General features: G+C 42.8%; 3 protein-coding genes and 6 pseudogenes across 4 annotated transcripts; 4 read left to right on the top strand and 5 right to left on the bottom strand.

Moving 5' to 3' along the window:
- Nucleotides 1–40,777: 40,777 nt before the first annotated feature.
- Nucleotides 40,778–84,365, top strand: COMMD8 (COMM domain containing 8). Its single transcript, XM_088450556.1, has 5 exons — nt 40,778–40,966; nt 43,085–43,240; nt 44,495–44,647; nt 80,401–80,556; nt 83,584–84,365. The coding sequence occupies exons 1-5, from the start codon at nt 40,895–40,897 to the stop codon at nt 83,602–83,604; spliced, it is 558 nt and encodes a 185-aa protein (XP_088306682.1). The 5' UTR covers nt 40,778–40,894; the 3' UTR covers nt 83,605–84,365.
- Nucleotides 84,366–217,238: 132,873 nt separating this feature from the next.
- GABRB1 (gamma-aminobutyric acid type A receptor subunit beta1) lies at nt 217,239–811,589 on the bottom strand. 2 transcript variants are annotated; one of them, XM_088450554.1, is made up of 9 exons: nt 811,444–811,589; nt 811,172–811,263; nt 810,910–810,977; nt 593,922–594,142; nt 371,979–372,061; nt 244,848–244,985; nt 244,611–244,763; nt 241,211–241,461; nt 217,239–217,608 (listed from the first exon to the last, which is right to left on the bottom strand). In XM_088450554.1, exons 1-9 carry the CDS (start codon nt 811,521–811,523, stop codon nt 217,261–217,263), a joined length of 1,434 nt encoding a protein of 477 aa, XP_088306680.1. In that variant the 5' UTR covers nt 811,524–811,589; the 3' UTR covers nt 217,239–217,260. The 2 variants fall into 2 exon arrangements, with proteins under 2 accessions (XP_088306680.1, XP_088306681.1); XM_088450555.1 differs by having other exon boundaries at nt 241,217–241,461.
- Nucleotides 253,311–257,077, top strand: LOC148501412 (ATP-dependent RNA helicase TDRD9 pseudogene; annotated as a pseudogene).
- On the bottom strand, nt 561,401–561,519 carry LOC148501411 (5S ribosomal RNA; annotated as a pseudogene).
- On the bottom strand, nt 617,239–618,486 carry LOC148501410 (uncharacterized). The gene has a single exon (XM_088450553.1). The coding sequence runs from the start codon at nt 618,484–618,486 to the stop codon at nt 617,239–617,241; it is 1,248 nt and encodes a 415-aa protein (XP_088306679.1).
- On the top strand, nt 620,391–621,637 carry LOC148501409 (uncharacterized; annotated as a pseudogene).
- A 302,224-nt stretch (nt 811,590–1,113,813) lies between the features above and the next one.
- LOC148501407 (5S ribosomal RNA) lies at nt 1,113,814–1,113,932 on the bottom strand (annotated as a pseudogene).
- A 4,431-nt stretch (nt 1,113,933–1,118,363) lies between these two features.
- LOC148501406 (5S ribosomal RNA) lies at nt 1,118,364–1,118,482 on the top strand (annotated as a pseudogene).
- Nucleotides 1,118,483–1,138,856: 20,374 nt separating this feature from the next.
- LOC148501405 (5S ribosomal RNA) lies at nt 1,138,857–1,138,974 on the bottom strand (annotated as a pseudogene).
- Nucleotides 1,138,975–1,153,433: the final 14,459 nt, after the last annotated feature.

Raw genomic sequence — 1,153,433 nt, 5'->3', positions numbered from 1 at the left:
GTTCTTGAAAAGCTCAATAGGCACGTCCATCATATAGCTGTGTTTAGTAACATGGGTCCTGATTCACTACCGTACGCATCTGCGAATGCAATAGCAATTACGCACGCAGTTCAGCTGCGATAGTATGCTAATCCATTGCAATCGCAGTGCCCTCGCAGCATAACATAAGGACGCCCACTTTACTCACCACACATCCGTAATGTTTAGCAAGACTGCTAAACCATCGGTACAATCGAGTACCATCGCAGCCACATGCACACTTGCACAAGCCCTGACCTTACTCAGGAATTGCTAACAATCACACACGCTATCAGGCCTCAGGTTGCGTAGGGCATCGCAGTGGATAATTTATACACGCCCCTGCAACGGCGTTGAAACACACTAGCACTCCTGCGTTCGCCCAACTACCCCCCTGTTACCACCCATAAACGGCACTTCCTGTCAATCACTCTGCAATGGGTCTGCGTAGTCATTGCGATGGCAGTCCCGAACGTAATGGTTAGTTTGTGCACATGCACTGCGATATGCATACGCATGTACAGTACGCAACAATAGGCCGTTTGTGTGCGTAATCGCAGTTGCGTATGGTAGTGAATCAGCCCATGGTACCTGAGATAGTCCCCACAGCCTAATTTTCTGCAGTGTAGGGATGGTTTCCTCCCAAGCGCGAGGTCTAATGATAAAAGCCTATTGCTTTTCGTATTCAGCATGCGCGTCCGCAGTCTCCATCAATTTGCAGTGCACATGCGCTGCCTGCCAGTGGCATGTGCCGACTGAAAATGATTATTACTGGTCATGTTGGTAGATGCAAAGATGACCACAACTGACCACACCAGACAGTGCTGTGGGAGTGACCTAGTGATTTCATATTTGGTCACTGTGCCGTCCATGTGGAAGCTGGTTATCTGGTCACCATCATGCTGTCATGAAGATGGACCTATTTTTATGCAGAAGGCGGAAATTGCAGTCCCATCCATCCCATTGTTAATCTGGCCGATTGTGTTCCGGTATCTCACCTGTGATCTGCACAGTTAACTTGTTTTCAGCATTGTGAATCAAGATGGAGTCAAATGCTGGCGGACCCATGAGTGCTAACAAAACTCCATGTACTATGGACAGAGGTGTGTATGCACGCTGCTCCTGAATGGATTAGTCACAGAATCATAGATAAATTTGGATTTAAACCATGATAGATACGAAATCTCGGCGGTAAGGATGCCAACGGTCAGAATACCGTCAGCATCACCCCAACAGTCAGAATCCAGACACACTTCTGTAAGTATTATAGCCCTTACCCTAACCCTCCCCCCAACCCACCCCTCCCGCAGTCTAACTATCCCGTCCCGCAACCCACTGCTGGCCTAACACGGGACGATTTTTAACACGATTTTGGCATTCTCTACAGGTTCGTCAGACCAATCGTTTGCGATATAGTTGTATTTTGAGTCTTCTGCGACCCGGATGCGCGTCCCCGCCGTCGTCTAGTTGGATCGCAGATAACATGGTTTTGCAGAGAGATCTCAACTGATCGTGTACGATGTGATACACTTCTATGCATCTTATCCTATGATCTTAATGATCAATCGTACACCATTTGACCACATCTTATGAAGAATTTCAAGGGAAATCGTACAACTGATCTTACCAACTTTGAATCTCACTGTGTATGGGGGCCTTAAGCCTCTCCATAAGTCTAATCTAACCCTAATATATACATCCCCAATCTGTCAGTATTCTGACAGTCGGGTTGCCGACTACTATAAAGAGTATATATTTTAAGCAACACCTCAGTCTGTACTCTATTGCCACCCAGAGGACACTTCAAGATAGAAATATTTAAAAGTGCCCACATAGAAGATGCCTGGGAAAATGAGAATGGAGTATTTGGTATTTGGTACATGCAAACTCTAAAGTGCCGATTCAGAGTTTTGCGACTAAATCTTGCAGTTTTTTGCACTGCGCATGTCCCGTAACTGAGCATATGCAAATTGTATGGTTGCACATCAGCTAAGTGTTTTCAGGGCCAGTAGTTTAAGCTGCACTGCGGGCCAATCAGTATATTTGTAGCTCTGCAATTCCATTTGTTCTTGCTTTATATATATATATATATATATATATATATATATATACAGTATATACAGTATATTATATACAGTATATTATTTTATTTATATATTTTTTTGGGGGGGGAAAGGTCTGGCTTTTGTAGCTACTTAAGCTAAGACCCTCCACATACTCAGCGTTAAAGGAATTTTTTTTCTGAAATCAAAGACTTCCAAGCCATTGGGCCTGATTCAGAGCCGGACGCAATTAGCGCTCGCTCGTCCAGAAAATAGGGGTGGCTATTCAAATGAACCGTTCGCTGTTTGCGGTCTGTTCACGCCTCTAGGTCTGAACGAGAGAACAAAACTTGCGGTCGTTTTTTGGGAAACTACGCCCCCTGGCCACTCGCATCCTACATCATGTCCGCTATTTATTAGATTAATCGAGTACATCGACCAGGGTATGAGCTGCTCGCTATTCTTGTGGTTGGTTTTTGCTACCACAATTTTGCAAGCAGTTCTGGCTATTAAATAACCCAGTGACGTGGTCAATGACGCTGCTGTTTTAATTATGCACACCCCTAAAACGCCCGTTTTGACCTTTAAGCACGCCTGTGATCGGATCTCCACTCCCCGTTTTCAAGCACCTTCCCTTGTTACCACCCACATACGCCTCATTCTGTCACTCAAATTATCAGGCATTCGCTATTTTGCGAGCACATGAATTTCGGCCGCACTGACTGGTTCGCGCATGCGTATAACGATCCGTACGCATGCGCAGTAGGGCAAACATCGCTCGGAGCGAACGAGCTGCCGCTTACGAGTGGCTCTGAATCAGGCCCATTGTTTCCAACTGTGTTTTAGCTCTCCTCGCTGAAATCGTGTTAAATGCATTTTACCACTGGTATGTGGGTTATTTTGTATGAGAACTCAGTGAGTAACCCACTTTAGTTTCAGTTCCTTTTTATTTTTTGCTCATAATTATTAAATTAGTGTCACACAAGTTTTATTGACTGTACAGAATCCACTATCTGTCCTAACTTCTACGCACAGATGCAGACTTTCTGGCTGCCCCTTCCTGCTGCGGGGTATTCTCTTATTACCGCAGGTGTGTGTGTGGGAGGGGGGGGGGGCAGAGGGAGGCTTGCCTTTCTTTCCAGGGGTCCAGGAGCAGCCGAATTGGGACGGCAGGCAAGTATGCTTCTACATGTACTTATCTAACATATTAATTATATTGTATATGCTAATATATCAGGTCTCTTGGATTAATGGGGTCTATGTACTAAGCCTTGGAGAGAGATAAAGTGGATGGAGATAAAGTATCAACCAATCAGCTCCTGTCAGCTTACAGGCTGTGTTTGAAAAATAGTAGTTATGCTGGGTACATACTTGCCGATGTTTACCCGGACGATATGTTGGTCCGATGGGCAGACATATCGTATTGCAGGTACACATTGCATGATGTAATGAAAGACGATCCCTCATTCCGTCCTTCATTACCTGCACCGGCGCTGCATGCGATATCATCCGGTTGGTCGTGCCTCTATTCCTTTGATACCCCATAAGCCTTCCAGATATAATAAGTTGGCAGAAGCAATTTCGTTGTGGGTGAAGCTACAGGCAAAAGGCAGTTCATAATATTCTTTTTTCTTTTTCTACTAAATTCCCAGTTTCTATTAACTTTTCCCTCTTTATATAGTGTTATATTTGAAAACCACCAAAGGATTTGGCTTCATGGAGAAGTGAGGAGAGAGGGCAAAAAGGTCTCATTGACATTGGTATATGTGGGATAAAACCTGGAGCCTAATCTTACTCGATGGTGCAGTCATGGTACCAAATCCAATTCAAAGTGTGCTGAAAGCCGAGTGTTCCGATCACATGATGTGTGATTTCATTCCATATATAACTGCATGCATTACTGCTATTGGAATGGCTGAGATGTCTCGTGTGTGCCATTATCATGCCCTGGAAAATACACATCCTCTCATTCACAAACCATCACGTTGTCCTGTAGAGAGGAGCTAGTGCAATGAGTACTGGAATGATATGCTTCATATTAAACAGACCAATTATTATGTCTGTCCAGAATGTGTGTAAATTGCACATAAAAAAGCACTTATTGTCCTAGCGACACTTATTATAGAAACAGTCTGTCTATAAGACAGATACCCTTTATTCTATACTAGCTGGAGAATCCGGCGTTGCCTGTGTTGAAAACTGGACCCTGACGTACACCTGCAGCTTTCATTTTTTTACTCGCCTATAACATGGATAACTATGCGAATTAGGAGTAAATGACAGTGCAGGCAGCGTATTCTCACACCGTTTGTAATGGGGTATACCAGGAGCAGGCTGACTTACAGAACAGAAATCAGTATAGCTTCCAAAATCAGTTGAGTTTCAGAAATCCCTGCAGAACAGAGGGGATGATTTAGCTGTGGACTGTGCCACATTCTCTGAGACCTCTCTTTTATGCATGCGCAAACACCGGGAAAATGGCTGCCGTGTCATTTCCCCAGTGGGTTCTGCACTATTGCAGTGCAGACCGATGCTGTATTAGATAGTCTAATAGTAACTCCAGGAATACAGAACTTCTCATACATTCTTGTTGCAGTCATGCCAAACACCCTCTCATGGCACACCTGGTCCAGTGCAACTCTGCTAGCTCCTTGCGACTAAGACACATTTTGAGGTGAAAAAGGCGCGGCGTATTAGCAGAGTCTAATGGGGCCTGGCGGCTCACTCACGCCAGCAATACCGCACCACATGGCTTATTCAGGCTAGATGTCCGCTATAAGGTTGCAAATAAGAAGGACTCTATACAGTATATTTAGTGTGGAGTCATTCATTGATATGATACCAGGGATTTACCATCAATTATTGTGTTCATGTATACCCCAATAAGTCAGAAGTATATTATAATCATATCATTCATAACCAACTGTTGTAAATATATATATATATATATATATTATATATATATATATAGTACATTATCAAAGAAAAAATATGAGAGCTCTAGCTTTATATATAACCCGGAAAAACAAAAGAAGTAATATTTTTTATATATGCTCATTTACAGTATAACAATAGAAGATGTCATGAAGGCATACAGCTGATAATAATAGTTTATACTTTTTCAATACACATTTTGGTTATCTTGTACACTTTCTCTATACTATTTTTTTGTTAGAAACATTTATTTATTGGGTTTTACACGTGAAAAGGAAACAGCAATAAAACAACATTAAAAAATACGACATCAAGTAAGTACAGAAAATGACACAGCATACTGTAGGTCCTACAATCAGAAAGCATACAGCACTCTGCGGCTGATTAACGTGCAATGCTGAACGCAGATTCCCGATTATCAGGAATATGCAGAACGGGTCCTGCGTGATCGCACACAACCCCCGCTATGCCTCTGCCTGATTGAAAGGAAGCGGCATTTTCAGGGCAGTGCGGGGACAACTATTCTATATTTTGAAAAATGTTAAAGATTTTGGATTGCATAGCCTAGCCATTAATGGGTGCAGGGTGTGCGGGACACAGAGGCCACTGGATCCAGGTGGGCCCACATCGCACACCCTGCACCCATAATTACACTTACCCCTCCGAGTCCTGGCACTGTGCAACAGAGAAGTCTCCCGGAATGTGACATGGGCACCATATTCCCAGAGGCCTACTCAAGCACTGTAGCACTGACAGCTCAGTAGACGCTGGCTTTTGCCAGAGAGTAGGAGGCTCTTACGGATCCTATGGATCCCGCACACGGGCTTTCTCCTCTCTTAAACCGCATCTGAGTCCAGGGTTTTTATATTGTGATCCCATTAACTCATAAAACCTTATAACCCTTTTTAATACTGGGTAAAGATGGCCGTCCAAGTTTAGAGGGCCTGATTCTGCAGTGCAGATCGCAGATTCCTTATGTTCAGGAATCGACGCATTTGCAGGACCCACTCTGCGCATGGGCAGCACGGGTCTGCCATCCCGCATGCAGTCCGGCCGCAGCCTGTCAGTGATTGACAGTCTGTTGCCATTTCTGGACGGGGAGGGGGTGGCGACGGCCTCCATTTCTCGAATCGGAGGCGTGGCCCCGTTTTGCCTTTTGGCGGCAGGACATGACTGCTGGTACTGACAGTAGGTTTTGAAGAATATAATCTAATTGGTGTAAAGCTAATTCAGTAGAAGAAATAGCAGGACGGTCTGGGGACCATAGAGTATAAATACCTTTTTTTTATACGGTATAGAGGATATAAAGAATATTAGAGAAGTCAGCAAATCGTCAGAATCATTTCAGGTGTTCAATGCTTTAGGCAGTGTAGATGCATAATGCCGAAGTTAAATACATGGAAACATTTTTGTGACGTCAAATTTATCCCTCAAAGTTTCCAGATCAAAGAAATCTATAGAAAAGTTTTGTACACAAAGAAATATCTGCAGTTGACAATGAGCATCTGTATAGTACAGTATAAGATCATTTTGGAAAATTACTTTTTATGACTGCAGCCTGGCCTTGTAGAGATAAAGGCAGGGATTTTCATTCCAATTACCTAAAGTAAATGATATAGGCCCTCATTCAGAGCCGTACGCTCTGAGCAGAGCGCACGCTCTGAATGAGGGCCGGCCTCCATGAAAAAGGAGCGTACTCCTGGACGCTCGTATAGCTGTGAGTGACCACCCACAGGCTATACGAGTGTGCAGTTTGATGGCCGCGATGGTCTTGACCATCGCGACCATCGAAACTGCGAGCCGGAGCCTGCGGTTGAGGTTTTCAACTGCAAGCTCCGGAGTGATTTTGGCTCTATCAGAGCCAAAATCACTCCCACTGACATCACTAGTGATGTCAGTGGGCCGGCTTTTGACGGGAGGCGTTCCCGTGGGAACGCCCCCGTCAGGGAGGCACGCCCCCGGCACGCTTACCAAAGGGGGCGTGCTGTCAATCAACATTGACAGCACGCCCCCTTTGATCGGACACAACGAGCGAAGGACTTTCCTTCGCTCGTCGCGTCTGGCGCATGCGCACGACGGAGCTCCCTCCGTCGTGCGCATGCTCAGTCCAGAACATCGACCCACTTGCGAGCGGACAGCCGCTCGCGAGTGGGTCTGAATCAGGCCCATAGTTCGAATAAGAGAGGTAAAATTAGTCATATATAAATCACTCAATGTAGATGGAAAAAAAAATATCCAAATTTTTCAGTTGAGAGGAGGATCATTTAAATTGAGAAATGACAGGAAGCAGTGAGGGTCTCTAGGTTATCAGTGTTAAAGGGAGAAGTTCAGACTTAACTTAATCTTAAGTAGGGTTAATCTTGTAAAATATTTAAAAGTGTGTGCAATTCTTAGGCCCACATGCACATACTGTAGGTGGTAGGATTTGATATAAAATGAGGCATATCATCTGCGAACAAAGCTAATTTCAAGTAATTGGGGCCCACTGAAATTCTGGTGACCGAGGATGCGCAAATGGCAATGACAAGAAGTTTCAATAGTGATGGCAAAAAGGAGTGGAGAAAGTGAGCATCCGGGACAAGTGCCTCTTTGAGAGTCAATAAGTTCAGACAAAAATCCATGGCAGACTATGCAGCATCTGGGTGCGGAGTACAAACCGAGCTGTATCTCCTTCATTTTTCAAATAGGGACACAAGACGTGTGCCCCAAAAAGGTGTGTGGCCTCATGGGGAAGGGGGGTGACAACTCTGATTTGTCACATACGATGATGAAGGGGTACCGATCCTGTTGTACCACTGTTATCCAGGTGTCACTGCCAAATACAGTGTGAATCCAATGGCTGCAGTGATGATACATAATAATTACAGTATAACTCACCAGCTGCAGATGTAGGAGAGCGCTGGTGAGGCTGCATCTGCAGCAGGATTTGTCCATCAAAACAGCCATGCACAAGCCTGGAGCCAGCAGTGTAAATCACCAACTGAAGGTATAGAAAGCGTGCTACTCATAATGTATATGCAGTAAATATCAGCAGTGGGGAGATCCAGGTATGTACCCTGCGCTGCCAGCTGAACTTACTGGCAAAGGTACTTGAGGTGAGCTGGTAACACTTGGGCCGGGATGTATTAACCTTGCGGTGTACATCCCGCCAGTCACCGCTAAATTACTAATCGCATATGTACTGACAGTAGTATCGCAAAGTACAGCTCTTGCGATATCTGTCCTTTGTGAAGCTATCCGTGGGTCTTCTCCCCCTCCTAGCCCTGGGAGCTTCCTGCTGGTGACCTCTGCAGGAAGTCCCGGGCTCCTCCTCCTTCTCCCAGCACCCGGAAGAAGAATAGGAGAAGGAGGTGGGGGACCCAGGAGGTGCCCACAGGACGCTGAGGTGAGTGGGGACGGCAGTGAGAGGTGCTGGGCGACTGCGGGGTGGCAAGGAGGCGACAAAGCGTTGGGAAACGGAATGCGGTAAGAAGCCCATAGGCTTCCATAGGGTAACGCAAGAAAAATCTGGCATTACCCTCCGCATCGAAAATTGGGCAGCCGGGGTTTAGTACATTTGAAAATGCGGTAATAACTCAGAAAACGGGGTATATACCGCATTTTTCCTTTAGTACATCCGTCTGAGAATGGGTGGCTCTGTGGAAGGGCAGCCATCAGAAATGATGAGGCAGATAGCTATGAGTAAAACAAATGTTTTAAATTGTAAGGCACCATAAAACTGCAGCGCCAATCGGTCAGTTACAAGTCATACAAAATACTATGATAAATATACAAGAACAGATGAGAAACCAATGGAATAATACTTTCACCAAAAGGGAAAAAACTATGTTATTAAGAAAGTACAAATAAATGAAAATGACATAACTAGAGACAGTGTTACTGAGGGAAGATTATATATACCCGCTGGTCAGGGTGAGGTATTATTTACCGCCGGTTGCATCCGGCAGTTGGAATCCTGACAGCGGCTGCCCGTCATGGGTGAAAATCCCGATCATTCCTAAGGTAAGTATTCACTAACCTAATTCCCTCCCCTAACCCTCCTTAGGGGTGCCTAACCCTAACCTTCCCCCCAGTGCCTAACCCTAATCCCCCCTCTAAGTGCCTAAACCTAACCCTCCCTTCCCCGCCGCCTAACCCTAAGTCCCCTGGGGGGGTGCCTAACCCTAAGTCCCCCCCGGGGGTGCCTAACCCTAACCCTCCCTCCCCCTAGCCTAACCCTAACCTCCCGGGCGGTGCCTAACCCTAAGTCCCCCCCGGGAACCCTAACCCTAACCCTTCCCCCGCAGCTTTCCACGCTCGGCGCCCGGCATCACTTCGATCGGGATGCCGGGCGCTGGTCTCCCGGCTTCGGTAAAATGACAGGCGTCTAGATATAGACACCTGTCATTTAACCCTCGTCCGGGATAAAGCAGTCGGGAAGCCTGCTGTCGGGATTAGGTCCGCCGGCTTCCTGACTGCATACCGCTGGTCAATATCAACTCCGGTCTGCAGCTTCCAGTGCAGGAAGAAGGCTTGTCTCCCACATGCTGCCAGGTGTGCGGGGGTCTGTCCCAGGGTGTCCCTGGGAGAGTTCTCTGCACAGCTGGACTCCATCAGCTGGCTCAGGCTGTAACACTGTGGAGAGATAACAGGTGAAAGGGGTCAGCACATCAGTACAGTACATTACTATTACCCCCAGCACGCAGCGGCAGTATTAATACGGGTACTTTCATAACCCCACTGCTGCTGTCCTGCAGCTCCTCCATCCTTTCAGCAGTGTGTACAGTGCTATATGATAGTCATACACAGGATATTCAGACTCTCCAACAGGACCTGTTCCATCAGGTCCAAAATGCTCTACTCCTGGACTGCCCTCTTAATTTATGATTTCAGCCGCCTGTGGTGACACCATTCTCATTAATTATCTAGTTCAACACAGGTGACAGCGTCATAAATTAGCATTTTGTACCTGATGGAAAGGGTCATGTTGGAGGGTAGGGATACTGCGCTCTGCCTCTGTCTGAGAATCCAGCTTCCCAGCAGGAGTGAGCATCCTTGGACACAGGCTCTGCCCTAGGCATGTACTCAAACGTGGAGCACATGGAGTTTCCCCCCCATAGCCAGGCAGAGTCCCGCTCCATCTGACATGAGATTGGTGTAGGGGTTTGTGAAGGCATGTCCCGCTCATAGACAGTGTGTTCTGTGTTGTGGTCACGTACAGATGCAGAACTATGGGAGATAATGGAGGCGCCTGCCACCAGGCTCCAGCTCTGAAGGGGCACCTCCTCCATTGTCCACAACATATTCACCCCACTTAGGGCTGTAACTATGTACCCAGAGTGTACCGTCACAGCCGCCCAATACATGGCACCCCTCCCTGGCTCCTGAGAAGCCACCATACACTAGTGGAGAGCTCCATGTCAGACCATCAGCTGCAGCCTTCGTCTATCTATAGCCTGTCTGCATGCAAACTGCTACATTACAGTGTCAGCGGCTGTGACGGGGGGGTGGGGGGCACCAAATTATAACTTGCCTCCAGGCGTCTGGGATGAACTTACGCCACTGGTCACATAGGCACCAGCTGGGGTCGGGAATGCCTGGCTGACAATCATGCGAGCTGCAGTGAGCCGGCACATAGACCATTGTGTGCTCCTGGCTGTCAGTGGGAGGGAGAAGGGGGAAGGGGATACTGCCGCTGCTGCTCTGAGGCGGGCACAGTAATACCCATTTCACACTGTACCTTGGTCCTGGTTTATTCCCAAGTGGATCCCTTTCACACAGGATCCGTGTCAGCCCTGCCAAATGTGTGAGTCATTAGAAGTGGACGTTTTAGAATTTTAGAATAGAATAGAACAGGGCTGTCATTTAGAAACTGCTGCAAAACCGCCACCAAACCCCCGGGGTTTAGAATGGAATAGAAACCGACACCAATTCCCCGGGGCTTAGAATAGAATAGAAACCACCACCAAACCACCGGGGTTTAGAATAGAATAGAAACCGCCATCAAACCGCCGCTTAGTACATTTTGCCCCAATAGTTTTTATAAAAGTTTTGTTCCATTAACAATATGGAAAGGGAGGGATACAGAAAAAAGAAAACACAAGGACGGGCCGAGGATTCAGACATTACTGTCAATATAATAGACATCTTGGTTACAATATACCGTATATACTCGAGTATAAGCCGAGTTTTTCAGCACAAAAAATGTGCTGAAAAAGTACCCCCTCGGCTTATACTCGAGTCAAGTGTAGCGCTGACCGGACGGAGTTCGGTCAGCGCTACACACTGCCAAACACACAGCCGCCGGAGCCGGCAGCTGCGTGTTTGGTGTAATCAGCAGCCGCTGAGAGTCTGTCAGACTCTCAGCGGCTGCTGCTGCTCCCACTGCGGGAGCCATCTTCCGGCTCCCGCAGTGGGTGATGGGAGACACGTCGTCATGACGACGTCTCTCCCATGCAAAGCGGCCGGAGGAGCGGACAGCGGCGGGACCAGGAGCGGGAGTTTAAGGTAAGTGTTTATTTATTTTTTATTCTTTTCACATCTCTTTCTCTGGGGGGGGGGACTACAGGGGGCACTACCAGGGGGCGATGACTACAGGGGGCACTACCAGGGGGCATTATCAGGGGGCACTACCAGGGGGCGATTACTACAGGGGGCACTACCAAGGGGCATTATCAGGGGGCGATTACTACAGGGGGCACTAAAAGGGGGGATTACCACTGGGGGAACTACAAGGGGGGGATTACTACAGGGGGCACTACCAGGGGAGGATTACTACAGGGGGGGATTACTACAGGGGGCACTAAAAGGGGGGATTACTACTGGGGGAACTACCAGGGGAGGATTACTACAGGGGGCACTACCAGTGGGGGATTACTACAGGGGGCACTAAAAGGGGGGATTACTACTGGGGGTACTACCAGGGGGGGATTACTACTGGAGGCACTGAAAGGGGGGATTACCACTGGGGGCACTACCAGGAGGGATTACTACTGGGAGCACAACCAGGGGGAATTACTACTGGGGGCACTACCAGCTGCTGCCATTTCCCACACTAGGCTTATACTCGAGTCAGTAAGTTTTCCCAGTTTTTTTGGGTAAAAGTAGGTACCTCGGCTTATATTCGGGTCGACTTATACTCGAGTATATACGGTACTTGAGAAAAAAACATTTAACATGCTCACAATACCACATATATAGACATATAGAGATACAGCAGAAAAAATATAAAATCAAATAATAATAAAAGGGGCAGTGAGGCATTAAACCCCCAATACCAACACTTTACCCAGTATAGAAATAGTAATAACACACACAGCATAAAAAATAGAAACCAGCTCATACATAGAATTCAGTTAGCGTCAAGAAGCAGTATGGCACCCTCCCTATTCGTGACAAATTCCTGCCATTTGAACCATTTTACCAAGGGGAGGAGGCCACTGAGGAATATGAAATACCTAAAGTTTCCATTTGGAAAGCATATTGAATTTTACCTAAAAATTTTTGTAAGGATGGCAGAGACGGACTCTTCCAATTTTGTGCTATAGCTGCTCTAGTGGCAATCAATATATGCCCTAAAATATATTTGTCAGAATTAGACATCTCTGGGGGATATATATGAAAAAGAGCTATGGAAGGTGTCTCCTGAACCTGGGCATTTAGAACTTTATATGCTAATACAAATAGTTCATGCCAAAGATTACGGATGGTTGGACAATTCCAAAATATATGAAAGATATCTCCCTGCTCCGAGCAGTTCCGCCAACAAAATTTTGTTGTTAGGAGGGCCATATCTTGTGTAGCTTTTCAGGTGTAAAATACAATCTAGGTAATAGCTTAAATTGCATCTCTAAATGGTTAGAACATTTAGAGAACCTGTGGGCCATTAAATATATTTCTTCCCATTGTTGGATTGTGAATACAATTTATAAGTCTGTTTCCCACCGTAGTTGTGCAGACGATTTAGTGGAGGTCTTGTCAACTATATATAAGGAGTACCAAAATCTAATAGCACACCTAGCACTACCTGATGACATTCTGGCTAAGATAGTAGGGGGGGGGGGGGTAAAGCCAAAGAGCCCGTGATTCGAAGCACGTCAGAGACCCAGTGGCTAATACGTAAATAAGTAAAAGATTCACTTAAAGGAAGATTATACTGAGTCTGTAAATATGAAAAGGGACACATAGAATTATTACTTAGTACCTCGGCCATTGTATTTAGCCTCGACTTCTATGGCGCGCTAATCGACTGTAGGCAATTCGTGGCTTTTTACCCTTCCATATATACTGCAAAATAAGTCTATGAATTTGAGCTATGAAGTGCTGTGGTACCAAATAAGGAATTGTGCAGAACAGATACATTAACTTGGGTAGAACCATCATTTTGAACGCTGACAATCTACCCAGCCAGGAGACTTCAAAGCTCAACCAATTCTTTAGATGATCAGCAACATGTAATATAATAGGAGAAAAATTAATCTCAGCAGTACTGGTAACATTATTTGGAATATGTATACCAAGGTATAAAATGGATTCTTTCTTCCACTGATATTTATACTTATTTTGAAGATATGTAAGCGTCTTATTGGATATATAGAACGGTAATGCCTCTGTCTTGGTAGTATTTAATTTATATAAAGATGCCCTGCTATATCTATCTATAACCTCATGTAAAGACGGCAAAGAAGTCTCCGGGCTGGTAATAAATAATAATACGTCATCAGCAAATAAACAAAATTTGTGTGACGTGGAGGCCATTGGCAAACGCAGGGGGTGTTTCTGGCTGCCTGGAAACCCCCCTCCCCAGCCCACACCATGACCACAATAGAAATAGTAATATTTTACTAGTGCTGCATGTTCTTCTCAGTATCACAAAAATTAAATAATTAGCACCACCTGTGGATCTTTTAACATTTATCAGCCAGTAATAAATAACCTGTGCACCAACTAGGAGATCTGGAAAACATGCACTGTTAGAGATGCACTGCTATAGAGCCCAATATGTAGATATATGTCTAGGGCAGTGCTAGGTTCTTCTGCTGCTCCTCCAGGCTCCCGGACTTGCTCCAATAGTCTGGAATGGTGCCCACATTTAAAATAAATACATTCAACTCAGGCAGGATGGCCTACTGATGCATCTAATGGCTTACTATGATCACTGGTCCTGTATATGCTGGAATTATGACACACAATACACTTTGTATGACGCTTATTAAAGCTGGTTAAGTACTAATTCTGCCCTCTTCATGGACTGGCCACACTCACTCTAAAATTAAGCATTTGGAAACCCCCCTCTAGAATTCCTGCATTTGCCACTGGTGGAGGCTACAGCAATTCCTGGGAAACATGACATAGCTCGAATAGAGGTGGCAAAAGGCTTGATAGCTAATACATACATTAAAGGTGAGAGGGGGCAACCCTGTCTTGTACCAAGGCTTAGGGATAGTGATGATACGTGCTTCCAACATCTCAGTCGGGAGAGATCCTTGTTTAGTAGCTGAATTAGAAAATGAAGTAAGAACAGGGGCAACCTCAAGTGAAAAATGTTTATAAAAAGAGTTGGAAACTCCATCTGGACCAGGTGATTTATCCAGAGGGAGGGCCTTAATAACATCTACAAACTCTCTCTCTCTGACCAAGGTGGATTAAGGGATTCCAACTCATCATCCTTCAATTTGGGTAGATATAGTTTTTCTAAAAGCAAAGAAATAAGGTTGTGAGTGGGTTGGGGAGTGTTAGGATCATTATATAAATTATACAATTTTTCATAATATTTAGCAAATGCCTCAGCAATGGATGAGGGATTAAGCAATCTATGTCCATCTGGAGTATTAATGATTTTTATTCTATTTCTCGTTTGGCGTAGGCATAATTTACGCGCTAAGAATTTTCCCGCTTTGTTACCTAAGGTATAAAATTTCTGTGCAGTTTAGACAAGGCGCTTTTCATATGTTCCATAAATAATTTTTAGAGTTGATTTCTAATGGATATTAACTCTACTTTAAGGAGACGAGATGGGTAAGCCCGATTTAAGGAGTCTACTTGTGTCAGGCGGGTTTCCAAGTCAGTTTGTTGTTGTAAGTATTTTTTACGAAGTCTAGAACCCGTCTGAATAGCAACTCCCCTGAGGACTGCCTTTAGAGCACACCAATAAGTAGTTATAGACGTGTAATCTGGGGAGTTAGTAGAATTATATGACAAGAAAGTATCCAGTAGAGGAGTGGCTGCTTCGGGTGTGTGTAACAGATACTCAGGAAATCTCCATTGTCTAGGGGGAAATTGAGAGCCCTCGCTATCCCACAAACAGGTCACAGCTGCGTGGTCAGACCAAACCACAGGGACAATTTTGGCATGTCTAGTGTGATGTAGAGTCCATTTGTCTAAAATAATCAGATCTATCCGTGAATAGGAATTATGAACATGTGAGAAATATGTATAATCTCTCACCCTTGGGGAGTGAATTCGCCACACGTCATACAGATCAAACTCTTTCAGCAAACTGCTCAGCGTAGAGGATGAGTCTGTGCCAGTTCTGGAGGTACCCGCTACATTTGACTTGTCCACTTTAATATCTGGTGCTAGGTTGAAGTCCCCCATAATCACTAAACTACCTTTTTGGACTTTTCGATGGGCCCTAACATCTTTTTTAGAAAAGGAATTTGTCTCATATTAGGGGCATAAAGGGAAACTAAAGTAATTTCTCTATCATCTAGTTTCCCAACTAATATCAGATATCTGCCATCTCTGGCCCTCATTCAGAGCCGCTCGTTAACAGCAGTACGCTCGTTGCGTTCTGATGTTGACTAACCGCGCATGCGTCGGTGTAACACTGCGCATGTGCGTACGGCAGATTGCGAGCTTTTTTTGACTCGTTCCTAAAATAGCGTACAGGAAGTGACATGTCAAATGTGATTGACAGAACAGGGCGTTTTAGGGTGTTGACGGGGGTGGAGATGGAAAAAAGCAAGCGTGGCGAGGCGTTTTTGGGGCGTACATACATTAGCAGATGCGAGCGTAAAATGTGTTCGGACCGACTCTTACGTCACTGGATGATCCTCTTTCACTTCAAAATGCTCGCACAGCTTAGGGTCTGGATTGCTCGACCACATTGGCGATGGCCTTCTCCTCCGTCCCGGGACTCCACGATGTTGTTGCGATTAATCGCGGGAGGGCTGAAAAGCAATTAGTGTTGGATTGAAAACCGGCTTGGTATGTGTTTTGAAATCAGTTTTTGGGGATAGCACAAAACCGTACGCAGGTGGAACTCAGAGCTGCTAATGTCAGGATGACACAATCAATTTGCGTACATTTGTGGGGGTTTATTTTGCCCTCAATTTGGTGGTTAGGGCCTATTAAAACAATAATGTCATCATGTTTTAATTTTCGCACCATTTTATTTGTGCCTCTTGAATTTGCCTCGTTATATGAATTTTTAAACGTTCCTTAAAGAGACCATTTTTTTTTTTTTTTTTGGGCCAGTTTTTGCCTTTTGGTCCAGGATTAAATGTAACCCATTTGTACAATAATTTCACAATCCAATGTCAGATTTTTTGTTTCAATTTATTGCTCAAACAAAAAAAATAAAAAATAAAATATTGGGGACATCTTTTTTGGCCAAAGATATGTTCCAAAATCAAACAAATTGGCCCAACATAACTGTTGACATAAACATACAACAAAAAAATAAAAACATTTCACAAGAAAGGAGAGGGAAGTTTTGACCAGAAAGGAATATGAGCCAAGCACAGAAGGATTGTGGGAAAAGTCACCATTGCTGTCACCGTTTTTTCACCCGTTTGGATGGGGGAGGGAGGGCCTGTCCATAGGCAGATGTTGTGGCCTCTGGACTAGGCACAGGGCTAGGCACATTTGGAGGATTGGCTGATGTTGTGCCAGAGGTGGAGGATCCTGATGTTCCGGCAGGAGGGGAGGTCGGCTCCACCATGTGCTGGCGAACGAGCTGCTCCAGGGCATTGGCGATGCGGATGTTGGCCCTGGTATTTTCCGCCAGGGCCTGACCAATGGTCACGTTGGCCGCAGCATTTTGCTCCAGGGCCTCAGCCACCCGTACCAGACTGGCGTCCATCCTCTGCAGAATCTCCGTATGGAAATCCGATTTGAAATTGAGTTCTGTGAGGAGGGACACTGCCTGAGAGGGGGATTGCCCTGGACTGGCTTCTGCAGGGTCCTCAGCCGGATGTACTGGTTCCTCCCCTGCCGAGCCAGCAGAAATTCGGCGACCAAGGCTCCCCTCTGGAGCAGACTCATCCGCCTGTGTCTCTGTTAGGAAAAAAGAGAAAAGCCTCACATTAGAATCTACATATTGGCACAATAACATTTCAGAGTTGATGACATCAAAAGATTTACCTGGGACAACATGAGGAGCCGCAAAGTCTGGCATGTCCGTATCCATGTTGGACACGCCAAACACCTCCACAGGCTGCACACACCCCTGTGCCAGCTCTTCTAAATCCATCAACTCCAATGACACAGGGGTGGGACCCCCACCTGTCCCCCTTGCATGCCTAGCCCTGTCCGCGAGTTTTTGCTTTAGGCGATATTTGAAGTCGCCCCATCTGTGGGAAAAAATGGAAGCCATTATCCTTTGGTTTAAAATGGTGTTTGTTTTTAGGGGGGGCAAGGGTTTACTTACCGCCGTTTGACATCCCGGGCTAGACGGACATAATCACCCACCCTATTGACAGCAACGGCTACCTCTTCCCACATTCTCCACTTCTGGCTTAGACTCATATTCCTGTCTGCCTGTGGCAGGATGTCCACACACTTCTGGATCAAAACCTCCATCTCCTTTCTTGTGAAATGTGGCTGCCTTTTTTTTTTGGCCGCTTTGGCCGGAATACTGGGCCCAGCAGCCTCTTCCATTTCATCCTCCTCACCTATTTGTATAAATTTTCAGAATTCACAAAATCACAACTTGCCCAATCTTATGTTTCAAATTAATCATTGATACAAAATGCATGAAAGACTTACCGCCTGACTCTTGGGCATTGTTTCCCTGGTCTGTCGCCATGTCTGAGGTCCAAACAAGAAATACACCAGAATTTTAATGTGTTTTCGTGACGTATTTATACATGCATCCTTATTTTGCGCCCGCATCATTGATTGCGCGTCCCTATGATCCCTCCTTAATTTGTGCGGGAAACGAAACACTATTTATGGCTTGGTGTGTCTCTAGTCGAGGTGGCGTTTTTGGATTGTTGGAGGTTATCTTGGCTGGAGTTTATTGATTGCGTATAAAGGAGTTGGCGGTTGGAGATTCTTTTGTTGGTTAGATTTGCGTTTTGATTTTCCGTTCGCTTTGTTGGTTTATATTTTTGGGACCTCGTTTCTTGATTTGGTAAGTTTTGTGAAGTCTAACTTTTGATCAATTGTTGTTTCATTGTTTTTCTTCTATTTTTTAAATTTTGGATCCATAATTTCTTCTATTTTAGTTTTTGATTATTTTCGACCCAAAAGACCTTTTGATTTGGACTCTTATATATTTGCTCTTGGTAAGTCCATTTTTTATCTTGTATTTGCGAAATAATTAGCGCATTTTTACTACTTACTCTTGTGACTTGTATTTGCGAACTAATTAGCGCATTTTTACTACTTACTCTTGTGACTTGTATTTGCGAACTAATTAGCGCATTTTTACTACTTACTCTTGTGACTTGTATTTGCGAACTAATTAGCACATTTTAAAATGCTTATTAATCATTTTAACTTTTTTGAGGTTTCCCTTTCGCTTTTTGTGCAAACATTTCAACCCATTTTGATGTACTGTGTGAAATGTCGTTTTGCTGTTTTGCCAAATGTGTGTTTCGCATATTTTAAGTTTGGTCTAGCACAAAATTTAGAAACAAAAATGCACAGAGTGAAATGTGTCAAATAATTTTTGTGTTTAATTCCAGTTTGGACGTATCATGACAATACCGCGGCATGTAAGCAGCAATGGATGGTATCATGAAGCTAAGTTGTTTTAATTTACTTTTGGGGTGGGTCAAAAGCCTTACATTGAAATCTTTGAATTTCAGGTAGATCTGGGTCGGATTGTTCTGGCCATGCTCCCGGAAGCCGACCAACCTCAATCTCATCCCAGGCGTAGGCATCGTAGGCATGCAAGGCCCCAGATATTTCGAACACGTGTCACCCTTTTTGGAATGCCCGATGATGAGGTTTTAAGATGCTACCGTCTACCTCCCAAAATCATCATAGACACTCTCTCATTAATAGAAAGTGATCTTGAGCGGCAAATTGACAGTCCAACAGCAATACCACCACTTACGCAATTTAGGGCGGTGTTACATTTCTGTGCCTCAGGATCGTTTCAAACAACGGTGGGAATAGTGGCGGGCATCTCCCAATCCTCCTTTTCCCGGATCCTGAGGGCAGTGATGGAGGCACTTTTCAAGCACCTCCATCATTTTATTCAAATGCCTTTGGATATGGGTGCCCTTAGTGTGGCCAAGGCCAATTTTTACCAAATAGCTGGCTTCCCACACATCATAGGGGTTGTGGATGGTACTCACATACCACTTCAGCCTCCAGCACGGCTGGAGGCCATATTTCGAAACAGGAAACACTATCACTCCCTGAATGTAATGGTGGTTTGTGATGCCTCCCTCCAGATCCTGTCCCTGAATGCTAAATTACCCGGAAGTGCACATGACTCCTTCGTCATCCGGCAATCAGGGATATGGCACAAATTAAACAACCTACAAGCTGGTGATGCGTGGCTTCTGGGTAAGTGTAGACCTTTAGTACCTAACAATGTTAAGCTTGATACACAGTGTTCCTGATGTTGTCTATTCTTTTTCACAGGAGACAGTGGATATCCTTGCATGTCCTGGCTGCTCACTCCTTATTTGGCTCCCACACCAGGCCCACAAAGTGCGTATAATTCCGCACTTACAGCCACCAGGCAAGTGGTGGAGCGCTGTATCGGCCTTTTGAAAGGCCGATTCCGATGCCTCCACCGCTCTGGTGGCGAGCTCATGTATTTGCCGGATATGGTGTCGAAAATTGTGGTCCTGTGTGGGATATTTCACAACATCGCCATAAGGAGTGGTGTCCCAATGCAGCCAGAGGATGCCTTACCTGAGGATGGCCCCCCCGAGGTTGGTCGGAGGTCAGTATGTGGGGGGGCCATACGCGATGATGTGGTGGCCAGATTTTTTAGGTAAGTTTTTACAAAACAACAGTGTTTATACCTAATGTGTTTGGGTTTGTTTGCGAACCTCTAATTTTTTGTTGTTTTTTTCACCATCTTCTGTTTTATCACATAATCTTTGGCACTCCAACGCTCACTACTTCCTGCTACCCTTACCAAACCTGGATCTGGACATTTTGGGAATATATTATGGAACCCATATCGCAACGCCATGTTTGTGGAATCATGTTGGCATGGTCCTTCGTCAACCAGTTCTTGATTTGTTGTTTTTGGTTTGTTTTTGTTTGGTATGTGTTGTATTTGAGATTATCACTGTGTGTTTTTTTTGTGAGTGACCACTTTGATTTATCAGTTATGTTGTGAATAAATGTTTTTAGAGTGAAATGTTCTTCCTTTTTTTGGACGTTACCAGCAAGTGTAACCAGGTTCACACACGGTACATTTGACTAAGGGGTAATCCAGTACTGTCGCCAGTTGAGCTAAAATGAAATCTGTTTTCATGTTCAAAACCCACACCAAAAGGAAGCCTATACAATCATTTGGCTTTGTAAGATTGGCCTAAGCAGCTTGCACACCAACTAGGAACCTGTAAAATGTAGAAATATCTAATTGACACTACACCCAAAAAGGGAAATGACATTAAAAAAATGGAAATCCTTGCAGGAACAGTCTACTTATGTCAGGGTAAACAATCTTTGGGTTTCAAAAAACGAATTAGCCGGAACGTATGTTTGAAAAATACAATTTAATTGGAAACAAAACAACCAAAAAAATAACTATTGGCGAAGGATGCCAGACAGACGGTCAAGGGCCACGAGCACCCCAATTATATGTTGGCGCATCTGGGCCACACAGTCTTGGACTTCTTGACGACGCCTCTGTTCCTCTGTGGGTGAGAAAAGTGTGTGGATTAATACAACAATAGGGAAACCACATTAGAAATTTTAAAATACAACGAAATCACTCCCCAAAAAAAAAAAACCCACAATCAAAAAATTTGGGGGCTGCAAAAAAAAACAAGGCCTATGTACAAATTCCCCCAGGTGTGATATGTGTATGTTTAAATCAGCAGGAACAGGTAAAGGCAATCTGCTAAATCCACAAAAGTCGACCCAAAAACCCCGAATAAAGGAACGACACATGATTACAGTTTGTGCTTTAAAAAAAGGCGAAAGAAAAACATACCGGTTGACAAAACGGCAGCTCCGGAAGTCCCACCATCATCCTCCTCCTCGGACCCTCCATTCCCCAAAGATCGGGGCGGGGTTATTACGGACTCCGGGGAGGGGGTAATTGGAAGAGGGGTGGTTGGAGGAGAGGGGGAAGTGGGACGGAGGGGAAGGAGGCCCGACATTTCCGGGCGAGGGTCTTGGAAGGCTGGGGAGGAGTGGGGAATAGGGGAATTATTGGGGGTGGAGTGTTGGCTGGGGGTTGGGGAGAGTGGGCGTGACCGCCGTCTGGCCGGACGGGGACGGCGTAGTCTTGGCTGTCCCCCTAAAAGATGTCAAACAAATTGTGGTTAGTTTCAGCACAAATCCTGGTCAAAAACCAATTTAAAATCACCCCCCAACAACAAAAAACATGCAAATATGAGTAGAATGAATAATTATGAAATAGAGGGAAAACATGGCCATGCAAATATGAGTAGAATGAATAATTATGAAATAGAGGGAAAACATGGCCATGCAAATATGAGGAGAAGGAATAATTATGAAATAGAGGGAAAACATGGCCATGCAAATATGAGGAGAATGAATAATTATGAAATAGAGGGAAAACATGGCCATGCAAATATGAGGAGAAGGAATAATTATGAAATAGAGGGAAAACATGGCCATGCAAATATGAGGAGAAGGAATAATTATGAAATAGAGGGAAAACATGGCCATGCAAATATGAGGAGAAGGAATAATTATGAAATAGAGGGAAAACATGGCCATGCAAATATGAGGAGAAGGAATAATTAGGACAGACATGAAAACATGCACACGCAGTTTGGGCCACAAAGACAAACATGAAAAACAAAATACATAAAACTTACTTTCTGAAATCTGCATGCGAAAGCATGCCAGCAAGCGGGGCGTTCGCCGTTGCAGGTCCGACCACCTGCGCTCCAGCTGGCCGATGTTGCGGCGTGAGCCGAAGGAGCGCAGGCGGTGCCCGTGCCTCCGCATATGCGGAACGCTTCTGCCGGTTGCTGACGGGTGGAGGCTGGCTGGTGATACGCCTATCTATCACCTCCGTTAGCACCAGCAGCTCTCGCTTGGTGAATGCGGAGGCTCTCATGATGGCAATGGTGTTTTTCCTAAAATACATTTTTGATAAAGTGGCCAAAAAATTTCTGATTGGCTAATGTATTTGGGAAATTAACAGGAGCAATTCTATTGGTTAGTGTATGAGTCATGTGTTTGACAGGGCCAGAAATCTCTGGAGAGTTATGATAGGCTTGATGCAGTGACATGCGTAAGCAAATTTAAATAAAGAAATGAACCCCGGGAAATATGCGGGGATCCAAAGCAATAGAACAATTGTTTAATTGTGGGTAACATGTTTATTGAGCAATAAAAGCGAATGTTTAAGCCGTACGTATTCTGCGGGAAAACACAAACACGGACAAGAGTAAAGTTTCTTGCATTGTGTTGAAAAAAAAAAAACAATTAAGCTAATTGATACATTGATTGGCATGATACGATTGATGGAGGTAGGCAGAATAAAGGAGCAGGTAATCGACATCTGACAAGGCCACTTCCGGTTTATACTTGTGCGTGCGTTCCCTTCAAGCCATTTTGGGGATGTACGCTCGCTATTTCGCACGCTCGTTAGTTTGAGGAGGGGTCGTCTGAGTTTGAGAAGGATTTTTAGATGCGTTCGAAAATACGAGCGAGCCCTTGAATTTAAATATTTTTGTACGTACGCCTAACGTACATTCGCCCGCTTGCGAGTGGGTCTGAATCAGGCCCTCTGTCTGCAATCTTACAGGATAATTCAAATCGTAATGAGCAATGAAATAAAATAGCTACTCCATTGTGCTTAAAAGGACCATTAGCATAATGAGTTACTGGGTATCTAGCATCACAAATCACCGGAGCCGCCAATGAACAGAAATGTGTCTCCTGTAGATCCACCACCTTCGCCTTTTCCCTATGAAAAGTAGCCAGTGCTAAATGTCTCTTATTAGGGGAATTGAGCCCATGGGTATTCAGTGAATAAAATCTAACCATTAGGAGTTAGAGAAAGCCACACTGTTACAGAAAACATATATAGCAGCATATCTAGATTCCTAGCGGTTAACAAAAAGGGAAGGAGAAAGGGCAAAAAACAACAACAAAAAGACACCAAGGAAAACATACAGCAAAGGGGAATGAACTGAATTAGCCCAAAAATCAGGACCAGGATGTTTGCCGCAAGGAAAAAATTACGGCAAAACAAAAAACATCGGGGAAAAGTGGCCTAGCATGAAAACCATTCACCCATGCAGCTACTTAGATACCAAAAAAAAATAATTCTACAGAACTGGGTGTGAGAAGAATATTATACGAAACTCAGAAAACTCCAGTTTATAAAACCTTAAAATAATCACTACATCTTAAAGTAGAAATAGAACTAGTTTAGAGATAGCTTGGGATTAAGGTCCTGATTCAGAGGCGCTTGCTATTTGCGAGCTCTCGCTCTGAATCAGGACGGATTTTTTTTTGTAAAAAAATCTGCCTCCAGGCCGCTTGCATAGCTGTGGGTGACAACCCACAGCTTGTGTGGGTGGTTTGGCGATGGTCGCGATTATTGTGGTAGGGTCTCGTCCACCGCAAGCCCCAGTAAACTTCCTGCTTTAATAGAGCAGGAAGTTCACTTCTGACATCACGTGACATCGGGAACGCCTCCGTTTGTGCAGCCACCCCCCCGACCCACCTACAAAACGGGGCGAGAAGTCAATTAACATCGACAGCCGCCCCGTTTTGCTGCGAGCCCCGAGCGAATGAAGTTCTCACTCGCTCCGGGGCTCATGCACGCACTGTGAGCACGCCGTGAGTGCGCACTGCCCGACCAATGACCTGCTATGCGCTCGCGAGCGGGTCTGAATCAGGCCCTAAGAATCTTCCCTACCGCCTAGTGAACTATATAACAATGGGAGCCTCATAAAATCTTGCAAAAGAGAACAGATACACCATTATCAAAAAATATAACATGTAAACAGTAATTATAATATAAGAGTTACCTGAAAATTTCTTCAGACAACTGTGAATATAAACAATAAATGTAATACAGAAATTACATAGTGCAGATATTAGGAAAAATTCCACAAACCTAAAAAAAGCACTAATCTCAGCAGGGAAACTGTATCTATCAAGACTTCAAGAAAATATACACATAACCTCATGTGGATAAGATCAGTCGAGTACAGTGTTCTTTGAAGATCTAGATGTGCCTATGGTCATAGGTATGTCCCATTCCGCCAGTAATTTAATACCAGCTTCCACTGAACAAATAACATATGAAGAGGATTCATAGTGAACTAGCAGCTTAACCGGGAATCCACAACGGTAGGGTATCTCGGAATCCCGAAGTGCTGCCGTGATGGCATGAAACGAACGTCTCTTGGCCAATGTGTGGGCCGATAGATCCGTAAATATCTGTAGACCTCCCAGAGTGTCAGATCCTTCTGCTTGGCTGGCAGCTTTCAGGATAAGGTCTTTGATATGAAAGAAATGGATTCTCATCAGAGTGTCTCTAGGGAAACTGTTGGTACACACTCTTGACTTAGGTAGACAATGAACTCGGTCTATCAGTAAATCTTGCACAGAGGCCCTGATTCAGAGCCGGACGCTCTGACAGAGCGCTTGCTCTGAATCAGGACGTCTTTTATTTTTTATGGAGCGGCCTCCTGGCCGCTTGCATTGTTGTGGGTTGCCACCCACAGCTAATGCGAGCGGCCAGGATGATGGTCACGATGGTCAAGACCATCGCGACCATCGGGCTTGCGACGAGACCCTTGTGGTAGGGTCTTGTGGCCGCAAGCCCCAGGGAGCTTTCGGCTCATTGACATCCCATTGACATCACTTGTAAAAGCTCTCCCATTGACATCACTTGTGATGTCAGTGGGGCCGCCCCCAAATGGTAACGCCTCCATCTGGGCAGCCACCCCCCCGGCCCGCCCACCAAAGGGGGCATGCTGTCACTCAACATCGACAGCACACCCCCTTTGGTGCGAGACCCGGATCGACGGATTGCACTTCGCTATCCGGGTCTCGCGCATGCGCATGACGGAGCCGGCTCTGTCGTGCGCATGCGCTCTGGGCCACCATCGACCCGGTTGCGAGCGCTCAGCGCTTGCGTCTGGGTCTGAATCAGGCCCAGAGGCCGAAGGTAGGAGTTTTTGGAATAATTTGGTCACATATTCTTGTAGTTCTGTAGGAGCGACTGAATCAGGAATACCTCGTATTTTGACGTTGTTCTATCTCCATCTGTCCTCTAGATCAGCCAGTTTATTGCGGATATTTGATACTTCAGTTTGCAGCTCAGAATGAGCAGTAAGCAGGTCATTATGTGAGGAAACTAATTCGCTCATCTTCCCCTCTAAATGATCTGTACGGCCGCCCAAACTCATAAGCTCTGTTTTGAGCGATTGCATTGAGGATTCTACCCCAGCTAGGATATCTGTGCAGAATGCTGCAAACATTTTGGAACATCGATTGAGTAGCTAGAGGAGCCGAGGCATCTAAGTCCAGTCCCAAGTCGGCCGGTGTCATGAATCCCTTAGAGAGAGTAGCAACTGGGGTCAGGGCGGACTTCAGTGATGCAGGAGTGGATGTTTTCTGTTTATTCGAGGATGAGTTAGGAAATTGCACAGGAGATGGTAGTCGCTGTGTTTTCCCACCACGTTTAGGCGGCATTATAATTCAGAATATACCAATAGTAAATGTTACAGAAATGAACCAGAGATTTTTGTCACCTGGTAGTGATGTGATAAACAGTCTCAGAAGGTTACTGCATAGGTGAGGGTGTCTTCATCCCTAGAAGGGAAGCATGCTGTGAGAGGGCATTACAGCTCCAAGGACAGGTTTCTGCAGAGCTGTCACTATAATAACATAATATAGTGAGAGAAAACTTCCTCAGGTGATCATAAGCACTTGGTAGAGAAGGAGCATCAACTGTGGTAGATTATTTATCAATGCTCCAGAGAAAATGGTGCATGAAAGAGAGCAGCTCTGTGTAGGAACAGTGAAGGGTTGTATAGAATTTATTTTAACTGTAAAGGGTTACAGCTGGGATTCTCACCAGGGATTGAAAGAGGGGATCTCAAGGCTACTGAGGTCAAACTAGGCAGACCCTAATCTCATGAGGGACAGTGTAGCTGTATACCAAACCTCAGTGTCCCTGTAGTAATGAGATCTGGTGTAAAGGGATCTTTGCCTCTCAGCCAAGATGGCGGCCAGACGGGAGTGGCGCGAAAACGGTATCCCTGATCTCCCGAAGCTGTCAGCTGTAGCAGCGGTGGGATCCCACAGGTAAGTTGGTACTGGGAGGGTAGTAACCAGCGCTCTTGAGCCTTGGGTGAAGTACGGTAATCGCGCAGGCACCTCCGCGTATTGCCGTGACAGAGGTCTCGCACTCTAGCCCGCGGCTTCCTGTGGTGTGTAGGCCCGAGGTCTCTGAATCTCCACAACGGAGCTGTCTTCTGTCACAGTAATCCCTCCGGAAAGATGGGCGAGGTAGGTGAGAGGGAAGCAAGCCCACACAGGGTGCGAGTTGGGGGAGAAAGCTCCTCTAATTTACAGTCCAAAGCTGCGGTTCACCGGAGCTGAGGAGAAGCACATCTACCCACAGAGCTGTCCAGGCCACGCCCCTCCAGAGAGAGACACACTCTTGCAGAGACACACACTGCGTACACATGCTGACACTCACACTTAGAGAGGGACACGGAAGAGAGGTCTTCCTCTCACAAGACCACAAAGATGCAGCTACAAATGCCTGGGAAATGCTAAGTATCTGATAACATAGAAACTTACTAAGGACATAGCTTTGGTTAAAAATATGGTTGTGGCTTACATGGTGATGGTTATGATATAGTGTAACAATGTTTGTACAGTAGTTATCCTATATGGGTATTTGTAGCAAGTTTGTAGTTTGGTAAAGGAATTCATAAGTCTGTGTTAACATGGAATAATGTAGTGATTTGCTACTGTAGTTGGCTATATGTGTAAGTCTGTAATGTAGCATACACTGCTGTAGTGTACAATAGTCTGTTTATACTTGTTGAATTTGGTAAAGAAAGTATCGTTTAGTGTGCAGCATCCAGGAAATGAATTACATCTGGAATGACGGGACCTGGAACCAAGTGCTTCTCTGTTCCCCCATTCCCATGTGCTTGAACAATAGCACTGCCTGTGAAAGATAGGTTTGGTGTGTGTTGTATTATTGTGGTTTGGCTGCAAAATTGTGTATTTAGAATTAAGATGGAAACTGGTTGAAATTAGGGGTGTGCACCGCCCACTTTTCGTGTTTTGTGTTTTGGTTTTGGATCTGGATCTTTCTTCGTGTTTTGGATCTGGATTGGTTTTGCCAAAACCACCCTTCCGTGTTTTGGGTTCTGGGTTTTGGATCTGTATTTTTTTGAAAAAAAGCATAAAAACAGCTAAAATCACAGAATTTGTAGGTTTTTCTGCTCCTATGCTATTATTAACCTCAATAACCTTAATTTCCACTCATTTCCAGTCTATTCTGAACACCTCACACCTCACAATAGTGTTTTTATGTCCAAAAGGTTGCACCGAGGTAGCTGGATGACTATGCTAAGCGACACGAGTGGGCGGCACAAACACGTGACCCATCTAGGAGTGAAACTGCAGTGGCAGACAGGATGGCAGTTTGAAAAACTAGGCCCCAAACTGTACATAATGCAAAGAATAAAAAGAGGTTTATGTTGTATAAACAGGACATGCACACTTTAACAAACCAATCATTTCAGCGCCAGGGTCTGCCACACAACTGTGGCTGAAATGATTGGTTCGTTTGGGCCCCCACAAAACAAGCTGGCAATTAATCTGTCCCGGCACAAACTGGCTCTACGGAGGCAAGATGTCATCCTCATCCTCCTCATCCATCGATTCCTCACCCTCTTCAGTGTGTACATCCTCATCCTCACAGAGTATTAATTCGTCCCCGCTGGAATCCACAACCACAGGTCCCTCTGTACGTTCTGGATGCTGGTCTCCCTGGAAGAGTTGATAATTCATTTTTATGAACATCATCTTCTCCACATTTTGTGGAAGCAACCTCCTACGCCTTTCGCTGACAAGGTTCCCGGCTGCACTAAACACTCTTTCGGAGTACACACTGGAGGGGGGGCAACTCAGGTAAAATAGAGCCAGTTTGTACAGGGACCTCCAAATTGCTTCTTTTTCCTGCCAGTACAGGTACGGACTGTCTGACATGCCTACTTGGATGCTGTCACCGATGTAATCCTTTAACAGACAGACGCACGCTTGTCGCTGCTGCTTTGAGGATGCAAGTGCGGCTACAGCCCACACAATTCACAAAGACAGAAAAAAAAAGAAGAATATTTTTATTGTTTGTGGAGCGCACTTTGAGGGTTACACCACCCTTTAACAGACAGACGCACGCTTGTCGCTGCTGCTTTGAGGATGCAAGTGCGGCTACAGCCCACACAATTCACAAAGACAGAAAAAAGAAGAAGAATATTTTTATTGTTTGTGGAGCACACTTTGAGGGTGTCACCACCCTTTAACAGACAGACGCACGCTTGTCGCTGCTGCTTTGAAGATGCAAGTGCGGCTACATCGCACACAAGTCACAAACACATTAAAAAAAGTTTTTTATTTTTTGGAGCACTTTGAGAGTTACACCACCCTTTAACAGACAGACGCACGCTTGTCGCTGCTGCTTTGAGGATGCAAGTGCGGCTACAGCCCACACAATTCACAAAGACAGAAAAAAGAAGAATATTTTTATTGTTTGTGGAGCACACTTTGAGGGTGTCACCACCCTTTAACAGACAGACGCACGCTTGTCGCTGCTGCTTTGAAGATGCAAGTGCGGCTACATCGCACACAAGTCACAAACACATTAAAAAAAGTTTTTTATTTTTTGGAGCACTTTGAGAGTTACACCACCCTTTAACAGACAGACGCACGCTTGTCGCTGCTGCTTTGAGGATGCAAGTGCGGCTACAGCCCACACAATTCACAAAGACAGAAAAAAAAGAAGAATATTTTAATTGTTTGTGTAGCACACTTTGAGGGTGTCACCACCCTTTAACAGACAGACGCACGCTTGTCGCTGCTGCTTTGAAGATGCAGGTGGAATCTAGACGGGATTTGGAACCGGGGACACACTACCTCCATCAATTGTCTAAATCCCACTGCACTAATGGCGGATACCGGACGCACGTCTAACACCAACATAGCAGTCAAGGCCTCAGTTATATGTTTTGCTTCAGGATGAGTGCTGTCGTACATCATCCTCATCGCTAGGGACTGTTGGAGGGTCAATTGTTTAGTAAAAGTAGTGATGTTCCTACTTCCTCTCTGGGATGATGAACAACTCCCAGCAGCAGCAACAGCACTAGGAGGAAGTGGTTCTTGATCTTTCCCTATTTTATTTTTATCGGAGAAAGTTTGGTCCTCCATTTATGTTATATTGATATATACGTGCGGCTAAAGCGCACACAAACACAGAAAATATTTTTTTATTTTTGCTGGAGAGTAGTGCACTTTGTGGGTTACACCACCCTTTAAGAAATGAGCCAGCCGGCTCTTTACTTATGGGACACAGGCGCACGCTTCGCGCTGCTCCTTTGTTGATGCACGTGCAGCCACAGCGCACACAAGTCACAAACACAGAAAATATATATTTTTTTGGTTTGTACTGGAGTGTACTTTGGGGGTTACAGCACCCTTTAACGGTCAAGCCAGCCGGCCCTTTACTTATGACACAGGCGCATGCTTGGCACTACTTTGTTGATGCACGTGCGGCTACTGCGCACACAATTCACAAACACAGAAAATAATTTTTTTTTTGGTTTGGACTGGAGTGTACTTTGGAGGTTACAGCACCCTTTAACGGTCAAGCCAGCCGGCCCTTTACTTATGACACAGGCGCACGCTTGGCACTACTTTGTTGATGCACGTGCGGCTACTGCGCACACAATTCACAAACACAGAAAATATATATTTTTTTGGACTGGAGTGTACTTTGGGGGTTACAGCACCCTTTAACGGTCAAGCCAGCTGGCCCTTTACTTATGACACAGGCGCACGCTTGGCACTACTTTGTTGATGCACGTGCGGCTACTGCGCACACAATTCACAAACACAAAAAATAATTTTTTTTTGGTTTGGACTGGAGTGTAATTTGGGGGTTACAGCACCCTTTAATGGTCAAGCCAGCTGGCCCTTTACTGATGACACAGGCGCACGCTTGGCACTACTTTGTTGATGCACGTGCGGCTACTGCGCACACAATTCACAAACACAGAAAATAATTTTTTTTTTGGTTTGGACTGGAGTGTACTTTGGGGGTTACAGCACCCTTTAACGGTCAAGCCAGCCGGCCCTTTACTTATGACACAGGCGCACGCTTGGCACTACTTTGTTGATGCACGTGCGGCTACTGCGCACACAATTCACAAACACAAAAAATATTTTTTTTTGGTTTGGACTGGAGTGTACTTTGGGGGTTACAGCACCCTTTAACGGTCAAGCCAGCCGGCCCTTTACTTATGACACAGGTGCACGCTTGGCACTACTTTATTGATGCACGTGCGGCTACTGCGCACACAATTCACAAACACAGAAAATAATTTTTTTTTTGGTTTGGACTGGAGTGTACTTTGGGGGTTACAGCACCCTTTAACGGTCAAGCCAGCCGGCCCTTTACTTATGATACAGGCGCACGCTTGGCACTACTTTGTTGATGCAGGTTCGGCTACTGCGCACACAATTCACAAACACAGAAAATAATTTTTTTTTTGGTTTGGACTGGAGTGTACTTTGGGGGTTACAGCACCCTTTAATGGTCAAGCCAGCCGGCCCTTTACTTATGACACAGGCGCACGCTTGGCACTACTTTGTTGATGCACGTGCGGCTACTGCACACACAATTCACAAACACAGAAAATATATTATTTTTTTAGCACTTGGGGGGAGCACCCCTGATGGACAGAGCACCCCCTGGACAACACTACAGCACCCCTTTAGGACTGGGACACTGCACAGGACTTTGGAGTGGACACAGCCCCTATGGAGAACTGACTGCACAACACAGTCCAGCCAGCCCCTATGGACTTTGAAATAGTGGACACAGCCCCTATTAACAACAGCAGCACAGCACAACACAGCCAGCCCCTATGGACTTTGAAGTAGTGGACAACAGCAGCACTACACTACACTACACTACACAGCCCAGCCAGCCCTAACTCCCACCCTCCCTCTTCACTGTCCACAGCCGAGTGAGAAAATGGCACCGACGCGGGTACCTTATATAGGATCCAAAACCCGTGAGACTCGGAAGGCGGGATGATGACGTTTTGCCTCGATTTCAGATCCGAGTCAGGCGGGAAAAGTCGAGTCGGACTCGGATCGGGGGGGCTCGGGGGGGTTCGGATTTCAGAAATCCGAACCCGCTCACCCCTAGTTGAAATATTGCAATCTGCAGAATATATATTTCAGTTTGATATCAGCTGGGGATCTGTGCTAGGGCCTTGAAACATGTGCTCCCCCTTCCTCCATTGAACCATGTGCTTGATTCAATGGAAGTTGTGAATTACTGGTATTGTGATCATAGTTATAAAAGATTTGGTGTTGTATAGTTCAAATAGGTTTGTTATAGTTATTATAATTATGATCATTAATGGATATATAATTTACAGAGTTACAACATTATGTGAGTTTTCTTACATTCAAAGTGGAGTTTGTCTAGGGACCAATATTCAGTTTGCATATTCATAATAGTAGCAGGAATTACTGGATGCATTACGTGGATATTCCAGAGCTAGTTTTATGGGAGTTTTTCTCATTCAAAAATGGAGTAAACAATAGGAACATGTGGTCTAACATCCCCCACACAGAACATACAAATCCATCTCTCACCATGCTTTCATAGCATCTCTCTCTCTCATCGCTGATTGTATTTTGACTAGTATTGTAAAGTTTAAATACTGTTTTATGAACATCAATACATAAATTGGTTTAATTATAAATACATCTTTACTTTACTACATCTTGTGTGCATCGTTCTTATTGAAAGGAAATTATCCCAGTGATCCAAATGATTTAAAAGGTATATAATTCTGGTTAACACTTTGCGAGGTCATATATATATTACTTATAACCTGATGTTAGTTATATGATAAAAATAGCATATTTGCTTCAGAAATATGAGGTTTAAACTGGCAATTGCCTGCAACTGCCGTCAGGTACAAACAGAACAAAGCACAAGAGGAGGGAAAAGAACGTACCCCTCAACAGACACTAAAACAACGTAAGAGATAATTAAAAGTGGAAATAAAGGAGAAAAAGGAAGAATTAAAAGAACTCCAACGGCAGAAGAAGAAAATAAATAAGAGAATCCGTGAAAAGACTACATGGTTTGGGTGGATTACAAGAATAAGAACATCGGTGCAAAATATATTCCACATGCGCAACAGGGACTACGGCTAAAATGAAAGTAACTGGTTGCAAACTTTGGCCCTCATTCAGAGCCGTACGCTCTGAGCAGAGCGCACGCTCTGCATGAGGGCCGGGCTCCTTTTTCATGGAGCGTCCTCCTGGACGCTCGTATAGCTGTGGGTCACCACCCACAGGCTATACGAGCGTGCATTTTGATGGCCGCGATGGTCGTGACCATCGTGACCATCGAAATTGCGAGCCGGAGCCTGCGGTTGAGGTTTTCAACCGCAAGCTCCGGAGTGATTTTGGCTCTATCAGAGCCAAAATCACTCCCACTGACATCACTAGTGATGTCAGTGGGCCGGCTTCTGACGGGAGGCGTTCCCGTGGGAACGCCCCCGTCAGGGAGGCACGCCCCCGGCACGCCCACCAAAGGGGGCGTGCTGTCAATCAACATTGACAGCACGCCCCCTTTGATCGGACACAACGAGCGAAGGAAAGTCCTTCGCTCGTCGTGTCTGGCGCATGCGCACGACGGAGCTTCCTCCGTCGTGCGCATGCTCAGTGCAGACCATCGACCCACTTGCGAGCGTACAGCCGCTCGCGAGTGGGTCTGAATCAGGCCCTTTATCTTTTCCCAACAAGAAACATATGACTCTCAGACTCTATGATAATTATTTGCAGAAACAAGCATTAACTAGCATTAAGCATGTATGGACCCTGCAACAGAATCTTCCTCCATCTTATAGATCATGGCTCCAGCAGCCACACCTGTACAGCCAGCCATGATGATCTCTGATGGTTACATGGCCCATCAGATAGTAGATTATTCCTTACAGATAGACCCACCGGCATCCTGAGAACATCTGTGGTGAGTACAGCGCTGCTACCAGCACCTGTACATTTTCTCTTATTATATCTTGAGAATATGAGGCAAAAATGCCACATATGGGAACAGATGGATGAAATGTACTACAAATATATCTTTTTGAATAGCTGTATGGCCACCAGGCGAAATGTTCACTGATCTGTCTGCATGTGTCACAAGGACCTCTGTGGCACCGCTGGGAGCATGCGTGTATACCACACTCCAGAACCTTGTCACAGCTATCACCACAGGTAGGGACATCTTCTGTGCAGGGCAGGCTATACTCTGAAGACAAGAGAAGAACGTGTAATATGCATGTTACAATAACACTTCTGAATACATCAATCTTCATTATTTATTATACAAAGACAGAAATGTATTTCATGTACTGCCAGGACAGGCGTGTAATCTCGCCATCATGCTCTGATCTGTAGAATTACACCCGCTCTGAGGAGTTACACATGTCCCGTCCTGACACGCAGATCACATGGCTTCTGTTTTATTCTGTAGGTTTTGACTTTAAAACACAATTGTCACCTACAGGGGAAAAATCTGGAGGTCTGCAAGCTCGGGCCCCATTACATTCTCCTAATAAAGTTCTTGTTATTTAACCAACAATGTTAAAGTGTGTCTGCTCCATTTCACAGAGAAATTCTTGTCCTTACTGAGCTCAGGGGAAACAATTGAGTGCTTGATTCAGCAAGGAACTCAAGTGAGAGAACGCACGCACCCAGACACTGAGAAAATATGCTAATCAATGCATACGCACGGCAACCGCAGCACAAGATGTCGATGCCCAGCAATAAATAATGCCGCCCGCCTCCCTTTACTCACAGCCTGAGCAGGCCGCAAGATAGCGGAAACATTGGTAACATAGAGAACCATCGAACACCTTAGCATACTAGTGGTTGACCTAACCTCACTCAGGATTTGAGCAACTTCCTGCACGCAGTGATAGCTCAGTCTGCGTAGGACCTCGCAATGGCTAATTTATGCACACCCCTGCAACGGCATTCAAAAGCACTGCCTCGCCTGCGTTCAGCCGACCACCCCGTTACCACCCACAAATGGCACTTCCTGTCAATCAATATCGGATGGTCTGTGTACACAGTGTGTTTAGTCTGCGTACCCTTACCCGCTCTCACTGGCTAGTTCAGGCACGCACAGTGCGATGCATACGCATGCGCAGTGAAAACATCAGCCGAGCCAGGGGTCAAACAGAATCAGAGTCACGAACAAAGCCAAGGCCAGAACCGATAATCAGGATATGGTGGTGGCGTATGGTAATGGAGCCTCTACTATGGCACTGGAGTGCTCCCAGGAACTTCCTTTTATAGGTCAAAGTTCAAATTAGTCCTCAATCAGCACTTCCTATTATTGCACCTGTCTCTTTAAATCTTTCAGCAGAACAGCGCGCGCGCTCCAATGGAAGCCGCGGCCGCCTGCACACAGCCGCCGGAGAAGAGGGGAAACAGCTGACAGCAGGCACCGGGGATCTCCCGCACGCTGTCCCATGCCAGCCCAGACCCCAGCATCGCCGGACCAGGTAAGAGGGACCTGGATTCGGCAGCGCTGTGACATTACCCCCCCTTCCAGGGGTGGACACCGAACACCCCACAAATGACTTGCCAGGGAACTTTTAATTAAACTTTCGAAAGAGTTGATGAATATCTGAAGCCTTAACCCAACGTTCTTCCGGACCATATCCTTTCCAATCTACCAGAAATTAACTGAACCCCAGGACATTCTGGAGTCCAAAATCTGTTCAACCATACTCCTCTTGGTGATCTACTGCAATTGCAGAAGGAGGATTGCAATGTCTTGAATATCGATTGAACACCAGATGTTTGAGGAGAGAGATATGAAATATGTTGGGAATCTTGAGAGCACCAGGAAGTTTTAAACGAACTGCCACTGGATCGATTACCTGAAGAATCTGAAAAGGCCCAATGAATCTGGGAGGAAATTTCATGGTGGGGACTTTCAGTCGCAAGTGTTTAGTGGATAACCAAACTTTGTCACCCGGTTGCAAAACAGGACCCTTCCTTCTCTTCCTGTCTGCTACCTGTTTGTACCTGGCAGAGGTTTTACATAATTTCTTCTTCACCTCTTTCCAAATTTTGAGGAAGCGACTCACTGTGCCACCCACAGCTGGAAGGGATACTGACTAAAAAGCCGGCAACTCAGGTATCACAGGATGTAACCCATACTGAATGAAGAACGGAGAGTACCCCGATGTCTCATGGTACAAATTATTGTGAGCAAATTTAGCCCATGGTAACAAAGAAACCCAATCATCTTGATTGGCTGAGACGTACATCCGAATGATTTCTCTAGATCTTGGTTTACATGCTCCGTTTGACCATTGCTCTGAGGATGGTATACAGAAGAGAAACTCAGGTTGATATCAAAACTCTTGCACAAGGATCTCCAGAACCTAGAAGTAAATTGCACTCCACGGTCTGAGACAATGTCTTTGGGAAATCCATGAAGCTTGAAAATGTATCTTATAAATATATTGGCCAATTTTGGAGCCGATGGTAACCCTTTTAATGGCACAAAGTGAGCAACTTTGGAGGGGAAGCAGTCGGGAAGCCGATGGATGGAATCCTGACCGTCGGCTTCCCGACTGTCTAATCCCGACAAGGGTTAAATGACAAGCGTTGAAATCCTGATGCCTGTCATTTTCCCTAAGACGGGAGCCTGACACCCGGCTTACCGATCGAAGGTAAGCCGGGCGCCGGGCACGGACGCGGGGGGAGGATTAGGCTTAGGGTTCCCGGGGTGGACTTAGGGTTATCACCCCCCCGGGAGGTTAGGTTTAGGCTAGGGAAGGGAGGGTTAGGCACCCCCAAGGGGAGGTTAGGCACCCCCCCGAGGGACTTAGGTTTAGGTGGCATGGAAGGGGGGGTTAGGTTTAGACACTTTGAGGTAGGATTAGGGTTAGGCACTTGGGGAGGAGGTTAGGGTTAGGCACCTCTAAGGGAGGGATAGGGTGTAGAATAGGTTAGTCAATACTTACCTTTCGACTATTGGGATTTTCACTGCTGCCGGGATGCCGCTGTTGTGATTTGAACCATTGGCCATGCGGCCAGCGGTAAATCATACTGAATCCCTTTGGAGAACCTGTCCACTACTACCCAGGTTGTATTGAACTCCTGGCATAAAGGTAGGGCCGTTATGAAGTCCATAGAAATGTGAGACCAAGGATGATCAGGTTCCAAAAGTGGACATAAGGAACCCGAGGGAAGTTGAGGAAGCACCTTGTGTTGAGCACAGGTGACAATCGGGAATCTGTGTGAATAACCAAATCTGCGCCTTATGCTAATTCACGCCCAGAATCCGGTACCTACCACAGCTAAAACATTCAGTCTTAAACTAGGATTATATTGAGATATTCAAATAGTCCTGTATTTATTGGTATCAGCCAGATATGTTTTATATACTATATTAAGGGATTCCAAGACTGATGTATGCCTTATATGGTGTTTGGCTTGTGTTTAAACATTCAACAACAAACATGTTTTTATTTACTTTATAGAGATGACTCCATTCACCACAAATAGAGCAGACAATGTTAAGCTGGCACAAGTAACACAGCAAGTGGGTATAGAGTGATTAGATACTGGAAAAAAAGGGGTGGGGGGTTGGGACTGCGCTGAACCCTAGGTATTGGGCTGATAGCTGCTGCTAAATGAGGTGAGGGCACTACTAAACATCACTGGCTGTGCAAATGAGTCTAAAAAAAGGGGGGGAACGCTTAGCGCATCCTATAGCCTTAAACCATCATCAATCCCGGAACATGCCGCACAGCGCTGGATGCAGCCGAGACAGGCAATCTGCTGGCAGACACCCAGCCCAGTGGGACTCTAGTGGGAAGAGGACGATTATCCACGGAGGAATTACACCCAAGGATACATCTCATAAGTCCGCAAGACCTATATCACTTCCGGACCAAGCAGAAATACATTAAATCAAATCAAATCAATTTATTGTCACATCCACAAAAATGCGTCAGCGAAAGTGAAATGCAAGGTACTCACAAGCAACAATTACATAAAACAATTTAAAATGTTTAAATGAACTATAGCAGCAGGGAAAAAACTATTCTGCATCCTACTAGTACAACACCTGAGACATCTAAAACGCTTTCCAGAAGGTAAAAGAGAGAACAAATAGTGACAAGGATGGTTATGATCGGCAACCATTTTATTTGCTTTAGAAACACACCTTTCAATATAAATGTCTTCTAGCCTAGGTAAAGACTGACCAATAATTCTTTCAGCTGCCCTGATCACTCTAGACAACGATCTATACTCCAAACATGTGGAGTTCCCGTACCAAACAGTGATCGAATAAGTTAACAGGCTCTCAATTATACCCCGGTAGAAATTTACCAGCAACGGCCTTGATAATCCACTTACTTTTAATTATCTAAGAAAGTACAGGTGTTGCTGAGCCTTACCTACCACTGAAGAAACATGCGACGACCATGACAAGTCTTCCGAAAAATTGATACCAAGAAACTTAAAACCACCCACGCTCTCTACTTCAACACCGTTCAGAAATAAGGGACGGGGAGCACTTTTCCTAGACCTCCTAAAATCAACCACCACCGCTTTAGTTTTTTTGCTGTTTAACAGCAACTTATTATCCTCGCCCCAACTAATAAGTCGATCTACCTCCGCCCTATAACTGACCTCATCCTCATTAATAATCAGACTCACAATTGTGGTATCATCAGCGAATTTCACGATGAAATTAGACTCAGAACTGGAAACACAGGACCTCATTCAGAGTCGGTTGTTGCGGCCGCACGGTCGTAAGGGAAAAGGGGCCGGATATGCAAATGATGCACTCGCAAGTTGCGTCCTTAAGATCGGATCGTTAGCTGGCCGACCAAGGGGAGGATGCGGCCGTAAGACAAAAAATACGCCCCCTTCTCGTACGCATTACACGTCATCTCCGGCCATATAAGGATTAATCGAGACCATCGGTAACCATCGGAACTGGTCGTAGAGCTTAAGGTTGACCATACCCTCTCTTAAGCACTACGATCAGGTCAGTGTACAAACCACCCATGTCACGTGTGCCATGACACTACTTTGTTAATTATGCACTCCCATAAAACGCCGTTCGCATAATTAGGCACGCCTGCGTTCGGATCTCCACTCCCCCGTTTTCAAGCACCTTCCCCTGTTACCACCCACAAACGCCTCATTCTGTCACTCAAACTACCGACCTGGCTGTGTCCAAGGAGAGAGAAATTTCTGATCGTAGCAGCTAGTTTGCGCACGCGCATTGCAAACTTTACGCATGCGCAGTGTAGCGAACATCGGTTGCGTACGACCGTGCGGTTGCAACGACCGACTCTGAATGAGGTCCACAGTCTGAAGTATACAAAGAGTAAAGGAAGGGACTGCAGGCCTGATTCACAGCCGGACGCTCTGACCAGAGTGCTCGCTCGGAATCAGGGCCCTCCTACCTCAACTTGGAGCGGCCTTATGGACGCTCGCATAGCTGTGGGTTACCACCCACAGCTTATGCGAGTGTCCATGATGATGGTCGCGATGGTCAAGACCATCGGGCTTGCGACGGTGACCCTGCGGTAGGGTCTCGTTGCCGCAAGCCCTGGAGTGATTTTGGCTCTATCAGAGCCAAAATCACTCCCACTGACATCACTACTGATGTCAGTGGGGCCGGCTTCAGACGGTAGGCGTTCCCATGGGAACGCCTCCGTCTGGCAGCAACGCTCCCGGCACGCCCACCAAAGTGGGCGTGCTGTCAATCAACATCGACAGCACGCCCCCTTTGGTGCGAGACCCAGAGCGACAGCTTGGCTGTCGCTGTCCGGGTCTCGCGCATGCGCACGACGGAGCTCCCTCCATCGTGCGCATTTGGGTAACATCGACCCGCTTGCGAGCGTCCTGCGCTCGCGAGCGGGACTGAATGAGACACTGAGAACACAACCTTGAGGTACTCTTGTATTTACAGAAATTGGAGATGAAAACAGATCTCCCAGCCTAACTGACTGCGAACGGTCAGACAAAAAATCCAGCAACCAATTGCAGATGGACACGTCAAAACCGATTGCTAAGAGTTTTGCAATGAGTAAAGACGGTACTACAGTATTAAAAGCCGAACTGTAGTCTACAAACAACAGTCTGACATACGAATCTTTATTCTCTAGATGACACAATACCTTATGAAGAACCATAAGAGCAGCATCTTCAGTAGATCTATTAGATCTATATGCAATTGATAATTATCAAAAGCATCCGGGATGCCACCCTTAAGGTGTACTAAAATCAAACGCTCAAAACACTTCATGATTAATGAAGTAAGGGCAATAGGGCGAAAATCATTTAAACCATTAGATTAGGTTCCCTAATGGAGCATACACACGGTAAGATTTGTCAGATGAACGATTTTACCAAAGATTTGAACGATTTTTTACTGCATTAAAATGAATGGAATCATCCAAGTCTGACTGCAAACAGATCAGATATCATTATCTGACCATCGGGAACGTGCATCGTTCAAATCGTTCATCTGACAGATATGTCAGATTTTCCTTCAGATATGAACGATTTTTTAAATCGTTATCGTTCAGATCTGAAGAAAAATCTGACCATGTGTATGCTCCATTAAAGTTTGCACTTGCAATATGTCCATTATTGTTCTTTTTACTATTTAATAAATCAATGTTTTAACCAACATTGCCTTCTTTATTTTTAAATAGTTTAAGGCTATAGGATGCGCTAAGTGTTCCCCCACTTTCTATAGAGTCATTACAACCAAGGGGAGCCATTTCAGACCTCTTTACGTGTCTAATACAGACATTGAAAACACTTTTATACTGTAGGAATAAGTTCATACTATATAATGAATATGAATCATTTAGGACTTCAAACTACAACTCTACTGTGTCTCTGACACCCGGGACTGGACCAATAGGGAAACGAATCGCTGTGTGTGATGGGTAGATGCTACATATGGGGAAGAGCTCTCTGCTCCCTGTCCCTGGTGTACGCAGCAGGTTAACTGAGAACGCCTATAACCCAGCTAGTGCTACACTTCTACTACAGCAGGCAGCCCTCTGTCTGACGTCACTCGGCCTGGTCACATGACACCCCATCACTAGCACGCCGCTGATTGGCTGCCAGAGTGGGAAGTGAGGAATAGCGGTGTCGGCCATGTGATGTGAGCTGCGGTCATGTGATGTGATGTGAGCCGGGGCTGGCGGCTGCTGCCGGACATGGAGAGCATCTCGGAGCACGGAGTCGGTCTTGGGCTCATTGCTAAGCTGCCCTTAGCCCAGTGCCCGCAGGTAAGAGCCGACTGTCCACTCTCGCAGCGCTATGTAATTCACGCTGTTTGACAGCCTCCGTGAGAGACATGCAGTTTCCTAATGTTATGGAGCAGAATTCTCTTTAATGCAAATAAAATCATTTTGCTATTGACACTTCCAGAGTATATAATAAATACATCCCCACAGGCGGTCCCTAGTTGCGTTCTGCAGACGGTATGCTCATTGTATGAGGCTCCTGGTCCCCTTGTTACAGTGATACCGTCTTACCCTTTCCTTGGTATCATAATTAGGGGTTTTTGTACTAAGCCTTGGAGAGAGAGAGAGAAAGTACCAACCAGTCATAGTACCCCTTATGCGGCACACACTAAATGATATCTCGCCCGATTGGACGGGATATCTGGCACATCGTCTAGTGTGTACCCGGTATGTCGCTGACTATGCACCCCCCCCCCCCGTGCCTTGTCAGCGACATCGCCCGTTGGACCTGGGTGACATCGTTAGCGAGTTCCATGCTGCCGAATGCAACATGGTCACTGCCGGCATGGGCAAGTGTTTACGCAATTGCTGATGCCGGCACCCCGCCGGGTACCGTCGCTAACGAAGTCTGTACACACTAGACATTACACGTCTAGTGTGTACCGGCCGTTAGTCCTGTAGCTGTTTAAAGCTCACCATCTTATCTATTCTCACCTCACCAGTGTGTATTCTGCTCCACCCTCAGTGCCCCTGGGTGTGGTATAAAAGATATACTGATAAAAGGTCGACACCTGATATTGGACAGACAAAAGTTTGGCACACTGAAGGTCAAAGTGGAAGAAGGTTCAAAAGGTCGACACAAATGGTCAACACATTTTTTTTTAAACCTAATCTTTACCCTAACACTAACCTTCCCCTTGGTGTCTAACCCTCCCTCCTGGTGTCTAACCCTAAAGGTCAGGGTAAGTGCCTAAACCTAACTCTCCAGTTAGTGCCTAATCCTAAACTTTCCATATCTAGACATTGTTGACCTTTTAACTATCTATAGTCCAGATATCTATATCTATAGTCTGGAAACCAGTGCACTCTCATGTGCCTGTTACTAAATAGAAACAGGTGGTCATTGTAGAAAAATGTTCTAAAAGTAACTACCCTGTTTCCCCAATAATAAGACACTGTCTTATTTTTTTTTTGTCCAAAAAACTGCACAGGGCTTATTTTCGGGGTAGGGCTTATTTTAATTAACATTGACAGAAATTTCAATAATTCAATACAATTCTTTACTTACTTTTTACTTTTTTTTCCCTCTCTTTCTCTCCTCAGCGGCGCTGCTGTAAATGACGCTGTCACGTACGCCAGCTGCTGCGTGCTCACTCTGAGAGAGTGAGACGCTGCAGCTCTGATTGGATGCCACTGTTAAATCTTTAACAGGGGCATCCATTTCATGCAGGGGGCGGAGCTGGGGGCATTTTAGTGTAGTGCAGGCAGGGACTGGACAAAATGGTCTTATTTTTGGGGTAGGTCTTTATTATCCGGGAAACACAGTATTTAAAAAGGAGGTGAGGACTTGTCCATAGCAAACAATTGAGTTATTTTACTAATACACCATAGAGCAGGGCCTGGCAGCCTGATAGACTTCAAGGGCCACAGGGGTTGCACACTTACCTTCAAAGGGGTTGTGCCTTACCCTTAGGGGGAAGTGTATCAAGACTTCCAAAGAGTGGAGGAGTTGCCCATAGCAACCAACTAACTTTTAGCTAGCATTTGTCAAGAACCTACGATAAAAAGATACGTAGAAGCTGATTGGTTCCTATGGGCAACTTGTCCACCTCCTCTCTTTAGAAGTCTTGATACATCTCCTAAGTCTCAGTAATAAGTGGATCCAATAAAATTGAGGCTTTTTAGCTGACATAACAGAAGTCCACCATTTGTAGACCGTTAACACCCTGGAGTAAACGGTTTACAGCAATAATACAATGTGGTCAATTGCAAGTGTTGTTTTTCCTTATTTTATATGAAGTTTAGATTGCTTCTTTATTTTCTACTTGTGAAAAAAACACAATTGATGTATTACTGTATTTAGAGAATCTCTGTTCTGTCATTGGATAACCATTGGCAAAAAATAATTAAAGATGATTAGTAGTTTAATATGTTTTTCAGTTCCTGCACAGTGTTATTGATGGCGTTTGTGGCCGGGCGCATCCTCGATTTCAGGACTATGGCAGTATCTGGAATTTAAGGGAATGGTTGGAAGTCTTAGAAGATACAGCTGCCTTTGTTAAAACTACTGTTGGTAAAGATGGACCCCCAGCAGAGGTAAGTGGTTACCTTCTGTCTGTTCACTTTGAATCCCAATAGAAGAGATAATGTGTCTTGTTTGTAAGATTACTGCAGCTGCATCCACAGCGCTTTGTACTAACGGAGATTCTCATGGGTGAGATCTGCATATGCAATGTTACATTTGTTCAAGTAAGCGCCCCACAGTGCAATTGCTATAGGCCGTACTAAATTTGAGGCGAAAAGTCAGTTTTCGCCTGTTTTCGGCAAAAAGTTTTTGCCGATTACGTCATTGTCGCCTGTTTGGCTTTTACCCCGTATTCAATTTGGAAGACTTTCTGCCTAGGCGGAAAGTCAATGCATGTAATAGGCGAAAAAGTATCGCTTATGAATAGCAGGCGGAAAAAAGTGCAGAATTGGGGTTTAGGGGTGCAACGTTGCGGAAACCCCCGTGCAGCCTTCAGAGAGTTTCCCAAAAGTAAACTGTGTAAAAAAAAAAAAAAAAAAAAACAGTTAAGGACACCACAAAAAAATCACTTTGAATTTGGGGGCAAAAAAAAAAAAATGGGGGTGACATAGTTAAAAACTAGCGAACTTGACTCTGGGGGGGATTCCCAAATATGCCCCTGGTGTTTTTTGATTGCAGCTGCTTGTGGCAGGTGGGTTTTTCACGATTTGTTTCAACTCACTTTAGCAACTTTAAAATATGCTGAACCCCATTTTCATGTACCACAAATTTGATGGGATCACTTTAAAAAAAAAAAAAAAAAGAAGCTAAGTGCTCTTCTGCATCACTTCTTCAAAGTCGGCAAATAAAAAACCTGCCGCGCCTATTTAAAAACCTGACTTTCTTCTGCAGGCAAAAACGGGGGTACCCATAGTGATCCCCCTGGTCTGTACATCTTTGGGAGGGTCCTGCAATTATTTCCAGAAAAACCACGTTTTTTTTTCGCCGATCACAAGTTTCACCTGTTCCCGATTTCGCCTACTTTCAAATTGAATACGGGGATATAGCGGGCACGCGCGTGGAAAGTTTTCACCTCCAAACTGGCGATGTAGGCAAAAACGCCGCTTCAAATTGAATACGGGCCTATGTGGGAAAATAAAGGTAAAATTCAGTAATTGAGCTGCATGGATATGTTCACTTATGTCATTCTCTCCTGTAGTACGACTCCTCCAGCAGTAGTGGAATGATAGTATACAGATCCCACTTACACTGCATATAACTTTCATGCTTCTCTGTGAGGTTTGTGTTCAGAAATAAATTCATATTCTTTTTTTTCTACTTACAAGTCTGGTAATCCAATGAATGGGTTAAGTTCAGAGTATCAAGAGGTGATTCTAAAGTGTGTGAAAAGTAGAAGACCTGAAATAAAAGATGCCCTTACAGAGAAGGTGTGTGCCTTATCATCCGCATACTTGCAGGACTTTGACTGGCAGCTGAAGGTAAGTCCTTGTCCGTGTGTGTGTTCTCTCCTTTCCTCTCACTATTTGCTGTGTTATGAAAATGGTTCACATAAGCCCCAGAGTTGTTTCATAAAGGGCTATTCAGTGAAATGCGTTGTTGAATATCGCCGGCAATAAGTGCCTGGAACTTTTCAATTGTCCCCATCATACCCTGAACTTAAGTTAGAAGATGTAGGTTAAGGCTCATTAAGCCGGGCATAACCTGCATTCTACGTCTTAAGTGCCAGCCGTGATGCTGTTAGCGCATCCTCAGGAGTGTGCGAGCAGAAATCCTCTAGGCACGGCCAATTTAATAGCTCCAGTAACTCATTATTCAACATTCCATTTAACTGAATTGCCCCCTCAGATGGAGTAGACTAAAACATTTGACATGTAAGGCCATGGCACAGCATATAACTTGTCACACTATCCTAGATGTGTTGATACTATCCAATAAATATTGATTAACATACTTATGAATAGTACTTGTAAATAAAGACGATTAATTGGAGGACTAACTAAACTCCAGTATTCAAATTCTGATGGGAACTTTGGAGGTAAAATAAGCTGCTATTCAGTGTTACCCTGACTTTCCAATGCAGTTCTGTTAAAAAGGAAACTATTCCCTTCATACTCCACTGCAGATCACTGAGACGCTAATTACGTATTTGGGATATTCCATAGAGAGAGAGTCTACCTGTGTGTTGGTTCCATCTATCGTATAACTCCAAAGGTGCATACACACACAGTGATTTTGTAAATTAACGATTTTATTAAACGATCTTCGTTCATTTTTTCAAGGGAAAAATTAACGAAAATCGTTAACTAAAATCGTTCATTTACTAAATGTAATGAACGATTTTTTTGAACTGCAAACGATTTTTGCATATTCCCTTAATGAAAATCGTTAAGTTGGCCAGTCTGACTGGACTACAAACGTGAACAATAATCGTTCGTTGTTTTAACTTAGAAAGTGAACGATTTTTTGAAGGATAAATGATATAATTAACGATAATCTTTCAAAAAATCGTGTGTGTATGCACCTTTACTATTGAGAATATATGTTGAATATATGAATATTTAAAGAGAGGTGCTACCATATACGCTATGGAAATTAAAAGAGGAAAGAGTGGGATTATGGGGCACAATACGAAAACATAATTTATATAACCTAAATATGATATTTGTTTAATGTTCCATCCTGATAGGATCTCATACAACTGGAAAAGCTGATTCTGTGCGAAATTGACTTAGTGACATCACTTGTCCCACCCCTTTTTATCAGTCAACCAATTCACACTGCGCATTTCTTAATGACCTGGTTCCGCTAGACCAGAGGTTCTCAAACTCTGTCCTCAGGACCCCACACAGGTCATGTTTTGCAGGTAACCTAGCAGGTGCACAGGTGTATTCATTACTCACTGACACATTTTAAAAGATCCACAGGTGGAGCTAATCATTTCATCTGTGATACTGTGAGGAGACATGGAAAACGTGCACTCTTTTGGGGTCCTGAGGACCGAGTTTGAGAACCTGTGCGTTAGACCCAAAATTGTGGGCAAGTCCAGGTTAGGTGGTAAATGGTTATCTGCTTACACCATAAATGTATAATGTGGTTTAAATTTGGAAAGTCTTAGGAGGTGTTATGTAGAATTTGTAGCTAGGAGATATGATTGGGGTGGATAGAAGAGACCCTTTTAGACACTTCTAAATTGTTTCCACAGTCCTATGGGTCCTAGTTGTTACTAGAGATGAGCGGGTTCGGATTTCCACGCCAAGTTCGGATTTTTCCCCAAAAAAATTGGGACTCTGACAGAATCAAAATGTCACTTTTCATGGACAAACATCATCATTCCTAGACAAAAGTCCAGGAATAATGATGTTTGTTCATGAAAAATGACGTTTTACCTCTTTCGGAGTCCCGATTTTTGGCGGGAAAAATCCGAACTTGGCGTGGAAATCCGAACTAATCCGAACCCGCTCATCTCCACCTTGTACATGTCATGAAACAGAAGATGGGTTTTATAGAAGATTCAAATCCATTGGTTTATACATTGAGAAATGTCAGGAATGGATAAATCTGCTTTGGCGTGGTGTTTGTCTGAACTGGAGCAGCATGTGTCAGCTGTAGGTACCAGAAAAGCATGTGGCTAGCCATATCCCTCTTACAGTTGCTAAACCATTTTGAGCTTGTCCTCCAGTAGTTTCCCAAGATCTACAATACTATAATTGCTGCAAATTATGTAGTTGGCAATTGTGGGAGCCTCCTGCATAATATTTGTTTCATAATGCTGTATAATAGTCATACTGATCCTTTATGTACATCGAAGCTACATAATCCCACATTTTTATGAAATAATGTCACATGTCTGTTGATGCCAAGCCTTTATATCCACATTATACCCACATTGGCCCTGATTCAGAGCCGGACGCTCTGACCAGAGCGCTCGCTCTGAATCAGGGCCCACCTCCATTAAAATGGAGCGTCCTCCTGGACGCTCGTATAGCTGTGGGTCACCACCCACAGCATATACGAGCGTGCAGGATGATGGTCGCGATGGTCTTGATCATCGCCACTGCGAGCAGAAGCCTGCGGTTGAGTTTCTCAACTGCAAGGCCAGGAGTGATTTTGGCTCTATCAGAGCCAAAATCACTCCCACTGACATCACTAGTGATGTCAGTGGGGCCGGCTTCAGACGGGAACGCCTCCGTCTGGCAGGCACGCCCCCGGCACGCCCACCAAAGGAGGCGTGCTGTCAATCAACATCGACAGCACGCCCCCTTTGATCAGACACTACGAGCGAAGGAAAGTCCTTCGCTCGTCGCGTCTCGCGCATGCGCATGATGGAGCTCCCTCCGTCGTGCGCATGCGCAGTGCAGACCATCGACCCACTTGCGAGCGGACAGCCGCTCGCGAGTGGGTCTGTATCAGGGCCATTGTACAAAGTCTTGCAGCACAGGCATCTCCCCTAGGATTAATGATGGTTACTAAAATACAATATAGTTAAGTCTCGTGAATAGCAAGCCATTCGGCCCCCCGCACCCACACACTTCTATAGCACCCCCAGCTGTTTGGATTGTATATGATACTTGCTAGTAAAACACTTTTTCTTTTCCAAGATGATATTGTAGCTAAGGTATATAATGGATTGCAGGGAACCATATAGGATTTTGGTAGCAAGACCATCTTTATTAGATGAACTTGCACTATCGCTGACATAGTTTTGCTAATGTTGCGCACACCTACATTCTCTTCCCAGGCAAGCCATACTTACTGCAGTACAATTTTTTTTATTTTAATCACTATGGTTTTGCGGTGTCCGCCATCACTACTAAGGTTTGGAAACATCAAAGTCAGACGGCTGCACTGAAGAACCAGTGTAGTCCACGACAGACAGCACAACTGTGATAAATTAGGTAGGAATACTGGCTTAAAACTAGGCAACCCATCCTACCAATCGCAGAGCTGGATGTACAGGATGGAAAATGATGACAATTCTCCTACTCATTAGATGGCCGTAGTGGTGAGCGCAGCAGCAAGTTAGTGGGTGTGAGGTGTAGTTACATTGACAAAAAAGAAAAGCAGAAACAGAAATCAAATTAAGCTGCTGTCCTTTTCTTTCATGCAGTAAATATAGGTAGTAAGTGCACCAGGACATGCATACATTCAGCACTATAAATAATGTGAAATGTAATTTAAATTTAGGTTGTTAAAATATCATGGAATAATCATATATTAAATAGGATACAATGGCAATGAAATATCTGAAAACTGTGAACTGTGCTGCATTAAATTAAGAATATCCGGAGATAGTATTGATTTCGTGTTCCCTACCTTAGCTTTGGTTTGTGTGAATATTCTAAGCTAAATTGGTTAATTAAATTCGATGGTCACTATAGTGCATCCGGAAAGTATTCACAGCGCGTCACTTTTTCCACATTTTGTTATGTTACAGCCTTATTCCAAAATGGAATAATTACATTTTTGTCATCAAAATTCTACACACAATACCCCTTAATGACAACATGTAAAATGTTTTTTTGAGATTTTTGCAAATTTAAGATAAAAAAAAATACACTAAGAAATCACATGTATATTAGTATTCATGACCTTTGCCATGAAGAACAAAATTGGGCTCAGGTGCATCCTGTTTCCACTGATCATCCTTGAGATGTTAATATGGCTTTTATTGGAGTCCACCTGTGGTAAATTCAGTTGATGGTCAACCTGATGGTCACTCTGTCAGAGCTACAGCATTCCTCTGTGGAGAGAGAAGAATCTTCCAGAAGGACAACCATCTCTGCAGCAATCCACGTCAGGATAGAGGGAAAGATGAATGCAGCAATGTACAGAGACATCCTGTATGAAAATCTGCTCCAGAGCGCTCTTGACCTCAGACTGGGGCGACAGTTCATCTTTTAACAGGACAACGACCCTAAGCACACAGCCAAAATATCAAATGAGTGGATTCAGGACAACTCTGTGCATGTCCTTGAGTGGCCCAGCCAGAGCCCAGACTTGAATCCAACTGAACATCTCTGGAGAGATCTGAAAATGGCTGTGCCCAGACTCTTCCCATCCAACCTGATTGAGCTTGAGAGGTGCTGCAAAGAGGAATGGGCGAAACTGCCCAAAGATATGTGTGCCAAGCTTGTGGCATCATATTCAAAACGACTTGAGGCTGTAATTGCTGCCAAAGGTGCATCAACAAAGTATTAAGCAAGTATTACATGTGATTTCTTAGTAGTTTTTTTTTTTTCATTAAATTTGCAAAAATCTTAAAAAATTTTTTTTTACACGTTGTCATTATGGGGTATTGTGTGTAGAATTTTGAGGCCAAAACTGAATTTATTCCATTTTGGAATAAGGCTGTAACATAACCAAATGTGGAAAAAGTGAAGCGTTGTGAATACTTTCCGGATGCACTGTATATTAGTAATAAGTTTTTAGTACTGTGTCGGACCCTTCTTTCCCCAGAACAGCTTGAATTCTTCATGGCCTGGTTTCAACAAAGTGCTGGAGATAATGGTCAATGTTGACACGTCTCTACATGTCACTTTCCATCGATCACCTCACCATCTCTTCTTCTGTCTTAAAGTTATCCTTGACTGACCTCTACTTCAAACCCCTCACTCCAGTCTTGTTGCTTCCACCTTCCAAATATTTCCAAGACCAAACCCTTTCTTACTCTTGTCCAAATCCTCATACACTCACTGGTCATCTCTAGACTGGACTTCTGTAACCGCCTCCCTGACTCCTACCTCTCCACATCCAAACTGTTCCTCAGCTCATTTTCCTCTCCAACTGCATCTGCCTCCCCTCTCCATCAGACCTTACACTGGCTCCTCTTCTCCTTCAGAACCTAATAGAAACCCCTAAACCCTACATCTCTAACCTCATCTCTCTGAATACTCACCCCTGCCAATGACTGCTCTCCTCCTAACTGACCAAGATTTTGTCCATGTTGCTCCCCGCCACCCCACTACTAGAACTATTCCCTATTATACTCGCCATCTCTTTCCAAACTTCAAATGGGCTCTCAAAACTCACTTTATAAAAGCATTCCTACTCTCATTCTAACCCACAGCTCTATGCTCCATGCTCACTGTCTCTCCCCTCTGTGTCACCCCTGTCTGTCTGCCCCTCCCTTTTAGACTGTAAGCTCTTGTGAGCAAGACCCACTTCCCTCATGTACTTTTCCTTCCCTCAATTACACCATGATCTCCTCCCCATTGCCAACAATGGCAATGAACGTTCGGGTTCATCCGGCTCTTCTTTTGTGGGTATTATGACTGCATATGCAGCGGTGGTTTGCTTGTATCCCATGTTATGCAATGTTTCTTACAGTTGCAGTGTTTTCTTGTTTTGATAGTACATTAATGTAAGCAGAGCTATGTAAGAAACTGCTGACCCCTTGTGGCACTGTATATGTTAAGGATAAAAATAATGGCATTATTCAGGTATTGCAGATGCGCTATCTGCATTTTCGGACTGCAAATCTTTTGTTCCACCAAATAAGGTGCCCTGTTGTGTTAAGTTCTGGAGTACACTGACCTCATTGCTATGTTTGTGTAACCAGCTTTAGAAGATGTGCTTTGTGACATGGCACATTTTTACTGGAAGTAACCATTGGAAGATGGGCAGACTATGGCCATAAAGGGATGACACAGTCAGCAAGGATACTCTGGTCGGCTGTGGCATTTAAATAAGTGGTATTAAAGGGCATATTCTGTGCCAAGAAAGCATTATGCACTATTACAGCACCAGCCTGAACCTGTCTCTAAAGGCAGGATGGTTCCACAGATTAATATGTGTGCCAAAATATCACCCCGCTTTCTGCATAGTGCACACATCTGCAACGGATTGCTGCGATGCAGGGCTGCGATCGGAAATTTCCTAACGCCCACCATCGATGTTCTGCGATCCATCGCCGGATCTCCGACATTTGACATGTTAAATGTCCGCGATTTGACAATTGCGATAATTTTTTGATCACAATCGTCAAATCGCCGAAATCCGACATGTTGGATTTCTGCGATCCCAGGTTGCAGCATCGCGGGATTGCGGCAATACATCTCTGATGTATGGGGCCCATTAGATCACAGTACTTTCCCATTCTGGTGTTTGTTCTGAACAACAGCTGAACCTCTTGAACTTGTCATTCATTGAATTGCTGACACGTGATTGACTGATTAAATAATTTTCAGTTTGCAACAAGCAGGTGTACCTACTAGTGGTCGCTGAGTGTCTCTTGCTAATTATAGTACTTACACCCCAACATAAGACATCAGCAATCGATTGTGGCAATTCTGCAATTTGCAATCGATTGTGTATAAAAATCTGCAATGTATGGGCTTCGCAGATTGCAACCAAAAAGTGATTGTTCATCATGTTGGATTTCACAGATCGATTGGGGCTGTAGATTGCTAGTGTATGGCGATGATCAGCAGATTTGCAGACGGTTACTAGTAAAATGATAGGCCTTTCAAGACTGGCAGATCTGTGCTTTGCTGAAAATGATCTGCAATAAATCTTCAGATTGTTCAATTGTGGTTTTCAGATTGCTGATGTATGGGGGCCTATAGTCTAGTATTTGTTAGATATAAAGAAACACTTAGCGAATGTGTCAGCCTTTATAGTCCTACTGTAATTACTGGTGTTAGAACTGGTCACAGGCCAGAAATTCCAAACCTCTAATTTCAGGTATGAAGCATATCCCTCCAAGACTGTTCAGCAACACCTTAATTAATTACTTGTCAGTTCTCAGTCTGATCAAATACAGGACAGAGAAAGGTGTGTTTATGCAGTTCACATATTTAAATTAAAGTATAACTTTTATTGACTCATTAAAAAAAATGTATAGTTACAATTGAATAGTGAAGTATTTACTAAAATAGGATTAAAGTGTGTGCATAAGTTAAGAAAGCTGTGAAATAAAATTCAAATGTCAAGTGTGTGTGCTTTTGGTGTCATCTTTTTTTCGTAATAGCGTGTTTCGGTTGGCATTAATTTGGTAAGATTCCAACTATTCTATTTAGACCCGTCAATATATATGAAAGTTTGTTCTTTCATTCACCCTGCATATTCAAATTTCACCACAAGGGGACTGTAAGACCTTACTTATGAATTACATTCACCCCACACTAGAGCTAATTAGCAGCTGACCGTCCGTACACACAGCACAATGCACTAATATATCTGCAGATATATTTGGCATCGGCTGTGCTGCACAGCCGACGTGATATGTCTCTGAATGACGTCGTTCAGATCCATCATCAGTACACACTGGGCGACGCACACATGATATATCGGCCGTTCAATTGAACGTCCGGTATATCGGCCAGTGTGTGCACAGCACTCGATAATCATTTATAAAATACACATGACTTTAAATCACCGTTTTATATCCACAGCTCCCATATAGCACTATTCATATTGTTACAAATGACATAGATATTTCACTATAACTGGCCATATATAAAACATACTGTATGCATGCTTTTCATCTTATGTGAAATATAATCTACATGATCTGTATAGTTTTAAACTGTTAACCAGATTACACAAAAATTAAGCAAAAAATAAACAATAAAAATTAAGAATAATTCATTATTTTACTAAATGTAAACGCGTAATCCCATTATAAGTGCCAATTCACACTACTCGCAGCGAGGTTGCACAAATTTTGTACGAAAAGCGAACTGGAGGAAGAGCATGAAAAAGAGGGGAACTAGAATGCTGTTAGTGGCCATAACGCAAGGGTGGGCAATAAGCACCCCCCCTCCCCAACTGTTATAGAGCTACACATCCCAGCATGCTCTGCTACAGATTGCTATTTGGCCACTCTAAAGCTGTTGCAGGGCATGCTGGGATGTGTAGTTCAGCAGCTGCTTGAGGGCTGCTTATTGCCCCTCTATGCATAACAAAACTACCGGAGGCTCTTAAATGGTGTCATTTGGCTCACTCTTTGCACTTTTTAATAATGGGTGAAAAATGATAGTGTTTTTCATTAAATGAAAGTCTTTCTAGCATTTTGGGGTATAGGGTAATGCTTGTACAGTGATAAACATACATGTCCTACATTTAACCCATTGAGCTTTTTAGAGAAATAATTCACCATAAAACTGACATGTCTTTATTGGCCATATTATGCTATTTAAACTCCTCCTCCAAGTGCGTGATTATTCATTAGGTGGGGTGTACCAGGGGTTCTGTATTATGTCATGACATCTTTACCTTAAAATAAAGACTTTCCCTACCTTTTCACCTGCTTAGTGAGGTGCGTACAAAAAAAAACCATGTGAATTTGCAGTGGGAGTTCACGCCAAGTGCGGCTCACAGGACCCACTGACCCCTAATGGTGTTGGCAGAAAAAGCACACAAGGTAGTAGAGTCCTGCTTGTGAGAGCTTACAATATTGAAGGGATGGACAGTCTGACATCAGTGACACAAATAAGCGCTTCAGTGTGCCGGGACAACTGGGCGGATTAGGATGAGAGCTGATGGGCTTTGAAAAAGCTATTGGAGAGCCTGTTTGTGATTTGGAGTGAGGAGGAGAGTCTGAGAGGGAGTTAATAAGTTCTAGTAATGGGAGCAGCACAGGAGAAGTCCTGGAGGCACAATTGCCAGAAGATAATCCTTTGGGAAGAGATGCATCGGTCATTGGCAGAATGAAGTGGGTGGCCAGGTATGTGAAGGAAGAAAAGGTTAGACACATAGGGAAGGCCAGATATGAGGAGGTTTCAGTAGTCTAGTCTAGACATGACTAGAGTGTGGATGAGTGTCTAAATTGCATCTGCGGTACAGCTGTTGCAAAGATTGAAGCAGCATGAATGTGGGGTGTGAAAGAGAGGAGGAGTTGAGGATAACTCCTAGGTAGTGGGCTTGTAGGACAGAAGAGAGGGGAATGTTCATGTTCTCAGGTTGTAGTTAGAGTGGGGATTCGGGAGGGAGGTAAGACCTTAGCTAGCTAAGTTAAGAAAGCGCTGGGACATCCAGAAGGAAATGTCAGAAAGCAGTGTGAGAGGGGAGAGATCAGGGGAAGGGAGGTAGATCTGAGTATAATCAGTAAAGATGGTATTGGAGGCCAAAAGAGCTGATGGACTCACCAAGGAAGGAAGTGCATATACGGAGAAGGGGGTGACAAAATGAGTCTTGAGGGACATCAACAGGTACTGTAGCAGGAGAGGGGTGGTCATGAGAATAGATCTAGAAAGAGCAGTCGGAGAGGTAGGAGGTTAGCCAAGAGTGGGCATTTTATCACAGACCAGAGCAGTTAATAATTTGCAGATGGAGAAGATGGTTTGTAGTGTCAAAGGCGACAGAGAGGTCCAGCAGCATGTGTAATGTGTGACAGCACGAAGATCATTAGTGACTTTTTTGAAGGCAGTTTCAGTGAAGTGGAGAGGTTGAAAACCAGGCTGAAGTGGGTCAAGGAGGGTTTTGAGAAGAAAGAAAAGGGGTAAGGAGTTGTAGACAAACTGCTCACAGAGCTTGAAGGGGAGGAGAGAGAGGGGGCAGTAGTTGGAGAGAGAGTCAGTGTTTTTTTTTTTTTTTTTAAAGATGAGACTTGAAGGGACATTGGGCCTGATTCAGAGCCGCTCGTAAGCGGCCGCTCGTTCGTTCCGAGCGATGTTTGCACAACTGCGCATGCGTACGGATCGTAATATGCATGCGCGAACCAGTCAGTGCGGCCGAAAATCGTTTGTTCGCTAAATAGCGAATGCCTGCTATTTTGACTGACAGGAGGAGGCGTATGTGGGTGGTAACAGGGGAAGGAGCTTGAAAACGGGGAGTGGAGATCAGAACGCAGGCGTGCTTAAAGGTCAAACCGGGCGTTTTATGGGTGTGCATAATTAAAACAGCAGCGTCATTGACCACGTCACTGGGTTATTTTATAGTCCGAACTGCTCGCATGATTGCGGTAGGAAAAACCAACCACAAGAATAGCGAGCAGTTCATACGCTGGTCGATGTACTCGATTAATCTAATAAATAGCGGACATGACGTAGGATGCGAGCTGCCAGGGGGCATAGTTTTCAAAAAAAACGACCGCAAGTTTTGTTCGCTCGTTCAGTCCTAGAGGCATGAACAGACCGCAAAGAGCGAACGGTTCATTTGAATAGCCACCCCTTTTTTCTGAACGAGCGAGCGCAAATAGCGTCCGGCTCTGAATCAGGCCCATTGCCTGTTAAGAGAGAGAGTTTGAAGAGGTGGGAAAGATGGTAACAATGTGAGAAAGTGAGCAGAGGAGACAGGATGGCATAGTATCAAGTGGCTTGGGTACTATTAATAAAATTTTATATTTTCATTAAAGCTTGTCAAATAGGGGATACAATTGATACAAATGTTTCTTTTAGGTATCAATATTTTGATATTCTCAGCTGATATCGAGAATAAGAAATGCCTTGAAAACTCATAAACCAAATAAGTATAACAGACTGACCCTTAAATAATTTGCGCTGGTGTCCAGAAAACTCCAGTGAAAAACTGCTTTAAATGCAGTGCTGTTGGTTAACAATGTTGGAGGCTTGCATCTTTATGCCGGGTGCACAATGTACGACATATCGTTTGTACAGTCGACACACAATATATAGTTCAGAGTTCAGACCATCGGCCTGTGTGTGTACACAATGTCACGATCCTGATTAATTTTTGCAATATTCTTTCAATTTCTCCTATGTTTTACCTCTGCCATGTTTGTTCCAGCTGGGGCTGAGATCCGCTCACGCTGAGACCGCACATCACTTCCAGATTATGCAGAGGTCCGTCTGCACTGCACATTGTATCCAACTGGCTATGAGGTCTGTTCACACTGCTCCTGCTCTGTGCATTTACTCAGCATGCTAGCACTCAGGCTGCATGGCAAAGTTCCCTCCAAAACTCAGAATGGGCGGCAATGTTGGATTCAGTCACCTGACCCTCCGCCACCTGATTGCAGCATCCAATCCCTGGGGATCCACCCCTATAAATTCCATTTCCTGACTGGACCACATTGCTAGTACAACGTCGCTTCTGCTGAAGTTACAGCTCTGTTCTGAGCTCTCGGGTACTCTGTATCTGAACGGTTCCAGTCCATGTGATTCCAGTTCCAAGTCTGGTTGCAATTCCATTCCATTTGTGCTTCAGTCTGGGTTATCCACTGAGACTTGTTTCTATCGCCAACCATTGGTCCCAACCGATATCTCCAACCATCGGTGTCCTGTACTTCGATTCATTAACATCAGTCCAACCTGGCTGTCTCCAAACACCAGTTCCAATCCGATCCTGCGCCATCAATTCCATATAATCGATTCTATTGCATCGGTACCTATCTGATTCTACCACTACAGTTCCAATCTAATAAAGTTGTTCCCTACTGTCCTCTCCTTCGGGCTCATCATCTCCAGCAGTTCCACTGCCTCCTATCTTCCCTCATTGCATGAGGAAGTCCTGGCGCAAGCCACCCAAATTCAATCACACCTCCCTAGGCTCCACTGCAGCCTCCCACACCTGTTCCAACCAACTCTAAACCTCAGGCGTGCCACAATATATTTGTGAATAGCGTCGTTCAGATATAATGCATCAACCATGCAGCACGGCTAATGTGTTTTTTTGTTCAGATATACAGTATTGTGCAAAAGTTTTAGGCAGGTGTGGAAAAAATGCAAAGTAAGAATGTTTTCAAAAATAGAAGTGTTTAATAGTTTATTTGTATCAACTAAAATGCAAAGTGAATGGACAGAAAATAAATCAAATCAATATTTTCTGTGACCACCCTTTGCCTTCAAAACAGCATCAATTCTTCTAGGTACACATGCACACAGTTTTTGACGGAATTCGACAGGGAGGTTGTTCCAAACATCTTGGAGAACTAACCACAGATCTTCTGTGGATGTAAGCTTGCTCAAATCTTTGTCTCCATGTAATTTCAGACAAACTCGATGATGTTGAGATCAGGGCTCTGTGGGGGCCATATCATCACTTTCAAGTCTTGTTCTTCTTTACGCGAAGTTAGTTCTTAATGACATTGGCTGTATGTTTGGGGTCATTGTCCTGCTGCAGAATAAATTTGGAGCCAATCAGACACCTCCCTGATGGTATTGCATGATGGATAAGCACCTGCCTGTATTTCTCAGCATTGAGGACACCATTTATCCTGACCAAATTCCCAACTCCATTTGCTGAAATGCAATCCCAAACTTGCAAGTAACTATCCCTAACCCACCTTTAGGTGTGCCTAACCTCCCCCCCTAGTGCCTAAGTCTAAACCTAACCCTCCCGGGGGTGCCTAACCCTAAGCCCCCCCCGGGAGCCCCTAACCTAACGTCTGGACCTCATCAGTCCAGAGCACCTGCTGCCATTTTTCCTTGCCCCAATTCCTATGTTTTCGTGCCCAGTTGAGTCGCTTGGCCTTGTTTCCACGTCGAAGGTATGGCCTTTTGGCTGCAGTTTTTCCATGAAGACCACTTCTGGCCAGACTTCTCCGATCAGTAGATGGGTGTACCTGGGTCTCACTGGTTTCTGCCAGTTCTGAGCTGATGGAACTGCTGGACATCTTCCGATTTTCGAAATAAAGTAAGCACGATATTTCTTTCATCTAATTCACTAAGTTTCCTTGGCCAATCACTGCGTCTATGGCACTAAATGTTGCCCGTTTCTTTGTGCTTCTTCAAAAATGCTTGAACACCACATCTTGAAGCTCCTTTCTGCTTTGAAATCTTTGCCTGGGAGAGACCTTACTGGTGCAGTATAACTACCTTGTGTCTTGTTGCTGTGCTCAGTCTGGCCATGGTTTGACCTGTGACATGAAATGGTCTTCCACAACCTCACCTTTGTTGCAGAGTTTGGCTGTTCCTCACTCAGTTTTAAGCCTCCTATACAGCTGTCTCGGTTAATGGCGCTGTTTTTTCATACCTGCCTAAAACTTTTCACAGCACTGTATATCGTGCGCATCTTCCTGTGTGTACAGACGATTGACCAACCGACCCATATGCTGGCCGCAGGAACAGATCGGTTGGCCGTTTGGTAAGTGTGTGGGCACAGAAATGTACATAAGAAATCTGACATATATTGGATGGCCAGTCTGCAGGCCAAGTGTGTACCACATATTAGTTATGCTTTTATCATAGCTAAAATGCAGAGCCAACTAATCGTGTGGATTAATCCCACTAATGTGCTTATTTTGATTTAGATATATTATGATGTGTGCATCAATACAAGTAGGACCTTTATCTAAATCCTGAATTGGTCTTGCAATTGTGGTTTCCAGCTATTTCACAACACTGAGCACCTGGATTGTACAAAATGCTGCAAACATTTACTCTGAGAATTCTGCCTACAGACGTGGCTGTGATTCAGTATTGCTGACGTACATGCATATGACTTTATTCCAGACTCCTCTGCCTCCGTAATGGCCTCTGTAATTACACAGATGGCTAGGGTCATCTGTATTCTTAGAGGTCTTTACACCTGTGAAATGCAATTACAGCAAATGTGTTCCTACAAAGAGGATACTCATTAAGTTAAATTGAAAACAGCATGCACAAGCACCGAAACATACAGGGATGATCTTCTACATACCGCTCTACTTGAAAAGAAATGATTGGAACAGACACTTATTAACAGTGTGAAACTTTGTTGTGTTTTTTTTCCTTGTTTTTTTTAATAGACGGTAGTGGCTAGCTTGCAATCTGTTCCTCTTATGTGATGGTTCTACAGCCTTGTCTCTAGGAGAGCCCTATATTGTTCCTAATGAGGACGGAGCCTGAAAACTGATGAGCTCATGCAACCATTTTCTCACCTGACAACCAACTGACCCGACACATTGTAATACTTTGTTCCACTAGTCATTTATTTTTTCAACTACCGATTTGCCATTTGTCCAAAGCAGAAAAAGGGTCTGATATTGCTTATTTTGACAGCTCATTTAGCCCACTAGTTTTGTTTTTTTTTCACCCGTTTTTTTTTTATTTATTTATTTATTTTTTTTAAACACATGCCAACAAAATTAAATAACATTTCTGAATTGTTATTATTATTTATTTTTTTCTTTGCACTAAGGTGGCACCTTTTCATTTGTAATGGTATAATTCCATGTGTATAGTACAGGTTGATTTTCCCATATCCAAATATTCCGAAATACGGAATATTCTAAAATACGGAATAATTTTGGCATGACTGAGATAATGAAACCTTTTGATTTTTGATGGTTCAATGTACACTAACTTTGTCTAAGGCACAAATTATTAAAAATATTACATAAAATTACCTTCAGAATGTGTGTGTATATGAAACATAAATGATATTTCATTTCTGTACACAAACTTTGTTTGAGCCACAAAATTATTGAAAATATTGTATAAAATTACCTGCAGGCTGTGTGTATAAGGTGTATATAGCACATACATGCATTCTGGTGTCTTATTACCAAGATATTTCATTATGATATGCAAATATTCCAAAATCCGGAATATTCCGTTATCCAAAATACCCCTGGTCCGAAGCATTTTGGATATGGGAGACTCAACCTGTAGCTGAAGGCAGTATGATGATATGACTCTGTGATGTAGGCATTTGTGTGACTGGGCATCACTAACATTATGCTCTAGAGCAGGATTAATATCATTGGCTATGCAAAAAGCAGGGCATTGGGGAGGGGAAATGGGAAGGCTGCACAGGGGCAGTCAACTAACCCTTGAGACCATTCGAATGCTTTACTGTAGGTTTTTTTTTTTTTAGTCCACTTAAATGTTTTAGCTATATTAGCATAAACATGAGGTGCACCCATAAGCATAAACTAGTAGTACTCACTTTTCAGGGGCACGCTCTATAGCCGTCCATAATTAGTTAAAAGATTTATTTATTACGCTTTATAAACTTTTACCTGCTTTTCCTTGCAATAAAAAAGCTGCATTTTTTTCTTTGATACATTAATGCAGATGATTGTATGATGTTAAACATGCAAACTGCCAAAACAGGTGAATATTTGATATAGCCACTGTAAATATTAACATATGCCTAATGCAACAATAAATAATCTCCATATACGCAGGAAATGTTTGTTATGCTAATCAGTTATTACGCAGCATTCTGTATCTGTTACTTTGACACTACTTACTGTTCTACAGCACTAACATAATATCGCACTGTACATATACTATGCTGGTGCCAATGATATTACCAAAAAAATAAAGAAAGGTACTCACTTTTCAAGGGCACACTCTGTATCAGTCCATAAATAATTTGTTAAAACATAACTGAATACGCTTTAGAAAAACTCTTGGAGTATGTAGAACACCCCTATTCATTAACAGCATGGATTCTCTAGTAATTAGATGCCTGTGGAATCATATAATGTGCTTCCACTATATTAATGGAACATTTAATCAATATTAATCTATTTCAGACATTAATAAAAATGGCATCCATACCCACATTATGTGGGAAATAATCTCCTAATGATACTAAACAAACAACTAGTGAAACAATTGTCTTTTCACACTATTGGGTAGAAAAGATGTAAAAAACAAACATGGGGCCGAATTCAATTCAATGCGATGATGAATAGGCGCAGGAGGGAGCTCCCGGAGCTATTTTATACACAGTGCTCTTTGCCTGGTCGGGAATTTGTTAAGTCAGAGACTGCTGGTTCTCACGACTTAATCTGGGTGTTTAGTCGTGAGAACCGACATTCTCCGTCTAAAGTGCCGGCAGCGTGGCTGTTAGTGCCGCGCTAAGCTGGCGAACAGCTGCGCGCCCAGCACTTTTGTTGGATTTCTCCTCGCATCCCAAGGGGGTTGCGAGAAGAAGTCCTTTAGCCTGCCCAAACAGCACAGCGAATTGAATAGCTTCGGAAGCTCCCTCCCGGGGTTATTCAACATCGCTTTGAATTGAATTCGGCCCATGGTGTATATTGTAACAGTGATCAGGTAATTAGTGAGGCAAAATATGTGAAAACATAACAAGGTGCAATAAACACATATAATCTAGGACAGATTTAATAACAACACCGCAAAATACATAACATCAAAAATCTTCTGCAGTGATGCCGTACAATATCCCATTAGTCACACAACTGGCAATGCTAAAGTACTTCCAGAATGTAAAGGCAAAGTAAATACCATAAAGTTACACTTCAATTAGGATATTCAGATAGTAGAAAATCAGACCTGTGCAATTACTTGTGCTGTGATCTACTGTTCCCTGTTTGCCGCAAGCATTGGACAGGGGATGAGAGTCACAGCTTCACAAGCACAGAGAAATTAAGAGAATGCAGCATCTGCAGTCAGAGTACACCCTGTGAGTCAACCCTGTTGCAGAAGCAGCGAAAGGAGATGTCACTGGCATTAGGCATATGTTAATATTTACAGTGGCTATATAAAGTTTCACCCTTTTCGGCAGTTTGCATGTTCATCATCATATCATCAGAATTAATTTATGTAGGAATTCTTATCAATGGTGATCATCTGCAATAATGTGTAAAACAAAAAACTGGTAATAGTTGTTAGAGGTCGAAATTGATTTATTTTTGAATAATTAAAATGCTTTAATTTAAAAATATATAAACCAGTCAGTGAGAGGTCCCACAGTAGCTTTGCTTCATCATGAAGATCAAATAACATGCAGAGAAATGGTTTATTGAAAATTGGCAATTAGTGGAGGCTCTAAGAAGATTTGAAAGCGCTTGCTCTGAATCAGGGCCATCCTTCTGAATTTTTACAGCGGCCTCCTGGCCGCTCATATAGCTGTGGGTGACCACCCACAGCTATAGCGAGCGGCCAGGAAGATGGTCGCGATGGTCAAGACCATCGCGACCACCGGGCTTGCGACGAGACCCTTGTGGTAGGGTCTCGTTGCCGCATGCCCTGGAGTGTTTTCGGCTCTATCAGAGCCGAAAGCACTCCCACTGATATCACTTGTGATGTCCATGGGGCCGGCCCCAGACGGTAGGCGTCTGGCCAGCCACGCCCCTGGCACGCCCACCAAAGGGGGCGTGCTGTCACTCACCATCGACAGCACTCCCCCTTTGTAGCGAGACCCATAGCGACGGCTTGCCCGTCGCTATCCGGGTCTCGCGCATGCGCACGATGGAGCTGGGTCCGTCATGCGCACTGGGCCTACATCGACCCGCTTGCGAGCGCTCAGTGCTCGCGAGCGGGTCTGAATTAGGCCCTCTGTTCCATCATATAGAAATTGAGAGAAAATGGCTCAACTATAAATTTGTCAGCCCATTGCCCAGAAAAGAATATACTTGTGAGAATGGCACTTGTTACGAATGTTCCAAGAGTCTTATGTCAGCTGTGACAGACTTCCAGGGCAGAAATGGGAGTATCGGTCCATGAAACGACAATAAACTGAGCACTTGACAAGTTGTTTCTACATGAAAGAATATCTGAAGTAAACCCACATGATGTATCACTTGACCCTGCCAGTAAGCATGTGAGAGGTCAATGATTACATGATCTAACTAGACCACGTCAATTTTGGCATAAGCTTATAATACTCTGCAACGTCCTTAGAATCTGATTTTTACCATACAGTATCGTTATGGAAAAATATTACCATGGAGATGCTTCTCTGCTTCAGGGGAAAAAAAAAACATGTCCAATATAGGGCAAAATGGAATAAATAAAATGTAGACAAAAAATCATGGAGGAAAATCTTCTCTAATCTGCAAGAAACCAAGGATTTGGGAGATTTTTTTTGTTTTGTTTTAAAGAGTAAAAAAATTTGAAGGTCACTGTTTTGTACAAGTGAATTTAAGTCTATGCATGAAGTCGTTGTTAAATCTAAAGACTACTCTTTTTAAAAAAAAAAAAAAAATTTTTCTACCTGAATAATTTTCCAGCACCTAGCAGAGGACTTCTACGGAGTTCTGGCCAGCCTCATAATGAGGTGTGGGGTTTCACTGGAATATGTATTTTTTTTTTTTTTTTTTTAAATCTTCTTTCATTATTTATTTTAAGGAACTCTGGAAGTGGATGGTAAATGTAATATAGTTGCCAGCTCTTTGCTCTTCATGGTTCCTATTTTCACACATTTTTAGTAGAAGTTCTTTATCTCCATTTTATTCTTCTGAAAATTGGTTTTGAACAAATAGAACATTGCAAAGTGATGATTTTAAGTGAGTGTCTGACCTGAAATATTTCATGCAGGAATAACAGAAAACATCATGTTGTTCTGAGCCCATCTGCCGCTTGACATCGATTTATCTCCATGATTGAATTACAGTGGTGGTCTGAATGTAAAACGGAGTGTGTGAGAAACGGAGAACATTCCCCTCATTAAGGAGCTCAGTTTTAAGAGTCTTGCTGGTCTCATACATTTTATTCATTGATTTGTCAGTAAAATGAACCTTATGTGTGAACGGAGAGACTCGAATCTTGGTGCTTTCCTAAGATAATTACATGGGTATTGGAACATTGAATGTTAAATAGAATATTAAAATACTTTGTTTTTTTTATGTTTGGAATAACATGCAGGTGATAAGAATACAATACTTGATGGATTTGAAAAATTGTGTCATTTAAATATTAATATTAATCTTTTTGAAAGTTTTTTTTTTTTTTCTTTTTCTGTTTTTTAGCTACAGGTTTTTTTTTCTTCTAGTAAGATCATGTGTATTTAGGCGACGTGATATTTTATATGTGGATATTATACTATGATGCATTATTTTTAATAAATTGATTTATTATCATTCCTGTTAGGTGCACAGCGCTCTCTTTATTTTCTTTGTAAGGCAACTTCTTAGAAAGTTCATTATTTCCTTGTCCTATTACCATGTACTATCTGTTACTATTACCATAATGTAACAGACTGCTAATTTTAGTCGGGTCATATATTCTACAGTTACATAATGATCATAAACCTGCACGGTGATCTGTCATCTCTATGCCTAGGTCGTTTCAATTATTGGGATTAGAGATGAGCAACATTTTTTAAAAACTGTGGTGCAAATTTGACTTGGTGTAATCTGGACTTGAGTTCTGCCCTAAACACACCACGTGTTGAAATTTGACTGTCCTCATTCCACCTCTATTCATAGACCAGAAATTGTGCAGAAGGCAAATTTACAAATATTAGCGGCTGATGTAGAGTTGGTAGCAAAATGGGTGTATATAATATTAATACAATATGCAGAGCTCAAGATGCGCTTGGGTTGGCAACAGTATGCATATATGCGTCTGGTTTGCACCAAGCACACGTCACAGGGACTACATGACGCTTGCACTTATGTTGTAAGCCATTTATTTTATTTGCAACAAACGCATTTGCTGATGGGCATCAATCACACTACAAAATCTCTAATGCTGGGCATACAAGTCAGATAAAATGTCCGTCGGGGGGGCGTGGCTTAGCAGCTGGGGACAGCGGACGTGTCCTTCATTAGCTCCCGCAGCCGTGCCGATATTGAGGGGATTCCTGGGGGCCCTCCCTATCCCCAAACCCTTGTCATACTACCGGAGGTGTCCGCGGTCGGCTGGTCCTCTCCCGCCGCCCTCCGGCAGTCTCTGCGGCTCTCCTTTCAGCCGGGGCCTGCGACGAGGTGAAGCCGCGGCATCGATTTGACTGACCCGGCCGCCGCATCCCCGCTGCTTCACTACAGGCGGCTTCCAGCTCCTCCCTCCCGCACATCGTCAGGCACCGCTGACCGCTGCCCCTACCTTCTGGTCCCTCTATAAGACCGTCGAGAAGCTCTCCGGTTGCCCGGACGAGGGCATTATACCCGCGAGGTGGAGTGCCCCGGGTCCCGCCCGCCATCTTGGGACTCTGTTTAAGGGAACCAGCTCTGCTTTACTAGGCTGTCCAGAGCCTATGCCTTTACACCGCTCCAGGTTCTGCTGCCGAGGCTCCTCTTCAAGCTGCCACACGGGTACTCTCTTGGTTGAGGACTCCCCACTGACTCTCCCCCCTGCTGCTTGTGACAACAAGCCCCACTGCAGTCTCATTCCCCCTGTTTTGTATACCCTACCAGGTACCTAGGCTTGCCCTGCACAGTGTTCAGCTTCTGAATGATTCTCAGAGTTGCTCCACTATTAAAATGGGTGACATAAAAAAATTTCTGGACTCTCCTGTACTTGAATAACTTTAATACTTTAACTGGCTTGGAGCTCCCTCCTGTGGCTGATTGAAGACACTACAGCCCTATACCTATCTGGTTTTTCTATTGTGCTCTCTGCCACAGCCTGGTCGCGGTCCGGACTAACCCATTTAGGAGCATACTTCTCGTCCTCTCCACTGGCTGGCCTTTAATGTGACTTTAATTCCATTGTGTCCGGGGCCTCATGTAGGCACTCCCTGTCCGCTATGCCGTTCCACTAACGGGAATGTAATCCTCGTCATCCAATTTATCCGCAGTGCTCTCTTTCTATGTAACCTCAATCCTCTGTTCTGGTGGGCAGGACGGGGAAAGGGTCGCAGAGTAAGACTCCCCGAAATCCACGAGATTGTACCTCCCAACAGAATTTGCGCTCCTATTTGTCCATTTCCCACAGTACGGATCCCTCTGAAGCGCCGCAAGGTGCCATCTCCAGTCCCTCAAAGCCCATGACTGCTGCTCCTGCCCCAGGCGATATTCAAGATCATATGGCTCAACTACGGGGCGAAATCACTGAGATATTGTTTCATGTGAAGTCTCTCCCTTCCAAGCAGGATATGCAAGATCTCGAATCTTGGCTCCACGAATCTCTGCAAACACAGATTTCTCTAGTACAAGCCGATGTCACTCAACTAGGCTCCCGTGTGCTCACTACGGAAGAGGACAGAGACGACGTCCACTCGCAACTCTCCCTGCTTCATGAGACGATCACTCAACAGTCCTTGGACATGAGGGCCATGCAAAATAAGCTAGATGATTTGGACAATAGGGGCCGCAGAAATATTAGAATCCGTGGCCTTCCAGAAGATATTCCTCCATCAGGCCTCATAGACGTTCTTAATAAAATCTTCAGGGAAATCCTGGACTTGGACCCAAACGATTCCATTGAATTCAATAGAGCCCATAGAGCCCTCCGTCCGAAGGGTCCGGCGTTGGACCGTCCACGCGATGTGATCTGCCGGATTCATTACTTCTCGCAGAAAGAGGACATCCTTCGCAAGACCTGCAACTTGGAAGGGGTAGAATTTAATGGTACTCGTCTGTAGATATTTCAGGGTTTGTCGTGGCGCACGCTTCAGCAGCGTAGATTATTGAAGCCCCTTACAGAAGCGCTCCGCAAGAAGGACATTAAATATAGATGGGGATTTCCACTTTCCCTTCAGGTTTCACACAATGGCGGTCTCCTCAATCTCAAGTCTCCCTCGGATCTTCCTGATTTTTGTTCAACTTTGGGTCTAGAAGTTATAACTCTTCCCGACTGGCAGGCTCTTTCTCTTCCCAATACATCACCTCTCAGCTTTCCGAGAAGAGCCCGCTGGGAACAAGCTCAGCACAACAAGAAGAAGTCTAGAGGAGAAGCTTTATAGCTTTATTGCATCATCTTGTACTTTTGCATAATTTGATGTTATTACTGGGAGTCAAACTGTGTTTTTTTTTTTTAGAGTGTTTATCCCCAGGACTAGCCTACCTAGTATGCGTACTGATGTTTGCGGCAGTACTTTCTGGTCCTGCTGTCCCCTTATATAAGCTCCCACGTTGCTGCTTTGGTCATTTTCCCCTTTCACCCGTGTTGCCCTTCTGTTAGACTGTTGGGGCAATCTCTCCCTAGCGGAGGATTGTCCTCTTCTGGAGTTAAATTTAGTCTCAGATATTTAGCAGTTAGCACTGTTTTTTCATTTTCATTTTGCCAATTTGATATTGTTTAGGATGACGAGGTTATTACCCCCTAGTGTGCCCCCCACCGCAGAACTTTTTTCCGGGACATGGACACCCTGGTGGTCCCCTTTTTGTCCGGATGCGGTTTTTCTAGGTTTCTACTGTTTCTATGTATATTTCAAATTGTATTTTTTTTTTCTCTCATTTGTTTTTTTATATTTTTGTTTTTTGTCTCACCCTTTTTTTTCTTCTCCCTCTTTCTTTTTTTTAAATTTAGCTCCGGTCCCTTACAGCTTTCTATTGATGTCCTTTTTTTTTATTTATGGCTGCCTCCCTTAGAATAATTTCTATTAATGCCAGAGGGCTGAATGCTCCCGAAAAACGGGCTCAGGCCCTACGTTCCTTTCATGCCGAAGGAGCAGACATCGCTCTAGTACAAGAGACTCATTTCCGCCACCAAGATTCTGCCCCTAAACTTAGCAATCGTTTCTTCCCCACAGTTTATTATTGCAATTATACACAATCTAAATCTAAGGGAGTGGCAATCTTGTTTGCTAAACATCTTCCTGTGTCTAATGTAGTTGTCCATAGATTGGAGGAGGGGAGGTGTTTGCTAGTTAAATGCACCGTATTTACTCAAACATTTACCATTGTCAATATCTATGCCCCTAACCAGGGTCAGCCAGCCTTCCTCGAAAAGATATTTGATAGGGTCGCCTCTCTTCAAGAAGGTATCCTGGTGGTTGGAGGGGATTTAAATTGGGCCCTGGACCATCAAGTAGATATGTCTTCTGGTTCTGCTTCCTTCCCAGTTCGTACATCACGTAAGGTTAGGCGTCTTCTCCACACTCACCAGCTCTCCGATGTTTGGCGTATCCTTCACCCCACTGATAGAGACTTTACTCACTTCTCATACCCACATCAGTCCTATTCAAGGATAGATTATTTATTGCTAGGCCATAGATCTCTCCATTTAGTGCGTGATGCCTCCATAGGTCCGATGATTTGGTCAGACCATGCTCCAGTCCTGTTGGATCTCTCTCTAGGGATCTCTGACCCGTTTTGTAGATCTTGGTGTTTCAGTGAATCCCTACTGAATGATCCCTATTGTAAATCCCAACTTACAGAGGCTATAGATGGGTACATTGAGTGTAATGTAACCCCTGATGTGTCAGGGCTTACTATCTGGGAAGCACATAAATGTGTTATTAGGGGGAAATGCATTCAGCTGGGATCCTACTTGAAAAAACAAAGGGCTGGCCAGGTAGAGGATTTATTGCAGAAGATACAGACTTTGGAGTCTTCCCATAAGGTTTCTCTGTCTTCTGATATCTATGTAGAGCTTGTTGCTGCACGCGCGGCATTGAACAAGCTTCTCCTTGATAAAGTTAAATATTCCTTTAGGAAATGCCGTAGTAGATATTATAAATGGGGCAACAAACCCAGGAAAATGTTAGCTCGAGCGCTCCGTGCGCAGAGGGCTCTCTCTTTTATACCTTCTATTAAGGATAGAGGGGGTCTGGCTCTTCACGACACCAACAAAATTGCAGCAGCATTCTGTTCCTTTTACTCTTCCCTTTATAATCTCCCTACTTCAACATCTTACCCCGATACATTGGTAAGACAGAAGGCCATTAGTGATTATCTTGTTAGAGTAAAGTTCCCACAGCTGGCTGAGACTCAGTGTGAGGAGCTGGAGAGGCCTTTCACCATGCTTGAATTAGAGGAGGCTATCAAATCTACCCCTAATGGGAAGAGCCCAGGCCCTGATGGTTTTACTACAACCTATTACAAGGCCTTTAAGGATAGACTGCTCCCATTGCTTCTGGAGGCCTTTAACACGGTCTCTGAACAGTCTCCTTTCTCAAGCCAGTCCTTGGAGGCCCATATCACTGTGATCCCTAAGGAGGGCAAGGACCCCTCCCTTTGTCCCAGCTACCGGCCGATTTCCCTCAATGTTGATATCAAACTTTTTGCAAAACTTCTTGCAAACAGACTAAAAGTTTTCCTCCCGTCTATTATACACAGCGATCAGGTTGGATTTGTTCCGGGTCGAGAGGCTCGGGACAACACCTCTAAGATCCTGGCCCTTATTCATCATATCTCCACATTGAAGGTCCCAGCGATATTATTGTCCACTGATGCCGAGAAGGCGTTTGATCGTATTGACTGGGGTTTCATGGCCGGTGTGCTGGGGCATGTGGGATTGGGTCCTGCTTTCTTTCAACGTATCCTTTCCCTTTATCACTCCCCGTCAGCCAGGATTAGAGTCAATGGTTCCCTTTCTGAATCCTTTGTTATTAACAACTGTACTAGACAGGGCTGTCCGCTATCACCCTTGATTTTTATCCTCTGTATGGAGGCCTTGGCGCGGTCTATTAGACTAAACCCCAATATATCTGGTTTTACTCTACAGGATCAGGGATATAAATTGGCTCTTTTCGCCGATGACTTACTGGCCACTATCACTTCTCCGATTACTTCCCTACCCAATCTCTTAGAAGAGTTTCGGTTATTCGGTGACCTTTCTAATTTTAAGGTTAACTATACCAAATCAGTTGCCCTAAACATTACTGCTCCACCTCAAATGATTGCAGGACTTAAATCTGCTTTTCCTTTTGCCTGGCATGCCTCTCAATTAAAATATCTCGGAGTTGTCATTACTAGAGACCTTGGTCACTTGTTTGAAGCTAATTTCACTCCCCTTTTAGCCAAAATACGTTCAGATTTGCGATCTTGGAGAGCTAGACCCTTTTCATGGTTCGGGAGATTAGGCATTTTAAAAATGAACACTCTTCCAAAGATTCTGTATCTTCTGCAAACTCTGCCTATTAGGATACCCCAGCGATGGTTCTTGGATATTCAGGCCCTTATTAGGGACTTTGTGTGGGGAGGGATGAGACCCCGTCTTAAACTAGACCTGCTCTACAGGACAACGAATAGAGGTGGCCTCCGGCTTCCTAATGTTCAGGGGTATTACCACGCTTGCTTCCTGACTAGAATACTTGAATGGTCTAGAACTGATACTCTAAAGCAATGGGTTCACATAGAAAAACAGGCTTTAACAATCCCCATTTCTATAGTTCCATGGCTACCTTCCCCCCCCCCAACTCCTCCCATCCTACCATTGGACCTACGCTAGCTTGTTGGAGGTCTCTTCGTAAGAGTCCCTCCATCTCGTCTACGACTTCCCCGTATTTGTCTTTTTTATCGAATGTTCATTTTCTTCCTGGGTTGGATCTTAGAGCTTTTCATTGCTGGTTCAATGTAGGCCTCTTTCGAATCGGCCAGCTGGTGAGTGGGGGCAAGATTGCGTCATTTGCTGATTTGCAGAGCAAATGGAACCTACCTCAGGGAGAGTACTGGCGATATCTTCAGGTGCATCACTTTCTCCATTCTCTGGACTCCTCCAACGCCCCTCGTGCCACTCCAACGCCTTTCGAACTCCTATGTACTGGTCCCTCTGCTCCGTCTCATACTATTTCACTGATATACAATTTTCTCTCAGAAGATGCGAGTCTTCTTCTCCCACATTTCACTAGAACTTGGGATCTGGAGTTAGGTGGGGACGTGGGGGAAGCCAATTGGGCTAAAATATTTAATTTGGCACATGTCTGTTCACCCAGTGTTGGGGTTCGGGAGACCCAGTACAAGTTAATATCCCGTTGGTATAGGTTTCCGGACACTCTTTCCAGGATGGGGATTGGGGTGCCCAACATTTGTTGGCGGTGCTCTAACGCCCCTGGCAACCCATTTCACATATGGTGGCAATGTACCCTTCTCCACCCATTTTGGTCCGAGGTTCTTAGACTTTCCGCTATTATTATAGGTGAACCGGTTCCTTCTGACCCGTTGTTTTGGTTATTCCATCTCTCCCCTGTCCCCACTCCCAGATATAAAAAATCCTTGTTATGCCACCTAAACAACGCTGCCAAGTCAGTTATACCGGTAAGGTGGCGCTCCAAAATTGACTTTTACATGGACATGGAAGATATTGTATCTTCTGCGGATGGGAACTATCCAGCTTTCAGGGATACTTGGTTCCGCTGGTTGGATTTCAAGGACTCGGGGACCTATGGGGATATTATCGCATCTCACCCCTCATAATTAATAATTAATTACCTCCTTATGGTATGTGGATCCCTCTGGTCCTCGGCCAATGGGTTTGGGCACTGATTTGATTCTCTGGTACTTGGCGGACTGCATTTTCTTTCTCTATTTTCCTTCTCTTCTGTTCTTTGTGGGATTCGGAGCTGTTTTTCTTTTTTTTTCTCTTCCCCTTTTCTTTTTCCCCTTTTGTTGTTTTTTTGTTTTATATTTAGATGTTTTTATTTTTCTTTTTGTCTGCAGATTGATTGCGATATATGTATGTAAGTGTATATATACTGCTATAATTGTTTTTGTTAAACTTGTCTATTATAAACTAATAAAATATATTTGCACTAAAATGTCCGTCAGACTGACTGATATTTTATATGACAGGCTAACACTCATTTCAGTGTATGACCATGATACAGATGTGTCCTCTTGCATCTTTGCCGCTTGCGCTGCAAACGTGTGCACGCATTGCACCATGCGATTTGCCGTGGCTGCGTGCGCCACGGTACGCCATGCCGCGTGCTGCATTTTCACCATGCAATTCTATGGATCGCTGGTGCAAATGCAGCGCGTATACCAGCTTGGCGGCAAAGGTGCAAGTGGACATGTATGTATCGGCTTTCCTGCCCTGGGGAGGAAACATTTCTCAGTTCCTCCCCTATGAAGGAACGGGAAATGCCAGATGTGGCCGACCAATGAACAGACCAGTCGGCATGTTGGAAGATTTTTCATGCCCGACTGTCCAATTATCGCTTGTTGGCTACTAGGCAATCATTGGCCTGATCCGTCAGTAATCTGCAGATCTGGCCAATAATTGCACAATGTATGCCCGGCTTAACACAACAGAAACAATTCTCTGTCTGCCCATTTGTTTGTTAAATTAAATACATTCTTTCAATCTCCAAGATCTGAATTGTTTAACATTTTTGGATTTGCAAACCATTTAATAAATACATTAATAAATAATTTTACAGAAGAAAGCACATTTATCGAAATTAGTAGAACCACATGTATGTGTATTTATCTTATAGAGAGCTACTTTTTCAGCAAGCATATTTGAAGAGAAAATAAATGATGGTACAAATATGAAGCTGGAAAGCCCACCACCATCACCTCTTTGATATATATATTTTTTTATTTAATGAAAGAAGATTGCAGAAGATTACACTTCAGTTGCTGTCCAAAGTCTTTTGGGATAACCCGGTTATTTCCAGTATAATCTAATGTTCTGTATATTGCTGAGGCTGACTGCTTTTGCTTTCTGATTAGTGTGCAGTCTGTATAATCTAAAAAAACACAACGTTAAGGGATTCTATCTGTCTGATTGCTTAAAAAAAATAAAATATATATATATATATATATATATATATATATATATATATATATATATATATTGCAAATTTGGGCTAAAAATTACTAGAGTTTTTTTGCTTTTGTATGCTTTATATAGGCAATAACATTAAACCTACTACTGTATAGCATTTCAAAAGCTATAAATGATATAACCTTCTTCATCCAGCCTCCTATGGCTTATTGGGCCTGATTCAGAGCCGTTCGCTATTTGCGGTCGTTCGTTCAAAAACAAGGGGTGGCTATTCATATGATCCGTTCGCAAATTGCAGTCTGTTCACACCTCTAAGTCTGAACGAGCGAGCAAAACATACGCTTGTTTATTTGTTAAAAACGCCCCCTGGCTGCACGCACCATACGTCATGTCCGCTATTTATTAGATTAATCGAGTACATCGTACAGCGTATGAACTGCTCGCTATTCTTGTGGTTGGTGTTTTCAACCGCTATTTTGCGAGCAGTTCTGTGTTAAAAAAAACCAAGTGACGTGGTCAATGACGCTGCTATATTAATTATGCACTCCCTTAAAACGCCCGTTTTGACCTTTAAGCACGCCTGCGTTCGAATTCCACTCCCCTGTTTTCAAGCACCTTCCCCTGTTACCACCCACATACGCCTCATTCTGTCACTCAAAAAAGCAGGCACTCGCTATATAGCGTACAAACGATTTGCGGCCGCACTGACTGGTTCGCGCATGCGTACTAAAATCCGTACGCATGCGCAGATGTGCGAACATCGCTCGGAACGAGCGTACTGCCGCTAGCGAGCGGCTCTGAATGAGGGCCATTGTTCTAGAAATTCACAATTCACTGCTGAGAAATAGTTTTTATGATTGGGTCCTCATGAAAGTGAATGGCATATATGGTAATACACTTTTGAATGTTTTGAATTTGTTACATACTGTAGGCAGGTAGTAAAATTACCTCCTCAAAAGCCTACCCGCAATTCCTAAACTAATCTCTTCCAGTTACCTTAAAACAAATATAACGGTTTTCCGTTTGTAAGAAAGCCTTATGTATTGTGGCTGCTGTTTTTGTGGTTGCTTATTTGCAATGTCTTTTAAAAAAAATAAAAAGTTATACTTTTGTCCCAAAGTGAACAACTCGCAAAGAATTTTTTTTTCTCTCTTTTCATATCGCTACATAAAGTTCTTCGATCGATCAGACCCATGATCTGCAGACCTATGCATTATTTCTGTGTTAACAATATTGTGACTATAATTAATATACTGTTAGACCTGCTCCAATATGCTTCTAATTCATTAATGGCTCTTTATTGAATGAGAATCATTAACTTCCATGCAAGTGATGATGCACAAGAGATGGAGATGGAGGGGGCGTCTTAAGAAAATAAATATATGTATATGTGCTAAGTGTGCGTTGGTATTAGGCTTCACTCCGGTTCTACTAAACCAGACAAATGACATGTCTTTACATGTGCAGAGCAGAATAATCGATTTCAAGAAATCTTTCAGTTCACATGTGGAGGATGGGCATTAGTTGTGAATATATTTTTATAATATTTCCACAATGGGAGTAAAGTAATGCCTGATTAGTATTGTAACTAAAAGGACTTTTACAAAACAAAAATAGGGGTAACACTAGTAAATTATAATGCACAAAATAATAAACTTAAGGCGGTATCCAGTTAGCCCTGAAATTTTTTGGAGGGGCGAAATTTTGTTGGTTTTTTTGTTGATTTATTTTTATTAGGGGTGTGCACCGGCCACTTTTCGTGTTTTGGATCTGGATCTTTCTTCATGTTTTGGATCTGGATTGGTTTTGCCAAAACCACCCTTCCCTGTTTTGGGTTTTGTGTTTTGGATCTGTATTTTTTTGAAAAAAAAAAAAAAGCATAAAAACAGCTAAAATCACAGAATTTGTGGGTTTTTCTGCTCCTATGCTATTATTAACCTTAATTTCCACTCATTTCCAGTCTATTCTGAACACCTCACAATAGTGTTTTTATGTCCAAAAGGTTGCACCGAGGTAGCTGGATGACTATGCTAAGCGACACGAGTGGGCAGCACAAACACGTGGCCCATCTAGGAGTGACACTGCAGTGGCAGACAGGATGGCAGTTTGAAAAACTAGGCCCCAAACAGTACATAATGCAAAGAAAAAAAAAAAAGGTGCAAGATGGAATTGTCCTTGGGCCCTCCCACCCATCCTTATGTTGTATAAACAGGACATGCACACTTTAGCAAACCAATCATTTCAGTGCCAGGGTCTGCCACACGACTGTGGCTGAAATGATTGGTTCGTTTGGGCCCCCACAAGACAAGCTGGCAATTAATCTGGCCCTGCACAAACTGGCTCTACGGAGACAAGATGTCGTCCTCATCCACCGATTCCTCATCCTCTTCAGTGTTGTGTACATCCTCATCCTCTCAGAGTATTAATTCGTCCCTGCTGGAATCCACCACCACAGGTCCCTCTGTACGTTCTGGAGGCTGGTCTCCCTGGAAGAGTTGATAATACATTTTTCTGAACATCTCCACATTTTGTGGAAGCAACCTCCTAGGTCTTTCGCTGACAAGGTTCCCGGCTGCACTAAATACTCTTTCGGAGTACACACTGGAGGGGGGGGCAACTCAGGTAAAATAGAGCCAGTTTGTACAGGTGCCTCCAAATTGCCTCTTTTTCCTGCCAGTACAGGTACGGACTGTCTGACATGCCTACTTGGATGCTGTCACCGATGTAATCCTCCACCATTCTGTCAATGGTGACAGTATCATATGCAGTGACAGTAAACATGTCAGAAATTGTTGACAGGTCCTTCAGTCCGGACCAGATGTCCAAACTTGGTCCTGCCTGCCCTGCATAACCGCCAGCGGGTTGCTTAGGATACCTAAGTTTTTTCCTGGCAACCCCAGTTGCGGGAGACAATGAAGAAGGAACTGTTGACGTATCACGTTCCGCATCAGCTGACAGTGTTTTCACCAGCAGGTCTTTGCACCTCTGCAGGCTTGTGTCGGCCGGAAAGAGAGACACCACATAGGCTTTAAACCTAGGATCGAGCATGGTGGCCAAAATGTAGTTGTCTGATTTCAACAGATTGACCACCCTGGAATCCTGGCAAGCGAATGAAGGGCTTCATCCACAAGTCCCACATGCCGAGCGGAATCGCTTCGTCTTAGCTCCTCCATCACTTTCTCCAGCTGCTTCTGCAAAAGCCTGATGAGGGGAATGACCTGACTCAAGCTGGCAGTGTCTGAACTGACTTCACATGTGGCAAGTTCGAAGGGTTGGAGAACCTTGCACAACACGGAAATCATTCTCCACTGCGCTTGTCAGGTGCATACCCCCTCCTTTGCCTATGTCATAGGTGGATGTATAGGCTTGAATGGCCTTTTGCTGCTCCTCCATCCTCTGAAGCATATAGAGGGTTGAGTTCCACCGCGTCACAACCTCTTGCCTCAGGTGATGGCGGCGCAGGTTCAAGAGTGTTTGCTGGCGCTCCAGTCTTCGGCACGCAGTCGCTGAATGGTGAAAGTGGCCAGAAATTTTTCAGGCCACCCAAAGCGTCTCCTGCACAACCCTGTCGCTTTTCAGAAAATTCTGCACCACCAAGTTTATTGTGTGAGCAAAACATGGGACGTGCTGGAATTTGCCCCGATGTAATGCCCGCACAATATTGGTGGCGTTGTCAGATATCACAAATCCCCAGGAGAGTCTAAGTGGAGCGATTATTTCCCTCAGTTTCTCTAAGAGGTTGTCGGCGGTGTGCCTCTTACTGAAACCGGTGATACACAGCATAGCCTGCCTTGGAACGAGCTGGCGTTTCTGAGATGCTACTACTGGTGACGCTGCTGTTGTTGCTGCATAAGGTGATACATCTACCCAGTGGGCTGTCAGTCATATAGTCCTTAGTCTGCCCTGTTCCACTTGTCCACATGTCCGTGGTTAAGTGGACATTGGGTACAACCACATTTTTCAGGACACTGTACAGAAACGTCAGAAAAAGTGTCCTCAGTCTCGGTATCGCCTGCCTAGTGAAGTCGAATCTAGACGGGATTTGGAACCGGGGACACACTACCTCCATCAATTGTCTAAATCCCACTGCACTAATGGCGGATACCGGACACACGTCTAACACCAACATAGCAGTCAAGGCCTCAGTTATACGTTTTGCTTCAGGATGACTGCTGTCGTACTTCATCCTCCTCGCTAATGACTGTTGGAGGGTCAATTGTTTAATAAAAGTAGTGGTGTTTCTACTTCCTCTCTGGGATGATGAACAACTCCCAGCAGCAGCAACAGCAGCAGCGGCAGCAGTAGGCGTAGCAATGCAGGATCCTCCGGAGGAATCCCGGATAGGAGAGTCAGTCATGCCAGTGACATGGCCTGCAGGACTACTTCCGATCCTGACTAAGGAGGAAATTGACGAGGAGGGAGTTGATGGTGTGGTTTGCAGGTGCTTGGATACAACAGGACAACGGGATTTAGGTGTCCCTGGACTGCTTACGGTCTTAGCCAAAGTTTCTGAACTTGAGAGTAACTTTTTATGAACGCGCTGCAGGTGCCGTATAAGGGAGGATGTTCCTAGGTGGTTAACGTCCCTACCCCTACTTATTTCACCTTTACATATGGTACATATGGCAAGACAGTTGTTGTCCGGGTTTGGATAGAAATATTGCCAGACCAAAGAGGTGGAATGTTTGGTCTTCTGCCCAGGCATGACCGTGATGGACTTTTTCATCCCACTGACAACAACTGTCTCCCCCGGAGCCTGATTTAAACAAACCACATCACCATCAGAATCCTCCTCGCCAACTTCCTCCTCAGCGCCAGCTACACCAGTATCCTCATCCTGTTGTACTTCAACAGTGACATCTTCAATTTGCATATCAGCAAGTGGACTGTGGGTGCTCCTTTCAGCACTTGCAGGGGGCGTGCAAATGCTGGAAAGAGCCACCTCTTCCCGTCCAGTCAGGCATCGCAACCGCCACCACACTTGGACTCTCCTTGGGGATTTGTGATATCTTCTTCGAACGCACAGTTCTTCGCTGTGCTTTTGCCAGCTTAACTCGTTTGATTTTTTTAGCGGGAGGAGGGCTTCCATCGTCATGTGAAGCTGAACCACTAGTCATGAACATAGGGAAAGACCTTAGCCGTTCTTTGCCACTCCGTGTCGTAAATGGCATATTGGCAAGTTTACGTTTCTCCTCAGATGATTTAAATGTTTTTTTTAAGGTCATTTTCCTGAACTTTGTCATTTGGGATTGTATGTGCCCTCTACTATGACATTGGGCATCGGCCTTGGCAGACGACGTTGATGGCATGTTATCGTCTATGTCATGACTAGTGGCAGCAGCTTCAGCACTAGGAGGAAGTGGTTCTTGATCTCTCCCTATTTTATTTTTATCGGAGAAAGTTTGGTCCTCCATTTATGTTATATTGATATATACGTGCGGCTAAGGCGCACACAAACACAGAAAATAATTTTTTATTTTTGTTGGAGACTAGTGCACTTTGTGGGTTACACCACCCTTTAAGAAATGAGCCAGCCGGCCCTTTACTTATGGGACACAGGTGCACGCTTGGCGCTGCTCCTTTGAGGATGCAGGTGCGGCTATAGCCCACACAATTCACAAAGACAGAAAAAAAAGAAGAATTTTTTATTCTTTGTGGAGTGCACTTTGGGGGTTACACCACCCTTTAACAGACAGACGCACGCTTGTCGCTGCTGCTTTGAGGATACAGGTGCAGCTACAGCCCACACAATTCACAAAGACAGAAAAAAAAAGGAGAATTTTTTATTTTTTGTGGAGCGCACTTTGAGGGTTACACCACCCTTTAGTGGACAAGTCAGCCGGCCCTTTACTTATGACACAGGCGCACGCTTGGCGCTACTTTGTTGATGCACGTGCGGCTACTGCGCACACTATTCACAAACCCCCCCCAAAAATATATTTTTTGGAGTGCACTTTGGGGGTTAAAGCACCCTTTAACGGACAAGCCAGCCGGCCCTTTACTTATGACACAGGCGCACGCTTGGCACTACTCCTTTGTTGATGCACATGCAGCCACAATGCACACAATACACAAACACAGAAAAAATATTTAATTTTTTGCACTCTGGGGGAGCACCCCTGATTGACAGAGCACCCCCTGGACAACACTACAGCACCCCTTTAGGACTGGGACACTGCACAGGACTTTGGAGTGGACACAGCCCCTATGGACAACTGACTGCACAACACAGTACAGCCAGCCCCTATGGACTTTGGAGGAGTGGACACAGCCCCTATGGACAACAGCAGCACAACACAGCCAGCCCCTATGGACTTTGGAGGAGTGGACACAGCCCCTCTGGACAACAGCAGCACAGCACAACACAGCCAGCCCCTATGGACTTTGGAGGAGTGAACACAGCCCCTATGGACAACAGCAGCACAGCACAACACTACACTCCACTACACTACACAGCCCAGCCCAGCCAGCCCTAACTCCCACCCTCCCTCTTCACTGTCCACAGCTGAGTGAGAAAATGGCGCCGACGCGGGTACCTTATATAAAGTCCAAAACCCGCGAGACCCGGAAGGCGGGATGATAACGTTTTGCCTCGATTTCAGATCCAAGTCAGGCCGGAAAAGTCGAGCCTGACTCGGATCGGGGGGGTTCGGATTTCAGAAATACCCCTAATTTTTATTATCCTTTTTTTTAATTTTTTTTATTTTCTTCACCCTATCTTATGTTTTTCGTGCAAACAAATAGGATAAGTCGCACGAAAACACACAGGATCCATGATAAATTCACGGACTTATATTTTCACAATTACGCTTTTCACCACAGCACTTTTCGTGGATTATTTTTTGAGTCCCATCGGGTCCGGAAAACAAAAGTGCCGCCATCGTGCTGGATTTCGGGGCTAATTATATAGACCTGGGGGATCCATTAATGCCCGAATAATGTACAACCCATTAAATCTTCAGGACCTAAGAAGTATTGTAAATTAGATGTAGTTATAATTATATACCTACTTTATATTGTACATAATTTAAAAATGCTCCTGAAAACAATAAACCATGCACTATTACACGATCTTGTGATAATGAACCTGGTGTTAAGCAAACTATACATTGTGGTGGACTAAGATTAATATAGGACCACACAGTCCAGGTTCTCACAATACCACCATGACCTATAATGTCATATTCTCTATGGGTCTCGTCAATAATAAACCATGTTAAAAGCAAAATTAATCTGAATAAAACTCATCAAATTACTACAAAATAAGTATTGCACATTGTACACCTAGCTATGCCTGTATTTTGTTAATGGTTTTAATCATGGTGCAAATCCTGTATATGCTTAGATGTTATATATTTAGATGGTAAAGTTTTATGCCGATGTTGGAACAAGCAAATACTGAAAGTGTGTTACAAAGAAATGGCCTAAATGTAATCTTCCCAGACGCTGCAAGGCTGGGCTGTACACTTGCACCTTGTTAGGGAGTGATTCGAAGATTTCCCACATGATGCAATTGTTTTGGGGAATGGTGTTCTCTTGAACCCTCCTATCCATCTGTACAGAGCACTCCCTTCTCAGGTCTTATTGGGGAAATGCTCTCCCACCTATATCTGTGTGTGAAACCTTTATTTGATGTAACACTGCCATTTGAAGTTGTTGCGTGAACGGGTGAAGTGTAAGCCTGTCTGCTCGCTAGGGTGGTAACTCACATTTCACCAGCGCCTTTAGTGAAGTAACATTTTCCATATGACTAGCATATAAAATAGAGGACTCGTAGATTACCCAATAAAATCTCAAGGTTCTATTGCTTTGCAGTAGTATGTTTGGTGCAGGATCTTTTAAACAGCGCAACTATTACACAGCAGGCCTGACCATACTGTTAGCTGAACCTATTGTACAATTGTGAGAATGCAACATAAAACTAAGGCATAGATGTGCTCTCTCCTTAACCAGTCGTTGATCAATTTCTCTGTTCTTTATCTGTTTTCCTTTTTGCCTATTTTCTTGACTTGGGTAATTTGTTCTCTAATATATTATTATCTCTGCTAGATCAAATGTATTACCTCTATTTATATTCTCTGAACCTTATGTTGCAGCTCGCTATGTCCAGCGATAAGCTCTCAACATTACAGATGCCACTTGTGAATCTGGACCTGGACATTGCAGAAAATGGAGCAATTGCACCAGTCTCCATTGAGATGAACAAAGAGGAGCTACAGAATCTTATTAACTCTCTAGAGGCAGCTAACAAGGTATGAGCTGGACTCTCACCTATCGCCGGCTACTTATTCTTCCGGCTACACTACTGTTATGACCAGTTGCATTTAAATGCTCTGACGTCATCTGATGTTGTGGTCTTAGAATGTGTAAAGCCGGGGACACACCTGGAGATCCGATAAACGCTGTGACCTGACAGAGCGATTATTGGATTGGTGTACACGCTGAGCGATTTTTAGCTATATGTATGCTTTCTTCAGATGCGTTCAACGGGATTGAACGAGAGAGCGTGTGCAGCACACCAGACCCCAAGCTCCCGAGCTGACGGCTGCAGAAGCGTATCAAGCAGTTTATCGTCTGACGCTCCTGCATGCTAACGATACAATTATCGGGCAGATCATACAGTTATCAGCTGATATGCCAGATAATTGTATAGTTTGTCCCCGTCTTAATTCTGAGTACCTGATAAATAGAGCACCTCACCCTTAGTCTACAGGGATATAGCATAGTGTACTCAAAATACATGTGTGTCTGGCAGGTAAACCATTCCGAAATTTCAGCGCAAATATCTTTCCGCGTTCATAAAAAAAAATGCAGATTTTTGCGGTATTTAGACTGCACCTTCCCCGTCCATCCCCTTGGGAAGGAACGTCATCATCCGCTCTCGTGCACAGGACCTCTCCTTGGTGCTGAAGTCTGTAGTTCTGTCAGCACACCCATGGAACACTTATACTGTGTGCAGAAGCCCTGTTACCCCCAAGTAACACCCACTCAGTCGCAACTGGATATCCCCACGACTCTTATGGTGCATACACACAGTCAGATTTTTCCTTCAGATATGAACGATAACGATTTAAAAATCGTTCAGTCGTTCATATCTGAAGGAAAATCTGACATATCTGACATGCCTGAACGATGGACGATCAACGATGCGCGTTCCCGATGGTCAGATAACGATTTCTGACATCTGATGTGTTTGCAGTCAGACTTGGACGATTCCATTCATTTTAATGCAGTCAAAAATCATTCAATCGTTCAAATCGTTCAAATCGTTCAAAACTTTGGTAAAATCGTTCAAATCGTTCAAATCGTTTAATCGTTCAATCATTCATCTGACAAATCTGACAAGTCTGACAAATCTGACCGTGTGTATGCTCCATTAGATGACTATAATTGCCCTAGGCTGTGTATGCAGGCATCAGCCTATGCTCACACTGCCAAACGTAGTGCATCCTGTACTTAGATGGAATTGCGTGTAACTCAGAATCGGGCCCTTTGAGTCCTCTATTTCCCACCTACCTTCTTTCACTGTTTGTTTGGAAAAATAAACACACATTCCTGTCACCTGTACAAGTTATAGTATCAATGTGATAGATCCGTGGATTTGCACAAACTTTTTTTATTTTTCTGAAAAATACAAAAGAAAGATTTATCCTTATATGCTCCCGAAATATGTCCTACTGTATTTGTACCGCAAAAACAAAATTGAAAAAGTTATTACCTGTAAACTGGGGCAACTGGTCTTAAAGAAAATACACTGCCTGAGGCATTCTGTATCATCTGTAAGCAGGTGCATAATCGATAACCTAAATCTCTCTGGAGCATCGGTTTGCTTAAGCAGAGTCTGAATGCTGTATGCAGCTATATAACAGCTGGCAGAGCGAGGAATCTGTTTGGCAGCAACTATGCAAAAGCCATTTATTTCAGTAGGAAAACCGCTTTAAAAAGTGCAATTTATTCTTGGAGGAAAGAAAACAGACAAAAAGCAACTTGTGTGACAATGTACATAAAAAGAGAGCCAAATTTTTAATATGGTTTATTTAATCCTCACTGTAAATTAAAGCAACTGTGAACTAGGCCATTAGTACAAATTAGTTCTGATCTTAAGCAATTTCAATATTTCCCAAGTGCGTTAGAGCATTGAAATCAGCTAGGTATGCATAAACCCATCCCATTAATTGCATATTGATATATTCAGTGCCTTAAATAAAATTGTATCTGTATTGTCAACGGGTTTGGTACGGGATGCCGGCGGTCAGAATACCAACAGTCAGGATCCTGACACCCAAAGGTTAGTGGCCTAAGCCTTGCCTTCTAACTCACCTTTCCCGCAGCCTTACAGTCCCCACCCATCCCTCTCCCACACGCCCACAGCCTAACCCTCCCCCCCCCATAGTGCTTCACCCTAACCCTAATACTTACCTTTTGGATGCCTACGGCTGGGATATCGCATAAATACCTTACCAACATGTCATCTGATCAAAACTATTATCTAGTTTTACCAACTTATTGGGGTTTTTTAACATTTTTTTAATTTTTTTTTGTACCATGTAAGCAGCTACACTTGTCCTCATACACCTTTGCTCTAATTTGCGCCAAATAGCCCCATTCGGCACGCCGCGCACTTGGCTGCAACAATCATCTTTTTTTTTTTCTTAAAATATGTTTCTTATTCGCACCACGAAAGCAACAGAACTACATTTCAAGCGTTCACAGACCACTACATTACAAGCATACACTGGCCACTGGGGCTGGCTGTGCCAATACTTCTATGTACAACTAAATCACCATGCTTCGTTTAATCTGCAACCTTATACACATTTTATACCAATTTCTTTGCGACAAATCTAATGTCCCTGGTACTCTGTGTGCGGCTCTGTATGCGACTATAATGGAAAGAGTATGCTTCGCTACCCATGGCAGAGCATCTAAGTCGCGTGCCGTATGATGAAAAGATGTTCAGTACATGAGAACACAACTGTAGTAGACTTTTATCTTTGAACATCCATTATTAATACTTCAGTATTTGTCAAGGAATCGCAGTGGTGAACTTTCTTGTTTAGGTGAAGTTCTGAGTGTTTGGGTAAAACAGCAGAAATAAAACACCGCTTATTATTGGTAGTCAGACTGTAGATCTCCACGTTCTCCGTGTACATGTATTGGCATGGTGAAGTGACGCTGTATTAGCTGCACCAACTGTGTGTTTGTGACGTTGCTGATGCTCTTGTTACTTCTGTTGTATCTTTATAAACAACATGGTTTTTCTTTTTTTTGCTCCTCAGGTTGTCTCACAGCTGAAATGATTTATTTACTTTTTGTGGCGGACAAAGCAATCTCGCTGAGGCCCTGCTGACGCTACAAGGTCTTGTACTAAAACAACCATGGATGTACTAGGACAGCATTTTCTACAGTCTGCCCTTGAGATCAATGGACATTCAATAATGGAATTCCCAGGAATCTGTGCCATGGTTGGACGGTTGCCGCAGAATTTTGTAAAATATAGTCATGGGGAGGGGTGACCCCTTCCACCCCCGTACTCCCAACTCTATGTAACACTGTGTACAACAAGTCTTTAGTGGGTAATTCAGTTCTAAGTGATGGCTGTCAGGTGTGTCCTGGAAGGGTCAGGCCAAAGCACTTTGTGGCCAGTAACATTGCAAATTTCCTTTGCGCCCTATAGAGGTGTGCAAGAAATGTAGCCATGTTGGGTTATCACACTCCACTGTGATGTACGCACCAGAAGTGTTGTGGCAAAGGATTGACCCCTCCTTATTACTATTTTTCTTATGTTGTATTTTACATTTCAATATTTCTTTCTAAAATGTATATATATTTTTTTTATTGTCGTAAGTACATCAAAATATAAATTAGGTTTAATTAACTATCTTGCAATTCTGAGCAATCTTTATATGGATATTGAATGTAATATGTAGTTAACATACATTGTGTAATCATGGCAGTAGAATGATTAAATCTTCTATCATAACTCTGAAATAATTATTACAATATCCCTGTGTTGTGTATTGTAAGTGGGAATTAAATAAAATGAAGATTTTGAATGGTTTTGTGTCACCATGTTTGTAGTGTGTTTGGGGAGGGGGATATCGCACACTTTTTTTGAAACCGTTGTGGGTTTCTGTCCAGAAATTGCACATTACATGTATACAAAACAGCCATATGAAAAAAAAAACTTACACAGTAAATGATAAAGTACATAGCAGTTTATTCATGTGGTCCTTTAACTGCGCCAAATCTAGCACATATACATAGATTGATATATATAATCAATCTATAAGAATACCCTTTTATACAGCGGATTAATATGTAAATCGCTATTGTGTACAATAATATTTTCTGATGTGTGTTTCTGTCTCCCAGCGCTCTAGCGGTATGTGACCATTATGCAAGAAATCAAATTCACAATACAGAAAATAGATGGTTACCTACAACTGCTTTAACTAGAAATGGAAATTGCCACTAGGGTACAACAAAGGGAAATTGCATTCTGTCTGTGTTTTGTCTAATAGAGTTCCAATTATAAAGGTGTCAGAACTATTAAATTGAATGATTAAATGGCTAAGTGCATAGCATATGTTCAATAAATGTTAAATTAACTGAAATGTCATTGTGTGTAAAATGCCTATCAAATTCAGAAAAGTATTCACTAGGATATTAGCTATTTAGCCTTGTCAAAGCATGCCTCAGACTGATTTCTATAGAGCGTCACATATGCAAAGCAGTGTAACTGCACGCCGAAATTACAATATCACTCTTTTATTAGACAAAACAAAAAAGCCCATTTAATTATGGCATAATGTAGACCATACTTATTTGTTTAGTATTACGGTAGTTCAATTGCTATAACTGTCCAGAAATGTTTTTTGTAATGTTTCACTTTCATCATATGGGTCTCTGCATACGCTATACAGCAGACAGCAGCAATAATCAGCAATTCGCAACATAGACTTCGAAGAAAAACTTCAGTACCTTGTACAATAGAGAAGAGCAGAGGTGATATGACAGACAGACAAACTATAACCTATCCCTGGTATTAATCAAGGTTTAAAAAAAAAAAAAAAGCTTAAAAAGGGATAAGTTCTTGAAGAAATGGTAAAATACTGTGAAATGGAAGCGATAAGATTGAATTGAAGGGGGGGCGTGGCCTAGCTGGCAAACAGGACAGACGTGACACTGTGCAGCTCCTGTTTTATCTGCCTAATATAGAGAATAGCCTGCGTCCATTACATAGCCCAGACCATTCTCAGTGACCACTGAGTATACCTGGACCATCCTGGTTCCAGTTTCTGGGCTCCGGAGTTACTTTGAGCCCCATATCCAAGTGAGGCCTACATCCTCCTCTACAGCCGCGGCCCTGGGCTTGGGGCAGCGCGGACTTCCGGTGACGCTCCTGTCGCGGCTACTGCCGCTGAAACTAACAGACCTCCGGGACATGCCGCTGCCACCTCTACTCGTGGGAGTCCTCCTGCCACAGGCTTCCCTGTCACCACTAGCGGAGTCCTGGAAGTGGGTCTTTGACCAGCCGCACCTCCGTTGCGGCGGCTGCCGCCGCAGGTCTCTTCTACTCCTGCCGGCTCCTGCTGCCTCCTGAGGTGTGCCGCTGCCTCCATCCGGGGGGGCCCTTCTGGTGGAGACTGCCCTTCTATCACCTCTGGACTCCTGGAGCGGCTGTATAAGGTACCGCAATTCGCGCCAATCCACCATTTTGGAGATCAGTACACTGCCTTCAGCCACCATTACAATCCGTGGTCCACTGGCTCCTGTCACTCCTTATCAACAGTAGGGGACTATTATGGCTGCCTCCACTGAATAATCCCCTCCATATCTATATCTTGCCACAGAGGATATTCTGTACTGGAACAAATAGATATTACATCCCATTTTTATTAAATGTGTGCAGTTCTTTTGAAATACTGGTACTCCCCAATGTGGTCATAGCTGGGTGGTGCAAGACATAAAAGCACTTGATACTAGATGCTGGAGGGAGCAGATGAGGAGAACAGGAGCTCCGCTAAGCACCCCTAAACTAGCGAATCCCTTTTGCTTTACATTTCCCCCCAATAACTGGGCACTGACCCCCTCACTGAAGGGCATTCCTGACACTGACTAGGACCCTCCTGATTTATCTCTATTCACGGGACCCACCTAGCTCTCTACACTAGCAACGTGATTTGCACCAGCTGCATTAACTACGGGTGCCGCAATTTTACCGGCTTTCACTGCTCAGGGGGTCTAACTTTCTCCATTCGCTGGCAAAGCTCAACAGACACTACACGGGAAAACCTCCCAGGTCATAGGTGCCCACGAGGTCCACTACCCACTTAGAGGTTACAGCCCCCAACACTGCGCTGTCTGCATCGCTACCTGGATTCCCAGAGCGACTACCCGCTGCTTACTAACTGCAAGCATTCTACTTGGCTTTACGGACTTCCATTTCCACCTCACCTATGAAGTTTTGTATGGCCTCCCTGCTCTCCTGAAAGATGCAACTTGCCATATAGCTTGTCATTAGCGAAGGGGACCTCTCCTATGTAGAATATCCTCAACCACTATCTGACTCCTCGCGCTCACCATCAGTGATCTTTTCTACAATCCATCTTCAACTACTCATTCGACTCGATCCACTCCGATTACTCAATATGTCTAATCGCAACAAAAAATCTGTTACAAATGAGTCAACTGATTTCTTTCGTCTCAAAGATAAAAGCAAATCCAGTTCAACGTCAACTCACTCTCCGCGCTCCTCTGAAATGACCTCAGGATCTGTAGACGACAGCTCGACTGTGTCTCTTCTGAAATCACTAAAATGATACAGACAACGATACAAACTGAACTCCGCTCCTTGATTTCCTCTCTCAAAACAGAGATAGATTCTTTGGGCACAAGAACGGACTCCCTCGAGCGCAAGGTTGATGAGATCTGTCAGTTCCAAGACGTCACCAATCAAGAAATGTCAGAAATGCGCTCTGAAATTGACACTCTTAAGGAGCAGATGGAGGATGCAGAGAATAGATCCAGGCGCAATAACATCCGCTTCAGAAACATTCCTGAATCAATTGACTCTGATGCGCTCCCCGAATATTTGGAGGGATTGTTCCTTCAATGCCTACCAGATTCCCCCATAGACTCTTTACAATTGGACCGTGCCCACAGAGCTCTGCGTGCCAAACCTCCACCTGATCAACCTCCTCGAGATGTACTAGTCCGTTTTCATTATTACAAAACCAAGGACAAGCTTCTTTCTTCAGTCCGTTTCTCACCAACCATTTCATTCCGCGGTCATAATCTTCAGATGTTTCAAGATCTGGCTCCCTCCACCCTGAAGAAGCGTAGAGACCTCATAAATGTCACAAAAACACTCCGAAACCACAAAATCAAATATAGATGGGGGTTTCCCTTTCATCTTTCTGTGACTTATGATGGCCACTTCCATAAGATCAAGACGCCAGAAGAGGGACTTGCTCTGCTCTCCACTTTGAGTATCTCGCCCTCTCCACCTACTGCATCTACTAGCGGAGGATCTTCACAACGGTCTTCCCCATCTCCAGAATGGTCTAAAGCCTGAGGCTCCTACGCTAGTTTCAGATTTTCTTCTTTTTCTCTGACTTGCTTTCCCCCTTCTCCTTGGTCTGGGCTTCCTCGTCTTTCATCTTATGATGTTTTTGTCTTATGTTCATTGAGATGTTTTTCAAATAATGAGTTTTGTCCCTGGAGGTTGATCGAGATTGGACCATGCTGCACCTATTCTGGTGTTACCTATGAAGCTATTATTATGTACATGGTCCTCTCTTGCTATCTCCAGCCTCAACCTCATAGAGTTAATCTGTATTCCATTTAATTCGCTAAAGATGTCACTGTGTTATATTGTGATGTCTTTCATTTTAAATCTGTACCTCTTTAAATGTTTTAAATGTTTCAACTCTCTCTCTGTTCTCTTTCTTTTAGCCCCTAGGCCTACCGCCTTCTCTTACTATATTTTCAGATATCTCTTTCTCCTTTTTCTTTCACTGATGTGTTAGCGCGTGAGTTTTCTTTTTTATAATCTCAATTTGATAATTGCTATTCGAATCTTCTAAGTTCCCCACGCTAGTTCTGTTTGTCACAAGACTTTACTCATGTTTTGTGTCCTTTGCGCTACCACCCCCGAGCCCCAAGTGCACAGGATGTGCTGTTTCTATTGTATTACTGCTGCGTTCTGTGGAACAGACGCAGTTCCTACTATCTCTTTTTCCTATCCCATACTAACAACCCTTCCTTTTCCACACCTCTTTCACACGATTTCCCCGCTGGCGTTGAGCGTTTGTTGTGAGTGCTATTCAGGTTTAGGAGCTCCCCTAACAAAATCTCTATGTCGCTGAAACTAATCTCCCTCAATGTAAATGGTCTCAACTCCCCCCAAAAACGAACCATGACTCTCCAATATCTTAAGCGACGACAAATACACATAGCATTACTGCAAGAGACTCACTTTCTCAAAAATCATCCAAACTTAACCAACAAAACTTTCCCCCATGCTTACTATGCTTCAACTGACCATAAATCTAAAGGAGTTGCAATCCTCCTACACCAGTCCTCCCCGTTCATAGTTGACTCCTCTCATGTTGATCCTTTGGGTCGTTACCTTTTTCTTACAGGCTCAATTGGTAGTGTCCCGGTGACGATTACTAATATATACGCTCCTAATGTCTCTCAGGGTGCTTTTCTCTCTATGGTCTTCTCTAAATTGTCTAAGATCGCTAAAGGTAAAATTATAATCGGAGGAGACTTCAATGTGATTCCCTCCGTCGATATGGATCGTACTGGCCCTGCCAGGCTTTCTCCTATTCAGGTACGTGAATCTATTAAATTCACCTCTTTATTAAAACTATATAATTTATACGACGCATGGAGGGCCTTGTACCCGTCAGCTCGCGAATACTCCCACTACTCCCACTCACATAGAGTTTTCTCCAGAATAGACTTCTTCTTAGTTGACCATACCTCCACCCCCATCCTCCGGTCCTCGGAGATCTCCCCTGTGTCTTGGTCTGATCATTCTGCGGTCCTACTGGACCTATTTTTCCCCACTATCAGCCCTCATCGATATAAATGGAGATTAGATGACTTCCTTCTTTTGCGTGAGGAAGTACGTAACCAAATTCTGCACGCAATTTCCGACTTCAACCTGCATAACATCCCGGATCACACTTCGCATGCGATAAATTGGGAGGCTCTTAAAGCCTCGCTTCGCGGCCACTTTCTGCAGATCTCCTCCGCCCGTAAAAAAATTGAGAGGGAAGAGATATCAAAATTAGAGGATCAAATTGCCTCTCTGACAGAAAAGTGTCAACGATTCCCTAAAGACAAATTTTTTAGACAACTACGTCTATTTCGAGGTCAACTAAATCAACTTCTTTCATCCAAAGCCTCTCGTACCCTTAAATGGCTTCAGCAGAGATTCTATGAACAAGGAGACAAAGCGGACGCCATTCTTGCACGAAAACTTCAAACCAGACGAACTAAAAATAGAATTCTACATATTAAAGATTCATCTGGTGATCATTATGATCCGAAGTCCATAGCTAATAGCTTTAAAAAATTTTACTCCTCACTCTATGGACTTCGGAACCATGAGCTATCACCTTCCTCCCTTTTGGATGCAACGCGGACATATCTTTCCTCCTGTAAATTGCCCCACCTCTCTTCCTCACAACTATCCGCTCTTAACGAAGCAGTTACTGTCGAGGAACTTGAATGTGCTGTTAAGTCCATGAAATCCTCTTCTGCCCCCGGCCCAGATGGCTTTCCTGCAGCCTTCTATAAGAAATTTATCTCTCCTTTGTCTCCTCTGTTAATAAACCTTTTCAATTCAATTCTGTCTGGCCAGAAGTTTGATGAAGCCACCACCAGGGTGGAAATAGTGGTCATACACAAAAAAGTCAGAGAACCTAGTCTGTGCTCTAGTTACCGCCCGATCTCCCTTCTAAATGTGGACTTAAAAATTTTCGCTAAAATTCTTGCCTCCCGTCTGGCCCTAGTTATCCCTTCGTTAGTTCATTTAAATCAAGTGGGTTTTATACCGGCTCGACAGGCCTCCGATAACACACGTAAAATCATTGATCTCATCAATTTTGTTAACACTAAGTCACTCCCCGCCCTGTTGGTGGCCTTGGACGCGGAGAAGGCCTTTGACAGGGTCGATTGGACTTTCTTGAGGTCTACTCTACATGCATTCGGCTTTCATGGAAATTTTCTGAATGGAGTGGCTTCTCTATATTATAATCCCTCTGCCTTAGTCTTAGCCAATGGGTTTGCTTCCTCCTCCTTCAATATCCAAAATGGCACTCGACAAGGCTGCCCCTTATCCCCACTTCTTTTTGCTTTAATTATGGAACCCTTAGCAGCCAAACTCCGAGGTAATCCTGCTATTACAGGAATCCAAGTTGGTCACACAAATCACACTGTAGCCTTGTATGCAGATGATGTCCTGCTTACATTGACTCATCCCTTATCTTCTCTCCCTGCTGTCTTTGACGAAATCCAAATTTATGGCCGTTTATCGAATTTTAAAATTAACAGCGACAAAACTGAAATCCTACCTTTACTTCTGGATCCTGACACAATATCTCAACTGCGTAGCTCCTATGACTTTCGCTGGTGCTCCCGTTCCTTGAAATACCTAGGGATCCAACTAACTAAATCTTATGATAAATTATTTTCTGCAAATTTCCTACCTCTCTTTGATGAGATACGTCGTGATCTTAACTTGTGGGGGACACACTTTATTTCTTGGATAGGGCGCGTAAATGCTATCAAAATGAACGTACTTCCGAGATTTTTATATCTTTTTCAAACCCTTCCAGTCAGAGTTCCCTCCAACTTTTTAACCTCTCTTCAACGGCTGGTTTCCAGATTCATCTGGGCGAGCCGCAAACCCAGAGTTAGATTTCGTATTCTTTGCTATAATGTCAAAGAGGGAGGTTTGGGTTTGCCTAACTTTCATAAATATTACTTAGCAGTCCATTTATCCCAAGCTGTTCTAGCACACGCTGATACACATACTAGAGATTGGGTAGACCTAGAAGCTCAACTTCTTAATTTTCTTTCTCCATACTCCCTTTTTTGGATGGACCATAAACACAGACCACATTACTCCTGCATCCCCCCCACACTTCGATTCTCCCTGTCTATATGGGATTATTGCAAAAGAACCTTCTCCCTAATTCAAAATCAACTTCCTATGACCCCTCTTTGGAACAACAAGGGTTTTTTACCTGGATTAGATCATGGGACCTTTGCTCCTTGGATTTCCCATAACATTAAGTTTCTAAGAGACATCTCTCCCCTTTGTCCATTCCCAGAATTTTCTGAGTTACAAGACAGATTTAATTTACCGAGGAGATGCTTTCATCAGTATCTTCAAATACGCCATCTTTTTTCCTCAACTGTTGGCTTTAAGTCTCATCCTTCATACTCTCCTTTGGAGTCCCTCTGTTTACTTAGATCTTCTTCTAAAGGCCTTATATCCACCCTTTATAATTTACTAACTGTTCATAATCGTCCTCTTAAAGACCCACATGAACTAGCTTGGGAGAAGGATTTGGGGAAGTCCCTGGAACCTAGAGAGTGGTCCAGGATTCGTGAGCTGGCGGCGGGGGCTTCAATATGTGTCAGAATAAAAGAAAATACTTATAAGAGACTATATAGATGGTATCTAGTTCCTACGCATATCCGAGCCATGTTTCTACAGGCCTCCAGTGCATGTTGGAGGGGCTGTGGAGAGGAGGGAACGTTTGCACACATTTGGTGGCATTGTCCCAGGATTAAGATATTCTGGACAACAGTTCATCGACTCATCCTAGATGTCACAAATTTCTCTCTCCCCTCTTGCATGTCTTACTATTTACTCCTGAGACCTATCCATAATTGTGACAAATATACCCAAACGCTTATAAGACATATTACTAATGCAGCTAACTGTGCAATCGCGGCCTCTTGGAAGAAAACTGACCCCCCTTCTCACACCGCTCTGATCAATTCCATCTGGCAAGTGCACAGTTTGGAATATATTACTAGTCAAATACATGAAAACCATAATAAATTTTCGGAGGTTTGGTCCCCTTGGTTGACCTACCATCACTCTTGAATTTGGTTGGCCTCTCGGTAGACGCTCTTTTCGCCACCCTTACCTTCCTTGCACCCCTCCTTGCCCGTCTCCCCTTACTAACATTCCCTAATTTCCCTCCTATTGTGGACCTTCCTCCATTTCTAGTTGCATAGTTTTTTTTCCAACCCTCATAAAAATTACCGGGTTTTCGCTGCTTTTCTAAACAGAGGTTAAGTTGTCCAATGTTTATATTATCTGTATTTTTGGCTTCATGCCAACTCTTATGGATGTATTTATATTTGTCTAAAGACGTACCTTTTATATTATGTACCCGTTGAAAATTTTATAAAAACTTTTCTCAAAAAAAGATTGAATTGAAGCAAGCAAATACATACTGTAGCTAGTGGAGTATTCTCCTTGCACATATGACGGGGTCCCTGAAAGGCATATAGTACACAGTCTAGTCACTTTATTATGACCACCAGCTAATAGCCAGAGTAACCGCTGTGTGCAGCATGGACAGCAGCTAGGTGGGCTGGGAGTGACTCAATAAGGTGCTGGTAGGTTGGCACAGGTATTTGGAGCCATGCTAACTGCAGTGCATCCCACAGCTGTTGGAGGGTGGAGTATCCATAGATCGAACACAATGATCGAGGTGGTCCCACAGATGCTCAATTGGGTTCAAGTCCGGGGAATTAGGGGGCCAGGGAAGTACTTGGAAGTCTTGGTCATGCTCGTTCAACCACTGTTGGACATTTCTAGCCGTGTAACATGTTGCATTGTCTTGCTGGAAGATTCCATCCGCCTCAGGGAAGACAATCGGCATCTATGGGTGTACGTGCTCTGCAAGGATGTATTTATAACCAAATCGGTTGAGTGGTCCCAGAGAATGCCATGAAATATTCCCCAGACCATAGCGCTGCCACCACCAGCTTGTATTCTTCCAGCAATGGCTGTAGGGTGTTTGTTCTCCGATGTTTCTCGCCTGACATGGCAATGTCCATCCATTTGATGAAGCAGAAAATATAACTCATCGGAAAAGGCAACCCTTCGCCAATCAGCGAGCCAACGGGTCCCATTCCATTACAAGCGTGAAAATTTAAGCCTTATCTATATCTACACCTTCGTCAGCATAGGTGCAGTGACCATCCGTTTGCTTCGGAGCCACGTACACTTCAGGGTTTGCTGAACAGTCATTTTTAGACACGTCTGGTGGCCCCCAGGTTCATTTTGACGGGTTGTTCTATTGTAGCATGTTGGTCGGCCCTCACGCACCTTTGAAACCGACGTTCACCTCTCACGTCAATGAGGTGGTGCTCTGCAGTTTCCATGTTGGTTATTTGCAATGGTGCCGTTTGTCCAGTCATGATACACCTTCACCACAGCAGCACGCAAACCGTTCACAACTGCGCTGTTTCAGAAATACTGCCACCCTTGGCCCGAAAGCCAATAATCATCCATTATTGCAACTCTGATAAATCGCCCCTTTTACCCATGACTGCAACGAGTGATATGTGTGCAGACGGCCTATTGCACACCTTATATACCCACCAAGCCAGCGCACGGCAATTGACGTACTTCATGGGCAATGAGCTGCCGATGTCAAATGTAGGAGGTGGTCGTCATAATGTGACTCGACAGCATAACTATTCTAACTTAACAAATAATTTAATAGATGAGAATAACTTAAAATAAGGACCATAAAGAATGGTCTAAATGGGTGAATGGGTTTTAACGCAATGTCCATTTCTTCAGGGTCCATAGGGGATCCACAGGGATACCATGGGGTGTGTGGTCAGAGAGGTCCGGGCACCAAACAGTTAAGCTTTAGCAAACAGGATGCATCGGTCCTCCACATAAACCCTGTCCCCAGCCACAGGCAGACAGTTTTTCATTTGGTGAGGCAGGATACGGTTCTTCTATTTAACGAGGACTGCAGTCCCAAGCTTTTATTTTTATGAGTTATTTTATTTTACTTCAGAGCAAGCAGCGCAAGGCAGCCTGTGCTGCTGCTCCATCTACATCTGCTGGCGCCGCAACACCGGTAATTGGTCTGGTGATTTCGGCAGGGGCCAGCGGGGCTTAGCTAGCTGCTCCACTGGGGACCTAGGACTGCAGTCAGGCAGCGGAGATGCAGATAAGACTATTCCTTGCTTGCGGGTAATCCCGTATTCGCAGTCCTTACCTCCGGCGGAGATCTGCCGGCGGGCGCTGCAGTGGGGTGACTGGTTCATCCGTTTCCCCACTAGACCATTGGAGCAAGTTAGATCTGGCTTCGGGGACTGTGGCGGCGGCCACTTTTCATGAGGCCAGTGCACCCGGGGGTTAATGCAGCACAGGGAAGGTGGGCTCTCCCCCAGCCCAGACTGCGATCCCTCACTAAGGGCTTTCCGGCTTCTGAGCTGCTCTTCCTACCCTCCTCACTATATGAGACACTCCGTAACCATTATTCAGTGCTCTGCTGAAGCTGCTGGTCTCAGGAGGTTTGGGTCCAGTCTCCCTGTATACCTCTCCCCAGGGGCCAGGTTATACAGCGCTCAGATACTACCAACCTATGTGCTTGTGTACTGTAGTTGATTCAGAGCCCATCGTAATTATATTTATATGCATTGTATGTGACATGATAGCTCTGCTGTGGTGATACACTAACTTTCTGACTGTCAGTTATTCCTATCACTGCTATTTGTCCTCAACTACCAGGTGTGTAGGGGTTCAATACTACTTCACATTTATTTGTACATTGCATTGATAGCGTTACACTTATTGTGTGCTATTTACTGCCTAAGTCCTTTAGAGATTAGGATAAAAAGGAGGCTGATGCCCCGTGCTGGTTACATGCAAATCCTGTCTTGCGGGCTTGTTTCTTTAGGATTCCATACAGGATGGTTTGTGTACTAATTGTTCTAAATTTACTCACCAATCCAAATTACCAGCCTCTGTCCAGGAGCCACCTTGGGTGTCCTCCTTATCCCAGGATATGACGCAGCTAGTGGATCGTTTATCTACTCCCATGCTGCCTCCCACCATGCGATACCCACAGCTATTACAGCCTACTATGTTGGTACCCCTATGCATCCTCCTTGGATGGATGTTTATGCCCACTCAGCTCAGAATATGGCTCAAACATCTGCCCTTCTCTGCAAAAGTTACAGAAGGACAGACCATTATCCACCAAAGCACATAGGCAGACTATCATCCTTTCAGTCCACTCAGTTTTCGGATTCTAACGCATCATCTGAGGCAGATGACGCACTAGATTCTCTCTCCGAGTCGCATTAGGATGAGGAGCACCATCAATCAGCAGTGGATGTTCCTGCTCTAGTGGGGGCGGTTAAATCAATCCTGAATATAGAGGATGATAAACCAGCCCCTAAACCTAAAACCCTGATGTTTAAATGTCCGAAGGTGGTTAAGGCACAATTCCCTCAATCAGAACAGCTTACTGAGGTCCTGGGAGAAGCTTGGGTTACTCCTGGCAAGCGGTTCCAGGTCCCAAAAAGACTAGCGTCTTTTTACACTCTCTCTACTAAGGAGTGTACTAAGTGGGAAGTCCCTTCCACTGTCGAATCGCATGTGGCACGCTCAGTCAGAAGCTCTATGCTGGCGGTATCACTAGGCCAGCTATGGCTGCGGCCTGGGTAGCTAAGGCTATTGAAGGATGGGCAGAGGCACTGGTAGAGAGCCTGCCATCAGACGCTACTAACAACTAGCATTCATCTTCCATTGTCAGGAGGCGGCCCCTTATTTGGGAGAAGCTGCTGTGGATACTAGACTTCTTGCCTCTAGGGCATCTACGACTTCGGTAGTCGCCCGCCGTGTACTCTGGCTACGGTCCTGGAAGGCGGACACGGGATTCAAGAGGGCACTCGAATCATTAAATCTCTGGAGACAAGCTGTTCGGCGCAGAAATGGACAAGACTGTGGCTACTGTGGCAGCGTCAAAATCTGCTTTTTTGCTATCAGCGGCTGCCTCTAAGCCTAGGCTGTCCTCTTCTCTGTGTTTTCTCCCCCAGGGTAAGGCAGTCTAGTTCTCACAAGAGGCAACATTTATCTGAGCAAGGAACCAAAAAAAAAAGAAAAGACACAGGCCCGTATTCAATTAGGGAGCGAAAAGTCCGTACTGGAGTTTTCGCTCCACATCGGAGCTTTTCTGGGGATAAAGTATCGGGCGAGTGCCCGCTTTATCCCCGTATTCAATGTGAAGCCGGCGAAAACAGGAGCCTGCGGAAAGGTAAGTATCGGGAAAAATAGGGGATTTTTCGGACATGGGGGATCACTGTGGGTACTCCCGTGATGTTTTTTTCCCCGACATTGAAGAAGTGATGCAGAAGAGCACTTAGGTTTTTTTTTCGTTTTTTTAAGTGGTCCAATCAAATTTGAATGGGTACTAGCATATTTTTAAGTCCCTAAACTAATTTTTTAATAATTCTGCAAAATGCACCTGCAGCTAATAACCTATTCTAGAAAACACCTGCTGCATACCTACAGAACACCCCTGAACCTATTGCGCTATTTTTAAACACTGTTTTCACTTCTTTTGTTTTCACCCCAAATGTTTAATACATTTTTTGGGGGTTTCCCTATAAATTTTTTTTTTTTTTTTTACTTTTTTGACACAGTTCGTTTTTAGGGGCTATTCCCAGGGATGCAGGCTATTTTTTTTAAACCTGCATCCCTAAACCCCAATTCTGCACTTTTTTTCGCAATGTAAAACATGGTGAAAAGTTATCCCCGTTTTTTTTCAAAGGCTTTTCAAACCTGTGAAAAGTCTTTGAAATTGAATACGGGGATAATTGAAATAGGCGAAAATGACATCATTGGTGATAAATTATTGCCGATTCCAACTTTTTGCAGCCTAATTGAATACCCCCCATAGACTCCCAGACACCACAAGAAAAATCGTGGGAAAAGATAGGATACATTGACTTGATTTTTTGTTGTTTTTCTCATGTATAGAATGATTGCGAATTTAGAGTATCCATAAGCGCCTGTACACGTTTGTTTCTTTTCTTATATTTATTGCTCTGCAACTGGGCGCACCAGTGTGTCTACTCATCATATTTACCAAGGACTCATGCCACTTCACCCATCTTCTTCCCTCGGTCTGCACAAACTTCTGTTCCTCCGTAAATGGCGCCATAGTGCACATCTATGCAGTTTCAAAACAATTTGGGTGCGGTTACACAGATTGTCAGAGACTAAGCTGATTTTGCACTGTGTCTGAGCTGTTGTGCAGTTCTTAAATAATCCCCAATATTTAGGAAGTTGTATTCTAAAAGCAGAACTGTTATTTCACACAGTAACACTATTTAAAACCATGAGGTTGATGTATCAAGCAGTGGAGAAGTTCAACGTAGTAACCAATCAGCATCTAGCTAACATATCTCAAGTAAATTCTATAAATTCATAGGTAGAAGCTGATTGGTTCCCCAATTCCCCTGGGGTATTGGGTTATTTATCAAATCTTATAGAGCAATAAAGTGGAGAGAGATAAAGTGCTAACCAATCAGCTTTTAACTTTCATTTTACTGGCTGTGTTTTAAAATGACAGCTAGTAACTGATTGGTTAGTACTTTATCTCTTTTGGTAAATCTGCCCCTTAATTGTCTACTTTTGTAAATTCCAGGGTAGCCAATCATCTCTGAGATATGGACGTGGTTGGATTATTCAATGCGCATTGTGGCATCAAACCCATTTTCTAACTGATATTATAATGAATTTGGTCATTAACCACATAACTGGTATGGTCATATGTAATGCGACCAGAGCCTGCCGTGCTTCATCTGACAATTACATGCAACCACACCAGCCACTCTATCCCCCGGCTACTGCAGAGGAGACCCGTCCTGCATGAGTGGTGGTCTGTGACCGCTGATATCACTGCCACAATCGCCCCCCAGAATGCTATGCAAACGTAAGCTGGTCTCTGCGTGTGCAGAAATCAGCTGCACCACGCTCCGCTGCGCACTGCATCATGGAGATGCTGGACTAGGCACGGGGGAGGGGGGAGAACGGGGGAACATCTATTGGCACAAAGGGGGGGGATTACGATTAATGTTAAAATTTATATTTTTGGTCTGGGGGAAATATATATAAAATGTATAACTATAAATAGTGATACATAGGGAGAGGGGGTGATAAACTGGGGACCCATTGTCCCTGGGGGTAAGGTTGGAGGGTTTTTCCAGTGGATTTAATACCACTAGGGGGGTTTTATTGCTGGTGATTTTTTTTTATACTGGGGCGGCTATTTTACATGGTGGGTGGGAAGTGAAATTTTAATGGGGTCCTACGGACACAAGGGTTAGGGGGTGCAAGAAAAACACCCCCTTGGTAAATTTTGTTAAATAAACTATTTAAAAATAGTTTTAAAAATAGTTTTTAAACTTAATTAAATAATAAAAAAAGACAATTTTTGTGCGGTTTTGATGAAAAAAAATTGTCAGTTAAGTGGTTATCCTACCTGGATATCTTTGCAGTGTGGGATGAGACCCTTGTAACTACACAAGTTAGCACACATGAGCAATTGCAGAGTACAATGTAGTCCTGCCTGATGCTGGGACTGACTACTCAGAAGTATTTGCTTGCATGGAGCTATATACTGTGGGAGATAAATGTATGTATTTTTTGAACTACTAAATATACACATAATAAAACATGCACTAGATGGCGCTGATGTAACATGCAGTTCCCTACCTTTAGCAATCAAACATTTTTTTTTCCAGCTATTTCAAAATACAACCCCAAGTCCTAGGTTTCTTTAGCATGATGCTTTTCAGGTAATGTGCTACTGGTTCGCCTTCACACGGCATTGAGGACCTCATTCAGAGTCGGTCGTTGCGGCCGCTCAGTCGTATGCAGCCGATGTTCGCTAAACTGCGCATGCGTAAAATTCGCAATGCGCGTGCGCAAGCTACCTGTTACGATCAGAAATTTCTCTCCCCTTGAACACAGCCAGGTCGTTAGTTTGAGTGACAGAATGAACCGTTTGTGGGTGGTAACAGGGGAAGGTGCTTGAAAACGGAGGCGTGGGGATCCGAACGTAGGCGTGCCTGAATATGCGAACAGCGTTTAATGGGAGTGCATAATTAACAAAGTAGTGTCATGGCACACGTGACATGGGTTGTTATTACACTGACTAGATCGTAGTGCTTAAGAGAGGGTATGGTCAGCCTTAAGCACTGCGATCAGCTCCGATGGTCGCGATTAATCCTTATATCCCAGGAGATGATGTGTGTTGTGATCGAGAAGGGGGTGTGTTTTAGTCTTACGACCGCTTCTTACCCTCGGTCGTTCAGCTAACGATTTCATCTTAGCGACGCAACTTGCGAGTGCATCATTTGCATATCCGGACCCTTTTCCCTTACGACCGTGCGGCCGCAACGACCGACTCTGAATGCGGTCCTGAAAGTGGTGTTGTCTCTCAAGGTGTTTGTATTTTGTTTAATTGCTGCTAAGTTAGTGTTTTCATTTTTAGGATGTATAATATAACTTGTTTAAAAAAAGTATGATTTATTTTCACTGATAAAATAAAGATTTATTGTGAAAACATAAATTAAACTTTGCAGTTTTGCTTGTCAATCAAATCTGTAAAACACAATTATACACAATTATAGGGCATCATCACAGAATACGGACGAAAGAGCTTGTTGGTTGGTTCACCTGCAGATAGTTCTGCATGTATGTAATGCTAGCGTTTATGGTAATTGCATGGCACAGGCACTGAGTATTTGTACTTTTATTTGTTTTGTTAACAATTGTTTTGCTGTTTCTCTTGACCTAAGTAAATGGTGTCTAGTCTTAAATATGTCCCTGTGATCTGCAGCTATGTGTCTATCTAAAAGGCTGGATGTAATGGATGAAATAGAAAGGGGTCAGCTAATAAGCTGTGTTTGCATTACTGGAGTTGCATGAGTCACTAAACCACAATGTAGGGGCTGAGCGGAACAGGCATCTACACCCATCAGCCATAACATTAAAACCAACGACAGGTGTGGTGAATAACATTGATTATCTTGTTACTATGGCACCTGCCAAGGTGTGGGATATATTAGGCACAAAGGGCCTGATTCAGAGCTGAACGCTCTGACCAGAGCGCTCGCTCTGAATCAGGGCCCTCCTACCTTTTTTGGAGCGCCCTCAAAGACGCTCGCATAGCTGTGGGTGACCACCCACAGCTTATGCGAGCGTCCATGATGATGGTCGCGATGGTCTTGACCATCGCGACCATCGGGCTTTCGACGGAGACCCTGCGGTAGGGTCTCGCTGCCGCAAGCCCTGGAGTGATTTTGGCTCTATCAGAGCCAAAATCACTCCCACTGACATCACTAGTGATGTCAGTGGGGCCGGCTTGAGACGGTAGGCGTTCCCATGGGAACGCCTCCGTCTGGCAGGCACGCCCAAGGCACGCCCACCAAAGGGGGCGTGCTGTCAATCAACATCGACAGCACACCTCCTTTGGTGCGAGACCCGGAGCGATGGTGAGCCCGTCGCTCACCGGGTCTCGCGCATGCGCACGACGGAGCTCCCTCCGTCGTGCGCATGCGCAGTGGGGGAACATCGACACGCTTGCGAGCGTACTGCCGCTCACGAGAGGGTCTGAATGACCCCAAAGTGAAGTTGAAGTGTTGGAAGCAGGGAAAATGGACGCGCTTAAGGATCTGAGCGACTCTGACAAGGGCCAAATTGCAGCTGTAACTAGACTTTTTGGTGCCCTGGGCCAGAAAGAGCATTGGGGCCCCCCTATTTTTCATATAGTGATATAAGGTGCGTGCCCAAAAAAGGGTCTTGGCCTCATGGGGAAGGGGCTTGACAAATCTGATTTGTCCCAGTGTGAATCCAATGGCTGCAGTGTTGATACACAATAATTATACAGTATAACTCACCAGCTGTAGATGTAGGAGAGCGCTGGTTGAGCTGCACCTGCAGCAGGATTTGTCTATCAGAACAGTCGTTCACAAGCCTGGAGCCGGCAGTGTAGATCACCAGCTGTAGGTATAGAAAGAGTGTTGCTTGTAGTGTATAGGCAGCAAATAGCGGCAGGTTTGACAGTAAAATGTATTAATTGAATAAAGGATGATGTGACTGAAGGTGCATGGGGAGGTGGCCACATGGAGGGGGAGCCAGCCACATAAGAGATAGGGGCGGCCAGGAGATGCTGAGGCTCAAAGAAGAGGAAGCTAAAGGGAGAAAGATTATATGCAGAAAATTAATAGCACCCCCTGCCCTGTGCCGTGGCACATGTTGCACCACCTTAGTTACAGCCCTGCCAAATTGTGATGGCTAGATGACTGGGTCAGAGCATCTCTGAAACAGGAGGTCTTGTGGGGGTGTTCCCTGTATGCAGAAGTTAGTACCTACCAAAAGTGGTCCAAGGAAGGACAACCGGTATGAATGATGCACATGAGGAGTGAAGCCTAGCCTGTCTGGTCCAATCCCAGAAATTGCTAAAAACAAAGTTAATGTCGGGAAAGAGAGCGAGGTTTCAGAACACACACTACATTGCAGCTTGCTGTGTATGGGGCTGCGTAGTCACCCACTGGTGAGAGTGCCCATGCTGACCCCTGTCCACTACCAAAAGCATCTACAATGGCCACGTAAGCGTCAGAACTGGACCATGGAGCAATGGAAGAATGTGGCCTGGTCTGATGAATCGTGTTATCTTTTACATCATGTGGATGGCCGGATGCATGTGCGTTGTTTACCTGGGGAAGAGATGGCACAGGATGCACTGTGGTAAGAAGGCAAGCCGGCGGAGGCCGTGTGATATTCTGGGCAATGTTCTGCTGGGAAACATTGGGTCCTGGCATTCATGTGGATGTTACTTTACACGTACCACCTACCTAATTATTGTTGTAGACAAAGTACACCCCTTCATTGCAACAGTATTCCCTGATGGAAGTGGCCTCTTTCAGTAGGAATTTGTGCCCTGTCAGATTGCCATAGTTATTTAGGAATGGTTTGAGAAACAAGCTGTTGACTTGGCCTTCAAATTTCCCAGATCTCAATATAATCGAGGATCTGTGGAATGGAGGCCCCACCTCAAAACTTACAATATTAGGCAGGTAGTTTTACTGTTATGGCTAATGGGTGTATACCTCAGTATAATTAATACTTTTGTATCTTATTCTGCTTATATCTGACTGAGTCAAGGTTGCAGATACAAAGCATCTATCTGTTGCCTCCAGAGGTGGGGCTGCAGCTCAGTTCAAAATTCAAATAGGGGAGCCACACCAACTGCCATCCCAAAGACTGCCAAACATCGTCGGCCCGGACTCCCTGGCAGTTGGTGTGGCTCCCCTATTTGTATTTTGGACCGCACTGCAGCCCCAGCTCTGGAGCCGCCACTGGTTGCCTCCATTTAAAAGAGCTGTAACACATTTGGACATATATCTATTTGCGTAGCATAAAATACACAAATTGGTTCTTCTCCTGGCCAGGAAACCAAATGCGCACATCTGTGTATTTTCAGATTTGCAATAACCCAGGGCCAGCAATACCAATCCTAGGCACAGGGTGCAGGACACTTACAGGACAAAGCAGACTTCAGCTTTTTACATTGCCATATGCTGCTCCATGTCAGTGTTGCGCTGTCAGTATGGTGCTTGTCTATAATGTCACAGCCAAGTGCCACAGTTCAAGTGTGAGAAACCAAGGATGCTGTCCCCAGCGCCAATTCCGAGATGGACTGGACCAACTAGTGGATTCACCACTGAAGCTGTTAGGGTTTTTTTTGGGGGGGGAGGGGTTTGCGTGGCATATGTTATACTTTATATTTTACCAGATGTGTTTTTTATTATATAGGAGGAGAGTTTTACCTGCTGTAGTGAGGGGGGTTTGTTAGTGGTGGTGGGGATTTGAAACATTTTAGTCCAACCAAATGGTAAATGTTTATTTTGCTATCAAAACAATTAAAAAAAAAAAAAGGTGTAAATGTACCTATTGTATGACTGCTGTAAACCTGCCATAAACATTGTATTTGAGCATGTTTTTGTTTTTAGTGTAAATTTTTGGTAGAAATTCAACTCAGAATCAGGCCAGATGTATGTAAACTTAATTCAGTCTTCGTATCCCTGTTTTAAAACCCTTTTAGAGAAACTGCTCCTATTTCTAGATTTACCCTGCACACAGGGCCAGACTGGGACTAAATATAGGCCATGGCATTTAAAGCACACAGGCCCACCTCGCGTCAGCATCTGGCTCCTGGCATAGACTCCTCCCCTTACTATTCCTGTCTCCTCCCACATTTAGTCTATGCTCTTACAAATATAATTAATATTAGAACAACATACAACTATACAATATTCTCTGCATTAAAATACACAGAACAGGACTCATCCTACAGGGGATTCAAACATGTGCCATAGTCAAACATTTGGTATTTGGTTGGTTCTGTTAGGTAATTCTGGCACTTCATTGGTGGAGGTCACACACAAAGAAAAAGGAAGGCATTTTCCCAATGACCAAGCCCTAGTTTAGCAGTAGTACAGGATTAGATAGTGATCACTGTAGGAATTTTTTAGGGCAGGGGTGCTGAACACAGAGGATGACACATTTGTGCACACCAAAGTAGAACCGTAACTACATTATTTGGCTCCCTGTATACATTAAGAGCATTGGAACTGCCATCCACAACTGATGTAGAGAGAGCATGCACTGAAAAAAACAGATGTGGTCTCGCTGGGAAACAATAGTACCTCCAATTTAAATGATGCCAGGCAGTAGTGCCCCTTCATCACATTACACTGCACAGTAGTGTCCCTTAGTCACGTTACACCACTAAGAGCCCATTCACACTATGCCACACAGAGCCCATTCATGATATGCCACATAGTAGTACTTCTTATACATTATGCCACACAGTAATGCCCCTTACACATTATGCCACACACAGTAATGCCCCTTACACATTATGCCACACACAGTAATGCCCCTTATAAGACATGCCACACAGTAATGCCCTGTATAACACATTATGCCACACACTAATGCCCCTTATAACATAATATGCCATACACAGTAATGCCCCTTATAACATAATGCCACATAGTAATGCCCCTTACACATTATGCCACCCCACCAGCAACTCACATCCCCCTATGTCCTTCCAGCAACCTCTCACCCCCCTTATGTCTGTCCAGCAGCCTCTGTCCACCCCCTGTGTGCCATCAGCAGGTAAATCTGTTGCAGGTTACCAGTGTACCAGCAGGCAGCTGCAGCCATGGAGAGTTTAGTGTTGTCTATCTGTGCAAATTCCAATGATTATTAAAGAAATAGGTTGCAGCTTTGAATACCTAGGTACCTCTCCTAGATTATGGGTAAATATTAAGGTGAGATTTCCCAGCGCTTACTTCTATCTCTTGGGAGAAAAAAGAAGGATGGTGGGTTGGGACAGATAGAATATTGAGAGGGCACCCTCCCCTAGACCCAGCATCCAGGAGGACACTTACCTGTAGATATAGCAACAGGAGCACCCCCTCTCCCTAGACTCAGCATCCAGGATGTCCCTGCCCCATAGACCTAGCACCCAGGAGCACCCTCCCTCTAGACCCAGCACCCAGGAGGGCCTTCCCCCCTAGACCCAGCACCCAGGAGGGCACTCCCCTAGATCCAGCACCCAAGAGAGCACCACCCTAGACCTAGCAGCCAGGCGAGCACTCCCTTAGACACAGCACCCAGGAGAGCACTACCTAGACCTAGTACCCAAGAGAGCACCACCCTAGACCTAGCAGCCAGGAGAGCACCCCCATCAGACACAGCATCCAGGAGAGCACTACCTAGACCTAGTACCCAAGAGAGCACCCCCCTAGACCCATCACCCAAGAGAGCACTCTTCCAGACCTAGAACCCAGGAGAGCCCCTCCAAGACCTTCCTGTGCAGACACAGAGTCTCATTTCTCTGCAGGTACCCAGGCCAGTGGCCCTGCTTGGGGTGGGAGTGTAGCTGCTGGGGTGCTGGAAAGAAGACCTCCTCCGCTTCCGTATCCTGCATTGCTTACTCTGCTCACTGCATCGTGCTGTCCCTGCAGTGCTGCCACCTTCACCTCCCTGGTTGCGCTGCTGCCTCCACCCAGCTTGTTCTTCCTCTGCTTTGCCCCTCTCTTTGCGTCACCCGGGCTAATCTCTGAGCTATAGCAGCGCCTGTTCCGCCAGAGAGCTACACGCCGTGCTGCACTGGGGGCCAGGATGTGGGTGGTGTCAGACAGATCCACTGTCATTCAAATCTGGAGCCGGTAGCGAGCCAATCAGTGCTAGTGGACCATCAGCCATTGTTGATTTGCTGTTGGGCCACAAGCTCCAATTAGCTCATGGCTGGCATCAGATTTGAATGATAGCGGAAGCGGCTGTCTCTGAAGTGCTGCGGCTCACCTGCATGCTGGTGCGCCTGCGACCCGGCACTGGCCCATCTGGCCATCGGCCCTTCTGACATTTGCCAGACCTGACAGATGGCCAGTTTGGTCCTGCCTGCACATCAGTAGAGGTATATCTCCCGCAGGTGTTTTATGTGCTTTTTTTCTCTAATTAATACATTAGTTATAGCGCATAACAAATTGAAGTTTGATCACGAGTTTTATTGGTGCTTGTATGCATTCCAGTGTGTTGATATAGAACATAGGGCTTGATTCAGAGTTGTACGCAAACCCGATGATTAACTTACATCTTCCGATCCTGTGTCTTCAGGTGCAGGAATCAGATCTGAGAAGCCGGCAGGCGGCGTCTTTTGTCCCTCAGATGCCTCCTGTAGTCATATGTGTGCACAGCAGCTGCATCCAAAGACGCAGCTGCTGTACAAACCGTGCAACTATGAGTGAGGCCCATAGTTGGCTACTTATGAAAAAGCATTTCAGGGACAATGTAAGAGTAACACCTGAGTGTAGACACAAAGCAATTTGTTGGAATAAAAGTATTGGAGCAAGTGGCAACTTTTCCTTATACTGGCTGCAACGTGACTGATGTAGTGAGAACTCTCCCCCTGGCTGTGAATTATACTAATTTATGTTTTTAGGGAGCAATTCATTTTCGTGCATAGTGATCGATGTGCCATCGGAACAGGGCCGGATTAAGGTCTGTGGGGGCCCCTGGGCAACAAATATGTGGAGGCCCCTATTATGTGCCCTTTATGCAGTGCACCCAGTAGTAGTGCCCCCAGGAGTGTTGCCCCTTATGCAGTGCCCACTATGCAATGCCCCCTGTAGTTATACCCCCAGTAGTAGTGTTCCCAATAGTAATGCCCCCTGTATAAATACCCCCAGTAGTAATACCCCTGTAGTTGTGCCCCCAGTAGTCATGCCCCCTGTGTGCCCAATAGTAATGCCCTCAGTAGTAATACACCTGTAGTTGTGCCCCCTGTGGTAGTGGCACCAGTAGTAATGCCCCCTGTGGTAGTGGCACCAGTAGTAATGCCCCCCCCCCGAGTAATGTCGCCTGTAGTAATGTCCCCCCTGTGTAATGTCCCCTGTAGTAATGCCCTTCCCCGTGTAATGCCCCCAGTAGTAATGCCCCCCCCTGAGTAATGCCTCCAGTAGTAATGTCCCCCCGAGTAATGCCCCCCCGAGTAATGCCCCCCCAGCAGTGGAAAAGCCGCTTGCGCAAAAGAGAAAAAAAAAATCATACTTACCTTAAGCCCTGCTCCCGCTGCCTTCTGATCCGCTCGGCTGGCGCTGCTCCTCTGCACTATGGGAGAGACGCATGACGTCTCTCCCATAGTTCACTGCCTGAGCCGGAAGCTGGAGCTCACGAGTGAGCTCTAGTCTCTGGCTCTGGCTGCCACTGTGGGGAGGGAGCCTGGCACCCGCTGGTTACAATCTCAGCGGGCACCTGGTGTCTCCGTGCGGTACCGGGGTTAGGTATCCGGAGGAGGCAGAACTGGTTCCGTCTCCTCCGGTTCACTTTAACCCCGATGGCTGGGTGTGGGGGCCCTTCAGGTGTGGGTGCCCAGGGACTATCGCCCCTGTCGCCCCCCCCTTTAATCCGGCCCTGCATCGGAATACTTGTAACATCGTAACGACAACATCGCTCATTTATGGTGCGTACACACTGGGCGATTAAAGTGGACGACTGAACGATAACGATATCGTTATCATTCAGTCGTCCACTTTATCGCCCATTTTTATCACAAAAACGATGAACGATAATGACGACACGCGTTCCCGCGTGTTGTTCGTCATCATCGTTCATCGGGTCAACATGCAGGCCAACCTGACGATGTCGTCAGGTTGCTGCATGTTGGGGAATCAGGGAAGAGAGCCCGGCGCTGAACTATATCGTTAATGATATCGTTCAGCGGGTGTGCTCGATGTCATGAACGACATTGAGCACACCCTGCCGGGGACACACTAGACGATATCGCTCAGGGAGCATATTATCTAGTGTGTACGCACCATAAGCCTCACACCCCCATATAGGGTCACAGGAACAAGAGAGGTATTGCTCTATTGTAAATGTTGGTGGTGTGTGCACCCGTCTGCAGGTAGATGAGAATTGAGTTTCCCCCTTAAAATCATAAGTTGTTTTCAGTTGCAATTGATTTATAAAATCATGTTTTTATCATTTCATGCAGTGAAGCTTTGGTCATAAAGTCAAATTCTGTTTGGACTAAACCTTTCTCCATTCCCTTCCTGCGTCCCCTGCCCCATAGTGTACCTTACAGCAGATACTATTAGCGGTATCCAGTTAGCCCCGAACATTGTTCGGGCACTAATGGACAGCCGATATCAGCAGAAAACTGGGATTTTTCGCCAATTATCCCCATTTTTCCCCAATGTTATTTCTCACCCTATCCTATTATTTTGGTCGAAATAATAGGATATCTCTCCCGAAAATACATAGGATCCACGATAAGCTCGCAGAGCTATGTGTTTTCACCATTTTGGTGGTGAAAAAACAGCACTTATTGTGGATTATTTTGTAAAAAGAAAAATCAGGTTCCGAAAAATATCCACGATAGCCCCGCCGCGATCAATTATCAGCGCTGCTAATTGGATACCCCCCATGTATTAAAGCAGTGAATTGGATTGGGAGAACATGGTGACCATTTCTATTTAAGGACATAATAGTTGCAGAGGGAATAGGGCACCTTTGAAAAGAGGTTTGAGATTTCAAGGACATGTTGAAATATATTGTAAAACTCGTATAATGAACGGAGTGATCGGAGAGCAGATAGTCAAAAGAATGCAAAATGCCAGGGACTATGACAATATAAGAGAAGGCATTTATTTTTATAATTGCCTGAGTAACTACCACTCTCTTTATATCAACTTGCATTTGTTCATCCAAAGAGTCTATGGGTCACCTCCATTTTTTATAAAACGTCTTAACTCTATTTCTAACGATAGATACACACCTGACAGATTAGATGACCGAAATGATCAAATCATTGAGGTGACGTTTTTCATATGCATGATCGGGTTGAGACATGTGAAGAAGCTGGTGTTGTTGTCCCCCTTGCTATCGTGGGACATGATGGAGAACTCCTCCCAGTTATCCAGCACGTGCCTCACAATTAGTTCATGCACCTCCCTAGCCATTAGCTGAGTGTCATACATGAGAAAGGAGGGGGACCAGAACAGGCAGGCTCCGCCTCCTGAGATGGGGCCGCAGCACAGTCCAGTATTCAAATAGGGGAGCCAAACCAACTGCCACCCCAAATGCTGCCAAACAACACTGGCAGTTGGTCTGGCTTCCCTATTTGAATATTGGACCGCACTGCTGCCCATCTCTGGAGCCGCCACTCGATGAGCTTACAGTCCCACTGCACTGTTGTCTCCCAACCACCCTGGTCGAGAGGAAACATTCTCCCACTTTTCGTCCCCTTAAGGGGTCAAATTTCAAAAAATCCCTGCTTGGGCATTGATGAGTCAGTCATGCAGAACATTACACAGGAGGAGTAAACATTTTAGCCCTTTTCACCCCCTTAGGATTCGAATTTCAATAAACTCCCTGCTCAAGTGGGTGTCTACATCATGGAAGGCATATACTGCCCGAATTACATGCTTCTAAGTCCAGGGGTTTGGGCTGGGTGTTGATGAGTTAGTAAGTCAGCCAGGATATCTGATTTTATATATAGAGAGATTGGCAAAAACACTAACCCTGGTCATGACACGGGTAGAAGACCTGGGACACACAACCCGGGTCGAACTTTTCACACTATGACAGGACCCGGGTCACCCGGCAATATCCTAGGTTAGAGTCTCAGGCCCCTATTTACTACAATCTGCATTTCAAATGCGGATTATAATGTGATCATTTCACTCAAATTTGCATTGTGAATTTAGGAATTATCATGAAAATTCATCAACATTCTCAAGCAGGGACAGAGCTTGCGAGAGAGCTCTGTCCCTGCGAATCTTCATCGCACACTGGGCCTCATTCAGCAAGGATCGCTATTGCTAAAGCGTACGCAGATGACCGATTGTTGCATACTGCGCATGCATCGCAGTGTGTGTGCGCGAAGGCACCACTGCGATTACGAAGACCACGTAGAGCCATCATAGAATGATTGACAGGCAGTGAGCGTTTGGGGCTGGTGACGGGGGTGGGTGGTCGGATAAATTCAGGCGTGTGTGTCCGCTTGAACTCCATTGCATGGGAGTGTATAAATTAGCCTCTGAGATTGCATGCTCAGCTTGAGTACTCAATGCGTGCAACGAGGTAAGGTCGGGGCTGCTTTAATTCTGCGTGAGGGGTCAATGGTGACGCCGCATGCGTGGAGGCACTGTCGCAGTGTTTTTAGTGAAAAATACAGTGAACAGAGGACCTGATCCAGACCCGCTCGCGCTGAGCGCTCGCAAGCGGGTTGATGTTGGCCCAGTGAGCATACGCACGACGGACCCGGCTCGTGACAGCACGCCCCCTTTGGTGGGCATGCCGGGGGCGTGGCTGGCCAGACGGAGGTGTTCCCATGGGAACGCCTACAATCTGGGGCCGGCCCCACTGACATCACAAGTGATAGAGCCAAAAGCACTTCAGGGCTATGCGGCAACGAGACCCTAACACAAGGGTCTTGTCGCAAGCCTGATGGTTGCAATGGTCTTGACCATCACAACCATCTTCCTGGCCGCTCGCTATAGCTGTGGGTGATCAACCACAGCTATACGAGCGGCCAGGAGGCCACTCTAAAAAATCAGTAGGACGGCCCTGATTCAGAGCGAGCGCTCTGTCAGAGCGTCCGGCTCTGAATCAGGGCCAGTGTGCGATGAGGATTCTCAGGGACGGAGCTTTCTCGCAAGCTGACTATTTAGACCACAAAGCTGATCATAGTGGGCTCTGCCTGTCAGAGCAGAACACGAGTCGGGGAACCAGGGGGAACCCTACTTAACGCCATCTCCAGACAGCAGGGCTCCCACACGGTATTTTTTCAAAATTCTCCCTTAGTAAATTTCAGACAGATCACATTTCCCATTACAAGTATGGGAAATGCGATCTTGTTGCTATAGAAATGAGGGGGCTTGGAGTAGTTTTTCACAAAAACTACTACAATTGTCCTTTAATACATTTCAGTGAAACTAAAATAATGTGAAAAGGGTTGGAATACAAAACATCCCTTTTCACATTATTTTAATTAAAAAAAAGATTGATAAATAGCGCCGTCAGTGTGAAAGGGGAATTAGCATGAATGAGATCAAAACCGCTACATCCAGGTCTGACAATGTGTTACTTACATGTATCACTAACATTGTATAATGACAGAATTGTTGATACATGTAGAAATAGGGTAAATCAGCTCTTCTTGCAGCTGTTGAAAACCATATAATGTGCCACCAGTAGCTTCTGCCATATTTTCTGATTACATACAGCTAGATTCAAGCTCTGTAATTGTGAAAAATATTTTCTGTGTAGGAATAAGTGATCTGGGAAGATGCTGCAGTGAAGTGCAGAATATTGACATTGCCCAAATTGGGCGGAATTCAATTGTTTACGCAGTCCGGACCTCCCGTCTAAAGTGACAGGAGATCGCGGGCCGCTATTCAATTGCTGACATTTTTCGCGCTAATCGCGCCCAAAGTGGTCAGGTTTAGCCACGTAAAGCAGCTACCTCCGACCAAAGTGCTGGGCATGACCACGAAAAGTGATGTTTGGGCGCCCAAATAGGTCACTTTTCGCGCCTTTCAGCTGGTTACACTGCACAACAATGAAAATGTTTCCGATGTGAAAATAATTACTTCTAATTGATGTCAGCATGCAAAGAATGAATATGACATTTAAAACTCCCAGTTAGCTCTGAGTTCCGAGATATAGCCCATTTATGACGATGTAGGGGTATTCCTAGTGAAGTGGGCAGAATGGAGAGACTCTTACCAGCAATCTGCGTTCCGCGCAGAGGGGGCGGGGTCTAATGACCCAATTAAATGAATCAGTTATTTGTCCTCTCCCCTATTCAAATATATGCGATTCACGGGATTACCCACACAAGATAACTGTGGTGCACTGAGTGACAAGCATAGTGAGCGATTCCACCAAGACATTTCAGCAATGGAACAAAGATATCAGGGTAGGTGAATCACTACTGTTGGACAGTGACAAGAGATGCCCCAGAAGAAAGCGACAAGCAAAGAGAAAGCACCCCCATGAATAGGCCACTATATTAGATAATACTTTCGTATGCTGTATGTTTGTTACGTTTTGTGTTCTTATTTGTGATTGATTGAATTAAAACAACTGTTATTTATTTTCTATCAAGAAAATATCAGATTATTTTAAAATAGCTTTTCACTATGACTATATTACTAATGTACATACAGTATAGTGTAAGTAGTGTAGCTCAAAAAATAGAGCTAGTAAAAACATTCTGAAATCATTTTAGTTTTTCTTGACCTCAAATTAGTAATGTATGACTATTTTTAGAAAAGAAACAAATTAAAAGTATTAATTTGTTGTACAGTGTTATCGGAGTTTTCCCCAAGAGGGATCTAGTAGGCAGGGGTGCAGGAACTGGAGAGCAGAGGGGGAAGTTGAACAGTTGATTTCTGTTGGGTGGGCAAAGACTGTGTTTTGCCCCCCCCCATAAACTTCTACACAAAAGCAAATGGGGATGAATTAAATGAAAATGGAGATGTAGCGATAATGGCTTTATTTGAACTCGCCAACTGTTGTTGTTTCTGTTTACCAGAAGTTACGTTATCTTCATGTTTGTTCTGCGTACATTTTCTTCTTGCAAAAACTTTTTTTTATTCCTTAGAAGTCCCACTAATTTTCCTATGACAATTTGCAGTAAGCATAAGCAGACACGCGAGACCAGGAAGCTGCACTTCCCATTGTCTGTTCTTGTAAGTTGTACGATAATGGAACAGAGAGAGCGAATGATTGCGACCTGCGGACGGTTTAAAACGTTAGCAGCAATCTCACTGTCGCCTGATCGTAGCACATACCAGATATTATAGCACATACTATAACCAGTGAGGCAGTGATTACAGATTTAAAAATACTCGCAAACAAATGAAAATTAGGCTGTCCACAAATTCTGAATACAAACTAGGTTAATGACTGTGAAAAATTTATATTTTTAAGATGAACAATTGAATTTATCTACCTTTCTAACAGCTATTGTACTAATTGGTAGTTAATATTAATAATAATATTTATTCAATAATGTATAAATACATTTTTATAGTAAATTAAACAATGAAACTAGGGTTGGCCAACCCCAGAAACACTGTCGAAAATATCTACAGTCCCCGTTACAACTGTTGTAGAAAGAGATACCAAATGCAAGAAAAAGGTGCTCCAGGCCCAATAGTGGAATTTTACCCCCCCATGAAAATTTTCGTTCCTATGACCCTGCCAATAGGATACGTTCCAGGCAGTGGCGTAACTTCATCCCAGGTGCCCGGTGGCAAGATAAATGTTGGTGCCCCCCCACCAAATTAAAATTAACCCCCCTGCACCTAAGCCAAGACCTATGCCAGCCCCAGCTGCTGCTGCCCCCCCCTATGCAGTTCCTCTTATACAGTGCCCCAGTAGTGCCCCATATACAGTGCCCCCAGTAGTGGTAACCCTATGCAGTGCCCCCAGTAGTGCCCCATATACAGTGCCCTCAGTAGTGGTCCCCCTATACAGTGAGCCTTATACAGTGCCCGCCTATGTAGTGCCCCCCAGTAATGGTTCCCCTATGCAGTGCCTCCAGTAGTGCCCCCAGTAGTGGTCCCCCTATGCAGTGGCCCCAGTAGTGGTCCCCTTATGCAGTGCCCCTTATACAGTGCCCACCTATGTAGTGCCCCCCAGTAATGGTTTCCCTATGCAGTGCCTCCAGTAGTGCTCCTTATACATTGCCCTCAGTAGTGGTCCCCCTATGCAGTGCCCCCAGTAGTGCCCTTTATACAGTGCCCCCAGTAGTGGTCCCCATATGCAGTGCTCCCAGTAGTGGTCCCCCTATGCAGTGGCCCCAGTAGTGGTCCCCTTATGCAGTGCCCCTTATACAGTGCCCACCTATGTAGTGCCCCCCAGTAATGGTTTCCCTATGCAGTGCCCCCAGTAGTGCCCTTTATACAGTGCCCCCAGTAGTGGTCCCCATATGCAGTGCCTCCACTACTGAGTGCACCTTATACAGTGCACTCAGTAGTGGTCCCCCTTTGCAGTGCCACCAATAGTGCCATTTGTACAGTGCCATCAGTAGTGGTCCCCCTAAGCAGTGCCTCTAGTAGTGCCCCTTATACAGTGCCCCCAGTAGTGGTCCCCCTATGCAGTGCTCCCAGTAGTGGTCCCCCTATGCAGTGCTCCCAGTAGTGGTCCACCTATGCAATGCCCCCAGTAGTGGGCCCCATATGCAGTGCCCCCAGTAGTGGTCCCCCCTTTATACAGTGCCCTCAGTAGTGGTCCCCCTAAACAGTGCCCCCAGTAGTGCCCTTTATATAGTGCCCTCAGTAGTGGCTCTCCTATTCAGTGCCCCTTATACAGTGCACTGTTATATAATGCTCCCAGTAGTGGGTCCCCCCTATGCAGTGCCCCATTATGTAGTGCCCCCAGTAGTGGGTCCCCCTATGCAGTGCCCAGTTATGTAGTGACCCCAGTAGTGGGCCCCCCTATGCAGTGCCCCTTACAGATATAACATAACACACACAGATTACTTACCTGAATCCTGTTCCTGCTCCCGCCACCATCCACTCCTCTGTCCTCCCGCTCGGCACTATGGGAGAAACGTCATGATGTCTCTCCCATCACCACTGTGGGTGCCGGAAGGTGGAGCTTGGCTCAGCCCGGCTCCCTACGTGGATAAAGCAGCTTATGAGAGTCTATCTGACTCTCATTTCCTGCTAAAAGAAACACATCGCCGGCGGCGCCGCCGGTGATGTATTTGTTACTACTCGGCTGTCAGGGGGGGTTTTCTGTTTACTCAGAAAACTCCCCTGCATGCGCGTTGGGTGCTCAAGTGGGTCACGGCGGTCACACGCTAAGTGACGTCCGTGACCATAGAGCACTCCGGCAGCAGCAGGTCATGGGGGTGGAGCGCCAATCAGCGGCGCTCCTCCATGCAGCTCCTCAGCTGTGCCGGAACGGCTGGGTGACAATGGAGCCGGGTGTCCCCTTCAGGGATGGCGCCCGGCGGCAAATGACTCCATTGTCTCCGGGAGTTCCGCCACTGTTCCCATGATCCCTTGCGGCTCGCGCATGAGTTGGCTGACAGCCGCGCATGCGCAGATTGACTAGCGGGGCATAAACCTGGAAGTCCCCACACTGCAAAGGACAGTTGTTATCAGAAGAGCTGTCCTTTCCTTAAATCATCATGCATATGGCGTTAGTAAGTGCTGGTATGCATGCGGTCACTGGCAATTATTGGCGGGATGATCGTATCCAAAATGCAATGCTTGATGGACCCTGCCCACCTTATAAAACAAGGTCATAGCTTAATTGATAGTGTTATACAATAATTTCATATTAAAGGCCAAGTGTACTAAGCACTAAAAAGTGATAAACTGGAGAGTGATAAACCACCAGCCAATCAGGTCCTAACTGTCATTTTTCAAACACAGCCTGTAACATGACAGTTGGGAGCTGAGTGGCTGGTGGTTTATCACTCTGCACTGTATCACTTTTCAGAGCTTAGTACATCTCCCTCTATACATAGGGCCTGATTCAGTAAGGATCACTGTGAAGATATGTTTGCAATTCCATACTCTACCTTACACACATCCGTAGTACTTAGCAAGACTGCGTAACCATCGGTAACATTGAGTACAATCGCAGCCTCACACTCACTTCCACAAGGTTTGACCTTACTCAGAAATTGCTAACCTCATCGCACGCAGTGAAAGCCCATGCTGCATATGGCATTGCAATGGCTAATTTATGCACGCCCCTGTAACGGTGTTCAAACGCACTGGCACGCCTGCGTTTCGCCGACCAAACTTCCCGTCACCACCCAGAAACGGTACTTCCTGTCAATCACTCTGTGAGAGTCTGCGTAGTTACTGTGATCGCAATCCCGATCGCAGTGGAGTCTTTGCGTACGCGCACTGCGATGCATACACATGCGCAGTTTGCAACAATCGGCCGATTGCGTGCGTAATCGCAGTTGCGATCGGTAAAGAATCAGGCCCATAATCATGTATTGGAAAATACTGTGTATAAATGACTTGGAAGTGGATGTGGCTGGGACCAAACCTAGGGCTTTATTTACGAAGCAGTATTAGGTTGCAGGTGAAAATGTAAAATTGCGCCCACGTTTACGCCAAGCTTTACACTGAATGTAGGTGCAATTTTAAAATTTCACCTGCAACCCGTCGGGAAGCCACAGCTTACAAGAGCCCCTGCTTCGTAAATAAAACCCCTAATGTAGGACATTCATACCAGTCACATACTAGACGAACCTTTAGCTAATCAAGGCAAACAATAACGAAAATATGTTTATGTGAAGCATACTGACACTGAAATAATATTCATATTCATAAACTTGAGAATCACAGGAAATCTAGTTACAGCTCAACAAAAGCTGAATTGCTAAAGGTTGCCTTCATCAATGCAGCATAAGAGTAAAAAGCTTTTATTTTGATGGGATCCATGAAGCTTAGATAGTGTGTTGAAAATTGCTTGGAATTCATGGCCAGTTGTCGGAGAAATTGATTATATTATACATTCTGGTGCATTTCTTTAAAGTATGCAAAAGAGCTGGAGCAGAAATACTGTTCAGTTTGTGCCTGCCAGGGTGTAAAACAAAAAATTATTACCGGCAGTCACTGAGTCAAATGGATTTCAGCTTTGGAAGATATTGCTTTCAAAAATGTAATTATATAAAAATAAGCAGCTCACTTTTTTCTGTGATGTAAAAAGGACTACGCACTATGTCTATTGAAGTTTCTCGGAGGAAATATGATTCAGTAATTAACATCATCAAACTGGTTAACTACGGTATAAAGAGCCATCTGTCTCAGGCTTCAAACACTTTCTGGAACTATGGGAAACGGACTAATAAATAATCACGCTGTACCCGACGGCATTGTTAGACATAGATAAGACAGTGTTTGTAACTTTGTATGGAGGGTTTGTGCCCCGAACTTATATGTATTTTTATGTGATTTTATGATGAAATTGCTAGAAGTGCACATTTTACATATCTGCAAACAAATAAACTGTATGTCTCACCCTGTATACTGTATGCAGTCAGACTGAAACAATTTACAAGGGAGGCAGGTTGGAATCAATATGGCATAGCCCAGAACCTTACAATGGTTCTATGGTTCCTGATAACGCTTGTTACACCTATGGGAAATAGTGACTGGCAGGAGTAGAGGTCTCTGCTGCAGTATTACTTACAGTAAATGACAATGAAGCAGGGTCAGGGGTATATACTTCAGAACTACTTCATGCATCACCCACTCTGGCTGTTTCCACAACTTCTTGGGATTGGGCATGGGGTGATGGGCACTGCATGCCGGGCCACAAGTAGGGAGTACTGCGATTACAAATATTACAGAGCAGACACCGGGGAAAGGATACAGAACTCAGCGGTAGGGGGAGGAGGAAAGAGAACACCGAGAGGGGGGACGCAGCAGGGGCAGGTCAGAGGTCACCGGTGGAGAGGGGGATAGGTGGGGAACGTGATACAGCAGCAGGAGGAGGAGAGATGACACTTGCGGGGGCAGTGGAGTTAACAGGGGGCACATACGTTGGCGGCTGTGGTGAAATCTATATGGACACAGCAAGAGTAGTGAGAAAAGTATCACTTTCCTGAAAAGCTGACTCCACAAAAAGAGCAGCTTTTCGGAAGTGATACTTTAGTTAATGAGGCATGATAAATGAGGCATGATAAATGCCTCCGAACAGTTTTTTAAACTGGCAGCGAGTTTCAAACATAATTACCACAAGTGATAATTATGTAATGATGAATCGACCCCTGAAGATGAAAATAATTATAATGTTACGGTGGGCTTGTTGTTTCTCTGTTTAATGTATAATTGTGAATTTTGAAGCAGATATTGAAATGCTTTTCTTTTCTATCATTCTGTATATGCAAGGCTATTCAAAGCTCGTAGCAGCAATTTTATCCCTCCCTCATGCCAGTTTGCCTGTGAGAGGGAATTATAGAAAGTGCAGATAGGTTTTCAATACTATGTCTGTCATAAAGCAAAAAGAATAGGTTACATGTATGAAATGTTGACGTACCTGATCTCGGCCGGGTGATGCACAGAAGAGTATTCTCCTGGAGCTGGGCGGGTCCGTCCGCCACTGCCCACATCCTCGAGTTTGCGGTCTGGGTGGCCAATAACGCAATTCATGGTGAAATGCGTCATCCTAGCCGTGCCCCTCCCCCCTTTACAATGACAGTAATCTCAGCATTATATAGCGGGGGCGGGGCCATGACAATGCAATAGCGCCATCACGCCAGGAGGGGGCAGCCAGAATGTCAGTGAGTATGAAAATAAAATACATCATAAGCATTCGGAGAAATTCCATTGCTTCCTTCCACAAATTGTGGTCCCCCAGGTCCTCATGTCATAACTAAGCCCTCTTTGACCTGTAACTTGCTTGCGTTTGCTGGCCCTGGCCGGCCTTAACCACCCCTTTACCCTAAGATCTCACACCAGCTGACTCAGTGTGGTACCCCCACCCTTTCCATGTACATCCTCCACTTTGCCCCCATTTTATATGAAAACTGCTTTACAGGTTTCATCAACGTATTCCATTCGTTATTAACCGTCTATAGTCTTTCTCATGTTTGAACTGTATAGTTTGTATTTATTATGGTATTGTACTTCTGGATTTGTCATTTGTTTGGTACATTCAATAAACAAACTGGAAAAGAGGTGGTATTGTATCCAACAGCGGGCATTTCCTGGGGATTGGGGCAGGTATTGAGTGGGTCTGAGCTGCATTTTGTCCGAATGCCTGAGCTTATTTTGTCCTGATTTCACATTTGTTAGTGTTGGGAGGAATGATGAGAAGATCAATACATACTGCTTCATTATTGTCCACTAATGTCTACAGTATATAATGGCCACCTATCCCATGCCCGTGTTCTTATCTCTGCTTCTCTCGCCCCTAGGGCTGTTGACAGTAGCACTTACAATAGAGGCTTTCTAGTCCCTTATCTCTGATTGGCTATCAGAGTTCACTAAAGGAAATGCAATTGGTCTGCATCCATGGTCCACTACTACTGCATGTTACAGTGCCAGTGAGCACCACATAGAGGGTGGGATACATCAAGCATGGCATTTTAAATGCAATGCATCTCGTCACTGATTGCATGCAAAGCGACATTAGTAACGCTGTATGCATAAAGATTTAAGCAAAAGACAGGTCTTCTGATTGAAGATGTCCTTTGAGGTGTGAGAACTTCCTGGTTTATGACCCGGGAGTCCTTCTATGGATGCGTGGCCATTGGCGGGGGGAACCCTATCCCTCTTGGTTAAGTCTCCAAAAAGAAGTTCATAGGCTTCTATAAGGCACCTATCGGGAACAAGCTCAGGAAAGTTTTGCTTTCCAGAGCTTGATGCATATGGAGAATGCAGTCAAACCTATGGAAAAAGTATTTTTGTAGGTTTGACCACATTTTTGAGTATAGGGCATCCCGCCCATAATCTATTAAGATAGGTGCTTAGACCAGAGGTTCCCAAACATGGTCCTCAAGGCTCCCCAACAGTTCAGGTTTTAGAGATTTCCATGGTTGAGCACAGGTGACATAATTAGTATATCTGTCAATTTGATTTAACAGCTGTGCTCAACCATGGATATCTCTAAAACCCGAACTGTTGGGGAACCTTGAAGACCACGTTTGGGAACCTCTGGCTTAGACAAAAAATATTACAACAATTACTTGTAATGCACTAAAACTGACCTTGATGGTAGGCCACTGTGAATGAACAAGAGCTATAATTGTAATGGGGGCATATCACATATATGCTATACTATTTAACATCCTGTTCTGCGTAATTTCATTGGGTCAGTCAAAAGCTAAACACAAGATCATTTGTAACTTCCCCCAGCCTTGGGCTTAGTAAGGCCTTCATGGTGGTTACACTGTAGACTCTCCAAGAACCTGCTCAAAACTTCCACCGATTCCATAGTGGGATCTGCTGTATGTATCCACTTATTACTGCTTTGTAACTGTCATGACAATTGATCATTGTGCTTGAGATTCCTGAAGAGAGGTGATGTAAGGTCTGTAAATACTAGTTACAACATTGCTGCCATAGACTGTAACAGTAATTACAAGGACAGCTATTTCTCAGGCAGCGTGTGGAGGCATGGGACTCATCAGTCTTCACAAACCAATTAACCTAGAGCAAAAGCCTTGAACAGCAGGCTTATTGGGTTTGCTTACAAAAATATTTGCTTTCATACTAGATTGGTTGTTGTAATGATTTCTTGTTATAGAAACACACATTTATCAGGATTGCCAGCAAGAAATGTAGATATTGCTGAAGCAGAATTCATGTCTGTAGACAACAGTTTCTGAGTGTGTCTTGCTTAGTTTTCCTTAGGATTTACTTTTAAAGGGGAAGAATAAGCCAAAGTTTTCTTATATTCCCCACACTGGAGATTCCTGTTTTCTTTATCACAGTCAACTTAGACAAGTGTATGTAATCTAGTTGTCTAAGCAACCTACTAGATGGAATTATTTAGTTAAAGGGGTTGCATTATCTGGCTAAGACAGCAGCACATGGCCACTCGTGTTCCCAGCCCCATATGAGCTTCATTGGCTACCGTAGCTATACCATACTAAATTCCATAGTATAACACAATAACTAGGAACAGTTGTAAGTAAAATGCCACCATCACTATAGAGACCACTCAAGAGAGCAGGTAGCACACTTTTTATGTTAATTAATGAGCTGGGGATCAGGCCTCTCCATTAACAGCCTTCCTCCTCTTTGTCAGCATTGTCAATGCCCTCCACTGCCCTAGAATGCTGACATACTCTACAGCACAGTATTGCCCAGTTGAGTGATTTGCACACTAACTGTCCTCATTAGCATATTAGTCTTCCAACCTCCTGTTTTTCCATGGTGAATTAGTTTTAGAGAGATATGGGCTTGACAAGGGTTTCATTTCTGATTTGAAAAATATTGGTTCACTACACAAATAATTATTTACCTACAAAATCTGACTGGTTGGTGCATTTTTTGTAAGAAGCATTGGAAAGTTAGCCCTTCATGAGCCTTCTCATTAATTCTTTCCTTGTCCTATCCCTCAGGGATGTATGGAATTTGGGTCATCTGATAAATACACTGGCAAATTTATTTCAGAGTCACCTTAGTCAGCTAATGTTTGTGTTTTATTGTTTGGGTAGGCATGCTTTTGTTTAGTGTCTACTTTTATTGTACTACAATATCATACAATTTTCCCTAACCTATAGCAAAATTGGAACACTGCATTATTTGGAGGTGGGCTGAAATGAGAACATTTCCATAGGCCATTTCTGGTTTAAAATTGTACTGTAGGTCCTAACAATTAGGTTACAGCATTGACTCAACACTCAAAGCCCATAGAGGCTGAGAAGAGCCCTGCCTTTGAGCGGGAAGTTTGGTTAATTAACTGTAATACTAACTATTAAATATTTATTTTTCCATTTGCAAGGAGCCCCAGTGCTCTGCAGCACTCTGCAGGGGTAGGAGATCAGTCTTTTTAGTTGCAGTAGTTAAGGAGGGAGATGATACGATAGAGAAGAGTTTTGGTTGCATCTTGGGTAAGAAAGGTCAGGACTGCTTAGGACACAGAAAGTAATGGTGTTAAAGATGGTTATAGAGATAAGCTTTGTTTTGGCCATGTTAAGCTTTAGGTAGCATTGGTACAATTAAAATAAATTCTAAAGATAGCTTTATAAAAAATATGAAATAATTGTGGGTAAAATAGAGTTTGAGAATGCGAGTTAGTTTAATGAAACTCGTATATATTGCGTAAATGCGCCCACCCAAAAAACCCGCATTCCAATTACAAATACCAATTCGTTCTACTCGCGGCCACGTTGCATGAATGTTATACAAAAAACAGACTGGTAGAAGAGCATGAAAAAGTGGGGAAACCATCCTGAACCCCAAAAATGTGACAACTAAGATAGCAGGACCATATAGAGGGCTGTTACTGGCCATAAGGAAAGTACTGTAGACTCTTAAATGGTGTCAAATGGCTGATTTTTGCACTTTTTAATAATGCTTGAAAAATGATAGGTAGCAAGTGTTTTTCATCATTTTAAAGTATTTCTAGCATTTTGAGGTACAGGATAATGCTTGTACAGTGTTTTTATACAAGCTTGTAAAAAGTCACAATAAACACTTTTAGCTCCCATCCACATATCTGTCCCACATCATTTACACCTCCACAAACCTGTCCCACATAATTTACACCTCCACATATCTGTCCCACATCCTTTATACCACCACATATCTGTCCCACATCCTTTACACCTTCACATATCTGTCCCACATCCTTTACACCTTAACATACATGTCCCACATCATTTACACCCCCACATACCTGTCCCACATCATTTACACCTCCACATACCTGTCCCACATCATTTACACCTCCGCATACCTGTCCCACCTTCACATATCTGTCCCACATCATTTACACCTCAACATACCTGTTCCACATCATTTACACCTCCACATACCTGTCCCCCATAATTTACACCTCCACATACCTGTCCCACATCATTTACACCCCCACATATCTGTCCCACATCATTTACACCCCCACATATCGGTCACACATAATTTACACCTCCACATACCTGTCCTACATCATTTACACCTCCACATACATGTCCCCCATAATTTCCACTTCCACATACCTGTCCCGCACATTTACACCGCCACATACCTGTCCCACATCATTTACACCTCCATACCTGCCCCACATCATTTACACCTCCACATACCTGTCCTACATCATTTACACCTCCACATACCTACCCCACATCATTTACACCTCCACATACCTGTCCCACATCATTTACACCCCCACATATTGGTCACACATCATTTACACCTCCACATACCTGTCCCACATCATTTACACCCCCACATACCTGTCCCGCATCATTTACACCTCCACATATCGGTCACACAATTTACATCCCCACATACCTGTCCCACATCATTTACACCTCCACATACCTGTCCCACATCATTTAAACCCCCACATACCTGTCCCACATCATTTACACCTCCACATACCTGTCCCACATCATTTACACCCCCACATACCTGTCTCACATCATTTACACCCCCACATACCTGTCTCAAATCATTTACACCACCACATAACTGTACCGCGTCATTTACACCCCCACATATCGGTCACACATCATTTACACCCCCACATACCTGTCCCACATAATTTACACCCCCACATACCTGTCCCACATCAATTACACCCCAACATATCGGTCACACATAATTTACACCTCCACATACCTGTTTCGCATCATTTACACCTCCACATACCTGTACCACATCATTTACACCTCCACATACCTGTACCACATCATTTACACCTCCACATACATGTCCCACATCATTTACACCTCCACATACCTGTCCTACATCATTTACACCTCCACATACCTGTCCCACATCATTTACACCTCCACATACCTGTCCCACATCATTTACACCTCCACATACCTGTCCTACATCATTTACTCCTCCACATACCTGTCCCACATCATTTACACCTCCACATACCTGTCCCACATCATTTACACCTCCACATACATGTCCTAGCATTCCCGCTAGGCTGTTTTAGCGGGGTGCGGCGCCCTGCCCTCCTTATGGAGGGCAAAAAGCACCCTACCCTCCAGGAGGAGGGCAAAAAGAGCCCTGCCCTCACAGCCTGCGGGTGCCGTTCTCACCCGCGAGACGCATGCGCCTGGCATCTATTCTCCCTTTCTGCAGCGCTTGGGGGCTGCCCGGCATGTCCGTAAGCGCCGGGCACGCCCCCAAGTATGACGAAAAGGGGACGCATCATATAGATACGCCCCCTTTTCATGACCACGCCCCCTTTTTGGGTTTAAGGTTGCCCTCTCTAGCTCCGGTGCCCTGCCTGCCGCCGGAGCTAGAGTGAACACTGCATGTCCTATATCATTTACACCTCCACATACCTGTACCACATCAATTACACCTCCACATACCTGTCCTACATCATTTACACCTCCACATACTTACTGACCTTTGGCTTATTTGTGATCTGATTCCGTTTTATCCCTGGTACTGTACTTGGAAATCCGGTTTTGACCTTGGCTATGCTATTGACCCAATATTGTCTAATTCCTGGTACCACTTTGCCCATCTGGTTCAGACCCAGTTTGTTAACTCACGTATTGTGCATTTAACATCATCCGCCGCTATCCAGAGTACACCAGCACCCATACTAGGGAACTAAATCTGAGGGCCGTAAACTGCATGTCAGATGTCCAGACCACCTTGCGGTCTTCCCTGGTAAATACCGCCGACACGCTAGACTCCGCACCTCAGTACTGCGTCTCGCCAATCCCGAAGTATGGGCTAGTATCTACTATCTTTCCGTGAGTTGTGAGTGACACATAAGGAGCCATATGGAGTATTCACGTACTGAGCAGGACTTTAAATTTACTGCCTAATTCTGTCTGCCAGTGCTCTCCTCTTCCAGCTGACATCAGATAGTGATACCCAACGCTATTTCAGAGTATTTTTTTAGTAGATTTTAGAGAAAAAAGTATTATATGCTTTCCAATGCACCCAACCATAGCAAACACACAGAAATGGATCAAGTAGCATTCAGAAAACTGCTAGCAAAATGCAATTGAATGGAATACAATAAAAACACCAATGGGTGAGTTAACATAAAAATAAGGAGCAATATTTAAAGCATCGATGTTCAAATACATATTTTAGAATAAATCACATACCTATCGTCCACCTCCCCCCCCTTCAATCTATCCTTAAATCTATGACTCTCTTGATTTTCTCTCTCACCATTCCAGCTCTGCTGCCTCCTTCTGCCAATCGATCTACTGGCTCCCTCTTCTACTTAGGGGCATATTAAATTTGAGGCGAAAAGTCAGAGGTCGGACTATTTGCCATCATCGCCATTTTTGCAGGGGATAAAGTATCGGGCGCGTGCCCGCTTATCCCCGTATTCAATTAGGAATAAGTGAAAACGGAACCCGTCGGAAAGGTAAGTATCGAAAGTCCTGTCACTTTCTGGGAAATCAGCCTGTCACCCCCTAAAAGATGGTCTGACATGGGGGATCACTATGGGTACCCCCAATTTGGCCTGCTGAAGGTAAGTGGGGGTTTTAAACAGCCGCGGCAGGTGCATTAATGCGTCTTTGAAGAAGTGGTGAAGTGTAGCATTTTTTAAATAACTAGTCCCATCAAATTTGGGGTACATGAAAATGGGTGCAAGCAAATTTTTAAGTCCCTAAATTTCTTCAAAAATCCACCTGCCGCAACCACCCGCATTCTAGAAAACACCTGCCGCATACTTGGGGACCTCCCCTGAGTCTATTTTGCTAGTTTTGAAGCCTGTCTCCCAACTTTTTTTTTTGCCCCCAAAATGAAACCACTTTTTTTGGGGTGTCCTATGATTATTTTTTGAAACATTTTTTGACACAGATTTCTTTAAGGGGATGTTCCAAAGGCTGCAAGGTACTTTTTTTAATTCTACACCCCAAAACCCCAACTTTTTTTCTCCACCTATGGTGAAAACATATCCTCATTTTTTACAAAGACGGGGCTGAGGGGGCGGGGTTGCTGCTGTTCTTCCCGTCGCTGCACCCCCGCCCTCTCAGCATTATGTCACCTAAAACTCAAGCACTCCTCCCCTCCCTACATCTCCAGCCTCATTCCCACACACATTTGTTCCTACCCTCCCCGCTCTACCACTGTTTATTACCCTTCCTCCTCCCTCATCACCTGCTCCAATAGCCTGTCTCCAGGATTTCTGCAGTGCTGCTTCAAGCCTCTGGAGTTACCTCCTGCGCTCTATAAGAGACTTGCATCTCTTTACCCAAACCTAACACCCTTCCTCCAAAGACTCCAGCCTGTGCATTATCCAACTCTGTTCCATTTGGGATACAAACCTTAAGTCGGCAGACAAATAATATGCCGATGGGAGAATGTCGAAGGTATAATACCAAGAATGCTACTTAAAGAACTTTAACCTTGTCAGCAGTATCATGTTTAAAGTTATACTGCCGACACAGTTAAAATGTTTTAAGCAACGTTACAACCATGTTATGCCAATGACATTCTCCCATCAGCATAATCACTGTCGACATAGTGACTGTTGAGAATATGACTACTTACCTTTCCCTCTACATCTATAGGCCCACAATAGCGTCTCTAGAATGTAAGCTCTTGTGAGCCTCTCTTCCTCTGTGGCCTCATCATAATTATGTATTCTGCTGATTAGAATTGTATATACTTTTAAAGGTGGTAACTTGTATGTAACTGACATCAATGATCATCCATGTACTATGTAATTTTAATGTATCTGCCATTATTATTACTATTATTATTATTATTATTATTTAGTAATTCACTGATCATACCATCGCACTAAGATTATGAACAAAAATCAGAGTCCAGGGATATGGATATTAAACACTCGGCACCGTGTCTTGTAACGTCAGATCCATTTATATTAGGGGTGAGCGGGTTCGGATTTCTGAAATCCGAACCCCCCCGAGCCCCCCCGATCCGAGTCCGATCCGAGTCAGGCTCGACTTTTCCCGCCTGACTCGGATTCTGAAATCGAGGCAAAACGTCATCTTCCCGCCTTCCGAGTCTCGCGGGTTTTGGATCCTATATAAGGTACCCACGTCGGCGCCATTTTCTCACTCGGCTGTGAACAGTGAAGAGGGAGGGTGGGAGTTAGGGCTGTGTAGTGTAGTGTAGTGTAGTGCTGCTGTTGTCCACTACTTCAAAGTCCATAGGGGCTGGCTGTGTTGTGCTGTGCTGCTGTTGTTAATAGGGGCTGTGTCCACTACTTCAAAGTCCATAGGGGCTGGCTGGACTGTGTTGTGCAGTCAGTTCTCCATAGGGGCTGTGTCCACTCCAAAGTCCTGTGCAGTGGCCCAGTCCTAAAGAGGTGCTGTAGTGTTGTCCAGGGGGTGCTCTGTCCATCAGGGGTGCTCCCCCCAAGTGCTAAAAAAATTATATATTTTCTGTGTTTGTGAATTGTGTGCGCAGTAGCCGCACGTGCATCAACAAAGTAGTGCCAAGCGTGCGCCTGTGTCATAAGTAAAGGGCCGGCTGGCTTGACCGTTAAAGGGTGCTGTAACCCCCGAAAGTACACTCCAGTCCAAACCAAAAAAAAATTATTTTCTGTGTTTGTGAATTGTGTGCGCAGTAGCCGCACGTGCATCAACAAAGTAGTGCCAAGCGTGCGCCTGTGTCATAAGTAAAGGGCCGGCTGGCTTGACCGTTAAGGGTGCTGTAACCCCCGAAAGTACACTCCAGTCCAAACCAAAAAAAAAATTATTTTCTGTGTTTGTGAATTGTGTGCGCAGTAGCCGCACGTGCATCAACAAAGTAGTGCCAAGCGTGCGCCTGTGTCATAAGTAAAGGGCCGGCTGGCTTGACCGTTAAGGGTGCTGTAACCCCCGAAAGTACACTCCAGTCCAAACCAAAAAAAAAATTATTTTCTGTGTTTGTGAATTGTGTGCGCAGTAGCCGCACGTGCATCAACAAAGTAGTGCCAAGCGTGCGCCTGTGTCATAAGTAAAGGGCCGGCTGGCTTGACCGTTAAAGGGTGCTGTAACCCCCAAAGTACACTCCAGTCCAAACCAAAAAAAAAATTATTTTCTGTGTTTGTGAATTGTGTGCGCAGTAGCCGCACGTGCATCAACAAAGTAGTGCCAAGCGTGCGCCTGTGTCATAAGTAAAGGGCCGGCTGGCTTGACCGTTAAAGGGTGCTGTAACCCCCAAAGTACACTCCAGTCCAAACCAAAAAAAAAATTATTTTCTGTGTTTGTGAATTGTGTGCGCAGTAGCCGCACGTGCATCAACAAAGTAGTGCCAAGCGTGCGCCTGTGTCATAAGTAAAGGGCCGGCTGGCTTGACCGTTAAAGGGTGCTGTAACCCCCGAAAGTACACTCCAGTCCAAACCAAAAAAAAAATTATTTTCTGTGTTTGTGAATTGTGTGCGCAGTAGCCGCACGTGCATCAACAAAGTAGTGCCAAGCGTGCGCCTGTGTCATAAGTAAAGGGCCGGCTGGCTTTACCGTTAAAGGGTGCTGTAACCCACAAAGTACACTCCAGTCCAAACCAAAAAAAAAAATATTTTCTGTGTTTAGCCGCACGTATATATCAAATCGATATAACATAAATGGAGGACCAAACTTTCTCCGATAAAAATAAAATAGAGAAAGATCAAGAACCACTTCCTCCTAGTGCTGAAGCTGCTGCCACTAGTCATGACATAGACGATAACATGCCATCAACGTCGTCTGCCAAGGCCGATGCCCAATGTCATAGTAGAGGGCACATACAATCCCAAATGGCAAAGTTCAGGAAAATGACCTTGAAAAAGACATTTAAATCAGCTGAAGAGAAACGTAAACTTGCCAATATGCCATTTACGACACGGAGTGGCAAGGAACGGCTAAGGTCGATCCCTAGTATGTTCATGACTAGTGGTTCAGCTTCACATGACGATGGAAGCCCTCCTCCCACTAAAAAAATCAAAAGAGTTAAGCTGGCAAAAGCACAGCGAAGAACTGTGCTTTCTAAGAAGATATCACAAATCCCCAAGGAGAGTCCAAGTGTGGTGGTGGTTGCGATGCCTGACCTTCCCAGCACTGGACGGGAAGAGGTGGCTCTTTCCACCATTTGCACGCCCCCTGCAAGTGCTGAAAGGAGCACCCACAGTCCACTTGCTGATATGCAAATTGAAGATGTCACTGTTGAAGTACAACAGGATGAGGATACTGGTGTAGCTGGCGCTGAGGAGGAAGTTGGCGAGGAGGATTCTGATGGTGATGTGGTTTGTTTAAATCAGGCTCCGGGGGAGACAGTTGTTGTCCGTGGGATGAAAAAGCCCATCACGGTCATGCCTGGGCAGAAGACCAAACATTCCACCTCTTTGGTCTGGCAATATTTCTATCCAAATCCGGACAACAACTGTCTTGCCATATGTACCATATGTAAAGGTGAAATAAGTAGGGGTAGGGACGTCAACCACCTAGGAACATCCTCCCTTATACGGCACCTGCAGCGCGTTCATAAAAAGTTACTGTCAAGTTCAGAAACTTTGGCTAAGACCGTAAGCAGTCCAGGGACACCTAAATCCCGTTGTCCTGTTGTATCCAAGCGCCTGCAAACCACACCGTCAACTCCCTCCTCGTCAATTTCCTCCTTAGTCAGGATCGGAAGTAGTCCTGCAGGCCATGTCACTGGCATGACTGACTCTCCTATCCGGGATTCCTCTGGAGGATCCTGCATTGCTATGCCTACTGCTGCCGCTGCTGCTGTTGCTGCTGCTGGGAGTCGTTCATCATCCCAGAGAGGAAGTAGGAACACCACTACTTTTACTAAACAATTGACCCTCCAACAGTCCTTAGCGAGGAGGATGAAGTACGACAGCAGTCATCCTGAAGCAAAACGTATAACTGAGGCCTTGACTGCTATGTTGGTGTTAGACGTGCGTCCGGTATCCGCCATTAGTGCAGTGGGATTTAGACAATTGATGGAGGTAGTGTGTCCCCGGTTCCAAATCCCGTCTAGATTCCACTTCACTAGGCAGGCGATACCGAGACTGTACAGAAACGTCAGAAAAAGTGTCCTCAGTGTCCTGAAAAATGCCGTTGTACACAATGTCCACTTAACCACGGACATGTGGACAAGTGGAACAGGGCAGACTAAGGACTATATGACTGTGACAGCCCACTGGGTAGATGTATCACCTTACGCAGCAACAGCAGCAGCGTCACCAGTAGCAGCATCTCAGAAATGCCAGCTCATTACAAGGCAGGCTACGCTGTGTATCACCGGTTTCAGTAAGAGGCACACCGCCGACAACCTCTTAGAGAAACTGAGGGAAATCATCGCCCAGTGGCTTACCCCACTTAGACTCTCCTGGGGATTTGTGATATCTGACAACGCCACCAATATTGTGCGGGCATTACATCTGGGCAAATTCCAGCACGTCCCATGTTTTGCTCACACAATAAACTTGGTGGTGCAGAATTTTCTGAAAAGCGACAGGGGCGTGCAGGAGACGCTTTGGGTGGCCCGAAAAATTTCTGGCCACTTTCGCCATTCAGCGACTGCGTGCCGAAGACTGGAGCGCCAGCAAACACTCTTGAACCTGCCCCGCCATCACCTGAAGCAAGAGGTTGTGACGCGGTGGAACTCAACCCTCTATATGCTTCAGAGGATGGAGGAGCAGCAAAAGGCCATACAAGCCTATACATCCACCTATGACATAGGCAAAGGAGGGGGTATGCACCTGACTCAAGCGCAGTGGAGAATGATTTCCGTGTTGTGCAAGGTTCTCCAGCCCTTCGAACTTGCCACACGTGAAGTCAGTTCAGACACTGCCAGCTTGAGTCAGGTCATTCCCCTCATCAGGCTTTTGCAGAAGCAGCTGGAGAAAGTGAAGGAGGAGCTAAGACGGAGCGATTCCGCTCGGCATGTGGGACTTGTGGATGAAGCCCTTCATTCGCTTTGCCAGGATTCCAGGGTGGTCAATCTGTTGAAATCAGACCACTACGTTTTGGCCACTGTGCTCGATCCTAGGTTTAAAGCCTATGTGGTGTCTCTCTTTCCGGCCGACACAAGCCTGCAGAGGTGCAAAGACCTGCTGGTGAACACACTGTCAGCTGAAGCGGAACGTGACACGTCAACGGCTCCTTCTTCATTTTCTCCTGCAACTGGGGCTGCCAGGAAAAAACTTAGGTATCCTAAGCAACCCGCTGGCGGTGATGCAGGGCAGGCAGGACCAAGTTCGGACATCTGGTCCGGACTGAAGGACCTGGCAACAATTTCTGACATGTCTACTGTCACTGCATATGATACTGTCACCATTGACAGAATGGTGGAGGATTACATCGGTGACAGCATCCAAGTAGGCATGGCAGACAGTCCATACCTGTACTGGCAGGAAAAAGAGGCAATTTGGAGGCCCCTGTACAAACTGGCTCTATTTTACCTGAGTTGCCCCCCCTCCAGTGTGTACTCCGAAAGAGTGTTTAGTGCAGCCGGGAACCTTGTCAGCGAAAGGCGTAGGAGGTTGCTTCCACAGAATGTGGAGAAGATGATGTTCATCAAAATGAATTATCAGCTCTTCCAGGGAGACCAGCCTCCAGAAGGTACAGAGGGACCTGTGGTGGTGGATTCAAGTGGGGACGAGTTAATACTTTGTGAGGATGAGGATGTACACACTGAAGAGGGTGAGGAATCGGTGGATGAGGAGGATGAGGATGACATCTTGCCTCCATAGAGCCAGTTTGTGCAGGGACACATTAATTGCCAGCTTGTTTTGTGGGGGCCCAAACGAACCAATCATTTCAGCCACAGTTGTGTGGCAGACCCTGGCGCTGAAATGATTGGTTTGTTAAAGTGTGCATGTCCTGTTTATACAACATAAGGGTGGGTGGGAGGGCCCAAGGACAATTCCATCTTGCACCTCTTTTTTTTCTTTGCATTATGTACAGTTTGGGGCCTAGTTTTTCAAACTGCCATCCTGTCTGCCACTGCAGTTTCACGCCTAGATGGGTCACGTGTTTGTGCCGCCCACTCGTGTCGCTTAGCATAGTCATCCAGCTACCTCGGTGCAACGTTTTGGACATAAAAACACTATTGTGAGGTGTGAGGTGTTCAGAATAGACTGGAAATGAGTGGAAATTAAGGTTATTGAGGTTAATAATAGCATAGGAGCAGAAAAACCTACAAATTCTGTGATTTTAGCTGTTTTTATGCTTTTTAAAAAAAAAATACAGATCCAAAACACAAAACCCAGAACCCAAAACACGGAAGGGTGGTTTTGGCAAAACCAATCCAGATCCAAAACACGAAGAAAGATCCAGATCCAAAACCAAAACACAAAACACGAAAAGTGGCCGGTGCACACCCCTAATTTATATGCATTTGTATACAAACACCAGTGGGTGTGCAGCATTATACAGAATTAAGTCACTATAAAACACCCACTCATCTTTTTCACATAAATGATGAGATGCTTTTTACAAGCACTGCAATGTTTGGAGTTTAGTTCTTATTAAAATGTAATTAAAAAATAATGATATGCATGTAATTCAAAGCTACGTAATTAAAAGGAAATAAAAAGTTGTCAGCATAACTGGGCCCAATGTAATCGTTTGACAAAATAAAAAATGCATTGGCCTTAAAATGCCCATGATAGCCTGTGAGGCAGCGTGCTGCGCCTCTGTGTTTAACGCAATCATCATTATTGTTATCTGACTCTGCTGTGCAATGTAGAAACTCCCAGCATGCCAAAATACTTCTGTGAAGATACTTCCTACACTTCAATGTATTAATAAGTGATTACTTTAAAAGTCTCTTGTCCTGCCCCCTCAATGTTTTTTTATTTAACATTTTCACTCATTCACTAATTTTTTTGGGGATTCCTGAAGAATGTGGGTGAATGCTGTAATTATCTTTCCATCTTCCTGCTTTCAAAAATATTTTATTAGGTGTTCGTACTTTTAGATTTTTTTGACTCAAAAGTTCTAAATTAAGTGGCCAAATTATTATGACCACCAGGCAGGGCCAGCATCAGAAATTATGGGGCCTGGTACACCAATGTTTTGAGGGTCCCTGGCATGTACATACACATCGTTTGAGAGTTTGCCTTACCTGTATGTGGTTTCTCTGCAATGGGGAACCTCTGAAGAAATTGTTCCTCCCTAGGCAGATGATGACTTCACGCAGGAGATCACATGGTCCGGAAGACGCTTGTTTGCATAGGATTATCATTTATAACCAATGTCATTGTCATATAGCAGAGGTTAGGCCAGATAATACATAGTAACAGAAGTTTTGGTTCAGGGCATAATGTGAACTTCCATGATCAAACTATTTTATATTATTAAACTCTATTTACTCATTTGGTACCATTTGTATCAGTAATGTTTCTTTAGAATAAAGATTACTTTCACTGAGCCTTTTCCTTCTAATCCTGCCAGTTGTGGATAATCTCCAGCCACTTCTTCCCAGTTTTTTTCAGCCTCATCCCCCTTGTGTCTCTCTAGTTCCCTTCTGTCTCTCCAGCACTTGCCCCCTTCTGTCTCTCCATCCACAAACCCTTTCTGTCTCCCTAAATACTTCTGTCTCTTCAGCCCTAGCCCCCTTCTGTCTCTTCATCCACAGATTCCTTCTGTCTCTCCAGATCCCTTCTGTCTCTTCAGACCTAGCCTCCTTAGGTCTCTCCAACCACAGACCCCCGTTTGTCTCCCCAGTCCCCATAGTATCCCTCCAGCACACACAGTGTCCCTACAGCCCCCAGTGTATCTCTAGTCCAAAAGTGTTCTTCCAGCCCACAGTATCTCTCCAGTTCCCACAGTTTCTTTCCAGCTCCCAGTGTATCTTCAGTCCTCAGTGTCCCTATAGCACCCATTGTATCTCCAGTTCTTACACTTACCTTTTTTATGTCTTCTGAAGTTCTGGCTGCCTGCTACAGCTCCTCACTTCTAGTGGTGCTGCGCTGCGTGATGTCATGATGTTATACTCTGAAACAAAAAACCTTATTGCAATAAAGCAATGCTACAGCCAAGGGTGGCTTCCTGAATAGATCCCGTTGCCAGTGCTCTGCTGATCACTGCAGCAGCACAGGCAGCAGTGAGGGGTAGGTTCATCTCTAGAACCTTGGGGCCAGGTACAGCTGTGCTCCTAGTCCCATCCTGTCACCTGGTGATTTTATGCAAAGCAGTTATTCCGCAGATAATACTGATGTAGGCTATCTGTATAAGAACGGAAAGGCGACGGTATGCAGAGACTAATTAAGTGTATTACTCATGAAATAATGGGTAAATGACGTGATCTGACAGACTTTGAACATGGAATGTTGTTAGTGCTCGCAGCAGTGGTGCGAGCATTAGGAAAACGCCTGCACTGGTGAATTGTTCAAAGGCAGCAGTTGTTACAGTGTACAAAGAGTGGACCAGCAGACAAAAACTGGGTCTTGGCGCAAGGTCAGTGATCATAAACAGCTACTGGATGCTGGTACGGAACGGAGAGTGGGCACACTTGATCAGTCCCACAAACGGGTACAGTGCATAAAATTACGGATAATCTGAATCCGGGACCAATTCAGATGGCCTTTAAATGATCAGTATGCCGCACATTATATTGTATGGGCTACATGTCACGAATGGTGTCTGTGAGTTACCTGTCTCAGGTGATGAGTGGGATTCAGATTCAACGGAGACCAACATGACTGGAACCACAGATGACGTAGATAGCTCTATTGCAAGATTTATGTAGCAGTGAGAACTGCCTTTGATGATGAATGACAGGAACTTGGAGGAACCGGACTGGGACCGGCAGGAAGACTTGTTGAGTTGAAATGGTGAACTTGGAACTTGACATTGAAATGGAATAACGTGGATTAAACTGATGAACTTGGAACTTAACTCTGGACTGGAATAACATGGATTGAACTGAAGGGCAATCAGGTAATGCTGAGACGAGGGCTAAACAGGGTAATCCAGAAATGGTGTGACAAAGGCTGGAACTCAGGTGCAGGCTGGATAGGGTAATTGGGAATAACAGGTTCAGGAAGGAATGGGTAGGTTTGGGATTTTAGGTTCAGGGAGGGAGTGGGTAGGAGGAAGGAGCAGGAGTTGATCCACAACAGGAAGCACGATGCAGGTTTGCAAGGGTTCCAGGGACCAACCAGGAGTAGGGCTAGCAGAGCACAGGACTAAGGTCAGGAGCACAGGAACTCACTATTAGCTGATGCTAGCAGGACATCTGGATTGACAGGCATTGCTGTAGCAGGTTTTCTGGATGCATCGGGGGTTGCTGTAGCAGGTTTTCTGGATGCAGAACAGATCCTCCAGGCAAATTACACACACAGATCCATGGAGACAGCTGGCAGTGGTAAGTCAACAGGCAAAAGGTGAAACCTAGACATGGTCGTGACAGTACCCCCCTCTTTATGGGTGGACTCCGGATACCAAAAAAAAAATAAAAGAAAAATTTTCTTCAGACATCTTCCCAATTCTCAATTTGTTGGGGTACTTGGAGTGGAAAGACTACAAAGGAGATAGTTCAAGACCTTTGCCGATTCTTCTTTTTGCTGTGAGAACGTTTTGTGCCAACCAACGGACATGGGATCTCTGGTAACTCCTGTGGAAATATGTGACTGGGAAGGACAGGGTCAAACGACAGATAGTCTTCAGGGAATAGAGATTTATCGTTTGCATGATCTAATTCAGTTTCTGAGTCAGTATCTAAAGGTAAAATGGAAGGCTAATAGGACTTGAACATTGATAGGACTCCTGGGTGGAACTAAGTGAAACATGACCAATTTTGATGGTGTTTTGGGAGGTACCACAGTATGAAGAGGACAAGAAGGTGGGCGCACATCTCATGTTCAGGGATACAGATTCTATAGTGCCGTTTCCTTGGGATACCTGGAGTTCAGCACGCTGGCCCTTGAAAACTTAACCTTGTTCAGATTTCAGGGGAGTGGAGGACAAATTCTTGGTAGCACAAACAGACTGCTTGGACAATACTTTGGAACTGGGAACTTCACTGGAATCTTTTTTTACAGGGTTAGGACTAAACTCTTTGATAACAGCTTCACTGAAAGTCTTTATATTTAGAAGCATTGGATCATTGGACTCGATGATAGGATTGGCCCAGTCCATCGCTTTGCCACTAAAGGAAAGGAGAAGGAACCTAGAGATGTTGGTAGGAGTGATACCACTAGTTGGATCTGCTTCCATAATGGCGGAGTATTGCCTAATTAAAGCATAGTATTGAGATAAGTCCCCATCAAAATAGATGCATGGTGGAGTATCTGACGTATCCTGTGTGTTCGAGAATTGCAGAGCACATTCAGGTGCAGGGCTGGAGGAAACTTGAGGATGCTCCAATTGATAAGGAGTCAAAACAACTGAAGCTGACAGATGTTCGGTATTCGGACCAACTGATGGGACTGGGAGGGTCCAGAGGAGCTAGAGATAAGTAGCATCAACAATCAAAGCTGAGAATAGACTACAGAGATTGTCATTTTCTGGAATGATATTTGTAGGAGATGGTGAACAGGAACCATGATCAGGATTAGTAGTACACGACACTCCTCTCTGGGGACTGGAATTTGAAACCCCCTCCTGGGGCATGAGACTTGAGGCCCCCTTCTGGGGCATGAGACTTGAGACTCCCTCCTGGGGTGCCAGACTTGAGACCCGCTCCTGGGGTGCCAGACTTGAGACCCCTTGCTGGGGTACGAGGCTTGAAACCCCCTCCTGGGGTGCGAGGCTTGAAACCCCTTGCTGGGGTACGAGACTTGAAACCCCTCCTGGGGTTGCCAACTGGAGTCCCCTGCTGGGACAAGCAGAATCTGGGCTGGGACCGGAATGGGCAGAATCCGGGCTGAGGCCAGAACGGGCAGAATCCGAGCTGGGGCTGGAATGGGCAAAATCCGGGCTGGGGCCGGAACGGGCAGAATCTGACACTTGGAACCACTGCTGGAGTTGCAAAGGGAACAGTCTTTAATGAAGTGGTCAGAACCCCCACAATAGAGACAGAGCTGTAAGTCTTTGCGCCACTGGCGTTCAGCCACAGAGAGCTTGGGACATGGGTAACTATGATGATTGACATTATTTGTTTCTTAGGGATTCCAAGGCAGGGGCTTTAGTTGAAACAGGGGTAGCCCTAAAAAACTCAGGAATAATCTGAAAAATTTTGATGAGTAAAGTTTTTAGCTGCTCCAGCAGTTGAAGGAAGGTAGTTAGAGGTTCAGGTGTGATCTGAGTACCATCTAGCCGATTATTCAGGATTTGCAAAAGCTGTAGCACTTGATGCTGTACGGCCTCCTTTGAATCCAAGTGAGCGACCAGGTTACGGAAAGCATCTAATCCCTTAATAGGTGCTTGATCTGCCACCATCGTTGGGCCTGAACATTCTGTCACGAATGGTGTCTGTGAGTTACCTGTCTCAGGTGATGAGTGGGATTCAACGGAGACTGACATGACTGGAACCACAGATGATGTAGATAGCTCTATTGCAAGATTTATGTAGCAGTGAGAACTGCCTTTGATGATGAATGACAGGAACTTGGAGGAACCGGACTGGGACCGGCAGGAAGACTTGTTGAGTTGAACTGGTGAACTTGGAACTTGACTCTGAATTGGAAAAACGTGGATTGAACTGATGAACTTGGAATTTGACTCTGGACTGGAATAACATGGATTGAACTGAAGGTAATCAGGTAATGCTGAGATGAGGGCTAAACAGGGTAATCCGGAAATGGTGTGACAAAGGCTGGAACTCAGGTGCAGGCTGGATAGGGTAATTGGGAATAACAGGTTCAGGAAGGAATGGGTAGGTTTGGGATTTTAGGTTCAGGGAGGGAGTGGGTAGGAAGAAGGAGCAGGAGTTGATCCACAGCAGGAAGCACGATGCAGGTTTGCAAGGGTGCCAGGGACCAACCAGGAGTAGGGCTAGCAGAGCACAGGACTAAGGTCAGGAGCACAGGAACTCACTATTAGCTGATGCTAGCAGGACGTCTGGATTGACAGGTATTGCTGTAGCAGGTTTTCTGGATGCATCGGGGGTTGCTGTAGCAGGTTTTCTGGATGCAGCAAGGGTTGCTGTAGCAGGTTTTCTGGATGCACCAGGGGTTGCTGTCAGCAGGAGTCAGGGCTACACTAGAACACAGAACAGCATGAACCATACACCACGGAAGTAACGAGATGTTCAGGCCCAGAATGCTATCAGGGGTGGATGTATATACCCTGGGTCCGGCTGCAATTGGTGGATATGGACAGGTGGTCTGGTAGTAGCATTCTGAGTGGTGGAGGACACAACATGCAGAGGGAGTACTCATCTCTGCAGCACTGAGAATCAGAACTACACCTGTGATTCCAATCAGGGCTAGCAGTGTTCACAGACAGGAAAAGACCCAGGTTAAATAATCACTGTGGAAGGAATGCATAGAGGAGTGCTGCAGCAGCATGATCAGAACAGATCCTCCAGGCAAATTACACAAACAGATCCATGGAGACAGCTAGCAGTGGTAAGTCAACAGGCAAAAGGTGAAAACTAGACATGGTCGTGACACTACAGAAGCAGAAGGCCTGTCTTCACACCATTGCTGTCTGCTGCAAATAGGGTGCTTCATGTTTGCCTCATGTTTGTTCAGGAACACAGGAAATTAACAGTAAATGATTTCGGTATTTCGATGCCTATCTTAATTCCCTTGTCGGGATTTGAATGTCGGTATTGAGATCAGCGGCATCACGGCTGCCGGTCTCATAACTACATCCCCTTTTTGATAGGACAGATGTGCACATGGTGTACTTAGCATATGTAGTGCATACCTCCCAACTGCCCTGCATTCAGCGGGACAGTCCCGGGTTTTTGGGACTGTCCTGCTGTCCCAGCCACGGGCCGCTGTGTCCCGTGGTTGGGGGGGAGTTGGGGGGAGCATACACCGCTGCTCTGCATAGCTGAGCACCGGGTAAGCAGAAGGAGAATAGATGCCATGCGCATGCACACAGCCGGGAGTCTATTCTACTCAACACCCCAAAAGTGACTCAAGCAGGGATCCCAAAGTTCGGCTGTGTTCGGTTTTCAGCAAAACGGAACTGCACATTAGAGGTGGACGCAAATGGCTTCTCAGCTGTGATCCCGTATGCAGCGCACTTGTGAAAATATGCAAATGTCGCAGCCCTTTAGCTTTGTATTGAGACACCCACTGACTGCTTCTCATTTCTGCCTCTTGCGTAGAGGGACACAACCATCGGATGCACTTCAGTCAATAATTGACCATCTGGGTAAGACTATGGCCACGCACAATGGCTATGGGAACTGAGATGCAGAGCCACTTTTCCTGTGTACGGGATTGCAATTACAGTCTGTAGTGCCCTCTAAATGGTCGCAAGAAGCCTGCTTTTATTCCGCCACTCCCCCATTACCTCCCGCAAACGCTCTCTGACTGTCAATAACACTGCGTCCAAATCCTTGCTGCAAGCGCCATAGGTAATAAAACTTGACACATATCCATGCGCAGACAACTGATAATCACTCAACTGCAAAACATCAACATTGCATCCATCTCTGAATCAGGCCCATTGTGAGTTATGTTTTTCATTTGATGTTAAGTACATCTGCCTCACATTTACAGTAGGGCAGGTCATCTGAATGCTTTTGTTTGTAATGTTATAATTCTATCCACACAGATAAATAGGAAGTTTAATTTACCCTCAGGACACCTTAAAGTAATGCTCATCCTAATTTCATTAATATGCACATTCATTATGATCCTGTGAGCAATATACTGTAATTACTGGTACAGATCAAGTTCCCCTGGTAGAAGAGATTGGTAAACATACAGATATAAGGTTTGCTTATTGATTACTGTGAGAGGTGAAGCTGGCACCAAGAACAGCTGGAATAAACAGACAGCAGTCTACCAAAAGATGCCTTCAGACTGCAGAGAGAGACCAAAGACAAAACCATATCTGTTTTTTATATAAAATTCATATTTCTATAACTGATAGGAGCTTCCAAATTCATAGAAAAATATCTGAAGTCTATACGCAGGATAGATGTGACTTGTAAATCACTAGGACTTGTGATTTCGGAGGAATGAGATATCTAACCTCTCACAACCAATTGAATTTACATTCATATCATATTTTCTGTAGTTATTAGTATTACATGCAAAGTTATTTTCAATTATTTGTGTTTATAGTAAAAGTTACATGGCAAGTCCTGGAGGGTCCTTGATTTAATTAACTGGTCAGCCAGTCATTAGAGACTTTGGTGATATCATGCATGGGGTGGGGTGAACAAGTGATAAAAGGTATGGGCACATTTTGTTCAGGGTCAGACTTTGGCGATAAAATTGAGAGACTACACGTTTCTTTTTATTTAAAAAAAAAACCCACATATTTGTCTATGTTACCTGTAAACCTTTTTGTTCTTTATAACTTTTCTGTAGCTAAGTATTGTGTTTTTTAGTAAATAAAGTGTTCTTTATTAGTCTATGACACATATGCTTCATAGACCAGTTTTACAGTAGGTTACGCTGTATGTATTGGTATTGGTTGCTAGAAGCAGGGGGAGACCAAGCTAACTGCATGGGAGTTTGTATCACTGAGACTGCGCAATTGTGATAGAGTATTTGGGGACCTGTAGCTCCTTTATATTTACCGTGCGTGGCGGCAGCAAAGAGAGGTGTATAGTATAGTATAAGCCAGTGTGATAGAAAATTCAGTGTGAGTATTATATTCAGCTCTGCCCTCTCTGCATCAGGACTTGGGGATCTGCATGATACATATATCTATAGATCTGTACATCAGCTTGAGAGAGGAGTCAGCCCCTCCAAAACGTTCATATTCATATTTCAGGGAAACAACATGAAGGTGCACTAAATTTGTATTTGTATGACTTTAATTCCTGGACATGTTTCTGGGCAGCACTGGATACGCTCCATGGGTGGAGCTTGATGTGCTCTGTGGGTGGAGTCAGACCACCACCCACCCTCTCTTCAGTGCTTCACAGCGCTCCCTGAAATTATTTTTTAAAGGTAGATAAGCCTTCTTGGTGCCTCTATTCAGTTCATTGGCATTTAGCTCTAAGATACAGGATATTGAAATATGTCATACAGAGAATATGTCCAAAACGTTCAACACACTTCACTGGGGAACAGGCGGCCGCGGACAGCCTCTGGGAGACTTACTCACTTTCCCGGGTGTCCAGGAGAGCGAGCCGAGATTCGTTAAGGTGCCCATACACTGTGCAATATAGTAGCCGATTATTAGCAAAGTAACGTCATTGTACACGTCACCTGCATGTATTTCGGCCAGCACTGATCACTGTGCTTGCGGCAGGCTAAGGCAACTCCAAGGGCTGTGAGCAGCTCTGATGGCTCTCAATGGTCCCGATTAATCATTCATTTCCCGGAGATGACATGTGTTGCTAGTGGCAAGGGGGCGTCTTTAGATACTTGCGAGCGCACTTTGCCGTAGCTCACTAAAACATAGTGGGCATCCTTACGCGACGCAGTGCGAGCACTTCATTTAAATATCCGGCCCCTTTTTGCCAGCGAGCGACCACAACTTGTGAGCGGGTCTGAATGAGCTCCACAATCCAGTCATTGGAACTGTTCCTGAAAATCAATCTGCTTCTACATTTTTGTAGAGATGAGAAGGTTCGGATCTCAGAGATCAGAACCCACCCGAATTCGGGGATTCGGGGCAATCCGAGCCAAGCTCGGTTCTCCCTGCCTGCCCCGGATCCCTCACCTGAGGCAAAACCTTGCGATCCCGCTACCTGACCCATGGCTCTCAGCCAATCAGCGTTAAGCCAATTAAAATGCACAGTTGCACACAGTCAGGAAGCAAAAGAAGATGGCGCCCGTAATCCCCCTTGCCTGACACTGCCAGCAACCCCCGCTTCCGATACTGCCGGCACCCCTGCACTGCTGCCCCACGTGCTGAGAACACCGGCAGCGACCCACACACTGCCGACACTGCCAGCACTCCCACACTGAGGACATCACCAGCACCCCAGCACTGCCGACACTGTCAGCACACATACACCGAGGACACCGCTGGCACCCCTGCTCTGCCAACACCCTGCATTGAGAACACCCCTGCACTGCCGACAGTCAGCAAACCTGCACTAAATACACCACTGGCACTGCCGACATCGCCGGTACCCTTCACTGAGGACACTGCCAGCACCGCAGCACTGCCAATCCATGTACTGAGGACACCGTCAGCAACCCCTGCACTGCCGACACAGCCAGCAAACCTGCACTGAAGACACCACTGGCAGCCCCGCTCTGCTGACACCGCCGATACCCCGCACTGAGGACACTGCCAGCACCGCAGCACAGCACTGCCATTCTATGTACTGAGAACACCATCAGCAATCCCGCTCCGCCGACACTGCTATCACAGTAAGTGCACTTTTGGTGTATCCAACCCACACTGTATAACACACTGTATCTGTGTTCAAAATTTCAAGCTGAACTGCCACATGCTAGTGCTGCCCACTGTGTCACTTAGCTTAGTCAGCCAGCTAGCTGGATGCAACCTTTTGGTCTTAACTAGATGAAAAAAATAATATTGTGAGGTGGTCAAAATTGATTGGAAATGACTGGAAATAAATGTTATTGAGGTTATTAATACTGTAGGAACAAAAAAAGGCCCATTTTATGTGATTTTAGCTATTTTTTTGATTTTTTAAGAAAAAATCCAGATCCAAAACCAAAACCTAAAAACAAAACACGGAGGTGAGGTTTTGGCAAAACCAACCCAGATCAAAAACCAGGGGAGATCCAGATCCAAAACCAAAACACGGGGGTCGGCGCACATCCCTACTTTTTTGTTGGTGGCGTGTCCAAGTAGAAATATCCATAAGGCTACCTGTAGAAACATCAAAAGTCCTACCTATTTATACCCCCCCATGTTAATTTATTTTTTTCTAATTTTCTTCTAAAAAACAGCTAATTTTAGCCTCCATTACGTCTTACATCAATCAAGAGAATTAAGGGTATAATGACTCTATTACATGTTACTTTGTGTGAATATAGGTGCACAAGGAAATATGCAAATTAACAGTATAAGTTCAGACTCCGTTTCAAGAAACCTCCAAAAATGTGTAAAAATTCTGTCCTTTTTGCGGGATGAATAATCCTCTGATTCCCCCTCACTTGGCAGGGAGCACCCCCTTCTTTTTACACCTTTACTGTAATTTAAAATAATATAGGGTAGTGAGAGGCTGCGCTTTGATAGACTTGTGTTGATGTGACACCGTATGAGGTGTGAGATGTGCAGCTAGCGTATAGATGAAACTCTGCAACTCTACGCCCATTAGCCATAACATTAAAACTACCTGCCTAATACTGTGTAAGTTCCCCTTGTGCTGCCAGAACTGCTCTGACTCATCGAAGCAAGGACTCCACAAGACCTCTGAAGGTGTCCTATGGTATCTGGCACCAAGACGTTAGCAGCAGATCCTTTCAGTCCTGTAAGTTGCAAGGTGGGGCCTCCATGACTCGGACATGTTTTTCCAGCAAATCCCACAGACGCTCAATCAAATTGAGATCTGGGGAATTTGAAGTCAACACCTTGAACTTTTTGTCATGTTCCTCAAACCATGCCTGAACAATTTTTGCAGTGTTGCTGCAAAAATGGCCACTGCTATCAGTGAATACCGTTATCATAAAGGGGTGTACTTGGTCTGCAACAGTATTTACAAGACCCAAGGTATTCGGCAGAACATTGAACAGAGCATCACACTGCCTCCACTGGCTTGCCTTCCACTATGCTGTGTTGGTCATAGTCAGGAGTAACACCCCCAATGGTGGGATGTCAGTGAGTGGACCATACCCGCTTGCGACTGTATTGCCAGATGGATCAGGACTGTTCCTCTTCTAGGCTCCTACTACCACAGCAGAGAGACAGTAGACCCCCTAGAAACCCGCACAGTCAAGACACACTTTGAACGTGATGATAACTTTTATTGTGCTAGAGCACTTTGTCACGTTTATACTGTATTGAGGTTAGTTACACAGGTAGTGCAATAAAAGGTAAATACAGCATCTTGTATCAAATAAACTTAGAATACAGGACATGATTCAGACCCGTTCGCTAGGATGCGTTCGCACGCAGCCGGCCGATTGTTTGCATTCTGCGCATGCGTACGCATCGCAGTGCGCGAACCAGTGCGAGCGATCGGAAAGCCTTCGCTTGCTGCACATAGACTGCCCGGCAGAATGAGTGACAGGAGAAGCCGTTTGTGGGTGGTGACACGGGCTGGCTCCTAGAAACGGGGGAGTGGAGGTGCGAATGCAGGCGTGCCTGAGGGTCTTAACGCCGTTTCAGAGGCATGCATAATTAAAAGGCAGCGCCATTGTACACATCACTTGGTAGTATTCACTCTCAGTGCTTGCGGCAGGGTATTGTCAACCACAAGTGCTGCGATCGCATCCGATGGTACTCGATGTTACTGATGGTTGCATACACTTCCTGAAGATGACGTGCGCAGGTGGGCTTCTTAAGACAGGCTGGTGGGTGTCTGCATACACAATGCGATCGCACGCTAATACAAATGCCGAAAAATGGACAAAAACTGTTGTTTGAACAAATTGTTTAGATCAAACATTTAACAAACTTGTCTGAATGACCATTTTCATCTGTTTTCTGGCATTTAGGAGCAAATTGCTGATCATAAGGTACTCCCATACGTTACCAGATTTTCATTCCAACCAATCAACTAGTTGGATGGTTGGACAGAAAATCTTTATGTGTGTACCTAGCCTAAGCCCATGCCACAAAGTTAGTATCTGTTTTTGCATGTGGGTGCATCAATAGGTGTTATTTAAGAGCCGTGCCCATAGTTAGAGAGGTCCTGCCACTGTTGATGCCCCATTGTAAAATGCAGTGCTTTAGTTTTTATGTGGTGGTACTCAGGCTTACACAGTACTGGCACCTTTATCTTGATCTTTTTTTGAAGTCTTATAACTTTTTCCAGAAACGGGAAGAAATCACTGAAATAAGGACCTGATTCAGGTTGGATCGCAAGGCTGTAGACGCACGCAACCAGTTGATGTTTGCGTTCTGCGCATGCGTGTGCATTGCACTGCGCAAGCCGGCCACTGCGATCGGGTATGCGAACGCAACGTTCACACAGTGGCACAAAAAAGGATTGACAGGAAGTGCCGTTTGGGGGTGAAGAGGGGGTGTGGTCAAAGGAACGCAGGCGTGCCTGTGCATTTAAAAGATAAATAAATAACCTCCTGCGATCCAAACACTAAAAAGTGCAGCCGGTATAAATCTGGTGACCTACACACGTCACCTGGTATACAATGTAGAAAGCAAATGAAAATGCCAGCGCTCCCTTTAGGAGATATAGGGAATATGGTTACCGTAGCTAAAAAACACTTAAATAGAAAGTCACATAGATATCACATAAATGTCAATTTCCCAAAAACAGTGTAAACTGGTTTCTTAGATCCTTCAGTTTGAACGTTTCCTGGTTATCAGGATAACTTCTTAAAAAACTCCTTCAGTATATAACAGCACCATATATGTCTGGTAAAGTTGCAATAGAAGGCCGGAGTGGGTATCGCAGGTGGAAGGATGGCATTGATCGTTCACGCTAGACACCAATGCTGTGCTTTTTGTTTGATGGGGCACCGGCCTGGAGGATCCTGGTTGTTGCTTTAAGTGACTGGAGTGGTGCTCCCCAACCTGTTCAAAAGGAGAATTTGTCTCTTACTGGTGCCTGGAGTCGGCTCCTCTGTGCCTGTGCAGGGAGAGCTTGCATTTGAATGCTGTTACAGGGATGTGCATAATTAAGCCCCAGCGACAACATACACAGCCAGAACTCTGCATGGCAACAGGAAGCTTTGCAGGTTGTGAGTCATGTCATGCTCAACCACAACTCTGCTTAAAGGTCCGATGAAACTCGATGACTTGCGGATGTATATAATGGGAAGTGGGTGGCTTTTTGAGCTGGTGGGCGTCTTGGTATAGTGCGATCGCATTAATTTGCATATTTTCGCTACATGCGAATGCCTGTGATTGCAGACTTGCAATCTGTGCTGAATCAGACCCTAATTTCAGAAATGAATACAAAAAGTATCTTTATGCTTATCCAGAGTGTGGGAGGTGCTATTAATCTTGCATCAAATTATAACTTTAGGTGAGCACCGTCCCCTTTATCATAGTAAAAAATATATGCAGTATGCAGTACGTGTAAAATTAAATGTATGCATGTTGCATAAACTCAAGAACACAAGCCCAGAAACAGGTGAAAATTACGTTTGCACTGGGGAGGCATTTTTTTTTGTTTACTAATGACACTTAGGGGTATATTCAATTGGGGGCGAGAATAGCAAAAATCCTGCTATTCAATTAGGTGCAGGGTTTTTTCGGGTTTTGAGCGCCGGGAGGTATTTTTTGGGCACCTCCAGAGCAAGTCTGATTTTTCCTAAAATCGCTAATAATAAGTTTCCAATTAGCTTAATTAGTCCTTAATTACTTACCTTCTGCAGTGCTGTCTTCTGCATCCAGCGTCAGGACCCGTCTCCTGCAGCAGCGGTGAGTATGTCAGTGTGTGTGTGTTAGTTAGTGTTTGTAGGTGTGTATGAGTGTTGTTTGTGTGACCCCCGGTGTGTGTGACCCCAATGCCAATGTGCCCCCCCGTAACAGGCACTGGGAGAACTACATTTCCCAGCAGCCCTTGCTCCTCCCACCAGCCCCCGGGACTCTCAGCTGCCCCCTCCCCAGTGAGATGATGGAGGGGAGGCTAGCGGGAGCCGCGGAGACCACCGAAGACTCAGTGGCATTTTTTGTTTATGCGGCACAGGGATTTCAAAGCAGAAAACCCTGTGACTACTTTTTTTTATTGGATACCGCGTAATCCAAAATTGGGCGCAAGGTTTTTTTACCTTTCTAAACCTTGCACCAAATTGAATATGCCCCTTAGGCGATAAAAGCAATTCGACTGTAATTACACCGGCATTTCATGCATATAGAGAAAATTGCTGCTATTCGCTCGTATGGTGAGTTGTATGCCGAGGGGGGATGAAGGTGGACATTAGTTACCCAGACCTGGGCGTGATGGAGAGGCTCGTGAGGGCCCTGGTCCACCCCTCACCCCCCCTCCCTTACCTGTCAGTGGCAGCAGCCTGTGTCTCCCCAGTCCAGCACATGCTGCTGTGTGCTAAACAGTAGTGGGACCAGGAAGACTGCTGCTGCTGATCAGCAGTAGCAGTCTCCTCTGTCTCCTCTAGCTTTGCAGATGGGGAGGGGGGTGTAAGGGAGGAGCAATCACACTGATCATTAGATCATGCTCCCCCAAAAGTATCAGGGCACGGCACAGTTCTCTACAGCCCTGATTGTATGCATCTACAGACTGCACCATCCATATCCGGAACCATGATTACATAGCCGTCATCATTATCAGAGAGCACCTACACCAGCCCTCTCCTTGGAGAGATCTGAAAACAGAAAAATCTACAACTCTGTATAGCACAAAATTCTTCAACACGTCCTCGCTAAATGCCCTGTTATCACCCAGTTATGAATACTACAATTATGGTGTTGCGCTAATTAATATTGTAATTAATCATAAGGAGGTGGCCATTCAGAATGCAAGTGGCCGCCCTGATTCAGAGCGACCACTTGCATCTAACGACTGCCTCTGAATGAGGGCCACTGCACCTAACCAAATTTATCAGCCTGGCGCTAATAAAGCTAAAATTGAATGATATATCACAGCTGCAAACACCTATGGGTCTGTGTAAACTCAATTAAAAATCACCTTCTGATGATCACAAACAAAAACTACAATGATGGTGTTGCGCTAATTAATATTGTAATTAATCATAAGCAAATACTTAGCATGGCAGAAAATAAATTCAAGACACCAAATAAATATATCTGAAATAAATTTTATATATACACGGTAAACATGTCAATAAAATAATTAATATAACATATAAATTACAACCTATATAATTAAGAAGTCTGTACAGACTAATCTACATACATTACAAAAGAACCTAATGATTCCTAATAAAAAAACCTGCAATAGCAGATTCACTGAAGAAGAAAAGATCATGTAAATTGTGATCAATCTGAAAAACCGACAGTTCTCACCGGACCATAATCTACATATGAGTGTCCTTAGAACCTCCTTTATTCTGACCTACGGGTCTTAACGTGGGTTAGTGCTTAATTGATCTCCAGATGTATAATATGAGAAGGTGTTGAAACAACAGTCTCCGCGCTAATGGAGCGCACTTTCAATCCTACCTGTATATTGTCCAACAGGTATAGCAATTGATGATGTCTGTCTCCCAACCAGCAGACTGATGGATAAGGTTATCCTCCAACGGGGAAATCCTAATGCTATAATAAAGTCAGCATGTGACCGCTTTTTACCTTTTTCCGTCTTTAATCCAACCTGCGGGCATCATCACAGCATATTTGGATAGCGCTCGTGGCTCTCCATGGAAACAAAGTAAGGTCCAATGTCAATAGAGCAACTGTATCACTTAGTGGTAGTCCTGTAACGCATTTCCCTTCTGCTACATGAAGCTTTATCAAAGAGTATGAATAAGATAGAGCATAATCTCCTCCTTTATATCCAACTTCCTTTTTCCTGTTAGGATACATTGTTATTTAATTAGTTTCCACATTATATTTTCAGTGTTCTAATTGTCTTTCTTTACACATGTGAACCAATTTTAAAGACAAAGATAGAATCTGATCACAATTTGGTGTCTTGAAAACTCATATATGTATATATAGTTGGGCAGCACAGACGGTGTAATGGTTAGCGTTACTGCCTCACAGCACTGAGGTCATGGGTTCGATTCCCTATGGCCCTGACTGTGCGGAGTTTGTATATTCTCCCTGTGCTTGCGTGCGTTTCCTCCGGGTACTCCAGCTTCCTCCCACACACCAAAAATATACTGGAAGGTTAATTGGCTCCCCACAAAAAATGTACCATAGTGTGTATGTGTGTGTGCATGTCATAGGGAATATAGATTGTAAGCTCCACTGGGGCAGGGACTGATGTGAATGGTAAGATATTCTCTGTAAAGTGCTGCGGAATATGTGTGCGCTATATAAATAACTGGTAATAATAACAATATAGTTACTTCTAAACCAGTAACAATTATTCAATCATTGAAGCAACATAGCATATAAGAAAAAGCATACCAAAAGTTCTCTCTATATATAATAATGAAGATTATATAGTATATTGTTATAAAATGTAATTTAAACCAGAATCCCCATTCTGGCTATACCCTTGGGATTCGAACTTACATCATCTCTAGCTCTAATGTCCCAAGCCGTATCTCTATCCCAGCGCCACTGGTAACATTGATCTGACAGTTAACACTGGAAAAGGAAAAAGAGATCAATGATCCCTATAGAGCTCCTTCTAAATTTAAAACTGAACCAAAGAATTGGATGAAAACATGACCTCATGCAGTACACCTGTATCAATCCTACAATCTATAACTATAAAACTAGTCTAATTCTAATAACCTAAGGACCAAGAGAGAGTATACCTCATTACTCAGCCCTCTTCATTCTTAAACAAGAGACAAACAGAATACTTATGTGGATGCTGCTTGTGTCGATATTAACAATGCGGTCCATTCACTAAGCAGATAGAACATATAACCAACATGATGGATCTAACCTGGCCTCCCGTCATCATATGTAAAAAATTATGACTTGAACAATAACCTAATTCTATATTAACACAGAATAAAGTTCCCTCCTCTACTGAACCATCTATACATAAGTGGGTAAGTCTAAGTATTGGCAATCGTTTCAAACTCTATATTATCATTGAGCCCTGCAGGAAAAAGCCTCTATAATTTAAACATCCAGAGGGCTTCTTTGCTACATAGAGTTCTGAATCGGTCCCCACCTCTATTTGTGCATTTTATATGTTGAACCCCCATTACGGTTAATCCCATGGGATCACCACTGTGGGCAACTCTGAAATGCTGTGAAACACTATGACTACTAAACTTTTTTATAATATTGAGTCTGTGTTCCCTGAATCTAGTTTTTAAAGATCTTGTAGTCCTTCCCATGTATTGCAGGCCACAAGGACACCGCAATACGTAAATGCAATAAGTGGTATTAAGTGGTATTACAATTGATGAATTCTTGTACAGCAAATTTTTCTTTAGTAATAAAAGATACTATTTCAGTTGTTTTATTACTAATGTGCCCACATGTTAAACACCTTTTTTTCTCCACACCTAAAACATCCTCTAGGTAAGCTTGGGAGCCAATTGAGACTTTGTTCTATCAACATTGTTTTGTTCTTGTCTTAAGGAACTCGGGGCCAAAATACTTTTTAGATTCTTGTTTTTCCTAAAAATTACTTTTAGTCCAAGGTCAGCCGTTTGGTTAAGAATAGGATCCTGTCTAAGAATTTTGAAGTTCCTTTCTAGAGTCTTTCTAATATTACCAGATTGATTATTGAATTTGGAAGCATCCCTTAGATGTTTACTTTTAGGGATCAGGAGATTATTTCTATCCATCTTTAAAGTTTTAGTATATGCAGATTCAAGAAGGGTTTTTGGGTATCCCCTACTTAGGAAATCCTCAAACAGCTGATCGGCTTGTTTCCGAAAACTGTCAATATTCGAAAAGCTACGACGGAGACAATTAAACTGACTTTGGGGTACATTTTGGAGCCAATGTCTATAGTGCCCACTGGAGAAATGTAGAAAGTTGTTAGTATCAACTTCCTTATGATAATTCATCGTAATAAGAGTTGAGCCATCAGAGGAGATAGTGAGATCCAAAAAATTAACCACATGGTGATGAAAACAGTGTGTAAACTTTAAATTAAAATTATTATTATTAAGAAAAGAAACAAATTCAAGTGTAGTATGTGAATCCCCCTCCCAAATAATAAACAAATAATCTATATAATGGCCATATACACTAGGTTTGCTGCAAATGGACCACCCCATGCATATACCTGTTCAGAGGCGCCCATATATAAATTAGCAAAAATAGGAGCGAACCTAGTGCCCATGGCCGTTCCCAACACCTGTAAATAAAAACAATCCTCAAAAGTGAAATAATTGTGCTTAAGGATAAAAGTAATGGAATCCAACAAAAATCTCTTCAAACCTGACTTCATTTCAGAGTCATTATACAAGTACTTTTTCTATCGCCTGCACACCCATATCATGTGGTATATGGGTGTACAAGGCTTGCATGTCCAATGACAGAAATGCATAACTGGGTTTCCACACTATGGCCCTCATTCAGAGGCGCTCGCAAAATGTGAGCGCTCGCTCTGAATGAGGGCGGCCTCTTGTCTTTTGAAGTGCAGCATCCTGGTCACTAGCTAAGCTGTGGGTTACCATCCACAGCTTTAGAGAGCGACCAGGTTGATGGTTGCGATAGTCAAGACCATCGCGACCATTGGGGCTTGCGACGAGACCCTTGAGGTTGGGTCTCAGCAACCGCAAGCCCCATGGAGCTTTCTGCTCTGATCGAGCAGGAAGCTCCCCACTGACATCACTGCTGATGTCAGTGCGGCCGCCCACAAACGGCATGCGTTCCTTAAGGAACGCCTCCATTTGTGAAACCACCCCCTCCCCACCTACTAAATGGGGCCAGCTGTCAATCAACATCAACAGCCGCCCCGTTGGTAGTGAGCCCCGGAGCGAGAGAATTTCTCTCTCGCTCCGGGGCTTGCACACGTGCAGTGTGGCTGCTGCGCGTGTGCAGGGCCTAAACATCGGCCCGGTTGTGAGTGCTCAGCGCTTGCAAGCCATTCTGAATGAGGTCCTATAGCCTTAATAATATTTAATAAGTGCATTATGGGCCTGATTCAGAGCCGGACGCTCTGAAAGAGCGCTCGCTCTGAATCAGGGCATTTTCTTTTTTTTTTGGTGCAGCCTCCGGGCCACTCGCATAGCTGTGGGTGACAACCCACAGCTATTGCGAGCAGCCAGGTGATGGTCACGATGGTCTCGACCATCGTGACCATCGGGGCTTGCGATGAGAACCTTGCGGTAGGGTGTCGTTCCCGCAAGCCCCAGTGAGCTTCTGGCTCTTAATAGAGCAGGAAACTCACCACTGGCATCACTCATGTTGTCAGTGGGGCCGCCCCCAAATGGCAGGTGTTTCATCGGGAATGCCTCCGTTTGGCCAGCCACCCCCCCTGCCCGCCTCCAAAATGGTGCGAGCTGTCAATCAAAATCGACAGCCACCACCTTTTGGTGTGAGACCCGGAGTGAGAGAGCGCCCGTCACTAGCCAGGTCTCGCGCATGCGCATGTCGGAGCCGGCTCTGGCATGCACATGCGCAGTGACCAAACATCGACCCGCGGGTCTGAATCAGGCTCTGTGTCTCTTATGTGTGATTTTAATAAAACCACACATTTCTGTAAAAAATAATCAATAAATGGTGACAAATTAGATGTGAGGGACCCTATACCAGAAATAATTGGTCTCCCAGGAGGTGTTGTGAGTGACTTGTGAATTTTAGGGATGTGATAAAAAATGGGAGTGATGGGAAAATCAACAGTGAGAAAGTAAAATTCATCCTTGGACATCACATCTACCCTGAAGGCCCAATCAATTGAACTCTTGTGTACCAACCGGAACATTTTAGTAGGATTGGTTTGGATCCTCCTATAAAAATAAATATCTCCAAGCTGTTTGTGGGCTTCCTGCAAATAATAACTCCTATCTAAAAGTACTACCCCCACCCCTTTGTCTGCACATCTGATGACTATAGACAAATCCTGTTCCAGTTCTTTAAGAGCTCTTTTCTCTCCTTGATTAAGGTTGGACCATGAGGATTTTACTGCACAGATTTTGTGAAAATCATCAATAGTTTTTTTTATAAAAATATAAAATGGTACTAGATTTATGATTTGCATGAAAAAAAGTATATTTTTTTCTGAAACCACTTCTGGTTTCTTTAGCCTCAGAGAATTCATTAATATCAAATATTTTCTTCTCCTTTACAGTATTGTTTTCTTCCCATAAATTTTCCAATATGGAAAGAGTGTCACTATCAGTATTATCTAGAATAATTGGTAAATCCTCCTTGTCTTTTAATTTTTTTGCTGCAAAATATCTTTTCCTACATAAAGTACGGACAAATAAATTCAACTCAACAAATAGATCGAACATGTTGGGATTCTGACTGGGAATAAAATTCAGACCCTTTTTTAAAAGATGTATCTGAGACTCAGCTAAGGTTTTCCCAGTTAAGTTAAAGATCCCCTTACTATCTACTGGTGTCTTGGTCTTCTTACATTGTTTCCTCCCTCCCCTCATTCATCTGTATCCTGAAATCTTTTGGGTGTGCCCGGATTAAATGGGGCATAAGGGTTTGGATGCATAAATCTCCCGTTCGTCGCTTCTAAAAACACGTTATCATCAGTTTTGTTGAGTACATCCAATGAAGGGGACATAGGCCCTCATTCAGAGGCGCTCGCAAGAAGTGAGCGCTCGTTCTGAATGAGGGCGGACGCTTGTAATTTTAAGTGCGGCCTCCTGGTCGCTAGCTAAGCTGTGGGTTACCACACATAGCTTTAGCGACCAACCAGGTTGATGGTCACGATGGTCAAGACCATCGGGGCTTGCGACGAGACCCTAAGGTTGGGTCTCAGCAATCGCAAGCCCCAGGGAGCTTCCTGATCTGATCAAGCAGGAAGCTCCCTACTGACATCACTGCTGATGTCAGTGCGGCCGCCCACGAAACGGCAGGCGCCCCCGTTTGTGAAACCACCCCCCCTGCCACACCTACAAAAAGGGGCGAGCTGTTGATCAACATCGACAGCCACCCCTTTTGTAGAGAGCTCCAGAGCAAGAGAATTTCTCTCTCGCTCCAGGGCTTGCGCACACACAGTGCAGCTGCTGCGCGTGCACAGGCCCTAAGCATTGACCCAGTTGCGAGCGCTCAGCGCTTGTGACCGGGTCTGAATGAGGGCCATAGTGTCTTTATTACTCTTATCCTGTTCGTATCTCTGTTTGTAAGGAAATCTAATAATTTCTTGTCTGGGGGATTTGAATGATGTATTCCTGCCCCTAAATTGTGGACCCCTATAACCTGAACTGCTGGAAGGTCTCCTATTGTGATAATATCTTTGGGGAGGGTTAACTGGACCCCAATTTCCTTCATATATTACTTGTCTATTAATGTTGGGTATTAATTTTTTCCTATATGTCCGTACTTGGTCATCTTTGTAGTCTTTATCATCCCTTGCCAATTTTTATTTTTGGTATTAATGAGCTCTTTTTCAAATCCTTCTACTCTCTTGTTCGTGATCTGATCTTTAAATATGGCTGAGTTTTTGTATTTAGAAAGTGTATCCTTCATCTCCTCAATTTTAGTAACTGTCTCCTTTACCTTTTTATCTCTATAGTCTATCAATAACCTGATTAGTTGGAAAGAACAATTGTCTACTGCTTTATTCCAATTATCAGTTAATGTAGGGTCTTCTTGTATAGACAATGCTTTAAATATCCTCAAACCACGCGGTATCTGCTTATTACTTAAATATTTATTGAGGGACACACTGTCCCACCAATGGCGCATCTCGTCTTTTAAAAGTTGCTCCAATTTAAAAAAACTTGTTCACCAGCAGTGTTATAATCCGTCAAATCATTTGTTTGCATATATAACTCCCTCCTAGATAGTCTGTCTGTGAAACAAGTGAATTCTGCCATGTTCAGTCTGATAAAAAACAGCAGCCTACTGAAAAATCCACTGAAACACAGGACCTTAATCAGAGTCGGTCACGAGTGCCGATGCGCTGGTAACCGACTCAATGGTTAGGCCTGCGCACGCGCAGCGGCCGCACTGCGCATGCGCAAGCCCCGTAGCGACAGAGAAACTCTGTCGCTCCGGAGCTTGCTACCAAAGGGGCGGCTGTCGATGTTGATCGACAGCTGCCTCCGTCTGGTAGGCGGGCCGGGGGGGTGGTTTCCAAAATGGAGGCGTTCCTTTACGAACGCCTACCGTTTTGTGGGCGCACTGACATCATCAGTGATGTCAGTGGGGAGCTTCCTGCTCCATCAGAGCAGAAAGTTCTCTGGGGCTTACGAGTGCCCAGACCCATCCTTACGGTCTGGTCGTAAGCCCCGTTGGTCGAGATGGTCATCACCATTGCGACCATCAACCTGGTCGGTCGTTAAGCTGTGGGTGGTAACCCACAGCTTAATGATTGACAAGGAGGTGGCCATTCAGGATGCAAGTGGCCGCCCTGATTCAGAGCGACCACTTGCATCTAACGACTGCCTCTGAATGAGGGCCACTGCACCTAACCAAATTTATCAGCCTGGCGCTAATAAAGCTAAAATCGAATGATATATCACAGCTGCAAACACCTATGGGTCTGTGTAAACTCAATTAAAAATCACCTTCTGATGATCACAAACAAAAACTACAATGATGGTGTTGCGCTAATTAATATTGTAATTAATCATAAGCAAATACTTAGCATGGCAGAAAATAAATTCAAGACACCAAATAAATATATCTGACATAAATTTTATATATACACGGTAAACATGTCAATAAAATAATGAATATAACATATAAATTACAACCTATATAATTAAGAAGTCTGTACAGACTAATCTACATACATTACAAAAGAACCTAATGATTCCTAATAAAATACCTGCAATAGCAGATTCACTGAAGAAGAAAAGATCATGTAAATTGTGATCAATCTGAAAAACCGACAGTTCTCACCGGACCATAATCCACATATGAGTGTCCTTAGAACCTCCTTTATTCTGACCTCCTGGTCTTAACGTGGGGTAGTGCTTAATTGATCTCCAGATGTATAATATGAGAAGGTGTTGAAATAACAGTCTCTGCACTAATGGAGCGCACTTTCAATCCTACCTGTATTCTCCAACAGGTACTGTATAGAAATTGATGATGTCTCTCAACCAACAGGCTGATGGATAAGGTTATCCTCCAACGGGAAAATCATAAGGCTATAATAAAGTCAGCATGTGACCGTCTATTACTTTTCTCCATCTTTAATCCAACCTGCGGGCAACGTTACACCAGCATATTTGGATAGTGCTCGTGGCTCTCCATGGAAACAAAGTAACGTCCAATTTCAATAGAGCAACTGTATCACTTAGTGTAGTCCACAAACGCGTTTCAATTCTGCTACATGAAGCTTTATCAAAGAGTATGAATAAGGTAGAGCATTATCTCCCCCTTTATATCCAACTTCCTTTTTCCTGATAGGATACATTGTTATTTAATTAGTCTCCACATGATATTTTCAGTGTTTTAATTGCCTTTATTTACACATGTGAACCAATTTTAAAGACAAAGATAGAATCTGATCACAATTTGGTGTCTTGAAAACTCATATATGTATATATAGTTACTTCTAAACCAGTAACAATTATTTAATCATTGAAGCAACATAGCATATGAAAAAAAGCATACTAAAAGTTCTCTTTATATATAATAATGAAGATTATATAGTATATTGTTATACAATTTAATTTAAACCAGAATCCCCATTCTGGCTATACCCTTGGGATTTAAACTTACATCATCTCTAGCTCTAATGTCCCAAGCCGTATCTCTATCCCAGCGCCACTGGTAACCTCGATCTGACAGTTAACACAGTCAATATAAGACTCAAAGATTACAACATTATCTCTTACTATAGAAAGGAAAAAGAAATCAATGATCCCTATAGAGCTCCTTCTAAATCTAAAAATGATCCAAAGAATTGGATGAAAACAGTACCACATGACCCCATGTAGTACACCTGTATCAATCCTACAATCTATAACTATAAAACTAGTCTAATTCTAATAACCTAAGGACCAAGAGAGAGTATACCTCATTACTCACCCCTCTCCATTCCAGTTATGACCCAAGTGGAGATGCGACTCATTTGCATATAACTCGCCCGTAGTTGCATACACTCGCCTCCGGAGCATGCACAGAACAAAAACATGTATGATCCATCCTCAAACATGACTTGCGTTCAACTCTGCACAAACAATCTGTATTTGTGTGGCATGGATGAGGGATGCTCCGGTTGTTTCTACTAATATTCACACCACTCATAGAGCATCTGGAAGTCATATAATAAATATAGAAGCCTGTGTGTTGCCTGTATGCTCTTATGCGTTAAAGGGATCAGCAGGTATATAGATCAGTGCTTAAAGTGGTCCTAGAGAAGTGGTGGAACTCACCCATTTTTTTAAGAAAAGGGACAGCAAATAAGGGGCATTGCCTTTAAAAAAGGGGCATGGCCACCCAATAGTGGGCCCAAATCAAATTACGCCACACAGTAGCACAATCTTGATTCACCCCTGATTCACATTACACCACATAGTAGCGTGCCTTATTCATGTATGACACACAGCAGTGCCCCTTTTACACAATGCCCACATTTGTGCCCCTTATACACAATGCCCACAGTAGTAGTTCCCCTAATACACATAATGCCCACAGTAGCAGTGCCCCTCATACAATGCCCACAGCAGTAGTGCCCCTTATGCAATGCCCATTGTAGTGGTGCCCCTTATACAGTGCCCACAGTAGTGATAGTGGCCCTTATGCAGTGACCCCAGAAGTGGTGCCCCTTATGCAGTTCCCACAGTAGAGGTAGTGCCCCTTATGTAATGCCCCTTATGCAGTGACCCCAGTAGTGGTAGTGCCCCTTATGCAGTGCCCACAGTGGTAGTGTTCCTTATTCAGTGACCCCAGTAGTGGTGCCCCTTATTCAGTGCCCCCAGAAGTGGTGCCCTTATGCAGTGCCCCCAGGAGTGGTGCCCCTTATGCAGTGCCCCCAGGAGTGGTTCCCCCTGTAGTAATGCCCCCTGTAGAAGTAATGTCCCCAGTAGTAATGCCCCCAGTAGTAATGCCCCCTGAAGTAGTGCCCCATGTAGTAATGCCCCCAGTAGTAGTGCCCCCAATAGTAATGCCCCGAGTAAATGCCCCCAGTTGTAGTGCCCCAATAGTAATGCCCCCAGTAGTAGTACCAAGTAAATGCCCCAGTAGTAGTGCCCCAATAGTAATGCCCCAAGGAAATGCCCCCAGTAGTAGTGCCTCAAGAAGTTATGCACCAATATGAAGCCTCTTACACACACAAAAAAACCCCACAATACTTACCTTAAACCCTGCTCCCGCATCCGTTCGACTGGCTGCTACTTGGAACTATGGGAAAGACATCATAACGTCTCTCCCATAGTGCACCGCGGAAGCCGAAGCTCAGGTGTGAGCTCCAAACTCTGGCTGGCACTGTGGGGAGGAAGCCGGGCACCCGCTGGTAACAAACTTTCAGTGGGTGACCAGCAAATGGAGTCTCTCTGCGGCGCCGGGGTAAGGTGGGTCAGAGGAGGCGGAACTTGTTCCATCTCCAAATAGAACTGATGGAACGCAGTTCTGCCCCGTTCCAGCCCACTTTAACCCTTGATATAGATGTATGCATAATCAAATAATCATTAGTCTTGCTGAAAGCAGAGTTGAGCATAATTGTCAAAGCTATTCCATTCCAAATCTTGCACGTTTCTTGGGTGGAATTTGACCTTTATTTTCCATGTGTGACTCATCATTTTATTTCCATTTGTAATGCAAACACCACCACAGAGCACAATGGCAGGGCCGTAACTGGCGGTGTGCAACCGGTGCCACTGTAAAGAGGATTCTGTGGACGGCACCATCACCGCCCCACGGCCCTTACTACTGGGTAGTAGGTTACCTTGAATGGTACCTTGCAGCCCAGATTGCTTGGGCAGAGTACATTCACACTGCAATCTGTGCAGCCAATCAGGCGTCCCAAAGATGCCCGGTCAGCACCGCACCTACTGGTGCTGTCTGTCCCATCCCCTTTGCATGATGTCATGTGCACGACATTATAACGTTGCATGCTCAGGGGGCGGGGCCAGCACATGGTACATTTGTGACCTGTTATGGCCCTGCAGAATGGATTGACCATTGTTTTTCTAGCTCTGTTTATAGTCTATACTATCCATAAAATATGATCTGAATGTACTATACTCCTACTGAAGAAGCATCCAGTATGGAATGGACAATGGGCAGAGAGCTGAATCAACAGCAGAGTTGGTAGGTTGTATCGCCTTAGGTTGGCTTTTATGCAAACGGCCTGTTTCACTGCAAAATTTGCACATCTCTAGCAGAAAATTGCCTATGGTTCTGATACTGCTGCCATATATAACACAGAGGTGCTGTTATCAGCAGACATACCCAACGTGCTCTCAAAATAATGTACATGGTCATGCCAGACAATTTGTTAACCTCATATTGCTAATGGATTGCATTAGTAACCTATTGCTAGGTGTCATAGGAATGTATTAGATGGGGTGCAAATACAATATACCAGGCCAAATAGTAAAAAGTGAAGGAACACCAGCTCTACTGGTTTGACAAAACTTGTGTATAACCATATACAGGCAGTCAATATGTTTAAAATCAAGCATGGTTATTAATTATACTTATATTCATGTATTTATATGTAGTGGTACCAATTTTTCTAAAAAAAAATTTCTAATTATTCTCAATTTTAAAATGTTGTTGACATATTGATTTTGTTTCACTTGAGGTCATAGATTACTCTTGATTTTTCCTGGGTAACACACATTTAGCAACCTTAAGTAGAATATGGGGCCAAATGTAATAAGGTGAGAGTTTAGAGAATGTGAGAGTTTAGCAGTAACTGTCACACTTTTTAAACTGGGCCAGTGTAATAGAGTACGGGAACATGCATACTCGCATAATTTTAAACTAAATAAACTCTCACGATTTAAACTCTCATCCAGATGTTTTCCGATTTTAAAGATAAAGCTCGATCAATGTGAGAGGTTACTGCTAAACTCTCACATTTTCTAAACTCTCACCCTATTACATTTGGCCCATGTTGTCTGTTTACTGGCGTCCACAAACTGTACTGATGGTCGACAATCTGATTGTCGGCAAGACGTATGAATCTCATTGGAAATTGGCAGGAAAAGGTTGACACAAGGATATATATTTTGTAGCCATAGGATTGTACATGGGGGCATGAGACTGTTATGCTGGACTTATGGGCTGTATATAATGGTTATTTGGCTGCATGTTGGTGAACATAGTTGCTATTCTGGTCTCCGTGTATGGTCGAAGTGGGCCTAACTGGTATTTAATTTTTTTAATAATGCAGATACTGAGCTTTTACTTACTATTTGATTTTATGCTGTATATACAGTATGAGTGTGATACCGTAAGTATCGATTTTGTGGATTTGGCACATAGGAGCTCATTCAGACTTGCTAGGTGCGTTCGCTCGCACCCTGCGTATGCAAAACCAGTGCACGCCCAGCAAGGCAGGCGATTGCACGGCAAGGCATTAGCACGCCCACTATGTCTTGGCATGCGATCACTTAGTGTATGCTGTCGAAGCTGGATTAGTGGCTGAGACGGAATCAGCGTAAAAATTAGCGTGCACGACGCCATCTTGCGAATGGCAGCTAGACTCCATTTTAAAAACAAGAATCTGCAAGAAGCCATTTTGCGACCAGCGCCATTTTAAGTTACAACTCACAAGCTAAGTACAGATGGCAATGTTTTTGATAATCTTTTTAGACGTCACGACAGGCCCATTCTGGGGACAACCTTGCATAGAGAAATACCATAACAACTAGAAAAACAGCCTCCTGAGAAAAGTAAATAGAATAGACAATACACCAGAACACTGTGAGTGTTTTACATACAAATTGGGAATTCCTGTATATAGACAAGTATAGTTGTGGCAATTGTAATATAACCCAGACATTGATCTACACAATTGAATTTGTCTGAATCCTAAACAGGTTTTAGTCTCACTCCCAGACAGAATGGCCCCACCTGGGGGTCTCCAACTTGTTTGAGGAGTGAAGCTCACTGCCCATGACACATTTGCATTGCAGTTTGAAACTGTTAGTAAGGAATGAGATATGTATATATATATATATTAGGGGTGTGCACCGGCCACTTTTCGTGTTTTGTGTTTTGGTTTTGGATCTGGATCATTCTTCGTGTTTTGGATCTGGATTGGTTTTGCCAAAACCACCCTTCCGTGTTTTGGGTTCTGGGTTTTGTGTTTTGGATCTGTATTTTTTTGAAAAAAAGCATAAAAACAGCTAAAATCACAGATTTTGTAGGTTTTTCTGCTCCTATGCTATTATTAACCTCAATAACCTTAATTTCCACTAATTTCCAGTCTATTCTGAACACCTCACACCTCACAATAGTGTTTTTATGTCCAAAAGGTTGCACCGAGGTAGCTGGATGACTATGCTAAGCGACACGAGTGGGCGGCACAAACACGTAACCCATCTAGGCGTGATACTGCAGTGGCAGACAGGATGGCAGTTTGAAAAACTAGGCCCCAAACTGTACATAATGCAAAGAAAAAAAAGAGGTGCAAGATGGAATTGTCCTTGGGCCCTCCCACCCACCCTTATGTTGTATAAACAGGACATGCACACTTTAACAAACCAATCATTTCAGCGCCAGGGTCTGCCACACAACTGTGGCTGAAATGATTGGTTCGTTTGGGCCCCCACAAAACAAGCTGGCAATTAATGTGTCCCTGCTCAAACTGGCTCTACGGAGGCAAGATGTCATCCTCATCCTCCTCATCCACCGATTCCTCACCCTCTTCAGTGTGTACATCCTCATCCTCACAAAGTATTAACTCATCCCCACTTGAATCCACCACCACAGGTCTCTCTGTACGTTCTGGAGGCTGGTCTCCCTGGAAGAGCTGATAATTCATTTTGATGAACATCATCTTCTCCACATTCTGTGGAAGCAACCTCCTACGCCTTTCGCTGACAAGGTTCCCGGCTGCACTAAACACTCTTTTGGAGTACACACTGGAGGGGGGGCAACTCAGGTAAAATAGAGCCAGTTTGTACAGGGGCCTCCAAATTGCCTCTTTTTCCTGCCAGTACAGGTATGGACTGTCTGACATGCCTACTTGGATGCTGTCACCGATGTAATCCTCCACCATTCTGTCAATGGTGACAGTATCATATGCAGTGACAGTAGACATGTCAGAAATTGTTGCCAGGTCCTTCAGTCCGGACCAGATGTCCGAACTTGGTCCTGCCTGCCCTGCATCACCGCCAGCGGGTTGCTTAGGATACCTAAGTTTTTTCCTGGCAGCCCCAGTTGCGGGAGAAAATGAAGAAGGAGCTGTTGACATGTCACGTTCCACTTCAGCTGACAGTGTGTTCACCAGCAGGTCTTTGCACCTCTGCAGGCTTGTGTCGGCCGGAAAGAGAGACACCACATAGGCTTTAAACCTAGGATCGAGCACGGTGGCCAAAATGTAGTGGTCTGATTTCAACAGATTGACCACCCTGGAATCCTGGCAAAGTGAATGAAGGGCTTCATCCACAAGTCCCACATGCCGAGCGGAATCGCTCCGTCTTAGCTCCTCCTTCACTTTCTCCAGCTGCTTCTGCAAAAGCCTGATGAGGGGAATGACCTGACTCAAGCTGGCAGTGTCTGAACTGACTTCACATGTGGCAAGTTCGAAGGGCTGGAGAACCTTGCACAACACGGAAATCATTCTCCACTGCGCTTGAGTCAGGTGCATACCCCCTCCTTTGCCTATGTCATAGGTGGATGTATAGGCTTGAATGGCCTTTTGCTGCTCCTCCATCCTCTGAAGCATATAGAGGGTTGAGTTCCTCCGCGTCACAACCTCTTGCTTCAGGTGATGGCGGGGCAGGTTCAAGAGTGTTTGCTGGCGCTCCAGTCTTCGGCACGCAGTCGCTGAATGGCGAAAGTGGCCTGAAATTTTTCGGGCCACCCAAAGCGTCTCCTGCACGCCCCTGTCGCTTTTCAGAAAATTCTGCACCACCAAGTTTATTGTGTGAGCAAAACATGGGACGTGCTGGAATTTGCCCAGATGTAATGCCCGCACAATATTGGTGGCGTTGTCAGATATCACAAATCCCCAGGAGAGTCTAAGTGGGGTAAGCCACTGGGCGATGATTTCCCTCAGTTTCTCTAAGAGGTTGTCGGCGGTGTGCCTCTTACTGAAACCGGTGATACACAGCGTAGCCTGCCTTGGAACGAGCTGGCGTTTCTGAGATGCTGCGACTGGTGACGCTGCTGCTGTTGCTGCGTAAGGTGATACATCTACCCAGTGGGCTGTCACAGTCATATAGTCCTTAGTCTGCCCTGTTCCACTTGTCCACATGTCCGTGGTTAAGTGGACATTGGGTACAACGGCATTTTTCAGGACACTGAGGACACTTTTTCTGACGTTTCTGTACAGTCTCGGTATCGCCTGCCTAGTGAAGTGGAATCTAGACGGGATTTGAAACCGGGGACACACTACCTCCAGCAATTGTCTAAATCCCACTGCACTAATGGCGGATACCGGACGCACGTCTAACACCAACATAGCAGTCAAGGCCTCAGTTATACATTTTGCTTCAGGATGACTGCTGTCGTACTTCATCCTCCTCGCTAAGGACGGTTGGAGGGTCAATTGTTTAGTAAAAGTAGTGGTGTTCCTACTTCCTCTCTGGGATGATGAACGACTCCCAGCAGCAGCAACAGCAGCAGCGGCAGCAGGAGGCGTAGCAATGCAGGATCCTCCGGAGGAATCCCGCATAGGAGAGTCAGTCATGCCAGTGACATGGCCTGCAGGACTACTTCCGATCCTGACTAAGGAGGAAATTGACGAGGAGGGAGTTGACGGTGTGGTTTGCAGGCGCTTGGATACAACAGGACAACGGGATTTAGGTGTCCCTGGTCTGCTTACGGTCTTAGCCAAAGTTTCTGAACTTGACAGTAACTTTTTATGAACGCGCTGCAGGTGCCGTATAAGGGAGGATGTTCCTAGGTGGTTGACGTCCCTACCCCTACTTATTTCACCTTTACATATGGTACATATGGCAAGACAGTTGTTGTCCGGATTTGGATAGAAATATTGCCAGACGAAAGAGGTGGAATGTTTGGTCTTCTGCCCAGGCATGACCGTGATGGGCTTTTTCATCCCACGGACAACAACTGTCTCCCCCGGAGCCTGATTTAACAAACCACATCACCATCAGAATCCTCCTCGCCAACTTCCTCCTCAGCGCCAGCTACACCAGTATCCTCATCCTGTTGTACTTCAACAGTGACATCTTCAATTGGCATATCAGCAAGTGGACTGTGGGTGCTCCTTTCAGCACTTGCAGGGGGCGTGCAAATGGTGGAAAGAGCCACCTCTTCCCGTCCAGTGCTGGGAAGGTCAGGCATCGCAACCACCACCACACTTGGACTCTCCTTGGGGATTTGTGATATCTTCTTAGAAAGCACAGTTCTTCACTGTGCTTTTGCCAGCTTAACTCTTTTGATTTTTTTAGTGGGAGGAGGGCTTCCATCGTCATGTGAAGCTGAACCACTAGTCATGAACATACTAGGGATCGACCTTAGCCGTTCCTTGCCACTCCGTGTCGTAAATGGCATATTGGCAAGTTTACGTTTCTCTTCAGCTGATTTAAATGTTTTTTTCAAGGTCATTTTCCTGAACTTTGTCATTTGGGATTGTATGTGCCCTCTATTATGACATTGGGCATCGGCCTTGGCAGACGACGTTGATGGCATGTTATCGTCTATGTCATGACTAGTGGCAGCAGCTTCAGCACTAGGAGGAAGTGGTTCTTGATCTTTCTCTATTTTATTTTTATTGGAGAAAGTTTGGTCCTCCATTTATGTTATATCAATTTGATATATACGTGCGGCTAAACACAGAAAATATTTTTTTATTTTTGCTGGAGAGTAGTGCACTTTGTGGGTTACACCAGCCTTTAAGAAATGAGCCAGCCGGCTCTTTACTTATGGGACACAGGCGCACGCTTGGCACTACTTTGTTGATGCACTTGCGGCTACTGCGCACACAATTCACAAACACAGAAAATAATTTTTTTTTTGGTTTGGACTGGAGTGTACTTTGGGGGTTACAGCACCCTTTAACGGTTAAGCTAGCCGGCCCTTTACTTATGACACAGGCGCACGCTTGGCACTTCTTTGTTGATGCACGTGCGGCTACTGCGCACACAATTCACAAACACAGAAAATAATTTTTTTTTTCGTTTGGACTGGAGTGTACTTTGGGGGTTACAGCACCCTTTAACGGTCAAGCCAGCCGGCCCTTTACTTATGACACAGGCGCACGCTTGGCACTACTTTGTTGATGCACGTGCGGCTACTGCGCACACAATTCACAAACACAGAAAATACTTTTTTTTTCGGTTTGGACTGGAGTGTACTTTGGGGGTTACAGCACCCTTTAACGGTCAAGCCAGCCGGCCCTTTACTTATGACACAGGCGCACGCTTGGCACTTCTTTGTTGATGCACGTGCGGCTACTGCGCACACAATTCACAAACACAGAAAATCATTTTTTTTTTTCGTTTGGACTGGAGTGTACTTTGGGGGTTACAGCACCCTTTAACGGTCAAGCCAGCCGGCCCTTTACTTATGACACAGGCGCACGCTTGGCACTTCTTTGTTGATGCACGTGCGGCTACTGCGCACACAATTCACAAACACAGAAAATAATTTTTTTTTTCGTTTGGACTGGAGTGTACTTTGGGGGTTACAGCACCCTTTAACGGTCAAGCCAGCCGGCCCTTTACTTATGACACAGGCGCACGCTTGGCACTACTTTGTTGATGCACGTGCGGCTACTGCGCACACAATTCACAAACACAGAAAATACTTTTTTTTTTCGTTTGGACTGGAGTGTACTTTGGGGGTTACAGCACCCTTTAACGGTCAAGCCAGCCGGCCCTTTACTTATGACACAGGCGCACGCTTGGCACTACTTTGTTGATGCACGTGCGGCTACTGCGCACACAATTCACAAACACAGAAAATACTTTTTTTTTTGGTTTGGACTGGAGTGTACTTTGGGGGTTACAGCACCCTTTAACGGTCAAGCCAGCCGGCCCTTTACTTATGACACAGGCGCACACTTGGCACTTCTTTGTTGATGCACGTGCGGCTACTGCGCACACAATTCACAAACACAGAAAATAATTTTTTTTTTCGTTTGGACTGGAGTGTACTTTGGGGGTTACAGCACCCTTTAACGGTCAAGCCAGCCGGCCCTTTACTTATGACACAGGCGCACGCTTGGCACTTCTTTGTTGATGCACGTGCGGCTACTGCGCACACAATTCACAAACACAGAAAATATATTTTTTTTTCGTTTGGACTGGAATGTACTTTGGGGGTTACAGCACCCTTTAACGGTCAAGCCAGCCGGCCCTTTACTTATGACACAGGCGCACGCTTGGCACTACTTTGTTGATGCACGTGCGGCTACTGCGCACACAATTCACAAACACAGAAAATACTTTTTTTTTTGGTTTGGACTGGAGTGTACTTTGGGGCTTACAGCACCCTTTAACGGTCAAGCCAGCCGGCCCTTTACTTATGACACAGGCGCACGCTTGGCACTTCTTTGTTGATGCACGTGCGGCTACTGCGCACACAATTCACAAACACAGAAAATAATTTTTTTTTTCGTTTGGACTGGAGTGTACTTTGGGGGTTACAGCACCCTTTAACGGTCAAGCCAGCCGGCCCTTTACTTATGACACAGGCGCACGCTTGGCACTACTTTGTTGATGCACGTGCGGCTACTGCGCACACAATTCACAAACACAGAAAATACTTTTTTTTTTCGTTTGGACTGGAGTGTACTTTGGGGGTTACAGCACCCTTTAACGGTCAAGCCAGTCGGCCCTTTACTTATGACACAGGCGCACGCTTGGCACTTCTTTGTTGATGCACGTGCGGCTACTGCGCACACAATTCACAAACACAGAAAATATTTTTTTTTTTCGTTTGGACTGGAGTGTACTTTGGGGGTTACAGCACCCTTTAACGGTCAAGCCAGCCGGCCCTTTACTTATGACACAGGCGCACGCTTGGCACTTCTTTGTTGATGCACGTGCGGCTACTGCGCACACAATTCACAAACACAGAAAATCATTTTTTTTTTCGTTTGGACTGGAGTGTACTTTGGGGGTTACAGCACCCTTTAACGGTCAAGCCAGCCGGCCCTTTACTTATGACACAGGCGCACGCTTGGCACTACTTTGTTGATGCACGTGCGGCTACTGCGCACACAATTCACAAACACAGAAAATACTTTTTTTTTTGGTTTGGACTGGAGTGTACTTTGGGGGTTACAGCACCCTTTAACGGTCAAGCCAGCCGGCCCTTTACTTATGACACAGGCGCACGCTTGGCACTACTTTGTTGATGCACGTGCGGCTACTGCGCACACAATTCACAAACACAGAAAATAATTTTTTTTTTGGTTTGGACTGGAGTGTACTTTGGGGGTTACAGCACCCTTTAACGGTCAAGCCAGCCGGCCCTTTACTTATGACACAGGCGCACGCTTGGCACTACTTTGTTGATGCACGTGCGGCTACTGCGCACACAATTCACAAACACAAAAAAAATATTATTTTTTTAGCACTTGGGGGGAGCACCCCTGATGTACAGAGCACTCCCTGGACAACACTACAGCACCCCTTTAGGACCCCTTTAGGACTGGGACACTGCACAGGACTTTGGAGTGGACACAACTGACTGCACAACACAGTCCAGCCAGCCCCTATGGACTTTGAAGTAGTGGACACAGCCCCTATTAACAACAGCAGCACAGCACAACACAGCCAGCCCCTATGGACTTTGAAGTAGTGGACAACAGCAGCACTACACTACACTAGACTACACAGCCCAGCCAGCCCTAACTCCCACCCTCCCTCTTCACTGTCCACAGCCGAGTGAGAAAATGGCGCCGACACGGGTACCTTATATAGGATCCAAAACCCGCGAGACTCGGAAGGCGGGAAGATGACGTTTTGCCTCGATTTCAGAATCCGAGTCAGGCGGGAAAAGTCGAGCCTGACTCGGATCGGACTCGGATCGGGGGGGCTCGGGGGGGTTCGGATTTCAGAAATCCGAACCCGCTCACCCCTAATATATATATATATATCTATGATGTGCAGGCTCGGATTTACTCGGATTTACTCGGTTCTTATCGCCACTTTACCGCAAGTTCGGATTTATTATATTGGCTATCTAAAACACATGATAGGCGATAGCCAATAAAATGCTGTTTTGAGATCCGAGTAAATCCGAGCCTGCACATCCCTAATTATATATATATATATATATATGTTAAATCCATCATAAATAGAATCTCATGCATAAACACCGCACATTACGCACAGTTGCGCTGCTAACATGACGCACAGTAGCGAATGCACAATATCCTTCATGCGAGCACTGTTTATTAACTGCATGCGTGCACATCTGCCCCAAATCAGATAAACCTAATTAGCGTATTTTCTCATAATTACATAATGCACACTTACACAAAAGGTTCCATAGCTATAAAGTAAAAGATACAAGTTTTATTCATTTATTGCAAATGCTGTGAAATAAAGACTATTTGGTATCTAAGGTTTAATACATGATAAATAAACCGTGTTTGGTATTATACTGATCTGCACTTTATCCACAGCTTCCCGGAGGCAACCAGCTGTTGGAGGCTGGACTGTGGCCATTTGAATCAACCTGTTAAGTGCCTTGTAACAAACGCACCGTGAAGGAGAGCCAATGGAATCGCAACAAGACCTCTCTTTTGTTCAGCTTATTTCTGGGGGGGTATAAATATGTGTGCTCTGACCCTGGGTTTCTAGTCTATTCTGCTGATTGCTGATTGACGGAGGTCTCTTGCTGATGCCGGAATCTGGTCCCAGAGCGCTTGCATATGTATGACTGTATCTTGGATCTGTATAATTCTTTGCGCTAAATTGCACTTAGATCACAGCGTGTAACTGACTGTACTTTACTTGAATAATACTTTCTGCTTTGGAACACATGTTCAAGATCTAAAGTCTTTATTTTACTGTATGACTGCGTACGCAAATAGCGTCAATTTTAGAGGTTTATAGGCAGGGTTTAGAAGGTATAGGTAGGTGCGTATAGAGGTTGAAATCTAGTATCCTTAGATGGGGGCTCATAGTGTGAGGTCACTTACCTGTTCACATGATAAAATACGGTTATCGATATCTCACCAATGGGTGGATAGTGGCCACAAGCAGTTTTCCCTCACTCTATGCTAAGAGATCGCTATCCGTTATCGTGTGAGCCAAGGTACTCTGACTAGAATCCAGGGACAAGAAAGGAAAAAGTTTGTTTTCCTTTGTTGATAGTATTTTACGCTGAAAAGGGTACCGTAGTGCGCACGCGGCTGATTCGCATTTTTGCGCGCGTAATAGCAACGCACTTTTGCGTACGCAGTTAACGTTAAGTCATACGGTTGTGTACTAGTCGCATTATTGTGTATGCGACTAGTCGCACAAATAGCGTATACGTATTTCAGGTTGTGCTGTCAGGTGTTTAAACAAAGCCATTGAGTTTACATTATCAATTGTTGCTAATATCTGGGTTAACGTGAATTTTTCTGCGCAGGAAAAAAGTGTGTATCGGTGAGTATTTGTTTAGGGTGTAACATGGGACCTAAATGTTAAGGGTATGACTCGGTAGCAGCTTACCGTTTACTTTACACAAAGCAGGTGTATGGGTTGTTATTTTTGTTAGGGTTCGGCCCCCAGCGTGATTATAGCCCTCAGTAATCAATGTGTGTGATCTGTTAGGCTTATTTGAACATTATAATTGAACCGCATAATTTTGGTTAAATTGTGATTGTGAGCCGGTGGGAGGGTGGACGAAATCAACTGGAACACAAAGAGTACTTTGCTGCCCCCTAGCAGTTGAAAGGTAGTCAAAAAGGGATTGCTGAACGGAAGCGGCCTTTACTTCCGTAGGTGAGTGGAAAGGTCTAGAAGTCTTCCATACGGTTTGCGGTTACACCCTTTTTCAAAGGGGTCCACAGATAAGTGAAAGTATCTTAATTGTCTTTCACCAGTTTAAATTTTTATTGAAAAACGTAGGAGTTGTACCAAGATGGGAGCCACGCAAACAATAGAAATATTAGACAATGATGTGCTGCTAATGGACGCGCCGCTTGGATCGGCCCGTCGTATTTTGCATACTAAGTACGGTACTTATGCAATAAGGTATTGTGACGTATGGTTTAAAATAACGATGAAGAGTGTTAGACCGTTTCCCAGGATTGGTAGTTTTGATAAAGATGTATTGGATAATGTCCGGGATCACATCAGTCTGATGCGTTCTCGAGAGAAAAAAGTTAAATATTATGAATGTTTAAAATTGTGGCAGCATGAAGGGGATGCGTGGCTTAAAAATGTGCAAGCGACACAAACTAGCGTTGCGAGCGCATTGCCAGCAAATACACCCGCGGCGCTGGATTGCAATGCGTGCGAGCTGCAAAATGGCGTGCACATGCGGCAAAGTAGCGTTGCAGAAGGTACTGCCAGTAGTTCACGCGCACCACCGCCACCTTATGTGGATGGAGGGCAGATACAGTCATGAAAAAAAAACTCATAAAAATGTAACAAGCAACCTGTACCCTCTCTTAAGTAACCATAAAGAAAATGTTTATGATGTGGATGATGAGCCTATTGTTATGTCTGCCGTTTCCCATGCTGTGCACATGTTAAATGCAACACCACGACAAGCTCAAGTGGTGCCACCATCTCCATCTGTAACTCCTCTGCGCCCGTGGAGGAAGTTGTTAATACTATACGTTGCAGCAACAGACTAAACCCCCAGCCAGGTAATAAGGTCAAAGGTAGCACTGTGGCTGGTCTGCATCCCATTTGGACAATCACTGTTCCGAATGAGTTGTACCTACAAGGGATGTGGTAATGCATTGTCCTTGGACAAGAGCAGAGCTAAATTCTATCATAAATGATTTCCCCGATCCCAAAAAGGAATTAGCCAAATGTCAAAGATTTTTGAGAAATTTGGGTAGTTCTCTTGAGCCCACCAATAAAGATTGTCGGGTGGTGTTAAGGGCCTGTCTACCACGCAATATCGACGTGAAAATATTTATCACGGATTGTGTATTGGATGGTGACGTTCCCTTAAAAGATGAAGTGAACCAAGGTAACATTTCCCGTATTATAACTCAATTGGGTGTATATTTTCCAGTAGTAGTTAACTGGACCAAAATTTTCACCATAAAGCAAAAGGAGAGTGAATCTGCAGAAGATTATTGCAACCGGGCTCTGCAGGCTATCACCCAGTACACTGGGTTAGAGGTTATTAAAGATAGCATTCACCACAGGGGAATGATTGTCACCATACTCATGGATGGCCTTAAAGAGAACCTAAAAAACCCGGGTTCAGACCTCACAGCCTGGCTGGAGGGGAGTCACAATAGATACCCTCATAGAATCCGCCATAGAACATGATAAAAACATCTCAAAGAAGAGAGAGACACAGAGCGAGAAACTAATGGCTGTCAGTATTCAAGCTCTGGAAGGAATGACGGTAACATCACAGCCAGCAGACACACCTGCACCCACACCCACACCTGAACAGTTATACGCCCTCACTAATCATACACCACAGCAAACACAGCCTTATCCCACTAATCCTACACAACCACAAGTCCCATACTACCCACAAGCTCCATACCTCCCACAATATCCTTTTCCTCAATATCCTTACCCATACCCACCACCTTTCTCTCCTGCTCAACCCACACAACAATCCTGCCCTCGAAAGTGTTTTAATTGCAACCAGCCAGGACACATAAGTAAGAGCTGCACGGCAAAGAGGGTAGGACCCCCAAACCAGGGAGTACCTGGATATCCCGATAAGGGATATGCACAGAGACCAGCAAATGTCCAACAGGCACCAGCTCCAATTGTGGCCGTTAATGATTTATTGGAGAGTGGGAGCCAATGCTAGGAGTCGGGTCATACTTGTGGTCTGCAGATAGACAGGTTGACGGGAAGTACTAGAAAAAAAACTGGTAATGGTAATTGATGTAACTGATACCCAATCTCTGTTCTGCTTTCTTCCCTGTGCCCTAACACCCTGACTGTCAGTATTTAGGTCATGTTTAAATGATATTAAACTGTTGTGCTTTATCTCTCACACTCAGGACACAAGGTCGCTAAAGACAAACGGCAGCCATGCCAGGCTAAGGTCAAATACTCGGAATACTGTCCAACCCAGGGGCCCAGGCAATATTTAGAGAAGTAGATATTGATAACAGAATTTAAATTGCAGGAATTTGTGTACAAATACAGTATCCCTAGAATAATTGAATATAGGAGGGATACTCATTTCACAAGTAATGTCTTTTATAACCTGTGTAAGGTGATGGGTATTAATATCAAGATCATCCCAGACCATCTGTCTACCAGTCCCCCTTTGAGATACTGTTTAACAGGCAGCCTCATGTGAAAATATGATTACTGTGCAGTGTCTCACGAAGATGAGTAAGAACAACTGAAATTGAAAATGTTATTTTCCAACATGTCTGATGCAAACTGTCATGATGTCAAACCTGGAGAATTTGTTATGATCCAAATTTTTTTTAGCTCAAGTTGTTTGACTGATCGTTGGGAAGGTCCAAATCAGGTGTTGCTGAAGGTGGCCGAGAGAGATACCTGGGTACATTCCACTCACTGTAGAAAGGTCAACCAACCTGTGGAGATACGGGGCGGAGTCGAGGCATATAACATGAACCTGTCGATTGCGAGCCTGTTCCGGGAGGGTTACAAGGTGCGGTGAGATACCTGAGCTAAAGAAATGTGTAGATCAGTGCTTTCAGCAATGGAGTGGTCTGCTGTGGTCATCCTAGTTCTTTCTTCCAGAGGTTCTGTCGTGATGATCTGTTTGGGGATACCCAGTTTCTGTGATGGAGGACCGATAGAGGAGATGGGAGCTGATGGCAGTGCTGATGGAGTGGAGTCAGGAGGAGAAGTGCTATGCCAAATCAGGGGAGTGTCTGACCAATCTTAGTACCACGAAATGCTTGGTATTCATAAAAATACACCATCACCATATCTTCACACACAGTATGAACACAGAGACCAAAGAAATATGATACCTGGTGACGTGCATAAAGCCAATCAGTTAATTAGTGAGACAACTGGATTTCAAGTTTTAGTCGCATTGGATCCCACCAGGATCGCTCGGGGTATGCTAAATTTTAGATATATCCAAGATCTTGCTAAATTGATAAATAATATCACCGAGATGTATGATGACACCTTCAGGTATACAGGTAGCGAATTGCGAGCGTACAAGAAAGAACTGGTGCAACACAGACTAGTGCTAAATTATTTAACAACTGTCACTGGAGGGTATTGCGTAACTTTGGCCACCCAGTTTGGAGTAAAGTGCTGCACATATATTACTAATTACACCAGTGACCCCAAGGAGGTGATAGACCGGAAGATGAATGAAATTCTGCAGCTAAAATGGGAATTTCGGAAGAACCATAACGCTTCAGTGGCTGAAGTAGAGGAAAAGGTAGAGGAATGGGTGTCATGGTTGAACCCCGTGAAGTGGTTCTCAGGTCTACGGGAGTGGGTCCAGGAAATGATCGCAAGCATAGGTAAACTCCTGATCCTTATATTGGTTGTCATCATAGTAATTGGCATATGTGTCAAGTGTGTTCCTAATGTGTTGAAGTGTGGAAAATGTAAAAATAAGGTAAATCGGAAGAGCGAAATTATGATGGTGGTTAGTAGTACCCATATGAATACTGAGGTAAATGTAGAACTGCATTACAACCCTGAACTAGAAATACCATCATATAATGTATTATATTTAGATGTGCATAAAAAGTATTATCAAAATGTTATTTTAAAAACACCTCAAATTATGTAAGTCCCTAATTCCCCATCAAAACTTCCTTTATAGGACTGGTGCATCCCCACATCTTTCACATGATCTCCCAAGGTCCGCGGTGTGCGTATAATGGTAGTTTTATGTCCTCTCCTAGAGACACATTATTGATGGATTAAGAACCACCTTGTGCCATCCCCTAATAACATTAAGTAATATATGTATGTATGCCGAAAATTAATTTTAACATCAGGATGTGATAGCATGTTGTTCGCTATCAAAGGATGGACTGTCAAAGCTGGATTAGTGGCTGAGACGGAATCAGCGTAAAAATTAGCGTGCGCGATGCCATCTTGCGAATGGCAGCTAGACTCCATTTTAGAAACAAGAATCTGCAAGACGCCATTTTGCGACCAGCGCCATTTTAAGTTACAACTCACGAGCTAAGTACAGATGGCAATGTTTTTGATAATCTTTTTTGAAGCCATGACAGGCCCATTCTGGGGACAACCTTGCATAGAGAAATACCAAAACAACTAGAAAAACAGCCTCCTGATAAATGTAAATAGAACAGACAATACACCAGAATACTGTGAGTGTTTTACATACAAATTGGGAATCCCTGTATATAGACAAGTATAGTTGTGGCAATTGTAATAAAACCCAGACATTGATCTGCACAATTGAATTTGTCTGAATCCTAAACAGGTTTTAGTCTCACTCCCAGACAGAATGGCCCCAGCTGGGGGTCTCCACCTTGTTTGAGAAGTGAAGCTTACTGCATTTGCATTGCAGTTTGAAACTGTTAGTAAGGAATGAGATATGTGTATATATATATATATATATATATATATATATTATATCCATCAGAAATAGAATCCCATGCACATTACGCACAGTTGCGCTGCTAACATGATGCACAGTGGCGAATGCTCAATATCCTGCATGCGAACCCTGTTTATTAGCTGCATGCGTGCACATCTGCCCCAAATCAGATAAACCTAACTAGCGTCTTTTCTCATATCCCTAATACTTACATAATGCACACTTACACAAAAGGTTCCATAGCTATAAAGTAAAAGATACAAGTTTTATTCATTTATTACAAGTGCTGTGAAATAAAGACTATTTGGTATACTGATCTGTACTTTATCCACAGCTTCCCGGTATCATCGGTGTGAAGATCGCAACATGCATTCTCAACTTATGGACCATAGAGATATAAAGCACCAAAATGTATTTTGTGAAACCAACAGTCTAGATTTGCATGAGGTGGGAAAACGAAGGCAACCAGCTGTTGGAGGCTGGACTGTGGCCATTTGAATCAACCTGTTAAGTGCCTTGTAACAAACGCACCGTGAAGGAGAGCCAATGGAATCGCAACAAGACCTCTCTTTTGTTCAGCTTATTTCTGGGGGGGTATAAATATGTGTGCTCTGACCCTGGGTTTCTAGTCTATTCTGCTGATTGCTGATTGACGGAGGTCTCTTGCTGATGCCGGAATCTGGTCCCAGAGCGCTTGCATATGTATGACTGTATCTTGGATCTGTATAATTCTTTGCGCTAAATTGCACTTAGATCACAGCGTGTAACTGACTGTACTTTACTTGAATAATACTTTCTGCTTTGGAACACATGTTCAAGATCTAAAGTCTTTATTTTACTGTATGACTGCGTACGCAAATAGCGTCAATTTTAGAGGTTTATAGGCAGGGTTTTGAAGGTATAGGTAGGTGCGTAAAGAGGTTGAAATCCAGGATCCTTAATGCAGACACCCACCAGCCATTCTTAAGATGCCCACTTGCGCACGTCATCTCCTCGAGCACCATCGGATGAGATCGCAGCGCTTGAAGTTGACTATACCCTTCCGCAAGCACTGCGATCACTTCACAGTGAAATCCCACCAAGTGACGGGTACTATGATGCTGCCTGTTAATTATGCACACCTCTGAAACGGCATTGAGACACTCAGGCACGCCTGTGTTTGCAACTCAACTCCCCCATTTCCAGTGGCCAGCCCCTATCACCACCCACAAATGGCTTCTCCTGTCACTCACTCTGCTGGGCAGTCTATGCACAGCGAGCGAACGCATCCTGATCTCTCACTCTGGTTCATGGATACGCATGCGCAGATTGCAAATATCGGCCAGTTACGAGCTTTCGCATCTTATGCCTTCTTCAGATGGAAACAGTTGCCAGTCCCCAGCTCCTTCCTATCGGAAGGATGTTCGGGAGCAAAAAGAGACCCATTTTGATCCCTCCACTCCTCCATCCATCTGCAGCCCGCTGGGGATCTTTGTATGCATGGTGAGTCCAATTCAAATATGTGCACTAACATTGCAGAGTCAGACTCGGCAGTGTTAAGTTTCACTGCTACACAAGTAGCAGTGATAGGGATTGTGGGACAGCTGATTTTCAGATCGCTGACCCCGCACCAGAGCAATGTAGAATTACTTCAGTGTTTTAGTATCCACCACTGCCCCTTGCAGTAAGTTGGATAATAAATTAGCACTGTCGCACTGCAGTGCTTCATGAATAGACCCCCATGTTACCATTTGTAGATATCCCCCCCATGCATCACTTGAGCAGCAGGATTAACAATAACAATGGCAAACAGCAGAACCTGGTTTTGAGATGAGCGGTTCGGATTCTGTGGAATCCGAACCACTCCGCACATAGGGGATCTGAGTCCACCCGAACCCTGTTCGGGTGTTCCTCGCCTGACTCCTGTTTGGGGCCGAATGGCGGCCGCCTGATGTCGGATTCTCACTAGAGAATCCGACATCAGGGCTCCTCGAGTGTAGTGCAGACCGCTGTGATAGCGGTCTGCCCTACACAGTCACAAACACACAGCCGCCAGCAGCAGCTGTGTGTTTGTTACAGCAGCTAATGAGAGTCACACAGACTCTCATTGGCTGCTGCACGGAGGGAGCCGGCTGGAGCTCACTCATGAGCTCCGTCTTCTAGCTCCCTCCTCGTTGCGTGGTAGCAGAGCGGACGGCGGCTGGAGCGAGGATACAGGTAAGTTTTTTTTTTTTTTATGTGTGTATGGGGGCCTGCTAATGGAGGGGCATACTACTGGGGGGGCATACTACAGGAGGCCTGCTACTGGGGGGCCTACTACTGGAGGGGCATTCTAAAGGGGGCCTGCTACTGGGGGACCTACTACTGGGGGGGGCATACTACAGGGGGCCTGCTACTGGGGGGCCTACTACTGGGGGGGCATACTACAGGGCGAGCATACTACAGGGGGCCTGCTACTGGGGGGGCATAGTACAGGGGGCCTGCTACTGGGGGGTCTACTACTGGGGGAGCATACTACAGGGGGCCTGCTACGGGGGGACCTACTACTGGGGGGGCATACTACAGGGCGAGCATACTACAGGGGGCCTGCTACTGGGGGGCATAGTACACGGTGCCTGCTACTGGGGGGTCTACTACTGGGGGAGCATACTACAGGGGGGCATACTACAGGGGGCCTGCTACTGGGAGGCATACTACTGGGGACCTGCTAATGGGGGTGCATACTACTGGGGGGGCTGCTACCTGGGGGGCATACTACTGGGGGGGCATACTACTGGGGGCCTGCTTATGGGGGCATACTACTGGGGGGGCCTGCTAATGGGGGGCATACTACTGGGGAGGGCATACTACTGGGGGCCTGCTAATGGGGGGCATACTACTGGGGGGCATACTACTACTGGGGGCACTGCATAGGGGGCCCTACTACTAAGGGAACTGCATAGGGGGCACCACTACTGGGGGCATTGTGTAAGGGACACCACTGCTGGGGGCATTGTGTAAGGGACACTATTGCTGTGGGCATTGTATAAGTGGCACTACTACTGTGGGCATTGTATAAGGGGCATTACTACTGTGGGCTTTGTGTATAAGGGTCACTACTGTGGGCATTGTGTAAAAGGGTCACTACTGTGGGCATTGTTGAAAAGGGGTCACTACTGTGGGCATTGTGTAAAAGGGGCACTACTGTGTGTCGTAACATAAATAAGAGACACTACTTCATGGTGTAATGTGAATCAGGGGCACTATGTGCGGTGTAATGTGAATAAGATTGTGCACTGTGCGCCTGATTCAGACCCGCTTGCGAGTGCTGAGCGCTCGCAAGCGGTTCGATGTTGGCCAAGTGCGCATGCACACGACGGAGGCGGCGCCGTCGTGCGCATGCACGAGACCTGAATAACGACGGCCAAGCCGTCGCTATGGGTCTCGCACCAAAGGGGACGTACTGTCGGTGGTGTTTAAAAGGCAGCACGCCCCCTTTGGTGGGTGTGCCGGGGGCGAGGCTGCCCAGATGGAGGCGTTCCCATGGGAATGCTTACCGTCTGGGGCCGGCCCCACTGACATCACTAGTGATGTCAGTGGTAGTGCTTTTGGCTCTGATAGAGCCAAAAGTACTCTAGGGCTTGCGGCAGATGAGACCCTACCACAAGGGTCTCGTCGCAAGCCCGATGGTCGCGATGGTCTTGACCATCGCGACCATCATTTTGGCCGCTCACTATAGCTGTGGGTGGTCACCCACAGCTATGCGAGCGGCCAGGAGGCCGCTCTTAAATTCAGAGGGACGGCCCTGACTCAGAGCGAGCGTCCGGCTCTGAATCAGGGCCTGTGACTCCTAGGGCCGTAGCCCACTTTGTAAACAAGTACTGTGATTCTGCTGGCCGTACCCCACTGGGTGGGTGCACTACTTTTCATTTCTGCCACTGCTGTGTGGCAATGTGTCATAGATGTGCTTTATACTGTGGTGTCTGTGTCGTTGTGCCGCTGCTCTGTCGCTTAGTAACCAGTCAGCTCACTGCAACCTTCGGCCAATAATGTTGAAAACAATATTATAAGCTCTGAGGTGTTCTAAATTGACTGGAAATTAATGTTATTGAGGTTAATAATACTCTAGGAAGAAAAAAAAAGACCAATTTATGTGATTTTAGCTTTTTTTGTAAATTTTTGTAAAAAAATCCAAATCCAAATCCAAATCCAAAGCCAGTCACCGCAGTTTGGCAAATCCAAATCCAAAGCCGGACGACGAATTAGAACCAAATCCAAATCCGGCAAAAATGTTCCGGTGCACATCCCTAATAATAATGTGAGGAGATACGGGTAAGAGAAAATCTGATGCCTAATCTTGTCATCAGCGATTGACATCTCCTCCTCTGCTTCTCCTTCCTCCACTGCACAGGGCATACATAACATGATTAGGAGGTTCATATCATACACCAATTCCTACAGTATGTGTTCAGGCCCAGTACACTCTCATAGACTTCTACAATACGTATGAACATCCCTCTGTTGTCATTCACAATGATCTTTATAGTGAGCAGTGATTCTGTGCAAGGCAAAATTATTATATTGTTATCCCTGTATATAGTATATACTCTGTGATGATATATACAGTGGATGTACATAACTAGTCAAAACTATGCCTTATTATTCTTCATGTAGTGTACATTTAAAGGAAAAACAGGCAACTCAATATAAGTTATCAATTTGCTTCAAAGGGTTATTTATTTTAAAACATTTGAAGGCATTAGTGAAAACGGGTGCTTAGGTAAATGATGTTGTACCCCCAGGCAATCCAAGGCAACTAATGAGAATCTAATTTACACTCTAGTACTGTTCAAAAATGAAAACCTCTTTTACCTGTGCACCAATGTTCCCAGTGATATTTGCGTTACATGAGAGTGCTCCTACAGTGCTCTAAAACAAGCAAAATGGCCGCTGTCACATATATTTCTATATACTGAGGATTCCTATGCCATACTTGCCAACTCTCCCTCATTGTCAGGGAGACTCCCTGAAATAGCAGCAATCTCCCTGTCTCCCTGAAGAGTCTACCAATCTCCCTCATTCACCTTACCCCCATTATGACACTGTTATATAAAAGAAAAAACAGAGATATATACATTCAAAAGGAATGATTAATATTATTACCCTGCATTGGTTATAAGGCACAATGATCCCTATGGCTACATGTATTTTCTGAGAAGTATCAGTGTGTTTTCATCAACAAGTAGATCTCACTAATTGCTTTGGGGCTCATTTACATGTGGATGTAAATCAGTTTTATGACACGCCTCTCTGATGTAGCAGTACACGCCCACTTTACAGCCGCACTCATAGGTGCTGCTGTCACAATCTCCCTGAAATGCTTTTTCAAAAGTAGGCAAGTATGTCCTATGCTACATAAATAACCTATGTTAGAATAATGCATATGGGGTATATTTCTATCTGACTCGTTCTTACATTTGCTACATGGCTGCCTGTAGAATGTTTAGTATAAGATACTGCAATATTCTCCAATCTTGTGTCAGCAGCACTTGTGTAGCTCCCTGAGATGCATTCAGTATTATAAACTGCACCAGCTCACAGCTATCCAGAAACATCTCCTTATTTCAGTCATCACAGTCTGACTTTCCCTGACCTGCTCTATATCTACAGCACATCCTGTGTGCTTGTTTGTTTCAGAGCTTCTGTGTGCTTGTTAATGCATAATGTATGAAGGCACGCTGCATTTTCATAGAGATTGCACAGTTTTAGGATTTTTGAGATTGCAAATCAGCAGGGCCCCTGAAATGCCTTCCAGCAATCCTTGCAATAAGATTTAGCCATTCACTTCCAAGGCTATGCTCTGACAATTTGTATATATTAAATGCAACAGGTGGAAGACTTTGAAGTAAACATTTTAGTTACTTTTCAGCCCAAGCTTTATAGAACATGATGTAAATATAACATAGGTGTAGCAAGAGAAAATGTGCATACATTAGCTAGCAATTCCAAATACCAAGTTAATGTTGATTTTCTTTTTGTATTCCTGTATAACAGTCAGAACAGTACATTTTACATGACATGAAAAGCATATCTATCACAATAAAGCTCCTACTGTATCTTTTCTGTTTTCCAGATATAAAAAGTAATGGATATAACTTGGAATGGGGTATACGGTACTTGAAAGGGAGGGTTAGAGGAACCGATAGGCCGTTACCTTTGTTCTAGGCCTTCAGCTTTTCTCCCTCTACTGTACACCTCTTGGTGAACTAAGTCGTTTAAAAAAAATTTTCCCCCCAAAATTGCGCGGTCGTTTTCCGTCAAAGTGCGCAACGTACAAATTTTTTTTAGATAAATTATTATTAGGGGGGTGTCCAAAGGGTTCTGAAAGAAATCCCCACATTTTTAGCCAAAAATAGGGATTTTGCATTTTTTTTCGCCAGATCTGGGATGGAGAAAATTTGTCTCCAGTTTTTGGCGAAAATATTGCTGCTAATTGAATACGTCTCTTTAGTCACTATTGGACCAGCCTTACTATAGGATTATCAGGTCACGTTTGAATCATTTTATTAACAAATGGACATGTAAATGTCCGTGTTACGAGTTGCCCGGTATTGCAGCAGTAAAACACTTTGCTGCATCCGGATCCACAGTAATGCTTACTTTTAGGTAAGCGACTGTTAGCTAAGAAAACTATGAATGCTAATTAGTGACGTATAAATTTTATGTACACACACCATTTCCAGTCCTGTACTTCCGGTCCTGGGGGATATAAACCCTCCATTTTTGACTTTGCACTCCATCCTTGAAAAAGACACCAATGTGCCGAAACATGTCGGAGGGGTTTTAGGGGTGAAGCCTTCCATTTTCAATTACCAGTAGGATCAGAAACATTGACAGCATAAGAAACACCCGGGTGCCATCCATCTACTTATCCTGTACATGCAGATCCATTTCCATCTTCTGGTACGGAGGTTATCCTCTCTGTACTTATCTATTTTTTTAATTCATGTTATTATTAAATATTTTACTTACTTGAGATACTACAATATGAGAAGTGTCTTCTTTTATATAGCGGAGGTTATTTTGGGGTGGAATCTATCCAGGAAATGAAAAGATACCTTTATATGCCTGTATTAGATCATTCCATGTAAGCTGCAACGTGAGCATCCATTCTATGTATGTTTTTGAATACATCCACACTGGTGCTATGCTTAAAGATATCTTGATATGAATTTACTAAGCTTTTGAGTGTAAGTATTCGTGTGAGCATCCTATTACTCTATTGATTGTCACTGAGGTGCTTCTTACACATCAAACTTTCTCTTGGTTCCTATGGTTCTAACTAGGAGGACACATGTGGTGTGTCAATACATCTGAAATATCTTGGGAGTTTGGATTTGTTGGTTCCCTAGATCACATATGGTGTCTACCAGTTGATTGACATCAATACTGATATAGATAATATATTTTGTTTTCATTTGCATATTACCTATTGAGGATAACTCTGCAACGTGGAGTGGAACATCATCTAGTTGCAAGGACGTTCATATACAGACGTTTTTTATTTCTGGAACAAGTTTGGCGCAAGAACTTTATACTTTAGATATGTTTTCTGTTCATGGAAGACAACAGTGATGGATGATTGCAGGATACTTTCCATGGTAAAGAAAAACCCCTCTACAACATCCAGCCAAGTGAAGAACACTCTCCACGAGGTAGACATATCATTATCCATTTATCTGCCATAAAGAGAGGTCTTCACGAATACAGAGGCTTCACCTCTTTTACAAGACCAAGGGGTCTATGTACTAAGCAGTGATAAGAGACAGAGTGAAAAGTGATAAGTCTGTGATAAGGTGCCAGCCAATCAGCTCCCAACTGTCATTTTTCAAACACAGCCTGTGAGATGGCAGTTGGGAGCTGAATGGCTGGCACTTTATCACTTACCTATCACTTTTCACTCTGTCTCTTATCACTGCTTAGTACATAGACCCCCAAACCATTCATAAGCTTCAAGAATAAAAAAGGCCGGCCCCATTGACATCACTAGTGATGTCAGTGGGAGTGTTTTGGGCTCTGATAGAGCCAAAAGCACTCCTTGGCTTGCGGCAGCGAGACCCTACTGCAGGGTCTCGTCGCAAGCCCGATGGTCGCAATGGTCTTGACCATCGCGACCATCTTTTTGGGCGCTCGCATAAGCTGTGGGTGGTCACCCACAGCTATGCCAGCTGCCAGGAGGCCGCTCCATTTTAAGCTAGGCCAGCCCTGATTCAGAGCGAGTGCTCTGGTCAGAGCGTCCGGCTCTGAATCAGGCCCACAGTGCGGACAATGTGGTGGCCTGGGCATGCGTGGCTTCCAATGGCACTGGTCATTAATGTATATTGATGATAAGACAGAAGCAGCCGGATAAATTCTGAAGTGTATAGGGATATACTGTATGCTCAAATTAAGCCAAATTCAGCAAAATTGATTGGACAGTGCTTCACAGTACATATAGACAATGACCCAAAACATACTGTGAAAGCAACCCAGGAGTGGAATATTCTGTAATGGCTGAGTCAATCACCTGATCTCAACCTGGTCGAGCATCGGGACAAAGCTAAAAGCAGAAAGACCCACAAACAAACAACAACTGAAGACAGCTGCAGTAACGGCCTGCAAAGTACAACAAAGGAGGAGAGACAGCATTTGGAGATGTCCATGAGTTCCAGACTTCAGGCAGTCATTGTCTACAAAGGTTTCTCGACAAAATATTAAAAATGAATATTTTATTTGTTTATTTTAATTTGTTCAATTACATATGAGCCCCTGGAAATAGGGGTCTGTGTATAAAAATGGTTACATACATGGTAACTAATGTTACATACAATAACTTTGTTCAAACACTTGAATTAAAGCTAAAAGTCTGCACTTCAATTGCATCGCCATTGTTTAATTTCAAATCCATTGTGGTGGCGAGCAGAGACAAAATAATGACAATTGTGTCAGTGTCCAGATATATATGGACCTAACTGTATATGCCATATTTTCTCCAATGTTTGCAGAACATTGTGGCACCTTACTAATAAATGACAATAATACACTAATACTAATAATATTACTAATTGGTGTTGTACACATTTGTCTCTATGCTGCTATAATATTTCACAGTGCAGAATGGATGAGTAATAGATCATAGGTTACTAGGTTACCTGCAATCTTTTGCTGTACGGTAATTACTGCTTCCCAGGATTGACAAATCTTCTGGTATTCCCAGAAAATATAAAGCAATGGGCTACGGCTATAACCACATCACGTCACATTGTGGAGCATATGAGTTGTTCTATACCAGTGCGTATGTGAAACCCTAATGTCCTTTTTCTCAGTACTGTAGATTAGATCTTCTATGCTAAATAGAGCTCGTGTTGCACTAGATTTCATATTGCAGGATGAGATATAAGGAGATTTATCAAATCAGAAAATCAGCTTCTGGCTATCACTTACAGAATATACTAGATAGATGATAGCACTTATCTGATTGGTTGCTATGGGCAGCCCCCACCCCTAGTAAAATTGGAAGCTCTTTCTGCTGGACACGCAGTACCAGGGAGAGGTGTTTTCTCCCACTGGGACTGCCAGTCCGGACTACAATAAGCAGAAAGCATTTCCAATGCTATTACGCCAGCGTTGCTTGAGCTCCTAGAGGCAGCAGCCCATGTAGTTCCCAGAAGCCTGCAGCTCCCCCAAACAACTCCATAACAATGTGCCGGCCCACCCCCTTACCAACCCACCCCCTTAGTGCCTGACGGCATACTGACGGGTGCATGACACCACGTGGAGTTCCGGTAAGTGCAGTGCCGATTGGAGCATCCTGAGCCGTAACTACAGGTGTGCAACTAGTCCTGCTGAATAGAGAGCAGGGTTCTGTGGGTGGCACCATCGCCGCCTCACTGCCCTTGCTTCTGGCTAGCAGGGTGCCTGTAGCGGCACCTTGAAGTCAGGATCACTGCTGCGGTGCCACCAGAGAGTGCTTTAGATGCTCCTGGCAGGCACCATACAGTCTGTAAGGCTTCATATATCTCCCTTTTAATGAAATGCAAGCTGTACCGGAGCAGGACTTCATGCAGAGGGGGTGGGACAGCTGGCACCAGGAAGAAGTGCACTGTCTGGTGCATCCGATTCCTTAGGACGCTCTGGGAGGCTCAACAAGCTGCAGATCTTGTGTAGCACGCAATGCCGATCACTGAGTTGTGTGATTTGTTCTTAATGCGCGTGTGCAAAAATCCTGTATATTGCGTGCATCCCTGAGTCACAGATGTGTTGTGATTGAAAGGCAAGGTGTGCAAAATAATTTGGGTGTTCCTTGGTGGTGACTGTGAGGTGACTATTCAGACTCACGGAGATGTACCGTTTTATGCGTGTGTTATCGGAATGTCGTGAGCATGTCGCTGAACTGCTTGCGAAGATACTTAATCGCTAACATTAGAGGCCATACTCTGACGGCTGTTCTACACTTAGCAAGGGGCATATGAAGTTTTGGTGCTGCAAACAATGGTTGCATCTAAAGACGCACCAAGCAGTGTTGCTCTATATCACTGATTGAACAAATGTGTATGGAAGTTTTATGCGTTTATTGACGGCATTCCTTGCTAATTGTGGATAGGCCGCACAAGAACACCTGCAGTCATTTTGCAGGAATGGATTATTTAAATTAGATAATGTGGTGGAAAATGGTTATTACAGAGCATTTGCTGGATTGCAGGAAGATACTTAGCCATGCAAATGGCCTCAAATTCTCCACCACCTCTAAGGTTGCGCAGATAAGGTCTTGTCCCCATACTTATAATTAGGGATGTGCAGGCTCGGTTCTACTCAGTTCCGTTCGTTTTTTTTTACCAAATCTTATTGGCTATCCAAAACTCGTGACAGCTGAAACCCAATAAGTTTCGGGAAAAAAAAACGAACGGAACCGAGTAGAACCGAGCCTGCACATCCCTACTTATAATGCAACAGACTTTGCAGAGGGTTTATTCTCACAAAAGGACTTGGATTTTACACATCCCTAAAGGTGATGGAAACCAGGTGCTAGTCTCTACTTTCAGTAGGACTGCATTCGGCACATTCCGAGCATTATTTATTATTTATTACCAGTTATTTATATAGCGCACACATATTCCACAGTGCTTTACAGAGAATATTTGGCCATTCACATCAGTCTCTGGGCCTGATTCAGAGCCGGACGCTCTGACCAGAGCGTTCGCTCTGAATCAGTGCCCTCCTATCTAAAAATGGAGCGGCCTCCTGGCCGCTCGCATAGCTGTGGGTGACCACCCACAGCATATGCGAGCGGCCAAAAAGATGATCGCGATGGTCAAGACCATCGCAACCATCGGGCTTGCGACGAGACCCTGCGGTAGGGTCTCGGTGACCGCAAGCCCTGGAGTGATTTTGGCTCTATCAGAGCCAAAATCACTCCCACTGACATCACTTGGGGCTGGACCCAGACGGTAGGCGTTCCCATGGGAATGCCTCCGTCTTTCAGCCACGCCCCCGGCACGCCCACCGAAGGGGGCGTGCTGTCAGTCACCATCGACAGCACGTCCCCTTTGGTGCGAGACCCGGAGCGACAGCTTGGCTGTCGCTGTCCGGGTCTCGCGCATGCGCACGACGGAGCTCCCTCCGTCGTGCGCATGCGCATTGGGGTAACATCGACCCGCTTGCGAGCGTCCTGTGCTCGCGAGTGGTCTGAATGACCCCCTCTGTCCCAGGGGAGCTAACAATCTATATTCCCTACCACATGCTCACACACATACACACTAGGGTTAATTTTGTTGGGAGCCAATTAACCTACCAGTATATTTTTAGAGTGTGGGAGGAAACCAGAGCACCCGGAGGAAACCCACAGAAGCACAAGGAGAATATACAAACTCCACACAGTTAGGGCCTTAATGAGAATCAAACCGACTATCTCAGTATAGCGGGCCTTATGTAGAGTCATAAGCAAATCTAGATAACTGCTACAATTTTGCCATAATGCCACAAATTGCAGCAAATCGTTGGGGTTGCAAAGATGCGAACCGTAGCATCAAATCCCTCATCAAATAGCACCATACTGCCCACCAGGAACTCTCCATCAATGGAGCTCTTCCAGTGTAGTTTGGCAAGTATGGGTTAAAGTTACTCAGTATTTGTTTGGTATGGATGATTGACAGTTAAAATGTCAACAAGCAGAGCCAGCGGTATGCTGAACCTGACATGCCAGCATGCTAACACTGCGCTGTACAGCATCGTGACTACCTCGAGTTTAGAAGTTTAAACATGATGATAAAGCATCATGTTTAAGCTGAGAGGGCCACAATGCTGTACAGTGCTGTATTAGCATGCTAGAAAGACAGAACAGAGAATTCCAGTGTGTCTATATGTAGGCAACTGGGAGCAGCTATATGAACATCCAGCCAAGCACAGCATTTAAGTGGTAACAAAGTCCCAGAGTAGTGATGCATAGCTCCAAACATTTTAGGATTGGGACATGTGGCATGTTCATACCATAAAGTTGGGTGTGTCTTTCCTCCTTACTGTCTGGCCAATGAGTTCTGATTGCGACATCAGGACAGAATCGGGGAAAATGGGATGGTTGGAAGGTGTGGTCATATGAGCCCCCTGTCAAACTCATGTAGTAGGAAGCACCTCTGCATGCAATATAGTTCATACATGTAACTTGTTTAAATGTCAATAATTATCGTGCAGTTTATGTTTAGCTTAAGCGAAGAGCTCCACTTCTGGTCAGAGCTGTCTGGAAATGAATAATACTGTATATTGGTTGCTACTGACACTGCTGTGGTTATGGGTTCCATTTCCACTAGGGTACTATCAGTGTGGAGTTTCAATGTCCTTCCCACATTTGCATTGTTTTTTTCTTTGTGTTTTACATTCCTGGCAGAGTCCAAAAACATACTGTTAGTATAAAGTTAGTGTGTCGGGGTACGTGTCAGTACCAGATGTAAATGATCATTGTCCGTATGTTGGAGCTACATAAATAAAGGTTGTTGCTGTTAATAATATTAATATAGCATTAGTGCAAGCACCGCAACTCGCGCCCCTCGTGGCCCTCTCTCAGCCCAAATTCACTAAAATGTGCTCCCAGCCCCGCAGTTTTGTGCGAATTGAGGCTGCCACCGCACTGCCGTAAAGTGCCGCTGTTGCCGCGATGACCCATAACAGTGAGTGCATTGCGGATAATTGGATTGTCCCCTATATTTGGCTCTCTGACAAAATCATTCCTCTCCTACTGCACTACAACATTTTCAGCATATTTATTTATTTATTTATTTATCTATTTTTGTTAATGATTAGTTAATTATATTTCATTGCCAGAAACTGAAAGCATGCTGGTTTTTGTGTTTAGTGCCCTTTAAAAAACGAATTGTAGTTGACTTGAGTCTTCTGCAGTGCAATCATAACCACACAGGGGGGTATAACTAATATTATTACACTCCACATCTTCAGCAGCTGGAAACCTGCTGCTGACGCTCCACTATTGTTTTGACCTTCGTAAAACTAACATCACAGTGGTAGACAAATCATATCTCTGTTCATTGTGCTACATCTGTCCAAATGACACTTTCCTGAATTCATATTTCTCCCCTGTAACTGTATTCCCAGACATGATGAAGATAGACAAAGGATTTTAATAATTCATCAATGTTTTCCCAAGTGCAATTTCAAATAAAATACCTACACTGTTCTGTGTCATTTATATTAATGCAGCATTCAAAGTGCCCTCTCATGATGATTATTAAAACACGCTGTTTGCAATAGCTGTGATTTTATTTTATATTTTATCTCTCAGTCACATTTCTTATCTTCGGGGTATTTTTTTTTCTTCTTTCTTCTTATGACACATTGAAAATGTTCTCGTTGCTATGTTTTGCCTTGGTCACTGTCAGGTTGGTAGCTATGGTTACAACCGGTGACGTGAAGTGAATTAAGATTTTTTTAAAATGTTTTCCAGTTCGACTGCTTTAAACAAGCCTTGAAAAAAAAAGGCTTGCAACCGTGTCAAACATCTGTCCCCAGCAGGAAAATAAACTTTTCAGTTATCACAGCAAATTATACTTTAAGTAGACACGTACGGGGATTAGCGTGGACTTTGAAAAAGACACATTTGAACTTTTTTTTTATGGTCTATAATTGGGAGCGATGGGGAGTATACAGATTTCCATTGATTGACGATGATTACTTCATCTCTCAGAGTCTTCTGTATATGTTGAGAGATGCGTCGCTGGGTGAATGCAGCCTACTGCACACTTCCAGATCATTCATGAATGATGCGTTTAGAAGCAGCACAACAACCTGCATTATACATGGATTTTACCCTCCCTTGTCAAATGACAGCTCAGTTTTTATAATCAAGAAACCTTCTGTCTGCCTCAACCACCTGTCTGGCTTTTCATCAGTGAAATCTCCTACTTAGGATTCTGTAACAAAATATCCTCCTGTGCCTGCTGCCTCCTGACCCTTGACTGTTGGGTCAGATTTTCTATTTAATTTATAAACCGTGTTTCCATGGCTGTCTTTTGATTTTCATATATGGCGGAGGCAGCAATAATAAGAAAAGAAAATGAAATGGTTTCAACTAAGTACATGTTTGATTTCTTATTTTCCTTCTACAATAATTAGTTTAGATTGCATGTTTAAACCCTTGTATTATAGAAATCCCATTATGTTATGCATCCTTTAAGGTTACTCTCAGCAAGTTCAGTTATAACCAATTAAATATCACATAACTATTTTCTTCAAAGCGCAATGTTTTGAAATAGGCCAACAGCAACATTAGATATCACTAAACACTTCTTGTAAATGGAATTTGTATTGTTTCTGGTTGGCTAACATCAGCGTCCTTAGCCTCTTTCTTATTTAAATGCAAATTATATGCGATCGGCTGTTCTTGTATCTAAAACCAATTAGGTAGAATAAATCTGAGACTGCACCTTGGGAGCAAAAAAAATGCACAGATCTAGTAAGCAATCACAAAAATAAAAACATGCCAGAGAGTGATAATGATTTTATACAATAAGTTTTAAAACAAGCGCATAAAAAGCACCGGAGAAAATTAGATTTCAACATGTAAAAATGTATCTACAGAAGTTTGTACATCATGGAGAGACTGATAAATTTGACTCATAAAACTGTAGTTCAAATATGAAATAGGAAAGTTAATTTTAAAAGGACATTCTACCCTTGCACAGTTATTTAATGTTTTTTTTCCCTTGTTTGTAGCCCACCTCAGTTGAAAAATAAAAAAACAAACAAACAAAAATGTCAAGGATTTTCAGTAACACACAAACATCGCACTTTCTGACACAAACAACACAAGATAAATCATACAAGTTCATTACCCTGTTTTCTTTAAATGGCTGGCATCCAACAAAAGACATAACAGAAATACAGTAGATGATGAGTAATACACTTAGACAGCAAATCTTTAATTGAAAAATAGTCTTTACTGCGGATGGATTGGATTTATCAAGGCAGAAAAAAAACTAACCCAAACCAGATACATAAAAAGTTTTTCTCAAAATGTGTCTTAAGTCATCCTGAAATTTTGAGGCTCACATTTTTAACTAGTGTCCTGAGTTACTTTTTTAGGCAAGATACTGCATGGCGATGCAAGCGTACTCAGTAAATTCTAATGCAATTATCGGGCAACTTTTTGGGTTTATTTAGCCATCCTTAGGCATGTACAGTATTTCCACTGGATTTTTTTATTTTTTTTAAATGTTTTCAGTGTATATTTTGAACATTCATGATTTTACGATAAAAAAAAGTCTCAATAAAATAATTTTACTCAAATGTAGAACTTAATCTTGTATCACATTACCCTATTTGCCTCTACCTAGAACAGTGTTAAATCCACCAACATGTTTGGAAAATAATGGAACCAGCTAGCTATTTTTTATTTGAAACATATTTTATTTGTAATTTTATTTTATCTCCTATATTTAAAACTCAGGGCCCAACCACACCAGCTCTATCCCACCTACCTAGTTTCCAACTAAGATTTCTAGACATGAATCTTAATCTACATACAGTATTACTCCATGTAACAAAAACCCATGTGTAAGAAGCAGAGAAGTTCTGAGAACTCACGACAACTGTTCAAAGAAGAGCTTTCAACTGGACACCCTTAAAACAGAGCTGAGCTGTCAATTAGACACCCTTACAGCACCGCACCCTTACGTGTCGCCTAGTAGTTATGGGGTTTGTAACATCTAAGAGCTTCAGGATATATCTACATTAAATATCCTTGGTCTGATATACAATTTGCACTCTTGCAGCAGGGCGGAGCTGTCAACTGGACAACCTTACTAGGGATGGTACATCGAAAGGAAACATCGGCAGTACCAATGTTTTTAACATTTTTCAAAAAGCATTGTTTAGTCTTAAACATTGGTTTGGAAACACTTATGGTTCCAGATGTTAACCAATGGTTCTACTTGTTTGAAGTAAACCAGATACTTAATACTCCAAGCAAGGGATTTGAACACAAAGCTTCCTATTCCATATTCCTAAAGTACATTAACTTGTAAGCTATCAGACAATTACAACTAGCTTCATATACTTATAATTACTAGGCTTGCAACACAGGCACAAAAAATGCATGTGTTAGGTGTCTGACTGAAGTACATGAGGTAGAGAGTTCCAGCCCCAGATATAGCATGCTGAGAAATGTGTGTATTAAATACAGGGGGATTTAACTGAATGTGCACATATCTCCTGTACATGCACTGTAGTTAATCAGACAAGCATGCCCCTATCTCCCTTCCAATACACTTGTAGAACATCTGAAAAAAACTTGCGTTGGCGAACCAAACTATCGATGGTTTATATTAAACATAATTTGATTCTCATCCCTAACCCTTACAACGGGACTTTGGAGCAGAGATAGCAACCAGACAACAAGCAAAGAATTGAGATTGAAGATATAAAGACAAGAATCGAAAATCCAGAAAAGAATACAGGATCACAATTGATGTTGGAACCCAGGCCAGAGGAGAGCAGAAAACTTTTGAGGCAGAAAGAGGAAAACCAGACTTTTGAAGAGAAGTGATTACTAAAACCTAAATGTAAATTGAAGTTTGTGAACAGAACAATAACAAAACAGATACTATATGAACAAGATAACAAGACAAAGGGCTCTATTAATTAAAGAGTGAATTGCCCTATTGACCCATGTTCTCCTGAGATAGGGCTTCACTCTATTTATCATGGAGCTACCACCACCAGTGATAAGATTTGCAGATTTTCACCAGCCTATTGAAAACATGCTTTATTATTTAAATAAAACATGTTATAAATGGAAAATAAAATTCTTAAAAAAAATGCCCTATATTTTATCTATTTTCCTAAAAATTTTTTCATTAGTGGAACTAAGATCCCAGACTGGGCTCGCACTTGCCTGACACGGCTAATCGTGTACAGCAGTGGTGTCAAACTCGGGCCCTCCAGCAGCAGTGGAACTACACATAACAGTGCCACCGTTTTGCTATTAGGACATGCTAAACTGTGATAGGGCATGCTGGGATATGTAGTCCCACAAAAGCTGAAGTGCCCGAGTTTGACACCACTGATGTACAGTATGGTGATAGATGGTTTTATTTCATGCAATAAGTGTTCTTAGAAAACTAGCCATATTGCCATGTATTGATCAATAAGCCCTAAATAAATAAATTGATATAAAGGAACAATGAGGAACTGGTAGTAGGTAAAATGTTGGAACAAACCAGACAAATGTACTGAGTGGTTAGTGGTAATGAGTTCAAATTATATAGTATAATGTCCAAAAAATCTGATTATAGTGGAATTCAGAAAATGGAAAATAAGAACTCAGGAACAAACTGGAGCTATGATATGAACTTTATAGCAAAGTATTCCAAGGCTGGTGAGCAGAGAAACTATACCTACTGTACAGTAGGGGGTGATTCAGTTTTGCACGTCTGAAATCGCACGCACCCGCACTTTGTGAAAATATGCAAATTAATGCGATCGCCCATCAGTTTATAAAGCCGCCCACTTCCCATTACATACATCTGCAACTCAGCGAAACCATTCTGTAACATCGAGTAACAGCGGATCCATACGCAGAGTTGTGGTTGAGTTTGACCTGACTCACAACCTGCAAAGCTTTCAGTCGACATGTAGAGCTCTGGCTGCGTATTCCATTGCTAGGGCTTAATTATGCACGCCACTGTAACGGCGTTCAAACGCACAGGCACGCCTGTGTTCCTTCGACCACCCCTCTCCACCCCCAAACGCCACTTGCTATCAATCATTTCTCCATGCCACTGTGTATCCGTTGAGTTCGCATTCGCGCACTGCGGTGTATACGCATGCGCAGACAACAAACGTCAACCGGGTGTATGCGAACGCAGACCTGCGATCCAAGCTGAAGATCATAGACTGGTAAATGACAGCACATGTGCAACAATTATCATAGGTAGGTGTTGATGAGGTCCAGATTTTTGTGGAATATGTAGTTCCTTCTGGTACTGAATGTTAGGTCCGAATCTGATATTACTATCTTTAGTCGCTTCACTCAGTAGCTCTTTATCCAGGCTTTTCTCTCGTCTTATCGTCTACACTCACTTTTAGCCTTCTATCCATTTAGCTACAGTATGTATATGCCTACTTTCTTTATGTTACTCTACAGTATGTACTGTCCATGCCTTCTTTATGTTTTGTGTTTTGACTAATCTTAAAACTGAGCATTTTTCCTTAACACACAAGTGATATTTCTGATGCAAGACATGTCTGTAAATGCACCTGATTTGATGTCACTGTGGGTCATTATCCAGCACCAAGTGAAACCTGATAATTAAGTTTTCAACTCCCCCCCAACGTATCGGAGCAATTCTGTATTGCTCCTATTGCAGGAAAACTGCTCCAAAAAGCAGCTGTCCCGGGAGCCCTAACACTGACATTTTTGCTGCTACTATGTAGCAGGGGAAGTTTGCTCTGTCAGACAGTGGTAGTGCACATGCCTGAACTGAGTTCACGATGAGGGGTGGAAGGTTGTTCACAACCCGGACCTTCTTCCCATAGGAAGGAGCAAGTCTCCAGGAACCAACACCATCTCTTTGAGTTTATTGAACATGAGGCAGCCACATTGGGCCACTAATGATGAATAGGCATCACTTAAGACATGTGATGACTACTGTTTCCCTACAGTATGTGTAATGGTCCCGTCCAGCTTAATGAATACAGTAAACCCCTGTGTGTATAGAGAGAATAGTGCACTGTTGGGATGTAGTCAAAAGGTTGACATTGTCAACATTTGTGTCAACAGTTATGATGTTGACATTGTTAAAATGTCAACAAGCAACTGTTCCACATGTGAAATGTTGACATTGTCAGAATGTCAACATTAGGGTTAGACTGTGGGGCGGAGGATTAGGGTTAGGATGTGGGGGCAGTTTAGGGTTGGGCTATGGGTGGGATGGTTAGGGTTAGGCTGTGGGTGGGAGGGTTATGGTTAGGTTGTGGGTGGAGGTTAGGGTTAGGTTGCGGGTGGGAGGGATAGGCTGTGGGGGGAGGTTAGGGTTAGGCTGTAGGGGGAGGTTAGGGTTAGGCTGCGGGTGGGATGGTTAGGCTGTGGGTGGGAGGGTTAGGCTGTGGCGGAGGTTATGGTTAGGTTTTAGGATGTGGGTGGGAGGGTTAGGATTAGGCTGTGAGGGGAGGTTAGGGTTAGGATGTGGACAGGAGGGTTATGGTTAGGCTGTGGGGGGAGGTTAGGATTAAGCAGCAGGGGAAGGGAGGCCATGGTTAGGCTGTGGGTGGGATGGTTAGGGTTAGGCTGCAGGTGGGATGGTTAGGGTTAGGCTGTGGGTGGGAGGGTTAGGTTGTGGGGGGAGGTTAGGGTTAGGCTGTGGGTGGGAGAGTTAGGTTTAGGCTGTGGGTGTTAGGGATAGGCTGTGAGGGGAGGTTAGGGTTAGGCTGTGGGTGGGAGGGTCACGGTTAGGATGTGGGGGAGGATAGGATTAAGCAGTGGGGGTAGGGAAGTTAGGATTAGGCACTAGAGAAAAGGATAGGAGAAAAATACTCATCCGAACGCTGAAGGATCGGAGGTCTGAACCCAAAGTCACAGTTATATGACCACCAGGAAGACTCCGCTGGAGCCACTGCCATCGGGAGCAGATAAGTCACCACTGGGCCACTAAGGATGATATTTTGACATTCATATACATGATGAATGTTGACATTACGACCAAGTCAAAATTCTTGTGTTGACATGATAAATTTCGACATTACGACTGTCAGAATATCATACCCAACCCTGTAATGTCAGAGAAAGAGAATAGGAAGAAAGTGGTGGTACAGCATACCTTCTTGGACCACAAGTTACAAGCAACATACGATTATAGGTCATGCATCCGATGGTTGCGTCCTTGTACACAAGTGGCGACATTTGCATATTTTCACACAGTCGCTGTGTACAAAGATGCAGTCACGATGACAATTGCTCGTATCACTGAATCAGTCCCATAGGCTGAAACAGTGGCTCTGTAGACAAGTCAGACTCTGAAAGCAAAATTAGCGGAACACCAATATAAAACCTAAGAACATTTCTACACAATGATTATTATTCTACAGTAATCCAAAAACATTTACAAGAGACAAATACAAAGACAATATGCAAAAGTAGGCCTAGTGTGTCTGCTTTTAATTTTTTCTAATAAGAGATGTCCTCTATGACTGTCTATCCTTAGTCCTCTGTATATCAGTTACTATGTATCCAGATCAGTGCATTTGGTCTCCCTCACTTTTCTGCCTTAAAATCAAATTAGAAATTCATTTAACTCTATTAGGATACTCTTCTAAATTAATTTTCTATTGATACGAATCCCTTGTGAGGCTTGTAAATGCCAATTATTCAATTCTTTCTCTTCTCCATAGAGTAAGCTAAGCATAGATCCACTTAACGCTGGAACATAAAGAGATGGAAATCTGGCTTAACTCAATTTACAGATGTAGCTAAATATATTATCTGAAGGTACATATGAATATATGTATTTTATTGGCAGTTATTTTAGTTTTCTTATAAATTTGTTCAATGGTTCCTTATTTGAAATTAATCAATATAATATTAAATTATATTAAGTTTATATAGATATTTGGGAGCAAATTATATTGTTTCACAAATAAATTGTCATTGTCTGCATAAGTGGAACACAATTTGTCTACAGAGGTGGGGCACAGTTTACCTACAGAGGTGGGGCACAGTTTGTCTACAGAGATGGGATACAGTTTACCTACACAGGTGGGGCACAGTTTGTTTACAGAGATGGGATACAGTTTACCTACAGAGGTGGGGCACAGTTTATTTACAGAGATGGGGAATAGCTTTTTGCAGATATGGGGCACAGTTTGTCTATAGAGTTGGCACACAGTTTGTCTTCAGAGGTGCAGCACAGTTTGCCTGCAGAGGTGAGGCACAGTTTGTTTACAGAGGTGGCGAATAGCTTTTTGCAGAGGTGGGGCATACTTTAGTTTGTCTATAGAGTTGCGACACAGTTTGTCTGCAGAGGTGAGGCACAATTTGTCAACAGATGTGAGCACAATTTGTATAAAGAGGTGGAGCACAGTTTGTTAGTAGATGCTGGGTACAGTTTTGTCTTTAGAGGTGGGGCACAGTTTGTCCGTAGAGGCTGGGTACACTCTGTCTTTAGAGGTGGAGCACAGTTTGTCCGTAGAGGCTGGGTACAGTTTTGTCTTTAGAGGTGGGGCACAGTTTGTCTCCTAAAGTGGGGCAAACATTTATCTACACATTTTGGGAAAGAAAATCTACAGCCTTGGGGCACATTATGTCTTTAGAGGTGGGGCACAGTCTGTCTATAGCGGTGGGGCACATTTTGCCTATAGAGTTGGGTACAGTATGTCTTTAGAAGTTGGGCACAGTTAATCTACAGATTTGGAGCACAGTTTGTCTGTAGCGTTGGGGCACATTTTGTCTATAGAGTTAGGGCACAGTTTGTGTGCAGAGCTGGAGCACAGTTTGTCTGTAGCGGTGGGGCACATTTTGTCTATAGAGTTAGGGCAGTTTGTCTGCAGAGCTGGAGCACAGTTTGTATACAAAGATAAGGCATAGTTTGTCAGTAGAGGTGGCACAGTTTGTATAAAGAGGTGGGCAGTTTGTCAGTAGAGGTGGGGTACAATTTGTCTGTAGAGGTGGGGCAGTTTTTTCCCTAAATTTTATCTACACAGTTGGGGCACAGTATGTCTACAGATTTAGGACATAGTTTGTCTACAGAGGAGGGCACAGTTTGTGGTACAGTTTGTCTTCTAAAGTGATGCAAAAGTTTATCTACACAGTTGGGGCACAACTAAGATGTTCTACAATGATTACTTCCATCTTACAAATATCAGCAATGGGATAACTAAGGGCAATTTCAAATTAGTTAGCAAAGTTATAAACTACAGTATTTAAGAATGTACAATCAGGGTCACCACTAATATTAGGTAAACTAATGTAGATACCTAGAGTGACAATATTTTTGGGGCACCTAAAACACTGAATGAGTTTTACACTGAATAGTTTCCCAAAAGAGAATCCTGTTCTGAATGTTGAGGTACAGAAAGTCCAGTTCAGAAGTTGAGGGTGGGGATATGTATGTAGACATATCCACTTTAAGGAGTATGTGTTATGCACATTTATAATACACTGGCTGATGTACATAGTTTCACCTGGGTAGACCTTATATATTTAGTTTCCATTTCCATCTCACCACTCCAGTAACACATTAATCCTTCACCTCTATAGTAATGCATCATTGCTATAGAAAGATATTACCCTCCCTCACCTATGTACTAACACATTCCAATCCATCACCTTTGTAGTAACACTTTATCCTAGCTTACCTATGTAGTAATACATTCCCCTCCCTCACCCATTTTGTAAAACATTTAACATTCCCCTCCCTCACCTGTGTAGAAATACAACCCCTCCCTCACACCTGTAGTAACATATTACCCTCACTCACACCTGTTGTAACTTATTCCCCTCCCTCACCTCTAGAATAGCACATTACCCATGCTAACCCCTGTAGTAACATATTCCCCTTCCTAAACTGTGCTACAGCCACTATGAGTCAGTCAGGCAGGACATTGCACAGAGGGAGGAAACATTTTATCCCTTTTCATCCCAGGAGTCCAATATCGAAAAATCCCATCTTAGTGGGCACTTACGTTATGAAAGGAATATACTCCCCGATATTCATGTTTCTAAGTCCAGGGATTTGGGCTGGGCATAGATGAGTCAGTCAGTTAGTCAGTCAGTCAGTCAGTCAGTCAGGATATCTGATTTTATATATATATATATATATATATACATATATATATATATATACACTGTAGATTAAATACCTCCATAATACCTCATGGAAGTAAATATACAATGTAGATTTTTCTGTTCCAAGTCTTTATTAATACATTCTAAAACAATCTTATTTTGCAGCATATATTTATTTAGTCAGATTGCTATTTCTGTCAATAATGTATAACTAACAATGTACCTGCATTCTTCTGCTCATACATATGGATTCATTTTACACATTTTATTTAATTTTTGCCCGTAATTGTATAGAAGAGTATGGAAGACCAGCTGCCTTCATATTCTTCAGCTTAACTCTGGAGTTAATGAATTTGATTGTAAAAATCCAATTACTTGGTTTTGTTCAGGCACGGACTGGCCCACACATGTACAGGGAAAATCCCCACTGCCTGAGGTCCTCATCCACTCCTCTAAGGGTCAAATTCCAGAACCAGCTCTCAAATTATACACTGTTCCTCTATTAGAGGCTCAATAACTCAGTGGAGCAGGATCATGGTTTTGTTTGTTTCCAGCGAAACTACACCAAAATTAGTCCTCCTGTCAATGAAACTGGTGGTGCTGACACATCCCTGTCCCCTCCTTTATAAAGGGGCCCTGTTCTTTGAAGGTTGACTATGTCCTCTCTAATGGTTGGCCAAGTCCCTCTTTGGTGGATGGCCACACCCTCTCTGGTGGCTAGCCACACACTTAAGCTTGGGCCCCAGTCTCAATGTTAAATTGATACAAATTGGGTAAATCGGCGACAGAGATGCACAAAATGTTGGTGAAAGTGTACGGGCAGGATGCTGTGAGTAGAAAATGTGTGTACGATTGGTTTGCCCGCTTTCGCAGTGGCAAGGAATCGGTGGAAGACAAGCTCCATTGCTTTGTTGAAATGAATGCAACGGCAGTGCGGTGGTGGCCTTGGGCAAACCCCGACTGGGGGCAGGTCCAGACGTGTCCATGCATGTCAGCGGGCATGAGCGACCTTGTTGCAAGCGTTGCATACAGATATATGAGACGCCGGGGCTTTTGTGCGCATGCATGACCTGTAGGTCCCATAGGCACACTAGTTCACTGCTCCAAAAGGAGCAGTGAATAAACTTGTGGAGACAGCTGAATTTTGGATCAGCTGTCTCCGCACTGGAGCAGTGATGTATTGCTCTGGCGCTCACGTCGAGTAGGAATGTTAATTATCGGGATCCGTTAGGACCCTGATAAGTAACATGTTGAATAGAGCCCTAACACTTGATACATACCACCAGCAAGTTAAGTCATAAAAGAGATGGGGTAGTGGACACAGCAGAAAAGAAGCAGTTTTGACAGTATATAAAGACACGATAGTGGATAGATGTACAGGTAATAAGATGATGGAAGCTATTTGAATGATTTAGGTCATGAGTGAGATGATTGAATAGTGGAGAGTATGATGTCCCTAGTTTATGAGTTTATCATGGATATTAGAAGAACAAGGGGATAAGTTGATAAACAAGAATGATAATGACGGCCTTGGTGAGGACTTAGGTGGTGGCTGGGGATAGAAAACGACAGATTTTGGCAATGTTACAGAGGAAAAACTAACGTGACCATGGGGGAAGTTAGAACTGAGGAAGACGTTCTGATCCTACTATAAGATCCTGGGCTGGGTTTAATTGGGAAAAAAAACATTTTATTTGTGTTTTACAATTAAAAGATTAATTGTTCCTATTAAATTTGTCCCTGAAATCTGACCATATCGCCTGTAATTTTTTGAAAAACCTGAATATTATATAGGAAATGTTAGTTTCTGCACCTACACTGTGGCGTCCAAGCTCTGTGGATGGGGGGCAACCCATCTTACTTTACTTGTTTCACTGAGTAAGAATGCATACAGCCACAGCAGTATCTACAGTGTAAAGTAACAAAATAGGATGGGTTATAAATTGGCATTACAAGAACATTATGTTTCAGCCTGTTTCATTAATTAAAGCAGTTTTAATTTTTTCTTTTTTTTAATATATACAATATTAATACCCTATAGACAAAATGCATTTAAAATCTTTGAACAACCCCATAATAACAACAGTTTAGTGAAATATGTACAGAATTTACAAAAATGTATACACTTTTTGACTGCTTGTTCATCGTTTCAACAACCTATCAATGGCACAGTTGCCTGTAGTCCATAAATTGCAAGTTCCCCTGCGAATGACGGGGTTAATGCACAGCCACAGAACAATTTTCTTCCTTTGCAGAATGAGTCCTGTTACAAAGTTCCAGCAGACTTAGAATCCAATAAATGAACATTAAATGATTTAACATTTAGAGACTTAGCAGATATATATATATATATATATATATATATATTTACAAAGAAATTCAATAATAACCAAGTACAAATCAATAATTTTCAGTGGAATTTAAAAAAGCACATCGAATTTTGTTCCAGGATCTGTCTTTTTATTCTTTGAAACCCAATTAAGTGGCAATAATTCTCTAAATGATCTTTGTGTGTAGTTACCTCTCTTGGGTAGAATTTTCCCTTTACCCAGCAGGCACCTTACATTCCAGAGTGCTCGATACTTTCTCTTTCAGTCTACACTATGCTGAAAACAGTTATCTCAGCACTTTGTAGGAGTTCTTCCTTGCTCTAATCTCTAGTGAACTATAGAAAAGATGTACAGTATCAAACTTTCTAAAGAGCACTGGTGGAGAAGTTGCCCATAGCAACTAGAGATGAGCTGTTCGGTTTCGCTGAAAATGAAACACAATCGAATTTTGGGGTTCCGAGTTGAACAGAGTCCCAGCTCAAGTCTACCTGTAAGTCGGATCTTGGATCTAAAAACTGGATCTCACATGTTTTTGATTGCGTGTAAGTCCCTCAATTGTGATTTCAGGTTTCAAAATTGACTGGAATGACTTAAAAATTATTGTTGTTGATGTTATTAATACAAAAGGAACAAAAACAAGTCAAAGTTTCATAATTTTGGCTGTTTTTATCAATTTTTCAAGAAATCCAAAACCGAACCAGAACGCTTGAGGGTGGTTTTGCAAAAACTATAACATTTGAGGATGTTTTTGCCACCTAACATATTATAGAATGTACTTGATAAATGATAGCTAAAAACTGATTGGTTGCTAGTGCTACTTGTTATGGGGAACTGCTCCATTTGCCAAGTTTGATACATCTCTCCCAATGTGTTATAAACATTTGTACCTTACATGAGAAAAATATGCTTCAAGGTACACTTCCTCCTAGTGTTCTTCAATGTCAAAGTAGGCTTTAATGATTTGCTTAGCAACTTGGGATCCACAGGAGAACCATAAAAAAATGTAATGCTTAAGGTACTTTGTCCATCAACTATTCAGCCACTGATTGTTCCTGCATTGTTAGTCCACTGTTTGGCTTCACATATGTATTGGACAGGGTTCCATTTACTATGGAACCTTTTAATTAGTTTATAAAAAATAGTAACTTTTTTTTATTTTATTTTAAAATGCTGTTAGTCCAAACTTCTATCCATTTGGATAATACACAGTGATAATCAATATAAAATAATATGATCCTATGAAAACATTATTCCCCAGGTTCCAGAAAGGTAAATGCAGCAAGTTAGATACGCCTGAATGGCTTTACTAACCTTGAACATGGGAACACAGAAGCTACAGACAGAAGAGAACTGGCCTACGCTGCAGGCTGCCTACTGTACTTGTTCTTGTAAATGTGAGTTATGGGAGTTTAGTCTCATTCAAATGTGTGGTTTCTAAATATTCAGCAACCAAAATGATTTGATAAAAGTAAAGTGAAGACAGTGAACATTAATATCAGACACCATATATTATATCACTTCATGCTATCTTAAATGTGACAGATTATTAAATTCGTACTGTGAAGGACAAAATAATGTGTGAGCCTGGTACAAGATACAAGTATCCTAATATAGTATATATTATATACAAAGTGATAAATATATTTGTGGAAGATGAGTTAAAGTAAAAAGGTATTTAATGGGGGAGATGTATCAAAACTTCTAAAGATGATAAGTGTAGTAGTTACCCATAGCAACTCAGGGCCGTAACTAGGGGTGTGCAATGGGTGAGGCCGCACATAGTGCAAGGCTCTGTGGGCAGCACTGTCACTGTCCCACGGTCTCTGCGTCTGGCTAGCAGGGTGCCTGGAACAGCAACCTGCTGCCAGAACTGCTGAGGCGGTGCCACCCAGATTGTTCTCTGGACACTGCAGCTTATACAGCCACCCAGAGGGTCATCTGGACACTACAGACATGGACATCGCAGCCTATACAGCTGCCCGGAGGGTCCTATGGACACCACAGCCTATACAGCCACCCGGAGGGTCCTCTGGACACTACCAACATGGACACCACAGCCTATACAGCCACCCGGAGGGTCCTCTGGACACTACAGACATGGACACCACAGCCTATACATCCACCTGGAGGGTCTTCTGGACACTACAGACATGGACATCACAGCCTATACAGCCAATCGGAGGGTCCTCTGGACACTACAGACATAGACACCAAAGCCTATACAGCTGCCCGGAGGGTCCTCTGGACACTACAGACATGGACGTCGCAGCCTATACAGCCACCCGGAGGGTCCCCTGGATGATACAGACATGGACGTCGCAGCCTATGCAGCCGCCCGGAGCATACTTTGGATACTCCAGGAATGGACACCACAGCCTATGCAGCACCTTGAAGCATCCAAAGGATGCTCCGGGCACTGCTGTTCTTCTGGGTCCTGGCAGCCCCACCCACCTCGGCATGATGGCATGACGTAATGTGCTCGTTGATATAGCCGGCACAGGGCTTCGTAACACCCAGTTACGACACTGTAGCAACCAATGAGCTTCTAGCTAGTACATGCTTTAAAATGATAGCTAGCAGCTGATTAGCTGCTATGACAACTTCTCTACCTGTCCTCTTTAGTAGTTTCAATACATCTCCCCCAAAATATTTATGTGAAGCTATTAAAGTAAATCTAGCATCTAGTTATTTAATTATTAGACTGATAGCATGAGGTTATATCAATCTTTCTGGATAATGTGCAACAAATGCAATGCTGTTAAGTAAGTTTCTACCTAAACCATGCAGCTGTCCACCATCTTAACAGTAATCCTAAAAGCAGGCAATATTTACTCTAAGTGCATTCGTTTTATTCTCCGCTTAAATATCAGCTTTTTTCTTAGCAGTCAGTGAAACAACTGTTAGATTGTCATAGTCTGGTGTTGTGATGATATTGTAATAAAATGTTGCACACTGAGGCATTAAACACCGTCAGCACTGTGGTTACAACAGCACCGAACTTGCAAGTCCCAAAGTGATTTCTTGTACAAAACCAAATAAAATATCCGTGCAGTGTGACGCTCTAGAATAGAGACTGCCAAAGTCTCACTGGGAGGCGATCCTTTAAGGAGAGTGAAGATTGTTTTCCACTTGCCCCTGATTTACTTGGCAGATCCATTCCCACTGAATTTAGATTTGTAATATTAAGGCTTTAACGCTACACTTATGTTATGTTACGTATAGACAGCATTGAGCTGATTAAGCAAAACCTTAAAGAGACACTCTGGATAAACAGGACAGGCCTCATTTACCAAACAGTGGTCATTGTAAAGATGACAACCATTTTTTGTAATACAGATACAGGATCTATAATCTGGAACGCTTAGTAGGTGAGAGTTGTCATTGGATCCTTCTGTAATTTGGAGCACCATGCCTATAGAATACAAAATGTTGTTTAAAAATCGCCATCTTGCCCCACAGTGCCATTGGCATCCCCTTGTTTAGCAGTGCTCTTCACAGTGACGGCAGAAGGAAACTCAGGGACCATGTCCGTGTGTTTGTCATCCTTATTGAAAATTAGCAATTATTTACCTGTCTTTACCGTCTCATTTGTTTTTTCTAGATCACCGGTTTCCAGATAACAGATCCCATTCCATATAAGATTAACCACTGGGGGACATCTATGATAACTGATGTACAGGTAACTGAATGAAGTAATTTTATCCACAGCAACAAACAAGACATTTGCTTTTAAATTCCAAATTGTTCGAGAAAAATTACCGACTCTGATTAGTTGCCATGGAGACAGCACCTTCTAGGCACAGTTACCTATGCATGAGTCTGCATGAATGTCCAAATTTCTTCCTTGTTGGCTAAATATCTCTTCATTAATATGCAGCCTTCTGATATGAGCACAGTAGGTGAATATCAATTACATTGTTAGGCAAATGTGGCCATTTCAGCTGTTGCTGATTTATGGTTACCCTTTTGTGGCGATCATCTGATGTCCATGTTGGATCTAGTTCCCTGTGTAATGAAGACGGCCTATATCTAGTCTTGTGTATGCTGCCCAAGTATCCTTCTTTTAAAGGGGAAGTATCCATTTAGATTTGTTGCTATATTCGATAAGGAGACAGGACTGTAATTACCAGTATTAGTCTGCATGGGCCATCACTGCTTGCCCTGCGAGCCATCATGTGGCAGGGTTTCATACATTTAAATTAAAACAAAATGGCTGAAATACAAACAACAAAAGTAAAAAGGTGAAATAATAAAATTAAGATTAATCTGCCCGTATGTAAAAACTTTCGGCATGTGATGTGGAGTAAGTTACATGTGGCTAGGATGTCTTCCTCACATGAGGCTCATTTATCAACAAATTTTATCATACGCAACCAGTTTTAAAACTCCTTGCGAATTATAAATAGTGCTCCAGCCAATCAGCTCCTAACTGTTAAATGTTTAAAAAAATGACAGTTGGGAGCTGATTGGCTGGAGCACCATTTATAATGGGCAATGAGTTTTAAAACTCATTGCGTATGATAAAACTCGTTGATAAATGGGCCCCTTAGAATTTTTTGGGAAAAAAAGAGATACTTCCCTTTTAAACATGATACATGATAGGTAGGGCATGTTGTGTTATGCTGCTTATTATATCGCATCTTGAATAAGAGCATTTTGACAAAATAATTTAACCCATCCAGCACTGTAATAGCCCAACATTTCTACATAATATGCTGCAAATCTCGGTGTCATTGAAAGGTACATTGTACGTGGAAATCATACCTATGTAATACCACTGCTGGGTAAGGCACTATATTCAGCCATGATGTACAACATTGAGACTAGTTGATGTGTTAACTAGTGTATTGGAACAAGTTCTATGAATAGATTATTGTTGTTTTTTATTAAAACTACTGATTATGTCATTAAAGACTAAAATGAGCTGGTGCCGGTTTCAGATTTGTACAGGACAGGTTCTATCTAGATGACTCATTTATATGCAGGGAGCATGGTAAAAAAAAAGGAAAGAGATTTATTTTTCTCAAATGTCTGTGTAGCTTAGTAGAAGAGAGCGCATTTGCCTAATTATTACCCTCTCTATATCTATATGGCTATCTGATAGGAGTAAACACAATTAAAAAAAGAATTTTGTTTAAGAATCCTCGCTTAATGTGTTCAAAACAGAAAATAACATGTAGAGTTATAAATGTTAGTTATATCTGATCAATGAAGCCAGCAACATTGGTGAAAATGATGATCCAGGTGAATTAGCTTCTCTGAATGAACTGGATCTATTACATTACTACCAGATTTTGTATCTTTCCATCCAAAAAGAATGCACTGCATTTGCAGACTTACATGACATAGAAGGCTGTGTAGAATTGTGCCTAAAGCCTAAGGGGTCTATTTACTAAGCAGTGTTAGGAGGCAAAGTGAAAAGTAATAAGAAAGTGATAAGGTGCCAGCCAATCAGCTCCCAACTGTCATTTTTCAAACACAGCCTGTGAGATGACAGTTAGGAGTGTATTGGCTGGCACCTTATCACTTTTCACTCTGTCACCTAACGCTGCTTAGTAAATGGACCACTAAATCTGTTATCAGGACAGACACAGAATATGGGCCTGAGAATTGCTTTGCAGTTGCCACATGTTATCTGACTATTCTCACCAGCATTTCCGCTGTACAGTACAGACTCCTGTTCAGATCTATAGTCAGTGCTCTTATTAATGGGCAGATATTTTATACCATTGTCTTTTACATTTATGTAACACATTTACACAGTTAAACCTAAGGGGAGTAAACTTCATACCTTCAGCCCTACGGAATCTTGTCCCTGGTCTTTTCGCTAGTGTTTAGTACAAAAATATAAAATCTCCATGCTTTGTATTGAGATCTTTATAATGGGAAGGTAAAAATCTAGCACCTTGAATTACACTTTCAATATATGATCATCTGTGACTAATAATAGCATTTCTCTCAATGTTGGATATGGGTCACACCTTGGAGAGAGATAAAACTAACCAATCAGCTTTTAACTGTCATTTTACAGGCTGTGTTTGAAAAATACCAGTTAGAAGCTAATTGGTTAATACTTGATCTCTCTCCAAGGTTTGATGCATCTCCCCCAATGTCACTTCAAACCTGGACATACCCAATTAGCACACACTACCACCTACTAATAAGCTCTATCCCCTAAATTATAAAATGCCTCCAATTCCAGGCATGGAAATCAGGGCTTTCCCATAAAAAGTGGGTCTATTACAAGCTATGTAATAACGAGTTTTACCTTGTATCCATCCGAATGTTCTACACTCAATATTTGTTGTTACTGTAAAAATGTTTAGGGAAGTCAAAAATGGTGATTGGCTATTATAACAATACCGTTATACATTTCTTCTCATTTCCTATATGGATCTAGATGTATTTATCAGAGTTGCAGACCAGATGAAGAACATATGCAGCATATTACACCAATTTAACATTTTTCAAACTACATCACAAAGTACAACATGAATTACAGAACTTCAACAAACCATATCTATATAAACTTTTTGTGTTGCTTTATTAAATGTATACCCTTCCTACATTGTCACACTAATAAGCCTGTTTATGATTTTATATATTGCCAGACTGTAGAGTTAAAATTCATTGCTTCTACATAAAGGTCACCAGTTGTATGAATAGTTCAGCCACTATAATGCAGTTGGTCATGATCATGGTACCTATAATAGCCTTTTCCATAGAAATGTGTTTGTTAGTATTCATTTGCCTGTAAGTCTTGTACATGCAGATACAGTATTGGCCCTGTCTCGGATAGCAATTGCAATAGCGATTACGTATGCAGTTTCACTATAAAGATATGCTAATCATCTGCGATCGCTAATGCCATCGCAGCACAACATAAGGACGCCCACCATACCTTACACACATCCGTAATACTTAGCAAGACTGCGAAACCATCAGTAACATCGAGTACCATTGCAGCCTCACGCACACTGGCACAAGCTCTGACCTTACTCAGGACATGCTAGCCTCGTCTTCACAGTGAGTACATAGCTGCGCATGGCATCGCAGTGGATAATTTATGCAGCCCATGCAAAGGCGTTCAAATGCACTGGAATGCCTGCGTTTCGCCGACCAACCCCTCGTCACCACCCCAAAATGGTACTTCCTGTCACTCTGCATTAGGTCTGCGTAGCTACTGTAATCGCAGTCCTGATCGTAGTGCAGTGTACACGCACTGCAATGCATATGCATACGCAGAACGCAACATTCGGCCGATTGCGTGCATAATTTCAGTTGCGATCCTTGTTGAATCAGGACCATAGTCGCTAACCAATATAGCCACAACTAGTGAATAAATTGAAAGAGAGGTAAGGTAGGTCTAATTATAGTATACACAAACTCAAAGAGGTGTAAAATAAGAAGGTAAAATATCAAAGTCAAAACAAGCACAAACGTCAGAGTAGGCAGCAAGCAACAATGTCTACAGCTCAGAGGGGCATTCCAAAGCTTCTCTGCTCAATATGGGGGTGATTCAGAAATAGATACAAAGCTTACAGCAGCGACGACTTTTGTCGCAGCTACTCCTGCGAAATTATCCTAATACTGCAGCTAATGGACTGTCTATTGAGACGCCCCCACCAGCTGCAGCTCTGATCTTCCGTGGTGTGCACAAAGGCGCACAATTGAGTGGACATTGACCACACGATCAGACTTCTGAGCGACTCTATGGTTGTTCAGAATGTCTGTCAGAATTTGGCTGCCTTGGTCAGAGGAACTTTGTCTTCCGACACAGGTCCTGACACTGGCATGCCACTGACACATCTGCCGCCTTTACCGTATCATTGATCTCCATGCAGTACCGATCTGCATTTGCTGGTGGTGACCATAACTAATGTGCATAACTAATACATTGGGCACTTGCCCCTAATGGTTTACTTGTACCCTATATCAGTTGCCTTAATAGTCACATAATAATGGAAAATCTGCAGAATTATCAATTATTAATAGCAGTCTGAATTATTAACCCAAAGAGAAATGGTAAGCAATAAGTTTCTTCTTATAGGGGGGAATTCAATTAGCCCTGTTAATTTAATGGGTGTGAAAAAGGATGGTAGCTTCTGCTTTTTAACGCCTGGGTCTATTCAATTAGATTCCCTTTTTCTCGCCCATTAAATTGGTAATGGCCATTAACACATAGAATCCGTGTATGTGTTAACATAGTTGTGGCACCCGTTAACAGGCTATTTACTCGGGTCCCATTAACTGCAGACTGCGGGTTGCCTTCGGGCTAATTGACTTGTCCTGGGAGACTAATTAGCCCGCAGAAAGTTGCTACGGCTAATTGAATTTCTCCCCTTAGTCACTAATGGAGAAGAAAAAAAAAAAATCAACTTATTTTATCATGGGAATGAAGTCTGCTTTAAAACTTGAACCAAGGAATCATTAGTCTTTATACTCTGGCTATTGCTTTCAGTATCGGAAAAAAAATTATAAATCAACTACCAATAATGTGCAAAATTCATAAATTAGTATTCTCTGTCAGTTGTTGATGGGAATTCATGATACTTGAATAAATGATCTACAAATTTGAAGGGCAATTGCTTGGCAGAAGGTAAGCAGAACATATGAACAAAATATTCCGACCACCCACATGATGTTAAATCTTTCATAAAACACAAAAACCACAATGAAATTGATAAACATATGAGTCCATGGAGTAAATTTACTAAGCTTCGGTTTAGCTTTTTTGTCTGTTATGCTGTTGGTTTTGCAATCCGCTCATTTACTAAAGTTTTTTTTAGTTTTACCAAGATTTGGAGATGCTACATGGACTCCAAGAGGATGTGGACCCAACATTTTGTGAGTAATAAATGGTTCAACAAGGGCTGTGTGGGAGTGTTGTTATTTATTGAGATAATACAATATTCGATACTGGTTAATGATTTGGGGTGGACTTTACACTGAGGTGTTTTTTTTTACACCTTTTAATACCTTTGAAAACAACAAAGTCTGCACAGATCAAAGCTTCACGATCCGCTGACTGAAGTTAGAATAAGGCTTCTAAACTGATAGATATCGCCGGAGGCTTTTAAATGACAGTCAAAGCCAATGCTTACTAAATGCTGCATTTTTCAGGGCTAAACCACCTGCTATGCCCATCAGTTTGCAATTGAAGCACAATGCTCAGTAAATTCACCACCATGGTTCTTTAAGGTTGGACAACATTAAAGCATACTGTACTAATAAAAGACAGTAATTTACATTTTGGGGCACACCTCAAGAGTCTCAATTTACACCTGTATATTTTTCCTAGACATTGGCCACCAAAGTGTTCAAGAGAGTAACTGATATTGAAAATATTTTTAAGTAAATTATATCATTTAGAACAGCCATACTGTAGATTAGAAAGTTTATCAGATTTAATATTTTTCTGGGTTTGTCAATTTTAAAGGTATAGATCTAGACTCTGAGAAGCAAGTATTTGATCAGTAGGAACAATGGAAAATATTTCAGATGGATCTGTGTGTTTATACAAAATGCATCTGATAGAGCAATAACTTTGATATTTTTTCATTCCTGATCTATGAGGTGATGTGAAAAATGAATTACAACAAAAGCAATACCCATCTAATCAATCTAGAAGTCAATATTGTAGCTTATGTAATGCATTGAAAGTTTTTAGATCAGAATAGCGCTGTACAGTATATGCAGCCTCTTCCACCAATGACACCATGTTTCAAATGCCCATCAAAATAATTGCAGTTCTCATTTACACTGTACTAATTATATGGGTAAATAAGTAGGTATTCTGAAGTCATGAAAGAGATCTGCTTTAGCACCAACTTTAGAGCCATCGATATGCCACAATAAGGCATCAAAGAGACAAAACATAGATTGAGATAAACACTTTCTAGAGTGTATTATAAGCCATATCCAATTCTAAAGGCCAAACTCCTTGAACTGCATTTTTTAATAATGGGTTGAATTAATGAAGATAATTTTTTCATAAAACATCTATATTTATTGTCAAAGCACAAAAACCTCAGAATAGTTTCAAGTTCTTAGGTTGAGCCAATACCAAATCCAGAGCTATTAGTAATATATCCAAGAAATGGAACTTCAATAATTAAAAAAATAATAATTTCTCAAGTTTACTATGCAAGTAATGTTCTCTAAATGTCTTCAACAGTAAGCTGGTATAAATAATATGTTACTCCATGGAAGTAGAGAATTTTAGGATAACATTAAGATAAATGCCTAAAAACGCCATTAGCAAAAACCAGAGCATTACAAAGACCAAATGACATGGCTAAATATTCATAATAGACATCATTGATATTAATGGATATGTTCAATTTATCCTATTGTCTGATCTGTATGAAATTTAAGGCTCATTTTGGATCTAGCTTAGTAAAGATGTTTGCTTACCTTATTTGATTAAAATATAAATTGTAAGGGATATTGTTATTTTATTTAGCTGTAATTTTACAAGGGCAGAGACCAAATCTTTTTAGGAAGAAAGTAAAACCCTGTTCTGATAGTAGGAATAAAACTATGTTTAAGATTGTAATCTATATAGTCTGCATAACCTTCCTCTAAGGATCTTACAAGTCAAGACTTTTCCTCTAAGAGTCATGGTATCAGTCATCAAGTAACCGATCAATAGCATGGTTATAAGTCTGAAATGACATATTTCAGTAAAGTTTGTTTCCCAAAACTTATCAGCATATTGTAGACAACATAATGGGACACTGTGAAATAACAGAAGCCAAAGGTTTGTTTAAACAATTTTAAAAAGAAACCTGACCAATCTGCCAAACAATCGCCCAAGAAGACCCAACACTAACTGATAAGAGGAAGAATGGATAAAGACAAAGGATGTTTTTTTTCCAAAAGTAAACTAGTTCCAATCACACAGATCTAAGGAGATCCAAAATAAATCACAACATTCTTCAAATGTCTACTGTCTAAGCGAAAACATAATATATATTTTCAGGGAGAGAGAGAGCACTTTGGTGCAGGTGAGACAGAATTACCTACGACTGTTTTAGCTGTGGGATGGTCACTAAAGGGCCTATTCATCAATGAATAAAATGCTGTACTGCACGCAGAAACCTTAGTTTCCACATGGTTTTCCCAACTTATAGTAATGGACTAATTAATTAACTAGGGGACGCAGGAGATATTACAGGACTGAAGCATAACCCCCTCCCATAAACTAGGATGGGGATATAGTAATTTTTTGATTCAATAAGCTTCAAAAAGACATAGGGGGTAATTCAGCTTAGAACGGCATTGCAAAGCTTCGCGCAGGCAGCTTTGCATTTCCGTCCTTGCTAATATGCAAATGCAGCAGAAGGTGTATGACACCCCCTACTGCACTTGCGATCCAAGCACTGCAAGCAAGGTCGCAGGCTGGTATCACCCTCAGAACCATTGGCTTACTCAGGCTGGCCAACTTGCGAGGCCAGGAAACTGCGCCCCCATTTCCGGGAACGACGGGCGTCCCTGCCACTGTCAATCAGATGGAGGCATAGATGGGGCTGCATACGATCACGCAGAACCCATTCTGCACACCCATAGTTTTCTGAACTTGTCAGTGTAATTATTAAACGCCATCTCAGGATTGTGTAAGTAGCCTGGATGCTGAGCAAAACGCGTTAAATGCAAAACTGGCTCTGCCGCTACACATTTTTTCATGTATAGACCCCCAAATCCCCTACAAACAGACTAAGACAATTTTTTTCTTATAAAGAGCTGGACAAGCTGGGATTTGATTTATTCATTTATTTATCTACTTGTGACATAATCAATCTGGCTGCGGCTAGTTGTACTATAATACTGTATGTTTGTGCCATTTACTGGACGCTACACTATAAAGTGCCACAGCGTATCTGTTCCCATGACTATATATTACAATTATGTGAAAGTACCTGATTGTTTAGGTTTTTCTTTCGTAAGACCTTTTTCATCACTGTAAAGATATAGGTCTAAGTTTTGGTGACATAGCTTTTCTTTTGTGGATAATTTGGTACTATAGTTCTATGTGATCATCTGGTGATTGCCTGCTTTGTGCTGGGAGAGAACCATAGTTGGAATGAGTAGAATTAGAGGATCGGATCCTATTGTATTTCCAGCTTCTTCTCTCTCAGCCTACTGTCAATTCTAAAGATACTTTCCAAAGTGCCTGGAACTGAGTAGTGTGCCATTCTGTCTTTTATAAAATAAGAAAGCCCCCCCATGAAATTGACTAAACAAAAGTAGTATTGTGAGTCATTAGCCAAACATAAAACAGTGCAGGTGACCTACTAACCTGAAGAGCAGAGCTGTAACTGGATTTTTTGGTGCCCTGTGCCAGAAAGAGCATTGGTGCCTCCCATACCCCACAATTTTTCTAATAGGCACATAAGACACGCACCCGAAAAGGGCCATGGTCTCATGAGGAAGGGCCAGGGAAGAGATAGGGGAGGCCAGGAGATGCTGGTGATAAAAGAAGAGGAAGCTACAAGTGAGATTGATAATAAACAGAAAACTGACAGGCCCAAACAGCGCCCCCTGCCCTGTGCCATGGCACTGATCGCACCACCCTAGTTACGGCCCTGCTGAAGAATATATAATACCCTCTGTTGTAGTTGGTCAATCCTGGTTATTGTCTGGTCAGAGTATTTGATAGACTCCAAAGATCATGGTCTTAGTTTGAAATTCAATTTGAGATGTCTGAAATGTTTACAGGTACAGCAGGCCCCAGAGAATCTGCCATGAGGATTCAATTTAGGTTTAAGCGAAAGAATACAGGGTTTTTAACATTAAGATAAAAATTGAACACTTTCATCAGTAGAATAAGCACCAAACATCATCTCCAGACCAGGGTTGGATCCAGGAGGAAGGATGGTGGGCACTTCTTTCCTGTCCCCTACTACTGCTGGCCGCTATATAGCAGCATAGCTACTGCTGAACTGCAGCAGTCTCTGCTCTCTCCCTGTCTGATGTGCCGCTGCTCTGCTACATAGCGGCCAGCGGTAGTGGGCAGGAGATAAGTGTTGCGAGGTACGGGCATGGATCCACCACTGCTCTAGATCAACATAAGAGAGCTGACATTGCTTCAAAGAGGACTGGACAGGACATTCAAAATCTCTGTGGACTGAAATGAGGTCATTAATCTTTCACCTGACTCTACTAGAGCCACATTCACTCCACACCTCCTGTCCTAGCTTCCTGGTTCTCTAAGGCAGGTTCAGTTCTCCAGCACCCTCAAAGCCTGCCACCAATCAGCCCAGTCTGGTGGCCATTATCTGTTTCATATATTCACAAGACACATGCAAGCAAAAACGAGAACTAAGAAGAACGCTTGCTGATTTGGGGGGATCAGCAGAAATATAGCTACAACTTGCAAGAGACAAAAAGGCAAACAAGGTCATGTCAACTTGGTCAGGGCAGCAGCCAGGAAAGATGATCAGAAAAAGAAATGGTCAGTAATAGTAATTCAATAAGACAATAGCAGACAGGTCAGGAGGTAAAACTTTTAACAGACATGACAAGTGATCCCAGGCCTGGCTTTATATAGGAACTACCACTTAAGGCTCACGCGTAAGCACTTATGTGTAACTAGGCATGTGCAAGACTCAGTGTACACCATAAGAATCAAACAATTTATAGAGGGTGCTACTAAGAAGACAACAGCTACTGGGGGGTAGATATTAACACTAAAATGCGGTCAAAACTCCGTAATCTGGTGTTTTCAGAGGTTTGATCACATTTCCCATATGTATCCCGCTCCGGAAAGCGAAACTTTCCAGAGCTTGTACCCGATAGGCAATGCCATCTATAGATGGCATTGCCTAATGTTCTTCTTTTCAGATAGTTCCCTGAGAGGGGCCCAATAGGATCCTTCCAAGTGTCCAATGGCGGCGCATGCACAGAATGACCCCCAATTCAAAAATCAGAAGTCCTAACACCTGTCCTTTTCCGTTTTAAACGCATAACTACATGCATATGGTGTTAAAAAATGCAGCTATGAATGCGATAAGTGGCGAGATGTATCGCATTTAAAATGCGATGAATGATACATCCCGCCCCTTGCTTTGTGCTGTCATTGAAAAACAATTCCCAAAACATGGTGTCCGTTACTTAAGGAGCAAGTGTTTGGGTCAACTTGATGGGCAGACTTAGCTGGAGAAGTGCCTTCCATATGACATGTTGGATTGACACAATAATTTGCTTGTGTTTCTCACAAATGTAAAAACTAGGTTTAAATTAGGGATGTGCAGGCTTGGATTAGTTCTGATTTTCCCGCCAAATTCAGTTTTTTGTTCCCGCCAAAAATCGGGTCTCAGAAAGAGGCAAAACGTCATCTTTCATGGACAAACATCATCTTTCATGGACTTTTGTCAATTTGGCGGGAAAATCCGAACTGTCCGAGCCTGCACAACCCTAGTTTAAATATGCAGGCTGAATTATTTTAATACGGTTGAAGTACAGTAGTCGATATTCTGCTGAGACTTATTAGATGGCCAGAATCTGATATGATCCCTGAGCTGGTGGTAATTATTATTCATTTACTATTTTCAATCATCCAATAACACATCTGCTTCACTGAATGGTTGTTTTACAAACGTTTGAAGTTAACCTGTGAGCACCACCTCTCCACCACCTGTGGGATCAGGTAAGTCACAGCTTATATTTCAGTTTGGTCATACTGCAGACCCTACACAGTCTATCAGGACATTCAGTTGGTAAGGATCATTTGCACTACAGGTAGGCAGCCTAAGGGCTTGACACAACAGTTGGATAAAGAATATGCTAAATGAGCTTCTACTTAAATTCTTCCAGTCTGGCACATGTGTCCTTCCTTAGTGATTGGGTATCATCAATACAGAAAATAAATGCAGCTGAAAGGGAAATATATCTTCCATACCCAGTGCTGGCAATTATCTGCGCATAAACCTATGTATGAATCTATTTGCTCTTGATAATAACAGGAAATATAGGTAAAAGAGAAGCGTTCATTGTTTGCAAGACTACGGCAGGACATTATAGAGTCCAGAGAACCTTAATGCCAGATCCCCATAAATACGGCATCTTTTATGGCAGTCTGCTTCATGATTGTCTTTGATTTTCTTAGTCCAACAGTCCAGATACCTTGCAATAAAATATGGTTCTAGCTTCTTATTTGGACCAATATATCAATATATTATAAACATGTTATTTTATATTTTGAAAATATTAAGAAAGTGTATTAAAATTGTCATTAGGTCCACTGAATGAAAATATAAAATTATATTTTGATTTCAGGTGTAAATCTTGCACCAATGTAGTAAAAGACAATGCTGGTTTGCTTCATAGCGTTTTATATGATAGGCGGCAAAAAAAATTATTGTACAGTAGTTGTAGAAGATGGTTATGTTTAAATTATATTGGGGTCTGTGTACTAAGCCTTGGAGAGAGATACAGTATATGGAAATAAAGTACCAACCAATCACTTCTAATTGTAGTTTTTCAAATACAGCCTGTAAAGTAACAGTTAGGAGCTGATTGGTTGGTACTTCATCTCCATCCACTTTATCTGTCACCAAGGCTTAGTACATAGCCCCCATAATATGACATATCGGGATGGTGCATAAAGAGGAACCCGAATAAGTGCATAAAATGTCGCTCAACCAAATTATATTTTTGCGACTTATATTTACAACTCTGGCAAAACTGTAAAGTCTTCTGTAAAAAAGTTTATTTCTCCTGGCTATGTGTACATTTCATGTTCATGTCCCTAATGTATATTAAATACCCTTGTAGTTTATGTATATTAATAACTTTGCAAAATATCGACATGTAAATTATTAGCAACTGATTAAATTACTGCAAACCCCCCCGCCCCCAACCCTGGTTCAATTTTGCCCCAAAGGGCATATATTCTTCATTGATAGGGCAGCGATTAAAAAAAAGAATATGAAGTGGCCCCTAGTGTACATTTTTACAAATATATACATGTACATGATTCAATTATGTATCAAGACTATAAGTTGATAATAGTGGAAAATGGAATACAAGAACAATGCATTTCTAATCCTGCGTCTATACATAACATTTTTAGTTTAATGGGACAAGATGGAAATTGTTCATCTAAGTGAATCATGATGGTAATGGTGGAAACCAATTGGTTAGTCCGCATGGGCATATATCTGATAAACAAATCAAACAGGGACCATATCAGTGACATGAGGGGTCTGGTCAACTTCACTTGTGTCTTGTCAAAACTATTCCATTACTGTATTATCCAGGAAATTAGAATTTCACAGTTTTCCTTAAGAATAATAACTACAGCAAATACGATCAGTTGTCTATTTCTTTTACTATAAATGGCTTATAGTCAATGCCGGGATGAGGGAAAGGTAGAAGGCAGCTTTTTTAGACTCAACAAGGCTTTGAGGTGCAGGTCCAGCAAATGCTACAATCCGCTTCTTTTCTGCTTTGGAGCACAAGCAGGGAAACTGTGTCTACACCTGACCACCGTTAGCAAGCACGTTTCCATGCTCTTCCATGGCTTGTCAGATTCACTTAAGGCCACCAGAAATTACAGGAGGATACAATTACAGCCCCAGAACATTGCTATGCTGCAATTAAGGCTTGTGTATATTTCAAGGTCTCAAAGGACAGGCACAGTTTGGCATGTTTGGATTGGGTGCCAAAACAATTTGTCCCATTATCGGTTCTAGATGATACCCCCGACTACGCTCCTGTCTCTTCAATACAAAGCCAGCATGGAAGTTTGGTCCATATAACTGTTTCCTTCTGTAGTTTTCAGGCAGTTGCTAAGAATTCTGGCAGTGAACACTTTTGACCTTCGAATAAGTCTGAGTTTTTCAAGGTCAGTCTCTTAGATCAAAGGACATTATTCTACTTGGCACTTCTTCAAAGTTTAACATGTATGTTCTTAAATATCTTGATCCTGATGTCCTATTTCTCAATAAGGTTATGCCCTAGGTTGCCACTTGGCTCTTAATGATGATTATGAAAATGATGACACTCACTGCACGTCCATGTGTATGGTGTCAGATTACCAAAAGAGTTGATGTGTAACTGTAAACCTCAACTTGACTTTAATGGTAATTCTGTGTAGTAAAAATACAATGACTGGATGTGTAAAAAAGACATTACAGCTAAACCTATTTAATGTATAAAATATGTGCAGAATGTCGTTTTAACCCCTTCCCTGCAATGTGTTGCTGGGTTTTTTTATTTCTTGCAGCCAAGAGGTTAAGGCTGAAACACGATGTGAAATATATTTATAAAGCTTTTTCTTACCATAATGTATTGGAATCATTTTTATCTTCATTTAAGAAGACCGCAAACTTTTTTTTTTCAGCAAAAGTAAAGTTCTTTCTTTCTAAAGAACCTACTGTTTGAAAATTAAATGCAGTGTTCAAACACTAAAATCATTTTAATGGCTGAATATCTTACCTTGAATTTGCAGCACTATTGCTAATGCAGTTCCTTCAGGATCAGAAAAATAGAGCTAGTGTCTTCAAAAAGGTGATCTAACTGCATAAGTTAGTGTACATAATAAAGCCAATACACAACATTAAAGAAAGAAAATGCAACAGGGAATATCATCCTTGACCATCTGTCTATGCCATTCACATCAGTCAAATCAGGAATTTTAATTTTAATCTGAGAGGCACTTCTCCTTAAGCGCCCTTTTTTGTGAACGATGTGCCTATCCAAGGTACTTCTGCTGTACATATCTCTGTTGGAGATTGGCTTCCGGTACTGGATGCTCGCACTATCGTATGAGAACATGGTGGCTCGTGGATCGATGGTACTAGTTAAGACTTCTGATCCACTGACTTCATTTCGGATTTCCAGTGTTGTCAGCAGAATATTCCCATGTGCGTCAACCTGGAAAATGTGAAACATAAATGATAGTCAAATGGAAATAATTACAATAATAATCATAATCTATATAATAATGGGCTAAGGTGTGTCTCATCTTTGGCATGAGCAGTGGGTGCTGGAGGTACGTGCTCCTCCCCACTGGCTCTCACTGCTGCGATGGGATAGACCCTGCCTGAGTGGACAGAGATAAACTCTGCGCTGGGAGCAATGGGGTAAGTACACAACGGGGATAGAGCAGGGATGGTGCGTGACAGAGTGGAAAGGGCAAAGGATATAATTATTATCATTTATACTGTTGCACTTTACAATTGCAGTTAATTTTTGCCTTATGACTATGCAATTTTGCTGTTCATTGGTCCTTTGAAAATCTACCCCACATCCCTAGCCAGAGTCTTAGCTACCGTGGGTGCAGGGGGTGTGGTTGCAATGGGGCCTGCAGTGCCTCTCTGTCCTGCCTCCTCCGACACCCAGGTCACCTCAGCTGCATTAAAGTGAGAGAAGTGACTTCTGATACCTCCTGTGAACTGTTTCTAAGGCACAGGCACACTTCAGCCTGTGAATAGGAAGCAATTTGCTGCAGGGATCACTAACGCTGCGGACCCCCTGTCAGACTGACCAGCAGCAACTCCGGAACGCCCTCGTTTCCAATCTCTACTCTGAGATGACTCTCCTCTCTGATGCTGGGACATCCCCAGACCATGGCCACGCCTCCTCCCAGCATCAGTAAGTAGGGATGGGCAGATCGATTCACTGCACTGAGTTGAGCCTCATGGCTCAACTCAGTGAAGTGTCTCGAGACAGTGTCTCGAGACACGGCTCTTTAGATAGAGCAAGCGCTGGAGTCAGCAGGGGAGCCAGCGGGTCAGTGTGAGTCGCTGACAGCTCCGCCCCCCGCAGCCCAGCACTACAGCTCAGGGTTCTCACTGACTCTCCTGTGCACTGCCCTGAGCCCTGGCAGTAGCTGCACGACTCAGAGTGAGTCGCTGACAGCTCCGCCCCCTACACTGCCGATCTCATACAGTACAGAAGTATGATCAGGTCAGATCAGCAGTGTAGGGGGCGGAGCTGCCATTCACTAGCTACCACTGACAGAGAGGCTAGGGGAGGTGGGTGTCTCGGCTCACCAAACACTGACTGACTTGAATCATTCACTCATCTGAATGATTCAAGTCAGTGTGTTGAGACACTCACTCACTAGCCATCTCTATCAGTAAGGAGAGAGGTTCTGCTGGGCTCAGGAGGTGAGTAGTGTTTGCAGCGTGGGGGGGGGCATAGCTAAATCTATGGGGGTCCCATGGAAATTTTCCTACGGGGCTCCCATAGCTCTAGCTATCCTCTTGTCCCTAGCCCTTCATTTACATTTAAGAAAAAAAAAAAAAACAATGTTCTTTTACTATTCATGTAGGCTAAAGCAGTTTTCATTTTTACCTCACTTACTGTAGCATGCTTTTTGGAAACTAGCACAAGATGACAGTGTACAAATATTGTAGATCAGATTGACTGACACATTGATGAACATGGCTGATAAACACAAAAGTACACTGGGTATGTCTGGGGCAACAGAGGACAGCATAGCATGGTTCTACAATATATTCATTTTGTTTACATTGATCTCTTTAATTTTTTATCTTGTCATTACATGGAGGAGAGGGAGGGCAGAGGTGTGTGAGGGATACACAATTGCTTGTTTAGTAGATGCCCTTCTAGATATTGTGATTGCACTGTCACATTGCAGAAAACGATGAATAGTTTTGCACCCAATAACCACACAAACCTTGTTATAATAAATAATGATTTTCTCTGGGAAAGAAATAGTTGGTAAGAGCCAGGTAGCTAAAAAATAAACCACTCGCATTACAAAGCACACACAATATGAATAGTTTGGTGTATAACTACAGTAGAAGCCTCTTACATGGATATATTTATAAGAAGATTTAAATGATGTATTACTAATGATCTATGGCTATATATACTTATTCCAAACACTGATTTTACAACTGTATTATTTTTCTCTTCTGTGATGGGAATCATTTCAATGATATTTGATTGTATTTGTATACTACCAACATATAAAGTTGACCGGTTTAACATTTAGAAAAGTGCAGAATCCATCTCTCACTAAGAACATTGCCTGGTGCGACACCATATGTTATGTACTGTATACTTTGCCTATACAAGTTTGGGAAACAGAATTAAAGAAGACAGCACTAGGTACACATTTGCACTTCAGGACAGCACTGAGGATTTCTCTTTATTATCTCTTACATGGTTTCATTATATGCATGGGCGTAGCTATAGTGTGTGCAGGTGGGTCCATTGCTATGGGGCCCAGTGGTTTAGAGGGCCCAAGGCCAGGGCATATAGTTGTCTACCAAGTTCTCAGAAGTGCCTGCTAAGCAGTTGGGTGACATTCCATTTTCAGTGAGTGATGTGTGTAGTAGATGGTATAATCGAAAGGGGGCACTGTAATGTGGCATAATCATAACTGGGCACTGTAATGTTATATAATATGAGCAGGGGCACTGTAATGATGCACAGTATGAACTGTGCGCAATACAGTGTGGTATAATATGAATTGTGGGCACTACAATGTGGCATTAAATTAACAGGGAGCCCTACAACGTTGCATAATATGAATTGGGGCCAATACAATGTGGCATAATATGAACTGGGGCACTAAAATGTGGTATTAAATTAACTGTGGGCACCTCAGTGTGGCATAATATGTTTTGGGGACACTATGGCATGATGTGAATTAGGGGAACTGTGTGGTATAATGTGTACTGGCAGCACTACAAAATGTGGCATACTGTGAACTACAGCACTACTAAGGTTCATAAAATGAACAATTGCTGCAAAGAGAGGTGTCTCTCGCTAGAAGTATTAAGCTGGGTACACACTATATGATGTGTACCACACCGACGGAGCAACATATTGTAATGATTATCACGCCGTCTGTGTACACACTGCAGGATCTGGTGTACAACTGTGCGATGTATCGTTCCATGCTGCACGTAGCAGCTTTGCATCCTTCATTGCATCGTTCTATCGTGCAGCATAGCAGATGGAACAATGCGATGAATGACCGCCTTGCACGCGCAATCAGGCGTACAAACTATATATGATCCGTCAGGGTCAGAACTGTGGGAGATAATGGAGGCGCCTGCCGCCAGGCTCAAGCACTGAAGGGGCACCTCCTCCATTGCCCACAATATATTCACCCCACTTAGGGCTGTAGTGTACAGTCACGGCGGCCCAATACATGGCACCTCTTCCTGGCAAATGAGAGGCCTTTATACACTAGCGGAGAGCTCCATGTCAGACCATCAGCTGCCGCCTCCGTCTATCTATAGTCTGTCACTACTCATTGGTGTTGCTGCTCCTCAGTAGCTTCTTTTGTCAGTATGACAAGTCCTGCGCCCCTCACCCACAACGCTCTGTCTCACTCCTCCATACAGTGTAAGCGGCTGTGATGGAGGGGCACCAAATAAGAACTTGCCTCCGGGCATCTGAGATGAACTTACGTCACTGCGATCCATATAGTATATCGTTCCGATCCACGTTGGAATGATATATCTTATAATGTGTAACCAGTTTTATGTTGGGGGCCCCTGCAAAATGTCGCTGTGGGGCCCACAAATTTCTGGCCACCCCGATTATTTACTGTAGTTTTAGTTTGCCTAACTACAGCTCTGTCTGAGATCTGTTGTTTATTTCATATTTAATTTGAAATAAATGTTCCTTAAATATGTTTTTTTTTTTTTTTTTGCAACAACTTGCTCACTAGGAAACTTCAAAACAAGGAAGAATATAATGTTACATCGCCTGCTAGCTTATTTTGCTGGCGAGGTGGATATTTCAGTAGGTGAAGGTGAAATATTGCCTAATAAACACTACCTTGATTTTAAAATACTCAGCAGAAACATAATAGAGATGGATGGTTGGAAAATTAGTTGAAGGCTGTAAGTAAAGGCTAAATGTACAGCTGTGAGATAGACTTGCTAGTGTAAGTGATAACAGATTGGCTACAGAAATGCTGAATAGTCAGGGTAGGACAGTAAACTGTTAAGAAGGGAATTGGGAACAATGTTCTGTGGGCCTGATTCAGCAGTGGATGGAATTGCAAAGCCGCACACAAGAGGCTTTGCAATTCCGTCCTGCTAAAATTCAAATACTGCAGGAAGTGTGTGAAGTGAAGAGATGCCTCCTGTCAGCATCTGTGATCCCAGCGCAGCGACCGAGGTAACAGTCTGGGATCAACATCGTGACTATGGGTAACGCAGGCTGGCCAGCTGGCCAGTTTCCCTCCCGGAGCCGGCGATTTCAGGGAACACAGACTGTTCTCGCACCTGCACTGCCCCACAAACGCCTTTGCCTGTCAGTCAGGTAGAGGCACTGGGGAGCCTGCGTGCAATCTCACAGAACCTGTCCTGCACATGCGCAGAATGGGTCCTGCGCATGCAGATTCCCGATAATCAGGAACCTACGTGAAAACCCTTCATCCTCTGCTGAATCAGCCCCTGTGTCCTTATATATTTTAAAAGAATACCGTTTGGATAATCAGTTATTTACTTTTTACAGTATAGGGGCTCATTAGAAGTGGACACATTTTTCTGAATGTACAGTATAAAGGTAAAAAACGTACCTGAACAAAAAGGCATCTAGGTGCAAGCAATATCTTGAATTAGATGTATCTTAAGATGTGTCAAGCTCAAAAACAGTCTAATTTACACTAGATATATGTCAATAGCACAAGAGAAAATATTGTCTTGACAGTTATTAATAAATGCGAACGTCAAACTGTCAATTTCAGTAATTAAATACAACACAAATATCAAATAAAAATACAAATTAAATTGACTTAAATAAATTTAAATACAAATGTGTCAAAACACACAATAAACCTAAGCGCTGTCAGAGAGCTGCTTGTATATAAGGGATGTAAGCCCCTAATGCAAATATGAGAATGAAAAAGAAAGGAATACCAGCGATACTAAATAGGAAACTATTCGAACAAATACCAATGGACAGTTGATATCACAATTAAGAAAATTTTATAAATTGCAACAATCCTATGATGCATTGTAGGTACATAAAATATGTTACTAAAATTGCCACATACAGTATTAGTATAGATGAACCATATTGGTAATTCCTTAATGGATACTCCTTCCATATATTACACAGTCATGTGCTGGCTGAAATGGAGATATATGACTTTAAATGTCGCTTAGGCCATGAAATTACCGGTTATGCTCCTGAGGAAGCTGGATGCGATTTGAGCCAGTGAAACGCGTTGAGCCTTTAGACCTATAGAGCTACTCCAATCCACTCACTGGCTATACGGACCTTTGGACTTCATCAAATCCCTGTTTACTTTGCTGTTACAATAATTTTCCAGTGGAACACCACAGCCCTGAGAATTTCTGCATCGGCTACTGCATGCCACCAAGGACTGTGAATAATTCCATTATACATACCGGTAATTTCATTGCCAGTGAAATCAGACACCATCCTTTCCCATGGCCACAAGATGTAATAATTATCAAATGCATTTACAGGGGATCTCCCCTTCAGGAATTATATGGGCATTATTTAATGAGAAAACTTTTAAGCAGCCTTTTTGTCATCTGTGGTGGACATGCCTGGCCGGCCAGATCGCTGGTCATCTTGAACGTCTGTTCTGCCATTATCAAAGGCAGTGCACCAAACCCAAACCTGTTTCCATGACATGATGTTATTACTGGGTGTGGCATAAGAGATAGACAGTAATTAGATAGACAATGTCTAGGTAGACACAAAGGGCCAAATGTAATAGGGTGAGAGTTTAGAAAATGTGAGAGTTTAGCAGTAAAGCTCTCACACTAATACATTGATTGAGTTGTATTTTCAATTCAGGAAACATCTGGATGAGATTTTAAATCTTGAGAGTTTTGAGTCTGAAAAACATGCAAGTTTGCCTGTTCTATGACTTTATTACATTGGCTGAGTTTAAAAATCTGAGAGTTTTCTCTCACATTTTCTAAACTCTCACCCTATTACATTTGGCTCCAAATGTTAGACAGAAAAAAGTTTGACAGGGACAAAAGATCGAAACACACAAGCTCGACATGTAAGAAGGTCGACAGGTACAAATGGTTGACAGGGTAAAAAGGTTAATATCCCATAGAAGATGAAATCAAAGGCTGTGCATTTAGATGCACTGGGATCTGCTTTCACCAATCATGCTGTGCATCAGACTGGGGATGAGAGTCCCGTGCTAATGTTACAGTGAAAGATAGAGACAGGCTGCTTCTGATGCCAGTACCAAAAGAGTTTCCTTTGAAGAAGCGACGGCGAAGCGCATCAGGCATCGCTCATGGGTTTTCCCTGTGCGTACAGGGGACCCCAGCACCAACTGACCTTGAACCATTAGGGATCAGCCACTATCAACTACCAGGTACTTGTTCTTGTTGCTGCTCTCTCACCAGTCAAAGCGGTCAGCTCCATCCTGTGCTGCTAAGCAACTGGACCAGTGTCCCGCCTTTTGGTACTGGCAGCAGAAGCAGCCTGTCTCTAGCTTTCACTGTGCCATTAGCATGGGACTCTCATCCCCAGTCTGATGCACTGCATGACTGTCGAAAGAAGATCCCAGTGCATGTACTGTAAATGCACAGCTTTTGATTTTTTCTTCTGTGGGATATTGATCCAAATTACACTCTTTACAGGAACTGTGTTATTTAAATCTCAGGCCCTCATTCAGAGCCGGACGCTCTGAGCAGAGCGCACGCTCTGAATGAGGGCCGTCCTCCATAAAAATGGAGCGTCCTCCTGGACGCTCGTATAGCTGTGGGTCACCACCCACAGCCTATACGAGCGTGCAGGTTGATGGTCGCGATGGTCTTGACACTGCGAGCCGGAGCCTGCGGTTGAGTTTCTCAACCGCAAGGCCCGGAGTGATTTTGGCTCTATCAGAGCCAAAATCACTCCCACTGACATCACTAGTGATGTCAGTGGGCCGGCTTCTGACAGTAGGCGTTCCCTTGGGAACGCCCCCGTCTGGGAGGCACGCCCCCGGCACGCCCACCAAAGGGGGCGTGCTGTCAATCAACATCGACAGCACGCCCCCTTTGATCAGACACAACCAGCGAAGGAAAGTCCTTCGCTCGTCGCGTCTGGCGCATGCGCACGACGGAGCTCCCTCCGTCGTGCGCATGCTCAGTGCACACCATCGACCCACTTGCGAGCGGACAGCCGCTCGCGAGTGGGTCTGAATCAGGCCCTCAGTTCTCTGAGGAATTCCTCATGGATTTATGTACATATATATTTTTGTGGTCTAAGGTCGGTCTTTCTCTTGGCGCAATTCTAATCTGTATATATTTAACCATATATTTTTGTTTATTCTTTTAATATTTTCACCAATATTCACTTTTTAATGTGAATATTTACTATTTATCACTATACTGACACCTTTTCTGCACATTTTTTTCTTTATATGGGTTTTCCTACTCGTCTTATTAATTGTGATTTGTTTACCCTATGTCCAGCACTCATCAGAGTTTTTGGGGACATATATTCATTTATTTAATTAATTATAGTATGTCATTACAGTATGTTGTGCCTTTGATTGTTCTATTTTAATTAATTAATTAAAAGCTATGTTTTAGAATTCCAACAAGGTGTGCCCCTCACAATAGGAGCTCTGTTATTGTTGTATTAGTGTTGTATTTATCTACTCCTAGGGAGCACTATGAGGGGCCGTTCAAGTCAAAATTACAGCTTTCTGGATATGTCATATACCTAAATTATTGCTTTCTGGATATGACTTATGCTAAAATGGATATGATGTATACTGAAATGGATATGACTTATGCTGAAATGGATATGATGTATACTGAAATGGATATGACTTATGCTGAAATGGATATGACTTATGCTGAAATGGATATAACTTATGCTGAAATGGATATGACGTATGCTGAAATGGATATGACGTATGCTGAAATGGATATGACGTATGCTGAAATGGATATAACATATGATGTATGCCGAAATGGATATGACGTATGCCGAAATGGATATGACGTATGCTGAAATGGATATGACTTATGCTGAAATGGATATAACTTATGCTGAAATGGATATGACCTATACTGAAATGGATATGACTTATGCTGAAATGGATATGACCTATGCTGAAATGGATATGACCTATGCTGAAATGGATATGACCTATGCTGAAATGGATATGACCTATGCTAAAATGGATATGACATATGCTAAAATGAATATGACATATGCTAAAATGGATATGACATATAGTGAAATGAATATGACATATAGTGAAATGGATATGACATATAGTGAAATGGATATGACGTATGCTGAAATGGATATGACATATGCTAAAATGGATATGACATATAGTGAAATGAATATGACATATAGTGAAATGGATATGACATATAGTGAAATGGATATAACATATAGTGAAATGGATATGACATATAGTGAAATGGATATGACATATAGTGAAATGGATATGACGTATGCTGAAATGGATATGACATATGCTGAAATGGATATAACATATACTGAAAAGCACATGACAGTGCCAGCCAATCACGGCTCTCTTATATAAGCAGGGCTGCTGAGAAGGAAAAGCAGGAGTACAGTGTGGCATCCCGCACTGTCTCTAGGACTTATTTGACCTACCGGTAGCTGTGTAAGCGTAAGCTGTGGTCTCAGATGCTGGCCAGGTGTTGTGTTGCATCTCCACAAGCCCGCGGGGTGCCTGGCAGACGGGCACCCATTGATGTCCTGCTGTGGGCTGTAGAGTGATGTGGAGAGCTGCAGTGTGGTGCTGTACCACAGTCCCGTGGGGTCAGTCTACTGTGCTGTATGCACTGCCAGGGTGGCCTCGGGGCCTTTTTCAATGACTCCTTGAAAAAGGCCCTGAGGCCGAAATGCGTTGAAGATCAAGCCACCTACACTCACCACCACTACAAGAACTTTAATCAACCATTTATTGCTACACCGAATCCAGGCCACAGAGGATCCAGCACTGTACAACCCGGCAAACCTTGGGTCCCCCTTGCCCGCTCTGGCAGTGCATACAGCACAGTAGACTGACTCCACGGGACCATGGGGCAGCACCACACCGCGGCTCTCTGCATCACTCTACAGCCCACAGCAGGACATCGACGGGCGCCCATCTGCCAGGCACCCCGGGGGCTCACAGAGGTGCAACGCAACACCTGGCCAGCATCTGGGACCACAGCTTGTGCTGCACAGCACCACAGACATCACTCCACCTATCGGTAGGTCAAACAGGTCCCAGAGACAGTGCGGGATGCCGCCAACTGCACAAGCTACAGGACTTGAACAACACCCCATGCATCCCGGTTCCGGAAGACTGAGACCATAGGTCCAGCAGGGGAATGTGCAGGAGTAAGGACCGCTTGGATAGCAGCCCCCTCAAATGGTCTACCCACTCCCCAACCGAGGATCGCACAGAGCCATCTGCTCATCCCCACACCCCATAATGGAACCACATAGGGAAGCACTGTGTCTTACCGAATAAAACAGGTTAGATTCCACACTTACTGTCTGCCTCATTTTTTCTCACCCACACACCCACTAACATAGCTTCCATTTAGCCCCAATACACAAACCCCTCTCCTCTCCATCTCCCCTCCCCACATTCCCCTTGCCCCCCCCTCCCCAGCCAATTCCCCCATACCATCGTATCACACACACCCAGCAGGAGCGCACGTGTACCCCTTTTTCCTCATATTCTACCTGCAAGCATTGGTACTCCTGTTAATATCATGTTGCTGAACCTGCCCACTTCCCGTCAGTCCCCTATCCTCACCCCATCACTCCTCTACTTTCTCTCCCTCAGACCTTCCCTCTATTATCCTCGGTGACTTCAATATTCCTATTGATATCCCCACAGAATCTACCGCCTCCAAACTACTCACCCTCACTTCCTCATTTGGACTCTCCCAATGGACCTCCTCACCCTCCCATGCGAGTGAGCATTTGCTTGATCTGGTATTCACTCACTGTTGTGATATTTCTGCCTACTCCAATTCCCCATTCCGCCTCTCTGACCATCACCTCCTCTCAATTAACCTATCCCTCTCTCCCTCCCCTCCTCTACCTCCCAGAGCCACCATCACTAAGCGTAACATTGAAGCTATTGACACTGCTTTCTTTTCTTCCCTACTTGACTCACTTCTCTCCCCTATCCTCTCTTTCTCCTGCGCTGAACAAGCTGCTTCCCTATACAATGCCTCCCTTACTTCTGCTCTTGACTCTGTTGCTCTGGCGATCACTACTCACCCTCGCAAATCCACACCTCAACCCTGGCATTCCAAATGCACCAAAGACCTGCAAAAATATTCACGAACCGCCAAGTGACAGTGGAGAAGATCACGCTCTCAGGCAGATTTTCTCAATTTCAAATTCATGCTGTCATCCTACAGTGCTGCCCTTTCCCTCTCTAAACAGTCATATTTCAAGAATCTCATCTCCTCCCAGTCCTCATATCCCCAGCGTCTCTTTTCCACCTACAACTCCGTCCTCTGCCCACCCCCTCCTCCCCTCCTTGCTCTCTGCCACTGAGTTTGCTACATATTTCACATCTAAATTGATTCTGTACGTCAGGACATCATATCCAACCAGTCCCCCAGCTCTCCACCTCCTCCTTTCCTGGATCACCCCTCCCCATCCATTTTACCGACTCTGACATCCTTCTCCCCTGTGACTGGAGAGGAAGTTAAGGCCCTTATCCAGTCCTACCCCCCTTCCACCTTTCCCCTATCCCCTCCCACCTCCTCCGCTACCTCTCTCCTTCTGCCTGCTCCCATCTTGCCCACCTCCTTAATCTCTCCCTCTCTTCTTGCACTGTTCCTTCTGCATTCAAGCATGCCCTTGTCTCCACCATTCTTAAAAAACCTAACCTTGATCCTAACATTCTCTCTAACTACTGACCAATCTCTCTCCTCCCTTTTGCCTCCAAACTCCTTGAGCGTATTGTTTATAGCCGCCTCACCACATTTCTTTCCTCCCACTCCCTCCTTGACCCTTTTCAGTCTGGCTTCCGTTCTCTACACTCCACTGAAACTGTCCTCTGAAAAGTCTGCAACGACCTCCTTGCTGGAAAATCCAAGAGCCACTACTCCCTGCTCATTCTCGACCTCTCTGCTGCTTTTGACACTGTGGACCACCCTCTACTGCTGCATATTCTTCACTCCCTTGGTCTACGTGACACTGCTCTCTCCTGGCTGTCCTCCTACCTCTCTGAACGTTCCTTCTCTGTTTCCTCTCATGACGATTCCTCCCCCCCACAGCCTCTTACAGTAGGTGTTCCCCAAGGTTCTGTTCTTGGACCTCTCCTATTCTCTCTCTATACGTATTCTCTAGGTAAACTCATCAGCTCTTTTGACCTCCATTATCATCTCTATGCTGATGATACTCAGATCTACCTCTCCTCACCTGATCTGTCCCCCTCTCTACTGACTCATATCTCTAACTGTCTCTCTGCTATCTCTTCCTGGATGTCCCAGCGATTTCTCAAACTTAATATGTCTAAGACTGAGCTGATAGTCTTCCCACCCTCCCACATAACATCATGTCCCACTACTTCTTTATTAATAGATGGCATAACTATCTCATCTAGTCCCAAAGTGTGTTGTCTTGGAGTCATCCTGGACTCTTCCCTCTCCTTCAAGCCACACATTCAGAACCTCTCGCAGTCCTGTCATTTCCATCTCAAGAATATTTCCTAGATCAGACCCTTTCTCACCCAGGATGCTACCAAAACCCTTGTACATTCACTGGTCATGTCCAGATTGGACTACTGTAACCTTCTCCTAGCTGGCCTCCCCAAATCCCATCTCTCTCCTCTCCAGTCTGTGGTAAATGCTGTTGCTCGGCTCATCTTCCTCTCCAAAGGCTCTACATCTGCCTCCCCTCTCCTACAAGCCCTCCACTGGCTCCCCTTCCCTTTCAGAACCCAATTCAAGGCTCTCACACTCACTTACAAAGCCCTCACCCTATCTTCTCCCATTTACATCTCTGATCTCATCTCCCTTCACTCTTCTGTCAGTCCTCTTTGTTCACTTAGTACACGCCACTTTTCATGCCAATTGATTACTTCCTCCCACTCCCGCCTCCAAGATTTTGCCCATGCTGCTCCTCACCTTTGGAACTCCCTCCCTCTCCCCATCAGACTCTGAACCTCTCTACAATCTTTCAAATGAGCTCTTAAGACCCACTACTTCATTAAAGCCTTCCTGCTCTCATCCTAACTTGCTGCTACATCTTCCTTTCTCCCCGCCTACCCCATCTGTGTCACTCCTGTTTGTCATCCCCTCCCTTAAATAATGTTAGCTCTTTCGAGCAGGGCCCTCTACCTTCATGTGCTTCTCCCTACTGTAATTTAATTTATCTCTTACTCCCCACTAGGGTAACTAACACTTGGCTGCTTATGCGGGCATAAAGGTTGCTAATATAGCAATGTTTATCCATGTCCTGTATTGTATTGTAAGTCAATGGTTACTTATTTGTCTATGTACTGTGTAAGGCGCTGCGGAACACTTGTGGCACCATATAAATAAGCGCGGCCCACCCCTCTTACTTGTACAGTGTGGCAGAGCTGGAAAGTGGAGGTGAGTGCTAACACTATAGTCAGTGGTGTAATAACTTTGCTGTGCTGATGATGGTAATGTAACACATAACTACTACTGCATGTACTATTAGTTATAGCTGCAGATAGGAGACTGCCTCTTTTCAGCTTTTTTCTCCTGTGAGGATCGTGCTCCTGCTGCAGGCAGGTTATGTATTAATGTTACTTTCACTTCCTTTCTGTCCTCATTCTCTCTCATCTCAGCTCTTTCTTTACTCTCCTTTCTCTTCTTCTCTATGTCTGATTTCTTGCCAGTACCCCAGGTCCCTGCTCATGTTAGGGAGTGCCCTGACTCCCAGCAAGATGGCTCCTTCATAATCCAGCAGGTGGGGTAGGATTCCTCTATTGTCTGGCTAATGTACTGTTACTGTATGCAGGCTGCTGGGTCAGAGATTTATAGTCTGCCACAATCGGCAATAGGCTGTGGTTGTCACACCCCATACATGCACAGCATTATTATAACACTTACATGGCTTTGTGTGTTTATTTAGTGCATATACTGTATAGGTACTGTATGGGCATGTCTACATACAATTCTATGTCTAGGGCTTTATATTGTGTATGTATGTATGTATGTATACATGGGCAACGAGAGGGGGGGAGTGGGTACAGTTTACCCAGGCCTGGACTTGCTAGAGGAGCCCGGCGTGGCCCCCCCCTCCCTCACAGCAGCTCAGCACACAGCTTGTGCTGGGCTGCAGCAGCCGGAGCAGTCTCCTATGGCTGTGGGGGGGAGCGATCACACTGATCGCGCCCCCCCTGCTTAGCGCTGGGCTGATATATTTTTGTGTTTTTTCCAAGGGGTCGTGGCCACACGTCCAGCGATTAGGCCATGCCCCCTCCTTTACCCGGGACTGGCCAGGCTCTCTACGGCCCTGTATGTATGTATTTATTCTGCCACTCACAAGTAGCGGAAGAATAAATACATACATACATACACAATATAAAGTCCTAGACATAGAATTGCACGTAGACATGCACATACAGTACCTATACAGTATATGCACTAAATAAACACACAAAGCCATGTAAGTGTTATAACATACCTCCCAACTTTTGCAGAGTTCCACTCGGGACATCTACGCGGCGAAGCTTTCCTGAAAAGGGGTGTGACCTATGTGAAAAAAGGGCGTGACCTAGCGGCACGCCCTGTTTACATTGCTAAGGGGCGTGCCCAGCATCTCCGAGATGCTGGGCTGCCCCCGGACTTCCCCCCATACTGTGAATAATATGAGATATGGCAAGAACTTACCATTGTTATCTCTATTTCTACGAAGTCCATAGGGTTCCACAGGACTCCCGCCCTGTCGAACCTGTACTCCAGATGGGCTTTGATCTGGTCACCGTTTTTCTGTCTCCTTCTGGTGAGAATGTGATTCTTGTGTGTTCCAGACTTTCTTCTCTCTCTTTCTTCTCCTCCTCCAGCCTATGGCTTGTTATATAACTGGTTTGCCTTGGCTCTGGGGCGGGTTATAGAAGGGGGACCCCAGTCCATAGGGTTCCACAGGATATCTTGGGGTATAGGCGGATGATGTCAGACATAGGACACCACAGAGTTCAAGTTTTCAGCCTCCCAGGATGCACTGGGATCCCCCTTCTATACCCCGCCCCCAAGCCAAGGCAAACCAGTTATGTAACAAGCCATAGGCCGGAGGAGGAGAAAAAGTCTGGAACACACAGGAATCACATTCTCACCAGAAGGAGATGGAAAAACCGGTGACCAGAACAAAGCCCATCTGCAGTACAGGTGAGACAGGGCGGGAGTCCTGTGGAACCCTATGGACTTCGTAGAAATAGAGCTAACAAGGGTAAGTTCTTACCATATCTCATATTTTCTACTTCAGGGTCCATAGGGTATCCACAGGATACCTTGGGGATGTCCCAAAGCAGTATCCTTTAAGGGTGGGGATGCTCCTGTGCTGAAAGGGGAATCCACCACCCAAAGGAAGCATCCTGAGAGGCGAAGGTATCGAATGCATAATACCTTAAAAGGTATGGACAGAAGACCACGTGGCTGCCTTGCAAAGCTGAACAGCAGAGGCACCACATAGAGCTGCCCATGAAGGACCCACAGACCTAGTGGAATGAGCCCTAACAGAGGATGGAACAGGAAGGCCTTCATGAATATAAGACTTAGAAATAGCCATGCAAATCCATCCTGCCAAAGTTTGCTTAGTGGCAGGCCCTCCCTTCTTACGGAAGCTATAGAGGACAAACAAGGAGTCCGACTTCCTAAAAGAATTGGTACGGTCAACATAAATCCTTAGAGCCAGTACCACATCTAAGGTGGCCTCACCAACCGAGAGGTTTAAAGGCCGGCACTATGATTTCCTCGTTAATGTGGGAACTAGATACCACCTTTGGGAGAAAACCAGGGCGAGTGTCCCTATGAAAAATGAAAAAGGGAGGCCGACATGAGAGAGCCCCCAATTCTGAAACCCTTCTGGCTGAAGCAATGGCCAGAAGAAATACAGTCTTAGCTGTAAGCCATTTCAAATCCACTGAGCCCAGTGTTTCAAATTGCAGTCCTTGGAGAGCCCTCAGGACCACAGCAAGATCCCAAGGAGCCACTGGAGGAACAAAGGGAGGCTGAACACGAAGTACACCTTGCAGAAAGGTGCGGACATCAGGAAAAATAGCAATCCTACATTGAAACCACACTGACAGGGCAGAAACCTGCAGCTTCAGAGAAGCAAGGCGAAGACCGTGATCTAAGCCCACCTGCAGGAAAGCCAACACCCTGGATATCCGGAACACCTGAGGATCAAAGGCTCTAGGGTGACACCATTCAAAGAAAGTATGCCATACTCGATGGTAAATTCTTGCAGATGCAGGCTTCCGAGCTCTGAGCATGGTGTTAACTACAGACCTGGAAAAACCCCTGGACCTCAAGTCTCAACAGCCATGCCGTCAAAGACAAACGACCCAGGTCCGGGTAATGGCAAGGACCTTGAGACAACAGGTCCGGACATAGAGGCAACAGCATTGGAGTGTCTAAGGAGAGACTCTGAAGATCTGAGTACCAGTGCCATCTGGGCCAAGCTGGAGCTATCAGCAGCAGCATGCCACCTTCTTGCTTGAATTTGCGAATCACTTGAGGAAGAAGGGAGAACAGAGGGAAGTGGTACGCAAACTGGAAGGTCCACCGGACCAACAGAGCTTCTACCAGAAGTGCCTCTGCATCTCTTGTTCTTGACCCATACACAGGTAGCTTGTTGTTGTGTCGGGAGGCCATGAGGTCTATCTCTGGAAGGCCCCACTTGTTCACCAGGAGTTGAAACACCTCCTGGTGAAGAGACCATTCTCCTGGATGCACGTCTTGATGGCTGAAATAGTCTGTCTCCCAGTTGAGGACTCCTGGTATGAACACTGCCGAAATGGCAGGGAGATTGCCTTCTGCCCAAGCTAGAATGCGGGACACCTCCGTCAGGGCTGTCTGACTGCGGGTCCCTCCTTGGCGGTTTATGCAAGCCACTGTGGTGGCATTGTCTGACTACCCCTGCATGGGTTTTCCGTGCAGGACATGTCTTGCTTGCTGGAGAGCTTTGAATACTGCCTGAAGTTCCAAGATGTTTATCAGAAGCGCAGATTCTGCTGGCATCCACCTTCCCTGGAAGAAGTGCGGACCCATCACCGCTCCCCAGCCTCGGAGACTGGCGTTCATTGTCAGAAGGGCCCAGTCCGCAATCCAAAAGGGGTGCCCCTTGTTCAGGTGAGCAGTGTGCAGCCACCAGGCCAGAGACAGACGTACCTCTGGAGAAAGCACCATTGTCTGTGTCTTTATCCAATGGGGAAACCCATTCCATCTGGAGAGGATCAACTTCTGCAGAGGTCTGGAGTGAAACTGGGCATACTCCACCATGTCGAACATCGACACCATGGATCCCAGTAACCTCATCGCCGAATGATTAGACACCCGGCAACTCTGCAGGCAACTGCGTACTTTTGCCTGTAATGCAGAGATCTTTTCCTCTGTCACAAAGATCCTCTGTTGGGAGTCCAACAGGGCTCCGAGATGGAGCATCCTCTGTGAGGGAACCAGGGAGGACTTCTTCCAGTTTACCAGCCAGCTATGAGTCTGCAACACAGAGACTGTCAGTTGCAGATAGCACTGAAGTATCTCTGGAGACCCTGCCAACAACAGGTCGTCCAGATAGGGCAACAAGCGGATCCCCTGCATCTGCAAGTGGGCTGCCATAACTGCCATGACTTTGGTAAACACTCGAGGTGCCGTGGCCAGACCAAAGGGCAGTGCCTGAAACTGGAAGTGTTGGTCGGCCACTGCAAACCTGAGGAAACATTGGTGTGCTGAAACAATGGGGATATGCAGGTAAGCGTCCTGAATATCTAGCGACACCATAAAATCCCCAGGCTCCATCGCTAAAATGATGGAATGCAGGGTCTCCATCCAGAACAGAGGAACCCTCAAGAATTGTTGAGGGATTTGAGGTTGAGGATGGGCCGGTAAGACCATTGGGTTTCTGTACCAGAAAAAGATTGGAGTAATACCCCGATCCCCTCTGGGACAATGGAACCGCCACTATAACTCCAGCCTGGAGCAGAGAGTGTAACACCTTCCGGAATACCAGGGCCTTGTCTTGATCTGACTGACAGCCCGTGGTGAAAAATCGGCTGGGAGGCTCCGCCGGAAGGAGAGGGCATATGCCCGAGAGACCACTTCTTTTACCCAAGTGTCCATGGTGGTGAGACACCAGCACTGTGCGAACTGAAGAAGCCGGCCTCCCACTTTGGGGTCCCCCAAGGAGAGGCCCATCCTGTCAGGTGGAAGGCTTATCATCCGACTTGGAAGCAGGACATCTTGTACTCCAAGCCTGCTTCTTAGGCTTGGCAGATTTCTTGGCCCCTGACTGTCTCGGAAAGAACTGTACATTGGACTTACCCAGGGCCCTATAGGGCCAAAAGGACAAAGAACCCGACCCTGATGGGACTGTAGCCGATGGCAGACACGCAGACTTAGCTGCTGCCATAGTGGCCACAATTTTGTCCAGATCAGGGCCAAACAGGACCTGTCCATTAAAAGGCAAGCATTCCAAACCTTTTTGGAATTTGTGTCGGCTTTCCAAGAGCACAACCATAGGGTGCGGCGAGCCGCCACCGCTACCGAGGAGATTCTGGAAGTGAGGAGACCTATATCCGAGGCTGCCTCACTAATGTACGTGGCTGAGTTTCTGAGATTACCCACTAACTCCACCTGCTCAGGTGAAGAGTCAGTGTCCAGAGATGCCTCCAAGCTATCAGCCCAACACTCCATGGCTCTGGCCACCCAACACACAGCCATAGCCAGTCTGGACGCCCCCAGCAAGGGAATAAATGGATTTCAGGCATATTTTCACCTTGCGATCTGTAGCATCCTTTAAGGAGGACATGGAGGGCATGGGCAATGTATCACTCTTCACAAGGCATGTGACATGAGAGTCCACTTGCAGAGGAGTTTCCCACTTGAAAAAATAATTATCCGCAAAGGGGTATGCAAAGGCCAAATGTTTTTAAGGCTGGTACCGCTTACCCGGATTTTTCCACGCCTCCTCTAAATGATCCACTAACTGACCAGATAGAGGAAATACAGTGGCATCTCCCTTAACATCCTTAAAGAAGGTGTATTTAGATTTAGCCACGGGGGAATTATCATCCTCAATGACCAAGGCCGCACGGACTGCCCATATAAGGCCAGGTATATACACTTTAGACTTAGACTCCGCCTTATTAGTATGGAGGGGCTCCGGGTCTGAAAAGTCAGACATCTCATTGTCATCAGACAACATCATACTGAGCCATCTGAGACACTAAAGGCCGCTTAGGAGGCTGCAATGATGACTACCCCTGTAAAACATCCGACAGGTGTTGCACCGTATTGGACAATGAATTCACCCACGCAGGCTCCTGCGAGACCTGGGGGGGCGAAAGCGGGAGACACTGGGGTACCAGCAACTGCCTGGGGAAGCCCTGCATGGGTGACGACACAACCGACTGCTGTGATAACCCCATCTGGGGGAACGTAGGGGGAGTCGCTAGCTGGCCCACAAGGGTTGTAAGTGCCTTAGCAAAACAAGCCTAGGGCGGTTCCTGCACAGGTGCAGTGACAGAAATCGGGTGTGATATAAGATAACACGCCCTACATAACCCCTCAGTGTTTCCATCACTCTCCGCTAATGGTACATTACATGTGGTACACATTAGCTGAAGAGGAAAATCACGTTTACTCTCAGACATGATGAGTGTAATGTAGTGTGGAATCGGTATGAAATACCGCCGGCCGCATGGCTGGCAGTTCGATTCCCGGCATCGGCAGGCCGACAGATTAGCAGAGCCCGGCAGAGGAAGCTCGACAGCGCTGGAAATCCTGATCGTCCTAAAGGTAAGTATATTCTATACTAACCTAATCCCCTAACCCTATCCCTCCTTTAGGGTGCCTAACCCTAGCCTCCCCCCCCAAGTTCCTAACCCTAATCCCCCCTCTAAGTGCCTAACCCTAACCTCCCCTTCCCCGCTGCCTGAACCTAAGTCCCCCGGGGGCTGCCTAACCCTAAGTCCCCCCCGGGGGTGCCTAACCCTAACCCTCCCCGTAGCCTAACCTTAAACCTCCCAGGGGGGTGCCTAACCCAAAGTCCCCCTCGGGTACCCTAAACCTAACCCTCCCCTCCCGCGGCTGTCTGCTCATGGCGCTCCTGGCATCCCTTCGATTGGGATGCCGGGCGCCAGTCTCCCGGCATCGGGAAAATGACAGGCGTCTAGATATAGATGCCGGTCATTTATCCCATGCCGTGATAAAGCAGTCAGGAAGCCAGCTGTCAGGATTTCGGCAGCCGGCTTCCCGATTGTATACCCGCAGTGTATGTGACTCCCCTCACAGATAAATGCTTTTACAGTGAGGCAATGAACACCCTGCAACACCTCACCGCAAGGGCTTTAGCAGAGGAAGAACAGGGATAGTAAAATGTCTGAAAGTCAGAAGTGAAAGTACAGGCAGCAGCGTTAGCAGTTATGGAGCGTACACACGGTCAGATTTGTCAGACTTGTCAGATTTGTCAGATGAACGATTGAACGATTAAACGATTTGAACGATTTGAACGATTTTACCAAAGTTTTGAACGATTTGAACGATTGAACGATTTTTGACTGCATTAAAATGAATGGAATCGTCCAAGTCTGACTGCAAACACATCAGATATCAGAAATCGTTATCTGACCATCGGGAACGCGCATCGTTGATCGTCCATCGTTCAGGCATGTCAGATATGAACGATTTTCCTTCAGATATGAACGACTGAACGATTTTTAAATCGTTATCGTTCATATCTGAAGGAAAAATCTGATCGTGTGTATGCACCATTAGTCACATACAATACAGAAATAAATCACCTGCAGTACCAGCACGGAGATCAACTACACAGACACAGAGCCTGGTAGGAAACAGTGCTGCATACTCTGACCTTAATCGCAGGAGAGGTATGCGGGGGGACCCGGACCGCGATGCCACCTTGAATTCAGCGTCCAGCAGCGTTTGCACACTCTTAGAAAATGGCCGCCGAGGAGCAGAGAGGAGGTGGGCCAGGGGGGGGAGTGCTTACACAGCCCGCCAGACCGCTATGGGGAGCCACTGTGCAGCAGGGGAGGCGCCAGCTGTGAGACAGGGAAGGCAGCTCCCCTGACATGCAATTAACCCCTGGGATGCCAGACCTTTGCCGCTCAGCCGCGGCCCGCTGTCCCTGGTGGTCTAGTGGAAGCGCAAGTTAATACCTGGCTCCACGTGCAGACAGTCCCCAGGGAGCCCCCTGTCTGGGGACTTTGGACTGTGTTTCAGCGTGTACTATCCAAGGGACCCCGCCACTTACCTGCCCCCTTGAATCCGGCCACAGTCCGGGTAATTCGGGGTCACCGCTAGCTGTGACCCCAGACACCCACCAGCATCCCCGGATCAGTACCGGCATTCTGGTCTGGCGGGGTGAAGGAGGGACAGCATAGATGTCAGTACTGACTGACTGTACTGTGCAGCTCATCTTGAGCAGCCACAGCTGCCTTGAAGAACTTCAGGGGCCATTACAGCCCCCCTCTGTTATATGGTGATCCGACTCCGAGCTGTGCACCTACGAAACTAGTTTGTCTTGGCTCAGAGGCAGGGTATAGGAGGGAGATCCCAGTGGATCCTGGGAGGCTGAAAACTTTAACTCTGTGGTGCCCAATGTCTGACATCATCCGCCTACACCCCAAGGTATCCTGTGGATACCCTATGGACCCTGAAGTAGAAAGATACTGTGCGCATGCGCACATCTATTCTCGCTCTGCGTACATGCTGCTCTGCTATGCAGAGCAGCAGTGTATGCTTCCACAACTCCCCCCCAACTGCGGGACACTGCAGCCCATGGGTGGGACAGCGGGACAGTCCCAAAAAAACAGGACTGTCCCACTGAATGTGGGACAGTTGGGTGGTATGGTTATAATAATGCTTGGCACGTGTGGGGTGTGAAAACCACAGCCTACTGCCGATTGTCTGACCCAGCAGCCTGCATACAGTAACAGTACATCCAGCCAGACAACAGGGGAATCCTACCCCATCTGCTGGATTATGAAGGAGCCATCTTGCTGGGAGTCAGGGCACTCCCTAACATGAGCAGGGACCTGGGGCACTGTCAAGAAATCAGACATAGAGAAAGAAGAGAAAGGAGAGTAAAGAAAGAGCTGAGATGAGAGAGAATGAGGACAGAAAGGAAAGTGAAAGTACCATTTATACATAACCTGCCTGCAGCAGGAGCACAATCCTCACAGGAGAAAGAGCTGAAAAGAGGCAGTCTCCTATCTGCAGCTATAACTAATAGTACATGCAGTAGTAGTTATGTGTTACATTACCATCATCAGCACAGCAAAAGTTATTACACCACTGACTATAGTGTTAGCACTCACCTCCACTTTACAGCTCTGCCACACTGTTCTCCTGCTCTTCCTTCCAGGAGCCCTGCTTATATAGGAGAGCTGTGATTGGCTGGCACTGTCATGTGCTTTTCAGTGTATGTTATATTCATTTCAGTGTATGTCATATCCATTTCAGTGTATGTTATATCCATTTCATCATGTGTCATATCCATTTCAGCATACGTCATATACATTTCAGTATATGTTATATCCATTTCAGTATATGTTATATCCATTTCAGTATATGTCATAACCATTTCAGCATACGTCATATCCATTTCAGTATATGTTATATCCATTTTAGTATATGTTATATCCATTTCAGTATGTCATATCCATTTCAGCATACGTCATATCCATTTCAGCATACGTCATATACATTTCAGTATATGTTATATCCATTTCAGTATACGTTATATCCATTTCAGCATACGTCATATCCATTTCAGCATACGTCATATCCATTTCAGCATACGTCATATACATTTCAGCATACGTCATATCCAGAAAGCAATAATTTAGGTATATGACATATCCAGAAAGCTGTAATTTTGACTTGAACGGCCCCTCATAGAGCACCCTTGTTTCACATGTATATTTGTATACTTTAAGGCCAACAGATTTATCTACATGGCAATCCCTTATTGACAGAGCCTTGCTGACCTTGGTGCAGTGTTTTCTTCTTAGCCCCCCCTTAGCCTTCCCCTCTCGCCCCCCCTTTTTTCTTTCTACATATTACTGCAGGGTAAAAAGGTTGCAACAAAAATGGTTGACACATGCTTTTTTGTTTTCTAGTCGTAATATTCGCCCTAACCCTCCCCTTGGTGCCTAACCCTAAGCCTCCATCCAGGTGCCTAACCCTAACCGTCGGGGTAGGTGCCTGACCCTAACTGTCCCTTCTAGTGCCTAACCCCAACCCTCCGGTAAGTACCTAACCCTAACCCCAAACTTAACCCTAAAAAAAATAAATAAATCATGTGTCATCCAATTTTTTTCTGGCGACCTTTTGACCCTGTCGATCATTTGTACCTGTCGACTTTCTTACATGTCGACCTTTTGTGTGTTGACCTTTTGTCCCTGTCGAACTTTTGTCTGTCTAACATCTGGTGTCTACCTAGACATTGTCTATCTAATTACTGTCTATCTACAGTCCGGAACCTGTCATTACTGTACACCTTCACAAGTTGGTGATGAATTTCAGCTGCTGATGTGCCCTTTAGATGCAGAAACCTGACCACTATCTGCACCTTAATGTGTGACCATGTTTCCGCCAGCCCCTCCACCTCATGGGCCCCATCTATCTGCGATGGATTGCCGCAATCCTGTGATGCTGCAACGCGGGGTCGCAGAAATCCAACATGTTGGATTTTGCCGATTTGACAATCGCAATCAAAAAATAATCGTGATCGTCAAATTGCGGACATTTAACATGGCAAATGTCTGCGATCTGGCGACGGATCGCAGAACATAGATGGTGGGCGATCGGAAGTTTCCAATGGGCAATGGGAGATTTCCGATCGCATCCCTGCATTGCGACGATCCGTCGCAGCTGTATGGCCACCTTTACAACTGATGCTGGGACAGTATGGCTGATATGAAGCGCAGTCTAGTGGCCACGAGGGGAAGCAGTGATCTACGTGCTCTGGCCTGGTGGGAAATTAGAATGAAATAGAGAACATTACACATGTGAGAGGTCTTGTTACCTTACTTATTGACGTGCCCTCGTACAAATCCTGGAGGCTGCGACATTTGCATAGTTTCTCACAACCACTGCATACAAATGTGCAGCTGCAGTGGCATTAGCATACGTCTCTGAATCAGGCCCAGTACCCATTAGTCTAATAAAAGGAAAATGGGAAAATACTGTAGGCGTGCTTTTAAGAAATTTTGTTAAATGCAACTGTGCAGTATAAACTGGCTATTGGATTACCATGTGCCATTTACTACTTGTAGCTTAAGAACAGCATTCACACATGTGAGAGAGTATAGTATGTTTCCTATTACCTGGACTTTGTTCATTTCCAGTTTGTTTTTCTCATTACTTGCTTTCTCTGCCTTTTCTGCTGCCTTCTTCTGAAGCTGAGGACCTTTTCCAAAGAAGATGTAGTTCACAAAAGCATATTCCAGCAACGCCAAGAACACAAACACAAAACACCCCATTAAATAGATGTCTATAGCCTTCACATAAGGGATCTTTGGTAGGGTCTCTCTGAGATGGGTACTGATAGTAGTCATTGTCAGCACAGTGGTTATTCCTGTAAGATAAGTAGCAATAATAAGTATGTTTATATTTATAATATACTGTATACACATTTTGAGAATCTGCTCCTATTTTGCTTGCATAGAGTGTTCAATCTTAATAATATAGAAAATCATGGATCACATAAGAACTCATTTATGGCCAATAAACTTCTTGCAGTGCTTACAGTACATTGGTATGTGCATGACATGTTGCCTGTCTGTCCCCCCAATTCATGGATAGCGGACATAAATCTAGTGCTCCAACAGAGACAGCAAATTTTATTAATTCGAATAAACAACTACTTTACTCAACTAGAGGGGGGTTTATATTGGACTTAATAATAATAATAATTAGATTGACAGCTCTCACGAGCAGGGCCCTCTTCCCTCATGTGCTTTTTCCTCACTTATACCATCACATCCCTTCCCACTGTCCCACAAAGGCACCAAACATTTGGATTCAACAGCCTGAACTACTTCTGTGGGTGTTATGACTGCATAGGTAGCAATGGTTATGATCCCGTGTTCTGCAGCGTTTTGTACTGAAGGTCTTTTATATTTTTTGTCTTGTTTTGTTTAACACTGTTTGTGCTTATGTACTTTGGAGTGCACTGTGAGCCCCTTTGTGACGCCATATATAAAGGATAATAATAGCTAATTAAAACATGGTAACTATTGGTTTGTTTTTTTAATAAACATTTTTATGTATCAAAAGAAATGTGAATTATAAAAAGCCCAATTTTACACAATGCAGGCACATTAAAGCTGATTGGGATACTTTTCATTTACAGAAAAGAAGAAAAGCCAAATGGGACACTCTGAAAAACACTTTGTTGTGGGCAAATAACTCATGGCAACAAAAGTTTTAGAATGAAAAGGGGACCAATGTGGCTAAATAAAAAAGTAGTTGAGGTGATAAAGGAAAATATGCTACAGAATTCGGCAGCTCAAGGGATTCTCCAGGTTATGGAACACACTTTGTAAAAGCACTTATTGACTTCCCCCATTCAGCTCCCATTGGATTAATATGCAAACCTCACCCAGGACCCTAGTGATATCTCTTCCTCAGACGTCCAATCTGATTGGTTCTCCAAACCAAAGGAAAGAGTAGGGCAGGCAATGAAACTTTGGTAACAAGCTGCCTGAAGGTCACCTTGCAAAGTATGCTTGTATCTAGATATAGGGCACACCTTATATCGAGCTGGGAATGGGATTTTCATGATATGAAATTGGTGTGGCGACAAAACTCTTTAGTGAGTACTAAATTGATTTATATAATATATACACATGGGTTGCATTTAATCCTATTTAATGGTGTAAAGAGAGAGGGAAGCATACAATTGCACTGCACTAAGCACCTCCAAAATATTGCACCATCATAGGCGCAGTTCCAGGTTTAGAAGAGGGCAGCGCAAGCCAGCATGCCTAGAGACCATGCAGGATTGTGATTTAGACTAAATGAAGTACCTTCCATCTGTGTATAATTTATATAACAGTATATATACAGTACATATACAGTACTGTGCAAAAGTTTTAGGCAGGTGTGGAAAAAATGCTGCAAAGTAAGAATGCTTTCAGAAATAGAAGTGTTAATTTATAAAAATAAACTATTATAAACTATTAACAATATACAAAGTGAATGAACAGAAGAAAAATCTAAATCAAATCAGTATCTGGTGTAACCACCCTTTGTCTTCAAAACAACATCAATTATTCTAGGTACACTTGCACAAAGTCAGGGATTTTGGAAGATTATAGTCAGGTGTATGATTAACCAATCATACCAAACAGGTGATAATGATCATCATTTTCACATGTAGGTTGAAACACAGTCATTAGCTGAAACAGAAACAGCTGTGTAGGAGGCTTACAACTGGGTGAGGAACAGCCAAACTCTGCTACAAAGGTGAGGTGTGTAAGACAGTTTCATGTCACAGGTCATACACCATGGCAAGACTGAGCACAGGGTAGGTATACTGCATCAGCAAGGTCTCTCCCAGGCAAAGATTTCAAAGCAGACTGGGGTTGCAAGATGTGCTGTTTAAGCTCTTTTGAAGAAGCACAAAGAAACAGGCAACATTGAGGAAACTTAGTGCATCAGATGAAAGACACATCTTGCTTACTTCCCTTAGAAATCAGAAGATATCCAGCAGTGCCATCAGCTTAGAACTGGCAGAATCTAGTAGGACTCAGGTACACCAATCTACTGTTCGGAGAAGTCTGGCCAGAAGTGGTCTTCATGGAAGAATTGTGGCCAAAAAGCCATACAGTACCTTTGACGTGGAAACAAGGCCAAGCAACTCAACTATGCATGGAAACATAGGAACTGGGGTGCAGAAAAATGGCAGCAGGTGCTCTGGACTGATTGTCAAAATTTGAAAATATTTGGCTGTAACAGAAGGCAGTGTGTTCGCCAAAGGGTTGGAGTGTGGTACAATAATGAAGGCAACAGTGAAGCATGGAGTTGGGGATTTGGTCAGGATTAATAGTGTCCTCAAAGCTGAGAAATACAGACAGGTATTTATACATCATGCAATGCCATCAGGGAGACGTCTGATTGGGTCCAAATTAATTCTGCAGCAGGACAACGACCCCAAACATACAGCCAATGTCATTAAGAACTATCTTCAGCGTAAAGAAGAACAATGAGTCCTGGAAGTGCTGATATGACCCTCACATAGCCCTGATCTCAACATCATCGAGTCTGTCTGGGATTACATGAAGAGACAAAAGGATTTGAGCAAGCATACATCCACAGAAGATCTGTGCTTAGTTCTCCAAGATGTTTGGAACAACCTCCCTGCCGAGTTCCTTCAAAAACTGTGTGCAAGTGTACTAGAAGAATTGATGCTGTTTTGAAGGCAAAGGGTGGTGACCCTTTGCCTTCACCCTTATCTTGCAACCTGACGAAAATGCACAACCAATTACAGCATTGAAATGTTGGTAACCCACCCGGTGAGTCTGTTTTATTCCTGAGTGCCGCCAGCATGGATTTTAGATTTGTTGCTCTATTATGTATATAGCCTATTGGAGGACACCAGATTATTTGATTGTTTACAATATTGCTCAATCTTAAGGAGTGCAGCTTTCAACAAGTTTATTTATATATATATCTGCAAGTTTGTATATGTGTTTGTTTCATGTGAAATTCATATAAAATTACCTAGTGCAACTCTTGCAGCAGATGCATCATAGTTGATCCAGAAAGATACCCAGGACAAAATAGTGATGAGTGTAGAAGGCATGTATGTTTGTAAGATGAAGTATCCAATATTTCTTTTAAGACGAAAACTCAATGACAGTCGGGGATAAGAACCTGGGAAAAAACACACAGACAAAAGTAAACCAATGGTGCCAAAGCTTATGCCAAGACCACTATGTGTTGGGTTCAACTTCTTACCAGTGGAAAACACAACTTTCTTTGAAACCATTTTGTAATCAACAATTGAAAACTGCGGCAGCTCAATCTTCTCAACTCCTGTGATTGCTTTGTCTCCTCCATTCCAATAGAACTCTATGTCATCTGTTGTATAGCCATCTGCAATATAACGTCACACATTTACATCTGATATACTTGTACTAGGCAGTGAGGCTAGACAGTTTATTTTCTCTTAATCAACACTTGTCCAATGAAAGGGACGGCACTCTGGGATTTAATCCAAGTTGAATTCGAAATAAAGCATTTAATGCTGCAACATTACATATTATACCACCAATATAATTTTGCAGCATTAAATGTGCTTGGCTAAATGTAATACCCTGCCAGCTTCCGACGTTGCAGGGATTTATGCAAGACTACCCGTTTTTTTTAAAGTGGCAATAATTTAAAATTCGACACTAAGCTGGTTTAGCCTTTAAAATAATTGCCACTTTAAAAAAAAGGGGGAAACTCGCATAAATCCCTGCAGCATCGGAAGCGTGCAGGCTATTTCTTTTAGCCCTTTTTTTATCTGGAATTCAACTTGGATTACATCCCGGTGTGCCGTCCCCTTCACTGGACATATAATTTAGATGAGCTCTTTATGTTGAATAGGACACCACGGCATTAGATCAGCTTCGGACTGAGTGCTGGACTTTTATGATACATATGTGTGTTTCTATTAGGGATGTGCAGGCTCGGAAAGGTTCGAATTTTCCCACCAAGTTTGGATTTTTCCTGCCAAAAATTGGGTCGCAGAAATAGGCAAAACGTCATCTTTCATGGACAAACATCATCTTCCATGGACTTTTGTCCAGGAATGATGATGTTTGTCCATGAAAGATGATGTTTTGCCGCTTACTGAGACCCGATTTTTGGCGGGAAAATTTGGACCTATCTGAGCCTGCACATCCCTAATTTATATATATTTATATATATATATATATATATACATATATATTATTACATTTGTTCTTAATGCTTCTTTTCATCAGACTTTTTTTTTTTTTAAAAGAGGGCATATTTATTTCCCCAGATTCAAGTTCCCACTAGGTTTTCTCTTCATATAACAACATGGCTGAGATATATTGACGATATCTTCATGATTTGGCAGGGGAACCACAACGACCTACTTGTTTTCATCCAAGAACATAACAACAACTCCATCAATTTAAAACTGACACACACAATCAGTAAAGAGGAGGTCACGTTCTTAGATTTACATCTATTCCTAGATGAGGAGAAACATCTTTTAACAGAACTCTTCAGAAAGGAAACAGCTACAAATAGCCTTCTACACAGTAGTAGTGCACATTTTCCGCCGACCATCAAGAACTTACCCAAGGGCGAGTTTCTTAGACTCAGAAGGAATTGTACAACAGTAGAGACTTTCCTGGCAAAATCTGAAGATCTCACCACGCGCCTACTTAATAGGGGTTACAGTAAAAAGATGATCAAGACAGCCAGACATCTGGCTTTAAAAACTGACAGACAAAACCTGATCTTCTCTAATAACAGTAAACCTAAACAAGATTCAGATCAGGTACGGTTCATCACCAATTTCTGTAAGGAATGGAAGGATCTACAAGAAATTGTCACAAGACACTGGCATATCCTCTTGATGGATAATGACTTACAGAAATCTCTACAGGATAAACCTACCTTTAGTTGGCGGAGATCACAAAACCTACAAGATAGACTAGTAAAAAGTCACTATGTGGGCAATGCTAGGAGAAAACCCAAATTAAGAGGCACCTTCCCCTGTGGCAAATGCAAGGCCTGTCCATACATTACAAAGAAGGATTACGTCTTGGATAGGTATGGCTACAACATTGAATTAAAACAATTTATCAACTGCGATGCCATGGGGGTTGTATACTGCCTTGAATGTAGCTGTAACCTTAGATATATAGGTATGACCACTCGAATACTGAAACAGAGGATTCTGGAAGACGTAGGAAACATCAAAAATGCCCAAAACGACCTAATGAAGATGAAGAAACTAACTTCTGTCGCCCGACACTTTCTGAGATACCACAATGGGACCACCCAAAGTCTTAAGGCATTCGGTCTTGAGCATGTCAGATTAGGTGTTAGAGGGGGCAATCTTATGAGAGTACTTCTTCAGCGAGAAAGCCAATGGACATTTAGGCTTAACACGGTCAGTCCTTACGGACTCAATGAAATGATCAATTATTCTTCCTTTTTATAATAATATAAAATCATTACAGTATCATTTCCTGCACAGTTTGCAGTCCCATTTTGCCCTTTATCTTTTCTTTCGCAATATATTTCTTTTTTTTTTTTTTTTTTTATATATTCGAACAATTCTTCTTCAAAAATTTATTTTTCTCTTACGTCACCATTAAAGATTATATAATATTTTTATCCGGGCTAATATTATCACTACCTACCATCACTTATACATAATTCTTCTCATATATATTTTTAAATATATTTTTATTTATATGAATTAAACTAATCATGTCTCACTAACACCTTTCTACCATTTAATTTTATTTTATTATATTGTATTAATTTTTCGTTGCTCATTATTTATTTTTTATAATTTATTTATATTTATTTATCATTCACTATCTTATCTAATTCAATAGGTATTACAGCCACACCATTTCACATGCTTATCCCTAGGTTTATTCCCATTATCATCTACTCCCTTCCCGCCCCTCTCCCCCCCTCCTTCCCTCCCCCCCTTCTTTTCCCCTCCCCCCCTTCCCCCACATCCTATTCCTCTTCATCATCCTTATCCATTGATTAATTAATAATCACTACTTTCACTTACTTTTATTCCACTATTCACCTTTATTTTTTATTGTTTATCCCCATCAACTGCCTAACAGCTCACTCACATAAGAATACACAATATATTCATCTATTATTAAATATCACCAACTCCTTTTTAATTCTCATTCCCTTTCATATATATGTTCCTGATTCCATTTCCATTCACGCGATACACTCTACACATACCCCCCTTTCCCCCCCCTCCCTCCTTCTTGTTCACCACTTATTCACCTATACCTGTATATAAATATATTAAAATATTCTCTATTCGTATTGTTGGTCCACAAGTATACTAAGTATCCGCAGCTGGCTTTATTATTATTATTATTTTGTCACACAGCGTCAATTCCCATTTAGTTAGCCACGTGTAGTTGTTATTGTTTCTCTTCCTGGTTTCCCGGAACTGGGCCAATCAGGAGAGAGCTTAATACGACCTATCACTGGGTGTCTTACATACCGCACAGCAGGACCTGGCCCCCTGATTGGCTGACACATAGGCTAAAGATCAGCTTTCATGGACAAACATCATCTTCCATGGACTTTTGTCCAGGAATGATGATGTTTGTCCATGAAAGATGACGTTTTGCCGCTTTCTGAGACATGATTTTTGGCGGGAAAATTCGGACCTATCTGAGCCTGCACATCCCTAATTTATATATATATATATATATATATATATATATTTATATACATATATTATTACATTTGTTCTTAATGATTCTTTTCATCAGACTTTTTTTTTATTTTTTAAAAGAGGGCATATTTATTTCCCCAGATTCAAGTTCCCACTAGGTTTTCTCTTCTGAGCCCTGAAAGAGAGGGTAACCTGTATTTTAGGTGTCTATTAAACTACCAGAAGTTTTGCAGCAAGATTTAAAGAGGTCATTTTATTTTAAAGACAATACACGGCCATGTATTGCCTTTCAAAAATCTCCACTTTAAATCCTGTTGCAAATCCGCTGAAAGGTTAATGGATGAGCATGCACTGCGATTACGCATACAAACAGGAATCCATCGCAGAGTGACAAGCCGTGAGCGTTTGGGGGTGGTGACGGGGAGTGGTTGCAGAAACGCAGGTGCGCCTGTCCGTTAGAACGCAGTTGCATGGACGTGCATAAAATAGCCACTGTGATTGCATATGCAGCTTGAGTACTTACTGCGTGCGACGAGCCTTGAATTTCTGTGACGGGTCAGACCTGCTGTAACTGTGCATGACAGGCCGATGTGCTTCGATGTTACCGATGTACACGCAGGACTGTGAGGTATTATGGATGTGAGAGAGCAGTAGTGAGCGTCTCTATGCTGGCTGAGCTGTGGCAGACATTAGCATATTTTCACAGGAGCATTGCGTGTGATTAAGTTGATTAAGGTCTTAAGTTGTCGCTATCACTTACAGACAGGTTTAAACATGATAGAAAATCACTTTCCTATTCATGGTTTTTTTTTATCACTTAGTAAAATGTACAAGGTTTACTCATTGAATATGAATGATAATAATAGGAAAAGTGCCCGTTGCTCAGATGCGCTGCTAATTTGCTAGAGACATTATAGCTGTTTCTGTTTATAAATTTCATGTTGTCGTGTGTGGCGATGTGTGATGACATTCTGGACCACCAGAAGTGCTGTGTAAGCCATGAATGCCAATCTGTAACATTAGAGGCACAGATGGTCATCTTACATTCTGCTGTCCTCTCTGCCTCATGCCCTCCTTTGGGTGTAACAGAACATACCATTTGTGCATTTGCAAGTGCATGATACATAAATGCCTTCTGTTGTCTGATTCTTTATGTATTTATAACGGCAGTCATCTCCTTCTGTTTATACTGGGGTTTGCTGCATTATGAAGATTTGAGGACAGCATGGGCTATCTACTGAGTGATCCCTACCCCAACGTAGCTGGAAGTCCCCATCTATTTATCTTTTACCATACTGATGTCTCAGGATAGTGCTGTTTACTGTCAGTGACAATCTGTAGCTGAGAATAGCACTAGGGAACTATTACATATACTCTAGCTGTATTCTAAAGAATTGAACTGAATGAATTTTGTAATATATTTGATACATTTGCATTTGGAAAAGGAGAGAAGTTTGAGTATAGGAAAACATGTTTAAGGGAGTCTCAGTTTCCTCTTTATTTAAGAACAGGAGGCTTATTTCTCGCACATTCTGCAGTAATACGCCACGTCTCATTCTACCAATTTAGATGCAGTATCTGACTTTGATATCCCACCTACACCAAACTCCCACCAACTCTCCAAGCGAGGATCCATCCATCTTACCGTCAGTAACACAATCCCCCATAAACCTATTTTGATATCTTTGTAAATCCATATTCAGATCTGATAATACATTACCCAGTAAGTGATTCTGTAACGTATTCAATAATTTCCGTGTTCAATTTCTAATTGCCTAATTGTGAATCGCTCAGCACTCCTACTCTGCAGTGCAAGCGTCTTTGGGAAGCTTGTACAAGTTTATATGAATATTTGGTAATCATCCAACATTCACATTATCAGAGCTTTATGCACTCTCATTGTTACCAACATCATAAGATTTCAGAGTAGAATGGGAGAAGGTCGGACACCCTGTGGCCACTCCTAGCCCTGATGACTATGTAAAGTCACTTAATTAGATTATACAGTAGGTCAGGGAATTGTCTTAAATATTATATAAATGTGAAGGTGACCAAACATCTTGAAACAGTTTCTGCCAGTGACAGTCTATGAGAGGACAGAAGCCTATTTGTGCTGCCTATAATATCACGCAGTAACACTTCTTTGAGAATGTTTGTATTTACTTTTTTCTATTGATAATTTAAAGTATAATACAGAAGTGTTGTTAAAATATGTATATGTATATGTTACTAGCAGATGTACCCGGTTTTACTCCAGTAACACATTAATCCTTCACCTCTATAGTAATGCATCACTGCTATAGTAAGACATTACCATCCCTCACCTGTGTACTAACATATTCCACTCCCTCACCTATGTAGTAACACACTTCCCTCACTCGCCAGCATTGTAACACATTCGACATTGCCCTCCCTCACCTGTGTAGAAATACAACCCCTCCCTCACACATGTAACACATTACTCTCACTCATGCCTATAGTAACTTATTCCCCTCCCTCACCTCTGGAGTAACACACTCCCCTCCCTCACTTCTCTAGTAGCACATTACCCCCACTCACCCCTGTAGTAACACATTCCCCTCCCATATCTGTTTTGTAACACGTTCCCTTCCTTCACCCCGTAGTAGCACATTTGACATCCCTCTCCCTCACCTGTGTACTGTAGTAACACATTTTCCTCTCTCTCCTCTGTAGTAACATATTCCCTTCCCTCACTATTCAAATAGGGGAGCCACCCCAACTGCCAGTGATGTTTGGCAGCACCTGGCATGACAGTTGAAGTTTGAATATGAACTGTGCTACAGCCACTATGAGATATTCAGTCAGGACATTGCACAGGGAGAAGAAACATTTCTCCGGTGATGCTGGCCTGTCCCCGGAGTGATGTTATTGGGATCCCCAACAAGGCCACAACTATTTATTTAGGCCACATCCCCTTTTTGGCCTTCTGTGTGCCGGGGTATCCAGAGTGCACACCGGGTGTCACCTGACCCGATGATGCCTCTGCATGGAAGGAGTATACTCCCTGATCCTCATGTTTCTAGGTCCAGAGTTTGGGCTGGACGTTGATGAGTCAGTGAGTCAGTCAGGACATTTGATTTTATATATATATATTCTGTGGAATCCGAACTGCTCCGAACATTGGGGATCCCAGTCCACCCGAACCCTGTTCGGGTGTTCACCGCCTGACTCGGGTCCCCGTTCGGGGCCGAACGGCGGCCGCCTGATTTCGGATTCTCACTAGAGAATCCGACATCAGGGCTTCTATTGTGTAGGGCAGAGCTGTGATAGCGCTCTGCCCTACACAGACACAAACACACAGCCGCCAGCGGCAGCTGTGTGTTTGTTACAGCAGCCAATGAGAGTCACACAGACTCTCATTGGCTGCTGCACGGAGGGAGCCGGCTGGAGCTCACACATGAGCTCCGTCTTCCGGCTCCCTCCTCAGCGTGTGACAGCAGAGCGGACGGCGCGGGAGCGGGGATTCAGGTAAGTTTTTTTTTTTTTTTTTTACTTGTGCAAGGGCCGGGGGTGCTACTGGGGGGGGGTCTGCTACTGGGGGGGTCTGCTACTGGGGGTGAGGGGGGGCCATACTACTGGGGGGGCCTGCTACTGGGGGGGGGCCATACTACTGGGGGGGGTCTGCTACTGGGGGGGCTATACTACTGGGGGGGTCTGCTACTGGGGGGGTCTGCTACTGGGGAGGCCATACTACTGAGGGGCCTGCTACTGGGGGGGGCTATACTACTGGGGGGGTCTGCTACTGGGGGGGTCTGCTACTGGGGGGGCCATACTACTGAGGGGCCTGCTACTGGGGGGGCCATACTACTGGGGGGGGCATACTACTGGGGGGGCTTACTACTACTGGGGGGGCCTACTACTGGGGGGCCCTGCTACTGGGGCAGCCTACTACTGGGGGGGCCATACTACAGGGGGGCCATACTACAGGGGGGGCTACTACTGGGGCAGCCTACTACTGGGGGGGCTGCTACTGGGGCAGCCTACTACTGGGGGGGCCATACTACTGGGGGGGCCATACTACTGGGGGGGCTGCTAATGGGGGGCATACTACTGGGGGGGCCTGCTAATGGGGGGCATACTACTGGGTGGCATGCTAATGGGGGGCATACTACTGGGGGGGCCTGCTAATGGGGGGCATACTACTGGGGGGCATTCTACTGGGGGCACTGCATAGGGGACCCTACTACTAAAGGGACTGCATAGGGGGCACCACTGCTGGGGGCATTGTGTAAGGGACACCGCTACTGTGGGCATTGTGTAAAAGGGGCACTACTGTGGACATTGTGTAAAAGGGTCACTACTGTGGGCATTGTGTAAAAGGGGCACTACTGTGTGTCTTAACATAAATAAGAGACACTACTTTATGGTGTAATGTGAATCAGGCCCTATGTGCGGTGTAATGTGAATAAGATTGTGCACTGTGACTCCTTGGGCCATAGCCCACTATGTAAACAAGTGTAATGCCCTGCTATGTGAAATATTACACCTTACACTGTGCATCACTTCTGCACTGCATGTGCCTGTCATATTGGCAACCTCTGCAGCTGGTCAAGAGGACAGGAGCATGTCACATGATCAGGGTCAGGTGGTAGGGAAGTGACAGTTTGAGGCTAGTGGCAGTTAGTCCGGCCAGAGCGATGCTGTGAGGTGGTGCCGAGGACAGTTTTTTGGAGATGTACCTCAGGCGGAGGCATCTGTGTCCACAGCGCTCCTATCAGTTCTGCAGAGATCAGGACTTTGATACAGGCAACTGACCTGAGGGATACCAAAGCTGCCAAGGAACGGAGGGCTGAGGCTGACCCAAAGTCTAAGGTGGGAGTCTCCAGAGAATTGATCACAGGAGCCGCTCCACCCCTCATTGTATCTCAGGCTTCATCCTATTCTGTGAGAGTTGAGGTAAATTGCCCCATCCATACAGTGCAGTGACCCAGTGACTGGCAGTGGAAGAAGGCTGTAGTTTACAGTCAAAGTTTTCACCTCAATAGATGTCTATATGGCTGCCTCCACTGATTAAGGCGTTAAACTTCATGGTAGCTGCACGACTCCATTGCTCGCCACAAATTATTGACCTCGTCGATGGCCCAATATTGCAGATACAATCTCTCTTCAGACAGTGTGGGCAAGTGAAAGCTATATTATTTGATGGGTCAAGAGCTTTCGTAGAGTTTTCTCGCAACTCAACTGAGCGGTTCAAGACTCTTACAGCAGTCCACCTGGCACTCAAGACAGCACAGTTGAAAATCCCTCTGGCCCTCAATGCACATTCTGTGGAGACCATTGAAACACATTCTAATGAAGACGTCAGTCCTTTAAAATTAACCAGAGTTATTGTCGACTTCCACAAGCAGACTATCGAACCAGTACACATTTCTCAGACTGTTAAAGAACTGTCAGAAACCATATCTGGACTCATTTTGTCTGTTACAGTTACAGAGGTGGTTGAAGTTGGCCATTTCTGGGGTTACCGGTTTGATAAAAGAAACTTGGATGTTCTCTGACAACTAGCCGTAGAAATCAATCGCCATGTTATGGTGCCTTTATCTAGACGGCCTCATCCAGATCTAGTCTGCTTGGCACCATTTCACAATTTTGACTTGACAAAGTACAACAGAGCCCGGATACTGTATATTTCCGGAAAAGCAGCTGTGGTTTTCTTTGTGGATTATGGAAATCAGTCAAAAATTGATCTGAACCTTTTAAGGGAAATTCCCAGTCGTCTGCTGGATCTTCTGTTTCAGGCCCTGGAGTTCAAGATCTGCAAAATGCGGCCATCGACGAGGTCAATAATTTGTGGCGAGCAATGGAGTTGTGCAGCTACCATGAAGTTTAACGCCTTAATCAGTGGAGGCAGCCATATAGACATCTATCACAGTATCCTAGTGTTCCCGTGCTTGTTGATAGTGATCAATTTAAGAATATAGATGAGGAGTTAAACTCAGAGGTCGAGCAGTCTAGAGTAGAAGGCCTGGTGATTATCCCAGACATGGAATTAAATACGGTCAAGGAAGAGGTAGTTAACCCAGAGATGGAACAGTACCATGGAGTGACGTGTCAGCACTTACAGAGGACAGATCAATTATCTTCCTCTGAAGAGCCAATACCTCAGAGGCATCCACGAGGAGATGAAAACAATTACACAATGGATTCCTACCACAAGCAAGATGCATGTGAAGTTGGATACAAGCGAGATACAAGCAGAGTTTCAGACCCACCCATAGCAGAGAGGTTGAGGTTGGGGGAATCATGCAGTCTAGCCAAAAATATGCCATCATCTGTTCCATCAAAGTATAAATTCCCAGACCATGAGCATACTAAAATAAGTTCCAGTGAGATAGCATTGAATTATGCAGCAGGTTTTGGGAAAGTTTGGAAAGAGGACAAAAGGTACTAGACCTGTTCAGTATAGACATTAGCCTGTGAATTTAATGTGTGAAATAGTTAATGTTCTTATGAAATATGAATATAAGATGTTTTAAGTAATAGCGTGAGGACACGCATATTTTCAGCGAGGGAGTATGTAATACCCTGCTATGTGAAATATTACACCTTACACTGTGCATCACTTCTGCACTGCATGTGCCTGTCATATCGGCAACCTCTGCAGCTGGTCAAGAGGACAGGAGCATGTCACATGATCAGGGTCAGGTGGTAGGGAAGTGACAGTTTGAGGCTAGTGGCAGTTAGTCCGGCCAGAGCGATGCTGTGCGGTGGTGCTGAGGACGGTTTTTTTGAGATGTACCTCAGACGGAGGCATCTGTGTCCACAGCGCTCCTGTCAGGTCTGCAGAGATCAGGACTTTGATACAGGCAACTGACCTGAGGGATACCAAAGCTGCCAAGGAACGGAGGGCTGAGGCTGACCCAAAGTCTAAGGTGGGAGTGGCCAGAGAATTGATCACAGGAGCCGCTCCACCCCTCATTGTATCTGAGGCTTCATCCTATTCTGTGAGAGTTGAGGTAAATTGCCCCATCCATACAGTGCAGTGACCCAGTGACTGGCAGTGGGAGAAGGCTGTAGTTCACAGGCAAAGTTTTCACCTCAATATTAAAATTGGATAGTGACACAACTGTATCCCAACAGTGACTTTGTTTCTATAAGGAACTGCAGCAACTTGTGAATCACAGCCAGTTATCAGCTTGTGACAATAACAAGAAGTAAATGATACTAAAGTATGTGCACCACCGCATCAGCTATTTAGTTGCAGCTAATAGGACTATTGTGATAAATGGTGATATGGACTTTCAAGACAGCATATAAGCTTATAAGGATCTAAACAAAATGTATTGCTAGTATTGTTTTACATGTGCTATAAAGTGTTACTAATATAGTGAGTAAGTAAAGGTAAAAGGGAGCAGTTATAAATGTTAGCAGCCAAGGATATCAAAACCAATACATAGTAGTATAGTTAATTAATTTATACATTGTACTGCAGAACTGTGGAGGTAGTTTGTATATTTGTTTAACTGAAATACAACATTTAAAAAGAACAGGTATCCCAGCATTGCAGTCCTGGACTGGAGTTAAATAAACTTTTCTATTTGTTCATAACAATTGTCGGCACTGAGCTTGGGGTAATGGTGGGGTCCTTGCCTCTCTGCCAGGGTGTGGTCTTAGCTAAGAGTTGCCACAGAAGGAAGAAGTGAGGAGGTGTCTCCATTACAGAGGTAACTCCAGCTTACACCCACTCCATTAATTATCTTCAGCACATTTGTGGTAAAAGTTTTCTCCGTCATACACAGCATTCTGCATGTTGATGCTTTCCGATCCGATGGAGATGCTGAGGAACTCGGAATAAGAGACTTGCTCATTGCCGATGGTTATGCAGAGTCTGCTGAAGAGTCTTATGAATCAAAACAAAGCCACGATGTACTGACAGAGCTGTTCTCAGCCGATAACAGCCATATGCATGACATGCAAAGCTTTAAGATGACGAAGGAGAAGGCTCTAAAAGAACTGATTGACAAACTGCTGGAAAGCGCTCAGAATAATCAGTTTGGAAGTGCAAATAGTAAGGTTATGCTTCACGGTCCTTACCACCCCTATATGTTCAGATTTTATAGTATGATGAACATTGCCAAATTCAGATCCGTTTAGATTGAGAAAGAAAGCATCAATTCTGTATTGGTCAATGACACACCAGAAGCCCCTCATCAGAGAATGTTTGTTGCTGCATCACTGTCTGTAAACACATCCGGTTCTCAGCTGATGTTGCGGGAAACATCCCTGCTTCCATCCATTCCAGACTTACCAGCTCTCATCAGAATGTTGTTTGCTCCTGTAATAGAGTTGAGGGTGGATGACCTGAGAAGAGCGTATACCGGTGTCCTCTGTGGTTTGGGATGGCACTACAGCAATCTTGCGGTGTGGCCGGAGCATGACCTTGAACTGGCTTTCGATGTTCACATCAACGTTGAGGACCTAGTAAAGATCAATTTGATAAGGATGGCTATCAACAAGATAGTTGGCCACAGTCGTGAAGGTTCCATTAGTATTGGGCGTGAGAGGACAGCGTGGCTTCAGGAAGAGGTCCGTGAGCAGCTGATAAATTTAGGAGAAATCCAGAGAAGTGATACCTGAGAAGTGGTATAGTAAGCCGTACCAACGGAATGAGGTGGATCCAAAATACCTCATTGACCAGTCAGGAAAAACGGATGAGGCAAATTCATACATTTACCAGTTACACAAGTTTGTAATGCTGAACCCTTAAACATGATACCTGTTGGGAATACAGATTCAATCATCAGGGAAATAAAGTGACGGTCTAGCACTTAACACTTAAGTAAAAAAAAAAAAAGGGATGTTAACGTGTGATATCACTGGGTGAAATCAGGTTTATTCTATTGGTTTCTTGTCCTCTAGTTGTTATGTTACTGAAAAATTGCTTATTAACAGTTGCAAAGTGTGTTAGTGTTTGTGTTATTTCTTTGCAGTTTACTAGCAGGGATCAGGAATAAAAAGTTTCCAAATCAAAAAAATAAAAAATAAAAAAATTTAATACCCTGCTATGTGAAATATTACACCTTACACTGTGCATCACTTCTGCGCTGCATGTGCCTGTCATATCGGCAACCTCTGCAGCTGGTCAAGAGGACAGGAGCATGTCACATGATCAGGGTCAGGTGGTAGGGAAGTGACAGTTTGAGGCTAGTGGCAGTTAGTCCGGCCAGAGTGATCCTGTTCGTGACGCCAAATGTGGTACCCCGCCAAGGTGAAGATAATTAATGGAGTGGGTGTAAGCTGGAGTTACCTCTGTAATGGAGACACCTCCTCACTTCTTCCTTCTGTGGCAACTCTTAGCTAAGACCACACCCTGGCAGAGAGGCAAGGACCCCACCATTACCCCAAGCTCAGTGCCGACAATTGTTATGAACAAATAGAAAAGTTTATTTAACTCCAGTCCAGGACTGCAATGCTGGGATACCTGTTCTTTTTAAATGTTGTATTTCAGTTAAACAAATATACAAACTACCTCCACAGTTCTGCAGTACAATGTATAAATTAATTAACTATACTACTATCTATTGGTTTTGATATCCTTGGCTGCTAACATTTATAACTGCTCCCTTTTACCTTTACTTACTCACTATATTAGTAACACTTTATAGCACATGTAAAACAATACTAGCAATACATTTTGTTTAGATCCTTATAAGCTTATATGCTGTCTTGAAAGTCCATATCACCATTTATCACAATAGTCCTATTAGCTGCAACTAAATAGCTGATGCGGTGGTGCACATACTTTAGTATCATTTACTTCTTGTTATTGTCACAAGCTGATAACTGGCTGTGATTCACAAGTTGCTGCAGTTCCTTATAGAAACAAAGTCACTGTTGGGATACAGTTGTGTCACTATCCAATTTTAATATTGAGGTGAAAACTTTGCCTGTGAACTACAGCCTTCTCCCACTGCCAGTCACTGGGTCACTGCGCTGCATGGATGGGGCAATTTACCTCAACTCTCACAGAATAGGATGAAGCCTCAGATACAATGAGGGGTGGAGCGGCTCCTGTGATCAATTCTCTGGCGACTCCCACCTTAGACTTTGGGTCAGCCTCAGCCCTCCGTTCCTTGGCAGCTTTGGTATCCCTCAGGTCAGTTGCCTGTATCAAAGTCCTGATCTCTGCAGACCTGACAGGAGCGCTGTGGACACAGATGCCTCCGCCTGAGGTACATCTCCAAAAAGCCGTCCTCAGCACCACCGCACAGCATCGCTCTGGCCGGACTAACTGCCACTAGCCTCAAACTGTCACTTCCCTACCACCTGACCCTGATCATGTGACATGCTCCTGTCCTCTTGACCAGCTGCAGAGGTTGCCGATATGACAGGCACATGCAGTGCAGAAGTGATGCACAGTGTAAGGTGTAATATTTCACATAGCAGGGTATTACACAAGTACTGTGATTCTGCTGGCCGTACCCCACTGGGTGGGTGCACTACTTTTCATTTCTGCCACTGCTGTGTGGCAATGTGTCATAGATGTGCTTTATACTGTGGTGTCTGTGTCGTTGTGCCGCTGCTTTGTCGCTTAGTAACCAGTCAGCTCACTGTTGAAAACAATATTATAAGCTGTGATATGGTCTAAATTGACTGGAAATTAATGATATTGAGGTTAATAATACTCTAGGAACAAAAAAAAGACCAATTTATGTGATTTTAGCTTTTTTTGTCAATTTTTGTAAAAAAATCCAAATCCAAATCCAAATCCAAAGCCAAAGCCAGTCACCGCAGTTTGGCAAATCCAAATCCAAAGCCGGACGACGAATTAGAACCAAATCCAAATCCGGCAAAAATGGTCCGGCGCACATGCCTATTTATAATTGGTTACGTTCAAGAAATGTTAATAGTTGAAATTAGATGTTACACAGAGATCTGTGACTGATATAATAACACGCGGGGTATATTTACGAAGTGGATTCTTGCTTCTCTCCCGGCTTTACACTTAACATTAGTGCTGCTTTACATTTGAGTTCACTTTGTAAATATACCCCTTGGGCTGCAACTTCGTGCCTTTATAGAACACCTCATATATTATCCCACATACTGTATGTGAACCTTCAAATCTATCTAGAGATCTGCTGGACATGGAGTCATTCAGAATGTTGCAGATGAGGGCACCAGATTATTTCATTGTGAAAAACAGATGTGAAAAACACCCATTTATTCAAATACATGAAAATTACAGACGCACTGCTTAAAAAGGGACCCACTTTTTTCAGAAATAAATTACCTAGCAGGTTCACAGATGTATTCATTACTCATTGACAGATTTTAAAAGTTCCACAGGTGGAGTTAATTTTTTTACTTGTGATTCTGTGAGGAGACCTGGTAAACATGCACTGTTTGGGGTCCTGAGGACCGAGTTTTAGAACCTGTGCCCTAGACTGATTCATGCACAGTTGAGGAAGGGAAAGCCTGCATATTTATTTATAGGTGATGTAAAAAAAAAAGAAGTAATATTTGCTTGTGCAATTTAATTGCCCCAAGCTGCTTAGGTAATTATTAGCTGTACATTCTAGCCATTAGCTTCAGCATATTTTAGAGATCGCCATCGGTGGATTAACCATCAATGGTGCCATCACTGGTTATGGTCAGAAACTATCAACTGTGAACCATTAATGTTTCATCCACTGATGGTCATCCCTTTTTTAATATGGGCCAATCAGGGAGTGGGGGCGAGGCTTTGCAGGTCATGTCAGGGGCGGAGCTATGCTCAGCGTCACGGCACATGAAGGGGAAACAAATCATTGTTTGTCTCTGTCTATCGATGGCAGTAAACAACTGTATTACCACCATTGATGACAAAACCATCGGTGGTTAATCATCGATGAATGTTAATCATCTATGGTCGATGGCCATCCCTAGGATCCCTTGATGGTTTCACTCACCGATGGTCCACCTTGCACTACTACTCGCCATATAGATGAGGGGGCAGGGGTTCACAGGTCTCATCAGGATGGAGCTAAGGCCCTCATTCAGAGCCGCTCGCTATTTGCGGTCGTTCGTTCTAAAACAAGGGGTGGCTATTCAAATGAACCGTTCGCTAATTGCGGTCTGTTCACGCCTCTAAGTCTGAACGAGCGAGCAAAACTTGCGGTTGTAATTTTGAAAAATACGCTCCCTTGCCGCTTGCACCATACGTCATGTCCGCTATTTATTAGATTAATCGAGTACATCGAACAGCGTATGAACTGCTCGCTATTCTTGTGGCTGGTTTTTTCAACCGCTATTTTGTGAGCAGTTCTGAGTAAAAAAAACCCAAGTGACGTGGTCAATGACGCTGATGTATTAATTATGCACTCCCTTAAAACGCCCGTTTTGACCTTTAAGCACGCCTGCGTTCGAATTCCACACCCCCGTTTTCAAGCACCTTCCCCTGTTACCACCCACATACGTCTCCTTCTGTCACTCAAAATAGCAGGCATTCGCTATATAGCGAACAAACGTTTTTCGGCCGCACTGACTGGTTCGCGCATGCGTATTAAAATCCGTACGCATGCGCAGATGTGTGAACATCGGTCAGAACGAACGAGCGGCCGCTTACGAGCGGCTCTGAATCAGGGCCTAAGTTTCGTTTCCCGGTGCCAGTGAAAAATAAAAAAAAAACATTGCGGAGCTCTATGTCATTGACAGTGGAGAACCATTGGAATTCCTCCATCAATGGCAAAACTATCCATCATTGATTACTTTTTACTAATTGATAGTCGATGGACATTCCTATTATATTACCATTGTGTGCTGCGATTTTTAACATTTTCTTTGCTGTAAGTAAAGCCACACCTCCAGTCTCATCTCAGCCAGGTACGACAAGGGGATGGAGCCACAACTTGATATATGAGGATTTTTTTTTACACTGTTAAATTCCTGTTCTCTTTAATAAAATATCCATTGCGGTTACTGAATCATGCTACGGCAACTAAACATTGCAATTAAAAGAAGAGAGGTTTCTGATTGCAGAATCTGTTAACTTAAAGATCCAGAGCTAAAATCATTCACAGAAGCAAATAATATTCCAATATAACATGAGTAGTGCTGTGCATATGCATCAACCATTTACTACAGTACATCTGCAGTCAGTTGACCACACAAACCTACACACACACATTTACACACACACACACAAATATTAACACAAATACACAAATACTAACAAAGTTTCCTTGCCCATATGACTTTGTTGCAGTAAGTGTATCTATCTTGTTTTTCTATCATAAATATGTCCAACTCAGCATCAGCCCCAATGTGTAGATGACTCTACAGCTAGTGACATCACTATGACGCATCGGATGACATCATCTGAGCGGATGATACTGAAATAACAGAGCAGCTCTTCTATTTTGGTGTCAACCTCTCGGATGGTGTCACCGGTCAGCGCTGCAGCAGCAGTGATAGATAACGCGTGCATGCGTCCGTCATCCACACCCCCCTGTGTCCGGAGATGTTGGGGGGCTTTCCAGCAACTCCCGGAGCACTGGGCAAACCCTCAGTGTGATGAGAATGGGGGTGTGACACAGGGGCACGACCCCAAAATGACACATATGAAGGGGAGTTACCTCGCGGGCACGATACCACGCCCCCTTTCGCATGCAAGTATTAACTAAGTATAGCACTGGGTGTCACTGTCCACAGCACATGTGTCATTGATGCTGCTGTCTACAGCATATGTTTCATAACGGGAGACAACTCAAGTCAGAAAATCAGTAAACACAGTTTATATACAGTATATTCCTTTTTCAAAATTAAATCACCTGCCTCTTTTTTTATTCCTCTTATTTTAAAGCTGAGAAGTGTTAAGAACTAATTTATGACTCAGGAACAGCAAGCGGTACTGGAAACATTTATTGTTACACTGAACTAGGGGAAGATGGGCACACATAAGCCAGAAATTAAATTTAAAATGTTCTTTAAATTTACTGTGGCGCCTACCCAAATCGACAAATGACACACTGAAATAGTCATTAAAAAGGATAATTTGACTTGAAGTGCGAGTTGAAAATAGAGCAATATTATCTGTAATTATTTCTGGAACTTAAAATCTCACTATTAGTATGATAATCTAAATAAGCTAACCTCATCTCCCCTGCCACTATGCTGTGCTATTATTAAGCACCCAACCTCTCACTAAGCAGCAATGTGATTTTTTATGAAGACCTGCTACTGTACGTCACCTGCCATTAAGCATCCATTTCCTATGACTGTGTGTTCAGTACTATTACACCGGGGATTTAGCACTTAATATAGAATGTTTAAAATGGTTAAATATATTAAATATTTGCCCTGTACAAGTTTTGGAGGAACACTTTTCTGCTTATCATTGTGCTCGAGTCTGCGCTGATTAACATAAACATGACATCACAGACATATCACGCCGGCTGTGCTGCACAGCCGATGGACAGATATATCTGCAGATAAATCTGTCCATCGGCAAGTGTGTACGGACGGTCTGCAGACCGCCTGACATGCTGCGGCAGCCGCGAGGAGGGGGTGGACCCACCGACGACCCGCACCCAAGCCAGCGGGACCTGCAGCTGCCTAGAAGATGATGGTTGTACAGTGTATATGAACGACCATCATCCACAGATATGGATCACTCATTCTGCAGATATATGTGCTAGGTGTGTACCCAACTTAAGACTGAAATATTATACAGTAAATAAATCTTATATCACCTACATTTAATTTGGTGCTAGTGGATTTAACAATTCAGGTAAACTTTAATGCAATAAAAACATAAGTTGTTAAATACACTTTATTTGGACAAATTATGTATAAGCTGCACTACCGTCATTTAACTAACCTCTTGTAAAGATAAAACAATAAAAATGTATCACTCTCAGTTGTCTTATTGATTTTATGTAGTCCAAGAGCTAAATGCATTTCAACAACTGCAAACGTACCATGTTCGTAGCTGTATCCTCATAGCATAGTTTTATTTATTTTTTTTAAATTAGCAACTATACTTCACCGCAGGGTGACAATTTTCCGTGCATCTATACGTGTCATATCGGTTTTATAGAACTGTTTTGTAAGCTCCCGCTGGGTATAATGTAAAGCAGAGAACAAAATGAAAAACTTGGGATTTAGACTTCTGTGTTGATATTAATTATTTCTATGACATGATAGAGACAAGGTACCTAGTTTTCGTACGTTCACATAAACAGACGTGTACACACCTTGGGGTCTATTCAGCAATGATTTTATTACATAAAAAATGCGGAAATCATAATTTCCGCATTTTTTTATGTAAATCCACTATTCAGCAATTGGTTAATGGAGAAGATAACGCAATTATTAATTCCCATCTCGCTGAGTACCGCACTGTAGGGATCACCCATTGATCTCTACAGTGGTTTAACGCTTTTTGCTATTCAGCAAAGCAAAAAGCGTTAAATTACTCGAATAATCTTTACTTTATATAACGCCATCTCAGAATGGCATTATATGAAGAAAATACATTAAATGCCCCAAAAACTGCAGGGACAAAAGGAAATCTCCCATAAGTCCCTGCAGCAACTTGTAACTCTGCCCAGTCTCTGTCCATGCTTTGCGGTGATCATGGCCGCCATCAGAAATTGCTGGGTCTGGGACTGAAAAGAACAGGCAAGGCCCCCCCCCGTGTTTCTGCAACTACAGCCTCATATTGTCTCTCCAGTACCAGCCAGTCCCCCTTCCGTCTCTACCAGCCAGCCCCCTTCTGTCTCTGCAAGCCCCCCTTATGTCTTTGCCAGCCAGCCCCCTTATATCTCTGCCAGGCAACCCCCTTATATCTCTGCCAGCCTGTCCCCACTATGTCTCTGCCAGCCAACCCCCTTATGTCTTTATCAGGCAACCCCCTTATATATCTGCCAGCCAGTCCCCATTATGTCTCTGCCAGCAAGTCCCTCTTCAGTCTCTGCCAGCCAGCCCCCTTCTGTCTCTGCCAGTCAGCCCCCTTATGTCTCTGCCAGCCAGCACCCTTATGTATCTGCCAGGCAATCCCCTTATATCTCTGCCAGCCTGTCCCCATTATGTCTCTGCCAGCCAGCCCCCTTATGTCTCTATCAGACAACCCCCTTATATATCTGCCAGCCAGTCCCCATTATGTCTCTGCCAGCAAGTCCCCCTTCAGTCTCTGCCAGCCAGCCCCCTTCTGTCTCTGCCAGTCAGCCCCCTTATGTCTCTGCCAGCCAACACCCTTATGTATCTGCCAGGCAACCCCCTTATATATCTGCCAGCCAGTCCCCATTATGTCTCTGCCAGCAAGTCCCGCTTCAGTCTCTGCCAGCCAGCCCCCTTCTGTCTCTGCCAGTCAGCCAGCCCCCCTTATATCTCTACCAGCCAGTTCCCCTTCAGTCTCTGCCAGCCAGCCCCCTTCTGTCTCTGCAAGCCCCCCTTATGTCTCTGCCACTCAGCCAGCCCCCCCTTATGTCTCTGCCAGCCAGACCTTCTGTGTCTGCCAGTCAGCCCCCCCTTTTATCTCTGCCAACCAGCCCCCCTATAGTCTCTGCCAGCCAGCCCTCCTTCTATCTTTGCCAGACAGCCCCCTTCTATCTCAACCTGCCAGCCCCCACATGACATGGCACTTACCTTCTTCTCTTCTGGCTGGTATGAATGCTCCTCACACGGTGCAGGCTGCGCCACCCCCCCTGCTTTCAGCGGCATGACATCACACGCGCACTGGCCCGGCACGCCAAAAAAAAAACTTTATTGCTCAGCCATGGTGATAAAAGCGGACACCTTGTCACTTCAGTGCATGGGGGTACTAATGGCTGGTGAGCGGGCGGTAGAAACAAGAGGGCGAGTGGGCAGTACGAATGGGCCCCCCACCTTCTCTGTCTAAATGTCCGGGCTCCCCGTCTCTGTCTAAATGTCCGGGCTCAGGACTAGAGTCCCGGCAGTCCCCCACTGATGGCTATTATATAAATGTTAAATATAATAGCACATAATTATACATGTATTCAGGCTAATATAACCTGTGTACACATGTCAATCACTTTGGACAGGCTGTATTTGGACTTACCCGTCGGCGGTCACCTCAAAGCAGGGACGAAGACTTTTCCCGAGCGCATGACCAGTGCTGGCGCTAGGCTGTGCTGCGCCCAGCGCCGTATTGAGGCGTTTCCTGTGCCCTCCGGATACAGGGGCGCTTCGGGCAACGGACCGGCTTGCCCATGCCTGGAGCCGCTACTGCGCATGACTGAGTATGCGCAGAAGCAGAAACAGAAGGTATTGTATTCAGAAACCGATAACAATGCCTTCTGTAACATCGCAGGGACAGCATGTTACTGCACCGCTGTCCCTGCATAAAATATTGCTAAATAGCTTCCATAAATTTCAATAATTGATAAAAAATTGTGACGATGTTACCCGATAATATTCTGGGCAACATCGTCACTGTTGCTGAATAGACCCCTGTATAAAATAACAAACCATTATAAAAGCACTAGACATACAATACAGAACATATACAAATTAGATCATCTTGTAATCTGTATCAACAAATAACACTTCTTAAGCTGCCCATACACGGTGCGATTTTTTTCAGGATGTGTACAATTGCGATCAATCATAACGATCAATCGTGCACATCGTGTGTTGTTTATGTGTGTTTACGATGCCGATGCGCATCCCCGCCGTCGTAGAGCTGGATCGTAGATCTTACGGCAAAACCATAAGATTGCGATCTATCATGTACAATGTGATACATACGCATATGGGAATCGTATGATCGTAAAGATCAATCGTACACCATTTTGAAAACATCGTATGTAGAATTTCAAGGGCAATCGTACAACACATCTTAACAACAGAAAATTGCACCGTGTATGGCCGGCAATAGTTGTACTAGGTACTTTTACAATAAACCGAATTTTTCCGTTACACATCTATTGTAATAGTGACACGCTTGAACTATTATTGTCAGATATATAAACCAGATTCTATATTCAGCCTCTTTCTGCTGTATTGTAGTAACCCTACTGGATAACAGGTAATGGAATGGCATCTTCTTACTGTTTCCCTTGTTTGATGTATTCACTGTTGTTAGGTGTATCCTCTGTGATATATTCTTTAGGAATGATCAAACCAGTGATATGAGACCATGTCAAGTGATTATGTAATAACCCATCATGCTGTCTATAGGACATGGCTTATCTGAAATATTATTATTCCCACATGAGTAGGGGGGGGGGGGGCTCTGATATAAAAGATTCAGTGCTGCCAGATAACATAACGCAACTGTGGGAAGCATATTATTTCAATATGGTTGGCTATCATTTGCCAAGGTATTAATACACGTCTTCAGCATATCTTTTCTTGATTAAAGTGCTCATATTGGCAGTTGTAACATTGTCGTAACTTGTACATTGTTTCATATTCATACCACCAGCTTACACATAATTCACAGCTGACATTATAGGCAATATTTACTAAGATGGTGACTTATAATGAAATAAATACAATTTAATATACTTTTATTATATGCATGAACATATTTGGACAGCACGGTGGTGAAGAGGTTAACATTACCTGCCCTGAGGTCATGAGATCAATTCTCGATCAAGGCACTGTCTGTGTGGAGTTTCTCTGCCCCCCGGTGGTTGCGTAGATTTCCTCCAGGTGCATTCGCACATGCAGGTAGTCTAATCAGCTTCTGACAACAGGATAACCCAGGTTTGTATGCAGGGGCAGTTTAAAAGAGGAGGCAGCCCCGTATGGGCCCCTCCTCTCTGTCAGCGCAGTAGTCTATGGTATAGTTCCAGAGTCTTCGCATGAGCCTTCTCTCTTGGGCATGCTCAAGTCTCCGGGAAAATGGCTGGGTCATTTGTGTCTGCAGCGCCAGTCGATCTGTGACTCCGGAGAGGTTAGTATTATTATATGGATGCAGAGTGTATGGTTTGGGCACTGCACACCCTGCACCCAATATAGATATGTGAATGTGATAGGTTATATAGATTGTAAGCTCCACTAGGCAAGGACTGATGTAAATGAGTGAAATAGTCCCTGCAGAGCGCTATGTAATATTTGTGCTATATAAATAAGTGTTAATATATGAAAATAAATTAATATGCATATACCTTAGGTAAGCAAGAGTGCTAATATAAAGGAGGCATAATAAGGATGATACACATCATAATATACAGGATTATGCTATAGAGAGTGAGGTATCATTTGGATTGAACCCATCTCTAGGGTAAGCCTAACGTAGGTATCTGTTCATAACAATAACATGAAACATCTAAAATCATACAGCCTGAATATCCTACAATTGAAATGTTGCAAAAGAAACATGTAACAAATACAATACTTCACATATTTGCAGGCAGGAGAAATTGTATGCACTGCTAGTAATATGGACCATGGGCGGAAAACACCTGGCTGTATGAGTTGTGGAATTTACATGGCGTTTTCTTTGTTCTTTCAATTCTTTGGGTAGTCTCCCATATATAGAACTAGTAGATCTTGGGGCCCATTAATCAATGATCGCATTTGCAATACAATCGGGGTGCGATATCAGCACCTATGATCACATTGCAGGATACGATCCTACCGCTCGGATGTATGAAATAGCACCTGCAGGGTCAGCCCGTCCCTACGATGTGCTGGGAGTGAAGTGGGAGCGATGTGCAGATATCTCACTCCTTTGCTGGGACTCCAGTACATGCACGGTCTACTGGCCACGCATGCGCCGTGGCCATTGTCATGGGAGGGTCCCTGTGGGACCCTGTCCTGGTAATTTTTGCACTGTAGCCACAGGCTATGGTGCTCTACCACTGCGAGGGCCAATCTCCGCAATGCATCGCATTCCGGAAGTTGATAAATATGGCAGCATCGCATCCCCCATAGACACCTACGGGGCTGCGGCTGTCAGCGGGAATGGAGGGCTCGCAGCAGGTATCAGAGAGTCATACATTCAGTGGATATTACATATTTGCGGTTACCCCCTGAAAAAAGGTGTTTTCGGAGAATAAGCCGCAAATATAGTTTGATAAATGGGCCCTCTTGCCTCTAATTTATATGATATTAGGCTTCCAGTTCTATGAAGGTTAATAACTAGGCTAGGATTTTCTGATCTATAGGCCTGATTCAGAGATTGACGCTAATGCAACCGCAACTGCGATCTCTCACGGAAGATCTGTCATGGATCTCTCTGTCTCTGTCTGCACCTGGTAAGCGTAATCTCGAATCAATCGCTGCACGTGTGCCATGTGGCTTTCGTGCCTGCGCAATTGCAAACAATTGCTCAAACTGCGTAAATATTGCCATTGCGTAGATCTCTGAATCAGGCCCTATGAGAGCTTGGATATTGGGCATGTGGTTAAAATCGCTTATGGAGACTGAAATATTGGGAATGAAGATTGACGGTTTACGCAGACTAGACAATAAGATATTAGGCTGTGATCATAACATTGTGAGTTATAGCAAACTGTCTTATGGACAGTAGGAGACTGGAATTTGGTTGATCAGATAATTGCTTATTAGGTTCCAGTCTTAGGGGTACATTTACTAAAGGTCGATTATAATTGATTTTGATGAATTTAAAGTAGATGAAAATCGATTAAAAAAGACCTTTAGTAAGTATACCCCTTAGAATTCATGGCCCTCGAGAAAGATGGAGAAAATGAAGAAACAGTAAATCAATTCAGTTAAAACCCTTTAAATGGTACTGAAATGAGATTGTGGGTCATTATTAGTTCTCCAGATCACCTGCCACCAGGTTCAGCTAGGATTGTCCATTAATGGTTAATAATTGGTAACCAAGTTTTGTGCCCAATGTCAGTGTTTTTACCATTCAATGGCTAACTTTTAGGTCTCCTTTCATTTGCGCATGTGTAGACACCAATTATCAAAGGTTCAACCATCAATGGTTTTCAGCTGATGGCCGCCAGCCATCGATGGTGACCCCTATGATGGACAGCCCTAATTTTAATCCATATATACTTTTATAGAAGCGCTGCCAATTGGATAAATTACTCACACGAATCAATTACAATAAATTTAATTATTACGTAAAAATATAGCCAAATGAATAATAAATGTATTGTAATTGATGGTGTGAGTAATTTATCCAATTGGCAGCGCTTCCTATAAAAGTATATATCTCTTTTTCTAGTTTCAATAGGGGTGGCAATGACCTCTATTAGGAAGATGCAGTATTAATTGAAATTATTATTATTTTTCCACATTTGATTAGGCTCCAGGGTGTGTGTTTTTTACATTTCTTTCATTGCTAATTTGAATCCAGACTGTAAGAGTAAAGTGTAGCAGCTTTGCCCAGGGATGTGGGGAAGAACCGTCGTTAGGTGGTTCTGAAACTTTATATAAGAATTTAATTATTGTTATAATTTGGACTTTATTGTGCTTGTTTTGTCACATACCTTAATTACCGTATATACTCCAGTATAAGTCGACCCGAATATAAGCCGAGGTACCTACTTTTACCCAAAAAAACTGGGAAAACTTACTGACTCGAGTATAAGCCTAGTGTGGGAAATGGCAGCAGCTGGTAGTGCCCCCAGTAGTAATTCCCCCTGGTTGTGCCCAGAGTAGTAATCCCTCCTGGTAGTGCCCCCAGTGGTAATCCCCCCTTTCAGTGCCTCCAGTAGTAATCCCCCCCTGGTAGTACCCCCAGTAGTAATCCCCCCTTTTAGTGCCCCCTGTAGTAATCCCCCACTGGTAGTGCCCCCTGTAGTAATCCTCCCCTGGTAGTTCCCCCAGTGGTAATCCCCCCTTTTAGTGCCCCCTGTAGTAATCCCCCCCTGTAGTAATCCCCCCCTGGTAGTGCCCCCTGTAGTAATACCCCCCTTGTAGTTCCCCCAGTGGTAATCCCCCCTTTTAGTGCCCCCTGTAGTAATCGCCCCCTGATAATGCCCCTTGGTAGTGCCCCCTGTAGTAATCGCCCCCTGGTAGTGCCCCCTGATAATGCCCCCTGGTAGTGCCCCCTGTAGTCATCGCCCCCTGGTAGTGCCCCCTGTAGTCCCCCCCCCAGTAGAGAGAGACGTGAAAAGAATAAAAAATAAATAAACACTTACCTTAAACTCCCGCTCCTGGTCCCGCCGCTGTCCACTCCTCCGGCCGCTTTGCATGGGAGAGACGTCGTCATGACGACGTGTCTCCCATCACCCACTGCGGGAGCCGGAAGATGGCTCCCGCAGTGGGAGCAGCAGCAGCCGCTGAGAGTCTGACAGACTCTCAGCGGCTGCTGATTACACCAAACACGCAGCTGCCGGCTCCGGCGGCTGTGTGTTTGGCAGTGTGTAGCGCTGACCGAACTCCGTCCGGTCAGCGCTACACTTGACTCGAGTATAAGCCGAGGGGGTACTTTTTCCGCACATTTTTTGTGCTGAAAAACTCGGCTTATACTCGAGTATATACGGTATGTGTTTAATGTGCAGGGTTGGACTGGCCCACAGGGGTAGAGGGGAATTCCCCGGTGGGCCCCACTGTCTGGGGGACCCTCCTCCTCCTGTAGGTGTTAGGTTCCAGACTGTGCACTCAAATTATACATTGTTACTCTATTATAGGGTCAGTTACCTGGTGGAGCAGGACCATGGATAAACATGGGTGCTTGATGCACTTCTAAAGAAACTACACCATGATTTGCCTAATGGATAGATAAGCAGCTGTAGTGGCTGACCACACCCCCTCTGGTGGCTGACCACACCCCTTAAGCATGGGCCCCTGGCACTGCATACCCCGGGTGAGCCCTTCAAGCCCCAGTCCGACACTGTTAATGTGTATAGTGTTAAATTAAAGATCCAGTGCATTTCGTATGTGTATGCATTTTTACATAGGGCATTATTTGCACTATCGATAAAAAAACTTTATCAAGCACTTATTTATAACTTGGTAAAACATAATCAACATAATGATTCTGTAAGTTAAATGTCTGCACTGAAAAACAAGTCTTGCTAAGTGAAGATATTTTAAAAGCCATTAAAGTGAAACAATTATGTATAAAAATATTTGTTAATTCAAAAAAAGGGTCTAATTTTTCAGTACTGCCTATGATTGCTATGATTGCAACTCACAAGCAGAAATATAAGCTTTTATGTGTCATAAGTGAAATTTCTGGGCTTGCAGTTGATTTTGTGCCTATAATGTGTTTTCCAGTCGACTGCCAAAGCAGAGAGGAATACACAGGGTGTCATTAAATGTGATGTCCTGCCGGAAGTATTGTTAGTGGAACAGAAAATCAAAGCCCATTCCACTGTCTCTGTCTGATTGCTTGCCAGGACTGAATATATATTATTTTTCTCCTGATTTTAAACCATTCTTATATAGTACTCTTAAGAATATATACTGTATCTTGTACATGTAATACATGCCAGGGACATTGATGCACAAAGCTTTGATGTGAGTCCAGTACAAGATACAAATGATAAATTAAGTAAATGATGGATAAGAGGAGATTAACCATATATAAAATTATATTTCTATGATGATCTTAATAAATAGTGCACCACTGAGTGGGGGATGTTATACTAAGTGAACGCATTGTGATTGAATAGGGCCGTATATTACACTAATAGCCTCATATTACACTAATAGCCTCATATTATACTAGTAGTCTTATCTCTATATATAAAATAAAGTCCTCAGTTTAGGGGTCTGCCTGTTAATTCGGGCTAATCTCTTGAACCACTGGACGAATTTTGATGGGATTTTCACTATTCTATACAGCATTGGTCAATGAAGGTTTAGGTATATGAACCATCCATCTGTGCCAAAAGGGAGCAGAGCAGTGACAATTTTAATGAAGCAAGTCACAAAAAAAACTGTTGTGCTGGGTGAGTGACTGACTGCTGCTGCAGGGGCGAGGGATGCACTCTGATTGGCTTTTTGAGACAGTGAGAGCCAATCAGAGCAAGGCAAGCAATGTGCCCTGTTTCTTAGCAGCAGCCTTTGAGAGGGGAGGGAGTCAGGGACTGAGCATCGTCAGGTCTGAGGGAGACAGAGAGTGAGAGACAGCCTCCACCAAACCCGTGAAGATACCATGATGCAGACAAAGTTGCCAGGAAGAAGTCAGGGGAGGCATAGCTATCAGGAATTAAAATAAGAAACAACCATCAGAACACCATCAAATGATTTCCATTCGATGGTGGCAAACATCGGACTGCCACCATCAATTGGTAAAAACACTGCCGTCGGAACAAAAACATCGATAGTTGGTAACCATCGGATTCAAATGTCCATCCATACATTGAACCTGCAGACGGACTCCGGCTACCACTCCTCGGACAGGGGCACCATGGCGAGGAAGCTCAACAGAAAAAAACAGGAAATACAGGGTACATTGTGCATGGAGGACATTTCTCATCGCCATAGTCGGCGGGGAGGGGTGCGCATGGAGGCTACGGAAATATGCACAGGTGCCCCAGCCCTGAGGACATGCTGCAGATAATGCTTACGGCAGTTACAATACAAATCTCTCATCCATGATCTTCCTGCCCCTCCCAACACATTCCAGTGTCCGGGCCCCAGCCAGCTGCAGGGCAGCAGGAGAGGAGGTTGTGGTGACACTGGTATGATGCAGGGGGCAGGAGTGAGAAGCAGGGGGTTGTGGTGAGATGCAGAGGCCTGTGGTGAGATGCAGGGGGATGTAGTAATAACCAGTGGCAGGGACCAGTGGTAAGATGCAAGGGGCTTTGGTGAAATAGGATGCTGTGGTGAAATGCAGGGAGCATGAATGGGAAGCAGGAGTCTTTTGTAAAATGCAAGGGATAGAAGTAAGAAGCAGAAGGTTGTTATGAGATGCAGGGGACTGTGATGAGATGCAGGGGGACTGTGGTGACATGACATAGGTTGTTATGAGATGCAGGGGGCTGTGATGAGATGCAGGGGGGCTGTGGTGACATGGCATAGGTTGTTATGAGATGCAGGGGGACTGTGATGACATGACATAGGTTGTTATGAGATGCAGGGGGCTGTGATGAGATGCAGGGGGGCTGTGGTGACATGACATAGGTTGTTATGAGATGCAGGGGGCTGTGGTGAGATGAAATTGCTCCCATGCGAAGCCGGGGCGGGACGCTAGTATTACACTAATAGCCTCAGATTACACTAGTAGCCTCATATTACACTAATAGCATCATATTACACTAATAGCCTTACATTACACTAATAGACTCATATTACACTAATAGCATCATATTACACTAATAGCATTACATTACACTAATAGCCTCATATTACACTAGTAGCCTCATATTATACTAAAAGCCTCATATTACACTAGTAGCCTCATATTACATTAATAGCTTCATATTATACTAGTAGCCTCATATTACATTAATAGCTTCATATTATATTAGTAGCCTAATATTACACTGGCAGCCTCATATCACACTAATAGCCTCACATTACACTAGTAGTCTCGAGTTTTAAATATTGGTTGCTTGATGTATATTTGAATACAATAATTTTAAACATTTTATCAAATATTTGACGATACTTAGACTTTATTATATTATTATTATTATTATTATTTTTATATTTTTCAATGTAGCTAGATATTGTAGAATGCCTTAAGATTCTGGAAGGATCATGAAATTAGCTGATTATCAGTCACTATAGTTAGATAATAGGGTCCCCTAATTAGATGTTGGTGTAGCTATTTATTTTGAATTACTGTAGTGTGAAAATATTTGATCCCTGTTTAGCATACATATATGTAGTTTATAATTATTTTCAGAACATTTTTTGAGACAATTAATTTGATTTAATAAATATTTTTCATTTAAAAGTATAGTAATAGCCTATCAGCAAATTTACGGAGATTTAGTTAACAATGTAACTGTGCATTAACTGGGGAAAGCTAGGGAATTACAAACCATGGCAAATTGTTTGGCTCATCCTTAATTGCAGGTCTATCAAGTGATCTATCAGAAGTACTGCAGAGGACCACGGTAAATGAATCTGCTCTTCCGTGTGTTTCATATGCTAATGTTTAATTTCCTCTGGCAGATTAATACATGTCTCCATATACTTGAGTGAACATAATTGATGAGTAAATATTCCATTTGCCAAAAGTAGTGCTATAGGACTAGATCAGTGATTTCAGGGATTAATTATTTAGGTAAGAGCTCTGAAAGTACATTTTCAAATAGAGGTCTCCTGTCCTGCATCATATTATTGAACATAAATGATTCATTTAGTTTTATGTAGCAACCTGTGCAGTTGCAAGCAAGGTCCAATTTGTCCCTAAGAGAAAACTCGAAAGACCATTCTGACACCCAAGAGTGACTGTTAGGTTTTTCTCTAGTGTACACTTGCTTAATACTAGAGATGAGCGGTTCGGTTCTACTCGGTTACATTTGGATCTGAAAAACACCATCTTATTGGCTATCTGCCTCTCACATGTTTTGGATAACCAATAAGATAAAATTTGTAACATAACTACTCATCTCTACTTAATATACAGTCTGTTTGGCCATAAGGTCCTTCTGTTCTAAAGAATGCAGAGTCAAATCTTTTATTGAAATCAACCTTTTTATGGTCATCAAACACACCCAAATTCGTTTATAACAATGAAATATGTTGTAATCCATTTTTCTGTCCCCAAGATACTCTGAAGACTATACAGTACAATCACAAATGTGGCCATACAACGATTTGTGGTATTATAAATGTGAAAACATTTTGATCTAGGTCCACCAGTCCATAGCAAATATCCACTTTCTAGCCTTTAACAAATTTAAAAATGTAATGACTTTCTCCAGGTCTAAAGCGGCACATCCACTAGCAGATGGGTACACGACAGTACGATTATATAATCGTAATCATACCGTCGTTCCCCATCTCATGCAGTGCCTACACTGAACGATCAGTCATTCGGTGTAGGCACCCTCCATCATCCCCGAACATGGTCAATCTATCGTTATTGGCAGATTGATCAGCATGTTCGGGCGATGATCGTTGTAAAAAACGACCAGCGGGAGCGCACATCGCTAATCGTTTTTGACATTAAGCTGCACGATTAACAATCGGTTGAACGATAACAATGTCGTTATCGTTCATTCGCTCTGTTTAATTGGGTAGTGGATACCCGCCTTTAGATACACAATTATGAACAGTAAATTTTAAAGTATTAAATTAAAGCAATTAGTAAAATCTAAATACAGTAGACCTAATCAATTGTATAACATTGTTCTATAACCATATACAGGGCAAAATGGGAACTTAGGGCCTCACGAGTTTTATCATTCATGAGTGATAAACTTGTTGCGTATGATAAATGGTGCTCCAGCCAATCAGCTCCCAACTGTCATTTTTCAAACACATGACAGTTGGGAGCTGATTAGCTTGAGCACCATTTTCATACGCAAGTTTTATCACTCGTTGTGATAGATAAAACTAGTTGATAAATGAGGCCCTTAAAGTGGTCCTGGAATAAATTCTGAAAGTGGCCTCACATAGTTTGGACCAAATGAACTGTAGACAGTGCCATAAAAGCAGGGGAGACTAGCACACCCTTAATTTAGACACATTGGTGTTAGACATGCCATTTTTCAGTTATATGGGGGGGGGATAAACTGAGCCAACCCACTGATGTTAAAAAATTGGCTCCTATGGCACCAGCTTTCAGGCACCTGAAACAGATATGCATACTGTCCTGCTGGGACAGTTGCAGACATGTCCTAGCCACTGGGACAGTTACAGACATGGGTGCACCATGGTGGTATGTTAACATTCACCAGTGGTGTTACAGCGTGCAGAGACGCAGAAAGTGGGTGTCTCATTGCTTGCTGATTCAGATGCAGGCTACTACACCAGGGGAAGGCTGATACTAGCATTTGCATATTATTGCAGCCACGACTCAAGACGCAAGAGCGGACGCAGAAGCGCACACCTCTGAATCAGGTTCCATATGTGTTATATCATTAGCCTATGACTAGGCCGATGACGAAGTAGGGGAAGTAGACCACCATGCCCGCACAGGACAATAACCGTCAATATTACATTATCTCTGATAAAATGCCTAGTCAAAAATGATGGTACACTGAGGTTGTGGGTTAGACTCCCACCATGGCCCTAACTGTGTGGAGTTTGTATGTTCTCCCCGTGCTTGCGCGGGTTTCTTCTGTGAGCTCTGGTTTCCTCTCACACTCCAAAAATATACTGGCTCCAAAATGAAAAAGCTCCACTGAGGCAGGGACTGATGTGAATATATTCACTGTAAAACGCTGCAGCATATGTGTGCGTTATTACTTATTATACCTACTATTACAGCTATTATATGCTAAATAACTGATTATAATAATAATAGATCTACATAGATAGAAAGATTTATATTCACTTCAATCAAAGTAACTACAGTATGACAACATTATAACATGAAGTATAAACTTTATTATTTATTTTAAATGTGTGCATCATGTCTTGCCTGTTGTACAGTTATTCACCAGTAATGTACCGCTCTGCAGAGCCTTTTGCTGATGACTGTTACTATTTAATAGACAGCAAGCATTTAGCATTTAACCAGGACAGCTGCGCATGCAGCGTACTGATATAAAGCCCAAAAACCAGTGAGCATGAAAAAAAAATGAGACCTCTTCCCAGGAGAGGGTGTCCCCTTCCACTGAGTTGGCTTTCAGATAAGGTTAGAGAGCTCCAAGTTTCAGCTGCCATGCTGTTTCTGACTTACACAGACTCCACATCAGGATGCTGGCAGACAATTCTACCTCTAACAAACAGCACAGCAAAAAAATGGCTAACTAGAATCAAATGATGCCAGTAGCGCATGCAGCATAAACAGGAAATCAATAAAACTATCAGTGCTGTAAAATGTTCTTGCAGAACTTCTGTAATACTTTTTATGCTCTATTTGTCATATTAGTCCATTCATTGAGGGCAGTACTGTCTTGACATCTTGCAGGGTATTGTGATGGTTTAGGCAATTGCACAGTTCTTGGTCTGATTTGCAGATCATAAAGCTGGGGACACATAAAACAATATGTGTACCATGTCGTTTAATGGGTACCGACGGACGACTAAACAGGCGACGGGCCGACATATAGGGCGGCCGGTACACATTAGATGATCCGGTGCCCGATATGTCGGCCCTGCTGCACCCCGCTGCATGGGGTGTTCAGTAGCATCGTCATATTGAGCTGCATGTAGGGACAACTTGACGATGCAATTGACGACCAAATGAGAGCGTGCATGGCCCGACGTAGAGCATAAACATTAGACAATATTGACAATATATCAGAACAATTGGTCGGATTATCCGAAATATCGTCTAATGTGATAATGTGAACTCAGCTTTAGGGAGGTGCAATTATATTCTGTATTAAAGCAAGCATAGGTGCTTATTGTTGGTCTGTATGTGGTGGGCACTACCACACAGTAGTGCCCACCACATTATGCCACACTATAGTGCTCACAAACTATGCCACACTGTAGTACTGTACCCACACATTATACCACCTGTAGTACCCACACATTATACTACAATATAGTGCCCTCACACTATGCCACAATATAGTGCCCACACATTATGTCACACTATAGTGCCCACACATTATGTCACCTGTAGTGCCCATACATTATGCCACACTATAGTGCCCCATTATACCACAATGTAGTACCCCCGAATTATACCACACTGTAGTACCCACACATACCATATTGTAGTATCCCCATTATACCACACTGTAGTACCCCCACATTACACCACACTGTAGTACCCACAGATACCATACTGTAGTGTCCACACATTATGCCACCTCTAGTGCACACATATTATGCCTCACTGTAGTGCCCACACATAATGTCACCTGTAATGCCCATACGTTATGCCACCTGTAGCACCCACACATTATTCCATCTGAATGCCCACACATTATGCGCCACTGTAGTGCCAACACATTATTCCACCTGTAGTGCTCACACATTATGCCACACTGTAGTGCCCACGCATAATGCCACCTGTAGCACCCACAAATTATGCCACACTGTAGTTCCCACACATTGTCATACTGTAGTGCCCACACATGCCACCTGTAGTGCCCACACATTATGCCACCTTTAGTGCCCACACATAATGCTACACTGTAGTGCCAACACATTAGGCCACCTGTAGTGCCACCCACATGCCACACTGTAGTGCCCACACAGAGCACTCACTAGAAGCCACAGCATCCTCAGGCAGCAGCAATCAAAGCAGCAGTCAGAGCCTCACAATGAGTCACACCCATGAGGCTGCGCTGCTGCTGATCTCAATGGGTCAGAGGAGCATGTGATGGGCTCATCTAATCAAAGCTCAGCACATGCTCCTCTGACCTCCCTGTAGAGACTACTGGGATTTATTACCCAGTAGTGCACTGCGCTGCTGAGTATGACTGCAGTCAGTGCTCCAGTCCAGTGTGTAGCCGGATCAGTCACAGCATTGATTGGTGTCGTAGGCCATGCCCTCCCACGATAGAGGGCATGGATAAAAATCACAGGGGTCCATCGGGGATTCCACCAAATCCCTGGTGGCCCAGTCCGAGCCTGGCTATAAGTAGTATATAGATACATGCCTGTTTACAGTTATTGTATTATTTTCCCTGTATGGTGCCACAGACACGTTGTGGCGCTGTATGAAAAAAAGAAGATGATGATGATAATAATAATAATAATAATAATAATAATTTAGCAATACTGATATCCTGATATTTATTCACAAGATACATATTATTGTTGACAAAATTTTCTGAAAACAACAAAAAAAATATATATATAGTTTTTACTTCAACTTCACGTGTAAGGAAAATATACTTTCTTGAATTTTCTGAAGGATATTAGGCTCTTTCTGAATAGTCAGAAAATATATACATATAAAAATATATACAGTCAGGTGCATAAATATTGGGACATTGACAGAATTTTCATATTTTGGCCCCTATTCACCACCACAATGTCTTTGAAATGAAACAAACAAGATGTGCTTTAACTGCAGACCTTCAGATTTAATTTGAGGGTAATTACATCCAAATCAGGTGAACGGTGTAGGAATTACAACGGTTTCTATATGTGCCTCCCACTTTTTAAGGGGCCAAAAGTAATGGGACTATCAACTCAAAAGCTATTTCATGGACAGGTGTAGGCTATTCCCTCATTATTTCATTATCAATTAAGCAGGTAAAAAGGTTTGGAGTTTGGAGATGAGCGTCTGCAGTTAAAGCACATCTTGTTTGTTTAATTTCAAAGCCATTGTGGTGGTGAATAGAAGCCAAAATATGAAAATTCTGTCAATGTCCCAATATTTATGCACCTGACTGTATATATAGATCAGGCGGAAACAAGTTATCAAGACTTCTAAAATGATTCCCTTACTAACGTTTTACTTGCTGCTCCTACGGAATATTTCTGTAATATTCCCGAAATATATATGATAGGGTATTGTTTATAGAATTAACAAGGAGCGCACATAAATAATTTCAGCAATTTAATAAAAATTATAGTAATACATCAATAGAAAAATACTTTACAATGTATATTAACACAAGCACATACTCTAAATGCAATCAATTATCACTTTTCCATTACTCCAAAGAAATATATATAAGGTGCTGTAATGAAAAAGAAAGAATCTGCCTAATGAAAGCCCAATTCAGGGTAGCTATTCAATGTCCTTATTTAATTGAAGTTCAGCAGCTGATCATCTGTCAGCCCTTATCTCCAGAACAATGCCAGACAGAGCATCTTACTCAACCTCCTTTTTTTGGGATACAGTATCCAAACTCACAAGCCCATAGAGTATCGCAGTATTTATTGGAATATACTTTAGTGAGGAGTAATAATATCTCTCTCATTACAGTCTTACCACACCTTTATGCACAGTCAGTGTGGGCTAGTCTCTCCCCTGCTGGTTTTGACACTGCGAGGCAAGCTGGTGGTGTCCGGTAGAAACAGTCTCTCAGAGGAAGTATGCAGGTGGTCACACTTCTTCGGCTGGTAGAACAAAGGGTGATATGGACAGCTGTAACAAATCCGGTGGACAGTAGCTGATAGGCATAATTTCCTTTATTCCGTGACGCGTTTCTCCGCTGTCAGAAAGCGGCTTCTTCAGAAGGCAAAAAAGTACTATGTAGTTGCTGAGACACTGGTGAGTTATTTAAGGGTCACTTGGCCAATCCTGAATGTCTCAGTAATTGAAGCACCTGTGTTGGAAACCTGAGTGCATATACAGTAGCTGACATATGTATCTAAATAGTGGACTTTGCAAGATTTTTAATTGTAATTAAATTGGACTTAAGCAATTTCCTTAAATTTGTCAAAATAGCTGAAAGTTAGAGGTAATGAACCTTGCAAGAATCCAATTTCACAGCAGGACAGGCTGTTTTGCAGTCATGGAGGGAGGGGAACAATGTTCCTGTGCAACCAGGGAGGAAATATTTTATTAAAACTGGCTATAGTACCATGGGCAGGGTCAACTACATATCCCATCTGGGCCATTCTATTAATACTGAGATGTATAACATGCCAACACAGGAGTCTAATATTTGTGTAAAGAATCTGCCACTTTTTACATCATAATATCCACAAAAATTGTTACTGTCAATAAAATTATGCTTGACCTTATTTTAATTAGCAATTAAAAAACCAAATAGACAGCGCTCTAGCGTGGATGAATAGTAATACAATATTAAAAAAAAAATCTGCTATGGCAGTACTACTGTATATACTTATATGGGGATGACAGGCCAGATCGGGACTGAAAGGTAAGCAGGAAATATCTGTGATATATCTTGCATCACCTTTGTAGTGAATGGCCCGATACTTAATTTCTACAAAAGTGGGTGAAAAAAATGTTAATTTTAATTTTCTTTTGTAGAAATGAAGGGATAATAAATACTGTAGGTCCCTAAGTCACCACAATTAACAATTTCTGAGCTAAAATTTTATGAAACATGGCTGTATGCAAACGTAGCCATCAGCCACACAGCAGCACCACACCACTGAGGTCCCCCGGGGGCTGACATATTCTCAGGAGAGCCATATCACCGGCGTGGCAGCCAAGGTGATCGACCCCCACACTTAGGATCCCGTGGGCAGTATTTTCTTGCCTCCAGTCCTTCAGAGTGGCAAGACAGGTGCTCTATGAAGAGAGCATTCGCCGTATAGCTATGGACACCTCGCAAGATGCCGAATCATCATCTCGTGACACTTGTGTAATGCAGGTTGGCCAGTGAGTCTGGGACTCAGGAAGGAGCGTCACCTCAGGACTCAGGCTCAGGGACTGGCAGCATAAGGGAGCAGATTCAGTGGCTACACAGTGGGTTTGCTTCAGTCAGAGACAGACAGTACTCATACATCAGATCCCTGTTGTGGAGTAAGAAGTTTTGCATGTGAAAGGAGTCATCTGTTTGAACATTGTGCAGATAACAGCCTATTTAAACACAACCCAGGATTAGTAGTCAGATTTCTGTTGTGGAAGAAAGAGTTTTACATTTGAAAGGAGTCATCTGTTTGAACATTAAGCAAGCACCTCATTTTAAATTACTCCCCTGAAGAAAGTGGTTATATGACGAAACCCTTTGGGTAATATGGGTGACTACTTCATGCATGCAGCTGAAAGTATTAAGGAAATGCACATCCTGAAAGGGTTCTAGTGAACTTATGAGAACTCGGGCTGTTGCACAACTTCAGTATTTTGTTAAAGCATGTCAGTGCATATAAACTTTTTTTTAAGAATTGAATGAAAGAATTTGTATATTATTCAATGATTGGACGAGGGTCAATTATTGGCAGTGGAAAATATAGTCACATAAGCAACATTTAAAGTTTCAAAATGTAAACATAATACTTTTTGAAACATTATTAATGTTTTATTAAATTTACTACACCATAAGCATCCTCTAGGGGTTTGTTTGGGTATATGATTCATTATTGGTCCGAACTACCAGGTATCAAGAGGATCAGCTATTTTGTTGAAATTAAATCTACTTCCACAAACGGACAATTTTCAGGATGAAGGTTTATTTTTTGTGATGAGTACTCATACTTCCTCTAACTGAGACTGCTATTGTAAATACAATGTTTATATTATATTTATCAGTTATACTTATGTGCTATTGGTCATATAATATATATAATGTATAGCAAGGATTTTTTACACATCGCTTTTGATTATGTACTGTTTATCAATTTGCTGCTTTTTCAGAATAAATGGATAAAGGAAAACCGGCTTCATATTTAATAAATGAATGACAAGTAAATCTAAGAGACATGGTAGGACTTGAGCTGCTAAGATGCATGGGGGGCTGGAGCTGGAGAGACATGGGAACTGGAGCTGGAGAGACCCATGGGGACTTAAGCTGAGGAGACACAGGGGGCTGGAGCTGGAGAAATGCAGGGGTCCATAGCTGGAAAGATGCATGGGGCTGGAGCTGGAGAGATGCTGGGTGGCTGGAATTAGATAGACTCAGTGGAGGGTGGACCTGGAGAGAAGCAGGGGGTTGGGGCTGGTGAGATGCAGGGGACTGGAACTGTAAAAACATAGGGGAACTGGAGCTGGAGAGACAGGGGGTGGTCAGAGCTGGAAAGACACTGGATGGCTGCAGCTGGATTGACGCAGGGGGTTGGAACTGGAGAGATGCAGGTGGACTGAAGCTAGTGAGATGCAGGGGAACTGGAGAGATGCAGGTGGACTGGAGCTGGAGAGACACTGGGGGCTAGAGGTGGAGAGACAGGTGGGCTAGAGCTGGTGAGATGCAGGGGACTGGAGTTGGAGAGACACATGGGGGCTATAGCTGGAGAGACACAGCGGGGCTAGAGCTGGTGACATGCAGGGGGCTGGCGCTAGTGAGGTGCAGGGTAGCTGGAAAGATGCAGCACTACTGTGGGAACACCCTAACTGGGGCACTGCTGTGAGGTATTGTAACATTTCCCCTATATAGACGAAGGGGGGAACACTCCAAAAAATCTTGCACGGGTGCTAGTAGACCTGGGGCTGGCCCTGATTGCATTTTTTCATATATTATGGTCAATTTAATGGCATACCACAATTAAAACTTCAAACCACGCACTTTGTTTCCACAATTCAAAGGCTTGTTCACCTGGATGTATTCCCTGCATCCATGGTATGTGTAATCAGTGGGTTAAAAAATTAATTTCTACATAACATACAAGTATTATAACCTGTGCTGGACCCCATTGTGGTTTGAAAAGGAGACTGTGGCCCTGATTCAGAGCCGGACGCTTTGAAAGAGCACTCGCTCTGAATCAGGGTGTCTTTTTTTTATTTTTATGGAGCGGCCTCCTGGCCGCTCGCATAGCTGTGGGTTGCCACCCACAGCTATTGTGAGCGGCCAGGATGATGGTCGCGACGGTCAAGACCATCGCGACCATCGGGCTTGCGGCAAGACCCTTGTGGTAGGGTCTCGTGGCCGCAAGCCCCAGAGAGATTTTGGCTCTAACAGAGCCGGAATCTCTCCACTGACATCACTCGTGATGTCAGTGGGGCCGCCTCCAAATGGCAGGCATTCTCATGGGAACGCCTCCGTTTGGGCAGCCAGCCCCCCGGCCCGCCCACCAAAGGGGGCGAGCTGTCATTCAATGGATTTCCCGTTGCTAGTCGGCTCTGTCGTGCGCATGCGCTGTGGGCCACCATCGACCCGATTGCGAGCGCTCAGCGCTTGCGACCGGGTCTGAATCAGGCCCTGTATTCATACAGTTCTAGTCTATGCATACTTTCACAGCTTTCCCTTTGGGGTCAGAAAAGACATATATTGATTGGCCTACTTGTGCCTGACATTAGCAGATATGTATAATGGGCCCTTAAGACCTTATATGGTGTTAGCAGTAATAATAATAATAATTTTTATTTATATAGTGCTTTTCTCCTAAAGGACTCAAAGTGCTCAAAATACAAAATAAGCTTAAACAAGGGACATTAGTGAAATGCTTGGGTGAAGAGGGTCTTGAGTCTATTTTTGAAGGATTCTAGAGTGGAGGCATCTCGAACTGTGCGGGGAAGTGAGTACCATAATGTTGGAGCCACAAAACTGAAAGCTTGACCCCCAGTTGAATTCTGGTACTGTTAATAGTCCTTTGTAAACGGATCACAGTAATCGAGTGGGACGGTAATGAATCAGAAGCTGCTTCACATGGTCATGTAGCGCTTTGTAAGTCAGTAAGCCGATCTGCAAAACAATTCGCCATCTGACAGGCAGCCAGTGAAGGGAGTAGAGAATGGGTGTTATGTGGCTGGAACGGGGCTGGTTGGTTAATAGCCTGGCTGCTGCGTTTTGTACCATCTGCAAGTGGTGCAATTCTTTTGCTGGGAGACCAAGGTAGGGGGCGTTGCAGTAGTCTAGGCGTGATGATATAAATGCATGTATGACTTTAGGCAGATCTGAGGGAATTAAGTGCTTGATTTTGGCTATGTTCCTCAGATGAAAGAATGAGGATTTGATTGTGGCTGATACCTGATGTTTAAGTGTCAAGCCACTATCCAGGACAACACCAAGATTCTGCGCATGTTCAGTGTTTTGTAATTCTGATCCCCCAAGTATAAGTCCTGTTGGTTTGCTATGCTGTAGCCCTGTCCTGTGACCTATCATAAGGACCTCTGTTTTATCAGGGTTCAGTTGCAGCCAACTGGCACTCATCCACTCCTGAAGCTCAGCTAGGCAGCCATTTAGGGTTGTTATGGGGTCCAGTAGACAGTGAGCACATTCCAATATAATGACAATTGTAAGATGTGTAGAAATGCTAAGCATTATGGGTTAATGAAAGTGAAGCCCATATGCTAGACAAAGGGGAAGATAGTGTAACTCTAGACATCAAAGGACACATCATTACTATATTTCTTTGCCTGAGTATATGTTAGTGCTTACTGCACATGTTCAAGAGATAAGAATGGTCCATGCTATGTTGTACCAATCAGGGCTTGGTACCCAGTATGCAACTAATATCGGCTTACTACCCGGAAGCCAACAACCAGACTATGGCATATAATGCAAGACCTAGACAAAAGCCCTTCAGCTCGTGTCAGGACCTGAGACTGAAGTAAGGTGTCTACAATGTAAATTGAAAGACCTGGGCATTGTGAAACAAGGGTTCTCCAAATGAACTACGTCTTATGAAGAAAATGAATCACCGGTGTTGTCTGAAAACATACAGTAGACAAAAATTGAGTATATATTCTGTATGTTGTTTATTAATTGTTTGTATCTTGTAATAAAGTGGTTAATTTGGGAATCATTATGTAATGCCGCCGAAAGTATTGCCAGCAGACTAATTACAGACGCTAGAAGCCCGAACCATCAGGATTCCGACTGGGGCTGGTAAGTATCCTAACTCTCCCCTCTCCACCCCCCAACCCTCCCTTTGTGGTACCTAACCCTAACCTCCCCCCCGGTGGTGCCTAACCCTAACCTCCCCCCGGTGATGCCTGACCCTAACCCCCCCTTCCTGCACCCTATACCTGACCCCTCGGGGGGTGCCTGACCTTAACCTCCCCCCAGTGGCGCCTAACCCTAACCTCCGCTTCCCCTAGCCTAACCCTCCCCGGGTGGGTGCCTAACACTGAGTCCCCCTGGGGGTGCCTAAAATTAACTCTCCCCCCCACGGCTAACAGATAATACTCCCTGCTTACCTTTGTTCGGGATGCCGGGCGTCAGGATTTCGGTGTCTGGCTAAAGATAGGCGGCGGTATTTAGATGGCTATCTTTAGTACAGAGTAGGGATTCCAGCATCGGGATTCCGACGTCAGCATTCTGGACGGCGGTAAATGAACCGCATCCCGTTAATTTGTACTCACTCAATTGGTTACGTGTATAACTATTCACTTTGATCAGAAGAAAAACTCACTGTTATATAGTATATTTGCGCTGAGTTCAGAAGCAAAATGCCATTATCTGCGGAATAGTATCGCCAATTTTGGCTTTTCGCGTGGTCTGGACTAATCTCCGTATTCAATTTCAGCTGGGTTTCGCGTACGCAGAAAGTCAGTGCAATGTACCAGGCGAAATAGATTCACCTCTGAATAGCAGGTGAAAAGAAATGCAACATTTTTATTTTGGGTGCAAAGGTGGGAAAACCAACCAGAACCCTTGGATCAGCCCCCCAAAAGACTGCGTCAAAAAATCCCAGAAAAAAATTATGAACACCCCAAAAAAACGTACTTTCATTTTGAGGGCGAAAAGCACAAAGTGGGGGGGCAACGACAAAAACTAGCGAAATAAGGTTCTGGGGGTGCTCTAAGAAGGGGGCAAGTGTTTTTGGGATTGCAGGTGCAATTCACTTTAACTAAAACTTCACTTTAGAGACATAAAAATATGCTAGTACCCATTTTCAAGTACCCCAAATTTGATGGAACTACTAATTTTCTCCAAAAAACACTGCCTTATGCCATTCTTCACCACTTTTGCCAAGACGGTAATAGCAAGCAATTACCAACACTTACGTACCCTAACTAGTTAAATTAGGGATAATACTAAACTACCATAATGATTTCCTAGGTCACCCCATCCCTTTCTGGGGTTACAGAGTGATTCCCCCAATTCTGATAGTACTTTCCGCCTATTTTACATTTGCCGCTTGCCATTTTCTCCTGTTTTGGAATTGAATACGGCGAATAGCGGGGGCGCGCACAATAAGTTTTCGTGACTAAACCATGCGATGTAGGCAGAAAGTTCGGCAGGCGGAACTTTATCGCGGACGCAAAACTAATTGAATACTGCCCTTAGACTGTTTTCATATGGAGTGATTTGAAACATCTTGCTATTCTAATCAGAAATATGGAGCAACCTGAAGCTCCTTCTGTAGCTATTCAATACAGTCAATGGAAATCTCCCTATTGCACAGGAAGTAAATCACAGTTCATGACAAGTCAGGAAACCACGTTTCACCGATTGTGCATGGTGTCACCATGGGAGACTTCTAAAAAAACCATCCATTTGGAACCAGTAATTTTTCTGTACATTTTATATATTTAATCAGTAAATGTTTTTTTGGGAAATAAAATCTTAATGAGGTTTCTTTGCCTTACATAGACATGGCTGCCTGCTGACAAGATGACAAGAGAGACCTGCAGCTCACTGCAGAACATGGTTATCCATCGATTCTGCCTTTTCCCACTTACCAAAGGCACAACAGGCTTACAAACACACATCTCTTTACTCTTTGATGGAGGGTATATAATGCAGAAAACCTATAGCCTTGACTTTTCCTATGGTAACGTTATCGAGGGTCAATATGAAGATATGAAGATAAAAAAAAGCAATTTAAATAGTTTGGACATCAGAATTTGGATAGTTCTGAGGCCTTCACTTAAATATTGTAAATAAAACGTCAGGAAGATCAGTCACACATTGAGGTACAGGTTACTAAACAACGAGCTTTAACAGCTGAACTTAAAATGCAAAAGTCATAAATGCTAAATCAGGCTTTATCTGCTTAATAAAATCTAAAACTTTCATATTGGCATCTTCTAAGATGAAGAGATCGAATAATGAAACCCTAAGGGGTATATTTACTAATGTGCAAGTTTATAGAAGTGGAGATGTTGCCCATAGCAACCAATCAGAATCTAGGTATTATCTTCTATAAGGTGCTAGATAAATACTTAGTAGAATCTGATTGATTACTATGGGCAACATCTCCACTTCTAAAAACCTGCACCTTAATAAATATACCTCTAAGCGTCAATTTAATCTTTACCTCCTGTCACTATTGGCAGACCATTACAGTGCATTATTATAGGCAATTCCTTGAGGAGATAATACTATATACAGTATGTAAATGTCACACTACTGATTTTCTATGCAATACAATTCAGAGAATGAAGGGCAGAGTATATGTGTAGTTTCAAAATTGCATGACAATTACATTTAATGAACTATATATACTTTTTTTTATCAGGAATAACATATTCTTATACATATTCCTATATTGTAAAATGTAAGCTCTTTCGAGCAGGGCCCTCTACCCTCTTGTTTTTCTCCCTACTGTATTTTCATTTATCTCTTACTCCCCAGTAGGGCAACTAACACTTGGCTGCTTATGTGGGTGTAAAGGTCGCTAATATATAGCAATGTTTATTATCCTTGTCCTTGTCTTGCTTTGTATTGTATTGTTAGTCGCTGGTTACGTATTTGTTTATGTACTTTGTAAGGCGCTGCGCAACACTTGTGGCGCCATATAAATAAATTATACTAATAATAATATTCTTGAATTAATTTAATGAAAATAGGACTAATTACTGGCCAATATCGCAAATAGTTTGTTAAACCTAACTGGTTATTGATTACAAATTTTGACTAATAGTATAGTGGGGTTGATGTTACATTTACATTTGCCATATATTCAGAATGTAGACTTAATGTAGACATTGGAAAGGTGTGTGGGGGGTGGGGGCCTGAACTGCACACCCTAAATATACACATAATGAGGTGCTACCATGTTGAGACTTATAGTGCTATGCAGGAAAAAGAAAATGCATGTGCACACTCTAAGGAATAAGAAGGGATGAGTATGGGAGACCGGCAGTCGAGATGCCGGCTGTCAAAAGCACGACAGTGGCATCCCGATGCTCAGAATCCCAACATGAGGTAGGTAAGTATACTAACCCTCCCCCCGTCACCCAAAAACCCTTCCTTCCTGCATCCTAACCCTTCCCCCACACACCGTAACCCTTCCAGTTAGTGCTTAAACATAATCCCCACCCCTTAGGTTCCTAACCCCAACGGCCCAATGGTGGTGCCTAACCCTAACCCCTCCTCGTGGTGCCTAACCCTATTCCACCCCTGCGGGTGCCTAACTCTAACCTCCCACCCCCGCAGCCTAACCTTAACTCCCCCATGGTGCCTAAACCTAACCCCCCTTCCGTGGCTAACAGCTAACCCGAGCTGCTTAACTTACGATAGGAATGCCGGCTGTTGGGATTCCGATGTGGGGTTTACGGCACTGGTTTTGTGGCCGCAGGTCGGGATTTCGACCGCTGGCATCCTGATCGTAGGTAAAGTAACTACATTCCCAATAAGAATACAGATAGTAAAAACAATTATGATAAACTCTACAATAATCATGGAGTATAAAGAAGGTTCCTAGCACGTGTTTAACCAAAAATGCTTTCCCATTCACCACCTCACAGTGAACCCCATCAGGTGGGTCCATAACATCCGTAATACTGACACTGATGATATAAATTTATACAGGACTTACCTATAATAGTGTCCATGCAAATGCAAGGACTTGTACTAATTAAAATCACCTAAGGGCAAGTGAGAGGTATGCTAGTACCAGGCAGAAGGAGTCTCTACCTTCAAGTGTGCTTTATATACAAAAATACACAGGTAAGGATGGTGGGCCTTTACTGCACACCCTAATTTTAAACATAATAAGAGGTGCTACCATGCTGAGACCTGTACTGTCATGCAGGGCAAAGAAAATGCAGGTGCCCACTCTAAGCACTAAGGGCTCTAGTTACTACAATTCGCATTTGTAATGCAGATTGTAGTGTGATATTATCGACTGAATTTCGAATTGCGAATTCAGGCAATATCGCAGGGATTTACTACAAATCCCTTGCAGGGACAGAGCTTGCGATAAAGTTCTGTCCCTGCGAATCCCCTCCGCACACTAGTCACGGTATTTTCGCAAAAAATACAGTGACAAAGTGCCCGTACATGTGCCGACCAGCCGCAGCTGCTACCCCCCGGTGCTAAGCCCCGCCCCATAGTTAAGCCCCACCCCCCGTGATCACGGACCCCTGCGACCCCTGCCCCCGCAACCCCCCCTCACTTAATAGCACTTACCTGCAGTCATCGGTGCTTCGGTGATGTCTTCCATGCCTCCGGTCAGCTGATATCCCATACTGCACTGGGACCCGATCACCTGATGACCGGGCCCCAGTGCACCATGGGAGACCAGCTGACCAGAGGGGAGTCATCACCGGAGCCCCGATCACCGGTTCATGGAGTCAAGTTAATTTTTTTTTTTACTTTTTTTTTGCAGTGTATCAGCTTGCGGTCTGTTTAGATCACACAGCTGATCACTGGGACCGGCCTCCAGGTGGCGTTATTATCACAGGGCTTTCCCCGATATCTTTTTACAATTTATTTTTAGTAACTTTGGTCGGATCACATTTCCCACTATAATTATGGGAAATTCGATCTGATTACTAAAAATAAGTGATACTTAGGGGTTGGAGTAGAATTTTACGAATTCTACTCCAATTGCCCTATAATAACTACAGGTGATACTAAAATAATGTGAAAAGGGTGTGAAAACACACTTTTTCACTTTATTTTAGTAAAAATAATGTTAATAAATAGAGCCCTAAGAACACTGACAGTCAAAACAATTATGATAATTTCTACATGGAAACATGGAAGGACAGATGCAGCCAAGTTCCGTCTGTCTCAGAATGAGATGTACATATGAAAAATGCATACATTTGCTTTTGCTCACTCTGTGCCTGCAATAACTTGCCGTTTGAACACATATCCATGTGACTCAGAATCCATGTGACTCAGATTCAGTGGCGTAACTAGGGCAGGGCGAGCAGGGCATTTGCTCTGGGTGCCGTGGCAGGCCCAGCAGAGAGGGGTGCCGCTGGCCAGAGCATTGTACTCTGCCCACATCCCGCCATTGTGCCGGGACCGAAGAAGATGACTGTGCCTGCTGGGGATGACTGTAGGGGAAGCTGCAGCAGAAGCGCGCAGCCCCTCCCAGGCAGTCATTCCCATCCTGAGAGCTGCCGGGTGACTTCCTTCCCCGGCGCTCTCTCAGCTCCAGAGCACAAGATTTGTCTTTGGGTTTTTTTGTGAGGGGGGGGACCGGTCTGCCGCGGGTGGTGGTGGGGGCGGCCTGCCACAGATAGGGGGTGGGGGGACTTTTGTGTGAATTTTAAAGAGGTTTTTGTATCTTTGTCAGTGTGTATCTGTATCAGTATCTGTGTATCTGTGTCAGTGTATCCTTGTCAGTGTCTGTGTCAGTGTGTGTGTGTCAGTCTGTGTATCTGTGTCACTGTGTGTGTATCTGTGTCAGTGTGTGTGTATCTGTATCAGTGTCTGTGTGTGCGTCAGTATGTGTGTATCTGTGTCAGTGTGTGTGTATCTTTGACAGTGTCTGTGTCAGTGTGTTTGTGTCAGTCTATGTATCTGTGTCATTGTGTGTGCATCTGTGATGGTATGCTGAGACGAAACAGGGGGGGAGGCGATGGTGTGGCTGATAGATGACATGGGGGAGGTTATGGTGTGGCAGACAAACGACACGGGGGAAGCGATGGTGTGGCTGAGAGATGACAAAGGGGGAGGTGGTGTGGCTGAGAGATGATGAGAGGGTGAGGCAATGGTGTGACTGAGATGACATGGGGGGAGGCGATGGTGTGGCTGAGAGACGACACACTGGGGGAGGCAATGGTGTGGCTTAGAGATGAAGTGGGGGGGAGGTGATAGTGTGGCTGAGAGTCAACCAGGGGAGAAGGCAATGGTGTGCTGAGAGACAACATTGGGGCGGAGGCAATGGTGTGGCTGAGAGGCGATGCAGGGGGGAGGTGATGTTGTGCTGAGAGACAATGCAGGGGGAGGCAATGGTGTGGCTGAGATGATGCAGGTGGGGAGGTGATGGTGTCACTGAGAGATGATGCAGGGGGAAAGGCAATGGTTTGCTGAGAGACAATGCAGGGGGGAGGCGATGGTGTGGCTGAAAGACGATGCAGGGGGGAGGCCATTGTGTGGCTGAGAGACGATACATGGGGGAGGTGATGGTGTGCTGAGAGATGACACAGGGGGGAGGTGATGGTGTGCTGAGAGACAATGCAGGGGGGAGGCAATGGTGTGGCTGAGAGACGATGCAGGGGGAAGGAGATGGTGTTGCTGAGAGACGATGCAGGGGGAGAGGCGATGGTGTGGCTGAGAGATGACGCAGGGGGGGAGGTGATGGTGTGGCTGAGAGACAATGTGGGGGGGAGGTGATGGTGTGCTGAGAGACAATGCAGGAGGAGATGGTGTGGCTGAGAGACAATGCAGGAGGGGAGGCAATGGTGTGGCTGAGAGATGACGCAGGGGGGGAGGTGATGGTGTGGCTGAGAGACAATGCGGGGGGGAGGTGATGGTGTGCTGAGAGACGACGCAGGGGAAGATTGTGTGGCTGAGAGACGCAGGGGGCAAGAAATTACACACGGGGAATGAGTCTGGTTGAACCTGCTGTTGTATGGTAATGACCTTCTTAATATTCCTACACAAACAGGAATCTTCCGGACAATGTAACCTACATGAATAGTGAATACCGACTGAAGAAGCCGTCTTCCCAGGGAGGATACATTTCTTCAGAGGTTCCATGTTGTGAGAAACTACCATATAGGTAAGGTGCATATAGAATGAAAAGTAATGTTCCAAGAGTGATGAGAAATGGGTGGCGTGTCATGTTGGCACGCCACATATTCAGTGGCCACGTCCATTTTTTGTAATGCGCAAATATATTTTACTATGTGTTTGTGTGTGTGTGTGTGTGTGTGTGGGGGGGGGGGGGCGCCGTTTCTCAACTTCCCTGGGCTCCAAAGACCCTAGTTACGCCACTGCTCAGATTTACGGATTCAATGCCTCGATTCCAACCACAACCCTGTTGGGAATTTGAAGGTTTTTCCTGGGTTTCTGTCTGTTTCCCCCAGGTTCTCCAGTATCTTCTCAGAGCCCGAAAATATATGGGTAAGTTAATTAGCCACTGACAAAATGGACCTCCATAGGCTACGAACAGAGGGCCTGATTCAGAGCCGTTCGCTATGACAGAGCGTTCGCTCTGAATCAGGACCGGGCTTTTTTATTTTTGGAGCGGCCTCTCGGCCACTCGTATAGCTGTGGGTGACCACCCACAGCTATAGCGAGTGGCCATGATGATGACCATCGCGACCATCGGGCTTGCGACGAGACCCTTGTGGTAGGGTCTCATTCATCGCAAGCACCAGAGAGCTTTCGGCTCTAACAGAGACGGAAGTTCTCCACTGACATCACTTGTGATGTCAGTGGGGCCGCCCCCAAACGGCAGGTGTTCTCATGGGAACGCCTCTGTTTTGGCAGCCACCCCCCCGGCCCGCCCACCAAAGGGCGACGGAGTGCCCGCCGCTAGCCAGGTCTCGCGCATGCGCACGATGGAGTCGGCTCCATCGTACGCATGCGCTGTGGGCCACCATCGACCCAGTTGCGAGCACTCAGCTCTTGCGACCGGATCTGAATCAGGCCCAGAATCAGCCTTTCATGACAAAGTGTCCGAAGCTGTTACAGCAGCTTATTAGGCAAATGTTATCTACCCCATAGTTTGTGTAAACTCCACATGGGCAGGGATGATTGTAAGTGATTACATATTCCCTGTACAGTGTTGTGTAATAGGATTGGTGCTATATAAATAAACAATAAGAATTAATTTGTGTGATTAATATTTGTTGCGCAGTACAGTATTTGTAGTGGATTGAGTTCTTACATTTTTAGTTGAACATTATGCATCAATATTTGAGTCTCTGTTGTCGTGTTCTGTATTATCTTTGTTTCTCTGGCTAGCTTATAGTACATGCACCCTACTGAGATAATTAATATTTGACAACATATCTGAAATGAATGTCATAAAGAATAGACACTGCTGGATCCACAAACTGGCCATACGCAGCAAAAGAATTCACGCACAAAGACGTCATGGTACTGTAACCCATCGCATTGTTCTAGGAATATTTCCCAGCACTTCGCACACTTCTGCCATTGCTGCTGTGAAAATGTTTTGCTTATTATGGCTAGTTAATGGATCGTTTCATTATTAAAATTGAATCTTTATTTCTGTAGCATAGCTAGATTCTCGTACCTCTTTCCCTGTATCTTTGTCTGAGGCCGTAGGAGCCTTTATTATGTGAGACAGTACTATTTATGTATAATGCATGACTGGATTGTGAATTTGTAAAACACTTTCATTTTATTATTTTATAGGCTGCTGTGTGTGGGGAGATCTAGCTCTTGGCCAAAAGCTTTTTCATGGAACATTATACATCCTATATGAAGGTACTGCACTATTTTGAAAAAGTCATATTGGATGAGTAAATGTTATGTTCCAAATAAATAAATTACAAAACACAATTATATGTAATTTTATGGAAATTAGGGTCCCACTTATCAACGAGTTTTATCATACACAAACAATTTTAAAACTCATTGTTTATAATAATGGTCCTCCAGCCAATTAGCTCCTAACTGGCTCCTAATGGTGCATACACACTTTTGGCGATTTTACTGAGCGATTGCACGATTACGACATGGTAATTGTGCAATCGCTCAGTAATCGTGCACAAATCATGCACTTTTATTTTGGAAATGACCAGCGATGCGCCCTCCCGCTGGTCGTTCCCGACATTGTCCATCGCCTGAACATGCAGCCCAATCTGTCGATAACGACAGATTGGCCATGTTCTGGAATGATGGAGGGTGCCTACACTGAATGACTGATCGTTCAGAGTAGGCACTACAGGGGATCAGGAACGACTGAAAGATTATGATGTCGTAATCGTACAGTCTTTCCTAATCGTCCAGTGTGCACCTTAACTGTTTGAAAAATGACAGTTGGGAGCTGATTGGCTGGAGCACCATTTATCATGCACAATTCGTTTTAAAACTTGTTGTGTATGATAAAACTCATTAATAAATGGGCCCCATATTATTTAAAGTGACGTTAAATTACCACTTAAAGAAGAACTACACTTTTTGTTTATTTTGTAATAAACAAATAAAGCAATCTGTCTCCTTGAAATGTAAAGTATTGGTGCTATTGCTATTTGTTATATTCATAATCACTAACATAATTTGGAAAATCTTCCTCTCTATTTATTTGATTGTACAGCCTCGAACACTCTTTTCAGTAGATATAGGGGGTCATTCAGACCCGCTCGTGAGCGTCAGGACGCTTGCAAGCGGGTCGATGTTCCCCACTGCACATGCGCACGACGGAGGGAGCTCCGTCATGAGCATGCGCGAGACCTGGGGAGCGACGGGCTCTCCATCGCTCTGGGTCTTGCACCAAAGGAGGCGTGCTGTCAATGTTGATTGACAGCACGCCCCCTTAGGTGGGCGTGCCTGCCAGACGGAGGCATTCCCATGGGAACGCCTACCGTCTGAAGCCGGCCCCACTGACATCACTAGTCTATCAGAGCCAAAATAACTCCAGGGCTTGTGGCAAGGAGACCCTACTGCAGGGTCTCCGTCGCAAGACCGATGGTCGCGATGGTCAAGACCATCGCGACCATCTTTTTGGCCGCTCGCATATGCTGTGGGTGGTCACCCACAGCTATATGAGCGGCCAGGAGGCCACTCCATTTTCATGGAGGAGGGCCCTGATTCAGAGCGAGCGCTATGGTCAGAGCGTTCAGCTCTGAATCAGGCCCATAGACCCAAATTGAAGTCAGATCTTACATAATTTCAATTGGCTATAATATTTCAGGTTAAGGCTATACACATTGTGTATAGCTGTATTGAAGGTTTCATGACATTTTATTTAATTTGCTGCATACAATTTCAGAATTATTGTAGGTAGAAGTGGGGCGACAAACTGCATTTTAGTAAAGAGAGCATGTATGATGGTGGTTAGTTCATTCTGCTCCCTCATACAGTCTGGGTTGAAACTGGGAACACTTAAGGCCAAATTTCACAGGTGAGATAAGAAACAATTTTTGCAGCCCAATATAAATGGAATATTCCACAGAACGGTTTTGCTTATCTCTAGTTTTAGGGCTGAGCTACTCTACTTAATGTGAATGCACTGTTGCTACTTTTTGCCTCCACCAGTTACTGTTGGTCATCTAAAAGATGAGCTATTCTACATATCTGACTGTCAAGCTATATCTCTCCGACTGCTGGCAGACTGTGTAGTCGGTGCCTGTAACCAACAGTTTAAGGAGTTAGCAACAGTTGTCACAAGTGAATGATTGCAGGATACTGATACTGTATACAAGGCCAAAAAAGAAAAAATACTACCATGAACTGGAATACACTAGCTGAGAATCCCTGCTACTGAAAGAAGCACAGCAGAAATATTTAGTAATTATAACATTTATGGCATAGTTCAGTGGTTCCCAAACTGTGCGCCGTGGCACCCTGGGGTGCCTTGATACACTTGCAGGGGTGCCTCAGGTTGGTGGTCCAGCACCAATTCAAATTATTTATGGTCAATGTAATGTAAATATGTGGACAAACAGAGGTTCAAACCTGTCCCCACCACATAACTGACCCTAAGGATGACAGGTCAGCAAAATTTACTTCACTTTACTACTTTACTAAAATTTTTCTGAATTTCTCAATAACAAACTTTTGGCATAGGGGTGCCGTGAAAACAACGCTAATACTCTAGGGCGCCGTGGTTCAAGAAAGTTTGGGAACTACTGGCATAGTTGCTGCTTTTTCAGAGATTTCCCTCTGGAAGACAAACTGTGGGAAGTTGGGGCAGGATGCATTTAATGGAGCAGGTCTTACCATAATACAGTGGTGTACCGGTCACCACCTCACAGTCTGACCCAGACATCTCAAATCCCATCTCAAAATACTCTTTCTCTCACCCTCTTAGATCTACATCTGACCTCATCTTTTGTAACCACCTTTCAATCCCTTCTACAAGACTGCTACACACTTGTGGAATTTCCATCCGCGCCCAACCAAACTCTACCACAGCCGTCAAGTGTTTAAACACCCTCTGAAAACCCATCTCTTTATTAGTGTTTTTATATAAGTCCAAGCTATACTACATACACCAATGTACTCTCACAACTGTCCCAATCTGCACTCTGAGCTGTATTCACTCCTCTTATCCCAACTGTGCCCTCTTCTAATTAGAATGTAATCTTTTCCCTACAGTATCCATTTTTGTCATGTCTGCATTTATTTTGTCAACCTTGTGTGACCCTGTTTTTTGTTTTATGCTATCTTCTCCGATGTCTGTACCTTCAAATTAACATTAATAATAATTAGCAATTTATAGTTTATCCTTTCCTAATATACGCCAATTGTTCTGATTGGGTTCTCTTGCAGTACTGCTGATTATATATAATAATGCTTTCTGCAACATCCATAAGATATCATCTGAAAGAGAACCTGTATCTCTATTGTTAAAAAGTTGTTCACATAGTGCACTGTATGGAAATGCCTAGATGCTGCCATTTGAGCTGGGCTTTATGTTCTGTTTTCTTCATTCACTTCCCAGTAAAAAGAGCATAGAAAACCTGTTTTTGAACACATAAATGGCGCAAAATGCACTTAGGGGATATTGTATAAAAAGCGGTGTGTTCCAAAGTGCAACTAAAAATTAGTGGTGTGCGTGGTCCCTGTGTTTTGTTTTTAATTCATCATCATGTTTTGGTTTTGGTTCTGGATTTTTTTTTAAATAATTGATAAAACAGCTAAAAACATGTAATTTTAACCTGTTTTGTTCCTACAGTTTTATTAACCTCAATAATATTCATTTGCAGTCATTTACAATCAGTTTTGACCACCTCACAGCTCACAATATTGTTCACCAATATTGGCCATAGCCTACAGCGATCTGGCTGGCTAAACTAAGCGACAGAGCAGTGGCACAAACACATGGCAGTTTTAAAGAATACAGTACATCTATGAAATATTGCGGCACAACAGTGGCAGACAGGATGGCAGTTTAATAAACTATACAACCCCATTAAAAAATTGTTTTCATTAATCAAGAACTAGATTAGAGGCCCGAGGGCAGTAGAGGGAAATGTGGGTGGAATATGTAGTGGAAGGCAGGTAAAGGATTGATTGATGAATTGATTGAAATTTTAAATGTGGAGCAAATTATTAAATCAAAAGCATCCAAATGTGAGTTTTCATTCTGCAATTGCAAACTTATCCATGCAGCAAATCACAGACCTCAGGAGTCAGGACAATATAAGATATTCAAATGGCCTTGCAAGACCATCATCAATGCCCCCCCAAACATACAGCCCATAATGAAAATAAAAGTGGTGCACAATGGAATTTTCCTTGTACCCTCCCACCCCCTTATGTTTATTATGTATATTAAAAAGGACATGCACAATTAACAAACCAAGCACGTCAGCGACAGGGACAGCCACTTTTGTGGCTGAAGTGCTTGGTTTGTTTGGGCCCCTACAAAGCAAGCTAGCAATGGGTTTAAGGCAGCCAACAGTGTTGTTAACCATCTCTACAGTTGGAAGATGTCATTCTCATCCTCACCCTCATCTGTGTTAATATCGTCATCACACAATATAAGCTCATCCCCACTGGAATCTACCATTACAGAAGTCAGACAACTTTGATGTAATTGGCGGCTAAGGTCTTCCTTATGGAATTTGTAGTTCATTTTTATGAACATCAGTTTTTCCATATTTTTAGGAAGTAACCTCCTATGCTGATTGCTCACAAGGTTCCTGGTTTGCTAAACACTCTTTCCAAGTACACACCGGAGGCATTTTTTTAACACAGTCCCTGAACGCACAACACTCTGTCTCATAGCGCTTCTAATAATGACACCCTAATGACATTATTTTTTAACACAGTGCCTGAACACAGAACACAGTGCCTCACAACGCTCCTTGTAATGGCACCTTAATGATGTTATTTTTTAAAACAGTGCCTGAACACACAACACAGTGCCTCACTGTGTTCCTACTAATGGCACACTAATTGCTTTTTTATAACACAGTGCACACAACATTGTTTTATTTAAAAATGTTTTAATACATTACCTGAATAACACAGAGTTACAGTCCTCCTATGGCAGTGGCACCTTATGGCTTTTTTTTTACCACAGTGCCTATATGACCACACAACAGTGTTTTTGTTTTTTTAAACACAGTAGCTCAACACACAACACAGTGTTGTTTGTAACAGTGCCTGAAGCCCTGAACACAAAACATAGTGCCTCACAGTGGTCCTATGGCATTTTCTTTTTAATAACACAGTGCCCATTAACACATTGCCCATTAACACAGTGGCATTTTTTTCAATAACTTAGTGCTGCTTTAACACAGCATAGCATTTTTTAAGTGCCTGGCCCTGAATACACACAGTCCCCCACAGTGCTGCAGCCCACAGTCCACACCCTGTCCCTCCAATCTCCTGTGTGAAATGGTGCCCAATCACAAGGGAGGGACTTTTATATGAAATCCAAAACATGCGAGATCCGGCGCCAGAAAGATGACATTTTGCCTTGTTTTGGGGTACGAACTTGGTGGAAAGACCCGAATTGGGGCTATGTTCCACTGACCTAAGTTCGGGTGTGTTCGTATTCCTGGAATCTGAACCCACACATCTCTACTAAATGTCTTTTTGTGTGGATTCAGGGCCTGATTCACTACCATACGCAACTGCATATACAATAGCGATTACACAGGCACTTCAACTGCAATAATATGCTAATACATTGTGATCACAATCCCGTCGCAGCACTGCACAAGGACGCCCACTTTACTCAGCACACATACGTACTGTTTAGCAAAACTGCAAAACCATCGGTAACATCGAGTACCATCGCAGCCTCACGCACACTTACACAAGCTCTGACCTTACTCAGAAATTGCTAACACCCACGCAAGCTATAAGACCTCAGACTGCATAGGGCATCGCAGTGGATAATTTATGCATGCCCCTGCAATGGTGTTTAAAATGCACTGGCACGTCTGCGTTCGGCCGACCAGCCCCGTCACCTCCCAAAAATGGCTCTCCCTGTCAGTCACTCTGCGATGGGTCTGTGTAGTCTCTGCAGTCCCCATCGCAGTGGCCAGTTCACGCGCGGACGGGTACGCATGCACAGTGTGAAACAATCGGCAGATTGCGTGCATAATCGCAGTTGCTTATGGTAATGAATCAGGCCCTCAATCAAAAAAATTCACATCACCACATTTTTCAGAAACCATACAGTCATTTTTGGGATGTGGGATCCATACAAACATTGCAATGTGCCAAGCGGCAAGACTACACAGAAAAAAGAAAACATTATCTAGACATGGGGGTATATGTAATAGCCTGTGTACTGCAAGGATCGGGGGTCCTGTGCAAAGTCTGCACAATGGGGCTAATTCAGCAATGCACGCAATATAGTTCTGCCGGGTAGGGTGTGTGGTCCCACCCCCGGAGATGGCGTCCACGTGGTGTTGCTATGAACAGGTATAAGGTAGGACTCTGTTTGTTGTTTCCTTTAACCTAATGACGGTGCCTGTTGAGCACTGAAATGTTGCTTTACTATTTTTCTACTAGAATTTATATTGCATATGCCGATTGTAGTATTTTCTTAATTAGCCTTCTATGTGTCTGACATTATACATGGGTACACTCCGCTTAATGTAGTGAGTGTTTATATATCCCTTATAAGACATGCCTAATTATGTATTCCTACCATGCTTATGTCTGTATTTATATGTTTATATGTCAACTCTTAATATTTATTTATTCCTTACAGTTGTTTATTATTACCATGGTGATGGGCTTTCACTGATGATACATCGCATACAGCGATGTTGTCATTATAGCGCTGCCGGGTAGGGTGTGTGGTCCCACCCCCGGAGATGGCGTCCATGTGGTGTTGCTATGAACAGGTATAAGTTAGGACTCTGTTTGTTGTTTCTTTTAGCCAGATGACGGTGCCTGTTGAGCACTGAAACGTTGCTTTACTTTTTTGCCTTTATTAAACTACTTCTTATATTCATGACCTGAGTGCCGCATCGCCGGACTACTTTATACATTATATATACAGTATATATGTGTGTGACTGTATGTGTATGACTATGTACTGACTATGTATGCACACCCCCCACCCAACTATCCTGATTCTGGTGGGACAAATCTTCTTTTTAAGTACTGCTCACCCCCCTTGGGCTGCATTAGGGAGGAAGCGCTCTCACCTGCTGTGCACGCAAAGGAGGGGACTCGGTAGCTGAGGAAGCAATATTCACGCACCCTGCGTAACATTTTGCATGTACGCGCCGAAGGTTTGTGCACGATAACACGATTCCTGCGTTCAAAATGTTGTTCTTTAGTCTTAAGTGCCCCTGGCCCCCCCAAAGCCTAAATCCAGCTCTGCTGCATGTGCCGCTACAGTGAATACTGCAGGGGACAGGCGTGATGAGAGAGTCCTCAGTCCAGCCCCAGCAGTCAGTGTAATAAAGATTGCTTATTTTGTGGTGCTGCGCTAAATGTCATCATGTCACACCGCACCGCTGATTGGAAGAGGATTGGTGAAGCTGAGGCAGGAGCAGTCAAAGACACACAAGGTAGGTGTGCAGCCTGGGCCGGAGAGACACAGTGGGGTGCTTGTGCTTGAGCTGGAGATACACTGAGGGGGGAGGGCTGCTGTGTCAGAGAGAAAAGGATGTGTGTTCTGGTGCAAGAGAGCTATAGTTACAAGGGCAAAAGGCTGGGTGCTGGTGCCAGAGAGCCACAATGGCAGGGGAGCATTACTGGTGACAAAGAGATACAGTGTTGGGGGGGCTGGTAAACTACTGTACAGAGAGGGGTTGAGGCTGGGGATGGAGAGACAGAGATAGGGATGAGGCTGGAGAGACACATGAGGATGATTCTGAAGACACTAGGATGCTCTTGGAGAAACATGGGGGATAAGCCAATGGGCGACAGGCCTGTACCTTCAGGGGATGGATTGGAAGGCGAGCGGTCCCAAAGATTTCTGTTGTCGGCCTTGCACAGAGGGGGTGGAGATTAAGACTCACATTTGCACATGGGGTGAGAGCCGGCGGCGCATGTGTGGTTACACCGTCAGGGTTGCGAAAAATACCCTGAAAAGTGTGCGAAGAGGATTCGCAGGGACAGAGCTTTCTGCCAAGCTCTATCTCTATATGTGATATTTGAATCATCCTTGTGATCTGGGATGCAGATGTGATAAATATGGCCCTTTATGTGTATTTTTCTGAGTGATGCAGTTTTAATGATTGTATACTGCTATTTTTCTGTTCAGTGATGAAATATCCTCAGTGACAAATCTAGAAATCTTAAATACAACGGAGAAAAGTACTGCTTTTACCAGCATGAGTCATGGGATGCCCTTGGATTTAATAGTTATGGACTGGAAGTCGAAACCTTAGCAATTTTTCTCTGAAACAAAAATGGTTTAGGGCAGTAAGATAAAAATATAAAAGTACAGTAATGGTATACTGAGGTGATCTGTTTCAAGAAATTCAAAGAAGGTACCTGTCAGGAACATTGCGTATGAAAGGGCTGCACTTTTCAAATAGGATTTCAAAATATCTCCAAAGTACAATCAAATAACTGCAGAGCTCAAAATAAAACTCAAATGTCAGGACTCCGTATATGCAAGTAATGTCCAAGTTTGCACATATTATACTGGTTTCTCCCTCTATACTTATTATGTAACTGTGCCAGACATGGCATAGACTCCAAGGTGAACGTTTTATTAAAGTGTGGGTTTACAAAAGTAGAGATGTTACCCATAGCAACCAGTCAGATTCTGGCTATAATTTATCCAGAGCCATGTTGAGACACTGCCCAGGGAGCAGGGCCCCATGGACAGAACCTTTGATGCACCACAGCATCTTCATATGGTTTGCTGGGTGCCAAAGGATGTTCAAGGCATGCACCCTACAGGCTGTGGAGACGCCAGAACAATACAGGCAGTACTCTTCGTCCTGGTGCTGGTGGCCCTGCCCCTTTGTCAGAGATGGCACAGAGCGGAAAATTACCCTGTTATGGTGCTGCATTTAGAAAATAATAGCTACGGTACAATTTGATTGGTTGTAATGGACAACATTTCCACTTTTGTAGACCAGCACTTTTAGTAAATATTGGGTTTATGTACTTAGCCTTTGAAAGAGATAAAGTGAACGGAGATAAAGTACCAACCAATCAGCTCCTGTCATTTTTTAAACACAGCCTGTAAAGTGACAGATAGGAGCTGATTTTTCCCCAAGTTTTGGCAGTTGTAGAGAAAATATGAATGATATTATCTGGTGAAAGGCATCAACTGTCCACTCGGGTTGGGTATGGGATTCCGGCGCTCAAGATCCCAGCGGTCAGACTCTAAGCGCTGTCATCTCGACTGTCGGGATTATAACTACATCCCTACACTGATTATGTTAGTGAGGGCAGCTATTTGCATTGAACAATTCAAGTCAGCTAACAATGGCCTGATGATGGCATTATCCATCTGTCCCCAAGCCAGCTGGACTGTAGGATTTATTTATATCTTGTCTAATGTAATTAGGGGTGAGCGGGTTCGGATTTCTGAAATCCGAACCCCCCCGAGCCCCCCCGATCCGAGTCCGATCCGAGTCAGGCTCGACTTTTCCCGCCTGACTCGGATCTGAAATCGAGGCAAAACGTCATCATCCCGCCTTCCGAGTCTCGCGGGTTTTGGATCCTATATAAGGTACCCGCGTCGGCGCCATTTTCTCACTCGGCTGTAGACAGTGAAGAGGGAGGGTGGGAGTTAGGGCTGTGTAGTGTAGTGTAGTGTAGTGCTGCTGTTGTCCACTACTTCAAAGTCCATAGGGGCTGGCTGTGTTGTGCTGTGCTGCTGTTGTTAATAGGGGCTGTGTCCACTACTTCAAAGTCCATAGGGGCTGGCTGGACTGTGTTGTGCAGTCAGTTCTCCATAGGGGCTGTGTCCACTCCAAAGTCCTGTGCAGTGTCCCAGTCCCAAAGGGGTGCTGTAGTGTTGTCCAGGGGGAGCTCTGTCCATCAGGGGTGCTCCCCCCAAGTGCTAAAAAAATTATATATTTTCTGTGTTTGTGAATTGTGTGCGCAGTAGCCGCACGTGCATCAACAAAGTAGTGCCAAGCGTGCGCCTTTGTCATAAGTAAAGGGCCGGCTGGCTTGACCGTTAAGGGTGCTGTAACCCCCGAAAGTACACTCCAGTCCAAACCAAAAAAAAAATTATTTTCTGTGTTTGTGAATTGCGTGCGCAGTAGCCGCACGTGCATCAACAAAGTAGTGCCAAGCGTGCGCCTGTGTCATAAGTAAAGGGCCGGCTGGCTTGACCGTTAAGGGTGCTGTAACCCCCGAAAGTACACTCCAGTCCAAACCAAAAAAAAAATTATTTTCTGTGTTTGTGAATTGTGTGCGCAGTAGCCGCACGTGCATCAACAAAGTAGTGCCAAGCGTGCGCCTGTGTCATAAGTAAAGGGCCGGCTGGCTTGACCGTTAAGGGTGCTGTAACCCCCGAAAGTACACTCCAGTCCAAACCAAAAAAAAAATAATTTTCTGTGTTTGTGAATTGTGTGCGCAGTAGCCACACGTGCATCAACAAAGTAGTGCCAAGCGTGCGCCTGTGTCATAAGTAAAGGGCCGGCTGGCTTGACCGTTAAAGGGTGCTGTAACCCCCGAAAGTACACTCCAGTCCAAACCAAAAAAAAAATTATATATTTTCTGTGTTTGTGAATTGTGTGCGCAGTAGCCGCACGTGCATCAACAAAGTAGTGCCAAGCGTGCGCCTGTGTCATAAGTAAAGGGCCGGCTGGCTTGACCGTTAAGGGTGCTGTAACCCCCAAAAGTACACTCCAGTCCAAACCAAAAAAAAAATTATTTTCTGTGTTTGTGAATTGTGTGCGCAGTAGCCGCACGTGCATCAACAAAGTAGTGCCAAGCGTGCGCCTGTGTCATAAGTAAAGGGCCGGCTGGTTTGACCGTTAAGGGTGCTGTAACCCCCGAAAGTACACTCCAGTCCAAACCAAAAAAAAAATTATTTTCTGTGTTTGTGAATTGTGTGCGCAGTAGCCGCACGTGCATCAACAAAGTAGTGCCAAGCGTGCGCCTGTGTCATAAGTAAAGGGCCGGCTGGCTTGACCGTTAAGGGTGCTGTAACCCCCGAAAGTACACTCCAGTCCAAACCAAAAAAAAAAATATTTTCTGTGTTTGTGAATTGTGTGCGCAGTAGCCGCACGTGCATCAACAAAGTAGTGCCAAGCGTGCGCCTGTGTCATAAGTAAAGGGCCGGCTGGCTTGACCGTTAAGGGTGCTGTAACCCCCGAAAGTACACTCCAGTCCAAACCAAAAAAAAAATAATTTTCTGTGTTTGTGAATTGTGTGCGCAGTAGCCACACGTGCATCAACAAAGTAGTGCCAAGCGTGCGCCTGTGTCATAAGTAAAGGGCCGGCTGGCTTGACCGTTAAAGGGTGCTGTAACCCCCGAAAGTACACTCCAGTCCAAACCAAAAAAAAAATTATATATTTTCTGTGTTTGTGAATTGTGTGCGCAGTAGCCGCACGTGCATCAACAAAGTAGTGCCAAGCGTGCGCCTGTGTCATAAGTAAAGGGCCGGCTGGCTTGACCGTTAAGGGTGCTGTAACCCCCAAAAGTACACTCCAGTCCAAACCAAAAAAAAAATTATTTTCTGTGTTTGTGAATTGTGTGCGCAGTAGCCGCACGTGCATCAACAAAGTAGTGCCAAGCGTGCGCCTGTGTCATAAGTAAAGGGCCGGCTGGTTTGACCGTTAAGGGTGCTGTAACCCCCGAAAGTACACTCCAGTCCAAACCAAAAAAAAAATTATTTTCTGTGTTTGTGAATTGTGTGCGCAGTAGCCGCACGTGCATCAACAAAGTAGTGCCAAGCGTGCGCCTGTGTCATAAGTAAAGGGCCGGCTGGCTTGACCGTTAAGGGTGCTGTAACCCCCGAAAGTACACTCCAGTCCAAACCAAAAAAAAAATTATTTTCTGTGTTTGTGAATTGTGTGCGCAGTAGCCGCACGTGCATCAACAAAGTAGTGCCAAGCGTGCGCCTGTGTCATAAGTAAAGGGCCGGCTGGATTGACCGTTAAAGGGTGCTGTAACCCCCGAAAGTACACTCCAGTCCAAACCAAAAAAAAAAATATTTTCTGTGTTTGTGAATTGTGTGCGCAGTAGCCGCACGTGCATCAACAAAGTAGTGCCACGCGTGCGCCTGTGTCATAAGTAAAGGGCCGGCTGGCTTGACCGTTAAGGGTGCTGTAACCCCCGAAAGTACACTCCAGTCCAAACCAAAAAAAAAATTATTTTCTGTGTTTGTGAATTGTGTGCGCAGTAGCCGCACGTGCATCAACAAAGTAGTGCCAAGCGTGCGCCTGTGTCATAAGTAAAGGGCCGGCTGGCTGGACCGTTAAAGGGTTCTGTAACCCCCAAAGTACACTCCAAAACAAAAAAATATATATTTTCTGTGTTTGTGACTTGTGTGCACTGTGGCTGCACGTGCATCAACAAAGGAGCAGCGCCAAGCGTGCGCCTGTGTCCCATAAGTAAAGAGCCGGCTGGCTCATTTCTTAAAGGGTGGTGTATCCCACAAAGTGCACTACTCTCCGGCAAAAATAAAAAAAAATTTCTGTGTTTGTGTGCGCTTTAGCCGCACGTATATATCAATATAACATAAATGGAGGACCAAACTTTCTCCGATAAAAATAAAATAGGGAAAGATCAAGAACCACTTCCTCCTAGTGCTGTTGCTGCTGCTGGGAGTTGTTCATCATCCCAGAGAGGAAGTAGGAACATCACTACTTTTACTAAACAATTGACCCTCCAACAGTCCCTAGCGATGAGGATGAAGTACGACAGCAGTCATCCTGCAGGAAAACGTATAACTGAGGCCTTGACTGCTATATTGGTGTTAGACGTGCGTCCGGTATCCGCCATTAGTGCAGTGGGATTTAGACAATTGATGGAGGTAGTGTGTCCTCGGTTCCAAATCCCGTCTAGATTCCACCTGCATCCTCAAAGCAGCAGCGACAAGCGTGCGTCTGTCTGTTAAAGGGTGGTGACACCCTCAAAGTGTGCTACACAAACAATTAAAATATTGTTATTTTTTTTTCTGTCTTTGTGAAATGTGTGGGCTGTAGCTGCACCTGCATCCTTAAAGCAGCAGCGACAAGCGTGCGTCTGTCTGTTAAAGGGTGGTGACACCCTCAAAGTGTGCTACACAAACAATTAAAATATTGTTCTTTTTTTTTCGGTCTTTGTGAAATGTGTGGGCTGTAGCCGCACCTGCATCCTTAAAGCAGCAGCGACAAGCGTGCGTCTGTCTGTTAAAGGGTGGTGACACCCTCAAAGTGTGCTACACAAACAATAAAAATATTCTTCTTTTTTCTGTCTTTGTGAATTGTGTGGGCTGTAGCCGCACTTGCATCCTCAAAGCAGCAGCGACAAGCGTGCGTCTGTCTGTTAAAGGGTGGTGTAACCCTCAAAGTGCGCTCCACAAACAATAAAAATATTCTTTTTTTTTTTCTGTCTTTGTGAATTGTGTGGGCTGTAGCTGCACTTGCATCCTCAAAGCAGCAGCGACAAGCGTGCGTCTGTCTGTTAAAGGATTACATCGGTGACAGCTTCCAAGTAGGCATGTCAGACAGTCCGTACCTGTACTGGCAGGAAAAAGAAGCAATTTGGAGGTCCCTGTACAAACTGGCTCTATTTTACCTGAGTTGCCCCCCCCTCCAGTGTGTACTCCGAAAGAGTGTTTAGTGCAGCCGGGAACCTTGTCAGCGAAAGGCGTAGGAGGTTGCTTCCACAAAATGTGGAGAAGATGATGTTCATAAAATGAATTATCAACTCTTCCAGGGAGACCAGCCTCCAGAACGTACAGAGGGACCTGTGGTTCCAGCAGGGACGAATTAATACTCTGTGAGGATGAGGATGTATACACTGAAGAGGGTGAGGAATCGGTGGATGAGGAGGATGAGGATGACATCTTGCCTCCGTAGAGCCAGTTTGTGCAGGGACAGATTAATTGCCAGCTTGTTTTGTGGGGGCCCAAACGAACCAATCATTTCAGCCACAGTTGTGTGGCAGACCCTGGCGCTGAAATGATTGGTTTGTTAAAGTGTGCATGTCCTGTTTATACAACATAAGGGTGGGTGGGAGGGCCCAAGGACAATTCCATCTTGCACCTCTTTTTTTTCTTTGCATTATGTACAGTTTGGGGCCTAGTTTTTCAAACTGCCATCCTGTCTGCCACTGCAGTTTCACGCCTAGATGAGTCACGTGTTTGTGCCGCCCACTCGTGTCGCTTAGCATAGTCATCCAGCTACCTCGGTGCAACCTTTTGGACATAAAAACACTATTGTGAGGTGTGAGGTGTTCAGAATAGACTGGAAATGAGTGGAAATTAAGGTTATTGAGGTTAATAATAGCATAGGAGCAGAAAAACCTACAAATTCTGTGATTTTAGCTGTTTTTATGCTTTTTTTCAAAAAAATACAGATCCAAAACACAAAACCCAGAACCCAAAACACGGAAGGGTGGTTTTGGCAAAACCAATCCAGATCCAAAACACGAAGAAAGATCCAGATCCAAAACCAAAACACAAAACACGAAAAGTGGCCGTTGCACACCCCTAAATGTAATGTTAGATAAGCCATTGGCTGTAAATAAGTGCTTGGTTTAGGGACCTACTTATTGCAGAGAAGTAAACCACAAAACCTGACAAAGGGCCCCTGCTATTAGCTAATGCTACAGTGCCGGAGATATCACTGATAGCTCTAGCATTGAATACACTACCGTCAACCTCACAGACAACTGGGGCTAATTATTAAGCTCAGAAAGGCATATCTGAAGATAACCTTAGGTGGTTTTCCCGGGATCGGTATGATTTACCACCAGACAGAAGCTATGGTAAGTACTAACTAACCTAACCCCCCCTAATCCTTACCCTCCCTTAGGGGTGCCTAACCCTAACCTCCCCCCCAAGTGCCTAACCCTAACCCCCCTCTAAGTGCCTAAACCTTACCCCCCCTTCCCCGCAGCCTAAACCTAAATTTCCCGGGGGGGTGCCTAGCCCTAACCTCCCCCCGGAGGTGCCTAGCCCTAACTCTTCGGGGGTGCCTAACCCTAAGTCCCCCCCGGGAGCCACTAACCTAACCATCCCCCCTGCGGCTGTCCGCACACGATGCCCGGCTTACCTTCGATCGGGATACCGGGCGTCGGGCTCCCAGAGTAGGTAAAATTACAGGCGTCGGGATTTCGACGCCTATCATTAGGCCCTTGCCGGAATTAGACAGTCGGGATACCGACGGTCGGCATTGAGACCGTTGGCATCCCAACTACATACTGGTTTTCCCTATGGGCAGAGCAAACCGGAGAGGGATCTTCTAATCCAGCTTGAAAGATATTATCTTATTGGATGCGCTGTCCAGGCTGGTGTTTCTTACAAGTTGAAACGAAGCAGCATCACTTATCACCGCAAATAGTGTCAATATGAGCTTGGCTTTTATTTCCGGGCAAAACTGCAAATATGTCTGTAAACAAAAAGCAAAGACTCAATGGGGTTGTTTTCAGTTTGAGGTATAAAAATAAATGTGCCCACAAAGATGGGTGTACTGTATGCTTTAATGCCTGCCAGTTGCTTTGACATGACATCTTTACAGATGCCAGCAATGGACCTTGCAGTCACTGGATAGATTTCTTGAACTAATCCTGCACACTCCTGACACTGTATCAGTCTGCTAAATGCTCAGTTAATTAGTTGATGAGTCACAATCCATGGGATTTGATTAAGGTTTTCTTATTCATTCAGGAACAATCCATGGACAAATTATATATCTAGCATGTGCCACTAGCCAGCAATGTTCATTAAAATTCAATAAATGCATAATACATTATAAAAAGCATTATACTGAATTCATTAACCTTCTCTGTGTCCTTATTTGTAATGTGGCAATGCATTATACTTCATGGAGGGATGTTTATGTAACAGTTTGCAGTAATATACCCTCACACTGTTTTTGTAATACCAGGGGTAAGGGCGCAGGGCTGCTAGTTGTGCACTTCTTATATGGGAACGTGTAATGCACTGTGGTGCACATTATTTAGTGCTGAACAGACTGCGCCTCTGTTGTTACGTACACGCGGCTGTGACCCGCAGCTAAATAAGGGAAGCACAAGATGTTCCCTACCATTAGTTATTCTTTGTGACACTCTTTTGTTACTGATAAAGGATGCAGGAGATGTTCAGACCCATTAACTCTTCTTTCTAGTGGGCGTTTGTCACCAGGCTAGAAAAGATTGACAATTGTGGAGGTAGGAGTTCAATAACAATTTATTTCTATTTTTGTTTTTGTATGGAAAAAAAATAATAAAAAAAATTGAAAGACATCAAGTTGAGCTTATTTTAAATTTATATATTTTAGAGCTGTATTTGATCAATAAAATGATGGTAAGGCCGGACCCAAGAGATTCTGTTAAAAATGTATTGTGTAGCTTGTTGGAGCTAAACAAATAATTCATGTTCCGTGATAATTTGGACTTTCTTTGAAGTCTATTGAAGTCTGCCGATGTAATTACAGATTGGCTGGTTGGGGAAGCCGGCGGCCGCAATCCCGAACCGCCGGCTTCCCGAATCCTCTATCCCGCCTAAGGTTAAATGACAGGCGTCTAAAATCTAGACGATCGAAGGGATGCCGGGCACAGCGAGCGGACAGCCATAGGCAAACGCAGGGGGGGTTTCCGTCTGCCTGGAAACCCCCCTCCCTAGCACACACTATGACCACAATAGAAATAGTAATATAATAGAATGTTACTAGTGCTGCATGTTCAGGCCCCCATACATCAGCAATTGATTGCAGCAATCATGCAATTTGCAATCGATTGTGTATAAAAATCTTTCCCTTTTTCAATCGATTGTGGCAATTCTGCAATCTGCAATCGATTGAAAAAGGGAAAGATTTTTATACACAATCGATTGCAAATTGCTCGATTGCTGCAATCAATTGCTGATGTATGGGGGCTTTTCTTCTCAGTATCACAAATGAAATAACTAGCACCACCTGTGGATCTTTCAAAATGTGTCAGCCAGTAATAAATATACCTGTGCACCAACTAGGGGATGTGGAAAACATGCACTGTTAGGGGTGCACTGCTATAGACCATCAATAGGGTTAATTATTAATACTGTATAATAATACACTATCCAGTACATAAGGAGACCAATATATACATATATGTCCAGGGCAGTGCTAGGTTCTTCTGCTGCTCCCCCAGACTCCCAGACTTGCTCTAAAGTCCTGAAACCGTCCCCACATCTGAAAAAAAAACATTCTGCTCAGACAGGATGGCCCTACTGCCGCATCTAATGGCTTAGTGTGATCACTGGTCCTGTATATGCTGGAATTATGCAACACAATATACTTTGTATGTAACATATTAAAGCTGGATAAGTGCTAATTATACCCTCTTCATGGACTGGCCGCACTCGCTCTAAAATCAAGCATTTGGAAACCCCCCTCTAGATATCCTGCGTTTGCCACTGACAGCCGTGGGGGGGAGGGTTAGGTTTAGGGCATCCGGGGGGGAATTAGGGTTAGGCACCCTACCGGGAGGGTTAGGGTTAAGCTAGGGGGAGGGAGGGTTAGGGTCAGGCACCCCCAGGGGGTTAGGGTTAGGCACTAAGAGGGGAGAGGTTAGGGTTAGGCACCCCTAAGGAGGGTTAGGGTTAGGGGGGTTGGTTAGGTTAGTTTATACTTACCTTAGGGATGATCGGGATTTCCAGCGCTGTCAGGCTTCTGCTGCCGGGCTCTGCTCTTTTGTCGGGCAGCCGCAGCCGGGAATCGAACTGCTGGTCATGCGGCAGCCGGATTTTCATACCGAATGCGTGAAAAGCGCTGTTCCAAATTTTGTGACCTAACACCAGAAGTTTTCATCTCTGCACCAGTGTAACCTTTGCACCATGTAAAATTCAAATACATTTTTCATCTGCGCTGTGCATAGTAATCACTGTACCCACTACACAGCAAAACGTGGGTGTGGGTAAAAGCCGGAAACATAGTAAATGTACTGAAAAAGCTGGAAACCATAGCAAAGATATTGAAAAAGCTGAAAACCATAGCACATGTATTGAAAAAGCCGGAAACCATAGTAAATGTATTGAAAAAGCCGGAAACCATAGTAAATGTATTGAAAAAGCTGGAAACCATAGTAAATGTATAAAAGCCAGAAACCAAAGTAAAGATATTGAAAAAGCCGAAAACCATAGCACATGTATTGAAAAAGCCGGAAACCATAGTAAATGTATTGAAAAAGCCGGAAACCATTGTAAAGATGTTGAAAAAGCAGGAAACCATGTAAAGTCCATTGGAGAAGCCAGAAACCATATTACGTGCATTGACAAAGCTGGAAATCATAGTAAATGTACTGAAAAAGCCGGAAATCATGTTACATATTTTGAAAAAGCCAGCAACTATAGTAAATCTATTAAAAAAGCTGGAAACAATAGTAAGCAATAAACAGTCCCATAATAGCGCAAAAACGATGAACGAAAAATGTTCCTTTCCTTAATGAAACTCGTTATGTTGGACAGTCTGAAATGGACGATGAACGATAACTACAAACTACGAACGGGAGCGCGCTTGAAAATTATCGTTCATCGTTATGACTCAGAAACTGCATTATTTTTTGAACGATAACGATGTTGTTAACGACAAATCGTTCAAAAAGTCATTACGTGTGTATGCACCTTTAGCGGTAAATTTACTAAGATGGGAGTTATTTAAGAAGTGATGTTGCCCATAGCAACCAATCAGATTCTACTTCTCATTTATCTAGTACCTTCTAGAAGATAATACCTGGAATCTGATTGGTTCCTATGGGCAACATCACTTCTTAAAAGAACTCCCATCTTAGTAAATTTACCCCTTACTTTCTTTACATGAAGATTTCTGAACAGTCCAGGCTTATGCCTTGTGTCACTTTTTCTGTATTTTGGATATCACTTCACATAAATATTGAGATATTCATTTATGTGGACTGGAGTGATATCCAAAATACAGAAAAAGTGACACAAGGCATAAGCCTGGACTGTTCAGAAATCTTCATGTAAAGAAAGTAAGACTTACATCCACTACACAGAAATCTCTAAGAGACTGCTTTTTTGCGCCATTGTGGGACTGTTTTATTGCTTATAGTGTTTTCTTGGAGTATGTGAAGCGACCATCTCGTAGGCAGCCATTTACAGTGTGGTGCGCAAGGTTGATTTTCTATTTATGCTCTGGAAACAATAGTAAACTTATGGAAGTCTTTACTGTGGTTTCTGAATTTTTCAATACATGTAACATGATTTCTGGCTTTTTCAATGCATTTACTATGGTTTCTGTCTTTTTTAAATACATTTACGATGATTTTCGTATTTTTCAATACATGTAATATGATTTACAGCTTTTTCAATTCACTTTACATTGTTTCCAGCTTTTTCAATGCATTTACTATGTTTCCGGCTTTTACCCTTTTCCGCAAAATGTCAGGGTGTTCCCTGTGCATAGTGATCATTGTATCCACCACACGGCCAAACGTCAGAGTGTTCCCTGTGCATAGTTATCATTGTACCCACCACACAGCAAAACGTCAGAGTGTTCCCTGTGCATAGTGATCATTGTATCCACCACATAGCAAAATCTCAGGGTGTTCCCTATGCATAGTGATTATTGTATCCACCACATGGCAAAATCTCAGGGTGCTCCCTATGCATAGTGATCATTGTATCCACCACACGGCCAAACGTCAGAGTGTTCCCTGTGCATAGTTATCATTGTACCCACCATACTGCAAAATGTCAGGATGTCATGGTGTTCTCTGTGCATAGTTATCATTGTACCCACCATACGGCAAAATGTCAGGATGTCAAGGTGTTCCCTGTGCATAGGGATCATTGTACCCACCACACGGCCAAATGTCAGGGTGTTCCCTGTGCATAGTGATCATTGTACCCACTACACACAAAACATCAGGGTGACCCACTACACGGCAAAACGTCAGTGTGTTCCCTGTGCATAGTGATCATTGTATCCACCACATGGCAAAATCTCAGGGTGTTCCCTATGCATAGTGATCATTGTATCCACCACATGGCAAAATCTCAGGGTGTTCCCTATGCATAGTGATCATTGTATCCACCACACGGCCAAACGTCAGAGTGTTCCCTGTGCATAGTTATCATTGTACCCACCATACTGCAAAATGTCAGGATGTCAGGGTGTTCTCTGTGCATAGTTATCATTGTACCCACCATACGGCAAAATGTCAGGATGTCAAGGTGTTCCCTGTGCATAGTGATCATTGTACCCACCGCACGGAAAAAAGTCAGGGTGTTCTCTGTGCATAGTGATCATTGCACCCACTACACGGCAAAACGTCAGGGTGTTCCCTGTGCATAGTGATCATTTTTACCCACCACACGGCAAAACGTCAGGGTGTTCCCTGTGCATAGTGATCATTGTACCCACTACACGGTAAAACGTCAGGGTGTTCCCTGTACGTAGTGGTCGTACCCACCACACGGCAAAACGTCAGAGTGTTCCCTGTGCATAGTTATCATTGTACCCACTACACACAAAACATCAGGGTGACCCACTACACGGCAAAATGTCAGTGTGTTCCCTGTGCATAGTGATCATTGTATCCACCACACGGCAAAACGTCAGAGTGTTCCCTGTGCATAGTGATCATTGTATCCAACAGACGGCAAATGTCAGGATGTCAGGGTGTTCTCTGTGCATAGTTATCATTGTACCCACCACACGGCCAAATGTCAGGGTGTTCCCTGTGCATAGTGATCATTGTACCCACTACACACAAAACATCAGGGTGACCCACTACATGGCAAAATGTCAGTGTGTTCCCTGTGCATAGTGATCATTGTATCCACCACATGGCAAAACGTCAGGGTGTTCCCTGTACGTAGTGGTCGTACCCACCACACGGCAAAACGTCAGGGTGTTCCCTGTGCATAGTGATCATTGTATCCACCACACAGCCAAACGTCAGAGCGTTCCCTGTGCATAGTTATCATTGTACCCACCATACGGCAAAATGTCAGGATGTCAGGGTGTTCTCTGTGCATAGTTATCATTGTACCCACCATACGGCAAAATGTCAGGATGTCAGGGTGTTCCCTGTGCATAGTGATCATTGTACCCACCACACGGCAAAATGTCAGGGTGCTCCCTGTGCATAGTGATCATTGTACCCACTACACACAAAACATCAGGGTGACCCACTACATGGCAAAACGTCAGTGTGTTCCCTGTGCATAGTGATCATTGTATCCACCACACGGCAAAACGTCAGAGTGTTCCCTGTGCATAGTGATCATTGTATCCACCACACGGCACAATGTCATGGTGTTCCCTGTGCATAGTGATCATTGTACCCACCTTACGGCAAAATATCAGGGTTTTCCTTGTGCATAGTGATCATTGTATCCACCACACGGTAAAACGTCAGGGTGTTCCCTGTGAATAGTGATCATTGTATCCACCACACGGCAAAACATCAGAGAGTTCCCTGTGCATAGTGATCATTGTATCTACCACACTGTAAAACGTCAGGGTGTTCTCTGTGCACAGTGATCATTGTATCCACCACACGGCAAAACGTCAGAGTGTTCCCTGTACGTAGTGGTCATAGTACCCACCACACGGCAAAACGTCAGGGTGTTCCCTGTGCATAGTGATCATTGTATCCACCACACGGTAAAACGTTAGGGTGTTCCCTGTGCATAGTGATCATTGTACCCACCACACGGCACAATGTCACGGTGTTCCCTGTGCATAGTGATCATTGTACCCACCTTACGGCAAGATATCAGGGTTTTCCTTGTGCATAGTGATCATTTTACCCACCACACGGCAAAACATCAGGGTGTTCCCTATGCATAGTGATCATTGTACCCACCACATGGCAAAATGTCAGGGTGTTCCCTAGGCATAGTGATCATTGTACCCACCACATGGCAAAACGTCAGGGTGTTCCCTGTGCATAGTGATCATTGTACCCACCACATGGCAAAACGTCAGGGTGTTCCCTGTGCATAGTGATCATTGTACCCACTACACGGTAAAACGTCAGGGTGTTCCCTGTACGTAGTGGTCATTGTACCTACCATACGGCAAAATTTCAGGGTGTTCTCTGTGCATAGTGATCATTATATCCACCACACGGCAAAATGTCAGGGTTTTCCCTGTGCATAGTGATAATTGTACCTACCACACGGCAAAATTTCAGGGTGTTCTCTGTGCATAGTGATAATTGTACCCACCATACGGCAAACGTCATAGTGTTCCCTGTGCTTAGTGATCATTGTACCCACCACACGGCAAAAAGTCATGGTGTTCCCTGTGCATAGTGATCATTGTGACCACTACACGGCAAAACATCAGAGTGTTCCCTGTGCATAGTGATCATTGGACCCACCACACTGCAAAACGTCAGGGTGTTCCCTGTGCATAGTGATCATTGTACCCACTATACGGCAAAACGTCAGGGTGTTCCCTGTGCATAGTGATCATTGTACCCACTACACGGCAAAACCACAGGGCAGGAGTGTAACTACGGTAGGTATTTGAAGGTCCCAGAGCAAAAAGTTGTAGGGTTCCTATGTACCATCCAATGGAAAAAAATGTATGGAACACACAACTTTGACAGGGAAGATGGGCCCCTCTCAGCTCTGGGCCCCATAACAGCTGCACCTCTTGCACCAATGGTAGCTATGCCCATGTCACAGGTTTTCCTGTACATATTGATCACTGTACCCACCACATAACAAAACCACAGGATGTTCCCTGTACATACTGATCACTGTACCCACCACAGGATTTTTTCTGTGCATACTGATCATCAGGGCCGGACTGGGTTCACCTCTCACCGCGGCCGCATCATTGCATGATGATGTCATGACGCGGCCCCCATGTAATAAAAAATAAAAATACACTTACCTGAATTCACGCTCCGGCCACAGCTTCCGCCGCCGCACGTCAGTCCTCCCGGGCTGGCGCGCTCTGCATTATGGGAGAGATGTCATGACGTCTCTCCCATACCCATTGCAAGAGCCGGAAGGCGGAGGTCATGAGTGAGCTTCAGCCCGGCTCTTGCAGTGGGCGCAGCAGCCAATGAGAGTCCGTCTGACTCTCATTGGCTGCTGATTAACACACACATCACCGCCGCGCGGCGGCAATGTGTGTGCAGCAGCCATACTCAAACCCGGCCGCCGCTCGCGTAATGTGCCATGACGCGGCCGCGTCATGACATCATCACAAAATGACGCGGCCGCGGCGAAAGGTGAACCCAGTCAGGTAAGCCTGCGCTTGCCCACACCGGTCCATCTGGCCATCGTCCCTTCTGGCATTTGCCAGAAGTGCCCGATGGCCAGTCCGGCCCTGCTGGGGGCACTGAATAGGGGGATCACTACTGGGGGCCTGCATAAGGGGGACCACACCTGGGGGCATTGGATAAGGGGCACTGGATAGGGGGGATCACTACTGGGGGCCTGCATAAGGGGGACCACTATTGGAGGCACTGCATGGGGGGGACTACTACTGTGGGCACTATATAAAGGGCACTGCATAGGGGGTACCACTACTGGGGGCACTGCAATGGGGGAGACTACTACTGGGGACACTATATAAGGGGCACTGTATAAAGGGGACCACTACTGGGGGCACTGTATCAGGGGAACTAATGGGGGGCTGCATAAGGGGGACCACTCCTGGGGGCATTGCATATTGGGGGTACAGTATAAGGGGAACTAATGGGGGGCTGCATAAGGGGGACCACTGCTGGGGGTACTGTATAAGGGGCACTACTAGGGGCCTGCATAAGAAGGACCACAACTGGGGACAATGCATACTGGGAGTACTGTATAAGGGGCACTACTGGGGTTAAGTAGCATTCCCGCTAGGCTGTTTTAGCGGGGTGCGATGCCCTGCCCTCCTTCTGGAAGGCAAAAAAGCACCCTACCCTCCAGTGGAGGGCAAAAAGCTCCCTGCCCTCATAGCCTGCGGATGCCGTCTTCACCCGCGGGTCGCAGTGTCTCACGGGTGGGGGAATGTGCGGTGACCCAGTCACCGCTGGAGAATAGACTCTTGGAGCATGTGGGGCACTATATAAGGGGGCTGCACGGCATGTCCGTAAGCGCTGGGCACGACCCCAGGTTTGATGAAAAGGGGACGCGTCTTATAGACATGCCCCCTTTTCAATGGCCACGTCCCCTTTTCAATGGCCACGCTACCTTTTCGGGCCACAGAAGTGCCCTCTAGCTCCAGCGCCCTGCCTGCCGCCGGAGCTAGAGTGAACACTAGTTAAGGTGCATATAGAAAGGCATATTGAGAGTGAGGAGAAAGGGGTGTGTGTCATGTTGACACCCCCCATTTTTAAGTGACCACATCCATTTTTTTGACGCGCACATAGGGGGGTCTCCATTTTTTTATTTGCCCTGGGCTCTAAATACCCTTGTTATGCCACTGCTTGTATGTTGTTCTAATATTAATTATATTTGTATGAGCATAGACTAAGAAGTGGGAGGGGTCATGAATAGTAAGGGGAGGAGTCTTTGCAAGGAGCCAGATGCTGACGCGAGGTGGGCCTGTGTGCCTTTGAAATGCCAGGGCCTCTTTTTAGTCCCAGTCTGGCCCTGCTGATCATTATACCCACCAAAGGACAAAACACAGGTTTTCTCTATGCATGCTGATCAATGTATTCAGCACAGGGTATAGCTAAAACAAACTTTAGCTCTTATGTCATTTTCAAAGGACCAATAAAGGATGCAGAAAGAGCAAGTGTGATGACAAAAGTCCATCAAGTGCAAGACACAGGTGTTTGCAATCTACTGCAGTAATATCATTGGAGCTGATGCTGAGTTGGGCGTTTGCCAGTTTGCTTAATATAAAATATGCAAAATTGTACTGTGTATCCCACAAAAAGGTGCACGCCTATGACCATTTGCAGATCCAACACTTGAGCCTCCTTATGCTTAGATAGGTGGAACGGCAGAGGGAAGGGGTTGTCTAATGTATACGAATACATACTGTATATAACGAATAGAACCAGGACTGCAGGGAGATACATACAGTATATGCCTGTTAGCAGCCTTATCAATTACACTGCTCAAGGGCTGGTACAAATATGGGATGATGATGATGAAGAGGATGATGATGTCATTGTCAGCGATAGTAAAATATTGTGAGTGGCTAATTACAAAAACACTGCTAATGCTGACAGGTACTTTCTTCATTACTCAGTTATATACTATACAAGTGTTTTATTCATCCCCATACAGGAGACAGAGAGTTATTTCTGGCTAAAGGGGTTATTCATTGATGTCTAATAGCAAATTAGTATTTTGAACACAACATGGGTGCAAGCGTATGTGACAAACAGTATCAGGGCCGGATTAAGGTCTGTGGGGGCCCCTGGACAACAAACATGTGGGGGCCCCTTTTAAATGTGACGAACTGGGAGTATGCGCAATGGGGACCTTATGCAGAGTCCCCAGTAGTGTCAGTGCCCACAGTGGTAGTACCCCGTATGCAGAGCCCACAGTAGTGGTGCCCCAGGAGTGGTGCCCCTTATGCAGTGCCCCCTATGCAATACTCCCATTATTAGAGCCCCCTGTAGTTATGCCCCCAGTAGCAATGCCCCCTGTGGTTGTGTCCCCAATAGTAATACCCCCTGTATACAGTAAATGCCCCCAGTAGTAATACCCCTGTAGTTGTGCCCCCAATAATAAAATGCCCCCAGTAGTCATGCCCCGTGTGTGCCCGATAGTAATGCCCTAGTAGTGATGCCCCCAGTAGTAATACCTCTGTAGTTGTGCCCCCAGTAATAATGCGGCTAGCTGTCATGCCCCCTGTGGTAGTGGCCCCAGTAGTAATGTCCCCTGTAGTAGTACCCTCTGCATAAATGCCCACAATACTAATGCCCCTGTATTTGTGCCCCCAATAGTAATGCGCCCTCTGTAGTAGTGCCCCCTGAGTAGTAATGACATCTCTCCCATAGAGCACTGCGTGAGCTCTGAGCTCCAGTCTCTGGCTCCGGTTACCACCTTGGGGAGGGAGCCGGGTGCCCGCGGGCTACAATCTCACACGGGCACCTGGCAAATGGAGCCTCCCTGCAGGAGTTAGGTTGCCGAAGGAGGCGTAACTGGTTCCGTCTCCTCCAGCCCACTTTAACCCTGATGGGTGTGGGGGCCCTTCACGTGTGGGGGCCCAGGGATGACCGCCCTTGTCGCCCCCCAGTTAATCCGGCCCTGTACAGTATGCATGGCGTAAACCGGGTGTGTCCCTATAGACAAGTCAGCATATGGGCTAAAAATACTTTATACTAGTTTTATTTTATTGTAAATTACGCCCATTTTGCGACTAACTCCTTATCAGTCCCCATGTGTACTTATGGTTATTACAAAATAATTATATAGATTAAATGTTACAAATAAATGCTGTCATTGTGTTTAAAAAACCATATAAGATCTGATCAGGAAATGATCCATGCAGACAGTTATTAATACATACATTTCCCATACATTTCCCATACATTTTGTCAGAGTCTAATCACCCAATTTCTGACAAATTCTCAAAACTAATCAAAAGTTTCCCCTTATCCCTAATTATAACGAATAACGTTACTGCTCACAACAATGTATTTTGTAGTGGCCTATCACGTTGATAGCATTATTACATGTCAGACATTATTAGTGATTTATTAAATGTGTTTGTAATTCTGTGATGGTTTTTCCTGCAGTCTCGGTGCCTGAACCGTTCTGTCACCTCTGTGACCTACTGCAAATCAGCCATCAGTTGTAAGAGATGGATTTTACTCCAATCGCCCATCTCATCTGTGCTGCCAATTTCTCACTTGTCATTCACAATATTTTTTTGCTGTTGCGTGTAATCTAGTTCTACTGTAAGACAGTAAATGGCTACAGTAAAATAATAACATCTTTTTATTTATTTTGTCGGATTATGTTTTTCCTGTTCCACCATTATGCATCAAACAGTCTTATCAATCTGATGCGGTCAGCTTCCCAGCAGAAACACATATTGAGGCAAGTTATAATTTCTCAAGCCATTATTCCACTGTCAATGGGCTGTTCTGCCTTTACCTTTTGTTTGGTTATTGTATTGATTCCCATCTTGATTATACATATACGACGCATTTTTTTGAGATTTCTTTTCATGATTATTTTGATATTTTGAAATAGTAATAAAACACATTAGGGTCCATTCGTCACAGCAATTATCGAGGGCCAACTCACTGCGGCAGAAGGAGCCAGACAGGGGTGGAGAGATCCGAGAACACATCTGAAGATGGCTGCTGCAATCAAGCTCCGAAAATATAATATTTTCAGAGCTTGATAAATTTAGGTCCCCATACAAGAGTATGGGGTCAGCGGGACAGATCGGGGCTGAAAGGTAACCAGGAGATATCAGTGATATCTCCTGCATTGATAAAGCTTGCCCCGAACTTATCTTATCATCCTCCCAAAGACTCATGAAGATCTGGTCCTCCAGCGAGTTCGGGGCAAGCTTGGTTCTCTGGAAGCATTACATAGATGACGTGCTCTTTGTTTGGCAAGGCAGTGAATCATCACTCCAGAACTTTCTGACTTATATTAACGATAATCACCGCAATTTGGTGTTTACTACACAATATAGCAGAGACTGAGTCCAGTTCTTGGACTTAGACATATTTATCCTAACCATGAGATACCCACAAAAACACATTACAAGAAAGTTGATGTAAACAGCTACATCAGGGCGGATAGTAACCATCATCCCAATTGGATTAATAGCGTACCACCAAGTCAGTTCACACGAGTCAGGAGAAATTGCTCCAATATAGAGGATTTTGTAGAACAGGGTAATGACCTAAAAAACTTTTCAAAGAAAAAAATTACGATATGGCAAGGGTCGAGAAGGTATTCAACAAATCGCTAATAAACCCACAAGGCCCTCTTTAAGAATACAAAGATAAAAAGACACAGGAAGAGACAAACAAGGTGTATTTTATTACAAATTACACACAATCTGCCAATAGGATTAGAAACATCGTCAAGAAACATTGGCACATACTCCGTATGGATGAAAAATACAGACATTATTACCAACAGTACCAGACTTGGTTTTCAAAAAAGCGCCAGATTTGGGGAGAAAATTAGTGATCAGTCACATTAGAAAGAACAAGAAACACCACAAACAATCCACTTTGGATGGACAAACAGTTAAATCAGGGTTTTATCATTGTGGGCGATGCAAGGCGTGCAAACTACTTAAATATAACAGCACCACACCTACTCAGGAATTATTTACTTTAAGAACTGGGAGATCATATCAAATTAAGGATACCATCACATGTGATAGCCATAACATTATATATGTTCTGGAATGTCTGTGCCAACTTCAATATATAGGAAAAACAACAAGACATTTGAAAGTGAGGATAAATGAACACATTAACAACATTAAGAAGGGATTCACCGGCCACAGTGTTTCAGATCATTTCAGAAAAAAGCATAATGGCAAACCAGATGGACTAAAATTCACTGGACTAGAGAAAGTGGAACTGAATTGGAGGGGGGGAGTGGAGAGCTGATGGATTTTCGAGATGAAGACCCTCCAACCAGAGCGCCTAAATATAGACCCTTAAAAAACTGGGGAACAATACAGAGAGACATATTTAATAAAATCCTCCCGATTTACGACACCCCTAAGCAATATTACAATCTGAATGGAAGGTGACATTATGTTGCAGTAATTAAAACAACATACTCCTCAGAAGCCTATTAGACAGTATACAGCATATTGCATAGTGAACATAAAGCTCCCCCTCTCACGGCACTAGGACCACACCAGACCATTATAAGCAACAATGATCCACAGTAATCTACAAACTAGGATTACCATGTTACAAGATCCATATGAAGGGATGCACTACATATATTATATTTAATTTTAACACTGCATAACACAGATATAAAGACTCATCATAAAGGATCAGTCCAGGTAATCACTAATGGATAATTAATAGTGACAAGTATTAACCTTGGTGAACAGCGCTCCTAAATTCATAAAAAAACTAATAGAAGAGGAAACAGTGCAAAATATCATATCCAAAATGGCCGCCCGCGTAGTGGAGACCAATTCCATTTATCCATACCTCCGGAGATCAGGCCACTGTTAGTATCACAGCACAATATGTGAACACACCGCATTGATCGATTATGTCTGCGCAAAGCCTACAGAGCATGCGCAGTCACTCACATACACAGGAGAATACAGCAGACTCTAGCGGCTGCTGCAGAGCGCTCAGATGTACCGCGGCTACCGTAAGTAATGGGACCGGGTCAATTTGAACACATTTCACAAGGCATTTAAGACCCAAGACCTTGGTTAACCATTTACCTACTCTTGAAACAGTCTGTAACGGGACGAAACGCGTTGGGTCACACTGGCACACCATCCATTTACCATTCCAATCCTGACCTATATGTATGTTCTAATCTTTGGGCACATGCATTGTAGTTGTGTTGACTACTATCAATTTTATACTCCCTGTAACTACATCAGCCTAGACAGGCACGTGGGCAGAGAAATAAACAGAATCTTTTAATTCCTCCTTGCAGATAGTGTTATCTGTACCAATTGGACCACAGAGTCCACTGCCTTTTCCCCCCTCCCTTCCCTGCCCACACCCACACGCATCAACCAAGCCACAGGAAGACTTCAGGTGGACCAGCAAGAATTTATCGGAACCTGGATGAATTTACCTGCCCCAAGATATTGCCAGCCAGTGACTGATTACTATTGACTGCACTCTGTAACAAATGTTACTGACATAGTAGGACCTCCAAGCACTGACACTGTATTTTATTCTTTATCATTACGCAAGGAGGTTGGGATACCCTTCAAGTGTCTAGCAGCTAGAGGCTCTAATTTCTTAGCAAAACCTTTGAGTGCGAACCTTTTCATTAATCCTCCATATCCATTACTTTCATAATGAATAGCCCCATTCCTTAATTTCTACAAAAGTAGGTGAAAATGTTAAATTTCACCTGCTTTTGTAGAAATTAAGTGATGATAAAAGGTTCCCATTATCACTTTTCTGCAAAATGCAAACTCAATACTAGTATAAAATATAAACGTAAAACTTTTAGGGATCTATTCATTAGGCGCAAGGTTTACTCTGAAGCTAATTGAATATGCTGCCCGAGTCAATTAGCTGCTGAAACCGCCCGCGCGCTAAGCCCCGGAGGGTGGGTTTTTCTTCACAGCCTCAGGAGCTGCAAAAAAAATCTGCAGTAAATTAAGAGATGTGTGCCGACCACAGTGTTTGGTTTTGGTTTTCGATCTGTATCTCATCTTGTTTTGGATCTGGATTGGTTTTGCCAAAACCACTCTTGCGTGTATTGCTTTTTGGTTTTGGAGCTGTATTTTTTCTTAAAAAATCATAAAAACAGCTAAGTTGGGGTTGTTTTTGTTCCTACAGTATTTTTAACCTCAATAACATTTATTTGCAGTCATTTCCAATCAATTTTGACCACCTCACAATATTGATTTTTTCATCTAGTTTAGGACCAAAAGGTTGCATCCAGCAAGCTGGCTTACTAAGCTAAGCGACTGCAGTGGGCAGCACTACTATGTGGCAGTTCAGCTTCCAACACGGATACAGTGTGTTATACAGTGTGGGTTGGATACACCAATAGTGCACTTACTGTGACAGCAGTGTCGGCAGTGCGGAGTGCTGGCGGTGTCCTCAATGTGAAAGTGCCAGTGGTGTCCTCAATGTGGAAGTGCCGGCAGTGTTGGCAGTGGGGCGGTGTTGGCAGAGTGGGGGTCCTGGCAGTGTCCTGAATGCAGTGTCGGGGTGCCAGCAGTGTCCTCAGTGCAGGAGTGCTGACAGTGTCGGCTGTGCGGGAATGCTGTTGGTGTGGGAGTAGCGGCAGTGCAGGGTCGCTGACAGCATCAATACGTGGGGCAGTAGTGCGGGGGTGCTGGCAGTGTCCTTAGTGCAGGATGCCATTGATGTCGGCAAAGCGAGGGTGCCAGTGGTGTCCTCAGTGCATGTTTTCTGACAATGTCGGCAGTGAAGGGTTGCCAGTGATGTTCTCAGTGTGGGAGTGCTGGCAGTATGGGGTCGCTGTGTCCTCACGTGGGGCAGCAGTGCAGGGGCGCTGGCAGTGTCCTCAGTACCGGGTGCCGGCTGTGTTGTCAGGGGGTGGGTGCCAGCGTGTCCACAGTGTGGGGGTCCTGATAGTGTTGGCAGTGCATGAGTGCCAGTGGTGTCCTCAATGCAGGGTGCCAGCAGTGTCGGCAGTGGGCGATGCTGCCAGTGGGGGTCGGCAGAAGGGGGTGTCGACGATGTCGGCAGCGGGGGGTGCCGGCGGTGTCAGGCAAGGGGGATGGGCGGCATCTTCCTAACTTCCAGGCGTGAAACCGCACTCCTAATTGAATGCCCCTGTTAGTTGTTGTAGTCCCGAGCCAGCTACCATCACTCTCCTGCAACACTGACTGTGCAGAACTTGACAAATACTGTTATAGGAGTAGGATTATAATTCGTACAAAAATGATTTACCGTTACAGCTGTAACATGAAAGGGACAGTGTGTGCCACTGAGGATAACACAGTGCCACAATCCCCTGAGAAACCTAGCACATTAGTAATTTTAAAGGTTTACATTGCCCTATGTAGACTCAGCTGTTACTTACGATTCATAAAATAGTTTATCACTAGTTCACTTCTCTCTTTTTTTCTCAGCAAGCATAGATTTGGTAGTGTCACCCCAAGGATCATGGTGGCTTAACTACTATATCTCCAAACTTTTAAAAATACTTTTGAGAATGTCAAGTAATGTGAAACTAATCATCGGAGTAGATTCTGAGATTTAGTAATACTTTAAACTTCCTATGAGGCCTTCCTTCCTTATCCAGCTTTAATATATTAGCTATCTGGCTAAGCAACACAGTATTGTAGCAAGGGAACAAGGACTTATTGCTGGAAATAAAAGATTATGGGCTCTATTTACTACAATCCGCCTATTGAATGCAGATTGTAGTGTGATATTACTGAGTGAATTCGCATTGCGAATTCAGGCAATATCACAGGGATTTACTACAAATCCCTTACAGGGACAGAGCTTGCGATAAAGCTCTGTCCCTGCAAATCCCCTTCGGAACCTTATCACGGTATTTTTGCAAAAAATACAGTGATTAAGTGCCCGCGCATGCGCCGACCGGTCGCCGCTGCTACCCCCCGGTGCTATGCCCCGCCCCCGCTGCTAAGCCCCGCCCCTGTGATCATGGACCCCCCCGCGACCCCCCCCCCGTGACCCCCCTCTCCCTTAATTACACTTACCTGCATGTTCCGGGCCTCCGGTGATGTTCTCCATTCCTCCGGTCAGGTGATCTCCCATACTGCACTGTGGCCCGATCACCTGATGACCGGGCAGCAGTGCACTATGGGAGACCAGCTGACCAGAGGGGAGTCATCACCGGAGGCCCGATCACCGGTCCCTGGAGTCAGGTAAGTAATTTTTTGTTTTACTATTTTATTTTATTTTTTACAATAATCAGCTTGCGGTCTGTTTAGACCACACAGCTGATTACTGGGACCGACTCCCGGCTCTGCTCTCCCCATTAGAGCAGGGCAGGAGGCCAGTAACCGGGGGAGACCCTGGATAACGCCACCTCGAGGTGGCGTTATTATCACAGGGCTTTCCCCGATATTTTTTCACATTTTATTTTTAGTAACTCTGGTTGGATCACATTTCCCATTACAATTATGGGAAATGCGATCTGCTTTACTAAAAATAAGTGATACTTAGGGGTTGGAATAGAATTTTACGAATTCTACCCCAATTGCCCTGTAATAACTATAGGTTATACTAAAATAATGTGAAAAGGATGTAAAAACACCCTTTTTCACTTTATTTTAGTCAAAATAATGTTAATAAATAGAGCCCTATGTGCTAGATAAGCGCAAAATTCACAATTTAATAATGTTTCAGGAACATAGGAGGGAGACAGAGAGACAGAAAAAGAGAGAGAAGATGAGAATGAGGACAATGTTCCCATTACACATTTGTTTTCTTCTGTTTTCTTTACTAATAAAACCAATTCTATTCTATGTAGAAATTTTCATTTATCTGCATGCATTTGCAGTGTGGTGCAGGCAAATTTTGGATGCCTGCTAATTTCCATGTGCTCAAAATCAGTTCATCTCTTTGGGAGCTCATTGTGTAAATAATCACTAGGCCCCTTTGGTGTGTGCGCTTCCAGTGGATCTCCTGAAATATAGCCTACAACTACCTCAGATTTCACACAAGTCCTAAAAGTAGATAAAGAGAACCAAATCAAACAAATGAGACCAAAAAAAATTAAACCTGCTCAATTATTTATAGAGGAAAATTATCCAATATCACATATCTGTGTGGGGCAATAGTATGTGAACCTTTGCTTTCAGTATCTGGTATGACCCCCTTGTGTAGCAATCACTACTTCTAAACATTTCCGGTAATTGTTGAATAGTCCTGAACATCGGCTTGGAGGATTTTACCCCATTCCTCTGTACAAAACAGCTTCAACTCTGTTATGTTGATGGTGGGTTTCCTTCCATGAATTGTTCGCTTCAGGTCCTTCCACAACATTTCAATTGGATTAAGGTCAGGACTTTGACTTGGCCATTCAAAAACTTTCAATTTATTCTTCTTTAACCATTCTTTGGTCGAATAACTTGAGAGCTTTGGGTCATTGTCTTGCTGCATGATCCACGTTCTCTCGAGGTGCAGCTCATGGACAGATGTCCTGACATTTTCTTTTAGAATATACTGGTATAAATCAGAATTCAGTGTCCCATCAAAGATGGCAAGTCGTCCTGGGCCAAATGCAGCAAAACAGGTCCAAACCATGATACCACCACCGTGTTTCAAAGATGGTATTACGTTTTTATGCTGGAATGCAGTGTTCTCCTTTCTCCAAACATAATGCTTCTTGTGTAAACCAAAAAGCTCTATTTTGGACTCAGCTGTCCAAAAAACATTGTTCCAATAGTCTTCTAGCATGTCCAGGTGATCTTTAGCAATGTTCTCCTGATAGTGGACTCATGAACATTAACATTAGCTAATGTGAGAAAAGCCTTCAGTTGCTTAGAGATTACCTTGGGTTCATTTGTGACCTTGTGAACTATTAGACACCTTGCTCTTGGCTTGATCTTTGTTGGTCGGTCACTCCTGGGGAGGGTAATAATGGTCTGGAATTTCCTCCATTTGTATACAATCTGTCTGACTGTTGATTGGTGGTGTCCAAACTCTTTAGAGATGGTTTTGTAACCATTTCCAACCTAATGAGCATCAACAACTATTCTTCTGAGGTCCTCAGATATCTCCTTTGTTCGTGGCATGATACACTTCCACAAACATGTTTTGTGAACATCAGACTTTGATAGATCCCTGTTTTTTTAAAAAAAGACATTTTGTCCACTCCCACCTGATTGTCATCCCATAGATTGAAAATACCTGACTCTAATTTCACCTTCGAAATATCTGCTAAGCCTAAAGGTTCACATACTTTTGCCACTCACAGATATGTGATATTGGATCATTTTCCTCAAAACAAAAATGAGCATGTCTAATTTTTTTGTCTCGTTTGTTTGATTTGGCAAGTGCACCTGCCCTGTAATATGAATCGACGTTGGAAGACCGGCACTAGAAGATCCCGACAGGGTAAGTATTTCTACTATCCCTAACCCTCTCCCCCCCCTAACCCTCCTTTAGGGGTGCCTAACCCTAACCTCCCATCCTAGTGCCTAACTCTAACTTCCCCCCTCCTCGCACCCTGAAACTAACCCTCCCAGGGGTGCCTAGCTCTAACCTCCCCCTGAGGGTGCCTAACCCAAACTCCTCTTCCCATAGCCTGACCCTAACCCTCCCGGGGGGGTGACTAACCCTTAGTCCCCCCCAGGAGGCCGTAACCTAAACCTCCCCCCCGCAGCTGTCCGCATCCGCAGCCCGGCTTACCTTCATTCGGTATCCCGACATAGGCATGATAGGCATCGGGATAGGCGTCATTAGTCCCTTGTCTGGATATAACAGTCGGGAAGCCGGCGGTCAGCATTTTGACCGTCGGCTTCCTAATTACATACCCTGTAATAGCTGCAAAAGATACCACTCCAAAAAGGCATATACTAGTTTAGATCTACATCTGCACATTTGCATGTACATGCCTTCACTATACTTTGTCTACTTGAGAATGCTCCATCACAATCCAATTCCTCTTCTTCAGTCATAAGTACAAATGAAATGTACATGCCTCTGCAAGGCCCACACTTGTATGCCCTCATTTTCTGAGCATGCACATTGTGAATTTGCAATTGGGTATGCGTTCAACTGCATCTGGCCCCTACAATCTCATATTTGAAACATAATTCTAGATTAAATAGATCCTTGTGATTGTGTGCTAGTATGTGCACTTGCGTGGTAGAGAGTGAACACTGTAAGCTGGAATGGGTCAGGAACTGATGCGAATGATTACAAATATTCTCTGTACAGTGCTACGTAATTTTGTGCTACTGTACAAACAAAATACAGTAGCACAAAATTTACAAATAAAAGATAATATTAATAAAAGATAATATTAATATCTTTCAAATAGTATTAAGTGACAGTCCCAGAAAAGAGCTTACAGGGCAGTTGGTGGGTTATTGCTAGAAATAAGGTGAGAGTGGATGAAGTATAGAGGAATTTAGAAGGAAGGCAGTTTGCACAGGTCTGGGGTCGGGCTTATTTTGTCCAGATTTCGTCTGGATAAATGCTGGGAGGAATGAATAAAAAAACAAAATATAGAGATGTGCGCCGGCCCATTTTTGCTGGTTTTGGTTTTGGATCTGTATATCATTCGTGTTTTGGATCTGGATTTGGTTTTGCAAAACGGCCCTTGGTTTTGGATCTGGATTTTTTTCCAAAAAACCATAAAAACTGTTGAAATCATATAATTTGGGCTTGTTTTTGTTCCTACAGTATTATTAACCTCAACAACATTTATTTCCAGTCAGTTTTGACCACTTCACAGCTCACAATATTGATTCCATCCAGTTTAGGCCAAAAGGTTGCACCGAGCTAGCTGGCTCACCAAGCTAAGCGACAGCAGTCAGCGTCATAAAAATGTGGCAGTTCAGCTACCAACATGGCACATCTAGGAAACAGAGTGGCACTGCACCCCATATAGAAACCAAAAATGTTTTCATTAATCAAGAACTAAATCAGAGGCCTGAAGGAGATGGAGTATGTTTATGGAGTAGTTGAAGGCAGGGAAAGGGCCAGCAGCGTGACAGTACTTATATTGATACACTGGGGTACGGCCTGCAGCATCACAGTACTTGTATGGATACACTGGGGTATGGCTTGCAGCATCACAATACTTATATGTAATCTCGATACACTGGAGTACGGCCAGCAGCGTAACAGTACTTATATGGATACACTGGGGTATGGCCTGCAGCATCACAGTACTTATACGGAATCTTGATACACTGAGGTACGGCCAGTAGCGTCACAGTACTTGTATGGATACACTGGGGCACGGCCTGCAGCATCACAGTACTTGTATGGATACACTGGATTATGGCCTGCAGCTTCACAGTACTTATAGGGATACACTGGGGGTACAGCACAAAAAAACAACTTTTCATTAAATTTTTTTAAGTTTTTTATTTTTTAAAGTTTTTTACACCTTTTTTATTATTTATTTATTTTTAATACTGGAGCAGATTGGACACTAGGCAGGTGCGTCAGCAGGACTGGAGCGGATGGACACTAGATAGGTGCGTCAGCAGCACAGGAGTGGATGGACATAGAATAGAACTGAGCACAGGAGCAGCCACTGGAGTGTATGGACGGAGCACAGCACAGCCCCTGGATGAACTCAGCACAGCACCTGGACGGACAACATAGCCCCCAGATGGACAGCAAACTAAAGTATCAATACATTAAAAGCTATTTTTTGCTTTTCACTAGAGGCGAGTTGATTCTGGGAAAAGCACACCCAGAACATATATATATAGACCCATAATCAAATGTGTGCTTGTTAGTAACAAAACAAATTACTGTAGCTGCATTTAATTGGGGCCTAGCATTACCCTTATTTTACACAGCAAGAGAAGAAATAGGAAACAAATAATCTTTCATGTCAATGTCAAAGAATTTATTTTCCTACAAGGACACTTATTTAGAAAACAACATCCCTATTCACCATCTAGAGTGTATATTTTGTATGCCCACTGTTAAAATGTTGAATGCTTCCCGTATTCTACCTGCAGTGGCTCCTGTTTTTATTGCCACAATCTGACATGAATTTTGAGTTGGAAAAGAAAGATAGTTATCCTAAAGGTCAGATTACGTGTATAGCAAATTGAATGATGCAGAGGCTGAGATCGCTGGATACTCTCATACTCACACTAAAATGCACAGAGTAACGTCATGAAAAGATAATGCCTGAAGGTCTGCTCAGACGCTCAACTGCTGGGATGTGCATACTGTGAATAATCATAAACTAGATAAAATCAGCATTATCAGGGCTCCATTGAGTGATTGCAGTGGGTTTGTTCAATCTTTTATGACATCTATAAAATCAGATAATCCAAGACACTATTTAGGGTATAAGGAGCTCAAATTCTACCTCCCCAAAAGCCTAAAGAGCTGTCCATAATACTCAAACCTCCTACAATATTATTTATTATTTGTTTGCAGAAAACCCCAGAAAATTATTATTCCTTAACACTGAATATCCTAGAAATTCGGAATATATATTTTGTTGGGTATCTTTAATTGCAGATATGCCAGGCAGTGGCTTCCCTAGGGATGTGCGGGCCGCACCGGGTGTTATAATGTTCTGCTTAATGGGTAATCAGCAGCCATAATTAGTGAAATAGTTAGTTGGCAGCACTCTTCTTAATCGTGTGGATGTAGTTGATACCACCGATACGGGAGTCATGAGCACTAATCTTACAGGGTCCAGAGCTGAGTCAAAGAGAAAGGAGAGTGGCTAGAGCTGTCTTTCTGGTGGTTAAGTTTGCCACCAGTTTATTTTAATAAAGTTTCTCTTTTTTTGCCAAAATTCATGACTCCTGTATTTTAATCAATGATATTATTCTTGATGCTAATATATGACATTAGTATCCAGCTAATAGTGGGAGCCGAATATCTGCGGGTCAAGTGGCAGAGATAAAAGCCCCCAATTTACACCACTATGTGGGTGGATAAGGAGGTGGATACGATGGGGGTGACCATACAATATACTAGTGGCTAGGTTAGCTGAAAGGGGACAGCAGCTGCTTATATATAAGGTCAGTGCTGTTCTAGTTAACTCCCTCTCCAGGCAGTCGGACGCCTTTGAAGGTAGAGTACACCACAAGATGGTCCAGATGCATTTAGACCTGCAAACATGCCACCCCATGGGCAGCATTAAACGGTTGCACAGCCCTTGGTATGGCCTTGTTTAGCATGGTTAGCTTGGGGTACTAGGGATTAAGGAGAGCATTTTGGTCTTGTGAGCACTGATATTGAAGCACCGTATTGACAAGCTGCTAAGTTTAGGAACAATCAATCAAGTGCCCTAATAGAACAAGGTAAGTAATTTCGTAGTAGTACCAATGACTCTACTTAACAACCGGGGAGGCCAAGAGGAGTATGGTGGGGGGTTTAACTTGCATGGGTGTGTGTCTATATAGGGGCTCAAGAGTGCAGGGCAGGTGTAACCATACCTCCACAATTCTGCAACCATGACCCTTTGCACACATGGCACAATAAGAGGGAATATTTATGCCCCCTCCTGTGATCATGCACCCACCCAAGCCCACTCAAAGTCTCAGCGGCCCTGCTTACAAGCACTGCATTTCTGTTTGCTCTCTATATTAAAATGTCACATTCTGCCATGCAAAACATTTATTTTGATATGGACAACTATGTTACTGCATTCTTATAGGTTATTTTTAAACGAACATTAGAGAAACCTCAAAGTTATCTGCAAATTTTATTACATGTCACAAATGAGTCATTGTCCCACAAATTGGGAACCTGACTGAATCAATTTACTAACCTGTAATTGAGATCCCATGAGCACTAGGAATATTACCTGGACTTAAAAATATAAAGAGTGAGGTAACTAAAGTCAGTGTTCTATTTATATACTGTAAATGTAAAGGATTGGTATGAATTTCTGATATGAAATGTAATTGGGTCACTTCATAAATAACTACCTTTGAAACCTGCCATTCATTAGTCCTTTAATCATTTTTGTAAACTGATGCCGAATAGTAGTCCAGACTCCAGAATCTAGTATGTGATCACTTTAAAAAGTAATACGAATTAGGAAGTGTGGTGACACAGTTAGTAAGATGTATGCACTAATTCAAAGTTTGATTGCATGACTAAAATGTCCTTGTGTTTTAAAAACAAATGTTTATTGTAGAAGTAACAACAGGGACATATAAACCTACAGTATTTATCTATCCACTCAATGTAAACTGAATCACCTTATATTATATTTAGTTGTCAATATGTCTAATGGAGCATACACACGGTGTATTAAAATGAATGGAATCGTCCAAATCTGACTGCAAACACATCAGATGTCAGATATTGTTATCTGACCATCGGGAACGCGCATGGTTCATCGTTCAGACATGTCAGATATGTCAGATTTTCCTTCAGATATAAACGATTGAACGATTTTTTAAATCGTTATCGTTCAGATCTGAAGAAAAATCTGACCGTGTGTATGCTCCATAACTCCTCATTAAAGGACGACCAAACCTACAATTCCACTTACGTTATATGAATTATTACTGATGACAGAGAGAGATGAGAGATGAGAGAAAGAATCAATTATTGTATATATCTTTTAAAATTATTTTATTTATAAAAGTTTTAAAAGGATCTTAGATAGCAAATACAGAGTGATTTAGGTGGGCCCGCTGTAGTTACAGTTGATGTGTGAGCTCATATACACCAAGTTTCCACACCTTTCACTACTGCATTATCACCCAAAGCATTTCATCGAATTATCGACTTCCTCAGGGGTGTTCAAAGTTTAGACCAGCATCTCCAAAATGGTAATAATCCTTCTACTCTGGGATTTATACTATATCTATGCACAAAAATATCACTAGTAGAATAATCTTCCATTCATAAAATAGTTTCTTCTTAGTATCACTCTATCCAAATACTGCAGCTGTCTCCTGTGTGTGAGCTGTTTCTCATCATTTGACTGAGAAAACAGAACACACACAGGAGACAGCTGCAGTATTTGGATAGAGTGATCCAAATCTTGTAGGTTCCGTGGGCCTCTTCTACGAACTCTGATCTTTAGTGGATTCAAGTCAGGTGATTGGGCCATTCTAGCAGCTTTATTTTCTTTCTCTGAAACCAATTGAGAGTGTCCTTGGCTTTGTGTTTGGGATCATTGTCTTGCTGAAATGTCCACCCTCATTTCATTTTCAGCATCCTGGTAGATGGCAGCAAATTTTTTATCAAGAATGTCTCGGTACATTTTTACATTCATCCTTCCTTCACTAATATGCTGTATGCCAGTAACGTATGCTGAAAAACAGCCCCATACCATGATGGTCCCACCTTCAAACTTCACTGTTGGTATGGTGATTTTGGGGTGATGTGCAGTGCCATTTCTCCTCCAAACATTGGGTGCGCTATGGCATAAAAAGAGTTACATTTTGGTCTCATCTGACCAGACTATATTCTCCCAGTATTTCACAGGCTTGTCCAAATGTTGTGCAGCAAAGTTTAAATGAGCTTCAACATGCTTTTTCTTCAGCAATGAAGTCTTGCGTGGTGAGCGTGCATACAGCCCATGGCGGTTGAGTGCATTACTTATTGTTTTCTTTAAAACAATTGTACCTGACAAGTCCAGGTCTTTCTGAAGCTCTCCACAAGTGGTCCTTGGCTCTTGGACAACTCTTCTGATAATTATATTCACTCCTCTGTCAGAAATCTTGCAAGGAGCACCTGGTCGTGGCTGGTGTATGGTGAAATTATGTTCTTTCCACTTCCAGATTATGGCCCCAACAGTGCTCACTGGAACATTCAGAAGGTTAGAAACCATTCTGTAACCAATGCCATCAGTATGTTTTGCAACAATAAGGTTGTGAAGGTCTTGAGAGAGCTCTTTGCTTTTACCCATCATGAGATATCTCTTTTGTGACACCTTGGTAATGAGACACCTTTTTATACTGTAGGCCATCATTTGGGACTGAACCAGCTTATATTAATGTGCACTGACAAGGGCAGGATTGCTTTCTAATTACTGATAGATGTCCGCTGGTGCCTTGGCTTTCCATGCCTTTTTCACCTCCCTTTCTTCATGTGTTCAATACTTTTTCCATGTGTCATTTCACATTATTACACATAACTTAATATATGGACATCTATGGTTTGATTTCTTTGCATGTGTGGATTGCATGGGTTGTCGCTGACATTTGGTGAAAATGTCATTACAATAACCCCATTACAAATATATTAACTGAGAAAAATGTTGATGTGCACAATACTTATTTGATCCTCTGTATATATATCCTGGCCAGGTTTTAGGGGGGGTTAAGGTCCTGGTCAGACCTCCCGTCCTGTTGTATGCTGGGCAGAACTTTGACCCGGGGAGCCTGTTCTGAGCCTTCCACTTGATGGATTTGGATGAAAACTTCACAGAGTGGTAACATTGGATCCCATAAGAGATACTAGGGGGTTGTGGTCCTGGTTGGACCACCCGTTGGTGTACTCTGGGCAGAACTTTACCCGGGGATGCTGGGCTGAACTTTGACCCAGGGAGTCTGTTCTGGGCCTTCCACTGGATGGATTTGGATGAAGACTTCACAGAGGGGTGGCAATTGGTCTGGGATGCCTAATGGAGTGATTGGTGTTCCAGTCGAACCTCATGGCGGAGTGTGCTGGGCAGAACTTTGACCCAGGGAACCTGTTCTGGGTCTTCCACTGGATGGATTTGGATGACATCACATAATAAAACTTAATAAATTGAAAATTAAAACTCAGGCAACGCCTGGTACTTCAGCTAGTAAGTAAATAAAAACTAGAATCTTACATATAGTTGAATAGGTTGGAGAAAATACTGGTACTTTACTAAGTTATAGGTAGCATGTCGCCCTTTGGCCATGTGTGCTGAGTGGCGGAACTGCTCTGTATGGCCCTGCTTGGATGTTACAATAAATGGATACACTTGTCTATACACACAGTCTGAGTAACTTGAATTTTACAATGTACATAAGTGAAGCCCAAACCCTGCCTACTGTCGACTCACCAAACTTTGCCCATGCCAACCAGAAACACCCACTTCAAGGTCTGCAAATTTGGACTGTTCTACGAAAACTAGGCCAATGTTCAGGAAGAGTGCCTGATTCTACTGCCGTGCGCATAACTACAGACATAGATGGCCATGTCAGATGGAGAAACTACACCTGCCAAATGGCTGATGGTACGAATTAGTGGGGTGTCTAAGGACACACCAATCAGTATTATTGTGTGTACAGATTCTTAAAGTGGGCGTCTTAGTCCTTGCGCATTCAGCTGCAGCGATGTATGTACACAAGGGAAAGCATTTGTAGAAGTTGCACATGGCCGACCGTCAACTGACGCTGTTGCGTGCGTTTCTGCCTTCTCTGAATCAGGCCCATGATGAGCTAACTGCTAATATTAATTCCGTTTAGAATTGCTTTTTTTACGGTATTGGACTGTGGTTCTTGTTGATGTTACTTTTTATGATAAACATCCTAAATAATCAAAGGTTTTTGTTTTTGCATTTTCATCTCTTTTTGGGGCGTAAGCAATAAAAGATAATACATTTCAAAGCTTATCTAGGAAAGTAGTGCTAATATATGTGTTTGACTCCTGGAGTCTTTCCCAGAAATAAGACTAAATGGAAACACAAAGGCAACAAGATGTTAAGTCGTTTTTCCATCATTTCAAGACTTTCATGTGATCCAAAGATCATTCTTTATTGAAAAGATATTTAATCCTTTGTGATTGTTTATCCTAATTGAATCAGAACAGTTTCCAAGTAGCGGTAGCTTTACAAACAGAAAAACACCGGGGTTTTAAATTGGTTTGTAGTTATACAATGTGTAACTTCTGATCTGTATAATTTGTCCAGGAGGCAATTAGCATGTGATTTATTGGATGTGATTTATTGCGCTGTGTTGTAAATTTGGCGTGGAGTATTCTCAACCTTATTTTGTAGGTTTACACTAGAAACATATACAATAATAGATCTAATCTGTGAACCACTTAAATGCACATTGCCATATTATCTATGCTTTTACCTGAAATCTATAGCTTATAGCTCATAAGTATTTTGTTAGTTTTTCTCTATTGTAAATGACTAATTTCAGTGACTACCACACGGGATATGAGAGTCAGTTTACTCTCCCAGGTAGAGAAATCACAGAACATATTTTCATACTTCTTCAATTTACTTGGTGTTGAGATGTAAAAACAAATGTCATGGAAGCAATATATTCTAACAAATAAGCTTAACAAATACATTAGCCAACCTGAGGTACTAAAAGTATGCTTTGTTACTTAAGCACTTTTTTCATTTCAAGATGTATCTTCATACACTGCTCGTCTTTATGCCAGACGGTACGAGACACCCGGCGTGACTGAGATTCTCAGAGATGAGAAGACTGACGTATTTTTTTAAAAGTTTGCATCTTAGTCGCATTACAGACATAGCAAAAAGCCTCCACAGTGTACTAGAGACGCTGGGCTGCGACTTTAATCTGACAAGTATTGGATTTACTTACAAAGTACAACAGAACTTAGCATGAGGAAAAGCCATGGATGATCATATCGGACCACTTTTTACACAGATTCAGACCCAGACGCACATAAATGTACAAATGTTGAAAGCCCCAGAGGTCAGTGTAGGCTAGCAATGTAGTTTTGTCACTTCCAGTTTTATTTATGCGAAAAGACACACAGTTTGAGTGACACGGCCTAGCTGAGTCACATGGGACATGGCACCGAGAGGGGCTATTCGACATGACTGACGCCACTGTAAAATTGGACACATCTGTCTAAGGCCAGTTATAGCTATAGAGCCATGAGGGGTCTAGACCACAAGAGAGTTTGACCTAAGCATAAAGACGGGTTATCGTTTGCACCTAGTATAGGCTGGTGCAGTTGCACATTGATGATGATGTTGATGACTTATAGCAAGCCAAGCGTGCAGATAGTGGCTGGAGCACTGAAGAATGCATACAGCACGGGTACATGTATGCATTTATTTTCGTGCATGAAAGGAAGCAGCCCATACGGCTGAATTTCATACAACTCTGCATCAGGTCCATTGTATTCCTCCCCCCTGGGTATACTTGCCTACCTTGATGTTTTCCTTTCCAGTAGAAGTCCTGGGAGGAGAAGTCGGTGAGAGATGATGGGGGTGGTCCAGGAGATTTGCGTCACTAGGCAACGCCCTCTTCTTATGGACTGAACAATTCCAAGTACGTTTCTCCCCATTCTGCTCACTTCTGTAGGAAGTGAGCAGGATGCAGGTAGAGTGCCTACTCTTCCGGGGGTGCAGGGGGCTATCTGGAAAATTGGGAGCTTCCTGCAGGTACCTGCAAGTATACCTCTGAGGTAAGTGTGACTGTGATTTCTATCATTAAGGCCCGACCCCACTGGACAATGCAACAAACCATGGCATCATGCAGTTTGGGGAGGGGGAGGTGGGGGGTGTAATGGCACAATGCAACAGCAGTCACCTTATCACACCACTGTGACCAGCCACTTCTCCAGGGACCCAGTGTCACAACCCATGTTTGTTACTCCTGCCGCTGGGTCACTTACCACTCCTGTGGCCAGGAAGCTCTCTATCTGAACTCGGTTCGTGCATCCACTGTCATCCCAGTGAAACGCAGTCTTCATTGTTTCCAGCCTGCTAGGCCACTGCTCACATCCAGCCAGCCCCGGAGTACTGCTGTCCCGATCACCTGATCGATCCAGCCAATCTCTATTCAGTCTGAGTCACCCGGTATCATCTGACGCTACTCATCAATCCTGGCTAACCCTGGTTATATATTCTCACTGCTGGCTCTCAGTCATTGCCAGCACAATGTCTAGCTCAGTCCCTACTGAATGAAGCTCAACTGTGCCCCACTTACAGTCTGTGGTATCCTGCTGGTGCAGTTCTGTTGATTTTTGCTGCACTAACTTTCTATGCTATTCTACTCTCAAGTTGCACAGGTAATGCCGGTTTGTTCCTTTTGTATTAAATCTGTGCTACGCTTGTGCAAAGCATCCACCTGTCTGCTCAGGTATATTAGCCGTTCCTGCTTCTCTGGTTCGCTTCCAGATTATTACACAGCCGGTGTTCAGACTGTGTTCAGTCCTGTCATCATTAGAGTGCTCCCAGACTACAGAGAAAACCCAGTCCAAGCCTGGTAAATCCTTCTGCCAAGATCTGCCACTCAGGTGTCCTGGACTACAGAACCAAGTAAGAAGAGTGCTTTATTATTAAGTAACAACCCAGTTCAGCCTAGTTAATCTACTGCTACACTCTTCTCCGTTACATACATCATACCATCAACAACACCCAAGTCTCTGGTGGTCTAGTGGGTACGATCCAGCATCTCTCCGCCGAGACCCGGGTTCGATTCCCGGCCAGGGAAGCTTCTATTACATGTCAAGAGGTCTCCTCAGGCCTGCCAGCTTTGTATATACACCTCCCACTTCTCAAACAGACATCTACCTGACCCCAGTTCCACAAACAAATCCAAGCGTGACACCCAGGAGGTTGCAAGCAAATGTGTTGAAATGTTTCTGCTAGTGTCCCTTTACATCTGATTGGGTATGTAAGAAATTACTATAATTACTATTAGCCTTTTTTTATATAGTAGTTAACATACAACTGTAGCCGTTAAGTAGGAAAGTATGTACTAGTGCATAAAATTAAAAATATCCTGTAGAAAATAGTTTGATAACACAGTGTCAGTGTGGTTCCCTAGAGGACTACTTCTGTCCAGCAAATATGTATGCATTTATCCCCAGATAACTTTCAAACTGGATTTTAGTAGTTCAATTGATGTTATATAATGGTATTTTGCAAAAGCATACAATACTATTGCACATATACTCAGAGCAGATGATGCAAAATACTTTGTACAGTACATGAATAGTACTTTTTGAAGCATCGAAAGGGACTACTTATCAAGGCATTAAGACCTAAAATCCAACGTAAACTAGAACTTAAGCAGGATATCGGGCTTCAGCCTATTTAACCCCTTCTGATTAAGGCTACAGGGGCCTCTTGTGAAGCCCGGGCTTACAGACCCACCAGTGTGCATGTGGGAGCTAGTAAGTCAGCTCATACACAGACTACTGACGCCCTGAGGAGCTGGGCATTGGCCCCGACCTTGTTAATAATTTTACAAATAACACTAAGCCATGTAAGCTTGTTACACAGAGGAGTATAGTAACGTGGTATAGAAAGATATGGACAAAATATAAACTGGGCTGTGAAATGGCAGATGACACTAATATAGATAAATATAGAGTTATGCATTAGGACGTGGTAAACACTATGATAATTGTATTCCATTAAATTGAATACAATTGGGAAAAATGATTTGGAACATAATTTAGGAATAATAGTAAAATGCTAACAAGCTGAGTAGTAGCACATGGTGACAGGCAGCAGCTGCAAAGGCCGATAAATCCTCTGGCATAGATACAGTACATGCACATGAAGCACACATAATATTGCCATTGAATAAGTCACTCATTAAACCACATCTTGAATATAAGAGTTTTAGGCTCCAAGGGCTGGATTAACCGTTAAGCAAAATAAGCACATGTTTAGGATTCAAGGGAAGAGGGCACCACAGAAATTTTCCATTGCCGGGTTTACCATGCACCATATGGTGCAAGACTTCAGATGATTTAGAATTAGGTTTGTCAACTTTGGAAAAAAGGAGCCTGTTTTATTTTGCATCTGTATGTTAAAGGTCAATACAAAGCTTTGCCTAGTGAACATTTCATACCAAGTATGGAATAAGGATGATTTCACCATAAATGAGCACAATATAAGCTTCTTTTCTGTAAGAGTGGTTAAATTGTGTAATTCCTTACCATACTGTATGATTTAACAATGGTAATTGTAGCTATAATCACTGGAGGATATTATTAGGGGTTGATCCAGGGAATTTGTCAGATTGGTAATTTTAGAATCTGTAAGAATTTTTTTTTTTAAATTAGTAATTTAATAAATGTGTATCTTTTTTTAATTTTACTAACAGTGTAATTATATATAACTTTAGGGGGCATATTTATTAAAGAAATTTTGCGGGATATTCCCTGAAAATATTTGTCCTTGTTACTAACGCCATCTGAAGATGGTGATAGCCTATAGTAGCATATTGGCTATTGTTCCACAGACCCGACACTGAAGTCGGAAGCAGAGTGAAAGTGTATGCAATCCCTCTGCTTCCAGCTCTACACCAGGATGGGCTCTTATTGGAGCTCGTGTTCCGGCAAGAACTTGTTGCTAATTTCCAGAGAAAATATACATTTTTGATTTGCGAATCTAGTAAAAAATAATTTGTCTCATCATGAAAAATGCATATTGTGATAATTAGGACTGTAGGGCCGCTGACTGAGAATTTATATTTTTGAGGAGGCATAGGGCCTGATTCAGAGATGGACGTTAATGCAATCACAACTCCATTCTCTCACACATCGCAGTTGCTAAAATATGCTAATGCCCTCCAATGCACAGCCGAGCTTAGGGACGCCCTCCTCATATCCGTATGACGACGTGCAAGAGCATAAACATTGCTACCATTGACACACATCAAGCAGCCATACTGCATATGCGGCAAGTCTGACCAGCCGCAAAGACTGCAGCTCTCCTGACACACAAACAACCTGTCACTTACTTTGTAAATGGTTCTAGTATACGAACATAGTCACAAACCAAATCGCTATACATGCATGGTGTGTACGTATGCGCATTAGCAAAGAATCCCTTCATCTGCGAAAATATTAGCTTTTTTTGTAAATCTCTGAATCAGCCCCATAGTCTGTATGGTAAATGCTTCACCAGAAAAGGTTTTAATCATTGTAGTAGCTCTCGTTAGATGTTAGCACATAGCTCTTGTTGCATGTTAGCACATAGCTCTTGTTGCATGTTAGCATGTAGCTCTTGTGCATGTTAGCACATAGCTCTTGTCACATATTAGCATTGATGTATGTTACCATGTAGCTCTTGTCTGATGTTAGTATGTAGCTCTTGACAGATGTCACCATGTAACTCTTGTTAGGCATTAGCATGTAACTCTTGCTGGGTATTATCATGTAGCTTTTGTCTGATGTTAGTATGTAGCTCTTGTCTGATGTCACCATGTAACTCTTGCATGGAGCTCTTGTTGGGTATTAGCAGGGAGCTCTTTTTAGGTATTAGCAGGGAGCTCTTGGGTATTAGCAGGGAACTCTTGTTGGGTATTAGCATGGAGCTCTTGTTGGGTATTAGCATGGAGCTCTTGGGTATTAGCATGAAGCTCTTGTTGGGTATTAGCATGAGCTCTTGCTGGGTATTAGCATGGAGCTCTTGTTGGGTATTAGCATGGAGCTCTTGTTGGGTATTAGCAGGGAGCTCTTGTTGGGTATTAGCAGGGAGCTCTTGTCGGGTATTAGCAGGGAGCTCTTGTCGAGTATTAACCGGTAGTTCTTGTAGGGTTTTAGCAGGTAGCTGTTCTTGGGTATTAGCATGTAGCTCTTGTTGAGTATTTGCACGTAGCTCTTGTTGGGTATTAGCATGGAGCTCTTGTTGGGTATTAGCATGGAGCTCTTGTTGGGTATTAGCATGGAGCTCTTGGGTATTAGCAGGGAGCTCTTGTTGGGTATTAGCATGGAGCTATTGTTGGTATTAACCGGTAGTTCTTGTTGGGTTTTAGCAGGTAGCTATTCTTGGGTATTAGCATGTAGCTCTTGTTGAGTATTTGCACGTAGCTCTTGTTGGGTATTAGCATGGAGCTCTTGTTGGGTATTAGCATGGAGCTCTTGGGTATTAGCAGGGAGCTCTTATTGGGTATTAGCATGGAGCTCTTGTTGGGTATTAGCATGGAACTCTTGTTGGGTATTAGCATGGAGCTCTTGGGTATTAGCAGGGAGCTCTTGTTGGGTATTAGCAGGGAGCTCTTGTTGGGTATTAGCATGGAGCTCTTGTTGGGTATTATGGAGCTCTTGTTGGGTATTAACAGGTAGCTCTTGTTGGGTATTAGCAGGTAGCTCTTGTTGAGTATTTGCAGGTAGCTCTTGTTGGGTATAAGCAGGTAGCTATTGTTGGGAATTTGCAGGTAGCTCTTGTTGGGTATTTGCAGGTAGCTGTTGTTGGGTATTAGGATGTAGCTCTTGTTGTGTATTTGCAGGTAGCTTTTGTTGGGTATAAGCTAGGGGTGAGCGGGTTCGGATTTCTGAAATCCGAACCCCCCCGATCCGAGGCAGATCCGAGTCAGGCTCGACTTTTCCCGCCTGACTCGGATCTGAAATCGAGGCAAAACGTCATCATCCCGCCTTCCGGGTCTCGCGGGTTTTGGATCCTATATAAGGTACCCGCGTCGGCGCCATTTTCTCACTCGGCTGTGGACAGTGAAGAGGGAGGGTGGGAGTTAGGGCTGGCTGTGCTGTGTAGTGTAGTGTAGTGCAAAGTAGTGTTGTGCTGTGCTGTGCTGCTGTTAATAGGGGCTGTGTCCACTACTTCAAAGTCCATAGGGGCTGGCTGGACTGTGTTGTGCAGTCAGTTCTCCATAGGGGCTGTGTCCACTCCAAAGTCCTGTGCAGTGTCCCAGTCCTAAAGGGGTGCTGTAGTGTTGTCCAGGGGGTGCTCTGTCCATCAGGGGTGCTCCCCCCAAGTGCTAAAAAAATAATATTTTTTCTGTGTTTGTGAATTGTGTGCGCAGTAGCCGCACGTGCATCAACAAAGTAGTGCCAAGCGTGCGCCTGTGTCATAAGTAAAGGGCCGGCTGGCTTGACCGTTAAAGGGTGCTGTAACCCCCAAAGTACACTACAAACCAACTAACAAAATATTTTTTCTGTGTTTGTGAATTGTGTGCGCAGTAGCCGCACGTGCATCAACAAAGTAGTGCCAAGCGTGCGCCTGTGTCATAAGTAAAGGGCCGGCTGGCTTGACCGTTAAAGGGTGCTGTAACCCCCAAAGTACACTCCAGTCCAAACCAAAAAAAAAAATATTTTCTGTGTTTGTGAATTGTGTGCGCAGTAGCCGCACGTGCATCAACAAAGTAGTGCCAAGCGTGCGCCTGTGTCATAAGTAAAGGGCCGGCTGGCTTGACTGTTAAAGGGTGCTGTAACCCCCAAAGTACACTCCAAACCAAATAACAAAATATTTTTTCTGTGTTTGTGAATTGTGTGCGCAGTAGCCGCACGTGCATCAACAAAGGAGCAGCGCCAAGCGTGCGCCTGTGTCCCATAAGTAAAGAGCCGGCTGGCTCATTTCTTAAAGGGTGGTGTAACCCACAAAGTGCACTACTCTCCAGCAAAAATAAAAAAATATTTTCTGTGTTTAGCCGCACGTATATATCAAATCGATATAACATAAATGGAGGACCAAACTTTCTCCGATAAAAATAAAATAGAGAAAGATCAAGAACCACTTCCTCCTAGTGCTGAAGCTGCTGCCACTAGTCATGACATAGACGATAACATGCCATCAACGTCGTCTGCCAAGGCCGATGCCCAATGTCATAGTAGAGGGCACATACAATCCCAAATGACAAAGTTCAGGAAAATGACCTTGAAAAAAACATTTAAATCAGCTGAAGAGAAACGTAAACTTGCCAATATGCCATTTACGACACGGAGTGGCAAGGAACGGCTAAGGTCGATCGCTAGTATGTTCATGACTAGTGGTTCAGCTTCACATGACGATGGAAGCCCTCCTCCCACTAAAAAAATCAAAAGAGTTAAGCTCGCAAAAGCACAGCGAAGAACTGTGCTTTCTAAGAAGATATCACAAATCCCCAAGGAGAGTCCAAGTGTGGTGGTGGTTGCGATGCCTGACCTTCCCAGCACTGGACGGGAAGAGGTGGCTCTTTCCACCATTTGCACGCCCCCTGCAAGTGCTGAAAGGAGCACCCACAGTCCACTTGCTGATATGCAAATTGAAGATGTCACTGTTGAAGTACAACAGGATGAGGATACTGGTGTAGCTGGCGCTGAGGAGGAAGTTGGCGAGGATTCTGACGGTGATGTGGTTTGTTTAAATCAGGCTCCGGGGGAGACAGTTGTTGTCCGTGGGATGAAAAAGCCCATCACGGTCATGCCTGGGCAGAAGACCAAACATTCCACCTCTTTGGTCTGGAAATATTTCTATCCAAATCCGGACAACAACTGTCTTGCCATATGTACCATATGTAAAGGTGAAATAAGTAGGGGTAGGGACATCAACCACCTAGGAACATCCTCCCTTATACGGCACCTGCAGCGCGTTCATAAAAAGTTACTCTCAAGTTCAGAAACTTTGGCTAAGACCGTAAGCAGTCCAGGGACACCTAAATCCCGTTGTCCTGTTGTATCCAAGCGCCTGCAAACCACACCGTCAACTCCCTCCTTGTCAATTTCCTCCTTAGTCAGGATCGGAAGTAGTCCTGCAGGCCATGTCACTGGCATGACTGACTCTCCTATGCGGGATTCCTCCGGAGGATCCTGCATTGCTACGCCTACTGCTGCCGCTGCTGCTGTTGCTGCTGCTGGGAGTCGTTCATCATCCCAGAGAGGAAGTAGGAACACCACTACTTTTACTAAACAATTGACCCTCCAACAGTTCTTAGCGAGGAGGATGAAGTACGACAGCAGTCATCCTGAAGCAAAACGTATAACTGAGGCCTTGACTGCTATGTTGGTGTTAGACGTGCGTCCGGTATCTGCCATTAGTGCAGTGGGATTTAGACAATTGATGGAGGTAGTGTGTCACCGGTTCCAAATCCCGTCTAGATTCCACTTCACTAGGCAGGCGATACCGAGACTGTACAGAAACGTCAGAAAAAGTGTCCTCAGTGTCCTGAAAAATGCCGTTGTAACCAATGTCCACTTAACCACGGACATGTGGACAAGTGGAACAGGGCAGACTAAGGACTATATGACTGTGACAGCCCACTGGGTAGATGTATCACCTTACGCAGCAACAGCAGCAGCGTCACCAGTAGCAGCATCTCAGAAACGCCAGCTCGTTCCAAGGCAGGCTACGCTGTGTATCACCGGTTTCAGTAAGAGGCACACCGCCGACAACCTCTTAGAGAAACTGAGGGAAATCATCGCCCAGTGGCTTACCCCACTTAGACTCTCCTGGGGATTTGTGATATCTGACAACGCCACCAATATTGTGCGGGCATTACATCTGGGCAAATTCCAGCACGTCCCATGTTTTGCTCACACAATAAACTTGGTGGTGCAGAATTTTCTGAAAAGCGACAGGGGCGTGCAGGAAACGCTTTGGGTGGCCCGAAAAATTTCTGCCCACTTTCGCCATTCAGCGACTGCGTGCCGAAGACTGGAGCGCCAGCAAACACTCTTGAACCTGCCCCACCATCACCTGAAGCAAGAGCTTGTGATGCGGTGGAACTCAACCCTCTATATGCTTCAGAGGATGGAGGAGGAGCAAAAGGCCATACAAGCCTATACATCCACCTATGACATAGGCAAAGGAGGGGGTATGCACCTGACTCAAGCGCAGTGGAGAATGATTTCCGTGTTGTGCAAGGTTCTCCAGCCCTTCGAACTTGCCACACGTGAAGTCAGTTCAGACACTGCCAGCTTGAGTCAGGTCATTCCCCGCATCAGGCTTTTGCAGAAGCAGCTGGAGAAAGTGAAGGAGGAGCTAAGATGGAGCGATTCCGCTCGGCATGTGGGACTTGTGGATGAAGCCCTTCATTCGCTTTGCCAGGATTCCAGGGTGGTCAATCTGTTGAAATCAGACCACTACATTTTGGCCACCGTGCTCGATCCTAGGTTTAAAGCCTATGTGGTGTCTCTCTTTCCAGCCGACACAAGCCTGCAGAGGTGCAAAGACCTGCTGGTGAACACACTGTCAGCTGAAGCGGAACGTGACACGTCAACAGCTCCTTCTTCATTTTCTCCCGCAACTGGGGCTGCCAGGAAAAAACTTAGGTATCCTAAGCAACCCGCTGGCGGTGATGCAGGGCAGGCAGGACCAAGTTTGGACATCTGGTCCGGACTGAAGGACCTGGCAACAATTTCTGACATGTCTACTGTCACTACATATGATACTGTCACCATTGACAGAATGGTGGAGAATTACATCGGTGACAGCATCCAAGTAGGCATGTCAGACAGTCCATACCTGTACTGGCAGGAAAAAGAGGCAATTTGGAGGCCCCTGTACAAACTGGCTCTATTTTACCTGAGTTGCCCCCCCTCCAGTGTGTACTCCGAAAGAGTGTTTAGTGCAGCCGGGAACCTTGTCAGCGAAAGGCGTAGGAGGTTGCTTCCACAAAATGTGGAGAAGATGATGTTCATCAAAATGAATTATCAACTCTTCCAGGGAGACCAGCCTCCAGAACGTACAGAGGGACCTGTGGTGGTGGATTCCAGTGGGGATGAGTTAATACTCTGTGAGGATGAGGATGTACACAACACTGAAGAGGGTGAGGAATCGGTGGATGAGGAGGATGAGGACGACATCTTGCCTCCGTAGAGCCAGTTTGTGCAGGGACAGATTAATTGCCAACTTGTTTTGTGGGGGCCCAAACGAACCAATCATTTCAGCCACAGTCGTGTGGCAGACCCTGGCGCTGAAATGATTGCTTTGTTAAAGTGTGCATGTCCTGTTTATACAACATAAGGGTGGGTGGGAGGGCCCAAGGACAATTCCATCTTGCACCTCTTTTTTTTCTTAGCATTATGTACAGTTTGGGGCCTAGTTTTTCAAACTGCCATCCTGTCTGCCGCTGCAGTGTCACTCCTAGATGGGTCTCGTGTTTGTGCCGCCCACTCGTGTCGCTTAGCATAGTCATCCAGCTACCTCGGTGCAGCCTTTTGGACATAAAAACACTATTGTGAGGTGTGAGGTGTTCAGAATAGACTGGAAATTAGTGGAAATTAAGGTTATTGAGGTTAATAATAGCATAGGAGCAGAAAAACCAACACATTCTGTGATTTTAGCTGTTTTTATGCTTTTTAAAAAAAAAATACAGATCCAAAACACAAAACCCAGAACCCAAAACACGGAAGGGTGGTTTTGGCAAAACCAATCCAGATCCAAAACACGAAGAAAGATCCAGATCCAAAACCAAAACACGAAAAGTGGCCGGTGCACACCCCTAGTATAAGCAGGTAGCTCTTGTAGGGTATTTGCAGGTAGCTCGTGTTGCATGTTAGCATATAACTCTTGTCAGTTAGGTTTTTCTGAAAAACGTATATGCATGACATTAAAATAACACATCTGCTATCTACCTTTCTATTCTTTGCCTTCTGGGGTCTTTTTCAATGAGCGTCACCTTGAAATTATGCAGCAAAGTTAGTTTTTATTTATTGATCAGCAAATCTAAAATTCACTATTATGCAAATGCCACTGCTGTATACAGGTTTAAGATCATGAGGAAAATCTTAATACTACAATATGATGCATATAATAAGGGTAAGCTTTTATTGATTAACTTCATTGCTATCTAAAGTAGGTACACATTAGACGATTTTTTAAACAATTTGTCCAATTCCGACAGATCAGCATGACAAATTGTTCAAATCGTCTCGTGTGTTCACACTATGCGTGCTCCCCTGGCGTCATCCTTCAGGTGGCCCCTACATGCAGTTGAATCTGACAATCTCGTTAACGATAAACCAAGAATAAAAATCACAATGGCGTTATCAAATAAGCTGCTGGTTCAAGGAGTATGTCACTCTCCTAATAGTGTAGAATATACAAAAGAAATGGAGGAACCTGCGCTTGATGTCTAATCTCATAGATCTGATAGGATACTGATGAATCAAAAACCCATATAAAACATAAGTAGCATGATATATTAATCACTAAATAAAATTAGGATACATGTAATAATATAATGCAGTGATAATGACAATCATAAGGTATATGGATTGGATTGAAAAGTACCATTTAATAGTGCACATTGGACAACATTTAAATGCAATAAAAAATCGCAAAAGACATCAAAGTTAAAAATGAGTTCCAATAAAAAAGGGGGGAAGGGATCGTAAAATCCAAATACGATAATCAGGATGAAATGTTAGTCACTGATCCTTAACGGTAATCCGGATTAATGTCCAGCAATATAGTATCGAAGCTGAATAATTGGCTGAGACAAGTTCAGGTTGAAATTTAATCGCGGCGACGCCATCTTGCGACTGGCCGCAAGACGCCATCTTGAAAATGAGATCGCAAGATGCCATTTTGCGAATGGCTGCCTAAGCGCCATTTTAGGTAAACTCACATTTTAGTACATGTGGCGATAATACTAATAGCACCATGCGATTGCATTTTTCATCATTTGCCATACGCACATTAATACATACAATAGCGCTGTTAACTAGTCGCATATTAGCGAATGCATAGGACTTTGTATGAAACCGCTGTTTTATTAGCTTTATGCGCACGCATCTGCCCCAAGTTAACTAGCGTCCCATATCAAACCCTGGATACCCACACATTACATATTCACACATAAGGTTCAATAAGCTTTAAAGTGTATGATTTAAGTAGGTTCAGTTAGTTTAAATGCTGAGAAATAAAGATATTTGATAACTAAGGTATTATACATGCTAAACCAGTCGTGTTTGGAGTTGTACTGATGCGTACTCTTTTCACAGTATTCCGGTGTTATCAGTGGGGAGATCGCATCATGCATTCCCGAGTTATGGATCGCAGAGCCTACAAGCAACAAAATGTATATTTTAGAAACAACTGTTAGGATGCTGACGGAGGCGTAAAGAGGAAGACCCCCAGCTGTTAGAGGCAGGGAGAGTCTGTTTGAACCAGTCTGTTAAATGTGCTGTAACAGATGCTTCACCCCTGAGAACCAATGATATCAGCAACAGACTTCCCTTTTGTCCTGTTTATTTTGGGGGGAATAAATATGAGTGCACGAACGCTGATTCTCAGTCTTCGTGCTGAATGCTGAATGACGAGGGGTCTCTTGCTGAAGCCTATCTCTGGGTCCGGAAGTGCCTGCGTATGTATACTGTACTTGGGTCTGTATAATTTCCTTTTGCGCCTAAATTGTGTCTTGATCAATTGCGTGTAACTGTCTGAACTTTTACCTGAATATCACTTGTGCTTTGGAACCACAGATTCCACGTCTAAGTCTTTACTTATGGTGTGACTGCGTACGCAAATTAGCGTCATCCTTAGAAGGTATAGGCAGGACATTAGAAGGTATAGGAAGGTGTGTATAGAGGCTCTAATCCAGTATCGTTAGTTGGGGGCTCGTAGTAAAGTCACTTACCTGCTCACATGGTACATACGGTCATCGATATTTCAAAATGGGGGGCACGTGCGACAAGGTAGCGTCGTGGAGTATTGCCAGCAGTTCACGCTCATCTCCCCCACCTTATGTGGATGGAGGTACAAGTACAGTAACCAAAATACCCATAAAAATGTAACAAGCAACTTGTACCCTCTCTTAAGCAACTATAAAGAAAATGTTCATGATGTGGATGATGAGCCTATTGTAATGTCTGCCATTTCCCATGCTGTGCAGATGATAGATGCTGCATCACCACAATCACGGGTGGTGCCGCCATCTCCATCGGTAACAGCAAGGGAAGTGTTAGTGACCTCTACACCCATAGAGGAAGTTGTTCATACCATACGCAGCAGCAGCAGACTTAACCCCCAGCCAGGTAACCAGGTCAAAGGTAGCAGCGCTACCGGTCTGCATCCCATTCGGACAATAACTGTTCCAAATGGAAATGCAGACGCAAACGGTATAGTGCCCATGAGGTAAGTAGTAATGCATTGTCCTTGGACAAGAGCAGAACTAAATTCCATCATAAATGATTTCCCCGATCCCAAAAAGGAATTAGCCAAATGTCAAAGATTTTTGAGAAATTTGGGTAGTTCACATGAGCCCACTAATAAAGATTGGCGTGTGGTGTTAAGGGCCTGTCTGCCACGCAATACCGACGTGACAAAATTTATCACGGATTGTGTATTGGATGGTGACGTTCCCTTAACAGACCAAGTAAACCAAGGTAACATTTCCCGCATTGTAACTCAATTGGGTATATATTTTCCAGTAGTAGTTAACTGGAACAAAATTTTCACCATTAAACAAAAAGAGAGTGAGACTGCAGAAGATTACTGCGATCGGGCTCTGCAGGCTATCACCCAGTACACTGGGATAGAAGATATTAAAGATAGCACTCACCATCGGGGAATGATAGTTATGGTACTTGTGGACGGTCTGAAGGAGAGTTTAAAAACTCGGGTTCAGACCTCACAGCCTGGCTGGCGGGGACTTACAATAGATACCCTCATAGAAACCGCTATTGAACATGATAAAAACATCTCCAAAAAGAGAGAAGCCCAGAGTGAAAAACTAATGGCTGTCAGTATACAAGCTCTGGAGGGAATGACAGTAACACCACAGCCAACAGACACACTTGCACTTGCACACACACTCACTTCTGAACAAGTATGTGCTCTCACTAACCCCACTCAACAACAAACACAACTCTATCCCACTAACCCGATGCAACCACAGGTCCCAGGCTATCCACCAACCTCTTATCCCCCACAATACCCTTACCCTCCCTATCCTTACCCATATCCACCACCTTTACCCTCTGCGCAAACCCCACAACACCACATGTCTTCACCCGAAACACGAACATGTTTTAACTGTAAACAAACAGGACACTTAAGTAGAAACTGTACAGTAAAAGGAGTAGGGAAGACCTAGATATCCCCATAAGGGATATGCACAGAGGCCAGCAAATGTTCAGCAGGCACCAGCTTCAATTGTAGCCGTAAATGCTTTATTGGAGAATGGTAGCCAACGCTAGGGGTCAGGTCATACCTGTAGTCTACAGATGGTCAGGTTAACGGGAAGTACTAGGGAAGAACCGGTCATGATGGTTGATGTAGCTGGTACTGAATATCCTTTTCTTGTAGACACAGGGGCGACCAGGTCGGTGATAAAATCTCCCGTTATTTTGCAGGTGACCAACGAGACAGTACCAACAATGGGTGTAACAGGTAAAGTGGAACATTATCCTTTAACAAAGTCCACAGAGGTTACTATTGGGCCGTTGCATACCAGGCATTCTTTTCTCCTGGCTGCTGCGGCTCCTACTAACCTACTGGGCAGAGACTTATTATGTAAAATGGGATGTGTTATATATTGCACCCCTGATGGTGTATTTTTAGATATCCCAGAGAGAATGGTATACGAGGTGCGGGATATGTTAGATACTCCTCAAAGGATAATGTATCACTCTACCGTTTTAAATGAAACTCCATCACAAGTAGATGAAATGTTGTCCCTAATTCCAGATTCCCTTTGGACTAAAGATGGACAGGACACTGGATTAATGGCAAATGTAAGCCCAGTAATGGCACATTTAAAAAGCGGAAGGCAAGCTCCAAAAATTCCCCAGTACCCACTAAAGCAGGAGGTAGAACTAGGGGTTTTTCCAATAATTGAGCGATTATTGCAACAGGGAATTTTAGTTCATACAGCCAGTGTAGCCAACAGTCCCATCTTTCCAGTGAAGAAGAGTGGTGGGAGGGGTTATAGGCTGGTACAAGACCTTAGAGGTGTTAATAAGGTAGTAGAGAGCCAATTCCCCGTAGTGCCGAATCCAGCTGTCATTTTGATGCAAATCCCACCAAATGCAACCCATTTCACTGTCATTGACCTCTGTTCAGCTTTCTTCTCTGTGCCTCTCCATCCTGACTGTCAGTATCTATTCGCATTTACATACCGAGGTTTACAATACACATGGACACGATTACCCCAAGGTTTCATAGACAGCCCCAGTATCGTCTCCCAGACATTGCACGACTGTTTACAATCTTTTCAACATGCCAATGGATCTGTTCTAATTCAATATGTGGACAATTTATTGCTATGTTCTGACTCGTTTATGTCATGTTTGAATGATACTAAACTTTTGTTACTTCATCTCTCACAAACAGGACACAAGGTGGCTAAGGACAAACTACAGCCGTGCCAATCCAGAGTAAAATATTTGGGACACTGCCTAACCCAGGGGTTACGACACCTTACAACAGATAGAATCCAGGCCATACAAAACATGACACTGCTGCAGAATCAACAGCAAATTCATACCTTCTTGGGAATGTGTGGATACTGTAGAATGTGGATACCAGGGTTTTCTATTTTGGCCTTACCTTGACAGGAATTAGTCTCTTCCTCAAAGCCCGATCGTGTCATACACACAGAGGAATCAGAACAGGCTTTTCTCAATCTTAAGGATAGTCTGACAAGAGCTCCTGCATTGGGAATACCTGATTATGAAAAACCTTTTGATTTGTATTGTACGGAAGCCAATGGTTGTGCTGCAGGTGTCCTTACACAAAAACATGGTGATGCCAGTAGGCCCGTAGCATACTACAGTGCCCAATTGGACACGGTAGCAAGATCACTCCCTACCTGTTTGAGAAGTGTATCAGCTACCGCTTTATTGGTGAGTAAAAGTGAGGACGTAGTATTGGGCCATGATATGATTGTCTACACTCCCCATGCTGTATCTACTCTGTTGAACTCAGCTCAAACCAGACATGTCTCCTCTGCTAGGTTCACCAAATGGGAACTAGCTCTAGTCGCTCCTGCAAATATTACAGTTAAATGTTGCAGTACACTGAATCCAGCAACATACCTACCATATGTACAACATGATGTACAAAGGGTGGAAGGAGAGGAGTTGCTGGCGGTTGGTGAGTTCGGCAGACATAATGATACGCACGATTGAATGACATATCTGAATCAGACCTTTACTGCTAGACCTGACATACATGACACACCTTTAGAGAATGTGGATGTAACTTTTTATACAGATGGGAGTTGTCATAGACAAACAGACACAGGTGAATTATGTACAGGTTATGCTGTTGTAAATGACACAGACACCAAAGAAGCTAAACCTCTCGGTCCTCCTCACTCAGCCCAGGTGGCAGAGTTAGTAGCGCTGACTAGAGCATGTGAACTGGCAGCAGGCAAATCTGCTAACATTTACACTGACTCAAGGTACGCGTTCGGGGTGGTGCAAGATTTCGGGGCTCTATGACGTCTGAGAAATTTTATGACAGCAGCAGGCACACCAGTTGCACATTCCCGACACATAAAACATCTTTTAGAAGCAATCCAACTGCCCAAAGCAGTGGCAGTAATTAAATGCAAAGCCCACACATGTGAGGATGACCCAGTGTCACTGGGCAACAACAGAGCTGACGAAGCTGCAAAATGGGCAGCAGGGTTAAAAATGTTTCCTCCAACTGAAACAATTATGTCATTTCAAACTATTGATATGCTGAAATTAATTGAGATGCAAAATTTGTGTTCAATTCAGGAAAAATCCATTTGGAAGTCCAAGGGGTGTGGGCAAGAGTCCTCTGGGCTCTGGAGGGACGGACATGGTAAGCCAGTAGCCCCCAAGGCATATTACCCCAGCCTGGCTGAGGCAGCTCACGGTCTGACTCATCTGGGTAAACAGGGTATGTGCAAGTTGGTAAGGGCATACTGGTGCGCACCAGGTTTGTCTTCACAAGCAGAGAAGATAGCAATGTCCTGTCTGACCTGTTTGAGAAAGAACATAGGGAAAGCGATCCCTACCGAACCGTCCCACATTCCACCGACTGATGGACCTTTCCAGGTGATACAAATTGATTTCATCCAATTACCACCTTGCAGGAACCTTAAGTATGTATTAGTGTTTACAGACATATTTTCTAATTGGGTTGAGGCTTACCCAGCGGCCACTAATACTGCTGCGTTTATTGCTAAGAAAATAGTTCAGGAATTTGTATGCAGGTACGGTATCCCTAAAATCATCAAGAGTGACAGGGGAACCCATTTCACAGATGATGGTTTTCAAAATATGTGTAAGCTGATGGGTATTAATAGCCGACTTCACACCCCCTACCGACCGCAAGCCAGTGCCAAGGTAGAGAGGATGAACGGGACTATTAAAAATAAGTTAAGTAAAATCATGGCAGAGACTGGACCAGGATGGCCAGAAGCTTTACCTTTGGTCCTACATAGCATAAGGACCACTCCTAGACCTCCTCTGAATCTGTCCCCATTTGAAATATTGTTCGGTAGACAACCTCATTTGATTATAAGTCCACAGGAAGATCTAAAGGGTAACAACGAGGTAACTGTGAAGTATCTTATATCAATGAGTAAGCAGTTAAAGCAACAGCAGCAGAAACTGAAATTGTTGTCTAATGATATGCCTGAAACGAACTGTCATGATGTTGAACCAGGAGAATATGTAATGATCAGAAATTTCTTGCGTTCAGGTTGTTTGACTGATCGGTGGGAAGGTCCGTACCAGGTGCTGCTGACGGAGTACTACATCTTTGAAGGTGGCCGAGAGAGATACCTGAGTCCATTCCACTCACTGCAAAAAGGTCAATCAATCGGTGGAGAAACAAGTCGGAGACAAAGCTGATAGCGTGAATCTGTCGCTCGCGAGCTTGTTCCGGGAGGATTGAAAAGGTCATAGTAAGATACCTGAACTGAGAGAAATTTGCAGGTCTTGTTGTGACAATGGACGGGCCTGCTGTGTTCATTTTCATATTCTCTTTTAGAGTGTTCACCATCCTGGTCAGTCCGGGAATATCCAGTGTCTGTGATGGGGGACTGATTGAGGAAATGGGAGCTGATGGCAGTGCTGATGGAGTGGAATCAAGAGGAGTGCAATGCCAATCAGGGGAGTGCCTTTCCAATCTTAGTACTGTTATTGTTAAAAGAGCTGTCATTCCGGATACTCGGGAAAGGTGTGGAGGGTTATCGCCTGAAGATTCCTGTATTTGTGAGCTTTGTGGGTCCTTAGTTGATGAGAACTGTATCCAATGGTGCCAACCTAAATATAATCCGTACTGGGGTGGGTATCCTCTAGAGGATTATCATAGCATGGTAGGCAAAGTGTTAAACCAAACTGATTGCTGGATGCGGTCACATGTACCCCAGGGACAGCATAACGTAGGGTTGGTGCCATTTCCACTGAATATCACGGAAATTTTAGAATTACAAAAAGGGAAAACATTGGATGGAAAATTCCTCTCATCCAAACCACCTCATTTCAAACTCTATCAATTCCAAGTAGATAGATCACTTTTGTGTTTAAACATAACCAACCCCAATAAACTCGGGAGTTGGGAAGGGACGGGGAATAATCAGATGATGACCTTCTCACAAAGAGCTGATAATGAGTCCATAAACCATGATCTGCTGTGCTCCATTAAGTCTGGTGGGAAACATTTTAGGTATCGGTATACATTGAGTTCCACCAAAGAAATTATTGGTAAGGTGCCAAATGGTTATTGTGCTAAAATAATACAGCCAGAAACTTGTATGTACCAGATGGAAGAACCAGAAATAGGATTGTTTGCAAGGGAAATGTGCTTAATGATAATGATGCATACCATTCCTTATGTTCTCCCTGATAATGTATATTTCATCTGTGGAAGAAAAGCGTATAAATGGCTCTCCCCGAGTTCCGAAGGTTTGTGTTACCTGGGAAGAGTAGTCCCATAAGTTATGACCCTCACACATGTTGAAATGCTGGGTATACATAAAAACACACCATCACCATATCTTCACACACAATATGAACACAGAGGCAAAATAAATATGGTACCTGGTAATATACATAAAGCCACTCAGTTAATCAGTGAGACAACTGGCTTTCAAGTTCTGGTCGCATTGGACCTCACCAGGATCGCTCGGGGTACATTAAATTTTAGATATATCCAGGAACTTGCTAAATTAATAGATAATATCACCGAGATGTATGATGACACATTTAGGTATACAGGGAAAGAATTGCAAGCGTACAAGAAAGAACTGGTGCAACACAGGCTAGTGTTGAATTATTTAACTGCTGTTACTGGAGGGTATTGCATAACACTGGCCATCCAATTTGGAGTAAAATGTTGCAGCTATGTCACCAATGATACCAGCGACCCTAAGGAGGTGATAGACCGGAAGATGGATGAAATTCTGCAGCTAAAGTGGGAATTTTGCAAGAACCATAACGCTTAAGTGGCTGAAGTAGGGGAAAAGATAGAAGGATGGGTGTCATGGCTGAACCCAGTAAAATGGTTCTCAGGTCAAGGGGAATGGGTCCAGGAAGTGATCGCCAGCATAGGCAAATTCTTAATCCTTATACTGATTGTCATCATAATAATTGGCATATGCGTCCGGTGTGTTCCTATTGTGTTGAAGTGTGGAAAATGTAGAAACTATGATGGTGGTCAGTAATGACAATATGTATACTGAGGTAAATATAGAACTGCATTACAACCCTGAACTAGGAAATACAATTGTTTGATGTATTATATTTAGACATGCATAGAATGTATTATTGAAATGTTATTCATAGAACACCTCAGATGATGTAAAGTCTCAATTCCCCTTCAAGACTGCTATTATAAGACTGGTGCATTCCCACACCTTTCACATGATCTTCCAAGATCCGCGGTGTGCATATAATAGTAGTTTTATGTCCCCACCCAGAGACACATTATTGATGGATAAAGAACCACCTTGTGCCATCCCATAATAACACCAAATAATATGTAAATGTAAGCCTAAATTAAATTCTAATAGCAGATTGTGATAGCATGTTGTTTGCTATCAAAGGGTGGACTGTCAAAGCTGAATAATTGGCTGAGACAAGTTCAGGTTGAAATTTAATCGCGGCGACGCCATCTTGCGACTGGCCACAAGACGCCATCTTGAAAATGAGATCGCAAGATGCCATTTTGCGAATGGCCTCCTAAGCGCCATTTTAGGTAAACTCACATTTTAGTACATGTGGCGATAAATACTAATAGCACCATGCGATTGCATTTTTCATCATTTCCCATACGCACATTAATACATACAATAGCGCTGTTAACTAGTCGCATATTAGCGAATGCATAGGACTTTGTATGAAACTGCTGTTTTATTAGCATTATGCGCATGCATCTGCCCCAAGTTAACTACTGTCCCATATCAAACCCTGGATACCCACACATTACATATTCACACATAAGGTTCAATAAGCTTTAAAGTGTATGATTTAAGTAGGTTCAGTTAGTTTAAACGCTGAGAAATAAAGATATTTGATAACTAAGGTATTATACATGCTAAACCAGTCGTGTTTGGAGTTGTACTGATGCGTACTCTTTTCACAGTATTCCGGTGTTATCGGTGGGGAGATCGCATCATGCATTCCCGAGTTATGGATCGCAGAGCCTACAAGCAACAAAATGTATATTTTAGAAACAACTGTTAGGATGCTGACGGAGGCGTGAAGAGGAAGATCCACAGCTGTTAGAGGCAGGGAGAGTCTGTTTGAATCAGCCTGTTAAATGTTCTGTAACAGAAGCTTCACCCCTGAGAACCAATGATATCAGCAACAGACTTCCCTTTTGTCCTGTTTATTCTGGGAGGGTATAAATATGAGTGCACGAACGCTGATTCTCAGTCTTCGTGCTGAATGCTGAATGACGAGGGGTCTCTTGCTGAAGCCTATCTCTGGGTCCGGAAGCGCCTGCGTATGTTTACTGTACTTGGGTCTGTATAATTTCCTTTTGCGCCTAAATTGTGTCTTGATCAATTGCGTGTAACTGTCTGAACTTTTACCTGAATATCACTTGTGCTTTGGAACCACAGATTCCACATCTAAGTCTTTATTTATGGTGTGACTGCCTACGCAAATTAGCGTCATTCTTAGAAGGTATAGGCAGGACATTAGAAGGTATAGGCAGGACATTAGAAGGTATAGGAAGGTGTGTATAGAGGTTCTGATCCAGTATTGTTAGTAGTTACCAGCTTGTAGAGCAGCAAGCACATTCCACTGGGTAAATGTCCCAATTAGGTGGTAATGGAGCAATCACTGGAATTTCAGAGAAGTAATGCCAGTCCGGAGGTTCACAGTGAATTTCCCAAATGGGGCAAACGTAGTTGATCAGGTGCTAGACGCGTTTCGCTTTGTGGTGCTCACAGCTTCCTCAATAGCAAGTCCTTCCTTGTCCTGGACATTAATCCGGATTACCGTTAAGGATCAGTGACTAACATTTTATCCTGATTATCGTATTTGGATTTTACGATCCCTCCCCCCCTTTTTTATTGGAACTCATTTTTAACTTTGATGTCTTTTGCGATTTTTTATTGCATTTATATGTTGTCCAATGTGCACTATTAAATGGTACTTTTCAATCCAATCCATATACCTTATATGACTGTCATTATCACTGCATTATATTATTACATATATCCTAATTTTATTTAGTGATTAATATATCACGCTACTTATGTTTTATATGATTTTTTGATTCATCATTATCCTATCAGATCTACGAGATTAGACATCAAGCGCAGGTTCCTCCATTTCTTTTGTATAATCTCGTTAACGATGTCTGCAAATCGTGCAGTGTGTACACACTCCCGGACGACCAGCCGATACGTTAACTGTTAGAACCTGGGTCTGTTGTGGACCCGGGGAGGAAATAGGAGCAGACACCTGAACGGATTTAAATTAGAAAGTGGGTTTTTTAATAGGTGCAGTTGCAGACATGTATACAGATAAAATAAAGTCCAGAGTATAACGAGGAAGGTGATGGCTGGAAGCTGTTGTGTAGTATGAATAGGTAATGTCCAGGTAGTGGCAGAAATAATAAAAGTCTTTGTAATCCAAATGATAACTGCAGGGCTGCAGACAGTATAACAGTCACTGATTGATACTGGTGAGGTAAAATCCAGAGGGGCTATGGAGTAATTCGAATGGTAACAGCTGATTGAATTAAGTGGAGAGTAGAACTGTGATGGCTCAGAGTGGAATCAGAGAGCTAGGTAAATGGAGACAGGGTAGGTTCAGGGTTAACTGTAGACACAGGTCCTCTGGCAGGGAAAGGGTAAATAGCAGGTGCAGGCTGGTTCTGGCAGGAGACTGGGAGCGGGCAGAGCGGTGCAGGCTACTTGGAAGCTGGAAATCAGCAGGAGCACAGGCGAGCACTCAAACAGACAGATTATTCAAGGCACATAGACTCTCTCACAGCTACGCTGTGAAACACGTTGCACTGGCAACTATGGGAAGCTCTGAACTCCCTTAAGTACCCAGTGCAGAATCGTGATAGGTCAGAGAGAGCATGTGACACGCCAGGACTGGAGCAGCTAAGTCACATGACCAGAGGCAAGATGGCAGCGCCCATACCAGAGTGGAATGGAAACACCACCAGGCCTACCCTGGCCACAATGACACAGTGCCCGCAGAACACTTTGCACAGCCAATGCCAGCCGCCAGACACCAGCCCCTCCGCCGGAAGGACCACACCACAGCGCTCTCACAGGTAATACCCGTCGTCCCCTATGCCGGGAAACCCTGGTCGTGACATTAACATTATATAGTTAACAATCTAACCACCAAAACGATGCAAGATATATTGTTTGGTTGTTTGTAAGATTGCACAGTGTGTATGTACTATATTGTTTGTCAGGGAGTACAAGGGAAATCTGGACCACCAGATTGCTGATCGTCTAATGTGTACCCACCTTTATGCTGAAGGTCACTCTGGTTTATCTGACAGACATCCTGGCCAAGAATTACATTTTGTCTCCACAAGAAGCAATTCAGTAGTATAACTTGATTTTCTTCTTATCTATGGAGTTATCTGAAGGGTGCAGGAAGGGGGTGCTAGGTTTAGGCACCCCTGGGGGGGGGGGGGGGAGGTTAGGGTTAGGCACTAAAGAAGCAAAAAGAGGATCCCTTTGGAATTAAAAGATTAATAACATGGAGAACAAGGAAATAGATGAGTCTTATTTTAAATAAAGTTTTTTTTTTAACGGTGTGTGTTTTACAGTTTTATTCTATGTAGCATTGCAGGTACCATTGTGTCCTGGATGTAGGACATGTTTTTTCGTTATTTAAAAAATAAAAATGCATTGTGTTAATGTAATTTGGAATTGTTTACTAAAAACCTTACAATTCGTTTTTTTCTATTCTATATACATGGTAAAATCTCTATAAATAAGAGCTATTGCTTAGTGATTGTCACAATATCTAACAATTTTACAACCACTAAAATTCCTCAAACTTTCTGACCTTGAGTATACAGTACTGCTAGTTTAAGCCTTGCCATCACAGAGGGTTGGTGCTGTGCAGAGAACTACACTCAGTTATTTTCTGTCTGCTTTCTTCCTCTAGCAGGGCTCACCCCCAAGACAGATAAGAAGGTTGAAAAGTTATCACAGAAATACACAAAGACAACACACACACAGAGAAGAGAAACATCATCAGTCAGTCTCTGTACTTCTTCTGTACTGTAAATACTTTGTCCTAAAGCTAGATTTGACACATTGTAGAGAAGAAAATATTGGTGTCATTTTTAAACACTGTGTAGAGGATTTGCTAAATTGCTTAGATGTAATATATGTTGAGATTGTGGAAATGTATCACTCAACACAGGAAAGTATGCAGCAAAACTGCAAAGGAAATAGACAAACTAGGTTATGAATGATTGGTGAATACATTTAATATTATGATCCAGACATGAAAGGCTACAAAGACCTAGGTCTAGTGTAATTGCAATTATAGCAGACTGTCAATTAAAGGGTTTGTTCAATTTTGGACAACAGTTACCATCCTGCAGCACATGGGGTAAGAAGGAAAGGGATAGTATGCACTAAATAATAATTTATCAGGAAGTAGATTTACTAAGGTGCAGTTTGTTAAGCTGCAGATCAACAGTGATGTTGACAGTTTTACAACGGCGATAGAAATACATGAAAATGAGGCTGGTTTAGCATTTATTTCTCTTGCCATTTTAAAACTATTGATCAAAGACACCGATGTCTTGGCAAACCTTAATAAATTTCCCCTACAGATGTTCCCCCACAGGTAGTGATGAGACCGGCGGCTGCATGGCTGCCGGTCTCAATGCCGACAGCGGAATCCTGGCAAGGAATGTAACATAGGCGTCTAAATACCGACGTGTATGTTAATCCCGACGCCGGAACGCCGAGGACGCAAGCCCGAACGAAGGTAAGTCCGGGGCACTCTTAGCATTAGCCGCAGGGGGCAGGGGGGAAGGTTAGTATTAGGGAATCTAGAGGGGTTAGTTTTAGGTTTTTTGGGGGGGAGATTAGGGTTAGGCACTCCTAGGATGGAGGGTTAGGGTTAGTCACCACCGGGGGAGATTAGGTTTAGGCACCCCCCCGAGAGGGATAGGTTTAGGGTGCAGGAAGGGGGTGTTAGGCTTAGGCACCCCTGGGGGGGGGAGGTTAGGGTTAGGCACCACTAAGGGAGGGTTATAGAATTCTGACTTTTTGTCATATTTTTATTGGCAGCAGAAGCATTAGCCTGAGATATGGACTCTCATTGGCAGTGGTACTTATTGTACGCAGGGCTGGATTAAGCCTTCTAGCGGCCCTGCCCCTCTTGTCAGCATTAACCCCTGGCTGTGCCCACTGTGTGCTTCCTCCCCCTGCACCTCCATGAGGCAGCAGAGCAGGTCCTACCTGCATTCCTGCAGTGGGAGCAGACTCCGGAGCCTCCTCTCAGGCAGCAAAAGGACCGATTCTACTCATCTCCAGCCTCCATCACCAGCAAAATCGTTTCCTGAGTCCCTGAGAGAGTACTCACCCCTTGTTCTGGGTCCCTGAGAGAGTAACTCTTGCCCCCCCCCACCCCTCCTTAATCTGGCTCTAGCTGTAAGATACACAACCTGCAGTGCATTGTGGTGCTTTAAAAATTTATATATCTTGCCACTAGTCAAACTAATTCTACCAAAATCCCAGTGAATCACGATCAGGTGGAAGAACTGTAGAGCAATTTTGACATGCTTTCATCATTTTGCAACTTTTTTAGATCTTAGTACTGAATTTGCTGAGTTTCATTATTATTTAATTATGCATTATTAGTAGTATTACTTTTTTTCATTATTATGTTCATTACCAATGACACAATTTTATTTCCTTTGCTTTTTGCAGGTATGACTGAAGATTTTGTGGAGTTGTTTGGGCAATATACAAGCGTCGACTTCCTCGGGTGAAGCAAAAACAGGCCCATGGTGTTTTGTTCGTTTACAGCTCAGATCCAGCAGAGGTGCAATTATATAACTGTCTATTTTCTTTTTTTTTCTTGTTAATATATTCTTTCTTTTTCTTTCCTTGCTATTTACATAACACTTCTCATTCATACATACATAACAGTATAATGTGGACTATGGTGAATAATTCTCACCATTTAAAACCTAGGGGAATATTTATCAATTCATATTTTCTAAAAAAAAAAATATGGCACTCTCCGCATGTTTTTTGGGTGTTTTTAGTTTCGGACACATTTATTTAAGTGTCAATGCAGGAGGTGTGTTAAATATCTGCAGCATTACTTGACTATTGTGAGAAAATTGCATAACACTGTCGTTCCCATAGAACCCAGTGGCAACAGCAATGTTTACAGATGCATCATGCTCTAAAAAGCATTTATATTTTTTAGCTGGATTGCTGCAGTATACTGACACCATTTTGAGCTGATGTTTGGAGGTAGAATGCATGGCGCAGAAGAATCTTTGATGTTTCCCCTGTGTCTGTGCAGCTCCTTGTCTGTCAGCAAGAGCCGGAGGTTATTTTCTTTGATTCATATATCTAGTATTTAGCAGGAGCTACACTTTCTCTAGTATACCCCTTAAGTCCATGCTGTATTGTGCCTCTGACATGTTAGTAGAGATAGTGCAGATATAGTCTCCCCATGTGAGAGAGGAGAAGGTTCTGTGCCCGGGTCTCAGGATAAAAGTAGAAATAAAAAGGTGGACATAGGTGTTTTAACTCATATCTTCCGGTAACTTCTGTGCAGTGGGAACAGAGGGCCTGATTCAGAACCGGTCGCAATCGCTGAGCGCTCGCAACTGGGTCGTTGGTGGCCCACAGCGCATGCACACGACGGAGCCGGCTCGGTTGTGCGCATGTGCGAGACCCGGCTAGCGGCGGGCAATCTGTCGCTCCGGGTCTCGCACAAAAGGGGGCGAGCTGTCGACGTTGAGTGGTGGGCAGGCCGGGGAGGGGGCTGCCCAAACGAAGGCGTTCCTGTTAGAGCCGAAAGCTCTCTGGGGCTTGCGATGAACGAGACCCTACCACAAGGGTCTTGTCGCAAGCCCGATGGTCGCGATGGTCTTGACCATCGTGACCATCATCATGGCTGCTCGCTATAGCTGTGGGTGGTCACCCACAGCTATACGAGCGGCCAAGAGGCCGCTCCAAAAAAAAAAAAAGCCCGGCCCTGATTCAGAGCCGCTCGCTCTGTCAGAGCGAGCGGCTCTGAATCAGGCCCAGAGCCCGGGAACTGATTTCTATCCCATCTTTGAATAGTGTTCAGTAATAACAGAGTGTAGTCATACAGACACACACACACACATACAGACATACGGATGAAAGATGGCTGGTGGCACTCAGAGTCTTGGTAAAAAATTAAAGCTTTAATTGTATATGTATCCTTGATAACGGGCATGTGGCCCGAAAACGCAGTTGGATTAAAGCTTTAACATTTTTTTTTACCAAAACGCTGAGTGCCGTCATCCATCGTCCACCCATGCATTGGAATTTGCTACACTCCTAAGAAGGCACCGATTCAAGTAGAATTTACTCAATTGTGAGTGTCGGGAATCAGTGGGATTGTTTATATTTATATTAGAGATGAGCAGTTTGGTTCTGCTCAGTTCTATTTTGCCAAATTAGCACAAGTTCAGATTTATCTTCGCTTTCCAAAACATGTGAGAACCGCTCATCTCTAATATATATATTTATACACACATATATTTATTAGTTATTTATTACTAGTTATTTATATAGCGCACACATATTCCGCAGCGCTTTACAGAGAATATTTGGCCATTCACATCAGTCCCTGCCCCAGTGGAGCTTACAATCTATATTCCCTACCACACGCTCACACACGCACACACACACACACTAGGGTTAATTTTTTTTGTTGGGAGCCAATTAACCTACCAGTATATGTGTGGGAGGAAACCGGAGCACCTAGAGGAAACCCACGCAAGCACAGGAAGAATATACAAACTCCACACAGTTAGGGCCGTTGTGGGAATCAAATCCACGACCTCAGTGCTGTGAGACAGTACTGCTAACCATTACACCATCTGTGCTATACTGTATATTTATACACACACACGCACACACATTGTCACAATCAGCCAGTTCCCAGATACATGAATCTGGAACCCCTGTCAGTGATTATGGTTATGTACAATTCAAGATGTCACCACGAAGGGTTAAATTTGAAGCCCTTACAGTCTCCTGACGATTACAGTACCACAATGATTAATACTCAAATAATAAAATCACACATATATATAGCACAGACCTTAGCAATCCTACAAACATTTAGGTTAATGGAAGAACTTCAGAAATCACGCTAAGGATTTTTAATCTGAGTACAAAATACAATGCATAACAAATACAAAAATGACTCAATAAAGGACACACTAATATACACAAATATTTTTAAGTTATAAGGAACAAAACAGAGTCACTAACTTACAAGTATGAGTTATGAAACTTTTGTGAGAGGAGTTCACTTTAGAAATTAGACACTGCATCTCAGCCTTGGTCTCCCCACAGAAAATGAACAATACAGGTCTCCTGCCATTTTATCCCTGTATATGACTGCTCCTATCCCCACCTTTCTCCAGTGCTAATTAAGGGTCTTTTTACACATATTCTTTTGTTAAAAGTCCAATTTCTCAATCAAAAAAGAAGACGGAGGAGAGTGGGAGAAGCTGTGATGCTGTCTTTTTTGTAAAGAGGTCTCAAGTATGTTCTCAGTATTTTATAGAGGTCACTCAGCTGGTTTGTGTATTGTATTGGAGTCACTAGAATGCTTCCTGTATTGTATGGCAGTTACTAGTATGATCTCTGTATTGTATGGAATTCATTAGGATGCTCTCTGTATTGTATGGTGTCACAAATATGCTCTCAGTATTGAATGGCAGTCACTAGGATGATCTGTGTACATGGCCATTAGGTTGCTTTGTGGTTGTATGGGTTCACTAGGATGCTCTTTGTATTGTATGGTGGTCACTGGGATGTTCTCTGTATTGAATATCTGTCATTACAATTGCAGACAGAGGCAATGTGATTTCTTCTTTCTTTTACACTGCTTTTTCTGTTTCCCTGCTGTTAAATTGACTGGTACCATTCACTTAACCATGTGTGCACTTCACCCAGTGGTATGCTGACTCTGCTTAAATGTTTGCTCTACCTCCCAGTCCAGTGATTTTCCTACTGTTTCAAGTTTCCCAGCTATGATTCTGACCCATTGGGGCAAGGGCTAACAATTTATTATTAACAATTGATTTTCCAGGGCCACTTTAATTTCCTAACCTGTCCCTGGTCAATAACACTAAGGACAAGTATCAAAGAAAGTGTTTTGTGGTAGTCAGTGTGTTTCAAAAAGTGGACAACTTGATGTAGAACTTCTTTGGATGTCTAATTAAACGTTGTCTTCAAATTCGGGCACATTGGCATTATAAGAATATGAGATAGTTTAAACATATTTAGTTATAGCAGAAACAATTTAATTTAATAGCCTGATGCAGTAACCAACAAAGCTGGTGCAGCAACTTAACTCTCATGATCCATACAATGACTTTCACAAAAGGACGCTTGGTCACCTAGGGAATTAAATGTACTTGTGGCCAAAGGTAAATGTCTTTTTATACTCTAATATGACTCAGTGCAACTCAGTGCACAAGTTACATAACTGTTCCTGAGAAAAAAAGGCCTAAAGCAAAGATAAAAGAGAATGGATTTTCTAAAATATTTAATAAAACAGCTTTGAAACACATCTTGAATAAAAGAAAGGTTGGAAAACAAACATTACTTTTTACAATGACTTAACCCAAAAGAGCAAATGAAATACTGTTGGCCAGTGGAATATGGCTGGTTTATTTACTTTGCTCGGTCCAGATAAAATACATATTTAAGAACTATCTACCATTCTTCCATTGTTAAGATTAGCCTATGCAAAGCTCAATGTACAAAACAGTGTGGTGTGCACATATATATATATATATATATATATATATATATATCTGCGAGTCCAGTAGCACTGCAGCCCCCACTGCCAGACTCTAGGCAGTCACCGTGTCGACATTCAGAATGTCAACAGCATAATGTCAACATGATCTGAATGTCGAGATTCAGGCTATCGACACGCACAGAATGTAAACATACAACATGTTGACACTGATATAATGTCGTACATTGTCAGAATGATAGAATGTTAACAAACGAGTTAGGATTAGGCTACAATGAGGGATAGACTGATATAATGTCGTACATTGTCAGAATGATAGAATGTTGACAAACGAGTTAGGATTAGGCTACAATGAGGGATAGACTTAGTGTGACGCCTACTGCAAAATCCAACAGCCAGCATTCAAAATGCCAACATTATGTCAGTGTCAACATTATGTCAGTGCCGACATTGTGAATGTCAACTTGTCAAATGTAGATACTCTTAACATGTCAATATCCTGAATGTCAACTCAGACCATGTCGACAAAATGCTGTTACAACATTCTGAATTCGACATTGAGAATGTCAACATAATATTGACACAGGCTTGCCTACCCTCCAGATTTGGCCGGGAGCCTCCCGATTTTCGGGTGCCGCTCCCGGCCCCCCAGAAAGGCAGGCAAGCCTCCCGGAAGTCTCTGACCCTCCCTACCTCCCCCCTGAAACAACTAGAAACCCCTCCAGCGGGGGGGCCGGTGACGCGATTCGCGCTTAATCGCGTCATCGTGGCCCCGCCCCCTGCTTCACAACACCGAAAATAACGGCATTGTGAAGAGGGGGTGGGGCCACGATGACGCGATCATGCGGCCCGCCCCCTGCTCCACCCCCAATGAGAAACAACCTGACCGGCCCTGCCCCCGGCTCCGCCCCCAATGGTCGCCCCCGCTGTTAGCCGACAATCAGCTCCCTCCCGGAAAGGCTGGAGCTGATTGTCGGCAAGTATGTATTGACATCCATGTCAGGCAATAGCTATACTCTAGTGTTTATCACTGGTATAGAGCACTAACATAGAGAAAACTAGAGGTAGCAGTAAGCATGCTGGTACCATTACTATAGAAGCTTTCAGAGTATATTATCCTGCCAAACCAACTGATGTCAGCCATGGCAAACTGAAGGGCTTTAAAGGCCCTCAACTTTGCAAAATAGGCTAGGGGAAATTGGGGACAATGGGGTCTACTTATCAGCAGTGAAAAGTGTGGAGAAGTGGACCAGTGAAGAAGTTGCCCATAGCAACCAATCAGCTCCTACCTATTATTTTATAGACTGTACTTGATACATGCTACTTGAAATCTGATTGGTCACTGCTTGATATAACCCAATATAACAAGAGAAGCGGGTAATAAGGAGCGGATAATAACTGCTGTAGAGACTAATGGGTCTATTTACTAAGCAGTGTTAGGAGACAGAGTGAAAAGTGATAAGAAAGTGATAAGGTGCCAGCCAATCAGCTCCTGTTATCTCACAGGCTGTGTTTGAAAAATGACAGTTGGGAGCTGATTGGCTGGCACCTTATCACTTTCTTATCACTTTTCACTCTGTCTCCTAACACTGCTTAGTAAATAGACACCTAATTTGTACAGTAGAATCTTCTTATTTTAGCAAGTCTCAAGTATTTGGATTTTTGGTAGTAACACAGGACTAAACAATTTGAATTATAAACATAAGTAACTGTTTGTGTATTTGAAACAAGAGTTCTTAAATCAGAGCCAGTTCTACCAAATGGATTCACTTGAATTCATTCATTTGCTCCCTCTTGACCTTATACAGTGTCATCTGCAAGCACAATTGCACATGGCTATTTTGTATAAATTGCAACACTGCGACCTATTTTGCATGAGCAAGTCTGCAGCTGGGACTCCCTCCACTTGGTTGTGACTCCCTAACCTTGTGCTTGTATCTGAGTGAGATGAGACTGGATTGCGACCGGAGGCGTGGCTTCACTGTGAGTACAAAAATTGCTTCAAATCGTGCAAACAATGAAAATGTATTGATGTTAATGGCAAATAAGTGAAGTTAATAACTACCAAATTAGAAATAAAAGTGCAGGCTTCCCCTACCCCAGTTGTGCATAAACCAGTCTTCATTTCTGCAAAGTCCCTTGCAGTGTAAAGTGTATCTTGCTATTTTCATGCATTTGAATAAATGGGTGTTGCTATCACATCAGATGCAGTCATCATTAGCAGCTTTACTGTCATCATTATCAGCTTTACACTTACACCAGGGTAAGAGCTGGCGAACTCAGACCCCTTCGGAGGACGCGTTACCGACTTTTTAGCAGCCATGTTTCTTTTAATTTCAGAATGCACACCAAGAACACGTCCTTACTGTACTTTCATTGCAACCACACCCATTGTAGTTACATTCACACCCACTTCCCGGGATTCAACGCCAATTCCAGACCCTTTTTCATCCACCTGGTTACACAGTCTCAAGTCAGATATGAACAGACAAAAAGACTTGGATTGTGAGAAGACTCAGTAAAAGAAACAAACAAACATGTACATTGAGATAGAGGCTGTTTGCAAATATATGAATTGAATATATGTACTGAGATATCTGCAATTAATATTATTATATAGGATTCAAGGGGTATATTTACTAAAGGTCGATTTTATAAAATTTTTATTAAAATCAATCAACATCGATGTGTTTCTGGGGCTAAATCACACATTTACTAACAGATCATTTTTTATTAGTATTGGTAAATGTGTAATTTAGCCCCTGAAACTCAACATCGATGTTGATCGATTTTCATTGATTTTAAAGCTCTTAAAATCGACCTTTAGTAAATATACCTACAAATCTCTTTACTGGTCTATGGGCCTGATTCAGGTTGGATCACAACTGCGATCATGGCTGCGATTACGTACGCAGTCTCACTGCAATGATATGCTATTCCACTGCAATCACTATGCCGTCGCGGCACCACATAAGGATGCCCACCTTACCTTACACACATCCGTAATACTTTGCAAGACTGCGAAAACATTGGTAACATCGAGTACAATCGGAGCCTCACGCACACTTACACAAGGTCCGACCTTGCTCAGAAATTGCTAACCTTCCGGTACACAGTGAGAGCTCAAGCTGCATATAGCATTGCAGTGGATAATTTATGCACGCCCCTGTAACGGCATTCAAATGCACTGGCACGCCTGCGTTTTGCCGACCATCACCCCATCACTACCCCCAAATGGTACTTTCTGTCAATCACTCTGCGATGAGTCTGTGTAGTCACTGCGATTGCAATCCCGATGGCAGTGAGGTATTCGCGCACGCACACTGCATACGCATGCGTAATACGCAACAGTCGGCCGGCTGTGTACGCTGTTGCTGTTGCGATCCAACCAGAGTCAGGCCCTATGTGCAAATAAGTGCTGGGGGATTTTTTTGTCTGTTGTTTCTTGTCTAACCCCTCCCATACACCACCTGTAATGGGCTTATAAATTGATTTGAGCAACTACCATTCTGTGTGTTACTGTTTACAGTACATTGAGATAGAAGAAAGTCTCACTTTACACTTGCAACTTACAGTTCTCACATTTGTATAGCCATAATATTGGTAACCCTCAAGCAATGAGCATATACCTAGCAGTCCATCACTTAACAGTACAATCCAATTCTGCACTTAAGATGAACATTTTTAAAAAATTTTAAAGTAAGTAAAAATATTTTATTAATAAATGCAGTTTTAAGTCAGTTTTGCATTCTATATTTATACTAGTGTCATCATTAGGTTGTGTGATTTTCTTTTGAAGCCAGACCTAGTGATGACTCTGGTATATGCCTAGACCAGTGGTTCTCAAACTCGGTCCTCAATTATTTCACTTGTGATACTGTGTGGGGACCTGGAAAACATGCACTGTTTGGAGTCCTCAGGACCGAGTTTGAGAACCTGTGGCCTAGACTATATTTACCTTCACTACAAGACACCCAAGAAAGGAGATCAGCCTCGCAGATCATCCCATTTCCTCAGTGATGTGGGCAGTCAGGGGACTTGATGATGTGATTTGCGGTGAATGGCGTTATAATGGCCCTGCATTTCATGACCCATGACCCCTGCAACTCTCATCTTGGTTATCCCTCCTGCATCTCCCAGCCTAGACTTGCAATAAAACTGCAATAAACGGCATAGCATACACAGTACTGACTGGAACCAAGAGTAAAGCTGGCCAAGATTATCTGTCCAACCAGCCAACTAGTTGATTGGTTGGAATGAAAATCTGGTAACGTATGGGAGAAACTGATGATCAGCAATTTGTTCCTAAATGTCAGAAAACAGATGAAAATGGTCGTCAAACAAGTTTGTTAAATGTTTGATCTAAACAATTTGTTCTAAACTTGTCTGACCGACCATTTTCATCTGTTTTCTGGCATTTAGGAACAAATTGTTGATCATCTTTTAATCCCATTCCTTACCATATTTTCATTCCAACCAATCAACAAGTTGGCTGGTTGGATGTAACTTGGTCTAGTGTGTGGCCAGCTTAAGGCATTAAATAAGTGATGGGTATGTTTTAATATTATCACTGCATAACTAGAAGGTTTAATATTGTTTTTATGAAGATACAAAAGCTGAACCAAATAAAAATGCTCATACAGTATTTCTTTTAACATCAATTCAGAATTTAGTACAACATAGGAACTAAAATGTAAAGTACTTACAACTTTCAATTTCAAGTGTGCAGTTTTGCTCATCTAAGGGATATCGACGTAGATCCATCATACAAGCAGCTGTGGTTGTAATTCTATAAGAAATACATAAAAAAAAATCATAGTATATCACAGTTGCATATGGAAAACTATTCTTTTACATATAAACTCTACACAGATAGGGCTCTGCTCAGAATTAAACCTATGACCGGGTGCTGTGAGACAGCATTGCTAACCCCTGTGCCACCATGCTTCCCCCTTTTGTGGATGTGTATTAGTACAGTATATACAGTAGTTCAATAATACCTACTCTCCCTGAAGGTCCGGGAGACTCATGAAGAATGAGTGGATCTCCCACAATCCCACTCACTCCTAATGATATGGGCAGGATGGGGAGATAATTCTGGGAATCGCGGGTCTATAGGCAGAGAACGGGCCAATATGACACCATTTGCTTCATTTTAGCCCCTGCTCGAGGACTCTGTGATTTCCTGCATTTTGACAGGGACAGGGCCTAATGATGTGAAGAGCCAGACCCCACCCCAGGAATGGAGAAATGAAATATATGCAATAGTTACATACTTATAAAACCACTCATGAACATGTTGGAAATTGTACGACATGATACTGTAGCTGTCAGTTCTGGAGGCTCAAGAGTAATATTATAAAATTACTAGATGGAACTTCATGTGGATATAATTAGAAAACATGACCTGGATAGAAGAAAAAAGCATTGTCAACTTGAAATTAGAGATGAGCGGGTTCGGATTTCAGAGATACAAACCCACCCGAACTTAGGGGATCCGAGTCAGATCCAAGTTGGCTCGGTTTTTCCTGCCTGACTCGGATCTGAAAACGAGGCAAAACATCATCATCCCGCTGTCGGATTCTCGCGGGTTTTGTATTCTATAAAAGGTCCCGCGCTCGCCGCCATTTTTCATTCTGGCTGTGAAGATTGAAGAGCGAGGGAGCTGGGAGCTGTGCTGAGGGAGCTGGGAGCTGTGCTGTGCTGTTGTGTCAGGGGCTGGCTGCTTATTATGTCCATACGTGCATAGGGGCTGGCTAGGCTACTGTTGTGTCAGGGGCTGGCTGCTTATGTCCATAGGTGGCGGTACTGGTGCTGGCTTGCTGTTGTCCTGTCCACTCCATAGGGGCTGGCTGTTGTCCATAATATCCAATCCCTATATAGTAAGTTATATATTGGGGCTGGCTTGCTGTTGTCCTGTCCACTCCATAGGGGCTGGCTGTTGTTCATAATATCCATATACAGTTATATTATATCATACATGCCTACCCTCCCGGTTCTCACAGGAGGCTCATGATTTTTTGGGTAACCCCCCCGCACCCTCGGAAGGGTAGGCACTTATCCCACATTCTGCCCACTTCCTAGGGGATCGGCGGTTCTAATCATTGGGGGTGGGACCTAATGATGCGATTCTATGAGAATCGCGTAATTTAGCCCCGCCCCTAGTTGAAATATGCATAATTGTGATGAATTTCCACGATGGGCAGGGCTTAGCGGTGCGATTCCCACTAGGGGGTGGGGTTTGCCCTGTCCCCATCTCTGCCTACCTGCTTCACCTCCCTGGGCATTTCGTGAGGAGGAATATTAAATAGTTGGCAAGTATGTATTATATACTGGGGCTAGCTGTTGTCCTATCCACTCCATAGGGCTGGCTGTTGTCTATAGGGACTGGCTGTGCTGCTGTGTTGTCCAGGGAGTGCTCTGTCCATCAGGGGTGCTATTAACCCACATGTGAAAAAAATAGAGTAATAAAGTATTGTTATATTTATTTCTGTTTGTGTGTGTGCATGCCTGTTAGCCACACTTATCAGCAACGTAGGTACGCAGGGGTGCTGTGCTGCCTGTGTCTCATTTATCAAGGGGCTGCTGCCTCGTTCAGGGGTGCTCTTCACCCCCAGTGTGAAAAAAATAAAATAAATTTTTTTGTGTGTGCATGTTAGCCTGCCACACCTCCAGTGTTCAAATAAAAACAATTTTTTGTGTGTGTGTGTTAGCCTGCCACACCACCAGTGTTCAAATAAAAAATTTTTTTTGTGTGTGCGTGTTAGTCTACCACACACTACCAGTGTTCAAATAAAAACTTTTTTTTTTGTGCGTGTTAGGCTACCACACATAACATGTGTTCAAATAACAACAATTTTTTTTGTGTGTGTGTGTTAGCCTGCCACACAACCAGTGTTCAAATAAAAACATTTTTTTTGTGTGTGTGGTTAGTTGTGTGCGTTAGTCGCAACTTAGCTACACTATAATTGCTTGGTGACATTGCTGAAAGACCGCAGAGAGTATGAAGGACAGTCACATTACTGGAGAGCAGGATCTACATACCAGTATTGTAGTTGCCGGCTGCAGTCATGATGACGATGCAAGGCTATCAACGTCATCTATGAAGGCCGATGTACCAGGGCTTATGTCGGGCCAAAAAGTCAGGGTAAAAAAAACTACTTTTGCCCTGTTAAAGAAAAAAAAATCTATAGCTAAGTCAGCTTTAGAGAAACAAAAAATTGGGAATATGCCATTCACTACATGAAGTGGCAAGGAAAGGATAAGGCCTTGGCCTTTATTATTTATGACTGCTGGTTCTAGTGATGACTTAAGCCCCTCTGCTTGTAGGAGAGGTACCAAAAAAATTTAAATTGTTAAGAGGAGTAAGACACCGGAAAGAACTGTGTGTTCCGAAAAATAAGAAATCCCTGAGGAGGGTCCAAGTGTGTCTGCGGTTGCCATGTGTGAGCCTGACCTTTTGGATCCTCCTTCCACCATTTGTGAGCCCTCTGCAAATGTGGGGGATGAGTAGCACAAGTCAACATGCTGACATAGAAATCGAGAATGCTTCTGTTGAATTGCACGAGGAGGATGAGGAGGATATTTATGAAGTTGGTGATAACAAGGATGATGAGGATGTTGATGATGATGAGGATGTTGATGGCGAGGATGTTTGTGTAAAAACTGTAACTCAGGCAAAGGACCAAAAAATCCACATCTCATGTGTGGAATCATTTCCTCCCAATCCGGACAACTTTTGCCAAGTCATTTGTAACCATTGCTATGTAACAGAGAGTAGAGGTAAGGACCTTAACCATCTTGGAACCTCCTCCCTGTTACGTCACTTGCAGTGCGTTCATCAAATTGGAAAGGGTATAGAAACTTGTGGACAAAAAAGTGAACAACAATCAGTCCAGTGTCACCTAGCTGCACCCTTCTATCTGGATCCAAGCACCTGCAATCTCCACCACCAACACCTGTATCATCAACAACATCCTCATTCGTGATCAGAAGTAGTCCTGCAACCAATATCATAAGGACTGACTCCTCTCCTATCCGTTGTTCCTCAGAAGGATCCTTCAGTATTACGCCTGCTGCTGCTGCTGTTGCTATGACTGGATCTTCATCCCAGAAGGGGACCAGGAAAAAGACTACTTTTAGTAGTTCAAGTACAACCAAACAATTGACTATCACACAATCCATTCCATTGGCAAACAAGTATGACAGCAAACACCCAGTTGCACTGCGGATTACTGACGCCAATGCTGGTATTACATGTGCGTCCAGTATCTGCCATTAATGCAGTGGGCTTTAGACAGTTAATGGAGATCCAGTGTCCCCGCTACCATGTCCCTTCTAGATTCCACTTCTCTAGAATAGCAATTCCCAATCTGTACAAGGTCATTAAAAAAACCTTATTAATGTCCTCCGAAATGCCGTTGTGCCCACTGTCTACTTAACCACAGATATGTGGACAAGTGGGACAGGGCAAACTAATAAAATTACTGACACAGCCCACTGGGTAGGTGTGTTGCCTTCAACAGTGCAAACAGCAGCAGCATCTAATGAAAGCTAGCTCATTCAGAGGCAGGGTACTCTGTGTATCACAGGTTTCACTAAGAGGCATACCGCTGAGAACCTCTTGGACTCTCCTCTGGATTTATGATTTCTGACAATGACATAAATACTGTGCGAGCATTTCATGTGGGCAAATTTGAACACATCCCATGTTTTGCTCACACAATGAACTTGGTGGTGCAACATTTAAAAAAAAATTACAGGGGCGTGAGGAGATGCTCTCGGTTGCCCGAAAGATTTTGGGACATTTTTGACATTCAGCAACTGCGTGTCAAAGACTGCAGCACCAGCAAGAACTGTCGAATTTGCCCTGCCATCAGCTGAAGCAAGAGATAGTAACTAGGTGGAATTCTACCCTCTATATGCTTCAGCGGATGGAGGAGCAGAAAAAAGCCATCCAAGGCTACACTGCGGCCTATGACATAGGGAGAGGAATGGGAATGTACCTTAGTCAAGCGCAGTGGAGAATAATTTCCATGTTGTGCAAGGTTCTCAAACCCTTTGAACTTGCCACATGTGACGTTAGTTCAGACACTGCCAGCTTGAGTCAGGTCATTCCCCTAATCAGATTTTGCAAAAGCAGCTGGAGAAACTGAAGGAGGAGCTGAAACAGAGTGATTCTGCTAAGTATGTCGGACTTGTAGATTAAGCCCTTTATTTGCTTTGACAGGATCCAAGGGTCATCAATCTCTTGAAATCAGATCACTATATTTTGGTGACCATACATGATCCTAGGTTTAAGTCATACCTTGTGTCTTTCTTTCCAACGGACATAAATATGAAAAGATGCAAAGAGCTGGTGGTTAAAAAATTGTCAGCTCAAGCGGAACGTGACATTGCAGCATCTCCGCCTTCATTTTCTACAGCTGCCAGGAAAAAACTAAACTGCTGGTGGTGATGCAGATCAGTCAGCAAAACCTCATGACATCTGGTTCGGTCTGAAAGAACTGGCTACAATGAGGGACATGTCTACCATGACTTTGTCTGATACGTTCACCATTCAGAGAATGGTGGATGACTATTTTAGGGATAGCATAGGCATGTTAGACAGTCCGTTTCACTACTGGCAGGAAAATGAGGCAATTTGGAGTCCCTTACACAAACTGACTTTGCTGTACTTAATTTACCCACCCTCCAGTGTGTACTCTGAAAGAGTTTTCAGCACAGCCGGGAACCTTGTCAGTGATCATCATAGGAGGTTGCTTCCCCAAAATGTGGAAAAGATGATGTTAATCAAAATGAATTTCAAATTCCATGAGGAAGACATTTACCAGGACTTACATCCAAAAAATACAGAAGCGTCTGTACTGATGGATTCCAGCGGGGACGAATTAATACTGTGTGAAGAAGAGCAGGATGCACACACTGATGGGGATGACGATGACGAGATCTAATCTAATGTATTGTAAAGCCAGTTTGTGTATGAGATCATTGCCACCAATGTCCACTGCACATTGGCAGCTTGTTTTGTGGGGTGTCCAAACAAACCAATAATTTCAGCCACATGTGGCAGTCCCTGTCGCTGAAGTGATTGGTTTGTTAAACTGTTTCATATACACAACATAAAAGTGGGTTGGAGGGCCCAAGGACAAATCCATCTTGCACCTTTTTACTTTCCATTATGTGCTGGTTGGGGGATTGTTGCCTGACATTTTTAATGTTATAGTTTATGAATGTCCAGAAATGGTAATGGCCACGGACAGCATCTCCTGCATGCCCCTTTCATTTTTTTTGTAATGACAATCCTGAACCAATTGCTGCTTGTTGTGTCAACCCGAAGGCACAAGTCGCACAACAGTGACATTCAGCCAAGGGTTCTGAGCCCTTAAGGCTGCTACACGGTCCAAAGGCTGCATCCTGCTTCATGGCCCAAAGGCCACCTGTCGTCACTCCTCTCCAGCCTTCAAGGCTGTAACGGCTGCAATTTGCCAAGAGTTTCAGGCCTCAAGTCTGTTGCAGGACTGGTTCCTTCCTAATCATACTGTAGCTCTGAATTCCACTACTACTCAGCCCGGAGGCTGCATCAAAAATTAACTATCAACTATCAATTCCTCAGAAAGAGGCTGCTCCAAGTATCCAGTGTCAACTCTTCTTACTTCAGCCAGTGTCTGCGCCAACTATCAATTCTACAGCCAGGGGCTGCACCAATTATCAAGGGTCAACTATTCTTACTTCAGCCAGTGTCTGAACTAATTATCAATATTTCAGCCAAGGGCTGCATCAATTATCAATTCTTCAGCCAGTGGCTGCACCAATTATCCAGTGTCAACTCTTCTTACTTCAACCAGTGGCTGCACCAATTATCAATTCTCCAGCCAGGGGCTGCACCAATTAACAATTATTCAGCCAGTGGCTGCACCTATTATCCAGTGTCAACTCTTCTTACTTCAACCAGTGACTGCACCAATTATCAATTCTTCAGGCAGGGGCTGCACCAATTTATCAATATCAACTCTTCTGACTTCAGCCAGTGGCTGCACCAATTATCCAGTGTCAACTCTTCTTACTTCAGCCAGTGGCTGCACCAATTATCAATTCTCCAGCCAGGGGTTGCACCAATTATCAATTCTTCAGCCAGGGGATGCACCCATTATCCAGTGTCAACTCTTCTTACTTCAGCCAGTGGCTGCTCCGATTATCAATTCTTCAGCCAGGGGCTGCCCTAATTATCAATTATTCAGCCAGTGGCTGCACCAATTATCCAGTGTCAACTCTTCTGTTCAGCCAGGGGCTGCACCAATTATCAATTCTTCAGCCAGGGGCTGCACCAATTATCAATTCTTCAGCCAGGGGCTGCACCAATTATCAATTCTTCAGCCAGTGGCTGCACCAATTGTCCATTGTCAACTCTTCTTACTTCAGCCAGTGGCTGCACCAATTATCAATTCTTCAGCCAGGGGCTGACCAATTATCAATTCTTCAGCCAGGGGCTGCACCAATTTATTAATATCAACTCTTCTTACCTCAGCCAGTGGCTGCACCAACAATCAATTATTCAGCCAGGGGCTGCACCAATTATCCAGTGTCAACTCTTCTTACTTCAGCCAGAAGCTGCGCCAACTATCAATTCTTCAGCCATTGACTGCACCAATTATCAATTCTTCTGCCAGGGGCTGCACCAATTATCAATTCTACAGCCAGGGGCTGCACCAATTATCAATTCTTCAGCCAGGGGCTGCACCAATTATCAATTCTTCAGCTAGGGGCTGCACCAATTATCAATTCTTCAGCCAGGGGCTGCACCAATTATCAATTCTTCAGCTAGGGGCTGCACCAATTATCAATTCTTCAGCCAGGGGCTACACCAATTATCAATTCTTCAGCCAGGGGCTGCACCAATTATCAATTCTTCAGCTAGGGGCTGCACCAATTATCAATTCTTCAGCCAGGGGCTACACCAACTATCAATTCTTCAGCTAGTGGCTGCACCAATTATCAATTCTTCAGCCAGTGGCTGCACCAAATATCAATTCTTCAGCCAGGGGCTGCACCAATTATCAATTCTACAGCCAATGGCTGCACCAATTATCAATTCTTCAGCCAGGGGCTGCACCAATTTTCAATTCTTCAGCCAGGGGCTGCACCAATTATCAATTCTTCAGCCAGCGGCTGCACCAATTTATCAATATCAACTCTTCTGACTTCAGCCAGTGGCTGCACCAATTATCAATATCAACTCTTCTTACTTCAGCCAGTGGCTGCACCAACTATCAATTCTTCAGCCAGGGGCTGCACCAATTATCCAGTGTTAACTCTTCTTACTTCAGCAAGAGGCTGCTCCAACTATCAATTCTTCAGCCATGGGCTGCACCAATTATCAATTCTTCATCAAGGGGCTGCACCAATTATCAATTCTTCAGCCAGGGGCTGCACCAATTATCCACTGTCAACTCTTCTTTCTTCAGCCAGTCACTGCACCAATTATCAATTCTTCAGCCAGGGGATGCACCAATTATCAATTCTTCAGCCAGGGGCTGCACCAATTGATCAATATCAACTCTTCTGACTTCAGCCAGTGGCTGCACCAATTATCAATATCAACTCTTCTTACTTCAGCCAGTGGCTGCGCCAACTATCAATTCTTCAGCCAGGGGCTGCACCAATTATCCAGTGTTAACTCTTCTTACTTCAGCCAGAGGCTGCTCCAACTATCAATCCTTCAGCCATGGGCTGCACCAATTATCAATTCTTCAGCCAGGGGCTGCACCAATTATCAATTTTTCAACCAGGGGCTGCACCAATTATCAATTCTTCAGCCAGGGGCTGCACCAATTTATCAATATCAACTCTTCTTACTTCAGCCAATGGCTGCTCCAACTATCAATTCTTCAGCCAGGGGCTGCACCAATTTATCAAGTATCAACTCTTCTTACTTCAGCCAATGGCTGCGCCAACTATCAATTCTTCAGCCAGTGGCTGCACCAATTATCAAGTATCAACTCTTCTTACTTCAGCCAGGGGCTGGACCATTTATCAAGTATTAACTCTTCTTACTTCAGCCAGTGGCTGCGCCAACTTTCAATTCTTCAGCCAGTGGCTGCAGGAAATTATCAAGCATCAACTCTTCTTACTTCAGCCAGTGTCTGCGCCAACTATCAATTCTTTAGCCAGTGGCTGCACCATTTATCAAGTATTAACTCTTCTTACTTCAGCCAGTGGCTGAGCCAAATATCAATTCTTCAGCTAGTGGCTGCACCATTTATCAAGTATCAATTCTTCTTACTTCAGCCAGTGGCTGCGCCAACTATCAACTATCAATTCTTCAATCCTCAAGGGTTATCCCAACCATCATCTTTGCACAGTCCTCAACTCTATTTATCAATCAGTTTTGAGTCAGCTAGCTTTTGGCCTTAACTAGATGAAAAATGAATGCAGTAAGCTGTGAGGTGGTCAAAATTGACTGGAAATTAGTGGAAATAAATGTTATTGAGGTTTATAATACTGTAGGAACAAAAACAGGCCCATTTTATGTGATTTTAGCTGTTTTTATGATTTAAAAAAAAAATAATCCAAAACCAAAACCGAAAAACAAAACATGGAGGTAATATTTTGGTAAAACCAATCCAGATCCAAAACCAGGGGAGATCCAGATCCAAAACCAAAACACAGGGATCCGCGCACATCTCTACTTGAAATGCCTAAATGTAGTATACATGTTTAATCTAACTCAAGGGTAGGCAACATTTCTCTCATTGATTGACAAACATTCAACATTATAAGCCCCCTCAAATATGCCACAATTAATATATTGTACAATTAATAATAAAAGTAATATATGGGTAATAAAAATGTTTGTGGTTGCCCTGTCCTTCCTTGCTCTGGTTAGGCTGAGAAGGCATGTCAGTAATGGGGGGCGGGGGCACTGTTTGATTAGAATGTACAGGTCACTACTGGTAAGAGTTTTTGGTCTGCAGGTATGGATCTGTAATAGGGGGCGGTGTTGGGTTTTTTGAAACAGGTCAGTAATGGAGTCCAGTAATTGGTTTTAGGGAACAGGGCAGGAATGGTCCAGTGATTGGTTTGCAGGAACAAGTCAGTAATGGGGGGGCAGTGTTTGGTTAGTAGGTATGTGTCAGTAATTGTAGGTAGTGTTTGATTTATAGGTATGGGGCAGAGCCGGAAACATGAAAGATGTACGTTCATCATCGGATAAATGTACATATCTGAATCAGACCCTATGACAACCAGAGACTGGCATTCAGCGAGCAGTTAATTGCACTAATCATTTGTGCTAATAGTCACATACAGCCTCTGAAAACAGTGGGTCTCATTCAGACCCGGTCGCAGTGGGTTGATGTTAAGGCCCTGCGCAAGCCCCGGAGCGAAAGAGAAATTCTCTTGCTCCGGAGCTCACTACAAAAGGGTGGCTGTCGATGGTGATCGACAGCTCGCCCCGTTTTGTAGGCGGGACGGGGGGGGTGGTTTCCAAAACAGAGGCTTAAGGAACGCTTACCATTTTGTGGGCGGCCGCACTGACATCAGCAGTGATGTCAGTGGGGAGCTTCCTGCTCGATCAGAGCAGGAAGCTCCCTGTGGCTTGCGGCTGCCGAGACCCAACCGTAGGGTCTCGTCGCAAGCCCCGATGGTCGCGATGGTCAAGACATGGTCATCACCCTGGTCGGTTGCTGAAGCTGTGGGTGGTAACCCACAGCTTAGCTAGCGACCAGGAGGCCGCACTAAAACAAACAAGCGGCCGCCCTCATTCAGAACAAGCGCTCGCTTCTTGCGAACGCCTCTGAATGAGGGCCATTGTGTACTATTTCTTAGGTGCCCAACTACATGGATATATGGCTGTACAATTGCCAAGCAACTGAATATACAGAAGCAGGGTCCTATTAACAATGGGGAAGATTTGACTACACCCCTAGGCCCGCACATAAAAATAGGCTAATCATCGGGATAGCATGACGATGACCAGTCACCTTGCTAATAGTGTAGGGGGTACATGCCAATATGTCACTGGCCACAGCCACACAGCACTGATCACAGCTCCTCCCCTTCTCACAATGGATGATCATTTTCAGCCCCAGGCCCATGCGGCCCTCATGATTTGGTAGGAGCTGCACAGAACATACAGTGCACTAAGCTTACTCAGGCGCTCCAAATTGACATACTCACTAGACTGAGGGGCCGATTCAGCATGTATATTCATTCTGCGGACGGATCTTGTGATATTTGGTACTGCATATGCATAAGTTGTATGAGCGTGCACAGGTGGAATAGCAGGATATTCAGAACTCAGGATATGCAAAGATAGTGCAGCTGCCTATGTCCGCTGATAATGATGACAGGTACTTTCACAAGTGTATATACAAGGACAATGCGCCCGCAGAGATGCAGCTAAAGATCCCAATTATTCTCAAATGAACATTGTTCACTGGTACAGTACAGTATTTCCAATTTGCCGAAACATGCACTAAAGCTTGAACAGCTGGGTGCCCAAATGATTTTCCTAATGCCCCGATTCACATCTGATCACATTACATTATACAGTATGTTACATTATATTCAGCCCATGTAAATTGGATAGTCTATTATGGGTTGTTTCATTACACAATGTAGAGTATATAGAGTATATACTTTGAAATCTATCCGCACTTACAGTATGCAAGTCTTCTCATGTAAATGTACAAATGTAGATTGTGAATACCTACACGGTCAATATAAAATGCATTTTGTGTTTATATTATAGTGTTTATTAGCATGTTTAATGCAGGAAATATATTCTGTTTGTATGTTTTTAACTACTCAAAACCATGCACAACACTGTAACCAGAGAATATATCATCATACTTATGCTTGCACATAAAGCATGCAATATATAGTGTGCTTAGGTATGTGCTAGGATGGCCTGTGTTAAGGGACCTATCCATGTATAGACTTGAAGGTCTGAACGTCTAGCGTTCAGACCTTCAAGTTTCCGGGTGCTGAGCGGCACTGAAAAACGTTCACTGAACGTCTTTTCAGTGCTGCCACTGCTGCACGTCCAGCTTCCTATCTCCTAACATGCCGAACCTGACGACTGTCGTCAGGTTGACCGGCATGTTGGAGAGATAGTCGGGGTCGGCAAGGACCCAGCGTGCACACGCATCGCTGGTCCTTGCCGGCTAATCACTAGCAGACTTTCTGCACGTTCCGACCAAAACCTCCGGTTTCATCGTGCAGAAAGTCGGCAAATGGATAGGCCCCTTTATGTGCTGTAGGATATACTGTATATGATTGCACAATGTACCAAATGCAAAACTAAAAGAAGACCTAACATCCTCCAACCATACCAATGTGTTTACAATATATCTCTTGTACAGATGTGGACAAAGTTGTTGGTACCCTTCCAAAGAAGAAGTACCAATATTTTGCTATATAATAACTTGAAACTGACAAAAGCAATTGGCATCCATCACTGTTTATTCCATATTTAATAGAAATCAGGCTTAGCATTTTATTTTTGATTCAGCAGAATATTTTAAATAATAAAACAAATGAAAATGACATGGATTAAAATGATGGGACCCTTAACATAACGTTTTGTTGCATAACCTTTAGAGGCTGCAATTAAGTTATTTCTGTAGCTCTTAATGAGACTTCTGCACCTGCCAACAGGTAGTTTGGCCCATTCTTCCTGAACAAACTGCTCCCTGGTTTGATGGATGCCTTCTCCAGACTTATATTTTCATAGATGTTCAATAGGATTCAGATCAGGTATCATAAAAGGCCACTTCAGAATAGTCCAATGTCTTTTTCTCAGTCATTCTTGGGTGCTTTTAGTTGTTTGTTTTGGGTCATTATTCTGTTGGGGGACCTATGACTTGCGACTGAGACAGAGCTTTCTGACATTGGGCAGTATCTTTCGCTCCAGAATGTCTTGATAGTCTTGAGATTTCATTGTGACCTGCACAGAATTGAGACAGCCCTTGGCAGATGCAGCAAAGCAGACCCAAAACATAACCAAGCCTCCTCCATATGTCACTATAGGAATGATGGTCTTTTCTTTGAAAACTTAACTTTTTTTTTGTCTGTGAACATAGAGCTGATATATTTTGCCAAAAAGCTCCAGTTTTGACTCAACTGTCCAAAGGACATTATACCAAAAGCATTGTGACTTGTCAATAAGCATTTTTGCAAGTGCCAGTTTGGCTTTTTTATGTTTTTTATTTTTTACAAAGTGAAGTTCTCTTGGGTCTTCTTCCATGGAGCCTCAAAAAGCGCATCGACCTTCTTTGGAAGAATTCTTTGGCTCTTTTTCTAACATGCTCACTATCCATTTTTTTAATCTGCGGTAGTTTTTCTTCTTGCATCTGCATACAGGGGGGTTGATTACAGTCCCATGGTAACAGTAACATCAAACTGCTTGACAATGGTCTTATAAATTTTACCTTTAACATGCTTGTTTATTATTTTCTTTCTGATCTCCTTAGACTACTCTCTCCTTTGCTTTCTCTAGGCCATGGTCAGTGTGGTGGTGCACATGATGATACCAAACAGCAGAGTGACAACTTTTTTCCGTTTAAGTAGACTGAATGACTGATTGAAAGCTTGAAGATGTGTGATGCTAATTTAAGACAGCAATTCATTTGACATATCACTATAATCCTATTATTTATAATCTTGGGTACCAACAAATGTATCCAGTCGATTTTATAACATCGTTGGAGAATAAGCAATAACTTATCTCTTTTCACAGTTTCTTTACTTTATTCTGTGACATAACAATGGTACGAAGGAATACATGAGACAATAGCTTTTAATTTCATCACTTTTCAGGACGAAGAAAGCATTGTTTAATGAGTTGTAAGGGTAGCAACAGATTTGTCCACATCTATATATATACTAGGGGTGAGCGGGTTCGGATTTCTGAAATCCGAACCCCCCGAGCCCCCCCGATCCGAGGCCGATCCGAGTCAGGCTCGACTTTTCCCGCCTGACTTGGATCTGAAATCGAGGCAAAACGTCATCATCCCGCCATCCGGGTCTCGCGGGTTTTGGACTCTATATAAAGGTACCCGCGTCGACGCCATTTTCTCACTCGGCTTTGGACAGTGAAGAGGGAGGGTGGGAGTTAGGGCTGGCTGGGCTGTGTAGTGTAGTGTAGTGCAGTGTAGTGTTGTGCTGTGCTGCGCTGCTGTTGTCCATAGGGGCTGTGTCCACTCCTCCAAAGTCCATAGGGGCTGGCTGTGTTGTACTGTGCTGCTGTTGTCCATAGGGGCTGTGTCCACTCCTCCAAAGTCCATAGGGGCTGGCTGTGTTGTGCTGTGCTGCTATTGTCCATAGGGGCTGTGTCCACTCCTCCAAAGTCCACAGGGGCTGGCTGTGTTGTGCTGTGCTGCTGTTGTCCATAGGGGCTGTGTCCACTCCTCCAAAGTCCATAGGGGCTGGCTGTGTTGTGCTGCTATTGTCCATAGGGGCTGTGTCCACTCCTCCAAAGTCCATAGGGGCTGGCTGTGTTGTGCTGCTGTTGTCCATAAGGGCTGTGTCCACTCCTCTAAAGTCCATAGGGGCTGGCTGGACTGTGTTGTGCAGTCAGTTGTCCATAGGGGCTGTGTCCACTCCAAAGTCCTGTGCAGTGTCCCAGTCCTAAAGGGGTGCTGTAGTGTTGTCCAGGGGGTGCTCTGTCCATCAGGGGTGCTCCCCCCAAGTGCAAAAAAAATAAATATTTTTTCTGTTTGTGAATTGTGTGCGCAGTAGCCGCACGTGCATCAACAAAGTAGCACCAAGCGTGCGCCTGTGTCATAAGTAAAGGGCCAGCTGGCTTGACCGTTAAAGGGTGCTGTAACCCCCAAAGTGCACTCCAAACCAAATAAAAAAATATTTTCTGTGTTTGTGAATTGTGTGCACTGCGGCTGCACGTGCATCAACAAAGGAGCAGCGCCAAGCATGCGCCTGTGTCCCATAAGTAAAGGGTCGGCTGGCTTGTCCGTTAAAGGGTGCTGTAACCCCCAAAGTGCACTCCAAAAAAAATAAAAATATATATTTTTTTGTGTTTGTGAATTGTGTGCGCAGTAGCCGCACATGCATCAACAAAGTAGCGCCAAGCGTGCGCCTGTGTCATAAGTAAAGGGCCAGCTGGCTTGACTGTTAAAGGGTGCTGTAACCCCCAAAGTGCACTCCAAACAAAATAAAAAAATATTTTGTGTGTTTGTGAATTGTGTGCACCGTGGCTGCACGTGCATCAACAAAGGAGCAGCGTCAAGCGTGCGCCTGTATCCCATAAGTAAAGGGCCGGCTGGCTCATTTCTTAAAGGGTGGTGTAACCCACAAAGTGCACTAGTCTCCAACAAAATAAAAAATTATTTTCTGTGTTTGTGTGCGCCTTAGCCTCATGTATATATCAATATACCATAAATGGAGGACCAAACCTTCTCCGATAAAAATAAAATAGGGAAAGATCAAGAACCACTTCCTCCTAGTGCTGTTGCTGCTGCTGGGAGTTGTTCATCATCCCAGAGAGGAAGTAGGAACACCACTACTTTTACTAAACAATTGACCCTCCAACAGTCCTTAGCGAGGAGGATGAAGTATGACAGCAGTCATCCTGAAGCAAAACGTATAACTAAGGCCTTGACTGCTATGTTGGTGTTAGACGTGCGTCCAGTATCCACCATTAGTGCAGTGGGATTTAGACAATTGATGGAGGTAGTGTGTCCCCGGTTCCAAATCCCGTCTAGATTCCACCTGTATCCTCAAAGCAGCAGCGACAAGCGTGCGTCTGTCTGTTAAAGGGTGGTGTAACCCCCAAAGTGCGCTCCACAAAAAATAAAAAATTCTTCTTTTTTTACTGTCTTTGTGAATTGTGTGGGCTGTAGCCGCACCTGCATCCTCAAAGCAGCAGCGACAAGTGTGCGTCTGTCTGTTAAAGGGTGGTGTAACCCCCAAAGTGTGCTCCACAAACAATAAAAAATTCTTTTTTTTCTGTGTTTGTGTGTGAAATGTATGCGCAGTAGCCGCAGCTGCATCCTCAAAGCAGCAGCAACAAGCGTGCGTCTGTCTGTTAAAGGGTGGTGTAACCCCCAAAGTGCGCTCCAACCAAAATAAAATAATCTTTTTTTCTGTGTTTGTGTGTGAAATGTACGCGTAGTTGCCGCACCTGCACTCTCAAAGCAGCAGCGACAAGCGTGCGTCTGTCTGTTAAAGAGTGGTGTAACCCTCAAAGTGCGATCCACAAAAAATAAAAAATTCTTCTTCTTTTTTTTTCTGTCTTTGTGAATTGTGTGGGCTGTAGTCGCACCTGCATCCTCAAAGCAGCAGCGACAAGCGTGCGTCTGTCTGTTAAAGGATTACATCGGTGACAGCATCCAAGTAGGCATGTCAGACAGTCCGTACATGTACTGGCAGGAAAAAGAGGCAATTTGGAGGCCCCTGTACAAACTGGCTCTATTTTACCTGAGTTGCCCCCCCTCCAGTGTGTACTCCGAAAGAGTGTTTAGTGCAGCCGGGAACCTTGTCAGCGAAAGGCGTAGGAGGTTGCTTCCACAAAATGTGGAGAAGATGATAAAAATTAATTATCAACTCTTCCAGTGAGACCAGCCTCCATACCGTACAGAGGGACCTGTGGTGGTGGATTCCAGCGAGAACAAATGAATACTCTGTGAGGATGAGGATGTACACAACACTGAAGAGGGTGAGGAATCGGTGAATGAGGAGGATGAGGACAACATCTTGCCTCCGTAGAGCCAGTTTGTGCAGGGACAGATTAATTGCCAGCTTGTTTTGTGGAGGCCCAAACGAACCAATCATTTCAGCCACAGTTGTGTGGCAGACCCTGGCGCTGAAATGATTGGTTTGTTAAAGTGTGCATGTCCTGTTTATACAACATAAGGGTGGGTGGGAGGGCCCAATGACAATTCCATCTTGCACCTGTTTTATTTCTTTGCATTATGTACTGTTTGTGGCCTAGTTTTTCAAACTGCCACCCTGTCTGCCACTGCAGTTTCACTCCTAGATGGGCCACGTGTTTGCGCAGCCCACTCGTGTCGCTTAGCATAGTCATCCAGCTACCTCGGTGCAGCCTTTTGGACATAAAAACACTATTGTGAGGTGTGAGGTGTTCAGAATAGACTGGAAATTAGTGGAAATTAAGGTTATTGAGGTTAATAATAGCATAGGAGCAGAAAAACCCACAAATTCTGTGATTTTAGCTGTTTTTATGCTTTTAAAAAAAAAAAAATACAGATCCAAAACACAAAACCCAGAACAAAAAACACGGAAGGGTGGTTTTGGCAAAAACCAATCCAGATCCAAAACTTGAAGAAAGATCCAGATCCAAAACCAAAACACGAAAAGTGGCCGATGCACACCCCTAATATATATATATATATATATATATATATATATACACATATATACACACACACACACACATTAGGGATGAGCGGGTTCGGTTCCCTGAGAACCGAACCCACCCGAACTTCGGGGATCCGGGGCAATCCGAGCCCAAGCTTAGATCTCCCTCTCTGCCCCGGATCCCTTTCCCGAGGCCAAACCTCGAGATCTGCTGTTGGATCTCGAGGTTTTGCCTCGAGCGGCCATTTTATTCTTTATTTACATCACACCACACTATCAACCCGCCACCCACCACCACCAGGGGTGGCGGGGATAGCCCCGGGCTATCAGCCTAGGCCTGGGGTGCCCTGGAGAGGATGACCCCTTTATTGGGGGAGTCCCCAGCTCTCCAGGGATCCCCGGCCTGGGCTGACTAGCGGTCAGGGCTGATGCTGCGGCTGGGGGGCACGGTGAAAGGGCTCCCCTGGCTGTGGCATCAGCCCCCTGCTAGAAAAAGTCCAGTGCTGGTTCTGGAACATACAGGGGAACCCTAATAATTTTTTTCCCCAGTATTTCCAGAACTAGGACTGGATCAGAGCCCAGAGCTGGTTGCGCAGAATACGGGGGACCCCTATGTCGTTTGTCCCCCGTATTTTGGCCACCAGCGCTGCTTCTGACTAGCCCGGTGCTGGTTGTGCTTAAGTACAGGGGACCCTTATATCATTTGTCCCCTGTATTTAAGCACACCCAGCACTGGGTCACCAGTGCCCAGGACTGATTGATCTTTTTTTGGGGGGGGATACCATTTTTATCTTTTTTTACACAGGTTTTTTTTTTTACCACAGCAGCACAGATGGGTCTCACGGACCCGTCATTGCTCCCTTGCCAATCACACAGAGGCATGTAGCACGGATCTCCCGGGTCCGTGCTACATGCAAATGGGCACCATAACGCTGATTGGCTTCCTGTCTGTTACTGCAGTGCCACTCCTAGATGGGCCACGTGTTTGTGCCACCCACTTATGTCACTTAGCATAATCATCCAGCTACCTCGGTGCAACCTTTTGGCCTAAAAACAATATTGTGAGGTGTTCAGAATAGAGTGGAAATGAGTGGAAATTAATGTTATTGGGGTTATTAATAGGCCCATTTTATGTGATTTTAGCATTTTTTTTTATTTTTTAAGAAAAAATCTAGATCCAAAACACAAAACCCAGAACCCATAACACAGAAGGGTGGTTTTGCCAAAACCAATCCAGATCCAAAACACGAAGAAAGATCCAGATCCAAAACCAAAACACGATAAGTGGCCGGTGCACACCCCTAATATATATATATATATATATATATATATATACCCCCAGTCAGTGCCTACAGCTAACGCTAATACCTTGTTGAAAATTCAGCCTGGTCCGGACTCCATTGCTGGGTGGCGGGCCGGGCGGCTATTATGTGGTGTACGGAGGCAGAGACATCTCTGCTCCGCAAAGGCTCATGGTAGTAGTGGCCGCGGCTGGGCATGCCCTACCGTGGCCATCTTGTTGTGGCCTCCTGTAGCCTAGACAGAATGAGCTTCTATGCAGAAGCTCATTCTGACCTGGGCGGCTCACACTGCGCTGCCCGATCGGAGCTGAGCTCCGATCGCGGCAACGGCAGGAGAGGGGCAGCTGCCGCCGGCGGTGGGAGTGTTTAGGGGGGCAGGGACAGGCGGGTGGCCTGTGTAGCTGCAGAGCCCTGGATGCCCCCTAGGCATTCAAGTCGCCCCTATGCATTTGCTTATAATGCCTATGCCTAGGGCCGGCTCTGGGTCATTGTCCTGCTGGAAGGTGAACCTCCATCCCAGACTCAAATCACAGGCAGACTGAAACAGGTTTTGCTCAAGAATATCCCTGAATTTCGCACCATCCATCTTTCCCTTGACTCGAATCGGTTTCTCAGTCCCTGCTGCTGAAAAACATCCCCACAGCATGATGCTGCCACCACCATGTTTCACTGCGAGGATGGTGTTCTTGCAGTGATGGGATGTGTTGGGTTTGCACCAGACATAGCGTTTTCCTTGGTGGCTGAAAAGTTAAATTTTAGTCTCATCTGACTAGAGTACCTTCCTCCATACATCTGGGGAGTCATGGCTTTTTTCTGGTCACTCTTCCATAAAGTCCAGCTCTATGGAGTGTAAGGCTTATTGTGGTCACATGCACAGATATACCAGTCTCTGCTGTGGAACTCTGCAGCTCCTTCAGGGTTACCTTTGGTCTCTGTGCTGCCTCTCTGATTAATGCCCTCCTTGCCCGTCTGTGAGTTTTGGTGGGCGGCCCTCTCTTGGCAGGTTTGTTGTGGTACCATGTTCTTTCCATTTGATGATGATGGATTTGATGGTGCTCCGGGGGATCATCAAAGATTTGGATATGTTTTTATTAGGGATGAGCGGGTTCGGTTCCCTGAGAACCGAACCCACCCGAACTTCGGGGATCCGGGGCGATCCGAGCCCAAGCTCGGATCTCCCTGTCTGCCCCGGATCCCTCTCCCGAGGCAAAACCTCGAGATCTGCTGTCGGATCTCGAGGTTTTGCCTCGAGCGGCCATTTAAAAAAAAATGCCTTTGCCTTTAATGGGCAAAGTGCTGATTGGCTGACAGAGCCGTCTGTCACGGCTCTCAGCCAATCAGCATTATGGTGCTCATTTGCATGTAGCACGGACTCGTGAGATCCGTGCTACATGCATCTGTGTGATTGACAGTGACACAGAGCACAGATGGGTCAGTGAGACCCGTCTGTGCTGCTGTGTATTTCAATGACACAGATGCACGCACGGACCAGGAGATCCGTGCTACTTGCATCTGTGTCATTGACACAGAGCACTAACGGGTCCGTGAGACCCGTCTGTGCTGCTGTGGTAAATAAAAAAAAAAAAACCTGTGTAAAAAGAGAAAAAAATGGCGTGCCCCCCCCCCAAAAAAAGAGCAACCAGCCCCGGGCATTAGTGACCCAGTGCTGGGTGTGCTTAAATACAGGGGACAAACGACATAGGGGTCCCCTGTACTTAAACACAACCAGCACCGGGCTAGTCAGAACCAGAGCTGGTTGCCAAAATACGGGGGACAAACGACGTAGGGGTCCCCCGTATTCTGCGCAACCAGCTCTGGGCTCTGATCCGGTCCTGGTTCTGGAAATACAGGGGAAAAAAATGAGTAGGGTTCCCCTGTATGTTCCAGAACCAGCACTGGACTTTTTCTAGCGGGGGGCTGATGCCACAGCCAGGGGAGCCCTTTCACCGGGCCCCCCAGCCGCAGCATCAGCCCTGACCGCTAGTCAGCCCAGGCCGGGGATCCCTGGAGAGCTGGGGACCCCCCCAATAAAGGGGTCACCCTCTCCAGGGCACCCCAGGCCCAGGCTGATAGCCCGGGGCTATCCCCGCCACCCCTGGTGGCGGTGGGTGGCGGGTTGATTGTGTGGTGTGGTGTAAATAAAGAATATCAAACATTGTCTTTACAAGTAGAACTGCAAGTCCCAGCAAGCCTGCCCCGCATGCTGGTACTTGGAGAACCACAAGTACCAGCATGCAGGGCATTAAGGGCCCACTAGTACCTGTAGTTCACCTGTAAAAAAATGTTTAAAAAAAACACAGGACACACACACCGTGACAGTATAAGTTTATTAAACATACATACACACACACACACACACACACATGTACACATACTCACCTATGTAACCCTGTAGCATCGGTCCACTTGTCCGGTAAAGTATCCATAGGGGACCTGTGAAAAAAAACATACTCACCATCTCCTATGCGAGGTTCTGTCCTCTTCGTTCCAAAGTAGGCATCCCCGGACTTGGCAAAAAAAAAAAAACGAAAACGCGATCCACGAACTTAGTACCGTTCTATAGAACGGTACTTCCCGAATGAGAGCTTAGCGGCGGGGTATCACCATGGAAACCCCGCTGCTAAGCGTTCATTGGCTGAGAGAGGCCATCTCCCGTCTCTCTCAGCCAATGAACGGCTCCCTCCATTGTAGTCAATGCTGGGAGCCGCAAGGTTATTAAAGTTTACCCTGCGGTTCCCACCATTGACTACAATGGAGGGAGCCGTTCATTGGCTGAGAGACGGGAGATGACCTCTATCAGCCAATGAACGCTTAGCAGCGGGGTTTCCATGGTGATACCCCGCCGCTAAGCTCTCATTCGGGAAGTACCGTTCTATAGAACGGTACTAAGTTCGTGGATCGCGTTTTCGTTTTTTTTTTTTGCCAAGTCCGGGGATGCCTACTTTGGAACGAAGAGGACAGAACCTCGCATAGGAGATGGTGAGTATGTTTTTTTTCACAGGTCCCCTAGGGATACTTTACCGGACAAGTGGACCGATGCTACAGGTTACATAGGTGAGTATGTGTACATGTGTGTGTGTGTATGTATGTTTAATAAACTTATACTGTCACGGTGTGTGTGTCCTGTGTTTTTTTAAACATTTTTTTTACAGGTGAACTACAGGTACTAGTGGGCCCTTAATGCCCTGCATGCTGGTACTTGTGGTTCTCCAAGTACCAGCATGCGGGGCAGGCTAGCTGGGACTTGCAGTTCTACTTGTAAAGACAATGTTTGATATTCTTTATTTACACCACACCACACAATCAACCCGCCACCCACCGCCACCAGGGGTGGCGGGGATAGCCCCGGGCTATCAGCCTGGGCCTGGGGTGCCCTGGAGAGGGTGACCCCTTTATTGGGGGGGTCCCCAGCTCTCCAGGGATCCCCGGCCTGGGCTGACTAGCGGTCAGGGTTGATGCTGCGGCTGGGGGGCCCGGTGAAAGGGCTCCCCTGGCTGTGGCATCAGCCCCCCGCTAGAAAAAGTCCAGTGCTGGTTCTGGAACATACAGGGGAACCCTACTCATTTTTTGTCCCCTATATTTCCAGAACCAGGACCGGATCAGAGCCCAGAGCTGGTTGCGCAGAATACAGGGGACCCCTACGTCGTTTGTCCCCCGTATTTTGGCAACCAGCGCTGGTTCTGACTAGCCCGGTGCTGGTTGTGCTTAAGTACAGGGGACCCCTACGTCGTTTGTCCCCTGTATTTAAGCACACCCAGCACTGGGTTACTAATGCCCGGGGCTGGTTGCTCTTTTTTGGGGGGGGTGCAGGCCATTTTTTTCTTTTTTTACACAGGTTTTTTTTTTTTTTTTTACCACAGCAGCACAGACGGGTCTCACGGACCTGTCATTGCTCTGTGCCAATCACACAGATGCATGTAGCACGGATCTCCCGGGTTCGTGCTACATGCAAATGGGCACCATAACGCTGATTGGCTTCCTGTCTGCCACTGCAGTGCCACTCCTAGATGGGCCACGTGTTTGTGCCGCCCCCTTGTGTCGCTTAGCATAGTCATCCAGCTTCCTCGGTACAACCTTTTGGCCTAAAAACAATATTGTGAGGTGTGAGGTGTTCAGAATAGAGTGGAAATGAGTGGAAATTAATGTTATTGGGGTTATTAATAGCGTAGGAACAAAAAAAGGCCCATTTATGTGATTTTAGCGTTTTTTTTTTATTTTTTAAGAAAAAATCCAGATCCAAAACACAAAACCCAGAACCCAAAACACGGAAGGGTGGTTTTGGCAAAACCAATCCAGATCCAAAACACGAAGAAAGATCCAGATCCAAAACCAAAACACAAAACACGAAAAGTGTCCGGTGCACACCCCTAGTTTTTATAACCCAACCCAGAATTGTACTTCTCAACAGTGGGGCATTTCAGAAAAGGTGTTTATACTGACAGATCATGTGACAGTTAGATTTCACATAGGTGGACTTCATTTCACTAATTATGTGACTTTTGAAGGTAATTGGTTGCACCAGAACTTTTCAGGGGCTTCATAGCAAAGGGGGTGATTAAATATGCACATGCCAATTTTCTGAATTTTATTTATAAAGATTCTTTTTTATATATATTTTTCTCATTTCACTTCACCAAATTAGACTATTTTGTGCAGATCCATCACATAAAATTCAGATAAAAAAATAAATAAATTACAGATTGTAATGTAACAAAAAATCTAAAAAGCCAAGGGGGGTTGAATACTTTTGCAAGGCACTGTATATATTGATGCTAAGAAGATATCTTCAAGTATATTGTGTAAGCATAAATTACTCTCACACAAAAACAGCATATTTCCGTCCATACGCAGATGCACCTGCATATGTCTGTCTGTCTGTCTGTCTGTCTATCTAATGCTTGCCATTACACGGTACAATTATCGGGGCGATCTGCCCGATATCCGCGGATCACCCTGATATTTGTAGCGTGTGTGCAGGTGGCCGAGGGTTAAATATCACTTGATCGGGCGTGCCGGATTATCCAGCATGCCCGTCCGATGCAATATTTTTGTGTTATACTGTTGGCCACATTGGGCAGTGCCCAACCGCGGCCGACAGACAAACATTTCCTGTGTTCCTTCCCATGGAAGGAACAGGGAAATGACTCCTCCCCCGGGGGCGGAGCGCAGATGTCAGGGCTAATACACTGTGAGATATCTCAGGCTGGCAGGCTGGCAGATAAAATGTCTGTTAGTCTGACAGGCATTTTATCTGGACGTGTATGCTCAGCTTTATCTATCTATCTATACAGTCATACACACACACAGTAAATACGGTATACATTTAGGAAGCCGGGGGACACAATGCCGACCGCCGGCTTCCAGACTACTTAATCCCAGGCAAGGGTTAAATGACAGGCATCTAAATCTAGACGCCTGTCATTTTTACCGATGCTGGGAGACCGGCGCCCGGCATCCCAACCGAAGGAATGCCGGGCGCCAGCCGCGGACAGCCGCGGGGTGGGGTGGGGTTAGGGTTCCTGGGGGGGACTTAGGGTTAGGCACCCCCCCCGGGGAGGTTAGGGTCAGGCTAGGGGAAGGGGGGGTTAGAGTTAGGCACCCCCGGGGAGAGGTTAGGGTTAGGCACCCCCGGGGGACTTAGGTTTAGGCGGCGGGGAAGGGGGGATTAGGGTTAGGCACAGGGGGGAAGGTTAGGGTTAGGCACCCTAAAGGAGGGTTTGGGGGTAAAATTAGGTTAGTTTATACTTACCTGGGGATGATCGGAATTTCCTCCTCTGTCGGGCTGCCGCTGCCGGGATTTGAACCGCCAGCCATGCTGCCGGCGGTGAATCATACCGAATGCAGCAACTACATATTTAGATGTACAAGGAGATAGTTATACCTTCACCTCAGCACCTCTAGCCAAACATATATATCTAGTATTACTTCCCTTGATCACTTCTGTAATATATTCACAACATTTTAATATGGCATAAATATATCTAATGCAATTTTGTAAATCTTTTTTTTTAATCATAGCCTTTCACAATTGTCTTTTTCTTTTCACTGAAATCCGATAAGAGATTTGCAAAATATTAACATAAAGTAGACACTTACAGTACAAGTCCCTTGTGTCCTTCAATTTAAAATCCAGGAGGGTGTTGGAAGGTTTGCACCATATGTTCAGAATAATTAGATTATTTCAGTATTTTTAACCACAATTTTCCCTCTGTGCTCCTCCACCAGTTTTCCCTCCAGTACCAATAATGTAGAGGTTTTATACTGATTCACACATTTAAATTTTTATGTCCATAAATATGTTAAAATTAAAATATAACTGGAGGCCTTACTTACTTTAAGAAACAAAGTAAAAAGGTAGTAAAATCATGTAAAATTAAAATAAATTTACAACAAATAGATAGATGATAGATGTATCTAGTGTATATATATATATATATATATATATATATATATATATACTGTACATATATATAATGTCATCAGTAAGGGATCTATTTTTAAAAGAAACGAAACAACGGTTTACTAAACGCCATATGCAATAGACAGGAAAGAGATGCCTTTTAATTTTTTTTGTTATATTCCTGGAGCCCCCCATAGCTAGAAATGGGCTCTTCTCTCGTCTGTTCAAAGCATAATGCCATCTCTGGAACACGTTGTTTTTATGCAAAGCCATAACTAGGGTCATGCGACATGTGTCATGGCACAGGGCACCGAAGGGCTGGGGCACTGTATAGCGGCACCTGTTAAATTTTTGTTTTAAATTATTCTCACTTGTAGCTTCCTCAGCATCTCCTGGACACTCCTACCTCCTCCCTGGCCGACGCCCCCTCCCCAAGCTCCTTCAGAATTCACAGGCTTACTTTTCAGGAGCAGATAGCTGCATGTGTAAGGTGTCTGACTGCAAAGTGAGAGATGGGTTCGAGTCCAGGGTATGAGGGTTTTTAGAAAAGTGAATATTAAATAAACAATCGTGGTTCTGGCGTGAGATGCACAGTGGGAGCCGCAAGTGAACTTTCCACCTCTCAAACAGCTCCCACCAGACACGGGAAAAAGCAACTGTAGAATGGAGGAACACTGCACCTGCAACAGGGGCCAAGTATGGCGAGGATAAGGTGGAAGTGTGGGATGGGTGCAGAGCATGGGTGGGCTGAGTTGGCCTGACATATGCTGGTTCTATATTAGATTTTATATAATATGTTCACAATCAATAATTTGTGTTCTTTATAATGGGAATTTGCATTTATTAAGGTATTAAAAATGTAAATAAAAAAGAAAATTAAAGCGGAAACATCATTATTAATAGCTAGCGGATGGAAAGCTTGAGGTCTCATCACATATTTTTAATTGGATTAATGTGGGGACTGGGCCACCAAGGGACATCTATTTTCTTAATTTTACCAACATTTGTAATGCTTGTAATTGTTATAAAATGTTTAGGGGCTGCTATATATATATAAATGCAATAAATATGCTATATACTGTATGCTCTTTTTTAGTTCTCACTATGATGTCTAGATATGATATCTCACTATATGGAATATTTATTATTCAATCATGCCCTTAAAATTAGCTAAAACTGCTGTTTACGTATGTTTTAAGGGCGTTATTAAGTATCCCTCAGATGTACCAGAGAGGACAGCAGGAGATATCTCCAGCAGCCGGCTCCCTCGGATCTTACTTGCATGAGCTAATGCTATCTTCAGATCTGGTGGGATGCAGGATGTCCCAAAGTGCACTGAAGATTTTGCCAAAAGAGAAGAGCAAGAGATATCTCCTGCTTTCCATCCACCGGTTCCCACAGCATTCGTTCCAAAGGTCGTCTTAACAGCATTGTAGGCCCTGTTCAAAGCAATGCACTGGGACCCCTACCCACCCATTCACGGGAATAAAAATGTATACTGTCAATAAAATTGAACCTTTAGATGTATTGGTACTTTCAACAAAATCAATGTTTAAACATAAAAAGCATTATGTAAAAATAGGATTAAACACCAAAAACTTTAGAACATTAAGGGGCATATTCAATTTGAAGTGAAAAGTCAGTTGCCGGACTTTTCGCCGTCATCTGAGGTTTATAGGTCGAAAACTTATCGCGCTCGTCCCCGCTTATCCACCTATTCAATTCCAAAACAGCGAAAATGGGAGCCGGCGATAACAAAATCAGCGAAAAGTGCTGTCATTTTTTGGGAAATCAGCCTGACACCCCCCAAAAGATGCTCTGACAAGGGGGTTCACTATGGGTACCCCTGAATAGCCCTACTAAAGGTATTTGGGGTGTTTAAACAGTCTCAATAGCTTTAATTTTGCGTCTTTAAAAAAGTGGTGAAGAATAGCATTTTCAACGTTTTTTTGGGGAAAATAAGTAGTTCCATCAAATTTGGGGTACCTGAAAATGTGTGCAACCATATTTTAAAGTGGCTAATGGGAACTTTTAAAAATCGTGAATAATCCACCTGCCGCAACTACCTGCAATCAAAAAAACACCTGGCACATACTTGGGGACCCCCCTTGAGTCAATTTCGCTAGTTTTAAAGTTTGTCCCCCAACTTTTTTTTTTTCACCCCCAAAATGAAAGTACTTTTTTGGTGTGTCCAGTGATTTTTAAAAAATGTTTTTTTCACAGAGCTTAGGGGGACTGTCCAAGGGGTGCTGCGGGGTTTCCGCAATGTTGCACCCCAAAACCCCAAATCTGCAATTCTTTTCGCCACCTATTCATAGGTGATACTTTTTTGCAGGGTCTGATGCATTGACTTTTCGCACCGGTGAAAAGTCTGAAAAATTGAAAACGGGGATAAGTGAAAAATGCGGAAATGACGTCATCGGCGATAAAGTATCGTCAAAAACGGCTTTTTGCAGCCTATTTGAATATGGCCCTCTATTTATTATGGAGCATATACTGTAGAGCCCTAATATGAGGAATAATTTCAGAACAATTAAGGAAGAATAAAACGCTTTATTAAGGGGCACTTTATTTTTTCTTATTTACACTGAAAATTAGGGCTCAATATGCAACTGTGATAGTGAGTCTGCTATGATCTGTGCTTTCATGTTCCATACCAGAATAACAGTCCGATCCCCCATCTCCCTACCTTAGTTCATGTCGTATATAGGAGTATCTCATTGTGAGATACTATGGGAAGGCGGCAGGGGCGTATCTATAATGGGTGCAGGGTGTGCGGGGAGCACGGGCCCCTGGGTCCAGGGGGGCCCCGCACCGCACACCCTGCACCCATAATATTACTTATCTCTCTGGAGTCCCACGTCGGCGCGGGGGTCCGGCGCTGTAAAAAGCTTGAAAAATGGCCGCGGCGGCCATTTTACCATCGTTTGCGCATGCGCAGTACAGGGAAAATAGCCACCGTGGCCATTTTCCCGGTGACCTGTGCATACATTATAGACTCTGGGCACACTCTAGTCTATAGACTCTGGGCACAGTATAGTTTATAACTCTGGCGCTGGCCACGCACAGCTCAGTGCAGTGCCGGGTGGAGAGGAGGGGGCCCGTGTCGGGGACTGCACACGGGCCTCCTCCTCTCTAGAAACGCCCCTGGAAGGCGGGGATGTGTGAGGGCTGCCAGTTCCTGGGTTACTGCTGCTGCTGGGGTTATATCCAGGGATATATAAACTGAGGTATCAGTAAGAGATACAGCTCCTCCCAGCTCTGACACTTCATACACAATAAAAGTTAAATTTTAATTAGTCAATCTCCTTTCAATTGTTTATACATAGCACTTATGTATAGTCCATAAGATAAGTTTTATTTAAAAGTCCCTTTCGAACCCCCAGTAGCTCCACCCACAGTTCCTGAACCTATCTTTCCCGAAAAATAGCCCTGACTGTATGTACATATAATGAATGAGAAAGTGTGGCCACACTGATCTATGGGTGTGCTGGCTGTCATCATTACCAGTATTCCCGCAAATTGCTTCTGATGAACAGAACAAATTTGAAAAATGTTTGAAATTATCCATCCTTACTGTATATAATTCTTCTTGTCATTAGAACTCAAAGCACTGTACAGAATCTAATGAACAGATTTAGCCTTAGAGAACTAATGTTTTAAATATGACCAAAAGTTGGATTGGCATCAATGTTGCAGCACTATGATAAAAGGTCTGAGCATACGATGATGAGAAAGGAATTAGTGGCGAAATCACCGGTTCTTGTTTTCAAACTGGGTGTCCAATACTTTTAAACTCAGATAAGATGTGAAAATATGTAAAATATGTCCTTTTGTAGGCATACCTGTAGCCCCAAATAATAGGAAAGACCCCTAATGTGTCTTGTTGACCTTAACCATAGGACTCACAACAGGCATGATGTGTCCCTATAATACTAAGGGGTCTATTTACTAAGCAGTGTTAGGAGACAGAGTGAAAAGTGATAAGAAGGTGATAAGGTGCCAGCCAATCAGCTCCCAACTGTCATTTTTCAAACACAGCCTGTGAGATGGCAGTTAGAAGCTGATTGGCTGGTACCTTATCACTGACATCACTTTTCACTCTGTCCCCTAACACTGCTTAGTACATAGACCCCTTAGACAGACAAATGAACAAAACGAAAAGTGGTCAGGACACAGGGGTGGGGCAGTGGCGTACCAAAGACCCTGCTGCATGTTAGTGTCTAGGCTGCCTCCTCATCTACAGAAATCCCATGTTATTGCCGCACACAGCGATGTGACATCACGTATGATAGCTGCGTAGAACATGGGAATACCCACTACTCCCCCCCCCCCCCAACAAACCTATCACGGGGCAGTACCCTGCAATAGGGACTCTCCCGGTGGGGCAGTTGAGCAGCATTTATTACCAACTATTATTCATTTTTAGCTTTTTTTTTTACTTGCCACATACTACCTATACATTTAATATATTTTATTAGAAATGATATGTAACAAAGGTGGTCAGTACTTAAAATCACAATAAATGTAACACTGAGCCATAAGTTGCAATGCTGATTGTCTGCTCCAGTTTTAATTTGCAGTAAACAAATCATGACTTTCTTATATACATAAAGAAAAGCTTTGAAAGTTTAGCATTTGTCTGGTGCTAGCCCTGAGGATCAATTTTTTTTATGAACAAGTGAAAGTGACTAGAATAAAAAGCTGCAGGCTATAAAGCAAGGCAACGCTTTAATGTACAGACTACAGGAAAACAAAGCTGAAAAGGTTACCAGGGGTTGTGAAAGATCCATGGAGAAAGCAAACTTCCATCCGTAAAAAAATACCATATTCTCCTCCCTAATAAAATACAGCATTTATGTTTTTAATGTAATCAATTTTATTGCAATTAAAGTACTGTGAAATGTGATTTTTAATTTGCGGTACATGGCAAACCTGCTTCTAAATATTTTTATTTTTTGAAAATGACCAGTTACCAGATTTACAAAAGATTTCCAGGTATTGTTTTATTCTACAATACAGGATCATAGGTCAAACAATCCCATCTTAATAATGATAATCATACAAAATAAAGCTAATTAATCTTTATTTTTCATACTAATTCTTAGTACATAGGGGCCTATTCAATTATCTGTGAGTTGGATGAAAATTGCTTAACAGGGGTCAAAAACCCGTAGCCACAACTGTTTGCTATTCAATTAGAAGTCTGTGTTAAAGCCGGCCTCAATGGGAGTTAATGTAGATTTTAGTTTGCAGCTCCAGACTAGGTGAAATGTACTGTAGGAAGAAAATCCCTATTTTAAGGCAAAAATGTCAGAACAGTGCAGTACCCCTGGGACACCCCTCCCAATGAATAATAAGGTGTTTAGATGTTTTTAGTTAGGAAAATCCAGCCAATAAAGACATGTAATTTTTCAGGTGATTTTCCCTAAAAAGCAGAAAAATGGGTTAAATTATGTGGGCATGGGTGTAACTACTATAGGTACAAGGGGTGTAGCTGCTATGGGGCCCAGAGCTGAGAGGGCCCATCTTCCTTGTCAAACTTACATGTGTTATATGTATTTTTCACCATTGGGTGATACATAGGGAACCTCACCAACATTTGCTATGAGGCCTTCAAATCAGACTTGCCTAACCTCCCTATTTTAGCGGGAGGTGCCTGATGTTTAATGATGCCTCCCGCTGCCCCGCAAAGTGTACTGTACATCAACTTCCGGATTTCTTTTTTTTTAAATTTCGGACTGCGCATGCACTAGTCCGTGAATGCTGGGGGCGGGGGCTGCATGGGGACGTCATGATGCCACAACGCGTGACACCATGTTACTTAAATACCAGCCACCGCAGGGTTGTGGGTAGCAATGGCCGGCTAGCCAGCAGTGCGCATTGAGGCCGGCGGGCAGACTGTGCTTGGTGGTATCGGAGTCTAGAGAGGCATTCTCCCTGCCTGCTGCAGCTGAGTTTACTGATGCACTGAGGAGGGATGTACTGAGGAGGGCTGTACTGAGGGGGGCTATACTGAGGAAGCCTGTGATGTGTGGGACTGTCATTTGAAGGGCTGTGGTGTGAAGGGGGCTGTGCTGAAGGGGGATGTGATGTGAGGGGCTGTGCTGAGGGGGGCTATGATGTGAGGGGCTGTGCTGAGAGGGGCTGTGATGCAGGGGACTGTTGTGTGAGGGGCTGTGCTGAGAGGGGCTGTGATGTGAGGGACTGTCGTGTGAAGGGCTGAGATGTGAGGGGCTGTGCTGAAGGGAGCTATGATGTAAGGGGCTGTGCTGAGGGGGGCTGTCATATGAGGGACTGTCATGTGATGGGCTGTAATGGGAGGGGCTGTGCTGAAGGGGGCTGTGGTGTGAGGGGGGCTGTCATGAGGGACAGTCGTGTGATGGGCTGTGATGGGAGTGGCTGTGCTGAAGGGGGCTGTGATGTGAGGGGTTGTGCTGAAAGGGGGTGTGATGTGAGGGGCTGTGCTGAAGGGGGCTGTGATGTGAGGGGCTGTGGTGTGAGGGGCTGTGATATGAGGGACTGTCGTGTGAAGGGCTGTGATGTGGGGGTCTGTCTACATCAGTCCCTCCACCATAAACATAATGGGCTTCTGTGTGCAGGCTAGTCTAGTGTGCAGCACCCTGCCATGCAGACCCGTCAGAATGGAGAGGGTGCAGTAGGAGTCTGAGTGCAGCAGCAGTAGGCGCTGAGGAGGACCACCTGACAGTGGATAAAGCAGCTGCCGGCCTGACCCAGCACCTACTAGATCCACAGAGAGCTCTTAGGAGGTGAGAGGTTTTATTAGAAAAACAGTAATTGGGGACAATAATAGGGGTATTCGTTAAGGCATGAGGGGAGGGTCAGTGTGGTATTTGTTGTAAGGCGTGGAGGTCAAAGTTGCATGTGGTGATCTGAGTGACTTGTGGATGCATGTGCGGTGGTGGCACATGAAGTGGCATGTGGAGACACGTAAAGTGTCTAAGTGGTATCTGTTCTTGCCTATGTCAGTCTCTCAGCCCTTTTCTTGCCTATGCAAGCATACAGACTTTCTCCTCTCTGCACCAGCCTTTCTATCCATCCTCTGTCTGCACCAGCCTTTCTGTCCATCCTCTGTCTGCACCAGCCTTTCTGTCCATCCTCTGTCTGCACCAGCCTCTCTGCCCATCTGTTGTTTGCAACAGCCTCTCTTTCCACTGCCTCTCTCCATCACCCATCCTCTCCTGTCACCCACAGATTTCACCCATTGCCTCTCCCTGTAACTTCCTGCCTCTCACTGTCACTCTCTGCCCATCACCCACTGCCTCTTCACATCGCCCTCTCCATGTCACCCTCTGCCTCTTTGCTTCTCATCACCCACTCCCTCTCCATCATTCTCTAATCTCTTCCCAGTGTCACCTAGTACCTCTTCCCAGTGTCACCTTCTGCTTCTTCCCAGTGTCACCCACTGCCTCTTCCCAGTGTCACCCACTGCCTCTCACCAGTGTCACCTACTGCCTCTTCCCAGTGTCACCCAATGCCTCTCACCAGTGTCACCTACTGCCTCTCCCCAGTGTCACTCACTGCCTGTCACCTATTGACTGTCACCCACTGCCTCTTCCCAGTGTCACCCACTGCCTCTCCCAGTGTCACCCACTCCCAGCCTCCCTCTCTGACACCCACTGCCTCTCCCCATTGTCACCCACTGCCTCTCACCAGTGTCACCTACTGCCTCTTCCCAGTGTCACCCACTGCCTCTCACCAGTGTCACCTACTGCCTCTCCCCAGTGTCACTCACTGCCTGTCACCTATTGACTGTCACCCACTGCCTCTTCCCAGTGTCACCCACTGCCTCTCCCCAGTGTCACCCACTCCCAGCCTCCCTCTCTGACACCCACTGCCTCTCCCCATTGTCACCCACTGCCTCTCTCCAGTGTTACCCACTCCCTGTCTCCCTCTTTGACACCCACTGACTCTCCCCAGTGTCATCCACTGCCTGTCGCATTTGTAGGAGGGTGCAGATTTTTTTACACAAACTGTTTTTATTGAAAAGAAGATCAGACAATTTTAGATAGAACAAAATGGAAAAAAACATATAGATTCAGACAATTGACAATTGTTAATTCCACTTCGAATAATACAATCAAAATACTAATACATTGTAAATAAATCACATAGTAAATTATGCAGTAAAATAAAATCAACAATAGACAATAACAAACAATATAGGGGAAAGTTCAGGGAAGGAAGGTCTGAAGGGAAGGAGGAAACTAGGTGGGTGATGAAGGGGTGATCTATGGGGGCAAATTTCATAATCTCAAATGGATTATATCAGAATTAAGAAGAGACAGATACGGGAACAGAGTTGGAGCCATTAAACATGGAATATTGTGTAGATCCCTTGAACAGCAGCCAAGGAGACCATAAAACTGTAAAGTCGGTGGGACTACCTTTAGAGAAGGATATGATGTCCTCCATATCCATGTAATAATCGATCCTCTTGAACCAATCTTTAATAGAGGGAGGGGAGGTGGACTTCCATAACACAGGAATTATATCAGAATTAAGAAGAGACAGATACGGGAACAGAGTTGGAGCCATTAAACATGGAATATTGTGTAGATCCCTTGAACAGCAGCCAAGGAGACCATAAAACTGTAAAGTCGGTGGGACTACCTTTAGAGAAGGATATGATGTCCTCCATATCCATGTAATAATCGATCCTCTTGAACCAATCTTTAATAGAGGGAGGGGAGGTGGACTTCCATAACACAGGAATTACCGCTTTAGCTGCATTTTTTAAGTGCCTCAGTAAGGAATTCTTGTATGAAGACGTATGAGAAGAGGTAATGTTTAATAGCCAAAAGCCGGGATCTCTAGGGACCTCTCCCCCAAGAATTATCTTGGAACACTCAAACACGTTCAACCAAAAAGTAGTCAGGAATGGGGAGTCCAACCATATGTGGAGAAGGGAACCTGGTGCAGAGTTACATCTCCAGCAAACTTTGGGGACCTGCGGATACATTTTATTTAAAAGTACTGGATATCTATACCAATGTGTTAAGACTTTGTAGAGAGTTTCGAGAGTAGCTATACACGAAGAACTGGCAAAGGTGTTATTAAAAAACAATCTCCCAATCAATATCCTGAACTGTATCTTGGAGTTCCGTTTCCCACACTACAGTAAACTGAGGGAATGCTTTATACAAATTTCCAATGATTATTGAGTACAATTTGGATATAGTATGGGATGGGATTTGAGAGGAAGAACATAAGGATTCAAATGAGGTAAGTGTCCTGGTGAGATCTGGAAGCTTGCAAGAAGTGGTGTTTAAATGCCGTATTTTCCAAAATTTGAATTGGGAGAGATGCCATAATTCCTGAAGATTTGTAAAAGGACACACCCCCGACGAACAAACCATCTGACCCAGTCGAAAGTGACCATGGCTCAGCCAGTTTTTAAAGGACAGTGTGGAGAGTCCAGGAGGAAAGTCCAAATTTCCAAGAAAGGAAGAGAGAGGGGAAACATTAGATGAAATATAGGGGAGACGTTGCAATTTCTGCCAAGCGCGTAGTGTAGGTGTTATAGTGGGATGTCTAACAATTGGTAGTTTGGGAAGCCATGGAGCAATATCTATGGGCTGAGCCAGACTGCTTTCCTCCAACATGATCCACTGTTTGAAACCCTTCGCTCGAGTCCATTCAAGAACACGATTAAGCATCATGGCATGATAATAGCTAGTGATGTGGGGGAGCTGTAGACCTCCGTCTTGTTTACGGCGGTAAAGAATAACATGTTTAAAGCGTGGTGTAGTAATTGTTCCAGACAAACCTACGAATAAGGTGTTCCATTTCTGCAAACCATGTTGGAGGTATGTAGATTGAGAGGGTTTGCATTAAATATAAAATTTTGGGTAAGGAATTCATTTTGATCACATTGATCCTGCCGATCCAGGATAAATGAGTAGTATGCCATTTAGCCAAATCAGTGCATATAGTTTGTCATAATGGTAAAAAATTATTCGAGAATAGTTGGGATAGGTCTTTAGTCAGAAAGACTCTGAGATATTTAAGTCTAGAAGGATGCCATATAAAGGAGAAGGATTGTTTCAAAGAATTTACCGAGGAAGGAGGGGCAGTCAGACTCATAGCCACAGATTTAGAATAATTAATTTAAAAATTTGATAACATACCAAATTTTTGGAATTCTGAAACAAGGTTTGGAAGAGAGGAAGCTGGGTTAGAGAGCACTGCAAGAAGGTCATCTGCAAAGAGTGCTAGCTTATATTCCTTACTACCTATATGGATACCAGAAATGTTCACATTACTACGTATCGCCCTAGCTAGGGCCTCCATACATCGGACGAATAAAAGAGGAGAAAGAGGGCACCCCTGCCTCGTACCATTTGATATAGAAAATTAGTCAGAGAGGGATCCATTTATCCTAATTCTTGCTGTGGGAACAGTATATAATGCCAAAATTCTCTGCAGACAAGTAGGCCCTAATCCCAAATGACGTAAAAGACCTGACATGAACTCCCAGTCGACTTTGTCGAAAGCCTTTTCTGCGTCAGTTGATAAAATAATAGTCTGGGTAGATGGGAGAGAGGCTTGGTGTATTAAATTAATAACTTTTGTTGTATTATCTCTGGCCTCACAACCCAAGACAAAACCCACCTGATCATCATGAATCAATTTAGGTAGAAATGTCTTCAACCGGTTGGCCAGGAGCTTAGCAAAAATCTTCATATCAATGTTTAGGAGTGAAATAGGCCTATAACTAGGGCACAAGGTAGGGTCTTTACCCTCCTTAGGTAAGACAGTAATGTGTGCCTCCAGTGATTGTTTGGAGAAACCAGTACTATCTGAGATTGAATTAAAGGTGCGAGTCATAAGGGGTGCCAATTTATCTTTGAAAGCCTTATAGTAAGCTGTAGAAAATCCATCCGGTCCAGGACTTTTACCAGCTGGGGAGGAGGAGATTGCCCGATCTACCTCCTCAATGGAGAAAGGCACTTCAAGAGAATCAACCTCCTCTGGTGAGAGCTGGGGATAGTCAAGCGATCTTAAATAAGATGAAATCGCCTCTCGATGGGTAATTATGTCCGATTCTTGACTCAAGTTCTTAAGGTTGTAGAGTTTAGCGTAGTAAGACCGGAAGGATTCAGCGATTTGTATAGTTTCATTATGGGTCTGGCCATGCTCGTCCTTTATAGCTTGAATAAACGTGATAGCATGCTGTTCACGCAGCGCCCTAGCTAACATCTTACCTGGTCTATTTCCCCATTGGTAGAAGCGACTACGACATTTACGGTAGGACAGTTTAATATTATCCATGGAAAGTTTATGGAGGGCAGCTCTGGCTTCCTCCAATTTAGAATAGTAACGTGGGGATAAGGAAGCTTTGTGGGAGGTTTCCAAGGATTTGATCTCAGCCAAAAGGGCATCCCTTTGCTTCGTTTTCTGTTTTTTTAAATAGGAGCCTAGTTGGATGCAAGTGCCCCGGAGTATACATTTATGTGCCTCCCACACCGTGACCTTGGAAATGTCATCCTGGTCATTTTGTTCAATATAAGAGTCTATGGAAGACTCAATTTGGGATTTGCAATTGGCATCTTGTAATAGAAGATCGTTAAAATGCCATGACCAAGGCTTGAGCAAGTGTTGTGAAAGGGAAAGGGTAAGAAAAACCGGAGCATGGTCAGACCACGTGATAGATCCTATTGAAGTATTTGATATGAGATGTAGGTGTCGGTGACTTAAGAAAAGATAATTGATTCTCGAGTAGGTGTGATGAGGGCGAGAAAAAAAAGTAAAGTCAGATACAGGTGGATGAGCAATCCGCCAGGAGTCAACTAGCTGATGGTCGTGGAGGGTGCGTCTCATCCGCCTAAAACCCCTTCCCTGGCCTATGAGTCGTTTTATTGGAAGTGTCACGGAGAGAGTCAAGAGGCCAATTTAAATCACCTCCCACAACCGTAATTCCTTCCAGTAAAGTCTCAGCTTTGTCTAAAATCGCAGCAATAAAAGAGGGTTGACCAGAATTAGGTGTGTAAACATTCAAAAAGGAGAAGCGCTGATGATCTAGAGTACATTTAACCAAAATACCTCTACCTTCGACAAGGTTATGTATGGAAACATCAGATATCGGTAAATGTCGAGCAAACACAACGGCAACACCTAAAGTCTTACTGGCTGAATTATCACTAGAAAATGTTTGAGGATAATAGAAATTTTTTAAAGGAGGGGCGTGCCCTTTCCTGAAATGTGTTTCTTGTATAAGTGCTATATCTACTTTATCAGCACGAAAGGACCTTAGCATTTGGGATCTTTTTTCAGGAACATTCAGTCCTTTGGCATTAATGGTGACAATCCGCAACACAGGTTTACGACTGGACATAAATTAATAATGTAAAAATAGCATAACAATCTGCACCTCTTGATATAATGTTAGTTACCCAACCATATATGTCACCCTTGAAAAATAGGAGGGTAGTGGGAAGGGAAGAGGGATGGAAAAAGAGGGAGGGAAAGAGAAAAAAATAAAAGAAAAAACCTAATCGCATGTAATAATCATATATATGAAACATTGAGTATAGATAAGGATTGAAACCTTGAAATGCTGCATCTGGACAACCAAGAGATAAAAAAAAACTCCATGTCCCGGATGTGAAGAAAAAAATGCAGCATTGAGGGGGTTCGGAGGGACGGTAATAACAACCACCCAAACATACAAATATAAAGTTAAATCATCTTCCACTAGGCAAATCCCACAGTAAACTTTGCATTGTGAAACTTGTAGACATAATAAAGAGTAACGTCACAAATATTACTACAAAAATTAGGTAAAATATACTAAAAATGCAACAAAATGAACACTGGCATCATAACATTTAAGTATATGACTAAGACCGAAGTCTTTTGTAGATAGAAAGAAACTGAAACGGTCTCACCAATTATGTATATATAAAGTGAAATGGTCAAGTCTCTTCTACAGGTGTTTGGAGAGACAAACGTCTTCTCTTCCGTTTGGAGCTTGAAATACGATGTCAATTTTCTCCATCAGAAGGAAGGGAAGGAATCGCTAGAGGACTGTGAAGGTTCTCCCAATCTGGAAGTGCCACTGGACTTATACCTAAAGCCGAGAAGAAGGAAGGGAGATCGTCGGAAGAATTGAGAACAAAATTTTTCCCATTATGAGTTACTTGTAAATTAGATGGAAAACCCCAACGATATCTCAGGGAATGTTTGCGAAGTTGTTCTGTGAGTGGTCTCAGAGCCTTCCTTTACTGCAAGGTGTACCAAGATAGGTCGGGAAAGAGTTGGATTTTGTCCCCGTTAAAATCAACCTCTTCAAGTAGTCGGACCTTCTGTAAGATAGCTTCTTTTTGGGTATTGTAATGAAGGCGACATATTACTTCTCGGGGTTTGTCAGTGGGTAGACATCTCCGGCGGAAGGCCCGATGCGCCCTATCAAACAAGATTTCATTATTGGGGTCTAGACCAAGGATCTCCCCAAATATTTTTTTGAGGGCATCTGTGAGGTTAGGTTGCGTTACATCTTCAGGTAGACCACGTATCCTGATGTTATTGCGTCTACCACGATTATCAAGGTCGTCCATACGTGACTTAAGAGAGCGGATCTCAGATTGATGGTGAGAGAGAACTTCTGTGAATTGGTGGAAAACGCCCGCGGATACCTCTTTGTAACCTTCCAGGCCGTCAATCCTAGTTGCCAACTCAGCCATATCCGATTCAATAGAGCTACTTCCTGACGAATAGTAGACTGAAGTCTGGCCTCCAAAGACTGAAAGTCCTTTCGTAGGTAGTGATCTGACGTGGGAAAGAATTTCACTAATCTCGTCCCGAAAGGAAGGTGCTGAAGGGCTGGAACTAAGATTAGCTCCCGGAGATGTTCTGTCTGAAGAAGAAGAGGCAGCAGGCGAGGCCGGTGCATAGGCCTCATCCGCCACAGTGGCACCAGCAGGCTTTAAAAACTGATGCATATCTTGATGGGATCTGCTATCTGACCTAACACCAACTTCCGATCTGGACCTTTGTTTCTTATCCTTCCCCATTCTGAGTTCAAAAACTGTAAATTTGTGACATAAAATATGATCTGCTCACATTTCCTATGTGTGAAGGTGATTAGTGAAAAAACAGGGATTGGGTCAGCGCCAGGTACCGCCCCTCCTAAAGACCTAGACAGCCATCAGGAATACCGTCACATCATGGCATAGTGAGAACCATACTTGGTTTCATGTCATCGGAGAAGCACGAAATTTGTGTTGGTTTCGGTAGGTAAGGGGAGTACTTAGAATGAAATATGACAGTCTCTAGAGGATAATGAGAATTCCTTGTAGTGAGTTTCCAGAAGTCAGCCACAGGAGGGAGCCAAAAGAGCTGATATTGTTGATGAGAATTAAATCAGTGTAAGATACTTTAGGGAGACTTTTGTTAAGTAATATAGATAGATATAGGTATTAAATCCAAGTAGGATGTTTTGGGGAACGTATATGTTATAATTATCACAACCTCTTAATATTCCTATGGTGAAGCATAGAAGGTTTGAGAGCTCTATGTGGAATGAGTGGGGTCACTATAATGAAATCTTTAGTCCACTTGAGATGAACTCTGTGTGGCCCAAGCTCAGCACTCTGCAGGCAGAGGGAGATGATACAGGGATCACTGAAAATGTAGACAGCAGCAAGACAGTACCTGATGGCGTCTGCAGCCCTCCACAATGAGCCTGGCACACTCACCACACCTCAGTAGGACAAGAGGCCTGAGTCACTGCGTCTCAATGATCAGGGGGAGCCCACAGACTCCAGGCAGCAGTGTTTCATAGCCGGCAGCCGAGCCAGGTCTAAGGAAGCACTGTAAGGGGCCCACTTTCCGATCCTCTCACTTAATGGCGGGCGCTCCCGCAGGTCTGCGCCAGTCGTCCGCCGAGAGCCGGCCAGCGTGTCCGCAGGAACCAGGTAAGGCCCCTAGGAAATGTGTGGTCACGGCGGCGTCAGCGGGGGAGACTCCAGCGGGGATTGAGAGAAGACAGCCGCGTCTTAAAGCGGATCCGCAATCCGTCAGGCCCGCGGGTGGGAGCTGCAAATTTAGGTCCCAGCTTCAGGGGTGGAGAGTAGACCACAGTCTGCAGGAGGGTAGGAGACCCTCCCTGACTCTGCAGCCCCACCTCAGGGGTGCCCACCACTGCAGGGCACAATATGGGGTCTCACCAATGAAATTTAGACTGGGTGGTAGTCGGTAAACGTGCTGGATAATCTGCTAGGTCAGGAGCAGGAGAAATGCACATCTCCTCCAGATGGCTGCCAGGACACGCCCCCGAGGGTGCAGATTTATAGTTTGCAGGGGGGTGCCGAACACCCTAGCACCGGCCCTGCCAGGAACAGTGACTATCAGCGGCGCAGGTGGTTGGCCTTATCTCCCCCCACGGTGGCCTGAAATGTAAGGAGATTTAAAGTGAAGTGAACTGCGTCATAGACTCATATATTATACACCATGGTGGCTATGGGTGCTGAGTGTCACAGGCATTAACTGCACTCTGAAAGGGCACTCACTGAGCCATCCATTTAATCATTAAATGTTTGTGTGCCCTTTCAAAGTGCTGTTAATGTGTGTGTGGAGGGAATCTAGTAATGTGAATATGTGGAGGGAATCTAGTAATGTGAATGTGTGTGTGGAGGGCATTTAGTAATGCGAATGTGTGTGTGGAGGGCATTTAATAATGTGAATGTGTGTGTGGAGGGCATTTAGTAATGTGAATGTGTGTGTGGAGGGCATTTAGTAATGTGAATGTGTGTGTGAAGGGCATTTAGTAATGTGAATGTGTGTGTGGAGGGCATTTAGTAATGTGTATGTGTGTGTGGAGGCCATTTAGTAATGTGAATGTGTGTGTGGAGGGCATTTAGTAATGTGAATGTGTGTGTGGAGGGCATTTAGTAATGTGAATGTGTGTGTGGAGGGCATTTAGTAATGTGAATGTGTTTTGGAGGGCATTTAGTAATGCGAATGTGTGTGTGGAGAGCATCACAAGTTTAGCAGAGCAGACCCAGGTTCAGTGTGAACGGGGCTGACCTGAGAATAATCCAGATCGATGGTGCTGTGTAAACAGTGTCTGACCTGGGTTGGAACCATGTCTGAAAACCCAGGTCGGACCCAGGTTTTTTGTGGAAAAGAGGTATTAATTACTACTTTTTTTGGTACAAGATGATTTCCCCTCTCTGTCATGCACTTCAAACAGGTCGAACTAACATGCAACGTCTGCAATAAGTATTAATCGACTTAATTGCTGTCAATAGGAGGAACTCAATTCATTGTGTGTGCCTGATGTACAGGTGTGCATACTTTACCACTTAATATGGTAGTCAAACATTGCTAATTTTCCTACACTCCTCTATGGGGGGGGGTGAGGAAAAATTTGCAATGTTACTGGCCACAAAAGTGCATTTGCCCGGTCATTCTGGAGGCACTTTGCAGCCATCACCTTGAATTGAATCTTGCCTATAGTGTTTTTATTGTAAAGGCAATCGTAGAACACAATATTTCTTCGGTGCTGATATATAACAATGATGATTGGCAGACTCGTGTCTGTGTTATGTGATAATTTTGCTTGCAATCAAAACTTAGGTTGATGCTGACAATGTTTGACAAAATTAAATGTCAACATCTTAAAACTAACTTGACTCTGATGATTGCCCATGACATTTGATAATTCTCTAAACTGGAAAACCAGCTACTTTATATCCTCCTGGAAGATTCTCTCCTCTTTTATTTTATTTTTTGCTGCATCATACTACCAACCCAACATCACTATAATTGACAGGACCAGCTCTATTACCTGAAACTGTGCTGGAAGTATCAATCAAAGTGGAGTTGGTAGTTGATAAGTTTTCCTGCTTCAGGGAATGGCTTAATGACCTACAGCTGGTACTTATTTTCCAGCAGATGAGGCTTGTTTTAAGCCTAAGGGGCCTATTCATCATCATTTAATTTCTACAAAGCAGGTGAAAATGAACATTTTCACCTGCAATTGTAGAAATTAAGTCATCGGGCCATTCATCAAGAAGGTAAAGCAGGAGATATCACAGATATCTCCTACTTACCTTCCTCTCACGGAATGGCCCGCTGTCCCCATACACCAGTATCAGAGATATCTCCTACTTACCTTCCTCTTACGGAATGGCCCGCTGTCCCCATACACTAGTATCACAGATATCTCCTACTTACCTTCCTCTTACGGAATGGCTAGCTGTCCCCATACACCAGTATCAGAGATATCTCCTACTTACCTTCCTCTTACGGAATGGCCCGCTGTCCCCATACACTAATATCACAGATATCTCCTACTTACCTTCCTCTTACGGAATGGCCAGCTGTCATCATACACTAGTATAGGGACAGAATTCATCAAGCTCTTAAAATATAATATTATTTAAGCTTGACTGCGGGAGCATTCACCATCTTCAGATAGCATTTGCTTCCGCTTGCTGCGAGCAACCCATTCCTTCCCTATGGGAAGGAGGTCCGGGTTGTGAAGAGGGATCCTTTCGGAACCCTCCGCCCCTGTCCGGATCCTTCCTCTGGACATTGGGGCTCTTGTGTGCATGCGTGACCTGCAGGTCACACATGTGCACTTGTGTCAGTGAAAGCATTCAGGGAGACAACTGATTTTCGGATCAGCTGTCTATGCGCCAGAGCAACGATGAATTGCTCCAGCGCTCGCGGCAAGATTAAAAGTTAATTATCTGGGGCCGTTCGGACCCCGATAATTAACAGAATGAATAGACCCCCATATGAGCAGTCTCCTGAGCCACACATTGCCAGTTTGTTGCATTTTGTCTCTGCGAACCAGCTTAACTGAACCAGGGCTTCTGCTTCATTTGGAATCTTACAAGTATTTCGACCAGGTTGGGTACCCGACCCCGGTGCTGAAAATACCAACGGCCAGAATCCCGGCAGCGTAATCCCGATGGTGGAAATCCCAATGCATGCAGGTAAATATTCTAACCCTTCCCTTGACCCTACCCCTAACCCACCTTTCCTGCAGCCTAACCCTAACCCTCCCCTCCTGCAGTCTAACCCTAACTGCTCTCCCCCCCGCAGCCTTACACTAACCCTCCCCTCCCACAGCCTAACCCTAACCCTCCATCAAATGCCTAACCCTATTCTTAACCCTAACACTCACCGTTGGGATTGCAGACATTGGGATTCTGGAGCTGAGATTCTGACTGCTGTTAGGATTGCAGCGCCAGGATTCAGTAAACTGGCATTGTCTGCCCTGGGATGGTGACTACAGCTCGTTTTGGCCATGGCTTTGTTCAACTACAATTCTGGCTCTTCAGCCTTTTTTTTCAGGATGATTACCTTGCTGGCTCTTAGGTCTGCATGACTATCCTGCTGGCTCTTTTCACCTGGCAATCCCATGGATGCTTCTATGGAGATGAGGTCATAATCCCAGCAAGTGGGATGCCGGTGCTTAGATTACCGGCGCCGGAATCCCAACACCTGTCAGAACCCCAGTGCCGGCATCCCAAAGGTAAGTAGTGGGCTTAGGGGGAGGGTTAGGGTTAGGCACTAGGGGAGTGATTTTCAACCTTTTACAACTCGAGGCACACTAAACAATATTTTAAAATTGCCAAGGCACACCATCCAACGATGCAGCGTGTATTACCAATGAAAAAACATTGGCTCCCACATAAAAAAAATACACACACATTGGCCTCCACAGGATTAAAACACACTACATTGGTCTCCTCAGGAATAAAACTCACTACATTGGCCTCCACAAGAATAAAGCACACTACATTGGCCTCCACAGGAATAAAACTCACTACATTGGCCTCCTCAGGAATAAAACTCACTACATTGGCCTCCTCAGGAATAAAACTCACTACATTGGCCTCCTCAGGAATAAAACTCACTACATTGGCCTCCTCAGGAATAAAACTCACTACATTGGCCTCCTCAGGAATAAAACACACTACATTGGCCTCCTCAGGAATAAAACACTACAGTACAAGTGCGCTGAGCTGACCGCCACGGCACACTTGACAACTGCTTGTGGAACACTAGTGTGCCACGGCACAGTGGATGAAAAAGACTGCACTATGGGGTGGTTTAGGGTTAGGTAGTAGGGGGGACAGTTAGGCACTAGAGGGGAGGTTAGGCTTAGACACCTGGGAGGGAGAGTTAGGGATAGGTAGAGGAGAAGGGTTAGGACACCTACCGACAGGTGTCAGTATCCGAAATCTGATGGGATGCCGGCGTCGGGATTTTGACTGCCGGGATCCCCAGCGCTGTCATCCCGTACTCAATCCCTTCTATGAACTGATTTCCACTCTCCTATATGAAGAAACCATCTTGCTCACCAAGGACTGTACATTTCCTCAGCTATAGAAATCCACTAAAGTTACTCTAAAAAAAAAACCCTAACAAAGTACTTACATTTTGGTACCTTTTTTTTTTTTTATATGTAAACAATACAGAAAACTTTTTTTTTTCAAAATGTTAATTAGGTTTGATTACAGATTTTTTTTTCATCTCTTTTTAGTTCACCCATGCAAACAATTGTTATGTCATAGAGAAATAGCCAAGGACTATGTGACAGGAAAAAGCATCTGTTCTCACCTTCTTGAATAGAATACTCTGTTATAACAATACTGGTAAAAATGTTTTCTAGTCCTTTGAGCTTACTGTGGGAAGCAATATTTAACACAGCATGAATGATTAATATATGGCCTACACTGAATGATAGAAACCTTGTCAGGAAATGCCCAATCCCTTGTGGCAAAAAAGGAAATTAAACTTTAATCTGTCCTCGCCTTTTCCTAACTGACATGATAGAATATAAATTCTAACCATGTACTAGGTTCGGAATTGGGAATAAGCCAACCTTTAAGAAATCTTAAATACACAGAAAGCCTAATGCTACCAAAGTGAGTTTTCGAAATGCCACGGAAAGATTGCTTACTTAACTTTTTATAGACTTGCACAGATAATCCTGTTTTTGTTATTTACGTCTTATGGGGCCTCAGATGCACCAGTTTATGTTTGATGTGCTCTCTTTTCGCGATTTGTATCTTAGAAAATGGATTTGAAAAATGCATCATGGGAACATATTTATAAAATTGTAATTGCAGACTGAACAGGTATTTGCCATCAAAGAGTTATATATATATATATATATATATATATATATATACACATACACACAGTCAGGGGCATAAATATTGGGACATTGACAGAATTTTCATATTTTGGTCTCTATTCACCACCATAATGGCTTTGAAATGAAGCACACAAGATGTGCTTTAACTGCAGACTTTCAAATTTAATTTGAGGGTAATTACATCCAAATCAGGTGAACGGTGTAGGAATTACAACAGTTTCTATATGTGCCTCCCACTTTTTAAGGGGCCAAAAGTAATTGGACTATCAACTCAAAAGCTATTTCATGGACAGGTGTAGGCTATTCCCTCGTTATTTCATTATCAATTAAGCAGGTAAAAGGTGTGCCATTTGCATTTGGAATCAGTTGCTGTCGACTCTCAATATAAGATTAAAAGAGCTGTCACTATCAGTGAAGCAAGCCATCATTAGGCTGAAAAATCAAAACAAACCCATCAGAGAGATAGCAAAAACATTAGGTGTGGCCAAATCAACTGTTTGGAACATTCTTAAAAAGAAATAACGCACCGGAGAGCTCAGCAACACCAAAAGACCCGGAAGACCACGGAAAACAATTGTGGTGGATGACAGAAGAATTATTTCCCTGGTGAAGAAAAACCCCTTCACAACAGTTGGCCAAATCAAGAACACTCTCCAGGAGGTAGGTGTATATGTGTCAAAGTCAACAATCAAGAGAAGACTTCACAAGAGTGAATATAGTGGGTTCACCACAAGATGTAAACCATTGGTAGCCTCAAAAACAGGAAGACCAGATTAGAGTTTGCCAAACAACATCTAAAAAAGCCATTACAGTTCGGGAACAACATCCTATGGACAGATTAGACAAAGATCAACTTGTACCAGAGTGATGGGAAGAGAAGAGTATGGAGAAGGAAAGGAACTGCTCATGATCCAAAACATACCACCTCATCAGTGAAGCATGTTGGTGGTAGTGTCATGGCGTGGGCATGTATGGCTGCCAATGGAACTGGTTCCCTTGTATTTATTGATGACGTGACTGCTGACAAAAGCTGCAGAATGAATTCTGAAGTGTTTTGGGCAGTATTATATGCTCATATTCAGTCAAATGCTTCAGAACTCATTGGACGGCGCTTCACAGTGCAGCTGGACAATGACCCGAAGCATACTGCAAAAGCAACCAAAGAGTTTTTTAAGTTTAAAAAGTGGAATATTATGCAATGGCCAAGTCAATCCCCTGACCTGAATCCGAATTTTCCCCTAAATTCACATTGCAAATTTAGGAAATATCACTTGCAGGGACAGAGTAAGCGCTGTCCCTGCGACTCCCCTCGGCACAATTCTCACTGTATTTTTCTGAAAAAAATACAGTGAGAATGTGTCTGCGCATGTGACCCCCTCCCTCCTCTCTTGTCCCCTGGCCGGCACATTACTACATCTCAGCTAACTACACACAGAGGAGACCACTGATCAGCCGTCCGGAGCAGTAAGTTTCATTTTCTTTCTTTTCTATTCCTACACCACTGTCATCAGCCTGTGATCTATTTAGACACATGTGCTGATGACAGGCACCACTCCTGGTTCTGCACTGCATGTCAGGTGTCAGGCAGTGCAGAGAAGGAGTTGGGGAACCTGAAGATAGTGTTATTCAATGGCAGAAGTAGTGAGTTGTGCCCCCGGGTTCAACAATATGCATTGCTCCCCCTCCTCAACACACACACACACTGCAACTCAGGGAGTTTTTGTGCACGTAGTTGTGGTCTTGTGAGGAAGGGGGCGTGGCATCACAGCACACATGGTAACATCAGCCCCATATAATGCAGAGAGTGTCGCAGTGATCGCCATATAATATAGCGAGCATTGCTTTGACCACCATATAATACAGAGAACATCAGACTCACCACCATTTACAGTGCATCTGGAAAGTATTCACAACGCTTCACTTTTTCCACATTTTGTTATGTTACAGCCTTATTCCATAATGGAATAAATTCATTTTTGTCCTCAAAATTCTACACACAATACCCCATAATGTCAACGTGTAAAAAGTTTTTTTGAGATTTTTGCAAATTTTATAAAAAAAACCACTAAGAAATCACATGTACATAAGTATTCATGGCCTTTACCATGAAGCTCAAAATTGAGCTCAGGTGCATCCTGTTTCCACTGATCATCCTTGAGATGTTCCTATAGCTTAATTGGAGTCAACCCGTGGTAAATTCAGTTGACTGGACATCATTTTGAAAGGCATACACCTGTCTATATAAGGTCCCACACTTGAATGTGCATGTCAGAGCACAAACTAAGCATGAAGTCCAGGGAATTGTCTGTAGACCTCCGAGACAGGATTGTCTCGAGGCACAAATCTGGGCAAGAGTACAGAAAAATATCTGCTGCTTTGAAGGTCCCAATGAGCAGAGTGGCCTCCATCATCCGTAAATGGAAGAAGTTCAGAACCACCAGGACTCTTCCTAGAGTTGGCCGGCCGTCTAACTGAGCGATCGGGGGAGAAGGGCCCTAGTCAGGGATGTGACCAAGAACCCGATGGTCACTCTGTCAGAGCTACAGCATTCCTCTGTTGAGAGAGGAGAACCTTCCAGAAGGACAACCATCTCTGCAGCAATCCACCAATCAAGCCTGTATAGTAGCGTGGCCAGACTGTAGCCACTCCTTAGTAAAGAGCACATGGCTGCCCGCCTGGAGTTTGCCAAAATGCACCTGAAGGACTCTCAGACTATGAGAGACAAAGATTGAACTCTTTGGCGTCAATGCCAGGCGTTATGTTTGGAGGAAACCAGGCACCGCTCATCACCAGGCCAATACCATCCCTACAGTGAAGCATGGTGGTGACTGCATCATGCTGTGGGGATGTTTTTTAGTGGCAGGAACTGGGAAGCTAGTCAGGATAGAGGGAAAGATGAATGCAGCAATGTACAGAGACATCCTGGATGAAATCCTGCTCCAGAGCGCTCTTGACCTCAGACTGGGGCGACGGTTCATCTTCAGCAGGACAACGTTCCTAACCACACAGCCAAGATATGAAAGGAGTGGCTTCAGGACAACTCTGAATATCCTTGAGTGGCCCAACCAGAGCCCAGACTTGAATCCAATTGAACATCTCTGGGGAGATCTGAAAATGGCTGTGCATCGACGCTTCCCATCCAACCTGATGGAGCTTGAGAGGTGCTGCAAAGAGGAATGGGCAAAACTGCCCAAAGATAGGTGTGCCAAGCTTGTGGAATCATATTCAAAAAGACTTGAGGCTGTAATTGCTGCCAAAGGTGCATCAACAAAGTATTGAGCAAAGGTTGTGAATACTTATGTACATGTGATTTCTTATTTTTGTTTTATTTTTTATTCAATTTGCAAAAACCGCAAAAAAACTTTACACATTGTCATTATGGGGTATTGTGTGTAGAATTTTGAGGACAAAATTTAATTTATTCAATTTTGGAATAAGGCTGTAAAATAACAAAGTGTGGTAAAAGGGAAGCGTTGTGAATATTTTCTGGATGCACTGTAGTATAGTGACCATTGCATTGACCGCCAAATAATGCAGAGAACATTGAAGTAACCACCATATAAAGCAGAGAACACTGCAGTGACCACCCCATAATATAGAGTGTTGCAGTAAGCACCATATGACATACAGACCATCAGTGCCCGCCATACAATGCAGAAAGCATTGCAGTGACTGGCAGATAAAGCAGAGACCATTAGTTACCCACATATAAATTATACACCCCTCACATACACATACACACACATAAAATTAATACACACTCACACACTAACACTACATTATTACACCACCCCGCCACAGACAGAAATGAAAACACACACCAACACCCCTCCCCCCAGAAAAAAAAACAAATACACCCTCCCTATTGCATACATATACCACCTCCTTAGATAACACTGAAACATTTTAAAACCTCTACTGGTACTTTCCTTTCCAGAAGGAGGATTTCTGTGTTCTCTGTTGAGCTCCACACACAGGAAAGGAAAAACAGGGTCAGACTGGAAGGAAAGGTGCAGAGATTTGGGGTTAGGGGGCGGGGTTTCGTGCAAGGATAGGAGGGTGTAGAAGAATAGACAGAGGAGAGGACGGGGACTCCAGTAAAGGAGCTAAGGGAGACGGAGTATGTAGATAAATGGTCACTCTAGTCTAGAGTGACAGGTAGAGGATACGGAGGGGGTCCCCTCCTCTACTCTTGCCGGACCACTTCCTCCTTCGTTATGGCCTGTGGCCAGCCGCAACGTGCTGTAATGAGTCAGTTTGACTCATTATTAGTACTGTACTGGTCTCTGATAACGGCGCCGGCTCCAGGCCCCTTGAATGCTCCAGTGCAAGGCACCATCTGCCCTGCCGGTAGTTCCACCACTGCCGTTATTATCTCAGGGCTTCCTCCAGTATTTTTTTACATTTGAGCATTAGTAAATTTTAAGCAAATCGCATTTCACATAACAAGTATGGGAAATGTATGCTAACTTAAAAAAAAATTGGACTTTAAGAACTTGGGGGAGAATTTAGCAAATTCTCCTCCAAAAGCCCTTTCATACATTTAGGTGATACTTAAATAATGTCAAAACACCCATTTTCACATTATTTTAGTAAAAATAATATTTATAAATTTGCTCGTCAATACTAAATAGACCCCATATTAGCCCAATTTCACTTTTATGATGGTTTAGAGCTACATGAACAGTGTGTTCTAAGTAGGGGTGTGCACCGGCCACTTTTCGTGTTTTGTGTTTTGGTTTTGGATCTGGATCTTTCTTCGTGTTTTGGATCTGGATTGGTTTTGCCAAAACCACCCTTCCGTGTTTTGGGTTCTGGGTTTTGTGTTTTGGATCTGTATTTTTTTGAAAAAAAGCATAAAAACAGCTAAAATCACAGAATTTGTGGGGTTTTCTGCTCCTATGCTATTATTAACCTCAATAACCTTAATTTCCACTCATTTCCAGTCTATTCTGAACACCTCACACCTCACAATAGTGTTTTTATGTCCAAAAGGTTGCACCGAGGTAGCTGGATGACTATGCTAAGAGATACGAGTGGGCGGCACAAACACGTGGTCCATCTAGGAGTGGCACTGCAGTGGCAGACAGGATGGCAGTTTGAAAAACTAGGCCCCAAACTATACATAATGCAAAGAAAAAAAAGAGGTGCAAGATGGAATTGTCCTTGGGCCCTCCCACCCACCCTTATGTTGTATAAACAGGACATGCACACTTTAACAAACCAAACATTTCAGCGCCAGGGTCTGCCACACGACTGTGGCTGAAATGATTGGTTCGTTTGGGCCCCCACAAAACAAGCTGGCAATTAATCTGTCCCTGCACAAACTGGCTCTACGGAGGCAAGATGTCGTCCTCATCCTCCTCATCCACCGATTCCTCACCCTCTTCAGTGTTGTGTACATCCTCATCCTCACAGAGTATTAATTCGTCCCCGCTGGAATCCACAACCACAGGTCCCTCTGTACGTTCTGGAGGCTGGTCTCCCTGGAAGAGTTGATAATTCATTTTATGAACATCATCTCCACATTTTGTGGAAGCAACCTCCTACGCCTTTCGCTGACAAGGTTCCCGGCTGCACTAAACACTCTTTCGGAGTACACACTGGAGGGGGGGCAACTCAGGTAAAATAGAGCCAGTTTGTACAGGGACCTCCAAATTGCTTCTTTTTCCTACCAGTACAGGTACGGACTGTCTGACATGCCTACTTGGATGCTGTCACCGATGTAATCCTTTAACAGACAGACGCACGCTTGTCGCTGCTGCTTTGCCCACACAATTTACAAAGACAGAAAAAAAAAGAACAATATTTTTATTGTTTGTGTAGCACACTTTGAGGGTGTCACTACCCTTTAACAGACAGACGCACGCTTGTCACTGCTGCTTTGAGGACAGTATCATATGCAGTGACAGTAGACTTGTCAGAAATTGTTGGCACGTCCTTCAGTCCGGACCAGATGTCCGAACCAGCCCTTGACTTATGACACAGGCGCACGCTTGGCGCTGCTACTATGTTGATGCACGTGCAGCTACATCGCACACAAGTCACAAACACATTAAAAAAATAGTTTTTTATTTTTTGGAGCACTTTGAGGGTTACACCACCCTTTAACAGACAGACGCACGCTTGTCGCTGCTGCTTTGAGGATGCAAGTGCGACTACAGCCCACACAATTCACAAAGACAGAAAAAAGAAGAAGAATATTTTTATTGTTTGTGTAGCACACTTTGAGGGTGTCACCACCCTTTAACAGACAGACGCACGCTTGTCGCTGCTGCTTTGAGGATGCAAGTGCGGCTACAGCCCACACAATTCACAAAGAAAGAAAAAAAAGAATATTTTTATTGTTTGTGTAGCACACTTTGAGGGTGTCACCACCCTTTAACAGACAGACGCACGCTTGTCGCTGCTGCTTTAAGGATGCAGGTGCGGCTACAGCCCACACATTTCACAAAGACAGAAAAAAAAAGAAGAATATTTTTATTGTTTGTGGAGCGCACTTTGAGGGTTACACCACCCTTTAACAGACAGACGCACGCTTGTCGCTGCTGCTTTGAGGATGCAAGTGCGGCTACAGCCCACACAATTCACAAAGACAGAAAAAAGAAGAAGAATATTTTTATTGTTTGTGGAGCGCACTTTGAGGGTTACACCATCCTTTAACAGACAGACGCACGCTTGTCGCTGCTGCTTTGAGGATGCAGGTGGAATCTAGACGGGATTTGGAACCGGGAACACACTACCTCCATCAATTGTCTAAATCCCACTGCACTAATGGCGGATACCGGACGCACGTCTAATACCAACATAGCAGTCAAGGACTCAGTTATACGTTTTGCTTCAGGATGACTGCTGTCGTACTTCATCCTCATCGCTAGGGACTGTTGGAGGGTCAATTGTTTAGTAAAAGTAGTGATGTTCCTACTTCCTCTCTGGGATGATGAACAACTCCCAGCAGCAGCAATAGCACTAGGAGGAAGTGGTTCTTGATCTTTCCCTATTTTATTTTTATCGGAGAAAGTTTGGTCCTCCATTTATGTTATATTGATATATATACGTGCGGCTAAAGCGCACACAAACACAGAAAATATTTTTTTATTTTTGCTGGAGAGTAGTGCACTTTGTGGGTTACACCACCCTTTAAGAAATGAGCCAGCCGGCTCTTTACTTATGGGACACAGGCGCACGCTTGGCACTGCTCCTTTGTTGATGCATGTGCAGCCACAGTGCACACAAGTCACAAACACAGAAAATATATATTTTTTGGTTTGGAGTGTACTTTGGGGGTTACAGCACCCTTTAACGGTCAAGCCAGCCGGCCCTTTACTTATGACACAGGCGCATGCTTGGCACTACTTTGTTGATGCACGTGCGGCTACTGCGCACACAATTCACAAACACAGAAAATAATTTTTCTTTTGGTTTGGACTGGAGTGTACTTTGGGGGTTACAGCACCCTTTAATGGTCTAGCCAGCCGGCCCTTTACTTATGACACAGGCGCACGCTTGGCACTACTTTGTTGATGCACGTGCGGCTACTGCGCACACAATTCACAAACACAGAAAATATATATTTTTTTGGTTTGGACTGGAGTGTACTTTGGGGGTTACAGCACCCTTTAACGGTCAAGCCAGCCGGCCCTTTACTTATGACACAGGCGCACGCTTGGCACTACTTTGTTGATGCACGTGCGGCTACTGCACACACAATTCACAAACACAGAAAATATATATTTTTTTGGTTTGGACTGGAGTGTACTTTGGGGGTTACAGCACCCTTTAACGGTCAAGCCAGCCGGCCCTTTACTTATGACACAGGCGCACGCTTGGCACTACTTTGTTGATGCACGTGCGGCTACTGCGCACACAATTCACAAACACAGAAAATATATATTTTTTTGGTTTGGACTGGAGTGTACTTTGGGGGTTACAGCACCCTTTAATGGTCAAGCCAGCCGGCCCTTTACTTATGACACAGGCGCACACTTGGCACTACTTTGTTGATGCACGTGCGGCTACTGCGCACACAATTCACAAACACAGAAAATATATATTTTTTTGGTTTGGACTGGAGTGTACTTTGGGGGTTACAGCACCCTTTAACGGTCAAGCCAGCCGGCCCTTTACTTATGACACAGGCGCACGCTTGGCACTACTTTGTTGATGCACGTGCGGCTACTGCGCACACAATTCACAAACACAGAAAATATATATTTTTTTGGTTTGGACTGGAGTGTACTTTGGGGGTTACAGCACCCTTTAACGGTCAAGCCAGCCGGCCCTTTACTTATGACACAGGCGCACGCTTGGCACTACTTTGTTGATGCACGTGCGGCTACTGCGCACACAATTCACAAACACAGAAAATAATTTTTTTTTGGTTTGGACCGGAGTGTACTTTGGGGGTTACAGCACCCTTTAACGGTCAAGCCAGCCGGCCCTTTACTTATGACACAGGCGCACGCTTGGGACTACTTTGTTGATGCACGTGCGGCTACTGCGCACACAATTCACAAACACAGAAAATAATTTTTTTTTTGGTTTGGACTGGAGTGTACTTTGGGGTTTACAGCACCCTTTAACGGTCAAGCCAGCTGGCCCTTTACTTATGACACAGGCGCACGCTTGGCACTACTTTGTTGATGCACGTGCGGCTACTGCGCACACAATTCACAAACACAGAAAATATTTTTTTTTTGGTTTGGACTGGAGTGTACTTTGGGGGTTACAGCACCCTTTAACGGTCAAGCCAGCCGGCCCTTTACTTATGACACAGGCGCACGCTTGGCACTACTTTGTTGATGCACGTGCGGCTACTGCGCACACAATTCACAAACACAGAAAATATTTTTTTTTTTGGTTTGGACTGGAGTGTACTTTGGGGGTTACAGCACCCTTTAATGGTCAAGCCAGCCGGCCCTTTACTTATGACACAGGCGCACACTTGGCACTACTTTGTTGATGCACGTGCGGCTACTGCGCACACAATTCACAAACACAGAAAATATATATTTTTTTGGTTTGGACTGGAGTGTACTTTGGGGGTTACAGCACCCTTTAACGGTCAAGCCAGCCGGCCCTTTACTTATGACACAGGCGCACGCTTGGCACTACTTTGTTGATGCACGTGCGGCTACTGCGCACACAATTCACAAACACAGAAAATATATATTTTTTTGGTTTGGACTGGAGTGTACTTTGGGGGTTACAGCACCCTTTAACGGTCAAGCCAGCCGGCCCTTTACTTATGACACAGGCGCACGCTTGGCACTACTTTGTTGATGCACGTGCGGCTACTGCGCACACAATTCACAAACACAGAAAATAATTTTTTTTTTGGTTTGGACTGGAGTGTACTTTGGGGGTTACAGCACCCTTTAACGGTCAAGCCAGCCGGCCCTTTACTTATGACACAGGCGCACGCTTGGCACTACTTTGTTGATGCACGTGCGGCTACTGCGCACACAATTCACAAACACAGAAAATATTTTTTTTTTGGTTTGGACTGGAGTGTACTTTGGGGGTTACAGCACCCTTTAACGGTCAAGCCAGCCGGCCCTTTACTTATGACACAGGCGCACGCTTGGCACTACTTTGTTGATGCACGTGCGGCTACTGCGCACACAATTCACAAACACAGAAAATATTTTTTTTTTTGGTTTGGACTGGAGTGTACTTTGGGGGTTACAGCACCCTTTAATGGTCAAGCCAGCCGGCCCTTTACTTATGACACAGGCGCACGCTTGGCACTACTTTGTTGATGCACGTGCGCCTACTGCGCACACAATTCACAAACACAGAAAATATATTATTTTTTTAGCACTTGGGGGAGCACCCCTGATGGACAGAGCACCCCCTGGACAACACTACAGCACCCCTTTAGGACTGGGACACTGCACAGGACTTTGGAGTGGACACAGCCCCTATGGAGAACTGACTGCACAACACAGTCCAGCCAGCCCCTATGGACTTTGAAGTAGTGGACACAGCCCCTATTAACAACAGCAGCACAGCACAACACAGCCAGCCCCTATGGACTTTGAAGTAGTGGACAACAGCAGCACTACACTACACTACACTACACAGCCCAGCCAGCCCTAACTCCCACCCTCCCTCTTCACTGTCCACAGCCGAGTGAGAAAATGGCGCCGACGCAGGTACCTTATATAGGATCCAAAACCCGCGAGACTCGGGAGGTGGGATGATGACGTTTTGCCTCGATTTCAGATCCGAGTCAGGCGGGAAAAGTCGAGCCTGACTCGAATCGGACTTGGATCGGGGGGAGCTCGGGGGGGTTCGGATTTCAGAAATCCGAACCCGCTCACCCCTAGTTCTAAGCTACTGCTCAAGTGACAGGAAAACAATGTTTGCTATTTAATATATGCAGCACTATAAGAACTCCTCACAGTTGTGCAAGGTTATGTTGTGTTTCTATCTTTGTGACACTTATAGGGACATATATATTAATTATCGGGTCTTAAACTATTTGCTGCAATAAGAAATTATGATTCACCTGAATGTATTAAAGATAAGCTTGCAGGGAAAGGGACTCTGAAAGGAGCCCATCCCTGTGGTGTGTAAGTAGTAATTGGATGGCATTTGCGATCTCTTCAATAATTCTTTGGACACAAGGCGCATTGCTGCGCATGTGCGGTCTGATGACCACACGTGCTACTGGTGAGAGCCGGGGAGAAATCCTACAGACCCCTCTTCCGTTACTTTATGCAAACATAGCTCATATGCATAAGTTCATAGGCTTTAGATGGCATTAGCTACCGGAGTTTGGTAAATTCGGCTAAAGAGTAGCCCCCATAGAAACCTGCTTTTCTGAGTGAAAACGGGAGACTGCAGCAGATATTTCCAATATCTGTTGCGGACCCCGGCTACACACATTCGGGGGATACTTATTATTTGTTTGTACCCTCTGTTTCCAGGGGATATCCTGCAAATAATAATTGATAAATATGCCCCATAGTATAGTAGCTGTTGTTCCTGTCATTGACTGTCAGCTAAAGGCAAAACTCAAGGTATTCTTACAGTATGCTCATTTATTTCTATAATGTCGTACACATAGAGGTTATGGAGAGTTGAATGTGCAGCCGATTGCGGAGCACTGGCCCATTCTCTGAAAATGCTTGCACGTGAGTCATACACAATTTGGTTACATATGCCTTACAAGTTACAACGGGATGTAGTTATGAGACTGGCCGCCGGTCTCAATCCCAACAGCGGAATCCTAGCAAGAGATTTAACATAGGCGTGAAAATACCGATGCCTATGTTAATCCCAACCCCGGAACACCGAGGACGCCAGCCCGAACGAAGGTAAGTCTGGGACCCCTTAGCATTAGCCGCGGGGGGTGGGTTAGAATTAGGGCTCTTACGGGACTAACGTTAGGTTTGGGGGGGAGATTAGGGTTATTCACCCCTAGGGGGGAGGGTTAGGCAGCACCAAAGTGGAGGTTAGGGCTAGACACCCCCCGGGATGGTTAGGTTTAGGGTGCGGGGAGGGGGGTTAGGTTTAAGCAGCCCGGGGGGAATTTAGGGTTAGGCACCACCCTGGGAGTTTAGGGATAGGCACCCCTAAGAGAGGGTCGGGGGGTGGGTTAGGGGGGGGGTGGGGGTTGAGGATTTTATCCTCTTGGGCTGACGCTGTCAGGATTTGAACAGCCGCCGGCATTTCAATCCCAATCCCTTACAGTGGCCGAACTGGGTCATAATGGAGCTTAATCATGTAGGCAAAATTCAGTGAGAGGGTGTTCACACAAGTGCTGGCTATGTAGACCTGGACGTAAGTAATAATACACATATTTTTCCCACCTAGTATACAGCACATGCTGCTGCTGATGACTAGTAGCAAACTAGGTGCACTCGCAGATGCAGTATAAGTGCGTATAACTCTGAATATGGGCGAGTATATGTACTTGTTCCATGCACACTTCATCTGTGAGAAATAGGGGGAATTTATACAGTTTAAAAGGTAGATGTCACACCTGTTTGTGGACCCGTGCTGTAGTCATTGGTAGGCGAGGGTTCAGCTGTGCGGACAGTGAAACTGGCTTGATGTAGTTTTGACTCATGGAATGTTAACTGATTGATGAAGGAAAACAAGTATTTGGGAAGTTGACTGAGACCCAAGTCAGAGGCGTGGAATCTAACACGGCAGTGGTTTTTACCAGTGACGCCCGCAAGGGGTTTTGGGCTCAGCTGCGCCCGATGTGCAGGTCGCGGTCCACTGCTTGGGTTTCTCTATACTGGACTGAGACAAGAAGGAACACTCTGGAGAGGGATGTATATGTCTGGATCGGAATTGGACCAGATAGGATGCATCGGTATAGGACCGGACTGGGTACACCGAGATGGAACCGGACTTTATACACCGGAATGGAAGCGGACTGGATACACTGCAATGAAACCGTACTGGATACACTGGAATGGGACCAAACTGGATACACCAGGATAGGACCGGACTGGATACACTGTAATGGAACCGGACAGGACTACCGGAATGGAACCGAACAGGATTACCACAGTGGAAAAAGATTACCAGAATGGAGCTGGATAGCAACTGGAGCCAGCGGTGCAGTGAGATGGGAATCTGCACTGAGTAATAGAGAATTCTGCAGGAGCTCAAATGGCATCTCACAGCTAAGCTGAAGACAACATTGCACTGGCAACTTTCTCAGTGCTGGTAACTTTCCTAAATACCCTAGCCACAGATTGGGAATTAGGTGATGGAAGATTGGGATTCAATTGGCTGTGAGTTAGTCACCTGATTGGAAACAACATGGCTGCGCCCAGCATATGGAGCCAGCGGGAAAGAACCCACATGGGACGCTGGGTAAACTGTGACATGGCTGCCTGTGGAGTGAAGCAGGACGCTGTCAGTGGGAGAGTGGCGAGCAGTGCTCTGCCCTGCCGCCGCACTAGCTGCCGACCGCCAGTGTGTCAGAACAGCGTGACCCGCTGTGGCTGCGGATGATGAGTGGGGACGCCGAGAACCCCTGGCACGCCGGCATATGCTCCTAACAGGCAAGTGGCGGGGTCTGATACTGGGATCTCACTGTGACAGTGGATTTGTTGGTGTAGATGGGGCAATCAATGCTGGTCTAGGTGTCGTATAGAAGGTTTGCTTTCATAATGTTGACACCAGAATGTTGACATAATACATGTCAACACCTGGAAAATGTTGAAATATGAAATATTGACATTGTCAGAATGTCGACATTAGGGTTAGGTTTGAGGGTTGGGGTTATGTATAGCATTAGGGCTAGGTGCAGGGGTTAGAGTTATGATTAGGGTTAGGATTAGGGGTTAGGGATAGCATTAGCGTTAGGTGCAGGGGTTAGAGTTAGCATTAGGATTAGTTTTAATAATAGGGTTCGCATTAGGGTTAACCTCTGGATTAGCATTAGAGTTAGTTTTAGCATTAGGGTTAGGCTCTAGGGTTAGAGGATAGGTTTAGCAATTGGGTTAAGTTCAAGAGTAGATTTACCTTAAAGCCACATTGGCAACATTCTAACCATGCTGACATTTCATCAGTGTCGACATGCTGAATGTCGACATGGTCAACGTTGACATTATGGACATGCCGACACATGCACTACCAACATAATGACCATGTCAACATTCTCATGCAGACGTGATGAATGTCAACCTAATATATAAGGGAATGGAAAATTGTAGGGATCATCTGTGCAATTGTTTCTGTGATTTAGTGTTATTATGCATTGGAAATTCTAGATATAAACAGACAATCTGGATTTACAAAAGGCATTATCAGGGCAGTTTCAGAAGTATTGTTCTGGCATCGTCTATGGTACTGTATATTATATATGCTTTACTAAAAAAAAGGTTAAATAATAGTGTTTGTAGCGAGACCCATAGTGACGGCTTGCCTGTCGCTATCCGGGTCAAGCGCATGCGCACGACGGAGCTGCCTTCGTCGTGTGCATGCGCACTGGGCCAACATCGACCTGCTTGCTAGCGGGTCTGAATTAGGCCCACTATGTGCTATCGTGCTCCATTGACTGCAATTCATTAATCTCCATCTGTATGATACGGGTTCGTTATAGTATTTATAACCAGGGAACATTGGTCACATATGTGGCTTTTAACTGCTGTTATATTGTAAATTTACAAATTTCTATCTATATCAGTAATAAACTGAGCAGCTACTGTACTATTGCATTCATAAAAAAGGAACAAAATTATACGAATACAGAGAATTTCAGTTTTAAGAACATAAGTAGAAGATTGTTTACAAAGAAACACCTTATATAGCAATATATTACCCTCTACAACCAATATCAACAACAACAACAACGATATCCAAAATATCCAAGAAAGTACAGTGATTTATGAGATTTCATCGAAACAAAATCAAAAACCTCTTAAATGAGAAATATAATTTTATTTCACAAGTGCAGCATGGTGAGAATTTCCTCGACTCAACTTAAACGTTCTTCAAATTAAATTTTTTTTAATAATTTAAGGAAAGGAGTATTTAGGGTCATTTACAATACAGCAATGTAGCAGAGCCAAGAGCCATTGGGCCTGATTCAGACCCAGATGCTAAGCTGCGGACGCGCGCTATGGCCTATATTCGCCCGTTTGTGCATACGTTTGAGTCAATATGCGCATGCACGAGTCACTCACTGCTCTCGGGAATTGTGCGCTCTTAGTACACAGACTGGACGCTAATTTGAGTGACAGATAGAGCCGTTTGTGGGTGGTAACAGGGGAAGGTGCTTGTGAACGGGGGAGTGGATGTGCAAACGCAGGCGTGTCTGGGCGTCTAAATGGCATTTTATGGGTGTGCATAATTAGCAAAGAAGCGTCATTGTACACGTCACTTGGTTGTATTTTAGACAGCACTGATCGCAGTGCTTGCGGTGGGGTAGGGTCTACCTCAAGCGCTGCGTGCAGCTCATGCTGGCTCTCTTGATGTAACAGATTAATCACACTTTCCTGGAGATGGCGTGTGCTAAGAAAGAAAGGTGGGCGTCTTTATACTGGCGGGCGTTCACTCTGCCGTCGCTCTATAAGGCAAAGAGGGTGTCCTTAAACCAGACAGTGCGATCGCGGCATTTGCATACCCGGCCCCTTTTGGCTGCGTGAGAGCGCAGCTTAGCATCCGGGTCTGAATCGACCCCACTGTCCTCTGACATGTCATGAACTTGCCACTGGTCAGCAGCTGTAAGCAGGCTAAGAGTTAATTAAAATAATAATAATAATATAAATAAAAAAAAAGTTAAAAACTAGACAAAATATTATTCGAATACACAATTTTTTAAAAACTAATTAAGCATTGTTTTTTGTTTATCACAACTGCTGTTGCAACCATATGATAGCATAGAAGGATAGCCGCCTGTACACGGTCCACCGTTGCATACTTGCCTACTCTTTCGGGAGATGAGGGAGGATCACGATTTTTCGGGTAAACCCCGGCACACCTGGAATAGCAGGCAGATCTCCCGCGTCCTACCCACTTCCTAGATTTTATCGAGAAATTTTCGGGTCCGTAGGGAGGTGATGGGGCTAAATGATGCAAATTTGTGTCACTCAGCCCCGCCCCCTCCACACAGACCCGCGAATCGCGGAGTTTCCTGGTGAAGGGGCGGGGCCTAATGACGACTATAGTCTTGTCCCGCCCCCCCAAAGCTAAGAGCAGCAGGATTACAAAGAATTCGGTAAGTATGCCGTTGTCCTAACTTCCAGATGATTTGCATGGGAAAGCTACTGCTTGAGAGTCCCAATGATGGACACTGCTAACTGAGGGGATTGATAAATAAAGAATACAGAGAGGCCCTTAATCCATAGAAAAAAAGTTGATTATGTTAAATTTAGTACTCTTCTATTGTTAAATAGGACATGTAACATACTCCCCTACTCTACCAGAACGGCCGGGAGGCTGCTGAAAGGCAAGTGGAGCTCCCAGCCGCCCGGAAAAGTGGGCAAGTCCGCTGGCCGGCTGCCGGTTTTCAGGACTTTGCTTATGCACAGTAGCAAATAATTACTCAACTACACAAACATCTGCACTGTGTCCACCACTGCATCAGGCCCACAGACTTTCCAGATGCATTATCCATCAATGTCACCTCAGGAGCACACATTATACCAGGGCAATTTTATTAAAATGGTTTTAGTATTACAAACTTTGCAATTATGATATGTAAACTTAGCAGAGCCCTGTTAACTGGGTTGGGTACGGGATCTCGACAGTCAGGATGCCGGAGGTCAGAACACTGACAGATATTTGTAAGTATTATAACCCTCCCCCTATCCCACCCCTCCCGCAGCCTACCTCCTGTCCTGCAGCCTAACCCCCCTCTCCCTAATGCCTAACAACAACCTTAAGTCTCCCCCTGACCCTAAAACTAACCTCTGCAATCTGTTGGACTCAGGGGCGTTTCTAGAGAGGAGGGGGCCCGTGTGCAGTCTCCGACACGGGCCCCCTCCTCTCCGCCCGGCGGCCGGCAGTGCACTGAACTGTGCGCGGCCAGTGCTGCTGTTGTCCACTACTTCAAAGTCCATAGGGGCTGGCTGTGTTGTGCTGTGCTGCTGTTGTTAATAGGGGCTGTGTCCACTACTTCAAAGTCCATAGGGGCTGGCTGGACTGTGTTGTGCAGTCAGTTCTCCATAGGGGCTGTGTCCACTCCAAAGTCCTGTGCAGTGTCCCAGTCCTAAAGGGGTGCTGTAGTGTTGTCCAGGGGGTGCTCTGTCCATCAGGGGTGCTCCCCCCAAGGGATAAAAAAATAATATTTTTTGTGTGTTTGTGAATTGTGTGCGCAGTAGCCGCACGTGCATCAACAAAGTAGTGCCAAGCGTGCGCCTGTGTCATAAGTAAAGGGCCGGCTGGCTTGACCATTAAAGGGTGCTGTAACCCCCAAAGTACACTCCAGTCCAAACCAAAAAAAAAATTATTTTCTGTGTTTGTGAATTGTGTGCGCAGTAGCCGCACGTGCATCAACAAAGTAGTGGCAAGGGTGCGCCTGTGTCATAAGTAAAGGGCCGGCTGGCTTGACCGTTAAAGGGTGCTGTAACCCCCAAAGTACACTCCAGTCCAAACCAAAAAAAAAATTATTTTCTGTGTTTGTGAATTGTGTGCGCAGTAGCCGCACGTGCATCAACAAAGTAGTGCCAAGCGTGCGCCTGTGTCATAAGTAAAGGGCCGGCTTGCTTGACCATTAAAGGGTGCTGTAACCCCCAAAGTACACTCCAGTCCAAACCAAAAAAATATATATTTTCTGTGTTTGTGAATTGTGTGCGCAGTAGCCGCACGTGCATCAACAAAGTAGTGCCAAGCGTGCGCCTGTGTCATAAGTAAAGGGCCGGCTGGCTTGACCGTTAAAGGGTGCTGTAACCCCCAAAGTACACTCCAAACCAAATAACAAAATATTTTTTCTGTGTTTGTGAATTGTGTGCGCAGTAGCCGCACGTGCATCAACAAAGTAGTGCCAAGCGTGCGCCTGTGTCATAAGTAAAGGGCCGGCTGGCTTGACCGTTAAAGGGTGCTGTAACCCCCAAAGTACACTCCAGTCCAAACCAAAAAAAAAATTATTTTCTGTGTTTGTGAATTGTGTGCGCAGTAGCCGCACGTGCATCAACAAAGTAGTGCCAAGCGTGCGCCTGTGTCATAAGTAAAGGGCCAGCTGGCTTGACCTTTAAAGGGTGCTGTAACCCCCAAAGTACACTCCAAACCAAAAAAAAAATATTTTCTGTGTTTGTGAATTGTGTGCGCAGTAGCCGCACGTGCATCAACAAAGTAGTGCCAAGTGTGCGCCTGTGTCATAGGTATAGGGCCGGCTGGCTTGACCGTTAAAGGGTGCTGTAACCCCCAAAGTACACTCCAGTCCAAACCAAAAAAAAAAATATTTTCTGTGTTTGTGAATTGTGTGCGCAGTAGCCGCACATGCATCAACAAAGTAGTGCCAAGCGTGCGCCTGTGTCATAAGTAAAGGGCCGGCTGGCTTGACCGTTAAAGGGTGCTATAACCCCCAAAGTACACTCCAGTCCAAACAAAAAAAAAAATATTTTCTGTGTTTGTGAATTGTGTGCGCAGTAGCCGCACGTGCATCAACAAAGTAGTGGCAAGGGTGCGCCTGTGTCATAAGTAAAGGGCCGGCTTGCTTGACCATTAAAGGGTGCTGTAACCCTCAAAGTACACTCCAGTCCAAACCAAAAAAAAATATATTTTCTGTGTTTGTGAATTGTGTGCGCAGTAGCCGCACGTGCATCAACAAAGTAGTGGCAAGGGTGCGCCTGTGTCATAAGTAAAGGGCCGGCTTGCTTGACCATTAAAGGGTGCTGTAACCCTCAAAGTACACTCCAGTCCAAACCAAAAAAATATATATTTTCTGTGTTTGTGAATTGTGTGCGCAGTAGCCGCACGTGCATCAACAAAGTAGTGCCAAGCGTGCGCCTGTGTCATAAGTAAAGGGCCGGCTGGCTTGACCGTTAAAGGGTGCTGTAACCCCCAAAGTACACTCCAAACCAAATAACAAAATATTTTTTCTGTGTTTGTGAATTGTGTGCGCAGTAGCCGCACGTGCATCAACAAAGTAGTGCCAAGCGTGCGCCTGTGTCATAAGTAAAGGGCCGGCTGGCTTGACCGTTAAAGGGTGCTGTAACCCCCAAAGTACACTCCAGTCCAAACCAAAAAAAAAATTATTTTCTGTGTTTGTGAATTGTGTGCGCAGTAGCCGCACGTGCATCAACAAAGTAGTGCCAAGCGTGCGCCTGTGTCATAAGTAAAGGGCCAGCTGGCTTGACCTTTAAAGGGTGCTGTAACCCCCAAAGTACACTCCAAACCAAAAAAAAAATATTTTCTGTGTTTGTGAATTGTGTGCGCAGTAGCCGCACGTGCATCAACAAAGTAGTGCCAAGCGTGCGCCTGTGTCATAAGTAAAGGGCCGGCTGGCTTGACCGTTAAAGGGTGCTGTAACCCCCAAAGTACACTCCAAACCAAATAACAAAATATTTTTTCTGTGTTTGTGAATTATGTGCGCATTAGCCGCACGTGCATCAACAAAGTAGTGCCAAGTGTGCGCCTGTGTCATAGGTATAGGGCCGGCTGGCTTGACCGTTAAAGGGTGCTGTAACCCCCAAAGTACACTCCAGTCCAAACCAAAAAAAAAAATATTTTCTGTGTTTGTGAATTGTGTGCGCAGTAGCCGCACATGCATCAACAAAGTAGTGCCAAGCGTGCGCCTGTGTCATAAGTAAAGGGCCGGCTGGCTTGACCGTTAAAGGGTGCTATAACCCCCAAAGTACACTCCAGTCCAAACAAAAAAAAAATATTTTCTGTGTTTGTGAATTGTGTGCGCAGTAGCCGCACGTGCTTCAACAAAGTAGTGCCAAGCGTGCGCCTGTGTCATAAGAAAAGTGCCGGCTGGCTTGACCATTAAAGGGTGCTGTAACCCCCAAAGTACACTCCAGTCCAAACCCCCAAAAAAATATTTTCTGTGTTTGTGAATTGTGTGCGCAGTAGCTGCACGTGCATCAACAAAGTAGTGCCAAGCGTGCGCCTGTGTCATAAGTAAAGGGCCAGCTGGCTTGACCGTTAAAGGGTGCTGTAACCCCCAAAGTACACTCCTGTCCAAATAAAAAAAAAAAATATTTCTGTGTTTGTGAATTGTGTGCGCAGTAGCCGCACGTGCATCAACAAAGTAGTGCCAAGCGTGCGCCTGTGTCATAAGTAAAGGGCCGGCTGGCTTGACCATTAAAGGGTGCTGTAACCCCCAAAGTACACTCCAAACCAAAAAAATATATATTTTCTGTGTTTGTGAATTGTGTGCGCAGTAGCCGCACGTGCATCAACAAAGTAGTGCCAAGCGTGCGCCTGTGTCATAAGTAAAGGGCCGGCTGGCTTGACCATTAAAGGGTGCTGTAACCCCCAAAGTACACTCCAGTCCAAACCAAAAAAAAAAAATTTTTCTGTGTTTGTGAATTGTGTGCGCAGTAGCCGCACGTGCATCAACAAAGTAGTGCCAAGCGTGCGCCTGTGTCATAAGTAAAGAGCCGGCTGGCTTGACCGTTAAAGGGTGCTGTAACCCCCAAAGTACACTCCAGTCCAAACCAAAAAAAAAATTATTTTCTGTGTTTGTGAATTGTGTGCGCAGTAGCCGCACGTGCATCAACAAAGTAGTGCCAAGCGTGCGCCTGTGTCATAAGTAAAGGGCCGGCTGGCTTGACCGTTAAAGGGTGCTGTAACCCCCAAAGTACACTCCAGTCCAAACCAAAAAAAAAATTATTTTCTGTGTTTGTGAATTGTGTGCGCAGTAGCCGCACGTGCATCAACAAAGTAGTGCCAAGCGTGCGCCTGTGTCATAAGTAAAGGGCCGGCTGGCTTGACCGTTAAGGGTGCTGTAACCCCCGAAAGTACACTCCAGTCCAAACCAAAAAAAAAATGATTTTCTGTGTTTGTGAATTGTGTGCGCAGTAGCCGCACGTGCATCAACAAAGTAGTGCCAAGCGTGCGCCTGTGTCATAAGTAAAGGGCCGGCTGGCTTGACCATTAAAGGGTGCTGTAACCCCCAAAGTACACTCCAGTCCAAACCAAAAAAATATATATTTTCTGTGTTTGTGAATTGTGTGCGCAGTAGCCGCACGTGCATCAACAAAGTAGTGCCAAGCGTGCACCTGTGTCATAAGTAAAGGGCCGGCTGGCTTGACCGTTAAAGGGTGCTGTAACCCCCAAAGTACACTCCAGTCCAAACCAAAAAAAAAAAAATTTTCTGTGTTTGTGAATTGTGTGCGCAGTAGCCGCACGTGCATCAACAAAGTAGTGCCAAGCGTGCGCCTGTGTCATAAGTAAAGGGCCGGCTGGCTTGACCGTTAAAGGGTGCTGTAACCCCCAAAGTACACTCCAAACCAAAAAAAAAATTATTTTCTGTGTTTGTGAATTGTGTGCGCAGTAGCCGCACGTGCATCAACAAAGTAGTGCCAAGCGTGCGCCTGTGTCATAAGTAAAGGGCCAGCTGGCTTGACCGTTAAAGGGTGCTGTAACCCCCAAAGTACACTCCAGTCCAAACCAAAAAAAAAATTATTTTCTGTGTTTGTGAATTGTGTGCGCAGTAGCCGCACGTGCATCAACAAAGTAGTGCCAAGCGTGCGCCTGTGTCATAAGTAAAGGGCCAGCTGGCTTGACCGTTAAGGGTGCTGTAACCCCCGAAAGTACACTCCAAACCAAAAAAATATATATTTTCTGTGTTTGTGAATTGTGTGCGCAGTAGTCGCACGTGCATCAACAAAGTAGTGCCAAGCGTGCGCCTGTGTCATAAGTAAAGGGCCGGCTGGCTTGACCATTAAAGGGTGCTGTAACCCCCAAAGTACACTCCAGTCCAAACCAAAAAAATATATATTTTCTGTGTTTGTGAATTGTGTGCGCAGTAGCCGCACGTGCATCAACAAAGTAGTGCCAAGCGTGCACCTGTGTCATAAGTAAAGGGCCGGCTGGCTTGACCGTTAAAGGGTGCTGTAACCCCCAAAGTACACTCCAGTCCAAACCAAAAAAAAAAAAATTTTCTGTGTTTGTGAATTGTGTGCGCAGTAGCCGCACGTGCATCAACAAAGTAGTGCCAAGCGTGCGCCTGTGTCATAAGTAAAGGGCCGGCTGGCTTGACCGTTAAAGGGTGCTGTAACCCCCAAAGTACACTCCAAACCAAAAAAAAAATTATTTTCTGTGTTTGTGAATTGTGTGCGCAGTAGCCGCACGTGCATCAACAAAGTAGTGCCAAGCGTGCGCCTGTGTCATAAGTAAAGGGCCAGCTGGCTTGACCGTTAAAGGGTGCTGTAACCCCCAAAGTACACTCCAAACCAAAAAAATATATATTTTCTGTGTTTGTGAATTGTGTGTGCAGTAGCCGCACGTGCATCAACAAAGTAGTGCCAAGCGTGCGCCTGTGTCATAAGTAAAGGGCCGGCTGGCTTGACCGTTAAAGGGTGCTGTAACCCCCAAAGTACACTCCAAACCAAATAACAAAATATTTTTTCTGTGTTTGTGAATTGTGTGCGCAGTAGCCGCACGTGCATCAACAAAGTAGTGCCAAGCGTGCGCCTGTGTCATAAGTAAAGGGCCGGCTGGCTTGACCGTTAAAGGGTGCTGTAACCCCCAAAGTACATTCCAAACCAAAAAAAAAATATTTTCTGTGTTTGTGAATTGTGTGCGCAGTAGCCGCACGTGCATCAACAAAGGAGCAGCGCCAAGCGTGCGCCTGTGTCCCATAAGTAAAGAGCCGGCTGGCTCATTTCTTAAAGGGTGGTGTAACCCACAAAGTGCACTACTCTCCAGGAAAAATAAAAAAATATTTTCTGTGTTTAGCCGCACGTATATATCAAATCGATATAACATAAATGCAGGACCAAACTTTCTCCGATAAAAATAAAATAGAGAAAGATCAAGAACCACTTCCTCCTAGTGCTGAAGCTGCTGCCACTAGTCATGACATAGACGATAACATGCCATCAACGTCGTCTGCCAAGGCCGATGCCCAATGTCATAGTAGAGGGCACATACAATCCCAAATGACAAAGTTCAGGAAAATGACCTTGAAAAAAACATTTAAATCAGCTGAAGAGAAACGTAAACTTGCCAATATGCCATTTACGACACGGAGTGGCAAGGAACGGCTAAGGTCGATCCCTAGTATGTTCATGACTAGTGGTTCAGCTTCACATGATGATGGAAGCCCTCCTCCCACTAAAAAAATCAAAAGAGTTAAGCTGGCAAAAGCACAGCGAAGAACTGTGCTTTCTAAGAAGATATCACAAATCCCCAAGGAGAGTCCAAGTGTGGTGGTGGTTGCGATGCCTGACCTTCCCAGCACTGGACGGGAAGAGGTGGCTCTTTCCACCATTTGCACGCCCCCTGCAAGTGCTGAAAGGAGCACCCACAGTCCACTTGCTGATATGCAAATTGAAGATGTCACTGTTGAAGTACAACAGGATGAGGATACTGGTGTAGCTGGCGCTGAGGAGGAAGTTGGCGAGGAGGATTCTGATGGTGATGTGGTTTGTTTAAATCAGGCTCCGGGGGAGACAGTTGTTGTCCGTGGGATGAAAAAGCTCATCACGGTCATGCCTGGGCAGAAGACCAAACATTCCACCTCTTTGGTCTGGCAATATTTCTATCCAAATCCGGACAACAACTGTCTTGCCATATGTACCATATGTAAAGGTGAAATAAGTAGGGGTAGGGACGTCAACCACCTAGGAACATCCTCCCTTATACGGCACCTGCAGCGCGTTCATAAAAAGTTACTGTCAAGTTCAGAAACTTTGGCTAAGACCGTAAGCAGTCCAGGGACACCTAAATCCCGTTGTCCTGTTGTATCCAAGCGCCTGCAAACCACACCGTCAACTCCCTCCTCGTCAATTTCCTCCTTAGTCAGGATCGGAAGTAGTCCTGCAGGCCATGTCACTGGCATGACTGACTCTCCTATCTGGGATTCCTCTGGAGGATCCTGCATTGCTATGCCTCCTGCTGCCGCTGCTGCTGTTGCTGCTGCTGGGAGTCATTCATCATCCCAGAGAGGAAGTAGGAACACCACTACTTTTACTAAACAATTGACCCTCCAACAGTCCTTAGCGAGGAGGATGAAGTACGACAGCAGTCATCCTGAAGCAAAACGTATAACTGAGGCCTTGACTGCTATGTTGGTGTTAGACGTGCGTCCGGTATCCGCCATTAGTGCAGTGGGATTTAGACAATTGATGGAGGTAGTGTGTCCCCGGTTCCAAATCCCGTCTAGATTCCACTTCACTAGGCAGGCGATACCGAGACTGTACAGAAACGTCAGAAAAAGTGTCCTCAGTGTCCTGAAAAATGCCGTTGTACCCAATGTCCACTTAACCACGGACATGTGGACAAGTGGAACAGGGCAGACTAAGGACTATATGACTGTGACAGCCCACTGGGTAGATGTATCACCTTACGCAGCAACAGCAGCAGCGTCACCAGTAGCAGCATCTCAGAAACGCCAGCTCGTTCCAAGGCAGGCTACGCTGTGTATCACCGGTTTCAGTAAGAGGCACACCGCCGACAACCTCTTAGAGAAACTGAGGGAAATCATCGCCCAGTGGCTTACCCCACTTAGACTCTCCTGGGGATTTGTGATATCTGACAACGCCACCAATATTGTGCGGGCATTACATCTGGGCAAATTCCAGCACGTCCCATGTTTTGCTCACACAATAAACTTGGTGGTGCAGAATATTCTGAAAAGCGACAGGGGCGTGCAGGAGACGCTTTGGGTGGCCCGAAAAATTTCTGGCCACTTTCGCCATTCAGCGACTGCGTGCCGAAGACTGGAGCGCCAGCAAACACTCTTGAACCTGCCCCACCATCACCTGAAGCAAGAGGTTGTGACGCGGTGGAACTCAACCCTCTATATGCTTCAGAGGATGGAGGAGCAGCAAAAGGCCATACAAGCCTATACATCCTCCTATGACATAGGTAAAGGAGGGGGTATGCACCTGACTCAAGCGCAGTGGAGAATGATTTCCGTGTTGTGCAAGGTTCTCCAGCCCTTCGAACTTGCCAAACGTGAAGTCAGTTCAGACACTGCCAGCTTGAGTCAGGTCATTCCCCTCATCAGGCTTTTGCAGAAGCAGCTGGAGAAAGTGAAGGAGGAGCTAAGATGGGGCGATTCCGCTCGGCATGTGGGACTTGTGGATGAAGCTCTTCATTCGCTTTGCCAGGATTCCAGGGTGGTCAATCTGTTGAAATCAGACCACTACATTTTGGCCACCGTGCTCGATCCTAGGTTTAAAGCCTATGTGGTGTCTCTCTTTCCGGCCGACACAAGCCTGCAGAGGTGCAAAGACCTGCTGGTGAACACACTGTCAGCTGAAGCGGAACGTGACATGTCAACAGCTCCTTCTTCATTTTCTTCCGCAACTGGGGCTGCCAGGAAAAATCTTAGGTATCCTAAGCAACCCACTGGCGGTGATGCAGGGCAGGCAGGACCAAGTTTGGACATCTGGTCCGGACTGAAGGACCTGGCAACAATTTTTGACATGTCTACTGTCACTGCATATGATACTGTCACCATTGACAGAATGGGGGAGGATTACATCGGTGACAGCATCCAAGTAGGCATGTCAGACAGTCCATACCTGTACTGGCAGGAAAAAGAGGCAATTTGGAGGCCCCTGTACAAACTGGCTCTATTTTACCTGAGTGTGTACTCCGAAAGAGTGTTTAGTGCAGCCGGGAACCTTGTCAGCGAAAGGCGTAGGAGGTTGCTTCCACAAAATGTGGAGAAGATGATGTTCATCAAAATGAATTATCAACTCTTCCAGGGAGACCAGCCTCCAGAACGTACAGAGGGACCTGTGGTGGTGGATTCCAGTGGGGATGAGTTAATACTCTGTGAGGATGAGGATGTACACAACACTGAAGAGGGTGAGGAATCGGTGGATGAGGAGGATGAGGATGACATCTTGCCTCCGTAGAGCCAGTTTGTGCAGGGACAGATTAATTGCCAGCTTGTTTTGTGGGGGCCCAAACAAACCAATCATTTCAGCCACAGTTGTGTGGCAGACCCTGGCGCTGAAATGATTGGTTTGTTAAAGTGTGCATGTCCTGTTTATACAACATAAGGGTGGGTGGGAGGGCCCAATGACAATTCCATCTTGCACCTCTTTTTTTTCTTTGCATTATGTACAGTTTGGGGCCTAGTTTTTCAAACTGCCATCCTGTCTGCCACTGCAGTATCACGCCTAGATGGGTCACGTGTTTGTGCCGCCCACTCGTGTCGCTTAGCATAGTCATCCAGCTACCTCGGTGCAACCTTTTGGACATAAAAACACTATTGTGAGGTGTGAGGTGTTCAGAATAGACTGAAAATGAGTGGAAATTAAGGTTATTGAGGTTAATAATAGCATAGGAGCAGAAAAACCTACAAATTATGTGATTTTAGCTGTTTTTATGCTTTTTTTCAAAAAAATACAGATCCAAAACACAAAACCCAGAACCCAAAACACGGAAGGGTGGTTTTGGCAAAACCAATCCAGATCCAAAACACGAAGAAAGATCCAGATCCAAAACCAAAACACAAAACACGAAAAGTGGCCGGTGCACACCCCTAGTTTGACCCAATTCATTATGCCACATCTCCTCAAACTCCTACTGGAATTTGACAAATCGCACCTTTGTAATTCTTCCCCAAGATCTTTGCTTGCTGTATCCTCATTTAAAATACATACATATAACTATTGCAGTGGATGTGACAACACAACTTGTATCATCATAGCCCTGCCCATCGCTGCACAATGCCACCTTTAACATCATCGGGGGCAATTTATTATTGTCATTAAAGCCATAAGCCACGCCTCTGTACTTCACTACGGAAGTCTCCCAGAATGTAGGCAAATAAGCAACAAGTGGCATATGCTTGGAAGTTCTGTCTCCTCATTACTGACTCAGCAGTGCCTCCTACAGAAGCATAAAGGTATGATGTATTGATCAGGGTTACACTAGCACTCGATTTCAGCTATAATAGTACAAATTAATAGATTATTACCACTTGCCTTACGCACAGATAACCAAATCTTAATCCTACATCTTTAAGAAATACTCCCATGGGATCTGATATACTGTAGGTCAAAAAGATGACATTTCAGAAAAGTAACTTGTTGTGACATTACTGTCATTGGGGGCACAAGCTGTTAGGATTTGTTGCTGTGGAGACTAAAAACTATATGTGGCCTCATATTAAAATAATACAGAACTTGAAAAGAACCATCACAGTAAAAAGAAAAGCTCCATATTGCATGTCACATGACCTAAACAAAGTTAATATGTAATATATATGTTAGTAACATAAATAACAGCTGGTAAAAAGCAAAAATTGGCATGCTTATCACTATATTGCTAGTGTATATACTGTACAGTAGCTCAATATTATTATGCATTATAAAAGCCATGTAATCCATCTAAAACTAATGATTTAAAGTAACATAATCAGAAAGAATTCACATTGCTATCACCTACAGGATGCATTATCAACACAAATCTGTTTAAAACTTAACAATTAGGGCCTGATTCAGAGCCGTTCGCTATTTGCGCTCGCTCGTCCAGAAAATAGGGGTGGCTATTCAAATGAACCGTTCGCTGTTTGCGGTCTGTTCACGCCTCTAGGTCTGAACGACCGAACAAAACTTGCGGTCGTTTTTTGGGAAACTACGCCCCCTGGCCGCTCGCATCCTACGTCATGTCCGCTATTTATTAGATTAATCGAGTACATCGAACAGGGTATGAACTGCTCGCTATTCTTGTGGTTGGTTTTTGCTACCACAATTTTGCGAGCAGTTCTGGCGAAAAAAAACCCCAGTGACGTGGTCAATGATGCTGCTGTTTTAAATATGCACACCCATAAAACGCCCGTTTTGACCTTTAAGCACGCCTGCGACCGGATCTCCACTCCCCGTTTTCAAGCACCTTCCCCTGTTACCACCCACATACGCCTCATTCTGTCACTCAAAATAGCAGGCATTTGCTATTTTGCGAGCACATGAATTTCGGCCGCACTGACTGGTTCGCGCATGCGTATAACGATCCGTACGCATGCGCAGTTGGGCAAACATCGCTCGGAGCGAACGAGCTGCCGCTTACGAGTGGCTCTGAATCAGGCCCTTAATCTTTTGGAATATTCTGACTCAAATTGGTTGGATGAAACTGAGTATGATGTAAAACTCTATTCTTATATTAAGGTTTGCGGCAAATGGTTATAACTAAGGGCCTAATGTTTTAATTCTGCGTATGCTTCGGGGACGGTTACCGCTGGGGGACGCATATTGGAATTCCATAAAGGTCCATGCAATTTGGATAGTTCTCCCTGGGTGGCAACTGGCAGGTGTGTCTAATGGCAGTGGGCGTGTCAAAGACGCAGTTCCACTGGCACTGGCAACTATGTACTGAAGAACATTCTGAGCAACCATTGCTCTAATGTCCGATGGTGTGGCCGACATCCTATCCATGGTGCGTCTTGTGCACACATTGGTGGATTTGCACCGCGGCAGATGGATGTCCTATTAAGACGTGTTAGCAGCTGCTATTGCAAATGTGTCCACCTCGGAATCACCACTAAAGAAACTTAAAGACTTTAAAACCTTGGTTGCTGCAAACCATAAACCTCCAGCAGAACTTTTACAATGTTGTGAAACTTTTTATTTAGTTATTCAGCAATGCCCTACCACAACTACAACTTGTGATTGAGGATATCCTTTTATAAGGAAATGATCCTTGTCCAATTGTACAATGTATTGTTAAATGGTTTATATATGTCAATGACAGGGGCGAATTGGCAGTAATTTTCTGCGGGAAAAATCCTGGTAGGCCGATTGGTAGTGGGGTCACTTTGCCAATGAGGCCCCACCCCCTTATTCGCATTACCTGCCGGCTCCTGTACAGACTCAGGACCGCCATCAGGGGGGGACTGCTGGTACTCGAGTCCCGGGCCCGGACACTGGCAGTACAGGAGGGGGCCCAGGCCAGCTCCTACAACTGCTGCATAGTCCCCCGCACTACCCCCTTGAGTGAAAGGGGAGTGGGGCGCTGCTGCCGGCATGCACCACTTGATTAAGTAGACCTGCTCCAACCTGAGAAATCCCTCCCTCCCCCTTCCTTCCCGATTCCCTGATTCGGTCGTCTTGTAGTGGGGGTGGAGCCAATATGTCAAAGACCCCCCCACCCAGCATCATTCCTTAGGGGCGGGGCCTAATAATGCAAGGTACCCGCCAACCATTAGCAACTAGCTGGTGTGCAGAAGTGTAAGTAGTAAGTATGTTTGTGTTTGTATGTATATATGGTTATGTATGTCTATGTGTTAGTGTGTACTATATATATATATATATATGTGTATGTACTGTATATGTATGTGTTAGTGTGTATATATGTGTGTGTGTATATATGTGTACTGTATATGTATGTGTTAGTGTGTATATATGGGTAGGAATGTCTGTATGTGTTAGTGTGTATATATGTGTATGTACTGTATATGTGTTAGTGTACATATATGGGTATGTATATGTCTGTATGTGTTAGTGTGTATATATGTGTATGTATGTTTTAGTGTGGATGTATGCGTATGTATGTATGTTAGCGTGGATATATGTGTATATATGTGTTATATGCTGTACATATTATATGTGTGTGTTATATGCTGTATATATTATATGTGTGTGTTTAACATAACACACACACACACATATATATATATATTATTAGAAACCCCCCCCCCTTCCCCTCAGAAAATGCTGCGTTTGCCCCTGCATTTGTTTGATACATTTTTTTTTCCTTTGCAGTTGGGGTGCATGACTTCACGCCACTGAAAGGGAGAGGTCTGGTGAGCCGCAGCGCGTGAGGAGCAGCGCCAGCCAGCCCTGGAGGAGAAGCCAGAAGGAAGAAGCACAAGGCGATAAGGTAAGTCATAATTAATTAGACTTCGCAGTAGCAGGAGGGGGGGCCCAGGGGCCCTGCCCATTTTGTCATTTCTGGGCCTCACAATTTCTGATGACAGCCCTGTACAGACTCACTGTGTGTTTTTTCACAAGCACCCGGCTGCCTGTCAGTTCTGCCTTGCCGTGCCTGAGCCTCTCTCACGAGAGGAGAGGCCAGTGGCAGCCTATTTAAGCCTCGCCCAGCATGCCGTCGGCAGGAGTCAAGACAAGAAGACATGAAGTGGTTAAGCCCGTGGGTGACAGCAGCGGTTGCCGTGACCACGAAGAAGGTAAGTTGCAGCGGGGGTGGCCCAGGCAGTTTGTTAGCCCGATCGTCTCCTCTCTACTCATCGCTCCCCAGTCTGTGAAGTGTCAAGTTTAATTTCACAGCCTGGGGAGAGGGCAGAGCGGAGAGGAGACAAACTGGCTAGCTGCAGTGCAGGGCACTGGGGCTGGGAGATGGAGTCTGGAGAGACTCGGGATGTCTGTGGTGGGGGCCCTACTAAGGGAAGATCATCTGTCTAAGGGGGAGGAGAGATCTGCTGAACTAGGGGGAGATGGTCCTTCTGTGGGGGAGAGGGGGTCTTCTATACTAGGGGGAAGATGATCTGTCTGTGGGGTGGGGTTATTTTGTGCCAAGGGGAGAAGGTCTGCCTGTGTAGGAGGGGGGTCTGCTATATTAGGGGGTAGACGATCTGCCTGTGAGGCGGGGTTATTTTGTGTTAAGTGGAGATGGTCTTTCTTTGGGGAAGGGGGGTCTGCTGTACTAGGGGTGGGGGAGATGATGATCTGTCTGTGGGGGAGGGGGGTCTGCTATACTGGGGAGATGTTGATCTGTCTGTGGGGGAGGGGGAGTCTGCTATACTAGGGGCCAGGGAGGTGATGATCTGTCTGTGGGGAGGGGGGGTCTGCTATACATAGGGCGGGGGAGATGATGATCTGTCTGTGGCGACGGGGTTCTGCTATATTAGGGGCCGAGGAGGTGTTGATCTGTCTGGGGGCGGGGTGTCTGCTATACTAAGGGCAGGGGAGATGATCTGTCTGTGGGGAGGGGGAATTCTGTGCTAAGGGGAGATGATCTGTGTGTGAGAAAGAAGGGCTAGTCTGTGCTAGGGCAGGATGATGGCACTGGGGAGGCGCAGGATGATGGCGTTCGGGAGACACAGGAGGATGGCACTGTGGGGAGACACAGTGCCGGGGAGAATTGGGGGTGGCACTGGAGAGGCACAGGGACATAGCGCTGAAGAAACACATGAGAGGGGATAGGTTGGAGACACACCAAGGCGATGGTGCTGGAGACACAGATATAGGATGGTAGCAACGCTGGGACTATTAGAAGATAACACTAGGGCACAGTAATCTTCAGTAAGATAACAATTCTAATGAAACCATATTTTGGTGCAAATGGTACCAAATTCGTAAATACTTTATTAATATAAAATTGTTTGATATAGGAAACTCTCATTTTGTCCTGTCCCAAAACTTCTGTTACTATGTATTATCTGGTTGAACCTCTGTTGCATGTTAATGACATTGGCTTTATTGCTACACAAACAGACGCCATGTGATCTCAGCATGACCTCAGCATGAATAGTGAATACCAACTAAAGAAGCTGCCTGTCCAGAAAGGATCAATTTCTTTAGAAGTTTCCCGCTGCAGAAAAATCATAAAGGTAAGAAAATACTCCTTCACAAGCTTGCTGTGCTTATTCACTGGAGAGAGGGATTGGGGGCATGGCTATCATCTCCTGGAGCGGTGGGCATGCCCCCAGCATGAAAAAATGGTGGGAGTGGCTTGCGATTTCACACTAGGCCACACCCCTGGAATTAGGGCCTGTCCACTTTTCAGAGCGCGCGCCTGTGGCAGGTGCACATAGGGCCTCTTCCGTACTTTTTTCCAGGGCCACTTTAAATTCCCAATCTGCCCCTGGTCAATGACATTTTGTTATTGTGGTATTTTATATATGTATTAGCAGCAGCATCTGCCACTCAGTATAAACTGCAGACCTCATATACTTACAATGTTCAGCAGAAAAACATGTGCTTATCCATCAGTGGCGTATCTATAATGGGTGCAGCGTGTGCGGTGCACATGGGCCCCTGTGTCCACGGGGAGCCACACCGCACACCCTGCATCCATATTCTAAAATACTTACCTTTCCTTTGTCCTGCGTTGGCAACGCTGCACAAATCATGGGGAAAATGGTTCCCATATGCAGTAGAAAAATTGCTGTGAAAATGGCCATCACACCATTTGCATGAGCAGTAGGCCCAGGCACATCACCTGAGTCTACTCACATCACTGGCTAGAGAGGAGGGGGCTTGGAAGGAGACTGCACATGGGCGCCTTCCTCTCATAATATGCCCCTGTTAACCATAGTGCTGCAAGGAAAAGTTGAAGAGTAGAATGGTTGGTGCAATGGTTAACATTACTGCCTCATAGCACTGAGGCATACCTCCCAACCTAGTGGCCTAGTGGAATGAGGTTGCGCCCCTTATAGCATGTGCGTGCCCCCAACAAGCAGTATCAGGGCCGGCTCCAGGGGTTGGAGCACCCTGTGCCGGCCCTTGACAATGCGCCCCATACAACGCGTGCGATGAAATTTTGGGGCGTGGCCTAATTACCATAAGCCACACCCCATGTGCCGTTATTTGGAGGCGTGCCCGCATGGCACGCCTCCAAATGACGTCAAGCTGGGGGTAAAGCCCAGCACTCAGTCACTGGCTGGGTTTCCCCCAGCCCTCTCCCGCATCCATTCACACTTCGGGGTCCGGCACCGCCGCACAGTACCGTCCCGCTGAAATCGGGATGCTGGGGAGGGGTGCGCCCTCTTCGGGTGGCGCCCCTGTGCGACCGCACTGGTTGAACACCCCTAGAGCCGGCCCTGAGCAGTATAAAAGTATAAGAAAGTTGGGAGGTATGCTGAGGTCTTGGGTTCAATTCCCACCACAAGTTTGTATATTCTCCCTGCAATGGCATGGGTTTCCTCAGGGTACTCCGGTTTCCTCCCACAATCTAAAAATATACTAGTAGGATAATTGGCTCCCGACAAAAATGAACACTATTGTGTATGTGTATGTATTAAAGTGCACATGTGTTTGGGAAGGGAATATAGGGCCTATTCATTAACACTAAAATATCGATGGAGGTAATTAGGTCTAGAACTCGCATGGAGTTCTACCTAATTACCGAAGGAATTCATCATTCCTCCTCTCCATCAGTATCTATTCCGAAAAGCTGTCGTTTTTGCAATGACAACTTTTCAGGAAATAGATACTTTCCCTGCCTGCTCTAACTTACTGCAGCTGTAATCAGTGCTGTGCGTGCACTGTTACATTCACAGCATTGATTACAGCTGCGGTAACTCTGTGTCCGTCCGCCCCCCTCCACTCCTCTCCCCCATCTACCTGGCCACCTGGACCCCGACAGGCTTCAGCCGCGGATCCCGACCTCCTGCCCGGCTTGCTGAAGATTTTTTTATTTATTTTATTTACTTTTGGTTACTCACATTACATATTTGCTGTGTTGAGCATATAACAGGGAGACATTGATGAAGAAATGTTTTAGTATTCAACAAAGCCTTTTTTTATATATATATATATATATATATATATTTATTTATGTTTAATATATTTTTCAAAATTAATTCAGATGATTATTTCCTCTCCACAGAACTAGTAAGTTTTCTTACATTGAGATCTATAAGAAACAAGGAGAATATTTTTAAATGTAAAACCCTTGTGATCAAATGCAGATCTAGCAACAGGCCATAACTGTGCATTTAATTTTGATAATTTAAACATAATTATAATTGTTTGATCCTCTCATAGCACCAACTATGTAATAAAGATGAATGGAAGTTTTTTTTTTTTTCTGGTGCATTCAGTCCTGCCTGCATGAGCTCGGAGAAACATAAAATTACAGTCATTTGCTAAAAGTCACAAGTAGACAAAATGCTAATATACCTATTGTAAAAGTCGTCATGCACATGGCACCGCCGCTAATAAACCAAAGTTCGGTCACTTCAAGCTCACAGCAAGAATTTCATGAACAGCAGCAAGTCAGATTTGTACGGCAGAGAAGCTAAACAATACTGCTATTATCTTCTGTATGATTGGTGTTCAGATGAGAAGTTTGGGCCATACATAGGGAACACTATTATTTTAAAATAATGGAGCAGCTGAGTGGATAGTGACGCCCACATTTACAGTAACTGTGCTGCACTCTCATACCTATACTGTATACTTATACTGTGTACTGGGGAATGGTATGTGATATGATTCTAATTCAGAAGGTGATTACGCCATTGGTCTAAAATAATAATACTCAATCTGTACATTTCTACTGTGTATACTGTAATGTGTTTTTGCTGCAAAAATGTCATGAAAGAAGCGCATCTGTGTCCCCAACCCCTAACGTTAGGTAGCAATGTCCAGAGGCTGATATATTATGGGTGCAGGGTGTACGCTGCATAACGGTCCCTGATTCACAGCGAAAATGGGGCGAGCATAGGGGGTCATTCAGACCCGCTCGCGTGCGCAGGACGCTCGCAAGCGGGTCGATGTTCCCCCACTGGGCATGCGCATGACGGAGGGAGCTCCGTCGTGCGCATGCGCGAGACCCGGTGAGCGACGGGCTCTCCATCGCACCAAAGGGGGCGTGCTGTCGATGTTGATTGACAGCACGCCCCCTTTGGTGGGCATGCCGGGGGCGTGCCTGCCAGACAGAGGCGTTCCCATGGGAATGCCTACCATCTGAAGCCGGCCCCACTGACATCACTGTGATGTCAGTGGGAGTGATTTTGGCTCTGATAGAGCCAAAATCACTCCAGGGCTTGCGGCAGCGAGACCCTACCGCAGGGTCTCCGTCGCAAGCCCGATGGTCGCGATGGTCAAGACCATCGCGACCATCATCATGGACGCTCGCATATGCTGTGGGTGGTCATTTTCATGGAGGAGGGCACTGATTCAGAGCGAGCGCTCTGGTCAGAGCGTTCGGCTCTGAATCAGGCCCATAGTTTTCTCTGAGATATGCACATGCGCAGCAGCAGTGGCGTAAATTCAGCCCAGACCCCCGGAGACAAGTTATAATTTGGTGTCCCCCCTCACCCGTCACAGCCGCTGACACTGTAATGTAGCAATGCACATGCAGACATGCTATAGATAGACGAAGGCAGCAGCTGATGGTCTGACACGGAGCTCTCCACTAGTGTATGGTGGCTTCTCAGGTGCCGGGAAGAGGTGCCATGTATTGGGCAGCCGTGACGGTACACTCCAGGTACATAGTTACAGCCCTAAGTGGGATGAATATGTTGTGGACAATGGAGGAGGTGCCCCTTCAGAGCGGGGGCCCGGCGGCAGGCGCCTCCATTATCTCCCATAGTTCTCCCAATGCTGGAATCTTCACTGTATATGTAAGGGGGGTTTCCTGCAGAGAGATTGCACACAGACACTCTCTGCAGATAAACACTGCTGGCCTTGCCCACACGTTAGGACTCTTTAGGTGCCCTCTATACCAGGCTTGCCTACCCTCCCGATTTGGCCGGGAGCCTCCAGAATATCGTGTGCCGCTCCCGGCCCCCCATAAAGGCAGGCACGGCTCCCAGCAGCCGCAGTAATGATAGAAACCCCCGGAGAGGGGAGGCAGTGACAGGATTTGCATAGAATTGTGTCATCGTGGCCCTGTCCCCTGCTTCACAATGCTGTTAATTCTGGCATTGTGAAGAGGGGGCAGGGCCACGATGACGCGGTCATGCCTCTGGCCTGCCCCCAATACTTAATCATTGCCGGACACCCCCCCCCGCTTTATACAGACATTCAGCTGAATGTCGGAAAGTATGCTCTATACCAGCGCCCAACATATGTAGTGGTGGTCTATGTACCCACAATTCCATAGTGATGCAAGCTTGTTATTTCACACTGTAGAACTATTTGTCACTGAGATACTAATTTTTTACATGATTAACAACAATTTGCAACTGGGTCTGATGAATGGGGAAAATAAATCATAATAATAGTCTTGTCTAATACGTTCCAGGGGCGCATCATAAGTGTGACACAAATGCTATTGTTTTCCTTCTATTACGATAGGAATTCTGGGCTGGGCCGGCCCATATCAGAGAGGCTTGATGCAGGAAATTGTCAGTATTTATCTATTTTTATTGCAAATGAAGCAAGATTTGCATTTGTCTGAGCTAACTGAGGCACAATCTGCTGATTGGTGCATGATGCTAATGGGTCATCTTAACACCTCAGTGTGTCACATAGACAACTTGCTGAGTCCTTGCTCTGCCAATAAAATCTGGACTTCATTTGGTCTTACACTGGGACAGCTTGCGATAAAGCTCTGTCCCTGCTACAAGTGCCCGCGCAGCCGCTAAGCCCTGCCCCCCACGATCGTGCCCCCCCCCGTGACCCCCCCTCCCTTAATTACACTTACCTTTGGTGATCGGTGCTCCGGTGATGTCCTCCGTGGCTCCGGTCAGCTGACATCCCATCCTGCACTGGGACCCGGTCAGCTGATGTCCAGGTAACAGTGCAGGATGGGAGACCAGCTGACCGGAGGGAGGACATCACCAAAGCCCCGATCTCCGGTCCTTGGAGTCTGGTAAGATTTTTTTTTTACTCATTTTTTTTTCTTTTTTTTTACAGTGTATCAGCATGTGGTCTGTTTAGACAACACAGCTGATCACTGGGTCTGGCTCCAGGCTATGATCTGCCTTTTAGAGCAGAGCAGTAGTCTGGTAACGGGGGAAGAACCTGGAAAACGCCACCTCCAGGTGGCGTTATTATCACAGAGCTTTCCCCGGTATTTTTTTACAATTTATTTTTAGTAACTTTGGCCAAATCACATTTCCCATTACAATTATAGGAAATGCGATCTGCTTACTAAAAATAAGTGATAATTAGGGCTTGGAGTAGAATTTTACGAATTCTACTCCAATTGCGCTTTAGTAACTTTAAGTGATACTAAAATAATGTGAAAAGGGTGTGAAAACACCCTTTTTCATTTTATTTTACTAAAAATAATGTTAATAAATAGAGCCCACTGTGCATTACTACACAGTATTCTGTGACACTGTATACACCAACCTGCTCATTATTAATAAAGAAACATACAAATACATGAATTTAAATATGTAACCTGTTCGTTTATTATGTTATTATTAAAATGCTGCTATTTAAAATAGATTTATGAAGATGACATTTGTGAAGTTCTATTTTTTAGAGGAGGAAACCCAGAACGCCACAGAATGCCTACACATCAACAATTAGGCCCTACACCTCAGTCTGTCATGACTAAGTAGGCTAAGCATCCATCTTCAGGTGCTTAGACACTTTAGTGTTGTAAATACCCTGTAAAGCTAAAGTAATTACATGCTGTTACAGGCACCTGCGATGCAATCCAGGGGATGTAGCTTGGAATGCCAGCACCAGAATCCCGACACCAGTCAGAATCCCGGCACTGCCATCCTGACCGCCGGCATCCCGACGGTAAGTACTGGGGTTAGGGGGAGGGTCTGGGTTAGGAACTAGGGGGAGGGATAGGGTTAGACACTAGGGAGGGAGGGTTAGGGTTAGATCTAGGGAGGGAGGGTTAGGGTTAGGCACTAGGTGGGGAAAGTTAAATTTAGGGGCGTATGTTAGGTTTAGTGTGTGGAGAGGGAGGGTTAGGTTTAGGGGTAGGGGTAGAGTTAGGATACTTACTGACAAATGTTGGGATGCTGGCGGCGGGATTCTGACCACCAGAATCCCTAGTGCTGGCATCCCTTACCCAACCTGCAACATGACAGCTACATGAGAGACTAGAGAGGAAACATGACACAATTTGGACTCCTCCTATCTGACTACACCTAATGTATAGTAAGTTTTCTGCTGTTTAATGCAAAATGATGTTATTATTGGGCTATTACTGCCTGCTTACCATCTAGCAGTGATGTGAGGCAGGTGAGACAGAGCCTTTCCTGTCATACTTAGGTATACTCCAGAGTTCTGACTATAACAATTATAAGAAAAATGTAAAGAAAATATTATAAATATCTTCTTTGTATTATTCTAATAATTTTTATAATAAAAACTCTGGAGTAAAAAGTGTATGGCAGGTGATGCACTGCCTCCCCTGTCTACCTTTCAAAACACACCAAATTTCCAGCACTATATACTGCTGCAGCTTTGTATAATGCCCACATGAACCCTCAGGTTTATATATGTATCTGTAAATCTGGCTCTGATACTAGCCAGTACCTCCATTTACCTCACCGCATGTCACTGCCCTCTAGTTGCCTTTAGTATCAGAAGGGCCTATTCATCATACGATAAATGGACCGGTAACCATGCAGAAATGCTAGTTTCGGCAAATTTAGGTTACTGGGCCATTCACCATCAGGGGTCCGATAGGACCCCCTGATCTTCAGACAGCGCTTATTCTCTGATCCCCGCTCCTTCCTATGGGAAGAAGTTTCGGGGATGCGATAAGGGGTTCGAGCTGATGCCTCCACCGCCTCCTCACTAGCTCCCCGGCGGCTTTGTGCATGCGTGTCCCAAGGTTACGTATGTGTAGCTGGGATGACAGGGAGCAGGTAAGTAACGAAGCTACAGAAGTAGCTGCGATACTAACTATGGGGACAACTGCTTTTTGGAGCAGTTGTCCCCTCACCGGAGCAATGATGAATTGCTCTGGTGTCATGTTTCCCCTGCTGCGAGTTTGATACTTAAGTATCCCTCGCAGCGAGTTCAATACTTCATCATCAGAGGCCATACTGCCTTCGATGATGAATAGGCCCCAGAGAAACAAGTCTAGGTAGAAAAAAAAATAGTGCTTGGGAATTGACTTATGCCACATGTAAACCGATTACTTTTTCTTAGGTGCACTATAACATTTAAAGTTTCTACCAACTTTTTCACTGGGCCAGGATGATTAAGTGCGAGTGTTGGGAAAATGCTGGTCTTGTGGATTACATGGATTCTTTCAGATACAACACTGAGGTGCAGATACAGAATGAGAACTGTGACAGGTGGTGTAGTGTAATTGCCTGAATTTGTACTAGCACATGCCAAGAATAGTAGGTGCACACATATGTGCCCATGCCAATTTCTGTGATCCGGGACACGACCGAGTACTTTAAAGGTATGTTTACACAAAAACACATGCAGCCCAGGAGAATGATTGACTGGTTGTGAATGTGATGCTGAAATTGGTTTTTAACTTTCTCCATAGCTCAGGTAAGATGAGACCGCTGTGATCGTGTTGAAGCTATTTTTTTTTTTTTGAGAATATGGTATGTTAGGGAAGTTTTTGTATTTTAATTGATGCCTAATATTGATTGCATTTGTTAGACATAAAATAAATGATTTACAACATAGGGAGAAGAAGTGAGACGTGTTTATGACATGTAGGCCTAAACCTGATGCATATGTTAATGTTGCTGTCATCTTGAGCTCTGCACATGAGTGAAAACATGCTGATTATGGACTTTATGTGTATGTACATATATGCACTGCTAAACGCAGATTCCTGATTGTCAGGAATCGCCGCAGACGCTGGACCCGTACTGCGCATGTGCAGTATGGGCCCTGAATGATCACATGCAGAGCGGCAGCAGACTGTCAGTGATTGACAATCTGCTGTCATTTGTGGGCAGGAGGGGGCGGCGACTGCCTCTGTTTCCCGAAATGGATGCGTTTTGCCGCCGTTGGGGGGGGGGGAGGGAAGAGGCCAGGATCTCCGTCGGCCGACGGAAATTTCCTAGCCTCCTTGTTGTAACTGCAGCGGCCGGGTTGCGTGACCTCATGGGTCACTTAGCCAGCCGATGTTATCGCAGACCATCCAATGCTGCGTCCTTGGACGCAGCTTGGATAAGTAATGCATGCAGGAGGCATGACACCTACTCATAGGCGTCTTTATAATGGGTGCAAGTGTGCGGTGCACACGGGCCCCTGGGTCCAGGGAGACCCACACCGCACACCCTGCACGCATAGGTAATTATACTTACCTCTCCGCCGATTCCCGAAGTGCTGCTCTGAAGCGCCGGACTGGCGGTGCAGAGCAGCAAACACTCACTCGGAAAATGGCGGCAGCCATTTTCCCAGTAATCTGCGTATGCGCAGAAAAGATGTCCCCGGGAAAGTAGGCGCGGGTGCCATTTTCCTGGAGATCCGCACATGCGCTGTAGATTCTGGCATGAAGACAGAATCTACATCGCTCAGTGCCGCTGATCCGCCGACAGAAAGGAGGGGGCCCAAATGGAGGCTACATACAGTCCCTTCCTCTCTTATTAAGACGCCCCTGCATCTACTGCTGCATTACCATAATTGCAAGGAAGGAATTGCAAAAGTGCTTGATGCAGCTCTGCAATTCCATTCTGTGCTGAATCAGGCCCTATGTGTGCAACTTCTTTCAGTTGGAAGTAACGCTAATTTTTCAGCCAACTCTGCCTTAGCTCTTAAGACTGCACCCATTTTTTTTTTCATTTTAAATCACACAATAGTATAATAGGGCCTGATTCAGGTCCCGGCGGTGCAGCGTGTATTCTCGCAGTTTTCCGATTATCGGAAACCTGCGTATGTGCAGAACGGGTCCTGTGATCTCACTCACAGATCCCCCAAGCTGCACCATGATTGACATGCTGTGGCATTTGGGGCGGAGCGAGGGTGTGTCTGGGCATTGTTCTCGGAAATGGGGGCGTGTCATCTCCGTTTTCCTGGAGTGCCGAGGCCAGAGTCTGCGTCCATGGATGCAGATTTCCTGGTCTCGCAAGCTGCCAGCCTGAGTAAGCTGGTGCTGCCGCCATCATGACCGATGGTCGTAGTGGTGATCTGAAGCAGTGTCTGCAGACTGCACTCGGATTGCTATTGCTGTGAGGAGGTGTCTGCTTCCTAATTATGTCTCCTCCTTTAATATTTGCTGGACAGTATTGCACAGCCGCTTCCTTGCAGCTGTGCAATACCGTCCGGACCTGAATCAGACCCATAGCGCGGTTGAGATGCATAACTATCATCTGAGACAAAAGTACTGGTGCTAAATTATATATATTTGCAAACACAAATATAATTCTAAGTGTCATCATATGTATTTTGTGTTTCCGTATTAAACTCACATTTGTGCATGAGCTGCAGATGGTGCTGTGTGCATCCAAAAGTGTTAGTACTGCATTTTGTAACCTGACTAGTTTTTATACTTCTTATCTACAAAAGTTCTCTTATTATATAAAGGTCAAACACAAGAGTATAGCAGTGCCCAATGGTGCTGGCTTTATTTTCAAGCTTTTCAAAGGAAGTCATTTATTCAACCTAAACAAACATAAAACTATTTTAACTGAACCACATTGCAGTCTAATGGTTTCGATCATTTCATATGCCGGCATTACAATGTCTTCATTCAGTTATGAACAAGCAAAGGGAACAATGTACTGTCCAGAAATAGGACAAGGCTGTATACACACACATACAGTAATATGGTATAGTGAGCTATTGACATACTCATTGTACATTATGTGAACAGAGCACTGCTGTAAGATATTCACGTTCTGTTCCATAGGTGAGAAGAATTACTTCTTCAAGCAATAAAGTTTTTGCAAGCATATATGTTTTAGTTACCTTTGTATTTGCAGGGTTGTAATGACTACTTTTTAACACTATTTCCGCATTTGGGAATAAATGTTGCAGAATTTCTACTTAGTTTTACTTTAATTTCTCCACAAAGATAGAACAATCTGAGATGTATAAATCACAGATGCACAACTTGCCACCCACAGGATGCCCCAGTGCTGTGGAGAACTGGCTGTGCCTCTGGTGTGCAAAGCACTGCAGAGGGCACAATATCCACCAGCAGAAGAAGGCAGCACTTCTCGCTGCCCACAGATCCAGAGAGCACAACAATGCTGGAATGTTTTCAAGGAGGAGGATTGTAAGGTACGTAAATGAAGGAGGGGATGGAAAAGTAAGTAAATGCCTCTGAAGTGTCAGACACTTACCCCCGCAGACATAACACACTGTTGCATGGTCTAGTTAATGTCCATTATAATTGTAATACTAGAAGTGTGAAAAATGCAACAAAAATGTATACAGTAGAACTTCTTATGTACATCTTGTGGAAGCTTCTCTATTAAAAAATTGTGTTTGCTAGTGGTTTGAAACCAACGACTTAACCATCCTGGCAGTAGCATATTTTTGTGTTCCATGGACCACTGGCAAAGGGAAGGACATGACTAACTAAACCTTCCTAGCTGTATGGTGTCATCATGCTGTTGTGTGCACAGCACTTCTGGGCCACATCATCCGTGATGGAGCCCACAGTGAAGAGATTGGACTCTTTTGTTGGGTGGGTTCAGGTTATAATTTGTGGGTGGCTGTGTCGGGCAGCTCTCCTGGTGAGTGCCATCCACAGTACTGCATCTTAAGACCAGTGTTGCAATATGAAGCTGCAGGAATTGGGATGAGAACTGATATTGGATACTACTTATTGGATGTAATGAATCCATTCTGCATAAAAAAAGAGCTGCGGCCGCCGCATTGTAGCACTTCATATACAGATTCAGAGACTCAGTCACACACAGCTATACTAGTGTTGCATCTAAAATGAATCAGTACAGTCTCCTGGCGCGTCCTGGTTACATCGCGACTAGTACACATTTTTGGCAAAAAAAGGCGCAAAAGAGATGCTCGGTGCTAGCAGAGTCGCACTGGACCTGGCCTGCCGAGAGGGGCTGTTTGGTGCGATTGCAGCAATGATGTGTGTATTATTGCGCACATGTGCAGTACCATAATATGTCTCTTACATCCATAATTTGTACATATCTTAGACAGTAATTGTGAATAAACTTGTGTCTTTGGTTTCACACCCTTTAACCAGTTGCCTGGTGTGGTCACATCAGATGTATGCGACTGCGTCAGAGACATCTGCAGCGGCTGCAGGAAGGAAATCTTCTGGCAGACTCCGGGGGTCAGTCCACCTGGTCGGCCCCTCAGTTGCCATGGCAACTTCACTGCAGCCTGGGTTCAGAAAGAACAGGGAATCTAAGAATTCCCTCCTGTCCCCTAGTTACAGGTGCTGCCAGGGGTGGCTGCGATAGGCGATCCTGATAGGATCCTCACCAGCCTGGGCTGTCAACACTGCAGCTTGCCTCCCCCTGCTCCCTCTTATTCATCAAGCCAGCACTCATGGATGCTACTTACATTAGAGCTGTGTCTGATGTTCCCACTGACCACCATGGAAGTTTAATCCCTCTACACAGTAATTACCCATGAGGGAGGAATTGAAGAAATGAAAAGTAGGCTGATTAAGGGTCCTTACAATAGACCTCCTATTGAGTTTTTAATGTAGCCTTACTAAATGGTAATAATAACGAATAATCATTTCCAGTATGCTGATTGGTACTACATGCAGGATGCTGGGACTGCAATGGGTTCGAATTTGGATCCGGCAAAAGCAGTGGTGTCCTTCCCTGCGGTGACATCCGGTGCAGGGAGGCAGCAAGCTGGGAAAATGGGGCATGGCCTCATGGGTAGGGTGCATGTCCTTAGAGGTAGGTCGTGGCCTCACTGCCCGAACCCTGTTGTAATCCCTCCTAGGGACCCAGAGATGTGGACTAACCCCGGGGACCACTCTGTGTGTAGTGCCGGCTCCTGACACAGTGATGCTACAGTGCAGCACCCAGCTCCTGTCATTGAGTAATCGGCATTTTGGTGTCACCCCACGGCAGGTGACACCTGGATGTGGCCCACACCCCCCTTGTGATGCCACTGGGCATAAGCCAATTTATTTATGGTGGAATACAAGGAGCAGTATATATTCCCCAAATATGGTCTCAGCATCCTGCAGTATCCTGCAGTACTTTAGGTACATAGACAATGTTTTTTTGTTATGGAGGCCTTCAAGTCCATGGTTGTTGACTTGAACCAGTTGGTTACAAGTAGCCATTTTACCTGTCAAGTCCATAAGGAAAACATTGCTTTCTTGGATGTATGGGTGTACCATTTTGTTGCTGGTCTTGAAACAACCCTTTATCTAATAAAAAAATTATTGTAATATGATTTTAAGTGACAATAGCTTCCATATTCCTGCACTTAAGAATAGGTTACCAGTGTCACAATAAATGAGGGTGCTCAGAATAAATTCAGACATGAACATTGCAGAGCAAATATTAAATGAGATGACTAAAACTTTTTTATAAAAAGACTACTCACCTGAAATACTCAAGAAATGTTTATTTAGAGCACAATTAAAACACTCACATAAAAATCCAACACATCAAAAAAAGAAGGCAACGGATTTCGTCATAACAACAACCATTGACACCAATTCCAATATATTCCATCAATCTAATCTTAAACATTGGGATATAGTTAAAATGGAGAAGAAATTTAAATGGAAGAGTAATAAACCCCTCATCTTGTACCGAAGAGGCCCAAATTTGCGGGAATTACAGTAGTCATGAAACCAACGCTCAATTTTTACATACCCCAGAAGTCAACATAGCTACGTGGAGAAAACCTGGGATATTATTAATGTTCTGGCTGCACCACCTGTTCTTCCCTTTTATCTGGATCATTCTTTAGGCATTCCCATCAGGGTAAAAAGGTTAAAATTAAATATCCAGTAATGTGTTCAATGGATTTTGTGGTGTATGTATTGTACTGCCTATGCTGCCTTACTTATGTTAGGTTATTTAGTACATATTTATATAGCGCACACATATTCCGCAGCACAGAGAATATTTGGCCATTCACATCAGTCCTTGCCCCAGTGGAGCTTATGATCTATTTTCCCTACCACATGTACACACACATACACAATAGGGTTATTTTTGGTCGGGAGCCATTTATCCTACCAGTATATTTTTGGATTGTTGGAAGAAACCGGAGTACCCGGAGGAAATCCGCGTGAGTACAAAGAGAATATACAAACTCCACACAGGGTTGTGGTAGGAATCAAACCCATGACCTCAGTGTTGTGAGGCAGTAATGCTAACCACTACACCCTTATACCACCATAAAGGTTTTTTTTTAAACTGTATAAAACTATTTTTCCCAAAAAATTACCCCAAATTGTTGACTTTTCAAATTATATTAATAAGAGCTATTTAACCCTTATTTTGTATAAATCTGCATATTTGTTAATAAAATTATACTGAATTTGGTTTAAATAGCTATAATTTTTCATAATTTAATCATTTTAAAAAATTAGCAATTTTGGGGACATTTTTGGAAAACATATCAAGCAATAAGTAAGGAAAATGGCAAGAAAATAGGGACAACATAACTGAAACAGCAAAGCATTCAAAAGAGATCTAACAGCTTAAGACATACAGTGAGCACCAGAATTTCCATTATAGTTTATAGTAGCATTCATAACACAGAGGTTTTTATGCCCTTGAAATTTCGGAAAGAACAGAATGTTCCAGCCTGTGAAGCTGCTGCCTTGTTTCCAGGTGTATAGCTGATAGAGGACTAAACTGTAGAGTGAGGTTAACATTTTCATGTTGCTAATATATGTCTGTTTTATTTATATAATAGTGTGCACCAGGGCTATTTTTCTGGATGTGGAGCTATATAAATATATATATATATATATATATATATATATACACAAATATATAGTGTTTAGGAAAGAAGACACCCAAAAGGGACTTTAAAAGTAAAACGTATGTTATGGAAAATAGATTTTGGCCCAGGACATTATGTCATAGTTAATGAGAGGTTCTGGCTCAACTGAGTTCTGACCTGTCTAATTAAATGTAAAACAATTTAATAGACCTTCTTTTTTACATTCAAAGAGTCTTATAAATGAATAATCCATCAACATGGGTACTTAAAATTAAAAACTAAATGCAGAAAATACAGTATATATGGATACTGAAACAGCTCCCAGCAGTAGTCACTGATACTCATTTGTATAGACTGTCTCCACTGGAAGCTTGGGGTGAAATTTATTACAGGGTGTGTTTGCCCATGGTTTGTATCCGATGCCCATCGCCAATGGTTTTGATCTCCAAACTGACGGATTTACTATTCAGCGGTTTGGAGATTGTAAATCCACCGTCAATGTGTGACGTTTAAAATTGTCCAAACAGCCACAAAACAGTCAGACAGCAATAAGCAGATGAGAAGGATCAATACAGTACATTTACAGTATTATGGGTTAAATTATTTTGTATTGCATAAGAGGACAATAAACAATAACAATTATCTTATGAGGGCAATATTATTTAATGAGACGCTCCACACTGGTTAAGGCCCTATGGAGGATATCTTTTGGGGTAGGATAACAGAAATAAAGCTTCTGGGACTTCAAACATTGAGTATATTTCTCAAATATAGCAAATAACCTATTTTCTCTCAATTTATGCAATACTAAAGGTAAATGTTAACAGTATTTGGATAATGAGGATGAAAAGTTCAGAATGTACCGTAAACACTCTTTGATATTCTGGGAGAACATTATTAACAAGACCCTGAAAGAAGGCCTGAGCATTACATAACTCACACTAATAATTAGGTGCTCCTAATGCTAGTCTCTGGTTTTGAAAGCTGTCATCCATTCATCTCCTTGCTGGGAGCTTAAAAGGTTGCATATACCTCTAATATCTATGGTGGAAAATAGATTGACTTATTCTGTTTGTGCAACCAATGCTGGTATTAGTGAAGACATATGATCTTGATAAATATTTGAATAAGCCATGACAGTCAAAGCAAGGACAGAAACACTGGACACAAAGAAGACTCTGGTCCCTGCTAAAGACATAGATGTTTAGCTACTAAGCTCCATTTCTTAATAAATTCCTTGATTCTTTTGCTTTCAGATTTTGAAAATATATAAATCAGTCAAGTAATCTCTTATGTGCCAATTTATCTGTATATTTCTTACTAAACGCATAAAAAATAGCCTCAGTAATGTAAACACAAAGCTTCTAATTACAGTGAAGCCATTTAAAAAGGAAAACTAAGTAAATACGTCTATTAAATAAAAATACTTCTATCAAATAGAAATTAATTCAAAAACAAGGATATTGTCTTCTAAAGGAATTTATAGGTTTAGACAGAGGTCTACAATCTAAGGCTCAACTACTAAATAGAGTAACAGGTCTAGAGGACCAAATGGTATAAGAAAAAGAAAATGGTATAAGAAAAATAACATAAATTGGCTGCAGCATCAGAATTCAAACACGCAGAACAAGGTTTATTGAATTTACAGACGACCTCAGCTGGAAATAATAATTTGCACAGTTCAGGAATAAATTACTATTCACCTAGATAACTCATCCAGGCACTGAAGTTTCTCAATTCCTTTTGGTTGTTCATGCGATGGACCAGAACTGCTTATCTTTTCCGGTGTCCACTCTCCACTGCTCCTGTTGCAGCACTGCTAGATAGGCTTCTATATTGCACCTCCGAGTTCTTCTCCTGCCACCACTAGCTTTGCTACAAGAAAATATAGCAGCAAGTCTACACCAAGCTTTTAAAGATGTGGTCACATGTCGTCCACATTTAGTTATTTATTAACGGTTTCTTATATAGCACAGCATATTCCGTTGCACTTTACAATTTGAAACAACATTAATCAAACAAGACTGGGTTGTAAGAGACAGACATAAAGGTAAGAGGGCCCTGCTCGCAAGTTTTCAATCTATAGGGAAATAGGTGTTGATACACAGGATAGGTGCTACATATTGCAAATTGGTCCAGCCAGATTGCAGAGGTTCTTGGTGAGCTGTATGATCAAGTCACACTGGAAAGCTGGCCTAGGTACAGGAGGACGTGAAAAAAAGATGAGTTTGGTTATGTGTGGACTGTGAGAGGTGATGCAATTAGATATGGAAGCTATGAAGGTTATGTGGGCAATTCTGGAATCTGAGAAACTTGTCTGAAGAGGTGAGTTTTCAGAGAATGCTTGAATGTTTGGAGATTAGCGGAAAGTCTTATTGTGCTTGGGAGGGCATTCCACAGGGTGGGTGCAGCCTGAAAAAGGTCCTGTGACCGTGAATGGGAGCAAGTAATGCATGGGGATGAGAGACACAGATCTTGTGCTGAACTGAGATGTCGTGTTGGGAGATATTTTGAGATGAGTGAAGAGATGTATGTTGGTGTGGTTTTTATTTAATAGCTTTATGTGTGAGTGTAAGTATTTTATATTGAATACGGTAGAAGACTGGTAGCCAATGGAGGGACTGACAGAGTGGATCAGCAGGCAATGAATGTTTGGCTAGAAAGATCAGCCTCGCAGCTGCATTCATAATGGATTGTAGCGGCGAGAGTCTGTTTTTGGGAAGTCCAGTAAGGAGACTATTACAATAGTCAATGCAGGAAATAATGAGTGCATGGATTAGAGTTTTTGCAGTGTCTTGTGTAAAATATGGTCGAAATTTGGATTTGTTTTTTAGATATATGTAACAGGATTTTGAGATAGATTGAGATAGAGGGAAACAAAGGACAGTTCAAAGTCAAGGATGACACCTAGGCAGTGAACTTGTGGGGTGGGGTTGATTGTCGAGTTGTCAACAGTGATAGAGATATCCTATGGAAATTATTAATTCACACATGAGCGCAAAACAGAAACCTGCCTAATTCAACAAGAATATCAGGTGTCACCACACAACAAATAAAATCAGACAAAAGCAAAAAAGGATATTCTCAGATACAGGCGCTAATAATTTTGGGGTACCCCAAAAACAGATTATACATATAATTCAGGCAATGGAATACAGCAACTATGCGTTATAGTTATTATACCAGTCCTTCCTTTAGGTACTCCTGATTGTTCCTTATTTGCAAATCCTCGTGGTACCAGTCGAAAAGAGATATTTATAGGAAAAAAAAGGGGACACAAAGAAAAAATCAATGTGTAATTCCTGTGTTACAGTCTCCAATGTATGCATAAACAGGCGTGAAGTCAATCACTGTGTTTTGGTTGTATCCAGTTGGTAACTACTATTGGCTGGTGGAAATATAATTAATTCTGTTTTGGATATATTAAGTTTGAGTTGGTGAGATGCCATCCAAGATGAAATGGCAGAGAGACATATAGTGACACGGACCAGCACAGATGCTGACAAATCTGGGGAAGATAGGTAGATTTGAGTATCGTCCGTGTACAGATGATACTGAAAACCAAAAGAGCTGATTAGTTTGTCAAGAGAGGTGGTATAGATTGAAAAAAGCAGAGAACCTAAGACTGAGCCTTGTGGTACTCCAACTGATAGAGGTAGCGAAGAGGAGGTAGAATCAGAAAAGCGAACAGTGGAAGGGCAAAATTTACTAAGCGGCGGTTTCTATTCTATTCTAAACCCCGGCAGTTTGGTGGCGGTTTCTATTCTATTCTAAACCCCGGGGTTTGGTGGCGGTTTTGCAGTGGTTTCTAAATGACAGCCCTGTTCTATTATATTCAAAAATGTGTTTTGATGGCAGTTTTGCAGCGGTTTTGGCCTTAGTAAATCTGCAGATAGCAAAACCGCCGCCAAACCACAGTCAAAACACATTTTAGAACAGAATAGAACAGAGCTGTCATTTAGAAACCACTGCAAAACCACCAATCTACAGGCACCCAAGATGGCTGCCTCACCTTTTACATGCTCCTGAACATCTCCATAAAACAGCTTAAATTCTACAAAAGTGACATAGAAGCATAAGAAATGTCCAAGGACTTACTGTTAACTACATGGACATCTTTCCAAAATCAACGGATTGCATTCCTGTACTGAGATTCACATTGGATTGGATTGAAACCTCTGCCCTCTCCACCAGAACCAAGACTGGCATTACCTCTGCAGTGGACACCCCAGAGCAAGGTACTGTGGAATACAAATTATCTTTGGCTCCAGCTCCTCCCTAAGACATCATTCACCTCTGTTCTCTGCTCAGCAAATAACTCTGATTTCTTGCATTAATAATCTAAAATACAGTATCCCCAGTCTCTGAAATCTGAAAGTCTGGTCATTTTAAAACACAGGATCCCATTATTTTCATGGAGACATGTTATCTTTACCCTTGCACAGAATATCTACTTCAAAAGGAGTCTCACACTGGGATTTTCACACCTATACAATAGGAATGGCTTCTAACACCTTTCCACAAGCCTGCTTTGCCCTGGAATACTTTCTGTAACTAAATCATCAACTGAAAAGACAAGTTAGCTTGTTAGATACTCCTTATTCAAAATATACCTTTTGTACAAGAGAGAAGCAACTGGACATAGCAATGGCCAAATTAAATTAGTCTGCTCATGAATCCCATTATAACTTCTGGATCAGACACAGAGTTGAGAAAACAGAAAAATAAAAACTACTTGATCTTCTCTCATCATCAAATGCAATTCGTGCTCTCTAAAAGATGACCCAATGTATTTTTACACCTCTAGCTTTATGCTTTCACTCCACCCACCACGAGCAGCAGTTCCTATTGATCCAGCACAGGCTTCCATTCTTAAATCACTTGGCATTTTCAAAAAAACTCAACGGGGCAGTCGTGGGAAGCGAGGACGAAAATCTCTTATCCGCCGTAACCACGTAAGTTCCTTGCCTTCAGGTTCCCCAGTTTCACATAGGAGACAAATAGAAGTGGTACCTATCAAACGGCCCTGTGCTTGGAAGAACAGATCATTAAACTCCCGCTCTGTGACTGACATCCCCAGAGCTCCCACACTCAATATAAAGAAAACTACAGGCGCTCCGGTATGCCCAATCAGGTCTGTCCTTTGTAATGCCAGATCTATAAGAAACAAGACTGCCACAATTGCTGACCTTATTGAATCTGCAGATCTTGCCTGTATTACAGAGACTTGGCTAGATGAAAATGCAGCACCTATCTTGGAAGCTGCAGTTCCAACAAATTATTCTGTTATTCACAACCCAAGACTTAACTGCAGGGGAGGGGGAGTGGCCATCTGCTTTAGAAAAGCACTTAAACTTAGGGTCCACCCAATGGAAATGACTCACTCATTTGAGTGCATTGCTGCTCGGAGTTCTACAGAATTAGGATTCAGAGTACTTCTCATTTACCGCCCCCCTGGAGATGGAAAGATATTTCTACAAGAAATGCAGATATTGTTGCTGGACTAGTTCTGGAGCATCAAAGATGGCTGATCCTTGGGGATTTCAATGCATGGGTTGATGATGAGCTCTCACACCTTGGCCAAGATCTCCTGTGCACAATGAATGCTCTGGGCCTCACACAAGTAATTCCTTCGGCTACTCATATAAGTGGTCACACTCTTGATCTTGTTTTCCAGATTGGATTAGATGTCTCTGACCTTAATATAAAAACAGTCATGTGGTCAGACCACCACTCTATTCACTTCTCAGTTGCAACCCCTCAAAATAGAACTTTACCCATGGAGTTGACAAGGTATCGTCCAAGGAGGGGCATGACTCCCCAGGCTCTTGCAGCAAACCTGGATCTTTCTGCGGTAATGAGGGCCTGTGAAGATCCTTGTTCCCTTGTCCATTACTATATCAGGGATGTGACAGCTGCAATGGATATCAATGCCGCTGTGCGTATACGACCCCTCATACCACACCATCAAGCCCCTTGGTTTGACAATAGTGTTAGTGAACTCAAGAAAAGGGGGCATAGACTTGAAAGACGATGGAGGAAGATGAACCTGGTAGAGGATAAGTTAACACTAATCAAACATATAAGAGAATATCAATCAACAATCACCCGTAAGAAAACAGAGTTCCTTTCAAATGAGATCAAGGCAGCAAACAATAGGCCGGCTCAGCTTTTCCGTACAGTGGAGATGCTTTGCAAACCAGCATGCCTGCAGTATGATGAAACCCTCTCCCAGTCAAGATGCAATGAGTTTGCAAAATTCTTTGCAGATAAAGTATCCTCCATCCGGGCTGGAATCCCCACAGTGCCATCAAAGGAGTGCCAAACTACCAAGCCTGCCAAGGTAAGCCACCTGTCTCCCTGGAACAGCTTTGACATAATGGATGTAAAAGACATTGCTAAAATTATCAGAATGTTGCAACCCACCACCTGTGATCTGGACCCTGCCTCAACCAAGCTTCTCATAGGGTGTATAGACATTATTGGCCCTGTAATTGCAAAAATAGTTCAATGCTCTTTGCAAGCAGCCATTTTTCCAGAACCACTAAAGGAAACAATTGTTAGACGACTTCTTAAAAAACCTAATTTAGACCCCGACTGCATGACCAACTATAGACCAGTATCAAACCTTCCTTTTCTAGGAAAGGTAATTGAGAAAGTGGTGGCAATGCAACTGGAAACCCACCAGTCTACCCATGATATTTATGATCCATTCCAGTCAGGATTCAGGAGAAGACATAGCACTGAAACAGCCCTGGTATGTGTGCTTAATGATCTTCTGATGGCAAGAGACAGAGGTGATTGTTCTGGATCCTTCTGGATCTTTCAGCAGCATTTGATACTGTGGACCATGGGATTCTAATTGAGTGCCTGAAAAATTTCTGTGGACTGGATGGCACAGTCCTTAGATGGTTCAAATAATTTCTCACTGGCAGGTCACAGAGAGTTTCTTCTGGAGTAAACTCTTCATCACCAGTGTCACTTCCATGCGGTGTCCCACAGGGTTCTATACTATCTCCCATGCTTTTTGCAGTATACATGCTACCATTGGGTGAAATAATCAGACGTCATGGCCTGGTCTACCACTGCTATGCAGATGATACACAACTGTACCTGTCCTTCCAGGTACAAAGGACCCAATAACAACCCTAAATGGCTGCCTAGCTGAGCTTCAGGAGTGGACGAGTGCCAGTTGGCTGCGACTGAACCCTGATAAAACAGAGGTTCTTATGATAGGTCACAGGACAGGGCTACAGCATAGCCAACCAACAGGACTTACGCTTGGGGGTTCAGAATTACAAAACACTAACCATGTGCAGAATCTTGGTGTTGTCCTGGATAGTGGCTTGACACTTAAACATCAGGTATCAGCCACAATCAAATCCTCATTCTTTCATCTGGGGAACATAGTCAGAATCAAGCAATTAATTCCCTCAGAAGATCTGCCTAAAGTCATACATGCATTTATATCATCACGCCTAGTCTATTGCAACGCCCTCTACCTCGGTCTCCCAGCAAAAGAATTACACTGCTTGCAGATGGTACAAAATGCAGCTGCCAGACTATTAACCAACCAGCCCCGTTCCAGCCACATAACACCCATTCTCTACTCCCTTCACTGGCTGCCTGTCAGATGGCGAATTGTTTTCAAGATTGGATTAATAACTTACAAAGCCCTACATGACCATGGCCCAGGGTACCTGAAGCAGATTCTGATTCCTTACTATCCCACTCGATTACTGCGATCCGCTGACGAAGGACTATTAACAGTACCTAGAATCTCTCGGAATTTAGCCTTTTGTTACACAAAAACACCTAGTGATGGAGGTCTATGATTGTATCTTCCTGAGCTGCAGCTCTCATAGACATTTATTGTACCACATGTGAGGATTTGGAAATGCTACTTATACTTTTCACCTATAGCAGCTCCTCAACCTTATATATTCAGCCTGATATGCTCCCCAATATTCCCAGGACTTCTACACAGATCTATCGGAGATTATGAGAAATAAATCAGCCTTGACACTACTAAATCAGCAGGCAAGGTAACTGTTGTGTATCCCCACATATATAGGCAGATGCAGATATGAGCACAAGTCGGCCATAATTACTCCCGCATTATGTAAAAAATACTAATATTTGTCTGTATACCTAGTTATATGCATATATGCGACTGCACCACCACTATTTGTACTTTTGTTTTTCATAGTCATCAACCTTCATAAATGCACACTTGAACCAAACCTACAGTATCCCTGCTCAAGAGAACCATCTGAAAACATTTGTATCTATGTGTGCACACAATTCTTCATAGCCTTCAATTCCATCAACACATCCGTGAGTAAATGTGAATGTCCCATTACCTCCCAGTTACACCCCTTCAGCCTCAAGTGGTGATGCAACTGATCTGCATATGACTCAAAATACCTGTACTTGCATGTGCTTGGCATAGAGTTTAAGTTTGCTGCCACCACTTAAAGAGTTTTTCAGGATCTACTCACTCTAAAAGGAAACCTTAAGTCCTCTCTACAGTAACAATCAAGTCATAGTTAGCATTATTCAAATAATAAACTGTAGTACAGATATGTAGAATGGATCAGCGGAATCTACAGGTAAAATGGAACCGATAAGAATCACAGGGACCAATCTTATTAAATTAACCTTAATATAGAAAAAAGATTCAATGTTTAAAGTATATACAAAAACAGTTACTTTGAATGACATACAAAGATATTGTTATAATAAAAATAATGACCAGTTTCAATAAATGAATCTGTTTGCAGGGAGATGCAAGAAGATGGAGTAATTTAGATTGGCTCACAAGAATTGTACAGTGTTCTTCCTGTGGGATAGAGTTTTTTTTATTCCTATCTGGGTGTCAGGTTGCCTCCATTACCCCTTTTCCTTGACTTCTTGTGTTAATGCAAATTAGGTATTATAGTCCTTTGTCTTAAGCATGCTTAAACCAACTATCTGAAACAAGGGTACATTAGAGAAGGCGAATATGGGATTCAAATAATACAGCATTTCATCACCAACAAATAGACAGGAGATGTTGATATTTTATAGTTTTTTTTTTTACAAAAGTTATATACCTTGTTTATTCTAAATTGAATTTTGTAATGGCTGGAGGGGTCTTTGGTGTAGGATCAGGGTCAGGATCACTGTCAGTGATGTTTCACAGATCTTCAAGGAATTTGGGAAGTAAATTAACATGTCATGACATATTAGTAACAAACATCACCATACAAACCTTTATGACCTTCCAACTAATCATTATCTTTTCCGACAATTAATTAACCCTACAGCTCGACAGTACACCTCAAAAGGTCAATCGCAGGTCACCATGCTTATATTAAAAGAAACACACTTCATGAACATAAAGGGCTACATATTGCCTAATATCTCATGATCCATAACGTAATCACAACACGAGGTATGAGAAGAACATGATTTCTACACTATATAATTATTTCCTGATCCATGCAAGGGATATAGTCATTAGGACAACATTTACAATGTTGACATTCATAATTTTGACACCACAATGTTGATAGTTATGATGTTGACATTCTGACAATGTCAACATGTGAAATGCCCACATTGTCAGAATGTCGACATAAGGGTTAGGCTGCGGGGAAAGGTTAGGGTTAGACTGCGGGGAGGGGTGGTTAGAGCTAGGTAGTAGAGACAAATACTTACCAGAACCCTGAAGAATCACAGGTCTGACCTGGAAGTGACAGGCACATGACCACTGGGACACAGGAGCTGTGCTGGACACGCTGTAACCACCAGCAGCAGGTAAGTCATCGTTGGGCCACCAGGGATGATATGTCAACATTCTAACATGTCGACATTTCATCACTGTCTACATGATGAATGTTGTCATGGTCAATCAGTGTCGACATTATGATGTCAATATAATAGATGTCAACTAATTAATGTCGAAATTATGACTGTCGACATATCATACAACACCCCCATACAATAGTTTATTGTTATTATTTCCTGTCTTTTTACTAATAAAATCTCAGAGAATTTCTTTTTTTTTTAGCAATGCCTCAAATTACTTTTTTTGCTGATTAATTATAAGAGTACAAATTGTATAAATATTTGTAGACATACTGTACTACTGCTTTTTATCCTAATACTTTCCATTTGGTTTGCAACAGGTTTATAATTTGTGCAAATGAGAGAAAAGTAAATGAATGGTGGCAATGTACAAAGTAAACATAATTTATAGGTGATCAAAAATAGTAGCACATTATAGTCTGAATTATGAGTCAGCAACAAATAGCATGGTCTCCACCTGAGAGTTCTCCCACTGGAAATAATACATTATAATATCATGTAAATATACTGAACATCTGCTCACAATGAAATCATTCTTGTTTATTTTTAAGTCATCTCCTCTTAATGAAAAAAAAACAACAAAATCAACAAAAGATAAACACTAAGAAGCCTATTTATTACAAATTTCGATATGCCCCCAAATTAACATATTGCTGTAATAAGAAATATTTGTTTGGGGGCATTTTGTAGCTTGTTAAATAGGATGACGGTTGCAAGCCCTGTTGCTCACAGGAGATACAGTACCTCTGATATCTGCTGTTTACACCTTTTATAAATCTGAGCGAATCTTAATTCTGCTTTAAGGCCAGATTTAGTTTGATAAATAGACTCCTTAACCACTTAATGCCCCGAGCATTTAGAAGAGTCTATCACTGCAGAAAATCACTGGACAAAAGTAAGATGGCTTATATGATGTGTAAGACGTGGATCATGTAAATAGATTTAAAACCCATCGGAAAAAATATGAAAAATGTATCCAAAAATACTGTTTTGTTACTCAGATATTCACTATCCTCCTCAATTATTCTTCTAGTTGTAATTATTAAATTATTACTTAAATTAATCTAGATATTTTTCTAACAGTTGTTTTTTGAGAATGTATATATTGATAGGATTATGACAGAATGCATGCCATGTTTTCAGAGTTTATAACTATGATTTGTTCTGTACAAACGTGAAGCGGTTACTTCTGGAAGGTATCCAGCTGGTAGACAGATCAGGAGATGGCAGCAACATGAAAGGTTGGAGACAATTCACAGAATGACTAAATCATGCAGAATAGAATATACAGATAACAAGACAATGCCAGAATAGAAGATCCCAGATCCCCTAACTAAACATTAACAAGGGAATAGGGATAAAACAGCCTAATAGATTTCTAAAAGAAACCAACATCCCAATCATGTTTTGCTTTCCATTCTTATACAGGACTTAGGGGCCTATTCATTAAACCTAAAAATTCTCTAGAGATAATTAGGTTTAGAACTCGCACGGAGTTCTACCTAATTATAGGTGGAATTCATCATTCCACCTCTCCATAAGTATCTATTCCGAAAAGCTGTCATTTTTGCAATGACAGCTTTTCGGGAAATAGATACTTTTCCCTGCCTACACTACCTTATCGCATCTGGAAACAGTGCTGCGCATGCGCTGTTACATCTGTAAAACCAGCGCATGCGCAGCACTGCCTACAGATGCGGTAAGTTTGTGTACCCCCCCGACCCCCTCCGCTCACCTCCCCCCCCCGACTTACCTATCCGCGCAGCAGCCTCCGGTTCCATCCTGCTGGTCTGTCATGTGGTTTCCCAGCAGACCACATGACAGATTAGAGAAAAAAAAATAATATTTTTTTTCTAAACTTTTTTGTGCTCTGCTGGGGAGCACACATGTCCGAACAGCCTCTGGAGCCTGAGGACGGAGCAGAGCGCCGGAGGGACTCGTCGGGGGACCTGCACACGCGGATACAGGTAAGTCGATTCTGCTATTCGCCACCTCACAGTGGCGAATAGTAACTGCATCAAATTTAGTGTTCCTTCTAGCTCCGGCGGCAGGCAGGGCACCGGAGCTAGAGAGGACAATCTTGTGCGCGCGCCGAAGGCGAGCGCGCATCCGGAAAGGGGGCGTGGTTATGAAAAGGGGCGTGTCTTTAAGACACGTCCCCTTTTCATCATACTTGGGGGCGTGCCCGGCGCTTACGGACATGCCGGGCAGCCCCCAAGCACTGCAGAAAGGGAGAATAGACTATTCTATTCTCTGGCGGTGACTGGGTCACCGCATGTTTGTCCACCCGCAGGACACTGCGTCCCGCGGGTGAGAACGGCAGGGCGCTCTTTGCCCTCCTCCTGGAGGGCAGGGTGCTTTTTGCCCTCCAGAAGGAGGGCAGGGCGCCGCGCCCCGCTAAAACAGCGTAGCGGGAACGCTAAAATTCCGAAAATTCATAATTTTCGGAATTTGATGAATACCACAATTTCCACATCCCCATACTAATGTATGGGGAGTGTTAAAATTAACGCAGGGGAACTTAGCAAGGAGATATCTGTGATATCTCCTGTGCTAAGTCTGTTCATGAATACCAAAATAACGTTATTTAAGGAAAATGTCCTTAAAAACGTTATTTTAGTGTTGATGAATAGGCCCCTTAGGGGTTTATGTATCAAGCAATGAAAAGCATGCAGAAGTGGACTATTAGATAAGTTGCCCATAGCAACCAATCAGCTCCTACCTATTATTTTATAGACTGTTGCTACTTGGTTGCAACTTCTCCACTGGTCCACTTCTCCATGCTTTTCACTGCTTGATACATAAACCCCTCAGAAATAAATGAAACAATCTAGGTTTAGTTACCATTTAAGAATAAAAAACTAACCAGTTTGAATTTCCTCGAAAACAAAGAAATGAGAAAACATGGTGCACTTCTGTTGACTAAATAATATGCACATGTTTTATTCATATAGTATTAGTTACATTAATAACATAAATTTCCAGTCAATTTTGACCACCTCATAGCAAGTGGAAAGGTGGGACTTAAATGCAATCCAAAATACACGAGACCTGATTTTTAGATCCGAATTTAGAGCTTGGTGAGAAGACCCGAGTTGGGACTCGGTTCTAGTCAGAACCCGAAAGTGATCCGAGACGGGGCGCTGTTTGATTTAAAACCCCAAAGTTCAGGTGTGTTTGGTTTTCAGCAATATATATGTATTGATGCAACAGCTTTTCTTTTTATCTTTCCTGAAAATGGGTGATTCCCAGTTAATAACTTTATATAGGTAAGAAAATAAATAGCTAATACTGCCGTGTACTTTAAATATCTCATAGTTGTTTTTCCACTCAAATTATTTTCTGTGAAAAACTAAATAGAAGAGAAGATAATATGTACTGTGTTAACTTAGAAGTAAGGCCTTTATATTATCTATAGATTCTCCAATTATACAAGTGGAAATTGACAAATAATCTGCTCAGTTCATCATGCCTCTTAAAAATCTTGGAAATTTAAAGAGCATTATTTAGTGTTCCAGGGAGTGTTCCCAGAAACAAGTTAATCACTAGGATATATGGGCTCAGTTTTCACTTCATTTATTTGCAGTTATAGTAGGTAGCATCACATGCATCTTGTGCAGTCTATCCAGGCCGCTGTATATTGGCGTTAGTGTGGGAAATGCTGCAGAATTCCTCTGGGTATTCCAGTTTCCTCCTACAATCCACAAACATACTGGTAGGTACATTGGATTTAGACAAAAAATGAACCCTAGTGTGTATGTGCATCCATGTGATAGGGAATAAAGGGCCTGATTCAACATGGATCACAATTGCGATCACAGCTGCGTAATCGCACACAATTAACCTGCGAAAATATGGTAATGTCTGCCATAGCTCAACCAGCATAGAGACGCCCACTACTGCTTTCTCACATCCGTAATACTTCGCAGTCCTGCATATACATCAGTAACATCGGAGAACATCGTCCCCTCACGCACAGTTACAGCAGGTCTGACCTGTCTCAGAATTTGCAAGTCTCGTCGCACGCAGTAAGTACACAAGCTGCGTCGCAGTGGCTAATTTATGCATGCCTATGCAACGGCGTTCAAACGGACAGGCATGCCTGCGTTTCTGCAACCACTCCCCCATCACCACCCCCCAAATGCTCGCGACCTGTCACTCATTCTGCAATGGATGCCACAGTGCATCCATAATCACAGTGCATTCGACGCGCACTCGCAGTGCGGTGCATATGTATGCTCTGTATGCAACAATTGTCCGATCTACATACGCTGTTGCAATTGTGATCCATGCTGAATCAGGCCTAAAGATTGTAAGCTCCAATGGGTCAGGGGCTGTTATGAAGGAATCGGTATGAAATACTGCCGGCCGCATGGTTCGATTCCCGGCAGCGGCAGCCCAACAGATGCAGAGACAGATGCCGATCGTCCTTAGGTAAGTAATAACTAACTTAACCCCCCTAACCCTCCTTAGGGGTGCCTATCCCTAACCTCCCCCCAAGTGTCTAACCTTAATCCCCCCTATAAGTGCCTAGCCCCCCCCTTCCCCGCTGCCTAAACCTAAGTCCCCCAGGGGGGTGCCTAACCCGAAGTCCCCCCCGGGCGGGCCTAACCCTCCCTCCCCCTAGCCTAACCCTCCCGGGGGGTGCCTAACTCTAAGTCCCCCCCGGGTGCGCTAAACCTAACCGGGTGCGCTAAGTCCCCCCCGCGGCTGTCCGCTCGCGGCGCCCAGCATCCCTTCGATCGGGATGCCAGGCGCCTGTCTCCCGGCATCGGGAAAATGACAGATGTCTAGATATAGACGGCTGTCATTTAACCCACACCGGGATAAAGCAGTTGGGAAGCCGGCTGCCGGGATCACGTCAGCCGGTTTCCCAATTGCATCCCTTTATGAATAACTGAAATGTTCTCTGTAAAGTGCTGCGGAATATGTGTCCACTATATACTGTAAATATATACTAAAAAATAAATAATAGTAATAATCATTGCTGAAGATGCCTGCATATCATTGGGGGTACAGGCATAACAAGTATAAACTTCGGGGAACACTTTTTGGGGGCACAGTGTGAAAACACTGTCACAATGGAGGGTGGGGGGGACTGTGTGACAATACTGTTAATATAATTGTTGGGCACTGTTGCTATATAAATATAGGAGCCACCTAGCTGTGTGTATGCTCCTAGGTGTGGGCTTATTTAAATGCTGTTGTAACATGTTCATTTTTGTTTTGGACCATGGACTTTCCCACTGTGCACTTTGACTGTTGGTTCTGGGATGCTCTTCTCTGACACTTTTTAAACTCAGCCAATGTAATAGAGTCCGAGAACATGTTTTAAGACTCAAAAAACTGTCACGATTTAAACTCTCATCCAGATGTTTTCCCATTTTGAAGATAAAACTCGACCAATGTGAGAGTTTTATTGGCGTTTCTTTACTCTCACCCTATTACATTTGGCCCTTTGTGTCTGATTTCTTGGGTTTTAACCTTAACTTCTCTCTTGTCTACACTTGTCATTCGTGTGCCGTGGCCTTGGCCTCCTCTATCACTTGCCCCCATCACCATGTGCGTTGATGCTTATCACTGCCGCCTACCCCTGACGTTTAAACTGGTATCTGTATTTAGTTTGTCTTTTCATTTAATACTTCACTTGTCTGTAATGAACAGCCTTCTGTGCACCAAAGGTGCAATCACTAGGGGCAATAGGGTCCAAGGGGCCTTTTTATCAATTAATATTTGCGGGACATCCACCGTAAACACACATTTTCGGTATCAAACCTCTTAAAGAGATAAAGTGGAGAGAGCTAAATTACCAACCAATCAGCTTCTAATTTTACAGGCTGTGTTTGAAAACTGACAGTTAGAAGCTGATTGGCTAGTACAGTACTTTATCTCACTCCAAGGTTTGATACATCTCCCCCTACGTATCCTCTGAAATGTGTCCATGGGGAACTGCAGATGCCCCATTTACAATTGCAAAAGCAGCCCCAATAGAAACCTATAAAGGCTGCTTATTTGCCATGTGTATTTTTTTTTGCATTGCAAATCCTGGTCATGGTAGCTAATGCCAGATGATGTTAACCATTGTAGCCTCTATGCTACAGATTGCAAAAGGCACCAAAGAGCAGTCCGTAGGATCCCTCCCTAGCACTCAATACTCATGCTTGCATGGTCACCAGACTATGCATGCGAAGTAGTGGGCCCAGCAACCGAAGGAGAAGTGATCACGTAATACAGCACAGGGATGACCTCCTTTCAGAGCCCCTGTCTCAGCAGCTGTATTTTAATACATCTCGGCATTTATCTAGAACCCAAATTAATAAATACACCCCCAAATCCTAATGACTTTAACTGGACCCATTCCTCATTAACCCATCCAAGCTCAGTATTAGTGCTGTGCAGTGGCGGCTCCACATGTGGTGCTGCAGCGCAATCCAAATTTCAAATAGGGGAGGCACCAACTGCCAGTGAGTCCCGGCTGGCGATGTTTAGCAGTGGTTGGGGTGGCAGTTGGTGCGGCTCCTCGATTTGAATTTTGGACTGCGCTGCAGTCCCACCTCTGGCGCCACCACTGGTGTTGTGGTTTGGGAATTGAGATCAACCACTGAATTGGGTAGGCTAACAAATTATAGAATGTATCACTATTGTATAAGTACAGCATCCTCGGGGGCCTATTTACTATAGGTCAGTAGAGCTGCCATACATAATATTGATGTACAATACTGATAAGATGTTGCTCAGATCCCGGCACACACAATACCGGCGGTCGCAATACCGACGCTGGAATCCTGACAAGGGTCAGAAGCCCAGCTCAACAATCCCAATGTCTGCAATCCCAAAAGTAAGTTTTAGGGTTATGCACTAGGGGGAAGGTTAGGGTGAGGCTGCGGGAGGAGTGTTAGGGTTAGGCTGCAGTGGAAGGAGGGTTAGGTTGCAGGAAAGGTGGGTTAGGGGTAGGGTTAGTTTATTTACCTGCAGGCATTGTGACTGGTGCTCACTCTAATGTAGATGTGCAATGTACCAATGGTATCCCATAATAAACCCCTACGGCAATGGGGATAAAACAGTTGGTAAAAAGGGATAATTCAATATATTTATTGCTAGAAAAAAAGCACACAATATATATATAAAAACATTTCAAATCACTTAAAAAACATAAAAAAAACCCTTAAAATAAAGAACAGACCTTATGTAGACGTGTTTTGGAGATCCTCCTTCTTCAGTGCGTTACTGAAGGAGGAACTCCGAAACGCGTCTACATACGAATGAATGAATGATACCTTTGACGGGAGTACCTTTTCCTACCTCTGTCCCTGATAAACTTGACTGCGGTGGTGCCGAGCTCTGGCACGAGATTTTCCAAGCTATCATATAGGCAAGCCCACCGCAGCCTCTAAGAAGGGTGAGATAAAATAACTTTTTAAAGACTTGGTATTATTACCTAACAGTCTGTTCTTTATTTTAAGGATTTTTTAAAGTTTTTTAAGTGATTTTAAATATTTTTATATATATTGTGTGCTTTTTTTGTGGCAATAAATATATTATATTATCCCTTTCTACCCACTGTTATATCCCCATTGCCGTAGGAGTTTATTATGGGATACCATTGGTACATTTAACATCAACATTAGAGCGAGCGACAGTCACATAGTTAAATTTTTTCCTAGTCTATCTTATTTGAGAGGGGGGGTGGTGTTGTACTCCTCATTTTTTCCTTGTGAGGCAGCTGATCTATATTTTTATTGCTGGATTTGGTGTGTTTTTTGCTTCCCATTTCAATTATTACCTGCAGCAGTAAAAGCTAAGCTTGGCATATTGAGTTGACTAAGGCTATTGTCCACATAGAGGACTATAGAGGACTATAGTAATGACATTAAGTAGTACAAAATGAGTTACATCAGGAACAATCAGTAATTTCTCTTCAGTTAAGTTTCTGATAAAATGGAAGAAACTTTTATAAGCTTTTTAAACTGTGACAGAGTTTTTCTCTACAGATTTGTCTCATGTCCAGTTGTCCACTCAGGGGTAATGCTAGACTTTCTGTCACAGGTAGGGGAAGACTCACCTCATCTCCCCCCAACCTACCAGTAGATAGTAGTCACCTTCTACCTATATGACCACCATATAATCCAGAGAACATCACAGTGACCACCATACAATACATAGAGCATTGCAGGTAGCATCACAGTGACCGCCATATAATGCAGATGAGTCACTAATCTGAGTGAAAAAGCAAAATACAGAGGTTTGATATGCGCCACATATATTTATGATAAATCTGTGTCTTTAAACCAGTTAATTTTCATTCAAAAGAATTGAAGCCTTATGGGAAACATTCAGAGTGCTATGGGCACTTTGCTGATTTGCTGGTGCGGGCCAGCCTATCGTATCTACAGTAGATTTAGTAAACTGGGGTATGTTGTGAAGAGCTGGAGTAAAACTACACGTAAGAGGTAGTAATGTTTGCACAACTGCTGTAAACTGCTGAATGAGCAGAAAGATAGACCAGTTGCTCAGGAAACTGTGAAGGATGACATAATAACTTCCACTGCATTTCCACAGCTCTTAACATTTCAATACAATTTCCAGGGACACTTTGATATTTATTCTGTAATGATCTATATATACATAAGTACTTGTAGCTGAAATTGAATGTCTACTGACCCATTTCATTCCCGTACATCACAGTACATATTGTATTTGTAATATTGTACTTGTAAATATTCCTATAGCACTTTACTTCTTTCAGTATTGAAGTTTTTCTTCATGTGGGTGCTTTGAGGAAAATCACTTTGTACTTTGTATCCTAGATTATTTGTAGCCCCATAACTCAATTTTTGAGAATATTTAAAAACAGGTAAAACAAAAATGTATATTTCATATTTTAACTACAGCTGTCCACACATTCTACTTATTATTATTATTTTTTTAAATGCTGTTGTTAAGTAAATAATAAATAAATACATTATACTAAGGGCTCATTTCAATTAGCCACGATGGGTGCGAGTTGCCATTGCCATGGCGGCCCGCTCCGAACCCAAATTCGCACAATTTTGCTCGGAGTCCTATGGGGCTGCGAGCACCTTTCTGCGAGTTTGGGTTGCCGTAATGTGCGGCTTTTGCCACGATGCACCCACAAAATCATCGTCGTTAATTGTATTGGCCCCTAAGAATTGTTATAACTTAGTCTCCACAGATATCACTCAAGATGACACAGGGACTGAAAATATAAATCAAGATGATACGGGACTGAAAATGCAGTTTATTATGAAACAAGTACAGTATGCCTGTAACCTTGAAAGTTCCGGTAGAAGGACGAGAGTTGCTGGCAAGCTAGATGATTGATCCCTTTGAGCTGGTACATGCAGGTCTCTTCACTTAATATAAGGTGGGTGTAGAGACGGGAATAAAGGAAATATTTTGGTTTTGTCCTGCGTTAAGTGAAGACAGACTGATAATAATGCATGGCAACTCTCAGACTGATGACCAACCAGATTTATGCAATTGTTGCTTCTACGTGTGAAACCAAGTTGAATGAAATGATGGATTCCCAGCATGTAGATATGAGTATTGCACACTGCACACCAAAGGCACAATTTAGCTGGAGCAACACAATGTGGAATGAGTGGGATTACCTCAAAAATGTTCCTCATCTGTACATGCGATATACAGTACAATATTGGTTTAAGTTCGTCAATTGAGGCCCTTTCATTAATTTGTAATACACAGTTTTATTGGACGAGGGTATTTACAGCTGGTTAAGGGATTAAGTTGGAGCTGGCCACAGTTTTGCACATAGCACAGCATAGGAAAAGTCACATGCAAAAACAAATTATGCAAGATTATATGTATAGTTGGAGCTCATTATGCACTGTACAGTACATCAGGTGTACAACAGTATATACTTACACCTAACAATACTGCAGGGATGTGACTAGTGGTAGAAGTCGTACTACCATGTTTGTACATAATATAGTAATGTAACGGTGATCCATATACACCTGCAGCTTCTGCCCTCTTGGACGAGTAGGGCTGCCAATGGATCTGGCAGGCTTTGTGACCGGCGCATGTGCACTAACAGCGTCCACAGTTCTATCGCCTACGCAATGGATCCGGTAGGCTCCAGGACCGATGCATGTGCACAAGCAGCGCCCACAGTCGCAGCACCTAAGCAATATATCTGGCAGGCTCTGGAACCGACATATGCGCACAAGCAGCTCCCACAGTCCCATCACCCACGCAATGGATCTGGCAGGCTCTGGGACCGACGTATGTGCACAAGCAGCTCCCATAGTCCCATCGCCCATGCAATGGATCTGGCAGGCTCCGGGACCGACGTATACACACAAGCAGCTCCCACAGTCCCATCACCCACGCAATGGATCTGGAACCGACGTATGCGCACAAGCAGCTCCCACAGTCCCATCACCCACGCAATGGATCTGGCAGGCTCTGGAACCGACGTATGCGCACAAGCAGCTCCCACAGTCCCATCACCCACGCAATGGATCTGGCAGGCTCTGGGACCGATGTATGCGCACAAGCAGCTCCCACAGTCCCATCACCCACGCAATGGATCTGGCAGGCTCCGGGACCGACTTATGCGCACAAGCAGGTCCCACAGTCCCATCACCCACGCAATGGATCTAGCAGGCTCTGGGACCGACGTATGCGCACAAGCAGCTCCCACAGTCCCATCACCCACGCAATGGATCTGGCAGGCTCCAGGACCAATGTATACGCACAAGCAGGTCCCACAGTCCCAGCACCTACACAATGGATCTGGTAGGCTCCGGGACCGGCACAAGCTGCGTCCACACTTCTGGTGCCTTTGCAATAAGTCTGGCATGCTCTGGGACTGGGGCATGCGCACAAGCAACTTATGAAATAGCAGAGCCGTAGCCAGACATTTTGGTGCCCTGTGCGAGAAAGTTCATTGTATATACTTACACCTAACGATACTGCAGGGATGTGACTAGCAGTAAATGCAGAAGTCGTACTACCATGTTTGTTCGAATATAATAATGTAATGGTGAATCATATACAGCGGTAACTCCTATACAGGGCTGGATTAAAGCTTGTGGGCTTGTGATGCCCCTGGGGCAACTAAGTTGTGGGGGCTCCCTCCAATAAAATTGATAACCCACAGTGCCCCCCCCGTATGCTCCACAGTTGCTCCCCCAATATGCATCACAGTGCCCCCATTTGCTAAACAGCAATACCACCACCAAATACCATCAACTCCGTGGCATGTTAGGTCCTACTTGGAACCTTCCTGCTCTTCTGATTTCGGCAAGCACCTTCACTGTGAATTCAGTGCAGCGTGGCTCCCAAGTGAGTCTCCTCATCATCTCCCCTTAATCAGGCCCTGCTCCTACCTTCCAGTGCTGCATTCCACAGTCCCAGCGCCTGTGAAATGGATCTCCACTGGTTCTCCTAAACATATTTAATGGCCTGAGCCTGATTTAGAAATGAGCAGAAGTGGATTTTCAGCATGTAAAAATGCAACTCTGCCTGTGCATGAAATCAACCAGACTGATTTTAAAACTGAAAGTAGCCCTGTCCCAGAAAGTTGGTATGGGGATATACAAATTCCAATTCAGTAGGGTAAGGGCATGTAGACGTAAATGTAGTATAACCCCTGGAGGTGCAACCAAGTTATACCTGGCCGCATCTCTTGATACACCACATGGGGGGAGTGTTTGTAGCCCAAGATAAGGTTTGGTGTAGAGGTATGTCTGGTAATGACAGCATCAGCACGTATTTTTTTATGTGAAAAAATAATTAAATAAATACATTTAAAGAGTAGTATGCCCCCCCCATGTGAATAACTACAGTATTTCCAGTGTATAACAGGAGGACAAATCTGGGTCTCTAATGCAAATGAAGTAACCAGCACTAAGCTTTGGCTGGTTGTTCTGGTCACAACAGGGATAATAATGTGAGCAAGGAAATATTTTTCTGTTAATACACTGTATTATTTATACACTTATACCCTTAATAAGTTTTGTTATATTTGTTATTTACTTTGTTTTATGATATATGATGTTTAATACATTATTGCTCTGATGAATAAAATACATTTTAAATAAATAATAATGTGAGCAAGCCCCACTCTATAAGCATATTGGACCTCATTCATTGTTCAGAGGCGGACGCTCAGGAGCGATCGGTAGCACCTAAAGTGATCGAGAATATGCAAAACGAGAGCTCAGTCGCAACGCACATCGTAAGAGCGGAAACACCCACAACAATGAAAGCACACTTCCTTTCTCTATGGCCTAATTCAGAGTCGGTCGCAGGCGGCAACCTACGTCAGCACGATTAACACCTGTTACAGTATTAATTGCCTACAAACATCGGTTAAGGCAGAAACCATCGCCTGCACTCGCAATGCTAAAGGTAGACCCTGCGCTACCTTTAGCACTACGAGCAGTAGCATCGTTATTGCAACGAGATGACGTGTGTGATGACTCGCTCAGTAATATATGCATGCCCTTAAAACACCCTTTTTAAGGTCAACCACGCCTGCGTCCGCACCACCACACCCCCGTTCACAAGCACCTTCCCCTGTAACCACCCACAAACGGCACGAAATGTCTATCTCAGCTATGACCTCATAGTGACTAACGAACAAGAGGATTGCGGTCGGAAAGACAGGCTTGGGACACGCACTGCCATGTACACGCATGCGCAGTTGAAAAAACATCGCTCGCTACGACCAATCGCTCCATGCGACCGCCTCTGAATGAGGTCCATTGTCTCTGCTTTGGCTGTATCAAGCCGAGACTGTAGCACTAGCTGATAATGATGATGACTACTGTATCTTTACTATCCTGCCTATTTATTATAGCCTTTTCTCAGCTTCCCTAGTGGGGAAGACTACTGCTGGGTATCGTCAATGAAGCCTAAAAAGCCAATCGCCAGGTAAGGATGGCCATCGGAAGGTTATACATCTATGGCGCAATCGGTGCTCAGCATCGATGGCATGAAACCATCAACAGGAAATCCTCAATGGTTTGATCTATCAATGAACATTTCTGCTCTGTGACACTGCAGGCAGCAAGCCAATCAGGGAAGGTGGCAGAGCTGAGTGGTGTGATGGGGGACAGGGCTAAGCTCCATACCCCTGTACCAAGAAACCAAAAAAAATTGCTGCCACTGTGCCATCGATGGTGGAGAACCATTAGATCTCTGCCTTCAATGTCAAAGCCATCGACCACTGGTGGTAAACCATCAATGTTTGCTAGCCATCGGTGGTCGATGACAATCCCTATCGCAGGGTATCTCCAGGGAAGACTGTTTAACAAGAGCTGTGACAGAACACTGATTGATGAGATCTTCATTCCTAGGGCATATATAGTGCTGTAGTGTGCATTTTTTTTCTTCATACTCAAAATGGAGACATGTTTCTGCTGTACGTTAGAGGTTTTCACAGTTTTATTTGCTGCTTAATATTTTGTTTATTGCAAATAAAATAAATTAAAATATGGGCACAAGTGGGACATAAGCGTATAGTTACATGTACCCAAAGTAAACAAGGTACATATGCTACTGGCACTACCTGGCATCTTAATATAGTTGCCACTTTGCATAAGGGCGCAAATGTGTTTTTTTATTGAATGCAAATTGTGCTGTAACCTCTATATGTATAAACACAGAAGCCTGACATTTAATTACAGAAAGGAACTGAGGATGTGTCCTTTTACACTCATGTCTTAGGCGACTTGGCCGCACCAAGTGTCTTTCTCGCCCATAATGTGCATGTGTCTGAGCAGCACTGGTGTCTCAATGCCGTCCAGGCGGCTGTAACATTTGCATATTTTTGCACAGCCGCTGCGTATGGGTCCGCAGTCGGAACAGCATTTGCGTCCATCTCTGAATCAGGCCCTGAGTCTGAGTTTGTGCAAAAAGGACTCTGATGTGAGCTGCCACGGCTTTTCCATGCATCAAGTTCTGTAGTGCTTAATCTACGACTTAGTATGTGTGTAACATCAATTTCTGTATGTTTAATGTCGCAGCCTAGTGTCTCTAGTACACTCCGAGCAGCATTTTGCTGTGTCTGCCATACATATAAGACACATATTTTAAAGAAAAATATGGTACACTACTCGGAGCTTCTCGCTCCATATGGTGTATAGATGTATGAGGACACATCTGTGCATGTTCATCTAGTCTACCCTTTTTTGTGTGTCTTTGATTTTGGTTTATTTTATTTTTGTGGAGGGCGGTTTATGTTTTTTTTATCTTTTTTTTTTTTTTTTCCTTAATACTTTCTATCCAAGTTTTATATTTGTCTCACACATCCTTGAATTCTTTTACTGTATGAGTATCCACTATAATGTCTCAGAGACTGTTCCATGGATCAATCACCCTTTCTGTAGAACAATTGTTCCTTATGTTACCTTGTTATGTTACCTAGGTCTTCCTCCCTCCCACTGGGTTCCCCTGTGCTAGAAATCCTTTTTTTTTTAAAATCCTGTCTTTCTAAACTCTGGCAATATTTTGAATTATGTGAATGCTTCTATCAGATCACCTTTGTCCACTATCTAAATTATACATGTTCAGCTCTTGGAAGTCTTTTTCGGTGAATTTCATTATACAGCCCATGCACCGTTTTAGTAGTCCTTCTCTGGATTTATTCTACTTTATGAATGTCTTTTTGTAGCTATGGCCTCAGTACTTGAGGAGTACTGTATTCAGCATTAGTAGCCCTCTTCCTGCTGCTAATATATCTCTCATAACACCCAAGATATGTACAGACTCTTTCCCACTGCTTGGCTACACTGCTTGCTTACCTTCAACTCATGTGTGGTACACATCACATTCTGGCAATAAGACAATTTACAATATTTTTGTGAATGTTAAACAGTATGTCCCCTCCCCCCAAGGGTTATTGTCTGAGTGAGCTGTGTGGCTTCCTCATTAGAGGCCTAAGTTAGATAGATAAGCGTGCGTTCCATCTGAGATCAGAGGTGGTAAAAACTAGAACTAAAATTAGGTTAAGCCTACCCTCCTGGAATTTCCCGGTAGAGTAGCTTCCCCTTCCGGAGTCAGAACCCTTCCAAAGTGAAGTGGGTAGGATTTTCAACGAACTTCATCAATATATCATGTTTCCATGATAATAAGACACTGTCTTATTTTTTTTTTTGGTCAAAAAACTCCATAGGGCTTATTTTCGGGGTAAGGCTTATTTTAATTAACATTGACAGCAATTTCAATAAACAGGTAAGTGTGAACAAAAAAATCTACTTTTATTCAAAAATGGTCTTTACTCTCCTCTGCGGTGCTGCTGTAAATGACGCTGCCACGCACGCCAGCTGCCGCGTGCTCACTGTGAGAGAGTGAGACACTGCAGCTGTGATTGGATGTCACTGTTACATCTTTAACAGAGGCATCCATTTCATGCGGGGGGCGGAGCTCGGGGCATTTTAGAGTAGCGCAGGGACCGGACAAAATGGGGATTTTGTTAGGGCTTATTTTCGGGGTAGGGCTTATTTTGGACCGTTTTTCAAAAGTAAGGGTAGGGCTTATTTTCGGGGTAGGTTTTATTATTGGGGAAACATGGTAGCTCCACCCTCTGTTTTGTAATCTCACAAGTTGGGTATTCACACTCCCAAACATGCCCCCTGGACCTCCAGTAGGGGAGCAACAAATAAATAATAGAAAAAATATTGAAAATAATAATTTTTTGGTCCAGAAAGAAACACTAGTTGCCATATGTTTGAGAAGATCATTGTATTCCCTTTTAAATAACATCTATCCATTTAAAGTCAACTTGTTGCTTGTTACACTGTATTGGTGAGCTCTGGCCAAACTACAGTGACATACTGTAATCCATACACCCATAAGGGACAGCTCTAATAATGGAAGTGGCAAAATGAAGGCAGGAAAATGGAATTAAATAAAGTCCACTGTTTTTTTGTTTATGATGTCCATTCATGTTTTTGTTTTGAAACACAATGTGTCAGAATGTCTGATTGTATAGTTAACATATTTGCATAGTCTTAATGTTCTGTACTGTACATAATATATTCTGTGAATACCAGGCAGACATTCCCCTGGGGCGAGTACTTACATAAGAAAATGTAATTTTAGATAACAGGGTGGAATGGATTGAACTATTACACTGGACATGGGGGCTTTAGGGCGATTGTTCTGAGTGTTTCTTTATGCTTGGTTAATTTTTTTCCACCGTAAGGAGTTGAAAATGTTAAGAAAAACTCAAAATTACTATAAAGGATTCCAAAAAAAGAGAAACAATTTCCATTGTGCTAAGTCTTCCTTACTTGTCATTTGATAGAATGGTAATAGCCCTAGACAGAGACTATTAGAACAAGCTACAGACGAGTGGCGGAAACAATAATCTGACAGTCTGAATACATACAAGTATTTTCCAAAAAGGTAAAATTGACTCTGTGCGTTAACATGAGGCCAGCATGGAAAATACAATAGACAAAACCCACAGAGGAATAAGAAAAAAAACTTAATTCTGCTTGCAAATCTCAATCTGTGACTCAAAGCTTGCACAATTGTCCAGCTAAAGTTATTGCCATTCATTTTATCCACATCAGCCTTAAACATTCTTACCAATAATTCAGAATATGTAAGGGGAAATGTTCCAAGATTATACTGTCCTCCTATACATAGGAAAAGTACGGTACTGTATATAGGACCTGAATTCACAGAAACTACTAAATGCACTCAAGGTCTTTTATTTAAAAATAACATTTGTTTTTGTGTATTTTTGTTGTTGTTCTATAATAATGCACTTATGCATAAACTGTATTCCGGCACCGGGATTATTACAGGCATCGGTATCTTGACGCTTGTCGTAACTCCTTAGCCTGCGTTCTGGGTCAGGATTGTGACCGACAGCATAGAGATTATTATTCCTGTTATATCTGCATCATACTTGCCTGGACGGGATGTAGTTATGATGTAGGAGTTACGACAAGGGCTGAACCTGGACTACCTGAACAGTAGGGCATGTTACCGCATCCCATCCACTTACCTAGTGAGTGGACAGGGTCAGCGCTTGAGGCGGCATTCACGGTACATTTCACCTTTATGGCCATGCCCACCTGCAAATTTCAGCCCTGCACAGAGAGAGGAGGGGCCATGATGACACAAATAATTAGTTACCACCCACTTCTCTTGTTTTCTGAACCACCCTTCCAGGATATATCAGGTGGGAGGTCAGCAAGTATGAGATCTACAATACATGATGTAGAAGGAGTGGTATTTACTGTACTCAGGGCTGGATTAAGGGGGGGGGTGACAGGGGCGGTCATCCCTGGGCCCCCACACACAGAGGGGCCTCAACTACCGGGGCCCGCTGTCTGCACCCGCCGAATGCTGGATGCATGTCTTTTTTATGCACATCCAGGTCTCTTGTTCCTGCTTAAACAGGATCTCCCTGTCAAGTTAGTAGGGCCTTTTGTCATAATGATATGTGACTGGTATTGTATCTGACAGGAAATACTTTGGATTCAGTGATTTGAAACCTCCTGTACCTGGGTAATGTCACTTTGTCTCTAGCTTCAAAAAGGTTTGTCCAGTGTGCTCTCAAAGGGGATATAAGGATAAAAAGATACAGGTCACACTGGGGTAAATAAATAGACCCTCTGATGTCAATCCTGACTCAGTTCAATGGCTTGGACGGGTTGGGTATGCGATGTCGGTGCTCAGGATGCTGGCGCTTGGGATTTCAGTGGTCAGAATCCTGATGCTGGCATCGTGACAGGGTTAAGATACCAACAGCTGTCAGTAAGTATCTTAACCCTTATCCTACCCCTAAACCTAAAACTAACCCTCCCTCCTCGCACCGTAAACTTAACCTCACAATCACATGTTTTGCGATCAGATATTGTGAATGATCACAACACAGAGGTATTTAACTGCAGTATGAAGCAAATTTAGGGGATCATGCAGAGTTCAGTGTACAGCTGTTTACTTAACATAAAGGGCCCAATTCTGATTTGGATACAAGTCAAAATGCAGATGTCAGGATGCGGCCTGGGATCGGCCGCTACTCGCCTCTGCGCCGATGTCCTTAGGCTTAGGTGTTCAGTCGCTGGGAGTGGAGGTGAGTAGTGGCTGAGTATTCTCCCCGGGGTCTGTTAGGGCTTCTGTGCATGCGTCCTGATTCCCAGGGTGCCGGGCATGGGCACAGCCATGTTGGTCCATATCACCTGACTAGTTTCTCCCAATGGTAGTCCTGCGGTCACTCAGCTGATCCTCTGATCCAATGAAAAGCTACCCAGGGGTATTTAGTCTCACTCCAGGAACAGGAAATTGCTGTTCGACTTCGCTGTTCCAGTGACTGTGATTCTCGCCAGTGTTTCTACATGAAAAATACTAACTGTGTTGCTTCAGCCTTCTCGCTGTTCTCCAGTGTTATTTGTATCAGCTGCCATGCTGACTCCCAGCGTGTCATTTAAATTCTGTCACTAAACTCCAGTTCTTCATGTAATAGCTCTCCTGTTGTTTATTATTGTGCTGTTCAGTTCCCCAGCTGCCTCCCTGTGTTACAGGTATCAGCTTTCTTGCTGATTACTAGTTAGATCTCAGTTGAATTCCTGTGTTACAATTTCCTGTGTTTTTCAGTGTTAGCCTAGACTGGATTCCTAACAATTCTCAGTGAATTCCTGTGTTACACTTTCCTGTGTTCTTCAGGGCAAATCTGTGACTGGATCCATAACAATTCACTGTGCATTCATGTGTTACACTTTCCTGTGTTCTTCAAAGCAAACCTGCGACTGGATTCCTAACAAATTCTCAGTGTATTCCTGTGTTACACTTTCCTGTGTTCTTCAGAGGAAGTCTGCGACTGAATCATTAACAATTCTCTGTGCATTCCTGTGTCCACAGTTTCCTGTGTTTCTTAGAGCAAGCCTGTGACTGGATCTCTTTACAATCCTCAGTAATCCCTGTGTCTACATTCCCAGTGCTCCTTGGAGCAAGGCTGCAGCTGGATCATCTCCAGTAACCATCTCATGTCCTACTGTTAATACATTTCTCGGGTTCTCAGTGGTAACTCTCTTAAATATAGTTTCTAGTCTTCCTGCCACTCCCAGGTACCTGTCCAGAGAGCCGCAACCTGCTCACTTGGTGCAGCGACACCCATATACCAACTGTGGGGATCACTGGTGAAGACCACCAAGTGAGTTAGACTCCGCGCCTCTGGGCAGGTTTAGCCAAACCTAGGTTTGGCCGCAATAGCGAGACCTAGTCACTGTCACTCACCTAGGGTTCCCTGGCCACCCTAACTCCCGGGCTTTTGTCCTATCTTGAGGAACCTGCTGTACGGATCATGACAGCAGATGGATCTCATGGACAGAAGCAAACTACACATGCACAGTAGAAGTCGATCGCGGACTGCACAAGCATACACACGCGGTTGGAGATTGTAACTGCAGATGAATTGACCCATTGGTTGGTTTCTGGCATGGACCTATACCATTTCATGGAAGCGTCATGGACTTGTAAGTCGACTAGTTCATAGCGTGCGGTCGGAGATAGGACATGTTTCAGCAGAATGCCGTTACACCCAGCATGATATGGATGCAATTCCTAATACTAATGATGGCTGAGGCTCCGTACAGGAAAACAGTGGGTGTGCCAGGATTCCGCATGCAGATGCAGAGATACTCTGCATACCCAGATGGATACCTGCATTAGCATATGGTAGCACGCACTAATTATACCTTTTGAATTAATATTTCTCTGTTTTCATTTTTTCAGAAGTATATAACAGCTACATAATGGGGGTAAGATCATACAGGCCTGCTCTCACGATTTTTTAGTGGGATAATCCATCACCCCCCCAGAAGAGTAGATTTTATGGGGTATTCTCAGGACCCTGAGTAGGGGGCAGGGCTAAAATGATGTGAATTGCATAATTTAGCCCCGCCCCCACTCGTGAACCTACAAGTCGCCGCCTTTTCTGGTGGTGGGTGGGGTCTAATGATGTAAGCAGTCCGGCCCTGCCCCGCGAAGATATCAACAGTATTTCCTCCCTGGGCTTCTCCCTGGGAGGAGATTTATAAAGTCGGCAAGTATAGGTAAGATGCAATCAGGGAGATAGATAGGCTCCTCAGGGAGACAGGGAGATTGCTGCTATTTCAGGGAGTCTCCCCGACAATCAGAGAGCGTTGGCAAGTACAGTATCAGCTTTGTAGACCTATTTTTTTTATGAAAATATGTTCAACTCACCATGAGCCTTTTAAACAGCTACTCAGTGGTTACGGAAAACTAAGCAGAAATAGTCCTAAATCAAGATGGTGGCCCGCTCACACTAAACCGTCCCCTGAGGCGTCTGCTTCTTACTGATTTAAACTTTGCACTGCCGTACCATAAAGCATTGAAACTGCACTTAAAACTTTGCACTTCCATACCCTACTTTTTTAATGTACAGTCCATATGTAACTCACACTATGCTGCTAGGCTATTATGCTGGATAACCTGGGCAATCCTATATGTGTCAACCCTTGCCTGGTCCTGTTACCCCTTTCCAGGCACAGGAGGGACACAAGCCAGCACATTTCGGAAATGGGAATCTTTCAGAAAAAAATGAATAATTGCCAAACCGTTTAAGGTCTCTAAATGTTTTCTTAGGCATTTGAATTGGTTTTATACACCATGCAGAAAGAATAGACTTTACAATAAAGATGTCAGCAAGGAGCTACATAACAATTAGAGATGAACTAAGGTAAGAAATAAGAAAGGGATATGGAATGTGACATCTGTTTGTGTTGTGTTACACAAGTCATTAGGCTAAACCTTATCAAACTTTGCCTCCAGATCAACTGAGGCAAACCCGGAGCTTACACCTAAAGGACCTAATCCAACAGGCACTGATGGTAATATATACCTCAATTCAAACCTCATCTTCTGCTTGTATTATTAACCAGTATGGCTGTAAATTCCAAACTGAACAGCAATAAAGCACATACTATTCCTAATAAGGTGTCTTTCCACCAGAAAATTTAGCATTTTAAGGGGGAGATTTTATAAACCTTTGAGAGAGATGAAATTGGAGATAAATAGCACCAACCAATCAGTGCCTAACTGTCATTTTTCAAACACAGCCTGTAAAGTGACAGTTAGGAGCTGATTGGTTGGTGCTATTTACCTCCAATTTTATCTCCCTCCAAGCTTTATTAAATCTCCCCCTAAATGCTGAAATACAATGCCAAATGCAATTAAAGCAGTGAATACAAACCATGCAATAAAGGAACATTTTCTGCATAATAAGGTTAAAGTTTATAGTGTTTGCAATCTAATTTCTGGAGCATGAGGCTTAAGGAGAACATTTATTAATGAGGACAAAACACAGGAGTAAGATTAAGCTTTAGAATGTGGCTTATGGGCTTCATGCTGCCTGACTACTGCTTCTTTGCATAGCTTTCAAAGCCTACTATTCGGTAACAAAAATATAACTTTTAAAATAATTGTTAAAGTTACTATTCTGATATATAATATTATTTGACATTGGCTTTTGATTTGCCATTCGAACCTGTGGGCCTGATTTAGAGATGGATGGAGATGCGGACGCATCTATTGGCGTTCAACCATCTATGACTGTATCCACATGGCGCTACAAAGTCAGGTGTACATCCATGCGTTGGAATGTGCAAAGACGGAGACTCCCATTGCCAGCGTCCATAGGTGCTGATTGGTACGTCGTCCGTGAATATAATTATAATTGCTTCCATTGTGTTCATTTATTTGGTTAAAGAATACTGTACCTATCCGACAATCCATATTTTCAGTGTCCTATAACGTGTGGGCTTACTGACTTAGGACCATGGTCATGATATAATGGGACTGTAGCTAGACTGGGGCCATGTTGGCTCAGTGGCATGGTAACATTGCAGCCTTGGGGCCATAACATGAATTCAAAAGGGATACAGTTTGTGTGGAGCTTGTATGAGCTTACTTGGGTGTCAGAGAAATCTGAGGGTCATCATCATTTACACATATTTCGTACCAAAGTGTGTTTTTTAATACAGGTCCATGTATGCTCTGTAATTGGAGGTGATAAAATGTTTCTAAAGCTCTCACAAGTTTCCAAAACAATTTGTGTGCTGGTTTCCTTCAGAGAAAAAATATGAATTAGCTTTTGTCAGAATAGAGACATGGAAGAGGGAACAATTTGAATCCAAGTCTGGAGTGTTGATACATGTGTACTATTTGTGGTATACACAAAACGGTTAATAGTAGACACCAGTGGAATCAGCATATGAAGTGGGCCTTGCAGTTTATTGAAGTATAACAGTTGTACAGCCGTACTTACAGTATTAACAATAGTAGCGGAGGAACCAAAGTTTGTACAGAGGACCAGTCAGTGATGTACTGAAGCGTTAGCAGGTATTGGAATAGGTAACAGGTCCCTCTCCCCCTGGATCTAAGTAACGCACAGCCTTGTGCTACTGCAACGTTCAATACAGTAAAAAAATGGCTCAGTGCATGCACAATAGCACTGTCCATGGCCATCTTAGTAAATGTCCTAATGTCTCACTTCGGTAATATGGAGTTAGAGATGGAGCGCACTCCATTACAAACATGGAGTACACTGTTTAAAGCCACACTTGACACCGTCAATGTCTGCTGATACCGCCAATGTCAGCTTACATACCCTCTTGGGCAGGGCTGCCCTATTTAGAGCAAATAAATAAATATTCACTAGAAATTAAGTTTTCAGGGGTGTGGCTTAGCAAGTAGCCAAGTCGGATGTGGGTTTCCAGAGCTCCTGCCTGGAGTTTATTAAACCCACAGTTTTATCACCCACTGTGTGTTCCCCGACTCCTCGCAGCCACTATCCCTGTTGCTGACATCCTGGGTGGCCCCATAAACCGGTATCTCATTAAGTGCTTAATCCTAACTGTCCCAGTGCTTAACCCTAACTGTCCAGTAAGTGCCTAACCCTAACTGTCCCTCCTAGTGCTTAACCCTAACCATCGGGGTAAGTGCCTAACCATCCCTCCTAGAGCCTAACCCTAAACATCTGGTAAGTACCTAACATTAAGCCTAATAATAAAAAAAGTCGACCATTTTTGTGTCAACTATTTCAGTGTTGCCCTTTTGACACTGTCGACCTTTTGTATCTGTATATCTTTGTCCATGTTGACCTTTTCTATGTCGACCTTTTGTCCCTGTCGACCTATTGACTGTCTACTATGTGTTGTTTATCTAGACATAGTCTCTATTTTTAATGTAGCTCTATTGACTGGAACCCATGTAAAACATAGTTATCGAATCAGAGATCACTTTACTTTGCACTGCGGGACCACTGGCAGCCTACCGTGCAAGGGCGGTCATCAGACCATGCATATGTGAGTGGCTATTACCGGGGAGGGGAACCAGAGGATCCCTCTCCCAGTAAAAGCTGTGATATGTAGCCTATAGGCTACAATGGCTAACACCATTTCAACATGGTATCAGCTAACGGGGTCAAGATCCAAGATGCTTTCATTTACGGGGGATGTCCTGCAACATTTGTTTACTCAATATGCCCCTAACCTTTGGGCCTGAAGAAAAAAAACAATAAAGGTTTCAGTACACTAAATGATTGGGCACTGTATAGCGGATCGTCAGTGACAATTCTTACGCTGAAATCTATATATAAAATGAAAGATACCACAGATACAAGGTATATAAAAATGTATCAATTAAGGTTTATAAAATATATCAAGAAGTAGCCTACATACATAGCATACAGAAGATCAATATACCAATGATGACATTTACCAAAACAATGAAAGGAAAATAAATAGACATGATTGCTGTAAGTATAGTCACACAATTTCAAAGTTACAAATCACACAGAGAAGAGCCCAATCCCATAGCACACAACCTCCTTGAAGAATATTAAGAAGGCTGAAATAGAAGAGCAAAAAGAGAATGAGTTGGGAAGTGAGGTAGTAAGGGAGGTAATGGGAAACACAGCAGGAAGGGATGGCTGACAGAGAGAAAACAAGAAAAATATAAGGTGGGAGAGAGTGGGTTAAAAGTGCTGGAAGGCCAAGCATTAGTAAGCAGGTGCAGTGATTTGTCTGAAACAGTGAATTTGCAGCACATTTGAAGTTACTGAGGGCTGTGAGGAGAGAAACCAAAAGGACAGTTCCACAGCTTGAAAAAGTTGTAAATTCAATTGTCCAAGAAACTGTGACTCACAGTGTCTCTCAGGTAGGAAAGTATCATGGTTGCCAACCCGGGCAGTGACTGGTAACCACTGAGTGAAATATACCAACAACAGCTACTTGTGAGTGTCTCCACAGAATAGGTACAGATCACAAGTAAGCCCTCAGTCACTGATGTAAATTAGTATGGAGTAGTGCTCCGATAACATTGCCAAAGATAAAGTATGGCTTGCTGCAGATAAGCTTCTGAATAGCAGGTAGAAGAAACAAGCTGCATTGTGGTTGACAGTGCACCATCCCAATCAGCCACAAATCACAAGCTCAGTATCTAATGCCATAGTGGGATATTACTATATATCAGTGGTAGCATATTAAAGCAGTGAGTTAGCAAAGGTGATGACGGTTGGTAAGAGGATGTGCTGCTGGTGTCCACAGATAGCATAAAATAATATCTGGACTGAGTAATAGGATGTTTGCCTGATGGAGGAATTAGGGACACAAGTCCTGGGCTAAACTGGCAACAGGTATCACAGGATAGGTGGGATGCCCAGAAGAAGTGATGGACAGCCAATACACAGAAGCAGCTTGTCAATACTGAGATGTTGGTAGTAGCAGGTAACTTCACAGAAGAATGGTCCAACAGTTCTACGGGAAGGGCAGCCTGGGCTCCAGTTACTGACATAGCTCTCAAAAGCAAGTCCTGAAATTCTATATAGAGTGGCTAGTAAGGGTAAGAGGAAAGACAGCCACAGGTTACAAGTGAATCTCAACAATAGACTTGGTTGCAGTAATACAAAATGGCATTAGGTGATTGATGTTCAACAATGTATGTAGATAACTGTTTTGTCAAGTTCCAGCTTCACCCCGCCAGCTACCACTTGTTACATTGCATCCATAAAGCAGGTCCAACAGGGCAAGGGAGACAGTGTCTTCTAGTGACATGGAGGAGACTATGAAGATCAAGTTGGATTCTTTGTTGGTGTGTCCCAATATCATCCACTGGTAGCTGGGCAATAATAAGAGTCCTCAGTATAAAGAGGTACACACGGGAATGCATGCTAGGAAGAGACTAGCAGTGATAGATGTTTATACCACCACTCACTTCCACGCCCAGTGGAGAGATCTGTTGTAGGTGCCATTTTGCTGCAGGGGACAACGCTGCAGTGTAAACTCTTATGTCAGTCAGCACGGCTGCTTGTAGTCCAAGTTGGCATTCAGTCTCGCTCACAAATCGTGAGAGTTCAAAAGGTGGTCAGGGTGCCCAAATGAAGATATTGCATGTAAGGTTTCCATAGTATGGCTGTGGTGATAAAAGTCTACATAGTCGCCAAAGTTTGAGCCAGACTCCGGGGTGATAAAAATGGCTCCCATGTGCACAACTTACAAACAGGCATCAATGGTTTTAATTTCAATGTTATGGGCAAGAAAAACTGTCCAGATGCAGTGAAAGTGAAAGGATAGAAGGAGCTCAGTGATGAAGGGAGCAATTGTTTAAGAAGCATTCATTGCAGAAAAAAATTAAATATAATTATTGTCATTATCAGCCATAATATCAAAAATATGTTTGTTTGGCGTATGTCATTTTATGGCGCTATAGTACTTTTTCCAGCAATTAGCCCAATGTCATGAAATAGCAAACACCCCGGGCATGTGGTCACACATAAGCGAGACAATTAATGCACACTTGAATTTTAGAAACACAATCTGTCACAGCTTCTACAAATATGCCCTAAACTAAGAAACATGTAAGAGTAACTTTTGTACGCTCGGCATGTGATCATACGACAGCTCAGTGGAAATGGTATTGCCAGGAGCTGTAAATTGACTGATACAGTGATCATTGTTGTTTCATTTGGTTTGAACTTTATTTGTTTTTAGGCGATTGATTCAGCTTTCTGTTGTCTGACCGGGTCTCCTTAAATGTTTCATTAAGTGTACAGTATCTTCTAATTCTCCATTCATGATATTTCATATGTAGGTACAGTTTTGTTTCAGTGCTGAGGGTCTTACTCAGCTGCGGACGCGGTTGAATATTTTCCGCAGATTCCTGAATATTGGGAATCTGCATGAAATATTCAACTGGGTCTGCACCGCGGGACCCGTACTGCGCATGTGCAGTATGGGTCTGTGATATCACTCGCAGTTCAGCAGTAGACTGTCAGTGATTGACAGTCTGCTGCCATTTCGGGGCGGGGAGGGGGTGAGGAGTTGGTGGCGACGACCTCCGTTTCCCAAAATGGAGGTGTATCACCGCCGTTGTTGGGGAGTGACGAGGCCAGGATCTCTGTTGGCTGACAAAGATTTCCTGGCTTGTTCGCAGCATCTGCGACAGCAATCTTGCGTTACCCCATGGGTCTCTTAGTCGGCCGATGACGCCTCCTGCTGCATTACCATATTAGAGCTGTTGCAGCTGCGTTAGCTAAGCCATCCGCTGCTGAATCAGGCTCTGGGATTGATAAAGGGCTAATTCTATGCTGCACCCATAAAAGAACTCAACCCTTACCATTATAAACAGTGTCAGACAGGGGCGTGAGGGGCCCATCGGGGGAATAAGTGGTAGGGGTGCAAGCTTAAGGGATGTGGACATCCACCAGAAGGGGGTGTGGCTAGCCACCACAGATGCTTGACTAACCATTAGGCAAATCTTGGTGTCGTTTCTATAGAAGGGAACCAAGCCCCCATGTTGATCAGTGGTCCTGCTCCACCAGGTGACTGACTGTCTAATAGAGTAACAATCTTTAATTTGAGGTCTGAAACCTGACACCTAGAGGAGCGGGGTGGGCCCACAAGCAGTGGGGTCCACCGGGGATTTCCCCTGTACCCCTGGCCAGTCCAACCCATACTTGCCGACAATCAGCTCCAGCCTTCCAGGAGGGAGCTGAATGTCGGCTAACAGCGGTCATTGGGGGCGGAGCCGGGGGCGGGCCAGCCAGTTGGTGGTACATTTGGGGTGGAGCCAGGGGTGGAGCCACACGATCGCGTCATCGTGACTCTGCCCCTCTTCACAATGCCGTTATTTTCGGCAGTGTGAAGCAGGGGGCGGGGCCGCGATGACGCGATTCAGCACGAATCGCTTCACTGGCTCACCCACTGTGGGGGTTTCTAGTCTTTTCAGGGGGGAGGATGGGAGGGTCGGAGGCTTCCGGGAGGCTTGCCTGCCTTTCCGGGGGGCCGGGAGCGGCACCCGAAAATCGCGAGGCTCCCGGCCAAATCGGGAGGGTAGGCAAGCCTGGTCCAACCCTGATTATAAATGTTGTTTAATCAATCTCTGGGGTGTATTTAAAATGTGCAGAGCTAGTGAAAGATTACTGTCTCTGCTTCTCACAGCGATAGAAAGTCTTTTATTGCCACAATTAACCAAGAAAACTTGAAGATTATTACCACAGCAGAACACTTTCACCAGCAAGCAAACTAGAGGAAACACTGAGGCATAATAGCTTACCCTACTAAAATGTCTGGGAGAGTCGTGTAATATTGGGAGGCCTCCTGTAGTCACGGGAAGAAAGGCTAACCTCCCAGATCTGTGCAGTGCCTCCTAAACTGCCATAATATACAGCAACATCATTTATGTATTGCGATGTCCTAGCATTTCAGAGCGCTTGATGCTAATTGAATCACCCGTGTAGAAGAGGAACAGGAAGCGATATGGGTGAGACAAACAGAAAATAGGAGAGGAGAGGTGAGAGATGGCCCTGCATCTTCTCTCTCTCATGAACTATCTTTTGCAAAAGCAAACAAGTATGTATAAGCCTTTATTTTATGCATTATATAGCAAAAATGTGGCACATCCAGATGGTGACGAAATTGGTTGCTACAAAGGTTTGCTCCCTCTGATTGAAGTAAATGTTGAGATTGCAGGATTCCTACATTAGCTGAGAATTGTCTAGGCAGAGGCACACTTGCCTACTTATGAAAAAGTATTTCAGGGAGATTGTAAAAGCAACACCTATGTGCGCGGCGTTAAAGTGGGTATGTACAGCTACATCTGAGCATTGTTGCTCAGTATGATCTACTTGTTGACGAAAAACACTGATACCTCTGAGGACTTGTTCATGATTTGCGTTCTACTCAGGGCCGGATGAAGGTCTGTGGGGGCCCCTGGGCAAGAAACTTGTGGAGGCCTCTATTTAACCGCTATATATATATATATATATATATATATATATATATATATACGATCCACAGAGGCGGCACTCAGGAGACTTCTCAAAGAATATAACAGCTCTCTTTAATGCTGATACATCGACGTTTCGGGACAATACGTCCCTTCCTCAGGATGCAAAAGACAGAAATATATATATATATATATATATTTATATCTACACACAGCATATCTGTATATATAATTATACACACACACACACACACTCATATATAGGTGTTAGTGTGTATATACACACATATATACATATACTGTGTGTGTATGTGTGTATATATATATATATATATATATATAGAAGCACACTATATACATTATATATATATATATATATATATATATATATATCTCCTCCATAGACTCCAGAAAAACAGCAGAAGGTACTTGCCTGGGTGTCCTCCCCCCGGTATTGTACAGACAATCCGCGAATAATAGAAGGCTGGATAGGTGGCACTCACAGGACTTATAACCACAGCAAACTAAGGACCTGATTCAGAGCCGGACGCTCTGACCAGAGCGCTCGCTCTGAATCAGGGCCCACCTCCATAAATATGGAGCGTCCTCCTAGACGCTCGTATAGCTGTGGGTCACTACCCACAGCCTATACGAGCGTGCAGGATGATGGTCGCGATGGTCTTGACCATCGCGACCATCGCCAGTGTGACCAGAAGCCTGCGGTTGAGTTTCTCAACCGCAAGGCCAGGAGTGATTTTGGCTCTATCAGAGCCAAAATCACTCCCACTGACATCACTAGTGATGTCAGTGGGGCCGGCTTCTGACGGTAGGCGTTCCCTTGGGAACGCCTACGTCTGGCTGGCACGCCCCTGGCACGCCCACCAAAGGGGGCGTGCTGTCAATCAACATCGACAGCACGCCCCCTTTGATCAGACACAACGAGCGAAGGAAAGTCCTTCGCTCATCGCATCTCACGCATGCGCACGACGGAGCTCCCTCTGTCGTGCGCATGCGCAGTGCACACCATCGACCCACTTGCGAGCAGACAGCCGCTCGCGAGTGGGTCTGAATGAGGCCCTAATTACCAACAGGCCATTTAATGCCGACGTTTCAATCTCCCATCTTGGAGATTTTCCTCAGGGACCATAACAGAACTGAGGAAAATCTCCAAGATGGGAGATTGAAAGGTCGGCATTAAATGACCTGCTGGTAATTTGTTTGCTGTGGTCCTGTGAGTGCCACCTATCCAGCCTTCTATATAAATAAATAAATATATATATATATATATACATACAAGTCCACAAAAGGAACTGGCACTCAAATCCATAGGTGATAAACATCGCCCGGGTGCCCTCTGCAAATGTAGTAATAGGATAAGCAGAAAAACAGCGGCACTCCGGGACTTTGTAATCCAAATGAAAATGGTTTTTATTCGTTGCCACAATCACCAACGTTTCAGGATCGCATAGGACCCTTTTCTCAAGGCTGGCACATCAAATATATCAAAACACACAATCAAACACATATAATTGTTATCCTACCTTAAATAGCATCCATCCTTGAAGCTGGAGCAGGCCGGGTCGCGTCGGGAATCCCGCGCTGCCGCGAGGCGTCGGAGTCCCCGCCTGATGACGTCACTCCCGACTAAGCCAGTTGCTAAGCTACAGGTGTAAACATCGAGAGGCCGGGGAGACGAGCCTCTCGATGTTTACACTGGTAACTTAGCAACCGGCTTAGTCGGGAGTGACGTCATCAGGCGGGGACGCCGACGTCTCGCGGCAGCGCGGGATTCCCGACGAGACCCGGCCTGCTCTAGCTTCAAGGATGGATGCTATTTAAGGTAGGATAACAATTATATGTGTTTGTGTGTTTTGATATATTTGATGTGCCAGCCTTGAGAAAAGGGTCCTATGCGATCCTGAAACGTTGGTGATTGTGGCACCGAATAAAAGCCATTTTCATCTGGATTACAAAGTCCCGGAGTGCCGCTGTTTTTCTGCTCACCCTATATATATATATATATATTTATATTTAAAAGCACACACTATATATATATATATATATATTATATATATATATATATATATATATATCTATTAAAAGCACACACACTATATATATATATATATATATATATATATATGCACACATATAGTATATATGGCTATATATCTATATATTGCTATATATACTGTGGTGAGCAGAGTTCGGATTACTGATATCCGAGCACCCCCGATCCGAGGCCGATCCGAGTCAGGCTCGACTTTTCCCGCCTGACTCGGATCTGAAATCGAGGCAATACGTCATCATCCCGCCTTCCGGGTCTCGTGGGTTTTGGATTCTATATAAGGTACCCGCTTCGGCGCCATTTTCTCAATCAGCTGTGGACAGTGAAGAGGGAGGGTGGGAGTTAGGGTTGGCTGGGCTGTGTAGTGTAGTGCTGTGCTGTGCTGCGCTGTGCTGCTGTTGTCCATAGGGGCTGTGTCCACTCCTCCAAAGTCCATAGGGGCTGGCTGTGTTGTGCTGTGCTGCTGTTGTCCATAGGGGCTGTGTCCACTCCTCCAAAGTCCATAGGGACTGGCTGTGTTGTGCTGTGCTGCTGTTATCCATAGGGGCTGTGTCCACTCCTCCAAAGTCCATAGGGGCTGGCTGGACTGTGTTGTACAGTCAGTTGTCCATCAGGGCTGTGTCCACTCCAAAGTCCTGTGCAGTGTCCCAGTCCTAAAGGGGTGCTGTAGTGTTGTCCAGGGGGTGCTCTGTCCATCAGGGGTGCTCCCCCCAAGTGCAAAAAAATTAATATTTTTTCTGTGTTTGTGAATTGTGTGCGCAGTAGCCGCACGTGCATCAACAAAGTAGTGCCAAGCGTGCGCCTGTGTCATAAGTAAAGGGCCGGCTGGATTGACCGTTAAAGGGTGCTGTAACCCCCAAAGGGCACGCCAAACAAAATAAAAAAATATTTTCTGTGTTTGTGAATTGTGTGCACTGTGGCTACACGTGCATCAACAAAGGAGCAGCACCAAGCGTGTGCCTGTGTCCCATAAGTAAAGGGCTGGTTGGCTTGTCCGTTAAAGGGTGCTGTAACCCCCAAAGTGCACTCCAAAAAAATATATATATATTTTTTTTGTGTCTGTGAATGTGCGCAATAGCTGCACGTGCATCAACAAAGTAGCGCTAAGCATGCGCTTGTGTCATAGGTAAAGGGCTGGTTGGCTTGACCGTTAAAGGGTGCTGTAACCCCCAAAGTGCACTCCAAACCAAATAAAAAAATATTTTCTGTGTTTGTGAATTGTGTGCACTGTGGCTGCACATGCATCAACAAAGGAGCAGCGCCAAGCGTGCATCTGTGTCCCATAAGTAAAGTGTCGGCTGGCTTGTCCGTTAAAGGGTGGTGTAACCCTCAAAGTGCGCTCCACAAAAAAGAAAACATTCTCCTTTTTTTTTCTGTCTTTGTGAATTGTGTGGGCTGTAGCTGCACCTGCATCCTCAAAGCAGCAGCGACAAGCGTGCGTATGTCTGTTAAAGGGTGGTGTAACCCCCAAAGTGCACTCCAACAAAAATAAAACATTTTATTCTGTGTTTGTGAATTGTCTGCACTGTACGTGCATCCTCAAAGCAGCAGCAGCACCAAGCGTGTGTCTGTCTGTTAAAGGGTGGTGTAACCCCCAAAGTGCACTCCAACAAAAATAAAATATTTTCTTCTGTGTTTGTGAATTGTGTGCACTGTACGTGCATCCTCAAAGCAGCAGTGCCAAGCGTGCGTCTGTCTGTTAAAGGGTGGTGTAACCCTCAAAGTGCGCTCCACAAAGAATAAAAAATTCTTCTTTTTTTCTGTCTTTGTGAATTGTGTGGGCTATAGCTGCACGTGCATCCTCAAAGCAGCAGTGCCAAGCGTGCGTCTGTCTGTTAAAGGGTGGTGTAAACCTCAAAGTGCGCTCCACAAGGAATAAAAAATTCTTCTTTTTTTTTCTGTCTTTGTGAATTGTGTGCACTGTAGCTGCACGTGCATCAACAAAGGAGCAGCGCCAAGCGTGCGCCTGTGTCCCATAAGTAAAGGGCTGGTTGGCTTGTCCGTTAAAGGGTGCTGTAACCCCCAAAGTGCACTCCAAAAAAATAATTTTTTTTTTTTTTGAGTTTGTGAATGTGCGCAATAGCTGCACGTGCATCAACAAAGTAGCGCTAAGCATGCGCTTGTGTCATAGGTAAAGGGCTGGCTGGCTTGACCGTTAAAGGGAGCTGTAACCCCCAAAGTGCACTCCAAACCAAATAAAAAAATATTTTCTGTGTTTGTGAATTGTGTGCACTGTGGCTGCACATGCATCAACAAAGGAGCAGCGCCAAGCGTGCACCTGTGTCCCATAAGTAAAGTGTCGGCTGGCTTGTCCGTTAAAGGGTGGTGTAACCCACAAAGTGCACTAATCTTCAACAATAATAAAAAATTATTTTCTGTGTTTGTGTGTGCGCCTTAGCCACACGTATATATCAATATAACATAATTGGAGGACCAAACTTTCTCCGATAAAAATAAAATAGGGAAAGATCAAGAACCACTTCCTCCTAGTGCTGAAGCTGCTGCCACTAGTCATGACATAGACGATAACATCCCATCAACGTCGTCTGCCAAGGCCGATGCCCAATGTCATAGTAGAGGGCACATACAATCCCAAATGACAAAGTTCAGGAAAATGACCTTAAAAAAAACATTTAAATCATCTGAGGAGAAACGCAAACTTGCCAATATGCCATTTACGATACGTAGTGGCAAGGAACGGCTAAGGTCTTTCCCTATGTTCATGACTAGTGGTTCAGCTTCACATGATGATGGAAGCCCTCCTCCCGCTAAAAAAATCAAATGAGATAAGCTGGCAAAAGCACAGCGAAGAACTGTGCGTTCTAAGAAGATATCACAAATCCCCAAGGAGACCTTCCCAGCACTGGATGGGAAGAGGTGGCTCTTTCCACCATTTGCACGCCCCCTGCAAGTGCTGAAAGGAGCACCCACAGTCCACTTGCTGATATGCAAATTGAAGATGTCACTGTTGAAGTACAACAGGATGAGGATACTGGTGTAGCTGGCGCTGAGGAGGAAGTTGGCGAGGAGGATTCTGATGGTGATGTGGTTTGTTTAAATCAGGCTCCGGCGGAGACAGTTGCTGTCCGTGGGATGAAAAAGCCCATCACGGTCATGCCTGGGTAGAAGACCAAACATTCCACCTCTTTGGTCTGGCAATATTTCTATCCAAATCTGGACAACAACTGTCTTGCCATATGTACCATATGTAAAGGTGAAATAAGTAGGGGTAGGGACGTTAACCACCTAGGAACATCCTCCCTTATACGGCACCTGCAGCGCGTTCATAAAAAGTTACTGTCAAGTTCAGAAACTTTGGCTAAGACCGTAAGCAGTCCAGGGACACTTAAATCCCATTGTCCTGTTGTATCCAAGCGCCTGCAAACCACACTGTCAACTCCCTCCTCGTCAATTTCCTCCTTAGTCAGGATCGGAAGTAGTCCTGCAGGCCATGTCACTGGCATGACTGACTCCTATCCGGGATTCCTCCAGAGGATCCTGCATTGCAACGCCTACTGCTGCTGCTGTTGCTGCTGCTGGGAGTCGTTCATCATCCCAGAGAGGAAGTAGGAACACCACTACTTTTACTAAACAATTGACCATCCAACAGTCCTTAGCGAGGAGGATGAAGTACGACAGCAGTCATCCTGAAGCAAAACGTATAACTGAGGCCTTGACTGCTATGTTGGTGTTAGACGTGCGTCCGGTATCTGCCATTGGTGCAGTGGGATTTAGACAATTGATGGAGGTAGTGTGTCCCCGGTTCCAAATCCCGTCCAGATTCCACTTCACTAGGCAGGCGATACCGAGACTGTACAGAAACGTCAGAAAAAGTGTCCTCAGTGTCCTGAAAAATGCAGTTGTACCCAATGTCCACTTAACCACGGACACGTGGACAAGTGGAACAGGGCAGACTAAGGACTATATGACTGTGACAGCCCACTGGTTAGATGTATCACCTTATGCAGCAACAACAGCAGCGTCACCAGTAGCAGCATCTCAGAAACGCCAGCTCGTTCCAAGGCAGGCTACGCTGTGTATCACCGGTTTCAGTAAGAGGCACACCGTCGACAACCTCTTAGAGAAACTGAGGGAAATCATCGCCCAGTGGCTTACCCCACTTAGACTCTCCTGGGATTTTGTGATATCTGACAACGCCACCAATATTGTGCGGGCATTACATATGGGCAAATTCCAGCACGTCCCATGTTTTGCTCACACAATAAACTTGGTGGTGCAGAATTTTCTGAAAAGCGACAGGGGCATGCAAAAGACGCTTTGGGTGGCCCGAAAATTTTCTGTCCACTTTCGCCATTCAGCGACTGCGTGCCGAAGACTGGAGCGCCAGCAAACACTCTTGAACCTGCCCCATCATCACCTGAAGCAAGAGGTTGTGACGCGGTGGAACTCAACCCTCTATATGCTTCAGAGGATGGGGGAGCAGCAAAAGGCCATTCAAGCCTATACACCCACCTATGACATAGGCAAAGGAGGGGGTATGCACCTGACTCAAGCGTAGTGGAGAATGATTTCCATGTTGTGCAAGGTTCTCCAGCCCTTCGAACTTGCCACACGTGAAGTCAGTTCAGACACTGCCAGCTTGAGTCAGGTCATTCCCCTCATCAGGCTTTTGCAGAAGCAGCAGGAGAAAGTGAAGGAGGAGCAATTCCGCTCGGCATGTGGGACTTATGGATGAAGCCCTTCATTCGCTTTGCCAGGATTCCAGGCTGGTCAATCTGTTGAAATCAGACCACTACATTTTGGCTACCGTGCTCGATCCTAGGTTTAAAGCTTATGTGGTGTCTCTCTTTCCAGCCGACACAAGCCTGCAGAGGTGCAAAGACCTGCTGGTGAAAACACTGTCAGCTGAAGCGGAATGTGACACGTCAACAGCTCCTTCTTCATTTTCTCCCGCAACTGGGGCTGCCAGGAAAAATCTTAGGTATCCTAAGCAACCCGCTGGCGGTGATGAAGGGCTGGCAGGACCAAGTTTGGACATCTGGTCCGGACTGAAGGACCTGGCAACAATTTCTGACATGTCTACTGTCACTGCATATGATACTGTCACCATTGACAGAATGGTGGAGGATTACATCGGTGACAGCATCCAAGTAGGCATGTCAGACAGTCCGTACCTGTACTGGCAGGAAAAAGAGGCAATTTGGAGGCCCCTGTACAAACTGGCTCTATTTTACCTGAGTTGCCCCCCCTCCAGTGTGTACTCCGAAAGAGTGTTTAGTGCAGCCGGGAACCTTGTCAGCGAAAGGTGTAGGAGGTTGCTTCCACAAAATGTGGAGAAGATGATGTTCATAAAAATGAATTATCAATTCTTCCAGGGAGACCAGCCTCCAGAACGTACAGAGGGACCTGTGGTGGTGGATTCCAGCGGGGACAAATTAATACTCTGTGAGGATGAGGATATACACAACACTGAAGAGGGTGAGGAATCGGTGGATGAGGAGGATGAGGACGACATCTTGCCTCCGTAGAGCCAGTTTGTGCAGGGATAGATTAATTGCCAGCTTGTTTTGTGGGGGCCCAAAACGAAACAATCATTTCAGCCAGTCGTGTGGCAGACGCTGGCGCTGAAATGATTGGTTTGTTAAAGTGTGCATGTCCTGTTTATACAACATAAGGATGGGTGGGAGGGCCAAAGGACAATTCCATCTTGCACCTTTTTTTTTTCTTTGCATTATGTACTGTTTGGGGCCTAGTTTTTCAAACTGCCATCCTGTCTGCCACTGCAGTGTCACTCCTAGATGGGCCATGTGTTTGTGCCGCCCACTCGTGTCGCTTAGCATAGTCATCCAGCTACCTCGGTGCAACCTTTTGGACATAAAAACACTATTGTGAGGTGTGAGGTGTACAGAATAGACTGGAAATGAGTGGAAATGAAGGTTATTGAGGTTAATCATAGTGTAGGAGCAGAAAAACCCACAAATTCTGTGATTTTAGCTGTTTTTATGCTTTTTTTCAAAAAAATACAGATCCAAAACACAAAACCCAGAACCCAAAACACGGAAGGGTGGTTTTGGCAAAACCAATCCAGATCCAAAACACGAAGAAAGTTCCAGATCCAAAACCAAAACACAAAACACGAAAAGTGGCCGGTGCACACCCCTAATATATATATATATATATATATACACATACACACGTGTGTGTATATACACACAGTATATATACAGCTATATATAATGTATATATAGCCATATATACTGTATGTGTGTGTATATATATATATATATATACACACGTATATATTATACACACTAAGGGCTACAGTACCTGCCTGTCAGTGCTCTGCACCGCTGAGGTGCACCAAGAGGGAATCATGACTCAACACTTCTTTATATTGGAGCGGCGCCTCGGCTCCCTCTGACTGCGGCCATCGAGGAGCTCCCTACAGTCTCTGACTGTAGTAAGCTCCTCGGCGGCTGCTGTTAGGAAACAGCCGCCGACAAGGACAATAGCGGCGCCGGAGACAGCTAAATGCTGTTAATAGCAGCGGCGACTGTGTGGGGGGGCCCCTTATGTGTGGGGACCCCGGGACGACTGTCCCTTCGCCCTCTCTATAATCCGGCCCTGGTTCTACTCACATTCAATTCCATGTAAGTGGCCACAAGAAACCTTATTTGAAAATGCATGTAACCATAGGGATCACTGAGCCTTATAACCAATGAAGGGAAATGGCACTGATTATCCCATTTCAATGTATATATCTCTGATATTTTTGATTCCAAGTACCAAAAAGCTATATAATGTGGGTAAAGTGCAAACAGGGAGATTTCTAGACTCTTCAGGGCAGGGCCGGATTAAGGTCTGTGGGGGCCCCTGGGCAACAAACATGTGGGGGCCCCTATCAATAAAAGTAAAAAAAAAAAAATATATATATATATATATATATATATATATTTTAACACATGTATATGTAATAAAATATATATATATATATATATATATATATAAAAGACTGTGGTGCCAGCAATTGAAATTCCAATCAACACATATCATTATATATATATATATATATTAGGGGTGAGCGGGTTCGGATTTCTGAAATCCGAACCACCCCGAGCCCCCCCGATCCAAGTCCGATCCGAATCAGGCTCGACTTTTCCCGCCTGACTCGGATCTGAAATCGAGGCAAAACGTCATCATCCCGCCTTCCGAGTCTCGCGGGTTTTGGATCCTATATAAGGTACCCACGTCGGCGCCATTTTCTCACTCGGCTGTGGACAGTGAAGAGGGAGGGTGGGAGTTAGGGCTGTGTAGTGTAGTGTAGTGTAGTGCTGCTGTTGTCCACTACTTCAAAGTCCATAGGGGCTGGCTGTGTTGTGCTGTGCTGCTGTTGTTAATAGGGGCTGTGTCCACTACTTCAAAGTCCATAGGGGCTGTCTGGACTGTGTTGTGCAGTCAGTTCTCCATAGGGGCTGTGTCCACTCCAAAGTCCTGTGCAGTGTCCCAGTCCTAAAGAGGTGCTGTAGTGTTGTCCAGGGGGTGCTCTGTCCATCAGGGGTGCTCCCCCCAAGTGCTAAAAAAAGAATATATTTTCTGTGTTTGTGAATTGTGTGCGCAGTAGCCGCACGTGCATCAACAAAGTAGTGCCAAGCGTGCGCCTGTGTCATAAGTAAAGGGCCGGCTGGCTTGACCGTTAAAGGGTGCTGTAACCCCCGAAAGTACACTCCAGTCCAAACCAAAAAAAAATTATTTTCTGTGTTTGTGAATTGTGTGCGCAGTAGCCGCACGTGCATCAACAAAGTAGTGCCAAGCGTGCGCCTGTGTCATAAGTAAAGGGCCGGCTGGCTTGACCGTTAAGGGTGCTGTAACCCCCGAAAGTACACTCCAGTCCAAACCAAAAAAAAAATTATTTTCTGTGTTTGTGAATTGTGTGCGCAGTAGCCGCACGTGCATCAACAAAGTAGTGCCAAACGTGCGCCTGTGTCATAAGTAAAGGGCCGGCTGGCTTGACCGTTAAAGGGTGCTGTAACCCCCAAAGTACACTCCAGTCCAAACCAAAAAAAAAATTATTTTCTGTGTTTGTGAATTGTGTGCGCAGTAGCCGCACGTGCATCAACAAAGTAGTGCCAAGCGTGCGCCTGTGTCATAAGTAAAGGGCCGGCTGGCTTGACCGTTAAAGGGTGCTGTAACCCCCGAAAGTACACTCCAGTCCAAACCAAAAAAAAAATTATTTTCTGTGTTTGTGAATTGTGTGCGCAGTAGCCGCACGTGCATCAACAAAGTAGTGCCAAGCGTGCGCCTGTGTCATAAGTAAAGGGCCGGCTGGCTTGACCGTTAAAGGGTGCTGTAACCCCCAAAGTACACTCCAGTCCAAACCGAAAAAATATTATTTTCTGTGTTTGTGAATTGTGTGCGCAGTAGCCGCACGTGCATCAACAAAGTAGTGCCAAGTGTGCGCCTGTGTCATAAGTAAAGGGCCGGCTGGCTTGACCGTTAAAGGGTGCTGTAACCCCCGAAAGTACACTCCAGTCCAAACCAAAAAAAAAATTATTTTCTGTGTTTGTGAATTGTGTGCGCAGTAGCCGCACGTGCATCAACAAAGTAGTGCCAAGCGTGCGCCTGTGTCATAAGTAAAGGGCCGGCTGGCTTGACCGTTAAAGGGTTCTGTAACCCCCAAAGTACACTCCAAACCAAAAAAATATATATTTTCTGTGTTTGTGACTTGTGTGCACTGTGGCTGCACGTGCATCAACAAAGGAGCAGCGCCAAGCGTGCGCCTGTGTCCCATAAGTAAAGAGCCGGCTGGCTCATTTCTTAAAGGGTGGTGTAACCCACAAAGTGCACTACTCTCCAGCAAAAATAAAAAAATATTTTCTGTGTTTGTGTGCGCTTTAGCCGCACGTATATATATCAATATAACATAAATGGAGGACCAAACTTTCTCTGATAAAAATAAAATAGGGAAAGATCAAGAACCACTTCCTACTAGTGCTGTTGCTGCTGCTGGGAGTTGTTCATCATCCCAGAGAGGAAGTAGGAACATCACTACTTTTACTAAACAATTGACCATCCAACAGTCCCTAGCGATGAGGATGAAGTACGACAGCAGTCATCCTGAAGCAAAACGTATAACTGAGGCCTTGACTGCTATGTTGGTGTTAGACGTGCGTCCGGTATCCGACATTAGTGCAGTGGGATTTAGACAATTGATGGAGGTAGTGTGTCCTCGGTTCCAAATCCCGTCTAGATTCCACCTGCATCCTCAAAGCAGCAGCGACAAGCGTGCGTCTGTCTGTTAAAGGGTGGTGACACCCTCGAAGTGTGCTACACAAACAATTAAAATATTGTTCTTTTTTTTTCGGTCTTTGTGAAATGTGTGGGCTGTAGCCGCACCTGCATCCTTAAAGCAGCAGCGACAAGCGTGCATCTGTCTGTTAAAGGGTGGTGACACCCTCAAAGTGTTCTACACAAACAATTAAAATATTGTTCTTTTTTTTCGGTCTTTGTGAAATGTGTGGGCTGTAGCCGCACCTGCATCCTTAAAGCAGCAGCGACAAGCGTGCGTCTGTCTGTTAAAGGGTGGTGACACCCTCAAAGTGTGCTACACAAACAATAAAAATATTCTTCTTTTTTCTGTCTTTGTGAATTGTGTGGGCTGTAGCCGCACCTGCATCCTTAAAGCAGCAGCGACAAGCGTGCGTCTGTCTGTTAAAGGGTGGTGACACCCTCAAAGTGTGCTACACAAACAATTAAAATATTGTTCTTTTTTTTTCGGTCTTTGTGAAATGTGTGGGCTGTAGCCGCACCTGCATCCTTAAAGCAGCAGCGACAAGCGTGCGTCTGTCTGTTAAAGGGTGGTGACACCCTCAAAGTGTGCTACACAAAGAATAAAAATATTCTTCTTCTTTTTTCTGTCTTTGTGAATTGTGTGGGCTGTAGCTCTGTGAGGATGAGGATGTACATAACACTGAAGAGGGTGAGGAATCTGTGGATGAGGAGGATGAGGACGACTTCTTGCCTCCGTAGAGCCAGTTTGTGCAGGGACAGATTAATTGCCAGCTTGTTTTGTGGGGGCCCAAACGAACCAATCATTTCAGCCACAGTTGTGTGGCAGACCCTGGCGCTGAAATGATTGGTTTGTTAAAGTGTGCATGTCCTGTTTATACAACATAAGGGTGGGTGGGAGGGCCCAAGGACAATTCCATCTTGCACCTCTTTTTTTTCTTTGCATTATGTACAGTTTGGGGCCTAGTTTTTCAATGCCATCCTGTCTGCCACTGCAGTTTCACGCCTAGATGGGTCACGTGTTTGTGCCGCCCACTCGTGTCGCTTAGCATAGTCATCCAGCTACCTCGGTGCAACCTTTTGGACATAAAAACACTATTGTGAGGTGTGAGGTATTCAGAATAGACTGGAAATGAGTGGAAATTAAGGTTATTGAGGTTAATAATAGCATAGGAGCAGAAAAACCTACAAATTCTGTGATTTTAGCTGTGTTTATGCTTTTTTTCAAAAAAATATAGATCCAAAACACAAAACCCAGAACCCAAAACACGGAAGGGTGGTTTTGGCAAAACCAATCCAGATCCAAAACACGAAGAAAGATCCAGATCCAAAACCAAAACACAAAACACGAAAAGTGGCCGGTGCACACCCCTAATATATATATATATAATTATTACACACACATGCATATATATATATATATATATATATATATACACACACATATACACACACATGCATACTGTGTGTGTATGTATATATATATATATATATATATATATATATATATATATATATGTGTGTGTTATTTTTTTATTATTTTTTTTAACACACATACAGTATATACCCAGACACTCCCCTCATTTACCAATTACCTCCCTCCTCTGTCATGCACCAAGGACACCCCAGCAGCACCCAATCATACATTCATCACCAACACACAGTCCAGACACAACCCTCATCATTCACTATCAGCACCCACCGTCATATACTGCACTAAAAACACACAGACACCCCCCTCCTACATTAAAAAAAAACACAGACACCCCCTCCTACATTAAAATACAGACACCCCCCTCCTACACTAAAAACACAGAGACACTCCGCTCCTACACTACCAGCAACGAGGCACCCCCCTACCTTCCGGCTGCAGTGTGCTGCTTGTGCTCCCTCCATGGTGTCCACTGACCTGAGCAGAGGAAGCAGGTCCCGGGCCCCGACCACCTTGTGTGTGGGCGGAGAAGAAAGAAGCTGATAGCTAGCCCGGTCATTTTGAAAAGGGGGCGGGGCCAAATCGAGGGATGGGCGGGGCCTAATTGCGGGTCGCGGCACCGTTAATAAACCATTTTTTTAAAATGGTTTATGGGGATGTGGCTGGGGGCTGTGTGTGGGGGCCCCCTATGTGTGGGGGCCCCAGGACAACCGCCCCTGTCGCCCTGCCCTTAATCCGGCTCTGCTTCAGGGTGTCAGGGAGATTGCTACTATTTCAGGTAGTCTCCCTGACATTCAGGGACAGTTGTCAGGTATGGTCAGAGGCATGCAACTTTATTTAACCAATATGCATGGATTTGTCCTTATACCTACGCAAAAAGTATGTGTGCACCTATGTAGTTGAGGGTACACAAATAAATGTGTTTTTTTTATAAACATTGAGTAAATTATTTTATTGACTTACATAGTACACTTAGGATATATACAGTCTTCTAACAAAGTTGTGGAATAAACAAAGAGCCATCTGACTAACAGGGTATCCAGACTTCAAACAGGAACAGGACCAAAGACCAGAGCCATAACTATTTTGACGTAACATTGATATTTCTATGAAAACAAGGAGTTGCTAAAATCATAAAAATAAGCAATCACATCTCACAGCGATGTTGTATTTACTTTCATTTGATAGCTTGAATGATACTGATCATACCACATTTCTTGTAACTATTACACAGGGGAAGTTATGTACAGTTATTTGTACTTAAGGTAAAAGTTACATGGGCAGTCCAGTATGGATCCTGATTTAATTAACTGGTCATCCAGTCATTGGGTCATGACATGATCTATGGAGTGGGGGAACAGGTGATAAAAGGTATGGCAGTCTTTTGCTCTAGGTCAGACTTTGGGGATCAATCCAAATGCGAGACTGCACACTTATTTTCCAACTGTGCCCACAGCCAGAATAGACTGTTCATTACTATAATTGCAACATATTGTCTATGTAATCTGTAACCCTTTTTTACTTCTTATGTAAAGAAAGTATTCATTTTTCATTCTAATTCCTATATCCATAACCCAGTCTTCGAGGAAGCTATTAGATCGCTAAGGTTAAGCTATAGCTATTACGTATCGCTAGAAGCAGTGGGCTACCAACTACCTGCGTGGCTGGCACAAGGGGGCGTTGGCGTACAGATGACAGGCATTTGTGTAGCGGGGGCGGGCCCTCCCCCCGCTGCACAACGCCGATATCAGAGGCATTGTGAAGCAGGGGGTGGGGCCAAAATTACGCAATTCACTGCCCCCTCCCCCCTGCGGGGATTTCACAGGTAATTGCAGTGGTTGTGGTTGGGGACTGCGGCCGTTGAGAGGCTTGTCTGCCTTCCCGGGGCCGGGAGCGGCACCAGATTTTCGGGAGTCTCCCAGGAGGGTAGGCAAGTATGGTGTATGGGGACCTGTGGAAATATGTAATTTGTGACCTATGGTCCTTCTGTCTGGTGGCTAAAGAGAGGTGTATGGTATAACAGGCAGAGGGATAGAATATTCATTGAGGAGTATTATATTCAGCTCTGTCCTCACTACATCAGGACTCAGGGCAGGGGTGTATCTATAATGGGTGCAGGGTGTGCGGGGAACATGGCCCCTGGGTCCCGGGGGGCCCCGCACCGCACACCCTGCACCCATAGAATGACTTACCTCTCCGGAGTCCCACGTCGGCGCGGGGGTCCAGCGCTTTACAGGGAAAATGCCCACCGTGGCCATTTTAACGGTGACCAGCGCATCCTCTACAGACTCTGGGCACACTCTAGTGCCCAGAGTCTATAACTCTGCACGCTCAGTGCGCTGCCGGACAGAGAGTAGGGGGCCTGTGTCGGAGGCACACGGGCCCCCTCCTCTCTAGAAACGCCCCCTGACTCTGGGACTCCTACCTTTGTCTGTCAGGCAGGCTTTCCACGCAGCAGTCTGGTCAGCAAGGCCAGCTCCTGTCCTCTTCAGTGCTTGACAGGTGCATTGCACATGCACAAGTCTAGTCTAGGGACTACATCGGCTGCAGCCACTAGAAACTCTGTATTGCTGACAGCAAGGCAGAGAAGTGGCTTCCCATTGGAAGCATTTTCTCTTCTAATCATGGTCCAAACTGGCAGTCTTAGGGGGACAAAAACCCTATGACTGCTTGTCTGACTGTGAGTAGCACTTCTGATAGATTAGGAAGCCACTGCCAAAGCAAGGGAATACTCACTGGGGTGGCTGATTTTACTGGGGGGGGGGGCTGAAGCCTTCCAGCCCCTTTATAAAATCAGTCACTGGTCCTGACGCTACTTCACTGTTAGGGGTGCACTGCTGTAGACCATCAATAGGGTTAATGATTAATACTGTATAATACAATATCCAGTACATAAGCAGACCAATATGTACATCTGTGTCCAGCGCAGTTCCTCTGCTGCTCCCCCAGACTCCCGGACTTGCTGCAATGACCTGTAATGGTGCCCGCATGTGAAATAAAAACATACATCTCATGAAGGATGGCCCTACGACCGCATCTAATGGCATACTGTGGTTGCTGGACCTGTATATGCTGGAATTATGACACACAATACACTTTGTATGATGTATATTAATGCTGGTTAAGTGCTAATTATGCCCTCTTCATGGATTGACAACACTCTAAAATCAAGCATTTGGAAACCCCGTCTCAAAATCCTGCGTTTACCCCTGAAGGTGCTAGATAAATGTTAAGTAGAATATGATTGGTTGCTATGGTCAACACCTCCACTTCTAAAAACCCACAATTTAGTAAATATACCCCATAGGCTCTGACCATGGTCAAAGTGCAAACTCAGGGATACTTACTGGGGTCCCTGACAGATATGGTCCGTGTATCTAATTTAATTCAACAGCAGATGGGTTAATGCAAAAAGAAAAACTGGTTCTGAACAAATTCTTAATGCTAGTCATCTGTAAATAATTTTTCAGCTTACCAACTGTGAATAATTTCCAAACTCACCATGAAGTAGCAAAAAATATGAGAGAAAAGGAGATTAAATGAACAAAAGACATATTCGCATGTGAGTTATGTTAGTCTTGCTCGTGAAATGCCTACATAATTTTAATCAGTTTAACCTTTTCTGTTGTAACTATATTTAGAAGAGATGTTTATTGATGTGATAACTCATTTAAATGTCATGAATATTCCTTAGCTGTTTGTAGAAGAGGTAATGGACTGGGCATGTTTGACAACTGAATTTTAAAATGTTATTTTATTATTCTGGAAAACATTATTAATTAAGATGCTTGGTCTATTTAATATGTAGTAGGTAAGTCTTTGCACAATGATGTGGCTGATGCAGAGTGAGCACTAGGTCGGCTTTCAGTCGTGGTGTTTTTTGGCGTGAATTCGCAATGGACATGCTCAGAAAGTGAATTCATGCAAATAAGTAATTGCATAGTGGGACTCATTATTAAGGTATCAATAGTTACAACCAGAGAGGTGGCATGGGGGTGGGAAGACACACAGTAAGTAGAGTAAGGGGCATGTTCACACCAATGTGGCCATGTGCATCACCAGATTTACATATATATATACATGAAAGGAGGCATTCAATTTGCAGAAGCTCTAGACAGGTGCAAATACAACATGACGATGTTGAAGGATGGCAACATGTACTCATAAAAAGTATTTTTGATTTTGGAGCCTTTTGGGGACAATCATAGCTTAAGTTTTATTCTAAGTATTACCTTGTATGCGGCACAAATAAAACTTTGTGGGTCCCATAGTAAAATTTTGAAGAACCGCCACCCCAATACTTCTAAAGAGACAGTGGTTGTTCATTTTATTCCACATTGTAGGGCCTTAGTTTATCTTATGCCCAATAAAAGTGTTGTAGTTCATATAATGCCACATTTTAATGCCCCAATTTACATTTGCTTCTGACTCATATTATGCCACATTGTAGTGACCCCAGTTCACATCATACCATATTGTAGTGCCCCATTCACATTATGCCCTACTGTATTGCCCCAGTTCACATTATGCCACATTATTGTGCCCCCACTCACATTATGCCACATTGTAGTCCACTCAGTTCACAATATGCCACATTGTAGTGCCCCAAGTTTACATCATACCACATTGTAGTGCCCCCATTGACATTATGCCCTACTGCATTGCCCCCAGTTCACATTATGGCCACATTATTGTGCCCCCACTCACATTATGCCACATTGTTGTCCACTCAGTTCACATTATGCCACATTGTAGTCCACTCAGTTCACATTATGCCACATTGTAGAGCCCCACATTGTAGTGCCCCAAGTTACTGGGGTCCCTGACAGATACGGTCCGTGTATCTAATTTAATTCAACAGCAGATGGGTTAATGCAAAAAAAAAAAAAACTGGTTCTGAACAAATTCTTAATGCTAGTCATCTGTAAATAATTTTTCACATTGTAGTGCCCCAAGTTACTGGGGTCCCTGACACATACGGTCTGTATATCTAATTTAATTCAACAGCAGATGGGTTACTGCATACCACATTGTAGTGCCCCATTCACATCATACCACATTGTAGTGCCACATTGTAGTGCCACATTGTAGTGCCCCCATTCACATTATGCCGTACTGCATTGCCCCCAGTTCACATTATGGACACATTATTGTGCCCCCACTCACATTATGCCACATTGTTGTCCACTCAGTTCACATTATGCCACATTGTAGTCCACTCAGTTCACATTATGCCACATTGTATGCATTTCTTTGTGCCCCACTTCAGTGCAAACTCATTGTAGATATTTTGAAAATGTATTTACTGTACATCCACAGACACAGGTTTCTTGCAACGGTCACCTTTCCTCACCCTTTACAATTCACACAGGAACCAGACATAGTTGCCCTCTCTACCACTTTCTTTTTGAGGTTGCCTTAGAACCCTAAGCTATAGCCCTGAGCAATTTTAGCTCCTTCTGTGGAATTTGTATTGGTAATGTTGATTTTAAATTATCATTATTTGCAGATGACATGCTGCTATTTGTTTCTGATTCAGCTTCCTCACTTCAGGAGATCCTCAATATGATTACTGCATACTGTGTATTTTCCAGATCAAGTTTGATAAATCCAAATTCCCTCTCCTCTGAAACAATACCTTTCTTCCACCCCCATTCTCATGCCTTTTAAACCTGCTCCTCCCCACTTCAAGTATCTAGGAGTGCACATTCCTTCTGACCTTTCACAATTATATACTGTAAATTGAACTTTACTCCCATCATAACCAAAGTCACGACTTTACTGGATCGCTGGAAACTGCTTCCCCTTTCATTATTATTTGGCTGAGCTGCAGTCCTTAAAAGTATAATATTACCAAAGATTTTTTTATTCCAAGTATTTCTAAACTTGCTTATCCCGCCTAAAGTCACATTATCTGGCCAAATAAAAAAACTCAAATTTCAATCTCCAGATTAATGGCAACCGGCAAATCAGGAGACCTGGGAATCCCTGACCTAGCCTCTTATTCTTTATCTGTGTTTTATACATACATCAGCGATTGGCCACTCGAAAACAATACATACACTGACATTGAGTTAGACAAAGCTCTCTTTACTCCATTCTCACCTAGTGCCCTCTTGCATTCTAATCCCTCTGATATCTCCCACAGCTTGTTAGATCATATAATGTTTCATGATACATATCTCTCCTGGAACTCTATTAATAAAAAATTCTACAGAATCCCCTAAACACTGCATATATCCCATTATGTGGTTATCCCTCTTTCCTTCCCTCATTGCACAACACTAATTGCATGACCTAGCGAGACAAAGGTCTTCAATCCACGTCCAAAGTTTTTGATATTTGTGGTTCTTTGCTCTCATTCCCGACCCTACAACTACTATATAATTTACTACACTGCAATTTCTTTATATATCAACAAACCAGGCACTTTATCTTGTACCTACACACACCCCTTCAAACACCCTCACAACCTGACCAATTAATCTCCTTACTAACCTTCATCAATAACAACCCTTACAAGACTAGATACTTATACCCTGCTTTCAAAAAATTCTCCTTCCATGTCTCTGGGGAAAAAAGTGGAGACAAGGAGGAAGGACATCCCCATCATTTGTTCCATTGATGATCTATTTAAACATTATGACCCCACCATAAAAATACTACAATTCACTTACTTACAAGAAGTCAATTTTTGGATGATACATCCCTATCACACTATTATGCATACTATATGGTCTCTGCAGAGTATGGGGTCTGTGTCAATGCCACCACTCTAACGCAACATTTATTAATTGCATCTGGGAGTGTGACAGGATCAAAAAAATTTTTTATAAACTACTTGGGTTCATTCATACCACATTTTCACTTCAATTACAACTTGATCCCTTAGCTTGCCTATGCTCCAATTTTTCTAATTGGTCCTTAGGTTCTAATAAGAAACTGATTACTCCATTACGTATTGTTTTTTGTGCATGCATCCATAAAAATTATTCTGAACCACTGGAGCTCTCATACAACTCCATCTCTTAATGAAGTCAAGATAAAAATGTTACAATTGCTCTATTTTGATAGAATGGCTTCCAGCCCAGAAAAAGAAAAAGGGGCAGAAATATTCTATCTAAAATAGGGTTTCTACATATAATAGATGGATCCGAATACTCAGGAACACATTTTGGAAATGTTTGAAACCACGGAATGAATATTTACACCGGTAGCTGTTACTTGACCCATCATGGATGTTCAAACAGTACATAATGTGCCTCTTTCACTCTGTTACTCTCCCTGTACTCACGTATGTCATGATGGTTTTGGGTTACATGAATTAGCAAGCTTAAGTCACAGAACTCTAAGCAGGGCCAGCTCAAGGCATGTCCTGTCAGTGCGTGTGCATAATGGCGCCAGCACCGCAACCTAGCCGGCTCCATAAGAACCCCGCCATCCGCCCACACGCTGTAGTTAATTGTATATTACCTCAGGGGGAGAGAGAGCGGGGGAGGGAATGGGTGGAGGGGGAAGGCAGTGGGATTGTAGAACAGGGCGATGCTGGGTTCCCGAGAAACCTAGCGCTGGCCCTGATTCTGAGCCCTATTACATGACTATAATTCCATGTCCCCCCCACTTTATCTCTCTTCCTACCCGTCATTCCCTCTTGCTTTACCTTTTTATGTGGATGTATTTGACGCATTCTGTTATCCAGTACATTATTATTGTTGTGGCTGTTATGTCTTGGCACTGACCTTGCTAAATGATCGTTCAGTACTATTTCATCAATGTACCATCTCAGCTTAACATTCCATATCAATATATTTATATTAACTAGAGATGTGCGCAGGCCTCCATGTTTTGGTTTTGGTTCTAATTCATTATTGCATTTTGGTTTTGGCAAAACCATCCTCAAGCATTTTGGTTTGGATTTGGTTTTGGTTTCTGTTAAAAAAACAGCTAAAATCATGTCCTTTGAATCTGTTTACATGCAATCCAAAACCATAGTTTGGTTTTTAAATCCAAGTTCCAAACTTATAGCTAACCTGAGATGGCACTTGGTTCTACTCGTAGCCCCAAAGCGATTCCAAACTGCAACTCAATGTGACTCGGAACCCCTTGGAACCCTAAATGTGGGTGTGTTCATTTTTTTTAGGAAAACCGAACTGCATATCTGTAATATTAAAACATAATACAGATACAGTAGAGTACAGATGATTGAATACTTGTTTCTATGTAACGATTATCTAAAGATCAAAAACTCAATAAAACAGAATTATAAAAACAACAACAACCCATAGCTGTGGCTGCATTGTCACTGGACATGCAGTGCACAGCTGTGTCATATAAAATTAACAGTATCAGTATCCAATATATCACTTACTTATATCTTCCTAAGATCTACATATAATATTCTGTTCATTCCCATAAAAAAGTCTTGCAGATTTGCTAATGACCTTCAAGTTGCTAAATGTGAAGGTTACTTCTCCTGTCACATCCTAGTTGATCTCTCTACTGTTTTTGACACTGTTGACCGCTCTTTTCTCATTAATATTCTTCCCTCTCTAGGCATTTGGGAAAAAGCTGTTGCATGAATCTCACTCTTTTTACTGCAAATAAACACTGCTACTGAGATCTACTACCAAAATGTGCCCTTTTATCTACTGGATTTGGTGCTCTTCGGAAGTAATCTGCTTTTTTTTTTTAATTAGCCATATGGATTAGGTGGGACCACGAAAGATAGATTTTAGGTATTTAGTAGGGAAGTAACACTTTATAGTGGAGGCCATAATAATTTAATAATTTAAATAATTTCTTCATTAAGATGGCAAGAGTAAGATATTATTTGAAGCAGCTGCTTCTGATTGGCTGAATGTGTCTTGATCCCTCTAGATTGTGTCTATTGCGATCTATTTATATACAATCAGGTCCATAAATATTGGGACATTGACAGAATTTTCAGATTTTGTCCTCTATTTACCACCACAATGGCTTTGAAATGAAATAAACAAGATGTGATTTAAGTGCAGACTTTCAGATTTAATTTGAGGATAATTACATCCAAATCAGGTGAACGGTGTAGGAATTACAACGGTTTCTATATGTGCCTCCCACTTTTTAAGGGGCCAAAAGTAATGGGACAAACTAAACAATCCTAAATCTAACTTTCACTTTTTAATACTTTGTTGCAAATCCTTTGCAGGCAATTACAGCCTGAAGTCTGGAACGCATAGACATCACCAGACGCTGGGTTTCATCCCTGGTGATGCTCTGCCAGGCCTCTACTGTAAATTTCTTCAGTTCCTGCTTGTTCTTGGGGCATTTTCCCTTCAGTTTTGTCTTCATCAAGTGAAATGCATGCTCAATCAGATTCAGGTCAGGGGATTGACTTGGCCATTGCATAACATTCCACTTTTTAGCCTTAAAAAACTCTTTGGTTGCTTTTGCAGTATGCTTCGGGTCATTGTCCATCTGCATCTCCAATGAGTTCTGAAGCATTTGACTGAATATGAGCATATAATATTGCCCGAAACACTTCAGAATTAATTCTGCTGCTTTTGTCAGCAGTCACATCATCAATAAATACAAGGGAACCAGTTCCATTGGTAGCCATACATGCCCACGCCATGACACTACCACCACCATGCTTCACTGATGAGGTGGTATGTTTTGGATCATGAGCAGTTCCTTTCCTTCTCTTCTCTTCCCATCACTCTGGTACAAGTGGATCTTTGTCTCATCTGTCAATAGGATGTTGTTCCAGAACTGTAATGGCTTTTTTAGATGTTGTTTGGCAAACTCTAATCTGGTCTTCCTGTTTTTGTGGCTCACCAATGGTTTAATCTTGTGGTGAACCCTCTATATTCACTCTTGTGAAGTCTTCTCTTGATTGTTGACTTTTACACATATACATCTACCTCCTGGAGAGAGAGAGTGTTCTTGATTTGGCCAACTGTTGTGAAGGGGTTTTTCTTCACTAGGGAAATAATTCTTTTGTCATCCACCACAGTTGTTTTCCGTGGTCTTCCGGGTCTTTTGGTGTTGCTGAGCTCTCCGGTGCGTTCTTTCTTTTTAAGAATGTTCCAAACAGTTGATTTGGCCACACCTAATGTTTTTGCCATCTCTCTGATGGGTTTGTTTTGATTTTTCAGCCTAATGATGGCTTGCTTCACTGATAGTGACAGCTCTTTGGATCTCATATTGAGAGTTGACAGCAACTGATTCCAAATGCAAATGTCACACCTAGAATCAACTCCAGACCTCTTACCTGCTTAATTGATAATTAAATAACGCGGGAATAGCCCACACCTGTCCATGAAATAGCATTTGAGTTGACAGTCCCATTACTTTTGGCCCCTTAAAAAGTGGGAGGCACATATTGAAACTGTTGTAATTCCTACACCGTTCACCTGATTTAGATGTAATTACCCTCAAATTAAATCTGAAAGTCTGCAGTTAAAGCACATCTTGTTTGTTTCATTTCAAAACCATTGTGGTGGTGAATAGAGGCCAAAATCTGAAAATTCTGTCAATGTCCCAATATTTATGGACCTGACTGTATTTGGTGTTCGGCAGGAAAGCAAATACCGATTTAATTTTTTTTATAGTGAAAGACAACCAACGTTTGTATTCTATTAAATTTAATTATTAAGTTAAAGACCTGTATGCATCTGTAATTAAATGTATTTTACATGGTAAAAGCGACGTCATATTTGTTAATAAGACCTTTCATATAACCACGGTAACTTTAGCACTTTGTACTAACGATGGGAAGCCACATTTTGTGTAACCATGCATATCGGCTACTGGGGTCTACGGGCATCACTCTATAGATATGTCCAGCTATATTGTTGCAGCTGGTGCGGCGAATCGCTCCATGCATAGTGCGAGACTTGCATCTGCGAGCGTATACATGCACTGCATATGCGACTGCGCCTCAATAGGAATGCATGGTGCGATTGCAGTGCACACCATAGCGTAGCGTAGTATATGCAGGAGCGGGGAATCACATGCGCGATGCGTGCGCATGTTTGTGGCGCGATCAGCCACAATGTAACTGGGCGCATCTGTACCATATATAACTGTTCTTTCCTGGCATATACTGTAACTGGTGCATATTCTAGCCTTGCAGAGCTGGATCTTCAGATGCATTCAGCTATGCATTTTTAAGCATACTGTATTTTATACCCTGTGTTTTTGGCAGAAAATACAGGCAGGATTACATGATCTCCTCCTATTAAAACGTTTTAAACACCGGGTCTGATTCGTAGTCGCAGGCAAAGTGTGTGTAGGTGCAGGCCGCAGCAGAATCCAGATTCACTACCCTATGCTAATATGAGAATCTGTAGGGCTAATGCGAGGATTTGTGTGTGTGCAAGCTAGAGATTTGTGGGTCTGGATTTCTGAAATCCAAACACATCCGAATTTAAGGGATCCGAATAGAAGGGCCGGATTCACTTTTGTGACTCGGTTTGAACCGAGTCCCGCTTTGGATCTGTTGCTGGTTCGGTACTCGGAATTAAAATCCGAACTCAGGTTTTGGATTTGGACCTTTTGCTGTTTTTATTGATTTTTTTATGGATTTCTGATGGATTTTTATCGATATTTATCCGAATCCAAAACCAAAACATTTAAGGGTGGTTTTGCAAAACTAAAACATGAAGATGAATCCAGATCCAAAACCAAAACCAGGGGGTCCATGCACATCTCTAGTGCAAGCAGAACCCGTGTCTCCTATTGATTTTACACCAGCTTCCTCAATCATCATCAATAGCATCTGCACTTGCAACAGCCCTATGCTAGATGTAAGAGATCCGTCTGGAATAGGCTTCCAATCCCCATACACATAACTCAGAATCACACAGAGCTTTTAATACATGCCCACAACACTCCCATGATGCTCCTACAAGCCAGTGTGGTGATGTCATACTTACCTACTTTCTTATTTTCCTCTCCGGGAGAAGCCTATAGAGGAGATGAGGATGGTCGGGGATGGGGGGCAGCTCCAGGCTGTATGCGTCATTAGGCTCTCCCCCTCACGGTAAAGTGCAGTGAATCCCATATATTTAAGATTCTTATAGAATTGCGTAATTAGGCTCTGCCCTCTACTCACAGACAGCGGATCCCTGGGAAAATTCTTCCCATTCTGCCTTCTTCACTAGGAAGTGGGCGGGATGCGAGAGAAGTCTTCCGGGAATACTGGGGGTTGCCCGAAAAATTGTGAGCTTCCCGTAGGTTCTGGGAGAGTAGGCAAGTATGGGTTATGTATGATCGCATTGTCACAGCCCACTTCACACACCCAAACACCCTAGTTTACAGAAAAAGATCTGACCAATTTCCGTCCAACTCAGAATAGGGCGGACATATGCAGAAATGTGTAAAATCGCATCTGCGCATGTGCTGTATGACAAACTCACTATTTGCACCCATGCGCAGAGATCTGCATTTCACAATAAGCCCCTTATTTTGGTATTGGAACCTAATTCCTAATATTCTATTCTATTCTAATGTTTACGTGGAAATTCCCAAATTTTTTATTTACTGTAAGTCACCGCACAAATTGTGCCATCTCAAACAAAATAATCCAGAGCTACTGTAAATACAGGTCATGTCCCAAATCTCATTAGACATTTCTGCCTGCAGCATGCTCTTTTGTTTTTCAGGCTTCCCTATATGCATACTGTACATGCATCATTTGCATTTGGTACAAAATGGCACATTAATTACATTACCTTTCTATGGAAGATTCTTATTATATACGTACAAAGCCTGGTATAAAAAAAATGACAGCAATCCAGCATTGTTTTGTCAATTGTCATAATGCAGAGGAATGTGATAGAGTTACATCTGTGCCCCTGTTCGTATCATACTGTAGCTTGTACCTTAAGGCAGCTTCCCAGCAGGGGGCTCCCAGGATACACGGAGAGATTTTACATTCATTGATAAATATTTAACAGCAACTTCATTATCTTCTACCATTTGGGGATATATTTAAAACTTCATTGCATTTGCAGCATTGTACACTTGGCAGATCTTGAAAAATTAATTTTAGTTCTATCTGCTGGGAAGCAACTCATTCCGTTTCAGAACATTTTACAACAATCATTTCCATTTCTCTTTAAACTGTAATTTTCTCTTTCGACTGAAACTCTCTGAACATTAGTTCTATTCATTTGAATTGTATATAATGTGTATATGTATAAAGGGTATATGCATTATGTATGTATGCATGTAACGTGTGTGTGTATATTATATATATATATATATATATATATATAATGCAAATTGGATTTCAACAAGTGAATTGCAAGAGCGGTAAGTTACCATGCATGCATGGAAGATGGCAAATGAAGAGAATAAGAATATCATACACAGTCAGAATGAAATGTGTTTTAGTGTGCAGATCTTCTCTGAACGGGAAGAATTGTTACATTGGGTATAGGTTGGTCTACTGCATAGGTTCTCAAACTCTGTCCTCAGGACCAAAACAGTGCATGTTTTCCAGGTCTCCTCACAGAATCACAAGTGAATTAATTAGCTCCACCTGTGGATCTTTAAAATGTGTACTGTAAGTGAGTAATGACTACACCTGTGCACCTGCTGGGTGACCTGGAAAACGTGACCTGTGTGGGGTCCTGAGGACCGAGATTGAGAACCACTGGTCTACTGAATGGTTGTCCAATCTGTATCTTCTGTAAACCTCCTTACAGTGGGCAGGTCTAGTTCAACTGGGTATATCATCTATAAGACCAACAAAACTAACTGAAAAAAAATATATATTATGGAAGAATGTAGCCATCTACATTGTTTGAGTTTGAGAGGACAGACCCAAGTTTCAGTCATTTCAAAAGGTAAACTAATGAATTTAAAAGATTGGTCTTGGTAAAATGGGGCTATGGATGGGTGTAAAATGGGTCTAGCTAGGCCCATTTTATTCCCTTATTGTTTCCCTATTAGAGTTTTTGGAGGTATGGGCTACAGGGTGCTGCACACAGCTTGCACACTATACAATTATTAGTTTAGCATGCATTCATTCAGCACACTTTCAAAACTATTATTTCTAAAAGAATGACATTGACATGTTTGATAAATGTATATATAAAGCAAAAGAGTGATATAAATGATGTAATTGCTTTAGAATTTAACGACAGGTGGTGAGAATTCTGACCCCTCCCACTATCTACAGTCTCCTACCACTTTTGTTATTTTCAATATTTACTCATCACATACCGCCTCAAGGTAAAAACACAGAAACTCCTGATAATCACCCAATAACAATAATACAACATTATTCAAAACCAAAAATGTATAACAGTATAGAAGACAGGAAATTGACACACAAGGATGCACAGGCCACATGCAGAGAAGAAAAATGAGGACATCCCAAAAAGTACAATAATAAAGATGAAAAGATAAGAGGTAATCTGTAACCTTTTTTGTTCTTTATAACCTTTCTGTTACTAATCACTGTACATCTTTTATAAATAAAGTGTTTTTTGTTAGTCTATTAGCAAGTGTTCTTTATTAGCAACCCAGAACCCAGTCTTTGAGGAAGCTATTAGATTGCTAAGGTTACGCTATATCTATTTATTGATTGCTAGAAGCAGGGGGAGACCAGACTGACTGCGTAGTAGTTTCTGTCACCAAGTAGAGTGTTTGGGGACCTGTGGCCCTATATATTTACCACAGGTGGCGGCAGTAAAGAGAGGTGTATAGTATTACGGGCAGAGTGGTAGAATATTCATTGTATTATATTTGTCTCTGCTTTCAGTGCATCAGGAAGTGGGGATCTGTGCAATCACAGTCCTACAGCTAGTGTTATACAGTCAAGGTGCGTCAAATTACCGTATCTGGCCTTAGTCTGAGCACAAACATTAGGGATACCTATGGGAGTCCCTGACACATATCATAATACAATTAATTGCTATCCCAAAGTAGGCATAAACAACAGAGTGAAAATAATAATATTAATGATAAAATAAATTTAATAATTAAAATTATTTATAAAACATTTAAACAAAAAACTCCAAAATGTTCAAACGGTTATTCTAAATATTTAATAATATACAAAAGCATCAGGTAAAGAGTTACATTTAGAATAAAGAGAAAACAGCTAGCACAATAAATATGACATTCAAATACTTGTATTCATGTGAATTAATTAGTTCTAAAACCCCATACAGAATACTTGTATTGCTAATGTTCCATAAAACTCTCAAACCCCTAACACTAAAATTAATATTATGTATAAAAAGCAATTAAATTGGTGTCAACGGGTATTCTCTTGATATTAAGGTATTAAGTTAATAAATCCAATACCTCTCCCTCTGTTTAAGCCCTTGCAAATTCCCACCATGTCTGGATGCATATCTGTTGTATTCCATAAATAGTTCACTGCAGAAATCTTTCTGAGCTGCAAGCTAAATTTATTTTCCTGTTTTATGCTTAATGTTTCCTGTTTAGTGCAACACGCAAGAATTTTAAATTAATCAATATAAAATTATGTCAACCACGTAAGTGACAATGAAAGGGTTTTTTTTGCTTTATTGCTCTTGTCTGTGTAAATGGAGATATTGGCATGTAGTGTATTTCAAACGTACTAATATAAAGCTTCCATATATACTACTTTCATTTAAAAAATATATACTTAAGTAGTAAAATCTATAAATGAATTTTAAATTTAAAGCTAGAGGGTTAGAATTTTTAAAAATATTACCAATATCCTGTTTAAAAGTTGCAAAATAAATGTGTCTCATACCAGGTAATACAAAAAAGACCTCTCAACTAACAAATATGGTAAAATGCACAAAAGTTACCGATCCCTATAAGCACAAATGATTCCTCCTCTACATGAAACAATCAATAAAGTTGACTATCAATCAAATATGAAACTAATTCCACTCAGTGTACAGTATGTTAGAGCTACTCCAATTATTTAAGATAGTTCCAAATTGTATCAAACTGTTTTGGTGTGATGAGCTGCAATGTTTGGTCGAACCAATATCTAAAATGCAGAAATAAAATTTTATGTTAGCTATAGTACCAAGTTGTGTATTTTAAAGTTGTTAGGGGCATATTTATTAAAGAAAATGTACAGGTGTTTTTTGGGGTATTCATAAGTATTAAGGATCCCCAGGATTAAAGAAGGAGGGGCCGCAGTAGATATCTCCTATATCTACTCAGGGGAATTGGTATGAATGACCGGTGGATGGAATGCCAGCGATCAGAAGACCAACATTGGCATCCTGATGTGCAAAATACCAACAGGGGCCGGTAAGCAGACTTAAACCTCCCCCTCTCATCCCTAACCCTGACCCTCCCCTGGTGGTGCCTAACCCTAACCTCCCACCCTGGTGATGCCTAACCCTAACCTCCCCTCCTCATAGCCTAACTCTAACCCTCCCCGGTTGGTGCATAACCCTAACCCACCCCGGGAAGTCCCTAAACCTAACGCCCCCATCCCCGGGCTAACCCTAACACTAACTCGCATACTTATCTTCAGGATGCCGGTGGTCGGGATGCTGACGTCAGTATCTTGATTTTTTCGAGATAGCAGCATCGGCATTCCGGCGTCGGTATCCTGACATCTGGCATCCCATCCGTCGGCATCTTATCCGAATTTCCTACTCAAGTCCCACCGTTTCAGACTACAGATCAGCCCAAATAGGTTTCTATGGCTGCTAAAATGCTGGATTTACAAAGCTCTGGAGTCTGGAATGCAATGCAGAGCATAGTAACCTAAGGGCTACTGTAGTGTAGATTCTTTTGTTTTGTTCCTCCCCATCACAGTACAGGTGGCGACTAGAGATGTGCAGGCTCAGATTATTTCAAATTTTCCCACCAAATTCAGATTTTTCCCGACAAATTTCGGGTCTCAGAAAGAGGCAAAACATCATCTTCATGGACAAACATCATCTTTCAGGGACAAAAGTCTCAAGTTTTAAATCAAGTTTTAAGTTTATATTTTCATATTGCAGTTTGCCTTTTCTGTCTGTTTGATGTTAAATACTGTAGCTATATTTCCATAACTTGTATTTTTATATTTCAACAGGAATATTACTATATTTGAGTTTGACAATTGTCTTTCTGTAAAGACACCCAACTTGGTTCAATACACATGTACAGTACCTAGTTTAGTTTCTCTACTTTAACATTATATACAGTATCAACAAGGGCGTAACTAAGTATTTGAAGGCCCCATAGCAAAAGTTTGTAAGGGCCCCTATGTACCAACCAATGCTAAAAAATTTATATAATGCATGTAACTTTGACAAGGAAGATGGGCCCCCCTAAGCACTGGGCCCCATAGCAGCTGCACCCCTAGCATCTATGGTAGTCACGCCCATGAGTATCAACCTTCTGGGTTCAGTGTTATCACTCAGTAATTATCCTGCTTTGAATCTTGTTTTAATTTTTAGTAACATTTCTATGTTACTTTAGGCTGTGTCACAGACTGGTGGCGCAAATAGCATGGGGTGCATTGGGAAAGCATTGCAGGGTCTTGGTATTCCGCCTCACTGCAATAATCAAAACTGCTTGATTTAGCATGATGTCTTTGACACAAGAACATGATCATTTAAGACACAGGGGCATATTTATTTAAAAATATATTTAATAAATATGCCCCTAAATGTCTCAAATTATACTGTATTTATTATAGTTCCAGGATATTACCTGTTTTCAGGGAGGGGGGAGGTACCAGCAAATAAGGATCCCCAAGATGTAAGAATTAGGGACAGCAGCAGATATCTTTCTGACAGCAACTGCAGCCCCCAACTGTGCAGCCAGATTTACCAAGCAAACTATACCGGAGCATGGCCCAGGCCACTAACACCATCTCCAGATGGCACCTATTGGCTACCTTTTGCCTTTCTGTTTGTGCTTCCCTGATACTTCTGGCTTTATTCGTAGTTTATGAATTTTGGTGACTCCGGGCTAGTTTGGGAGTGAAAGTTAAGCAGAAGATATTCATGATATATCCTGAGTTACCGCTATAATGAATTGCCACGATCCATAAGTTCTACAAAAGTAGGTGAAAATGTTAAACTAAAGACCAGAATCTGCCCTGGTCTTTAGTTCGCTGGCTGCCACAGTCTCACAGTGTGGCCTGCTTCTTTGCAGGTAACATAGATCAGTCCCAGAGTTTGGTAGCCTCCCTGTCTCCCACAGGTCTAGGCTCAGGCCTCCTGGCCCTCAATGACTTGCTAGCACAGTGAGCTCTGCCTGACTGGTCTGCCTCAGTCCTCCTTGGACTGAATCCACTGGGCAGGCAATAGGTGAGCTAACACCCGGCTTTAATACCCTCCTGTGTGGGGGATCCCTCCAGCCCCACACAAAATCCAAGGCTCACTATTGACATCTCTGGGGATCCTGTCACACAGTATTAAAAAAAAACAAGAAAAATAAGCAGTCCTCCGGGAGGTCTAATCCACCTTCTCCTCCAGTTAATACTTCTTCAGGAGAATCTCCTGATGTAGATACTTCTGTAAGTCAACCCTCTATGTCTCAAATGGTTCAAGAACTCTCTAAGATTCTGATGTCTCAGATTGATAAAAAACTTGAGAACATACCATTAATATAGTAAGCTTGAACAAATACAGATACTTCTTGATACGACTCTCGCTAAAATTTAAACAAACTCCTCTAGAATTAATTCACTTGAACAAAGAGTGGTGACTCCGAGAATCAGGTACATGCAGTTCAACATTCTCAAGATGCTCAAGCAAAATCCATTAAAGCTTTACAAACCAAAGTAGAAGATTTAGAAAATAGAGATAAATAAAGTAATCTAAGAGTTATAGGTATGCCAGAAAATATTCGAGATGCACAATTGTCAGATTTTCTTACCACAGATATTTTGAGGCACTGGATATCTCGGTACCACACTATTACCCCATATTGAATGAGTACACTGTAGTGGCCCTGCTCATCCTGATACTGATACTAGACCCAGACCAGTCATAGCGAAATTCATGGATTTCCGCATGAAAGAGCAATTTTTTGAGAGCTTATCGTAAAATTCCCCAACTTGTAGTGAATGACAAGCACATAATCATTTTTCAAGATTTTTCTGCCTCAGTTGCGCAAAAACATAAGGAATTTTCAAATGTCTGTAAATTGCTCCATGACAACCATACACAGTTCGCTTTAATGTATCCGGCCAAACTGCGGATACAAGATAATGGCAGAACACTATTCTTCTCTGACCCTACTCAGACTAAAGCCCATGTTACACGAATGCTTGGTCCTGGTAGTCCTTCTAATCGCTGAATTATTACAGTTCACTGAGTTTCTTCTTTTTAGTCATGAACTGTTTTCTTAAAGATTGTGTGCTATTGTTTATCTTAGAGCCACTTAGACTAAGAATGTCTACAGTAATTGATGTTTCAAAATATATTGCATGTACTATTTTGTTGTATTGTACTTGCTGAGTTATTACTGTTTGGAAAATATAGAAAATGTTGTGTGAAGCAATGTGTGTTTTATAAGTTTTATTTAATTTTTTGTTTGTGTCTCGCTCCTCTCCCCTTGACCTATGACTTTTCTTTTGATATCAAAGGGGTTTTTTGCCCCCTGACTCTCCCTACTCGCTGAGATGGGATCTAAGATGTTTATCCTTTTCTTGTATATCTACCCCTGGCTAGGTATTGGCTGATATAGATGTGAACAGTCCCTTGATACCTAATTCCTCATCTGGATCAAATTTAAAATTCTTTCCTGGAACGTGGGCGGCCTTAATTTCCCTGAAACACACTGGGTGGCGGGACATGGTTCCTCTCTTAGAGCCCCTTGGTTAGACCAATGTGTCTTAGCTGACTTTCATAGAAAGGCTAGAGGGGTAGCGATACTGTTTGACAAAAGCATTCATTATACTCTCCTGAATTCAGTAGTGGATCCTAATGGCCGTTATTTAATTCTTGATGTGGAGTTGTGGGATTCCAAATACACATTGGTTAATGTTTATGCCCCCAACCTAGCTACTCCTGAATTCTTACAAGACTTAACAAATCTTTTATGACTACGTACTAATTTTCCACTTATCTTGGGGGGGGGGGATTTAAATTCGGTGGATGACCCCATTTTGGTCATACTGGCTCTACCACATGGAAACAAATCCAAACAAACAATGATCCGCTCTCCAGCTCACAGATATCTGGCGACTTCTGAATCCTACTGATAGGTCTTTTATATTTTATTCTGGAGTTCAAAAGTCCTGGTCCAGAATTGATACTATTTTGATAGCTGACTCCTTAGTAACTAGGGTTAAACATACTGATATTAATAATATATTGGTCTCTGACCATGCCCCAGTTTCCTTATTATTAGAAAGATCGCTACAAGCAGGCAATTTTAGAGCTTGGCGTTTTCACAGTTATCTTTATCAATCTGAGGACTTTCGTGGATTTTTGACAAACAGTTGGTCAAACTATCTAGATGACCACTTGCACTGCTGGGATAGACCAACCATATTTTGGGGTGCAGCTAAAACTGTTCTTCGTCAAATAATAGAGTATGTTACTAGACAGAAAAATAGATCGGCTGCGACGTACTGCTCCTTACATGATTCTTTAACCAATGCTCTCCAAACGCACTTGACCTCTCCTAGTGAGGAATGCTTGCAATTATATATCGAAGCTAAACAATTGTTGAATGATTACTTGTTATCGCAAGCCAAAAGAGAATTAACTTTCTCCTGATTTAAGTATTATAGATGGGGAATTAAGGCGGGCTGCCTTTTGGCAAATATGTCCATAAAATGAACAGCTCGTCGTTATTTTACAGCCATTAAACATCGTCATACGGGACAACTTATTACCAATTCTTCTGCCATGTTAAAACATTTTGAATCTTATTATATGGAATTATATTCTAATCTTCCCTTTGATGAAGCAACCCATGGCCAATTATTAGGGGCACGCTTATTTGCCTCCTATAACTCAGTCTCAATCTGAATCTTTAGCTAGAGTTATAACTCTTGAGGAAAATCAATACGGCCATTTCAAAACTTCATATAAATAAATCCCCAGGTCCGGATGGTTATTCTAATGAATTTTATAAAATTCTTCTGTCACATATTGCTCCCAACTTGTTGGAATTCTTTAATGACATCATACAACAGCATACCCCTTTTCAGCACTTTAACACCGCTCACACAATTTTAATCCCTAAGCCCAACCAGGATTCTCAGTTGGTAGGCTCTTATAGGCCTATTACTTTATTAAACACAGACATTAAATTACTAGCAAAAATTCTTGCTGATAGGCTTCAAGCCTTTCTTCCCCAGGTTCTGTCAGGGCACCAACTTGGATTTGTCCGCAACAAACATTCTGTTAAAGGGGTTAGAGCAGCAGTTGCTGCGGTCATTGCATTTTCTCATTTACATAATTCCCAAAACATAATATTGAGTGTTGACACTACCAAAGCGTTCAATGCTGTGCTTTGGCCACACTTATTTTCAGTATTGCAACATAGAAATTTCCATCCGGACTTTATTAAAATCATTCAATATTTATATTCGTCTCCTTCCACCTCCCTGCTACTTAATGGCTATTGCAGCAAACCCATTGCTATGCATCGAGAAACACGCCAGGGATGCCCCCTTTCCCCACTTTTATTTAATTTGGCTATTGACCCCCTTTTGCGTTTATTACAGGATGACTCACAGTTTCAAGGAATTAAGATTGGACGTAGAGAAATAAAATTGACAGCTTTCGCTGATATTTTATTGTATGTATCCAAACCTACTGACTCAATACCTCACATTGTTCAACTTTGACGTCTTTTGGCGCTGTTTCGGGTTTTTGTGTTAATTGGTCCAAATCAGAGGTTCTTCGACTGGGTACGGGAAATTTTCTTAGGGGAGGTATTGGTACTATACCATTGACTTGGAAATCTGACCATATTACATATTTGGGTATACGGATTCCTAGGAAGCCTGGACATTTATATAATCTTAATTTTACTACTATTATTCAGAAAATTGCTGTGGAGTTGGAGAGCTGGAAATCTCTCTCTTTATCCTATTTGGGGAGGGCCAGCTTGGTCAAGATGGTGGCATTCCCTCATCTTATGTATTTTATTCAGGCCTTGCCAGCGGTGCTTTCACCCAAAGACATCCAATATGTAAATTTTCTTTTTCGAAAATTTATATGGCAGGGAAAAAAGCTGCGCATAAGCTTGCGTAAGTTACAACAACCAGTATCTAACGGTGGTGTTAACTTTCCCTAACATTTTGTGGTATTCTCAAACTGCTCAAGGATTGGATACATAACCAAGAAAACAATGCTAATACTGATCTTGAGAGGGAATTTTTACAAGGTGAGGATTTAATCTAATTTTTATATCTTCACGATCAGGAGGTCCCTTCCCCGGTTAGGGAAAGTCCATTATTGAGGAGTATTAAGAAGTTATGGGTTTGGATGAGACATAAACAGGGTGTTAATATGCACAAGTCATTATTCCTTCCTTTTTTAACCAATCCAGATTTTCAAGAAGGAATAGCCCGTCACCCTTTTAATATTTGGAGGCTGAATGGGGTGCTTAATATAGGTAACTTGACCGCTGACCATGCTCAAATGCCGCTCACGTTCCAGGAGGCTACTGACTAATTTCCTGTTTTGGCGGCGTATCCAGTGGCATTACTCCTTGCACAACACTACACCAGCTCAGTATTATGATATTTATCCCCAATGGATTGGCAGAATCCAGTAGATGAGATGCTTAGGCAACTGCCGTCTGTTGTGAGGGCAATCTCTTTGGCATATAAACACTTTTCAAACTATTTTGGATCACTCCACTAGTCAACAGGGCCTAGCAAATTGGCTACAGCACCTACCTGATCTTCAGTTAGATGATCTATTGCAGGCTCATACTAGATCATGCAAAATGTTATCCTCTTCAATGTATAAAGAGATGTTTCTAAATGTGCTTCATAGAACATACATTTCCCCTCATATCTACCACTCATATTTGTTTTAAATGTGGTGAGTCATATGCAGACCTCTATCACTGCCTTTGGCTTTGTCCATTAGTTCGTAGGTTTTGGGTACAAGTGCATAGCTTCTCAACTGAACATTTAGTTAATTACCTGCCCTTAACCCCTTAATGGGCGCTCTTTGGTATTTCTCCAAGAGGTCAAAATATCTCCAGAGGTGGTAAAAAATTGCTACTTGCAATTAGTGCGGCAGCCCGTAAATCTATCTTACAAATTTGGATAAACCCTGAATCACATCTTTGTCGCTATTTAAAGCTAAACTATTTTATCATTTCCGGATGGAATGGGTGGGAGTGATGATGGAGAGCAACAGAAAAGTGGAACAATTTTTTGGTGTATGGGAGAGTTATATTACAATGTTATCTAGTGCTGTTAGAGCTCAACTTCACGGTTCATTATCCAATACTGTTTGGTATATGACACGAATGGCAGAGGGTGATCCACCCATTGTCCTCTAAATTTTCTGCCATTGATGTGGGATGGGGGGAGTGGGTAAGCACAATTCTTTTTCTTTTTATTTGTTTTGATTGATTTATTTAATTGAATATTGAGATGAGGGTGTTATTTGTTTGTTATGTCTACTATATATATTCCATATTATAAGATTACCTTTCTCTATTTGGATAATTTGTTTTCCAATATTTATATTATATGATAATTTGATATGGATGATGACTATATTTTAATATCTGGTTATTTTTGAATTATTTGTACCATTTTTCATCTTAATGTAATTTGTACTTTGATATTATGATTGTTATATTTTGTTGTATCATTCATTGCCTCAAAGAATAAAGAGAAAAAACAAACAAAAAAAAAGAAATTGTTATATACTAAAGGTGTATGTATGCAATCCTTGCAGTCAGAATGATAGTAACTACACTAATTTATTCTCTGCTTTTTTACATTCCCAACCATTTCTCAGTTTTCTGTCTGTACTTATCCTTTGCTCTTGCACCATTATTGCTGATTTCACTGCCCACTACTGCCTGTAGGTGTCTTTTACATTGAAAAAAGAGGATATAGGTATTGTTTATTGTAGGTTTAATAACCCTCAGGAACTCAGCCGTGTAGTGAACAAGCTAGGGCTGTGTGACATAAAGGGGTCTGAGTATTAAACCTTGGAGAGAGATAAAGTGGATGCAGATAAAGTACCAACCAATCAGCTCTTAACTGTAATTTTTCAAACACAGCCTGTAACGTGACAGTTAAGAACTGATTGGTTGGCACAAAGACCAGTATAGTGTCACCAGCCCAGACTGTCATAGCTTAGTGTTGGTAGCAAGTTTTGCCTGGAAATTTGACAAATGCCACAACAAGTCATTGCTAGTAGCTCTTGTGCTTAGATCCCTTTGTTTTATTTAATTTTTATTTAATACCTGTTTTATAAGTTGCAAGGGTCACTATGATGATCATCAGCAGCTGCACCAAAGATCAATGTACCATCCCTGCCAGTTTATGAGGTAGTGGCTTAATCTTAAACCGGCCGGGTACACATCAGAACGGTGCCAGAATGACGCGATGGTCATTCCAATTTCCCTTCATTCCAGAACAAACAATATTGAGTGTACACACTGTGCAATCCTTCAAGCGACGGATCAATGTAACGTGTTGTTTGAACATATACGATTTATAGTTGCTCCTGTACACACCAAAATAGTCATCTTTAAGAGATGACGTATTCAGAGGTCAAATCAGAACTACATATTACCTGGTCGTACGGTAGGCCATACACACTACACAATGTGCACCACATCGTTCACGATATCATATGATTGCAGCACGGTCAACCAGAAAATGTCATATACGATGCATGGGAGCGTGCAAATGAGCGTACACACTGTGCGATATGCACAATATGTCGTTCCAATTTTTGCCTCAAAACGACATATCGTGTCGATATTGCTCTAGTGTGTACCGGCCTCAGTCACAAGTGCATGAGCACAACTTCACTGTTCTTGGACTATGCTTCCAGCCTTTTTCCTCCCTTGGCCCACCTCTATAAGCAGATGGTGTCATCAGGGTAAGAAGTGTCTGAAGCAGCAAATGAACATAAGCATACTGTCTGTGTACATACACAATATGAACATTTGTATATAATGTTCAATTAATGTATGTAGGTCCAACTATTCCTCAAGCCCCATAGATCACAGACAATGTTGCAGCAAGATCTTTCAGGAAAGCCTTGCATCCAGTGTAGCTTGCAAATACAGGGCTGAGACATCATCACCAGAAGACATGGTAGCGGATAGATACCCTTCAGTAGATGTACCCGGACATCATCAGTTACTGTCCAACGTCATTAGTTAATATCCAAGTGGACAGGGAGGGGGGATATAAACCTGTGGCGAGTGAAGTGAGCCATCGTGCCCAAAGCGTGGCAAGTGAAGCGAGCCCGCGAGGGGACAACTTTCTTCTTTTATGGCCTTTATGGGCATGTAACCGTACTTCCACCCTCACTCCACGTCACTTCCAGGTACATCTACTGAAGGGGATCTATACACTACCCGGAAGACATGGCCTAATCGCCTTTTCATTAACCACTGGGCTTCACCTCAATGGTCACTTTGTGGTGATGGGACCTCACTAATGATCTGCATTAAAGCTTATAAGGTACAGAACTAGTCATAACCAGTAATAATACAAATACACACCATATACAGTTTATTAATTGCTTTCCTTTAGAAATAGCTGGGTAACAGACTTACTGACTTATGCACATATGGGAGATCGGGGCATTTTGTGCTTTTGGGGACATATTAAATCACTTCTCCATACTGTAGAAATTCAAGAGAGTCATGTAATTAGCCAGACAATTCGGCTGTTATGTGTAGTCTTATGTAAGAGACTTGCTGTCAGATGTATACGTTGTATAGACAGACCCAGGTTGTGCCCTGTAGGAGACCAGGTGATGGTGTATATATGTAATAGGTGCCATGTATCAGAGGGTCAGAGACTGTATGGGAGAATAATGCCTGACTTCCTGTCAGCTGGAGGGTTAATGATGTAGACAATTTGGAGAAACAGGAGGAGAACTATTACCATGCTGGACTGCACCTTCTACATGAGTATAACTAGAAATGCTAGGAAATTGTATTTACACAGCTACAACTATAGCAGTACTTGGGACTCACTGCTATTGTTCTACAGGTGGCATCAAATGTGCTTGTCTGGTGCAAGTAAAACTTTCAATGTTTTGTGTGTTAGTATGTCCCTACCCAACACACCTGCACACAACCTCATTCCCCCCCCTCAAGCATCTCAGTCACACAGACTGATGAATCACAAGGCACTTTAGTACTTACCTTCCCTCCTCCTGCAGTGCAGAGCAGACTCTTCCATTGCTTGGCTGTGTGCACCAGCTGACATACATTCACTGCACTGTCAGTCTGACTGGAACAAAGCTTCTCGGAGGCTGGCAGCAATACGGAAAGGGGGACTGACGGGATTGTTGCACTCAGAAACTAACTAGAGTTACTGGCCATGAACTGCAGGAACCAGTGAAATAAGAAGTGTGACAGTGGCTTATAAAATCAGTGGCCACTGTCATCATTAAGGAAAATATTAACTGTATAATGCTGAGCAGTGGTGCCCGAGGTCCCACCCCCCTCACATTAGAGGGCGGGGCTTAGAGTTAGTGGTGCCCTCCGGGGATTCCCCTGGCTTCCCGGCACCCCTTCTGAGCCTGGGGCCATAGCTATGGGTGTGCGACATTTACCATCGCACATGGCCCTGAGGGTGGCACCATCGCTGCCCCACGGGCCTTGCTATTGGATAGCAGGGTGCCACAGCCAGTATCGCTGCTGTAATGTCACCAGGAGTGTCCTTTGGATGCTCCAGGCAGGAATCCTGCAGTCTGTGCAGCTGCTCTGGGCAGTGCTGTACTTCCCGGTGCTGACAACCCTGCTCCTCTCAGTGCAACGTCATGCGTTCAGGTAGCGGGGCCAGCACTGGGCGTCCGACCAGCTTGTTATGGTGCTGATCTTACTGTACATTTGAATGCCTATCATGCACCTGTAGATCGGTATATTAATTTGGTTTTGTTTTATTCTACTATTAATATTGAGGGTAATACGTTTTTGAATATTAGAAGAATACCCACACTGAATCGCATAATCATAGCCCCGCCTCTTGCTGTACAATGCTGGTAATCTCATCATTGTATAGCGGGGGGTGGGACGCGATGAGGCAATCAAGCCACCATGCCCCTGCACCGCCCACCATTACCACCGCCACGGCTATAGTCTTCCATCAATTATCAGTATTGATTGAAGCAATAGACATCGCCAAGATAAATGTTTACTGTGCCACACTCATTTGCACTCCAGTACATACAAGCATCAGGTGAAACAAATAGTACCAATAGTACCATGAGTTAATATAAATCAAATCTAATTACTGAATTCTGTGCTCCCATTGTGGTCTGTTGTCTAATCCAGTGGTTCCCAAACTTTTTTTAATCACGGCGCCCTAGACTACCAGCAATGTTTTCAGGGCACCCCTAATCCAAATGTTTCTTATTGAGAAATTCGGAAAAAATTTAGGAAATTAGTAAAGTGAAGTGAATTGTGATTACCTATCATCCTTAGGGTCAGTTATGTGGTGGTGGACAGGTTTGTGCTTCTATTTGTCCACATATTTACGTTACATTGACCATAAAATGCTGGACAACCAACTTGAGACACCCCTGCAAGTGTCCCGAGGCACCCCAGGGTGCCATGGCGCACAGTTTGGGAACCACTGGCCTAATCCATTGTACTGTATGCCACAACTTGCAAAAAAAAAGAATTGGCTATCTCTAGGCAGAAATTTCCTGCTGTTGTGTAAAATCTTATTACAGTAACAACTGTAATAAATTTCTATAATTGACATATCACTTCTGCACAGAATTTAATGCTCAACAAATGACGTCCCACCTGGTAATTGCTTGTCATTTGTAATTGTTCTGATGCACAGAAAATAATGAGTAGGAGGGAACAGTGCATATTTTTAATAAATGCTAAGGATTTCTTTTTCTTTTTAAAATTATAAAATGTTGTGCATTTTATTTATTTACAATGGTATTTTTACTGAATGGATATAATATGTCTTATTTAATTACAGCATTATGCGAATGGTAAATTTCATGAAACTCTTTAAATCTATATAACGGTTACAGTATTTATTATTAGCCCGTTGTGTGGCCCAGCCACATGGAACATTAATGGGCTGTAATTACTATATTATAAAGGATGCAGAGTCTTCACAAAAATAAAGCCTGCTGTACTTTAATTTAATGTTTCAGTTATGGCATTTTTAGTACTTATATTTCAAAAAAATGATGTCTCATTATGTCTGTATGTTTATTTCCATAATGGTTTGTCCTGATATGAAGTCAAGTTGAAATGTCACATACAATACCACAGAGAGCCAAGATATACTGTAAACAGATGAATTTGCACACATTTTTTATTGGATACAAAGCTAATCAATATTTGTGTGTGTTTGTTAATGCTGCTATTTGAAAATAGAAAAGGAAGGGTGCTATCTATATTTTTTTTCATTTTTATTGAATTTTCACAACAAAAGAAAAACGTAAAACAGATAGGACAAAGGGGGGAGGGAACATAACAAAGCCATAAGGTAGGGGGGTATACAGGAAATCACACAAAAATAGGTTAGTACTACAATAGAAATAACTCCAAATACGCTTAGATTTCCCCAGAGACAGGAGGCCAATATTACTAATGGCATGGTGACAGCAGAGCACCCCCACTTAGTTGCCTGAGACAGAGCTGATGGGCTGACCTCTACCACCAGCTAACTGCTGATTGGTCCTATATTCATTCCACCAAATCCATTTAATACTCAAAATGTTTATGAACCTGGAAGTGCCCTATAATTTCCCTTTATTGGGCTGGTATCATGGGGTATATTTGCTTAAAGTCAATTTAGGTCGATCTTTGGGTGACAATTGGTCGAATTTGTGTTCCAGAGTCTAAATTATATGCTTACTAACATGATTTTAAACTATGTGAAAATCATATCTGAGTAAATGTGTGATTTAGACCCTAAAAAACACAAAATCGACCAAACATTGACCAAAAATCATCCAAATCGACTTTCACTAAATATACCCTAAATCACATATTTACTAACAGATGATTTTTTAAATTGTTTGAAAAAATTATGTAAAAAATCATCTGATAGCGAATGTATGATTTAGACCCTGAAATACAAAATCAACAAAAATGTACAAAACATCGACCAAAATCGACCTATAGTAAATATACCCCTAAGTCTCATTTGAACTTCAGTTACTCTGAGTCCCTGGACAGCCTTGTTAGAGCTATCGGTCTCCAGTTTCAATGCCTCTGCCAATAAGTTAGTTCTGAATGTTCTCCATGCTGCCAGGTGTGTGCTGGCTAAATGTTAGACGCAACCGTCTCCACCTCCCATTTTTATACAGAGGTTCTTTGCCAATATGGAGATGATTACCTCAGTCCTTCCTGAAAAAATGGATAAATTTGATCAGGTCTGGGAACAATGGTTCATATAGACTATGATCCATACACCCAGTGCCTGAGGTTCTTCTACAGAGATTTTGTGAATGGTTATGCTTACTCATGCTATAGGTATGGTAGTTTATGAGTCCTCTTTCTCAACTGTGGGTTTGTTTTCTGATTTATCCAGCCTACAACACTAGGGCCTGTGTAAATAAATCAAGGTTGCAGACCTATAGCTTAATCACATGCTCTGATCTATTTGGGTTTGCTCACCTTCTCCTCCTAACTGACATGGCATCAATGCTCCCATCCAGGGGTATGGTCTGCCCCCTTCTTTCCTTTTCTTTTTCCTTGCCCTCTTCACCCTCTCTTTCTTTTCTTCTTTCTACAGTTTTTTAGTTCATATGTGAAATTGTGTTGTATTCATTATTTATGCCCCCATATTGTTATTATACTATGGACTTCGATCCCTTTATTATACTTTTTGGATTTGTCTCTTTATACAGTATTTGTTGGTGCATTTTGATACTTGCAATAAAAATTCAATGTTTAAAAAAAACAAAATTATGAACATTTGCCTCAATAGATTCCAAACTAGGATTAATAGCTGTGTGCCAGTTATATGCAATCATTGCTTTAGTCGCTATCAAGATATCACATACTGATACCCAGAGGTAATATCACCTTGGTACACATGAAATAAGGCTAGAAGTGGATCAGAGACAATACTAAGACCAGTGATTCGAACAATAAATTTGTAAACCTGTTCCACAGAGGATGAAGAACTGGATATTCCTAGAACACATGGACTATATTCCCCACCTGACCACAGCTCCACCAACAGTATTTACAAAGAGAGGGACAGATTTTATGCAGTATATCAAGGGTCAAATATAATCTATGTAGAAGCTTAAAAATCATTTCAACATGATCAGTACACCGAGACATATTTCCTGAAAGCTCATGCCGACTACCCACATCTCTGATTTTCTCATAGATCCTATACACTGCTTTCCAAGACCTAAGATATGATACCCATATGCAGATCCATTATTTTCACATGTCGGATGCTATCCTTCAGGTTGCTCAACCTTCTGAGGCTTCGAAGTTGGCTTTGGGAGAACTCCAGGTCTTTGAAGACATTTCTTCAACCAAGTTAGCCAAGCAGAGATCTTTTCAGCAAGTCACAAGACCTTTGCGGACAGCAATTATCCCGTACATATGGGGATTTCTAACTAGAAGGATTGTGTCATGCAACTAATCTATTGTTATAGTTTTTTCTCCTAATGGAGGCCTTAAATTGCTTGACTTTTGGAACATTGCAGGTATCTCCCCATGGCTTGTGCTGTGCCTGGCACAGTGCTTCACCTAGATTTACTTAGTTAGCTTCAGGCTTTGCCCTCCCCACACCCTAAACCTAACCCTCCTGGGGGGGTGCCTAACCCTAACCTCCCCCCAGTGGTGCCTAGCCCTAACCTCCCCTTCCCCTAGCCTAACCCTCCCCGGGTCTTGCCTAACCCTAAGTCCCCCCGGGGGTGCCTAAAGCTAACCCCCACGCGCGGCTAAGAACTAATTGTCCCCGCTTACCTATGTTTGGGATGCCGTCCTGTCGGGATTCTGTCGTCGGGCTAAAGATAGGTGTCTAGATTTAGACGCCTGTCTTTAGTCCCATGTCGGTATTTAGACAGCGGGTTTCCGAAGGACGGCTTCTCCTCCGTCGGTATATATACTGTATCCCTTTTACTGTGACCTTTGTCGCACTACAGTAGCTCTAGACAAAATAAAATTACATTGTTGTGCAAAATATTCCTCATTCCACATTTGGCCTTCAGATTTTTCAAGTTTTGTTTGTGGAATATAGCCTCAAATGATCCTAGCCCAACAAACCACACAGGAGTAATGTGGGACTGTTGTCCTTTTAGCTCTATTCATTCCTTTAATTATGAGTTTACAAACACATTTATTATTGGCACACACAGTTTGTATACCCAAAACATAGGGCCTGATTCAGCATGGATCACTATAATATTTATATGCACGAAACTGCATCGCTAATATCAGCGGTGCTATTTAAATGTTTGCATTCACATTGCGTACGCAGCCTGACATAAGGACGTCCACTTCCCCTTACTCACATCCGTATACTAGGGCAGCATAGCGAAACAATCGGTAACATCGAGTAACATCGGACCCATGCGTACAGTTAGGGCAGGTCAGACCTCACTCAGGAATTGCTAGCTTCTGCACACGCTATGAGTCCTCAGGAGGCATCAGGTATCGCAGTGGCTAATTTATGCACAGCCATGCAACGGCGTTGAAACGCACTGGCACGCCTGTATTTGCCCTACCACCACCCGTCACCACCCACAAAAGGCACTTCTTGTCAATCACTCTGCTCTGGGTCTGTGTTGCCTCTGCAAACGCAGTTTCCATTGCAATTGCTAGTTCTCGCATATGCACTGCAGATGCGCACTGCGATGCATACGCATTCGTAGAAAGCAACAATCGACCGATTGCGAGCGTCTTTGCAACTGCGTTCCTTGCTGAATCAGGCCCATAGTTCCTCTGCAAATTGTTCTTGTGCCACAAAGCTAGATTTCTCTAATTTTGTACAGTACACACTCACTCACGCATGCCCGCAGACGCACACACGCACACACAAACACACACAATATTTGTATAATATACTGTTTTACACTCTGCAGATATATTTCATATCAGTTGGATTCTGTTTCACACATCAGTTTCATTATTAACAATGATGTTTACTATTTACTTATGTCTATGTGTTGATGTAATGCCTCCCATTGTTGTCATACATTTTACAGGAACATATAATTGAAAAATCTATCAGTTTAATATTATGGGCCAAATATAATAGAGTGAGAGTTTAGAAATGTGAGAGTTTAGCAGTAAACTCTCAAATTGGTCGAGTTTTATCTTCAAAATAGGAAAACATCTGGATTATAGAGTGGAGTATAAATCATTAGAGTTATTTGAGTTTAAAAATTAGTTTGCATGTTTTCGGGCTCTATTATATTGGCCGAGTTTAAAAAGTGTGAGAGTTTACTGCTAAACTCTCACATTTCTAAACACTCATCCTGGGCCAAGTGTAATAGGGTGTCAGTTTTAGTAACAGTACAAACTCGCACCTTTTCTCATTTTTTGAAGGTGTGAGTTGGTGCTGGGACTCGCAAATGTAATAGCCTGTGAACTTTTCAGCTCAAGGCTACTACACTATTCAAATCTGTGCGAGTATTTCCCTATGAAAACTTACACCTTTTAATGCGACTAACATTAAACGTTGCGAGTTATACAGAAGCCATCACAGATCAGTGAGATCCATGAAGTCTTCTGTCTGTGTGTTTACAAAAAATAAAAGTGCACCCCCTCCCCAAAAGCGTAACCCGCCCCGGGCTCTGTACAGCCTGTCCTGGTTCTAAAAATACAGGGTCCAAAATGCGTAGGGGACCCCTGTATATTAAGTACCAGCACAGGGCTTTGCTGAGTCAGTCCTTGTTGTGGAAAAACAGGGGACAAAATGAGTAGGGGTCCCCTGTAATTTCCATAACCAGCAACGGACTCTTTCTAGCGTGGGGCTAATGCCACAGCCAGGGAAAACCTTTCACCGGTTTCCCTGATGGCTAGTCAGCCCAGGCTTGGGATCCCTGGGGAGGTGGGGACCCCCCCAATAAAGGGGTTCCCCTCTCCTGGACACACCAGGCCTAGGCTGATAGCCCAGGGCTGTCCCCGGCACCCCTGGCCGTTGGGTCCCGGGTTGATAGTGTAGTGTTGTGTAAAAATTAGAAGTAAAAATATTGTCTATAGCTGTGTGCGGGGCATTACGGGCCCGCTGGTACCTGTAGTTCCACAGTCAAAGAAATACTTTAAAAAAAAACACACACCATCGTGTCAGTAAAAGTTTATAATAACATACATGCACATGCACACTCACACACATACCAAGTATCCCCGATGCCATCATGTCCCCTTGTCGTGTAGGATTCCATAGAGTACCTATAATAAAAAATCCATACTCACCTCTCCTATGCTATGTTCATGTCCTCTTCGGTCCTTGTAGGCATTCATGGGGTTAAAAAAACAAATGCAAAAAAACGAAACCATGCCGGACAGGAGGAAAGGTATGTGTTTACACATACCTTTCCTCCGCGTAAATGATTGGGGCACACGTGTGTCCAGTCATTGTAGGAGCCACCACACAATCAGTGGGCGTCTCTGTAGGAGCTGCTCACTGGTTGGCTGTGTGTGGTCAGCCAGTCTCCTCCATAGACTTCAATGGTGAGAAATCTCCATTGAAGTCTATGGTGGGAACCGCAACATTGTATCCAATGATGTAACCACAAGGTGAACCTAAACATATAGTTTATTAGCTAAGTAATCACTTGTTATGCAATATTTCAGTGAAGAAATGTTGTTAAAAATGATGGGTTGGGTATGGGATGCCGGCGCTCAAGATCTCGGTGGTCAGAATCCTGATGCCGGCATAACGATAGGGTTTGGTTACCGAAACCTGTCGGTAAGTACCCCAACCTTACCTCTAAACCTCACCCTTCCTCCCCACAGCATAAACCTAACCCTCCCCCCGCAGCCTAACCCTCCCTCTACTTACCGACTTACCAAAATTCCTCTCTGGGACCAGCCCGACAGCTTCGGGGGGTGGGCCAGACTGTAGATGTAATTAGACCCCGCCCCTTCACGGGAAAAAGCTGCGGTTCACAGTTTCGCGAGGAGGGGACGAGCCTAAATGAGGCAATTTACATCATTTTAGTTCCGCCCCCTCCCTACGGACCCGCAAATTCTCCCCATCCAGCCCACTTCACTACTGCCTACACTTCCGGGGGACTATCCAAAAAATGGCGACCCTACCTCAACTTCCGGGAGAGTTGGCAAGTATGGTCTAATCCTAACCCCTAATCCTCACCCTTCCCCTAACACCAATACTTACCATTGGGATGTCAGCGGTCGGGATGCTGGCGCCAGAATTCTGACTGGTTTCGGGATTATATCTATATCTATAACTATATCCCCAAATGATGATCTAGATAATATATTGCAATTTAGAGTACTATTAAAATGAGAGTTATACATGTACAGTAGCCAATAACTGCTCATACAGTATATGCGCATACAATATACAACAATCCTGGTATATAAATGATGTAAAAAGGTATTATTGAATTTAGTGAACAATAAACTAGTCACAAAATAAATATATAGCTCTACAACATTTGGTAAAAATATAAATCAGGAGTATACATATTGATCCCTAAGAATAACCAAAGCATAAGTGATTATTTTCAGCGTGTTGCTATTTGTAAACTAACAGCACCTCTATTATGACATTTAAAAGAAAGGTATCAGAAAAAGCATTCTGTGAACTGTAGTAGTTAGCATTATTTAAGATTTCCCACAGCAAGCTCAGTATGGCTCTGACTGCAAAGATTGATCTCTGCTCCAGCCAGATGAGAAACCAAATGATTGCTATAAGAATGAGGTATTTTATACCTCTAGGATGGGGGCTAGCATGAGGGCTGATCACTTGACAGCCTGCCTATGGTGTAGCAGGGGTGTGTCTATGTTAGAATTTATATAAAGGCTTGGGCTGTGGGCCAAAGCATCTTTGTTATAGTCTTTCCACCTCCCTCCCTTACAGTTTTGTTGGTTGGAGTTTCATTGTTGGCTATTTTGCGGCGGGGAAGGATGGCAGCTCACCGGTATGGGTGCAATAATTTATTTTGGGTGCTCTCCCTTCGATGACTGGTAGTTGGCTGTACCACCCTAATGGAGGGAAGTGTCATCCAGTTGGTAGGTTGAGTGGATACCCTTTGTTGTGTTATATTTGTGCTATAGTTGAGTTGTGCACCTTGGGCAGTACCCGGCTACAATGCATGTTCTTGGTTGTTATTAAACTTTGTGAATTGTGTTGATTCTGGGCGTCCTTTTTTTTCACCATACTTTTGTTTAAACATATAGGGATCTATGTACTAAGCCTAAGAGGGATAAAGTGGATGGAGATAAAGTACTAACCAATCAGCTCATAATCGGGCAGCACAGATGGTGTAATGGTTAGCATTGCTGCCTTACAGCACTGAGGTCATGGGTTTGTTTCCCACTGTGTCCCTAACTGTGTGGCGTTTGTATACTCTCCCTATGCTTGCATGGGTTTCCTCCGGGTTCTCTCCCTATGCTTGTATGGGTATTCCCATGGTAATTATTTATTGGACGGTTATTTTCAATCATTTACACTCATATGGTCTTGTGTATACCACAACACCAAGCACCGATTTTTATTAGAGATGAGTGGTTCAGATTTACACGGTTAGGTTCAGATCTCAAAAACGGCATCATATTGGCTATCCGGCTCTCACATGTTTTGGACAGCCAATTGGAACTAATCCGAACTTGTGCTATTTTGGCAAAAATAACAGAGACAAAACTGAACCGCTCATCTCTAATTCTTATACATTTTGTTAGATTTCTCTATTTCAGGCCACTAACACTCACTCAATTTTGTCATTTGCGCTAGTTGAATTCAGGATGTTATTTAATTACTGCTATGGAAAATGTGAGCACCCCACCCCTATGCAGCAATCCCCTCTTAACCGGAACCTTCAGCTTCAGGGCCCCTAACCCCGAAGGGGCCCTGAAGCTAATTTTTTTTTATGAATTAATTTTTCAACAAAATCAATACAGTTTTTTAAGTGTGTGTTATTAAAATAAGGTTATTTTAGTGATAGAATTATAAGCCAATGGGTTGAAGTACTTAATATTGACCTTAGAATATGCTGTACAGTAGTGCATGGTTTCTCAGGGCTGGTGCAAAGTTTCTCGGCACCCTAGGCATAGCTTCTGCCTAGGGCCCTCCACTACCCCAGTACTCAGCCTCCCATCAGTAATTACCAGACACCCCTCCCTTTTGGTAACAAACATATTTTGCTGTAGTCCCCCTCAGTCCCCAGCAGCATGTTTTTTTTTTTTAATATGCACCGATCCCCCTCACCTCTTCCGGTGGTTGTATGTTCTTCACAGTGATACTCAGCAGGGGTAGCACTGGCGCCTGAAGAGGAATGGCTGCAGAGTTGAAGCTGAACTCAGCGCAGAAGAGCCAGGAGGTGTCCGCGGCTCTGCTAAGTCTCCTCTCTCCTAGTCCCCAGTTTCGGTTTCCGGCCTTGCTCTCTATCGTTTGTAAAAGACAGTGCACTATGTAATGCTGTCTCCAGGTGCACGGGCCAGCCCAAAGCACTGACAATGATACTGGCCCGGGCGGCATCTGGCATCCCGTCCCCCTTGCTCTGGAGCAGGAGCTGTCTGGCTGCTCCACAAGCACAGGACTCTGCAGGCAGCCTCCAGCATTAACAGGGGTAAGTGGCTGGCACCCACAGGGGAGCTGCTGATGCCTCATTCCCGACACGGTGAAAGCAGGGGCGCTGAGAAATAAAGCAGGCTATATTTTCTTGGGGAGACTTAGTGAGTGCCGCCCTTAAGGTGCCGGCGCCCTTAGGCAGCTGCCTAATGGTAGCGCCGGCACCTGGGGTTTCTGGGTACCCAGAAACCCCCCCTGATCATTACTAACCGCAAGACACCAGAGCATGGCTCTTATGAGCCGCCCGGGCACAGAATAAAGAGCTGCTGTCAGTATCACTGCTGTACTGCAGGTGCCACTAGATGCTCCCATCTCCATTTGTGCTGTCCCATCTGCAAAAAGTCGGCCCTGCAGTGCTGACCACAAACTGAAAGCTGAACTGACTGAGGGATGGCATGCAGCTCAGAGGCGGGAGCACATAGCGTGTGGGAAAGACCTGACTATAGAGATCCCACTCAGGAGGATCAATAGCTGGGATCCTACAGAGGAAGTATTAGTTTTGTATGTGATCTATCTAGTCTATCTCTCTCTCTCTCTGGGAGGTTTCTACATCTACTGTATCTATCTATCTATCTATCTATCTATCTATCTATCTATCTACAGTCTTTCACTCTCTGAGAGGTTTCTACATCTATCAATCTACCTACAGTCTCTCACTCTCTGGGGGGTTTCTACATTTATCTATCACTCTACAGTATCTATCTACAGTCTCTCACTCTCTGTTTTTTTTTACATTTCCGCTATTTGGGCCTCATGGTCCTTGCAAGGGCAGCAAGGCCCTTTGGACCTTGTTGGATGTTGCCCTATTGTTGCTGGTTGCAGTTCAAGCTTCAGGGCCCTAAAAATGTAGATCCGCCACTGCTCTTGACCCAGGGGTCTACGTGCATGGCACACCCTGCGCCCATTATAAGTATACAACTATGTCTCACCCACTAATGTAGCTACTATCAGAAATTCTGAAAGCATTTTGCAATGTCACATTAAAACATTCTAAGCAGACAGCACCTACTGCCTTGCTCATATTCTTAGTGTTATGTGGTGTGTTGTGTGTGTGGAAGGGGGGAGGGGATTCTTGTCAGAGAAAACAGGTATTTATATTACAGACAATTTCCCATCTCTAAAAGAATAAAATCCATTCTTATTATCAGCTTTTATTTAACTGGAAAACAGGAAATTAAAACTCTGCATGGGCTTAACGACAAATCCAAGACAAAAATATGCTATTTTTACAATGTAATTACAATTAGAAAGATGTTTGTTGACATATATTATGTGTACAAACTCTGTGCAAACTGACAAATCTGTATAGTATGCACAGTAATTTATGTACAGTATCACAGGAGATATTTAATAGGAAGAGGTGTACAGGGGTCAGGAATCACTTCAGAGACACTAAGAGATGTTTCTCCTTACCTACAACCAGGAAATTTTGTATTAAATTGGCAGCATGACACTTAGGGGGAGATGTATTATCCGGCAATATGGGGAAGAAGTGATATCAGCACACGTTATGTGCGCTGATACCACTTTCTCCACATGTATTATTGAGAGGTCCGATGTGAAATGACAGAGGTGCTATGCGCTCCTTTCATTATGTGCAGGGCAATGTATGAACGGTCAGTGGCACTGACCTTTCTGACATCTGCAACTATAGATAACGACAGCTGCAGCTGCCCTATCACCAAAGCACGGACAGCACTGTCCCAGCTGCGGAGGCTGGCAGCTATTGGGGCAGCACGCAGGAACTTGTGATGCTTCGAGATCCCAAGCACGCACAGTGGAGCCAGCCAGGAGGTGAGACATGCTGTGTGCTCAGACAGGGATCGCCGGAGGGGGGAGGTTTCACTCCACCACTCCGGCAGATGAGATGTTCATACATCTCATCGGTAGTGTTTCCTGCTTCGTCTCGGTAAAGAGGTGAAGCAGGGAGAGTTATAGTGGCACGATGCGTGCCGCTATAATACATTTACCCCATAGAAGGTTATGGTCAAGTGGTAGTGGCTGCTGCATTGTGATTGGCTGCTTTCATTTGCTTGATAGCAATTGGTCTGTGTCAGGTTGCGGCCTAGGATCGTCCGTTACTCACCTCAGTGCCGGGTAACCCGTCTGAGGCCATTGAGTGTGTACTCAGGGCCTGATTCAGAGCCGGACGCTCTGACCAGAGCGCTCGCTCTGAATCAGGTCTCTCCTACATGAAAATGGAGCGGCCTCTTGGACGCTCGCATAGCTGTGGGTGACCACCCACAGCTATAGCGAGCGTCCATGATGATGGTCGCGATGGTCAAGACCATCGCGACCATCGGGCTTGCGACGGAGACCCTGCAGTAGGGTCTCGCTGCCGCAAGCCCTGGAGTGATTTTGGCTCTATCAGAGCCAAAATCACTCCCACTGACATCACTACTGATGTCAGTGGGGCCGGCTTCAGACGGTAGGCGTTCCCATGGGAACGCCTCCGTCTGGCAGCAACATCGACAGCACGCCCCCTTTGGTGCGAGACCCGGAGCGACGGCTACCCCGTCGCTAGGCGGGTCTCGCGCATGCGCACGATGGAGCTCCCTCCGTCGTGCGCATTCGCAGTAGGGCACCATCGACCCGCTTGCGAGCGTCCTGCGCTCGCGAGCGTGTCTGAATCAGGCCCTCAGTACATTATCCAAGTACTTGTGTACTCAATAAACCACTTCAGTACAAACCTCCAATATCTTTCTCCTGTGCTTTCCCTGTGGTAGTGTTTTTACATTTTCCCACTTGTGCCAGATACCTGACCAAAGGGCCGCAACCTGCTTGCTGGGTGCAGCTTAAGCCCAAATCCTGCTTGGAGGGGTCGCTGGTGAAGGCCTCCCAGTAAATTAGATTCCGCGCCTTTGGTCAGGTCTCGCCAACAACCGGTACTGGTGGATGAGGAAGTCATTAATCCAGGCCCCTCGCCTCCTGTTCCCTCCTCAACCTGGGTCCACGTGTTCTAACCCCGTGACAGAGAATCACCTTAGCCAGATCGTGACAGTCTGGTTTCGACAAATGGTATGTTTTATCTCCTTAATCTCAAATGAAGCAGGCCAGATACACAAATGTGTTACAGTTTATAAAATTTGTTAAACATTTCAACATTGAATATATTTATATGATACTCTTTAGTCAACAGGAATGAGTGGATTCTACGACAACCCTCCAATTAGCACTCTACACAAGACACCTTTTCACGATGAAATTCCTAATTCTCCTCCACCAGAAGAAGTCACTGTGGTGGAAACACTGGAAATTCACAAAGTTAAAAGGGCATTAGGCCCCCACTTGCAGCCAGTATGCATTGTATGCACCCTACTATCAAAACTATGAATGACTAGGATTGTGCAAATGGAATATAGCAAACTTAACTATCATGCTCCTCAAACCACTGGGTGACCACCCATGCTCAGTGGATGGGGGCACTGTGGTCCTGGAGGACACATCAGGAAAGAAATGATGCAACACAAAGGTGATCACTCAAACTATAAGGTAGCAGCTAGCAGTGACCTTGACTTCTTATGGAATGACTGCACCCAAACCATTTTTAGCTTTTAACATCAAAGTAAGGCACCGGACATCCAGATGCTTTGTCCTGTATATTAACCTAGTGTGCATTTACATACAAGACCAGGAGGCCAAATATCTGCAGCAATAAATGTTCTTCATTGGATGCAACTCCTTTGTTGACTTTTCTGTGTACTAACCATTTGGTTTACTGACCTCTTGTCTGCCCAGATTACAATGACTATTTGGAGTTCCAATTTAGATCTGTCTCCTTGTTCTCGACTTGGTCTTTGATTCTCATTTTCCTTTGGTTCAGGCCTCCAAGGCTGATCTATCAACTAGTTTCCTATGCTCTCAACTAGTAAAAAACACGGATTTATGCATAAGAGATGGGAGCATCTGAGTACTGGTGTAGTGTGCCTTAGGAAAATCTGGTCACTCTGCTTCAGTATATCCTCTAATTATTGTAATAAAAAAATAATTCCCATACCGCTGCTGATTCCGGGTTTCACTGAACACCAGTTCTGATTCCTGTTATTTCTTTCCTAGCCCCTGCTGTTTCTTCCTGGGATCCCATTCAAAACAGATCACACATTATCCTCTGAGCATGAAAACCCCACAACAACCAATCAGAATAGTATATTGAATAGTCTAGTACAGTGGTCGTCAACCCGTCGCTCGCGAGCTACCGGTAGCTCGTGGCCATAATTTTGGTAGCTCGCTTTACGGCGGTAGCTTGCGTTGCGACAATACGTGACAGACGCAGCCAGCAGCCTCGCCACTCCACCCTTACCGCTTCACAAGAGACCGAGCACTTTGGGGGGAGTGGCCGACTGTGAGCTCTCCTTTAGTGGCACTCCTGAGCCCACATAGGATGAGCCCTCCACTCACCATCTGGACCGGAACCCGCTCTGCTTGCGATACACCACCTGCTGATCTGTAGTTTGCTCCAGAATCTGGCGGCTGAAGGAACTAATGTGGCCACCTTCTTGAAACCCGGCTCCTGCACACTCCATTCTCTACTACTATACCTCCCTCCTGATACAGCCAGACACCGCATTAACCACTCAGTGAGTGCCCTGATGGCTGGACTGGGGTCACTCCATTGGATTTGATACACCTGGCTGGGGGTGAGTGACTTGAGGCTTTGGTTATTAGCCAGATTTTATTTTTCAAAAATAAAATGTAGCTCTTAAAGAGGTTTTATTTTTCTCAAGTAGCTCGCACCCCAGTTAAGGTTGGAGACCACTGGTCTAGTAGAAGTCAGGAAAAGAAAATGCATTATCCATTTTACTACAGAAAATGCAGTAATAAAGAGTGTGAAAACATATCTGCAGGTCAGCTGCATGGGGCCATTTTTATGTGAGTCAAATACCCAACCAGATATTTGAACAAAATGATAAATTACAAACAGTACAGATTAATTTTATTAAGTTTGGAAATGTTAGAAATGTATTTCGGTTCATATGAGTTTTTCATGCTGTATTTATTTATATATTGTTATCATTTTCCTGCAAATAAAAAAAAATATCAAACTGGAACTGGAGACAAAGACATATGCAGATTTTACAGATGGCAAGGAAAGAAAAAAACATGACGTTCAGCTTTTGGCAACTGAACATTGACTTGAAACATGGCCACAGCCAAATTAGTATGGTAGCTGTATTACCCATGACAAATGCAGATGGAAAAAAAAGCTCAACTACTAGATGTGAGCAAAGTTTTTAAACTGAGTGGTGTTATTATTATTATTATTATTATTATTATTATTATTAATAATAATAATAATAATATTAACTTTTATTTATACGATGGTAACATATTATACCATGGTAACATTATAAAAGGGTAACATATATTATATTTTGTAGTCATGTACATTGAGGGAATGATATAAATAAATAACATGCAATTATGAAGCAAAGGTAACTCACAATACATTATTGTAGAGATTTCCATGACACAATGATTAAGTTAAAGGTAAGCCAATGTGACACAATATTGTGAACACATCTACTGTACAGTATGTGGAATATATTTGCCATTTAGAGTAGCACCTGCTAAGAAATGTTTTATTCGTTAATTTCGTAGGAGCTTTTTTTTTTATACTTTATCCTGTTTTCTTTATTGTTACTCTGTTTTGGCTGCCTGGTTATTCAATAAACACTACAGAGCAAAGTCCAATACATTGGTGTATAATTACTAATACATAATATATTAATTAAACTTGCATAACCACTTCTATGATCTCCCTCATCGACAAACTCTTATTACTAGATACTACAAAACAGTACAATAAAAAACAGCTTTAAAAATGCAACAAAACTTGTTGGTTTTCTTTTGCCGCTGAACAAAATTTTTTTGTCACCTTGACTCCAGTAGCGGAATGTACATACAGTGCATCCAGAAAGTATTCACAGCGCTTCACTTTTTCCACATTTTGTTATGTTACAGCCTTTTTCCAAAATGGAATAAATTCATTTTTGTCCTCAAAATTCTACACACAATACCCCATAATGACAATGTGTAAAAAGTTTTTTTGAGATTTTTGCAAAGTTATTTAAAAATAAAACTAAGAAATCACATGTAAATAAGTATTCACAGCCTTTGCTCAATACTTTTGTTGATGCACCTTTGGCAGCAATTACAGCTTCAATTCAAGTCTTTTTGAATATGAAGCCACAAGCTTGGCACACCTATCTTTGGGCAGTTTCGCCCATTCCTCTTTGCAGCACCTCTCAAACTCCATTAGGTTGGATGGGAAGCGTCAGGGCACAGCCATTTTCAGATCTCTCCAGAGATGGTCAATCGGATTCAAGTCTGGGCTCCGGCTGGGCCACTCAAGGACATTCACAGAGTTGTCCTGAAGCCACTCCTTTGATATCTTGGCTGTGTACTTAGGGTCATTGTCCTGCTGAAAGATGAACCGTGGCCCCAATCTGAGGTCAAGAGCGCTCTGGAGCAGGTTTTTATCCAGGATGTCTCTGTACATTGCTGCATTCATCTTTCCCTCTATCCTGACTAGTCTCCCAGTTCCTGCTGCTGAAAAACATCCCAACAGCATGATGCTGCCACCACCATGTTTCACTGTAGGGATGGTATTTGCCTGGTGATGAGCGGTGGCTGGTTTCCTCCAAACATAACACCTGGCATTCACGCCAAAGAGTTCTTTGTCTCATCAGACCAGAGAATTTTGTTTCTCATGGTCTGAGAGTCATACAGGTGCATTTTGGCAAACTCCAGACGGCCTGCCATGTGATTTTTTACTAACGAGTGGCATCTGTCTGGCCACTCTACAGGCCTAATAGGTGGATTGCTGCAGAGATGGTTGTCTTTCTGGAAGGTTCTCTGCTCTCCACAGAGGAATGCTGTAGCTCTGACAGAGTGACCATCGGCTCTTGGTCACCTCCCTGACTAGGGCCCTTCTCCCCCGATCGCTCAGTTTAGATGGCTGGCCAACTCTAGGAAGAGTTCTGGTGATTCCGAACTTCTTCCATACAGGGATGATGGAGGCTACTGTGCTCATTGGGACCTTCAAAGGAGCAGATATTTTTCTGTACCCTTCCCCAGATTTGTGCCTCGAGACAATCCTGTCTTGGAGGTCTACAGACAATTCCTTGGACTTCATGCTTGGTTTGTGTTCTGACATGCACTGTCAAGTGTGGGACCTTATATAGACAGGTGTATCAGACACTGTTCTCTTGAAATTGAGAGCGCTTTTGACTTGTCCATCATGTCCAATCAACTGAATTTACCACAGGTGGACTACAATTAAGCTGTAGGAACATCTCCTGGATGATCAGTGGAAACAGGATGCACCTGAGCTCAATTTTGAGCTTCATGGTAAAGGCTGTGAATACTTATGTACATGCGATTTCTTAGTTTTTTTTAATTAAATTTGCAAAAATCTCAAAAAAACTTTTTACAAATTGTCATTATGGGGTATTATGTGTAGAATTGTGAAGTCAAAAATGAATTTATTCCATTTTGGAATAAGGCTGTAACATAACAAAATGTTGAAAAAGTGATGTGCTTTGAATACTTTCCGGATGCACTGTATATATGGATAAATATAAAGATGAAATATACAGACAACTCAGTAATTCCAAAGTATATGAGAAATTGGAGGGTGACCCTACTCATGTATTAAAAAAAGAGATTGACAGCATTTTACAGACTGCAGTTGAAGATGGGATTATTGATGATATTACCTCTGAGGCATTACATGTGGCATATCCCATCATGCCATTAATATATACACTACCTAAGGTACATGAAAACTTGGAGTGCCCTCCAGGACGACCCATTATAGTGGCGCATGACTCCTTATTTAATGTAATTGCTAAATATTTGGACCATTTTTTGTAACCAGTAATCCAATCTGAGGCTACATTCCTTAAAGACACCACTGTTTACTCTTAAACTGCAAGATATACAGGATCTAACAGAGAACTCTTTATTATGTTGTATTGACGTGACCAGTCTATACACAAATATGCCCCATGCGGGTGGATTAAAGGCGGTACGAGAACTCCTGACAGATCATCCTAAGTATACAGGCCCGAAGTTATCATTTTTCTTGAATCTATTGGAACAGACACTAACTAAGAATGTTTTTTACTTCAATGGTGAATATTTTATCCAAAAACTCGGTTGTGCGATGGGCTCGAATGTGGCACCTGCCTTCGCCAACGCTTATATGTTTCAAATTGAGAAACGCCTTTTTCTACAAAATGCTCTCTTCAATGATAAATTGAGATTTTTTTACACGCTACATTGATGATATTTTGTTAATTTGGGAGGGTACTAAGGAAGAATTTGAGGTGCAAATGCAGTGCATAAATGAAATGGATAGTACAATGAAATTCACCTACGAATGTAATATGACTTCTGTACATTATTTAGATGTACTTATTACAAGAAAGGAACAACATCTGGAGACTAGTATATATTATAAACCTACGGACAGAAACACCTTTTTACATGCTAACAGTCATCACCCAATTTCTATGAAGAAAGGTTTGCCATTTTCACAATTATTAAGAATAAGAAGAATAACTAGTTCAGAAGTGGTGACACTGAGACACATGGATAAGATGATACAAAAATGTCTCCAAAGAGGATACTCTCACCATGAATTGGAAGCTGCCAAGTCAAAAGTGCTCTCAATACAAGAGAACAGTGTCTGAGACCTAAAGTAGAAAGCAGTCAGGAGATGCTTCCCTTTGTGAGCCAGTTCTCTACAGCTAGTGATGCCATAGTTAAAACATCTAAACAACTATGGCCCATGATAACATCTGATCCCCAGTTATCAGTGCTTAGAAATACCCGAGTACTAAATTGTCATAAAAGAGGGAGGAACCTTAAGAATTGGCTCATACATAATGATGTGACTCCTAAAGGAATCCCTCGTCCACTTAATTTTTTATCAAAACCACCAGGATCCTACAAATGTGTAGGATGTATGACTTGTAGGCATCTGGAAACTGGGCCCTATGTGATGCACCCACACTCAGATGCCAGAAAACCTATTAAACATGTGCTGAGCTGAAGCAGTAAATTTGTTATTTATATTATCAAATGCCCCTGTGGGCTTGCGTACATCGGAAAGACTGCCTGTAGTTTCAAAGAATGTGCTGCTCAGCATAGGTCAGCAATTCGACTCGGACAGGATGGCAAAGAAATGGAACAGCCTGTGGCTAGGCACTTCAGGGATGCCCGACATGCACTGGTGACCCTGAAGTATAAATTAATAGATCATATTCCATGCCCTACTAGAGGGGGTGATTGGAATAGGATGTTACTCTAGAGAGAAGCACACTGGATTTTTAAATTGAATACAGTAGCCCCGAATGGTTTAATTGAACAACTGGGGCTGTCATGTTTTATATGATATCCTGTTGCATCCGTTACGTTGTTGCGACATGTGGCTATATGCTCTACTTGTGATAGATCCTAACTGAATGGGTATATGATGAGGTGGGATTGTGATGTATGCCAATAATTTTGGAGTTGACGATGTGTCTGTCTCTGCACCTCTTTAGTTTTTTTCAGTTTTGTTCAGTTTACTTTGTCTTTATTTTTTTTAATTTTTTTTGTTTCTTTATCTATTTTCTTTAATTTTTGTATTTATTTATTTATTTATTTTATTTGGATTATGGTTATAGCGAGATGACTTATTTTGGATTGTGTATAGTGAGTTTACTGGGTTTATTGGCCCGATATATGGTATGTACTGTTCCCTTATGGTGTTATAGTTTATTATTATTATTACTTGTGATCGCTTTTCCATTCTATGCATCTATATTATGCTTATGTTTTGTGCAGATCGATCAATAACTATGCCTGTTATTCTGTATATTGTTCATGTCTCGAGTGGCCCCTTGTAGGGTTTCTGATATTTGGATCCCGTTAGCTGACTCTTTTATGCATTTTTCTATTTTTTTTTGGTGTTGGTTGTCACTGGTAGAATAGGTTACCGAATGAACCACTTGACCTCAGTCGCGCAGTGTGCGTCACTGCACACACGACCGGAAGTTAGCTGGGTCCCGGGTTGGTCTGAGCACTGGGTGTATGGTATTTAAAGAGGTAATGTGTATGTTATCCCTGACGAAAACTGTAATTAAAACATTTGAAATGTTGTAATCTATATGCCACTTGTTTTGGTGATTCTTTGAAAAAACCGAGGAATGCTGCCCGCTTTGTTATCACTATATATAATAATCCAGCAAACTGCACTCACGTTTTCCAAGCAGCTAATTCAGGGTGCTCCATTAGAGACAAAATCAAGTACAAATGTAAACAGAATGGAATGGGCACTCACCAGTCGATAAAAAGATGCTTTTAATAAATCACAAGTCACATAATCGTAGTCGATGTTTCGGTCATATTCAGACCTTTGTCAGGACAGGAAAATCACCACAAAGCTAGCACCAGAGAGACCCATGTAGCTTTTTGGTGGTTTTCCTGTCCTAACAAAAGGTTTGAATATGACCGAAACGTCGACTACGATTATGTGACTTGTGATTTAAATATATATATGTATAGTACTGGAAAATACAAGGAGCTGGTATAGAGCGCTTACTGTGCTTATATAGCTTATTATAAAGTGCTAACAATATAAAGTGATATCGTGCAATTAAAGTGCTGATGCAAGGATAGTAATATCAAATTACCATTATCCTCAAATATCTATGCAATTTTTTATATACAGTGTATAACTTATAAAATATCAACGGTCTGTATGACTAAAGTGCTATTGCAGAGATCCTTCAAGGATCATAAACTGAATTAATAATCATAACATTCCATAAACGTGTGCAAAAAATGCATAAATAATTTAAAATGTGAATCAATAAAAGTGCAAAAAATTCATTTAAAATAACAAATTAATTTTAATCAGACACAACAATAGATATCCTCCTACATAAAGGATAAATGACATAAAAACACATAAAACCATGGACAAAAATGTGTATATATATAAAAAAGGACTATAAATTTATCAGAATAAATAGGAATAAAAATCGTAGCTTATCTGATAAAAATGGCAAGTTCATGAATGGAAAGATAATAGGAGCCTCCAACGCGTTTCGTCCGTATCCTGGACTTCTTCAAGGGATATTTTGGCTCCTGTGGGGTATCCAGTATTTATACCCCCTCTAATAAGGACAAACAAGAATTGACAGAGCTCCTTTGTGACATCACTTCCGGTTTTCTAAAAAGTTCCTCTCCATTAAAGTGGAGTAACCACTTAGAATTATATTAGGCCATTTCCTTTATTAATACATAGTTAAATTGGAAGTCTGTTTCCTAAATATAAATTATTTACTAGTGTATTACTCCTTCCTTTCTGTGTATCACGTCGCGTCACTTCCGCCCTTGTTATTCGTGCATCGCGGTCCTTCCGCCCTTACTTGAGCGGTTCATTACGTCACTTCCTCCTCCGTTGTCAATGTCCCCATTGCGCGCTATGCCTCCTCCTTCCTTGCACAGGATAGGACCATTTATCCACTCATTCGCCGTTCACGTGTGTCACGTCCAGCGTCAAAGCATCTCCAATTTCTGGCGGCCTCCATTTTTGTACTCCAAATGTCTCCTTTACCCGCGGCCATCTTGCTACTCTCATAAGTTCTGTTTTTGTTGCCATATTTATGCTCCCATCTGCATCATGTTATTTATAATCCTGGGGATAGCAGTTTAGTTATTATTTCCTATATGGAATAATGGATGACAATATTAGTATAAATGTATATAACCAGCCATATGCTTGGACTCTAAAAATAAAAAATGAAAAATGATGACAGTTTCTAATTATTCTCCACACCTACTCAGAACTGGAATTCAACCCACTCCACAAATAAATATCACAGATATTAATGTATAATATAGATTATATGTGGACACTAGTAAAAAATCCTAAAATCATACTATTGGAGACTAATACAGTACATCCTTAAAAAATAATAAATAATAAATAATGATATTAAAAATTCTTCTTAAAAAATGGATGGAAATCTTCTTTAGTCTTGCTTCTTTATGAATTTTATAGTTCATATGCATATATATATATTTATATATATATATAGTCTTTTCACTCTGTAGGGTCAGTTGATTCTTATATGAGTCTTGAGACATATAATCAATATTTTTGCGTTCTGGAAATTCTTGCTCCCATCTTCGGATTTATAGATCAGAGAATTCTTCTTAGGTCGTATGTCTTGGGGGATTCATACTTATATGTCACATAAAGATACTACCGTACCTGGTCTTCCATAGAGGTCTCCCATCCAAGTACTAACCAGGCCCAATGGTGCTTAGCTTCCAAGATCAGACGAGATTGGGCGCTCTAACCCAGGTATGACGGTAGGTTATATTAGGACATAACATGAAACCCCTTTTATCTTTTTCATCTTCATTAAAGAAATGGTGCTATCTCATAATTGTCGTTGAATCCTCTAGGAGTCATAGTGTCCAATTCGAAAATCCAGAACATCTCACGTCTAGATAATTTATTTGCAAGATCTCCTCCTCTCTCTCCCAATTCCACATGTTCTATAGCTTTGAACGTTAGGTCATCTGGATCCGATCTATGGTGTGAAATAAAGTGTCTTGACACCATATGAGTCTCCACCTTGTTCTTGACATTCCTTATATGTTCTTGTATACGAAGTTTTAGAGGTCGTTTGGTCTTTCCTACATATTTTGTTCCACATGAACATTCCAAGAGGTAGATGACTGAAGTTGAATTGCAATTGAGATGTTGTTTAATTTTATATTGCTTAGTATTCGCAGAATTACTGAAGTTTTTTCTCTGCCGATGTAAAAATTTGCATATATTGCACTTGCCACATTTGTAACTCCCTGGACAGTTATGGATGATGTTGGATTTTGAAATATTAATATCACTTAACATGCTAGGTGCTAGAGAATCTTTGAGATTCCTTGCCTTTCTGAATACAATGGGGGGTCTGGGTGGTAGAATTTCTTTTAAGACTGGATCCATTAGAAGGATCTTCCAATGCTTATTAAGGGAATTCTTGATTTCTTTCTCCTGTGCGTTATATGTTGTAATGAATGGGATAATATTCTTCTCTTCCTCTTCCACATTCTTATATTCCAATAACATATTCCTCTCCATGGTATCCATTTTCTCCTTTGCTTCCAATAATAACCTTGGAGGATATTCTTTCTCTAAAAATCGATTTGTGTATACTTGGATTTGCTCGTTACATGTTTGTGTTTCACTGCAATTTCTTTTTATTCTGTGAAATTGTGAGTACGGAATATTCTCTTTCCATCTTCTTAGATGTCCGCTCTTAAAATGAAGATAACTATTGGTATCTACTTCTTTTATGAAGTTCTTTGTAATGATCGTGTTTTCTTCTCCACGTAGAACCAAATCCAGAAATTCAATAGTACTCTTACTTATTTTCGATGTGAATTTCAAATTCATATTATTCTCTGAAATATGATTTAAAAACAATTGGAAATCTTCCTCCGACCCTTCCCATATTATCAGAATATCATCTATATATCTCTTAAAAAATATGATGTTATTTCTAAATGGATTATTTTCATAGATATAGTTCTTTTCCCAACATCCCATAAAAAGATTGGCAAAGCTAGGGGCAAAAGTTGTCCCCATAGCAGTGCCGCAGATTTGCCGATAAAATTGATGTAAAAATGTAAAATAATTATGATCCAGAATAAAAGACATTAAATCACATAAAAATTCTTTGTGTTGAGTGCTCATTGTTGAGTCCGCTTCAAAATATTCTCTACAAGCATTGATCCCTTTACCATGTTCAATACATGTGTATAAGGATTGGACATCAATTGTGACCCATGAATAAGTTGCTTTCCATTCCATCCCTTTTAAAATTTGTAATAAATTAGTAGTGTCTTTTAAATACGATTGAAGTTCTTTAACATATTTACATAAAAAAATGTCCACATATTCAGACAGGTGTGAAGTTAATGAATCTATCCCTGTGATGATGGGTCTTCCTGGGGGATTTTCCAAAGACTTATGAATTTTTGGAAGAAAATAAAATATGGGGGTTGTGGGATTGGTCAGTAGGAGATATTGGAACTCCTCCTTGGTTAAAATGCCATTATGTAGTCCATATACTAAGAGTCTCCTTAACTCATCCACATATTTCTCCAAAGGATCACAATCGAGTGGTACATAGGAATTAGTGTCACCTAATAACCTGTGAGATTCCTTAATATATTGTGATCTATCCATAATGACCAATCCCCCCCCTTGTCAGCTTGTTTGATGACAATATCCTTGTTCTTTTGTAAGTTTTTTAAGGCTTCTTTTTCTTTATTTTTTAGATCCTGTTTATTATTGTGTTTCAGATTGCCTTCACATAAGTCTTTCTTAACTAAGTCGTAAAAAACATTAAGATGATTTCCTTTCGATTCGAGTGGATAGTACTTCGATTTCCCCTTTAGTCCTGACTTGGAAGCATTCTCCTGAAAATTCTTAATCACTGCGTCATCTTTTCTTACAAAGTGTCTCTTTAATGTCAAGTTTCTTATAAATTTGTTGAGGTCAATGAAGGTCTGGAACCTATTCATATTACTTGATGGAGCAAATGTCAGCCCTTTGTTCAATAATGACACTTCATGTTTGGATAAGGTATGTTTAATAATGACACTTCATGTTTGGATAAGGTATGTTTAATAATGACACTTCATGTTTGGATAAGGTATGTATAGTACTGGCTGGAGTACCCGGCATAGCCCAGGTGTAAATCGTCAAGTTATTAAGTTTTATTATGTGATGTCATCCAAATCCATCCAGTGGAAGGCCCAGAACCCTGGGTGAAAGTTCTGACCGGCGCACTCTGCCGTGAGGGCCAACTGGGACCCCAACCACTCTATTAGGCATCCCAGACCAACTGCCACCCCTCTGTGAAGTTTTCATCCAAATCCATCTAGTGGAAGGCCCGGAACAGGCTCCCAAAGTCAAAGTTCTGCCCAGCGTCAACAAACACACACGGGAGGTCTGACCGGGACCTCAATCCTTTAGTATGCCTTCTGGGATCCAATGATACCACTCTGTGAAGTTTACATCCAAATCCATCCAGTGGAAGGCTCAGAACAGGTTCCCGGGTCCAAACTGGCTCACTAGGTCAAAGTTCTGCCTGGCGCACTCCGATTGTACTCGATGTTACTGATGGTTTTGCAGTTTTGCCAAGTATTACGGATGTGTGAAAGGTAAAGTGGGCGTCCTTACTGTATGTTAGGCTGCGTATGGCATTGCGATTGCAATCTTTAGCATATTTTCACAGTGAGACTGTGGGTAATCGCTATTGCAATCACAATAGCGCTCCTTACTGAATCGGGCCCACTATTACTAGTGTGTCTATTACAACTAACGGACACTCTTATTGTATTGCAAATCCAAAATATAAATTTATTGTATTGGCTGTAAATTACTTATAGAGAATAAGGAGTTGTATAAATAAAACGGCCCCAAACTACACTTTAGGTCACAGTGGTGATTTTCTAGGTAAGAGTCAAACATACGAAATTAATGACTGTCTAATCCGTATTTACAGCCCAAATAATAATGAAACTTGTGGCTACATATAATTAATTTTCATAAATAAATTAAAACTGGCGTATCATCATTTAATACCGTAGGTATTTATCTCTCTTGACCAATACTTAGTTGAACCATCTCTGGCGTATATTAAAGTTAGCAGTCATTTTACATGGAACAAGATTTGCTCATACCTTGCTGAAAAAATTCTGTAGTGGGCCAGGCTATTTGGGGGATGGCGATAGACAGAAAGTTTAAGGTTTTGGCGCAGACTTCTGATGGGATTAAAGTCAATACTCTGATAAGGCTTTTTAGCAACATTTATTCTCAAGTCACTGCAGTTGTCTAGGGTTTATATGTACTCATTGATCCAGACAAGATAGTTGATCTTGGCTACTGAAAAGCATCCCCAAAAGTTGATTTTATCACCTCAATATTTCATGGTGGGGATGGTGCAGAGCTGCATTAAGGCTTTGGGGGTCTGGGGCACATAAGACTGGGGGGTCCTAAAGAGCATCAATTGAGACACAGGGATCGTATTCTTGTGCGGAAGTCTTTGGTGTGCAAATGAAAAGGGGGCATGGCCAAACATCATGCCCCCATTTTATGTCACAGTGGAGGTGTGTAAATCGCTTCCCCATCCTCATCCTGAGAATGTTCCCTCCCTGCCTTTTCCGTCCAAAATGCAGGACAGTCCCACCAAAATTGGGGAGGTTGAGGGGGTATGCATACTTACATAGGGCGGGATGTATCACGCATGGTATTTTATATGTGATACATCCCGACACTTACCGTATGCAGTAGCGTTTATTAATGCCGCATGCATTAAGATTTGCAATTATTTCCACAAAGGACAGCTATTCCAGTAAGAGCTGACCTTTGCGATGTGAGGACCTCCGAGTTTATGACCCGGGGGTCCTACTGCACATGCACAGCCGCAGGGGACACTGGGAGGGATCCTATTAGATCCCTTTTGGAGACTTATGCAGAAAGAAGTCCATAGGCTTCTATAGGCAACTTCATATACAGAAAGCATTGCCTATCGGGTACAAGGCAGGGCTTATTTCTTACCCATTATGGCCCATTTTGTGGAAAGCCTTACAGCTATGTGGCCTAATGCAGCCAATTTGCCTGTAGTATTATTGACTTTCAACTTCTGTGCAATACAGTCCAATTAGGCCCAAGGACTGCTCAGTGCATTTGTAATGGTTTCAAACCCTTCCTCAAATGTATGCCTTTTATAATCACATCTATGAGCTGTATGATATGCTTCTTTTATTATTAACATTTATATAGCACAATCATATTCAGTTGTGCTTTTTTTTTCTTTTTAGAATGTTCTATCATGCTTATACAGCGGGAAGTAAATGGACAATTGCACCTGTATAAATGTTAGCTTGATATTAGCAGAGGTTTAAAAATGATTTGGCCTTTGACATACGCTTTTTATGGGCATACACAATACATATTTGCATATTTTAGGACAAGCAAATAAACACACACGCCCAACTCATGAGCCCCTTTGTGTCCTCTCTCCATTAGCTTATATATGTACTGTAGAAGCTGCATAGGAACCACTTTGTAAAAGGTATCTGAATATTAGCTTTTGACATAAGGTGTTTATTCACTCTCTTGCCTCTCTTGCAGCTAGCCAGCTTAGTTTTCAATAGATTTTCACTGAGTTTTTGTTTCCAATGATGAAGAAAAATTGACAAGAATTCCATACTGACCTAATTACCAGGGATTTATTGGTTAACTTGTCAGATATGTGAAAGCATATGGCATTGAGAAACCATGATTTATTGAGTCTATAGCTTTTTTTGTAATATTCTCTACAACCGTCTTAGCTTAATCCTTCCTAGGGCTTACATTATTTCTTGTTTTCAGATTTTTAATCAAAAGTGATTAGTTTAAAAAAATGTTTTTGGTTTAAGCACAAACAAATGAATAAATGTCAGTTTCCAGTATTTCACAGGCCCCTGCATTATGAACAGAATTAACTATGATGCTAAAGGACAAATCGTCAAAAGTAAACACAGTCTCAAAGACATCTGTCAGTTGGTGAGGCGCATGTGGGTGCCCGTATGTATTGCGCATGCCTGGCAGTGTGCTGTACGTGGTCAACATATTGTCACTAATAAACACTATAAGCTACTCTAAAATATAGGTAGATTGTCCTATTTCTGTTATACCATGCTGAAATGCAATTAAAACATTTGTTTACTAAGTGGTAATAGTCAGCAATAATGACAGTTATTAATTGCTAAGTTTTATTATTTCAAATAGAAAAAAAAAAAAAAGGATGAGATAATTGTAAAATATAACAATAAACCGAAGCGAAATTCAAACTGCTTTCAACAGAATACAATATTATTGTAACAGTGGAGAACATTCTTTAACTCTGTTTTTAGCTATATTATTTCTATCAATTTTGGCAATGATGGAGTAAGACCTGAAAATATTTTTTTGGGGGATAGACCTTACTTCCAATGCATTCTCTGCACCGTTCTTGGTTTTGCCCCAAAGTGCATAGATATTCTGTCTCTGCACACATCAAGGATCATGCCTAGTCTCCACTCTCTGCAAACTAGAAGTGCACCTAGATGTCACACCCCTGCACACATCAATGATCATGCCTAGTCTCCACTCTCTGCAAATTAAAAGTACACCTAGATGTCCCAACCCTGCACATATCAAGGATCACGTCTAGTCTCCAGTCTCTGAAAACTGAAAGTGCACCTAGATGTCCCACTCCAGCACACAACAAGGATCACATCTAGTCTCCACTCTCTGCAAACTAGAAGTGCACCTAGATGTTCCGACCCTGCACACCTCAATGATCATAGCTATTCTTCACTCTCTACAATCTAGAAGTGCCCCTAGATGTCCCACCCCTGCACACATCAAGGATCATGCCTAGTCTCCACTCTATGCAAACTAGAAGTGCACCTAGATGTCCCACCCCTGCGCACATCAATGATCATGCCTAGTCTCCACTCTCTGCAAATTAAAAGTACACCTAGATGTCCCAACCCTGCACATATCAAGGATCACATCTAGTCTCCACTCTCTGCAAACTAAAAGTGCACCTAGATGTCCCACTCCAGCACACATCAAGGATCAAGTCTAGTCTCCACTCTCTGCAATCTAGAAGTGCACCTAGATGTCCCACCCTTGCACACATCAAAGATCACACCTAGTCTCCACTCTCTGCAATCTAGAAGTGCCCCTAGATGTCCCACCCCTGCACACTTCAAGGATCATGCCTAGTCTCCACTCTCTGCAAACTAGAAGTGCACCTAGATGTCCCACCCCTGCACACATCAAGGAGCATGCCTAGTCTCCACTAAATGCAAACTAGAATGGCACCTAGATGTTCCAACCCTGCACACATCAATGATCATAGCTATTCTTCACTCTCTGCAAACTAGAAGTGCCCCTAGATGTTCCAACCCTGCACACATCAAGAATCATGCCTAGTCTCCACTATCTGCAAACTAGAAGTGCCCCTAGATGTCCCACCCCTGCACACATCAAACATCATGCCTAGTCTCCACTCTCTGCAAACTAAAAGTGCCCCTAGATGTCCAACCCCTGCACACATCAAGGATCATGCCTAGTCTCCACTCTCTGCAAATTAGAAGTGCACCTAGATGTCCCACCCCTGCACACATCAACGATCATAGATAATCTTCACTCTCTGCAATCTAGAAGTGCACCTAGATGTCCCACCCTTGCACACATTAATGATTATAGCTAATCTTCACTCTCCAGAAACTGGAAACATCTCAGGTGGTGCATTCTGCAATCATGAACATATATGAACAGCACATCGAATGGTGCAAGGTCTACACCACAAAACGTACCAGTAAAGACTAAAAGATCTTAATATGTAAAGTTTGGATCAGAAAAGGGAAAGGGGGGACATGATAGAAACGTTCAAATATAAAAAGGGTTTTAACAAGGTAAAGGAAGGAGACATTCTTCAAAGAAAGAGAAGTATTAGAACAAGAGGGCATGTTCTGAAACTGGAGGGTGGTAGGTTCAGGGGAAATTTGAGGAAAAAAAAGATAGTAGTGCATTTTAAACATGCATAGGATAGACATAAGTATATCATTCAGAAGTAGTAAGGATCAGATAGGGTTGAGGTAACAATATGTTTACAAATGGGGCAGACTAGATGGGCCAAGTGGTTCTTATCTGCCGTCAAATTCTATGTTTCTATGTTTCTATGAAAGTCCAACCATCTACCACTTTACAATTTTTCCATTCATAAAATTATTTTTCTACTATTTTTCTACTAATATATAGTTTAAATTAGCCTCAGATATTACTTATGAGAATAATGGGGACATCACAACTGTCTTTAACACGTATCACTTGAGTGTGAGGCTTTGTTTTACTTTGATAATAGTTTGTCTAAAAGTGCAAATTGCAATTGGAAGGTAGATGAGATGATCTGTCCTGTTGCATTTAGTATTTGTCACTGGTGATTATTACCCAGACTGTTTTTTCTGAGTGCTGCAAAGTAAAGCAATAGATGCTGAAATTCAGATGATTGAGCATGACTTAATGTACCAGGTAAATCAGGTTATTTGTTTTTTTGCACATTGGCTAGTGCTTAATACACCTCTGGTCAGTTTCCTAGACATTTCACAATAACCACTGTTTTGTATTTATTAATTGTGCGATATTGGTCAGTTCATTCGGGCGCTACAGGCAGCACTAAAGCAGCACGACTGGCCACAGGGTGCCATTACAGATCCCCTGCTAGCCAGATGCAGGGGGCATGGGGAAGTGACTGTGCCACCCCAAGGCCATGTGCACTGGGCAATGGCAGCGCTCGCACACCTCTCCCAATGGCCCTGAGTATGACGATCCCCTATATAGCGTCAGCTCTCCACATATGATATTGAGGTTCCTCCATTACCATTGTTCCTGCAGCAGGAGCTGGAATGTGTCACTTATTAGAATACAGTTGCTACTTATAACAATATATATAATTAGGTGTATGAAAACTCCTTTAAGAAAAACAGCCTTTTAAATAATAGTACATTACAGACAATTTTGCAATATCATAGATGACAAATTATCCCTATTAATTCTGCTTAGAGAAGTGATATCCTTTTAGGAAATATCATGTCTTTGGCCAACAGCAGCTGTTTAGCGACCATTATGCTACTTTGTCAAGGCGTCGCTTAATTGGAATCTAGCCCGCTGCCTTATTCTCCATTATTTACCACTTTATTCATAAACTGATGCTTTTTTCTTGTTGTTTGTTTTGTACCCCGAGAAGTATCAGCTTGTTTGATAGAATTGAAGATATTCTCTTTCATTCACACTTCAAATCAACATTGCAGTCTGTTTGCTATTCATTTTTCAGATGTTCTTCACACTTAGGGCTCTATTTACTACAATCCGCATTTTAAATGCAGATTGTAGTGTGATATTACCGACTGAATTCGCATTGCGAATTCAGCCAATATCACAGGGATTTACTAAAAATCCCTTGCAGGGACAGAGCTAGTGAAAAAGCTCTGTCCCTGCGAATCCCCTCCACACACTTATCACGTTATTTCTGCAAAAAATACCGTGGCAAGTGCCCGCGCATGGGCCGACCAGCCGCCGTCGCTAAGCCCCGCCTCCGGGCTCTGCTCTGCCTGTTAGAGCGGAACAGGAGTTCGGTAACCGGGGGAGACCCTGGATAACACCACCTCCAGGTGGCGTTATTATCACAGGGCATCCCCTGGTATTTTTTTCACAATTTATTTTTAGTAACTACCAGGCAGATCACATTTCCCATTACAATGTGGGAAAAGCGATCTGATTACTAAAAATATGTGATAATTAGGGGTTAGAGTAGAATTTTACGAATTCTACTCCAATTGCCCTTTTGTAACTTTAGATGAAACTAAAATAATATAAAAAGGGTGTGAAAACACCCTTTTTTCACTTTATTTTAGTAAAAATAATGATAATAAATAGACCCCTTAGTCCTTCACAATGTTATTGTATCACTATATTTACTTTCTCCTTTATTAGTGTCTGACAAAATATATTTATATCGATAAAAATGTGTCCTTAGAAATATATGATATAAACATACCACATTATACATACATACTACATTATGTTAAAGTTTATAATCTTACAGATGTTTTTAGTTATAAAGTTTATATAATTTGAATAATATACATATCTTGAACAATGATTGTTTTATGAATTCTGATCACATATGTGGCTTATTTAGAGATGTTAAGCTGTTCAGGAACTGGTAAATGTTGATTTTTTTTTGGTATTTGGTCTTACGTTTTTACTTAATTCTCTTTGATCTCCATCCTCCATCTCCATTATGAAAGCAACTGGTTTAACACAATCAATAACACGTGGAAGAACAATCAGCTTCCAGGCCTTAGATAAAAGCATTTCAGCCAAATTATTTAGGCAAGAACTGGGGAGTGCTAAATGTTGGGGCTCTACACCTATGAAGAATGTTACTTAACAATATTTTAATGAAAGCACAAAACTTAAGATATGGGAAAATATGATTTAATCTTTGCAAGATATCTTTGCTACTAATCATCAGGGCTGCCATCGGAAATTGTGGGGCCCGGGACTGACAAAATAGACAGCCCCCCCATCCAGTAGCACACCCAGATACCCCCGTGATGGGGCGACACTTTTTTTTTCAGAGACGGAGACAGCCTCACACTAACTGCCTCCTTCCCAAGTTGTTGCGCAGAAGACAGCCATTCAATCAGCTGCTCACATTGCCGGACTTTCCCAGCTCCCAGCCGTTCTCTCTGCTGCCCGGCTGGCTGGTAGATGCCGCCTGTCTCCTCCCCAGCCAACAGCCCCCCGGAGTGGATTGCCTTTGTGCTGTGTTCCCAGGTCTGTCCTGCATGCCCAGCCAGGTTCGGGAAGACCGCATTCATCTCTCCCTCTGGCCATAGGTGGGTGGCCCCTGGAGGGACAGACCCTGGAGCTGGCAGGAGCCTGTTGGGGGCTGTGCTGGAGACTGGAGTAGCACAAGATGCTGAACCTGAGCAACGGAGACCAGACCCACATGGTGACCAATGTGGAGGATTACTTGGACTCCATCGAGTCTCTCCTGTTTGACTTACAGAGAAATGTCTCCCTTTATTTGGGAAATTGACGCCAAATACAAGGTAGGCAGTCGGTGTCCTCTCAGCCAAAAAGCTTGGGCAACTTTACTGCAGTCCCCCTCTACTCCTTATGCATCCCTCACTCTCTGCCCTCTTCCCCCATATGTATCCCTCACTCTCTGCCCTCTTCCCCCATATGCATCCCTCACTCTCTGCCCTCTTATACATCATAAACATCCTCATTCTCTGCCTTCTTTCACATATGCATCCCTCACTCTCTGCCCTCTTCCCCCATATGCATCATTTACTCTCTGCCCTCTTCACCCATATGCATCCCTCACTCTCTGCCCTCTACCCCATATGCATCCCTCACTCTCTGCCCTCTACCCTCATATGCATCCCTCACTCTCTGCCCTCTTCCCCCATATACATCCCTCACTCTCTTCCTTCTTTCTCATATTCAACCCTCACTCTCTGCCCTCTTCCCCCATATGCATCCCTCACTCTCTGCCCTCTTCCCCCATATACATCCCTCACTCTCTTCCTTCTTTCTCATATTCAACCCTCACTCTCTGCCCTCTTCCACCATATGCATCCCTCACTCTCTGCCCTCTTCCCCCATATGCATCCCTCACTCTCTGCCCTCTTCCCCCATATGCATCCCTCACTCTCTGCCCTCTTCTCCCATATGCATCCCTCACTCTCTGCCCTCTTCCCCATATGCATCCCTCACTCTCTGCCCTCTTCCCCCATATGCATCCCTCACTCTGCCCTCTTCCCCATATGCATCCCTCACTCTCTGCCCTCTTTCCCCAAATGCATCCCTCACTCTCTGCCCTCTTCCCCATATGCATCCCTCACTCTCTGCCCTCTTCCCCCATATGCATCCCTCACTCTCTGCCCTCTTCCCCCATATGCATCCCTCACTCTCTGCCCTCTTCCCCCATATTCATCACTAACTCTCTGCCCTCTTCCCCATATGCATCACTCACTCTCTGCCCTCTTCCCCCATAAGCATCCCTCACTCTCTGCCCTCTTCCCCCATATGCATCCCTCACTCTCTGCCCTCTTCCCCCATATGCATCACTAACTCTCTGCCCTCTTCCCCCATATGCATCACTCACTCTCTGCCCTCTTCCCCCATATGCATCCTTCACTCTCTTCCTTCTTTCTCATATTCAACCCTCACTCTCTGCCCTCTTCCCCCATATGCATCCCTCACTCTCTGCCCTCTTCCCCCATATACATCCCTCACTCTCTTCCTTCTTTCTCATATTCAACCCTCACTCTCTGCCCTCTTCCCCCATATGCATCCCTCACTCTCTGCCCTCTTCCCCATATACATCCCTCACTCTCTTCCTTCTTTCTCATATTCAACCCTCACTCTCTGCCCTCTTCCACCATATGCATCCCTCACTCTCTGCCCTCTTCCCCCATATGCATCCCTCACTCTCTGCCCTCTTCCCCCATATGCATCCCTCACTCTCTGCCCTCTTCCCCATATGCATCCCTCACTCTCTGCCCTCTTCCCCATATGCATCCCTCACTCTCTGCCCTCTTTCCCCAAATTGATCCCTCACTCTCTGCCCTCTTCCCCATATGCATCCCTCACTCTCTGCCCTCTTCCCCCATATGCATCCCTCACTCTCTGCCCTCTTCTCCCATATGCATCCCTCACTCTCTGCCCTCTTCCCCCATATGCATCCCTCACTCTCTGCCCTCTTCCCCTATATTCATCACTAACTCTCTGCCCTCTTCCCCATATGCATCACTCACTCTCTGCCCTCTTCCCCCATATGCATCCCTCACTCTCTGCCCTCTTCCCCCATATGCATCCCTCACTCTCTGCCCTCTTCCCCCATATGCATCACTAACTCTCTGCCCTCTTCCCCCATATGCATCACTCACTCTCTGCCCTCTTCCCCCATATGCATCCTTCACTCTCTTCCTTCTTTCTCATATTCAACCCTCACTCTCTGCCCTCTTCCCCCATATGCATCCCTCACGCTCTGCCCTCTTCCCCCATATACATCCCTCACTCTCTTCCTTCTTTCTCATATTCAACCCTCACTCTCTGCCCTCTTCTCCCATATGCATCACTCACTCTCTGCCCTCTTCCCCCATATGCATCCCTCACTCTCTGCCCTCTTCCCCCATATGCATCCCTCACTCTCTGCCCTCTTCCCCCATATGCATCCCTCACTCTCTGCCCTCTTCCCCATATGCATCCCTCACTCTCTGCCCTCTTCCCCCATATGCATCCCTCACTCTCTGCCCTCTACCCCATATTCATCACTAACTCTTCCCTCTACCCCCATATTCATCACTAACTCTCTTCCCTCTACCCCCATATTCATCACTAACTCTCTGCCCTCTTCCCCCATATGCATCACTCACTCTATGACATTTTCCCCCATATGCATCACTCACTCTCTGCCCTTGCCCCATATGCAACCCTCACTCTCTGCCCTCTCCCCATATGCAGCACTCACTCTCTGCCCTCTTCCCCATATGCATTCCTCTCTCTGCCCTCTTCCCCCATATGCATCACTCAACTCTGCCCTCTCCCCATATGCAACCCTCAATCTCTGCCCTCTTCCCCATATGCAACCCTCACTCTCTTCCCTCTTTCCCCACATGCATTCCTCTCTTTGCCCTCTTCCCCATATGCATCCCTCACACTCTGCCCTCTACCCCTATGTGCCTGCATTGTGTCCCTATCCCTCACTTTCCTGCGTTTGCCACGGGGAAACCCCCCTCTAGAATTCCTGCATTTGCCCCTGCCCCCCACCGGTATTGAATCCAGTCTCTGCCATCTATTCTGTGCAGTTCACTTCCCCACTGGGGGGTGTCCTGTATGTTGGTGGAGGAGCGGCCAGAGCGGGCCCTGGTTTCCTCCTCCATTTAATTAATGGGGACCGGGTCGGCGGCGGGGTAGTGTGGGCTGCAGCAGGCTGGGCAGTGGTGGTAGGAGCTGGCGGGCTCCCTCCTGTTCAGCCAGGGTCCGGGCCCGGGACTCCAGTCCCGGCAGTCCCCCCTGATGGCGGCCCTGCTAATCATAAACAATTCATCAATTTATTGATCACAATATAACTATAACTAGAAGAAAGGCAAGGAGACAGCGAGCAGATCATACTACTACTCTGAGCAATCCTGCAGCGGCCAACTATACGCCGAAATGGGGGTTGGGTATGGGAGGCCAACAGTCAGGATGACGGCCGTCAAAACACTGGCAGCGACATCCTGATGCTTGGAATCCCAACAGGGGCTCCGTAAGTATTCTCACCCGCACCCTTCACCTCCTAACCCTAACCCTCCCTGTCTGCATCCTAACCCTACACATCCCGCACCCTAACCCTCCCCGTTAGTGCCTAAACCAAACTCTGCCCCCTTAGTACCTAAATCTTACCCTCCCCCCCAGTGGTGGCTAAACCTAACCATGCCTCACGCGGCGTAAAGATAACCCGGCCCGCTATACCTATGTTTGGAATTCCGGCACCGGTGTTCTGGCCATGGGTCGGGATTTCAACCACTGGTATCCCGTGAGGCAGCAAAATAACTATATCAACCCAAATGGTGTAAACAAATGTTTTTCACCTGCTCCCTCTAACGCTAATAGATGACTCCCCCGGTAAAGTGGTGTCAGTGACCCCTGGCTATTGTCCCTTATGAGGAGGAGAGTATACCACTGCTAGAACAACATTATTTTTGATGTGACAATCACTCTTGCCACATAGGACACAACAAAACAAGAAGATCGAGGGGATGCTTTGAAGAAGAGGTTTGGGACCTGGAAATAATCCTCAAAATAGAATCCTTAACTCAATACCACTCCCCCTCCCTGCTATCCCATTGGCTATCATTCTCTAGCAGTGCCCACTCTAATAGTACCCACTGTCTAACTCATACACCGCCACATATCTCACGCCAAATGTTCTTATGCCAACCTACTAGTAATCATTCGGTAATGGCTTTACATGGCAGGTAAATAACTGATAAGATCATCAGACATATGTACCTTAGAATGCATCAGGGTGCGGGCAGAGTCATGAATGATGTTATCACAGCAACAATCTCTGGATAGACTAATTATCCTGGTCTGCTGGAGCTGTCAGTATTTCTAACGGATACATTTAAACCAGTTTCTGATCACACATTAATATCCACTGTTATGTTTTTAGTATTGAAAATCTGGTTATTTCCAACCATGTGTTTGAAGTTAAAACATATCGGGAGGGATGCATGACGCATCGCATTTGGGATGCGATACGTCCCGCCACCCTCTGCATTCATGCCGGCGTTAGCAACACCAGTATGCATGACGAACACCACAAAGGACCGCTCTCTCGGTAAAAGCGTCCCTTTGCGATGGAGGGACTTCTGGGTCTATGACCCAGAAGCCCCTCCTTCGTCCTTCTGCGCATGCAAGTGGATCCAAGTGGATCCCTCTCACAGCACTCTCCCTATAGAAGCCCATAGGCTTCTATGGGGTAATGGCATCAGGAAGATGGCGTTACCCACCGCAACCACTTCGGGGCTTGACCAAATTTGACCGAATTTCTACCTTTGCTGCATCCCGACCATTATTTTATTGCTGTTTGTTTTAATAGATCCAAATGATTTGACTCATCTTTAAATACATTGGCATACAGGTTAGCATATAAAACATAGCTGCCTTTTTTATTTGGAATACAGAATAATTGTGGCTGGCGCTTTCATTATCTCTTCTTATTACTGATAGACCACCCACCTAAAGCTTAATAGTGTGTAACAACATAAACAAATACCTTGTTAAAAATACTCTTGTTAATGTTAATCTATCAATAAAGTTATATTATAAACTAAAAATACTGTTGTTAACTTTACGTAAACAGTCTTTGTTTAGGAGACTTTAAAATCTCATTAACCTTCAAAACGTAATCAAAAGACATATAAAAATAAGCTCCTTGTAATATTTTGCACCAAATGACAAAATGAGCACCTGCTTTCATACAGTATGTTCATAGCATTGTTGCTAAATAACCACATAGTCCCAGGTGGATGACTGCACATCTTAATTCTGGAAATATTCCAGGATCTATAGGAATCTTTATTACTGCTAAGGTGGAATGAGGCTTAATGAATGTTTTATTCTTCCCCCTGGATCACGACTTTCACTGAATGTGTGCTAATTTTCTACTGGCAGGATAATGCATGAAGTTGGAGCCACCATCTGCGTAAACAGCAATTTTTCAAGTTTTCATTAACTTTAGTCATATACGTTACTTGATGATAACTAAAGTCTTTTAATGAATTTGTTTTGGCATGTTAACTTAGAGTTAATGTTATTTACTAACCTAGAACACATGTGCAGTCGTCCATACTGCAGCAGTTACTAACGCTGTTTGTTCCAGTGCAAATAAGTAAATATTGTTGGCTTGATTATACGTCAGACGCAGCGGCGATGTTGGATGCAGTGGAGCAGTTTTCTTCTTCTGCGCCAAAGTTACACTTCTCATGCGTCCACAAAGCATGCGCACAGAGGGCCTGATTCAGAGATTTACGTAATGCTGATATTTATGCAGATCGAGCGATTGTTAGCCATTCCACATGCGTGAAAGTCATACTGCGCACATGCAGCAATAGGTTTGCGATTACACTCGCAAAGGGGATTCATTTACAAAGTGAGTGACGGGTAGTCAGTGTTTGGGGCCGGTAAAGGGGGTGGCTAGGAAAATGCAGGCGTGTAGGTAGCGTTTGAACGCCGTTTCATGGGAGTGCATAAATTAGGCTTTGTGATCTTTTGTGCAGCATGAGAGCTGTCTGCGTATCAGGAGAGCTGCAATGTTTGCGGCAGGTGAGACGTGACTTGCATGCTGCGTGACTGCCCAATGTGCGTCAATGTTCCCAATGTTTACGCTGAGGCACGTTGTCAGATGGATATGAGAAGGCAGCAGTGGGTGTCCCTATGCTCAGGGGAAGCTTTGAAGGCATTCGCAAATATATTAGCAATTACAGGCCGTGAGAGTCGCAACTTTGATTGCATTAGCGTAAATCTCTGTAACAGGCCCCGAGTCGGAGTTGCAATTGAGGCGCACAGGAGACGTACAATGTGTTGTAAACGTACTGGGCATTCCTGGGCGATGATTGGAAGGCGACTTAGTGGACGCACGGAGATGGTCCATTTTGTTGGAGTGTGGGGGAGAGGGCTGTCATGTATGGTGGTTGCATACAGAGAAGTAGAATTGTTCACATAGGAGGTCATATTCAGATGGAGAATCTGCACTTTCCATAGATAGAGCTGGTGCAAGTTTCGATGGTGCGGCCGATGGTGCACATATAGACGCACTAAGCAGTAGTTCAGTGTACTGTAAATAGACTCAGTTCTTGCACATTCAGAAGCATGAATAAAGCATTTGCATAAAGTTACAGACGTGCAACCGGCAAAAGCCGTAGACACTGATGCGACTGCGTCCTACGCAGAATCAGGAGTATGTTTATAACCCTGGATGCCTCATACCCATTAAAGAGGAATTTACTAATTGAAATATATACAAATGGAGTCACTCTAGACTGCTCACCCTAATGTCAAGAGAGGTGCTATCTTGCTGAGATTTATAGTACTACACATAGAATAAATGGAGGCAGATGCACTATGCAATCATTACTACTCAAAATTTAAATATATATTACAATTGAATATCAAGCCATCTTTATTGCTAGCTTTCTCTGGCTGGCCAATTGGGGGTTTTCATTAATTAGTGTCCACACTTGCTTGCATCTCTGTTTAAAGTGTCAGTAGTTTGGCTGGTATAGCCTTGGCTGGGTGCAGCTTTTCTAAGTGCAGTGTTTTTAAGTGCATAACTTGCGTTAGACCTGCGTTAAACCGAGGAAAAACAGAAGGAGAAAAAGGTCCATCACGCAACAAACCTCAATAATCTAAAGACTCAGACTACAACTGGACTCCCTGTACAATCACGGCAAGAACACTTCTATTGCTATTCATAATGCTGGCCTTCTGATTCTCGCATACAATTCAATGCTTATCGTACTTTTTGCCATGTCAGTTTACATCTATCTACTTTGAAACACTGTCCTTTATCTCAGCTCTCTTGCATAGCCTCACATCCTCTATCTGCTTACATTCTGCATTATTTTTCATATTCTGCACACATTTGAACCCCACTTTTAATCCTCCCTATAACAATCTTGTTAATCTGCATACATATTGATACACTGTTTTTTGATACATCACTGTTTTTTTTTTCACTTGCATTCCTACAAATCTCATACCTCATTTACATTTCCAGATTTCATTCCTCTTGTTTACTTATAAACACCATGACAAGGTTTTCGTCAACTCCCTCCTTCACTCAGTCTCTACCTAATCCTCTATTCTGCCCCCTGCTTCCACCTTTATCCTTTCCTCCTTATCTCTTCCACCTCCTCCTCCCCTTCTCCCCCCTCCTCTGTCTGCCTACTCTTCACTCCTCTCCCTTTACTCCACTTTCTTCCTGTTCTACCCCCCCTCTGTCCTACTACCCCACCACCAAACCCTCCTCCTACACTCCTCTCCCTGTCACTTCACCCCACTGCCATCCACATCTCTCTCCCTACCCACCTCCTACATATTCCCTTTCTAGCTCAGGTGCCCGCACCATCACAAACTCGCTTCATATCAGTCCTCCAAATTAAGCTTACCTCCACGTTACAGCAACCCGGATAATCTTATTCACATCTCTCCCTCAAATGCTATCTCTCTATCCTGTGCCCTCTGGAATGCCAGGTCAGTCTGTAATAAACTGGTCCCCACCCATGACCTTTTTATCTCCAACTCTCTGAATCTCCTAGCCATCACTGAAACTTGGATCTCACCCTCTGACACCACTTCTCCTGCTGCTCTATCCTCTGGGGGCCTCGCCTTCTCCCACACCCCCCGGCCTGGGGGTCGCCATGGTGGTGGTGTTGGGGTCCTTCTATCCACCAGTTACTCCTACCAGCTAATAGCCTCTGAACCATCCCTTACATTCCCCACATTTGAGGTTCATGCTATATGCCTCTTCCAACCAGTAAACCTCAGAGTAGCTGTCATTTACCGTCCCCCTGGCTCTCCCTCCAAATTCCTTGACAACTTCGCTTCCTGGCTCCCTCACTTTCTCTCCTCAGATCTTCCCTCCATTATCCTAGGTGATTTTAATATTCCTATTGACATTCCCACAGAATCCTCTGCAGCTAAACTACTTACCCTCACCTCTTCATTTGGTCTCGCCCAATGGACCTCCTCACCCTCCCATTTGAGTGGGCACTCACTTGACCTGGTCTTTACGCACCGTTGTGATATTTCTGATTACTCCAATTGCCCATTCCCCCTCTCTGACCATCACCTTCTCTCTTTTAACCTATCCCTCTCTCCTTCCCTTCCTCTAACTCCTAAAGCTACAATTACTAAGCGTAATATTGAGGCTATTGACACTGTTGCCTTTTCCTCCCTGCTGGACTCTCTTCTCTCCCCTATCATTTCTCTCTCCTGTCCTGAACAAGCTACTTCCCTGTACAATTCCTCCCTTACTTCTGCTCTTGATTCTGTTGCTCCAGCAATAACCACTCACCCTCACAGATCCACACCACAACCCTGGCATTCCAAATGCACCAGATACCTACAAAAGTGTTCAAGAATTGCAGAGCGTCAGTGGAGAAAGTCACGCTCTAAGGCTGACTTCCTCCATTTCAAATTTATTCTCTCTTCCTACAGTGCTGCCTTGTCTCTCTCCAAACAAACATATTTCAAGAACCTCATCTCCTCCCAGTCCTCAAACCCCCGGCATCTCTTTGCCACTTTCAACTCCCTACTCTGCCCTTCCCCTCCTTGCCTTCACTCCTCGCTATCTGCCCTCGACTTTGCCACCTACTTTACATCTAAAATTGACTCCATACGTGAGGACATCATATCCCATCAGACCCTCAGCACTCCTCCCCCTCCTTGCCCTTACCACCCCTCCCTTTCTGTCTCACCAACTCTGACATCCTTCTCCCCTGCTTCTGGAGAGGAAGTCATGGCCCTCATCCGGTCCTCCCCCCTTCCACCTCCCCTCTTGACCCTATCCCTTCCCGTCTCCTCTCCCACCTGTCTCCTTCTGCCTGTTCCCATCTGGCTCACCTCCTTAATCTCTCCCTATCATCTGGCACTGTCCCTTCTGCATTCAAACATGCTCTTGTCTCCTCCATTCTTAAAAAAACCTACCCTTGATCCTAACATACTTTCCAACTATCGACCCATCTCTCTTCTCCCTTTTGCTTCCAAACTCCTTGAGCGTATTGTCTACAACCGCCTTACCACCTTTCTTTCTTCCCACTCCCTCCTTGACTCATTTCAATCTGGCTTCTGATCTCTCCACTCCACTGAAACTGCCCTCACGAAAGTCAGCAACGACCTCCTTGCTGCCAAATCCAAGGGCCACTACTCTCTGCTCATTCTCCTTGACCTCTCTGCTGCATTTGACACTGTAGACCACCCTCTCCTCCTGCAAATCCTTTACTCTCTCGGTCTACGTGACACTGCCCTCTCCTGGCTTTCCTCCTACCTCTCTGATCGTTCCTTCACTGTGTCCTCTCATGACTCCTCTTCCCCTCCACTTCCACTAAAGGTAGGAGTTCCCCAAGGTTCTGTTCTTGGACCTCTCCTTTTCTCCCTATATACATCCTCTTTGGGTGAACTCATTAACTCCTTTGACCTCCAATATCATCTCTATGCAGATGATACTCAAATTTACCTTTCCACCCCTGAGCTCACCCCTGAGCTCCTTACCCGTATCTCCAACTGTCTCTCTGCTGTCTCTTTGTGGATGTCCCAGCGCTTTCTTAAACTTAACATGTCTAAGACTCAGCTGATCATCTTCCCACCCTCTTCCACTACATCACTTTCCACAATTTCATTATCTATTGATGGCACAACTATCTCCTCTAGCCCCAAAGTGCGCTGTCTTGGAGTTATCCTAGACTCCTCCCTCTCGTTTAAACCGCACATTCAGCACCTCTCGCAGTCCTGCCGTTTTCACCTAAAAAATATCTCCAGGATTAGACCCTTCCTCACCCAGGATGCCACTAAAACCCTCATCCACTCACTGGTCATATCCAGATTGGACTACTGTAACCTTCTCCTAGCTGGCCTCCCAGTCTCTCACCTCTCTCCACTACAATCGGTTCTTAATGCTGCTGCTCGGCTCATCTTCCTCTCCAGACGTTCTACATCTGCTTCCCCTCTCCTTCAAGCCCTACACTGGCTCCCCTTCCCCTTCAGATGCCAATTCAAGGTTCTTACATTTGCCTACAAAGCCCTCATCAAATCCTCTCCCGCATACATTTCTGACCTTCTCTCCCTTCACACTCCCGCCCGCCCACTTCGCTCAACTAATGCATGCCGCCTCTCTTGCCAACTGATTACTTCCTCCCACTCCCGCATCCGAGATTTTGCCCGTGCTGCTCCCTACCTCTGGAATGCTCTCCCTCTCCCCATCAGACTCTCCACCTCTCTACAAATCTTCAAACGGGCTCTCAAGACCCACTACTTCATCAAGGCCTTCCAGCACTCATCCTAACCCACCTCATGCTCTTTCCTTCCCATCTTCCCCTTCTGTGTCACGCCTGTCTGTCTGCCCCTCCCCTTAGAATGTAAGCTCTCACGAGCAGGGACCTCTTCCCTCATGTGCTTCTCTTTACATTTTCTTCTACTCTCTACTCCCCATTAGGGCACCTAACACGGGACCGCCAATTCCCGGCAGCTTATTGTGAGTGCTTTAATCACTATTTCAGCAATGTATATAAGTTGTGTCCTTGTCCTGTACTGTAATGTACTGTATGTTACTTGTTTCTTGTTCACCTATTAGTTCTATGTACTATGTAAGGCGCTGCGGAACACTTGTGGCGCCATATAAATAAGGGATAATAATAATAATAATAATAATAATAATAAGAGGTGTTTATCATATATTTGGCCAAAAAATATGGGCCTGCCTGCCACCGTTCAGGTCACCTCTTGTCGGGTAAGTCCCTAACACTTTGGGATTCGCATATGGGGTATAGGGTGCCCCCAGAGCCGTAACTAAACTTTTCGGTGCCCTGTGCCAGAAAGAGCATTGGCGCCCCCCTCATTTTTCAAAGGGACATAATGCACCCAAAAGGGAATGGCCTCATGGGGAAGGGCCAGGGAAGAGATAGGGGAGGCCAGGAAATGCTGGGGATGAAATAAGAGGAAGCTACAAGCGAGAATGATAATAAACAGAAATTTGACAGGCCCAAACAGCACCCCATGACCTGTGGTGCCCTGTGCGATGGCACCAGCCGCACTACCCTAGCTACGGCCCTGGGTGCCCCCAAACCAGCCTAATCAAAAAACACCCCAGGACATCACACTGGTGAAAATTAGCAGTGGAGTGTTACAAGCTAGCAGGTGTGTGAAGGCAGATACTCAGTGTTAAGAGTGTTACAAGAATAAAATGTGTGAAAATATACATAGATAAAAAAACGAACAAGGAAAGTGACATATAAATGTGAATATAAGTGTTAAGTGGTAATGCTCTGAAGTGGCCCAGCCAGAACCGCTCAGGGGACCCCACGCCCAAAGATCACCCCAAAAAACCTGACACTCTATAAATATGTATCTTTTCACACATTTTATTCTTGTAACACATGATAAACAATATGATATTCAATTGTAATATATATATTTAAATTTTAAGTAGTAATGATTGCATAGTGCATCTGCATCCATTTTTGCTAATTACAATATGAATACGTGTAGCGTATAATACTTGGGAATGGGGATGATGCAGAATTAAATGGAAGTTGATTTTTTTTTTATTGAGTTTTTAATCAGTGCATGCTACAGAACAGACGATGCTGAGTTATACCCAAACCAGTCGCATCTCCTCTAGTGGTTGTAGTGGCGTAATTGGGTACTTCGCATTCACATACAGGCTAAGGCTGTAATAGTCAGGTTCGCTTTGTAATTTCATTGGATTTTTGTGGAGAGTAGGAAAACTATACATTTCTGTAAACGTTATTGTATAAGCAATCAGAAAAACAATGTTTCCATTTGCCTTGATACATACATGGCCGCCATCTTGGAATTTACAAAATGGCTGCCGGAAACAATGTTTTCGTCTATAACTCGGCTTCTAACTAACATACTGTAGAAATTTGATTTTCACAGCTGAACTACCATTTTCAGGGTCAAAGAATCAAATGGTACAAAAGTAGATAAAGTAGATTCAACCACAAACCAATTAGACTGATATTTTCCATTTTATTCAATGTTCTACAAGCGATCATACATGAACATTGCACTAAGGAAGTGACCATTAAGTACCAAAACACTCTTCATGACAGAAATGGGTTTAATTTTGTATTATTATACTTAAATATATAATAATAAATGTACAGTCAGGTGCATAAATATTGGGACATTGACAGAATTTTCATATTTTGGCCTCTATTCACCACCACAATGGCTTTGAAATGAAACAAACAAGATATGCTTTAACTGCAGACCTTCAGATTTAATTTGAGGGTAATTACATCCAAAACAGGTGAACGGTGTAGGAATTACAACAGTTTCTATATGTGCCTCCCACTTTTTAAGGAAGCACTTTACTTAAATGTAAACTGCACCTTTTACACACACCTATTCATACCATATCATTTCATATTTTTCTGGATTGCATATGAATATATGTTCATGTATGCCCATACTTTGCCTACTGTTTGCAGCTCCCCTATGATGGATTCTGGAGGGGGAGGTCCAGGGGACAGGTGTGGAATGTGTGGAGATAAGATTCGTATCATCACTAGGAGTGTAGACAGCCGTGCCGGGCGCCGTAATCAGTGTGATCGATCCCCCCCACAGCCAAAGGCGACTGCTGCTGCTGCTGCTGCTGCTGCTTAGCAGACGCGAGCAGTCTCCCACTGCAGCCCAGCACACAACAGCATGTGCTGCTGGGCTGCTGTGAGATAAGAGGGAAGGGGCGGCACAGGCCCCTCCAGCAAGCCCGGGCCTGTGTAAATAGTACCCGGCCCCCGTCTCGGTGCTTCTGATCATCACAGCCCCACCCCCTGCTGCAAAGTGCCATGATTTACATCACGCAGTTGGGGACTGGGCTAGAGAAGCCATTCACCACAAATTGCATCAACACAACCCCTTCCCAACCATTTCAATGGATACTCTCCCGGGAAATGGGGGAAAACTCACTGTATGAGTCTCAGACATTCTGGGAGACCAGGCAAGTAAGTACAGTATATGGCCACATTTTTCCTTTTTTTTCTCAACACAAATTATACATATTTTTTTTTATAAATTCTTTATTTTCAGAGAAAACATCTTGTTTTATCAAGTAACAGTGGTACAAAATCTATACGTTTTCCTTTTTTCTCAACAATAGTGCATATAAACCTTGCAGATGAAAATCAGGAACAATAAAACAAGCATTGAATATCAGCAAGGAAAAATAAGAGAATTGTATCCAAACAATTAAGTCTTCTGCAGATAACTGCATGGACAGCAAAAACCCACAATTTCTCAAGTAAAACACAAATACAACAAATTAGACTGGAAGAATTAAAGAGAAGAAAAAAGAGAGAAAGAGAAAGAGAAAAGAGAATTTTATATATATATATATATATATATATATATATATAAATAAATAATAATTGAATAATAATTATACATATTTTAATATTTTGCTATTATCTCTTTACTAATTGCGGCGGCCATTTTCCCGGTGTTCTGAGCAGCGCTGACACCCGACGCAGGACCACTGACAGGTACATTTAAAATAATATGGGTGCAGAGTGTGCGGTGCGTGGCCCCCCTGGACCCGGGGACCGTGTACCCCGCACACACTGCACCCATTATACATACGCTACTGAGCCCAGACCTCACTCAGGAATTGCTTACTTCAGTGCACGCTATGAGGCCTCAGACAGCCTCTGGTATCGCAGTGGATAGTTTATGTACGCCCCTGTAACCCCGTACCAACGCACTGGCATGCATGCGTTTGCACGACAACCCCCCCGTCACCACCCACAAATGACACTTCCTGTCAATCACTCTGCCATGGGTAATGCATAGCCTCTGCAATCACAGTCCTGATCGCAGTTGCTAGTTCGCGCACTGTAATGCATGCGCAGTACGCAACAATCGACCGATTGCGTGCGTAAAAGCATTTGCATTCCTTGCAGAATCAGGCCCTGAAAAAACAGTGAGATGGGAAGGAAGGTCCTATTTGAGGCACCTACACAGAGTTTAGAGTCTGGCAAGAACCTGTATTTAAAATAAATGGAATATTATCTTTAAGGTTTGGCTTGGATATCTGGTGTACATATGGATATAAAAATAGAATGTAATGGCTTTTTATGCACACTGTTGTTATAATAACTATCAAGATATAAAAATAAATAAAAAAAGTCACAATAAAAATAGAACACTAAAGCTGCATACACACAACGATTTTTTGATCGATTATCGTTAAACGATATCATTTAACGATAATCATTTGAAAAAATCGTTCACTTCTGAGTCAATTGATGAACGATTTTCGTTCATGCGCGTTCACCTTTGTAGTTTGTAGTTTAGTCAGCCTTGTCAACTGAACGATTTTCATTAAGGGAATATGCAAAAATCGTTTGTAGTTCAAAAAAAATCGTTCATTACACTTTAAAAAATCTGACAGATAATCGTTTATAAAAAATCGTTCATAAAATCTTTGGTAACAAAATCGTGTGTGTATGCAGCTTAAGTAATAGATAAGGCAAACAACCCTTCGGATTTCCATATTTTAGCTTAAAAATTATAACATCATGTATGTGGTAAAAATAAAAAAAATGTGCAGATCATTTCTGTTAATTCTATTCTCTTGATTGGAGGAACTAAGATGAGCTGCAGGAGGGAATATGAGGACATGCTATATGGATAAGGAGAACATACACTGCCCTGCGTACAACAGTATTTGCCATTAGGGAAAGCTATGAATGTAAAACTCTACTGCAAACTGCCACAAGGGTAAAATAACACTTTTCTTGATTATGGCTCAGTGAATGCACTAGTTCTGTTCTGTGTCAATTTAATAATAACTCAGTACAGGAAAGTTAAAGCATAGCTTACATAATCCTACTTCTTGCATTTTCCCTTTCAACGCTGTGTGCCTCAAATTATTCTCACTGCCCTGCTGGCAACTGTGTCTGTTTACAAGATACAGCTCAGGAAAACAGAGCTTTTGTCTTGCCGTAATGAACTAATTTATTTATAGACTGGCAATTAATTTATGCATTCATGTTTGATTAATGCTTCCTGAAAAGTTTTAATAAAAGTTCAAATTCAACAGTAGGGTAAACAATTCAAATGGCAAATGCTTCACTATATTATGCTGGCTTTGCGGTTTCTGTCAATTCAATATATGTACTGTATGTAGAATTTTACCACAAGTACTGTATACTAAGCAATGCAAAAATAAGCTCTGCAGTAAAGAATGTTTAGCTGCCATATATGAACAAAACACTCAAGCTTGCAATGACCATTAAAGTTTAAAGAACAGTGGAGAGAAACCGGGGTTGCCATGCGCTGGCAGAGCCTCCCTGTCCTGACCATCATTCATTTTATTCTGTGGTCCTATTCTTAGTAACACTGAGGTAATTTGTCATGACTCTGGGGAAATTGGCCTCCAGTGATGGAGCAGGCTTTACTGGCAGTGATACCGGTAGCACAAACTGAGGAGCTCTTAGATATATTTTCCTCATATGACAGCACAGAACTGAAGAAACAAATAATAATGATATTTGATGAAGGCAGCCTATGTAATAACTTGAACTTGATACAAGGTAATGAGAATAAAGTTGCAGAACTTTAGTGAAGACAAATGATTGTAAATACTTAGAGATATATATGCTGGTAATGGCTGAGTATAAGTCCCAGTGTTAGACCAGCAGAAATTCGTAGTCAAAAGTATGAGGTGTAATTCACTTGACTCATGCAGGAACCTGTAGAACTGTGGATGATAATAAAGAATGAAGCCAAGTATGTAGGAGCACAGGGTAAACCCCAGGTAATGGTAGAGTCCTTACTGAGATGGCCTCAGTAATAGAAAACAAAGTTCTGAGTGCTGGATGATGGGCTATGCCCAGAAGACGATGGCTTGGAAATTAGTACTGTACTGAGTACTAGCAAGCAGTACACGATGATGCTCTAAGTCAGGAATAGACGTGGATCTGGCAGGAGCCAAACGGAAACCTTAAGGAGACGTTGCACAGACGCTGACTGAGTATCCTGGAGGTGTTTATATACCCAGTGTCAGTTGCTGGTTGGCCACACATTAACAGCTTATCCTAGGAGTGCATAGGATTGGTATTTGCAGGGTCACCTGATCAAACCAAGATGGCTCCGCCCATGGACAGATGACCTCCTCGTGGATACAGCAGATCAGCGCCCTAGCAGTTGAATGAGAACCACGGGGAAGCAGGACTAGACGCTAGGTTCCCAGGCAGTGTCAAACAGTACCACGCGGCAGACGCCGCGCACAGCTGCGGGGGAAACGAGTATGTAGGAGAGTGCACTGGTATATGGAATCTGGATAGCTGGAGCGCAGCTGACCAGGACTTCTGTTGCGGCCTAAGAGTACGAGTCCTGACAGTATTAAGGGAGAGATGTATCAAACCTGAGAGAGAGAGAAGGAGAAGAAGTTGCCCATAGCAACCAACCAGCTTGCAGCTATCATTTATTTAGAACAGTCTATAAAATGACTGTTAGTAGCTGATTGGTTGCTATGGGCAACTTCACTCTCTCTCTAAGGTTTGATGCATTCCCCTGAGTGATCCAATGCATTGACTAAGTCTATCTCACATGCTGGTCCATGACTGGTTGGTTATGACTTTTCACCAGCTTGACTAGCTAGCTATTGGTTGATTCCATATCGGGCTAGCCTATTCATTCTTTTCTTTCCAATCTCACAGTATGTAGAAAGACCTTGGAGGTGTAGTTAAAATTGAAATTTATTTACAGTATGTGAAAAATCTCAAATAAGCCACCAAATGACCCATTTTTGTGAAGCCTAAAAACTCCAAAGTGCCCAGCACTGTTCTAGAGAGATTAGTGGTAGACCTAAATCCCATGAAGGCCCAGTCATATGTTTGATTCAAAGAAACAAATATATAAAATTACTATTTCTTCTGCTAGCTGAAATATATTGACTAACAACGCTTTTATTATAGAATATTGTATATTTAGAGCATGAATCTACTCATGTTACCATAATCAAAACAGTTGTTATGCTCCACTTCTCTACCTCCCACCAGTACCCATTTAAAACATTAAACTAATTAGTCAATGCCTCATCAATAACTCTGGACCAAACCAGTGATCCACTAGGACATAAATATCTGGTAGTGGTTTATCAATTGCATTGATCTTGAGACAAAAATAAAATATCTGTGTCCATCTGGAATCACTGTGTAATGTCCAGGGGTGCAGAGAGGGGGGGGGGGGGCGTGCTGATTGCCTAGGCTGTGCCTGTATAAAGCTGCGGTGAGGGCCCAGGCAAGCAGCTGTGGGGGACGAATGTCGCCCTTTGCAGCACAAAGTGGCACCGCTCATAGTATTTTATATTTTTGGAGGTGTGTGGCCATACCTGTCAGATTTGGTCATGCCACCTTTAGTACCCAAGCCCTGCGGCTATCTCGATGGCCCTGGTTGAGTCCTATGCTCTTTGTGTGTTTTTTATTTCTGTGTTCCTGATTCCTGCTGATGATTGATGCCCTTAAATACCTCATGCATTTATGGTTTATTTTACATGTTTTCAAACTATTTATTTGCATTTATAACAATATACTGAGATGGTGGTTTATTTATAAACCAATTATACACAATACAGATGTAATGAATTGATCCCCAAAACAAACACCCCCATCATCGTACCCCCACAGCTCAACTCAATAAAACCACAAAGCACAGTACACCTTCACCCCATCTTCCCCCACCAACACCAAATCAGAGACTGAAATTAAACCCTCCCACCCCATAACATTACATATCATTCATTCGAACTGATAGTTAAAAAAAAAAACAGCCCTTACCTGAGTATCCTCTACTACACAGCACAAAGTGAGATTCACATTGCCACAAATGCTGACAGGTCAAGTCCAAGCAGGAGCTGGAGCCAGCTCTGTAGGTTTGTCAGGTCTGAGAGATGATCTATTTACTAAGCCTTGGATGGAGATAAAGAGAACAGAGCTAAGGTACCAGCCAATCAGTTCCTGTCTTTTTCAAACACAGCCTGTAACATGACAGTTAGGAGCTGATTGGCTGGTACCTTATCTCCAATCACTTTATCTCCATCCAAAGCTTAGTAAATAGACCCCTCAGTTTGCCTGAATAACTTGTAGTTAAACTGCCTATGAATTACTAAGGGGTACACGTACTTAAGCTGGGTACACACTTAGCGATGTGTACCCAGTGCCAATGTTGCATGTGGCTGGACCTGGCGGGGTGCCAGCATCGGCAAAGTGCATACACGCTTGCCAATGCTGGGAGCGACAGGGCAACAGTGGGGGCCATGCTACATTCAGCAGCATGGCCCCCGCTTGCCAATATCGCCCGTCGAACCTGCATGCAGGTCCTGCGGGTGATTCTCACTGACGACGTGCGGGAGCATGCATTATCAGCGACATAGCGGGTAAACACTGGCTGATGTGCCCAATATTTCGTCCAATCCGCTGGATAGGACAACATATTTTTTAGTGTGTACACAGCATTAGAGTACATATACCACAGTGTTAATGCTGCTTCTGCTTCGTCTATTTTTGTGGTGAATCAGGAAGCTGTTACCACGATGTGTACGTACTAAGAAGAGGCCTGCCAAAGAGGGAGACCGAAAAGTCACCCCCTCTATCTTTAGCTCAGATGCATAGCGCATCTGTAATGTTCCCAGCGCTTGCACAGTACTTGAAAGACGAGAATGCAGTACGGGAATTTATTTTTCAATAACTTTATTAACATTAGCACTATCAAGCAATGACGTGTGGCCAGGGGCGTTTTAAGAGAGGAGGGGGCCCATGTGCACTCCTCGTGCGGGGCCCCCTCCTCTCTCCCTGGTGGTTGGCAGCCGACTGACGCGGCTGACCAGCCACCGGAGCATCAGTAGACTGCGGGGACACAGCGGCCATTGTCCAGCATTCTGTAGACTCCGGGTACACTCTAGTGCCCGGAGTCTACTGCGCATGCGCAGAACACTGGAAAATGGCCGCGGTGGGAATTTTTCCGGTGTTCTGAGCAGCAGTGACACCCGACGCGGGACCTCGGGCAGGGAAGTATAAAAAAAATATGGGTGCAGTGTGAGTAGTGCGGGGCCCCCTGGACCCGTGGGCCCGTGTGCCCCGCACACACTGCACCTATTATAGATACGCCACTGCGTGTGGCGAGGTAAATGGTTGGGGAGGCACTGGCTAGTATCAGAGCCAGATTTACATATGTATACATGAACCCAAGGGTTCATGTGGGCATTATACAAAGGTGCAGAAGTAGTGTTGGAATTTTGGTGAGTTTTGATCAGGGATGCGCGGAAAAGGTAGACAGGGGAGGCAGTGCCTCACCTGCCATACACTTTTTACTCCAGAGTTTTGACTATACTAATGATTAGAATAACACAAAGAAGATATTCATATTTTCTTTCAATTTTTCTTATAATTTTTATAGTAAAAACTGTGGAGTATACCTAAGTATGACAGGAAAGGCTCCGCCTCACCTGCCTCACCTCACCACACATCACTGCTATCAAGCATAGGAGACTTCTCGGCATCCCACGCTTCACTGCTGGGGCGGCTAGATATCAGAAGCTTGAAGTGGCGATGATGGTGCTGGAGGAGATACCCAGCGCAAAATATCTGTGTCATCTACCGGCACCATAGGTGCCTATGGCAGATCAGAAAACCCTGCCTGCTTTATCACTTGCAGGCAGAAGAGAGTGAAAATCCCTTTGGTACATATTGAGAAGCATTATATACAGGGATTTTCTCTGTCTCTATCGTTTTTACCTCTTATCACCATTAGTACATGAGCCCCTAAGTTTGTCTGCCTTTCAAAAGCACCTGTTAACCACAAGATAAGGAACGAGCTGTGTGAGCACTTCCAAGTAAGGAGAGACAGACAGTATGTATCGTCCTTAATACTTGCACAGGTCCTGCCATAACAACAGAGGTGCTAGCAGTTTACTTATAGTCATAGCTTTCTGTTGCTAAGTAACCTTTCTTGAGATTCGCCTTGTCATCTGTCCCTGCCTATGAATTTTGTCATATTGGAGAAACATAGCAGCCTGCAATGACCAGAAAGCTAAAATTAATAAATTAAATAAGTTAATATCTACTTACAATAATCAGATGTTTGACCACAAACCAAACTATAAGTGGCTACATTATATAGATCCACCCAATAGGAGGCCATAGAGAATAATTAAACCCCATATGCCCCAATTAGTGTGGACCATTGACAACCACAGACACACAGCAGTAGTAATCTTTGGCTGATTTTCTGTTGGGAACGATTAAAAGTCCAATTTTATGATTCAAACCAATCAGCCAAACTGGGCTTATGCGATTGTCATACATGTAGACAAGATTAATTTCATATACCTTTGTGATAATGACTCCATCTGTAAGTGAGTACTACTGTAGCACAGCACGGACACATGTTTGCTCTCCATAACATAGACCGACATATTGGTACAAAACAAAACAGAGTCACTTCAGATAAAGGGGTCTATTTACTAAGCAGTGTTAGGAGACAGAGTGAAAAGTGATAAGGTGCCAGCCAATCAGCTCCCAACTGTCATTTTTCAAACACAGCCTATGAGATGACAGTTGGGAGCTGATTGGGTGGCACCTTATCACTTTCTTATCACTTTTCAGTCTGTCTCCTAACACTGCTTAGTAAATAGACCCCATAATCTTGGGATGGATCAATTTAATGAAGAAACATGCATATATTTCCATCTACAGACAAGAGATCCAACACTACTGATTTAGGTGACATTGTCAGCTGCTGCTTCTGTCTAGCATTCATACTGTAACTCTACCATTGCTTAAAGTAGGGATGTGCACTGACTCCCCTGTTTTGGTTTTGGATCTGGATTCATCTTCGTGCGTTTTTTTTTTTTTTTTTAATTCAGAAAAAGTTTTTAAAATCATGTAGTTTTTGCAACCCATAATTTGGATTAAAATTCTGAATTCCGAGAAGATCAGAACCATGACTTGGATCTGTCTGGATCTCCTGAGGAGAACAGAACCATGATGGATCTGTTCGGATTCATATAATGTATTTGGTATGAAGTTGTAATAACACTAGCTCACCAGGTAGATAACATTTTCTGGGTAAAAACAAAATCCATACACTCTGCTCGGTGTACTTGATGCTTGACAAAAGGCCAAAACATTTTGTAATATGTTTGAAAAGTTACTAATAAACTTTTAGGACAACTCGTAGGGCAGCGTTACAATGACAACACTTAACATCTCCACGCTCATTCACGTAAATTTTCATTATTTTGGTAAATATCAAGTACTCAACTCTGTGATAATTAAAAATCAGATACTTATCCACACTTAAGCGCAGCATATCCATCTTACAACGCCGTATGAAAATAATGTTAAATCACTTATATGATGCACCGTGCTGACAATTTTAATGTTACGAGAATTTGACTGATTAAGAGGACAAATTCATTGGTCTCATAGCAGACAGAAATATGTTCTTTTTTTAGCTAAGCACCTCTTGAAATTGCCAAGGAAAATTATGCCTAATGCTTTTTACATTTGATTTCCTCCTTTACTTCTCTATGCAAATTAGAATAAATTTGATTGCATTTATCTTTTGCAACTTCAGCTTGCACATAACTGAAATCCTAATTTGCATATTGCAGAAAGGTTACAGGACTCGTTATCAGTACTAGGAAAGATTTGGCTGTTTACCTTTACCTGGACATCTCGATATACTGTAGTTTTAGGGCCCTAATTCAGAAATTGGACAGCAACCTTTTCATCTCTTACACAGTTCCAATGTAAGAAAAATGAACAGCAAAGCAAAACATAACATATCCTACCTTAGTCCATACAGAACAGTTCCATCCGGATGTAGCCGTATCATTCTGTTCTTTACAGTAACCCCGTGAACAAATGATCTTTTATCATTAAGAAAGTATGTATCAGGCACCCAGAGCTGATCTGCGACTCTGTTGTCCAATGTAAGATTTAAAGGGATTCCTGAATAAGAAAGTCTCTTGTCCCTCCATGACTGCTGAAAGTACATCGTGAGGGTATAGTCCTGCAAAAAGAACACAGACAGTCGCCAAGTTAGTGTTAACTGAAATAACAGAATACTGATTCAAAAGGTTTCTCCCCATACATGACTTAAGGTGCGTATGCACTAGACGATAAAATGAACGATAACGATATCGTTCATTATATCGGTCAGTGGATATGCCGTCAACGACCACCGACGTGCGTTCCCGCTGGTCGTTGACAACGTCACTCATCGCCCGTACTTGCAGGGCTAGCTGACAATATTGTTATTTTCTGCAAGTACGGGGATGAGGGAGGGTGCCGGCACTGGACAATATATCATTCAGTGTGGGCTCAATGTCCACTGCACAATATAATGAACGATTGAACGATAACGATATAATTATCGTTGAAACATTTATTACATCGTCTAGTGGATACACACTTTTAGCTTGCAGATGCTCTTCTGCGCTATTTACTAATCACATGAGGGCTTTTTAGTACCAACACCAACCAATCAGCAATAGCTCTGATCTATTCTGTTAGTTATTCATCTATTTTTTGGATCTTGGAAAAAATAAATAAAACTCAACGTGCTCTGTGTATTTGACATAATTGTATGTACTGTACATAGCAACTTTGAGCATTTTACTAGAGTAATGGAAATAAATATCTCTGACTTTGATGAAATACAGACGTAAAAAACGAAAATATACAGTAAAGCAACATTTTAAAGAAGCTGTATAAGGGCAGACACAGCAAAAAAAATAAAAATAAAGTTACTTGAAGGTGGAAAAAAATAAAAATTAAATTAAAAAAATAGAAGAACTAAAGGAATCAGTCTATACAATTGTACAGTTTCATTCAAAACATCCCCCATTCACAGAATGCTACTTTTACTTTGTGTTCTAATCATTTGCATATTATTGATCTCTCTACGGATATAAAGAACATTCTGACACGGTTTAAATAGCCCCAATTATAATTTACAGAAGGAGGTGGGTTCATCTGGCTTACCAATTATCACCAATTAGAATGATCAATATCACACTTTTCCATATAAAATAAATGTAGTCCATATACAGCAATACTGTAACCCCTCTAGTAGTTCAGTTAGCAGACTCAGGGGTCTAGTTACTAAGCAGTGTTAGGAGACAGAGTGAAAAGTGATAAGTCTGTGATAAGTTCCAGCAAATCAGCTCCCAACTGCCATCTAACAGGCTGTGTTTGAAAAATGACAGTTGGGAGCTGATTGGCTGGCCCCTTATCACAGACTTTTCACTTTTCACTCCTAACACTGCTTAGTAACTAGACCACTCAGTGTAAACCCTAACATAAATATAAAGCGAGGTGAGGAACCTTTTATCTGCCAAGGGCCATTTTGATATATAGGACATTATTTGTTGGCATGGAGCAGGCCGCACCACTCTGTGTGATGTCACATGGGGCGGGACCACAATCGCATGTGATTACAGTAATGCCTGGAGGATGAGGATGCTCCGAGGAGCTGTAAGGGCAGTCCTAAGGACGCTCCAGGCGGTACTGCTGCATAGATCCTGGCTGCAGGGTGCAATTCTAGGCACCCTGATAGCCAAATGAGGCTAGTAGAAACAAGCTCAGAGGGCCAGAACTACTGATTCTGTGGGCCTTACATGGCCCCTGGGCCTGAGGTTCCCCATCCCTGATATAAAGAAAGGCAGACACCTTAAGGACAAACAATATAAGAAGCAAAATCATGATAAGCTATGAGTCTGTGTAAAACAGCAAAACATCTCAAAGCATTGCTTAAATACCTTCCAAAACAAAAGTAGATGTAATGATATGCAGGCTGATGTGCTATAGAGACCTTCAACAGAGCTTCTTACGCATGCCAAATACTCACCAAAAAAACAAATACATAAAATAAAACTAGAAAAAAAAGCAAAACAATTATTTCAATATAAGCATATAGGAAAAAAACTGCTTTATTTTAATAAAGAAGTATATATCTGTGTGTATTGATATCCTTATATAGTGATAAGAGAGCCATAGTTACATGGACTTCCAATGTCCTTGTTTGGGAAGCTGATGACCAGAGGTGGCTGTCGGTACCCAGCAATAGCCCCTGTAGGTTAAAAAGGGAAAAGCCATCCATCTCTGCACAATTTAGTGCTCTTACTACACTAAGCTATCATGTCCTTTTATTAAATTTTGCAGATTGGTCCTTTGATTGCATATTATTTAATTGTTTATTATTTTATTATTGTGGTTTCTTCATTTGCTTGTTACAGTATAACATCTTTGCTTTTTATTATATATTTTGTTTAATTTCTTGAAACTGCAACTGGAAGTCTGATCTGTCATTGTAGTGTGCATGTGCAACCGGGCAAAATAAAAATAGGTTATTGATACTGTAAATTCGCAATGCCAAAAAATTTCCTTACCAAAGCTATTCTTCTTGCCAAAGATACAGAGGACCTCTTATCAACACATATAATAGGTTGACAAAATTTTGCAATAATATGGCACTCGTTAAAGATAGATGTAATGTCCCTTCAAATTACACAATAATTGTGTTTAAGTGGATTCAAAAATTAATAGTTTCAAGGGTTCATAGAAGTCACTATATACTATTAATTAACAAAATAGCCAAATCATGAGTAACATAAGTATACAACAGAAGTTACATCACAAGACAACCTTGAAAACATCTTAGTGTAAAAGTCAAAACATGTCTGTTTTCCCAAAGGAAACCTTTCAGTTTGGTTTCCAAAGGTTTCAGGTAATTGTCCACTTCCACCTGTTCTCTGAGGTCTTCGAAGTAAGACGGGGAATATACGATTTTAATTAAACATCAGATGTAGGTTAACATTTTTTTCAAAGATTTGCAAGAACCAGAATTTAAACCCAAATCAAATGATATAACAATTTTGAATCGCATATAAAGAAAAATATCGGCAAAGGTCAAAATACATGTTGTGAAACCTTTCTGACTAACAAGTGCATTAATTTCAATAGGTTAATATACATTAAACACTACATTCAGATAAGCAAAAACATCCAACTGGGAACTTACATCGATAGTATTCTCCTTACTATATCACACACAGGCATCACCAGTATCAAAACTATGGTCTACTGTATCTTCTTTAGGGTAATAGATATAATAAAGTGCTGTACGTCAATATCATTCCTGATCAAGCCGATATATTATATAATAAGAATGCCTTTTTGACAAACCTTACAACTGGTCCATATTCCGAGTTTTAGAGGACAGAGGGCCTGATTCAGCAAGGAACGCAGTTGCTTATATGCACACAATCGGCCGATTGTTGCGCTCTGCGCAATGCGTATGCATCACAGTGCGCGTTCGCGATCTAGCCACTGGCAGAGGATATGCAGACCCATGGCAGAGTGACTGACAGGAAGTGCCGTTTGTGGGTGGTGACAGGGGGGTGGTCGGCCGAACGCAGACGTGCCTGTGCGTTCATACATTATCAACTGCAATACTAGACACCGCCTGAGGTCTCATAGCGTGCGCATAGGTTAGTAATTCCTGAGTGAGGTCTGACCTGCCTTAACTGTGCGTATGGGTCCGATGTTACTCGATGTTACCGATCGTTTTGCTATGTTGGCCAAGTATATGGATGTGAGTATGGGGAAGTGGGCGTCCTTATGTCAGGCTGTGATAGCAATGCGAATGCAAACATTTACATGTCACCGCTGGTATTAGCAACTGCGTTAAATGCGTATAAAGCAGAATAGCGATCCTTGCTGAATCAGGCCCACAGTAAGCACATTAATCTATTGTTTTAACTCTCTCTGGGCTGTTCTGTCCCAGAAGACATAGTTTACATCTAATCTTGCCTCTACTTGTTCAGACAGTTCTCCTTGCTGCAACACCTGGGCTGGACCATTGACACTGGATTTTAGGTTTACCAGTATTTGATCAGAAAATAAAAAATTAAACTGTATAAACCTGTAGGACAGGTTATGTGAATGTGTATTGAATGATCCACTGAACATGGATATTGCATCTGAACTGTCATAACTAAATCAATGGGATCCGGCCATATGGCCAACAGTTACAATGTTCACAGCCATAATGTAGACACCACAAGTTTGACACTAGGATGTCGACATGATTCAACAGGTCGACATGCACCATGTCGACATCCTCAGAATGTCAACATGTTTACAATGTCGACATCTGTCGCCATGTGATATGTCAACATTCTCAGAATGCTGCCGGTTAAGGTTAGGCACTTGGAGGTTAAGATTAGGCTGCGTGGGGAAGAGGTTAGAGTTAGGCTGCATGGGGGAGAGGTTAGAGTTAGGCTGCATGGGGGAGAGGTTACAGCTAGGCTGCGTGGGGGAGAGGTTAGAGTTAGGCTGCGTGGGGGAGAGGTTAGAGTTAGGCTGTGTGGAGGAGAGGTTAGAGTTAGGCTGCGTGAAGGAGAGGTTAGAGTTAGGCTGCGTGGGGGAGAGGTTAGAGCTATGCTGCGTGGGGGAGAGGTTAGAGATAGGCTGCATGGGGGAGAGGTTAGAGTTAGGCTGCGTGGGGGAGAGGTTAAAGTTAGGCTGCGTGGGGGAAAGGTTACAGTTAGGCTGCGTGGGGGAGAGGTTACAGTTAGGTTGCGTGGAGGAGAGGTTAGAGTTAGGCTGCGTGGTGGAGAGGTTAGAGATAGGCTGCATGGGGAAGAGTTAGAGTTAGGCTGGGAGGGAGGGTTAGGGATAGAGGGAAGATACTCCTTGTCAGATATGTGTTGGAAGTGCTGGTCACATGACCGCCGGCAGGGCCAGTTTAACAATGGGGCAGATGAAGCTCCAGCTCCAGGCCTCCACCTTAAATAGGCCCATTATAATGAGTATTACATTTGTATTTCTAGTTTTCTCACAAACGTATGCAATTTTTCCATTTTTATGTATTAGGGAGACATTGGGGCTGATAGTGTAGGGGTGTACACACCCACAAGGCACTGGCCAAACCCACACATCACTGGCCACACCCACACAGCACTGGTCACATATCTTACCCTTCTCAGTATAGGCCCTTGGACATTTTCAGCCCCTGGCCCATGTGGCCCTTAATCCGGCCCTGACCACCGGGACACATAAGACGATGCTGGAGACACTATAATGTCGAGATATCACCCGGGTAGACATGACAAATGTTGACAAGGTCACTGTTGATATGTTACATGTCAACATTTCAACCATGTTGACATGAGAATTGTCGACCTAACATGCAACATCCAAATGAATTTGGGAGATTTTTTGTTGTTGTGCTGGTTATAAACTTTATTCAGACAATAGTATTTTTGTTTGGCTTATAATTTTTCAGTTTACATAATACAATTTTCCAATTCAGCTATATTTATTTTCATTTTTCTTATTTAGATTATCAATCTCATTCAAAGATTGAAACAATGATTCTTGTGATACTTTAATTCGAACTCTTAGATCTAAGAGACATTTTTCATGTCTGATGATTATCAGCTGCATCAGTTTAATTGAGCAATCAGTCATGATCTAGTTCCACTCCAGGGTAAAATCCTCATTATAGACAGTAGTGGGAGTTTTCTTAATACATGGCTCATGCTTTGTTAAACATATTTCTTTAAACTAATTAAAATCACCCAGAGTCTAGTTTCTTTATTGAGGAATTTGTTTAAAACAAATATATCCTTTTTAATGTCACGTTGCACAATAATCAATTCTGGGTCTGTAGAAACCACAAGGCTGAGATCTGAGACTCAATGCGCCTGTGCCAAAGAAAGAAATCGGCTTGCGCATATGCACTGGATCAGGGATCTGCACACGGATGGAGATTGCTAGTGTGTATTGATTGATCCGTTCATTGACACTATCTGTGAAACAGTCTTTTCTGGACTGTAACTAGGTGGCTGCAATGCAATCGCACGGAACTCTTTCATCTCATGGGAGTGTCATGGGAAGGTCGTGGGCAATTCAGCCAACACTCCAGTTCAATTTGCAGTGTGCGGATGGAGATAGGACATCTGTTTCAGGTTAATTTTTTGCACCCAGATATGACTGGTGTAAGTCTAGACTCTAATGATGATGACTGCAGCGGGAGGCAATTGGGAAGCCGACTGCCTAAATACTGGCAGCCGGCTTCCCGACTGCCATTTCCCGGCAAGGGTGAAATGCCGGGCGTCTAGATGTAGACGCCTGCATTTCCCCGACGCCGGGAGACCGGCGCCCGGCATTCCAATCGTAGGGATGCCGGGCGCCGTGAGCGGACAGCCGCGCGGGGGGGGGGAGGGTTAGGTTTAGGGCTCCCGGGGAGGACTTAGGGTTAGGCACCCCCCGGGAGGGTTAGGCTAGGGGGAGTGAGGGTTAGGGTTAGGCACCCCCGGGGGGGACTTAGGCACCCCCCGGGGGACTTAGGTTTAGGCAGCGGGGAAGGGGGTGGTTAGGGTTAGGCACTTAGAGGGGGGATTAGGGTTAGGCACTTGGGGGGGAAGTTAGGGTTAGGCACCCCTAAGGAGGGTTAGGGGGGTTAGGTTAGTAAATACTTACCTATCCACGATCGGGATTTCCAGCGCTGTCGGGCTTCCGCTGCGTCGCACTCTGCTCCTGTCGGGCTGCCGCTGACGGGAATCGAAGCGCCGGCCATGTGGCCAGCGGTATTTCATACCAATTCCACTGCAGCAGCAAACATAAGAACTATGGGCGGGATAATCTTCTGCACGCAGTCACATAGATTCTTAGGGGTAAATTTACTAAGATGGGAGTTCTATTTAAGAAGTAATGTTGCCCATAGCAACCAATCAGATTCTACTTCTCATTTATCTAGCACCTTCTAGAAGATAATACCTGCAATCTGATTGGGGTTGCTATGGGCAACATCACGTCTTAATAGAACTCCCATCTTAGTAAATTTACCCCTTTACTATACAAGAGCACATTACCATAATGTAATAAGTAGACTGCCAAGGTGAATTTGTCCCAACATGTGCAGCTATGTTACTCTTCCAGTGCAATTATCAGGTGTCCCCCACATATGATCAATGACTCTATTACCCACAAAATAATAGTCAAACTGCAATTATCTGCTCCTTTCTCAGCTGCATTTGTATATACTACATTATAAAAATTAAAACAAGTATGCAAATGTTACGTGCACTTCAATTACAAAGTGCGGAATGAATCTATGCTGACTGATTTAGAAGCCCACAATTTTCTGATGACTTCTAAGTCACAATAAATTATAAATATAATACAGTCTCCTGCAATTCTGAGGGTGGACACCAAAGCTACTAGCAATGTACAGCAAGTTGCAAACATCACACAATAAAGGTAGTTTTGACAACCGTTTCTCACCATTAAAAAGTAAGTAAATTATACTATATAGTTGTGCCCCTTATAAAATTATATTTTTTATGCCCTTAGAATATAAAGAAACTAGTGCACCCTTTAAAAAAAAATTAACCCAATTAATAAAATAATTAACTATTGTCCCATAAAATCAAATTAAATATTGGCAACATTTTTTGGAAACTACAGGCGGTGAATTGAACCTTGCCAGAAAATCCACAGAAAACTGTCAGAAAAAAAACAGATATTATAGAATCAAAGGCTATTACATAACCCACTGCATGTCCATAATTTGGGGGCAAAGTATCAGGAACACTTGATCCAAACATATTGCAACAACTGAGTTCCACCAGCTTGCACCACTCACTGCAAGTCATATAGAAATCTAAAATTGGCACCCTGTAATTTTGAACCATTTTTCCTAGAATTGATGGGTTTGCAGTGGCCAGATGCTTATACGTTCTGTGTGTGCAGGAATATTAATTCTGTAATTCAGAATACACTCAGAAAATAATTGCTTAAGACTTAAAAATTGTGTTAAGATAAGGAAGGGTTGTTTCACGGGCACCAAGAACGGGCAACAGCAAGCATTTCCTGAACTTTTAATAATGTGTGCTACATTTAGATTATTATATTAAACCACCATTAACAAAGCATATAAAATCCACTATTTTCAACATACAGTATGTACAAGGCTAAATAATAGATAAATAATGCCCAGAAATTTGTAAAATTATTTTGTTTATATAATTGTTCAATTCTCTCAGAAAGGTCACTTATACATAATCTTCCAAACTCTCAAAATGTGTCATCTTAAAGTCATATACTGTAGTACAAAAGGACTCCTTACAATGTACTAAACGCTCCTCTGTCCCTGCCTGCAATATTTCATCATACTACTTTTGAAAAAGCATTTCAGGGAGATTGTGAAAGTAGCATCTATGAGTGCGGTGTTAAAGTGTGCGTGTACAGCTACATCTGAGAGGCCTGTTATTAAATTGACTTTCGTCCAAATGTATATGAGCCCCAAAGCAGTTAGTGAGATCTACTTATTGATGAAAACACACTGATACTTTTTCTGTAATGTGTCTGTTTCTGTGCCTGCAATAAGTCTGAACAGATAGCACCTCCCATTATATATATTCAGGGTGTGCAGTCCAGGAATCTTTCCTATACACTTTTTAGAAAATGCCTGTAGCCATAGGGACCATTGTGCATTATAACCAATGCAGGGAAATTTTACTAATGATCCCGTTTGAATGTATATATCTGTTTTTATTTGCACATAACAGCTTCATAATGGGGGTAAGGTGAAATCAGGGAGATTGCTAGACTTTTCAGGGAGTCAGGGAGATTGCTATTATTTCAGAGAGTCCCCTGACAATCAGGGAGAGTTGGCAAGTATGTATTTCATACATCCTTGTGATGTATTCAAATATCTCATTGCGATATTAGGCAAATTTACCACATCCCATCCGCATCTGAGAGTGAATTGAGATGTATAAGCCCCTTAGTGCACTCTTTTGGATATTTTTTTAAACTATATTTTTATATGAAGTTTAGCTTTGCATTTGTAACTCACTTGAACTTATATCTTGCTTAAAAGACTTGTGACATGTAAAAACGCCCCAGTTTATCCTGTTTTGGGGAACCAACATTTGCTTTAGCCCTATCTCCATCTCATGATAGAGATAAGAAGGGGTTCTAACGGGACAAAATGCTTTAGCATTTGATGAAGCTGGTACACGCGTGTGAATAGGGGAGCAGACAAGCCGACAAAGCAGTAACTTATCTCTCAGCTGTTCCGGCAAATTGTCTATCCACGCGATAAGCAGCAACAGAAAATCATCCTTATTACCTCAGGTTTGTAAAGGCCAAAGCAAGACTAATGTACAAAGTTATTCACATGTAAATGGGATTAAGCCAGTAATAATATGGAGGTGTACTGAATGTCCATGGTAATTATTAGTTGTTGGGCGTTAGAGGCATGTCTGGAAGAAAGTAGTTCGGTATTGATCAATTGTGTGAGTAGGAAGTGGCCTTTGCCATAGATGACTCTAATTGTTTCTTTGAAAAGCAGAGCTGGTGCTGGGTTGCTCGGTGCCCCTCTTTCTAGGAGTGGTGCATTCACCATAGAACACTTTACTGTACATGTGAAACATTGCTGCCTCACAGCCTTAAGATCATGAGCTCATTTCCTGACCAAGCTCTGTCTGTGTGGAGTTTGCATGTCCTCCTTGTGTTATCATGTTTTTTTTTCTAGGTGCTCCGGTTTCATCCCACACTCTGAAAAATTACTGGTAGGCTTTAGATAAAAAATAAATAAAAAATAACTATAGAGGTCAATCCAATTAGGTGGAAAGGGAGAAAAATGCTGTTGGAACGGCATAGAAATGCAGGCAACGGCACAGCAAGTCACCCCCCTCATGGCCTGATCTCACCCCAGACTTGCCTATGGGGCTGCGTGTCCGGAGCTACTGTAAGTGCGGCATACAGCCACACTTACTCGTGGGTGTGAGGAACTTGCAACTACTATAAATGGACTGACCCCATAGAGTGTGCATGATATGTGTGCTCTATGGGCCTGATGCAGAGTTGTATGCTTCTAGCATCGCTGTTGCCTCTTTGGACGTTACTAAAATATGCTAATGCTGCAGGAGGCTTCTTGTGTACTTAGACGTCTCCTGACGGCTTCTGGGATCCGCTGCTGCATCTGAGGACCCAGGTTCGGATCACTCTGCATGGCCATCGGTCATCTGAGTAACCTTCAGGTTAGTCGATATGTCCAGTGTTTTCACGCAGCTAAAGTCAGTGAAGCTGAGTTCAATGACAGAGCTGACACGCCCCCGTTTTCTGGGGCACTGCCTGACGACGCCCCTGTTCCTCCCCAAGTGGCCACAGCCTGTCTTTCAGTCTGCAGCTTCCGGGGGACTGACAGCGTGCTCGCAGACACTGATAGACACTAGCGGCCACCATTGGATTTGTATGCAAACCACTGGGTTTGTGTACAACTCTAATCAGGCCCTATATAAATAATTATTAATAAATAAATAATGTGAACGAGAGGTTCCACTGCGCATGCGCTTGCTCTGGCTCCAAAAGGTGCTGCCACGAATTCCACCAGCCTAACATGCTTACTGGGGATAGGACATGGAGAGCTTAAGAGGGAATTGAAAATTGAACATTAAACTAAAAAAATATATATTGTTTGCAAATCCTTAATGTGTTTCCCTGAACCAGCCTGCAAGTGACTCTGATAAAGGTGGTATTACAGGGGTGACAAAGTCAACTTAAATGTCTGATGTTTTACTAGTGTTCTACTCATAAATATATTTATAAAGGGCAAGACAAAACTTAGAAACAAACGGAGAACCACTTCCTACATAAAGAAGGTTGACAAGCATCACAATGGCATAGAATATTCTCAATGTTCTCCATTCTTACAGATCATTCTTATAGCAAAATATAAAAAAATAATTAGGAATATGCACAATGAAAATGGCAAAACAGCACACACCATAAATCCCCCCGTACGGCATGTATAATGTTTCTGTTAAGTTGACTGGATAATTAGAAGTGACATTGGAAAGACTTCTATAGGTGCTAAGGGCCATACAGCAGGTCTCCTGTCACTATGACAAGATGTTGAAGGATTAAATGAAGTGTTTTAATTTAAAATTCCATCAATAAAATGCAAGACTTTAACCTACAGGTCTAACGTACTGATTTATTCAAGAGAACAATGACTGAAGAAGAAACTAGGACATGTTGTACTACCCTCTAAATACTGTTTACAGTACTGGCAACAAGTAGCAGCCAATTGTACCATAAATGTATTTTTAAACAATTGACTTGTTTAGTAAATGCATTATTAAAAGGTACATTAAAATAATGTATGTTTCCTACCTTTTTTTTTTGTATGAGTATGATTTGGAAATCAATTGAATTGAAAATAATGTTGCAAAATTATTTCAGTCTAGTCGGTAACATACAGAATATTATACGTCTATTCCACATTTTATGTAATCTGCTGAATGGCCTTGTACTCATATCTTCTATATCTCATTTTGTTTATGCTTTTCACAGATAGATTCTTTAATAAAGTTATTTCCCCATCTAGAAAATGCCTGCAATTGCACAAAAGCAAAAGTTAATTTAAATGAGGTCTGCACGGAAGCAAAATGGCTGCCCCCTGTGAATTCACTAATAAGAATCTGCAAATGTTCTCATCGCGAGGATTGTCACCAGGAGGAACTACAGCCTTTAAAGGTAATTAAAACCTGCATTATCTTTTTTTGTTTTGCCAGTGGACCTCCTTAAAAGTATTATAACATTGTATCAGCAATACATACTGTGACAACATCTGCACATTTAGTTTTGTTACATCTTTAGTTTATTTGGACTTTATGTTTTATTACCCATTGTGTACAACTCAAGCTCAAACTGTTGTATTTTAGCAGGGTTATCACAATAAAATTCACAGGAAGGCTTAGTGGCCTATTTATCAATCACATTTTTCATAAAATTATGCAGAAACAGCAGTTTCTACATAATTGTATGTGTTCCCGCTGTGAACTAATAGCCTAAGGCTGCAAAAAGCTAATTAGTGCTGTAGACTACAGTTCCCATTATTCCCAATGGGTACTATGGTGTCTGTGAACCAAACTTAGTAGTTTTACGCAGGGCTGCAATGAGATGAGCTGGGCCCAGGTACTGGGGTCGTGACCAAATCTGGGAGACCACGCCCACTAAAAAATACTATGTGCCGCAGCACCTCAGCATCTGACCCGGCCCTGGTAACCAGTACCCGCCCCCTTCCCCTTAGTGCACCTAGGTTTACGCCATCCTCATATGGCGTAAACTGCTTTAAGCCTATGGAGGCAATTTTCCACAGCCTCCAGCCAACTCCCGAATCTGACACTGTGCGTATGCACAGCGTCAGATTCCCCAGAGCAGTCTTTCACAACTGTGAAAGACTTCTCCAATATCCAGGGGATGTAACTCGCAGGGACAGCGGTTAACGCTACCGCTGTCCCTGCGAGTTAACTTCAGTACACTGCCGGGATATTTTCTTTCAAAATTAAAATAGCCATCGTGACAGAGACTGGTAATAATCGCGACAGTGCAGTGATTATTAATATATAGGCCCCTTTGAAAGGAAAACAGTATGTTATATGACAGAGACACAAGAATTGGTCTGTAGTGCTTGGTAGATTTGGAAAGATGGCTTAATATTACTTCTATAGAGGCACAAAAGTTAAAATATTTATCAAATTTATAATTATCCATTAATATTTACATTTTACAAATACAACAGGAGAGCAACAATAAATTGGGTTGCAGAGGTGGGATAAGAAATCATAATGCTAAGAATCACCAGTATATGATTTTTATATCTAATTGTGTAATAATGATGATGATGGTGATAATAATATGAAAGTTTAATCCATGACTTTTGAAAGGGATGGGTACGGGATGCCGGCGTTTGGAATCACATTGGTCAGAATCCCGTCGTCAGCATCCAGACAGGGTTAGAATACCGATACTTTGTTGGTCGGTATGCTAACCCTTCCTCTCTCCCTTCCCTAAACCCCTCCCTGGGGCCTAACCCTAACCAGGGCCTAACCCTAACCTCCCCCCTTAGTGCCTAAACCTAACCTTCCCTTTCCCGCACCCTAAACCTAACCCTCCCCCCTTGGTGCCTAACCCTAACCCTCCCCCTAGTGACTAACCTTAACCCCTAATTCTAACCATCCCCCTAACCCCAGTACTTACCTTCGGGATTCTGGCGGTCGGGATGCTGGGGCAGGGATTCAGACAAGTGTCGGGATTCCGGCGCTGGCATTCTGACTGCCGGAATCCCCTCTGTTGGTATTTTAACCGCATCACTTTTGGAAGATGTCATCACAGTTTCCCATAGCTACCACTTAATATGACAGTATTAAAAATGCTAAAATCCATAATATTCTTTATGATGCTTGTCACTATTATATTTAATATTTGTTTGCATTTCTGTCACCTAAACAGCCACTAGCTAATCATCCCTGCTGTCTGGGCATCCACACAAGTATCTCTCTGCATAATATACTACCTAGACACAGCTGAAAATCACTTTGTTTTTAAAAACTAGCAATCCTACGATATGATAATGTGCTGCCTTCACTGACTCTTCTTCTGTCTGTCCTGACTCTATTATTGCCTTGTCCTATTTCTTCTAAGCTCCTGTCTAGTGGACTCAACTGGAGCCATGACCTGTGCTTATATTGCAGCAAAGCCTCTGGCATCCTTGCAGGGTCTCTGTAGGATACTAGAGTACTAATTGAACTGTGCTTCCTAGGAGAGCTAGTACAAATTATAAGTGGCAATATGGGTTGATTACAATTTATTCAAGCCATGGACACCTTTAATGAACAATTACCCATTGCAGTTTTTCTGCAAGTTCTTTCTATTCATGTAGATGTGTTGGAGGTGTCTATAGCTAATTTTGTTACAAGTGCCAATTTTTATATCCGTAACTACAGTATTATGCTCATTCCCACCTTGTACAATCATTCAACTACACATTATGATTGGGATCCACAAACTTGTAGGTGTTTTCTCAATTGATGTTCAAATACAGTTGTCTGGAAATGTTCTATCTAAATGTACCAACATTAGTTCTTTACAGGCTAATAAACTCTTGCGTGCCATTCCTTGCCAGAAACAAATGACTACTGCAGCACAATGTTATTGCCTTTATTTAAGCCTTCAATGGGTCTCTCTGGCTATTATTAGCCTCCTACATCTATGTCAGGCTACCCTGCCAATAGGTCAATACGCCATACAGCAGCGGTTTTCAACCGGTGTCCCGCGGCACACTAGTGTGCCGTGGGCAGTTGTGAAGTGTGCCGTGGCGGCGGTCAGAGCCGCCAGGCACATAATACAGTAATTTGTGATCCGGGCTGCTGCTGAGCTCCTCTGGCCCCATCACCTGCCTAGACGCGGCGGCGTGACATCACTTGTCACGCACGCCGTGTTGCCTCCTGCAAGCCCGTCTGTCTGCAGTAATGACCGAGCCATGGCTTCCTGCCCGCGCCAGTAACAGAGCCATGGCTTCCTGCCCGACCTGCGCCAGTGACCAGCCCGGTGATTCCTGCCTGCTCCGCACCAGTGAGAGAGCCAGCGCTTCCTGCCTGCCCTGTGCCAGAGCCAGCGCTTCCAGCCCACCGTGTGTTTGTGACCGAGCCAGTGTTACCAGCCCGGGGGGAGGTCAGCCAATCTGCTTTTTTTTTCAGCTGGGGAGCAATGTGTTTTTTTTCTCTGTGGTGGCCAATGTGATTGCTTTATTTCTGTGGGGGCCAATTTGATTGCTTTACTTTTGTGGGGGCCAATGTGATTGCTTTATTTCTTTGGGGGCCAGTGTGATTGTTTTAGTTATGTGGGGGCCAGTGTGATTGCTTTACTTTTGTGGGGGCCAATGTGATTGCTTTACTTTTGTGGGGGCCAATGTGATTGCTTTATTTCTGTGGGGGCCAATGTGATTGCTTTATTTCTGTGGGGCCCAAAAATGTGATTGTTTGTTTTATTCCTGCGGGGCCAATGTAGTGTGTTTTTTTCATAGGTCGTGCACGCCAAATCGCCGGATGGTGTGCCTTGGCAATTTTAATATCTTGTGTAGTGTGCCTTGTTTTAAAAAAGGTTGAAAATCACTGCCATACAGTTTAGAAATCTTACATCTGACCTCAATCTCATTTGTAGGCACAGTTTAGCATGACCTCTTTATAACAAGGATTAACTGAGAGCTAATTTTTTTTTTGTCTCTTGATGTTCTTTACTCTTTATGTAACAAATTAATATTCACTGGAGAAGTCTGATACAACAAACATTGCCCCTAATTTTCAGAATTATTTGGGCTTTTTTGTTGAAGAACCTATGTAACTTGGCTGCTTCCATCTTTATGAAAAGGACTAGTCCTATAGGCGCTTCTCTGATCTATATATATATATCTGCATCAGGAAGCAGGGAAATCCTAAAGCCCAGGTGATACTGGACAGGCCATGTTAGGCAATTCTCAGATTAATGAACTGGTCATTTAAGCCTGAATTTCTTAATCCTGACACATCCTTTCTACCGATGACGTCTTTGATTTGCAAGTTGCTAGTAATTTATTAAGCACGCTCTTGTCACAGAATTTTAAATTCTTATTCTCCACTTGGCTAAATCCTTGCCTATTACAGTGGAAGTGCTATTCCAAGAGGAGCCATTTATTCTAAAGTGATCACTCTAAGTTGGCTAATACTTGTTTTGCATTACAAGCAGATTTTGCTCTTCCAAGGCCTTTCATCTTGTACTCATTGCGAAAGTGATCTTCTGAGACTTCAGCAACTTCTTCTCCCAAAAGACAGGATATACAGATAAATTATTGCTTGGGATTCACCTTGTTTTGAAAAGGTTAGTAGTATTCCTACTGCTAAATTAGCTGTGTCTGTACTACAATTCTCTTTACCGTACAGTACATCTCCTTCTGTAAGCACAAACCTGACGTTCTTGCTCCCAGCAGACCATATTATTGTGCAATAATTTATTTCAGACATGACTCCACCTTGTGGCTGTGTATAGACCAAACTAAGGTTATGTTTCAGTAAACTAGGTGAACTATTATTTTAGGATTATTCATTTTCTGTATGTTATAGTGAATCCAGATTGTTTCCATAGTTTCCCATCACTTGCGTTTCACGATGCCTAAATAAAAATGGGCTAAAGGCCAAATTGGAAATGCATCCAAAACAATTCCAAGTACTCTTCTTTGGATACTGTGCTGAACTTGCCACAACCTACCGGCATGGGCGCTGAGAGGGGTACTACTTAACCGGGCCCGATCCAGTTGGAGGTGCCCAGGACAGCTGTCACTGTTCTTCTTTTCAGTGCTGCTGAGACACGGACAGATCCTGGGGAGGGGCAATCAGTCCCACCTGTAAAACTCTTGCCCACCCTGGAGAGCACCTCTGTACCCGGGTCCGCTGGAGCTGTGGAGGGCAAGTTTGCAGTAATCTTCAAGTACAGTTAGAGCCAGATACCTGAATATGAATATATATGTATATATATATATATATATATATATATATATAATCCAGAGAATAGGTTGGCACACACAAGTAAAAATAAACATCTGCCTCGGATGCTTCCCCAGTGCTCCATCCAGGGCAGCATCAAAATATATCCAATGTAATAAATAAGGTGCACTCACCAGGGACTTTCCAAAAGTATAAAGGCTTATTTATTCAATACCGCATAGTGGGAATGCCACAAGTTGTCACAAGTCGACGTTTCAGTTAACAAGTGTAACCTTCTTCAGGACAGACTCCCCAAACCACCAAGATAGGCCAAGTAAGGAATAAATAAGCCTTTACACTTTTGGAAAGTCCCTGGTAAGTGCACCTTATTTAACACCTTGGATATATCACAGGGGCTCTGCACTCACCATAATAACAACAATAACAATAATAATAATAATAAATAGTGGGGTTTTGGTTCATGAATTGATCAATGCATTTAAGCTTGCAGCCCCCACTTTACTGCAAGTCCCTACTCTACTGCTCAGAATTATAATATGGAAATAGCTATCACATTAGTGTTAAACTCAAGGTATGCTATCAAGATATATATATATATATATATATATATATTTATATATTTTATTCAGCGCCCCCAGGGATATGGTTGCACTTGCCCGAAAAGATTAAGGGGCCATGGCCTTGTGGGAGAAGCTGTATATATATATGGTGTATATATAGGTGTGTGGGCATCCTAGGAGAAGTGTTTTGGCACAGCTCCTTATTACTATAACATATTAATAAGTGTTGTATAGTGCTATAATAAGTTATAACAGTGAACACATACTGTACTGTATAAGATGGTTACACCTATATTGTAGAAGAGAGGTATTATTATTTAACCTAAACTTGAGACTTTATTTATCCACTGACCCCAATGTTTTATAATATAAGTTCATTATTTAATGCACAAAAAACCTTTAAATATGTATAGTGCTGTAATACAGTATAGAAAAAAAATAGAAATGATTTCTTCAAAGCAAGAGATATGAGGGGGTACACGTGTACACATACACTGTATGTAACCACACATACTAGAGAAAACCTACCTACCATTAAACTAAGTAATGGGGAGGCCGGGCGGGCCATTCTGTTGCCTCAGCCTGCAGCAGGAATATCGCTTCCGATCCATCCCAAACACAGGGTGCGGCTCCCAGTCTCCCCCACTGCAGTGTCCAGCCCTAGCCATGTTTGCGTGATGATGTCAAAGCGTAACATCGTTCCTTACAAGCAAGGGGCCTCCCATTACAGTAACACAGTCTACCTGGCAGTGGCCTGCCCGAGCTCAGCTGCCCGCCTGCATGTGTGATTGAAATACATGGTTGCGGCCAGAGTACCCTCCACTATGTGGCACCCTAATCGGCACTTAGAATGCCGGCGCCGGATTCCTGGTATGTCAGACTCCCGGCACTGGCATCCCAAAGGTAATTTGGGTTTAGGCATTAGGGGGAGGGTTAGGCACTAGGGGGGATGGTTAGTTTGAGGTTGCAGGGAGGGGGAAGTTAGGTTTAGGCACCAGGGGAAGGTTAGGTTCAGGCACCAAGAAGGGAGGGTTAGGGTAGGGGGAGGGTTAGAATACAGACCGACAGGTGTTGGTATCCTAACCCTGTTAAGATGCCAGCATCGGGGGGTCTGCTCCATGGGAAATTTTTGCCCTCCCTGAGCTCGACTTAGTACACCTGCGTTATGGTTTGATAGGTGTACTGCCCAAGTCATATATATATTTATGAACATATGCATAAATATATATATATATATATATATATACAATAGATATACAGTACAAACTTAAAAACTTGAAGATTTAAACCTGGGCAACACTGGGTACTTCAACTAGTATATATATATAACTATACAAGCTGGCGGCACTCAGGGCGTCTTGTATAAATAATTATAAGGACCCGAGTCCTGATATTTATTTATACAAGACGGCCTGAGTGCCGCCTGCTTGTATAGCTACATATTTGTCCCTCAATCAGTGAGAGGTAAAAAGGAAGGCACCGGATGCAGTTTTACATCAAAGTAACACAGGAGTGCCAGTCAATCATCTTTATATATATATATAGTGCGTATATATACTGTATATATATTTATATATATCTATCGGTGACCTTACATCCTGTTCCTGCAAATCTACTGATTAAGTGAAGAATCCTATTAAAGCATGACTCCATTTTGTGTTCAAATGCTAAGAAGAAATGATATTCTGTGTGAGACATTGTGCCTGAGAAGGGCTTCATTCCTTTTCTATCTATTCTAGCTCTTAGGAATGTATTCATATAGAAATAACTTATGTTAGCCAATTTTAGACCATAGTAGAGTGTATTCATCCTTTGTATTCAAGTCTGAATTATATGACAGGAAAGATAAGAGATTATATGGTCCTATTGAGAACAATGATGTATGTTGTCAAGAGACTGCCTTATACCAACGATGTATTGTCTCTGAGACTAGCCATAGCTAATAAATCCCTTGTGAGATGTCATATAGATTTATAGATATAGATAGTACTGATACACATTTATTGATAAGTTAGGCAATACTGCCATCAACTGACGATGTATGTAATCCTTGGAATATGCTAAATATATTGATATATATTTTAATTAGTTAGAGAAGAAAATTTGTTGCACATGTGCAGACTAGATTTCTTTGTCTCTATTTTAATTTGAGTGTTATAAAATAATCTGTCCAAAATAAAGTCAGAGTGGTTTTGGAAACACACAGGTTTTGTTGTTTCCCATCATTCTCCAGCCTTAAAATGCATTGTGTTAACTGGTAGCTGTGAGCTGTGGAGGATAAAGGGTTTATTAAGATTAGCGTTATCAATTTGGAGGTCCCACCGAGATCCCCAGACTGTACCTGTTGACGGACATCTAGATACGAGGACACGTGGATACAGACTCTAAAACTGTGCAGTGAGTAACTTTTGCTCTGACTCTGCTCTTCCGTGTCTTCCTATCTGCTCAGTCATCAGGTATGTATCTTGGGGTACTTATTATAAGCCTCAGTCATCAGTTTATCGCTATTGCTTTGTATGTGCTTTTGTGTATTTAAGGCGAATGATTGTGCAAATGAAATTGTGACTGAATAAGCTAAGTTGTTTTAAAAGTGTGTCAGTAATTCAATGGATGGTATAGAAACATATCCAGTGCTGCTGTTGTGACTGGGCAGCAAGACTAGGAAGCATGTCTATACATATTGTACTTGTTTAGCTGCTAGTATTCAGTCATGTTAGAGTTATGATATAGATCTGTTATAAGTGTATGATAATTGTCACTTTGGTCAGGCCAGGAGGTATTAGAGGATAGTTTCTTAATGATATAAGTCACGTAATGTGACATAATCTGTGATTATACCAAGATAACTCACAGTGCTGCATTCAGGCATAAGTATGAAGTATAACCTAAATGTATGTATTTTCATCAGTGTGTGTGTTCAGTTGTATTAGCAAGCAGACAAGGAGGTCCTTGTGTTGTCAAATGTATATATTTCAGAGAAGGAAGAGGTATTACATTTTTCAGTAGCAAAAGCAGTGTTATTGTCATTGTAGGTTGCTATTTTCCTTTCAGTAAACACCATGTGGTAGACTCTGATCAGAAGTAGTATCAGATCTAGTAAATTAACCTCACGGGGTCAGGTTTGTTCCAGGTTAAAAACATACTTAGAGGTACTTAGGTATGGGGAACACAAAAAGTCTTCCCTCGGGTGTGGAGATTCTTAGGACAGCCATGGACATAATAAAGTGTGTCATCGGTGAGGAATCTTTGAAGGGAATGCGGATATCATTTCAGTGAGCGGGTATCTTTAATAAGAGCACCCTTGACTCGGTAAGATGAATGATATAAATTATTTCAGTGAGCGGGTATCTCTAAAGAGGGCACCCTTGACTTGGTTAAGCTGAATAATTTAAATTAAAGCATCACGGGTATATGATCTGCAAAGGACTGACCCAGAGGCTTGATTTGTAGATTGATACAAGGAATTGCTAGAGTATGAGAAAGTTAGGAAAAAAATGGAAGAACAAAGATCAAGTACAGATTTTAATGTCACTAACAATACTGAGACTACCTTCAAAAGGAAAAGTAGGAACTCCTAATACCAACACTGGGCTTGAAAAAAAATTGCAGTCTCTGTAATTCACCAGATGATACTCTCTGTACAGTGTGCAAAGCCCCTTGGTCAGTAGAATGCCTGTAGATCACAGAGACTTAAAGGCTATTAATGATTGGAGATGTCTAAATTGCGTATTTTGTAATGCGTCAGGAGATACTATATATCTGAGTTGTAGTTTACCATGATCTGAGGTTTGTTCCTTTTGTAAAAGCAATGACTGCTCTAAGATAATTATAACAAAATAATTAGACAGACTTAGGGGGTTCCAACCACTTAAAATATATCTGAAGATGCAGGTGTAACAGCAAATCTGTGCACTGGTAAACTTGTTTTTTTATGAAAATGTATTACCATATTTCTTATAATAGGGGAATGTTGGGTTTCATATATGAAGTGTTTTCTTTTCAAATGTATTTTCAGAAGTATTGCCACTACTAAACCATTTGCATACTGTACATCTATTTACAATTTCATATTTTATAGTAGTATTGTATTAATTTGTTTTGGTTTTTGGAATGCATCTTGTACTTTTTTTGTTTTTAGAGTGGATAAATGCATTATTGATGGCTACAATAATTTTTTTTTATTCTGTTAAAAATATATAGAGAATTTCGATTAAGCTAATTTGTGTTTGCTGATAATAATGGAATGTCTGAAATGCCTAGTGTTACAAAGGCAACTAGCTGTAAGAATATGCATTTGTACTGAAGAAGAAAAAAAAATGATGTACTGTGTAATGGAATTGTTGTACGCATGTGAGAATGCTTATAATTGTGAAGAGTATGTTATGAAATGTAAGTTTAATCTGACATGTTTGGGAAGGTCTATACAAAGTTGTAATATGATGTTTTTAACCACTTAACTGACAAATTCTTTTTCCAAAAACCGCTCCAAAATGGTCGGTTTTGTTTTATGATTGAATTAGGTCAAGAACATAATTTTAAACTTATCCATCACTATTTTATTTAAAAAAAAAATGTTTTTTTAAAACCCAGTATACCATAAAAATAGCAATTTTTATGTTATACTGTAGTGATGGCCATTGACAGCTGTACCATTGATGGTTCAACCATCGTTAGAAGCCATCAATTGTTTAGCGATTGGGCAAGATCTGTGTAGACCACAACTGTTGATGTTTCCTAAACATCGATTGATGACTACCATCGATGGTGCAACATTGATGGCCACCAGCAATGGCAAACCACTTGTTTTCAGTCAGACCATCGATGTTTGCAAACCATCGATGGTTGTTTGCCATCCTTAAACAGAGGCTCTGCAATATCTATCGATTATATATATATATATACGTATATATATAGAACATATATGTATATATCTATTTATGTATATATATATATATATATATATAGCCATCACTCCGGCACTCACAGGTTCCACAGGTATCTGAGCCGGGTGCCTTCCACAGTCAGCCTCAAGAAACAGGGCAAACTGGATACATAGAACGCAAGGCGGCACTCCGTAATAAATGTGTTCACAACCAGAAGATCATTTTGCAACGTTTCAGCGCTTTATTCCGCGCGTTTTCGTCAAGCATACAAGTCAAACATATAATAGACACTTACCACATATAAATAGTAGTTAGACGCCATGCCTTGCGGAGACCTCACTTCCTGGAGCCGAAAACCGGAAGTCTCCGGACCCGGAAGTGACCTCACCACAGCACAACAGCAACAAACGGTTGCCATGGCTACAATAACACTAAACAAGATACACACACATAAAAACAATACAAACAATCATGTAAAATATATAGAAGTGCTTATTTACAAGCAGGGCAAAACATCACCATAAATGCATAACTACACTGGTGCACAATTGCGTGCACATCAAAGTAAGTAACAACTGATCATTACAAGAACCTAGTCATAGAATATGCTGCACAAAATTGAATAATTAGCAGATCCCTCCTATTAATATCAGACCATCAAAAGATACACAAAAAAAATTAATAACAAATGCGTGTCACATAAGAACTAGATAAAATAAAGGAACAAAGGCCCTCATTCAGAGCCGTACGCTCTGAGCAGAGCGCATGCTCTGCATGAGGGCCGGGCTCCATTTTCATGGAGCGTCCTCCTGGACTCTCGTATAGCTGTGGGTCACCACCCACAGGCTATACGAGCGTGCTTTTTGATGGCCGCGATGGTCTTGACCATCGCGACCATCGAAATTGCGAGCCGGAGCCTGCGGTTGAGGTTTTCAACCGCAAGCTCCGGAGTGATTTGGCTCTATCAGAGCCAAAATCACTCCCACTGACATCACTAGTGATGTCAGTGGGCCGGCTTCTGACGGGAGGCGTTCCCGTGGGAACGCCCCCATAAGGGAGGCACGCCCCCGGCACGCCCACCAAAGGGGGCATGCTGTCAATCAACATTGACAGCACGCCCCCTTTGATCGGACACAACGAGCGAAGGAAAGTCCTTCGCTCGTCGTGTCTGGCGCATGCGCACGATGGAGCTCCCTCCGTCGTGCGCATGCTCAGTGCAGACCATCGACCCACTTGCGAGTGGACAGCCGCTCGCGAGTGGGTCTGAATCAGGCCCAAAGAGTGGCCCCTATACACCTGAAATGGATACAAATAGTGACCTATTTAAACGAAACACTGAAGACCCAGTGTTTCATTTAACCCACGAGGGGAAAGGGAGTCTAAACGCATGATCCATTGTGACTCACACTGTAGCAACTTTCGTCCTCGATCACCACCTCTGATAAGAGGGGGGACGTGGTCGATAATTTTGTAGCGGAGTGCTGAAAGATTATGTCCTGTAATAACAAAATGTCGTGCCACTGGTTGATCACTAGTACCTACGGCAAGGGCAGCCCTAATAGCAGAACGGTGTTGGGCCATCCTTTCTTTCAAAGTACATTCCGTCTTGCCTACATAAATCTTCGAACAAGGGCATGTAATAACATAGACAATAAACTTGGTGGTACACGTTACATGATGTCTAATGGTAAATTTAATACCAGAATACGGGTGGAAAAAAAATGTCCCAGTTTGAAGAGAACGGCAAGTGATACAATTCGGACACCTAAAACACCCCACCTTCGGCGTACCCAAAAAAGACTTGATATTACTAGGCTTGCCCATCGATGAAACATCGTTCTTGACCAGATAATCTCTCAAATTTTTGCCTCTCTGATAACAAGACATCAATTTTTTATTATGTAGCATATTAAGATCCTTATCGGACGTTATAATAGGCCATAATAATTTTGCTTGTTTATTAATATCAGTGCTACGATGATTATATCGATTAATCCAAAGATGTCTATCAATGCTGCGGTCCTTGGTGGAATTTACATCGGTCAATAATTTATCGACAGGGATAGCCAAAGCTTTAGCTTTAGCCTGTTCTAAAACACTCTTCTGATACCCTCTCTGCAGAAACTTAGCATACATCATATCCACCTGTTGTAACGCTACAACACTGTCAAGTGCAATCCTTAAAGCTCTCAAAAATTGAGAGTAAGGCAAGGCATTTTTCAAAGGGACAGGGTGTGCACTGCTTGCCAATAGGATGTTATTTCTATCAGTCGGTTTTGCAAACAGGGAAGGCACTAGACGACCATTACTTTTAGTTATAGTAACGTCAAGAAAATTTACGCAATGCATGTCAATAGAATACGTGAATTTAACAGGATCTATGCGCCTATTGTGTGAGTCAATCAAATCAGCAAACGACTGTTGCGAACCTCGCCAGACTATAAAAAGGTCATCGATGTATCGATAATACGCTACGATGTTATTGGCCACACTCGGATCAGAAAAAAATACATCAAATTCAACCGCAAACATAAAGGCATTCGCGTACGATGGGGCCACATTGGACCCCATCGCACAGCCGGATACCTGCAAAAAAAATTGTCCATCGAACATGAAATAATTACGAGTTAATAAAAATTCCAACAACTGTAGAAAAAGCTCTACAGGAGGTCCCTTATATAATGGATTATTGGTAATGAGCAATTTAGTAGCCTGTAATCCTTGGTCGTGAGGAATACAAGTATACAAATTGCAAACGTCGACTGAGCATAAAACACAGTCAAAAGACAAATCCGGTAATGATTTCAAGGACACCAACAAACTATTCGTGTCCTTCAAAAAGGTGGGCCTAGCCTGTACACATGGTTGCAACAGAGCATCTAGATATGTGGAGATGGTCTGATATAATGATCCTCGGGCTGCAATAATAGGACGTCCCGGTGGCTTCACCGGGTCCTTATGTATTTTCGGAATTAAATAGAACAGAGGTCTGATGGGGAACCTAACCTCCAAGGCCTTCTTGATAGATGCTGAAATAAACCCTTGTGTGCAAAATACTGTCAATAAAGAATCTATTTCTTTTTTAAAATTACAAGTCGGATCTACTGACAACTTTCTATATGTATCTAAATCGCCAAGCTGTCTATATGCCTCTGCCTTGTAATCACATAGGTTAAGTACCACAATCGCCCCTCCCTTATCCGCCTGGCGGAACACCACATTGTCATACATGGATAACTGCTTAAGAGCCAATTGCTCATCTTTATTTAAATTCCTGAACTTGGGTTGAAAAGTATTCACATCATCACTAACAGCGTTCCTCGTACGTTTACCCAAGTGGATCAGGCAATATGGGTAAACGTACGAGGAATCGTTTTTTAGACCTGGGCCCCATCGTACCCGCAGAGGTCAGCAGAATAAAAGGGAGGGGAAGGCCTCCAAGCGGCCGCAGGACTTAATCTTCAATTTATCTGATAGGTCCTTTTCTGAGATTGAGCTCTCTGTTTTGAGTAGGGGCCTGTCGTTTGTACCTACAGTTTCGTTTGACAAAATTCAGTGGAAGAAGGAACTCTATAAGCTGAATAGGAGCATCAAAATTAAGGAACATTTTGCTTGCAGTCCGATTATCGAATCTGATGTTCCCGTGCAACTTTTGAAATTACAGGAGCGGTCATCCTTTGACCCTATTAGTTCTAAAGCATCCATTAAGACGTTCTCACGTTTGTTGGACCACGCTGTTAGTGATGATGTGAATACTTTTCAACCCAAGTTCAGGAATTTAAATAAAGATGAGCAATTGGCTCTTAAGCAGTTATCCATGTATGACGATGTGGTGTTCCGCCAGGCGGATAAGGGAGGGGCGATTGTGGTACTTAACCTATGTGATTACAAGGCAGAGGCATATAGACAGCTTGGCGATTTAGATACATATAGAAAGTTTTCAGTAGATCCGACTTGTAATTTTAAAAAAGAAATAGATTCTTTATTGACAGTATTTTGCACACAAGGGTTTATTTCAGCATCTATCAAGAAGGCCTTGGAGGTTAGGTTCCCCATCAGACCTCTGTTCTATTTAATTCTGAAAATACATAAGGACCCGGTGAAGCCACCGGGACGTCCTATTATTGCAGCCCGAGGATCATTATATCAGACCATCTCCACATATCTAGATGCTCTGTTGCAACCATGTGTACAGGCTAGGCCCACCTTTTTGAAGGACACGAATAGTTTGTTGGTGTCCTTGAAATCATTACCAGATTTGTCTTTGACTGTGTTTATGCTCAGTCGACGTTTGCAATTTGTATACTTGTATTCCTCACGACCAAGGATTACAGGCTACTAAATTGCTCATTACCAATAATCCATTATATAAGAGACCTCCTGTAGAGCTTTTTCTACAGTTGTTGGAATTGGTATTAACTCGTAATTATTTCATGTTCGATGGACAATTTTTTTTGCAGGTATCCGGTTGTGCGATGGGGTCCAATGTGGCCCCATCGTACGCGAATGCCTTTATGTTTGCGGTTGAATTTGATGTATTTTTTTCTGATCCGAGTGTGGCCAATAACATCGTAGCGTATTATCGATACATCGATGACCTTTTTATAGTCTGGCGAGGTTCGCAACAGTCGTTTGCTGATTTGATTGACTCATACAATAGGCGCATAGATCCTGTTAAATTCACGTATTCTATTGACATGCATTGCGTAAATTTTCTTGACGTTACTATAACTAAAAGTAATGGTCGTCTAGTGCCTTCCCTGTTGCAAAACCGACTGATAGAAATAACATCCTATTGGCAAGCAGTGCACACCCTGTCCCTTTGAAAAATGCCTTGCCTTACTCTCAATTTTTGCGAGCTTTAAGGATTGCACCTGACAGGGTTGTAGCGTTACAACAGGTGGATATGATGTATGCTAAGTTTCTGCAGAGAGGGTATCAGAAGAGTGTTTTAGAACAGGCTAAAGCTAAAGCTTTGGCTATCCCTGTCGATAAATTATTGACCGATGTAAATTCCACCAAGGACCGCAGCATTGATAGACATCTTTGGATTAATCGATATAATCATCGTAGCACTGATATTAATAAACAAGCAAAATTATTATGGCCTATTATAACGTCCGATAAGGATCTTAATATGCTACATAATAAAAAATTGATGTCTTGTTATCAGAGAGGCAAAAATTTGAGAGATTATCTGGTCAAGAACGATGTTTCATCGATGGGCAAGCCTAGTAATATCAAGTCTTTTTTGGGTACGCCGAAGGTGGGGTGTTTTAGGTGTCCGAATTGTATCACTTGCCGTTCTCTTCAAACTGGGACATTTTTTTTCCACCCGTATTCTGGTATTAAATTTACCATTAGACATCATGTAACGTGTACCACCAAGTTTATTGTCTATGTTATTACATGCCCTTGTTCGAAGATTTATGTAGGCAAGACGGAATGTACTTTGAAAGAAAGGATGGCCCAACACCGTTCTGCTATTAGGGCTGCCCTTGCCGTAGGTACTAGTGATCAACCAGTGGCACGACATTTTGTTATTACAGGACATAATCTTTCAGCACTCCGCTACAAAATTATCGACCACGTCCCCCCTCTTATCAGAGGTGGTGATCGAGGACGAAAGTTGCTACAGTGTGAGTCACAATGGATCATGCGTTTAGACTCCCTTTCCCCTCGTGGGTTAAATGAAACACTGGGTCTTCAGTGTTTCGTTTAAATAGGTCACTATTTGTATCCATTTCAGATGTATAGGGGCCACTCTTTGTTCCTTTATTTTATCTAGTTCTTATGTGACACGCATTTGTTATTAATTTTTTTTGTGTATCTTTTGATGGTCTGATATTAATAGGAGGGATCTGCTAATTATTCAATTTTGTGCAGCATATTCTATGACTAGGTTCTTGTAATGATCAGTTGTTACTTACTTTGATGTGCACGCAATTGTGCACCAGTGTAGTTATGCATTTATGGTGATGTTTTGCCCTGCTTGTAAATAAGCACTTCTATATATTTTACATGATTGTTTGTATTGTTTTTATGTGTGTGTATCTTGTTTAGTGTTATTGTAGCCATGGCAACCGTTTGTTGCTGTTGTGCTGTGGTGAGGTCACTTCCGGGTCCGGAGACTTCCGGTTTTCGGCTCCAGGAAGTGAGGTCTCCGCAAGGCATGGCGTCTAACTACTATTTATATGTGGTAAGTGTCTATTATATGTTTGACTTGTATGCTTGACGAAAGCGCGGAATAAAGCGCTGAAACGTTGCAAAATGATCTTCTGGTTGTGAACACATTTATTACGGAGTGCCGCCTTGCGTTCTATATATATATATATATATATATATATCGAACATATATATATATATATATATATATATATATATATATATATATATATTAGGGATGTGCAGGCTCGGATAGGTTCGAGTTTGCACGTTGAGTTCGGATTTTTCCCTCCAAAAAAACGGAACTCAGAAAGAGGCTAAACGTCATCTTACATGGATGAACATCATCATTCCTGGACTTTTGTCCAGGAATGATGATGTTTGTCCTTGTAAGATGACGTTCAGCCTCTTTCTGAGTTCCGTTTTTTGGAGGGAAAAATCCGAACTCAACGTGCAAACTCGAACCTATCCGAGCCTGCACATCCCTAATATATATATATATAGAACATATATATATATATATATATATATATATAGAACATATATATATATATATATCTATATATATATATATATATATACATACACACACATATGCATATATATATATATATGCATATATATACATATATGCATATCTATACATATATGTTATATATATATATATATAATATATATATATATACACATATTTTATTACTATTTTTATATTTTGCCCGATCACTGTGGCCAGCAGTGATCGGGACACATGGGGACTTGGGGAGGTGAAGCTGAGGCCGGACAGGAGTGGGAGGGGCTGCCGTGGTACATAGCAGCAGCGGCGGATACCAGAGCCACCGCTGCTGCTTCTCTCACACAGTGATTACACTGATCACTGTGATCCAGAGCCGCAGCGGGAGTGTGTCCTGCTAGCAGCCTGGCTACATAGCAGCAGCGGCGGCTACCAGAGCTGCCGCTACTGCCTATTACTGAAATGGCTGCCCGATCACTGCTGGCCACAGTGATCGGGTCACAGCAGCAGCGGCTACATGATCCGTGGCTGTTGCTTCTAGGGGGGTGCCGCCGGGGCCCGATCACTGTGGCCAGCAGTGATCGGGTAACAAAGGAGGAGGAGGCACAGGTGTAGAGGGACCGGCAGGTCCTTCTGAGATGGGCGGCTGCTGGAAGTTAACTTCCAGCAAGCCGCCCACTGTGTGTTTCTGACTGGTCGTATCAGATACGACCATGTCAGGGAAAGCCCAGTCTGTTATGGTCGTATCTGATACGACTGTGCCAGGCAAGTGGTTAAAGGCAATTGATTTTGAATCAGATGATGACATTTTTCTATTGTGTGTTTCTGAGAGTTCTACCAGTTTCACTTTAAGAAATTCTGAAGGGAGGGGGTACTGAGCTTTCACAAGTAAAAAGTTGAAATGTAAAGTGGTGATTTACAAATGTAGTCGGTAAAGAAATTAGTGAGCTTGAAATACAGAGAAGTGTGTGAAGTTACACAGATATAATTTGACACTGAGATTAAGCAATATAATCAAATTACAGAATATGTGTGTGATTGTGTGATGGAAATGTCTGATTGGGAAAAAAAAGGAGGAACATGTTGAAAAAACCCATGAATGCGGAGAATATATCCAGAAATTAAAGTAAAAACTGAATGCAAGTGGGGTTTCTGACAAAATGCCATTGGTTTTTATTACTCCTGAGTTGAATGATGGTATGTCTGAATTAGAATTACCAAGGATTGTCCAGCTTGCAATATGGGTAAAGTCTAAATCCCCTTCACCGAGAGGACCCTGACGTCATCAGCCAGTGTCCAGCGTCATTCCCTGCCAACCAAATGGGCATAGAGGGGGAACATAACCATGTGGCGAGCGCAGCGAACCACCGGTCCCGAAGCGTGGCGAGCGCAGCGAGCCCGCGTGGGGACAACAAACTTGTTTAAGTGGGGAAAAAGTACCTCTCTAGCTGGCTGTCATGGGCAGGAACTGCACTTCCGCCCTCACTCATGTCACTTCCAGGTCTCTAGCGCGAAGGGGAAATACAGCCCACCTTGCAATATGTAGTTGACTGAATAAAAAATCAGGAAGTATTTGGTACCCATTAGAAGGGGTGGAGTCAAGAGAAGGGGTTGAATTGATGCCTTTCTCATTGCTCAATGAGATATGAGAGTTGCCAAAGCCAGGGGTCGTAGGAAGGCAGGATTGCAGTCATAGACCATGCCCCTGAGACAGGAGATGATGCCTGTGAGAAAATTACATTTACATGGTGTGGGACAGAAGCTGTAATTGTAGATTTAATGTAACATAAGAAAAAAAAGGTGGAAGTGGTGATTTTCAGTTATCCAAAAGAGGGGTCAGTGAAAAGCACACTGACACTGATGAAAAACAATGGGTCATCACATATAGTGCTGTACAGTTTTACAAACTGACTAGTAATGTTTTTTTTTTAAGCAGTTGAAAGATGTACACTGAGATGTTAATTGCTGCAGCGATATCAGCAGAATAAAATGTCCCTGCATATATAGAACATAGGCAGGAGAAGGGTTAATCAGTACAGGTCTACTATGACTTAATACTCTGCTGACATAAAGATTTAGGGGTCTATTTACTAAGCAGAGTTAGGAGAAGTGAAAAGTGAAGATTGAAAAGTGATAAGGTGCCAGCCAATCAGCTCCTAACTGCCATCTCACAGGCTGTGTTTGAAAAATGACAGTTGGGAGCTGATTGGCTGGCACCTTATCACTTTTCACTCTTCACTTTTCACTTCTCCTAACACTGCTTAGTAAATAGACCCCTAAGGGTTTAAGTTAGTAGAGCCCAAAGCATACTTGCCAACCCTCCCTCACTGTGAGGGAGACTCCCTGAAATAGCAGCAATCTCCCTGTCTCCTTGAAGAGTCCAGCAATCTCCCTCATTTCACCTTACCCCACTATGATACTGTTCTATAAAAGAAAAAACAGAGATATATACTTTCAAATGGGATCATTAGTATAATTTTCCTGCATTGGTTATAAGGCACAATGATCCCTATGGTTACATGTATTTTCTGAGAAGAATCAGTATATTTTCATCATCAAGTAGATCTTACTAACTGCTTTGGGGCTCATTTACATGTGGATGTAAATCAATTTTATGGCACACCTCTCAGATGTAGCAGTACACGCCCACTTTACCGCCGCGCTCATAGGTGCTGCTCTCACAATCTCCCTGAAATGCTTTTTCAAAAGTAGGCAAGTATGGCCCAAAGAGATAAGATTTTTTAACAGTATTTATTGTTCTAAATTTACTCCTTAGTGTGTCTATGTTATACACACGGACAACAAAAACAATATAGAGACCACTTAGCTGCCAGTTTCACCAAGTATGGAGTAACATTAATTTAATATAGGCTTGAACACAGCTATTCTATTACAGCAGTGTACAAAAAGAGGTGAAAAATAATGATGCAGATGATAATGCAGGAGATGGCTATGGGATAGGAAAATAAAACAACCTTACTTTTTAATTTTTTTCACTCATGACCATGATTGTTTTCAATCTATGCAACCTTTTTTGATAGATCATGTTATTATGTAAAGGGTGAGTTGCATACAGATTATGCCGATTGTATTGCATTTTTGTTGCTGCTTTTCAATTGCCTAAAAATTTAGTTTTAAATAAGGTCGAAGCACACACCAGAAAAATGACTCCAGAAGTGAAAGGAAATGCCTTAGTACCAAGTCGCCAAGCAGGCCGCAGTAAAACCCCTACCTGATAATTTAATACTGGTGGCTATAAGACCACAGACATTGGACCTGGACCTTCTTAAAAAGTTGCAGGCTCAGGCTCCACGGACAGAAGTAGAAACTTGGAAAAGACTAGATGCACGACTTCAGGGTTACGAATGCATGGTTGAGCACCATCTCTGTCTGTTCCCAGTCTTAGCCCAAATACTTCTTGGAAACACTCACCAGTCTAGAGACGCTATGGTGAGAATAGCCAAGAAGCGCTAGATAGCCCCAGGCTTCAGTCAGGCTACACAGGCCTATGTTGCAGGGTGTGTAAACAGTGATTTGCACAAACCAGGAAAGGTGGTCAAGGTACCAGTAAGAAGGTACCCCACAGACATATTATCCCTTCAAGAGATTATAGATTGATTTCATCCAGTTACTTAAGTATTCTGGGTATGCGTATTTTCTGGCGTAAACGAACGTGTTTTCAAATAGACCATTGCCTTGTTGGGCAGCAAATGCTAAGATAATTTATAAAGAAACTGTTACAAGAAGTTGTATGCAGATTTGGGATACCAGAAGTAAATTTAAAATGACCAAGGTATCCTTTTCATAGGGGAGATACTAGGATGTACACTGTCAGACCTAGGGATTTTCAGTCAGACATAGTTCCATTCTAGTTAGAACAGAATGTTATTTTCCTCAGTAATTGCAGCATGAACTTGCAGGTTTCACACAGTATGTCATTCACTTGCAACAAGAACTAACCAAAATATACCACCAGGTGTCTACCTATATTCCAGATACCAGTTTCTTAGGAAAAACCTGTAATCTGGAGCCTGGAGACTGGGTGGTCATAAGGAAACACTGAGGAAAAGATTAGACCCATGATTCGAATTTCCTTACCAAGTCATGTTGACTACAGTGACCTCAGTAAAATTATCTGGCAAGGATACGTGGATTCACGCTTCCCATTTGCAAGAAAGTTACAAAGGAAGTATTATCCAGCAATCATTCATTATTATGTACAGTTATAACCTCTTAGGCCCAAATCCTGACAAAGGCCTTTGGGGATGCATAATGTATTTTGCTATACTAATGGTTGTTATTGTGACTTTTACTTGGTCACTGATAATTGATCCTATGAGATATGATGGGTGTCAAAATTGTACACGTGAGATAAATACTGACAGTAGAGCTAAGAGGGAGCTTACTTGAACCTTGGGCTAATTCTTTTGTACAGTCATATTACAAAGCAGCCCAAAGTCTAGGACAAAAGAACTGTTGGGTTTGCACATATTCACCAATAGCAGCAACATCCATGAATTGGGTAAGAGTCCCTCTTAATGACTGAATTTTTGGCCCTTGGTTTTGGAAAAGAAAAGTTCAGTAAGGCATATGCTCAGAAGTCTGTGCCTCTTATGATGATTACTATGGCACAAGATCCATACTTTTGTTTTGAAACACCCATAACTAAAAAGAGTTACATAATCACAGGGTGAGGTAATATAGATGAAGAGACTGTAAGTTTAAAAGCAACCCCCTTATGACTAGGACAAGTAAATTGTGCCCATACTAAGGTAAACCTTACTCGGACCCAAGGCTATAAAGTTTTTAGTTGTGATTATGATAATGATGGTAGTAGTATTTTCATCACTAACTGGGATGCGAATACAGATAGCAGAGACAGCCCAGGAATGGTGGAATTGGCTAAATTTAATGCACAAATGTGAATAATCTCTAGACCAAGCAGGTATAACCCCAGACCCACAAGTAGTGAAACATGCATTGATAAACTTTTAGGTAGCAGTGCATAATATTCCATACACGTTACCAGGAAGTATAAAGTATCTATATGAACGAAAGGTATATAAGTGGCTTCAATATGGTGGGTATGGTAACTGTACTTTAGGCCAGTTAATACCTACAGTAAAACCTTTTATACAGATTATATCACCTAATGATATACAGAAGCTACAACCAAGGAGAAGAAGAGCAGTCCCAAGGAACCTAATAGATATATCATGGGTCAATAGGTGTTGCATAAAAAGAAAAAAAAAGTATTTTCACTTGTTATAGATTTAGCCAAATTGTTAGATAACATTGCTCAATTGTATGATTGTAAAAGCCGCCTGTTGTAATTATATTAATGATACATATGAAGTGGATGAGGCCATTGAAGACCACTTATCCCAAGTTAAAGAGTTAAAGAATCAGTTTGACAAAGATAATCATGAAGATGAATAGTTCTATATGTGGTTCTCATGGCTGAAACCAGGGAACTGGTTTGAGGGCATAGGTGGCTGGTTTATGGGAATATTACAGTTAATTGGGAAAGGACTGTTATTGCTGTTATGTGATAATAAAAGTTTTAATTTGACTGATTAAGAAAATACTTACACTGAAATGTTGTTCTTAGATAAAAAGAAGACTCATAAAGAACCTGCGATAATTGGATTGGCTTTCAATCTTACTACCCCATTGTACCAGACAAAGACTTACTACTGTGAAAAGTGCCACACAAGACAACCAGAGGGAATTGGTTCATGTCTTGATTGCAATTAATCAGTATTGGAGTTTTAACACGAACTTTGAAACATATTTTGCTTCATTATGATTCATGCTTTTTATACTCTATAATTTATATATGATATTTTTTATATATACATATATAGGGATAAGGAAGGTTTCACCAGGTAGAGGGAATGCGAGGTAATGAAAATGCTTTGCATGCCCGCTAGTTGATGAAACTTGTGTTTATTATTTTTAAGTGAGGTTGAGCATTGATTCCCGTATGAAGATGTGAATGAATTTACAGAATTCCATGTATTGTGACTCTTATAGTGCAGATATGTGAAGTAGTGTCTTCTTAGGAACCAATGAATAGGAAAAGGAAGGAACTAGGGTGTAGATTTGAACAAAGAGAAGGGAATTGATAAAGTGAAGAATCATGTTAAAGCATGACTCCATTTTGTGTTCAAATGCTAAGAAGAAATGATATTCTGTGTGAGACAATGTGCCTGAGAAGGGCCTCATTCATTATCTATCTATTCTAGCTCTTAGGTATGTATTCATATAGAAATAACTTATGTTAGCCAATTTTAGACTATAGTAGAGTGTATTCATCCTTTGTATTCAAGTCTGAGTTATATGACAGGAAAGATAAGAGATTATATGGTCCTAATGAGAACAATGGTGTATGTTGTCAAGAGACTGCCTTATACCAACGATGTATTGTCTCTGAGACTAGCCATAGCTAATAAATCCCTTGAGAAATGTTATATAGATTTATAGATATAGATAGTACTGATATTCATTTATTGATAAGTTAGGCAATACTGCCATCTACTGACGATGTATGTAATGCTTAGAATATGCTAAATATATTCATATATATTTTAATTAGGTAGATAAGAAAATTTGTTACACATGTGCAGACTAGATTTATTTGTCTATGTTAATTTGAGTGCTATAAAATAATCTGTCTGTCCAAAATAAAGTCAGAGTAGCTTTGGAAACACACAGGTCTTGTCCTTGTGTTAACTGGTGGCTGACTGCTGTATGTGAGTTGTGGAGGATAAAGGGTCTATTAAGATCAGCATTATCACTACTATCATAACTACACAAGTTATATAAAAAATAAAACAGATACACAATCCACTGAATTCATAAGTCCTATACACCTAGCAAGATAATAGTGTTTAATCCGGTGGTGGGATGCGGGAGCCCCGCTCCGCTTTACTTCTGCCGAACTGGTTGATGGTCAGTCCATGTCACTTCCGCCTCAGAGATCTCCATTAACCCGGATGTCTAGCCTGGTTTCGTGGCAACAATTTAGATGTGTACAACTTCTGTAGTTACGTCTCAAAACCACTGCAGTTGTACTAAAGTGCTTGGTGCTTATTTTCATTCAATTCCACCAGATGTAACACATGGCGGCCATATTGTCTATGCTGGTGGAACGCACAGCGGCCATTTTCCTGGTCACCGATCTGGGCCACAGGTGTCATCCATCTTGTTTAGTATGCCTACTATAAATATGAGCGGTTCACTCAGCATGTCTATCCCCATGATGAAGTCATATGTCTAGAATGAAATGCGTTGGGACTGATGCTGTATCCTGATCTTCCTATATGGACTGATAAGCTATATATAATTTTTATTCTTGTATGTGTGATACCTATTTTTGTTTTTTTGTTGTAATAATTTGTCTGTGGATATTCAATTGTGGGAATGACTGGTTCCTTATTACCTGAAATATTTACTGTTGATATCCTAAATGTGCAGTATGTAAATCATACACATTATTTTGTATTTCTTCTTTAATTTTATATATCCTAAATATCGTATATGATGGTTATTGGACCAAAGAAACCCCTAAAAAAGATAAGTGTTGGATCTATATCCTAATCACTATTTATATAATATATACACTATTAGGCGCTATTTGTCACTCTCTATTTTTATTTCACATGCATGGTTCACCAACATGCATATCACTGATTGATGGGTTGCCACTCATATATTTTGGATGGGGAGGGCTTTTTGAATATGCTTTGTTTCATTTTTGAACACTTGTGTATTATACCGATACCTGTGCACACACATGCCTAAAACTGTTACACAGTACTGTATATATATATATATATATATATATATATATATACAGTACTGTGCAAAATTTTAAGGCAGGTGTGGAAAATGTTTTTTGAAGAAACACGGCAGGGAGGTTGTTCCAAACATCTTGGAGAACTAACAACAGATCTTCTGTTGATGTAGGCTTGTTCAAATCCTTCCGTCTCATCAAGTAATCCCAAACAGATTCAATGATGTTGCGATCAGGGCTCTGTGTGGGCCATGTCATCACTTCCAGGACTCCTTGTTTTTCTTTACGCTGAAGATAGTTCTTAATGATATTGGCTGTATGTTTTGGTTTGTTGTCCTGCTGCAGAATAAATTTGTGGTCAATCAGACGCCTCCCTGATGGTAGTGCATGATGGATAAGTATCTGCCTGTATTTCTCAGCATTAAGGACACAATTGATCCTGACCAAATCCCCAACTCTATTTGCTGAAATGCAGAACCTCCACCATGCTTCACTATTGCCTGCAGACACTCGTTATTGTACCACTCTCCAGCCCTTCGCCGAACAAACTGCCTTCTGTTACAGTCAAATATTTAAAATTTTGACTTATTAGTCCAGAGAACCTGCTGCCATTTTTCTGCACCCCAGTCTCTATGTTTTTGTGAATAGTTGAGTTGTTTGGCCTTGTTTCCACATCAAAGGCATGGCTTTTTGGACGCAATTCTTCCATGAAGACCACTTCTGGCCAGACTTATGCAAACAGTATATGGTTGTACCTGGGTCCCACTGGTTTCTGGCAGTTTTGAGCTGATGGCCCTGCTGGAAATCTTCTGATTTGGCAGGGAAGTAAACACGATGTGTCTTTAATCTGATGCACTAAGTTTCCTTGGCTGACCACTGCATCTACGGTCCTCAACATTGCCCGTTTCTTTGTGCTTCTTCAAAAGAGCTTGAACAGCACATCTTGAAACCCCAGTCTGCTTTGAAATCTTTGTCTGGGAGAGACCTTGCTGATGCAGTATAACTACCTTATGTCTTGTTGCTGTGCTCAGTCTTGCCATGGTGTATGACCTGTGACATGAACTGTCTTTCACAACCTCACCTTTGTAGCAGAGTTTGGCTGTTCCTCACCCAGATTTAAGCCTCCTACACAGCTGTTTCTGTGTCAGTTAATGACTGTTTTTCAACAATATAAAAAAATAATATAAAAAAATATAAAAGATTGTAGACACCTGAGGCGCAAAAGAGCACTTATGCAGCCAAACAGAAAAATAAGGGCCACCTCACCCTTATATAAGTGCATCTATAAATATGAAATTTCTGGGTAACGGCGCTCAGTGCAATCCAACATAAAATAAACAAGTCCAGTTATACTTAAAAGTCCATTCTGTGATGTCCAATGGTAGATTTCAAATCTTCCTTTCAGATGTCCTGTGTTCAGATGTATCTCGAAGAAGTAATGTGAATTGAAACAACAAAAAAATATATCATAGTGTAGTAGGTCTGATTAGTATATGAGATTATGCCGCAAAATCTTGGGACACTTTCTTAATCTATATACTGTAGATATGATGATGTGTGCTGAAGTTACAAGAAAGGTGCAAAAGGGCCACACATGAAGGTATCTTTAAACCGTAATATTTCCCCCATAAAATGAGATTCGAAAGGGCAATCATGCAATCACATGAACTTAAACAATGAGTACCATACTCACTCTCTAAGGAGCATAAATGCTCACATCTGTGTTTCTTTAAGGAGAATAAGGTAACTTAAACTCCCGACATCATGGTAAATGGTCACGGTGAAGATTAAACCATTTAATGAAATTAAATATAAAAACAAATACATAAAATGGAAGCTGGGGTGTACAGGCAGATGTAACAACAGGTCGAAAAACATATATATACTGTATATCTATAAGGTACTGATGTCGTACACCTCCACCTCACAGGATATATGTAAAATAGAAACCTGAAAGTGCCATGTACACATTCCCCATTTTTTTGCAGAACTGCACCTTTCCTGTTTGGAGTTAAAGCATCTGGGGGTAAATTTACTAAAGTTCGATTTTGCTTTAGTGTAATTTGACATTCGATTTGCATTGGAATTTCATTCCATTTTGCATTTGGATATTTACTAAAGGCCAAATCGAATGTAAAATCGAACTTAATACCGAATTTTACTCAAATCGCACTCAAAATTGAACATCGGTACTTTTATATAGACCAACACACAGATCCCTTATTTACTATTTTTCGATTTGAAATCGAACACAAAATCGAACTTCAAATCCCCAAATGAATAGACCTGCTTTATGCTTTCGATTTTAGCATGAGCAGGTCGGATTGACACAGATACATGCATACATCAGTGACAGGCATGCATGTATCTTACTTTAGAAGCTTAGAAAGAGTTACATTTAGAAAAAACATTATGTGGGGTCCCCCTAAAACAGAACCAGCCCGGACTTTTCATAGCCAGTCCTGGTTGTGTAAGTACAGGGAAAAAATTGCGTAGGGTAACGGGTTCCACTGTACTAAGCACAACCAGCATTGGGCTCTGAGCCGGTCTTGTTTCTGGAATTACAGGGGAAATAATACATAAGGTTCCCCTGTAATCTCCAGAACCAGCACCGGATCTTTCCTAGCGGGGGGCTGATGCCACAGCTAGGGGAGTCTTTTCACCGGGCCCCCCAGCCGCAGTATCAGCCCTGACTGCTAGTCAGCCCAGGGCAGGGATCCCTGGGGAGCTGGGGACCTGCCCGATAAAGGGGTCCCCCTCTCCAGGGCACCCCTGGCCTAGGCTGATAGCCCGGGGCTATCCCCGCCGCCAGTAGGTGGTGGGTTGATAGTGTAGGTGTTGAGTAAAAAAAAATAAGTGTATAAACATTGTCTTTACAGTAGTACTGCAGGTCCCAGCAAGCCTCCCCCGCATGCTGGTACTTGGAGAACCACAAGTACCAGCATGCGGGACATTAAGGGCCTGCTGGAACCTGTAGTTCACCTGTAAAGAAATGTTTAAATAAACACAATACACACACACACCATGATAGTAAAGTTTTAATACATACATACACACTCACACATACTCACCTATATTACCTGGACAGGTCCGCTTCTCCCCGTAGGCATCCATGGTCTTGGTAAAACAAGAAAAAAACAAATAAACATGAACCACGAACTAGGTAACAACCACGATGGTTGTTACCTCCCGAATGAAGAGTTCAGATGCAGCTCTACCCTTTGTAGAGCCGTATCTGAGTGTTCATTGGCTGAGAGAGGTCAGCCCCCGCCTCTCTCGGCCAATGAATGACTCCCTCCACTGAAGTCAATGGAGAGCCGCAGGGTTATTAAAGTTTATTCTGCGGTTCCCACCATTGACACAATTTATTCCCTGTACTTACACAACCAGGACTGGCTTTTGAAAAGTCCGGGGCTGGTCCTGTTTTAGGGGGGAACCCCACATCATTTTTTTTTTTACTTTTAACTCTTTCTAAGCTTTTTACAGTAAGATACATGCAGGCGTCTCACTAATGTATACATGCATCTGTGTCAAAATGAAGTGCTAGCAGTTCTAGTCAGTCGGTGATTTGCAGTTCGTTTTGAAGTGGGATTTGCTGTTCGATTTGTACATGAACATGCAAAATCGAACAGCAAATCACTGTTCCAAACTGAACCAAATCGAATTCGATTTAGAAAATGCTTCTAAAATCGAATTTTAGTAAGTGAGGGATTTGAAGAGGGATTTGTACTTTCGATTTGATTCCATTTGAGGTGAGCTAAATCGAAAATCAAATCGAAAGTAAAAACGAACTTTGATAAATATACCCCCTAGTCTCTGCAATATGTGATCATCATTTATGTGGCTATACGGCTGTTTTGAGTAGAATTTCTCTTTGAATCTGTCAATACATTGTTTTTATTATTCATGGGACACCTTTGATGCAGCATATATGGCAAGTATTTGAATATTCCTGTTTGTCTATCTATGTTAGCTATTATATTGTGTTTATTTATCAGTGTATACTGTTTTGGCTGATTTAATGTATATAGTGTACAGTATCTTCGGTATAGCAACGCCCCCTTTTTTTGGTGTTAGTATATGGACCATTTATTAGGGATTTCCCTGTATATCTAGCTGAATGTTCAGTATTTGATTATACAGTACCCTGATTGTGTCCTAGCAACATATTTACCAATCACTGCACTTGTAGGAGATCACATGTCTGGACCTCTGTGACGCCGATGATGTGACAACGTTTGCCGTGACCTGCCGGCCCTTCGGTGCCATGGACAGTACAGAGGGGATTTAAGCTGGTAAGTCTTGTTTATATATGTCTTGCACCCTGATGAAAGTGCCGCCGACTACTTGCTTCTGTCTATGTCTGCCGGCAGTGTGTCCGGCTGCCTTGGTGGGCACCTGCTGCATTGATATATGCATAATGATGTTGGAGGAGTGCTGGCCGTGCTATTTCTATCTATCTATCTATCTATCTATCTATCTATCTATCTATCTATCTCTATATATATATATATATATACAGTGCATCCAGAAAGTATTCACAGCGTGTCACTTTTTCCACATTTTGTTATGTTACAGCCTTATTTGAAAATGGAATAAATTCATTTTGTCCTCAAAATTCTACACACAGTACCCATAATGACAACGTGTAAAAAGTTTTTTTGAGATTTTTACAAATTTAATTAAAAAAACCACACTAAGAAATCACATGTACATAAGTATTCATGGCCTTTACCATGAAGCTCAAAATTGAGCTCAGGTGCATCCTGTTTCCACTGATCATCCTTGAGATGTTCCTACAGCTTAATTGGAGTCCACCTGTGGTAAATTCAGTTGATTGGATATGATTTTGAAAGGCATACACCTGTCTATATAAGGTCCCACACTTAACAGTGCATGTCAGAGCACAAACCAAGCATGAAGTCCAAGGAATTGTCTGTAGACCTCCGAGACAGGATTGTCTCGAGGCACAAATCTGGGGAAGGGTACAGAAAAATATCTGCTGCTTTGAAGGTCCCAATGAGCACAGTGGTCTCCATCATCCGTAAATGAAAGAAGTTCGGTCCCACCAGGACTCTTCCTACAGTTGGCTGTCCATCTAAACTGAGCAATTGGGGGAGAAGGACCCTAGTCAGGGAGGTGACCAAGAACCCGATGATCACTCTGTCAGAGCTACAGCATTCCTCTGTGGAGAGAGGAGAACCTTCCAGAAGGACAACCATCTCTGCAGCAATCCACCAATCAGGCCTGTATGGTAGAGTGACCAGAAGGAAGCCACTCCTTAGTAAAATGCACTTGGCAGCCCACCTGGAGTTTGCAAAAATGGACCTGAAGAACTCTCAGACCATGAGAGACAAAGATTGTACTCTTTGGCGTGAATGCCAGGCGTTCTGTTTGGAGGAAACCAGGCACCGCTCATCACCAGGCCAATATCATCCCTACAGTGAAGCATGGTGGTGGCAGTATCATGCTGTGGGGATGTTTTTCAGCGGCAGGAACTTGGAGACTAGTCAGGATAGAGGGAAAGATGAATGCAGCAATGTACAGAGAAATCCTGGATGAAAACCTGCTCCAGAGCGCTCTTGACCTTAGACTGGGGCGACGGTTAATCTTTCAGCAGTACAACGACCCTAAGCACACAGCCATGATATCAAAGGAGTGGCTTCAGGACAACTCTGTGAATGTCCTTGAGTGGCCCAGCCAGACTTTAATCCGATTGAACATCTCTGGAGAGATCTGAAAATGGCTGTGCATCAACGCTTCCCATCCAACCTGATGGAGCTTGAGAGGTGCTGCAAAATGGAATGGGCGAAACTGCCCAAAGATAGGTGTGCCAAGCTTGTGGCATCATATTCAAAAAGACTTGAGGCTGTAATTGTTGCCAAAAGTGCATCAACAAAGTATTGAGCAAAGGCTGTGAATACTTATGTACATGTGATTTCTTAAGTTTTTTTTTTTTTATTAAATTTGCAAAAATCTCGAAAAAACTTTTTACAGGTTGTCATTATGGGGTATTGTGTGTAGAATTTTGAGGAGAAAAATTAATTTATTCCATTTTGGAATAAGGCTGTAACATAACAAAATGTGGAAAAAGTGACGCGCTGTGAATACTTTCCGGATGCACTGTATATACAGTATATTTCAGCTTCAATATGATAATGAAGAATATTAATATTGATCCCATCTCGCCTAAGCCATTATAAAAATAACACATGGAAAGCAGTAAAATTGGTCCTGAATGCACTGTATGTGTCATTTCATTTTCTAACATTTGTCAAGAGCATAGCCACCTTCCTACTGGTGCAGGCAAGATGTTTAATATGAGCCTGAGGAGTATTTTGCACTTGATCTAGGCTGGCATGCCTGGGCACACCATAACTTGCTAGGCTGCTTGTTTGCTAAATAATCATGTATGCAAGAAGACAGAAAAAAGCTGATTGTAACTTTATGTTTTTGTATGTCAAATATGGGATGAAAGAAATTCTCAAACAAAACGACTGAACATAAAACTGGAAATGTACACATTATAAAACTGAACATGTATGCACACACTCAAATACTGTATGTATTGTGATTAGGCAAAACCATGTTTTCAATAGAAATAAAGAAACTGGTAGGTCATAAAGGATAGCTGCTCTAAGCCAAAGATTTAGAGGGAGTTAATTGATTTTCCCTCTTTTTAGAATAAGTTTATGCTTTACTATAACAGTGTTACGCTGACTATACCACAAGCACTCGTACCATCAAACAGAGGTATTACTAGGGGACTCTAGGCCTCATAGCAATGTTTTGGAGGGCACTGACTTTACCACTGTTCACCCAGTGGCGTATCTATAATGGGTGCAGTGTGTGCATGGCACATGGGCCCCCGGGTCCAGGGGGCCCCGCACCGCACACACTGCACCCATATTTTTTTTAAAACTTACCTGTCCGAGGTCCCGCGTCGGGTGTCACTGCTGCTCAGAACACCGGAAAAATGGCCACGGCGGCCATTTTGCAGGTGTTCTGAGCAGCAGTGACACCCGACGTGGGACCTCGGAGTGTGCAGTAGACTCCGTGCACACTCTAGTGCCCGGAGTCTACTAATGCTCCGGTGGCTGGCCAGCCACGTCAGTCGGCTGCCAGCCACCAGGGAGAGAGGAGGGGGCACCGCACGAGGAGTGCACACGGGCCCCCTCCTCTCTTAAAACTCCCCTGTGTTCACCCCTTGCACATACACATATAGCATACGGATTAATTATTTACCCGAGCCTAGATGTTTTGGGAACCAAGGTCTAAGCTTTGGAGAGAGATAAAGTGGAAATAGATAAGTACCAACCAATCAGCTCCTAACTGTCATGTTGCAGGCTGTTTGAAAAATTACAACAACGAGCTGGATGGTTGTTACTTTATCTACATCCACTTTATCTTTCTCCAAGCCTTAGTACATAGACCCCTTAGTGCTTATGATGGGATGTAGTCATGTGACTGGCGGCCACAAGGCCGCCAGTCACAATCCCGACAACGGAATGCCGGCTAGGGATTTATGATAGGCATCAAAATACCGACGCCTGTCATAATCCCGACGCCGGAATGCTGAGGACGCCATCCCGAACTAAGGTGAGTACAGAGGGCCCTTAGCGTTAGCCGCAGGGGGAGGGTTAGGATTAGGGAGTCTAGCGGGGTTAGGGTTAGGTTTGGGGGGGAAGTCTAGGGTTAGGCACCCCTAGGGGGCAGGGTTAGGGTTAGGCAGCCTCAGGGAAAGTTTAGGGTTAGACACCCCCCTGGGAGGGTTACGTTTAGGGAGCAGTAAGGGGGAGTTAGGGTTAGGCATCCCCTGGGGTAGGTTAGGGTTAGGCACTAAGGAGGGAGGTTAGGGTTAGGCACCAAAAAGGAATAGTTAGGGTTAGGGGGTGGACAGGGGAGGTTAGGGTACTTACCTGCCCCTGTCGGGATCTTGATCCTGTCGGGCATCCGCTGTCGGGATTTGAACCAGCTAAACAGCTGCTGGCATTTCAATCCCATTCCCTTATGATGATGACAGCGTTTATAGAGCAAATTGGTGTTCATGTGTCATGAACTAAGTGGTTTTGTTGAATTAGGAAAACACATTGCAGAAGCGTTGGAATTGTTAGGTTAAAGGAGAGAAGGTGCTGTAGACAGTTGCACAAGTTCAGCCACAGTGCATGGAGGCAGGATAATCAGATTTCACTTTGCACTTGGACAATTATGTGAATCCATGACACCCCCCCTTGTAAAAGACTAACCGCTGGTCTTGCTCTTGAACTGCATCTCAAAGATGGGTACGCAATGTGCAAACAGCCCAGGACCAGAGATGCAGGTATTACTCCACTCCCCCTTGCACACATGGTGGCAAGAGACAAATTCTTCTGCTGTCCCCAAGAGTTCCATCACTGGATGTAGCAAGTAAACATAGTGCCCAACGATAGGCAATAATACGACTCTTCCCACATCCTCCATGGGCATCCTGTCATTAACCATACTGAACTTATGCTCATAAACATTTGGTCTCTTATTTAACTTTTATAGTTATTTTCCATTTGCTTCTAAAATTTATGTTCGGGAAACTGTAGACAAATTGGCAATTTGTGTATACATGTTGCTTCCTAAATTTCTCTTTCGCTGGTCAAAATAGTCCCAGCACTGAAGGATCTAGCTAGCTGGCAAAAGTTTGGTCAAGCTCTTTATATGTTAGATGATGCTTAAGCATCCAAGCAGCAGGCATTTTGCAGGTAGGCACCATGCCGAGAAGGGAGGTCCAAGTGTAAAGGCAGGACACAATTCACATAATCGTGGGCCACTTCAGCTCTTGATGCCGTAAAGTGTGATATCATGTCACTAAAGTTGGGACCTCGACTGCATGACTTGCAGTGATTCAAGTCATCAAGCTCTCTCTCTGCCACCTTTACTGTGGAAGTGGAAAGGTTCAGGGAGAAAAGAATAGAATACCGTCACAAAATTCAGGAATCATGCTTACATTCTGGAAGAATGGGTAAGTATGATTTGAAGGTATGTTCAAAATAATACCTTGCATAGTCAGCAGTGGTGGATTTCCCACTAGTTACATGAGGTACATGCCTAGGGGTGCCACTTATTGGGGGCAGCACAGCAGGCCCCCTTGCACTTGTCTGATGGGACTGCTCGGAAGCCAAATAATTCCATTTTTGTCACTAGCTGGGATAGCTGGCGTTGCCCGGGATGAAGACTGGACCATGAGGCTCACCTGCAGCCTTTATTTGTTTACATTGTCCTCACCTTAAGATCTTGCTATGTGGCCCACAATGTTCTAGTTACTCCCCTGCATACAAATACAGAGGGCTGACTAATATATATGGTAACTTTAAAAGGACTAACTCTGGATTTAATATGTACTTGCATGAGTCTTAAAGTTTGCTCAGACTGTGAGGGTAAAAATATACATTTGTAGCTTTCACAGACTGCCGATATCCACTCGAGCCAGCCCCGGAACCTATGTAAGAGTGTCCCATTTTTAAGGATTGTATGACAGACATTAAATGAATAATGAAAATAATACAATTGAGGTGGCTTGATCACTATAGCTACCCCTGATAGTAAATACAGTAGTCTTGCATATTTCTATTCACATGGATATAAAATTTGTGATATGTGCAATGTACAATTTTATTTAACAAAACAAGTGCAGTGTGCATAAATATTACTAATTTACAAAGCTGCAAAATATGTATTGTGATTCCATGCACCTATTATTGTGCAAAGATATATATTTTTCAGGGAAGAGCATGGAATTACATTTTCCCATTGTAATGTCTAGAGAACTCCTGAAATTTGGGAAGTCCCCTCAGACCCCAGATAGAGTAAGTCACTATTTGCCCACTGCTTAGTGAAATGGGTGGACATGTGAAGTGGGCAGTTAGGTTCATTTACACAACATGACATGCCCTGAATGTATGCCTTGTGCTTCACAATTAATTGTTATTGACTTCTGAGTATGACTTGGCTCTCTACCAAGCTCACTGGAAGGACTGCAGATGAGGGATGAAATTGCAAACTTTCATTATATTCCCTTTGGGTAAAATAACGCAGCATTATAATAACAAAGATGAAATAGGACTGTGTAATAAAGTTTACTGTTCAATATTCATTTAAGAAAAAAATATTAATGTTAGTTTCAGACCTAAACTACTGTAGTGTCTGTGTGCTGCTAGAAGGCTGGAAAATGGATCTGAACAAAAGCTCATAGGAATATATGGATAATTGTGTGAAACTTTTACTCAAGAACCAATGACATCAGTGATTGTAGCCGCCTGTCCACAACTACAAAACGTAAAAAATCTGTAGTACAATAAAAAAAATGCAGTGTAGCAACATGAATTAATGATGAGAAATATTTTACACATTTAGATTAAGAAATCAATATATTTCAGCTTTTTCCCAGCATGCTGCAGAACCTTTGTATTTTGAACTCTGTAGGATCCAATTAAATCTTGACAGCTATTCAATGTTTAAAGGACTGATATAATATAGATATGTAATGTAATGATTGTTCAGCTTCGGCTAGTTGCAAAGCAGGGGGGATTCCTTTATCATGGTTATTAAATCACTGCCCTATAAGCTGATTAAATAAATCAGTTACACAGAACACTCAACAAGAGGTCCCTTGTTGAGTGTTCTAATCAATCTGTTGGGGCACTTGCAGAGGTGTCACGGGTTTGTGGTCCAGGACCAAATCAAATTATTTATGCTCAATGTGATAGGCAGAACCAGTGCTGGTGACTACCAATAATAATATCTGTGGACAGAGGTGTAGGTAAGCACAATTAACTTAATTTCATAGATTTGCTACATTTTTGAATAAGAAACTGTGGCCTAGGGGATCCATGAAAAAATGCTGATATACTCTAGGGACTGTGGGCCTGATTCAGAGCCGGACGCTCTGACCAGAGTGCTCGCTCTGAATCAGGGCGATCCTACATGAAAATGGAGCGTCCTCCTGGACACTCGCATAGCTGTGGGTGACCACCCATAGCTTATGCGAGCGTCCATGATGATGGTCGCGATGGTCAAGACCTTCGCGACCATCGGGCTTGCAACGGAGACCCTGCGGTAGGGTCTCGCTGCCGCAAGCCCTGGAGTGATTTTGGCTCTATCAGAGCCAAAATCACTCCCACTGACATCACTAGTGATGTCAGTGGGGCCGGCTTCAGACGGTAGGCGTTCCCATGGGAACGCCTCCGTCTGGCAGCCACGCCCCCGGCACGCCCACCAAAGCGGGCGTACTGTCAATCAACATCGACAGCACGCCCCCTTTGGTGCGAGACCCGAGCGACGGCTACCCCGTCGCTATCCGGGTTTCGTGCATGCGCACGACGGAGCTCCCTCCGTCGTGCGCATGCGCAGTGGGGCAACATCGATCCGCTTGCGAGCGTCCTGCGCTCGCGAGCGGGTCTGAATGACCCCCTAGTCTCACAGTGATTTGTGCACAGGGGCAATTTCAGCTACAGTACAATAAGAAATTAACCTACACATGTAATATCTGCAATGGTGCAAAGTAAGACATACAACAACACTATGACTGTGCAATCTAATTTTAAAATCCCTAAGTTGTTTATATGCACAACAGATTGCGGCGTGGGGTTTACAGCATTAAGGAATAAAAGAGCAGTTATATGTACACTGCACTATTATCAACATGTCTATAAACATTTAAGTTTCATTTAAAAAACAAACAAAAACAGTATATTAAAAGCCTGCAACTAGCTGCATGAAAAAGGTTTCAGCTAAAAAGGGCAATTGTTAAATTTTTACTAATCAAGACTAACTTATTTCCTTCTTCGTAACATGTTCATTGTTCTGTAATCAGTAAACAATATATACAGTATACTGTATTAGAAAATGTCCCCATCCCATTATAACAAGTGCCTACTCTGGAACAATAAGATATATACAGTATATACTTCTACGGCTGCTTCATGTCTTGAACTGTGAGAAAACACAGTGCAAAAAAACAAACAAATCCAGAAGGAATTTGAAAAGTCTAAAACACTATGACCTTCACAAGTAAAACTGAGACATATTCAGATGACCCAAGGCATCCGCTCTGGCATTTTTATTTAAAAAAGCACAGAAATTGTTAGCAAGGCACAGACATTGAAACATTATGTGACTGAATTAGCTACTGATTCCTCAGAACATTAGTTATTTCTTAATTTATTGAATTACATATTTGATTATGGATGTGCAAATTAAATTAGTTAAAAAAACATATTTAGAATGAAATACTTGCCAATAGAAAAGTATAATTTGCATATTGCATAATACTTTATTTCTCAGGATGTGTACTGTTTATCTGGCATGTAATGCACTTCAATTATTTGTACTCAATCTCATTTATGTTTTTTGTGATGGAGTATAGTTATTGCCTACAACTGTAGAGCAAATTGATTTATCTGAAGCTAAACTTTGTGAGAATTATGCAACACTGAACAATTTAATTAATCAAACCTCATTCAGATAAAATAAAAACGTAATGTAAATTACATTTAGCCAATCACAATGCAACAGTCGCTAACGCCTTAGCTTTAAGCATGTTATAATGGAATATGGCATATACAGTAGACAGTTTAATACTCATGATCTTAATTGTACTGTATGAAAGAAGAACTAGAAATGTCTCTTGGTATATTTTAAAGGAATATTGACACTTGCACAGTACAGTACCCAAATGGGTCAGCCAGGTTGGCCAAGACTGTAAGCCTACTGTGGGAATAGAGTTGTATGCAGTTGGAGATTTGCAAAGGTTAATTGGAATGGCATACAGAACAAATAACATGAGATTGGGAAACAGATTTTGAAATGGTGAGGAACATGAGGGAAGGAGGTGAGTGGCGAATGATCACCATGGATATGAAGATAGTTATAAGCAATTTGTCCACTCACTTCTTTTAAAAATAGAATACTCGGGTAGCAACACAAATGAACCCAAAGCCATAGCAGGGCGATAATGTGCCATGGATCGGCCGTGCTCCCCCATACAAGCAATGCTATGATATCACAAAAATGGGGATGGGCTGATGCCAGGACTAGGATGTTGAGCTCCCGAAGCATCCAAAAAGCTGCAGGGTCCCTCTACAGCCGATCTGCAGGCAACATGATGCCTTTACAGAAGTCAAATATACTGTAGATGCTATCCCTTGGCTTTGCATCCTGGGCAGCAGCACTACTCACATACCACTAACTTACCCTGGAATAAAGTAAAAGGATGTTTCTTGTAAAAGGTGTTCTTAGGACTCCAAGTGTACCACTAAAGTTGTGTAAATGGGACTAAAGGTGGCCCCATTGAGGGTGCTACCAGAGGTGTAGGTGAGCAGCTGTTTAAGGAAAGTGTCATCACTAATCACATATAAGAAAAACATTTAAATAAATACTTTACATACGGCTTGACTTAAAAGGCTAATATTTAATAGAACACTGTGCAAACATTATACAAAAATTCTAATAAGGAATACAGATTAAAAGGAACAAGTGTTCAAACATGCAAATCTAGCAATGGACTGATAACAGGATCCAAAGTTACTGAGGAAGGTGTGGGTACATTCTTCAGCAAAACCCATCAAAATCTGGACCATTACAATTTGGAATTTGTTTCATTTTAATGCCATTCCTCATTTGGGGTATATTAAAGTATCTGCTCAGGGATTTTAGATGGATCCAGAGAAGGTAAAAACCATTCTGGACTGTTGTCAACCTTCAGGCAACTATTAAAGAGAATTCATCAAGAGATACTCTTTTGTGGTAGCCATCATCAATGCTCTTACCTTTAAGGGAGCTAGCCCTACAACCTGTCCTAATGAGGCAGTTCAAGCGTTTAATACCCTAAAGAAAGCATTAATCTCTGACACTACTGAGCCCTACTTCCTTAAGGTTGACACTTCCTCTTTCAGGGTTGGAGTAGCCCTGTCCCAAAGAAAAGACTTTGGAAAACTTCACCCTTCATCCTTTCTAAAAAATTACTGGAAAAGAACTATAGAATTGGAGACAAGGAGCTTCTATTATCAAATAAGCACTGGGGGAGTGGCATCACGTGCTGGAGGATTCTATACATCCTGTGAATGTCTTTACTGATCACAAAAACCTGTCCTACTTGTAAAATGCTTAGTGACTAAATTCATGCCTTGCATGTGGGTCACTCTTTTTTGCCCATTTATCTTCTAAGTTATAATTACCTACTATCCTGGAGAGAAAAATAAGAAGGCGAACACTTTAGAGGATTGTAGACTTCCTCCAGGAAAATCCTTTGTGCCTCCGGATTAATGATCTACACTCATCTTGGGTCCACTGTCCTCATTTTTCAGGACATGCTAAGGTCACAAAAACCTACAAGCTGGTCTCCAGATGTTTTTGGTGGCCATCTCTTCTACAAGATGGTAAAAAAAAATTGTATCTCCTTACACTTCATAAATCTCCTATCCATTAGCAATACGGTCTTCTTTTGCCTCCTCCAGTACTAGACAAAGGGGCTGATTCAGATGGATCTCTATTAGCAGACACAATCTGCAAGTTTTTGTTTACAGCGGCTGTGCAAACGTGAATTTACATAATTTTGCGTATGTCAATCCTATATAGAGTCGTACAAAACTTGGCAGGATGTCTTCCGTTAAATTAGGCATTTCAGTTTGGCAACTGTGCAGAAAAAATACGAAGACACGGAAGTGTCATGGGTGTGTAACTAATTTTATTCTGTGTCATGCATACAGGGAAAGCAGGCTTGTTTCTGATGAATCTCTTGCACTTAGCATGGGTTTTGTGCAAGTACTGATACTAATGATGACAGTTGCGGCAGATGGTGTAGCACAGGTTACCACTTGCAGGTGCACAAACCTCCACTTTAGCACTACGGATTCTTGCATTAGCAATAGGGTATAAATTAAGGTCCCGTGGCTGCCCGCAACTACAGCCACTTTATATGCGACTCAGAATCAGCCCCAAACCGTGGACTCATCTCTCAATGGATTTTATATGTGAATTACTACCTTTGGAACAATGCAACGCTATTTGGGTGATTGTGAACTGCTTTTCATAAATGGCTCACTTCATTCCTTTGAAGAGTCTTCCCTCTTCCCTTTACTTTTCATTCAGCATGTTTTATGTTGCTATGGTTGACCACAAGAAAATGTTTCTAACCATGGCACTCAATTTACCTCCAAGTACTGGAAGGCTTTATGCTAAAACAAATGGCATTAAATTGTGTTAATCCATGGCATATCATCCACAATCTGATGGTCTGAGAGTGAACCTTTCCCTCCTGTGCCTGCACTCCATTTATTACAACTCCATTTACAAAGTGTATCGGTATATACCTATGCTATAGTTGGGATCAGGAGGAGGTCTGTAGTTACAGTACTTTCAATCGGCACATCAGAGAGAGTTCATGTACTTACAGGAAGCTCAGGGCCTGATTCAGCAAGGATTGCTATTGCGATCACAATAGCGATCACCCACGCAGTCTCATTGCCAAGATATGCTAATGCTTGAAATCGCAATGCCATATGCAGCCCAACATAAGGACGCCCACCTCACCTTACACACATCCGTAATATTTAGTAAGACTGTAAAACCACTGGTAACATCGAGTACAATCGCATCCTCAAGCACACTTGCACAAGGTCTGACCTTACTCTGGAATTTCTAACCTCATTGCACGCAGTGAAAGCCTGAGCTGCATATGGCATCGCAATGGCTAATTTATGCGTCCCCTTCCAACAGTGTTCAAATGCACAAGCAGCTTCTGCTAATTAAATTATATGCAGTAAGCATATGTTCTGTGTGCGATTGCTGGTGTATCTGCATGCGAAATGCTATGTTACAGTGTCAGTAGCTGTGACACTATAGCGTTTTGCATGCAGATTTACCTGCAATCCCACACAGAATATAGGCAATCCAGATATAATTTTAATCAGCAGAAGTTGAAGCGGTTTATTCACACCCTTGTGCGACTAGGACGCATTTGATGGTACAAAGTCGCACAAAAAGACGCTTGTAGCTACCAAGTTACACAACTCCATGGAGCAACTAGAAGGGCTGTTTAACCCGCAAGAAGGCTAGATGTATGAGGACACATCTGTATAACTTTATATAAGAAAGAAATTCATACTTACTGACGATAAGAATCTCCTCTCCAGATAAGGTTTAGAGAAAAGGTTGCAGGTGGCAACCGAAGGGGGTGGGGTAGGACTTTACATGTCATTAGGTCCCATACCCTAGTGGCAAAATGCCTTGAATTGCGTGGTTATAAAGTGTCTATGAAGACGGGGTGGGGCCAAAGTGACGTGAAAATCAGAGAATGACGTCATATTGGCCCGCGACCTGAACACGGACCACTATTCCCGGCATTATTCTACCCATCCTGCCCACTTTACTAGGAAATGGGGATGGCACACACTCTTCTGGGAGACGAAGGGACTCCCCAAAAATGTATGGGTCTCCCAGAGATTCCGGGAGAGTGGGTAAGTATGAGGAAATTATGTAAATGAAACAGAGCAAAACAATGATATTCTGGAAGCCTTGAAGCAAGGAAGACACATACAGTAGGTTAGGTTTTCCCATTGCTGCTGCCACCCAATCATCTACAGTCAACATGCGGAATTTGAGAGGGCAGGTGGGTACACTTTGAACATTTTTGTACAGTTGATAGGAAATTAAAATCGAATATTATACAGAGCATAATATTCTGTTCCATCATCAAATATACAATATCTCAATATTGTAATGTTCAAACTAGTTTAATGCTATTCTCTTAAAATGTAGCATATTTAATACTACATATGTTTAAAAGGAATTTTACAGAGAAAATTACTGACAATGTCATCTGTGAGCATCCTTTGTATCATTGCTAATCTCTTGTTAGAATATTGGTTACTATGGTTACCAACATAACGTTATTCCAGTGACGTGAGAGATTGGCTGTCATGGCAACATTAATAATATCTAAGAACTGATGTCTGTTAATTTCACCCAGAAATGATGTTACATTTTTGGGGGGAGATTTTATTTAAAGCTCTTCTTAACTATTTAGATGTCTGTTTAACTGTGCATCAGGTAAATAGCATTTACCACGTTGTTTTATAAACAGCAATGTAAATGTAAAACACCATATTACAGCATCTTTTCTAAGTAGGGGTGATTGGCTGGTTTCAGTACAGATGAAAGTCCTAAAATAAGTACTGAAGACGTAAAGTGACATCATATTCTGAAGTCCCGAGGGAGAAGCAAACACGGAAAACATTGAAATAATCCTGTAATGCTCAATTGACCAAGTTATGTTGACACTTAATTTTCACACTTCACCTCCTTAATTGTTTTTTTATTGAGTCTCTGACTATCTCTCATTGATCGAAAGATTTGATTGTGTGATTAGTGACAAACCTGAGAATCACTGATGTGTTTCTTTCCCTTTCTCAATCATTATCTCTTTGCTATAAACTAAAGACTAAACACCCCCTTACGGAGCTGTAGGTTTGCTCTCACATAAGTTCCTATCTGCCTTTCACTGGTGGGTAAGCACAGGCTTTGCAGAATTAATGAATGTTAGACAGCAAATAATTCTGTTAATTGCAATATTTTCTCTGTTTGTTGAATATTATTAAATCAACCACTTTCTCACTTCTCCAAAAATATCACTACTTATTATGTTCTCTTTTGAGACCTTGGGGCTCATTCAGAATTGGACAAACCTGTGGGGTTTTTTTTGGATGTAAGATTCGTATTGCGCCCATGTGCGCTAGCTCTGTCTGGTCCTAACCTGGAAGTAAAGTAATTGCATAAGCCATTACTAAACCTTTTACACTTCTATCAGAGCCTGTGTCCCTGCATCTGTTTTTTTTATACATGACCCTGTGCATAAATTCTAATTGCCACAATATGATGCAGTAAGAAATTACGATCATCGGGGCTAAAATTACGACTTTATAAACATGAGTACAAATGAATAGCTAAGAGAAACCTGAAATAAAATTTAACTTTTTTATTTTTTGTCTTTGAAAAAAATTAAAAAGAAACTGAACTAACGTGCCAGAGGAATTGCTCTCACAGATCCAATCTCACTCACAGTTTACTTACGACATTTAATGAAATTGCTGATGAGGGAATTATCCACATTTTCTGCTCTCTCAAGTACATTGCACACTTTTTTGATTTTGGAATTAAAATTTCAGATCAGTTGGTTCTTTTTCAGTTTTTACAAAGAGGAAAAATAAAAATTTGAAATGTACAGTAATTTAGGTTTCTCTTAGTTATTAATTTGTTCCCTATCGGCAGATTTAAAAACTAGTTTTGTTGACCAAGAAAATTAAAACTGATAATAATGAGCCATTACATTATTGAGTAGGAAAATATATTGTAGAAGATAAAGATAAAGCAGATAATACAATTTTACGGAATGTTTTTACAAAGGGGGCAAAATACACATAAATAGGTTTTCAGCAATAATCTGTGCACATGATTGACGCTTGGTATATGCAGGAAGGGATATGGATATACCAAATTAATATAGATAAAGCACCTAGTCTAAATTACATCCACCCACAGGTGCTAAAGGAATTTAGCTCAGTATTTGATTGTTCATTATTTCTATTTAGGGATCAGAAGGTTGGCGGAAAGCATACAGTATGTAGAATCTATCTTTGAAAAGTGAACAAAATCATAACCAGGAATTTTTAGACCTGTCAGTAAATTATTTGGAGAGCTTCTATGTAATGCAAATCTGACATATATTGGAGAAAATTATTTTAAAAGACAGTGTTAGCAAGATTTGAATGAAAAGCATTGCATACCTTTATACCAAATATGGTATATTTACCGTATGGAATAGATGACTAGCATCATATATATTGGAGTTTTTTTCTTATTATTAAAGTTATATTACTAAAAGTTGATTGCTAAATTGTCTGTTTTTTTGGTATTGCCCTGATATTTGTTTTGCTTATGATTGTTATTGTTGAGTTTTTAAATTTTCTTGGTCTCTTTTGCTTACTGTGATATACTCAATAAAATCTATTAAAAAAAGAAAACACATTGCATACAGTACCTACAAATATGATCAACTGTGCACTTTGGGATGTACTTAATGTGCCGGCGGACGGGATGCCGGCCATCGAAATACCGACGCTGGAATCCTGCCGTCCGGCAAAATGTCGACGCCGCTATCCCGAAGGAGATCAGGATACTGGTATCGGCATCCCGAACGCCAGAATCCCAAATGTTAGGACATGGGTAAGTATTACAGTTTCCCTGGGGACGGGGGGGTTAGGGTTAGGCTCGCCCCTAGGATGGTTAGGGTTAGGCTACAGGGAGGGGGGTTAGGGTTAGGCACCACCGAGGGGAGGTTAGGGTTAGGCACCACCAAGGGAGGGTTAGGGGGGGAGAAGGGGAGGGTTAGGATACTTACTGCCTCTGTTGGGATCTTCACTGATCGGGCTTCCGGTGTCGGGAATTTTGAACTGGCGGCTATTCAGCCATCTGCATTTCATACCCAACCCGTTCACTTCATACACCTGCATTAGCTAAAGCCCTATGTTACTTCCACATATAATCTTAGAAAGTCTTTAGAACAAAACGCGTCAGAGAAAGCAGCGGTGCAAGTTCTGGAACTCTGGTGCTGCTTTATGGGAGGAGGAATATGGACTATCAGTATATTGACTGATATCCAGACTCTGTGTCAAAGAAGCCATTTTACAGTTTTTATATTTTTAGTTTGTTACCTTCTTTATGTAATAAAATAAAATGCATATAAACAGTATCACGCTATGTGAATCATCTTCTTTTGGAAGTTATCTGAGGATTTTACATCTAATTGGAACTTTTTTGGAGGATTTATGCTACATTTGAAAGTTTCCAGATATGCCACGCTTAATCTTTGTATTTGGTACGAGGCTATATTATTTACTATATTGGGCCTGATTCAGAGATGTATGCCAACCCGATGGTTTATGAACATCTCCAATGTTTTTAGATCTGTGTATGCGCAGAAACGACATAGCGCATGAGCAGATGTGGGTTGTAATGTCGCTTGCAGTGCCCAAAATGCATGACTGACAGGCTGCATGCATTTGTGGGGTGACGACAGGCAGTGTTCCAAAAAACGGAGGTGGGTCGATCCCATTTTCTGCCCATGCTAAAGCCAGCGGCTTCATCCTTGGATGCAGCCTCACTGGCTTCAGCAGCAATTATCCTGATGGTTACTCAGATGTCCGTTGTTCACACAGAAGATCCGATGATGCGTCTACGGACACAACATCAGATCACAAAAATCTGCAGTGGGCGTCTTTTTATACCAGATATCTCCTGCTCACAAAGATACAGCGGCTGGGCATAAGTGTCCATCTCTAAACTCGGCCTATTGTTTGGAGCACACTGTTGGATAGCTGGAGATATTTTTCTGTGCACACGGGCCGTGTTCCTTTAAGAGGAACAGCCACATTGCTTGGGTAGCAGAGAGTTTCGGATTGATGGATGCCTTTAAAGTGAGGATGTATTACATATCCCAGTGGTTAATGACACTAAACAGTTTTGGATGATTCAACAAATGAAAACAACAGTTGACAAATATAAGCAACAGGTTACTCACACTAAACAAAACGGCTGTGACAACATATTCCCTGCTTCACTGGCACCATAAACATGAAAACACAATAACAATCATATGCAATCATATAAAACGTATGCGGTACACAAGACGTATTACTGATTCAATTATGACTTCAATCTCTCTGCCTTCTCATGGAAACTACTTCTTTTAAATAGTGCAATCAGTTTAAATTGTATTGTTTTGTCCTCGCATAAATGAGGATGCGGTAATGAATTTTTCCTACAAATTAAACTTGATCAATTTTCTTAGCTAATCAAATGACACAGAGTCTAGTTTTCATTTAAATGCTAATGAATGAATATTTAGCTTTGTTAAGGAGGTCTACCTAATACTTTATGTCTTACTGTCTCGTTTGGATTCCATCATTTGCCTATTATATTTTATCTAATATGACAAAACAGCCTGTGACAGGACAGCTAGGCAATACTAATCCTGGTCCATTAGCAAAATTTAGGTGACTGTATCATGTCATCTTTGGTTAAAAAAAAAAAAATAATAATAATAATAATACAAATAATAATAACTTAACATATAGGGGAGATTTACCAAGCAACCTAAAACATTTATCAAGAACATTCTATAAATGCTAGCTAGAAACCTATTAGTTGCTATGGTGTCTTCTCCACTTTTCCACGCTTGGCACATCTCCCCTTTAATCCTAAAGTACTATTATGTGTTTTATGGAGACTACTGTGGCGGTGATCCACAGCGGATATATCCAATATCTGCTGCAGACTATTTTAATACATATTGGGAACCATATTTATTGTGGTAAGCCTCCACAAACAGCAGTTTCCAGAGGTATGAGCACATTTTATTGCTTGATACATTTCTTAGGGGAAGATGTATCAAGCACTGGAGATAGAGTAGAGATGTTGCCCAAATGAACCAATCACATTCTAACTGTCAATTCAAATACTGTGCTAGATAAATGACAGTTTGAAGCTGATTGGCTGCTACTGGCCACTTCTCCACTTTATCTCTCTCCAAGGCGAGATGTATCATGCATTGTATATTGCCACTTAACGCATCTATAGCAATGTTTATTAATGCCGTATCCATGAATAAATGTGACTAAAATCGCAAAGGACAGCTTTTCCTATAAATGTTGTTCTCTGCATTTTGAGGTCTTCCAGATTTATGATCTGAGAGTCCTACTGCGCATGTGCGGCCGTCGGCCTGCCCATGTGCAAGCTGCGGGGGGCCAGAAAAGGGAGTTCTACTGTAAGAAGCCCATAGACTTCTATAGGTGACGCCATCGTATCGGGCACAAGCTCTGGAAAGCTTTGCTTTCCGGAGTTTGGTGCATAACGGCACATCACATCCCCATAGAATTCTATGGGGACTGCAGTTCTGGCAGGCCACAGCAGATACCTCTGATATACAGTCAGGTGCATAAATATTGGGACATTGACAGAATTTTCATATTTTGGCCTCAATTCACCACCACAATGGCTTTGAAATGAAACAAACAAGATGTGCTATAACTGCAGACTTTCAGATTTAATTTGAGGGTAATTACATCCAAATCAGATGAATGGTGTAGGAATTACAACGGTTTCTATATGTGTCTCCCACTTTTTAAGGGGCCAAAAGTAATGGTGCTATCAACTCAAAAGCTATTTCATGGACAGGAGTGGGCTATTCCCTCATTATTTCATTATCAATTAAGCAGGTAAAAGGTCTGGAGTTGATTCTAGGTTTGACATTTGCATTTGGAATCAGTTGCTCTCGACTCTCAATATGAGATCCAAAGAGCTGTCACTATCAGTGAAGCAAGCCATCATTAGGCTGAAAAATCAAAACAAACCCATCAGAGAGATAGCAAAAACATTAGGTGCGGCCAAATCACATGTTTGGAACATTCTTAAAAAGAAAGAACGCACCGGATAGCTCAGCAACACCAAAAGACCCGGAAGACCACGGAAAACAACTGTGGTGGATGACAGAAGAATTATTTCCCTGGTGAAGAAAAACCCCTTCACAACAGTTGGCCAAATCAAGAACACTCTCCAGGAGGTAGGTGTATATGTGTCAAAGTCAACAATCAAGAGAAGACTTCACAAGAGTGAATATAGAGGGTTCACCACAAGATGTAAACCATTGGTGAGCCTCAAAACCAGTAAGACTAGATTAGAGTTTGCCAAACAACATCTAAAAAACCCATTACAGTTCTGGAAAAACATCCTATGGACAGATGAGACAAAGATCAACTTGTACCAGAGTGATGGGAAGAGAAGAGTATGGAGAAGGAAAGGGACTGCTCATGATCCAAAACATACCACCTCATCAGTGAAGCATGGTGGTGGTAGTGTCATGGCGTGGGCATGTATGGCTGCCAATGGAACTGGTTCCCTTGTATTTATTGATGATGTGACTGCTGACAAAAGCAGCAGAATGAATTCTGAAGTGTTTCAGGCAATATTATATTCTCATATTCAGTCAAATGCTTCAGAACTCATTGGACGGCGCTTCACAGTGCAGATGGACAATGACCCGAAGCATACTGCAAAAACAACCAAAGAGTTTTTTAAGGCTAAAAAGTGGAATGTTATGCAATGGCCAAGTCAATCCCCTGACCTGAATCCGATTGAGCATGCATTTCACTTGATGAAGACAAAACTGAAGGGAAAATGCCCCAAGAACAAGCAGGAACTGAACAGATTTGCAGTAGAGGCCTGGCAGAGCATCACCAGGGATGAAACCCAGCGTCTGGTGTTGTCTATGCGTTCCAGACTTCAGGCTGTAATTGCAACAAAGTATTAAAAAGTGAAAGTTAGATTTAGGATTGTTTAGTTTGTCCCATTACTTTTGGCCCCTTAAAAAGTGGGAGGCACATATAGAAACCGTTGTAATTCCTACACCGTTCACCTGATTTGGATGTAATTACCCTCAAATTAAATCTGAAAGTCTGCAGTTAAAGCACATCTTGTTTGTTTCATTTAAAAGCCACTGTGGTGGTGGATAGAGGCCAAAATATGAAAATTCTGTCAATGTCCCAATATTTATGCACCTGACTGTATATTTGCTGTGGACCACTTTAATGCATACATAGTTGACCATATTTTTGGGGTTAATAGACCCCGAAACCCCAAAATTTGATACCTCCCCATAATCATATAAAAAAATTACACCCTCTTTTCTGGTTTTGGACCTTTCCCTGCTAAAGCTTTGTGCATTACCTTTTGCATATTTGCTCATCTGGCTGGAAAATACAGAAGGTAAAAATATCACATCCATCCTACTATCACTTTAGAAAACACAAATCATTATTACAACCTACTTTTTTAATTTAAGCCCCAAATTATCATTAGGAAGAGACACAGGTACTTTCTATCATTTGCATGCTTCACGATTTGTATTACACAGGTTGAAGTGCTGCCAGAAAATTGCCATTAAAAGTCTATCTGGGAGGAGCAAGTTGTCATACTTAAGTATAGACTGAGGCTTGGCTTCATGCTGCTCTAAAGCATACTTGCCTACTTTTGAAAACTACTTTCAGGGAGATTAAAGGCGATAGCAGAATGTGCTGCGCGAAGCGCATCATGCCGCTGAGGGGGCGCATCATGGTTGCCCAAAGGGCGTGTCTAGCTCCACCTATGGGTGCGTCTATTGTCAATCAGGGGTGTGTCCTGCAGTGGCAGGTGAAAACTGTAAATGCTGCTCCCTCTCAGCACTTTTCTACAAACACTAATCATTGCATACTATTGCCAGGACATTTTATGGTTAATATCAGGCTTGGCTACCCTCCCAACTTTAGCAGGAGGCTCCTGAAATTACAGATATATGTATATATAAGATATATAAAGATATATATATATATATATATATATATATGAGAGAGAGAGAGATATCAATATATATATATATATATATATATATATATATATATATATATATATATATCTCCATAAATTGTTCTCACACAATAGTAGTCACTCCTTGATATATCCACATATCCAGTCAGTCACAGGCATTAACTGCACTCTGAAAAGGCACTCACTGAAAGCCATCCATTTATTGGCTGTCAGTGAGTGCCCTTTCAAAGTGCAGTTAGGAGAAAAGGCAACTTCACATCACTCACTGATGTGCTGATGTTCCAAACAGCACACACAGTCAGTCATGATCATCTTGACTCCCTCATCTCCTACAACAAAATACAAAAACTGCACCTTGTTCTTGGATGGTGGATCCCATGTTAATTTGATTTAGTAGTTTTCATCAACATTATTCATTTATCATCAATCTGTTTTTAACGCTCTGTTCTCCATATTATTCACAGTAGTATTGCCACATCTCTCTAGGAGGCCTATTCAATATGGGGGGGTTGATTGGACCCCAATAATAAAGAATTTAACTCACTGTGAGTTGCCAGTTGATACTATAATACCAGAGCAATTCCATATTAAGTATAATATCCAAAAATCAGCCGCCCCCGAGATACATACCACTGAATATTCGGCCTCTAATTAGTAGCGTCAGGATTTTACACAGCCTGGACCAACTCAGCAGTGTTAGTGCACATGCATGAACTGGATTCACACATGTCCCCTGTTATAGCGGACACAGGAGCAGAGGGGTCACTCTTCTCAACCCGGACCTCTTTTCCATAGGAAGAAGCTGGACCCCGGGAACTTGAAGATGGTGTAGGGAGTTTGGGGAATACTGGGCAGCCACATCAGGCCCCAAATAATGAATGGGTCCAATAATGATCATGAATGTGTCACTAGGATATAAATAAAATTAAGCAAAAAATACTAATGGAATCCAATTTCAGTTAGGAAATTTGCAAATCCCTAAAGTGCCTGCATTTTAGGCCAAACTGCATGGTAAAATCAAATGAGAAAAATCTGGATTTGCCAATCTACTCAGAATCAAGCTCAGTCCCCTTGAGAATCCTGAACCTTGAGAGTACTATCCCAATTGCTGAATAGTGCTGGGCCCTTCTTGATACCAGTGATTGGTGTATACCAGGGGGAAAAAAAGCCCATGACATTTCCTGTATGCTGGTGCTTGTAGAACTACAAGTGCCAGCAGGCATATGGGTGATAGTACATATCAATTAACTACTCCAACAGAGAATAAAGAATGAAGCCCACTTTCATAGATATCAAGATATTAATGTCCAATTCATAAAAATATAAATATGAATATCCCCATAATATGTAAAATATTTTCAGATTATTTTAAACATAAATGCACACGTTAAATATTAATGTTTCATAAATAATAATACCATAATTTAAGGAACAGTTAAATAGATATAATAAAAAGTATAAACAGAGCTAGACATCATATAATCTTGCAATGTTAACATATAGAAAGATCCTTAAAAGCTTGTAAAATGTAAAATTGTAGAGATAACAGATCAATCATAACATGTCACAAGATTCAGACATAATTTATTTCTAAAAGAAGTAGTAGAACATGTTAGCTATTCATTAAGGCATTAATCGTAACTTGGAAAACAAGCTGGACCATTCATATGCCATATGAATCAATATTTCTATTATTATGTGACATTCAAATTAATGGTCAATCATATTTATTTATTTTGTATTAGAAGCATTATTACTAATTTAGGATTAATGGGAATACTGTGTAGTGTACACTTTGCACCTCAAGCGACTGCACACTTTTTTTTCCCTCTGGTACCCACTGGTCAGTGAATCCAGGAGGGGTACAATGCTATTCAGCATTGGGCTGGTAATCTAGATGTGGTGACCCAATTGTTTGTTTGGAACCCTACCTTGAGGATCAAGCCTGATGCTACTGTAAGTAGCAATTAGCCTCTGAAAAATTTACAGAAGGGCTTCTTTCTAGTCCTTATAGATTAAAGTATCTTAATTGAATGTGTTTTGAGCTATCTGATCTATGCAAAGTACTTTTTTTTTTTTTTTACAAAAAAGTTTATTTTGCCAACAATCTTCTTTCATCCCCAATGTGTACTATGGAGATGCAGATGTACAGTAATAACAGGGGTTCTGGCATTTTCATTTTTACACATGCCTATACTTACAATCTAGAATCTCTGTCATAATTCAGAAGGCCTACCATCACACATCTAACATTTAGAGATTATAAATAGGGACAAATTGAGCCCCATTCTCAATCCTCTAAATTTCTGCTTGTTCCGACCAAGTCCTGCTTTGATCCTTCCTGAATGCTCACGTTTTGAGTGAAACCGCCCTTAAAATATCTGCAAGTCAGTACTGTCCCCCCAAATCCGTCAGTTGCAGGTATGTAAAAAAACAGTGAATTGGCCTGAGTTCCCAAATTTTTCATAAAATTGACTTCACCTCAGTAAGTCTCCCAGACTTTTTTTTTTAACAAAATAGTTTCGTTGGTGTCCGGCCGGAGTCAGGTCACCGTTACGCAGGGGGATGCTTAGGCAGCCCTTAAGCTTATTATGTTAGTCTAATTTTACTTCACCTTGATCGTGCAGCAGCAGACTGTCCGAGGGACGTCTGTGCTTCCGCTCCGTCACCCCTCCGGGCTGCGATGCCAGTACCGATCTGGGGATCTCGGCAGGGTCAACGATAGCCAGGGCCCCCGGAAAGGACCCAGACTGCAACCGGACTTTAGAAGACAGGTAAGGTGGGTCGCCGCTGGCAGTCGATACCTCGGGTCTCAGGGGACAGACCGGAGGTGCTGAGTGTGAATGCAGGCACCAGCCATCGCTATCCACTAGACCACCAGGGACATTTTGGTGCGGGAAACCAGCGTCTCAGGTGTTAATAATCGGCATGGGGAGACAGCTTCCCTGTTTAAACGGCTCCTCCCCCAGCTCATGGCGCCTTTCCTCTGAGGTCTGGCTTCTCTGAGCTGCTCTCCTCCTCCGGCCACGCCCCCTCTGAGATTTCCGGCAGCCATTTTCTTCATGGTGCAGTCGCAGCTCTCCAAGGACAATGCGTGGTCTGGTCCCCCTACATACTTCTCCCCAGGGTCAGCGTATGTAGCACTATTTCCTACCAGACACTGAATCTGGGTAGTTGAGTATAGTGCTAATTTGCAGTAATTCCTGCATTGTATGTGACTTGTGCTTGCGCTGTCTGTCTGTGTTTCTTTACTGTCAGCATATGGCTATACCCTTTCTCTAATTAATGCCCTAATACAGGTGTTGTAAGGGTGGTTCATAAATAACCTCATTCATATAAACAATATTTGTGAGGTCGGTCACATACTGTTGCGTGTCGCACTGTGCCATATTTAGACAGCAGGTCCCTGCAGCTTACCCAAGCACAAGACAGGACCAGTATATTGCTTCCCTGCTAGTATTTATGCATAATTGTGGTTGCATTGTATCCAGTGCCATATTGTGTGTTATTTTACCCTGCAGAGATGTCCGACAAGAGTAATGAACACATTTCTGAACCCATTCTGCAATGTAGATTATGTAATGCAGTTTTCAGTGAGGAGGATTTGATTCGGGATGGGTTATGTGTGAGGTGTTATAACCCACCGGGTAGCTCAACCCCCCCCCGACATCGGTGCAGGAGCCTCCTTGGGGGGTCTTTTCACAGATGCTGGCCTCCATTGCAGGCTGCCTAGCGGTTCCAGCTGCTTTTCCTCCTATGGGGCTACATCAGCAGCCTGCCATTCCCTCACAGGGACTACCACTCATTATGCAGACCCCTCCTGTGTCACAGCAGGCTGTCATTCTCACTCCGGGATTACCCCAGGGTATACCTCCACCATGGGTGGATGTTTCTCTACTTCAGTGCAGAGACTGGCAGCTTCCTCTACAGCCATTCAGACCATGGAGAGAGAAGCAGGGGGTTGTGGTAAGATGCAGAGGACTGTGGTGTCATACAGGGGACTGTGGTAAGAAGTAGGGGTGAGAAGCAGGGGTCTGTGGTGAGATGCAAGGGGTCGTTGTGAAATACAGGATGCTGTTTTGAAATGAAGGTGACAGGATTAAGAAGCAGAAGGCATTTGTGAGATGCAGGGGACTGTGGTGACATGGCGTAGGTTTTTATGAGATACAGGGGACTGTGATGAGATGCAGAGGGCTGTGGTGAGATACAGGGGACTGTGATGAGATGCAGAGGGCTGTGGTGAGATACAGGGGACTGTGATGAGATGCAGAGGGCTGTGGTGAGATACAGGGGACTGTGATGAGATGCAGAGGGCTGTGGTGAGATACAGGGGACTGTGATGAGATGCAGAGGGCTGTGGTGAGATACAGGGGACTGTGATGAGATGCAGAGGGCTGTGGTGAGATACAGGGGACTGTGATGAGATGAAATTGCTCCCGTGCGAAGCCGAGGGGGAGTCGCTAGAATATATATATATATATTTTATTTCTTAAAAAGTAATTAGCTGCAAATGATCTTTGAAATAATGCTTTATTTAAAAATATATACGTCATAAATATAGCATTTTTTAATTAATATTATCTGATATTGACAGCCTAAAATGGATATGGTAAAAGGAAGTCTGTAGCGATACTTGCGGACCTTGTTAAATATGAATACCCATGCTTTGATGACAATACTTTTTTCCACCATGGACTTTTTAATACTGTAGGGGGTATAATTACTACAGTTCGGGTTTTTAGAAGTGGAGATGTTGCCCATAGCAACCAATCAGATTCTACTTAACACTTATTTAGCACCTTCTAGAAGATAATAGCTAGAATCTGATTGGTTACTATGGGCAACATCTCCACTTCTAAAAACCTTTAGTAAATATACCCCTAGGTCGGGAGAAGCCTTATCTCTAGTGCAAACATACATTTTTGTTGGAGAAAGGACTTTCATGAATAAATAGATGAATAGATGACAGATCCACTTTAATATTTCATACAAGAAGACAGATGACTCTTAACTAGATGTAAACAAATGGTGACACTCTAGTTAAATGGTGACACTCCAGTCATGAAAACCTGCTTTTGTAGAAATTAAGTTTTGGGGCCATTCATCAAAAACGTAATGTAGGTGGCAACCTTTCACTTCTGATGTGGCTCACTGTCCTCATACACTAGTGTGGGGATAAAAATTCATCAAGCTCCGAAAATACAATATTTTCGGAGCTTGACTGTGGGAGCATTCACCATCTTCAGGTAGCATTTGCTCCTGTGCTCGGCACTCACCTTGCTCCTTCCCTTTTGGATCCTTCCACTCCTGTCCGGTTCCTTGCGCTCGACGCCTGGGTTTGTTGAGCCTGTACTAGCACTGCCGAGTCCACTCAGCAGTGCAAAGTTTCACTCCTTAGAAAGGAGCAGTGAAGCTGCTTCTGGGAGACAGCTGATTTTCAGATCAGCTGTCTCTGTGCCTGAGCAATGATGAATTGCTCTGGCGCTCGCACCCACATCCCCTTTACATTGCAAGCTTTTGTAAGCAGCACCCTTAGTCCTGTTCTCTCCCTGCTTGCAGGTTGTAATTATTTATGTTTGCACATTTGTAAACTTATCTGTAACTGTCTAATGTACTTATAATATTGTAATAATGTATCATTATGTTGCATGTTCTATCCCCTATTTATTGTGCTACGGAACCCTGGTGGTACCATATAAATAAAAGTTAATTATAATCTACACTAGCCACATTAGTTCAGGTTTCATGCACATTAATGATTGCATTTGTTTATTAAAGGGTCACACAAGTACTCTTTTGCTACAATGCAACAGAAAATATTCGGACCAAGCAATGTCCAAATGCTGCATTAGTAGATTTCAATATTTAGCAATAGATTTAGCACTGATATAGCCATTTTCTACTAAACAGTAATGACCGCCATATAATCTCTATATTACCAGGGTGCTTATGAGTGTCATTTGGCATGCTACACTTCCTTCTGTATATTTGCATCTTCATTTTTGCATGTATTCATAGCTTAGAAACCTAATAAATATTTCAGTGCTTCTGGTTTATTATTATGACCCAGGAAATGAATTTTGTAGGAGCATCTGTGAATTTCAGTGAGAGGTTTTAGCTTTGTATCTTTTCAAAATACAAGTCCTGGTGTGGGAGGGGCAGTCTGCGATGATATCACTGCTCTGTGTGCAATGATTATTTATTATCCTCTTATATATGTTAATGTTAAAGACATTTTTAAACATGATATAGTTCCAATGTACAATTAGTACATTAATAAAAAACAAAACAAAACAATCATTGTAAAGCATACTTGCCTACATTTTTTTTTTTCATCTCCGCTTTTGAAATTCTCCCCATTCTGCCCACTTCACTAGGAAGTGGGCAGGAATGCGGGAGAAGTGCCTACTCTACCGGGGGTGGGTGCGGAGGGTTACCCGAAAAATCAGGAGCCTCCCGTGACTTCCAGGAGAGTAGGCATATATCTTGTAAAGTACTGCTTACATTACACTGCACTACCTAATACTGGTACAAACTGTACTGATGGATGGTTGAAGATTAATTACATCCAAACATTCGGTTCTTTTAAGCTTATAGAACCCAAACAATTCAAAAAAGCTATTGTGATGTGCAGGGCTATTTTTATGTAAAAATAGTTTCAGGAACTGTGTACTATTCTTTATATATATATATACATTATATATACACATATCATATATATATATATAGTGCACCATATGGATGGCACTCCCATCAATCAAGGTATATAGGTGTATATATGTATACAGTCTCAAGCATCTCACCTGAAAGACACCACTGCTTTGCTTAATAAGCTCAGCCTGCTGGAAGATCTAGCAGATGATGTTTGGATGTGTACACTGGATATCACCAGTTTGTACACTTGCATACCCCACGAGGCAGGAGTTGAAGCAACGAGAAGTCTGTTGGAAGACAACCCTGAGTATGGGGGGCCTGAACTTGACTTCTATTTGAGATTATTGGAGTTGACTCTTACCAGAAATTTCTTTTTGTTTAATGGGGATTTTTTTTTGCAGTGTATGGGGTGTGCGATGGGTTCGAACGTCGCACCCTCGTACGCGAATGCATATATGTTTCTCATTGAAAGCAAGTTATTTTTTTCTTCTGCACATACCAGTTCGATAATGTTCTATACTCGATACATCGACGATGTTCTACTTTTTTGGACTGGTACTGAAACCAATTTCAGAGGATGGATCGATGAGATCAATGGGATGAACTGTCCAATTAAATTTACGTATCAAATGAGTCAAGATAGCGCCCAATTCCTGGACGTTAATATTGTTAAATCTAGAGGTAGACTCAATACATCGATCTATCGCAAGCCTACGGATAGACATAACTTATTACTGGCACAGAGCCATCATCCAGAATCCCTCAAACAAGGATTGCCCTATTCACAACTTGTCAGGGCCAAGAGAATTACCAGCGATGAGTCAGTACTTAGCACTAGCATTGAACAGATGAAGGAACGTTTTCTGGAGAGAGGATATTCAAAAACAATCCTCAATGCAGCAGTAACTAAAGTGAATGACATCACACGATCCAGCACATTAAGTGTAAAAACTTCATTACCTCAACAAGAGTGCATCCATTGGATACGCAGATATAACACCAGGGACAAGACTAACAAAAAAACGGTCAAAAAGTTGTGGCCTATGATTCAACAAGACAAAGAGCTGAAGATATTTCAGAGTTATGTCTTGCTATAAGAGAGGGAAGAATCTGCGTGATTGGGTTGTGTGCACGGACATCTCACAATTGGAAATACCCAAAATTAGAACCAAGCCGGGTGGCTGCTATAGATGTTTGGGATGCACAACATGCAGCTATTTGATTAGTTCCAAACATTTTTTTCATCCACATTCTGGACGAAGGTATGACATCAGGAGCCCTGTGACGTGCACCAGCACCCACGTAGTATATATGATCAAGTGCCCTTGTGGGCTTTGCTACGTGGGTAAAACTATTAGACCCTTCAGGGACCGGATGGCTCTACATCGTTCTGCCATTGGCGGGGCGCTCAGTGGCAAGAACAATGATCAGCCTGTTGCCAAGCATTTCGTAGCAGCCAAACATAGCCTTGCAGCATTACGCTACATTATTATTGATCAGGTTCTGGATGATGTGCGTGGAGGAGATCGTGATAGAAAGCTTTTGCAGAGGGAGATGCACTGGATCCACCTTCTTGACACTGTCAGACCCAGGGGACTTAATGAACATGTCTCCTATGCTGTATTTTTGTAGTGCTGACATACACATTGCAGCATTGGTGTTGTTGCTTATGTGGTATGACAGGCACGTTCTTATGGCTGCTTTGATGCGGTCAGGGTTCCTCTAGGGATTGCATTTCTATCGTATGCCACCTATTTACTGTTTTAACAATAGATATTTGTAAGTGATATTGCATAGTCTATAGTATATATTTAATAGGGAGTCTGTATGAGTAGATCATGATATTTGATGCATTGTCGTATTCTTGCTTACTTTTGCCTTTTGCTTAGGGAAATTTTTGTATATCAGTTACACAGCTGAGTACTAACAATACTAACACATATCCTTAGTATCTGCCATTTGACTGTGTGCTCATTGGTGTTTTGTTTATGTCACTCGGTAGGGGGTGTGGTGATGACTCCCCGTGTACACTGTCTCCATGGCCACGGGACCGAGCATGACCACGCACGTACTTCCGGCTGGCAAAACCGGAAGTGACGCGAACCCGGAAGTGCGGTGGATGCCGATGACGTGCCGGAGGGACAGCTCATGGCGTGAGTCAGCATGTAGGCACTATATAGGTAAGTGTATTCGTATGTGTATGTTCCTTGTATTTGTCTGTTCCGTGAACAAGGAGTTATATCTGAAATGTTGGAATATCACTATTGTCTCCTGTAGTTTGTTTTCAGTCCAGAGGAGTGCCGCTCATTGGAGGATATATATATATATATATATATATATATATAATATATATATATATATATATATATATATATATATATATTAGGGATGTGCAGGCTCGGATAGGTTCGAGTTTGCACGTTGAGTTCGGATTTTTCCCTCCAAAAAAACGGAACTCAGAAAGAGGCTAAACGTCATCTTACATGGACGAACATCATCATTCCTGGACAAATTCCTAGGGGGATACTACTGGGGGCACTGCATTGGGGAGAGACCACTACTGGGGAACTACTACAGGGGGCACTACATCAAGGGAGACTCCTACTGGGGCACTATATAAGGGACTTACTACTGGGGGCACTGCACAGGGGGGACTCCTACTGGGACACTATATAAGGGTCTTACTACTGGGGGCACTGCACAGGAGGGACCACTACAGAGGACACTGAAAAGGGAGAACCACTACAGGGGGCACTGAAAAGGGAGAACCACTACAGGGGGCACTGAAAAGAGAGAACCACTACAGGGGGCACTGCATAGGGGGGATAACTACTGGGGGCCTGCATAAGGGGGGATCACTCCTCGGGTCACTGCATATGGGGGATCACTACTGGGGGGCTGCATAGGGGGGATCACTACTGGGGGCTTGCATAAGGGGGATCACTCCTGGGGGCACTGCACATGGGGGATCACTACTGGGGGCTGCATATGGGGGATCACTACTGGGGGCACTGTATAAGGGGAACTAATCGGTTGCTGCATAAGGGGGACCACTACTGGGGGTACTGTATAAGGGGCACTACTGGGGGCCTGCATAAGAGGGACCATTACTGGGGGCATTGTATACTGGGGGTACTGTATAAGTGGCACTACTGGGGGCACTGTTTAAGGGGAACTAATGGTGGGCTGCATAAGGGGGACTACTAGAGGGGGAACTGTGTAAGGGGCACTGCATATGGGGGATCACTACTGGGGGCCTGTAGAAGGGGAACTAATCGGGGGCTGCATAAGGGAGACCACTACTGGGGGTACTGTATAAGGGGCACTACTGGGGGCCTGCATAAGAGGGACCACTACTGGGGGCATTGTATACTGGGAGTACTATATAAGGGGTACAATTTTAATACGTAATTTTTTCTAAAAAGAAAATTAAACTTTTATTAAAGAGCCGGAACATACAGAACAGGAAAATAAACAAATACAAATCAAAATGTATCATATCTTCAAATTATTTTCAGAAGGTAACAGGGTATATAAAAAGGGTGGGTAGAGAAGGGGAAAAATTAAAGGTAAAATCACAGTGACCACATGGTAGAGAGCAGGCCGGTCAGCAAAATCACATAGTAGCAGGAATAAACAAAACACATGCCAAACATAGAAACATCAGGCATTATATTTGGGGGAATCAGCTCTACATGGCTGAAGACCCTGAAAAAAGGCAGCCAGTCTTCAGAGCTCTGTAACATTAAAAAGTAAAAATGCTGATTAAAAGCTAAAGGGGGTGAATGGTTGGTATCCTAGAAAGGTGCAACTTATGTCTACTTTGTGTAAAGAAACATGGGGCACATATCTCACCAAATTTGAGTTGTTTATCATGTAAGAAATATATGATCATCTAGATACATACGATATGCCAAACATAATTGTTAAATGCCACAATAAGAAGAGGTTCCTGTTGCTACCAGTTTTTCCCATCTGCTTTGGCAGCTGCACGAAGATGGGAAACCAGGTTTTGGGTAGGTTAGGAAAGAAAAAAGCACATGAGGTCTCTATGTATTCTGTATGATAACTATAAATATGAGATCCCCTCCTGCATGCCACAGTACTCAAAGCTCTGAAGCTGAGAGTGGTGAGAAAGGCAACCCTGGATAGATAGCTCTTTCCACCATCTATTACATGCTAATTACATTGTTACTGGGCACAGTTGTGTCGTTCCAGCACCACCTAACTACTGCCTATTTACCAAAGTAAATTTGAGGGATAACCCCACAAACATAAATTTTCGGGGGATATCTGAAAATTTACAGGGAGTAACTGCTGCAGTAGCTATCGGAGTCCCCAGTTTTCACTTGCAAAAGTAGCCCCCATAGGATTCTATAGAGGACTGCTTTTGTACCAAATTTACCAAACTCTGGAATGCCATGCATTCAGGAGCTAGGCCCCTGTTGTCATTAGGAACTATAGGTTACAGATCGCAAGAGTTACCGGGAGAGGGTTCTGTAGAATCCCTCCCATAGTGTGTATGCACTAGATCATTTGTCCATAAGTTGACAGCATTGCATCGTTTGCAAGTCATCTAGTGTGTACCTAGCTTAACTCTCGACCCATCCAATATGACCAAATCCTGACACTGATAAACCCAGAAGTGGAAGTATTAACTATTCTTGAATAAACTCCATTCCAAGGTTTACGATTTGGAACTGTCCCGTTTACATTGTTAAAGTTTCCTGCTTTCTTACTAACTAAGGTTCATTTTGTATTAAGCTATTTTCTAACTTGGGAAAGTAAGGTAATGTATTGGTTATTTGTATTTCTGCAGACAAGCTTTAATAATATATACGCCAGATTAGTTGTGTTATACTGCGTTCAAGATGTATCCTTTGTGCTTAGAATGCAAACAACACCCTATTTAGAATTATTACTATTATTATCCTTTATATAACATAATATGCAGTGCCTTACAGAGAATTTGGGTAATTAGTGCCAGCTCCCCATTTGTCTTATTTACAGTGGATCCGCTGGTAGTGGGAGTGGGGAGGGGGTTACTAACTAAGCTGTAAACAGTTTCTGCAAATGCAAAAAACTCCATTTGAACTAACCTATACATAAGAAGGGTCTCTTCACTTTTATTTACACACAGGGCCCATAACAATAATTGCCATCTATTTCCTTTAAAAGAAACAGTTTTATGGATTAAAATCTAATCTCCCTAAGTAATTTCCCTAAGGAACTCACAATATGGTATCTATGAGTATAATTAACAGATAGGAAGATACTCTTAATAATCAATCTCCATTCTCTCTAAATCTACATGCAATTATTGCCTTGACTTAGCAACCTGTCCATTTTTACTGCGATATATATGAAACACTGTATTATTTGCTTCTTCACTCATTTCTGAAATTAGCTGCTGGAAATAGGAAAATAGGAAAAAGAAAATGTTCTGAAGGCATTAGTGCAGGTGAATACTGACATCCACTCTCAATGTGTTATCTGCTGAACAATTCAATGAACCTTTCAACCCTTATGGAATTAGTTTTTGAGTGTTTGTGGAATTTCATTTGTAGAGAAGCTGATATGCAAGGCAGCAGTGCAAAGACATAAAAGATTGATCGCATGCTTTGAATATACAATTAGGCAACTTAGGCATGTCGGAAGGGAAGTCATTTGAACTGAAGGAAGGATAGTGATCTTGTATTAGATGGAGTAAAATAATTAGTTTCCAGGTCAAGGAATGCAGTCAAAAGATTAATTAATCTGTGACGCATCATATTTCAGACACTGTATTGCATTTACATATATAGAAGACGCCATCTCATCTACTATCCCCCCCACCCCAAAAAAATGATATGCCATTTTTGTGAAATTAAACTCTTAAATTGTCTCTGTTCCATGGGATGCCAACAGCATGAAAATAAAGCTAGAGAGAATTGTCAGTATGAATAGATTTGAATGTTCCCTTCTTTAATCTTGCTGCTTTGTTGGCTCTTTGTTGGTATATTTTGTAGCATTCAAGTCCTCCCTTGAAGAATCCATGACTTGACTTGCAAAGCAGCCATAAAAAGGAATGACAAAATTATACCAGAAGTGCCCATTTTAATGCATTATAATGAAATCAATATTCAGTCTCACCTTCTCAATGAGTCATTAGGTATACATTTATTGTCTAGAAAGAAAACAAAATAGCTACGACATTGATCAAATGACTTTGATGCATGCCCCTCCGTAGGCTATTTTAATTTGTTTTTGGCCTCTCTCCTCCATATGAAATAAAATCACTCTAGTCTAGACTAATAGTGTACACTGGGCGAGTCCTTTTCATCTTAGCATTCTCTTTCTATGGCACTCTTTTTCTTGTGGCTGTTAATATTATGCACCATTAATCCCTAAGTATGTACACTCAAAGGTGATCTATTTCTTACATGTTGTCACACATTCCCCTAGTATTGCTCTGAGAGCTAAATGCAAAGTAGGCTAAGTAATTATTGGTAATGCATTCTGCAGAATGTAAGATGCGTCCACTTACACCTATCCTCAGATCGTGCCAAATCGCCCAGTATGCCACGCCAATTAAAAATGTGCCACGGCTACTTCATGCAACTTTTTTTGCTCAATAAATGACTCAATTTGTGTCTTGTATGCACTGCTAATGTGATAAAAGGACAAGGTGCACACACCCTGTACACCACTAGTGCATATGAAAGCTATAGCAGTGCTAAAAAGATGCTAATCTGAGAAAAAAATGCAAGAGACCGGGGACATATATGAGTAGCGCCATGCGTCCTGCCACGCAGGTTCTTGCAAATTTATGCTGCCACAATTGCGACATAAGAACATTTTCTAAGCCCTTAGTATTCTACAATCCTGTTCATGTTGGGCAGTGATGCAGAAAAAAAACACTATATGATGCAAAAATGATGATAAAGTGCGAAAGTTCCAAACTCAGATTCCGTGGCGCTGCAACTAAGTCATGCCATGCAACTCGCACTACATAGTGCCAAAACACTAGGTGAACCGAGAGGGGGCGGGTACAGTCTACCCGGGCCCGGGCTTGCTAGAGGGGCCCGGCGGGGCCCGAATCCGGCATCGCCCCCCCCACCTCACAGTAGCTCAGCACACAGCTTGTGCTTGGCTGCAGTGCGAGACTGCTCGCGGCTGCTGCGGCAGCCGCAGCAGTCTCCTATGGCTGTGGGGGGCGAGCGATCACACTGATCGCGCCCCCACCCCCTGCTTAGAGCCGGGCTGGGAGGCTTACAGCGCCCCCCTCCCTAGCGCGCAAAAGTGATTTATTTAGTTATTTTTCTGTCAAGGGGGCGTGGCCACACCTCCCGCTATTAGGCCACGCTCCCTCCTTTACCTGGGCCCAGTCGGGCTCTCTACGGCCCTGATGAGGACACATCCATGTATACAAATTCATAATGAACAATTAGATACAGGGTTAACAGAATAATATGCTCCAGATTGAGCTTTATTCCCACGCAATCCACTTCTGAATATAATTAAAATTATGTCAATTTTTTAACTAACTGAATTGCCAAGTCTACCTACGTTGAATAGTATTTACAATTTTATAAATACATTTTCCATGAATAATGAGGATTTTGGAATTGTGGTTAGGTTAGGACTTGAAAGGTCTTATGATATGTTATGACTATGATATGCTATGCCTATAATAATATATATAAATACAGACTATGCTATGTGATTTTAGTAAAATCATCTAGTCTTCCTCTATATATCACCACTGGTCTTAAAGCATGTAAATCAACAGGGCTTGTAATTATCTACCTGTGTTTACTCACATATAGTCTGGTGTAAGCAAACCTTTATTCTTAAGTAACAGCAACAGCTCAATTTAAATGAGTATTGCCAAAAATTATAACCTTTCAGAAATATATCATAGATGACAAATACAGTATAATGATGCATACACACGGTCAGATTTGTCAGATCATTCATTTCGTTGAACGATAACAGTGAACGATTGAACGATTTCATCAACGATTTGAACGATTTTGTGAACGGTGAACGATTTCTGACAGTATTAAAATGAAATCGTCCAAATCTTACTGCAAACACAGTCGATGTCAGATATCGTTATCTGACATGCGGTAATGCGCATCGTTGGTCGATGCATGCCCAACATGTCAAAGATATAAATGATTGAACAAAATCTGACCGTGTGTATGCAGCTTAACAAGTATAATTCAAGACAACAATGTAATAAACTAAGTGACAGGAACACACTGCTTGTTTTGATATGATGTTGGCAAAGTTGCTTTATGGTTGAAAGACAACTTTTAAATGTACAGTACTAGTTTGTTTGCAGCTATGTGCAGTTTTGTACATTACAAATTGGTTGCCATAAAATCAAAAAAGTGTTCAGCAAATTGTTGAAATTATCATTCAAATTTTATTTGGTACAGATAAATAACTTGAAAAATTTACAACATTTTACTTGGGTATTTTTGTATATTTACAATGTATTTTTGTACATTAACTGTGTTTTTTTTTTTCAATAAATCAATTTAGAACTAACATTTCAATAGTTGCAATTAGTTCTAAATGTGTTTAATTGTCATGTGTTCAAGTGGATCAGTTTTGTGGTACTGCTTTGTTTCACTGCACAGAATTTACCAGGGAAAATGTTTTCTGTACAATCAAATTTGCAATCTAGTATTTAGTGAATTTGCTACATGTGAGGCATCACTACAATTGTACGTTTCGATTCTCATGTAAATATACTGATATAATGGTGTGCCCCGCAAGAAAGCTAATTGCTGGTATTCGGTGAGGTATGCAGTTGGGAAGCCGGCGGACCTAATCCCGACAGCCAGCTTCCCGACTGCTTTATCCCGGCAAGGGTTAAATGACAGGCATGTAAATCTAGACGCCTGTCATTTTACCGACGCTGGGAGACCGGTGCCGGCATCCCGATCAAAGAGATGCTGCGGGGGGGGGGAGGGTTAGGTTTAGGGATTCCGGGGTGGACTTAGGGTTAGGCACCCCTCGGGAGGTTAGGGTTAGGCTAGGGGGAGGGAGGGTTAGGGTTAGTCACCCCCGGGGGAGGACTTAGGGTTAGGCACCCCCCGGGGGACTTAGGTTTAGGCGGCGGGGAAGGGGGGGTTAGGTTTAGGCACTTAGAGGGGGGATTATGGTTAGGCACTGGGGGGAAGGTTAGGGTTAGGCACCCCTAAGGAGGGTTAGGGTTAGGGGAGGGAATTAGGTTAGTGTATACTTACCTTAGGGACAATCTGGATTTTCACCCATGTCGGGTAGCCGCTGTCGGGATTCCAACCGCCGGACTTGCGACTGGCGGTAAATCATACCGATTCCATTGGTGATCCTCCATTTTGAGGTCTGGAAATAACTAAAGGTGATGGTGCACAATTTTAGGCATAACTTGATGGACAGTCCCCATCTTATTAGAAAGAGATTTCTAAAGTTGGCTTCTGGTTACTAAACTCAACTTCATCATACCAGCCTTGTATTACTGTCCTGATGTGTTCATAGGTCTGACATAGTCTGTACATGTCTATAGAATTTGAGCACTATAAACATTTTGTTCTCCTGTGTCTGTTCATCCGGGGACTGTAAGTATTGGGTAGTAAATATGACTATGATGGAATAATCTATAAGCTATTGTACTTACAGTATATACATTGTATTAAGTATCCATAGCATTCCAAAAATAATTTCAAAATTACATGAACGCTTAGTTATGGTCATTTTAAAAATGCTTGCTGGACTAAAATTAGAGCACAGAGCTAGATGAAGAGAAAAGGCCCCAGCATCATTAAAATAATACATCTAAAAGCCATTAAAGTGAAAGATTCCACCTGCCATTCTGGTCAATGATGCTGATCTCAACCGTGTAGCAAAACAGATACCTCTAATTACTGTACTCTCATTAAAAGTAATTTTCTATTCTGAAACAAGTCTATTTCTTAATTTACTAGCACTAGAAACTTAATCAAATACATGTTACCTGTCAAAATGCAGGAAAATTTATGAGCCGAATCTAAAGGCATTAGTGCATACTTACTGCATCCTCTTTAGTTTAATAATCCATTAAGCAAATAAATAAAATGTTTTGTTATGAAGGCACATTTTAATGGGACTACAAAACATTTCCATTGCAGAGGTATATGAATAAATTATAGTCGCTTAATCAAAGCATTATTTTGTTCTGGCCAAATGTTTTTAATAAAAGTACTTAACAACCCAGGATGAAGTTAAACTTCCCCAAGGGATATCTTGACCTGTACTATGACCAGTAACTTAGCAACAGATCATGCCCGCCCCCTTCACATCAGTGCACTGCTTCTGCGTTCCAACCTTACAACTTGTCCCTGTATAGTTAATATTAGCATTGGTACTGTCACATAAAAATGTGCAAAAGTAGCAGGGTGATACTGAAAAATTTGGCTACAACTTTTCACTAGGTTGCTACTATTAGAGTCCTCTTTGGAAGAAAGTTCATGATTGCTTTCTACAGTACTGGCTAAAATACAGGCACTGTGTCACAAACGTGGAATTTGGGAGCTGTGTTCCCGGACTGGGCCTTGGATCTGTATTATTTGGCGCAGACGCTCGCTGGAGGAGGCTTGGCTTAATGAAGTTTCTCCGCATGAGAGGGTGCAGCGAACTGACAGGAGTTTGAGCAATGCGGCAGTAACGAGATAGCTAGGAAGCTACGTGGAGCGGCTGGATAGCCTAGGGTAGACGTTGGTAGCTGAGTGGCTATGTGGCGCGGCTGGTTAGCCGTGGGTAGACGTTGGTAGCTGAGTGGCTACGTGGAGCGGCTGGATAGCCGTGGGTAGACGTTGGTAGCTGAGTGGCTACGTGGAGCGGCTGGATAGCCGTGGGTAGACGTTGGTAGCTGAGTGGCTACGTGGAGCGGCTGGATAGCCGTGGGTAGACGTTGGTAGCTGAGAGGCTACGTGGAGCGGCTGGATAGCCGTGGGTAGACGTTGGTAGCTGAGAGGCTACATGGAGCGGCTGGATAGCCGTGGGTAGACGTTGGTAGCTGAGTGGCTACGTGGAGCGGCTGGATAGCCGTGTGTAGACGTTGGTAGCTGAGAGGCTACGTGGAGCGGCTGGATAGCCGTGGGTAGACGTTGGTAGCTGAGCGGCTACGTGGAGCGGCTGGATAGCCGTGGGTAGACGTTGCTAGCTGAGTGGCTACGTGGAGCGGCTGGATAGCCGTGTGTAGACGTTGGTAGCTGAGAGGCTACGTGGAGCGGCTGGATAGCCGTGGGTAGACGTTGGTAGCTGAGCGGCTACGTGGAGCGGCTGGAGCGCAGTGGGAAGGCTACTTAGCTAAACTAAGAAACTAGTTGCACTGGCAACTTGTGTGAGCATTGGGGATCTTTTTATAGTGGACACTGGGAGCTGACAGGCTGAGAGAGAAGGAGAAGGCTCCTCATTGGTGGAAGTGGGGTCACATGGGCAATCCAAGATGGCTGCGCCCATGGACCGGAGGACAGCGCTTCCTGGAGGTAGTCAGCGGGGACCAGTGGTGAGCAGGAGCCGGCGTGGGAGCAGCACAGCAGCGGGACCCTCCAGAGGACAACAGCGTACAGCGCGGGAGCCGGAAGATAGCGCGGGTCAGCGCCCGCACAGGTAAGCGACGGGGTCTGATTCTGGGGTCTCCAGGCCGGCGTGTGACAGTACCCCCTTCTTCAAGAGTGGCCACCGGACACTTCCTTGGTTTATGAGGAAATTTCACATGGAACGCTTTGACCAGACGGGGTGCATGGACATCGGTGGCATTTATCCAGATTCGTTCCTCCGGACCATAATTCTTCCAGTCGATAAGGTATTGAAGACGGTTGTATCGACAACGGGAATCTAAGATTCTGTCAACTTCGAACTCCTCTCCCTCCTGTGTTTGAACACTAGAAGCTTTAGGCAGGACCTTCTGAAATCGGTTTAAGACTAGTGGTTTTAAAAGAGAAATATGGAAGGAACTTGGAATGCGAAGAAATGGAGGAAGCTTTAACTTGTAAGCCACAGGATTCAGGACTTTGATGATTGGGAATGGACCAATGAATCGCGGAGCAAATTTCATCGAGGGTACTCGGAGTCTTAGGTTTCGGGTAGAGAGCCAGACCATATCCCCAGGTCGGAAATTTGGAATCGCTCGTCTTTGGCGGTCAGCAAATCTCTTGTACCGGGCTGACGTTTTAGTCAGAGAGGAACGAACCTTTTCCCAGATGTTGGAGAATCGTTGAAGGGACATTTTGGCCGCAGGCACATCTAATGTGGGAAGAAGAGGGAAATCTGGCACTCGAGGATGTTGACCAAAAACTGTAAAAAAAGGAGTTGAGCTGGTGGATGTGTGATAATGATTATTGTGGGCAAATTCAGCCCAAGGAAGAAGTTCAATCCAGTCATCTTGGGAGGAGGAGACAAAAGTGCGCAGGAACTGTACCAGGTCTTGATTGACCCTTTCGGTCTGACCGTTGGTCTGGGGATGATAAGCGGTAGAAAATTTGAGTTTTACCTGAAGGGCTGAGCAGAGTGACCTCCAGAACTTCGCTACGAACTGTACTCCCCTGTCGGAGATGATCTCTTGAGGAAGGCCGTGGAGCTTGAAGATCTCTTTTATAAAGCTCTGGGCGAGTAGAGGTGCAGACGGAAGCCCAGTAAGTGGTACGAAATGAGCCATTTTAGAAAAACGATCCACGATAACCCAAATTGTGTTGTGGCCCCGAGATGGAGGAAGATCAGAGATGAAATCCATAGATAGGTGAGTCCATGGCTTAGATGGAATTGCAAGAGGTTGGAGTTGACCGTGTGGAACCCGCCGAGGTATCTTGTGTTGGGCACATTTGATGCATGAAGACACATAAGACCTGACGTCCTTTTTCATCGAAGACCACCAATAGGACCGCTGGATAAATTCTAGGGTTTTATCCATACCCAGGTGACCAGAGAACCGGGAAGCATGAGCCCAATGCAGTAACCTCTTGCGGAGTTCCGGAGCGACGAAAGTCTTCCCAACCGGGGGTATAGAAGATAGTTGAGTAGAGGCAAAGGAAGCGGAATTCAAGATTGGTTGGGGCTGCTCCATGGGTAGATCAGGGTTGCTCGTCATGGAACGGGATAGTGCGTCGGCTTTGAGGTTTTGTGAACCGGGGCGATAGGAGACTTTGAAATTAAATCTGGAGAAAAGCATTGCCCACCGGGCTTGACGAGGGTTCAAGCAATTTGCAGATTTAAGATAAAGGAGGTTCTTATGGTCAGTAAAAATGGTAATGGGGTAATGAGCTCCTTCTAGAAGATATCGCCATTCTTCGAGGGCTAGTTTCATGGCGAGTAACTCTTGATCTCCAATGGTGTAGTTCTTCTCTGCAGGCAAAAACTTCCGGGAAAAGAAACCACAGGGATGAAGTTTTTCATCTTTAAATCGCTGGGAAAGCACTGCACCGACACCTTCAGAGGATGCGTCCACCTCCAGGATAAAGGGCCGGGTGGAGTCTGGTTGCTTTAAGATGGGAGCGGAGATGAAGGCTTGCTTAAGAAGTTGAAATGCAGAGGTAGCTTCGATGGGCCATATAGTTGGATCTGCTCCCTTGTGGGTGAGGGCTGTAATCGGAGCTACCAGAGTCGAGAAACCTTTTACAAACTTGCGATAGTAATTGGCAAATCCTAGGAATCTTTGTATTGATTTTAAGGAAGAAGGAAGAGACCATTCAAAAATGGCTTGTAGTTTTGACGAATCCATTTGAAGGCCTGTTCCGGAGATAATGTATCCCAGGAATGGTACACTTGAGACCTCAAACAGACACTTCTCTAATTTGCAAAACAGTTGATTGGACGGCAACCTCAGAAGGACTTGTTTGACCTGGTCTCGATGAGTTTGGAGGTCTTGAGAAAAAATCAAAATGTCGTCTAAGTAAACGACCACACACTTGTACAAGAGGTCCCGGAAGATTTCATTGACGAAAAACTGGAAGACGGCCGGAGCATTACAGAGGCCGAAGGGCATAACGAGATACTCGTAGTGCCCATCCCTGGTGTTGAAGGCCATTTTCCATTCATCGCCTGGACGGATACAAATTAAATTATAGGCTCCTCTTAGGTCGAGTTTGGAAAAAACTGTGGCTCCCTTGACTCTATCAGATAACTCTGTAATGAGAGGAAGAGGGTAGCGATTCTTAATAGTTATTTCATTAAGACCCCGGTAGTCAATACACGGGCGCAAGCCACCATCTTTTTTTTTTACGAAGAAAAATCCAGCCCCTGCTGGAGACGTGGAAGGTCGAATGAAGCCTTTATTTAAGTTTTCCGTTATGTACTCCGACATGGCCTGAGTCTCAGGGAGAGATAGAGGATAGGTTCGGCCCCTAGGAGGATTCTTCCTGGGAATCAGATCTATGGGACAGTCCCAATCACGATGGGGAGGTAACAGGTCTGCGCTCTGTTTGCAAAAGACGTCCTGAAACCCATCGTAGGCTTTGGGCAGGTCTGTAGAATCCCGTACAACGGAAGATCTGATAGGTATTACCCGCTGAAGGCAACCTTTGAAGCAATTGGAACCCCAGGAGATTATTTGCATGGTGGTCCAATTGATTTGAGGTGAATGTCTCTGTAGCCAGGGTAATCCGAGGACTAAAGAATGAGAGGCTTTGGGAATCACTAGGAAGGATAGTTGTTCGGAATGGAGCACCCCAATGGTAAGTTTAAGTGGTGTTGTACGATGGGTGATGGTTCCACTAGAAATGCGACTACCATCGATGGCGGTTAAAGTGATGACTCGAGGCAACGCTTCCATGGGGATTTGATGCCTCTGGACAAATTCAGTAGTGACAAAGTTCTCTGCCGCTCCGGAATCCAGGAGAGCTAATACAGCTTTGGAACCTCGAGGACACTTTAAATGAGCCTGGATGGTGGAATCAGACTTCCTTTGTGATTCAATGGCAACTCCTAACTTAACCTCTCTTTCATAAGTTAGGAGGAGGCGTTTCCCGGACGAATGGGACAAGTTTTAACTAAATGTTGAGGAGATCCGCAGTACATACAGAGGTTCTGCCTCCGCCTTTTCTGACGCTCCTCAGCCGATAAATGAGAGTGGTTGACCTGCATGGGTTCTTTGCCCAGAGGAGGAGAGGGTAAGCGGGAAACTGGACGTGGCCTTCCACGATCAAATCTGCCTCTTTCCAAGGCACGCTCCCTGTGACGGAGATCCTCCTTGCTGCAGAGGGAGATTAACCCATCCAAACTGGTTGGAAGGTCACGGGAAGCCAGGTCGTCTTTGAGCCTTTCAGAAAGGCCACTCCAGAAGGCAGCGATGAGGGCATCCTCATTCCAATTGAGTTCTGAAGCCAGAGTCTGGAACTGGACTACGTATTGGCCGACGGTCCTGCTGCCCTGACAGAGGCGTAGAATATCAGCTGATGAGGAGGTGGTTCTTCCGGGTTCATCCAAGATTTTGCGAAATGTAGCAACAAATTCGGGGTAGTTGGAGAGCAGGGGATCCGACTTCTCCCAAAGGGGCGAGACCCAATCGAGTGCTTGGCCAGAGAGTAGAGAGATGATATATGCCACCCTGGTTCTGGCCGTCGGAAAGTTGGCGGATTGTAGCTCGAATTGGATTTCGCATTGATTTAAAAAACCCCTGCATAATTTGGGGTTGCCATCGAACTTGCTCGGAGGGGAGAGCTGAAGACGAGCAGGAGGTAGAACCGGAGGAGCAGGTGACACCACAGGAGGAGAGGCGGCTTGGGAGCCAGCGGGAGCAGGATGAGCCAGTAAGGTCTGGATGTTGTCCAGGCGTGACGACATATCTTGGATAAATTGGATCAGATGAGCCTGAAAGGTCTCCTGTCTTTCCAGACGGGATAGTACATCCTGCGAGGCTTCTATCCCAGATCCTTGACCACTTGCCGAGTCCATCTGGCCAGTGCAAACTGTCACAAACGTGGAATTTGGGAGCTGTGTTCCCGGACTGGGCCTTGGATCTGTATTATTTGGCGCAGACGCTCGCTGGAGGAGGCTTGGCTTAATGAAGTTTCTCCGCATGAGAGGGTGCAGCGAACTGACAGGAGTTTGAGGAATGCGGCAGTAACGAGATAGCTAGGAAGCTACGTGGAGCGGCTGGATAGCCTAGGGTAGACGTTGGTAGCTGAGTGGCTATGTGGCGCGGCTGGTTAGCCGTGGGTAGACGTTGGTAGCTGAGTGGCTATGTGGAGCGGCTGGATAGCCGTGGGTAGACGTTGGTAGCTGAGTGGCTATGTGGCGCGGCTGGATAGCCGTGGGTAGACGTTGGTAGCTGAGTGGCTACGTGGAGCGGCTGGATAGCCGTGGGTAGACGTTGGTAGCTGAGAGGCTACGTGGAGCGGCTGGATAGCCGTGGGTAGACGTTGGTAGCTGAGAGGCTACGTGGAGCGGCTGGATAGCCGTGGGTAGACGTTGGTAGCTGAGCAGCTACGTGGAGCGGCTGGATAGCCGTGTGTAGACGTTGGTAGCTGAGAGGCTACGTGGAGCGGCTGGATAGCCGTAGGTAGACGTTGGTAGCTGAGCGGCTACGTGGAGCGGCTGGATAGCCGTGGGTAGACGTTGGTAGTTGAGTGGCTACGTGGAGCGGCTGGATAGCCGTGTGTAGACATTGGTAGCTGAGAGGCTACGTGGAGCGGCTGGATAGCCGTGGGTAGACGTTGGTAGCTGAGCGGCTACGTGGAGCGGCTGGATAGCCGTAGGTAGACGTTGGTAGCTGAGCGGCTACGTGGAGCGGCTGGATAGCCGTGGGTAGACATTGGTAGCTGAGCGGCTACGTGGAGCGGCTGGATAGCCGTGGGTAGACGTTGGTAGCTGAGCGGCTACGTGGAGCGGCTGGATAGCCGTGGGTAGACGTTGGTAGCTGAGCGGCTACGTGGAGCGGCTGGAGCGCAGTGGGAACGCTACTTAGCTAAACTAAGAAACTAGTTGCACTGGCAACTTGTGTGAGCATTGGGGATCCTTTTATAGTAGACACTGGGAGCTGACAGGCTGAGAGAGAAGGAGAAGGCTCCTCATTGGTGGAAGTGGGGTCACATGGGCAATCCAAGATGGCCGCGCCCATGGACCGGAGGACAGCGCTTCCTGGAGGTAGTCAGCGGGGACCAGCGGTGAGCAGGAGCCGGCGTGGGAGCAGCACAGCAGCGGGACCCTCCAGAGGACAACAGCGTACAGCGCGGGAGCCGGAAGACAGCGCGGGTCAGCGCCCGCACAGGTAAGCGACAGGGTCTGATTCTGGGGTCTCCAGGCCGGCGTGTGACACACTGGCTTTACTGATCGTAGATGTGGAAATTCAGTAGCCTTGTTGGCCTTCATTTGTTACTGTACAGTCATGTTAAACCAAGATATGGAATCCTGTAAAATATCAAACTAATATCTACCTTCCGGCTTCCCCCTCAGTGGGTGATGGGAGAGACGTCATGACGTTTCTCCCATCCCATAGTGCAGAGTGAGAGCAGCCCCAGAGGAATGGACAGAGGCTGTTGTCGTCAGGAACTGGGATCAGGTAAGTTGCTTTTTTGTGTGTGCGTGTGTAAGGGGGCACGGGGACTGGCAGAGTATAGTGGAGGCTGCTACTGAGGGCACTGTATGGGGGGGGTGGCTGCTACTGGGCGCACTGTATGGGGGGGACTACTACTGAGGGCAATGCATAGGGGGGACTAATACTGGGGCCACTGCATATGGGGGACTACTACTCCACCAATAGCATCCCATCCCCGGCAGAGGATTGTTTAATAGGGGCCCCAGTGCATTGCTTTGCCCAAGGGCCCGCACTGCTGTTAAGACAGGCCTGTGTCTATAAGGGTACTGATAATGTGTGGCATAATGTACAGTATTTAAGTGTTGCCATTATATTTTTTACTTAATTTTTTTCTTAACAGGACTTCTACGGCAGCAAGTGCAGGCAAGTCACCGGAACGTAAGTACAGTACTGTAGAGTACAGTACAGTACATTGTGATTGTGAGTGTGTGTGTTTTGGTGGGGGCGTGTGACTACAGTGTTATGTACTGTATAATACTGTTACTGTACTGTATGTGTTACTTAGGGCCTGATTAAGCAAGGAACGCAAGTGAAAAGACACACGCAGTCGGGGGGGTTGGTCGCGCGAACGCAGGCGTGTCAGTGAGTTTGAATGCCTCTGCAACCAATAGTGTGCGTATGGGTTCGATGGTATGTGAATGCTATATTGCTACAGTAAGTACAGTTTTGCGGCTGTGAGTAAAGGGAAGGGGGCGACTTTATGTAGTGCTGGGCATCTAAGTATTGAGCTGCGAACAGCGTGAGTATGTATTAATTTGCATATTTTCACAGTGGCTGGGTGTCTGCGTATGCAGACTTGCGATCCATAGTGAATCAGGTCCTTTGTACTGTTATGCTACTGTACTGGGGACATTACAGTGTGTGTGTAAATGGTGCTACTACTGCACTGCGGGGATTATCAGCCCGATTTATCATGCCTTGGACAGAGAGTGATAAAGTGCCTGGAGATAAAGTACCAGCCACTCATCTCCTAACTGCCATGTTTGAAAAATGGCAGTAGGAGCTGGTTGGTTGGTGCTTTATCTCCATCCACTTTATCACTCTCCAAGGCTTGATAAATCTCGGTCGGCCTCCAAGTGCTGTGTGTGTGTTTTTGTGTGTCAAAGGCTCTGCTACTGTGGCCATTTTCTGGGTACTGTAAATGTCAACTACTGTACAGTACATTTTTTTGTAAGCTCACATTTTTATTGCGGGGCTGAGGACTTTATAAAGCGATCGTGGTTCCTGGCATTGTGTGAGCGCACTGCAAAAAATACAGTACTGTATGTGTAATCATGGTAATCATCGGCAATACTGTACCATTAGTTTCCATTAGTGGCGCAGTCACCACCCAGCGGTGAAGCTACTGTATGTAAGTGCATGCATTGGATTCTCTTAGCGTGCCTTAGTACGCCTTATCGTGCTAACCTGCTCTATTTTTATGGCGCGACAAGGCTGCCTGTATGGATTGCAGCAACGATGGGCGTGGCTACATCTGTATGGTTTACACAGGGCATTTTTTTATTAGTGCTGTGCAGAGCCGGCCCTAGGCATAGGCATTGTAAGCAAATGCCTAGGGCGACTGGAATGCATTCCAGGGCTCTGTTGCTGCTCCTCTCCGTTAAACCAGCCTGTGCTGCTGTAGTCAGGAATATTTTTTTCCTGCTACACAGCCTGCCTCCGATGCCCCGCTGGAGGCCGTCCAAAGCTCCGCCCACTTATAAACCGGCGACGTCCCCCTGGCACCTCCCCCTCCACTAGACCTCCATGGTTGTGCTGCTGCTGCAAACAGGATTTTTTTCCTTGCTGAGGCCGTGCCCCCATCCACGGGATGCGACCCCCTCTTCCCCACCGAAGGCTTAACTGAATGGGCCCCAGTAATTACTGTAGTGACTACCAGTATTTTATTACTGGCTGGAAGGGACCAGTCAAAGCAGCGTCAGCACAACTCCACTTCCTGGAGCTCCTCGCTCCATTCCACTCAGCCCCTCCCCCATGTTGACTGTGCACTATGCAGTAGTAGTGTGCACAGAATGCAACCACTAATGATGATGGATGAACATGGGCAATGCGGGAGATTTCAACTCCTGACTTCTTCCCTTCTTACTTCTACAAAATGATCTGCAGTAAAGGAGTGATCCAGCTTCAGCAATCCAGATTCCAGGACTAATTAAATCAGGTGCATCTATATGTAGATGTGTGTGTATAAATGCCTGTATAGATATTTGTGTATATATGTATATATTTTGTGTGTATATATATATATATATATATATAAATATATAATGTTCTGCCCTCCCAATGTTCCTCCCATCTCCACCTGTGTACCTTCTCCTTCTGTCTTTCCATGTTGTTCCCCTTGTCTTCCTCCTGTCTCTCCCTGTTTTTCTCCCATCTCCCCTGTCGAAGCTGGATAATTGGCTGAGACAAGATCAGCTTAAACTTAAGATCGTAACAACGCCATCTTGCGAATGGCAGCTAGACTCCATCTTAAAAATAAGAATCTGCAAGACGCCATTTTGCGACCAGCGCCATTTTAAGCTAAGTACAGATGTCAATGTTTTTGATAATCTACCAAAAACAACTAGAACAGCCTCCTGAGAAAAGTAAATAGAATAGACAATACACCAGAATACTGTGAGTGTTTTACATACAATTTGGCAATCCCTGTATATAGACAAGTATAGTTGTGGTAATTGTAATATAACCCATACATTGATCTACACAATTGAATTTGTCTGAATCCTAAACAGGTTTTAGTCCCACTCCCAGACAGAATGGCCCCAGCTTCACAGCTGGGGGAACACATTTGCATTGCAGTTTGAAACTGTAAGTAGGGAATGAGATGTGAATGTGTATGTATATGTGTGTGTGTATGTATATGTATATATATATATATATATGTATATGTGCATATATATATATATATATATATATATATGTTAAGTCCATCATAGATAGAATCTCATGCATAAACACCGCACGTTACGCACAGTTGCGCTGCTAACATGACGCTCAGTAGCGAATGCACAATATCCTGCATGCGAATGCTGTTTATTAGCTGCATGCGTGCACATCTGCCCCAAATCAGATAAACCTAACTAGCGTCTTTTCCCATATCCCTAATACTTACATAATGCACACTTACACAAAAGGTTCCATAGCTATAAAGTAAAAGATCCAAGTTTTATTCATTTATTACAAATGCTGTAAAATAAAGACTATTTTGGTATCTAAGGTTTAATACATGATAAGTAAGCCGTGTTTGAAATTATACTGATCCGCACTTTATCCACAGCTTTCCGGTACCATCGGTGTGAAGATCGGAACATGCGTTCGCAAATTATGGACCGTAAAGACATAAAGAACCAAATGTGAAACCAACAGCCTAGATTTGCATGCAGGGGAAATAGAGGAGGCAACAAGCTGTTAGAGGCTTTTCTGTGTCCATTTGAACCAACCTGTTAAATGCCCTGTAACAAATGCACCCGCACTGGGAAACAATGGGATCAGCAACAAACTCCTCTATTGTGTTGTCTATTTCTGGGGGGGTATAAATATGTGTGCTCTGACCCTGGGTTTCTAGTCCTCTTGCTGAATGCTGATTGACGGAGGTTTCTTGCTGATGCCGGGATCTGGTCCAGAGCGCATGCGTATGTATAACTGTATCTTGGGTCTGTATAATTTCTTTGCGCTAAATTGTACTTAGATCATAGCGTGTAACTGACTGTACTTTTACTTGAATAATACTTTGTGCTTTGGAAACACAGGTTCAAGGTCTAGAGTCTTTATTTAATGTATGACTGCGTACGCAAATTGTGTCAACCTTAGAGGTTTATAGGCAGGATATTAGAAGGTATAGGCAGGAGTGTATAGATGTTCAAAGTCAATATCCTTACCCCTGTTCTAATCATTCTGGTGCTTAGTACATATTGGAAATGCAATAAAACCTCATTGAAAACGGCAACGCAATTTTCAGTGGTTTTACCTTATCCCGCCCTAGTGAGAGAATTGGTGTGGAGGGGGTGGGGGGCGTTGAAGAAGTGTGGAGGGTGATAGTAGCCAGTTAGAGGAATATGCTCTAACAACATTTTTAAGCTAGGTACACATTAGACAATTTTTGGCCTGACATTGTCAAAATTGTCTAATGTGTACCCACTATATGACGGCTATTGCGCGCTCCCGTGGGGTTGTCAGCTGCATCGTCAAGTCGGCCCTACATGCATCTCAACCTGACGATGCGACTGACGACCCCATGCAGCGGGATGCAACAGGGTCTGACATATTAGCCGGTTGGGCACCGGATCATCTAATGTGAACCGGCCGCCCGATATGTCGGCCCATCAGCAGGGGAGGTTGTCCATCGCATCGCTGGGTACACATCATTTAATGTGTACCCAGCTTTAAATTGAAGGTAGTCTAGATTATTAGCATCTTGTATTTAAAGTACTTTCCCACTATTAGTAGATTTCCCAAGACATCCTTAATCAAAAGACAGAGGCCTAATCAGAGGTGCACGCTATGGTGATGCCGCATGCAAGTGCCAGATATTTTCAGTCTGCTTATGCGTCCAAGTCACACTGCACATGCGTCCAGATGGTTACCATCGAGAGATGCAGAACGAATTTGGATGCAGAGAGAGGCAATTTCAATGGAGTTCCTGCGAGGTGACAGGGCGATAGCTAGCCAAATCCGGGTGTGTCACGGCCAGCAACCGAGTCTTTTGCCACAGTTGCACTGGCACCGGTGAGCATGTTCAGCTGGACATTCTGCACATCCATAGGGCCGGTGCAATGTCCGATGGTGCTGCGACCAGTGGTGTATCTTTGTATGCACAGCGGTGGTTTAGTGACACGGCCGGTGGGCATGTCAGTAAGAAGACCATTGACAGTGGCATTAACATAAAGATGCAGTCGGTCTGGGGTAAAAGACGCAGTGACAGCTGCAATAGTGTACACCTCTGAGTCAGGCCCTGAATATTCATACAGCACGTCTATATTATGTATACCAATTATGTCTGTGTATTAAGTGACTTATCTTTTAAACACATAGGGCTGGATTCAATTAGCTATGGCTAATTGATCTGCTGGAGCTATTCAATTATAGCCCACAATCTGCAGTTAACACAGATTTCAGCTCGAGCCTGAGGAGTAAGTGCCCTGATCAGAAGCTTTTATCCCATAGCTCCGGGAACTTATCCTGGATCCTATGGATAACGTGCAGTAGCAGGTAATTTACTGTGCAAGGGAAAGGGACTGTAATTGAATAGCTACCACCCTTTTCCCGGCGTGGTGATTAACAGCGGGGTATTGAATCCGGTCCATAGTGGCCGATTTAGTTCAGTGTAAAGTGCTGCTGTGCACATATCGACCAGTGCCAACGTTGCAAGTTTTCCCTTGCACCTCTTTTGGGTTAGTTTTGGAGTGATTGTGGTATAGTATTGGTGCATTGATATTGGGTGGGGATAGTAGTATTGCTGTAATGTGCAGGAAATGTGTGGTACTGCTGTAATGTGCAGGAAATGTGTGGTACTGCTGTAATGTGGAGCTGGTATTGCCGATTGCTGTGATGTGTAGAGTTGGTGGGCTATTGCTGTAATAGAGTTACGTGTGTGTGTATATATATATATATATATACAGTCAGGTGCATAAATATTGGGAAATTGACAGAATTTTCATATTTTGGCCTCTATTCACCACCACAATGGATTTGAAATGAAACAAACAAGATGTACTTTAACTGCAGACTTTCAGATTTAATTTGAGGGTAATTACATCCAAATCAGGTGAACGGTGTAGGAATTACAACGGTTTCTATATGTGCCGGACCATCTGGCAGCCACGCCCCCGGCACGCCCACCAAAGGGGGCGTGCTGTCAATCAACATTGACAGCACGCCCCCTTTGGTGCGAGATCTGGAGCGACGGCTTCCCCGTCGCTCCCCGGGTCTCACGCATGCGCACGACGGAGCTCCCTCCGTCGTGTGCATGCGCACTAGGGTACCATCGACCCGCTTGCGAGCGCTCAGCGCTCGTGAGCGGGTCTGAATCAGGCCCATAGATCCTTCTTTTCATTTGTTCAAGGAGCCTTATAAGTTCAAGATACTTTGGTCCAGCATTCTGACTATTTACTGACCATCTGGAGACTGAGCCTTGGAATACTGCTCTTTCTTTACTAAGTTCTTGGAGGAGGAGATCGGTAGTATTGGAAAACTCTATGAACTCTTCCAGATCACCCGATGTCTCTAAAGCAACAAATTCATCTTTTGTGCTGCAGCATTCCAAGTGGTGTTTACAATTCATCTTCTCAACCAAGCTGCATTCTCTGCTACAGATTTTTTTACACGAGGGTTGAAGTAATGGAAGCACAGTTGGTATCATCTGGAGACTTGACACACCTCTTAAGCATGAACCCCGGCCACTGTATTCTCCCTTCACGTCCCTGTCTGACACTGCTGGATGGAGAGGGGGTGCTCGTGTCCTGGTGTCCAGTTCCCTGATTCCAAGCTTTTGGTACTTACAGGTAATTTAATGGCAAATTACTACTAATGGGCTTATAACTGTGCGTATTAAAATGAAGCCACTGAATGCAGCAGAAAGACTAGACTCACCAGTAGCTTTTGTGATAATGTGATTCACCTTCCCCTAATTATAATGCTATTGTGTCCAGAAATTCTGAACATAAATGAGACATTTAGATTCAAATACTCAAAATATATTTGTTGCACAGACCAATATACTGTATAATGAGAATATGCATATTATAACTAGAACAAGCTACTCAATTAATTATCCTTTCTGTGAACCAGATTGAGATCCCCATTAATAATAATGAATTTTTGATGACTCTATAGCCTGTGTGATGGAGCACAATGCTATAACAGGTAAATTACTACTGTCATTTTCTGCTAATACATTTGACTGCATACAGTATAAGAGCACATAATACCATTTAATGTCTATATCTGTATTAATTATATATTTTTGGTCTGTAGGTATTTTAAGAAGTGGTAAAATATGATAAAATGATAGATGTTTTAGATTCCAGTGTTGTGTTCCAAGATCACACTGCTAATATTGATTTTTTTTTTCTTATTAATATTTACCATAAACTCTTTATATAATATACAGTATAATATACAGTATACATACTTACCTAATCCTGAATTTTGAGGCTTTCCCTGGACTCCTTATAGAGCAGGTCACCCACCCGCTTCCTATCCAGTTAAATGGGCGTTACAAGGGGCATGATGATCTGATTAGTAGCTAATCTTATCATCATTGACCTACGCAATGCCAAGATTTGTGGCATTGTGCCACTAGGGGGCAGGGTCATAATAACCCTTCCAGAGGATACAGGAAAAAAGTAGGTCGGTTTGGCTATATGGCATCCTGTTACTAAACTATGCTACAGTGGATAGATAATTCTGGACTAATAATCTCAGCACTTTTTAATAGTACAGATTCTGCTATTGCAGTTTGTAATCAACCCATAATGTAATGCAACTAAAAACAGTCAATTTATAAAGAAGTGGTATTCACTGGTGATGTACCTGGCACAACACAAAGACATGAGACATGACATGTTTCTTATGGGACTGCTGATGGAACAGTCCTAGCACTAGTGGCCATAGGGTTTTTCTCCTAAACTGTGCATAGGAAAGCAGCATTGGAGGCCTAGTGTAATAGCAGCACTGGCACCTAGAATGATGCACTATGCACAACATGCACTAGGCTGGTGCTACTGTATGCTAATGTGCCTCCTGTCTCCACCACCCAAAGGGGCCTTCAGATATTTTCCTGGAATCCCATTATGTTAGAAAGACCTTGGTAAGAGTTTCTTCATTAAAGAACTATTAAGTCCTGCTGTTGACCAGTATTACATAATTCATAATAGGCAACATTGCAGTTTTTTACCCTGAGCAACACTACTTGTTACCAGGGACGGCGTATTTATAACAGGTGCGTGGTGTGCAGTGCACACGGACCCCTGGGTCGCACACCTTGCACCCATATTATAATTATCACTCCGGAGTCCCACATTGGCGCCGGAGTTTTGCGCATGCGCAGTATGGAAAACACCAGGAAAATGGCTACCCCGCTATTTACCCGGTGACCTGCGCTTGCACACAGACTGGTGCCGATAGTCTAGCACTGCGGCTCTGTGCTCAGTGGGTTGCCGGCCGCTGGCGAGCGAGGAGTGGGCCCCGGATGGACTGCACAAAGGCCCTCTCCTCTCTTGAAACGCCCCTGCTTGTCACTGCACATTTTATTGCTCTTCATCAGTTACCGCCATAGCTGTAACTACCATGGGTGCAAGGGTTGCAGCTGCTATGGGGTCCAGAGCTTGTCAAAGCTACATGTTTTATATACATGCTACTGCTGTTAAAGAAACATCCTCTGGTGCTAATCAACGGTGGCGCATGATAGTGGTTCTCACCTAAAATGTGACACCTAAAATATGCAGTATTTCCACTAAAAATATTCTGATAAGGGTAAATACGCAGAAACAATGGTTCTGCAGGTGCATGGCAATTACTATTCAACTGTAGTTTTATATTCTGTCAATGGATAGTCATTTTTATATACTCGTGAAGAGCAACATACAACCCTTTGAGTCCTCCTGATCAGAGTGACGATAGCCCTTTATCCAGCTTTACAATAGCTCATGCCTAATTTCAGTTGGAAAGCGTTTGGACACTAGCACAAAACGTTGCTGTTGTTACATTTTGGAATTTAGAGCATTCCTGTGACGGCCTCTCCATATTACTAGAGATGTGCGCAGACACCCGTGTTTTGGTTTTGGCAAAACAACCCGCAAGTGCTTTGGTTGTTTTCTGTTTTGGATTTGTTGTTTTTTAATTTATAAAAACAGCTAAAATCATGTAATTTGGACCTGTTTACATGCAATCCAAACCCGAGATTCGGTTTTTAAATCAGAGTTCCGAACTTAGGGCAGACCATATCCGAGACTCTGTTCTACTCAGAGCCCCAAAAGTGATCCGAGCCCGGACTCGATTTGACTTGGAACCCCAAAGTTCGGGTGTTTTCGGTTTCAGGAGAACCGAACAGCACAATACTCATACAATAAATTATTTGAACTGGAAGCAGATGCTATGCTTTAAAAGCGGTCTTATAAACACCTATGTGATACCATTCTAAGGGAGCATTTCATTTAAATTCCATGCAAAGCGCACATTACTATATATTATGGAAGCCCAACATTGCTTATTTTCCTGTGCAAAATTGGTGACAAACAACTGCCCACTTCTGCCTGCCGCAACTAATAATGCAAACTTCTACAGGCACTGTCACCAACTATTCTCTGTGCAATGATACTGTATATTTTCCACATAAAACATCCTTTAAAGATTACATCTCTGCCAGTGACTGTAAGTAATTGTAATAATAAACCCATACATAAAAACAGCAAACACTGTTACGTCTCTGGCATGCACAGTGGACTATAGGAGAAACTTCACATTTTCAAACAACCCGTTCAAATAGTTCTCAATTTACCGCTTAGCCTAAGTTTTATTCTTCTTGAGTAATAACTGTAAAATACTTATTTAATATTAATATATGCTTGTTTACTGTTTTATTTAAAATAACCACCACTGTTTGCTAGCCACCTATATTGTATCTTTTTTAAAATATTATTTTCATAGTAATATAGGAACTAATAATTAAAATAATAAAAAATATTTTTGAAAAAAGTTTAACCGCGGCTAATTGAATATGTCCGTAAGGCCTGAATTCAATCAGCTGCGTTAACTGTTAACATGGCCAGATGCATTATTTTTTCTAATAAATTAAAAAGCAGCCTTAACTCGGTTTTTAATTGGATTTAACACGGCTTTTTGCTCTCAGCCTGTGAGCAGGTGAAATGTATGGGAAAATCCTTCTTTAACGGCAAAATAGTTGGTCCTTGATTCAAAACCTCTGGGTCTCTCCCCCACCTACCTCCTTCCAAATGATTAATACTGTAATTCACTTAGAAGTTTTTAAATAGAATAATTTGGCCAATAATGTCATTCTTTGGTTAATATTCTTCTAAAAGCAGAATGATAGGTTAAATGGTGTGGGAGAGCTATATGGGGGGTAATGTATTGATGGGAAAGGTGTTTTAACCTTGCAGGTAGGAAGTACTTATGTTTTTAATTTTTTAATTTAAAAGGCCTTAAAATAATATAAAAATCACCTTACATGCATTGTTATGCATCTAAAATCCATCTACATCATATAATTTGATTCAAAATAATCTTTGCTTTCTAATATTTTTTTACACCGTTATTAAAAAATGCAAAAATCAACCATTTGCCAATTTTTAAGAGCCTTCTTTTATCCAATGTTATTTGACACGTTTTTGGGTTTGGGGCAGGGCTGGACTGGCCATCTGGCACTTCTAGCAAATGCCAGAAGGGCCGATGTCCTGATGGGCCAGTCCAGACTGAAACCCTGGCCGAGCAGCTCTGTATCCTGGCGCACTGCTCGGACAGGATACTAAGAACCTTGGGGGCGTGCAGTGAGGCCCCGTTTTCACTAGCACCCTGGGTGCTTGGTATGTTTCCATGGAAATAACACCAATATTCTCCCACCTGTCAATCAAAATTTGCGATTAGGTTAACATATCTTAAGTTTTTATTGTGTGAAAAAAAACCACTTAAATACAGCATATTGCAAACTGAGAATGATGTTTGTAAAAAATGTAAAGAGTAACCAACACTTGTGTGATCTTAGTGGTCATATTTTAAATAATAGATACTATTTGTTACAGTGGTATGTATTTGGATTTTACTAAATCTAATGCATTTCTCATTGAGGTTTAGACAATGGCTGGTAAATACGGGGTCCCCTATCAGGGGATCATATGATTTACTGCCGGCCGCATGGCCGGTGGTTCAAATCCCGACAGCGGAAGCCCGGCAGGGGTGAAAATCCCGAAGCTACAAGAGGTAACTATCGCTAACCTTTTTTCACCCCCTAACCCTAACTCTCCTTTAAGGGTGCCTAACCCTAACCTCCCCTCCCCCAAGTGCCTAACCCTAACCCCCCTATAAGTGCCTAAACCTAACCCCCCCTTCCCCACTGCCTAAACCTAAGTCTCCGGGGGGGTGCCTAACCCTAACCTCCCCCCCGTTGCTGCCTAACCCTAACCCCCCCTTCTCCTAGCCTAACCTTAACCTTCTGGGGGGTGCCTAACCCTAAGTCCCCCCCAGGAGCCCCTAACCTAACCCTTCACCCCCCGCGGCTGTCCGCACCCGGTGCCCGGCTTACCTCCGATTGGTAAGCCGGGCTCCCAGCGTAGGTCTAATGACATTAGTACCTAGCCCGGATTAGACAGTCGGGAAGCCGGCGGTCGGGATTTCGTCCATCGGCTTCCCGACTGCTTTCCCCCTATCAGATGTCCAGTACATTAATGTGGTACAGGTTGGGTCTCCCATAACCAAAATGCTTGGGACCTGGGGTATTTTGGATAACGGAATATTCCTTATTTAATAATTAATTATCTTGGGAATGGGACCCAAATATACACACAGAAGGCATTTGTGTGTTATATACACCTTATACACACAGCCTGTAGGTAATTTTATACAATATTTTCAATAATTTTGTGGCTCAAACAAAGTTTGTGTACAGAAATTAAATTCATTTATGTTTCATATACACCTTATACACACAGCTTGTAGGTAATTTTATACATTATTTTTAATAATTTGTGCTTTAGACAAAGTTTGTGTACATTGAACCATCAGCAATCAAAGGTTTCATTATCTCAGTCATACCCAAAAAAAATCTGTATTTCGGAATATTCTGTATTTCGGAATATTTGGATATGAGAGACTCAACCTGTATATTATATAGATAGGATTACCATCATGTTCGTTATTATACATATGTTACATTACAATGCTATCCTAGAATATGGTGTATGCACTAAAGTGTATTGCTGTTATCAGTCTAGTACATTATACTACATGCACTATCTGTGTATACTATACACATGTATAAAAAGGCTTAGACCATGCACTATGCTCTCTGCTGGCTGTGTCCTCTCTAATAGCTAGCCTCGCCTCTATGGTGGTAGTCCACGCCCCCTCAGGTGGCTGGCCACATCCCTTAGGCATGGGTCGCTACCACAGTATTTCCTCAGGGTGGGGCTTTTCATGCCCCAGTCCAACGCTGGTCATACCCACTGGAGCTTTACAGAGTTTTCTCTCATGTAGACCGCATGTAAATAGATCTGATCTAGAAACAATGATTATGTTTTTACCGCATGTAAAATTAGGGAAGTCTCTTCCATTGGGCTTTTAGGGTAGTTGCACAAGGGCCCAAAGCTTCAAGGGGCCCTCCAGCCCCCTGCACCCGCGGCCAGTTAGTAAATGTTATTTTTTAAAAGCACTAGTCTGTGCCCAATTCGCCAGCCCCCCCCCCATAACGAGCGACCCCCCTTCCTTTGGTACACAGCCGCGGGCAGTCTGTGTCTCTGTGTAGCGCTGACCGGACGGAGTTCGGTCAGCACTACACAGTGACAAAAAACAGACCGCCGGCACCAGCAGCTGTGTGTTTGTTTTAGCAGCTGAGAGTCAGACAGACTCTCGTCGACTGCTGCGTCCACTGCTGGAGCGAGGCTGGAGCTCACTCATGAGCTCCAACTTCCGGCTCCCGCAGTGGGTAATGGGAGAGACGTCATGACGTCTCTCCCATAATGCAGAGCGGGCCGGCCCTGGAGGACGGACGGAGCAGGGGATGGCGACGGTAAGTGTTTATTTTTTATTTTTATTATGTGTGTGTCTACTGGGGGGGTGGACCACTACTGGGGACACTACAAAGTGTGGGGGGGGGACTACTACTGGGGGCACTACAAGGGGGGGACTACTACTGGGGGCAATACAAGGGGGGACTACTACAGGGGACACTACAAGGGGGGGACAACTACTGGGGGCACTACTAGGGGGGGACAACTACTAGGGGCACTACAAAGGGGGGACAACTACTAGGGGCACTACAAGGGGGGGACTACTACTAGGGGTACTACAAGGGGAGTGGACTACTACTAGGGGCACTGCATAGGAGGGGACTACTACTAGGGGCACTGCATAGGGGGTGACTACCACTGGGGGCTCTATATAAAGGGCAATACTGCATGGGGGGGGACTACAACTGGGGCCACTATTTAAAGGGCACTGCATAAGGAGTACTACTATTGGGGACACTGCTTGGGGGGGTCTACTACTGGGGGCACTATATAAGGGGCACTGAATAGGGGGTACCACTACTGGGGAAACTACATTGGGGGGACTACTTCTGGGGGCACTATATAAGGGGCTTACTACTGGGGGCACAATGGGTGGGTAGGGGCCCCAGTGCATTGCTTTGCCCAGGGCCCACACTACTGTTAAGACATCCATGTGTAAAATGCACATACATTGGTCTGTCTTTGGAAACAACTAATTTACATGTGTTTAACTTCAGACACATGTAAAACACTTTTTAGAAATGCCAATGGATATGAGCTTTGAGGGACATTTAGGAACCTGAAAATATTTAGATGTGCATAACAGAAAGTTTGTGCAAATGCACCACATTTTACACTGTGTATACAAACAGAAAGCTACATATCCCTGGTAACAGGGGGCGTGGCCTAATCGTGGGAGGTGTGGCCACACCCCATTCAGGGGAAAAAACATTTTCAGCACCGCTAAGTGGCGCTGCGCACTGGCAAGTGGGGCGCTCTGAGCCCCCTCAGCCCGGCGCAAAGCCGGTGGGGGGCGCGATCAGTGTGATTGCTTTCCCCCACAGGCATAGGAGACTGCTGTCTCCCACTGCAGCTCAGCAAACACTGTGTGCTGGGCTGCTGTGAGGGAGGGGGGGGGGCAGCGTCGGTTCCGGACCCTCAGAAAGCTCGGGTAATCTGTACCCGCCCCCCCCTCTCAGCGCCCCGGCCCCTTTCCACTTATTCTGGTGTGTAGAGGCCTAATGCAGTCATTTGCAAAATCTGTCACATTACTGATTTAAACACATTGGTCACTGGGTCCAATATGTGCTCTTTCCTCTGTAAAGTGTGCATGTATGATGTAAAGGGCATCTTATTGAAGTAATGACCCAACCAATTTTTCGCCACCTCTGAGAACATTTAATAATTAAGTCATTGAGGAAGCAAGAAGGCTGTGGGGCCATTTTTTAAATTGGGAACACTCCTGAAATGCTTAATTCCCATCCTTTTGAATCTCAAGAAAATATCTGTACCATAGATATAATTAGGGGTGTGCACCGTCCACTTTTCGTGTTTTTGGCTTTGGTTTTGGATTTGGATCTTTCTTCGTGTTTTGGATCTGGATTGGTTTTGCCAAAACCACCCTTCCGGGTTTTGGGTTTTGGATCTGTATTTTTTTTAAAAAAGCATAAAGACAGCTAAAATCACAGAATTTTTTTTTTTTGTTCCTACGCTATTATTAACCTCAATAACCTTAATTTCCACTTACTTCCAGTCTATTCTGAACACCTCACAATATTGTTTTTAGGCCAAAAGATTGCACCGAGGTAGCTGGATGACTATGCTAAGTGACACAAGTGGGCGGCACAAACACGTGGCCCATCTAGGAATGGCACTGCAGTGGCAGACAGGATGGCAGTTTGAAAAACTAGGCCCCAAAGAGTACATACTGCAAAGAAAAAAAAGAGGCGCAAGATGGAATTGTCCTTGGGCCCTCCCACCCACCATTATGTTGTATAAACAGGACATGCACACTTTAACAAACCAATCATTACAGCGCCAGGGTCTGCCACACGACTGTGGCTGAAATGATTGGTTCGTTTGGGCCCCCACAGAACAAGCTGGCAATTAATCTGTCTCTGCACAAACTGGGTCTACAGAGGCAAGATGTCGTCATCCTCATCCTCCTCATCCACCGACAGGTACCTCTGTACTTTCTGGAGGCTGGTCTTCCCGGAAGAATTGATAATGCATTTTGATGAACATCATCTTCTCCACATTTTATGGAAGCAACCTGCTACGCCTTTCACTGACAAGGTTCCCGGCTGCACTAAAAACTCTTTCGGAGTATGCACTGGAGGGGGGCAACTTAGGTAAATTAGAGCCAGGTTGTACAGGGGCCTCCAACTTGCCTCTTTTTCCTGCCAGTACAGGTACGGACTGTCTGACATGGCTACTTGGATGCTGTCACCGATGTAATCCTCCACCATCAATGGTGACAGCATCATATGCAGTGACAGTAGACACATCAGAAATTGTTGGCAAGTCCTTCAGTCCGGACCGGATGTCCAAACTTGGTCCTGCCTGCCCTGCATCACCGCCAATGGGTTGGTCAGGATATCTAAGTTGTTTCCTGGCAGCCCCAGTTGTGGGAGAAAATGAAGAAGGAACTGTTACCGTGTCACGTTCCACTTCAGCTTACAGTGCTTAAACCAGCAGGTATTTGCACCTCTGCAGGCTTGTGTCCGCCAGAAATAGAGACACCACGTAGGCTTTAAACCTAGGATTGAGCATGGTGGCCAAAATGTAGTGGTCTGATTGCAACAGATTGACCACCCTCGAATCCTGGGAAAGCGAATGAAGGGCTTCATCCACATGTCCAACATATAGAGCGGAATCGATTTATCTTAGCTCCTCCGTCACTTTCTTCAGCTGCTTCTGCAAAAGCCTGATGAGGAGAATGACCTGAGTCAAGCTGGCAGTGTCTGAACTGACTTCACATGTGGCAAGTTCGAAGGGCTGTAGAACCTTGCACAACACGGAAATCGTTCTCCACTGCGCTTGAGTCAGGTGCATACCCCCTCCTTTGCCTATGTCATAGGTGGATATATAGGCTTGAATGGCCTTTTGCTGCTCCTCCATCCTCCAAAGCATATAGAGGGTTGAGTTTCACCGTGTTACAACCTCTTGCTTCAGGTGATGGTAGGGCAGGTTCAAGAGTGTTTGCTGGCGCTCCAGTCTTCGGCACACAGTTGCTGAATGGCGAAAGTGCAGCGTCTCCTGCACGCCCCTGTCATTTTTCAGAAAATTCTGCACCACCAAATTTATTGTGTGTGCAAAACATGGGACGTGCTGGAATTTGCCCAGATGTAATGCCCGCACAATATTGGTGGCATTGCCAATTATCACATATCCCCAGGAGAGTCTAAGTGGGGTAAGCCATTGGGCGATGATTTCCCTCAGTTTCTCTAAGAGGATGTCGGCGGTGTGCCTCTTACTGAAAATGGTGATACACAGTGTAGCCTGCCTTGGAACAAGCTGCCATTTCTGAGATGATGCTGTTGATGCTGCGTAAGGCGATACATCTACCCAGTTGGCTGTCACAGTCATATAGTCCTTAGTCTACCCTGTTCCACTTGTCCACATGTCCATGGTTAAGTGGACATTGGTTACAACTGCATTTTTTAGGCCACTGAGGATACTTTTTCTGATGTCTCTGTACATTCTCGGTATTGCCTACCTAGTGAAGTGGAATCTAGATGGGATTTGGCACCGGGGACACACTACCTCTATCAATTGTCTATATCCCACTGCACTATTGGCGGATACTGGACGCACGTCTAACACCAACATAGCTGTCAAGGCCTCAGTTATCCACTTTGCAACAGGATGACTGCTGTCGTACTTTATCCTCCTTGCTAAGGACTGTTGGAGGGTCAATTGCTTAGTAAAAGAAGTAGTGGTGTTCCAACTTCCTCTCTGGGATGATGAACGACTCCCAGCAGCAACAGCAGCAGCGGCAGCAGTAGGTGTAGCAATGCAGGATCCTCCGGAGGAATCCCGGATAGGAGAGGAGTCAGTCATGCCAGTGACATGGCCTGCAGGACTACTTCCAATCCTGATTGAGGAGGAAATTGACGAGGAGGGAGTTGACGGTGTGGTTTGCAGGTGCTTGGATACAACAGGACAACGGGATGTAGGTGTCCCTGGACTGCTTACTGTGCTAGCCACAGTTTCTGAACTTGACAGTAACTTTTTATGAACATGCTGCAGGTGACGTATAAGGGAGGATGCTCCTAGGTGGTTAACATCCCTACCCCTACTTATTCCACCTTTACATACGCTACATATGGCAAGACAGTTGTTGTCCGGATTTGGATAGAAATATTTCCAGACCAAAAAGGTGGATTTTTGGGTGTTCTGCTCAGGCATGACGAAGTGCTTTTTCATCCCACGGACACCAACTGTCTCCCCCGGTGCCTGATTTAAACAAACCACCTCACCATCAGATTCCTCCTCGTCAACTTCCTCCTCAGCGCCAGCTACACCAGTATCCTCATCCTGTTGTACTTCAACAGTGACATCTTCATTTAGCATAACAGCAAGTGGACTGTGGGTGCTCCTTCCAGCACTTGCAGAGGGCATGCAAATGGTGGAAAGAGCCACCTCTTCCCGTCCAGTGCTGGGAAGGTCAGGCATCGCAACCGCCACCACACTTGGACTCTCCTTCGGGATTTGTGATATCTTCTTAGAACGCACAGCTCTTTGCTGTGCTTTTGCCAGCTTAAATTTTTAAATTTTTCTAGCGGGAGGAGGAGGGCTTCCATTGCTCCCAGCTCCCTCCCTCTGCACGCACGCTCCACAGCCGGAATGAAAAATGGCGTTGATCGCAGGACCTTTATAGAATCCAAAACTCGCGAGAATCCGACAGCGGGATAATGATGTTTTGCCTCGTTTCGGAAACCGAGTCTGGTGGGAAAACCCGAGTCAGACTTGGCTCCCGGCTCGGATTGGAAGGGCTCGGGGGGGTTCGGATTTCAGAAATCTGATCCCGCTCATCCCTAGATATAATGCATTTTGCATGAGTCGCTGCTATCTGCTTAGCTCTTCCCAGAGGTGTACCTTTATCCCAGTTGCCCACAGGCAAAATCAATGTTTCCCCTTCCCCCTATATCCGCTCTTGGATGTAAGCCCTTATGCTCCTTCCTAATCCAGCTCCACTGGCACTTATGATCTCAGACACAAACTACTGCTGATTCCTAGGCAGACTTTCTGTAAATCAGGAGCAATTTGCAGCCGTGATCATCTGCACTGCCGTAAGGGTGTTGGGCCTACCTGCCAGTTGGGCCCCTTACATGTGTGCCTCTTGCAGTCTCCTGATTGTGGCCATGCCACCAGGTGTCCTTTCTGTGCTAACAACTCTGCTAGCAGCGCCACTGGCTCTTCCCATGGTGAAGTTCACAACTATCACAGTCACGGCAATACTGATATGATAGTCCATATACGTACAATACTGACATGATAATTCATATACTGGTACTTACATATATATACATTGGCAGAAGTACACAGAAATAGACACATTGGGGTAAATTCAATTAGGAGCGAGATTGCCAAAGTGAGTTTGATTTATGAAACTCGCATACATCGCGTGAATGTGCATACCCGATAAATGCAAAATTCCATTAGAAACGCTGTGTTCGCACCCGCGACTCCATAGGATTGCATGGTGCACGGCATGGCGTAGCGCTCACGGCTAATCGCATGGCGCAATGTGTGCGCACATTTGTAGCGCAATCGGCAAAGATGCAAGAGGACACATCATGCATAAAGGGCCAGTGATGGCAGCAAGCAGTTAGATGCGGCAGTAGGGCACAACTCCATTACATCCCTGTTTCTGCATGTTGTGGCCGCAACTCTGGTGAAATCATATTATATACAACTGCTATTGCAGTCATTAATCAACGAGCTGGGCTGGGAAGGAAGGTATTTCCTAGGCAACTGGAAACCCCTCTGCATTTGCCTATAACTGCTGCCTGAAATACCAAATAAATATAGTTATTTACAGCTCTACAGTGTATTACAAGTAACCATGCAAGTGAAACATAATTCATTTTATATATAAACTAGTATAGGGACCCGGCATATGCTGGATCACCTCAGTCTGCCCACTCCCATCCCTGCTCTGTACCACCCTCACCCCCCACCTGCTCAGTCCTGATCCTCTCTCCTGTGGCTGCAAACTTAAGGTTCCTACACACTTACTGACTTGCTGCCAATTCGAGATCGTGCACAATTTCCCTTCAAACTCTCCCCGGCAGCTCTGCAACCGATCTGCAGACGATTTGGTGTCCACTCCGCAAACGATCTCTCCTGCATCCAGATTTTTTTCCACTGCATCGTGTTCTAGATTGGCAGGTCTGCCCTACTGCATGGCAGATCTGAAGATGCGATGTGCGACCAGCGGGGATGCTCATCGCATCGTGATCGTGAGTGGGCACTCACGATTTGGGCATTTTTTACACGATCTGTCATTCCAATGCGTCGGAATCGGCCAGATCGTGTAAAAAATAGCCAAGTGTGTAGGTACCTTTACCCATTCCTGGTGGGTCCTACTCCTTTCTGACTAGGCTAGGGTCTGTCCCATTGGTTGCTGCAGTGGAGCTGTTGGAGGGGTGGCGCATGTCTGTGGCACAAGCCTCAACTCCCACTGTGCATGCATGTTAGAGGTGGGACAGACCTTAGGAGATTATTATATAGATAGTAGAGATTGCCGTTCTTATTGCATGTATTACATTTTTACAAGGAAACTATCATATAAATGTTTTAAACCATATAGTAGATCGGTATTTGTTCTGCATCCATTTTCGGTTAACTGGCAGTGACTTGTGATTCTTTATCTCTCAGACATAGCCTGCCTAATATCTAGGAACACTTGACAGCATAAGTATGACTGATGAATACGTTCAATGCACCTCTTGAGACTTTTGCAAAAGGAAAAAGTCAGTGGTAATTGAATACCAATTAATGACTTTACCATAGCTAGACACTTTATTGGCAGAGACTCTGCAAATAAAGCTATTTCAGTGCTGCTAAATATTCTGGCACTAAATGTTCCAGGGTATCTTCCAAAGTGTGAATGTGATCCTGCGTCATGTGACGTGTACCCACACTGATTATGTGCGGCTTTATGCAGGGCAAAAGGACAACTGCCAATCCGAATGGCTCTGTGACCTTCAGACCTGAGATGCTGAATATATATGCAAATGCAGCCCTGTAGTCTATTAATCCAGAAAGAAGAGACTAAACTCAATGTAAAATGTTATGACTTCAGATTTGTTGGAATAACTGAGAGTGACGGAAAAAGGAGATGAATTTAATGGTTTGCAGACAGAAATGTTTCTATCATGAATACATAATAGGTAGTATTTTGGGTTGTAAATGTGAATGCTTGACATAGTCTTATGGATATATAAATGTTAAAATACATACTTTGTAAAGTATGTATTTTAACATTTATATGAATCATGCAGTAAATGCGGCAGTGTTGTACAGTATTTACATTCCAGGGGGACGATAGCTCCTGTCTAAAGTGACGGGAGCTATTGAAATGTTTGAGCGAACAGCCCCGCGTGACCACATGCGCGGATTTAGCCACATAAAGCTGCTTCTCCCATGCTAAGTGCCGGACACACTACAGTTAAGGTACACCCGGAACTCACCCCCAGCCCTACTTTAGGCAGAATTCATTGATAATTGCAGCCTCTGGTTTGGGCGCCCAAAACAGCTGAATAGCTACCGGTCACTTTAGACGGGAGCTACGGGCACCCAATACAATTTAATCGCCCCTGGATGTTTTTCGGTAAGACATAGATCACTGAAATCCTAGAGAGTGGTGTCTGAGATACAGATGTTTTAGTATCTGTACCTGATCCCAATTCACTTTAATGGAAAAACAAAGTGAGATGAAAATCTGCCCAACTGTTGCTAATTTGTGAGTCAAGTAATTTAAATGTTGCCATTATCTGCAGATGGGAGAGTTGAGAAATGATATCCAGGCCACATGCGACTACCCAGCTGCTTGGCTTGAGGCCATAGCCAAACACCATGTCTAATATGACCACACATATGCTGGTAGGCAATTCAACCCTTGTACCCAATAGTGTGATTACTTTAGCACCAACAGGGTCTGTTAGCACGATCAGAAGATGACTACACACCCAGGCCAATAGTGTATTTTTCCAACCGCATTTTCTATAATTGAGATAAAATTATTATTGGTAATTTGGACTAGTATTGGATAACGTAATCTGCAATGCACAAGTTCCAGTGCACACCTCTGCTGTACACTGTATGAAGCAGGTTATAATAAAACATAATAATAATAGGAATAATAATAATAATAATAATAATAATAATAATAATAATAATTATTATTATTATTATTATTATTATTAAAGTATAACTCAAAGCCTAAATAAAATTTACACTACAGCAAGAATTGTGGTTAGAATTGTAGGTAGTAAATTCAGAAAAGTTTAAATTGCAGTTTCTTGAAAGTTAGTGAATTATTATCTGCCAGTTTTAGCCAAAATGTATAAGTAGTCGAGACAATGCATTTATACAATTGGGAATAAATCATAAAAAATAAATAAATAAGAGATTTAATATATTAAATCTGTACTTTGTAAGACTATAATGCAGTAACTATAGTGGGGGACATTTGAGAGAAGCACCTACACAGGAAAAAGATGGGAATACTGATTCTGAGTTGGATGCAATGCAAACACAAGTGCGGGCACCTGCAGCAGCCAGATTTGCACCTAAGCATGTAGTCATACAGTCCACTGTTTTTGTGTCCACAACTGCCATCATTGGTATGGGCACATACAACAATCCCATGCGGTATGCTATAGATCAGTAAGAAACAGGTGCTCCTTCGCCATACACATGCCTCAGAATAGCATGGAAGTGTGGCTACATGCCCATAACACTCCCACTAAATGGATGTCTGAAGGTAGCCGCCTAGTTGACAACCAAAAACACCCATTTAATGGACACAGAGACCCATCAACGCACAGAACCTTCATCAAGGTATGCCCCACATTGTGTTCTTTGTTTTTGTAAATAATAACTTGAATTAATATAATTTGAAAACGTGTGATAAGAGGTCAGAGAGTGACAGCTACATTTCAAGGGTTTCAATGCTGTCAAGACAATAATAAGGGTAGAGGTAGAGGGTAGATATCATTAATCATCGAACTGTCCATGTTGGTTATTTAATCACATCTTAGCTATACTATCTAACGCGTAGGGTGCATTATTCACCACTATGTAAACATGTTGATGAGCATCTTCTTGATAGAGAGAAAGGGAAACACTTCCACTACATCACAGGGCCGCTAAGGCATCTTGCTGGCCCCAGTGCTAGAAATTAGGCTAAAGGGCCTACGCATGGGATGCAAAGGAATGCCCTATCAATAATCTGTTTGTCACCAACAATATGCTACAGGCGCCAAGGAGGCATTGATCAGGGTGCATAGGTCCATATGCTTCTGTGGAGAAGATTCTGATTTCTCCAGCGGTGTCCCAGGGCTACGTCAGGATTGTTTCCCCATACAGTAGTACAGGTTGAGACTCCCATATCCAAATATTCAGAAATACGGAATTATTTTGGCATGAGTTACTGAAACCTTTGATTTTGATGGTTCAATGTACACAAACTTTGCCTAAGGCACAAATTTTTAAAAATATTGTATAAAGTTACCTTCAGGCTGTGTGTATAAGGTGTATATGAAACATAAACGAATTTCATTTCTGTTTGAGCCACAAAATTATTGAAAATATTGTATAAAATGACCTGCAGGCTGTGTGTATAAGGTGTATATAACACATAAATACGTTCCGTGTGTATATTGGGGTCCCATTCCCAAGATATTTCATTATGATATGTAAATATTCCAAAATACGGAAAATTCCGTTATCCAAAATACCCCTGGTCCCAAGCATTTTGGATATGGGAGACTCAACCTGTATAAGGAGAGCGATTCACTGAAGAATGGAAATCTCAGCTTTCCGTTTCACTTTTCAAAAACAATGGGGGTCATTCAGACCCGGTCGTTAGCGCCGATGCGCTCGGACCGGGTCGATGGCCCCCCACAGAGCATGCGCACGACGGCGCCTGCCTGCAACCCTACTCCTATTCCATACACACACACCCAGCAGCAGCACAATAATTAGAGATGTTCGGAAACAACAACAACCGAAATTTAGGGGCTCCTAGTCGAACCAAGCCCCAGTTCGAATATTCATGCGGTTTGGAACTTGGATTTAAAAGCAAACTCTGGTTTTGAATTGCATGCTAACAGGTCAAATGGAAGTCATTTAACCATTTTTTTTTATATATATCTAAAACCAAAACACGTGAGGGTGGATTTGCAAAACCAAAACACGAAGATGAATCCGGATCTAAAACCAAAATCAAAACATGAATCCAAAACCAAAACACGGTGGTTGGCGCATCTCTAACAATACCCTAAAACATGCAGCAGCAGCCAGTGACTGACCTTCCCACATTGCTGCCTCCTCCAGATGTCATCCTGCCCGTACAGCATGGTGCTACATCAGTGTTTTTCAACCACTGTACCACGACACACTACGGTTGACAAGTGTGCCACGGCGGTCAGCTCAGTGCACTTGTACTGTAATGTATTTTATTCCTGAGGAGGCCAATGTAGTGTCTTTTATTCCTATGGAGGCCAATGTAGTGTGTTTTATTCCTGAGGAGGCCAATGAAGTGTGTATTTTTTTTATGTGGGAGCCAATGTATATGTTTTTTCATTGGTCACGCACGCCGCATCGCCGGATGGTGTGCGCCTTGGCAATTTTAAAATCACTGTGCTACATGGAGGCTGGGAAAGGCTCCCGCACCCCTCCTCCATGCTGCTAACAGGCGCCGGGCCAGTCCTCCTCATTGCGTGGCTAGCAGCAGATAAAAGGTCTGCAGCACTGTGAGGTCGCCGTTCTGCTGCTTCTGTGCAGGCGCTATGCCTCCTATCAGCCACAAACTACTGCTAGATGCTAGAATACAGGGGGGACGGTCTACAGCATCCATCCAGGAGATCAGCTGTTTCAGCTCTAATTTGTTCCCCCCATGGCCGACTTGCTCTGCCCCATCTGTCTAATCTATCTGCCGTGGCACTGCCAACACATACGCAGTCAGGTCCTACTAGCTGATAACGCAATATCTCGGAGTACCGCACTTCTTCCCAGGATCGCGGAGGGGCTTATCAGTTGGTCCTATTCATCGGACAGGTGTTTGTGAATTACTATAAATCGCATCGATATAATGCAACAGATAGTGAAAATGAACACACGCTAAACTGACTACTAAATGCATAGACCCCTAAATAAGCACACCATTCAAAATAGTTTAGTACACATTGCTAGAACACTTCAAACCTACTCAAAAAGTGACCATCTAAATTAGAGCCAATCACATTGATGCAAAACACATGAAAGGTCGATTTCTCAAGGGCATAGGTCCATTTTTTTCTCTACATTTTTATAACACCGAGCTCAAGCTCATACCATTTTATATCAACATTAAATGGAGTGCAATCCACACAGAATTCTCCGTTATCTATTTTTAGAACCCAGTGAACTACTCTGTTCTATATATAAAATGATTCTATATTCACATCACTTTAACTAAACCTCATTAAAAAATGATGTGTAAAGGCAATGACTTAAATGTCAAAGTTAAAAAATCTTGAATTGAAATAGAATGTGACACTCAGGGTTATAAAAAAAATCATCTGGAATACCCAAGAACCAGACTGTGAAGTAACACAGCTGCTGCCAGCTTTAAAGTAAAAAATGTGAAAATACATAGAAAAACAAAGTATTCAAGTTTTAGCTCCCTTTCCAAAATGCAATGACTTCCTGATTCATGGCCCAGGGGGGTGCACTTTCAGGCAATTTGGTCTGTCTTCTTTTGAAAATGGGCATAGGATTAGGATTATTTTTCTAGGAGAGATCCCCATATTTTTTTTTTTTTGTGAGTCCAATCCTTCTAGGACAGGACCCACTGACTAGTGAAATTAAGACATTTTGAAATGTGTGACCAGTGCACAGCAAAATAGAAATCGAGGTACTTCTATTACACATACAGTATATCACAGGAACATATTGCTACATGCATGAACTGTGATTGAATCATACTGTATGCCCACATCATAGGCTGATCCCTGAACAAATTAAGCAGAATAGGTTTAAGTACATGAGAAGCAAGGAACCTACTGAGTATATAAATTTATGTTGATTATCTATGATAATCTGTTTAATATTTAATTTATGACATACGAGAAGTATAAATGAATATGAAGCCAATTTTAGTGGTTAATTGAACGGTGTAGTGTATTAAACAGAGCATGCCAGTGCTATCACAGAAGTCAAATCAATCCATTTAAATTTTAAATAATTAGGTTATATATAGCTTTTTGGTGTGTATATTTTCAGCAATGTTATTATATGTCAGATCACCTTATGATTATTTGCATTACTTTCAAGTGCTGCTTGAGGAGAAACTTATGACCAGACAATACTTAATATAGTTTTAACACTGATTGGACACTCATCATTTAAGTATTGGGAACATATGGAAAATAGATAATCCTTCTGCTGAAATTGCACACGGTGAAACGCGTAAAGGGTGATAAATTCTATTTGCACAGAAGAATCGGACATCTGGAACCATAACGGGACTCTTTATTCTGGTGAAGCTTACAACAATCTACTCTCTGGAGGGATTCTTCAGCTCCATAATAATTTCGGTTCACTCCTATTATATGGACTGAGCTGTCACATAAAGACTTGGGGTCTATTTATTAGAAATAAAAACCACGTGCAATGGCTGATTACACATGGTTTAAGGTTTGTGGCAATATCAGAAATGGCTAAAATAGGAGATATCAGAGTCTGCATTACCTAAAGCAGCAGCATCACTTATATCCCTTTCAGATCGCAGCTGCCGGGTCGCACCTGGGATTTGTATACGCTTCGAATCCCGGCTGAGACCCCTTTCAGACTGGCGGCCCGACCAATAATGCCAAGTCGACGACGTCACCAAAATCGCTGCTGAGCCGGCGCTTGGATATGATCTCATCTCCAAGTGCCGGCTCTCCCTATGGAGTGAACGACACCTGGTGCGGCAGGTAGGGCTTCTATCACATGCAAGGGGCCGTAGCCTCGCTCTGTGAAGCCACGCCTCCTCATGTGTGCTGAGCTTGGGTCCCCCATTCTCAGCACACAGTGGGCTTATCCAGCGCTCCGGCAGCTGCTGGGGCAGCCCACAGCCTCTCCCCTGCCTTTCTCTGAGTTACGGCTGCTCGGTGACACCATCAGACGTTGCGACACCAAAATAGCAGAGCAGTTCTTTAGAGTAGGTACGTTTTTAAATAAGCACTGAAAGATATTTCTCATCTCAGCAATATGTGCCAATAAGAAAGGATAGCCACAATGGCAAATAGCCACAATGACAAACAGGCCCTGTGTTTTGGTCTGAATCAATGTGCAACAGATGCATTTTCCCACTTAGCTGAGTCACAATAATCTATCTACTGTACATCATATGCTATTAGAATGACATGTTCCTATTTTAATTGTTATGAAATTATACTTTTTATTAAAAATACAGTTTAATGTATGATAAAGTTCTGCGATACATATGTAATAGACATACCATAGTTTCCCTCATGTTGTAGAATGAAAGTAAGAGCAGCCAATGTTATTGCCCTTTTTCCTTTATTTGATAACAGAGATCACACAGTCTCATTTGGCAGCTGCTTTCCGTACTCTCTGTCTGCTAATCATAAATACGTAATGATTATACAGCGCCAAGGTTTTATTATAACCAGACCACCATGTTATAGTCTTGTGCTGCCTATGGATGTTTGGGACACACCCACACCCACCATGCTGTTTATCCACCCACGATTGCTGCAACCAGACCAGGGGGTGAGGGCTGGTGCTTTAAATCATTTCTATTTTGTTTTTGTGTGGGGGAAGTGGGTAAGGGACTCCATTTTATAAATGTAGATTTTTTTTTTACACAATGCAAAGACATTTGCTCCAGAGGAAGAGCACGCCTCCTAGGAGGCGTGTCTGTGGGGGGAGATGTACTAAGCCTTGGAGAGAGATAAAGTGGAGAGAGATAAAGTACCAACCAATCAGCTGCTCTAATTTTTCATACACTGTAAAAGTGACAGAAGCTGATTGGTTGGTACTTTAACCCAAACTCTCCCATTCTGCCTCTACTGTAAATAGGTGCAAGTCAGGGATATGCAAAAATCATAATATGGATGGAAAGCTATTCATTATTGGTAGTAAGCCCAGTATGAAAGTCCATATATTATGCCTAAACACATCCAATTTAAAATTATGACATTAACCTGCAAAAGAACTAGTGCCTTCCATTGAACATGGTCCCTCTTCAGTAAATAGAACATCTCCCCAACCTTGCCAATTTTGGGCACTGTCCCATGTTCCAGCTGCAGGCCCCAGTGTCCCGTGTCATGGAAAGTTTGAGGTGGTACTCTCTGTCACCTGCCATCCACACAGTGTTGAGGTAGATTGGGAGCAACCCAGCAGCTCGAGTAGTGCTGGGCATGCCCGCAGGGTGATTGGTCACACCCTAAAATGGCAAGCAGTTGGGTGTGGCCTTGATGGTGCACACACGGCATCCCAATCCCATCCTCCCAAATGTAGGGAGGGATGATATAGTAGTAGTAGTAGTGATAAATATAGCTTGCAAGTTACTCTTGATAGAGGTCTTCTCACTCCCTGAAAAGTGAATATACGTTTCTCTATCTCTAGCTAGATTTACATAAATGATAACATTAAGGACGGTATTCAATTAGTTTCGCACCCGCAGAAAAGTTTCGCCTGCTGGACTTTTTGCCGACATCGTGTCTGTTGGCCGCAGAAACTTATCGTGCGCACCCTTGCTATTCGCCGTATTCAATTCCAAAACACGCGAAAATGGGATGTGGCCGAATAGCCCTAATAAAGCGATTTGAGGTACAGTACTTAAGTTGTGTCAATAGCATCTTATTTGCGTCTTTGCACAAGTGGTGAAGAATGGCATTAAGTAGTATTTTGGGGGAAAATAAGTAGTCCTGTCAAATTTGGGGTACTTGAAAATAGGTGCAAGCATATTTTAAAGTCGCTAAAGTGAACTTTAAAAAAAACGTGAAAAACACACCTGTTGCAAACACCTGCAATCCTAAAAACACCTTACCCATACTTGCAGACCCCTAAGAAGTCTATTTCGTTACTTTTTATGTTTGTACCCCCACTTTGTACTTTTTCACCCCCAAAATGAAAGTACTTTTTTGGGGTGTTCCTCACTTTTTTTAGGGATTTTTTGACGCAGTTATCCTTTGGGGGGCTGTCCCAAAGGTTCAGAGTGGTTTCCCCACCTTTGTACCCCAAAATAAAAAAATGCACTTCTTTTCTTCTGCTATTCAGAGGCAAATCTTTTTCGCCTATTACATTTGGAATTTAATACGGAGATAAGTTTCTGACTGGCGAAAAGTCACAATCGGTGATAGTTTTTTGCGGATCTTGGCTTTTCATGTCTAATTAAATACGACCCTGAGCATGACACCTGTAAGGTTTCTTTTTTTTTACAGAGAGACATCATGACGTCTCTCCCATAGTTCCAAGGAGCGGCCACCCAAAGCTCCCCTAAGCTTAGCCCATTCCCAAACCCTTAGGCCACCTCCTCTCCCTTCCCCTCGGCGGGTGGACCGGCCAACCGAAGCCCCACCCACATCAGAAGCTCCGCCCTGCCATATTCGAAGCTCCACCCCCTGACCGTCCTGCTGTGCTCTAAAGACGTGACCAGTGTTCACCATCCTGTCGCTTTGCTCAGGAATCAGGAGGGAAGGCAGCCCAGCAGGTCCAGATTAACTTCCCAGAGGTCAGTGTGGCCCCTGAGTATTTATGTATGTGTATATATATATTTGTCTAAGTATATGTATGTGTTTATATATACATGTATATGTGTGTGTGTATATTTGTATAAGTATATGTATGTGTGTATATATACATGTATATGTTTGTGTGTGTATATTTGTATAAGTATATGTATGTGTGTATATATACATGTATATATGTGTGAGTGTGTATATTTGTCTAAGTGTATGTATGTGTGTATATATACATGTATATATGTGTGTGTGTATATTTGTCTAAGTATATGTATGTGTATATATATATATATATATATATATATATGCAGCACTGGCTTGGCACTCTTCCACTTTCCTGTTATGATGGGTGCCCTCCGCAAATGACAGGTACAAAGCAATAGCGGTGGCAGCGGAACTCCCCCAATAAAAGATACTACAATCAGGTTACAAAGAGCCTTTTATGTTTACTTCAAAAGTATGCATATATATATATATATATATATATATATATATATATATATATGGAATACATATGTCACAGCACTCCGCTGCTGAACTGCAAATCTTGCATCTGGTGCCCTCCTATTTTCCCCCCAGACAAGGGTGATAAAATCAATATAACTGTGGCAGGCGGCACTCAGGACGCCTAGTAATAATGACGCAAATGCAGCAATGGCGAGAAAACGACGTTTCAATGCTCACAGCAATTTCTTCAGGATAAAATGCTGTGAGCATTGAAACGTCGATTTCTCGCCATTGCAGCATTTGCGTCATTATTACTAGGCGTCCTCAGTGCCGCCTGCCACAGTTACATATATATATATATATATATATATATATAATATATATATATATATGCAGAAAATGTCCGGCACTCAAAAGATGAAAAATAGCCTGCTCCGGTGCCTTTCCCATGGATAGATATATGAGAGTGAAAATATGGATGGCACTCGGAGTCTCCACAGCAGAAATAATGCACCAGCGCAATCTAATATAAAGACAACGTTTCAGGGGAATTAGCCCTTTTATCAAGACATAACAATATATAGAATACAAACAGATATATATATACCTGAGTGATACACCTGACGTGCACAAAATGATCCACGCAGACCCGACTGAGACCCGATGATGTAATTGGCGTGCAACGCGCCGGCGGTCGGGATCTCTCTGGGGGCCTGGTCTAGTGACATGAGCATAACCATAGTGATAAGGACGCTGTCTGACAATGTGAGCCTGTAATATAATAAATGTCAGCGAGATAATGTATAAGGAGCTGCCCCCAGAGAGATCCCGAAACCGCCGGCGTGTTGCACGCCAATGACGTCATCGGGTCTCAGCGGGACTGCGTGGATCATTTTGTGCATGTCGGGTGTATCACTCAGGTATATATATATATATCTGTTGTTTGTATTCTATATGTTGTTATGTCTTGATAAAAGGGCTAATTCCCCTGAAACTTTGGCTTTATTTTAGACTGCGTTGGTGCATTATTTCTGCTGTGGAGACTCCGAGCGCCATCCATATTTTCACTCATATATATATATATTGAGGGTGGTGTTTTAACAGAAGGACAGAGACTGGCGGATTTCCAGGTTGAAGGTAGGCGCCAGCAACACCTTCCATGGTACTAAACATACCCACAGCACAGGGCACACCCCTATGTAAACATCACCTACACAACACTGGTCACGACCCTACATCACCAGTCACACTGCTACTGCACTTGTCACACCCCCAACAGCGACACACAATAGGCCCTTCATGAATTTCAGCTCCAGGCCCATGTGGACATTAATCTGGCACTGCACTTAGCCGCACTCAGTATATAGCATGTTTGATAAGTTTCAGCGATGAGCATGGTAGACGAGGAATAGGCAGAGATAGTAACAGTAAAAAGAGGAGTCCGGCATGTGTACTCCGGTAATGGATTTAATTAAATTGTGAACCTTCGACCAGACAAGTTGCATACAGGACCACCATATATGCAACAGGGTTCCTTGCTGGCCACACATACACCAGCAGAGCTTTGTAGCAGTAGGGTAAATCGAATGGAGACGGGAGGGAACTGGGTACCATCAAAAGTAAAGCTTATAAGAATTATTTTTAACACGTACATAAATAGAGCATTTCGCAACTTCCAGCCTGATTTTGGAACACTCCTCAGGGCTCAGAGTCTCATAAACTTCATTCTCCCGGGCCAATTAATGTGCCTTTAGTTGTCTGGGAGTGTCTGCATAGGGATTCAATTGGTGAACTAGTGATGGAAGGAGAGTTTTTCTGAAGAGAGTGGTAAAAGTGCTGTATCTGTAGGCATTGGTAGACTACTCTATGTGGAAGTGAGTAACGAGTCTGTAGGATAGAAAAGTCAGGGTGCACAATGGGACAATATCTAGGGGAAATAGGATATTGTGGCGCGTCCAAAAATAAAATAATCGGTGGGTTATACTCGGGGGGACAACAAGGTTACATCTGTAAGTTCTTTATCAAAGGCTTGCATGTACTGTATTTACTCAAGTACACATTTGGATGGTCACAGAATGTCAGAAACTTCTTTCCTCATTGGTTCATACTAGAAGCCTATCAGGTGATAGGTGCACTCTATTAGGGCTCTATTTATTAATATCATTTTTTACTACTATTTTAGTATATAGGGCAATTGGAGTAGAATTTGTAAAATTCTACTCGCATTTCCCATATTTGTAATGGGAAATGTGATCCGACCAAAGTTACTAAAAATAAATTGTAAAAAAATATCAGAGAAATCCCTGTGATAATAACGCCACCTGGAGGTGGCGTTATCCAGGGTCTCCCCCGGTTACCAGACTCCTGTCCTGCTCTAAATAGACCACACGCTGATACAGTGTAAAAAAAAAGTAAAAAAAAAATTAACTTACGTGACTCCAGGGACCAGAGTTCGGGGCTCCGGTGATGTCTCTCCTCCGGTCAGCTGGTCTCCCATGCTACACTGCGGCCCGGTCATCAGGTGATCGGGTCCCAGTGCAGTATGGGATATCACCTGACCGGAGGACATGGAAGACATCACCAGAGCCCGGATCATGCAGGTAAGTATAATTAAGGGAGAGGGGGGATCGCAGGGGCGGGGCTTAGCGCCAGGGTGGGTAGCAGCGGCGGCTGGTCAGCGCATGCGCGAGGCAATAGTCACTGTTTTTTTGCGAAAATACCGTGACTAGTGTGCTGAGGGGATTCGCAGGGACAGAGCTTTCTCGCAAGCTCTGTCCCTGCAAGGGATTTGTAGTAAATCCCTGTGATATTGCCTGAATTCGCTATGCGAATTCGGTCGGTAATATCACACTACAATCTGCATTACAAATGCAGATTGTAGTAAATAGAGCCCTTAGAGAGCATATGAGAGCTACAATTATAAGCATATAACAGGCGTCTGGAAGAATCTCTGACCTGCAAACTTCCTTTGCTCTTGGAATAGGGTTATCACCTATTCAACAATTGCTTTTGAGGTTGCTGTGTTTCGTTTAATATTAAATAACACATATAATTATTGTGCTCAGCATAACAATGGAGGACTTACACAAACAGCACAGTCTAAATTGAATGTAATATAAGCTCAACAGAAAATGCCATGTTTTTAATTCACGTCACATTGCTTTGGAGAGCTATGCTGTTTGTATTCATTGCAATCTGCTCCTCTGACTTGAAGGCATGCAGGAAAATCAATTGAACTTAGTGACAAATAGAGACTTTGCATGTGTTTCCAATAGTCATCTGGACAGAAAAATGTCAGAAAAATGACTTTGGCTTCACCTCTATACATCAATAGATAAAGGGCAATTTGCATTTTGTAGATATTATAGTGCATTTTCTAGACTGACAATATTGCCTATAATGAATGTGGGTAAAATCCTAGTAAATGTTCATACAGTATCATGACATCAATATCTTGTGTGTCAATGATATAGTATAGTATGTTGATCAAAAACTAAGGATAGAAAAATTAAGTGGGGACCTTATCAAAAAAGTATAATGAAAACCTTAATAAATTTAAAAAGCTAATTTTTATGTTTATGGTTTCATTATAACAGATGGAGCATATATTTGTCACAATTATGCAACTATTGCACCAAGGATGTAGAGGATATGCCTGATTAGCACCATAAACCTTGCATTTTTAACAAGTCTGTCAGTATGCGGGATATAATGCCAAATGACGCAGTGGGTTGCAAACCTAACACCAATGAAGTAAGACATACTGGAATAATCGGCATGACTAAGAACCAGTTTCTAGTTGGTATCTCTCACTTTCATTCTCTGACTAAAGTACAGTATGCTCAAATAGTAACACAATAGTTGGTGGGGTTACTGCTGAGCAGTCCTGTGACAATGCTTGCAACAGGTGGGGCCAGATTGTGCTAATTCGCCCAGTTGGTCATACACTTACTGTGTTGTCTACTTTACAAAAATACTACATGGGAAGTCAAATCTGACCAACTCTCTTTTAGAATTTTATCTCATGTAGTTTTTGAGTTAGAAGGGTTCGAAAATGTAACAAATTTTCTCAGGCCAGAATTAACCACTTTTTATTAAAAAAAAGTGCAGAAATTGACATTTTTTTTATGAGTGAATTGTGTGAGGAACATCTAATTCAACTTATGCAAATGACTTAATTAAAAACACAAAAAAATATATATTTTTTTCAATATTTGTAAAAATACCACCAAAAATATGAGATATGGTAAGAACTTACCTTTGTTATCTCTATTTCTACGAAGTCCATAGGGTTCCACAGGATTCCTTGGGGTATAGGTGATGACGTCAGGCATCGGGCACCATAGAGTTAAGTTTTCAGCCTCCCAGGATGCACTAGGGTCCCCCTTCTATACCCCGCCCCCGAGTCAAGACATCTCAGTTAGGTACCAAGCCATAGGCCGGAGGAGGAGAAGGAAGAGAGAGAAAAAAGATCTGGACACACACAACAATCACATTCTCACCAGAGGGAGACGGAAAAACCGGTGACCAGAGTAAAGTCCATCTGCAGCACAGGTGAGACAGGGCGGGAGTCCTGTGGAACCCTATGGACTTCGTAGAAATAGAAATAACAAAGGTAAGTTCTTACCATATCTCATATTTTCTACATCAGGGTCCATAGGGTATCCACAGGATACCTTGGGGATGTCCCAAAGCAGTATCCTTCAAGGGTGGGAATGCTCCTGTGCTGAAAGGAGAATCCGCCGCTCGAAGGAAGCATCCTGAGAGGCAAAGGTGTCAAACGCGTAATACCTCACAAAGGTTTGGACAGAGGACCACGTGGCAGCCTTGCAGATCTGGACTGCAGAAGCACCACATCGAGCTGCCCACAAAGGACCCACAGTAGTGGAATGAGCCCTGACAGAGGATGGGACGGGAAGGCCTTCATGAAGATAAGCTTCTGAAGTTGCCATACGAATCCAACCTGCCAAAGTTTGCTTTGAAGCAGGCCAACCCTTTTTACGGAAGCCATAGAGGACAAACAAGGCGTCCGACTTGCTAAACGAAGAAGTGCGGTGAACATAAATCCTTAAGGCCCACACAACGTCCAAAGTGGCCTCACCCACTGAAAGATCAGGTGAGTTAAAAGCCGGCAAAACGATTTCCTCGTTGATATGGAAACGTGAAACAACTTTGGGAAGAAATTCAGGACGAGTGCGCAGCACTGCCCTGTTCCTATGAAAAATCAGGAAAGGGGGTCTACAGGAGAGAGCCCCTAAGTCAGAAACATGTCTGGCCGAAGCAATGGCCAGAAGAAAAATTGTTTTAGCTGTCAGCCATTTAAGGTCCACTGAGCCCAGTGGTTCAAACGTCGGTCCCTGGAGAGCCCTCAGGACCACAGCTAAATCCCAAGGCGCCACCGGTGGAACAAAAGGCGGCTGAATTAGAAGAACACCTTGCATAAAGGTGCGCACATCAGGGATTGCAGCAATCCTACGATGGAACCAGACTGACAGGGCAGACACCTGCACCTTCAGAGAAGCAAGGCGAAGCCCATGGTCTAGTCCCGCCTGTAGGAAAGCTAACACTCTAGACAGACAGAACTCCTGAGGGATATAACCTCTCGGTCGACACCACTGGAAGAACGTATGCCACACATGATGGTATATCCTTGCAGAAGATGGTTTCCGAGCTCTTAGCATAGTTTGTACTACAGAGCTGGAAAACCCCCTGGATCTTAACATGGCCGTCTCAACAGCCACGCCATCAAAGACAGCCGAGTCAGGTCCGGGTGAAGACAAGGACCCTGTGACAGCAGGTCTGGTCGTAGCGGCAACCGCAGAGGAATGTCCATGGACAGACTCTGAAGGTCTGAGAGCCAGTGCCGCCTGGGCCACGCAGGAGCTATAAACAGGAGTGTCCCTCCTTCCTGTTTGAATTTCCAGATTACCCGTGGAAGAAGGGAAAACGGAGGAAAGAGATTAGCAAACCGGAACGTCCACTGGACGGACAGAGCATCCACCAGAGACGCCTTTTCGTCTCTTGTTCGAGACCCGTACACCGGCAACTTCTTGTTGTGCCGTGACGCCATGAGGTCTATCTCTGGAAGACCCCACCTGTCCACCAGAAGTTGAAAGACATCCTGGTGCAGAGACCACTCCCCCGGATGAACGTCCTGGCAACTGAGAAAGTCCGCCTCCCAGTTGAGGACTCCCGGGATGAATACTGCTGATATGGCCGGGAAATTGTGCTCTGCCCAGACCAGGATGCGGGACACCTCTACGAGTGCCGCCCGACTTCGGGTTCCTCCTTGCCGATTTATGTAGGCCACGGTGGTGGCATTGTCCAACTGGACCTGCACGGGGTGACCTTGGAGAACCCGATGTGCCTGCTGGAGAGCATTGAAAACCGCACGGAGTTCCAAGATGTTTACTGGAAGCTCCTTTTCCGCCTGAGTCTATCTGCCCTGGAACAAGCGTGGACCGTGACAGCTCCCCAATCCCGAAGGCTGGCGTCCGTTGTTAACAGGACCCAGTTCGCCACCCAAAATGGACGACCCTTGTTGAGGTGGGTTGTCTGCAACCACCAGGCTAGGGACAGGCGAACCTCCGGAGTGAGCACCATCGTCTGGGACTTTAGACTCTGAGGCAGTCCATTCCATTTGGACAGGATCCATTGCTGCAGAAGTCTGGAGTGAAACTGGGCATATTCCACCATGTCGAATACTGACACCATGGAGCCCAGTAACCTCATCGCCGAGTGCAGAGACACTCGGCGACTCTGCAGACAACTGCGCACCCTCAACTGTAAGGCAGAGATCTTTTCCCCCGTCACAAAGATCCTCTGCTGTCTGGAGTCCAATAAGGCTCCGAGGTGCAGAATCCTCTGAGACGGGATCAGGGTGGACTTTTGCCAGCTTATTAACCAGCCGTGACGTTGCAGTACTGCAATCGTCAGGTCCAAGTGGCGTAGAAGGAGCTCTGGAGATCCTGCTAATAACAGAAGGTCGTCTAGGTACGACAACATGCGGACTCCCTGCAGCCGCAGGTAAGCCGCCATGACCTTGGTGAACACTCGTGGTACTGTCGCCAGGCCAAAAGGTAACGCCCGGAACTGGAAGTGATCGTTGCGGATTGCAAACCTGAGGAACTGTTGATGGCGTAAAAGAATAGGGACATGCAGGTAAGCGTCCTGTATGTCCAATGACACCATGTAATCCCCAGGTTCCGGCGCCAGAATGATGGACCGTAGGGTCTCCATTCGAAACCGCGGCACCCGCAAGGACTTGTTGAGGGCCTGGAGGTTGAGAATCGGATGGTACGACCCATTGGGTTTCTGCACCAAAAATAGATTGGAATAGAAACCCTGGCCCCTCTGGGAGAATGGAACAGGCACTATAACTCCAGCCTGTAGCATAGTGTGCAAAACCTTCTGCAGTTCCACGGCTTTGTTCCGGTCTAATGGAAGGCCCGTGGTGAAGAATCAGGATGAGGGCCTGTGCCGAAAGGAGAGGGCATACCCGTGAGAAACCACCTCGTGAACCCAATTGTCTGTCGTGGTTATCGACCAACACTGGGCGAACTGCAGCAGGCGGCCTCCCACTTTGGGATCCCCCAAAGGGAGGCCCGGACCCTCAGGCCGCAGGTTTGTCAACTGACTTAGGGGCCAGACGTCTGGTACTCCAGGCCTGTTTTCTGGGCTTGGCCGATTTTTTGGGGCCAACCTGTCGGGGAAAAGACTGTGCTTTAGGCCTACCCTGGGCCCTGTAAGGCCGAAAGGATGACGTACCCGAACTGGAAGGGACCGCAGCAGACGGGAGACATGCAGATATGGCTGCCGCCAGCGTGGCTACAATTTTGTCCAGATCCGGACCAAATAGGACTTCTCCATTAAAAGGCAAAGCTTACAAGCCCTTTTTGGAATCAGCGTCCGCCTTCCAAGATCGCAACCATAAGGTGCGACGTGCAGCAACAGCTGCTGAAGAAATCCGAGAAGTGAGGGTACTGATATCCAAGGCCGCTTCATTGATGTAAGTGGCCGAATCCCGGAGATTGCCTACCAACTCGGCCTGTTCCGCCGAACAGTCAGAATCCAAAGACGCCTCCAAACTATCAGCCCAGCGCTCCATAGCTCTGGCACCCAACATACGGCCATAGCCGGTCTGGATGCCCACCCGCGAGGGAATAAATGGACTTTAGGCAGATCTCCACCATGAGGTCCGTAGCATCCTTCAAGGAGGACATGGAGGGCATGGGCAATGTGGCACTTCGGACTAGGCGTTTCACATGAGAATCCACCTGTGGAGAGGATTCCCACTTAGAAAAATAATTGTCCGCAAACGGATAAGCCACCGCTAAGCGCCTCTGAGGCTGATACCGTTTACCAGGGTGTTTCCACGCCTCCTCTAAATGGTCTACTAACTGACCCGAAAGAGGAAACACTGTGGCGTCACCCTTAATATCCTTAAAAAAGGCATATTTGGACTTGGATACCGGAGGATTGTCATCCTCAATAACTAAAGCTGTGCGGACTGCCCGAAAAAGGCCAGAAATATAAACCTTAGACTTAGCGTCCGACTCTTTAGTACGGAGAGGTTCTTGGTCAGATAGATCCAGAATCTCACCATCATCGGACGTCACGTCGTCATCCTCATAAGGAGCAGACAGAGACGCCACAGGCCGCTTATGTGGCCGCAACACAGACTCCCCTTGTAACACGTCCGACAATTGTGCCGAATTTGTTAGTGAATTAACCCACGCAGGCTCCTGTGAGACCTGGGGAGGGGAAATAGGGAGACTGTGGGGTACCATCAGTTGTCTCTGGAACCCCTGCATGGGTGATGACACCACTGACTGCTGGGACAATCCCATCTGGGAAAACGCAGGTGGCGGAGCTAACTGGCCCACCAGGGTTGTAAGCGCTTTAGCGAAACAAGCCCAGGGAGGTTCCTGTATCGGAGCCGTGACAATAATTGGCCGCGCCAATAAATTACACTGCCGAAATAGCCCTTCCGCGTTACCCTCCCCCTCCGCTATTGGTACATTGCACTTAGTACACATAAGCTGGAGAGGAAATTCACTCTCAGACATGATGGTAAGTATGTGACCCCTCTCACTGATACTCGTTAGTATAGTGGCAGAGCCACCCTCCAATCACCGCACGGGCTTTAGCAGAAGAAGAGCAGGGACAGTAAAATGGCTGACAGTAGAAAGTGAAAGTACAGGCAGCAGACGCTAGCAGAAGTCACATACAATGCAGAAGAAATTAATCCTTGCACTATCAGCGCTGTTCCTCAACTACGCAGACAAAGAGCCTGGTAGGACACAGCGCTGCATACACAGACCTGTAGTCAACGGAGGAGAGGTATGCCGGGGGACCCAGACCGCGATGCAACCGATCAGCAGCTTCCAGCAGCGTTCACCATGCTTTTGCAAAGATGGCCACCGAGGAGCAGAAAGGAGGCCGGCCTGGGGGAGGAGCGCTGCCACAGGGCCAATCGGCAGCGCAGAGAGGGCTGTGTGCAGCGGGGAGGCACCGGCTGTGTACAGGGAAGGCGCGCTCCCCTGGCATGCAATTAACCCCTGGGACGCCGCAGCGCTACCGCTCAGCTGCGGTCCGCTGTCCCAGGGGGGTAGTGGAAGCGCAGGTTAGTTACCTGGCTCCACGTTGCAGCCAGTCCCCAGGGGGTATGCAATCGGGAAGCCGACTGCCTAAATCCCGGCAGCCGGCTTCCTGACTGTCATATCCCGGCAAGGGTGAAATGCCGATCGTCTAGATGTAGACGCCCGGCATTTACCCGATGCCGGGAGACCGTCGCCCGGCATCCCGATCGTAGTGATGCCAGCGCCGCGAGCGGACAGCCGCGGGGGGGGAGGGTTAGGTTTAGGGCTCCCGGGGGGGACTTAGGGTTAGGCACCCCCCCGGAGGGTTAGGGTTAGGCTAGGGGAAGGGAGGGTTAGGGTTAGGCACCCTGGGGGGGGACTTAGGGTTAGGCACCCCCCAGGGGACTTAAGTTTAGGCAGCGGGGAAGGGGGTGGTTAGGGTTAGGCACTTGGGGGGGTTAGGGTTAGGCACCCCTAAGGAGAGTTAGGGTTAGGGGGGTTAGGTTAGACAATACTTACCTATCCACGATCGGGATTTCCAGCGCGGTCGGGCTTCCGCTGCCAGGATCTCTGCTGATGTCGGGCTGCCGCTGCGGCCGGCGGTATTTCATACCAATTCCCCCCAGGGAGCCCCCTGCCTGGGGACTTTGGACCATGTGTTCAGCAGGGACCCACCGCGGGACCCTGCTGCTTACCTGCTGCCCCCTTGAATCCGGCCATGGTCCTAAACATCTGGGTTCACCGCTAGCCGTGACCCCAGATGCTTACCAGCATCCCCGGATCAGTACCGACGTTCTGGTATCGGCGGGGTGTAGGGGAGACAGCATGGACGTCAGTAGTGACTGTCCATGCTGTACTTCCAGATGTGCAGCCACAGCTGTCTCGAAGAAAACTTCAGGGGCTATCCTTAGCCCCCCTCTAAACAGGTGATCCGACTCTGAGCCGGACACCAACGAATACTGGGATGCCTTGGCTTGGGGGCGGGGTATAGGAGGGGGACCCTAGTGCATCCTGGGAGGCTGAAAACTTGACTCTATGGTGCCCGATGACTGATGTCATCACCTATACCCCAAGGTATCCTGTGGATACCCTATGGACCCTGATGTAGAAACATCGGAACACCACCATCGGAAAATCGGAAACATCGCGACCAATGTGTCTATCATTTTGACACTGGTTTCAGGCTCCAGGTACATTAAGAGCGTGAGGGGGGAGGTTAATTCATATTTTGTCAGCGGCTGCTAATCTTTGCAGCCACTGGGTGGGGGGGTCATGATTTGCTGACCGATCAGCAGTGATCAGCAGCACAGCAGACACTGGGAGAGGGTGCAGGAAAGCAGAGGGACCCAAAAGGGTATACATGTAGGAAGCCGGCGGACGGAATGCCGACCGCCGGCTTCCAGACAATTTAATCCCGACGAGGGATGAATGACAGGCGTCTAAATCTAGACAGCACAGATGGTGGGGCAGCACAGATGGTGTAATGGTTAGCGTTACTGCCTCACAGCACTAAGGTCATGGGTTCGATTCCCACTATGGCCCTAACTGTGTGGAGTTTGTATATTCTCCCTGTGCTTGTGTGGGTTTCCTCCGGGTGCTCCGGTTTCCTCCCACACTCCAAAAATATACTGGTAGGTTAATTGGCTCCCAACACAAATTAACCCTAGTGTGTGTATGTGTGCGCATGAGATAGGGAATATAGAGTGTAAGCTTCACTGGGGCAGGGACAGATGTGAATGGTAAGATATTCTCTGTAAAGCGCTGCGGAATATGTGTGCGCTATATAAATAACTGGTAATAATAATAACGGGTAATAATAAATAATAAGCATTGGCTACAGATGAATAGACAGAAGGCCTGATTCAGCAAGGATCGGCCGATTGTTGCGTTCTGTGCATGCGTATGCATTGCAGTGCGTGTGCGCGAATACTCCACTGCGATTTGGACTGCGATCGCAGTGACTACGCAAACCCAAAACAAATACCTAGCCAGCATCAAAACAACAAGCAGAGGGAGCCCTTAGGCACCTACAACGTGGTGCGTGCACCACTCCACTCATGCGCAGAAGTACGTGTAAGTCCGTCTATCGCAAAGGACAGCTCTTACCGGGAGAGCTGTCCTTTGTCATTTATTCATGCATACTGGAGTTATATACGCCGATATGCATGTGATGAGTGTCTAAATGCGATGCTTGATGTATCCCGCCCTATATCTTAAATTAATATTTTTTTCTTTTCATTTAAATAACAATACTGTATATCACAACATTAGTAAACTGTATAAGATATTCCTTTCCAATATACTTAAAAAAGTAAACTCAAAGAAGAATCACTGGAAAATCTATTAAACTATCAATTAATATATAAATGAGTACTATTACTATCACAATTAACCCACTGTCACTCTAATTGACAAAACTTGACCAAACTTTCAAATGTAAATGAAAAGCAACAACTCTGGGTGCTACTAATCAGCTGGGGATTAGGGGTCTATTTACTAAGATTTGTTAGGAGAGAAAGTGAAATGAGATAAGGTACCAGCCAATCAGCTCCTAACTGCCATGTCACAGGCTGTGTTTGAAAAATGACAGTTAGGAGCTGATTGGCTGGTAACTTATCTCCGTTCACTTTATCTCCTAACACAACTTAGTAAATAGACCCCTTAATCTGTATTCAGATGTCCTAATATACAGGAATAGCTAATTACCAGCAGATATTATCAACAATAGTGTTCAATGGCAGCAGTTTAAATTAAACCTTTGTACGGGTTAAAAAGATAGATGACTAGCAAAAATAGTAGGTAATCCACAGTATTAATCACAATCTCAGGGGTTCTCATATATAAGTTAAAAACAATTTAATAACAATATTAAATCACACATAAAAACTATAAAGACAAATATAAAAGAGGTATAGCCTCACTAATTATTGCAGTCTTCCATCACAATGTAATTGGCACTCTGGTGTATCTAATGTTTTGACTGTACTTAAAGGCAATAGACTGTACTTGAAATAAATCAGTTGTATATATGAGTCAGTTTATTACAACTGGTAAGTTCAGGTTCTAGACACAGCCTAAAGCGTATCTTATTAATCATCACACCTGGGATGTCAGTGAGTATGAATAGATACAACTGGAAATGGAATTCACAAGTGGAGGTGTATTCACCTATGTACAAGGAAATTGCTTACAGTATATGTCCTTATCCATCTGTATTGTTCCTCAGTATTTGAAAAGATATCGCTTGAAGATACTGTGTATTATACTCACTGAAGTTGTATCTCTTTTGCGGCGGCAGTTACTGTACTTACAGCAGTCTTTGATGAATGTGGCACTCCAAAGCTCAATGATGAGTAATTGTGAGAAGTGGAAAAAGTACCTAATATTATGCGGTCAGTCTTGTACTCGCGGCTGTGTGCCCAAGAACTAACGCGTTTTGTCACGTTCACATGACTTTCTCAAAGGTATGACTCCTTCTCCAGACATACTGTACTCTCATTTGTATCCAAGGTTACCTAGGCTACACCTGGATCACTTCAGAATATAAATCAATATTTTAAAAGGAACCAACGAAAATATATAAAAAGAGGTTTTTATATCTTGTGGTTGGTTCCTTTCAAAATGCTGATTAAGAAACACTTAAGAGCCAGTACACAGAGCTATAGAGCTATGTCTATTCATAAGAAGCACCAGACTATGTAATACTGGTATGTCTTTTGCAAAGTGCATCCATTAACAGGACTGTTAGTAGTTCCACTAGTCCCAGGACCATTTGAAGTTAGGAACTGCGTTTGGAGGATTCATTTACTTTTACTGCATGTCTGAAATCCTTTGCATCAAAGATTACTGAATTTATTTGGTTTCACTGCTCTTAACAGGCAGAGTTTTGCTGTTCTACAACATACTTGCTTACCCTCCCGATTCGGCCGGGAGCCTCCCGAAAATCGGGTGATACTCCCGGCCCCCCGGAAAGGCAGGCAAGCTTCCCGGCCCCAGCAAACCAGCTGTATAAACCCCGGCAGCGGGGGGGGGGCGGTGACGTGACTCTTGGCATTGTGAGGCAAGGGGCGGGGCGACGATGACGCGATCGCGCTGTCACGCCCTATGCCCCAGCCCCAATGACGTGTTATATTCCAGACCATGCCCCTTTTTGCCGCAACAAGCCCCCCTGTGCGGCTGCCCGACAGCTCCCTCCCAGAAGGAGGGAGCCAAATGTTGGCAACCCTGTTCTGTAAGTTCTATTGCTACTGTAGTATGTTCTATTCTGTTCTATTGCATTGCTATTGTCATATGTACAATGTTGATGCATTTCATTTGTAGGATTTGAATAAAATTATTTTATATTTTTAATTAGATTAATTCAGACTTAATTTACTACAAGAGTGTTTGGATTTATATTTCTAAGGGCCGTATTCAATTTGAGGCGTTAAGTCCGGATTCGCGGACTCCGGCAAAACTGACAGTTCCCAAGTGGGGGAGTCACACCACGTGGGAACTGTCAGTTGCCGGAGCCAATCAGCGGCCGCTCTACAGTCAGAGCGGCCGCTGATTGGCTCTCGGGACTGCCAGCTCCGTGCATGTTCCGGCAGCTGGCATTCGGGAGCTACGAGTATGTGTGGCAACACACATACTGATAGCTAGTGCGTGAATCGAGTAAACTCGTTTTTTTGTTTTGCCAAGTCCCGGGGATGCTGCGGATACCAGCGCCAAGATATAGGTGAGTATGAATTCTTCTTTGCAGTGCCATGTTTTCGGATATTCTAATGGAGAAGGGGACAGATTCATCTGGTATAGGTAAGTATGTGTGAATGGATAGGTGTGTGTAATAAAGTTATACTGGACGCGGTGTGTGTGTGTTGTCTTTTTTTAACTATTTATTTTACAGTGAAGTTATAGGTGCCGCATGTCTGCTGGCACTTGTTGTTCCACAAGTGCAAAATGGCAGGCATGCTGGCACTTGTAGTTTCACTGTAAAACACAATAGTTTTACATTATTTGGCCACCCCCCATTACCTCCATACCCACCAAGCCCGGGGTATGGGGAAGAGCCCCGGGCTTCAGCGTAAGCCTGTGGTGCTTGGGAGGGGGGGACCCTTCTTTGGGGGGGTCCCCAACTCCCCCGAGATCACCGGCTTGCGCTGACTGATTTGGGGTGCTAATACTTTGTACCTGGAGCTCCGGTGATTGGGGCTCCGGGCTGTGGCATTACACCCCGGTCGGTTGGGTCTGGTGCTAGTCTTAAATATAGGGGGATCCCCACGTTTTTTTTTTACCCCTTTATTTAAAACCAGAACTGGTCCCCTTGGGTTGCTGTCTAAAATACGGTGGAACCCTACACTTTTTGTTCCCCATATTTTTAGAAACCACCACTGGCTGGCAAGCCTGGAGCTGGTTTGGCTTTTAGGGGGGTCCTTATGTCATTTTTTTTGTAATTATTTACTAATTTTTTTACAGGTACAACACAATGGGAATTTTCGGAAAATATTCTAGGGACCCCCCTAAAGATGTGTAGACATGGGGGATCACTATGGGTACCCCCATTTTTAACTACTGAAGGAAGTCGGGGTTACAAATAGCCGTGGCAGGTGCATTTTTGCAGAATTTAAAAAAAATGCGTTTTGGGACTTAAAAATATGCTAGTACCCATTTTCATGTACCCCAAATTTAATGGGACCATTTTTAAAAACAAAAAAAATAAACTAAATGCTCTTCTGCATCACTTCTTCAAAGTCGGGGAAAAAAAACACCTGTCGCAGCTATTTAAAAACCCGACTTTCTTTTGCAGCCAAAAATGGGGGTACCCATAGTGATCCATCTTTAGGGGGTCCTAGGAATATTTCCCGAAAATTCCCATTTTTTTACCGCCGATCCAAGTATTGCCGGGTCCCGTTATCGCCTACTTTCAAATTGAATACGGGGATACGAGGGCACGCACGCGATACTTTAAGTCGGCGTTAAGTCCGGGCCGCGTTAAGTTAACGTGGCTCGGCTCAAATTGAATACGGGCCTAAGTCTCTTTTGGCTACCAGGCCCCATATAACTCACACCTGCTGCTATTGTGCCATTTCAATGATTATCCCATTTGAACTATTGAAAAGGAATAAAACAACTCTAAGTTTGCCGGTTCATCTCTTCTTTTAGTTAATCTAATTAACAGTTTGCAAATCCCTTATATTTGTTTTCCACCTTTTTTGTTTTATAAGATGCTGTGTGTACTAAGCTTGTTATGTCTCATAAACACCCTTAATCAACAATTATAAGCTGAATCACTGTGCTATTTCACATATACAGCCATATGCACATGCAAGGACACAATGCTGGACTGCATAACCTACCCCAAATGCATTTTTAAGGTTAAATGGCGGCACAAACAGGAATCCTTGCAGTTGCTTGGCGCTGCCCACAATATCTGAGCCCAAAACAACATACTAAACATACTGTATCTAACATAACATATTACAGTGAAAAAATAAGCACTGTTTTCTCTATTGTTATATATGTATATATCCATAATGCATACCTTCCAACTGTCCTGCATTCAGTGGGACAGTCCCGTTTTTCAGTGACTGTCCCGCTGTCCCCCCCGCGGACTTTAGTGTCCCACGGGGAGGGGGGGGGGTGGGGGGATAGTTGGGGGAGCACAAATCGGCAAGAAGAAGTACAATAGATACATCTATTCACTAATATAGGGAGATCCTGGGGGATGCCCAGCATCTCAGAAAATGCTGGGCACGCCCCCATAGTCACGCCAGTGAGGGTGCCGCGAGGCCCCACTCCGTTTCATTGCAACCCACCCCTTTTATTTGAAGCCCCGCCGCATTTTCGGGCGCGCAAACTGTCCAGAGTGATTACACTTAAAAGTTGGGAGGTATGATATTGGTCTGCCTGATTCCTATTGTAGTGATAAAGGCCTTGATGAGTGAGATTGTTGAGATATACATTAGATATTGTTCTGTTTGTCACTTATGGAAGCTGTGTACTGACTGGTCTCAGGCTGCAATTCCCTGTCACTTATGGGGCTATGGGCCTGCGATTGTAGCTCCATAATCGCACCCAGGTCTGCTGCGAAAATATGCTAATGATTGTAATCGCAAAGCCATTGCACTGCCAGCATAGAGACGCCCACTGCCTCCCACTAACGCTATCTCACATCCATAATACCTTGCAGTCCTGCGTATACATCGGTAACATTGAGTACCATCGGCCCCTCATGCAGTAAGAACTCAAGCTGCGTATGCAATCGCACTGGCTAATTTATGCACACCCATGCAATGGCGTTCAAATGGACAGACACGCCTGCGTTTCTCTAACCACCCCCCCGTCACCACCCCAAATTCTCACTGCCCGTCAATCACTCTGCGATGGCTCTCCGTGGTCGCAGTGCGATCACAGTAGTGCCTTCGAGCACGTGCACTGCAATGCACACGCACGTGCAGTACGCAACAATCAGCCCGTCTGCGTGCACATTAGCAAAAGCAATCCTTAATGAATCAGGCCCTATATGTGCTGACTGAACTCAGGGGGAGATGTATTAAGCTCTGAAAAATGTTAAATTGGAAAGTGATAAACTACCAGCTGATTGGTTGGTACTTTACCACTCTCCAATTTATCACTTTCCAGAACTTAGTACATCTGCCCCTCAGTCTTTTGTGTGGCACTTTTCACTCACCCCATCTCTGAATCACAGCAGGACAGCAGAGCCAAATCTCCCACTAGCCCCTAGACCTTCTCTGCCGGAAGCCATCTCCTGCCGGGTCCTGTTCTCCGAACGCTACTTAACACTGTCCTGACCAACTGCCGCTCGCTTTCAACTCAGAGTTGCCTGACACTAGTCATGTGACCTGCTCCTCACCTCTTGAGCAGCTGCAGAGACTGCTGGGAATTGTCCACACAGTGTCAGACAAAAAACCTTGCATATGGGGGTATTAAAACACTATCCATGGTTAACCCAGCGATAACCATCCAAACTTCAAGCTTCAGGTGGTGGAATAGAGTACAAGATGTGCTTTATGAAACTGGGATGTGTATGAGATGAAGTAAGTTCCTATTTATGTCTGTGAGGTTCCAATTCCAACAGGCGGTGTTAGTATGAAAGTCATGTCTAATATCAGGGGATTGGATTGAGAAGTGCTCTCACTATTTTGCACCTACAATCCAGTAAAAGCTTCTGCAGCCATTCCCACTCCCAGAGTGCTGGTCCATTTCCTTAACATCATACAGAGTGCACCGCTGGCTATTGTATTGTACTGTTACAGGCATTACACCAAGAAGAACTATTTACACTAAAATGAACTATTTTCTCCCCAGTGGAAGATTTTATCAGCACACCTGGCTTAATAAGTGTGACATTTTTCAAATGCTGCTCAGATTCACGCTGAGACATGACATACAGTGAAGATACTGTGACTCATGTTCACAGTTTGTCTATTTACTGTACTAAAGTTCTAGACTAGCCATCTTTTTTCACTATCAGAGTCAGCCTTGCCTTTTCTCTGTTAAAAAATAAGGTTATGGTACTCATACAACGGTGCTGGTACTCACCTAAACTTACAAGTTGATACAAGCTTCACAGTAGCTTCCACACAATGGACAAGTCTTCAGATTGATTTCACTAATATTGTTATGTTTCTGGAACTAGTTATATGAAATAAAAATTATACCCCCCTTTCCCCTCCCCCGAAAAAAGGTGCCAGTACTGTTGTCGTAGCATCAGAGTACCGTCACTGAGTGTCAGACTTGTTTTCCTTATGAGCATACTGTATAATGTGTATGTTTTTTTATTTTTGTTGCTCATTGTTTTCATGGCTTTTACATTCTTTCTTCTCCCATGCCTGGCAGACTGTTATGTTATATGCCCTCCTTCATATGAGGCATGTGAGCTTCTGCCCCAGCGATAGCATCTATCAGTCTGTATTATGGTTGTGTGTCCTAGCCTTGTAACCACAGCCACTGTGTAAACATTGGGCACAGCTGTGACTCCCACTTGCAATTGAATTGCATCTCTAGCTGCTGCTTCCATAGACATCACTATTTGCACTATACGTTTCAATGTGAGATCTGCTACTTTTAATATCCTCTTCTATACGTTTCCATTCAAAAGTCCACATACTAATCTATTCTTTATAGCATCATTCAAGCTGATCCCAAAACGGTGGCGCTTGCAGAGCCAAATCTCCCATTAGGCAACCCAGGTTCCCACCTAGTGTTCAATGAGCACAAAGGGTCTGTATTACTAAATGTATTATATGTCCTTTTTTGACAACCAGAATGGGGAAAATGGGTCCTAAACCACAATGTAGTAAGTTCCGTTTATAAAGTCGTTTAGCAATCAGTAGCGGTTTACACAACAACGATCTTCCATAATTTGTAGTTGTACAAGTTCCACAAAAAGTTTTGTTCAAACTTTTGAGGAGCAGATAGAGGGCCTGATTCAGACCCGCTCGCAAGCGGGTTGATGGTGGGGCATTAGGCACGCGCGGATTGCGCAATGTGTGTGCGCAAGCCCCGGAGTGAGAGAAATTCTCTTGCTCCGGGGCTCGCTACAAATGGGGCGGCTGTCGATGTTGATCGACAGCTCGCCCTGTTTTGTAGGCGGGGTGGGGGTTTGGCTGAACAAACGGAGGTATTCCTGAAGCAACGCCTGCCGTTTGTGGGACGGCCCTACTAACATCACCAGTGATGTCAGTAGTGAGCTTCCAGCTCTATTAGAGCCGGAAGCTCACTGGGGCTTGCGGCAGACGAGACCCTACCACAAGGGTCTCGTCGCAAGCACGATGGTCGCGACCGTCGCGACCATCACCTGGCCGCTCGCTAAAGCTGTGGGTGGTCACCCACAGCTTAGCGAGCGGCCAGGAGGCCGGGTTTTTAAAAAGAAAGCGGCCGCCCTGATTCAGAGCGAGCGCTTGCTTTTTGCGAGCGGCTCTGAATCAGGCCCAGAGTCTGTAGCCACGTGTAAGCCTTTCCTCCTTTGTCATTATGACTATCGGCTCAGTATTGTTCCAGCATTTCAGTGTACAACATCCAATCTTCATATGTAAAGTATTGAGAGGAGCCATTCAGAAACCTTAGCCCTTCGGAGCTTGGATTCTGATATAATCTGTTTTATGTCACTAGTAATTGTAGCCTATAGGCTACATTTTAGCTATTTTTGTTAGTGTCTTCGTCAGCCTATATTCACACATATTGTACTGAGCATGCGCATTAGGGGAGCCATAGACAAACGCAGGGGGGGTTCCGTCTGCCTGGAATCCCCCCTCCCCATGACCACAAAAAAATAGTAGGGGTGAGCGGGTTCGGTTTTACTCGGATTTACTCAGATCTTTAAACGGCATTTTATTGGCTATCGCCTATCATGTGTTTTGGATAGCCAATATAATAAATCCGAATTTGCGGTAAAGTGGCGATAAGAACCGAGTAAATCCGAGTAAAACCGAGCCTGCACATCCCTAAAAAATAGTAATATAAAAGAATGTTACTAGTGCTACATGTTGTTCTCATAAATGTATCACAAATGAAATAAATAGCACCAACTGGGGATCTTTTAAAATGTGTCAGCCAGTAATAAATATACCTGTGCAACAACTAGAAGATGTGGAAAACATGCACTGTTAGGGGTGCACTGCTATAGACCATCTATAGGGCTAATAATACTGTATAATAATACACTATCCAGTACATAAGGAGACTGATATGTACATCTATGTCCAGGGCAGTGCTAGATTTTTCTGCCGCTCCCCCAGACTCCCAAGCTTGCTCCAATGCTCTGGAATTGTGCCCACATCTGACATAAAATCATTCAGCTCAGGCAGGATGGCCCTACTGCCGCATTTAATGGCTTACTGTGATCGCTGGTCCTGTATATGCTGCGATTATGACACACAATTCACTTTGTATGACACATATTAAAGCTGGATAAGTGCTAATTATGCTCTCTCCATGGACTGGCCACACTCGCTCTAAAATCAAGCACTTGGAAACCCCCCTCTAGAAATCCTGCGTTTGCCACTGGGAGCCACGTCCAAAGCAGCAGTAAACTATCACTTTACTATTTACTCTTTGGGGTAAATTTACTAAGATGGGAGTTCTATTTAAGAAGTGATGTTGCCCATAGCAACCAATCAGATTCTACTTCTCATTTATCTAGCACCTTCTAGAACACAGGTTCTCAAACTCGGTCCTCAGGACCCCAAACAGTGCATGTTTTCCAGGTCTCCTCACAGAATCACAGTGAAATAATTAGCTCCACCTGTGGATCTTTTAAAATGTGTCACTGAGTAATGAATACACCTGTGCACCTGCTGGGTGACCTGGAAAACGTGACCTGTGTGGGGTCCTGAGGACCAAGTTTCAGAACCACTGTTCTAGAAGATAATACCTGGAATCTGATTGGTTGCTATGTGCAACATCACTTCTTAATAGAACTCCCATCTTTTAAATGTACCCCTTTGTTGGGATGAGCTCTTATCTGAGTCACTGTCATGGCAACAGTCATTTGATATATTGCAAACTAAAATCATCATGTTATTTGTCAATACGTCATCCCTTGTACGTGGAAGCACATGGCTAGGTGCATGTGCATCAATATGGCTGAAGAAGTGCAATTCCCTGCTCACTGAGTGCAGATTATAATGCTTTTGACATTGTGTGCTGGATGAAATATTTAAATGAGCTTCAAGGAGTAGTAATTGTCCATGTGGCAGGGGATACTCACCATTAAAGCCTGTCTAACCCCACAGAGCTACTTCATTACTGCATCCTCGGTGGTCCAGCACTAGGTTCTCCCACTTTCTCTGAGATGCACAATGCAGGCACATGTTATACGTTAAAAGTAGAGACTTTCAAATACCAATTGAATGAAAACATTAAAATGAATGACACTGACAATTGCTCCATAGTCTGATGACATATTTGAAATAAATGATGCAATAAAAATTATTTTATGAGGGCGATGTATCAAACTTTTGTGAGAGATAATGTGGAGTAGTTTACCCACAGCAACCAAATAGCTTCTAACATTGTATAGACTGTGCTAGAATAGATATCTATAAGCTGACTGGTTGCTATGGACAACTTCTCCATTTTATCTCTCTTGAAGGTTTGAGACATCTCTCCTAATTTTTGTTGAAAAGTTGTGAAGTGTGAAAATGTGTTCATATTAATAAAGGGGCTTGTAAATTTCCACCTGGGACTGCAATCCCACAGGTGCTGATCCCATTTTTGGGGAGAGGGGAAAAGGTCACATTATTATTTTTTTCACTATTCAGTTATTTTATTACATGACAGTCATCAGCAGAAAGTTGTATTGCTGCAGCATTCTTACATAATGCTTTGAATTGCAAACATCCTAAGATACATGCATCTGAAAATACAAACATTAATTAGGCCTCTATATTTCGGGCGTAAATTTGGGTTGCAAATATCAAACATTTATTTATTAATATTTTATAGTTGGCCTAGATATAGTGTTATGAAAATTGATAGAGGCAAAGCACTACATAGTGATACTGTTCCTTTTCTTGCTAGATACAGTGTTCTACTTTTAAAGTATGATGTTAATAATAAAAAGGCAGGGATTTGTGAATAGTAAATACACAAGACATATTCTGGTGGTCTGAAAGAGAACAGACTTTCATTTGATTTTCAATTTTATATGTGCTAGAGCTAGTCTTCATACTGGGGAACATTTAAATGACATTCTGTTATTTTATATAGCCCAAGGGAGAAAATGATGATATTTTAAAATGGTACTGAGTGGAAAGCACACAAACAGTGCAAAAGCTTTAAAACACATAACAAAGTATAGTACAGTACTATAGCAATGGACTGCAATATTGTATGTCAGTAATCAGGGACATATTTAAATAAAAATACATTAAATTTCTAAATTAATAAATCATTATACATTAAAAAAAAAAATGTATTAAGAAGAAATATTCTCCTAGATAGCTAGCTTGCAGTAGTATTGATGTATTCTGCATTTTTGCAGAAGGTTAATATGAACATCTGAATTTATATTAAAGGGTCTATTTGTGAAACTGGGACAACGTCTTTCTCTGGTGTTTTGCATATGTCACCAAAAGGTAAACTGCAGAGAAATAGATAACAGGCGTGCCTCCCTTTTTGGAGCTTACCGGCGTCCTCAAAGGACCTCTTTGGGGGACAGTGGCCTCCAGTGGCGGGAGCCACTGAAGGAAGTAGGCAGGGCCGGCAACACAGCTTTAGGCAGCTGCCTAGGGCGCTGGCTACTGGAGGGCGCTGCTGAGTGCACCAAACCTTCACTGGCGGCACCTGCAGATGTAATCATCCGCAGCTGGTAACGGCCCCATGTGTCGCGGTCATACACATGACCTCACTGCACTAGTCACTCACTGCCAGTGCGAGTGAGGTCCCCGCCAGGCTGCCGCTTCTGGCTTCCCCGTACCCGGCCAGTCAGCGCTGGTGACATGCGCTGTTTATAAGCATGGGTGCCTGCCCCCTTGGCCAGCTAGGCTATATCCTCCCCCTACAATATCTCCTCTACTTGCTTTGGAGGGGAAGTGATGATTAATTGAGCCCTAGTTCTACACATATGATTTATATATTTAATGTGCTAGGAGCTATATATTAGTCAGTCACTTACATAGCATTAACATAAATGAAAGGAAGCAGCACATATATATATATATATATATATGTATAAATATATGTATATATATATAAATATATGTATATATATATATATATATGTATAAATCTGTACTGCCTTGTACCGGCCTTTCGAGACATCCTTGTACTCAAAGCAGGTGGTGGCTGTTGAACTTATAAGACGCCACCTGCACACTTTCACCAGAGGGGCCTGGTAGTGGTTGGTGGTGGTGGTGGTGGTGGGGCAGTGTGATAAAGATTTGCCTAGGGTGCCGAGATTCCTTGCACCGGTCCTGGAGGTAGGGCTGCAGCGCAGTCCAAAATGCAGCACAGTTCAAATAGGGGAGCCACACCAACTGCCCTTCCAAATTCTGCCAAACATCGCCGACCAGGACCCACTGGCAATTGGTGTGGCTCCCCTATTTGAATTTTGGACTGTGCTGCAGCCCCACCCCTGGAGCCGCCACTGGCGGCCTCAGTTAATTTAATAAGCAGAAAACAACTATGCTTTTCACCTCTGCTAATATCATCTCAGAGGAGCCCTAATATAGTAAATTACAGCCGTAAAACACTATGAGGCCTATTTATTAAACTCTTCTTGCAGTCAATCTTCTGATTTCTGCATAATTTTTGGTGGCTATTTAACAAGGAGATGCTGCCGCAGATATCAGAGTTACAGTATCTGCACTGCTCCCTCTGTTTCTATGGGGACTGCAAAAATGCCCAACTAACAAGGCTCTGAAAAACTTAGCATTTCTGATCTTTGCCCCTATAGCTAATGCAATTATTGTTGCCATATATGGTGATAAGTAATTATTATTATCGGGCCATTTATCCATCCAATGATAAATCAGTCTCTTATTCTCTGCTTAACCATCTTCATCTTGCTCTGATCACTAATTTATGCAATTCCTCTGGTAATAAAGGTGTCCAAGCATCTTGGAATAGAAGGTTTATGGAATCTTTATTTCATTGATATATCTCTATGCCAGGATGTTAAACTTCCACTAATAGCACACCCTGCCAGATGTAACCTATGCAGTGCACCCCAGATGGCTGCCTCGGGTGGTTCTTTCTTGGGCAGGATGAACAACATGTGGACCTATTCATTTAGTGCATATGTTTCAGTCACCTGTATATGTCTTAGTTTCTTGCATGGCTTATCCCACACATTTTAACCATAGTAATACGCCCAAGATGGCAGCCTCTACTAGCAAGCCTGTGGGTGGGAAGAAAAATGCTTGGATTTGATGGTTATGTAAGGGCTCTGCTTCTACCTTTAGTACTTTGCAACTTTCCCATTTTGTGTCATCTCTTCTAGGCGTTGCCTATTTCACCTAGGTAACCTATGTAGTGCGCCCAAAATGGCTGCCTTGTCTGGTACCCAAAATATCTGCACCAACCCTGCATAAAGTTCATTGCCCCGCTTATGTTCACTATGATCATTGTATTTTTTTTTTCTTCTCGCTGTAATACTAAAAATCTGTGCTATGCTTTTGATGCTTGTAAAGCGAATTTGAGTCCTGCTGGAGAAAAGTGCTATATAAATAAAATTATTACATATCTGAACATAAATAGACTGAAGAACATTGATATGTTATGACTGTATTGTAAATAGGCCTAGTGTTGTATAAAAAAATCAGTTATGGTCCTATCTAATACTAATATGGTTACTAGGGTGACGGTTTATGCAACAGAAAACTTTCCACAAAAACAAATTAGAATATATATGTATTTATATAGCACCAGCATAAAATTTTGCGCATACAACTGGAAACAAAACAGTATTGAATCGAGACTGGGTAATAACAGAAATACAAAGAGGCCCTGCTCGCAAGCTTACAATCTACTGGTTAAAAAAATATATAATATTTTTTTAACCAACTGACATCCATATTTCGGTCTTTAGCATCTTCGGATCTTTGCAGTCGCCTCACTTGCCATGGCCTTGCCCTCGTTACGGTTTATGTGTTTCCCTAAATAATGTGCTCTATGAACCACCACACATCGGAGATGTATTCATTTATCGCGTATGCAACATTCATATTTAAAAGGTTCTTATATGACATTTTACGTGTCAGTTGAATTAAGTGTCTTGGCTGCTCAGTTTATACATTCTTGATGTTTCCTCTGTTGGGATACAAAGTTTATCTACTTGTTTATTTATGTGCATTACATTGTCTGTGCCCAGGGCAAGAAATATGTTTGTCAGGTACTATGAAATGTGTCACATCCAATCACTGGAGAAGACATATCAATGATATTTGATTGGGAACACTGAAGTCATCATAGCTTTGAAAAACAATGACTTTAAAATATTATTATACATAATATCAGTCTGAATCTTGCTCTAAGAGAAAACATATACATTGCAGGCACGAATAGAGGAGTAGTGGCTTAATTTATTTGTAGACTGGATATTATATTTATCCTGTGTCACCGTATGCCATTTTCAAGATGGTTGTAAATCAAATATAAAACCACTTAAGCATTAAAAAACAGGGACATATTTTATTAGGTGTAAGAACAAATCAATATTGGCACAGCTCTGTAACCAGAATATCATAAGAGCAACTGTGACTTCTTAAGCTTAATAAGCTATGCAATATACAGTATGTAACATTATATTTCTATATTTATCCTCCACACAGGCAAAGGGTTGTGTAAAGGCCAGGTGAATCCAGGCCTAGGGCGACAGAGGAGCAAGGGAAGAATTCGGCGCAACTTGTTGTTTCATTTTTTTATTATTGCATCTAGAAATAATCTAGAAATAATCTATTATCTATAAATTATATTTTAAATCAGTTATCCATAATCACAGTCTGTAAATTAATTCCATATACTTAGTTTATACAAAATGTGATGCAGTGTGGGTTGGAACAATATACAGATGAGTTGGTAAGAATCAAGGGGGTACAGGAATAGTGCCTGAAGGGGCAAAGTCTGCAATGACTTAGTGAAGAAAATTATACTAGATACACTGTACTGTACAGTAGATTTAACAACTCAAAGATTCCAGAGCATTCCTCCATGATCTACTTAAATAGAGACCTATATATTCTCTTAACAGTAGGAGCTGACCTCAGTGTGCTCCAAGAGCATGATTCAAGTACAGTGGAACTCTTACCACTGATTTTAGAATACAGATCCATTTAATTAATGGGTAAATTACATTTAAATATTTAAGGGACGAGAGCAAAAACATTGGGAATCTGATAAGACCATTTTAACCATAAAAAGAGACAAGATTTCCAAGCTCTAACTGAGCTACTCTGCATTTTGTGAGCCTCAGACTTGGTTCATTATTTTCAATAAATATCTTAAAAGTTATTTTTGTCTGTTACTCAAAAAACAAAAACACAGAATTGCAAACATCTGAAAATGTCCTCCTGGAAGCTCCATTAGGAAGGTGCAAATGATAGGTGTGGGTGGTGTGGTGCAATTAAATGCATCATCCTGGCACAGCCCCTACTGCTCAATGCCAGATTCAAGCAAATTGCATCATTAAGCCCACCCACTGCACTAATTAAGCCAGACTGCACTAATCACTGAAGGAAAAAATAGATTCAGGAGCCAAGCCTGCTCTCTTGGTAGCCCAGAATGCTCCCCAATCTTCAGGAGCTTCCATTACATTTCAGTAGGATAGTCAAGTGTGAATAAACATTATTCATGCCTTAAAATACTAGCCAATGTGGGTTCCTCGATAATAGCCTATACTAAAGGTATACCGCCCAACATTTTCAAGTCCCATGCCAAAGCTCCTCTCTCGTGCCAAAGAGGGTGTGGCCTTGTACCAGCGAAGACATGCACCCTTGGTGCATGACATTTTGGGGTCGGGACAACGTGTCCTGCTCCCGTTTCTTGTCATGCTGTGGGCTTGCCAGCGCTCATCTATTCGCCAGTGTGTAACAGAATGTTCCCCCAACCTCCCCCCTCGTCCGCCCACGGATGGGACGGCGGGACAATGCCCAAAAGGCGGGACTTTCCCGGTCAAAGTTGGGAGCTATGCTAACTGTGTTGTGTTGGTCTTTTATGCATTTAACATTTTTTTAGTGAAAGCAGATAGCAACAACATGATGGCATGTAGTACATTAATATTATTTCCAATTTGCTCATTAATAAGCATTGTACATCGGAACATCAGAAATTAAACTTTAATACGACTCTCTCTTAATCTCAACAATTCCATTGTTCTAAAATACTGTCGGTTACAGCCTCAGTAATGTCTTACATTAGGAAAGTAAGGGACAAATTAACTGTCTTATTATATGTTTTACTATTGTGCATTCAAATGTTTTCATTACATTAATCAAAATAGACATAAAAAATGTGCTTCTCGTACAATGCGTGCCTGGAAGGTACAAAAGGCATTTAAAGTATTTAAAGTATGAAGACCATTCTCTGCCACCTCCCAAGGTATGGAAGAAAACAGTATTTTTGATTTAAAGAAAAAAATGTATAGTCCCTGATAAACTCACCTCACCTAAATGCTCCATATCTCTCTATACCCCAACCTCCAACATCTCTTCCTTATTTACTTTCTATTATTACATTTTGATCTCTTCTTTTTGAATTTTGAGTTATTAACCTTGTGAACTTCCTCCTACATATTTCAACGCCATGTATTCTATGTGTTTTCTCCCTTAGGATATTGTACTGAAAATAATGTTAACTATAAGTATTTATTTAGATGTTATTATACGTTAAGGTACAACAAAAACAGAGAAAGATAATCCGATGCTAAGGATTAGCAAAAAAAACAGAAATAAAAATTAAAGCTTTCAACGGCTCAAAAATGCAACTGGAAATGTATATTTTGGAGTATATAGCATAGTTTGCTGTTAAATCCATGACGATTATAGTAATAATGCTGTATTTCCTGGCGTGACATCTCGTCAGACGAGTTGTGGGATGAATTGATGTCTTACCAAGAGATGAAAGAAATGGATGCAAATAAAGTTACAGTACATTTAAGAAATAAATCTAAAAGTGAAAAATTCAGTTGAACAAAAATGCTTGAAATTGGATACCAATTGTTTAAAACACAGAAAATTATTAAGATGTACACAATGGCATGGAAATTTTAGAAACATTCTTTTGACATGTTTACAGCTGCGGTGGGTATTCACCGCTGAATACTAGCTCTGAACAGTACTTTACCTGTCAAGCAACGAACATTTCCAGAAGTTACAAACAGAAAAATCTGCACCAAATATATCCCTCTTGCCACCACAGCTAATCTTTTCTGACATTTTACAGTGTTAACATCTCACGGAAGAGCTACAAAGTGCAAGGCACAGTAACTCTAAATCTCAATTTGCAGCAATAGCTACAAAATCCAGCAATAACATGGTTCTTTCAAACCCTTAAATTGCTTTAAATTCAACTAAAAGTGTCATCAGTGGCAAAACGGGCCATCAGCCAGGATGACCAAGTTACAATAATTCATATAGCAAAAAGTAAGTTTGCTTGTTCAAAAAGAAATAAAGTACAGTATGCAGACATCAATTCCTGTCCATGTGGCTATATTTATTATATGTATTGTATATTTCACTGTGCAGAGATTTCCATTGGACCTGGAAGAACTGCAAGTGCCACTCTACTGGTCTGATTCTGAGGCACACAAAATGCCGATTTTGGACGCAGTGATGCATTTTTTTCTTTCATCTAAGTCGCACTGTGCATAAGTCCTGATTGTGTTTGTACAGATTCGTACTTGCGATTTTAGACATAGTAGTGTATTCTCAATGTAGCAGGTGTCTCACATAACCTGGAGGGAGAACATTTCAGACCCCTATTCCTGCTATATATATATATATATATATATATATATATATATAACATATGTAACATTGTTGGTATCTGTAATGCTGTATATCCATTCCGCTCGTTTGACAATCATTTCATGTACATTATTGTGGTAATTGTGGTTGCTAGGCAACCAGGCACAGTGCTATTGCATTATATGTCCTGGCTCTGTTTGTGTTTATGTGTTTCTATGGTGATGTGGTCCTGTAGTGATGACAGCTTAGTTGCTGACGTCATCAGGAGGCGCTGTCAGTCTTGTCATGTGATCCGACTGGCTTGTGTTTAGCACATTGGGCAGAGGGGTGTATTTAAGGTTTGTATCTGTATATGGTTGAAGATAGTACTAAAAGTACTGAAACGTTCTATTGATCCTTTGGTCTCTGCTTGATTTATTGAGAGGGGAGTGCTGCACCTTCAAGCTTATATATATATATATATATATATATATATATATATATATATATAAAACGGGGCTGTGACTATCAGTAAGTTTTTATAAGTTTTCAAGAATTCTGTATTGTCTTGAACTCTCGGTTGGGTATATCCATTTATACCATATGCAAAATAATACATATACATTTCTGTATATAACTGTATTAGGGCTTGAATAAAATAAGCAGAAGTTGAAATTCCACAGTGTGTTTCAAACCTATATATAACATTCATTCACGGGGAGCATGTTATGCCCCCAGAGTGGTGAAAATGAGGGCATGCCACCCACCTTCCATGATACCATACCCTTTTTTGGCTACGCACCTATTTTCCATATTTAAAAAAATATGTGGGGGGGGGGTGAGGCTGGGCCCATGCTCTTTCTGGAACAGGGCGCAAATCTAGTTACAGATCTGTATACCAGTTTATAACAATTAATGTGATATTAAAGGGATATTTTTAGATTATTACAATTATGTTTCAAATAATGTACAATTTTCTAGTTAATTGGACCACAAATTGCTGCCCAAAAAAAAAAAAAATTGTTAGGCTCTATATTTTTGGTATTCAGGTGTGTGCTATCGGTAGGACCTGTGTATAGTCATCAGTGTGTATCAGGTGTGTGATATCAGCATTATCTGTTTATTGTGATCAGTGAATATCAGGTGTGTGATATCAGTGTTATCTGTGTATATTTATCAGTGGATGTCAGGTGTGTGATATCAGTATTACTTGTATATAATGATGGGTATAGTGTGGATAAATGTTAAATAAAAAAATAATTTGTAATGGAATTGGTTTCACTGTTAATTTAATAATTTCACATACTATTAACTATTTCCCTCATGAATGGTGACACAATGCTTTTAAGATTAGACCAAAGGGGCCTACCTGTCTTAAGTGCCTCAGGCACCCAAACCCTTAATCCATCTCTGACTACAGGCCATATTCAATTGCTGACGAAAAGCCGAGATCGGCGAGAAGTTCTCGCCGGTGACGTCATTTCGCCAGGCGAGAACTTTTCCCCATATTCAATAGCAAAGGGTTTCCGCCGGTGTGAAAAGTCTGCGCCTTGAAACCAGCGGACAAGATTCACCTCTGAAAGGAGGTGTAAAAACGTGCAGAATTGGGGGTTTGGGGTGCAAAGTTGCGGGAACACCCCTGAAGACTTGGGACAGTCCCCCAAAGGTAAACTCCCTCAAAAAAAGTAAAAAATATACTTTAGATTACCCTAAAAAAGTACTTTCGTTTTGGGGGCGAATAAAAAACAAAGTTGGTGGACAAACTTAAAAACTAGCGAAATAGACTCCAGGGGGTCCCCCAAGTATGGACAAGGTGTTTTTTTGATTGCAGGTGCTTGCTGAAGGTGCGGTTTTTAACATTTTTAAAAACACACATTAGCGATTTTTAACCAAGCTTACACCCATTTTCATGTACCCCAAATTTGCTGGCACTACTTATTTTTCCCCAAAAAAACTGCTAAATGCTATTCTTCTCCACTTGTGCAAAGACGTTAAATAGCACCAATTGAGAGCATTAAAGTACCCCAAATACCTTCAGAGGGGCTATTCGGAGGTATCCATAGTGATCCCCATGTCAGTGCATCTTTTGGGGAGTGTCAGGCTAATTTCCCCAAATCCAACAGGACTTTTCGCCGATTTCAGTTTCGCCGGGACACATTCTCAATTGAATAGGGCGAATCGCAGTGATGAGCGCAATACTTTTCCAGAGGCAAAACTGGCGATGACGGCGAAAACTCTAGCATGCGAAAAGCCCGGGACTTTTCGCCGGCAACTGAATACGGGCCTACATGTCAAATGTACATCATGCACCATGCCTGGTCCTGTAGCACAAGCTACTTTCCTCATCAATGTCCAGCACTGCACAGTGCTTTCATATAGTGTATTCTATTGTCACATATGCAACCCCAGCATTCTCCCCATGTCACACAAGACCACACACTTACTTCTTCCCTCAGTTCCTTTAAACTTCCCTCAACAACCACTGCCACCACCACCTCTACCCTGCAATCCACCATCCCTGCAGCTTTCTACCTGTTATAGTGTACACTGGAGATGGGCTCTAGTCTCCTTCACTGCAGATAGAACCATTGCTGCTGTTTCATATAGGAAAGAACGTCTGTACAGAGCACCAGTGGCTCACGCTCACGCTGATGATAACACTACTACCTCGAACACACATGGAGCAGCAGCATGATCACTGTAAAGTGCAGCCATTTCAGTCTTCCTCCACTGGACCCTGCTAGAAATGGTTTTGATGTATGGTGAAGGAGGGGAGACTAATGCTTGGTTGGCCCATCTCCTACCCAAAATAGCATACATAGGCTGCAGTGTATGATGTGCAGAGGAAGGGGTGGGGGGTTTGGGGGATACTCTATCACCCCAGTCGTAAATGGATGCTATGCGCAAGCCATTTAGTATCGGGGGAGGCTGGCAGCAGCCCGGCAGCTGGTGGAGTGCTGGGCTTGTCCCAGCATGATGAGAAACAGGAGCATGACACACGGGTCATGCTGCTAAAATGTCATACACAAAGGGGTGTGGCCTAGCAGGCACACGGCTATGCCCCTCTGACACGCACGACAAGGTATTGGAAAGTTGGGAGGTATGAGCATATTTCTGCACATATGCAGAGCTGTACACATCTTGAGATGCATATGCCTCCACATTGTATCCATCATCGGTGTGTATTTGCACCTGTCCTCTAACAAGTGCAAAAGATAAGTCTCCTGATAAGGTAAACCTCTGTAACTTGCTGCATTTGCGTGAACATATCCTTACTGAATTTGCTCTCTTGAGAATACCTTTTCCACACCCAATCCACCTTCCTGGTCATAAGGTTAGCAAAATATGAGCAAAATATGTGCAGATCTGCAGTCACACTGAAGGGGCCTATACATTAGCAGATGTTTATGTGAGCGATGAAAGACAAAAGATATCCCTTGAAAATTCCGGTGGCTGTGCTGAACGATATCTGTCATGTACATGAGTGGATTTTTTTTCTCTGCAGCGCTCTGTAGCTGCTGCTAATATCTTTCGTCGTTCGTTGTTTACCGCATATAAACTGCCAGATATTTCTAATATCTGGCAGCGATATGCGATAATTGACCAACATGTTGGAGAGACGAAAGATTCAATTTATCGGCCGCGGGAGTGAGCATCTGTCATCGTTCAGGGTCTATCCATAGCAGATAAATTGAACGATTGAACGATATATCGTTCTATCGTTCAATTTATCTGTTAATGGATAGGCCCCTATACAGTATGTGTGACACCCAACTAGGTGCAGTGGCAGATCCAGGGGGGGCGATTGGAGCGATCGCCCCCCCTAGCACAGACGCCAAACACTCCCCCAGACAGTGCACAACCTCACGGTCCAAATAGAGCGAGTCGCGACCACAGAGTAACTTCAGTGGCAGTCCTGGCTGATGGTCCCGCCTCCTGCTCCGCTCCTCCACCTCCTGCTCCTATCTGTGTCCGACTCCGGGCACAATGCACTGCTCCTGATGCCCGCTGTTTACTGTAGGTCACAGGAGGCTAGCGCAACGTGACGACGGCTCCAGCCTCAGGGTCCAGGCAGTAGCAAGGGAAGCAGCTCTGAGGTAAAGAAGGCTGCACTCATGGACCCAGTCGTCTCCTCTCCCTTTATCACTTCTCTGTCCCTCCTGCTATAGTGACTTCCGAGCCTCCCCTCATCTTCCTCCCTCCACCCTGCCCCCTGCCGCACTGTGGGAGCAGCCAGTATCTGCAGCCCTGGGGGGGGGGGGTTGACAATTGGCTGTGTGTGTCACACTCAGCTGTACATGCTGGCACCAACAACTGTGGAGCTGTGGGGGAAGTATATGCATCTGTAAATATATACTGGGGGGGGGGCTTGCCTACCCTCGGAGCCTCCTCGGAGCCTCCCGAATATCGAATGCCGCTCCCTACCCCCCGAAAAGGCAGGCAAGCCTCCCGGCTGCCACCTGACCCCCCCTAACTACTACAATCCGCCCCCGCAGAGGGGGGCCCGATGACGCGATTCGCGCTAAATCGTGTCATCGTGGCTCCGCCCCCTGCTTCACAATGCCAATATTTTCGGCATGGAGAAGAGGGGGCAGAGCCATGATGACGCGATCACGTGGCTCCGCCCCGGTTCCGCCCCTAAAACCATGTCATCGCCAGGTCACGCCCCCGCTGTGCACAGACATTTAGCTCCCTCTCGGAAGGAGGGAACTGAATGTCGGCATGTATGATATATATACACACTGTATATATATATATATATATATATATATATCCAAATAGACCCGGCACTCCCACCATCAAATAGATAATGCTCCGGTGCCCTCCAAGGCAAACAGCCCAAAATATACAAAAGTCCACAAACGGAGGCACTCACGAGACTGAAGTTTCCAAGATTTTAAAAGTCCTTTAATCCTACGTTTCGGGATTATTACCCGTCATCAGGGACATACAGCATACAATAAAACCACAACCCCCACATCTATATACCCACAATGCATCTCCAATCAGCCATAAAATATAACACACCTGAGAAATGATATGACCCACCTGTAGAGCAGCAGGCCAGAGAGGTCCCAGAATGACACAAACAAACAGCGCCGGGACGCTGAGTGACGTCAAGGACCCACGACTCTCCCACGTGGGTGTCGATCAGACGTTGCTTAGCAACCAACCAAACATCCACGCATACGGGGATCAAAACCCCCCAAAAATCTATTGCTTACATAGCATCATCTGAAAGAATCTGCATACACCAATGAGATTAAAGAACACATATTAAAAATACACTATGTTAAAAAAAATTTTTAACTGTAGCCAAAACAATATAAATTTATATAAATTTCAACGGAAGTGAATCCTACCAAATATGCATCATATCACCCTAATATAATATAATCCTCAAATGTCAGATTGTTTAAACAGGACAGCGCCCAATGGACATAATCCTGGCATATGTAAACAATTAAATAATTGACATAATTAACAATACATTGATAATCAATCATATACAAAAAATATCAAAGATATATCTTCAACTTCCATTAAATGTTCCCCCTTACAAAAAAGGGAAACATCCATTCCAGATAGAGCACAATCTCAGCAATACCACAATTTATTTAACACAGAGAGACCATCCAAAAAACTGATGTTATATAGAATTAAAAAGGTTATAAAAAACATCTCAATCCCAAAGTTTCATTGAGACCCCTGGGTGCAAGCGTCCCCAACATGAAAATCCACTTGGTCTCTCTCTGTAAAAGTTTTTTACCTCTATCTCCCCCACGCCTTGAAACAGGTTCATGATCAATTATGATGGCCCTCAAACATGCCACCCCATGTTTAGCCTGCAAGAAATGCCTAGCTACAGGCTGGTCACTAGAACCTGAATCTAGAGCCTGTCTAATGGCACTTCTATGCAGTGCCATCCTTTCCTTAAACTTGCTTTCCATCTTGCCCACGTAGTTTAACCCACATGGCAAGACAGAAGGTATATGACAAAAGTAGTGGTACAGGTCAACGCAAAACGTATTTTAAACTTTTTCCCTGTGTGAGGATGGGATAACGTATCTCCAACAGACAGAGATCTACAGGTTACACAACCTAAACATCGAAAGCAACCCAACCTATGACTTAAAAAATGGGTGGGATCTGTCTTATTCATGTCAGTAATATCTATTTTAACCACCCGGTCTTTTAGGTTTCTCCCTCTGGTCTGGCACGGCATGAGTCTAGAGCCATACAATGCTGGTAATTCTTTGTCAGAGCTAGTGACCGGCCACCATCTCTTGGCCCTATCATTAATCCTCTGACTGCTGGTGGTGTGCCTATTGACTCAAGGCACAATTTTGCGCTGATCTGTAACCACTTCTGACTTAGGTAACATAGTATCCTCACAAGGAATGTCTAGGACCTTTCTTTTAATTTGTTCTAGGTCCTTCCTTTTATATCCCCGAGCCACAAATTTTTCCAGCATATCTTGCATAATTGCCTCCACTTGCGTGGCATCTGAGACTATCCTCCGTAATCTCAAAAATTGAGAGTACGGCAGTCCCCTCCTTAGTGCTTTGGGACGGAAACTATCATATTGAAGCAAGGTGTTACGATCTGTACTTTTGGAGAACAAAGTAGTGTTAATTTCTCCATTCTGTAAAAATATATTAACAAACATCCAAAACTGAATATTATTGTTACTAATATTGTATGTTAATTTCACCACACTTGTAGAATCATTATGTTGATCCAACAAAGCTCTCAAATCCACTTCAGAGCCTCGCCAAAGGATAAGTAAATCATCTATATACCTAAAGTACAAGATAATATCTTTCAAAAGTAGACCGTTGTCAAACAAAAACTGCTGTTCAACACTGTGCATAAAGGCATTGGCATACGATGGGGCCACATTTGACCCCATCGCACAGCCCGCCCCTGCACATAATACTTCCCATCAAAGAAAAAATAATTTCTCTCTAATGTTAGACGTAGGAGTTTCAAAAACTGTTCAATAGGGGTACCCACATAATGAACATTATCTGTGATCAATAACCTGACTGCCTCTACACCTGCATCATGTGGAATGCAGGTGTAGAGGCTAGTCACATCTGCACTACACAATAGTGTTTCCAATGGTAACGGCCCCATATCCCTTAATGACACCAAGAGTGTTGTAGTGTCTTTTAGGTAAGAAGGTATCTTCTGAACACATGGATTTAATATAGTGTCCAAATATACTGAAATTGGCTGATAGAGGGAGCCTCGAGCAGATATGATCGGCCGTCCCGGGGGATCCCTCAGCCGTTTATGAATTTTGGGCAAAGTGTAATACATTGGCACCTTCGGATAACATACAGTCAAAGCAGAACACAGTTCCTTCGTGATACTTCCAAGTTGTACTGGCTCCAGGAGAATCTGATCCAATTCCCGTTTGTATTCAATAGTCGGATCTTTATTCAATAAAGTATAAGTCGTAGTATCCTGTAATTGGCGTAAACATTCATTCCTGTAATCTGATAGGCTTTGTACCACCGATGCCCCGCCCTTATCAGCAGAGTGAAAGATGATGTCATTTCTTTGTGTAAGATTCCGTAGTGCCAATGCCTCCCCCTTAGTTAAATTATTTCTAATATATTCATTAGGGTCCTCATGAATTCCCTCCTCCTCCAAGAGACGTGTATAGGTTTTAATAGCTGCATTGTGCGTGGTAGGATCAAAATGAGAGTGTGATTGTAGTTTTTTCAATTGTGAAGGTATTGCTGATATACACTCATTGTTATTCTGAGACTTTCCAAAATGTTCTTTTAAATGTAAATTCCGATTAAAGCGATATGTATCTAATTTCCATTGAAACGGATCTATCCGTTCAGTTGGGACAAATGAAAGCCCCTTTGACAATACTCGTTTTTCCATATCTGAAAGGGGGCATGTGGAGATATTAATCACTGCGCAATCTACTTGCGCGGCGGTCTTCTGCCGTTGATGTTGCCTTTGGTTTTGCCTCGCCCTCCTCGTTGGCCGATAATGGGACCGTAGACAGTGGAGCGAGTTTTGAATCCTAAAAGGAGCGCGTTATCCAAGGAAGTTGAGGGCAGTGATTCAGTCTCGCTAGCTGAAGTGCTTGTGCCATCCGTTGTTTTAAATTGTTGTCTATTGCGTCTGAACCGCTGTGTGGTAGAGCGTTCATTGTATGTTTGGGCACTGCTAAGCCAGGGATAAACCCTTCTTTTTTCATAAACGAGTTGAACCTTCTGCAGCTTGTTTCTCTTGAACAATATCAATTCACGTTTATACTGCTCCATTTGTGTATTTAGTTTATCACACCAATTGCTCTTGGGATCCTGTAACAATGTAGGTTTATGCACTTGCTCAAAGGCTGCCAGTTTCTATTTAACCATATTCAACTCCAATAGAAGGAGATCCATCGAGCATTTGTTCAAAATGCCAATCCATTTCTGGCAAAATGCTACATTGTAACGTCCTATAGTGGGCATATTCTTGATTCTAAACCCCCGTGGCAATTGTTTACTCTTATAGTAATCTGCTAAACTTCCCTTTATCACTTCTCTGTCCTTCCTGCTATGATGACTTCCGAGCCTCCCCTCATCTTCCTCCCTCCACCCTGCCCCCTGCCGCACTGTGGGAGCAGCCAGTGTCTGCACCCCTGGGGGGGGGGTTGACAATTGGCTGTGTGTGTCACACTCTGCTGTACATTCTGGCACCAACAACTGTGGAGCTGTGGGGGAACTATATGCATGTGTATATATATATATATATATATATATATATATATATATATCAGGCTTGCCTACCCTCCCGATTTGGTCGGGAGCCCCCCGAATATCGGGTGCCGCTCCCGACCCCCTGGAAAGACAGGCAAACCTCCCGGCTGCCACCTGACCCCCCATAACTACTACAAGAAGCCCCCGCAGCGGGGGGCCCGATGACGCGATTCGCGCTGAATCGTGTCATCGTGGCTCCGCCCCCTGCTTCACAATGACAATATTTTCGGCATGGTGAAGAGGGGGCAGAGCCACGATGACGCGATCACGTGGCTCCGCCCCAGTTCTGCCCCTAAAACCATGTCATCGCCCGGTCACGCCCCCGCTGTGCACAGACATTTAGCTCCCTCCCGGAAGGAGGGAACTGAATGTCGGCATGTATGATATATATATATATATATATATATATAATGTGTGTGTATACTGTATATATATTTTTATGTGTATATATACTGTATATATATATAAAAAAAATCAGTGTGTTATGAGTTAAGTGGGACTTCACACCAAGAGTTTGTATACATAGGTACTTTCCATGCACCTGTTCAAAATTGCTCCCACTGGACCCAAAAGGGGAGGTTCCAGGATAGGAAAGAGGAGGAGTTATGGTTATCATCATTAAACCGCCCCCCCTAAATGAAAAGTCTAGATCCGCCCCTGACTAGCTGGTGTAAGGGATGAGGTGTGTTGTTCTCGTACCTTTCCGGTGAGAATGGACTCTTTCTCCCTGCTTCTGTTCTACTTATCCTTTTAGTAAGCCAGAGAGGTAAGAAGGGTTATCCAGACTCAAAGGGTATAGCTGTCGTTTCCAAATAAGTTTTACTTTATTCAATCAAGCAGTTTTTAGAACAACTTTATGTTACTATCACTATAATAACAACTTTGAAAGAACATTTAAATCCAACTCAATAACATTTACAAGTGGATTTATTTTACTGGAACTCAGCGAGGACGAATGCTCCTTTAAGCAGAATTAGGAAATAAGATAATACTATACTGTTAACATTCCATAAATGTACATAAATGAAAACTAGAATAAACCATAAATGTCCATATATAACAATATGGTTAACCCTAAACTGTTCACTAAGCACAGTTCAGCTGAATCTTTATAGGTGGTGCACATACGGAGTTGATGTTCTTTTTCCAGTTTGTATTGCTACAGTATGTGGTTGTTGCTAATTATTACACTTGTATTTCTCCTTATACAGCTGCTAAATGTCTTAGGGCTCTACTAACTAAAATCCGCATTGGGAATGCAGATTGTAGTGTGATATTACCGACTGAATTTGCATTGCGAATTCAGGCAATATCACAGGGATATACTAAAAATCCCTTGCAGGGAGCGAGCTTGCGATAAAGCTCTGTCCGTGCGAATCCCCTCCGCACACTTATCACGGTATTTGCGCAAAAAATACCATGACAAGTGCCCACGCATGCGGCAACCGGCCGCTGTTAAGCCCCACCCCCAATGCTAAGCCCCACCACCGCAATCGCGACCTCCCCCCACACTTAATTGCACTTACCTGCACTGATCAGGGCTCCGGTGATGCCCTCCATGGCTCCGGTCAGCTGACATCCCATCTTTCACTGGGACCCGGTCACCTGATGACCGGGCCCCAGTGCAGGATGGGGACCAGCTGATCCGAGGAAGGACAACACCGGAGATCCGAACTCCGGTCCCTGAACTCAGGTAAGTTTTTTTTTTACTATTTTTTTAGCAGAGATCAGCGTGTGGTCTGTTTAGACCACACAGCTGAGTCCGGTAACCGGAGGAGACCCTGGATAACGCCACCTCCAGGTGGCGTTCTTATCACAGGTCTTCCCACTGTATTTTTTTTACAATTTATTTTTAGTAACTACCAGGCAGATCGCATTTCCCATTACAATCATGGGAAATGCGATCTGATTACTAAAAATAAGTGATAATTAGGGGTTGGAGTAGAATTTTACGAATTCTACTCCAATTGCTAACTTTAGGTGAAACTAAAATAATGTCAAAACAGCCTTTTTCACTTTATTTTAGTAAAAATAATAATGATAATAAAAATAGCCCTTAGCCTTGTTAGAGATATACAGTAGCTACATACTGTATATGGGAGAAGAGCTGATACTGTTAGGTCCTTACTAAAGATGCAAATACCGTGTTTTTTTACCAGTCTGGACAGCTTGGCTTAATTTGTCTCTATTCGTGGTAGTGCCAGATAAATTAAGGATATTAGAAGCCATCTGAGGTTTTTATGCATTAGAGAGCCTATTGCGGGGACTAAAAGTATTTAAGCTCTCTGGCTGCTTATGTGACTAACTAGTCTCTTATAAGAACCTTTCTGGCTGATTACATTATCTACAGCTGTGCCATACAGGTGTGCCATACAGGTGTACAGCTAATAACTGGGACTACAGAGACGCAGCAGTGAGGAGGGCTGTGCATGTGTAACTACAGACGGCTCTCAGATGGGAGCTTCTGTATCCATTGCTGATTTCTCCTCAGGTGCTGCCATCAGCAGTCTCATGTGATACGGCTGTTTCCTTGGCCCACCTTGATGGCTGTCCGTAGCCAGGCTGGAATGCTTGGGCAGTCTCCACTCTCCATCAGCCGCACCTCCTGCCATCCTCGGCTCTACCCACACAGAGGAGCCGCGTCAGGTACCACAGGGCCTCAAGTCAGCGCCACCACATAGGTCCTCACCGTTACCTCAGGGCTCTCTCTAACTGACTTAACCGACCCCCTCAGCCACCTGCAGCTGGTTCCAGCAGGTTCTGAGTCACGTGACCTCCTGCTGACTGGAAGAGTCCATATTTCCCCCACTGGAGGGATAGTCCAATAGGGCAATGTCACAGAAATTCAGAATCATAAATATACCTTAAAAAGTGGAACAACAGTGTTCTAGGCATAAATATGCACACAGGCCTTACTAGAGTACTTCCGATACAATTATTAAGGGTAAGCATAACAAATCAAGTAACATCATTGGCAGTAACTGGAATTAAGCAACGTTTTCATATATTGAAATTTGTTTAAAGAAATACCATTTTGCATAGATATATGTGGGCACTCTTAACATGGGGTACACCCTGGTTATGGGGTATCACATATGCTTGCGTTTTGTCAGGGCTCTGCCGGGGATCAGCGCGGCCTTACCTCCTCGCCGGCTTCCTTTGATCTCCCGGGCGGTTGGGCAGCTGGCGCGGCGGCTGAGAGGACGCTGAGCATTCTCCCCGTGCGTAGGGGACTGCGGGCGGTCCGGTGTCTGGACTCGGGGTTCCCGGCATGGGCGCCGCCATGTCAGTCGGCCCATGTGACTGTACTTCTGGCCTGGGATAGGTGAGCGTCAGCTGATCGCTGTGCACCTATCAAAGGGTTCCGTGGGGTATATAGCCTGCTTCCACCTTTCTGCAAACTGCCTGAACAACGGTTGTCTCCTAGTCCCTAGTTGAGTTCCGGTCCAGGTTCCTGGCGTTCTATTTCCTCTACAGTGTGTTCCATCTCTGCCTGTGTGCCAAGACGTTACTGTGATCCCTGTGCAACAGTGAGTTACCATCTGCCTGTGTGCTAAACGTGTCTCTAGTGAACTTCTTGCAACAGTGTATTACCATCTGCCTGTGTGCTAAACGTGTCTCTAGTGAACCTTGTGCAACAGTGAATTACCATCTGCCTGTGTGCTAAAACGTGTCTCTAGTGAACCTTGTGCAACAGTGAATTACCATCTGCCTGTGTGCTAAACGTGTCTCTAGTGAACTTCATGCAAAAGTGTATTACCATCTGCCTGTGTGCTAAACAAGTCTCTAGTGAACCAGGTGCAACAGTTAATTACCAGCTGCCTGTGTGCTAATGAGCCTCTAGTGAACTTCATACAACAGTGAATTACCATATCTACCTGTGTGTTAAACGTGTCACTAGTGAACTTTGTGCTACAGTATTGTCAGACTTCTTTACGTTGTTTGTGGATCACTCCACAGTGCCTTAAACCTTAGGCATCTCTTATTAGGGCCACGGTTATTTGTGTCTCCAATTCCAACTGAGCTCGGGTACCTGGTCAAAGGACCGCGACCTGCTCACAGGGTGCAGCTAAGCCCAAATCCCGATTGGAGGGGTCACTGGCGAACACCATCCTGTGGGTTAGACTCCGCACCATTGCCCAGGTCTCGTCAACACTCGAGAGCTGTGGATGAGGAGAACATATATCCAGGCCCCTCGCCTTCGTTTCTTCCCGCAACCCGGACCCAGAGTTTCCACTCCCCCAGCGCCAAGCGTGACACGTTTGCTTTCAAAGAATGCGGAAAGTGAAATGCAAGGTAAGCTATGCAAACTGTTGTACAGCAGTACTCAATGTGCATCTGCTCCAATGTCAGTCTGCCCCATAGACTTTAAGTCATTTGCTTGTACCTTAGGTCAAAGTCATTGGCCCCCTATTGGGCTGGGTAACAAGCAGCTGCCCCAATCACCTCTATTATAAATAAATCACTTTATCCTGGTTATTATTATTATTATTATTGGTGCTGATTTATAACACACCACAGTGCTCTGCAGAGCTGGACATTGAGGAGAACTGAGAATACACAGAATAAATGCAAACAAGGTAGAAAAGATACATGCCCACATAAAAAGAAAAAGTAAGAAGGGCCACTTGTGAGACAGTTTACCTTCTATTGGGCACATCATATACAGTTTTTCCTCTTACAGAAAATGCAATTATGCATTACAGTGACACATATGCTTATAATATGAAATGACAGATGTTTTAAATATCTTAGGCTGGAGGCAGATTAAATAGACTGGTAGATTGTTCTAGACTTGTGTTGCTCGGAAGGCAAATATAGAGTTATCAAACTGTTTATGAAATATAGCTACCATTAGCAGGAAGAGAAGCTAAGGTGATAAGTGCTGTGTGCTGCAGGGTGAGAAGCCAGGACTGATATTGGGCAACTTGTCTAAAAAGTATTTGAAGGTTTGACAGGCAATGAGAACACTTTGCCTAGGTTAGAAGGACATCCAAGCAAGTTCCGATAGACTGTAATAATGGTGGGTACTGTAGCTACATTACAAAACAAAACTGCAGATTGTGTTCTAGAGTGTGTCTAATTTTCCAAGGTGAGTGTGAGGCGCCGTATAAACCGTATTCCCATACTCTATAACTGGCAATAGTGATGCGAAGTCCTTGGGAGGAAGGCAACATTTGGTTGTTTGTATAGAGATTGCCTATATAAGAATATACTCCTTGACGACTGTATCCCCTGAGGAAGTGACCTGGACAAAATGCGCAAGTATCCTATTAAGTGGTCCAAATTTGACTTTGCTGCATCTTGATTAGTTACTCTGATTATTATCTATCATCCCTTGACATCCTGTATGACAGGAAGAACACTAGGGGCCTGATGCTATTAAACATATGCCTGTTGGCTACAAAGTACATTATCTTTTGTGTGTAACCCCTTCTTTATGTATTGTCCAATATACTAAAGTAATAGGTTACTGTAAAACAATTCAACCTCTCCAGGGGTGGACCCTGTATATTGTCACCAGTGCCTCCACCCAAGCCTCAGTTACTTTTCATCAGGGGTTGGCTAGGGAAAAAAAAAAGTTAAATGTTTATCAAGAATATTCTATACAGAGAACATCTATGCATAGATATCCCAGAGATCATTACGCACCAAAAAGAATAAGTCATAAAAGAAAAAAATACAAGCTTTATTGTTCAGGAAAAACTTTTCTTCTTGTCACTAGGTGTGGACCCTAGTAATAAATGCAACACAATAAATATCTGGGAGGTTAACTAACTCCCTTTTCTATAAGAACTACTCACTTAGGCCCCTTTGGATTTAAACTTTAGGTTCTAAACAGAATTTGTATTATACAGCACACCTACACTAAAGAACCCCTCAGTTGTAGCAACATTAACTTATAATTTGAACCACATAACTAGTACCACTACACTTACTTAACACCAATAGTCTGGCGTCATAAGAGCAAATAATCAAATATTTAAATACAGTAGTAAAGTAAAAGTGGTTAACGGGGTGCACATAAATTAGTCCTGTAAACTGATGTAAGTTCTATAACAGATGATATCGCTGTAGTGATCACTGTTTGTTGTGTTTACTTTAACTTATAACTTGTAGATTAGCTATAGATGGCAACCCAATGGACTCTGCAGAGTCACGAAATCTGTCACTACAGCAGGTACCTCACTGCTCTCGTGCTGAGCATCTGCTCAGCCCCCAGACCTCCTCATGGGTACTGGACTCCTCCTCCACACCTGATGCACCTATCCCTTCAGATACCTTCAATCACTCTCCCCAGCTCTCAACTGTCACTTCCTGTCCAGTCTCTTATAGTGAGAGCCGCATGTCGCTCCTCACTTGTGCTCACATACTGTAGCTGGGTCCAGTTCCAGAACCTTCTAGACCCTTCCTGATCTCAAGACCATCTACTGTATGCCTCAAGACTGATTAGTTCATAGGTGGGAAGCCTGCAATGTATACCTTTACAGATTTACCCTATGTAGTGGTTAAGAGTTTTATACATACAATTGACAGTACACTAATATATATATATATATATATATATATATATATATAGTACAGAAAATTATCTCCAATTGCGCAAAATATTAAATTGTGATTATATTAAACCAGAAATAACATTGAATTACATAAAAGCAGCTTCTCACAATGGACACCCTGCTATCCGAAAAGTAGTATGGAAAAAAAAGATAAAGAGGGCGCTCCAAAATTTTATTTTTGAAAATAAGAGTGGACAATACCACGTATACCCAAATGGGCCCCACTAAATCTTTCAGAGTCAGATATAGTTCTCCTTTAATGATAAATCAGATTCAGATGATTGTCCGATAGAAGTTGTATTTCTTTCTTTAAAGGTACTTTTCCATAAAGTCCACCCAGGCTCCTCACTAGAAAGAAAAATGCCAGTAGGATAGTTCTCCGAGGGACCAATCCTTCCTTTGGGTTGTACTACAAAACACCCTCACACCAAAAATACCCAGAAAAAAGGGCCCAGAGGCCAACATTAGTAGAATAAAATATTTATTTTTACATATAAATATTTAAAACAAAGGTAGTCAGTTTACATCTGATAATCTCCTTTTTTATCTATTGGTGAATGCTCACCAATTGTGCACATGCAAATCTTGCAAATGCAAGATTTAAGATATAAGGTTTAAGTCATAGGTTGTGTTGTTCTTCCCAACAGACATAGATCTGAAGAGATGCAAATAGCTGTTGGCAAGAAAATTGTCAGCTCAAGTGGCACGTGATGCAGTGATGGCTTCTCCTTCAGTTTCTCCAGCAAGTGCATCTGCTGAGAAAAAACGAAACTTTCCCAAAGACCCACTGGTGATGCAGATGAGTCAACACAAAACACAAAAACTTTTTGGATGGATGCGCTGCAGATGATGTAACACGGGAGATGGATAAGGTTCCTACATCTACTTACTCTGGCTTTACAAAGGATACAGATGACTTGACAATTGTTGTCCATATTTGGGTAGAAATAAGTACACACATAAGAAGCAGATTTTTTTTACTTGTGCCCAGTAATGACAATGGGCTTTTCCTTATCATGGGCAATAACTGTTTCTTCCACTGGTGCCTGATTTACACAAATAACATCCTCAACAACAACATCCTTATTAGCGTCAGCTACACAAATATCCTGCTAATCCTGGTGCACTTCCACAGAAGCATCCTCAATTTCTATGTCAGCATGATTACTTGTGCTTACATCATCATAAGAGGCAGAACCACCAGTCATAAATAAAGGCCAAGGCCTTAGCCTTTCCTTGCCACTTTATGTGGTGAAAAGCATATTGAAAATAGTATGACTTTCTGCAGCTACCTTTCCCTTTGATGTGTTTTTCTTTACTACTGTTAAAGATTGGTTCTTGATTTTAGATGCCCTGACTTAAGCCCTGTATGCCCTTGGGCATCAGCTTTATATGTTTGTATATGATATAGATGGATTACATCATCATAACTGGTGGCACTGGCAGCAACTCCAGCACTAGTATTTAGTTCCTGTTTGGTGCTGCCACTTACTGTGTCACAAGATTTTTTATGAATAAGAAAAGAATAACACACTGCGCTGCCACTTACAGTGTTACAAGATTTTTTTATGAATAAGAAAAGGATAACACACTGCACTGACACTTAGTGTCACAAGATTTTTTAAGAATAAGAATAACTCACTGCAATACCACTTACAGTGTCACAAGATTATTTATGAATAAGAAATGAATAACACACTGCGCTGCCACTAATTGTCACAAGATTATTTATGAATAAGAATAACACACTGCGATACCACTTAGTGTCCCAAGATTTTTTTATGAATAAGAAAAGAATAACACGCTGCGCTGCCACTTAGTGTTACAAGATTTTTTTATGAATAAGAAAAGGATAACACACTGCTCTGCCACTTAGTGTCACACGATTATTTATGAATAAGAACAAACTGCGATACCACTTACAATGTCACAAGATTATTTATGAATAAGAAAAGAATAACACACTGAGCTGCCACTTACAGTGTCACAAGATTATTTATGAATAAGAAATGAATAACACACTGCGCTGCCACTAATTGTCACAAGATTATTTATGAATAAGAATAACACTGCGATACCACTTACAGTATCACAAGATTTTTTATGAATAAGAAAATAATAACACACTGCGCTGCCACTTAGTGTCCCAAGATTTTTTTATGAATAAGAAAAGAATAACACACTGCTCTGCCACTTAGTGTCACAAGATTATTTATGAATAAGAACAAACTGCGATACCACTTACAGTGTCACAAGATTATTTATGAATAAGAAAAGAATAACACACTGAGCTGCCACTTACAGTGTCACAAGATTATTTATGAATAAGAAAAAAATAACACACTTCACTGCCACTTAGTGTCACAAGAATATTTATGACTACAAAAGAATAACACACTGCGCTGCCACTTACAGTGTCACAAGATTTTTTTATGAATAAGAAAAGAATAACACACCGTGATACCACTTAGTTTCACAAGATTTTTTATGAATAAGAAAAGAGTAACACACTGCGCTACCACTTAGTGTCACAAAAATTTTTATGAATAAGAAAAGAATAACACACTGCGCTACCACTTAGTGTCACAAGATTTTTTATGAATAAGAAAATAAATGGGCTGTGAAATAAAATAAAAATTAAATAAAAGAGGATGTGACTGAAGGTGCTTAGGGGCGTGGCCAGATGGTGGGGAGTCAGCCATGGAGGAGATAGGGGTGGCCAGGAGATGCCACAGATAAAATAAGAGGAACCTACAAGTGAGAATGATTAGAACTGAAAATTGACAGGCCCAAACAGTGCCCTTGCCCTTTGGTGCCCATACTGTGGCACATGTCGCACCACTCTACACAATATGAGTATTTATATTGGTGTTTGTATATGCAATGCAGTGATGGGAATTACAGCACTGCCCAGAGTATGGTCAGTATGCTCTGGGGGGCTGTAAGAGCCGCAGTGTGCACGTCTGGAGTGTCACAAAGACACCCCAGGCAGCACTGCAGCAATTCTGGCTGCATGTTGCCATTTTGGCCACCCTGCTAGTCAGATTCAGGGGCGGTGGGTGAGCGGCGGTGGTGCTGCCCTCTGTGCGGCGGCACTAATCGCACACCCCTAGTTATGGCCCTGCTAACGCTACACAGCTGTTTAGTGAACTACCCCAGACGCTGTGAGTTACAGTAGCGGAATCACATTTTTTTATTAAGAGGACACCAATGTGTATATATATGTAGAATTTCCCTTATAGGACTAGGTTGGAAGATGAAAAATGTATAGGAGTATTTTTTTTTTATTATGAAAGTATTTCATAATAGACAAAGTAAAAATAGCCTTCTGAGTGCATGAAAGACTTCCTCTGCATCCTTGTTTTTATAAGATTCCTACTTAGAGAAATCCCTCCGGACTTAAACTTCTTTTAGAAAATCAACATGTAAAGTCCAATTTTGTTGTGCTCTCTGGAGCTGAATGAAATGGTTTTATTGAAGTCTATTTTTAGTTTGAGTGTCCCATGCAGAAGGATAAAGGGGGCAAATGACACGAGGGTTATACATAGGTTATGGAAAATTTTATTATTTACATAAATAATTTATCTAGAAAATAATACTCCATTCTGATTTGTGCAAAACTGAAACTGTAATGCAAAATAAAAAACAAACTGTAGTGATGTTGCAGATGTTCTATAAAGAAAGCACTTTGCTTCACGCTATTTGCGTGGCTGTCTTGGAGAATGTAATAAAATTACAGTTTTGGAACAGCAATGTAATTAAATAATTTAATATTAACTAAAGAGTCACTCTGCTCCAAAATGAAGCACTAGAATATACCTCTCAACATTAGCCTCGCCCCCAATCACACAAAATCTGCTATGGTCCACCTAAACCACAACACTATCTGTCCTGAATGGTCCACTTTAAGACATATTTAGTTATTATTTATTTATTAACAGTTTCTTATATAGCGTAGCATATTCTGTTGCGCTTTACAACTGGAAATATTAATAGAAAAAACTGGGTAATAACACACAGATATATAGGTAGGAAGGCCCCGCTCACAAGCTTACAATCTATAGGGAAATAGGCATTGATACACAAGGATAGGTGCTATATATATTGCAATTAGGTCCAGCCAGAATGCAGAGTTTCTTGGTGGCTGCATGATCCAGTCACACAGGAATGTCGGCCAAATGTCAGGAGCATGTGAGAGAAAGAATGTGTGAGGTTATGTGTGGACTGTGAAAGGGAATGTAATTATATATAGGAGCTAAAGGTTACGTGGGTGGTTCTGGAATCAGATAAGCTTGCCTGAAGAGGTGAGTTTAAGGGAACTCTTGAAGGATTGGAGATTTGGATATGTTTTTTAGATGTATATAACATGATTTTGAGACAGATTGAATGTGGGGAACAAAGGACAGTTCAGAGTGAAGGATGACACCTAGACAGTGATAGAGAGATCAAGTTGGTAACTGTTATTGGCCGGTGGAAATATAATTAATTCTGTTTTAGAAATATTAAGTTTGAGGTGGCGAGATACATCCAGGATGAAATGGCAGAAAGACATTCAGTGACACGGACCAGTACAGATGGTGATAAATCTGGGGAGGATAGGTAGATTTGAGTATCATCAACAAACAGGTGATACTGAAGATCTAAGACAGAGCCTTGCGGTAGTCCAACTGATAGAGGTAGCGAGGAGGCAGAATCAGAAAAACGAACAGTGAAAGAGCGATTAGATGAGATTCAAGAAAGGGCTGTGTCCTTAAGACCTAGGGATTGTAGTGTTTGTATGAGAAGAGAGTGGTCAACAGTGTCAAAAGCAGCAGAGAGATTTAGAGTAATAAGAAGTGAGTAATGGCCTTTAGCCTTGGCAGTGAACAGATCATTCACTACCTTAGTCAGTGCTGTCTCTGTGGAGTGTTGGGAATGAAATCCGGACTGAAGTGGGTCCAATAAGTTGTGTGAGTTAAGAAAGTGTGTGAGGTGGGTGTAGACAAGTTGGTCAGAATTTTTTTTTTTTTCAGAATGGGCGTGATCACTGCATGCTTGAACAGTGATGGAATTATTCCAGTAGAGAGAGAGATTACAGATTTTAGTTAGGGTTGGGTTGAGCACAGGAGACAGAGCTTTACTGATTTGTGAGGGTATAGGATCAAGAGGAGAGGTAATAGAGTAGGAGGATGAGAAGAGTGTAGATACTGCATCTTCGTTTGAGGGGTCAAATGAAGAGAATGTGCCAGAGGGTTCAGGTAGGGAATTGAGAAGGTCACTAGCTGAGGAAGAGCATACCATTTCATTTCGGATCTTATCAATCTTGTCCTTGAAATAGGAAGCAAGATCATGCACACAGATAGTAGCAGGTGGGTTAAGAAGCAGTTTAAATGTATTAAGAAGTTGCTTGGGGTTAAATGCTTGAGCAGAGATTACAGATTGGAAATATGTGTGTTTGGCAGCGCCCAGAGCATTACAATAAGAGTTGTAGATAGTCTTATATGTCAGGAAGTCACTTGGAGTACGAGACTTACGCCACTGACGTTCTACTTTACGTGAGAGTTTTTGTAGATGTCTTATTAATTTAGAATGCCATGGATGACATCTAAGTCTAATTGGAGTGTAATGGGTAGTTGGAGCTATTTCATTGAGGGCTTTTTCTAGAATCGCTCACCTATTTAAATCAGAACGTTCCTACCAGAATCCGGACAGTTGAGATGGTCCATACCCTACAATCAAACCAATATTGGCTCGACAGCATAGCAAAGCAGCAGTGGATTGATTAATTTAGTGCTAAGAGAGGCTAGGGGCAGGCCAGTAGCTGCTGAGTGCTGGGCTCACTTTCAGCATGATGAGAAACAGGAGTGTGAAATGTGCTCATGTCCCCAAACCATCATATACCAAAAGGTGTGGCCTAGAGGACCCTGAGCCCATTTCATGGATCAGGATGTAAGAATGTTGGAAGGTATAGCATTTTAATCAGCAGAAGCTGCATGTGCTAAATATTCGCATCACTATGCGAATAAGACGCATCTGAAGGTAAAACGTTGCACGAAAAGACGCTCGGTGCTACCGAGTCTCACGGAGCTCCCGCGTTATATGTGGCGCGACTTGTATCACACAAAGGTTAGATGTATGTGGACACATCTGTATAGGCCTATAATATTTGCTTACAGCTAAACTACTATCCTGTAAAAATAGTGATGCAGCCACTCTCCCATAGCTGGAGCCCTGAAAAAAATTTCTGCATGTTTTTGGTTGGGAACGAGGGTTTGGTAACCCACACTAACAGTGTTTACTACAGTAGCTAGTAGCTTTAATAGTTTAAAGTACCGGAGATGTTAAACATATATTATCATTCTGATTAATATGAGCTAAAGGAGAATACAATTGTGGCCTTTTTAATTTTTTTTATTTATGGAAGCAAAAACACCATAAACAAGTGACATATGTACATAGAAGATCAGCATCACAGCATCCGTCATACATAATAATGATCAGTACATTAGGCAATTACATCACAGCATATGTGGTCTTTTTAATAGTGAGTAGATCTATTAAATTCATCCTCCTTTCTCTCTACATCTTCTTCCCCCTTCGCCCCCCCGATCTTCCTCCTCTTTCCTCTTCTTCCTCTACCTCTTCTTCCTTTGCCAATTCTTCCTCCTCCTGCTTCTTCTACCATTTCTTCCTCCTCACTCTTCTTCCTCCTCTTTCCACTTTATCATCATCCTTCCTCTTCTTCCTTCTCTTTCCTCTTAATTTTCCTCCTTCCACTTATTCCTCATTCTTCTACTTATTCCTCCTCCTTCCTCTTCTTCCTTCTCCTTCCTCTTCTTTCCAATAATTCCTCATCCCTCCATTTATTCCTCCTCCTTCCTCTTCTTCATCCTCATTCTACCTCTTCTTTCTCTTCTAATTCTTTCTCCTGCTGCCACTTATCCTTCCTCCTCCTGCTTCTTCTACCATTTCTTCCTCCTCCCTTATTCTTCCTCCTTCCACTTTATCATCCTCCTTCTTCATCTTTCTCCTCTTTCCTCTTGATTTTCCTCCTTCCTCTTATTCCTCATTCTTCCACTTATTTCTCCTCCTTCCTCTTCTTCCTTCTCTTTTCCACTAATTCCTCATCCTTCCATTTATTCCTCCTCCTTCCTCTTCATTATCTCATTCCTCATTTTCCTGATACTGAAGTAAATAATGTACATTAGGTGCTGATTGGTAGAGTATGTGCTAAGCCCTGATTGGAGGATCTCAGCCCATGTACAATAGTCAGTGAGAGGGGTAAAATGCCCAAGGGTGAATTGAAGCACTTGTAATAATCCCTGGGGAGGGGCAGCCATCAAGAATTTTTAATAGTGTCATTGAGCTCGAACTCAAGCACATTTCAAAAGTGAACTTTGTTAAAATCTATGTCTATATATATCCGTACCAACCACAGGTTCAGGGCCTTTGCAATGGTAAAAGTTTAGTGAATTTCAAACCAGTTATACATTTTGAAGCATCTCTAATTTTAGCCTAATTTAAAAAAAAAATCCATTATTTAATATTGTCATTGATGTAAAAGTCTAGTTTATTTTATAAACTTAGCCCCCAAAAACCTAGGCACTGAAATAATACTCTTTTTTTTGATGTACAGCTATTAGTCATTATGGATTTGCATCACAGATTTGGAATTTTACTGCAGAAAATGTCTATTATAAAACTTAAAGTATGATGTGGGTCTTGATCTTTCTATTCATATTGAAAACAGTTTTCCTTCAATAAATCATACTTTCCAGTACTATTATAGTATCTTGAATCACTATATATATTCTTGTAGGTTATGCTATGAGTTCTTTCAAATGTTATTTAGGCATTAAGAGGATGGAACCGGGATTTTTTTCTCACCAAATAAATGGCTGTAAATCCTGCATAAAGGACCAACATATGTAATTGACATGATATTTTATGAGACACTTACAACTAGGGTGGCCAATCCCGGGATCGGCGGGATCCCGGGATTGTGGCCTAAAAATGGCCAGGATTGAATCCCGGGACTGGAAGCCTCCAATCCGATCCCGGAATTAGCCATAAATGTTTTTTTTTTTTTAAAAATGCCGGGCAGCGGTGAGCAACTCCCACAGAGTGTTTAGACACTGCCCGGCTCCCCCTTCCTCCAGCTGGCACTGCGCAGCATGATGTGAGGTCACGCTGCACAGCCCGATCCCGGCTGGACCGCCCATGTGACCCTACGCTCTACAGGACACAGATGCTGCTGTCGCCGAAAGTCCCGCCGGTAAGTCACTGTGGGGGTTGGGCGGGGGGCTTTTTTTTATTTAAACCAGGTCTATCCAGGGTATTTTGGTAATCTCAGCATTTAGTATTTTTAAATTCCTAGTCCCAGGATAGAAAAAAAGCCCTGGGATTGGCCTCCCTACTTACAACTAGAGATGAGCAAAGTTGTGGCAAAACTGAATTTCCTGGCACTACTGGTTATATCGCAGAGCTTGCTATTGTAGAATAAGTCATATTTTAAATGTGTATGTTCTTATATTTTTTATTATTACATGTGACTTTAGTATGCCAGTGTCATTTGGGTTTATTTAAATTGGCAATTGGAATTTATACATATTTATAACCATTCCAGGCACCCTGCACGCCAATGCAGATGTCACAGGTCAGAGAAGGTGCAGCCCTCTAGGCCTGGCACTGCTCGCCCAGCCCTAGTTACAGCCCTGGGTGTAGGACATGGAAAACCTAAGGCAAAATGTTGCTGGCCACATGTGCAAAATTTCAGTATAAGCGGAAGCGCGCACCATACCTTTACGCAGAAAAAAACTCTATGAGGGGTATTCAGTATGAAACGTTAACTTCACGTTTCATATCGGAGTTTTTTTCTGCGTTAAGTCTGCTGCGCGCTCCCGCTTATCCCCGTATTCAGTATGCCCCCCGAGTAGTATGCCCCCCCAGTAACAGGCCCCCCCAGTAGTATGCCCCCTCCAGTAGCAGGCCCCCTCCAGTAGCAGGCCCCCCCAGTAGTAGGCTGCCCCAGTAACAGGCCCCCCCAGTAGTATGCCCCCTCCAGTAGCAGGCCCCCTCCAGTAGCAGGCCTCCCCAGTAGTAGGCTGCCCCAGTAGCAGGCCCCCCCAGTAGTATGGCCCCCCCAGTAGCAGGCGACCCAGTATTATACCCCCCAGTAGCAGGCCCCCCCAGTAGCAGACCCCCCCAGTAGTATGGCTCCCCCAGTAGAATTGCCCCCCAGTAGTATGCCCCCCAAGTAGCAGACCCCCCCAGTAGTATGCCCCCCAGTAGTTGTGCCCCCCAGTAGCGCCCCCGGCCCTTACACACATAAAAAAAATAAAAAACTTACCTGAATCCCCGCTCCAGCCACCGTCCGCTCTGCATCCACGCGACGAGGAGCGAGCCGGAAGACGGAGCTACTGAGTGAGCTCCAGCCGGCTCCCTCCGTGCAGCAGCCAATGACAGTCTGTGTGACTCTCATTGGCTGCTGTAACAAACACACAGCTGCCGCTGGCGGCTGTGTGTTTGTTCTGTGTAGGGCAGACTGCTATCACAGCGGTCTGCCCTACACTCGAGGAGCCCTGATGTTGGATATTCTAGTGAGAATCCGACATCAGGCGGCCGCCGTTCGGCCCCGAACGGGGATCCGAGTCAGGCGGGGAACACCCGAACAGCGTTCGGGTGGACTCGGACCACCTATGTTCGGAGCGGTTTGGATTCCACAGAATCCGAACCGCTCATCTCTAGTGATGTCACTGGAGTCCAGCTGGCTCCTAATATCAGAATCAATTTGGATGAAGATGGCAGGTCAGCACAATCTTCTGATTTTAATCATTTATGTCCTGTAACCCTGCTATTGCTGGCGACAAACATGATATTGGTAAGATTCACCAGGTATTGCCAGCGAGTGTTTCCCCATGCAGAGGATTAAGGTGTTACTTGTGCTACTACACTAGTTATTCTCTTAACAAATTAATATAATTAATAAAAAATCCATATTCCTTGAATAAAGCATTTTTAATGTATACGGTTTTTAAAATGTTTTTTAATTCTTTCAATAAATTTGATCTATTTTTAAACCTTTTAAACACAATTTTACATTATGGTGAAAATGAAAGCTTAAGTGGTTAAGTGGTGAGTCAACTCTTATTACTTGAGGCCTGCATTACCAGGGCAGCATTACTGAGATGTCCTAGCGATATAATTTTTCATAAATTGTGGCGGTGAGAGACCTTCAAAATAGGTTTCTATATATATATATATACAAGATGCAAGGTATGTAGCTGTCAATCAATGACATATTTACTTTGTCAGTGCCTCTGTTTCTTCAGTGTTGTGCAACTATTAACCATACTTGCCTACTTTTGAAAAAGCATTTCAGGGAGATTGGGAAAGCAGCACCTATGAGCGTGGTGGTAAAGTGGGCGTGTACTGTTACATCTAAGAGGCGTGTCATAAAAATGGACTTGCATCCAAATGTAAATGAGCCCCAAAGCAGTTAGTAGGAACTACTTGTTGATGAAAACACACTGATACTTTTCAGAATACATGTAGCCATAGGGATCATTGGCCCTCATTCAGAGCCGCACGCTATTTGCGGTCGTTCGTTTAAAATCAAGGGGTGGCTATTTAAATGATCCGTACGCACATTGCAGTGTGTTCACACCTCTAAGTCTGAACGAACGAGCAAAACATACGCTCGTTTATTTGTTAAAAACGCCCCCTGGCCGCACGCATCCTACGTCATGTCCGCTATTTATTAGATTAATCGAGTACATCGACCAGCGTATGAACTGCTCGCTATTCTTGTGGTTGGTGTTTGCTACCACAAATTTGCGTGCAGTTCTGGCTATAAAATAACCCAGTGACGTGGTCAATGACGCTGATGTTTTAAATATACACACCCATAAAACGCCCGTTTTGACCTTTAAGCACGCCTGCGTTCGGATCTCCACTCCCCATTTTCAAGCACCTTCCCCTGTTACCACCCACATACGCCTCATTCTGTCACTCAAAATAGCAGGCACTCGCTATATAGCGTACAAAGGATTTTCGGCCGCACTGACTGGTTCGCGCATGCGTACTAAAAAGCGTACGCATGCGCAGATGTGCAAACATCGCTCGGAACGAGCGTACTGTTGTTAACGAGCGGCTCTGAATGAGGGCCTTTGTGCCTTATAACTAATGAGGGGAAATGGCACTGTTTATACCATTTGAATATATATATATAGGTATGTACAGGTATGTACAGGTATGTACAGGTATGTGCTAAGCACAGCATGTACTGCTGGGGGGGCAATGTTAGATCACTCTAATGTAGAGGTGGGCAATAAGCAGCCCCCCAGCTCTTGTAGAACTACACATCCCAGCATGCCCTGCCACAGGTTTGCCATTTGGCCATGCGAAAACTGTTGCACGGAATGCTGGAATTTGTAGTTCAACAACAGCTGGAGGGTCGCTTATTGTCCTCCCTACTCTAATGGGAAACAGGAAGAAAGCTGAATGTAGAAATTTTTTAAATGTTTAAGGTGCATAGTTATTAAACTGAATTTGTGGTAAATCCCCCGATAATAATTGTAAACCCCTGCCAAATCCAAGTATCCTCAGCATTTAAGATGGGGGTAGCTATGCTGTCGGAATTACCAAGCACCGGAATGCGAGTCTTGGTAAAGCCTAAGATGGCATTAGCCTGATGACACATACGCAGCCCAATGGCCGCGTATGCGCAGTGTTACTTGGTGGACCCGGACCCGAACCCGGAAGCAGAGAGATAGCTATCACACTACTTTCATCTTTCGCCAGGATTAGAGGAGTCACCAGGTCACTTCATACTCCCACCCCTCAGCCGCGCATGCCCAAAAAGGGGACGTGGCCTAACATAAAGGTTCGTGGCATCACGGGAAATCCCAAACGCATTACTCCGGGGTGTGCCCACCATCCCCGGAGATGTGGGGCTGTCCCCAGAGACCTGTGCCTGCGCTGCGGCTCCTCCTCTGTGACAGGAGCTGAGTGCTGCAGGATAATGTCACACTGCAGCACCCTGCTCCTGTCACCAAGGAGGAGCCAACATTTTGGTGTCACCCCCTCTAAGGGTGACACATGGGTGCAGCCCGCACCCCCATAGTGATGCCACTGGTCAGGATGGAATCAGTATGATTTACCGCTAACCGACAGTGGAAGCCCGGCAGTGAAGATCCCGACAGGTAAGTATTTTTCCTATTGACTAACCTAACCTCCCCCCTAACCCTCCCTTAGGGGTGCCTAATCCTAACCTCCCCCCAAGTGCCTAACCCTAACCCCCTTCTAAGTGCCTAAACCTAACCCCCCCTTCCCCACAGCCTAACCCTAGGTCTCCTGGCGGGGTTCCTAACCCTAACCCACCCCGGGGGTGCCTAACCCTAACCCCCCCGCCCATTCCCTAGCCTAACCCTAACCTCCAGGGGAGTGCCTAACCCTAAGTCCCCCCTCGGGAGCCCCTACCCTAACCCTCTTCCCCCCCGCAGCTATCCATGCCCGGCGCCCGGCTTACTTTCGATCAGTAAGCCGGGTGTTGGGCTCCCGAAGTAGGTCTAATGACAGGTGTCGGGATTTCAACGCCTGTCATTAGACACTTGCCGGGATTAGACAGTCTGGATGCCGACGTTCGGCATTTAGACTGTCGGCATCCCGACTGCATACCGTCAGGATAAGCTCTAATTGAAGTCCATGTCCTAGCAAGATTATACTGCTACATTAACATGAAATTTGAATTTAGGTGAATATATTATATCACATCTGCATTTTTAAGGCGGATCATGATAAATAGGTAAATATGATCCTAATATAAATATTTTCCAATCGTAAAATACATTTTTATAATCTTCAGTTTTTTTAGGCATCTTTGTTTCGATATCCAAATCAGAGACCTGCCTGTGTTGCCAAAAAATATATTAAGTGTTTTGCTTGGTCCAACAAAATAATATGAAACTTGAAACTGTCAGAGAAATGGGATGTACTCGGTATCCTGGTGATCGAGTGCCAGCGGTCAGAATCCCGACAGCAGTTGGATACCTGTCTCCAGAATACTGACTGCTGACATCCCGACGGTAAGTATTACAGTTAAGAGGGAGGGTCAGGAGCATAGAGAGACAGCTGGGGGAAGGGGTGGGTGTGGCCTAATCACAGGAGGTGTGGCCATGCCCAGGGCCGGATTAAGCCTTCGGGGGGCCCGGGGCACTTAAAAAAGTGGGCTACTTCCCCTCTTGTTAGCAACACCCCTCTGGCTGTGCCAGATGAGCGCCTCCTATGCGAGTCCCTCCCCCTGCACCTCCATGAGGCAGCCGCTAAAAGAAAATTAGGCTTTCCAGTTCTCACAGTATTTGGTTCAAATAGCTTTGGGTGCTGGGGTGCAAATAGGCGGTTAATCTATTTGGGCAGTGAGGGTGGGAATGATCTGACGGATGCTGATAATGTTACGTAATAGTTTTATAGTAAATATGTCAAAATAGGCCAAGATCAGTATAGGGTTGCAAGATAGACAAAATTGAGAAACCACAGATAGATTAATTATGAAGATGAAAATAAATGAGGTACAGAGATGGTAATAGCATGAGAGGTATTAAGGGGGGTATCCACTTAGCGATTTAAGCAAGCGATTGCACAATAATGGCATTGTTATCGTGCAATCACTTGCAAATTGTGCATGCATCGTTCAGGTTTAGGTCGGAAACGACCAGCGATGCGCGTGCCCGCTGGTCGTTTCCGACATCTATCATCGCTCGTACATGCTGGTCAACCTGACGACCCCGTCAGGTTCAGCATGTGCAGGGATGATGGATGTGTCTGGACTGAACGTTCAGTGTAGGCACATCACTAGACATGGAAACGAGAGCACGACTGCAATGTCGTAATCGTGCTGTCGTTTCCATGTCTACTAGTGGATACGCAGCTTTAGTTAGCTGCTCCCAGCAGGGGTGTTGGGTCAGTGGGTGCAGACAATGTTCAGGTCTCTGTGGCTGCAGCCTTTGGTACACAGTATATAAACTGTATAAAGGAGACTGATTCCTCCTGCTCTGATTGATTTATTAGGAGAGCTGCTCTTGCTGGGGCCAAAGGTGCGACATATCTGCCTGTTACTGAGGAATCTGTTATATCAGCTCATTAGGACCAAGAAGAATCCTCCCTCCAGTCTCTCAACCTCTCCTCCTGGTGTGCAGTGGCTGTAAATTTCTGTTATCAAAACAGTAACAGCCCTTATCTCCCACCTTCACGGACTCTCTCTCTCCCCCACTATGCCCATTTGTTTCTCCCTTTGCTCTGCACTGTCCTGAGCTGTGTGTGCTGTCAGGCTACAGTGGGAAAGTTGCCACTTTTACTACTTTACCTTATAGCTCTCATATGCCATCAGATCGGCATCTGCAGCTGTGTTCACGCTGCGTGCATGGATGGATCACTGTGCCTGTGCGGAGCTGAGGGTGAGGGGAAGGCAGGAGAGCATTGTAGTCTCTGTTGTCTCCTCCCCTTCCCCTGTCATGTGGAGCACTCGATGGTGACAGTACTGTACAGGAAGCGCTGCTGATTGGTCAGAGAGGCGTCTGCTCCCAGCAGCAGCGTGTCCCTCTCAGCTGACTTTCCTGGCCTGGCTGTAACCCTTCCGCTTCATCATCACTGAAATGACAGACGGACTCCTAGACAAATAGGTAGAAGTCCGCAGCCATTTGAAATAAAACAAAAACACAGCTTCGGCAGGGGGCCCCCTGAGAGAGGGGGCCCGGGGGTACTCGCCCCCTATGCCCCCCCCTTAATCCGGCTCTGGCCATGCCCCATTCAGGGGGAAACTTTTTTTTTTGCAGCGCTGGTGAGGGGGGATGCTGTCAACCCCTCAGCCCAGTGCAAATCCAGTGGGGAGGCGCAATCAGTGTGATTGCTCCCCCCCACAGGCAGGAAAGAGGAGATTGCTTAGCGAGCAGTCTCCCACTGCAGCCCATCACACACTAGCTGACAGGTAAGAGGGAGAGAGGGCGGCGTCGGACCTGGGCCCGAGCTTGTTGGAGGGGTCCGGCAGGGGAAATTAGTACCCCCCCTCTTGGCGCCTCTGGGGAGGGTTTGGTTTTGGGGTAGGGTTTGGCTCTGGGGGGAGGGTTAGAGATAGACTGTGGGAAGGAGAGGGATAGGGTAAGGCTGTGGGAGGGGAGGGTTAGGGTGCTGGAAAGGTGGTTTTGGTTAAGGGGTCCTGACCTTCCATATCCCGTACCGAACCCCAGAGAAATATGTGAAAGTAGAGATTCACTTTTTCATAATGGAGAAACTTACCTAAATGTACACTGAAGTGAATGGTTTCAATGTATTTATTTGTACTAAATACAGTATGGTTGGCATAAATAGAGTAGTAGTGATCATAAATGTGCAGATAATATAAGGCATTTTGATTATTTTCACCTGGTGTTGTCAGCTAATATTTTAAATGTTAAACTGTGAAAACCCATTGGGTCATATGGGAAGAACCTATAAAAAATGAAGTTATTTAAAAAGAGTTATACAGTGGTGCTTGAAAGTTTGTGCACCCTTCAGAATTTTCTATATTTCTGATGAAATTTGACCTAAAATTACCTCAGATTTTCACACAAGCCCTAAAAGCAGATAAAGAGAACCAAATTAAACAAATTAGACATGCTCATTTTTTTTCTTTAGGAAAATGATCCAATATCACCTATCTGTGAGTGACAAAAGTATGCAAACCTTTAGGCTTAGCAGATATTTTGAAGGTGAAATTAGAGTCAGGTATTTTCAATCTATGGGATGACAATCAGGCGTGAATGGACAACCTGTCTTTTTAAAAGAACAGGGATCTATCAAAGTCTGATGTTGTCCATGTTTGTGGAAGTGTATCATGCCACGAACAAAGATTTCTGAGGACCCCAGAAGAATAGTTGTTGGTGCTCATCGGGCTGGAATAGGTTACAAAACCATCTCTAAAGAGTTTGAACTCCACCAATCAACAGTCAGACAGATTGTGTACAAATGGAGGAAATTCCAGACCATTATTACCCTCCCCAGGACTGGTCGACCAACAAAGATCACGCCAAGAACAAGGCATCTAATAGTTCGCAAGGTCACAAAGGAACCCAAGGTAACCTCTAAGCAACTGAAGGCCTTTCTCATATTAGCTAATGTTAATGTTCATGAGTCTACCATCAGGAGGACAATGAACAACAATGGTGTGTATGGCAGGATTGCAAGGAGAAAGCCGCTGCTTTCCAAAAAGAACATTGCTGCCCGTCTGCAGTTTGCTAAAGATCACCTGGACAAGCCAGAAGACTATTGGAGCAATGTTTTATGGACAGATGAGTCCAAAATAGAGCTGTTTGGTTTAAACAAGAAGCATTATGTTTGGAGAAAGGAGAACACTGCATTCCAGCATAAAAACTTCATACCATCTTTGAAACACGGTGGTGGTATCATGGTTTGGACTTGTTTGCTGCATCTGGCCCACGACGACTTGCCATCATTGATGGGACAATGAATTCTTAATTATACCAGAATATTCTAAAGGAAAATGTCAGGATATGAGCTGCATCTCAAGAGAACATGGGTCAGCATGCAAAGAACTACGAACGCAGCATTTTTCCACACAAAGTTCCCTTTACAGTCTCAGTCGCACGCAGATATACAAGTATCACATATCAAATTAATCAGCACAGCCTGCTGGTGCATCCTAGTCACATCACATTGCTACTTAGACATATTTTGGCACAAAAGACACCCAACGCTAGCAGAGTAGCACATGACCTGGTGGCTCACTCATGCCAGGCATATTGCGCTACGTTGCGTATTGAGGCTAGATTATGAGGACACATCTGTAGCTGCAACTTAACAAGAAAAGGGCACTGAGGTAGCTAAGTAATACCCAGCAATAGCTATTGAGGGGTTGGGAGGACTTCTTAAATGGGGAGCCATATTTTGGGGCTTTTTTACCTATTATATATGTGACAGCTCTGGGCTGTTCCCGCAGTACCCACTGCCCCACCCTGAACCAGGTGGCTTTCAGGCTGCTAGAAAGACTGCAGGGTAACTTTCCAAACACCCTACAAGCCAAATACAAGTGCCACCAGTGCAGTGACGGTGCCGCCCTGTCAGCCTTGCACGCCAGCATCAGCAGGGCTTGCAGATCAATAGTTACGGGTGGCCCACATAAATACAGTAAGACTCCTTTGTGGCAGTACTTACTAGTCAGCAAAGGCTCTCGCTGGAAATACCCGGATGTTTAGGACATCTTTGAGGGTGGTATTACATCATTGGTGCGTAGTCAGGTTTAGTAAGGAGTCGGACTGACAATATATCAGAGCTCACAGCCTGCACAGGAGAACACATGACACGATGTAGCACATACAGTATGTTCCCCTGTGCTAAGCACAATCATGTTAGGACAATATTTGAGTTAACAGTTCCTTTAATATATGTGATTCAGAAAGAGGTATAAATCTAGGAAGTAGAATAGAGAGCTAGAATGCCAACCAATACTAAAACTGCATGCTCAGTAAATATGCTAAATAACCTCTCCAAATTGTTTATGAGGTACTAAAGCGCCGGAGAAAGAAATTGCCACTGGAGTATTGAAGTGTGCCCACAGATTGATTTATGTACTAGTTTACTTAATGAAAATGGCAGTAAGATTGAATAGTGCACAGTGTTTAAGAAGTGGGAGCCCCACAGTAGAAAATCAGCTTGGCTGGTGGAATTAAGTAGAAATGTATGTGAAATAGTAGAAGGATGAAAAAAATAATCATGAATTTGTCCCTAGCACTCATGCATCTTCATTAGAAAAGCCCATCCTAGTAACAAGCTCTCATACAGGCTAAAGTTGGAACCCCCACACACAGGGAATAAAATCATTTAGAGACTCAGCATTCATTATACAAGCTGTACATAAACGGAGTAGGTTTTATTCCTGCCGTGGATCTGCATGAACAACAGATTTATGAGACAAATATCAGACATAAAGCAAAAGACAGAATTTGCATCTACTGTATTTAAAGAAATATAAAAAGTACTGAAATGATTTATTACAGCAGCAGCACTATTGCTTATGGTTGCCATTCTGCAAATAGAGCTCTGATGATACAACAATCCATTGTCGGACTGAGGCATAAAGGGCCCACTGGGGGTATGCAGAGGTACAGTAGGAGCCCATGCTTAAGTAGTCTGGCCAGGCCAATGGTTCTGATCCACCAAGTAACTGACCCTCTAATATACTGTAGTAACAATTTATTTATAGAGTGAGCAGCCTGGAACCTGAACTGTAAGGAAAGGAACCCTCAGACAGCGATGCCCATTGGGCATTTACATTGTCCCTTTGTGGGTCAGTCCGACCCCTGCAAACCAGAGTTGCCTACCTTTAAAGATCTCTTCCCGGGAGAAGCCCGGGTAAGAGAAGCAGGAGGGAGGCAATGGGGGGAGGGGCCTGATGATTTGCATCATTAAGCCCCGCCCCCTCACGGTAAAATTGCTGCGATTGGCTAGAATTTGCATAGGGGCGGGGCCAAATGACATGATTCATGTAGAATGACGTTTTAAGCCCCACCCCCTACACGGAGACCCGCGATCGCAGCGGGTATTCTCCTCATTCTGCCCACTTCACTAGGAGGTAGGCATGTATGCTGCAAACATATTCTGTACTGTAACTGCATGGCAAATAGAGCAATGGTGTTGCATCACTTAGCAACCAATTGGACATTAACTTTAATTAGTCTGCCAATACTAGAATATTAAAATGTGATATTTAGCTGTGGATGCAGCACACTATTACTTGGTGCACCATGAAATAAAATAACCTGCTAAGTATGGCAAGTTTTGAAATGGAAGAATATAACCCAACTTCATTTATAATCCCACCCATGTCAGGGCGAGACCATTTTTGCAAGGGTGAAACATTAACCATTATGGATAGTTTCAAGTGCAACCTGTGTTATTTCTTATCTCTGTTGTGCCTTTTGTTGCTAACTATTCGTGATTCTTATCCTGTGTCCTTCTCCTCCCCATTTATTCCCATTAGTGAACACCTTTATGGAGGATGGCGAGATTTAAAGTTTTATGGAAGAGTTTTCCAAACTCTGCCATTACAGTTCAGGTTTTAAGGATATCCATGCTTGAGTCCAGATGGTTATATCAAATTGATGAACATAATCATATGTATATGTGCTCAATCATATATATCTTTAAAACCTGGACTGTAATGGCAGAGTTTGGGAACCGCTGATGTATGCTATTAAAGATCACTGAAGCTAGAACATTGTTCTGTTTCCAAAATGTCAAAACACAACTGTGTAGGTAAAATTCATACGAGTGGGTCTAAAGTCAGGCAGAATCATTGGACTAGGTCGTCAATTATGCAGCTATACCTACAGATTGTCAATCTGCCAGAAGGGCTGTTGAGCTGTAGAGATTGAGAACTGGTTTGGGCTCTCAAATGTTAGTTAAAATGGGCTCTGTGTCTTTTATTGATCTTAGTACATAACACTGCACCCAGGCCCAGTGCTAGGGTGTTCTGCACCCCTCTGCAAATTATAAGTTTGTGCCCTTCCTCCCATATTATATAAAGGGACAGCAAAAAAAGGAGTGTGGTCTCACAAGGGGCATGACAACACATTAGTACCCCAATTCAAATTATGCCTCACAGTAGCACAATCTTATTTTCATTACGCCAAATGTAGTGCACCTGATTCACATTACACTGTATAATAGTGTCCCTTATTCATATTACGACACACAGTAGTACCCATTATATATATAATTCCCACAGTAGTACTGCCCATTACACACATAATGCCTACAGTAGTACTGCCCCTTATTCACATAATGTCAGACACTAGTGTCCCTTATACACAATGCCCACAATAGTGCCCCTTATTCACAATGCACACACAAGTAATGCCCCTTATACACATAATGCCCATAGTAGTGCCCCTTATACACATACTTCTAGTGCTGCCACATTATGCCACAGTGTACTCACAGGAAGCAGCATTAGGCACCTGGCAGACCAGAGACACAGCCTCAGAATGAATATCTGCTGCTGATATTGCTGTTCTCCACAGGTCAGAGGAACATGTAATGGGCTCCTCCAATCAGAGCTCAGCACATGCTCTTCTCACCCCTCAGCACAGTCTCATGGGAATTATTTCCCAGTAGTGCATTGCCCTAGTCCAGCCCGGGGAATCAGCAGCACCGGCGGTGGACTGAAACTGAAGAGTGCCACTTCAGGGGGACCACTGTCGGCAGGTGCAGTGGCAGCCAGCAGCAACAGTGGACTCAGCAGGCTAGAGGAGCAGGGAGAACGCTACTCCTGCCCGGTGACTCCCTGCTTTGCATACTATGCTGAGTGGGTTCCACCGGCCCTTACTGAACCTTAGGTACTCAGTCTTCACTTCTGTACTGCAGGGCAAACATAGTAAGATGCAACCATAAGCTGTCCTAACTAAGACATTATTACGATATTTTCTTTTTTTTTGAGGACTGCTTTATAGGCTAACAGCAATCTGTGGGGAGCAGGGAAAAAAATGAAAAAAATGACATGTTTCAATTAAATGTTTTTGGTTGATATAGTAGAGATGATGACATTTGCATGAGGTACCTACTGTATGTATTGATAGTTAAACAGGCTAGAAGATTATAGAACACGTTACATATAACTGGTGTAACATCATGAATTTAGTAGTGTATTGTGCGCCAACTGACATCATAAAATAAAAAGATAAAATAAGAAATTTATGAGAAAAGGACAAACAAAATTAAAGTATCTAACACCATCCCGCCACCTTGTGCACTACAATGCCTAGCAATACCCTTACACTGCAGGTTGCTCCAGCATTGTTATTGTACCTGTTCATTACAGTGTTTCTATGCCACCTCGTTATTTTACCTGGTTAAACAAACCTGATTAAGCTGTACCCAGTGTGGACTGACCACCACCAGTACCTCACTTAACATCCTGAACACCCAGAGCCAGTGTACTGTCTCTGGTTATATACATATATTTACATAATTCCATTTATCAAGTTAAGTCCCCAGTGTCCATCCCTGGTCACACCGCACATAGGTCACGTGCCCATGTGCACTTTGCTATACTCTGCTAATATAAAAAAAGTATTGTCAGTTTATGCTGTTGAATTATATTGAACTTTAATCATTTATTTGGCAGAATATTACAGTGTTGGATATATTAGGCCAATTTCTCACCTAAGTACGACTATGGGAGACAACTGTACCAAAGTGTTATAAGGCCAAGAAGTTTCTGTAAGAGAGCAAGAAAAGGTCATTTAGAGTATCTGAAGAAAAGTTTTCAGGTTTGGAAGAGTCTTCTTTACAGCAAATCATAGAATTATTGCTTGAGGAAGGAGATATGCACAATGTACAGTAACTAAGAAGTAGGTAATTTTCTATAATGTGGTGTTTAAAGTGTTAAATAAGGTGCACTCTGGCGCTGCCTCTACCCATAGGCAAGCAGACAGGCTGATCCAGCACCTCTAGGACCTGCCAGATCGCAGCCAGCAAGCCCGACCTCTGACATGCGCTACTGCACATACGCAGTGTTTCCGCATCCTAGGCTGTCGCAAGTATACTTTACTAACACCGCTATATTAGGTAACATTAACGCTACCATCCGTGTCCAGTCGACCGGTTCACTACAATGCCCAGCAATACCCCAAAGTGCTCCAGGCTGCTTCTACACTATTGCAGATGTACCTGTTATATCCCTGTGTTATTTGCTACCAGCTGTTTCTATCGGGTTCAATAAACCTAACAACTGGTTAAGTTATATCATGTGCAGTGACGGATCTATATTTTTGGGGCCCTGAAGCTTGAACTGTTATGGGGGCCCCTTTGCCACCAGCAACAATAGGGCAACATCCAATAAGGTCCAAATGGCATTGCTGCCCTTGCAAGGACCTTGAGGCCCAAATGGCAGAGATGTAGAAACCCCCAGAGAGTGAGAGACTGTAGATAGATAAATAGATGTAGAAACTCCCCAGTGAGTCAGACACTGTAGATCAGGGGTTCCTAACCACGGTCCTCAAGGCACACTTACAGTACAGGTTTTAAGGATAGTCATACTTGAGCACAGTTGAATGAATTAGTACCTCAGTTATTATGATTTAACCACCTGTGCTCAAGCATGGATATCACTAAAACCAGGACTGTTAATGTGCCTAGAGGGCCGAGGTTGGGAATAATTTTGTAGATAAATAGGCAGATGTAGAAACCACCCAGAGAGTGAGACACTGTAGATAGATAGATGTAGAAACCCCACAGAGAGTTAAAAACTGTAGATAGAGAGAGAGAGAGAGAGAGAGAGAGAGAGAGAGAGAGAGAGAGAAACCCACCAGAAAGTGATACACTGTAGATAGACAGATGTAGAAACCCCCAGATGGATAGTGAGAGACTGTAGATATATAGATGGTTGTAGAAACCCCCCAGAGAGTGAGAGACTGTAGACAGATAGATAGATAGATAGATAGATAGATAGATAGATAGATAGATAGATAGATAGATGTAGAAACGCCCCCAGAGAGTGAGAGATGGTAGGTAAATAGACAGATAAATAGATAGATGTAGAGAGACTGTAGATAGTTGGATGGATATATAGATGTAGAAACCTCCTCAGAGTGAGAGACTGAAGATATACAGATACAGAGACCCACCAGAGAGTGAAACACTGTAGATAGATGTAGAAACCCCCGAGAGAGAGAAAGAGAGAGAGAGAGAGAGAGAGAAAGAGAGAGAGAGAGAGACTGTAGATAGATCACATACAAAACCGAAACTTACTTCCTTGGTAGGATCCCAGTTATTGATCCTTCTGAGTGGGATCTCTGGAATCCCCCTGAGTAAGGTCTCTCCCCCATGCGGCATGACCTCCCTCAGTTAGCTCAGCTTTCAGTTTGTGGTCAGCACTGCAGTGCCAACTTCTGGCAGATGGGACAGCACAAATGGAGATGGGAGCAGCTAGTGGCACCTGGCAGGACAGCACTCAGCAGTGACAGTGACAACAGCTCTCTATTCTGTGCCTATCCAGCTCATAAGAGCCATCCTCTTGTCGGTGCTGTAGATAGAATGCCGGCCAGTACTGATCAGGAGAGTTTCTGGGTACTCAGAAATGCCCCCTACATGCACTACTGTAGAGCATATTCTAAGGTGAATATTAAATACTTCAACCCATTGGCTTAAGATTCTATCACTAAAATAACCTTATTTTAATAACACACTTAAAAAACTTGATTGATTTTGTTCAAAAATTCACTCATTAAAAACAAAAAAATTGTTTTGGGGCCCTCTGGGGTTAGGGGCTCTGAAGCTTAAGCTTCATTAGTTTCAAAGTAGATCCGCCTCTGATTACTTGTGGACAAACCACCACCAGCACCAAACAACTGAGCAACACATACCATCAATGAAGACTGGTTATCACAGCTGACAAGGGTATGATTTGCTCAGAATGAGTGTGACATAGAAAAAGGAATGTTGAAAATGTTTTAAAACAAGTAGGAGCTGATTGGTTGGTACTTTATCTCCATTCAATTTATTTCTATCCAAGGCTTAGTAAATAGCCTCCATAGAATTAAAATAGTTAGGAAAGGGAAGCAAGGGAATGTAGGGGAAACACTTTTGAGCCACTTAAGACTTAAGCTGGGTATACACGTAAAGATTTTCTGTACAACCATCCATCTAGTTGATTGGTTGGAATGAAAATCTGGTAATGTATGGGAGTAACTGATGATCAGCAATTTGCTCCCAAACGCTGGAAAATGGACAAAAACTGTTCTTTGAACAAATTGTTTAGCTTAAACATTTAACAAACTTGTCTGAACGACCATTTTCATCTGTTTTCTGGCATTTAGGAGCAAATTGCTGATCATAATTTAATCCCATACGTTACCAGATTTTCATTCCAACCAGCCAACTAGTTGGATGGTTGAACAGAAAATCTTTACATGTGTATGCACCATTAATCAGATTGCAACAGACATTCAAGAGCTGTTTGTGGAGAGAATAATGTGAAAGATTTATATGCTAGATAGTCAATGAACTAATGTTGAAGGCTGAAATCACTCTTAGAGACTTATTTATTAACTATATGTGCCCCAATTTAGGAAAGGAGAATTATTTATTAACGCTTATGACATACAATGTTTACCAAGTTCCAAAAATGTAAAGTTCTCAGAGCTTGACTGCAGAAACTCATATCATCATCAGATAATCTTATCGCAATCCTACCTAAAGGAAGACAATTCACAGTGCCTCTGCCTCCTCCGTCCTCACAGTGTACATGTGCCCTTAAAGGATGTGCATGCACAGTAACACTACCAGTAAGCAGTGTACAGTGTTAGGCTTCATCGTTAGATACGCACATGCCTGAACTGAAATCTGCATGTGCACATGTCAGTTTAAAGTGCGCAAGCCCCACTCCCAGCACTAAATGGGTGAGTGGCACATGCCTTTTGCTTAAACTTCTTGGTCCCCTCTCCTTCCAGAAGTGTCAAGAGCGCTAGGAGTCTGTAAATTCATTAAGCACCTACTGTTTAATCTGATTATTGAGCATGCTGTTACAATGTAACAGTGAGTAGCAGCAGGGCCGCAACTAGGGGGGGGCTGAGGGGTCATGTGCACCCGGCGCCATCCTCCAGCGGCACCGGCCACACACTTCTCTGTGCCGGAGGTCTGCAGATAGAGACCTCCGGCAGTGGTGCGCGCCACTGAAAAATCGACGGAAGATCCCGCCCTCCCTCCTCCCGTCGGAAGTTAGGGTAAGAGCTCAGGGGGTGGGAGGAGGGGGCGGAGAGGGAGTGAGAGGGGCGGCAGTGCTGCACAGGGCGCACTGCCGTCTAGCTACGACGCTGGTAGCAGGTTTCTCTTTTTCCTGAGAGGACATGAAATAAGAGCAGAATAAGTATAATAAGATGTTTTTCCTCCTTTTTTCTTTCAGTAGAGCAGTAGTTCCCAAACTTATTTGAATCACGGCACCCTAGAGTAACAGCATATTTTCCACAGCACCCCTGAGCCAAAAGTTTCTTATTGAGAAATTCAGCAATAATTAAATTAAGTAAATTGTGCTTATATGTCACCCTTAGATATAGTTATGTCGTGGTTGACAGGACTGCACTTCTTTTTGTACACATACTGTATTTTTGATTGTCAGTCATTAGCATTGGCTTGCCTATCACACTGACTAAAATTCATTTTATTTGGTAATGGAGTACCAATCCAAGGCACTCCTGTGAGTGCCTTGAGGCACCCCAGGGTGCCACACCACCCAGTTTGGGAACCACTGCAATAGAGGTTGCTTTGTTTTAAATATGTAGCTTTGCCTCTGACCCCCCATGTTAAAATGGATCAATAGAAAAGATGTCAGAATTCAAGATGCGTGAAGACAGAATGCAGTCATAATGATAATAGTCCATGCTAAGCAACAATGTGTCACATTACCAGGTGAGGTTGCAGGAGGTAGAATTGAGTACTAGAATGCAGGGGTTCTAATGCCTGAGAACTTGTGGGATTTTTAAGATTAGGGAGTGGGGCAAACTCATCCATAATTGTAATAAAACTTATGCCATTTACATATGCCCAGTGGCACATTTAGATTGGATCTCCAGTTATCCATAACCCCTCCCCCTGTGCTCAAATTGACACATCCTGATGCAGACAGCACCATAGCCCAAGTAATAAAGGCATAGCGCAACCACTCAGTTTGAAGTGCGCAAGCCCCACCACCAGCACTAAATGGGTGAGTGGTACATGCCTTTTGCTTAAACTACTTGGTCCCCTCTCCTCCCAGGAGAGTCAAGACTGCTAGGAGTCTGTAAATTCATTAAGCACCTGCTGTTTAATCTGATTATTGAGCATGCCAGTCCAAATGCAGTTTAAACTACAGTTATTACTCTGTATCCATAGAATGCAGCCTTCACAATCGGAGGCCAAGGCCTGATTGCAGACCACAAGGAATAGAGGTCTACTGATTGCATTATCACGAGGTAAAGAGGCCTACTGATTGCAAGGTCAAAAGGTATAGAGGCCTACTGATAGCATGACTGCAAGGTATAGAAGCCTACTGATTGCATGACTAGAAGGTATAGAGGTCTACTGATTGCATGATCATGAGGTAAAGAGGCCTACTGATTACATGTCAAAAAAGTATGGGGGCCTACTTATCATTGCTGGCAGTGGGGCCCTGAAAGTATCAATCCTTATTTCCACATATCACACCTAAATCTAGAATGACCTCAGTAGAAGTGACCTAGTTAATCTTGGCCACATCATATATATACAGTCAGGTGCATAAATATTGGGACATTGACAGAATTTTCATATTTTGGCCTCTATTCACCACCACAATGGCTTTGAGATGAAACAAACAAGATGTGCTTTAACTGCAGACTTTCAGATTTAATTTGAGGGTAATTACATCAAATCAGGTGAATGGTGTAGGAATTACAACGGTTTCAATATGTGCCTCCCACTTTTTAAGGGGCCAAAAGTAATGGGACTATCAACTCAAAAGCTATTTCATGGACAGGTGTGGGCTATTCCCTCGTTATTTCATTATCAATTAAGCAGGTAAATGGTCTGGAGTTGATTCTAGGTGTGACATTTGCATTTGGAATCAGTTGCTGTCGACTCTCAATATGAGATCCAAAGAGCTGTCACTATCAGTGAAGCAAGCCATCATTAGGCTGACAAATCAAAGCAAACCCATCATAGAGATAGAAAAAACATTAGGTGTGGCCAAATCAACTGTTTGGAACACTCTTAAAAAGAAAGAATGCACCGGAGAGCTCAGCAACACCAAAAGACCCGGAAGACCGCGGAAAACAACTGTGGTGGATGACAGAAGAATTATTTCCCTGGTGAAGAAAAACCCTCTTCACAACAGTTGGCCAAATCAAGAACACTCTCCAGGAGGTAGGTGTATATGTGTCAAAGTCAACAATCAAGAGAAGACTTCACAAGAGTGAATATAGAGGGTTCACCACAAGATGTAAACCATTGGTGAGCCTCAAAAACAGGAAGACCTGATTAGAGTTTGCCAAACAACATCTAAGAAAGCCATTACAGCTCTGGAACAACATCCTATGTACAGATGAGACAATGATCAACTTGTACCAGAGTGATGGGAAGAGAAGAGTATGGAGAAGGAAAGGAACTGCTCATGATCCAAAACATACCACCTCATCAGTGAAGCATGGTGGTGGTAGTGTCATGGCATGGGCATGTATGGCTGCCAATGGAACTGGTTCCCTTGTATTTATTGATGATGTGACTACTGACAAAAGCAGCAGAATGAATTCTGAAGTGTTTCGGGCAATATTATATGCTCATATTCAGTCAAATGCTTCAGAACTCATTGGACGGCGTTTCACAGTGCAGATGGACAATGACCAAAGTATACTGCAAAAGCAACCAAAGAGTTTTTTAAGGCTAAAAAGTGGAATGTTATGCAATGGCCAAGTCAATCCCCTGACCTGAATCCGATTGAGCATGCATTTCACTTGATGAAGACAAAACTGAAGGGAAAATGCCCCAAGAACAAGCAGGAACTGAAGATACCAGCGTCTGGTGATGTCTATGCGTTCCAGACTTCATGCTGTAATTGCCTGCAAAGGATTTGCAACAAAGTATTAAAAAGTGAAAGTTAGATTTAGGATTGTTTAGTTTGTCCCATTACTTTTGGCCCCTTAAAAAGTGGGAGGCACATATAGAAACCGTTGTAATTCCTACACCGTTCACCTGATTTGGATGTAATTACCCTCAAATTAAATCTGAAAGTCTGCAGTTAAAGTACATCTTGTTTGTTTCATTTCAAAGCGATTGTGGTGGTGAATAGAGGCCAAAATAGGAAAATTCTGTCAATGTCCCAATATTTATGCACCTGACTGTATTTATAGCTATTAATAGCTTTTACAAATACAAGGAAGCGATATAACAATCCAGATGCAATCAGCTCAACAAATACATTATTATCACTACCCTGGTGAGGTAATCCAAAATTGAGCTCCATCCTAACACTCTAGAATACATTAAAGAATACAAAACATTTACTGCAAAGTCAATATTTTTTTATTGGGTTAAAAAAACACACCCCAAATATTACATCCATATAATTATACATTTTCCACTTCACAGCTTTCGGAATAGCTTAAACTATTTCTTAACTTCTAATTGTGTTAATCTCTTCGCTAATTATGCTGATCTGATTCAGAAGAACACTACATCAAATGAAAGAGTCTGCTGCGAGAACGGAGACACTGACTCAGAGGCAAGGGGGTAGACTATTTCCAATAGATTTGACAGAGGGTAACATCATTCTATGAAGTAATTATGGATGAGCATGAAAAAAAAATCATCCAATGTTCTCAGAAACAAAAGTTGATAATGCTGTGACACAGGCGTCTGTCTATACAATGTAATACAGAATATGGTATACGTTTGATTCTAACACCAATATATATATCTGACAGTTCTATCAGAATGCTTATCATTTTATTGTTGTAATAAAAAAGTACTGTATATCCAAGGTCAGGTCCTACTTGTACATTTCACTTCTCAATTCAATTGAATAAACCCACAGAGAACAGTATGTGCTGCAATTTTCTGAAGTAACTGATTAATATTAGCAAATAATCACCATCAACAAAATGGCTACATTATTTGTTACCAGTGTTTTTTAAATAGCGCTCACATATTTCGCAGCGCTTACAGAGAATAGTCATTCACAGGGCCGTAACTAGGGTAGTGTGACCTGGGCCATGGCACAGAGCACCACAGGGCAGGGGACGCTGTTCGGGCCTGTCAATTTTCCTGTTTATTATCATTCTCAGTTGTAGCTTCCTCTCTTATCCCCAGCATCTCCTGGCCTCCCCTATCTCTTCACTGGCCCTTCCCTATGAGGCCATAGCCCTTTTTCAGGTGCACTATCTTATGTCCATATTTAAAAAATGGGAGCGGGGGGGGGCGCCAATGCTCTCTCTGGCACAGGGCACCAAAAAGTCTAGATACGGCTCCTTTCATTCACATCAGTAGAGCTTCAAGTCTATATTCCATACCACATGCAGGGCCGCATTAAGCCTTTAGTGGCCCAGGGGCACTAAAGACAGGGAGGCCGGCTCTCACTCTTCCCGTCTCCCCCTTTTGTAAGCACTGCCTCTCTGACTGTGCCCATTGTGTGCCCAATCCCCCTGCACCTCCATGAGGCAGCAGCAGAGCACGTCCAACCTGCAGCAGGGGCAGACTCCTCTCAGGCGTGGTGCATCCACCGTATCCAAGCCCCAGAGTGCATTGCATTTCAGGGCTTGGTGCATATGAGAAATGCTGTCAAACCCGCATTTTGGGGATTTTACGTATTTCTCCTGTTGCATCCCGCCCATAAAATGCAGTTAGAATACAGATCCAGATTTGGGAATAGAGAGAGGTATCTCTCTCAACTGATCATCTTGGTGAAACCATGCTGCACTGCAGGTGGGACAGATTTAAAATGTGTGGAGAGATTTAGGTTTGGGAGGAGTGTTTCCAAACTGAAATCTAAATTGTAGAGTAATAATAAAGCTGTGCAGTATTTGTGGGCTACATGTAAAAGCAGCCAGTATTTACCCTACATGCAAAAAAATGAATGTATTTACACCCCTTGCATTGCAATATGGTTTGTTCAGGTTCACAGTTGAGAGAGATATCTCACTCTATTCCCAACTCTGAATCAGGCCCACAGTCTGTACATATATAAACAAATAAATAAAGCAATTGAGACGAGCCAAGATCAAAAGTAGACATAATACAGTACTTACATAAATCCTTAGAATTCACCAGAATAGTGAAGATCTATATAATAGAGAACTATAAAATTATATAGAATTCAGCCAAACAATGGTGGGGTCTGGTAAACAATATGGATTTACAAATTAAAGTGAATTAAAGATAAATTTTCAAAATAAAAGGCTAATGCTTTATGAAACAGCAACTTTTGTCGAAATTGCAAAGTGTACTTGATCGGAGTATTTTAAAGATAAACTAGACACAAAATATATATTGTTAGCAAGCTGAGCAAGGGGAAGATATATCAAGCCTTGGAGAGAGATAAAGTAAAGAAGTTTCAGTCATTTCAAAGATTGTGCTTGATAAATGACAGAATCTGATTAGTTACTTTAGGGAACTTCTCCACTTGATCTCTCTACAAGGCTTGATACATCTCCAAACTAGGGGTAAATTTACTAAAGTGAGAGTTTTTAGAAGTGGAGATGTTGCCCATAGCAACCAATCAGATTCTACTTAACATTTACCTAGCACCTTCTAGAATATAATAGCTAGAATATGATTGGTTGCTATGGGCAACATCTCCACTTCTAAAAACTCTTACTTTAGTAAATTTACCCCCTAGTGTCCAATCTATAGGACTCTATTACAATCACCACATATATGTCAGCTGAAAGCTTTATTTTCAGAGCCTTGCAGGGACTGGAATGAAACCACCTTGTAAGACTGACATTGCCAGTGGGGAATGGATACTGGGACAGTACCTGTCACTCTACTACTGCAGCCCACAAGTGGCTCAGAAAATGATGGCTTCTGGTCTTCTTTTAAAGCGGCATTTGTAAAATAAAAGTATTGACTAAGGATAGGAGCTCACCGTTCTACCCTGCAGGAGACCTCATCATGGGGGTAATTTTAAATGGAGTTCTCATCTTTTGCTCAGTAGCCTGTTTTTTTCTCACTTCAAGTTACTTTCCTACTCCTCCTGCAAAATATAAATGCACTTACTGTAGGTTCAGGTGGTTTAAGTGTACCTAGAGATGTACTTTTACTGCAGAATTACAACTGGGAAAGGCATTTGTTTTAGAAGTACAGATCTGTCCTCATACAGCTAGAGTCTATGGGGTCTATGTACTAAGGCGTGATAAGTGACAGAGTGAAAAGTGATAAGACAGTGATAAGGTGCCAGTCAATCAGCTCCCAACTGCTATCTCACAGGCTGTGTTTGAAAAATGACAGTTGGGAGCTGATTGGCTGGCACTTATCACAGACTTATCACTTTTCACTCTGTCACTTATCACTCCTTAGTACATAGACCCCTATACGTCATACAGCGAAAGACGCCCGGTGCTACTGGGTTACTCTGAGAGGTGCAGCATGCCGTACTTTTCTGTAAAGGTTGTATTCTATACGCATCACAGACGCCTCAAAAAGCCACTCGCAGTGTATTAGAGACAATGGGCTGCGATATTAACCACACAGGAAATGGTTTTACACACATACAAAGCCGCAGATTGAACAAAATGGAACTTGGCGTGAGAAAAAGCAATGGCCGCTCGCATCAGAGCCCTTATTACACAGATTCAGACTCAGTTGCACACAGATGTACAAATGTCGCACATCAAATTGATCAATGCGAGCTAGCAATGTAGTTTGTTGCTCCCAGTTGTTTTATTTGAGCAAGAAAGATACTCAGTCTGGCCCAGTCATCTGGGTGGTTGGTGCACCGAGATGGGGCTATTTGGCAAGACTGAAGCCATAGTGTATAAGGACACATCTGTATAGGAGCTTCGAACCATTCAAAAAATGAAGTGATTACCCTAAGTGAAATCAGTTTCGCATGTTTTCAGGAAGCACTGGACACCTCCGAATGCACTCTCTCTGCTTCTTTATCCTGCATATAGTCTAATGTCTGCAAATAAACACTGACTTTTGTATGTCTACCTCTTATTTAGCAAGGAACACTAGGTTTTAGCTGAACTTGCCCTATTATTCTATACAAACTTTTGCTCATTTAACATGAAAATGCCCTCCGTATTTTCCTATCGTATTAGAGCACACATTTTATGCAATGTTGCCTATATTCTGTTCATTTGTTACATAAACTATTGAAAGAACTTGTTGTAAGTTGTTGCTGGAGGCAGAGTTTATAATGTAAACACCACTTCTCAGTCTGCTGTAGGAGAATCTTGATACATAAATACATAGCAAGTCTGGGCAAACTTTCAAAAACAATAAAATTAAGAAAACCAGGTAAAATTGGAATGGACATTGCAATCAAAATATGTCCACTTCAAGCAAGTCACAGTACAAACAGCATCTGACTTATGACAGCCAACGGGGAAAATACATGGACATTTATCTTTCAAACAGATCTCACTTAAAGGAAGTCAAAGACAGCTTATGGGCTGTTTTTAAGTTAAAGTTATTTCTTGACAAGGGGCTCTGAAGGTAATGTTGAGCTGTGACTGGTTGACATCGGCAATAGCGGAGGAATAGAAGTTTCACATATCACCAGCATAGAATTAATGGTGATGTGTTCCAAGCTTGTAGAGGACCTAATGAAAAAAAAACCCCTTTATAGCTTTGTATGATACCAGGATAATTTTCGCGCTGATGAACCAATCACGGAAATGTATCAGCCCTAAGGAGCAACGACAGATGACCGTACTGCATTCATTCTAAAGCAGTGGTTCTCAACATGGGATATTTTTACCCTGAGGGGCATTTTCGTATCTATAATGGGTGCAGATCAGCACACCCTGCATCCATATAATTATACTCACCTCTCATCTGTTAGCACTGCAGACAGGAATCACTGGGGACATGACGAGACGGCCATTTTCCCTGTGATTTGCACATGCACAAGAGAGAAATCTCTGGGAACACAGACGACTTCTGCAGAGTCTTCTGTGCTGCTGGAGAGGAGGGAGCCCGCATGGAGCCTGCAATCATTCTTTCTTAAACTACTCCTGCTCAGGGGTGCTTGCTGTGATGTTCATATATGTACAAATAGTTCTATTCTTGTGTCGTTTTTTTAAATCTAGCTTACAGCACATGTATTGCTTTTATATGTAGCAGTGTCTAAACATTTAATTACCCAGTTGGAAAATAATGGGGAACCATTGTTCTAAAGCAGGGGTGGGGAACCTTTTTTCTGCCGAGGGCCATTTTGATATGTATAACATTATTGCGGGGCTGATGCAGACCATGCCCTGTCCGTCAGACGTCACACTTAGGTGGGACCACAATCACTGGTGATTACAGCAATGCCCAGAGCAGAGCTGTATGGGCAGCGGTGTGACCGTCTGAAGCGTCCTACGGACCCTCGAGGTGGCACTACTGAATATATTTTGGCAGCAGGGTGCCATTCTAGGCACCCTGCTAGCCAGATGAGGCTAGCAGAAAAAAACTCAGGGGGCCAGACCAAATGATTCCAGGGCCCTTATACGGCCCCAGGGCCTGAGGTTCCCCATCCCTGTTCTAAAGCATTGATATGTTCTGTCAGTATATAGTGACAATGATTTGGGGAATCCAATTCCTCTAACAACAAAATTCACTACCAAAATGCTCTATATATAGTGCTTTGATATGGGAATCACTTTGGTTTGAGAGACCAATAGATTTCCCCATTCTCTTTCATATTATGATGGCCAGGGGGGGACTAAGGGGACACCCGTACCGGGCCCCGAGGACCAGACGGACACAAAATGGGACTGCTGACGGAGAACTCTGTTACAGCCGGGGGGCCATGGCCGCCGCGACCCACGGCCGCCACTTAGCCCCAGCTCCGAGTCTGGCCCGGGCAGCGCTGGGCTCTTCCAGGTGGCTCAGCTGCAGCCCGGGATGGAAGAAGTTAAGGGGACAATGGAAGCTGATAGGGGCTGGGGCAGACAAAGGTGATAGGGGCTGGGGACAGAGGAAGGTGATAGGGGCTTGGGATATAGGCAGATGAAGGATAGAAGAAGGTTACGGGGGCTTGGGGTAGAAGGTGACATTGGCTGAGGCAGAGGAAGGTGATGGGGGCTGGGGTAAAAGGTGACACCAGCTGGGGGCAGAGGAAGGTGATGGGGATGGAGGAGGGTGAAGGAACAGATGAAGGTGATGGGGGCTGAGGGTAGAAGGTGACACGGGCTGGGGCAGAAGAAGGTGATGGTGGGCTGGGGATGGAGAAAGGTGCAGGGGACAGAGGAAGATTATGGGGCAGAGAAAAGTGATAGGGGCTGGGGGCAGAGAAAGGTGATGAGGCTAGGGACGGAGGAATGTGAAGGGGGCAGAGGAAGGTGATGGGCTGGGAAAGAAGGTGATGGGGGCTGGGGATGGAGGAAGGCGATGGGGGCTTCTGGGCTAAGGATGGTTATGAGAGACTGAATTTGAGGAAGGTGATGAGTACTGACGATTGCTGGCTGCAGACACCATCCCTCTTACCCCTGAGGCATCTACAGCACTGTCAACAAGAAGACCTTGCAAGAGACGTCAGACAAGAACAACAGCCTGCATCGTTAGTGACAGAGAGACAGTGTGGTAAGTCATAGTGTATTTTTTTTATTTAAAAGCTGGCATATCTTTCAGTTAACATTCTCATGCTTCACATATCACACATGCAGGGGAGGGATGTGCGGGATCGGGGGTGGTGGTGAGAAGGTAGGGCCCCCAGAGACATCAGTGTACTGGGCCCCGAGATTTCTGTTGCCGGCCCTGATGATGCCCACTCATAAATGTGTAAAAACTTTTTAGCATCCTAGTCAGAAGGTTGCTGCATTCTAAAAATCTTGTCTGACCCTAACGTAAAGGACAACAGACTTCATAGTGAAGTTCATGTTTATTAGTGTAAAAGTACAATATTCAACTGCACTGTACATTTAGTTTAGTAAATTGAAATTCTACAGATTTTAATTTATATTCTCCATATCATTATAAATGTTTTGCATTTTATTGTTATTAAATGCTACGAGTATGTTGCCCTGTAATGGGAAAATAAGGACATTAGAACCAATTTTAGAATTTGCAAAAATAATACAGTATTTATTCTGGGGTTTCACAGTCACATCCCCCTACAATCACTTTTTTACACCATGCAACTTTGTCAAATCTAATGGAAAGTTCTTACTTTGGTGCAAGACTAATCAGGGCTGAATTAAGGTTTGTTGTAGCCCAAGGGCAATGATCTTGATATCTTAATATGATATGCTGGGGAGTTAATTACAAAGTATAATGTGTAAATACTACCAGCTCCACAAATGTCACTCTGCAATGCTCCCAGCTCACTTTATGGGGCCTTTTTATCAATTAATATTTGAAGGATATCCCCCTAAAACACCCATTTTCAGGGGGTACCTGCAAATATTAAGAATGCCCAGAATTTATCATGGTGGGACCACAGCAGATAGCTCCGATATCTGCCACAGTCCCTCCATTTCTGACTACTAAACAGCCCACAAAGGTTTCCATGGGGGCTACTATGCAGTCGGATTTACCAAACTCTGGAATGCGAAGATGGCGGTAGCCTATAGTAGCCTATGGGCTACTGTATCGGGCTACTGGACGGGCTACTGTTTCCTCCAGGCCCCTCTCCGTGTCCTCTAATTGACACATGCATCGGCCAATGGGCGCACATGCACATTCTGTGCAGAGATCCCTCTCCGAGTCCCCTCACTGATGCATACACTGGGCGATGGGCACACATGCACATTGTGCACCAAGATCCCTCTCCATGTCCCCTCACTGGCACATGCACCAGCTGATGGGCGCACATGCACATTGTGCGATGAGATCCCTCTCCGTGTCCCCTCACTGATGCATACACAGGGCGATGGGCGCACATGCACATTGTACACCAAGATCCCTCTCCCTGTCCCCTCACTGACGCATGCACCAGCTGATGGGCACACATGCACATTGTGCAATGAGATCCCCCTCCATGTCCCCTCACTGACGCATGTACCAGCTCATGGGCGTACATGCACATTGTGCGCAGAGATCCCTCTCCATGTTTCCTCACTGATGCATGTGCTAGCCGATGGGCACACATGTACATTGTGTGCCAAGATCCCTCTCCATGTCACCTAACTGACGCATGCACCAGCTGATGTGCACACATGTACATTGTGCGATGAGAACCCTCTCCGTGTCCCCTCACTGATGCATGCACTGGGCAATGGGCACACATGCACATTGTGCGCCAAGATTCCTCTCCGTGTCCCCTCACTGTTGCATTCATCGGCCAATGGCCACGCATGCACATTTTGCGTCGAGGACCTGAAGCAGGAAGCAGAGTGATAGCTTAAGTTATAACTTTGCTTCTAACACTTCTCCAGGATGGGCTCTTATCAGAGCATTATTATAAATTTGCATAAAAATATTAATTTTCACAAAACAGATTTCCATGTAAAAAATATTTATAACATCTGTATTAAAGATGCGGATTGTGATAATTATGTCACACAGAAACAATAGTTCACATTATACCACGGTGCCCCCACATTGGTGATATACAGTACTGTAGCTATGTGTGTGGAAACTCCCCTTGTGTGGGGCCCCTGGACGAATGTTGCCCTGTTGTTAATGCTGTTTCTTAAACTAATGCAGCACTTTGCCGGATATCCCATAGTGTAGATTGTGACAGCAGAAAAAACTAACAGCAATGTTTGCAAATGATCTTTTCTATGAACTTTAAGGGCAAAATTTACTAAGTGGCGGGTTCTAAACCCCTGCGGTTTGGTGGCGGTTTTGCAGCGGTTTTGCTATCCGTAGATTTACTAAGGTCAAAACTGCTGCAAAACAGCAGTCAGAATACATTTTAGAATAGAATAAAACAGGGCTGTCATTTAGAAACTGCTGCAAAACCGCCACCAAACCGCCAGCAAACCCCCGAGGTTTAGAACCCGCCGCTTAGTAAATTTTGCCCTAAGTCTGAATACTAAACTTATGTTAAGTAAATTATGGGCTGAGTGACCCATTAGTTTTACAATCTATCGGTGTACAACAGTAGCTATAATGGTCACCTAAAATGAAATTAGTTGAACAATGAGAATAAAAAAACGTCTGTATTATAAGAAGTTATCTCCAACATATAAAATATCGTACTATTTACTTTTTAATGTAATGCCGTATAACAACTAACTTGTATAATTACTTGCAGTAATTATACAAGTTAAAAACATATGTTTTTTGTTTTTTTACATTGTGCTATATTGAAAGAAATTAAGCTGAACTGATTAAAAATCCTTGTTGTTTTAATAGGGCCGTATTAATTTCTGGTCATGTTTCATTTGGTAAACAAAAAAATTGTAGATTGTGTTAATGTACTCAGAGGTTAAAATGGGACGGAACAGGGAGGAACTGCGTTCCGTCAGTTCTAATTGGAGGCGGAACCAGTTTCGCCTCTGTCCGCCCAACTTCTCTGGCCTCAGAAACTGTCAGCTGCAGGTCTGCGGCTGTCACTCTGAAGGAGATCCGCGCTGCACCTACTATTATTGGCTAAGCCTGCCCATCTTGCCCGGCCGGCCCACCCTCCAGCCTCGGCTGGCCCACCCACCTTGCTCGGACGGACACACTCAGTGAACGGTAGAGACTATTTCCACTTCAGATTCTGTACCTGGAAGTGACATGCACTGAGGGCGGAAGTGTAGTTTCCTGCCACACAGTCCACCAAAAAAAGAAACTTAACCCCTCGTGGGCTCGCTTCGTTCGCCACGCTTCGGGCACGATGGCTCGCTACGCTCGCCACATGGTTATATTCCCCTTCTATGCCCACTTGGATGGTAGGGAATGATGTTGGACACTGGCTGATGACGTCATGGTCAATCTACGGAAGGGGATCTAGCTGCTTCCCTCAGTGAACTGCTGCTGCTGGCACTGGCCACAGAAAGGACACACACAGCAGCAGCAGCACGGTCCTGGGCCCTATCCCTACAATGCGGGGACACAAAGAGACAGAGTTGCAGTCCCTCCGGTGCAAGTCTGTCACGCTGCTGCATTCACACGACAATGAATCAGTGTAGCCAGTCTCCTCCGCAGGGCCGCAACTAGCGGGGCTAGAGGCGCACGTGCACCGGGTGCCAGATTGCAGGGGGTGAAAAAAGCTGACTCAAGGTGGCTTGGGGGCTGCAGACTCAGAAAACGTCCATCCAAAAATGGCCGCCGCCAAAGAGGAGACAAATGCTAGAGGTCCTTACTGGCCAGGGGGGTTTATGCTCATTGCCAGGGGGTTTATGCCAGCCGTCCGGATGGACGAGCAAGGACAAACTTCAGGTACAGGAAGGGAGGGGGCGCAAAATTGCTGCCTTGCACTGGGTGACAGATATCCTAGTTTCGGCCCTGTCCTCCGTGTGCCCGCGCCGCAGTGTAGCTGTAGCATAGCCAGCAACCCCTCCCCGCAACATTTAGCCAGCTCCTTCCAACCAATCCCCAAGCAGCCTGCACTGCTGTAGCCAGCCCCCCCCACAGTCACACACATGAGTACAACCATCCTCCTCCTCCATTACGGACCCCCTCCGGCTCTGACCACCTTCCCCCCAGCAGTGTAGCAAGCAGCCTCCTCTAGCTCCAACCACCTCCAACCCCCATCCCGCAGTATATCAAGCAGCCTATTCCATCCTGCTCCGACCACCTCTCCCCACCTAAGTGTAGTAAGCAGCATCCTCCGGCACTGACCACCTGCCCGCCCCCCCAGTGTAGCAAGCAGCCTCCTCCAACTTTACCTCCCTCTGGATGTGGGAACTGCGAGAGACTTCCACTAACCCGACTTACACCTTTGTGTAAATTTAACTGAGAAAAGAATTCTTATAGCTCTGTTTACCTGTGTTTTATATATATAGGGCATTGTATATATGCAGGGCATTGTGTATAAGGGGCACTAATGTGGGCATTGTATAAAAGGGGCACTACTGTGTGTCATGACATGAATAAGGGACACTACTATGTGGTGTAATGTGAATCAGAGGCACTATGTGCGGTGTAATGTGAACAAGATTGTGCTACAGAATACTTAAAACTTGAAGATGGTAATCTGATGCTGCGGTTCCTGTGACAGGACGCCTTTAGAACACAAATGTTCACAAACATTTTCACAAAAAAAGCACATTGCATATGTACGGTTTACTAACTCAAATTCAAACAATCAGACTGGCTTTTGGATCATGACTACAGTTTGGGTGTGCACCTACTGTAAGTCCCTCAACTCCCCTGAAGCAATAACATAACACAGTGATGTGGGAAGAAAGGGCTTCATAATGCCTCCCTTTAAGAAGATGGGTAGACCAGACAATAAAATGATAAAAATTAAGATCACAGGGCTTTTACCTTGATCAGATGGGGAATTTTCTGGGGTCCACGGGAGCCCCATCAGTTTCAGATTATAATCCATAGGAAAACATGAAGGAAGTAAATGTGTGTTTCAAAAGTTTTTGTATTTATTGCATGTTCTGGTGGCCTAGTTCATCTCAGTATTCCTGAACGTAACCAACCCTTGACATAGACCCTTTGTACTGGCTGGGGAAAATATTACAGTTATGAGGCGATAAAACCACACTATAAAGTACATAACTCATTTGTTAATGTAAAATGTTTTTTTTTTTTAAAAGTCTGCCACTTCATAACAGCTGTAAAAATATGGTTGAAAGAAATATTTTTCTTGTAACAATTTATTGTTAAATAATTATTAAACAAAGTATCTTATCTATCTATCTATCTATCTATCTATCTATCTATCTATCTATCTATCTATCTATCTATCTATCTATCTCATAACTATCTAACTATCTATAAAGCCAAAAAAACAATTTATTTACTTTGGAAGTTAGAGACAGTTGCTCTGACCTCTGACCCCTCCCACCTGTGTCAGCGAGTTCGGCATAATAAACACATATAGGACCTCATTCAGAGTCTGTCGAAGCGGCCGCACGGTCGTACGGGAAAAGGGACCGGATATGCAAATGATTCCCTCGCAAGTTGCGTCCCTAAGTTCGGATTGGTAGCTGACCGACCAAGGGGAGGAAGCGGTCGGAAGACAAAAAAATACGCCCCCTTCTCGTACGCATTACACGTCATCTCCGGGCATATAAGGATTAATTGAGACCATCGGGAACCATAGGAGCTGGTCGTAGAGCTTAAGGTTGACCATACCCTCTCTTAAGCTCTACGATCATGTCAGTGTAAAAACCTCCCATGTCACATGTGCCATGACGCTACTTTGTTAATTATGCACTCCCATAAACCGTATGCACTCCCATAAAACGCCGTTCGCATAATGAGGCACACCTGCATTCGGATCTCCACTCCCCCGTTTTCAAGCACCTTCCCCTGTTACCACCCACAAACGCCTCAATATGTCACTCAAACTACCGACCTAGCTGTGTTCAAGGAGAGAGAAATTTCTGATCGTAGCGGCTAGTTTGCGCACGCGCATTGCAAACTTTACGCATGTGCAGTATAGCGAACATCGATGGCGTACGACCGTGCGGCCGCTTCGACCGACTCTGAATGAGGTCCTTAATCTCCAAACACATCTGATATTTCCCATACTAACTTACTCCTCAACATATACAACCTCAAAAAGAAAACAAAAATACAGGGCTGGTTCTATACCATGTGGAGCCCTGGGTGAACATTTTTGTTTGGTGTGTCCCCTCTCCTCTATCAAAAACATCTCCGGAACGCTGTATAACATGGAGATTATACTCGACATTGGCATAGAAAACATTGGGGTTTATGTACTAAGCCTTGGAGAATGATAAAGTGGATGGAGATAAAGTACCAACCATTCAGCTCCTAACTGTCACTTTACAGGCTGTATTTGAAAAGTGACCGTTAGGAGCTGATTGGTTGGTACTTTATCTCAGTCCACTTTATCTCTCTCCAAGGCTTAGTACATAGACCTCATTGCGTGCTAGCTTTGGGCTACACTATATACTGGACATGGGGCTAGTCTGTCCAGATTTAAATGGCTAATCTGGGAGAAATGTTATTATAAAAATGGGCACCCCCTTAATAAGGGCATACAGGCTCTGGTAACATTTTTATACCTAGCTGCCAAATGAATGTGATATAAATATGATGTACCTCTCTTCCCCTCCCTCTCCTCCTACTGTAGTTCTCAGTCCTCACCTGTAAATTAATGAAACCTGCTGGTCCATCTGTTGGCTGGAGCCAGGAGTGAATGTCACACACTGGGCCTGATTCAGACCCGCTCACGAGTTGCGGGCGCTCGCTCCAGCGTATGGAAATTCAGCTAAGTAACATCAAGGCAGGTGCTCGCACAGCAAGGTATAAGCATGCCCACTATGTCTGGGTGAGCGATCACCTTTTATTTCTAGACGCCCACCAGCCTGTCTTTAGCTGCCCACTTGTGTACGTCACCTCCAGGAAGTATATACAACCATCGGTACATCGGGATCCATCAAATCTGACCGCAGCGCTTGTGGTTGTCTGCACCCTGCCACAAGCACTGAGAGCAGTTCAGTGTAAAAATCAACCAGGTGACGTGAACTATGATGCTGCCTGTTATCGAATCTTGGGCGTGATGATATCAGAAGACATGACGTCACCGTGCCCCCAGGCCACAGCGCCCGGGCATTAGCCCTGGCAGTCCACCCTTTGAGCCAACCATAAAGATGCTCCTAAAAATCAACTAATGGCAATAACACAACATTATCCGCAATCAAAAATGTATAGCAGGACAGAAGAAATGAATATGGCACACAGGGATGCATAGGCCATATACAGAAAAAAATACTCTTTAGAGGAGAAAAGATGCGGATGTCCAAAAAAGTACAAAAGTAGATATGAAAAGAAAACAGGTAATGCTAAGAGTGTGAGAGAGACGAGGAGAAAAAGACTGGGCGAATACTGAAGAGAAAGAGAAGGAAACAAAGCTAGTATTAAAGAGAGAGGGGGAGAGAGAGAGAGAAGTGTATGGTGTATGGTGTAAAATGATGGGGGGTTAATTAGCATTGAGTAGGTGCAGCTATATACCGAACTTACAGTACTTCCAGACTCGCTGATTTTGTTCGCAGACCCATAGTACAAAAATCCACAAATCCGAAGCGAGATCAGGATATGAGAAGGGCGAGTTGAGGCACCATTGCCAGCATTCAATGACATTACGATGGCAATTCATGACTAATTGAATTGACCCCTATAACTTGACTATTTAAAATGAGCTTCACAATAGCTGTGCCCCCAACTTAAAGACTGTGTCAAGACTAGATGATCATCTATACCATTGATGATTGTGTCTTCACCTGAGTATAAATCGTTTATTATTATTTTCATTCTTGTTGTGGTATAATTGTCTTGCATTACTGGAACCTTGGTGCGAATTAAGTTATGCTTAATTCACCAGCATATCTCCCTGATACTAAAAAATAAAAACAAAGCAGATATCTTCCTGTCTTTTTATCACCCTCTCCCTGTCTGCATTCTGTACAGTGACATATTTTACATAGGGGCTGAGGGCAGCTCTCCCCAGTAAAATCCAACACTCCTTTGTGAGTTCCCAGTCCCCCAGTCCCCAGCCTCACTACAGTGGTAGTTTCCTACCTTCCTCCTGTGGCTGCTATATTAAAAGCAGATGTGGTTTCCTATTGGAAGTGCTTTCTGCTAATCTCACTTCCGACAGGCAGTCCCAGGTGGAGGAGTTCTCCGTTCCTGGGACTGCTAGTCCGGACTGCCTTTAGCAGATAGAGCACTTTCAATGGGAAGCCTCTACTGCTTTTATTATAGCAGCCTTATTCGACTTCTAGGGACTGCAGCTGATGCAGCCCCTAGCGCCGATGCTGTTTTTAATGCGCACGGGCAAGACTTGATTGTGTTTTTTTCCCCCATGCTTTTTTTGTACACACGCAATGGGAAGAGGTCGGACCATGGTCGAGGCGAGGGGATGTTGCAGCCTAGGCAGCCCCTCTACAGTATTAAAGTAAGAACCACCGCAAGATGTTCTGGGTTAAAGGCAATGGTGCCATGCCTGTTGAAATGTAAGCATTATTAAATATAAAAAATTTTATCTGAACTCGATAATTTAGGGATTTTGATTGTTTTAATAAGTCATCACTGTTACAGCCATAAATTTTGGAAAATGCCAGGATATTTCTTTAAGTGTGAACATATTGGTGCACTACAGTAAGCTATGGCAAGCGCTCTGCTAGATGCATCAAACATGATCTTTCAACAATCATGCAATATTAATACTAATAGTGTCAAATATTATCAGTTATGGAAAATATCTGAATTTTTCACATATACTTTGTGGTAGTTACTGGTAGATTTTCAATATAAAGTCATGTATATATATATTATAATCACTGTTTTCCCTTAAAGGTGTTCCAATTGTAAGATTAAAACATAAATCATAATTTAAGTTATGCAATTAAAAAATCGTGGTGGTTCATACCTGTCGCAAATTATAATATATTCTGTAAGAACGAAAATACTAATTTATTAAAATGGGTCATAGCACATCTCAGTGTGATATCATCTTTAAACCACTGTTTTAAACTGCCTGTAATGTTAAAATTGTGTACTGTGATGTTCGAGAGAGCAAACATCATTTTAACACAGTATCTCATTATCAAACACTTGAATTAGCAGGTTGTACAGTAGTTCCACTGGGAAAACTAACTGCAGTGGCCCACTCCGGCACATTTTACAGTGTATATGTACATACACAAAAATACAAGCAGGTATGGAATAAAAAATTAACAAAATGTGATTTGTGAAATGTTTTTTTCCAGAAAAGTACTGGTGGGGGGGTAATCTCTCATATGTCAATGTGGCAAACTGAGTTTATATTGCCCTAGCAGGCCAGTACAAGACTCCACATGGGTGAAATCTTGTTCACTCAAATTTTAAAACAGTGAAGGCCAGACCACTCACCCAAACAGAGAGGCTCTGTACCTATTCCCCTAGAAGAGAAGGTGTGTCATCTACCTATTGTACCATACAATCCTGGCCTCGGATTCACTGACACATGATAATCATGAAGCCACCTGAGATTTACTGGTGGTCCTGGCCCTATATAGCATCCTTTGGACAAGATAATGCAGTGTTGATTACCAATGTTATATGCATAAGGCTCAGCCTCTCTCATCCCAATTATCTACTGCCAAATAATTATGATCATGTACTGTGCAGGCAAGCTCCAGACAACAAACAACTGGAAAAAGATAATCTCCTTCCCCACCATGCCAGTAGTGACTAATCCTATCTGACTCCTATCAAATATAGTATATATCACAAGTCTACAGAACAACACAATAAAAAAAGTTCTACAAAATATGGGATACTTGGCACTACTTTCACAACACTCCTATTTGGCCTCAACATGAAGGAGACGAATTCCCCACACTTCAGGAGGTGATATCCCCTGGCTCACCTAACCCAACTCTCTTTTTCTAGCCTATCTCCTCCACATTTCCATACCACTTGTCTCCTCTACACACTATTCTTTATGATAATCTCATTAAGATCTGTTACTAGTACTACACATATGCCACTAATACCCCTTTTACACCAAAATCCCGGGTCCGACCCTGGAATATGAACACTGGTCAATCCCGGGTCGAACTCGGCTTCAGACCCCGTTTACACTGCAACTCGACCCGGGTTATTCCCGGGTTTGCCCCGTTTACACTGAACCCGGGTAATCCCTGCTTTTCCCTGCTTTTCCCTATAGATGTCATTAAAAATGGTCTTTTTTAAGGGCTGACAAAGATGAGGTCACAAAAGGCAACAAAAGAGAGGGGTGGGGACTGCTTACAGCATTGCAGCAATGATGGCAGACGGAGCACATGTGGGTATTCCCGATGTCCTCACTGTTTTCAGCTTTCTGTTGATTTCAGCAACAGAGAATTGGATGCACCTTTTTATGATGTGGCACCTTATGCAGGGTTTGAGGAGGAGAGCGCAATTCTTGGCTGATAGGGCCAGATTTCGACGGCAATATTTGCGCAGGAGGAGAGCACTGATATCAGCCAACATCACCACCAGGATGAGATAGACCACGATGAAATAGAAGAATGTGGGCCAGAGACCGCCACCATGGAGAAGCTTTCATGCTGACTGTAGAAGCTTTCCAAGTGGAGCAGTGGCTGGAACACTTTCGGATGTCGCATGCCACCTTTTATTATATATTGGAATTACTGGCACCAGCACTGGATTAGCCATTGCACTCTGGTGGTATACTACCCCCGGAGAGTACCGCACACTCTCCTGTCTATTTGGTGTTGGGATTGGCACAGTCTGCAAGATCATTTACCAGGTGACGCGGGCATTAGTGGATACCCTGTACCAGCACTTTATCTCCTTGCCAGAAGGACAGCACCTAGATGAAACCATCCAAGGCTTCCTCAGGTGTGGGTATCCGCAGTGTGCTGGTGCCATAGACGGGACCCACATTCCCATCATCGCCCCCCATGAAAACCCTGTGGATTATTATAATCGAAAAGGATGGCATGCCATTATTCTTCAAGCTGTTGTGGACCACCGATACTGGTAAGTAAATTTGTATGAATTATTCTTTCATAGCTACTTTTATTTTGTTTTTTGTTGGTAGAATACTCATTTTTTTTTTTTTTTTAGTTTTACAGATGTTTTCATAGGCTGGCCTGGACGGGCACATGACGCCAGAGTACTAGCCAACTCTGACTTGTACAGCATAGCAGAGGAAAAGCGGGGTGGATGGTTTTACCCTAGAGAGGTAAGAATATATGGTCCTTTTACTCTTTATGTCCACTATACTTATGTGCTTTAGCAAAATATTAAGTGTGTAATGGTGCGGAATGCATGATATTCCAAAGTATTTGTCAACATATTGTGCTGTAAAATACATGAAATTTCTGAAACCTACTTGACCACCATGTGAATACATATATAGTGACCATATTTTTTTTTTTACAGAAATCGGTGACCATAGATGGGGTGGAGGTCCCAGTCCACATCACTGGCGATGCGGCATATCCGTTGAAGCATTGGCTAATGAAGGGTTATACCCAACATGTACAGTTGTCCCCGGAAAAGGTCACCTACACTCATACCCTTAGCTCTGCCCGGATGGCTGTGGAAAATGCTTTCGGACGTTTAAAAGGACGTTGGCGCTGTCTCATGAAAAGGAATGATGTGGACCTAAAAATCATGCCCCATATAGTAGCAGCCTGCTGCATACTTCATAATATTTGTGAAATTCAAAAGGACCACTTCCTTCCCGAGTTGAATGTGCAGGACACTGAGGTGGGGGGCATTACAAGTGATGCAGTAAGCTACGTGGGGGAGCATGAGGACAGCGCCGAGTTCATCCGGGTCACGATTGCAACAAACCTTCACTTATTGGTTTAAAATAAAATGCAAAATTTCAAATTCCAAACATGATTTTGGTTTATTTGGTTGAAAATTTTTTTTTTTTACTTTAACCATGTGCATATATTGTGTTTTTTAATAGAACAGTTTTAACATAATCTCAGATTATTGCAAAAGTATTAAAACAGTGTAAACATATGTCAAGCATCATATGCCCAGTATAAAAGAAAAGTGCCTTATCCCTGCAGTCAAAACAATACACTATAAAAGTGATAAAAAAATGAAAAGTGCCTTCACCCAAAAAACATTATAATTTTAGCCACACAATATAAAAAACAAAACTAAAATAGCAAATGTTCCGGCCATGTTTACGGCAATTGCCTATACACTGTATACTGTGGTGACTCTTGGTTTGTTTGTGTTGTTTTAGGGTTAGTGCTAGGGTTGTAATAATTGGGCCCATATTGCATTGGCCAAATCTGTGTTCTGGGTACACTGGGGCCTGTGGTAAAGCCTGTGTTTGGTTGGGAAAAGCACGAGCAAATGTGCGCTCAAAAAAAGACATCTGTCTCTTGCATATCCATTAATTGCCTCATAAATGACTGTTGCATTTGCCTTTCGGACTCTAGAAACCGATCCAATCTAGCATCCTTCAGCCTCTGAATATCGGCATCCAATTCACGGAGATGCTCCACGATCACAGAAGTCATCGCTCTAGCCGCTTGCTCCGACCTGTTGAGCTTCTTCTTTTTGGGTGGCACATTGTAGACTGCAAAGGGGAGAAACAAAAAAAATATATATAATATGCACTGAGCCGACGTAAAGATAGCAGTGGTGTTTGCGTACATGTGCTTGTGGCCTTCTATCTACCTGCACGCTAGCAGCACTCTGCAACAGTTACCATTTGGATTTAAGTGAATGTAGTGTGTGTGTGTGTGTAATGTTGGTGTTTTTATTTTTTAAAATACTTACTATTAGCGCGTAGCCAAGGGGTCTTTTTAGGGGCGCAGTCTCTGAGCTTGTCTCAACTACCTCATCTATGGTGGAAGCGATACTGTCAGCATTCACAGATGAATCCATCCTGTCAGCATTCACAGATGAATCCATCCCACTACCTTCTCCAGGTTCATCGGTCAGTAGGAGCAGTGATGTTGGTCTGCTTTGCGAGGACGGCAGGGTAACCTGTGTAGCCGGTACCTCTTGACTATCCTCCTCCTGGCTGGAGCAGGATGGCACAATTGAGGACAGTGCTATGGGGTTTGAAAGCGCTGTATTTCCAAAAGCGCTGTAGCACAATTGGTAATGCACCCATTCCTTGCGGCCTGCACCACTTTTGTTGCGGTTATGATCGTGCACTTTAGTGAACACATTACGCAGGGCCTTCAATTTATTGACCACTTGCTGCTGCGTGCGTTTTATCCCTCGGGACTCCAGCATCTGGGCTATATTGTGGTACAACTACTGCATCTTTCACTGTGCCGGTCATCTGGTGTTTAATTTCTTCCTCCGCCCTGATGAGCAGTAGCTCTCGGATATCGGCATCGGTCCAGTTCGATGCAGCACACATGCTGCTGTAGCAACAGGGTGTGGCTCAGGCTGCTGTTACGGCTGTGTATCAGCCTGCGTTTAGAGCTGCTGGTCAGGCTGTGGTGCAGGCTGCAGTTCTGACCGTGGCAGCCTGTGTATCAGCCTTCGTTTTGTGGGAGTTGGTCAGGCTGTGGTGCAGGCTGTGTGCAGGAGGTTAGGCAGGCAAGTAATGGCTGCGTGTGCATCTCTCTGCAGGGCCCTGACAAATGACATCATCTGCCAGCACCCCAGAAGCTCCAATTCGCTAATAGCAGAATGTAGCCGGGTAAAATAATCCGGGTAGCACCCGTTAACACTGCCGCATGACATGGGAACAACCCGTTTTCAACCCTGCTCTCAACCTGAGTAAGATTCCCGGGTAAATCAACCCGGGATTTTTTTCTGGAAGCCGTTCACACAGACCATCGACCCGGATTGACCCGGCAATAACCCGGGTTATTCGGTTGGTGTAAAAGGGATATTAGACTCATTTGGCATAATTGTGCCACTTAGACTTATTTCTCAATATTTATACCACTTGGACACATTTGGAATATTTGTGCCATATGGTAAAGGGCTCCCTTGTTACAAATGTAGGTATATTTGGCAATCTGCTGTTGATTTTTCTTGTTCAGCAATGTGTTTTAGCTCTTTGTTATGGTATAAATTGTTACCATCTATTTTGGCAGCAATACAAATTATGTATCCAGTGAAACCTTAAATAAAAAGATTAAAAAAAGTATCTTTATGGATGGATCATCGCTATCAATAATATCAAACATGACTGTAACAGAAAAAATGTAACGACAACCCGAGAAATCTAAGTAGAAGAGAAAATTTACATAATATAAGGAAATTCAACAGTAGACTTTCATTTTCATTATAGCAAAGAGGGCAGTAAAAGAGGGGAGGGAATGAGGATGGGGGAGGGAATGAGGATTGGGCAGGTGGGTTGCGGGAGAGGGTAATAGATCCCATCCTTGGACGATAAATAAGCAAGAAGCATTCTAGACCAAAGTGACAAATATAACACACATTTGAAAACTATGGAATTAGTTATTTGATTAAAGGAGTACACTCAAAATTGTTCAGCATTGTAGTGATTTGACCAGTGAAGTCAAGTCTTGCAAAAGTTTCAGATAAGTTATTCACAATACAATGAATGAATTCCATTCTAAAGATATAGCAAACTGTATTTATTATAAAGGAAAGAGGAGGGGGTGCCTTATGGTAGTTAGGGGATCTTTATAAGGCCACTGTTTGAGAAGCTGAAGCTCTGCAAATGTAACAATTTATTAAGGAATTTATGGACTCCTGGGGGTAAATTTACTAAAGTGAGAGTTTTTAGAAGTGAGTTTTAGAAGAGATGTTGCCCACAGCAACCAATCAGATTCTACTTAATATTTAACTAACACCTTCTAGAAGTTAATAGCTGGAATCTGATTGATTGCTATGGGCAACATCTCTTCTAAAAGTCACTTCTAAAAACTCTCACTTTAGTAAATTTACCCCCTGGAATCAGTAACGGAAGAAGGAAGAATTCTGGTGAAAGATATTGTCAGTCAAAGTCTTTAGAAAATTTTTGATCTCAGCCTAAAACTTTACCAGTTTGGGAAAAACATTGGAGTCAAAGTAGGCTCAATGATATGGAGAAAAGATACACATTTTGTAGTTGGACAAGATACCAAGAAGTGTTCTAGGTAAGTCTTCATAAGTGAGGGTAAAGCTGGATACACACCTTTGCGATCACTTCGCTGGTTGGGTAAAGATTCATGATCAGCCGAGTACAGTGCTCCAGTTTGACCCCCTTTGAGCCCCCTGCGAGCACCTGTACACACTGTGCTAGAAATAGCTCAGTGTGTACGGGTTTCTATGGGATTGGAAGGTCAGGCAATAAATATTGAACAGCACATAAGATGCAACCTCCCGATCCCGATCGTTGCAGGAGTGTTATCAGCCATTTATCAGCTAATGTTATTGGATGATCTTGTCAAGGATTGTATAGGTGTATAACCAGCTTAACTCCTATCTTCTGATACCTTTATATCTCAATGTAGTATTTTTTCCAGTTAAAGTAGGCAAGTACATTCTATATATAGAAGAAATTAATCATTAAGATGCAGAGTGAAACATACAAACAGATTCTAAATTATATAAAAATATCACCAAAGAATTCCTGCAGCACTAGACTAAAACAAGTAACTGAGTGTTCTTCTAATCCAAATGTTCTACACCTTCTTCTTTACCCAGAACACTCCAAAAAAGAGGAAAAGAAAACACAATAGTGTAATGATTTCTAAATTAGAGGTGCAAATAAGACTTGAATAATGGATCTCCTACCAGAATTTTAGATTCTAAATTATAATGAGAATTGGCAAAATCATTTAAAAATACCGACTAATTCAATTCATGTTTTTGTAAATATTGACGAAAATGCTCTATAAAAAAAAGCAGTCTGGATTGTAAGTTTGAGAGCTCAGGGACAGTTCCTGACAGGGTCAATTCATATAACAAACCTGATAACACTATCAACCCAGATAGAAAAGCCATTTGTGTTTAAACCTGATGGAAATTTTAAGAAGACATAATGAGGCTGGTGTAGAGATTAAGTTTAAAGATGATGTTGCCTGATTCCAAAGGCTGCAAGAGAAGACCATGAGTGGAACGTTCTTCATCAAATGTGGTCAACTGGAATATGGAAGCCCTAGGCAGGTAACTACTCAGCTTCAATGTCAGTTCATAGTTTGGTCTTTTGGGGGAAATTGCCAAGACCATATATACAACTTGCAAGTTCTGTATCTTCATCCTGACCAATGAAGTCCAAATAACTGTAGATGTAAATTGAGTAAAGTGGAGTATATGGTACTATAACTGTGAGGGCAAGAATTAAAAATAAAAATCTTGTGAGGACAAAATATTTGCACACCCAAAACAAACATAGCAAACCTTGAGTATGTAGCCATATAGTGAATATTATTATTATCTTTTATTTAAAGGGAACCACAAGGGTTCCATAGTGCTGTACACAGTACAAAGTACAATGGTCTCCAGACAGAGTTATTACATACAAGAGCACAACTTACAGATATACATAATTAAACATGCTGACTACGTAATTAATTAGTGACAAAGAGAGAGAGAGAGGGCCCTGCTTGTAAGAGCTTACATTTTTAGAGGAATCCAAAACAAACAGGTAGGTGCCACTCCGAGAGAGGACGCTGATTCCAAACACAAATAATTCATACAATATGTTCCTTTATTCGGAATCCACAGTTGTCTTTTTTCTTTGTCCCCATGTATAAATAGTTCCTGCCTTTATTTTTCAGTGGTATGTAAAAAAAGACAACATAAAAATATATCCAATGTGTAATATAGTTTTTAATTAAAGTTCACATCAAGGACACCCAGAGTGGATAGGTAGGAAGTGGCAGTAGACACATGGATAGTATCCTAAAACAACGATCCTTACGTAGAAAGGAAAGGGCATACCCCACTCACACTTTCAACTGGTATGAGACACATATACAGTAAAGGTTTATTTTACTCTCCAATGCAATTTCTCCAAATCCTTATGCACTCCAGGAAAATAAAATGGAAAGCGTAGCCCACTCACACTATACAGAGGTATTCAATGCACAAAAAGGTATCTTTTATCAACCCAGAGTATAATGGGCATACCCCCACTCACAATATTAAACATGGAATGAATCCCATAACAGTTCCTTTGGGTTCTCTTCTGTTTCTCAGAGTGGCTTTGTGGGTGTGTGGTGCCATGTGATTTAAAATAGTAAAGTTTTAAAAAAAATTATTGTTCCTTTGCAAGGTATAAAACTAATAATAAAATCAGATAAAAACAGACTAATTCACAATAAAAAGGTACAAAAACTGTATATTCATAATGCACCCCCACAACTGGTCCGACAGTGCAACAGTGAAATTAGGACGTACCTCCAAAAGTTACCCTGAAAAAAAGGGGAATAGCCACTCACACTTCCATCTGTCAACACGTTTCAGTTTTAAATCTTTGTCAAGACTAAGGTCCAATTTCAGAGCAGGGAGCTAACCAGTAATAGTAATAGTACCTTTCATGGCAAATGTATCTTGTGTAGGACTATGCTCATTCCAAGATTATACTACTTTATCATGCAGTGTCCATGTAACGCCCGTATTCCCATCTGTAGTACAGCAGGACATGAGTGCAAATGATATAGAGCAAACCACCGCTGGCAATGCATAAAAAAGTTCAATACCTTATTTTTAACATGCTGCATCTCTTTTCAAGAGGAGTCTGTGACAATAAGAATCAAGGGTACATGGAGAACCCAACTGATGCTGCTCTCTTCAAGCATGCATAACATGTAACAATGCCCTACAGCCAAGGCCACTATGAATGGACCTGTAGATACACAGCAAAAGACATATTTTACTACTATCAATTGCACCACACTACATAATCAACGCGGCACCCACCGCTCCAGGAGTACTGGGGATAGCCAGGGCTATCAGACTAGGCCTGGGGTGCCCTGGAGAGGGGGACCCTTTATTGGGGGGGTCCCCAGCTCCCCAGGGATCTCTGGTCTGGGCTGACTAGCGATCACGGGTAATGCTGTGGCTGGGAGACCCGGTGAAAGGGTTCCCCTGGCTGTGGCATTACCCCCCCCCTCCCACTAGAAAAAGTTTGGTGCTGGTTCTGGAATTTACAGGGGAACCCTATGCATTTTTTCTCCCTGTATTTCCAGAACCAGAATCGGATCAAAACCCAGGGGAACCCTACATCTTTTGGCAACCAGGACTGGTTCTGAATAGCTTGGTGCTGGTTGTGCTTAATACAGGGTACCCCTGCGTCGTTTGTCCCATGTGTTTAGCACAACCAGCACTGGGTCTCCAAAGCCCGGTGCTGGTTGTTCTTTTAGGGAGGGAACCACATAATTTTTTTTTCTATTTTTATACAGGTTTTAATTTTTTTAAACACAGGAGCACAGATGGCTCTCACTGACCCATCCGTGCGTCTGTGTCATTGACACACAGATGCATGTAGCAGTGATGTGCAGTGCGGTAAGGCAGGTGAGGCAGAGCCTCTCCTGTCATACTTAGGTGTACTCCAGAATTTTGACTATAAAAATGATAAGAAAAATGTAAAGCAAATATTATAAATATCTTCTTTGTACTATTCTAATCATTTCTAGAGTCAAAACTAAGGAGTAAAAAGTGTATGGTAGGTGATGCACTGCCTCCCCTGTCTACCTTTTCCTCACATCCCTGATCAAAACTCACCAAATTTCCAGCACTATATACTGCTGTACCTTTGTATAATGCCCACATGAACCCTCAGGTTCATATATGTATATGTAAATCTGGCTCTGATACTAGCCAGTGCCTCCCCAGTCATTTACCTCACCGCATGTCACTGTGCATGTAGCACAGATAGATCTCCCTGATCCGTGCGGGCATCTGTGACTTCCATGACATCGTTCAGCGTGCATACCTACGGAACAATGTCATGCAAATCGTGGACGACAGGTCGCTGATCTTTCTGCATATTGAAGAGATCAGCGACCACGAAGAACGACCCGCGGGAGCGCACATTGCATAATTATCATGCCCACACACGGCACTTTTTAAACGATTTGTCGTTACAGTCGATCGAAAATGGCAAAATCGTTTAATAAATCGTACCGTGTGTGAGGGCCTTTGGTTTAAACCTTATCCACCAGACAGTTGAACCAAGCTACTGTATGAATTTCTCCAAAGACACTGACAGCGTAGTTCAGATTCTAAATATAAAAGACCTCCCATGCTATGTTTTGTTGCGAACACATGATTGTCACACATTTAAATGCCATCTGGTTAACGTCTTAGTTAACTGTCTCAATAGCAATTTAAAATCATATTAATTTACGATGTCTGGCACATTATATATAATTCATGGGTTCTAATTTTCTATATGCCATATAATAAGGACATTTATTTCACTTCCTTAGAAAATGCAAGCAAACATTGAATGGCGATTCTTAAACTACTGACAATCCTATTCTGATATTAGTACAGTTTAAGTTTAAAAATATATTTACCACACCAATTTTGAGCTGTCGTGTACGCCTAAACATCCATTAGTTGTTATTCAAGCATGTAAAATATTGAACCTGAGCTTTGTATGATCTGTAGTCTGAAATTCCAAAGCACGTTCTATTTTTCCCTGAAATTATTATTCCTTTCTCTGTTTACTTTAATTCAACAACTGTTAATAATATCAGACTCATTAGCAGTTTTTGTTCATGCAATATTGCAAATATTAGAGGACTATTTATCACTGGTGACAGAAGGGGCCCCAAAAATGAAAATTTCTTAATTTTTGGGGCCATTTATCTGCTCTTGCTGGAACTTTGTCTAATACTGTCACTTCACTACCAGATTCTGGCCTTGCTGCCCTACTGAGCATGTACAACCTTGTGATGTAGACTAGCGGATAAGGATACGAAAAACCTTTTCCGCAAAATAAATATGAGATTGTACAATGGCTAGCACAATCTCAAGAAAGCGTTAGCTATAGGGGGATGAAGCTCTGAAAAACGTCCTTTTCGGAACTTGATATACTTGAGTGGAGAAGACCACAGCCCCCATTTAAAAAAATAGGGACTGTGTATTCTGAGTTACATAGCTGAACTGAACACAGACGATATCTTTGATATTGCTTGCGTTCTGCCCTTAGTAAATTGCAAGAGAAACTGTTGTCTCTTCATGATTGAACTGGCCTTAGATCATGCAAAAAGAAAGCTTGATAAATAGGCCCCTTAGTAAAACTTGATAAATAGGCCACTTATTAAAACTTGATAAATAGGCCATGTCTAATACAAGAGTTACCCTGAAACAAATGTTTTAACACACATGGGACCTGATGCAGAGTTAGACGGAGATCAGACAGATGCTCTCCCGCACTATGGTGCTGATTCAGACCCGCTAGCTAGGAAGCGATCGCTCGTAGCTGCCCAATTTTTGCAATCTTTGCATGCGTATACATCGCTCGCCCAGCATAGACAGCCCAGTTGAATGAGTGACAGGAGAGGCCATTTGTGGGTGGTGACAGGGGCTGGCCTCTAGAAACGGGGGAGTGGAGGTGCGAACACAGGCGTGCCTGAGCGTTTCAATGCTGTTTTAGAGGTGTGCATAATTACCAGGCAGAGTCATAGTACACGTTACCTGGTTGTATTTCATACTGAAGTGATCGCAGTGCTTGCGGCAGAGTATAGTCTACCTCAAGCGCTGCAAGCACACCCAATGGTGCTCGATGTACCAATGTTTTCATGCACTTCCAGGGGATGACGTGCGCAAGTAGGCGTCTTATGAATGGCTGGTGGGCGTCTGCATACACAAAGTGATCGCACGTCAAGACATAGTGGGCGTGCTTATGCCTTGGTGTGCGATCGCCTACCTTGCTGGGTGTGCGCTGGATTTACATATGCTGGGAGCGAGCAAATGCATGTAGCGAGCGGGTCTGAATGAGCTCGTATGTACATTGAACAAGATGCTTATATGCACAAGTATGCAGTTATATGCCTTTTTGTGGTGCACCCATCCCTAACACTTGGTTGTCTGTCAGTCATCATCATCAGTGTGTATTAGGAGCTAAAGTTATGCTGTCATTACCCTTAAGCTGAGTACACACTATGCCATATGACATATCGCATAGTGCACAGGTTCTCAAACTTGGTCCTCAGGACCCCAAACACTGCATGTTTAACAGGTCTCCTCACAGACTCACAAGTGAAGTAATTCACTCCACCTGTGAATCTGTTAAAATGTGTCAGTGAGTAGTGAATACACTTGTCCACCTGCCATGTGACCTAGAAAATGTGAACTGTGTGGGGTCCTGAGGACCGAGTTTGAGAAACACTGGCATAGTGCATCTGTCCAAGTGTACACATGATTAATCTGTACATCTGCTGGTGTATACGGGTGACCCAACGACCACCCGTACAGTGGCCGCAGGAACCGCCAACACTGACATCACAACTGGGTGGACAAATTTAAATGCCCGTCCAGTTGTGATGTCTGACCAAACATATTGAGTGGCTGATTGGTAAGGTTGTTTAGCTTTCCAAATCGGTCGCTCCGTCGGTTGAGTGGGCCGCTGGGTCGGTGTAAGGTGTATTCAGCATTAGCTCGCAGATCCATAAACACTCTCTCTGAACTTTGAATAGTGAAAATGCCCCATTACATCCCAATTACACCTCTTCAATTATAAGTGTAAATATGTTTGTTACTTTAAAAAATCTGGACTGTGTCCATATATATGCATTAAAGTACATTCACTTTGAATGCACACTAAAGCATCCAGCTGGTTGCATTCTTAAATTAATACAGTAACAACACTTCACTAAAGCTGGGTACACACAGGGCCTGATTCAGACCCGCTTGCAAGCAGGTCGATGGCCGGGCAGTGCGAATGTGGGGCGTGCGCACTGTGCGTGCGCGAGCCCCAGAATGAGCGAGAAATCACTCGCTCCGGGGCTCGCAGCAAAACGGGGTGGCTGTCAATGTTGATCGACAGCTCACCCCGTTTTGTAGACGGGGAGGGCCAGGGGTGGCTGGACAAACGGAGTAGTTCCTGAAGGAACACCTGCTGTTTGTGGGCGGCCCTACTGACATCACCAGTGGGGCTTGCGGCAGACGAGATCCTACCAGAAGGGTCTCCTCGCAAGCCCGATGGTCACGACCATCAAATGGCCTCTCGCAAAAGCTGTGGGTCGTAACCCACAGCTTAGCGAGCGGCCAGGAGGATGGTTTTAAAAAAAGCAGCTGCCCTGATTCAGAGCAAGTGCTTTTTGCGAGCAGCTCTGAATCAGGGCCACAGTACGATGTGTACCCAGCGATGTGATCCATGACCCGATGGCCGACATATCGAGCGGTCCCCACACATGGAGCGATCTGGTGCCCGACTGCCGATATGCCGGCCCCCCTCCACCCCCGCATAGACCAGCATGGGATCGTACATCGTTTCTCCAAATCTTTTGTGCATGCAGAAAGATCTGGAGGCGTGACGGACGATCCCATGGGAGCACACAGCAGATGATATCATGCCCACGCACGGAACGATATAGCTACAATATCGTCCCAATCTGTCGGATCAGCTGCTATAACGCTCTGTGTGTCGGGGCCTTTAGAGATCTATGCAAAACATAGCAAAACAAAAAAAATAGAAATCAAAGTAATAATCCCCCAAGAAAAGATAAAAAACTACAGTGAACTAAAGAAACACATACATTTATGTTGCCCTCTGATACAAAAGATGGGAAGCAGTCTGGAAGCCAGCGGTCGCAAACCGACCACTGTCTTCCCGACTGTCTAATCCCGGCAAGCTACAAATGACAGGTGCTGAAATCCCGACGCCTGTCATTAGACCTAAGCCGGGAGCCCGACACCCAGGTTACCGATCGAAGGTAAGCCGGGCGCGGACAGTCGCGGGGGTGGGTTAGATTAGGGGCTCCCGGGGGGAGGTTAGGGTTAGGCACCCCCCAGGAGACTTAGGGTTAGGCTGCAGGAAAGGGGGTTAGGTTTAGCACTTAGAGGGGGGTTAGGCACTTGGGGGGGGGAGGTTAGGGTTAGGCACCCCTCTGGGAGACTTAGGGTTAGGCTGCGGGGAAGGGGGGGTTAGGTTTAGGCACTTAGAGGGGGGTTAGGAACTTGGGGGGAGATTAGGGTTAGGCACCCCTAAGGGAGGGTTAGGGTTGGGGGGGGGCATTAGGTTAGTTATACTCACCTTAATAAACGATCAGGATTTCCTCCTCTGTCGGCCTGCCGCTGTCGGGATTAGAACCGTAAATCATACTGATTCCCAAAAGATGATAAGTTTAGGTCTTTGCCCTGGATATGATTGTATGTACATAGCAGATCTGCTTTACAACAAAGATAACCTAATTTTCTTGGAAAATAGTTCTTCACAAACAAAGTTAACTTTTAAGGTACATTATTACTAAGAACACATTAATAATTATGGTAAAATGATGATATAAAGTTATGCTCAAACAAAACTAAAAGACACATGTAAAGTTTGTTCAGTGTTACATCAAAATTGTTGCAGTGGTAGACTATTGGTTCGCTTTCTATTAAAAGAATTTCAAAAACATTAGCTGCCTTGTTACACAGCTCTTAACCAGTTTTAATAGAATGATTTCACCCATGGAGTACAGTATCTACTCAAACAGGCAAATTATAACGCACAATATATTTTTTCAAATGCAGCCTTCATTTTAATAGCACTAACGAGAAATAATTAAGAACACAAAACAAACAGCATAACATTACAAATTCCAGTTAAAAAACAGATGTAAAATAATATGTGAAGAATATTTTCTACTCCATAGTTAAATGTATATTTTACATTATTGCACAGTCACCCTGTGAGTCATTCTCTCCATCACAACTTGATTTCACATGCACAAGTAAGCTCAGTAAGACCCCACTTCCGCAACAAACCCCCACCCTTCCACGAGAAACATCAATCACCATCACAGTGACGCAACTCTTACGTTCTACAAAGTGACTAAAGCACCAGTCAATTTACTCCCAGTACCAGCAAAGCAACAGGCCGGGAACACGCAGAGCTGTCCATGGTACTGAAGTAGGCTAGAGAAACAAACACACATACAGTGCACAACAGCTGGAGACATTTCCTATTTCAGAATTAAATATAAAGATATACAATTAGCTTTATCCATCACCAGGACAATTAGCAACCTCACTAGCTCAGAGAAGACCAAGTTGACACAAAGTTGCTGTGTACTCAGCTGTGAATACGGAGCAATCTCTCTCTCTTTTTTAATTCAAAGGATGTACTCATGTACTTACCATGTTGACTTCAGAGACCATATCTATGCTGGCTACAGTAATTCTCATCCCGACATCAACGGGAGGGCCTGAGGAAGAAGAAAAAAAAACAATTATACACAGACTTGTCATAGGAGCAATATGCATGTATATTCCAGGATGGATGGCTAATACATATTTTGTTTTATTATGAGCAATCAATGTGTTGTGCGCATCAGCAAGAAGCAGAGATGATGTGTTGCATTACCATGTATACAATATGATCATGTATTGGTTTCATTACCTCCAAAGTCTGGCCTCAAACGGATGTCATATCCTTTGAGCAATCTATCCACTGTTTCTTTCACATATGACATGTTGCTGGGCTCATTAACGCTGGGTGGGAAGAAGTATAGACTGGAGTCAGTATCTACACTAAAGTGCAAGCATTCAGACAACTTCCCCTCTCCCCTCCCTCCCTATTACATCCCATATATGAGCATTGTCACAGCACACCAATTAATAACAATAACACCAGCAGACATATGTACTGTATCTGCAGCAACACCATCTCACCTTTGAGCACAGCACACCATGGCTACCATCACAGGAAACGATGCAATCCCGAAATATCCTCTGTTTTGTAGCCTCCTCATTACTAAGTTTATATATATTATAAAAAGAAGAATAAAAAATAAAAAAAAATTGAAAATGTTGCCTAATGACAGAAGATACCACGAATGCAACTAAAGTCTGGAGCCAGGCGATAATTCCTAATAGAGAGGCGCATGCGCACTGCAGGCAGCATCCACACACTGGAGAGAGAAGAAAAAAAAAAAAAAAAAGATTTCTCGTGGAAAAAAAAAACACGTCCACAGGGGCAAATCCTGTAAAAGTTCTGGCGTGACCCGTGCTTTAGTGCATGTAGAGGGATCGCTGGGGAGCTGCGGTTCTGGCCAAGGCTCAGGGATGTGGTAGTGGTGCACAGGCTGACCTCCTCCCGGGCTCGGGGAGATGGGTTAGCATGGCTCTGATTGCGATCTGCTGCTGCTGCTGCGTATAGTAGCAGCTCCTGTACGTGCTGCTGTGTGACTGGAGCCTGGTGATCAGAATCTGAATCAGTCTCCAAGCATATAGGGTCCTAGCGGCATGCCAGCCTCTCTATCCTTAGCAGCCAGCAGCCATTCTCAGGGAAACTGTTCTGGGAGAGATACGTACAGTACCTGGTCACGATTTCTCTGATTATGGGAGGGGGTATGATATAAAAAAAACATACAAACCAATTACTTCTGCTCTGATATGTGCATGCAGAAGAGGCAACGGCCTAGATACAGCACACCTTAACATATTGTATCATAAAGTCTGTACATTTCTACAGTGAAGTCTTCTCTAAGCCCTTGTCATGCAGTCATCCTACTGTAAGCCACCTGCTCTTCCCTATCTGCAACAGGAGGTCAGAAGTCAGGTACTGTTGTCTGGGGGTAGTCATGTACTAAAAATAAAGAGGTAATGCAATTTGTGCACATCATTGCATCCTCTTTTTGCAGTTCGTGACATAGAACCTGGTCTTTTTTTTGTGTGTGTTTTTTTTAAATCATATATGTGAGTTTGGTATTTAATACAGACGGCATAAAAGCTGTCGGTTCAAATCGCGACCCTGGAAGCCCGACAGATCAAAATCCCAACGCCGGCTGGTAAGTATATTTAACCCTCCCCTCTACCCCCAAACCCTCCCTTGGGGGTGCCTAACCCTAAGACTCTGGGGGAGGTACCTAACCCGAAATCCCCCCCATGATGCCTAACCCCCCTCCCCGCACCCTAAACCTAACCCTCCCGTGTGTGCCTAACCCTAAATCCCCCCTGGTGGTGCCTAAACCTGACCCCCTCCCCCCCCACGGCTAACAGCTCTCGATGCCCGGCTAACCTATGTTCAGTATGCCGGGCGTCAGGATTTCGGCGTGGGGCTAATGATTGGCCTCGGTATCTAGACGCCTATCTTTAGTCCCATGCCGGGCTTTCAGTGTCGGGATTCTGGCGGTCAGCATTTCGACCGCCGGCACCCTGACTACATCATATATATATATATATATATATATACATATATATACATATATACACACACATATACTGTATATATATATATATATATATATATACATATATACACACACATGTAGTAGTAAACAGTGTTAAAGCTGAACCTCTCAGTAGATTCCTTAGTAAGGATCAAAAGAGCAAAACACACTGGAGAGCGCTGGAAAGTCCAATTAATTTGGCAATAAATGTTCATAAGTCTCTAATTGTTACTTATGGATGTGAGCTCAACTGGTAGGAACCTCAGTACTGGCACACAGATATACCATCAGTATACCCTACTTGTTATGACTGTTGGAATGGACTTCTTCAGGAGTATATATATAGCGGCACTCTGAGGATTAAAATAAAGATCACCTCCTGTGGTCAACGTTTTCAATGTCTGCACATTTTCGTCAATGTGCAAACAATGAAACATTGACCACAGGTGACAACTGGTGTACTTTCTTTATTTGAATCCTCTGAGTGCCGCTTTTACAAGGGTTTATGTTTATAGCGTAACATAGTAACGCTCAGATAAGCAGGCAACGGGGTCTGTTTATTTTTTATGAGTGCCGGATTGCTGGAACTGTGTATATATATATATATATATATATATATAAAATGGCTGCTCCGATTACATCCACCATATAATTTATAAATGCTATGTACAGACATAGCACAAATATTGAGGTGCTGGAGAACCCGCAGCAGCCAAGTAACTGACTTTGATGCGCCTACTTTTGCATGCCAAGATAGCATCCACACATCTGCACATTTAGGGGGAGATGTATTAAGCCTTGGAGATATATAAAGTGGAGCAGTAGTATATATTATGCTAGTTGAGTATCACTTGGATGTTATATAGGGATCTCCCATGGTCTAACTACCCTAGAGTGTGGGAAATACTCATTTTATAATACAAGTGATAAGTGACTTGTTTGTCATTCATTTATGTGAGCAATACATTGAAGAATAAGTGTTCTTGTCGGGGGTGTTCTTATCTCTATTACAAAACATTTTCGATTTGGATTTTTATTATTTTACTTAAAGTCTGCTTACCAGTTACCAGTTGTCCCTAAGTGTGTGTCAGCATGCCCTTACAGCCATGGGTATGATGGTTCTCTTAGTACAACAACCGGCAGCATGCCCTGGCAGCCATGGTTATGCTGGATCTTCTAGTACAACAACCATCAGCATACAATGACAGCCATGGGTATGCTGGTTCTCTTAGTACAACAACCGGCAGCACGCCCTGGCAGCCATAGGTATGCCATATCTCCTAGTACAACAACCATCAGCATGTAATGGCAGCCATGGGTATGCTGGATCTTTTAGTACAACAACCATCAGCATGAAATGGCAGCCATAAGTATGCTGATTCTTCTTGTACAACAACCGTTAGCAAACAATGGCAGCTGTGGGTTTGCTGGATCTCCTAGTACAACAACTATCAGCATGTAATGGCAGCCATGGGTATGCTGGATCTTCTAGTACAACAACCATCATCATGCAATGGCAGCCATGGGTATTGCTGGATCTTCTAGTACAACAACTGTCAGCATGCAATGTATACTCTAGTTGTCATATGACTTACTGTAGGTATGCTGGATCTCCTAGTTGCTATAAACTTAGGTCGACACCAGAATGTTTTTTCTTATTTTATGTTAACCCGAACCCTACATATAACCCTAAACCTAACCCTAAAAAAAAAAAAATATATAATGATGTCCACATTCCAATGTTGGTGCATTAAATATCAACATTCTAAAAAAGAATCCCCACACACTGCCCAATTTTAATTGCTGGCCTGACACTGCCTGTTTTTTTTATATCATGCTACAAGCCCTGGCTGGGATAGCCTAGTTCAGCTATCAACCACTGAGAAGTGTATAGGCGGCTGCTTCCCCCCTAAGGTCCATTTACACACCATTACTGTATTCAGCCTATGCTAGCTCACCACTTCCCACCTCCGATCTGCATTGATACACAGCAGAGAGTCTGCATACTTGCTGAAGTGTATGACATTTTACAGCTCATGCGTAGAGTGAAAAAGCGCATTGAATGCCTATTCAACTTCCAATGTCCAACTAACTCCACATGAACTCTGCATTGAGTAATTAACGCACTCTGACCAATGAAGGCAATCAAGGTGCATGGAACTTAAAGAAGCCAAAAAAAACCCCCCAGTATCAAGAAATATGGTACATCTGTAGCTTTGTAAAAGGAGATTACCGCACTTACAAAACTCATTGTTCCTGAAAAATGTTTATGTCTGCTCTTTATTATTGTGACTATTAGAAACCCAGACTACTGTACAGTCATGTATTGTAAATACTACGGACCTCATTCAGAGATGTATACTGTGCAGTTGACCAATTATCAGTTGACTGCGAATGTGCCGAAATGCGCATGCGCCAAGTCCTCTCTGTGATCCCGCACGCATACCTTCAATGATCACATGACCAATTATCGGTGTACCTGTGTATGAGCTGCGAATGTGTGTGCATTTGCGGTGCTGTTAGCATTGGCTCCGGTGGGCTTCCCAGTACTGTTAGAGAAGAGCATCTCAGTACTGTTAGAGGAGGGCATCTCAGTACTGTTAGAGGAGGGCATCTCAGTACTGTTAGAGGAGGGCTTCTCAATACTGTTAGAGGAGGGCATCTCAATACTGTTAGAGGAGGGCATCTCAGGACTGTTAGAGGAGGGAATCTCAATACTGTTAGAGGAGGGCATCTCAATACTGTTAGAGGAGGGCATCTCAGTACTGATAGAGGAGGGCATCTCAGGACTGTTAGAGAAGGGCATCTCGATACTGTTAGAGGAGGGCATATCAGTACTGATAGAGGAGGGCATCTCAGGACTGTTAGAGGAGGGCATCTCAGTACTGTTAGAGGAGGGAATCTCAGGACTGTTAGAAGAGGGCATCTCAGGACTGTTAGAGGAGGGCATCTTAGTACTGTTAGAGGAGGGCATCTCAGGACTGTTAGAGGAGGGCATCTCAATACTGTTAGAGGAGGGCATCTCAGGACTGTTAGAGGAGGGCATCTCAGGACTGTTAGAGGAGGGCATCTCAGTATTGTTAGAGGTGGGTATCTCAGTACTGTTAGAGGAGGGCATCTCAGGACTGCTAGGTGGGCATCTCAGTACTGTTAGAGGAGGGCATCTCAGTACTGTTAGAGGAGGGTGCTATTTTACAAACAATAGCTGCACCGCAATATACAAAATCGCCTCTGCGATTGCAACACCGTATATCTCTGAATCAGGCTCTACTATTTTCACATACATGTATGTGTAACCTGCAAACTAGCCCATCTATTTTATATTTTCTCTCCTTTTTAATACACATTTTACACTCTCAGTAAAGACACTGACTGGTGAGAACACAGCTGTTTCCTGTACCTGCAATTAGCACCATTATTTATATAGGTGTAGAAGTACAAAGACACGGTTATTTATTTGTAATATCAACTGGTGGAACCACACGGGTTGGGTACGGGATCCCAGTGGTCCTCCTCCTAGTGCAGGGATGGGGAACCTCTGGCCCGGGGTCCGTATAAGGACCGCGAATAATGTTATATATATCAAAATGGCCCTCGGCAGAAAAAAGGTTACCCACTCCTGCCGTAGTGCCTAACCCTCACCCCTACCCTAAACCGAACCCCAAGCCTAATACTTACAGTCAGGATGTCAGCGGTTGGAATTCTGGAGCCAGGATGCTGACTACATTCCATCCACACTGACTGGAGCAAACTCTTTTTGTTTTGACCTTATCATTAGCTCCATTATACACATATTTAAATTTTTGTATTTACATTTTTGGTACTTGTCACTGCTATCCTTAGCTATTTAGGTATACAAATACACATATACATAATGTTTAGATGCAAACATGGCATTATGTATGTTGACAATGTGAATGTTGACAATATTGTATAACCCTAATGGCAGCCTAACCTTAATGGCAGCCTAATCCTAACTCTAACGGCAACCTAATCCTAACCCTAATGGTAACCTAACACTAACCACAGCCTAACCTTACCATAACCCTACCCACAGCCTAACCCTAATGCTGATCTGTAGACATGGAGAATGTAGACATTTTGCATGTCAAAATTATGACATGTCAACATTATTAATTACATTGTCAACATTCTGAATATCAACATTCAGAACCATTCAACATTCCAGTGTTGATATTCTGAATGTCAACAATATGACTACATACCTACATTGTACTTTAATTCCGAAGTTTGGGAACCTCTGTATTACGCGTTTCACTGGGTGGTTCTGTTCTGTGAGCTTGTGTGACCTACCGCATTGTAGCTTAGCTGTTATTATGCCTAGATGTTTCCACTTCACAATAGCAGCACTTACATTTGACAAGGGCAACTCTAACAGAGCAAACATTGTATTTTATTAACTGACTTGTTGGAAATTTGGCATCCAATGACAGTACCTGTTACTATGCTTTACAAGCCTTTCTACTGTCTGTGATTATGGAGATTACATGGCTGTGTTTGATTTTAAGCACCTGTTAGCAATTGTTGTGGCTGAAATGGCAATCCACATTTATTAGAAGGGCTGTCCACATTTTTGTTAACAATTTAGTGTATTTTATTTTCAGTAGACAAGCATAATTATTTTTTTTTTGCCTGCCTCACTAATATCATCCATATCATCCATTAGGTCAACTACCATTGCAAGCTGAACATTTTAGTTTAGGTGTGATACAAAGCATCAGTCAAGTTTACCAAGGAAAACAGTGCAGATCCAATTTATGGAAATGTGGACGCCGTAAAACGGCGTTTGTGGCCGAGAATAGTCGCGGTGGTAGCGGAACTCCGGGGTGCGGCTGCTAGCACATGGAAGCCGGAACCGGAAGTCTGCTGATATTTACGTGGCCTAACTTAAAGTTGTACGCTATGCTGATATTTAAGTGGCCTGACTTAGAGTTGTACGCTATGCTAATATTTACATGGCCTGGCTTAGAGTTGTACGCTATGCTGATATTTACGTGGCCTGGCTTAGAGTTGTACGCTATGCTGATATTTACATGGCCTGACTTAGAGTTGTACTCTATGCTGATATTTATGTGGCCTGACTTAGAGTTGTACACTATGCTGATATTTATGTGGCATGACTTAGAGTTGTACTCTTTGCTGATATTGAAGTGCCTGACTTAAGAGTTGTACTCTATGCTGATATTTACGTGGCCTGACTTAGAGTTGTACTCTATGCTGATATTTACTTGGCCTGACTTAGAGTTGTACTCTATGCTGATATTTACGTGGCCTGACTTAGAGTTGTACGCTATGCTGATATTTACGTGGCCTGACTTAGAGTTGTACGCTATGCTGATATTTACGTGGCCTGACTTAGAGTTGTACGCTATGCTGATATTTACGTGGCCTGACATTTGAATTAAATAAAATAATTTAGGGAAAAATATATTCTTCAATACCGCTATATGGCCCAAATTCTGATTTAGTCAAGTTAACCTTATAACCTGCAAAGGAGCCAAAAGTAGTCAAAAGATCAACTATCGTAGGGACCGAAATAGACAGGTTGCTTACAAATAAAAGCATATTATCTGCGAAAAGTGCTAACTTAAGTTCCTGGGAACCCACACTAATTCCCGTAAAAGAAACATTGTTCTTTAAAGCTATAGCCAGGGGTTCCAGGGCGAGTGCAAATAGAAGTGGGTAAAGGGGACAACCCTGCCTCATGCCTCGTTCTACCTGAAATGGAGGAGATAAATACCCATTACAGGCTATCTGAGTCAATGGCATAGAATAAACAGTTTGCAATGTTTGAATAAACAACACTGGGAAACCAAACTGACCCATGACCTCATATAGGTGATCCCAAGTTACCATGTCAAAAGCCTTTTCTGCATCTAATGACAAGAGGACAGTGTCAGAAGGCCCATCAGCTCATTCCAACCATTGCTGTACTGCCAATACTTTACGTAGATTGACAACAGAATGCCTGCCCCAGACAAATCCCGTTTGATCGACATGAATAATAAATGGAATAATCAGTGAGAGTCTATCTGCAATAACTTTTGTCAATATCTTATAATCTAAATTTAAAAAAGAAATAGGACGGTAAAATCCCGGGAGCTACGGGACACGGCCAGGCTTAGGAAGGACTTTCAACGTAGCAGAATTAAAATATAAGGTCATTATTTTCCTTTCAATTATATCATTATACACGGAAACCAATGTGTCACCTATATAAGGCAACATAATTTTATAATATTCCCCCGTAAAACCATCCGGGCCGGGGCCCTTAAATTTTTTTTGCGCTTTTACAACAGCTGTAACTTCATCTAAGGATTATAGGAGCCGTCAAGGCCTCTGTCTGCTCAACCGTTATCTGAGGTACAGTAGTTGTATGCTGTCCCAAAAGGACTGTTTCGCTGCACAGTCCACTCTCTCCACAGAATACAAGTCAGAATAAACATCCCGAAGTACATCAGAGATTTGTTTACTAGAATGAACACAAGATCTCAGGCATCCTGAGTGACTTAATTATAGAAGGTGATTGTGTCCCCTTTAACATATTAAAACTACAGTTTCGGTGAAAAGCAAACCTATCACCAATCTGGGAAAGCACAGTATCAAACTCTAATTTAGCCTGCAAATAAACATCTTTCGTGGATGGGTTAGGAAGCTGTTTATAAGCCTCATATGCTGCTGAAAGGACTACCGTGTTGTTACATAAGAAGCATTGAGATCTAAAGAATGCTGTTTGGCAAAATACATAATGACTGGCTTAGAAGCTTGCCAGAACAATTGAGGGTTCTGCTGCGCATGATGTATATTATCCTGAAGATATGACTTCCATGTTGCTTCTAGCATATTCCTAAACGTTAATGAATTAGTCAAATTAGAAGGAAATCGCCTTTGACGATAAAGACCTCGGTCCACAGTAGGAACCAAACTAGTGCATGGTCTGAAATACAGATCGGTTCAATCGCAGAGTCTGAGACTCTAGGTAATAGATGGGTAGCTAAAAATAAGTAATCAGTCAGTGATAACGTACCATGCACAGCAGAAAGACATGTACATTCACAATCAATAGGATGCTGCACCCTCCAAACATCAGAAAGCTCTAACTGTTGAGCGAAAAATGGAACCCCAAATTTAGGTAACTAGGGACGACGACTAAAGTATTGGAAGCAACTAAATTGAAATCACCCCCTACAATTAATTCCGAAGAAGACACACCAGATAGTTTAGCCAACAAACTTTTGAAAAACAGCTTACAATATATATTTGGGGTGTAAAGGTTACAAATGGCTATTCTGAATCGTGACATCTACTATAACAATTCTCCCTTCAGGATCAATAACAGATGAATGAATCACAAAAGGAATAGCTCTACTGATAAGTATCACCGCACCCCAGCTATGGTATTAAAAGAGACAGAGGCAAGCACAATTCTATTCAACATATTCAGTTTAGCAGTTTCTAAATCAGTAAGGTGTGTTTCCTGTAGAAGGGCTATATCAATACGTAATTTTCTAAGATAAGTAAAAATACGTTTCCTCTTCAGTGGTGAATTAATCCCTCCTATGTTCCACGAGCACAATTTTAATGAGCCCATATATCAGAGTTTGGGAAAGACAAAAACAATATCTCAGTAGCAGTAATTGACACGTTGACGTAACAAACTATCAAATAGCAATCTGTATAGGATGGACTCACCCCCTAAAAATAAAGGGAAAAAAACAAGGGAGAAAAAAACAAAAAAACTCATAAAAATAAATACAAAAAAAATAACACTCATAAGAAAAAAACTGAAATATTTAGATCATCAAACCAATGGGACCAAATAGCCGAGGCCATCCGGTCTGACATTACCAATACAGGAATAATAGAAGAACTTCCAATATCAATTGAAATGGAAAAAAAAATCAAAATACACCAACAAATCAAGTCCAGGGGGGTCCTAACCGGCCGCGACTAAACCGGCGACAAATATTACATAAGTACTAACCCAAATATAGTTATAGAGAAACTTAATAGCAATAGTTGTAAACAGATGCAATACAGTAAAAACAACCTATATCCCTCCCAGAAATATATAATAAAGAAAAAAGTACAATCTCAAAGGGTATCAAGAGATGGGATATCAATATTTCAAATAAAAATAGACAAACAGGATAAAAATGCCGTATTCATACAAAAGAATAATAAACAGAAGTATGGACAAAGGGGGTCATTCAGACTCGCTCGCGAGCGGCAGGACGCTCGCAAGCGGGTCGATGTTCCCCACTGCGCATGCGCACGACGGAGGGAGCTCCGTCATGCGCATGCGCGAGACCTGGCGAGCGACAGGCTCTCCATCGCTCCGGGTCTCGCACCAAAGGGGGCGTGCTGTCAATGTTGATTGATATTTACGTGGCCTGACTTAGACTTGTACTCTATGCTGATATTTATGTGGCCTGACTTAGTTGTATGCTATGCTGATGTTTACGTGGCCTGACTTAGAGTTGTACGCTATGCTGATATTTACGTGGCCTGACTTAGAGTTGTACGCTATGCTGATATTTACGCAGCTGTCCAATGTTTTTATTACAGTGCGATTATCTAACGCGCACGGCACATGTGTCTTGGTTCCTCTGTGATGTTGCTCACAGGAAGGATTTAGCCACAAAGTGAGTGACAGTTACAGTTATGGTTGGTAATGGCTGGTAATGGGGGTGGTATGAGAACATGGGCATGACGCAACCGTTTCATAGGCATGTTGGATCCAGCGACTGCATTTTTGGTGCTGGTGTCTTAGTTCTGTTATCCATTCTGAGTAGCCATGGGGTTACACAACAGGCCGATGATCGTCTGAATTGCAACCAATGCTGTGACATTTTATGCATAGGCTGCGATTTTTACGTAGATTTTTGGATTGGCAAAGCCACAGGAAGGCGTCAATACATCTCACAGACTGCGCAAAAAGTCACAACGGGATTAGCATATAACTCTGATAGTTTCTTTTGGGGCCAAAAACACAATATCTAACATTCCAGATGGCAAGACAAACAATCTAATGCTGGTTACACACTGACAGATATATTGGCCGATCAAGTACACATGTAGCAGAGGCCGCGGGGAGGGGGGGAGACACGACCCCGCCCCGCCCCCTGGCCGGTGGGACCCACGACCAGAGGCAGATGATGGCCGTTCAGTGTGTTTGAACGACCATCATCTGCAGATATATCTTTGCAGTGTGTACCCAGCATATGTGATTATGCTAATTACATATCTAGCATTGTTGTCCTTGCTCATGGTGATAAGGGTAATGATAATAAGGGTATCTAGAGGACTGGCACCCCCCTCCCGTGTCAATCTAGGCACCCCATGTTACTCCTGGCCTGAAGATTTAGTGCTACACCCAGTAGGTTTTGCTTGGTACTGAGGAAAAATCTCCCTTCACCCAATACAGAAACCATAGCTCTAGATAGTGGTGTAATACAAATCCACAATCTCCAGAACATCAGAGCTCTTTCTTTTTATTGAAGCCTGAGGTGTGTGCTCCAATGACCCAGTGCATAAGACTTTGAGTCCCCTCCAAAAGGTGAAGGGCCCAATTCCTCCCCAACCAGTCAGAGCCATAAGGCCCTATTGAGGAGAAAATGGTTTCTTCAGATCCCCTTCACTAAAGCTAAGTGGGGACCCCTCGACATCCCTCACTCCCAGAGCCAAAAGGCCCCTTAGGGGGAAAGGGTCTTTGGGTCTTCCCTCCACCACAAGGCTCGAGGGTGAGCTCTCAATAAGTCAGATAACAGACACAAGTCACTATCCAACATGTGGTAGAAGTTATAATCATACAGTATACCATTGCAATTAGGGAGACAAATGTATTTATTGTTTTTTAAATTATATATTTTTTCATTAATACCATATGCTAATCATCATCAGTGATCTAATCCTTTAATGTCAACTAAGCAGACAGTGCACACATTACTTCATTTAGAAGCATAAAGTTTAGCAACTAAGTAATTTGCATAAAAGCTAATTATTTTACTGTTTATACATTTTAAGTGTAAATGATGTAATATTTGCACTTTCTAACCATTTAGTTGAGATTAAAAGATTAAATAAATAGTGATTAGCATATGGTAAGTAGTATAAACGATATATATATATATATATATATATAAAAAACACGATTAGCGCTGAAAAAAATGTACACAAGAATAAAGAGTGAATACAAAAAGTCCAAAAATTTGATCTTTTGAAAACAAAGTCTATACTATGTATAGGTGCACTGGAAAATCCAAGTGTAGGACGGCCAAGCTCGTTGTCAGGATCCACACCGCCTCCTCCAATCTGAAATACAATAAATGACAAAAGGTGCCTCCTAGTGCAAATTAGTGCAATTGCCACCAAAGTGAATAAATACAATTCTAAAAGTGAACCCGTGCCATATGAATAAATGAATTGGGCTTATCTCAAAGTATTATAGGTCCACATGAAGTCATCCACATAACGAGTAGTTTTTCATGGATTTAATAGAACTCCAACAGATACATACAAGAAAAAACAAACATACATAGTGCAGATGGTTTTTACAAACAATAATAGCACATAAGAGTATAAGGTTGCTCGTACAATAATTTAGAGAAAATAACAGCTTATCTGAAGAAGATAAGCAGATACACCATATATATATATATATATATATATATATATATATATGTACGTACCGGCGGCACTCGGTGCAGATAAATAACCACTCAGACACCAGATATATGTATCAACATTTCGATGTTACACCATCATCATCAGGATATCAAAAAGACATAAAACAGTGCACTTACTTATACCCCCACCAGCTAACACGCCTGGAAGCAGCTTATGGGTCCGTCCCGGTGGCGCCCACAGATGACGTCACCAACGCGACCCGTTACCATAGCTTCTAAGCAATAAACAAACACATACATATATTCATGGTTATGGACAAGGAGGCTAATACATGGTTACTGGTATCATAATAACGATATACCGATCTCATCAAAGATGCAAAAAACTTTACACCATACTTGAAAACAATATTAGCTAAACATAGTACATTGAATATCGTAATAATCGTAACCCGATGTCAGCATTAAACCCAGAGCATGCATATTGGATGAATTTCTTATAGTCCTGGTTAAAATTAACATATTCCAAAGACAAACATTTATAACAGACAAAGACACAAGTACTGTAAAAGCCAATCGAAAATTAGTATCAATTAACATCACCTATGAAGAGTCCACTGCAGAATAGTAAAAGGTCAACTCTGTAGCCAATCGGAATCTAAACGTGCCAAGCACAAAATTGCTAATAAGCATAAACAGCAAGGCATTGAAAACATATGTCAAAACTAGTTATAAAGCAAATGACCATATCTGTTATTGATAGACAGAATCTTAACGCTAATATCGTAATCCATAGCGTCTCACAGAAAACAATGTAAGCCCAGGTTGTCATTTAGCCCCTTAGGAGATAAAGTACCAAGTCTAAAAATCCACTGTGATTCACACTGCAACAGCCTCTTAGAACGATCTCCCCCACGAGTAAGAGGTGGGATATGATCGATTAAAATATAGCGCAATGCTGAAATATTGTGCCCAGCCTGTAAGAAGTGCCTAGCAACCGGTTGGTCGCTAGCGCCCGTACTGATGGCCGCTCGGATGGCTGACCTGAGCAATGCCATACGCTCACGTAGGGTTCTGTCAGTTTTGCCGACATACCCTAGCCCACAAGGGCAGGTAATAAGGTAGATAACATATTTGGTCGTACAACCCAATCTGTATCTAATCCTATACCGTTTGCCACTATGTGGATTGACAAACGAATCCCCAGTTGTCAAATATCTACAAGTTAGGCAATTAAGACACTTAAAGCATCCATTTTTTAACCTCATGAAATTACGTTCATCGTTTTTCTTTCTGTCTGGGCCGCTGCCAACATCGCTTTTAACCACCCAATCATGGATATTCTTGCCACGTGTGTAGCAGGACATAATCATAGTATCAATAAGATTAAGGTCAGAATCATTCTGTACTATTCTGTACTATAGGCCAAAGCTGTTTTGACAGTCTGCTAATAATAGGGCTGAAAATATTGTAATGATTGACCCAAGGCATATGTTTATTATGATTAGAGGTCGTTTTAGGACGCAATAACTGTTCGCGTGGAATACTCATGGCTTTGTCTTTGGCCACCAACAGGGAATCCTTATGGTAACCACGAGACAGAAGCCTACTAACCATTTCATCCATTCTATTACTCGCTGTTGCAATGTCATTACAAATGCGTTTGGCTCTCACAAATTGTGAATAGGGCAGGCCATATTTTAAAGGTTTAGGGTGGAAACTATCGGCATGAAGCAAGGAATTTCTGTCAGTAGGTTTACTGTATAGAGATGTACCAACAATACCGTCATGGTGATGCACCTCCACATCCAAAAAAGTGACACGTTCTGCTTGAATATTGTAAGTAAATTTAATAGGACTCTCACCATTATTGTGTCCCTCTATGAACTCAATAAATTCGTTGCGAGTACCCGTCCAAATTATGAATATGTCATCTATATATCGAGTATATAGGTGTATACGCTCCGAAATGAAAGGTAAGGAAAAGAAGATGTTGCATTCTTCCATAAACATGTATGCATTGGCGTACGATGGGGCCACATTCGACCCCATCGCACATCCAATGCATTGCAAATACAGTTTGCCCGCATAGGTAAAGTAGTTGCATGTGAGAATCATATTCAAAAGTTGGACTACCAATTCAATATCAGGACCACTATATAAGGGATTACCCTCAATTAGCTTACGTACTGCCTCAATGCCAGATTCGTTAGGTATGATCGTATAGAGGTTGGAAATATCTATACTACATAATAGGCTGTTAGATGGAATATCCCCAATGGCCAAAAGCTTGTTCAAAAAGGAGGTGGTGTCCATCAGGAAGTCTGGATGTCCAGTTACACAGGGTTGTAACAAGGTATCCAAGTATACGGAGACACATTGAAACAATGACCCCCATGCCGAAATAATCGGCCGTCCGGGGGGATTGTCAAGGCTTTTATGTACCTTGGGTAATGTATACATAATCGGAATGATAGGATATTTAGGCACAAGAGAATCACAGAGTTCCTGAGAAATAATCCCACGATCAACAGCATGTTGCAGACACAATAACAATTCACCCCTAAATCGTACAGTTGGATCGGAATCTAGTGGCAAATATACATTAGAGTCACTGAGTTGTCTCACAATTTCAGCATGATACATAGCAACATCCTGTACCACTATCGACCCGCCTTTGTCGGCAGGTCGTATAACAATGTCATCATAATTCGATAGTGCTTTCAAAGCTATAAAAACATTGGTGCTTAGATTATGGTGGATCCGAGCTTTAGAAGAGGACAGGGCCTTGTTAACCTCTTTATCGATCATATTGATGAAGGTTTTTATCGATGGATTATTAGAAAGGAGATCATAAGTGGATCTCTTGGATAATTTTTTCACTGACATAGGAATATCAGATGGTTCCACATCGATGGTTTGTTTTCTAGAGCCACTGTATTCCTCATGTAGCCACAGTTTGCGGGATAATTTATATTTCTCCACTTCCCAAGAAAAATAGTCAAATTTGACCGTCGGCACAAAAGATAAGCCCCTTGACAGTACCTGAGTTTCTATGTCAGTCAAAGGATGGCTGGATAAGTTGAATATTCCCGCTTCTTCAGAAGAGGGGGTCTCCCTGGACGTCTCCTTCCTAGACCATTGTCTTCCACGGCGTATAAAGCGTCGACGGGATCTCGCGGCTGCCTGCGGGTACGTACCCCTAAAGGGAGATGAGCAGAAGTGTTTGGTACACGGGGGCCAGTATCAGAATCACTGGTAGTGTCGGCGTCCTGTGAAAGGTCAGAGTCAGGTAGAAAACGTCTTGGACCTCTTCGCCTAGGTCTTTCCAACTGTCGCTGTCCCCCACTAATCCAAAGGTACACACGATTCTGTTCATAATCATTGATAACTTTAGCCTTTTTTAATTTTTTTAACTGGATCAACTCCCTCCTATATGTAGCTAACTGAGTGGTTAATTTATCATGCCAGTTTGTCCCATCATCCGTTTCAAGTGCATCCTTGTGGGCTATTTCAAAAGCAGATATTTTGTCACGGATAAGCTGTAACTCACGTGTAGCCTCCTCTATAACAAGCAATATTAAGTCATAGCTGCACTTGTTCAAGATAGCAATCCAGCGTTTACAAAAAGATACATTATGGCGGCCGATGGTCGGGCAGTTCTTTACACGGAACCCACGTGGGATGTGTTTTTCTTTGTAATATTCACTGAGGGTGACACCATGATAAAAATAGTCAATTTCCCTCTGTTTCAGTTTAAGTAAATCACGATATAACTGATTAGGGGACTTATTACTCAATTCATCAAATGGTTCTTTAAATAAAATAGATTCAGCTTCAGAGTCAGTGAAAGAAAGCACTTGGCCTTGTGTCAATACAGCCAGGTTTAAAGCCTCACATAATTCCTCGTCCATATTCAAACGACCTTCAGCCATGTTCAAAAATAAAAAGAACACAGCATGAAAAAAAGACATAAAACGGTGCAAGAGTAAATGGACAATCGTAATGGGTGCCTGTTCCCTGAGTCAATCCCAATCTGCCACAGAGGACGGACTCATACATACGCCACTGTGGGTGGCACTCACATGTAGTAGAAAAACGGCAGGTGCCCTCCGGAGAAGGTCCGCTGCGGGGGCTCCAATATATGTACGTACCGGCAGCACTCGGTGCAGATAACCACTCAGACAGCAGATATATGTATCAACGTTTCGATGTTACACCATCGTCATCAGGATATCAAAAAGACATAAAACAGTGCACTTACTTATACGCCCACCAGCTAACACGCCTGGAAGCAGCTTCCGGGTCCGTCCCGGTGGCGCCCACAGATGAAGTCACCAACGCGACCCGTTACCATAGCTTCTAAGCAATAAACAAACACATACATATATTCATGGTTATGGACAAGGAGGCTAATACATGGTTACTGGTATCATAATAACGATATACCGATCTCATCAAAGATGCAAAAAACTTTACACCATACTTGAAAACAATATTAGCTAAACATAGTACATTGAATATCGTAATAATCGTAACCCGATGTCAGCATTAAACCCAGAGCATGCATATTGGATGAATTTCTTATAGTCCTCGTTAAAATAAACATATTCCAAAGACAAACATTTATAACAGACAAAGACACAAGTACTGTAAAAGCCAATCGAAAATTAGTATCAATTAACATCACCTATGAAGAGTCCACTGCAGAATAGTGACGGCGTCACTACCAGTGATTCTGATACTGGCCCCCGTGTACCAAACACTTCTGCTCATCTCCCTTTAGGGGTACGTACCCGCAGGCAGCCGCGAGATCCCGTCGATGCTTTACACGCCGTGGAAGACAATGGTCGAGGAAGGAGACGTCCAGGGAGACCCCCTCTTCTGAAGAAGCGGTAATATTCAACGTATTCAGCCATCCTTTGACTGACATAGAAACTCAGGTACTGTCAAGGGGCTTATCTTTTGTGCCGACGGTGAAATTTGACTATTTTTCTTGGGAAGTGGAGAAATATAAATTATCCCGCAAACTGCGGCTACATGACAAATACAGTGGCTCTAGAAAACAAACCATCGATGTGTAAGCATCTGATATTCCTATGTCAGTGAAAAAATTATCCAAGAGATCCACTTATGATCCCCTTTCTAATAATCCATCGATAAAAACCTTCATCAATATGATCGATAAAGAGGTTAACAAGGCCCTGTCCTCTTCTAAAGCTCGGATCCACCATAATCTAAGCAACAATGAATTTAGAGCTTTGAAAGCACTATCGAATTATGATGACATTGTTATACGACCTGCCGACAAAGGCGGGTCGATAGTGGTACAGGATGTTGCTATGTATCATGCTGAAATTGTGAGACAACTCAGTGACTCTAATGTATATTTGCCACTAGATTCCGATCCAACTGTACGATTTAGGGGTGAATTGTTATTGTGTCTGCAACATGCTGTTGATCGTGGGATTATTTCTCAGGAACTCTGTGATTCTCTTGTGCCTAAATATCCTATCATTCCGATTATGTATACATTACCCAAGGTACATAAAAGCCTTGACAATCCCCCCGGACGGCCGATTATTTCGGCACGGGGGTCATTGTTTCAATGTGTCTCCGTATACTTGGATACCTTGTTACAACCCTGTGTAACTGGACATCCAGACTTCCTGATGGACACCACCTCCTTTTTGAACAAGCTTTTGGCCATTGGGGATATTCCATCTAACAGCCTATTATGTAGTATAGATATTTCCAACCTCTATATGATCATACCTAACGAATCTGGCATTGAGGCAGTACGTAAGCTAATTGAGGGTAATCCCTTATATAGTGGTCCTGATATTGAATTGGTAGTCCAACTTTTGAATATGATTCTTACATGCAACTACTTTACCTATGCGGGCAAACTGTATTTGCAATGCATTGGATGTGCGATGGGGTCGAATGTGGCCCCATCGTACGCCAATGCATACATGTTTATGGAAGAATGCAACATCTTCTTTTCCTTACCTTTCATTTCGGAGTGTATACACCTAAATACTCGATATATAGATGACATATTCATAATTTGGACGGGTACTCGCAACGAATTTATTGAGTTCATAGAGGGACACAATAATGGTGAGAGTCCTATTAAATTTACTTACAATATTCAAGCAGAACGTGTCACTTTTTTGGATGTGGAGGTGCATCACCATGACGGTATTGTTGGTACATCTCTATACAGAAAACCTACTGACAGAAATTCCTTGCTTCATGCCGATAGTTTCCACCCTAAACCTTTAAAATATGGCCTGCCCTATTCACAATTTGTGAGAGCCAAACGCATTTGTAATGACATTGAAACAGCGAGTAATAGAATGGATGAAATGGTTAGTAGGCTTCTGTCTCGTGGTTACCATAAGGATTCCCTGTTGGTGGCCAAAGACAAAGCCATGAGTATTCCACGCGAACAGTTATTGCGTCCTAAAACGACCTCTAATCATAATAAACATATGCCTTGGGTCAATCATTACAATATTTTCAGCCCTATTATTAGCAGACTGTCAAAACAGCTTTGGCCTATAGTACAGAATAGTACAGAATGATTCTGACCTTAATCTTATTGATACTATGATTATGTCCTGCTACACACGTGGCAAGAATATCCATGATTGGGTGGTTAAAAGCGATGTTGGCAGCGGCCCAGACAGAAAGAAAAACGATGAACGTAATTTCATGAGGTTAAAAAATGGATGCTTTAAGTGTCTTAATTGCCTAACTTGTAGATATTTGACAACTGGGGATTCGTTTGTCAATCCACATAGTGGCAAACGGTATAGGATTAGATACAGATTGGGTTGTATGACCAAATATGTTATCTACCTTATTACCTGCCCTTGTGGGCTAGGGTATGTCGGCAAAACTGACAGAACCCTACGTGAGCGTATGGCATTGCACAGGTCAGCCATCCGAGCGGCCATCAGTACGGGCGCTAGCGACCAACCGGTTGCTAGGCACTTCTTACAGGCTGGGCACAATATTTCAGCATTGCGCTATATTTTAATCAATCATATCCCACCTCTTACTCGTGGGGGAGATCGTTCTAAGAGGCTGTTGCAGTGTGAATCACAGTGGATTTTTAGACTTGGTACTTTATCTCCTAAGGGGCTAAATGACAACCTGGGCTTACATTGTTTTCTGTGAGACGCTATGGATTACGATATTAGCATTAAGATTCTGTCTATCAATAACAGATATGGTCATTTGCTTTATAACTAGTTTTGACATATGTTTTCAATACCTTGCTGTTTATGCTTATTAGCAATTTTGTGCTTGGCACGTTTAGATTCCGATTGGCTACAGAGTTGACCTTTTACTATTCTGCAGTGGACTCTTCATAGGTGATGTTAATTGATACTAATTTTCGATTGGCTTTTACAGTACTTGTGTCTTTGTCTGTTATAAATGTTTGTCTTTGGAATATGTTAATTTTAACCAGGACTATAAGAAATTCATCCAATATGCATGCTCTGGGTTTAATGCTGACATCGGGTTACGATTATTACGATATTCAATGTACTATGTTTAGCTAATATTGTTTTCAAGTATGGTGTAAAGTTTTTTGCATCTTTGATGAGATCGGTATATCGTTATTATGATACCAGTAACCATGTATTAGCCTCCTTGTCCATAACCATGAATATATGTATGTGTTTGTTTATTGCTTAGAAGCTATGGTAACGGGTCGCGTTGGTGACGTCATCTGTGGGCGCCACCGGGACGGACCCGGAAGCTGTTTCCAGGCGTGTTAGCTGGTGGGGGTATAAGTAAGTGCACTGTTTTATGTCTTTTTGATATCCTGATGATGATGGTGTAACATCGAAACGTTGATACATATATCTGCTGTCTGAGTGGTTATTTATCTGCACCGAGTGCCGCCGGTACGTACATATATTGGAGCCCCCGCAGCGGAGCTTCTCCGGAGGGCACCTGCAGTTTTTCTACTACATGTGAGTGCCACCCACAATGGCGTATATATATATATATATATATATATATATATAGATATAGATATATAGATATCTGGAAGTGTGCTGTCCCTGTTTGAGGCAGAACACTGAACGTCACTCCAGGATTTTGAATGTAAATAACTCTTTTTTAATTCAGTTCAACATTTCAAGGCCCTAACGGCTCCGTCATCAGGAAACATATAAACATATATATATACAAAGTGGTATATGATATAAAGTATATAAGAAGGCTATGCTTCATTAATAAGTATAGGAAGCTCCTTGGGACGGAGCTTGTGCTGGGGGCCAGAAATCCGCTTGCAGAGATGGAGCTGGGAGGCCAGCGCCCCTGGCGAGTGCCATCCTGGTCAAGGTGTAGATATGCCTCTGATGATAATATACTATACATGATGATATTTCTGGGGCTGAAGAAGTCTCTTTTCTTTTTCAATTAAGTTTGTACAAAGCATTTTACTCTTTCTATTTGTATATGGAGAAGGGCCCTAGACTGCACACTCTGAATATAAATAATGGGAGGTGCTACCTGCTGAGACTAATGTTGCAGACACAAAAGGAAAAGTTACAAGTGCACAACTCCAACATTACTAAATACTTATATAATACATTTTGAAATACAATTTTGCAATAAATAGAGGTTTTAGCATAGTCATGGCCAAGGTTATGGGCCTACCCACCATGTCCAGGTAACCTCTTAGGGTAGGTCCCAAGCATACTGGGGTTAAAGGCGGGACACCCCCAAACCAGCCCAGCTGAGCCACCCCAGGGCATCACTCTAGTGAGAAAGGTGAAGTGTAAATGAGTGTTAGATAGATAGGAGCAGCTACTGCATATGTTAGAAGTAAAGTTGCTAAAAGTGCAAATAATGCTATAATGCCATGCCCTAAAGCAGCCCAACCAAAGCAATCCAGGGGAACCACGCCCCCAAAATCAACTGATAGCTGCACTATATACAGTAAATTTATAGGACTTACCTAAATTGTGCCTTTTTCAAAAGTACAGTCAAACATGCCAGAATCCCTGCTGAAAACCAATGGGGGATAGGTGGGGAGGGGTGCTAGTTTAGGTTGAAGGAGTCTCATGCCTTCAGGTGTGTTGGAGTTGTGCATTTGTAATTTTTCCTTTTGTGTCTTTCTATATGTACTCAGGTTCATGCCACTATAGATAATGTGATTTTTCGACTGAGGTAAGGATATGGCTCTCATGACTCCTGGGAGATAGTGGAGTTTCCAAAACAAAAGTCAAACCACAATTGTTTTATAGTGCAGCTCAGTCGCTATGGGTCTCGCTACAAGACGGGGCGGTTGTCGATGGTGAGTGACAGCTCGGCCCGTTTTGTAGGCGGGGAGGGGGGGTGGCTGCACAAATGTAGGCGTTCCCTTAGGAATGCCTGGCATTTGTGGGCAGCCCTACTGACATCACTAGTGATGTCAGTAGTGGACTTCCTGTTATATTAGAGCAGGAAGTCCACTTGGGCTTGCGGGAGCCGAGACTGTACCACTGGGTCTCGTCGCAAGCCCGATGGTCGTGATAATCGTGAAGGACTCCAGGCCACTCGCACAAGCTGTGGGTGGTCACCCACAGCTTTGCGATTGGGCTGGAGAAAAAAACAAAACAGGCCCTGAGGGCAGCAGCGAGCAACTCTGAATCAGGCCCTTAGCTCCTTAATGCTTTGCAGTCAGTCACCTTACCAATGGAACCACCTGCTACTACAGAGAAAGCCTGTGAATTCTAACAATTTCAAGCTACAGTACTTCAAATTCTCCATCTAAATGTAAAATATAGTCATACTGTACCTGGTATTCAAACTGGAATGGAAAGGAATGTTCCCAGAGTTATGAGAAATGGTGGCGTGTCATGTTGACACGCCTGCATTTTCCAGTAGCCAAACCCCTTGTGGCATGTGGCCATGCCCAGTCTTGGAATGTCCTTCGGCGTGCGCACATAGTTTACAATGGGGGAGCATTTTTCACATTGCCCTGGGCACCAAATACCCTACTTACGCCTCTGTGTGCAGCTAATAATGATGACAGTTGTGTCGACCATTGTAACATAAGGGGGCAGCACTGATTCCTGTTTACATGCGCATAATCCTCCGTATTAGTTGAAAGGACACTGGCATTTGCATAAAGTAGTAAAACCAGGGCCGGAGTAGCAATGGGGTGGGTGGAGCTGCAGCTCCTGGCCCCCAATTAAAATAGGCTCACAGCATCTGCAGTGCTGCCAGCTACAAGACCCACCCACTGAAATCGCAACCTTGAACCTCCACTTGCCCGCCCACCAGCAGTTCAAGTACCACCAGGCATAATACTTGTGGTGCAGTGGAAGTCTCCATAAGCCCTCACTGCACTGCACACTGTTATAGGGCTGCTTCTCCGCACCATGGCCCTCATTCAGAGCCGTTCGCTATTTGTGGTCGCTCGTTTAAAAACAAGGGGTGGCTATTCAAATGATCCGTACGCACATTGCAGTCTGTTCACACCTCTAAGTCTGAACGAGCGAGCAAAACATACGCTCGTTTATTTGTTAAAAACGCCCCCTGGCCGCTCGCATCCTACGTCATGTCCGCTATTTATTAGATTAATCGAGTACATCGACCAGCGTATGAACTGCTCGCTATTCTTGTGGTTGGTGTTTGCTACCACAAATTTGCGAGCAGTTCTGGTTATAAAATAACCCAGTGACGTGGTCAATGACGCTGCTGTTTTAAATATGCACACCCATAAAACGCCCGTTTTGACCTTTAAGCACGCCTGCGTTCGGATCTCCACTCCCCATTTTCAAGCACCTTCCCCTGTTACCACCCACATACGCCTCATTCTGTCACTCAAAATAGCAGGCACTCGCTATATTGCGTACCAACGATTTTCGGCCGCACTGACTGGTTCGCGCATGCGTACTAAAAACCGTACGCATGCGCAGATGTGCAAACATCGCTCGGAACGAGCGTACTGCCGCTAACGAGCGGCTCTGAATGAGGGCCCATGTGAGATTATTCAAGCGCTGCCATGATGCCCAATGCCAGCAACTATCTCAGCAGTGTCTCTAAAAGGTATGCTCCCTCTGTGAGTGCTCTGATACTGACCAAAAATTGCATAGTGATATATAGGGATATATGTATGCATATTTTGAAGACGGAGGGCACCCATGTGTGCAGGACGGACTTTAAACCCTTAGGTTATAGGACAGTGGTACATCTTAGCTGCATAGATAGTAGAGGGTTAATTTGTTTCAGTGTGTAACCAATGGCAGAGTTATTAAGGTGTGGTGTGGGAGGAGCTACAGTTTACTTAGGGCAGCTGCAGATATGAGACTGCCTCTTTTCAGCTTTTTCCCCTCCCTCTCAATTTTTATTTATTTTTTTTGCCCATTTTTGATGTCACCTTTTTTTTTTGTTTCTTTGGCGTTGGGTGGGAAAGAACTGCAGCCGGAAGGTCAGTGAGCTGATTAATAAGTCACTCCCCTTTGTACCTTTTGACTGATTGTCCCTGCTGGGGTCAGCAGCCTTGGTTGGCTAACCGTGCATTGGAAGGTATGGGAGAATCTCATGTGACCTATGGACTTGTTGAGTGGGCAATTGGCACTGCAAGTTTTTCTAGTCATCTGATTTCGTAGGTACTGACCTCTGATGGCTGCTGTTTCTTTCGGCCGCCGCCCAGTTAAGTTATTGATTGATTGATAATTGATAGAATCTGTCTCCGTGTCATTATTATTAGAATAATAAATAAATTAATGTTTGGAGATATTTATATATGCAATAAGTTAATGTGCTAGTCTCAATTGCGATAGGGGGCTTATAGCTACAGCAGCTATACTAGTCAATGTTTATTTATTTAAAAGGAAATGGTTGGTCAGCGCTCACTCCCCTTATATACTTGAGGCAGTAGCAGGGACTATAAGAGGAACCTCTAGCTCTTATCTAGTCAATGTGAAAAGGGGGGTAGTGCCCGCGCTTGCCCACAGGTAATTGGTGTTGTAATTTGTGTTGGTAGTTTAGAATATGCTCAAACACTGAGTTTATATTCAAAAAATATATATTTTTAATGGAATTATAGCTGTAACTGTGTATACAGATATTTATAAAAACCAATAATGTTGATTGTAAACAGACAAACAATATACAAGACAGACTAACATATACACATATATACATATACATACATATATGCAGATTAGGGGTGTGCACCGGCCACTTTTCGTGTTTTGTGTTTTGGTTTTGGATCTGGATCTTTCTTCGTGTTTTGGATCTGGATTGGTTTTGCCAAAACCACCCTTCCGTGTTTTGGGTTCTGGGTTTTGTGTTTTGGATCTGTATTTTTTTGAAAAAAAGCATAAAAACAGCTAAAATCACAGAATTTGTAGGTTTTTCTGCTCCTATGCTATTATTAACCTCAATAACCTTAATTTCCACTCATTTCCAGTCTATTCTGAATACCTCACACCTCACAATAGTGTTTTTATGTCCAAAAGGTTGCACCGAGGTAGCTGGATGACTATGCTAAGCGACACGAGTGGGCGGCACAAACACGTGACCCATCTAGGCGTGAAACTGCAGTGGCAGACAGGATGGCATTGAAAAACTAGGCCCCAAACTGTACATAATGCAAAGAAAAAAAAGAGGTGCAAGATGGAATTGTCCTTGGGCCCTCCCACCCACCCTTATGTTGTATAAACAGGACATGCACACTTTAACAAACCAATCATTTCAGCGCCAGGGTCTGCCACACAACTGTGGCTGAAATGATTGGTTCGTTTGGGCCCCCACAAAACAAGCTGGCAATTAATCTGTCCCTGCACAAACTGGCTCTACGGAGGCAAGAAGTCGTCCTCATCCTCCTCATCCACAGATTCCTCACCCTCTTCAGTGTTATGTACATCCTCATCCTCACAGAGTATTAATTCGTCCCTGCTGGAACCACAGGTCCCTCTGTACGTTCTGGAGGCTGGTCTCCCTGGAAGAGTTGATCATTCATTTTATGAACATCATCTTCTCCACATTTTGTGGAAGCAACCTCCTACGCCTTTCGCTAACAAGGTTCCCGGCTGCACTAAACACTCTTTCGGAGTACACACTGGAGGGGGGGCAACTCAGGTAAAATAGAGCCAGTTTGTACAGGGACCTCCAAATTGCTTCTTTTTCCTGCCAGTACAGGTACGGACTGTCTGACATGCCTACTTGGATGCTGTCACCGATGTAATCCTTTAACAGACAGACGCACGCTTGTCGCTGCTGCTTTGAGGATTCAAGTGCGGCTACAGCCCACACAATTCACAAAGACAGAAAAAAAAAAAGAATATTTTTATTGTTTGTGGAGCACACTTTGAGGGTTACACCACCCTCTAACAGACAGACGCACGCTTGTCGCTGCTGCTTTGAGGATGCAAGTGCAGCTACAGCCCACACAATTCACAAAGACAGAAAAAAGAAGAAGAATATTTTTATTCTTTGTGTAGCACACTTTGAGGGTGTCACCACCCTTTAACAGACAGACGCACACTTGTCGCTGCTGCTTTAAGGATGCAGGTGCGGCTACAGCCCACACATTTCACAAAGACCGAAAAAAAAAGAACAATATTTTAATTGTTTGTGTAGCACACTTTGAGGGTGTCACCACCCTTTAACAGACAGACGCACGCTTGTCGCTGCTGCTTTAAGGATGCAGGTGCGGCTACAGCCCACACAATTCACAAAGACAGAAAAAAGAAGAATATTTTTATTGTTTGTGTAGCACACTTTGAGGGTGTCACCACCCTTTAACAGACAGACGCACGCTTGTCGCTGCTGCTTTAAGGATGCAGGTGCGGCTACAGCCCACACATTTCACAAAGACCGAAAAAAAAGAACAATATTTTAATTGTTTGTGTAGAACACTTTGAGGGTGTCACCACCCTTTAACAGACAGACGCACGCTTGTCGCTGCTGCTTTAAGGATGCAGGTGCGGCTACAGCCCACACATTTCACAAAGACAGAAAAAAAAAGAACAATATTTTAATTGTTTGTGTAGCACACTTTGAGGGTGTCACCACCCTTTAACAGACAGACGCACGCTTGTCGCTGCTGCTTTGAGGATGCAGGTGGAATCTAGACGGGATTTGGAACCGAGGACACACTACCTCCATCAATTGTCTAAATCCCACTGCACTAATGTCGGATACCGGACGCACGTCTAACACCAACATAGCAGTCAAGGCCTCAGTTATACGTTTTGCTTCAGGATGACTGCTGTCGTACTTCATCCTCATCGCTAGGGACTGTTGGAGGGTCAATTGTTTAGTAAAAGTAGTGATGTTCCTACTTCCTCTCTGGGATGATGAACAACTCCCAGCAGCAGCAACAGCACTAGTAGGAAGTGGTTCTTGATCTTTCCCTATTTTATTTTTATCAGAGAAAGTTTGGTCCTCCATTTATGTTATATTGATATATATACGTGCGGCTAAAGCGCACACAAACACAGAAAATATTTTTTTATTTTTGCTGGAGAGTAGTGCACTTTGTGGGTTACACCACCCTTTAAGAAATGAGCCAGCCGGCTCTTTACTTATGGGACACAGGCGCACGCTTGGCGCTGCTCCTTTGTTGATGCACGTGCAGCCACAGTGCACACAAGTCACAAACACAGAAAATATATATTTTTTTGGTTTGGAGTGTACTTTGGGGGTTACAGAACCCTTTAACGGTCAAGCCAGCCGGCCCTTTACTTATGACACAGGCGCACGCTTGGCACTACTTTGTTGATGCACGTGCGGCTACTGCGCACACAATTCACAAACACAGAAAATAATTTTTTTTTTGGTTTGGACTGGAGTGTACTTTCGGGGGTTACAGCACCCTTTAATGGTCAAGCCAGCCGGCCCTTTACTTATGACACAGGCGCACACTTGGCACTACTTTGTTGATGCACGTGCGGCTACTGCGCACACAATTCACAAACACAGAAAATTATATTTTTTCGGTTTGGACTGGAGTGTACTTTGGGGGTTACAGCACCCTTTAACGGTCAAGCCAGCCGGCCCTTTACTTATGACACAGGCGCACGCTTGGCACTACTTTGTTGATGCACGTGCGGCTACTGCGCACACAATTCACAAACACAGAAAATAATTTTTTTTTTGGTTTGGACTGGAGTGTACTTTCGGGGGTTACAGCACCCTTTAACGGTCAAGCCAGCCGGCCCTTTACTTATGACACAGGCGCATGCTTGGCACTACTTTGTTGATGCACGTGCGGCTACTGCGCACACAATTCACAAACACAGAAAATAAAATTTTTTTTGGTTTGGACTGGAGTGTATTTTGGGGGTTACAGCACCCTTTAACGGTCAAGCCAGCTGGCCCTTTACTTATGACACAGGCGCACGCTTGGCACTACTTTGTTGATGCACATGCGGCTACTGCGCACACAATTCACAAACACAGAAAATAATTTTTTTTTTGGTTTGGACTGGAGTGTACTTTCGGGGGTTACAGCACCCTTAACGGTCAAGCCAGCCGGCCCTTTACTTATGACACAGGCGCACGCTTGGCACTACTTTGTTGATGCACGTGCGGCTACTGCGCACACAATTCACAAACACAGAAAATAATTTTTTTTTGGTTTGGACTGGAGTGTACTTTCGGGGGTTACAGCACCCTTTAACGGTCAAGCCAGCCGGCCCTTTACTTATGACACAGGCGCACGCTTGGCACTACTTTGTTGATGCACGTGCGGCTACTGCGCACACAATTCACAAACACAGAAAATATATTATTTTTTTAGCACTTGGGGGGAGCACCCCTGATGGACAGAGCACCCCCTGGACAACACTACAGCACCTCTTTAGGACTGGGACACTGCACAGGACTTTGGAGTGGACACAGCCCCTATGGAGAACTGACTGCACAACACAGTCCAGCCAGCCCCTATGGACTTTGAAGTAGTGGACACAGCCCCTATTAACAACAGCAGCACAGCACAACACAGCCAGCCCCTATGGACTTTGAAGTAGTGGACAACAGCAGCACTACACTACACTACACTACACAGCCCTAACTCCCACCCTCCCTCTTCACTGTCCACAGCCGAGTGAGAAAATGGCGCCGACGTGGGTACCTTATATAGGATCCAAAACCCGCGAGACTCGGAAGGCGGGATGATGACGTTTTGCCTCGATTTCAGATCCGAGTCAGGAGGGAAAAGTCGAGCCTGATTCGGATCGGACTCGGATCGGGGGGGCTCGGGGGGGTTCGTATTTCAGAAATCCAAACCCGCTCACCCCTAATATATATATATATATATAATGATATGTGTTGATTGGAATTTCAATTGCTGGCACCACAGTCTTATATATATATATATATATATATATATATATATATATTTTATTACATATACATGTGTTAAAATATATATATATATATATATATATATATTATTTTTTTTTACTTTTATTGATAGGGGCCCCCACATGTTTGTTGCCCAGGGGCCCCCACAGACCTTAATCCGGCCCTGCCCTGAAGAGTCTAGAAATCTCCCTGTTTGCACTTTACCCACATTATATAGCTTTTTGGTACTTGGAATCAAAAATATCAGAGATATATACATTGAAATGGGATAATCAGTGCCATTTCCCTTCATTGGTTATAAGGCTCAGTGATCCCTATGGTTACATGCATTTTCAAATAAGGTTTCTTGTGGCCACTTACATGGAATTGAATGTGAGTAGAACCAGGGCCGGATTATAGAGAGGGCGAAGGGACAGTCGTCCCGGGGTCCCCACACATAAGGGGCCCCCCCACACAGTCGCCGCTGCTATTAACAGCATTTAGCTGTCTCCGGCGCCGCTATTGTCCTTGTCGGCGGCTGTTTCCTAACAGCAGCCGCCGAGGAGCTTACTACAGTCAGAGACTGTAGGGAGCTCCTCGATGGCCGCAGTCAGAGGGAGCCGAGGCGCCGCTCCAATATAAAGAAGTGTTGAGTCATGATTCCCTCTTGGTGCACCTCAGCGGTGCAGAGCGCTGACAGGCAGGTACTGTAGCCCTTAGTGTGTATAATATATACGTGTGTATATATATTAGGGGTGTGCACCGGCCACTTTTCGTGTTTTGTGTTTTGGTTTTGGATCTGGATCTTTCTTCGTGTTTTGGATCTGGATTGGTTTTGCCAAAACCACCCTTCCGTGTTTTGGGTTCTGGGTTTTGTGTTTTGGATCTGTATTTTTTTTTAAAAAAGCATAAAAACAGCTAAAATCACAGAATTTGTTGGTTTCTCTGCTCCTATGCTATTATTAACCTCAATAACCTTAATTTCCACTCATTTCCAGTCTATTCTGAACACCTCACACCTCACAATAGTGTTTTCATGTCCAAAAGGTTGCACCGAGGTAGCTGGATGACTATGCTAAGCGACACGAGTGGGCGGCACAAACACGTGACCCATCTAGGAGTGACACTGCAGTGGCAGACAGGATGGCAGTTAGAAAAACTAGGCCCCAAACTGTACATAATGCAAAGAAAAAAAAGAAGTGCAAGATGGAATTGTCCTTGGGCCCTCCCACCCACCCTTATGTTGTATAAACAGGACATGCACACTTTAACAAATCAATCATTTCAGCGCCAGGGTCTGCCACACAACTGTGGCTGAAATGATTGGTTCGTTTGGGCCCCCACAAAACAAGCTGGCAATTAATGTGTCCCTGCACAAACTGGCTCTACGGAGGCAAGATGTCATCCTCATCCTCCTCATCCACCGATTCCTCACCCTCTTCAGTGTGTACATCCTCATCCTCACAAAGTATTAACTCGTCCCCACTTGAATCCACCACCACAGGTCCCTCTGTACCTTCTGGAGGCTGGTCTCCCTGGAAGAGCTGATAATTCATTTTGATGAACATCATCTTCTCCACATTCTGTGGAAGCAACCTCCTACGCCTTTCGCTGACAAGGTTCCCGGCTGCACTAAACACTCTTTCGGAGTACACACTGGAGGGGGGGCAACTCAGGTAAAATAGAGCCAGCTTGTACAGGGGCCTCCAAATTGCCTCTTTTTCCTGCCAGTACAGGTATGGACTGTCTGACATGCCTACTTGGATGCTGTCACCGATGTAATCCTCCACCATTCTGTCAATGGTGACAGTATCATATGCAGTGACAGTAGACATGTCAGAAATTGTTGCCAGGTCCTTCAGTCCGGACCAGATGTCCAAACTTGGTCCTGCCTGCCCTGCATCACCGCCAGCGGGTTGCTTAGGATACCTAAGTTTTTTCCTGGCAGCCCCAGTTGCGGGAGAAAATGAAGAAGGAGCCGTTGACGTGTCACATTCCGCTTCAGCTGACAGTGTGTTCACCAGCAGGTCTTTGCACCTCTGCAGGCTTGTGTCGGCCGGAAAGAGAGACACCACATAGGCTTTAAACCTAGGATCAAGCACGGTGGCCAAAATGTAGTGGTCTGATTTCAACAGATTGACCACCCTGGAATCCTGGCAAAGCGAATGAAGGGCTTCATCCACAAGTCCCACATGCCGAGCGGAATCGCTCCGTCTTAGCTCCTCCTTCACTTTCTCCAGCTGCTTCTGCAAAAGCCTGATGAGGGGAATGACCTGACTCAAGCTGGCTGTGTCTGAACTGACTTCACGTGTGGCAAGTTCGAAGGGCTGGAGAACCTTGAACAACACGGAAATCATTCTCCACTGCGCTTGAGTCAGGTGCATACCCCCTCCTTTGCCTATGTCATAGGTGGATGTATAGGCTTGTATGGCCTTTTGCTGCTCCTCCATCCTCTGAAGCATATAGAGGGTTGAGTTCCACCGCGTCACAACCTCTTGCTTCAGGTGATGGCGGGGCAGGTTCAAGAGTGTTTGCTGGCGCTCCAGTCTTCGGCACGCAGTCGCTGAATGGCGAAAGTGGCCAGAAATTTTTCGGGCCACCCAAAGCGTCTCCTGCACGCCCCTGTCGCTTTTCAGAAAATTCTGCACCACCAAGTTTATTGTGTGAGCAAAACATGGGACGTGCTGGAATTTGCCCAGATGTAATGCCCGCACAATATTGGTGGCGTTGTCAGATATCACAAATCCCCAGGAGAGTCTAAGTGGGGTAAGCCACTGGGCGATGATTTCCCTCAGTTTCTCTAAGAGGTTGTCGGCGGTGTGCCTCTTACTGAAACCGGTGATACACAGCGTAGCCTGCCTTGTAACGAGCTGGCGTTTCTGAGATGCTGCTACTGGTGACGCTGCTGCTGTTGCTGCGTAAGGTGATACATCTACCCAGTGGGCTGTCACAGTCATATAGTCCTTAGTCTGCCCTGTTCCACTTGTCCACATGTCCGTGGTTAAGTGGACATTGTGTACAATGGCATTTTTCAGGACACTGAGGACACTTTTTCTGACGTTTCTGTACAGTCTCGGTATCGCCTGCCTAGTGAAGTGGAATCTAGACGGGATTTGGAACCGGGGACACACTACCTCCATCAATTGTCTAAATCCCACTGCACTAATGGCGGATACCGGACGCACGTCTAACACCAACATAGCAGTCAAGGCCTCAGTTATACGTTTTGCTTCAGGATGACTGCTGTCGTACTTCATCCTCCTCGCTAAGGACTGTTGGAGGGTCAATTGTTTAGTAAAAGTAGTGGTGTTCCTACTTCCTCTCTGGGATGATGAACGACTCCCAGCAGCAGCAACAGCAGCAGCGGCAGCAGTAGGCGTAGCAATGCAGGATCCTCCAGAGGAATCCCGGATAGGAGAGTCAGTCATGCCAGTGACATGGCCTGCAGGACTACTTCCGATCCTGACTAAGGAGGAAATTGACGAGGAGGGAGTTGACGGTGTGGTTTGCAGGCGCTTGGATACAACAGGACAACGGGATTTAGGTGTCCCTGGACTGCTTACGGTCTTAGCCAAAGTTTCTGAACTTGACAGTAACTTTTTATGAACGCGCTGCAGGTGCCGTATAAGGGAGGATGTTCCTAGGTGGTTGACGTCCCTACCCCTACTTATTTCACCTTTACATATGGTACATATGGCAAGACAGTTGTTGTCCGGATTTGGATAGAAATATTGCCAGACCAAAGAGGTGGAATGTTTGGTCTTCTGCCCAGGCATGACCGTGATGGGCTTTTTCATCCCACGGACAACAACTGTCTCCCCCGGAGCCTGATTTAAACAAACCACATCACCATCAGAATCCTCCTCGCCAACTTCCTCCTCAGCGCCAGCTACACCAGTATCCTCATCCTGTTGTACTTCAACAGTGACATCTTCAATTTGCATATCAGCAAGTGGACTGTGGGTGCTCCTTTCAGCACTTGCAGGGGGCGTGTAAATGGTGGAAAGAGCCACCTCTTCCCATCCAGTGCTGGGAAGGTCAGGCATCGCAACCACCACCACACTTGGACTCTCCTTGGGGATTTGTGATATCTTCTTAGAAAGCACAGTTCTTCGCTGTGCTTTTGCCAGCTTAACTCTTTTGATTTTTTTAGTGGGAGGAGGGCTTCCATCGTCATGTGAAGCTGAACCACTAGTCATGAACATACTAGGGATCGACCTTAGCCGTTCCTTGCCACTCCGTGTCGTAAATGGCATATTGGCAAGTTTACGTTTCTCTTCAGCTGATTTAAATGTCTTTTTCAAGGTCATTTTCCTGAACTTTGCCATTTGGGATTGTATGTGCCCTCTACTATGACATTGGGCATCGGCCTTGGCAGATGACGTTGATGGCATGTTATCGTCTATGTCATGACTAGTGGCAGCAGCTTCAGCACTAGGAGGAAGTGGTTCTTGATCTTTCTCTATTTTATTTTTATCGGAGAAAGTTTGGTCCTCCATTTATGTTATATCGATTTGATATATACGTGCGGCTAAACACAGAAAATAATTTTTTTTTTGGTTTGGACTGGAGTGTACTTTGTGGGTTACAGCACCCTTTAACGGTCAAGCCAGCCGGCCCTTTACTTATGACACAGGCGCACTCTTGGCACTACTTTGTTGATGCACGTGCGGCTACTGCGCACACAATTCACAAACACAGAAAATAATTATTTTTTTGGTTTGGACTGGAGTGTACTTTGGGGGTTACAGCACCCTTTAACGGTCAAGCCAGCCGGCCCTTTACTTATGACACAGGCGCACGCTTGGCACTACTTTGTTGATGCACGTGCGGCTACTGCGCACACAATTCACAAACACAGAAAATAATTTTTTTTTGGTTTGGACTGGAGTGTACTTTCGGGGGTTATAGCACCCTTTAACGGTCAAGCCAGCCGGCCCTTTACTTATGACACAGGCGCACGCTTGGCACTACTTTGTTGATGCACGTGCGGCTACTGCGCACACAATTCACAAACACAGAAAATAATTTTTTTTTGGTTTGGACTGGAGTGTACTTTCGGGGGTTACAGCACCCTTTAACGGTCAAGCCAGCCGGCCCTTTACTTATGACACAGGCGCACGCTTGGCACTACTTTGTTGATGCACGTGCGGCTACTGCGCACACAATTCACAAACACAGAAAATAATTTTTTTTGGTTTGGACTGGAGTGTACTTTCGGGGGTTACAGCACCCTTTAACGGTCAAGCCAGCCGGCCCTTTACTTATGACACAGGCGCACTCTTGGCACTACTTTGTTGATGCACGTGCGGCTACTGCGCACACAATTCACAAACACAGAAAATAATTTTTTTTTGGTTTGGACTGGAGTGTACTTTGGGGGTTACAGCACCCTTTAACGGTCAAGCCAGCCGGCCCTTTACTTATGACACAGGCGCACGCTTGGCACTACTTTGTTGATGCACGTGCGGCTACTGCGCACACAATTCACAAACACAGAAAATAATTTTTTTTTGGTTTGGACTGGATTGTACTTTCGGGGGTTACAGCACCCTTTAACGGTCAAGCCAGCCGGCCCTTTACTTATGACACAGGCGCACGCTTGGCACTACTTTGTTGATGCACGTGCGGCTACTGCGCACACAATTCACAAACACAGAAAATAATTTTTTTTTGGTTTGGACTGGAGTGTACTTTGGGGGTTACAGCACCCTTTAACGGTCAAGCCAGCCGGCCCTTTACTTATGACACAGGTGCACGCTTGGCACTACTTTGTTGATGCACGTGCGGCTACTGCGCACACAATTCACAAACACAGAAAATAATTTTTTTTGGTTTGGACTGGAGTGTACTTTCGGGGGTTACAGCACCCTTTAACGGTCAAGCCAGCCGGCCCTTTACTTATGACACAGGCGCACTCTTGGCACTACTTTGTTGATGCACGTGCGGCTACTGCGCACACAATTCACAAACACAGAAAATAATTTTTTTTTGGTTTGGACTGGAGTGTACTTTCGGGGGTTACAGCACCCTTAACGGTCAAGCCAGCCGGCCCTTTACTTATGACACAGGCGCACGCTTGGCACTACTTTGTTGATGCACGTGCGGCTACTGCGCACACAATTCACAAACACAGAAAATAATTTTTTTTTGGTTTGGACTGGAGTGTACTTTCGGGGGTTACAGCACCCTTTAACGGTCAAGCCAGCCGGCCCTTTACTTATGACACAGGCGCACGCTTGGCACTACTTTGTTGATGCACGTGCGGCTACTGCGCACACAATTCACAAACACAGAAAATAATTTTTTTTTGGTTTGGACTGGAGTGTACTTTGGGGGTTACAGCACCCTTTAACGGTCAAGCCAGCCGGCCCTTTACTTATGACACAGGCGCACGCTTGGCACTACTTTGTTGATGCACGTGCGGCTACTGCGCACACAATTCACAAACACAGAAAATATATTATTTTTTTAGCACTTGGGGGGAGCACCCCTGATGGACAGAGCACCCCCTGGACAACACTACAGCACCCCTTTAGGACTGGGACACTGCACAGGACTTTGGAACTGACTGCACAACACAGTCCAGCCAGCCCCTATGGACTTTGAAGTAGTGGACACAGCCCCTATTAACAACAGCAGCACAGCACAACACAGCCAGCCCCTATGGACTTTGAAGTAGTGGACAACAGCAGCACTACACTACACTACACTACACAGCACTAACTCCCACCCTCCCTCTTCACTGTCCACAGCCGAGTGAGAAAATGGCGCCGACGCGGGTACCTTATATAGGATCCAAAACCCGCGAGACTCGGAAGGCGGGATGATGACGTTTTGCCTCGATGTCAGATCCGAGTCAGGCGGGAAAAGTCGAGCCTGACTCGGATCGGACTCGGATCGGGGGGGCTCGGGGGGGTTCGGATTTCAGAAATCCGAACCCGCTCACCCCTAATATATATATATATATATATATACACACACATACAGTATATATGGCTATATATACATTATATATAGCTGTATATATACTGTGTGTATATACACACACGTGTGTATGTGTATATATATATATATATATATATTAGGGGTGTGCACCGGCCACTTTTCGTGTTTTGTGTTTTGGTTTTGGATCTGGAACTTTCTTCGTGTTTTGGATCTGGATTGGTTTTGCCAAAACCACCCTTCCGTGTTTTGGGTTCTGGGTTTTGTGTTTTGGATCTGTATTTTTTTGAAAAAAAGCATAAAAACAGCTAAAATCACAGAATTTGTGGGTTTTTCTGCTCCTACACTATGATTAGCCTCAATAACCTTCATTTCCACTCATTTCCAGTCTATTCTGTACACCTCACACCTCACAATAGTGTTTTTATGTCCAAAAGGTTGCACCGAGGTAGCTGGATGACTATGCTAAGCGACACGAGTGGGCGGCACAAACACATGGCCCATCTAGGAGTGACACTGCAGTGGCAGACAGGATGGCAGTTTGAAAAACTAGGCCCCAAACAGTACATAATGCAAAGAAAAAAAAAAGGTGCAAGATGGAATTGTCCTTTGGCCCTCCCACCCATCCTTATGTTGTATAAACAGGACATGCACACTTTAACAAACCAATCATTTCAGCGCCAGCGTCTGCCACACGACTGGCTGAAATGATTGTTTCGTTTTGGGCCCCCACAAAACAAGCTGGCAATTAATCTATCCCTGCACAAACTGGCTCTACGGAGGCAAGATGTCGTCCTCATCCTCCTCATCCACCGATTCCTCACCCTCTTCAGTGTTGTGTATATCCTCATCCTCACAGAGTATTAATTTGTCCCCGCTGGAATCCACCACCACAGGTCCCTCTGTACGTTCTGGAGGCTGGTCTCCCTGGAAGAATTGATAATTCATTTTTATGAACATCATCTTCTCCACATTTTGTGGAAGCAACCTCCTACACCTTTCGCTGACAAGGTTCCCGGCTGCACTAAACACTCTTTCGGAGTACACACTGGAGGGGGGGCAACTCAGGTAAAATAGAGCCAGTTTGTACAGGGGCCTCCAAATTGCCTCTTTTTCCTGCCAGTACAGGTACGGACTGTCTGACATGCCTACTTGGATGCTGTCACCGATGTAATCCTCCACCATTCTGTCAATGGTGACAGTATCATATGCAGTGACAGTAGACATGTCAGAAATTGTTGCCAGGTCCTTCAGTCCGGACCAGATGTCCAAACTTGGTCCTGCCAGCCCTTCATCACCGCCAGCGGGTTGCTTAGGATACCTAAGTTTTTTCCTGGCAGCCCCAGTTGCGGGAGAAAATGAAGAAGGAGCTGTTGACGTGTCACATTCCGCTTCAGCTGACAGTGTTTTCACCAGCAGGTCTTTGCACCTCTGCAGGCTTGTGTCGGCTGGAAAGAGAGACACCACATAGGCTTTAAACCTAGGATCGAGCACGGTAGCCAAAATGTAGTGGTCTGATTTCAACAGATTGACCAGCCTGGAATCCTGGCAAAGCGAATGAAGGGCTTCATCCATAAGTCCCACATGCCGAGCGGAATTGCTCCTCCTTCACTTTCTCCTGCTGCTTCTGCAAAAGCCTGATGAGGGGAATGACCTGACTCAAGCTGGCAGTGTCTGAACTGACTTCACGTGTGGCAAGTTCGAAGGGCTGGAGAACCTTGCACAACATGGAAATCATTCTCCACTGCGCTTGAGTCAGGTGCATACCCCCTCCTTTGCCTATGTCATAGGTGGGTGTATAGGCTTGAATGGCCTTTTGCTGCTCCCCCATCCTCTGAAGCATATAGAGGGTTGAGTTCCACCGCGTCACAACCTCTTGCTTCAGGTGATGATGGGGCAGGTTCAAGAGTGTTTGCTGGCGCTCCAGTCTTCGGCACGCAGTCGCTGAATGGCGAAAGTGGACAGAAAATTTTCGGGCCACCCAAAGCGTCTTTTGCATGCCCCTGTCGCTTTTCAGAAAATTCTGCACCACCAAGTTTATTGTGTGAGCAAAACATGGGACGTGCTGGAATTTGCCCATATGTAATGCCCGCACAATATTGGTGGCGTTGTCAGATATCACAAAAACCCAGGAGAGTCTAAGTGGGGTAAGCCACTGGGCGATGATTTCCCTCAGTTTCTCTAAGAGGTTGTCGACGGTGTGCCTCTTACTGAAACCGGTGATACACAGCGTAGCCTGCCTTGGAACGAGCTGGCGTTTCTGAGATGCTGCTACTGGTGACGCTGCTGTTGTTGCTGCATAAGGTGATACATCTAACCAGTGGGCTGTCACAGTCATATAGTCCTTAGTCTGCCCTGTTCCACTTGTCCACGTGTCCGTGGTTAAGTGGACATTGGGTACAACTGCATTTTTCAGGACACTGAGGACACTTTTTCTGACGTTTCTGTACAGTCTCGGTATCGCCTGCCTAGTGAAGTGGAATCTGGACGGGATTTGGAACCGGGGACACACTACCTCCATCAATTGTCTAAATCCCACTGCACCAATGGCAGATACCGGACGCACGTCTAACACCAACATAGCAGTCAAGGCCTCAGTTATACGTTTTGCTTCAGGATGACTGCTGTCGTACTTCATCCTCCTCGCTAAGGACTGTTGGATGGTCAATTGTTTAGTAAAAGTAGTGGTGTTCCTACTTCCTCTCTGGGATGATGAACGACTCCCAGCAGCAGCAACAGCAGCAGCAGTAGGCGTTGCAATGCAGGATCCTCTGGAGGAATCCCGGATAGGAGTCAGTCATGCCAGTGACATGGCCTGCAGGACTACTTCCGATCCTGACTAAGGAGGAAATTGACGAGGAGGGAGTTGACAGTGTGGTTTGCAGGCGCTTGGATACAACAGGACAACAGGATTTAAGTGTCCCTGGACTGCTTACGGTCTTAGCCAAAGTTTCTGAACTTGACAGTAACTTTTTATGAACGCGCTGCAGGTGCCGTATAAGGGAGGATGTTCCTAGGTGGTTAACGTCCCTACCCCTACTTATTTCACCTTTACATATGGTACATATGGCAAGACAGTTGTTGTCCGGATTTGGATAGAAATATTGCCAGACCAAAGAGGTGGAATGTTTGGTCTTCTGCCCAGGCATGACCGTGATGGGCTTTTTCATCCCACGGACAGCAACTGTCTCCCCCAGAGCCTGATTTAAACAAACCACATCACCATCAGAATCCTCCTCGCCAACTTCCTCCTCAGCGCCAGCTACACCAGTATCCTCATCCTGTTGTACTTCAACAGTGACATCTTCAATTTGCATATCAGCAAGTGGACTGTGGGTGCTCCTTTCAGCACTTGCAGGGGGCGTGCAAATGGTGGAAAGAGCCACCTCTTCCCATCCAGTGCTGGGAAGGTCTCCTTGGGGATTTGTGATATCTTCTTAGAACGCACAGTTCTTCGCTGTGCTTTTGCCAGCTTATCTCATTTGATTTTTTTAGCGGGAGGAGGGCTTCCATCATCATGTGAAGCTGAACCACTAGTCATGAACATAGGGAAAGACCTTAGCCGTTCCTTGCCACTACGTATCGTAAATGGCATATTGGCAAGTTTGCGTTTCTCCTCAGATGATTTAAATGTTTTTTTTAAGGTCATTTTCCTGAACTTTGTCATTTGGGATTGTATGTGTCCTCTACTATGACATTGGGCATCGGCCTTGGTAGACGACGTTGATGGGATGTTATCGTCTATGTCATGACTAGTGGCAGCAGCTTCAGCACTAGGAGGAAGTGGTTCTTGATCTTTCCCTATTTTATTTTTATCGGAGAAAGTTTGGTCCTCCAATTATGTTATATTGATATATACGTGTGGCTAAGGCGCACACAAACACAGAAAATAATTTTTTATTATTGTTGAAGATTAGTGCACTTTGTGGGTTACACCACCCTTTAACGGACAAGCCAGCCGACACTTTACTTATGGGACACAGGTGCACGCTTGGCGCTGCTCCTTTGTTGATGCATGTGCAGCCACAGTGCACACAATTCACAAACACAGAAAATATTTTTTTATTTGGTTTGGAGTGCACTTTGGGGGTTACAGCTCCCTTTAACGGTCAAGCCAGCCAGCCCTTTACCTATGACACAAGCGCATGCTTAGCGCTACTTTGTTGATGCACGTGCAGCTATTGCGCACATTCACAAACTCAAAAAAAACAAATTTTTATTTTTTTGGAGTGCACTTTGGGGGTTACAGCACCCTTTAACGGACAAGCCAACCAGCCCTTTACTTATGGGACACAGGCGCATGCTTGGCGCTGCTCCTTTGTTGATGCACGTGCAGCTACAGTGCACACAATTCACAAAGACAGAAAAAAAAAGAAGAATTTTTTATTCCTTGTGGAGCGCACTTTGAGGTTTACACCACCCTTTAACAGACAGACGCACGCTTGGCACTGCTGCTTTGAGGATGCACGTGCAGCTATAGCCCACACAATTCACAAAGACAGAAAAAAAGAAGAATTTTTTATTCTTTGTGGAGCGCACTTTGAGGGTTACACCACCCTTTAACAGACAGACGCACGCTTGGCACTGCTGCTTTGAGGATGCACGTACAGTGCACACAATTCACAAACACAGAAGAAAATATTTTATTTTTGTTGGAGTGCACTTTGGGGGTTACACCACCCTTTAACAGACAGACACACGCTTGGTGCTGCTGCTGCTTTGAGGATGCACGTACAGTGCAGACAATTCACAAACACAGAATAAAATGTTTTATTTTTGTTGGAGTGCACTTTGGGGGTTACACCACCCTTTAACAGACATACGCACGCTTGTCGCTGCTGCTTTGAGGATGCAGGTGCAGCTACAGCCCACACAATTCACAAAGACAGAAAAAAAAAGGAGAATGTTTTCTTTTTTGTGGAGCGCACTTTGAGGGTTACACCACCCTTTAACGGACAAGCCAGCCGACACTTTACTTATGGGACACAGATGCACGCTTGGCGCTGCTCCTTTGTTGATGCATGTGCAGCCACAGTGCACACAATTCACAAACAGAAAATATTTTTTTATTTGGTTTGGAGTGCACTTTGGGGGTTACAGCACCCTTTAACGGTCAAGCCAGCCAGCCCTTTACCTATGACACAAGCGCATGCTTAGCGCTACTTTGTTGATGCACGTGCAGCTATTGCGCACATTCACAAACACAAAAAAAATATATATTTTTTTTGGAGTGCACTTTGGGGGTTACAGCACCCTTTAACGGACAAGCCAACCAGCCCTTTACTTATGGGACACAGGCGCACGCTTGGTGCTGCTCCTTTGTTGATGCACGTGTAGCCACAGTGCACACAATTCACAAACACAGAAAATATTTTTTTATTTTGTTTGGCGTGCCCTTTGGGGGTTACAGCACCCTTTAACGGTCAATCCAGCCGGCCCTTTACTTATGACACAGGCGCACGCTTGGCACTACTTTGTTGATGCACGTGCGGCTACTGCGCACACAATTCACAAACACAGAAAAAATATTAATTTTTTTGCACTTGGGGGGAGCACCCCTGATGGACAGAGCACCCCCTGGACAACACTACAGCACCCCTTTAGGACTGGGACACTGCACAGGACTTTGGAGTGGACACAGCCCTGATGGACAACTGACTGTACAACACAGTCCAGCCAGCCCCTATGGACTTTGGAGGAGTGGACACAGCCCCTATGGATAACAGCAGCACAGCACAACACAGCCAGTCCCTATGGACTTTGGAGGAGTGGACACAGCCCCTATGGACAACAGCAGCACAGCACAACACAGCCAGCCCCTATGGACTTTGGAGGAGTGGACACAGCCCCTATGGACAACAGCAGCACAGCGCAGCACAGCACAGCACTACAGTACACAGCCCAGCCAACCCTAACTCCCACCCTCCCTCTTCACTGTCCACAGCTGATTGAGAAAATGGCGCCGAAGCGGGTACCTTATATAGAATCCAAAACCCACGAGACCCGGAAGGCGGGATGATGACGTATTGCCTCGATTTCAGATCCGAGTCAGGCGGGAAAAGTCGAGCCTGACTCGGATCGGCCTCGGATCGGGGGTGCTCGGATATCAGTAATCCGAACTCTGCTCACCACAGTATATATAGCAATATATAGATATATAGCCATATATACTATATGTGTGCATATATATATATATATATATAGTGTGTGTGCTTTTAATATATATATATATATATATATATAATATATATATATATATATATATATATATATAGTGTGTGCTTTTAAATATAAATTGCAGATGCACAATGAGACCAGAGAAGAAGGGTAGAGAGGGGGGAGGGAGAAGAGGAAATGGGGAAAAAAACAATGATACTCTGTTAAAACAATAATGGTGTATATAGGGGAATAGTAATGCTTTGTGCAGTGGTGGATAGTTACACGCAGCTGATGGTTATACTTAAGTAAATTAATAATGTTCTAACTTAAGCTGGTTCTTTGTGCAAATCACTGTTGTTCACTAAGCAAGAAAACGTGGTAATGATGATCATAAGATGAATATCGATATACAGTTCCAGTGGTAAGTAGGGCCTCAAGGTGCGGCGTCCCGTGACCCCAGGTACCCTACTTACCCACACTCTTCTTCCAATGCGCTCTGTCTCAGTCTAACTCACCTATCCACGACCGGAGCCCCGGAGTTTGGGAGTGGTGGGTGCGGGGTGGTGCTCGTCCTGGCTTCTCCTCGGTTCCGTATGCCGGAGTGTGTGGACGTACCGCTCTCCGGCTTGTTTATTTATTGTCTTTAGGATATATCAGGTTATATAAATAACTGGAACGTTGACTACTATAGCCATTATAGCTGTGTAAGTTATTTCCTACCGCACCTTTCATACTTCAACACTGTTTTGAATGCACTGAGCACAGTTTTTATCCGGACCATTGAAATATATATATATATATTATGATATTATATTCATGTGTGTGTGTGTGTATATACGCCTACATCACTAGCCATCCCACCTCCTCCCCCACTTTGCTGGTCACATCCCCTTCCTCAGTTTCAGCTCCAACTCCAGCCACTTTGAGAGTGACTCAGAATCAGCCCCAGAGAGAGCTTTGTCCAAACAAAGGGGTCTACTAAGCCTTGGAGAGACATAAAGTGCAAAGAGATAAAGTACCAACCAATCAGCTCCTAACATTGAACAGGCTTTGTTTGAAAAATTACAGGAACTGATTGGTATCATCTAAAGTACTGTTAGTATTTTGCTCTCATTTTTGCATCAAGCTCACTCTTGAATTTCATTATCTTTTACTCCCTTACTCATTACCTCTGACACTTGTCTTATTATTCCTTATACAACACTTTTACTTTAACATTTTCTGTGATCCATTGCAAAATGTTCTGGGATTCACTACAAAACCATGTCCTATTCAATGCTCTCTATACTGCTAACTGCACGTGATGCCGATATTCACACGGTTGACCGATATTGAAAGTACTGCGCATACTTAACAGTTAACCGCCTACAAGTGTCCATCTGTATGTTCTCGTTTTTGAAGGAGAACGAAAAAAAGATGTATAATCTTTGGATAAGCATTGCTGTAGATCTGTATGCACCATATTTTCATCCACCTCCTCTGGTAGTGGTCCAGCAACAGGAGTATGATTTACATGTTTCAATGACCATGTTTGCCTTAATTTGAAACTATACCCTTAGAACACGCCTTTACTGTAGTTTCATTGTGGCTGCACTGCCACTGTAGTCACATTGACACACCCACTTTCTGCAAGTCCATGCCCATTCCAGTCCCGATCCTAGCCCCGTAGTTGCAGCAATCACAAGCCTTATTCAGTATTGTACACTAATCCCATCGCAACATTTTATGCAGCTGCTATGCAGAAACATGCAAATATCGCAGCTGCCCAGGATATGTATTGAAATGTCCATCTGCGGCTTTGCAAATCCAAGCATTTGCCTAAAATGTCGCAGAATCTGTGTAAAATATCTCAGCATCGGTTGCAGATCAGTTGATTATCATCCTTCTGAGTAAGCCTATGTACCTGCAGAATGGGCGACGGAACTAAGACACCGGCACCATTGAAACTGCATACAAAGACGCAGTTGCTGGATCTGACATGCTGCTGGATCCAACACATCCTCATTTTGTAACCACCCCTCCACTATCACCCACAAATGGTCCTTAACTGTCAATCGCTTTGCAACTTATTTCTCCCTAGCGACATCGCAGAGGCACTGGGACGCATGAAAGACTTAGGGGTCAATCCAATTAGGTGAGAATTGTGAGGTGCGAGTTGCTATTTTCTCTTCAAAATCACATAGCGAATTCATTTTGCAATTCAATTAGCAACTCGCACTGAACCAGTCTGACTGAATTCCCATTTTTCCATTCGCACCTCCCTGAGGACCAGAGATGGAAAGGAAAATCTTTATCTTAAGGTTAAAATGTTGGGACACAGTGCTGGACCCCTTGGACACCCCCCATAATGACTAATTAGGCAATTGGAAGCTTCCAATGACCTTAATTAGTCCAATAATTACATGGCATTTTTTGTGGTAAAAAAAAAATTGTCTTCCAATGACCCGAAAATCAACTTTTTCGTTAGTTTAGGCACCCCAAATTTACTTACAATATTTTTTACAAGTTTTCAAAGTGGCCTCAAAGTACCCCAAAATCACCTTTTTTTCCTACTTATTTTGCATTTTTCATTTAATTCGTCTGAGATTAAAACTCGCTACTCGCAATTCGCACCTAATTGGATTGACCTCTTAGACGCATGCACTGTAATAAAAACATCGGCCATCTGCGTAAATATCGACATGTCAGTAAATCAAAGGATTTGCAACTGTGTCTGTGTCCAGATATGCTTCCTACCAGGGGCAAATTTTACCTAGGGCCCACCCCCCCTGTAAAGTCTACCCTCCCCCCCAGTAAAGTCCACCACCCACAGTGAGTGTTCCCTGGCACTGGCAGTGGCTTCCTATAAGAAGTGCTATCTGCTAATCACAGCCAGACAGACAGTCCCAGGTGTTTTCTCGCCCTAGGACTGCCAGTCCGGACCACGGGAAGCAGAAAGAGTGCTTCCAATGGGAAGCCATTCCTCTGCCTTGCCATAAGCCCTATCTAGCTTCTAGGGGCTGCAGTCAATGAAATCTCTAGAAGCTGGTGCTTCTGTGCATGCACCGTTCTTCCTCCAGCTGTCACTAAAGAGAGGAACAGTTGTAAAGAAAATATCTTCTCTATTCATCATCCCTCTGAAAAGTGACAAGTGCAACTCTCTAGCCAATCAACAAATCTTACAATTAGAATAGCTACTTGATAGCTGAAGCTCATAATGATTGTCCTCCTGTTTCAATGTTTCTTTATTGTCTGTTATAACTCTTAATTAAGGTTGCTATGATTGGCCTGAACAGTCGCAGTTATTGTTGGTCTACTTGAAACTAGGGGTGAGCGGGTTCAGATTTCTGAAATCCGAACCCCCCCGAGCCCCCCCGATCCGAGTCCGATCCGAGTCAGGCTCGACTTTTCCCGCCTGACTCGGATCTGAAATCGAGGCAAAACGTCATCATCCCGCCTTCCGAGTCTCGCGGGTTTTGGATCCTATATAAGGTACCCGCGTCGGCGCCATTTTCTCACTCGGCTGTGGACAGTGAAGAGGGAGGGTGGGAGTTAGGGCTGTGTAGTGTAGTGTAGTGCTGCTGTTGTCCACTACTTCCAAGTCCATAGGGGCTGGCTGTGTTGTGCTGTGCTGCTGTTGTTAATAGGGGCTGTGTCCACTACTTCAAAGTCCATAGGGGCTGGCTGGACTGTGTTGTGCAGTCAGTTCTCCATAGGGGCTGTGTCCACTCCAAAGTCCTGTGCAGTGTCCCAGTCCTAAAGGGGTGCTGTAGTGTTGTCCAGGGGGTGCTCTGTCCATCAGGGGTGCTCCCCCAAGTGCTAAAAAAATAATATATTTTCTGTGTTTGTGAATTGTGTGCGCAGTAGCCGCACGTGCATCAACAAAGTAGTGCCAAGCGTGCGCCTGTGTCATAAGTAAAGGGCCGGCTGGCTTGACCGTTAAAGGGTGCTGTAACCCCCGAAAGTACACTCCAGTCCAAACAAAACAAAAAATTATTTTCTGTGTTTATGAATTGTGTGCGCAGTAGCCGCACGTGCATCAACAAAGTAGTGCCAAGCGTGCGCCTGTGTCATAAGTAAAGGGCCGGCTGGCTTGACCGTTAAAGGGTGCTGTAACCCCCGAAAGTACACTCCAGTCCAAACCAAAAAAAAAATTATTTTCTGTGTTTGTGAATTGTGTGCGCAGTAGCCGCACGTGCATCAACAAAGTAGTGCCAAGCGTGCGCCTGTGTCATAAGTAAAGGGCCAGCTGGCTTGACCGTTAAAGGGTGCTGTAACCCCCGAAAGTACACTCCAGTCCAAACCAAAAAAAAAAATTATTTTCTGTGTTTGTGAATTGTGTGCGCAGTAGCCGCACGTGCATCAACAAAGTAGTGCCAAGCGTGCGCCTGTGTCATAAGTAAAGGGCCGGCTGGCTTGACCGTTAAAGGGTGCTGTAACCCCCGAAAGTACACTCCATCCAAACCAAAAAAAAAATTATTTTCTGTGTTTGTGAATTGTGTGCGCAGTAGCCGCACGTGCATCAACAAAGTAGTGCCAAGCGTGCGCCTGTGTCATAAGTAAAGGGCCGGCTGGCTTGACCGTTAAAGGGTGCTGTAACCCCCAAAGTACACTCCAAACCAAAAAAAAAAAAATGTTTCTGTGTTTGTGAATTGTGTGCGCAGTAGCCGCACGTGCATCAACAAAGGAGCAGCGCCAAGCGTGCGCCTGTGTCCCATAAGTAAAGAGCCGGCTGGCTCATTTCTTAAAGGCTGGTGTAACCCACAAAGTGCACTACTCTCCAGCAAAAATAAAAAAATATTTTCTGTGTTTAGCCGCACGTATATATCAAATCGATATAACATAAATGGAGGACCAAACTTTCTCCGATAAAAATAAAATAGAGAAAGATCAAGAACCACTTCCTCCTAGTGCTGAAGCTGCTGCCACTAGTCATGACATAGACGATAACATGCCATCAACGTCGTCTGCCAAGGCCGATGCCCAATGTCATAGTAGAGGGCACATACAATCAGAAATGACAAAGTTCAGGAAAATGACCTTGAAAAAAACATTTAAATCATTATGAAGAGAAACGTAAACTTGCCAATATGCCATTTACGACACGGAGTGGCAAGGAACGGCTAAGGTCGATCCCTAGTATGTTCATGACTAGTGGTTCAGCTTCACATGACGATGGAAGCCCTCCTCCCACTAAAAAAATCAAAAGAGTTAAGCTGGCAAAAGCACAGCGAAGAACTGTGCTTTCTAAGAAGATATCACAAATCCCCAAGGAGAGTCCAAGTGTGGTGGTGGTTGCGATGCCTGACCTTCCCAGCACTGGACGGGAAGAGGTGGCTCTTTCCACCATCTGCACGCCCCCTGCAAGTGCTGAAAGGAGCACCCACAGTCCACTTGCTGATATGCAAATTGAAGATGTCACTGTTGAAGTACAACAGGATGAGGATACTGGTGTAGCTGGCGCTGAGGAGGAAGTTGGCGAGGAGGATTCTGATGGTGATGTGGTTTGTTTAAATCAGGCTCCGGGGGAGACAGTTGTTGTCCGTGGGATGAAAAAGCCCATCACGGTCATGCCAGGGCAGAAGACCAAACATTCCACCTCTTTGGTCTGGCAATATTTCTATCCAAATCCGGACAACAACTGTCTTGCCATATGTACCATATGTAAAGGTGAAATAAGTAGGGGTAGGGACGTCAACCACCTAGGAACATCCTCCCTTATACGGCACCTGCAGCGCGTTCATAAAAAGTTACTGTTCAGAAGTTCAGAAACTTTGGCTAAGACCGTAAGCAGTCCAGGGACACCTAAATCCCGTTGTCCTGTTGTATCCAAGCGCCTGCAAACCACACCGTCAACTCCCTCCTCGTCAATTTCCTCCTTAGTCAGGATCGGAAGTAGTCCTGCAGGCCATGTCACTGGCATGACTGACTCTCCTATCCGGGATTCCTCCGGAGGATCCTGCATTGCTACGCCTACTGCTGCCGCTGCTGCTGTTGCTGCTGCTGGGAGTTGTTCATCATCCCAGAGAGGAAGTAGGAACACCACTACTTTTACTAAACAATTGACGCTCCAACAGTCCTTAGCGAGGAGGATGAAGTACGACAGCAGTCATCCTGAAGCAAAACATATAACTGAGGCCTTGACTGCTATGTTGGTGTTAGACGTGCGTCCGGTATCCGCCATTAGTGCAGTGGGATTTAGACAATTGATGGAGGTAGTGTGTCCCCGGTTCCAAATCCCGTCTAGATTCCACTTCACTAGGCAGGCGATACCGAGACTGTACAGAAACGTCAGAAAAAGTGTCTTCAGTGTCCTGAAAAATGCCGTTGTACACAATGTCCACTTAACCACGGACATGTGGACAAATGGAACAGGGCAGACTAAGGACTATATGACTGTGACAGCCCACTGGGTAGATGTATCACCTTACGCAGCAACAGCAGCAGCGTCACCAGTAGCAGCATCTCAGAAACGCCAGCTCGTTCCAAGGCAGGCTACGCTGTGTATCACCGGTTTCAGTAAGAGGCACACCGCCGACAACCTCTTAGAGAAACTGAGGGAAATCATTGCCCAGTGGCTTACCCCACTTAGACTCTCCTGGGGATTTGTGATATCTGACAACGCCACCAATATTGTGCGGGCATTACATCTGGGCAAATTCCAGCACGTCCCATGTTTTGCTCACACAATAAACTTGGTGGTGCAGAATTTTCTGAAAAGCGACAGGGGTGTGCAGGAGACGCTTTGGGTGGCCCGAAAAATTTCTGGCCACTTTCGCCATTCAACAACTGCGTGCCGAAGACTGGAGCGCCAGCAAACACTCTTGAACCTGCCCCGCCATCACCTGAAGCAAGAGGTTGTGATGCGGTGGAACTCAACCCTCTATATGCTTCAGAGGATGGAGGAGCAGCAAAAGGCCATACAAGCCTATACATCCACCTATGACATAGGCAAAGGAGGGGGTATGCACCTGACTCAAGCACAGTGGAGAATGATTTCCGTGTTGTGCAAGGTTCTCCAGCCCTTCGAACTTGCCACACGTGAAGTCAGTTCAGACACTGCCAGCTTGAGTCAGGTCATTCCCCTCATCAGGCTTTTGCAGAAGCAGCTGGAGAAAGTGAAGGAGGAGCTAAGATAGAGCGATTCCGCTCGGCATGTGGAACTTGTGGATGAAGCCCTTCATTCGCTTTGCCAGGATTCCAGGGTGGTCAATCTGTTGAAATCAGACCACTACATTTTGGCCACCGTGCTCGATCCTAGGTTTAAAGCCTATGTGGTGTCTCTCTTTCCGGCCGACACAAGCCTGCAGAGGTGCAAAGACCTGCTGGTGAACACACTGTCAGCTGAAGCGGAACGTGACACGTCAACGGCTCCTTCTTCATTTTCTCCCGCAACTGGGGCTGCGAGGAAAAAACTTAGGTATCCTAAGCAACCCGCTGGCGGTGATGCAGGGCAGGCAGGACCAAGTTTGGACATCTGGTCCGGACTGAAGGACCTGGCAACAATTTCTGACATGTCTACTGTCACTGCATATGATACTGTCACCATTGACAGAATGGTGGAGGATTACATCGGTGACAGCATCCAAGTAGGCATGTCAGACAGTCCATACCTGTACTGGCAGGAAAAAGAGTCAATTTGGAGGCCCCTGTACAAACTGGCTCTATTTTACCTGAGTTGCCCCCCCTCCAGTGTGTACTCCGAAAGAGTGTTTAGTGCAGCCGGGAACCTTGTCAGCGAAAGGCGTAGGAGGTTGCTTCCACAGAATGTGGAGAAGATGATGTTCATCAAAATGAATTATCAGCTCTTCTAGGGAGACCAGCCTCCAGAAGGTACAGAGGGACCTGTGGTTGTGGATTCAAGTGGGGACGAGTTAATACTTTGTGAGGATGAGGATGTACACACTGAAGAGGGTGAGGAATCGGTGGATGAGGAGGATGAGGATGACATCTTGCCTCCGTAGAGCCAGTTTGTGCAGGGACACATTAATTGCCAGCTTGTTTTGTAGGGGCCCAAACGAACCAATCATTTCAGCCACAGTTGTGTGGCAGACCCTGGCGCTGAAATGATTGGTTTGTTAAAGTGTGCATGTCCTGTTTATACAACATAAGGGTGGGTGGGAGGGCCCAAGGACAATTTCATCTTGCACCTCTTTTTTTTCTTTGCATTATGTACAGTTTGGGGCCTAGTTTTTCAAACTGCCATCCTGTCTGCCACTGCAGTTTCACGCCTAGATGGGTCGCGTGTTTGTGCCGCCCACTCGTGTCGCTTAGCATAGTCATCCAGCTACCTCGGTGCAACCTTTTGGACATAAAAACACTATTGTGAGGTGTGAGGTGTTCAGAATAGACTGGAAATGAGTGGAAATTAAGGTTATTGAGGTTAATAATAGCATAGGAGCAGAAAAACCTACAAATTCTGTGATTTTAGCTGTTTTTATGCTTTTTTAAAAAAAAATACAGATCCAAAACACAAAACCCAGAACCCAAAACACGGAAGGGTGGTTTTGGCAAAACCAATCCAGATCCAAAACACGAAGAAAGATCCAGATCCAAAACCAAAACACAAAACACGAAAAGTGGCCGGTGCACACCCCTACTTGAAACAGGCGTGAGGGGCTTCTGGGTAACAGTTAACCACGTTGCCACTTGTGGCTGTGTGGGTGTAACTGGGCAGCAAGTGGGTGTTCGCACATAGGTTAAGTGTTCCAATGGCATGTCATGGGCATGTCATTAGAATTGTGGCAGATGAACATAAGCAGAGATCCATCTGATGTTTGATGTTTGTGTGAATGCACTTTGATAATGATGAGGGCTACATTCACAAGTGTATGGATAGAGTTGCTGTTACTGCATAGATGCTTCCAACTCTGAATGCAGACCTTGTTTCCAAGCATTCAATGCAGCCGCATCTGCGACCAACTTGTATATGAGTATGAATCAGGTCCTGAGTCTCCAGAAAATACTGTGCAGGAAAAGCTTGAGTTTAAGACATCCCTATAGGAACTATCATTCAAGTTACCTGAGATATCATGAGATATACTGTACCTGATATGTTTTGTATCCTATAAGCTTATTACCAAAGGGAAGGGCCATCAGACCTTTACTTCCTCTTGGGGTATTGGTTATTCAACTGGGACATCTGGAATAATAATTTTTTCATTCTGAATGAATATCTTAAAGATAACTAATGGACTGGACACTACGTAGGACTGGTCACACAATATTCCATTGATATTTGATATTGTTACCTTACTACCGTTCTCGTATCATTGTTTGATTTGTAGATGACAAGCTCCAGGAAGGGATAACCAGTTTCTCCTAGACAAACATTTCCATATATGATACAATTATAGTAGCAGCCATGTAGCATACTGAATGTATTTCAAATGTGTCCTTTTTACAAAAGAGACCCCACTGTACAGACACACTGCTTATATTTTTCTGCAACTAGTATCTCATTTAAAAGTCTATTTTTAAAAAAAATGAAAAATTATTTGCAACAGCCAGGGGCGTATCTATAATGGCTGCAAGGTGTGCGGTGCACACAGGCCCCTGGGTCCATGGGGGACCCGCACCGCACACTCTGCACTCATATTATCTAATACTTACCTCTCTGATGTCCCGCATCGGGTGTCTCAGCCCTGCACAAAATGTTGGAAAATGGTCGCCGCGCCATTTTTCTGCCACGCCATTTCCCCAGCGACCTGAGCATGCGCAGTAGACTCTGGGCACACTCTAGTGCCCAGAGTCTACAGATGCTGCTGTCGGCAGCGAGGAGAGACGAGGGGGCCCATGTTCATTCCCCGTCCGGGGCCCCCCTCCTCTCTCCCCTAGTGGCTGGCAGCAGACTGACACGTATCTCTTAAAATGCCCCTGGCGACAGCCAATCTATAGCTATAACCTTGATTCAGAGTTGTACATGGTTTATATATATCTAATGGTGGCCCATTGTCGTCTGCGCAGGATCTGTACTGCGCATTTGCTGATCGGTGTCTGCGACGATTTCAATGCCCCCTAAGCTGAAGCATGGTTGACATGCTGCTGCCGTTTGGGAAAGGGGTAGCGACGGCCAGCGTCTCCGAAATTAGAGCCATGTCAGCCCCGTTTTCTGTGTGTGCAGAAGCCAGTGGCTGCGTCTCCCGTCGCTAGGCTTTACTTGCCCCGGCTTTGTGAATTTCATGGCCATCCTAAGCAATCTGGGGGTTATGCAGATGCCCGATGTTCAAGCAAGGAATCCGATGGCTGCGTCCTCGGATGCAGCAGTTAATTACAGAAGCCGGCAGCAGGCATCTATTTACACAAGACTCCTCCTGCGGCACTAGCATAATTTCGCAGTAGCGTCTGCAACAACAGTCGCAGCTGATACTGTTTAGTGTGCAACTCTGATTTACTGTATATCAATAAAATAAGACTAGCATAACTGAGTTTTAATGAGTGGTTCTTGTTCTGCATTTATGCATTGTAATACCCGTTCCCAACTTTATTGTGACTTTATGAGTCCTTCAGGGATTTGCATGGTTTCCATTATGTTTACTCTTCATGGTTTAAACACTCATCGTTCTGTTAATTGTTATACCTTGCATGAAACTCTTAACCAAGTTATGATTAATTCTGAAAGTAATGAATGATTTTATGCTCAGGAAGATCTTCTCACTCTCCTATATGACATTACCTCCTGTGAATATTTCTCTCTCAGGAGCCAGATGAGTGCTATGAAGAAAAAAAAAAGTAGATTATTATGTTCCTACAGTTTATTATCAAGATATATTCTTTTTGATATAACCTTGTATTGGTAGATATTTAGAAAATAAATGTCACACTTTGTTTAAAAAGCATGCATTTTTATTCTCATATTAAAATGTTTATGAATAACTAGATCACATGTAGAGCCGGATTAAGGGCCACATGGGTTGAGGCTGAAAATGGTCAAAGTCCTATTGTGAGAAATGGAGGGGGATAAACTAGTGCTGTGTGGGCGTGGTCAGTGCCATGTGTCACTCTTCCTGTCTGTGTGTGTGTGTGTATATAGGGCCTGATTCAGGGCCGGACGCAATTAGCGCTCACTCGTTCAGAAAAAGGGGGTGGCTATTCAAATGAACCGTTCGCTCTTTGCGGTCTGTTCACGCCTCTATGTCTGAATGAGTGAACAAAACTTGCGGTCGTTTTTTGGAAAACTACGCCCCCCTGGCCGCTCGCATCCTACGTCATGTCCGCTATTTATTAGATTAATCGAGTACATCGACCAGCGTATGAACTGCTCGCTATTCTTGGGGTTGGTTTTGACCCGTTTTGACCTTTAAGCACGCCTGCGTTCTGATCTCCACTCCCCGTTTTCAAGCACCTTCCCCTGTTACCACCCACATACGCCTCATTCTGTCACTCAAAATAGCAGGCATTCGCTATTTAGCGAACAAACGATTTTCGGCCGCACTGACTGGTTCGCGCATGCGTATTACGATCCGTACGCATGCGCAGTTGGGCAAACATCGATCGGAGCGAACGAGTGGCCGCTTACGAACGGCTCTGAATCAGGCCCATAGATCATATGAAACTGTCCAAGATGGCTGCGCCAATGATCCATAACGTCAGGAACAGTTGAGTGGCCACAAGTCTCAGGGGTACCGCAGGTGGTCAGTGGGGACACAGATGGCAGTAAGATGACACCGCATGACCCGGTAATGAGGACTTGGACCCCGATGTGTAACAGCACATATTTGGTTGTCTAATGATGCAATTTGTGATGTGTCATCAGCGCCAAGAGAACCAAAAATATTTGAGATAAAACTGTAATCATAGACATAGCAAATATAAGGGACAAACTTAATAACTAGCGAAATTGACTCAGGGGGGGTCCCCAAGTATGCGGCAGGTGTTTTCTAGAATGCGGTTCGTTGCGGCAGGTAGATTTTTGAAACATTTTTAAAGTTCACTTTAGGGACTTCAAAATATGCTTACACCCATTTTCATGTACCCCAAATTTGATGGGACTAGTTGTTTTTTTTTTAAAAAGTTTCTAATGCTATTTTTCACCACTTATTCAAAGACACATAAAAGCACCTGCCAACACAGTTTAAAAACCCCAAATACCTTCAGCAGGCCAATTCGGGGGTACCCATAGTGATCCCCCATGTCAGACCATCTTTTGGGGGGTGACAGGCTGATTTCCCCAAAAAGTGACAGGACTTTTCACTACTTACCTTTCCACCGGGTCCCGTTTTCGCCGAATCCTAATTGAATACGGGTATACGCAGGCACGTGCCCGATACTTTCTCCCTGGAATAAACTGCAATAATGGGTAGATTTGCAAAGCAGTGATATCCTTGTTTTCTGCAGAAAAAGGATTATCACTATATAAACCAGTTTACTGAATGGGTTACCGCTGAAGAATCATAGATACCTCATGTGGCCTCATAAGTAAGTTTACCATGTTCCCTTAAGAAGTTACAGGGATTCCAGTGTACAGAATTTACTAAACTGTGAAAGCCTAACTTTTCACAGTTACAGCAAAAAACATAGTGCCAGGTAAGGCTGTTGTCAGGATGAAGTCTGCGATGGCGTCTTCGGGCTCCTTAAGAGTCCGGACGTCAGCCGTATAGACAAGTGATGGCTGAGTATTATGCCCAGGGTCTGCTAGAGCTATCTGGTGTGCGTCCTGGTTGACGCATTGCAGTCCTGGATGCTGCCATGTTGGTTCGCATCACCTGATCAGTATTCTCCTATGGTAGGTCTGCAGTCGGTCAGTTGTTGTCTCTGGCCAATGACCAGCTACCAAGGGGTATATTAGGGCACTTCCTGTAGCTCATATAGTGGTTTTCTACTGTGTCTGCGTCCCAGGCTCCGCAGTGTACATTTCCTGTGTACTCTCTTGTGTATGTTGTCATCATCGTTACTTAGTGTCTCACATCAAGTGCTGGTTATTATCGCTACTCAGCGTCTCACATCAAGTGCTGGTTATCATCGCTACTCAGCGTCTCACATCAAGTGGTGATTACACAGGTCTGTGAAATTTAAGGTATTGAAAGCTTTTTTAATAACACTTTTACATTCTTAATTATACTCCTGTGTACATCAAGAAATAGTATATAAAAAAAAATTATCACATTTACCTATAAGGTGGTTACATACATTTTTAAGAAATTGTTTTTGACATTTATTGCGAAATAGGAAGAAGTCTAGATGATATCACTGTGTTTTTGTCTTAATTAGGTAATAAAACAACAATAAAATCAAACAATAATGGAGACAAAACCATAATTATTGAAAAAAATCGTTAATATCTTGTTTTTTTCTTCGTTTTGTCACTTTTCTTTTTCTGTGTCGTCTCTGTGTATCATCCAGCAGTAGTCAGCTATCATGCTGATGTCCCAACAACTCTGGTATCTTCTTCCTACATCTTTAACATCTTCGTGGAACCGTTCACCCTGTTCTTTACTGTAGTCTCCGAGATTAATCGGGAAACGCTCAATATGGGAATTCAAAAAATGTATCTTTAAACGCATATTGCAGCCAAGGTTTCTGTAACTGTTAAGCATTTCCCTAACAATTTCTTTGTAGTTTGGATCCTTGACTTTGCCTAAAAGTTTTTAAATCACTTGTTTGAACGAAGTCCACGCCAAAAGTTCCACCATATTCATTACACACCCGAAATGTTCATCTTTTATTGACTTCCTAATGTCAGGGCCTGTAAAAATGCCTTCCTTCAGTTTAGCATCGAATAGGTTAGGAAATTTGCTGCTGCTGCATGAACCCTTGTAGTGTAATTTGTTCTATGATGGCTACTTGATGAGTAGCATCAATTAGTGTGTATACTGTACTGTATGAGTGGTGTGTACTGTATATGACTGTGTGTGTATAGTGTGTACTGTGTTTGTGTGTATGTGGCAGTAGGCAGGGGTTAAAATGAGCCGGCACAGGGCCGTGTTGCATCTGTTGTATTTGGTTCCACCTTTGCCAGCTCACCTTGTAGTTGTAGTTGTGTGTGTGCAATGTTCCTTTAGACAGTATGGGGTTTAGGCCCTTTGAAAATTTCAGCTCCAGGCCCATGTGGATCTTAATCTGGCACTGGGCGGGGGGAAGTTTTATGACAAGAACTGAATTGTAATGTTCTATACTACCGACTGAATTCATGTAAGACAATGTTTTATAATAAATGTAGGCAGAATACATTTATTACGTTAAAGAATATGAAAAAAATGCCTTATTCATAAATACAAGCTTTGCTGAAAACCGTGATGTGATATGTAAAATCGGGAGTAATTTTCGTGTTCAGAAGACAAAAATCTATAAGTATCACATAAATTTGTTAAAAAAGCTTTTTCATAACAGACCTGTGTTATCACTGTTACTCAGCGCCTCACATCCAAAGCTGATTCTCATCGCTATTCAGTGTTCATATCAAGTACAGCTTACCATCGCTACCCAGTGTTTCATATCAAGTGCAGCTTACCATCGCTAATCTGCATCTGATATCAAGTACTGGCTATCATCGTTATTCAGTGTTTATGTCAAGTACAGCTTACCATCATCATTCAGTATCCCATATCAGGAACAGCTTACCATCGCTATTCAGCATCTCATATCAAGTAATGGTTATCCTCACTACTAGCATATCGATTTCCAAAGTACCTTTCTCCATTCATTGGTTTCAGGATCTATTATAGCTACTCTTCCAACATTCAAAAAGATAGTGGCATATATAATTGCACAATGAACAGGATAATAGCAGCCAATTAAATACTTGGAAGCAACACCTACCTCCTAAGATGCATGTAAGTAAAATCAAAATGTATTTAATACTGGGCGCTTTATCCTGAAGATGATCCCTCTCACCCTTGCTGAAGATTGCAGTGGGCTAGCTCAAGAAGCAAGTAAGGTTCCAGTCAAAAAACAGGGCACCACCGCAATGAAGTTTAAAGGGAGCCCAATTCAGTATTCGGCTTGTGTTGAATATCCAGTTCAATATCCCAGGTTCAGACATATAGTCCGTACAAAGCATTTCGGAAGTCCTTCATCAGGAGTCCTTCATCAGGAGCGGATCCCCCAGGAGTACCCCCAGTTGTCCACCTTATGTAGTGTCAGTGCCCCTTATGTGTGCCCCCAGTTGTCCCTCTTATGCTGTGCCTGTGCCCCTTATGCAGTACCCCCAGCTGTCCCCCTTATGTGGTGCCAGTCCACAGGGAGTGCATTGGTGGTCAGTGGTTTTGCACTTACCTTTTTGAAAAATAAGATCTGCGTGGTCCTCCGTGTGTTGCAGCATCCAGCTCCGTCACAGAGATAATCACAAAATGGAGGTTTTGGAGTGTTAGCAGTGTCAGGGGAGTGGGAGAGGTTTATAGTTTGGTCGTTAATCGATCAACGAATACCGATGGAACGATATACAAACGATATACAAATGATACGACCACGATACTGGGAAATTGACCAGCATGTAGGGATGACTAAAGACACAATGAGACGATCAGTGGGACCACATTGTCTCGATCTGAGTGGTGACTTCAGAGGTGAGGCTCAGCCCAATGTTCAAATATGGGATCCACTTCTGGAGTCGCCAAGCTCCTTTACACCAGAGGCATAAAATAAACTAAGCATATACAGTAAGTTAAGTTAAGATGGTATGAAGGAAATTAAAATACCCAAGATCTGTCTGGGTAAAACCAGGTACATCAGCTAGCTTATACATATGCATGTCTGTATATATATATATATATATATATATATATATATATATATACAGGTCCATAAATATTGGGACATTGACAGAATTTTCATATTTTGTCCTCTGTTTACCACCACAATGGCTTTGAAATGAAACAAACAAGATGTGATTTAACTGCAGACTTTCAGATTTAATTTGAGGGTAATTACATCCAAATCAGGTGAACGGTGTAGGAATTACAACGGTTTCTATATGTGCCTCCAACTTTTTAAGGGGCCAAAAGTAATGGGACAAACTACACAATCCTAAATCTAACTTTCACTTTTTAATACTTTGTTGCAAATCCTTTGCAGGCAATTACAGCCTGAAGTCTGGAACGCAAAGACATCACCAGACGCTGGGTTTCATCCCTGGTGATGCTCTGCCAGGCCTCTACTGCAAATGTCTTCAGTTCCTGCTTGTTCTTGGGGCATTTTCTCTTCAGTTTTGTCTTCATCAAGTGAAATGCATGCTCAATCGGATTCAGGTCAGGGGATTGACTTGGCCATTGCATAACATTCCACTTTTTAGCCTTAAAAAACTCTTTGGCTGCTTTTGCAGTATGCTTCAGGTCATTGTCCATCTGCACTGTGAAGCGCCGTCCAATGAGTTCTGAAGCATTTGACTGAATATGAGCATATAATATTGCCCGAAACACTTCAGAATTCATTCTGCTGCTTTTGTCAGCAGTCACATCATCAATAAATACAAGGGAACCAGTTCCATTGGCAGCCATACATGCCCACGCCATGACACTACCACCACCATGCTTCACTGATGAGGTGGTATGTTTTGGATCATGAGCAGTTCCTTTCCTTCTCTTCTCTTCCCATCACTCTGGTACAAGTTGATCTTTGTCTCATCTGTCAATAGGATGTTGTTCCAGAACTGTAATGGCTTTTTTAGATGTTGTTTGGCAAACTCTAATCTGGTCTTCCTGTTTTTGTGGCTCACCAATGGTTTGCATCTTGTGGTGAACCCTCTATATTCACTCTTGTGAAGTCTTCTCTTGATTGTTGACTTTGACACATATACATCTACCTCCTGGAGAGTGTTCTTGATTGGCCAACTGTTGTGAAGGGGTTTTTCTTCACCAGGGAAATAATTCTTTTGTCATCCACCACAGTTGTTTTCCGTGGTCTTCCGGGTCTTTTGGTGTTGCTGAGCTCTCCGGTGCATTCTTTCTTTTTAAGAATGTTCCAAACGGTTGATTTGGCCACACCTAATGTTTTTGCTATCTCTCTGATGGGTTTGATTTTTCAGCCTAATGATGGCTTGCTTCACTGATGGTGACAGCTCTTTGGATCTCATATTGAGAGTTGACAGCAACTAATTCCAAATGCAAATGTCACACCTAGAATCAACTCCAGACCTTTTACCTGCTTAATTGACAATGAAATAATGAGGGAATAGCCCACACCTGTCCATTAAATAGCTTTTGAGTTGATAGTCCCATTACTTTTGGCCCCTTAAAAAGTGGGAGGCACATATTGAAACTGCTGTAATTCCTACACCGTTCACCCGATTTGGATGTAATTACCCTCAAATTAAATCTGAAAGTCTGCAGTTAAATCACATCTTGTTTGTTTCATTTCAAAACCATTGTGGTGGTGAATAGAGGCCAACATCTGAAAATTCTGTCAATGTCCCAATATTTATGGACCTGACTGTATATATATATATATATATATATATATATATATATATATATTCATATATACAGAAATAGCACTCACAATTGTTAAATCACTCACAATAATACATAAATAATGGGGTTTTGGTTCATGGATTGATTAATGCATATAAGCTTGAAGCCCACATCACGGGACCCCATTTCTCTGAAGGTCCTAACTTAGCTTCTATCTTACTACCCAAAAGGCAGCTGACAGGTTAATATAAATGAGCTTGCACAGGGGTGCATGAGAAAGCTGTGATCACAAAAAGGTTAACTAAAAATTTACCAAATAAACCAAATCAGAAGTCCACTGCACTCACTACTCCCAGATTTAGGGTGCAAATCTGCACTCGCCATTCCCAGGCATGGGGTGCAAGTGGCTTGTGACCACATTGCTTGAATAAATAAAAACAGAAAACTCAGCACTCACCATTGTTAAATCACTCACAATAATATATAAATAATGGGTTTTGGTTCATGGATTGATCAATGCATTTAAGCCTGCAGCCCACATAACGGGACCCCATTTCTCTGCAGATCCAACACTGTCTGTCATACTTATGGAAACCTGGTAGCTGCTATCACAGAGTTTAAACTGAAAACATGTTAACTTGATTAAAGCTCACCTGCCAACTAACTTATGGCTTTTAAAGGTAAAACAGTTACCAAACATAGCTTCTATCATACTACCAAAAAGGCAGCTGACACAGGTTATTATAAATGAGTTTGCACATGGGGTGCATGAGAAAGCTGTGATCACAAAAAGGTCAATTCAAAATTAACCAAATAAACAAAGTCAGAAATCCACTGCACTCGCCACTCCCAGATTTGGAGTGCAAACCTGCACTCGCCATTCCCAGGCCTGGGGTGCAAGTGGCTTGTGACCGCATTGCTTGAATAAATAAAAACAGAAAACTCAGCACTCACCATTGTTAAATCACTCACAATATATAAACATACACACAAACACATATACAGAAAATGCACACACAATGCTCACACACACACACACACACACACACACACACACACACACACACACACACACACACACACACACACACACACACACACACACACACACACACACAGTATATTTGTGTGTGTTAAATTGTATTAAAGGTGCACATATACATTTGTAACTCAGATGTGGTCTTTAGCCCTGCACATTTTTCTACAGGTAGCAGAATTCTAAATTTACTTCTATTGTAAGGTAATATGCAATAACTGACATTTTTATTCTTAAACATACTCAAGTTTTCCTAATGTACACTGAATTATAATTCACCAATTATAAACACTTACTGTATACAGTGATTCACTGTTTATGCAGTTATTATATGCAGGAGTTTACATCTCTCTCTCTCTCTCTCTCTCTCTCTCTCTCTCTCTCTCTCTCTCTCCATCTCTCTCTGGTCATTGCTCTTATAACATTTTCTGCTCCAACTCCAGAAAACTCATGCATATTTTACCATAGCAGTTCAGTGTTATGTCTATTTCCAATTCATGAGCGGTATCTGAAAAGTTGATTGAAAATATAGGCGAACTACTGTAAATATTCATGCAAATTTAAATGTATTTTTAGCTACGGAAATCCATTTGGTTCAAACTAATAGCCTTAAGGCTAAATGAAGAGATACACTTTCATTTGCACCTCCTGTATCCCTGGCAATACAAAAATATCATAGTGTCATTTTATTTAGGGTAACACAATATTGTGTTATTTAAACTATCCCATGTTTAAATTGACGGAAGGAGATCAGAAGCACTCTGCGCTGTCTCCCTCATGTGATGGCAATAGGACCTGCTGTCAGGGCCGCTGAGAGCACCGCCGGGCCCCGGTAAAGAGGGGGCATGGCCTAATTGCGGGAGGCGTGGCCACTCCCCCTCGAAGAAAAAACAAACAAAAAATATACATTTGCAGCGCGCCAGGGAGGGGGCGCTGTTAGCCCAACAGCCCGGCGCAAAGCCAGGGGGGGGCGCGATCAGTGTGATCGCTCCCCCCCTCGGGCATAGGAGATTGCTCGTGGCTGCTAAGCAGCAGCCACAGCAATCTCCCACTGCATCGTGCTGGACCCTCTGGAAGCCTGGGCCGGGGTAAAATGTACCCGCTCCCCCCCCCTCTCGGCGCCCCTGCCTGCTGTTGCTCTCTCTGGAGGCCTCTCCTTCTGTATGTGCTACTGCGCATGCACCACTTTTGCGATCGTCCTCATCCATTAGTCCTGAGTGAACGGACGTGAATCACAGCCCAAACAGTAGCACACACAGCGGGGGTTTCTGAGTGCTCAGAATCCCCCCCTGACAGAGGACCACCATGTTTATTAAGCCCTGCCCCCTCGATGCAAATGCCACAATTTGCGGGTTAATGGGGAGGAGGCAGAGTCAATATGACAAGATTCCTTTACATTTGTGTTAATTTAACCCCACTCCCTCGTGATTGACCTCCAAATCATGGCATTTTGCAGCTAGGGGAAGGGGCCTAATTACATGGTGCACGGTCCTGTCCCCATCTGCTACCTGCAGCTGCTGCAAGGTAAGAGAGAGAAAGAGTGTGTCTGTAGCTCTTGGCAGCCACAGCTGCTGCTGTGTCCTGATCACTGTGGGCAGCCTGTGTGACCCTTCTCCCAGGAGTAGTAGCAAGCAGTAGCTGCAGCTGTGTCCGCCGCACACCCCCTCCTCCTGCTGCGGTGGCTGCTAATGTTTTACTGGTCCACACCCTCGGGGCTGGATTGAGGGCCACATGGGCCTGGAGCTGAAAATGAACAAGGGCCTATTATGAGAAGCAGAGGAGGTGTGACCAGTGCTGTGTGGGTGTGGCCAGTGCCTTGTAGTCGTGTACACCCCTATACTCTCAGCCCCAATGTCTCCCTAAATATGTAAAAGAAAAAAATGCTTAATTATGTGAGGTAAATAGAAATACAATTTTACTACTTATGATCTATGGCTGAGCGTGTGGAGAGCAGATGGCCAGTCAACATCATGTTGTCATGACAATGGGCCTATTTTTATGTGGAGGCCTGGAGCAGTAGCTCCATCTGCCCCATTGTTAATCTGGCCCTGCACACCCTCCTCCTGGTGCAGTGGCTGCTGATGTGTCCCCAGGCCACCCCCTCCTCCCGAAGCAGCAGCGCGAATGTGTACCCAGCCCACCACCTCCTCTCAGCGGGGTGGTGGCGGCTGCTGCTGTATTCCCAGCCCACCGCCTCCTCCCAGCACTGCTGCTTGTGTGACTACTGCAGAAGCAGCCCGGTGGTACCTCTACTCCCTCCTTCCTGTTTCAGCTCCGTCTCGAAACAGTGGGTCTCATTCAGACCCGCTCGCGAGCGCAGGACGCTCGCAAGCGGGTTGATGGTACCCAAATGCGCATGCGCACGACGGAGGGAGCTCCGTCGTACGCATGCGTGAGACCCGGATAGCGACAGCCAAGCTGTCGCTCCGGGTCTCACACCAAAGGGGGCATGCTGTCGATGGTGAGTGACAGCACGCCCCCTTTGGTGGGCATGCCGGGGGCGCGGCTGCTAGACATAGGCATCCCCATGGGAACGCCTACCGTCTGGGGCCGGCCCCACTGACATCACTAGTGACGTCAGTGGGAGTGATTTTGGCTCTGATAGGGCTTGCGGCAGCGAGACCCTACCGCAGGGTCTTGTCGCAAGCCCGATGGTCGCGATGGTCTTGACTATCACGACCATCATCATGGACGCTCGCATAAGCTGTGGGTGGTAACCCACAGCTATGCGAGCGTCCAAAAGGCCGCTCCAAATTTAAATAGAATGGCCCTGATTCAGAGCGAGCGCTCTGGTCAGAGCGTCCGGCTCTGAATCAGGGCCAGTGATCGGGAAGTGTATTGTGTAAGATATATTATAAGGGCACAGTCGTGCCCTTATATTGAGGCTGCATCTAAAACAACGGATTTCTCCAGAGAGAATTCTGAAGGGGGGGCAGGGTGTTCAAGGGATTACACCTTAAAAGCTATAGGACGTACAGATCTGAAATTTGGCATGGCCGGGTAGAACTGTTACTGGGTGCTGCATGCCAAATTTCAGGGCAAAAGGATTTGGGAGTAATCTAAAGCTCCAACTGTGACATTTTTCTGACATTCTCAATTAGGACAACTTTTCTGCTGTTCTCTATGGGTTTTTTTTGGGAAGGCATAACTCAGGGTAGGGGTGGAATTTAGACTTGGGATTTGTTTTATTAGGTAGCTATTGTGCCAGGGTACGTGCTTTTGGGGTTCAGGTAAATTAGAAAGTTACAATTTTTAAACTATTACCTCAAGAATGCGCCATTATAAAGATAGGACTTTTCAACTCGTTGTGCAGCCGCAGTAGGAGTTTCCAGCAGGTGTAATCATAATGGCTTCACTTGGGTGCAGCAAGATGGCCGTCGTTTGTGGACGGTAGCGGGCAAAGCAGTGGTGGGGACACGGATGCGGCGGTGGGTACATCAGTGGTGGCGAGCGGTGAGTAACGGTTGTCGGTGGCGCCGGGGTCAGTGGTGGTGTGGGTGTTGGTGGCGGAGGGTCCGGCAGTGGTGAGGGCATTGGCTGCGGGCCTGGACCTGAGAGGTTTCAGACGACGCCAGCCATTATGCCGAATACAGCAGTGGCGCCCATTTCAAAAATGGTGCCTCAGCGCTATTTTTAAAATTCAAAGATGGCCACCACTAGCCAATCACGGCTCGCAGCAGCCATCTTTGAATTTTAAAATGGGCGCCGCTACCGTAGTTGGCAGATTGGCTGGTGGGGACTAGATCCTGTCGGATAAAGGCCCGCCGCCCGAACAGGCGCCGGTCCCGCAGCTGTCACCGCCGATGACGTCATGATCCATGATTGGCTTGCGGCGGCCATCTTTGATTTTCAAAAATGGCCACCGCGAGCCAATCACGACTCGTGATGTCATTGGAGGTGGCGGCACCTGCAGAGGACCATGGAAGCCCTGGGGAAGTGGCAGCCACCCACCAGGTGAAGACACCAGAAGCCCTTGCGGTGGTGCCACCAGGTGAAGACGCCGAAGCCCTGGCAGGTTGGTGCCCACCAGGTGAAGACGCCGAAGCCCTGGTGGTTTGGCGCCCGACAGGTGAAGACACCAAAAGACCTAGTGGGCGGCGGCCATGCAAAAGAGCTGACACGGGCTGCAATTCACTAGCTGAAGACGCCAAAGTCCTAGCGGGTTGGTGCCCACCAGCCGAAAATGCTGAAGCCCTGGCAGGTTGGCGCCTGCCAGGCAAAGACACCGGAAGTCCTAGTGGGCAGCGGCCCTGACACAGGCTGCTGCCCGCTAGGTTAAGATGCCGAAGCCCTGGTGGGTTGGCGCCCGCCAGGCGAAAACGCCGAAGCCCTGGCGGGTTGGTGCCCACCACGCAAAGATGCCTAAGTCCTGGGGTGGCGGTGGCCATGTGAAAGAGCTTATAGGCTGCTGTCCCCCAGGTGAAGACCTGTAAAATAAAATTTTACAATATCAAAGTGTGTTGTGTTATTTTAATATTTTTTTTACAGGTGGACTACAGGTGGCAGTGGGCCCTAATGCCCAGCATGCTGGTACTTGTGGTTTTTCAAGTACCATCATGCAGGGAGGCATGTTGGGACCTATAGTTCACCTGCAAAAGAAAATATTCTTTAAAATGCACCACACAACACAATCAACCCAACACCCACCGCCCAGGGGTGCTGGTGATAGCCTCGGGCTATCAGCCTGGGCCTGGGGGGGTCTCCAGCTCCTCAGGGATCCCCGGCCTGGACTGACTAGCGATCAAAGTTGGTGCTGCGGCTGGGGGGCCCTGTGAAAGGGCTCCCCTGGCTGTGGCATCAGCCCCCCATTAGGAATAGTCTGGTGCTGGTCCTGGAGAATACAGGGGGACCTTACTCATTTTTTCCCCCTGTATTTCCAGAACCAGGACCGGATCAGAGCCTTCTACTGGTTGCATAACTCAGGCGGGATCCCTACGTCATTTATCCACCGTATTTTGGCAATCAGGGCTGGTTCTGACTTCCCGGTGCTGGTTGTGCTTAAATATTGGGGAACCCTATGTCATTTGTTCCCTGCATTTAAGCACAACCATGACTGGCTGCCTGTGTTTAAAAAAAAAACAATGGCGTGGCCCCAACCCCCAGAAAACAACCAGCCCCGGGCTTTGGAGCCCCAGTACTGGTTGTGCTAAATACAGGGGACAAACGACGTAGGAGTCCCCTGTATTAAGCACAACCAGCACCAGGCTTTTGAGAACCTGTCCTGGTTGCCAAAATATGGGGAACAAATGACGTAGGGGTCCCCCGTATTTAGTGCAACCAGCACAGGTCTCTGAGCCAGTCAAGGTTCTGGAAATACAGGGGGAAAAAATGCATAAGGCTCCCCCTGTATTTCCCAGAACCAGCACTAGACTCCATCTAGCGGGGGGGGATGGTGATGCCACAGCCAGGGGAGCCCTTTCACCGGGCCCCCCAGCCGCAGCATCACCCCTGACTGCTAGTCAGCCCAGGATGGAGATCCCTGGGGAGTTGTGGACCCCCCCCAATAAAGAAGTCCCCCTCCTCAGGGCACCCCAGGCCAAGGCTGATAGCCCGGGGCTATCCCCTGCTCCCCTGGGCGGTGGGTGCTGGGTTGATTATGTAAAGTGTGGTGCATTTGAAAATATAAATATTGGCTTTTGCTGTGGAACTACTGTTCCCAGCAAGCCTCCCCCGCATGCCGGTACTTGGAGGACCACAAGTATCAGCATGCGGGGCATTACGGGCTTGCTGGTACCTTTATTTCCACAGCAAAAGCAATATTGAAAAAAAACACACACATCATAGAAAAGTAGAATTTTATTAAAACATACATGCACACACATATGTACTCACACATGAATACACACTATCTCACATACTCACCTATGTATCCCTGAAGCCAAACTGTCCTCTTCTCCAGTAGACAATCCAATGGATTACCTGTGAAAAAAATTTTCATACTCACCTCCTATGCGTGGATCAGGTCCTCTGCACACAGTCCAGGGTCCTGGCAAAAAAAACAAAACAAGATACCCGGAGCTGCCCGAATGACAGCTCCGCCCGGGATTTCAGTACAGAAATCCTGATGCGGAGCGCTCCTTGGCTGAGAGAGGTGAGCCTTCCGCCTCTCAGCCAATAACCGGTTCTCACCATTGAATCAATGGTGAGAACCGAGCGTGCCCTTTTCAAAAATGGCGTCTCAGCACCATGTTTGAAATTCAAAGATGGCCGTCGTGAGCCAATCACGGCTCGCGACATCATCGCCCCACCCCCTCGGCTGGCTTAACAATGAGATAAATGTATGCAGTGATAAGGATGTTGAAAGCCAGTGAGATTGTTTTGGTGATCAAATGGGAAGATTGTGGGCACTGAGTGGGATGTGGGAGCCACATAACTGCTCAAACCTCAGTTGCATAGACTACATGTGTGTATTCCAATGAGTACACCATTTTGTGAGTGACAGCAATCTCATTCTGTGAGAGTTTTGAATCTGCCGTTAGCCACAGGGTGTGATGGCATACCATATCTGTATTGCGCAAGGAACACGTCCATTAAGGCATCAGCCTTAATGATTGTAATTTCATTGCTTTTTGAAGTTTGAGTGGCAGAAAATCAATAGGTTTTGTGAATTTTCAGATCATGTCTACGCAGCCTTAATGGGACATATGAAACCGTAAGATTTTTTGTCTATGGAATATATATATATATATATATATATATATATATATATATAGAACAGAGGTGCGGCACACAAGCTGAAGAAAGACACTAAAGCAGGCTGTGGCTTGTCAACGTTTCAGTTATTGAAAACTGTCATCAGGAGATTTTCTCTTGACGATAGTTTTCAATAACTGAAACGTTGACAAGCCACAGCCTGCTTTAGTGTCTTTCTTCAGCTTGAGTGACGGACCTCTGTTCTATTTATACATGCTATTGTGAGGGCACCAGCAAAAGTATTTTTATCTCTGGAGTGCCAAACCTTGGTTCACTAAATATATATATATATATATATATATACATTCAGTCAGGTGCATAAATATTGGGACATTGACAGATTTTTCATATTTTGGCCTCTATTCACCACCACAATGGCTTTGTAATGAAACAAACAAGATGTGCTTTAACTGCAGACTTTCAGATTTAATTTGAGGGTAATTACATCCAAATCAGGTGAACAGTGTAGGAATTACAATGGTTTCTATATGTGCCTCCCACTTTTTAAGGGGCCAAAAGTGATGGGACAAATTAAACAATCCTAAATCTAACTTTCACTTTTTAATACTTTGTTGAAAATCCTTTGCAGGCAATTACAGCCTGAAGTCTGGAACGCATAGACATCACCAGATGCTGGGTTTCATCCCTGGTGATGCTCTGCCAGGCCTCTACTGCAAATGTCTTCAGTTCCTGCTTGTTCTTGGGGTATTTTCCCTTCAGTTTTGTCTTTATCAAGTGAAATGCATGCTCAATCGGATTCAGGTCAGGGGATTGACTTGGCCATTGCATAACATTCCACTTTTTAGCCTTAAAAAACTCTTGGGTTGCTTTGCAGTATGCTTCGGGTCATTGTCCATCTGCACTGTGAGGGGCCGTCCAATGAGTTCTGAAGCATTTGACTGAATATGAGCATATAATATTGCCCGAAACACTTCAGAATTCATTCTGCTGCTTTTGTCAGCAGTCACATCATCAATAAATACAAGGGAACCAGTTCCATTGGCAGCCATACATGCCCACGCATGACACTACCACCACCATGCTTCACTGATGAGGTGGTATGTTTTGGATCATGAGCAGTTCCTTTCCTTCTCCATACTCTTCTCTTCCCATCACTCTGGTACAAGTTGATCTTTGTCTCATCTGTCCATAGGATGTTGTTCCAGAATTGTAATGGCTTTTTTAGATGTTGTTTGGCAAACTCTAATCTGGTCTTCCTGTTTTGGTGGCTGACCAATGGTTTACATCTTGTGGTGAACCCTCTATATTCACTCTTGTGAAGTCTTCTCTTGATTGTTGACTTTGACACATATACACCTACCTCCTGGAGAGTGTTCTTGATTTGGCCAACTGTTGTGAAGGGGTTTTTCTTCACCAGGGAAATAATTCTTCTGTCATCCACCACAGTTGTTTTCCATGGTCTTCCGGGTCTTTTGGTGTTGCTGAGGTCTCCGGTGTGTTCTTTCTTTTTAAGAATGTTCAAAACAGTTGATTTGGCCACACCTAATGTTTTTGCTATCTCTCTGATGGGTTTGTTTTGATTTTTCAGCCTAATGATGGCTTGCTTCACTGATACTGACAGCTCTTTGGATCTCATATTGAGAGTTGACAGCAACTGATTCCAAATGCAAATGTCACACCTAGAATCAACTCCAGACCTTTTACCTGCTTATTTAATAATTAAATAACGAGGGAATAGAACACACCTGTCCATGAAATAGCTTTTGAGTTTATAGTCCCATTACTTTTGGCCCCTTAAAAAGTGGGAGGCGCATATAGAAACCGTTGTAATCCTACACCGTTCACCTGATTTGGATGTAATTACCCTCATATTAAATCTGAAAGTCTGCAGTTAAAGCACATCTTATTTGTTTCATTTCAAAGCCATTGGGGTGGTGAATAGAGGCCAAAATATGAAAATTCTGTCAATGTCCCAATATTTATGCACCTGACTGTATATATATATATATATATATATATATATAAGATAAAATTTGAGGACCACAAATAAATGTTTGGTGAAAGCAAGAAGGATCTTTCAAGATGGTAACAATCCGTTTGTTATAACTACAACTGTTGATGCAGCTGGACTGATTGTCCATAATGCAGTACAGAAACATTGGCATGTAGTTGCTTCAGATCCGGTCTCGAAGGGACGAGTGCCTGAAAAACCATTAATGAGTTTCAAGTAGGGTCGTAACCTATAGGATATTCTGATGCGACCTGACATTAAATCATCACAAGAGACCCATACATAGTTAATTCAATATAAACTGAGGTGTTTTCATTGTGTCAATTGCATTACATGTAGAAGTATGCTTGTTGGTCAATTCTTTCATCATCCTCATACAGGACGTAAAATCCAGATACAGCATCGTGTTACATGTAGTGTATATTTTGACGTGCCTCTATTCCTTGTATTATGTGGGCAAGACTATTCGCTGATTATGTGTAAGTATGGCTAATCACAAGTCTTCAATTAGGACTGTATTATCCAGCGGGTCTTCAGATAAACCTGTGGCTAGGCATTTCTATGAGCCTCATTATGCTCTTTCTTCATTGAAATGCATGATTATTGACTGAATACATCCAAAAAGAAAGGGAGGAGACCGTGCCAAGTTATTGTTGCTCAAGGAAGCTATGTGGACTCATAAATTGGATACTATCTATCCTAGCGGCTTGAATGAAGCCATACATCTAGGTCTCTTCCTGGATAGATGTGATTTTGTTATATCTAAGGGGTGCACCATCTGATTTTATTTATTAATAATAACACATTTTTTCATTTTTATTGTTTATATATTTTTTTTCATTTTTTGCGGTTTTATTTTTCCGTTGGCTATCCTATAGGGTCTGTAACAATTGTATACTTTATATAACATGTTGTATTATTTGTATTTCTATCCGATGGTCATGTTGATGGGTCATCTGTACCCTATGCATATGATTTACCATCCCTTAACATAATTGCAATATGATATGAATATTAATTATGCTCATTTTAGTTTGTAGTTGTATTGGATTATGTTTTACACTGATAAGCTTTAAGTAATCTAATCCTGTGAGCGGTGAGTGGCAGAATGAATTCCTGCAGTTGTACGATCTGCTGACAGGATGTTTATGCTAGCTGCCTGACAACGTGAGTTGTTAAGATCTGGGCTCTGTGATGCAGCATTGCCCTGGAAACATTACAGCTGGCATTGTTGTCCTGATAAAAACATGCATTGTTACTGTACAACTGCAAGTGTATGGGCCTCCCTAAAAAGTTTTCTTGTCGAAACCCCCACTTTAGTGGCCATTTGGAACTTCTGTGCAATAGTATGCATGGTATGCTCTTCACTTGCATGGGGTGTCCAATCACTTTTATCTATACAGTATATATTTATTTATAATACATATATATCTATCTATATATATATATAGATATGTATATAAATATATCTATATACAAACTTATATATATATATATATATATATATATATATATATATATATTAGGAATGAGCTGGTTTGGTTCTCAGAGAACCGGACCCACCCGAACTTCCAGATCCAAGGTGAGAACCGAGCTAGGCTCAGGTTTTCCCGGGTGATCTCAAACGTCATCCTCCCGCTGTCAGATTCTCACGGGTTTTGGATTCTATAAAGGTCCCGGTGATCAGCGTCATTTTCACTCTGGGTGTGGAAGATGAACTGAACAGACGTGTTGCTGTCACTGTCTGTGTCAGTGTGTTGACCAACTTGTCCTGTCCTGTCGGTCTGGGGCTGAAGGCTGCTGCTCTGTTGTCCATAAAGGGGCTGGGGCTGCAGTCCATAAAGGGGTGCTGTGTTGTCAAGGGGGGTGCTCTGTCAATCAGGGGTGCTCTTCCCCAGTGTAAAAAAAATAAAACTGTTTTTTTTTGTGCGTTAGCAACTTAGCTGCGCTGTTATTGTTTGGTGACACTGCCGACCAGACCACAGTTTATCATCCACGTATTTGTGACTCTGCACTGCAGGTGGTCTGTTTGCACTTGGCAGTGCTTTGTTGTCCATAAAGAAGGGGTGTTGTTTGTGTTGTTCATGAAGGGGCTGCTGCCACATTCAGTGGTGCTCTTCCCCAGTGTGAAAAAAGTAAAAGTGAAATTAAATTAGTATTATCAATATCAATCCACAAAAAGAAAATATACATTTTTTTTGTGTGTGTGCGTTAGCAGCTTAGCTGCGCTATTATTGTTTGGTGACACTGCTGGCAAGACCGCAGTTTATCGTCCATGTATTGTGACACTATATGTCATAGCGCAGAGTATTATTCTTATTCATAATTAATTAATGTTGTGATGCAAAGTGGTAGTGCAGAGTGTTATTCTTATTCATAAATAATGAATCTTGTGACGCTAAGTGTTAGTGCAGTGTGTTATTCTTATTCATAAATAATTAATCTTGTGTCACTAAGTGGTAGCGCAGTGTGTAATTCTTATTCATAAATATTTAATCTTGTGACGCTAAGTGTTAGCACAGTGTGTTATTCTTATTCCTAAATAATTAATCTTGTGCACTAAAGAGGTAAATTTACTAAGAATCGAGTTTGGGAGAGTTTGCAATCTTTGGAGAGTTTGGGCTTTTTTTCCTACTCGTATATCACAAATATACTAATGTAAAACAAGGGAGAGAGATCTCCTTTGCTACGGGAAAATACTGGAGAGTTAGCAAACTCTTTTCAATTCACCATCGTCTAAACTCGAGAATCTTTACAATAGTGAAGATAGGATTCGGGAATTTACCAAGCAGAGAGTTTCTCAAACCTCCTTTAAAAAGTTGGGAAAAAAATTCACCTGCCTGTGATCTGCAAGTTTGGCAGAAACATACAGAGATGACTGTGATCCATGTATGTTTCTGCCTGTAAATACAAAAAAAGGGATAATTTTTATAAAAAAACGATGTGAGCCCCCCCCCCCCCCCAAAAAAAAAAAGCCTAACCAACCCTGGACTTGTTAGCTTGTCCTGGTACCTATAAGTTGCAAGGAAAGGCTAAAGCCTTGGCCATTATTTATGACTGGTGGTTCTACCTCTTATGATGATGTAAGCACAAGTGAACATGCTGACATAGAAATCGAGGATGCTTCAGGAGGAGCACCAGGATGAGCACGATATTTGTTTACCTGATGCTAATGAGGATGTTGATGATGTTGACGATGAGGATGTTGTTTGTCTAAATTAGGTATCAGTGGATTAAACAGTTGTTGCCCATGATAAGGAAAAGCCCATTGTCATACCTGGGCACATGACAAATAAACTTGGTTGTGTTGACTCATCTGCATCACCAGTGTTTTTTGGGGGAAAGTTTATTTTTTTCTCGGCAGATGCACTTGCTGGAGAAACTGAAAGAGCAGCCACCACTGCATCATGTGCCACTTGAGCTGACAATTTGCTTGCCAACAGCTCTTTGCATCTCTTCTCATCTGTGTCCATGTCGAAAAAAGACACAATGTCTTCATCCCTTCTGGGATGAAAATCCACTCTCAGCAGCAACAGGCATAGCGCTCAACGATTCTCAAGAAATACACAATGTAAGACTTAAACCTTACATCTTAAATCTTGCATTTGCTCTGTTTGGCTTGTCCACATATCTGTGGTTAAGTGGACAGTGGATACAATAGCATTTTGGAGGCCACTCATTTTTTTTAATGTCCCTGTACAGGTTGGGAAATGCTTTTCTAGTGAAGTGGAATCTATGCAAAGGATTGTTTAACAGTCAATTGTTTTTTAAATCACTATTAGTAGTCTTCCTGGTCCCCTTCTGGAATGAAATTTTTTTGTAAATGCCTCCCCTCCTCCCCTCCCCTCCCCTCCTTCCTTATAAATTTGCTTTGGAATCAAAAAATTAAATGAAATTTATTACCAATCAACCCTTCCTGTCCCTGCCTTCAACTACATACATACTTCAACTCACTCAGGCCTTGAATAATAAAAACATTTGTTTCCTGACGTTTCATGTTGGAAGTTGAACTGCCACGTGTTTTTGCCGCCCACTGCTGCCGCTTATCTTAGTCAGCCAGCTAGCTTGGTGGAAATTTTGGGCTTAAACCATATGAAAACTATTTTGTGAGCTGTGAGGTGGTCAAAATTGACTGATAACGAGTTAATGTTATTGAGGTTAATAATACTGTAGGAACAAAAAATAACCAAATTATGTGATTTTAGCAGATTTTATAATTTAAAAAAAAAAAATACAGCTCCAAAACTTAAACCAAAATGAAAACACGCAAGGGGCGGTTTTGGCAAAACCAAATCCAGATCCAAAACACAAGGTGACACAGATCCAAAACCAAAACATGGGGGTCGGCGCACATCTCTAATATATATACAGTATATATATATATATATATATATATATATATATATATATATAAATAAGAGAATATATGGAATAGTGAGCGCACAAGTGACAACAATAATCCTGTGAACAAATTAAATGTATACAATTTAAAAAACACACCTCATTACATATGTGAGTGGCTGCTGGGATATAGTGATCAAAACAATATACATGAAAAAATCCCAAGCGCCAAACAGTGAATTAATATTAAATAACATGTGGAAATACATTAATTCAATTGGAAAAGCAACTTATCTTTAATAGAAAATCTTTGGTCATCTGACCAGCCATAATTCATACATAAAAAATAAAAAATAGGCAAAACATTGTGTGTAAGATTTTAACACTGCATCAAACAATAATGACTGTGTGATCCAGGAGTTAATGGAACTACAGCGAGTCCCCTATGTTCATATAATACTTTACACAAAATGTCCACAAATGAGTGCAGGTATACAACCTACAAGAGAAAAATATTGTAAAAGCTTATCTGTCCATAGTGTGAGGGTCCAGGATAGCGGGATCCCAACATGTTTCGTCTTTTAGAATAAGACTTCTTCAAGGGGAATATATATATATATATATATATATATATATATATATATATATATATATACAGGTTGAGTCTCCCATATCCAAAATGCTTGGGACCAGGGGTATTTTGGATATCGGAATAATCCGTATTTTGGAATATTTGTATTTTGGAATATTTGCATAAATTAATGAAGTATCTTGGGAATGGGACCCACATCTAAACACAGCATACATTTATGTTTTATATACACCTTATACACACAGCCTGCTGATAATTTTATACAATATTTTCAATAATTATGTACCTCAAATAAAGTTTGTGTACATACATGAAATTCATATACACCTTATATATACAGCCTAAAGGTAATTTTATACAATATTTTTAATGCCTTAAACAAAGTTTGTGTACATTAAACAATCAAAAAGCAAACATTTCAATATCTCAATCATGGAGAAAAAATTCTGTGTTTTGGAACATTTGGATATGGGAAACTCAACCTGCATATAAAATATATATCTGTCTATCTATCTATCTATCTATCTATCTATCTATCTATCTATCTATCTATCTATCTATCTATCTATCTATCTATCTATCTGTCTGTCTGTCTGTCTGTCTGTCTATCTATCTATCTATCTATCTATCTATCTATCTATCTATCTATCTATCTATCTATCTATCTATATATATATATTATATATATATATTAGGGGTGTGCACCGGCCACTTTTCGTGTTTTGGTTTTGGATCTGGATCTTTCTTCGTGTTTGGGATCTGGATTGGTTTTGCCAAAACCACCCTTCCGTGTTTTGGGTTCTGGGTTTTGTTTTGGATCTGTATTTTTTTTAAAAAAAGCATAAAAACAGCTAAAGTCACAGAATTTGTGGGTTTTTCTGCTCCTATGCTATTATTAACCTCAATAACCTTAATTTCCACTCATTTCCAGTCTATTCTGAACACCTCACACCTCATAATAGTGTTTTTATGTCCAAAAGGTTGCACCGAGGTAGCTGGATGACTATGCTAAGAGATACGAGTGGGCGGCACAAACACGTGGTCCATCTAGGAGTGACACTGCAGTGGCAGACAGGATGGCAGTTTGAAAAACTAGGCCCCAAACTATACATAATGCAAAGAAAAAAAAGAGGTGCAAGATGGAATTGTCCTTGGGCCCTCCCACCCACCCTTATGTTGTATAAACAGGACATGCACACTTTAACAAACCAAACATTTTAGCGCCAGGGTCTGCCACACGACTGTGGCTGAAATGATTGGTTCGTTTGGGCCCCCACAAAACAAGCAGGCAATTAATCTGTCCCTGCACAAACTGGCTCTACGGAGGCAAGATGTCGTCCTCATCCTCCTCATCCACCGATTCCTCACCCTCTTCAGTGTTGTGTACATCCTCATCCTCACAGAGTATTAATTCGTCCCCGCTGGAATCCACAACCACAGGTCCCTCTGTACGTTCTGGAGGCTGGTCTCCCTGGAAGAGTTGATAATTCATTTTATGAACATCATCTTCTCCACATTTTGTGGAAGCAACCTCCTACGCCTTTCGCTGACAAGGTTCCCGGCTGCACTAAACACTCTTTTTCGGAGTACACACTGGAGGGGGGGGCAACTCAGGTAAAATAGAGCCAGTTTGTACAGGGACCTCCAAATGCTTCTTTTTCCTGCCAGTACAGGTACGGACTGTCTGACATGCCTACTTGGATGCTGTCACCGATGTAATCCTTTAACAGAAAGACGCACGCTTGTCGCTGCTGCTTTGAGGATGCAAGTGCGGCTACAGCCCACACAATTCACAAAGACAGAAAAAAGAAGAAGAATATTTTTATTGTTTGTGTAGCACACTTTGAGGGTGTCACCACCCTTTAACAGACAGACGCACGCTTGTCGCTGCTGCTTTGAGGATGCAAGTGCAGCTACAGCCCACACAATTCACAAAGACAGAAAAAAAAGAAGAATATTTTTATTGTTTGTGTAGCACACTTTGAGGGTGTCACCACCCTTTAACAGACAGACGCATGCTTGTCGCTGCTGCTTTGAGGATGCAAGTGCGGCTACAGCCCACACAATTCACAAAGACAGAAAAAAGAAGAAGAATATTTTTATTGTTTGTGGAGCACACTTTGAGGGTGTCACCACCCTTTAACAGACAGACGCACGCTTGTCGCTGCTGCTTTGAGGATGCAAGTGCAGCTACATGGCACACAAGTCACAAACACATTAAAAAAATAGTTTTTTATTTTTTGGAGCACTTTGAGAGTTACACCACCCTTTAACAGACAGATGCATGCTTGTCGCTGCTGCTTTGAGGATGCAAGTGCGGCTACAGCCCACACAATTCACAAAGACAGAAAAAAAAGAACAATATTTTTATTGTCTCTGATTTGCTGATTTGCTGGGTAATCATATATTTGCACCAGGCACCTATTATAGAAAAACCAATGCTGTTTGGAATTCTCTGATTTGCTGGGTAATCATATATTTGCACCAGGCACCTATTATAGAAAAACCAATGCTGTTTGGAATTCTCTGATTTGCTGGGTATACTGTCTTTATTTAATATCTGTAAACACCAGAGTAACTTTAAATTTAATTATATAGTCAGATCTTATCTCCTAGCTTCATGGGATGCTGTTTTGGCCTTGCTTGTTTGTATTAGAATTTTATGACTTGTATCTGGGGTGGGTGAGGGTATTGAGGGTGGGTGTAATCAGTGACTACACATGTTATGCTTAACTATATAATCAGTAGGTCACAAGGCTTTAGGCTTGTACAAGGCTGCTAGGTTTTATTTCAAAGTGGGTTTTTTCTAAGTGGGACTACATGTACAGCATAACTTAAAGAGTTAGTCAGGAGTTAAGCAGGAGGAAGACAGGAGGACAATATTTTAAAAGAACTCTCTATAACTTGGAAAAAAGCAAAGGATCTTCTGAGCTTCTGGAAACCCTGCTACTCAGCAACCAGCTTCCATTATAACCTGGACCCACCTTTTGACAACACCCTGCTTCAGCATTGCAAGCAACTACCTGCTTACTGAACATTCAATACTTGTATGTTTGCGTTTCTTCTCTACATTGTTTAAATCATTCCAATACCACTGTCAATTTATCTTTATACCACTGTAGTATCTACCATTGTTTCACACCTATACCTTTTTTTTTTATATATATATATATATATATATTCATACTTTAGACTAATTCTCAAGTCTTGCTACTTTAACAGCTCTACACTCCTTTTTTGGTTATAATTTACTATTGTAGTTGTGCCTTTACATCTTCCAGCACTGTTCTTTCTTTTATCTGATTTTGACATTTGACCTGTACTGCTCCCTCATCTCAAACTCATTACTACTACTGACTTTTTCACCCCCAACCGCCTCATCTACACGATGTCTCTTTTATTCTACTCCACCCTCACTCAGCCGCTACATTATTTTCTCCTCTACCACCAGTTTTCACCTCTTTTCTCCATCCATAGTCCCCTCTACGTTCTCCCCCTCCTCTGTCTCTCTTCATCACATATAAGTCTCTCAACTGCATCTCCCACAACACCAGTATTATTCACTTCTCTTCCACCATGGTCCTGCTGCACCACCACTAAACCCTGCACCCTCTCTTTTCTCCAAGTTACCTATCCTCTCCCCCCCCACACCACACTAAACCTCCACCTGACCCACCACCTGCTGTCACCCTTCCTCATTCAGAAGCCAGCCACATAACCCCACACTCCTTATTCCCCTTCTCTAGATCAGTATCACCTCCACACTGCATCAACCCTAATAATCTCATTCTCCTCTCACCTCTTAACTCTGTCCCTCTCTCCTGTTCCCTCTGGAAAGCCAGTTTTGTCTATAATAAACTGGTCTCCGTTCATGAGCACTTCATCTGCAATGCCTTGATTCTCCTAGCCATCACCAAACCCTGGATTTACCCCTCTGACACCACTGCTCCTGCAAAATTCCTCCATCACTTGGCTTCCTGGCTCTTAATCTTCAAATGGGCCATCAAGACCCATTTCTTCCTCAATGCTTTCCAGCGCTCATCCTAACCCACTACTCTATGCTCCTTCCTCACTATCTAGCCCATCTGTGTCACCCCTGTTTGTCTGACCCTCCCCTCAGAATGTAAGCTCTCGCGAGCAGGGCCCTCTTTCCTCACGTGCTTCTTCTTGCCATACTTTTACTTTCATTCACAATGGCACCTAAAACTGCTTACTGACACCCTGCTGCTTATTTAGGTGTTATGCAGCATTGTTTATAAATCATGTACTTGCACTGCATTGTCTGTACTGTTAATAGCTGTTGTCTTGTGTGCTCATTTGTTTCTGTACTTTGTAAGGCGCTGCGGAACCCTTGTGGCGCCATATAAATAAAGGATAATAATAATAATAATAATAATATTGTTTGTGTAGCACACTTTGAGGGTGTCACCACCCTTTAACAGACAGACGCACGCTTGTCACTGCTGCTTTGAGGACAGTATCATATGCAGTGACAGTAGACTTGTCAGAAATTGTTGGCACATCCTTCAGTCCGGACCAGATGTCCAAACCAGCCCTTGACTTATGACACAGGCGCATGCTTGGCACTGCTACTATGTTGATGCACATGCGGCTACATCGCACACAAGTCACAAACACATTAAAAAAATAGTTTTTTATTTTTTGGAGCACTTTGAGGGTTACACCACCCTTTAACAGACAGACGCACGCTTGTCGCTGCTGCTTTGAGGATGCAAGTGCGGCTACAGCCCACACAATTCACAAAGACAGAAAAAAAAGAACAATATTTTTATTGTTTGTGTAGCACACTTTGAGGGTGTCACCACCCTTTAACAGACAGACGCACGCTTGTCGCTGCTGCTTTGAGGATGCAAGTGCGGCTACAGCCCACACATTTCACAAAGACAGAAAAAAAGAACAATATTTTTATTGTTTGTGTAGCACACTTTGAGGGTGTCACCACCCTTTAACAGACAGATGCACGCTTGTCGCTGCTGCTTTAAGGATGCAGGTGCGGCTACAGCCCACACATTTCACAAAGACAGAAAAAAAAAGAAGAATATTTTTATTGTTTGTGGAGCGCACTTTGAGGGTTACACCACCCTTTAACAGACAGAAGCACGCTTGTCGCTGCTGCTTTGAGGATGCAAGTGCGGCTACAGCCCACACAATTCACAAAGACAGAAAAAAGAAGAAGAATATTTTTATTGTTTGTGGAGCGCACTTTGAGGGTTACACCATCCTTTAACAGACAGACGCACGCTTGTCGCTGCTGCTTTGAGGATGCAGGTGGAATCTAGACGGGATTTGGAACCGGGGACACACTACCTCCATCAATTGTCTAAATCCCACTGCACTAATCGCGGATACCGGAGGCACGTCTAACACCAACATAGCAGTCAAGGTCTCAGTTATACGTTTTGCTTCAGGATGACTGCTGTCGTACTTCATCCTCATCGCTAGGGACTGTTGGCGGGTCAATTGTCTAGTAAAAGTAGTGATGCTCCTACTTCCTCTCTGGGATGATGAACAACTCCCAGCAGCAGCAGCAGCAGCAGCAGCAACAGCACTAGGAGGAAGTGGTTCTTGATCTTTCCCTATTTTATTTTTATCGGAGAAAGTTTGGTCCTCCATTTATGTTATATTGATATATACGTGCGGCTAAGGCGCACACAAACACAGAAAATATTTTTTTATTTTTGCTGGAGAGTAGTGCACTTTGTGGGTTACACCACCCTTTAAGAAATGAGCCAGCCGGCTCTTTACTTATGGGACACAGGCGCACGCTTGGCGCTGCTCCTTTGTTGATGCACGTGTGGCTACTGCGCACACAATTCACAAGCACAGAAAAAATATTTTGTTTTGGTTTGGACTGGAGTGTACTTTGGGGGTTACAGCACCCTTTAACGGTCAAGCCAGCGAGCCCTTTACTTATGACACAGGCGCACGCTTGGCACTACTTTGTTGATGCACGTGCGGCTACTGCGCACACAATTCACAAACACAGAAAATATATATTTTTTTGGTTTGGACTGGAGTGTACTTTGGGGGTTACAGCACCCTTTAACGGTCAAGCCAGCCGGCCCTTTACTTATGACACAGGTGCACGCTTGGCACTACTGTGTTGATGCACGTGCGGCTACTACGCACACAATTCACAAACACAGAAAATATTTTTTTTTTTGGTTTGGACTGGAGTGTACTTTGGGGGTTACAGCACCCTTTAACGGTCCAGCCAGCCGGCCCTTTACTTATGACACAGGCGCACGCTTGGCACTACTGTGTTGATGCACGTGCGGCTACTGCGCGCACAATTCACAAACACAGAAAATATATATTTTTTTGGTTTGGACTGGAGTGTACTTTGGGGGTTACAGCACCCTTTAACGGTCAAGCAAGCCGGCCCTTTACTTATGACACAGGCGCACGCTTGGCATTACTTTGTTGATGCACGTGCGGCTACTGTGCACACAATTCACAAACACAGAAAATATATATTTTTTTGGTTTGGACTGGAGTGTACTTTGGGGGTTACAGCACCCTATAATGGTCAAGCCAGCCGGCCCTTTACTTATGACACAGGCGCACGCTTGGCATTACTTTGTTGATGCACGTGTGGCTACTGTGCACACAATTCACAAACACAGAAAATATATATTTTTTTGGTTTGGACTGGAGTGTACTTTGGGGGTTACAGCACCCTATAACGGTCAAGCCAGCCGGCCCTTTACTTATGACACAGGCGCACGCTTGGCACTACTTTGTTGATGCACGTGCGGCTACTGCGCACGCAATTCACAAACACAGAAAATATATATTTTTTTGGTTTGGACTGGAGTGTACTTTGGGGGTTACAGCACCCTTTAACGGTCAAGCCAGCCGGCCCTTTACTTATGACACAGGCGCACGCTTGGCACTACTTTGTTGATGCACGTGCGGCTACTGCGCACACAATTCACAAACACTGAAAAAATATAATTTTTTTAGCACTTGGGGGGAGCACCCCTGATGGACAGATCACCCCCTGGACAACACTACAGCACCCCTTTAGGACTGGGACACTGCACAGGACTTTGGAGTGGACACAGCCCCTATGGAGAACTGACTGCACAACACAGTCCAGCCAGCCCCTAAGAACTTTGAAGTAGTGGACAACAGCAGCACAGCACAGCACAACACTACTCTGCACTACACTACACTACAATACACAGCCCAGCCAGCCCTAACTCCCACCCTCCCTCTTCACTGTCCACAGCTGAGTGAGAAAATGGCGCCAACGCGGGTACCTTATATAGGATCCAAAACCCGCGAGACCCGGAAGGCGGGATGATGACGTTTTGCCTCGATTTCAGATCCGAGTCAGGCGGGAAAAGTCGAGCCTGATTCGGATCGGCCTCGGATCGGGGGGGCTCGGGGGGGTTTGGATTTCAGAAATCCGAACCCGCTCACCCCTAATATATATATATATATATATTAAATGGTATACAAAACTCATCACTCCAAGCCAGCAAATAATCTGTGGTGCAGGGCCCATAAACAAGTAGTATATCACACTACCCCCTCCTCAGAAAAGAATGCAGGACCAGCACTCAGGATAATTAGCAAACAAAGTGCATTTATTATACTGTAGTTCTATCACAAACAAAGTGTTCAAAACAGCAGCAGAGGCATAGGTCAGCAATCCCGCATTAGATTTCTGTGTACCGAGTCCATCCAGAGGTTGTGCTGTCCATCCAGGGGCTGTGCTGTCCATCCAAGGGCTGTGCTGTCCATCCATGGGCTGTGCTGTTCGTCCAGGGGCTATGTGCTTAGTCCATCCAAGGGCTGTGCTGTCCATCCAGGGGCTGTGCTGTCCATCCAGGGGCTGTGTGCTGAGTCCATCCATGGGCTGTGCTGTCTGTCCAGGGGTTGTAAAACAAAAGTCAAGAAAAATAAAAATTTTTTTTTAAAAATAATAAGCTACAAAAAGTTAAAAGTAGGTTTTTTTATGTGCTGTACCCCAGTGTATCCATATAAGCACTGTGACACTGCAGGCCATACCCCCAGTGTATCCATATGAGTATTTTGAAACTGCAGGACATACCCCAGTGTATCCATATAAGCACTGTGACACTGCAGGCCGTAACCCCCAGTGTATCCATATAAATACTGTGATGCTGCAGGCCGTACCCAAATGTATCCATATAAGCACTGTGATGCTGCAGGCCATACCCCCAGTGTATTCATATAAGTACATCCATATAAGTTCTATGACGGTGCCAGCTGTACCCCACTGCATTCACATAAGTTTTGTGACACCGCAGTGTCATTTGTGAACAAAGTTGAAAAAAAGTTTATTAAAAATTAATAAAAATAAAAAAATTATGCAAATTAAAAAATGGATAATTATCAACCAAACACTTTTGATGCAGCTCCTGCCACCAGTCATGATGATACTAGTCCCCCAACATCATCTAAATCCAATGCCCAAGGGTATAGAGGGTTAGTCAGGGCATCTAAAATCAAAGAACCAATATTTTACAGTGGTAAAGAAATAAACATCAAATGGAAAGTTGGCTGCAGAAAAACATAAAATTGCCAATATGTCATTCACCACACGAAGTGGCAAGGAAAGGCTAAAGCCTTGGCCTTTATTTATGAGTGGTGGTTCGGCAACTGTCAGTGAGGCATGTTCTTCTGCCTCTTATGACAATGTAAGTCCTTCTCACTCTAGAAGAGGTGTTGAAAAATTAAAACCACTAAGGCACAGGAACCAACTGTGGGAGCGATTCAGACCCAGACACTAAGCTGTGCTCTCTCGCAACCAAAAGGGGCCGGGTATGCAAACTCCAGGATTGCACTGTCTGGTGTAAGGACACCCTCTATGTCTTAGAGAGCAACGGCAGAGTGACCGCACACTGGTATAAAGACACCCACTTTTCTTTCTTAGCACATGTCATCTCCAGGAAGTGTATGATTAACCAGTAATATCGAGAGCCATCAGAGCAGCACACAGTGCTTGAGGTAGAGCATACCCCGCTACAAGCACTGCGAACTCTGCAGGCTGAAATACAACCAAGTGATGTGTACAATGACGCTTCCATGCTAATTATGGACGCCCCTTAAACACCGTTTTGATGCCCAGACACGCCTGGGTTTGCACCACCACTCCCCCATTCACAAACAACTTCCCCTGTTACCACCCACAAATGGCACATTCTGTCACTCAAAGTAGCATCCAGTCTGTGTACAATGAGCTCACAATTCCCGTCTGCAGTGACTGGTTTGCGCATGCGTATTTTGCCACATATGCATGTGCAGACGGGCAACAATCGCCCATAGCGAGTGATCGTGGCTTAGCGGCCGGTTCTGAATCAGGCCCTGTGTGCTCAGAAACATCACAAATTCCTGAGGAGAGTCTACTGTAAGGGGTACATTTATTAAGATTCGCATTTGGTCAAGATTGCAATCTCGGGTGAGTTTAGGCATTTTTTTCAACTTGCAAATTTACTAAAGATAAACTCGGGTGAGTTTGGGAGAGATTTCTCTCTTTTCACTGAAGAACTCGGGTGAAAAAGATACAACTCAGGAATATACTAAGAAATGTGATTACAATCTCAGGTGTACAGTAATTGTAGAAAACTTGCAGCTAATTAGAAGTTTCAAATAGACCACCTCCTGAGCTGCGACGATCAGACACATACACCGCTAATGTAAGTGTCTGGTCTGGGTGCCCGTTTGTTATTTTGCCAAGACACGGGGATGCTACGGAGACCGGTGCCAGGAAGGAGGTGAGTATTGTTTTTTTTTTTCAGGTACCCCCATTGGATTCTACTAAAGAAGGGGACTGAGCGGTGGGAAATGGGTACTTATGTTTCAGTGGGTGAGTGAGGTAGGTGTATGTAATAAAGTTATACTTGACACGGTGTGCGTGTGTTGTGGTTTTTAACAATTTTTTTACAGCGGGGTATGGGTTCCGGCCGCCTGCTGGCATTTGTAGTTCCACGTTAAAAAACAATAGTTTTACACTTTTCATAATACTATTACCCACAGCCCAGGGGTGCGGGGTAGAGCCCCAGGCTTCAGACAAAGCCTGGGGTGTTGGGATTGGGGGGGACCCTTTATTGGGGGGTCCCCACCTCCCCTGAGGTCCCTGGCTTGGACTGACAGGCTACGGCTTGGGTGACCCAGTGATAAGGTCCCCTGGCTGAGGCATTACACCCCAGACAGATTTGAGTCTGGTGCTGGTTTTAAATATAGGGGGAACCCTATGCAATTCCCCCCCAAATTTTTAAAACCAGGACTGGCTCAGCAGCCAGGTGCTAGTTCCTAAAATATGAGGAACCTTATTAATTTTACCCATATTTTAGGAGCCAGGACTGGCTGAGCAGCCCGGTGCTGGTTATGCTTTTGGGGGGGACCCTTTTTTTACAGGTAGACCACACAAGCAGCCTTCACATATCTCACTGATATGTGCAGGCTGATTGTTTGGGAGAGTTAGGCAGCGAGAAGACACTGCAATCTCGGGTGAGTAATCTCATTCTAATCTTGCTACTCAGGGGAGAAATCTTGATCCACTTCACCATCGGCCAACTCACTCTCAGCTAAACTCACTTCTTAGTAATTTTGTGAGTTTCAGAAGCATCAAATCACCTGAGTTTCGGCGATCAGACTCAATTCTTAATAAATTTACCCCTAAGTGTGTCTGCGGGTGCAATAAGTGAGCCTGACCTTTCCAGTACTGTACTTGAAGAGGAACCTCCTTTAACCATTTGTGCACCCTCTGCAAATGTGGGGATAAGGAGCACAAATTAACATGCTGACATAGAAATTGAGGATGCTGCTGTGGAAGTGCACCAGGATGAGAAGAATATTTGTGTAGCTGAGGCTGGAGCTAATAAGGATGTTGATGATGAGGATGTTGATGATGAGGATGTTGTTGATGAGGATGTTGTTTGTGTAAATCAACACCAGTGGAAACAGCTGTTGCCCATGATAAGAAAAAGCCCATTGTCATGCCTGGGCATAAGACAAAACAATAACCTCTTATGTGTGGAATTATGTATACCCATATCCGGATACCAATTGTCAAGCCATCTGTAGCGATTGCAAAGCCCCAGTAAGTAAAGGTAGGGACCTTAACCATCTTGGAAACTCCTCCCTGTTACACCAATTGCAGCAAGTTCATGCTGCAACTGTCAAGTTTTTGGGAAAATCAGAAACTGGTGTTACAAAAATAACAACAGACAGTACAGCATCAGATAGCTCACTTTCCTCAGCTAGATGTCAGCACCTGCAATCTGCACCACCAACACCTTCACCATCAATATTCTCACTAATGATCGGAGGTAGTTTTTCATCCAGGAAAATGTTAGGTGACTCCTTCTTTATCCAGGATTCCTCAGAAGAATTCCTGAGTGCTAGGACTGCTGCTGCTGGGGGTGGATCTTCATCCCAGAAAGGAATCAGAAAAGACTAATACTAGTTGTAGTTTAAAAAAACAATTGACTGTTAAACAATCCTTTGATAGAGGAAGCAAATATGGCAGCTGTCATCCTGTTGCACATCGGATCACTGATGCCATGACGGCTGTGCTAGTATTAGATGGTGAAATAATAGAAATTGAGGATGATAGTGTGGAGGAAGTGCAAAAGTAGGATGAGGGGGATATTTGTGTCCTATCTGACACTAGTGAGGAAGTTGTTTGTGTAAATCAGCCACCAGTGGCAGCAGTTCTTGCTCATGATAAAAAGAAAGCCATTGTCATACCTGAGCATAAGACCAGAATAGCCACATCGGTGTAGAATTATTTTAACCAAAATCCTGACAACAGTTGTGAAGTTATCTACCATTTGTAAAGCCAAAGTTAGTAGAGGTAGTGACGTTATCTAGGCGCCTCCTCCCTATTACCTCATTTGCAGCGAGTTTATGCAATTTATGTAAAAAAGTTATAATAATTTGTAAATTAATAACAAGCAGTCTAGTATCAGCTAAGAGCAGTTTGGACCAGCACATGCAATCTCCACCACCAACACCCTCATCATCAACCTCCTCCTTAATGATTGGAGGTAGTCCTTCCAAAAAATTGCTTTGTGGGGGCCCAAACAAACCAAGGACTTCAGCCACAAAAGAATCAGTCCTTGTCACTAAAGTTCATGATTTGTTAAACTGTGCATTTAATTTTTAATATCCCACATAAGACTGGGTGGGAGGGCCCACGGGCAATTCCATCTTGCATCTCTTTTTCTGGGGCATTGTTGATTGACATTTTTGTAATGTATTAAACTGCCATCCTGTCTGCCACTGCTGTGTGGTAATGTGTCCTATATTTTTTTAAACTGCCGTGCATTTGTGCTGCTGCTCTGTCGCTTACTTTAGCCAGCCAGATCGCTGCAGCCTTTGGCCTATATTGGTGAAAAGTAGTGAAAACAATATTGTGAGCTGTGAGGTGGTTAAAATTGATTGGAAATACTTGAAAGTTATTGTTATTAAGGTTACTAACAGGCCCAAATATGTGATTTAAGCTGTTTTTATAATTTTTTGAAAAAAAATACAGATCCAAAACCAAAACATGCAAGGGCCAGTTTGCAAAACCAAATCCAGATCCAAAACATGAAGAAGATACAGATCCTAAACCAAAACCAGCAAAAATGGCCCGGCAGGCATCTCTAATTTAAACAGAATTTAACATTTTTGTTAAAAAAAATTATATTGAATCAGGTTTAAATAGCTCTTATTTACATAATTTGCTAATAAAAAACCCAACAATTTTGGAGACATTTTTTGAAAAAATATTAGCTGGTTAAGTGGTTAAGGAACACTGTGAGGCCTAAACTCCATATTCACATTTTGCTGGTGCCTATTGATAACCTTATAGGTTCCAGACCAATAGCACATAATGTATAAAATAAACATAATATTTTGGTGGAGATTTGCCTTCTTGTCCTAACCCCCATCTACAGAATGCAGCTGATATCTACAGATGGGATGAAAGCATTTGTTTCAGTTCCTACCGTCACAATTCTTGTATTGAAAGTTGGACACAATTCTCAATTACCACAGTGCTTCTTCATTGTCACAGTATATCCCAGTGACATCACACCATTCAGACTTGGTACAATATTAAATGATATCTAATGCAAATTATTGCTATGAGATACATGCTGACATGGATATAATAGTAACTTCTGTTGTAGTTACTAAGGGGTAAATTTACTAATAATCGTGTTGGAGCTGTGTTGATCATAGTTTCAAAATGATTCAGATCGATTGAATACGGGAGTTTTGTATCCTGGTAAATCCAGATATTTACTAAGCATCCGTGTTTCAAGGAGCCGTGTTTTCCGATGATGTACAGTATTCGTACTTGTGAACCGTGTTTTACTAGCAAGTTCACAAACACTCCTGTATTTCTCATTGTTTTTGTTGTAGCCCAGGATTTTCAATTGCGGCCGCATTAGAAAGAATACGGGCGTGCATGCAAGTCATTTTTGATTGGTTGAAAGTGTCAGAGTGGGAGTGACATGCCTCAGCCATATAAAAATGCCCCAAACTGTCCGAACCTCATGGGTTAAATGAGAGGAGTAGGGAGAGGTCAGTGGTTTGTGGAACTGTGCTGGTGAATAGTGGTATTTGCGATTTCTGAGTGCTGTATTGTGTCTGAAATTTTAGGTTATATTTTTCTGAGAATATGGCCTGGTCACGGAGGTCATGAACCACCATCGGCAGCTGTTTGGACGGGAGGCTGCACATATCAGCACTAGGCACAAAAACACCATATGGGAGAAGGTGGTGGCATCCGTGAATGCGGAGGGACCTGTGTGGCATACAGTGGATATTTGTAAAAAGCGCCTGTCTGATATAAAAAGGAGGGTGAAGGCAAAGATGGGGAAGGAGGCCAAGCCAGCAGCTGGGACAGGTGGAAGTTCCCTCTATATTGCCACCTTCATGGATTAGGAGGAGCCACTGAAGGCCTTGATCCCGCCTGAAGTTTTGCATAGGACGCATGTGTGGGACACTGATGAGCCGAAGACAGTCTGGTAATAATCTACATTCAATGTTTTACATTCTTATCTGTCATACTGAGTGTTTGGTTTAGTAATGTAATCTTGGTGGGGAGGTAGGTTGGACGTAAGGAAATTAACTCCTTTCAATTGCTGGGAAAGCAGAGCAACAGCAAATGTTAACTTTTTTTAACAACATGCAGGTAGGTATTTTTAAAAAATGTGCTACTGTACAGTTACATAGCATGTCTTTCATTTATAAATCATTAGAAAATAAATGTAATTGTAGGCATATGCATTGTGTAGTATAAGCAATTGCAAATAACTGTTTATTCAGGTGTTGTTACACAAAACAGTCCAGCATTGCCAGACACAGAATTCATTATGAATAATACATAATAAACAACAAAAATTATTTAATGGCACTTGTTGTTCCACAACCGCTGCAGAGACGCTGCTTAAGAAGTTTGGAGTTTACAGTCATTAAAAATGTCTTCAGAACATGCAAACTGACTGCACTTCCGAAACTTTTTGTCTGTTGACAGATTTATTTTGCATAGTCCTTTGTTGTAATCCATTTTTGATGTAGTACTGTTACCTAACCCAAATCACCAATTTTCTGCATTCAATAATTTTAAACATAATCCAATATGTAACCTAGAATATTTGTCTCGATACAGGTAAGAAATGATGTAAAGTTAATAAGAATAAATGCATACACATCATTGTGTGCCAAATGTTAAATATTATAAATAGCAGTGCCCCTTATATAATGCCATCAGTAATAGTCCCCCTTATCCAGTGCCCCAGCAGTGGTCCCCCACATGCAGTGCCCCCAGTAGTAGTCCCCCCATGCAGTGCCCCCAGTAGTGCCCCTTATCCAGTACCCCCAGCAGTGGTCACCCCTATGCAGTGCCCCCAGTAGTAGTCCCCCCATGCAGTGCCCCCAGTAGTAGCCCCCCTATGCAATGCCCCCAGTAGTGGTCCCCCCTATGCAGTGCCCCAGTTGTGCCCCTTATATAGTGCCCCCAGTAGTAGTCCCCCCATATGCAGTGTCCCCAGTAGTAGTTCCACCTATGCAGTGCCCTCAGTAGTGTCTCTTATATAGTGCCCCCAGCAGTGGTCCTCTCTATGCAGTGCCCCTTATATAATGCCCCCTGTAGTAGCCCCCCTATGCAGTGCCTCCAGTAGTGCCTCTTATATAGTGCCCCCAGCAGTGATCTCCCCTATGCAGTGCCACCAGTAGTGGTCTCCCTATGTAGTGCCCCCAGTAATGCCCTTTATATAGTGCCCCCAATAGTAGACCCCCCCTATGCAGTGCCCCCAGTGGTTGTCCCCCAATGCAGTGCCCCCAGTAGTAGAACCCCCCCAGCAGTACCAGACAAAGACAAACACGTAAACCCCCCCAAAAAAACACAACCTGAATCCCCGCTCCTGCTCCTGCCACCGTCGTTCGTTCCTCTGTCCTCCCAGGCTGGCCCACTCTGCATTATGGGAGAGACGTCATGACGTCTATCCCATCACCCACTGCTTGAACTGAAAGATGGAGCTCATGAGTGAGAATACAACAAAATGCCACCAGAACTGTTCAGACAGCGAAACCTAGCTTTCAGTAGCCTAAAAATGTTTCTCTTAATGCTCAAGTGGCCTTATGTGCATCATTATACTTGTGCTCAGCAGGGGATTCTGGAAGCAACAACGGAGTCAGTAGCCAGGTGACCCCTTAAATACAAAGGATAAAGGAGTCATGACATGCACCAGAGTAACCCACCACAACACTCATTGCTTTCATGTTTGCATCACAGGTGGTGCCTATTGAGGTATATATGTGCACGCGCCCTAGGTGGTCTCAGTCCAATGTGTGTGCAGTCAATTGCACCCGGTACATTAGGCACGTCTGCAATATGATAAAATCCTACCCTGACTGCATGCCACTGTGACTCCTGGCTAGGGAAGCAGATATAGGTGCCAATCAAAGGCTGGAATGCAGCCAACACCTGCGTCAAGTACCTGGAGAAGGTGGACTATGAGATTCCAGTGACAGACTAAAAATTCCCAGTAGCCAGAAAGTGCAACACAGCCAGGAGTTTATGCAGGCCTGTGACAGAGCATGACAGAGCATGAGTGTGCTGTCTCAGGGTCTACATCAAGTTTGACAAGGTCATACAGATGGAGTAAGTTGGTACGATTGAGACAAAACATCTGCATGACCTCGGCATGGATCAATGTGCTCAGGTACAAATGCCTTCTAAAAAACGAAGCCTGCGCAACCTCTGCAGAACCTGCAAAACCTGCTGACCTTGCTCAGTTTCTAGCTCCTGGGTCCTTCCAGTCTGGTGGTAGAGTCTCAGAAATCCCACAGCACCCTGCATCAAAGCCATGCTCATGAATTCACCCGTGATGTAATCAGAGGGAGGTATGCAGTTGGTTTTTCCCCTATTCTATGCATCATAATTGTGTGCAGAGTGTTCTAAAGTGGTTACACATGGCAAAGATGCTGGCCAAAAAGTGGTCTAAATTAAACTTCTATTTTTTCCCCGAGTTTGTTCCAACATTGGGCGATTTTGAAAATACGATTAATGGTAAATTTCCAAGTACTGCTGATATATATGAAAAATACTTCCATGTTTAGTCGATAGTGTATTCGTTTCTATTTTGCAAATCAGTCGATTTTGAACAATAAACTTGGCAGTATTTGCCTCCAAATAACGCAAAAAACATCTGACTTTAACTTTAGTAAATTTCCATGTCGTGAAAATGGCAATTTACTCCCTTGATTGCATTCTCGGACAAACACGATTCTTAATAAATTTACCCCTCAGTGCCCAATGCTGGGAATCTTGAAGAACAGGGGATTAATGGCAGACAAAATTTGCTTCCAAAAAGGCTTCATTCTGTTATGTAACTAGATAGAGAAATATAAACTGTTTATTGAAACAAAAATAGGCAATGCAGAAAAACCAGGAATGATACTTGGAGACGAAAAGTGGGACGGCACTGCTCCAGGGACTGATTGGCCTGCTCCATCTGCCCGTTGGACTGTGGATGATAACCTGATGACAGACTGACATTGATACCCAGATCAGCAGAAAAACACCTCCAAAAATGAGCAACAAATTGGGTACCTCGATCCGAGACAAAATCTGACTGAAGCCCATGAAGCCTAGACACATGTTGAATAAAGAGTACTGACAACTGTTTAGATGGAGGCAATTTGACGAAAAAAATTAATCATCTTTGAGAATCGATCCACAATGGTCCAGATGACCGAGCAGCAAGAAGATGATGGAAGATCAACCATGAAATCCATAGCAATATGGGTCCATGGTTTAAAGGAGTAGGCAGTGGACATAACAGACCTGAAGGAGTAGTCTGGAAAGTCTTGTTTCTGGAACAGATGTCACAAACTGATATAAACTCCCGAACATCCCGAGACATGGACTGCCACCAAACTGAACGGGAAAGAAGTTCAAGCGTCCTAGTGATGCCTGGATGACCAACAGATTTGGATGACTGAAAGTCGTTCAGTACTGCCTTATGATACTTCTCAGGAACAAACAGCAATCCTGGAGGCTTTTCAGGAGGAGCTTCTGACTGGCATTGCCTGAGGGAATCAGCCAAGGTTCTAGTCAAGGCTAGATGAATCCGGGAAGTTGGAATGATGTCTTTTTCTGTAACACTAGGAGACTGAACAATGGGAAAACTATGTGAAAGGGTATCTGCCTTCAAATTCTTGGAACCCGGTTGAAAGGAGATGACAAAATTGAAGCATGTGAAGAACAGGGCCCATCTTGCTTGCCTTTCATTCAGCCTCTTGGCAGTCTCAATATAGGCCAGATTTTTATTTTCTGTCAGAACAGAAACCACATTATTAGCCCCCTCTAACCAGTGTCTCCAGTCTTCAAAGGCCCATTTAATGGCCAAAAGCTCTTGGTTGCTCACATCATAATTTCTTTGCGCTGAATCAAATTTCTGAGAAACGAAAGCACACGAATGCAGTTTGTTATCTTTAATATCCCTTTGGGAAAGGATAGCACCTACTCCGATCTCAGTCGCGTCCACCTCAACCACAAATGGGAGATCCGGGTTAGGATGTCGAAGGACAGGAGCACACATGAAAGTCATCTTGAGAAGATTGAACACTTGAATGATGCTGGGGGACCAGTGAGCTACATCAGCCCCCTTCTTCATCAATTCCGTGATGGGTGAGACAATTGAAGAGAAGGATGTAATAAACCTGCAATAATTTGCAAACCCAAGAAAATGTTGAATGGCCTTCAGCGATGTGGGTTGCACCCAATTCAGGAAAGCCTTCACCTTGTTCGGAACACATGAGAGGAAATGATGTAACCCAAGAAGGAGACCTCTTCCACCTCAAATTCACATTTTTCCAACTTGGCATATAAATTGTTGTCAAGAAGTCTCTGCAACACCAGTCTCACATGCTGTCAATGCTGTTTCAAGGACTTGGAAAAAATTAGGATATCATCTAGGTAGACAACAGCAAAGACTCCAAGAAAATCTATTAAGACCTCATTGATAAAGTCTTTGAAGACAGCTGGGGCATTGGGGAGACCAAATGGCAAGATATTCGAAATGCCCCAAATGAGTGTTGAATGCTCTGAAGGTCGATCTTAGAAAAAATAGATGCCGAAGAGCTGAGTCGTTCCACCCAGAGTCGACAGCCCACTTATGGAACTCCGTGCAGTAATCCTCGGCAGCCCTGTTCTCCTGCTTCAAAGACTGGAGGCAGCCATGGCTGCTTTGTCCAGGTCATCATATAGCAGACCTAGAGCTGTGAAGAAGGAGTCCACAGTCTGTAGCATGGTTGAGGCGGAAGGAAGGCCAAAAGCCCAAGTCTGGGGGGTCTCCCTGTAAGAGGGAAATTACTATCCTGACTCATTGGACCTCTGAGCCCGAGGATTTAGGTCTGAGCTTAAAATAAAGTTTACAACTCTCTTTGAAGTTTAGGAAGTCCTTACAGTTCCCAGAAAACCGGTCAGGCATATTCAATTTAGGCTCCATAACAGTGGAATGAGTAGGAGCAGCTCAAGTCTCCTCAACTCAGAGGGAAAGTTCTTGCACCTTTTGGGTCAGAACCTCAATATGAGCTGCAAGTATCTGTGCAGAATTCTGAGCAGGCTCCATGAAGAATAAGGATGAATACCCCTATTGTCGTAAACAAAAAAGTTCTCTTTTTTGGGCCGGTGATACTGTTATGGATAGAGGTAGCTCCACAAATTAGTATCGCAACAACCTTGAGGGCTGGATTATTTAGGCTAGCTGCGGCCGTGTAGCAGCCTTGAGGGCTGGTGAATCTTGACTAGTTGTGGCCAGTGGGCTGTAGAACAAGATGTGGCCTTTGGGCTGTGAAGCAGCCTGGAGGGCTGGTAAGTCTTGGATAGTTGTGGCCTGTGGGCTATAAAACAAGATGTGACCTTTGGGCCATGAAGCAGCTTTGAGGGCTGATAAGCTTTGGCTGGGTTGGCACAAGCGACGGTACGCTGGATTGCATACTCTGGACCCTGGAGTGCGGCCTGTGCCACCGGGTTGACACAAGTAGCTGGACACTTGATTGCGCACTCAGGACACAGGAGTGCGGTCCATGCTGCCTGGATGACACAAATGGCAGGAAGGTGGTATGTGGACCATGCCACCTGGATGACACAAATGGAAGAAAAACAAAACTGACAGGAGAAATGGTTACTCAATTGAACAAACAGGAGACTGAGTCAGAACTGGAAACACGTGAACGCTATCACCAGTAGCAGAGCAGCCTTCGCACCTGCAGGAAATAGTCACAGGAGCCAATCCAGATTGAGCCACGGATGATGGACAACTGGTAGGAGGAGTTCAGCAAATGATCGCCTGGCATTCGCCTTGCCCTGCGTTCGCAGTGCGGTGGCTTGTGACGGTAGCACTATGACATTTCTCTGGTTGGCCAGAACTGTGATGCTTCTTAGGCTGGGCAGCACTTTGATGCTTCTTTGGCTGGACAGCACTGTGTTGCTTCTTGGGCTGGGTTCAGAATCCCTCCTGAGGATGTGGCTTTTGAGACCCTTCCTGGGGCTGTGGCATTAGCGAGGTATCCTGGGGTTATAGTTGTCACGTCTGAAACTGGAGAAGAGGACGTGGTGGGCCTCAGTTGGGGAAAGAAACGGAGACGAGGGGCCTGGATGTACGTTCTCCTCATCCACAGGTCTTGAGTGTTGGCGAGACCTGGGCAGAGGTGCGGAGTGTAACCCACAGGATGGTGTTCGCCAGTGACCCCCCCAATTGGGATATGGGCTTAGCTGCACCCCGTGAGCAGGTCACGGTCCTTTGACCAGGTACCCAAGCCCTGCAGGGCTAGAGACACTACACCCGTGGCCCAGCGAGGATATGCCTGTTAGGCACAACACAGTCCCTGAAAATACTGTATAGAAAACAACTTGACACGAGGATCAAAAACGTCAATAAGGCTTTCAAAGTGGGAAACAACTCACGGTTACTTGAGACGTCACCAGAGATAGAAGGCACATGGGTAGAGGTGGTAAATGTTGTAGCACGGATGTCCACGGGAGACGTGAGGCACACAGGTGGGGATGGTCACACTGCTGCACGGGTATTCACCAGAGACGTAAAGGCACACAGGTAAAGGTAGTAACACTGCTGCACGGGTATTCACCAGAGACGTAAAGGCACACAGGTAAAGGTGATAACACTGCTGCACGGGTATTCACCAGAGATGTTTTAGGCACACAGGTAAAGGTGGTAACACTGCTGCTGTACGGATGAATAGGAACCTGGACCGGGAACTCACTAAGGCACGCTAGGAGACAACCATTGTTCAGGCAATTTCCCATAACCTGTGGGACAGTTTTATACCCGGGGAACCCTTAGACAGGTGCACAGCATCAGCTGGAAACGAGCCTATCAGGAGGAAGGATCCAGTCACATGGGCCGACTGTCATGGCGGCGCCCATGTCCGGATTTGAGATGCCGGACACCAGCCCTCCAGGAAGCCACAGCAAGCGGGGAGAATCCTCAGCTTCTCCCCCGCCGTCGCACAGGCCGACCGACCACCCAGGATGAAAGGGGAAGCCGGCGGTGCGGTAAGCGGGCGCCGATCCCCGGCTGAGCCCTGACAATAGTACTAGAATCCCCTGCTTGGGTAGAAGCACTAGAGACCCCTCCTGGGGTTACAGACTCTAGGATTCAGTAACAGATCTGAACACATTGGAGTAGCAATGACCTTACTCAAACATTTATGGTAATTGTTGATCAGTCAGGCTCATCGGCTTGGATTAAATTTTTTACCATTTCTCCTTTCTATACTGCATCAACTCATGGATGCTTCAGCTCATTTTTTACTGGATTAAAGTCTGGACTTTGACTCAGCAAAACACAAACTATCTTCTGCTTCATTCATTTTTGTGTTGATAGACTCACATGCGTAGGGTTTAGAGTTGGTGCAAGAATCAACTTCTTTTCAACTCCAGTCCACAGATGAATACCCTGATAATCTACTGTAGAATTTGCTGGTATAATCAAGATTTTATAGTTTCATTAATAATGGCAACCTAGCCTGGTCCTGTGGCTGTAAAACAGCTCCAATCCATAATATTGCCACCACTATGTGTCACAGTAGGGAAGTTCTTATGTTGGAATGCAGGGGTTTTTTTTTTCCAAACACAATGCTTATCATGAAAGTCAAAAAGTTCTAGAAAGCGGAAGGATAGCAGAGAGAAAGGTGTATGGCATAGCATCACCATGTGGCTTGGCATGATCACAAAGACAAGTAAGACAGACTGAGTGATGAAGCAATGACAGTGACAATAGGAAGATGGGGGTGGGATGTATCATGTATCACAATTTGAATGCGATACATACGCCCCTATTCTCATGCATACCAGAATTTTTTAACAGCAGTTTGCATGAATACTTACCTGCCGGGACAGTTCATATAGAGCTGTCCCACTGATGATAAGACTTTCAAGTTTACAACCTGAAAGTCTGCATCAGAGTCATTTAGCTGGCTGAATTTTTTAATAACCATTAATAAAAAAATGGAACTAAATAACATGAAAATACACACATTATTCCACATAGAAATTAGAGATGTGCAAGTTCGGTTCTACTCGGTTATGTTCAGATTTGAAAACCAAATCTTATTGGCTATCGGCTGTCATGTGCTTTGGATAACTAATAGGATAAAGCCGAACTTGCGCTAAAGAACCAAGTAGAACCGAACCCGCACATCTCTAATAGAAATACAATATTTGTGCTCAACTAAAACATATAAAAAAACAGCGTAATACAGATGTGTCCTAAGCTTGTCTAGCGTCCAGTACAGTATCTTATTGCTTACAATAATGGCGCAAAGACAAAGGCCTTATTCAAAGCATGAGATTCTCATACTGGTGAAGAGTAGGCACAGGTGCCAATGCAATAAATGTGAGAAGAATCAGGGACAACATAAGGGAGGTGTGCAGCACCAGAATAGGTGGCTCCAGTGGCTTGGTGGTATGGTCAATGCTTAACATAGCGTTCAACTGGGATTTAATTATTGTTAGAGACAGGGGTATTGGAATTAATATTGTACAATAATAGATGCAAAAAAGTAACAAAACCGATTGCTGTTTTTTATGCCATGTGAGGGCTATTTTTTTTTAACCTGTTAGTGGCAAATTGTATGTATTTTTTTCCATGTGGGGCCATTGTATATTTTTTTTCACCCTGTCAGTGGCAATGGGAGATGTGAACGTTTTTATACAGTATAGCGGTCCGTTTTTTTAAAATTTTCTGAAGAGTGGAATAGCTACTGGACAAAAGTACTGACCTCCGCCATGAAGTAGGTAAGTATGTAACATGAGGGTGGGTGAGTGTCTGCATGTGTAATAAAATAATTAAACGTTAGGTGTCCGTGTCTTGTCATTTGTTTAATATTTTTTCCACAGTGGGGGTACCGGTGCAAGTGGCCTGCTGGCACTTGTAATTCTACAATGTTCACAGGGCAGGCTTGCTGGTACCTGTAGTGTGAAATACAATATTAACTAATTATTTACACCATTACCCCGGCATCCACCACCTCCAGGTACTGTTTGCAGGGAGAATCACTGGGCTAGTTAGTGCTCTGGAGTGTGGATCCCATATTTAGGGATTGGCAGCCCTTTGCTGACTAGTTTGGGGCTGGTTTACATTACAGCAGGGGGACCCCAATCTGTGTGTCTCCCTGCTGTAGTGTAAGTCCCCTGGCTGGCTCAGCCCAGAGTTAGCTAAAGGAAAGGCCTGGTTATGCTCTTGGAGGGGTTGCTGCCAATTTTTTATTTTAACCCTTTTGTCACAGTATACAATAACACTCAGAAGCCTGCACAGATCAGGAAAAAAAATCTCTGTTCACTGCTGCTCTCGTGGTTTACTGTACAGTACATCTACGACTTTATAGCGACTTCTTCCTCAAGCATCGGATCTGAGTATAGGACACAACGAGATTGAGAAATGTAAATAAAATACAGAATGCCAATGTCAAAGAGGCAGGGAATTGTATTGAAATACAGTACAAGTCCCTGTAATACAAGTATTCATATAAAAACTTAGGGGTTGATTCAGCAGAGGATGGAATTGCAAAGCTGCACACAAGCAGCTTTGCAATCCTGTCCTTGCTAAAATGCAAATGCAGCAGCTGCAACTGTGATCCCAGCGCTGCGACCTAGGTTGTTATGTTGGATGGCGCCGGCCAGCTGAGTAAGCATCAACTTACACAGGATGGCTGGCTTGCGAGGCCAGGATTCTGCGTCCATGGGTGCAGGCCCTGGCCTTGACACTTCCGGATACATAAACATCTTTGCTGCAGTCGTGCCAAAAAGCCCCTCTCTGCGCACCAGGTCCCATGAGACCCTGCTAGCACTGGGCGTCTCTTTTGCATCTTTTTCTGCCAATGCAATGTGACTAGGACTCACCAGCAGATTGGGCTGTTTAATTTGATATGTGACACTTGTATATCTGTGTGCGACTGAGTCTCTGAATCTTTGTGCGAAGTACTACAATGTAGCGACTGCAGCTCTTTTCATGACAAGTTAAGTTGTGCATTATATACAGACTTAGGTGCACACAGATATACAAATGTCGCATATCATATTAATCAGCACAGTCTAGCAGAATAGCATGGGAACTGGTGGCTCATTCACGCCAGGCAAAAAGCGCTGCGTGGCATTTTGAGACTAGATGTACAGTATGAGGGCACATCTGAATATAATATTGATAACAAAATCAAAAATTATTCTTCTATAACCTTGTCCTCAACAGAATCGAATCCCAATTGAATAACATGTTAAGCATTGACCATACCACTAAACTACTGGAGGCACCTATTCAGGTGCTGCACACCCCCTTTGTGATGATTTGATTTGATTATTCTCACTGTTATTGCATAGGTGCCTGTGCCTATGCTTTACCAATATGAGAAGCTTATGCTTTGAATAAGGCCTTTGTCTTTGCACCATTATTGGAAACAATAAGATACTGTATTTAAAGCTGTTAGAGGATATGTCAGCATTTAACCAGAGTACAAGTCTCATCATGAAAACATGTCATTTTATTAAAGACAATGCAATCAGTCAAGTTTGTGACATTTTCACAGAAAAAATTCCCTGTGCACTCCTGCTATGTTGGTTTGCCTTATTGTACATCTGTGACTTTATAGCGACTACTTCTACATGCATTACCCGATTGGCCGGGCTGGGTACGAGATGTTACCGCTCAGGATCCAGGTGGTTAGAATTCCGATGCCGGCATCCTGACAAGGTTAGAATACTGACACCTGTCAGTAAGTATCCTAACCCTACCCCAAAACCTAATCCTCCCTCTCCGCAGCCTAAACCTAACCCTCCCCTCCCAGCCTAAGCCTAATCTCCCCCCCACAGCATAACCCTGACCCTCCCCCCTCATAGCCTAACTCTAACCCTCCCACTAGAGCCTAACTCTAACTCCTGACCCTCTCACTAACCCCAATACTTACCGTCAGGATGTTGGTGCCAGGATTCTGATTGGTGTCGGGATTACGGCACCGGCATTCTGAGCGCTGGTATTCCGACAGCTGGGATATAAACTACATCCAAATTGGCCTGCCTCTCAGGGCTTGCTATACTCTAGTGCCTTCTCCATCCACTGTGTATTCAGCTCTGAAGTTTTCATCAGTGGAGCACTGGCCACTCATCTGTTAAGCTGTGTATTGCAGCCCATGGTAGATCTGAGCGTCATCAGCATAAATTTGATATTGGAGTTCAAAAGATCTGATTAGCTCACCTAGGGAGGAAGTTTAGAGGGAGAATAGAAGGGGACAAATAACAGAACCTTGGGTACACATACTGATAGTGAAAGAGGGGGAGAGGTAAGCCATGAGAAGAGACAGAGAAAGAGTGGTCATAGAGGTAGGAGGACAGCCTTTAGAGGGCTATGTCATGCAGACCAAAGAAGTGATTTGCAGGAGGAGAGGGTGTCAAAAGCAGCAGATAGGTCAATAAAGGAGAATCAACAGAGAATATTGGTCATTGGCATTAGCAGAAAAAAGGTTATTACTGACTTTAGTAAGGGCAGTTTCAATAAAGTGGAGAGGACGAAAACCAGATTAAAGTGGGTCAAACAGGGTGTGAGAGGAAAGAAATGTGATAAGGCAGTTGTGGACAATGTGACTGAGAATCTTGGAGGTAAAGGTGAGGAGACAGATAGGGCAGTAATTTGAGAGAGTGTTAGGGTCAAGGATGGGTTTTTCTTTAAGAATGGCTATTAAAAAAGAAAGATCAGCAAGGATGGGCAAATGGGCATAAGTACATAGCTGCACCGAATCAGAGTCACTGAAGGGACTAGGAGACAGGAGACCAGAAGGACTGTAAGTAAGGATAGAGCAAAGTATGAAACTGGAGAAAAGGGGGCCCAGCCATGAGAAGAGGAGTGTTGAACAGCTGGAGGGTAATCTGTGGAGAAGCATAGGAGATATATGAAGTGGGATGGTAGGCTGTGATGAAGTGGTATGTTTTTGGTGATGGTTTGAATTTCAAGGCCCCACTTAGGGGGCAGGACTTAGGGGGCCACGATTGGGGAAGACTGATCGCGGGGATGCTGCCCAACATGTTCTGGCTGTCTTAGAACACAGGGGCCACGCTGGTGAACTATTTAGTTAGTGTCTGAGTCACAGAGTCCCCATCCACTTCTCTCCTCTACCCTGTCTGTCTATTCTGCTACTCCCTCCTATCTCTGCCAAAGATCCTCCCACCTTACCCTGAGTCCCCACCCTTTCCTCTCCTGTAACCTGTCTCTGTGTATCCCCTTCCTGTCACAGAGGAACATTGCAGATGCAGGACACTCAGGAGCTCCAAAGGGACCAGACAGATCCTCCCTTAAGTGCCAGTGGAGGTGTGGAAATGTTTAATGTCATCTAGTGGGGATAGGTGGTATATTTACATAATAGGAAGAGGTTTATTTGTTTATTCTCTGGGGTGGTGGTGTGGGGGGGGGGGTTGGTGTGTGTTTTAATACTGTCTGTGGTGGGGATAATGTATTAATTTTGTGTGTGTGTTTGTGTGGGGGTGTTTTCATATTATCTATTTTATATGTTGGTCAGAGATGGTCTCTGCATTATATGGTGGTCACTACGACACTCTGCATAGTGGTCACTGTGATGCTCTCTGTATTATATGGTGGTCACTGTGACACTTATCGCAATGTTCTCTGTATTTTATGGTGGTTACTGTGACACTACCTGCATTACATGGGGGTCACTGCAACACTCCCTGTATTATATGTATTATATGGCATTCACTGCGATGCTCCATGCATTTTATGGTGTCACTGCAATGCTCCCTGCATTATATGGTAGGTATTAAACATCAACTTGAAAAAGGTCACAGGAGTGACCGAAACGTGTAGTTGCTCCAGACTTCCTGCAAATTTTCCTCTGGTGTATGCAACCTCAGACGTCTTGGGTCCAGTGATGGCGTGGCTACCTTCATACTGATACACGTATGCTAAGAAAGACGTAAGTCGGCTAATGCGGACAGGCACAACACAAACACAGTCATTGGCATATCTCCACAAAAAGGAAGGACATTAACTGATGCCGATTGAGACGCTCAGCAAAAAACGGGGACTCTTGGCAACTGTGCTCTGGACGAACTAGCAGTCTTAACACACCAGGTAATTACCACTATTGCTGTTAGCAGCTCTGCTAAAGATACTCAATGCGGGCTGCATATTTCTAAATCTGAACATAACAAGTGCAATTGACTTTACCTACATTATGTTCAACTGTACACCCGATAAAGAAAAGTATCAACTATATTGCTACACCAATTATCAATATACAGCTGTGGACATTTTCTAATGGAAGTTACTAATGTTGCAATTGAAGTGATTACATCTGATAGATGTTGATCTAGATACCTATAAGTGAGCCTTTAAAGGTTGGCTTTTCATGCTAAGTGTTTTATTTTTATTTTTATATGTTTGTTATATAAATGTATTATTATATTTTCTATTTATTTATTTTTGTGTAATAAATACATTGATTTTTATACTCCAGCACAGAATTTTGTTATATAAATTTGCGCATTAAACAGTACCTGCATTATATGGTGGTCACTGCTACGCTCTCAGTATAATATGGGGATTCGGGCAGATTCCAGATGTTGTAGATGTGAGTCAGCTGAGGCGACTTTTTGGCACCTCCTTTGGGAGAGCCAGGCTGTGCACCTTTTTTGGAACCTGGTGTGGGACTGAGGGCCTGATTCAGAGCCGGACGCTCTGACCAGAGCGCTCGCTCTGAATCAGGGCCCTCCTACATGAAAATGGAGCGGCCTTATGGACGCTCGCATAGCTGTGGGTTACCACCCACAGCTTATGTGAGCGTCCATGATGATGGTCGCGATGGTCAAGACCATTGTGACCATTGGGCTTGCGACAGAGACCCTGCGGTAGGGTCTCGCTGCCGCAAGCCCTGGAGTGATTTTCTCTCTATCAGAGCCAAAAGCACTCCCACTGACATCACTACTGATGTCAGTGGGGCCGGCTTCAGACGGTAGGCGTTCCCATGGGAACGCCTCCGTCTGGCAGCCACGCCCCTGGCACGCCCACCAAAGGGGGCGTGCTGTCAATCAACATCGACAGCACGCTCCCTTTGGTGCGAGACCCGGACGACGGAGAGCCCGTCGCTAGCCGGGTCTCGCGCATGCGCACGACGGAGCTCCCTCCATCGTGCGCATGCTCAGTGGGGCAACATTGACCCGCTTGCGAGCGTCTTGCGCTCGCGAGCGGGTCTGAATGACCCCCTGAGTCCATACTACTCTATCTGCTTTGCCCCCCCTTGAACCACTTACAGTATATGTCTTTTTGGTTTCTCCCTTGAAAAATTGTTTAATGTCATAACATATAAGTATGTTTTTAAGTTGTTATCCCTGGCCAAGGTTATTATAGCATGGGCCTGGCTCGGGGTTGATCCTCCTCTTTTTCACAGCTGGGTCTCCTTAGTTAATGATGCTGTTAACCATGAAAGATTTCTGTATACAGCTAGAAGAATTTTGCCCAAATTTCACAAATTATGGTCACCATGGTACACATGTCAGTATGGTAGAAGGGGTAGCGCCTACTCCCCACCTGACACTGGCTGATTTGGGGGAGCTGCCAGCACTTGCTATTGTACTATGCTATTTGCTGCCACACTGTTTTGATATTTTGTTTATTACTATGTTCTGCACACACACACATATATATATATCTATATGTACGTATATGTTCCAAATCTGAACCGGCACTCAAAATATACACATTTTGAGCCAGGGTGCCTTCTGCAAGAAGTTGAATATCCAGGCAAAAAGATCAGCGGCACTCCCAGACTTGATTCTTAATGAAAAAGGACTTTCATGCCATACAGCCAACGTTTCAGGGCCATTCCCGACCCTTTTCTCAAGGCAGGCGTTGCAATAGTAATTTACATTCTAAACAGCAGAAAAGATCATTTATAGTTCCTACCTTAAGTAGCAGTGTCCTTCCTGTGTGCTGGCGCCGACCGGGGCAGGCAGGGGGAGGAGATGGCGTGCATGCGGCAACCACTGGCCTCCAATGATGACATCACTCCCATGTTTGTGGGTTGTCAAGGAAACAAGCCACAAGACAGGTCTACTGTCTCCCCGGCCCGCGGCAGCTACAAGGAGAGGAATAACAACAATTAAAACTGACTGTCACAGTGATAGTAATAATACACCTTATTTAGCTCCAAACGCTAAGTGATCATTACATAAAACACAAATACAAACTGACATATACTGACTTACACGGAACAACAGTGCACATATCTGAATTGTAAGTCCTACAGAAACTAAATCAGTAGCTCTACCTATTTCGTAAGACACACTGATAAATCTATGCGCTCAATATAGAAAATTAAAGCATAGTAACTTTACAAAAATGCATTTAAGGACAATTTCTCATTGAGTCCTGCAGGATGAATGGTGTTTAGCCGGTGAATCCAGGTTGCTTCAAGACGTAGGAGTTTATCTCCTCTATTTCCTCCACGTAGTGAAGTGGGAACATAGGCCCTCATTCAGAGCCGTACGCTCTGAGCAGAGCGCACGCTCTGAATGAGGGCCGCCCTCCATAAAAATGGAGCGTCCTCCTGGATGCTCATATAGCTGTGGGTCACCACCCACAGCCTATACGAGCGTGCAGTTTGATGGGCGCGATGGTCGTGACCATCGCGACCATCGAAACTGCGAGCCGGAGCCTGCGGTTGAGGTTTTCAACCGCAAGCTCCGGAGTGATTTTGGCTCTATCAGAGCCAAAATCACTCCCACTGACATCACTAGTGATGTCAGTGGGCCGGCTTCTGACGGGAGGCGTTCCCGTGGGAACGCCCCCGTCAGGGAGGCATGCCCCTGGCACGCCCACCAAAGGGGGCGTGCTGTCAATCAACATCGACAGCACGCCCCCTTTGATCAGACACAACGAGCGAAGGACTTTCCTTCGCTCGTCGCATCTGGCGCATGCGCACGACGGAGCTCCCTCCGTCGTGCGCATGCTCAGTGCAGAACATCGACCCACTTGCGAGCGGACAGCCGCTCGCGAGTGGGTCTGAATCAGGGCTATGGTCTATTAAAATATGTTTTAAAGCAGAAAAAGGATGGCCAGCATGTAGAAAATGTCTCGCAACGGGTTGTTCGGCTATTTTTTTTTCGTAAGGGCTGATTTGATGGCCAAACGGTGCAAGACCATACGTTCTCTTACAGTCCTAATTGTTTTTCCCACATAATGGTAGCCGCACGGGCACATTATTAAATAAACTACAAAGTGTGAGGCACATATAGAAACCATTGTAATTCCTACACCGTTCACCTGATTTGAATGTAATTACCCTCAAATTAAATCTGAAAGTCTGCAGTTACAGCACATCTTGTTTCTTTCATTTCAAAGCCATTGTGGTAGTGAATAGAGGCCAAAATATGAAAATTCTGTCATTGTCCCAATATTTATGCACCTGACTGTGTATATATATATGTAGATATATATATATATATATATACAGTATATGCTGCACAACTGCATGTTGATTTGATTCTTTTTATTGTTTATTCTGTGACCGTTTGAACAATACTCTTTGGACTGCTGTTTTTTGTTTTCTATAGTTTGTTTTTGTTGTATTGAAAATCAATAAAATACACCTAATTAGAAAAAAAATCATCTGTTGGTAAATGTGTGATTTAGACCCTGAAACACAAAATCGACCAAAAACTGACCCAACATTGTACAATAATCATCCAAAATCGAATTTTAGTAAATATACCCCCTGGTGGTTGAAAACATTATTGCATTTAAAAAAATGTAATTGAGACTTTATGCTTTGGGAAATCTCAGCAATGAAATATGATGTGTTTCCTGAATTGCAGCATGACATACTTGCTGACAATTTATTGCTTGCTATATAACCATACACTAAAAGCAAAAAGTTACTCAGTAAAGAAATTACAGAACTATTCAAAACAACTACTACGTAATCTTAAGATTTTTCTGTGTACACAGAGCTAGAGGTCATCATTATCAAAATGTCATTATTAACTTAAATTGAAAGATAATATAATGAGAGGAAACACCCCATAAACAAACCCATCTATGATGAAACACTTTACAGAAATGTATATTTGATCTATCCACATTATGTGTAATCTCTACATGAACAAAACTAAAATCACTGGGCTTCACAAAAACACTTGGCTTCACCCCATTTTCTCCATAGACACATCCACATCACTTGCCTTAAGTGCTTATGTTTGTACAGTATGTAGACCTCAGTAAATGATTCTTTCCACTGTGTCAGTGATTAAACAGAAATGTTCTGGACAAAGGGAGGAAAGGAAGACACAGTAGTGTGCTCTTTTTAGGAGTTGGTGCCACTTTAAAAAATAGATCAAGCTTACCTATTGTAGGTGTATCTGAAGATTCTTAAAAGTGTCTTCCAGTGTTGTGCTATACTGACAAGTCAATGACAAGAATAATCATGTTCAAAATAAGAGGTGCAGAGAAGTCCAAAACTCCTTGCAAAAACCACTCATGTGTTAGACTGATCGTCTCTGATACAGCTAATACTACAGTAGTTGATAGTAACAAACAATCTTGTATTGTGTTATGTTTCAATACATATGAAATACACTGTGGGGTCTATTTACTAAGCAGTGTTAGGAGACAGAGTGAAAAGTGATAAGGTGCCAGCCGATCAGCTCCTAACTGGCATCTCACAGGCTGTGTTTGAAAAATGACAGTTGGGAGCTGATTGGCTGGCACCTTATCACTTTTTACTCTGTCTCCTAACACTGCTTAGTAAATAGACACCACATATACTGTAGGTCTCCAAAACAACCTCATCCTTAAAGCTTATTTTTTTTTAAATCACCGCTTGTATGGTAACAGATTTGCACCAAGATATGCAAATGTATTCATTATAATTAACAATAAAGTATATTTGGGATGTAGTTAGGATACCGACGGCGAGAATGCAGATGGTCAGAATACTGGCAATGGTATCTCAACGGTCACAATCCAGGACAGATTTGATGGTATTAGAGTTAAGGTTAGACACTAGGGAAGGGTTAGCATTAGGCTGCAGGATGGGACGGTTAGGATTAGGCTGTTGGAGGGGACGGTTAGGGTTAGGTTGCAGAAGGGGAAGGTTAGGATTGGGCTGCAGGAGGGCACAGTTAAGGTTAGGCTGTGGGAGGGGACAGGCTGCAGGAGGGGACAGTTAGAGTTAGGCAGCAGGAGGGGATGGTTAGGGTTAGGCTGTAGGAGGGGATGGTTAGGGTTAGGCAGCAGGAGGGGACGGTTAGGGTTAGGCTGCAGGAGATGATGGTTAGGGTTAGGCTGCAGGAGAGGAGGGTTAGCATTAGGCTACAGGAGGGGACAGTTAGAGATAGCCACAGCAGGAGAGGACGGTTAGGGTTAGGCTGCAGGAGGTGATGGTTAGGGTTAGGCTGCAGGAGAGGAGGGTTAGCATTAGGCTGCAGGAGGTGATGGTTAGCGTTAGGTTGCAGGAGGGGATGGTTAGAGTTAGGCTGTGGGAGGGGACGGTTAGCATTAGGCTGCAGGAGAGGATGGTTATCATTAGGCTGCAGGAGGGGACAGTTAGGGTTAGGCTGTGGGAGGGGACAGTTAGGGTTAGACTGCGGGATGGGACAGTTAGTGTTAGGTTGCAGGAGGGGACAGTCAGGATTAGACTGCAGGATGAGACAGTAAGTGTTAGGCTGCAGAGGGTGACGGTTAGGGTTAGGCTGCAGGAGAGGAGGGTTAGCATTAGGCTGCAGGAGGTGACAGTTAGTGTTAAGCTGCAGGAGGGGACGGTTAGGCTGTGGGAGGGGACGGTTAGTGTTAGGCTGCAGGAGGGGACGATTAGCATTAGGCTGCAGGAGGGGACAGTTAGGGTTAGACTGTGGGAGTGGATGGTTATTGTTGGGATGCAAGAGGGAACAGTTAGGGATAGACTGTTGGGTGGGGATGGTTAGTGTTAGGCTGTAGGAGGGGACGGTTAGGGATATGCTGCGGGAGGGGACGGATAAGGTTATGCTGTAGGATGGGTCGGTTTGAGTTAGGACTGGGGTTAGAATACTCACCAAAATCCATCTAGATTTCAATCATCGGGATACAGCTGTCGGTATTCTGACCATCGGCATTGCGGCCACCAGGATACCGTATCCAGCCTGTGTATTACTCTTAGCACTGAGTAATATAACTTCAATTATTTTTAATCACTCAGGGGTCTATTTACTAAGCTGTGTTAGGAGATAAAGTGAACGGTGATAAGGTACCAGCCAATCAGCTCCTAACTGCCATGTCACAGGCTGTGTTTGAAAAATGGCAGTTAGGAGCTGATTGGCTGGTACCTTATCACCGTTCTTTTTGAATCTATCACAAAATTTTTTGTCTTCATTATAACAATTGTAGTTTTCACATGTAAACAACACAAAGCATTCATTCTTGCCACCAATAATCACAAACACAATTGGATGAATAGGATTTCCATGCGATAATCCATTAGACTAAGAAGTAGCTGTTCAAAATGTAAACTTTCAAACAAGGTAAAAAGGAAATGCACAAAAAGATAAAAACAGAAACTTACTACTCATAATATTTATTACACAGTTTTCCAATTCCTTTGGCACAATAAAAAAAACTATTATACAAAAGCACTGGTACATCCAGATACATACTGTACTGAAGCATGAAAACATACTGTTCCCAAGCACACCACAATTTATATTATAATATATACCACTGACAGGTGAAGTGAACATCACTGATTGTCCCATTACAATGGCACATGTGAAAAGGTGGGATATATTAGGCAGCAAGTGAGCAGTCAGTTGATGTGTTGGAACTTGGAAGCAGTAAAAACGGGCAAGCGTAAGGTTCTGAGCGACTTTGACAAGGGCCAAATTGTGATGGCTAGGTGACTTGGAGCATCTGCAAAGCGTAAGATTGTGTTATGTGTTCCCGGTATGCAGTGGTTAGTACCTTCCAAAAGTGGTCCACGTACAGACAACCAGTGAACTGGCAACAGAGTCATGGGTGCCCAAGGCTCATTGATGCGCATGGTGAGTGAGGGCTAGCCCGTCTGGTCTGATCCATATTAGTGTTACTGTAGCAGAAATGACAGAAAAAGTTAATGCTGCCTATAATAGAAAGGTGTCAGAACCCACAGTGCATCACAGTTTACTGCATATGGGGCTGCAAAACTGCAGTCCAGTCTTAGTGCCCATCTGACCTCTGTCCACCACTAAAAGTGCCTACGATGAGCATGTGAGCATCAGAACTGGACCATGGAGCAATAGACGAAGGTGGCCTGGTCTGATGAATCACGTTTTCTTTTACATCATGTGGACGGCCTTGATGCGTCATTTACCTGGGGTAGAGATGGCACCAGGCTGCACTATGGGAAAAAGGCAAGCCTGTGAAAGCAGTGTGATGCTCTGTGCAATGTTCTGCTGGGAAACCTTTGGTCATGTTACTTTGACATGTGCCACCTACCTGAAAACAATTACCAGACTTTCCCATTATTGTCAAACTCATTCTAAATGCAACCACTCCAATATGAAATGTTTAGAGATTCAGATACTGAACAGTAAATTGAGGGCTGGCAATTTTAAGTGTACCATTAATCAAATTGGAACCTATTGGTTATATCTACTGTATAAGCATTAATTACCATTTTAAATTAAATTCCTTTTTAAAGTGAATTCTGCTACTAGAGTATACTTACTTGTTAATTTCGCTGACACCCAATTGTTATTATACCATGTTATCCTCAACCAACCAATTGTATTTTGATTTTTACAGATGCAAATTATTTATTTATTTTTATTTATGTAAGAGTGAATTCGTATTAGTATCTATTGATACAAGTAGATGATAGAAGTGTAGATTAGAGCAGACAAACCTTCAATAGGTAGAAATGTACAGCAATAGATCATCTGTCTACCGGGTGCTTCCAGGGATGTCTGTAGAGTGATCTGTGAACGGTGCAGCAGTAAGCATTCACCATTCCTGTCAGTGGCTGGCAGGCATCCGGCAGGAACCAGGAGAGCCTGCAAAGTTGGAAATATCCAACATCTCAAAACACTAATATAGAATATGTGAATTTGTTTTTATCAGTTTTATTTGCTAAAGTAAATTTGCAGGATATCTCTCCTCCTTTTTTGGGTATATACAGATATGAGTTATTCACAGATAAGATAGTGACCTGTATAGTGCAATTAGCATGTGGTGAAAGCCATCTGATGTGGGGTGGGGAGCTCTCCTGATACCCCTGATGGAGGAGAAAACAATCTGATGTGGGGTCTTTGAGGACTGAGTTTGAGTCAAGATACTGTAAGACTGCTATTGTGGTGGAACTACAAATCACAAAATGCAAAGTCTACTACCGACTGCTTCACATGCCGGGAAGTTGCTCTGCCAAAGATCTGCCTCCAGACTCAGTTGCTGGTGCCCCAGGCCTCCACCTCCCATGCCCTCTTACCCAAAGCTTTGTCTGGTGCATCCTTGTTGACATCCAGCTCCTGGAAGATCTGCAGCCGCGCTTATGTTGGGCCCACTGCACAGGTCCGTGGCTAAAGCTGCCACCAGGGAGGAGTGGGATGGGGAGTTGTGGGTGAGAAAGCGCCAGAGTCACACTGGCATGAGAAGCTACTGAGGAGCAGCGACATCAGTGAGCGGGGACAGGCTATAGACAGACAGAAGCAGCATCTGATGGTTTGACACAGAGACCTCCACTAAAATATGGTTATGGTAGCTTCTCAGGTGCTGGAAAGAGGTGCCACCATATTGGGTGGCCATGACGGTACACTCCGGGTGCATATTTACAGCCCTAAGTGAGGTGAATATACACTTTTGTGGGCAATGGAGGAGTTGCCCCTTCAGTGCTGATGCCCGGTGGCAGTCGTCTCCATTGTCTCCCATACCATAGTTCTGCCCCTGATTGCACTTCCATTTAACACGATCCAAGACTTAATGTACCCATTTTATTACTGATACATTTTATCACTGCATTTCATGACCTATAGCTAAATTTTTGCTATTTTTCTGATACTTTAGTGTATCTGCACACTTATTCAATCCAGAATTTTTCTAGATATATGTAGTGATGCAGGTTTTTTAATTTATTAATTTATGTCTTTCTTACTCCTGGGATCTTATTATTATTATTATTATTATTATTATTATTATTATTATTATTATTATTATGTTTATGTATTGTATAAATTAATTATCCTTTGGATGTTTTTCCTGTATTCAACACCAACTCCTATCATTTCTTTTGGTATGTAATTTAATTGGAGGGGACTGTCAGGATGCGGCCTGGGATCGGTCGCTACTTACCCCTGCGTCTGTGTCTCCGTGCTCCGAGGTGTGGGGATGTCAGACCAAGGGTCCCATAGTGGCTGTGTATTCTTCCCAGGTTCCCCTAGAATTCTCATGTGCGTGTTACAATCAGCGTGGACATGGATGCCGCCATGTTAGTTCATATCATCTGACTAGGTATCCTCCAATGGTAGTCAAGGTTGGTCACCTGTCTCATTCGACCAATGACCAGCTCCCTAAGTGTATTCAAACCTGACTCTTGGAACAGGAAGTTGCCTGTGCAACTTAGCTTCTCTTGTGGTTACTCACTTAGACTGCGTCCTAAGGCTCCAAACTTTCCTAATTGTTTAGTTGCTAGTTGCATTCCTGAGTTTAACACCTTTAATCAGCGTCTGGGCATTAACCAGCAATAACATCTCTATCCAGCGTTTGAATCCTTCCAGTAATAACATCTCTATCCAGCATCTGAATACTTCCAGTATTAACATCTCTATTCAGCGTCTGCGTATTTTTCAGTAATAACACCTTTATTCAGCGTCCGGGATTCACTGCTGGCTAACACCGCATTCCTGCATCTGAGGTCGTCCGTGTCACACTCAGACATCACTGCGCTGAACCATCGCTAATCTGAGACTGACTTCCAGTGCAGCCACTTTCTGGTTCACCAGTCTAGCCACTCTACCTTTGTCTTCTTGCTATTCTCAGATACCTACTCTAGGGGCCGCGACCTGTTCACTCGGTGCAGCAAAAACCCATATCCCTCTTGAGTGGATTAGACTCTGCGCCCTGGACTAGGTATCGTAAACATCTGGGAATAGTTTATGAGAACGACCTATATACAGCCACCCCGTCTCCTATCTCCAATTCTCCCTAGCCCCCCGGCTACTGAAGACAAAACTGAAAGCCAATTACCCTTGGGCTTGACAGGGACTGGCATCCCCTTATTGCTAACAGCATTAGGTGCTTAGATTTCAGGTTGAACACAGTTGTCAGTGTTCTGTGGCACACAATTATTTTTGTGAGAAATACTCATAGAGCCAATGATGGGGGAGAGCACTAGAATAATGTGTCCGACCTGTCCTATCCTGGAACTTATGTACTTTTAATAGTTTTTGTCTGGTCACCATATAATAACTCCTTATACTATGCAAAGCATTGTGAAATCCAGAGATTGGAGGGTTCTAGTGCCAAGATAAAGACAGGAGTCCCCTGATTTGAGGTGGTAGGCTGTCTATTTTTTAAAATGATGAGTCTAATTAAACTAACATATTATCCCTACACATTTTGTGCATTTTATTTAAACCTGCAAAAGTGAAAATAAAAATTTCTTCATTTTCAAATGCAGATTTAATTATGAAAACCTATGCATCCAGCATTTTGCGGTTTTGGAAAGTAATATAATATTGAAGCTAGAACTGCAAAGGTTTATTTTGTTGGTGGATAAAAAAAAAATCCACACGTTTGCCTTTGTTTCACATTCCCGATTTTCAATAAAAAAAACTTTTTTTTAGTACATTTTGTGTACATTGGTTTTGCTGTATGAGGAGAAATAAGCAAACTATTGCTATTTTCCAGAAACACAAGGCCTTCTGAAAAAAAGAAATAAAAGAAAATAATAATAATTTGTGTGGGTACTGCAGAATGAATTTGCTGATACTGATGTTGGAATGTGACCAGCCTTAGAAGTACCAAAATAGCCTCAGCAGTGAAACGATTCCGCGGTAAATATGCATGTGTTTTTCAAAGCATGTATTTCTTTAACAATAAAATATGTGCAAGTCATCATCATCAGCAACAACAAATAAAGTTGGACCATGTTTATGTAAGGATGTGCAAATGATACCCCTGCATTTAAAGAGACATTTTAAACTTGCCTGTACACATCCGTAGTTGACTCTATTTGTACATGAATGCCTCTGCTCTACCTTTCTAGATGAAAGGGGCACCTGTGCAAAATAAGTGCCAATGACTAAAACAAGAGCTGTCATATCAGTGGTAATATCACTAGCTATTAAACACACAGCTTTTCTATTAGTTTTCTGCACCAATATGGTATTATTATTAAATCCTGTAACGTAAACTTCACCCACCTTGCCCTCAGATCTCTCAAATCCTCAGAGAGCTGAAATTCCATGAATTTGCCATATGATTCAACTAATTTGTATTGAAGAGTTGTTTTTATCTATATCAAAATAAAGCTTACAAGCCAGAAAAGATCAGAGCCCGAAATGGACGCACAGTTAGTAAACATAATTTTTTCAATAGCAAGAAACAGATCCACCTTGGCTAGAGGGCTTTTGTCATCAAGAAAAAAATAATTTCAGTAACCTGTTGTATACCAAACACGATATATATTTATATATATATATATATATATATATATATATATATACATATACAGTCCAGTCAGGCGGCACACACACAACAATAGTCCCTGGTGCCCTCCGCAGGAATTCACCATCAGGGAACCCACGATATACCCAGCATGTGACGGCGGCACTCAGGTCAATAATCAGGGTAATGGAGGCAGGAAATACACCAACGTTTCGATGATTATTACATCTTTTTCAAGGTACAAATACATAAAAACAGCTCACCTTTATAGCTACCACCATCACCGCATGTGTCCTACAGCATCACCGACCCGGAAGCTGACGCCCCCATATGACGTCAGTACACCCGGCTGGTAGCCATAGTAACAATACAACAATAAGAAAAAAACATACATGTGACCAGTAACCAGCAATAAAGCTGCCATAAGCACTACTAGAACTGATTACATATGTAGAAAAACAGCTAATCATCAAGATATTATAACACATCATCACATGAAATCAATTACCATGTATAATTAAAATACAATACACGAAGCAAAATAGACAATTTCACATAAAGCAGTGCAGTCTCAGTGATTCATTAAGCCCTCTAGGTGACCAATTCCCCAACCTCTAGATCCATTGGGCCTCACATCTAAGTAATTTAAGTGAGCGATCACCACCCCTTATAGACAGGGGGACATGATCAATAATAATGTAACAAAGGGAAGCTAAATTATGTCCCACCTGCAAAAAATGACAGGCAACTGGTTGATCACTCTGCCCTGTATCCAAAGCTCCCCTAATGGCGGAGCGATGCAATGCCATACGCTCCCTGAGGGTTCTGTCAGTCTTCCCAACATAACACAACCCGCGGGGACACGTGATCACATAGACAATGAATTTGGTTGTACAGGTCACTCTATGACGTATGAAAAAACGTTTGCCACTAAAGGGATGACAAAAGCTGTCTCCAACTGTCAAATAGCGGCACGTAAGACAGTTTAAACATCTAAAACAGCCTTTTTTCAATTATAGAAAATGAGTAGGTTCTGACCTAGATAAATTGCATACATCCGATTTAACGACCCAATCGCGTATGTTCCGGCCTCGCTTAAAGCAGGGCATAATCATCGTATCCCCCAAACTGAGGTCATGATCTGATTGCAAAATGGACCACAACTTCCTAGTGATACCACACACATCACCACTAGCAACATTATAGTGGGTAATCCATGGCATACGCTTGCCCTTTTTACATCTAGTCGTAGATTTTAACAATGTCTCTCTAGGTATGCTTAGTGCACGCTCCTTAGCTTTTAACAGAGACACTAACTCATAACCCCGCTGTATAAATTTATTGATCATCACATCAATATGATTACTAGCGGCCTGAGACTCACTGCAAATGCGTACTGCCTGCACAAATTGTGAATATGATAACCCATATTTCAAAGACTTGGGATGGAAACTGCTAGAGTGTAGAAAAGTGTTGCGGTCCGTAGGTTTGCTATAAAGTGTAGTGACCAGTTTATTCTGTACAAGGGAAACCTGCACATCCAAAAAATTTATGGAGATAGGGTCAATTCTATACGTAAATTTAATAGGGCTATTGCCCTTATTGTGACCCTCAATAAAATTCACAAACTGGCTTTCAGTCCCCGTCCAAATAAGAAAGAGGTCATCTATGTATCTGGCATAAAATAGTATCATGCCAGATACATCAGGCTCTGAGAAAAATATCTCTTTTTCCGCCTGAAACATAAAGGCATTGGCATACGATGTGGCCACATTAGACCCAGCTGGAGATAAAATCTCTTATCATAATAAAAATAGTTGCAGGTCAATACCAAGTACAATAAGTGACGAACAAAAAATCAAAGGACGGACCAGCATACAAAGGGTTCTGTTCAATCAACCTACGTACAGAATCAACACCAAACTCATTGGGAATTATCATGTAAAGACTAGAAATATCGATACTACATAAGAAGCTCCCAGCTGGTAAAGTCCCCACACCCAATAATCAATTTAAAAATGATGTGGTATCCAATGTATAGTTAGGATGATCTCCAACACAGGGCTGAAGCAGCATATCCAGGTAAATGGATACTGGTTGAAACAATGAGCCCCGTGCCACAATAATCGGGTGGCCTGGGGGATCATTCAACGTTTTGTGTATTTTTGGCAGTGTATAGAGTAAGGGGGCAACTGGATGTTTAACCAATAGAGCCTCTCTCAACACATTGGAAATACCCCCTTCCTCCACTGCCTGAGTCAATCTATCAGAAAGTGCTTTACTGAAATTACTGGTCGGATCACCTGCCAGTAATTGATACACCGCAGTATCCGACAACTGGCGTACAATTTTCCTCTTATAATTAATTAAATCCTGCACACCTATTGCACCGCCTTTGTCGGCAGGACGTATAACAATATCATCATATGATGACAAATCACACAGTGCTTGATATTCACATGCAGACAGATTATTATACAATTTGCCATGATTACCCACATAGGGAGAAATTCTATCAGCAACCTCATAATTCAATAATTTTGATAAAGTTTTAATCGAGGTATTTTCAGACATCAGCTCAAACAAAGGTTTGCGTTGTAATTTACGTAGGCAATCAGGTACTTGGACAGTCAATGTAGGAAAAGAGATATTTTTCTCAGATACCATTTTATGCCAGATGATTGGAGCTATGCTGCACTGAATTTGTCCAAGGCTACACAAGGTGACACACTCACTTTTTCAGAATCTGAGGCAGAGTCCATCTTATTTACAGACCATTTATAAACAAATAGATTCTGATGGTGTAAATTGAGTACCATATACCAAGTCAATTTGTACTCAATTTACACCATCAGAATCTATTTGTTTCAATTTAATGATAATTAGTCATTTATTTGACAATTAGCCATTCATATATTATTGGACGGAACGAGAAGGTTAAGCGCTACAACAAACTTTTTTTATTCATGTTTAATATATATAGGTGGGGATACCTATAAGTTGTTAGCAGCTTACCTCCTTTAAAGAGCTCAGTGTGCAGGATTATTTTGTTTCTCTTATTTACAGACCAGTTTGATGCAGAGGTGGGACAATCAGTTGAAATCCTGTACCGCGAGTTATTGAAATTAAAACAACGTGAACAAGACTATAATTATTATGGGGTTACCCTCAGTGACTATTATAAGGATAAGCGTATACCACACGGTTTTAGGGTGAAGAATTGTCCAACGATTGGCCGATTTTACACTATATTCTGCAAGTGCTGGATTGCAGTGCTTAATAAATGCAGTTATGATTTGATGTTGTTAGTAATTGAGGAGGCGGAATGTGAATTGAAGGTTACCCGTGACAGAATTAAAAACTTTGAAGAGGTGCATATGGGCACCCTGCAAACTGATACCAATACTGATTGGATTGAGAAATTGAATGCTCAAGTAAATTCCTACAAACGTGATCTGAACCAATTTAAAATATTAAAGATGACCAGAGTTTACACTTTACATGATAATTCCCAATGATGTTGGTGTTGATTCTGTACGTAGGTTGATTGAACAGAACCCTTTGTATGCTGGTCCGTCCTTTGATTTTGTATGTGACGTATTGTACTTGGTATTGACCTGCAACTATTTTTATTATGATAAGAGATTTTATCTCCAGCTGGCAGGGTGTGCGATGGGGTCTAATGTGGCCACATTGTATGCCAATGCCTTTATGTTTCAGTTGGAAAAAGAGATATTTTTCTCAGAGCCTGATGTATCTGGCATGATACTATTTTATGCCAGATACATAGATGACCTCTTTCTTAGTTGGACGGGGACTGAAAGCCAGTTTGTGAATTTTATTGAGGGTCACAATAAGGGCAATAGCCCTATTAAATTTATGTATAGAATTGACCCTATCTCCATACATTTTTTGTATGTGCAGGTTTCCCTTGTACAGAATAAACTGGTCACTACACTTTATAGCAAACCTACGGACCGCAACACTTTTCTACACTGTAGCAGTTTCCATCCCAAGTCTTTGAAATATGGGTTATCATATTCACAATTTGTGCGGGCAGTACACATTTGCAGTGAGTCTCAGGCCGCTAGTAATCATATTGATATGATGATCAATAAATTTATCCAGCGGGGTTATGAGTTAGTGTCTCTGTTAAAAGCTAAGGAGCGTGCACTAAGCATACCTAGAGAGACATTGTTAAAACCTATTAATTTTCTATAATTGAAAAAAGGCTGTTTTAGATGTTTAAACTGTCTTACGTGCCGCTATTTGACAGTTGGAGACAGCTTTTGTCATCCCTTTAGTGGCAAACGTTTTTTCATACGTCATAGAGTCACCTGTACAACCAAATTCATTGTCTATGTGATCACGTGTCCCTGCGGGTTGTGTTATGTTGGGAAGACTGACAGAACCCTCAGGGAACGTATGGCATTGCATCGCTCCGCCATTAGGGGAGCTTTGGATACGGGGGACAGAGTGATCAGCCAGTTGCCTGTTATTTTTTGCAGGTGGGACATAATTTAGCTTCCCTTCGTTACATTATTATTGATCATGTCCCCCTGTCTATAAGGGGTGGTGATCGCTCACTTAAATTACTTAGATGTGAGGCCCAATGGATCTACAGGTTGGGGAATTTGTCACCTAGAGGGCTTAATGAATCCCTGGGACTGCACTGCTTTATGTGAAATTGTCTATTTTGCTTCGTGTATTGTATTTTAATTATACATGGTAATTGATTTCATGTGATGATGTGTTATAATATCTTGATGATTAGCTGTTTTTCTACATATGTAATCAGTTCTAGTAGTGCTTATGGCAGCTTTATTGCTGGTTACTGGTCACATGTATGTTTTTATCTTATTGTTGTATTGTTACTATGGCTACCGGCCGGGTGTACTGACGTCATATGGGGGCGTCAGCTTCCGGGTCGGTGACGCTGTAGGACACATGCGGTGATGGTCGTAGCTATAAAGGTGAGCTGTTTTTATGTATTTGTACCTTGAAAAAGATGTAATAAACATCGAAACGTTGGTGTATTTCCTGCCTCCACTACCCTGATTATCGACCTGAGTGCCGCCGTCACATGCTGTGTGTGTATATATATATATATATATACACATATATATATATATATATATATATATAAAATTAAAGGCTTTCAGCTGAGGACCACTTGGCGAGGGTAATATATATGTATATATAAAATTAAAGACTTTCAGCTGAGGACCACTTGGCAAGGGTAGTATATATATATAAAATTAAAGACATTCAGCTGAGGACCACTTGGCGAGGGTAGCAATGAGATACAAATGCAGCCAAACTGCTATGTCCCAAAATGACAGTTCTTGAGTGCCATAGCTTATAGTATGTCTATGAATTGTGTGTGTGTATATATATATATATATATATATATAAACAAAAAAAAGTCCGGCACTCAAATTTAAATAGAACTGTAGAAGACTCCGTGACCAAATAAATGTAGAACTAAGGCAACAGATGAAAGGCACTCTGAGAATCAATAATCCAAACAGCTACAGCGTGGTAGTCAACGTTTCGGAGAAACCTCCTTTATCAAGATTGTATATATATATATATATATATATATATATGTATATTTACTGTACATTGTATATGGTAGGATGGTGGAAGACAGACATTAATTTAATAATCGACAAGTAGAGTAAAACTCTTTAGAGCATCAACATATAAACAAAATTCCAGCTTTGCTTGTAATCAACTGGCTGATGTATTCCTTGTGTTCCTCTACCTCTACTGCAGGAAGAGGAACCATCTTTTGGGAATCTCAATCCATAGGTAATGCACAGTTATTGTTAAAGCAAAGTCTTCAGTTCTTACTTGACTGTCTATTGGGTCAATGCTTGTGATTCTCTGTCACGGCATTCTCTGATGTGGCATTCGTGCAATAATTTATTTTTGTGTATATAAGTAAAAATGGCAAAATCTGTCTGTACCTCAATAAAGCAAAACTGATATAGGAGAAGTGTATTAGTGGCCCTAATAAAAGTATTTGGGATGTTTCTTACACAATGAAATAATGATAGAAAGGAAGTATTTTTTGGCAAACTAAATATTCTTCTTAAATTGGGGGTGCGTAAAAATGCATATAAATATATATTCTTGTCATTTTAAGCCACTTTAAAAAAAAAAAAAAATACACCCACCTGCAAACTTAAAAAACACCTGTCCCACTCTTACAGCACCCCCACATACCTGTCGCACATCAATTAACCCATGTTCCTGCCAAATTAAGATAATTACAAGAAGTATTTTTGCCTAATTAGTCATTTAGGAGGGCGTTATAGTGGTTCTAAAACAAGTCCTGACATTTTTAGCCAAAAATAGGGGATTTGCACAACTTATCACCTGCTCATGAGGTGGTGAAAACTAGGAGGTATATTTACTAAAGTGAGATTTGTTAGAAGTGGAGATGTTGCCCATAGCAACCAATCAGATTCTATCTATTATCTTCTAGAAGGTTCTAGTTAAATGTCCAATAGAATCCGATTGGTTGTTATGGGCAACATCTTAATTTCTAAAAGCTTTCACTTTAGTATATATACCACTTATTGTGACTCTTTACTGTGGAGAATTTGCACCCGTGAAAATCATAGGATTGCACAATAAATACAAATTTCTACGGTTAATTGTGGCTAATTCAATTCCCCCCTAAATCTCATTATCCTGTCTGCTAGTTCTTCACTTGTAACTTCGACCACCATTCCTACTATTTCCAGGCTGATGCTCTCTTACCAAGTCTGAAGGATTTAGCCAATACATTAACTATACTATTAATCTAACACAGTGTATTAGTAGCAACACAACAAGGGATAACACTCAGTGCCAAACATCATTAGAGAGTGGCCACTGGGACACATAAACACAGTTAGTGGCACAAATCATTTGTACCAATTGTCACACTTTTGCAAGATGAGGTACAACTTCCAACCAGGCTGTCTTCTCGTGGAAACCCTTTAAACTCCCCATCGTCTGATAAGTGCTCCCTCTTATCAACATGAGTAAAACATCTTAACACTTTAACCATAATGAAATAAAGACATGGAGACTTACTTAAGGGGAAAGAAAGGTCAGCTTTATTGAATAATAAACTATTTTAACTATTTAACCTACTATTTAGGTTTTCAACTAACTAAGTAAAGGTACACGAAGGAGAGAATAGACATAGTATGGTGGCGCAGAAAGAATGGCCCCCGATATGCAATATCACTATCTGCACACTCAATCAGATCTTCCAAATGGGTGGCGAGCAGCCAGCCCATTACCACCCTCAAGGTATCCACCTCCCACCCCAATGACACAGCATAAGGCCCCTGGTTAGGTGGTTGCCGCTGACCCCAGTAGGGTATAATCAGCCTAAGCCATGTATTGCAAGGGAGAGCACCTCAAGCTGCAAAAGACAAATAGCGACTGCCACCATTCTTTCGTGCATAAACAAAGCTGACACCAAAACAAACAAAAATCCAAGGGGTGGGCGGGCAGAAACCGATTTCCAAGCCAGAACACACTAAAATGGATTCTGAATCACTCCACAAAATGGCCCTGAAACCCTTCCCACAACATCACTCACTAGGCTGACCCATTCTTAACTCCCCCCCCCATTATCTCACTAAAAACCTTAACCCATGATTGTCCAGAGGCAGACTACAGACTAGTGGTTTCATTTTCCTACTTGCATATAAAATGCATTCCATCTCTCTTACTGCTGCAGACTACCAATATTCAGTAACGGTGGGTCCAAAACTGTAATTCCATTGGCATAGGCTTGAGATAGGATTTACTAAAGTGTACCCTGAAAGATAAAGGGTACAATAAATAATGATGAAGCATGTACTTACTTCCTACCCCTTGCTTTAATATTACTACATATATCAGTAACTCTGGGTGTATTTGCTGCATTATGGTATGGGTTCTTTAGGACACAATACAGAGGGCCTGATTCAGACCCGCTCGCAAGCTCTATGCGCTCACAAATGGGTCGATTGTTAGGCAGTGCGCATGCGGCTTGCGCACTGTGCGTGAGTGAGTCCAGGAGCGAGCGAGAAATCACTCACTCTGGCGCTCGCATTCAAAAGGGGTGGCTATCGATGTTGATCGACAGCTCGCCCCATTTGGTAGGCAGGTCGGGGGGGTGGCTTGCCAAACGGAGGCATTCCCGAAGGAACACCTGCCGTTTGGGGGTATGGATACCTAATTAAAACCTCTATGAAATTCTGTCTATACCTTCTAAAATCCTGCCTATACCTTCTAAAATTGTCGCTATTTAGCGTAATGAGTCACACAGTAAATAAATGCTTTCAGACTTTGAATGTGGTTCCAAAGCACAAAAAGTTATTATTCAATATAAAAACAGATAGTTACATGCTGTGATCTAAAGACAATTAGCGCAAATAAATCATACAGACCCAAGGTACAGTTGTTATGTATGCACGCGCTCTGTGCCCAGATATCGGCATCAGCATTAGAAACCTTCATCAACAGCACAGCAAGAAGACTCAAGACTTGGGTCAGAGAGCGCACATATATTTGACATGATTCCACTGGCTCTTCTTAAAGGTGCTTCTGTTACAGGATAGTTCATAGGTCAATTCGAATGGACACAAACAGCCTCTAACAACCCTTTGTGTCCTTTTTCCCGCTGCATGCTAATCTAAACTGATAACATTACAGAGTACATTTTAATGTTTTAACTCTCTATAGTCCATAGTTTGCAGGCGCATGTTGCAATCTTCTCACCGATGATACCGGAAATCTGTGGAGACACAGTGGATCAGTACAACACCAAACACGGTCTGCTTACCATGTACTAAACCTTAGATATCAAATAACCTTTATTACACAACATTAATAATTACTGCATAAACCTCGGATATTACACTTTAATGCTAGGGAACCTTTTATGTAAGTGTGCAGGGTGTAAGTATTGGGGAATTGGGAAAAGATGCTAGTTAGCATTTTGCGACTTTGTGTTTTGTGGAGTACACCATGGTACGTGTTTTGCAGGGATAATCATTTTATATGTTTTAATGACTGTCTGTATTTGTATGGTGAGGACCTTTAACTTCTTTCTATTGTGTGGGAATTGCACAATGCTAAATAATAGCATCGCCATATGTACTTATAACGGCGAGTTTCACTGAAATGGTGCTGGGTGGCCAGTCGCAAAATGGCGTTGCCCCGATCTAATTTTACACCAATCCTGTCTCAGCCAATTATCCGGCTTCGACAGTCCACCCTTTGATAGCAAACAACATGCTATCATACTCTGATTTTAAAATTAATTTAGGCTTACATTATGACATATTATTTAATGTTATATTATGGGATGGCACAGGGTGGTTCTTAATCCATCTATAATGTGTCTCTAGGAGGGGACATAAAACTACCCCTATACGCACACTGTGGATCTTGGGAGATCATGGGAAAGATGTGGGGATGCACCAATCCACTAAAGGAAGTCTTGAGGGGGAATAGGGACTTACATTATTTAAGATGTTTTAAAATAACATTTTAATAATACATTTTATGCATGTCTAAATCTTATACATTATACGACGGTACCTTCTAGTTCGGGGTTGTAATGCAGTTCTACATTTACCTCAGTATTCACATTGTTGCTACTGACCACCATCATAATTTAATTCTTCTGGTTTACCTTATCTTTACATTTTCCACATTTCAACACAGTAGGAACACACCTGACACATAAGCCAATTACTTTGATGACAACCAGTATGAGGATCAGGAGTTTACCTATGCTCGCAATCATTTCCTGGACCCACTCTCCTAGACTTGAGAACCATTTCACTGGGTTCAACCATGAAACCCATTCCTCTACCTTCTCCTCTACTAAGCATTATGGTTCTTTCGAAATTCCCATTTAAGCTGCAGAATTTCATCCATCTTCTGGTCTATTACCTCCCTGGGATCGCTGGTATCATTTTTAGTGTAAGTGCAACACTTTACTCCAAATTGGGTGGCCAAAGTTATGCAATACCCTCCGGTGACAGCTGTTATAATTTAACACTCGTCTATGTTGCACCAGTTCTTTCTTGTATGCTTGCAATTCCCTACCTGTATACCTGAATGTGTCATCATACATCTCGGTGATATTATCTATCAATTTAGCAAGGTCTTGGATAGATCTAAAATTTAGTGTACCCCGAGCGATCCTGGTGGGATCCAGTGCTACCAAAACTTGAGAGCCAGTTGTCTCACTAATTAACTGAGTGGCTTTATGCATGTCACCAGGTATCATATTTATTTTGTCTCTGTGTTCACACTGTGGGTGAAGATATGGTGATGGTGTGTTTTTATGAATACCAAGCATTTCACCATGTGTGAGGGTCATAACCTCTGGGACTACTCTTCCCAGGTAACACAAACCTTCGGAACTCACGGAGAGAGCCACTTATACACTTTCCTTCTACATATAAAATATACATCATCGGGGAGAACATAAGGAAAAGTATGCATCATGATTATTAAACACATTTCCCTCACAAATGATCCTATCTCAGGTTCTCCCATCTGGCAAATACATGTTTCTGGTTGTATAACCTTAGCACAGTACCCTTCTGATATTCTACCAATCATTTCTTTGGTGTTACTCAGTGTATATTTATACCGGAAGTGTCTTCCACCTGATCTAATTTTGCATAACAGTTCATAATTCATAGGCTCACGGTCAGCTCTTTGTGAAAAGGTCATCGTCTGGTTATTCTCAGTCACTTCCCAACTTCCTGGTTCAGTGGAGTTGGTGATGTTTAAACATATAAGTGTTTTATCTGCCTGGTACTGGTGGAGTTTAAAATGGGGTGGTTTGGTATTGTATTGGGATAGCAAAATGGCTACTGACAGCCATTTCTATTCATGGTTCTTATGTGTGTATCATACATGAGGTGGTGTATCAGGCATGAAATGATACAGGAATGTGGAAGCAGACAGGCCATAAATCCTTTAGGCGTTGTCTACTGCGATGTACGCTTGCGTTAAGTTTTAGAAAGTCTTTATCAGTAGTTAACCAATAAAGTAGTTTGAAGTAAGTTTATGCCCATATTAGTAAGAGTTATATGGGTATGCAAGTCGGATACTATATAAACGAAGAACAAAGGAGATTCCAGTGGCCTGCCCTAAGCCTGGACCAGAGACTGCAGTTGGTGGCCAGTAAATTGTTCATTCCAGCTGTATTCTGAGAGGAGGCTTCTGGATCTTGTAACCATCTTATATTCCGAAGCTAAGTAACTATTATTTTTCCATATCTTATTTGTTGTAATAAATTATATCTTTTTTCAAGATACTGGTTTGTGTGGCTTAATTAACCTTCTGTATCCAAGAACCTTATCTCGTTCCACCGGGAACAGGTATTAATAAATTTTCCATACAGTGTCTTCCCTTTTTGCAATTCTAAAATTGAAGAGATATTTAAGGGGAATGGCACTAATCCTACATTATGTTGTCCTTGGGGCATGTGAGAGCACACCCAACAGTCGGTTTGGTTTAAAATTTTGCCCACCATGGTGTGATAATCCTCTAAAGGATACCCACCCCAATACTGGTTATACTTAGGTTGACACTGTTGGATGCATCTATCGTTGACTACGGACCCACAGAACTCACACATACAATAATCTTCAGATGATAGACCTTCACACTGTCTCCGAGTATCCAAAATAGCAGACCTCTTAACAATTACAGTACTAAGATTGGTCAGACACTCCCCTGATTGGCATAGCACTCCTCCTCTTGACTCCACTCCATCAATGCTGCCATTAGCTCCCATCTCCTCTATCGGTCCCCCGTGACAGAAACCAGAGATCCCCGAACAAACCAGGATGATGGAAACTCTGGAAGAGAATACAAAAATGAACACAGCAGACCAGTCCATTGCCGTAGCAAGGACCTGCAAATTTATTTAGTTCTGATATCTCACTGCAACCTTTTAACCCTCCTGGAACAAGCTCGTGATCGACAGGTCCACTCGTCTCCGCCTTGTTTCTCCACCGGTTGGTTGACCTTCTTGCAGTGAGTGGAATGGACCCAGGTTTCTCTCTCGGCCACCTTCAAAGATGTGGTACTCGTCAGCAACACCTGATACGGACCTTCCCAACGATTTGTCAAACAACCTGAGTGCAAGAAATTTCTGATCATAAAATAGTCTCCAGGTTCAACATCATGACAGTTTGTTTCAGGCATACCATGGCACAACAATTTCAGTTTCTGCTGTAGCTGTTTTAACTGTTTACTCATTGTTATAAGATACCTTACAGTTACCTGGTTGTTACCTTTCAAATCTTCCTGCAGACTTATAATCAAATGAGGTTGTCTACCAAACAGTATTTTAAAGGGAGACAGATTTAGAGGGGGTCTAGGAGTGGTCCTTATGCTATGTAGGACCAACCGTAATGCTTCTGGCCATCCTAGTCCAGTCTCTGCCATGGTCTTACTTAATTTATTTTTAATAGTACCATTCATCCTCTCCACCTTGGTACTGGCTTGCGGTCGGTAGGGGGTATGAAGTCGACTATTAATACCCATCAGTTTACACATATTTTGAAAAACATCACCTGTGAAATGAGTACCCCTATCACTCTTGATAATTTTAGGATTACCATATCTGCACACAAACTCCTCAAAAATTTTCTTGGCAGTGAATGCAGCAGTATTAGTGGCAGCTGGGTATGCCTCAACCCAATTGGAAAACACATCAGTGCACATTAATATATACTTGAGATTCCTGCAGGGTGGTAGTTGGATGAAATAAATTTCTATTACCTGGAAAGGTCCGTCAGTCAGAGGAATGTGGGATGGTTCGGTAGGGATCGTTTTCCCAATATTTTTCCTCAAGCAGGTCAGACAAGACATTGCTCTCTTTTCCGCTTGAGAAGAAAAACCCAGTGCACACCAGTATGCTCTCACCAATTTACACATACCTTGCTTTCCCAGATGAGTCAGACCATGCGCTGCCTCAGCCAGGCTTGGGAGTCACTGGCTTACCTTGTCCGTCTCTCCAGAGTCCAGAGGACTCTTGGCCACATCCCTTGGACCTCCAAACTGACTTTTCCTGGATAGAACACATATTTTGTATCTCAATTAATTTCAGCATATCAATTGTTTTAAAAGTCATGATTTGCTCAGTTGGTACATTCATTTTTAACCCTGCTGCCCATTTTGCAGCTTCGTCTGCCCTGTTGTTGCCCAGTGGCACTGGATCATCTTCACATGTATGGGCTTTACACTTAATTACTGCCACTGCCTTTGGCAATTGGATTGCTGTTAGTAGTCCTTTTATATGTTTGGAATGTGCAATTGGTGTGCCTGTTGCTGTCATAAATTTTCTCAGACGTCATAAGGCACCGAAATCGTGTACTACCCTGAAGGCGTACCTAGAGTCAGTGTAGATATTAGCAGAATAACCTTCCGCTAATTCACACGCTCTCTTTAGTGCCTCCAGTTCCGCCACTTGGGCCGAGTGTGGTGGGCCTAAGGGTTCGGCTTCTATAACGTCCTCATCATTTACCACAGCGTAACCTGTACATAACTCTCCAGTGTCAGTTTGTCTATGACAACTCCCATCCGTGTAAAATGTCACATCTACATTTTCTAAAGGTGTATCCCGTATGTCAGGTCTTGCAGTAAAGGTTTGATTCAGATATTCCATACAATCATGTGCATCAATATACCTGCAGAACTCACCTGTTGCAAGCGGCTCACCTCTATCCACCCTTTGTGCATCATGTTGCACATATGGTAAATACGTAGCTGGATTTAACTTACTGCACCTTTTGATGGTGATGTTTGCAGGTGCTATTAAGGCTAGTTCCCATTTTGTGAACCTAGCTGAGGAGACATGACTGGTTTGGGCAGAGTTTAGCAAAGCAGATACAGCATGGGGAGTATAGACAATGATATCATGGCCTAGTACCACATCCTCACTCTTACTGACCAATAGAGCAGTTGCTGCTACACTTCTTAAACACGTTGGGAGTGATCTTGCCACAGTGTCCAATTGTGCACTGTAGTATGCTACGGGCCTACTGGCATCACCATATTTTTGTGTGAGGACACCTGCTGCACAGCTATCGGCTTCCATACAATACAAATCAAAAGGTTTTTCATAATCAGGTATTCCCAATGCAGGTGCTCTTGTCAGACTAGCCTTAAGATTAAGGAAAGCCTGCTCTGATTCCTCTGTGTGTATGACATGATCGGGCTTTTGAGGATGAGACTAAGGCCCTGATTCAGAGCCGGACGCTCTGAAAGAGCGCTCGCTCTGAATCAGGACATCTTTTTTTTTATAGTGCGGCTTCCTGGCCGCTCGCATTGCTGTGGGTTGCCACCCACAGCTAATGCGAGCAGCCAGGATGATGGTCGCGATGGTCAAGACCATCGTGACCATCGGGCTTGCGACGAGACCCTTGTGGTAGGGTCTCATGGCCGCAAGCCCCAGAAAGATTTCAGCTCTAGCAGAGCCAGAATCTCTCCACTGACATCACTCATGATGTCAGTGGGGCCGCCCCCATACAGTAGGTGTTCTCATGGGAACGCCTCCATTTGGGCAGCCACCCCCTTGGCCCGCCCACCAAAGGGGACGTGCTGTCACTCAACATTGACAGCATGCCCCCCTTTGGTGCGAGACATAGAGCGATGGATTGCCCGTCGCTATCTGGGTCTCGCGCATGCGCACGATGGAGCCAGCTCCGTCATGCGCATGTGCTCTGGGCCACCATCGACCCAGTTGCGAGCACTCAGTGCTTGCGACTGGGTCAGAATCAGGCCCTAAGTCCTGTAATGGCAAGGCCAAAATAGAAAAACCTGGGATCCACATTCTGCAGTATCCACACATTCCCAAGAAGGTACGAATTTGCTGTTGGTTCTACGGCAGTGTCATGTTCTGTATGGCCTGGATTCTGTCATTTTTGAGATGTTGTAACCCCTGAGTTAGGCAGTGTCCCAAATATTTAACCCCTGACTGGCATGGCTGTAGCTTGTCCTTAGCCACCTTGTGTCCTGTTTGCGAGAGATGAGGCAACAAAAGTTTAATATCATTTAAACATGACATAAATGAATCAGGACATAACAATAAATCGTCCACATATTGTATTAGAACAGATCCATTGGCAGATTGAAGAGATTGTAAACAGTCGTGTAAGGCCTGGGAGAAGATACTGGGGCTGTCTATGAAACCCCTGGGCAATCGTGTCCATGTATATTGTATGCCCCTGTATGTAAAGGTGAATAGGTACTGACAGTCAGGATGAAGAGGTACAGAGAAGAAAGCAGAACAGAGGTCAATGACAGTGAAATGGGTTGCATTGGGTGGGATCTGCATAAGAATGACAGCTGGATTTGGCTCTACGGGAAACTGGCTCTCTACCACCTTATTAACCCCTCTAAGGTCTTGTACCAGCCTATAACCCCTCCCACCACTCTTCTTTACAGGAAAGATGGGACTGTTGGCTACACTTGCTGTACGAACTAAAATTCCCTGCTGTAACAATAGCTCAATTATGGGATAAACCCCTAATTCTACCTCCTGTTTTAATGGGTACTGGGGAATTTTAGGAGCTTGCCTACCACTTTTTAGATTTACCATTACAGGACTTACGTTTGCCATTAATCCAGTGTCCTGTCCATCCTTGGTCCAAAGTGAATCTGGAATTTGGGATAACATTTGAACTACCTGAGATTAATTTTTACTTAAACCAGGAGAGTAATACATTATCTTTTGGGGAGTGTCAAACATATTCCTCACCTCATGCGCAACTCTCTCTAGGATATCTAGAAATACACCATCAGGGGTACAATATATGACACATCCCATCTTACATAACAAATCCCTTCCCAGTAGGTTAGTAGGAGCCACTGCTGCCAGGAGGAAAGAATGCTTGTTATGTAATGGCCTGATAGTGACCTCTGTGGATTTTGATAAAGGATAATGTTGCACTTTACCCGTTACACCCATTGCTGGTACCGTCTCGCTGGTTACCGGTAAGATTAGCGGGAGATTTTATCACTGACCTGGTCGCCCCTGTGTCTGCAAGAAAAGGATATTTAGTACCAGCTACCTCAACCATCATGACCGGTTCTTCCCTAGTACTTCCCGTTAACCTGACTATCTGTAGACTACAGGTATGACCTGACCCCTAGCATTGACTCTCACACTCCAATACAGCATTTACGGCCACAATTGGAACTGGTGACTGTTGTGGGTTTCCTGTACTCTGTGTATATCCTGTATGGGGATATCCAGGTACTCCCTGGTTAGGGGTCCTACCTTCTTCACCCTACAGTTCCTACTTACATGTCCCACTTGGTTGCAGTTAAAGCACCTTCGTGAGTGGGGTGGGTGAAAGGATTGCTGTGGGGGTTGAGCAGAAGGGAAAGATGGTGGGTGTGGATAAGGTTATTGAGGGACATATGGTGGTTGTGGATAGTATGGGTTTTGTGGCTGTGTGTGATAAGTGGGGTAGGGTTGTATTTGAGGTGGTGCAGGATTGGTGAGGACATGTAGCTGTGCAGGTGCATGTGTGTCTGTTGGCTGTGATGTTATAGTCATTCCTTCTAGAGCTTAAATACTAACAGCCATTACCTTCTTGCTCTGGGTCTCTCTCTTTTTAAGGATGTTCTTATCGAATTCAATAGTGGATTCTATGAGGGTGTCTACAGTGACTCCCCTCCAGCCAGGTTGTGAGGTCTGAACTCGGGTCTTTAGGTTCTCTTTAAGAACATTCATAAGTACAGTGACGATCATTCCCCTGTGATGAGTGCTATCTTAAATATCCTCTAACCCAATGTACTGGATGATAGCCTGCAGAGCTCGGTTACAATAATCCTCTGCAGATTCACTCTTTTTTTGTTTTATGGTGAAAATTTTGCTCCAGTTAACTACTACTGGAAAATATACACCCAGTTGAGTTATAATGCGGGAAATGTTACCTTGGTTAATTTAGTCTGTTAAGGGAACATCTCCATCCAATACACAATCCGTGATAAACTTTGTCACGTCGATATTGCGTGGAAGACAAGCCCTTACCACCACTTGCCAATCTTTATTAGTTGACTCGTGAGCACTACCCAAATTTTTCAAAAATCTTTGGCATTTGGCAAATTCGTTTTTAGGATCGGGGAAATCATTCATTATGGAATTTAGCTCCGCTCTTGTCCAAGGACAATGCATTGCTACCTCCCTTGTGGGCACTACACTGTTCGCATCCACATTCCCATTTGGAACCATTATTGTCCGGATGGGATGCAGACCGGCCGCACTGCTACTTTTGACCTTGTTATCTGGCTGGGGATTTAGTCTATTACTGCTACGTATAGGGTTAACAACTTACTCTACGGGTACAGTGAATGTTAACACTTCCTGTACTATCGATGAAGATGGCGGCACCACTTGTGCTTGTTGTGGTGGCGCATCTAACATGTGTACAGCATGGGAAATGGCAGACATAACAATAGGCTCATCATCCGCATCATAAACATTTTCTTTATGATTACTTAAGAGAGGGTACAAGTTACTTGTTACATCTTTATGGGTTTTATCAAAGCTGCCAATTCTGGGAAACGGTCTAACACGCTTCATCGTCATTTTAAACCATACATCACAGTACCTAATTGCATAAGCACCGTACTTAGTATGCATAATATGGCATGCCGATCCAAGTGGCGCTGCCAACAGCAGCACATCATCTAACATCTCTACCGTTTACTTGGCCCGCATTCTGGGAGAACCCTAAGCTTTTCAATGGAGATTTAAACTGGTGAAAGACAATCAAGATACTTTCACTTACCTGTGGACATCTTAACAGGACGCGCCCACAAACCTATGGAAGAATAACCAGGCTGCTTCCATGCACCTAATCCCTTTTTGAATACCTTTCAACTGCTAGCATGTAGGTATTCCAATAACACCTACCCTTTTCAGTGATTTCGTCCACCCTCTATCCAGTTCACAATCACAATTTAGCCAAAACTATGCGGTTCAATTACAATGCTCAAATAACCCTAACTGATCACTGAATACTGTAATCATACTGGGAACCGAACCTACAACAAAGACAACAACTACACCTGCTTGTGTGTTAGAACGGTATCTACTACCGAGCTACTAGGTCGACCCTTGCGTCTAGTCCTTAAGGGTCCTACAATACCCTTAACTAAGAAACTGTTGTCCCTACCAACATATACTTTTACACACCCTTTTCCTGCGCAGAAAAATACACGTTTTCCCAGACTATGGCAACACTGATCAATGTATTTACAACAATGCTATCTATCAATATCACCATGCACTCTCAACGGCTTTGTTTAAAACACGTGGCAGCAATACAGGAAATACATATAAGCTATTGTGCGACTAGTCGCATACACAATAATGCGACTACTACACAACACGCATTATGATTTTTACACTATAGTGCGACTGGTTGCATACACAATAATGCGACTTCCCCTTTTTAACACAAAAAAAACTATCGATGAAGGAAAACAAACTTTTTCCTCCCTCGTCCCTGGATTCTCAATCAGCGCTCCTAAAGCCACAATAACAGGTAGCGGACTCTCAGCAACAAAAGTGGTAGCAAATTTCGAAGGCACAATGCGTTCTCCTGCTATGGTGCCTCCACCCTTTTGCTGAGAGATTGCTACCGAGTGTTACCAAGTGACCGGTAGCGTGATTAACACTGCGAGCTCCCAACTATGGATACCTAATTAAAACCTCTATGCAATCCTGTCTATACCTTCTAAAATCCTGCCTATACCTTCTAAATTGTCACTATTTAACGTAATGAGTCGCACAGTAAATAAATGCTTTCAGACTTTGAATGTGGTTCCAAAGCACAAAAAGTTATTATTCAATATAAAAACAGATGGTTACACGCTGTGATCTAAAGACAATTATCGCAAATAAATCATACAGACCCAAGGTACAGTTATATACGCACACGCTCTGGGCCCAGATACCGGTATCAGCATTAGAAACCTCCGTCAACAGCACAGCAAGAAGACTCAATACTGGGGTCAGAGAGCGCACATATATACTCTTACAGGGATAGGCAATACAATAGACAAGTTTGACATGATTCCATTGGTTCTTCTTAAAGGTGCTTCTGTTACAGGATAGTTCATAGGTCAATTCGAATGGACACAAACAGCCTCTAACATCCCTTTGTGTCCTTTTTCCCGCTGCATGCTAATCTAAACTGCTAACATTACAGAGTACATTTTAATGTTTTAACTCTCTATAGTCCATAGTTTGCAGGCGCATGTTGCGATCTTCTCACCGATGATACCGGAAATCTGTGGAGACACAGTGGATCAGTACAGCACCAAACACGGTCTGCTTACCATGTACTAAACCTTAGATATCAAATAACCTTTATTACACAACATTAATAATTACTGCATAAACCTCGGATATTACACTTTAATGCTAGGGAACCTTTTATGTAAGTGTGCAGGGTGTAAGTATTGGGGAATTGGGAAAAGACGCTAGTTAGCATTGTGCGACTATGTGTTTTGTGGAGTACACCATGGTACGTGTTTTGCAGGGATAATCATTTTATATGTTTTAATGACTGTCTGTATTTGTATGGTGAGGACCTTTAACTTCTTTCTATTGTGTGGGAATCGCACAACGCTAAATAATAGCATCGCCGCATGTACTTATAATGGCGAGTTTCACTGAAATGGCGCTGGGTGGCCAGTCGCAAAATGGCGTCTCATTACCATTCGCAAAATGGCGTTGCCCCGATCTAATTTTACACTGATTCTGTCTCAGCCAATTATCCGGCTTCGACAGTGGCGGCCCACTGACATCACGAGTGATGTCAGTGGTGAGCTTCTGGCTCTATTAGAGCCAGAAGCTCACTGGGGCTTGCGGCCACGAGACCACAAGGGTCTCGTGGCAAGCCCGATGGTCTTGACCATCGCGACCATCACCTGGCCGCTCGCGTAAGCTGTGGGTGGTCACCCACAGCTATGCGAGTGGCCAGGAGGCTGTCTTTAAACAAAAAAGGGACGCCCTGATTCAGAGCGAGAGCTCTCAAAGAGCATCCAGCTCTGAATTAGGCCCAGATTTGAAACTTAATTTTTCTTAAAAGAATGAATATATACAATAATACATACTCCAATGGATGAAAAAAGAGTGTTGGGGCTTTAGAATAGCCTGAAATAGAAGACAAGAGACATGGCTCACTCAAAGAGGGAAAGAGGATTCAAACAGCAAAACCATCCCAAACCGTTCTGAACCTGGAAGCTACGGAAGTAAGGGTCTGGCCTGTACTGGCATTGGAGACCTCCCAGAAATGCCAGGTTCAATAAACCATCACATCCTACAGTATGTACCCTCCAGAAATAGAGCCAATGACCCAGAACTCATATGGAGAGCGCATATTTATAGATTAACATTTTTTTCTTTTGACTATTGTACAAACTGCAGCTTTTATATTTTACAGATCCAAAACTCTGGTCCCTATTTTGAACCACAGAAATTTATCCCATTAACACATATGACATAAAAGGGAAGGAGCTTTCAATTATAGAATTTGCACAAATGCAGCATCTCTTGGACTGTACAGTAGTACATAGCCACTTCCTGAGTTATAGATTCACTAAAGGTAGCTCCTCAATACATATATCTGCCACACGTGTGTCTCAGCTAGGATAAGGTCTTTTTATTTGCCATTTTTTATAATTTTTTAAATATGTTTTGCGATATTTTTCTTGCTATTTCCTATGACATCTTGTACCATCTTATTTGAGAAAAGGGCTTTACTGAATGTAAATATACTGCTCTTAGGGCTTGATTCTGAGTCAGATGCAGTGGTGGCCGTGTGCTCATCGTTTGCTGCAGTCACATTTACGACTTTATGCTAATACCGCTACAAAGCCCTTCCCTGGTGTACAGCCATGCATGTGTATGTGCAAGGACAGAGTTGCCAACTTTGAGCATCTTTAGAGACTCAAATACTGCTTGGTGCATCTTTAGATGCTACCATTGGTTACATCATCAAAACTTTCACCTGCACTTTACTAGGTACAGATTCTCCATTTCAGCATGGCCTCCAGTGTAAATGATTAAGTGTCTGTGGGCCTGATTCAAAGTTGTATGATACTGCATAGTAGTTGCATCTTTGGACACAGCTACTATGCAATAATATGCTAATGCAGCAGGAGGAGTCTTATGTAAATCGGTGCCTACTGCCGGCTTCTGTGATCTGCAGCTGCATCTGAGGACACAGCTATTGGATCACTCTGTGTGACCATCGATCATCTGAATAACCTACAGATTACTCAGGATACTGTAGCTGGTGGTTTCATGCATCTCAAACTAGTGAAGTTGCATACAAGGATGTAGCACTGGCTTCATAATGCCCAGAAAATAGCCGATATGCCCTGGTTTTCTGGGGCACTGCCTGACTCTGCCCCCAAATGACTGCAGCCTGTCAATCAGGCTGGATCATCTGGGCACAGCAAGCCAGCTCGCAGAAGGAGATCTGCACATACACAGTACAGAAATACAGATCCTACGCTTGTGCAGATCTTCTTGATATCATTTTCTAGAATGTGTACAGTAGTTGGTGAGTTAGTGAAAAGTTGTGCATGTGCAAAAAAAGAAAAGAAAAGGTCACAAGAGATGCCGGGGAATAAGTAAGAACATTGATGCTAGCATTGTGATTGTTGGATCACTGGACATCAAGGATGTGCCTTTTCTGCACTCACTTCCTGGACACAGCCAATTCCCTGCAGTCTGTGCATATTTAGAGAAACACAGACTCAGTGCCTGATCTTTGTACTCAACACTAATAAAGCTGGATAGGAATTATAGGAGAGGAATTAGACTGACCAGACCATAGCCAAACTCAGCACAAAAACAGTTAATAGTTCACCAGTAATATCGTACTCAGCTCCTAGCTATTGTACACAAGGTCCCGGAAGCCAGACAGTTGGATAACTGACAAACACTAGCCCTATTAAGTCATGGATTTTATTGGCCGGGAACTCCAAAGAAGTCAACTGGTACACTAGCTCCTGTGATAACTTTCACTGTAAGTGGGGATATCTAAGAGAATACCCTTACAACATCTTCAGTTAATAGGGGAGCATTTTCAGCAAGTGGCCATAGATATTGTTGGTTTCTAAATAACATCAAGTATATCAGGGGAGTTTACTACCTCAGGTAGATTTTGCTACTATATATAATGAGGCAGTGGCTCTAACATCTGTAATGGGGCGTAGGATATGAGGCCTGCAAGAAGTCCTCACAGACCAGAGACACAAATTATGGGATAGGTTATACAAACAAAGGCCCTCATTCAGAGCCGTACGCTCTGAGCAGAGCGCACGCTCTGAATGAGGGCCGGGCTCCATTTTCATGGAGCGTCCTCCTGGACGCTCGTATAGCTGTGGGTCACCACCCACAGGCTATACGAGCGTGCATTGTGATGGTCGCGATGGTCGAGACCATCGCGACCATCGAATTTGCGAGCCGGAGCCTGCGGTTGAGGTTTTCAACCGCAAGCTCAGGAGTGATTTTGGCTCTATCAGAGCCAAAATCACTCCCACTGACATCACTAGTGATGTCAGTGGGCCGGCTTCTGACGGGAGGCGTTCCCGTGGGAACGCCCCCGTCAGGGAGGCACGCCCCCGGCACGCCCACCAAAGGGGGCGTGCTGTCAATCAACATTGACAGCACGCCCCCTTTGATCGGACACAACGAGCGAAGGACTTTCCTTCGCTCGTCGCGTCTGGCGCATGCGCACGACGGAGCTCCCTCCATCGTGCGCATGCTCAGTCCATAACATCGACCCACTTGCGAGCGGACAGCCGCTCGCGAGTGGGTCTGAATCAGGCCCAAAATGAGCAAAATGGGGGGGTGGGGTGTTATACGCTTATGGACTAAACCTTATCTCTTGCATACCAACAGTCTATGTGAAAAATTTAACAGCACCATTAAGGGCCTTTTACAAGCATATGGGCAATCCAAGGGGACTTACTGGCAGCAGATCCAACAGTGACTCCTGTTTGTGCACAGAGAGGTGCTTCAGGAGCTGACAATTTTCCCTCTTTTGCATTACTATATGGGTGAGGGGCTCCTTGGATTTGGTAAAAGAGGGCTGAGAGGGAACCTGCCGAATGAGTAGCCCATACTACCATATGTGGAAGTTCCACATATGGTAGTATGGGCTACTCAGTGGAACAGAAACAGGCCTGTATGAAGAGACTAATGGAGTTATACTAGTCTCACTATAGGGAGTCAGCAGAGGTACTATGATAGATGAGTCCAGTTATGATATGTTCTAGAAGGTCTTGGTACTTATACCTGTGAAAACTGTTAAGTTGCAAGAGACATGGGCTGGACTGTACACAATCATGCAGAAACAAGTTAATGCCAATTATGTGGTGGCATTAGTAAAAGATAGGAAGTCTTTAAAGTCCTTTCACATTGGTGATGGTTTATGTAGATCAACAGGTGGTATTCACAGAAGAATGCTGTACAGACAAAGAAGGCCCCCGAATTAGCTCTTCTGCAATATCTGTTGGAAATGTAAAATTCAGATAAGGTGATGGAAGCAATCTATATTGGAGATGTTACAGCCAATGTTTCCCTTAAATTCTGCAGATGGGGCAGGCATTTAGGGAAACATCGTTCCAATTTACATGTAGCCCAGACACACACATCTAACAACCCATCATAAAGATAGACACAGGAGAAGCATAGCCCCTGAGACAGACATCATATAGGATGGTCATGGATGTAGCTAAACAAATGAAAAAGGATATTGATGAAATACTAGCCCTAGCGGTAACTATTTCTTCCTGAAGATTCTAGGCAGCTTGAGTAGTGTTAGCCAAAAAGACCAGACCACTAGGTTCTGTGTGGATTATTGCATATTGATGTGAGTGACCAATGCCTACCACATTCCGCACAAGGGTGAGCTAGGCAGACAGAGCACTGTTTGTATTCACCTTGGATTTAAGCATGGAGTACTGACAGATATCCTTGTCCATGGAGGCACAGGAGAGAATGCATTTTATCACTCCATTTGGCTGGTTTGAATTTACACCCATGCCATTTGAAATAAAAACAGATATAGTATAGTGTATCATCTACTAGCCTAACGATATGAAATAGCCATCTTTATTTAATGCTGTGAGAAGCACTTGGTATATGTCCATGAAGTTTTAGAAAGAGTTCATTAGGCAGGGCTGACCATTATTGTATACCCAACAAGTGTCAGATGGGGATGGCTGAGGCACAGTATATGGGGCACTGGGTAGGAGAGGTCCAGGTTTGCTCTGAGCAGAAGTTGAAGATATCTTTCAATTGGCCAGAACCCTCACCCAAAAGTAGATACGGTTTTCTCTAAGGATTGTTGGTTATTAAAGCAATGTCTACCATAATACAGGGCCATAGCCAATTTCCTGACTGACTCACTAAAAAAAACAGGCAAAGTGTACAGTGTGAAATCCTGAATGCAAACCAGACATTCAGCCAACATAATCCTGTTCTCCCTCTTTATAAGCCACCCCTTACTTTAAAAAAATACTTCTTGGTGCAAACTGACACCTTGGGATATGGAAGGGGGTGGGGAAGAGTCAAGTGGGGAAAACTAGGCCAAGCGATGTCATATACCACCATAGAAACGGAATGTCTGGTTATAGTATGGACCATCAATAAACTGTATCCCTATATCTATGGGTTACAACTTACAAAAATAGTCAACCATAACCCCCCCAACTGGTTGTAAAACACATCAAAAGAGAATGATAGAAAATGACTGTGGAGTCAGACTTATTCATAATAATTCACTTCCAGGCATCCTCACTTAAGAATGGGCAAGTCTCACTGCAGCTGTTGGGTTGGCTCCCCATAGCCACACTGAAATCTAGTACAATGCGGTACAAACACACAAGTTCTCATTAGGGACATCCCTGGTACTCTGGAGAGTCAATCAAAGCATAACCATGTGTAAAGGCATTATTTAAACCAATATAGTTTAATGTAAAACAGACCTCCAAGTAGACCTAAATATCGGGCACCAAAAATGTTCTATATAAATGGTCTCAACTACATAAATTAATTCATTTATATATTTGATTCACTCATAAAATGAAGAAAGCCTTGATGTCGTCTTAGTTTTATGTGTTAAATGGGCTATCAAGTGACTCAAAAGATGTCTCCTTGTACAAGTAGTAAAAATGCCCAAAATAACAATGCCATGAATTATATACTTTAAAAGACTATCATTTGTAATGTCATTATAAATTCAGCAGTTTTTATATTAGTTTATCATTCACTTGGCCAGGAATTGAAGCATTAAATATTTGAAAAATCTATAAGATGGATAGAATGCATGAGTTCATTTCATTCAACACAAAATATCAGTCATTTTAAAGTACAAGGATTCATTCAATGAGCTGAACTACAGAGGTAAGCATTTTCTCATACACATATTATGCAATTTGTAATGGATTATTGATATGGTTAGAGTGAAATACTACTTCTTTTAAGTTCATTTTGCATAGTGTAAAGTGAATATTTTCCCCTGCATTGTAATGGATTTAGATATGGCGCAATGCCAGTGTTGTGAGCCAGCGGTAATTCATGTAATATTATTCAATGTTGAGTAGCAGCCAACATATAATTGACCCTTCTGGAGCTTGAACACTTCAGACACTTCTATCTGCAAATGCCACAATTTTACAAAAATGGGGGCCTATTCATCATTACATAATTATCACAGGTGATAATTATGTTTTAAACTCGCTGCGAGTTCATAAGATGTTTTGGAGGCATTCATCATGCCTCATTCATCATGCCTCCCTAACAAAAGTATCAAAAAACTGCTCTTTTTGCGGAGTCAGTTTTTTGGAAAAGTGATACTTTTCCCCCTTACCACCAAGGTATCCATAAGGATTACCTCACTGCCCAGACCCCCTTCCACCCCCCATGGCTGCTGGTGTTCATCCAGAACCCCCCTCCTCCACCGCTGCTGCTTCTGCTGCTCTATGTGACCCAGCTGCTGCTGGTGACTGTCTTCCCGGCCCTCCTTCCTTCCTTCCATCTGTGGCCACCGGAGTCCTTTCTTCCCCCCTTACCTCTGCAGCCCCGATTGTTCATTGCACATTTCCTCCCAGCGGCCGGTATCTGGCCCCCCTTCCCTTCCACACTGTCAGTGTTCATCCCCGCCGCTGCTTCCTCCAGCTCCCGGCAGCACAAGCTCCCCCCCTGGCAGAAGAGCACAGGAGGGAGCCAGTGACAGCCAGAGATGCCGGCGATAAGTAAACACAGCAGGAGGGATCTGAATAAATTCCCTCTGCTGCACAAGCTGCTGTGTAAATGGCAGCTTGTGCAGGTTATCAGATGCTATACGCCATCTCAGAGTGGCGTTCAGCATCACTGTCAAGTTTCCCGGAAAAAATGCTTTTTCAGAACTTGATGAATTACATAATTTCCACATCCCCATACTAAAGTATGGGGACTATGGAAATTATCAGGGCAGAATTTTGTAACCAGGAGTTATCAGTGATATCTCCTGTGTTACGTGCTTAATGAATACCCCTGAGCCTTAATTTTTACAAAAGTAGGGGAAAATGTTAATTTTCATCCTTTTTTGTTAAAATTAAGTGATGATGAATAGGCCCCATGAACACAGAATAACAAAAGGACATTGTGCTTGGTGTAGTTCCCACTAGTAGGCTGTAGGGAACATAATTGAAAGGTATGGGCCAGTACATTAAAGTATACCAGCACACTTCACAACTCTCACATAGATTACTGTAATGTACTTCTCTCAGATATTCGGGACTCCTGTCTCTCCCTTCTGAAGTCTATCCTTTACTCTGCTGCCTACCTTATTTTCCTCTCCTTCTGCCCTGCTTCTGCTGGGGATCCGGTAAAAATCCCGACAGACGGGATGCCGATGCTTAGATGCCGAAGCTTAGAATGCTGGCACTGGGATCAAGACAGCTGTCAGAATCCCGCCATCAGCATCCCGACTACCGGCATCCCGACCACCGGCATCCCAAAGGTAAGTAGCAGGGTTAGGGGGAGGGTTTGGGTTAAGGGTTAGGGTTAGGCACTGGGGGGGTTAATGTTGGCTCTAAGGGGGAGGGTTTGGGTTAGGGTTAGGCACTAGGGGGGGTTAGGGTTGGCACTAAGGGGGAGGGTTAGGTTTAGGGTGTGGGGAGGGGGAGATTAGATTTAGGCACTAGGGGGAGGTAGGATACTGACCGGCAAGTGTCGGTATCCTAACCCTGTCGGGATGCCAGCATTGAGATTCTGACCGCCGGGATTCTGAGCGCCGGCATCCCGTAGTCAACCCCTCTGCTGTCCCCTGTGTCACTCTCTCCACTGCCTACCTATCCCATACAGATTCCAATTCAAACTTATCTCTCTTGTGAGTTACTAGAGTATTAGAATAGGAGATCACTATTATCTTTATTATATGTTAACAAGAACAATATAATAGAGTATGTATATATTTTAGAAAATGCACTATTCTCTATGGCACTATTACGTGCCAGTTAGATCAACAACTCCTTATGTTGGGTACAGCCTGGGCGATATAGCGTTCATTCAATTTACATGCTGGTATATCATGGGCACCAGTGGGTGCGTACCAGCGATATGTCTGTGAACAGAAGTGAAGTTCTAGAGGGAGACTACATCCTGTCCCAAAGGAAGGGGGTTCAGGAGCCCAGATATGGATAAGAAATTGATATATATGTGAAACAGACATCCTCTGCTTTTATATGGACTATAACTTGGAGAGCTTAATTTGGTGAGTACAGTGTATGATATGTTTATTTTGGTCACATCCCTTTAGCACCACAGAATGGTAATGTTCAGCAGATTAATGCTTTTGTTTTTGTTTTTTTCTTGTGGCAACATTTTTCTTGTTAATATAGAACATAGCTTGGAGCAGGGGCGCAACTAGGAGGGTTAAGAGGAACATGAAGCTCAGGTGACAGAGAGGATGTGGGTGGAGCACCAGCTGCAGAGGCACAACATGATCGGTCAGTGGGAAAAAGGTCAAATGATCATTAACAAGACATTAGCACGCCCACTATGTTTTGCAGTGCGATTGCGGTATGAAATTAGATGCCCACCAGCCTGACACAAGACACCCACTTTCCCACGTCATCTCCAGAAAGTGTATGAAACAATCGGTAACATCGACTGACATCGGACCCATACGCACAACTTGTTGCTGACCATACCCTACCGCAAGCACTGCGAGTGCTGCTGTGTTTAATTTAGTCATGTGATATGCATGCTGATGATGCGTCTTAATTATGCACGCCCCTGAAATGGCGTTCCAACACACAGACACGCCTGCGTTCGCACCACCATACCACCGTTACCATCGACCAACCCCTGTCACCACCCACAAATGGCACATCCTGTCACTCATGCTTGTGGTGCATCTGTGTACAGGCTACGAATGCTTCCTGATCGCATTGACAGGTTCACGCCCGCGCACTGTGTCTTGTATGCATGCACAGATTGCAAACATCGGCAGGCTGCGTGCAAACGCAGCCTTGCGACCGGGTCTGAATCAGGCCCTGTGTCTCGTATTACTTAGTGTCCAGTTGAGGAGATATTCTCTGTGATAGGTGAGGTAGTGTAGTACAGGCAGTTATACTTACTTTGAATCTTAAGGAAGTGTAGCCTGCATGCTCCATTTCAAATTGAAGACACCCCAGAACCACAGAATACAAGCAGCAGGCACTAGCACCTTAACAGAATGGGACTAAAAATACATATTCTGTCTCCCTACAAAAAATTCAGTCTTTACAATGTTGTCATCTGTATTGAAGGAAGTCAACGGTGACTGTTATCTACTGGCGGGAGGATGCCGGGCTAATTAATTGCCTCAGGTGACAGAAATTCTAGTTCACCCCTAGTTCTAGTGCCTAACTTGGTGAGTCCATAGTTTCTGTAAATATAAAATGAAAAGGTACATCAATTGCATATACTGTATATACATTTTTAATAAATATTTATTGTCATTTTATCATACTTTGGAAGTATTACATGTTCTCCCTTGAAGCCCAGCAGCTTTGTTTTATTACTCTTCAAGTGATATTATTAATATTTCTTATTCTTAGTAGTGTTTCTTTTTAGCTCTTGAAAATGTTGTTCTTTTCCAAAAGAACATTTGCCTCTCTCTTATCCTCATATTTTCTATCATTAAAGGCTCTAATCTAAACACTTCTCACCTTACTTCACCAGGAAGATCTCCAAAATATACCTTATATGGGTTCTGTATATTGTAAAGAATGGAATGTCGGCATGGTCATAATGTTGACGTTCGGCATTTCGACATTGACTAGGTCAACATTCTTTATGTCGAGAAAACATTCCCTGGTGGTTTAGTGGTGACTTACCTGTTCCAGTGGCTCTAGCAGCTCCAGCGGTGTCTTCCGGGTCTGGTGGTCAGCTGACAGTGACTTCCGAATGATCCTGCGGTGGTTCCGGTGGTGAGTAATTTTAACCCCTGACTCTAACTATAACCTCTCCTTTTGCAGCCTAACCCTAACCTCCCCCCTAGTACCAAGCCTAACCCTCCCCTCCTGTAGCTTAACCATCTGCTGCCACAGCCTCCAGTCCTATGCAGAATGTCTACATTGTGAACTTGCTGACATTCTGCAGATGTCAACATGTTCAATGTTGACATTTCAACAATATTGACATAATAACTGTCTACATTTTGGAGTCAACACTGTAAATGTTGACATAGTGATTGCATACCATTTGCTATGTTGATTGTTCTTGTGTAAGCAGGTGCTACTATATGGAGTCAATGCAGGGTTGTGGCCATTGTTCCTGCCTAGCTGAGCTCATGCCAGTGTGTGTGCCTTCCAAGGGTACAATCAGTCCTATGAGTTTCATCCGTAGAGATTTCAGACTTCATCAGGGATGTTTTTTAAAAGTCTCCATAGAGCAGCACCTTCTTAAAACACTTCTGTACATTCTTAGGAACCATTGCCAGTACCAGAGCAGGGGATCTGCACTTACACCCACCAGGAACCATTAGGTAAGCACTGCATGCACTTGCAAAATACAGTAGGTCTTACAGGAAACCTTAACATTTGGAAACTTTACCTACTACTGTACATACTGTATGCTTGGATGTCCAAAAACAACTATTTACTGCAACCAGAATTTTAAAGAAGACGATTTAAACCTCCATACATTCATTTGGCTATATAACCTTTTTAACCATTTTTTTCACTCATTGGATGTAATTTATTACAATGTTTTATGCATACATATCTCTGAGTGGCTGATTTGGGTAGAATCCATTCTCGTATACTGTTTCAATTATTTACAGTATTACATATGCCCTTATTACCATATACTGTTTTAATCAGCATCTGATAAATGTCTTTTTACAAAACGTATGATTTTGAGGGAACTGAGGGCCTAATTCACTATGGATCGCTATTCTGCTTATACGCATGCACCAGTTGCTAATATCAGCGGTGCTGTTTAAATGTGTGCATTCACATTGCGAACGCAGCCTACCATGAGGACGCCCACTTCCCCTTACTCATATCGGTATACTAGGGGAACATAGCGAAACAATCAGTAACATCGGACCCATAAGCACACTTGCACAAGCCCTGACCTTACTCAGAAATTGCTAATAGCCACGCTATCAGTGCTATGGCTGCTTATGGCCACGCAGTGGATAATTTATGCACGCCCCCGCAAATGGCGTTGAAATGTACTGGCACGCCTGCATTCGTCTGACCACCCCCGTCACCACCAGAAACGGCACTTCCTGTCAATCACTCTGCTCTGGGTCTGCGTAGCCTCTGTAATTGCAACTCCCTTTGCAATTGCTAGTTCGCACACGCGCACTTAGATTCATAAGCACCGATTGCGTCTTTGCAACTGCGATTCAAGATGAATCAGGCCCTGAGAGCGATCTCGCAGGAGACCTGCACATGCACAGTAATGATCCTGCACCTGCACGGATCTCTTACTATCCGTGTTATACACAAACATTCGGGTTTGCATACAACACTGAATCAGACCCATAGTTAACAGAAAGAGGCGTTATTGTCAAATCTGTAATACAATGCAGTCTCCGACACGGGACCCCTCCTCACCGCCCGGCGGCCGGCAGCGCACTGCACAGGTCACCGGGAAAATGGCCACGGTGGCCATTTTCCCTGTACTGCACATGTGCAAACGACGGGAAAATGGCCGCCGTGGCCATTTTCCAGTCATTTTACAGCGCTGTACCCATTGCCAACGTGGGACTCCGGAAGGGTAAGTAATATTATGGGTGCAGGGTGTGCAGAGAGGGGCCCCCCTGGGCCCAGGGGCCCGTGTTCCCCGCACACCCTGCACCCATTGTAGATACACCCCTGAACACATACCAAGGGCCGGATTCAATGAAAGGTGGAAAGTGCCGTTTGGAGAAAAGTTTCCGCGGATTCGGACTTTCCGCCTGTTTTCAAAGTATCGTCCTATTCAATTCCAGGACGATTTTATCTAAGCGGAAACTCAATGCAATGTAATAGGTGGAAATGTATCTCCTATGAATAGCAGGTGAAAAAAAGTGCAAAATCATAATTTTGGTGTGCAAACATGGGGAAACGACTCAGAACCCTTGGAACAGCCCCCAAAGGACAAATCAGCAAAAAAAAATTACCTCAGAACACCCCAAAAAAGTACTTTTGTTTTGGGGCGAAAAAGTAAAAAGTGGGGGGACAACTTTAAAAACTAGCGAAATAGACTTCTTGGGGCCAAGTGTTTTTGGGATTACAGGTGCATGTATGAGGGTGGTTTTTCACATTGTTTAAAAGTTCACTTTAGAAACACAAAAATAAGCTAGCACCCATTTTCAAGTACCCCAAATTTGACTAGACTACTTATTTTCACCCAAAAATACTGCTATATGCCATTCTTCACCACTTTTGCAAAGACGCTAATAAGAAGCAAATTAAACTACTTAAGAACCCCAAACACTTTTATTAGAGCTATTAGTACACATATACATTCATTCCCTATGTTAGCGCATCTTTTTTGGGGGTACAGACTGAATTCCCCTCTTCTTACAGTACTTTCCGCCTGTTCCGCATTCGCCACTTTCCGTTTTCGCCTGTTTAGGAATTGAATATGGAGAAAAGCGGGGACGCGTGCGTAAAGTTTCCGCGTCTGAAACAGACGAAAGAGGCGGAAAGTCGGACAGCCGAAACTTTTCCGACTTTTCGCCTCTAATTGAATACGGGCCCAATTTGGAAAACAGCTCTTAATCAATGCAAATTAAATGAAAACAATGTAATCACAATAAGCAGGTTAGTGCAAAATCATGGACTGCTGTGTGGCAATTGAAAATGTGATCTGCCTAATGTGAAGTACTGTACAGCAATTTAAACAGGATTTAAAAAAAATAAAACAAAACCTGTAAACCAGAAGATGGCAGTGTCTCTAATGGACTTACAAGGAGAGACGCTAACTGAATGAAGAATCATGAAAATGATTCACTTTTTTCTGTATAATAAACCTTTTCCTATACATTCAAATAATAACTTTATTTGGATGTAGTAATTAGATAAGAAAGAAAATGAAATGTTCTATCGGAGGAATAAGGAAATAGATTCACGTCAAATTGCATTTATATTAATTATAATTAAAGTTTAGCAAACATTTTATAACAAAGAGCAAAACACATGTTATAGTATTGCAGACGAGGTTATAGGAGTAAATAACATAAGATAGTGGAGGTACCGTATAAAGCATAAACAGTGGGGATGATTCTGAGTTGGAAACAAAGCAAAAATAAAAAGAAGTAACTTTGCAGCCTGGCAAAACAATGCATGTGGGACAGATATAAAATGTGCAGAAAGATTTAGATTTGTGAGGGGCAGGAAATGTATATTGCAGTGTTAAAATAAAGCTGCCCAGAATTTGAGCAGTAAGTAAAAACAACTACAATTTACCCTGCATACATTTAAAAAAATAAATAAATTGCAACCCTTACATTGCAACATGGGGGCTGATTTCTGAGTTTGATGCGACCATGTATGCACCTTTTAATGCAGTTGCTTGCGCTAATGCTGCTACAAAGCCCTTCCCTGGTGTACAATACATCCGCGTGTCCGAATGTGCAAGGACTGAGGCAGTCACTTGAATCGTCTATAGATGCTGCATTGCCATCTAGTGCATCTTTAGAAGCTCCATCAGTCACACTATGGAGTTGTGTCCTGCTTTGGGCACATTAGAGACTGGTGCTGGGACAGCGTGTCTGTTTCCAGTGCCAGTCATACAGCAGAGCCGGGCAGCTCCACGAAAGTGGGAGTTCAAACTAAGCGCCGTACTGGCAGCCAAGAAGAAGCAACAGGCATTTCAATTTGTTGTTGCCCTCAAGCTAATCACAGCTCACAGCTCAGCAGCCAATAGGAGATGGCCTTGGCGAGCCAATCGCGGCTCGCCGCGTTATAGCTGGCCCCGCCCGCGACGTCTGACTTTTGACGCTGCCAGGCGGAGGAGCTGGTCTGTGTCTGTTTGTCTCTACCTGTGATGATCCTCACTTAAATAGGAATTTCTTTTATTTGGGAGTGGTTCTCAGTTCGGTAGGGAGTGTCGGTCTGCCTTGAAACAGGACGGCTCTCACATCGTCTCCTTCCTTCTAGATCATCGTGTCCACTTCATGTTTGCGTACTAGGACCATCTGTTACCTATACGACCTGAAGGTGACAGGGTGCATCGCAAGGTAAGCTACTGTACCTGAGTACACCTGCACGGCAGCAGGCACCGCACTACACCCCTCTTACAATACCATTGAAACTTGCACCAGCACTATGACAGGAGCAGTTTCTCCATCTGAGCAGGGTCTCTTATGTGAGTGGCTGTGTGTTTCTGTATGCAACAACATGCACGCGACACTCATGAACACAACATTTTACCCACCACCCTGTTACCTACCAGTGACCGTCCAGGAACGCAACTGATATTTCTGCTATCAAGCGTCTAGGGCCCTCATTCAGAGCCGTACGCTCTGAGCAGAGCGCACGCTCTGAATGAGGGCCGCCCTCCATGAAAATGGAGCGTCCTCCTGGACACTCGTATAGCTGTGGGTCACCACCCACAGCCTATACGAGCGTGCATTTTGATGGCCGCGATGGTCATGACCATCGCGACCATCGAAACTGCGAGCCGGAGCCTGCGGTTGAGGTTTTCAACCGCAAGCTCTGGAGTGATTTTGGCTCTATCAGAGCCAAAATCACTCCCACTGACATCACTAGTGATGTCAGTGGGCCGGCTTCTGACGGGAGGCGTTCCCGTGGGAACGCCCCCGCCAGGGAGGCACGCCCCCGGCACGCCCACCAAAGGGGGCGTGCTGTCAATCAACATCGACAGCACGCCCCCTTTGATCAGACACAACGAGCGAAGGACTTTCCTTCGCTCGTCGCGTCTGGCGCATGTGCACAACGGAGCTCCCTCCGTCGTGCGCATGCTCAGTGAAGAACATCGACCCACTTGCGAGCGGACAGCCGCTCGCGAGTGGGTCTGAATCAGGCCCTAAATTTGTTATGTGACTCAGTAGGAACAAAATGCGTGGTGCGATTTAAACACATGCGCAAATGAAAAAACATTAGGAGTCCTTAGGGGGAGATGTATTAAACCTTGGAAAGAGATAAAGTGGAGAAAAATAAAATACCAACCAATCAGTTTCTAACTGTCATTTTTCAAACACAACCTGTAAAATGGCAGTTAGTATCTGATTGGTTGGTACTTTAACTCTCTCCTCTTTATCTCCAAGGTTTGATAACTCTTCCCCATAGTTTCCCCAGGGGAAAAGTTACTCCTTCTTTTGCTTTGCTCCCAGTATTGCAAAATTAGTCATCAATTCCGGCCACCACTCGACCTTCCACCTCTCTCCCATTTGTCTGTTTGTTTTTAAATTAGTACTTTTTTTTTCTGTTTCAGGTAACAGTGAGATTTGCAATATTAGGTCAAAATGTATGTTGCATTTTGGAAAATTAATTAATAAGTTTTTTATTACTGGTTCAAACAAAAATAATATGTTTAAAAGTACATGTTGTTTCTATCTATATCTGTCTATAATATTTATAATTGAGAACATCTGTACATTTGTTTGTCTGATTGCGATAAACTCTGAACCGATTGTGATGTGGTTTTTACTATTGTGTAGGTAATTTTCCCAGGCAGGTTTTAGGCTAAGGATCAAAAATCGGTCATCAAGGGGGTTGTGGGCGGAACTCCATGTGGAGAGGTCCCCTGCACTACTCTCGGCAAGTCTAAATTATTTTCAGCCCTATGCTTTGAAGAGGAGCTTTTGCTGTGAGCAGTGAGAGGAGTCCAGAAACTGCAGTAAAGAGGACAACTGCCACCTGAGGAGACTCATTACAAAAGTCCTGGTGTACCTGCTGTTTAGGGACCCGTTATATGTTGTGATCGGTGGAGCTCCCTGTCATCTGGGGAGGCTGCAGCACTGTCTGCAGTGACGAGAATACCACAGGGCAGTCACTATTGAGAACAGAGGGACCGGCTCAGTACAAGTCCCTAGAGGTAGTTCCTGTGCAGGAGACACAGCTCAGTGCAAGGGAGCTGGTGTCCAAGTGGCAGAGATCATCAGAGTCCAGCACACTGATGGAGGGAGCCGGATGCCTAGGGAGAGACAGATCACCGATTGCACCCAAGCAGAGCCGGGTACTGCAGCTAGCATAATATAGATGTGTGAATTATATTATTCCTGGCATTTCTTTAGCAAATTTGTTTTTGATTTCAGAATTTTAAAATACAATTTTGTCTTGAATTTTTTATCTTGGTTAAGTAAATTGTTGGTTGAAAACAAATGAGAAGAAAGTGTAAACTTGTATTGTGGCCAAATTGGAGGCCTTGGGGTAAACTAAATTAAAACTTATGGTTAGCGATGGGTATAGACAGCGTTTTGCTGTCTAAAAAATGTGTATTTATCATCTATTGGGTTTTAACATCAATGAAACCTGACGTCGGTTTCAATAGAAAATGAACTATCTGTATGAAGAGTCTTGTAGCAAATGACATGGTCATTCTCCATGGAAATTAATTGGGATGCGCAAATTGGTTGAGACTGCCGCCTCCTTGCTCTGAGCCAACTATCGCATCCCGCTTGGGAAGGAGGGTCCCCATTTGTTTGGGAGTTTGTGACTTCCCATGGGATTCCAGCCTTGGGCTGAGCAGTTTGGGACTGGGTACGATATAGCAGTGGGACCCCATGCTATGTGTATATCTGATATGCGATATCCTCCCGACTTGTTCAGCCTGGTGCTGGTTTTTGGAAAATAGGGGAAACCACATGCTGTTTTTGCCCCATTTTTTTAATAACACAGACTGAGAGGTCCAGGGCTGGTTATGGATTTGAAGGGGGGGGGGGGGTTTGTCGGGTTCCCCAGACATTTTCTTTCCATTTGAACCTTTAAATCACATTTTAGTGATCATTTGAAATGTCAACATTTAAAATATAGACATATGATAAGGTCAACAACCAAAATGTAGATACAGTTAAAATGTCAACAGTCATAATGTCGATAGTCAAAATGTTGACATAGCTAAAATAATAATATTGGTGACCAGTATACGGTGAGCCTGTCATGTCAGACTGATTGCAATTAGCAACTCAGATGATACTACCCTTAATATGCTAATCACAATGAAACTGTTGTAATTGCAATCAATCTGACTGTAATTAGCATAATGCTATGATTAGAAATTATAATGTCCCACTGAGAACTGCTGTGGAACCACACAGGCCATCATCAGGGATGGTGCAAGGCATGTGAAACTTCTGCCTGCCCCCCTCAGTACTCATTTAGCCCCTCAGTTGAAAATATAGAGGTAACAACTTGTAAGAAACAACTAAGCATGACATTTGCAGGTACACCCAGGCAGGCTGTAGTGTAGTCAGGAGACACAGGCAGGATAGACAGACAGATAATACGATACAATCTCTGGGTCAGATGTTAAGACCAGAGCATTTTAAATAAAAACATTTTAAAAGGGAACTCTAAGGATTTGATTCTTGAATGGAAATAGTAGGTAGGGAGAGCATCATGTGCTGCTTCCTTAGGTAGATACGCAGATAGATTAATAGATCCTGATTTAGAGGTGGACGCATTTGAAAGGGATGTAGTTAGGAAGCCAACGGTCTAAATGCCGACCGTTGGCTTCCAGACTTTCTAATCCCGGCGTGGTACTAATGACAGGCGCCGAAAACTCGACGCCTGTCATTAACCAGATGCCGGAAGACCGACGCCTGGCATACCGAACGAAGGTAAGCCGGGCGCCTGGCAGCCGCGGAGGGGGGGAGGGTTAGGTTTAGGGCTCCCGGGGGTACTTAGGGTGAGGCACCCCAACTAGAGGGTTAGGTTTAGGCTAGGGGAGGGGGGGTTAGGGTTAGGCACTTAGAGGGGGATGGTTAGGGTTAGGCACCCCTAAGGGAGGGTTAGGGTTAGGGGGGGGATTAGGTTAGCGATACTTACCTTAGGGACGATCAGGATTTTCACCCTTGCCGGGCTGCCGCTGTCGGGATTTGAACCGCCGGCCATGCGTCTGGCGGTAATACCTACTACACCAATTTGAAACAACGGGCTTCTGCACCTGCACTGTCCCAATGGTTACCACCATGAAGTGACTGTCATTGGTGATCGTGCATCGAAAGATGCAGTTCCACTGACACTGGTGGCCATATATCATCGGACATTCTGAGCAACCATAAGGTTGCTCTGATGTTCAGTGGTGCGTCTAATGTCTGCTCGAAAGTGCGTTTTGTACTGCACCATGGTGGATTAGATCCGCAGCCGGTGGGTGTGCTGCAGCATTAGCATAAATTCACGCTGCTACATTACTGTCCACCTCTGTATCAGGCCCAAAGAGAGATATACATTTATTTAATGATTGCTGATCAGACCTCTCCAACCAGCAACTACAGGTATTTACATCCAGACTATGACTAATGGGATGGCAATGTCCTAAATATTATCAGCACACAACAATAACCTACCATGCTTCGACCCAAGTTTTTATTAAAGTACAGTAAAATGTGGGGGGCATATCCAGATCCCATAAGGCCATAACACTTTCATGTTTTCATAGAGACAGAGGAGACTAAGCAGCAGCAGCCTCCCTGGACCCTCCGCAGCACAGCACACAGTAGCAATTGCTGGGCTGGGGAGCAGCAGCAGTCTCCTCTCTCTCCCTCCTGATGTGCTACTGACCCAGGCCCCTACATCCAGCCCTGGTAAGTAGTACCTGCTCTCCCCCCTCTTGGCACCCCTGCTGACCACAGATACACATACTATTGGGATCGGCAGCATGCTCCTTATCTTCTCCGAAGGAAGGGGAGGTGAGCAGGGGAGAAGGGAGCCAGAGGCACCCACCCCACCCCACCCCTCTTATCTCTTAGCAGCCCAGCACACGCTGCTGTGTGCTGAGCTGCTGTGGGAGACTGATCGCGGCTGCTGAGCAGCAGCCACAGCAGTCTCCTATGCCTGGGGGGGGGGAGCGATCACACTGATCAAACCCCCCCCCCCTGGCTTTACACAGTGCTAGAAAAATACTTTTCTTTCCATTTTTTCCCTAAGGGGGCATGGCCACACCTCCCACAGTAAGGTCACACCCCCTTTCCCTGAGGACCGGCACGTCACTTGACATACCTGCCTGGCACTTGCAGCGACCAGTGAGGTTATGCGTGGGGTGACAGGCTACAGTGACAGTGCAGTTGGGCTGGATAGAGTCTGTGTCTGCTCATTAGACTCACAGCAGGCACCATCTCCTGTCAAAATAAATATGTTTATTTCAGAGACATAACTTATTATTTTGTTTGGCGGACTCAACGATTGCCTCCAGGGGCCGGTGCCCTAGGCAGTTGCCTTAATCTGCCTAATGGTACTGTCGAACCTGGTTCCACCCCATCATTCCCCCCAAGATACAAATGTACAGTAAGAGTATGTTTTTTTTCATCTGCTGTTTATGTGAAAACACGTTAAATTGTGAATACTCTGCATAAGGATTAATATTGTCATAGTCATATTTTATGTATAAAGGGGCTATTGACACGTGATTACTGGAACTGTGCTAATTCTTGGCTGAATGCAGTTGATATTATTAGGTACTACAGTAAATCTTGGCTCTGGGACCACAGGTAATGTGCTACTGTAGTTCTGGGCACTAGGCAGCTGATGACCACAGGTGCTTAGTTAATTTCTGGATCTGGACAACTAATGATTAGAGGCACTATATTAAGTCCTAGTTCTTGGCAATTGGTGATTACATGTTTTAAACATTGTGCAAACTTTACAGAATTTAAAAAGAGTGAATTAAAATGTTACACACTGTATAAACTAGATAGAATTAATTTGACAAAAATATAGTTTTTTTGTGCACGTGTTTTCTGTAACATAATACTGAAATAGATGTCATATCAAATATATGCCCATATCTGTACTCATAATTACCTAGTACAAATGGAACCCAGGTATTTATCCCACTGCTCCGCATAAAAATGACAAATATGTTTTACTGTATATATATATATATAAATATTTTATTTATGTGACCTCTGTATTCTACTTTTGCCCATTACATATAAACTATTTGAGCTCCTCCTTTCATACAATTATTTTAAGTTTTTCCTAAAAACATCATGATACGAGCTATTCAATTGTGGTTTTCAGATGTGCTAGATAAGTAATACCACTTTTATACCTAAATTCCGGGTCTGACTCAGAGGTTGAAACAGGGTTCCAAACCGGATCAGACCCGGAATTTAGCCGGCGCGAACCCAGGATATTCCCAAGTCAGCGCCATTCACACTGGAGCTGGGTCTTCAGAGACCCGGCTTTTCCAGCGTTGAAGTGGATACTTGGAGATGACGTCATCTCCAAGCGCCACTGAAGCTGGCCAATCGGCAGGCATGTGGCACGATCCAGGTCATTGTGACCCGGATCGTGCTGTTTACACTGCAGGGTTTCACGGGTCATTCCCGTGTAAAACCCTCCCGTGTAAAACCATTCATGGGTCATTCCCGTGTTACCTGGGTTGGATTGCCGGGTCACTCGACCCGGGAATCCAACCTTGTCCCCTTTTACACCAAGGAGCTACCCGAGTTAACCCTGCAATAACCCGGGTTTTAGCTCTGGTGTAAAAGGGGTATAATCTACTTGTTTTGTGAACATGAACCAAATTTAAACCTTCATTAATATGCATATAACCTTCTATCCTCACTACAGTAACTGAGTCATGGCACAGTTGTCACTACCACACCAATTAGGTAATGGTAATTGAGCTACAAGATTAGGACTGACCCAGAAAGAGGCAGTGTGCTTAAATTAAGAAGATCTCCATTCAAAATGGATAATCTTGCATTAGGATGTAGCCCCCTCAGGTAGGAGCTGGATGGTTCCCACCCCCTGTGTGGCATGTGAACCGAAGGCATTGTGTGGCATAATGTATACTGGCAGCACTACAATGTGGCATACTGTGAGCCTGGAGGAACACAATGTGGCATAATATGAGCAGGTGGTATAATGTGAACTAAGACACTTCTATGGATTATAAAATGGGGTTGGGTATGAGATCCCGGCGGTCGGGATGCCAGCGGTCAGAATACTGACAGCGGCATCCCGACAGTTAGAATCCTGACACCTATAGGTAAGTAGCCTAACCCTAACCCTCCCCCCCGCAACCTAACCTTAACCTTCCCTCCCCGCACCCTAAACCTCCCCCCCACAGACTAACCCTAACCCTCTCCCTAGTGCCTATCCCTAACCCTAAACCCAATCCTCTCCTTAACCCTAATACTTACATTTTGGATGCCGGCAATCGGGATTCTGGCACCGGCATTCTGAGCACCAGCATCACGACCGGAGCATGCCAACTGCATCCCATAAAATGAACTAGGGCACTGTTATGGGACATAAAATGAACTAGGGCACTGTTACTGTATTGAGCACAAAATGAACAAGGGCAAAATTATGGGGAATAAAATGAATAACCACTGTGGAGAGTGGTGTTTTTCTAGATGGGTTGAGGAGGGGCACATTCAAAATGTTGCTATGGGCCCACAAAGTTCTGGCTATGCCCCCACCTATCACATATTTGTGTGTAGTGAATTTAGATTGTGAGCTCCACTAGTGCAGGGCCTAATATAAATAAACTAATATTCTGTTTGATGCATAGGAGCAAGCTATTATTTTTTAAAATCCCAGGGCACCTGGGCTGGTGCCGCAAAGCCATGAAAATTACTTACTGTATTGTCGCACTGGTCTTTGATGCATTGTAATCCGCATCATGAAATTTTTTTAATTTGATGAGTCTACTTTTTTTGCATTCTCAAATAACTTTTTTCAACAGATTTTTTAACTTTTAAAGACCAGAGAGTCTTATAATAATTACATCTAACTTCAAGAAAAATATAGAATTGTATTGTGCAGCCAATAAACAAATAGGGATGTTTATCAGGGCAAATATTTTTAGAAGTATGTCTTAAAGTCCTGGAAATGTCCTTAAAAATCAGACTTTTTGCAACTATGGAGATGGCACCAATACATTTTATATTTTGAATAATAAAAACTAAGTAAAAAGGGGGGAGTTTAATGTAGTGCATTTTTTCTCTGCGATTTCAAAGCTGCAGTGAAACACCAGTGGTTTTGTCCTCTAAATTGCCAGCTTTATTATCCAGCAGTTTGAAGGCTTGATATGCAAATTCCCAGTGATGTGCATTGATTTGCACTGGGTTTCAATGACCAAAGTCATTGGCAATTTGTCTCAAGTCGCTCTGTCCAGTGAATTAGCTATTTGTCCCCACCAGATCCTAGTAAGAAGCCATATTCAATATATGTATCAAATTACAATAAATTAATACTTAATTGAGGGGCTTAAACAAATCATAGCTATAGTTATGGGGTAGGGGGGCATCACCATTTTTTAATTAAATATTTTGTCATTGTAATACTATGTAATATTTATTTTTCAAATGAAATAGGCAATGTTATATTTAATAAATATTAACGAGCCAATGATAAATTAATAAACAATGTTTCTTTGCTAGTTATGTCCATATTAAGTACACTATGTAGACAATAGTGATTGGACACCCCCATGCAAGCAAAATTCATACCATTGCACATGAATTCCAGTTTCGACAAGAACATTTTGTAGGGAGGCCCATGCACTTGCAGTTCTATGGAAACAACAAATAATATTATCAGGATGACAATGCCACCTGTCATATTTCCAGGGCGATGCTGGACTGGTATACAGAAAATTCGGTAAACCGGATGGACTAGCCAGCTCAGAGTCCAGATGTTAACCCCATTGGGATGAATTGGAGCGATGGGTGCATTGTAGACTGACTCAACTTTCTTCAGTGGCACAGTTAGTCATTGTACTTAAGGCGGAATGGCAAAATATACCACCTACTATTGTCTAGGAACTTGTGGACAGTTTGCCAAGAAGGGTGTCTGCAGTAATCACTGCATGTGGTGGACCTACAAAGTACTGATGTCAATCAAATCTTGTTGATCTACTTGCTGTCAGTGTCCAATCACTTTTATCTACATACTGTAGTGTGTATAAGAAAGGAGCCTAAGCAAACATGATGATACTTGTAATGCTACAACTGTGCAATATGATTTATATCATAATTAATCAATTAATTAATTAATTTGGCCTAATTATCAAAAATAATATTGCCACATTAGTTATTTTTACTAATAAAATTGCCACCTTAATTTATTTTCAACATAACATTGTCCATTTAATATAAATATGTTTTATATTATTTAGTGTTAAATTGCTCCCAATAAATAATTGTGCCCCCTTAAATATATTTGTTAATGTTTTGGTACCTTAATTAAGTATTATTTATTGACATTTTAATATGTAATCATTGCTAGACAGAAAGAGAGTTCAAACTGCGTGCAATTTTGTGGTGAGTTTATTGTCAGTGAAAATACATCTTAAAAAGTCCAAAGATCTATATTAACATAATTAAATCAATCAGGAATGTGATTTGCTGCAAAATCTGTTTGAAAATAAAAATGTGTCTGCAATTTCCTTGTGATTTTGTCTTTAATACATCCAATGTTTTTTTTAACTCGCTCAAAACAATGCTAAAGATGGGTATATGAACAAATTGCATTCCATTAAATGACTCCCTTAAATACCTTTACTTCTCTAATTGTGAATCATTCTCTGGACAACACTGGGGTAATGGGTTCAATTCCAACCGTGGCCCTATCCATATCATGTTGTAAGTGCTACTGATGCTTTTCATGGATTTCCTCTGAATACTCCAGCTGCCTCCCACAATACAAAAACTTACTGGCAGATTAATTGATTTCTGGGAAAAAATAACCATAGTGTATATACGCGTATGTGTTGTACATATGGTAGGGAATATAGATTGTAAGATCCAATGGGGTAGGGACTAATGTGAATAAATATTTTCTGTAAAGTGCTACATAATATATTTGCACTATATAAACAACTGTTATTAAATAAAATAAATGATCCCTCTTTTTTTGGGGGGGGTGGGGGGGTATCTGGGATATTCTAAGACTGGGAGGTAATTATAGTCTGCTCCATTACCACAGCATTAAAACTACTTGGACTCCTTCAAGTTATAGTGTGTATTTGCTACAGGCTGGTTTGTTCAAGCTACTGGTTATTGGTGATTCTTCCAGTAGTCTGCAAACCACTACATACAGTATATTAAATGCAAAACTGCCACAAAAATCTGAAAAAAAATCAGTTTAAAAAAATCAACATTTTCAAAATTGCTATCCCAATTTTTTTGTTAAAAAAAAATACAAACCACCAAATTTAGTTCATGAAGTTGGCACCACTTATAGTGTCCTCATTAAAATAATTATTGTCCTCATAATTTAATAATTAAATAAAATTGCCCCATTAAAATAATGGAAAAATCATAGTGTCTTCATTATATAATCACGTTAAAGTGTTCCTCAACAAATATATTTCTAAAATGATTTCATCCCATATAATAAACACCTAACACAATTTTTAGTGAATTGCCCCAATAGATGCTGTCAACAAGAGGGTTAGCTAGTATATATATCATTTAACACAGTTAAATCATAACGGGAATTCACAGCATAGGGATGGCTACAATTTATATAAAGATGTGGTGGATGCCCCACAGGCAGATGGTGACTAGGTCATTTTTATTATTTTCATTTTATTTTTTAAACAATCCGGACATTTTAACAGAATCTATATCAGTGTTATACATTGAATAGGGATTAGAGGCATGAGAGAATCTAAATATGAATATGAAAAATTAGATAGTGGAAGGAAAACGCACACCCAACAGCACATGGCGCTGGAGAAAGACGCGTCTGTATGTAATGAAGGACACACATGCAACTTATTTTATTTGCATTGCATGCAACGGCTCCACTGAAGGTACTAATTAAATAATGTTCCAATCCAATGTTAAAAAGATTACAGATTGTTGAGCAAATATTGTAAGTGATACTGTATATTTTTTGTGAAAATGGATAGGGAAATGTGTATAAAGTATGTTCATGTTTTGTTTGCCAAATAAGAACCTGTATAAAGATAATTTCCTGTGGTATAACAACAACAACAACAAAAATCATACTAGTCATAAAATAAGAGCAATTATTCCCTAGGGTAAACTGCCATGAAGTCCAATCAATCTTATATTTGCTTTTGGTATGCCTGTATGTCCTGTATTATTACATAGCTCTCTCTCAATCTTCAGTGGCTCAAGAAAAAAATGTCTTCATAATATTTTTGACATTTTATGTATTTATTGTTATGTCTCTCAGTCTTTGCTGGTTGGTAAATATTATTTATGTTACTGACATGAAATAGGAATGAATTCAACAGGACCTTGTCATTGAAATTCCTCCTTTTTAATTCTATATTTACGTTGGTCACTTTTGTAGGCTTCCAGGGAACAATTATGATGAAATTCTACCAAGGAAACATTCTATGCCCATATGCAGAATAGTCAACATTTTGCTTATCGCTAGGTAAGACTGACATCAAGTAATATGTTATGATACAGACAGGTTATACATACCATACATTTACTAGAGAACAGTGTTGTACAAGGAGATACATGAAGACAGCTGAATATACTGTATACTGTAGATGTGTCTTCCTCTAACTATCGCAAAATGTTGATAACTCTGTTGCAAGAAACAGAGATTGACACATTCTCACACCATAATTTCACTCATCCAACAAGTGGAAACACACTTGCTTTGTATCCTACTGTATTTAATGGTCTATTGCTTATCAAGAAAATAATATTCACTTACAGTATATTGTGATGAAAATGAAAGTTAAAGGTGGACTGTCTGTAGGACATAACAATATATTTGTCATATTATACAGTCTACAGAGGCTGATGGGTATGTTTGGCGATCTCTTTAGGCATTTGAATAATTTGTTTGTGTCCAGATATGCAAAGTATTACATTCTTAAATGCTGCAGATGGGGAAAGAAGGAAGAAGAAGGAAGAAGAAGAAAGAAGATGCAGAAGAAGAAGAACTTATATTGTGGCAGCATATTTTGTCTCACATTACAATTAGAAACAATGCTTTGATTTACTTGCTTTAGCCCTGTATACCATGGAAATCTGTATGGAACTGTGTTTTGTTTATGAAGCTGCAGATGTTTGGCTTGGGCGCTATTTTTTGGCTTCATCACTATATGAAGTCTGCAAAACAGGCATCAAATGGGCAATGATGTAATAATGTGGATAAGTTTGTTGAACAAATGGTAAGCTATTACATGGTCTAGTTATCAAAGGATGCAAGACCAATTTTTTTCATTTCACCCTATACAGATGTGTCCTGCTACATCATTGCTCATAGCGTGTAATTCTGGCTTCCCTGCTATTACATGTCAATATATGTTATGGCAGATATGTTCGTTATGGCATGGTGTACTGTATGTCACTAAAGACTGCATGCCATGCAGCACACAGTTTAACCACTGGGTGGCGAATGCTCCACGTCATATAAATAATAATAATTATAACAATACATTATTATTATTATTTATTGTTTATATGTTTATATATTTATTATACCTATTCATTTAGCCACCAATTGAGATTCGGTAGATAGGAGAATTATTAAGTTATTTTTAAATGTATATGTTCATATAACTAACAGTTTCTGATGTATTACAATGATGTGTTAAACAAATTATCTATATAGGATTCAGAGGCTGTTAAAGATGGGTTTTAACTAGTAAGGGTATGTGAACAGATCAGTGATACGTCACTGTGTGATCTGGTTTCCATTCTGACTGCTCGTTCAGCTTGTGGTAGGGTATTGGATCTCGCAAAGACGATAGTGTCTTCGTAGCTACCTAGCAAATCGATGTTTTTTTTAATCAAAGCCACAACACCAATCACCTAATATTTGGATCACTTGTCATAGTGTGATTTGCAATGTGCCTGTTGTATTTGTTACCTTCCGATCGCATGTTGTTTTGCCAATTAATTTTAAAGCACTACACCAATCACCTAATAAATGGTTCACTTGTTATACTGTGATTTGCAATGTGCATGTTATATTTGTTACCTTCCGATTGCATGTTGTTTTGCCAATTAATTTTAAAGCACTACACCAAATTTTTTTTTTGGCTCGTAAACACAAATCCAATCACCTACTAATTGCTTAGCTTGTGTTATTTTTTAACTTACCTGTTACCTTACGTTCTTATTTTATTTTTTGTTCACCTTTGTAATATTTATAAGTATATTAGATAGAGTCACTTTTACCCAGTTGTCAATGAAGTTTCATACACATTTTTTGTACATGTTTTTTTTATTACAAATATAATAAATTATATAAACCATATTGTTTGTTGTTTTTAAAAAAAAATGTTTGTTTTTGTTTTTTCAAAGTATTAAAAAAAATAGAGGCATAATAAATAAGAATAAAAAAAAACAATTCACAAGAAAGGAGATGAATGTTTTTGGGGTGCAGAAATATGGGGCAAACACAGAGATGGATTTTGGGAAATGTAGCCAGTGCTGTCAACGCCTTTTGTGGCATTTGGCCTGCTGTTGTTGTTGTGTGGAAGTTTTTGTCCGTGTACTCCGGCAGCTGGCCTGGCCAGAGGCAGAGTTAGAATCCTCTGGCCTAGGCATAGGGCTAGGCACATTTGGAGGGATGGCTGATGTTGTGCCAGAGGTGGAGGGCCCTGATGGTCCAACAGGAAGGGAGGGTGGCTCCAACATGCGCTGGCAGAAGAGCTGCTCCAGGGCATTTGCTATTCTCACTTTGGCCGCAGCATTTTCCTCCAGGGTGCCCACCACCCATAGCAAATTGGTGTCCATCCTCATCAGAATCTCAGTGTTCTTATCCGTTTTATCATTGAATTCTGTGAGGAGGGCCACTGCCTGTGAGGGGGTATGCTCTGGGCTGGCCACCACAGGGTCCCCAGGTGGATATCCTGATTCCTCCCATGCGGAGCCAGCAGATCTGCTGCGGCCAAAGCCCACCTCTGGAGCAGACTCATCCTCTTCTGTGCCTGTAAGAAAAAGAAAATGTTATTTTTTATTTATATTTAAAAAAAAAAAATTGGGGTGTTTTTTTTTTTAAATTGTCTGCGGCAACATGTGGAGCCGCAAAGTCAGGCATGTCTGTGTCCATGTTGGACATGCCAAACACCTCCTCTTCCTGCACACACCCCTGTGCCAGCTCCTCCAAATCTGTAAGCTCCAGTGATACAGGGGTTGGGCCACCACCTGTCCCCACTGCATGCCTAGCCCTATTGGCCAGTTTTTGATTCAGCCGGTATTTGAAGTCGCTCCATCTGTTGATTAAAAATTGAAAATTATAATAATTTTTTCAGTTTCAATGTACATTTGAAATAGGTTACTACATTTACGTACCGCCTCTTGACCACTTTTGTGGATTGGACAAAATCTCCCACACTGGCTATGTCCTCCCATAGTTTCCATCTCTGTGTTGCACCCATATTTCATGGTGCCTGTGTTAAATTATCCTGGCACTTTTGCACCAAAACCTCCATCTCCTTTCTTGTGAATTGTGGCTGCCTCTTTCTTTTTGCCCGGCCCTGGCTACTTGGCCCCGCAGCCTCCTCATTCTCAGCCTCAGCACCTTTCAATTAAATTATAAATATTGTTTAAAGTTTTAAAATAGCTAGTTTAAACTTTGTTTTTACATTTCTGTGTACTTACTTTGAGACCAAATTTGGACTTTTGTGACGTATGTATAGATACATGTGCATTATGCGGCCACATCATGCTTTGTGCGCAGCTATTGTGTGTCATTGATTTGTGCGGGAAAATAGCCTATTTAAGGGTTTTTGGTTTCATCATTTAAGTGTGGTTTGTATTTTGGAGTCAAGTTTGGTAGTCATGGTCGTGGTTATAGTAGTAGTTGGATTGTTGGTCATAGTGTATTGTTTGGAGTTGTTCGTTTTGTTGTTTCATTTTGCTGGTTTGGTGCTCAAAACTAATCTCTTATTTTGAAGGTATTTTTTTTTTTTATAATTATTTTTTAATATTTTAAAATTGTGAATGCATAATTAATAATACATGTTTTTACTTTCTTTACATTTAGTGTGTTGCATTTCTTCTTTTCGTTTTTGGATCCCCTTTTGTTTGTGAGTTTTCGTCTGGGTGTGGTAAGTACATATTTTTTTGTTTGTAAAGTTTTTGTTTTTTTTCTGAACATTATAATATATTTTGTTGGTGATCAGCCTGTGCAGATGTGTTAAGCTCAAAATCCAATGGTTTGGGACACTTTGTAAAAAAAAATTATCATAATTTTTGGCGTATATTTTGCAATCTCATTTCTGTCATTTATGCATATTAAAATGCGAAAAGTATAAATGTGGCATACTGTTGGTCAATCTCATGTTTGTCATTTATGCGTATTATAATGCAAAAAGTATAAATGTGGCGTACTGTTGGTCAATCTCATGTCTGTCATTTATGCGTATTAAAATGCGAAAAGTATAAATGTGACGTACTGTTGGTCGATCTCATGTCTGTCATTTATGTGTATTAAAATGCGAAAAGTATAAATGTGGCATACTGTTGGTCGATCTCATGTCTGTCATTTATGCATATTAAAATGCGAAAAGTATAAATGTGGCGTACTGTTGGTCAATCTCATGTCTGTCATTTATGTGTATTATAATGTGAAAAGTATAAATGTGGCATACTGTTTGGCGATCTCATGTCTGTCCATAAGGCATACATTAGAATAATTTAAACTCCGAGGAAAAAAAAACATGTGTATTGCATGCAGTGGTGTTCTTGTGTGCTTAGCCTGCCTTGTTCATTTTTTTTTTTAAATGTTTTTTTTTACATCTAAAAACTGTAGGTTGTTGAAAAGATGTCCCTACCCAGCCCTGTAAGAATCTGCCTTTTATTAATTAAGATAAGTATATTTTTCAAATCTCAAATATCTAATCCATGAAAAATTTGCATAACATTTCAGATTGATGTTGGGCATCTCATAGTGGTGATGGTCCCAGACCTCGACCAACCTGTACATCTTCCTAGGCATAGGCCTCGTAGGCATGCAAGGCCCCAGATATTTCGAACATGTGTCAGACTTTTTGGAATGCCTGATAATGAGGTGTTAAGGCGTTTCCGCCTACCGCCAAAAATTATCCTAGACACTCTTTCATTAATAGAGAGTGATCTTGTGATCTTGAAAGGCAACAGCAATACCACCACTAACGCAGTTTATGTTGGTGTTACATTTTTGTGCCTCAGGATCCTTCCAGACCACAGTTGGAATAGTGACTGGAATTTCACAGTCCTCCTTTTCCAGGATCCTGAGGGGTGTGATAGATGCATTATTTAAGCACCTCCATCATTTTATTAATATGCCATTGGAAATGGGTTCCCTTACTGTGGTGAAGCAAAATTTTTTCGAAATTGCTTACTTCCTACACATCATAGGGGTTGTGGATGGCACTCACATACTACTTCAGCCTTCAGCGGTGGTGGAGGCTACAGTTAGGAACCATAAACATTTTCATTCCATGAATGTAATGGTGGTATGTGATGCCTCCCTCCAGATCCTGTCCCTGAGTGCAAAGTTCCCAGGAAGTGCACATGATTCTTTTGTCACCCGGCAATCAGGGCTTTGGGATAAATTAAACAACCTACAAGCTGGTGATGCGTGGCTTCTGGGTAAGTGGGACCCTTAATGTCTTGACGTTACAATGTTTTTTTTTGGTTTTAAATAGTTATAAAAAAAATTATTTTGCAGGAGACAGTGGTTACCCTTGCATGCCCTAGCTGCTCACTCCTTATTTGGTCCCTACACCAGGGCCACAAAGTCAATTTAATTCCGCACTTACTGCCACCAGGCAGGTGGTGGAGCACTGTATTAGCCTTTTAAAATGCCGATTTAGATGCCTCCACCGCTCTGGGGGTGACCTAATGTATTTGCCGGCTATGGTTTCCAAAATTGTGGTCCTGTGTGGGATTTTGCATAACATTGCCATAAGGAGTGGTGTCCCAATGCAGCCAGAGGATACCTTGCCAGAGGATGGCCCCCTGAGGTTGGTCATAGGAGAGTGTCTGGGGGGGCCATACGCGATGACATAGTTTTTCATTTTTTCAGGTAATTTATTTTCAAATTTTTAACTTATATAAACATTTTGAAGAAGGTAAATCATGTGTGTTAACTATCCTATGTTTTGATTTTTAAAATGCTTCTTTTCTTGTTTTTTCCAAAACAAATCAACAATCTGCTTACTCCCTGAAATTTAACAACTGTGATAATAATGATCCAAAAATGAACTTAACACCTGGACAAATGTGTCTTTTGGCTGATTTTGGACAATATGTTGGCATGTGACATCTACAACCAGTTTGTGAATTTTTTATTTTTGGATTTGTGTGTATTTCTCATGTATTATTGTTTTGTGTGGAATAAATTTTTTGCAATTAAAAAAGTGTTTTTTTTTAATTTTTTAAATAAAAAAAGGCTTTAAAAAATGGACAGTACCTTTGACATTTGTTTCCAAGTGTAAAGTGTAAGTAATTTTTTGGGCAAAAAATTTGAGATCCAAAATTTACAAACATGTTTTCTTAGTTTTCTCAACATATTTTCTGTTAGATTTACACTTTTTTTTAATTTTCAATTTAAAATAAAAATGAATGCATTAACTACATAAGGGTATTATAGCGAACCATTATGGAGTTAATGACAATTTCCACCTTTTTTTTTGTTTTATTAATGTCTAAATTTTCCGTAAAAACACTCAGATTGTATGTTATGTCATTTTGCATAAGAAAAACATTTTCTTTGCCATAAAAAATATTAAAATTTTATCTGAGGAACATTGTTTGAATTATCCTAAAAATTAGTTTTCATTTTGAACAAAAACCCATTTAACATACACAAACAAATCGATTGGCCTTGGTATATAATGTTTGAGGCAATAAATTGGATTTTTATAATGCCAAAATTTTTAATAATATAAACATTAAAAAAACATTAGGAATGGTGCATTAAGGACACCAAATGGTCCAGAGATACCAGCATTTGGATCAAATGACCCTGCATATTGTTAAACTCTGACAAAATTTGGTGATCCTGCATCTTTGGCTCTATTGAAAGAGAAATGTGTGTATTAATATAAAATAAAAATTTTATTTTATAAAAAAGGACAGTATGATTAACAAAGAGAATTAGTTAACATATCATGCAATTTTTTTTGGCAAATATAGTTGTTATATGAAATTTCCAAAATGACCAATTACCAAAAAAACAAAACAACTATTTAAAATGATAAAAAAAATTAAATTAGGAACCAAAAACAGGAGAAGAGTGGGTTGAAAAATCACTTTTGCATCTGAACTAATCCTTACACAAGTTGTATTTTTTAATATAACAAATTATAACAAGCCTCAAGAGTCTGTGGCATATGTGCTATGAAAAAAATGTAACTTTTAAATATCAATTTTTAAAACAATTAAAAAGATTTAAACTACAAAGACATTTTGATGTACACCCCCCCCCCCAAAAAAAAGGCAAACAAATGGGAGACATTTTAATGTAAAAAAGGGTCCAAAAACCTATCATTTAAAAAAAAAAAAAAGAGTGCCTCCATGTGAACAATTTTTGACAACAATTACCCATAATAAAAAAATTGCAATGCCCTTAGATTGGATTCCAGGATACCACAGTGTATGCATATAGGGCACATTTACAGTAATTACTTGCACAAAAGTAAACCAAATTGCCTGCAGCTTCAGGAACAGGGACAAATTGGCCCAGATGCTCCTCCTCTGAAGATGTCGGCCAATGTAGGGTTGAAGAAGGAGGGGTCACTTCAGATGGTGATAAAGGGGAGGGAGTGGAATATTGAGTGGGTGGATCAGGGGAGGGTGTTGAAATGTGGATGGGTAGGACTGAGGAGGGAGGGGTAATATGGGATAGGGGTACAGTAGAGGGATTGGAAATAGGGATGGCCAGGTCAGGGGAGGGTTGAGAAATTTGGGAGGAGTGGGCAGGGGAGGACATGTTGGGAGTTGGAGAGAGGGGTCGGGTAGGCCTCCTGCGACGTCTCAGTTAAAAAAAACCCAAAAACCTAAGAACCTACAAATTTACAAAATAAACAAGGTCTCATTTAGCAAAAAAACACCCATACTGCACACATGCACATGCATTAATGCAAATTTACATTAGCAAAGTACAAAATGCAAATAAGATTGACATAGACATTAAAGCATTCAAATATCCACTTACGCCGACGGATCCGCATCCGAAGATGTTCTAGCAGGTGTGGTGACCTGCTGCACAAATCCGACCAATGCCGTCCTAATTGGCCGATGGTCCGGCGAAAGGCAAACGTACGCATCTGCTGCACATCTGCGTACACCCGTCGCTTCATGATGTTGGTGACGGGGGGCGGCCTATCCGTTATATGGTGGATAACAATTTCTCAGAGCACCAGCAGCTCACGCCGTGTAAAAGCACTGGCTGTCATGATGGCAATGATTTTTTTTTACACACATCAGTTTGATTACAGGGACACAAAAAAATTGATTGGCTAATGTACTTTCATAAATAACATGAACAATTCTATTGGTTAATGTGTGAGTCGTGTGAACAACCCATAAAAATATATTGGGACTTATGATTGGCTTGATGCACTTAGGTGCGTTAGCAAAATTCAGAAAAAACTAATTTACAGATTTTCATTATTATAAAAAAAAACAACAATCATTAAAACCAAATAAACAGTCTTTGGAATTAAAATAAACAACAAGTTTGTCCTTAAAACCGGACGGAATCTACGGAACAAATGGAACACAAAACAAACAATAAAGTTTATTGACATTCAAAAAAAAACAAGATTGAAAACATTCGACCAACAATTAAGTAAATGAATGTAATGATTGGCACCAATCGATTCACGAATGTTTGCAGAACGAGAAACAATGCAATCGACAAATGACAGGCCTACTTCCGGAAATTACTTGCGCGAGTGCACACATCAACAAAAGATGAGTAGAGCGCTCGCTATTTCGGACGCTCGTTAGCTAGAGGAGGGGTTGAGAAAATATGGGGTGGAAGACTCGCTATGAGCCACCACACGTGCGAGCGCTTGGTTTTACATATTTACGGTCGTACCTACTGCGGGCGAACACAGTTTTGCGTCCGGGTCTGAATCAGGCCCAGAGTCCGCACTACACAGTAACAAACACGCCGGTGCTGGGTAGTACACTCACTGACAGTACACTCCCTCAGTGGGTGAAGGGAGAGATGTCAGTGCCGAGCGGGAGGACAATGGAGCGGATGGCAGCAGGCGCAAAATTTTATTGTATGCATTTCTTTGTGCTATATATGTAAAGGGCACTACATAGGTGCGACCACTACTGGGGCACTGCATAGGGGGACCACTACTGGGGGCACTGCATAAGGGGCACTACTGGGGGCACTGCATAGCAAGGGGCACTACTGGGGGCACTGTATAAGGGGCACTGCATAGGGAGGACCACTACTGGGAGCACTGTATAAGGGGCACTGCATAGGGGGGCCACTACTGGGGGCACTGTAAAAGGGGCACTACTGGGGGCACTGCATATTGGGGACCTCTACTGGGGGCACTGTATAATGGGCACTACTGGGAGCACTGCATAGGGGGGACCACTATTGGGGGCCCTGTATAAGGGGCACTACTGGGGGCACTGCATAGGGTGACCACTACTGGGGGAACTATATAAGGGGCACTACTGGGGGCACTATATAAGGGGCACTACTGGGGGCACTGTATAAGGGGCTCTATATAGGTGACACTACTAGGGGCAGTCCATAAGGGACACTAATGGGGGCACTGTATTAGAGTGCACTAAGGTACTGTATAAGGGTGCACTACTGGGGGCACTGTATACAGGGCACTACTGGGGCACTGAATAAGGGGCAATACTGGGGGCACTGTATAAGGGGCACTACTAGGGGCACTGCATAAGGGGCACTACTACTGGGGACATTACATATGGGGCACTACTACTGTACAGTGGGCATTGCTAGAGGGGCACTACTACTGGGGGCATTAAGGTGCATATGGAATGGAAAGGAATGTTCCCAGAGTGACGAGGTTTGTTTACAGACTCATACATAAGATAATACATGTGCATATACAACCCTTTTTTTATATACGTTTTATATTTTTTTAATGTATCTCTATTTTCTTTACATGTAAGGTATAATTGATTCAGTATATACTATATATTTTATGTACCTTTGTTATAGATATTATATTAATTCGATGGCTTGGGATTGTCTTCTATATACAGCATATTTGCATTGATTAATTAATAAACTGTATAGCTAGTCTCAATTGGCAGTTATTTATAGATCCAGCACAGTTTTGATTCTTTGTCTAATCCAGCTTCATTAGACTATAAACTGCTATAGACATTGCATTTTATTTGTATTATTTATTACCAGCTATTTATATAGTGCACACATATTCCGTACCGCTTTACAGAGAATAGTTGGCCATTCACATCAGTCCCTGCTCCAGTCGAGCTTACAATCTATGTTCCATATCACATGCACAGAGACATACACACTAGGGTTAATTTTTGTTGGGTGTCAACTAACCTACCAGTATATTTTTGGAGTGTGGGAGGAAACCGGAGTACCCAGAGGAAACCCATGCAAGCACTGGGAGAATATACAAACTCCGCACAGTTAGGGCCATGGCGGGAACTTGAGAGCAATGTATTGAGTTCGGCAGAGTCCCTTAACTGTATTAAACTAGAATTGCTCTGTCTTTATTTAATGCTGGGTGTGCATCTTCTGGCCAACACAGATATGTATTTTTATAAATTACAGAACTCACACACCAAATGATTTATTCTTTATTTAATCCTGTAGTGAAGATTAAAAAAATAAAAATACTGATGTACAAAAGGCTTGGATCGCAGTTGCTAATGTGTATGTTGTTGGTTGATTTTTGCATACTGTGCATGCGCATGCATCACAGTATGCGTGTGTGAACTCGCCATTGCGAATGCACGGACAACATGGACTTCATGCAGGGCATTAGCAGATTGATTTACAGGCAGAGTCCATTTGGGGGTGACGGGGAGTGTTCGGGGAAACCCAGGTATGCCTGTGCATTTGAACACTGTTGCATGGGCGTGCTTAAATTAGCCTGAGCTTTCCACGTGACCTGGAAAGTTAGAAATCTGTGAGTAAGGTCTGACTTGCCACAATGCTGGGTGTGTTTCTGATGTCCTTCGACTTGTCCAATGTTTGGCCTGGTTTGGGCAGTGTTATGAATGTAAGCATAGGCAGAGGGTGTGTGTATGTTAGCTGTGCGACGGCATTGCGAATGCAGCATTTGCATATATTCACCTAAGATCTGCCTACAGAATTGCACACAAGTTAGCAACTGTGATCCAAGCTGAATCAGGCCCATTGTCCCTTTCTGTGCCTCAAACCTGAGGCACCCACTCTGTAAAGTACTCACCTTAACCACTCGCCCACACACTGCAGCCATATCAAGAGCCACACCTGTTGTGTGTGTGATGTTAAATGTATGACTTTACAGAAAGTAAAGTGTACAATACAATGACAATAGCGGTTTAGCATAAAATGCAGCTGGGTGGCATACAGTAGCATAGAAATGACAGGTGGTGGGAAGTTGGGAGCAGTGTATTGAGTTTGGCAGAGTTCCTTAAGAATATTGAGCTTGAATTGCTCTGTATTTAATGCTGGGTGTGCGTCTTCTGGGCATTGCAGATATATATTTTTATATTTGACAGAACTCACACACCAAATTATTTATTCTTTATTTAATCCTGTAGTGAAGATTAAAATTAATAATTAAAAAACAATACTGATGTACAAAATGACATTGTCCCTTTCCGATACTCTGAAAGGTGTTCACCTCAACCACTCGTCCACACACACCAGCCGTATCAAGAGCCACACCTGTTGTGTATGTGATTTTAAGTGTGCATCTTTACAGCAGGTAAAGTGTACAATATAATTTCAATAGTGGTTTTAGGTAAAATGTACCTGGGTGGCATACTATACAGTAGCATAGAAATGACAGGTGGTGGGAAGTTGGGAGCAATTTATTGAGTTCAGCAGAGTTCTTAAGAATACTGAACTTGAGTTGCTCTGTCTTTATGTAATCCTGCATTCATGACAAAATGCAGTCCAGTACTACTGTAAAGTGTAATGAATGACAGGTTCTGACAGCCAATCAGCAGACAGTGCTACAAAACTTTGTTGGCTATTTGACACATGCACTGTGCAGATTAGGAAAAGCGACATCTGGTGGATAGAAAGTTGAAATTTCATACTCCGGGTTTTCCAGCACTTCAGTACATAGCGCCTTACTACAGCATGCTGCGATATACATCGCCAAGCAGCAGCATGGCAGGGCACGACTAGCATGGCGTATGGAACAAAGATGTAGCAGGACACATCTGTTCTGCTGAATATATCCCCTAAAGCTGGCCATACTTTTCATCCAGCTAGCCAGATGGTTGATTATATGACCAACCAAATGATCATGAAGTTGGGCCTATAAGCTATTCAACATTTTCTTCACACTTACAGTACCATTTTTCCATCAGACTTGACTACAGTATTTTCAGTGTAAAGTAGCCATTTGTCACATGTTTTTCCCCATACACTCAGCTGTATATTGTTTGACTACTGGTTGAATTTCAATAAAGATGAAACCTCCACCTCCTTCAAATTAAAAAAGTCTAAAATAAATAAGTAATTTAAAAAAAATGCATGGGGTTCCTCCCCACCATTTAACCAGCACTGGTGCTTTCAACCTAGTGCTGGTTACACCAAAATCAGGAGAAAAACTGGCATTGGGTCCCCCTTGATTTCAAGGTAACCAGCACTGGTCTTTGCCAGTTTTGGCTGATGGAAACTTGGAGGGAGTTCCTGCAGTGTGGCTGGTTTCCACAGGAGGATTGGGCTTTCAAAAATGCATTCACCCCCTTCCTGGGTTTAACGAGGTCTGGTGCAAACAGTATCAGGGCTTTTCCTGCACCCTCTATCCAGTGGGTCCTGGGTAATAGTGTAAAAATAGTCTTTGGTGAACCCCAAGTCCTAGCATGGCCCAGTTACCAAACATGGCTGCTTGGGCATGTTAAGAGAGCCACAAGTAAAGTATCAAAATGGTATTTGCATAAGTACCACTGCAAAATAAATATTATTAATAATACATCAAATAGTTATCACAATAAGATCAGGAAGTTGTACAGTAGATCTACCAGGCAGAGTGCAGAAGAATAAGATATTTGTACTGTACAATGAAAATGTGTTCCTTCACAAGTACCAATAAAAATAAATATTGGAACAGAACAGGTAATAAAACAAAAATATAACAGAACAGAAGACAACAATCAACTGGAAATATTTATTTTGGAAGTACAGAAAAGAGTTGGGGCTCCTCAATTCTTGGTAAATAAAGTCGTGACTTAAGGGTGTTTAATGCAACAGAGTTAAACATTATGTCAAAGAGAGGGGGGAGGGGGATGAGTGCAATTGTCCACCTAACTCTATCCAATAAAGTATTGAAATATAAAAGTGGATCAGCCAATGTCCGGAAAGGCTGTCCTTCAAAAGAAAGTAAATTGAGGAGCCAGGATAACATCATACAAAAAGTAGGGAAAGTTGGGGAAATCTACATTGTTTACTCAAAATTCCTTTATATGCAATCATGGTAGTGATTGCTACAGTAGTAAAGTTTTACCAGCCCTGACTGGAAAAATTTTGATACACTCATTCAAAGTAGGAAAAAAAAGCAAAGACTGATAACAGTAAATTATAGGAGCATATTTATCATGAAATTTTTTTTACTGAAATAATGTGAAAACGGGTATTTTAACTCTCATTTCACATTATTTTAGAACTGTATCACTTAAATGTATATAAGGGCTTTTGGAGGAGAATTTGCAAAATGTTAAAATTCACTAATAGTAAATTGTAGAAAAATACCAGAGGGAGCTTCACAAAAATTAACACCATTTTCAAATGGTGTTATAGAGGATTCCCTCCATTCAGCAGGGCAGAGAGGGAGATCCCTCTCCTGTTCTCCTGCTCTGTTTTGCACAGCAGGTTGACAGTAAGAAATGAGTGAGCTGCACGGAGATCCATCCAACAACTCACCAAACACAACAGAATGGGACACCCGGCTATAAGCATAAAGTAGTCTGCATGCATAAAGAAATTAGATGATGTAATAGAAAATAAATAACAAATTGTTTACCTGCACCCAGGGATTGATGAGGACCTTTTGCGACCCAATCAACTGATCTGTTCAGTCAGCTGAGGTGCAGTAAAAGTCCCAGCCGGAGCCTCAGCTGACCGCACAGATCAGCTGACCAGGTCACAGAAGGAGCTCACTGATCACACATACATTATTACCACTAGGACAAGAAAAGTGGACCTAATCAGGTTGGTCAAGGTCACTTATAAACAATGTAGTATAGCTGGCAAATGCAGTGAAATAACAGGAAAGTTGATACTGTAAGTCAAAGCCTTTCTGTTGTCCTTACCGGTTTGTCCATCTCTCTGTATGTGGTGGTTTTTTCAAAGGGTAATGAAAAAAAAGTATATCATAACTGGATCAGACCTTTTAACTCTCTGGTTTATTAACCTTTATCGTAAAAGGTGACTATATACAACTTGAGGGTGCAGATGACATTGGTCTGTCTAGCAGTTGCTGTCTACAGTGGCACCTTATCAATTTTTATTGTGTATTATGTTATTATTGTGTGTTCATGAGCACCTACCGGTAGGTGGACATGTTTTTTAATTAATCAACAAATCTTATTGGTGATGGTTTCTTGTTAGTTTATATATTTTAGGTAATCCAGAATTACCAATAGGGGGGCTGCATTTAAATACACAATTCACTAATTGTTTCTATGTGTTCATTGCACCTGAATTTATTCTTTGTTTAGGAAAAAGAAAATGCAGGTGCACACGCTAAGAACTAAAGTGAGAGTTTTTAGAAGTGGAGAAGTTGCCCATAGCAACCTATCAGATTCTAGCTATTAACTTCTAGCAGGTACTAGTTAAATGTTAAATAGAATCTGATTAGTTGCTATTGGCAACATCTTCATTTCTAAAAATTCTCACTTTAGTAAATATACCCCTAAGAATGCTAATAGTCAAAACAATTACAGTATGATAAACTCTATAATTAACTTGGAGTATAAATGAGGTTCTTAACACATGGTTGGACAAAAATGCTTGCCCATCCACCATGTTACGGTGAACCCCATCAGATGTGTTTCTAACATCCCTAATACTAACACATTATGGGGCCTATTCATCAACACTAAAATAACGTTTTTATGGACATTTTCTTTAATTACCGTTATTTTAATATTCATGAAGAGACTTAACACAGGAGATATCACTGATATCTCCTAGTTAAGTCCCCCCTGCGGTAATTTCCACACTCCCCATACATTAGTATGGGGATATGGAAATTATTGTATTCATCAAATTCCGAAAATTATGTATTTTCAGAATTTGATGGAGTTACTATCCACCACTGTGAGGTGGCGAATAGCAGGTGACACCTGCTTTCAGCTGGGCAGGTCCCCCGGCGTCTTGCTCCGTTGCTCTGGTCCCTCCTCTGGCTCCGGTGGCTGCTCGGACACTGTGTTCTCCCAGCAGAACACAATAAAGTTTAGAAAAAAACAAAAACATTTTTTTTCTAAACTGTACTGTGGTCTGCTGGGAGAACATGCGTCAGAACAGCCACCGGAGCCGGAGGCGCTGCAGCGGGCAGGTAAGTCGGCAATGGGGGGGAGGTATGCGGAGGGGTGAGCGGGGGGGAGGGGGGAACAGAATTACCGCAGCTGTAGGCAGTGCTGCACATGTGCTGGTTTTCCGAATGTAACAGTGCATGCGCAGCACAGATTTAAAAAAAAAAAATTTAATTGCAGCCGCCCAAAAAAGCTGCAAATCAAATTTAAGTCTGACTGTGATTAAGGCCATCAGTGAGAATCTAAATAGTATAAGCAAGCTGCAAAAACACTAAGGACCTCATTCAGAGTTGCAGAGCGCTCACAACCGGCTCGATGGTTAGACCCTGTGCACGCGCAGCGGCCGCACTGTGAGTGCGCAAGCCCCGGAGCGAGAGAGAAACGCTCTCGCTCCAGAGCTCACTACGAAAGGGCCGGCTGTCGATGTTGATCAATGGATAGTTAGAGTTAGATAGATAGATAGATAGATACAGATGTGCCCAGCTAGTTTGTTGCTCCATAAGCCATGTAGCATGCCATGTATCTCGCGCCACACACTACGCCTTGAGTTGCGCCACACATAATGTTTCGTAATGTTCTGGTAGCGTAGCACTGGAAAAAAGTCAAAAAGTGTAATACAACATCTTGTCACTTTTCCTAAACTACACAGTGCATGCATCAGATTTCCAATGCATTTTCTGTATCAACGCCCGATGATTGATATAAACTGTGAATCAGTACACTATAGTACAGTGTTTTCCTCATGGAATCAGAGCTGTAGAAGAATGTCTAATACAGTTTTAAAATCATTACATTAAGGACCTCATTCAGAGTCGGTCTTTGTGGCCGCACGGTCGTACGGCCAACGACCGTAAATTCCGATCGTACGGCAGGTCGATCGTAAACAAAGTGACGCCCATTCGTTAGCACTGCACCTCCTCTAGCTACCAACTGATCTGATCGTATGAACGAAACAATCGTAGTCAGGCGCTGTCAGTCGCTGTATGCTAATTATGTTCTGATGTTTGCAAACGTATGTGTTGTTTTGATGGTCACATGTCATGTTTTCATGGACTATCGATCAGCTTGTTATTAGCTTGTTGTCAATTATCTAATTAAGAGTGTTTAACTCTTGCTGTTCTTTAAAACGAGTTTTTTATCATGTGTCAACTTTATTGATCATTTCGTGGGTGTTTTCTCCGTTCTTTATTTTTTCACACAATTTTAAAAACAAAGTAAGATTTATTATCTGTGAATGTCCTGTTGATAAGTGTGTTAACTTTAAAAATGCATGTGCATTTTGCGTTAGGATCATTTGCACTCTTATGTTTGCAATTGCACACTGCGTGTTGTAGCCAATCAAATGTGACCTTATTTTTCGGGCCACATGATTAAAGGATTGGCCAATAGTGTTTTTTTTTGGAAACTGAGTAAATATTTTAGCCAATCATCTTTTTTTTAGCCCATGTATATTTCATGTTTCCTGAAAAATCGGCCATTGCCATCATGAAAGCGGCGGCCTTTACCCGTCGGGAACTGCTGATCCTGGTGCAGATAATGGACAGGCGGATTACGTCCGCACAGCTGCCCATTTCCAACCGCATAAAGCGGGAGGCCTATTGGGAGGTGAGGTGAGCCCTTAGAAGTGCGGGATACAGGCGCAATATAGCGCAATTAGAGGGGCGCTGGTCAGACCTGCACCGCCGGTCGCCTGTCCTTTTGGGGAATTTGCGGGCGCGACTACGCAGACGTAAGTATGCATTTGTATAAATGTAATAATTAGTGGACTGTTAAAAATGTATGTTCCTTTTCCAATTCTTTTAGTCAATGTTAAAAAACCCTCCTGTATGTTGTCCCTATTGTCCTGAATGTGTAAAGTGTACTTGTATTGTGTAGCCGAAATTGAAAACTAATCTTTTTTTATTTTTTTATCTTTAAATTTTAGAAACACAGCGGAGACAGAGAAGGGCACGCAGAAATCTCGGAAATGCAGGTGCCAACCTGCAGCCCTCACCCTCACATTCCCCATCTGCTCAACCCAGCCCTCCCTCCCCACCACCATACTCCCCCAGTAACCCTCCCTCCCTCTTCCAATACTCCCCGAGTATTCCTCCCTCCCCTGCCTACTCATCCCAAATATTCCCTCCCTTTGATATTTGCAACTCTATTTCCCCTCCCAACATTCCCCCAACTCCAAATTACTCCCCATCTCCTGCACCATCTCCGGCCACATCGACATCTGGGGTTTTGCCACACCACTCTGATGATATGTGTTTTGTAATTTTTTTATTTTTTTTTGGTGTTGTTGTTATCCATGTTTTTGTAAACATTTTTGGGCGTTGTTTTTTTTTTGGTAATTTCAGTATGGGTGTCAAAATCATTGTGCAGTAATGCTATTTTTCCAAATTTCGACCTTATGTTTTGTGCCTGGGCCTTTTTTTATTGGGGACCACAAAAATGTAGGTCTTTTGGGCTTTTAAAAATGTTTTTTATTTTAAATAAAAAATGATAACATTTGGAGTAGTATTTTAGAATGTTAAAAAACATGTCACACAACTTGGCAAGGTGCTAGGAACCAGACTACTCTTGTTAATGTTGTGTACACTGTGTTTAAAATGTACTAAGATGTAACTTCATTAGGAAAAGTGATGTTTGCCATAACAAACAAACACATTGTATTTTTGGATTATCAAGAACATTCTAGAAGTGAATACGTTCATTGTGTTTTAAGGATATGGCCATCATGACTGAAGAATACACCTCCCATTATTTTTAACATCATCATAGGGGTTTTTGGCTTATGCCACATAGTTAGGGTTTCCAATTGTTTTTACACCATAAAAGTATAAACATATTAATAATGTTGTTTGGATGAAAATTTCAAACACACCCTAACATCATTGTGTTTACCCACTTTTTGGTCCATTGAATAATGTGTAATGTTCAAATGTTGGTAATTTTTATTAAGTTTTTAAACCAAAACAAAATGTTTCTGTCCACAGATCTAACCCACATCCTGGGGCAAATGAGGGAGGAGCTGCAAACCACAAATTGACATTTATTGCAGGCCTACTGCTGCCTCCAACGCATTGTGGGGAGTTTGGAGCAATTTTAGGTTTTTTTTTTTCATATTTGTCCATTTTTCTAATTATTATATTACATTAAAGTTTTTGTTGGTCAAACATTTGTCCTCTTTTTTTGAACAAATTAAAGGGTGTAATTCTGCATTTCAAATACTTTGTGAACAAAGCTGGGTGCCTTTCCATAGTGTAAGAAATGCAAAAATGTATTTGTAAACCTTAAGACCATTTGCAGTATTGTTGTTTAATTTTTTTTTTAGGGGTTGGCATTCATTATCCACCTCAAAATGTATTTCATAAAAAAAAAGCCACAAACCATTTGTATTTAATTGAAAAATTGTATTAAATAACAAACATGTTGCCAACAGGCTTTTACTCGTAAAAAGAATCTCAGCACAGAATCACACATCACAAATGTCCTCAGGGTTTTGCCAAAGAAAACATCTGGCTTAGTCAGACATAAACAACAATAGTAAAAAAACAAACAGATTTTTGAATGGAAAACATACAAATTAATAAAAGAAAAGGCAAAAAAACTAAACATGTTGGGATATATCCGGGCTAAATTTGTTAGTTGTCCAAAAACATGCAGGGTATTTCCAATGGGTTCCATTAGTTTTGCAGTTCTGGAAAGTGTTGTGATTTTGTTGGTGGGAAAAGAAAAAAAAATAGGTACACATTAAAATACATTTGCACTCAGTGTTAAAAAAAAAAAACAGGTAAATATTCTTACCTAAAAAAACATGAAACAACAGATTCGCATCTGGCCCCCCCCAACAGCATCACAACACCTTCCTCCGGGAGGCCATCCTCTGGCAAGGCATCCTCTGGCTGCATGGGTACTTGACTCCTTATTGCAATGTTGTGTAAAATCCCACACAGGACCACAATGCGAGAAACCATATCTGGCGAGTACATGAGTGCACCACCAGAGTGATGGAGACACCGGAACCGGCCCTTTAAAAGGCCAATACAGTGTTCCACCACCTGCCTGGTGGCAGTAAACGCGACATTATATTGCGTTTGTGGCCCTGGTGTGGGAGTCAAATAAGGAGTCAGCAGCCATGGCGTGCAAGGATATCCACTGTCACCTGATGGAAATGGGACACCAAAAGATACATCAATTGACCATGAAAACATGTTTACACTATTACTAGAGCTACATACTGGATTTTTACTTACCAAGAAGCCACGCATCACCAGCTTGCAGTGTGCTTAAGTTTGGCCAAATCCCTGAATGCTGGATCACGTACGCATCAGGGCTGCAGCCTGGGAATTTGGCATTCAGGGAGAGGATCTGGAGGGAGGCATCACATAGCACCATTACATTTAGGGAATGGAAATGTTTACGGTTCCTATATATTTGTTCCCTGCATGCAGGGGGCTGAAGTGCTATGTGAGTGCCATCCACTACCCCTATGATGTGTGGAAAGCCTGCAATTTCAAAAAACTTCTGCTTTACCACATCAAGGGCTTCCATATCCAAAGTCATACTAATAAAATGATTGAAGAATGCATCTAGCACACGCCTCAGAATCCGTGACAATGAGGGCTGGGAGAGGCCACCCACCAGCCACAAAGTGGTTTGGAAGGACCCTGAGGCACAGAAATGTAACACTGCCAACAACTGTGTAAGTGGTGAGATTGCTGTAGGAATGTGAATCTGACTTTCTAGATCATTCTTTATTATTGAAAGTGTCTATGATAATATTTGGAGGCAGGCTATAAGTGGTTACAACCACATCATCAGGCATTCCAAAAAGGGTGACACGTGTTATATATATCTTGGCCCTTGCACGCCTCCTATGCCTACACCCAGGAGGAGGCTGAGGAAGGTTGGTGGGGGGCAACATGGCCACTGTTAGCTATCCAACATCGCTCTGTAAAGTTAATTTATTGTAAAAAAAAAGGGTTTTAGAGAATGGATTTTGATTATTTGTTCAAAAATACTTAGCTTTATAATAATGGTGCATTTTCTTACAGGGTCAGGCAGTGCCATCTTCGGAAATCACTACAGGTGTATTTGCTATACGGTTGTTTTTTTAAGGGAAGAAAAATTATTTTTTATTTGTTTTATTAAAAACCACTATTACTACTATTATTGTTAAAACAAACCTTAACTTTTAAATTGGTCAATATTAATTTGGGGTAATTTTATTATTTTCATTTCCAAAATTAAAAAAATGCATTATTAAATGTTAAAAAAATGACACAAAAAACTACATCATTTAAAAAAAAAAAACTTTTAGGTTTGTATAAATAGACACTTACCTGATTCAAGTACAAACTGGACTGTTAAACACCTTAAAAAATTGTAAAAAATCCAGATAAAATTTTAAATAATAATGTATTTTTTTTAGATTTATAGAACAAAATAAAAATAATCAAAAAATGCAGTAGGCTGGCACACTTACTTGAGTCTTCTAATAACGTTGTTTTTTAAAGCCTACAAAAGCACGGCCACCCAAACACAACAAGTAACTGGGTTTCGTAAATGTATGCTCCAAACAAATTTGCCAAAAAAAAACACCACCCAAAACAAAAATATAAAAAAAACCACCACCAAAAAAAAAACCTAAATAAAACCACCACCCAAAATAAAAATAAAAATAAAACCACCACCCAAAAAAAAATAAAAATAAAACCACCACCCAAAAAAAAAATAAAAATAAAACCAACACCAAAAAAAAATAAAAATAAAACCAACACCCCAAAAAAAAGAATAAAAAAACCAACACCCAAAAAAAAAGAAAAATAAAACCAACACCCAAAAAAAAATAAAAAGAAAACCAACACCCCAAAAAAAAGAAAAAGAAAACCACCACCCAAAAAAAAAGACCACTCAAACAACACACACAAGCACCACTCAAACAACACACACAAGCACCTCTCAAACAACACACACAAGCAACACTCCAAAAACACACACAAGCAACACTCCAAAAATACACACAATCAACACTCCAAAAACACACACAAGCAACACTCCAAAAACACACACAAGCACCTCTCAAACAACACACACAAGCAACACCCCAAAAACACACACAAGCAACATTCAAACAACTCCATACAATGTAACCACTAACAATCCCTTCCTGCACCACAAATCACTCCAACTACAACCCACAAGTAAGGGAACATTTGGCTTTGCCTTAAATAAAGTAAAAAAAACACAATTATTGAATCATGTAGGAAAGGTGTGCATTTGTACTTAGGCAAATAAAGATGCACGGGTAACCAATCCAGGGATGCGCTCACATCTAGCCCAACCCCACGCAGTAATTACTGAATGCAGGAAAGGTGTGCATTTGTACTTAGGCAAATAAGGATGCATGGGTAACCAATCCAGGGATGCGCTCACATCTAGCCCAACCCCACGCAGTGATTACGGAATGCAGGAAAGGTGTGCATTTGTACTTAGGCAAATAAGGATGCACGGGTAACCAATCCAGGGATGCGCTCACATCTATAAAAAGTCTGCACAAGCAGTATTCTTCATGCTCTCTCACAGGTTTGAAAAATGTCAAGTAAGGAGCATGGTGAGCAGAGGCCAACTGAGGCAGGTAAGTGCGAATCACATTTTTTAAACAACAGTTCATATTTCTAAAAATATACTTTTTTTATTTTATCTAATTTTAAAAATGTTGTAGGAGCTGGGAATCCAATTCCACAACTAGAGGAGGAGGAGGCAGGCCCAAGCAGGCCAAGGCCAAGAAACCCTCCATTTTCACGGATCGAGCTTGAGACATTGGTGACCATGACAATGGATAACCTTGTCCATGCCCCAAGAAATATGGGGGCTGGAGCCAAAGACAGGATTTGGGAGGAGATATCCAGGGCTGTTAATGCTGTGGGTACAACCCACAGAACCATGAAAGTCATTAAAAAACGGTAAGAAAATGATATTGTGAGTGTACTGAAGTCAAAAGCGAGATCTTATTTCAAAAACTAACCCTTAAAAAATGCAAAATCACATTGACAGCTGGACTGATTTCAAGTACCAACTGAAGAGGAAGCTACGGAGTAGGGTGGACCATGCTGCGGGGACAGGTGGTGGTCCCATCCCTGAGGAGCTGGCCTTGACGAGGTTGGAGACATTGGCTCAGGGATGTGTGACGGAAGAGGAGATAGTCGGTGTGTCCACTATGGACACTGACATGGCCGACTTCAACGCTCCACATGTGCAAGAATGTAAATATTTTTAAGACTCCAAAAAGTATAAAGCTAAAACGTGTATGGGTTTTATTTTTTTACAAAATAAAAATGTTTTTTTTTCTTTTTTTTCCAGACTCAGAGAAGGTAGTGCCTGCTCCAGAGGTCAGGTCTGGGTCCAGCACAGATGGAGACTCTGCAGGGGAGGATCCAAGTACTCCATCTGGGGACCCTGTGGAGTCTACTCCAGGGCAACCATCAGACTGAGCAGTGCCTCTCCTTACCAGGTTGGTCTCCCAAACTCAGGAGAACACATCTGTTCTTTTGAGGATGGAGACTACTCTCGTGAGGGTGGCGGTGGCCCTGGAGACCATTGCTGGGGCCTTTGATCGTTGGGCCAATACCCAGGAGCATGCCAACCCACCTGCCATGATGGAGCGAGACTCCCTTCCTCCCAGGACCACCACCTCTGGCAGCCCAACAGCCACCCTCGCAAGTATGGAGAGCCCTATGCCTAGGCCAGAGGAAATCCCATCTACCTCTGTCCTGGCCAGTCGGCGTGTTACACACCAGTCGGCTGTCTGTAGCTTTCCTCTTCCTCCGAGCCGGCCCAAACGACGAAAGTAGCCCTGGATATCTCCTCCCTCACCTGTTGTCCAGTCCCCATATTTCTTGTCACCAATGTCTCAAGCTCTTTTTATCTTTTTATTTTTTAAACAAATTTTCTGTTTTTTTAATTTGTTTGTTATTATTTTAATTATATGCAAATGTTGCCGTAACAATTTTTATTTAAATTGTGCTGAAAGGTGAATGTCAAAAAAATAAAACATTTTATTACCAAAAATGTCTATCTTTAACTATATCAATTTATACAAGGTTTAAAAAGTATGGTATCTGAAAAGGCTGCTACGCAAAACACAATGCTAGATGTTTTAAAAACTGTTTTACCTAAAAAATGTTTAAAAAGCACAAATAAACATTTGTGTAACGAATTCCCTAATGCACATGCAAGTGAAATCAGTTACAAGGTAATTAGCAGTGTTAATAGTTACAAATAATGCAGCAATCTTAGCTGCCTGGTTTGTGTGCTTCCAATTAGAAACATTGCAGGTAACATCGGATTAACGATTGTACTGTTGTGGCTTACGGACGCTTCTTGCCTACCTTAGCCTGGATGATCATCCTGTTCGGAGAGTGACGTTGTCATGCATTTGCAATTCTTGGTCGTACGAAGCAGATAATTTATGCACTCCCCTAAAACGCCTGGAAACGCAGAAGAACGCCTCCGTTTGCAGACCACCACCCCCGTATACTCCCAGAAACGGTCTTTCCTGTCAATCAACTTTAGCAATCCACTTCCGGTTCGGAAGGCCTACGACCGACAGTATTTTTCATCGGTAGAGCTCGTACGCACATGCGCACAGCTAGCCGTGCGCAGGCGCAGAAAAAAACATCGTATGCGTACGACCGTGCGGCCGCTACGACCGACTCTGAATGAGGTCCTAAGTGTGTGAGTAATACTTTTTTATAAAAATATTTGACAAGCACGCACAACTCACTTGCATCAATGTCGACACTGATGCAACTTTAGAAACTAGTAATGGGCTCTGTTTGTGGGGTCTCTAATAGTGGGGTCTGTGGGATCTCTGTATCAAAAACTGACTGTCAATGTCGGCGCTGTCCCAGACTTGGGGCCGTATTCAATTGCCGGCAAAAGCCGAGATCGGCGAAAAGTTCTCACTGGTGATGTCATTTAGCCAGGTGAGAACTTTTCCCCGTATTCAATCCCAAAGACTTTTCACTGATGCGAAAAGTCTGCACCTTGTAACCAGCGGGAAAGATTTGTCTCTGAAAGGAGGCGGGAAAAAGTGCAGAATTGGAGGTTTGGAGTGCAAAGTTGCGGGCACACCCCTGCAGCCTTGGGACAGTCCCCCAAAGATAAACTGCGTCAAAAAAAGTTTAAAAAATACTTTAGAACACCTCAAAAAATTTCTTTCATTTTGGGGGCGAAAAAAAATAAGTTGGGGGACAAACTTAAAAACTAGCAAAATTGACTCCAGGGGGTCCCCCAAGTATGCCCATGTTTTTTTTTTAATTGCAGGTGCCTGCTGAAGTTGCGTTTTTTAAGTTTTTAAAAATGCACTTTAGCGATTGTTACCCATGCTTGCACCCATTTTCATGTACCCCAAATTTGCTGGGACTACTTATTTTTGCAAAAAACCCCTGCTAAATGCTATTCTTCACCATTTGTGCAAAGACACAAAATAGCACCAATTGAGAGCATTTAAGCACCCCAAATACCTTCAGCTATTTGGGGGTATCAATAGTGATCCCTCATGCCAGTGCATCTTTTGGGGGTGTCAGGGTGATTTCCCCAAATCTGACAGGACTTTTTGTCAATCTCAGTGTCGGCAGGACGCGTTTTCACGTCCTTTACAATTGAATAGGGCGAATCGTGGTGACAAGCGCGATACTTTTCCGGAGCCAAAAATAGAAATGATAGTGAAAACTCCGGGGTGCGAAAAGTCCGGGACTTATCGCCGGCAATTGAATACTGCCCGTAGACTCTATAGTGATTTCATGACTTTAGAAACTAGTTTTGGGCTCTGGGCCTGATTCAGACCCACTTGCAAGCGCTATGCGCTCGCAAGTGGGTCGATGGTGGGGCATTGCGCATGCACGGTGGGCGCAATGCACGTGCGTGAGCCCCGAAGTGATTGAGAAGTTCACTTGCTCCGGGGCTCGCTGCAAACGTGTTGATCGACAGCTCGCCCCGTTTTGTAGGCGGGGTGGGGGGGTGGCTGGACAAACGGAGGCATTCCTGAAGGAACACCTGACATTTGTGGGCGGCCCTCTTGACATCACCAGTGATGTCAGTAGTGAGCTTCCAGCTACCACATGGCTACCACAAGGGTCTCGTCGCAAGCCATACGGCCGCGATGGTCGCGACCACCGTGACCATCACCTGGCCACTCGCAAAAGTTGTGGGTGGTCACCCACAGCTTAGCAAGCGGCCATGAGGCCGGCCTTAGAAAAAAAGCGGCCGCCCTCATTCAGAGTGAGCTGTTCTGAATGAGGTCCTCTGTTTGAAAGTGGGATCTCTGTACTACAAACAGACTGTGCATTTTTAAACTCACACTTGCAGCACTTTTGGGGTTGTGGTGGCTACCAGATCCAGGGGTTTGTACATGGGATCTCTGGTGCATGCCCAGTGGAGCTGCTCCATACGCCATGTAGCGCCATGCTAGTCGCACTATGCTGTGGCTTGATTATGGTATTCAGTACAAATTACATCAGTGGAGCACTCACCACCCAGCGGTTAAGTGGTGTATTACCTGCCGTAGCATATCTTTCGTTGGAGAATACCACGGCATGCCAAAGTACAGCCATTACGTAACGTTCCATGGTGCGACACAGAGGCATGAATGGCACGCTATGAGCAACAAACTAGCTGGGCCTATCTGTAGATTTAAAAGATAAAACTTTAGCCATCAAGACCTACAAGGGGGAAATTTACTAACAATCGTGTTTTGTCGATTTGGCCAAATTCCGTGATAAAGATGCGATTTTGCAAATCAGTAATTTACTAATGGTCAAATCGCATGGATATCTCATGTCAAACATGACTTCACAAACCAAATCACATCAAATCACCATCGAAACAATCATCATCAAAATAACATTGGTATCAATGCAAATCAAAAATTTACTAAGAATGGTGTTAACCAAATTTAAGAGACAGCCAATCACACATCAATTTACAAAATCAATGCACTTGTTTTAAAAATCGTGTTGACATGTGTAAATAATTTTAATTAGCCCCAACTAAATCAGGATGTGTCACGCTTGAATTTGTTTGTGGAACCAGATTCGGGTAGATGTCTGTGTTAGAAGTAGGAGATGTGTATGCAAAGCTGGCAGGCCTGAGGAGACCTCTTGAAATGTAGTTAGTTGCTTCCCTTACCATGAATCGAACACATGGCTCAGCAGAGAGGTGACGGATGATACCCACTAGGCCACCAGGGACGTCGGTATTGTTGATGGTATGATGGAGAGTGTAGCAGTAGATTAACCAGGCTGAACTCAGTTATTACTTGATAATGACACTCTTCTTACTTGGTTCTGTAGTTCAGGACACTTGAGTGGCAGATGTTGGTAGAAAAGTTTACCAGGCTTGGACTGGGCTTTCTCTGTAGCCTGGGAGCACTCTTAAGTTGACAGGACCATATACAGATAGAACACCAGAATGGATGGTAGCTGTGGATTAGTCTGGAATGGAACCAGGGAAGCAGGAATGACAGTATACTGTGCCTTTGCAGACATGTGGATGCTTTGCACAGGTGTAGCACAAATACAGCACACTGGATCAAGCTAGGATTACCTATGCAAATCAAGATGTTGATAACATAGGAGTGAAATAGCACGGAGAGATAGTGCAGCAAACAACAACAGAACTGCACCAGCAGGTAATAATATAACTGTCACTGGAACACAGTTGCACTTCACTCAGGAAGGACTGAGCTAGACATTGTACTGGTGATGACTGAGAGCCAGCTGCTGGAATTTACTTGCCGGGGTTAGCCAGGATTGGATGAGCTGCATCAGTTTGTCCCAGCTGGCTCAGACTGGATAGAGATTGTCTGGATCGGTCAGGTGATTGGGACATCATTACTCTGGGGCTGGCTGGATGTGGGATGCAACCTAGCAGGCCAGAAACAATGGACCCTGCATCTCACTGAAAAGACAGGGGATGCATGGACCGAGTTCAGGGAGCAAGCTGGCTGGCCACAGGAGTGGTAAGTGACCCAGCTGCAGGGGTAACAAGCCTCGGTTGTGACAGATTGCCTATAAAAGCTCACAAATTCAGCTGCAGCACTGTCTTTATGCTGACAAGCATGGCTGAGGCTGTCAGCACAGGCGTTTATTTTCTGTACAGATCTGCACAGCTTCATTGTTGCTCATAGTGCAGTGAATCACACTATGCATGCCGTGAGATTCCCTCCTGCAATGGGGGACATGCAATATTATCTCCATTCAATCCTATGAAGACACACTCCCGTGATCGGGGAATGCGCATGTGAGTCTCCATAGGATTCAATGGAGACACACTCCCGAGATTGAGGACACGCCATAGCGTGATTCATGGTTATGTTTGTGCTATGATCGGTAACAATGAACCTGGGTGCATCTGTAGTCTGCACCAGCTGACTGAAAGTGCTCAGGAGCAACAAACAGAACAGAGAAACCAGCAGGTAGGTATGCTGCAGAGCCTACATAGGCCTAGGTTCTTCAGTGTGCATTTGAACCTCAATTCCACTGTTTACTTACTCACTACACTCCTATAAATGTTGACATGTTAACCTTCAAATACCTTTATTTATTTGCTTCACAGGGGATTTATGGTATGGATGTATCTCCTGGCTTCTGACTCCATTGTTGCTTCTTGATAGTCCTGCTAAGTATATTGAAGCACATAAGTCCACTAGACCAATGATAGAATGTACATTTGGGCTTTTAAAATCTAGGTTCCGCACTCTTGATAAATCTGGAGAGACTATGGTGTATTCTGTTAATAAAATCTACATCATTGTGCTCTGCTGTTGTGTGTTGCATCAACTGTGCCTTAATAAACCTCCCCCCCCCCACATTATGCAATGCACAGTCAGCAGGCAGGGCTACTGGTTTCATCTTGTGACCACAGAAAGTGAGAGGCAAGTTAGGGCTTCAGTGATTGCCAACTATTTGATTGTAAGTAATAATAATAATAATAATGTTATTTATATAGCACTTTTCTCCTAAAGGACCCAAAGTGCTTTACAATTGCCTTTTCACCACAAAATACAAAACAAGCTTAACAATGGACATTAGAATCTGCTTCAAGTAACTTGGTTATGTAGGGCTTTGAAAGTCAGTAAGCCATTCATGAAAACAATTCACCATCTGACAAGCAGCCAGTGAAGGGAGTAGTGAATGGGTGTTATGTGGCTGGAATGGGGCTGGTTGGTTAATAGCTTGGCATTATGTACCATTTGCAATTGGTGCAATTCTTTTGCTGGGGGAACCAAGGTAGAGGGCGTTGCAGAAGTCTAGGTGTGATGATATAAATGCATACAGCAGGCAGATCTTCTGAGGGAATTAAGTGTTTGATTCTATTCCTCAGATGAAAGAATGAGTAGGATTTGATTGTGGATGATACCTGGGGGTAAATTTACTAAAGTGAGAGTTTTTAGAAGTGAGTTTTAAAAGTGATATTGCCCATAGCAACCAACCAGATTGTACTTAACATTTAACTAGCACCTTCTAGAAGATAAGTACAATCTGATTGGTTGCTATGGGCAACATCACTTTTAAAACTCACTTCTAAAAACTCTCACTTTAGTAAATTTACGCCCTGATGTCTAATTGTCAAGCCACTATTCAGGACAACACCAAGATTCTGCACATGTTCTGTGTATTGTAGTTCTGAACTCTTAAGAGTAAATCCTTACCATAAGGATCTATGTTTTGTCAGGGTTCAGTCGCAACATATCGCAGTATATTACACAACATTGGTATTTTTACCTTCGATGTAATTTGTTTTAATAAGATATAATAAAATAATGTTCATCTACTACAATTTAACCATTGCAGCAAATGTTAAATTATGAATGTCTTGCTTCACCTATAAATTAATGTATTACCTCACCTGTGGTGAACTATTATCCAAGGTTTAAAACTTAGGTGATGTCTTGCAAGAAATTTGTAAGTACACGTGTAAATCTTGTAGCAACTCCTGTAATGTGTCCTGTTGCCTGAAAGAGTTGCATTTGTAACCATAGCAAAGTAAAAGCAATTATTAAGTACAGTCAATGTCCCTTGATAAATAAAACATTACTACAGTCTGTCACTTTCAATTTCAAAAACACATCAGCATACAATGTACTGTACTTGATTGAATACATCTCTGCAAAACACACTATTAGGGTGCCTCTGTTTCTGCAGCATATAATTGGCATGCTAATTAAAAGCATCACTTTGCAGTGAAGTATGTGACTCTATTTGGAACACACACTTTTCCAATAAGATGTCAGTGTGTTTACACATTTTTATCATAAAAAGTATTCCTACTCATTACCCATTATTTTAGGTGTGTTATATACAAAATTGCAAATTAGTACATGAAAATAGGTTTTATAGTCTAATTGAAAAGTAAAAAAACAATTACATTTTAATTACCAAGTTTTATTATGTCAACACCTACATAATAATGTTGTTACAGGCCTTTTGTGAATGTGGTCTTGTTATAAAAATAAAACTGCCTCAAAAAAGAAACAAACATAAATATAAAGAGCTGTTTTTTTCAGCATACAAATATAACCAACTTTTTTTCTTTTCAGAATAGGAATAGAATTGCACCATATTTGTATTTTTTCAGTATACAAATGCAACTGGAAAACATATTGATCAACATTATTGTGAATGTCTCCTTTTAGGTGGGTGACTAGGGGAGGGTGATGAACGGCTTCAACATGCAGCTCCACCTCTGGTGCAGGTCCCTTGCCTAGGTGGTGTTGGTGCAGGTGAGGGGTTTAAATTGCTACTGGTGCTACTTATAGCCCCAGGGAAGTGACTCATTAAACTTATTATGTTTTGAGTCATGTCCCTAAGTACATTGGTTTGAGTTTGGGACATGCATAAAAGAATGTCTCAAGTATTCTGGTTAATATTTCTAAATTCCCAGTTAAAATGTTATTAAGCCCATTGACATCTTAATTTAGGCTAGAAAACATGCTATTTATAGCAGAAAGCCTGCTGTCGCGCTGCCTAGTCATTTGTGACAAGTGTCTCTTTTGTGTGTTCAATAGGGTCACATGACAATCATGGATTGCTGCCATGGAGGATAAAAGAGCAGCAGCAGCAGGACTGGGTGGGCTCGGTGTTTGCGCCCATTGTGGTGTGACTGGAAACATGTTTAATGTGACCATTTTATCTTGTGTTTCATTAAGGTTGACCAAGTGGCTCTAAGGTTGGTGACCATGGACCTTCAGTGTGTGGATCTAAAGGAAAAGAATATATAAGTATAAGTGCATAGATGTAAAACAAGGTTACACACAACAGAATAACCAATTGTGGACTCTGGATCCAAAAAGAAAAGATTTCTAAACAGTCAGGGCTAGATGTTTCATTTAGTGGTTACAAGGATAAGAGGTTGATGTATGATGCTTTTTCCAAAGTCGCACCTATGATCATTTGTGGAGTACAGCATAGCAAACATGTAGCTGTACACCAGTATTTCTCATGAAGTAATTTTTGCAGTACATGCAGAATCTTTCTTATGTTAAACCTCTCCACTGTGGTGCTTCACCACTTTTTAGAACAATTTCAGAATTTATTTCTAAAGTACTTTTGCCTGAAATTCAAAAAGATAATGCATAGGTTTTCTCATTACAAATACTCACCAAATGGCTGCGCACAGGGAGGTGTCTGTGGTATGGATGGTCTTTGGGAGTGTTGGGTCTCCCTACTGCCAAGAGAAGGTGGCAGTGGTGGTGGCTGTCTGGCAGATTGGAATGCTGAGGATGAACCTTAAAGAATTGAAGCATGTAAATTGCAAACCAACAATGTGTTTATTCATTTACCGAGGCACAATCTGGAAAATGTATTTACCTGGACATTCGTCATCCTGCCTTAAGGGTGGTAGGACAGCTTTTTTCTTCCCACTAACACTTTTGCCTGTAATATAATATTGTGATATTACAACAAATTGCATTCATGGAAAATCCTTTTTTTAAACCCCCCCCCCAAAAAAAAATAGTTCAAGGACATTTGTTCCTAACAACAAAAGAAAACCATTGTACGTTGTCCAAAACATTAGCAGAGCAGACAAACAGCTGTACATAGTAATGGCCTAATGTTTTACCTTTTGCACATGTCAACACAGTTGTAATGCATTTATAAATGGCACAAACAAATAAATCTTCCTTTTTCTTTGTCACCACTAAGGTTCATGTTTTGAGTTTTTTACCAAACAACAGATAACATGTGAAAAATGTGAAAAAAAGGGGGGGATGGTGCTACTATGCTGAGACCTGTAGTTCTACTGCAGAAAGAAGGAGGGAAGCAGATGCACACTCCAATTACTAAGAATAATAAATATCAAAAATATACAGTGGTCGAAGTGGGGCGGTATACGGCGGTATGACATACTGCCACTTCCCGGCCCCACTTTATTTTAGATGTAGAAAAGATTGCACCAGCGCTGGGATCCAGTATGGGATCCCAGCGCTGGAACAGTGGCGTCAATGTGTTAAGATGTGTCCCGCAGGGGACACATCTCAATCGGGGCAGTGGAGGCGCTGACATGTAGCCGGGACAAAGTACCTGGTCCCGGCTGCACTGTAAGCACCACGTACTGGACGGCTGCCAGCCAATCACGAGGCTCGCAGCCGCCAGCCAATCGCGGGACTCGCGGCCGCCAGCCAATTGCAGGGCTCGCAGCCGCCAGCCAATGAGAAGCTGCCAAATGGCAGCTTCTCATTGGCTCGCAGCAGCGCCATTGAGAAGCTGCCAAATGGCAGCTTCTCATTGGCTCGCAGCGGAGCCAGATAAACTGGAGGGAAGACCCGAGGATCCCGGTGGCTTCACTCCAGCAGCGCAGGTAAGAGAGAATTAGAGAGAGGGGAGGGTGTGAGAGAGGGAATAGAGAGAGGGGCAGACAGAGGCAGGCTAGCTATTGTAGGGGGTGAAAGAGAGAGGGAATCAGTAAGGGCAGGGTGTGAGAGAGGGGAGCAGGCAGGGAGAAGTGTGTGTGTGGGGGGGGGTTAGAAGTACAATGGAGTGATATGGAAGCAGGGGCCCATGGGGGGGAAGATTCAATCTCCATACCCCCACCTCTAAATTACCACTTCGAGCACTGAAAATATATATAATAATATATCAATTAACATGGTTTTCTATAGAGATTCTTAGTACATGTTTGGCCAAAGATGTTTGCCCACCTACTACGCCATGGTGACCACATCAGGTGGGTCCCTAACATCCCTAATACTGACACATTGTATACATTTATCTAGGACTTACATGTAATGGTGCCCATTACATGTGTGTACTGCAATCCACAGGACCATACAACATGTGCAAGCAAAATAAATGGCTGTGTGGTCACATATATCAATTAACATTAATAATTCACATATCCAGGTATGCACATAACAATAGACATTGTTTGCTAAGTTCTAAGGTGATTTGGTTTACATTTTATTAATAAGAACAAAAATGTCACCGGAAACACATCAAAATGACTTGACAAAGGTAATGATTAGGATATTATTCACTCTGTTCGGGTGTGGCTTCTGTGTCATAGACATGCACAACCTGAACCACCTCTGGAGGGATGAAGGAGCTGACACCAATTTGCCTCTGGTATTGGGCCTCTGTGGCCATTTTTCTTTTGACACACCGCTTTACGTCACTGAAGTTCTTCTTACACACATCTACAGTGCGCTTCAGCATCCCCGAACAGTTGACCTCCTCCAATATCTTCTGCCTGATCAAAATTTCTTGTGACCACTTGTTCTGGAGGAGTATAAACCAAACAACTGGTCATAATGCCTCATGACCCAATTGAAGAAGGCCATGTTTTCATCAAATGCAAACTGAACATTGTGGCCACTCCTGGTCTTTCCCCTGACCACTGACCTGCTGTACAGAAACCTCCATGTCAGACCACTCTCCTCCTCCATCACAACACAAAACACTGAACACTGATAAATAAAAGAACATAAAATAGCCTCCAACACAACCTCACACACACACACACACACACACACACACACACACACACACACTCACAAATAGTGACAAGACAAAAAAAAAAAAACAAATATGGCACAGGACAAAAAAAAGACACATTTTAAAAACTAACAAAAGTACATAAAAACACAAGACAACTTACACAACCAACCAAGCAACAATCGATTTGAATTCTCCTGCCAAAACTCTCCTCTCTCCGTGGTTTGTGGGCGTATTTACACCACATGGTAACGCCACCGTAGCATGTGTGAATTCTGACCATTCAGATTATGTTTGCGATTTTCTCTGATTTCACATGCGAAATTCCGGGGTGTGAATTCCGTCGCATCAAATATTTGCGATTTCAGTTTAAAAAAACACCCGAATTGACTGACCTTGCCATAACATGACTAGTTACACCATCGAATGACAAAACGCAAGCAAACATGATTCTTTGTAAATGGCATTTTGTAGCGAAAAACATTCTGTCGATAAAGTGTGAGAATGAATCATGTCCCAACACGATTCTTAGTAAATTTCCAACACAAACATAGCTTTTAAGGGCAAACAGGAGTAAAACCTGCTACTTTTCTTTGTTTTGCAGTTGTTGTTTTACTCAACTGACTTGTTTTATGAAATGTTTAAAAGCTTCAATAACTAATCAACCTAAGCAACTAAATAAGATGACAGATGGTGATTGTAGTTAGTATGTCCAAACAGCAGATTGTGATTTTCCCTTTAGTTCTAATTACGATAAGTCTGTTGTGCTTCACAAATTGTATAAAATAATATTTTTATATTTTTCATCCACTTTAGACCGTACACATTAGGAAAAATTAATACATAACAGACACTAAATGTAAGTTAATTTAAAAATGTACAAAAATAATAATCTGGTCTCAGGTTTCAGTTAGTAGCAAGCATGTGACTTTGTAATTTACAGTATTACACAGGGAGGGAAAGGACTTTGAGTCTAATTCAGATGTGGAGGCAAATGCCATCACAGCTGCGATCTCTCACGGACCGCAATTGCTAAAATATGCTAATGCCTCACTCACCATCCAGTGCTTAGAGACGTCCAGTGAAAGCTTCTTACATCTGCTACTCACACACAAAATCGGAAACAATGTAAACATTGAATGTAGTTCAGGCAGCCATCAGCCTTCTGAATAAGCCTAAGCTGTCAAGAAACTCTAACTTTTAATGAAATAAAGTCTTAAAATTAATCGGGTTTCATATATCATCCAACTAACACCTATATACGTAAAACATACTTGATGAAATAGCAATGATCACAATCTCTACAGTAGTTTGTCTCAATATAATAGTCAAATTAGGACTTATATAAAGATAAAGAAAACATATAGAGACAAAAATACCACACAAACACACTATGGGGTATATGTACTAAGGTGCGGGTTTTTAGAAGTGGTTTTGTTGCCCATAGCAACCAATCAGTTTCTACTTAACATTTATCTAGCACCTTCTAGAAGGTAATAGCTAGAATCTGATTGGTTGCTATGGGCAACAAAACCACTTCTAAAAACCCGCACCTTAGTAAATATACCCCAATATCTCTAAGTTCTCAAATTTCTGAACTTAATTTGTCTCAGTGTAAATTTTGATATGTAAATCAAATAGACCATCTCTTTATAGGCAAAATATTTGGCAGTATCCCACATAGCATTGTGCATAGGTAAGGAGCAGTAGAATGAGGAGCAGTAGATCTACAGCCTGACCTTCCTTGTTACTCAAGTATTTCCCTATTCTATGGGATTCACCAATAACATATTACAAGGGTATTTATGATATTTGCCGTTTACAGATTCTATGCGTTTTAACTTCAGGATATTGTCATCTGAAGATTTCACATATATATGTGCGGGGGAGGTGCGGCACTCAAGGCATAGAACAAACAAACTCCAAATGCAGGCTTAATACATCAACGTTTCAGTTTTATAAACTGTCATCAGGATACAAAGAAACATATACATAACATACCTTATATACACCTTAGAATCAGTGACAAAACCTCCGGAATGCGGGACTGCCCTCCCGGTCACCGGCCTGTGTTGATGACGTCATCACGCCATTTGCGTGCCTCCGTCAAAACCATCTCCATAGCGACATGTACATACAATCATCCCTATTGAGAAGATAGCTTAAGCGCATCCCCTTCCCAATATAGTAAAGCACAAAGTAACAATCAGATTGAAACTCTTTACAGAAATTACTTTATATCTTTTGCAATCACATTTACCCAGATGTTAAAAATATAAAGATATATTACAAGTTTACCAAACCTTTGACCACGTCAAGTTATAATCACAGGACATAGAGGGCTATATCTCCCTCAGAATAAATATGCTTTAAAGAGTATTAATTCTTCATTCTCAATATAACTAACCATAGATCCATTGTAAAGATTACCTCAATTATAAAAAGCATGAAAATGAACTACCTTCATTTAACCCTTTAGGGTATAAAGTATTAAGACGTGCTATCCAGCGCATCTCACTTTGGAGGAGTAACTTTCCCGTATTACCTCCTCGTAATGGTGGAGGAATGTGATCAATCACTCTGTATCTAATACTGGACACAGGGTGACCTAACTCCGCAAAATTTTGTGCAACAGGTTGCTCGCTTGAGCCAGTACTTAATGCTTGGCGGATTGCTGACCTGTGTGCAGCCATTCGCTCCTTAAATTTTCTCTCTGTTTTTCCAACATAACTCCAACCACATGGGCAAATAATTTGGTAAATTACATAATTTGAATTACATGTTAATAAATGTTTTATATGAATCAATTTGCCACTATGTGGATGGGAAAAAGAGTTACCTGTAATTAGGTACTGGCAGGACACACATGAACATCTAATACAGCCTACTTTTTTAGGGAATGTACTAAAACCCGGACTAGAAAATTTTGATAAGTCAGTCTTAACTAAATGGTCTTTCAAATTGCGACCCCGCTTATAACATGGCATTAGTTGTTTACAGGATAAATGTAGATTAGAGTCTGATTCTATAATAGGCCAATGTTTTTTTGTTATTTTATTAATTATCGGGGAAGCAATATTATACTTGCTAACCCAAGGGAACTTTGATTTAGCTGTATTTTTTGTATCTTTTTTACTAAGGATAGTATTTCTATCCAATGTTAAGACCCTCATTTTAGTTTCTTCCAATATCTTACGAGAATAACCCCTACAGAAAAGCCGATTGATTAAATCATCAATCTGTGATATAGCCACATTCCTATCGCTATTAATTCATAATACTCTTATCATCTGTGAATAAGGGAGGCCTTGAATGAGACTCCTGGGGTGACAACTTTGTGCTTGCAGCAACAGATTCCTATCTGTAGGTTTTGAAAAAAGTATTTATATGTATATATATATATATATATATTTGTATACTGCCAAATATTTTGCCTATAAAGAGATGGTCTATATGATTTACATATCAAAATTTACACTGGGACCAAATTAAGTTCAGAAATTTGAGAAATTAGAGATATAGTGTGTTTGTGTGGTATTTTTGTCTCTATATATTTTCTTTATCTTTATATATGTCTTAATTTGACTATTATATTTAGACAAACTACTGTAGAGATTGCAATCATTGCTATTTCATCAAGTATGTTTTACATATATAGGTGTTAGTTGGAAGAGGTATGAACCCCAACTAAGTTTAAGACTTAATTTCATTAAAAGTTATGTTTTAGAATAATATATTTTTTGTGTAAAGAGTGCTGGCCAAATAGAGTTTTTTGTCTGTTTTTTCTACATGTTCCATTTTAACTCTAGTGAGCACCACCACTACCATATAATTTTGGTTACTTTCCCCATAATTTGTTGATCTGCCAGAGGAATAGTCGTTGTAAATATCTAATATTTCACTTCAAAATATAATAAGAATTATTTTGCCTGTGCGTTGTTATTCCAGTTTTCCCCTTTTCCTTGCTTTTGCATAAGCCTAAACTGTCACATATGTAACCCGCCTTTACTCTATAGGGACACTAGGGGCCAAATGTAATAGGGTGAGAGTTTAGAAAATGTGAGAGTTTAGCAGTAAGCACTCACATTGGTCAAGTTTTATCTTCAAAATGGGAAAACATCTGGATGAGAGTTTAAATTGTGAGGTTTTTTTAGTCTAAAAACATTTGAATTTGCATGTTCTCGCACTACATTGGCCGAGTTTAAAAAGCGTGAGAGTTTATTGCTAAACACTCACATTTTCTAAACTCTCACTCTATTACATTTGGCCCTAGGTTACTAACTGACTTACTGTCTAATATTTTCCCACTCTTAACCTTCCATTAAGTGGTGTACCTTTTCATTCAGTGCCTCCACCCAGGTGTTTGTAGTCAGTTTGGGCCTACTTGGGAAAACCCAAACACTAATAGGAATGAAGTAATAGGGCTAATGTCATCTATAGTGTACTGGATGCTTTACATTTGTTTAAAATACACAATTTACATTCAATGTAACAAACCACCGCAACTTGCTCTTCTTAGATACTGACAGCATCAGCAACCTTACATCTCCTCTCAGTAAGTAGACACCATCAAATATAGCTTTAAGGGTTCTTATATTTCAGTCAAATAATTATACAGTAAAACAATACATTTATAGATATACAAATGCTACAATTAACAGAACTGTAAACATGTTTTATTACTTTAACTGAACAAGTGATTTATACCATCTTGGATATATATATACAGTATGTATATATATATATATATATATATATATATATAGGAGTAGAGTATATGCAGCACTCAGGGGCTTCAATAAGACACATAAAACAAGTCTTCCTGTGGTCAATGTTTCAATGGCTATGCATTTTCATCAGGACTGCATAACCACTGAAGCGTTGAGCACAGGAAGACTTGTTTTATGCGTCTTATTGAAGCCCTTAGTGCCGCATATACTCTGCTCCTTTATGATAGCATGTTAATATGCTGATGCTGGCAACTGGGTAAAATTATTTCTATCATTAGGGAGTGCCGGACTATTGGATTGTGTGTATATATATATATATATATATATATTAGGGGTGTGCACCGGCCACTTTTCGTGTTTTGTGTTTTGGTTTTGGATCTGGATCTTTCTTCGTATTTTGGATCTGGATTGGTTTTGCCAAAACCACCCTTCCGTGTTTTGGGTTCTGGGTTTTGTGTTTTGGATCTGTATTTTTTTTAAAAAAAGCATAAAAACAGCTAAAATCACAGAATTTGTTGGTTTCTCTGCTCCTATGCTATTATTAACCTCAATAACCTTAATTTCCACTCATTTCCAGTCTATTCTGAACACCTCACACCTCACAATAGTGTTTTTATGTCCAAAAGGTTGCACCGAGGTAGCTGGATGACTATGCTAAGCGACACGAGTGGGCGTCACAAACACGTGACCCATCTAGGAGTGACACTGCAGTGGCAGACAGGATGGCAGTTAGAAAAACTAGGCCCCAAACTGTACATAATGCAAAGAAAAAAAAGAAGTGCAAGATGGAATTGTCCTTGGGCCCTCCCACCCACCCTTATGTTGTATAAACAGGACATGCACACTTTAACAAATCAATCATTTCAGCGCCAGGGTCTGCCACACAACTGTGGCTGAAATGATTGGTTCGTTTGGGCCCCCACAAAACAAGCTGGCAATTAATGTGTCCCTGCACAAACTGGCTCTACGGAGGCAAGATGTCATCCTCATCCTCCTCATCCACCGATTCCTCACCCTCTTCAGTGTGTACATCCTCATCCTCACAAAGTATTAACTCGTCCCCACTTGAATCCACCACCACAGGTCCCTCTGTACCTTCTGGAGGCTGGTCTCCCTGGAAGAGCTGATAATTCATTTTGATGAACATCATCTTCTCCACATTCTGTGGAAGCAACCTCCTACGCCTTTCGCTGACAAGGTTCCCGGCTGCACTAAACACTCTTTCGGAGTACACACTGGAGGGGGAGCAACTCAGGTAAAATAGAGCCAGCTTGTACAGGGGCCTCCAAATTGACTCTTTTTCCTGCCAGTACAGGTATGGACTGTCTGACATGCCTACTTGGATGCTGTCACCGATGTAATCCTCCACCATTCTGTCAATGGTGACAGTATCATATGCAGTGACAGTAGACATGTCAGAAATTGTTGCCAGGTCCTTCAGTCCAGACCAGATGTCCAAACTTGGTCCTGCCTGCCCTGCATCACCGCCAGCGGGTTGCTTAGGATACCTAAGTTTTTTCCTGGCAGCCCCAGTTGCGGGAGAAAATGAAGAAGGAGCCGTTGACGTGTCACGTTCCGCTTCAGCTGACAGTGTGTTCACCAGCAGGTCTTTGCACCTCTGCAGGCTTGTGTCGGCTGGAAAGAGAGACACCACATAGGCTTTAAACCTAGGATCAAGCACGGTGGCTAAAATGTAGTGGTCTGATTTCAACAGATTGACCACCCTGGAATCCTGGCAAAGCGAATGAAGGGCTTCATCCACAAGTCCCACATGCTGAGCGGAATCGCTCCGTCTTAGCTCCTCCTTCACTTTCTCCAGCTGCTTCTACAAAAGCCTGATGAGGGGAATGACCTGACTCAAGCTGGCTGTGTCTGAACTGACTTCACGTGTGGCAAGTTCGAAGGGCTGGAGAACCTTGCACAACACGGAAATCATTCTCCACTGCGCTTGAGTCAGGTGCATACCCCCTCCTTTGCCTATGTCATAGGTGGATGTATAGGCTTGTATGGCCTTTTGCTGCTCCTCCATCCTCTGAAGCATATAGAGGGTTGAGTTCCACCGCGTCACAACCTCTTGCTTCAGGTGATGGCGGGGCAGGTTCAAGAGTGTTTGCTGGCGCTCCAGTCTTCGGCACGCAGTCGCTGAATGGCGAAAGTGGCCAGAAATTTTTCGGGCCACCCAAAGCGTCTCTTGCACGCCCCTGTCGCTTTTCAGAAAATTCTGCACCACCAAGTTTATTGTGTGAGCAAAACGTGGGACGTGCTGGAATTTGCCCAGATGTAATGCCCGCACAATATTGGTGGCATTGTCAGATATCACAAATCCCCAAGAGAGTCTAAGTGGGGTAAGCCACTGGGCGATGATTTCCCTCAGTTTCTCTAAGAGGTTGTCGGCGGTGTGCCTCTTACTGAAACCGGTGATACACAGCATAGCCTGCCTTGTAACGAGCTGGAGATGCTGCTACTGGTGACGCTGCTGCTGTTGCTGCGTAAGGTGATACATCTACCCAGTGGGCTGTCACAGTCATATAGTCCTTAGTCTGCCCTGTTCCACTTGTCCACATGTCCGTGGTTAAGTGGACATTGTGTACAACGGCATTTTTCAGGACACTGAGGACACTTTTTCTGACGTTTCTGTACAGTCTCGGTATCGCCTGCCTAGTGAAGTGGAATCTAGACGGGATTTGGAACCGGGGACACACTACCTCCATCAATTGTCTAAATCCCACTGCACTAATGGCGGATACCGGAAGCACGTCTAACACCAACATAGCAGTCAAGGCCTCAGTTATACGTTTTGCTTCAGGATGACTGCTGTCGTACTTCATCCTCCTCGCTAAGGACTGTTGGAAGGTCAATTGTTTAGTAAAAGTAGTGGTGTTCCTACTTCCTCTCTGGGATGATGAACGACTCCCAGCAGCAGCAACAGCAGCAGCGGCAGCAGTAGGCGTAGCAATGCAGGATCCTCCAGAGGAATCCCGGATAGGAGAGTCAGTCATGCCAGTGACATGGCCTGCAGGACTACTTCCGATCCTGACTAAGGAGGAAATTGACGAGGAGGGAGTTGACGGTGTGGTTTGCAGGCGCTTGGATACAACAGGACAACGGGATTTAGGTGTCCCTGGACTGCTTACGGTCTTAGCCAAAGTTTCTGAACTTGACAGTAACTTTTTATGAACGCGCTGCAGGTGCCGTATAAGGGAGGATGTTCCTAGGTGGTTGACGTCCCTACCCCTACTTATTTCACCTTTACATATGGTACATATGGCACATATGGCAAGACAGTTGTTGTCCGGATTTGGATAGAAATATTGCCAGACCAAAGAGGTGGAATGTTTGGTCTTCTGCCCAGGCATGACCGTGATGGGCTTTTTCATCCCACGGACAACAACTGTCTCCCCCGGAGCCTGATTTAAACAAACCACATCACCATCAGAATCCTCCTCGCCAACTTCCTCCTCAGCGCCAGCTACACCAGTATCCTCATCCTGTTGTACTTCAACAGTGACATCTTCAATTTGCATATCAGCAAGTGGACTGTGGGTGCTCCTTTCAGCACTTGCAGGGGGCGTGAAAATGGTGGAAAGAGCCACCTCTTCCCGTCCAGTGCTGGGAAGGTCAGGCATCGCAACCACCACCACACTTGGACTCTCCTTGGGGATTTGTGATATCTTCTTAGAAAGCACAGTTCTTCGCTGTGCTTTTGCCAGCTTAACTCTTTTGATTTTTTTAGTGGGAGGAGGGCTTCCATCGTCATGTGAAGCTGAACCACTAGTCATGAACATACTAGGGATCGACCTTAGCCGTTCCTTGCCACTCCGTGTCGTAAATGGCATATTGGCAAGTTTACGTTTCTCTTCAGCTGATTTAAATGTCTTTTTCAAGGTCATTTTCCTGAACTTTGCCATTTGGGATTGTATGTGCCCTCTACTATGACATTGGGCATCGGCCTTGGCAGACGACGTTGATGGCATGTTATCGTCTATGTCATGACTAGTGGCAGCAGCTTCAGCACTAGGAGGAAGTGGTTCTTGATCTTTCTCTATTTTATTTTTATCGGAAAAAGTTTGGTCCTCCATTTATGTTATATCGATTTGATATATACGTGCGGCTAAACACAGAAAATAATTTTTTTTTTGGTTTGGACTGGAGTGTACTTTCAGGGGTTACAGCACCCTTAACGGTCAAGCCAGCCGGCCCTTTACTTATGACACAGGCGCACGCTTGGCACTACTTTGTTGATGCACGTGCGGCTACTGCGCACACAATTCACAAACACAGAAAATAATTTTTCTTTTGGTTTGGACTGGAGTGTACTTTTGGGGGTTACAGCACCCTTAACGGTCAAGCCAGCTGGCCCTTTACTTATGACACAGGCGCACGCTTGGCACTACTTTGTTGATGCACGTGCGGCTACTGCGCACACAATTCACAAACACAGAAAATAATTTTTTTTTTGGTTTGGACTGGAGTGTACTTTCGGGGGTTACAGCACCCTTTAACGGTCAAGCCAGCCGGCCCTTTACTTATGACACAGGCGCACGCTTGGCACTACTTTGTTGATGCACGTGCGGCTACTGCGCACACAATTCACAAACACAGAAAATAATTTTTTTTTTGGTTTGGACTGGAGTGTACTTTGGGGGTTACAGCACCCTTTAACGGTCAAGCCAGCCGGCCCTTTACTTATGACACAGGCGCACGCTTGGCACTACTTTGTTGATGCACGTGCGGCTACTGCGCACACAATTCACAAACACAGAAAATAATTTTTTTTTGGTTTGGACTGGAGTGTACTTTCGGGGGTTACAGCACCCTTTAACGGTCAAGCCAGCCGGCCCTTTACTTATGACACAGGCGCACGCTTGGCACTACTTTGTTGATGCACGTGCGGCTACTGCGCACACAATTCACAAACACAGAAAATAATTTTTTTTTGGTTTGGACTGGAGTGTACTTTCGGGGGTTACAGCACCCTTAACGGTCAAGCCAGCCGGCCCTTTACTTATGACACAGGCGCACGCTTGGCACTACTTTGTTGATGCACGTGCGGCTACTGCGCACACAATTCACAAACACAGAAAATCATTTTTTTTTTGGTTTGGACTGGAGTGTACTTTGGGGGTTACAGCACCCTTTAACGGTCAAGCCAGCCGGCCCTTTACTTATGACACAGGCGCACGCTTGGCACTACTTTGTTGATGCACGTGCGGCTAATGCGCACACAATTCACAAACACAGAAAATCATTTTTTTTTTGGTTTGGACTGGAGTGTACTTTGGGGGTTACAGCACCCTTTAACGGTCAAGCTAGCCGGCCCTTTACTTATGACACAGGCGCACGCTTGGCACTACTTTGTTGATGCACGTGCGGCTACTGCGCACACAATTCACAAACACAGAAAATAATTTTTTTTTTGGTTTGGACTGGAGTGTACTTTCGGAGATTACAGCACCCTTAACGGTCAAGCCAGCCGGCCCTTTACTTATGACACAGGCGCACGCTTGGCACTACTTTGTTGATGCACGTGCGGCTACTGCGCACACAATTCACAAACACAGAAAATAATTTTTTTTTTGGTTTGGACTGGAGTGTACTTTCGGGGGTTACAGCACCCTTAACGGTCAAGCCAGCCGGCCCTTTACTTATGACACAGGCGCACGCTTGGCACTACTTTGTTGATGCACGTGCGGCTACTGCGCACACAATTCACAAACACAGAAAATAATTTTTTTTTGGTTTGGACTGGAGTGTACTTTCGGGGGTTACAGCACCCTTTAACGGTCAAGCCAGCCGGCCTTTTACTTATGACACAGGCGCACGCTTGGCACTACTTTGTTGATGCACGTGCGGCTACTGCGCACACAATTCACAAACACAGAAAATCATTTTTTTTTTGGTTTGGACTGGAGTGTACTTTGGGGGTTACAGCACCCTTTAACGGTCAAGCCAGCCGGCCCTTTACTTATGACACAGGCGCACGCTTGGCACTACTTTGTTGATGCACGTGCGGCTACTGCGCACACAATTCACAAACACAGAAAATAATTTTTTTTTTGGTTTGGACTGGAGTGTACTTTGGGGGTTACAGCACCCTTTAACGGTCAAGCCAGCCGGCCCTTTACTTATGACACAGGCGCACGCTTGGCACTACTTTGTTGATGCACGTGCGGCTACTGCGCACACAATTCACAAACACAGAAAATAATTTTTTTTTTGGTTTGGACTGGAGTGTACTTTTGGAGATTACAGCACCCTTAACGGTCAAGCCAGCCGGCCCTTTACTTATGACACAGGCGCACGCTTGGCACTACTTTGTTGATGCACGTGCGGCTACTGCGCACACAATTCACAAACACAGAAAATAATTTTTTTTTTGGTTTGGACTGGAGTGTACTTTCGGGGGTTACAGCACCCTTAACGGTCAAGCCAGCCGGCCCTTTACTTATGACACAGGCGCACGCTTGGCACTACTTTGTTGATGCACGTGCGGCTACTGCGCACACAATTCACAAACACAGAAAATAATTTTTTTTTGGTTTGGACTGGAGTGTACTTTCGGGGGTTACAGCACCCTTTAACGGTCAAGCCAGCCGGCCCTTTACTTATGACACAGGCGCACGCTTGGCACTACTTTGTTGATGCACGTGCGGCTACTGCGCACACAATTCACAAACACAGAAAATAATTTTTTTTTTGGTTTGGACTGGAGTGTACTTTGGGAGTTACAGCACCCTTTAACGGTCAAGCCAGCCGGCCCTTTACTTATGACACAGGCGCACGCTTGGCACTACTTTGTTGATGCACGTGCGGCTACTGCGCACACAATTCACAAACACAGAAAATAATTTTTTTTTTGGTTTGGACTGGAGTGTACTTTCGGGGATTACAGCACCCTTAACGGTCAAGCCAGCCGGCCCTTTACTTATGACACAGGCGCACGCTTGGCACTACTTTGTTGATGCACGTGCGGCTACTGCGCACACAATTCACAAACACAGAAAATAATTTTTTTTTTGGTTTGGACTGGAGTCTACTTTCGGGGGTTACAGCACCCTTAACGGTCAAGCCAGCCGGCCCTTTACTTATGACACAGGCGCACGCTTGGCACTACTTTGTTGATGCACGTGCGGCTACTGCGCACACAATTCACAAACACAGAAAATAATTTTTTTTTTAGTTTGGACTGGAGTGTACTTTCGGGGGTTACAGCACCCTTAATGGTCAAGCCAGCCGGCCCTTTACTTATGACACAGGCGCACGCTTGGCACTACTTTGTTGATGCACGTGCGGCTACTGCGCACACAATTCACAAACACAGAAAATAATTTTTTTTTTGGTTTGGACTGGAGTGTACTTTCGGGGGTTACAGCACACTATAACGGTCAAGCCAGCCGGCCCTTTACTTATGACACAGGCGCACGCTTGGCACTACTTTGTTGATGCACGTGCGGCTACTGCGCACACAATTCACAAACACAGAAAATAATTTTTTTTTTGGTTTGGACTGGAGTGTACTTTCGGGGGTTACAGCACCCTTTAACGGTCAAGCCAGCCGGCCCTTTACTTATGACACAGGCGCACGCTTGGCACTACTTTGTTGATGCACGTGCGGCTACTGCGCACACAATTCACAAACACAGAAAATATATTATTTTTTTAGCACTTGGGGGGAGCACCTCTGATGGACAGAGCACCCCCTGGACAACACTACAGCACCCCTTTAGGACTGGGACACTGCACAGGACTTTGGAGTGGACACAGCCCCTATGGAGAACTGACTGCACAACACAGTCCAGCCAGCCCCTATGGACTTTGAAGTAGTGGACACAGCCCCTATTAACAACAGCAGCACAGCACAACACAGCCAGCCCCTATGTACTTTGAAGTAGTGGACAACAGCAGCACTACACTACACTACACAGCCCTAACTCCCACCCTCCCTCTTCACTGTCCACAGCCGAGTGAGAAAATGGCGCCGACGCGGGTACCTTATATAGGATCCAAAACCCGCGAGACTCGGAAGGCGGGATGATGACGTTTTGCCTCGATTTCAGATCCGAGTCAGGCGGGAAAAGTCGAGCCTGACTCGGATCGGACTCGGATCGGGGGGCCTCGGGGGGGTTCGGATTTCAGAAATCCGAACCTGCTCACCCCTAATATATACATATATATATATATATATATATATCTGTGTCTGTACATAGAAATTATTTTCGGGGAATGTACCCCTTGGGACTGTGTGTGAAGTATGGAGACAAAAAAAGAGGAATGTATTATCTTAATGTGAGGAGCAATAAAGAAATAAATAAAAAAAAATAAAAAAACAGAAGCTTGACACTTGCAGTGTGTAGGCTCCACAAGCCAAGAATGACTAAATGTATATAAATATTATTTTTTTCGGAACAAATTTGGAGACAAAAGAAAATGTTTTATCGGAATTTGCACAGGCTTATTAAGTCCAAAATGACATATATATATATATATATATATATATATATATATATATATATATATTATTAGGGATGTGCAGGCTTGGATAGGTTAGAATTTTCCCGCCAAGTTCGGATTTTTCCCACCAAAAAACGGGTCTCAGAAAAGGCAAAACGTCATCTTTCATGGACAAACATCATCTTCCATTGACTTTTGTTCTGGAATGATGATGTTTGTCCATGAAAGATGACGTTTTGCCTCTTTCTGAGACAAATTTTTTGGCAGGAAAAATCTGAACTTGGCGGGAAAATTCGAACCTATGCGAGCCTTCACATCCCTAATTTATATATATATATATATATATATATATAAAGTTATGGTCACCCGGGCCAAAAGAGGGCACTCACCAGTAGAAGTGAAATGAAGGCTTTGTTAATTCAACAGGGTAAGTATCACAGGTCGACGTTTCGTCCCCTGAGGATCATTGTGGCCGGACAAAATTGCAATATATATAGCACCTATCCTTGTGTATCAATGCCTATTTCCCTATAGATTGTAAGCTTGCAAGCAGGGCCCTCTTACCTCTATGTCTGTCTGTTATTACCCTGTTTTGTTCTATAAATGTTTCCAATTGTAAAGCGCAATGGAATATGCTGCGCTATATAAGCAACTGTTAATAAATAATAAATAAATAAATAAATAATTGTCCAAAAAGGCAATATATAGTGCACATAAAAATTGTACACATCACATCAAATAATGTTACATATATAAATATATAAATATGGCAAAGGTGCCAGGTTAGAGTCAATAATATATAGCACCATCCATCTTCTGAACTTGTGTCCCAGCATGGAACCTAACCAGCACACTTATATTGAATGCAAAATATAATCAATTTATTTACCAAATGGATTTAAAGGGGAAACAAGTCACCCATTGTTAAAGAGGCATGAGAAGACATCAGAACTTATCTAAAAAAGCCATATTAGGGGAGCAATACTCAATCATCCTTGACGTCCATAAACTCATGTAGTAAGGAGCATATCCCAATAGCCGTTTCGTGGTCAGCAGTTCTTTGAGAAAGGTGACTATATATATATATATATATATATATAGATCAACTCTGCAAATAGGCGGCACTCGGAGACTTATAATCCAGTAAAAAAACAATGGTGTTTTATTTCAATGTTTTGGGGAACGTATCCCCATCCTCAGGATACACACACACATATATATATATATATATATATATAGTGAGAGAGAGAGAGAGAGAGAGAGAGACAATCCAAAAGCTCGGAGCTCTCCGGCTTCCGCCATATGTCCCGCTGCTGCACTGTAACCTCTTGATTTCAGCACCTTCTCTACTAAGGTAAGCACCTCTCCTCACACTTTTGTTTGTATGTACAGTCCTGATGAAAAAGCCTTGGGGCTTTGAACATCGACCTCTATCTGTACTTATGTTTTCACTTATTTAAACTTTTTTTGATCTATTTTGGCAACTGGGAGTGCCACCTGTCTTCTTTATTGTGGTGCTACTTTGCACCACTATAGGAATAGATGGATATATATATATGTATATATATATATATATATATAAAATGTATATATATATATATATGTGTGTTTGTGTGCATATATATATATATATGAATAAAAGTTACCTAGAATGAGCTAATATATACCTTGTCTTAATTTTTCTTTCTTTATATATTTATATTGGTTTTGGGCAGCTAATCTCCAGAAATTCCCCTTGCCAGTGAAGTGAGGACCTATCAGTAACAATGAAAGTTTTTTGTCTTTTGGAGAGTGCCAGCATATATTTGCCAATATTGATTGGTTAATTATAAATTAAGCACCTTAATTTCAAAATTTACTTTGTAATGTCATATGTCTGGAGATATAATTAATATGTTATTATAACATCTCTGAGGAAAAACCTAAAGAATTTTCCAATAATCAATAAAATATTATTAAAACCAATTTAATTGCATTAAAAGCAAAACTTATAAAATATTTTCACATAACACAGAATTAACATCACCCTTGTGAGTTACAATGTTTACTCTTGTTAGTTCCCCATTGGGGTAAGGTTCTGATGTCGACCAGTTCGAAACACTAAGCAAAAAACGGTATCACGCAATGTGTTTCGTCAATCGTGACTTCTTCAGGGCTGTTTGGTATTGATGGCTCAGGCTTCTGAAATTAAGTGAATAATATATGCTTATAGATTAAGGTTCCCTTTTAGTCCTCAAGTAACAATCTAGTTTAATATGTGACGCTGTTTAACAATCTTTTAAAATCAGCATATATACAGTCAGGTCCATAAATATTGGGACATTGACAGAATTTTCAGAAATTGGCCTCTATTCACCACCACAATGGTTTTGAAATGAAACAAACAATATGTGCTTTAACTGCAGACTTTCAGATTTAATTTGAGGGTAATTACATCCAAATCGAGTGAACGGTGTAGGAATTACAACAGTTTCAATATGTGCCTCCCACTTTTTAAGGGGCCAAAAGTAATGGGACTATCAACTCAAAAGCTATTTCATGGACAGGTGTGGGCTATTCCCTCGTTATTTCATTATCAATTAAGCAGGTAAAAGGTCTGGAGTTGATTCTAGGTGTGACATTTGCATTTGGAATCAGTTGCTGTCAACTCTCAATATGAGATCCAAAGAGCTGTCACTATCAGTGAAGCAAGCCATCATTAGGCTGAAAAATCAAAACAAACCCATCAGAGAGATAGCAAAAACATTAGGTGTGGCCAAATCAACTGTTTGGAGAATTCTTAAAACGAAAGAACGCCCCGGAGAGCTCAGCAACACCAAAAGACCCGGAAGACCACGGAAAACAACTGTGGTGGATGACAAAATAATTATTTCCCTGGTGAAGAAAAACCCCTTCACAACAGTTGGCCAAATCAAGAACACTCTCCAGGAGGTAGATGTATATGTGTCAAAGTCAACAATCAAGAGAAGACTTCACAAGAGTGAATATAGAGGGTTCACCACAAGATGCAAACCATTGGTGAGCCATAAAAACAGGAAGACCAGATTAGAGTTTGCCAAACAACATCTAAAAAAGCCATTACAGTTCTGGAACAACATCCTATGGACAGATGAGACAAAGATCAACTTGTACCAGAGTGATGGGAAGAGAAGAGTATGGAGAAGGAAAGGAACTGCTCATGATCCAAAACATACCAACTCATCATTGAAGCATGGTGGTGGTAGTGTCATGGTATGGGCATGTATGGCTGCCAATGGAACTGGTTCCCTTGTATTTATTGATGATGTGAATTCTGAAGTGTTTCAGGCAATATTATATGCTCATATTCAGTCAAATGCTTCAGAACTCATTGGACGGCTCTTCACAGTGCAGATGGACAATGACCCGAAGCATACTGCAAAAGCAACCAAAGAGTTTTTTAAGGCTAAAAAGTGGAATGTTATGCAATGGCCAAGTCAATCCCCTGACCTGAATCCGATTGAGCATGCATTTCACTTGATGAAGACAAAACTGAAGGGAAAATGCCCCAAGAACAAGTAGGAACATGAAGACATTTGCAGTAGAGGCCTGGCAGAGCATCACCAGGGATGAAACCCAACGTCTGGTGATGTCTATGCATTCCAGACTTCAGGCTGTAATTGCCTGCAAAGGATTTGCAACAAAGTATTAAAAAGTGAAAGTTAGATTTAGGATTGTTTAGTTTGTCCCATTACTTTTGGCCCCTTAAAAAGTGGGAGGCACATATAGAAACCGTTGTAATTTCTACACCACTCACCTGATTTGGATATAATTACCCTCAAATTTAATCTGAAAGTCTGCAGTTAAATCACATCTTGTTTGTTTCATTGACTGTGTATATATATAATATATATATATATATATATATATATATATATATATATATAGTGTATATATGTATATATAAAAAACTTTATATTCTTTAAATAAACCATTAACATGACAATTTAGGATAACAGTAACCTATTTATAGGTGTCTACTTATATATTTTTGCATGTTGCATGTGTTGAGCAGTTTTGTTATAGAATTACTGTACATTGTACAGTATTTAAAATATATAATATACTGTATGAACTGTGTTATTGTTACCTATGATGCAAGTAACTCTCTTGTATTTAGAATGATATTAGCTTTATTTCTTTTATTCAGAATATGAGTCTGGTCTTGCAACATCCAAATAACAAGCATTTTGCATTATCTTGGATGGATGTGCACTTGCTAAAAATATCAAAGTCTATTGTTAAATAACAATGGCACTGACAAGCTTTCATGTGATTTATGGGACGTATGTATAATCATTGTGATCAAATTGGAGGAACTATAAATGACTTACTCTCATATCTTGAATATATCTGAAGCAGACATCTAGCATTAGAAATTTGAACATACTATAGGGAAAAAAAGCAGGAATCAGTAAATATTATTTGCACAGATTTTATATATTGGAGCCCTAGATGGCCTTATGTGATTTACACAGAAATGTACCTGGAAATCTTTTAATAACCCTTTTATCTTAAAATGCTTAAAGTATTAAGGAGTGTGTAATGCAATATAGGCCATGCAATATTCTAGAATGAAACATAAACCTCTTGGGAATACATGCCTGTGAGAGCCATCCAATAGGCAGCAGAACAATTGTTCTTCATTTATGAATTTATCTTGACATTTAGGATTGTACAAATACTTAAAATACAGTCCCTTAAGTCAAGTGGGATCAATATAATATTTATGACAGATTGCAGCCCTTGACTCTATTCATATAAGGCTTTCAATACTCCTCTATAGGAGTATATTGGTATAGCCATAGGGTGGAAAGGGTTATAGACAGGAAAGAGACACATTATTCAGCTAGTACAAATACTATACACAAATGAAGAAAAAAACCTGATTGTGGTCCAGTCTATTAGTATTCAGGTCCTGTTTGAAATAGGTCCATATTTCAAAATAAATAGCAAATATTATGTAAAACTCAATACTCTACAATATTCACAAAACGTTATTTGCCAGGGAGTAGATTTTTACATAGTATACAATAGATTAATGATTATATTGTGCTGTCAACACAGATACCCTGAAATAGACTGGACCTATATGAAGTTTTGATGTCCATTGTGGTGGCACTAAGGGGGACTGTTTCTCTTTAGAATATTTATTTAGTACCCTAAATTCTACTGGCCCTATATAAAGCCTTAGGGGTATCTGTACTAAGCCTTGAAGAAAGATAAAGTGCAGAGAGATAAAGGACCAACCAATCAGCTTCTGACTGTCACTTTACAGGCTTTGTTTGACAAATGGCAGTTAGGAGCTGATTGGTTGGTACTTTGGGGGAGATGTACTAAGTCTTTGAGAGAGATAAAGTGGATGGAGATAAAGTACCAAGCAATAAGTTCCTAACAGTCACTTCACAGGCTGTGTTTGAATAATTACAGTTAAGAGTTGATTGGTTGGTATTTTTTCTCTCTCCACTTTATCGCTCTGCAAGCTTTGATAAATATCCCCCTATATCTCTCTCCACTTTATCTCTCTGCAAGCTTTGATATACAGTATCTCCCCCTATATCTCTCTCCACTTTAGCACTCTCCAAGGTTTAGTACATATGCCCCTAAACTGCAATTTAGTGCAAAGAAAGAAATGCCAATGTATATTTGTAATTAGAATGTCATTTGTTGTGTACAATCATGCTCTCATTTATAATAAATCACATATTAAGGGTCATATTTATTGATTATCACGGCAATAAAAAAATTAGGTATCGTCTGAATGTGTGAAAAAAAACATCCAGGGGTAGAGTCTCTGATAGGACCCTCCCCCTGCGTTGTCTAACAGTAAAGTAATATTTCTAATGCAGTTACATTATTTCCTGGTTCCGTCAGCGCTGCCGCTGCTGTGTATTTGGATCACTCTCCCAGTTAATGTTGCGGAATGTAGCCCAAAAGCTACAATGGGAAAAAAATCTCAAAAGTCCAGAACAATGATCCATTTTAGTGGTGTGAGTATAATGCTTTCTGGTTTTCAAAGTCTACATAGTGCAAAGTAGTCCAATGATCGGTGGCTTTGACTGATGAATTTTAAAGGGCAATAACAAGCATGGCTTTGCATGGATTATTATCGCCTTTTAAAATCTGTCAGTCAAAGAAGCAGATCATTGGGGGCTTTGTTAGGGGTTTTCTTGTTGTGTTTTTAAAAATAATAGATTAAATAGAACTAAATGTAATGGCAAAAACCAGATCAGTGTGAGTATCTCCAGCAGAGGAAATGCCATTTACAAACATGTATAGTATGGTAACCCTTTTTTTCCCTTTATATGACAGCGCCACAGAGGACACTGCCTTCTTTTTATACCTCAAAAAGGTGACATACTCATATGGACAGCAGCTAGGCTGGTGAGTAAAAAACATGGCTGTAATTATAGTGGGTACAAGGTGTACCATTTATATGGGGTCCCTAGGCTTAGGGTAGGTCCTGGTGGCAGGTTATTTAGTTGCATACAATGTTCCTGTTTTGCCTGGTAAACATTTGTGTGTGTTCCATTAGGCAGGCAGAATTGTGTGACAATACTTTTTGGTGATAAGTTTGTGTAGTGGATGGTATATTGGTAAGGGGGCTCTGTAATGAGGTATCATTTGTTCTGATCATTGTTATGTGGATGAGTATCAAATGTTAAATAATAAGATCTGGGGTGGTTTAATAGTTTTAAAATAATTAGGACACAATTATGGTGTAGCAAATTACTAACTGCAATGGAGAGGTGTCTGTCAAGTTGCAAACTTTCCATAAAAAAACAATATAAACTTTCCATACAAAAACATGCTTGCATTGTGGGAAAAACAATAACTTAATTAAGTGAATAATCAAAGCACCTGTGCCCAAACATGAACAGCTGTATGTCATCTATCATTTTTTAGTTACAAAGTATTCAAACTTATTTTTTTATTCTACTTTACAGGTTCTTCTAGTACATCTCCCCCAAGACCAGTGGTGGTTGAGGACAATCCAGGGGATCATGAAATAATTCTCAGCCCGGTTGGCCCTCTGTTGGAGCCTGAGGACACCACACCAGCCTTGGACATTGAGGTACAACAGCAGGCCACAGCAGAGTCCACACCCATACCTGAACCAACGCCATCTATGGAGGTAGATACAGAAATACACAGTGGTTAAAGTAGGGTAATGAAAAAACAAAATTATATAAGTAATATATGTTTATCTAAATACTTCAACCATAAATAGCACAATTATTGCAATACCAGTTGTAGCTACAACATACATTTAAAAAATAAATGAATAAAAAGCCTCACCACAGTTGCATATACCTACAGAATACAAGGTACTAATGGTATATCAGAATAAGATCATCCATTAATAAAAAACTCTAATAAGCACTTCAATCATGAAAACATTTCATATCTTAATATCCTAACATCACAAATTACTGCTCCTGCAGTTGGAAAATACACACACTAAACTTGTGTTAAGGGTTTCCCAGCGGGACCACTGATGAATCTCCAGCAGAATAGTGGATACAGGGCTGCATTTAATCGATGTTAGTAACAAATTGTAGCATTTTAATTTTTTACAAGATTGTAGTATTATTCCACTTGTATAAGCAAACATCCACCTCACCTCGATGATTGTCAGCAAACTAATAATCACATGTGCATATCTCCTTTCATGACAGCACCCAATACTTCAATGCTCCAAATGGTGTAAAAGCCACTTTAAAATGATGCAGTATGTATAAGGGCTGCCCGTGTAGCGGTGCTGTATAACCCCTTAGCCCAGCTAGTTAGTAACAACTTGAATACTGCTATAAATCCTTGGCAATTTAAGCGGAATATAAAGAAATTGTCTGAGTAGTGATGCTGCCCAAGTATAGTCTGGCTGATTAATGGCACATTCAATGCCGTTATAAATCCTTAGTAGCAGAAGATATGCACATGTGATTATTCGTTTGCTGACAATCATCGAGGTGAGGTGGATGTTTGCCTATACACGTGGAATAATACTACAATCTTGCAAAAAAAATGAAATTGCTACAATTTGTTACTAACATCGATTAAATGCAGCCCTGTATCCACTATCCTGCTGGAGATTCATCAGTGGTCCCGCTGGGAAGCCCTTAGCACAAGTTTAGTGTGTGTATTTTCCAACTGCAGGAGCAGTAATTTGTGATGTTAGGATGTTAAGATATGAAATGTTTTCATGATTGAAGTGCTTATTAGAGTTATTTATTAATGGATGATCTTATTCTGATATACCATTAGTACCTTGTATTCTGTAGGTATATGCAACTGTGGTGAGCTTTTTTATTCATTTATTTTTTCAATGCACAGTATGTTGCAGCTACAACTGGTATTGCAATAATTGTGCTATTTATCTACATATGGTTGAAGTATATAAATAAACATATTACTTATATAATTGTTTTTTCATTACCCTACTTTAAGCGCTGTGTATTTCTGTATGTACCTATTTTTTAAGTGTTGGCTACCCCACACAGCTGCTTAGTATTGGTAATTGAGGAAAGTTCCCTCTCATCGCTTAGGATTTCTTTTAATTGCCATCTGTGGAGGAGCTGGCAACTCAACAATATTAGCAGCCAGTTGCAGAAATTGATTCGCTCGATCAGACCTAGAGGCGTGAACAGACCGCAAAGAGCGAATGGTTCATTTGACTAGCCACCCCTATTTTCTGGACGAGCGAGCGCTAATTGCGTCCTGCTCTGAATCAGGCCCTATGGAATATAAAAATGTGCTTGGAGGAAATTAGTAACTGTCAGTGCAGGTGCAGTGCGGCAGTTGAACCTCCAACTCACTGCTCCTCCAATGAAGCTGGGCCTGCCCCCACTGTACCTTCAGATCAGTGGAAGACATCCTGAGCAAACTTGTTTAAACCAAAATTTCAAATCAGACTCCACTGCCTAATTGATAGTCACTACGTAGACCTCTATGGCCCTTATGAACTTCAAACATAGCCAAATACCTAATCCTGGTCAAACTACACCACCATGCCAAATTTGGTCAAGCTAACTACAAAACTCAGGCCATGCATAAAGGACAAACAGACAGACACAATTTCTCGCTTATATGTGTAATTAGGGATTTTCAACTGAAATGTGTGTACACTATTTATATGTTACATTTTTTGGTAATGGGTTTTTTAACTTAAATATATATTTTGTTATGTATATTTAGTTTACAGTAAGTGGGCTTATGTGTTTTTTTTATTTACAATTAGATGTCACATTGAACTCACCTGTCTGAAACAGATTTTTTTTTTTATATTAATTGTGTGCGGGTTTACATTGTACGAGTTGTATGTTTAAAATGGGAAAATATCTGGATGCAAGTTTGAGACATGTGAGTAGTGTAAATGTGAGAAACATGCGAGTTTACATGTTCTCACAGCCTATTACATGTGCGAGTTCTGATAAAATGCGAGTTTTGCGCTAAACTAGTACCTTTTTAGAACTTGCCCCCTATTACATTCCGCCCTCTAACTTAATTTAACTTTTGAAACTAAGAAAAAGTTTTAATATTTGCAGTCAAAATTTGTGCCAGAAATATGAGAAGTGAAAACATCTATCTACTATTTACTAAACAGTGTATTTACAAACCACCAATTTGTTATAATTTTGCCAAGACAGTTAAGCATATTTTAAAAGGAAGTACACATTGTCCAAAGTTGGATGAAATGTGTTGGATGCTGTCAGGAGACATCCTTGTCCGTCTACAGCCACGATATACAGAAAGTGTTAGCTCCATTCCATTGTTGCTCTGGTGGCAAAACTTTAAAAAAAAAACCTACCCACTGCATATGTGGAGATACTGTAGATCTACAATGTTCTCAGCTATCTGCAGCTGGCACTGGTGGATTTCAAACAGGGAAAGACCCTTGAAAAAGTTTTTTCTCTACTCTATCTCTCTGGAGTGACATTTCACCAAGTTCTTGTAAAAAATATATCTAATCTATACCCATCACATCTGACTTATCTGCTCCTCCATATCACTCTCATCTCTGTCCCCCTTTGTCTTTTTCTATAATCTTTGTTCCCTTCTCATCTCTTTCCCCTGACCCTCATCTGTCTTTCTCACACCTCTGTCATCCTCTCTCTTCATTTCTCTCATATATTTACCCCTCCCATCTCTGTCCCCCATCTGTATCACTTTCATCTCTATCCTCCTTCCCTTCATCTCTCTCTCATTCCCACCCCCCTCATCTCTCTCATTCTCATTTCTGTCCCCCCTCCCATATCTCTCACCTATGTCCTCTCATTTGTATATCTCAGCTCTATCCTCCTTACTCTTCATCTCTTTCTCATTCCTGTTCCCCCATGTCTCTAACTCTCATCTCTATCTCCTCCTATGTCTCTCATATCTCTGACCCCATCTGTTTATCTCACCTCTGTCCCCTACCTAGACATGGCCATTGACCATCGATGGTTAACAACCATTGGTGGCTAACCACTAATGGCTGATGGTTTTGCCATTGATGGCGGAGATCCAATGATTTTCCGCTATCGATGGCACAAAGCACTGCAATGTTTCTTTTTTCCTTGGTGCTGGGACATGGAGCTTCATTCCACCCCTGATGTGAGCCAGAAGGCCCCACCCCAATGTCTTATTGACCTGCTGCCCAGTGATTAATAGTGCAGGGTGACAATTGGTGGGCAAAACCATTGATGGTTCCCCTTTGATGATTTCAAACCATTAAGGTTAACCACCAATGGTACCATCAATGGTGACCATAGATGGTTAACCTACCAATGGACATCCACACCCCTCATTTCTGTCTCTTGTCTCTGTCCACCCATTTGTATCTCTTTTACTTCTATGCCCTTCCCCCTTGTCTTTCTCTCATTCCTGTCCATATTTCCATTCATCTCTTTCATTCTCATCTGTCTCCCTCCCCCTTATCTATAACTCATCGTTTTCCCCTCCCATCTCATGTTGGTGTCTCCCCCCCTTCCAGCAGGTGTGGGGCTTAAAGGTTATTCTGGAATAGGGGTGTAGATGTGGGAAGGCATTGGTCAGTGAAGTGCAGGTGTAGGGAGTGAGGCAAGTGGGGGCAAGTAAGGGGTGAAGGCTCTTTGCACCTACAGGAGGTTACAGACCTCTATTCTATTGTCACTGTTTCAGCCTCCTTAGTGCATATGAGAGGGGTTTCCTCTCTCTCCTATCCCTAGTAGCAGCCACTACTAGGGAAAGGAATCCCTCTGCTCTTTTTTGCAACTGTGAAGACAGACATCTAATGAGATAATATTATAGATTAGTTTATTTTCATTTTATTTTATTTTATATTTACATGAATCAACTTATGATACAGCACGTATGCCTCCACCACTAACTCACCTACTGTACATAGCAATTCAATGCAGCACATTTTTATACATTCATTTATATTTGCACATTAGCACTTGGGATCAGTATGCTACAGTATTTTATCACATAAACAATACCACTTTAATTTCCATGCCAAAATAACCAAAAATCTGCAGTTTGTAACAAGGCTATTTAGTAAGTAGTGTTAGAAAGGTCGGTGGTATAGACTTATTCTTCAGTACCGTATGTTGGAAAAAGTAAAGAATTTTTAGGCTTTTTGTTTATTTGTTTATTTTTAAGAGACAGTAGAGATTTATTTTTACAGTTTATTTTTAAGCTATCCCTGTAAAGCAGGAACACCGAAGTTGTGACAGTTTCATGATCAGTGTGTAAGAAATTATGGGGGATGCTGAATCTGCCCTGTGTGCTGTGGATAGAAGAGAAATCTCAGTGTAACTCTACAAATGTAATGTTTTGTAACTGCATTTGACAGCCAAATTTTGAATTTTAATATGCCATAGTAAAGCATTATATTTTTCTGTACAAAAACAAACAAAATGGTTCACATAAGATTACTGCTAGAAATAAATTAAAATTAGGAGAGCATAGTGGCTCATATTTGTAAAATGATGAAGATGAACAGGATAGTGGTTTTCTAATGTTTATATTTGGCTATTTTTCCCAGAAAAAGGATAACTAAATATACAGTATTTGAAAGGGAAAGTTGAGAGTAGTAAATGGGAAAGCATAAATCAGCAGTAGCGCATGCAGGGGGGGTTTCTGAGTACCCAGAACCCCCCCTGACAGGCTCGAGAGCAGGAACCATGTCTTTAAGTCCCATCCACCTTGCGGGAGATGCCACAATTTGCGGCTCAATCAGGAGGAGGCGGAGCCAATATGATGTGATTCCATTAGAATTGCATCATTTGGCTTCGCCCCCGCCTGTATGACCCGCGAATCATGGCATTTTGACATGGTGCAAGGTAAGTGTGTGTGACATGTGTGTGTATATATGTTTGTGTGTGTAAGGTGTGTGAGACTTATGTATGTGTGTGTATATATGTGTATGTGGAAACCCCCCTGTAAAAAACCTGTGTTTGCCCCTGATCAGAATACACAAACAGTGAAGTAAACCTGGCAAGTGAAAGATGTTGTTATCAAAATTGTGTAGAAAGATGCGTTCAAAACATTTTTTGCTTTTAATAGTAAAGTCCAGAATGTGAGCAATACAAAACGTTATTATTTCAAAAATAAATTTTTAAGGGCTCCATTTTCTAACACTATTTCTTTAGCAACATTTTTCATTAGAGCTCCAGGGGGTAAATTTACTAAAGTTCGATTTTGTTTTCTGTTCGATTTTGCATTCGATTTTGGTTCGATATTGGTTCATTTTTTATGAAAAGATTTATCAATAAGAGCATTTCCATGTATGTAAACAATAAAAACAATTCATAAAACATATAATATATATCTTTAAAGACTCAGAGGCAGACTTACTTCAAGAAGTTTATAATATTCTTAGGGAAGAAAATAAAAATAAAAATTTAAGTATCTCTGGCTGCTAAATCAGAGCAGAGTTTCCTGTTAGTCAGACACAGGGATAGTAACATTACATTCACACTAAAGGCTTACAACTCATAGTAGCCTTTACTTTACCTTACTTTATTATCAAATTCACTAATAACCAATGGGGTACTTCTACCAGGATCGGTAACTGTATTCACTTTCTTGTGGGGATCCCTCAGGGTACACGATCGCCGCTGTGTTTCATAGGAACATCGTGGCTTCCCAGTTTGCAGTTCACCGGGAACTTCTGGTAGTTGAACCAAATACCGTTACATAACTTCCTGTCTATGGACCGCAAACAGCGGTCAGGCAGTGCTCTTTACTGAGTATATGGAGCACATGGACTTGGTTATTTATGTGCATTGGACTATGACAATGATACACATATGAATTGTAATATATATATATATATATATATATATATATACAGTATAAAGCATTAAAAAATAAAAATAAATTATGTGTGATGAATTAAATAAAAAAATTTAAATAATAATAAATATGGAATAATAAATATATCCATAGGTAAAAATGTAAATTAATACACTTAAATAAATAAATAAATGAATAATATATGAACCAGCATACATCCAACATAGACAAATAATAATCTGGTCCTGGTTCTGGATATACAGGGAAAAAATGCATAGGGTTCCCATGTAATTTCCACAAGCAGCAGTGGACCCTTTCTAGAAGGGGGGTAATGTTACAGCCAGGGAAACTGTATCACAGGGTTCCCCAGCTGAAACATTGCTCCTGACCGCTAGTTAACCCAGGCCAGGGATCCCTGGGAAGTTGGGGACCCCCAATAAAGGTCCTAGACTGATAGCCCGAGGCTATCCCCACTACCCATGGGTGGTGGGTGGCATATTGATAGTTTAAGTGTAGTGTAAAAAAAGACAAGTGAAAACATTGTCTTTACAAGTAGAACTGCAAGTCCCAGTAAGCCTCCCCCGCATGCTGGTACTTGGAAAACCACAAGTACCAGTATGCGGGGCATTAAGGGCCCGCTGGTACCTGTATGTAGTTCACCTGTAAAGAAAAGTTTAAATAAACACAGTACACACACAACGTAACATTATAGTTTTATTACATACATACACACTCACACATACTCACCTACATTACCTGGACTGGTCCCCTTCTCCCTGTAGGCCTCCCAGATGCATTTTATGTGAAAGATATAATATAAATGCTGTAGATTGAAAGGGACATAACATGACACAAGCAAACTACATACAATTATATGATACACAAAATAAATATGGCTCTGCAAAAATGATCTTGCAATCTGAGAAGTGTAGGAATTCATGATACAAAAGGTAGCATAATAACAGGATATGTTCAGTATCGCGGCACATGGGATGCTGGCTCTTAGAAACTTGGTGCTGGAATGTCAACACAGCTCAACTGCTGGAACTACGCAATACAACTGCTATTGCTGCTCCTTTGCAAACATGGGGAATAAACTGTCCTGGCTCTGTTTCAAGCAGCGAGCATGATGTCAAAGACAAATATCAGTTACACAACTACTTCAAGCTGATGGATAAACCTAAGAATACTCATGTAGCATAAAAGCCAAATCATTCTACAGAATCAAAAGAATAAAAAGGTTTAGTCATGGTTGCTACTGTAGCTGCTGGCTGCCTTAAGAGTCCTTATAAGTAGTTCATCTTACACGTTTCCATTTCCTCATGCCAACCATAACACACCACCAGTGGGTGCACAGAATGACTAGTTGAAAGGCTCTAATACTGGTGGCTGATAATACTTCTGTCGTACATTAGACTTGCACTTACAGTATCTTCTCCCATCATTAGCACATTGCAATAGCCTGGGCTGGTTACTGCAAATTCAGTGGGAAAAGGACATGGAGTCCCTTTGCAGAAGTGTAAACCAGAATCAGGACATGCCAAGCTAGTCTAGTCTCTGTATACATTTCCAGGAAGCCCCTATATATTATCTACTCTTTTCATAATTTTATAGCAGTTATAGCAGTCCCTGTCTGGTCAGCAAGGGTAGAATTCTGAGGATGATTAGGGGCCTGCAAAAAATGCTCCCCCAGACTAAACCAACATTGTGCTTAAAAATACTTGAGTTCCTCCTTCCACCTCTGGGTAGTGGGTACCAGAGTAATGCACTAGCATGTCATTGCAGCCAGGGACTGATTGAACAACTGGAAAAAGTTCCAGAGTTAGGAAACAGAATGGGCAAAAGCTTGGAAGTGTGAGTGGGATTAAATAATCCGTTGGCAGGAGAGACAGCATTAATTTGTGGAGCAAAGTATTATTTTAACTTGACTGTGACAACTTGAGCAAGTATCTATTGCATCTTCTGGGTGTTTCATTTGTCTTATCAGATTCCTTTAAGTCATATGAAGATTTCATGAGATTTTATTAGGAAAAAATCTGAAACAAGTGTTTTTGGTGAGTAGTTATTTCATATTAAATATAAGGTGGATGATATTTTATTATTATTATTATTATTGTTATTATTATTATTATTATTATTATTATTATTATTAACAACATTTCTATATATAGTGCCAGTACTCAGTAATAAAACAAGACTGGGTATTTCAACGACAAAGAGGTAAGAGGGCCGTGCTAACAATTTTATAATCTATAGGGAAATAGGAATTTGATGCAAGAGATTAATTGCTACTGTACCTATAGTAAGTGCTTAGTGGGCTGTGTAACCCAGGCATACAGCAATGTTGGCAGCAATTTAGGTTTTATGTCCACGGGTTGTCCGAATATGTAAATAGCCCATGTAGATTTTGTTTGAACCGTGTCGAGGAGAGGTAATGATTATTGATTAATATTACTGATTAATATTGCAGTATTCTAATTCTAATTTTAATATCAGATATTATAATTTACTGAAGGGTCAGAAACATTTGTAACAAACTAGTGTATAGCTAACCACATGAGTAATTAAACAGATGGTGTATTGTGATATATAGTCTTCCTAATCAGATTTATAGATACATGCCTGCAAACTTTATTGCAAAAGGTATGTGAAGAAAATAATTATTTAAATGATGCAAATATTTATGCTATTGCTATGTTTTTGCTGAATTTGTCCTTTTTAAAAAAAAGAAAAAATGATTTTAAGAATGTGTCATGTTTGAATTAGTGATGTTTGAAAGATTCAATAATATTTAAACTACAAATGAAAAATGAGTTTATTGCTTCAATGAGTTATTTATTAATAAGTTTGAAGGATCTAATTTTTTTTTAAAACACACATATATATATATATATATAAAAAAAAAAAAAAATATATATATATATATATATATAATGTTTCTTATTAGGTACAGTACTACAGCAGGGATAGATCTTCCAGCAGATGCCGTCTGCTAGGGAATGTTGGCAATAATAGTTTCATAAGCTCCAGCATGCTCTGTCAACCATCCTGATATGCTTAGGGCTACAGTGTTATTAGCAAGGTTTTGGCAAAGTCATAACTTTCATATTTGTCATTTGAGTTGTGTCACACTCAGTGAATTCAACATTTATATCTAACTACCAACAATGGAAGTTATTTTTTATTTTATTAAGTCCCCAAAAGATGAATCATGTCTTTTTTATTTGTCTGTATATGTTGAATGGTGCATATAGAATGGTGTAGCATGATAGTGGTATCAGTAGCAATACATATCATAATAGCATAATATATATTTTCACTTATCCAAAACTGTAAAAATAACATGTATTGCTACTCCACCAATAGCTATCATCAATTACTTTATATTCAGTCACAAAATATTAGTTTGCTGGAAATACACACAAGCTATAAAACTGTGAATGCGTCCCAAACATTATAACCTATTTTGCAAAAATGGCATTAGATAAATGTGAAACTCAGCAGATGGTAATTTAATTTGCTAATTCAGGCTTCATCTGAGCTCATATTTTTCAAAGATAATCTCTTTTCCTCTGGATATTTTGGTATGGCATAAGTAGTCCCAGAAATCCCATTAAACAATTCACGTCTCCATTTTAGCTAATAAAATAAATCATTCCCTATGAACAAAATGCATTTGGACACTTGAGTAACCAAAATAATTCAGATTTAGTTTAATTTGATTATTAAAGTTATATTTATACATTTATACTTTTTTTCTGTTTACAATTTTATTAACATATCACCGTTGGAAAATGTTTTGTGCTATGGCAAAAAGTGTTCACTTGACATTTCATTATAGATCTGTCAGAAAGTAAAGTATATTATTAATTATTTTTATAGTGCCAATCATATTGCACAGCATTGTGGATCTTACATTATAAATTTCTTACCAAACACACCACCTACTGTAAGGGGTATATTTCCGAAAGTGAGAATTTTTAGAAAGTGGAGATGTTGCCCATAGCAACCAATAAGATTTTACTTAACATTTAACTAGCACTTTCTAGAAGATAATAGCTACAATCTGATTGGTTGCTGTGGGCAACATCTCCACTTCAGAAAACCCGCATGTTAGTAAATTTACCTCTGTGATTAATTTTTTTAGAGACTACTTTTTATGGACTGTGGTAGGAAATACATGCAGACACAGCATAAACTCTACAGCAATTGGTCACTGGCTGCAATTGAACCTATGACCAAAATGTTTCCCTTAATCTTTTACACTTATATATATATATATATATATATATTTTTGCTCATTATGTAATTGCATTGGCCATCTACAAGGTTCTCATAGAACTAACATGGATAAGCTCTATGAACACTGCAGAAAGATCATATTTATTGTAGTTGGACAGGTGTAAGAGCAGGACGTACTAAATATTGTATGCATTTTGCAATGATATCCCATTTTAAACATCATGTTGTTGGTAAACACTGCTGTGCTCATTGCGGTATATGCACGCTGCACCTTTGCCACGTCACAGACACTGAGAGCGATGTGCTACAGCAGTGCGGCTCCCCCTCTACCTCTACCTGCACATGTTGTACGTATTTATTACATGGCAGTATGCTATTAATATACCATCAACAATTGTTAAGTACCAACAAGGACTGTGTGTCAAATTGCATTAAACGCGCCCCCCCCCCCTGCCAAAAGTGTAATCTAAGAATATTAAGGCAATGGTGCTCTATTCTATAAAGTGAATATGTAACAATGGACAGACAAAGTGCTTAGTGTTCAATAGTATATAACTATCAAGTACAACCAAAGTAAAGAGTTGAGTGTTCATATATTATGAAGTAAAGTGCCAAGTAAAGTATGTGTGTACAGTATATCCTCATACACAATGAAATATTTCTATGACTGATATAAATTAAAAACATATATTTATTACTATAGTATTACAGAAAAACAACATAAAGCACAGATAAAAGACAATGGAGTAAATAGGAAATGTGATAAACATAAAAAAACAGAGAAAAAAATCCTTTTTATAATCTGTTTATCTTAATCTTAAAGAAAGAAGTTCATCATGGGCAGGTAATGTCAGCTGTCACAAAATCGACTTCATCAAGGGGATGATATTTTGTGGGACAGTTCTGATTTTATACCCAGATATATTAGAGGTAATTGGGAACCACTTGTGATGTCACTTCCAGTTCCAGGATTCACAAGTCAATAGCCCCGAAAATAATGGTTCAAACTGTGATTATAATCTCAAGTCTATTGTGTGAAGATCATTAATTTTACTGTATTTAAACTTCAAAAATTGTTTGCAGAACAAGAGCTGCACATTGCTTCATACAGTATTTCCAAGCTGTTACGTCATTTCTGTCCCGCTTCCTGTGTCCATAAGTACATATTGCGCATGCTTGGGCACCATTTTGGTTGTCTGCTGTTTCCTTCTGTGCATGCACTAAGTCCCATTTTTAGTTCCACAATGCTGTCTACAATGCGCTTGTGCAGGTGGAGGATGTTTCCGGAACAATTCTGGATTACTTCCAACACTTCCGGTGACTGGAACATGGAAGTGGGATGTAGATTTCTCTGGTCTTTTAGTAGTTTGTTTCATCAACATAATTTTTTTTGGACAATTAGAACACGTGTCACAACCAGTGAAACCATCTTGACCACTGGAACTTTATTATTATTCCAATATAAGGCCTTTGGAATGCATGAAAATTTTGTCAGTGAAACAAACTAATAAAAGACCAGATAAATCTACATTGGAGACCCTGGCATATAAAAATGTGCTTGGAGGAAATTAGTAACTGTCAGTGCAGGTGCAGTGTTACAGTGGATCCTCTGACTCACTGCCCTTCTATTGGAGCTCTGCCTACCCCCTCTGGTACATATCAGCCTGTGCTTTTAGATCAGTGCAGTTTTAGGCACAGGAAGACATCTTGAGCAAACTTGCTTAAACCAAAATTTAAAATCAGAGACCGCACAGCCTACTTGGTCGGCACTATGTAGACCTCCATTGCCCTGATGAACTCAAACATAGGCAAAAACCAAATCCTGGTCAAACTACAGCACAATGCCAAATTTTGTGGAGCTAGGTACAATGCTCTAGCTGTACATAAAGGACAAACAGACACACACACTCACACACAAAAACTTTCTCGCTTATTATAGAGATTAAAAGAACAAGTACTGTTTAAAAAAAATATGTGAAGGAAATTTGATTGTGTACTGCACATGTTCTAACAAACTTGAGGCATTAATTTGTATATGATATATGGGAGGAGTACTTTCGTAAATCAGTATGTAAGACATTCTGAATCAGCCTACTGAGCCTAAATTAGTAAACACATAGTTAAAGGTATGGTGACAAGTTCTCAATGGGATTTTAGAGAAAATCCATTACAGTATCATAAAACTGTTTGTAAAAATTATGACTAAAACATTGACTAAAATTAGACTAAAATGAAAACTGAGGTAAAACAAAGCAAAAAAAAGAGACTAAAATGTGACTTTAAACAAACTACAATTTTATATGTAACTAAAATTAAAATCCTTGTCAAAATTAACACTGCTGCTGAAGGGCTGGCACAACAATATGTAATACTGTTGATGATGATGATGATGTACTATATATGTATATAATAAACATTATCTAACCAAATCTAATTGTGTAATTAGCCTTTCAGATGATAGTACTTAATATATTATTGAGGCAGCTATATTATATGTATATATTAAGTTGTAATTATCTATTCTCATTACTACAGGTAAGAAAATTAGAGATGAGCGGGTCCAGTTCCCAGAGAACCGGACCCACCCAAACTTTGGGTCGCCCCTCTGATCCATCCTCCTGCTCCGGATCCCTAATCAAGGCAAAACCTCGAGATCCTCTGTCGGATCTTGAGGTTTTGCTTCGAACGGCCATTTTTAAAAATCCTTTTGCCTTCATTGGGCAAAGCGCTGATTGGCTGACAGAGCCGTCTATCACGGCTCTCAGCCAATCAGCGTTAAGCTCATTGAATGCAGGGAAAAAAGATGATGGCACTGGTTCCCGCAGCTGGCACCCCATGCTGCTGACACACACTAGCTGTTGGCACCCCCACTGCTGACACAGTCAGCAGCCCCGCTGCTGACACCACTGGCTCCCCCATGCTGCCGACACTGCAAGCACCCTGCATTGATAACACCCCTGTACTGCTGACACAGTCAGTAAGCCTGCACTGAGGACACCACTGGCACACCCGCTCTGCCAACACTGCCGGTACCCTGCACTGAGGACACTCCCAGCACCACAGCACTGCCATTCCATGTACTGAGGACACCATCAACAACCCCCGCACTGCCAACACAGGCAGCAAACCTGTACTAAAGACACCACTGGCACTGCCAACATTGCCGGTACCCTTCACTGAGGACACTCCCAGCACAGCAGCACTGCCATTCCATGTACTGAGGACACCATCAGCAACCCCCACACTACTGACACAGCCAGCAAACCTGCACTGAAGATGCCGCTGGCACTGCCAACATCACCGGTATCCTTCACTGAGGACACTCCCAGCACTGCAGCACTGCCATTCCATGTACTGAGGACACCATCAGCAACCCCTGCACTGCCGACACAGCCAGCAAACCTGCACTGAAAACACAGCTGGCACCCCAGCTCTGCTGACACTGCCGGTACCCTGCACTGATGACACTGCCAGCACCGCCATTCCATGTACTGAAGACACCATCAGCAACCCCGCTCTGCCGACATTGCTGGCAAAGTAAGTGCACTATTGATGTATCCAACCCACACTGTATAACACACAGTATCCGTGTTCGGAAATTGGAAGCTGAATTGCCACATGTTAGTGCCGCCCACTGTGTTGCTTAGCTTAGTCAGCCAGCTAGCTGGATGCAACCTTTTGGCCTTAACTAGATGAAAAAAATAATATTGTGAGGTGGTCAAAATTGATTGGAAATGGCTGGAAATAAATGTTATTGAGGTTAATAATACTGTAGGTACAAGAACAGGCCAATTTTATGTGATTTCAGTTGTTTTATGATATTTTAAGAAAAAATCCAGTTCCAAAACCAAAACCGAAAAACAAAACACCAAGGAAAAAAAATCCAAAACCAGATTCAGATCCAAAACCAGGGGAGATCCAAAACCAAAACCTAAACATGAGGGTCGGCGCACATCTCTAAAGAAAATCCCCATATGATTTTTAAAGGGTGCAGTATGAGGCGCTGGTTATCAGATGTCCACCAATAAATATTATGCTGAGACACAGATTTTTTTAAAAATGTAATAAATAATTGAAAATACTGTTTATAATTGATGATGTGTAATACTGAGCTTTGGGATTCAGTGTCCAATATGTCCTCTACAGTTCTCACCAAATATATTGGGGGGCTCCTCCATCACTAGGTATCAATAATTTTGTTTGTCTAGATGCTTATGTGTTCTCCATTCTAATTAAATCCCACAGAACCAAAGATTACACAAACCTATATACATTCATCCCTCGCTATGGTCAGCTACCAGAACTTGTTAATACTGGTTTCAATATTAAGGACAAATGTGTTGCCATTGATTCGAATCCAATGGACATAGCTGGTGGATTACAGTGATTAAAATACAGAATTTACTATGCATTGGGCCCCATTTATCAACGAGACATAACCCCTTTAGCACTCGCTAAAGGGGTTATGTCCTCCCTCTTTTCAATATTTAACAAACAGTGGTAATCCAGGATTCTTTGTCACTGTATCTCTTATGCCATCTATAGATTGCGAGACCGATACAATCCCCACTGCCAGCATCACCTATCTGTCTGACCATTTGACTTTCAGATATTTAAAGAGGTCAGACTGCAGCAAATGAAACTGATCTCTTAACAGGGAGAATGGAAAATGGGGAGAGAATACAGTATGAGCCACAGTCATCATACCTCTCTGGGACCAGGATGTGATGGCTAGATTAGGGACCATCTAGATAAGGAACCAAGGGAGAGATTGTTAGTAGGGAGGGTAAGATTCACATCTAACTGAACCACATAATCCCAGACCAGCACAGTGTAGCAATGGTGAGTACTTTTAAAAAAAATTAATCTACGCCCATTTTGACCACTGTGCATCAGCCCCTTTGTGATTATCAGATCTTTGTGCTGAGCAGGGCTGGTGAGCACTAGATATATGATAGACTGTCTAATGTTTCTATTCAAAATCTGATCATATCTACTTCATAAATTGATCCTTTAACAAAAAAATATAATTACACAAGAAATGTGCTTTTATGTGACTACTAATTACCATGTAACTAAAACTGTCTACTAGTGCATTACAAATATAGTGAGCGCAGAATTGGATGTACTTTAATTGGAAATGTAAGGAAAGATATTTCTACTAAACAAGATTGATCCATGGTTTTACTGCTTATGTAGAACCTCTCATTTGCAACGTAGTATATAATTAGATAAACAGACGTAACCGAACGTTGGAAATTGAAAAATTTTAATTTGCTACCAATTAACTCCATTAAAATAATGTGATAAGAAACCTAATAAATGGTGAAAATGACAAATGGATATCCCTTAGTGCATATCGGAAAAGAAAAAGAAAGTAATACAGTGTGTAATGTCTTTCAAAATTATAAGTGTATGCTGCACACTTTTAAACGTGAAAAAAAAAGTAATTAGTCAGTTATTAAGATTATAATTTATTTCCTGTCAGACATGGAAGGTAAGATAGTGACAGAAACATTTCAGAATGAAGAAGCAGCAATAGTTACCGCAGTTATAAGAGCAAACACTTAAAATGTTGGAAGGATAACAAACCAAAGGAATTTTGTGAACAAGTGAATAAGCTGGTTTAACCTAAATTATCTGTGGTTAGGGGCCCATTCATCATTCCTTAAAGCAGGTGATAATATTAGTTTAAACCTATTTGAAGGAATGAACTAACGGGACTATTCATTACATAAGTAATACAGGAAATATCATTGACATCTCCTGGTTACTTTGGAGCCCCAATGCTGCCTGCAGTCCCCATGCACTAGTATGGGGACCTTCATTCATCAAACTCCAAACACTGAAAGGTTTCGGAGTTTGATTGCAGGAACCAACACCATCTTTAAATATTGTTGGTTTCCGTATTCCTGCTCTTTCCTATGGGAAGAATGACCAGATTGCAAAGAATGATTTATTTGGATCCCTCTGCTCCATCCGGCCATGTTAGGGGCAAAAAAACTAGACAAAGTGTTAAGGCCTTATTTAACACGAAACATGCTGAATTGACCAATCCCCTAGACATATTTAATGTATTTGCTGCCTATTATTAACATAATAATAATTAGAAAAATGACCTACAGTAGGTACCCCGCAACCTACTCCACTCTACATCGCTAGCTTCCTGTCCAATCCTTCCCATCAGTAGATGCCAAGTCAAGATTTTCTGCATGCCCAGTGGATGAAAGCCAAAGCTAAATACACCATTGCATCTTTGAAAAAAGACAAAGCTCGTGGCCCAGCTTGGGTCCAATAACTTTTATGATGCTTCTCAAAAGGAACTGGCTCCTATTTTGGTGGGAGTGTTTGAGACAGCATCATCCTGTTGTTTTTTTCCCTAGAGATGCTAGAGGCCTAGATTATCACTCTTGTAAAACTGGGGAAAGGCCCTACCATGCACAAAGCTACCCCTATAGTATTATTTAATAAGGACATTTATGCAAATTGCTAGCCCATAGATGCTTCATCTCCAGACCTCACTCCATTGGTCAGCTCAAATTTAAATAGCAGCACTTCATCTCACCTGTGCCGGGGATAGGTTACAGCTTTGTCTGAGTTGAACCTGTGTTTAATGTTTGTGTACTGTATGTATCATTGCTAGTAGAGATGTGCAGGTTCAGTTTTATTCGGTTCTTATCACCAAATTATCACAAGTTCGGATTAGTTCGGATTTCTCTTATTGGCTAAACACATGACAGCTGGATAGCCAATATGATGCCATTTTTGAAATCCGAACATACTGTATCCGAGTAAAACTGAACCGCACATCTCTAATTGGTAGCTATATTTATTTACTGTATTATACAGATCCTCCTGCCCCTGACCTTGTCCTGCCTCTAGATTATATTTTTTTTCTGCCAGCACTGACCCAGAATGTTATCTTTTTTCATCTGTATGCTGCCAGCCCTGACCCAGCTGGTCTGATGGCATTCACCTGTCTGCCTCAAGCCCTAACACTATCTATAGTATCTGTCTATCTGCGATCAGCTCTTACTCACTATTGCTCATTCTGGATATTTACATATCACCATTCTGGCTTCTTGTTGCATCTGACTACTACTATCAAACCTCAATATTCAGTCACTAGTACACAGTATTCTGTCATCCAATATAGTGTCCTGCCCATCCTACTTTGGCTATACTTTGTGGTGACAAGTCTCTATTATTTGGATTGAAGATCTGGGAGCATCTGAGTACCAGTAAGTGTGTCTACCTTTAAGGGAAAGGTGGCTGCTATAGTTGAAGCATGAAGCAGTAAAAAGGATCCCAACTCAACTGTTTTTATTTAGTTCTTATTCCCAATTGTTTATAGCCCAATGCTGAATGGTCTGGTTACAGATTTTAGAGTGGTGGTAAACTGCCAGGTTTTATTACAGTTTCCCATTTATGAAGGTGATTCCCAGCACATGCACAAATTAATTGTTTCAATATGACATCTGATGGTAAAATAGGGAAACTGCATGTTTAAAAATGCTATTGAAACTCCAGACTTGACATGATAGAATATGTGTGCATAAAGCGCCATGGGGAATTATAACAACATTGTGATGTACCAGGTGCCAATTTAATGTTTGTGTCAAAATAATGTTTTAATTTAATGTTTAGTTTACTTTCTTGTAAATGAAAAGACATGCTTGTCATTTATATATATTTTTTTGGTTAAAAATGGATATTTGTTTATCCTGATTTGAGCACCTGCAATTGTATTTAGAAGCTCTATTACTTAGTATTCAATAATATCTGTAAATTCCTGTATGTAATTTCTATACAGTTAATAAATGAGTTGTGCAGGGTTTATACATTTAACTGTATGATAGGAATTATGAAAACTAATTTCTTTAATAGAAAAACGTCAAGCACACAAATAGGCTGTTCACAAATAGACTAGATCATTATTCAGGAGTTTATTAAGTTACCCCAGATCCATTTAAAGTTATAAGGTACTTTAAATGTAATCTAAGGATAGGGGAGTATGAGTTGCAGCCATTAATACAATAAGCAGATGGATTTTTACCATACTTTAAAAAAGTAGGACAAATGGACAGTGATGACTACTGTTATATATCTGATATTTAAGATGGTGCCAAGTTTCCAGAGTGGAAGGCATCAGGAAAAGCCAAGGACAGTTTAGACAAAACTGGAATGTGGATAATTATGTCAAAGTCAGTGACATACACTATGGCCAACCAACTCAGTACACATATTACAAAATTAGAACTGCAAGATCATGGGTATAAAGCATTGTGATTGGGTAAGAGAAACAATGAGCTGCTGAGTTTAAATAGTCCAGTACTTAAACCAAAAAGCCATCAAATACAAACAGGTGACAATTATTGAACAATCAAAAATTCCAAGAACAGCAGTTCAAAGTATTCTGCACCAGGGACAGAAACGAAGGTTCAGCAACACAGAATCCAGGATCAGGTTCCTGGCCTTGTTACTCCTTCTTGAGTGGTGTCCTTCAGAAAGCCTTCAGAAGGTTTGTTAGAATTTGTTTTTGAACTAATCTTAATTCATGGCCATTTTCTTCAAACTACTGAGATCTATTCTCTTGGCTGTAACCCATCCATTGTATCAGATACTGTAATTTGAACAATACTTTACACAACATACTCATCTTTCCCATCAACAGTGCAGCACCCAAGAAAATGGATTCTCCAATTAACATAGCAAAATGAAAAACTGTATATCTCTTTATGGAATTTGGTAACTTTAAATGAATGGTCACCAAATTTATTTAAGTTGGCCAATAAACATGTACTTACATTTTAAGCAAGTTTCATGTCCACTGTGGAGAGCCAACAATTAAAAAGTGTTCTGTGGTGTACTTTAGCTGCATTTATAAATTTGTGAATACTCTTCCCAAATTATTGTTTTTACGGTCATCTCAAAATGCATGAAGCAATTAATCAATTTACACAATTGTATCCCTAAAGCAGCATCAGAGCATGTTGCAGGATGACATCTAAATTGGCTATATATAGAAGAAAACATCAAAGTGTTTTCTTCCAATTAATAGAGTGTCTGCAGTTTGTAGGCAAACCACCAATTAAAAAAATTCAAGTAAATAAATCAAGTGGGCTATTCTTAACTGCCAAGAGGCGAATACAAATAACTAAATGAATACGAATAGATGGCCGCAACTTTATATAATATAGGAGTCACACTAGTGAAGAAGGGTTCAGATGTAATCAGCCAATCAGAAATTTCTGGTAATTGCCGTCATCATCAATGTATATTTAGCACTATAGATTGAGAACCCACAGGAGATACTCATCCTGACAGGTGCACATGTGTCTGTGTGCAGGTCATTCTTGGCACAGCATTAACTTGCCCCTACAGTACTAAACCTACAGTTTGTTTAACAAATTTCATGCCTACGTTCCTCCGCTCTAAGGGGGTAATTCAGTTTAGGATGGAATTGCAACTCCCTGCTGCATTTGCATTCCCAGCACTGCGCCTGAGATCGCAGGAGGATGGTGCGGCACTGATCCTGGTCCCTGACCTTGCCACTGACGGAAAATTTGATGGATGCATCCCATTTTCTGGAATGCCATCTCCTCACCACCAATTGAATGCCTCTGCCTGTCAATCAGCCAGAATCATAGCAGGGGCTACAGCGATCACACAGGACCTGTTCTGCACATTTACAGAAAGGGTCCTGCACACGTGCAGATTCTGGATAATTGGGAATCTGCGTTCAGCATTGCATTCATGTGCAATGCTGAATCTTCCCCTAAGTCTACTGTGTTGTAAGCATAAGATACATCACTGATCTCATGATGCAATTGCAACTCCAAGTGCACATATGCACTATGGATCTGTGTTTTTTTTAACGAAAACAGAAATTACCTATGTCCAACTGTACATGAGTCACTTTGGCTCCAAAAAATTGCTTCTGAGACCAGAATCAGGCGGTACTAGAAATCATGTGTGTACTATCCTTACTTATTATTAGTATCAAAAGCAGATGTTCATTTCTAGTAGCGCATCAGACCCCAGAACTCTTCCTGCAGCTGCTCTTGCCTCGCGATGCACAGATAGATAAAACAGCCTTGGGGAAAGAAGGACTATGGAAAAGCCCATTCTTTCATAGAAAAGTTATGAATTAAAACAACTTTCCAAGTTACAATGGAGTTTAATATTGACAACAAATAAGTAGATCAATGGAATTAATCCATTACCCCTCTGTAATTAAATTCCAAATTGAATTCTAAATTTTGTACCACAAATCGATAGAATAGACCCTCTTGCATGTGTTTATATACTTCTCAAAAACAATTATTTTATAATGAAATTATTTTGGCATAAATACATGCAATATTAGTCTATTACATTTCAAAAAGCTGTTAAATGATTTTCTAATGCAGCAAAAGTTTTGAAGTCACTGCACAGCATATTCCATAGTTTGCATTCTGTACTTGGAATAAGTCACATTAACTGAAACTTGATTTATGAAGTGCCTGAAGCCAATGTTTAGATTCTGTTTGAAAAGGGTAATACACCTAGAAAAACAAGTTACTTTTAACATTTTCGCTGTTAAAATGAAACCTCATTTGTTTAGCTTTCAACTGATTAATGCACTGATCAGCATCTTGACAATAATATTATTACTGCAGGATACACGTATGCCTAGGTTAATAGATTGTATAAGAGGTTATCATTTATCACGATCGTTTGAAACTTTGACTTTAAATGTGAGACAATACCATATTATGTGAACACTTTGATAATGTAAGTGATTCCAAGATTAATTAAACAATTTACTTACTTTATATTTAAACAAATAAATAATTGTTCAAACATATTATGCGTCATGCAAAATATAGTTACGCAGTCCTTCAAAATTTGATTCCTTGCAAATTGTCTGCAACTCTTCGGCTGTGGATTTTGGTGTGCGTATTTAAAAAATAATTAATAAATAAGTAGTTTTTACAAAATGGATGTGAAGATATGGGAAAATGCCATATTCATGTGTATTCTGGAGAAATGTTAATTTTATTATCAAAAGTTAAAAAATTCCAATGTACAAAAAAGTAACAAACAACCATTTTACTTTTTCTTTTAATGTCAAAGCTTTATTCGGTACATCTTCTATACACTGCTTGCAGAATCCAGCAGTAGTCTCTCATCAGGTTGATGTTCCATCTTCTCTGATATTGTTGTTCCATCTCCTTTATGTCTTGGTGGGCTCTTTATCCTTGCTTCTCACTAACTGCTCAAAGGTTTTCAAGGAATCATTCCAAATGATTATTTAGAAAGTGCACTTTGAAGTTCATCAAACAAACTAATGCTTTATAATTTGCTAGCATGTTTTTCACGATTTGCTTATAGTTGGGATCTTATTTCCGAGTTCTTTAGAAGCATTCCAAGTCTCTCTTTCAATAGTTCAATTTTATTTTTAAACTCATTGGGGTTGATTCTGAGTCAAATGCAAGTCGCAATGCGCAAGGATCTTGCTGATTTCAGCATACTGTGCATACATCCAAGAAAGAAGTTGTCTACTGCGCATGAGCTGGATCAGGTATCCATACACATATGGAGATCACTAGTATGTACAGAGTGATCCGTCTGTCAATGGTTCATACTTTCAGCCTGTCTGTTTCAGCCGGATCTTTGCACCCAGCATTTGACTGGTGTAAGTCCTGATACAACTGATGACAACTGCGGACATAAGCATAGTGGGTGTGATAGGCTTCTACATGCAGTTATATGGATATTTAACATACAAAAGCATATTTTTACATTAGCGTGTCCAAATCATAATAAGACCCATTGTCTGTTAGGAATTTTCAAATGTCTGGTGTAACAAAATAGCTTTTTTTCAATTTGGTAACTGACAGTCCCAACATTTTTTTAAAGATATACTTAGGGGTATATTTACTAAAGTGAAAGTTTTTAGAAATCGAGATGTTGCCCATAGCAACCAATTGGATTCTACTTAACATTTAACTAGCACCTTCTAGAAGATAATAGCTAGAATCTGATTGGTTGCTATGGGCAACATCTCCACTTCCAAAAACTCCCACTTTAGTAAGAATACTCTCTATCTTTTTTTTAGCAAAGCTTTTGCAAACTGATTTATAGTAATAATTTGATATTAAGAGGAGGGCTTAGTTCTGCATTATTTCCATGCACAAAATGTGGAAGCAATTACTGCTAACTTGCCTTACACTCTGCTTCAGCCCCAATCCACACTCCAAAATTACACTTTTGGAAACTGCTACCAGAAAAATGGACAAACTTTTGTGCAGGTAGAGAGAAAAATGCTTGAGACTGAAAAATTAATTACATATCACTCCATTCAATTGTTTTCTGATTTTACTATTTTCTACTAAAATGTTTTCTGTTATGAGAGTTGCTAAAGTTCAGCAGCCACACTATAAGTTGAGAACCCCCAAATGGTGCTGTAATCAACTTTTGTACATATCTTTAATATCTTATCTTGCTTTGTAAATAGCCCATATTGACTGTGTAACAATGATACTGAAACAGTATTACTAAATAAAAGATGTGTACTGTAGATCTGTATTTAATGTTAATTGTAATTCAGATTTTTCTATTTGTCTATAGAAAGATCTTTAGAACTTGTAACACTGATGTTGGCATATGACCTTGGTACAATTAATACATTTATGAAACATTACCACACAGTCTCCTAATAAGAGTGTTTTAAATAAATATTTAATGTACTGTCAATGACCAATACCAGTGCTTGCAAGTTTTAAAGATCTTCATACAGTATGTGTAATAGGGTAAGAGTTTTGCCCTGTGTCATGCTGAAATATTGGAATCTTTGACAATGGAAAAGTGATTCTATTCAAATTGATAGAAGGTTTATCCTTTATACAGTATTTTATTTTATGTGTCTGTTTGCCTGCCAAGGACATACTGTATTGTTACATTCTACTTTGGGATCTGCGTCTATCAAATCACTGTATGGGGAAGAATTTATTGCTGGCAGATTTTGCCCATGGCTTTCTCATTGCTGCGTATTGTCAGACGATACAGATGATTTTGCCCCCCAAAACATAGGATTGTCCAGAAGTTGTAAAGCTTAAAATGTAAAATGCAGCCAATGGGTGTCGATTTACAGCAATTGGAAAGCCCTAAAATGCATAAAGTGTAACAATAATTGTCTGCTGTTATGAGATTGCAGAACCTGAACTTGTGTTCAGTCTATACTCTTAGGAATGTCCGGGCCAATGCTATGTAGCTTTGGCCCCATCTTGGTACCCCTGGCTGTTGGGTATCAAAGTTAAAAAAATTGTCCTCTTAAAGAAATAAAACTGATAACTGCACACCCCGCTTTAAACACTTAACTGACAATTTTTTACCGGCAGAACCGGTCTGAATTTAAAATATTTTTTTTTAATATAATTTAAAAAGCATTAGCTTCCCTGGCAGCTGCTGCTCCCTGCAGCCATTGGGTAAATGCAGTGGGAGGTTGGGCTGGCTTCCCTTATGGCTCGGCTTTCTGGAGCCAACGGGGTATAAATATGAAGGGGGGTCAGCACTGGCTTCCCCGGCAGCTGCTGCTCTCTGTGGCCACTGTGGTATACACAGGGGGAGATGGGGGCAGCACTGGCTCTTCTCTGCAGCCGATGGGAGGGGGTGCCAACAGGGTGCCTGATCACTGTGGTCACCAGTGAATGGGACACACAGGAGGGGAAGCAGCGGGTGTAGAGGGACCAGCAGGTCCCTCTGACATAGGTGGCTGTGGGAAAATTAGCTTCCCACAGCTGCTTAGTGGACATTTCAGATGTGACCATGCAGGGAAAGCCCAGTCTGGTGTGGTCACATATGATGCGACCATGCCAGGCAAATGGTTAGAAAACAAAATGTGTGTCTCTTTAATTGAAAACAATATAGGTGCCCCCTTCATGAAAAAATAATAATAATAATAATAATAATAATAATAATATTATAGAAATAAAACATATTGGCCTCATAATTAATACAAGTAATATTTACACTGTAATAATAACATAAATATCAGGATCTGGCCCTTGAGGTTTCCAGTCCAAAGACTGGGAGCCGGAGGGACTAGGCAGGGAGGCAGCAGTTAACGAGGAGGGAATGTATTTTATCTCCTTCTCTGCTAAATCTGGGTGTTGGTGAGACCTGACCAGGGGCGTGGAGTCTAACTGGTTGGTAGTTTTTGCCAGTGACTCCTCCAAGTGGGATATGGTCTTCGCAGAGTCCAACAAGCAGGTCACAGCCCCCTGGTCAGGGACCCTAGAATTAGCAACTGTCAGGGAGTGACAAAGTGGCTAGGGACTTAAACAAAAGGTTATTTGAAGTATGTGAAATCGGAAATTATTGATAGAGACCGATACCGAAAACACTAAAGAATATCACTGGTGAATGTCACAGTAGATCAGTACAGAAGGATAACACTGGTGAGTGTCACTAGAGAATAGTACTGAAGATAACACATGTAGGTTTATACTGGAGATATAACTGGTGATCAGCACGTTGGTTTGGTACTCAAGTATCGCAAGAGATCCAGATGCAGATTTGCAAAAGAGATATTACTGGTGAAGAGTACGCTGGTTTGAACTGGAAATATGACTGGTGATCACTATGCAGATTGAGTACTTAAGTATCACTAGAGATCCAGATGGAGGTTAGCACTGGAGATATTACTGGTTTATACAGAAGACATATCACTGGAGATCTAGATGCAGAATAGCTCCAGAACATAACACTGGAGATCCAGGTGCAGGATAACTCAAGAACTTAACACTGTAGGTTTCACTGGAGAAGGTGATCAATATGCAGATTGAGTACTGAAGTATCACTAGAGATCCAGATGCAGGTTTGCACTGGAGATATTACTGGTTTGTACAGAAGGTATAACACTGGAGATCTAGAGGCAGGATAGCTCAAAAATATAACACTGGAGATCCAGATGCAGGATAAATCAAGACCATAACACTGTAGTTTTCACTGGAGAAGGTTACTGAAAGTGAACACAGCATGGAGCCTGGAACGTAGCAACAGCAAGCAGTCCCTGGTAGTAACAAAGTTGTTCAGGCAACTTCCTGCTTCCTGGAGTCTTGCTTTATACCCTTAAGTAGCTGTCCATTGGAGGAGATAGTCAGCTGAGAACTGACAAGCCTACCATTGGATAAGAGATGGGCCAGGTGATACAGACAACATGGCTGCACCCAAGACCACTGTCACAGGAACTCCGATATGGAGGATTGCGTAGAAGTCGGGCCCCCAGGGACAATACTCAGCATGTCACTTACCGCCAGACCTAACGTCTGACCACGCTTGCTAGTCAGGAGAAGCCGGCATTGTGGTAAGTAACAGCTGATCCCAGGCTGAATCCTAACAATAGACCTGTAAAATTTGATACACTGAAAATTTCCTGCAATTATCTGGCTAATTCCAAAGGTACAAAGAAAAAAAAAATTACCCTCCAGCATGCTGCAGCAATGTCAACAAAAAATACTTAAATCCTACATGATAATAGAGATTCAGAGGTATTAGTTACATACATTTGCAAATATATGAATAAGCTCCAGGCCATTGTCAAGGCTCCTCTATACTGGCGTCCCTAACATTAAGGGGTTTATGTCCAAGAAGCAAAATACCCCAAAAAATTCCAGCCAAGGACCATCCCCAGGTCATCACACAAAAAGGGGAAAAAAGGTGATAGTGAAGTGTAAAGAATAGATGTGTAAAGATAAATCAATGAGTGTTAATGAAATAAGAAATAATTAAAATGACATAAATAATAAACAAACAGTTAGAAAGTGATAAAAAATATATATGTGAATTAAGTGGTGATGCCCTGAAAAAGGTCCAGCCAGAACAACTCTGGGGCCCCACTCCCAAATGCTCACCCCAAAATACTTATTGCTACATAATAGTAGCACCTACTCTGGGTCATATAGCACTATAAGGACCTACATGATAATAGAGATTCAGAGGTATTAGTTACATACATTTGAATAAGTGCCAGGCCATCATCAAGGCTCCTCTATATAGGCATCCCTAACATTAAGGGGTTAACGTCCGAGAAGCAAGGCACCCCAAAAAATTCCAACCAAGGACCATCCCCAGGACATCACATGAAAAGGGGAAAAAAGGTGATAGTGACGATGGCCTGGCGCTTATTCATATATTTCCTTTTTTTCTGTGTTCAGTGTAAACCCAGCCCTTTACAAGCACCTGTGCTATGTCATTAAGCTGATATGAGCGACCACCATACTTTTTGTTTGCAGTCTAGAGAGGTATGAAGGGAGCCAGCATTGGGAAAGATGTGCTGGTCCTTATAGTGCCATGTGGAGGTTTCTGGGGTACCTCCAAGGTGAGTCAGCTCTCAGCTTATACATGTGCTGTTATTATGCAGTACACCAATTTGTAATTATATGACCCACAGTGGGTGCTACTATTATTTAGCAATAATTATTTTGGGGTGAGAGTTTGAGAGTGGGGCCCCTGGAGTTGTTCTGGTTGGACCTTTTTCAGGGCATGACCACTTAATTCACATATATATTTTTTATCACTTTTCTAATTGTTTATTATTTGTCATTTTAATTCTTTCTTATTTCATTAACACTCATTGATTTATCTTTATGCATCTATTCTTTACACTTCACTACCACCTTTTTTCCCCTTTTTGTGTGATGCCCTGGGGATGGTCCTTGGCTGGAATTTTTTGGGGTACCTTGCTTCTCGGATGTGAACCCCTTAATGTTAGGGTCACCAGTATAGAGGAGCCTTGACAATGGCCTGGTGCTTATTCATATATTTGCAAATGTATGTAACTAATGCCTCTGAGTCTCTATTATCATGTAGGATTTAAGTATTTTTTGTTGACATTGCTGCAGTGTGCTGGAGGGCAAATTCCTTTTTTTCTGTGTTCAATGTAAACCCCTCCCTTTACAAGCACCTGTGCTATGTCATTAAGCTGATATGAGCAACCACCATACTTTTTGTTTGCAGTCTTGAGAGGCATGAAGGGAGCCAGCATTGGAATGATGTGCTGGTCCTTATAGTGCCATGTGGAGGTTTCTGGGGTACCTCCAAGGTGAATCAGCTCTCAGCTTATACATGTGCTATTATTATGCAGTACACCAATTTGTAATTATATGACCCAGAGTGGGTGCTACTATTATGTAGCAATAATTATTTTTGGGTGAGCATTTGGGAGTGGGGCCCCCGGGGTTGTTCTGGCTGGACCTTTCTCATGGCATCACCACTTAATTCACATAGATATTATTTATCACTTTCTAATTGTTTGTTTATTATTTATGTCATTTTAATTCTTTCTTATTTCATTAACACTCATTGATTTATCTTTACACATCTATTCTTTACACTTCACTATCACCTTTTTTCCCCTTCTCATTTGATGGCCTGAGGATGGTCCTTGGCTGGAATTTTTGGGGTACCTTTCTTCTTGGACATGAACCCCTTAATGTTAAGGATGCCAGTATAGAGGAGCCTTGATGATGGCCTGGCACTTATTCATATATTTGCAAATGTATTTAACTAATACCTCTGAATGTCTATTATCATGTAAGATTTAAGAATTTTTTGTTGACATTGCTGCAGTGTGCTGGATGGCAAATACCTTTTTTTCTGTGTTCAGTGTAAACCCCGCCCTTTACAAGTACCTGTGCTATGTCATTAAGCTGATACGAGCGACCACCATACTTTTATTTGTAATTCCAAAGGTATTCTGTGTGCTGGTTTAAAAATAACTATGATTTTCCTCTAAGATGTAAGGATTTTTCAGAAAATGGATAAATGGAAAAATAGCCTATTCATGTATATACTAGATGAAATGTTAGTAACAAAAGTGAAAAAATATTTCTAATATTCAAAAAAGTGTAACAAAGAACAATTTTACATGTTACAAGATCCTTATACTTTTTCTTTCATTCATACAGTAGTTTCATTTGGTACTACATCTATCCCCTTGTCAAGCCGTTTGGAGTTATTAGGTCCAGATGGTCAAGGGACACCTTACTTATACTTATGGTATGAATCCATTAAATGATATTGTACTGAATTTGCACTGACACTTTATCCATATAATTCAGTGACCAAGTATTTTATATTCCCTTCATTAAGGGCAATGATGTACCTTTTTATTGAGTGTTTATTTTATTAGTGTTTTATTCCACATATACAGTGGGGCAAAAAAGTATTTGGACAGCCACCGATTGTGCAAGTTGTTGCACTTTAAAAGATGAGACAGGTCTGTAATTTCCATCATAGGTACACTTTAACTGTAAGAGACAGAATCAGAACAAAAAATTCCGGATATTACATTGTATGATTTTTAAACAATTTATTTGTATATTCTTACGGAAAATAAATATATGTTAAATATATAAATATAAAGATCCTATTCTCCTAAACGAAGAAACATCCACAACCAAAGATCAAGGTCCCACAGAGCAAGAAGAGAGAGGAGGGAGCCATATATAAGGAGAAACAGTCAAGGGAGAAGAAGAGAAAAAACATTATACATTACTCCTCCAGTAGGAAAATACAAACCATATGGAAGAGGTGTTAGATATGAAGATAGAGAAAATGCATTAGGAAGATCAATGCACATTCCTAAAACACCAAGAAATATGAATAGGAGACAATCAAGAAAAATATATGCTTCATATATATCTGAATCCCCTATCCCTGATTCAGAAAAAAGAAATGGAAAAACACAAGAATCAGAAATAGGAAAAAGAAATTCCCAGAACAGAAGAATTACAATAGACAGATGGCCAAATACAACCAATTCAGAGAATCATTGTACACATAACACAGATGAAAATCCATCACCAGTGATAGAAGAAGAAAACCCTGGAAATATTGTCAGACCCAAAAAAGTGAGCCCCCTTTTTGCGGAGACAGGAAGGACAAAAAATACGAAGATAACCAGGATTAACATCAAATCTAAAAACATCATACAGCACAGCACCAAAAGGATGAGAGGAACAAGAGCAGGTAAATCCAAAAATAAGAATATGAAAAAGAAAACAGAAATAAAGGAGATAGCAACCAGTACAAATACTACAGGAGAAGAAAAACAAATAATTTACAACTTAAGCTCAAGAATTTTAACACAGATGACAGAAAATATACTGAAGAAAGGTCTCAAATTCGCCCCCACTACATCATACAATGAATTTGATAAATTAATTGACCTACAAAAATACATTAGAAAAATCTCATTGAAAAAATTCTTTGAAATAAAAAAATCAAACATGGCTAACGAAGAACCAAATACCGAAGACATAGAAGTAGTAGATGAAATCCAACCAACAACTTTCAGAAAAGCTTCCGCTTTTTATCCAGCTCATATAAAAGGTAACTTTATCGAAACCTTTCAAAAACTCATTATAGAAGATCTCAAAACAATGAATAAGAAGAAACCACGTATTCAAAATAAAACCAAAAAAGAGATGCAATTAAGTCGTTAAAGGATGATAAGAACATAATCTTTAAACCAATGCGACAAGGGAGGAGGGATCGCAATCCTCAACAAAGAAGACTACACAAATGAAATCCTGCGACAATTATCAGATAATAGCACTTACCAAAAACTGAAAACTGATCCATCCTATGTATCAAAACCAACTTCCAAAAATGTATTAAAAAACATCTAGACACTGGAGCAATCTCCAAGGAATAATATGGTTTTACAAACATTGAAAATCCAATGATATCCACCATCTACATACTCCCTAATATCCACAAAAGCACAACGACACCACCTGGAAGACCCATCATTGCAGGGACAGGAAGCCTTACCTCCAATTTGTCTGCATTTATTGACCATCTGCTTCAACCTTTAGTGATTCAAACTCCATCCTATCTCAAAGATATATCAGACACCATCAGGAGACTACAGCAAATAACTTGGGATGGAGATATGTTTTTAATCACAGCGAACATCACGTCCCTATACACTATCATCACACACAATCTAGGAATAGAGGCCATCTCCCATTACCTAAATGAAACAGATCATGACAAGGGAAAGAAAATATTCATTAAAGAATCTATTGAATTTATCTTAGAAAATAATTGATTTTTCTTCAATGGAAAGTATTTTTTACAAAAATGCGGGACTGCCATGGGCACCTGCTTTGCACCCAGCTACGCCAACCTATTCATGGTGTACTGGGAACAGAATGAGATCTATTCAAAAGAAGTCTACAGCAACAACTTAATTGCCTGGAATCGTTACATCGACGATATTCTCTTTATTTGGAAAGGCCCTGAAGAAACTCTGATTAATTTCTGTGAACAAATCAACAACAATAATTTAAATATACAATTAACATTCAACATAAGCAAGAACGATGTAAACTTTTTGGATCTATCAATTTACATAAAAGAAAACAGGATACATACAAAAACCTTCCACAAACCTACAGATACTTATAACTATTTTCCAAAATCAGCGAACACCACCAAAACTGGCTTAACGGCGTCCCCAAAGGACAATTTACAAGAATCAGGAGGAATTGAAGTGAAGATAATGTGTCCAAAACACAAATGAATGAATTGAAGGAGGAATTTACCAAAAAAGATTATAAAGAACAGGATTTAGAAAACACTGCAAATACCAACCTACACACAGAAAGATCTAACTTCTTGAAAATCATACCACCTACAAGGAAACAATAAAAAAACTTTCAATAGTCATCTATAACTGGATACAATTCAGATCATAAAAAGATAGAATCTATCAATAAAAGACACTGGCATCTACTAAAAGAAGACCCCATCTTGAAAACCATAATTCCTACAAAACCACAGTTCATATATAAAAGAGCGCCTAACCTCAAAAACCATCTGGTTAGGAGCGCTTTAGAATCCAAACTCTCAAATCAAATCCAAACTAAAGGCTTCCACCAGTGTGGACTATGTGTAGCCTGCAAACAAGTGAAGAGTACCACTTCCAAATATACATAAACAGAGGTTAACAATGTGAAAATTAAAATTGAAGATTTCATAACCTGCAATTCAACCAATGTGATATAACTAATGGTCTGTTCATGTGATAAAGCATATATTGGAAGAACCTCAAGACCACTTAAAACCAGGATAGGAGAACACCTCCGGATTATCAAAAAAGGGTGACAACTCACAACCTCTCTGACCATTTTCACATTCATCACCAGTGCTATATAAATCATATCAAGTACTTCATAGGCCTAAAACATATCAAACCTACTTGGCGTTATAGGAACATCAACATTTTTTTAGCCCGGACAGAGATGAAAACCATCTAAAATCTATAAACTTTGGCTCCCAAAGTCCTCAATGCGGACTTTGAGATGAAATGATTTCTGTGATTTTGATTGGAACTCTATTGTTCTCCTATTTTTTGCAAATTTATCAATATTGTTTTCACCATCTAACCCATCATTTTTTCTTCTTGCGAGGTACAAAATATAAAGAAAAAAACATCAAACTGCTTGGAACTTCAACACAAATAGAAGCGTATAAATCCATAAGATGAACCAACCACCTCAAGAAAAAGAAAAAATACGAACATCACCACTTTTGATATCAAGCTGTAGATTGGAGAGAAAATTTGATCAACAAACAAAGACTAAATGGCCATTATATCATTTAAGTCATAACAAACAGGACATATTATGGCCACTTTACTAAGAAAATAAGAAAAATTCCCTTAAAAACGGCCCTTAGAAATATTGGGATAAAAAGACTACATCAAGATTGCTGCCAGAGTTCATAGAGTTAATACCAACCGGACTACACCAACATGGCCGCTCCGTGCATCTAAAAACAGACTTTTCTAAAAAACTACTAAAGTATGGGAGAAATCCCTTTCAAAATGGCACACACAAACTTTTTCCATTACAAAACGCCCTACACCAAGATGGCCGCCGGATTACTTCAGTTAGGAAAGACGATGACATCACTTCCGCCTATCTGGAACCCGCAGACCAAAAGTGAGGCAAAATTAACTTTCAAAACACACCCACTTCATCAAACTCACTGCTATAAAAAGGAGATCAGGCACAGAGGAAGCAGCAGCCTTAAAGAAGAGACTATACGTCTCAAAACGTGTCAGCGACCTGTACCTGTGCCAATTCCAGATTCCTTACATCACAGGACTTCCTCCTTGGCTTGGTACATGTGATTGGAGCCACTGCAGGGCAACTGCTGATCCTGCAGCCAACACCCGCTGGCTCCCCAACTCCCTGTTGGGTAGTATTTCCACTGTTTATGAACAAATCCATTCACCAGCAATGGTGTTTTATTTTTATTTACACTGAAAAGTTTTTATCCAATGTGTTTTTCATTTGGGATTTGGGATTTCAAGCCCTAAATGTGGGATTGCTCAATCCACTGCCACACTTGGATTTATTTTATTGTATCGTTGTAATCCAATATCATCTTCATTGTTGGACTTTTGTGTCCTAATGTGATTATGTTCCATGTTCTATCAATATTTTATCTTCTTTTCATTTAATAAATGTATAAGTTTCATTAAATTTTGAGACTTCTCTGATTCATCAGTTTGGTAGCATCCTAATTAGCACCTAACCATGGCAATATCCCTTTTTTCTTCATTCTCAACTGGTTTTCACTAGGAAAACCAATTGTCCACATGGCCTGCTCACATTAGGGAGCGCCCAGTTTCACTTACACACCCCCTTTTTCATATCAGACAGTTCGTTTCACTACTGGCAGGAAAAAAAACTGGCTTTGCTTTATTTGAGCTGCCCACACTCCAGTATGTACTCAGAAAGAGTTTTCAGCACAGCCGGGAACCTTGTCAGCGATTGGTGTAGGAGGCTACTTCCTCAAAATGTGAAAAAGATGATGTTAATCAAAATGAACTACAAATTTCACGAGGAAGACCTTTACAGCCAATTACAACCAAAAATTAGAGTCACCTGAGGCTGTAATGGTGGATTCCAGCAGGGATGATTTAATATTGTGTGAAGATGATGTATTGTACACACTGACAGGGCTGCCATCAGAAATTGTGGGGCCCAGTACTGACAAAGTACACAGGGCCCCCCCCAGGGTGAGGGAGGGGATGGATTAATATATATATATATATATATATATATATATATATACACATATATATATAAAAATAAGCCGTAACCACATATGATACAATGAAAAAGCTAGATCCACATAAAAGTCAGAAAAGGCTGACTGGACTGAGGGGGGGTAGGCTCAGGGTTGGGAGGGGGGCAAGACAGTAATGGCTGGCGGTATTAGTGGGGAGACGCACAGGGCAGGGAAGTATGGCTGGACTAGGAGGGGACAGGGAAGGCTGGCTGGTCTAGGGGAAGGCTCAGGGCAGAGAGGGGGGGACAGGGTAGGGAGGGCTGGCTGGATGGGGGGTCGGAGAGGGATGGCTGGCTGACTAGAGGGGAGATGCACAGGGCAGAGAGGGCTGTCTGTACTGGGGGGTGGGGCATGGCAGGGAAGGCTGTCTAGACTAGGAGAGGGTCAGGGGAGACTGGCTGAACTAGCTGGGAGATGATGATGGCGACAACATTTTGCCTCTATAAAGCCAGTTTGTGCATGGAGAGATCATTTCCAGCAATGTCAGCTACCCATTGGTAGCTTGTTTTGTGGGGGCCCAAACAAACCAATCGCTTCAGCCACAATTGGCAGTCCCTGTCGCTGAAGTGATTGGTTTGTTAAACTGTGCATATCCTATATACAACATAATAGTGGGTGGAACGGACCAAGGATAATTCCATCTTGCACTTCTTCTCTTTGCATTATGTGCTGTTTGGGGCATTGCTGCCTGACATTTTTAATTTTATAATTTATTAAACTGCCATGCTGTCTGCCACTGCTGTGTTTCAAAAGTTTTATAGATGTTCTATATTTTTTTAAACTGCCATGCTTTTGTGCCCCTGCTCAGACACTTACTTTTTTTAACAGTTTCAGCCTGTATTTATGTCAACGAAAATCACAAATAGGTATACTTGCAAAATACTCTTATTCCATTTTACAACCTTGATTTGTAGATACCAACCTGGTTGGTTTAGTTTTCCTTGATCATAACAGCAATGTTTGGTCAGATGCAACTCAAACACCATATGGAAAGGCTATTTTGTGATGGCATCTGGAGATGTTCTCTCTCCTTCCCTCCCAGCCTTCCCATCCATAATCCCAGAAGCACAATGATAACAGGTGTTTAGTACTAGACTTTAAAAATCCCTCTGCACCCTTCCTGTTCAGAGCTTCCGTGTTGTGTGCTGCCACAGACAGCATCTGCTGCATGCTCCATTCATTTAAAAAAAAAATACTGGACCACCATAAGAGCACAACTGTGGTACAGATTGATGTGAATGAGTCAAATATTATTTGAAAATGACTCCCCACCTCCCTCCCTCATAAATTTGCTTTGGAATCCAAAACTTAAATAAAATTTACTATGAATCAATTTTCCTGCCTTCAACTACATACTGTACATACTCCATCACCCTCAGGCATCTTGATTAATGAAAACATATGTTTCCTTATGTGCCATGTATGAACTTGAACTGCCACGTGTTTGTGCTTTGTGCGAATTATGAGCCTAAACTGGATGAAAACAATGTTATGAGCTGTGAGGTTGTCAAAATTGACTGGAAATTAATGTTATTGAGGTTAATAATACTGTAGAAACAAAAACAGGCCCAAATTAGCTGTTTTTATGATTTTTTAGAAAAAATATAGATCCAAAACCAAAACCAAAACACTCAAGGGCGATTTTGCTAAAACCAAATTCAGATCCGAAACATGAAGGAGATACAGATCCAAAACCAAAACACGGGGGTCGGCGAACATCCCTAATAACAACCCTCATTCATGACTGTACAATTACCATCTGTTCTGAATGATATCCATTCATTCACCTTTCTACCACTAAGGTAATACACATTATCAGGTAACATATAACATATCCCTGTGTGTATTATGTTGACTGTAAAACCCCCTTGTGTTAACACACAATTACATTTCATAATTGATTCAACATCTTTAACCATTCTTTGGCTTTTCACCATACATGTACAAATATACCATTCATCTAAACATAGCGCCAGATCCCTGACACTTGGATAAATTGAGTCCTTGATGGTATCTGAAATTGTCCTGTGTGAGATCAGACCAGATTCCAGTTGTTGTGAAAGCCTAATTTAAAGTCAATACCACCCCACCCTGCACTGTGGGAGATCTTCCCCCTGTTATCATCGGGCAACTTGGTAATGCAGTCTCTGATATAGTAGACAGGAAAGCAGTGGTATCAATAGTCCCGGGATAAACATAAGGGACATCATCTTTCTCGATAATACATCCTGAAAGAAGGAAGAAAATAGGGTGAGTCTCAATATCTAAGACAACATAATACATTGTTCCTATAGATATAATTTTTTACTTAAATGTTCAGTGTATATGGCAGATGGCAAAATCTATACCTTATTTCCTTTACACATACTCCTACTAAATCTTAATAAATATTTACTAATCTATGTATAACATTGAACTTTTCAATTCTCTAAACAAAATATTCACTCACACTGGCAGTTTTATGGATAGTAAGAAAATACAAATGACCATCCAGTGTGCTCCGTGCTGTGTTTGTTTAAAGTTTCTTTAAAGTCTCAAAGATCTTTGTCTTTGCTTTAAGAGAGTTTCAGTGATGGGCTGCTAGGCTATAGCTGTCCAGTTTCTGCCTTTTTATCTGTAAAGCACACAAGTTTCTTCTGTTCTTCATCCAGTTTCGTATATAGTTCTGCAACATTCACCGGACCTTTCCCCATTTGTAAGAAGGTTAACTCTGAATCAGATGCCTCAAAGGTAATCACTCCATCAAGTTGGTTACTCACGGCAGCTGATTCTTGTGCTGTTATTATCTCACTGTTAATTATGCCTTCTCCAGGTAAGGTAAGCCCTATTTTCAGTTGTTTGGAAACATGACAGTTTTCTGCATTGTCTCTGTCCATGGTTTGGATTAAGGCTTGCTGGAATGGAACTTCAGCTCCTTCATGGCTTACAAGTCCTAGCACAAGCAGTGCTGCATCTGCGATGAATTGCACACCATTCAGGCTATAGGCGGGTGTATCAGAATGTACAGAGGGTCAAGTGACAAGCACCAAAGAGTAGGTGTCCACCGCAGTGCAGCATAATTTAACCCCCCCCAGTTAATATCACTATCACTATCACCATTAAGTACAAAATAATAAATAAAGGACTTAGCAAAGCAATTCCAATTCCAAAAAGTCTATCCAACCAGAACCTAATAAGAAGCCATATTCAACAGATCTATTAAAGTGTCAATAATTATAAATATAACACATTCTTGCCCAATCTACCCAAGCTATACAAGTTGAGTCTCCCATATCCAAAATGCTTGGGACCAGGGGTATTTTGGATAATGGAATATTCCGTATTTTGGAATATTTGCATATCATAATGAAATATCTTGGGATTGGGACCCCAATATACACACAGAATGCATTTATGTGTTATATACACTTTATATACACAGCCTGCAGGTAATTTTATACAATATTTTCCAAAATTTTGTGGCTCAAGCAAAGTTTGTGTACAGAAATTAAATTTGTTTATGTTTCATATGCACCTTGTACACACAACCTGAAGGTAATTTTATACAATATTTTTAATAATTTGTGCCTTAGACAAAGTTTGTGTACATTGAATCTTCAAAAATCAAAGGTTTCACTATCTCAGTCATGCCAAAATTATTCCGTATTTCGGACTATTCAGTTTTTGGGAATATTTGGATATGGGAGACTCAACCTGTATACTTCTTTTTCTAGAACAGAACTGTCAATACCAAAAAATCTTGTAGGATCATTGTTATACTCATATGTACTGAGAAATATTTAGCAAAAACTGTGCCACCCCCTGTGGTCCATATTATATTATACTACAGTACATCATTTCATCCTCTAATTTCATTAGAACACCCCTAATATAGTGCAACCCATCTTTTACAGTAATTGAATATATTACATTTTGTGCATCAATTGATAAAATGTTTGATTTTGAACAGATTTATTGTCATTTAAAGTTTGTTGCTTAAATTGTGGTAGCTGCTGTGTTTCATTAAGCCTAAGATATTTGTTTATCCAAAGTTTGTCCTATGCTACACAGACCTTACTCTGTTTTACTATACCCTCTTGTGTTCCATTATCTTGGTAAGTTATTTAGCCAGTGAATTAAACTCACAAAGGAATGAGACATTTCTATTTATTGTAACAAATGGCCTGTAAGATATAATGCACACTAACTAACAGGAGCACCAGTGTTCCAGAACTGCTCCATTATTTTGCTATTCAAAATCATCAACTTGAAATATAAGTTAAACAGTAATAGCCTTGGTTGAGTTAAACATTTGACATAAGTAATAGGTATCCAAGTAAGCTCATTGAGTGCAAAATTACTGCTGCATAAAGACAATAGATAGGACACAAGAGAGTGGGTTTTGTGGAAGCAATCTGTAGGGACAAATAGTCTTTTTCAAGAAAATGGGGATTATTCAAGTGTCTAATAGGAGGTGAAAATGTTATGGGAGCAATATATAGTCAGGAGCCTAAAGATGAAAACTGTATATAGCGTGATCATGCCAGGTTAAGCTGGTATCCTTTATTCAGGCTCACTGTTATAGAATTCTGATCCCTGACACACCTGAATTAAATTCAAAAGGACTCATCAGATATAGGGATAGGTGCTGTGTTGTCTCACAGAAAAGATGGTGAAAAGCATCTGCTTATTTGTTTAAGTAGGAAATTGAATATAAATGAAGGAAATTATGCCACTGTTGGAAAAGGAGAAGTGGCAATTAAGTGGGTATTACAAACACTAAGGTATCATTTGGGGCAAACATTTTATTTAATTATGGATCATGCTCCGTTGAAGTGGATGGCTGAGAATAAAGAGACCAATGGGAGAGATGGTTCTTTCCTTTGCAAAATGTTAAGTTTTCAGTAGAGGATAGGCCAGGAAGCCAACTGATCAACACAGATCCTTTTAGCCATATTTTTTGCTTAGAGACTACAAGTGTTCCACCCCACTGGTCAATACAGGAGGGGGAATATGTGACAAAAACACTGGAAAGGTTGTCATATTTATGCTCCAGACTTTTAGCTTCTATCTGGTAGACAAAAACTGATTAGTAGCCTTCATTGCCAGACCAACTGTTAGTGGCGGATAAAGTGCATGTCAGTCTCTGTAGTCACTCTCTCACACCAACTCTGGACAACAGGTCAGAGGCCTGATGAGAGACACTGTGACTATTGAATGTAAGTGTTATATGACACTCTTAGCAGTGTAATCTCAGCTGCAGCCCAGCCCTCTCCTACAGGGATGGCTCTTATAGCCACATTACTCCTTGACCCCCCTCTTATGACTGCTGGAGACTCCTCTTCCCCCTCAGCAATATATCTCTGCTGCTCTTATACTCTCCTCGGTGCTGCATAATAAAGACCTTACTAGGCTGCTCAGACTGAAGGCTTCAAGATTATCCCCTCCATCTCTCCCTAGCTTTATCTGTGTGGTTTCTTTCCAGACCTCTCTCTTGGTGTCTCTCCTTGAGTGTTAGTTGGGCATCATGGCAGCTCCCACGGACCTGACATTCTCCCCCACCGGAGTTTTGCAGGAGCTCCCTCACTGCTCCTCAGCTCTAAGATGTCTTCCCAAAGGTGGGAAAACCTGTCCCCTTTAGAAGTTAACATTTTGCTCCCCCTTTGATGATGTGCCCTGCTTGGCCACACCACTTTTTTGGTTCCCACAATTTGGCCATGCCCCTTTTCCCTGCAAAACCCTCCCAAGGTCTTAGGCATACAATATATATATATATAGGCTGCAGCATTCAACACTTAAAGGGGTGTTATTTTATTAATATACCCTAGTGTAATATATTAAAAATAATATTTATCGTTAACAAGTGCTAACATCTGGTCTGATTTTGAGTTGGGATTAAAGAGTAAAATATAACTTTTCACCTTGGCAAATCATATTGCACTGCAGGTTGGGTAGATTTAAAATATGCAGAGATTTAGATTTTGGAGGAGCTTGTCCAAACTCAAATCTAAATTGCTGTGTAAAAATAAGTTGTCCAGCATGTGTGAGCTACATGCAAAAGGAGCCAGTGTTTACCCTGCATGCAAAAAGAATAAATGTATCTCCCCCTCCTGCATTGCTACATGGTTTCTCCAGGTGGAAAGTTACTTGCATTTTGCTTTGCTCCAAACTCAAAATCAGGCCCATTATATTTTACTGAAAACAGAATTTCATATTATATTGTGACAGCATATTTGAGTTTGAGATTGTTATATGTTGATGTGTGCTAGCTAAAACTATATTAAAATCATTGTTCAGACAGTATACTTCATGACATCTGAATTATGCAACTAAAACCCTTGAAATCTGTCTTGTACAGTTATCCTTCTAATAACAGCAATGTTACAAATAAACATATTATAAACATGGGACCAAACAAAACACTAATTTAAATAATTTAATTCATTTATTAAATCCAAGTATGAGTAAGCTTCTGATACAGTCATAGCAAGTTGCCATAAATTGAACTCCAATCAAGAAACTAAGTGATCAAATTTGATCTCATCTGGAAATGGGATGTAGTTTAAATCCCGGCTGTTGGAATGCTGGTGCTGGAATCCCGACACCAGTCAGAATCCTGGAGCCAGCATCCCGACCACTGGTATCCCAAAGTTAAGTAGTGGGGTTAGGGGGAGAGTTAAGGTAAGAGTTAGGCACTAGGGGGAGGATTAGGCACTAGGGGGAGGTTAGGTTTAGGTTGCAGGGAAGAGTGTTAGGTTTAGGCAGCAAGGAGGGAGGGTAAGGCATAGGTGTAGGGTTAGGGTTAGAATACTTAGCCAGAGGTGTTCAATATCCTAACCCTGTTGGGATTCCAGCATTGGGATCTGAGCCCTGCCATCCCATACCCAACCCTCTAGAATCAATAATGGACTAATCTACCCAAGCACAATGCTTCTATTGTGGGGTACACACTTGAATGATATAACTGCCTATAAAAGTACTTTCTGCAAGAAGCAGAGGAAAAGGACAAATATGCCTTTGTAGGGGCACTCTTATGACAGATAATTGTTTATATATGGATGATGATGAAATGATTAGTATGAATAAAACTTAATGTTTAATATACACCTTTAAAAGGTAGTTCTCCACAGGGGGTGATGTGTAGATATAACATAAAAATTTACTAAGGACAAAAAAGAACAATATAAATGTCCTTTGAAGTGTAAATGAGTATTATTATTTATTATTGATAAAAATTCAATGAGTAATCAGCTCCTGTTAAGGGTAATGAATATTCTAATTAACCCTAATTCAATCTACAGGGAGGCACATATGATTACTTCATACAGTACATATCTGGCGAACTATAGTAGTTTTTAATTAGATCTCTGTTGTGATCGACATATACATAAATGATAGTCAGTCAGAAACAATTATATATTGTAAGAAACCACACTATGATAACTAAGAAAGATGATTTATTAGGATAATCCAGAAGCTTTGAAATATGTGTCCCCTGTAGATGAGTGAGGGATATATATTGTAATTAAATATCAGTACACATATATTGACATTGCTGATAGTGATAAAGTCTGTGTACCCATATAACTAAGAGGATTGTGCTTGGGTGGATTTTTATCCCAAGTATGTTAACTCATATTGGTTTTAGCAGATATGCTAGGTAAAGAATAGTATACCTTGGAGTAGTGATAAATGCATATATTAAATTGGCATATAATATCAGCAGAGTTTGCACTATGAGAAGCAAAGTGATATCCCAAAACAGAAATTATATATGAAAAAGAAAAAAAGAAAAATCCAAACAATAATAGTAAGTACACAATGACAGTGTTACATGTATTAAATAATGACACTGTCTTCAGTGCAATAAAGAAAAATAATAACAGAAAACAACACCCACAAACAGTCCCTTACTGTCAGTCACTTCCTCACTGTGACTACCAGTGCAGTACCAGTGCAGTACATGTTAGGTAATTTTTCTGGTACTGAACAGCACTCCCAGCAGGTGATTCCCATCTAATATCACTCCAGCTCCCAGCAAGGCCAATCCAACCTTGGATAAAATTAGAACTGTCCAGCCCAGGTGTGTGCATCTAATGCTTTATTAATATACAGTAGGTGCTTCTATAAAAGTATTAAATCAGGTTTATTCTGTGCATGTTTGTTCCCACACTCCAGAAGGTCATCAGATTCAAAATAAACTGTACAGTATATAATTTATTTGGGTACAGTTTTTTTTTTTGTTTTTTTTTTGAGCGCTCAAGTTTTCTTTTGAGTGCCTCCAGAGCAGGTCAAATTTACCCTAAAATACATATTTTAAGGAACAATTCGTGACACAATCTTAGGCCGTTTGGACCCCCCCTCCAATAATGACTAATGGAGCAATTGGAAGTTTCCAATTAGCTCAGTTAGTCATTAACTACTCAACTTCTGCAGCGTTTTCCTCCTCCTCCATCTCTTCTCCACCGTCAAGACAGCCTCCATGGACTGGGCACAGGACAGGTGCTACTAACCCCGCATCCTGCCACCCCTAACCCTGCACCTGCTCCCCGCACACACTACCTACACTACACTACCCCTAACCCTGCTCCCGTTCCCCACACACAGTACACTACACTATCCCTAACCCTTCTCCTGCTCCCCACACACACCACACTAACCCTGCATCCATTCTGCACACATAATACACTACACTATCCCTAACCCTGCTTCCACTCCCTGCACACTCTACACTACAATACCCCTAACCCTGCTTCCATTCCCCGCACATATAACACTACACTACACTATCCCTAACCCTACGTCCGCTCCCCGCACACTCTACACTACACTATCCCTAACCCTGCTTCCATTCCCCACACATAATACACTACACTACACTATCCCTAACCCTGCTTCCATTCCCCACACATAATACACTACACTATCCCTAACCCTGCTTCCACTCCCTGCACACTATAATACCCCTAACCCTGCTTCCATTCCCCACACATAATACACTACACTACAATACCCATAACCCTGCTTCCATTTACCACACATAATACACTACACTACACTATCCCTAACCCTACTTCTGCTCCCCGCACATAATACACTACATTACACTATTCCAAACCCTGTTTCCATTCCCCACACATAATACACTACACTACACTATCCCTAGCCCTACTTCCACTCTCCGCACACAGCCTCGTCGGTCATTCTCAGGCTTTTGGCTGAGTGAAAAAAAAATCCTCTCCAACAGGAATTTGCCTGCAAAAATATCGTAACCAATTTTTATTAATTGGATACCTTGGGTATCAGGAGCGCGCAAACCAGCAGAAATTCAAAATTGGTCATATGGTCCATGTAATTTTTTGCAAGTAAAGCTTGTGGCCAAGTGGTTATGACCCAAAGGCAAACTCAGCAGCATCTATTGGCGGTCGCCCGTCAGTGAGTTTATGCAAATACTGCTACAAAATCCTTCGCTTGTGTACATCCGTACGGCCAAATGTGCAAGGACTGAGATACCCACTTTTATCATTCACGCAGGCTGTAAAACCATTTGGTGCATCCTTATACTCCACCACTGGTACACCATCGAAACTTGCACCAAGCCTATGACAGGTGCAGCCTCTATGAACAAGGCTTCCAAAGTTTTTGCGTCTGTGAATGCAGGCACTTGCACTGACACACCTGTGATACTCCCATAACACGCCCACTGAACGGACCACCACCCACTCACCAATCAGGAACACCCACCTTTCTGATATGTCTGAATCTATTGCACCAGCATCTTTGTGTGTGCACTTGTGTAATGCGTGCGCCGTAAGGGTTTTCATACATTTTCATGTATGCGCAAATAAAAGCTGAGCTACAGTATGTGAACATCCTCATTGAGTGCAGTTTGTGTGCTAATCAGAATCAGGCCCTATGTGTTATATTTATATTACGCCACCATGACCGGTATTGTTTCCTGCGTACATAAAAGCAAATTAAATTAAAATAGAAATTGAAATTCAATCCACCTGGCTGGTTATCATATACTGTATGTAACATATATATTTGTATTCATTTATAAGTAGTGTTCTGCTCCTAAAGAACTTTAATTTGATCAGTGAAAATTAAAACAATCATCAATGGGACATATACTGTAGATTTCAGCTTGCAATTGAAGTGACTTTTATGCCATTATTTATGCACCGTATTAAAGTTTTATAGTTATAAAAAAAAGAAATATAAAATATTTTAATACATTAAAACATAATATATCCCAATATGTTTTTTTTACTTTGAAAACTGGGTTGAGATCAGTAACAGTTGGAAATAAGACTAGTATTATAGTGTAAGCAGTAACGCAGGCTCAGCAGATGCTGAACACAGATGTTATTGCCTTTAGGGAACATGCGTCCTAATCTCCAAGTCTGTACCAGTGGGGACATGATCAAGGCACAAAGCAAAATACCTTCAAGAAACATATGCCAGAGTAGCAATTGTGATCACAAGTTAAAGGGAAAACATGTACCCCCTCAAATACATTTCAGCCATCAGCTTTTCTCATTTATTTATTTTTGAGAAACATGCAAGCCATAATAAATAAAGTATGTGGGGAGCAAAAGGTGTGTTGAATAGGACTCACACCATAGTGTTATGTAACTCTCATTCAAAGCTACTACACATCACAGACACCTAAGACTAACACTATTATGGTGTGAGTGATGCTTTGAGCTGATGTTACGGTTCACTGAACAGAACATCTGGCACCAACTGCCCTCTCACACACAGAACTGTGCTATTTAATAATAGCGTTACATGTAAAAGTGTGAAAAGTGTTCTGCTAAAAGCCCTTTCTCCGCTTAGATGCCACATGCACTATATATGAAATAATGATGGACAGTCTCTGCACTACAGCTTCTACAAAAACACCAGAGAAACTGGGTGTAGTAGGTAGTAGTAGACAGCGGCAGCCCAGCAAGGGTTAAAATCCTGATCGTCCCTAAGGAAAGTATCGCTAACCTAATCCCCCCCTAATCCTAACCCTCCCTTAGAGGTGCCTAACCCTAACCTCCCACCCAAGTGCCTAACCCTTATCCCCCGTCTAAGTGCATAAACCTAACTCCCCCCTTCCCCACTGCCTAAACCAAACTCCCCCAGGGGGGTGGCTAACCCTAACCTCCTCTCTGGGGTGCCTAACCCTAACCCCCCTTCCCCTAGCCTAACCCTAACCTCCCGGGGGAGCCCTAAACCTAACCCTCCCCCCCCGCGGCTGTCCGCGCCCGGCGCCTGGCATCACTTTGAACGGGATGCCGGGCGTTGGTCTTCCTGCGTCTGGTTAATGACAGGCGTCTAGATTTAGATGCCTGTCATTAGTACCACGCTGGGATTAGAATGTCTGGAAGCCGGCGGTTGAGATTTAGACCATTGGCTTCCAAACTACATCCCAAGAAACTAGTACTTCAACTGCACCTTGAAATCTACAGACTATACATCCCTGTCTAAAGGCCACTGTTATATACATGGTCATTAGTTTACATGTAGCAGCATTTGTAGTGTCCCTTATTCACATGATATTACACTGTAGTGCCCCCAGTTTACATTTAGGCACACTCTGATGTCCACAGTTCAAATTACACAAAATTGCCCCCCTGTTCATTTATGTCACACAGTGCTAGAACTTCATATTATGAGAAATTTTCTTCCTGCGTCTTTGGGGTGGGGGAGTGGTCAAGAATGAGGGGGTGTGACCATGCCATGTTGTAAGCAAGAAGCCCCCTCTTTCAATTCTGCAGTGGAGGGGTGCCAATGAAGGAGGCATTGCCACACCATCTTTGGGCTGTGATTGCACCTTGTCATAGCTCACCAGAGCATGACTCCTTCTTATCATGTCCAGCAGCACTGTCCCTCTCTGGGAGGCTGTGGTTCAGTGGATGCTGGTCTCCTGCTGTCCTGCATCCAACTCAGTAATTGTCTCCTCGCTGCTGGTGGTCCTTCTCCCCAGCTGCTGGGGCTGTTATCATATTTTCTTTTCCAGCTGCTGTGCAGGCAGCTCCATCTCCTCCCTGGTGTTTGCTGTGGGTGGCTCTGGCTCCTGCGGTAACAGTCATTCCCATAGAGATGCGCAGACACACACAATGGTGATGTCATTTTGGCATCAAATTTGAATCTCCTCACTAATATAGCATATTACAACCCATACGCATGCGCAGTTGTGCGAACATCGCTCGGAGCGAACGAGTGGCAGCTTATGAGCGGCTCTGAATCAGAGCCAAAGTTCAATGTGCTTTTGCACTATGGGGTAAATTTACTAAGATCAGTGTTGGTCCCGATTTGCATTTTCGGGTGATAATTTTACTTTTTTGCAAATCGCGAATTTACTATCATTAAAGTCGGGTGATTTCTTCATTTTTTCAGGTTGAAATTGGGTGGTTTAATGCCGCAAATTTGGCCCTTTTGATTATTAGAAATTATATCACCATCTGCTCATATCGGAAGTACTTTTCACTTTTTTAATACAAATCGGGAATTTACCATTATTCCTTTTGCTAAAGTCGCCCATTTTACACTCAAATCGGAGACTCAATAGAAGTTTTAAATGCACCACCTCCAGAGCTGCGAGTTGCCATCGAACATACACAAATCAGTGTGATTTGTGTATGTTTCTGCATTTTAAGTGTGTTCTAAGGGTTAATTTAAAAAAAAAAAATTATGTGAGGCCCCCCCCAAAGGCTAACCAGCCCCGGACTTGCCAGCCTGTCCTGGTACCTAAAATTGTGGGGAACAAAACCTGTAGGATTCCACCGTATATTAGGTACCAGCACCAGGCTGCAGGGCCAGTCCTGGTTTTAATAATAGGGGAAAAAAAATTATGTAGGGGTCCTCTTATAATTAAAACCAACACCGGATCCTTTCTAGCGGGGGGGGGGCTTATGCCACAGCCAAGGGAGCCTTTTCACCAGGCCCCCAGCTGCAGCATCAGTCCTGACCGCTAGTCAGCCCAGGTCAGGGATCCCTGGGGAGTTTGGGACCCCGCCAATAAAGGGGTCCCCCTCTCTTGGGCACCCCTGACCTACCAACTTATCTAAACGAGGTATTTTAGTAATTATATTATATTAATTGTTAAGATTTTGTTTAAAAGCTATTTTCACTTACATGTCGGGGGTTGTAATGTGTAAATAAAGTTTGATTTATTTTATTTTATTATCCAGTGTGAAATGTGACAAACGGTCTGTATTGGACAGAGCACATTCATTTTCTAAAGACACTGTAGAAAAATAAATAATTGACTGCAATTTATGTTAGTTAATACAGGAAAATGTATACTTCATAAATAATTTTTAATTTATTTGCTAATTGGTTTATTGAAGTACTTTGTACAAATAGGCAACTGTTGGATTTTAATTGCTGTTTTGTTGTAACTAGCTCTAAGAGTTGTAGAAATAATAACAAGGAAACAACCTAAATGGAATTTGCCAAGAGCAACATTACAGCTTAAAACCCATTTATCTTGCTACTAATTGTTTTTTCTAAAAATGTGTCGAATTACAGCTTGATTATATCACAGTAGTTCTCGGTATGGCTTTATTAGCTCATTAAATTGTATTCTGAAATAAAATAAATAAGTTTGCTGTTTCAGATATATAGGGGTATATCACATACAAAAGAACAAACTTTAGGATAGGATCAAAGAGCGCTCTCGATATCATTGCAAATACTTAATTGTTCTGCAAATCTGGCAATGTTCTTTTTTTTTTCTTTAAATTCCTTTTTTCCCCGTTTAATTTCAACATAAATTAGAAACAAAAACCAAACATGTGTAGATTATTCAATGCTCTGATCACATATAGAGGGATTATAGCCACCACATGAGAAATAGGGGTTGTGTATGAAATCCCGGTGGCTCAATAGCATTGAAGAATCTACGCATGTTTGGTTTTAGTTTCTATTTCATGTTAAAAATCAATGGGGAAAAAGGAATTTAAAGAAAGAAAAAGAACATTGCAAGATTTACTGGACATTGAAGTATTTGTTTTGCACATTGATATTGGGAGCACTCTTTGATCCTATCCTAAAGTTTGTTTTTTGTATGTTATCTTTATTTTCTTGTATTGTGCAAGACAGGATAGGGTTGGGGCTGCTATATACTGTGTTGCATCTCTGGACATCTCTTTCACATAAACTTTTATGCAATTGTATATTTATCACAATCTGCATTTATAGGGGTATATTTATCAAAGTTCAAATTTGCATTAGATCTTATGTTTAATTTATCTCCCCTGAAATCTAATCAAATCAAATATAGAAATCACTGTCAAAATCCCACATTTACCAAAATTCAATTTTGGAAGCCTTTTCTAAATCGAATTTGATTTGGTTTGATTTGGAATAGTGATTTCTTGTTCATTTTTGGATGCCCATGTCCAAACAGAACACCAAATCGAACACAAAATCGAACTTCAAATCCTCAAAATCATAGACCTGCTTCATACTGGAATTTTTAAATATGAGCAGGTGTGAATGATACAGATGCATGCACAGATCAGTGAGATCTGTGCATGCTTCTGTGTGTAAAAAGGTTGTAAAGTGTTAAAATGTAAAAGAAATGATGTGGGGTCCCCCCTAAAGGCACAACTAGGGCAGGGCTTTTCTGAGCCAGTCCTGGTTGTGAAAACACTGACTAGCAGTGCTTTGGCCGGGGGACCTGATGAAAGGGTTCCCTGGCTGTAAGATTACACCCCTGCCAGAAAGAGTCCGGTGCTGGTTTTGGAAAATGCGGGGGACCCCTACGTCTTTTGTCCCCCGTATTTCCAAAACCAGGACTGGCTCACTGAGCCCAGTGCTGGTTGTGCAAAATATGGGAGACCCCTACATTGTTTGTTCCTCATATTTTCACAACCACAACCGGCTCAGAAAAGCCTAGTTCTGGTTGTGCTTTTAGGGAGAGATCCCATGTTTTTTGTTTTTTACATTTTAACACTTTACAACCTTTTTACACACAGAGGCATGCACAGATCTCACTGATCTGTGCATGCATATGTGTAATTCATACCTGCTCATGGTAAAATTGCCAGCTGGTCTATTATTGTGGGGATTTGAAGTCTGAGTCTGAGTTTGATTTGGTGTTCCTTTTCAAATTGAATATTAGTAAATCAGGGATTTGAATGTTAGTGTATGTAAAAGTACCGATGCTTTGCCGATATTCGATTTGGAGTGGAATTTGACTGGGAAAAATCGAATGCAAATCTTATGTAAATTGAATGGCAAATCACACAAAAAACAAAATTGAACTTTGATAAATATACCCTTTAATGCGAATGTGAAATATTTTTCACCTAAATTTGCAATGTAAAAATTCACATTTTCCCGCAAATTAACTGAAAAGCTTTTGCCGGAAGGTGGGCTCCAATAAACCACCAGGCATTAGCTACTGGGCAGATGCTCCAGAATGTTGACTGCCCCCTATGGGGACTGTTTTTTGGTCGGAAATGAAGGGGCTTGAAATCTGCTGCGGTCTCAACTACAGAGATTCGTAATATTTGTATTTATATTTTTAAAACTTTTCATTTTTTTGCAAAAAAAAATGTAAAGTTTTAGAGTTTAGTATTTTAATCATGATCAGATGTGAAAAACGTGTGCTTTCGGAGAATATCTCACAAATATTGTTTAATTAGATAGACAAGAAACCTGGCTACTTACTGTACGTGAATGTACCAATAACTGCCTATAATTTAGCATATGACGTTGCAAACAAAAATAGCAATAACATACTCATTAACATTTAGGGTATAAAAGGGAAGACTTAGACCTATGTATAGAAGAAATTACCTATATTAATAGAGAAGAATTATTAATGAAAAAAGATAAAGAAAAAGAAGATTTGACTCTACCATTTATCACTACCTACAATGGTCAACACAAATCATTCAAATCATTACAAAACATTTGTGTTTACTTAAACAAGACCCGGCTATAAGATCGATAATTCTGTACCACCCCAAATTTATATATAAGAAGGCCCCCAATATAAAAAATAAGTTAGTCAAATGTGCGATCCCCGTTAAAAAAACAAGCAGGATAAAGAACAAAGATTTTTATAGATGTGGATTATGTATAATGTGTAGAAATCATACTACACAAGAAGGAAAAATTGGGGAATATATTTCTAACTCCACAGGCAAAAAAAATGTAATTGACGATTTTATTATGTGTAATAGTATAAATTGCCTGTATCTAGTTGAATGTACGTGTGGTTTGCAGTAAGTCGGGCGCACATCTAGAACTTTGAAAGAGAGATGGGGTGAACACCTTAGGAATATTAAAAAGGATATGAGAACCATTCACTCTTGAACCATTTTAAAGAATGTCATCCCTGTCTAGTAAAAGGAATCAAAAGAGTAGTCGGGATTAAACAGGCCAAACAACATTAGAGAAAAGGACAGTGAGTCGGCCAAAATAGAAATGAAAGCTATCTATGAATTAAAAATATTGTCACCATGGGGTTTTAATAATGATTTTAAGATTAAATGGTTTTTAGACATTTTAACCAATGTTTCCCAGTTATTAAGATTGAATTGGCTTGGTTTTTAATATTATGATGGTCTGTATACTCTGAGATTATGTTTTATATTTATATTTCTACTTTTATATATTTATTTATATGCATTTATATGTATTTATTGGAATGCTTCTTATATTGGTTGAATTAGGGGCAAATTACATTATGGAAATGTATGTGAGTTTGTAATTGCATATCTGGTAGACACTGTTATTATACCTTAGGTTTTTTATGTAAATTATGTGCACATTGCATTTTTGTTATAGCACTGAGCACTTTAAAATAATATGATACTCTACCATACAAATTCTTATTAGATATATAGGAGAAAGTCCATGTACTTATACATGTTTATCCATAATGGTACTGTAAATCCTTCTCCAGTGGATATTTCTTGAACATCTATATGAGAAATCCAGGCCATTTCCCACAGGAGGAGGCTTGCGCTCCAACAGGTGGAACACAGCCTTCCGGGTTAAAGTCTGGAGGTACAGGAGGAGGGCGGACCACCGCAACAAGTGGGGAGAGGCTTGCGTTCCATGAGGGGGAGTGCACACTTCCTGAATAGGCCACCTCTATATTAGCTCGAGTGTGATGACAGTGTAGTGACGAAAAAAAAACGCCCATCTGCGGGATAGGATGGATGTGACGGAGCCCTCATCCCGATGTAAGCTTTCCATGAGTGGAACACAATACTAAGTTAGTCCGACCATGTGATCGGAATGTAGCGTTTCAGAAAAGAGGAGGTAGACCCATAATACCATGGGTTCATTCCAATATGAATGCTAATACCAAAAGTTACCGTGCACCTCTCCAGACAGCTTGGTTGTAGATACTAACAGAAGGTAATAACCACCTGAAGATGGATAATGTTGAAATGGAATGTGCTCATAATAAGAGATTATGGCCCTCATTCAGAGCCGTACGCTCTGAGCAGAGCGCACGCTCTGAATGAGGGCCGCCCTCCATAATTATGGAGCGTCCTCCTGGACGCTCGTATAGCTGTGGGTCACCACCCACAGCCTATACGAGCGTGCAGTTTGATGGCTGCGATGGTCTTGACCATCGCGACCATCGCCACTGCGAGCCGGAGCCTGCGGTTGAGTTTTTCAATCGCAAGGCCCAGAGTGATTTTGGCTCTATCAGAGCCAAAATCACTCCCACTGACATCACTAGTGATGTCAGTGGGCCGGCTTCTGACGGTAGGCGTTCCCTTGGGAACGCCCCAGTCTGGGAGACACGCCCCCGGCACACCCACCAAAGGGGGCGTGCTGTCAATCAACATCGACAGCACGCCCCCTTTGATCAGACACAACGAGCGAAGGAAAGTCCTTCGCTCGTCGCGTCTGGCGCATGCGCACGACGGAGCTCCCGCCGTCGTGCACATGCGCAGTGCACAACATCGACCCACTTGCGAGCGGACAGCCACTTGCGAGTGGGTCTGAATCAGGCCCTATGTCTAGAGGAAGTTTTTAGCGATGTTTTGGATTGCAAACTCCACTTCCTGATAATTAACCAATCACAGGAAGGGAGGGGGATGTAAAGGTTTGAATCCACCAGGCAGACGCACCTTAAGATAGACTCCAGTAGTTGAAACACGTTGGTGGAAGGTGGGAGCACTCACTGTGAAGCCCAAATTTTTTCTGTCTTTATATTACTCATTAATATTTACTAAAAGCCATGGGGTTCATTTACAAACTGTGCAACATGCACCACTGCAGTGTTTATTTTGCACTATATACCTGTCTAAGTACTACAGTACTTAACGTTACTAAGAGGCAGTAAGAGGCACCCTCACCTTCCTGAACTGCCTCCAGAAAATGACTTTTCATCTACATTTTTGAGACCACAGGGGTAAATGCACATGAAGGAAAGAGTAAAGATGTCACATCAAAGTCTTTCCACACACACCCATTTTAATTATTAATTTTAACTTTTAATTATTTCTAATTGTTAGATTAGTTGTGAGAGTAAAATAGAATTTGCTTAAAGGGCACCTGGCTGATACCAAACAGTGTTCCATGGAAAGCAGTAGACAAGGAGCTGGAAGAAAAAGGCTTTTGCTACAAGGAAGCAAATCTACAAAAGTTCTATCTCTACTCCTTTAGCTCTCTTGTCCCACAAAACATAAGCTCCTTATTTTATGTGGCAGACTAGATATTATTAGTATCCTTAATTTACAAGCACAAACAAATTAGACAGCAATGTATAGTGTGGGGATCATGACACAAACACACACCATAGTTTCTTTCAGTCTAAATAATTTGTCACAAAGGTTAGTCAAATAACTGTTGTTGCTGCTGGTGGGTAAAGTGTGTGTGACATCTAAAGGTTATCTGCCAGCTCAGAGTACCTGTGTGCCTGTGGACCAGTTTAGCCTCTTGGGTCTGAGGCTGAAAATGATCAAGGCAAGGGGAGGAGCTGTGTGCTGTGTTGATGTGGTCAGTGCCATGTGGGTGTGGACCCCCTACATTATCAGCCCCAATGTCTCTCTAAATATGTAACAGTAGACAAATTGCATCATATTTTGAAGCAAAAAACAAACAACTTTAATTCTACTGATATGTGACTGCCGATGTGGCCAGCTTGGCAGCTTGTCATCATAATCCTTTCATAATGGTGGGCCTGTTTTTTTGTAGAGGCATGGGGCTGTATTCCCATCTGGCCCACTGATAATCTGGCCCTTACATGATATTCCAGTAGATGTTCTACACAACTCCATTCTTGTGTGGAAAGTGATCAAAACGTACATGATATTCCAGTAGATGTTCTACACAAGTCCATTCTTGTGTGGAAAGTGATCAAAACTTCTAAAAAAACAAGTGGAAGTGTTGCCCATAGTAACCATTAAGGTTAAATGTATCACTTTATAGAATGTGCTAGATAAATGATTGGTTGCTATAGGCAACAACTGCACCTTTCCTCTTTAGAAGGTTTGATAAATGCCCACCTTAGTGCAATGACACACTGCTTTGTATTAGTGTGTAATCTCTCACTATATTCTCACATATTTTAACTATTTTATATTTATGAGGAGATGATTTTACAGGAGTTTTAGCACAGAGCAAATGTAAAGTACATCCATCTTTGTAATCTACAAGCCACCTACTGTAGCTTGCATTCAGTAATGAAAGCCTCAATCTGCATACTGCATACTCTTCCCATTGTAATTTGTAAAATAATTTACCCTTAGCATTTTAAAATCAGATACATGTGCTTTACACATGACATAAAAATAAGCGCATAACATATCCAAGTGCAAATTACACTGACATCCCCTAATTTTGCTTATCCATTAATTGGTGTTCTAGTGCAAATCCTGAATGAAACTCTAAATTCAGAGCATTTATTTATAGAGCAAGAAAGACTACTTTGAATATATCTATTTTTTTCTGCATTAAAACAACAGGGTGCTATTTATATAAAAAATATATCAGTTTATGCCACATTGAAAATAAATTATTCACACATGTAAATGGATTCATGACTTTAAGCATTATGTTATACATCATGAATTTTTCATTTATAAATTCAGTGGAGAACACTGCCAGCATTCACTTTACATGTTTCCATCAATCTTAAAAATATATAAAAAGCTGTGTCAATAAAGAGTGTTATGCACTTGGATTACAGCCAGAATGATTGATGACTTACATGAGTAACTAAGAGAAACAAGATGCTACCTATTGACAATGTACCATTAATTTGCATTAAAATCTGATCATCAGAATAAAAATAGGTCCTTGTGCACTATTTTCTATTCAGATAATGATCACTTTGAAATATACTATATTATGCCAGCAGTATGTATATATATCTTAAAAGTACTGTAATAAATTGTTTTCAAGAGATACTGTATAGCTAGCAACCGTAAAGAAGAAAAATGACTGCTAGAAAGAATAATAAGAATTACTGTGTAAATAAATGAAAATAAAATTTTATCTTTTGTTATGATGTTTCATACCTCTCAAAAGATATACATCTATAAAAAAAAAGTCAAATGCGTTAAAATAAATTGGTTTATATTTTTTTCAGTGAAGAAATGAAGAAACAGGTGAAAACGATTAGATGCGCTACACAAAAAAAAACTATTTATTAAAAAAAATATCTTGTCAGCATTTTGGTTAATCATTTATAAAATTTCCCATGTGAATGTAATTTTTCCCATAGATTCTAGAGGCAGATGCAAATATCATATTTTAATCATATTAGGTAAATCAGTGGTCTAGAGAGATATAAAATGAAATGGAAAGGCAAACATGTATTTCCCATTCTTGTGTATTTAAGATAATTCTTGAATATAATACCAATGTTTCAATATATAAGTTAATTAACAGCAATCAGCAGTTTTGCTTAGGAATGCTTTGTGTGTCTTTGGCAAATGACTAGATATTGATATATTTCCATGTGATAGCAAGAAATTAATTTGAAATATTATAGATGGATATTGCATTTGGCTAATGTAGGCATATACAGTATATGTGGCAGAGGCATAACTGTAAGCTTCAGAAGCAATTGATCCTCTGCACTAAAGGTGCATACACATGTAAAGATTTTCTGTCCAACCATACAACTAGTTGATTGGTTGAAATGAAAATCTGGTAAGGTATGAAAGCAAATGACAATCCGCAATTTGCTCCTAAATGCCGGAAAATGGACAAAAACTGTTGTTTGAACAAATTGTTTAGATCAAACATTTAACAAACTTGTCTGAACGACCATTTTCATCTGTTTTCTGGCATTTAGGAGCAAATTGCTGATCATCATTTACTCCCATATATTACCAGATTTTCATTCCAACCAATCAACTAGTTGAATGGTTGGACAGAAAATCTTTACGTGTGTACCGAGTACCCAGCTTAACTTCAGGCAAAACAGTACATTAAAGAACCTTGAAACATTTTAGATGCTATAAATTTACTCTATAGTGCGCTGATAATGTTAGTTATATATATTGCAGCACATGTTAAGCGGGCCAACTAAAGTCAAGCTCCTTCGCATTCTGGGCCCGATTCAAACCCGCCTGCTAGAAGCATTCGCACACTGCCAAAGTATGTATGCAAATCCAGCGATCGCACAGCAAGGCATTAGCATGCCCACTATGTCTTGGCATGCGATCGCTGTGTGTATGTAGACGCCTACCAGTCAGTCTTAAGATGCCCACTTATACACGTCATCTCCAGGATGTGTATGCAACCATCGGTAACATCGAGTACCATCGGAAGCGTACGCAGCACTTGTGGCTGACCATACCCTACCGCAAGCACTGCGGGTGCTTCAGTGTGAATTTCAACCATGTGACGTGTACTATGATGCTGCGTCTTAATTATGCACGCCTCTGAAATGGCGTTAAGACTCTCAGGCACGCCTGGGTTTGCACCACCACTCCCCTGTTTCCATTGACCATCCCATCACAACCCAGAAACGGCTTGTCCTGTCACTCATTCTAGTGAGGTGGCTATGCTCAGCGAGCAAGCGCTTCCCGATTACATGGACTAATTTGTGCACTGTGATGCATACGCATGCGCACATTGCAAACATTGGCAGGCTGTGTGCGGGTCTGAATTGGGCCCTCTGACCAATTCACATGCTTCAATTTAATTCAGGCAGAATGTCAACATAATTATTACTATGGGGACATGTGGAAGGCATTTTGAAAAAGTTGCACCTTTCCACACCATGCACTATTATAAAACAAATACAAATTTGCTAAGACAGCAGGAAATTACATTGTAGTGGCAAGGAGTGGATACAACAGAAGGGAGAGGATTATACAGAGAAAGAAGCTAGGCCCTAAAGAATGACAATAATAATGGTATTATATGGTATTAAAATCTATAAAACCAGACTTAAACAGTAAAAATTACAAAAATCCACCAAAAACACAATTTGCTGCTTGAGAAGGTGATTCAAAAAGGACAAAAATTCCTAAGAAGCACAGGACAACTGTCTAAAGAAAGCAGACATACACTCTCAGAAATCAAACATAAAAAACTTTATTATTAATACTCACAATTTGTACTACCAAAGCTGACTACGGAGCAGAGGGAATGTTCAACCACTTAACTGACAATTTTTTTCTTCTAAAAACCACTACAAAATTGTCCGATTTTTTTTAGGAGTGAATTAGGTGAGGAACATCTATTTTAACTTATCCATAATGATTTCAAAAAAGAAAAAAAAAAAAAAAGATTTTTTTTTTAAGATTTGTCCCTCTGAGAGCAGCAGCTGCAGGAAGATTCTCTTCCTGCAGCCGCCCTCATGTTTATCTGACTAGTCAAAATTTTGCAACCAGAGCAGATAAAGAACTGCCTGGTGTGGTCAGAAAATTATGACAATGCCAAGCAAGTGGTTAAATGCTAACATCATGGAGGAGAAGATTGTCAAACCAATTGATATGCTTACAATTAATAAGTCCCCAGTTCCTGACGGCCTCAGTGCAAATTACTATAACCTTTCAAAAGCTGATATAATCCCCACCCTTACTAATTTATTTTAAAAAATTGTATTCCCCCTAAAAATTATATTCCCAAAACATAACATACCCTTTTTTATTGAGACAATAACTATTTATAAACCCAAACCAGACAGGGATATTTGTTGTTGTCCTCGTACAGACCTATGACATTACTCACCCAAGTTTATAAAATCCTGGCAAAATTCAGACAACAAGAGAAGATGCCTTTACTTCTTACTCCACACCAGCTTGGCTTTACACATGGGTGCCATTCTGTGTTGGGAATTGGATGGGCAATTACGGTTTTGGCATTCTCTCCCGCGTATAAAAGATCTTATAATGTCTTGTTAAGCCTCAATGTTGAGAAGGCCTTTGACAAGATCCTCTGGGAGTACTTATTTTTAGTCTTGGATTCTAAATAATTCGGTCCATCCTTTATTAACATGATTATATATATTTACTTGAATCCTTGTACAAGCTTGCTTATTAATGTCCTTGGTAACGCTTTACAAATGTTTACAGGCACTAAGCATACTGTAGGTGTCCACTTTCACCTTTGCTATTAATTTAATGCTGGTCCTCTAATATGTACACTCCAAAATTGGTCTTTGTTGCATGGAGCTCTTATAGGTTACCACAAACTTTGTAGCCTTTGCAGATGACCTCTTGCTTTTTGTTTCAAACCTGGAGATCAGCTTAATCCCTCATTTTGATATATTAACAGAATTTGGGCATATATCTAGATTCACAATACATTTTGTTAAATCTACAGCATTGGCATTGGCATTGGGTAACAGGCCTTTCAAACCCTCTGTCAACCTAGGAGGGCTGCAGTGGTCAACATCCAGTATCCCTTACTTAGGAATACAGTTGCCCCAAAATATTCACAATTTATGCTCTCTAAACAAATGGAAAGTTGGCAACATTTTCAGTTTTCATATTTGGGTTGCCTAATCTAATAAAAATGATTATATTTCCCAAATTACTGTACCCATTGTAAGTCTTCCTACTTCTTTTTACCTTGACAGATGAAAAAAAGATAATGACTGCATTGTGAAAATTTATTTGGAACAACAAAAAAACAAAATTAGGTTTGAAAATTCTCCAGTGAACTAAGGATGAGGGTGGAATTAATTTCCCTAACACTCTTCTTTATAATTACGTAGCAATATGCAGATATATTAACATTTGGATTCTGTGTAGAAACCTTTATACCAATCCGACCTTAGAGAAGCAATTTATTTCCAATCTGTATTTAGTTTAAGATGGGCATCCACTATACAATTTTCTGTCAAATATCTGTCCAATCTGGCTGGTTGGAATGAAAACCTGGTATTGCATGGGAGTAATTGGATGATACTTTTATATCTGTTGGGTTTTCTAGTAAAGCTATAGCTAATATCGACCGTATATTGAGAATTCCTTATTTTTTGAGAATGTTGTAAACAGACATTACTAAATGGAAATTACACTTTACAGATTTAACGCAGGCTGATATTCTGCGCACTCTTCAATATTCTCTCTGCACCATTCCTGCTACTAATTATAGAAAGATGGTCTATAAACTATTTTATAGTGGTTATCTCTCCCCCAATCATTGCCACCTTGTTGGCATTGCAAATTCTTCAAAATGTCCAAAGTGTGCCCACTTGGGAGCATCCTTATACCATTGCCTGTGGGATTGTAGTGTCATTAAAAAATTTTGGTTAGCTATTAAACAATTTGCTACCAACTACCTTCCACTGATGCCGGAATGGCCATCATTGGGATATCTCAAGGTAACTCCAATAGTGTCTATGGGGTGTAAAAAGCTATTAATTAATCCATTTGGTGGTAGCTAAAAAATGTCTTAACAGTGGATTTAGCCCACTACTCCCACCTTTATCTATCTTTAAAGATAAATTATTTTATGTTTTCAAAATGGATTGGGTTAAATCTTCACTTCTTTAAGAAAAAAAACAGAACACTTTTTCTAAATTTGGGAAAGTTTTATTGATACTTTGATAAACTTAAAAAACAAATCCAGTATTGTTTTAAATCAACAATATGGTATAAAACTAGATGCTATTGCAAGATCGTCCATTTACCTGCACTTGACAGGTGGAGATGGCGCTGGGCCTGGGCGTACACGACTCACACTTCATCTCTCCTCAACTCTTCCCCTTTTGTTATCTACCCCCTACTCCAACATTTCTTTCCTATATCTTTCTATTCCCTTTTCTTTAAATTGAAATCAATACTTATTTTCAACTTTAATATTGCTTATATCGGAAAACAAACAAATTGGAAAACATATAAAAGCTGTGTTTAGTATTTCATTATTTACAATACTATAAGACAATTTGTATGTTATAATGATATTATTGTACTTCTATATGTCTATTGGCACCAAATGCTGTGATGGCGTACAGAACTCCATAGTGCGGATATTTCTTCCTTTCACTATATGTCATACTGTAAATTTACACCTCTAAGTGTGCTACAGTCTCAGCGTATCTGCTGCTTTGTTCATTTCATACCATGTTTAAAATGTATTTACAAAAATAAATTGTAAAGCATATTCAAAGCCTACTGTAAGGTTTCTTGATTTCAATAAAAAGATTTTTTTTTAAAAAATCAAAAATTTGAAATAATAAATAAAATAAATATAATGCTAAACGAATCACATAAATTATTCCCTTACAGTATAGGATATTTCCCAGTTAGTAACGAGGATAGTAATGCAGGAACACTTGCAAATAAATGGTATCACCAGGCAATTGCAAATATAGAACCTCATTCAGAGCCGCTCGCTAGATGCGATCGCTCGCATCCAGCGTATACAAAAGTGATGCAATGGGAAGCGATCGCTCACCAAGGTATAAGCACACCCACTTTGGCTGTGCGAGCGATCGCTCTGTGTATGTTGACACCCATTAGCCTATGTAGAGACGCCCACTAGCGCACGTCATCTCCAGGAAGTGTATTAAAACATTGGTACATCGAGCACCATCGGTAGCGATCACAGCGCTTGTGGTTGCCTTACCCTGCCGAGCACTGCGAGGACTTCAGTGTAAAAAACAAACATTTGACCTGCACTATGACGCTGCCTGTTAATTATGCATGCCTTAAAAATGGTGTTGAAACACTCAGGCACGCCTGCGTTCGCACCTCCACTCCCCCGTCCTGCCCGTTACCACCCAGAAACAGCCTCTCCTATCACTCATTTCACTGGGCTGTCTTTGCTGGGCGAGCGAGTGGGCTGTAATCGCACAGAGTAGTTTGCACACATGCAGAACGAAGCGTGCGCATGCGCATTCGCAAACCATCGGGCCACTTGCGAGCGGCTCTGAATGACGTCCATAGTGCATAAACTGAAACCCTGCATTAATCACAATGGACAGTATTGCTTGTATCATTACACATTGAATGTAAAACCAGAGATATTTTCATTTAGTTTTTACAACAGTTACCAAGCAGTGATTACACAGACACTGGAATAGTGAAAACTACTGAATACGCCTCAATGTAACATACAGGGTCTAAGCAGAGTGTAAGGACAGTATGCAGTGCCAAGTCTGACCAATGCCCTTGCTCATTACTAATGTGGATCTACGAAGTGTGTGCTTATACACTGCAGCTCTAGTTGTGGCAAATAGCCCCTCTTGGCGCTCAAGGTCCCAGGAGACTCAACATCACAGAGCATGTTTTTAGCTCAAAATGTGCATCTTATCCACTTAAATAAAACAAAGGGGAGAGACAAAACTGCACCGCTAGCTTGCACTGATCAATTTGATGTGTGACATTTCTATATCAGTGTGCAACTGAGGGTCTCATTCAGACCCGCTCGCAAGCGCTGAGCGCTTGCAAGCGGATCAATGTTGAGGCCCTGCGCACGCGCAGCAGCTGCACTGCGCGTGCGCAAGCCCCGGAGTGAGAGTAAAATTCTCTCGCTCCGGGACTCACTACAAAAGGGGTGGCTGTCGATGGTGATCGACAGCTCACCCCGTTTTGTAGGCGGGGTGGGGGGTGGCTGGCTAAATGGAGACGTTCCCGAAGGAACGCCTGCCGTTTGGGCGCGGCCCCACTGACATCACTCTTGATATCAGTAGTGAGCTTTTGGCTCTATTAGAGCCGAAAGCTCACTGGGGCTTGCAGCAGATGAGACCCTACCACAAGGGTCTCGTCGCAAGCCCCGATGGTCGCGATGGTCTTGACCATCGTGACCATCAACCCACAGCTTACTGACCGGCCAGGAGGCCGGCTCTTTACAGAGAAGTGGCCGCCCTCATTCAGAGTGAGCGCTCGCATTTTGCAAGCGGCTCTGAATGAGGTCCTGAGTCCGAATCTATATACATAGTGCTACGATGCAGCGGGTGCAGCTTGCTCTCACGCCAAGTTCCGTTTTTAAAACTAATTCCTGTGCATTTAAAGGTGCAGCCCCGCGTCTCTAGTATACCTTCAGTGCTGTTTTGCTGTGTCTGCGATGCAAGTAAGATGCAATATTTAAAGAAAAAGGCGGTATGCTACGCCTCTCAGAGCAGCTCAGTCACGCTGGCTGTATGGCGTGTGGAAACTAGGTGTATGAGGACACATCTGTATATGGATATCACATGTTTAAGTGGCAGGGCCGTAACTATGGTAGTGCGACCAGTGCCTTGGCACAGGGCACTGCAGGGCAGGGAGTGCTGTTTGGGCCTGTCAGTTTTCCTGTTTATTATCATTCTCACTTGTAGTTTCCTCTTCTTTTATCCCCAGCAAGCAAGCAGCTCTGAATCAGGGCCTAAGATTTCCTCTTCGGATGTGACTTACATATGGATGTCGATCTGACATATCAGGGTGTCTTTAAACCCTTAGGATATATTATTTTCCCATATCATGGAGTTTTCAGTAGAATATAACAAAACTCCAAACCAGAATGTATGGGAAGAAGAAGAAACAAATATGATGTAGTACAGCTAAAAATGTTTTATTAACAAGATAAAATTTGTGCATTCACATCATCATGTAATCCATCATTAAAATAAACTAAACATTAAAACATGAAATGCACATGGTGAAATCCTTTAGTGTTGCCGCTAGGTCACTTGTCGGAAATAAATAAGGCATATAACGGTATACTGCCCACTCAGTGCTCCTGTCTATGTGTATCCAGAAGATGGCAACAGGCAGAGGCTGCAGTGCCCAAAGGTAAGTCCAGCATATACTTGACGCATTTCGAATATAATCTTTTTCTGAAGCGGTCTTAAAATTATAGCACTATCTTGGGCCACAAAGGCCAGGATATACAGTGATAAAGTCAGGAAAGTTATTGGTTATATACAGTATATTCTCTTGCATGGATTTCTCCATCACTCATTGTGGAATCTAGTATTTTTATGGTTAATTACTATGTAACAATGTCATTCAAATACCCTCCCCACACCTAACCTGTTTCTTTTTCCTGCAATGCTGAATACACATTAGAGAATGTGTACCCAGCACGACATCGCCGGCGACAGGACTCGGCATGCGGCAAATTTATATACACTTGCCGATGCCGGGTCCAACAAGGGGAGGGACGTGTCATGTTGCGTTCTGTAGCATGGTATCCTTAGAGACATTCCCTGTTGGTCCTGCATTATCCTAATCTACAGTATAGGATATTTTATATTCAAATATGGGTGGAATCACAACAAAAAATAAATTATGTTAAAATTATCTTCGTAAGAAGAATACTATTACATTTTCAATTTAACCCCCCCCCCCAACAACTACACAACATTCTCTCTTTGTACATTTCCCTAATGTTAGTCCACATGCCAGCACTGTTCTGATTCTGTGCTGCCAGTTAGATAGCAGCTGTTCTTCTATATCAGGATCATATTAAAGTAAAGCTTCATAATAAAAGGGAAAAACTGGACCTCATGTTACAATTATATATGTATAATGTATTTATATTATTTACACACACACACGTTAAGAAGTGGTATTCCTAGTTTATGATGGGAAAATTATTTTTGTGCACAACACCTGCTTAAAATATAAAATGTACAATTTTGCCAACACCGTTAGATGTCAACATTATGAGGATTTTTAACAAATAATAGTGATAAACCAAATGCTAAATTATTAAAGACATTGCTGTTACATCTGGCACAAATTTAACATTAATAATTCTTTATGATGATCCCAAAATTTAAAAATAAAATTATGTCTGATGTCTCAATTTTATTCTTAAACTATAAAACCACAAAACTGTAATAAATACTACAGTGTACATACAATTTTAAAATAAAATCAATGCATGTATAATATTATAACAAGGTTATACGTTAAAACAAAACAGCATAAAAGATAAAAATGGCATATGCTCGGTCTGTATACTGTAGATCTCAAAGTTCTAAAACTCTGAAATAGTCTCCAGTGAATATGATATACAGTAAATGAGGAATTAATATCTCAACCCATGGAAATGTCTATGTTGTACTTGAAATTAAATCGCACCAATCCATACTAGTGGTGACTTAGCACAGCTTATATTAGCATGAAGTACAATGTCCTTAGTCTACACTTTTTTGATTTGTGATCAGGATAAAGTTCATAATTGAAGTAAAATATTGAATTAATATACATAAGTTAGACCTAATTAGGTATCCAACCTATTGCTATAACAGTATGAATCAGAGTTGGCTCCATTGATTATGTAATATGTGTTGATCATGTTGTGGTCATATATGAATAAAACTAGGGTTAGCCAAGGCTATCACTGCAGATACTGATTTTCATGATGTTCAAGTTTTTACTTACAAATGGACTCAATATGTACTTGCATCCAAAATAAGTAAAATGTTTTCTTCAAACCACATGAAGATATTCTGCTTAAATATATGGAGTCACCATATTGTAAACATGTAGGTTTAGGTTTAAAAGCTGGTATAGGTTTAACTAATGAACATATATTTAGATATTTTATATTTATATACTGATATTAGTAAATTATTTTGAAACTCCTGAATTGTTAAACTTTATTACAGTTAGGAATGTTCCTGTTTTCTTGCCTATTGTCTCCATTTTTGTCATTGTCAACAATTTGAGTTCTTGTCACTTGGACTTTTTGTTATGTCGAAACTGGATAATTGGCTGAGACAGAATCTGTTAAAATTAAAATCTGCATGACGCCATTTTCCAAATGGCAACAAGACACCATTTTGCGAATGGCCGCCCAGCGCCATTTTAGCGAATCTCACATATTATAAGTACATACGGCTATGCTATTATTTAGCATTGTGCGATGCCCATGCAATAGAACAATGTTAAAAGTCCTCATTATATAAATACATACATTTACTAAAACATATAATATGAACAACCCTGCAAAACACGTACCACAGTGTACTCCACAAACACATAGTCGCACAACGCTAACTAACACCTTTTCTTAATATCCTTACACTTTGCACACTTACATAGGAAGGTTCCCTAGCATTAAGGTTAATATCAAAGGTTTTATTCATTATTACTTATGTAATAAAGTGACTGTATTTAAGATCTCAGGTTTAGTACATAAGCAGACAGTGTTTGGTGCCATTCTGAACCACTGTTTATTTGCAGATTTCCGATTCCATTGGCAAGGAAATCACAACATGCGTATGGGAATTATGGATCATATAGAGATAGGCATTGAAATGTACTCTGTTCATGTAATGTAATTAGCCAGTTTAGACTTGTTCTTCGGCGGGAAATCGGACACAAAGAAGCTATTGGAGGCTGAACTATTACAATACAAACTGACCTATGAACTGCATTGTAACAGGAGAACCAGGAAGAAGAACCAATGGGATTGTGCCAACTTGTTCTATTGTATTGCCTATCTCTGCAAGGGTTTATATGCAAGCACCCTGAATCTGCTAGTCAGTCATCTTTTCTTTGCTGTTGACGGAGGTTTCATAGTTGATGCAGGGAATCTGGATTCAGAGCGCATGCGTATGTATTCGACTGTACCTAGTGATTGTATAATCTGTTTGCGCTAATTGTATTTGGATCACAGCATGTAACTATCTGCTTTTTGGTGAATAATATCTTTTTGTGCTTTGGAAACACAATCAAAGTCTGGAAAGCAATTATTTCTTGTGCGACTTATAACGCTAAATAGCAACATTTAGGGTGTATAGACAGGTAGGAATTCATAGTTAATATGAAACTAAATGCTTATATATTATTGTTCACTTCATCCATATTAACTATACAAACATTTCATTTTCCAAAATGTAAAAATGTTGATCATATCCAGAAATATATTTGCATACTTGATTGCAATGGTAAAGTTATGTAAGCTAAGCTAAGGAATCTGAAAATGATATCTTTTTTTAGGGTATAAATATAACTGAATAAAAGTGGGTGGAGATGTGAAGGAGGCCATGGAGGGGTGGGGTGGTGGTGCTGGGACAAACACCCCTGGCCACTGGAAGGTGGGGGGAGCTGGCTGGGATAGACAATGATGGCAGGCCAAGGGGGATTTTTTTGGGATGTGCAGGTGGTTACACAGAGCGTGGGGTGAGCATACAGACACCTGCTTCCGGAAAGTGGTTACCCACAACTGGGGGGAGGTCTGGGATAGACACCGGCCCCGAGGGGGTTGACGGACAGCTGCTGACAGCAATTCTGAGTGGGAAGAGGGGTGGTCTGTGGTTAGAGACATGGCAAGGTTGGTGAGGCGGGGTAGTGGGACAGACGCAATGTGAGAAAATCCTTATGGATACATCAACTGCAAGAGGAAAAGAATCACAGTTCCGAAAAGCTGACTTCGCAAAATTAGCAGCTTTTCAGAAGTGATACTTTTGTTAATGAGGCATGATGAATGTCTACAAAAGATGTTTTAAACTTGCAGCGAGTTTAAAACATAATTATGTAAAACAAAAGGGATTAGATGGGTGCTGTCAAAATCAGCTAGTTCAAATACGAGTGTGTCAGGCTCTAATAATAGATCAATATATACAAAGAATAACTGAACAGCGCTATTGGCAAATATACATAATATATTTAAGGAGACAGATGTATTACTCAATGGTCCTATTAAAAACACCTAATACTCTAAAGTTAATAATGTATATATCTAAAAAATTTAACTATAAGTTCATCAATATATGTATTTGATCAAAAAAATATAAATTACATATCATTACATATTTGCCAATAGCGCTGTTAAGTTATTCTTTGTTTATCTTAAAACATAATTATCATTCACTAGTGAAGAATAGGACCCTCAATAAAATAATATGTTTGAAAGTGTTGACACAAACAGGGTAATGGTTTCATAAAAAATATAATTTAATTCAGGAGGTTGCATACTGAATGCAATAATTCCATGCTCAAATTTAAACCCCATTCAGACATAAGCCTGTCTGCCTTGACATTCTAATAGTCAGGGAATGACAGGCTGCTCTCATGTCACACTCATACATACATACATGTCAAATACAGTGACGTCCCTCCCCGCAGTGACACCTGGTGCGGGGAGGGATGCCTTGTGCGCACCCCAAAAAGGGTGCATGGTCTCAGAAAGGGGGCGTGGCCTCATGCCCCGAACCCGGTCCCCAGCCCGTGTATCTCTATGGAGTAGTGGGGGTTGCCGAAAGGTGCAGGCATTGCAGGCTCTCTCACTGTGACAGGAGCCAAGTGCTGCACTTAATTCTACAGTGCAGCACCCAGCTCCTGTCAGTGGGGGGAAGCATCCACCTTGGTGTCGCCCCTCGACCTGTGACACCCGGGTACAGCCCGCACCCCTGCACCCCTCCTGTGACGCTACTGGTCATACACACACAAACACACACATGTTACACTCATACACACTTGCACAATTGCACACCCCTTCTCCAGCCACAAGACCTCACAGCAGTGTCTCTGTAGCTTGTGTACACCAGCTCCTTCTCCACATTGCAGGACGGACCAGACACCTTTTCAATCCATCGGGTATTTGGTCTTTACCCCTTGTTGTAAGGGATCCCCAGATCCAGCGCTGACAGTGTTTTTTCCATTATTTTTGCCGCGTCCAGGCAGCCCCAAAAGGCCAATCAGAGGTCTCCAGGTGCAGCCCGGGAGTAAAATCCCAGGTTGCACCATTCAGACTTGAGATGGGTTGTCTACCCTTGACTTATGTCCTAGGAAATACCCTGGTCAATTGCAGGGGCGGTGACCCAGGAACATGCTCCCAGGTTGGTGCCTTTCAGACATACACGAGACCAAGTTATTTTGGCTGAGCCAGGCCAAAAACCCAGGAATCTCGCTATGTCTGAAAGGGGTATAAGACATACAGTCAGGTCCATAAATATTGGGACATTGACAGAATTTTCAGATTTTGGCCTCTATTCACCACCACAATGGTTTTCAAATGAAACAAACAAGATGTGCTTTAACTGCAGACTTTCAGATTTAATTTGAGGGTAATTACATCCAAATCGGGTGAACGGTGTAGGAATTACAACAGTTTCAATATGTGACTCCCACTTTTGGGAGGCACATGTCCCAATATTTATGGACCTGACTGTAAGTTAAAAGTCACACAATTCGTTCATTGACTCCAGCAGTGTAATAATTTAACTGTAGGCAATTATTTTACAACTTTAGATACTCATCTTCAGAAAAAAAACAAAAACAAAATATTCTACCAATCTAAACAATCTAGAGATATCTGGATATCTTGAGAATAAATCAATGTAAAGACACTAAACATCCCTAGATCAGACCACTCCTATAAACCTAATTGCCAGATAAGATTGGCACCTATCAAACAAGCTACTGTAATGCCACAGTGATATTAAAACAGCTACATATATAAGATGACTGATAATGAAAATGGAACAGTAATCTCCAAAGCACTCCACCAAAAAGATTAAGGAAAAAGACAAGTTTGAAAAGCAAATATATCATTGTCTGCAAAGAAAAAAACAGAAGATACTTCAGATATATGGCTGAAGGTCTTGTGGTCTGACAAGTGGAATCTTTTGGAGTGAATATAAAATATGTATGTATGGCAGAAGACAAACTCTGCACCATAGCAAATTAATATATTTTCCCACTGTGTTGTATGGCAATAGTAGCATTATGCTAGGGCAATACCTTTCAGTATCCATGACTGGAAATGGCATTGAGATCCTTGAGAAGATGAAGGGTGGACACAGGCAATCCTTGACAAAAACCTAATACATCCTTCATAAATGCTCAAACCAAAAAGTTTGTCACAACTACTGTGGCTTCAAATGAAGAAAACAGACATCCTTGAGAGACCTGTCCTTAATCCCAACAAAATGATGTGGCAAGAAGTTAAACTTGCTGCCTATTCTGGGGAACTCTTTGAAAAAAAAAGTGATTAACAAATAAAAATATTACTGTAATAAAAACATTTAAGCTGAAAAAAAATACAAAAAAAACAACATTCTATCAATCTAAACAATCTAGCCATATCTAGATATCTTGAGAATAAATCAATGTAAAGACACTAAACATCCCAAGATCACTCATCTAAACTTAATTGCCAGGTAAAATTAGCACCTGTTGAAGCAGCTACTGCAATGTCCGGGGTGACTAAGACGACCCGAGGTGAGTAGCGTACTATATGTTTCTTTAACTTTTGCACATTAGATGCATTGCAAATGCAGCAAAACACCACTCACAGTGTACTAGAGGTGCTAGTCTGTGATATGACCACACAGGAATTGGTTTTACACATGTACAAAGTTGCAGATGAAGCACAACAGAACTCAGTGCGAGGAAAAGCCGCGGCTGCTCGCATTAGAGCCCTTTTTACACAGATTCAGAAAGTGTACAAATGTTGCACATTAAATTGATCAGTGCAAGCAAATGTACATTAGATACTCTAGGGGAGATGTATTATAGCAGCTCTTAACGTGCCGCTATAACGCTTCCTGCTTTGCCTCTTTACCGAGGCAAAGCAGGAAGCACTAACAATGAGATATATAAACATCTCGTCGGCCGAAGTGAAAACTCCCCCTTCCGGTGATCCCCGCTAGTGACCACAGCGCATCAGCCTATTGCTGATGCGCTGTGTCTCAGTCCCGGCCGGCTCCACTAAGCATGCGCGAGATCCCGCAAGTATCGCGAGATCCTGCGTGCAGGCCTGGAGCCGGCATCCCCCACAGCAGGGACAGCGCAGTCCCTGCTGTAGGGATAGGGCATTGCCAGGCTGCAGCTGTCGATAGTGACAGTTGCAGCGGGTGGAACGGAAAGGCAAACTGACTGTTTACACATAGCCCAGGCTATCGGTATTGCTATGCGCCCCTGTCATTTACCACCCAGACCTCCAATCATACATGGCGGAGAAGCGGTATCAGCACGCTGATGTCGCTTCGGCGGTTAATACATCTCCCCCTCTAACCTTACTAAGGAAAAGTTAGCTTTACATTCTTTGGTATCCTGTATTCATTGTATACTAGATGATAAGGTTGAAATCAGAGTGATTATGGACACTGAATAATATCCTCTACTAGTAGTTTTGAACCTGTATTCCGATGGATCCGTCTCCACCTCTGTCCCTGCTTTGCCCCCTCCCCACTCCTTCCCTGCTCCCTCCTTATCCCCTCCCTGTTATAGTTATGCCCGTGGCTGGCCTCTCCTCTCCTGGAGATCTATCCCACCATCATCACAGCAGTGGAGACCGTTGGGGAGGTGCGAGCGACACCACTCTTACTATGCTTGACTGAGATGGGACAGATCACCGTCGATTATTATATACATCTGATTGCTTGCTAATTCCTCAACTTATATCACCACTGTTGTATTCTACCAATGATTCAGGAGGATTCTGTCCAGTGACCAGGACATACAATTGTCTTCCACTCAGCAGTAAACTTACTATTTCTGCCTCCTTTAACATATGTACTGTAGCTTATATACTTCTATTGAACATGAGGGTGTCTATAGAGTTACATGAGTGTTGCTATAGAAATATGGTCTCAGCTCTATATTGCTCAATTTCTTTCTTTCTAAGTTTGCTGCAAATTCTTACTTTCCAAAAACAAATTCTACGTGAAATTGTGGGATGTGGATTTAAACATCACCACTTCCTACTCAGATGTCTATGTGAGCAATTTCAAAGATCTGTTCTTGCCTGATGGAGAATGAGATGTCCTCTTAAGATTAAAGAGTATTTAAATCAATATGTATAGAGCAATATGAGAAACTGACGTAAACAAGTAAATCAAAGGATAATAAATAGCATCAACAAAAGAGGGAAACACCTGTCCTCTGTGCTGATAATGTAATAGTGTGCTGAATATATTGGATACATTGTCAAATATAAGTAGCACAGTATATGTCTATTTCTCATATTATTGCACTATATAATTTAGTTAATATCCAGTTAAAAGTTAAGTTTTCTAAAATTGTATAGAGTGCCCCGCAAGAGAGTATATGTTTTCTTCTCTGTGTCTTGTTAGTATAAAGCTGGGTGCACACTACACAATACATTGTGCACTCATGGTACCCGCGGCCACTCTGCATGACCATTGTGTAGTGTGTACTCCAAATCAGTTGTTTACACATATCGCTTATTGCACCATCCCATGTGATGTGCTGCAGGTCAGATGGGACGATGTGATCTACGATACTGGGTGGTAATGTTCCCTGCACATGATATGTCCTTGTACAGTTGTGTTGTGTGTACCACCACTTGACTATTTATCTATTGTGTGATTGATTTAGCCCTACACCAGGACTGCTATTGTTTCATATATTCTGTATAATCTACACTGGTTCCTAATGATTGTGCAGCCTTTACAAATGAATTCCTCCTCCCCCTCTGTGTTTTGACAAGCAATGGGTTAATCTGAAAAAGGACATTAACATACTGTAAATTACTGATGGCCAGTTTTTTAATTATAATGTATATCTAGAACCAGTAGTGTATATGAAATATCGAACCATATTTTCAGGGGGAAATTTCTACACTAAGAAATCACTACACACACATGCTGTCCTCACTGACTCAGATCCCCACAGCCTCTAGATGAAATATGATATTATTCTAAAAAGTTTTATTGTTATTACAATAATATTATTAAATTATTGAATTCTACAAATTTATTTTTGGAGCAAAAAAAAAAAATGTTTACACTGGGATTCAAACCCTAACTGCCAAGTGTGATGTGCAGTGACTTTACCACTACGCCATAATACTGGTGGATGGGAAGTACAGAATCTGTCTTTTCAGGAACTGATGACAGTTTCCTAGTGACAGTTTTTTGGTGCTAGTACAGTGTTTCAGCGGCTAGTACAGTGATATAGCCGCAAATGCATATAAGCCCATTTAATATGCACACAGGAAGCAAAAGAAGATGGTGCCCATCATCACCCACTGCATGACACTGCCTGCACCCTCGCTGCTGACACAGCCGGCACCCCACTGGCAGCATTCCCCACTGCTGACACCACTGCTGCTGACACTGCCAGCACCCCTGCACTGCTGCCCCATGTACTGAGGACACCGTTAGTGGCCCCCACACTGCCGACACTGTTGGCACTCCCACACTGACGACACCACCAGCACCCCTACACTGCATTTGTTCAAATTTAATAAAAAAAAACCCTAAAAAAATCACATGTACATAAGTATTCACAGCCTTTGCTCAATACTTTGTTGATGCACTTTTGACAGCAATTACAGCCTCAAGTCTTTTTGAATATGATGTCACTAGCTTGGCGCACCTATCTTTGGGCAGTTTCGCCCATTCCTCTTTGCAGCACCTCTCAAGCTCCATCAGGTTGGATGGGAAGCGTCGATGCACAGCCATTTTCTGATCTCTCCAGAGATGTTCAATTGGATTCAAGTCTGGGCTCTGGCTGGGCCACTCAAGGACATTCACAGAGTTGTCCTGAAGCCACTCCTTTGATATCTTGGCTGTGTACTTAGGGTCGTTGTCCTCCTAAAAGATTAACCGTTGCCCCAGTCTGAGGTCAAGAGTGCTCTGGAGCAGGTTATCATCCAGGATGTCTCTGTACACTGCTGCATTAATTTTTCCCTCTATCCTGACTAGTCTCCCAGTTCCTGCCACTGAAAAACATCCCCACAGCATGATGCTGCCACCACCATGCTTCACTGTAGGGATGGTATTGGCCTGGCGATGAGCGGTGCCTGGTTTCCTCCAAATAGAACGCATGGCATTCACGCCAAAGAGTTCAATCTTTGTCTCTCATGGTCTGAGAGTCCTTCAGGTATATTTTGGCAAATTCCAGGTGGACTGCCATGTGCTTTTTACTAAGGAGTGGCTTCCATCTGGCCATTCTACTATACAGGCCTGATTGGTGGATTGCTGCAGAGATGGTTGTCCTTCTGGAAGGTTCTTGTCTCTCCACAGAGGAATGCTGTAGCTTTGACAGAATAACCATCGGGTTCTTGGTCACCTCCCTGACTAGGGCCCTTCTCCCCCGATCGCTCAGTTTAAATGGACGGCCAACTCTAGGAAGAGTCCTGGTGGTTCCAAACTTCTCCCATTTACAGATGATGGAGGCCACTGTGCTCATTGGGACCTTCTAAGCAGCAGATATTTTTCTGTACCCTTCACCAGATTTATGCCTTGAGACAATCCTGTCTCGGAGGTCTACAGACAATTCCTTGGACTTCATGCTTGTTTTGTGCTCTGATATGCACTGTCAAGTGTGGGACCTTATATAGACAGGTGTATGCCTTTCAAAATCATGTCCAATCAAATGAATTTACCACAGGTGGACTCCAATTAAGCTGTAGGAACATCTCAAGGATGATCAGTGGAAAGAGGATGCACTTGCAAAAATCTCAAAAAAACTTTTTACATGATGTCATTATGGGGTATTGTGTGTAGAATTTTGAGGACAAAAATGAATTTATTCCATTTTGAAGTAAGGCTGTAACATAACAAAATATGGAAAAAGTGATGCGCTTTGAATACTTTCTGGATGCACTGTAGCATAATACTGCTTCAAACTGCTATTTTATTAAAAATATTACAGATAAAAAACAGGACCTCTATATTTAATAACAAGTCCTGAAAATAAAAAAAACACTAAGAATCGTTTGAATGAGGATGCCTACCATCCCACTGCCAGGTACCACCACCGCTCCGCCTCCAAAACACCACAGCCTGTCAATCAGGCTGCAGCCGGGAGACACTGCAAGCAGACTCAGAGCCAGAGGGCTGCAAATGCCCAGTCCTCCCACCATCGGAGATGTGCCCTGGCCATTGGGTTAGCGTACATTTCTGAATCAGGCCCAAAGAGCGCCATTCCAAGGGAGTGATATACAGTATGTGGGACTATACATACTGTAAGCCCTCATAAATTAAATATAAAATAAGTATGATTTCAGAAGTTTATTGGAGTTTTATATGTTTAAGCACCTACAGGTCCATTAAAAAATAGAAAAATTGGTTAACATCGATGTTCCAGAACCAATGTTTAGGTCTAAACAATGTTTTGTAATCAACATTAAAAACTGTACAGTACTTTCAATGTTGTCTTTTTATGTCCTATCCTTAGTGCACACACTCCAAGCAGTTCTCCCCCTCCCCCTATCCCTAATAACAGCATCACTGGCTCTGTGTGCCTCCCTCCCCCACCCATAGCAGTGTAATGGTGCATACACATGTAGCGATCTGCCAGCAATACAATATTGCTGGCAGATCATACTGCACACTCCCTGGTGTGTTGGATGATCTATATAGATAATCCAACACACCAATAACTTGCCAGGAACTATAGCGACCCACGATCAGCAGGTTGTGCAGCATGCAGGGACGATGGGCGATATCGCTATCATCCATACGCACCAGCACATTGCTGGTTGAAGGTAAGTTGGTAGGGTACATTAAAAAAGGATGATTTGATAGATAATGGTAACGATAACGATATCGATATCATTTAAAACATCCTTTTAAATTGCTACGTGTATGCACCTTTACAGCAGCAGCTCTCCTCCTCCTTCCCCCTCTATTAACACAGCAGCGGTGGCTCTGTGTGCCCCCCTCACCCATAGACACCACTGGCACTGCTGACATTGCCAGTACCCTTCACTGAGGACACTGCCAGCACTACAGCACTGCCATCACATGTACCAAGGACACCGTCAGCAACCCCTGCACTGCCGACACAGCCAGAAAACCTGCACTGAAGACACCGCTGGCACCCTGCAATGCCAACACCGCCTGTACCCTTCACTGAGGACACTGCCAGCACCGCAGCACTGCCATTCCATGTACCAAGGACACCGTCAGCAACCCCCGCACTGCCGACACAGCCAGCAAACCTGAACTGAAGATACTGCTCGCACCCCCACAATACCGACACCTCCGTTACCTGTCACTGAGGATTTTGCCAGCACTGCAGCACTGCCATTCCATGTACCGAGGACACTGTCAGCAACCCCTGCACTACCGACACAGCCAGAAAACCTGCACTGAAGACACCGCTGGCACCCTGCAATGCCGACATCACCAGTACCCTTCACTGAGGACACTGCCAGCACCACAGCACTGCCATTCCATGTACCGAGGACACCGTCAGCAACCCCCGAACTGCTGACACAGCTAGCAAACCTGCACTGAAAATACTGCTGGCACCCCCACACAACCGACACCTCCGTTACCTGTCACTGAGGACACTGCCAGCACTGCAGCACTTCCATCCCAGTATTCATGTACAGTACAGGTTCTAGATATACATTATAATTCAAAAACTGCCCATCAGTAATTTACAGTGTTCATGTCCTTTTTCAGAATAACCCTGCCCATTGTTTGCCTCAACACAGAGGGGGAGGGAGGAGGAATTCATTTGTAAAGGCTGCACTTTTTACACAGACAACAAATCAAGTTTTCATTAGCCCTCCCCCTGTGTGTTGTTACTACTCATTAATGTTGCCCTTTGTGTCTAGAGACACTTCCTCCCAAAACTGTACTCATTTTCTATGGTTATATTGTACATTTATAGACCAGTAATGTAGCTGGAAGCACAATGTTTTGTTTTCCACTTTGTTATTACAGTAAAGTATACACAGTATGTCAGTTGCTATATATATATATATATATATATATATATATATATATATATAGAGAGAGAGAGAGAGAGAGAGAGAGAGAGAGAGAGAGAGAGAGAGAGGTGTGCCCACCGTCGTGTTTTGGTTTTGGATCTGGATCTCCCCTGGTTTTGGATCTGAATCTGGTTTGGGATTTTTTTCCTTGGTGTTTTGGTTTTGGATCTGGATATTTTCTTAAAATATCATAAAAACAGTTAAAATCACAATATGGGCTTGTTTTCATTCCTACAGTATTATTAACCTCAATAACATTTATTTACACTCATTTCCAATCAATTTTGACCACCTCACAATATTATATTTTTCATCTTGTTAAGGCCAAAAGGTTGCATCCAGCTAGCTGGCTGACTAAGCTAAGTGACACAGTGGGCGACACTAACATGTGGCAGTTCATCTTCCAATTTCCAACATGGATACAGTGTGTTATACAGTGTGGGTTGGATACACCAATAGTGCACATACTGTGACAGCAGTGTTGGCATAGCAGGGTTGCTGACGGTGTCCTCAGTAGATGGAATGGCAGTGCATTGGTGTTGGCAGTGTCCTCAGTGAAGGGTACTGATGATGTCAGCAGTGCCAGTGGTGTCTTTAGTGCAGGTTTGCTGGCTGCATTGGCATTGTAGGGGTTGCTGATGGTGGCCTCAGCATGTGGTTTGGCCATGCTGCGGTGCTGATAGTGTCCTCAGTGTAGGGTACCAGCGATGCTGGCAGTGCGGGGGTGCCAGCAGTGTCCTCAGTGCAGGTTTGCTGACTATGTTGGCAGTACAGAAGTGTTCTTAATGCAGGGTGCCGGCGATGTCGGCACTGGGGTGCCAGTAGTGTCCTCAGTGTAGATTTGCTGGCTGTGTCGGCAGTGCTGGGGTTGCTAGTGATATCCTCAGTACATGGAATGGCAGTGCTGTGGTGCTGGCAGTGTCCTCAGTGAAGGGTACCGGCGATGTCGGCAGTGCAAGGGTGCCAGCAGTGTCCTGTGCAGGTTTGCTGACTGTGTTGGCAGTGTAGGGGTGTTCTCAATGCAGGGTGATGGCAATTTCAGCAGAGTGGGGGTGCCAGCGGTGTCCTCAGTGCATGAGTGCTGACAGTGTCTGCAGTGCAGGGGTGCGGGTGGTGTTCACAGTGTAGAAGTGCTGGCAGTGTCGGCAGTGTGGGGGTCGCTGACTGTGTCCTCAGTACATGGGGCAGCAGTGTTGGCAGTGCTGGTGTCAGCAGCAGGGGCTGCTGCCAGTGGGGTGCCGGCAGTACTGGCAGCGGGGGTGCAGGCAGTGTAGGGCAGCGGGGGATGATGGGCGCCATCTTCTTTTGCTTCCTGTGTGCATATTAAATGGGCTTAATGCTGATTGGCTGAGAGCCATGATGGAAGGCTCTCAGCCAATCAGCATTAAGCCCACTCAATACAAAACCTCATGACCCCACAACCTCGTGCCCCAAGGGTGGGATCGCAAGGTTTTGCCTTGGGTTAGGGATCTGGGGCAGGCAGAGAGATCCATGCACCCTCCCAAGAGTTGACTATGATTAAAGGGTCCTTAGCTCCCCAGGGATCCCCGGCCTGGGCTGATTAGCAGACTGGGGGGCCCAGTGAAAGGGCTCCCCTGGCTGTGGCATTAGCCCCCTCACTAGAAAAAGTCTGGTGCTGGTTCTGAATTTTACAGGGGGACCCTACTCATTTTTTCCTCCTGTATTTCCAAAATCAGATCAGTGCCTAGTGCTAGTTGTGCACTGTCGCTATGTCGGTTGTCCCCCATATTTTTGCAACCAGAGCTGGTACTGACTAGCCCAGTGCTTGTTGTGCTTAAGTACAGGGGACCCCTATGTCATTTGTCCCCTGTATTTAATCAAAACCAGCACTGGGTCACTAAAAGCTCAGGGCTCTTTTGTGGAGGGGGGGCATGCCATTTTTTATTTATTTGTTTTCACAGGTTTTTTTTTTTTTACCACAGCAACACAGACGGGTCTCTCTGATCCCGTCTATGCTCTGTGTCAATGACCCAGATGCATGTAGCATGGATAATCTGGTCCATACATGCATCTATGTAATTGAAATACATAGCTGCACAGAGGGGTCTCACTGATCCCATCCGTGCTTCTGTTTCAATGTACAAAAGTGTCTCATGAAAATGTGGTTTGTTGTCTGTCTGTGGAAAATGTGCAGCCTTTACAAAATTAATTCCTCCCCCCTCCCCTCTGTGTTGAGAAAAGCAAAGGGTTTACCTGGAGGAGGACATAAACATATAGTATATTACTGATGGTCAGTTTTTGAATTATACTATATATATATTGAATCATAAAAATGTATTTTTGGAGAAAAAAAATAGGTTTACACTGAGATTCAAACCCTAATTTCTTGGTGTGATGTGCAGTCACCTTACCACTACGCTATAACACCTACAGGCAAATACTGAAGTCTTTTACCTCTTACAAAGTGAAAATGAACTGAAACTGACTGAAATATAGCAATAGTTTTTTTTTAGTATCTGAAATATGGTGCTATATTTCCAAGTGCTATTTTCTATTCTGTTGGACTTTTTACTGTATATGTAGCCAAAGTATGCAGGAAATTTTGTAAGCCTGTCTGGCACTGCAATGGGAAGCAGCTTACTGTATTGGATCTTCCTCTCCAGCTTTCTACTTAGGCAGCCGCAGTATACTTTTCTAAAAATGCCACCTGCTGTCTGAAAAGTGGTACTACACTATATTTCAGCCTCCTTACACATGTCCCAACATGTATATCTTGGCAGGGCTGGTTATCTGATGCCATGAATGGCAGGCCATGGCTCAATTTTCACAAAGGTGTATGTGGGCACATCTGTACTGTTAGTGATATATATTTAGTTTTCTAGACAGACCGAAATTTGCTTAAATATTCACCATCACAAAAAAAGTTTGAGTAGCCTTTGAACATTAGAATTGTGTGCTTCCTCTCTTGCAAGGTATCCACAGCTTATTTTACCATAGGGCAACTATATTTCCTGGTCTGTTCTTACTTTCATTTGCTTTACTCTTATCTATGCCTTGCACAGGCTTGCTATCTTTTTATATTTATTAGTCAGTATAACAGATTAACTCCTGAGTCCTGATAAAAGAGTTGCAGAAGTGAAGATTAAATTAGAAATCGCACTGTATTTGCATACATTATTTCATAAACAGGAAGACATTATACAACACCTGCAATATTCTTTTTCTTTGTTTAATAATACGGTATATTTAATTTGAGAAAATTAGCCACCTTTTAAATTGGCAGCTTGATTTCCTTCAACATGTTAAGGTCACACACTGTTTAACTATGTAATTAGGTTTTAGAGCTAATCTTCCTAACATTTATTTTGCTGCTGTCGTGGTTTCTTCTTTTTTTTGCAACCGACTTTACAAATTGTATTGAATTTAAATGTTTAAATATTTTTATTTTGTGTATATGTATTTTTCTGCAGCCTTGTCTCAACCTGCTTCTTCTAAAGTTTATTCCATATCCAAATAAGTTAAAAGTGAAACTGATAAAATATTGAAAAAAATAATAAACAAAAACATCTAGATACAATATTCATAACTTGTGATTTGTATTTCATTCTAACAATTAGTCATTTTATGTTTGCTGGCTTTCACATATCAGTTAAAATGGAACTCAAGTCACAAATTGATATAGCTATGCTAAAGCCCAATGAGTCTTGCTATGCGGCTGTCAGAACATTTTGTAGCGTAAATTCTTGCTCTTCTAACTTCAACTTTTTAAATATATGATCAAATAAAGAGTTGTATCGCCTTGGAAACATTTGTAATCTAACTGTACAGAGTAGGGTTTTATGCAGTGCTCAATTAATCACACTTTTACATAATTTAAATTCCACTGTAGTGTTCCTTACACTTACATGTGATTCAGAGCAGGGGCATTTTAAGAGAGGAGGGGGCATGTGTTCAGACTCAGTACGGGCCCTCTCCTCTCTCTAGTGGTGCTCCGGCGGCCTGCGGGTGCAGTGGGTTCTGGCTTAGTGCCAGAATCTACTGCGCATGCGCGGGTCTCCGGGAAAATGGCACCCATGACGTTTCCCCAGGGACACCAGTACTGCGCATGCACGAGACACCGGGAAAATGGCCACATGGCACTGCAGAGCAGCAGTCTGGAGTCAATGGACAGGTAAGTATAAAGACTAAATGGGTGCAGGGTGTCAGGTGTGGGCCTCCCTGGAACCAGAGGCCCATGTGCACCGCACTCTCTGCACCCATTATAGATAGGCCCCTGATTCCAAGGTTCATTTGAGTGATCATTAAAAACGTTTTACACAAGTGTACATCTGATTTCAGCTCATCCGTTTGAAAAAAGATGGACATACAGTGCACGACAGTGTAGCCAACTAGCTGACAGGGAAGAGGGCAGGAGTAACTGTCCATTAATTGGAGAGCCTTCATACACTACATTAGTAGTTCCCAAACTCAGTCCTCAAGTCACCCTAACATTTAAGGATATCCATACTTGAGTGCAGGTGGCTTAATTTGTAGCTCAGTCAATTTGATTTAGCCATCTGTGCTCAAGTATGGATATCCTTAAAACTTGGAATTTTAGAGTACCTTGAAGACAGAGTTTGGAAACCATTGCACTACACAATGTATGCATTCTCCATTCACATAAAGTCAATAAAACACCACAAGAAGGCCATCAAGAGCTGGATCCTGTCTTAGTCGGCTTAAAGAATAAAATTGGAATTGTGGTTTTAATCGTTTCAAAGATTCTAAACCAACATTATTCTCTCTTGTGGAAAGTCTCACCTCGAATAAATGTAAGTGTGCCTTGAAAAGTCACTTTAATCTTCTTAAAGGGAGACTCTTCCCGTATAACAAAAACTTCAATTGACAGTTTTTCTCCTCATAGAATATAAATGAAAATTAACTCCTCATAGTGGCTAAAAGTATTACAGATTTATTCCAATACAATAGAATAGCACATAAAAAATCACTTAGTACCATATGTGGCCTTCCAATTAAGGCACAGTAAAAAGTGTTCATTATAGAGAGGATACATGGGTATATAACCTCCGTTCAGCTCCGCATCGATCATTGGAAGACACACACCAGCATTAGTCCTTAGTAACACTCTCCTCTACCAAGGACTGATACTTGATGGCTTTCTAGTTTTGTTTTATTGACCTTTTTGAGGTGTGGTGATCCTGAGCTTGACACTAGCTGTTGGATTGAGAAGCGCAGGTTATACTATTTATTCTGTTTTAATTCTCCATTCACAACCTAAACTTGAATGAAATACAGTCGAGTGGAATGTAAAGGTATGAAAACCAAACCTAACAAATCCAGACCAGTTTTCAAACATATTTTTAACTGTAAGCGATCATTGTTCAGGACCATACTCTGAAAGATATTGTTGAAATCATTAGTTTGGAGAGCAGGTTTGCATGATTTTTGTGCAGTGTATTTCAAGCTTAACTTAGTTTTCAAATGCCACATCTTATATAATCAACTGTTTATCAATTTCAACAAATAAGAAGTTATAAAATAAAAAGTTATAAAAAGCAGGAGATGATGCCTCAGCTTATTAGTAAAAATGAGGTTCAGGTTAATCTAATGATGTGATGATATATATTCATCCAGAATTCAGCACTCACATCAGCAACTTGTTCACACCAGTGGGGTGCTCATCAGCTGGATATCCGGAAAATCCAAACACTCCAGCATAAATAGACTTGTAGAGAAAGATGGTACTCGCCAATAAATGCAGCTTATTATTTTTAATAAATCCATAGCAGGCTTACATTAGTGCAACGTTTCAATCCCCAAACGAACCTTTTTCAAGCAGCCCAGCATATCATCACAAAACGTGGCATATATACAGTAGTCATCAGACACAGGTCCAAAGCATCAAGATTACCCTTACCTATACCAGCTGGCTCCTTATATATCATGCCTCATGGCATAGGTGCCACTACAAGAGCTGCATGCACTCAACCATTGGAGCGCATATGCAGGAACAGACATCACTTCCACTTGATCGATATCAATCTCTTATCCCCGTGGTCTAGTAATCTAAGTGAGCACATGCGTAGACGCTCACCCCGGGCAACACTTCCGATGGGTGTCACATCGCACACTACAAAAAAAGCCACGCCCCCCAGCTGTCAGTCAGACAGACACCTCTTCTGACTCACATTAAGGGTGGGGACATAATAAAAAAAAAATTGCCTAATAGTGGAATACGAGGTAGTAAACTCATTGCACCAGTGCCAATTCACGCCTGCACAGTACATAAGTGTAACAACCATAATAATTATTAGTAAGAAGTATAACTCTGTATGTAGATATCAAGCCTAAATTAGGGTAATTATATACCCTATATATACACACAGTGGAGTATTGTGTATATATAGGGTCCTCTACAAAAACGAGGAAGCAAAAGGACTATATAGGAGATCCTCCAAGCTCATTCCTTCATTGTGCGTCCCTATCCAACTTATGCAAAAATACACAAAGAACATTATGTTAATTTAGTCCCCTTGGTGAGATAGTGTCTAACCCAGGGGTTCCCAACCACGGTCCTCAAGGCACACTAACAGTCCAGGTTTTGAGGATAGCCATACTGGAGCACAGGTGACTTAATTAGTACCTCAGTTATTTTGGTTTAACCATCTGCGCACAAGCCTAGATATCACCAAAACCAGGACGGTTAGTGTGCCTTGAGGACCGAGGTTGGGAATCTCTGGTCTAACATATAGATCCACTGGGCCTCCAATCTGCGCAGTGCTAATTCTCGGTCACCACCTCTTGGCAAAGGTGGGACCCAATCGATCAGTCTACATCTTAAGGATGACATTTGGTGACCCATCCGTTGCCAGTGCCTAGCCACTGGTTTATCAGAATCACCGGCATTTATTGCTGGAAAATAAAAATAAAAACACAAGGACAGAAAGAGGGTAGTTGCTGCTTTAGTGGCCATTGTTGAGGAACAGGAGGAAGACAAACCTTTAACTGATGAGAATAATCAGGCGAACATTATTAAGATTAACACCAAGTTAAAAATGTACTTCCCTGTAGTTGTTGATTGGCATATTTTAACCATAAAACAAAAAGATAATGAAAATGCTTTAGAATATTTCCATAGAGCTTTGTTGGAAATAGCCAAGTACTTTACACTACTGTACAGTATCTGACATAAAAGACAATGTGAATCACAGGGAAGTGGCTGTTTCAGTTCTTATGGATGACCTTAAGGAGAATTTGAAAACAAGAGGTCAGACCTCTATTCCAAATTGGAGAGGGATTGCGGTAGATGCCCTTAGGGAATCAGCTATTGACCATGATAAAAATCTAACCAAGAGAAAGGAAATGCAAAGAGAGAAATTAATGACTGAGTATACAGGCCCTACAGGAACAGCATCCACAGCAGCAAAGGTACAGTGGATGGTATGGTAAGGAAAGACAGCCACAATCAGGTACAGTAAGTGTTAGACATTTGGACAAATACAATAGGACATACAGTACTGTACAGTATGGCTTGGAAACATAGATTGGGACAGTACAAGAAGGAAACTAGAGACTCAGGTTATTCTCAGGTACATGGGAGAAATTACCCTATACTGTAAACAGGAAAAGGGTAAATAGGCCTAGAAGGCATCAAGGATTAGAAAGAGGCCCACCACATGGGAATTATTCAGATAATACCCAAATACCTAATGCTACAGTACTGTACATACTGTACCTGTAAAGATAATTGTTACTAAGACAATGATGTTTGAAGTTTTAATTGTACAGAAACAATTGGACTACTGTACTGTATACTGTACCAAAAATCCTACTGTACGACAAGTCTCTACCGGAATAATAACACAAACCAATACAGTACTGTAGTACAAAAACTACTGTAGTCTGTGAAGCTGGCATTGGGCCCAACGTGGTACAGTATGGTAAAAAATACACAGTACAGTATATACAGTACTATATAACTACAGAAGGTACTGTACTGTACGACCAAGTGGTGCCACCTCACACAGAAGCTCTGTGGGTGGCACTGTCACCACCCCACAAGCTGTACTTTTGCCTTGCAGGGTGCCAGGATCGGCACCCTGCTGACAGAATTGCTGCCCTTTGCATACTTGGATGCTATAGGCACATCCTGGCATTTAAAATTTTTTAGGGGGTCTATTTACTAAGCAGTGTTAGCAGACAGAGTGAAAAGTGATAAGAAAGTGATACGGTGCCAGCCAATCAGCTCCCAACTGTCATTTTTCAAACACAGCCTGTGAGATGGCAGTTGAGAGCTGATTGGCTGGCACCTTATCATTTTTCACTCTGTCTCCTAACACTTCTTATTAAATAGACCCCTGAATCTGTCTGTGATGTAATAATGTCAGACTTAAAGGGGGCAGGGCCAGCACAGATAAACAGTGTATAGGATGACATAGATTTGGTCGACAGGCATTAGGTCAACCAGGAAAAATGGTTGTCTGTGACTCATGGTCACACACAGTATTTGCCAACATGGCAATAGATAATAATGGATGAAATGTTTCCAAAATATTTTTGATGACCAAATATAGTATGGTGGATCAACTTGCCTTTTGTTACTGTAGGTTTACTATACAAACAAGCCATGTTGATCAATAGTGTGTCGCCCTTTAGTCCATGTAGATTTAATGACCCTGTCAATGAAATATCTGCCAGTCATGTGAGTGTGTGGTAACAACTGTCAGTCATTGTCAGATATCCAACAGCCTACAGTGCAGTGTACTGTATGTCACAGTAGTGTATTGTATTTGTTATTGTACTGTATACTGTAATTCATGTAATTGTACAGCAATGCCTCCTTATGTGACGGAGCCGAGGCCCATCCCTGCGCAGCAGGACAGACCAGCGCCGTTGGAGGGCCCTGATGGTCCGGCGGCGCCCATATTTTCTAAATATGGCTCTAATTGCTATCCTATAAGCTAGCTCTTTCTCTTGGTTTGTGGAGAATGCTTGGTCTCTCCACTTCACCGAGAGAAAGAGCTCGCCTGGGGAAAACCTTCTCCCTCTCGTCACCATCTTCAACCCACACGTACATAACGAGTCACAATGCTCATTCATTACACACAGGTGCGTCACTCATTACAGCAGGCATCTGTGGTGTAGTGGTTAGAATGCAAAGCAGTGTGGGCATCCCAGGATTGAAGCCTGGAAGGCTACAATTTATCATTTTTTTATTATTTTTATTTTTGTTTAAATCTTCACAACACGATTACACAGTAATCACTTGGTGGTGAGTGAATTTTGTAATTTATACAGGTATCGATGCACAAACAGCATTAGATAAATATAGAGCAATTGAGGTTCAATATTATTAAGTAAGTTTACTCCAATACAGTAGACTCTCCTCAACTTCCCACCACCTGCCATTTCTATTGTATGCTACTCTATGCCACCCAGCTGTATTTTACATGAAACCACAATGCACTAGATATTGTATTGTTTGTATTGTAGAAAATGCAGCTTCGTACAGGTAAGGGCAGAGCTTGAGCTGACTGCTTACAGTAAATGGATTAACAAAGCATCCTTTATTATGGTAATGAGAGGCTCTTGCTTGCTTTGTGGGAAGGGAGCTGATGCACTGTGTGTGACTCCCGACCCACTGGGCATGTGCATTACTACTGTATGAGCCTCCTTATGCCACGGCTCCACTGGGACAGCACCGATGTTGACGCAATTTTTGCACTCTAAATGCACAAATTCAGTTTGTAATACAAAGACCTCTCTCTCAAACAGAGCCCAGTCACTAGTGTGTACAGGTCTGGGACAGCGCAGAGTGCAAATTCAACCGCAGAGTCAGTTTTTAATATACAGTACAGACACATTATTAGCGGCACACTAGTTGTCCTAGCAGATGGGGGATGGCAATGATCACCATTCATAACCCTTTCAGGACACAAAGGCAGAGCTGACTGCTTACAGTAAATGGTTAACAGAGCGTCCTTTATTATGGTAATGAAAGTCTCTTGTTTGCACTGTGTGTGACTCCTGACCCACTGGACATGCGCCAGAAATCCCATTGCAATCCCTCCACTTGGCTTGCACCAGAGATCCCATTTGCAACCCCTCAGAGCTAGCTGACAGCCACCACAGTGCCAACCGTGCAGACATTGACAAAGGTTTTCACTTTAAATGCATAGTCAGTTTGTAATACAGAGACCTCTCTCTCAAACAGAGCCCACTACCAGTTACTGAAGTCAGGAAATCACTATTGTATACAAGTCTGGGACAGCGCAGAGAGTGGCACAAGTGTGAAAATTCAACTGCATAGTAATACAGACAACTGCGCATGTGCAGTGATGATCTTCCATGGCATAGCAATACATGGCGTATGGCTTAGCTCCACTGGGCATGCACCACAGATTCCATTGTCAATGTAACCCCTCCACTGGGCATGCACCAGAAATCCCATTGCAACCCCTCCACTGGGCATGCACCAGAGATCCCATTTGTAATCCCTCGGAGCTGGCTGACAGCCACCGCAGTGCCAACCATGCTGACATTGATGCAAGTTTGCACTTTAAATGCAGTCAGTCAGTTTGTAATGCAGAGACCTCTCTCTCAAACAGAGCCCACTAGCAGTTTCTGAAGTCATGAAATCACTATCATGTACAAGTCTGGGACAGCGCAGACAGTGGCGCAAGTGTGAAAATTCAACCGCATAGTAATACAGACAACTGGGCATGTGCACTAATGATCTTCCATATGCCATGGCATAGCAATACATGGTGTATGGCTTGGCTCTACTGGGCATGCGCCACAGATTCTATTGTCATTGTAACCCCTCCACTGGGCATGCACCAGAAATCCCATTGCAGCCCCTCCACTGGGAATGTGCCAGAGATCCCATTTGTAACCCTCAGAGTTGGCTGACAGCCACCACAGTGCCATCCGTGCAGACATTGACTCAAGTTTTTGCTTTAAATGCACAGTCAGTTTGTAATGCAGAGACCTCTCTCTCAACAGAGCCCACTATCAGTTACTGAACTGATTAAATCACTATTGTGTACAAGTCTGGGACAGCAACGACATTGTTGCAAGTTTGCGCTTTTAAACGCACAATCAGTTTGTAATACAGAGACCTCTCTCTCAAACAGAGCCCACTTCTAGCTACTGAAGTCATGAAATCACTAAAGTGTACAAGTCTGGGACAGCATCGACATTGATGCATGTTTGCGCTTTAAATGCACAGTCAGATTATAATACAGAGACCTCTCTCTCAAAAAGAGCCCACTAGCAGTTTCTGAAGTCATGAAATGACTATAGTGTCCAAGTCTGGTACAGCGCAGAGAGTGGTGCAAGTGAGAAAATTCAACCACATAGTAATACAGACAACTGGGTATGCACAGTGCAATGATCTTCCATACGCCATGGCTTAGCACTACATGGCGTATGGCTTGGCTCCACTGGGCATGGGCCACAGATCCCATTGTAAACCCTCCTCTGGGCATGTGCCAGAGATCCCATTGTAACCCCTTGGAGCTGACAGCCACCACAGCGCAGACATTGACGCAAGTTTGCACTAATCAGTTTGTCATGCCTTACTTTTAAACAACCCACTACTACAGTAGTTTCTCTATAGTGTCCAGAGCCGACAGTGCCAAAAAAAAAATATTTTGCAGGGCTCAAACCTGGGACAATCATTGTTGCAAAGCGATCACCTAACCACTAGCCCACAAGCCAGCTATAGTATAGTATATGAAGAACAGTACATACTGTAGCGAGCTCATCCTTGGGCACTCCACTCACCTGCTGCTGTTTTTAATAAAAAAATTGTCTTCCTTTCCAGATATTACACAGTACTAGTAAATACTGTATATACACAGTACCCCACCATTAGAGAATAATTCACCCCATCTCATTGAAAGCTGTACGTGCATCTCATTAATCTACAGTATCAGTTATTCCATGATAACAACTCGGATAACTACAGTAAACTACTATACAGTTATGTACAATATGTGTACTGATTTGCATCCTGTTCTAAGAGCTTACTGTATGTACTGTATGTGATATTAAAAATATTGGTTGCGCAAAAATGCAAATACTGTACAGTGTGTGAATGTGATATCCATCCAATTTAACAGTATGGTATTCAGTTCAAATTACAACAGTGGAGCACAAGCCACCCAGCGGTTAAGCGCTGTATTACATGCCGTAGCATATCCTTAGTTGAAGAATACCACGGTACGCCACAAGTCCAGCCATCACATAACGTTCCATGGCGTGACTCAGAGCCCTGAATGGCCCACCATGAACATCAAACTAGCTGGGCACATCTATATATATATGCCACGTTTGGGATGATATGCTGGGCTGCTTGAAAAAGGTTCATTTGGGGACCGAAATGTCACATTAATGTAAGCCTGCTATGGATTTATTAAAAATGATAAGCTGCATTTACTGGTGAGTGCCATCTTTCTCTACAAGTCTATATTATATATATATATATATATATATATATAAACAATTCACTCCAGCAGCACTCTTCTTCAATGGATTTATTAAAAATGATAAGCTGCATTTATTGGTGAGTGCCATCTTTCTCTACAAGTCATATATATATATATATATATATATATATATATATAAACAATTCACTCCAGCAGCACTCTTCTTCAATCCAATAAATTACACAAATGCAGGTGCCTTCCTCACATAATCCTCAAACGAAGTGGGTTACGATATGCAGCATCACAAAGTAGGGCGGCACTCATTGCAAAAATATCAGTTATTTGTTGATTTCTTCATCTCATTGTTACAACTTACCCTGAAGCATAATTACTTTATGTTTGACAGTAATTTCTATCAACAAATATCTGGATGTGCTATGGGGTCCTGTGTGGCCCCTAGCTTTGCTAACATTTACATGTTCCTAATGGAACAAGTCTGCTTCTTCTCCAATGTTGAATTCACCAAACAGATAGCTGTTTTTCTCTGCTATATAGATGACATCTTCATCCTTTGGCTTTGCTCTGAATCAGACTTCAGGTCCTTCATTAACCGAACCAATGAACGGGATTTACCCAATTAAATATACATATGAGTGCAGCTGCGATCGGATTCACTTTTTGGATGTTCTGGTTATACAGAAACTACCGGGGGTGCTCCAGACATCAATCTATTACAAAAGCATGGATTGCAACACCATACTCTCAACTGCAAGCCATCATCCACCTGCTTGCAAGCAGGTTTACCATTCTCACAATTTCTACCTGCGGTTAGGATTTGCAGTGAACCAGAAGATGCAGCTTCACATATCAATTTGATGATGAAGAAATTTGCACAAAGGGGTTATCACTACAAACTACTAAATAGAGCCAAACAAAGAGCACTATCAGTTTTGAGAGACTCTTCTTTACTAAGTAAACCCAAGAAGCAACATGACAAAAGAATCATTTGGTCTCAAAATTTTACCACAGCCAGTGCCAAAATTGTGAAACTAGCCAAAAACATCTGGCCTATAGTTGCTGACAATCAGCAGATCCCTGCATTACAATATTACTCTATTCTTCCCTCATATCGACATGGCCACAATATAAAGGATCTAATTGTGAAAAATGATATCAGCCGGATGGCCATACCTAAGCCTGTACATTTTCTCACTCGTAAGCAAGGCAATTACAGATGTACAGGATGTACGACCTGTTGCTTTTTGGAAACAGGGGACACATTCTCTCATCCCAGGTCTGGAACTATTTACAAGATCAAACATGCGCTGACTTGCTCTAGTAGGTTTGTTATATATTTTATCAGATGCCCTTGTGGCTTGTATTATATAGGGAAAACATCCCGACAAATGAAAGAACACATGGCCCTACATAGGTCCAGTATTAGAGCAGTGCTTGATGGCAAGAATGTAGATCAACCTGTACCTAGAAACTTCAAAGAATTCCAACATAATTTGTCGACAATCAGGTACAAAACGATTGATCATGTACCACCGGACCTGAGGGGTGGCAATAGAGATCGGACTTCTATTGCAAAAAGAGGCGCATTGGATACATAAACTTCAAATGGTTCAACCTAGAGGCTTAAATGAGTTTCTTCCACTCTCAGGCTTCTTGTAATCTCCCCTCACTGTGTTATATCACCATGGATCCTAGACATGTTAATGTAATATGTCCGATAGTTATGTCCAATATTTTTTTTGCTCATATTTTTATGTTTATAGATACCTTTAGTGACATCTTGACTCGTGCTGTTTATAGAGTATTTGATTATGATTAGTTTATTAGAGTTAGTGACTGGCCCCATTGGCACTATTACCATGTATGTTACCTAGTTTGCATAAGCTGTATTCTTACTCAGCCAGTTGACAGACATGTTCTTTAAGGAGTAGACAGTATATCTCAGCGTGTCATAGTGCTACACTTTGATGTGGATACTATTGCTCTGGACTGCATGTTTATTGCATGACGATTTTTTTTGTTTATTATTGTCATGGTGATGGATTCTCACTACATTTATTGCAGGCCACTCCCCCCCAGGGGGTTCCCGGCCGTCCACGAGTCGCTCTGGTGACGTCATCGGGACTCGCCTGATGGGAGGCTCGATCTGCACAGGTCACGTTGGTCATAAGGTATATATTTTATGTTTGTCTTGTATTGTTCTGTTCAGTCTTGATAAAGGAGGTCACTCCGAAACATTGATTATTAAGCTGCTTTAAGTTTCATCATTTCCTGAGTCTCCTGGAGTGCCAGTCGTTTCCCTGGTTGTATGCACATTATTTTGGATACGGCACTGGAGCAAATTGAATTTATCAGTATGGAGTGCCAGACTATCACAATCCCTATATATATGTATATCTATATATATATATATCTATATATATCTATATATATCTATATATATATCTCTTTATATATATATATATATATATATAGATAAAAGAAAATGAACTGGCACTCTAGTATAAAATAAAGAATGTTGCCTGGGTTCCAAAAACAAATATCAAGTTCTTGATAAAGGTAATAAACCGAAATGTTGGACTGACTGCGTGTGGTAGCAGTTACATTCTTTCATCATTTACAAGACCCGGAGTGCCATCCAGTATCACCTAAGTATTATATATATATATAAATCAATAGAAGAAAACAGCGCCAAAATTTGTCCACTCTGTTTAACGTGAAATACCATTCACAAGTGTGTGTTTTTTGTTTTTTTATATTGGTAAATCTAATAGAAATATAATAGAAATATTATATATATATACATATACTACTTGTATATGTAGCACTCCCTTGATAAGTATAAGGTGTCTGCTTGGTCAACAAAAAATGGTGGCCATGGCTAGGCCATCTTGGTACAGGAAACAATATAACAATATAGCTGACCACAAGCGCCTCCTAGTGCATATACAGTGAACCAATTAAACCTGTGCAAATCTCGCAACCTGTGCAAAAGCAATTTTTTGTGTTTATATCCTTGTCCTTATCCAGGACCGTGACATACAAGTGACTTTGTGCAATAAATACAACCGTGTAATATATATGAATAAATATATTTAAAACTGCATAAATAATGTGCATCAAATTTTTTTTAATTAAATAAAACAATTCATAGACAACACACAATGACATAAATACACAGAAATAATGGATAAAAAGCTAGTACTAAAAGATAATAAATAGCGATTTTTAGTGAAAAATAAATATGTATTTCTTAAAATAAATCGGATTTATAGCTTATCTTTTCCAAAGGTATTTTGGGAAGAGTTCATAAAGTGCAAGGTCAGGGACCCAACGCGTTTCGTCCTCTGGACTTCATCAAGGGGAAGTGTATGCATAGAGACAGAGCAGGGTTTATATACCTTAAGTACAGGAAGCACATGTCCTCATTTCATGACATCATTTCCTGTTACCTATTTCAGGTCAAAAAGCCGTATAATATCCAGATTTTAACAATAAAATTTGTATTATGGCACTCAGTATAAACAGTATAAAACATAGAAAGCAAATAAGGTATGTGAGTCAATGTTTTTCTGCTTCATGATTATAGTTCTGTCCAAGTGGAACGCATGTGAGGCGCACCCCGTCATTTCCGGTCATGTGGTGCGCGGGCTGGCATTGGTTTAACATAATGCCAGTCTAGGTGGAACGCAGGGAGAACACAGGATGAGCGCACCGCGTCACTTCCTGTTCCATGTAGTATTGGTTAAGTGACTACCAGTCCCCATATTACATCACCACTATATAGCTATTAAGATGTTATTTTCCCATCTCCAGGTCCCCACCGGAGGATGTGTCGCCCGCTTGTAATTATATTAGTAGACCACGAGGTCTTTTTAGATGAAGGTGGCAGCCATTTTTGTAGTTCTTTTACATTAAAGCGGCGGCCATTTTTGTAGTTTTTTTTTTTTTTACATGAAGCCGGCGTGCATTTTTGTAGTTCTTTTACCACTTGTAGCAATCGTCTTTATGGTTTTGAGTGCTATGTCAAACACCAATCAGGGTCAATCGGAAAACAGAGGTTTGCCATTCTTAACATAAGATGTTCAATGTCTTTCCTTGACTGTTTGTATTCCATCACTGTTCTTCCAATATTTATGGATCGTTATAATACTTCGGATAGGGATGGCGTCCATCTTGGTAGTTCTTTCACAACCTGTGGCAGCCATCTTTGTAGTTCCTAGATGCTATGACCAGTGCCATTCAATCAAGAAGTAGGAGGAATTAGCATTCTTATTCTGGGATGCTAAACGTCTTTACTGACCATTAACACGTGTCCTGAAAAAGGGGAGAAAATTAAGGCAGACACAAATATGATGAGCTATTGAATCAGAGACTCCATTCCCTGATTGTCAATGCAGAAAGTGAACTATACGAAAAGACAATAGTCTATGGATACCATCTAAATAATAGGTTTATATTCATAAAAATTGCATGTTAAATGGAAAGGTGACTGATGCAGGTGCAAAATTGTAAAACAAGACTCGGAGCCATATCATATTCTATATGCCATTTTATTCCCATTCACAATTTTACTACAACACCTGGTCTTCCTAGGAGGTCCCCCATCCAAGTACTGACCAGGCCCAATCATGCTTCGCTTCCAAGATCAGGCGAGATTGGGCATTGACATGTTGGTATGGTTGTAGGTATGTGTTCACTTATGCATAGATTTATGGACTTTGCTCCACGAGGACCTGTAATCAATCGCATTTCAGCTTCATCACCCTCCATATCATAAATAAGAACAATGTTTTAATAATAATACTGTAGTCCAAACTTTTGCTTCCTTTTTTTATCTATAAAGTTGTCTTTAATCGCCTTGGTACATGATAACGTGTATTATACCGCTATCATTATGTCTTAGGTCATATAAAAGGAGCTATTTCATAGTTATCATTAAACCCCATGGGAAATAAAGTGTTTAATTCGAAGATCCAGAACATTTCACGTTGAACAAGTTTTTTGCCCAGATCTCCCCCTCTCTCTCCCATGGTTACATGTTCTATTGCTTTAAAGGACAGTTCTTCTGGGTTGGATCCATGGTGTGTATTAAAATGTCTTGAGACCATGTGGTTTTCTACTTTATTCTTGATATTCCTCACATGTTCCTGCATCCTTAACTTGAGGGGCCTCTTTGTTTTTCCCACATATTTAGTACCACATGAACACTCTAACAGGTAGATCACTGATGTAGAATTACAGTTCATGAATTCCTTTATTTTATATTCCTTCGAATTATCATGATTCTTAAAGATCTTCCTTTGTGGATTCAAATATTTACAGATATTGCATCGACCACATTTGTAACATCCAACACATTTTGGTAATGTTCTGATGGGTTCTGTTGTGTCACTTCTCAGGAGACTTGGTGCTAACGAGTCTTTAAGGCTTTTGGCTTTCCTGAACACAGTGGGTGGCTTTGGTGGAATCACATCCTTTAAAATAGGGTCCAACAGCAAGATGTTCCAATGTTTTGAAAGTGTCGCCCTTATCTTTTTTTCTTGTCCACTATAGGTTGTGATAAAGGGGATTATTTTATTTTCTTCTTTCACCTTCTGTTTATATATTAGTAATTCAGACCTCACCAGATTTGTAGTTTTTTGAATTGCTCTCCCAATTATTTCTTCTGGGTATTCTTTATTTTGAAATCTTTCTTGGTAGATTTGGATCTGTTGATCACACATAGTTGGATTACTACAATTACGTTTGATCCTGTGGAATTGTGAATACGGAATATTGTCCTTCCAACTCTTCAGATGATTACTTTTATAATGAAAGTAACTGTTTGTATCAACTTTTTTAATGTAGTTACTTGTGCAGATCATCTCCTTATCCCCTGTCAATACCAAGTCCAGAAATTCTATGGATGTTCTATTAAAATTGGAAGTAAATTTCAAATTCATATTGTTGTCGGATATATGTGATAAAAACGATTTAAAATTCTCTTCTGAGCCTTCCCAAATCATTAAAATATCATCAATATATCTCTTATAAAAAATGATATTTTTAAAAGGGTTGTTATTATATACATACTCCTCTTCCCAACATCCCATGAATAAATTCGCAAAGTTGGGTGCAAACGTCGTTCCCATTGCTGTTCCACATATTTGTCTGTAAAATTGGTCCAAAAATCTAAAATAATTATGTTCCAAGATAAAAGCCATTAAATCGCATAAAAATTCTCTATGTGTTGGGTTCATTGAAAGGTCTTGATTAAGAAAGTATCTACAAGCGTTAATTCCTTTGTGGTGTTCAATACAAGTGTACAATGATTGAACATCTATGGTAACCCAGGAGTAGCTTTCTTTCCATGCTAGGTTTTCCACTGCTTGTAAAACATGTGTCGTGTCTTTTAAGTACGACTCTAAGTTTTGTACATACTTCTTTAGGAAGATTTCAACATACTCATAAATGTGTTAAGTGAGTGATTCAATTCCAGCAATTATTGGTCTTCCTGGAGGCTTTACCAATGATTTATGTTTTCAGAGAAACGACCAAATTGGCATCACCAATGAAAAGAAGAATCGGAGAAGAAGAGGAACACGAGGGGGCAAACGGAAGAACATACAAAAGAAGAAACCTACACCATTAGATCCAACAGCACATGGAATTTTCAACTTATCCCAACATCAGCTTACACCACCTGAAATTTCTCTGCTCAGCAAAGGACTTAACTTTGCTCCAACAAGCAATATGAATAAATTCGAAACCTTTATTGATTTAAATAAATTTATTAGGAACCTCACACTAAAAAGACATTACTTAAAGAAGGAAAATGCAATTGTAAATAACTTTGAGATGCAAAAATCTAAATCTGGCCTGAAGGGGAAGTCAAAATACTATCCAATTGATTCCAAAGGAAGTCACATCAACATATTTTATGAAATTGTGAAAAAGGAACTTTGCGATGAAGAATTTGTGCCAACAAAGAAGCAGAATCTTAAGAACAGTGAAAAAGAGGCACTAAGAAATCTGAAAAATAACACAAATATTGTTTTGAAACCAGCTGACAAGGGGGGGAGACTAGTACTTATGGATCGATCTTATTATTTGAAAGAAGCAAACCGACTTTTGGGGGACAAGGACTCATATATCTTACTTGAACAAGATCCCCTTAATGAATATATTGATGAACTAAGAACACTATTGGTATTTGGATTACACAATGAGATTTTAGATAAAAACGAATTCCAATACCTTATGAATACTAGTCCCATAACCCCCATTTTTTATTTCCTACCTAAAATACATAAATCATTGGTAGAGCCTCCAGGAAGACCAATAATTGCTGGAATTGAATCACTCACTTCACACATTTCTGAGTATGTTGAAATCTTCCTAAAGAAGTATGTACAAAACTAAGAGTCGTACTTAAAAGACACAACACATGTTTTACAAGCAGTGGAAAACCTAGCATGGAAAGAAAGCTACTCCTGGGTTACCATAGATGTTCAATCATTGTACACTTGTATTGAACACCACAAAGGAATTAACGCTTGTAGATACTTTCTTAATCAAGACCTTTCAATGAACCCAACACATAGAGAATTTTTATGCGATTTAATGGCTTTTATCTTGGAACATAATTATTTTAGATTTTTGGACCAATTTTACAGACAAATATGTGGAACAGCAATGGGAACGACGTTTGCACCCAACTTTGCGAATTTATTCATGGGATGTTGGGAAGAGGAGTATGTATATAATAACAACCCTTTTAAAAATATCATTTTTTATAAGAGATATATTGATGATATTTTAATGATTTGGGAAGGCTCAGAAGAGAATTTTAAATCGTTTTTATCACATATATCTGACAACAATATGAATTTGAAATTTACTTCCAATTTTAATAGAACGTCCATAGAATTTCTGGACTTGGTATTGACAGGGGATAAGGAGATGATCTGCACAAGTAACTACATTAAAAAAGTTGATACAAACAGTTACTTTCATTATAAAAGTAATCATCTGAAGAGTTGGAAGGACAATATTCCGTATTCACAATTCCACAGGATCAAACGTAATTGTAGTAATCCAACTATGTGTGATCAACAGATCCAAATCTACCAAGAAAGATTTCAAAATAAAGAATACCCAGAAGAAATAATTGGGAGAGCAATTCAAAAAACTACAAATCTGGTGAGGTCCGAATTACTAATATATAAACAGAAGGTGAAAGAAGAAAATAAAATAATCCCCTTTATCACAACCTATAGTGGACAAGAAAAAAAGATAAGGGCGACACTTTCAAAACATTGGTACATCTTGCTGTTGGACCCTATTTTAAAGGATGTGATTCCACCAAAGCCACCCACTGTGTTCAGGAAAGCCAAAAGCCTTAAAGACTCGTTAGCACCAAGTCTCCTGAGAAGTGGCACAACAGAACCCATCAGAACATTACCAAAATGTGTTGGATGTTACAAATGTGGTCGATGCAATATCTGTAAATATTTGAATCCACAAAGGAAGATCTTTAAGAATCATGATAATTCGAAGGAATATAAAATAAAGGAATTCATGAACTGTAATTCTACATCAGTGATCTACCTGATAGAGTGTTCATGTGGTACTAAATATGTGGGAAAAACAAAGAGGCCCCTCAAGTTAAGGATGCAGGAACATGTGAGGAATATCAAGAATAAAGTAGAAAACCACATGGTCTCAAGACATTTTAATACACACCATGGATCCAACCCAGAAGAACTGTCCTTTAAAGCAATAGAACATGTAACCATGGGAGAGAGAGGGGGAGATCTGGGCAAAAAACTTGTTCAACGTGAAATGTTCTGGATCTTCGAATTAAACACTTTATTTCCCATGGGGTTTAATGATAACTATGAAATAGCTCCTTTTATATGACCTAAGACATAATGATAGCGGTATAATACACATTATCATGTACCAAGGCGATTAAAGACAACTTTATAGATAAAAAAAGGAAGCAAAAGTTTGGACTACAGTATTATTATTAAAACATTGTTCTTATTTATGATATGGAGGGTGATGAAGCTGAAATGCGATTGATTACAGGTCCTCGTGGAGCAAAGTCCATAAATCTATGCATAAGTGAACACATACCTACAACCATACCAACATGTCAATGCCCAATCTCGCCTGATCTTGGAAGCGAAGCATGATTGGGCCTGGTCAGTACTTGGATGGGGGACCTCCTAGGAAGACCAGGTGTTGTAGTAAAATTGTGAATGGGAATAAAATGGCATATAGAATATGATATGGCTCCGAGTCTTGTTTTACAATTTTGCACCTGCATCAGTCACCTTTCCATTTAACATGTAATTTTTATGAATATAAACCTATTATTTAGTTGGTATCCATAGACTATTGTCTTTTCGTATAGTTCACTTTCTGCATTGACAATCATGGAATGGAGTCTCTGATTCAATAGCTCATCATATTTGTGTCTGCCTTAATTTTCTCCTCTTTTTCAGGACACGTGTTAATGGTCAGTAAAGACGTTTAGCATCCCAGAGTAAGAATGCTAATTCCTCCTACTTCTTGATTGAATGGCACTGGTCATAGCATCTAGGAACTACAAAGATGGCTGCCACAGGTTGTGAAAGAACTACCAAGATGGACGCCATCCCTATCCGAAGTATTATAACGATCCATAAATATTGGAAGAACAGTGATGGAATACAAACAGTCAAGGAAAGACATTGAACATCTTATGTTAAGAATGGCAAACCTCTGTTTTCCGATTGACCCTGATTGGTGTTTGACATAGCACTCAAAACCATAAAGACGATTGCTACAAGTGGTAAAAGAACTACAAAAATGCACGCCGGCTTCATGTAAAAAAAAAAAAAACACTACAAAAATGGCCGCCACTTTAATGTAAAAGAACTACAAAAATGGCTGCCGCCTTCATCTAAAAAGACCTCGTGGTCTACTAATATAATTACAAGCGAGCGACACATCCTCCGGTGGGACCTGGAGATGGAAAAACAACATCTTAATAGCTATATAGTGGTGATGTAATATGGGGACTGGTAGTCACTTAACCAATACTACATGGAACAGGAAGTGACGCAGTGCGCTCATCCTGTGTTCTCCCTGCGTTCCAACTAGACTGGCATTATGTTAAACCAATGCCAGCCCGCGCACCACATGACCGGAAATGACGGGGTGCGCCTCACATGCGTTCCACTTGGACAGAACTATAATCATGAAGCAGAAAAACATTGACTCACATACCTTATTCGCTTTCTATGTTTTATACTGTTTATACTGAGTGCCATAATACAAATTTTATTGTTAAAATCTGGATATTATACGGCTTTTTGACCTGAAATAGGTAACAGGAAATGATGTCACGAAATGAGGACATGTGCTTCCTGTACTTAAGGTATATAAACCCTGCTCTGTCTCTATGCATACACTTCCCCTTGATGAAGTCCAGAGGATGAAACGCGTTGGAACCCTGACCTTGCACTTTATGAACTCTTCCCAAAATACCTTTGGAAAAGATAAGCTATAAATCCGATTTATTTTAAGAAATACATATTTATTTTTCACTAAAAATCGCTATTTATTATCTTTTAGTACTAGCTTTTTATCCATTATTTCTGTGTATTTATGTCATTGTGTGTTGTCTATGAATTGTTTTATTTAATAAAAAAAAAATGTATGCACATTATTTATGCAGTTTTAAATATATTTATTCATATATATTACACGGTTGTATTTATTGCACAAAGTCACTTGTATGTCACGGTCCTGGATAAGGACAAGGATATAAACACAAAAAATTGCTTTTGCACAGGTTGCGAGAATTGCACAGGTTTAATTGGTTCACTGTATATGCACTAGGAGGCGCTTGTGGTCAGCTATATTGTTATATTGTTTCTTGTACCAAGATGGCCTAGCCATGGCCACCATTTTTTGTTGACCAAGCAGACACCTTATACTTATCAAGGGAGTGCTACATATACAAGTAGTATATGTATATATATATAATATTTCTATTATATTTCTATTAGATTTACCAATATAAAAAAACAAAAAACACACACTTGTGAAAGGTATTTCACGTTAAACAGAGTGGACAAATTTTGGCGCTGTTTTCTTCTATTGATTTATATATATATAATATGTATAATATATATATAATTAACAAAATGCAAAGTGAATGAACAGAATAGAAATCTAAATCAAATCAATTTTTGACTCTGACATCACAAAGAGCTACATTTGATAATTTGGTATGTGTATTATGTTTAATCCAATACTTTTTTTTCAACTTTGGTTTTGTATTGTTGCTTAACATTATCATTAATAATTATTAAAAATGTATTTAACGATTAACTACTTGAAGATGCTACAGTATCTGTGTTATAATCTATGGAAGGTTCTACTGTATCTGATTTATATTCTTTGGCATCTTTATTTCCTAATGACTTAATTATAAGCATTTAGATCATTATTAAATTTTTATACTATACAGTATATTAGGAATGTATTGGGGTCAAGTTGTGCCATCTCTAAGTGTATAATCTATAAATTCATAGCTAACTCAGCTAAATAGAATTGAAACAATGGGAGGCAACAAACTTTCAACAGAAGACTTAATTGATGATGATGATGATCATTATATTACTTAATGTATTATGAACTCAAACATTACTGGATTTTTTGGGCTCTTCTTTATAACAGATTACAGAATGCTACATTATCTCCATTTCCCTTTAGCCTCTGCTTTAAAGCATGTTTTGTTCCACTTATTTGTAGGGTCAGCAACAGAAAATATGGGACCTGGTACCCTATAGTTTTTGGGGTTACTTCCATCTATCCACAGTAAATAAAAGAAATGGTACCCCTTGAAATGTATTATTTAAAATTCTCTGTCCCCGCCTTTTCCATCTAATCCTACCAGTTGTGATCCCCTTGTCTCATCTCTCCATGTGTCTCTCCAACTTAATTTCCCTGTCTCTCCAGCCTCATCCCCCAGTTTTTCTCCAGCACCATGCCCCATGTGTCTCTCCGGCCTCATCCTCCCTGTTTCTCTCCAGCCTCACCCCCCCTGTGTCTCTATCCCAACCCTTCATGTCAATACTTATCTCCCTTGTCTTCTGTCTGCTCCTCTTTGCAGCCCTTCTCTTCAGTGGAACAACGTCATGACATCACGCATGCTGCTCCGCAAAAAATAAAATCTTTATTGAGCCTGCTGCTTTGGTAAAAAAGGCACTCCCTTCCCATGTCTGAGGCCCACTAAATAGTGCAGTTATGCTGGGTAAACACTAGATGATATGTTGTACGATCTGGGGGATCAGAGCAACATATTAGGCACCTCTAAATCACCGCCAATGCATTTCAAATCCAACAGGATTCTTCCAACAGGATTCTTCCTCAGTTCAACTGTATCCACATAATAAAGAAGAACACTCAGAGTTACCCTGATAGCTGGCAAAAAAAGGAACCAATGATAACTGCAGGCGTTCTAATTTTCATCTGAGGGACGGAGTGGAGATATCCGGAGCTCCCCTGTTATATGCTTTTACCATTGCTCCCAATTTGGAACTTCCAAGGTACGGGTACACACAACTCCCTATGGAGGATTTTACATGCACTCATTTTGAATGTCCATATGTTTGTTGGATTTGTGAGATTATTCCGTAAGGTTTCATGTTTTATGAGTATGAATAAAATGTATGGTTTTTAGAACATACTACACTATTTGCTTTTCTTTTTTACTTTTTGAGCTGAATTTTCACTACACAATAGAATACTTACATCAATAGGAAGACTCCATTTGATATATAGAGACAATATTCACGTGAACAAGGATATTGAAGAAGAGACTCTTCCATGTTTGTGGGAAAAGGATAGGGCTTATTTATCCACATTAACACATTGTGAATTCTGAGCATTCACAGTGCCTGTTAATGTTTTATTGTTTTTATATACATAGTCTAGTCTAGTGTGTACCCATTATGTTGCTGATGATGCATGGTCCCGCGTGTTGTCAGCAACATCCTCCATCGGCCCTACATGCAGGAGTGTTGGGGGATTTTGTTAGCAAGAGCCATGCTGTCGAATGCAGCATAGCCCCCGCTTTCTGCATCGGCAGGTGTGTATGCACTCGTCGATGATGGCTCCCCCGTTGGTTCTGGTTGCTGCAGATGTCGGACTGGGTACATATCATCTATTGTGTACCCAGTGTTCAGCCTTACACAAGCAGCAGTCAGTGTTCGACTGGCTCTGGTTGCAGATGGAATGGACTCTGTGGGCTCCTGAGTGGCTGGGCCCCCTCTTAATCTTAAACTGTCATAAGCCATGCCCATTTGGGATAATTCAGATAATTCAGAGTGAGTATTATGCCTGTTGATGTAGTGTACAGTATCTTGCATAATTTCCCACTGCTCATGCCCACAGCAGGGTCAAGTTCATTCACACTTATGCAGATTTGCCTAATTTTGCTTGTTATGCCTGCCTTCTCTTTGATGCATGGAATAAGGAGAGATGGGGGCATTCTAACATAGGCCAAAATTTTTCTTAACACTTATTGATTATCTTTACACATCTATACTTTACACTTCAAAATCACCTTCTTTCCCCTTTTAGTGTGATGCCCTGGGGATGGTCCATGGCTGGAATTTTTTGGGGTACCTTGCACCTCGGAAGTGAACCCCTTAATGTTAGGGACACCAGTATAGAGGAGCCTGGTGCTTATTCATATATTTGCAAATGTATGTAACTAATACCTCTGAATTTCTATTATCATTTAGGATTCAAGTATTTTTGTTGATATTGCTGCAGTGTGCTAGAGGGAATCTTTTTTCTCTGTGGTTCAGTGTAAACCCCACCCTTTACAAGCACCTGTGCAATGTCATTAAGCTGGTGTGAGCGACCGCCATACTTTTTGTTTGCAGTTTTGAGAGGCATGAAGGGAGCCAGCATTGGGAGGATGTGCTGGTCTGTGTGGTGCCATGTGGAGGTTTCTGGGGTACCTCCTAGGTGAGTCTGCTTTCAGCTTATACATGTGCTGTTATTATACAGTACATTCATTTGTAATTATATGACCCAGAGTGGGTGCTACTATTAGGTAGCAATAATTATTTTGGGGTGAGCGTTTGGGTGTGGGGCCCCCAGAGTTGCTCTGGCTTGGTCATTTTCAGGGCATCACCATTTAATTCACATAGATACTTTTTTATCACCTCTCTATTTGTTTGTTTATTATTTATGTAATTTTAATTCTTTTTTATTTTCTTAACATTTATTGATTATCTTTACACATCTATACTTTACACTTCACTATCACCTTCTTTCCCTTTTCATGTGATGCCCTGGGGATGGTCCATGGCTGGAATTTTTTGGGGTATCTTGCGCCTTGGACATGAACCCCTGAACCCCTTAATGTTAGGAACGCCAGTATAGAGGAGCCTTGATGCTAGCCTGGCTCTTATTCATATATTTGCAAATGTATGTAACTAATACCTCTGAATTTCTATTATCATGTAGGATTCAAGTATTTTTGTTGATATTGCTGCAGTGTGCTGGAGGGAATCTTTTTTTCTCTGTTGGTCAGTGTAAACCCCGCCCTTTACAAGCACCTGTGCAATGTCATTAAGCTGATGTGAGCGACCACCATACTTTTTATAAGCCAAATATAGCAAGTGCATATTCTCACAATCACAACCACAAGCAGTTGAGATAAAATATGGATATGGGCCTGAGACAGTTATATCATTTGTGGGTGGTCAGAGGCAGGTGCAAATAGATGATGATGATAGTCAAACACTAGCACATTGCTTGTGATTGACCATTTGAGAAAGCTCCAGTGCGATTGCTTGACACTCTCTTCATCGATTGGGCATATACTGTATTATAGTTTTATTAGTGTATTTAAGTACATTTTTTCCTGTGTACACGGAATGTGGATTAGCATCTGCTGTTTTAGAGATATATTTGTATCTTAATTGATGCATAATAGCACATGCATAAAATAAATAGTATAAAACATAGACACCAGTGGAATGTAAGTGATCTGCAACTGGTGATAAGCAATGCATTTGCTACTGTTGCCAACCAGAATGTATATTGAGCTCTACAAATAGATAAAAATACACCATTTTTTGTGTGCACCTAAAAAATAATAATAATCTGGCCATAAACAGTAATATTGCAAAGATTCATCCACAGCATAATAGATGAAGCCTTGGCAAAGCTGGAGTAGCCACAAGATGGAAAGGTTTGGGTACAGGATCCCTGCTGTCAGGACGCAGACGGTCAGAATACCAGCAGCAACTATCCCGAATCCTGACAGAAGTAGGCAAATATCCTGACCCTAACCCCTAACCCGCTCCCTAACCCATCTTTCCTGTAGCCTAACCCTAACCCTCCCCTCCTGCAGCCTAAACCTAACCCTCCCACCTGCAGCGCCAGTGCCTAACCCTAGCCCCTAACCCAAATACTTACCTTTATAATGTCAGCAGTTGGGAGGCAGACTGCTATCAAGATGGAGTCAGGATTCCGACTGCTGTCAGGATTCCGGCGCCGGTATTCCGACTGCCAGTATGCCGACTGCATCCTGATGGAAACAAGCACTATGCTTATATATTATACTTACAGTATGTCAGAGGTTAAACTCTAATTGGAGAAATTTCTTGCCAAATTACACATTTAATATATAATCAAATTAAAATTTTACCTTTTGCTGTTTCAATTGTACTCTCGTGTTTTCTTTTTGTGTGACTGTAATGCAAATGTAAAAATGGTTTACATTTCTCATATGTAATACATAGATTAGAAAAGTTAGATATCTATAGATTCATTTTATATAAATGACTAATACTCATTATTACTTAGTGTAATGTCAATCTCTCATACCCTTTCATGAACACCAATGTCATTCATACTTTTATGATATATACATATATTTACACCAGTATTGCGTTGCTTCTTAGTCTTCTGAGGATAGCTGTTGCTGCTTATTATTACTCAAGTTAGAGAATAGACAAAAGAGGAGAAGGCAAGTCAAATGAACCGTGGTCAGGAGACAGAACATTAATGGCAGTACAAAAAGCAGCAGGCAAAAACAAGGTCAAATCAAGCATGAGTCACGCTCCCTGGGAATTAAAGTCAATAGTTCTAGCAGAGTTGGTAGACAGGATAACAGTAGAGAAAACGAGCCATGGAGTAAAAGCAACTTAATCTGTAATGGACATTGCATATGCTGTATATACTGGATGAGAGCAGCCATTTATTCACTATATATATGCGCATATAAAGGTGCAGAAACAAGTCATGTGTCTGAGTGTCAAGGTGAGCTCATCACCTAGAATTCCTCTGACCAGCCACACTGGCAGCAGAAAATGGACATTCAAACGTTCAATCTGCATACAAAATAATAGTACACATTTCAGACACTGTTACATGAGGCTACAGTGTATAACATGTTTTTTTTTTTAATTTTAGCATATAAAAGAAACCAAAGCGGTCACAAACACTGAGATGCACATTTAAGCAGAACATATAGCACATTTTAGCAATTCTACAATTTTTCACATTTACAATATAGAGGTATAATAGGAACTAAATCAAATTAGTTTAAAACTTAAAGGATACTGTATGTTATAGAAAACATGCATATGCGAGTTTAAAAAAGGTTTTCAGGATAGATTAGAACAGTAATTCAATATTATATAAAGAACAAGTCGAAGTCATAAATAAATAAAGATCATGTATTTTAGTAAAATCAATGAAATCATAAAACAGAACCAAATGTAAAAGGTAGTGAAACCCAATTAATGCTTCTGGGGAGAGACAGCTGCCTTGGCACAATTTAGTGGTATGGGCCAGATCTAGGGGTGTTCGACCAGCGCAAGGACTCAAGCCTCATAGAGAAGCAGTCCTCCCAACCATCCCAATTTCAGTGGGACAGTGTAATTTTTCGGATAATCTCCTACTGTTTCACCCAATGGCCGAAGTGTCCCGTGGGCGGTCGGGGGGTTATGGACATGCACTGCCACAGCTTTGCTTTGCTAAGCAGAGAGCAGCTGTGCTGAGATGGCTAAGGGCAGCCCAGCTGCTGAGAGAGTGCTGGGCTCTCCCCCATCCCCAAAATGGTGTCTTCTGGACGGCGCGGTCTATGGAAATTAGGATTTGCCCTGTTCTAAACCTTGCACGGATTCACTGTGCACCAGAGTCTGGGGGTGACAAACAATAATCACACAGGGTGCTGCTCCACCTGGAGCCGGCCCTGTTAATGGTTCACCCACAGTAAACCAGGGACAAATGTGTGCGAAATTAATAGGTATGGCAAAAGTGGCGCTGAATCAGATAGATGGAGAAATGTATATGAGGCAGTGTGAAAAAAAGAAATTAAATAAAACGTCCCTTGTTATGCATATAGATGTCTCTAGTCGCACTCAGGTACATGAAACATAAGAGAGTATAATGTCAGATTGTGATAATATATGTCTGAGAATTATATTCAATCCACTTAGTAGGTAAACTATACATATGAATCAGGGACTATGGAGTAAAACTCATACATTTAATAAAAACCATACACACAGTCATATAGCATAATATGGCAATAAACATGTACAATAAGCCAACTAATACACTGTTATCCCATGCAATGCTGTTTCCATGGCCATTGATGTTCCAATTAAGAGGTTCTAGACCATCCAAAGACCCTGAGTATGTCACAAGTTTCAGGGAAAGTCTTTAAGGCTATGCATATCTGGAGCTGTTTTCCAATGCGTTTCGAGAGTTACACGCTCTTCCTCGGGGCATGAATATCAGCTATGGTCATCTGTGGTCCCAGCAGCCACAGGCACAGGAGGAAGACTACTGATGTGAGGACCACAGATCATTATTGAAAAAAAAATGTTTTCTCTTGATACATGTCAGTTTATTTGAATTGTTTTTCAAACAGCAATTTAACATTCCATTTTAAGAGTCCAGCAAGTAGGAAATGAGCAGAAATTATTTTAACAATATAAATAATTGTGAAAAACTATATTTTAAAGAGGAGTTAAATTCATACAGAAATGCAAAAAAAGTGAGTTAAATTCATACAGAAATATAATTTATCTTTACTATGTGATATGGTAGAAATTCGGTACATAATGGATGGAGTCTTCTTAAGATATATTATGCACATTCCTACAAAGCATGCAAAATCAAATATGCAAGCCAATTGTCAAACAAATATTTAGCCTTATATACCAGATTTGTTTAAAACATATTCTAATCAAAGTTTCTAATATACACCCCTCATTGCAGTCTCCCAATCTCATGACTATGACGACAATATCAAAAATATTCCATTAGTGCAAACTTCCCTATATCTTCTGAAAGATTCACAGCCACAAAGTATCACATGCCTATGATTCACTAACAGCTGGTGTATGTTCCAAATATAGTTATACAATGTAATAAAAAAAACCAGAACATTTGTGCAAATTTAATTTGTGTTAAAGCAACATTTTCAATTAGAATTTTGATCATTCAGCTTCCATATTCTATTCAGTTATCCATATTACTACTGTATTATACTAAACTCAATTGAACCATAAACTAATACCACCTATAGGGGTCTATTCATCATCACTTAATTTCCACAAAAGCAGGTGAAAATGAAAATTTCTAAAACAGCAGGTGAAAATTAAGTGTCCGAGCCATTCATCACAAAGGTAAAGGAGGAGATATCACAGAAATATCCTGCTTACCTTTCACTTCCGATGTCGCCCACTGTCCCTGTATACTGGTATGGGGACAGAAATTCATGAAGCTCTGAAAATACAATTTTTTTCGGACCTTGACTGTGGGAACATTCGCCATCTATGGGAGACATGTGTTGTGAAGGGGGATCCTTTAGGATCCCTATGCCCCTGTCTGCTCCTTCTGTTGGACTTTGGGGCATTGAAAACCTGCGTGAACTCAGGGTCATACAGGCGCACTAGCACTGCCGAGTGGACTTGGCAGTGCTAAGTTTCACTGCTCCGAAAGCTGCTTTGTGGAGACAGCTAATTTTTGGATCAGCTGTCTCGCAGTGGACCCCGATAATTAGCATAATGCATAGACCCCATAGTCAATTTACTGTCAATTTACAGTTGATCACATTACTAAATGACAGATGGATAAATCATATAAACAAAACACATTATATATATATATATATATATATATATATATATATATATATATATATATTAAAAAGCTCAAGGACCAGTGAATAAAATGCAATATTCCTCAGTTATTAGAATCACAAGTGTGCCATGTGCGGGATACTTTCACGAAATAGAACCATTGTATAGAATTATGTGATTCAAATTAGATGACATTGGTTAAATCCTCAGCAGTATAAATGTTCAATCAAGATCCTATGTATCAGCTGTATACAGGTTTGTCTACATTCAGTATACCTATCCTTCAAATCCTTAAAAATGGCCACATTTGATGCGCCACTGATTTTGCGACTAAGCCACATCATGCTTCCCGCCACACACTTTTTCATCACATCACAACAAAACTACAATGCATGAGTACCCTTGATCAGAAGAGCTGAGATGAAGGGGCGGGTAATACTTGAGCCCAAGCTGGCTGGAGGGGTTGGGAAGGGGCCCAGGTTAGTAGCACATCGGGTAGGGAGAGAAAGGAGACTGCTCAGCATCATCAGACTCTCTCCCTAGCTCAGGACATGCTGCTGTGTGGTGAGCTGCGGAGGATTTGGGGAGGTTGTTACTGCGGAGCAGTCAGTCCTCTCTCTCCTTGCAAATGAAGCGATCGCACCTCCTCCTGTATTTGCCCCCAGGGTGAGGGGGAAAAATTTGCCGCCTTTCCATTGTGCAGCACGTCTTCCATTGCACTTTTAAAAAACAAATTGTGAGGGGGCATGGTCACACCTCCTCAATTTGACCAGTCACCATCCCTCAGTACCTGGGCCCATCACTACTCTTGATGGTCCTTCCCTACATACTGGAGCTGGCATTACATGCAGCTGCTGGGTGTGACTCAGACATTATCTCTATAAAAAGTCAAAAGACTAGGACTGATACAAGTGAGCTGCACCATACATACTGCCATGTTTTATGTCATGCATCATTGTGATTAATCTTTATACCAATTCCTCTGTGACAAAACACTAATCCTAAGAGACTAGTACGCTATAAACAACTTGTATGTGGATACTATGTGAAAAACATGTTAAGTTTAGGACAAAGTATAAAAGTCCAGGAACTGTTCCCCATGGCGGAGCATCTAGGTCGTGCCACATCTCTCATGTCATATGGCGCAAAGTGGATAAGTGTATGAGGCCATCATTCCACTGTTTAAAAAAAAAGATTCTATAAGTTCCAGATGAATTAAAAGCAGTTTGATCAAAACAGATTAATTTTTATCAGATAAATGGGTTGGGTTATTCCGATTAATCTCTGACTTGCTAAATCAATTGTTTGGTACATTGGAATGTATAGGAAATACACCTCAAATGCATAAAATGCATCCCAAAGTATAGTATGAGACCTACACCACCTCAAAATGGATACAACATTTAAGTGTTTTTTTTTTATTGAGTCAAAATAACTATATGCCATTTCTAACAGTAACAAAGGGTTGGGTACAGGATCACGGTGGTCACAATCCCGTAAGTCCCAATGCTGGCTCGGGAATCCTGACGGTCAAACTCCTGACACATAAGTATTCTAACCCATTACTTAACCCTCCCCCTAACTCACTCCTCCTGCCACCCAACCCTAACTGTCCCCTCCCACAGCCTAACCATAACCATCCATTCCTACCACCTAACCCTAACCGTCCCCTCCTGCAGCCTAACCCTAACTGGCCCTTCTCACAGTCTAACCATAACCCCGCCCTTAGTGAATAACCCTAATACTCACCATCAAGGTTGTATCTGTCGGGATTCTGGAGCCAGTATCCCGATGACCATTGGGATTGCGGAGACAGTATTTTGACTGTTGGGATCCTAACCACATCTCTAACAAATGCCCCTAAACATGTTATCTTTAGCCCTTATTTCAATAATCTTGAGCTGTAAAATACATTTTTTAATATTTAGGTACATATTTTAGAAACACTTCTATGTGTAAGGTTTGATCAGTAATGTAGGCAAGTAATATTCATTAAAAATAAATGTCTATTCTTCCCCCAAGTGACATTTTATGGTGTTTTAATACATGTATTTATTTTAACATTTGATAAGGATGCTCTTAAACATAATGAAGCATGAAATAGGTCACAACACATGGGTTAGTTCACAAGTGTATTGCATTAAAACTATGTGAAATCTGTTTAATAACATCACAGTGGTATGATTAAATATAGCAATAGAAATATCTTAAATTAGGATTAGTTTTTATATGTATGACTCAAGGATTACTGAACAATCTCATCAAGAAACAGAAAGACCAAAGAACACACTAATATATATATATATATATATATGATTCGCTGAGACCAAATCCTGTAAATTAATATCTGGCAACGCCATTTTGTGTCGCCCCTGACGATGCCATTTTGCGTCGTCAGCACGATACCATTGTGTATGATACTATATTTGGTTATTAGCGTCGTGTGTCTGCTTTGCTACTGCATATTGTTGAAAGTCCTATCAAAACCTATACGCACATTAGATAACACATATAAAATATACAAGACGCACAATGCACAGTTGCGCTGTACATCAAAGCACAAAACACAGACGTACAACGCATACTAGCGAAAGTACACAATATTCTCTCACACATGCACGCACTAATAAAAACGTTTCCTCACATTAAGCTTGATATTAGAGGTTTTAATAGCTAATACTTATGTTATGAAATGTAATGTATATGATATTTAAGGTAAATAAACATAGTAGACATGTCATGTTTGGTACCATTCTAAATCACTGTTTATTTGCAGATCTCCGGTTCTATCGGCAAGGAGATCGCATCATGCGTCCACAAGTTATGAATTATAGGGAATTAGTGATTAGAATGTATATCTGTATGTGTCTTTGGCTAGTTTAAACCAGTTCTTCGGCGGGAAAACCACACAAAGCAACGTCTGAGGAACTGGGACATAACCCTAGTGATGCCGTATGAACTGACCTATGACCTGCATCGTAACAGAATGTCCAGTAGTTTCTTTGTTCTGTAAGTTATATAACCTGAGTACTGATTATAGTATACAGCTATTCTCCTTGAATGACCGCAGGCTTCTGGATTGATGACTGTATACTGGGACCAGTGCGCACAGCTTGTACCTTTGTATTTACTTGCTTTTTGCTACAAGCAGATCACCACCAAGACAAGAATATATAAAGAATATAAACAATTTAATATAATAAATTAATAATTTGACCGGTCAAAATAGCAACAAACACAATACAATCACATACAATAATTAATCACCTACAATAATTGATATTAGACTTTTAAGGATCAGACGTATATAGGATTACAAATTTATCGCAAATTGATCTCATGCTATTCCATATTGAAATTATAATTAGCAAAAGTCTGAATAGAATAAGACAGATCTGAAAAAATCTGAAAAAATCCGCTGGAGGAGGTGGATCAAAAATTGTAAAAATTTATATATATATAAACGAATGTATTTTTTAATAAACATAAATGTTAATCCATAGTGTCCGCATCTATGTAATGTTAGAAAATCTTCAGTCTCACCCGGTAAGATCAACTGTGAAATAGGAATCACGGGGAACCTGTATCCTCGCTTTAAGTGAGCATCTCACATCCACAACTCACGATCCTGTACACGCAAGTGAATAGCTGTGGGCATCGGAGGAGGCTCCGGAGAGATGGATGTGAGCGGCTCCTTAATGTTCAATGTACCAGTGTCAGTCCGGCCGCGTCTCAATCCTGCCTCAAACTCCTGGTAGCCAGCTGTTGTCCAGCAGGACCACAAATCTCACGTGCCGGTGAGGGGATGATAGGATCAAATGTTAGATACCGATGTACACTACAGGTGGGTCCAAAGATAAGTTCACTGACGCGTTTCGATCCGTAAAGCTGGGGCTTTTTCAAAGAGTGAATAGCATATTCCACATGGACCCCTTTTTAAATGCAGGCTGTTCAACTTCATTGGTGTATCAATAAAAGTAATTATTAACACCAGTATATGATCCACCTCCTGTTCACCTCCCCCAGCGAATATAGAATTCCTGTTTAACTCAAACATAATGATCTTGTTAGTTACTAATATATATATATATATATATATATATATATATATTAGTACAGAATATGGATTACAAATATATATTAAAGATTGAATCATCTCCTACTTTTACTGAAGGTTCCACAATGTTTAAAATATTAATAAAATAAATATAAATGAAAACATTGTAATAGTTAAATTAAATCCTTGTCTTTGGTTCATTGTGTTTCGAACCCATGACCTAGTGCATCCCAAACTATTACTTTACCTCTACACTACTGCACTTGACCTATCACTGAAGGTAAATAATATAGCCCAAGAGATCCAACGTTAATTCTACTGCATTTCCACATACATATATTTATACATGCACACACACATATATATGCGCGCACAGACATCCATGCATACATGCGTACATACGAACAGCAAATGTGTACACGATATATATTCCAAACACAATAAAAATTTATGCACGTACATAGAATAATCATAATGGTTCTATTTCTCCAACCTCCAAAGTTGTTGGTGAACCTGCTATTTTAGTTGGGACAGTACGTGTTGTGAGGATATGTGACCAGTGACATCTATAAGGGATGGATCTAAACACCTACACTGCTAACCCCACAGTGCTATACTCCTTAATTCATATGCCTATAATCCTAACACTCAAATCTAATATATGACTAACAGTGTCGCTGGGCATAAAAATGACAGATCTCTATCCAGGGCTCAGTATGACTTGAACCCATAAGCTATTATATCCCAAACGATTACTCTACCTCTGCACTACTTCTCTTGACCAATCACTAGGTCGATAATAACCTCCCTAGTAAAGATTAAGTTCTAACTCTTATTCACTATTACATACATATCCCATATCGAAATATTATACCCAAAAACCACAGAAGCTAATGTGCCTAAATGATTAATTCTGACATCCTAGTATTATTAGATTTAAGTATTATATAATACCGAGAGTGTCCTTACGAATACAATAATAAATAGGTTACAATCAATGGACAAGATTCCCAACAAATATGCACTTAATATTCATCGAAAAAACCAGCAAGGAAGTAGTTCTATCCATCTTACCCTTAAAAGAAGGTTAACAGGTGGAATAAATCATGACTGATATTGGAAAACTTCCATTTAGGCATTAAGACCTGACGGAAATAAAGTCCCCAGTTTGAATATCCATAATGCTTCTTTTTCACATAAATGCTTATGCCTGTCCCCACCCCTATTGATATTGGCCACATGTTGTAAACCTATTAGAACCAGACCTAACGGATCCCCATCATGTATATTCAAAAAATGATTGGAGACACTATGTTTGGTGTAACCCCTTTTTATATTATTTCTATGTTCTCTGAATCTAGTTTTAAGTGATCGGGTGGTTCTACCTACATACTGCAGGCCACATGGGCACTGCAGTAAATATATACAATATGTGGTGTCACAATTTATAAATTCTCATATAGGGAATACCTCTTTAGTAGTGTTGGACCTGATCTCTGTGGTTCTATTAGAGATAAACGCACACATCAGGCATCTGGTTTTCCCACATTTGTAACACCCTATTGTAGGAGTAGGTAGCCATAAAGGGGTTTTGGTAATGTTTTTTTCTTTTGGAATTTTCCTGAGCATGCTGGGGGCCAAAAGGTTTTAGAAATTCTTATTTTTCTTAAAAACTACTTTTAGCCTTGGTGCTAGAGTAGTTTGTAATATAGGGTCTTGTTGTATTATTCTAAAATTCTCTTTTAGAGACTTCTTAATAATGGTCGATTGATTATTGTATTTTGAAATAAAATTCATTTGGGTCTCTCCAGAATCCTCATCAAAAAAATCCTTAACTCTAGGTTTAGTTTTCATTTTAATGAGTTGTGTTCTGTCACTATTTTCTACTTTCTTATATGCTGTCTGTAACAACACTACAGGATAACCTCTGGAGGCAAAATCTTTAAACATAAGTTCAGCCTGTGCTCTGAGATCTTCTATAGAGGAACAATTTCTGCGTAGTCTGCTGAACTGACTATAAGGGACATTCTGTAGCCAGGGTTTATAGTGGCTACTCGAAAAGTGTAGAAAATTATTTGTGTCTACTGCTTTTTTATAATTTTTTGTCTTAATGATTCCCCCCTCAGAGGAGATAGTCAAATCCAAATAGTTCACTATAGTGTAACTGTGAGTGTAAGTAAACTTAAGATTATAATCATTGTTATTCAAGTGTGAAATAAATTGTGCTAAAACTATATCCCCATCCCAAATAATAAATAAATCATCAATATAATGGCCATAGTGCACTAGGTTCACGCTGAATGGACCCTTCCAGATGAATTGATCCTCAAATGCCCCCATGTAGAGGTTGGCAAAACTCGGCGCAAACCTAGTGCCCATGGCCGTCCCAAGCACCTGTATATAATACACCTTCAAATACAAAATAATTGTGCTCCAAAATAAAAGGGATAGCCATGAGTAAAAAGTGTTTAAGTCTACCTGAGATCCCAACATCTTTATCTAGGAAACACTCCACAACATTAGTCCCTTTGACATGGGGAATGTGAGTATATAAAGCCTGTACATCTAAAGATAAAACGAGTATCCAGACCTCCACTGGATATCTTTAAGTATATTAAGAAGATGTGTAGTGTCTCGGATGTGGGATTTCAGGGAGATAAAATACTTCTGTAAAAAGTGATCAATAAATTGTGACAAATTAGCTGTGAGGGACCCAATACCGGAAATAATAGGATGTCCTGGGGGTGCGGTGAGGGACTTGTGGATTTTAGGTATGTGATAAAATAATGGTATAACTGGGAAATCAACGTGCAAAATTTTTTATTCCTCCTTGGATATGACTCCTCCTCTGAGTGCTTCACACAATAATCCTTTTAATTCTAATGCAAATTTACTTGTAGGATCCCCTCTTATTTTTCTATAGAAGGTGGTGTCATGTAGTTGAGAATAAGCTTCTCTAAGATACATATCTCTTGTTTGTCTACACCCCCCCACCCTTATCGGCATTTTTTATGACTATAGAGTAATTTTTCTCAAATTTTTTCAACTCTATAGACTCCTTTTTGGTCAAATTGGACCAATTAGATTTTTTACTACAAATATTATAAAAATCGTCCATTGTTTTTTTATAGAAGTAGAGTATGGTGGGAGATTTATGGAAACAGGATAAAATTGAGATTTGTTTTTGAAAGATTTCCCATCTCTCAACAAGGTGGCTTGGTCCTGAATATCAAATATCTTAATGGGTGAATCTTCAATAGGTACATGATTATCATCCCATAGATTTTCTAAAGTTAGTAATGTGTCCAAATCCATGTCACCCAAAATAACTGGACTCATGGACTTGTTACTGAGTTTCTTATATGCAATATAATGTTTTCTACATAGATCTCTCACAAAGTAGTTCAACTCAACAAACAAATCAAATAAATTGGGGTTCTGTGTGGGCGCAAAATTAAGGCCCTTTTTCAAAAGATTAATTTGATCCGTTGAGAGTTCTTTCCCTGTCAGGTTGAATATTCCGTCCTGTTCTAATTTAATCTTGGTTTCCTTATGTAACTTTCTACCACCTCTTCTTCCTCTACTTCTCTTAAGCATTTGGGAGTATCTCTGGCTAGTGGTGAGAATCTGTTCTGTGTTGTAAATCCTCCCACCCTCCTTGGTCCTAAAAAAGAGGAACCTATTGAATTAATTCCTTGTTGGTAATTGTGATTCCTTTTGAAACTATTATCGCGTGGTCGCCATGTTGTCTGGGGTGACACCTCATCCTTCTTATAGTGTTGATCCCACCTATTATAATTTTCTTTGCAATTCTGTGAAATATTAGTAGTACGGTGATATAATTGAGGCTCAACCTCCCTTTTCCTGAACATCCTGGGGTCCCTTGGTCTGTATCAAGAAATTTGTTTGGTGGAACATATGAAATAGGATGTTTCCTGTAGATTCTCACCCTATTTTCCTTATAATCTCTGTCATCCCTTGCCAGCTTTTTATTTTTCATTTCTACTAGATCTTTCTCAAATCGTTCTACTTTTTGATTTGTAATCTTGTCCCTCTCACTAAAAATGGGTCTATCTTTATATTTAGTCAAAAACTCTTTGACCTCATCGATTTTCTGACCAATTTCCACAACTCTTTGCTCTCTATAGGAAATAAGTAGCTCAATCAATCTATAGGAGCATTCATCTAAGGTCTTATTCCATGTATTTATTAATTCAATATTATCCTGAATAGCCAAGGCTTTGAAAATTCTAAGACCACGGGGTATTTGTTTATTATCTATTCACTCTTTGAAAAAGCCCCAGCTTTACGGATCGAAACGCGTCAGTGAACTTATCTTTGGACCCACCTGTAGTGTACATCGGCATCTAACATTTGATCCTATCATCCCCTCACCGGCACGTGAGATTTGTGGTCCCGCTGGACAACAGCTGGCTACCAGGAGTTTGAGGCAGGATTGAGACGCAGCCGGACTGACACTGGTACATTGAACATTAAAGAGCCGCTCACATCCCGTCTCTCCGGAGCCTCCTCCGATGCTCACAGCTATTCACTTGCGTGTACAGGATCGTGAGTTGTGGATGTGATATGCTCACTTAAAGCAAGGATACAGGTTCCCCGTGATTCCTATTACACAGTTGATCTTACCGGGTGAGACTGAAGATTTGCTAACATTACATAGATGCGGACACTATGGATTAACATTTATGTTTTTTAAAAAATAAATTCGTTGATATATATATAAATTTTTAAAATTTTTGATCCACCTCCTCCAGCGGATTTTTTCAGATCTGTCTTATTCTATTCAGACTTTTGCTAATTATAATTTCAATATGGCATAGCATGAGATCAATTTGGGATAAATTTGTAATCCTATATACGTCTGATCCTTAAAAGTCTAATATCAATTATTGTAGGTGATTAATTATTGTATGTGATTGTATTATGTTTGTTGCTATTTTGACCGGTCAAATTATTAATTTATTATATTAAATTGTTTATATATTCTTGTCTTGGTGGTGATCTGCTTGTATCAATTCTCCTCATTATTTATTAGCGCAGATATTTTAGTTTATCGCTTAAAAATATATACATGCAAAAAACAGCGGCACTCACAGGACTTGTAAAGAAGACTCCAGACTCCCAAGGTCAAGTTCAACGTTTCAGTCAAACGACTTTTATCAAGAACCATAGAACAGTGAAATGGTACATACCTATATACCAGAGTACATCCCATAGTGACAAATTGTACAGCCTGCCCAGCATCTCCCGCCGGATGAAGTGACGTCATCAAGGTGGGACCCGCATCCTGAGAATGACGCTGCTGCCGGGCGCATCGCTACCATGGTGATGCTCCATAGCAATGGAGCTCACAGCATGCGGCCATCCAGCTGATCATGTGACCAACCTCACATACCGAGTATGGTCCCAATGCTGTGTGTCAGATGCCGTAATGACGGCAAACGTGACCACACTATCTGTATAACGCATATGCCAGACAAACAGTAACTGAAGTGTAATAGGAAGTCCATAGCGTGAATAACGCTGGAAACAGGGTCCGCACATACAGACACAATTAGAGCAAAAACGCAAGAGAAGTATACATATATGTTGGATCAGGTGTGTCTGGGCAGGCTGTCATAATGTATAAAAAAGCAAAGTGCAATGATAATAATAATGGTGGGTGCCAATAAAGTATAACAGCGACAAAAAAAATAAAAAGCACATATACACAAATATGATAAAGTGTACAAAAGTGAACATAACACCTACAATAGAGCTGCAATGAAACATCAGATGATGTATGTTAATAAATGGAACTGAAAAACATGTAGCAAATAAAATGTATAGTTGATAATGATAAATACTGGAAACATAAGGATTTGATCACAGAGATCAAAAATTCTCAGCCTGTGCTAATTAAGCACATAGAGAATGTATGACCTCATGTGTAAAGTGTATGCCAACTGAATACATCTGAATGGGTTGAGCATATACAACATATATGGCACGATGTAAAAAGATGCAATAAACCCAGAAACATCCAAATTGGCTCCTTCAGGCTATGCAATCAATCATATGAACACCAAGCCAGTGTACTTGGAATATTAAATACGGATACACCCATCTCATTACATGACTCCAATATGAAATATGGCCTGTGTCAGAAAGACAATGATGAATCAAACTGTGCCAAACCCATGAGGGAAGAATAAATGTCCATGCCACAACAGTGGTGGCTGACCATGCTGTAGAGAAATTTTTTTTGTAATTAATAAGAACAAGAAAATATAAAAAATAAATAAGAATGAAAATATTAGATCAGAAAAACAAGGCAAAAAGACAAGAGATACATGATGGATGGAACAGATGAGGCATGACTGTGGATCTCAGTATGTTACAGCACCAGGTATTCCATGGGGGTCTCCCACCCAAGTACTAAACTGGCATACACTGCTTAGCTTCATAGATCCGACGGTATAAGGCGTATCCAGTGTAGTATGACTGTAACAAAAATGAATACAATCCTGATTATCAAGTCCTGGATCACTCTGAACATACAATCTGGAATAACAAGCCAGTGAAAAAAAAGAAGAAAAGAAGAAAACTAGATATCAAGAAAAAGCAACACAGAGAAGAAGCCAACATGGAAAAAGACTCAACAGATTGTAAGCCAATAAGAGAAAGAACATATGATAATGGGTAATAAATGCCCAGTAAGTAATTGCAGGGTCAATGGACTCTGACAAATAATAAAAGTAGTCTCACTTTCAAAAGAAACATGAGAAAGATAATTGTTCGTTAAGTCCATAGGGAGATATGGTGTTCATCTTATGGATCCAAAACACCTCACACTGAAGAAGTTTCTTTTCCCGGTCTCCTCCCCTCTTGTTGGGTGGAATATGGTCAATGAATTTGTATACCAAACTGGATAAAGGATGTCTTGAATTCTTAAAGTGACGAGCCACGGGTTGGTCAACTTCTTTACCTTCAAGGGCCTGTCTTATGGCAGATCTATTTTGGGCCATTCTGATTTTCACTGTGCAAGTAGTTTTTCCAATGTAGACAAAACTGCAAGGGCATCGGATCATATGTATGATGTATTTGGAAGAACATGTTAACACATAATTAATTGGTATGCGTTTCCTTGAATGTGGATGTGCAACATCTGGACCTGTCTCCAAAAAACTACATGTGGTACAACCAGTACACCGGTAACATCCCAGTTTTTTGGCAAGAAAATGCTGTTCCATTTTGCGTGGACCATAATTGACATCATTATGGACCAACCAGTCCTTAAGATTCTTGCCGCGTTTATATCCCAGCATGATTCTAGAATTCCTAAAAGGTTTAATGGAATTGTCCATATTGATGATGGGCCAAAGACATTTTGAAGTGGAATTAATGAATTTGCTGGCAATATTATGTTGATTTATGAATAGCATGGTATTCGTATTTTTTGATGTGGAGACATTTGGTGCCGTAGTCTGTCTGTTGCGTACGATGGCTCTCTGGCTAAATTAAGATAATTATATTTGTATCCACGTTGAATGAATTTTTCAATCATGTTGTCAGCCAACTGTGGATCACTGGTGATTCTGAGTGCTCTTAGGAACTGCGAATATGGTAAACTCCTCTTTAGTGAAGGGGGATGATGGCTCTGTGCTTGTAACAAGGTGTTGGTGTCCGTCGGTTTATGATAAACAGATGTGCTGAATTGAGAACCTGACCAATGAATATTGATGTCCAAATAGTGCACATTGCTGAAACTTAGTTCAAACGTGAACGTAATATGATTGTGCATGGAATTTATGTGGGTCATTGCCTCAATTAAGTCTGTTTCGGTTCCTGACCATAAGACCAAGATGTCATCGATGTAATGGATAAAAAACACCAGTGACTTATTGCATTCAGGGTTGTTCAAAAAAAGTTCCTTTTCTACAGAAAACATGTATACATTAGCCAGAGATGGAGCTACATGAGAGCCCATGGCACAGCCCTTGTTTTGCAAAAAAAAATTGTTGTCAAATAGAAAATAATTATTGTTTAAAGTCTGTTTCAAGAGACATATGTAAAAATCAATGTTCGGTCCATGGTAATCCTGATGTGACTTCAAAAAAGATTCCATGCAATCACAGCCATCTTGTTGCGGGATACGTGTGTATAGAGAGTTTACGTCTATGGTACACAAAAGTAAGTCCTGTGGAAGATTAGTTAGATTATGAAGTTTTACCAATAACGAGTTGGAGTCTTTTAAGTAAGTGGGTTCCTTTGAAATTAATGGTTGTACATAGAAATCTAGAAATTTTGATGTCTTACTGTACAGACTATCCCTGGCCAAGATGATGGGACGACCAGGGGGAGCAGATAAGGACTTATGTATTTTAGGTAGTGTGTAAAATAATGGAGTGATGGGTTTATCTACTGTAAGAAATTGCATGATGTCTTTGGTTATAATTCCATCTAAAAATGCTTGTGCAAGACAATAGTCTAATTCTTTTTTGAATTTCAACACCGGATCCAGACCCAAAGGTGAGTACGTCTGCATGTCACCTAGTTGGTGATAGATTTCTTTGATGTACTGTTCTTTATCCTGAATAACAATTGCTCCCCCTTTGTCTGCAGATCAAAAGATGATTGAATCATCATTGCTGAAAGAGGTAAGAGCCTTGTATGCATCTTTGGTGAGATTATGCTGTAAGGAGGACGTGCCTTTAAATTGTGTGGATACCTCATGATCCAACAATCTAACAAAGCTTTTGATAGAAGCATTGTTAGAAGGAGGTTCGAAAGAGGATGTAGTTCTGAAAGGAGTAGAATCAATGGATGGTGGAGTAACATCTGAATTACTAAAAAATTCTTTGAGTTTGAGGCTTCTGTTCAATCTCCACAGGTCCTTTTTCCAACTGAAGCTGTTAAATGGACATGTGGGAATAAAAGATAAACCTTTCTGTAATAACATCGCTTCTGCCATGTTTAGTGTCCTACTGGACAAATTGACAACCATGTTGTTTTCTTGTACACTTTTTTGCCTTGACCCTTGTTTCCCCTGTCTGGTGCGGGACAGTTTCCTTTTCTTGTGCGTGTTGCTACCCCTAAAGGGGGATGCTGTGTAACTGCGAGAGAAGTGGAGGGAAAATCCTGGTCACTTTGTGATGAATTCACACTACTGTTTTCTTCAGTGTCTAAAAATCATCTAGGAGTTCTAAAGTGGGTTCTTTGGAGCCTAGGGTTTAATGTTCTACCAGTTGCCCAGGAGTAAACTCTCTGTTCCTGATATTCTATGGTCACTTTGGCCAATTTAACCTTTTTGTATTTAATTAAATTTTTCTTGTAATCCTCTACTTGAGTACCTAATTTTTCAAGCCAGTTGTTGGAGCTGTCTGTTGAAAGACAGGCCTTGTGTGTAGTTTCTAAATTCTTTATTTTGTCACGAATATTATTAAGTTCTCTACTGGATTCTTCTATAACCAACAACATCAGGTCAAGAGAACATTTATTAAGGACGTCAACCCATCTTCTACAAAAGTCTACACTGTTTCTGCCAATGGTCGGGATGTTTTTTATCCTGAATCCTCTCGGAATTTTATGCTCCTTATGATAGTCCGAAAGAGTGACTCCATGTAGATAATAATCTAACTCCTTTGTTTTGAGTTTAAGTAATTGAACGTATAGTTCATCTGCAGAGGAAGCACCTGCAGTGTCCAAAAAAGAATCTTTAAAGTAGAGATTTTCTGCTTCAGACTCGCTGAAGCTTAATATCTCACCTATAGGCAATTGTATATTAAGAAAACCACTCCTGCCCGTCGGAGTCGTGGTAGCCCCTTTATTGGTTTGAGACATAACCAATGTAATGTAGAACCCAGAGATATTATAAAAAGACAAAATAAATCTTAATAAGAAAGTCAATGTGTTAATAATGGTGCAGAAGTAGATTCAGAAAAATTATTATAGTCATATGCAAAGTCAAATCCTGGTGTTCACAAAAAAAATGAAAAACACATCTGAAAAGCAGCTTCTAAAGAAAAAGTGGGTCAAAGTCCATAGAACAACCCTAAACCAAAAAAGCTGAGTGAAAAAATAAAAATAACAATAAAAATATATACAATGTTCTGATTGATAAGTTGAGTAAACAAGAAAATAGGGGTGCCTTGCAATCCAAACAAATGAAAACGATCATCACAAATTGGAAAAATATATCAAAATAACGCCGGCACTCCACAGGTAAATAACATACAAATGCCTGGGTGCCCTCTGATGGTCCAAACAGGCAAAAAATATATACATGCAAAAAACAGCGGCACTCACAGGACTTGAAAAGAAGACTCCAGACTCCCAAGGTCAAGTTCAACGTTTCAGTCAAACGACTTTTATCAAGAACTCTCGTGAGCTCTGAGCGATCCCGCGCATGCGCGGTACTTACCAAAATGGCGCCCGCGGCCGGATATCCGGCTCTAGCCAGATTAGGGCATACTCAATCACTGGTGAGGGTATATAAGGTAGTCAGGTAGCACATTAGTTGATATCCTCCTGACGAAGTCCTACCTAAGCGGTATAAGAGACGAAACGCGTTGAGGAAGAGGGACCTCTGTTCACTGATGCTGTAACCTTTACAGATGAGCCTTATTGCACTCTTTTTTATGTAATTACACAATTTTTTGTGCGTGTCTATTTGTGTTTAAATTAAAATTGTCATTGGTAATACACTATGAGTGTGTTTTTTTCTCCTATATACACACACTAATGACTGGAGTAAGAACGAGACTTTATAAAATCCAAGAGGGAGATAAAGAGACTCAGCGGATTATTGATTACGTGCCTATATACTGACACATTACGTATAGCATATTTAAGTGGTAATGGTGCGTGTCGAACTGATAAATATATTACACTATGAGGCGCTTGTTTTTCACTTCTTGTTTTACATGACTATTGGGAACCATACAACAAAGGTTCATTTGGAAGAATGTGAGCTGCCACTGTCGACTTCAGGACCATAGTGGGTGAATATATTGAACTTGATTCTCTATAATTCGAACAGAACGTTTGAGTGGTTTAGCGCTGTGACTAGTACCTTCTTGTTTGATATATATTATATATATATATATCATTTTGATTTGATAAGTAACATTCACTACTGTAGCAATATTGTGGACAGGGTGAGGAGTAGAAAGTGCAGTACATATTGGGAAATCTGTGGTTCTGGTAAGTGTGGTCTATACAGTACATGCAACATGTGCTCTCCAGCCATTATGGGACTAGAAACTAGGAGGTTGGAGGGATCCATCTCTTCACATATAGATAAAAGCCATGCTTTCCTCAGTCTCTGAGCTATTTATCATTAGAGTGATGATTTCATGCTGCTGGTTTCCATAGTACAGTGATAATAAACTCAGTCTTTCTAACTCCAGGTCTGGTTATACAATTATAGGGAGGGCCGCAGGCTGTGCTGTGAACAGTCAGTACACTATTTTTTTTTGTTGGATATATTGTAATAATATGACCTTCTATAGAACCATTAATGGTGCAGGACTCAACCAGCACTTTAAATCAAGACAGGTAATTAAACAATCATACACTGCGGGTCTCCATTTCATATTCTAACCAGCCATCATTGGCATGGCCCAAAGCTGGTTGTGACTTTTATGGTGAGCCACATGTTGTTTGTTCCCTCCCATTAATGGTCAGCCAAGCAGGGCAATTGTGCTGCTTACACTTTGGTGGAGGATGGTTACTTAGTGTTTAGTTATTCATTTAATCTTTCTATAGTATCTTAAATGCCAGTCATTGTCATCAAGTTGCTGAGGAATACTGGCATACCTTTTCTGTGGCTTTATTAAGAATTTGCCAAAGATATGGCCCCAGACAGAGTATATTTGTTCAATTTGAAATATAAACTTTAAACAGCAATTTTATGGCCTTAATTATACATGTATGTTTGTAATGCAAAATTGCTGCTTACTCTAAATCAGGACCTAGTGCATGGGAAAAGGTTGTAGAGCCTCCACAAAACTTGAAATTGAACAGTCATAGGATATATGGTTGGGGACAAGTTAGGTGTTTTTTGTGTTAAATGTGTTGGGTGCAGTGTGTGCTGTGAATATGATTTCAAAAAGGGGGTTCTAACCAGTGGAAAGGCTGGATATTGTTAGAGTTGTTATCCTGCATGATAAGTAGTTAAATGATTAAATGCAACAAGCTGTCTCTTAACTGAGTGTTATTGTGTATGACTCAACAATAACATCTCATGCCTGTGTTATTAGAGCATCACAGTGCTGTACGGCTGTACAGAACTTAGCCCAAAAGAGATTGACACCTCATCATATTGACTGCTGTTTATCTTCTATCACCTGTATCCTGGTACTGTATCTTCAACAAAACCTACTCTGGTTTGGCATCAACATGTGTACTAATCTTCTTGCTCACTTCCGCTATGCACCTTTTAACTTGTAGGCATCTGCCATTACTGCACCCTGAAGATACTTGTCAAAAGTAGACACCCTTTCCTTCATCAAATGAGCCCTAATGTATTGCAAATAGGGAGTCCAAGTTGAGAAGAGGCATTAAGTGTTGGAAAACTTAGCCTGCCCATGGAGTTCTACTAAAAAGATTAAGTATGGCTTTTGGCATTGTATTAGTGAAATTGGGCTATTCCCTATTTGCTAAACATAATGGGTATATTTGATTACGGAAAAGTTGTATAAAAGTAACACTTTAATAATAAAAATTATACAAAGATGTCTCCCTTTCAGTCAGTGACCACAGCAGTCATAGTGTCTTTATTATCCAGTATGTAACAAAGCTCCTCACTTTAAGTTTTCACAACTGATCTTGATGGGTTCTTCACACCCAGTTTCCATGGAATGCAATATTTTCTACAGTTGACTCCAGAACATAATCTCCAAGCAGTATTAACTAAACAAGTAATGGTTGGTAAATTAACCTTAAGGTACAACTAATGTTGGAGTTCAAGAGAGCTACTGTGCATATTCCATACTTCCTATAGGTAGGCTTCAAATCCCTAACCAAGATTGGCACTGACTATTACTGTGCATGCACTGCACCATCTTGTCACTGTGTTAGAGTGCTACTTGAACACCCAGCAGCACACTAACACCATCTCAGGCACCAGCAAACACAGAGTGAAGATAGCACAGTGCAGTATGTGAGCAGAAAAGCTATCTACATCACAGAAGCTGCATAAATATGTCTGCTTGAATAATGCACAATACGTGCAGAAAATTCTACAACATGAAAGTTAGCTATGGAAATGCAATTAAAGCATTAAAGATTGTGGAAAGTGACAGTAGACCTTATTGACTGTCCAAACCCAGATGATGTAGAGAGATCCATGAGTAGGATTGGTTTAAGTGCTGAACAACATGTGTAATCTATCATACATAGGATTACATAGCAATATGAGTGACTACATTGACAAATGATGTCCATTTCTTAGCAACTATTGTCTGTAGGAATGATGAACAGATCGCTACAGCGATGCTACAAAACTTAACTCCTGAGTTTGACTTTCTGTATTGTGGCATTGGTAACAAACACAAACAAGGTAACTACAGACACAGGGGCCTATGTACTAAGCCTTGGATAGAGATGGATGGAGATAAAATACCAACCAATCAGCTCCTGTAATTTTTAAGCACAACCTGTAAAGTGACAGTTAGGAGCTGTTTGATTGGTGCTTTATATCCATTCACTGTCTCTCTCCAAGGCTTAGTACATAGACCCCAAAGTCAGAGCAAAGCTACTGCAGTTCTAAGAACACATGTCATGTGAGTCAAGCACTTAGAGTACTGCATTGCACACAGAGGGGTAAATGTACTAAGCCTTGGAGAGTTATAAAGTGGCAATCAGCTCTTGTCATTTTACAGGGTGAGTTTGAAAAGTGACAGGAGCTGATTGGTTGGTACTTTATATCTCTTTCCAAGGTTTTGTACTTCTACCCCAGTGAGTGAGAAACTCTGAAAATTCAAGTTAAACTGCTACATATGCACAAGGGAATGGTATTGAAATACTGGCAACTGTTCCCAACAGTGGATGTATGACAGGGTGAAGATTCTGACTGGGGCAGGTAAGTCCCCTAACTCTCTCCTGCCCCCCTAACCCTCCCTTTGTGGTGCCTATCCCTAACCTCCCCCTACTTCCTAACCCTAACATTCCCCAGGGGGGCCTAACTCTAACCCCTTCTTACTGCTCCATAAACCTAACCCTCCCGGGGGCATGTCTAACCTTCTCCCCCTGGGGTGCCTAACCATAACCCTCCCCCCTGGGCACACCTAATCCTAACCCCCCCGTGGCTAAGGGCACCCCAGACCTACCTTCATTTGGGCTGGTGTCCTTTGCATTCTGGCATCGGGATTAAGTTAGGCATCGGTATTTCGATGCCTATCTTAAATCCTTTGCATGGATTCCATTGTTGGGATTGAGACTGGTGGTCTCATACTGTAACTACATCCCATCACAAGGTTACAAAGCATTTGAATGTCAGCAGAGTCAGCCTTGAGTGTCACAGATAGCCACAGAAAAGATTGTTGATATATCAATTCAGGCACAACAAGGCATTCCAGCTGCAATGAGGAGTAGTTCACCACATTAGCTGCATGAAATCCTAATACAATCAAAGGAATTTGGAATTAAGGACCTCATTCAGAGTCGGTCGCTAAACTGCACATGCGTAAAGTTCGTAATGCGCGTGCGCAAACTATCTGCTATGATCAGAAATTTCTCTCTCCTTGAACATAGCCAGGTCGGTAGTTTGAGTGACTGAATGAGGCACTTGTTGGTGGTAACAGGGGAAGGGGCTTGAAAACAGGGGAGTGGAGATCCGAACGCAGGCGTGCCTAATTATGCGAACAGCGTTTTATGGGAGTGCATAATTAACAAAGTAGTGTCATGGCACATGTGATATGGGTGGTTTGTACACTGACCTGATCGTAGTGCTTAAGAGAGGGTATGGTCAACCTTAAGCTCTACGACAAGTTCTGATGGTTACCGATGGTCTCGATTAATCCTTATATGGCCAGAGATGACGTGTAATGCGTACGAGAAGGGGGCATATTTTTTGTCTTACGGCCACATCCTCCCCTTGGTCAGCCAGCTAACGATCCGATCTTAAGGACGCAACTTGCGAGTGCATCATTTGCATATCCGGCCCCTTTTCCTTTACGACCGTGCGGCCGCAACGACCGACTCTGAATGAGGTCCTAAGTGCTTACAGCTACATAAGTTGAAACAATTAAAACCTGCTTGAAAATTGGGACAAAAACTAAATTTGCAGAAATCCAAGACATGCTTTATGTACCAGAAACTGAACAAATCTTATAGTCATCAGTGTCCTAGAGCAAAGAGGTCACAAAGTTAGTTTGCTAGAGGAAAGTTCATTATGCAGAACAGAAAAGGGACCATAATAGCAACATGCATCCAGTGTTGTCATTTATACGTCCTTGATACACAATATTGTTACATGATAAAGACAACTGAGTCACAGAAGATTTGGTTACCTTGGATATGTTAGCGTCCAGATATACTGAACGGTATGGTCACAAGAATTTCAGTGACTAATACAAAGAATCCCATGTGTGAAAGCTGTATAACAGAAAAATAAAGCCATAAACCATTTCCAAAATCAGCAAGCAGCGCTGAAGAACCACTTGAATTAGTACATACAGATGTGTATGGTACAATAGAAATCAAGTCAATAAGTGGTTACAGATACTTCATAACATTCATTGATGACGTCACAAGAATTAGACACATACACACATATACTTCACAAGATAGGTCACAAAGCATTTCAGTGCAATCACATACTGGGCTGTTCATTGTCTAAGGGCATCTGCTGGTGTGTTCACTGACTGTACTATACCACTGCTACCTGTAAACACATATTCCAACTACAAGGTACCATGACAGCAAAGACAGACAGTGCACACACAAACAGCAGGGCCACAAACAGAAACTTAGGGCCTGATTCAGACCAGCTCGTGAGCGCTCGCAAGCGGGTCGATGGAGCCCTAGTGCGCATGCGCACGACGGAGGGAGCTCCGTCGTGCACATGCGCGAGACCCGGGGAGCGACGGGGAAGCCGTCGCTCCAGGTCTCGCACCCAAGGGGGCGTGCTGTCAATGTTGGGCGGGCCGGGGCATGGCTGCCAGATGGAGGCGTTCCCATGGGAATGCCTACCGTCTGGGTCCGGCCCCACTGACATCACTAGTGGTCACTAGTGATGTCAGTAGGAGTGATTTTGGCTCTGATAGAGCCAAAATCACTCCAGGGCTTGCGGTCACCGAGACCCTACCGCAGGGTCTTGTCGCAAGCCCGATGGTCACGATGGTCTGGACCATCACGACCATCATCATGGACGCTCGCATAAGCTGCCGCTCCAAGTTTAGGTAGGAGGGCCCTGATTCAGAGCAAGCTCTCTGGTCAGAGCGTCCGGCTCTGAATCAGGCCCTGAGTGCACAGGATGTAGTACACAGTAGAGAGTGCTACTCAAAATCAGTCCTCAAGACACATTAAAAGTCCAGGTTTTAAGGATATCCATGCTTGAGGACAGATGGTTAAATTAAAATGACTGAGGTACTAATTAATACACCTGTGCTCAAGCATGTATATCATTAAAACCTGAACTGTCATTGTGTCTTGAGGGCCGAGTTTGAGAAGCACTAGAGCAGAGGTTACTTGAGAGACCACAATGTAAATGCAGGTTGTAGCACCTGTGTTTGGCCAACGGTACTGATCAGCAGGTAGTGTTAAGCTGTTCGGCCAGATGAAGCTTCAGCAAGAATGCAGGTATTGGGTTCCTGGAGAACTAATGCAGAGGGATGTAGTTATGAGACCGACGGCTGCGATGCCGCTGGTCTCAATCCCGACATCGGAAGCCCAAAAAGGAACTTAAGATAGGCATCGAAATACTGACTCCTATCTTAATCCTGATGGCAGAGCACAGAAGGATGGCTACCCCAACATGGTAAGTCTGGGGCATCCTTAGTGTTAGCCGCAAGGGGGGGGGAGGGTTAGGTTTAAGTAGTATAGCAGGGTTAGCGTGAGATTTTGGGGGGGGAGGTTAGGGTTAGGCACCGCTAGGGGGGAGGGTTAGGGTTAGGAACCACTGGGGGGGATAGGGTTAGGCACAAAGGGGGGAGACTTAGGTTCAGTGTTAGAGTGCAGGATGGGGAGGGTTAGGGTTAGGATACAAAAAGACAGGGTTAGGGGGAGAAAGGGGGAGGGTATGCATCAGGATGCTGCTGTCGGTATTGTGACAGGAGGCATCCCGAAAGCCGACATTACATACCAATTCCAATGCAGAGTTAGTAATGCAACTACAGTATGCAGAGGCAGCTGCCTCATCCACTACCCATTGTGGCCATATCATCCATTGATAAAGTTTCAGACTTACAGGGCTCCTATAACTATGGGAGCCGTGGAGGACCAAACTGTTATCAGTGCAGCTCCACAAACCACTAAAAGGCTGCCTGAGACTGCAGCACTGCTGGTCCTACAGTAAAGCAGGAGGTTGCCCAAAACATCCATGGGTGGTGCAGCATATAGGGATCATGACCATTAAAACTCCAAATTAAAGTTAAATACACACAAGTCTGAAATTAACATATCTATAAGGTGCTAGCAGCTGTATAACCAGGTATATGGCACCCAATGATTTGCCATTGCCTAAAATGTCAATGGGTATCATCCATGAGCCTACTAATACTGCATATTGTTCATTAAGCCATACAAGCATAATAAAAGTGTCATGCCATGCCATTTGGTGGGGCCTTCATTTAAACTCATGCAATGGTAATTTCTACCTAACCTACAGTACAATATGTGTATGTACATAATCTATAGGATTGACTAAAGTAACAGCAGATTGTACGCTCCAGCAACAAAATTTATTGCCAAACTATAGGAGAGAAATGAAAGGTTAGCTAATATCAGAAAATAAAACAAGCAGTTAAACCAAATTGACAATACAGCAGCATTATCTATTTTGTTTCAATTAACATTTGCAACAAATAAATGTGCTTTCTGCAATAGAGGTGATGGTGGTGAAAAGCCAGACTCTATGGAATATTACTTATTTAATTATCTGCAGTATAACCATTTTAACTGAATTTTTGTTTATTTTTGGCACAGTATGTGTGATTTTCTGTGTTCCAATCACAATATTATACATACAGGGTGTATTATTTGGATAACTGGACTCCAATATAGATGTTGCTTTTTCTAACAGAAATCAATATATAATCTTGCTGCAGGGCAGATAAGACTTAATAACTGTGCTGTCTGTATTGGCATTCAATGCAGTCTTTCAAGCGGTAACATCCACACTGTTTCGGAATGTCTTATTGTAGAACATGCTTTAAGAGTTCATCTATTTTCTCCCTGGTCATTGTCACCTGTCTTCTTGTCCACCGGCTTCCTCAGTGCAACCCCTTGGGCAAACAACACATATATAATCCTTAAAATAAAATCTTAATAATCTTATAACAAAAAGAACATTTGTTATATACAGGAACCATGGGAATAGGCCATTGTGTTGTATAATAAAAAGAAAAAAGAAGATTATAGAAGTCAGGGAAATAGAGAAAACATAATTAACTTACGGTAAGAGAATGACTAACCTTTGAATAAAAAACATCTCACAGGCTAAATACTTACCCACCCCCCCATGTACTACTTCCATATTTATAATGCAGGCTCCTCATTTATTGATTTCAGATAACTCACCATATTTTCTTGCTAAAAATCTCCATATACCAGATTGCAATCATAAAAAGTCTTATTTATGTTATTTTTATTGTGTAGCTCGTACGTCACTGGCAAGCTTTAGTCAAATGTTTGCTTATACATAAACTGCTTACTGGAAGTGCATTGATTTCTCTTTATTTTGTTGGTGACAGTTAAGACTTTACTACATATTCCATTACGAATCCATATTTTTAAGGTCCCATAACTTAGCAATAAAAAAATTGATCTAAGTAAAACCTTGCATGTATCAAATGCAAAGGTTGGAAACATGCATCAAAGTCAGTACAGACATCAATATTGATTTCAGAGATGATCAGATAATCACGGAAGGTGAATAATTAGTTGTGCAGTAATTAAAACATTCCCTTCCTCTACCAAAGCAGTCAATAGAGATAATATAGCTGCTCAAGAAATGTTTAGCGTAAACTGGTAACCTGTACTGGAAGATAGTAGCGGAGAATAGAGCAACACCACACAGATTATTCATTTTTTACATGTTACGGGGAAATCCATTCAGCCTGTTTTATATTGAAGCCCTTTCAAGTATTGTTAAAAATGCAATGTATCATTCAAAATAACAAGATGCTATCTATGTAATACCTGAGGTGGGGGTTGGAACAGTGTAATAGATGACAGACTACCATTGCCCCACCTGGAGCAGTCTAATGATACTAAAATTAATAATATATTTAAAAAAAATGAAATATATTACAATAAAATGAATAAAAATTCAAATATAAGATGACAAAACAGTAAGTCCAAGGGAACAATAAATAAACGCCATATAGCCTGAATGATATCATGGAGCCTGATTCACAGTTGTACTCTATCCTGATGTTTTCACAGTTGAGCGATAATCAGCAATCAGCGCATATGTCTAAGTCACACGGTGCATGAGTCTACTGTATGTACATTACCATAGTCACTCACAGCAACTATTTCTTCACAGGTTGATGGACAGTCAGAAAGCATTTGGTGGAGGTAATGAGGAGTGGTAGCAAAGAGCACAGGCATGTTGCAATGGTTTTGGGGGCGTGTCACACCCTGAGACTGTGAGCCCGTACACAAGGAATATGACTCCGGCGTCTCAATTCCCACGTCCATTCTATAGGACCATAGACTGGATTGCAACAAATAAATGATCTGTGATCGATGCTGCATCTATGTACACTGATGCTGCGATATCTTATGCACATGATTGGGTCTACAAAGCCACAGGTGGGTGTCTTAATTCATATCCCGGCAGCTGTGACATTTGCATATTTTTACATAGTAGCTGCGTACACAGATGCAATAGCGGCGTCATTAGCGTACATCTCTGAATCAGGCCCATGGTGTTCACATATCTCAGAGAGCAGGAGATTAAACAGAATTATTCACTTTCAACAAGGCCTTTCACAATGCACTGCCGAGATCATCATTCATTCTTCTCTGAATTATCTAAAGTATATTTTATTATTTAAAAGGCTCTTATCCTGTCAAATTTTGGGTTATCAGTGGACTGGAGTTTTGGCTCCTCTCTTACACCAATATTCCTTTATCAAAATACAAAAACTATTTTCTTAAACATTTGGCTAATGCAGCAAGGGCTGTTGTCCCAGTCCATTGGCATTCAGTAGTAGCCCCCTCAATTTGGGAGTTGTGCCGGCGTTTAGACTTCTACATGAACATGGAAGATGTCTTTCATTCTGTCCCGGAGAAGCACTCTGATTTTGTTGCTATGTGGTTAAGCTGGATTGAATTTAAGACATCTCCTGCAAATAAGGACCTGGTCCCCCTAAATCAGATATAGATACACTCAGACCCATTTAGCCAAGTCCTCTTATACACTCATGCTTTCTCACTTTTCTCTTCTACCTGTTTCCTATATGATTTTCCCGATTCTTCCATCTTCCCTCTCCATCTTCCTTTGTCTCGTCTGCCCCCTCCCCTTTTCTTAGTAGTCTCTTTATTTGATGGTAGGTGGTCTAACTCTGAAAGATATGTAAAAGTATATTGTATCTGTGTTTGGCACATTCCTGCTGTAAAATGGCATTGTTGTATTATATTTGCGCGAAGTACCACTGTTTTTTCTGTATTATGTGATGTGTATTTTTTCGAAAATAGCAAAAATCTATTGAAAATAAAGAATTTCTAAAAAAAAGGCTCTCAAAGAATGACCCAATTATATGCAATAATTCTCATTTTATTCTGCTATTCTGAAAGG

The sequence above is a fragment of the Taudactylus pleione genome, unplaced genomic scaffold (assembly GCF_031769625.1).
Source record: "Taudactylus pleione unplaced genomic scaffold, aTauple2 ptg000519l, whole genome shotgun sequence".
Taxonomy (NCBI): Eukaryota; Metazoa; Chordata; class Amphibia; order Anura; family Myobatrachidae; genus Taudactylus; species Taudactylus pleione.
Note: the sequence above shows the minus strand (reverse complement) of the source record. Positions and strands in the feature narration are given on the sequence as shown.

Bases quoted from the DNA above. Each gene is read 5' to 3' on its own strand.
- COMMD8 (XM_088450556.1), top strand. From the start codon at position 40,895: ATGGAGAGCATCTCGGAGCACGGAGTCGGTCTTGGGCTCATTGCTAAG. The intron at 43,241-44,494 runs GTAAGTGGTTAC...TCTACTTACAAG, and splicing joins AAGATGGACCCCCAGCAGAG to TCTGGTAATCCAATGAATGG. The intron at 80,557-83,583 runs GTATGAGCTGGA...TTTGCTCCTCAG, and splicing joins CTCTAGAGGCAGCTAACAAG to GTTGTCTCACAGCTGAAATG.
- LOC148501410 (XM_088450553.1), bottom strand. From the start codon at position 618,486: ATGGGGTCCAATGTGGCCCCATCGTACGCGAATGCCTTTATGTTTGCG.
- GABRB1 (XM_088450554.1), bottom strand. From the start codon at position 811,523: ATGAGGAGGCTACAAAACAGAGGATATTTCGGGATTGCATCGTTTCCT. The intron at 244,764-244,847 runs GTAAGAAGTTGA...GTTTTTTCCCAG, and splicing joins GAAAGTTGTGTTTTCCACTG to GTTCTTATCCCCGACTGTCA. The intron at 217,609-241,210 runs GTAATAGGAAAC...CACATTTTCCAG, and splicing joins TGGAAATGAACAAAGTCCAG to GTTGACGCACATGGGAATAT.